At 43.5% G+C, this 1153433-nt stretch overlaps 4 protein-coding genes, 1 non-coding gene and 4 pseudogenes across 8 annotated transcripts; 2 read left to right on the top strand and 7 right to left on the bottom strand.

Annotated features, from left to right (window-relative positions):
• Nucleotides 1-230775: 230775 nt before the first annotated feature.
• Nucleotides 230776-362996, bottom strand: MAP2K4 (mitogen-activated protein kinase kinase 4). 2 transcript variants are annotated; one of them, XM_012777517.3, is made up of 12 exons: nucleotides 362805-362996; nucleotides 350954-350986; nucleotides 329895-329997; nucleotides 300554-300728; nucleotides 286045-286164; nucleotides 276578-276697; nucleotides 274156-274207; nucleotides 271487-271614; nucleotides 246050-246127; nucleotides 242777-242925; nucleotides 234612-234657; nucleotides 230776-233373 (listed from the first exon to the last, which is right to left on the bottom strand). In XM_012777517.3, the coding sequence occupies exons 1-12, from the start codon at nucleotides 362917-362919 to the stop codon at nucleotides 233260-233262; spliced, it is 1233 nt and encodes a 410-aa protein (XP_012632971.2). In that variant the 5' UTR covers nucleotides 362920-362996; the 3' UTR covers nucleotides 230776-233259. The 2 variants fall into 2 exon arrangements, with proteins under 2 accessions (XP_012632971.2, XP_012632978.2); XM_012777524.3 differs by lacking the exon at nucleotides 350954-350986.
• LOC105878225 (spermine synthase pseudogene) lies at nucleotides 317198-318292 on the top strand (annotated as a pseudogene).
• A 9526-nt stretch (nucleotides 362997-372522) lies between the features above and the next one.
• On the bottom strand, nucleotides 372523-386039 carry LOC105878276 (ferritin light chain pseudogene; annotated as a pseudogene).
• Nucleotides 386040-387083: 1044 nt separating this feature from the next.
• Nucleotides 387084-414955, top strand: ZNF18 (zinc finger protein 18). Of its 3 annotated transcripts, none has more exons than XM_012777496.2 (8): nucleotides 387084-387134; nucleotides 393424-393892; nucleotides 395149-395338; nucleotides 396100-396191; nucleotides 402986-403064; nucleotides 403722-403832; nucleotides 411435-412939; nucleotides 414856-414955. In XM_012777496.2, the coding sequence occupies exons 2-7, from the start codon at nucleotides 393503-393505 to the stop codon at nucleotides 412223-412225; spliced, it is 1653 nt and encodes a 550-aa protein (XP_012632950.2). In that variant the 5' UTR covers nucleotides 387084-387134; nucleotides 393424-393502; the 3' UTR covers nucleotides 412226-412939; nucleotides 414856-414955. The 3 variants fall into 3 exon arrangements, with proteins under 3 accessions (XP_012632950.2, XP_012632942.2, XP_012632924.2); XM_012777488.2 differs by having other exon boundaries at nucleotides 402980-403064; nucleotides 403725-403832; XM_012777470.2 differs by having other exon boundaries at nucleotides 402980-403064.
• Nucleotides 414871-727867, bottom strand: DNAH9 (dynein axonemal heavy chain 9). Its single transcript, XM_020280809.2, has 69 exons — nucleotides 727373-727867; nucleotides 721089-721285; nucleotides 718975-719133; nucleotides 717810-717940; nucleotides 713127-713338; nucleotides 711408-711641; nucleotides 703560-703727; nucleotides 701356-701472; nucleotides 697621-697771; nucleotides 694285-694399; nucleotides 690709-690777; nucleotides 688958-689084; nucleotides 683997-684252; nucleotides 682299-682540; nucleotides 674643-674778; nucleotides 670938-671134; nucleotides 670419-670843; nucleotides 657006-657228; nucleotides 656038-656204; nucleotides 649224-650094; nucleotides 646643-646773; nucleotides 646171-646297; nucleotides 642286-642438; nucleotides 640967-641092; nucleotides 638440-638679; nucleotides 637966-638126; nucleotides 628111-628267; nucleotides 621494-621598; nucleotides 609765-609922; nucleotides 606728-606866; nucleotides 604313-604600; nucleotides 591076-591286; nucleotides 587188-587315; nucleotides 586158-586266; nucleotides 584315-584462; nucleotides 580075-580249; nucleotides 575416-575589; nucleotides 574706-574913; nucleotides 563521-563686; nucleotides 561768-561870; nucleotides 560953-561192; nucleotides 555517-555678; nucleotides 551625-551821; nucleotides 543603-543765; nucleotides 541664-541787; nucleotides 530817-530959; nucleotides 530289-530450; nucleotides 529890-530123; nucleotides 522137-522397; nucleotides 508004-508429; nucleotides 501221-501340; nucleotides 499239-499427; nucleotides 496157-496392; nucleotides 492822-492944; nucleotides 491258-491462; nucleotides 489088-489252; nucleotides 484014-484154; nucleotides 479066-479236; nucleotides 477164-477286; nucleotides 470127-470320; nucleotides 467318-467466; nucleotides 452799-452926; nucleotides 448639-448866; nucleotides 444713-444904; nucleotides 443093-443284; nucleotides 441103-441273; nucleotides 437001-437183; nucleotides 421811-422200; nucleotides 414871-415098 (listed from the first exon to the last, which is right to left on the bottom strand). Exons 1-69 carry the CDS (start codon nucleotides 727787-727789, stop codon nucleotides 414871-414873), a joined length of 13461 nt encoding a protein of 4486 aa, XP_020136398.2. The 5' UTR covers nucleotides 727790-727867.
• On the bottom strand, nucleotides 423145-423206 carry LOC142862295 (U7 small nuclear RNA). The gene has a single exon (XR_012913362.1). It is a non-coding gene; the product is annotated as a U7 small nuclear RNA (small nuclear RNA).
• Nucleotides 465445-465577, bottom strand: LOC142862231 (uncharacterized; annotated as a pseudogene).
• A 31367-nt stretch (nucleotides 727868-759234) lies between the features above and the next one.
• On the bottom strand, nucleotides 759235-1040960 carry SHISA6 (shisa family member 6). The gene is made up of 5 exons (XM_075994102.1): nucleotides 1040323-1040960; nucleotides 1018270-1018430; nucleotides 915389-915484; nucleotides 761561-761713; nucleotides 759235-759785 (listed from the first exon to the last, which is right to left on the bottom strand). Exons 1-5 carry the CDS (start codon nucleotides 1040958-1040960, stop codon nucleotides 759235-759237), a joined length of 1599 nt encoding a protein of 532 aa, XP_075850217.1.
• Nucleotides 1040961-1113774: 72814 nt separating this feature from the next.
• On the bottom strand, nucleotides 1113775-1114379 carry LOC142861882 (proteasome subunit alpha type-1-like; annotated as a pseudogene).
• Nucleotides 1114380-1153433: the final 39054 nt, after the last annotated feature.

Below are 1153433 nucleotides of genomic sequence, written 5' to 3'. Positions count from 1 at the left end.
TATCACATTACACTGCTTCTTAGGTAACTTATCTTCTTGCGATTTCAAATGTTTGTTTTTGTTTTTTCCATTGATTGTAAGTTTGTTTAGAGTATTAAATGAGTTTATCGAAAGCAATTTAAAAGAGCTTTGACACTTAGGAAGAACTTCGTAAATGTTAATCATTAATGTTACTGTTATTAACGTTTTTATATCTTTTTAAAAGCTATCAAATCTATAAAGAAAAGCCTTGGATTTGGATATGTCCAAATTCTCTCCTTTTAAAAATAGGTTCCATATTAATTATCTTATATTTTTCAAATACTCAACTTTCAAGTAGCAGTTTTGTTTCCCTCCTTCTAAGTGTCTTCTCATCATTTTATTTTCTTACCTAATTCTATTGCCTGGAGGTCCTGGAGCGAGGTTAAGCAAGGGAGGTAAAAATTAGCATCTCATTACTCTCCTTGACCTCAGTCTCCATGAAAGTGGGCACACTTCTACAATTGCTTTGTTAAGCATTTGGCTAGATTTAAGAGGAGTTTATGTGTAAAATGGTGGCAAGAAAATATCCCTCCATTGTTATTTTACTAAAATTTTTTCATTAAAAATGTATGTTGATCTTACCAAATACGTTTTCGGTGTTAATTACTCTGATAATATGCCTTTCCCCCTTTGACCAGGTAAAATGCTAATTCAATGAAACAAATTCTTTGCTATAGAACCATCCTTATTTTCCTAGAATGAAATGCATTTTGGTTATGATGGAGCATTCTGTGAATATATTGGTGAATTATATTTGTTAATAATAATTTATTGGGATTTTTGTGTCAATATATCTGAAATTGTTCTCTAGTTTTTTGGGGTGTGTGTGTGTTTAGTATGCTATGTTGCCTTTGAAAAAGAAATCTGAAAACTATTTTTTCTTCTGTTCTCTGTGTTCTAACCCCTATGTTCTGAAACAATAACAGCATTAACTCTTTCTGTTCATTGACCATTACAAAGAATTCCCTTGTGAAATTATCTGGGTTTGATGCTTCTTATGAAAGTAGATCTTTAACAACTTTTTCCATTTTGCCAATGATTATTGGTTCTATTTAGGTTTTTTTTTTTTTTTTCCTCTTTAGGGGTCAATGTTGGCTGCTTATATTTTCCTAGGAAGAAACTATTATTTATACCAAGTTTTCAAATTCTGCCTGGAATTTTAAAATGCATTCTCTTATGTTTGGTTATTGTCTTTATCTGTATTTGTTCTCCTTGTCTCGTTTCTAAATTTGCCTGTTTATGCTTCCTCCTTTTTTCCATAATTAATATAGATTTATCTGTTATATTTTAACTGCCAGACATAGATTGGTTTTATTTATTGGATCCAGTTTTTTTCTTAACTCTATGATATGAATGCCTAATTTATTTCATTCTGTTTTGTATGATACATTTAAGACTGTGAATGTTTCCTTTTTCCACAATAGTATTTTCTTTCTATAGGTTTGTATGGTTATTTTGTTTAAGAAAATGTATGATTCTGGTTTGAATTTCCTCATAGATTTAAAAGTAGCTTAAGATTTTTTCTTTTGTTTTTAGCTACCAAGTACTTGGGGGTTTTGTTTACTAGATTTCTTTTTTTATTATTTTATGGCTTATGGCTATATAGTTAAGAGAATGAAGTCTGTATTATTTTGTCTTATTAGAATTTATTGAGATATTTTTTAATGTTCTAATATATCATCCTGGCACTTGGAGAAAATTGTCTATTTTCTGTTTCATCAGTAAATGGAGTTTGTTCTACATTTATTAGATTTTCGTTATGTTAATCAGATTCACTATAGGCTCACTTTATTCTGACCAAAACTATGTCATGTGTTGAAGGGGTGAGGGAAAGTGACATCTTATTTTTTCTGTCTACTGCTCTTGCCCTTTCTTCAATTTTTGCCTTACATTCATATATAAGAAAACCTTTTTTTTCTCCCTTTCTGATAATTTGTGAGGTTTACAGTCTTTCTTTTTTAGTTCCTATGGCAGTTATAACCTTAGACAGTACTCCATTAAATGTACTCTATTAGACATGCTCTCAGAGAGAGGAAGACCAATAATCATTTAAGTAGTAAGTGTAATTCTACCCACTCTTCCACTCAGTCATCTTCTGGAAGGATGAAGGACATGGGAGATGGCTGCTGCTCTCATCAAGCTGGAGCTGGGATTAGTATTTTTAGAAATGCATTTTTTATACAACATGACCCCTAAAATGCAGACCAACAACTTTATTGGGACTTAAGACCAAAAAAAAAAAAAAAGCCAGATGTTTAGGCTGGTGAGCAAGTTTGCTGACATGAACTTACCAAGAAACCAGAAGTCGATTTCCATCATGGTGCCTTCCTTATGGCTTTTCAAAACAATCTGGATTGTGGGAGATTGCAGTGGACATTGCAGCTGCTTCCTCAAAGTCCATTCCCCAGTCTCTTGGAAATAACCTTAATTTTCATCTGTGAGCCCCTTCTGCATCAGCATAGTCCAGGCATGGGGAACATTGTCTCCACTCCCAGTTCTACAAGTGAGACGTGTGACTCACCCCTAAACTGGTCAGCATCAATGGTGGTCTTCAGTGTAAGAAAAATGGCACACATAACCCAATCCATGTCAATAAGATAAAAGAGAACTTTCGGGTGAAGCAATAGTACCTCACTTTTTTTGAAAAAGCAGAATGGAATGACATTCTCTCCATATCCTTGGATTTGGATAAGGAAGCGTTTTATCCCATATACTGTTGGCAAGCATCTTGTACTCACACCTGGGAGCCCCCCACCCTTTAGCATGAAGCTGATTTCAAGGAAGGAAAGGCAATTCTTGATAATGTTGTTGTGCCCCTGAGTCAAACCAGTCATGATGCATTCACAATATGTGATTTTACAGTTATGTGAGTCAGTAAGTCTAATTTATTGTTGAAGTCAGATTGAATTGATCTTTATTTTTTTGCAGCCAAATGCATCTTGAAACGGTCTCTACATGTGCTGATCTGAGAATCATTTCATTCTAACTCTAACTCCAGCTCTTCATTTAACAATTTTAAAATAGAGCATTGTCTATTAGCTCTTTGCTATGCAAGATAAGGAAATTGGTTCACTTGCACTTATAGCTTCATTCTTCTTCCTCCCAAATTTTGTCAGCATTGCTGAGAATTTTAACCTATGTATATATACATTTTTATATGTATAAATGCATATTAATATTGCATGGTTTTCTTTCAAGTTTAGTGATATTCATGCTTTTTTTCTGAAAGCACAATTCTTACTTTTTTGTCCCTTAGATCTATATTAAAATAGATTCTCACACTAGTGCCTTCACAGTCCAGCTTCATCTTCTTGATTTCCTCTTTTCCCCTTGAATTCAGCTCTTAAATGGCTAAATTTTCTCATAAAGTAGGGCGTTCAAAAATGCCTTGTGTTGAGTTTGCCAGATTTAGCAAATAAAAATACAAATCTCCCAGTGAAGTTTGAAGTTTAGATAAACAACGAATGATTTCTAATATAAGCATGTTCCATGCAATATCTGGGGCATACTTATCCTAAAATATTATTTGTTGTTTATCTGAAATTCAAACTTCACTGAGTGTTCTATATTTTATCTGGAAATCCTACCTTGTGTGAATGGTGTTCTGAGTTCTTAATGTTGCAGAGATGCCAAACTGTTGCCTTTTATATTTGAATAACAAACAACTTAGCTGGTCTTAAAAATTCTTGGGCCACTTTATTTTATTTTATTTTAAAATCCTATAGATGTGGTTTTACTATCTCCTGATGGTGAGTATTTTTATGAGGAGTCTGAGGGTGTGCCAGTCCCCACTTCCACCCCCTCATTCCCGGCCATAAGTGACTTACTTTTTCTGGCTGGATGCCTACAGAATTCTTTCTCTATCCTTGAAGCTCAGAAAATTCTTAGGCTATGTTTCATTAGAAATTGTTTGTTCTAATTTTTTTTGCTGGAACACTGTATGCCCTTTCATTTGCAGATGTAATTCTTTTATTTCAATTTTTTTTTTCGGTATCTACTCATATTTTCCTATTGGGTTTTTCTATTCTCTGTTTGTTATGTCATTATCTGTCCAACATATTTATCATCTACTCTCTAATTACTTTTCATCTCTGCTTTCTTCTTCATATTTCATGTCATCTCAAGCTTTCTCTCCATATTACTGATTCAATTTTAGCTACATCTGCTTTTCTTTCTGTTTGTCATGTATCTTCTTCTAATGACTCCCCGACTTTGTCAAATACGCTGTAGCGTTTCCTTAGTTTGGCAGTTTCCCCTTTTTCATCTCACCTTGTTGTTTTATCATGTTGTTTATCCCATATTTCATAGGTTTCTTGGCTGCTTACATGCTTTTAGAGAAGGAAGAATTGGTTGCAGAATTTTGGTCATTTTTTCTTGGCCTGCACATTGGAATAGAGTGGTCACTGTCCCTGCACCCTGCTTTCCTTCTGTGGGCATGAGGAGAGGGGAGCCAGTGGGGCTTTGGAATGGCACCATCAACAGCCACAAAAGGTAAATTTAGTTTCTGCTATTTTTTTTGTTGTTGTTGTTGTTCTTGTAAATTTGTAAAACTTCCCATGCTAATTATTTTCTGTGTCTATCTAAGGAAATATCTCATGTCCATCAATGATACCCTTCTGTCTGGGAATTTTGCCCCAATTTAGAAAATGCCATCAAGTACTCATCTCTGATAGAATTCTAAGCATTTCCTCTCCCAATTCACTGCTCTGTCTCAGAACCAAAGCCACTTCCACTCCCTGATAAGCCAGATGGCAGAAAAGATGGCAGAAATGTCCTGGCGTGGATGAGATTTTGTCAATGTTTTCCCCCCATGCATACCCACTTCTTCCGTGGCTCGTGAATTTTATTTCGTGTTTTCTTTTATCTTACCACTGTGATAAATGCCAGTTTATTGTTGGGAATAAGTACCTCCTTGAAACTCGCCTGTCCTTTTCTCATGAAGGTAAAAACAGCACAGTTAATCCTGGCAGTTATATTTTTTTCAATCTCTCTCTGGTATGGGGCATAACAGTGATACTTTTCTGTAACTTTTTTCTGGTATCTTCTTCCCTTTGTATGATTTCTGATATGGGCAAGGTGTGGATGTCATATGTTGATCCCTGCCATGGTCCATTTCTCCGTTTCTAAATGAAGTTTTTCAAGATTATGGATGTAATACTGTGTTCACCTTTTAATATGAGGGCTACTGATGTGTATACATATATACACATATATATGTGCATATGTATTAAAAAAAAACTTATATTTTGTTCTTTTTGTTGGATCAGGAGAGGGAAGTTTCCAAACTCGGCTTCTAAGCATCCACCTTTTCCTAGTAGTTATCAGGATTTGCTTAAATTAAGACACTCAAACAAACTTTACTTACTTTGATCATTTTCAATTAAAAACTAATTCACTCAGAGTAAATACTTAAAGAATATATGTTAAATGAAGAAACAGCTAAATGGAGAAAACGTATGGTAAAAATCCATGACACGATGACAAAGCTACAATAGAAGCTGCCGACGAAATTTACGATCAGTGAAAGGCTGATGGGAAGAAGAACAGTGACAAAGCAAAATGGCGAGTGGGAACCGGCTAGCCTCCCAGATGACATTCCAACTAGCACGTCAGTCATTCCCGCTGACCTCTCGAAAGACCTTAACATCTCTAATCCTCGGTTTTCTCGTCTGTAAAGTGGGGATAATAAAAATTCCTACATCACATCCTGGGTTTTAGGGTCAAATGAGATAAAATACGCAGAGGTTTAATATAGTGCCTGGCACACTGGCAGGCCCAGTAGATGTCAGCTAATCATTGTTATTCCACTTACACCTTTGAGAAATCAAAAGGGAATGACAACATTGCAAATTGTGACATCCCTGTTCTCTCATCCTGAAGTGCTTGTGCAAGGCCCCCAGAAGTGTATAGTATTATTGTGTCAACCAAATTCTTAGCTTGCATCTTAACCATCTTTTCCCTCTAATCTGCCTCATACAGGTTCTTGTACATACATAAAATATGCTCCTTGATTTTACTTATTGGATCAATAAATGAATGGATTAGAATCACAAGACACAAAAGGGGATGTATTGACCATTTTCCTTTCAATTGTGAAACCAGAGCGAAATAACCGTTCCCCCTAGATTTTAAGTAGCAAGAGATTTCAGGGCACTTGAAATAGCTTAAGAATTTAAATGTAAACTGCAGCTACAATGTTAGACCTCCCTCGGGGCATTTAGACTGTAGACAACCAATACGCAGAAGTTTACAAACAATTCCCGTAAAATGAGAAGTCCTAACACAATATCCATGGGTGTGTGTGTGGGGGGGTGAGTGGGAGTACACAGAGCAGACATTAACAATTCTTGGAAAATGAAAGGAGAATTAAAAGGGTGGAGAATTAAAGAAATCAGCACAATCAGAGTAGAAACAAATGTTAATATTGTCAACAAATCGACGATATTATATTGCAGACAATTAATATTGCTCTGCAATAACAGCAGAAGGAATAGTAGCAAGCACTGACGTAGTGTGTACTATGTACCAGATCTTGTTATATGATAAAAAGCTTTATCTAAATCTATTTCTGTATCTTTATCTGTACCTATATCTATCTCCTCATTTAATCTTTTCAATATTATATGTAGATGAGGGAACTAAGGCCCAGAGAAGAATTAGGTGCCCAAGTCACACACCCAATGGCCAGGTAAACATGGGCTCATGCTAGTGCCTTGGGGAGCTGAGTTATTACTACAGCCTTCCACTGTCACTCTTAGAAACTTGGATTTACCTTAAAAATGAGGACAAACCACTGAGAACGTAGGCCAGGAAAGTCAGATGATGAGAAACCTGGCTGTAGAATTTGGGCTAGATGGAGAAATGAAGACCCTTGAGGAAGGAGGACTGTGGTGATACAAGATCACAGACGGGTGAGGTCACTGGCACATGTCCCTTCCTAATCAATCTCCTCTTCTATAAAATGACAGTATTAGACTACATGGTCCCTGAGGACTCACTAGCTCAATTTTTTTTTTGTAATTTGATGGTTTTAAAAGAAAACACTATGATAGTAAAATACTATTTCTTTTGTCCACAAAAAAGATGTATTTACAGGAAAATTATTTGTATATATGCACATACATATATATTTATGTATGTATTTGTGTATGTGTGTATATAAGTGTGTGTGTATTTAGGTGTGTTTATATACTTCATATATACAGTTTCTAGTTTCTCATTGAAGTAGTTTCTAGTAACTCGAGAGATCTTAGTTTTCAGGAAGATTAGTATACACGGGATGCTAGGTTACAGAGAAAACAAATAGGTCAGGCCAGGATTAAATTGATTTGCTACAAAAAAAAAAGGGAGAGGAAGGAGGAGGCATCCTTGGGGAGGATGGTGGTGCTCAGCGCCCCCTGGCGCTGGGAGTAGGATGACTACAGAGGGCAGGGGTCCCAGGAGAGGCTTCTGGCAGCTGGGGGGTTCAAGATGATTTGGTGAAAAGGAAAACTCTCGAATGGGGACTTTAATTATTCCATTTGTTGTGGGGTTTGCTATGTTTCTGCCATCTTTCCACAAGATATCTAGAAAAAGATGCAGCGTGTTGTACTAGTTAAAGAGCAGAGACCCTAAAACCAGAATGCCTAGGTTGAATTCCTTCTCTTTCTCTTATTCGCTGTGTGACCTGGGCCTCTTCAGTTATCCAACTTTAAAAAATGTTTCCACCATGCAATCCACCTACACATGCTCTTTGCTAATGCCTGGTCTTCCTACCCTATTTCCAATCCATCAAGTCCTGCAGAGCTCAGCTTCTGAATATCTCTAAGGTGTGTTCCCTTCTCACCTTCTCCACTAACACTCCCCCGGTCCAAGCTATTTAGTGTCTGTGTGACTTGGGGAAATGACTCTTGGGAAATGTCTTAGTGTTCTCAACTGTAAAATGGCATAGTAATAATACTTACCTCATAGAACTCAGTGAGGGTTTAATATATTTATACATGTATTAGTCAGGGTCCTCCAGAGAAACAGAACCAAAGGAGTATATAAAGCTTTAGGTGCAAGAAGAGATTTATTGTAGGAATTGGCTCACATGTTTATGGAGAAGTCCCGCAGTATACTGTCTGCAAGGTGGAGGACAGGGAAAGTTGGGAGTGTAATTCAGTCTGAGTTCAAAGGCCCAAGAACCAGGAGCACAAACGTCCAAGGGCAGGAGAAGACAGATGTCCCAGCTCGAAAGAGAGAGTGAAGTCGCCCCTGCTCAGTCTTTTTGATCCATAGGGCCCTTGCTGGAATGGATGGTGTCTGCTTACATGGGTGAGAGCAGAGCTTCCTTACTCAGTCTGTTGATTCAAATGTTAATCCCTTTCAAGACCACCTCACAGACACACCCAGAAATAATGCTTTACCAGATATCTGGGTACCCCTTAGCCCAGTCAAGCTGACACGCAAAATTAACCATCACAATGATGTAAAGAATTTAGAACAGCATCTGACACATAGTAAGAGTTCAAAAAAATATTAGACTAAAGAAACTTTCTAAAGTTTCCCTGTATCCACTTTTCTCCTGCTCTGATCTGTTTTCTGCACTGAAGCCAGCGTGATCTTTTCCAATATCAGTTTTGACTATGTGTCTGCCTTGTGTGAAGCTTTTCCTGGACTCGCCCTTGTGCATAAGGAATCAAAGCCCTTGCTCAGTGCATAAGGAATCAAAGCCCTTGCCCCACCTCCTCCCAAGCGGGTCTCCCATGATGCTCCACTGTTGTCTCCATTCATCACCTGCTCTGCTCTCATGTAAGGTCCTGGGATGCCCCACATTTCTTCCTGCCACACGCAGTGGTAGTCCCTCCGTCCGGAGTGCTCTCCCACCCCTTCTCCCCCATCCCGCCCTTTAGATCTCCCTTCACTTCTTGGGGAGGCCCTCCCTGCTGCCAGCCCTCTGTACCCCAAATCCAGGTCAATTTCTCTTGTGCATACACACACTCTCCTAAAACCTCCTTCTGCACTTACCTCATTCATCAGGAGGCTTTTCTTTTTTTAATCGATCTTCCCATTAGATAGAAACTATAACACAGCAGGGAAAACCTCACTATTGTATGTTCAAGACAAGTTTTCTCACAACCCAAATGAGAAGCTCCCTGAAGTTCCATTTCCTGCCCTTGCTTCCCAATCCTCACATTGACCTTTCTGTGAAAAGGAAAAAAACAAAACAAAACAAAACCCAAACTCCTTATTTGAATCTCTACTGTGAGCATTTACATTAAGCTTTTTTGAAACACCACCCTATATCTACCCAGGTTGGCCATATCTCAAAAGTCATGACCTATTTTCTAATGGCTCATTTCTCCAAGTCTGAGTTATTCAAGCTGGGAAGTGTGCTAGGTGGTGGGAGAAGAAATTCCAAAGCCTTGACAGTTCATGTCCTGCAAAATCGTCTGTTTTTGACGTGGGTGTACGTGGAGGAGGGGGCTTGGCAAGGTGAAGGCACTTCAGAAGGAGTGTTGGAGATGGAGGGGACATCTTCAGCCCCTTCATCCCCGAGGTGGCTCAGAGACTTTCTTTTAACCTTCTAATTGCCCAGGAGGTAAATGTTTAATCATACACACCACCGCCACCATCACCACCACCACCTCCCAAGAACAAACATTAACTCTCAGATATATTACAGCATAAACCAGAAGTCACGAACTAGAAGTCCCTTGGCCAAATGCGATGCATAATTTGACATGCAAAAATTATAAAATTGTGCATAAAAAATCTAGACGTCCAGCTTCTTTGGGAAAAAATGGAAATTTTCCATTGGCCTGGAGCTGAGCAATGGCAGCCCCTGGATAAGCCAGGCTCTCACTGGTGTGCTGTGGCTTCAGCCACTCCATGTCATCCCCTGAAAACAGCCTGCAATGCTCTTTCACTTTCTTGCCTGACCCCTGCAGTGGCCAAGTGTTGGAACCCTAATCTAACTCTGAAGGTGGGGGAGACATACTTTCCTGTCTACTCCTTAGTTTCCAAGGCCACACCAGTCACAACGGAGTGAGTAGCTTCCACTGTGACACGGAACGGGTGAAGTCCTTTGCTTATCCTTTTCCTCACTCCCTTTCATATTGCATCCCTGAGGATTTGCAGGGAATAGGAAACGGTCCATTGCAGAATCCCCTATCTCTTAATAGTAACCCCCTTAGCTTAAAAAAATGTGTTTGGAGTTTTCAAATTACTGCTTATAAGTTTCAAGCTAAATTCTAAAATTAGATCCATCCTCCTCCCCAGATGATTCTGGTTGCAGGACAGAACGTAGATTGGTGGGGAATGATAGGAGGCCGGTCGAGGGAGAAGTTAGGAGGCTGCTGTTGTCCAGACAGCAAGGGGTTGAGGATCTGACCTTCAGAAGTGACCAGAGGTAGAAGAGGAAGAGTCAGATGCTATTGGTTTTCCATAACAATAACAGCAGTGTCTCTGAAGATGACACACCAAATTACTGTCATCACATCCTGTATTTACAATGCTATTTTCTCCCAGAAGATTTTAATGATCATCTCTTCTCTCTTCTCTTGGACCTAAACACATGTTTTTAAAATCTGTGTGTCTAAAATATAATGAAAACATTTACAGGCTCCATTTAAAGTTGAATGAAAACTATGACTTTGGCTTCTAACCAACTAGCTAAACAACCATAGCAATCAAAATCCAATTTAGGGGCAAAGCAGTGACTATAAGTTGTGGTTAAATTAAACACAGGATCTGGCTCGTAGAGAGAGAGAAAGAAGAAGAGAGGGAGAGAGAGAGAAAGAGAAAGAGAGAATGAGACAGAGAATATCTTACCAAACAGCCTGACAGTATTTTTGATTCTCATCTTTTCTTAATAGAACACACCTAGTATATGTGTAAGCTCACTTTCAAAATTCTACAGTGGACTGACACTATTCCCTACTCCAAACAAAATAGGCATACAGTGGAAGCAGTGGGCATGCAATAAATATTTGTTGAAAGAAACAGAGAAAGAGAAATAACTGAAAAACATACAAGCCCTCCAGCTATAAGTTCTTGTTTCCTAGAGAAATGAGAGTCTCAAAAAACCAGTCTTCATTAAGAAATAAAAAAAGATCACAAACTGACAAAAGTCCCTCTGACATATGAAAAGCAGAGTTTGGAGATTTGAATATCACATTTTACTATAATTCATAAATGGATAACACCCAGTGGCCTGTGAGAAAAGTCCCCGCCCTGCCCACAGACGTGAAGAGTGAGCCGTGGCTGCAGGTGGCAGAGTTGGGAAGGGAAGGAGAAGGACAAGAAATCAGCCAGGTGAGTCGTGACCATCCCCTTGAGTTCAAAATTGTCATCAGAATATTGATTTTGTAAAAAAGGTGAATTTGGGGGGAAATTCCAGAGCAGGGCAGCTCGCTCCTCATTTCTCTAGCCATACACTAGAGCCACTTTAAGCCTCATTTGAAATGCTTCATGTTTACTTGGGAGCCACAAGGCGCCATGAGCCAGGTGGGCATCTCTGCGAGTAGTTGTAGGTAGACTTTGGCTTTTCCATACTCGCTACGTGCTGTGGAGGGAACGTAGAGGGTTCTAGAAGCTCTGGTGAGGGGGTGGGTCCAAAGGAGCTGAAGGATCCAGAGGATCAGCTGAATCCAGAAGGGAAGGCAGTACCTGAGTGAGCAAAGGTCAGGGCCAACACATCGCCAGTGAGTGTAGACATGTTGTTCCCAAAGGCCGGGTGGGATTGGACCCGTGTGAGTGGACACAGATGTGTGAGTGCCCAGGGACCAGACCAGATCAGCCAACCCGGGACAGAGACCACTGTGGGCCCAGAGATAATCTCACTGCCTCGCTACCATGAGGATCCATGAACTTCCCATTATCCCCATATGTTACCTTGAGTGAGGAGCGAAACGAGCATGGTTCTGAGGAGATGGGCAGCAAAATCCTGGAAGATACCATTTTGCCAAAAGAGCCAGCTGTCCACTGAAAGAGTTTAAGTCTCCCAAACACCATCAGTGGCAATAAAAACTCGAGAAACAGTTATAGATACACACACAGGGCATGATTTGGAAGATGCAAAATATAGATTATAAATTTTAGTTTGACCTTGCTAGGAAAAAAAAATAAGATGATGGTGATTAAAGGTAAATTATTCCAGAAACACACAAAAAAAATAATAAAGTATTGTTTTCTTTCATCAACAACAGATGATAGAAAGCTATATGCAAAAAAAAAGAATGCTTGCAAGACAGGAAGAAATGATCATTTGTTTTGTTCTTAATGACATGAGCTTGCTTCATTTATCCTCAGTACAATGATATAGGATTAGGATCCCAAACTGAGATAGGGAAACAGAGGCTCTTGACCAGGAACTAAGGCTGGGGAAAAGGTCTGCAGAGCATCCCGGGCCCCAGGAGAAAAAAGATACAACTGTGGGCAGGATTTGGGGAGCAGAAGAAAAGACTATGGCTCCAGGGGGCAGGTGGAGGACAGCAGCCCAGCTGCCCCCTGAAACACAGGGCATTTAGAGGGGCTGATGCCTTACGCAGAGTCTCTGTATTTCTCTGTGATTTTCTAAAACCAGAAACGAACAGCAGCCCAAGAGCTGCACTTGGGTGGCCAATCGAGTACCTGAAAAGAATTTGTTTTTGTTTGGCTTTTTTTTTTTTTTTTCAATTTTCCAATGAAATTAAGAAATTTCCATCATCTCTCCCAAGGCTGTGATGTCAGACTGTTTTAGTCTCAGCTAAGCTACTTCAAACATTGTCACGTATTTCTATAAACTTGAGCTATGGGAGTTCTGCTCTCACAGTTTCAATATACAACGTGGAGGCAGGGGCTGTGTCTATATGTCAGGGACGTTCTGGTCACAAGACAGCAGCACGCGGCTGAGAGACAGGCCAACGGGCCCTGCCAGACCACGCTGACCTCACTTTGCAACGCCGGCTTTGGGGGATTTTATTTTAAAACCTGAATATTTATACAGTTTGCATTCTTTAGAAGGTGATAGATTCTATTAACCTTCAGGGGCTCTCATTTGCTTTATCTTTGTGTTAAGAGAAGCCAGGCTGCCTGGCTGGGAGGGCCTAGCCGACTTGGCTTAGTTTAGCCATACCTGTTGTTATTAAACACAGAGCAGAATTATTTTAAGTTCGATTTTTACATTAAACATAATAATTTTGCTCTGTTTGGATTCCTGAGAGTTCTTGGACACTGTAATTTATTTCATTGTTCTGAGGCTGCTCCCCACTCCTGGAATTCCATGCTCTGCACTGAGGGACTTACTGGGAAGGGGTGAGTAGGGGGCAGCCGCAGCAGGGAGCAGGGTGGCAAGAAAATGTCCCCAAGACTCCTGGTCCCCCCAGAAGGGATGAGGGGAAGGGCCCTGATGCCTCTGGCTAGAACTGGGAGAGCAGAACTAAGGGAAGCGAGAGGTTATCCGTCTTTTCAGTCTCTTTCCACGGATCATTCATTTGCAGTCTAGTAACTCGGGCAGGATTATTTTCACAGCCTTTTTTACAGTTTCTAGACACACAGCATCGGTGCTGGCGTTACCCTGACCTGGAGGGGACTTTCAGGTCTTACCTGCCGCATGACCTTGGGCAGGTGGCCTGCCTTCTCTGATGGTCACACACACCTGGCTGCTCCAAGAGGCGAGCTGCACAGGCTGGGGCTGAGGGAAGCAGAAAAACTGACACCTTTTTAGCAGTTGCAGCAACACCCTAGCACGCCATCCTGGGACTCATCTCCTTGGACAGGAAGCTCATTCATTTGCATTGAATGACCTCTTTTAGGTGTCTTTAAAAAAAATTTTTTTTAAGTGGCAGGGAGGAAACAAGGGCTGAGGGTAGGAGGCACTGAGGGACGACTGCCTCATTTTTACCACAACTGTGGCTTTGGTATATTCCCAATTGTAACAGATTTTAGTTTTTAGAGCAATCTTGGGTTCACAGCAAAATTGAGAGGAAGATGCAGGGATTTCAGATTTCCCACATTGCCCCTGCCCCACACACGCATGGCCTCCCTGTCACCAAGACCCCACCCCCCACCACAGTGTGCATTCGTTACAACTGATAAATATGTGACGATGCATCTTTATCGCTCAAAGACCACAGTTCATGTTATGGTTCACTCTGTTGAGCTCTTCATCTTATGGGTTTGCACACGTACACAATGGCATGAATCTGCCTTTCCTGCACAGAGCTTTTGTGTATTCCCACTTTGGACCCTGATTTGCCTCAATTATGAGATATTAAAGCTACAGGCAAATCACCGATCCAATGTAGCATAAAGTGCCCCTCGGACCATGTCCAATCTTGCAGAAAAAAAGAAAATGTTTCAGCCCTCGGGCAGGTTTGCTGACGGAAGAGAAGCTTGTCTAGACGCTGCCCGGCTCCCTGGCCGGCGTGGTGTTGCCTCACACGTGTGCACAGCGACCGTAAAGAAGAGCGAAAGAACTTGGAAATTTCGGAAAGTTGTGATGTTCAGCAAAGCCCTGGCCAGTGTATTTGTTAAACCTGCTTTCCAATGACTGCTCGTGTACACCACTTCAGAGGGAAATAATGAGCATGAAATTCAATTATACCGGCACCCGCTTAACCATCTCAACCAGAACTGTGTCCCTAATCTTTTATGTTGAAGATAAAGTGAAAATCTAAAGCTACTCTCCTTATGATGGCATTTTATTCCCTTTGTAACTCAGCCAAGAGAATTCCCTTCAACCTAAGGCTCTAAACTTCAAAGCCGGCTCTCTTCTTAGCTGCTGTCCTGCTTTTGAACCTGAATTTATGTTGTCTGTATACTGAGAGAAGCAGACCAAACCTACCCCACCAGTAGGACCTCAGGAGTGTGGCCCCAGAGAAAGATGAACCGTCACCAGGGCTGGGAATGCCGGGCTGGGTCTCGCAGGGAGAGTGAAGAGTGGGCACCTCCTGCCCTGCTCCGTTTGAGCAGCCACTGGGCCTGGAAGGAGAGTGCTGGCTGTCCCTGTTGTCCTTTTGAGCTCCGGAAGGCCCTGGCCCAGGCCACGGCGTGCACTAGGCTCAAACTGGAGCTGATGGACCATCCTGAGAAGGGGCTTCTCTGAGGATTCTATCTGACCTTCTCTTGAAGCCACCTTCATGCTCCACCTTTGCCAGGTGCCATTCCAGACACTGAAGTACCCCCTACAGGACTCTCATTCCACTTCACCTGCCTGCTTCTGGGGCCATGTCTCCAGCACCATGAGTCAGCACCAAGCATAATGCCTGGGCCCTGGGCATCGCCATTAAATGTCGCTGGGCGGTGGCTGCACACTCCTAAGTGCCTGTGCCCTTAGGGTTCAGGCTATGGTGCTCACAAACACACTGCCTGGGGAAAGGCTGCTCCCCAGAGCTCTTTCGCTTTGCTTTTCCTGCTATCTCCCATCTTTGAGAAAACCCAGGGGATGTTCCTAACACAAACCCAAAGCCATCCATGCACCTAAAGCACCATTCTGCACCTCCTAGTGTCATTTAGCATCCTTGAAAGAAAAGGTGCCATTGCAAACACAAGCACCGCTGTTTCTCACTTGTGCATAGTCTGTTTTGCCAAATGTAAAGATCTGTAAAGGACGACGAGCGGAGTGTTCAGTGTCTCTACCTGAACGAGGGGTGAACCTGGGCCGAAAGGGGTAAAGGAAGAAGGAAGAAGCTTTTAGGTCAAACATCAAGAACTCCCTGATGGCCAGAGTTCTGATATATTAGGACAAAATCAGGAAAGATCGCTCTCTAAAGAAGCTTAAGAGTTAGTGCTAAGGGAAAATAAGTTTAATCCAGATGTGATCCTCCCAGAGCTAAAGGATGGACGGCCTTCCCTCCTCACCCGACAGGCCCCTCTGTCGAAATCCTTCCTGTCTGTTGAGGCCCACCTCTCTGTGGCAGCTGCAGTTTTCTCTATGTCTATGGTGCTCACAATTCATCAAAGCTTACTTATTGAGCTCGTGCTATGTCCAGACACTCTCCTAGTTTTGGGAAACACAGAAATGACCTTGAATAAGACTAGCCCCTTGCTGTCATACAGCCCACATCGCCAGAGACCGGGCATACCTGGATGATAAACAAGGAAACACACACACAAAATACCTTCAACTAGTTCGAAGTGTTATGGAAAAATAAAACAGGGTAAGGGCATTGGAAGGGATTGCGGCCTAAAGGGAACTCTCCATAGCATGGTGAGAGAGACCTTGCGTGGAGGGAGGAAAGCCAGCCCGGCCATCCTGAGAGGCGGGCAAGGTCATTCCAGGATGGGGAGAGAGCAGGTGAACTTGGCATGTTGGAGAGACACACACAAGACGGTGCCAGGGGTGCGCTCCGAGCTGAAGTGAGAGGAGAAGCAGGCGGCTGCCAGCTGTCCTCTCTGGAGTGGTTTTTGGTCCTTTTTCCTAACTGTTGTGTAACACGCCTCGAGGGTTTGTGGCCTCCCACACAGAATCGTGTCGTGGACTGAATGTTTGTGACTTCTCAAAATCCATATGTTGTCACCTCAACCCCCCAATGTGATGGTGTTTGGCAATGAGGCCTCAGGGAGGTGATTAGGGCTAAATGAGGTCATGACGGCGGGGCTCCCCGTGCTGGGGTTAGTGCCTTTATAAGAAGAGATGCCGGAGAGCTTGCTCTGCCTCAGTCTGTCTTTCCACTGTGCGAGGACACAGTCCGAAGGTGGTCGCCTACAGGCCAAGAGAAGAGCCCTCAGAATGAAACCTACCCTGATGACACCTTGATCTTGGACTTCCCGGTCTCCAGAATGCAGAGACATAAATTCTGTTGTTTAAGCCACCCAGCCTGTGGTACTGTGTCGTAGCAGCCGGGGCCGACTGCTGCAGCCACGAGGGTGCCTGCACTCAGCGGAGAATCTGTAAATTTCCCCACAATAACTGAGGAACCCGTGCGCCCTCAGTCCTCAGTGGCTCCTGCCCCACCCCATGTAAGAAGGACCGCTAACCCATCACACGAAGTTTAACCAGGTGTTCTCAGGAGTTCCCCAGGGAGTCTCACAGCAGCCCAAAGAAAGTCATTACACGTCCTGCCACTCCAGGCTGCTTCCCTTGCAAAGCTGTGCCACAAAGCTGCTGTCCCTGTAGCTAAGAAAGCTGCTGGGGACAGTCACCCTCAGTTCCCAAAGCTACAGGCCATTGAGGTGCCACCGTGAGGCTGTGCTCCCTGCAGCTTCCACTGAGTTGTGGGCACAGAACTGGGGAAAACCATCTCTTCCGCTCAGTGTCTTTCTCACCTGGCGTCCTAAGAAATTCTGTTCATGCCTTACTGCTCACTGAGGCTTCTAAGGGGTTGGACCCTTCAGCTTCCACCTGCAGCCCTGTCGCTACTGAGCTCCGATCCCAGAGCTCACCTACCAAATCCACTGGCTCGTTGGATCTGTCTCAGGTAAGTAAACACCTGTGGGGAGTCAGTCATCCCCACCCACTTAGTTGTCACTCACGTCCCATGTGACCAAATCCCAAGGTCAAGCCAAACCTTGAACCAAAGATCTAATCCCTGGATTTGTGGATTCTGATCATTCCTAGCTATGAACTGTAGTATGCTTTCTGGTTGATGGAAAAGAGTATTTTGAAGGTGGGAGGCAAACTGACTCTTCCCAGCAAAGAAAGGTGAGTGTGAGTGTGTGCACATGCTATGTGTGTGTGTGTGTGTGTGTGCACACGCTATGTGTGTGTGTTCAGGGCTAGAATCAAGATATATGTCCTCATCGTGGTGCTGCCAGGAGACATTTGACCAGCACCCCTGCATGTGACATCTGTTTGTTCAAATGTCACACAGTTCACGGTCCGTGTGGAAGTGTGGTGGTGCCACGACACTGAGCAGCTGAGGACTCCCATGCCCGGTGGCCGCCCAGGCGTGCTGCAGCATGGCGGGCGGCCAGGGCCTCGAGCCGCAGGGCGTGTGGATCTGTGCGTGCCTGCACACGCTCCGCACACGGGTGCACACGCACAAGAGCAGGTGAGACGCTGTCATTGGTGGATGCTTCATTTCCTTTATGTAATTTCTCCTCCCGCAAACTGTGCTATGCACAATCTCGTCCTGGGGTCTTGATTTCTTTCATGTGGTTCTTTGTGCTAACAAGATTAAATCAGTTCCAATAGGTACTGGTTTAATGGAGATGATAAACTTTTATTGAACTTGAGCACATTAAAATGAAATGTAAGCAATAGGTGATTTTGGCATTTGCCTGGGGTCTCTTCCAATTTGAATAAAGCCAGCATGCCTTCTCTGGAAAATAACAGCTCCAAGGCCGGCTCACTTTATGTGCTTAATTAAAATCTATTTTTGTGGTATAAAAAGGGAGCTAAACAATGTAACGTTCCTTCTCTTCAACTATGAAAACAAAGAGAGACCAGCACTTTCTTCCAAACAGATCTTTACATTTCATACAAAGAGCAGGTAATGCGCTGTTTTACAGCGGCCTGTCTGCTAATCTGTGATCTGTTTTGTCTGTGAATGGGATTATCATGGTGGTTTATTGAATAAAAGCCAAAAACGACGTTAAGTAAACTGTTTACACAAAGCCACCAGGCTGAAAAATCCCAACTCAGACTCATTTCAGGTTTTAACCAAAATAAACTTTATTATAGTTTCAACTGGACAGTTAAACCTTTCAGGGTCTGTTCAACTTGCTGAATGTGTAAAACACGAGACCACAGCTCTCCGTAGAAATTATGAAACTGTAAATATCGAGGTTGGCCTCTGAAGGTTGCCTTTCTCTGCAGCTTTCCCTGCGAGGCTTTTACTGGGGCCCGGATTCCAGCCAGGCCCCGCAGCCAGGCTCCTGTCACCGTCGTTGCCAGTCCTGTAAGTCAAGAGAGGGAGGTTTGGCTCTCCGGCGTGGCGGGGGGCAGCCGTGGAGCCTGTCACTAACCCCAGCCTGAGCCTCAGCGAAGACATCTTTATGTCTCGGGGGGACTGGCAGGGATACACCTGGCCTCTTTCGACCCTCGTAGTGGCCCCTCAGCTCGAAAGGGTCAAAATGATTTTTTTATTAATGTCCACTCTTGCCCTTTGTGCATCTTAAATTCTAATCCAGGGCCAAAACATTTCACAAGACGTGCTTTGATCTGCTTGCAAACAGACAAAAGAGCAAAAGAATAGAAACATCCACCAAGGAAGCCCAACTTAAACACATTGTTTTGTCTCCTTGTGGGTCCTGTAGCAGAAAGCCAAACGGAGGGCTCCAGTCTGTGTTCCGCATGTTCACGGGAGTAACTCTAACGATCGCTTCTCCAGGCCTTCTTGGTTACTGGTGCTCAGGATAAAGTTTCTGGACTGTTACTTTTTTTTATCCCCTCCCTGAGCCTAATGTTCCCAGAATTATTGTCTGGAGCTCCTTGGACTACAAGAAGGCTCTGTCCTTTTGACCTTGCACCAATCATCTCTTAACCTCCTTGGCCTTCATTCATTCACTCATTCATTCAAAGGTCCCGCAAGGTGCCAGGCACGGCATTGGACATGGGTAATACAAGATAGGACAAGGACCCTGAGCTCAGAGGCTTCCAGGCAAGTTGAATGACAGGTGGATAAACGGGTAATTATAATACAAAATCACACGTGGTTAAACGAAGGAACCGAGTCTTATAGGAAGACAGGCGCCTCTTCTCAGTTTCCTTCTCAGCTCTTCCTGCTCTCCTGACCCCTGTGCTGCGGACTCCTTGGACTCAGCCTGGGCTGACTTTTCTATCCACACTCTTCCCCTCAGTGGTCTCTTCCTGTCCCAGGGTGTGACCAGTTCTGTGCTGGTGACTCCACTTTCCTCCCAGCCCGGTTCCCTCCCTCACACCCACCACATTCTCAGAGCCTTCTGCCTGTTTGACCAGATCCATCCAAGAATGATTAAACAGCCATCTCACACTGATGTCCAGATGGAAACTCTTGACCTCCGCCTGTCCGCAGCACCCTCTTCCTTCCCTGCCTTCCCCCATGGGCCCAGTCCTTCTAGGAGAACACCCCAGAGGCAGCTTGACTCCTCCCTTTCCACATTTGATCTATCAGCGAGGCCTGTGGACCCCATCCCCAAGTGGACCTGGGCCCTTTCTGTCTCCACGGCCCCACAGAAACCTCTCTTCAGTTCCCAGCACTCCCTGGCTGCGTTCCTGCGACAGTCACCTGCTCGCCCGCCCACTCCTGTTAGCTTCCCACGCGGCAGTCTGTGGGAGCTTCTTACACCTCGCGTGGTCTAATGGCATTCCTTTACTTAAAATCCTCCAAGGGGACAAGACTTCTGTTTCTAATCACGACGGAATAACAGGAACTAGATTTATCCTTCAGTATGAAATAGCTAAGAAAAGATAGCAAATATATGACACAATGGTGGAGGAAACATTTGACATCAGGCAACATCTAGGAGTCGCGCCTGTGACTGCCCCAGCTTACTGCCAGAAGAGAATTTCCAGGAAGCCAGCAAAGCTGGTGGCCTTGCAGAGCTGAGGAGCTGACCCTGAGATTGGGGGACTGAGGAGGTCAGAGTTGAGGGGTTCGGGGGACAGTACGAGAGGAAGCTGCACAGAGAGCTCCAGAGACGTACAGAAGGTCCTCACTGTCTCATGCTGAGCACTGTTTGGTGCTTACCTGTGGGGAAACTAACCAGGGAAAGCACCCCTGGAAGGATGGGAAGGGACAATCTCTCAGAAGTCACACAAGGTTGAGAATAATGCTTCCTCCCACCAACCAGGGTGAAAAACCTGAAGATGGGTCTCAAACCAATGACCTTAGCTTCCTTCTTTTTTTTTTTTTTTTTTTTTTGAGTCAGAATCTCACTCTGTTGCCCAGGCCAGAGTGCCATGGAGTCAGCTTAGCTCACAGCAACCTCAAACTCCTGGGCTCAGGCGATCCTTCTGCTTCAGCCTCCTGAGTAGCTGGGACTACAGGCATGTGCCACCATGCCCGGCTAAGTTTTTTCTCTCTATATATTTTAGTTGGCCAATTAATTTCTTTCTATTTATAGTAGAGACGGGGTCTCGCTCTTGCTCAGGCTGGTTTCGAACTTCTGACCTTGAGCAAATCCTCCTGCCTCAGCCTACCAGAGTGCTAGGATTACAGGCGTGAGCCACCGCGCCCGGCCCTTAGCTTCCTTCTTAAAAGACAAAAAGAAACCAGAAGAGAACATGTTAAACTCAAAATAAAATAATGAAATAACAAAAATAGAGCCAAAGCCAGTTACATATAAAACCGAAAACATAATAGAGAAATTGAATGAGATCAAAAGCTGGTTATTTGAGAAGAATCTATCAAATAAATTTGATACGCTTCTAGCCAGACTCATCAGCTCATTGGGGGTGGGGGGAAGAGGACACAAATTAACAATATTAGGAATTAGAGATCAGTGAAATGAGACATCACTAAAAATTATACAGGTATTAAAAGGATGATTAAAGATTATTATGAACAACTTTATGACAATCAATTTGACAGCTTAAAAGAAATGGGCAAATTCCTTGAAAGACATATGACCAATGCTCACTCAGGAAGGAAAAGATAACCTGAAGAGATAATCCTACATCTATTTTTAAAAGTTAAGTTTGCACTTTAAAACCTTCTAACAAAGGAAACTTCAGGCCCAGCCACCTTCCCTAGTGAAGTCTCCCAAACATTAATGAGAAGTAACACCAATTTGAAAGAAAATTGAAGAGAGGAAATGCTTCCCAATTCATCCTATGAAGCCAGCATTATCCCAATGCCAAATCCAGACAAAGATATTACAAGAGAAGAAAACTATGTAGATGCAGATTTTCTAAACAAAAATCTCAGTAAATTTAATTCAACAATATCGAGAAAGGACAATAAATCATGATTAAGTAGAGATTATTCCAGGAATGCTAGTTTAGTTTAACATTCCAAAAAAATCAATTAAAAGTCTAAAAAAGAAAAAAAGACATGATGATCATCTCAAAAGATAGAGAACAAGCATTTGATAAAATGCAGTACCCATTCATGATAAAAGCTCTCAGTAAACTAAGACTAGAAGGGAACTTCCTCAACCTGATAAATAGGTCTATAAAAATCTACAAGCCACACTCACACAAGTACATACTTTACAATTTCATCTACATAAAATTCTAGAAAATGCACATTAACTTATAGTAACAAGAAGGAAATCAATGGTTGCCCAGAGTTGGGGTCAGGTAAAAATTTTAGGTAGGGGATTACCGAGGGCTACGGCAAACTCTTGGGGATGATAGATAAGCTCAGTATCTTGATCATGATAATTTCATGGGTATATACATGAGTCAGAACTTATCGAATTGTTGTTTATTGCATGTCAATTATACCTCAATAAAGTCATTTTTAAAATCTTCTAAGGTTTAACCTGGCCCTTAGAATAAAATTCAAAGTGGCCTCCTGGCTCCATATGTTCAGTGTCTATCTACCTTTTTGTCCTAAACTGTTACCACTCACAAAGTGTCCAACATGCTCTTCAAACATGCAATGCTATTTCCTGCCCCAGGACCTTTGCACTTGCCTCTCTCTCTGCATGGAGTACCCATTATCCAGCATTTGAATTATTTGGCTCTGTCACATTTTCCCAGGCATCATTCAAATACTAGCTCCTCACAGAGGCTTTTCTAATTCTCTACATGTTAGGTAGATCCCTCCTACATAGTGTCACCTGATAAGACCCCATTTATTGCTTGTACAGCACTTATACAGTCTTTATTTTTCAGTCATATGTTTACTTATTTATTTTCTATCTTCCCAGGAGAATGGAAGCACCTTGAGGGACATATTGTCTTGTTCACGCCTCTGTCGCTAGGACTTAGCATAGTGTCTGGCATGGAGTTACAGTCTCAACACATGATTGTTTATAAATAAGGGAGTGACCAATGAACCATGGGGGAATAGAAAGAGATTTCGTGGAAAAAGTGACGTGTAAGCTTAGCTGGGTAGAACTGATAGTAGACATGCATGGGGTGAAAAGAAGCCCCTGGCTCTGACAGACACAGGTCCATTCCAGGTTGATCCTTATAATTATGTAAGTCCAGACAAGATGATTTAAATTATCTATTTATTTATAAAGTGAGGCTGCAAGTAACTATTTTAGAGGATTGCTGTGCAACGTGAATGATACATATGTAAAGATAAGCATCACGGTGCCTGGAATGTGGTAGCCACTCAACAAATGAGTTCCTTTCGAAACCTTTCCTGATTCCAGCCAGAAAACAATTTCATGGGGAAAAGCATGTTCACAGGAAAGGGCATGGCATATGTTATGGCTAAATGCTGGTGTGCTCTCAAAATTCCCGGAGTGAAGCCCAAGCCCCAGTGTGACGGCATTAGGAGGTGGGGCCATTGGAGGCCATCAGGTCACGTGGGAGGAGCCCTCGTGAACGGGATCAGCCTCACTAAGGAGGACCGAGGGAGCTGTTCGCCCTTCCACCACGTGAGCATACGTGAGAAGACCGTCATTTGTGAACCAGGAACCAGGCTCTTACCCGACACCGAATCTTCCAGCACCTTGACCCTGGACTCCCCGGCATTTGGAACTGTAGGACGTAGATGTTTGCTGGGAAAGCCACCCAGTCTACCATTTTTTTTTTAAAAAAAAGCAGCCTGAATGGACGGAGACAACATATTTGGAGGATCATGAGAAAATTGAATAACTTAGGAGTATAGCAGAGAGAAATGGAAGTCGAAACTGGAAATGCACTTTGGCCCCTGGCCATTCTAGACTGCAATCTGCGGATAACAGGAAGCCAGGAAGGAACTGGGGACTGGGGACTGGGGACTGGGGTGAGGTGGGGAGAATTAGGTTGAGTGATCTCCAGTTAGCAGAGTAACTCTAGTAACGGTGGAAATAGAGAAGTAACAGGAGGGAAAGACTGGGGAAGGTTGGAAGCAGCGAGAAGAGCTGGAATGTTTTCAGTTGTCTGGATTCTAGGAGCGATGAAGAAGAGAGAGCTATAAATTCTGACTGGTGCCCAAGACCCTCACCTCCAGATGTGTCTCCTACCTTAGCCGGCACCGTCTACCTCTCCTAGCGTACCCCGAATAACTCAGCATCACAGCTGAGACTGAGTTGGAGCAGAGGGAGCTTTCTACCACTGGTAGAGGACAAAAATCAAGATAGCAGATCAGGAAAACATGTGAATGGTCATGAACTTTTGATGTAATTTTTCATACCCAGAGATTACTGGTGAGAACCATGGGGAACTTCAATTCTCTGATTAAGGAGAAAGAGAAAGGGGTGAGATGTTTAAAATCCCCAAGGCTACCAAGATACAAAACAAGAGAATTGGCAGCACAGACCCAAGTAGTCAAGCGTAGTAAAGGACAAGTGGATAAACTGGTTAGTAAGAGCCTCAGCATTGGAACATAGAAACCATGGGGTGAAAGTTATGAATCAGCCTTTCCTAGCAACTAGCTAAACAGGGACATTTGGTAACAGTGGATTCAACAGAGCACTAACCAAGTCAACCTGGAAGTGGGGTTTCACTGTCTAGGAGCAGAGAACACCAATGACAGAGAAAAGCCCTCACAACGAATAAATAAAAATAAGACATTGCTGGAATTTATTCCCAATGGAACTGCTGGGGAGACTGAAGTTTTGAAAGTTTCAATTTGCAAGACTTGCCCATCAGGAACTGTTTTCCTCTTTGGACGTGGTATTGGCATTTCTGATTAGCCACTGTCAGGGGAAGTCTGAACCTACTGGTGCAAGAGAATCGCAGGTGAAGCTTGCTGAAAATGCTGGCTGGCCTGGAGACTGATTTAGTAGGTCTGGAATAGAGCCTGACGTCTGAATTTTAAATAAGTTCCCCAGGTTATATTGACGCACCGCCAGGTTTGAGAACCGCTAATATAGATCACAGCCTTGTCCAAACAGAGAGAGTTTGCACAGGCATAGAAAACTGAGTGTCAGAAAGGATAGCCTGATATTTCTTTACATTCGTAAGAAGAGACACAATACTTAATGCTTATCTTATGTATATAAATTTTAAATATTTGTAGTGGCTGTTTAAATGAAGATCATTAAAAGTATAGGCATACTATAATCATTGAAGGATTCTTCACATTTTTCTTTAACTTTAAAAAACAAAATAGGCTATGTGATGGTCGTGTGGAAGTTGTGATTGTGAAACTGGAAGAAAAGTTCCAAGGAGAGCATTTCTAAAGCTCTGCTCCAAAGAGATGGGAAAGGAACGAAATGTCACAGGGTGAGTGGTGTTTCCTTCTAATCCCAAGCCTGGCGAGACGGGTTGAAAAGAGATCCCTCAGAGGGCCTGGAGTCAGACTCATGGAGGAAAGGGCAGGCAGCGTGTGCAGCAACGTCTACACCTGGGGAGTGACTGTGTCCCCTAGGGAAAGGGGTCAGATGGAGGCCCTAAATAGGAATGTTGTTCTAGAGCTATTTTAAATCCTGCCCAAGAGGACTGCTTGAAAGAGCAATGGAATCCCACAGAGAAAATTTGGGGCAGAGTGGACAACCAGAAATCTAGAGGCTGAGGGTGGAGTAGCAACCAAAAGACAAGAGAGGCCCGGGGTTTAAAGTCAGAAGGGCCCAGCAGCAGCGTCTCTGCAGAGCCACAAGCACATCCTTTGGGGGAAGAGCCAGCTGTAATCCCCGCCAGCCCCAGAGAGAACAAAGCCGTCTTTTGCAGCATCAGTTGAGCAAGAAATTTCAATGCTCCTTTTCTCTTCCTCTCTTCCTGTGTTCCAGCCCTGGAAGGAAGATAAGCTAAAGTTAGTCCGTAATGAGAGGAAGACGAACCAGAAAGAAAGAAAAAAAATGAACACACTTTTTTCCCAGGCAGCAGATGTTTGCCTGAAGCCAATCCTAGCAGGGAGAGCAAAACTGAACGTCTTGATGCCAAGTCAGGTCTGGAGTTTGGTTGCTACATGGAACTGGGCATTCTAATAACTGAATTCAGATGAGCATTAGAATTAATGTGCCCGGCCTTGGGTCTTGCCCTGTTCATACAATGGCAATGACAATGTTAAAGGGACTGTGGGAGTTTATAAGGATGCTCGCTGATGTTGTCTCACAGGTGTGCACGCTCAGTGCATGGATTACAAGAGTTTATCCTAACCCTGGTCTTCCCTCAACCCTTTCTCCCCACTCCCTTTAAGAAAAAACAAACGCAAAAACTTTTTTTAACTTACCATCCACCTCATCTCACAGTTAGAAATCTCGTAGCTTGTAGATATCACTCTGATTCTAGAGCATCTATAGGTAAATCAGAAACAAGAATAGAAAAATGCAAAACAAAACAAAACAAAACAAAAAACCAGAATGCAAAAAACACAAGGGAAAATACTTAAAAGACCAGCGAGAGCTGTTCCAAAGGCAAGGGGTTGTATACTTTCCAAAAATAGCATATATATTTTTAAGTGTACCCAGCCTTTGTTGTGATCAGGTATGGTAAGATATGCAGATATGGAAATGACTGTTATAAAGGAAAACGTGTTTTTATATTCACAGATTCCTAGAAGCAAGGGGGCCATGGCGTGCCACACGGGGCCACATGGGGAAGCACCAGGGCCTGTCAGGAGGCAGAGGAGGGGAAATGTGGGCGAGAGCCTTTATCATGGTTTCCTTGGGAAGGAATGTCTGAAGCAGGCTGAGTGGGTTCGGGATTGGCTAGTTTGAGTGATTTCAGCAGGCATAGGGCCTGTGCCTAGTTGCCTGGTCCCTGGCCCTGGGGCCATCAGGGCAGGGGAACATTGGCTCTGTGAGATCTGTATAGAGACTTTGAAAGGTGTTCTGGAGGGAGAGTTATTTACCGTCTCTAGGAAGTGGCGAGCCCTGGAAGGGGCAGTCACCCAGAGTCAGCAAGGACCCAGATATCAAAACATCCAAAACCAGAAAATAAAACGATGTGGTTAACACAATTTAAAGCAATATGTAATAGCACCAGATGCTGCAAGGAGGTCCAGGAAATTGAGGAATAAAAAAATAGGTATTGGATTTTCCAGCCTGAGCACCTCTAGGAAGTTGTTTGGGCAGGGTGGTCGGGGCAAAAGGGATTAAGAAGCAAATTGTTGGTTAATAAACAGTGTCCAAGATGAAACCACAATCTCCTAAAGACATCTGCACACCCATGTTCTTTGCAGCATTATTCAAAATAGCAAAGATATGGAAATAACCTAAGTGACCGTCGATAGATGAATGGATTAAAACATGTGGCGTATGTGTTTGTATGTAGATATATGTGTGTGTGTGTGTGTGTGTATACAATGGAACACTATTCAGCCTTTACAAAGGAGATCCTGCCATTTGCTACCACATGGATGAACTTGGAGGACACCATGTTAAGTGAAATAAGCCAGACACAGAAAAAAAAATATTGCATGATCCCACTTATATGTGGAATCTTTCAAAGAAAAAAAATGGTTAAATAGAGAATAAAACAGTGGTTACCAGGGGCAGGGGGCACAGGGAGAACATGAGGATCAAAAGATACAAAGTAGCAGATATGTAGGATGAATAAGTGTAGAGTCCTAATATACAACACGAAGACTATAGTTAGTAAAATTGTATCATATTAAGGATTTTTATTTAAAAAGTAGATCTTAGCTACTCTGGTTACAAAAATAAAAGTAACTATGTGAAATATTAGCTATGCTGATATACTTCACTCTAATAATCATTTTACTATCTGTGTATCTATCCTATAACATCGTGTTGTAAACCTCAAATAGATACAATATAATTTATTTTAAAAAAGAAACAGTGTCTGATAATGTAGAGTACTATGCAGACCTAAGACACTAAAATGGAAGAAAGACAAGCGGTGTGACTACAGTAAGACAGTAGGACAAGAGAAAAGTTACTTTGTTCTGTTAGACTTGTTTTTGTTTTAGTAGACAAGGGATATAAATATGCCCGAAGGCAGAAGAAAAGAAACTAGGCTAGAAAGAGTAAAGAGTCATAAGAAGTCAGACTAGAATTGTCAGGGGCGTCAGCCCAATTTGATTTCTAGCAATGTGCAAGTAGACGTCAGGTCCTGCTTGCAGTGAGACGGTACACCCATCCAACCTCGCTTTGCAGTCAGTTGTGTGAGTCGAGATTGGAATCAGCTGGCCAGTACGGTATGCAAAAACACTAGACAGCACAGCAAGCTTCCTTGAGGGCTTTTGTCAAGAGACTGTCTTGTAGTAAGTGTCTGGTTTCCTACAATCTTGGGTACAGAAGACAAGAGAACTGGATTTTCTTCTGAAGTGAGGACACATCAGTGTGTTTATCCATTTTTTGCATGTTGAGAATATGTTTCTGGAAGTCAAGCTCTCCGTAAACACATACAGTATTAAAGTCAATCAAAATTTGTTTAGTGGAATGGTGACGAGTTGGCCAAACTGTACTGGTTAAACTCTTCCAGAACACTTGCTCCAACAGATTGATTTCTTAAGGAGCAGGGGGCTCATTTCAGAGCCCAGCTACGATACAATAGATAAGTGTGCCCACACCAGAGCAGTTCTAGTCCACTATACCTCCTTTAAAAAATAGAAAATCTCCTTGAATAGATGCAGTAATAGGTAAGAAATAAATCTTATTTGTTCAATCAAGCATTTTATAAGGACTGATTATCTCCATTTCATCAAGAAATCATACCAAGTCTCAGGAGCAAGGCAATAAAAAAGTTCCTTTGGGATATGTTTTTAAAATGTACCAAGTATCTGCCAATGCGATTGCGTTTAAACCTCTGAGAGCATGGTCATGGTTGCCACTATGTCCGTGTGATGCAGGAGAAAACTGCAGCTCGGAGAAGGCGCAGCGCCGGAACAGAGCAGAGGGTGAGGAGAACTTGGGGTTCAGTGGCTAATCAATGGCACTGGACCAGGGGATCCAGCAGAGACACCCTTCCGTGGAGGTTTCCCAAGAGAAGAATAAACGCGTGAAGCAATGGCAAATGGGCTCGAGAGCTTCATTTCTGCTGCTGAGCCCTCTGCTGTACCAGACTGGAGCGTGGTACCGGAGCTGCTCACACGGAGTGGAAGAGGAGGCTAGAGCCAGAGAGAGCCCGGACAGCCAGGGAAGGGCGTACAATTGCCATAATTGCCATGAGTAATTCGTGCTAGCTTGGCCTAGTTTTCCCATGATCCCCTGGTTTGTTAGGCATGCAGGGGGTGAGAATGCAGAGAGAGGGGTATACCTGCTACACCTTCAGGCTCTCGGCTTACAGCCCCAGCTGCCTAGGAGGAGGAAGGAAAGGGGACACGCACACATACATGCGTGCACACTCATGTACACACATAAACACCCACATATACATGTACACATACACACACATATGCTTATACACACAACACACATACATACTCTCACCTGTAAACCTGGACCTTTTGACACATGGCTCACGTGTCAAAGTGGCCCCTAATATCTGTAATCTAACACAGATGAGGACTTTGTTCTCCTGGGAGGTGTTAGAATAGAGCAGAGAAGCAGTGTTTCCTTGGCGATGTGAACACCGGATGACAAGCCAGACCTTCCGACTCAGATCCTGGACTTTTTCTACGAGGAAGACAAAAAGAAGTATAAGGCAGGAACTCTGCTCTTAAGAAATTAACAATTAGGAGAGGAAACAACTCAATGAAAACCAGAACATAAAAGAAGGGGCCCAAGTCAGTAACACAGACGAGCCGTTTGGAAAACGAAGAGCTCGCTTTGGACTTGACCAGTCGGGGAGGCCAGCTGGAAGGGACGGGGTTTACACTAGTGTCTGTCTCAAACCAAGCAGCACAGCGGCCGTCTGCCTAATAAAGGGCCCGTCTTCAAAAAGAGGGAAGTGGCCACCATGACCTGTTTCCCACCCTGCTGCATCGTGCCTCCCTGGAACTCTAGGAGAGAATGCCCCCTTCTCAGGAAGCTGGAGTATTAACAGCAAGAGAACTGTAAGCTGGAAGGAGCTTTTCCCTCCTGGAGAAAAATCGCCATGACGGAGTTTGGCACAGAGTTGGGGCTAAGGCTGTAGCCATCCAAAGCCCTAATCATCTGCAGGCATTTTAGGAACCAGCCTGTGCACTGAAGGATTCTCAGAACATAAACAGGGAGAGGTGGTCTCCCCTCCCCAGGGCCCCCTTTGCCCTGTTTATTTGCCCTGACTAATCGTCCTAGTAGGTGTTGGGTCAGAGTCAACAAGGGATCTGACTAAGGTCACTTGCACGCTTTGTTTACACTGCTAATTTTATCACTGCTTGGAAGGCTAATGGGGTTATTTCTACTTTATGATAAATTTCCAGTTAAAGCAGGGCTGGGGCAAGTGAAAGACCAATAGAGCAAACCCAAGTCTTTTTGATGTAGGAAATACGCATATTTTCAAACTCCCACTCTTTCCAGGGTCCTTCACTTGGCGATGATAAGCAGTCCTTCTAGCCCAGTACTTCTCACGTCGTATTCTCAGGATGGTCAGTGTCAGAGTCCCCAGACAGCCAAAGTGTAGACCCCAAGAACCTGCATGTGAATGCCCACGTCTGCTTGTTCCTGTGCTTAATGACATTTCAGAACTTCTGAGATGCTATCTCCATGGGCGGTGCTGGGATTGCTGGAGAAATGAAGTTTCAAGAATGACCCCAAGACCAGTGGTTAGCAACATTTCAGAACCATCTCTTCCTGTGTAAGACTTCAGGGGAGGCTTGGGTTTTTAATAATTTGTATGAATGAACACTGCTCATCAGACTTTAATGCGCACACAAGTCACGTGGGAATCTTGTTAAAATACAGCTTCTATTTCCAAAGGTCTGGGGTGGGGCCCAGGATTCTGCATTTTTAACAAACTCCCAGGGGCTGCTGCTGCTACTGGTCTTTGAGGAGCAAGTCCAAAGAGGGTATTGGAAGAGCAGGCTACGGCTCAGTGCATTTATTGCATGTTGCCTTAACGAGCGTCCTCAGCTTGGCACTCAAGGTCTACCTTTGCACAGTCCTCCCGCTCACTGTCTACACTCTCTCACACTGGCTTTTTAGTGCTTTCTGAATAAGCCACATGATTTCCCTTCTCCGAGTAAGCGCTCACATTATTCTCCCTTTCCAGAATGGTTTCCTCTTGGCCAATGTTCACTGTAGAACTTCTGCCCAACCTTCAAGATCGATCTCAAGTTCTCCTTGCATGCGATGCCACCGCTCCCACACGGGGGAGGTTTAGAGCTAATCCCCACCACGGACGACAGGTGCACAAATGTGCAGAGGCAGAGCCAGACTCCCATCTGCAGCCTCTTTACTGGGTAGCTGTGATTTCCAAACAGTTTGAAGGTAAAGCAATACCGGCCAAAGACCAAGTGAATGGTGGGGACCACAATGCTGAAGGTATTTGGGGGAGGAAGGAAAGGTTTGAACTTGAGGTGGGGAGGGGGCGAATGGAGATGCCAGAGGTTCGATGTCAGGCACGGGCACCTGCACTCTCAGCCAAGTGGGCACTGCAGCGCTGCTCTATCAGTGGCTGGGCAAGTACACCCACACTCCACGAGCTGCACACACTCCACGAGCTGCACACACGCACATCAGAGCAGAGAGCTCTGCTGAGACTGTGGCTTCCTGCTCTGGAATCTGAGACAGTGGGCGCCCAGGGCAATCCCATGTCCTACACGCTGAAGCTCTTATGTTATATGGAATCCTACTTTTGGAGGGTGAAGGGCAACTCCCAGGCATGTTCCACTTCTGTCTATAACCCTTACTGTAGGAGGAACTGGTGGAGGAATCTAGTCAGTGCTCCAACGTTTGGGGGCCGTGGTGTTGCTGATGGTGACATTTGGTGGGATCTGCAGGTCTCAGCCTGCGGCTGCTCTCGACCATCTCTCCTGACCACAGTACCCAGCCCCTCTGACAAAGCTACCCCCCAGCCTGATGCTCTCACAGCCTCTTCCAGTTCACCTGTCCAGGCTCTTCTCTGGGTGTCTGACCAGAGCATCTTAAATTCGGGAGCAGGAAGCCACATTTCCCTGCAGGGAGTCCTGCTTTGCGGTGTGTTTGCAGCATGTGGGAGTGTGGAGCGAACTCCGGTTTAGGGCCACGTGGCCAGCTTTCATGAAGCAGCGCTCCTTTTCCCACCTCCCCCAGCACGCGGCGTGTCTGCCATGAGACCTCTGGCCCCTGCGCTCGCCCCTACCTTTGCGCGATCACTGGCCCTCAAGGCCCACCCCTGACCCCGGATCACTTTGGCACCGTGGTCTCCACCACTCACCCAACCCTCATCCTTCTTGCTTTGCTTTGATAATGTTTAAAATCAAGATGATGCAGCTAAGATCATAAGCCGCTCAATAGTAGAAACTACATCTTAGATTTTCCAGTCACTTGCGTTCCCAGCCCTGTTCCCTGCACGTGGAAGGCGCCCAATAATTTTCTTTTTGTGGCGAAGCAAGGATTTGGGGAGACCTGGACTGCCACTTCAGAACCTCTCTTTTGGGACCAAATTCCACTAGATGATAAAGCAGCAGTTATGTCAGACTTTTCTTAGGAAGCGGCTGCAATCTGTCAATCGCTTATGTCACTGGTTTTTTTAGAAACACGGATCCCTGGGAATGGAGATTCATCCTAGGCTTTCTCAGGACGTGTTGTGTCTAATCAGATGTCCTCCTCTCCCTGCCCAAGTGCCAGACTAGTTAGTGGTGGAGACGCTTGTTTGCTCTGGCCTCTTGGGAGGTCCCTCATGCCTCCTTGGTGATATAATCATTAGTCCTTGAATCCTCATGTATATAATTTATGTGAGTCACTAGTTGGGCAAGAGAAGAGATCTCTCCAAGAGTATAGAAGCAGACCCACGAATAATAAAAATTAAACATAGGAAATGTATTTGTTCATTAGTTTTCAGTAAAAAACTAAATACAAGCTAGAGAATTGTGGGAGAGTAGATACTCCCATTTGTTGAAAATCATGGAAACTATTTTGGCCAACACATTAACAGAAATGACTCAAAAGTAAATTTCACAGGAAAAGTATAAGTTAGACATCATGTTGCCCACATACTTAATATTTTCCATAATTGGAATTATTAATATGTCAACCCTCCTCTGTTCCTACTTCTAAATCTCTGTATTTATTCAAGTATTTTTATACCCCTCAGTGAATTGGTGCATCTTTTTACCATTTTTATTGTGGTTTTTTGGTTACTTGTGTGAATGGGATCTTTTCCCTGTTACATGCTCTAGCTACAATTATTTTACTATAATGGTGTTGAAACTTTTTAAACATTTATTTTATAATTGACCATATTACTAATGTTTCTTATTAATTCTAGTATTTTGAGTGCATCTCTTGATTCCTTACATTTTTATAGTCAAGCATATTTATTATTATTGCCTTAATTTTAGTAAGAAACTGAGTTTCAGAAAGACTGAGTGTTTTTCTGACATATAGTTATAAAAATTATAGAATGTAGAACAGTCCCCATGTCTGTCCCTTGAAAGTTTGAAAGAATTCTCCTACAAGAGTGCCTAGAATTAGAACCTCTATTGCTGGTAATATTTTGATTTTTTTCAATTTTTCCCTTGATTAAATATTTATTTCAGGTTTTCTACTTCAGTAAACTTTTCTAATTTATATTTTTCTAAAGTTTTCAAATTTATTGGCTTTGGGCTTTATTTATTTTCATAGTATTTTTATCTGCTTCCTGTCTGTGATTATATACATGTTATAGATGTCACCGGCTTTATTTAAGTAGAATTTGTGATTTTTGTTTCCTTTCTTGTTCTTATTTTTTTTTTTGGAAGACTTTTTTAAGAGGGAAAGAAAAGTAAAACGTGTTTAGGTTACTATCTTGCAACAGGAATTCCCAATCTCCTCTTTACAATAACCTTTATTTTTTAAATAATTATAAAATGCCACAATATTTATTTCATATAATTAAAATAAAATTAACAAAACAAATAAAATGCATGCTTCAGAATACTACATACTATATTATGTCATTCATGTGAATGTTTTCAAGCCCATGAAACCTATGTATACAGCAGGCCATCTGTGTGTGTGGGTTCCATATCTATGGATTCAACCAACCACACAGCAAAAACATTTTTTTTTAAAATCGCAACTGTACTAAATATGTACAGGTTTTTTTTTTCTTGTCATTATTTCCTAAATAATGTAGTATAACAACTAATTATATAGCATTTAAATTGTGTTAAGTGTTATAAGTAATCTAAGAATGATTTAAAGTATACAGGAGAACTGTGAACGTTATTTGTAAATATTATGCCATTTTATAGCAGGGACTTGAGCATCTGTGGATTTCAGTCTCCACAAGAAGTCCTGGAACCAATCCCTCAGAGATATCGAGAGAATGATTTTATATACATACACATGTGTGCATGTGTGTGTGTAATTAAATATACAAATATTTATACATACATATTTTATATGTATATGTGTGTATAAATATATAAAATAAAGGATAGAATTGTAGACTGAATATGTAGCAGATTTCTGATGATGTTTAGCTCTGAGAAAGAAAGGATGGAACAGCAATTTTAGTAATTCAGGCATGAAAAGGACCTGAAATTTGTATCAGAGGGATTGAAGAAGCTGTGACTATAAGGACTATTTGAAAGGACTGATCCATAGTACTTGATGATACTTCATACAAGAAATGGAGAAAGCAGCATTTGTAGCTTGCAGAATTAGAGATATAATTATGATGCCTTTTGTTGATACTAGAAATTTGAAAATGAAACCTGATTTTGGTAAAATGATGAAGAATTTAGAACATATTTAAATTCAAATTTCATCACTTAGTCAACCAATCTTTGCCAAGCACAAGTGTAAACTCAGAGCTTAGCACAGTGCCAGGCAATAGTAGCTTATTAAAAACTATTAACTAAATGCTCAAGAGTATGAGGTACTGTGCTTGTGGCTGGGAATACAAGAGTGAATCAGGCAGCACTGTGGCTGTTCGTAGGGTGATTGGGAGTCTAGAGGATGAAACAGACATTAGAAGGATGCATATGCCTACAGATATGCGAGGTGTTGAAAAAAATGGATCTTCAAAGTTGTCTTAGTCCGTTTAGGCTGCTATACAAAATGCAGTAGACTGGGAAGTTTACAAACAATAGAAACTTACTTCTCACAATTCTGGAGGCTGGAAAATCCAAGATCAAGGTGCCAGCAGACTCTGGGGTGGTGAGGGCTTGTTTGTTCCTCAGAGGCAGGGATCTTCTCAGTCTAACCTTACACCATGGAAGGCATGATAGCTCTCCATCAGGCCTCTTTTATAAGGGCACTAATCCTATTCATGAGGGCACCCCCTGACCTAATCACCTCCCAAAGGCCCCACCTCCTAACACTTATCACCTCGCAGGTGAGGATTTCAGCATCTGAAATTTGGAGGGACACAAACATTCAGACCATCACACTTGCTACTGACACCTGTAACAAGGAAAGGTGAGCAAGTTTGGGGAGACTCAAGGAAGGCTTCAGTACACAGCTAGCCTTTAAGTCGAGATTGAGGCACAATCTGCCTCACTTTTTATGGAGGCTCTACAGGAAAGGCTGAGGTCTTGAACTAGAAGAAGCAGGTGGGAGAAATGGCCACTGGACAGTGGGGACGCCTCCATGAATAACCTGAGGTATGACAGCAGGCAGGTTCTGGGACAGGAGAATTTCAGGCAAGGAGGACACAGAGAAGAGGCAGGGGCACACAAAGAAAGAGCTTTCTTCTCCACCTTGGGACTGAGGCTTTCCCGGTGCGTGCTCCACTTTGGCCTTGTTGCAGTGGGGTAGAGGGTTCTGGCCAAGTGTAACGGCAACTGGATGTCTGGGTGATGATTTATAGATGAAAACTCAGCCCTCCTGAGATCAGAGTCATTGTGAGTAACAAAACGTTTTGTCCCGCTGTGTGAACTTTACACTAGACGTGTTCTGAGCCTGTCAGTGCCTCATCAAAGAGATGAGAGAGAGAAAGAGCAAAGGAGGAGAAACAGCTGGATTCAGTTACACTTAAGATCCATATAGTTTAGAAATAAATTATCTGTCAAAGTATGTTTTGTTTCTTGCTTATTCCAGCATGTTTGAAAACGTTTGAATTGTTTGGTTGAGGCCAAAATTCCCTGAGGATCAGACTTTCTCTTTGCTGCATGTGTCTGTTAACACTTACAGCCCTATTCGGCTTGGCTTCCCGTGATCTGAACTGAGAAAAACAAGTGACTAACCTAACGTTTAATTGGATGAAGCCCTAGATCTCCAAAATAAATTGTGGCAAAACTGTCATATATCCAACAGCAAATGCTGATGGTTCCACCTTCAGAGGGAATACAGAATCCTACAATTTCTCATCACCTTCCTGCTACCAGCTGGGTCTAAGCCACCCTTAACTCTTACCTGGCTTATTGCAATGTCCTCCTAAGTGGTTTCCCATTTTAACCCTGGACCCTTTTCTTAGTCCATTTTGTGTTGCTATAAAGGAATACCTGAGGCTAAGTAATTTACAAAGAAAAGAAATGTACTTAGCTCATGGATCTTCAGGCTATGCAAGGAGCATGGTGCCAGCATCTGCTTAGCTTCTGGTGAGGGCTTTTGTGGTGCATGGAAACATAACTAGGAAGGTCAAAGGCCAAGTGGACACATGCAAACAAGGGCCAAACCTGAGAGGTGTCCAGGGCTTTCAAACAACCCATTCTCATGGAAGCTAATCCATTCCTATAGGAAGTAATCCATTCCCAAGAGAACTCAAGCCAGAGCCAGAACTCACTACCGCAGAACAGCACTGAGCCATTCACGAGGGATCTGTCCCCAATAACCCAAACACCTCCCAACGCTGGAGATCAAATTTTAACATGAGTGGGGACTAAAATCATACCCAAACCATGGCACCCCTCTACAGCTTAAGTTCAGCACAGCAACCAGAAATTTATTTAAGGGGTTAATCGAATCCTATTCCTTCTCTGTTTATAACCCTCCTGCATCAATAAGTTTCTCCAGAAACACAGAACCGGTAAGTTGTGTTCACATATAGAAAGAGATTTATTTTAAGGAATTGACTCATGCAATTACGGAGGCTGGCACGTCCCAACGTGCAGTGTGGGCAGGCAGGCTGGACGCCAAGAGGAGATCTGGTGTTAATGGCTCGAGTCTAAAGGCCATCTGCTGGCAGAATTCCTTCTTGCTCGGAAGAGGTCGGTCTTTAGTTCTATCCAGGCCTTCAGCTGATGGGTGAGGCTCGCTCGCGTGGTGGGGGACAGTCTGCTTTACTCAAGGTCCACTAGTCTCAATGTTAACCTCATCCAAAAATACCCTCATAGAAGCATCCAGAATAATGCTTGGCCACATACCTTGGCATCGTGGCCCAGCCACGTTGGGACATATAATTAACCATGATACCTCCTAACAATGGCCTGCGGGTCCCTTATGGCTGGTCCTGAGCTTTGGACCACTAGAATGGCTCAGGGGACCACTTTCAAAACCACTCATCTCTGGCTCCCAGCCCCAGAGTAGTAAAGTCTGTGCAGTAGTATTTTTATAAGCTTCACAAGTGGTTTTAATACATAGCAAAGTTTGAGAACAACTGCCCTATATAACCCACCTCCTCCCACCACTACAACCTCCCACTCACCTCCTCACTGGAAACCCTGCAGCCAATCTGGCCTATTCTCCAAACACTCCAAACACACACACACACACACACACACACACACACACACGCATGCATGTATATGCACACTCTTTGCTCACCTCCTTCAGCGCTTTTCTCAAATGCCATCTTATCTTTGAAACCTCCCTTGACCACCCTATACAAAAAAGCAACCCTGCTCCCACCCCAACTTATTTTTCCCCATTACACGAAGATCACCTGAAACACTAATATGTTTACTTACATATAATACTTATGTCTGTCTCTTCCCCTCTAGAATATAAATTCCACAAGGGTAGAGATTATATTTGTTCTACTCATTGCTGAATCCTCGTGGCTTAGAACAATGCCTGGCAGCGCATGGGGGCTCAGTTTACTGAGCAAATGAGTAGTAGATGAGGCATTGAATTTTTTCCCCTAAAAATTCAACTCTCATATACCCTAGAACATCTCACTGTTATGCATTGGAGCCCATGGTGCTCTTTCCCAGAAGAGGTTTTCTCACATAAGGCCAAGTCCAGACATGTGGGTGCTTTGGACAAGCCAACTATTTGTTGTCATAGCCAGGCAATAAGATGCCATGCCCTTAAACCAGAATCTTGAGCATTTCAGCAACACTTACTTCAAGAGGGGCAGGAACTGGATCTGGGAGACTTTTTATTTCTATGTTTGAGTGCTATCTTCTTCAGCCTGAAAGGGAGCACATTTGCATTATGTAAAAAGTCACACATGGACCTAAATTAATTAGCAGTCTTATCTCCATTTCCATCCAGGGTTCGTTGGTGCCCCTATTGGATGTATGTGGCAGCTGCCCTGACTCAAGAATCCAGTTTGGGACAGACTGGATGGCTCATACCATAATCCCAGCATTTGGGGAGGTGGAGGAGGGAGGATTGCTTGAGGCTAGGAGTTAGAGACCAGCCTGAGCAAAAGTGAGACCTTGTCTCTACACAAAATGGAAAAATTAGTCAGGCATGGCGTCTGTGTCTATAGTCCCAGCTTCTCAGGAGGCTGAGGCAGGAGGATTGCTTGAGCCCAGTACTTTGAGGTTGCTGTGAGCTATGGTGATGCCACTGCACTGTAGTCCAGGCAACAGAGCAAGACTCTGTCTCAAAAAAAAAAAAAAATGGAATCCAGTTTGGTTATCACAGCTGGGATTCTTCTAACAGCAGGAGTCTCCCCAGTTCTGCCATTTTCTTTTCCTGTTCTTAGCCTATAGAAGGCTTTCATTTGGGCATGTGGTACAAATACATGTTACATTATATAATTATTTCAAAAGCTTTTGGGAAAGCTTTTGAGGGAACTAACCTGAAACCACCACTAGTTAGAACCAGAGCTAGAACTTGGACTGAAGTTTCTTGGTGCTGTATGTTTGCCTCTTTAGAATACAAATAAAACCTCTGGGCTTGGGGAGTTCTATAAACCCCAGTGAGCTTCTCAGAGAGCTAAAAAATCCACACTGAGCTTTTCTATGAGTCCCAGAACCCCCATTGACCTTCTCAGGGAATTTCAGAAGCCAACTCTCTTTCCAGGTTATCCTGGGAGAAGTTTCTTAATAAAAGACTTGCACCAAGTTCTTGTCTCAGATATTCTCCTGTGGAACCAAACCTAAGACATCTAGCACCAAACACAAAACAGTTGGCACGAATGAAGGATTCTGTTCTCTTAAAACCCAATCTCAGTGTCACCTTGCAATAGAATTCCTCTACTTCAAAATTTGGTGCACCTGGTTATGCATAGATAATTGAGGAATGAGTAGTTTTCTCACAGGCTGTACATGAATAGACACAGCTTTCTTGAAAATTAAGATCCTTTCTCTGCCTTTATTTGTTCTTTTCACTGTATTGATCAGGTACTATAAAACCTATTGAACTGTTTGTTTTCATGAGAGAACCATCCATTCCGAAGTCATGAAACATAATTTCTTCTGGAAAGTTGGATCCCTGGAAACTATAGAACAATTACATTGAAGGTACCTGCCTTCAAACTCTTTTTCCATGCCCCCTTCTTCTCTGATATCCATTGGTCCTGAGACTTTAGGGAACCATAGTGAACCCCTTTCCACCCTCATCCCTTGATGAATATACCAAATCAGATGAATTCGTGGTGGATCTACAGTCTCTCTGCGTATGTATGTATGTTGGGGCTGATGTGATATAAGAATAATGCGTGGCGGCTCATGCCTGTAATCCTAGCACTCCAGGAGGCCGAGGCAGGAGGATCACTCAAGGTCAGGTGTTTGAAACCAGCCTGAGCAAGAGCAAGACCCTGTCTCTACTAAAAATAGAAAGAAATTAACTGGCTAACCAAAATTACATGAAAAAAATTAGCAATGAGTAGAACAAATATAACTTTATCCTCATGGAATTTATATTCTAGAGGGGAAGAGACAGAAATAAGTATAATATGTAAGTAAACAGACTAGAGTTGCAGGTGGTCTTCGTGTAATGGGGAAAAATAAGTTGGGGTGGGAGCAAGGTTGCTTTTTTGTATAGGGTGGTCAAGGGAGGTTTCAAAGATAAGATGGCATTTGAGAAAAGCGCTGAAGGAGGTGAGCAAAGAGTGTTCATATGCGTGTGTGTGTGTGTGTGTGTGTGTGTGTGTGTGTGTGTGTGTGTTTAGAGTGTTTGAAGAATAGGCCAGATTGGCTGCAGGGTTTCCAGTGAGGAGTGGTGGCGCATGCCTGTAGTCCCAACTACTTGGGAGGCTGAGGCAAAAGGATTACTTGAGCCCAGGAGTTTGAGGTTGCTGTGAGTGAGGCTGACGTCACTGCACTTTAGCCCAGGCAACAGAATGAGACTCTTGTCTCAAAAAAAAAAAAAAAAAATGAAAGTATAATGCATGGGAATGATGGCTGAAATTCCAGATATTGAAGGCAATTGAAGAGCGGGGAGAAAGAGAAGTGAGTTCTAGGCTGGGCTCTTGAAGGAGAAGATGAAGTAAATAAACACAATAGTGAAAGTGAAATTGTTTTCAGAACTATCAATGGCACAAACCAGGATTTAGACGCATAAGAGTGACAAGGAAGTTAGGTTGGAATAGAAGATGGATTAAGTAGAATCATCTCATAGGTTTATCACTGCTCCAGTATTTCACTCCTCTGCACCTTGCATCTTCATCAACTGCCCAGCTCCATCATCAATTCTTTTTTTTTCTTTAAATTTATTTTTTAATTTTTTTAAATTTCAGAATATTATGGGGGTACAAATATTTTGGTTACATATAATACCTTTGCATTGCCCAAGCCAGAACTATAAGCATGCCCATTAGTTATGAGATTTTGTCCACCCCATTCCATTTGTCCAGCACCTGAAGAATATTACTTCCATGTGAACACCTAAGTGTTGATCAGTTAATACCAATTTTATGGCGAGTACATGTGGTGCTTGTGTTTCCATTCTTGGGATACTTCACTTTGAAGAATGGGCTCTAGCTACAATCAGGATAATATAGGCAGTGCTAGTTCACCATTGTTTTGTATGGCTGAGTAAAACTCCATAGTATACATATACCACATTTTATTAATCCACTCATGTATTGATGGACACTTGGGTTGTTTCCACATCTTTGCAATTGTGGATTGGCTGCCATAAACATTGGAGTGCAGATGTCTTTATTATAAAATGTCTTTTTTTCCTTTGGGTAGATGTCTAGTAGTGGGATTGCTGAATCAAATGGTAGTTCTGTTTTTATCGACCTTCAATTCTTATCTTCCCACCTCCAATGAAGGTAATCTGGGTTGAGATTACCTTCTGGACATGGTCCTGGGCATGAATTTTTAAAAACCACACCCTTTGTCCTCTGTACTTATGCTGTGGCTCAGTTCACACTTGCCTGATCCACAGCACAAACCAATGGGAAGACAAGGAGTCCAATGTGTTAAAAAGGGGACTGCCCAGTGCCAAATCCTTATTGTCAGCGTACAGTAATGAAAGGAGGAAGGGACCAACCAGAAGTTTGTAGCTATGGTAGAGCCAGATATCCATCCAAGATCTAAAAAGTGAGGCAATCAGAGAAAACATTGGCACCTGAGAATGCAAAAAAAAAAAAAAGATGCTGAAGTTATATTGGAATAATCATATTGGGAAAGTGAGAAATGACATGACTCCCAATGCAATCTGCTTGGGACTGAAAAAATTAGGAGTGATTAAAAATGATAAAGAAATAGGATTGTGTATATCAACATTTCCCACAACAGAAATAGTCTGGGGGTCGAGGGCAGGAGGAAGTGGTAGAAAGAAAGATTTCCTGCAATTCAGGGAAGGAAATGGCAGTGCCACCGGAGTGGAGGGCATCAAAAGCCTGTAACTTGTTGTGCCCGGTATTTACTGCTACGTGGCAAAGTAACCCAAAACTCAGTGGCTAGAAACATCAGTCTATTTATTTGCTCACAATTCTTAAATTAGAGCAGGGCTCAATGTGGACAGTTTGTTATGGATTGAATTGCATCCTCCAAAAAGATATGGTGAAGTCCTAATCCTCAGGACCCATGAATGTGACCTTATTTGGAAATAGGGTCTTTGCAGATGTAATAAAGTTCAGATGAGGTCATTAGGGTGGGCCCTAATCCAACGGATGGTGTCCTGATGAGAAGAAACTTGGGACATAGCCACAGAGGGAAAACAGCCTTGTGAAGACAGAGGCAGAGATTGGGTGTATCGACACAAGCCAAGGAGTAGCCGGGGCTACCAGATGCCGGAAGAAGCAAGCAAGGAACAGCCCCTAAAGCCTTCAGAGGGAGCACGGCCCTGCTGACACCTTGGTTTTAGACTTCCAGCCTCCAGAACTGTGAAGGAATAAATTGCTGTTCTCTCCCACTTTGCGTTTCTTTGTTACAGTAGCCCCAGCGCACTAGTCTACAGTTCATCTGTGTTGCACGGGACCTCAGCTGAGGAGGCTTGAGTGGGGCAAGTGGATCCACTCCCAAGATGGTCCCACTCACATGGCCGAATAGTCGGTGCTGGAAACCTGTGAGGAAATAGCTGGACCTGTAGGCTGGGGGCCCCACCTGTCCTCCACCGAAACCCTCAGCACAGCCAGCTTGGGCTTCCCACAGCACGAGGGTCTCAGGGTAGCAGGACTTCTTACCGGGCGGATGGCTTCCCCAGGACACAAAAGAAAAAGCGTCCAGGACTTCCGAAGACTTAGGTGGAGAACTGGATCAGCATCACTTCTTCCACATGCTAGTGCCGAAAGCAGGTCATAGGACAGCTCAGATTCAACGGGAGGGGGTATGCTAGACGTGTATGCAGGAGCCACCAAAGTAACTGCCTACCACATTTGGAATTCAAAATCTTAGAGAGAGAAGTGATACAAACAGAGAATGTACTAAGAAATGGCAGAGAAGGAAGAGGAAGTGGCCAACTGACCAGAGCAATAATGATCATTATTCTCATATCTGCATAGAATTTTAATAGCTTAAAAAGTGATTATCTTGGTAAACCCACTACTCCCCAAGTTGCCTTTCCACACTCACACACAAATACCCAGTGAGTCGATAGTGTATTAATAACCATTTTCTCAACTGCCTTAACTAAGCTTTGAAGGCTCCTGCCTAGCAGGTATGAAAGTCTTTGAATGATACATTAACAGGAACTACAGTAAGTAGCACTTTCCTAGGATTATAAATAGGAAAGTGTGTTGGGCTTAGCATATTGGATCAGGATGAGAAGTCTGGGAAAATGGCAATAATTTAACCTCTTTTGTTATGTTCTTTAGATTCCAATGAGAAAGAAGGCCAACCAGAGATGGTTTAGAAAGTGAAAATGCAAAGAAGTCTCTTCCTACACTGGGTGTTTTGAAATCAATGCCAAGTGATAGGTTTCAAAACAGGGAATAAGAACACAAGGGAGGTTTTCTGGGTATTGGGTCCCACGACTGAAGTCAAGAGTTTGATTGCTGGGTATGGTTTGAGGGTCCATGTGAATTGCCATAACCTATCTTTGGGGGGTGAGACAGACAACAGTCCTCCAGCAGGCATCAAATCACCTCTCACAGACTCCTCCCCACACCCCTTGCTAAAGTGTTAGCAAATCATCCAGGTCATGTAGATCATTTAAATAGCTTCCTCCCTCACTTCCTGTCTTTTATCCCAATGTTGCTTCTGAATTCCTTTCAGTTTCCAAACGAGAATCTTTTTTTTTTTCCTGAAATTTTCAGGAAATGGAAGAAAAAAATTTAAACAGTCCTAATCAATTAAATTCAAGAAGCATCTACCAACAACAACTAGGTAAATTGTCCTTGGCCAAAATAAATACATAAATCATGTCCGTGGTGGCATCTGGCAGCCCCAGAGAAAACAGACCATAAAAGTTTGCACTTTTCTATGTGGCAACCACCTTCTCCCACCAGCCCATAAAAACCCATTTACCATATAATATGTTCTTGTTCCACATGACTGACTTTCAAATGAATGTTTGGCAGGAGTCGGAGTTTGGCTGTGTTGAGAGCAGGCCAGGGCCGAAGGCTTGAGAGTGCCCCCCTTCTCTCCTTCCAGCTAAGCAAGACTGCTGTAGGTCCCAAAAATGTTCTTTTGGATTCTGACAACCTAGTGCAATGTGTTCCCAAAGCATGGTACAAATGCAAGAGATGTTTCTTCAGAAGTCCATGGACAAACACTTTCTATTTTGATAGTTATGTAGTCATTTTAATGTGCATCTAAAAATTCTTGCAAATAAATTGAGTCAGTTTATCTCGAATATTATTGCTTAGAATCAGGGTAAGGAAGTTCTTACGTCTCTACAAATAGTCCATTTAAGGGAAAAGATTAAATAAGCAATATAATAGTTGGTGCCTATGTAAAATGTCATGAAGGTAGTGCGTCAATGACTGAAGTTTGGGGACGGATGATGGAAGGATTTTGCTCAAAGTTGCAGAATAATATTGGCATCTCTCAAGTGATCTCTGTGATAAGAGTGGAAATGCCCCTATTTACAGTGATTAAATAGGCTGGATTTTTTAAATGTCTTGATTTCAAACATTCTGTTTATTGTTTCCAGACATCACTGAAGTATACTGGAAATTTAGACACTTCAGCAACTAAGCTATAATTCTGAGACTGTCTCTGAGACAGACATCCCAAGCAAACACATGTATCCTTCAAAAGACCATGCGTCCTGAGTTTTCGAAATGCAGACACATCCAGATGAAGTCTTGCAATGTTCCCTGTGAGGTCTAGAATTCAAGGTCATTCAGGGTGTGCATGTGGCTGAGCTTCACCCACCCATTCTGAGAGTTTTCTACATCTGCTCCTCTTACACAGAAGATGAAACAGTTTTAATACTTTTTTCCCCCTCAAAATTAAAATAAAATTTTGCTTCATCTTATTACAAAAGCAACTACAGTCAGCATATGAAAATTAGACACACAGTATGAATGAAATGAAAAAAATTATTCCAACCGCATATAATTCCAACACCCAGTTAACCACATTAAAGACCTTGGTGGTTATTCTTCAAGATTTCTTACTACACATATATTTCATACACATGTATTTATATAGAGCATTTTAATGAGGTCCCTCTTGAACTTACTGCCTTGAAGCTGGCATTTTTCATACTGCAAAATATTGAGAAAACCTTTTCATGTCATTAAATACGTATCTATAGCAGATTGAAGACTCTACAGTGTGGACATACCATAAAATAATTCAGGCAATCTTTGTTATTATCAGTGGCATTCCAATGTTGCACTACTATGAACAATATAGCAGAAAACTCTTTGCATCCTTATTTATTTTCTCTTGATAAAAAATTCCTAACTGTAGAAATTTTGAATCAGAGAAACAGGCTGAGAGTGATTTGAGTGTAGGAAGACTGTTGGGATGGCCTCGAAATCATCACCGGTGGGGTGCTGAGGAGTGAAGGAAACAGAACTGGGCAGAAGGAGTTGCTGAGCTTCACTATAGTCACAAGGAAGGCCTCAGCAGATCTCACAGGGAGCTCCGGAATAGCAATGGCCTTTCGGAAGGATCCCAGCTTGAGGCAAACAGGTGGGCCTTTATACCTGCCCCATGCTGAACAATCAGAAGACGTGGGCTGCTCCCAACGACTGAGGCCCCTCTCTGTGGCCGAGGACAATTCCCAGAGGGCAACTCAGCTGACAGCCAGCGCTAGTGTTGCAATCCCAGCCGCCTGGGAAATGAGCGCCTGGGTCCTAGAGAGGTAGGGGTCCTGAGGGAGGGGTATTTGAGCAATATTATGAGATTCAGGGATGCAAATATTTTCGAAATTTGATGTTATCCAACTACTTACCAAGAAGGCTCTATCCATTCCCATTGCCATAAAAACATATAGGAGAATACCCTGTTTCCTTTTCCCTTACCCAATCTCAGGAGTAACAGGATAGAGACGCCCTGGGAGCAGGTAGAAGGGCATCCTAACCTGCCCACGACATTGACCTCACTCTTCTCTGTCATTCTTTAATGGTTGATTTATGGGTCTTACTTGCTAACAAATATTTATGACCATGAATGCCCTTAGTGCTGTTTCCTGGCAATCATAAAATAGTTCACTCGTTCATTCTCTCCCTCGCTCTCTCAGTAAATATTTTGTAACTTCTCTCTTCTGAACATCCAACGCCATGACCATGTGTCCTACCACACTGGGAAAACTGAAGCAACCAGAAAAGACTTGCCCCAACTCCCACCAACGCATGCCCACATCTCCCAGGATCTTCTGTTAAAATGATGAAATGTGCTTGTTCTTGTCGGAGGCTAAAATATCCACCCCTGGAGGTTTATACCCAGCACTTATCGACTGTAAGTAGGTAGGATGTTCATCCAGCAATTCTCTCTCTCTCTTTTCTGTATCTTCAGTTTTTCCCTCCTTAGGAAGGGAAATGAGGGATTATTCCCATCAGCAGACAAATTGCTATTATTTCTCATTATTAAAGGGAAAAGACCCTCTCTCATCTCCACTTCCCATCTAGCTATTACCCCATCTCCAGCTCTTCTTGACAGCAAAATATCTCAAAGAAGGTGTGTCTGGTGGGTTTGCTTGATCTAATGGTAGCTCTACTTTTAGTTCTTTGAGGTATGGTAGTAAAATTCAACAGAAATCAAGCAGGTGGGGGGTGGGGCAGGACGGGATAGGTAAATTCACACCTAACGGGTACCATGCACGCTATATGGGTGATGGACACACTTACGGCTTTGACTCAAACTGCACAGAGGCAATTCATGTAACAAAAACATTTGTACCCCCATAATATTCTGAAATAAAACAATGATAAAATTTTAAAAAGAAAGGGGAAAAAAAAAGAAGTCATATTTACTTCCTGTTTCCAATTACACTGGTCCAATTCCCTCTTAAATCTGATCCAATCTGGCTTTGCAGACACAACTTTCTCTTGGCTCTCTTCCTCGTCCCTGGCCATACTTTCTCCATCTCTCTATTGGGCTCCTGTTCTCCCTGACTCATAAATGTTGGAGGGCCCGGGGCTCAGTCCCTGGAGCGCTTCTCTTCTCCCTCGCTTTCCTCCTCTGCTGATCTCGCCCCACTTTGTGGCTTGGAAGCGTATCTGTGTGCTGAGGATCCCACGATTACTATCTCCACCGGCCCTCACCCCTAAACTTCAGACTCAGATCCAACTTCCTACTTGGCATCTCTTCCTTTATGCCTAATAGTCACCTCAAACTATAAATGTCCAAAACTGAACTCTTAATCTCCCTCACTGCATCTGTTTCTTCTACTGCCTTTCCCATCTCACTTAACAGCAATTCTATTTTTCTCCTTGCTGAGACAAAATACTTCTACCCCTCCTTCACTCATCTCTGACTCTCGGAATTCATACCCGATCCACCAGCAAATCCTGTCGGCTCTACCTTCAAAGCATGTCCTGAGTCCATCTACTTCTAATCCCTTCCCCTGCCACCACCCTGGCCTCAGACACCCTTAGCATCCTCCTTATGGTCAAGTCTCAACAGAGCAGTGGGAATGGCCCATTTTGGTGGAAGTCAAGTTATGTTTCTGCTCTGCTCAAACCCTCCAGCGGCTCACGGTGTCTCTCATGGCAAAAGCCAAAACCTCTCCGTTTTCCACCATGTCTGTGTGAAGCTGCTATGATGCTCTGACCTCATCTTTCATTGCTCTCACCCACGCTCGCTCCGTTCCAGCCACCCAGGTCTATTTGATGTCCCTTGACCATGCCAGATGTTTTTCGACATCCTCTCACATCAGGGCCTCTGAACTGGTGCTACCTCTGCCTAGGGTACTTCTTTTGTTTTTTGGAGACAGAGTCTCGCTTTGTTGCCCAGGCTAGAGTGAGTGCCGTGGCGTCAGCCTAGCGCACAGCAACCTCAAACTCCTGGGCTAAGCAATCCTGCTGCCTCTGCCTCCCAAGTAGCTGGGACTATAGGCATGTGCCACCATGCCCGGCTAATTTTTTTCTATATATATATATTAGTTGGCCGGTTAATTTCTTTCTATTTATAGTGGAGATGGGATCTCGCTCTTGCTCAGGCTGGTTTCGAACTCCTGACCTCGAGCAATCCACCCACCTCGGCCTCCCAGAGTGCTAGGATTACAGGCATGAGCCACTGCACCTGGCCTAGGATGCTTTATCTGGATAGCCACTCAGCTCACACCCTCAACCTCTTTCACGTCTTTATTTAGATATCACTTACACAGTGAGTCTCGCAATGACCTCCCCCCACTTTAAATTTTCACACTATAGTGGACATTTAGGGTGCGTCACACTAACGCCAGGAGACCACTTGAACTCAGCATGCTTTGGCAACATTTGCAGTGTTCCATGGTAAGCACCTATCTTGTCATCTCTCTTCCTTGGTCTTTGAAGCACTAAAGACCCTTCATTCTATGCAGACTCAACCTGAAGGTTGAGGGGTTGAAATTCCTCTGGAGCAATCCTTAACCAGCCAAGGGTAAAAGCTCCAAGCCCCCCGTTTTGCCACAGGATGATGGTGGGGCATGTTCTATGTGGTGTTTGGAGGATTCCCAGGAAAATTGATCCCAGTTGCCCACAGAGGGTAATCAACTCTTTCATGTGTACTTCATTGGCCTTTCTCCCCACCTTGGGTCACTTCCTCATTTTGTTTCCTGGGAAAATGTGCCAAATAAACTACTGGCTTCCAAGTCCTTGTTTCACACTCTGCTTAGGGTACCCCAAACTGGAATAAACCTTTCCACAACAGTCCTGAAACTCATACCTAGCTCTGTTTTTTTCCCAAGCAATCATCAACTTCCTGCAATGTAATATATATTTATTATTATCATTTCTATTGCATTAGGTAAGGTAGTTGCATGATTCTATTACAATATGCTATTGCACTAGTAAGATCCGCCCACGAGGACAGGAGATTCTGTGTTTTGTCCATTGATCTATCCTCAGCACTTAGAATGCTTACTAATACCTGGTAGGCACTAAACAAATATCTGTTGAATGTGAAACTATCTTGCCCACTCTTCAAGAGAGAGGATACCATTTTCTGATACAATAGTAGACAAACTTCAATTTAAACCTCAGATCTAACATTTATTAGCTGGTGTCCTTGTGTGAATGAACCTCCCTGAGACTCAGTTTCCACTCCATAAATGGGGGCAATGATGTTCATTTTGCCATTAATGTCTTAATCTGAAGAAAGCATCTAGGGAAGTTCTTCTATTTCTGAGATACTTCACTCAGGATAATGCACTCCAATTCTATCCAAGTTGCTGCAAATGGCATTCTTTCATTCCTTTTTATGGCTGAGTAGTACTCTATAGTACATATGAATATATATATATATATATTATATATATATATATGTCCTATATATAGCATTTTCTTTATCCACTCATGTATTGATGGGTACTTAGGTTGGATCCATGTCCAGGAATGGAAAAACAAATGACACATGTTCTCACTAATCCATGGGAGCTAAACAATGGGTGCACATGGTCACAAAAAGATGTAAAGGACATCAGAAACTAAGAAGAGGGGAGGATGGGAGGGGAATGAGGGATAAAAATGTCCCTATTGGGTACAATGAGCACTGTACTGGTGGAAAACACGCTGAAACCCCTGCCTTTAGCATTACAGAGTGTATCCATGTAAGAAAAACTTTTGTACTCCCTTAATAATTTGAATTTTTTAATAAAAGAAATCATCTAGGAAAGTTCTTGCTCAGTAATGCAAGTTCCCTTCTCTCCTCTCCACCTGCTCTGCTTGACCAGGGACTTAAGCCAGCTAAATTTATGACTCATCATCTTCTCCCTCCCTGAATCTTGAGTATGTGAGGATTCTTCTGGAGCATCTCCTTACGCCCAGGAGGAGGTCAGGGAGCCAGGCTTCTTTCAATCCCCCAGCAAAATGCCAATTAGAAGGACATAACCAGCAGGAAGAGCTACTGGAGAAAACCACACACTTGTTCCAAAACAAAGATCACTCTGCATGTCATAAAAGCTCAGAAATGTCTTCCAGATGTTGTATACTGGGCCTGCACAGATGTTTCCGATGTCAAACCATAAATGTTGGAAACATAAAACATTTGTGCCCCACAGATGTAGAGATTTAATTATACAATGAATGTGATAAATCTTGGGGTAATAAAAAAAGACCACAAACTGGCCACATTACTTTTTTTTTTAAATCTGATTTCCCTCCCCCACCCACAGTGGAGTTCTACTGGGATACTCTAAAATTTTGGTATTGATTTTGGTCTTTACATTTGACTGGGCAGTTCACAGGAAAAAAAAATCAAATCCACATGAAAATATGTATGAATATAGTTCTGAATCCTTCTGGTTTGATATCGACATGGTTTTTGACAGCTAGAAAGCAACATCATGATTGATGATAGCTTGCTTCAAGGTTTCCCGTTCAGTCCATGCCCCCGAGTGGGAGTGCTGAGTTGTGTTCAACAACTGTCTGAGTGAGCACTCTGGGTCCATCGGGAATGAAGTCCAACGTGAACTCAGTGCTGCAGCTCATGATTCTATGTGAAAGCAACTTTTTTTTCTGGCATCTGGAAAATCAGACCTTTCATCATCTCCAAGTATATAAACTTGATTGTGTGTCTCTGAGGAAAAAGAGGATAGATATGCATGTCGGGTTTGCAGATGCACACACATGTACATGTGCACACACGATAATGCTTTACGTGGAGCTAAAACAAGCTTTAGCTGCCATATACATAGGAGGAGCAAGACAGGGCGGTGAATATAAATATTCCCAAATGATCTAGCATGTTTCCTCTGTGTTCCCCGTCTGTTACAGTGTGTTCTCTTCATCTTTGACAAACTAATATGCCCCAAACTTTGCATTTATTCTTGCATATCATTGTCCAAAAATAGTACTTATTAAGTTAATATTATAGTAGTATCTGAAAGAGATACCAAAACTTGAAAGACACTAGTATCTGCCCTCAAAAAGGCTAGACTATAAAAGGAAGCTTGTACAAAAGAGGGATACAAAAATAATTGTGTATATGGTAATCATGTGTAAACATTATTTCCATAAGATTTTTTTATTTTAATTTTTGTTGTTTTTTATTAGATCAAAAATATGTGACAACTCATGCATATAATTTTAAAATCAAAAACAGGAAACATGCCTTTTCAATAAACGCTCTTAAAACACTGAAAATAACACTCTTGTTCTTTATGATAGTTGGTTATATGGAGGAAAAAGAGAAGTTAGGGAGAAATCGAAGGGACATGCACAAAGGATAGAAGGGAGAAAAGCACAAACAAAAACTGTGAGAGATGACAATGCTGTCTGGTGGGGTTGTGCTAGGCACAGTGGTGAGCACAATACAGTTGTCCCTCAGAGTCTGAGGGGGCAGATTCCAGAACCTTGCAGGGATACCAAAATCCCAGGATAGCTAAGCCCCTAGCATGAAATGGTGTGATATTTGCACGTTACCTACACACATTCTCCCATATGCTTTAGATCATCTCTAGATTATTCACAGTACCTAACACAATGTAAATGCCGTGTAAATAGTTGTTATGCTGTATTACAGGCCAATATCTTTCATGAACATAGACATAGTATCCTAGATAAAATATTAGGAAAAATCAGTAAAAAGTGATACAGAAAAAAATACATTACAACCAAGTTGAGTGCATTTCAGGAATGCAAGGTTGGTTTAACATTCAAAAATCAATCTATGTATAATAAATCACATAATTAGTATCATAAGAAAGAAAATTATGTGGTCATCTCAGTAGACAGAGAAAAAAAAAACTTGATAAAATGCAGTACTCCTTCATGAACCAACCCATGAGTGAATTAGCAGCAAGGTTTGACATTACTATTCCAACAACACTGAACCATTTGAAACAAATGGTTTGTTTGAGCAAGGTAAAGAAGCTGCACAGATGGGTTCTTAATTAATTAAATGAATGTCACAAGAGAAATCACCTTGAAACTTGTCTTTCTTTGCTGTCACAACATAAAGGAGAGGCATTTTACACTGTATTGTTATGTATGATGAAAACTGGATTCTTTTTGATAATTGCAAGTGTTCAGCACAATGGTTCAATAGAGATGAAGTGACAGAACCAAATATTGATTCAAAAAAGCTAATGGTGTCTGTTTGGTGGTCCAGAGCTGGCATTATCCACTACAGCTTCATGAAACCTGGTCAATTCGTTGCATACTGCAAACAACTGGATGAAATGATGAGGATGCTTGCAATTAAGCAGCCAGGATTGGTCACTAGAGACAGGCCAATCCTTTTGGAACACAACGCTTGACCACATGTTGCACAAACAACTCTGCTTAAACTACAGAGGCTGGACTTGAAAACTCTCTGTCAATCACTGTATTCACCAGAACTTGAACCAACTGACTACCACTTCTTCCGGGCTTTGGACCACTTCTTGCAAGGAAAAATATCCAATTCTCAATAAGCTATGGAAAACACCTTTCGAGATTTCATTGCCACTCCCTCTCCAGGCTTCTTCCGTGCTGGCAGAAACCAGCTACCGTTAAGACGGCAAAACTGTGTCAATGGTTAGGTGCACACTTTGATTAATTGCACTGCTTCCTGTTTGAGATATAATAAACTAAACTTTTGATTCGGAATCGGACATTTCATATTTACTGAGAAGCAATGCACCTTTGCTGAGATGGTTAATTTTATGTTCCAACTTGACTGGGCCATAGGATGCTCAGATATCTGATTAAACGTTATTTCTGGATGCGAATATGAGGGCGTTTCCAGAAGAGACTAGCATTTGAGTCAGGGGGCTGACCGTGTGAGCCTGGAGCCCTCTGTGCTTCTGCAAGTGAATTTTACTAGGAAAACTGAGCAAAAAAAATCCAGACAGGAAATACGGTATGACATTTACACAAAGTTCAAAAACAAATCTGTGTTGAAACTAATCTGTGTTGTTTTCAGTGAAGATAATGTTGTCGTTGAGAAGGTTCAGATAGTGATTGGGAGGGCTCTTGAGTGGAGGTTCACGAGCACTGGCAATGTCCCACCTCTTGACCTGGGTGGTATTCACATGGGGATTTTCTCCACTTTGTGATGGTTCATTAAGCTGTGCACACTGGGGAATTTGACACTTTTCTGAAGGTGTGGAACTTTCTAATTAAAAAGTTGATTAAAAAAACAATTCCGACATTTGTCATTTCCTTTCCATAGCATCCTCTCCCAAGCATCGGGGTGCTCTCTGACACTAGGATTCCTGTGTGTTTCCAACTCCTGGTGAAACAAAGACATCTGGTTGTCAACCAAACCCATATTTCCCTTCTAGGGCACACAGAGCAAGTTCAGATGTGACTGCCACCTACGAAGTACATTTTCTAGTCTCCTTTGCAGCCTTTCTGGCCATGACTGGTTTTCATCAATAGCCAACGGGACAAGTGTCACTCTGGGCCAAGACCTTTATGAAACAAGACAAGTATGCCTCCTCCACACTCTTCCTTTTCAGCTGCTGGGTGCAGACAATGATGAGGACACAAACCTAGAGGACACTGAGTCATAAGAGAGAAGAAGCCCAAATTACCACGTGGAGGGCAGATATCCACTGAGCAGGAAGAGCTGGCTTGAGTATTTATATGGAAAAAAAGAACTGTTGCCATGCTTAACTGCTGAATTTTGAGCTTCTATTTATTCACTGTAGTTTATCCTACCCAAACTAACTTTCCTGCTATTTTTCTGGGGGAAATTGGTCTTTTTTCTCTTTTCTTTCCTCCTCCCTCTTCCCCCTCCTCTATTTCTCCCTATCCCTTTCTCCTTGTTTTTCTCCTTCCTTCCCTCATTCTCTGTCTCTCTCTTTCTTTTTCTAAATGTTTTATCCAGACAGTTGATTCAGTGGCATTGTGTTGCACTTTTCTAAAATCTAATTGATAGTACAGCTCACAAACTCTTCAGTCATGTCTAATCTGCTATGAAACTCATTGATTTAATTTCTTATTTCAATTATTTTACCTTTCTTATTTCCAGAAGTTCTATTTCATTCATTTTTGAAACTGCTAGGTCAGTGTTTTAGAGTTTCTTATTCCCAGAAGGTATTTCTAATCTTATCTTTTTTTTTTTTTTTAAACACAGTAGAAGACAGTTGTTTCATTGCTTGAGTCTGATAATCTCAATATCTAAACACTTATGAGTCTATACTGGCAGTGGTTTCTGCTGCTTTTTGGTCATGATCCCTTATTTCCCAGTGTGCTCAGTAATCAGTATTACTATAAACATCAGTTTCCTTAGAAAATTATTTGTGAGACTTCTTTGAAGCAGGGATAAAGAGAGAATTTGCATTTTTGCCTCTGTCAGGTGTCTGGGGACCCAAAAAATTCCAGACAATTTTAAACTGAATTACCAGATCAAGTAATTTATTGATTACCAAATGTTTTAGATGTATGTGGGAAATCTATACAAGGGCAAGCTTCAGGTGGCAACTTCCTAGGGACATTTTCCCCTGTTCTGCTCAGCAAGCAATGAAACAAAATAGAAACCAAAACTTTTCCCTCCTGTCCCCAGGACTGGGGTAGAGTGGAAAGCTTATATCCAGTTCCCTTTCCCTTAAGGATTTGGTCCTTCTTGTCTCAGGATAGAAGCATCTTCTTTTAGATTCACACTTTGAGAAGCCTCTTGGTTTTTGTCTGTTGGTTGGTTTGTCGTTTCTATTTTGAACACTGTCATTATAATCAAAGCAGGTTTTGCCTATTTGTCAAATGCCCTCAAGGTCAACATTGTCTCAGATCCTCACGTCTCTCAGATCCTTCAGGTGGTGGCCTCCTGTGTCCTCACCACCTTGTCATTACTTTGACTCAGTGGAGCACAATTTTTAATGAATATGTTCTTCAGAATTTTTAGGTTCCAGAAAGAAGATTGGTCTTAATAACACATCCTGCCATAAGATCAGAGAATACTAAGCAAGGATTCTTGGGAAAAAAAGAGACAGACAATAAGAAAAAATCTAATATTGCTCTGAAATTTAAAGCTCTAAACTCTGTCTTAGAACATAGGAATTGGAGGGCAGAGTGGAGGGAGAAAACAAAAGTATTCTAATTAGCACTGGGGAAGTAGGTCAGTAATAAAGACATCTTAATGGGGAAAAGTAGGAATTTCTTTCTTTCATAGAACAGTGGAAAATACGTTTGATTATTAGACTCAAAAACGATAGGTAAACACTAGCAGAATGAAAAAATTATGGTAGAGCTTTCAAACTGATAAGAAAAAAATCAAGTGAATGGTAAATAAGCTAAAAATAAAGAAAGGTGAATGACTAAGTAAAATAAATAGTAAACATAAAGATGGGCTTAATAAAATTAAGTATCATGTATTACAGCAATTGTGAAGAGGATGAATTATCCCATTAAATAACTGAGACTGTCATATCAAGTTAAAAAACAAAACCCAGATATATGTTGTTTATAAGGAGCACTCTTAAAAATGGAAAAGAAACTTTGAAAATAAAGAGATGAGCAAGGAGATGTCAAGCAAATGCAAACAAAGAGAAAGCAGGAATGACAATATTAATATCATGCAGGGTGGAACTTAAGGTTAAAAGCACTAAACAAAATAAAAAAGAACATTGTGTAATAATAAAAGACAATTTATGAAGAAGAAACAATGATCATAAACCTGCATGTCCTATAAAAATATAGCACCTAAGTATATAATATCAATTATTAGAGACTCAAAGAATCGTTGACTTTAAAAGCAGCTATCATGAAAGATTTTAATGTATTTCCTTCTGAATTGGATGGTTCTGGTATACAGAAAAAGGAAAACAACTTTTTTTGGACACAAAATAATTAAATAGTATATAAGAACATGTATGTTTTTCTTCATATCCATGGATCCTTTACTGCAATTAGTTATATAATTGGTCACAAACAAAGCTTAACAAATTTAAATAAGCAGAGAATTTTTAGGGTATATTCTCTGATGATGATCCAATAAAATCAGAAATAAAACATAAAAAATATGACTGAAAAAAACTTTTAAACTCGGAAATTAGGAAACACACTCCTAAATAATGCTTGGATCAAAGAAATAGGAAATCAAAGTTGAAAATACAAACTAGCTGGGTAAAAAGAAAAGAACACATCATACCAAAATATGCATAGTAGTAGAAGCTATGCTAAAAGGTAAATTAATAGCCCTAAATGCTTTTATTATTACAGATAAAAAATAAACTCAATTTATTTGAAAATAGATAAAAGAAAAGTAATAAATAAATCAATAAATTTGACTTTGAAGTAAAAAGAAACAATAAAATCGGCAAACTTTTGGCAAATCTAATCAGGATAAAAAAGAACTAAACTAAAGAAAATGACATTAGAATCAAGACAGGGTACAAAGCAACAAGTACATAGGATAAGTAAATATCACATTCCAATCAATTCATTTCTAACTCTGGTGAAATTAACTGTGATATGAGAAAAATAAAATCACTAAAATGTTCCCCCCCCCAAAACTGGAAATCTGAATAGATTAGAAGAAATTGAAAAGACTTTTAAAAAATTTACCATCTAACATGGCTCAGGGTTTAAAATGTGTGAAGATGAGAGCAAATGTATTAAGGACCAAAAATTTTCAAGAATATATAAACTTTTCAGGATCCTGAACCATTGTTGCATTTTAAAAAATCTAATTACTATAGTAGAAAGGAAAAATTATAGGCCAATCTAATGTTAGAAAAAAGAAACCTCAAAGAATTAATCAGAGTGTTAAGAGGATATTTTTTCCTTAACTAAGTAGGATTTAGCTGAAGGCCAAATAATGATTCAATAAAAAAGAATCTAATAATTAATGCATGTACTTTGTTCTCAACAGTGGTAAAACAATCATAAAATTAACACCAATAACTAGTAAAATAGAAATAAAAACTATTAATTAAAAAAACACCTTTCTTTAATGGCAAATTGTAAATGCTACAAGGAGTCTTCAAAAGTTCATGGAAAGTGCACATTATGAAAAAACTATGCATGGATTTCAAAATATTTTGCACCAAAATAAACTCATAGGAACTTGTTACAGCGTGTCTGAATGAGATCTAGTTTAAGGCACTAAGAGCACATAAGACATCAGTTAAGGAGAACCTCTATCAGAACAACATGAATTCTGCTAAAATTGAAGCAAGAACAAGCATCATATTTATGGTGAAGCTCGTGTGGAAGAATGGTAAAATTACTGATGCTTTACAAAGTTTATGGTGACAATGGCCCAAAGAAATCAGCAGCTTACAAATGAATAACTCACTTTAAGAAGGGACAAGACTATGCTGAAGATGAAGCCCACAGGGGCAGACCAAACACATCAATCTGTGAGGACCAATAACTAACAGCAGAAGCGATAGCCAACCCCAACAGACATCCCAAGTGGTTGAGCTTACACAATTCTGAATGAAAACCTGGAGTTGAGCAAACTTTCCCCTCAATGGGTGTCAAAATTGTCATGCCTAGATCAGCTGTACACAAGAGCGGGGCTTTCGATGGAAATTTTAAACAAGTGGGATCAAGATCCTGAATCATTTCGTCCAAGAACTGTAATAGGTCATGAAATGTGGCTTTGCCGGTATGATCCTGAAGACAAAGCACAATCAAAGCAGTGGCTACCAAGAGGTGGGCGTGGTCCTATCGAAGCAAATGTGGACTGGTCAGAAGCAAAGGTCATGAGAATGGCTTTTGGAAGTCTCAAGGCATTTTATTTGTTGACTTTCTGGAAGACCAAAGAGTAGTAACATCTGCTTATTATGAGAGTGTTGTGAGAAAGCCAGTCAAAGCTTTAGCAGAAAAATGTCCAGGAAAGCTTCACCAGAGAGTCCTTGTCCACCTTGACCATGCTCCTGCTCATTCCTCTCATCAAACAAGGGCAACTTTTTTAGTGTTTTGATGGGAAATCATTAGGCATCCACCTTACAGTCCTGAATTGGCTCTTTCTGACTCCTTTTTGTTTCCTAATCTTTAAAAAATCTTCAAAGGGTACTCAGTTTTCTTCCATTAATAAATAAAAAAGACTGCATGGACATGGTTAAATTCTGAGGACCCTCAGTTCTCTAGGGACGGACTAAATGGCTGGTATCATTCCTTATGAAAATGTCTTGAACTTGATGGAGATTATGTTGAGAAACAAAGCTCATATTTTTTATTTTTATCTTTTAATTTTATTTTTCCATGAACTCTTTGAAGTTCCCTTATATATAAGGCAGACTACTTTCATGTTACTTAGTACAAGTCTCTGCATATGTTGTGAATGCCCAATAAATGTTCATTCAATGGAACTAAACACTTAATGCCAAATGACTGGTCTATGCAGTAAATAGTGCATGTGTTCAGGGGAGAGAGGCTCACTGAAGGCTGCATTAGTCAGGGATGGAAAGAGGTCAGACTGGGACTATTTTTATTTATAAAGGAGAGAGGTGGACGTTCCCCAAAGAAGAATGTCAGAAGCACAAAATTCAGAGTAGCGGAAGCAAGGAACAGTTATGAGACTATTACTTACCCAGCCAGCACAGGGAGCCATGAAAATTTTTGTCAGGGCTGTGAAATGTCCATAGTTTTATTTTAGGGACATTCATTTGAAAGGAATATGGATTCAAACATGAACTGGCAGTGTGCTGTATTGACAGTCTACATGGTAATAGTTCAGATGGAGGCCACAGAGCTAAAGGAGAGGGAGGTGAAAGAAAAGGAAAAGTGGGTGGAATATGAGGTGGTGTGGGGAGAAGTGGGCAGGTTCTGCTCTCTACTCCTGTGTCCAGGAGTCCCTCTTTATCTGCGACTTTGCTTTGAGCAGCTGTCACTGAGTCCTCTTGGTTATCAGATCTACCCTTGCAGAATCACAGCACTTGTGCTCAAGTAACCCATATTTGGCCTAATAATGGCCCCGAAGCTCAAAAGTAGTGATGATGCTGGCAGTTCAGACATGCCAAGGGGAAGTGGTGGAGTGCTTCCCGTAAGTGAAAGTGTCACCTTGGCCTGCTTGGCTAGGGTTCGGTACCAGCCGCGGCGGCTTCAGGCACCCAATGGGGTCTTGCAACGCATCTGCCAAGGAGAAGTGGGGACTCCTGCAGTGCTCATCACCATCCCCACTCCTCAACTCCATTTTCCATATCAATTCAAAGACAAGTGCCCTGATCACACCCCCCCTTGATCTCATAGCCCCCGTCCCCAAGTTTTGATTCTACATCCTGAATCTCTCTCATATCATCTTCCACTTAGCTTTGTTGCCACCACTTGCAACCTTTCCCATCTGGACTGTAATAAGTTCTCACCTGCTTTCACTCCAGGCTACTCCAGGCTCTTCAAAATCTGTTTTTCAAACCAAAGTTTGGATGATTTTAACAGAAACTGTAATATATTCTCTCTCTCTTCCTCTCTCTCTCTCTCTGTCTCTTTCACACACACATATACACACATACATAGAGGCTGAGTATCTTTACTAGAAATGCTTTGGACCAGAACGTTTTGGGTTTCAGATTTTTTCAGATTTTGGAATATTTGCATATGTATAATGAGATATCTTGGGGGTGGAACCCGAGTCTAAACATGAATTTCATTTATGTTTCATATACACCTTGTAATAGAACCTGAAGGTAATTTTATAAAATATTAGCTGGGCATGGTGGCGCATGCCTGTAGTCCCAGCTACTCGGGAGGCTGAGGCAGGAGGATCGCTTGAGCCCAGGAGTTGGAGGTTGCTGTGAACTAGGCTGATTCCACAGCACTCTAGCCCAGGCAACAGAGCAAGCCTCTGTCTCAAAAAGTAATAATAATAATAATAATTTTGTACATGAAATAAACTTTAAGTACCTTGAACCATCAGAAAGCAAAAGTATCACTATCTCAGCCACCAAGGCGGCATCATGTCAGTGCTCAGAAGATTAGGATTTTGGAGCATTTAGGGTTTCAGATTTTCGGATTAGGAATGTTCAACCTGTACCAGTATGCTGCAGCTAGTAGTTACTGATAAGTACTAGTTGAGCTACTAGAATGCTCCATGCACAATTCTAGACCTTGGAAGCAGCAATTTTCCTTGTCTCACAGAAGTTACATCTAGTACAGTGGACAAAAAAAATAAATAAATATGTGAATGCAAAATATTCAGTTATGAACAATCAGGCAGGGTAGAGGAATGGAGTAGGGTGAGAGTTGCTCTTTGGCCTGGGAAGGAAGGGGAGGTTTCCACGAGGTGGTGCATTTAAACAGATGTGAATGAAATGCTTTAGAATGATGGAGACACAGATAGAGAGAAGAAAGGCAGGGGCCGCAGAAGGACATGCACCCTTTCATTCTCACTGGGAACTCATGGTTTTACCAGAGGTTCACCTGATTTTTGGAAGAACGTTAAATCAGCAGCTTGGTTTCAATCACTGTAACTTCATTTGTGCTCTAAGCACTGAGAAGATAATAAACATTCTTCTAGGGATCAAGTGATCAGGTTTGTCTGGTTAATTTTAGAATGTTAAAAAAAAAAAAAGTTGGACCACAAGAATAGGAACTATATTGGAAACTACATTCTTAAGTAGACCCTTTTTTAGGTAAATAAAAGTCACTTGGCTCTTAGTGACTGTATTACACATAGTTTCCTCAGATTTTTCTAGTCCTAAACCCTGTGGAAATATATATAACTGGCTTAGAAAAATAAAATGTGGCTCTCATTCTGCCTATTCTTTTGTTGTTGTTGGTTTTTCCACTTCTAGAAGCTTTTATAAACAATTCTCAGGGCAATTTAAATGAGTTAGAAAGAGTCCCCAGCCTCTGGATTAGCCTTAGCTTTCAACTTAATTCTAGAAAACTTGTCACCATCTAAAAAAATTAACCCATTGTTCCCCTATTAAAACCAATTCTTGCCTACAAGTGTGTAAATGAATTATGAATTTGAACATTTTGTGTGCAAATGGGAGCTTTAAAAAAATGTCTATTATACAAAATAGAAAATAAGGCCTTTTCTCACAGAGTTGGCATTCTGATATGCAGAGAACCTCGCAACAAAATTCAATACCCAATTTTGACATGACGTCTCCCCCCAAAAAGATTCTTCACATGGTTATTCACATTCCAATAGAGGAACTATAATTGGGTTTGGTTAGGGGAAAAAAAAAGGAATGGTTGTGTTAAAACTCATTAACATAAAGAAACTTGGAGGCTGTTGTAAAATGTGTACTGCTTTGTAAAATGTGAGGTAAACATCAAAAATGCCAGGAGCTCGAAAAAATTATTCCAGACAATCAAAACAAAGGGATGTTTTACAAATGGAAATACAAATGTAGACAACAGAAAACGCTCCAGAGGTTATTTTTCACAGATACACGGTATTTCACAGGATAAATTTTACCTAAGAAACATAATCACAGTGTACAGAGGAGGGGTGATGATTTTTTTCCACTTTAGAAGCAGGTCATTTTTTAAATTTAAATTTAGATTTTTCTATTAATATATTATCAGTAGAAAGGTTATTCCAAAAATAATTTGAGGAACACATTGTAAAAGACTTCAGAGCCAATAAGAAAAGGCTATTTTTTAAAACACATCAAATAAGCCTGTTTTTTCAGATGATGAAAATGTTCTAAAATTGTAGTGATGGTTACATCATTCTGGGAACATAATAAAAATCATTGAATTATACACTTTGCTTTAAATTAGTGAATTGTTGCATATGATGTGTGTGTGTGTGTGTGTGTGTGTGTGTGTGTGTACATGTGTATCCCAACAGGAGGGTTTCATTTTATTTTAAAATGTTTAACTGACAAATAAAATGGTATATATTCAAGGTATACACTATGATGATTTGATATATGTATACATTGTGTACTGATTACCACAATCAAATTAGTTAACACATCCATCACCACACATAATCACCATTTTAGGGGAGGGGGAAGTGAAGACATTTAAAAACTGCTGCTATCAAACTTCAAGTAAACAATACAGTATTATTAATGATAGTCGCCGTGTGGACATTAGGTCCCCAAAACTTCCTCATCTTATAACTGGAATTTTGTACCCTTTGACCAACATCTCCCCAGTTTTTGTGTAGTCAGAAGCAATAATGGCTATGCGAGTTTCGAAGAGCCCAGAAGGTTACAGGGATGGGTTTTCAACAGGCCTTTGGGTAGAGTAGACCCTTGAGATCCATCAGGTGGGACCCCGGGCTGAGAGGGTCTTCCTGTCTCTCCTGTCTTCTCTGCATCTTGTCTGCTGCTGTCCCTGCCCCTGTACATAGATTTCCTCCTTGTCAATGTTGCCCTCTCATCTGTCTTGTCTCATTTAATCATTAATAATACTGAATTGTATTTTGTATGTACTATCTGTTACAATTTTTTTTAAGTTCTTGATTCTCTAGCTATAAACCTTTAGCTTGAAAACCTTTTATGATTTTAGTTTTTGGCTTTTGGAATAAAAATTATGTTGCCTTTTTGTTCTGAGCCACAACAGACTCTGTACTCTGTGTGTGTGTGTGTGTGTGTGTGTGTGTGTGTGTTTCAGGAAACCTCAAGAAAGGTACCATATGAAACATCTCAGAGTGTGATCTTTTTGTTCCTCCATAAACATGTTAGTTGGTGAGTTCAGGCAAGAAAACAGAAATTGGACATTTTTTGGATTTAATGACGTCAGAAGAATCATTTCCAGGTCTCAGATACTTGTGAGGAACCATGAATATTTGAGGAGTTTTGGCCTCATGAAACTCAGTTCATATTAGACTCAAACAACATGAACATCCTTCCTTTATAAATGGGGCCATTCTTTTAAAATCCAGAGTTCAGACTCAGAAAACAATTTCAACCAGAGGGAGAATACTTGTGAGGTCAAAGGGACTCAATGTCATAGACATCTATGGTAGTGAACTTGTTTCATAAATCTTTGCCACGTAAATGAAGTCACCAGGCTTACCGGAAAATGTAGCTGAAACCACCTACTTTACAAGACTGTGGTAGATTTGTTGGACTATGAGGCTCACTCCTCTCCTCCTTCCTTCCCTCCCTCCTCCATCCAGAACAAACTGGCTCCAAGAGAAGTACTCCCCACAGCTCCATCATATCATGAAGCCTTTTTTTTCAGGCATGAGCTCATCACTTTCAGTTAAATAGTAATAAATGATTTGTGAGGAGCAACTTACATCAGTCCTTATAAATAACCATCCACTTCTGCGTTTGACTTCCTTGCAATGTTGACTCAGACGTTGGATGTGCACAGGGCATCTGGCTCTGCGATCCCTCGGTCCCCCGGTGCCAGACAAATCAAGAGTGAGCCCGAGGGGCCTGCCAAAGGGACGGTGGCACCACTGTCACGGACACGGAACCTCCTGAGGCCACCAAGCCCTGGGCAGGAAAGACAAAAGCAGGGTGGACCGTGTTCCTGGATTCATTCAATCCCACAGGCTTTTTCCTGTTGGTTCTTCTGCACATAAGTGAACACGAATCTTTCTACTGTCGGAGCCCTTCATACACTACGTTTCTCACAGCCTGCTCTCAGGAGTCCCCAGACGTGAAGGGCAGACCTCGCCATCGCCAGCTCCTCTTCTCAGCTGCCCAGGTGTGCGGAGAGTGAGCGTCTTTACTTACAAACGGCTAGCATTTGAGGGCTTGAGAGAGCAGAATATGCCTTTTCTGCTGAATCCTGCCATCCAGCCACCCCAAACTTTTGTCAAAAAGAATTACTTTTTAGAAAGAATGTAAGAATGAAGGCTGAGTGTCAAAAGACCTGAACTTGAGGTCTGTCTTCGCTCTTCAGTACTCAAGGTTTTCGGCTGCCTGGCTCCGACCGGGCTAAGACAGGCAAGCCCTGGACACACGATGCCCTCGACTGTCACCCGAGATTGCCCAAAATGCCTCTCCCGCCCACCTCGCAGGTGTTGCAGAGATCATATGAGAATGCAAACATGGTTTGGATGCACAAAGCACTGTACAGATGTTAGGTAGATAGATCACATATCCAAGTAGGCGATAAAGCCATTTCTAGCAGATGGATATGGAATTCCTAGCCCTGGAATCATGGTTTCCATTCTGGAGTGGATTGAATTATTAATCCCAATCCCTTACCTCTTCTTGCATCCAAGGTCTTGACTATATAACTTTGCAATTCCTCCAACCAAAGTGAGAGTGTACGTACGCCCCCTAGGGTAACCAGCCATCACTGGTTTTCCCGGGGCTTAGAGATTTCCCAGGATGTGGCTTTCAGTGCTAAAACCAGGAAAGTCCCTAGAAGACTGGGATGGATGGGTTAGTCAGTAGAGAAGAGTTTCCCACCTCTTGCCTGTGGGCTTGGCTATGTAACTTGTCTTGGCCAATGAGATTCTAGCAAAAACGACACAAGCAAAGTTGGAAATGTGCTTGGGTGGTGACAGTTGAACTCTTGCACCTCTGCCATTGCCATGAGAAGAGTTTCCTTCCCTCGAGTGGCTGCTGCCCCTTCTTCCTGGGACCCAGAATGAGCATATGTGAAACATGCATACATGTAGCCTGCAGCAGGAAGCAGCACTCACATGGAGCCGCCTGGGCATAGCTTAGATTAGTCAACTTGCAGCAGATGCTCACATATGAAAAGGAATTAATGGTGGTTGTTTTCAGCTACTGGCTGTTGGGATGGTTTGTTACACAGCAATAGCTAACTGATATATATCACATGTTTCTTCTATCCCAGACCACCTTTTTCCTTCTCTTCTCTCAGCTATGGGTCTTATATTTTCCTCCTTTGGAGGAGGGTAGTTAAGTCCTGCTTTCGTGGCTCAAATTCTCAGCAACTCCCTGTCTCTTGTACAGAAAAAAAAATGGCAATTTTGTGATTATGCACTTTGTGAATTGGAAGAAAGGATATATTTATGGGTGAGTTTAAACCTCAAAGTTTAAACCTCAACTTGTTGGTGTTATATTCCCCTCAAAGTACTATCCTGGCTATCAGAAACCAGCCCATTGTAGGAAATTCTTATAATTTTCTGTTGCCTCAGCATCCATTAAGGATACCAATGTCATTTTCTCAAACCAGAAGCAGGGCTCAGTCACCCTGGATACATATTCCAGTTCTACACCACACTCCAATGGCTCTAGCCAGTGGCCAGAAAGAAACGAGAACTTGGTAGCATCTCTTCTGCCTAGCAGACTGGGCTCCCTGCTTTCCTGCAGCTTCCTTTAAATGGGCCATTCAAGCCTTTGCCCACAAACTCAAAGTGCCCCCCACACACTGCCACTTGCTACACGCTTTTCCCTCTCCCTGCCTGACACTTCGTCCCTGCCTCAAATGGCCCGGGGACAAAGAACTGTCCTCCCGACTCATTGCGCCCTTCCTGCCCTGCATCTGTAATTTAAAAAAAAAAAGTCTTTGAACTTGTTTCCTATTATGGTGGTCTGTCAGATTTGCACCTTCTATCTGAAGAACCAGGGGCTGCCCCAGGCCTGGTTTTCCCGGAACATCAGGGAGAACACAAGGTCAGGCTCATGGCCAGGAGTGATGGTCAGGCAGGCATGGACTGGACACAGGTCAGATGAGAGCTAAGGGCATCTGCCAGTATAAACAAGTTTCCCATGCGAAGGAATCCCTGGCCAGGGTCAGACAACTGGGCCTTAGGCCGTGCACCAGATACAAGAAGCTTCCATGCAAGGCACGCTATGAACTCATGTCCGGCTCCCCTTCCTTTCTCACGGGGGCAGGGCTGCTAGCTGATCTGGGACTTGGACCCCAGTTTAACTGGAGCCTCTCAAAACACACATTGAAGGAACAAGCTCGAGATTTCAGAAAAGTGTAGAGGCTTAGGGACACATGGCTGAGTCCTCACTGTTTATCCTTCCACGCAGGCCTCTGAAATATAAAACTGTGGAAAACTTTTTTTCATACCCCTAGAAGCTCCAAATTAAGGGTATTCATCTCTCCCTAAAATGCTCATGTTCTCTTAGATTTTGTAAAATATTTTTGTCCTTTTCTTTTGCAATGTACAAAAATTTCTAAAACTTATGCTATACCTCTCGTTTAATATTTTTGTGGGGTGTCAATTCCTCCTTTCTTAAAAAGCAAATTTGTATAAATCCTCCAATACCTAGCATGCACACAATGCAATTAACAATTATCATAATGTCATTATTAAAATCATACTGTGAATGTATATGTATATAACTTGTTGGGATAGTCATGATGTATTCAGAGGAGAAGTAGATTATAAAACCGAATGATCCCATTTGGGGGAGCTGTCTGGGTGTGTGCACATTATGTATAGATAAGTACTGGGGGGGTTTTGTTGTTGTTTTGTTGGGGTTTTTTTTCTTTCTTTCTTTTTTTTTTTTTTTTTTTTTTTTTGATACAGAGTCTTACTCTGTTACCCAGGCTAGAGTGCAGTGTTGTCAGCTAAGCTCACTGCAACCTCAAACTCCTGGGCGTAAGCGATCCTCCTGCCTCAGCCTCCCAAGTAGCTGGGACTACAGGCGTGCACCATCACACCTGGCTATTTTTTTTCTATTTTTAGTAGAGAAGGGGTCTTGCTCTTGCTCAGGCTAGTCTTGAACTCTTGACCTCAAGCTATCCTCCCACCTCTGCCTCCCAGAGTGCTAGGATTACAGGCATGAGCCACCACACCTGGCTGACAAGTACTGTTAAACGTGGTTTATCACTTAGCACTACAAATGCATGTCATATGTATTTTCTTCTTTTCACGTAATCTTATTTTGAAATTTTTCCAAAAATTATGAATGAAAACAAAGCATTGTTAAAGAGTTATGTTTAACCTCTTTCTCTTCTCTTACCCAAGACTCCCAGGAGCTGGGAAACTTCCTGCCCGCCTTCCTATTGTGTCTCAGGCCAAGACCAGGCCTCCACTTTTCTCAACCTTCCCAGAGGGATTCCTGGGCTTTTACTCCATAGCCAGGCTGCGCCTAGACATTAGGTTCCCTCCTGGGATTGGAAACCAGGGTGCAATTGCTGGAGGGCTTCTTTTAAGGGTGAAGAACGAGAGTTTGAGGCAGGTGGTAGGGGGCACAGAGAGGGTGGGCCCTGGTCCCTGACTGCAGTGGGGCCTTCAAGCCATGGAGAACCCATTGTTAAGTAATCTAACCAGAACCTTTGTCTTTTAAGGTGTGTGTGTGTGTGTGTGTGTGTGTGTGTGTGTGTGTGTGTGTGTACACACAAGGAGGATTATTTCGGCGTCAGAGAAAACTGTTAACATTGGCTTTGTTTCTGGGTTGTTGCAGCCCTAACAAAGAGGAGAAAAATCTGTAAAGGCTCAGCTCAACTGTGTAAAGAAACACAAATTACAGGCATTTATGTGATCTGGTCACCATTCATTCGAAAAAGCCTCCCAGCACAATAACAATTATCCATATTGTTAAATATGTGGATGTTGCCAGATTAACTCTGTTGTAAATTTTAATTAATTGCAACACAAAACTGTTGGCATGTGCTCAGTCATCATAGTTGGCTGTGCCTGAAGTATTATGATCTGCTCCCAACTTTGAGAGACTTCAGAGAACATTGGACCTGGTGGCAAGATGAGTCCAAACGCTTAAGAACATTTAATCGCTTCTTGTGTGACTATCAGTAAGGCACTGACCCAGTAAATTTCCCCAAATTTTAAATAACAAAGCTGCGCTGATTCTTAAAAAACTAAACTGTGTTTCTTACTATTTTCAACTTTTCTCTCAATTACTTATGGTTCATCATTTTGCACCAATATACCAACCAGATGGCTTATATTCATCTTATTTACACTATTTTTTCCAGCCAAACAGTATTAATCCAACAGTATAAACTGAGCCATGTAAACTTCTTGCTGCCCAAGACCTACAGCAGCCTCTGCTCTTCCTCCTTGCCCCTGGTTGGGTCACCTTGTGGTCCTGCCTCCATCTGTCCCGGCTCCTCACCCTCAGAGCCGTTTCATCGCTCTCCAGGGTCTCCTCTCCTCTCTGCTGAAGCCTGTGTGGGAGGTCTTCAGAGTCCAGGCTTGGCATCATCTCTAGTTCAGAACGTTTCCTTGCCTTGATGTGGGCTATTAAAAAGATCATTTGCTGAAACAAAATCACTCACATGTATAGATGACCCGACCTGGCAGATGGATGATTCCGGAATGTAGTTCTTCTCTTATGCATTCACTGTGATGTTTAATCCATCAATCAGTGCGTATTTACTGAGAGTAGAAGATGTGCCTAGGATTTTGCTTGGACTATAGAGAATAGCTAAAGAAACATAAGGCCTAAACTAGAGGACCCATGTATTTATTTTGGAAAGGAGTTGGAGGGGGGGGATTCAGGGGAGGACGGGATTAAATAGCAAGAAACAAATAGAGAAAGAGTAACACACACACACACACACACACCCTACGTCAGTCTGATTGCCCATGTACAACACAAGTTCCGTGCAGTGATAAGAGAGACAGGTAATCAGAGTTGGCCGTCCCACAGCCCGCACTGGTCAAAGGCATCCTGCCGTCTTGCACTGCTCCTTGCCCTGTCTATGCCCGGCTTTGCTGCTCCGCGTATAAGCTCTCCCAAGGCAGAAAGAGCAGCTAGCACATCTTCTAAATGCCCAATGTCATGGAGCCCAGTATTAGTCTTTTAATTCATTTCAGTGACAGTGCTATGCACAAATCCTTTCAAAACATCATCTAATAGGTACTCTCTAAACAGAAAGAAATGAAAGTTGAACAGTCTTTAATTTGCTGGTTTTTTCCAAATCTTGCACAGAGCTTATTGCAAAAACAAGTCATTGAACTAGATCCTTTGCTAAACCTGCTTCAAATCTACTGAATTACATTTGGCGCCTGGTTTCGGACTTACAGAGAAGTGGCCAAATTATAATGTCCTTTCTTCCTCCAGCAATAAAAGCAGCTGTCAAATGAAAGGGAGGGAAGACAGTGTGTGTAGAAGGCTTCAAGGAAACCCTTTTCCTACATGTGCACGTTGAATGGCATTGATTTCCTGTTTGAAAATTTTGTTTTCACATGTAAATGCAAGCCATAGAAAAAGTGATGTTATTGTTACTTATAGAATTCCTGATCGATTGTTTCAGCAGAGGGGAAGGAACAAGGAGAAGGAAGTAAAGGAAAACGTGACAAAATGTCGTAACAGGGGCCACTTGCTACACAGCAGCTGAGCACGTGGCAGGGCGCTGAGACGCCCAACACCACCAACCACTCCAAGGTCAGCTGCAAAACGCCTGAGAAACGGAGTAGACTCCGGGAGAATGTGCCCAGCTCCTTAGCAAGAGCTTGGAAAGAAAGGGACTTGATAGAGAAGGATTAGTCAAGAGGGGGAGAAGCATTATGTCAATATTTAGACTACCACAGAGGGACAGTTGAAACCTGGAAGAGAGGGATGGACTTGTGGTCCAGAAAGGGTGAAGTCACTCAAGGCCCAGCATGGAAGGAAGGGAGTAGGTTCGCCCGAGGCCGACTTGAGCACCCTAGATCCACACAACACCTTAAGCCACCCTAAACCGGTTTGAGTAATAATAATACAGGGTTAGCTTGTACCTGCACATCTTCCTACTGGTGTAATACAATATTTTTTGCCTCATAACTGGCAAATTTCACTATCTTCAGAGAAGAAAGTCCTGGGTCCTTTGGTGGTGGGACTTGAGATATTGTTGCTATTTGGGGTTTCCCTGAAGCCGTTTCCTCCTTGAAGTATCTGTGAGGAGCCTAAACAGCGGTGGCTGTCTCTGGACACTGGTGTTGGTGTTGTCAATATTTTTCTGGTGATTGTGGCGTTAGTACCGGAGGGGACCCGGGCGGCAGGCGCGGAGGAGTCCCAGACCGGCTGGCCGTGGGCCGGGGGGCCAGGCCTAGAACAAGCCACACAGGCTCTGGCAAGGCGGCTGGCCACCAGGGCAGAGTCCTGGGGGAAAGAGCCTGTGATGAAACCACTATAAATCTCTGTTTAAAAGTCCTTGTTAAGTTTTTTCTTTTGTTTTGTTTTGTTTAAATGTTGTTTAAACATCTTGGGTTCTGGAAGGGAGGCGAGCTCTTAGAAATCAGTTCTGAGGAACTCCATGACTGAGGCCGAGCGTGTCTGATGAAGTATTAGAATCTTGATAGAGAAAACATTAAACAGAAACTAAGTGTTTAATGTAAAAACCTGGCAGCTGTGTGCTCGTTTTACTTAGTATCTACCTGTCGGGAGATGGCGGTTTTCCCTTTGTTTTGGTTGGAAAATTCTTCTCTTTTCATTGGAAAAACATTGTCACCAAGATTCTTTCTTGTTTTCCTTCTTCAGTGTAGAGATCCATCTCTCTAACTGTCATGTGTCCTATTTGTGCTGCTCAGAAAAAAAATGCACCGGCAATCTCAAAAGCTCTGGAGCATAATTAAGGGCCAATGAATATCTGCTCTGACTTGGTTTTATACTCTAACGGGGAAATGCATCCACCCGTGGCTAATGAAGAGGAGAACAATATAGGCAGCTCTAAGAAGAAAATCAAGACAGTGTAAAGTCTCGTGATACCAGCGTGACACTGAAGACAGAAAGTCAGCAGTCAGCGTGTAGAACAGTGCCTGATATACAGTAGGCGCTTAATGCTTGGTTGTTGCATGAAAGAGAGGTTGAAGCCTGAGAATAAAATAAATGATGCTACGTTAAGCCAATTCTAATTAGAAAAGGGTGAGGTTTTCAGAAAACACTCTGCGTATCTTGACATATAGAAATGCTTCCCAAATATTTACATGTCAAGGCACACATGGATAATAATAACATATTATTAGATGAAATGTATCCAATACTGCTTGCATTACACAACATGGAATTCAAGCAGACAAAAGCACCCAGCCCAGGAAGTGCGGTCATGCTGGGCCCCGGCCATCACTCCAAGAGATCAATACCCTGGCTGGTCTCTGTCACTTCTGGGCCACACCACTTACACCCTCTAAGGCAGAGCTCTCTGGTATACAGCAGGTCTTGATGACTCTGCTTTTAACTTTTATGGCTTTTTTTTTTTTTTAAGAAATGAATAATAATCTTTTGGTGCTTGACACCCCATTACCACCTAATGAGAGCTTCCCCTAATCACAGGCAAAGTGTCTCAGAGGGAATGAATTATCCCCTGATCAATCTAAAAATGTGCTTGCTCTAATATTATTCTGACAAATTCCCCCCCACCCACCCACCCAATTTGCTGTATATAACACTTTTACCAAGAAGAAAATTAGGATATTTCCATTTGTACCCTTCTAAATCGTCCTTTCTATTTCAAGTCTTAGATTTGGGGATTTGGGGGTTGGGGACTTAGCCCGTCATCTGTTCACGCCTGGTAAGTGTCAACTCTAACAAAGACATCAGTGGAGCATGCCCCATCTTCGTTTCTCGGTAGCCCCTTTTGCAGTTGAAGTGACTCCACGACTGTGGGTCCTCAACAGTGCAAAGTGAGTTATTCTCAACCGCATCTTGGCCAAAAAATGTAAGAAATAGATGGGCCTCCTCTCTGCTCCCTTTCTCTTTGTGCGGGCTAGATTGAGGTGGCGAGATAGAAGGAACCTGGGACCCTGAATCACCACGTGGAGGAAAACTGTCCACCAAGTGGAAACAAACATCTTGAACTGGCGAGTGAGCGAAAATAAACTTCTATTGTCTTTGAGCCACTGAACAATGTGGGGTCTATTTGTTATAGCAGCTAGCATGACCCTGACTAATACAACTCTCCTCAGCCATGGGTCAGTGAAACCCCACTCTAATTCACTTTCTTTCATTGTTCCCTGGCCTCTCACACAATAGCATTTCTGCCATTCCACTGTATGTCTTGGAAGTCTTCTCCCAGATGTCCTGGCCCCCAGGGCCCCCTGCTCAGACGGACCACAAAGGCTGACCACCATGACTGACTGTTGGTTACCTGGGCCGGGGCAGGACTCCCAGTTTCCCGGCTCCGGGGACTGGCAGCTTCATCCCAGGCCTATTCAAATGAGTGGAATCTCCCATCTGCTTTATTGGCTGACACCATAAAATGTCCTGACCTCAAATGAATTTTATGTATTTCTACAAACATAACATTTCTTGCCATTGTTTAATTTGAGATGTCTTGGGGATTTATTAATAGTTTCATAAAGATATTTTCTGTTTTATCTGACTGAAGTATTTGCCTGGGATAAAAAATATTCTTTTTTCCATGCATTTTTTATTCTCTATTTGCTCTTGGCGTACACGAGGCATTATTAACCCCACGCTGGACTCCCACCCCAGGTGGAACACTCATTCCTAAGAATGCAAAGCAAACAGATCAGGCCCCAGAAGAAAGAAAAGGAACACAGAAAGATTGTTGTTTTCTGTAGGACCATAATAAAAATGAAAAACATTTAGAACCAAACTGAAGAGACACCAGAATTGGCTAAGACCTCACCACTCCACATGGGCCAGCGTCACTTGAGAGCTTTTTGGAAATGCAGAGTCTCAGGCCACACTCCAGACCGACTGCATCAGAGTCTGGGTTGGGGCGAGATCTCCAGGCGGTTTGTGTGCACATGCAGGGGTGGGACGCCGTGTCCAAGCATTGTCAGGAGATGCTGTTGCAGGATCACTCTGCCCTGCCAGCCTTTGCCCTGCTGGCATCTTCAATCTGGATAAGAAAAAAATCAAGGCCAGCTCTCCCATCACTTAACCGATCCTACTGAAGCTTGCTCTCTTCCCAGTGCTCACCGTGAATGAACCTCTCTGTAAGTGACTTAGCCTCTGCACTTGAAAATAATTTCCACTTAAAAATGGCTAAGTAAATGCCAGAGGAATCACTGATTTCCCACCTACCTGCTGTCCGCATGAACTTGCGGGACTGTGGAGGGATGGGGGACCAGTCTTGGGGGAAGGAGGAAAAGAGGGATGGTAACATATATAAATATGGTGGTAGGTGTCTTTCTAGTAATTTTAATATATATTCTTAAATGGCATAAGGTGTACACAGTGTTTAAATTGTTTTTTACTGAACAATATCAAACTAAAAATTCCCCATATGAATAAACATAACATTTTTAACAGCTGTATGATATTCCACCCTATGGATTTCCTATGACTTCTTAATTCATACCCTAATGCTGGATATTCCATTAGTTGCTAATTTTTCACTATTATAAACATGCTTTGGGGATCATCTTTGAAAATAAATTTTAGTCTACATCTCTGATTTCTCCTTTGAGATAAATCCTTAGAATTCCTTATGTTGAAATCTTAGGGCCCTCTGAAATTTACCTTATTTTGATACATGAAATAGTAATCAAGTTATTTTTTACATAGTTGCTTTATCACCATTATTAGATGATCCATGAAATTTAATGACACAATCGCATACTACTGTTATAAGTTCTTATCCTCTTCCAGGTAACCTCATATTATTTCCATTTTGGTTTACTTATTGCAAACTTGTAACCTGTAGCCTATTTTAATTTCTGATAGTGAAGATTCATCCATTATATTTTTTCCAATATATTCTTGGGTATTTTGCCACCCTATAAAAAATATTATTTAGAATTTTTCTTGGAATTACATCAAACATACCAATTAATTTAAGGTAGATTCTCACCCAGAAATGTGATACCTCTCGAGGTAGTGAAATCTGTTATGTGGCTTGATGTGTGTTCATATTGTTTGTGTTTCCTAGAGATTTCTTCCTTAAATTTAATCCTAGATGTTTTATATTTCTTAAGCTCTTGGAAATGAGATAATTACCTAAAGTTTACTGTTGACTTGTAGGAAAGCTATTGATTTTTTTATAGAGTTATTTTAGAACTGATTACTTTACTGAACTCTTTTCACAAATATATTAGTCATTGCTTTTCATTGATTTGCTTGAGTTTCCTATAAATTGTGTTCACCTGCAAAGCAATTATAATTTAATTCCTTCTTTTTAATACTTAGTACTCTTCTCACTTCCTTCATTTTCTTTTTCTTTTTCCTTATTTTTTTCACATTTTCATTATACTTATTTGATTTGGGGTTTAAAAATATGATTTATAAATGGGATAGAGTACTGGTTATTACAATGCTTATTTTTCAAGTTTTGGTATTGGGATTTTGGTATTATTGAAAATATATCCACTTTTATAAGCTTTGGGATCATTGTATTAATGAGAAATTTTTTGTTTATATGACACTTGGAAAAACTTGTCGAAAATGCCATTTTGGTTTAGGCAATTAGCTACAAGTAAAATTTCATTAATGGCTTTAGTCCCATTACATCCAACCTCAATTTGGGTTGATGTAAGTAGTTTCTAATTTTCTAATCTGGACAACCTAGATTTTTAAATATGTTTGTATTATAAGCACACTATATTTTAGTTTCCTCTTCTGTAGTTCATTTCCCTTTATCATAATACTGTGTGTTTGTCTTTTCTCTCTTTTTCTCATTTTGCCACTGCTGTGTCCCTTCCCATGCAAATTCTCCAGCCCTTTCATTTTTCCAAAACTGACCATACATTTTATTTGTTAATTTTATCAAATAGAGAATTTATATTTTCTGGTCAAGTTTTTAAAGGAAATAAATGGAATATTTAGTATTTTGTCATATATTTAATATATATACATGTGAACATTGATTTATATAATATCTTTTAAATATATGTTGTCTAATATTTTTGTAAATAAAGCTAAATTTTATTATATTATACTTATATATAAATCACCCTTAATTGAGTTTTTTTTCCCCAGGGATTACCACTCTTAATAGCAAAAGAGTTTCTGACTTTCTAGCATTTTCTAGCCTCCCTAGTGGAGTATCTGGACACATGAGCCCAGTTCCTTCACCTTTCTTGATGGCATTTCCATAATTGCCTTGGTCCGGCCATTCACCTCAACGCAGCCTGTCTATGTCTCAAAGTCAAAAGTTCCAGAATATCTTAGAAAACAGGGCCTTTTCAATCAAGGTCTAATCAGGAAGACAAAAACCACCTCAGATGTGTTGGCAGAGGGAATGTACCACAAAAAAACAATCGCTGACAAGGTGACAGAGGGGAATTAACCTGGGCATTAGCGTCAGCAGGTGGCTGCAGCCCATCCCGGCTGGAGAGACACAGGCGGAGGCAGGGCAGGGGGAGCCGGGCAGGGCTGGGGAGCAGGCGGGGCACTGTGAAGCTGGACCCTGCAGGGCCTGTCCACCGAGCGCTAGAGCTGGGAGGAGGGCCAGCCTGAGGTGCCGGCCACTCTGTGACATGCAGCAGAGCGGGCCACGGACCAGGAACGGATCCAAGGGCAGAAAGACCCAGGACTGGCGCGGGGCCTTAGCAACAAAAGACTAGCCTGTGTTTTTGGCTCTCAGTGCTTAAGAAAGGGATTTGCTAGATTCTAAATCAACTTAAAAATCCACTGTGTGCTTGGTGCAGTTGAGTCAACTTTGCTCTTTTCCATTAGTTCTAGGTTGCCTTGTACGAAACCAGAGGAGAGCCACCCGGAAGCGAATGAAGTGCAAGCTCAGGGCCACCATCTAGGTAGGCACCTCCCAGGGTCCTAGGAGGGGACCCAGCAATGTGTATGGCTGGTTGCCTGTTCTGTAAAAACGCAAACTCCAATCTGACTTCTCCACTATCACACCCTGGTGTCAGTGGCACTGGGGTGGCATTTTTAGGATCAGGGTAATAGAAGTCTAGTTGGTATATATTTAGTTTACATTTATGTGGTACACAGTCATTTCCACGGATAATTAAATTACTGCTGGCCATCCTGACGTAGGAATGGCTTTAGGAATACTCCTACTGCCTACTGTCCAACTGAGCATCGTGATATGAAGGTGTGGGACTACAGGCCGTATCATGACTTATCTCTGCAACACTTGACACCCGGAATATGTGAGTAGTGAAGAGAAATAAGGTTTGAAATGTCTGTGCAAAACTTCTGCCAGCCCTTATGTGTGCAAAGTTGTAAGAGGATTCATTTATCTTGAACACTTGGACCAATCCAAAGTCCTCTCCTGTCAGAAAAATATTAGTGCACAAATTATACATGTTTTCACTCATTTGATGGGAATGGTGTGAAGTATCATCCGTGTTTGTAAGGAACAGGCTTGTGGAAGGATGCAGTGGCAACAGTCAGACGAAAACACAGAGTGGTCAGTAGTGGTTTATTGGGTGGGGACAAGGAGGTCACCATAAGTGACAGCAACAGCAGCCAGGTTACCATGGGTTGAGGAGCAATGAGGAGATGAGGAGTATCATGTTAAAAGAAGCTCAGACATCAAGAGAAGGCAAGAAGTCACATAGCAATTAGAAATTAAAGGGGGTGTAGGATCAAGGGCTGAGATTATGTTTTTAATAAGTTAAAGACGCTTTGGGCAAATCTTTATGTTGAGGTCCAGGATCCAGTGGAGAGGGGATGTTGAAGGTCAGGTGAGCAATGGGGAGCCCAATGGCGACCATTTGCTGTGTGAACTGGGGCAACACACTCTTCTCTGAGCTCATCTATAAAACCGGGGCCACTAAAGTAGTCTTATTTTCCTCTTGGCATTGTTGTGAGGGTCACATGGTATATGTTAAGAGCAGAGTCTCCCCACTGATCTCTTTGCTTGTTCCTCATTTGTTACATGAGCAAAAACTAAATTTCTTTTGCTTTCAAGCCATTATACATTGTTTTGTCTTATTTCTTATAGAACTACCCCAGTGGAAATAGCATCTTGGGCAATGAAGCTGAGACCTAAACGGTGAGAAGGAGCCAGCTGTGCAGACTCAGGGCAGGAGGGGCAGCGAGAAATGGGTCAGGCAGAAGGGACTGCAAGTAGCAAAGTCACAATGACCTTAGTACATTATTTCTCATCGAAGCACACAGATATCACTCTAGTTTCACCAACTGATCTCAAAAGAACTTGATTACTATGAATCAGCCCCTAAGAAAGGTCATTAAGTGTCCTGATAAAATTAGGACTCTGAGGCCAAAATCCAGGCTATGGTATGTCACTCACTTAGAATCAGGGGTCCTCAAACTACAACCCGCAGGTCACATGCGGCCCACCGAGGACATTTATTCGCCCCGCGGGGTGTTTTTGCCCCGCTGCCTGTCCTGCTTAGTGGCCGACTCATCCGGGGCCCACAGTGCGCATGTGTGGAATGTACGTCACACTCTCCAATGGCCCTCCAACGGTCTGAGGGACAGTGAACTGGCCCCCTGTCTAAAAAGTTTGAGGACCCCTGAAGATGAATTCAATGCTGTGAAGCAATTTGCTAGACTGCCAACATCTCAGTGTGTCCTAAATTTATCTTCTAATTTAGTCTTACTGCACTAAAACTGTTAGGATCAGGACTACAGACATGCTCTGTGCTGCCCTGATGCCTACAAACTCCCCCCAGGCCTCTTGAGTACTTGCTGGATGGGAATTGCAGAGTCACTTATTTTTTTGTTTTCCTTATCCAGATTTTGCTGAGTCACTATGCCCTCATCTGGCCCATCACAAGCCCATGATGGGTCTTATATGTTACACGATCCATGATCTCAGAGCCATCGTTCTTAATGCAAAATGTGAGGCATGTGACACTAGTATCTTTACAAATTTCTCCATGTAGCCATCATCAGACTCTTTTACTATGCTAAAGAGTCCATGGCTGACCTATGGTCCCCTAGACAAAGCCATGACTTTTACATATAATCCCCCTGAAGATCTCCTCAAGCCCTCTTTTAAAGGAACTTAAGGAGAATTTTCCAGCTTTCTTTCCCATCCTCCTAACCCCTAACTCTTTGCAAAGGTAAATCTGATGGAAAATACACCCAGACCACAAGCAGAACTACCAGGAATAACAGCACAGAGTCAACCACACTTAGGACCTCAAGCAAGTTTTTTCGGCCAGTCCTCCCTGGAGAGAAGGGGTCTCCCAGGGTGGTGGGCAGACCACCAGGCCCAAAGGGTGACCTCAGCCAGGCTTAGGAGCTTCCCATCACATGTCCTCCTTTTTTGAGTTTTTACTGTGAAACATAAGCAAGTATGTACAAATCACCAGCCTTATGGTCTCTCAGGCTCCTGTCCATCCTACAAAGCTAAATTCAGTTGTCGTTTCCTCCATAAAGCCTTCCTAGATTTCACCTATTGGAATGAATCTCGTCCTCCCCTGTGACTTTCTACCTATTATTAAGGGTGATGGCACCTAACATTTTTATGTGCGGCATCAGTGGTTGTTTTCCTACATTGGATTGTCAGTTTCTTGATGTTAGGAATTTCATTTCATGGCTCTCGGGTCTGGTAGAGTTCATTTTTCATAATGGGCAGTCAAAATGTTGTCTGATTAAATTAAAATGATATTTTTAAAATTTGGTCCTAGGGAACTACTTCCATTAAAAAACAATATTTCTTCTTAACCATTATTATCAATGTAAAGTCATTACTTAATTGCTAGGCAAAATCTTTTAGAATAACCATGTGGTTTTTTTTGTTTTTTTTTTTTTTTTTTTTTTGAGACAGAGTCTCACTTTGTTGCCCAGGCTAGAGTGAGTGCCGTGGCGTCAGCCTGGCTCACAGCAACCTCAAACTCCGGGGCTCAGCAATCCTCCTGCCTCAGCCTCCCGAGTAGCTGGGACTACAGGCATGCGCCACCATGCCCGGCTAATTTTTTGTTTATATATTTTTAGTTGGTCAATTAATTTATTTCTATTTTTGGTAGAGACGGGGTCTCGCTCAGGCTGGTTTTGAACTCCTGACCTTGAGCAATCCGCCCACCTCGGCCTCCCAGAGTGCTGGGATTACAGGCGTGAGCCACCACGCCCAGCCTCTAACCATGTGGTTTTATCCTTGTGAATATCCTTAATTACTTCTGCAAGGGAAATATCTGGATCAAAGTGTATGCAAAATGGCCAGGCCTTAAATTTATATTGCCTCCAAGAAAGTTGTAGTAATCCTCAGTACCATCAGTTGGGCATGGTGGTGCACATCGCTACTTGGGAGGATCACTTGAGCTCAAGAGTTCAAGTCCAGCCTGGGCAACATAGCAAGACCCTATCTCTAAAAGAAATTATTCAGCACCACCAACAATTATTAAAAATATATGTTTTTTTGGCAACAACACTGAGAATTATTATCTTTGGTCATGACTTTGGCAATTTCATATGCAAGAAAATGGTATCTTTTGGTTTAATTTGTATTTCTTGGTTAATAATGAGGTTAAACTTTTCTTCTGTGTACTAGCTGTTTCAATCACTTCTTTTAAGAATTGCTTAACCATAACTTTTGCCTGTATCTCTACCAGTATATGAGGGAGATAGAGGTTATCTAAGAGCTTGAGATCACTACAAGAATCAAAAGATTTGTAATTCATCCAGATGTCCTGTTTTTTGTTGTATGCTAAAATGTCTAGCTATAAAGAAGGTATATCTATCAGTTGAAGTTCTTTTGGTGGCGAAGACAGAAATCCAACTCAAACTAGAACCAAAGCAGAAAAGAACAAAGTAGGAATTTATTGGTTTTATAGTAAAAATGTCCAGGAGTTCTAGTTTTGGGTGTGGCTTAATAAAGAGGCTCAGGTATTGCCATGAGACTCAGTATTTCTTTCCCCCTTTACTGTGCCTTCTGTAGATTCTACAAGAGGGGCCTTGACAGCATCTACTAACTAGAAAGAGGTTATGCCTCTTTCCCAACAGTCCTGGTAAAGTTCCCATTGCCTCTCATTGTTCCTGATTTGGCTGTACCCATCCCTGGACCAAATGCTGTGGCCAGGGAACTGTGATATCCTATTCCATTCTGTTTAAGTATAATGTCTACCTGTAGAGCTAAGGTGACGTCAACTCCACTGCAGCAGTACATTGGCCTGAGAGCTAGCCAAAGGAAAGAACAGTGAGTGAATGCTGGGCCATCAGAAACCAGCACACGGTCATCATGGAGGCTGTGGCAAGTGAGCAGTAGAGGCTAAAGTTAAGGGATTAGTAAAGAAGATTTGTTTTTAAATAAGGGGAAAGGAGTCAATGTACCAGCAGGAAGTGCATTGTACATTGGCTTTCCATGGAAGAACCATGTAAATCCAGACATGGTGTGTTGGACTAAGGCAATTAGGCAAGATTTGGGGGGTAAAAATTGCCATGAAAAGAAAAAAAACAGTTTCAGCAGGCTTCAACAAGGGGCAAGGAGAGGCAGCAGTGATCAGAAAAGGTGTCTTCAGAGCCTGAATTTTTTATCAGGGAAGCACTTTGGGTAAAATCGTTAGATGTCTAGTGTATCTGTCAGAGTGGATAGAAATAGTGAGTTGAAAATAAAGAAGTTGGAGAGGGGAAATGGGCATTTATTGAAACCTTAAAATCTGTACCCCCATAATATGTTGAAATAAAAAAAAACTGAAATAAAAAAAAAGAAAATAAAGAAGTTGAGTTGTTAGTTGAAGGAGTTAGGACAATGACCAGTGTGTTATCAGAAGTTACCTAGATAGATGGCATAACAGAAGGCTAAACCAGAGGATGGACTCATTGAGGAAAATTATTCTTACTTTAGAGAACCACCACCAAGGATAGTGAGACAGTCACTTGAATAGATGAGATATTTCCAACGAGGCCAGGACTTTGAGGGGCTGTGGTAGCACCTTGTTTTGAAAGTGTTCAGAGTAACACTTAAGAAGATAGTCTTATTCTCCCTAGATAGGGAAGAAATCAAATGGAATGTAATAGAATGAGTAACTCAAATTCACAGGAAAAAAATGAAGAGAACCAGAAATTATAAATAAGATTAATATAATAAACTCTATCAATACATTCTTGCTCTCCTTTCTTCTCACTACTTTGATTTAAAAAATTGATAAAGTAATAATTATAACAATATATGGTTGGGTTTGTAACATAGACATGTTATGTATAACAATATTACTACTAAGAAGTGGGGAAAAGGGAAAAGATAGAACCATATAGAAGTAAAGTTTATTTATCTCACTGAAATTTAGTTTAAATCTGAAGTAAATTCTGATAAGTTAAGATGTATATTGTAAGGCCTAGAGCAACCAGTAAGAAAATAACTCAAAAATATAGTTACAAATGACTAAATGAATTAAAATGTTATACTAGAAAATAGTGACTATGAGAGAGCCAGAGCACCTATACTAGTATCAGACAAAGTAGGCTTTAAAACAAAAACTGTTACTAGAGATAAAGAGGAATATTTTATAATGGTAAAAGGGTTAATCCATGAGGAAGATACAGTAACTATAAGTATATATGCACCTAACAACAGAACCCCCAAAACACATGAAGCAACAACTGACATAATTACAAGGAGATACAATTCAATAATAATAGTTGGAGATTTCAATATCCCATTTTCAATAATGTTAGAACAATTAGGTAAAAGATCCTCGAGAATATAGACTATTTTAATGCTATAACTGATGTCTATTATAGACATAATAGACATAACTAGATATAACTAGATCTAATAGACATAATAGATCTAGATATAACTAGATCTAACTAGTTATAATAGATATAACTAATAGATATAACTAGATCTAATAGACATCTAGCAAACATTCTACCCATCAGTAATAGAATACATGATATTCTCAAGAGCAAGAACACATGGAACACTCTCCAGAATAGACCATATGCTAAGCCATAAAACAAATCTCAATAAATGTAAGAGGATTGAAATCCTACACAATATGTTCTCATTTAATGGAATTAAATTAGAAGTGAAATGGAGGTGGGGAGGCTTGAGGATGGTGGACCACTGACACCACCAGCCAGAGCATCTCAGTAAGAAGGAGAAGTTTTAAATGAAAGAGAAAAAAATGAACAAACAGACAGACATAGATTGGAGAAGAGTCTGGAGGAAGGGTGTCAGAACCTGTAGCACACTCCATGGGAAGAAGTTGCAGAGAAGAACTGGAAGGAGAGAAGTATTGGCAGAGATCAACCCCCTGGAGGCTTGGAGACCAGCGAGAAGAGTAGGTGGATCTGTTAGCTTCTCCCTCCCTCACATCTATGACAGTTGGTGGGTTCCTGAGCTGCTGGAAAGACCTTCTAGCCACATAAACCCAGAGACTGCTGCCTCCAGTGAGCTGGGAGCTTTTTGCAGACAGGGTATCAGACCTTCAGCCCCTCTAGGGGTGCTTCCTGCCCCATAGACCTGGAGCCTGGATGGCAGGGACCATATTGCTTCTCTACCCACCATGCACCTTTGTCTTCCCAGGGGTCTTTAACTCCTCAGGTTTTGTCTTATACATCCCACACAGACATCTTCTAACTCCAGCCCAGACTGCAGGAGCCACAGGGGGCCAGTGGGTCCTAGGTGATTTGTGGAACTCCAGAGCCTGGTCATTCTGAGTGGACTGCCTCCCAGACAGAGGGATGGAAATGACCAGAGTGTGGCTTTTCTTCATCTGGACTATTTTTCTCCCCTTGCCCTCCCCCACCTGTAGCTGCCAATGGAGAAAATTGAGCTGCCACTCAGACTTGCCAAAATAGACATGAAAGAGGCACTTCTGTCAACAATAAAGTGAAAGAGTTAGGTAGCTTACAAAGGAAAACCCATCAGACTAATTGCAGACTTCTCAACTGAGACTTTACAAGCCAGATGGATTTGGGGTTGCATTCTCAATCTTCTGAAACAGAATAATGGCCAGCCTAGAATTCTGTGTCCTGAAAAAACTAATTTTCATATATTAAGGGGAAGTAAAGACTTTCTCAGACAAGTAAATATTGAGGGAATTTGTTAAGACAAGACCTACCCTGCAGAAAATACTCAGAACTGCATTATATACATATCAACAACAAGAGACTCCCACCAGTGTAAAATCACTGAAAAGCCAAAGGGCAAAGTCCAGATACCACAGTGGCTCAAGAGATAAAGTAAAGCAATAAAGTTCTACTCAAGAGGATAAACAGAAATCCACCCCATTTATCAATTCATTGAATAAATGTGAATGATTTGAACTCCCCACTGAAGAGACATGGGCTGGCTGAAATAGACAAAAAAAATACAAGCCAAATATCTCCTGTCTCCAGGATACACATCTAACTCAGAGGGACTCATTCAGACTCAAGGTGAAGGGACAGAAAATAATATTCCATGTAAATGAAGACCAAAAGCAAGCTGGTGTAGCTGTTCTCATATCAGATAACATAGATGTCAAAACAACTAAAGCAAGGATAAAGAGGGGCATTATGTAATGATGAAGGAAACAATTCAACAAGAACACAAAACAAGCCTAAATATTTATGAACCCAGATATTTATGCACAGATGCACCCAGATTCATAAGACAAAACCTACTTGATCTAAACAAACTGATAAACAGTAGCATTGTAATAGTCCAACTATTCTATCAACACCCCACTGACAGAATGGGACAGATGATCCAAGCAGGAAATAAGCAAAGAAGCAATGCACTTAAATGGGACTCTAGAATAAATGGGCCTAACAGAAACTCACAAAATATTTTACCTCAAAACTACCAAATTTGCATTCTTTTCATTGGCTCATGGAAGATTCTCTAAGGTTGGTCACATCCTAGGACACAAAAAATGTCTCAACAAACTTTTTTAAAAAACACAAATTATACCATATATCTTTTCAGACCACAGTAGAATAAAATTAGAAATCAATTATAACTCTACACAAGGACATGGAAATTAAAAATTCTGCTGAATGATTCATGGGTCACGGAGGAAATTAAGCTGAAAATCAAAAGATTCTTTGAACTAAATGATAAAGGGGACACAAGATATCAAAATCTATGGGACACAGCTAAAGCAGTCCAAGAGGAAAATTCTTAATGTCTATATCCAAAAGACAGAAAGATCACAAATAAACAATCTAATGAATCATCTTAAATAACTGGAAAAGGAAGAGCAAACCAATCCCAAACCCAGTAGAAGATGAGAAATAACCAAGATCAGACCAAAACAAAGTAAAATTGATGACAAAAGAATTATTCAGATGATTAATGAAACACAAAGTTGGTTCTTTGAAAAGGTAAACAAAATTGACAGGACTCTCACTAGATTGACCAGGAGCAGAAAAGAAAGGACTCTAATGAGCTCAATCAGAAATGAAAAAGGAGAAATCGCAACTGATACAACTGAAGTATAAAATATCATCTCTGAGTACTATAAAAATCTCTGTGCATATAAACCTCAAAACATGGAGGAAATGGACAAATTCCTAGAAACACACGGCCTCCCTAAGCTCAACGAGGAAGAAATAGAATTCCTGAAAAGACCAATATTAAGTCTCAAAATTGAATCAGCAATAAAAAATCTTCCAACAAAAAGAAGTCCCAGACCAAATGGTTTCACACCCAAATTTTACCAGACCTACAAATGTACCGATACTACAGAAATCATTCCAAAATGTCAAGATGGAAGGAAGCCTCCCCAAATCATTTTACAAAGCAAATATCACCTTGATACCAAAGCCAGGAAAGGACACAATAAAAAAAGAAAACTACAGACCAATATCTCTTATGAATATAGATGCAAAAATTCTCAATAAAATCCGAGCAAACTGAATTCAGCTTCACATCAAAAAAATAATCTACCACAACCAAGTGGACTTCATCCCAGAGATGCAAGGATTGTTCAACATACACAAATTTATAAATGTAATTCACCACATCAATAGAAGGAAAAACAAAGACCATATGATCCTCTCAATAGACACAGAAAAAGTATTTGACAAAATTCAGCACCCTTTTATGGTAAGAACACTTAACCATATTGGCATAGATCGAACTTACCTCAAAATTATAAAAGCCAAAATTATGAAACAAACCCATACTCAACATCATACTGAACAGGAAAAAACGTAAAGCATTCTCACTTAGAACCAGAACCAGACAAGATTGCCTATTGTCACCACTTCTATTCAACAAAGTGCTGAAAGTTCTAGCCAGAGCAATCAGACAAGAGAAGGAGATCAAGGATATCCAAATGGAGAAAGAAGGGTCAAATTATCACTTTTTGCTGATGATATGATCTTATATCTTGAAAACCCCAAAGATTATGCCAGGAGACTAATGGAACTAATAAATATATTCAGCAAAGTCTCAGGTTACAAAATCAATGCACACAAATCAGTAGTATTCATATATGCCGACAACAGTTAAGCTGACAATCAAATCAAAGACTCAATTCCTTTCACAATAGTAGCAAAGAAAATAAAATACCTAGGAATATATTTAACCAAGGAGGTGAAAGACCTCTACAGGGAGAATTACAAAACACTCAGGAAGGAAATCACAGAGAATGTAAACAAATAGAAAAACATCATGCTCATAGATTAGCAGAATGAACACTGTTAAAATGTCTATACTACCCAAAGTGATCTTCAGATTCAATGCAATCCTCATTAAAATGCTAACATTATTTTTTGCAGATCTAGAAAAAATAATTCTATGCTTCACATGGAATCAGAAAAGACCCTGCATAGCCTAAGCAATATTCAACAAAAAGAACGAATCAGGAGGCATCAATTTACCAGACTTCAAACTATACTATGAGACTATAGTAACCAAAACAGCATTGTACAGGCACAAGAACAGAGACATAGACCAATGGATTAGAACCGAGAACCCAGATATAAAACCATCCTCATATTACCATCTGATCTTTGACAAAGGAGAAAAAAAAATACACTTGGAAAATGAATTCCTATTGAATAAATGGTGTTGGGAAAATTGGATAGCCACATGTAGACAACTAAAACAGGATCCACACCTCTCATGACTCACAAAAATTACTTCATGATGGATAACAGACTTAAACCTAAGGCATGAAACTAGGAGAATTCTAGAAGAAAATGTTGGGAAAACTCTCATAGATATCAAACTAGGCAAAGAATTTATGAAGAAGAGCCCAAAGGCAATCACAGCAACAACAAAAATAAATAAATGGGATTTGATCAAATTAAAAAGCCTCTGCACAGTCAAGGAAACAATCAATAGAGTGAATAGACAACCTACAAAATGGGAGAAAACATTTGCATGCTATACATCCAATAAAGGGCTAATAACCAGAATCTATAAAGAATTCAAGCAAAACAATAAGAAAAAATCAAACAACCCCATTAAAATGTGAGCAAAAGACATGAACAGAAGCTTTCAAAAGAAGAAAGACTAATGGCCAATAAACACATCAAAAAATGCTCAACGTCCCTAATCATCAGGGAAATGCAGATCAAAACCACAATGAGATATCACTTAACTCCAGTGAGAATAGCCTTTATCAAAAAGTCCCAAAACAACAGATGTTGGCATGGATGCAGAGAGAAAAGAACACTTATACACTGTTGGTGGAACTGCAAAGTATTAGTACTATCTCTGTGGAAAGCAGTATGGAGATACCTTCAAGAACTAAAAGTATACCTACCATTTGATCCAGCAGTCCCACAATTAGGCATTTACCCAGAAGAAAAAAAAGTCATTTTAAGAAAAAGACACTTTAACTTGAATGTTTATAGCAGCACAATTCACAGTTGCAAAGATGTGAATCAACCCAAGTGCCCATTAACTCATAGTGGATCAATAAAATATGGTATATGTATAACATGGAATACTACTCAGCCATAAAAAATGAGGACCTAACACCTCTTGTAACAACCTGGATGGTACTAGACATTCTTCTAAGTGAAGTATTGTGAGAATTAAAAAACAAACACAACATGTATTCACTATTAATCTGGAACTAATTGATCAACACTTATATGCACATATGATAGTAAAATTCAATGGACATCAAGCAGGTGGGAGGGGGTAGGAGGGGATGGTAAATTTACACCTAATGGGTACAATGCACACAATCTGGATGATGGGCACACTTATAACATTGACTCAACCTGTATAAAACCAATGCATGTAACCAAAACATTTGTACCCCCATAATATTCTGAAATTAAAAAAAATAGAATGAAATTTTTAAAAAGCATGTTTACTGTGGCATTTTTCATAGTAGCCCAAAACTAGAAACAACTCAAATAACCATCAAAAGCAGAACATATAAACACCTTGCAGTATATTCCTACAGTGGATATAATATAATAATGAAAATGGATGAACTACAGCCTACACATCAACAGGAATGAATTTCAAAAACACAATGTTAAGCTAAAGAAGCAGCTTACAAACTAATACATATCATATAACTTAAAGTTAAACCACATTGTTTAGATATGTATGCACAGATGGTAAAAGTATAAGGAGCAAGAAAGGTTTTAAAACAGGTCAAAAGAGTGGTCACTTCAGGGAATTGGGAGCAGAGGAATGTGGTGAGACAGGCAATGGGGACCTTACACGGATACCAGCATGCAATAATCATGACCTGTGTTGGGGTTTATGCTCATCTTATATACGTATGTATGTTCTATGCACGCTCATTAAATATATTTCATTTTTAAAGGCGAAAAAAAAAAAAAGAAGTAAGTGGAACAGGATAGAATGAAATTCAATTCAGTTCAACTCAGCGTTTCTAGAAGGTTTCCTGTGGGAAGTGGTGTGTATCACCAAGAAGAAGCAATTCCATCAAGGCTGGGGATGGAAGGACTCCAGTGTCCAGAGTGTTGAATGTGTAGCAGGTTCTCTTACACTGTGACCCACGCCTGGTTTTCAGTGGTATCAACCTGGGGAAGTTGTACCTGATGTTTAGTGCAGGTGCCCCGACAGAGGGTCCTCAATGTTATAAGATTTTTCAAAGACACTCGTTACTCAAAAACAAAAACAAAAGGTTAAAATTCCCCGATGTGCTTTCACAGGACACGATAGAAGCAGAGAGTAGAAAGGCCCCTAGAGAGGAGGGAAGAGAGACAGACTCAGAGTGGGGTGGGAAGCAGAGGGAGATTGTGCCGAATGTTGGCTGTAAATCGCAGCATCGGAGAGGCAGGAGGGAAGGGAGGGTGCAGCTCAGGAAGATTTCCCAGTAGGAAAAAACCCTCACACCACTAAACTCTATGACCATGCAACAAGCATTCACATGAGTCTTCACCGTGTGCTTTGGAGAACACCGCTGTGTCCAGTGTCCAGGGACCATCGTTCGGCACTTCCGCGGGTCGCAGTCCTCAATCAAGAAAGGGGCACCACCCACAACCCTCGCTGTTATCTCAAATGTCCTCTTATCTTGACGTATAGAAGGTGAAGAAAGGTTTAAAATATTTATAAAATGTCAGTAGCAATATCTGAAGCACACAAATGAGGACATGGAAATTATTTCCAGCCCTTTCATCTTTGCGCCAAATTTATTTTTTAAACATTCAAATATATAAAACTTGGAAGTCAGTTGACGTCTTGGAGTCATGAAATCTGTAGGACTGCGCGGGCCCTGTGTATAAACATGTGTCCAACAAATCACAGAGCCCAATTTTCCAACCCCTCGATCCAAGAAGGGGAAAGGCTTGCTGTAGTTTGTTGCCTGCAGCTCTGTTGGGGGTGTTCTGTTGGCCTTTGGAGGAGACACTTGGCCAAGATGTCTCCCAAAGCTGTGCCCAAGAGTTTGGCTCTTTCTTATCTATGAGAAGGGTGTATCCATCCGGATCTAATCAGGAAACAAAACCACCTGAACACTTACAACGGAGGGGTTTTCATGCAGGAAATTGGTTTCCCAGGTGACAGGCAGATGGGCTGAGAAGCCACATGGGAGAAAGCAGCCCCAAGATTAGCAAAGCGAGAAGTTCCCACTGCCCCCAGCTGGAGGGACGTGGGGAGGGGGCAGAGTCACAGGAGCCCAGAGTCCAGCGTTGCCCACAGTAGGGAAAATCATGATGGGCCTGTTTGGTGGCAGCCGGAGCCACAGAGGAGACACAGGGGCTGTTGGAGAAGCCTCCAGACACAGAGGGAAACAGAGAACTACCCCGGCCTCTCCCTTCTACCTCTGCTCTCAAGCTCTCCCTGAAAGACCCTGGCCTGCAGCCTTCCGAGCCTGGAAAACACAGAGGACAGGATTGGCCCCTCTGGCAAAGAACAGAGAAACAGGCCTGAGAGTAGACACACACACACACACACACACACACAGCCCGGTAGGGGCCGTGTGTAAGGACTGTAAGTTCAAATAATTGTCCCTTCGCCAGGTCCTGGGCACCTTCCCATTTGGGTAGGACAATCAGAAAATATGCTTCCTCTAGCCATTCCCCTCCAGAACCACATCCCGGTCCCTAGTCGCAGAGATGCTCCTTGGTCCTCAGGAGGCTCACTTGAGAATACATGGCTGCCAGGAAGAAAAATCCATCCCCTTCCCGGGCCCTTCCTTTCCCATCAATGTTTTCCCTGATAAAAGAACCTGCTTCTTGCTTCTCTCTCTACTTCCCCGGTCAGCCCTGTCCCCGATGTCCCTGGAGGAGCCAATACATAGCAGACATTCAGGAAGTATTTAAGTGACGTTTTCTTTGGACGTTGGCCACCAAAAGAGCAAATATTAGAAAATCCAATGTCAGTACAAAGCAGGCTGGAAAACTCCCTTTAGGGCGCAGGCTTCCTGCAGGGGCCGAGCGGGGACCACAGGTGCCGCCAAGCTGCTCTGGGGCGGGGCCTTCGTTATCCCACAGAAGAAATGTCTTGTCTCTCGGCCAATCATGTTTAGTGCAGGTGCCCCGACAGAGGGTCCTCAAAGATTAGGAGAGTTTTCAAGACATTCGTTACTCAAAAAGACAAACACACACAAAAAAGGTTAAAAGTCCCCAATGCACTTCCACAGGACACAATAGAAGCAGAGAGTAGAAAGGCCCCTAGAGAGGGAGGAAGAAGACAGACTCTTCTCCCGGTCCCAGATTCTCCCTGAAGACCTACTTGTCAAAGATCTGCCTTATCTAATTATAAAAGAAGACCATGCAATGGAAGAATGGTGTAAACCTGCAGACACCCTGCAAATCGGAGCTGTTGTTTTTATAATCACTTATATTGTTATATGGGCTGAACGCAGGGGAAAGAGATTTGGGTTCTTTCCAGGGTGCTGAGAGTAAGGGAAGGGGACTGGGCAAACAGGAGGCCCAGCTGCACCAGGAGAAAAGCAGAGATGTGAAGGAGGGAGTTTGAGAAGAGCTGAAGCTCAGGGGAAGAATGGGACGGGGAGGAAACAACAGCTGAGAAATCTGATCTCTCCACATCCTGGCACCTCTCCCATCCCCTCTTCTTCGAAAGAATATTTAAGTCACATTAAAAGCAACCCCTCCCCAGCCCTACCCCGTGTTGTGAATCTCCCGGCCCCTCACCCCGCCCTGACCACAGCCAGGCTAACACCTGCAGGGTTGCTCCGTCCAGAGCTCACCTGTGGCCCCTCCCATCTCTCCTTCTGTATTTACCTATTTTCTACTTTATGTCCTAGTTCCAACACTGAGGAACGAGGAGCCCAAGGAAACAGCTGCAGGACATGAGATGTGCATACAATGTGAGGAGAGGGGTCCCCACGCCAGGCCCCAGCTTCCGTGGCTTCCTACTGCAGCTCTGGGCCCTCGTCTCTGGTCAGATGATTTGCAGGCATTCATTTGAAGTTCCCTGCGATGTGTTTAGAGATTCCGAGCTGGTCGAGCTAGAATCACTGGAGCCAACTCATGACCTCCTGTGGAAGCCAATCGGTCAGCTTTGAGAAGGTGAGGAAGATACCTTTGATGAGATTGTGAATGAGAGGGGTGTGTACAAGCAGTTTCCAAACCAGCTAGAAAATCCATCTATATAAAACGTAAAACCTTTTCCTTCTAACTCTGGACACGCGAGGAGGAATTCAGATTAAGCGAAAGATGACTTTCCAATTAAAAGGGGCTGTTTAAAAAAAACCAAAAAGGAACGATCACAATAAAATCAAATTGATTAAAAGAATCAAATTGATCATAAGTGAGGGAATCCGAATTGGGCCTTGCTGTGGGTTGAACTGTGTTCCCCGCCCAAAGACATATTTAGTCTTCACCCCCAGGACCTCAGAATATAACCTTGTTTGGAAATAGGGTCATTATAGAGGTAATTAAGTTAAAATAAAGTCCTTCGGGTCAGTCTTAATCCAGGATGGATGTGTCCTTATAAAAGGGAGAAATCTACGGAATGAGAATTTAGGAGATGTTTAGGTCCTTGTCTAAACAAGGACCTAAAGCTATGCAATTCCGCACACGTCATTTGAGCTTTTCCGCGAACTCTTTTCCCCACCGTCCATCAGGCTTGGGATGACAACACTGCCTGATCTACTTTCCTCCTAGACAGCATTTAATGGGGTGGAAATGATCGGCAGCGCTTCGGAGAGCGCAGGGGCGTGTGGGGACTGGCGAGTAAGGGCGCTGGGGCGGAGGGTGTTGGCAGCAGCAAGAGGACAGTGCTCCTCCCATTGCTCCATGTCCAAGAGGCCCCTGAGGCTGCATCTCTCAGCAGGCCAGCCCCACTCCTGCCCTCTAGGTGCGAGAAAGTTATCCCGAGTAGCATGCTTTTATGAGAACGGTGCAGAGCATGTGGACGCGCCGCACAGATTACGAACGTGAAGCACTGAGAAGGTACATAGTTGCCTTTGGGAAATGAATGCGGGGGTAGCATTAAGATAAAAATGCACCACCCTGCACTGCCCTGAACTAGACGCAGCAAGTCTAACAAGGTGAAGCCTGCGACCCTTGCAAAGTATAGGGTAAGAAAAACGGGGTGAGTGACACCATAAAGGAACAGACAGATTAAGCGTTGAAGGAAATAAGAAGAGGAAGACATGACCTAGAGGGAAGAAAGTAGCATTTCAGCTACATCGTGAAGGTTGGGTAGGATTTATACACGCAGGGATGGAGGGAGAAGTGTTTCTGCTGCAAAAGGGGAGCATGATCAATGGCATGATCAAGGGATTCCTGAGCATGCGCGGCAAACAAGGAGAGGTCGGTCTCCCAGCAGCGCAGGATGCTGAGGCGAGACAGGAAGGTTGGGTCTAGCCATACAGGACTTTGAGCACAGGGCTGCAAAGATGCTGACCATCCAGGGAAAGGTGTCTGAGGACAGTGATGTCAGGATCAAAGGCTTGTCTCAGGAAGAGTAATCTGATAATGATGTGTAGGGTGAATGATGGCGTGAGGGTGTAAGAGTTAAGACCAGTGTCAATAAGACTGTTTGGGAGATGATGGCTTGATGACAATGAGGATGATCGCAGGGACAATGGTAAACAGAAGAAGAAAGAGGAAAAAAGAAATTCCATATTTCAGGGTGTTTTACTTTTCAAAATTTATCTTCACAACATTTGGAATAGGTACTCTCAAGTCCGTGATTTGGATGGCAAAAAACAAGTAACTATATCACTATAAGAGGGTTAAAGTCTTCCAAAGATCACACGAACATTTGATGGGAGGGTAGAAAAAGAAACTAGAAATTAGGTTCCACTGACTATAACTTAACCCTGATGTCCAATTTGTCATCTCCCTTTCCAAAATCAAGGCAGAGCATGTTGAAGAAGCTATAGTTTTATGTTGTTTATCCAAAAGAAAGTATGTTTGTATACCCAGCTTTGTCACATGCATTATCAAAACCATAAGGCCAAACCTCTCCAGAACAATTCGTGTAGTTCAAATCCCCTTCTCCTGCACTGATGTGGGGGGGTTTGCACGATAGCAATTGGTTCCAGTCAAGTGCACAGCCACCACCATGCAACCTCCTGTAGGGAGCCTGGCTTTGATTATTTGGGGACAAAAATAATCTTAGCTTGAAGAGAGATCCCAATCACAACTTTCTGAATAATAGACACCAAAATACCCAGTACTCTAAATAGATGGACCCAACTCCTTCTCCTTCTGCAAGAGGCAATCGACGAATGTCACAGCGGGCTGTGGTGCCAAGGACGCATTATGCTTCCCAGATGCACAGACTGACACACTAAGCAAACTATTTGTGAAATTTCCCCAGAAGAGTCAAGCAAAATAACAGCCTCTGCCCCCTCCCCCACCACCGTCACCACCAAAGTTAATTGGTGTGGGTTGGTGCAAAGGGATCTGCCATCTGTTACTATCTGTGATTTCTCTCCCTAGCACTCCAAGTTTCTCTTTATTCTAAAATACCTTAAAGAGGTGGCTACATTATTGTTGCCAAATCGGATGCAAGATTTCCTCTGACTCCCCATAGCCACAAAGAGCTGTTATTCGGTGCAGGGCTTCAGAGGACTAAGTATGGGGTCACATCTCCCTCAGCCTCCCCCCACACACATATGCATAATATACCAGTGATAGAGATTCAATAACTCATAGGGGTTCTGGTCTTATGAGAAAGAGAATACTTAATCCAATAGTGTTTTAAAAGAGATTTACCGGTGACATAAATAATTAGGCATTATCTCCTCCGGGATTACTCTTTGTAATCTCTTTTTCTCCTCCATGGCTGTCCTTGAATAAGAGGATGGGCATGGAGGTATGGTTTGGTATGATTTGCCTGTGGAAATTTCTCTTTAATGTGTGGCCTGTCCAATTTCTCTTTCCAAGAGGACACAGGTTATCCCAGGTTCATCTAACCCCCATCTACCACAAGAACCAAGTCACCACTGGGAAACCGGGCTACTAAGTGAATTCAGGATAGGAGAAGTATCCAGTATCAAGCAAGCAGATTCCCCCCCCCCCAATGGGGCTACTGCTGCTGCTGCTACTACTACTACTACTACTACTACTACTACTACTGCCTTCTTTCCATCACCTACATTTACATTTAACTCTCAAGTAAGGGGAGGAGATTGAGCATTCTGTTTGTCTGGTTGCTTAGTTTCTATAGAAACTTTCCTGCCAAAACTTAAAGTCAGTACAAAAAACAAAAAAAGAAACTCCATATAAACAAGAAACATTTCTTAACATGACAACAATAAAAATGACCATAAGGAGTGGAAAGAAATGTATCATCTCATCTAGGGCTTTCTTGTCCAACACTTAATCACTCCCACTTTCCCAGTATCATTGCAAAACCGAGGGTTTATATGGAAAGTGTGAATTTTCTTTGATCTAGTGAAAAAATGAACTTTTGGACAAAGTTCAGATTGATTTGGAAAATGCTGTACTTCTATATTTGCTCTTCCTCACATTGGAGAATCACAATGCATAGGATAAACACAAACATTTCTCTGAGAAGTGACCCAGTAAATAAACTTCGTTGTTTTTTAATTCGGAATCCCTTCCTTTGCCCAGCACCTCACATTTCACACTTTTGCCGTTTAACATTTTGATCACGTCAGAAAGCAGAGTCTCTAGAACACTTTGGGTAACAATGCTCTAGTAATTTTAAGTTAGTTATCTAACTTAATCACTCTTTAGAGAACTGCAATGCTCATCCAAATTCTACATAAAACAATAGGCTCCTTTTAAGACTAGAATGATAAGGAACATGCACACTTTTCTCTGAATTTCCCCCAGAAAAGTTATCTTTAACTTCTAAACTAGTCAACTAATGATTGCAATCTCATACAAAGAGAACCCATTTTTTATGAATGGAGACATTTAAAAATGTAGAATCCAGCATAGTTCCACAAAGGAACCCAAACAGCAAATCAAACCAAACAGGACATGACAGAGTCCAAGGCCAAGTTTCAGAAACAGATTCTGTCTGTGCAAAGTTCTACATAAATCGGTGTGACACTTTTCCATCAACCTGTTATTTTCTACCTAATGGGGAGTTGAAAAAGCAGCAACTTTCCCTCATTAATAGAAGCTGTAAGAGCCACACTGATAATATAAATTTTTTAAGCTAGAGAGAAATTTGAGAAATATAAATAAGTCCTCTGCTGGCATGGAGGACTGAAAAGACTCAAAGACTTTACCCCTTAAAGACTCAAAGTTGAGAGAATTTTGTAGCAAGAGTATTTTTTAATTATTTCTGTGCCCCCCATGATAACTAATACACTGTATAAAGAAAAGGAATAAATGTCCCCTTATCTTTCATATGTAACCTCCACAGTCTTCTTTGAGCACAAGGAAAGGAGCTTAATGGCAGTGAGCTGCAGTTCCAGTAGCTTAAGATATCCACAGAATAAGGTTTTGTATCTCAAGGATGAAGACTTCTAGAAAAATGTTCTTTCTAGCTATGAAAAACTAGCTTACATCTCCCACTGAGAACAACTAGAACTAGTAGGTTTTATTGAAAAACGAAAAATTAGTCTTGTTTAAAGGAATCAGAAGGATAACAAGGCAGTCAGGAGACGAGTCCATATCACAGATGGAGAAGGGACTCACAGCATTTGCTACTTGATAAGCATCATTGGGCTGAAATGTTAAGAGGCTAATTGGCCAGAAAAAAAAAGGGGTTAATGTCCCATATAATTTTTCATACACAATGTCCAAGAAACGGTCAAAATATATAGGCAAAAAAGGATATAGGACTAAAAGAGTATAAACCAAGAGAGGTAAAAAGATAATAGAAATGGACTCACAAATGATACAAACATTAGAGTTATTCACTGTGGTTTATAAAATAACTAACATCAATGTGTTTAGTAAAATATACGAAAGGTGGAGAATTTTAGTAAGAAACTGAAATCTGTAAGAAAGAATCAAAGGTAAAATCTAGAACTGAAAAGTCAATACATGAAGTTAACAACTTAATAATTAGGTCTGACAGCAAGTTAATCACAGATGAAGAAAGGACACAGCTGTGCTTTCAGACAGATGCAGCAAGGAAAGATGCTGGAAAGTACAGAAAATAGTATGCGAGATTTATGGATCATAGTAAAGAGTGTAATACCTGTGTAATTGAAATCCCAGAAAAAGGAAAAAAAAAGTGGGGATGGAGTTTTATTTAGAAAGTTAATAAAGAAAAATTTTTCAAAATTAAAGATATTTAAGCCACAGATTTAAAAACACTATCATATTCAAATAGAATTAAAACAAAGAATATCATACTTTAGCTTTATTGTGGAAGAGTGGCTGAAAACCCACAACAGAGGGAGAAAATAGTCTTTCTTTCAAAGGATTGATAATAAGACTTTCAGATGACTTTTAAATAAAAAAGATAGAAGTCATAAGACAATGGAACATCCTTTAAAATGCTGAAAGAAAATAATTGTCAACCCAATTACCTAAAATATACCTAAAAGAATATTTTTAAATATTACTTAAGAAAACAAAAGTGAGATGAAGGATATTAAAATAATCACCTACCAACAAAATTGTTTTAATAGGAATGCTAAAGGAAGTTCTTCAGAGGAAAAAAAGAGGAGAGATTATCTCAGAGGAAAGCCCAGAAATGCAAGAGGAATTGAGGTCCAACAGAGTAAATCCAACACAGTAAATCTAAATGAATATTTGGTGTACAATATGATAATAATAATTCCTTGTGGAGTTTAAATATGTATACATTGAAATACATGGAAATAATACAAGAGGTGGGGAGAGCCTCATGAGGAAAGCATTAAAAGTACCAATTTATACACTTATACATCAAGGAAGCATGCTTTGTCACTAAGAGTAACCACTAAAGGAAGAGTAAAAGAATACAAAACTAACAATTAACAAAGGAGAAAATATGGAATAATAAAAAAAATGTTGATCCATCAAAAAACAAAAAAATTTTTAAATAGATGCATCTATAATCAACATAGGAGATTTAAATATATTTATTTCAGTAACTGATAAAATAAGCAGACAAAGAATTAGATAAAATATAGAAAATTTTAATAAACTTGACCTGATTGACATATATAAAAACATTGAACTCAACAATTCCAGAATACTCATTTTTTTCTCAAGTTCACACAGAGCATTATAAAATTAACCTATATACTATATGCTATCCCATAAGTTTCAATAAACTAAAAAATCCAAAGCCATGCAGAGTATATTCTCTGAGTTCAGTGGAATTACATTGGAAATGAATGTAAAACATAATAAAATATCCTCAAATGATTGGAAATTGAGTAATAGTCTTTTAAATAACCAATAGGTGAAAGAAGAAATAAAAAGAGAAATTAGAACTTTAAAAAAAATTTTAATTGAATGATTATGAAAATATGGCATATCAAAACTTTAGGCTACCACTAAAGTGGTACTTGGAGAAAAACTGTAGCCTTAAATACATGTATTAGAAAAAGGCTGAAAACTGGTGATTTAAGTATCCAACTCAAGATCACAGGTATGAAAAATTAATTGAACTCAAGAAAGTAGAGAGAAGAAAATTATGACTAGAAAAGCAAAATTGATGAAATAGAAAACAAACATCAAATAGAAACAACAAAGTCAAAAGCTGTTCCTTTGAAAAGACTAAAACAATTAATTTTAAAAAGTAATGCAATTGGTCAAGAGGGAAGTATGTATGAATTTCCAATATCGGATCTGAAAAGGGAAATATCCCCACAAATCCTACAGACAATCAAGAAACAGGAAGAAAATAGTTTTGACCAACTTTATGCAAATATATTTGAAATTTCAGATGACATGACACATTCCTAGAAAATACAATTTACAAAACTGGCATAAGAAGAAATAGAAAATCTAAATAATCTTATATCCAATAAATAAAATTAAATCCATAATTTAAAACCTTTCCCCAAAGAAAATTCCAATCTCAGAGAGCTTTGTTGCTAAGATCTACTGAACATTAAGGAAGAAATAGCACAATTTTAAACAAAACTTCTATGGACAGGGGAAAATGGAAACACTTCTCAACTGATTTTATGACACCACTATGAGAGTATTACCAAAGCTTGGCAAAGATATTAAAAGTAAGGAAATTATAGGCCAGAATGTCTCATGAGCAAACTTGCAAAAGTTATAAATCCAAAGGTAGCAAGTCAAATTTAGCAACACAAAAATCACACATCACACCAAAGTGGGATTTATCCCAGCAATACAGTTAGCTTAACATTGCAAAATCAATAAACAGAATTTACAGAAATCACATGATCATCTGAAGAGATGCAGAAAAAGCATTTGATAAGCCTCAGTATCCAATCATAATAAAATGTAGTAAACTAGAAACAGAAGGTAATGGCATTAGTCTGCTAAAAGGTATCTATAAAAGAATCTACATCAACCATAATACTTGATAATAAAATACTGAAAGCTTTTCCCCTTATATGAGGAAGAAAAGAATGATGTCAACTCTCACCATTTCTATTTAACATCATTGTAAAGATCCTAGCTAGTACAACAAAACAAATAAAATTTTTAAAGGTTGAAAACAAAGAAAAATTGTTGTTATTCACCAATGGCAGGATTATAAGTATAGGAAATCCAAAAGAATCTATAGATATTTTATTAGAATCAAAAGTGAATTTAGCAAAGTCACTAGATATAAATTCAACATATAAAAATGTATTTCTACTCATTAGCAATAAAAAGAAGAAAATGAAGTACTAATAGTGGTAATACAAAAGCACCAAAAATATATCAAATATCTGAAAATAAACCAAATAGAAGATATAAAAAAAGTACCCAGAAAACTATACATTATTAAGAGACATTTTAAAATATCTAAATATTAAAATAGTAATTTGAGTAATACACCATGTTCATGGATTAGAAATCTCAATATTATATATTGCATATCTATATTCTCCCAATCTGAGTTATAGCGTCAATATAATCCCACTCAATAACCCAAGAGGTTTTTGTGTGTATGTGGAAATTGACGAGACCATCCTAATGTTCAAGGTCAAAACAATCTTGAAAAACAAATTTACACTACCAGATGTCAACGTGTGTTATAAAGCTACAATAATTAAAACAATATAGTATTGATGAAAGGCTAGACAATAGACAATGGAATTAAAGAAGTACACACGTACATACACACACAGACACTTAATTTCCAACAAAAGTGTCACTTTTGAGCATTTTAGAAAGACTGATGCTTTCATTAAACAATGTTGGGAATTGTATATCAATATAGAAAAAATTAATCATTAACTCCTACCTCACATCATGCATAAAAATATATTCAAGATGGATAATAGATCTAAATATGAATAGTAAAACAATAAAGTTTTTTGATTTTTTAAACCAGATGCAAAAAAATAGACTCCAAAGAAAACAATGGCAAATCAGATCACATTAAAATTAAAAATCTGTGGTCATTATTAGTCATTATCAAGTGGTACAAAGGCACTCATAGTGAGAAAAGATATGTATATACCTATATCCCATACAATATTTGTATCCAGAATATATTTTTTAAAAACCTTTCATATCAATAAGAAAAATATTAACCACTCCCCACATGGGCAAGATATTTGAACCGGTCCCTTACAAAGCAGGGCATTTAAAGGGCCAATAAACATATGGAAAAGTCCTCAATTTCTCACAGATCATCAGGGAAAATCAAATTATTTCACAATGAGGAATTAAAATACACCTGTCAAAGTAGCAAAATTTAAAAAGACTGATATTGTAGAGTGATTGGAATTCCCCTGTACTGCTAGTGGGAGAACAAATTCATGCAATCACTTTGGAAACTATCATGCATCATCTTCTGAAGTTGAGTACATGCAAATCCTTCCACCCAGCAATTCTACTCCAAGGATACATGTACTTATGTGCAAAAAATATATATGAAAGGGCTTATAACGCCATCATTAGTAACAGTCAAAACTCTGGGAAAATGTCTATCCACAGTTAAACAGATAAATAAACGATGAACTGTGGTATATTCACACAGTACACCAATAGCATTGAAAATGAATGAAATGCAACCATGTATGCCAGAATGGATGACTCTCACAACAGCATGCATTGTGTAATGATCAAATCAGGTAAAAGCGGTAGATGCTAAAATAGACGCAGTATAATTTCATTTAGATAAAAATTCAAAAAGAAGCAAAACTAACCAATGGTGATAGAAGTCAGGATAAAAGGTCAGTTGCCTGTGGGGAGGAAATGGTAGCGGTGACCAAAAATGAAACCATGAGAGGTGAGCAAAGCAGAGGGACGGAGGGAAACTGGCTCCTGTTAATATTGCTGGTGCCCTGCAGTCAAGCACATCTGAATCCATTTAGCTCTACCCCTGAACTTCTTGGCTACCTGAATCTTTAGTTCCAGGTGGATTTCTGTCATTTGCACCAAACTCTTGACCAATACATCTGACCAGAAGCCACCTCCTACGAGAAATTGCGATCTTATTGCGGCAATGTGTACAGCTAGTGTCACAGCTCTTGACCAGGGAAAGAACCAAGCGGCACGTGAAGAGTTGGAGAACAGTCTTTATTCTTCCCCAGCAGGCGCAACACACCCAGCGTTACAGCTCTCTTCGCGTCTTCCGATCTTCTTCCCCCCATTCCTTGTTCTCCTCCTGCTTTTATACCCTTGGTAGGGCTCAAAAAGCATCCAATCAACTACAAGCTTTAACATCCAATCAACATCAAGCTTTAACATCCAATCAGCAACAAGCCTTCACATCCAATCAACAACAGTGGGATTCAAAAATTACCCAATCAGGATCATGCAAGCAGCACGGCAGGAAATAGGCAGCAGCACATGGGCCTGGGGGCATTGCGGGGGGAGGCCCAGTAGTGGCCCTTCAACTGGCCATGTACAGCGCTGGCTGGCCGGTGGAGATGTGGAGCAACAGGGAGGCAGCAAGTGGCAGCTTCCTGGAGCCTGACATTTTCCATGTCAACCTAAGAGATCATTTCCCTCCAATTATAAAGGAAAGGACAGAGTGACCTGCAGAGCACTAGAGCAGGGAAGTTTTTAACAATCCAGCTGTGTCGAGGCTCTCCACTTCTCCAGGCCTCAGTGCCCTTACCTGTGCAAGCAGGGGTCCGGCCGGGTGGGTGTCTAACTTGTTAGTGTGCCGGGCTCAGTGTGCTTGCAGTGAGTTCGGTTTCCCTCCCTCCGTGTCTTCCGACCTGCCCCACCACCTCTCCCTGCCTTTCCCTCGGGAAGGTGCCATTGTTTCCGCCAGTCATGTTCAGGTTTTACAGAACAGTTATTTTCTAGACATTGAGAAGTTCAGCTCACTCTAATGTCAGAACTTTTATCGTACAACTACATCAGAGCATCTCCTCCTCTGCAATGGGCTGACTTGTGCACCCCAAAAACAGATATGTTGGAGTTGTCACCCTCACTACCTCGGAATGTGGCATTGCTTGGAAACAAGGTTGTTGTCTACGGAATTTGTCAAAGTGAGGTCACGCTGGGGCACGGTGGGCTTTTGATCCCAGGTGCCTGGTGTCCTTATAGGAAGACCGTGTGGAGACACAGGGAGAGAACGTCATGTGAAGACGGAGGCAGAGACTGGAGGGACACGTCCACAAGCCAAGGAACACTCAGAATTGCTGGTGACACCAGAAATCAAGGGACAGTCACAGAGCAGATTCTTCCCTAGAGCCCCGAGAGGGTACGGCTCTGTGACATCTTCGCCTCCAGGACTGTAAGGGAATGTATTTCTTTTGTGTTAAGCCACCTGGTTTGCGGTACTTATTCCAGCAGCCCTGGGGAATGACTGCACCTCCCACTGCTTGAGTCTATTCTACAGTTACTCAGACCAAAGGTAGGCAAGAGGAGTGAGAGTTCAGAAAAGGAAGGGATAATCTTGGATTCCCAAGCTTTCACCAGTGATGAGTTTTTCTGCGGCACACTGCGTTGGTGTCTAATTTATCCCTGCTCTTCTGCTCAATCAATCAGGCCCACACGATATTGCAGATCAAAGAGCCCAGGCATTGCGGGTGCAGAGGACTGTGCACGTTTGCAGGTGCGGCGGGGCCTCCTTTATGCCTCAGGTGCCTCTGTGGCTACCAAATGAGAATCCCAGTTCCAAAGTGTGGGCGGGGCCAGGAGCGTCCTAAACAGAAACAAAAGAGGCCAATCCTACTGCCTGCAGGGCATGAGGTGAAGAAGCCAAAAGCCCCTGTCCACACTCTACTCTTTCGTCCATAAGGCACCCCTCTGGGTTAAAAAGTCAAAGGCCCTGAGTATAAGAGAAAAATATCTCATTAGTTGGCCAAAATGAGGCACTGGTCAGGGTTTTTCTTTTTAATTTTTCATTTAAATTTTATTTTGGTTTTAATTGACGCATAGCAATTGTGTGTATGCATGGGGTACCGTGGGATATTATACACGTACACGTTGCATAATGATCAAATCAGGGTAATGAGCACATCCATGACCCCAAACACCTGCCGTTGCTTTGCGGTGAGAACATTCGGAATCCCTCTTTTCTAGCTATTTTGAAATCTATAATACATTGTGGTGAATTGTAGCCACCCTAGACCTGGCCGGGGGTGGGGTGGGGCAGGAAGGATGACTGAAGGAGAAGGGGAGAGGGCCAGTGAGCAGGGGCAGCTTTGGCGGTGTCAAGAAAGATTTTGCAGAAGGAATTTAGAGAACCAAAATCCTGGCGGGGATCTTGCAGCAGATTAAGTCGGAGAACTTCGCTTTTAGGTGCAGGAGAGGAATCGTAGAGGACGGTTTTCCTGGAATTTGCCAAACATGCTCGGAGGGGGAGCAGGGGAGCTCCAGTTCAGCTCAAAGCTCATTTCTCGAGCTCCTAGTGAGCCCTGGATGCCATGCTGAGGTTGAGATGCTAAAGGATGAGCAGATACAGCCCCTGCCCTGGCGATGACCCTTCCCGTCTTGTAGGGGACATGAGTCATGTTTCTAACTCAGAATATGAGGCAGAGAGAGTTAAGCACCACTCGGGGGAGGTACAAACAATTGCTAATGCTTCTGCTGAGTGTTCGCCATGCGCCAGGCATGAGTCTAAGCAGTTTATGTCTATTCATTCCTTTCATGCTCATCACAACACTCTCATGCCATTATGATCCTCATTTTACAATCAAGACCAGAGAGGTTAAGTTACTTGCCCAAGTAGCACAGCCAGCAGGCAGCTTAGCAGGGATTAGAACATCTTTCATCTCCAGTGCCTACATGCCTAAACACTAAGTTAACTCTCGCAGGGTATTGCTTTTGGCTGGCCGGGTCGGGGAGAGTCAGGGTAGCTCTAAATGCAGAGAACATCCTTTGAGAAGCGCTTTGAGGCATGTCTAGGCAACGCAAGCCCAGGGAACCCATGGACGTGAGAAGGCCTCCCTCTCTGGGCTGGAATCCTAAGTAATAACACGGCATTTGGACACAGAGTCTGCCTCGGAGGAAACCAGCAGGTATTGATCAATTTCCAAAGTCCTTCCTACCTGCAAGACCATGAATCTGTGAGGCTCAGAGTACAAAAGCCAGTGAGCCCCAAGGAGCCCAAGGTCCTGCTTCCAAGACAAAGAAAGCGAGGGGTTAACAGGCACACTGTGGACTCTGAGCCGGTGAAAGCTACTGTACCAATAAATTTGGAGAACAAATCACCAAAGCTGGAGACCTGGTTTCAAATAATCCGATTCGTATTAGAAACCTGTGGGCTTTCTGGTACAACTGACCTATTTTTTCAACTATTAATCTTAGCAGGTGAGTGTTACGTTGGAAAACTCGAACCTTAGGGGAGTTTGTTGGCTGTGTGACATAAATACATTGTCACCTGATTTTTAAGAACGTGTTCAGTTTTGTGACAAAGTCCATCAACTCGGGCGTTCTGAAGATAAATGACTCGAAGGGAAGAAACAGGAGAGCAGAGGATGTGATTCCCCTTCGGTGCCATTTAGTCTAAGAGCAGCTCCGGTTTGAGGAAGGAGGAGAACTGCGAGTCCCTTGTCTTCCCTACTGCGTCGAGGGCCCCGTGCCACTGCAGGGTCCACGTTCGCTGCAGCTCTTTATTTAGTAAGATGAAAACTCCACGCACATTCTGGCACTCGGAGGCACGAGTTGGCTCCTCTGAACTGAGACCTCTGCTATTTAGGGACTCTACAAAACAGAAAAATGTGTATTACCAAATAACTATTTAGAGAAAATATTGAAAAAAGATCTAGAGAGAACTGTTTGTTTTAATATGGTCTGTTTACAATGCATTACTGCTGGCCTGCAGAGGGTGCGCTAAGTGAACAAAAATGCATTTGCATTTTTTCGGGGTCAAAATAGCCATGTTCAGACAGCACACACCAATCTCTCTCTTGCAGTTATTTTTCTTCTCTTTCTTTTTCTGGCAGTTGATAGATTCTAGAAGTTCATCGAATTTGACCTTTGGCTAAACTGCCATTATTGCTATGAAAATATATTCTCCCATCAAACAAGGCCTCTTTCTCATAAGGAGTCAGTTTCTCTAAGCCAACGGTTCTCAAACTTTAACACGCACCAGAAGCACCTGGATGGCTTCAGAAAGCACAAGTTGGGTCCCATCCTTGGGTTTTCTGGTTTTGAAGGTCTGGGGTGGGGCCCTTCCCAGGTGCCCCAAAGTTTTGTTTCTTACAAGTTCCCAGGTGATGCTGATAAAACTAATCCGGCGATCACACTTGGAGATGCATTGCTGTGTGCACAGTGCAGGAAGTGTGTAGTCATGGATATGATGACATGATTCGAGAGGAAGAGCGTGAGGGCTGCCTGAGAGTCCTGGGGCTTTGGTGGATGCTGATGGGTCAGACTAACCAGTGTGTCCCTCCATCCAGAAGACTGGGATTGGTGTTAAAATACGACGTGACCCTACTCAGAACAATCAGTCAGGGTCTGCAGAGACTTTGACTTCACTGTTGGGAGAAAGGTCTTTCTTTTCCTGCCAGACACAAAGCTCAAAGAATGTGATGCCACCCTCTGAGACAACCACCATCGAATAAACCAGTATGGCAAGGAAAACAATACCAAGTTAGAGACTAAGAGAATCTGATTCTACTGGCAACATTTGCGCCTCTGCTTCCAGTTGCATTTTTTTCGGGGTCGAAATAGCCATGTTCAGACAGCACACACCAATCTCTCTCTTGTAGTTATTTTTCTTCTCTTTCTTTTTCTGGCTGTTGATAGATTCTAGAAGTTCATCGAATTTGACCTTTGGCTAAACTGCCATTATTGCTATGAAAATATATCCTCCCATCAAACAAGGCCTCTTTCTCATAAGGAGTCAGTTTCACTAAGCCAATGGCCTTACCAATTATGTGAGCCAATTAATCAGCTTAAAGTCGTTTCGGTTAGGTTCTCTGCCATTTGCAAGAAAAGAGTCCTGGATTATTCACTTATTTTCTGGATTTTTATAACATAGGGTCCCACTATTCTATTCTATTTAATATCGCCACGGGAGGGCCCTTAGTACAACTGGCTAAAATCTATATTTAAAAAGTCATGCTCACAAGCTGACCATCTGTTTACCTTGGTCTTTTTTTTGTTTTTTTCAGTAATTAACCTAACTCAGGAACCTCTACCACACCACTCTCATGCTATCCAAACCCAAGCTTCACTTATCTGCTTGACTCCCGGGGTTACTCACACTCTGAAGCATAACACTATGAAAGTACACGCCAAAAGCAGCAATATTGAACATCTTCTTATTAAGACAAAGCTAAAGGGTTCCAGCTACTCTGCTTCTCATTCTTGATTCAATCTATTTAGTCAAAAGCACTAATAGAGTCAGCTTTTGTGTATTTCTGAAGTTCCTATCATTTCAGTGCTTTGTGATTGATCCAGAAACTGTTTTAGCTAAATTCTATCACTAGGAACATCCTGGCACATCCTGGCGTTGGGATAAGTATCTTGACACATGATGTGTAAGATAACAAGCACACACAGCATGTTGCATTTTGCAGAGACTCAATACATGTGGAATTCAATTGATTTCTGCTTAATCAGTAAATAGGCATGTCCTTAGTGCCCAGAAAATACACGGAGTTCTAAATATATGGTGCTATTAAAAATAAACATTATCTTAAGGAAAAATGCAATCTAATAAGAAAGACAAGACCAAAATAGTAATGAAACAAATATGGACAATATGAATGAAAGCACTACTATTATTTTTTTAATAAAGTGCCAGAGCACACATGACCAAATCAACGCATTCTTCAAATAATCTAAAGAGACTGCCATAGTTTGCTTTGTAGCTGTTTTTTTTTTTGGAACTGTTTTCATAGCCAACGCACCACCGTTCATATTTGTGACAAACACAACTGGTGGCATTCCCATTTCATCCTTGTCATCAGAACCGCTGTTTGTTTGGCAAAGCAACATGCCCCAATCCAAGATATGATCATGATTAGTCCGAGCCAATCATGACAAGCCTGCGACCTGCTTTCTCAGTACTCTTGCCGAGGCAGGGGCAGTGCACCCCATTATGACCAGTGATATTGGCGCAATCGCTGGTTGCCAATAACAGGGGGAACGTTGGCAATGCTCCCTGCCCCTTCTTCAGCACACACTGAAGCTATGCCTGGGGGTAGCCCAGTCACCTTCTGACCCTGGGCAGCAGTCATGAGTGAGGGACAAAAAGAACGGCAGCCATGCCATCCCTGATATCGCTGAGCAACTTGAACCCATGCCAGAAGCCTTGGACCTCTTAATTTGTTAGAAAAAACATTCATTTTTTAGCCACCGTAAGTGGGTTTTTATATTACTTGAAGCAGAACACAGTGTTGTAAATGATACAACATTACAGCATGTTTATTAATTGGACATGCCCAGCAAACATATTCCCCAAGCTTTAACACAAAATTCCTTAGATTGTTGCCAAAACAAGTCTTTGGCAGTTTTATAAGAGTGAGTGGCAGCTCTGAATGGAACAACACTCATTTGTTTTTTCAAAAAAAAAAAAAAAAAAAAAGAGTCATTTATTCTGAGTCCCATCTCATGTATGTTAGAACTAAATCTAAATGCTGATTAAAGCCATAATCTAGGAAGATCTATGAATGTATTCTAACTTCTATTTATTTGCTTATTAGCTTTAGCTCAGCTGTCAAGAAAGATATTTAATTGGTTTAGTCATAGATATTTTAGAAAATATAAAATGAAGGAAATCAAATAGAGTGTGAATATTCTACTTCGCACTCTTATCACAGTTCTCACCAAGGAATAATTTTTCAAATGGTAAAATATATTAGAAAATTTCGAGTTCTGATGAAAAAGCATATTCTTAAAATAAATTCCAGAAGAGTTGAAGAGCCAGGTGTAAACCTGAAAAGAGCTAGAAACAATATTGGTGAGTATTCATATGATTTCAAGGTGGTGGAAAATTGAACACAAAATTAAAAGAAGAAACTTTAGGCTGGACAAGGTGGCTCAGGCCTGTAATCCTAGCACTCTGGGAGGCCAAGGCGGGAGGATCGTTTGAGGTCAGGAGTTCAAGACCAGCCTGAGCAAAAGTGAGACCCCATCTCTACTAAAAAAATAGAAATTAGCTGGACAACTAAAAATATATAGATAAAATTAGCTGGGCATAGTGGCTCATGCCTGTAGTCCCAGCTACTTGGGAGGCCAAGGCAGGAGGATCGCTTGAACCCAGGAGTTTGAGGTTGCTATGAGCTAGGCTGATGCCATGGTACTATAATCCAGGCAACAGAGTGAGACTCTGTCTCTAAATAAATGAATAAAAGAAGAAACTTGGAAAGAAATGGATAAATATGACTGCCTGAAAAATATGTTTAAACTTCTATATGTCACAAATTATCAAAAAATAATAAGTAATAATAATAAACTAGGAAAAAGTTTGTAACAAGTATAATAAGTGGGAAAAAACAGGATATTGTATATAATCAATAAACAAAACTGAGCAAGACTATAACTGTGAATTTTAGGTAAGAAGAAATACAAGTTACCAAGAAGTATTTATTTAACAAATGCCAAATACTAGGATGTGGTGGAGAACATGGAACTCATGGAGCTTATAATGGTTATTAGGATAAGAAAAATGTTAACTCCTCCAATAAAAGAAGTTAAAAACTATAACAAAATGTTGTCACTCAGCCAACCACAAAGACTTTTGAAAATGTTACTACTCAGTGTTCAGGAGAAAGGAATAAAATAGGTACTCTAAAAATAAGATACTATAGTAATAGATTGTTTTTAAATTATTACAAATCTTTCAGAATGACAATTGATCAAAATATAGAAAAGTCTTAAAATGCTTCACATCCCTTGATCTGGAAAATCCACTTCTAGGAATTTATGCTAAAGGGAAAAAAATAAAATATGGTCAAAAGGATTTATGTAAGAGTAGGTCATCACAAATTGGTTTATAATAGCAAAAAAAAAAAAAAAAAAAAAAGGAAACAGCCCAAATGTCCAAAAATAGTGAATTGGTTTTTAAAAATGTCATATTTACAAACCAAAATTTTGGTTTGTAAACCATATTTAAAACCAAACCATATTTAAAACCACAATTTTAAAAATCATGTTTTTGAAAAATATATGAAGACATGAAAATGAATATGATATATTGATACATTAAGTCAAAAAGAAACAACAAGTTATATGATTCTAATTATATATATTTAAATATGTATCACTACATATATTTTTTAAGAAGACAGAGTGGGTCAATTTCCAGCTTTCAGATGGCAAAATAAAGCTCTCTCTTCCCTTTTTATCTCAAAATCACTATAAACAACAATGGTAATAACTTTAATAATGCATATTTCATCTCCGACAAGAGTAGGAGACACTATTGTTGGGAGACAATTGTCTGTTGGCCACACATTTCTGCATATACTGTAAGCAGAAGCACTGGCTGCTTTCATTCAGTCTAGACTAGCTTTTCAAGGATGTTTGTATAGCAGACAGCTTTGGAAGTTAGAGTAACATCTCCTCTGAAACCAAGGGCAGGCATGTATATTGCCCATAGTCAGAGATCTTGGTTCTATAAGGTCATGGTTGCTAGTTGTGATGCGTGCATATCACTCACCTGGGCCTCTCCATGTCACCTTCCTGGGACTCGAGGTGCTAAAGACTGTTGCAGACATGATGCACATGCTGCCTGCTATGCCTGGATCTTTGATCCAGCAATCGTGTGTCTTCTGCCGGCATCCATGAATCAGTGCCAGACTAACTTGTCAGCTTGTAAGGAGGATAAAATCTCAGACCTTTCACAGTTCTTGACAAATACGTTTACCTATGGACCACAAGATTTTAGCAAGGGCAGCCACATGCAGTGAAAATCACACAAGAATGTGGAAAAATATGGGGAAACAATGCCTATACTCAAGCAATGTTAAAAAATAAAAAAGCATAGCTCTTCAAGGGGCAGAACTAAAGGGCAAAACCAGCAATCACTTGATCAAGACAATTGGTATGAATTAAGGAAGCAGGCAGTAGAAGCTTTGCTGGACCCCATTTGGCACCAAGGAATAGCAAAAGAAGGGAAGCTAAATGAAACACACACACACACACACACACACACACAAACACACACACACACACACATCAACTTTGTAGGAGGTATTCAGTGGTTGAGGTAAGGTGAGTAAGGTGAAGGAAAGAGACTCAATGTTGTTAGCAACCCAACAGCTGCTCGTTTTTGTAGAAGGGAGGTAAGATAATCATAAAAAGCCTTGAATACATGAATACAAATACACACACACACACACACTCCTACCAAGCACACTTGAACAATCAAGGAGTTTCATCACAGAGAATTTCCGCTGATAGCCAATTTTCCAGGTTTTTACACTGCCAATAACCACCATACAAACATGAATACCTGCTGCAAATACAATCAAAAGAAAACAGCCAAAGATAAACTAGCTCAGGATCATAACAAGTACTGTCTGGGAAAGAACTAGACTGGAAAGAAAAAATGAGCAAAGAACACTCACTAGAAAAATGTTATCAATAAACAGATCAAAATCCCATTTGAAACATATATGCATGAACTCAATTACAGTATGAAACTACTAAAGAAGCCAAAACAGACTACACAAATTCAGGGAAATATGGTGAGACATCAGAAGAAGATAAAGAAAATACAATCAGAAAACAGAGGAAGTTGAAACCAGACTTAGAAAAAGAATGTGGACCATACTGGAAGCACTACGCTGGAGAAATTACAGTAAGAAACACGAAAGACCAGGTTGAGAAAATTAAGCAAAATTAACAGGAAATAGACAAATTAAAACAGATATCCTTGAAGATGAGTAGAGAATAATTAAAATAGAAAAAATATTAAAAGATATAATTCAAGAAAACATTCCAAAAAGAGAAGACAAGCTGACTTACATATTGAAAAAAACGCACTAAAATGGGGGGGGGGGCGTAAATTAGCACTGGAATAGCCAATAGAAAATGTTAAGAAACCTATAAGGAGGAAAAATATGATGCTAGCTACAGACTTCTCCACAAAAACATTCCATATTAGAAGATAGTAAACCAAGGTCATAAAGTCCTAATAGAAGAAATGTTTAATCAATGAATTTTATAACCAGATAAACCATCATATGGACATAAATACTACAGAAAACCATTTCTTTTTTTTTTGGCATATTATAGGGGTACAGATTTTAAGGTTTTAATAAATGCCCATTCCCCCCTCCCCCCACAAGTCTTAGTCTCCAGCATGACCATCCCCCAGATGGTGCACATCTCACTCATTATGTATGTATATACCCGCCCCCTCCCATCTGCCCAATACCCTATTACTGTAGTTCCTATGTGTCCACTTAGGTGCTGCTCAGTTAATACCAATTTGCTGGTGAGTATATGTGGTGCTTGTTTTTCCATTCTTGGGAAACTTCACTTAATAGTATGGGTTCCAGCTCTAACCAGGAAAATATAAGATGTGCTATATCACCGTTGTTTCTTAGAGCTGAATAGTACTCCATGGTATACATATACCACATTTTATTAATCCATTCTTGGATTGATGGGCACTTGGGCTATTTCCACAGCCTTGCAATTATGAATTGTGCTGTTATAAACCAGAAAACCATTTCTTAACCATTTCAGAAAATATAACTATCATTCAGTTTTTCTTGAAGAAACTACCAGAGGATAAATTTCAGCTAACCAAGAGATATAGAGGCTATGAAAAGAGAGAAGTAGTAAGCATTTAAGCCATTAAACTGAAGAATTAATACAAACAGATATGGAAATCGTGATTACAGAACAGGTTATAAATATCATAGTCTCTGACAATGTAGTAATTAAATAAGGAAGGAAATTGGAATGGGAATGAGGAGAGACAATTGGGGGTTTCGTAAACATGCTGATATTTCTCATCTTTTATATCTGGAGAGAAAGACACCACTTATAGCTGATAAAAACAATTAAGGTATAAGAAGTGTATTTCCCGGGCTGGGTGCGATGGCTCACGCCTGTAATCCTAGCACTCCGGGAGGCCGAGGCAGGCGGATTGCTCAAGGTCAGGAGTTCGAAACCAGCCTGAGCAAGAACGAATTTCTACTATAAATAGAAAGAAATTAATTGGCCAACTAATATATATAGAAAAAATTAGCCGGGCATGGTGGCGCATGCCTGTAGTCCCAGCTACTCGGGAGGCTGAGGCAGAAGGATTGCTTGAACCCAGGAGTTTGAGGTTGCTGTGAGCTAGGCTGATGCCATGGCACTCACTCTAGCCTGGGCAACAAAGTGAGACTCTGTCTCAAAAAAAGGAAAAAAAAAGAAAGAAAGAAGTGTATTTCACATTTTAAAGTAACTATCAGAATAACTAAGAAAAGTAATGTAACAACCATAATGGGGTGGAGAGGAAATGAAAGAGGTATAGGAAATACATGAATTGTCACTGTTACAAACAGAAGTCAAAAGCTCCTACCTAAAGAAACAATTGATTAAATGTAAAGTTACAGTTCTAAAAACAAGCACCAGGAAATTACAACCACAAATAAATAAATTCAAATTATCAGAAGAATCACATGCACTCGCACACAAACATATGCAAAACATTTTAAAAAGCAAGAAAATATTTTAAAAGAGAAGCAATTTCCTCCAGTGATTACTTTCTCTATTCTCTCCCTCTCTCCTTGCCTTCCTCCCTCCCTCTTCATTTTATCCCTCCTTAGCTATTAATCAATTGGAATATATGAATTGTAACATAATGGGTTCCTGTCCTTTTACTTCATAACCATCGTGACCACTGTGAGGCATAGATCAGCAATCAATCTGAGATCTTAGTGCATGCCTGAATCATACCTTTCAGTTATGCAAGAAATTGTTTTGGCTTTCTAATCCTTATGTTAGGTCTATGCAGAAAGCTGTGAAAGACCCCCTTTTTATATAACAAAATATTGTTTACTTGCAAAACGTTTCACTGTGCAAATTGTGACCCTCTTTCTATAAAACCAAAAAAGGAAATGTAGAAATTAAACTAAGGAAAATGAATCAGATAAACACAAATTTTTAAAATCAGCTCAACCACATTGGCTACATGTGTGTTTATGAATGTGCATATATGAATGTTTGCTGTTTCATAACTATCATGTACAATATAGCCTTAAATTATAGATCTTCTATAGTTAGACACAATAGAGATTTTTGGCAAGTTACCCAGGTTTGTATTAATAAATAGTTTTTGAAAGGAAAATATTTTGACTCCAATTATCCAATTAATCAAGAGAAAGAGAAGAAATACAGATAAACATATAACATGAAAAACTAAAACCAAACATGCCTACCATATAAATGTAAATAGGGTAAAGAGCCTATTTAAAGTAAAAGATTTCCAGATTTTATCAAAGAGAAAACCTCCATTATAAACTCTACTGTATACAAGGGTCATACCTAAACAAAGTAACTAGGAATGGTTGAAATGAAAAATGGGAAAATACATCAAGCAATACAAACAAAATAATTTTAGAATCAAGGAAGTTTGAATTCTGGACAAAAAGTATTAAACAAGACAAAGAAGTCCACTTTATATGTATAAGGAATGACTCCACAGTAAGCTCTTTCAGTAACTAATACCTAAACATCAAATAAGAATGTATAAAACTCATAAAGCAAAAACTACTAGGAATAAAAGGGAAAATGCACATTAGTGAAAGGGGAATTAAATTTACCTCCCTCAGTTCAGGATAAGTGTAAAAAAGATTACTAAGGACATAAATAATGTAGCAGTAATAATAAAAGCTTAAGATAGTCCTGTAATTGGTTCAATGAACAAACAGAAAATGACACCGCCTCATATGTGCTTTCCGTGTAGCTTTCCTATGCTTTGGATTCCCAGACCTGCCACGCTCAATGACCAGAACATTATCATCTTTCTGCTTAACTGACCCTTTTACCTTTTGAGTTGTCTCCCAGAAACAGCAGATTCTTCCCAGGATAAATGACACCAAGACTCACAATCCATCACTCACCTGCGACTTCTGAATTAGACTTGCACTTGTTGCTTCCAACACAACCTGACCCAATACATGTAGCCACCTTCCTAGTCTGTTCAGGAATTCTATATCTTCCTGATTGACCCTAAAGAGGCTGTGTATTTCTAAGAATGTGTCCATTTCTTCCCCATTTTCAATTTATGTACATAGGTATTTTTAGAGTATTCAGAGATGGTATTTTGTATTTCTGTGGTATCAGTTGTAATTTCTCCTTTTTCATTCCTAATTGAGCTTATTATAGTTCTTTCTCTTTTGCTTCTGATTATTCTGGCCAGAGGCATGTCAATTTTTTTTTAATCTTTTCAAAGAACCAACTTTTTGTTTTAATAATCTTCCATATAGTTCTTTTGTTATCAATTTCATTTAGTTCTGCTCTGATCTTGGTTATTTCTTTTCTTCTGCTGGATTTGGAATTAGTTTGCTCATCCTTTTCCAGATCTTTGAGATACTTCATAAGATTGTTGACTTGTGATCCTTCTATCTTTTGGATATAGGCATTTATGGCTACGAATTTTCCTCTCAAGACTGCTTTAGATGTATCCATAGATTTTTGATAACTTATGTCACCATTATCATTTAGTTCAAATAATCCTTTGATTTCTATCTTAATTTCCTCCTTGACCTGCCAATCATTGAGCAGCAGGTTATTCAGTTTCCATGACTTTGTGTGGAGATGAGTGTTTCTGTTGGAGTTGATTTCTAATCTTATACCACTATAGTCAGAGGTGCATGGTATAATTTCTAGTTTTAAAAATTTGTTGAGACATGTTTTGTGGCCTGGAATGTGATCAATCTGAGAGAATGTCCTGTAAGCTAATGAGAAGAATGTATATTGGTGGTTTTGGGTAGAATGTTCTATAAATATCTGTTAGGCCCATGTGTTCTACAGTTGTATTTAAGTCTCTTGTTTCTTTGTTTGTCTTCTGTTTGGAGGATTTGTCCAGCTCTGTCAGCAGGATATTGAAGTCCTCAGCCATTGCAGTTCTGCTGTCTGTCCTTTTGGTACTAACTGATCAACACTTAAGTGCACATATGCAAGTAACATTGTTTTTTATTTATTTATCAGGCATTGTTCTAATTCCTGAAGATACAGTAGGAAACACATACAAAACAATCTTTCCTCTTTTCAGGGAAGAAAACCATTCTTGGTGAAGATGGATGATAAATAAATAAAAGGGAACAATAAAATAAATTCTGGTTCATACATACAATGGAACACTATAAAGCTGTTTTAGAAAATGAAGCAGCTCTGTATATATTAATGTGAAATAAGTTCCAATATACAGCAAGTGAAACAAGCAAGGTGCAGAACCATGTGTATATAGTTCGACTAGTCATGTAAATTGCTATTTGTGTAAAAATGTTTTTATCACACAAACACACACACACACACACACACACACACACACACACACACAAAAGCACACACAAGTGCTGGAAATAGTAGCTGCCTTGGGTGGCCGGGCAATCAGGGTGGGAGGGACACATATGCCGCTGCCAAGTATCCTTTTCTACCTTTGGGATTATGTGTCATGTGCATGTATTAATTATAAAATAATAGTTAATTATGAAAATGAAATAGCTACCAAAATAAAATGAAAATAGCTACCCAAAAATGTAAATAAATTTAAAAAAATGACTGAGTGTATATATGCCCAAACAATAGTTCAATCTGAGTGTATTATTACACTAAATAAGAGCAAATAAAAAGGCATAAGGAAAAAAGAAAGCACATCTACAAATATAGTAAATGTTCTGGGTTTATTCTTAAATTCATGCTTATGAAACTCTAGTTCAACTTAGTTGATTCCCTGTTCTTCCTTCCTTGGGTCTGTTTTCAGCAGAGAAGCTGTCAGCATCTGTGCGCTAAAATACGAGGGTAGCCTGCAGGTACCAGCCTCTCTGCCCACAGAGCTCCCACTGACCTCTCAGTTCATGGGGCTCTTTATTCCATGTCTCTCAGAATGACCAGCAGGGACCAAGGGGCTGCCTGGGTCTCTTACTGTTTCCCAACACCTGCTGGTCTACCTTCTTCTCCCCTGGACTGGCTCCTTTCCCAGTTCTCTGATGTTTTTCTAGCAATGTCTTCAGGGCTCTGTCAGTCCCAGCTGTTTCTAATGAGTCTTTCATAACTATCAGATAAATCGCTGTTATGGACTGCATGTTTATGTCTTCCCAAAATGCATATATTGAAGCCCTAACCTCCAATCCCCCAAATCTGATGGTATTTGGAGATGGGGCTTTGGGGAGGTAATTAGGGCTAGATGAAGTCATGAGGGTGGGGCCCTGGTCTGATGGAATTGGTGCCCTTCTAGGAAGAGACACCAGAGAGCTTGCCATATTATTTCTTTACGAGCGCAGAAAAACAGAGGTGATATGGGCACAAGGAAGATGGCGCAACCTGCAAGAGAGGCCTCAGAATGGAGCCGTCTTGCCAACACGTTGATCTTGGACTTCCCAGCCTCCAGAACTGGGAAAAATAAATGTGGATTATGTGAGCCACCCATCTGTGATGTTTCGTTATGGCATTCCAAGCTGACTAACATGCAGTCACTTTGCCTAATTTAGCCACCTGACTGTCTCAGGGGGCCAGGCCCTCTTAAAACACAACGAACTCTGGAGATGGATGGTGCTGATGGTTGTGAAACAATGCGAACGAACATCATGCCACCGAACGTTATCCTTAAAAATGTTTAAAAATGATGGTCAATTTTATGTTATGTATATTTTACAATTCATCACAGCTGGCTCATTTTAAATTCAGTTACCCCAAGCCACTTCCTTCCCAGTTTGCCCAAAACACAGAAGACATGTCCACAGCCTCCCCATGGAATAGGATACTATAGGAAAGATGCTCACCACATAGTTATTTATTGTTTTAAAATAGAACTTTGAAAAAAAAATCTGTAGGCACGGGGTTTGCTGGGTGACTAAACCGTCACACTGTAAGTTAATAACCCCCAGGAATCCTGGAGGCTATTTTAAAACATTGTCTTAAGAGCCCTGGAAGAATTTGTGATGACAATCAAAAATACTAGACATTTGAAAAAACAAAATCCCTGGCTCGGCATCTAGCAAATGCTACGGAGCTAGAGCAGCAGGCTTCAGAAACGGAAGGAGGGGGCCAACCGGGGAAGCCACAGCATGGAGAGTTTTGGGTGGACACTGGACCGGTGGGCAGGACATTGAATAAAGAGCCTTGGAAAACTCATTGTCCCCAACGTGTGACAGCACCACCCAGCTTGCTGGAGTCCCCCTGAAATAAATTTCTCTCTTCGTCTGGATTCCTTGTTCCTTCAGGTGATTTATTGTATCAGTTGCTCACATTTTTAAGAGGTATGTTTTCCCAAACTCGATGGCGTTTTTACGGCTCCCCTGTCATGGGAAGTCTTGTAGGCCCCAGCTCCTGGTAAAAATTCCCATCCGGCAGTGCGTCCGTCTCTGTTTCCTTTCTGCCCCGGGGTGGAGCGCAGAAGTGGGGAATTCAGAGACAGACAACTGGGACTTGAGCGTGGCCTGGCTAGCTGGCCTGCGTGTGTGCAGTTTGTTCTGGGGAAAATCAGAGTGCAAGTAAGCACTGGCCCTGTTATATGGGCAGAGCATGTATCTTCTCCGAACCTCAGCATCCTCAGCTAGGAAATGCAGGTGACAATGCACACTACTCCACGCCTGCTGTGGTTTGGAGGCTTCCACGAGACCATGCGCTTTGCGAGAGAAAAATCTTGAAATCCTTATCTTTGGTGCAGCCCTTTCCTCGTGCTCTTTTTTCCCTACGAGGGAAGCAGCACGGTTATGAAAATAAGAAGACCCAGAAACAGTCAATGCTCTAAATTTTAACTTCCAGGAGAGGGATGAGAATGCAAAGTTCACAAACACATAGAGGAAAAGCCGCCCTGGTCCCAGCCCCTGCTCTCGGGGAGCCCCGCTCGGGTGGGAGAAGGAGATGAGGAGGAGGAGGAGGAATGTGGCAAATGGAAACAGCTTTGTAAAATGCACCTCGGGACTGAAAAATGGAGACTGCAAAATGATAGGATGTATATTCTTTAATTCAGCACCAATTAAAATTAAAATTGATGCCAAGGGCCACCAAGTTTGTAATACCAGAAGATGAAGAAGAGCTGAGATGTTTTGGCGCAGGCTTTGGAAACCCAATGCGCCGAGCCATTTTGTCTTGTTATAGAGATAACAGTAAAGGCTAGAAAATATTTACAAGACATTTACCTTGAACTTACAAAGAATTTAAACATTAAGCCAGTTCCTGCAGAGGTTCTTTCTTGCCATATTTATACTTTATTCTGTGTCTTGTCATCATAAAATTCAGTAGTTTGTTTACAAGAAGCGATTCTGTGAAATTCTACTTTACTGCTATATAATGGTTGCTTGTTATGTTTGTATTATCCCCGAGTCTATGATATTTGACTACCTGTTTGAGGTAGGAAATTACATTTAATCATTACATGGGTTACAATTAATTCAATTGGCATAAAAAATGTTCAGATCCTCTTGAGGTGGGGGGGAAAAAATCTCTTTTGTTCCTATTCCAACTATAATAGAAATGTTTTTAAACACAACACACACTCTTGGTATTTTCCTCAATAAATGTATGGTGTAAATGCTATTACAAAGGGATTTAGGGGTCCCTCATTTTACAGGAAACTGAAGGAGGAAGGGGAGGGAAGCATTAATGATGCAGAAGAAATTAGCGATGCTTCTTGACTAACCAGGTCAAGTTCATTTTCAACACGTTGTGGTTCAGGCTGCACCCGGCAACAGGAGAATGCCTGTTTGGGGACAAGGTTTTTCTCCCCTGTCCACTGAGGATACAGATTTGCCCCTAAGAAATCAAACAAACCAATAAATGATGAGCAAACGATTCCATTTATTCAACTAGCCTTTAAGCAACATCTATCACAGTAAGACGGTGGAAGAATTAACCCGTATACCGCAGTGTATTAAGGGTACTGACACATGCAAACAGCAAGCACCAAAGCAAGACATAGGAGAGGCACTAAACTGAGTCTGAGAGGGGGCGTGTGTCCTGGGAGAGGTGACCTTTCAGGGTCCTTCAAGAATATGCAAGAATTACACAGGTGAAGAGGGAGAGTGTCCAGGTATAGGGAACTCCGCCTATGAATGAAATAGACTAGAGGGTAAGTATTTTTTGAGAAGATGATGGTCAAAACATAGACTGGCCCAGATGCTGACATACCTTGGGTTTAAATCTAGGGAATCTGAACTTGGTGGTGTCAGCTACAGGCCAGGAGAGTGGAGGGGGCAGTGATCACTAGAAGATCTTGTGCTAACAAACTTACCACTTCTGTGACCCTAGAGTTTTTGGAAGCAGAAAGGACTGATTTAGGGCTTAAGGGAAATTAGGTGTTAAGCATTAACACCCAGTTGAGGGTCTCTCTCTGATGGACTCATTGAAAGAGCATCAGGAAAGGGAGTGTGTTAGAAATGACTGCTGCATTGATACCCGAGGCAAACGTTTGTGGTTCTACTTTGTACAGGGGTGTTTAGAACCTCTCCTATATGAAGCTAAGGGAGTCTTTTACGGTTTGATGTTCTACCAGGAGTGCCCACAGCACTTTTTAAAAAATCGATATGTAATCACTGTGCATGGCACTTTTTACTGCATCAAAGTGTTTCTATATACAGATTATAAACTACAGGAGTCAAAGGTCACTTCTCTCCAACTCACCCAGCCCTGTGCCTGGCTCCACGCAGCCTGCAATTAGACACAGACATGCTATTAGCAATAACTCCGAGCTGTCTGATAGAAGTTCCAAACCACCAGTCAGTAAATCTATTTGCATTAAAAGCTAAGGTTTCCTTCTTGTTTTTAATCCTCTACTAGCTGCCCTGCAGGAACAGATGTTGTTATTCGGAGCCTGGCATATTATTGGAATGACTTAACTGCATCTTCCCTTGCCAGCTCATTGTGTTTAGGGTTTGAAGGCATTGCGGTGTTTCCTTTTCTTCTTTTGATTAAAATGATGTGCCAAAAACCATATAGAAATCAGAGACCATAAGCCTTCCAAGGCAGTCTTTGCAGGAGAAAAGACGCTTCTCTAAATAGCAAGGCCTGCTGTCCTTCTGTCTTTTTTTTTTTTTTTTTTTTTTTTTTTGCCTCTGCAGAGCTGGCTCCAAACCCGCTCTCCTCTGGTGTGGCTTGACATGCTGTGTCTAACAGGCACTGACAAGGACTTGCAGGGTGGGGGAGGGGCAGGCCATCACTCAGCAACAGCCTGGAAGCCCTGACCCCAGCATTCAGACTTCCAGGTGCAGCTTTCAACAGAGAGCTTCTGTTTGCAAATGAAACATCAAGGAGGATTTCTCATTTTGTCTGTCTCATAGAATCAGTTACATTTTTCTTGAAATACACAGCCCTTTCAGTAGATCTTTTATATTCCTACTTTTGACATAGATGCAAGCCATGTATTTTTCTATCAAAAGAAAAATCAACCATGCTAGCATAACTAGCCACAGATAGCTCTCCTGGGAGGTGGACATTAGGGAATGGTGAAGACTGTGGTGAGCTGGAGACTGAGTTTCTTATCTAAAGTGGACAAACACTACCCAGCTTTAGCGAGTCTTTGCTTCTTGAGATTGGGATGTAGACACGGTGTTAACAAATCTTCCCATCGTTCTTTGAAAAATGTCAAAAATTCGTACTTTTATAAGAAATATACTTCTTTTTAAATGCTGGGTTTAACTATGAGGGCCAGACATGATGGGTGGCTATGGGGTGTTTCAATTGTGATCTAGGTCCACTCTGCCATTTTGCAGATGAGGAAACTGAGGTCTAGAAAGGTAAACGTACCTCCTCACAGCCCTAGAATGAGCAAGAAGCAAGCAAAGGCAGAACACGGACTCTGGTCAGTGTCCTGCACCTCGATCCAATCTCTTGACAGCCACTACTATTAAACAGCTATTCCTACACAGATGGCTTGCTTCCCGGCTATGACTCCCTTCACATATACATATTTTATATCTTCTATTGTTTTTAAAACACTATTGGGTATATAGTAGATTTTCAACTAATGCTTGGATGGATGGATGGATGGATCCATGAATGAGTGGATGAGTGGATGGATGAATAGATGAAAAATGAATGAACAAATGACTGAACATAGCTTCTTAATGATAGGTATCAGATTGTGAGAGTGGGTTGACATTAGAATGGGGAACACTTCTAGCATATTTAAGACTTAGCTTAATTTAACCAGGTTAAAGTGACATTATTTTTAGAGTTTCACCAGAGTCCATATCTGCCCCTACCCCTCAACCCCAAGCAGGAAACTATTTTGATTTACTAGTTTATAAGATGATATGCACATAAATGTTTATTGGAGCAATGTTTGGGGGAAAAAACCTGGAAACAAAAATGTATGCAGCTCAATAGAAAAATGCTTGTATCCACTGTAATCCATCTAGACCATTTAATATGACACAAATAAGGAGAATAATAAATTAGATTGATTCCCTTGACTTGGGAGTTTCATAAAGCATAATTGAGTGAAAAAAATCAAGATGCAGAAGACAGAAAGAACATACCTCAAAATAATAAAGGCCGTATAAGACAAACCTACAGTCAATATCATACTGCATGGGGAAAAGTTGAAAGCATTCTTCCTAAGAACTGGAACAAGATAAGGATGCCCACTGTCACCACTACTATTCAACGTAGTACTGGAAGTCCTAGCCAGAGCAATCAAGCAAAAGAAAGAAATAAAAGGCATCTAAATTGGGAAAGAGGAAGTCAAGCTATCTCTGTTCACTGACAATCTGATCTTCTGCCTAGAAAACCCCAAAGACTCCTCTATAAAACTCCTCTAAAAAACTCCTAAATTTAATAAATGAATTCAGTAAAGTTTCAGGATACAAAATCAGTGTATAATGTGTATAAAATCAATGTATACAAAATCAGTATGAAATTTCAATGTACAAAAATAACAATCAAGCTCAATCTCATTTACAATTGCTACAAAAAAACCCAAAAACCTAGGAATATATTTAAACAAAGAGGTAAAAGATCTCTACAAGGAGAACTACAAAACACTGATGAAAGAAAATGTAGATAACACAAACAAATAGAAAAACATCTCATGCTCATTTATCAGAAGAATTGATATTGTTAAAATGACCATAACTGCCCAAAGTAATCTATAGATTCAGTGCAATCCCTATCAAAAATTCAACATCATTTTCCACAGAATTAGAAAAACATTCCTGAAATTCACAGGGAACCCAAAAAAAGTCCAAATAGCCAAAGCAATCCTAAGCAAAAAGAACAAAACTGGAGACATTACACTACCTGACCTCAAATTATACCATAAGGCTATGTAACCAAAACAGCATGGTACTGGTACAAAAGTAAACACATAAACTAATGGAACAAAATGGAGAACCCAGGAATAAAGCCAAATATCTACAGCCCATTGATCTTTAATAAAATCAACAAAAACATACACTGGATAAAGGACAGCCTTATCAGTAAATGATTCTGGGGAAATTGGATTGCTGTATGCAGAAGAATGAAACTGGACCTCTATCTCTCACCATATACAAAAATACAAGATGAATTAAAGACTTAAATGTAAGAAGTAAAACTATAAAATACTAAAATAAAACCTAGGGAAAACTCTTCTGGACATCAATCTAGGCAAAGAATCCATAACTAATATCTCAAAAGCACAAGCACCAAAAACAAAAATAGACAAATGGGACTTAACTAAAAAGCTTCTGCACAGCAAAAGAAATAATCAATAGAGTGAACAGACAACCTGCAGAATGGGAGAATATATTTGCAAACTATGTATCTGTCAGGAGACTAGTATCCAGAATTTACAAGGAACTCAAATAACAAAAACAACCCTATTAATAAGTAGGCAAAGAACATGAATAGACATTTTTCAAAAGAAAGCATGCAAATGGCCAAAAGGCAGGTGAAAAAATACTCAACATCACTAATCATCAGAGAGATGCAAATTAAAACCACAATGAGATATGATCTTACACCAGTCAGAATGACTATTACTTAAAAAGTCAAAAAATAACAGATGTTGACAAGGATGCAGAGAAAAGGGAACACTTATATACTTTTGGTGGGAATGTAAATTAGTACAACCTCCATGGAAAACAATATGAAGATTTTTCAAAGAATTAAAAATAGAACTACCATTCAATCCAGCAATCCCACCACTGAATATATACCCAAGAGAAATAAATCATCACATCAAAAAGATACGTGCACTCGGATGTTTATCACAGCACAGTTCACCAATAGTGAAGTATGGAATCAGTCTAACAGTCCATCAGCAGATGACCACATAGAGAAAATGTGGCATATGTACCTAATGGAAACTATTCAGCCATAAAAAAAGAATGAAACCATGTCTTTTGCGGCAATATGGGTGGAACTGAAGAGCATTCTAGTAAATGAAATAACTAAGAAACAGAAAGTCAAATACCACATGTACTCACTTACAAGTGAGAACTAAATATGGCGTGCACAGGAGATAGGGTGTGGAATAATAGTCACTGGAGACTCAGAAGGGTGGGAGGAGGGTGGGGCATGAAAAATCACTTAATGGTGCAATGCATATTATCGGGTGATGGTTACACTAACAGCCCAGGCTCAGCACTGCACAACATATCCATATAACGGAACTGTACTTGTACCCCTTAAATTCATACAAATTAAAAAAAAAGATGCAGAAGAGTGTGCATAGTAGCATCCCAATTTTTAAAACTCAGCCCCCCCCCACCCAATATATGTGCGTATGTGTATGCTTATTTGTACATAATATAATCTGGTTTGGATTATATGTGTCCAGAGAAAAAATGTAAAACATACATTCGTTTGTTAATACACTCACCCAATTACCTGCTGTGGGAGACTAATGAGACGGAGAGAGCCCTGAGAGAGGGAGGGGTGACCATGCAAAACAAGGAAAGTAAAATGTGGCTCCTTTTGCAGCCACTGAGGAAGAAAGGGGGTGGATTTCATTTTATGTCCACATCACTTTTTCCAAACATTAATGCTCTACCATGCTCCAGAGTTGTAGAACAACTAGTTAACTTGAAACAGAACAAGGAATTTCTGGTATCACTTATGGACCGTGCCCAGAACCGGCAGGATCTTTGCACTGCGAAGGCTTCTACTCCATGTTCTAGATCCTGTCTTGCATTAGGGTTAGTTCCCTTTTGGAGTCTCTGGTGGTTTGGGTTTTTGTTGGTTTGTTTGTTTCGTTTTCTGCAATCTGGTCTCATTCTGAGCCCACATCAGTTTGCCAAATGTCTTTATACCCCTAAAATGCAGTGTGATCCCTCTCCAGGACTTGTGTCCCCAGGTGGAATCCTCACCCCTGTGCAAATGCAGGCAGCTCCAGCCTAGCTCAGTTGGGATCAAAAGGATGGAGAGTGGGATCAATTCCCAACCCTTCAGTGGTATTTGCGTCCCAGTTCCTACCCCTTGAAAATACCCTTTACCCATGTCTACTCAAATCAAATGCTCACGTTTAAGAAAAAAGTCGAATGGAAGTAAATATTCAAATTTGAGAAATTTGAGAAAGAAGACCCATGTTGGGGGAAGAATATTATATAAACCATAGAGTCCTAGGAGGGCAGGAATGAGGGAAGATGAGGCTTAGGATATGAGAATTCTCTGTACTGTCAGTAGGATCAACCAGCTTTTATATGACAATGGCTTTTGTATCTTGATGGGATAATAAATGCTGCCCCATGGGATTTCACGCTCAAATACTTGGCCTATAGAGTAATTCACACATTTGGTATATTCTACCCCCAATGTTATGGTACTATTATTTACCAAAGGCCCTGAAATCCCTGTGAGTTATGTTGGAACATAAAAACTTGAAGAGATTATAACTGGGCAATATAAGAGCTCCTAAAAAGTATTAATATATCCAAAGAAGAACAATATATAATGGAAATAAAATAAGAAGAAGATAAATAAGGCATATTCATAGAGTAACAGGCACAGCTGAGCAGGGAACGTGACACAAACATTGCACACCTAGGCTGGACAGTCAGTTTCTCCAGGAGTAACCAACTTTCTCTGCAAACTCTGCTGACCCTTGGTAGCATCTTCTGAACTGCACGTTATGGCCTAAAATCCTCCTGGTTTGCACAGTACCTAACGGACAACCATTGCCTGAGATGCTGCCTGAGAAAATTGCCTGAGATGCTGCCTGGGTGATAATTTAGTGATAAAACCACAAAAGGGGAAAATGTACAGTAAACACAAAAATTCAAATTTCAAAATGCCATATTCCTCAGCTACCACGAGAAGGGGAGAAGAGCAGACAGGCCAATGCGACTCTCTGTTATGCAACTTTGGCCAAAGCATCTGATTTTGTAAACTGTTAACCTTCAGAAGATAAGAGAGTTATGAGCAATAAAGAAGGCGGGGGAATCCCTGGGGAAATCCTTTGCTAGATCTTGCTCAGAAAATTATAAAATTAGCAAATGTGCAGGATGTGAGGGAGCTACTTAGACACTAGCAAAGCTCATAATGCTTCCTAAGAATCAAGGCCCTCCTTGAATGTGGCCATGAAAATTCTAGGCCAAGATGGGATGCCCTAGGGAAGTCTCTGGAACAGAGCAGAGACACTTGCACTCAGGAGCATTAGATTTGTTTACTGTACTGTTCCAGCCTTCCCAACTGTTGGAACCCAGCACCAACCTCATGAGAGCATTGGATTTCCTGTGCCATTGCCTACCACCTTTAGCACAGGCTGGTGAGCTTTATCTGCCCAGGGGGCAGGTAGAAAATATTTTAGGCTTTATGAGCCAAGGGCTACATGCCATCTCTGCTGTAGCCACTCAACTCTGCAACCAGAGGGCAAGAGCAGCCATGGACAACGGCTAAACCAATGTGTGGATCTGGCCCATGGGCTGTACTTTGTGAGCCCCTGGGCTGCAGACAGGATAACTTTTGAGGTGATTGGACTAGCATGGAAGACATCCCATTCTAAGACCATAATCAGCTTTCGTAGTCCTACAGACCATCATTCCTTTCAACAGAGAGTCATCAAGCCCCCGTTAAGTTGCAGATAATTTGCTAAGCAGTGGGGACACAGGGTGGAAAGGCCATAGTTGCTCTACTCAGGGCCTTACCATCTCTTGCTCGATCAAAAATTAAATATGCCAATTGTTAGTTCATTTCAGTGATAACAAATGCTGTGAAGAAGACGTACACTGGGCTACATCTTTTTATATCAGTCTACCTGCCTGAAATGCAATCCCCACTCCTATTTGTTTACTCAAGTGTTACCTTTTGTTTAATTTTAGCAAAAGCCCCATTTCCTACCCAAAACCTTCCTCATGTAATTTGGGCCTCATTCATTGGTCAAGAAATATTTTCCAGGCACCTGCGCTAAACGCTGGGGATAGCAACAAACAAAACATGTTTCCTGCCCTTGGGGAGCTTACTAGCTAGTCTCCAAGAATTTCTCCTCCTTTGATCTTCATACTTATTCTTACTGTGTATACTACTCATTGGGCATCTAGCATGAACTAACACATATTTGATGCCACACCCTTCCCCCATCCCTTTTCAAATACATTGTAAGTGTTAGTTTATTCCATGTTGTACCTGTTCATCAGTGCCCAGCAGGGGGGGACAGAAAAATATGAAGGAAGAGTAAGCAGGAGCATCGAATATTTCAAAGCAACAATCCTAAGTGCATGTTAAATAAATAAATAGACCACAAAAATCAGTGTAAAAAATACAAATGGAGAACACCTTAGTCTGTCCAGGCTGCTATAACAAAATACCTAAGACTGGGTCATTTGTAAACAATAGAAATTTATTTCTCACAGTTCTAGAGGCTGGGAAGTCCAAGATCAAGGGGCTGGCAGGTTTGGTGTCTGGTGAGGGCTGCTCTCTGCTTCCAAGACCTTGTTGCTGCCTCCTTACTTGGCAGAAGGGCAAAAGGACATACACTAGTTCCCAAAAGTCCCCCCTGCTCCCCTCCACACACACACCTTAGAGCACTCTTAATAGTTACCACACTGGGGACCAAGAGTTTCAACACACGCATTTTGGGGAACATTCAAACCACAGCAGAGAGCAAGTGAAATTTAAAAAGTGGGTCGAGGGAGGTATATTTTTCTAGACCAGGGGCTGGCAAACTTCTGTAAAGGGCCAGAGAGAGTACATAGTTAACGCTTTGAGGGCCAACTGTGTCTCTGTCGCAATATTCTTATTCTGTTTTTATATAACCCTTTAAAAATGCAAAAAACAAAACAAAACAAAAAAATTTGTAGACTAGCAAAAGCAAGCCAGGGAGCCAGTGGTTTGCCAGCCCCTGTTCGAGGCAGCCCAAGCAATATAATGGAAAGCTGTCAGTTACTATCATCTGCCTAATCTGGGAAGTCTCTGGGGAGGAGGTGGTGGTATTTTGGGATCTTGAGTGCGAGCCGAGACTTGGCCTGGCCATGAGGTAGCAGGAGAGCAGAATGACCTCATGGAAGGAGCCGGGCTGAGAGTCAGCAGACCTGAGCTGGAGTCCTGGCTCTCCCGCTATCTGCGTGGCTTCGGCCAAGTCGCCCTGTGCCTCCAGTAACTTCTGTGAGTTATCGCCATGAAAAATGAGCAGAAAAAGCCGCTTATTGGGAGAATAAGATGAGATCATATCAAAGCACTTTGGAAACTGACTAGCATCCCAGTAAGACCTTGATAAAATTAGTAAAAGCCAAAAATGTAAGCTCAACTTGAAGATTCCAAATTCGAAATGTCACATTATTTAGCTAGCAAGAGAGAGGAGGTGAAATGTGAGAGTCAAATATGATTCTTTATTGTACAGCTTTGGCCAAAAGAGCTATTTTATAAGCTTCAAGCCTTCAGAAGATAATAAAGTTGTGAGCAATGGAGACAGCTGGGGATCCCGGAAGAAGTTACACAGAGACCATCGGTATGATACTCTCAGTGTGCAAGATGCTCTGAGCCCACAAATGGTCTCCCCCAAAAGTCCTTGCCTTCGCAGTCCGCGTGGATGGTGGCCTTCCTAGACCTGTGCTCTGCCACCCCGGCAGCCCCAGCGTAAGGGTGCCACCAGAGCTGTGGTCTGGGGGTGGCAACTTGCTTCTCCTTGGACAGAGAATAAGAAAAAGGCAGAAAAACAGAGCCAGGAAAGAGGACAACTTTTGGGTCATACTGACTCCTAGCTGGCAGGGCCTGATACAGCCCCTCGCCTCTGTTAACACACTAACTGCCATGTGAGTTGTGTTTAACTCGTGCTAGTTTTGAGCCCGGGGCCTCATGAAGCATACGTAACTCACACATCTCTCTACCTTGGGACCCGCAGAAACTGTTTTTCAAGTTGCATATGACTCATGCACAGAAAATAATAAAAAATAACGAATTTTTCATTAAATTAGAAAGGATCATTTTGATTTCAAAGTCTTTGTTTAATTTTTGGAATAAAACACTGTGGCCCCGAGGAAAATATTTTTTTTTTCTAGTGTGGCAGTCTGTGTTTAAAGACAAAGAAAATACTAAAGCTCAAGATGTCCCAAAAACTTAATATTTAGAAGATTGGAGCAATCTGTTAACAGAATTTGAAGGAACTGTCTACTAACTAAGATGGCTAATAGAGTGGATTAAGAAAAACGATTGGCACAGTGGCTCATGCCTATAATCCCAGCAGATAGAGAAGCTGAGGTGGGAGGATCACTTTAGCCCAGGATTTTGAGACCATCCTGGGCAACAAAGTGAGAACCTGCCCCTAAAACAAAAAATGGAAAAAATTAGCCAGGAATGGTGGCATAGACCTGTAGTCCTAGCTATGTGGGAGGCTGAGGCAGGAGGATTGCTTGGGCCCAGGAGTTCGAGGCTGCAGTGAGCTGTGGTTATGCCACTGTGCTCTAGCCTGAGTGACAGAGTGAGACTCTGTCTCTAAAAGAAAAAAAAAAAGAAGTGGGTGGCCTACCCGCTCGTGGGAATGCCATCAGCCCAAGCAACACTGGGAAAGCTCTTCTGACTTCCCTTCTATCGGCAGCCCTACTCAGTGTTATGGCTTGAACTGCACCCCCTGGAAAGACACGTTGGAGTACTAATCCCCAGTACCTCGGCATGTGGTCTTATTAGGAAATAGGGCCTTTGCAGAGGTGATGAAGTTAAGATGAGGTCATCGGGGTGGCCCTAAGCCAATATGACTGCTGTCCTTATACAAAAGGAGAAATCTGGACACAGAGACAGATGTGCACAGAGGGAAGAAGATGTGGAGAGAGACAGGGAGAACACCGTGTGGAGGTGAAGTGATACATCTACAAGCCAAGGAACGCCAAAGATCACCAGCAAACCAGCAGAAAGCTGGGAGAGAGGCAGGCGACAGATTCCCCCTCACGGTGCTCAGAAGGCACCAACCCTGCCAACACGTTCACCTCTGACTTCCAAGCCTCCAGGACTGGGAGACGATATGTTTCTGATGTTTTAACCCAGTTTGTGGTACCCTGTTATGACAGCTCCAGGAAACTAAGACACTCCGGTACTTAAGGAGTGTCACACACGGCAGCTCTTTTTTCACTGCGTAGGGAATACTTTTTTGAGGGAGCCAGAACACCCCTTTCCCAACTCCATTTACATACAGGCGGAGGATTGCTGAGAACATACCAAACTAAGCCAATTTGGTCGCTCAGAATTCCCAGGTCCTTTTGTGAGCACCAGCAAGTTCCAGTGATTAGAGGTCTACGCCGGATCTAGGTCTGCCATGCCCCAACCAATTCCACTTCCTGATGTGTGTTGCACTGACAGCAAACCTCAAGTCAAATTCTAGTTCACATAAAAATAGGCACTAACGAGCAGAAACAAGGGCAAACAGCGTGATGAAGTCTCAGCTCTGTGTCCTTCGGGCAATTCAACAGGTACTGAACATGAAATTTTCACCCAAGGCAAATACTGTGACTCAAGGGGCAGAATTCGGGTGAAGATCTAGTCTGATCAGGTGACAGAATCTTGATCGAGTGATGGACTCACATTAGAACTGAGTCCTAAACCAAAGGAGCCACCACAGAGTCAACTCGAGAAGCCCGTATCTGAAAAACAAAACCATCAAAGAAACTGAGGAAGTTACTAAAGTGTTACCTCCTAAAGAGATGTACGCCCAGACAGCTTTATTACCAAGTCAATTCAAACTTTCAAGGAACAGATAATCCCCCTGCAATATAAACTGTTCCTGAATAGTTAAAGAAAAGAAAATAAAATTTAAACTGTCTACTACAAGTAAGAACAACCTTGATACCAAAACCTCACAAAGATAGCACCCACACGAAAAACCTTATAGGACAAACCAATTATGAGCACCAATCCTAAAATGCTAAATAAAATTGGAGCCAACTGAATGAAATTGTATACTACAAGATCATCCATCATCATCAACTAGAGTTATCCCAGGAATGCTGAAGTATTTTAATATTAGGAAATCTATTATATTAACAAAATACATCATACATAGGCATGCACTAATCTCAGCAGACACTAAAAAAGGCACTTATTAAAATGCTGCACATAATCAGAATAAAAACTCAGAGAAAACTGGAAACAGAAAATGATCTTCTCAACCTAGCAAAGACTATTTGTCTTGAACAAATAAGTCATATCTTAAGAGTCAAACACAAGCCACATTCCTTTTAATAATCAGGAGAAAGGCAAGCAGTTTATTATTGCCATGATTATTTAATGCTTTTATGAAAATCTGACCAATTAAATTATATATAAAACAGAAATTATTTATAATATAAGCAAAGAACCAAATTATTGTTAGGAATATGATTACATACCTAGAGAATCCAGTGAATATCTGCATGGCATTAAAATATGAGAACTTAATAAAGTTCCCAGCTAATATATGTGAAAATAAAAATCTGCACATTTCCCATATTCTAGCCATGAGGGTTTAGATAACATAATGAAAAAGATTATATTCACAATAAAAAAAAATATTTTGGAAAAGCCTAACAAGAATTGTGCAGATTCTATATGAAGAAAACCATTAAACATTATTAAGACCTATAAAAATTGTGGATAGCAGAATTTATACAAACTTCCTCAACTTGTCATAAGAGTCAGGAGAACAGGGGCCATGCTGATTTAGATCTTAATTAGACTCCCAGTGCCTGACACAGAGCCTAATACACGACACATATGCATATTCATCAGCTCTGCCTGAGTCTGGGGTGATATCCATATTGTCTCTGTTCAGGGACTTGGGATGAAGGAGTGGCCCCATCTAGACATGCTTCTCTTAAAGCAGAAAAAGAACAATGACAAATTATGCAACAATGCTTAAAGCACAGCACTTAGATGTGGCATGTGTCACTTCTGATCACATCCCACTGGCCAAAGCCAGTCACATCGGGTGGAACCAGATTTTTCAGAGGTGAAAAAGAATAATCCTCTTACAGAGAGAGGCGCACATAATTTAAAATGGTTTCCAACGAATAGACAGTTACTGTTCAGTAGAGACATATGGAAGAAGTCTTCTGTGGGTACATATTGGAGGAATAAAAAAGAGGAAGAAGTGGTGATACAGAAAAATATGAAAACTCACCTAAACAATGATACCTCATGTTGAATTGATGTTAGAATATGGTCTCAGTTTCCCCTACTACAGCACTAGTCGAACCAGAGTCAGTAAAATACACCATGCTTTGCTCTGTGACATGCCTGTTTTTTCAGAGTCTTAGAGAACACTAAAGAAAAGTGACTCCCTTCATCAATTTCGCCGATGAAATATAGAGAGAGAAAAGCTGTTGGAAACACATGAAGAAATTGACACAATGCAGTGGGCGTCATGACCATAGCATCTTCAGGCTTTGTCAGTTGGACCAGACCTAACACACATATGCAATTGCAGAAAGTGTAAAGGATATGGATAATCCATATAATACATTAATATGTTTGATTTAATAGATGTATATCCAACTTCAGATATACCCAGAAAATACATATTCTTTTCAAGTGCTGTGGAACATCAACAACAAAAAAAATGCTAATATATTAGGCCACAAAGAAAACCTTACTATTTCCCAAAAAGTAGAAACAATGCAGACTTCATTCTCACATTCTCTAACTGCAATGTAATATACCCAGAAATTCATAAAACAGAAAAAAAAAATTTAAAACACCAGAAATGTCAATGCTCTTAAATAACTCTTGAGACAAAGAAAAAATAAAAACTACAAGTACAGCCTATTTGAAAAATTATGATAAAATGAAAAGAACATATAAAATGTAAGGGCTGTGGCCAAAGAAATACTGAGGAAAACTAATGGCATTGAGATTATTTTATTTTTAAAGAAGAAAGATTGAGAATATGTGAACTAAGTGTCCAATTCAATAAGCTAAAATAGACCCCAAAAATGGAGGTAGAGAAAAACAAAAATAAAATTATTTTTAAAATGTATTTAGTAAACTAAAAAGCATTTAAATTGATAGATAAAAAACGTGGTTTCTTTTGTTAAAAAATAATATAAGAGGAAAAGTTCTGGACAAGGTATTTGTACAAAAAGAGAATCATTAAAGCCCCTTATTAAAAAGGTGTATATTACTTTCACATCAGGAAAAAAAGGAGAAGTTTAACATTTACAGAGCAAGAGCAAAATCACAAATATGAAGCATTAGGAATATAAAAAACAATGTATCCACACTTAAGAAGAGATTACTTTGAATTCATTTTTTAAAAGACTAATAACTAAACGCTACTAGATTTGAAAAGTATGATTTTCTAAAGCAATATATTAATTATTAAAAATTTCCCAATAAAAAGAAACTTAAATAGATCAGCAATGACAGGAGGTGTGTGTGTGTGTGTGTGTGTGTGTGTGTGTGTGTGTGTGTGTGTATGTGTGTGTACTTTAGCAACTATCCCTCAAATGGCACCAGATGCAAACAGTTTTGTGGATGAAGTTTTTCAAGCTTCCAAGGAACGAGTACTCTATTCATGTTAAAGTTCATCAAACTATTAAAAATCAAAGCATGGAAACCCTCAGAATGTACTTAGTGGAACTGGCATGACCATGATACAACACCTGAAGAGTGGAAGAAATTAAAGGTGTGAACACAACACAGAGTCTACATGGCAGTCAGGAGCGCAGCAGCGTGGATGGGTCTTAAACACACAGGTTTCAGTTTAAAAAGTGAAAACAGAATGAAATCTACAACAGAATAAATTAACAACACATCCTACAGGATGCCCAGGACGATACCACACATTTAAAAGACACAGTCTAATAAATGCCCGTTTAAAATGTTACAATAGTTGTTTGGGGAGGTGGGAGAGAAGAGCATGGGAATAGGATAGAGGAATAAATAGGCGTCAATAAAGGAATAAACAGATAATATAAACATGACAAACAGATAAATAACATGCTTCCAAGTAGGTCAGCCCAAGAGATTAGAAGGCCCAGAAATGGCTGAGTAAATATGACAATTTAGTGCCACCTTTCCTTGATTGCTCTATTTCTGACACCAAGACATGACTCAGAATCAGATCACTGTGCTTTATAATCTGGGGCAAACCTCACGGTCAGTAGTATCTGACGATCAGGGAAATAAATCCCATGATATTCCAAATCAGCTGAAAGAGAATGGATAAGTGAATGAATGGTTTGGGGAACATACGTTAACCTTTTAGGAAAAAAAAAAATTTAAGGTTATATTCCTTCCTTGCGTTAACCTTTTAGGAAAAAAAAAAATTTAAGGTTATATTCCTTCCTTGCACCACATAGCAAAATGGATTCCATATGGTCTAAGGAAATAAATTTGGGGGGAAAAAAGAGAAGACAGATAGAACACATGTCCCCGTTAGCATAAAACTGGACTCCACCTGGAGAGTCTGTAGTAGATGTTTGGCACTGTGGGGCTGTCTAGCAACTAAGCAACTTCTCCAAGGTTAGGAAACTTTGCCATTACGTGACACCTACAGAATGCAGACTCGTCCCACTGCAGAACACTAAAAAATGCCCAGTAGTACGGGAATGGTGAAATAAAATAGTGGCATGCCCTTAAAATAGACAGTTGTACATCACTACAAATCGGCTTTTGGAAAAATAGCTAAAGGTTTAAGAAAACATTTAAGCAATAATGTTCACCTAAAAAATGGGATATGATCAAATTTTTAAAACATATACTCACAGATGTACACACATGTATACACACATACATAGTTTCATTTGAAGATGAAGGGGGAAAAAATCACAAAAATATTAACAGCATTTACTACTATTATGTGGCAGGATTGGGGGTGATTTTTACTGTCTTCTACATTATTTTCTAAATGTTACCTGGATTTCCCCATCGCCTGCCCATGCCTGAATTGATTCGAGAAGTAACTGGCCCAACTGGCCAGCCATTTATGGCACAGCCTGAGCACAGAGATGTACTCAAATAGAAATAAGAGCTGTTAGCTGAAGAAATCAGATTCTTTTTCTGAATCGTTTGAACTAGAAAATGTGACTCAAATGATGGGTGGAAAGACAGGCCATGAGGTAGCACATGGTCATGTGTGAGCCACAGAAAACCAAAACATAAGCAATGAGAAACTACATATGAGAAGAAGCTAGCAGTAGAGAGAAGTGGAGGCGAGTGGACTAGCCCTGGGCAGAGACGTGGAGACACAGAAAGGAAAACAACTCAGGAAGAACCAAGTCACATCAACAAGGAAGCGTCAGAGAGAAGATCTGTGAACTCCAGCTGCTTCAAGCCCTACAATTGCTTTGGATCTCACATGAAATCTAGAGACCCAATAAAAACATGGTTATTGGTCTTAGATACTTAGGAAACCTCTCTCTCCCTTTGTTCTTTACAACTAAAACAAACAAACAAACAAACAAAAAAACACCCCAAACTGTTTATAACCTATGAGAAATGTGCTTTATAAAATATAAAAATTTAAAAAATCGATAAATCCACTAACAAAAAAGATAGGAAACCCTCAAATATTAAAGTTAACATTGGTTTTCTTTAAGCGGTAGAATTATAAGTCATTTTCTTCCTTTCTTCTTTATACTTTTGGCACTGTGGCAAGTTTTCCACAATGAACATATAGTACTTTTATAATCCATTATAAAACAAATAAATGCTATTTTAAATGGCATGTGTGTGAATATGTTCTATTGACCTCAATCTGATTTAAAAAAAAAAAAAAAAACCTTCATAAATTTCACCACTTGTTTTCTTGCTGAACAAAGATCAAGACCTTTGCTGATAGGCATCTATTTCCCACATTTTTTACAACTAAACTAAACAAACAAGTGTAGCTGTTCTGGGCCAAAGTTTGTATCCAAGGTCAATAGATTTCCCCTGCAGTGACTGAGTGGATCCAACATACTTAAAATGGTCACCCATTGACTCATCTAATAAGCATTAGTGTTTGGAACAGGAAACATGTATCTGTTTGAGCAGTGAAGGCATTTGTTTACAGAGTAATCAGCTAGATCCCAGTATATTTGTAGGTTTTAGAAACAGGACTTCAGAGTATTCCACTCTTCTCGTGTGACACATCTTTTGATGTCGGTCTTTAAGAACCCATTCCATCACCGTCCTTCTTCAGAAACTCCCTCTCCCAAAGGGGAGAAGCAATCGAAAATAGATGATCTGAAAGAGAGAGAAACTCAAAGAGCACACTCCAGGTGGAAGCAAGTACTCAGTCTCTCTCCGCCCACCAAAAGCTGCCGCCACCCCCTTGCCCACACCCAGCCCCTGATCCCAGAGGGGTGGCCTTGGCTCCTACCAAAGATTCTTCTCATTGGCATGAAGTGGACGTGGTAGAAACATAAAGAGATTCTGATACCAATGTGTGTGAGACCTTGGACAAGACACTGAACCGTTTTGAGTTTTAATTTCATCTATAAAATGAGGAGGGTGAACTAGGCATGAGGTGATCTGGAATGTTCTGGCAGCTCCAGCATCTACGTATAATAAGTTATAAAAAGCAGCAGGGCCTACCAGGAAGGACACAGATGCCATGATGCTTCCCAGGCCTGCTGTCTCCGGGAAGGTTTGAAGCAAGTGGGATGGCACGCTTGCAAACACACACACCCCTCCTTTGCCACTCAAGAGAGCTGCTCCCTGCACACTTGGCCACAGCCGTCCTTTGCCTACAGATCGGCTGCTGGAAATACACTGCCAAGAGCTGAGAGTTTGCTACATCCAGACAAACCTCCAAACTCCGAGTTTTGATCTCGGGAAAATTTTTGATATGTGTTTTCAAGACACATCTAGCAAAATAACTATCCAGTTCTAAAAGTCTTGAACTTTACAAGGCTTCTCAAGTACCAATTCATGCTCCAAAGATAAATTTGAAAGGAGTGGAGTCGAAATAAATCATAAACATGTGGATTAAATTTCCCACAAGTACCCAACCTTTTGAAAACGGAGAGAAATATGCTTGAGGGGGGGGGGGGAAAGTTTGACTTCTTCAAAACTCAAAATCAGCTCTAAAAGAATTGAGATGTTTGCCAAATGCTTGAGAAAAAGGGACAATACTTCAATTTAATCTCCTTTGATCAGATCTGCACAGTCGGGATAATCCAAATTGCTATCCGCTGCATTTGCACACCCTCGCAGATGCCTGCCTGCTCCAGGTACAGCCTCGGTGTCCCCAGGCAACAGTTATGTGTGGGCACAGAGCTGTGAGCCCACCCTGGTGGGTGGCTTGTCAACATGCTCATTGTTCAACAATCCCACACACCTCGGGGCAACTCTCAGCACCTAATTGTCAGATCCAGTCTAGATTAGTAAATTCAAGATTCTTAGTGATGACATAAGCAGATGAAATAGCACCTTCAGGTTTGGAGATCCTAGCACAGCCTTGCCATACCAACATCTTCAGGAGCTGGGCACGCAGCCCCACCAGGCAGGGTTCCGGCCATCAGACCTGCTTCCATTGCAACCAGCTCTTTCTTCTCTACCTATAGCCATTCCCGGCAGAACTTGTTCTCCCCCACGAGCCTCCTACTTCTCTCTATTAGCAAAAGACTCATAAGAATTTTCCATAGTCTTTCCCCGTGTTCTCATCCACCACTCACTGCCTAACCACCTGAAATCTGGCTCCCGCCCTACATTTCTTGGTCATTCTCTTTCACAGGTGAAACTCATGGAACCATTTGGCCCATTTAACCAGAGTCTACTTTTTGAATCCCCTTTCTTCCTTATTTCTGGGACAGGCCACTTTCCTGGTCATTCTCTTGTTTTGTCATGTTTCTGTTATTGCTATTCTAACTGCCCTTTCGGTCTCCTCCGTGTCACCTCCTGTCCAGAGCCTTTTAATGGCCAGCCCTGCCTACCAAATACAATCACACTGCATCCCCCAGCCGTAACGGCCTGGCCTCTGTAATCTTGTCCCAATCTGTCTCTCCAACCTCATTTACTAGTCCTTCCTTACTGAAGTCTATTCTACAACCAAGCTGGGCTTCCTGATGTTTCCTTCTCATGCCAGGGGATTGCCCAATACAATAAGTTTACTCTTAACTTCCCTCTGCCCATCCTGCCATTTACACAGATCATCCTTCAATGCTAAGCACCTCATGGTAATTTCCAGGTTGCTTTTCCCTCTAACCTGCCCCCTAAAATGTGCTAATGTCCTTTTAAATATTCAAACTCTGGCACAATGCATTTTGTATTTTCCCTCATTTATGGCCACATCACATATCACAGTTATTCCTACACTTGTTTTATCTCTCTTTGTCATAAGGAACACTCCATGAGGACAAGAACACTGACCCATGTATTTGTGCATCCTGCAAAGGGCCAAGCATCACGGTTTGCACATGGTGTTTGCTGAAGGGGTAGACCATCAGCCTCCTCCTCTATAAAACTGGTGGATTCAGTGGCATGTACTTTAGAGATACTTCCAGCACAAAGCTTCTGCGAGTAAGACCCATTCCAGCCACCTGTGCTTCAACTGGATGCTGGAACACCCACTACAAGGTAGAAAGATAAGCATTGAGATTTGAGGTCCATTAATAAATATTTAATAAAGGTTCTCCCTGCCCTTTAATAGTAGACTCAGAAAGGCAGGCATCCCAGCCTGTGAGAGTATAACAAATCTAAAATGAATAGGACTGTTTTGTTGAATGAACCACACACCCAACTGGACAGGGCAAGATAAGGTGAGAAGGATCTCATTCCCCAACAAGAGCAACTTCTCTAAATAGCCTTAACTAGATTTCCTAAGAACCTATAAAAGTTGTTTTTTAAGCCTTCCAGATAGACCCGGTCTATTTTATAAACACTTTCTCAGATTTATGTCTGGCCTATAAAACCAGCCTGGGTCTTTGGTTGAGGGCAGGGAGAATCATATTTGGCTCCAATGTCCTGGAGCTACACTATAAGGCTATTTGCTAAGCCAATGCTGGGGGCCTTCTTCTTAGGTGAAACTTCCTTATAAGGAGGTCTCTTTTGTTCATACTTCAATAACTATCCCCACTTTGGAGACCCTCCAAGATGGATTGTCCATATACCTAGCTCTATAGCCAAGAGAGATATAGTGAGGTCCCAGTTTATTTAGACAAAGCTTTGATAACCAGAATCAACTATTCTTTCTCAGCCCGAGACTTAATAGTGCAGCCAAAAGTCTGCGAGGAACAAATGCACTTGTAAAACACAAGGTTTGCGAGTACTTGGAAAAACTGTCACCTGTAAAACTGCACAGACATGTCCTGCCTGAGTCATCTGAATTATGGGAACGAACTTTCTGATCAAAGACGGTGACTGCAGTAGGTGTAAGAACTCCTAACGGGGCCACAGAGAGCACATTCGGGTCTCGAGGGAAAATAAACCTCCTCCTGCTAGTCTCTAGGGGGATGGAGGCCAGAAGACAGTTTAGGGGCAGGAGAACACGGGAAACATGCCTGATGCAATGACAAGTGTAACTTAATTCAACGCTCTTCATTTAAATAATGGTTCTGATATTCTGCCCTTCTCTGTTGCTCATCTTAGGCAGCTTTAATCAGTAACTGTTAACCCTGGAATGAATTGGGTTTTTTTGAAGTTGCTAAACAGCAGAGAAGTTGAACCCCACAGTCAAGAAAAAATAAGGACAAAACTGAAGTTTTGTCTTCAGATCTAGAAGGGACACTGAGCTCAAGCCACAACCTTTTCTTCCTGCCCCATCCCTAGAATTGGTGGAGGAAAATTTAGATACAGCAGTGTGGGGCGCGGTGTCAACGCCATTTACAAGTTGGCGCCTGTTTCCGGCTTTGCCTAGAGCAGCTAACAAGTTCAGCGCACGCACAATTGTCGGTTGCCCTGTGGCGCGAGAATGCAAACAAAGGGTCCTGATATGGACTAATGCTTTGGTGGCTCGACAGTTGAGCGGCCTATCGCAGCTTAGGGGTTGTACTTCTGGGGTATATAGCGGCCTGCACGCTGCCGGGCTGGGTCTTCCGCATCATGCAAGTCTAAAGGGAACCCCATTAAAGCACGGTCAGAAGAACTCCTGTTGCCGCGTCTTCCTTGCTGGCGAGGCGGGCGCGACAAGTGGTGCCGAAACCCGGGACCTCGTGCAACTTTGAAGCACCAGCGGAGACGACCTCAACAGAGGTGAGTTCAGAACTGACGTGTGGGACGGCCAAAACTCCCCTGCTTCCAAAAAATGGGTAATATTCTGCTGCGGCGCTTTTTGTGGCCTATTATCATAAAATGCCTGTATGATGAGACTTCAGGCCCGCGCGTAGCAGCTAGCCAAAATGCACTGAGTGACTTGCAAGAAGCAAGCTCAGAGAGAAGCAGTAAGGGAAGGACCGCGGTAAAAGGTGGAAAAAAGAAATATAGAGCTAAAAAAAGGAAGTGTAAAGCGCTTGAAAAGAAAATGCAGGGAGGGAAAGCGCAGCCCGATCTGCCTAATTGTGACCCCTTATCAGATTTTGACAATCTTCACTTATCTGACACTGTTGACTCTGAGGCAGACTGTGAAAATAGCCCAGAGTCAGATGAGGAACTAGAAAAGAAAGAGGAACCGGTTTTTCAGGAAGCGGCAGGTTGTGAGCGGTACCGCCCACCTCCGCATGCCCCGCCTTGGGAAGGGCTGAGTTTTTCTTGGGGACCGCTCGCCGCTGGGGATCCTCTGCCCATACCCTGGAATACAGAGGAGCCAGTGTGGGTGCCCCAGTGGCCCTTACCCTCTGAAAAGTTACTCGCGGCCCATAATCTAGTGCAAGAGCAGCTTACTCTTGGGCATCTTAAACCCTCTCAATCTCCTTGGAATACCCCTATTTTTGTGATTAAGAAAAGGTCTGGTAAATGGAGACTGTTGCATGACCTTAGAGCGATTAATGCCCAGATGCAGCTTATGGGGCCTGTTCAAAGAGGACTGCCCCTTCTCTCAGCTTTGCCTAAACATTGGAGTCTAATTATCTTGGACATCAAAGACTGTTTTTTCTCTATTCCCTTGCACCCTCAAGATAAAAGCAGATTTGCATTCACGCTTCCTTCCATAAACCATGAACAGCCTGATGCAAGATATCAATGGCAGGTTTTGCCTCAGGGCATGGCTAACAGTCCCACTATGTGCCAACTTTATGTGGCCTCAGCTATCCAGCCGGTTAGGCAGAAGTTTTCAAAGGTAAGAATTATACATTATATGGATGATATTCTCTTGTGTCATTGTGATAATGGCGTACTTCGCCAAGCTTATGCGTCCCTTCAGGCTCACTTAAAGGAAAAAGGCTTGCTGGTCGCTCCAGAAAAGGTGCAAGAGGGAGAAGTAGGTGCGTTTCTTGGTAGTAGCATTCTCCCTGACAAGATTGTGCCTCAAAGACTGTCCATCCGAAGAGATGCTTTGAGGACCTTAAATGATTTTCAAAAACTGCTAGGGGATATCAATTGGCTTCGACCTTTCCTATGTCTTACCACAGCAGAACTGAAGCCATTATTTCAGATTCTAGAGGGAGACTCACACATCACGTCTCCTAGAACTTTGACTCCTGAGGCCCTAAAGGCTCTTCATAAGGTAGAAGAAGCCATTCAAAAGGCGCAACTAGTGCGCATTCAACACCATGATCCTTTCTCCCTCTGTGTACTCCCTTCTCCTACACTCCCTACGGCAGTGCTTTGGCAGGATGGTCCCCTTTTATGGGTGCATCCTCAAGCCTCTCCAGGAAAGGTGATTGGCCATTATCCTACCTGTGTGGCCGAGATAGCTTTAAAGGGTATTAGTTTGGCTGTGTCCCATTTTGGGCGTCACCCTGATAGCCTGATTTGTCCATATACTGCCAATCAGGTGAACACCTTATGTGCCACTCTTGATGCATGGGCCATATTGAGATGCACCTTCCCAGGGAGCATTGACAACCATTATCCCAGACATGCCTTGTTGCAGTTTGCAATGCGGAACGAGCTTATTTTCCCAAGAGTAACTTCACTGCTACCTTTGGTTGATGCCTTGGACGTGTATACCGATGGCTCTAAGACGGGTATTGGGAGCTATGTCATTCAGGACAAGGTGTATACCAAACAGTTTAACTATTCTTCTCCTCAGCTAGTAGAGTGTGCCGTAGTCGGTCTGGTTCTCAGTACCATCACTGAACCTATCAACATCATCTCAGACTCCTTTTATGTGGTCAACGCAGTTAAACAGTTAGAGAACTCCTTTCACATTCTTGCCAAGAGTACTGTCTTTTCTGTATTTACAGAAATTAGGAATACTATTCAAAATAGGAAAAACCCATTTTCCATTCAGCATATCAGAGCTCATTCCTTGTTACCTGGACCTATGGCTGCAGGAAATGCTATGGCAGATCGCGCCACTCGCGCCCTCTGGGTGTCTGATGGCCACGCCACCGCCATAGACTTTCATAAACTTTATCATGTGCCAGCTGAAACCTTACGACTTAAGTTCAACATCACACGTGCAGATGCTCGTGAGATTGTACTGCAATGTCCAAATTGTGCTCCTTATCGCACTGTTGTTCATACGGGCGTGAATCCTAGGGGTTTGCGTCCTCTACATATGTGGCAAATAAATGTAACTCATGTCCCATCCTTTGAAAAGCTTCAGTATGTTCACGTGTCTGTTGACACGTGCTCAGGCGTCCTTCATGCCACGCCTCTGGCTGGAGAAAAGGCAAGTTACGTCATCATTCACTGCCTAAAAGCTTGGGCAGCCTGGGGCAAGCCCCGGGTTATTAAGACAAATAATGGCCCGGCTTATACCTCAAAATCTTTTCAGCAGTTTTGCACTCGCTTGGGTGTGGAGCACCGTACCGGTCTTCCCTACAACCCTCAAGCGCAAGGCATCGTGGAACGTGCTCACGGCACGCTCAAAATGTACGTACAAAAACAAAAAGGGGGAGATGCCCTACAGCTAGGGCTATCACCCAAAGGACGCCTTTCCTTTGCTCTCTTTACTTTAAATTTTTTAAATTTAGATGTCAAGGGACGTTCGGCAGCAGACAGGCATGTCACGCCTGCTCCGCCACAGAAAGAATTAGTGAAGTGGAAAGATGTGTTGTCTAACCTATGGAAAGGCCCGGATCCAGTGTTAATGAGATCCAGGGGAGCTATTTGTATTTTTCCACAGGACCAGGACAATCCCATCTGGGTGCCCACGCGGCTGACTAGAACGGTGCAGCAGCCTCTGGAGCAGCATGAAGACGTGCTGGCTACTCCTCCTGACGACAGTATGGATGATCGCGAGGATGGCAGCGGAGCCACGCTGGAGGATCCTGTCAGTGCTTCCCCTGCCGATGCCTGTGACACATAACTCACCAATTTTCCCTCGCTTCTCTTCTACTAATGTTTCCTTGGGCACTGCGTACATGCCGTTGGACACACAGAGTAGTAATCTGGAGGGAAATAGATCCTTCTCCTTGAAGGGGACTTTGTGTTTTGTGTGGGGTTAACGGAAGCTGCACGGACTTGGCCCCCCTGTCCATTAGTGGCTGGGGGTATGGCAGGGAATGCTAGTTTCGCATAGAATCTTAGCGACTCTTTTAAAGGTTCTGTGAGGGTGATTGCGGGAGGGCGAAACTCGACCTTTGCCCCTACACCTGTCTGGGTTTGGCCCCCGTTTATCTGGGTGGTATCCACGGAAAAACCCTCTGGTACACATGTGAACTGTTCCTCTAATACGTGCAATTATACATTGTGTTGGAATGCCACGTCTCACCCCTCTGCCATTGTTACTTGCTTGCCTAGATACATTCCTGTTCCTGTTGAAGCTCCTAGCTCTATGACTTTGTTTCGGTCTTGCAGCCACGGACCATGTGGTATTGGCACAGACATTTGCTGCGCTTGAACTGAGACAGTCTGCACAGGTGTGGTTGACCATGCTAAAAGGTTAGCCTAGTTTTGGGTTGCACCCGCTCCTACCCCCAGGTATTTTAGTAGACATGGCCTTTGCACTCTGAGGGGTCTCTCCCATTGCACCAAATAAGGCATGTCTCCTATCCCACAGCCAGCCTTTGCACACCTCCGAGTTGTGCTCATTGCACGAGGATAGGTGGTTGCTGGTGAAAGTGAGGCTCTGCAACCTTGATCGCACGGTCGAAGGACGGTGCTGAACGGTTGCTCAGCTCTCATTAAATTAATAAAACAGGGGGAGATGTGGGGCGCGGTGTCAACGCCATTTACAAGTTGGCGCCTGTTTCCGGCTTTGCCTAGAGCAGCTAACAAGTTCAGCGCACGCACAATTGTCGGTTGCCCTGTGGCGCGAGAATGCAAACAAAGGGTCCTGATATGGACTAATGCTTTGGTGGCTCGACAGTTGAGCGGCCTATCGCAGCTTAGGGGTTGTACTTCTGGGGTATATAGCGGCCTGCACGCTGCCGGGCTGGGTCTTCCGCATCATGCAAGTCTAAAGGGAACCCCATTAAAGCACGGTCAGAAGAACTCCTGTTGCCGCGTCTTCCTTGCTGGCGAGGCGGGCGCGACACAGCAGTGCATAGTTATACTGAAAAATAAGAAGAGGTGCCCTAGCAGACCAGAAATTAGGAGAAGATGCAGAAAGAGAAAAGTCAAGGATGACAGATGGTGGAAGAGAGGAGGGCAGCCTCTCTCTCCCCTCATTCCCTTCCCAGAAACCTTCTTGAGCTTCAGGAGAGAGCCCTCCCTCCATGACCTCCTCACCGCCACCTTCAAGTGTGAAGACCATAGATTAAAACTGATTACTTACCAGTTCCCTAAAAGACCACCAGGAAGAACCACGTCACGCCCTGCCTCCCCGTGAGTCATGGCCCCTTCCAGGTGTCCAAGTGCACTAAAGCCACCCGTCCTCACTGGGACTCACTTCCCCACCGTTTGTCTTCTCCCCAGTCTGATTCAATTCACCATATCCTTCCCTCTAACTCCTCAGGATGTCATCAGCCCTGGAATTTCTGACTTGAGTTCAGCTAGCTGCCTTCCATCCTCAACTCTCCTCTGAAAACCCTCACCTCTTTCCTACCCAGGTGAAACCTGGACGTTCCCTGATGCACTGGTGTCTCTGCAACTCTCTCACGTGGGTGTTTTCCACCCACATCCACACGTGCCAGGAGCAAGAAATAGAGTAGGGGGTCTTCCTCCCTCCCTGTTGCCACTTGCAAACCATTTTTTCCCACTTCAAAAATACAGGCTTTGCATGTTCTCACTCATACGTGGGAGCCAAATATTAAAAAAGCAATTGATCTCACGGAGACAGAGAGTAGAATGATGGTTACCATAGGAGAGGTAGCAGGGAGGCAGGAATAAAGTGAGGATGGTGAATGGGTGCAAAAATATAGTTAGACAGTTACATAGAATGAAAAATATTTGATAGCACAACAAAGTGACTATCATCAACAACTTAAGGTATACTTTAAAATAGCTAAAGGAGTGAAATTAGAATGTTCCTAACACAAAGATATGTTAAATGCCTGAGGTGATGGATACCCCTGATTTGATTAATTCGCATTATATGCCTGTATCAAAACATCACATGTACTATATAAAGATATACAACTGTTATGTACCCATAATAACTAAAAATTTAAAAAAAAAATTGTTAGATTCAAAAAACAATCCAGGCTTTATGTTTGGCAAGACACAATAATTCTCTTCTTCCATCTTTGTCATAGTTTAGCACTAGTTCCATCTCTCTATATAAAACAGGAAGGATTTGCGGCAAAATAGTAACAGAAAGCCTTTGTGCATAATGACATATATGGTGATTTTTTTTCTTTGTAAGCTGTTCCATCTTAATGAATATGTATTACTTTTGTTCACCTTATTATTTTTTTTTAATTTACTTTCTTCTTTTTACAATTTTTTCTTTGTTTTGGTGTTCTTTGCTTTCGGGAGTTAACTCATAACTAACTTTATGAGTTAAATGATTAATTCATTGATTTTCAAATTTTCATGTTTTTCTATTATATATATCTGCATCTCACATGTATTGCTGTGATTGTTGTGTGACTCTACATATTTCAGAATTTCTGGTATGATTTCTTCTTTAACCACTTTTTCATATGTGTATCTATTTACAAAAATGGGGATATTTATTCTCTACTTAAAAAAATGATTTCTAATTTTAATGCATTGTGATCAAAGGATATATTCAGTATGATATCAGTTATGGGATGTTTGTAGTCATTAAGCATAAAGGGACTGTGTGCTTGAAAAAAAATATTGGGGAGGATTGTCCACAAATATATATTTAAGAACAGACATTGAGTCATTCTCATTAATCATGTTCTTCACATCTTGTGTAGCCTTAATATTTTGTCTTCTTGATTTATTAGTTTCTGACAGAGATATGTTAACACTTTCTACTATAATTGTGAATGTGTTAATTAATTTTCTTTATAGTTCTATCAATTTTTTCTTATATTTTTAAGTCTGTGTCATTAGACTAGAATTGCCATAGCTCCCTTGTGAATACGTTTACTTATGACTAGGTAATAATCTTTTTTATCTACACCAATGCATTTTTGTCTTAAATCAATTTTGTCTGATAATAATGTCACTAACCAAATTTTCTTTGTTTAGTTTTTCCTGGAACATCTTTTTTCTCCACCTTCTCCATTTTGTGCCATTATGTCTTAAGTCAATATTTAAGTCAATCAAAAAATCAAATAATTTCTATTATAGACAACATATAGCTAGAATTGCTTAATCCAAGTTCAAGATTGTTCTTTTAATTAATGATTTAATCTATTTATATTTATTGTGATTAAATAACAATGCATTTGATATTATAGTTGACCCTTAAATAAGGCCAGGGTTAGAGGCACCAACCCCCTTCTCATAGTCATCGAAAATCTGAGTATAACTTTAGACTCCCCTAAAACTTAAGTACTAATAGCTTACCTTTGACCAGAAGTCTTATCAATAATATAAACAGTTGATTAACACATATTTTGTTATGTATTCTTAAAGCAAGCTGGAGAAGACAAAATGTGATTAGGAAAATCATAAGGAAGAAAAAAATATATTTACTATTCGTTTGTTGCGGCACTGTGTACAGCTAGCGTTACAGCTCTTGTTACAGCTCTTGACCTGGGAAAGAACTGAGCGTGGCACACAAAGAATCAGAGAACAGCCTTTTATTCTTCCACAGCAGGATCAGCACACCTAGTGTTACAGCTCTCTTCCCGTTTTCTGGTCTTCCCTTCTGCCCCCTCTGCCTTGTTCTCCTCCTGATTTTATACCCTTGGTAGGGCTCAAAAAGTGTCCAATCAACAACAAGCTTTCACATCCAATCAACAACAAGCTTTCACATCCAATCAACAACAAGCTTTAACATCCAATCAAAAACAGTGGGATTCAAAAATTACCCAATCAGGATCACGCAAGCAGTGTGCCCTCCAACTGGCCATGCACAGCGCTGGCCTACAGAGATGCAGAGCGGTGGGGTAGGCAGCAAGCGGCCACGTCCCTGGTGCTCGACATTTTCCGTATCACATTAAGTGGAAGTGGATCATCATAAAGGTCTTCATCCTTATCGTCTTCTTGCTGACTAGGCTGAGATAGAGGAGGAAGAGGAGGGCTTGGTCTTGCTGTCACAGAGGTGGCAGAGGCGGAAGAAAACCCACATATAAATAGACCTGCGCAGTTTAAACCCATGCTGTTCAGGGGTCACCTGTACTTCTATCATATTATTTTGCATTTCTACCTGTATGCTTTTCTTTCTTTCCTTTTTCTCCTCTCCTGCCTTTTATTAAATGAATTAAATTTTCTGCATTTCCCTTTTCTCTACTACTAGCTTGAAAATGTACATTCTAATTCATTATTTTCAATATTTAAAATATATACTTGACATTAAAAAAAAAACAAAAAAACCCAAGCTAATGAAAATCTCTATCCTCCAGACCAGGAACAGTTCAATTCTAATCTCCTTGTCCAATCTGATAATTTATGTTTAATATATGAATTTCTCCTTGCTTTGAACTCTCTCCTCCACATTAGTCCCTTGTTTGTACATCATTTTTCATACAGACTTATCAAAATGTTCACCAATTTGTTTCACAGCAATGTAACTCCAAATCCATGCCAGTCCTCTGTTCAATTTCCTTACTGAAGTTCATGCTTTAGTAGTTGTTTCAGCAAGAGTCAGTGAGGAGTCTTTTGAAATGTTCTTATTCAGCCCTCACTGTTGTATGATATTTTTAGCAAGACACAGAAATCTAAGGTGGTTGCTGTTTCTGTGAACACACTGAAGACATAATTACATTGTATGCTGACATAGTACTTTAGAGGAATCTGTTACCTGTCTCATAGCTGTACTTTTATAGATATTCTATCTTTTATTCTTATTGTTTTTGTATTTTTTCCTTGGCCTGCAATGCTGGACAGTTCTACCCTAAATGTCTAGGTAGAGATTATTTTTTAATCCTACTTGGGACTCTGCATACTATTTCAATCCCAAAATTTATGTCTTATTTTCAAATATAGAAAATTTTCTACTGTTGTGTCTTTACATACTGTTTCTCTTTCATTGTCATTATTTTCTTTCTTTCTTTCTTTCTTTCTTTCTTTCTTTCTTTCTTTCTTTTTTTTTTAGCTCTTATTATTAAACACATGCCAAGCTCCATCACTCCAAGTTTTTTCTTTTTTTTTTTTAATTTTTAAAATAAAATTTAAATTTATTTTTACTTTATTTTTTTGTTTTTTTCTTTTCTTACATAACCTAAACATTTGTAATCCAAGTCTTTTCTTTTTTATTATTTTAATCTCTTTATATCTCTGTGCTACATTCGGAGTAGTTTCCTCACCTCTGTCCTCTAAATCAAGCTGAATTTAACTGATCCCTTGTTTGGCTGTTTGTTTTCCTAATTTCAGTTACTATATTTTTCATTTTCTGAAGTTCTACTTTGTTGTTTCTCAAACCTGACTGATTTCAAGAGAGCCTTGATTTTTTTCACTTCTTCCACTTTTAATAAATTTAAACACACTTATAGTATCTTAGATTCTTTTTATCTTATCTAAATAGTGTGATATTACTTCTCCTGTTTATAGTATTTGCTCTTTCAAGAACCATTTGAGTGGCTGGCTCCTAGGTGTCAGGATTTGCTCTTGGGATTTGGACTGTATCAGCGACCAGCACAGAAAAAGTTCCATGTCTCCATGGGGTCTGCATTTTAGTGGATGCAGACAGACAGCAGATAAGATACATAGAAATGGGTAGTAGGTCAGATGATGACAAAGCTAGGGGGATCTAAGTAAATATTAATACATATTTAATAATAAATAAATATTAACTTAAATATAAATAAAGCAGGAAAGGTAGAGGGTAGGAAAGGAGGCTGCAATTTTAATAGGGCTGTCATGCAAGAGAGCTGTGTGAGGCAGGGAACAAACCCTACAGTTATCATAGTGAAGAACATTCCCATGAGTGCAAAAGCCCTTCAAACAGGATCTTTGTTGGCCTGTTGGAGCAACAACAGCGATGCCAGTGTGGCTGGAAAGGGAGTCGTGGGAGCAATAGATGAGCTCAGAGAGAGGGCCAATGACGAGGGCATCAGAGTCCTGACAGTAACTCTGGCTGCTTTGTTGAGAATAGACTGAAATTGGGCAAGAGCAGAATTAGGGACACCAGCAGGCACTATTACAATAGTGCAGTCAGGAGATGGCAGTGACTTGGACCAAGAGAGTAACTGCGGGGTCGTGGGATATAGTCAGATTCACGTTATGTCATGAAGGTACACCCAACAGGGATTTGCCGAAAACTTGGATGGGGGATGTGAGGAACATAGGGAAGAATATCTCATCATCAAAGATGACACCAAACTTTTTGGTCTGAGCCATTGGGCGGATGGAGCTAGCACTTGCAGAGACAGGAAGGAGTGCAGGAAGAGAGTTTGGGGGAGGATCTGGAGAATATTTTTGGACACATTGTTTTGGTTATCCATTGCTGCATAACAAATTACCCCCAAATTCAGCAGATTAAGCAACAACAAATGTTTATTATCTCATGGTGCCTAAAGGTTAAGAATCTGATCTCAGTGCACCTGGGTTGGTTCTGCCTAGGGTGGCTCATGAGATGATCATTAAGCTTCAACTAGGGCTGCAATGATCCCAAAGTCAGCTGGGGCTGGAGGATCAGCCTCCAAGGTCACATGCCTGCCAGGTTCGTGCTGACTGTTGGCTTAAGGCCTCAGTTCCTCCCCACATAGGACTGCCTCCGTGTCAAGACATAGTAGCTACCTTCCCCTGGATCAAGTGATCCAAGAGAGAACAAGATCCAGGGCAACTGAAATAGCACCTTTTATAGCCTAATATCAAAGGGACTTAATGTCACTTTGGCCAGGCTGCAGTATTCACACAGAGGGTGCCTTGCACACTGTGGGAGAGACTGCCTAAGAATGCCAACACCAGGTGCCAGGACCCAGAGGGCCATTTTGGAGGCTGCTAACTACAAATTATGTGAGATGCTCATTAGACTTCTCCATGGGGTATCTGCAAGACAATCTGGAGTTGAGAACTATGTGGGATTAAGAGCACAGGTCCAGAGAAATAAATGTAGAAATCAACAGTCTAAAAAGGGATATTTAATTAATATTAGATGATACCACCTAGGGAGTGAGTGTATATATTTTTTAACTTATATACAACAAATCTCCCTCATAGTAGGGCATCCTTTATAGTTTCCCCTTTCATGTTCTACGTTGGAAAACTAACCCCTATAGAGCAGTATTGAGTTTGTTTATGCTTTAGCATCAAAGCTTTTGTTCTTTCCAGAAGAGTTTTTTAATGTTCATTTCTTTAGTCTTCTCATGCCCAGGAGATGGCTTAAATGTGTGGTACCAGACTGGGGTTTTGCTTTCTCAAGGGTGACTCTGTTTCTCCCACCCAAGGGCCCAGCTACCCTGCTGCTTCCCCCAGACTGGTGGGTGGGGTGGTTTTCACAAAGGAGCAGCCGCTGGAGGCTCCAGGCTTTATGCCGAGGGTCTGCTCTAGCTCGTCCGTTCCGGGAGGCTGAGCCCCATCTCTCCTGCCCTCCACGGGCAATCCACCTGCAGCCCTCAGCCCTGGGCCCTGATGGGAACCTCACACCCCGAAGGCAAGGCTAGCACCGGCTCCCACTCACGGCTCAGGCCTGGATCTGCCTGTCAACGTTTGTTGCCTTGTGAATTCCTCTTCCCTCTAACTTAAGTAGGGATTACAAAACATCATTTGTGAGTAATTTACCCAGCATGTCTCTGTGTTGTGATGGGAAAGGAATGTCTTGTCCAAGTCAGGTAGATCTGACATTTTGTCGGGAAGTCTTCCACATATTGTTTTTCTAGTAAGAAAATAAAATTTTTTATGTATAAACTTGCTTTCAAGAGGCTTGATAAAATGTTTTCTAGCTCTCCGTTATTAATAAAATAAACGTTGTCCACCGTTCTCCGAATATGACTTCAGACACTTTCTTAAGTACTTCGCAACCTAAAAGGTATATTTCAAAAGTTACCTTCTCATAATCCCTTCCCTTTGTGATTATAGAATTAAATAGTGATTCTCTTCTCACAAGTCATTAAAAAGAAAACAAAACAAAAGCCTGCAGAGGCATTTCAGCCCTTCTATGGAACAGATTCTGTTGCTTTTGCTTTTTCTATTCAAGTCACATGTGTTGAAATTTATTTCATAAACTATACTTCCTTATCCAAAACTCTACCTTTTTTACGTAGCTATAAATGGTAAGAACCAAAGCACCTTCTATCAAAGGTCTGCAGACAAAACATCATGAATAGCAGTTTAACCTTTTGTTCAGCTGAGAAAACATTCTTTTTGCTTATCATTAGGGAGAAATGGTCTTTTATCTTTACATAGCGAAACAAAATTGTGAATATATGGATAATCAGAATCTCTTTAGACAACTGAACAGGATCTCCAAGCCCAGTTGCAACTGGCAGTAACCAAACATCAGGCCTGACACGTAGTGTCTGCGAGTTTACCCCTGGTTAACTCGCCACCCCTCTTGTTCAGCAAACCATCACATTTCAAACCATGTCTCCTCTTTTGGGCTGCTCCGTGTTGCATCCGCAGAAGTCTGGGGTGTATGGGTGACCTCCTCCTGTGGCCCTAACACAAGCAGCCTCACACAGGAAGGGGGGTCCCGGAGCTCCAGATGGAACTCTGCCCCTCCAGGTTGCGCCACACCAGAAACAGAGTGAAGACGGGGACCACAGCCCCGGCTGCCCCTGCAGAAGCCACCCCCAGGGCCCCACGCCACTCCCGTGGCCTCAGCACCACGGCCTACACTGGAGGCCACAGTGATCTATATCCCTGTTGAAGTCACTCTCTACAGGAGGCCCAAGATTGTGTAGTCATCCCTTGTCACCCTGCCACTCAGGACATCTCTCGATATTCCTCGCCTCTCTAAATTCATCCAGCATCAGAGAACTCCCTACCTGCTGAGCCCTCCTCTGAGCGGGTTCCCGTCACTCTGCTTTAACTAAAACCCGGCTCAACCCCTGTGGACACAGTTTTCCCTGCAGACCTCTCAAATGTCGACTGCTTCCCCCTCGCATTCCTCCTGCCACTGGACTTGAAAGGGAGCTTATGTCCTCCCTGCTCCTCACGGCCAGTCCCAAACCATCCCCCCCATCGCCTCCCAGCACCCTCAGCCGCAAAGCTCCTGCCTTCGAAGTGTGTCACCCGGTCACCCTCCACGCCGTAGTTATCCATGGACTTCGGTAGACACCCCTTCCCTCCTTGAAGGTTTGGTTCTTAATCCTCCCTAATAATGCTCCTGCCATGATTCCCGGCTGTCGTGATAGCCAAGTCGGTGATCCTTCCAGAGCCCCGGCCTCCCAGGGGCTTGTCCTCCTCACTGCTAGTTACGTTGTCCTCTGCCTTCTCTCGGCCACCCACCGATAACCGCACCCACCAGCCCACAACCCCGGTTGCTTAGTGTGATGACTCTCTCACGACTGCCACCCGCCCTCTCACTCATTCTATGGAGTTGTCCCTCATCCCAACACGCTTCCACCCACCAGGGCCGCCGTCCACTCGTGCAGTCAGTGCTCACTGTCCCCCTCCCTCCTCCTGTCCTCGCTGCCCCAACCCAGCTGACAGTCCATGCCCATCTCTGTGGTCACTTGCATGTGTCCCCTCAGCTCCCTCCCTCTCCCCATTTATCACTTTCTTTGTCTTCTCAGCCCCTGCCCCTGTGCAGCCCAAAGTGGCTGCAGAAAACCATCCGGTCACGCTGACTAATGATCACCAGTTCCCAGCAAGTGCTCGGAGCTACTCAGCCACCCTCCCAGGGGACTCTTTCACATCACCGCCCCTGTCTTCCAATCTTAAAGAACCCCCTCCACTCTACTGAACCCCCTTACTTCTAATCTCTCTGACAATACAGAAGTAACAACAGCAAAACCTTCCACACTCTCTTAAACCACCGCATTTACCAAGCTGCTTAGTTCCAGACCCTTTGAAACCGCCTTCCCTTGCTGGCCTTCCTGTTTTCATGGATTGACTGACTGTGCTCCTGGAGGAAGCTAATCCTCCCACTCGATACCAGTCCCATAACACCTCGTCTAGTAAAGGCAATCGCTTCAACAATTCTGCCTTCCCTCCCCATCGTAAATTGTCCACGTCTACTGCATCATCTCCAGCAGAATATAAAATACTGCATTACCATCCATTTTTTTAAAAAAAAAAAAAAAAAGAATCCCTCCCTTGACCCTACAGACACCTTTATTTACAGTAATTTCTCTGCTTTCCATTAAAGGTAAATTCTTAAAAGAGTTGGAGGAGCTGAGCATGGACAATCCCTTTCCCACCCCCTCTGAGACCCACTGTAATCTGGTTTTCATTCATTTTGCTCTCTAAAAGTTCTCATGGCAAAGTCACCAGTGATTTCCACATTGCCAAATCCCACAGTCAGTTCCCAGTTCCTGTCTTACTCCACGCAGATGCCCCCACCCCACCTCCAAACATGCTCTCTCCTTGGTCCTCCTCCTGCCCCCCTGGCTATATGTCTTTAGTCTGCTCTGCTCATTCCACTTCCCATCCCCAGCCTCTAAATGCCAGAGGACCCCAGGATCAGTCCCGGGACCTCTTCTCTTCTCCAGCTCCCCTCATTCCCTGGGTGACTGAATCTCAAGCCACAGTCTCGGATTCCATCTAAATCTGACGACTTCTGGAGCTCTGGATTCTCATCTCCAACCACCTACTCACTTGCTCGCTCTGCTTGGATGCCAAAAGTCACCTCAAACGTCACGTACCTTAAATCCAATTCTCGTTTCTGCCCCCAGCAAAACCTATTCTCTCCATTTCAATACATGGCAAATCCACCCTTTCAGTTGCAGAAGCCGGAAGCTAAGGTTGCTCAAGCATTATCTTTGAGTCTCCTCTTGCTCCCACATCCCTCCCCAGTCCATCCACCAATCCCACTGTCCCCGCCTTGAAGACGCATCCTGAGTCCAGTCACCCCTCACCACTTCTCTCACTCCAGCTCTGGACCAGGCAACCGTCCATGGTCACCCTGTTTCCACCTTTGCCATGTTCAGCCCACTCACAACAGAGCTGTCAGAGGGGTCCTTTCAAAATGTTCAGCAGATTCCAGCGTTTTCTATTCAAACCCGTCATGGCTCATCCATTTCACTTAAGGGAAAACCTCATAATCTCTGGGCCACACAGAGCACGTTCCCACTCTCTGCCTGGATGGCTCTTCCCCCAGATGTCTGCGTGGCTCCCTCCCTCAATTTGTTTAGGTTCATGGTCAAAGCCCACCTCATCAGGCCTCACCTGACCACGCCTACGAAACAGCAGCCCACCAACCACTTAACCCCTGTCGTGGGTTGAATTTTGTCTCCAAAAAAGATGCTGAAGTCTTAACTCCCAGGACCTGTGAATGTGACCTTGTTTGGAAACAGGATCTTTGTAGATGATCAGATTAAAATAACATCATTAGGGTGGGCCCTAGTTCAATATGACTGGTGTCCTTATAAAACGGGGAAATTGGGACTCAGAGACAGAGACGCAGGACAGGGCCAGGTGAAGACTGGAGTCAGGAGCCTCCAGGAGCCGGGAGAGAGGCCTGGAACTGATCCTTTCCTAGGGCCTTCAGAGGGAACGTGGTCCTGCTGACATCTTCATCTCAGATTTCTAGTCTTCAGAACGCGAGGCAATAAATTTCTGTTCTTTAAGCCACTTAGTCTGTGGTGCTCTGTTTCAGCAGCCCCCAAAGCAAACTAACATTGTCCCCCTTCCAAGACTTATTCCTTTTCTCTAGACCATACAACCACCTGATACTTTATTTCATTTTATTTTATTGTTTATTGGCTGCCTTCACCAAGAATTGTTTCCTCACAGAAGGCAGGAGGGACTATATTCTCTCTATAAAAGATGCTCTCTCTCCCTCTCTAATATGTATATTTGGGGGGAGGAAGAGAGAGAGACAGGGAGAGGGAGGGAGGGAGTTTGGGGCTGGCAAATTCTTTCCGGACCATATATAGCAGTATGCGTCTACACTGCTATATTCCCAGAACATAGAAGATTGCCTGCCTGCCTGCCTGCCACCATGGAATTGCTCAATAAATATTTCTTGAATGAATGAATAAGGTAATGAATTAATTAATTAATAAGGTAATAAATAATTTTCTTCAACAGAAATTGACCGCCTATTCTGTGTGAAGGACTAGGCTAAGCACTGTGACATTAGGAATAAGACAAGAAGAATGTCGCATTTCAAATGAGAAAGACAAATTTCCTCTCATACTTTATGTTCTATCCAGCCTCAGAATTTTCTAGACTCCTTAATAAGTAGCCTGATGATCATTCACCAGACAGTCATATCGCAAGTCTTCTGGGCTCCAGAGTGTTTCATGGAACGCTTTCCTTATTTCACGAAAGAGAAATGTGGTCTGAGAGTTTTCTTATTTTTAATTTAAATTGCTCTCTTTTCATTCCCGTTGAATCTTCAACTGGCCATTCTCCAGTGAAATTGGCATCCCTCCCACCCACACCTTAAGATTTTAAAGTGGTTTTCTGGCCCTTGCTCTCCTCTCAATAAAAGTTCAGTCTTTTCCTGCAAACTCTCCAGCCACATCTTTTCTGGACCACAAGCTACTTCATTTCTTAAATTCCCTTAAGATTAGCGGATTAAGATTCAAAGATGGGAATCTGGTGAAAAGAAAATACTTGCATGTAAATTTGATGAAGAAAAAGAGAAATGTTGCAAGCCTTTTTCCATAACTGTTTCTTCTCAACTGTACTGCAAGTATGCAACTGAGTCCCTACACTCCATGACAGTGCTGGGAAAATCAAACCTTAAATCTGTTAATAAAAGGTCTCAGGCAGTCTCAAATTTTAGAATCAATGACAGATATCAACTCCCATAGTTGTGGCAGCAACTAATCTGAGTTCAATGCTATAATTTTTTTTCTTTTCCTGGATGAGAAATCATCAAAGTATTTTTAACAAAAAAATACCCCAGTGTAGACTCTCAAAGAGGCATGCCTGAGACTTCAGCCCAAACATGTTCCCTCCACCATGCAGCTTTCCTGGATTGCGTCTGAGTTAAAGGTTTCTCCCTCCTTGGTTTGCCGAGGTCACTGAGTTTGAACACCTTGGACTCAGTCCCGTCTATTATACTTTGGCCACCATTTTCCACTACACGCAGTCTTTGCACTAATCGGTATTATTTCATGATTTCCAAATAATAAAAGTTGTGAAAGATAGAGTGACTGTGCATTTAAATATCCCTCACAATGCCTTGCACAGGACACAATAGACTCCCAATAAAGATTTGGTAAGTGGACAAAGAATAGAAAGGTACGATTAAAGGAAAGAGGTTCCCTAACCTTCACAAAAAAACCAAACCCTATTCTGAATGTGAGGTTCCCCGAGGGGAGACAGCCTTACTACTCTTCCACCACCTTCACTTCTCTTAGAATCCATGACATTTGTGCTCATTCCATCACAGAGGTTAAATTCCACCACCATGACATTCCAGAGGGCTCTTCCAATTGATCTCTTGTACTGTCATGTTGTTATTAATACAAATGCCCTGGTCACTTAGGTGCTGTAACACGCAGCCTCCAACCACAGAGAGGCTGGGCCAGGTCTACCTCCCCCGAAGCAAGAGCAACTACGGCAAAGGACTGAAGCTGCCCTGTGGCCTCCGGACTTGCAGTGTGAGAGGGAGCGAGCGGGTCCCACGCAGGAAAGAACCCATCCCCAGAGAGTAGACTGCCTTCCCTGTTCATGCCTGGTCTCAATCCTGTCTTCCCGGCTGAATAATGTTTCTTTTAGAAGAAAATATACCTACCAAACAAGGCGGCAAAAAGTTAGGTTCAACAGTAGTTAAACAATGGTCAAAAAGTGGAAGCAACCCAAGTGTCCACCAATGGAGAGATGAATAAGCAGAATGTGATACATAGGTAGAGTGGAATATCATTCAGCCTGAAAGGGTAAGGGAATTCTGACACGTGCATGAACCTTGAAGACATTATGCTAAGTGAAATAAATCAGTCATAAAACAAAAAAATGTCATATGATTCTATTTACACGATGTATCTAGAGTTGTCCAATTCACAGAGACAGAAAAGTGGTGGTTGCCAGGGGCTCAGGTCAAGGAGAAATGAGGGGTTTGTTTTTCAAGAGTGAAGAGTTTCAGCTGGGGAAGATAAAAAAGTTCCGGAGACGGGTGGTGGTGATGGTCACACAACGTCAGGAGTGTGCTTAATACCATGGCACTGTGCCCTTCAGAATGGCTACGATCATACATTCTAGGCTATGTGTATTTTGACACCATTTAAGGATTTTTTTAAAAGCTGTATTCAGAAAAAACTAATAATGATTTCAGATCGGGGAGATGAGAAAAGACACCCCAGATGCACTTACATTTCGGGAGCCCAGCTGGCCCTCCGAAGTCAAGTAGATATCAACAGGTGAGGATGCTAAGGAGAAGCACATTCCAGGGAAGAAGTCGGTCCCAGAGCCTTTAAAATAACCATTCTTCAAAGAATTATCTCCCCACCGGTCACCCTTACTTCAAGAACGGTGGCCCCTTTCACCATCCTTTCACGAATAATTTTTTGGAGCTGGCCTTCACACGAGGTGGAAGTGCGGGTCCCGGGTGTCAGTCCTTCCCTCTGGCTGCTTATCCCCAGGGATGACAAGCGCGCATGCGCGGGACGGGAGCAGGAGAGACTGAAGCTTGCTTGGGGCCCCTGGGAGAATGTGGAACTCGTGTGGACGGCCTGCACGGAGGCTGGTGGGAGAAGAAGAATGGAAAGACGCACCACAGCGAGAGGGAGCAAGACTTTTCGTGGCAGGAGTTTGCACTTTCCTCTCTGAACTGGATGTCCACCCAGATCTCCAAAAGCGCCCATCCACGGGCTCCCTGGGCGGGCTCTCACATCTGCTAGAGAAGTCCTCTTCAGTTTGGCCGAAGAGAGAACCTGAGTCAGCCTTAGGTGGTAAACGCTGCCGCCTGGTTTCCCTCCCACCCGGTCTAGGAAGCCTGTCCTGCTGCCCAGACTTTGCCAAATTACCCCGCGTGGTCCCTTCCAACAATTCTGAGATCCGGCAAAGGCTGCAGCTCAAGGTGGCCCCATTTAGACCCCTGGAAGGAAAAGACTGAGGGCAGATCTCTCGGCAGAGAGCTCGGCTGCTCTTGCCCCAACCTAGGGGAAGAAGGGCAGCCTGTCCTCTGGAGGGATGAGATTGGGGGTCGTTGCAGGGGTCAAGGTCAGAGCTACAGTGCAGCCCACAAGAGGCAAGGCCTTTGGAGCACACATTGTCGGGATCCACCCTCCCCAAAGCCCAGCAGGAAATCCGGCATTCTCCCTGCTTTGTACCACCATCTTCCTTGTCGTGCTTACTGATGTCACACTGCTTTGTAATTATTTAATAACATTAATAATTACAGTCTCAGTCTGTGACTTCTTTAAGGGCAGCAGCTGTTTCTTTCTTTCTTTCTGTTTATAGTGCCCAGGAAAAAAATGTCCAGTAAATTCAACGAGTGAATGAATGAGCTCCAATTTGAGGAGAGCTTTCTCCTGCTGATATTATCTCTCCGATAAAGATCTAACATTTACACAACAAACTTAAGTGGAAGTACATGCTGCCTCTCCAACAGCTGATGCCCGTTAAGCGAGGAATACCTGAGAGTCTCGCATCATCTTGTCCAGACTCAGTGATGGGGAAGAATTTCCAGAATGCTCAGAAAGTCCTGCAACTGAACTCAAAGGGCTCCTTCCCCAAGTTTGGTGCGGGAACACTTCGAAGCCCTTCAGGATGTCCATCCGTTGCTGTTTCCTGAAGAGCCTCATTGCTCACATGTCAAATCTCAAAAGATAGCGCTGTGGTAGCTTGGCTTTATTGACTCCTCGCAGTCATGTTTTACCAACTTGCTTCCTTTTGAGCACAGTAGCTGAGATGTAAGTAGCTCTTACCTGATAATAATGGTGGCAATGACAATGCTGCTGGTGCGGATAGCTGGCATTTATTTACTCAGCACTTGCTGTATGCCAAGCATTCTGCTAAGTGTTTTGCATATCCTGTCTCATTTGTTCCTGAAAATGATATCAAGTAGCTCCTATTATTATCCCTGCTTTACAGGTGAGAAAACAGGCACAGGACAAATAAATAATGTGCCCAGGATCATACAGCTAGTCGGGAATGGGTTTGTACACAGTGTGGCATGGTTCCAGAATTTCCCAGGCTAGACTTCCTAAGCCAGATGGACAGTTTCCCTTGAGCCACTAAGTCTTTTCTGACCATACTATGTTCATCCCCTGATATAAAACTGCATCCACGAACCTGTATGGCAGCGAGCACTGAAGCAGAGGTGGGTTGTGGAGTCAGACAGTCATGGGTTTAAGCTCTGGCTCTGTTGTCTGGTAGCCTGTTAGTCTCTCTGAGACTCCATTTCCTAACCCAGAAGATTTGAATAAACACTCATTATGATGATTGAATGAGACCATGTTTGGAAAGCGCTTGGCACATAGCAAGCAATTCTGCCGTGTTAACCGTTCACTTTATGCCCACTGGTGCCTGCACATACAAGGAATGTCGCTTCAGACCCTGGCCAAGAGGATCTCAAATAGTTAAGTTTCTAGAACCCAGGAAGGTAGACACAAATCAAGATGCAGACAAATGAAACCCCTCAGTACTCCAGAGAAGTAGACATCGTTATTAACTGCAATTCTGATGCTATAATTTATAACATCTGAAAATGGGAGCTTACTGGATTATGGCTGACAATGACATGAGAGGGCAGTCAAACAAACAGGCCGGCCATGCTGCCCAGCCCTGGGCACTGCTCTCGGAAGGGACTGTGCACTGCTGTAGCCTGTGTGCGTGGCAGCTCCTGGGCATGCACAGTGTGTGGGCTGCCAGCAAGCCTTTGCTCACCTGCTCTGTGAGCACCTGTCCTCCAAAGGCTGACCGCCTTGGGGAAACCAAGGCTGGACCGGAAACTATGGTTTGAGTCCCAGCTTCACAACTGGCTAGCTGTCTGACCGTAACCAGGTTACCTCATTTCTCCGGGCCTTGAGTTGTTATATCTTTACAACAGAGATTGTCACAATTGTCACATACAGATGCTGGGAAGAATAAGTGGAACGATGATGTACTAGGACCCACAAGAGTCTGGTAATGACACCAGTAAGTAGCTCTCTAAGAGTAATAGTTTGTGTTGTTTGATATTCCATTTTTCAATGCAAGATCCATCAGCCAGAAGGATTCTAACTCTAAATGATGCTGAGTTCAAAGCAGGTCTTGTAGGCAGTACATCATGGTCTTCGTAAATGTTATCTTTACAAGATCCCATCTTTCCCCACAAAAAGGTGCCCTCTTTGTTATAACTAAATTCCAAATTAAAAATAATTATAATAAAATTATAAAACATGTTATATATTACTTATTAAAATACATATAAAACTACAAATAAATAAATTTTAATTATCAATAACGTCTCCCAGAGTGTTTCTTGCAATCAAATCCCTTCAAGTATCAAACATATATTTGTATTATCTCCCTATTCTGTCTCTGGTCATCTGAGCAAAGAAGACAAGCCCTTGGTCACCCTGCAGCACCTAAGTGACTGCCCCTCCCAGTGTTCCCAAAGCTTTCAGGCTTCCCCCCAACTTTAGTTCATAGATTAGTTTGTAACTGGGTACAATGAACACTATTCTGGTGACGGGTATACCAAAGCCCTGACAAAAACACTTGTACCCCCTTAATTAATAGTTTGAAATTTAAAAGGCAAATATATCAAAATGAACAAATAAAATGACAATTATAGAACAAAAAAAAAAGAAATTCATTTACAAATAAAGGTGCCATTAAGCAGCTCTGCTTACCTCTGCAGTCACAAAGTTCTCGAACGAAAAGGGACACTCGGAATGTGCACGGTGCCCAAGGACAAGTCCCCTGTAACCTAGTTCCTCATCCAAGAGAAACTTCTTTATTCTCCAGGTCCCTGGGCTTGCTGCTGCTGCTTCTCTCTCCAACACTCCCCTCAAATGCCAAAAACGCAACTTCAGCTTTTCTGGTTATAACCTTAGTTGCACGAAGAAGAGAGAACGTACAAGGACAAATGCAAGTTTAGAACATGTGCCTCATATTTAGACACAGCATCCAAAATCTCCTTTTTTCTCCACACACAGTACTACCAAACTGCCCCTGCTGATGACACTCCACATTGGATGGTCCCAGGTTTGTGGGCTGAGATTTTTCCAGAATGCCCCTGTTGCTTTCTGAATTGTATTTGCATTACTTTCTGGGAGAGTAGAGATTTTACATAGAACTCTTCCTTCTGCACAGATTTTATAAGTCACATTGAGAGGTAAAACCTGTCTAGTTATATGTGAACATCTCATCTTAAACATTTACAACATTCTCAATAAAATGCTGCTAGTGGTGAATGTTCTGGCTATTCTTCATAACATCTTACATCTCTATTCTTCATCCATAAGCAAAAGATAATTAAGACATGTGCAACAGGAGAATAGTGGCATACCCAAAAGGACTGGTTTAAGGGAATATTTAAGTATATGATATTGTACTATAATCTCTGTCACTAAGATAGAGTCTAGATGTGTGTTGCGACTGTCACTTTATGACTTCTGGTTTGTAATTTTAGCACTTATCAGGGTCTAGTATTCACCTAGGCAAGGCCTTGTGATTGAGGTACACTGCCACCAAGTGGTGGTAAATGCCATGCTCACATTAAAATAAACAACCTGTACCTGGATTAACAAGCTATCTATTCAACAAATGTGTAAATCAGCAATTGTCCACTTTTGAACAGTAAAGGCATGACTCTTAAAATACTTGAAGATTATAAACATATTTTAAGATAATATAAAACAATGCCAAAAGGAAAGAAATGGTGTAACCACCATCGTTTAAGTCTATGCAATTATTGAGTCTCTACAACTGGTTTTAAGAGAAGATCCCAAAGACAAGGAAGACCATAGTCTCTAAACATCAGCAATTAATTATTCCTACACAGAGACAACTGTTTCACAGCTGAACAAACATTTCCAAGCATGCCAGTCTTTGTCTTAGAATGCAAGAAGGCCTATGAGAAAGGTACTTAGAAAATGCTAGGAGAACACAGAGAAAGATGAGATTTATTCAGGCTGTGAAATTCAAGGAAGGATTCCTTGAGAAGACAAAAATTTGTGCACGGTTTTGATAAGCTGGTAAGCTTTTGAAAACTAAATATGGCAGGGAAGGGCATTCTAGAAAGTGTTTTTGGAGAAGGTGAATGGTCTGGTCTGCCCTGACATGGGACAGGTGACCCTGGGAAGGTCAGGTGGAGGGGGCTGCGGGAGGCCTCGAATGCATGTTCACGAAATGCATCATCCGCCGTGGGCAAGGGGGAAGGCGTCCCAGCAGAGGAGTCGGCTGCTCGCGACTGTGCATCAGCAAGAACGATCAGAGAGAGGGGACCAAGTCTGGCTTCTGAGATAGCACATGAGTGCAGCTCATTCTATGAACGATTTTACTCTAGGACCCCAAACTCTTGCAGAGCCTTACTCTCCTGGGTGTTGTGACGTGTGTGAAAAGGCGAGGAGAAGGCAAGGGACAGAGGAAGACGGGAGGTCTGATGGCAGCCCCAGCCGTCAGCTGCCCAGCTACGAGCATGCCAGGCAAGAGGTGGAGCTCAGACCTGCCTTAGGTAGAAGTCCTCAACATCAGTTTCTGGAAGACACTGAACCCCGAACACACAATAGCACACTTTAAACTACTTCAAATGCTTTTGAACTGGCTTCAGTGATTATGATTGAAAACTATTAGTAGCAATAGACATGCCCTCTTGGGGATGACAGTTTAAAAAGGTGGAGATGGCCTTGAACAGTGAGGATGAAGTCTCTCGGGGGCAAAGACACCAGGCGGCAATCGGAGCAAACCCTTCCCTGTCCCGGTTCCCACGTGTGCAGCAGCGTCCACAGTCAGAAGCTCAATCCAAAGCCAGAAAGGTCATTATGTTTCCCTCAGACTCCACCAGCGGGAGAACCTAAATAAGGTTGTTTTAGGTAATAGAAAGATCTAGAAAGAAAAGGGCCTTCCTATAATCTCCTTTAGCGCAATCCCACAATGGATAAGACCTGCTGGAATCTGCAGGACCTCAGCAGACTGGGAAACACGACATACGCTAATCATTGTGCAGCAACCCCGCTGGGGTCCTGGCTAAAACACAGTGAAGGGATGCCGTGACCCGGCTTTGTGAACTTGGCTGAAGTTCGCTCAGCAGGGGAGGAAACGCGGGCACAGTCCTCTTAGAGGGGTTCGAGGTGCGGGTGCCTGGAAGAGCCCTGAGAGGTGGGGTCTGCGGGAGAGACAGGTGCTGCAGTCAGACCGTGGCACCCTCAGACCTGCCGGAGCCACGTGAGCCTGGCACATCCCTTCGCAGCTGTCTGCCTCAGTTTCCTCATCTGTCAGAATGAGAGTGAGCGGCACAGCGGGCTGCGAGGGGTGAGCAGGCAGGTGCAGTGCATGGCTCTCGGGAGCCCTCAGTAAGGGGGCTTGGTGCTCACGGAGGTCACAGCCCACCAGGTCTGTCGCCGTGGACATTGGGCTGGGGACTGGGGGCCCCACCTGCACAGCATTGCTGTCCTGGGGGGAGAGGCGTTGAAGAGACCAGCAGTCTGGGGTGAGTTTCTGACACACGTAATCAACTTTTCCATCTCTGTCCAAGGGTGCGCGTGTAAAGCCAAGGTGGGGGACATATTGGTGGTGCATGTCATTGATAGTAACATCCCGTTCTGCTGCCTTTAGCTACTTCATACATCAAGGTCCGGGGTAGGGGGGGTGTACAGAGCATTTGTACATCAATCTCCCCACCCCCCAGGTACTTCTGGGACTTTCCAAAGGGTGTCTCCGTGTGATGCACCCAAGTCCAGTCAGCTAATGTCCACCTGCATCTGCCACTTCTCCCCCACTCTCAGTGAGGGAGGGAACCCCGTGAGGGGACCCCCACGTCACACACAGGCAAGCTGCTTTATCGGGGCACTGCTTGCACCAGACGACAGGCTCTCTCCACCCTGGGGCCACTGCTGGAGGAACCCACCGTGGTCAGGAGCTGCTCGGCTTTACCTGGACAAGAAGGAATGGTGCCTCCAGGGCAGGTGAAAGGTGACCATAAATCCTCTGACCCTCCTGCTAACCAGCCGTGGGCCTACTTCCTCTGCCCTTGAGTCCGGACCGGCCTGTGACTGCTTTGACCAAGAGAGCACTCGAAAGGGACTCCATTCCAGCCTGAAATAGGACCGGCAGCTTCTGCCTCGGTCTCTCCGAGCCCTGAGCCGCCATGTTGGAGTCCCACTGCTCTGCAGGAGACACGGCACGGGGACCGCGGAGAAAGAGAGGGCTCATGTGAGCCACACCTTCCAACCGTCTCTGCCAACGTCCCAGGGGTGCAAATGATGCCAGCTTGGACCAGACGGGCCCTGGCAGGATACCACCGAGTGGCCCAGTAGACACGACTAGAGGCAGAATTGCTCAGCCACGCCCTGCCCAGTCCCCTCACCCGCAAACTCAGGAGAGCCAGTAGGACGGTGGCTGTGATAAGCCACTAAGTTTAGGAACAGACCGTGAGACGGCAACAGGCCATCGAAGCGACCTCTCTCCCTGCTTCCTCGTTCTGCCATCTCACCCCAGCACCAAAGCAACGCCACGGCGTGCTGACTTCTTCAAGACTTCCAGAAACTGGGGCTTATTTCACCACATCCATGTCAGAAATCCACACCTTCCCCTCACACACCCCAAGCACGGGGAGATTAGGCCAGGAAATAAATATAAATAGCATGCTCTGTTCTCAGAGTTACCTCATTCCTCCACCGACTATTAAAGGCAACAAAGAATGTGCCTGACCTCTGCACTCCCTCAGAGTCTGTTTTCTCACTGGAAAGTCCTTGGACTCCCAAGCAGAGGTCCCCCCCGGGAAAGGGCCTGCACCCCAGGAGGGGACCCAGCGCCCGGTTAAGCTGGAACCTTTCTCTCTTTAACGTTCTGTCCGTTAGCCAAGGACGACGTTCCTCACAGTGCCCAAGGTTTGAGAGGATGCAAACGGGGGCTCCGTTCCCACCCGCCTCTCTCCTCCCCGGATGGGCCTGGATCTCAAGGACTTGAAAGGGTGCCGTTAGCACAGTCCAGGCCCGGGGTTCTCAGTAGGCTCTGGCCCATCAGCCGGACACGTTGGAATAGTGTCAGCCCAGACCCTGGGGCCACTCAGGGCTGCGTGCGGGGGCAGCAGCAGGTCAGATAAGATCTGTTAGGCATTTTTCATGCTGAGAAGCATGAAGTCTTCTTGATTTAATTCCTTTGCATTCCAAGATAAACAGAAGATCTAGGTAAATAAAGAGTTTTGTTTTAAAAAAAAAAAAATAGTGATTTAGATGCAGATATTGACAGCTGCATGTCAGGTCGGTTCCATTTGGGGATTCAGAGCCTAAAAGTTGAGTAGATTAGCACATGCTGGCATTTCCGTGGGACTCTTAACATTTTTTGTGCTCTGCTGTCAGATGGGTGACAAAACACACACCTCCCACAAGATAACGGGGATTCAGGAACAGAAGGGATGGTGTAGTTGGTACTAATGCCATGTGAATAACACAGTGTCTGCCATTGTTGCAGCATTTTCAGTAACTTATCTCAACTATGTGGTAAGGTAGATATTATTTCCCCGTATACTACAGTTGACAACAGGAGTCCATAGAAATTGTGGCTGAAATGGTAAGTGGCAGAGATGGAACTCAAATATGGCTTTTGGGGAGCTAGAGCTGTGCTCATTATGTTCACCTGTCCACCTGTAGTGAACGTCTTTTGTTTTTTCCCACCTCGAATCTATGCCCTCTTATTTGGGTAATAGCCCTTTATTTTCCTCTGGGAAATCACCCAGAGGAAAATATTTTGTTTTTGATGTAGTCTTGGTGGAAATGTCAGTCAAAGTTCCCGCATGTCAAACATTTGGCTAAGGATTCCTCTCCCTAGAATCTGACCCCCGGCTACAGAAAACGCTGGGGCAGGTCAATGCCAGCACGAGCTCTCTGCCCTTGCAGAAGCCTCGGCCCCTTCTCCTTCCCCACAAGCTACTTTACATCCGTTCCACAGGTGCTGTGCTTTTTTAGATCAGCCAGTTGTGTTTCTACCGTGTTTCCCCAAAAATAAGACAGGGCTTTATATTTATTTTTCCTCAAGAAGACACCCTAGGGCTTATTTTCAGGAGATGTGTTATATTTTTTAAGTATGGTACAATCTACATTTATTCAAATATAGTTAAGTCGTCTTCTTCTGGAACATCATCATAACTCTCCAAACCCAGAATTCCATCCTGAATTTCTTATGACTCTGTTTCCTTTAGAACCATTGGCCCCAATCTCTCATGTCCAGCAATAGAGCTCTTATGGGGCAAATAAGAAGGGCTGCTCGTCTTCTTTGCCACTCCATGACGAAATGAATGGGTTATGCAGACACACTGCGTAGCCATGCCCATCACTAGATCTTATTTTGGAGGTAGGGCTGATATTGTGCAAATGCTTAGAAATCCTGCTAGGGCTTATTTTTATGGGTAGGTCTTATTTTCGGGGAAACACGGTACTGCTTGCAATCAAAGAATTTGAACACCAAGCCCTAATGAAAAGTATAGCCCATCTCAGCATTGGTACTTTAATTTCAAATATGAAAGTTAAGTAATATGATATTTGTGAATTGAGATAAAATCTTAAGTTTCCCCAGCAGACCGAAGGGACCCCCTCTTGGCCAAGGGCACCCCTCCAAAAAATCCTGAAAGCTCACTTGCCAACCACGAGGAGAAGTGAGGTCAGACACACCTGGTTACACCTTGCCCCTTTTGGAATTATTTCTTGTAACAATAAGACATAAAATCATTGACAAGCCTAAGGATATCTAAGACAAAGCTTAAACCACACCTGTAGGTAGTCAATTTATTTAACAGATCACTTGAGACTATATATATGACCAGACTGGTATATGTCTGGAGGCTTGTCTATGACTAATAGACATCCTTACCTTAAGTTAAAACATTCCAAACCTTTAGACAAAGCTTAATTTCTTTAACCAATTACAAATCAAAGAATCTTTAAACCCACCTATAACCTGTAATCCCTTGCTTCAAGGTGTCCCACCTTTTTGGACCAAACCAATGTACGTCTTCCATGTATTAATCTATGACTTTACATGTAATTTCTGTCTCCCTAAAATGTGTAAAACCAAATTGTAACCTAAATAAGGTGAGACCTCTTGTTCAAGGCTCTTCGGCGTGGCTTTCTGGGCATGGTAGCACATATTCAGCTCAGAATAAACCTCTTTAAATTGTTTTACAGAGTTTGGGTTCTTTCCTTTTGACAAATATAATGTGTTTTCTACTAATCACTATATGTTAATAGCAGGATGTTGGGATATTTCCTATTGTCTCGGATTACAGCCAGGACCCAAAGTTGGAGACAAAAAAGTATAAAGTATAAAACATTCTAAAAAGGACCAATGACAACCAGAAACCTCACTCAGATCTTAACCATGAGATAATCAAACTGGCTTTCATTTTCTGTATGCTGATGCTTTGATATCTTGTGGTTTTGCTGACCCTGGAGGGACTGCCCCCTCCCCGGGTTAGCTAATTCCCAGACAGAAGAAATGACTGGCCTTGAGTGAGTCTTTCAAATGCAAACCAACCAGTCCAGGGCCCAAACCCCTCCACCTCTTCTGTTAGGTTCTCACACTCAGGGTCACTACCCACCTGCCTTCATCACCCTGGGGCCAGGGACCAGACAACTAGGGACAGCCCCTTTGCCCCAAAGCCTGCTGAAATTATTCAAACCAGCCCATCGTGAGCCTGCTTACCCTGCCTCCCCTGTTCCTTCTGGAAGAAACCACGATGAAGGCTCCTGCCCATGTTTCTCCATCTGCTTCCTGACCAACCCCGGCGCCGCCCCGCCCGTGTGGCCAGCATGGCGTGGTGCTCCTGTTTCTAGGGACCTCTGAGTATATAAGCTTTGTCCTTCACGACAGTCGTTCCCCCGCCTGCGTGTCTTACTATACCTGATTAAACAAATGCCGGGCATCCTTAAAACACCTGCCCTGATCCCCAGGCACTCTGTGTCTTGCTCCCCTTTAAAAAGAGAACGAAAGGGAGAGGATTGCTGTTGGCCCAGGCTGTCATCAGCCTTGATAAGCAGTGGCTTCCCCTCTGCTCCCCCAAAGCCAAGAGAGAGGACAGTACCCAAGATCATGTGTTGCAGTGCTGACGGGAGCCCGCAGGCCGGGGCAATGGCATTGCGTTCCCCAGGGCTGGATCTCCATCCTTAACAGACTTGCTAACAGGAGGAGTGAGGACTGCAGGGCGATGGAAGCCTGAAGCCCGGGAGGGGACGGAGGAGCAGCCTTTAGCCCACTGTGTGGCGTGGTCGGGACACACACTTTCCCATGGGCCGAGCGGACACTGTGGAATGCAGCTGGGCTGGAGCCATCTTTCCGGTACCCCACCAAGAGGGCTGCCTGCCAGGCGCGCGGGCTTTAATAAAGGATGGACATCAGGCCAGAGCCAGAGCGCCGGTGTCAGGGCACTGGGCAAGGGGGAGACCCCACGGGGTCTTCCAAAGAATTCAAGAAGCACCCCCAAGGCAGCCAGCGTTTGGACACCTGCCACATGGCCCAGAGCTCGGAACTGGCCAGGCAGCGCCAGTCAGAGAAGCAGCAGCCGCGACAGAGAGGACTATAAATGTGCCCCGCTAAGGAAAAGGTTTGCCTTGGAGACGGTGACGGGGCAGAGGGTGATGGTGGCCTGGAAGGGCGCAGGGGCTGACGATTGGGAGGGGCACAAAAGGACCTCCTGGAGTGCTTTCTGCTTCTTGATCTGGTCTCCACAGGTGTCTTACTGAAAACTCAGCGAGCACACTATGGTTTGTGTACGTTTCTATATGTACGTTGCACTCCAGTTAAGATCTACTTTAAAAAAATGGGACACGCAGAAGATGGGCTCTGGGTGTCTGGCAGACAAGTCTTCGTGCATGTCCTGCTGATTCTCAGGGTCCTCGGTCTTTCTGCTTCTCTCCTTGTATGTATAGCACCCCCCAAAATGCAAAACATAGGACTTTGCTTCTGCTAATCCTCTTTGGTGGTTCTTCCCCCAGCTTTGAGGGCATTTCTTCACACCCGTGAGCTGCTCCGCCCTCCCCTAAGACTCAAGAGGGACTCTGCAGATTTCTGGAGCTTTCTCTCTGTGCAGCTCTCTCCACTCTCACAGGCAGGATCGTGATACCCGGCTGCCTCAGTGTTCACACACTTCCGTCTAGGTCTCTGCAACTCAGGGAGACCCTCAGGTCCCCTGACATCCGTGGGCTGCAGCCTGGAAACCCGCCCAGGCAGGTCAGGGCTCACTGCCTCTGTTTCCCCTTCTCGTCACCCCTGCCCTCTGCTACCTGATGTCCAATGTCCTAAAACCACGCTTCATATATTTTGTCATGTTTTTCAGTTGTTTCTGGTAGAAGGGTAAATCTGATACCTGCTACTCTATTATGGCCAGAGCAGAAGTCCCTGGACTTAACTTTAATAGTGAAAAGTGGCTAGAAAATTACAGTCTCTGCTCAAGAGTCATTAAAGAACAGAAACGTGCGGCTGGAAATAAGAAGGAAGGAAAAAAAGAAAAAATATTTCCACTCGAACTCCAGAGTTCCAGCCAATGAATAAACCAATAATATACACTTACATTTTACCAAGACGTGAATACTATTCCATAATTAACATTTTGTATATGTTGTCTATTTTCTTTTTATAAGGTTGTGCCCGTGTGGATGATTCTGTCTCAGATTGCAGCTAATGGGGGGAATGAAGGATATCTGTCTAAGCTGTGCCAAATTCCCTCCTCCTGCCACGTGCTTGGGAAACATGATGACAAATACGGCCAACAACTGATTTTTCACATGGACATTTAATGAAGGAGAACGTGTAAAACTATGAGCTGGAGAGACTTTGCCAATAAGCTCCTCTAAAACTGGGGCCTTCCTCAAAGATGCCCCCTTTCCTGTGTCTGCAGGCACTGAGAGAAGATTAGAGGATTATACGGACCCTTCACGGTGCAGGGCCCGGCCAGCGTGTGCCGCAAGCTCATTGGCATGCCAGCTTAGCAGCTCTCAAAGTCACCTACCCCTCAACAATTTAAGGCATCTAATCTGACCCTTCCTCTAGCCCTCCATACCTTCAGATGTAAATAATTTTAACTGAGCCCCTACTTTGGGCCAGGTACTGTGTCAGGCCCTTATATGAATATTGTCCAATTGAATTATCACAGCAGGACATGACTATAGCCTCCTATGACAAATGAGAAAACCAAGCTTTGTGGAGCTGGCACTGAGAGCTGGCTTCCTGCCAGGAAGTCGGGGGTAAAAGGTACAAACGAGACAAGCCTCTGAATTGATGGATCAGGACTAATGGTTGATCAGAGGTCAATGATAGGAGACTCATTCTAAAAAACAGAACCTACATGTCATAAACCTTTTTATTTTACCTTAAATCTTACAAACCATATCAATCAATCGCCAAGCTTTTGATGTGGGGCCAAGGCTTTTGAGCGAATCAGCTAGTTGGGAGTTCTACTTCCCCTCTCTCATTTGCACACAATAAATCAACTATGATTCTCGGTTTTGATTTCTATGGAGTGAGAACTTACAGATACTGGTAAAGCAATCTAAATTAAAAGTTCTCAGGGTTTTTTTGTAGAGGTTTGCCTGTTTGTTTCCTTCAGCTCTCCACTCTTACAGGTAACCAACACATGTCCAACTCGACAGCACTTTTTAAGCGAATTCTCTTTGTCAGATGTTTTACAAAGCTCCCAGTGTGGCATTCACAGCATCAAGCACCCTCCTTGTTCAAATTATATGACGTTGCATGGCAAGTTCCAGATACACGACCAAGTTTAAAAGTAACCACAATTCACAAGTGGGGGGCCCATAATGGCGAGGCGGAAGGGCGCAGGTGGTACCGGGGTTCCTGAGTATTCTGCCGGCATTGTCACTGTGACTCGCATTGTCACTGTGACTCGCAGGGAAAAGTGGGAGCACTTGCTCATCCCAGGAATTGAGTAACGAAGCTTGATTAAGGCTGCTTCTCCTGCAACAACGTAATTTGTAGGTATGTTCTGTTTGACCTACCTGAGGAACCTCCACGTGGAGATGGCCAGTTTTATATTGAAAAGGAATGTCTGGGCTAGAGACGTTACCTGTGGAGCACCCCGCACACAGGGGAAAGTGGAAGCCATGCCTGAGGGCGACAGAGACAGGGAAGGGCATCAAGAGTGAGGGGGAAAGAGGACTGTGGTGGCATCCACGGAGCCTTGACAATTAAGAGACTGACAAAAAGGGACTTTGAAAGTGGAAGAGTCACTACTCGTGGCACCTAAGCCTGAGTCCCTACAAGGATGGACACGCCAGGGGGGGGCAGTCCATGAAAGGCCAATATTAATCAGCCCCTTTGATAAAAGTAGCGAGAGTTGGAAACATGGTGACTCCACAACTCACAGTTAGCACAAAGGACACACTAATAAAAGTGGGACACAGTCAAGCCGGATCCCGCAGCAGAACTAAAGAGTTTGAACGAACACCCACCCTGTGTTTGATAAAGGCCGTCCTCACTCGTTACTTTGAACAAACATGAAGTCCCCACTATAAGAATAAACAAAGAAAAATCACTGAATACAACAAAAATATCTAGTAATTTAAAAGAAGAGAACTGATAAGTTAGAAGTGTGTGTTGGCCCATGAAATAAAGGAAAACTTCAAGAAAATCTCTACAGTCTGAGATTCGAGAGCACATTGCATCTATAAAACTGGAGGGCAAAAGAAAAATACCTGAAATCAGAGAGAGACACTTGGAGATGAAAAATATAAATGTCAAATTTTAAAACATAATGGAGGTGATGAGAAAAAATTACAAACTGAAGAAAACTAATCAGGGAATTAAACCCAGCTCAAGACATTCCCCTAAGGCTTAACAAAAAGGGCAAAGACGAGTTCTTGCTAACGTACTAAGAAAAAAAAGTATAAATATTGGAAAAGAGGAATAAAATTATCATAACTTAAAGATTACATAATTGTAATCTTCCCAGAAATTACAATTACTACAATTGTAATCTGGCCAGAAAATCTAAAGGCAACAACTAAAAATGTTTCAACTAATAAGATGATTCAATTAAGTCAGCTATTTACAAAGTGGTTTCAAAAACAAAAAACTGAAAAAACATGAAAAGTTAATTTAAAAGCCATAAAGGTTAAATTAACAGTAAACATACAAAATGTATCATCATTAGTTATCAAATAAGTGTTTATCAAAACACTAATGTAGTATTATTTATCAAATTAGAAAAAAAAAACCCTAATTCATCAGTTATTGTCAAGTATAGAGGAAAATGAGGCTTCCCATAGACAGGTGGTAGGAAGATAAATTTATGTAACTTTCAGGCAATCAGACAATATGTGTTTTGTGTTTTAGAATTTTTACCTACATTTTGATCTGGTAACTCAACTTCCAGGAATTATCATAAGGAAATAATCATGATTGTACACAAATCTATAGCCACAGTGATTGACATCATGGTATGGTAATAATGTTGAATTATTGGAAACAACCTGAATTTCCAACAATAGGGGATGTATTAAGTAGGTCATAGCATATGTATATGAGGGAATAATATATTCTCATTATGATATGGTATAAAAAATAATAAAATAAAAAATTAATAACAAACTATGTAAAATGACTTTTAAAGGTATATTCTGAAATTATTTCATTTTATTTTAATAGATACATACATATAAAAAATTAGAATTATGTACATCAAACTATTAAAGTCTAAATGATAAAGTCATGGGTGACTTTTAATTTCTTAATTTCTCTTTCCTGTGTTTTCTAACAGTTCTAAAATTAATATTAAGTAGCTTTTTTTAAAAAAAAAAAGCTATTTTAATATGCTGCCCCAAAGTCTCTCCCATAACCGCAGTTTTAAATTGAGATTGCACATGTGACAGAATTTTGAACACAGGCTAAGAATCTGGTTCATCTCGAATTTGAAAGATGTTATGCATGCTCAAATTTCACCATGCAGAGGCATGAAGAGATAAAGGAATTGCAAAGATGACAACACGAAAATATACATCTTCGTGCAGATTTGAATTTACATACCTATAAAAAGTATAAAAAAATGCAACTATAGATAACAGATTATGGAACTTTTAAAGTCTTGTTTACTTATCTTTTCTGTTTAAACATTGGTTGAATATGTGAGCTGCCAGTTGAGGCCTCTGACCAGGAGAAACACTGTACTTTCACAGCAGATGAAACAACCACAGAGCCCTGCCGGAGCTGGGCCCGGGAAAGGCTCATTTCTCTGCACTTTTCCTGTGTTCCCTGCCCGCCATGCCCCTCCTTCACCCCATGTCTTCTGGGGGTCACTGAAGTTAGGGTATTACCTTGTCGAGTACACGTCACTGCTGGGCACGGGAAGGAGGATGGGGTTTAGAGCCACACGGTTTGGTGCAGCTCATCTGAGTTACACGGGCTGTCTGTTGGGAGGAGCATTTGCTCCACCACCTGCCTGTTTTTCCCTTCACCAGCTCCACTGAGCACGCACTCTGCTAAAGGAGGTGGTTTTTCGCTATGCAATGTGGCCTCTGCCCATCTCTCGATAGGGTATGTGCTCAGCGGTATACCCCGTTGGCCAACTTGTCTTAGCCAGGGTGGGTGGAGGACATGGGGGCATGAGCTGAGAAAGTCTCTCAGGGGACAGCACCTTTTAACCTTAGTTTGTTTTCTCTGTTTCCATCTGTATTAACTGGTTACATCCACTCCAAGGCAGTTAGCTTATTTACCTTGCAATCAGAAGTTTAAGATGAGTCCAGATGGACCATCGAAAATCATTAAAGCAGGCCGGGCGCAGTGGCTCACACCCGTAATCCTAGCACTCTGGAGGCAGAGGCGGGCGGATAGCTCAAGGTCAGGAGTTCAAAACCAGCCTGAGCAAGAGCGAGACCCCGTCTCTACCATAAATAGAAAGAAATTAATTGGTCAACTAATATATATAGAAAAAAATAGCTGGGCATGGTGACGCATGCCTGTAGTCCCAGCTACACGGGAGGCTGAGGCAGTAGGATCGCTTGAGCCCAGGAGTTTGAGGTTGCTGTGAGTTAGGCTGACGCTACGGCACTCACTCTAGCCAGGGCAACAGAGTGAGACTCTGTCTCAAAAAAAAAAAAAATTATTAAAGCAGTTGGCGCTGGGGGGAAAACCCAGATCTAGTTTGGGCTCCATGCCAGCAGCCCAGAATTTGGGGTCTAAAGCCTTTCCCACTGTAACGTGATTCTACACACACATGGAAAGTGGTAGAAACAAATCAACGAGCCTGGGTCCTAGAGGTTGAGAAGAGAATAAATGGTGTTCCCTTCGTTAAATTATTGTCATCCCACAACATCGTAGCATAAGCTTAGTTTGCCTTTGCATTTCCCATGATAACTCTTCTTGTGAAGAGTGAATTCAAATGGGCATTGGAACATACCCATTTCATGTAGGTGGGTTTATACATGTTCTGCACCAAGTAGAGGAAAAGGATCTTTCTGAGCCCGGAGTCAGCCTACCCTGCTCAATGTGTCAGAGATAGAGCCAAACAGACTCTCAGAAAGTTGGCTTCCTCAAAAGGGCTCCTCAGGAGTGCAGACAGACAAGCAGCAAGACTCCTGGACCGGAGAGCTGCCCTTTTCCACCGACGTCAAACACGTTTCCCAGCTGACCTGCCAAGAATGTGGATCCTGCCTCAAGATACACAGTCTGAGACAGCACACAGCAGCCAAAAGAGGGAATCTCCATTTAGCCTGAGTTCTAGTCTACCCCGTACAGATGGACAGTGTGTATATGGACTGGCACGCAGCCCAGCGCTTGGCTGTGCTCGCAAAGTTCAGGATTACTTCAGAAGTAGATGGAAGAGATAAAGCAACTCCCCCAAATATGCCTTTGTTTTCCCTGGGGATTTGTGAAGTGCAGTTGATGGAGATTGCAGGGTCAATCCCTTTATGAGCGGTTTGACCGGGATAGGTCCATGGCAACAGAGTGCAGAAGCACCCATGGCACGAAAATCTCCCTGGATTGGGGGCGTTTAAACTCCACCTCATTGTTCATTGCCATTTCTCAATCTGCATGGCCTCATGGTCTGTGAGGTCAAAAGTAAAGGCAGGTGGCATGTAGAAAGAGCAGCGCATCAGGAGGAAGGGAATTTGGGTGCAAGTCCCAAGTGCACCATTGGTTTTTCCCTGTGGCCTTGGAAAATCCATTTGGCCTTGTTTAACCTTAGTTTTCATATCCTTACAACGAGGAGGGAGGGAGATAGCTTTGAACTAGAGACCCCACACAGACTTGATATTCTATGACATTTTCTTTCTTGTCCCAAATGTCCATAAATACCTGCTCCCATCCATATAGTGGTGCAAAGTGGCTGTAATTCTCAAGCTGGGGAGAAGACCTCTGTGGGAGGCATAACCTAATCTTGTGTGGCAGTGAGCAAAAAATCGCCTGGGAGTAGGGGACGAAGGGTGCAAATGACAGCCTGCTACCTGTCCCAGTGCTCTGTGCTCCACTCTCACGCTGGAGTAGGCTCCATGCCCACGCTTGGTAGAAGTTATCTTTAAAAAGACCCGCTTTAGGCCGGGCGCTGTGGCTCATGCCTGTAATCCTAGCTCTTGGGAGGCCGAGGCAGGCGGATTGCTCAAGGTCAGGAGTTCAAAACCAGCCTGAGCAAGAGCGAGACCCCGTCTCTACTATAAATAGAAAGAAATTAATTGGCCAACTGATATATATATATAAAAAATTAGCTGGGCATGGTGGCGCATGCCTGTAGTCCCAGCTACCCGGGAGGCTGAGGCAGAAGGATCACTCGAGCCCAGGAGTTTGAGGTTGCTGTGAGCTAGGCTGACGCCACAGCACTCACTCTAGCCTGGGCAACAAAGCGAGACTCTGTCTCAAAAAAAAAAAAAGACCCGCTTTATCCTCTAAGCTGGCCACCTGATCCCATTCATTATAGCCCACTCATTTTTCACTACACTCTGCAGTCATTAAGAATTACCTATTTGCTGGGTTGCTGCCTAAAACCACACATTTAAAAAAATTTTTTTTATTTCAGCATATTAATGTGATACAAATGTTAAAGTTATGTATATTACCCTTGCCCCTTCTCCCCCCTCGGGTCAGAGCTTCAAGCGTGGCCACCCCCCAGACTGTGCCCATAGCACTCATTATATATGTATATACCCATCCCCTCCTCCCCCCTCCCATCTGCCAATACCTGATAAATATTATTCCTATATGTCCACTTAGGTGTTGATCAGTGAAACCAATTTGCTGGTGAGTACATGTGGTGCTTATTTTTCCATTCTTGGGATACTTCACTTAGCAGAATGGGTTCCAGCTCTATCTAGGAAAATACAAGAGGTGCTAGATCACCGTAAAACCCACATTTTGATTCAGCACATGTAGGCAACTGTCAGAAAAAAAAATAGTGATTTTAAAATAAGAAAAAAGTTTGCTAGATGTTCTTTCAATCAAATACTTGGTACATCCTTCTGAGTTACTTGAATCCATAAGGATCTGTGCCTTTCATTGTCACCGAGCTATTTCACCACAATGTAAGTTGTGGGAAACTGATAGTAATGTAAATGGTTCTTGCCCATAAAAATGCAAATAAGTTTGTCTGCTGGAGATGCAGCTCATGATTGCCCAATGGATGTTAACCAGTTTTGCATGTGTTAGAAAATTTATTTTAGTATTTCTGATTGCTTCTATATGTGTATGTTCTTCAAATTCTCCTTTGAACTGGTTTTATCGTCTTATCGGTTCTTTCATTAATTAAAAATTAAAATCTTTAATACACACTAATTTTATGTTTCTATGACATTGTGGTTTTTGCCTTTCTAAAAAATGTTTTCTTTTAATACAGCCTGTCATCCTCAGATCAATGATCTAAAGGAGTTACATCATTTGGGTATTTGAAGAGAGCTCCCCTTGCCATAAATGGCTGATCGCACACTTTGGGGAACTGAACCCTACACACAAGAGTCCCAGTTTCCGAAAAGATTCTCATGTCTAAGAAACATGCAAAACTGTCAGACATCAAGAGACCACCCTACCTGGTTCTGTCCTTCTGACAACGTGGATATACTTGGGTCCTTCTTTCCATCCAGTATTTCTTTCTGACAGGTAATGACAGAATCCGTACACGATCTTGCAGGTGTGGGTTTCAGATGAAGCTGTTTGTTTTATTAACAAAATCCTTTGCAGCCCTCTGTTGACTGTTTGCCCATGTTAACAATGGCTTACAAACTCAGGGCACTGTGAACAATGACTTCAGGGTCCTTTAACTGAAGTGTAACTTGATGCACTATGTCCTTTAACCCCAGGCATGCACTTAAGTTGACACTTAGCCCTAAAGGAAGTCAGTGTGCTCACCTATGTTAGAACCGACTCTCTCTGCTACAGTTCATTCTCGTTAAGTTTGCACTTATCTACCTAAAAGAGATGGCTTCCATATCAAAATGTAATCACTGTCAATTTTCTCTTATGGATGGTATGTCATGGCACGTCACAAGACTCACGTTGGCAACATGCCCTAAATTTCCCTGCGATGAATAACGTCCGTCCCTTAACTTCGTGTCTACAAGCCATTCCCCTATCTCTCATAAAACAGCCCGTGTTGACTCCAAACATTTCAAAGGTTATTTGAGTGTCAAATCAGATATTTTTAACAGTACTTTCTGAAGTATAATTTATATCCACATGCAGAAAGCTCAAGCGTCAGTTTGATGTTAACATGCCTTTTTACTGTTTTAGGAAACTCTCGTGGGTGTTCTCGATGTCCCTTTTGTATTAGTGCCTTGTCCTCAGCCTTTGGTTTGTTTAAAGGAGGTGATGTGTTCTTCATTATGGGCTCTGTCGGCTTCCTAGGGTGGAAGTCACTCTCACTGGGCCATAATCACTCTGCAGGTCCCTACGTCACTTCTCATCAATAGGGGTCATGCTGTCCCTAAACCTTACGTTGAAATCCAGCACTATAGCAGAAATGACGGGATGAAGAGGATGGACAGTTTTTCCATTAGTGTTCCATTGAATCTCTGGACAACATCCAGACTTTGGGGTGGCTGTCATAAGCCCTAAAGACTTAATTATATTCTTGGGCCATTTGACTTAAAAAATGAGAGGCTGTATCGTGTAGTGGTTAAGATCACAGACTCTGTAGCCTGCATTAAATGCTGCCTCCACTAGCTGTCAGCTCTGTGATACCGAGCAATGTCCCTGTCCTCTCTAAGCCTCAGCTTCTTCATCTGTAAAATGGGGCTAATGATACATACCAACCCCAAGAGTTTCTCAGATGATTAGATGAGTTGCTATATGTAAAGCTCTTAAGCCAGTGTCTGACACATAGTTACCTCTTTAATAAAAAAGCTTAAAATTCTCGTCTGAGCTGCCACACTACCCAACATTGGAGATGACTCTCTTTGGACAGATAGGACGGTCCAGCAAGAAGTCATCTCACAGGCTGTGCCTCTAGAACACAGAAACCACTTCCCAATGGAGTGAGAAAAATAAATAAATAAACTCTGTAGCTAAAACGTTACCTGATTGAAGTTTTCACTTTCCAATCAGTTGTTTTCAGCACAACCGTGTTGGTGATCCCTGTCGGCAGGGCTCATGCCGTTCACGGCAACACAGGACCCCACCGGCCCAGGCCCTTCCTCTCACACCGTGTCTGCATCGAACTGTGAGTGGCCAACGAAGCCTCTGAAATGTTTTGGAAGATTCTCTTTTTTCCATGACTGCACATCTTTCGACTGATTTCCTTGATACGTTAGTCAATACTATTTCAAACCAGCCTCCCCACAGCTGCCGGAAGGGTCTTCCACAACCATTACGTGCACCTCCCAGAGTCTTCTCTCACTATTCCCCTGCTCATTTCATCCTCACCATCCCACTTCTCTGTGCGCTCCTGTCTCTGGGGTGCCGCTCGTGACATCCTTACCCCCTAGAATGCTCCTCTTCTCTCTATGAATGCTTTTGCTCTTCGTCTTGAACCCAGACTGTAGCAACAGGCCCTCCCACCAGGGCTGGAGACAGAAAGCAGATAGGCCGGCCCTCAGCGTAAGGAGTGCAAGAAGGAAGCGACAAGGTCCAGCCACATGGTGAGAGTCAGCGTCCCCAGAGCTGGGGCCAAGACGAGTGCAGAGGCAGCTGCTTCAGCAGCGACCTGGGCAGCACCAGGATGCTCTGACCATCGTCTGTCATTGAGGTGGGGGACTCTGCTTCTGCTTTCTGTGGGAGGGTGTCCCGGCTGAGAACCACGTGCTGGGTCACGGACTAGGGATCACACAGAGCTGTGTCTTTATAATCCAATAAAATACCCACATCCCATGCTAATTGTTCCTTTTCTGTGTACACAATGCATTTTGCTTACTTCCCTAGTTCATTTTATTGTGCTAGGATCCATTGCATTTTTTTCCTTCACTTGGCTATGATTTCTTTGGGGAAAGAGACTGACTGTCAATGAAAACTCCATTCATCTGCAAGTGCTAGAAAATGTGATTACAGAGGTTTAAAAAAAAATAGACATTGATTTTCATCACTTAATAAGAAGTCTGGAGCTAGGCCATCTGGTGAAGTTGCTTAAACATACCCTTAGAGACTCGAGTTCGTTCTTTCTCCCTTTTCGCCACCCTTAGCACATTGGCCTTTGTCCTTACTCTGCGTCCTCGGGGCTACAAAATGGCTGCTGCTCCTCCAAGCATCGTAATCATGTTCCAGGCCAAAAGTCTTTCTTTTTTTTTTAATCTTATCTTTTTATGTTTTACCATTTGTTCAGAAAAGCAGAAGATGTTTCAGAAGTCCCAGCCAGAAAGTGTCCATTTCTATCTCATTAGCCAGAGCTAGGGATGGAGGTCCTTCTTAGACCAGCTGCTGGCCAAGGGGAATGAGACAGCCAGTGATGGGACCCAGAGCCAGTGACTCAGAGCAAGCTCTGGCGGACAATGGCTCTGAATTTCACCCTGAGGGACGAGAGCCTACCCTTTCTGAGTTCAAAGACTCTCCACAGCTATGTGTCCAACACAATAGCTAACATTTATAACTACTTACTAAATGTCAGGCGCTGTTCTTAAGCAGTGGCATGAATTCCCTTTTAATCCTAACAACAACCCTATGAAGTAGGCTCTGTTATTAATCTTGTTTTACAGATGAACAAAGGGAGGTGCAGAGAAACGAAGTCACTGGCCAAGATTAAACAACCAGCGGATGACAGAACCAAGAGCACTGGCCACGGAGCCTGCGTTTCCAGCTACTGCATGCCCTGCTGCTCGGCTCGCTCCTAGGCCACACTGCGGTCGGAAAAGTCGGTGGAATGAATGAATGACTGAATCAATGAATGCACCTTCCTCCCAGAAGCAGCCCTGAGCTGCTAGGGCCTTCCAAGGCTGTTGGAAATTACTGTTCTCCATCCATCTTCTTAACGGGGTCAAACTGTTATTATATGTACAGGATTTATTGCAGTTCATTGTGCTCTTAAGGAGAAAAAAATCTGATTTTTTTCACTGGGTTTCCTGCATAACAGAAACTAAGGAAAAGAAGTCTGCAGAAGCCGGAGCTTTATCACCAGACTGAAGTAAAACAACTGCACATACATGTGAGTCTCGGGCCAAAGAATGAACAAAATGCAAAGCACGTCCAGACTTCAGCTGAATCCTTGAAAATTGTAGTAGCATGTCCTGGGCCCCGTTGGAAAAGGAGAGGAGGGAGACCAGGGTCACCATAGATCAGAGGACTGGGTTGTAGATACTGTCCCGGCACAGGGCGAACTCCAAGGCTGCAGCTGCAGCATGCCAGACTTCCAGAGGACAATTGAGCAATTCTGCCAAACATCTCAATATTTTGTCTACTCGGTGCAAACATCTAGACTGTGAATATGCGATTGAATTGTTCTGGTTTCATGTTGAGATTTGGCACCGGGGCAGATGTAGCTGCAGCCCTCCTAAGAACTTCCAGAAAGCTCTCAGACTTGGCCTCTAAGAGTGGAGACCCAGGACAAGCCTACGCAGCCATCCTCTGGTTTGCTGAAGAGTGTCAGTGTGAATTTCATCTCTTGCAGCGTTGCCAGGTTTAGCAAATAAAATGTGGGCTGCCCGGTTCAATCTGCATTTCAGACGGACAGCAAATAAATTTTTAGTGCACGTGTGCCCCAAAAAGACTTTATTGACCTAGGTGTCCTGTATTTTACCTGGCAGCCCTCATCTTTTGGGACACATAAACCCAGTTTATGTCACTGTGCTCTGCTCAGCAACAAAGATACAGCAGATTCTCATTTCCTTACGTTCTCAGCCACGTACAAAGGAGACAAGCACTTTGAGTGGCTATGAGGGGACCGGGGGCTTTGTCCCAGCTTTGCCACTAACTCGTTGGATGAGCTTAGACAAAGCATTTTCATTGCCTCATCTGTAAAACGGAGGCTGGAACTCTGAAAGCACGTGATTCCTCTTTCACATCCTTCTGAGCCGCCTTGCAGGCTAATTGACGTCAGGTGCGTGGCCACCTTGAACCCCCAGCACAGCCCTAGCACAGCGCACACCAACAGGTGAGGAGCGTGGAAAGTCATGAGGCTCCTGGGTCCAGCCGCTGGTAACAGGGGTGCTATAATTTGTCCTTACCTACTAGGGACATGGAAATGCAGGTACACACAGCTAAGATGGGCAAATCCCACTTCAGTGTGCATGATTTTCCTCATGATGACAAAAGGATGGGGATAATTAGGGGAAGAGGCCAGTTCCTCTTTCAGAGAGACTTCGGAGCCCAGCAGGCCACGTGGCCCTGGGCAGGGGGACGGGCAGGTGCCAAGCTGGTGACGGGGGTGGACCACACAGCAGGCGTGCAGTCCAGGAAACGCTGGAAGGGCTTTTCAGCTTCTCCTCCCTGTCCTCACAAGCCACTGCCTCTTCCCACTGCCTTAGCCAACTCAGGGGAAAACTCTGCACGGTTTCCATCCTGTCTGGCTCCTCGGGTCTACCGGAGCGAAGTCTCAGGGCCGCACTCTCACCGTGCTCACCGCGCGTGGCCCAAGAGCTCAGCCGCCCTGCCAAGCACACTGGGCTGCAGGAAGACTCTGGAACTGCTGGTATGCAGAGCGCTCTTAGGGTTTGCAAAACCCGAATTTCAATTCCCACAGTGGTCACATGAGGCTGGTTAAATTGTGAAGGCGGTGGGGTCCCCTCTTCATGGAAAGACGTGGAGGGCCACGTGGCTAAAAAGCAAAGCCACAACTCCCAGAATGCAGGTGCTCAGAATCTGCATACCTTATTGCTGCCAACTTGCCTGTATCCCAAGTTACAGCTGGAGCACGTGACAACATTACGCGGTGGCCATGGTTAACTTTATGTGTCAGCTGGACCGGGCGTAAAGGGTGGAACATTCTTTCTGGATGTGCCGGTAGAGCAAGTAAAGACCCGCCCTCACCAATGCCGGCAGGCCCCAGCCAACCCACTGAGGGCCTGGATAGATCAAAAAGGCAGAGAAGGGGCGAATTCTCCCTGTGTTTGAGTGAGGACAGCCAACTTCTGCCTCCCTGGTTTTCGAGACTTCGGACTCAGACTGGAACTTACGCCATCGCCACCCAACCCGGGTTCTCAAGACGTCAGATCCGGTCTGCACTGTACGCCACTGGCTGTCCTGGTCCTCCAGCTTCCAGGTGGCGGACGGTGGGACTTCTCAGCCTCCATAACTGGCTGAGCCAGTTCCTATAGCAAGCCTCCTCTTATCTATAGATAGATATAGACACAGCTGTTGTGTTTCTGCAGAGACTCCTAACACAGCAACTGACATCTACATAGGCAAATGACCACGCGCAATAGGAAATCATCAAAACAGAGAGGTGAATGCAAAACGCCATCACCCGGAGCGTATCTCAACAGCTGAGTTAGGGAAAAGGTATTGAATGGAGGTTTTTTTTTTTTTTTTTAACACGGATTCGGATGGAAGCTGAGCGGACTGCGGTTTGGCTTGCTTTCTCATTCAAACATAGCAAGAACCGGCTAAACCAAACAGTGAGTGGAGACAATCCCGTTAGAATTACACTCACTCTGGGCAACTGCTTTTCTAAAAATAATTTGAACGTCTTGCCGTCCAACTGGAGTCAGGAAAATACTCAGTGATCCAAGTCCCACAATTTTTTTGTCGGGAAAGGAAGAGTGCAGCGATAATTATGAACTTCAGGAAGCAAAGTGCGACACAGAACCCATTTGTTTGTTAAATTAAAACTGGACACAAGCATCCTCTGCCTCGGGTCTTGCAGCTACACTGCAGTCCCCCTTGGAGGGAAAGGGTCTCTGAGAAGTGCCCTGTCCCCTGATAAGGACCTGCGGAGAGCTCTGAGCAGGAGGCCACCTGGGGGGGGGGGTGTTGGAGATTAATTCTAAGAGTTAAGTGAGTAAGAGCCGGCTATTTGGGGAGTCAGATAACAACAGTGTTTCCAATCTTCTTTCAGTCTGGGCAGCAACCGTTCCTCAGGTTTGAAAGCAATGGTAGTTACACACACAAAAACAAGCAGATTCCATCAAGATTTATTGCAGCGTCACTCACAACAGCAAGGTACGGAAACAGCCCAAATGCCCTTTGACGTACAGAAGAATAAAGAAAAACGTGGTGTATACGTGCAATGGAATATTGCTCAGCCTTTAAAAAAGGAGGAAATCCTGCTGTTTGCAGCGACAGGGATGAACCTGGAGGACACGGCGCTAAGTGACGTGAGCCAGGCGCAGAACGACACGCGCTGCAGGATTCCACTTAGAGGTGGAATCTAAGACAGCCCAACTTCCAGCAGCAGAGACCGGCATGGCGGTTGCCAGGGGCTGGGGCGGGAGAACTGGGGAGGTGGCCAAAGCGGACGCGGTTCCAGTGACAGGGGAGACGCGACATACAGCGCAGGGCTTCAGTTCACAGCACTGTACTGTGTGCTTGAAATCTGCCAAGAGACTAGACTGCATGCTGGTGTGCTTGCAATAATAATCATCATAGCAGGGGCAGGAGGAAACTTCGGGAGGTGATGGACGTGCTTATCACCTCGGTGCCGATGACGCTTTCGCGGTGTGCATCTGTCCCCACACCCGCCGTGCCGTGTGTGTCAAGTATGTGCAGCTTTTTATATGTCAATCGTACGGTTTTAAAAATACATAGAATTCTGCCGCCTTCATTCAAAGCCCCTGGGAATGGCAAAGCATCTTTTCTCTGTCCTTGTCTTTCACCATTTGGGGGGAGGAATGGAAACTAATGTCCCCTGAGTGTGTCCTGTGTGTCGGTCCGATGCGGGGAGGCACGTATTATACTCCTTCGACATCCTAGGAAAGCAACTGAGGTCCAGAAAGGTTAAGGGGTAAGCGCTGGCGCAGGACACAGCCTGCCCCACGCTCCGTGCTCCTCCGGGTGGAAGGAGAAGACTCGGGCTTCTCCAGGCCCTGGGCAAAGCAGGACGGCCAGCTCAGCTACGGCGACATGTCTCACCTGCAGGGTGATCCCAGCAGAGCCTGGAAACAGGAGGGAAGGGTAGGGGCGTGAGAGGAACTGGCCTCGGGACAGCCAGGGGCTGGGCGGGGGGTGTTGGGAGATGGCGAGAAGGATGCCTGCTTTAACCTTTAGCAAATCATTTCCCAGCACCCCGAGGATCTTACTCTACGTCTATCCATCCTTTTCTTTCTCCCGCTTAGTGTTCTGCAGTTTCCTCCTTCCTCGAGCGACACTGGCCTTGTCTCCTGAAGAAAGCCGCGCTAAGTGTCGTCTGAGGACCAGTGGACCTCCAGCTCCCTCCATCCTGAACTCTCTGCCCCAGACACCTCAGGACGGGTTACCTCTAGCCCCACTGCCATCTCCTCAGTGGGCCTTCCAGAAGCATCCGTAGTAAGTTAGCAACACGCCCTCGGTCTGTGCCCATTACATCCCCTACTTTCATCTATCGCATATTTCACTATCTGAAATTATTCCGGTTATTTATCGTGTTGCTTATTTATTGCCCTAGCTCCCCAGCTAGAACGTAGCCTCCGCTGGAATGGGGAACCGGTTTGTCATTGTTGTCACTACATCCCCAGCTGCTAGGACACTGCACGGCACCGAGACGGTGCTCAATAATAACTCATTGATCACTGTTAACGAAGGACTAAATGAACGCCAATACCCAGCTCCAAAAACAAAAAGCAAGAAAAAACTGATCTCCTCCTGGTACTGAGACGAAGTCGTCCATTAACATTATTAAGGTCTCTCGGGTGCTTCTACTCTGCACCCCGTACCAAGAACCCCCGCTCTGGGGCAAATAAAGAACTGGCTTAAGTATCTGCCCCTCTGGGGGAAGGACTGTGGCGTATTTTTAGCCACTTTGGAAGGAAGCAACAGATCCCCATTGCATTCCTCCTCGTTCCCATGAAAATGAAATCGGCCACCCCCACAAGCACCGCCGTGAGGATCAGCGAGCTGTCGTGTTGGACAGCAAAGAGCAGCCGTTTCCCCGAGTCACACCACGACCATGAAACAGTGACTGGCAAGTGGGGTTACAGGAGAGAGAAGTGTTTGAAGCACGGGGGGTGGGCATCCTGGAAGGCAAGGCCCAGGAGCGCAATTGAATTAAAGCAAGGACAGCAACAGACATGGTGGCAAATAACACCAATCAAAGCCATCAGGGCAGACAAAAGGAAACGGTCCCTTAGGACCGGAGAGCAGATTCCCAAGCACGAGTTCAGGCGGAAGGTAAAAATGAGAAGTGTTTCCCGTTGGAAAATTGGGTTTTCCCTCTTGCAATCGCTTGAACGCACAGGCCAGAATCCTAATTGGTGCTATGTCCGTGTCTGCCAGTGCATTCTTCCCCGCCTCCTATCCCCAGTCCCGGCCAAATACGACCTGTTGCTCTGTGCTCACCCTTAAATAGGAGTAAGTGCTCCTTTCTGCTTTGTATAGAGTAGGAACATGGAAACTATGAAAGGGAACGTGGGCCGCCGTGACCAGGAATGCCATCGTTGTAGCACGAATGCATCCTGCCCCGGACGTCACTCCCTATAGCTCTCCCTGACCCAAATCTCTGTCAACCTCTATTTCCCCACCATCTGATTTATGTACCCCCAGGTATACAGGATAAAACTCCAGGGAAACACTGGCCCCTGTTGGGTTTTCTTTTTTCCTTTCAGGAATTATCTCTCTTCTCCTATTGCTATTCTTGGCATAGGATAAGCACTTAAATGTGCTAAAAAAGAAAAGAAAAGGAAATGTGGGAAATTGCATTGAAAAAAAAAAAATTTCAGAACCTCCAAACTACCCATGAGCTCGACTTGGTATTAGTCTGAATAAGCGAGGTGACGCTGCGGTAACAAGCCGATCTCAAAATCTCGGTGGTTTTGCCCAGTGCAGATTTAGTTCTCCCTCGCGCTGCCCCTCCAGAGCGGGTTGGTGGAGTCTTGGCTCTGCACACTCTTGCAGGGGACACAGGCCAGGGGAGGCTCTGCCCTCTCGGGATCTCAGGCCTCACCGCCTGGCGTCCAGCGTCACTATAGCAAAAGGGGGGAGCACACAGAGACCCGCTCCCACTCAGCCACGCTTCAGCCTGGAAGTGACACGTGCCCCTTTCACTCCACCCAGTGGCCTGAAGTAGGCAAATGATCCCAACCCAGCTGCGGGGGAGGCCGGGGGAACAGTCTTCCTCTGTGCCCAGCAAAGAAATAAAAATAAAAATAAATAAAAGACAAGCGGACATAAGACAGGGTCTTCACCTCAATGGGACACAAGATCAGGGAGCCCTGAAATGTCATTGGCTCGAGTCTAGCACGGCCCTCAGTAGAGCCTGTGTGAGGAGCTCCTTCCAAGACCCCTGACTGCCCTTTATGAAGCCCTAGGACAGGGACCAACACTCCCACGTGGCACTTGTTCCTTGATGTGTGACACGCCCTGGATTTCCTTGTCTATGAGTGCACGTGGAGATCTGCATGCTCTTCTGATGTCTCAGAGCATCAATCTCCCTTCCTCCCTTTTCTCTGATTGGTAAATTACAATAAAACACACATAATAGTGGCATTTTCCCTGTCTACTGATGCTGGATCCTAACCCCAGTAATCCAAGAAGGTCAAAGAGGGCTCCGAACAAAAATCCTCATTGCCACATAGTTGGAAGTGCCCGCACCATCTGGGGACTTTCCTGCATTCTGGGCGTACGTTAAAATATGCCAACAGATCTCTAAAATGAAATAAGACTAGAGAAAGACCCCGCCCAGAACGAATATCACTGAATTGGGAGCAAAAGTTACAATTGCAGCTCACTGTCTCCTTCGTCCAGGTGACACCTCTCACGGGTCGTGGGGAATGTGCCGTTAAGTGCAGAGCAGCGAGTGGATGAGTTGGGATGACATTATCAAAATGCCACGATGGTGACACAGGAGAAGGAGCACAAAGGGACTCCTGGCACCTGAGTTTGAAATATCATTAGGACTGTTCCCCTAATGCCAGTGAGCACTGTGAGGCCAATGGCATTCCCTAAAAGTCTGCAGGAAGTTGCTTCCTGTTCTTTGGAGTCACGTGAGCACCCCAGGACGGACACCCCTAGCACGAGGCGGGTGGGATGAGAGGGCCAGGCTTCTGACAGTAGTGACACTCAAGAATTACAATACCCGGATTTAGGCATCGGGTCGCTGGCTGACACCAAAGTCCCCAGGGAAAAGCAAACAGCAGAAAAGTTCACTGGGAGAGTGAACCTACCTAGGTCCACCTACCTCCTGGGTGAATCCGTTTTCCCTCTGGATTCTTCTCTCCACTTCCCAGTCTCCTTGTGCACCAGGATCCATCCAAGTCAGACCTTCCCCCAAAGGGCCTTTGTCCATCTGATTATTTGGTGGAAATGATTGTTACCAAATGTGAGTTGCGTATCGAAGAGGCAACTAATTGATGCAAGTGAATCCGATGCACAGAACTAGGGAGGCCGTGCATGGATCAAACAAACACAAGAGCCCCTCTCGCCCCGTCTGTCTGCACACCTGCCCTGCTCAGTAATGCATCTGGGTACCTGCTCTCCCCACTTCCCTCATCATCCCCTTCCTCTCAGGTCTCCCTCAGTCTCAGACTAACTACTCACACGTAAGCCTTTATCTCGGGCTTTGTGGGGAACTGCGGGCTGAGACAGCGAGGGGGGGGGGACGCTGCTCTGCTGTCCTAGGGCCGGTGACCTTGTCTCCCGGCCCCTCTCCCGCAGGTCCCCCGGCTTCCCAGAGATCACGAGGCACCTGCCCGCTCCCACATCCCTCCCCAGCAACGAGCCTCCTGCTCCCAGCTCAGCGCGACTCCCCTGCTCCAGGTAAGCGTTTGTTCCTGCTTCGGTTCACTTCGGCTTCTGTGAGTTTCCAATCACCACTGTAACACACTACCACAAATTTTAGTGGCTTAAAACCACAGACACTTATTATCTGACAGTGCTAGAGGCCAGATGTCCGAAATAGGTTCACGGGGCCAAAATCAAGGTGTCAGTAGGACCATGCTGCTTGCAGGGCTCTGAGAGACCGTCTGTTTTGTTGCCTTTCCTGAGTTCCAGGGGACTCCTGAGTTCCTTAGCGAATGCCCCTCGAGCAACCATATCACTCCTACTTCCGTTCCTATCAGCACATTCCTTCTCCGACCCTCCTGCCTCCCTCTGCCCTCTTTTTGGAGCTCTTGTGACTACACTGGGCCCATCTGGGCAGCCTGGGACAATGTCCTCATCTCAAAACCCTTAATCCCGTCCACCCATCTTATCCCTGTAAAGTGCCACAGCTTCCTGGGGTTGGCACTTGCACATCTTGGGGGGCAAAGGATCCATTATTCTGCGTCCCACATCTTTTAAACTTAGAGCATTGTTTTGATAATAATTTTTTTAAAACCCTCATGCTCCCAAATTTTGTTCTGTTGTTCAACTCAGGATTATAAACCCCATCTGCCCACCTTAGAAGGCATCACGAGATTCGAGTATCCAAAAATGCACAGTTGACATGCTGAAGGATGTCACCTCGCCCCTCCCTGCTGACATGCAAGCACTTCTTTTAAGACTTAGGACCTGGAATTTATATTTTAACATCTTAACATCTGTGCCATTCAAATTCACATTGTGAGGGAGTGGATTCTTTGGATTATTCCATCCCAGAAAAAAAAAATAGCAATGTATTATCACCTTATAAATGTCCAGGAAACTGAGATTTTATAACCTCTGTTGTTTTCTCCCAGGTTAAAACAACCCTCAGAGTTAAGAAACTCTGACTCAGATTTCCCAATTTCTCCTCTGGTTACGATGGAGTTGGAAAACAGACCCACCTTATGCATAAAAATCTCTTGCACATATACAAATTATTCCGGAAACTGCGGAACTGAGGGCTGAAAGCAACTCTGGGTCTCACGCAGGGCACCGGCTTCCCTCCCAGATGTGAATACTGGGGACCCAGGGAGGAAAGGGTCTTCCTCAAAACCAAGCTACTGGGGCGCTGTCTCCTTCTAGACTCTTCTCCTCAAGGAGACATGCTCCCAATTCTTTTCATATTTCCCCCAGCATTCTTGCTTTCATCCCTGTCATCATTTTTTCATTTTTTCAAGGTCTCCTTGACCTTCCCGCAAAGGCTGAGTCTTCCTCGTGGGCCGACAGCCCGGGCGGGGCCCGGCCACCAGAACGCCACCCGCCACACAGCTGTGCAAATTCTTCCAGCCCGGACCACGTGGGTCGGCCAGCCTGCCGGGAAGGAGCTTCAAGGCGAAAGGCTCCCTCGCTCTCTTGCAGCAGACACAGGGTAAGGGTGAGGCAGGGAGGCTCGTACTTCCTTTTGTCCGTGTGCCCCTTGGCAGTAAACTGCAAAAGCCAAAGCTTCGTCCAGTGAGGGGATCGAGACACTGCACAGGGGCCAGGAAGAACGCCAGGGGGTCAGGTCTGTGGGGTCCCCAGGAGTTGATGCATGCATATTTAAGCAGCTGGAAAGCTGCTGCAGACACCTGGGTGATGCCCTTATATGTGTGACATCCCTCTTCTCGGTCCCTGGGCGCCCACAGTGGGCAAAGCACAGCCTTCCCTGCCCAGCCCGTCAAAGGAGGGTTCCCATCCTCTCCTCACCGCCCCTCAGACCGCCCCACATAACCTCTCCATGGTCCGACCGCAGTTATTTGTTTGCTTATGTTCACTGTCTCCTCCCTGCCTCTACTCTTCCCACTTCCACCACATGATTTCTCTGCAATCAGCTCATTTCTTCATCTCTGCCCATCTCAGCCTCGCTTCCCTCGTGCTGGTAAAGCGGCTGCCGGCTTCCTCAATTGCATTCACTCCCGGAGAACCGCTGTCCACAAAGGGCTGGTTTTCATGCCCCCCGGGGACTTGCAGCCCACCTCTGTGGCCGGAAGAAAGCTATGGGCTGTGTCTTCATCCATCTGGGCTGCTATATGTATAACAAGACACTGCAGGCTGGGTGGCTTCTAAACAACAGAATTCATTGCTCTCCGTTTGGGAGGCTGGGGAGCTCAAGATCAAGGAGCCACAAATTCGGTGTCTGGTGTGGGCCCATCTGCATGGTAGAAGGGGCGCGCAGTCTCTCTCAGGCCTCTTTTGAAAGGGCTTTAATCCCATTCAGGGAGCTCTGGTCTTATGCCTTAACTGCCTCCAAAGGCCCCACCTTCTACTACCATCACCTTGGCCATTGGAATTTCAACATATGCATTTGGGGAAGACACATTCAGACCATAGCAGCCTGCTTGGCTGATGCAAATGACAAGGGATTTCCTAGATTTGCTTACTCCAAGCAGGACCGACACCCCGGAGCTCCAAACAAAATGCAAGGTAGCCACAAAATGCAAGCAGGAACTTCCCTGAAGGAGCATCTGACTGTCCTTTGGAAGGGAGAAGGAAGGCAACAGATGCCAAATGAGCCACCAAGGGGCATGCACGCTACCAGCCAACCCCAACCTGCTTCCAAACCACCCCTGCATTTCTGAGTCCTAAACTGGCTGCACATGTTTATGACCAAATGGCCTGTGTACACATATGTTGTATTTTAAATAGTATATAACTTTTTTAAAAGCAAAGAGCTGATTTTAGGAGAGGCCTTTTTGATATACTGAAAATACTGTTACAAAGCTCAGCTTTGAATCACTCTATCCATGTGTACCTATAATTGTGTAGAATCTCGAAAGAACATTTTCCCCAAACTTCAAACCACTGCTTTATTAGGGCAAATGAGAAGTGCAATCTCATATCTAAATGGCTTTTTGGAGCTTCCAAATGCTTCTTTGACTTTGGTCTTGATTTAGAGAATTGTTTTACAGGGAGGAAGAAACTTTTGGCTGCATTCCTTCATGAGAGAGATGGATTGAGATGTATCTGAACAACGTGTTCAGATGAAAAAAAAAAATCTTTTAGACTAGCTCGTGTGTTTGGGGGGAAAAGTGTGAATTTTACAAAGTTTAACTGGGAGTTGTAGGTTTTCCAGATTCAAACAGTTTTTAGATTTTCCGTAGCTAATCTGTAGATCTGTTTCTCTCCTGGATATGGCTACAGTGACTATTATTACAAAAATGAAAAGTCACTAGATACTTTTCTGGCAACAAAAGCGTATAAATATATTGAATGGAAATATAGACATTTAATAGGTTTAATGTGCTTAATTCACTTTAAAAGATTTTGATCTTTTTTTTAATGTTAAGGCTGAAAGGACTTTGTAGGCTTGGCCACCCCTTCATTTTGCAGGAGAAGAAACTGAATTGCGGAAGGTGGAACTTGCTTCACTTCTCTAATGCTCACTTCCAAGCTCTCACCACCCCAACATACAGTTTTCCTCTTCCAGGAGGAATCTTCCCAGGGAAATGCCATCTCAAGTAAGCTGATCAGTGCTCCTGGGATAACCTCAGTTAAAGGCGCAAGGTATTGTTTTTCCAACGTATTAAGCCTAATATGTTTCACTAGTGACATTTCACTAGTGATTTGTAGAAATACAAAGTATTGATCAGAGGAGGAAGTTGGAACTCAATTTCATATACTCCATATGTATTAATAGATTTTTTTTTAAGACTTAAATATTTCTCCAAAAGCTGTATCCTATATAAGCATTAGTCCCTGTACTTTGACAAGTGTATATAGTTGGAGTACTGGCCTGAAAGAATATACGGACGATCTCAAAGCCCAGCGTGATTGCTTTCTTGCTGCGGCAGCTTGCCCTGGCATTCCCAGCGCTGAGACGCAGGGACAGCCCTCGAGCAGGTGGCCAGAGCTCTGCGTCCAGCGGATGGTTGGCCCCGGGAGGCTGGGGAGGAAGGGGACTGTCAGGCCAGACTTTCGGACATGGGAGGCTCGCTGTGTGCTGGGCACGGAGCCAAAGAGGCAAGACGTTATGCTGTCTGTCGGGAAGTGGAGGAAGAGTGGGGCTGTGACCTACTCTTCTGTGAACACTCACTTGCTGACGTCACTGTCAGAACTCCGCCCCGCCGCCCCGCCTGCGGCCACGGAAAAATCGTCTTCCATCAAACCGGTCCTGGGTGCCAAAAAGGTTGGGGACCACCGTCTTAGGACATTAACCTGGTCACAGGCACAAGCAGCAAGCCCGTTTTTCCTTTCCAATCCTTTTTGAGCCATTACTTTTGTCAAATAAAAGAATATATATCCCACTGCAAACCAGTAACAGTTTACGGGCCTGCTGTGTTCTGCAGGCAACTGTTGGATAGCGCCACTGTGGCTCACGAGAAAGAGAAAAGGTGGAGACGAGATGCACCCACGCCGCTGCAGGGGCACGCCTCACTCCTCACTTCCACTCACGTTCTTCCAGAGCCTTGGGCACAGGGCCACATGCAGCTGCAGAGTAGTCTGGGAGACGCCGTGCAGCCGAGTAGCCGTGGGTTCGGATACAACCCTTCACACAGAAGAAGAAGAGCAGGGATTATGCTGTCTAGCAAATTGTCTGGATTGCTGAGAGATACCAATGCGCAGATTAAAGAAGCACACCGAATCCCAAGCTGGGCCCTGTTGTAAAGGCTTTATGTATTGGCACATTTCGTCCTCACAGCAGCCCTACATGAAAGTTATCGTCACCGTTTCATAGAGGAGGAAATCCAAGGCACAAAGAGGGCAAGTGATTTTCCCAATGTCCCGCAGCAGGGAGCAGAGGCAGGATCCCAGAGTCTTTTACTACAGGACTATGTAGCCTCTCAAAAAATGCTTTACTGCTAGGCCGGGCGCGGTGGCTCACACCTGTAATCCCAGCACTCTGGGAGGCCGAGGCGGGAGGAGCGCTCAAGGTCAGGAGTTCGAAACCAGCCTGAGCAAGAGCGAGACCCCCGTCTCTACTATAAATAGAAAGAAATTAATTGGCCAACTAATAGATACAGAATAAATTAGCCAGGCATGGTGGTGCATGCCTGTAGTCCCAGCTACTTGGGAGGCTGAGGCAGGAGGATCGCTTGAGCCCAGGAGTTTGAGGTTGCTGTGAGCGAGGCTGACGCCACGGCACTCACTCTAGCCTGGGCAACAGTGTGACTCTGTCTCAAAAAAAAAGAAAAGAAAATCTTTACTGCTTTAATAAAACAACAAAGACATTCCTTTTTAAAAAAAAATAATAAGTGTGCAGGATGCTTTTATTTATGTCTAATGATTTACTTTAAAACTTTCTCTAGCTCAATAGACCTAAGTATGATTCAATCCCAAATCTTAAACTCACACTACTGTGAAATATGATGTACTTGGTGCACATTTCCATAAATCCCTCCCAGAAAGCCATCAAAAATAATAACAACAATAAACCAAAACGTAGAGAAGACAATTTCATTTGCAGTGAAATTCAGACACGGCGACAGCTCCACCCCACAGGCTCTGGAGTCTCTGCCGCAGACATTTCCTGTTTTCGCAGAAGCAGGAGTGAGGCCAGAGGGCCGGGCGTCACATCTGCACTGTTGCTCTCAGGGGCCACCATGGAGATCCCACCTTCCATGGCCCAAGAGGTGCTTCAGGAAACCCGTGTTGCTGTGAGTCCCAGAGAGACGGAAGCACAGTCCTCCCTCCTACTGTCCACTTCATCTCTGCCTCTCGCAATCGCTCCTCTCCCTACCCAGCACCGTGCGACAGGCAGACGGCAGAGCTCCTTTACCGAGAAGCTCTGTGACCTTCGGCCCATCCCTCTACCTTTCTGGACTGGAGTTTCCTCGTCCGTAAATGGGAGGTTGGATCTGTACCAACAGTTTTCAGACCTTTCCAAAATTCACATCTTTTTTTTCTCCTTACAAAACCTAAGACGGAAATTGCGTATGTAGAACCAAAAAGAAAATCAAGCCACTGTCGCTGAGTCGGAGCAGGGCTGGAAGCCCTGCCCGCCAGGCCTTCTCGTCCCTCCCCAGAGATTGGGTGTTCAGCTCCTCGGATCCCAGAGCAAGTTGAAAACCACCAGTTTCTGTGATGTCTGGCATTCTTGCCAGCTATTAGAGCTGATGATTCTCTCGTGAACCAGAGAGGAGGAGAGACGGAGAGGAGGAGGAGGAGGAGGAGGAGAGAAGGGGAAAATAAAGGAGAAGGAGGAGAGGAGAGGGAGAGGAGGGAATGAGAAAGAAGCAGCAAACTAAGCATTCAAATAAGAGCTGCAAGCTATTTTCAGGCTAGAGCCCAAACAAAATCTGACAACTGCCTTTGCTTAGAGAATAATTAACATGAGGCAAGTAAACAGGACATTTATTAACAAGAATTATATAGCCATAGCCCTTTTATGTGCCATCCTATTAAAATGTCTTGCAAAGCAAGAGTCATCTGTGGGCCACGGAGATTGTCACCTGGGGACCAGGCAGAGGGAGAAGCAAGGCCCAACCCTCGCAGCCCGGCAGGTGGGTGAGGACGGCTCGGGCTTAAACCAAACAAACATATCGGCAGGCAGTTTCTTCCACCTGAAAATTTATATCATCCTCCTGTGTAAGCAAATCTGAAAAGCACCAGCAAACTGGAAACATGGAACGAGAACAGAAACCCTCTTTTGTCTCGAGGGCAACAAAATAAAAAAGGGCTTCTTTTTTCAGGCCGTAGGAAAAGAATTACTCACTTTAAGCTCTCAAGCTGACATTTTCACGAGAAAACAAATTTGGACAGTCTCATTTACTGCTCGCAAATACTGAACGACCCGGAGAGCTAAACAGTATTTCCACCGACATCTGACCTCCTCTCTGCGGCCCACAGATGCTAACTCAGCCCGGCCTTTTCTCTTCCCTATATATCCCTGGGGTGCCTATAACGCTTTCCTATGTATTTATTTGGAGTAATTTGGAGAGTGAATATTGTGTCTATCTGCCATGTGGTTTTTCTCAGTGTCAGTTGCAAAGCGATTCTTACGCTTACACCATACTGAGGGCAATTAAGGTGACAATGCATTGATATTGCAGAAAATAGCCCATTTGTTCAATTTCAGAGAAGCCAGCCCTTCCCAGGGTGCACCATGGCCTGGGTGCCCCTGACCACTTGCCTGGCCATACCACCTGGTCCTGTCCTTCTCTCAGATCCCCAAGCTAACCTGACTGTATCACCTCAAATCCCAAGCCTCCCTGATTCCAAGATGCACTGTTATTTTATATAACTTTAAGAGATAAAAATCCCCACCAATGGAATTTTGACACCAGGCTTTCTTAGCACCCAGAATTGTCATTTTATACTCACTGGAAAAGTTCTTTTAGGCTTCTATACACATAGGACTGGATCGTTTATTGCTCTTGTACCTGCGTAAAAATGAAAATGCACGCAAAATTCATTGATGATGGTATTTCCAAACTCCCTTCATGTTGAGGGTCTGGCACTTGCGAGTCGCTTTTCAGCTCTGGGGCAGCAGCGTCCGTGTTTCTCGCATGCTTTCGTCCTCCACGCCCTCAAGGTGGTGGCGACGCTGGGTGTCTTAACTCGCTCCTCGGCTGTCTCCTAGATGTTCTCCCGAGCCATGCACGTGCATTCGGAAACTTTTGATGTTGGTGCTTTCTTGGTCTTACCAGAGGATGTCAATGGGCGGTTTCCAGGTGGCAATGAAGACCCACATGCCTTACGAAGCTCAAATGGCTCTTCAATTGCCCAGTCATGCCATCGGCAACAACGGTGGAATTCTCACAGGCGCAGGCAATGACAGGGGATCGTGGCTGCCACCAAAAGTGACTGTGAGATGCTATCCATTCTAAGACTTGTTCCAAATTCAGAAATGTCAAAATTTGAAAGAAAAAAAAGTTTGCCCAGTGTAGCACTGAGCAACTGTGGTGCACATACTGTTTTCCCTGGGGGTTCTCCTGCTGCACTTCCCCAGTCCATGATGGCTGCTCTTCAGCTCCCAGCTCAAGGGTTGCCTCCTCTGGCAGGTTTTCTTCTCATAGGTCTGTCTGCCCCACCCCCTTTCAGAGCCTGGATCTCAGTCTGTCTTTACACATTTGCAAGTGTGGTCACAATACCACAGGAGGAACTGAAAGAACGAGTATGTGAATTCCTGATGGAACTTCCACGCACATGTACAGCCAAATCTGCAGTCAGGTTTTCCCCAGGTGTAAGGAATGAACATAATCAGCACCTATTCACTCATTTACTCATTCAGCAAATGTTTACTGAGCATCCTTCTGTGGTGTGCAGTTGAGTGGGGTAGACAGATAACAAATAAGAACACACTATTATGCCATATGATATGGCACACGTAGTAATAATGAGTGTAAGGTAAAGCAGGAAGAGAGGATAGGGCTGTAAAAGAGCTGCTGCGGGTGTGGCTTCCGGGAAGAAGTGACATCTGAACTGACCCCTGAATGAAGAGGGAAGCCCATGGAAGTATCAGACGAAGAGCTTTGCAGGAAGAGTGTGAAGACAAAAGCCTGGGATGTGCAGAGTTTGGCAAGTCTGAAGGACAGTAAGAGGCTAAGAGCACAGGGGCAAGGCGAAGAGTAATCACACATGGTGCAACAACTGGGTGGCCATAGGGCAGGTTTGTAGGGCCTTGGAAGTCCCTTGAAAAGGACATTTGTTAAGCTGGTTAAGCTCGTTGGTTGTCCTGATGTGGACTCCAGAGACTGTGACTCAACCATGCTGATTTCCTCGGCGATTTTAGGGCTGACATCCCTCATGTTAACACGAGTGAGCCTCACCACTTTTCTTCCACACCTGGCAGCATCCACCTGAATTCCTCCCTACCCAAAGTTCCTCTGGGTAAGTCTATTTGTGCTTTGAAGCACCTTCTTACAATAAGCATGGAACAAGAGGGATGTGTAGGGCACAGTTATATAGAAATAGTTTTCTTTATCCCCTGTCTCTTTCCGTCATGCCCTACAGGGCTCCTCATTCCCTGTCCCCGAGTGAAACTCTAAGGACACTCCATAAGCACTCATTCTTACATCCCCATGGGAAAAGTGGCAAAGATGAGACGTCAAAGAGCATGAGGAATAGGAGAATCATTGCAGTCATCTCTGAAACCAATCTTTCATAGAGGCCTTGCAGTAAACCTCTGGAAATGGTGCCATATCTAGAAAAGGAATCTATTTCCAGCCCAGACTAGTTCAAAATTAGTCCTAATATTTCTACTGAAAACCTGAAAGCCGGGTTGGGGGTACAGGACAGACCCAAGAGCAAGGTGATCCAGGGAGGCCACAGGACTGATGCCTTTGGAATATATTACCATGCTTGCATCCTGGCTTATGTGTTCTTTCGGTTTTCAAATCATTCTAAACAAACCCAAATTTATATTGCTATATTTAGCAGCCCCCAGTTTGATTCTGATCCTGTCTGGAGACTGCATGGCCTTCTGCCAATGATTAAATTTGCCTGTGGGATATCTATTGCTGTGAGCTAACCAATGGTCATGTGATATTTTTAGCAACTGTAATATAATGTTGGTAGAATTGTGCATTTTTATGGCTTTGTAAAGTAATCTCTAAAATAGTTTAGACGTTGTGTCCCGTATTAACCCCACAGAGGCCACAGACATCCGCAGTAAGAGTGAGAGAAACCGACTGAGTTCTTGATTACGAGACAAACAAGACCAGAGTACATATGTGTAGCAAGTCTCTGCAGCAAAACACTATCCTCAGGCAATGTTGGGCAGGGTCTCTTCTCTCTTCCAATAAACCATTTCCTTTGGTATGCTGGGAAAAGAGATGAGGGAGAAGTAGAGAAAGTGGGTGAGAGCTCTTTCTGAATCAACCACGCTTGCCTGCCCTGACTGGCCAACTTATTTCACTAAAAGCCTTCCTCATCGGCCCACACACTCCACCCTGCGGGACTCATCGCCATTCCCGGAGCACACCCAGCACATTCCCACCACTGTGGTTTTATTCACACAATCGTTTCTGCCTGGGAGCTTTCTACAACATCTCTGCCTGCAAAGCCAATTCTTTAAGGCCCAGCTCAAACACTGCATTTTCCAGGAAGCCTTCTCACATCATCCCAGGCAGAATTCATCTCTCTGATCTTCATGTAATTTTTTATGGAGTCAGAAAAGAAATCTTCTCTCTTCAAGGCTGTAGGAAGTCATTCAAAGCAAGGAAAATCTGAGACACTGTGACAGCCAAGAAGTGCCTAAGGAGATAGGACAGCCTGATGTAATATGGTATCCTGGATGGAGACCTGAAACAGAAAAAGGGCATTCAATAAAAACTAAAGTATGGACCTTAGTTAATCATCATCACATACCAATATCAGTTCATTAACGGTAACACATACCCCACACCACTGTAAGATGTTAATAGTGGGGAAAATTGCATGTGGGTTATGTGGGAACTCCCTGTGCTATCTTCACATTTCTGTAAATCTAAAACTACTCTAAAATAAAAGGTTTATTTAAGAAAAAAACAGCTCTGCCACCCTACTGTTTAGTTACTACTGAAGAATAAGAAAGACCTCCACATTAAACCTGCTGAAAATGACATCAACAGACTGTCATTGGCAGCCCATCTGCCTCAGGAGAGTGTATAGAAAGGCCTGAAGCACAGAAACAAGTGGACAAACCCCAGTGCCTATCCCAGCTCAAGGTACACTAGAGTCCCACATCTGTTCAAATATGTAAAAATGAAGATACCACGCAGACCCTGAGACTGAGATGTGTGAAACTACACGAATGGTGGGCATGTCTTCCTGAAAAGAGAATAAAATGTCATGTGATACCAAAAAAACACCATGCAAACCTTTTGTAAAAGTAATATGCTGATAGCTGTTAAATTGAAAAAAATATATACCCTTGACAAAGCAGTTTCACTTCAGGACCAACCTTTCAAAAGTAGTAGCAGCAGTACATGAGAACGTGCAAACAAGGAGCTTTGAAAGGGCCCAGGCAGGGAAACAACTGCATATCCATCCATGGGGAAATGCTGCCTAACTGTGGTTCAGGAATATCATGAAATCTTACTTCAGCTGTGCTTAAAAAATGAGTCCTTTAAACTGGAAGGGATGTTCCTGATGTCTTCTTAAGTGAGAAAATCAAGTCCTAGAGCTATATAGATTGAACAAATTTTGTCAATCCAAATAACTACCGGTGGCTGGCAACAGGGGGTAAGTGGGGAGTGACTGCTTACTCGGTACAGGTTTTCTTTTTGAGATGATGAAGCTATTCTGGAATTAGATAGTGACGATAGTTGAACAAAATTGTGAGTGTACTGAAAGCCACTGAATTGTACACTTTAAAATGGGTCAAATGGTGAATTTTATGTTATGTGTATTTTACCTCAATCAAAAAAAGTCTTATTCCATTACTTATTCCATACTTCATTAATAACTAATATCTTATTCCATTCAACCTACTATAGCAAATACCATAAATTGAGTGGTTTACAAACAACAGACATTCATTTCTCACAGTTCTGGAGGCTGGGAAGTCCAAGATCGAGTCGCTGGCAGATTCAATGTCTAATGAGGTTCCGTTTCCTGGTCCATAGATGGTGCTTCTCACTGAGTCTTCACGTGGCAGAAGGGGTGGAGGGAGTTCTCTGGGATCCCTTTCCTAAGGGCACTAACCTCATTCCAGAGGTCTTTGTTCCTGTTACCTAATCACCTCCCAAAGGCTTCATGTCTTAGTCTGCTTTACATTGCTATAAAGGAATACCTGGGGCTGAATAATTTATAAAGAAAAGAAGTTTGTCCAAGAGACACGGTGCCTCATGCCTATAATCCTAGCACTCTCTGAAGCCAAGGCAGGAAAACTGCTTGAGGCCAGGAGTTCAAGACCAGCCTAAGCAAGAATGACACTCTGTCTCTACTAAAAATAGAAAAATTAGCTAATCATGGTGATATGTGCCTGTAGTCCCAGCTACTCAGGAGGCTGAGGCAGGAAGATCACTTGAGTCCAAGAGGTTGAGGTTGCTGTGAGCTATGATGATGCCACGATATACTAGCTGGGCAACCAGACTCAAAAAGAAAAGAGGTTTATCTGGCTCATAGTCCTGCAGGCTGCACAAGCAGTGTGACACCAGAATCTGCTTCTGGTAAGAACCTCAGGGAGTTTCCAATCATGGCACAAGAAGTGGGGGCAGGTGTGTCACATATAGAGAGATAGAGCAAGAAAGAGGCAGGGGAGGTGTCATGCTCTTTTAAACAACCAGCTCTCACGTGACCTCACAGAGCAACAACTAAGTCATTACCATGAGGAGGGCACCAAGCCATTCATGCGTGATCCGTCCCCATGACCCAAATCCTTCCCATCCATCCTACAACACTGGAGATCAAATTCGACATAAGATTTGGACAGGACAAATACTCAAACTATATCTCCCCACCTCCCAATACCTTCACATTGGTGAGTAGGTTTCAACACATGAATTTGGGGCACACAAATATACAGACCATAGGAATTAATAAATCCTATGTATGTGTGTATTTTCAAAGTGCTACTCTTAGAACTCCTTTGCAGGGAAAGAGCTTCTTGGTAAAGAAGATACTCGGTGTGTGGCTGAGGGGTCCATGGAAGGAGAAATGAGCCTCTTAGTCCAGCTTGGAGCCCAGGGTTTCTGCAGAAGGAAATGAAGCTGCCAAGGGGGCCAGGGAAGGAGTGGGGCAGAGCACTGTGGGCGGCTGGAGGAGGCTCAGGCCTCCTGGAGGGACTGAGAGGAGAGATTCGGGAGAAACCTGTGGAACGGGAATGCCTTGAGGAAGATTCCAAGTGCCAAGAACATTATCCCTCCATCACGACATTGCAGACCTCCAGGAAAACATCAGATATGCTCACTGTCACTTAGCAAGGCATGCATGCCTAGTGTATTTGGTTTTCTTGGAGAACCAAGGAAACGGATAAGATTTAAGCCAAAATCAAGATGAAGTCTAACGCAGAAAGATAAATTTTTCCTGTTTTCACTCACACGTGGGAGCAAAATAGTTGATCTTGCTCACAGAGGTGGAGAATAGAATGACAGATACTGGAGGCTGGGTAGGGGTGCAGGAGTGAGGGGGTGCAAAGGGGTTGGTCAATGGGTTCTATACAAGGTGTAATGACAACCCAATACAAGGTCCCAGCCTTCAATAACAGAGTAGGGTGGCTATAATTAATGACAACGTTGTATATTTCAGAATAACCAGAAGACTTGAAATGTTCCCAACACATAGAAATGATAAATGCTCAAGGTGATGGTTACTCCAAATACCCTGACTTGATTGTTACACAATCTACACATGTAAAAAAATATCACATGTACCCTATATATGCAAAAATATTATGTATCAATTTTTAAAAAGATAAAGCCATCTGGTGAGTTTGATCACTTTAAAAAAAAAAAAGTAAAAATAAATAAATAAATAAAAATAAAAAAATAAAAAGATAAAGCCAGAGATGATGTATATGCTAATTACCCTGTTCTGATCACTATACATTACATGTATCAAAGCAGCACTATGCACCCCCATGAATATGTACAATTATGTGTCCATTCAAAAATTAAATTAAATTTTTTTAGGAAGGAAGAAAAGGCAAAAGCAAGTGAGCTCATGGAGCCTGGAGGGCAACCTTCAGTAGGTTTGGCTTCTTTAGAAGGGTTTTGTTTTCTCAGTTAGTTGTGGGCACACCTGCTCCCTGAGGACATGGTTGGGGTCCTTCATCTTTAGGGTCCTCACAGTGCTTAATGCAATGCCAGGCACATAATAGGTATTCAATAAACATTTGTAGAATTGAATTGAATGAAAATGTGGATTTTGTTTTACATTCTTTCTAATCCAGAGAGAAGTTGCCAGATTACTGGTATTGACAGGGTTAGCATTCATCCCCATCCTCCAAGGACTTTGGAGGCTCTGTCCAGTCTTCTCTCCATCACATTCTTCATCAGGGCTTTTCTTTGCCCAGCTCTGTCCACTGCAGTAACAGGGGCACGGGCACCTAGCACCTGTCTTCAGCTAGTACTACAACCTGTGGAAATTGTATTCAGGACCCAACCCAGGACATGAGGAATAACTGTCACCTCCCCCGTGGTCAGCACAGAATCAGTTGATTATTTTCCAGGCTAGAGTTGACCTCTACCCTCACGGGTCCTTGTGCAAAATTCACAGATTCACTCTCTGCCCACTCCTGCTCCAGACAAGGCTGCAACCCCCCCATACCAGCAGATCACACATTTGGCTTCATACCACCTGGAACAAGTTCAAAGTCAAGGTAATAGCCTCTGATATCTGCTTAGCTCTGTACAGTTTCCTAGATTCTTTCATGGGCGGTATTATTTTGACTTCACAATTACCCTAAGAGGTATGTAGTGCAGGTGTTATTAGCCCCATACCATGGATGATCAAACTGAAGATCAGAAAGTTGAAGGTGCAGCCAGCAATGGGATTCCCACTCTGAATCTAAATCACAGGGAGAGTTTCTGTAAGTTAAGTCAACCTTTTGGAGAACTAAATCTGCCAGTTGAAGTCAATGTATTTGTTCATTCATTTAATTATTTGTCCATGTGTTAATCTTTGTATTCCTCTCTCTGACACACGTCTAACATAATAGTAAGCTTCAATGTGTTAGAATTTAAAACACATTTCCTGGCCGGGCGCTGTGGCTCACGCCTGTAATCCTAGCACTCTGGGAGGCCGAGGCGGGCGGATTGCTCGAGGTTGGGAGTTCGAAACCATCCTGAGCGAGACCCCGTCTCTACTAAAAATAGAAAGAAATTAATTGACCAACTAAAAATCTATATACAAAAAATTAGCCGGGCATGGTGGCGCATGCCTGTAGTCCCAGCTACTTGGGAGGCTGAGGCAGGAGGATCGCTTGAGCCCAGGAGTTTGAGGTTGCTGTGAGCTAGGCTGACGCCACGGCACTCACTCTAGCCTGGGCAACAAAAAGTGAGACTCTGTCTCAAAAAAAAAAAAAATAAAACACATTTCCTTCCATAAAAAAGGAGCATGCTGCCAAGTTGTAATGATAAGCAGGTAAATAATCACAATACAATGTCATAACTATACTTATATTCATTGACTTGATAAATACAATTTGAGCACTCGCTATACACCAGGAGCTGGGGAGAGACAGAGAGGTGGCTGTGATGTGGAATTTAAGCAGTCCATGAGAGCTTGACCACTTGGATCAAATTCCAGCTCTGTTATTTTAGCTTTGGGACTTGGGAAAATTATTTAATGTTACAGAGCTTCAGTTCTCTTCTCTGTGAAACGAGATAGTAGCACACATTTCACAGGGTAGTTGTGAGGATTATGTTAGTTAATAATATAAAATTTCCAGAATGGCGGTAGAGAGACAATAAGTGCTAAGTAAATGTTAGTAAACGATGTCAATAAATGATTGCCAATTATGAGTATTAGGACGCAGTGATGTAAATGGCAGAGTCTCCAGCTAGAAGGAAACTCAGATTTTTTTATTACAAATTTAAAATAAAATCCATCATTTTAAAAATAATTACAACCCACAGACATATATGTGGCCAACTGAGTTTTGATGAAGGTGCAAAAGGAATTTGATGGGGAAATGAAAACCTTTTCAACAAGTGGTGCTGGAACAACCAGATATCCACATGCAAAAATAATAAGTAATAACCTACTTCAATCCTTACCTCACACCATATGCAAAATTTAACTCGTAATGAACTACAGACCTAAATGTAAAAGCTAAAACCACAAAACCTTTTCCCGAAACATTCCTTCATGCCCCTTTGTAGTCAGTTGTCTCCCCCCACTCTGAACCCCAGACAACCAATGATCTGCTTGCTTTCTATCACTGTAGTTTTGCTCATTTCTTTAGAATGTCACATAAGGCAGAATCATACAATATTTAGTCTTTTGTGTCTGCCTTCTTTCCTTAGCATAATGCCTTTGAGATTCATTCGTCTTGCACATTTCTGATGTTTGTTCATTTTTATTGATGAGTGTTATTCCATGGGATGGATATACCGCAATTGTTTATCCATTCGCGTGTTGATGAACACTTGGATTATGTGTAGGTTTGGGCTATTAGAAATCAAGATGCTGTGAACATTTGAGTACAGGTCCTTGAGTGGACATATGTTTTCTTTTCTTTTCTTTTGAGACAGAGTCTTACTCTGTTGCCTGGGCTATAGTGCTGTGGCCTCAAACTCCTGGGCTCAATCGATCCTCCTGCCTTAGCCTCCCGAGTAGCTGGGACTATAGGCATGTGCCACCATGCCCAGCTAATTTAGATAGATAGATAGATAGATAGATAGATAGATAGATAGATAGATAGATAGATAGATAGAGATAGATACATAGATAGATACATAGATAGATATTTTAGTTGTCCAGCTAATTTCTTTCTATTTTTTTTAGTAGAGACGGGGTCTCGCTCTTGCTCAGGCTGATCTTGAACTCCCGAGCTCAAACAATCCACCCTCCTTGGCCTCCTAGAGTGCTAGAATTACAGATGTGCGCCACCATGCCTGGCCATCTTTTCACTTGGTAAATACCTGTTCATAGGGTAGGTAAGTGTTTAAGAAACCACCAGACCACCAAAGCAGTCCTGCAATTTCGCATTCCTACAATCTCAAAGCCAAAGTGGAAGGAAAATGAGGACATGAGGCCCCTGCACTAGCACAGACCTTCTAAGAGATGCACACGTGGTGTCAGACCAAGAGAAAGAACAATCGCTACTCCTAAGGCAGAAGAACCGTAGGAAGACAGAGGAAAACTGAAGTAGGGCAAATCTAATACCCACCATCTGAATCCAAACCTAGGGCCGGGCCTCCTGTTGGATAGTCCCAAAACAACATAAAGGCAAGTAAAGACGATTTTCTTACCCTCCAAGCTCACGTCTTTCTCTCATGTGCTCACCCTTTGGCATACGGAATTGCAAATATTTAGGAAACAGGAGCTTTGCAACTGTTCTTTACCCAGGCCAAGGGCCCTTCTCTGAACTGTCTCCACTGTGTGTGAGTATTTGATTCATACTTGCCGCATTTGTTTAAATTCATTAGACAGGGGCTGAAGTCACAGTGAAATCCAATAGCTTGTTAAAATGCTGGAGGAAACAGAAAGAGCAGCGGAGCCTTCTGTGGAAGCGCCTCCCGCCAGTCTACATGGACCACCTCAGCCTCGGGGCCATTCAGACCCAGGTACACAGAGGAGAGAGGACAGCGTGTGCTGGACGGGGCTCGGGGGTGCAGGGCTGAGAGTGAATCTGGAGTTCTAGTTTGCTGCTATCTGTGGTGACAGATTGGTGGCCAGAATCAGCAAGTAGCTGCAGGGTCAGAGTTCAAATGAGGCCCCCGGGTCTGGGGCAAAGGTTTCCAACTCCATCCTGCAGAGCTCCAAGTCTCCCCACAGTGGCTTGAGGGGAGAAGAGGACCCAGGCTACTCTCTCTTCCTTCAACCAAAGTACCTCTGCTTTCAAGTTGACAGTTATCCCGATTTATGTAAGATTTTGGTCCTGTTTTTGTTTTTGTTTTTTTGTTTTTTTAAATCCTTGCAAAAAAAAAAAAAAAAAAAAGCAATTTGAAAATGACTAATTCAGAGCCAGATCCCCAAATCAAACCTCTACAAGGGTAGACAGGTAGCATGGATGAGTGAGTGAAGCACGCTGAGGGGTGTACAATAGGGAGAGGTGGGAGCAGTGGTGAACTGGAGAATTCCTGTCTGCTGAAAAGTCCCCTGCTTACTCAACTTCAGCAGGAGAATGAGAACCCAGGGTTGTAGATCTGCGGATTTTCAAGAGAAACCATAAAAACATATTTTTTTAAAAAAAAATGTGCTCACTGTTAAATTGGAACTAGCTGATGTGCACGGAGGTAAGGAAATGTCAAAGGAAATCAAGCAGGGGCAGGGGGAAGAGGGAATGGGCGAAAACCTACCTAATGGGGACAATGAACACTATCTTGGTGACGGGCACACTTTTAACCCTGACTCAAGCATTCCAAAAGTGATCCATGTAAACAGAAATGTTTGTACCTCCATAATACTTTGAAATTTAAAAAAAATTTTTTTTAAACTCTGAATTATTAAATGTTGTCAACTAATTCCATTTATTTTAGAATACTGTGTGGATCCACAAAAGCACATACATCGATCACCTGAATTTGGCCTCTAGGTCACCAACTAGCTCTGCTTTTCCGAAGTGGTCACACAATTTTGCACTGCCAAAGTCTCTAAGCCAAATTGGGAGGAAAGGGAAGCCATGAGGACGCCTGAGCCAGCCTCGGGCCTCACAGAGGCCGGACAGAAGCAGGACGAATATAACACCCGCCACGCCCAAATCTAAGGTAGGCCCTCATTTTGGCATAGTCTCGAAACATCTTAAAGGCAAGAGATGATTTTCTTACCCTCCATGCTTTCCATTATTGGGGGGCCCCACCTTCCCTGTAGGTAGGAGCTATTTCCATCTTTTTATTTTCCTCCAATCACTGAAAATCCATTACTTAGCCCAGGGCCTGGCACATTTGGTGCCCAAATATTTCTTGAACGACTGCTGGGTCACTTTCATCTGTCTCTCTCTGCACCAAGATAAGGCTTGAATCCCAAACACATCTCCCATCTTGCCCTGCTAGTCCAGGGTGGTGGCCGGGACCCTTCAGAGACAGCTGGTGCCTGGTAGATAGAGCGAGGCTGGGAGGAGCACAGATGTGGGAGCAGAAGAAGCATTCCCGGGTGGGCACACCTGCATTTTTCTGGGCATTGGAGAATACTTTTAAAAAGACAGGCAGCAGCTCCACTGGTCATAGCCATCCCTCTGCAGCGCCCGGGCCTTTGTAAGGAATAGGCAACTTCTAGTTCACACCTGCAAACCCCCAGCCACCATCACCTCCACCTGAGGATGATGGAAGCCTCGAGGTCCCCTAAGGAGGGGACACTTGAGCATACTCTTGCATGACAGTGTAGAGGGACATCAACACAGCTGTGGAGGTCTCAGCAGATGCCCCAAGATGATAGAAACCAGTTTTCACCTCAACCACCCCTGCAGGACTTGTGAAGGAGGTAACAGAGTGATTCTGTGGCCTGTAGCGCACCTTGACCTGCCCAGAAGCTAAAAAGAGTTCAAGCTGGGGATTAGGGAGGAATTGACTCTGCAAGGGTGCTCAGGTGAGGCCCTTGTCGGAGGAGTATTTTCTCTACCCAAGCCTAGTAAGCGGGACTTCACGGAGCCAACTGGGCTGCTTCCCTCGCGTCCCTGGAGTTTGGACGACACAGTGGACTGTGCTCAGGAACTTTCAGCCTCCCTGTCAGTCACGCTGTCTCTTTCTAATTAGGAGAAGCTGTCCCTTTGAGCTGGAACAGGTAGACATGTCCACCCACATCGGGGGCAAAGACGCACGAATGTCTCTACTGGATCAGATGTGGGCATCTGTAGAACCACCTACATACCGCCCCAGGGATCTGCCTGGGGCGGTGGCACGACCCCATCCCGCAGTGGGGTGTTAGACCTGGACTCCCAAGAGCAGCAGGAGGCGACTCAAGTGGCACAAGCTACAAGAGGAATTCTTGAATATTCCCAGCTCAGACTCAAAAGAACCCACAAATGCGCCCCCCAAAACAGGTCAGCCACGCATATCTAAGAACTTGCCATGGTCAGAAGCTCACAATTACGTGGACACCAGTCATGCCAGACCGTCCCTGGCCTCGTCTCTCCCCACTCTCCCCGTTCTGACCTGGAAGGTCACAGCCCCCAGCTAGTAAGCTGGCGGCAGGACAGGAGGAAGGAAGCACATGGTGGGAAACAGAAACGAAGTTTCGCGTTCACACCCAACCCCCAACACAATCCAGTGCAGACAAGAACATGCACCCTCACACGTGCACGCACACACACACCTTTGCACACACATGCACACATGTGCACACACATGCACACACACGTGCACACCCCATAACTTCAGTGGCAGGCACAGCCGGGGAGGAGAGGCAACAGAAAATTTAACCTGGAATAAAACTGGGTGCCCTTTCTTTCCTTAAACATTTCACTGGACTAGACATATTAATTACCAAAATGAGAATAGTCTTGTGTCTAAAAACGACCAGAGGACTTTTTGGTCCTTGAGAACAAGCCAGCAGACTCTGTTGCCCACTGAGATTTCATCCAAATGCAGAGGAGACACCATCCCCGGAGAGCTGAGGAGGAAAGAAGAAAATTGTTCAAGTAGTCGGGTTTCGATATGTAGCAAGAGGGGAAGGACATCCCGGGTGAGGGCGATAGGAGGACCAGAGGGCTGAAAGGTGTGACCGAATTGAGGAAGAGCAGGCAGGCTGACGTGGCCGAAGCTGAGTGGAGGGACACGCAGACAGGACACGGAGAAGGTGGCCGGGGCCAGCTCACAGGGAAGACATGGACGATGCTCTGAGGTGAGTTTGTGGTTCTGCCTGGGGGAGGTGGTCCCAAGGAGGCAAGACATGGGTTGTGGTGGGTGCTTCCAGAAGATTCACCTGGGAATGGTGTGCACAGAGACTAGAGGCCCTTTGGAGGCCCTTTGTCCTGGCCTGAGCCAGGACAGCTGCAGTGGGAATGGGAAGAAGGCAAATCTAAGGACCTGTCTGGAGGCAGAAGTGACAGGGACCAGCCACTCTTCGGTAGGGAGGAGGAGGGAAACGGGAGACGTCAGGGACGGCAACTTCCTAGAGCTTGAGCAACAGGGAACGAAGTGGTGCTGATAACATGGAATAGAGAAGGAGGAGGGATTTGGAAGGAGAATAATGAGTTCAGTTTGAGGCGTGTGGAGTTTGAGGTGCTATTGGCAGAACATTCTTTGGAAGACAACTCAGAAGCAGCTGTAGACCTAGATCTCAGATGTCCAGGGAGGTCAGGGCTGGTGACATGGAGAACTCTTCTGCCAGCTGGGTGTCCTCCTCAGGGGGTGGCTCCAGCATAAGGCATTCATCCCCACTTGGAAAATTCTCTCAATTATTTTTAGCATGTCTTAGAGGTGGAGGAGAAAAATGGATCTCCTTTAACATTTTCATTACGTTCATTCTAAAATTATCCTCTCCTGATTTCCAAGGACTTCCAGTGCCTGCTGTTGATATATAACCAAATAACTTCATCCTCTGTATATAATGCTGAATTACTTACACCTCTTCCAGGGCTCACTTCTGACATGGGATGTCAAACAGAAATAGAACATGCATGTCCTGCATCTGGGGGTAAAACCTTGCAGATAATTCTATGGGCTGCAATAAATAATCCCTGATGTTTCTGGAAAGGAGCTCTGTGCACAGACAGCATAGGGTCACTGCAGATTTACGACTGCATCTTTGAGGCAGCAGGCTGTCCACAGCCCAGGGCAGGGGCCTGCAGACAAGTGGGAGGTCCTGGGGAGCCATCTTGCAAAAGGACAGCTGGCCCTAGGGCTGTCACAGCTGGCCACCTCCAGAGCCATGAGCAGATGTTTCCATTTTTCAGCCTTTGTCACCGCTACTCTCGCTGCCAGAAAAAGAGCTTGGGGCTTATTGAAATCAGGGTGTGTTTTCCAACAGCCATTCAAGTTTGATAGCAAGGGCACTGAGGGAAACTTTTATTACTATGAATAAAACATCTTCTGGCTATTCGGCATGCCCAGAGGTTGGCCTCAGAGGAACTGAACCCTAGTGAAGACTGCTACACACCTGTCTGCCTTCTCCCCACTCATTTTTTCTCATTTACCACTGCATTCACCCATCCCTTGCCTGGCTCGCTCTCTCTCTCTCTCTCTCTCCCCTCTCTCCACACACACACACACACACCCATTTTTGCTGTGAAAATCTTCTTATGCATAGTCTTGGGTAAATTACTTCTCAGGCCCTTAGTTTTCTCACTTGCAAAATATAGGTGTTAGACCAAGTGCTTCTCAAACTTTAATGTGCAAATGATTCATCTGAAGATGTTAAAATGTAGATTCTAATTTAGTAGGCATGGGCTCGGGCCCAAGATTCTGCATTTCTAACGAGCCCCCAGGTGATTTAAATGTGATCCACACTTTAGGAAAGCAAATCGCGGATGGCAAACAATCCTCACCTGCAGGACCACCTCCAACTGTGTTGGGAGTACTGGAGATGCTTCTGACCTCAGAGGAGGGAAAGCCTGAATGTGGAAGATGTATTCAAAATAAGCACATCAAATATTTGCCTTCAATGGAATAGAGATCTCTGAGCTCTCTTGCAATTCAGTGTCCTAAAATCTCTGTAGGTTTCTTCAGCAGAAAGTGTATCTCAATAGCTGTACATGCATGAAAAAGCCCAGTGAACTCACTGCCGGGGTGTTAACGATGGATTATGAGTGAAAACCTTACAGAAACAAGGATAATCGAAGTAATAAAGACAAAATTCAACAAAGCATATGACCAAAAACATTATAGATTATTAACAAAACAACAAGTGGGTTCATAGAAAAGGCTAAAAGGATAGAACTTTGGAAATCATTGTCAAGAAACAGACAAGATGCAAATAAACACAATAGAGTATATAACACAGGAAATAACTACAGATATAGATGATGTTTCAATTATTTTAAAGGAATATTATGAACAAGTAAACATCAACAAATTTCAAACCCCAGAAGTAACGTGTGAATTATTTTAAAAGTATAAAATGCAAAAAAAAAAAGAATAGAAATTTTATTTATACCAGTAATGCTTAAGAAATTTAGAAAATAATAATAAGCCTTCTCCCTAAACCACAAGCCCATGTGAAAGCCAGAATCAGGTTATACAGGTGAGCTACCAAACTTTCAAGTACAAAATAATATTTATGTTATACAAGTTGTGCCCCAACCTCAAAAAAAAGGAAAAGAAGGAAAGAAGTCTCACGCATATGAAAAAAGTGTAACTTTGATAGCAAAACCATACATGAAAAAAACAAGGAAAGAAAATTATAGGCCAATTTGACTTATGAATGAAATGAAAATGAAAATCATAAATTAAAAATATTGACTACTAAAATCCAATATATAGTTTTTAAAGTAAGTCTTCATAATCAAATAGACTTTATCCCAGATATCATGGGATGATTCAACATTAGAACATCTATCAAGCTAATTCACAAAGATGAACTAACATAGAAAATGCAGATGATTATCTTAATAGGTAATGGAAAGCATTTTATATAAGTCAAAACATTCTTATTAAAAACTTTCATAAAACATGGATATAAAGGAGATTCCTAAATTGGTAACACTTACCTATAACAGAACACATCACCGAGACACTTTAGAAGGTAAAAAACAAAGCAATTATACCTGCTTTCATCACTATTTGACAAGGTTTTAAAGGCCTTATCTAATTCACTAAATAAAAAAGAAATAAAAAAAGTAAAAGTGGAAAAAGTTGTAATTATTTGAGTTCATTTACATAGAAAGCTCAAAGCAATCAAACTAATGAATGTTTATTGAATGAATGAGAAAATAAATGAATGCATGAATAAGATGGTACCCAGCAAGATTTCCAGACATGAAATCAACACATAAACACAATAGCATTCAAGAAGCACTCTAGGATAGCAATCTGAGAGGCTCCATATACCCCCTCCTCAGTGAAACAACCACAACTGGTGAAATTTATGAAATAACCAGCTACAGTCTCTGGAGATTGTTCTAAAGGTATACAGCAAATGAAGAAAAAAATCTACTAAATCTCAGTAAAACAGAATCTGTGGTGTTTGAGTCTCGACCCACTCATTATAGGTCACCTCTCTGCTCCCTGACCACCACCACCAGATCACTGTGACAAAAACTTGACCCTGGGCAGATACCACCAGGAATAGAGAGCTTTCTTCCCCAACTCTTAATCTAGGGGTACAGTTTCCACATGGGAGGAGCATATTGTCAGAAGTTCTCATCCTTCTCCCCCAGCTCTATGTTTTGGAAACTCTAAACTCTTTTGCAAAAGGATAAAACCCAGATATCTGGTGCTCCCTTCCTCCATCCAGTCCACATTCCTAAGGTAGATAGATGTACCTAAGGCACAGCAGGTCAAGAATCCTTGGTCCAGATCACCCTTATTCTAGCTTGCTTGTGGAGTGGAAACTGTAGTGAAAGATGCAAGCCAAAAAAACCAGAGATTCCCACCCATGTCCAGAGCTATGCTCACAGAGAAGAGATATTACTCCAAGAGAAGTGGACCAAATGGCCTGCTATTATTTGACTGTGTCCCCCCAAATTCAAATGTTAGAAACTTAATCTCCAATGCAATGTGTTGGAGCCTAATGGGAGGTGTTCAGGTCATGAGGGCTTTGCTCACATGAGTGGATTAATGCCACTGTAAAAAGGGCTTGTGGGAGTGGACTTTCTCTTTCTTCTTCTCTTCTGCCATGTAAGGAACAGTGTTCCTTCCCTCTAGGAGATGCAGTGTTCAAGGTGACATCTTGGAAACAAAAACAGGACCCTCTCTAGACACCTAATCTGCCAGGACGTTGATCTTGGACTTCCCAACCCTCAGAACTGTGATAAAGACATTTCTGTTCTTTATAAATTACCCAGTCTGTGGATATTCTGTTATAGCAGCACAAATTAACTAAGACATTTTACAACGCCAACTCCAGGGCAATGGTGCAGAAGTTCTGCCCAGAGGGAGAGACAGGCCAGAAGAACAGAGAGCTGACTCCATACCTTTGCCTGAGGAGACTTTTTATTTGCAGCAGAGGGCAGGGATGTTCAAACAAAAGGGCATTTGTAGTAATAATAAAGCTCTCGTTGGTGAGCAATCAGAGGAGGCTGGTAGCTCCAGGCTAGCAATACCTCTGCAAAATGGTAAATCAGCTAGAAGTTTAACATAGAGAATCAGGGAAGAAAACAGGATTATATGACCGAAATCAGCCTCAAAGACTGTCATCGAAAACTCATCCCTGCAAAAAGCCTGACCTTAATTGGCTCAGACTGTGGAACAATACATGCCCAAAGGCATTTTTTAAAACAATAGAGCCATCGGCTAGCTATTGGAGGAGACTAATAGAGGCAGACCAGCAATAAAGTTACGGGAACATCCAGGAAAGAGACAGTCAGAGGGAGCCTGGCTACAATAACTGTCATCCCTGGGTGTGAGAATGCCCAAGACTGTGCCATTTGAAGAAAAACATCAAAACTTTCAACTGCATAGGGAAATAAACTTCACTGAACTAGTCCAACAAGGTCATCAAACAAATCAACTCTCAAATAGTCAAAACCACCACGAAGCCCTCCCCCTGGGTGGGAGGGGAACAGATGATCAGTATTGAGAGTCTCTACAATATATTATCTGAAATGCCCAGTTTTCAAACAAAAGGTTTTCAAAGAAATAAGAAAGCATGATCCCACACAGGAATGAAAGCAGACAACAGAAACTGCCTTTAATGGGGTCCAGATATTGCCTCGATAACAAAGACTTCAAAGCAAATACTATAGTGATACAATGCATAATGGATTAAAGGAAAATATGATGACAATGTTACAAATACAGAATATCAGTAGAGATAGAAATTATAAAAAAAGAACCAAATGGAAACTTTTGGAATTGAAAAATACAATAACCAAAATGAAAAATTCACTAGAGGGGGATCAACTATAGACTTTAGCTGGCAGAAGAAAGAATCAATCAACAGAGAGAAAAAGAAGATGAGAAAAAATAGAGTCTCAGGTAAACATGATACACTATGCACACCAACATATGCCTAATGATAATACCAAGAGGAAAGAAGAGAGTGAACAGACCAGAAAAAATTTTTGAAGATATAATGGTTGAAAACTTCCCAAATATAATTTTTAAATTAATCTATTCATATAAGAAACTCACCAAACTCCAAATAGGATAAACACAAAAAGACTCATACCCAGATATATCATAGTCAACGTATTGAAGGATAAAAAGAAAATTTTGAAAGCATCAAGAGAAAAATAATTCCTTGCATACAAAGGAATTCCAATAAGATTAGCAGTTGAATAAAAAGAAAAAGATTAACAGTTGACTTCTAATCAGAAATAACAGAGACCAGAAAGTAGTGAACTTGCCCTTTTCAAAGTTCTGAAAGTAGAAACTATCAGATAAAAATATTATAGCCAACAAAATTATGTTTCAAAAACAAGAGATAAAGATATTCCACTGAGATAAACAAAAACCGAGAGAATTCATTGCTAGCAGACCTACCTTACAAGACAAAGTAAAGGAAATTTTTCACACTTTGAGCAAATGACACCAGACCATAATTTGAGTCCATAAGGGAAAACAAAAAGCTTTGCCAAATGTAATTACATATAGGTAAATATAAAATACAGTACAATTGTATATTTTTTTTCTTTTCTTAACTTAAAAACAATTGCATAACTTTGTGTATCTGTGTCTGTGTGTGTGTAGTTGTATTGTTGGGTTCTTAACATATTGAAATATGATATGTTTGACAATAACAATACAAAGGAGATGGGTGATAACAAAGCTGTATTGAAGTAAGGAAATGGCACAGATGGTAACCTGAATCCACAAGAAAAATGAAAAGAACAAGAAATATTAAATAAGAAGACTAACATAACAAACTTTATAAATATGTACTTGTTATTCTCTGTTCTCTTAGCTTTTCTAAAAGATATACATTATAGAAAGTAATAATTATAACAATGTATTGATGCCTGTAGCATATATAAACATAATATATGTAACAATAGCACAAAAAAATTGAGTAGGGGATAGAACTAAACAGGTGTAATATTTCTATATCTCACTGGAATTAAGACAGCATAAAGCTGAAGTAGGTTCTGATAAGTTAAGATGTATATTGTTGCCTTAGAGCAACCATTAAGAAAATATCTCAAAAAAATAGGTTAAAAATTGGCTAAGGAATTAAAATGTTACAATAGAAAATATTCCTTTAATGTAAAACAAAATAGTAAAGGAGAAACAGAGGAAGAAAGACATGAGACATATAGAACACAAAATATCAGGCACAAATCATATCATGTTAATAAGAGTACAATAAGAAAATGGATTAAGCAATTCAATCTAAAGACAGAGATTGTCAGATTAGATTTTTTTAAAAAAAGATAGGATCCAATTATATGATCCAACTACAGGAGACACACATTAAATTCAAAGATACAAATAGTTTGAAAGACCATGTAATAGCAATCACAGAAATCTGGAGTGGCTATACTAATAACAAGCACAATAGACTTTAAAACAAAAAAAAGTTACTACTAATAAAACAGGATATTTTATAATAATGAAAGCATAAGTGCAACAGGAAAATATAGCCATTATAAATATACACTGGCCCAAAATTCATGAAGCAAAACCTGACAAAACTGAAGGGAAAAATGGACAATTCAACAATAATTGTTGAAGACTTCAATATCTCACTTTCAATAAAGGAAAGAAAAATAGGTTGAAGGTCCACAAGTTTAGAAGACTTGAACGACACTACAAATCAACTGGACCCAATAGACATCTGTAGGATGCTCCACCCAGGAACAGCAGAATACAGAGTGCAGGTTCTTCTCAAATGCACAGAGAACATTCTGCAGGATAGACCCTATGGTGGGCCATAAACCAAGCTTCACTGAATTTTAAAAGATTGAAAAGCTATTCTCTGACCACAGCGGAATGAAATTAGACCTCAGTAATGCAAGGAAACAGAAAATTCACAAGTATATGGAAAATAGACACCACACTATTAAATGGCTTATGAGTCAAAGAAGAAATCATAATTAGAATCAGAAAATAGTTTGGGGTGAATAAAAACAAAAACACACATACCAAATTTTATGGGCTATAACTAAAGCAGGGCGTAGAGGGAAATCACAACTGTAAACACTTGCATTTATAAAGAAAAAAGATCTCAAATCAATAACCTAAGTTTCCACCTTAAGAAATAAAAAAAAAAAGACCAAACTAAACCCGAAGCAAGCAGAAGGGAGGACATAATAAGGATTAGAGCAAAAATAACTACAATAGAGACTAGAAAAATAGTAGAAAAAGAGCAATGAAACCCAGAAGTTAGGTTCTTTAAAGTTAACAAAATTGACAAACCTTTAAGCTAGACTGTCTAAAAAAAAAAAAGTAGAAAAGGCTTGAACTAGTAAAGTCAAAAATAAACAAAGCAGGCCGGGCGCTGTGGCTCACGCCTGTAATCCTAGCTCTTGGGAGGCCGAGGCGGGCGGATTGCTCAAGGTCAGGAGTTCAAAACCAGCCTGAGCAAGAGCGAGACCCCGTCTCTACTATAAATAGAAAGAAATCAATTGGCCAACTGATATATATATAAAAAATTAGCCGGGCATGGTGGCACATGCCTGTAGTCCCAGCTACCAGGGAGGCTGAGGCAGAAGGATCGCTCGAGCCCAGGAGTTTGAGGTTGCTGTGAGCTAGGCTAACGCCACGGCACTCACTCTAGCCTGGGCAACAAAGCGAGACTCTGTCTCAAAAAAAAAAAAATAAACAAAGCAACATCACTAATGACATTACCAAAATTACCAAATTAAAAGGATTGTAAGTGAATAGTATCAACAACCATATGCCCCAAAATTAGATAATTTAGATGGAATAGAAAAATCCCTAGAAAGATATGAAAACTGACACAAGAAGAAATGGTAAATATGAATAGACCTATAACAGGTAAAAAGATAAAATTAGTGATCAAAAAAGTTCCCACAAAAAAAAAAAAAAAAAGCCCAGGATAAGATTATCGTTCTGGTGAATTCTACCAAATAATTAGTGAATTAATACCAATTCTTTACGAACTCTTCCAAAAATTAAAAGAGCAGGGAACACTTTCCAATTCATTAAATCAACATCATACTGATACCAAAACAACACAAAGTCATGGCAGGAAAAGAAAATAATTTATCAATATCCCATTAATAATGCAAAATTCTTTCCCCAAAATACTATCAAACCAAATCTAGCAACATATAAAAATGATTATACTTCATGATCAAGTGAGATTTAACCCCACAATGCAGGCTGGTTTAACATCCAAAATTCAGTTAAGGTAGTACACTATATTAATAAAATAAAGGACAAAAACACATGATCATCTCAATAGACACATGATATTGTAACATAATAAGAAATGCATATTTGGTCTCATTCCTGGTTCTTGGCACAGAGCTCCTAAAAATCCTGGAATTTCTTGAGTGATAAGGGTGAAAGGATCTTCTTTTGTTATTTCTGAGCACCTTTCAACCATGCTTGAGTTTGTGCTATTGAGGTGACCTTCTGAGAATGGGGGCTGGTTGCCAGAGGAACCAATCATGTGAACAGAGGGTTGGAACTTTCAGCCCAATCCTGGGAGGGGAGTGGGGCTGGAGGCCAACTTAATCACCAAGCCAATAATTAATCAGTCATGTCTACACATTGAAACCTCTATAAAAACCTTACATGATGGGCGTGGTAGAGCTTCCGGGTCAGTGAACACTTGGAGGTGCGGGGAGGGGGGAGCGGCCCACCTAACCATGGTGGGGCAGAAGCCCCACGAACCTTCCCACGAACCTCCCCCTATGCATCTCTTCCACTGGCTGTTTCTGAGTTTTGTCCTTTACAGCAAACTGGTAAACTTAAGTAAAGCACCTTCCTTAGTTCTGTGAGCCATTCTAGCAAAGGATTAAACCAGAGGAGGGAGTTGTGGGAACACTCCATTTATAGTCAGTTGGTCAGAAGTTATCAGTGACAACCTGGACTTGTGACTGGCACATGCCTTGAGGGGGAGGGGGACGATGACCAGTCTTGTGGGACTGAGCCCTTAATCTGTGGGGTCCGTGCTAACTGTGAGTAGTTCGTGTCATGACTGAATTGCAGGACAGCTAGTTGGCATCCGGAGAGTTGGAGAATTGCTTAACATCAGGGGAAACCCCATTTATCTGGCGTCAAAAGTGTGAGCGTAGAAGAAACAGAGTTTCTTTCAACATAGAAAAAGCTTATGACAAATTTTAACACTCGTTCGTGACAAAAACTCTCACCAAACTAGGAATAGAAGGAAACTTCTTCAATCTGATAAAGGACACTGAAAAAACCCACGGGTGACATCATAGTTAATGGCCCAAGACTAAACGCTTTCTCCCTGAGTAAAAGAGAAGGATGCCTACTGTTGCCGTTTCTACTTAATGTTTTACTGGAAGTTCTAGCTAGGAAATCATGCAAGAAAAGAAGCATTGTCATGTGCCACGTAACATTTCAGTCAACAACAGTACACGACAGTGGCCCGCTTCCTGGTTCAACGACGGCCATTTTCGTGCCGTGTCCCCATATGGCAGAAAGGGCCAGAAATCTTTCCAAGGTCTCTTTTATAAGGGCACTAGTCCCCACCATGAGGGCCACACCCTTGTGACCCAATCACCTATGGAAGGCTCTTACCATCATCTTGGGGATTCAGCTTTCAACATATGAACTGTGTGGGGATACAAACATTCGGTGTCTAGCAGGATGCCATTGGAGGTTTTTGAGCACAGGCCTGCCTGATACTGCTGAGATTTTTAACCAGCATCACTTTGCCACTCAGAGAAGGCAAGAGTGGACGTAAGGACATCAGTTAGGAGGCTATGGCAATAACCAGGGTGAAATGCTGGTGGCTTGGGCCACGGTGGAAGGTACAGACACAGCAAGAAGTGATTGGAGCTCAGATTCATCTTGAAGGTAGGGCCAACGTGTTTGATGATGAATGTAATGTGGACTATGAGGAAAAGTGAAGGTTTAAGGGAAGCTCAAAGGTTTTGGCTGAGTAAACAAAGGGACAGAGTTGCCATTAGCTGAAATGGGAAAATCTGTTGGAGGGACAAGTCTGGGAGAAGACAAGGAGCTCAGCTTTAAATAACAAGAACTTGAGCTGCCTCGTTAAGCCTCCAAGTAGAAACGTTGTGCAAGAAGTTACATAAATAAGCCTGAAGTTCAGGGGAGAAATCCAGGTTGGAAATTTAAATTTAAGAATTATCCTCTTAATAGGTGGTACTTAAAGCTTTGAAATTAAATATGATCGCCAAGGGAGCGCGCGCACGTGTGTGCGCGCGCGTGTGTGTGTGTGTGTGTGTGTGTGTATCCTTCTTCCTGTGTATAAATAAGTTCCTTGAAAGCAATGCCTGCTGCCTGTGTTTTATAAGAACTGTATATATACCAAGGCGACAAATTTCATGATATGTGTTAAGCCATATCTGTTAAGCTACTGCTTATTAAGCACAGACATCAACAAAACAAAAGTACAACACAAATTCATCAGCAGAGAGTTCGAAAAGAGCAGAATTCATTTAAACTATACACAGACACACAGCAAGACAGTAAATGTAGTGGTTTTTTGCAACTTAGCAGGCTTTTTCTAAGAGATGGAGTCTCACTGTGTTGCCCAGGCTGGCCTTGCACTCCTGGGCTCAAGAGAGCCTCCTGTCTCTGTATCCCTGACCCCCCAGTAGCTAGGACTACAGGAACACACCGCCACACCCAGCTTCTCAGTAGACTTTTAACTACAATAGATTCTTATCGAGTAATTTGTTAATGAATTGGGAAATAAAAAGACTCTAGTCTTCACACTACCAGCTGCTTGTATGACTATGGGCATATCATTTCTTTTCTCTGAGATTCTGTTTCTTCATATGCAAAAGTGAGGGAGTGGAGACCCTTAATTCTCCCTCTCTTACCAGTCAGAGACTAAATCTTTACCAAAATAAAATAAACCTTCCTGGGAATTTGTTTGTTTCACAGCTATATGGCTCCCCCAAGTGGCCAAGAGAATAAACGTACCTGGAACGAATGCCTTGCGATGACCCATGTAATGGTTATTGATAATTGAGCTCAGTTACTGATCAGTGAACATGTGTGAGACACTGTGGTGAGCATCTTGGGTGCATTTTATCATTAAATCCCCACCAAAACACTATGAGGCAGTTATCGTTTTTGTCCACATCTTACAGATGAGGAAATTGAGACGTAATATTCAAGGTCATAATGGGAAGCAATGATCAAGGATTCAAACCCAGGCGGCCTGAATCCAGAGTCTGAACTCTTGATAACTGAGCTCCCAGGATAAGTCACTGCACGGAGGTAAGCCGGGACGAACAGCCAAGGCGTGGAGAAGGTTCTGGGATGTGGGCACTTGACTTGGAGAAGTTAGGAGTGGCTGCCTGCCTGTGCAAAGAGAGGCTCAGCTGGGGGTCGCAGAGCCTCCCTTCTCATTATCTCAGAAAGGATTTCGGAAGCTGACCAAGGTCCCCTCAGGAAGCCAGTCCCCACTCGCACTGCCCAGTCGCCTGAGGCTTCTTAAATCCTTCATGACTGGGAGGGGTGTCCTCGACCTTGGGCAGTTTCCTTGGAGCAGTGTCTTCAGCAGCACCATTAGAAAATGCATAGAAATTGATTTGCTTTCCTTGTTTGCCTCCAAGTACTTTGGAAGAGTATTTCTGGTTTCGTTTTTGAGGTTCAGTTAAGTGACTTAGGATCAAGCAACTGATACGTAGCTGAGTCTGGTAAAGTCCAGGTCTTCTGAACCAATATCCCATTCTTTTTTTCTTCTTCCATGTGCCATTTTTTAAAACATTGATTTTTAAGTGCAGTAGAGAAGTCACTCTTTTTTGCTGTACATTTCTATGAGATCTGACAAAGCATCGTCACGTCTTCAAGTTTTGACTTCTCTCCCAGTGCACCTGCTATGGTTAACTTTCCAGCGTCCTCAGAGAGTTCGTTGCTCCTTGTATTCTGTCTGGAGATTTTAGCTGTTGTTAGTGCGAGAGAGAGACGGGCATGGGCTTCCTGCACCTTGGCCAGCTCAGAAGCCCTCTAGGTAGCTTTGGTATTTTGCAAAGAACAATCCATGTGCACGTAGTTGGGTTTAGTGTGGAAGGAGAGAGAACTCGCCATGGAAGTTGGGAGCAGGGGGAGTATTGGTCCATGAAGGGATCCCAGAGAAAGACACTTGGAAACCAGAGCCGAGTAGCAGCAGGGCTCAGAGACCGAAGCTTCGGGAATGCTCGAGACCCAGGCAGCTCTAGGGCCTTCAGCAAGAGGAGCTGCAGGAGTTGCTCTCTGTGCTCCAGGCCTCGAGGCCGCCAATTTCTCTTCCTGCACTAATTGGTTTTCTCTATGGATATTCTCCGCCTTGCAACTTCTGCTCACAAATGGCTTCTGTTCCCTCAGACTTGCTCCTGACGCATACACCATAGTTCCCGTGACTGGGGGGGGGGCCCGTTGCTCCGTTTCCTTTCTGTGTGAACCCCCAGTGTTAACTGGTTCATTGTCTCAGTATTTCCCAGTTCGGATTCCTGCCAAGGGATAAATGATCGGGGCACTCATCTTGTCACATGAGCCCTGTCATAGCCCAGCCTGTGGCTCGACTGATGTTCCAGGGTCCAATAAGGTATAGCCCAGTGGGAGAGGGTAGAAGGTAGTGTCACCTGTCACTTTTGTGGCTGCCTGAGGTCATTGTGATCGCCCTATCTGCACAAGTAGGACTGTCAAGGTTCTTCCTCTGCCATTTGTGGTGTTGTTCTCTGTTCTCTGGCATCTTTTTTTTTTTTCCAATTTTTTCATTGTGGTAAAATACATATAAAATAAAATTCACAATCTTAAACATTTTTTAAGCATATACTTCAGTGGTATTAAACATACAGATATACCTCAGAGATAGTGGGGCTTTGTTTCCAGACCACTACAATAAAGTGAATATTGCAATAAAGCAAGCTACGCAAATAGTTTGGTTTCCTAGTGCCTACAAAAGTTGCATTACAGATTCTGCCAGGGCAGTTGTTGCTAGGTGGGGAGACAGATGCCTAGTTCTTCCTACACCTCCACATTCTCAGACTCCTTCTCTCTAAGGTCTTTAAAAAAATTATTGTGTGCGTGAAAAATTTCAGATACATAAGGATATATAAAAGATATAGGTGCAGTTTTAAAATAAAGCAAACGCCGGTGTACCACCACTAGCAGAATATTGATACTATCTTGGAGTAGATACTGATACTATCTTGGAGTAGATACTGATACTATCTTGGAGAATATTGATACTATCTTGGAGGAGATACTGATACTGTCTTGGAGAATATTGATACTATCTTGGAGTAGATACTGATACTATCTTGGAGAATATTGATACTATCTTGGAGGACATACTGATACTATCTTGGAGAATATTGATACTATCTTGGAGGAGATACTGATACTATCTTGGAGAATATTGATACTATCTTGAAGAATATTGATACTATCAAGCTCCTCTATCTCCCTGTCTGACTGTATCTCTGTTCCTCTCTCCCCAGAGAAAACCAGTATCCTGTAGTTTGAGTTAATCATCCTCTTGCTGTTTGTGAGTTTTACCACCTTTGAATGTATTCCTAAAATATATATACATTTTAGTTTTGCCTGCTTTTGAAATTTATAAAAATAAAAATGAACTCATAGGTTACATAGCCTTCTGTGACCTGCTTCACATTTGCAATGTTACACTTTTAAGGTTCATCCATGTCGATGTGTGCAGGGATATTTCTTTCCTCTTGATATTCCTCATAATATTCTGTTATGTAAGTATAATCATGCATTTGTTAATATTCTATTACATGTGTATAATTATACATTTGTAGATGCCTAATTATACATCTGTTCTCTTGTTAGTAGACATTTTGGTATTCTTGGGCTTTGATATTATTAACATGTAGACATTTATACGTATTTCTCCTTATGTGCATTGGCAAGAGCTTCTCTAGGATACATACTTAGGGCAGCTTGCCGGATCATAGAGTATAATCATCCTCAAAGTTATTAGATTATCGTATTTTCCCCCCAAAGTATTTATATCAATTTACATTCCCCAAAATAGAGGACGTGAATTCTCACAGTTCTACATCCTCGCCAACTTAGGTTTTGTCCATCTTTTTAAGTATTTTCAAATCTGTTGAGTATGGAAATGGACTCTGACTGTGCTTTTAATCTACAATTCCTGAATACCAATAAAAATCAAGCATCTTTTCATATGCTGATAGTATCCTGTTAAAATGCTAATTAATGTTTTTGACACATTTTTCTATTGATTTATTTGTATTTCATTTATTAAGTCATAGCAGTTTTATATATTTGGGATGCCCCAAGTCATCGAGATATTATTTTCTATTGTCTTCTAAAGTTTTAGAATTTTGCCACTTAAATTTGCATTCTAAATCTATGTGTAATTGATATTTGTGTATGCTGTAAAATTAGGCCTCTAACTTTTTCATTTATTTGAAAGTCCTATTGGCCCAGAACCATTAATTCACCTTTCTCCCCAGAGAATTACAGAATTCTCACTCTTTCAAACATCATGTTTTTGACATATGCATGAGTTTATTTCTGGGGTTCTATTAAATTACTAAAAAGATGAATTGCAGAATGTCACCCTCTTACTCTATTCTCTGGAAGATTTGAGAAAGTTTGGAATTACCTGTTCTATGAATATTTGGTTAGAACTACCACTAAAACCAGGCATCTGGGTATGGTGTATTTTCAAAGATTTTAAATTATGTTTCACTGACATTAATAGTTGTAGAATTAATCATGTTTTCTATTTCTTCTTGAATCTGTTTTGGTAAACTATATTTTTGTATTTGTATTTTTTTATTTCCACTAAGTTTGCAAGTTTATCAACATACATTTTTTCATAACATTCCACTATGTGTTTAACCTCTGCAGCAAGTTTAGTATAGCCCCCTATTCAATTCTAATATGGTTTGTGCCCCTTCTTCATTTATATAGAAATAGAAATCTTACCAGTGGCTTATCTTTTCATTGCCCTTTTCAGAAAAACAAATTTTGTCTGTATTGATCCTCTCTATTAATTTTTGTCTTTGAATTCTCTCACATTTATTTCTGCTATTATCTTTACAATTTTCTTCTACTTTTAAAAAATTTAGGCCGGGCGTGGTGGCTCACGCCTGTAATCCTAGCACTCTGGGAGGCCGAGGTGGGTGGATTGCTTGAGGTCAGGAGTTCAAAACCAGCCTGAGCAAGACCCCGTCTCTACTAAAAATAGGAAGAAATTAATTGACCAACTAAAAATATATATACAAAAAATTAGCCGGGTATGGTGGCGCATGCCTGTAGTCCCAGCTACTTGGGAGGCTGAGGCAGTAGGATCGCTTGAGCCCAGGAGTTTGAGGTTGCTGTGAGCTAGGCTGACGCCACGGCACTCACTGTAGCCTGGGCAACAAAGCGAGACTCTGTCTCAAAAAAAAAAAAATCAAAAAAAAAAAAATTTACACTGCTATTAAATAAATAAAACTCAGCAAAAATATACAAGATCTGAAATAAAAGTAACAAGCTTGATTTAATACACATAAAAAATTTTGCACTCAACACTTAGAGAATATATATTTTTCTCTAGCACACAGGAACATATTCTTTGAATGATTATTTACTTGTCTTCAAGAAAACAAATTCAAATTTCAAATAAGTGCTATTATGTATTCATATCTCTGACTGCAATATAATTAAATTATAACTTAATAACTAAAAGATATTTTAAAATGTTAAATTAAAATGTTAAAACATAATGCTAAATAACTCCTGGAGCCAAAAAAAAATCTCATAATTGACATTTGAAGAAAACCTAAAACACAAAATAAAATAAAGCCACTATATATCAAAATATATCAGATGTGTCAATAGCTGTTCTTAGAGGGAAATTTATAGCCTATGTGCTTATGTAAAAGAGAATAAAGCTTCCAAATGATTGAGTCTAACATCCATGTTAAGAATTTAGAAAAATAACAATAGCATAAAGCTAAAGAAAGTAGAAGATGATATAGCAAAATTAAGAACAGAAATGAATGAAATAGAAAATAAAATCAAAAGGTGATTTTCAAAAAAACTAACTTAATAGGCAAACATCTGAGAAGACTGGTCAATTTAAAAAAAGAGAAGATGAGAACAATATCATTAATGAAAAGGGGAAATAGATAAATCAGACATTAAAGAAAATAAAAGAGCATTAATAACAGTATACCAACAAATGTAACAACTTAAATGGTATAGGGAAATTAACATGAGCAATTTTTTAAGTATAAGAATCATCCTATAAAGAAATTAAAAGCTGTGACCGAATTATGTTAAGATTTTTTTCAAAGAAAACAATCCAAAATAGTGTTATAGCCAAAGTTCTAATAAGGTTTCAAGGAGCACATTCTCCCAGCTTTACACATGCTCTTCCGGACAAGAAGAAATAAATACTCCTTAATTCATTTTACAAGGCAAACGTAAAACATGATTTAATTTTTAAAAATGTTATAAGAAAGTAAAATTATAGGCCCATATTACTCAGGATTATAAGTGTGAAAATCGTAAACACAACCAAACTCTGTTTATCCCAGTAATAAAAATATGATTTAAAGCTGCAGTCCCCAACCCCCAGGCAGAGGACCAGGACCAGTAGCAGTCCGTGGCCTGTTAGGAACCAGGCTGCACAGCAGGAGGTGAGAGGCAGGTGAGCCAGTGAAGCTTCATCTGCATTTACAGCTGCTCCCCATCACTCGCATCATGGCCTGAGCTCTGCCTTGCCCTACCCACATCTGCGGAAAAATTGTCTTCTATGCAACTGGTCCCTGTTGCCAAAAAGGTTGGAGACCACTAATTTAAAGGATGATTGAATATTTTAAATCCATAAATGTGGCCGGGCGAGGTGGCTCATGCCTATAATCCTAGCACTCTGGGAGGCTGAGGCAGGAGGATCACTCAAGGTCAGGAGTTTGAGACCAGCCTGAGGAAGAGCAAGACCCCGTCTCTACTGAAAATAGAAACAAATTAATTGGCCAACTAAAAATACATAGAAAAAATTAGCCAGGCATGGTGGCGCATGCCTGTAGTCCCAGCTACTCAGAAGGCTGGGGCAGTAGGATCGCCTGAGCCCAGGAGTTTGAGGTTGCTGTGAGCTAGGCTGACGCCACAGCACTCACTCTAGCCCAGGCAACAGAGCAAGACTCTGTCTCAAAAAAAAAACAAAAACAAAAAAAACACCCAAGAGTGCCAATTAAGGTAATTATGTAATTTTAAAAGAATAAATACATATTTTCTCCTTTATTCCTTAACTTAAAAACCAATTGTAAAAAATAATATTACATATAATGCAATATTTCTATAACATGTAGAAATGTAATATTTGTATAGCATACTGACAAATAGCACAAAGGAGGTGTGTGAGAGAAGAGATGCATTGGGCTGAGAAAATCAGTACAAATGGTAAAGTGGTAATTATAACAATGTGTTGTTAGGTTTGTAATATTAACAATGTAATATATGTATGTATATATTGTATACGTATAAATATGTATATACACACATATGTAAAACATTCTCAAGGACTGATCATATATATATACCATAAACATATTTCAATTAATATAAAAAAGTAGAAATAATGCAAACTATACTCTCTAACAACAAAGGAATTAGAAATATATATATACATATATACACACACCCTTTCTTTGTCGTGGTGGTATTACTGGTAAATGCTACAAGTCAAAAACAAAAAGAAAGAAAAATCTTGAAAGCAGCAAGAGAAAAATAACTCATCACTTACAAAGAAAAGAGAGATATCAATATATATGTTGAGATATTGAGATATTAATATATATTGACTATGAACAGAATATTGATATATATATCAATAATCCCACAAAATGGAAAAATAGTTATATCAAAGTAACATTTCTATATATATCACTAAATTAATGTAAACCTGAAGTTGATTTAGAGAAATTAAAGTGTGTGTGGTAAACCTTAAACAACCATTTAAAAAAATCTGAAAAAAAATCACTAAAGAAATATAAATGCTACATTAGAAAATATTTGCATAATGCAAAAAAAGCAGTAAAGGAGAAAGAGAGGAACATAAAGGCATAAGACATATAGAAAATAAAATGTATAGTGACAAATGTAAATCCAACTATATTGATGATATAAAATGTGAATAGACTAAACAATACAATCAAAAGGAAGAAACTGTCAAACTAGATTTTAAGAACATGACCCAACTACATACTTTCTATAGGAGATACATTTTAGATTCAAAGATACAAATAGATTGAAAGTAAAAGGATGAGAAAAGGTATAGCATGCAAATGGCACCTACAAGAAAGCTGGAATGGCTTTATTCAGCTAATATTCAGCAAAATAGACTTTAAAACAAAAGTTACTAGAGCTAAAAAGGGATACTTTGTAATGATAGAGTTATAAACATATATGCTTATTATTGTAAAACACATGTTATAGCAACTGTAAACACATATGCATCTAACAACAGAGCAACAAAATCCACAGAGCAAAAACGAACAGAAATGAAGGGAGATATAGACAACTCAAAAATAATAGTTGAATATGTCAATATCCCATTTTCACGAATGGACAGAATGAGTAGACAGAAGAAAAACAAGGAAATAGAAGATTTGTACTAGGATAAACCAACTAGATCTAATAGTCTATGTGAGCTTATTTTAATTTTTATATTGCTCAATTCTAGAAATTTTATTTGGTTCCTTTCCTTTCTTCTTAATAGATTTGGCATTCCCTTTTTCCTAGTTTATGTTTTCAAGCTTTCCTTTTAACATATTAAACACTTACTTTATGCATCTGATCAAGTAACTGTTACTGCTCATTGTCTTTGCTAGTTCTCACCCATAGTATTTTGTTTGTGTGTTTGTGGGTTGTTGTTGTTTTTTTAATTGTGATCAATCCACTTTCCTCTGAACCTTACCTTCTCTGATATATCAACTCAAAGAATAATCTCAAAAAGTATTCTTTGAGGCCTAAAATGAAGGAGAGTTTCTCTGAAAACAATCTTGATTTGCTTCTGCCAGTCACCTAGGGAGACTACCAACCTAGGTCCATTTAAATTCTCTGCTTGAGGGTTTTGGCCTACAGAAGTGAGTAGAGGGCCGGGCGCGGTGGCTCACGCCTGTAATCCTAGCTCTCTGGGAGGCTGAGGCAGGTGGATTGCTCGAGGTCAGGAGTTCAAAACCAGCCTGAGCAAGAGTGAGACCCCATCTTTACTATAAATAGAAAGAAATTAATTGGCCAACTGGTAGCACATGCCTGTAGTCCCAGCTACTCGGGAGGCTGAGGCAGCAGGATCGCTTGAGCCCAGGACTTTGAGGTTGCTGTGAGCTAGGCTGAGGCCACGGCACTCACTCTAGCCTGGGCGACAAAGTGAGACTCTGTCTCAAAAAAAAAAAAAAAAAAAAAAAGAGCATAGCAGATTTGGTAAACCCATGAAAGGTTGTGAATGGTGCAACAGATGGTGTAAAACAACCCAAGCCACCCAAGCCAGAAAACATTATTCCAGGCTTTCCCACCCACTTCTTTACCTTATACTTTTGATCAGAAACCAGTCTAGCTTATTTCACTCTCTTAAGTATTTAATTCTCTCCTCTCATTTCCAATTCTACTACTTCACCTCCTCCAACTTTTTTTTTTTTTTTTTTGCCTAAGTTTCCTAATTGGACGTTAAATCTCCCCACTTCCATTTTAGCCTAGTCACTGAAATGATTTTACTGAAGTACAAACCAGATCAAGCCATTTCCTTGCTCAAAATTCCATAAAAGTTCTCTAGCACTTCAGAGAAAAATGTCAACGTCGTTGGCATCACTGTAATTCCTATGATTAGGTCCCTCTCTGCCTTTTCAGACTCAGACCCTGTTCTTCACCCTGCTGGATGCCTCACTGGTAACATAATAGTGGGCAAGTTACCAACCACAGTGGGCCCATTTCCAGCCACATCTTTAAGATGGAGATAATAGTTCCTCTCCAAGTGTTCAGGATTAAATAACACTATACATCTGAAACATAAGAGCCTGGTCTTTATCTTGCATATCCCAGGGACTCATTAAGGAATTTTAAGCAGAATAATGACATGTTAGGTTAACACTTCAGAAAGATGATTAAGGTCAGTACTGGGGATGGGTTGGAGAACAAAACCAGAGGTGAGCAAGATGAGTTAGGCAGAAATACAAAATGAGAAATCAACGTATAATGGCAATGGGAATAGAGAAGAACAAAAGGAAACTGAAGAACATTAAGGAATATAATCAAAATAACTTGGTTGCTAATTGGAAGTAGAAGGTGAAAGAGAAAGGACTTACCAGAAGCCAAGTTTTAAAGAAAAACTCTGACATCTTCAGGAACAAAAGCTGATCCTAACAAGTTTTTACACATTTTCTGCTCTTGAATGAAGCTATTCTTCAGGATTTGATAATGAATTTACTTTCCAGTAGTACACAAAAGTGGGCTGGGACCAAGTCTTATGAACAAACTAAGAAATAAAGCTGTGAAATAGCATTTGGGATCAAAAGTGAGCAAAGGTGATTATGTAATGTTGCATCTAATCATGTTCTAAAGGCATTTTTCCAAAGGAAAATGATTCCCCTGACTGGAATAAATATAGTCTTTCAAGCAGACAGAAATCATATGTAAGGAGCCTTTGCTTTAAAAAAACAATCTAGTTATGTTACAATCAAACCTTGTAAATAATTACACTGTCAAATAGGAAGCATAGTTTCATGAGAAAAATCCCAATAAAGCATCAAGAGACCTGGACTCTATATGCCCTCTTGATGTACTACCTTAGGCAAATTACCTAATTATTTAGTACTGTTACCCTGTGTAGAACTGGGGAAACAATACCCTATCTACCTCAGTGAGCGGTTATTCACATTAAACCTGTGTATAAGTACTAAGAAAAACTACAATTCTTTATTCATAGTTCTTCAGCATAATGCATATATAGATAGAAATTTCAAATGCTGATAGAAATTTGATTCATTATATAGTATGACCACTCAATTGTGACCGTAAGTTATATGGATTGACAATTTTAAACAGGACATTTTATATTTTACACTTTGGCATATTGTTAGAGAAGCAAAAAATGTTATTGGAAACAAATGCTCAACCACTGATCCTTATGATTTGAAAGCTTGAGGTGAGAATTTCTGGATATTCATTTATCCAAAAGATGGGATCAAGAAATTTATCACTTCTGTCTATAGTAAATTCTCGTAAGATAGACGGCTAAAGGTGTTCCTTGAATGACATAGTCAAATATCAAGTTTCCACGTAAGTGGTTCTTACAGTTCATCCTACAAATTATTGCTCATTAGATGTTCTCTTAATGAGGTCTTTAAGTGAGCCAACAAGTTCAAGACCAAGTCTTTAGATTCTCTGTCCCTTACATCCCAAGCACAGGTGCTATGGATGTGACCGTTGCATACAGCCTTGGCCAACAGCTGGAGACACAAAACCACTGCTGGACCTCCAAGACAGGGTAGCCAGTGTCCCAAGAGTTCTTTCAAGATGTTGTGTGTCCTTTCTCTATCTTCCCGCGGCTAAGACAGTTGTATAGAATCAGTAAACAAAAGGGCACTTTCCAGCTTAATTCCCATTCTCAGTGATTGCCACATAACATCATGTTAATGGAGATATCCAGTCCATATCCACTGAAATCTAAGGTGTTGCACTTAAAAATTAGGACCTAGAATTTCTCCGGTTAGTTCTAAGGTAGTTACTGTAGCTGCCTTTGTGTAGACCATTAAGCTCCACTGTGGCCCCTAGAATCTCTGCCCTCAACTCATTTCCAAGACAACAAAGCAGACCCCGAAAAGGTTTATGAACAGAGTATGCCCAACTACAGTCTATTCTTCTACTTTTCAACGCCACAACACTTGCTTCATAGCAGTATTTTTAAACTAATTTCTTATGGTATGTATTAGTCTTGGATTTGAATCTCAGCTCTACTCCCTATTGTTAATGTGGGCTACAACTACACTTCTTTAAACCCTGTTTTTCTCATATCTAAAAGGGGATACTATCACCTGATTTTGGTAAGATGCAGTCAGGATCAAATGAGATGAACAAATACAAAGTAGTGTCCTGTGAAACATGGAGTATGTAGTCCACCTATCTCTCATGCCACTCAGTCTTGTGCATAGCTGATGCTCAGCTTAGTTATGGAAACTCCACAGTTATCTTTTCACTTAGCAGTTGAGCCTTAGCTGGAGAGGCCCGGATTCCTGTAGTCACACCCTTCTCCAGAGAATGATACTTACCACATCTGGTTCTATAATGGTAGCTCAGATTCGGTTAGGAGCAGGCGTAAGGAAAGGGCAAGGTGCTGAAAGTCCATACCTGACTGATGACTGGGAGGTGGGAGTAGAACAGACAAACCCAGCGTTGGAGCCGCCAAGTTCTTCTCTCCATGGTTTCCTGGCTCCCACACCTTTTTGTTCACCTCTACTGTCCTCTCATCCATAAACTTCCCAGGACTGACCCCCACAGGTGTTTTACCCACAAATCTCCTCCTTACTTTTCTCTCTTAGGTAACAGTGGATGATCACAACCTCGTATCTAACCTGACAGCAGAGAGCATGGCTGGCAGCCACGCGCAGGGCTGAAGTAAACTGGGTTCTTACAAATTGTACTCTCCACCAACATCCAGGTCGCAAAGTTCTTCTTCCTACAGTTTCCAGGCTCCCACAGCTTTTTGTTCACCTCTATTTGTCCTCTCATCCATAAACCTCCCAGGTCTGACCCCTTCCTTTAGATTAAAAAAGGTGGGCCAGGTCAGGGTAACCAATAAACTCAAAGAGACTCTACATTACACCTGCTCAGATAGCAAAGCTGTGCTTCATGGATACATCTGTGGTTTCAAGAATGATAAGCCAAGAGACACAGCAGCCACAAGAAGGGAGGAGAAGAAAGAAGCCATAAACACTTCTGGAAGGAGATCATTTCCCCCTAATATGAAATGCACAGATAATTTAATATAATTTACTTGATTTTCCCCTCTGAGGGTCTGACTTCAGAAAATCAAATTACAAAGTCATCATCACATCCTAGATTTATTACAACTGACCTGCAGGCAAAAGGATAGAACTATTACATAAACACTTCGATTCCATGTATATATCTTAAATAGAGGAAGAATTCAAACAAGAATACAGAATAAAATATTCCAAAGCTCCAAGAAGCAGTAATGTTACTGAGCTCCATTTTTACAGACAAATAAGGCAATATCCCTGCACATTAGCTTTTTGATAATTTTTATACATTTTTCTATGGTACAAGAGAAAAATAACCAGAGCTCACAATGTACAGTTCTTACACTATTTTCACAGTTTGTGAACACTATACACCCTTTTGTTTTAATAAAGATACATTGTAATAAACTCCTTGCCCTTAAGTTTATAGTTTATAATAATCTATGATTAATACACTAAAATTGCCTTTTATGTGGTCATCCACACAATAGAATGGTCAGATTAGCTCCTGGACAGTCAGAATTGCTTTTATCTCCATTTGCATAATGGCAAGTGACCCTATGCTGAGCTAGACAGGAAGTTGACAGCAGAGAAACAGATTCCTCTTGAGTCCCTGGGAGCAATGGAGGATGATGGCTTGGTGTGATCGAAGGAAGACAAATAACAAAGCCTCCTTTCAGAACACTGGGAAGTCTAAGGGTTTAGGATGCCATAGGGGAGAAAATAGGGAAATTAGGCAAGTGGACCAAAATCATATCTGAATTCTGCAGTTTACAGGGATGTAACTTTAAACAGCACCATTCTCCCTTTATTGTTTTATATTTATGACTGTCACTCTGAGAAGAGATACAGCAATATCTGCCACAATTTGGTTCTATAATGGCATCATCTGTATCTCAGACCATGGCTGTTTTATACTCCAGTGTGCTTGAACCACTCACAGTGCTGCTTAACTGTCATACAAAGCCTAAAGTTCAATGTCAGGGAGGCTGGAGCAAAACCTAATGAGAGCCTGGCTCATGGGTAAGTGAAGAAGCACAGCCAAAGACAACAGACTTAAATGGCCTCTTATAACTCTTCCGGGGTTTTGTTTTGCTTTTTTAAAAAATTTCTTGGCAGAACTCCAATTTCAAGAAATGAAGGTGAACTACTACAGATTCTAGCAAGTGATGGCCTTATCTAAAAGACTGCCATTTCGGATCCTCATCTGATCAAATGTGTCTCTAGAAAGATGCCTCTTTATCACCTACCACATCGACTGGGCCCCACTTTTCTCAGCCTTTTAAGCATTAGAGCATATGAGAGATCTGTGGCTAAAAATCCTTGGTAAGGAACATCCCTGGTAATTAGAATGGTTTTCAATATAGAAAAAAAGGCAAAATATCGGATTAAGCAAAAGTCACATAGCGACAATAGACCATAGGGGGAGGGGAAAGGGAAGAGATTCAGAAACTGAAGTCCTAGGCCAGTGATGGCAAGAAGCAAACAACTGAGATTTGGTCTTCTGCTGCCTACAAGAAATCTTTATCTAATCAATCAAGGCACATTGCTACTAGCTACTTCTCCCTGTTAGTGAGTTTGATGGCTAAAATATCAGGCTTGGGGCCAAGGGGAAATATATAGCTGCTACAAGTTTTTCCAGATAAGATACTAGAATTGGAAACATCTGTAAACTTTGCCCTCTGTACTTTTCTTCTTCTTTCAGTCCTGGTGGTTTGTGGCAGGTGGAATATCAAGTTGGCAGCACACTGAATTCTGAGAATGAAAAATTCTTAGGATCAGCACCTTCTTTGACAAGTGGCAGACTCCTGAGTCTTCCCAATGAAGAGTAGAAGGACTGGTAAAGGAGAAAAGAACACATTCTGTCCTGTCTCAATATTTTAATGTTCACCTCTTTGAATGCAACATGGTTTTTGGTAAAGATAAACTCATTCTAATTTAACATGATATTTCAAACAGGAATTTGGCTGAGCACATCGATCCCCAAACATCGACTGTGACTGTAAAGCAACAGAATATCAAATCAGTAAATCTATTGCACTTGGTGAAGAAAGTAAATTCCTCCTTTGTCTCCCAGCTCCAGAAGGCAATGTGTCTCGTTGGCTGTGCAAGCTCTTCTCTCTCACTCAAGCCCGAGTCTCTATGTTCAAACATAGTACATCCATCACCGTGTCCTTCCAGGATTTGGAAGTCTAACAGAACACCATTCCAGTAGCTGTGTCTCCAGGTTTTGAGTCTAGAAATGAATTTAAGATGTGATCTAATCACAGTCAACAACTTGATCGTACTGACTTCCACGTTTCATGAATATGTTCATCACGAAAGAGCAAGATGAGGTCTCTCTGACCAGCACTAACACTGTGTGATCAATCAGGTATTACAGGGATGCACGTTCTAGGTGACAGGAGTATACAGACATGATGGAAACGAACACCAATCTTATTGCACATGGTGTCTGGGCGAGCAATAAAAACACTGTGATACAGGATGAAAATTCTTTACGTCTTGCTTCCTCTCAGCCCTTTTTTCTAGAGTCTGATGTAGCAGCGGTATCAATCGACATACATGGGAGAGCTGGGAGTAGCTGGCATTTGATCCAGGATTTTACAAACATAGCATGCGACCTCAACGGTACGTTCTTCATACATCAAAATAAAGGTATGTTTCTGCAAGAAAGTTGGAGAAAGAAAAAGAAAAACATCAAAAGTTTGTCTCAGAGCACAAACTGATCTTTTCCCCAAATCTATACAGCATAGAACAGGCTCTCAACCACATATGGCTGTGAAGTATTGTAGCACCACAAGTTCAGAGAGGCAAGTACAGCCTTTATTTCATGCAAATACATTAGTGGTGTGTCTAAATATGACACACGGTATTATGATTTGTAGGTGCCACCTTGGCAGTGAAGTCTGGAAACTTATCTGTGTATCAGGGAGTATTTGTTGAGGAAGAGAGCAGAGTTGTTCCTCAGCACAAAACATAGCTGGAGCCTCTACCACACCATCTGAGAGCCAAGAAGAACTACATGAATACCAATCATTATTCTTCTTGGGACACAAGCATAAATTCCAATCCTCCGTTTCCCCACAGGCAGCGGAAGGATCTAACAAAAAGGCTTTCAGTTTCAATCCTTCTGATCTCTACTCCAAAGAGGCCTAATAGAAACTTGCTTCTGCCCTGTCTTCTCCAGGGCCTGTGGCCCAGTACCTGCTTCACTAGCCCACCTTCTATATTTCATCTCTATCAATACTTTTCTTTCACAGTTTCTCTAAGTATGTTGGCTGGATATCTTTACAGTCATGGCTGGAGCTGACCATAAGTTTGACCTAATATCCTTGAAGACCTTGTAGCTAAATGTGACAAACAAATGGATCTTTCTTTAAATATTCCCATATTACTAGATAACAGCACTTTCTTCACTACCCAGACCTATGCCACATCCAATAGACTGTTTAACATATCCAACTTCCATGAGATGAATGACAACTTTCAAAGAAATGCTAATTGGCCATATGATGTAAATCTGCATGCAAGCTTTTAATAAAAGCAGAATAAGAGCAAACTTTTCATTCACTTTTTCTTGTGCATACATCACACAGACATAGACTACGCAATGGAAAATGGTTCCATAAAATGAAAGCTGGAATTCTTTGGGGGTAATTTTTATAACATGTTAAGACCAAAATTATTCCATGAGATTTTACCTAGTAAATTAGTAGGAAAATTGTAACTACAAATTTTCGCTTTCCAAATACCTTTGTTTAAAAACATTAAAAGCAAAACATTAAATAAGGTCGACCTATTTGTTCATCACAGAGAGGCCCACTGCTTGGTTAGTGACCAAGCATGCAAAGAGGAGTCAGGGGTGATGATATATCTAAAATTCCCAAAGGCCCAAACTCACCAGAAGTTCTTTATACTTTGGCCTTTTGGATTCATCCTTTGTAAGGCTAAAATAACAAAAAATATCATCAGTAAAATGGAAACATATTTACTCAAGCACTTTTCACAAATGAAATACTACAAAGAATCAAATAGCTTTTTCTTGATCTAAAGTAAACAAAGCAAACAATCTCCTAAAACGCAGAAAAGCACACACACAAAATTAAGACAATCTATAATATGAGGATTTATTCTTAGAATATTCAATGTATGATCATTAGTGAAAGACTAGAAAAAAGTTAATTGTTGAGAATGGACTAAATTATGACATAGCTGCCCAGTAGAATACTACATAGTCAAAAATGAATATGTAAAATTGTATTTGTACACATTATTCTAAATATATATGCATAAATAAATATACATTTATACAGAGACCACCCAAGAGAAACTAGTAATCCAGTAATCCGAGGAAGTAAACTACTAATATATATGAATTTTATCAATTTGTCCTGAAGTATCAAAAACTTTTGTACTCTGCATCCCAATGCTGTGGTCTTTAATCTAAAAGTTTAAAACAATACTTCACTAAAGACTGTAAAAACCTCTGCTCTGCTGATATTTTCCCCTTGAATTTTACCTTGCCTGATTAAAGATCCCCAAAATATTTTCATTGTTTGTATTTACCTCATCTATCTTGGCCCATGTTGTAATAACCATTCCACTCCCCTCAGTGAAATCCATTTTATTATCCAAAGTTAATTAACATTGGCAATATAGTTCACCTCTTTCTCAACACACTGCTGTTTTCCATATCCCACCACCTTCTATAGTGGATGCTGCAATATGCTATGTAGATTCCCTCTTCTAAGAAGGACTGGCCTGGCGCAGTGGCTCACGCCTGTAATCCTACCACTCTGGGAGGCCAACTCGGGAAGACAGCTTGAGCTCAGGAGTTTGAGACCAGCCTAAGCAACAGCAAGACCCCGTCTCTACTAAAAACAGAAAAACTAGCCAGGAGGGGTGGTGCGCATCTGTAGTACCAGCTACTCAGGAGGCTGAGGCAGGAGGATCACTTGAGCCCAGGAGTCTGAGGCTGTTGTGAACTATGATGACGCCAGGGCACTCTGCTCAGAGCAAAGGAGCAAGACTTTGTCTCCAAAAAAAAAAAAAAAGAACTATGGATTTATTCCTCTGCCGTGGGGCATGCTGCAAGCAGATAATTCTCCACTGTCAGCCGCTATGGAATTACTACAGCTGAAAAGAGCCACCTTAGCCTTCCTGGGAAGGCTTATCTCCAATGACTTGATCCACTGAAGGCTACAGAAATCCAAGTCCCTCATTTCAAGTCAGGTCAACCCTAATGTGCCATTCCAGTTTCACAGATTCCCATGGAATCACCTGAGGCCTTCACTGAGACTGCACTGCAGCTCAACTTCTCCTTCTGCCCAGTCCCCCTACCTTCCTTTACTACTTGTGATCCCAAAATCACTACCTCATCAACTCCCTGCACACTCATCTCTATATCAAAAGCTTGATTTCCAGGGACCCAACATATAACACCCTTCTTTTGGGTTAACTTTTCTTCTTGGCCAAGTGACCCTGGAACAACATGGGTTTGAACTGTGCAGGCCCACATACATGCAGATTCTCTTCTGCCTCTGGCACCCTTGAGACAGTAAAACCAACCCCTACTCTTCCTCTTCCTGCTCAATGTAAAGATGATGAGGATGACGACCTTTCTGATAATCCACTTCCACCTAATGAACAGATAGTATGTTTTTTCTTCCTTATGATTTTCGTAATCACATTTTCTCTAGTTTACTTTATTGTAAGAATACAATGTACCTACAAAATACGTGTTGACTGACTGTTCATGGAATCCAGTGATAGCCAACCTTTTTGGCACCAGGGACTGTCTTTCACAGAAGGCCATTTTACCATGAGAGGTGAAGGGAAGCAGAGCTCTGCAGCCTGGTCCGCAGCCCAGGGGGTTGGGGACCACAGATGTAATCACTAAGGTTTCTGGTCAACAGTAGGCTATTTGTAGTTAAGTTTTGGGGAGTCCAAAGTTATACAAGGATTTTTGACTGGACCGGAGGTCAGCATTGTTCAAGGGCCAACTGTATATCCTATCAATAATCTATGAATACTTAACTCTTAAAGTCTTTCCATTCCTGAAAGTGCCTATATGTTCTCCTTATTGTTGAATGATATTTGAGTACCTGAGTATAAAACTTTAAGACTAGGCTGACAATCATTTTTTCCTCATCACTCTGGAGCTTTGACTCCATTTTTTCCTGCAACTACTGTTGTTAATAACATGTTTGTTGTTAGTCTAATTATCAATCCTTAACAGTCTGTTTTCTCTTCCTGCTTTTACTTTATCACTGCTGTGCAATTTCACTTGAGTGCATTTAGGTATAGATTTACCTTTATTTATACTACATGATACACAGACTTTACTGTCAATCTGAAAACCTATTCTAGATCAATTTTCAAATGTGTTCCCCATTATCTCCTTAAATATTGCTTCTTCACTTTCAGAGTTGTCTTCTGTATTATCACGACATATATCTTAGAACCTCTCGCTCTGTATTCTGTTCTCCCTGATAAGTGCTTTCCATGTATTTTAATCTATGTCATGCTGGGAAAATTACTCAGCTCCAATTTACATTTACCTAATTCTATATTCAACTGTTTCCAGTCTAGAGTATATCAAATATGCTGTGTCTTTTAAATTAACAGCTATGTTTTTTCATTTCCAAGATGTATAAACTTTTTATTGCCAACTTGTTTCATCTATGTTATTTCTTCCTCAGTTTTAACAGAACTTATACTTTTATCTCTTTGAATATCCTAAATATATTTTATTTTATAGTGAATTTCACACTACTTCATAAACTTAAATTCATGTTCTACTTTATTGAATGCTTGTCTTAGCAGTAGACTTCATGTATTGGAATATATTTTGGAATTCTGATTTGCAGACTCTTTTTGAAAAAATGTGCTTCCCCTCCATAAAAATGAATATCCATTCATCTGTTTAACAAATATTTGAGTGCCTACTAAGTACTATGAACTGAACCAGGAGCCAGAGATATATCACACAGAGCAATTTCACAGTTGGCTCTTCTTTACAGAGCCACCAGTATAGAATAAGGTCCTATAATAGGCCTTTCAAGTTCCAGTCCTCTGTTGATATTATGACTATTACAGACCCAGTCCACTAGCTGTAAAAACAGTATCTATAGTTGCCATTCTGTAGTCTCACAGCTTGTTTAAAGCTGTGGTCCAGGGAGTAACTGACATCAGTATTTTTTCACTTCCCAGATCCTAAGACTTCTAAGCAATGAGACTGATTCCCATTCATCCCCTGTCCAAAAAGAGCAGTTATAAAACTATGATCCTACAGGAAGTTATGTCCCAGCTGCCACTGTCTGCTTCCAGATCTAGAATACGGTGAGCTCATGGCTTCAGACCTACACAGTATTTTTGTTGCATTTTTCACTCACACAGATGTTTACTTTCTTTGTAAAACTGCCATGCCTGTTGGTTTTGTGTTTTTCTATCTCATCTATTGGAGCAAAAAATTATGCTATTTGGGTAGAAATCATAAACTAGTTAGTAACATTGACTATCTTCCATTTCTGAATTACTACTGACATTAGTAATCTGTTATCAATAATTATATTAACAACTAGTGAGACTATCCAATAATGTAACCATTAGTCAAATTTATTCCAATTAAATATTTAGTTAGTCATACTACCTACATTTCAAATACTAGTAGTCTACTGCACTACACAGAGCAGTTATAGAACATTTCCATCATCTCAAAAAGTTCTATTGGGAGAGTATCAGATCTACCTTACAGTTCTTAATCTCTCTTCAGTTATACCTAATCTGTTTAATCGCGCTACTAAATATTTTAATTTATGCTTTTTATTTCTGGAAGTTCTGTTTCGTTCTTTGTAAATTTCTGTTCCCTGATTATAATATATCCAAGATGCTTAATTTTTCTTTTAATTTACAATAAATTATTTTTTTGTTTCCGATCATTCTATTAATATTTGAAGTCTTTGCAGATCTATTCCTACTATCAATTGCTTCTACTAATTCTCATTAGTTAACTATTTGAAGTTAACACTTCCCGAATTCAAATTATTCCTTCCTTACAATTTTTTCAGTAGCAATTTCACAAGAAAATATTTGTTCGATTTTTTTGGACTGGTATAATTCTCTGAACCACTAGGTGTTTTCATTTATTAGTGATTTTTCTTTATTTCTTCATCCCTAAAAGAGCATCAATATTTATCAAATTGGAAGTTGATCTCAGTTATAGATCTAGGTGACTGTGAGAAATAGGTTGAAAGCCATCACTATAGCATCAGCACTATGCCATGGGATTTATTTTATGGGTTTGCTACAACAGCTTGCACAGTGTTCTCACCCTCTAACCAACCCAAGTGCCCTCATTAGAAGTTATCTGAGCAAAGCTTAAGCTTTTCCTTACAGGCTTCTTGCCAAGTATAAGGTAGGAGTGAATAAATACTGCCATAGAATGCCAGCTGTGTGCAGGATCTTACATGTAAAAGCCTTTCCTTAAAACATTTTTAGGATCCAGATTTACTTCCTAATTGTCTGTCTACTAGTTGCCTTTTCTTCTGAGTTCTGCTATCCTAAACTAGGCAGTTGTTTGTTGGTCTTATACCCTCCTAGTGACTTTTCTCCCCCTCTGATGAATTCTAGATTAGTCCCTGAACTCAGTCTCATCTATAGTTTCACAAAGATTCCTCAAGGATAGCACTTTTTATTCTTCTGTAAGACAAATTTTTTTCCTTTTAAAAAAATTCCATTCATTATTTTAACAGGAAGTTAAAATGGGGAAAAATCTTAAATGTGGGCTGAGATCTTCATTTTGAACCACAAATCTTTACCCTTTTTCTTCCTTAAGCAAACTTTTACTTGTAGCAGACATACAGAAAAGAACATAATTTCTAAGTGCAGAACTAATATAAAAATAACAATATTCTGAGTTCTATTACTTTATAATAATTCTGTCTGCTTTTAATTTTCATATAAATAGAACCATGTATACTGTTTTATGTCTTCTTTCACACAATATCATTTGAGAGACTTATTCTCACTGTTAGTATAGCAATAGTTTGATTTTTTCTGATGCTATATATACCACTGCATAAATAATGCTACAATTTATTACCTGTTCTACTGTTAATAGATTTTCTAATTGTAGATTATGAAAGTACTTTTCTGAACATTCTTATATATATCTTTCAGTTGGGTATATAAATGGGGCTTGAATTGCTGGATCACAGTTTATTCATCAGCTATATTAGCTTAGTTGTATTGAGTACTGCCAGTTTTCCAAAGGGACCGTACCAATCTGTACTCCAAGTTACGTATGAGATTTTCAGTTGCTTTACATCCTCACCAACAATCACTACTGTAAGTCTTTTAGCAGTCATTCTAGTAATTATAATGGTATTTCACTGTAGTTTTGATTTGCATTTTTGTTGTGACTAATAATGCTGAATGAGCTCCGCTTAATACTACATTTATATTCACTGACCTTTTGAGTATCATCTTTTAAAGTGCTTTTCAAGTATTTTGTCATTTTTGGATGTCATTTTCATACTTACAAGTATTTTTAAAGTATTTTTTTACATATTCTGTATTAAAGTCCTTTGTCAAATATCTATACAGGAAATATCTTCTCCCATTGTGTGGCCTGGCATTTCACTCAGTGCTATTTTTTAACCAATGAAGTTCTTAATTTTAATGACATTCAATTTTATCAATCTTTTCTCTTCAGTTTCTTTTCCGTGTGCCATTTAAGAAATCTTTATCTATCCAAAGATAATGAAAATATTCTCCCATGTTATCCTCTATGTGCTTTTAATTTAAAAAACTGAAGAAATTCAGTTTGGCAGAAATGGTTCAAGAGAAAAGTGAGAAACGTGGTTAGAGCAATGAACTAAGTCAAGAATCACAATGGGTTTTGAAAGCCATGTTAATTTAGACTATTTTAACACATTAACTGCCATGTGAGTTGTATTTTAACTCATGCGAGTTTTGAGCCTGGGGCCTGATGAAGCATACGTAGCTCATGTCTCTTTACCTTGGGAGCTGTGTGAACTATTTTTCAAATTGTATATAACTCACACACAGAAAATAATAAAAATAACGAATTTTTCATTAAATTAGAAAGGATCACTTTATTTTCAAAGTTTTTATTCTATTTTCATAATAAAACACTGTGGCCCCATGGAAAACAAAATTTTTTCTAGTGTGGCAGTCAATGTGTTAAGGGCAAAAGGAAGCATCCGGAACAGTGTTTCTCAATCTTTTTATCATTATTTCCCCTCCCCACCATGAATTTAAATACAATATATGTAACTGCATATGTGTGTATATTCTGTAGCCCTTTGTAGGGCTATAAACCATTGCAGGATAGAAGAATTTTTGTTTCTCCAAAATCAATTTTCGCCTTCTTACGAATCACCCTGTTAAGAATGCATTCTCTACACAGTTTTAAACAAAGAAGTAACATGGTTAGATATGCATCATAAAAAATACAACTCTAATAAAAAAGAGAATGATTCAGAACAAGGAAATACTGGATTACAAGGAAACCAATTAGAAATCCAAATGATTCAGATGAGAGATGACAATGTCTAAGACAAGGGTAGTAGCAGGGAGAATGGACAAATGGGGAAAGCTAATAGGAGCATATCATAAAAATAAATATCCTTCAATTGTAGACCTCAATGATTTGGAATGAGATGGAACTATGAACCTACTCAGGCTAAACAATACGACATTGATGTCCATAACCATTATCTATCATGGCACCAAGGGAAACAAATAAAAAATATACAAGTACTATACACACATGAAACAAAACCAATAAAGAGATCAAGGAATTAAAAAGAAAGCAACCCTGCTGGAAGGTTCACAGGTGATCATTTTAGATATTATGCTCTATGATTACATAGATTCTTTTAAGCAAATATTTCACAAAAATGTAATATATAAAATGATCACATTTATGTAATTATAAAAGGTATATACATTGTATGAAAATTAATAAAAAGTAGATTGCTTTTAAGAAGAAGCAGCCAATTTGAGTCATCCTTATGGCCTTCTTCTACCTAGAAAATCTTGAGGTATTTCTCTCCCCTCTGAAAAACCAACACAAAAGTAGAATTTGGTTAGAGAAGATAAAAGAGACTTGAAAATTAGAATCAAACAAATGTTTTCTAATTGTTCAAAAAGAGGACAATGTTAGAACCTGAAATGTAAGTCTTGTAAGACCTAGAAAGAGTACAGAGAAACAGCATTCCCAGCGAGAAAAAAATATAAGAAAAAAAGGCATTTTTTCAAGAATGAATAAGAAGATATACTAAATGTTCTGGCTTGTTACTTATAAACATATATTTAAGTCATGTTGGATAAACAGAATAATTATTGAAAATATTCAAATGATAACCAAAAAATTTTTATTTTAAGTAAAGAGTGAAACAATACAAACCATGACTATATTATTGCCATATTTGGATATATTTATTTTTGGGTACTACACACACATACCAAAGGAAAAAAATCTGTTAAAAAGGTGGACAAATAACACGAACAAGTGTGGAGTTCTTACCTTCTTTGGATTAAGGTTTCAGAGAGTCAACACATACAGTTCTACCAACTGAATTTTGGGTGTGACCCTAATTGTGTTCTATGTTATGTCAGAGCAGAGATCCACTCCTGAAAGTCTGATCTGGCAAGGTCTTGACTTAGTAAAAGCTTCCAGGTGATTCTGGTGCAATTTCATTGTGAGAACCACATCAGAATAAGATGATCAGTCTCACCTAGAGGTTTAACCTGGTATTTCTTGTACCAGGTACTCGAAGTCTGGAGGCAGCAGCTTCTCCACCACCCATGGCTGTTTTTCACCAATACCTGAATAGTAGAATAAGAGGGTGATGCCTCTCCAGGCTAGCTGGAAACTTCCATACAGCCACAGTGATCTAGAGTCCCAGCTTGGAAGGCAGGGTGATATGACAAAGAGGCCCCATCCCGTGTGTAAAGTACCAAGGTTACTTGCTCAGATTAAGTAAACCTCACTATTCTCACCACATGTGTTTGAGCATTCATAACTCAAGTACTTACCACAAGTTGACAAAGTTGATGAAACTTGGGGAGAATTCCCTTTCCTCAGAATTACTCAGCTGTGGAGGATCTCCTTTCACGACTTGTGTTAGTTGATCAAATACACTATTCCACTTTGGATAAGGAAATCGGCCTGTGGCCAACTCATACTAAAGAGAACAAAGAGAAAAAAGCAAAATACACTAGGTATTATTTACCACTCCCCACTAGAATGGCCATGATAAAAATCTAAACTGTAAGTAAAACTCTTATAAAAGCCTTGAATAGAACCCAGATTAGGCTGAGGTGGAACCTTCAGAATCATGAAAGCTAAATCGAGGTTATATTTAGAAATCAAGACAATATAAAGAATTCTGTATGAACCAAATTCAAGGACTTAGACTAAGGGAAACACAAACTTAAGCCTAAACTGTGTCCCAATGCATGTTCCAGGGGATCCTGTGCTTCTGACTCTTCTGTATAAGAGACTCTGGAAGGCTGACTTTAGAACTTCTTTAGTAGAGTATGCAAGTTTGTCATCTGAATGGAAAGCCAGGGTCAAATTCCTTTGTAAGGTAAAAGAAGATTTAACAAGAAAAGCCCAACCTGAGCTTGAAGGAAACACTGTGCAAATCCTGTTCTACAGCTATTCTGTAGTTACTACAACTTCAATCATAATCAGATTTTACTATTACTGAAGAAATCAAGTCAGGGTCAAACCCTTCATCCTGAGCCCCTTGACAGTACTTCTAAACCATACTGAAATAGAGCTGAATGTATACATTAATATATATACCAATCTCTCAAGGGTCAAAAATGCTTGCTAATGACCAGCGAATTGTACTCTCACCTTTCTCCCACTCTGTTCTGAAAACAATGAAAACCTAGAAAGTGTGCTTTTTCCAAGAAACATATCTGTATCTAAACCATGGCATAAAGAATTCCATTTTATATGCACTGACAGGTGACTGATATATGAAGATGAGGCTCCAAACTTATTTCAGACGAAGATGGCATTCAGGAAGAGAAAGAGCACTATCTCAGAAGACTGATTCAGAATGTGCTCCCCAAAAGATGCCTCTGTCAGCTCACTGCTCTCTCTAATCATACATGTGGTATGCACAAAAGCAAGCAAGCATGCATGCGCACACATACACAGAAATTCATTCCTCTGGCTGGGGTTTCTTTTTGTTAAAATTATGAATGCTTTGAAAGAAATAAACCTTGTTGGTTATTCACAGCATGAGGAATAACTTCATTAGATTCATTCCTGAGAATAGGTTTTAAAAATAGTTAAGAGAAGGAAAAAGTTGGCCACACATGGTAAAGTGAAGGACTTAGGACCTTGGAAACTAATTTCATAATTTTTATAAGATTATCCCTATTAAAAATAAATTATGAAACAATTTTAAGTACTAAATACCTTCCTTTTGAACAACATTTAGCTAAATTTACTTAAAGAAACTTGCTAAAAAAATTTCTATGTTTAAAACCTTTCACAAAACAAAATTTTGTTTTCGTAAGGAAGTATACACTTGCTTTAGAAACTTATTAATAATTTCTTTGGTCACAGATGAGTATTTCTAAATCATAAATATCTCTTATATGCAAACAGTTGCCTCAGCTGGAAGCTTTAGGTCTTGCTGAAATCCTTGCAACCAATCACCAGACCTAAAAGATGCCTAAGATCCATTTTCTCTTCTGACTAAAGAAGAAAGAATCCTTTCTTTAGCTGGTTGGCTTCACAATGAGAAAACACTCCAGGAGGTATCTCTTATATTTGGTGACAAGGAAAATAGGTGGAGTCTTCTGCAGGTGAGCTATTACCTTCAACTCTCTATACAGAGAATCCATTAGGCCTGTTGATGTGACACATCAAGAAAAACTAATAAGGGCATGATATTCTGCTAACAGGAAAAGGATCCTCAAACCATATATATAATGCCAATGAACAAATGGAGATTGTTTAGTAAGCTACAAAAAAGCTCACTGCTCTGAATCTGTGTATCTCTGGGCTGCAGGGTCTTGGTTAGCATAAAAGGAAAATGGAAGGAAAAGGTTTGGGCCGCTTATATAACAGGACAGCCCCATCTAGGGGTAGAAAATTCACATTCATGTAGAAAAAGTTACCCAAATCAGAAAAATCTCAGGAAGCCCTGGCAGAACAGCAAGCACAAGAAAATAAACCTAAAATTTCAAAATAAAATAAGCAAATAAAGATACTACTATAGACTGAATGTTTGTTTCCCCCCCCCAAACCCAATATGTTAAAACCTAATCCCAAATGTGATGGCATTTGGAGGTGGGGCCTTTGGGAAGATTAGGTCATGAGGGGAGAGCCCTCAGGAATGGGATTAGTGTCCTTACAAAAAAGAACCCAGCCAGCTTCCTTGCCTCTTGTCCCACATGAGGCTATAACAAGAAGACAGCCATCTACGAACCAAGAAGTGAATCCTCACTAGACCCTGAATCCATTGGCACCTTGTTCTTACACTCCCCAACCTCCAGAACTGTGAGAAATAAATTCTTCTTGGTAAGCTACGAAGTTTGTAGTACTTCGTTCGAGCAATCTGAACTAAGATAGTTTATTTTTAAATGAAACCAAAATTTCAATACATTCCATAGGTAAGAAAGAAGAGTTCATTTAATTGTGCTTGCTTGTTGGAAACTAAGTAGCTTTCTTAGTTAGTATTCTTTCTCAGTGTTGTTCTATGGTAAACTTTCATTTAGAACCATCACGTAGTTCTTATCTCTCAACAACTAAAGTACTTTCAGCTCATTCACTTTCAACTTTTCTATTCAGTGAAGAGATTCCAAGTAGAAACTATTTTCCATATATATAAGTATGTATACTTAATATACACACTATAAGCAGTACTACTAGACATACTGCACCTTGCTTGAGACGGGAGGAGCTTATGTGCCTTCATCGTTGAATTGACTGCAGGTGAGCTACTCTCCCGTTTCCATTCTTAGTGCAGTTGCTAAGTCCTATTATCTGTGGCCAAGAGATCCAGCTACAACACTGAAGAGCCCTAGGTACTTCACAAAACCTTGAGGGAAATAATCAACTATGATTTGACTTTTAAGGTAAATATATACTTTTTCTTTCAATAATTAAAAACCATAGTCCCCATAATTAGCACCATGGCGGAAAAAAAAATTAAGTGAACAAAATCTCAAACTACAAAAGAAGCAGTCTTATGAGGGATGAAGGTATAATTAAATTTTCTTTCATTTCTAAATTCCTTATTATTATGCTATTATGACAAAGTTGAATCAACATAAACGTACCAATGTAATCCCCAAACTCCAGACATCAGAGCGGACATCATATCCTTGTCGAGATGCACTTGGGTCTATTCTTTCAGGCTAGAACACAAAAAGAAGTGACAGTTATTAACCATGCTTACCCTCAAGGAACAGGCACATGGAAGCAACGGCTGGGAGGCTGCCAAAAAGCCAGCATATTCCTAGAGGAATCCATGTCTAGGGTCAAATTGGGCGTAACAGGAAGCCATCACTATATTAAAAAACAAACAACAACAAAACTCAATGACAACTTCCACAAAGGAAACACAAAGCAATTCTTCTCATTTCCCCCCCTAAGGACTCACAAGCATTTACAAAGCTGAAACTGAGAACAGAGAGAGGAAGAGAAAGTGACAACATTGGAAAAATGGAAAAAAATAAAGAATTACAAGGTCAGATTAGCAGCAATTAGTGGTAAGCAGAAAAGACTAGGTCTTCTGACTTTACCAGTCTTTATTTCAGTGGATAAAGTTATACCACAAAAATGAGACGAAAAAAGCAAAATATGAACTAAATTTATCATAATTATCTACCCATTCTTCACAATAAAGATAAATTTATCACAATATATCTGTCTATTAGTCTTTTGTAGCCAAAATATGAGTAAATCAAATCCAGCAGTATGTTAATTAATTAAAGCACTGCCAATACAGTAATATATTATCCTATCAGCAAGTCATTTTCAGTAATTTCTGTGAAGGGAGTTTCTTTACATTTCCTTGAAATTAGGGGCCATCATTTACAGGGTGTGTCAGGGATGGAGAAGAAAAGAGACAGAGGGTATCGGTGGCACAGAGCTGACAGTGGATCCTTTGCTATAACTGCTGTTGAAGGAAATAGCCAGAGAAAAATAACAGCTGACTATATTACACTGTCTGTCAGCAACAACTAGTTTGGAGAACTATGTATTTTATTTTGAACATGCGTACTGTGCTGCATAAATATTCATTGGAAGCTATTTACATTGCTTTTAGTTGCAAATATATTTACTTGCCAGATAAGATACACATTATATAAAATGTCCCAGATATTTAACCAAGAGAGAAAATATTCCATCCAACATCACCAAACTCACATGGAACATTCACTAAAACTGACCACATTCTAGGCATAGAACATATCTTATTTTATTTTATTATTTATTTAATTTTTTAATTATTATTATTATTTTGGGGGAGGAGACAGAGTTTCACTCTGTTGCCCAGGCTAGAGTGCTGTGGCGTCAGCCTAACTCACAGCAACCTCAAACCTCCTGGGCTCAAGCAATTCTTTTGTCTCAGCCTCCCAAGTATCTGGGACTAATTTCCCTCTATTTTTGGTAGCAATGGGATCTCACTCTTGCTCAGGCTGGTCTTAGACTCCTGACCTCAAGTGATCCTCCCACCTTGGCCTCCCAGAGTACTAGGATTACAGGTGTGAGCCACCACGTCCAGCCAAAATACCTTATTTTAAAAGAATAGAGGCCAAGTGCTCATGCCTATAATCCTAGAACTCTGGGAGACTGAGGCAGGAGGATTGCTCAAGGTCAGGAGTTTGAAACCAGCCTTAGCAAGAGAGAGACCCTGTCTCTACTAAAAATAGAAACAAATTAACTGGCCAACTAAAAATGTATAGAAAAAAATTAGCCAAGCATGGTGGCGCATGCCTGTAGTCCCAGCTACCCAGGAGGCTGAGGCAGAAGGATCACTCGAGCCCAGGAGTTTGAGGTTGCTGTGAGCTAGGCTGACGCCACGGCACTCACTCTAGCCTGGGCAACAAAGCGAGACTCTGTCTCAAAAAAAAAAAAAAAAAAAGAAATCAGTAACAGAAAGATAACTAAAAAATCCTCAAATATTTGGAGATTAAACAACACACCACATAATAACACATGGATCATAGAAGTATGAAAAACCAGTAAAAAATAATTTGAACTAAATGAAAATGAAATTACAATTTAAAATTTGTGGGATGCAGGGAACAGTGCTTGGAGGGAAATTTAGAGCATCAAATGCACACTCCTTAAAAGAGAAGACATGTGAAATCAATAATCTAACTTTACAGCTTAAGGAATTAGAAAACAGAACAAACTAAACCCAAAGCAAGCAAAAAGAAGATAGTAGTAAAAAAGCAGAGTGGAAATAAAGTGAAACAGGAATAGAAAAACAAAAGTAAAAGTTAACAAAAGCAAAAAGATTCCTTGGAAAGATCAACATAATTGATATACCTTTAGCTAGACTGAGCAAGAGAAAAGAAAATTCAGATCACAAAAATTCTAATGATTACTAAATCAGAAAGAGGGATATTACTACTGATCTTACAGATACAGATGAAATGGACACATTCTTTGAAAATGAAAACTCACCAAAAATAATTATTGAAACCTGAATAACCTTAGAACTATGTTATTTAATGAATTTATGAAAAACCTTCCCGAGTACTCAAATTCCTGACCTCAAGTGATACTCTGGCCTCAGCCCCCCAGAGTGCTAGGATTCCAATAAAGGGCTGATAACTAGAATCTATACAGAACTCAGGAAAATCAGCATGAAAAAATCAAACAAGCCCATTAAAAAGTGGGCAAGAGACATAAACAGAAACTTTTCAAAAGAAGAAAGACCAATGGCCAAGACACATATGAAAAATGCTCAACATCTCTAATCATCAGGGAAATACAAATCAAAACCACAATACGATATCACTTAACTTCAGGGAGAATGGCCTTTATCCAAAAACGTCCCAAAACAACAAATGTTGGTATGGATACAGAGATAGGAACACTCATACACTGCTGGAGGGACTGCAAACTGGTACAACCTCTATGGAAAGTAGTATGAAGATACCTCAAAGAACTAAAAGTAGAACTACCATTTGATTTAGTAACACCACTACTGGGTATTTACCCAAAGGAAAAAAAGCCATTCTATAAAAAAGACATCTGTACTTGAATGTTTATAGCAGCACAATTCACAATTGCAAAGATGTGGAAACAACCCAAATGCCCATCAATACATGAGTGGATTAATAAAATGTGGTGTATATATAACATGGGGTACTATTCAGCCATAAAAATGGTGAACTAATACCTCCAGTATTAACCTGGAAGGAACTGGAGACCATTCTTATATGTTAAGTATCACAAGAATGGAAAAACAAACACCACATGTACTCACCATTAAATTGGTACTAATCAATCAAAACGTATGTGCACATATAGAAGTAACATTCATCGGATGTTGGGCAGGTGGAAGGGGAAGGACGGAATGAGTAAACTCACATCTAACTGTGTGTGGTGCGTGCTGTCTGGGGGATGTGCATACTTGTAGCTCTGACTCAAGCAATGCAAAGGCAATATATGTAACCAAAGCGTTTGTATCCCCCCAATATTCTGAAATAAAAAAAAAAAAAACCTTCCCACAAATAAAATTCTAGGCCCAGTTGGGTTCACTGGTTAACTCTCCCTAACATGCAAGGAAAAAAATAACACAAGTCTAACACAGTATTTTTCCAAAAGCCAAAGAAAGAGGCTAGGCTCCTCAATTCATTTTATGGGGCCAGCATAATCATTTATGAAAACTTGACAAAGATATTATAAGATAATTAATATCCCTCATACACAAAGACACAAAAATCACGAACAAAATGAGGAAATCTAATCCAGCAATACATGAAGAGGTAACATAGAATACCTGAATGGAGTTTATCTCAGTAATACAATGGTAGCTTAAACTTGAAAATCAATGTAATATGCCATGTTTACAGAATAAGAGTAAAATTATATGATCATCTCAATAGATATAGAACTGGTATTTGACAAAATTCAAAATCCATTAATAACAATAGCAATAATAATAAAAACTCTTAGCACATTAAGGAAACATCTCCATTTCATAAAGGACATCTAAAATAACCTCAAGCTAACATCATACTTATTGGTAAAATATAGAACACTTGCTTTCTAAATAATATTGAAAACAAGGCAAAGATGTCCACTCTCATGACTTCTATTCAGCATTGTATCTGATGTCCTAGTCAGCAGAAAAAGCCAAGGAAAAAAAAGTACCACCTTTATTCACAGACACTTGAATTTCTACAACTACCTACATAGAAAATTCTACTAAAATAAATAGTGAAACTGAGATAGTAAGGTCTCAGGAAACAATGTCAACATATGCAAATCAGTTGTATTTCTATATAGTAGAAAAATATTGAAAAATATTTTTGCCATTCACAATAGTATCAAAAACGTGAATTTCTTAGAAATGAATTTAAAAGGTGCTCAAAAGCTACACACTGAAAACTGTTAATATAAAACACTGTTGAGGAATAGCAAGAAGACCTAAATGTATGGAGAAACATACCAGATAGAGTGTACTGAAAAATTCAGTATTGTCACAATATCTACATGTGAATGGAAAAACTGTAGTCTACTAATACCATGCAAAAATTTTTACCAATATTAATATATACAATAGCATAAATGTATCTTCAAAACATTATGCTGAAAGAAAGAAGGCAGACATGAATACATTCATACTGTAAGATATTTATATTAAACTCTAGGAAAAGCAAAACTGATAATAACAGAAAACAGGATTAATTCTTGGAGGGAGAGTAGGGGACAGAATATCCAGGAATAAGCACAAGGCATTTTTTCAGGGTGACAGGAAATGTCTTGACTGATTCTGATTACATTTGTCAACACCCCAAGTGTACGCTTAAAATGGGTGCCTATCATTTGTGGTTATGGTGGTAATGTTGTTCTGAAACTGTTGTACGTTTATGTCACTAAGATTTGGAATTTCTGGCATGTGTGTGTTAGGAAAACTTGTCCAATTCCTGGAAATAAGGCAATAAATAACAATAAAGATTCCATTTCCTTTCAACATCATAGTGTAGCATTATCTAACAAGCCTACCCAAGGACTATTTAAGTGTACTTTTTTTTCACTTGATTATTTAGTATTCATTAAGGTCCATTAACATGTTAACTTGTAGACGTCTGTCTGGTAGAGATGCAAATGATTTACATCCAATAACCTAAAAACTTGTTTTATTGACCTGGTGATAATTAGCAGTTTTATCCAATGGCTAGATATTTAACCTAGCCATCTCATTCAAACATCCTGTCTTCAGTGACCACAAATACTAAATTATCCAAATGCTCTTTGAGCCAGTTTTGTCATCCTGACTATCCAGTTTTCTCATTAACGACTTAGATGTATTTTTGACAGTCATTATTTGTATATGCAATATTTTTAACATTTTGAAAATTTTCTTTGAGAAGCATAGATTTAAGAATGATGAAATTAAAGACCCTATATTTTAAACCCAAATCAGAAGTATATGCTTGAAAAACAAAAAGGTTTCTAAAAGTTTAACAGGGAAATACTAACTTAAATAGTAAGGTATGAAACATTAACAAAAACAAAAGGAAACTATTTCATATAAAAATATATACACTTTACAATAAATACACAACTCAAGTTAGTTTGTATTGAAATATATAAAATAAAAACTATAGAATAAGGAAAAATTGACAATCACAAAATTAACAAATTTTGAATAAATCCTCAATATTTTTAGATTAATAAGGCAAAAAAATGTTGAACATAACTAATAATACAGATGTTTTCTGGTATTTCATTTTTTAATTGATCATTCATCATGCCACAAAGAAAATCTCAGTATGTTCCAAAAGGCAAAACCGTACAGGCTAAAATGCTCTGAAAGGGAAATAAGCCAAAAGGATAACAAAAAATCAATTTGTATTAGTTATGTTGTATAACCAATTACCCAAAACTCTATAGGGTAAAACAACAAGCATTCATTACCTCATGGTTTCTGTGAGTCAGGATTCACACAGCATTTTAGCTGGATGGTTCTGACTCAGGGTCTCTCCTAAGACTGCAAATCAAAATGTGAGCCAAGGCTTTACTGGAGTTGGAGGATTTGTCACCACGTTCATTCACAAGGTAATTAGCAGGAAATCTCATTTCCTCACCTCATGAGTCTCTTCATAAAGCTGCTTGATTGAGTGTCTTCAAAATGTGGTAGCTAGCTCCCCCAAAGTAAGCAATCCAAGAAGCAAGAAGCCACAATGCCTTTTTATGACCTACTCTCAAAGAGACAGTCTTTTTTCCCATGTGCTATTGATTAGAAGCAAATCACTAAGTTCAGTCCACACTCATGTACTTAGTCTTTACCTTTCAAAGGGAAGTATATCAAAGAAATTGTGTACCAACTTTTAAAATACCAAACACTTGGATATTAAAAAACACTCCAGTAAACAGCTCTTACACTTGACATTTAAAACTAATAAAAAAGTGTGTATACACACACACACACATACACACAGGCACACAAACATATGCATGTGCACACATATCCACACCCACATGTTGATGCTAAGGAAAAAGTAAAACTTCATAAAAGAATCATTTTTCCATCTCCAAAGACTCCTGGCCAAAATGAATTCTAACCTCAAAGAACATAAAACTATGCTATCCCAACTGTCCTGAAGTTTGGAAAATTTTTTGAGCTCCCAAAGGCCAAACGTGTTTTTCTTCACTATGTGATCAGTAACTTTTTACTGGACAAAATAAAGATGGAAATTTTCCCAATTTTTAAAGCTAGTGTAATCCATATAAAACCTTTACAAAGTGGCCGGGCGCTGTGGCTCACGCCTGTAATCCTAGCTCTTGGGAGGCCGAGGCGGGCGGATTGCTCAAGGTCAGGAGTTCAAAACCAGCCTGAGCAAGAGCGAGACCCCGTCTCTACTATAAATAGAAAGAAATTAATTGGCCAACTGATATATATATATAAAAAAAATTAGCCGGGCATGGTGGCGCATGCCTGTAGTCCCAGCTACCCGGGAGGCTGAGGCAGAAGGATCACTTGAGCCCAGGAGTTTGAGGTTGCTGTGAGCTAGGCTAACGCCACGGCACTCACTCTAGCCTGGGCAACAAAGCCAGACTCTGTCTCAAAAAAAAAAAAAAAAAAAAAAAAAACCTTTACAAAGTGAACTATAACCAATGTCACTTAAACTTGTGTATATGTTAATAAATGAGAGATGCTGATATTACAAACATAAAAATATATTAAACATATAAATCATGAGCCACGTAGGTATTATTTCTGGAATGCCAGAATGCGTCAACTACAGGAAACATGTTATTATGATTCATAATAACTATACAGACAGAAATAACTCATCATGTACTCACTGATGCCAGAAAGGCATCTAATAAAATTCAATAGTGATTCCTGATATATTTTCATTCTCTATCTTATAGATAAACACACAAATTCACTTTCACACACAAATACACAGATGGTAAACCAGATATGGAAAGAAATTCTTCAAGAATAAGGAATATTCAGAAGGCACTTGCTTTCAAGTCTGAAATAAGAACCTACTATCAATATCACACAAGAATCCTACTATCATTCAACACTGACTGGGACGTTCTCAGCAAAGCAACAAAAGTCAATGTGAGAAAGGTAAAAAACATATGAGAAAGATCAATAAATATGAAAAAGGTCAAGGCAAAAGTGTTTACAGAATGGTACCTTGAGTAACACTTGAAACTTATTTTAAAAAGAGGTGGATCAGTAAGTTGATTGGTCATAAAATAAACATCAAATAAGTAGCTTTACTTTATATTAGCAATTATTAGTCAGGAAAACATCCCATTCAAAACAGCAACAAAAAACTGTCTTAGCCCCCAAGATACAGCAATGAACACAACAAAGATGTTGGTCTCCAAAGGCTCACAATCTACTTAGGAGGTACAGTAGTTCTCCCATATCTGTGGGGGATCTGTTCCAAGTTCCCCAGTAGATGCCTAAAACCACTGATAGTAACAAATCCTATATATACTATGTTTTTCCTATATATACATACCTGTGATAAAGTTTAATTTATAAATCAGACACAGTAAAATATTAATAACAATGATAAAATAGACCAATTATAACAATAACTCTGTAATTAAAGTTATATGACTGTTGTCACGCTCTCTTTCTCTCTATAAATATCTTAATATTTCTGGACTGCAGTTGACAGTCTGCATAAAGTTGAAACTGCATAAAGTGAAACCACAGATAAGGGGGGATTACTGTATCACAACACAGCAACAGACCACCAACCTTATAAAAGTGAAAGAGTAGCACATTAAAAACATTCACTGGGGCTAGGCTTGGCAGCTCACACCTGTAATCCCAGCACTCTGGGAGGCCAAGGTGGGAGGACTGCTGGAGGCTAGCAGTTTGAGAACACTCTGGGCAACACAGCAAGAACCCTGTCTCTACAAAAAATAAGGAAAATTAGGTAGGTGTGGTGATGCGTGCCTATAGTCCTAGCTATCCAGGAGGCGAGGAAGGAGAATCACTTGAGTCCAGGAGTTCAAGGCTGCAGGGAGCAATGATCACACTACCACACTCCAGCCCGGGGGACAGAGCAAGACTCTGTCTCCTAAAAAAAAAAAAAAAAAAAAAAAATCAGAGGGGAGAGAGTTCAAAGGAGAAAGGAAAAGACCCTGAGGTGGGAATATCCTCCATATGTTTGTGGAACAGCAAAGGTCAATGTGTTGGCTAGAACTGAGCCAACTGAGGGGGGAAGAAGAATGAGAGCACATAGAAAGATGGCAAAGAGCTGTGTTAGAGCCTTATAGGTTGATGGTAAGGACTTCCGGGATGAGTTTGAAGCACAAGAGTGACATGACGTGACCTAGTGCTTTGAAAGGTTTGGCTACTGCGCCCAGACCACACTATAGCAGAGCAAGGGAATAACACGAGTCTGGAGACTAAAACAATGGGCAGGTGAGAAAGACCAGTGGCTGGACCAATGAACACTGTGGTTTTAAAATGAGGATGTGTTCTAGATACACTTTCAAAGTAAAAAGGACAGTATTTGCTAATGGAGCAGGTGTAAAGTACAGAAAATAGAAAGGAATAAAGGGTGACTCCAGTTTGTGTCCTGAACAAGCAGACAGAGGGGGCTGCTAGTTACTGAAATATAGAAGAACTGAGAAGAAGGTGGCAGCTCACAGATTTTTGTGGAGAAGAAACAGGTGATGGGAGACCAAAAGTTCTATACCAGACATGCTATTTTTAAAATTTCTAACAGACTCTACAAGGAGGACATGAAATAGTATCTAGATAAATGATTTTGGACTTTACAGGTGACGTGTGGGGAAGAAAGAAAAAGCAGGGAATCATCAGCATTCCTCATTTTCCTGAGCATCTACCAAGTGGCTAGTACTGCACATCCCTGCACATAAGAAACAAAGAGTATTTAAATCCTTAAGACTAGATGAACTCATTAAAGGAATTTGGGTAGTTAAGAGAAGAAAAGAGCTTCAATATTCAGCCGTGGGGGTACACCAATATGAAGAGATCAGGAAGATGAGGATGATCCAGGGAACCAGAGGAGAAGGATCAGCCAGTGAAGCAGCCACCAGACGGTAACATGCTGGAAGCCAACTGATGAAAGCGTTTCAGGAATATAGTATTTCAAATATTACAGAAAGATTAAGGAAGATGAGTCAGAACTGACCACTGGTTTTGGCAACATGAAAGATAATGTTCACATTGTTATTAACAGCTAAAATGGAGGGATGGCAATAAAAGAACCCATTAGAATGGGTCCAAGAAAATGAAAGGAGAAAAGGCACAGACAGCAGATGGACACAGATATTTAGAGCTGACAATAAACTTGGCTACCACACTTAAGAAATGTGTATGGTCTATATGAAGGAAAAATTTGCAAGAAGTCTTAACGCAGCTTGAATGAATGAAGAGAAATACCATGTTTTTTCCTTTGGGAATACTATTATAAAACAGCAATAATCACATTGATTTACAAGTTTAATGGAATGCCAGTGAAATTTCAGCTAAATTTTATGATATTAATATTCATTTGAAAAATACAGAAAGATAACAGCAACAATGTCCAGAAATAGTCCCAAATTTTAGTATAAAGAGTATCAATTCTAAATAATGGAGTCTGAAAGAGCAGGTGTATGTGTGTGTATATATATATATATTTTTTTTTTTTAAACTGGTTAACCATTTGTAGGAGCATTGGTATATTCCTTTGGTGACACACCAATATTGACAGAAGCAGGATTAAAAATTGACATATAAAAAACAAAAGCCCAAACTTAGGTACTAAAATAAAATTTTGCAACTATCTCTAATCTTGATGAGAAAGATTTTTTAACACATGACAGCAGCCAGATACCTCCAAGTTAACAACTGAGAAGCTCACCATATTAAAACTATTTCTATAATTCAATACAATAAAACAATTTAAAGATAAATAACAACCTCTGATAAAACATACATAAATTGACATGGGTTAAATTCTCATTATATTTTATATCAATATAAAAGATGAACATTCCAATTTTAAAAATGGGACAAGGATAATACATATAAGAAATATAAGAAAAAGTACGAAAGTATCTAACCTTATCTATAATTAAAAAACATATAGCATACAGATACCCAGCACCTGGAAAAAAAAAAAAAAACATATAGCAAAAACCCCACTAAATTAAAAGGAGATTCTATTCTGGCCTACCAATTGGACAGAGATTCAATCTGTAATATTCTGTTAAAGACTGATAACTGTTTAGAAAACAAGCCCTTTTAATGATTCAACTTTTCCCAAAAGCACAAAATGTATGAACCTTTTATATCCAAGAAAAGGTATAATAAGGTTGTATGAAGACATAACTTTAAAAACATTTACAGAAGTATTTAGTACTAGAAAAACTTAAGCAGGCAAAAATATTAAGTTAAATAATTTTTAATGGCTAAAAGCATTGTATATAAAAATGTATCAACCTGGAAAAATACCTACAAAGCAGATGAAAAACAGGAATAATCAAACTAATTTGCAAGTTTAATGAAACACCAATGAAATTCGAGTCAAAGTTTTTCATAATGATACTGATATTCATTTGAAAAGTACAGAAAGATAAGACCAACAAAGTACAGGAACAGTCCCAAATCTCAGAATTTAGTATAAGAATATTAACTCTTAACAATAGGATGTTATTTATGTGCAATAAGATTACATTTATGTAAAAGAGAAAAGTTATATATCCACAAAAAAAAAAAAAATTTTTTTCTCTCTTTATGAATGTATTACAGGTAATTATATTCTCTATTTTACTATTTTTCATTCTTAGTATTTTTAATAGGGACGTTATCTTCCAACAAGAAACATATGTATAAAACTACCAATACTAGAGTTCTTCAAATATAGTTATTTAACATTTACAGAAATAAGAATAATAAAATGGAATTTCAAAGTCACCAGGAAGTCAAAATATCAAGCCAGCAAGGATTAATTATTCAAAGTTAATGGATATAAACAAGAAAGTGGAACATGGGTTTCATTTGGGAATATGCATATATGTATGGGAAGATAGATATATAGATATAGAAATGTGCGCGCGCGCGCGCGCGCGCACACACACACACACACACACACACACACACACACACACACACACATATATTCAATGGGGAAAAAATTAGAACTGGGATCCTTTCCTGAATATTCCAATATGCTTTCCTAGGCAATAAACATTAGGTATCTTTAAGAAATTCAAAATGAAAATAAAAGCCCTCCTTAGAAAACCATCACCCACTTATGAGGGGCAGTTGTTGTGTCAAATAATAAGCAATTCAACTTACTTCTCACAGAAATAAGCATTCAACTGCTAGAGAGAGAAACAGTATTGGTTAACTCACTTCAAATTCACATTTTCAAAGATGACAGCAGTGCTACCAAATGGACAGTTGTTTGTTTAACTTGATTTTTGTTAAGCCAAAGACTTTATATATCTCCAGCAGTCTCAGTAATGACTCACAGAGGTGGCCTTCAGGTTTTTTTTGTTGTTTTTTTTTAAAACAGCTTTATTAAGATGTTAATATAATTCACATACAATTCACCCATATAAAGTATACAATTCAGTGTCGTTTAGTATATTCACAGATATGTGCAACCATGACCAGAGTCCATTTCAGAATATTTTCACCATCTTAAACAGAAACCCTGTAACTGTTTGAGATCAACACCCCATACTACTCTATCTCACTTTCTAACTCTATGAATTTCCCTATCCTAGACTTCTATATGAATGGAATCATGTATTATAGGGTCTTTTATATACATCTTCTTCCATTTAGCACGTTTTCATTGTGTATTCATTTTGTAGCATGAATCAACACTTCATTCCTTTTTATGGCTGAATATTCCATTGCATGAACAGACAACATTTTGTTTACTCATTCATCCACTGATGGACATTTTGGGTTGTTTCTACCTTTTGGATATTATAAATGCTGCTATAAACATTTATGTACAAGTTTTTGTATAAACATATGTTTCCATGTCTCTTGGGTATATCCTGGGAGTACAACTGTTGGATCCTATTGTATCTCTATATTCAAATGTTTGAGGAGGAAGAAGAAAAATGGCGGAGTAGAGGTAACTCTGGGGACTTCTGCTCCCAGAGAAGGAGACATAAATCTTTTGCTCCTACACACAAGTGGATCTCCCCACTACAAGTACAGCGTTGGCAATCCGCAGAGGTACAGCGCGGGACTCCCATAAAAGGATAAACAAGGTGACCAGGAAATAAGATAGCGTTCTCTGGAGAGTGCAAAGCAAACAATAGGGCGCATGGGAGGGTGCCGGCCCGCTGTGCCAGGTGGTGAAGTGGGATCAGACCCACAGGAGAACTCCTTGCTTCCCCATTGACCTCCACACCCACCCAGCCAGAGACCTGTCTGAAACTGGTGCGAAATCGCAGCAGAAGAGGGTGCTGGAGGGTGCGTTGATGGTGAGAGGCTGCAGCGTGGTCTCCCATGAGCCCCGTGCTAGGACAGCTCCAACTGTTTGGCGCAGACCGGGGAGGCGGCTAGAGGTCTCACCTCCGGTAACCTGCGAGACTAAGAGGGGGCTCTAAGCTGGAACTGCCCCAGGCGAATAAAAACCGTACAGGGCGGGTCAGTAAAAGTGTGGGCTCCAACTGAACAGATGAGCAGGCAGGCGGTGGCGTGGAGGAACTTGCAGGGCGTCCTATGGATCCAGGCCCCCATCCTGGCACCGGCTGCATCCTAATCAGTTGCCCCCAGTACTGGTGCCCTATGAGTGGGCTAGTGATCGCCATTGAGGGGGTCCACAGCCCAGCCGGCAGCGGCCAAGCCCTGCAGCGGCCAAGCCCCGCGCCCCTGCCCAGACTAGAGTCTTTCCTGACAAATCCTGCCCCTACACAATCTGCGATCAGCTCGTCAAGCCTGTCTCCATCAAGGATCTACTGAGAAGCCTAGCAGCCGAGGGGAGTTACAGCCACTGGGGCGCTGCGGTGCAGGGCAACTGGGGAGATACCGCCTCCCCTTAGCCCCCATCTCTCTCGCCCAAAGTGGTAGGCTCCATCCCTGGAGGAGGGGTGAGACAAGAAAACCCACTTTACCCCAAAGCTACCCCAGTCAGGGGAACCTTCCAAGTGTGGTGGAAGAGCTCCCCGGAGTGCTTGATCAAGAAACTACAAAAATTAGTCGACTGAGCTCTAGCAATTAACCCAGGATAGGGAAGACCCAATGCAACTCAAAAAATCAAGGCGAAAATACACCCCCGAGGAGCCACACCAGCTCTCAAGAAATGGAGCCTGAACAAACTCAAAACACTAAAATGACAAAAGAAGAATTCCAAAATTGGATTGTTAAAAAGCTCAATCAAATGCAAGAAAAAATGGATAATCAACACAAAGAAACTACAAATAAGATACAAGAATTGGAAGAAAGATTCACTAAGGAGATCGACATCTTGAAGAAGAATCAATCAGATATCCTCGATATGAAGAATTTATTCAGGGAAATTCAAAACACAGTAGAAAGCCTCAAAAATAGGGTAGACCAAACAGAAGAAAGAATCTCAGAGCTGGAAGACAACTCATTCAAATCAAATAAGTTAATCACAGAGCTAGAGCAGAAAAGTAAGAGACATGAGCAAAGCTTACAAGAATTGTGGGATTATACAAAGAAAAATAACCTGCGGGTCCACTGGATTCCGGAGAAGGAGAAAGAAAAAACCCAAGGGTTAGATAAGCTTTTTGAAGAAATAATTGAGGAAAACTTCCCAGGTCTAACCAGTAACCTAGAATTAGAAATACAAGAGGCCAAAAGGACTCCTGGGAGATACAATGCAAACAGGAAAACACCACCCCACGTAGTCATCAGACTGACCAAAATATCAACAAAAGAGACCCTCCTACAAGCTGTGAGACGCAGGAAGGAAATTACATATAAAGGAAAACCAATCCGAATAACTCCAGTTTGCTCAACAGAAACAATACAAGAAGGGAGGGAATGGGGACCCACTTTCACTCTTTTAAAACAAAATAACACCCAGCCTAGAATCTTATACCCTGCAAAATTAAGCTTCATATATGAAGGAGAAGTTAAGACATTCTCAGATAAGCAAAGTCTCAGAGAATTCACCAAGACAAGACCAGCCCTACAAGAAGTACTCAAAACAGTGGTACGTACGGAACACCATAGTAAAAACTCACGAATATAAAAACAACCAAAACCCAAAGATTAAAGGCCAGATACTACAATGGCTCAAGACAGAAATCAAAGCAACAACATCCAACCCAACAGAATGAACAGTAATTTACCTTACCTATCAGTTCTCTAAATAAATGTGAATGGCTTAAACTCTCCACTCAAGAGACATAGGATGGCTGAATGGATAAGAAAATACAGGCCAAGTATATGCTGTCTTCAGGAAACACATCTAACCTGCAAGGATGCATATAGACTAAAAGTAAAAGGGTGGAGATCAGTGTTCCAAGCAAGTGGAAGCCAAAAGAAGGCTGGCGTGGCAGTTCTAATTTCAGACGATTTAGTTTTTAAAGCAACAAAAATAGTGAAAGACAAAGAGGGTCATTATATAATGGTGAAGAGCACAGTTCAACTAGAAGAGATAACAATTTTAAATATATATGCACCCAACTTAGGTACACCCAGATTCATAAAACAAACCTTACTGGATCTAAGCAAATGGATTAACAGCAACTCCATAATCACCGGAGATTTCAACACCCCACTGATGGCACAAGACAGATCCTCCAAACAGAAAATTAATAAAGAAATAATGGACTTAAACAAAACTCTGGAACAATTGGGTCTGACTGACATTTATAGGACATTCTACCCCAAATCCAATGAATATACGTTCTTCTCATCAGCTCATGGGACATTCTCTAAGACTGACCATATCCTAGGACACAAAGTAAATCTCAAGAAATTTAAAAAAATAGAAATCATACCATGTATCTTCTCAGATCATAGTGGAATAAAAGTAGAAATCAACCCTAACAGAAACTCACACTTCTACACAAAAATGTGGAAATTAAAGGACCTCCTACTAAATGATTGCTTCACAAGTGAAGAAATCAAGATGGAAATAAAAAAATTCTATGAAGAAAATGACAATGGAGAGATAAGTTATCAAATCCTCTGGGACACAGCTAAAGCAGTTCTGAGGGGAAAGTTTATTTCCATAAATGCCTATAACCAAAAGTCAAAAAGATCACAAACAGACAATCTAATGAAACGACTCAAAGAGCTAGAAAAAGAATAGACCAACCCCAAACCCAGCAGAAGTGAAATCAACAAGATCAAATCAGAACTAAACGAAATTGAAAACAGGGAAGCTATTAGAGATTAGTTTTTAAAGCAAAAGTTTAAAACAAAAAGTTGGTTCTTTGAAAAAATAAACAAAATTGACATGCCATTGGCTAGGTTAACAAAAAGCAGAAAAGAGAAATCTCTAATAAGCTCCATCAGGAACAAAAAAGGTGATATCACAACTGATCCCAGGGAAATACAAGATATATTTATGAATACTACAAAAATCTTTATGCACACAAACTGGAAAATGTGGAGGAAATGGACAAATTTCTAGAAACACACAGCCTCCCTAGACTCAACCAGGAAGAAATAGATTTCCTGAACAAACCAATCTCAAGAGCTGAAATAGAAACAGCAATTAAAAATCTCCCTAAAAAGAAAAGTCCCAGTCCAGATGGTTTCACACTTGAATTTTACCACACTTACAAAGAAGAACTAATACCTATCTTGCAGAAACTATTCCACAGTATCAAGAAGAATGGAAACCTCCCCGACACCTTTTATGAAGTGACTATTACTCTGATACCAAAACCAGGAAAGGATGCAACAAAAAAAGAAAACTACAGACCAATTTCCCTAATGAATATAGATGCAAAGATTTTCAACACAATCCTAGCTAACCGAATCCAGATGCTTATCAAAAAAATAATCTATCACGACCAAGTGGGCTTCACCCCAGGGATGCAGGGATGGTTCAACATACGTAAATCTATAAATGCAATTCACCACATAAACAGAAGCAAAAACAAAGACCACATGATTCTTTCAATAGATGCAGAAAAAGCTTTTGACAAAATTCAACACCCTTTCATGATACGAACACTTAAGAAAATAGGCATAGAAGGGACATACCTAAAAATGATACAAGCCATATATGATAGACCCATAACCAACATCATACTGAATGGGGAAAGATTGAAATCATTCCCACTTAGAACTGGAACCAGACAAGGCTGCCCACTATCTCCACTTCTATTCAACATAGTGCTGGAAGTCCTGGCTATAGCAATCAGACAGGAAAGTGGAATTAAAGGTATCCAAATAGGGGCAGAAGAGATCAAACTTTCACTGTTTGCTGATGATATGATATTATATTTAGAAAACCCCAAAGATTCAAGCAAGAAACTCCTGGAACTGATAAATGAATTTAGTAAAGTCTCAGGATACAAAATCAATACACAGAAATCAGAGGCATTCATATACGCCAACAACAATCAAATTGAGAACCAAATTAAAGACTCAATTCCCTTCACAATAGCAACAAAGAAAATAAAGTACCTAGGAATATACTTAACCAAAGAGGTAAAAGACCTCTACAGGGAGAACTATGAAACACTGAGGAAGGAAATAGCAGAGGATGTAAACAGATCGAAATCCATTCCATGCTTGTGGATCGGCAGACTCAACATCATTAAAATGTCTATACTACCCAAACTGATCTACAGATTCAATGCAATACCTATTAAAATACCATCAGCATTCTTCACAGATATAGAAAAAATAATTTTACGCTTTGTATGGAACCAAAGATGACCCCGAATATCAAAAGCAATTCTAGGCAACAAAAACAAAATGGGAGATATTAATATGCCAGATATCAAACTATACTACAAAGCTGTAGTAATTAAAACAATCTGGTATTGGCACAAAAATAGGAATATTGACCAGTAGAACAGATCTGAGAATCCTGATATAAAACCATCCTCATATAACCATCTAATTTTTGACAAAGCAGACAAAAACATACGCTGGGGAAAAGAATCCCTTTTCAATAAATGGTGCTGGGAAAACTGGATAGTCCCTTGTAGAAAGCTGAAGCAGGACCCACACCTTTCACCTCTCACAAAAATCAACTCACGCTGGATAACAGACTTAAACCTAAGGTATGAAACTATTAGAATTCTAGAGGAAAATGTTGGAAACACTCTCCTAGCTATCAGCCTAGGCAAAGAGTTTATGAAGAAGTTCCCAAAGGCAATCACAGCAGCAACAAAAATAAATAAATAGGACATGATCAAACTGAAAAGCTTCTGCACAGCCAAAGAAATAGTCATGAAAGTAAACAGACAACCTACAGAATGGGAGAAAATTTTTGCATCCTACGCATCCGATAAGGGGTTGATAACTAGAATATACTTAGAACTCACGAAAATCAGCAAGAAAAAATCAAATAACCCTATTGAAAAGTGGGCAAAGGACTTGAACAGAAACTTTTCTAAAGAAGATAGAAGAATGGCCAACAAACATATAAAAAATGCTCAACATCTCTAATCATCAGGGAAATGCAAATCAAAACCACAATTAGATATCACTTAACTCCAGTGAGAATGGCCTTTATCAAAAAGTCCCCGAACAATAAATGCTGGCGTGGCTGGGAGAGATAGGAACACTCCTACACTGTTGGTGGGACTGCAAACTAGTTCAACCTCTGTGGAAAGCAATATGGAGATACCTTAAAGCGATACAAGTGGATCTATGGTTTGATCCAGCAATCCCATTACTGGGCACCTACCCAAAAGACCCAATGACACTCTACAAAAAAGACACCTGCACTCGAACGTTTATAGCAGCACAATTCATAATCGCAAGGCTGTGGAAACAGCCCAAGTGCCCATCAATCCAAGAATGGAATAATAAAATGTGGTATATGTATACCATGGAGTACTATTCAGCTCTAAGAAACAATGGTGATATAGCACATCTTATAGTTTCGTGGTTAGAGCTGGAACCCATACTACTAAGTGAAGTATCCCAAGAATGGAAAAACAAACACCACATATACTCACCAGCAAACTGGTATTAACTGAGCAGCACCTAAGAGGACACATAGGAACTATAGTAATTGGGTATTGAGCAGGTGGGAGAAGGGAGGGGGGTGGGTATATACATACATAATGAATGAGATGTGCACCATCTGGGGGATGGTCATGCTGGAAACTCAGACTTGTGGGGGGAGGGCAGAAAGGGCATTTTTTGAAACCTTAAAATTTGTACCCCCATAATATGCTGAAAAAAAAAGAGAGAGAGAGAGAGAGACAGTGATATGATGGAAACTGTTCCTCAAAAGGGGGAAAAAAAATATTTGAGGAACTGCTATTCCCAGGCCATCACACATAGCTGGGCCAAAAAATAAAAATTAAAAAAAAGGAACTGCTAGACTCTTTTCCAAGTGGCTGCACTATTTTATATTCCTACCAAAAGTACATGAGGGTTCCAATTTCTCCACATCTCATAACAAGCGTTGCTAATAACAACAACATTGTTGTTATCTGACGTGTTAACTCTAGCGGCCCTGGTGAATATGAAGTGGCAACTCATTGTTGTTTTAAGCCTTCAATTTTTAAACCAATAAATAAATGGAACTCAAATGATGATCAAAAGTTATAAAAACAATTATGGTAGAGTCTTGCCTGACTACACTAAAGAATTCTTTTTCAGTTGAAAAGCCCAGTTTTATACAGTTACATGATGTTATAACAATGTTAAATGAACTGTTCTACACAGAATAGAAATTCTTCTAGTTACTAATAACAGGCATGCCACAAAGTAGCAGGGGTTCTACTAACAAATACTTGGGAAAATCTAGATTTAAGAAAGATGTTTCAGCCGGGTGGTAGCTCAGGCCTAGCACTCTGGCCGAGTTGGGAGGATCACTTGAAGACAGGAGTTCAAGACCAACCTGAGCAAGAGCAAGACCCCATCTCTACAAAAAAGAAAAATTAGCCAGGCATGATGGTACCTGCTTGTAGTTCCAGCTATTTGGGAGGCTGAGACAGGAGAACTGCTTGGGCCCAAAAGTTTGAGATTGCATTAGATTGCATTGAGCCTCATGCCACTGCACTCTAGCCAGGGGACAGAGCAAGATTCAGGAAGGCAGGGGAGAGAGGGAGGGAGGGAGGGAGTTAGTTTCTTTACTGTGGTATTCCTCAGTACTTTTAAGTTATATGCTAATATATACTGTGTATCTATAAAACATAAAATGGCATACAATTATTCCCAAACTTATTTGGCCATAGAAACATTTTTTCACAAAATACCCATAACATTTCATTCAGAAATAAAATTTTGAAAAGGCCACTTTTTACACCGCCTACCAATTCTTTGAACAGGATTAGAGTTAAGTCACCACATCTACATTAAAAATGTGGACTCAGAGAAAACGGCAGAGTAAGCTCCAAGGGACCATCCTTCCAGAGAAACATTGAATAATAAAAGTAAAAACTGTCAGAATTGGCCGGGCACGGTGGCTCATGCCTGTAATCCTAGCACTCTGGGAGGCCAAGGCAAGGCGGGCGGATCACTCAAGGTCAGTAGTTTGAAACCAGCCTGAGCAAGAGCAAGACTCCATCTCTACTAAAAATAGAAACGAATTAATTGGCCAACTAAAAATATACAGAAAAAATTAGCCGGGCAGGTTGGTGCATGCCTGTAGTCCCAGCTACTCGGGAGGCTGAGGCAGGAGGATTGCTTGAGTCCAGGAGTTTGAGGTTGCTATGAGGTAGGCTGATGCCACCGCACTCTATCCCTGGCAACAGAGCAAGACTCTGTCTCAAAAAAAAAAAAAAAGAAAAGAAAAGAAAAGAAAAAATTAAAATTAAAAAAATTAAAAAATAAAAATGAAAAAACTGTCAGAATCAAGTTTGTTGACATTTTAATAAAAATCAAAGATTTATAGCCACCAACCAAGTACTGAATCAAGAAAAAGGCAACTTCAAAATGTTAAGATTAGTCATTAATTCAAAAGACATTCATTGACCCCTTATTGTATGTCAACCACTGTATGTTAGGTGTTGGGAACATAAACAATCCACACTGAAACATGACCTAAATGTTCTTGCTTTTCTCAAACAGCAGTCATGGCCCTGGAGACAATGCAGCTTAGACACTGGACACACAAATAAATGGCCATTTAATCTCTCTACCCAGAAGTTTGTTCACTAAGAAGGCTCTTGATGTTCCCCCAGGGACACATTCATTGAGGGCTTAGGTGACAAGCAATAAGAGCTGATTCTGCTGCCATACAGTGAAAAAACAAGGTATTTATTGGAAAGATATGGGGAGCTCAGAGAATTGAAGAAAATGGGAAATACTAGGCTTTAAAGGCATGAAAACCCAGGAAAATTTGGGCAATCTAGGAAGAAGAAAGTGAATAGTCCCTTATGCTGCTTAGGAATGGATTAACTTGGCTTAAAAAAAAAAAAGTATTTTGTTTGTTTTTAACTCGAATAGATGCAGAGAATGAGGTTAAGTCTACTCCTTGGTGCACAGTACCCTGCACTTATGGGTTGGTGCAAGGCTCCTTCGTTGTTTTGTTCTATATGTTTTCCTTATTTGATATTTGGGTCCTAATTCCACTCCTCCCCATAGACAACCGCTTTAAATGTGCTTGACTCCTGATGCAGAAAAATTGTCCTTCAAAACTAAAGACATTAAGACTAAAGACATTAATCTCAGTTGAACAAATGTAAGAGTGTGGAAATGAATACTAGCCAGCACCTTGAAGCCATATGAAGAAATAAAGAATTCTAGTAAAGGTGTTATAACTACATGGGTAAATAAAAAAGCCATTATGACTGCATTTTTGGTTTATAACTCCTCTTTTTGTTTCTTATATGATTTATATGTTTCTTATATGATGTATTTTCTTAAATACATAAAATAATTACAAATCTATATTATTGGGTATATATGTACACACGTAGGATTAGTGAAGACAACAACAATATAAGAGGGGTGGAACTGACTATAAGCAGAGGTCTATACATTTTTGAAGCTAAAATGGTATTAGTTTAAACTGAATTGCTATAAATTTAGGATGCTAATTATAATGAACATGGCAGTCATTTAGAAAATATCTAAAAAAATATTCAGGAAAGGAATAAGAAGGGAATCAAAGAGTACACTACAAAAAAAATCAAACAAAAGGGGGGATAATGCAGTAATAGAGAAAACAAGGAATAAAAAAGATATGAAACACACAGAAATTGAAAAAACAAAAAGAATCAGCAATTACTGTGAATGTATGCTGATTAAACGTCCAATCAAAAGATAGAAATTGGTAAAATAGACAAAAAACATGATCTCACTGCATGCTATCCATAAGAGACTCACTTTAGATCCAAAGGCACAAATAGATTAAAAGTAAAAGGAAGAAAAAAGATATTCAATGCAATAGTAACCAAAAGTGAGCTGGAGTGGTTATACTAGTATTAGACAAAATAGTTTTTTAAGTCAAAATTGTTACAAGAGATAAAAGATCATTAGATATTGATAGAAGGGTCAACTCATACAGAAGATATAACAACTATAAACACATACACATGAAACAACAGAGCTGCAAAATACATGAAGCAAGCACTGACAGACTGAAGGGAGGAACACAGTTTTACAGTAACAGATGGAGGTTTAAATACCCCATTTCAAATAATGAATAGAACATCTAGACAGAAGGTCAATTAGGAAACAGAGGACTTGAACAACACTATAAACCAACTGGACCCAATAGATATATACATCACACTCTACCCAATGACAGCAGAATATACATTTTTCTCAAGTGCACACAGAATATTCTCCAGGACGGACCATATGTTACTCCAAAAAAGTAAAATAGTCTTATAGAATAAGGATATGAAGAAAGAAAATACTTTTGTACAGCTATACAATGTGTTTGTGTTTTAATCTAAGTGTTACTACAAGAGTCAAAAAGCTGAAAGAATTAAAAATTTTATAAAGTAAAAAAAGTTACAATACTCTAATTTATTATTAAAGAAAACTATTTGTTTTATAAATTTAATATACCTTAAGTATACAGTGTTTATAAAGTCTACTGTAATATACAGTAATGTTCTAGGCCTTCAAATTCACTCACTACTCACTGACTCACTCAGAGCAACTTCTAGTCTTGTAAACTCCATTCATGTTAAGTGCCCTATACAGGTGTGTCATTTTTAATATTTATACCATATTTTTGCTGTACCTTTCCTATGTTTAGATACACAAATAGTTACCATTGTTTTACAACTGCCTACAGTATTCAGTACAGAAACATGCTATACAGATTTGTGGCTTAGGAGCAATAGGCTATACCATATTGCCTAGGTGTACAGTAGGTGATGCTGTCTACATTTGTGTAAGTACACCCTATAATGTTCACACAATGACAAAGTCACCTCATAAAACATTTCTCAGAACATATCCCTGTGGTTAAAAGACACAGGACTGTATAGTTATTGGGGGGGGGGAGCAGAATGTTAATAGTTTATGGAAAAAATTTATGTATAAACTCTACATTTTAAATACTTTATATTAAACAATCTAATCCCAATTCACAAAGACTTAAATTATAAATCTTAAATAAAAGGATACTTTTCTCATACATTTTGTCAAGATGCAAAGGAGTCAAACCATTTGGAGCCTTTTAAAATGAATGCTAACTGCATTCTTATCTATCTACATAGGCCTCAGAAGACAAGAAAGAACAGGAGCATTTCACTTGGTTCAGTAAAGATTAGAGGCAGAGAGTTAATCAGCCTGTGCACACCAAAGTTTGGTTTTTTTTGAGACAGTCTCGCTTTGTTGCCCAGGCTAGAGTGAGTGCCGTGGCAGCAGCCTAGCTCACAGCAACCTCAAACTCCTGGGCTCAAGCAATCCTTCTGCCTCAGCCCCCCGAGTAGCTGGGACTACAGGCATGCGCCACCATGCCCGGCTAATTTTTTCTATATATATTAGTTGGCCAATTAATTTCTTTCTATTTATAGTAGAGACGGGATCTTGCTCTTGCTCAGGCTGGTTTCGAACTCCTGACCTCGAGCAATCCGCCCGCCTTGGCCTCCCCGAGTGCTAGGATTACAGGCGTGAGCCACCACGCCCAGCCTGCACCAAAGTTTTTAGCAGGAAAACAGAAACCTTGCACCTCCTGGGCCTACAAAGCACATCTCTACATAAGAACAGAAGTCTGTTTCTTTAATTCTTTACTTAAAAGTTAATTGAATTAAAAATATTCTACTCTATCTGGGCCACAGTTCCATTTTTAAAGCCTAAATAAATCAGATACAAATCTTAGTCAATGTTACACAGCAAAAGCATGTAGTAAACCTAAGTACTGAGACAAGCCCTAAAAGTGTAGATAACAATTTCAGTTAATTTTCAAGGCATCATTACTAAATGTATAAATTATACCACTTCCCAAAGGTTCCATGTCTATTTTTATTTCTTACCTTTGAACTTGTTCATTTATTGCTAATTATCATGATGAACATATGATCATCTGAATTGTCCCAAGAATCTGCCTGACCAGTCAACATCCACAAAACCAAAACTTTCAATGAAGGTGTCTTAATGTACACACATATGTACACACACAAATACACAACCCTCAAACATTTTCACTTGAAGGAAAAAGTTGACATGAAAAGATCTAAAAAAACAAAAAGTATTGAAAAATGCAACAATTCTAAAATATTGTCAATAATGAAAATTCTCAAATATGTTTTCCAAATGTAACCACCACAGTATAAACAGGTAACAGAACATGTGTAAAGAATATATGTAATGCTTTTTTACACTATTTACTGATTGAGAGGTATATAAGAGGAAAAAGAAGTCCTGATGAAAAATAATACTTTCAAATGGCATGGGAAATAAAATGTATTCAAGTGTTTAAAATAAGCATGAAATTTGGGATAGCACTAAGCCTCCTCATTCATAAACAAGATAGAATACCTATAATATCTAGACTTGATTTTTCTTACTTTTCTAGTGTTTATAGCACCGGGTTTAGTAACATTAATCAAGAAGGAAATTAACAAGTAAAGGGAGAGAAATTTTTATTCAATTCTAAGCTAATCTTTAAAGGAGTCTGCGAAGACTAAAACAGAAGTTGTTGGCAGGAATGCCTCAACAAACAACTAAAAAAAACCTTATGTATCACTATTTAGAATAGTGTACTGGTCCCCAAAGAACCAGGGTCACATTAAAGGAAGACATTAACATTTAGGGAAAATGTTTAAAATATAGACAACTAAATTCTCATTCAAATAGAGATCAAAATCTATCCTGTAGGAATAGTATATGCACATACACCAAGGTAAGATGAGCTTCCTATCTGTGGATAGATAGTGTACATCTGTCTCCCTGAGGAGAAAGACACTTCAGGTTGCTGAATACCTAAGGCCTCTACCCTTCAATTTGTCAATGTGCTTCATCCACTCCTAAGGAAGGAACTAAAAACATTCAAAACATGCTTCAGACTCTGGAAGACATACTGTGTTCTGCTACGAACTCAAGGTTTCCCAATCTTCTCTAAAAACTGTATCCTTTAGTAGCCTATGACACACTCTTAATATGCTCTAATTATCTATAACTACTACAGTCAAAACAGCATACCAGGTACTAGAAACACAAAGACACCTTCCAAGAACTTACCACCTGGTTGATTAGCTGAATTTAATATAATGGAAAAATAATACTCAGAGAAGATTACAAATACTAAATGCAAAATAGGATAAATAGATTAAGACAATGAATACTGAGTTCACTGTAATAATTTAGAAAAGTTTCTTGGAGAAGCTAGAAGCTGAGCTTCGACTTTAGGAGAGATGGAGACATTCTAGCATGTTGAAGCTGAATGACCAGTGGCAGATTTCTTAGAAGTCCAGCACCAAAGGGCACAGGCTCTCTATGCAATGACTATCAAGCAAGATGGTTTGGACTTCACACTTACAGCCATGTATGGCCTACACCCAGCATCTCTTGTCTTGGCAATGGAGTCCACAAGCTGTCCACTAATACCAAAGTCACAGAGTTTAATGTTTCCACTTCTGTCCAGAAGAATATTGGAAGGTTTGATATCTGCAAGAGACAAATGTCATTCAGTATATAATTAATCAATATTTTCCTAAGTTAGATAAGGGTCCACTTTAAGCAAAAATATTGAAAAACCTCAGACAACATTAAGTGTGTTCAAGTCTTAAACTCAGATACATAAAAAGCAAAAACATCTTCAGTTATCACATTCAATCATTCATATTTTAAACATGTAACTTTAATGACTAGAATTGTGTAAATGTAGCAGCAAAAGTCATTTCATCAACATCTTAATATAAATACAGATGGAAGTTGATTTTTCTCTTAACATCTTCATATTTATAAATCTTAGACAAAACTATGCTTTTTCTCTACTGGAAATGAGAAAAAACAATCTTATGAATGCCAATGCTTAAAAGCTAAATATCATTATTGAAAAATGTTTCACAATAAATTTAGGCATTAAATTATTTTCAAGGTCTTATATTCATTTACTTGGTTCAAATTCATAATGTTACAATCAAAATATGAGAAAAGTCAAATCTCCTCTTCACTGACAATCAACTTGCAAGTATGTGCCAATCAGCTGTCTGGTCAATTTTCCTCCTTTGCTCAAGTAATTCTCTACTCCTATTTCAGTCTTTCTATCCATTTTATTATCACTATCATGGCTCAGTGAATAAAAAGTAAGGATTACAATACAGGACACAGAAACATCTAAATATAACTCAGAAGGTGACCCACAAAAATATCCAGAAAAAGATGTCTTATCATTGTTAATAGCTGACTGCTGATTGAAGATCCATTCCTAACCACCCCATCCTTTCTAATAAAACCTGAATTTTGTTAAGGTATCTATTCCTCTCTGTATAGCTCCATCCATACTTTTAAGATCTGGCTCTTAGCTGTTCTAAACTTTATTAGGGTAGTCTCATGCTCCACTCCTTGACAGTAACTTGTGTAAGAGGATGAGGCAAATCTGGTGAATGAGACGGGAAAGCATTAGAGACATGTAGGGAAAATTTCTGTGCTTCTAAGAGCCACACAGGACAAGAGAGAGCCTGTTCTTTAGGGGGTTGTCCTTTCTAATGTGACTCTGGGATCTGCTCTAGTCATTATGACCCTGAAGAAGGAGCCATCATGCGAAGCAAGGCAGAGTCAAAAGGGAGCTTGACCCCTAACCATATTGTGCTTCAAGCAACTCTACCTTTGGACATATTATGACAGATAATGAATTTCCTTAAAGTTTAAAGCTTCAAAGATTTTCTATTACTTGAGATCAAAAGTACTCTAACTGCAGCAAAAAAGCTAACTGACCCTAATTGATAACAGTTATGAGCTCATTTTATTTAGTAAGAGGAAAATCAAAGTTACTTCTGAAGACTTTTTATTTGATTCAACTACTACCCAGGCAGTATCTTAGTGCTTTACTAAGAACAGTGAATATCTCTAAGGAAGTTGTCAAATATCCTAAAGTTGATACTCTAATAATAATAAAACACAACTAAAGAAGATAGGGAAAAAAGATAAGAGCATGATAAACTACAAAAGGAACAAATAATTTTGTTTAGGGACCTAACTCTACATGATTTTAGGCCGAAAAAGAAAATAATATTATTTTTAACAAGAATTAAGCCAAGTAGAATTAAATAAAATATTCTGATGTTCAAGGTTAACTAATTTCAGTAGTCCAGTGTCACCCCCAAAGTAAAACTACTTAAATAAATATCCCAATTATTAATTTCTATAACCATTAGAAATTGTATTTCCTAGAATTCAAGAGTTTTCAAGTCTCTGAATTTGATCTTTTACTTTCTTTCCTATTTATTATCAGGCTGAATCACACACTGCCATGTATTGCCTTAGGTTTGTCCAATACAAATCTACTGAGGGTATTGACTGCCTCATTACCTTGAGTCTAGCAAAGTAATAAACAAAGCAAGCATTTAATCTGTTTGCTTAATTAAATTCAGGATTTCCACAGGGTCACTGTTTTTCTAGGTTTGGCCTTCAACTACATAAATATTTAAATTTGAATCTGTGTCTAATAAGGCCCAGATTACTGTTTTCACAAATACAACATGCAGAGGAATTTCATTTTATAACACTAATTTACAAGACCTCTCTTAATTTACAGAAATACCCTCTAAAGTGAAGAAGAAACACTTGATAGGGATAGAAACATGCCTTTAAAACGCTTGAGGGTACTATCGTACAGATTCTCTTTTGAATGTCCACAGTACCACTTTGATGACTTATTTGTATACAGAGAAGTACTGATTATCTACCAGGCAAATGAATAACTATTTTTCAACTAAAAGTTATAATAATTGGCAGCAAAATCTAAGCCCAAGATACTAATTTCTAAGCCCAACATACTAATAAGTCAGGCTGAAATTTATTGAATCCTGAAGAAAATAAACTAAATTAATAATAAAGTTTTAGGGTACATATTTTTTAGCAAAATTAAAATATTTCAGGAATGCTTATACAGTGACACTGTAACTTTCAATAATTTTTATTTTGTTTTACTAATTAAGGGGGGAAGTTAATTTCTATATTCTACAAGAAACGAATGATACTCACCTCTGTGAATAATTTTCAAGTTTTCTTTTAAGTGATTTAGTGCTTTCACAGTCTAGGGAGAAAAAGAAGACATGGGATGAACAACTTATTTCTTTTGTTCACACAGCAGGATAGTTTATCATAGTAATATCCCTTATAGTCCTCTGTATACATTTTAAGCTTAATATTTCAACATTCTGTCCATCATTTTTTATGTTAACCAAAAATACTGAATGATGATTTTAGATCTGAACACTTAGTTGCCTTCACATGCTGTTCCCTGAAAGCTAAAAAAAAAAAAAAAGGTAACTCATAATTTTTTTAATAAGTCATTAAAAAGTTGTAGCAGGTTTCTTGTACCTCTAACCTGAAATTTTCAAGAATGAAAATAGTATAAGACCAATGGGCAGGTTCCACTATCAATAGTAATTAATAAGTTTTCCCAAATTCTCAGTTTGCCACAATCATTTACCCTCATTGAGTGCTGAACATTCAAAATAATTTTTGCAGAGCCAGGGTATCTTTGATCAACCAGTGTGGTCATTTATCCAGAATTTATACTGTTGCTTGATCGCTGATCATGATCAGAGAATCACAGATTTCTTCAGGAAGAAAGGGAGCAGACACTTGAATTAAAATTTCCACAACCTCAAGTTAAAAGAGAACTAAACAACAGGCCAACCATTTGCTGTAGAAAAGTCAAGTCCCTGCTGTCCTCCAACTGCTGGGTATGAGAAATGTAGAACACAAAAACTTGTAATATTTCAAATAGCTATGGTTGTGTGCTCATTGGTTTACTAATTAGCAAGAAGAGACAACACAAAGTAATTTTTAATGTGTGCTTAATACATAAGGTGGTCACCAAGTTTGGAAACAGGTAAATATGTAATAAATCATTTATTAGTGTATATATTATTTATATTTCAATACACAATAAAATAATTTTCTCTATGTTTTCTACTTTCATGGCCATTCTGTCATACAACGATTAAGAACAGGGTTCTGGGATCAGGCCACCAAGACTTAAATCATTTACCACTTATAACTGTAAAAACATGAAAGCAATTATTTAATCTCTCCATGCTTCAGATTTATCATCTATAAAAACGGGATTACACTGTTTACAATAGAGAGCTGCTATAAAGATTTATATGTGATAAGATCTTGGTTTAAAGCAAATATTCAACAACCATTGGCTAAAATTATTTTCTACTATTATTATAATTATTATGAATAGTTACAAGTTCTAAGATAATACTGGTTTGGTATATTAGAGAAAGAGGGCTAAACAATGTAAAATTTTGTATATTCATGTGAATAATGAGTAAGTTTCTAGTCAAACTCAGTTTCTTTTTATAAAAGTATTTGAAAGAATATATATCTTAAAATTTAGCTCATAAAACATTTAGACTTAATCATTAATTTGGCAAAGCGGCTTAAAATATTAATGAGACCTATGAATCTTAATGACTACTGTTTAATTCAATTTTTAAAAATTCAGTTATACATACACACATCTCCTACACGTAAAACACAGTTCAGAAAATGTCTATATTTTCAACCAGTCTTATTAATCTTTAATGATTAAATAAGATAAACTGGCAATTGACAGGTGGACTATATTGGAAGGGAATATGCTGGCAAGGAAGAGCTAGGAAATTACATGCAACCAGAATATCTATCTTACAATTTCCTACATGATTTAATTTATCCACCAACTAACCTAATACATGTCATTAGCTTAGATTCTCAAGGGTTTCAAAGAATATTAATTTTGCTCTATTAAAAATAAATTATCTTTTCCCTTTGGAAAAAAATTGTGAACATTTGTCCACTAAAAGATCCAGAGCAAGAAAAAAGTGATCATGAATTCACTTTCAAAATATGTGTATCAGCACATACACAAAAAAGTACATATTTTCTTTTTTTGTACTCTGGTAAAAGCAAATTGACCAAATTAGTAGTAACGCTGGTTCCTAAAATTGCTAGTCAACATTTTAAGTAGTTAAGGCTGAATAACCCAAATTTTTAAACACTTTGTCTAAGGGCTTCAATTAAGAGAACTCAAGGAGACTGCTGTGATTCTGACTAATTTAGGGATACGTGTGGTAATATAACCTATTTGAAAATAGTGAAAGCAACAGGAAAAAATGAACAGAAAATTGCTTTTTCTAGTCTTATTTATAGCACTATCTGTTATGATTCATTGAGATTCAGATGAAAAGAACATTGTCAGTATTTATCTGAACCATATTTTGAAAAATGTTCTTAGAATCTATTGTGTTAATACCCCACAAAAGTGACTTTGTCTCTTGTTTTAACTACAAATTATTTTCATGAAGGTCAACATTCTGTGAAGGACATTCAGATAATGTGCATTCAAAACCCCAGCAGCATCTTTATATAACTATATATACAATGAACAATTTGAAAGCGTACTTACTGCTAAAGTGATTTTGCCTAAAATTTCTTCTGGAATAACATCATCTAATACACTATATACATATTTGTAAAACTTATCAAACGAGGTAGACATGAGTTCCATACAGATCCAACAGTCACCCTATAAAATAATAAATATCTGTTATTCTCATGTATCTTACTATTAAGTTCCACCTTGCCTTTACTTAAAATAGAAATACAATTATAAAAGAAGCAATCTTCTTCTTCTTTTTTATTTTTAATCTTGAACTAGTAATACTTTTTGGTTCCTTATTAAATCCCTGGGCAAATTATTATACTCAGGTTTAAATACAAACTATATGGTAAAGGCTAATTTATCCCAGTCTTAATTGTATAGAGTGGGACACAGTCTTACACAGAAAGCTTTACACAGAAATGCCATATTGTGTGATAATGCAACATAAAAATAGGAAGTGGAAAACCATTTATTCTTACTAAGAAAACAAAACAACAGTAATATTGAGAGACTATATAAACTTCTCAAATTGGCCAGAAAGAAAAAAAGAAAGAAAAAGGAAGAGAACACAAAAATACATAAAGCAAACCCCATACCTGAACACCCTGCTCAAATGCTACCTTCTCAGTGAGGCCTACTCTAACTGATACAAAGTGCAAGTCATCCCACATGGCATTCCCTTACCCTTCTGTTCTATGGAGCCTTCATCATCTTCTAATATACTGTATAATTTACTAATTTACTATGTTTGTCACATATGTTCCCTACTAGAATGTAACCTCCACCAGGACAGGGGCTCAATGAATATTTGTTAAATGAAGGGATGCTCGGTATAATTAAACTGAATCCTTCAAATACTGCTGGCAGCATTAATCGGTTGCTTAAACCAATTTGAATGCAATCTGACAATAAAACAAGAGAAATAAATGTGTTGACAACATTTGATAGACTCATCCCATGTCTCAGAATGTAACTTAAATATTCTATAGATTATAAAAAGGAAAAACAAAACTAGAAACCAATGATCTATCTCACAAAAACGAATGGTACAAATATAAAGGGATACAAATATTAAGTTGCATTTCTTGAAAACCGTGCAATTCATGAAAGGTATGCATACGAGGCATGAAAAAAATGAATACAGGCAAATACCATGATTATAATTCTGTAACAGTACATATGCATATGAACAAGGACTACAAAGAACCTTATGAAAGTGAAAATACTATCAGGATAATGACAAAATTATCTTAAACAATTTTGTATGTTGTTACTAATTTAAAGATCCAGCTGTATACTCAGAGATTTTCTACCCACTAATCTCCTTTCCCTGAAGTCTCACCAGGATTGATTGATTAAATAAGAGATTAATGTGTTACAGTAAAATGGCTTCCCAAAACAACACTGCTAATTGCTAACAGACCCAGTGAACAGAATCCAGTTTCCTAACTCTTTTCTTCTATCAACGCTTACAATGCAAGTACATTTAACTCTCATGTATAGAGTATATGCTGTGATGAATACTGAGAGAGCAATAGCACTCTTATAACAGGATCAACTGCCAGAACATTCCTGTAGCTACATGGCTATACACAATACATTTTTGTAAAGCATATTTCCCATAATGATAAAACTTTTACTTATCTTTTCTTTGCTTAAGTCTTTCCTAAGTCTCTTTTTCCTTAGAGTGATCTTAGAGAATGGCTCTTACAAAAGATTGAGTAACACCCTCCACCTAAAACACACACTTGAATTTATTTTAATCTAAGACACCATCTCAGTAAGTTTATTCAAATTTTGTATTAGAGAAAAATATAACATATTTAACTCGTCCACTTGGAGGAACAGTAAGAAGAAACTTAACCTCAATAGTATAGAGAAAAGTGGAAAGACAACTGATGTTAAGTGTCTGAAAAGCATGACATTATCCAGGTTTCCCTACTTTCTACTTATATATAAGCCTGGGCCTCCTTATTGCCTCATCTATTAAATGAAGACTGCTCCACCACCCTTAACAGATTGTAATAAAGGCCAAATGAGTTAATATATGTTAAACATAAAATAAAGTGCCTGGAAGGTGCTAAAAACTATAGTAACAAAACTGAGGAGAGAAGGAATGGAAAAATAGGCAAAAGAGAAAAAAAAACATGGGAGTGGGAGAATAAAGGTAGGAAGTAAACTAAGAACTGAGGTGAAAAGGGGAGGCAGACAGGAGCAATTAGCTCCAGAGAGGGAAATCTTTGTCATTTCTAAGGTGCATAACCTAAGGTAAACTTCTTATCTCTCTGCCCATTTCTTTTGGCTATAACTGAGAATAGACAGCAGCAATCTTGAGCTGCACTTTTTAAAAAATGAAATGGCCAGAGCTGCCTGAAAAAGTAGCCATGGTAACATTACTTTCATGTTCAAACAAAAGATAGGAAGGACAACCTACAGAAAAAGAAATTAATCAATGTGGATTTACTGAAAAAGCTGGAGAATAAAAAAAAACCTGAATCACTAAGATATCATAAGGGTTCCTAAAGACAAGCTCCAAATAAAACCAATAACATACTTACATATACCAACAATAACCAAATTAAAATGTTTAAATAATCATTTAAAATGTTTAAAAAGCTACCCATACACAATAAAAATTAAAACTATAAGTCACCTAAAAACATACTTTACAAAATAGGCAACTGGACAGGCTGATCCTAAAGCTTATATAGAAAAGTACAGCCAAGAATAGTTGAGACAATTTTAAAGAAGAGGGTGTGAACTAAAATAAAATTTTAAGGCCCCCCCACACACACTGGCTGACTAAATGGACCCCCTCATGGCCAAAGGAATATCCTAAAACTAAATTGCCTGCCAGGACAAAGGAGGTCAGACATGCCTCATCATGCCTCCCTCCCTTCTTGGGGACATCCTTTGTAACCCATTAACAGGCCTAAGGGTATGCTAGACAGACCTGCAGGTCCTCAATTTACACAACAAATCTATGTCCAGTGGCTTATCTGTGATAACAGCTCCTTATGTTGAAACATTCCAAGCCTCTACACAAAGCTTCATGTTTTTAACCAATTACAAGTCAAAGAATTTTTAAACCCACCTATAACCTGTAAGTCCCCGCTTCAAGATGGCCCACCTTTTTGGGCTAAACCAATGTATGCCTCCCATGTATTGATTTATGACTTTACCTGTAACCCCAGTCTCCCCTGAAATGTATAAAACCAAACTGTAACCCAGTCACAGCGAGTCCACTTGCTCAAGGCTTCTTGGGAGTGGCTCTGGGTCATGGTCCTCAAATTTGGCTCAGAGTAAATCTCTTTAAAATTATTTTACAGAGTTTGGGGTTCTTTTTCTGTTGACAAGGGAAGGACCTACTCCACACACTTTTTATAAAGCTATCACAATTAAAAGATAAATATATATCAATGGGACAGATTCAAAAGTCCATGTAAAACAGTGGCAAAAGGATGGATTATTCAATGAATGCTGATGGGACCACTGGCCTTCCATATATAAAAAAGATAAATTAGATCCTCACCTCAAATCATTCACAAATATAAATACAAAAACTCTCAAATGGATTTTGTGAAAATCAACAGTTTAAAAGTTTTAAAATAAAAGCTATTCATGTCTTCAGTGCACACAAAAAAATTTTCTTCCCAAAAACAGACATGAAAAGAACAAATCAAATAGGGTAAGACTTATTAAATATAACTCCATTATAATGAATACTTTTGTATAATAAAAGACATAATACTAAAAGTTTAAAAATAAGACAAATACACCTTATGTAAAGAAACAAAAAGTGAGCACCCTGAATAGTAAAGAGCTATGCTAAAGTAATTAGAAAAAGACTTAATAAAATAATGTCAAAGGGATATGAATAAGTAATTTACAGAAAACTTCAACTCACATAAAAATTCTGTACCTCGCCAATCAGGGAAATGCAATTTTAAAAGTGAGATCCACTTCAAGTTCATCTGACACCCCAATATTAAATGTTTAATATTACCAAATGTTAGAACAGACCAGAAAAAAGGAGATGTGTGATCGTAAATGCTGATGGCCTCTACCCAATAAAGATCCCCTCACTGCCTATGTACAATGCACCTAGCTAAAATCTACATTGCCCTGTCCTTACGTAGGGAAGGGCAGACAATGAGATATCAACACAAAACAGTTGGTTCATAACTCCAGGAAAGCCCTTTCAGTTCTTCTCCTTTTTCTTCCTGTGTGAGGACATTACAGCTGAACCATGACAGCTTGGACCATGAAATAGTCTTAACAATGGAAACTACAACTATGTAAGCCATTGGCAGTCTCCATTACTGGCAGGTGATACAAGTTACAAAATTCTTTCTTTTTTTTTTTGAGACAAAGTCTCACTCTGTTGCCTGGGCTAGATTGCAGTGGCCTTGATCATAGCTCACTGCAGCCTTGAATTCCTAGGCTCAGGCAATCCTCCTGCCTCAGCATTCTGAGTAACTGAGACTACACGTATGCACCAGCCTGTCTAGCTTTTGTATTTTCTGGTAATTTGTGACTTGGGGTCACAAAATTACCAGAGATGGGGTCTCACTATGTTGCCCAGGCTGGTCTCGAACTCCTGGCTGCAAGTGATCCCCCTGCCTCGGCCCCCAAAGTGTTGGGATTACAGGCATGAGCCCTGAATACAATTGTTGATACAGAAATTCTTATCATTACTGGTGGAAATATGAGAGTACTAAAGTTGAAGGCATATCACTTAATACAGCAATTTTATTTCCAGGTAAATACTCAAAAGAATCTAAACCCTAAGATGTCAAAGAGACATGCAAAAGGATATTCATTTTTGCACTGTAAAAAATTAGAAACAATCTACATTAGGATTTTTTTCTTTTCTTAAAAACTGGAAACAACCCAAATGTCCATCAACAGGTGAATAAGTAAACAAACTGTGGTGTATCCACTTAATGGAATATTAGATTCCATTAGATTCCAGTACTCAGTGATAAAAAGGAACTATCAATATACAGTACAACATGAACTGCAAAATAATTATGCTGAGTGAAAGAAGACAAATCAAAAAAATTAAAGTACATATGGTATGATTTCATTTATATAAAATTCTAGAAAATGCAAATTAATCCATAATGGCAGAAAGTAGATCTGTGGTTGCCTGAGGATGGGGACATCAGAGGGGTGAAGTGTATTTTCTATAGGGCATAAGTAAACTTGTGAGTGATGAGTAAATTCATTATCTTCATTTGCCGATAATTCTGCACATTTACATTAACACATTTGGTCAAATACTATCAAACTGTACATTTTATTTTTTTATTTTAATGGAAAGTACACCCCAAAGAGGATGTACATTTTAAATATGTGCAGTTTATCAGTTGTCAATTTTACTTCTACAAGCTGTATTTAAAATTTGCAAGGATGGCCAGGCGTGGTGGCTCAAGCCTGTGATCCTAGCACTCTGGGAGGCTGAGGTGGGTGGATGGCTTGAGGTCACGAGTTCCAGACCAGCCTCAGCAAGAGCAAGACCCCATCTCTACTAAAAATAGAAAAAAAAAGCCAGACGTGGTGGCACACACATATTGCCTCAGGAGGCTGAGGCAGGAGGATTCATTGAGCCCAAGAGTTTGAGGTTGCTGTGAGCTAGGCTAACACCACTCTAGCCTAGGCTACAGAGAGAGACTCTGTCTCAAAAAAAAAAAAAAAACAACACTTGCAAGGAGAAAGGAAAGAGACAGGAGAAGGGGGGTAGAGTAGGAATAGAAAGAAGGGGTGACTAAATTCAGCTAGTATCACTCATTGTCTTCTATAATCTGATGAACTTGTATAATCATAATTTACTCATAATAGTACTTCCTGCACTAGAATTTATTTCTCAACCTCAAAAAGATCTCTGAAATGATGGTTTACTTGCTATTAAATTCTCAAATTCTATATATTATTTAAGTGACACTAGGCTTCAGCATTGATAAGATAAATGGTAGCCTTTTTGTAAGCTACAGGCTAAAAGTTACTTCCGTTATTCAGTATTATCAAGCTCTTTTTTAATTTCCCCATCTACAAAGTCTAGAAATGACTTTTAGAAACCTGTGGAATTGAGTGTCCTAACATTTTATTGAAACAAAATCTATGTTGCACTTTGGGCTTTTTGAGTATAGTTCCATCCTAGAAAGAGCATACATGATTGAAGACAATGGCAACATGTAAGTTACCAACTTCAGGATTAAGTATGCATTCACTGCTCCAAGTAACATTATGGAACTCCCAGAGGTTTAATACTACTCAACAGCAAGAAAAATTTCTACATAGTAGCTGTAAGAATAAGAAATCTCATAAGCTCCTGATTAATGGCTGACTAAATCAAAGCAAGAGCTGAAGTCTTGTGGTCATATTAATTATATGAAATGAAATCCATGGAAGGTCTCTTGCAGTGACAAATTAAAAGCACTGTCTGTCTCACAGTGGTGGTAGGGTAAGATAAAAAGTCCTGACTACGTACATTCATTTCTATTATTTCCTTTCACAAACCCAGAATTTTGTCTTTAGTATTGGAACTGAAGGTCACTAAAAAAGATGCTTTTAAGTCATCAACCTCAAAAGAAAATTGTTTCTTGAAATCCTTATTAAATCTGTTTAATATTTTTAGCCATTGTAACTTCAAGAAATATACTTTGACTATTTACTCTTTAAAGGTGAACTTTCTGATTTTCTAAAACCTCATCTTTTATTATTAAGAAAATCCCTATTACTTATTCCATTCTAAGATTTGGGGGGGAAGTTCATGTTTCATCTATTTAGGCATTTTGTGACTTTATACTGCTTAACTGTGTAATTCCTAAGCCTTCATTTTATCGTACTCAAAAATCACAATGTTTAAAAAGCAGATTTTTTTTAATGAAGCTAAAAACTCTTCATCACTGGACCACTTGTAATAAAATAGAAGGAACAGTGAGATTTCTTTCTCTGCAATCTCATCTCTGTCATTTATTGGCTGTGTAACTTCTGTCAAATTAGTACTCAAAATCTCATTTTCCTCTCTGGAAAAAGGGGATAATACCACCAAGACTGCTGGGAAGACAATATATGTAAAAACTATAAAGCATTTGACAAATGTTAGTGCTTACAGCTGCTAGTGCTTACAGCTATCTCAACTCCCTGTAAGGTTCCTGAGATAAAACCAGATTTTACTGTCTATTGATGATAAGAAACCATAAAGACACAGTTCAGATACTAATCTAAGCATTTTTGCTTTGTTTCCATTACCTTGTCTTATCATGGATATCACTTACTCTGCCTTCCTTTCATATAATCAGACTTCTACACTGCCTCAACTGAGGCTGTATGTTTAAATGGTGCTTAAATGCATGATTAAATAAATGAACAAGAGAAATGAACTGGTATATTCCAGCACTATGGAGGTAATTTTAGGTTAAGATAAGGCCAGTGAGCGTCAATAGTGATAGTGAACACAACACTTAAAAAGCTGACTGTGGAATCTAGTTAGGAGAGAAAATCTAGTTCGGCCCCTAAATAACTATCATTCTGCATAAGATATGAAGAGTAAAGTGACCACAGGATTTAATGATTGTGAAGAATAAGTTCACAGTTTGGGGATGAATGTAGGAAGAGATGACAAGATTCCTATGCAACATGGAGAAAGTTCTAGGTTTACGATCTTACAAACAGAATAACATTACATAATATTTAGGTCCAGGACACAGTCATGTATACAAATAAATGACTGTATACTGATATGACATAATAGTGATGTAAAATGATAAAGAAAGTTAACAAATTCAAAGTATTTGGTCACAAAAATTAATATTCAAGTCATTAAAAAGCACAAAAACAGAAGTAGAAACTATAGAAGTTTAGAATTAACAATTTTTAATCACTATTCAACAAAAAATGGGCTCTATCCAGAAGTAGAACACTTCCAGTTACTAGAGTTACCTCTTAAGAGTGCAGAAAAATAAATTAAAATTTCAGAATTGGGTTGAGGATTAACTGACTAACCTCTAACATCTTTTCTAATTATAGGATTTCATATATTTCTATTCAGTGCTACATTCATCCCTTTAAAAAAATATATTAATAGTATTTTTAAAGTCAACAACAAGAACCCAGAGGCTATATACTCTGTGATCTAGTCCTCAAAAGGAGAGAGGGTAAGAGGATTTTTCTTATCAGTTCATTAGCAATTCACCAGCTCACCCTAACGTTTCCAAAATGACAACAGTATTTAAGAATCTCTGAAATGCTTAGCAGTTCAAGTCCTACTCAAAGAAATTAAATATCACAATTTTTGATGACAATCTATGATACCATAAAGTAGTAATATTAAAGCTCTAGCTCTACTCCTAGTCCAAACTCACTGTCACACTTTAGGAAGCTAAGTGGCTGGAAATGAATAAGTGGATTGACAGCTGGAAGCAGAAGTGATAAGCCAAGTTAGGACACAGAATAGCCAGAGGCCAAAAGAAGGAAGAGGATCAATTAAGAGTGCTAGTTTCCACACAAAAATCTGGATGAAAGAATTAGAAAAAATAATTTCTATTGTAATTATTAAGTTCTATATCCAGATGGGTATATCTGAGGATTGTGGGTGGAGACAAATAAATGTTCACATTAAATGCAGGTACTTTTGATGACAGAAATGAGTAAAATTTTAAAAGGGGGGGGCAGGGAGAAGGCAGCTCAAGGCCAAAAGAGATAGATAAAATCTAAACCTACAGTAAAAGCATTGATATTGAGAAGTCAGATGATTTGTCAAGTTCTTTTTTTTTTTGAGACAGAGTCACGCTTTGTTGCCCAGGCTAGAGTGAGTGCCGTGGAGTCAGCCTAACTCACAGCAACCTCAAACTCCTGGGTTTAGGTAATCCTACTGCCTCAGCCTCCCAAGTAGCTGGGACTACAGGCATGCACCACCATGCCCGGCTAATTCTTTCTATATATATATTAGTTGGCTAATTAATTTCTTGTAGAGACGGGGTCTTGCTCTTGCTCAAACTGGTTTGGAACTCCTGACCTCCAGCAATCCGCCCGCCTCGGCCTCCCGAGTGCTAGGACGCCATGGCACTCACTCTAGCCTGGGCAACAAAGTGAGACTCTGTCTCAAAAAAAAAAAGCAAAGAAAGAGACCTAGGCCTCCCAGAGTGCTAGGATTACAGAAGTGAGCCACCGCGCCCAGCCTGATTTGTCAAGTTCTTGAAGAAAAGAAAATATCTGTAAATAAAGAAAGGAAATATGGAATTTACAAATACATACATACACATTAATATACATGTATGTATATATGAAATTCACTGTTTATCCAAAGGAAAAATGAATACTGGAAGTTAATGTGTTAATTGTCATGGCTATATAATAATATATTATGATACTAACTTATTACTAATGTATGGTATTTAACTGAAGATTAGAATCTAATCCTGCCATCTTATTTGTCCCAATTAGATATTCATTCGTCAGCTAAAACCCAAAAAGTTGACTCCTACCTCTCGGAAGAGTGCACCATAAAACTGAACAATGTATGGGCAATCACTACTCCGCATTACTACATCCAAATCCATAAGAAGTTGTTTTTGTTCTTTTTCATCCACTGTTGATCGAATTCTCTGGAAAAGAATGACAAAAGAGGTCACAAAAACATAAAATGATTTTAGAAACTTCTACCTCAAGACTAAAAATTACCAAACTTCACAAATACTATAAACCAGACATGAAAATTATCCTCCTTCCTCATACTTTGTAAGAATAATTTTTATGACACAAAATTTAAAACAGCACTTAAGAATTTTTTAAAAGGCCACAGAGCTTTTTAACCATAAGCATTTACTAATAATGTTTGAAGTTATACAATAAAGTTCTTGAGCAGTGAAAGTTAACCCCCACGTGCAAATATAAAGCAAATCATTATGAGTTATAACAGTTTTCATATGAATAACTATAAGTAGCTTCATTATACTTTTAATCACCATTTCAGAATTATATGGAATCTAAGCATCTAATACAAGAAAATACCTTTTTACTCCCTAATGTCCTCATACTATATAGCATCCTCATTCACAGAGATGGAAAACAGTCCAGAACAGGAAAAAGAGCACTAAGTAGGAACAATGAACAAACAAGAGTCCAGGTCTCACAAATCCTAGACTGGGACTCCCTGCCTTTCACCACAGTTCTTATACATTAGGAAGAAAAAGTTCTAGCTGACTCTCCAACCCATGAGTCAGCATGCAGGCAACAAAAACCTGTGGAAGAAAACCTAAAAATGAGGGAACAGGACTCCTTTTATCTATTCCTAAGCTGAAGAAGCCATCCTTCATACACTGAAGACCTGGGACATATCCCTAACCAAGCCCTACAACAATTTCTCTGCACAATTCTGAGACTGCCAGAAATCAGTAAGTACCCCCACCTCCCATCAAGAACAGTATAGAACATAATGGTGTTCAGAGGGACAGTCCCCACTGCACCAGAGATAACAAAGAATCAAGTTCAGAAATTATAAAACACTAATGGAATTATAGCGTAACATCAAAGCATGCACACAACTTCTGTTCTCATAAAAAAGCTCACAACGCCACACCGAACCACTGTGTACAATATATAGCACATACATACAAGGCATGTTAGTATCAAAAAACACACAAGGCAGCATTTTGTCTTCCAAAAACTTCAAGGTATCTGTCAATGTTCTTGAAAGGGCTGCAGGTAGTCAATTACATTCCTGAGCCCATTTTATAGAAGAGAAGTCAGAGGCACAGAAAGATACAAATATGTATTCCATGTGACATGAGAATAAGCAGTTATTTAAGGAATAGAAATAGGTTCTCTCCATTTCATTTTTTACTCTAAATGAGGAATTCCATATACTCCAAACACAAATTTAATTTTGTTAACTTGCTAGCTATAGTATTCCATACCAAGTAAAACATATTAATTGGCATCTATCTTAAATATACATATTTAAAACTTTTACATTAACTATCACTGCCCAGATAAACAACAAAAAAATAAGAATAAAAAATAGAAACAAAATAAGACTAATTCTTAACGTTAAGAATTTCCCTTCTCTCTCATTTCTGTATTTTCATAGTTTGGTGATTAATAATCTTGCTTTTAATAAATATCTGTATAACGTCTGCTCAAAAAGAATATATTTAAAAAGTATCGCTTCTCGGCCTTTTGGCTAAGATCAAGTGTAAAAAGTCAAAATAGGGCAGACATGATTTGTATTAGTTCAAAACATGACATTGATAATTTTGGTAAACATTTTAACTACATTTATACCTGCTTTGTAGAACTGACTAAAAGTGTGGCTGTGAAAATACTAATTCAAGAAGGTAATTCTTTTTAAAAGAATCTTAATAATCCCACATTGCTAAATATAAAACAGACAAAGTTGTTAATTAGAGAGAAGCAGGGAAAAATTAAATGACCTTTTGGTTGGAGATTTCCACCTACTAGTGAAAGCACTCTCACTATAAAAGGTTGAAAAACATATTTTTTTCCTATTTTTACTTTTATGAATATATTGGCAAATGTAAATATACCAGCACACACACTTATAAAACACTGTATAATGTCTTGTTTGCTAATTTCCTTATTACCTAAAACTGGTTATTTGGTTTTCTAAATTTACACTTGTACAAATATTTACATTCAACACTTAGAAAGCATATTACAACCAAAACCTCATTAGTTATCATCAATAATTGACTTTTAGAAGCCTATTTCCAAACTCCCTATTTTTTTCAATACATGTTACTGCATGACCTAGAGGCCTAATTGAAGGCCCAGCATCTGACTGATATCTGATACTGAGACAATCCATGACAGAATTGTTATTAACCAGGCTGGCTATTGTAGCTCATGCCTGTAATACCAGAATTTATGGGAGGCCAAGCCAGGAGGACTGTTTGAGGCCAGGAGTTTGACACCAGCCTGGACAACACAGTGAGATCCTACTGTCTCTACAAAAATAAGATAGTTAGATAGATATATAGATAATTTTATTAACCAGATTGTAGATAAAGGTTCTGGCACAGCTCTAACCTTTGACATCATCAATATGGCAGGAAAATCTATTCCTCTGTAACATATTCTTCACTGCCACTTCTAGTATAAAATAGAACATAGAGAGGCTGGAAGGCCTACTGATCTAATGTGAAATTGTGTTCCTGGATGCTTTTCAACAGATTAATACCTCCTCATACTCTCTGAACATTTTATCCAAGTATATGGCAGTGGGAAGAAAAGTAGCTGTGGGTATTATATTTGAATTGTTTGGGAATGAGCAAGTACAGCTAATTCTTACTAAACTAAATTAATTAAAAAGCCTAAAAGAACTCAAAAGGCTATAAACTACAAGTATATGTCTACAATAGCATTAACTTCCAGTTAATGATTTTAATTTAATAACTCAATAAATAATTCAAGTTAGAGAATACTTAATGATAATCAACGATTCAAACTAGAGAATGCTTAGTTACAAACAACACTATCAGGAAAGTTTTTCTAACGGAACATCAGAGCAATATCTAAGGGAAAGATTTCTACCATCTGAAACAAGCAAGGCCAAGATCTTCTAATACTAAAGGAGCAAGACTTCTCTTCATCTCCTGAATAGATGGCACAGAAAAATGGAAGTCCAAAGTGAAGTCAATTATATTACTTAAAATTCTCTTGTAATTATTATTTTCAGAAATCAAATCTATTGATAAAAACCTTGAATAACAGGAAATTTTCATTTATTTATATCATAAATGTAAAAGTCAGGTAAGGCTGATGGTTTTCTTTCTATAAAGAGTGGAATGAAAACCCCACATTCGACCACAAAATATTTAAGAAAATTATCTCAAGAATGTTAAATTTAAAGACTTGAACAGAAATTTTTCTAAAGAAGACAGAAGAATGGCCAACAAACATATGAAGAAATGCTCAACATCTCTAATCATCAGGGAAATGCAAATCAAAACCACAATGAGATATCACTTAACCCCAGTGAGAATGGCCTTTATCAAAAAATCTCCAAACAATAAATGCTGGCGTGGTTGCGGAGAGAGAGGAACACTCCTACACTGCTGGTGGGACTGCAAACTAGTTCAACCTCTGTGGAAAGCAATATGGAGATACCTTAAAGCGATACAACTGAATCTACCATTTGATCCAGCAATCCCATTGCTGGGCATCTACCCAAATGATCCAGTGACACTCTACAAAAAAGACACCTGCACTCGAATGTTTATAGCAGCACAATTCATAATTGCAAGGCTGTGGAAACAGCCCAAGTGCCCATCAATCCAAGAATGGATTAATAAAATGTGGTATATGTATACCATGGAGTACTATTCAGCTCTAAGAAACAATGGTGATATAGCACATCTTATATTTTCCTGGTTAGAGCTGGAACCCATACTACTAAGTGAAGTATCCCAAGAATGGAAAAACAAGCACCAGATATATTCTCCAGAAAACTGGTATTAACTGACTAGCACCTAAATGGACACATAGGTACTACAGTAATAGGGTATTGGGCAGGTGGGAGGGGGGAGGGGGAAGGGGGGAGGGGGGTGGATATATACATACATAATGAGTGAGATGTGCACCATCTGGGGGATGGTCATGATGGAGACTCAGACTTTTGGGGGGAGGGGGGAAATGGGCATTTATTGAAACCTTAAAATCTGTACCCCCATAATATGCCAAAATAAAAAAAAAAAAAAAAGAATGTTAAATTTTTTAAAGTTTCATTTTGATCCAAATATCAGAACTCATCAAAATAATTCTTTTTATTCATTATGGGGTTAGTGAACTCTTTTACTTGTCACTATTTTATTAACTTAGCTTAAGTTATTACATGTCCTTGGGACAAATTAAACTGTATTACTTAAAACACAATCCATATCTTTTCCCAATTACTGAAAAGTATTTTCAGATTATTTAAAGTTTTACTTTATTTGGAATATGGGGGCTGTCTGGAAAGTATTCAGCATTGTTAATGTAATAAGACTGGTTATATGGTGGGATACATTCCAGACAGCCCATGTTCAATGTAAAGAAAACATCTAAAAAATCAAAACAAGAACTACCCTACATATATAAGTAGTTTTCTAAAATGAGAAAATTTATAAACTTGAAGTTAAAATTCTAAAAAGTATTGTCCAGGCCGGGCGCTGTGGCTCACGCCTGTAATCCTAGCTCTTGGGAGGCCGAGGCGGGCGGATTGCTCAAGGTCAGGAGTTCAAAACCAGCCTGAGCAAGAGCGAGACCCCGTCTCTACTATAAATAGAAAGAAATTAATTGGCCAACTGATATATATATATAAAATTAGCCGGGCATGGTGGCGCATGCCTGTAGTCCCAGCTACTCGGGAGGCTGAGGCAGAAGGATCACTTGAGCCCAGGAGTTTGAGGTTGCTGTGAGCTAGGCTGACACCACGGCACTCACTCTAGCCTGGACAACAAAGCGAGACTCTGTCTCAAAAAAAAAAAAAAAAAAAAAAAAGTATTGTCCAAATCTGATTTCAAGGCTGAATATAAACCTAGTAAAAGTTTAAAAGCAGGTAAATACCAATAAAAACAGCATGTAGATACAGGTCAGAAATGCCAGAATGACCTTAATTAAGAGTCACTAACAGACACAGAAAAAAAAGGATTAAATTCCCAGTTCTCTGGTTTTAGAACTATTAATATTTATGCATGGCTCTTACCCAATTTAAAAAAATTCCAAAGAGCTTCATTTTTCTAAACTGCCAGTTCAACTCATGCCATTATTGGTTGGAACAGCCATAAATTCAGTTGTTGGGAGTTCTATATGGACTAGGCTGCAGTGATGGAAAGTTAACAAGTTCCATAGCATAAGCTAAAAATTTTCATTTAGAAATGATCCTCTTCTCTTGCCCTCTCCTACCCCATTAAAAATCACAGGAATGGCTGGGTGTGGTGGCTCATGTCTATAATCCTAGCACTCTGGGAGGCCAAGGTGGGAGGATCACTTGAGGTCAGGAGGTCAAGACCAGCCTGAGCAAGAGTGAGACCCACTGTTTCTACTAAAAATAGAAAAACATCAGCCAGCCAACTAAAAATAGAAACAAAAAATTAGCCTGGCGTGGTGGCGCAGGTCTATAGTCCCAGCTAATAGGGAGGCTGAGACAGGAGGACCGCTTGAGCCCAGCAGTTTGAGGTTGCTGTAAGCTAGGCTAACACCATAGCACTCTATCCCAGGCAACAGACCAAGACTCTGTCTCAAAAAAAAAAAAAAAAAAAAAAAAAAAAAATCACAGGAATATCCACTGTGAAAATAGTCCCAATTATATAGAATGGGCCCAGTACCAAGAAGTTGTTGAAAGGTTGCTTTCCCTCTTTTTGTGCAGAATGACATCTAGAAATTATTGATAAATTTAAATGGTGACAGTTTATTCTTAGCCTTATGTGGAATGCCTCCATTTTTAACAACATGAATTTATGGTGTAAATAACCCTTTTACTGATTGATACTGAACAACTATGTAAATGTGGTACAGTTCTAGATGTCCTCTAATTTTACACTGAGATTCCCCAGGGGAGCTGTCTCTTCACACTGACATGATCCTCAAACCCACCTCCCACATACCATGTGTTGGTTCTCATCAGGGATGAATGGCAAGTGATAAAACTAATAACATCAATAAATATGAAGAACTTTCAAGTAGATTACAATACATTGCTGTAAAGAAAAGGGATTAAAGGAATTGATAAAATTAAATTCACTGAAGGACTGGAGGTGGGAAGGGCAGAGGAAAAAGAAGCAAACAGGAGGATGGATGGAAATAGGAATATTCCCAAGGAAAACTAATTTGACCCCTTCTTACTGAGATATTATGCCATAATCCAGTCATAATGGTGACTTTTTTGTTTACTTTCCTTTTCTAAACTTATTTTCAGGGGTGAGAAGAGACAGGGAGAGGAAATAGAGTGAAAGAGAATGATAATGAAGCAATCGCTACTACGGGGTAAAGTCAGGAAGACTCCAATGTGACAAAGAGAAAAAGAAGGAAGGCTGACAGCATGATGGCTATGGGTGGAACTGTAGAAGAAGCAAAATAAGAAAGGCTCACAGTGTAAGTCCTAAGAAGCAGGCCACAAAACAGCATTTAGCCGAGGTGCTATGTAAACACCTACCTGATTCTGATAGTGGTTCTTGCCACTCACTCTGATTCAAAGTTAACCCTTGTATCTCCATGTTGGAGTTCTCAAAGATACCTGTTTCTAGAGAGATCAGGCACACACTTTATCTCAAAGCACCACAGACTGCCTTAGAATGACCCATCCCGCGACTGCCTGTGTTCTGATTTGACAACTACTGATTCTCACCAGACCAACCCAGAGTTTTTCTTCCTATCAACTCAACCTATAAGGTTAGGTGGATGACAAGCTCTCTCTCAAACAAAGCGTGTGTAAGGAGGCACTCTAGGTTACCTGATCCCATTCCTGCTTGGAGAAAGGGAAAATAGGTTCATTATACACAAGAAAGACTCAGAGCAAAGAAGAACTGATGACAAGTCATATATATTCTTCATTAAAAACAGTAGTTCCACAGTGTGTATGACAGGTGTCAGTTCCTAGGATGTTCAGATTCCAGGCCAAAAGAACATGAGTCATCAGCAAACATATAAGGAATCAAGAACTGAGGAGTCCAAAAACTGACTTTAGAAACCACGAGTGTCACAGACTGACTTGAAAAGAGCAATATAATCAAATAAACTTACAGAATGGCTATCAATTCTGATACTATTTTTGTTTTGTTTTGAAAGGGAAAAAATGTGTGGAGGAAATGAGATATGGGGAGCATAAGAAATCGAAAACTGATGTGGAAGGGCATAACCATCAGTCCTGGTAGATACGGTCTCTAAATTCTCACATGACAAATGTTTTTCAGGTTTTTGTATGGCTCAGCAAAGGGTCCAGAGGGCAGTATAACAAGGTAATAAGGGTAAAGTAGGAGACTCATAGCCCTGTTGCACAGGTTCACCCTTAGCTGTTTAGAGATGTTGGGAACAAGATAGGAATATTCCAAAGTGAAAGAGAGGCAAGTTCCCCAATCAGAAATTAGGGCACAGATACAAGAAAACTCAGCAAGGTGATGAATTCAATAACTATAGGGCGTTAGAGATTATTCCAAGCACTGGCAAAAATAAAACTGACATGAGTAAAATGATGCGAGCTACTAGTAATTTGGCCATTAGCAAGGCAAAGTGTCATTTTCAATTTACCACCAACCAAAATCAGAACACCAGAAGATAATTTACTCTTCAGCAAAGTTATGTGGGATCTGCTATCACTAACAGTTAGCTAAAGCTCATATTTCAGTGCATGTGACTCATTCCTCTATATAAGCACTTACGGTCATCTAAGGTTACCAAAAGAATCTGCATTCCATATTTCAAGTAATTATCAGATGTCTTGACAAATTAATATGATGTCTAAAACAACCACTCCCAGGACAAAAACCAAACCAAGTGCTCCCTATGATGACAACTGTACCTTTTGTAACAAGTAAACATTGGTAAACATCTTACTACCCATGCAGAAATCCTAGAACTTGTACATGAACAAACATATCACATGAGACCTTCGGTGGAACTCTTCTCCAAAGAAAATGAAGAGTAATAAAGATTCAACAGTATTACATTTAAAATCAAAAGATGAAAAGAACAAAAATTACCTTAATTGATACAGTTGTGATAACAATATTTTGAAAATGTGTCCAGTTTTTGTGATCTGCAAACACCAACACTGCTATACCATAAACACACTCTTGTTCATTAAATGTTCCTTGCTAAAGACCCCCTCCCTCTAAGGTTAGCATCTAAGAATAAAATACGAAAGGGAGTCCACTGCCAGTCAACAACTGACTTCAGATCAACCTAAGTCAGTGATACAGGGGATAGGAGAGCAGGATCACACTCAGATCCCAAGGCGTCACCACTATTCTGATCCTTACAAACAAATATGCTGCTTTCCTAGCAGAAATGTTCATAATTCAGCTCTAATGCAAAGCTGGAAAACCCTAAAAACCACTGCAGCCCATCAATATGCTATCACCTTCCACTGCACCACAGGATATCTTAGGCATTCTTAATTTCCTAACTTGCAAAACAAAGATTCTATCTATTCCACAGATATAGCAAGACTCATCCCTGGCGTGCAAGTTCATCCTTAGCTGCTAGAGTCTTCTAACTTGATCACACGTAAAAATGCCCATTACATCTCACAATGCCATCACTAATAAGGTCAAAGCAGATGGCAACATTAGCCAAAACAAATAGTAAAAAAAAAAAACAAGGTATCTAGAATTCTTATCACAGACAAAAAATTTCCTTTTATGTCAAAAAAAAGTAACAAATAGTATTTAAGTCAGTTGTTTTAAATTACAAACGCACATATATTTTTGCTATGGCAAGAAGGATCTTAATTGCAAAATCATCCAAGTCTTTTAAAATCAATTTAATGAACTCCCAGTTGTATCTTGGCCTAATTAATTGATTAATTAATAGCAATACCTCCCATTCTTCTCACTGGGAGATACTGAGGCCCAATTAATTAATTCCTTTTACATTACCTCTATTATGCACAGAGAACTTGGGAGATCAGTTCCAAAAGAATAGGTTATATTACATCATAGGAAAAGCTACCCTGAGGACACAGTTAATGAAGCAACCTTGATATGCTTTGATAAGAGTGGTATCATCTTCTTCCTCTTTATTAACTACATCATCCACATTTAAAGAGCACAATGTCAATCTTAACACTGAAATTTTGAAGGACCTAAAGATCATAAATAACAGATCATCACTCCAGTACTCACGACAAAAAAGTGAGACAACAGAAATCTAATATATAATCAATTTCAGAGGTATGGCCATAAGACAACAAAGAATGAAGGAAATATAATAAATATTAGTTCGGATGACCTCCATGCAGAGACAGGTTTTTCTCCCAATAACTATGTACGTAAGATGGGAAATAGTCCAATATCACAATTCATTTTGGTCAACCAAGTGTTGGTAGGTTTCAAAAACTAGATATCCAGAATGTTCAGAAACATATAATGGTTGATTAAAATTCACCTAGAACAATTGTCACTTTCAAACTGTCCTACTTAGACCCTATACTTTCCTCAGAACTGTACCCTGTGGGCCTCCAATATGGCTGTAGACAGGGTCTCTACTTCTTATCCCCTACATCAACCAGAATAATAATGATTTTGTCTATTTTTTATTGGGTTCCACATATAATTCTGTTAATATAAAGAACCCATAGTCTGAAAACCACTAACTTGGAGCAACAGCAAAAGCAGCATACAGAGTTCCAACCCCCACTACACAAGGGATTAGAAGGCAGCCCTGCCACATCCCTGGTATCTGCACATTCCCACAAATTCTGCACTTTACACTTTTCATATGCAACACTACAGCTTTTAAGCAGTATTGGGAAGCATAAAATAGTACGACTAAGTCAACTGCAGATGTCTTAAGTGAGTCACATGGTCTGGCCAATCAAACAGGAACATAAGATACTAGAATCCAGTCTCAATTTTAAACAACATAGTCATGACTTCTGCATCCCACAAGTTGATTTGGATAATCAAATAGGATCACTGTGGCCTTTCGAAACTGAATAAAACTGCCTAACAAAGCACTCTATAACATCAAAAAGGAGTTTTTCCAATTTAAGGCCATCTATATCAAGTATCATTCTAGCATTTTCAGAACAATATGCAAAACCAATGTTTAAACCATAAAATGAACCTCCTTCTCCCATCATCATCTTAGTCCCCACAGAAATCATTCAGTAACAGAACTTTGGACAGAAGTGGCATGGTCCCTACAGTAGTGGGAAAACAAACCAAGCCATATTCTTCCAATTCCTGACTTCCCATACTTGCTATACCATCTGCACCAAGGAGACCTACCCAGTCAGCAAAAGAAAGCTCCACACTGCTCAGGGAAGGGCTGAGATGCAAGCTGCTGATATTGTCAGGGGCTTAGTTGGAGGGCTCTAATCCTTCCAACATACAAGGCCACGTTACTAACTCAGTCTGGCCTATGCACCTAACCTCAAACAACTGAAAAGTCATAATGATCAACAGTGACAAATTTAACATGACATCTTATCCACACCTACCTGCTCGATATTATTTAATTCTCACAAGATGGCAGCTTTACTGCAGCATTAACCCTTCAGATAACAATCCAGATCACACTGCCTGCCATCTTTAATGAGAGCAATGTCATTGCCTTATGTGCCCTCTCATTTTCATTCTTTCTCTTCTACTCTGCTCTGTTTCTCACATAGCCTATAAACATGAAAAGGGCATGCAGAACTTCAAGAAGTCAATCTGGACATGAGTGTGTCATAAAACAACAGGGAAGCTAATACTCTAGGCATACAGGATTTACACTGCAAGCAGGGTCAGGAGGAGGACACACTGTCAAACACTTGGAGGGTCACAGTCATTCTCTAGCAATCTGTTAATCTAGATTAATTAAGTAGATTAATTAACTAATCTAATTAATTAGATTAATCAACTAGATTAATTAATCTAATTAATTGACTAGATTAATCTAGTTAATCTGTTAGCAATCTGTGTAATTCCACTCAATGTCACTCCACAGGTCAGAACTGTGATACTTCATCTACTAACTCTTTTCTCCTGTGCTCCTAAGAGTTGCTAGGACATCCTGATTCGAATCACCTGGTCCCCAACAATGCTGGGTGTTTCTCCCAGAACTGAATTTCTCTAACCCTAGCTCAGAAACTTAATCCTGATAGTTTCTTCAAACATTTGGTTTAAACCTTGGGCTTTACCTCAATTAATCCTGCCAGAGAGCTAAACAGAGACACACAGTTTACTTAGAGGACAATGATGGTTCATGTCTAATTTTTTCATTCAGTGGTTAACCCACCATCATTCAAAATAGGGCATTAAATAAATGTTATTTGCACAGGATGTTGATCAAAGTCAGAAGTTACTACCTAGCCAGAGCTGAAGGTTGTTGCAACAATGGCTTTGCCCCGGGCAGCCCTAAAACTCGGTAATCCAGGCACAGGCAGATAAAATTCTCACTCACAGAAGAGCAAGACTTCTTTCCCCAGGCATGTGCAATTAAAACTGAGGGGTTAAATAAAGTCCACACTTTAAGTCATAACACAGAACCTCACTGGCAGCTTGGGAGACTGTCCTCAGGCCAAAGGTCATGAAATTGTTTTAAGTACAATTCTTATATATACTAGTTACACCTCACTGAATCTGGTTATATCTTAACTGATCTTTAGATTAAGTCTTTGAGATCATTATTTTGGGTAACTGAGAAGTCCCTTTTCAAACATTTCTTATATGTGGCAAATTAAATTTGGGTAAGGGCTTCCTCAAAACTAGAAATGAAAAATAAAAAGAAAAGAAAATCAGGCTAATACCACAGTTCACTTTTATACAGATACAAGTACATCTTAAGGATAATTTCTAAGATAGTCTTAATATCTAATAAAGCAATCCTTCTATATTACCAAAGTGTATATTAAGATGCCAAAATAGAGCTACTACAAGTGTGTTTCTCATTTCACCAATAACAATAGAAAGCGCTCAGCTGTGTGAACCATTGTCTCATAGTTCCTTACATGTATAAAATCTCAGATCTAACTACTTAATCATATACTGCCCTTCTGTATATATGCGCTTGTCAATCTGGTCGGTATGCCTATGCGATGAGCAAACAAACTCTCTCAAGTGTGACGAAATACTATGCTTCTTTGAAGAAACCAAGAACAAATACATTTCAAACTGCACAGTAAATGGCATACATCAGTCATCAATTGGTATCAAGTTTTAATGTATGTTAATGCAAAAACACTTATTCTTCCAGTATTAATGAAGGCATGGAATCCAATGGTACATGCCATCTGTATGTTAATTGATATGTCATTCTGCTAACCTCCCTCATTCCAAACTGCTATGCTTGCTCAAGAGTTCAAGGCAGTAAAAAGGTAGGTAGTACTACCTGGTGGATATAGATGTGACCGTGTCTACAAGTCCCATGACTGCCCTGGAAGCACATCTTAAGAGCTGGGATTTTTAATAGCATTCCAACCCAGGCTCTCACAGTAGACATGAATGTGGTCAGATTACAATTAGTGGACAATAATTTCCTGTTTTCACTCTTAAATTCCTTCAAAACTTGAGTAAGCATTACATAACTTGAAATATCAAATTAATCACTGAGAAAACTTTTTAAATGTCAAAATGAAGTAATTTCTTTACCTTTAAAACCTTTTAACCATGACTAGAGTTGTCCCTTATTACTAAAACAGTTTATGATGTTGATCAACATAGTTGAAGCACACACAGCGCAAACTGAAAAAAGCAGGAAATAATTTTTTTTAAGTACTTTTCTCTAGTGCCTGGGAAAAAAGTTTAGAACTTCAGCTATATAGGAAAGCATTACCTTAAGACCCAGCCAACTTAAACCGGATGTCACACACAGACAGCACATAAAGGCAATGAAACACTCATCCAGGAGGGTCTAAATAAAATGACTCTTTCCACTTATACTGCAGTGGCACATAGTAAGAATAGAGAAATCATCTCACATTCCAAGAAATAGTGTTTTATCCTAACATATAATCCAGAGCACAGGTTTTTGCCTGTGCATTTTTTAGAGGTTTACAGATCATATGTAAAATTTTGTGTATGTACACATCTTCCTATGAAAAGTCTATAGTTCTAATCACATTGTAAAAATATGGTCAAAAACAAGGTTCAGAATCTATAGAAAGGAACAAAAATTTTCCCCACCACTAATTTAACATTACTTTCATACGATCCAGGAAAGAGAAATGCTCAACAATGGAGACTACAATCGTTACAGTGAGATATGGCTCACAACAGACTTCTACACAGAAAGCATTTTATAATAATGATACAAATCTGTTCCCAAATGTCAAATAAAAAACTGAGGCTCCTTCTCTCATAAAGCCACTTTGACGAACTCTCAAGATAGGAGATTAACAGGAAGATGGTTAGCTTATACTGTCTGCAAACCCACCCTCAATTCTTTAAACTAGAATGTTTTCCCATAGGAATTTTTTATGTTCAATGAGGGTATGGCCTTATCTAGCTTTTTTCTTTTTAAATTGTCTCCTCCTCCCTCATTACTGACTTTCCTGAAATATCTTACACAGAGCAAATATTTGTCAAACATCTGAACAAACAGATGAATAAATTCCAATTACACAAACCAACTAGGGGTCAAATGGAAACCACCAGTTCATCACAGGTACCAACCAACATAAGTTTGCATGTCTATTGGCCAAATCACTGTTTCTGGTCTTTTTTTTTTTTTTTTAATGAACACATTAAGTGGCATGACAGTCACAATAAGGACAGAATGTGACATTATCACAAAGTATGCATTTAAATACAACTTTAAAACCAGGGAACAGGGCAGTACTGAGTAGAGATGAAATAAACAAACAGAAGCCCAGCTGGTCAGGACCGAGTAAGGTTGAGGTTAGTGGCAACAGCATGTGTGTGGTTTCCGGGAAACCTTCAGTAAGACTGCTGTTAGCCCTAGCCCCGCACCTTGCCCAACCCAGTGTGCTGCCTCTTCTTCCAGCTCCCGCCTGGCTCAGTGCAGCACTGCCCTGCTCCCAGGGGTGCAGCCGCCCAGCCTGAACTCACCTTGGTAGTAGAAGGGCCTGAAGTTTAAAACATGTTAATGCATCATGCCAAAAATGCAATGAACATGCACACTTCATACACTCATCTTTCCAGGAAGATAGAAAATGTGCCACCAATAATGTGTAGACAATCTACACAAAACACCCTCAAAGAAGTCAAAGAAATAATTTTTCAAACATCCACATTTACCACAAAAGAAAGAACAGAACAATAGTGGTATTACTGCACCAAGAAATTTCACCTAATGGATTAAAGTACCAAAAATAATCATGGCATCACCTACTTTAACTGCCATTATTTGCCCACTTGGTTTGTGGACCATTTTGTTGACAGAACCATAAGCTCCTCGTCCAATTTCTCCAAGGTCTTTCAAGTCCTCTGCAGTGAAATCCCAGTGTTGTTCAGGGGAGATCTTCAGTTTTCCTGATGACTCAATGCTGTGTGTTCTCAGTCTCTCTCTGTTAAAATATTGGGAAGCAATTTTTCCACATTTTAAAGAGGTTTTAACTTTTTTCTTTTAGCTAGCACTGATTAATGTGTGGGAAGATTTTTCTCATGAGTTACTAAAATAGTTTGATCTCCAGGTTTTTGGAGTTTTTTGTATGTGCCATCTTGTTTTTTACATACCAAATTAAGAAAGACCTAAATTTAGGTAGTCAGTACACATAGCTTCAATGGGATTCATAAAACCAAATTACCATTTACTGACAAAACTACTTCTGCAGATCAGTTTTCATTCCCAAATACAACATCTTGTTCAAATTTGGCAAAACTGTATTATCAAGTGAGAATCCCAAGAGCTGCAAGCCTCATTTCCAAAAAGTTCTTATCCTAGCTTATCCAACATTAATTATTCCAGGGCCTCAATCTTTAGTTACTACAGCTATTCCCAAAGTTTGCTACACCTGAGAATCCCAATGCTCATGTATCATCCCATAGCAATTAAATCAGAATATCTGGAGATAGGAGTCAGAAAATAGTATTTTTAAAGATCCCCAGGTGATTCCAGTAATGCCTGGGAACTAATGCCTTAGAATACGGTCCTGTTCTTGTTAATATCATGCTGAGGTTGGGGAAGAGTTAAATGAATAGATAGCTGACTCTGAGGGGAATAGCCAGGTGCTATTCAAACTGAAACTTTCAGCCCTTGCTCAATAGATAGGGGTGGGGGTGTGAAAAATGAGTGACTAGTGAACAAAAGAGCTCACTCATTACATATTTCCATTAAATAAAAAATCACCTCCAAAATTCCAACCTGGAGATCAAAGTATGAACTTCTAACCATGTTTTGTAAAAAAGTAAATCCAATGAAAAATGTAAAATCAGTTTCTCTTTCACTCTCTTCCTCACTCACACACAAACCCCGATGTGTAGGAACGAAACTTTATCAACCTGGAGAGTGCAACATACATAAAGATTCCACTGAATATCAACTACATTTTCCAATTTCATACTAAATGATCAGAATCTCGTTTAAACTCTGATCTCATGATACCAACAATGAAAGTTTGCATGCTTGGTCATTTATTTTTCTTCTTCCAAAATCTAGGAATGTTTTCTCCATTTAGTAAAATTGCTCTCTGTAGCTACTTTTAAGGTTCTCAAAATACTTAGAATTTTAAAATCTTTCCCCCAGAATAATCATATATATTAATAACAAACAAGATTAAAGGTTACCGTTCAAAGATTAATACACTCTGTCTAGATAACTTAGTAAATCAGCATTCCAAATAACAGGTTCCCAAATCATAATAACTCATAATATCAGCTTTCATTCACACCAGTGCTTTCCAGTTCAAAATCCTTTCACTCATATTATTTGGTATTCTAGCATTCAGAGGCACAAGAACCCCAGAAATCAGTGGCATAAGTGACCATTTAGGTATAAGTAAAGCTAGAATTGACCTTGTAAGATGGAAATCAGGTCTAAGCAAAAATAGAGAAATTTTCTCAGTAATCTTTTTCATGAAGTAGATTAAGCCAGGAAACATTCTAACATAAAGAAGTTCCAAGTATAATTATTATTGCTCTCTGATCACTGGCAAGTAAATACTGTCTCAATGGCTCAGTTTAATCACTAGTAAAACAGACAGCACCAGCCTATGGCTGAGGGTAGCTGGGAAAACTTGATTAAAATTACTTGTAAACTGGAAGCAACATTTAAAAAGTATTCACTAGTTTAAGGGCTGTGGCAGACAGGAGGCTCCAAGAAGTCGCTAAGATCCCCACCTTCCTGGGACTAACCCTTTTGTGTAAGCTCCTCTCTTTGAGTGTGGGTAGGACCTACGACTTGTTTGTAACCAACAGAATATGGTAAGGGTGATGCAATATCACCCTCATGATTACATTATATAACACTTCTTATGAGTCTTCTTGAGAATACAAATGATGTTACTATATAAAATCACAAAATAAAAAGTTACAATATTATCTCTATTACTTTGAAGATCAAATTTTAGTATTATAGAATATCTCTGCTAATAGTTTAGCTGACTGTAGTCTCTTGTATGGTTTCGGGATAAAGTCCTTTTCTGCTTTTTGAAAGTGAACCGGTTGAAAACTAATAGATGTGGGATATCTTTTTAAGTTAATGAAAATGTCCAAATATTGAATATGGCTGTCAGATAACACAACTCTGTGAATATACTAAAAGTGACTGAACTGTACACTTTTAATGTGTGAAATGCAGAGTATGTGAATTATACCTCAGTAGAGCTGTTAAAAGAAAAAAGTGAACAGGACAATGTGATTACTACCTAGAGTTCTATGTTCTTCATTTAGACAGAAAAAGAGTTATAGAAACCATGGAAAAACTTGCCATGGTTATGACAACACAAGGGCATGTTCATACAATCATCATTAATACTGGGCTGGCAATTTTTCCAGTAAAACTGAGTCAATTTCACAGCTATTGTTTTAACAGGTAGTCCAACCGTGATGGCTTCAAAGGAGGATTGTATAAATACAGCACTGGACTGAATAAATCTGGAAGCCTGACTTGAACCTTACCATTGAACTTTAGGCAAACATTTCTGTCCTAAACTACAAGAGAGGTCTGGGAAAGAATGTGAACAACAGAAAACACATGCACTGAGAAGATAGGTGAAAAGTAAAAACCAGTAAAGATGTAAAGTTGCCCTTATTTGTTAAGTGTTTATTACCTATAGTTATACTCTTTAGAAAAAAGTTCCCTGACTGCTCCTTGGGATAGACTTTGAGAACATAATTCCTGAATAGCCCTCATCTTTCCCTTTATAATTGTCTAAGCATAATTTTCAACCAGCCACCCTTACATGCTTTATGAACACTCCATAGGATTCTGCCTCCAAGCTCCTAATTACCAACCTGGGAAACCTTGGCAAGAACCCCTGTGGCATTAACTACCAGCTGCCACCCAATATCCTTTCTCCTCTTCATACTTCCCAATGAGATACTCCTTTATTTGGAGGTGCAATGCACGCAGCTAAAAGGCTATACTTCCCAAGTGCTATGAACATCTCAAAATTCTATGTTAAAGTCCTACCCCCAGTGTGACTGTATTGAAGATAGCGCATATAAAGAGATAATTAAAGTTAAATGAATGTAATGAAGGGTGGGTCCTTAATTCAATGGGATTAGTGTCCTTGTAAGAGACACCAGAGAGCTCACTCTCTTCCCAGCACATGAAGAGGTCCTATGAGACAGTGAGATGGTGGCTGCCTGCAAGCCAAGGAAAGAGGCTTCAGACTGAAATCTGCCTGGACCACACCTTGATCGTGGATTTCCCAGCCTCCAGAACTACGAGAAATAAATTTCTGTTGTTTAAGATACACAGTATGTGGTAACTTTTTATGGCAACTTGAGCTAAGATGCCAACATTCCTTGCAGTTAGAGTTGGCAAATATGAACACAGCACTTAAAAGAAGCTGACTCAGCTGGAAAGAAGGTCCATTTTTTTTTCCCCCTCATTTTCCTTCTTGTCTGGAATGTAGGTAATGACTATAACTCCAGGTAATGACTATACATCCTCAATGCCCTTCAGAATGGAAACAATATCCTGAGAATGATGGAGCAGAAAATAAAAAGCACTGTAGACTCTGATGACAATGAAGCCACTACTAACATTAACCTGCCTATCTCAAGACTAATACACAGAAAAGGGAGATAAACTATCTGGTTGAAGCCATTATTTTTTCTTGTCCTAGTAGTTATTTATAAGCAAACAAACTTACTTTCAAATAATACAGGCCCCAGCACTATTTTATTTCACAGTGATTTGGAAAGGAGGTAGTGCCCCCATCCCAGCAGCTGAAGTTGGGGGATAAGACTGGGCAGCAGTTTTGTCATTACAATCACTGGGGAGTGCAATTAGCATTCAGTGGCTGGAGGCCAATGATGCTAAATGTCTTAAAATCCACAGGCCAGTTCCAGACAACAGGCCAAAAGTACTTTCTTGAATAGAATCCTTAACTCTGGTGCCCCTGTCTTCTTAGAACCCTACTATACCATATCTAATAATTCTTGGTTCCCAGAGACTCAGCATTTCCATATTCTACAGAAAACTCTCTAAGAAAAACTGATACAGATGCTTTGGGCATTCAACAGAAATGAAGTACATATGTTTGTAAACGTAACTTTTGCAGAACACAGAACATTATAGGTAGAATATTCAATACAGGGTTTGAATCCATATAATACAAGCCTCATTCAATGTACAGAAATTACATATTTTTTTTGTTCTTGTTTTTGACATAGGGTCTCACTCTGTTGTCCAGGCTATAGTGCAGTGGTGTCATCATAGCTCACTGCAACCTTAAACTCCTGGGCTAAAGTGATGCTCCTGCCTCAGCCTTCTAAGTAGCTGGGACTACAGGTGCATGCCACCATGCCCAGTTAATTTTTCTATTTTTTGCAGAGATAGGGGTCTCGCTCTTGCTCAGGCTGGTCTTGAACTCCTGGCCTCAAGCAATCCTCCCACCTTGGCCTCCCAAAATGCTAGGATTACAAGCGTGAGCAACCACGCCAGGGACATATCTTATCACATGAAAATCTGAAAACTGTCATTTATGAGCCTACATATTTACACTGAAGTCCCTTCTGGTTACTTTCTTTAATTAATTTATCCTCTTATAGAAATGACCAATGTGTCCATTTACTATTTAATACTGAATCAATGTTACTGGTATTTTAGTTGTCACCCTTTATTGACCTAATCTATAAGTTTCTGAAAACACACAGATTCCAAAAAACTAAAGAAACTACGACATAATGTTCCAAAACAGTAATCAGACTGGGCACTGAGAAAAGATGTGTTTCTATCCAATGTGTCTAATAAAGCTGCCAGGGGCTTTGCACATCGGCAGACAGCCTTGTTTTTTAGAGAGATGCAGTTGCACAGCCAAGGAAGTTACTTTGGACAGCTCTAGTCACACCCTCGACCTCCACTCACACCCTCTACTAAATACAGTGTGTAACTATGCAAATGAAGCAGAAGTGCCTGAATCTCTTTTTCCAACTAGATTACCCAATCTCAAATCCCTCCTAAAGCTACACAGGTAGAAGATAAATAAAAAGGAAACGAATCATAAGCCAGAAAAAAACCACTATTAACAATTTAGTATATATTCTTTGTATTTTCCTATACCATTTGAATAGGTTATAAAAATGGTGCACCTACTGCTTTATAGATTTCATTTAATATGTTTTAATGTAGTAATCACTAAATAATCCACATCATTACTATAATGGCTGCATAGCAAGTCTGCACTGATTTAGCAGCACCAGCAGAGTACCCACTATATCTAGTCAACAGCATCCTTTTTCCTCATGCCAATTTGAAAGGTGATAAAGGTTAGATCACTCTTTTCAATTGCGTTTTGTTTCATTACTCTTAGAGTAGAATATTCTTACGCTATTTGGTGAACAAGTATTTCTTTTATTATTACGAACTGCCTGAGATAGCACCCCTGAGCCCTCCTGGTCCAGGTGCTTGTTTTGTTGTACATGCTTTTTTTTTGAGACAGAGTCTCGCTTGATTGCCCAGGCTAGAGTGAGTGCCATGGCGTCAGCCTAGCTCACAGCAACCTCAAACTCCTGAGCTCAAGCGATCCTCCTGCCTCAGCCTCCCCAGTAGTTGGGACTACAGGCATGTGCCACCATGCCTGGCTAATTATATATATATATATATATATTAGTTGGCCAATTAATTTCTTTCTATTTATAGTAGAGACGGGGTCTCGCTCTTGCTCAGGCTGGTTTCAAACTCCTGACCTTGAGCAATCCTCCTGCCTCGGCCTCCCAGAGTGCTAGGATGACAGGCGTGAGCCACCGCGCCCAGCCTGTTGTAGATGCTTTGACTAACAAGTTCTTTATCTATTAACACCATCAACCATTGTCTAGCATTGCAAATATTTTCCCAGTTTGCTGTTTACCTCCCCACCCACTTTATGAATGTATATATGTAAAAAATTCAATAATTTGTATGCTTTCAAATCAGTAATTCCCTTCACATTCTTTTCTTTCAATGTCATGAAGTATTTATGTTCATGATTGCAGGCAATATGGATTTCATTCTACCACTGCCTTTTCAGGTTCCTAGTAATGTCTTTTCCTCATCTGTCACCCTTTTCAGTAATCCTGCTGTCTATACATATGAACATCTCAATTGATGAGACTTTCTAACCCCTTTTTATAAATGCCATGATTTCTTCCATTCTATTAAGAATATCAGTCATTAATGTAAAAAAAAAAAAAAACCTACTTTGGATCCTTCATAAGAGGTGCTCTTCCTCAAAGTCATCGAGATGCTGTTCCCTAGTTCTATGACTCCTGTTCCCATCTCACAGTGTGTATCAGTGCGGCACCTCCACTTGGCCCACTATGGAGTATCACCCTCACATTTGAAACAAATGAAGAGACAGACACAATATATGACACAATCTTGAAGACACTGGATGATCAGGCAACAAAGCAGAGCAGGCCCTGAGAAACAGGAAATACACAAGGTGAGTCCTATACTTGACCCCAGCTTACTCCATGAAGAGTTGGCAGATCCTGGCAGTATCCTTGTGTTGATGACATGGATCTAGTCTGGGGAGGTAAAGCTCACAAGGCAGAGTACTGGATGAGAGAAAGCTACATGAGAACCCCATATATATGCAGAGAGCCCTCCTTGATCAGTGCATGACTGTGAGAAATCTACACAAGCCTGAGGAAGGAACCACCCAAAAGGATAAGAGGGAACAATACCCAGGCTATCATACAAGGCAGATCCCGATCCTACCCACTAGAGTGGAAAATTTCCTAACTGGAATCCAATAGGGTATTCAGAAGGATTTTACTTCACTAGTGAGGTAAAATTAGTCTCATCTGTCAAAGCCAAAAAGAAAGACCTGAAAGGATCAAGCTATCTCCAAGTAATTTAACCAAAGAATAAAATGCAAAAAATAGGCCGGGCACGGTGGCTCAAGCCTGTAATTCTAGCACTCTGGGAGGCCGAGGCGGGCGGATTGCTTGAGGTCAGGAGTTCCAAACCAGCCTGAGCAAGAGCAAGACCCCGTCTCTACTATAAATAGAAAGAAATTAATTGGCCAACTAATATATATATATATAAAATTAGCCGGGCATGGTGGTGCATGCCTGTAGTCCCAGCTACTCAGGAGGCTGAGCAGAAGGATTGCTTGAGCCCAGGAGTTTGAGGTTGCTGTGAGCTAGGCTGACGCCACGGCACTCACTCTAGCCTGGGCAACAAGCGAGACTCTGTCTCAAAAAAAAAAAAAAAAAAAAAAAAAAGAAAAGCAAAAATATTTATAAAAATAAAAAAAATCCAGCAGTCAATAAATAACATCTGGCACATAATCCATAATCCAAAATCACCAAAGTATGCAAAGAAGCAGGAAAACATGACCCACAATTAAGATAAAAATCAATGAATTGAAACTGACCTGGAAATAACAGAGATGCTAGAAATAGTAAATAAGGACAACAACATAGTGTATTACTGCATTCCATATGTTCAAGAAACTCAAGGATGGATAAAATATGTTAAATAAAGACATGGAAGACATAAAAAAGGAACAAATCAAAATAGAAACCATAACAAAGCAGGAAGAAATTTTGGGAGTGATGGCATCACAGGCGTATACATACATCAAAACTTAGCACATTGTACACTTTAAATATGTGCATAGTTTACTATATGTCAATTACACCTCAATAAATGCTGAGAAAAAGACAGAAGATTGCCCTTGGGCCCCATTCTACTTGTGTGAAAAGGATTTGCCTATCACATGTCTACGGTCCAAAGACAGATTTGAAATATATAGGGCTCAGTGTTACCAATTAGAGCTCCAATGGGAAATTCTCCTATCTCCAATTTCCTTGGTCTCTAATACTATACTCTGAACTAACAAATTTTGTATTTTAGCAAATACAAAAATACTATTCTAAATCTACACTGAATAGTATTATACTGTTATTACACTCCTTCCTACACTTACTCATAATGGCCATGCTTCCCAGATTCAATGCATCGGGCATCCATTTCTTCTCCCTCATCCCTCCATCCTCAGTTATTTTCTAGTAGTTACCAGTGTGGACAGCAGGAGGAGAGAGCATGAAAGGGGATGAAAATGCCCTGTCTTTGACCCTAGTGGTTCAGGGTAGGCCACCTTTCCCAAAGAAGTCTCTGCTATGAGAGAAACCCTGGCTAAAAATTTTCTTTATTCTGGCTGCATTATTATTAGTAGAGATCTTTATTTTTCAGTGTTTCTTAACACATATTTTAGCAGAACGCTGCTACTCATACATCATTTTGTACTACAAACCTGAAATTGCTTTTACAAAGTCAGAACTTTGTTCCTGAAGCAAATTACAAATCAATAGTCTTAACTACTTTTCATTCATAATGTGTAGATGATTTTTAATACTACTGCGTGAGTTATCTTTTGAACACATAAAAATAAAACATTCTCAAGCTTACTTTTATTATTTTGGGGACATTTATCCAAACAAGTCAATGAGAAAAAGGACTTCACAAAAATTAATTTTACAGACATTTAGGAACACATGTATTTTATATCACACACATAGATTTGAAATCTAGAGTATTTCTGAACACCTTATACTACTTAAATTTTAGCTTATACATATTCACTATGATCAACCAGGTTAATTCAATCCCAGTCTATGCTATGAAACCTGATTTCACCCTATTTCCTTACAATATTGTTATATATTCATAAGAGCAACAGAAAAATCAAAAGATAAAGTCTAATTGTAGTTGGATTCAAGGGAATTTGAATCTTTCTGTGAAGCTATTTAGGCTTAAACATACAATTCAACATTATGTACTAAATATACTGCTAAAGGAATAAAAGAAGAAAACATTCATTCCCATAGTTTCCTAATGTCTCAATTTAATGTTCAAAATATACATAGGCATAGAATATAACAGAATCTGATTGGAAAGGAAACACAGACTTCATTCATTCTTGTCCTTCTAAGAAACTTTCTGAAAATCTTTGATTGGGCTTTGTGATCCTCCTCTGTCCCCATGTATGTTGAAAGCAAGACACACCTACCTAGCCCATGGCAAGCTCCTGACAATAGTCCCAGGAACACTTTCAAAAAAGTGTATTAGGCTAGTTTGGTACTGCTTATTCTTAGTGAACCCTAATTTGGATCAACTTCTAACCACTTTTGCTTAATTCTTCTGATGATCACCTCCATAAATTTTATATCAGAGATTTCATTTTAAAGTACATAGCAAGGATGTAGGCCTTAGGCTAGGTTCTCTCAAATTAAAGAATAAGTAGGGTTTTCTCTGCAGCTCTAGCATCCACATTGGAATCCCTTGCCTGCTATTAATATTTGATTCTTCACCATCCGCATGTATTACTTTTTACACATTTCAGAATATACTCAAATATGCTAAATGAGACTTATAGGAAATGCAAAGATAGATATCTACCATCATGATTATGGCTTACAAATGTACCAACATAAAAGCAAACATCACAAACCTTCCCTCCTGCCTAGGCCAACAGTTTGTATGCTCCCATGATACAAAGATTCTCCAACAAAAGTCAATTCTTAGGCTCACTGGTCTACACACTAGTATGTACATTCTACACTGCCACTCCTCTACTCATTTAGTAAGTCTACTTCTTTTGAATCATACATATATTTCCCAATGCCACCATAACCTAATCATGGGTCTCATGCCTCAAAACTGATTTTTATTTTAGTGTTAACTAATTTTCTTTAAAATACTAAATTCACTTTGTTGTGTTTTAGGGGGTGGAAATTGAGGAGAGAAAGACAGAAGAGTCAGGAAGAGAATAACATGAAGCAAAACACACTGGTCTTTATCAGTTTCCTGTGAATATTCTAGTACTATCTCAATCTCTATCACTTATGTTTGCATTATAGAAGCTGTCTTCTATGGCTTTAACTATGCTAATATCACCCTGTCCTGGAAAAGTGAGTTTAACATCTTCTCCAGTAGGTCAGCAAGTCTCCTGTAGAGTATATCCTTCATAGGTCTCCAAAGGAAACAACAGGAACTGGCTATCCTTAACACAGAATGTGGCTTTAAGAAGCCAAAACCCAGTTCTCAACACCATCTGTAGCGGGTGGAACTGTATAGCCCTCTCCCTCAAAAAAAGATATGCCCATCCAGAACCTCAAATGTGACCTTATTTTCTGACAGATGTAATTAAAGATTTTGAAAAGAGATCATCCTCGATTATGGTGGCCCTAAATACAATGATAACGAGACAGAAAAGGAGAAAATGGAGACACACAGAAAGACACAGGGAAGGCTAAGTGAAAATGGAGGCAGAGATCACAGTTATGCTACCATAACACAAGGAACACCAGCACTAGAACCTGGAAGAGGGAAGGAAGGATCCTCCTCTAGAATTTTCAGGGGAAGCATGGCCATGGCAACACCTTGATCTCAAATTTCCGGCCTCCAGAACTGTGAGAGAATAAATTTCTGTTGTTTTAAGCCACCAAGTTTGTGGTAATGCTACAGCAGCCCTAAGAATCCAGTAGCCTATCCAGACCACAAGTCACAAACTTTTTCTGTAAAGAACCAGACAGTAAACATTTTAGACTTTGTAGGCATTAGGTCTCTGTTATAATTATGCAACCAGATGGGTGTGGCTATGCTCCAATAAAACTTTACTTACAAAAATAAGCAAACAGGCCAGATTTACCTCATGAACTGTAGTTTGCTGAGTACATGATATAAATGATACCCAAATGATAGTCATCTAAATCATATCTATCATTTAAATGATCTAAATTATATTTATTTTCTATATCCTTTTTCTCTTTGAAATTTTTAATTATGCTATGTAAGAAACTCCAATTATCTACCTAAGCTCTACAGTTTTATTTCCAGAATTTAACCTCAAAATATATTTCAGACCTTTTCTTAAAAATCCCCCACAAATCAACAGGGAGTGGGATTAGGAGTCTTGATAACCCTTCCAGGGTTCTTTAATCACTTAGATAAGTATACTAAAGATGGCAACAAACTTCCTTATTTAACACCTTGGGCATCTCTCATATTTGCATATCTTTCAGCAAGTAATAGCTAATTACCTTAACAGATTTCTTCTTCCTGGACATGAGAACTTGATTTCTCAAACTTTTCAACACCTACTAATTTTCCTTTGATAAATAAATATGTTTTTGTGTCATCTTGATTTCCTCCTAATGCTATCAAACACATCTTCCTTCCTAAATAATTTCTTCCTTCTTTTTCCCTAAGCAACCTTGATTCTGTCAAGTCAGCATATACTAAAATGCCTCAAACTGTTTTACTCTTTCCCCAGCATATATAGACAGCTACTAATCTTCCTTAGACAGGAAAATAAATATTAACACATACCCTGTACACCACTGCAACTGCTCTTCTGTGTCCATACTGTTAGGACCTCTAGATGAATACTGTTTTATACATCCTTCTGCAATGCAGCTCTGTTAATTCCGGAAATTTCCACGGTAAACTCAGTCTGTCAGTTACCATGGAAACTGCCTGCTTCCTGGCACTACTAACAAAATGAGTATCTGTGCTTAGATCTAAGACGAGGCAAAAGGAAAACCAAAAAAAGAAATGTGTAGAAGAACTCAAACATTCCAAATAGAACTTTTCAAATTCTGATACTCATATTCCATGAACAGAAGGGAAAGTAGATAAATCTGCAGTATTTTGAAACAGTGCTTATTTGAGTAATATTAAAGAGGACAAGACAAACATTCATTTCATGTTTGCATCTTGCTGCTATAGATTGCATATTCTGTAAGAGCTGATCCTGTGTCATCTATACTCAAAGCTTACCATTAGAACATTTTTATGGGCTGTGCTTCTTAAAGAAAAGGTTAGGAAAGCTGCCCTAAACTAATAAGCTACATGTTTTCTTAAGATCCTTTCCTTGTTTGGGCCCCAATCTCACTGGTGGCTAAACTCTTCCCATTACGTATGTAAGAATCACAGTAGTTAAAAGTTAATCTCAGGTTACCAACAAAGAGGCCTTACCAGTACTCTCAAGAACATTAGACACAGCTGACCATAATCTCATCCCACCTGCACTTTGGAACAATGCTAGATTTCTATAACATCACACACTATTTCCTGGTCTGCCTCCTACCACTCAAGCATCTTTCTTACTCTTGCCTGTCCCTCCTCTTCTATCCAACTTTAAATGTTAGATTTCCTCAGGGCTCAGCCCTCAACCCAATTTTCTCATCAAAATACACTCTCACTCTCTTCCTAGGGAACCTTCTCATCTACATGCCAGCAACTCTCAACTTTTTACCCCCAATCTGCAACCTCTTCTCTGGCAGCAGACTCATACCGTGTTTCCCTGAAAATAAGACAGGGTCTTATGTATATTTTTCCTCAAGAAGATACCCTAGGGCTTATTTTCAGGGGATGTGTTATTTTCTCCTTAAAGCCTCAGCTTGCAGCATGCACAGGATGGCCAGGACCTGAAAGGGGGAGCCGACCTTGTTGGTGGGGCTGCCCACACCTTTCTGGTCACCTCTGGGATAGTAGCTGTCACGATGGGGCAGATGAGAAGAGCTGCTTGTCGTCTTTATCACTCCGCAATGAAATGCATGGGTTGTACAGATATGCTGCGTAGCCATGCCCATCACTAGGTCTTATTTTCGGGGTAGGGCTTGTATTGTGCAAATGCTTAGAAATCCTGCTAGGGCTTACTTTATGGGTAGGTCTTATTTTCAGGAAAACACGGTATTTTCAACACCAGAGTATGTGATATTTACCTACACATGTATATGTATGTTTTTGATATCTCTACTAGGATATTTCACAGGCATCCCAAACTTACCACATCTAAAACTGAACTCTTACTCTTTTATTCCCCCATCCACAGATGTTCCATAACCAGTGATCCCCATTTCAGTAATGGTAACTATTCATTCAAGCCAGAATTCTACAAGTTGCTATGAACATATTCCCTCTTTCACCATGCACACTTAAATTATTACCAATATTTGTTAATTCTACCTCCAAAATCTCTTTAATCTGTCCATTTCTCTCTACCTTCACTGTGATCAATCTAATATCATTATTACCCATTATGTTTCAGATAAACTATCATAGCCTTGCTAGATCTCTCTAATTCCATTTTTCCTCCTTCCAATACATACTCCACACAGCAGCCAGAATAATCATTGTAGAATATAAATCACATCCTATCACCCACATGCTTATAACCCTTCCACAGTGTCTGCATTCTGAATATCATCCAGCTCTTCACTTACAAGGCGTCTCTCTATATCTGACACTCTCCACCTTATTTTAAATCCACTTTTCCTTCCTCATTCAATCATTCTCCATTCAAACTGGTGCTCTTTTCATTCCATGACAAGCTGAATCTTTACCACCGTGACAATTTCAAATACATGTTATTCCTTCCCCTTGAGCACTCTTATCAATCCCTTCCCCGAATCTAGTAAAATCCACGCAGATTTTAGAAGCCTTCATGGACTACCTCTTTATCATCCACATTTCTAAATTAGGCCCCTCTTTCATTTTCTCATAGCATCCAGTTCTTTTCCTTCAATAGCATGTCCACTTTTTATAATATATATATATATAAATATATATATATGTATGTATATGTCTACCTTTAAACCTTAAGCTAGAAGAAGTAGCAATCACATCTATTTTTTTCAACATGAAATACTCATACCCAAACATTTGCTGAATGTATGATGGAATACATTCTAGGATGCTTTGGTTTCTGATAGCTATCAAGTTGCTCCCAAAGCTTTGATGTTCTCCCTGGACTCTATAGCTATTTCCCAAACTCCCCTTTTTTGGCTTCCATTCAAACCCCATGGTGAGGAGGAATACATCTTATATCTGACTTCTGCAGCTTCTCAATCAGGAAAGAGGTAATAGTAGCCATCTGTGAGAACCTGCAATACTCTGCATCAGTGGTCCTAACCAGGAACAATTCCGCACCCCAGGGGCCATTTGACAATAATCTGAAGACATTTTAGCTGTTACAAATGGGGGCAGTGCTACTGACATCTAATGAGTAGAGTCCAGGGATGCTGGTAAATATCCCATCACACACAGTGAAGAATGTTCCAACCTAAAATGTCTATAGTGCCAAGGTTGAGAAGACATAGCTACCTCCAACCTCTCCTAAAACAGAAGGGCTGAAAACTCCCAATCTACAGAGAAGTAAACATTATTTTAATTTAAAAAAATACACTTGACCAGCACAAAGTTCTTCCTTAGGACATTGTTTTTAATTAAAAAATGAAAATAATCCAAATAGCTATCAGTAAGGAACTAGGTTAAATATATAATTCACCTAAACAATATAATGAATACTATTTAACTAATTGAGAAAGAATACGGTATGTGTTAATTCAGAAATATCTTTGAGATGTACTAAGTGAAAAAAAAATCAAGCTATAAAAGCAGCATATAATAAAAGTGCTTTTTGTATAAATAGTCTTTAAGGATTTATATAAATTATTACATATTCTAATATATCTTAAGTTTTTCTGTAAAGACATATTATACTTAATAGAGTTGTCTTTGAAGAGAAATATTAAGGGCATGTAGCTTATTTTTTGTTTTATAACTTTCTGCACCAATTGAATTCTCTTATCAGAAGCATATACTACTCATTTTTTAAAGAGTAACATGAACTATCTGGATGGTAAGATTATGGGCCATTTTGGTTTTCTTTTTTATACTTTTCTGTACTAAAAAAGAAACAATAGTCAATGTTCGTTTTAAAGTACAATAAAGACAACATGTCCCCACACGTTTTCCAGGGAAATCCAACTACTTAAGGTTACAGTATTCTTGATGTGATACAACAGATGCTCTAGATCATCATCAATAGATACCTGATCAACTTCTTAAAAATTTCACTGTAGGTTTCTTTCAATATCATGACAAGGGAAACCAAATGGGCAGAAATAAAATTTGTCAAAATATTGTTCTACAGGCAGAAAAGCTAAATTCAATACATTCAATTCAATATCAAGCATCAAAATTATTGAAACACATAGGGGCTTTGAGAACAATGACAAAAAAGCAACAAATTCTGTTCAGTGAAAGTAAAAAAAGCTATCTATATAATTTTTATTGTTATGGTTCTGGCTGGTTTTTAAAACTAAGGGTATATCATTTATATACAGTGAAACACAAAAATCAAAATCATATATTTCAATGAGTTTTGACAAGAACACTCTTCTATTTCCACAACATATAAAACATCCCATTACCCTAGAAAGTTCCCTGGTACCATTCTTGTCAATCTTCCCCCCAGGCAAGCACTGTTCTGATTTCAAATACCATGTATCAGTTTTACCTAGTCTATTAATAGAACTTTATCTAGATACAATTGGTATGTTCTCATTTGTGTGTGGATTCTTCTGCTCAGCATCTTTAGAGATTCATCAATATGGCTGCAGATTATCAGTATTTTGTCCATTTTATTGTTGAAGAGTATTTTATGGAATAATATACCATATTTTATTTATCCATTCTCCCATTGCTGAACTCAGGTTCTTTCTAGTTTGGGGGCTATCATGGTAAAATTTCTATGAATGATGACATACAAGTCTTTCTGAAGATGTGTTCATCTTGGGTAAATAATAAAAAACTAGAATTGCTGGGTTACAGGGTAAGTGTACATTTAATTTTATAAGAAATAAGCAACCATCCACAGATTGTCATCTAATCTTTGACAAAGCAGACAAAAACATACAAGGCGGAAAAGAATCTCTTTCCAATAAATGGTGCTAGGAAAACTGGATAGCTACATGCAGAAGATTGAAACTGGATCCCCATCCTCTCACCTCTTATAAAAATCACTTCAGGATGGATAACAGACTTAAACATAAGGCATGAAACCCTAATAGTCCTGGAAGAAGATGTAGGGAAGACTCTTTCAGACATCGGCCGAGGCAAAGAATTTTTGAAGAAGGCCCCCAAAGCAATCACAGCAGCAACACAAACAAATAAATGGGACCTGATCACATTAAAAAACTTCTGCACAGCCAAGACAACTATCATTAGAGCAAATAGACAGCCTACAGAATGGGAGAAAATGTTTGTTCTCTACACATCCGATAAAGGGCTGATAACAAGAATCTATCTAGAACTTAAAAAAAAAAAAAATCAACAAGAAAAAATTAAACAACTCCATCAATAAATGGGCAAAGGACATGAACTAAAACTTTTCCAAAGACAGAATAATGCTCAACATCTCTGATCATTAGAGAAATGCAAATCAAAACCACAATGAGATATCACCTAACCCCAGTAAGATTGGTCTTTATCAAAAATCCCAAAATGGGCCACAGCCTGACACTCGGCGCAACCCCCCAGTCTCCCATGGTCGCCTCCCACAGGCATGGCACAGGGCCTCACCTCACTATGGCAGCAGCACGGCACAGCACGCTTAACTTCATGCTCGGCGCCAAAGTTGATGGTGAGACCTTCTAAAAGGCCTCCAGTCCAATTTCCAGGAGCAGGAGATGGCGGAGTTGGTGCATACCTGGCAGGACCATGAATATTTAGCAACTTACACAAACAAAACTGGCAGCTTTGCCAATTTGAGAATTTACCCACATGGATGGGTGTTACGGGACCTTCAGAGGTACGACAGAGATGCACAGAGCAAGGAAGAAATTAACAGTCTCTTGAACAAAGTTGAAGAAAGAATGAAAGAACTGAACCAGGACAGTACTGGGTGGATGGAGTGATTACCACCCATAGTTCGAGGAGGGGCCGACAGATACTGGCCCACCGCTGATGGACGCCTGGTTGAATACGACATAGATGAAGTGGTGTATGATGAAGATTCACCTTATCAGAACACTAAAATTCTACACTCGAAGCAATTTGGAAATATTCTCATCCCTCATAGTGGGGATGTTAATTTGGCAGAGAGTGACTTGGCGTATACTCAGGCCATCATGGACAGTGGCAAAGAAGATAACACTGACAAAGACGTACTGATTCTGGGAGATGGAGATGGGGGCATATTATGTGAAATAGTCAAACTGAAACCAAAGATGGTCGCTATGGTAGAAATTGACCAAATGGTGATTGATGGATGTAAGAAATATATGCGAAAAACGTGCGGTGATGTCTTAGACAATCTTAAAGGAGACATCTATCAGGTTCTAATAGAAGACTATATTCCAGTACTGAAGAGGTATGCCAAAGAAGGGAGAGAGTTTGATTATGTGATTAATGATTTGACAGCTGTTCCAATCTCCACGTCTCCGGAAGAAGATTCCACATGGGAGTTTCTCAGACTGATTCTTGACCTCTCAATGAAAGTATTGAAACAGGATGGGAAATATTTCATACAGGGGAACTGTGTCAATCTGACAGAAGCCCTGTCGTTCCTATGAAGAACAGCCCGGGTGCCTGTATTGTCCTGTGGAATTCTGGAAGGAGATCGTTTGTGTCCCTTCATACTTGGAATTGTGGGTATTATACATTGTGTGGAAGGAAAGGTAAGCCTTGAAGATGAACATCCCCAATCACGTGTGCCACAAATAATCTTCCTGACCTCCATATGTTGTTTATGACATCAAAATGAGTCAGGCAATTGATTGTAAATTCCTTAAAGTTTTCTTTAATTATTATTTTTAATTTAAAAAAGCAAATGGGAAATGTATATTCTGATGAGCAAGGGTGTTATTTTTGTTGAAAGTCAGCTGAAGGACAGTTGGACAGCACAGCGAAGACTGCTAAATGTACTGACCCCCTAGAATGTGATTTTTGTTTTTATTTCTGTGTGGGCTTCTTTTGTTTTGGTAGACCTTCAATTTGGATGTTTGGAGGAATGAACATTCATTGTTTTATTCTGGAGGGAAGTTCTTGATGGTGTTTCTTTCTCCCAAAATTGACTTAGATATTAAAATTTGGTGATTAGAGTTAAAAAAAATGAATAGTAATGCTTCAATTAAAATCACAAAAGAGGAAAAAAAATCCCAAAACAACAAATGCTGATGAGGATGTGGAAAGACAGGAATACTCTTACACTGCTGATGGGATTGCAAATTAGTGCAACCTCTGTGGAAAAGCATTTGGAGATACCTCAAAGGGCTAAAAATAGAAATACCATTTGATCCAGCAATAGCACTATTAGGCATCTACCCAAAAGAACAAAAGATATAATAAAGACACCTGCACCTGAATGTTTATGGCAGCACAATTCACTACTGCAAGGAGTGGAAACAACCCAATTCCCCATGAGTGGATTAATAAAATTCAGTATATGTATACAATGGAATATTACTCAATTATAAAAAACAACGGTGATCTAGCACCTCTTATATTTTCCTGGATGGAACTTGAACCCATCCTCCCAAGTGAGGTATCACAAGAATGGAAGAATAGGTTCCACATGTACTCACCATCAAATTGGCACTAACTGATCGACACTATGGTGCTCATACGGTAATAATATTCTTCAGGGATTGAGGGTTTGGGGATGGGTAAACTCACAACTAATGGATGCGGTGAGCATGGTGGAGGGAAAAGGTATGCTTCAAATCATGGTTTGGGTGTGGCAAAGTCATAACATGTAACCAAAATGTTTGTGCCCCCATAATATCCTGAACAAATTTAAAATAAAATAAAATAGAAATAAGCAAAGAGTTTTCTAAAGTGGTTGTAACATTTTCTACTTCCCCAACAATATATGAGTCTTATGGTTACACTCGGTACTTGGCAAAATACAGTGTGGTCTTTTAAATTTTAGCCATCCTGGTGGGTGCATAGTAGTATCATCTTATTGTTTTAGTTTGCATTTCTCTGACTATTGATGTTGTTACACATGTTTTCCATGTACTTCTTATCCATTCCTATACCTTCTTTGTGAAGTGTCTATTTCAGTCTTTAAACCAGTTTTTAAACTGGTTTCTTTGAGTTGTAGTTCATCGCATATAGTGCGAAAGTCCTTTGTCCAATATATATCCTGTGGATGTTTTCTCCCAGTACATGACTTGCCCATTTATTTTCTTAAAAAACTTTTGAGGAGCAGAAACTTTTAAATTTGATAAAACCCATTTTATCCTTTTTTAGTGAAAATTTCTTTGTCCTGTCAAAGAAATCTTTGCCTATACCACATAAGAAATATATTTGAATGTTTTCTGTTAGAAGCTTTACAGAGTTTTTGCCTTTATAGCGTAGGCGTGTTTTAGCTATGATCCATCTCAAGCTAATTTTTGCACATGGTGTGAAGGAGAATCAAGATTTATTTTCTTCCAAATCTTTCTCTAGTTTGTTCTATCACCAGAAAAGTCTATCCTTTCTCCTCCTGAATTTTACAGGCACCCTGGTCAAAAATCAATTGACTATATATTGATTAAATGTGTTCGTCTATTGGACTTTTTATTCTACTACATTGATCTATTTGTCTATCTTTAGTATACTTCCACAAAGCCCTAATTTCGGGAGCTTTATAGTAAACCTTCAAATCTGGTAGTTTAAGGCCTCAAACTTAGTTATTCTTTCACAAAATTGTTTTTGGCTATTCAAAGTACTTTGCATTTCCAGAAATATTTAGAATCAAAATATCAAATTATATATATTTTAAAAGTCTGATGGGGTTTCATTACATCCCAATGTGAGAAGAACAGATGTCATAGAAGAATAAAAGAATAATAAATTGTTTTTCCTAGGATGAAAGACAGTGGTTTCTAGATTGAAAGAGTCCACTGAGAGCAAGGTAGAAGAATGAAGAAAGGAAGGTGGAAAATAGAATAGAAAAGAAAAAAGGCAGATATGGTAAGATTTCAGACACTGGGAGGAAAAGACAAAATGCTGTAATAAACCACAAAAACAGGTCACATTCCAAGGTTCAGGAATCAAAATAACATCTGTTTAAAGTAACCTTAGAAGACTGAAACACTGGGGCAATGCCTCCACAATTCTGAAGAAACATTTCTACCCCACAATTCCACAGCCAATAAATCTATTAAGTATGAAATGTCCGATTTCCTTTAAGTACTGAGTTTGACAGTTGATATCTCTGACATTTCATTTTGACACTTCTTGTTTTATTTTTATTGTGAAGGTGCATCCTCAAGTCTTGCAAATCCATGTTTTGGCTTGTAATTATAAGAAAAAACTGGTTAAGACAAAAGTTCGTGTTATTTTCAAATATGAGTTCCATCATGGAACCAATGCAAGCACAGACAGCTCAAAATATCAACAAAATGTTTGGGAAGGGTGTGGCTAATAAACACACAGTACACTGATGGTTTGAGAAGTTCCATTCTGATGGTTTTAATCTTGAAAATGAGCCACATGGGCAACCTGAGACCAAGGTGGATAATAATGAGCTGAAAGCTATAGTGAAATTGAACCCATCTCAACCTGCACATGAATTAGCAGCAAAGTTTGGTGTTACTATTCCAACAATACCGGATCATTTGAAACAAATTGGCAAGGTAAAGAAGCTGGATAGATGGGTTCCACAAGAATGAAATGAACGTCAGAAGAGAAATCATCTCGAAGCTTGCCTTTCTTAGCTGTCACAACATAAAGGTAGAACCATTTCTATACCGTATCGTTACATGTGATGAAAAATTGATTCTTTTTGACAATCACAGCATTTGGCACAATGGCTGGATAAAGACAAAGTGCCAAAACACAGTCCATAACTGGTGTCTGGTGGACCAGCACTGATATTATCTACCTACATTTTCATGAAACCCAGTCAATCGCTTCCAGTGGATGTCTACTGCAACCAATTGGATGAAACAACAAGGATGCTAATGATTAAGCAGCCAAAATTGGTCACTAGAAACAAGCCAATTCTCTTACAAGATAACGCTCAACCACAAGTTATATAAACAACACTGCTTCAACTACAGAACCTGGACTTGGAAACTCTCTGTCATCCAATGTGTTCATCAGACCTTGCACCAACTGACTACCACTTCTTTCAGACTTTGGAATACTTCAAGCAGGGAAAAATACTCAATTCTCAACAAGTTGTGGCAAACGCCTTTCACGATTTCATCACTACTCACCCTCCAGGCTTCTTCGCTGCTGGCATAAACAAGCTACTACTGTTAAGATGGCAAAATTGGGTCGATAGCTTAGGCACATACTTTGTACTGCTTCTTGTTTGAGATATAATAAACTATTACACTTTTGATTTGAAATCAGACATCTCATATTTAATGATCATATTTAATTATGAAGATTAGTTATATAAAGACATTTTCAGGCATAGAAAGACCCCAAAAGCTTAATTACTCAGAAAGAACTCTAATGTCAGGAAGATTTGGAAGATATACTCTACCCACAATGAGGGAGAGAATTGAAAAAACAACAAATAAAAACAAAACAGAATCATAATCAGTCATTCACACAACAGTGGCAAAAGCTATGAAGCACCCCTGAAGTGTAACCACCGTAGACTATAACAGGAGTATGGATGGATAGGTGACTCTAATAAAAAATAAAAGGAGAACTGAGTAATCAACTGATGTATTTAATACTGAGAGAAAATTCACAGTGAATCATTAAATGAAGCAATTATTAACTCTGGGGAAAACAAAGTTGCTCAAGAAGAGTAATATCATACTCAGATATAACTAATTAAAAAAAAAAAAACACTGAAAAGATATGTTTCCTTTACGTAGCCAATTTCCTTAATAATAGATAAAAGTTTCCAGAAACATACCTACACTACAAAGGCGAAGGACCTCATAATATTCTGAACTAAATCAAAGTTCAAAAGCTTACAGCCTGATTAGAAATGGTTGGAAAACTCATTGATAGCAAATAAACCAGACATATTTTTAAAGGGCAAGAACTTCGCAGTACTGCAAGTTAAGGAACAAGGGCTATCTTTTAATGTTTGCGGAAGCCTCTGACTCAAGAACAAAGATGATTTCTAACACCAAATCCATGCAACTCAACAGGATTTATTGTTAATTTCTTCAAATCGATATTCCAGAATTAATATCCACTACCTACCTCAACTATAGATGCCCAGTTTGAAAAGAATTTGAAGCAAGGGGTATGGGGCCACACAGAGAATCACATCAACCACTCCTATTACTATTGTTGTTGAGAATCACTCCTCCAGCTAATTGCTGACTTAAGGAAGTGTACCACATCCATCAGGTGCCCTGAAGTAGAATGTGGACAAGACTGATGACAAGACTGAATAGCCCCAAACCATAACTTTAAGAAGCATAATAATGCACACTTTCAAAGACTATGCTAAATAAACAGCAGCATTATTCACTAGACCCAAAAGGTATAAATAACCCACAAGTCCAACAACAGATGAATGGCTAAACATAATGCCACCTACACATACAATAAAATACTATTCAACCCTTTAGAAAGGAAGGAAATTCTGACACATTCTACAACATGGATGAACCTTGAAGACAGTATCTTGAAGGAAGTAAGCTAGAAACATAACAACAAATATTGTTAGGATTCCACTTATATGAGGTACCTAGAGTAGTCAAATTCATAGAGACAGAAAGTAGAATGGTGAGTGCCAGGGGCTGTGGGGAAGGGGGTACTGGGAGAGAGTTAGTGTTTAGTGGGTACAGAGGTTTAGTTTGAGTAGATGAAAAAGTTCTAAAGATGGATAGTGGTAAAGTATGCACAACAATTAGAATATACTTAATGCCACTGAGCTGTACACTTAAATGATCAAGATGAAGATTTTTGTAATATGTATACTTTACCACAATAAGAAAAAAATAAAGGTTTGCAATAGTAAAGCTAAACAGGGCACACACACATGCAAAATTATCCCACAGTATTTAATACATTTGGGGTTTTAAAACACCAACTACTAATTTGTACCTACAAATATTTCTACCATTACTGCTATTTTGTCAACGTGCTCCACCACAGAAACATACAGATTTCACATTATAATTGCTTAAAAACATTTCAGAGACAGAAAAAAACTTCCAAGTTCACATAGGCTAGAAATTTTCACACTTAGAAATTCACCAGAGATGTCCTGGGGACTATTTTGGGGAACGAGGGCAGACAAGGCTACTGAGCCCTCTCCTACCTCACAAACACTTCAGTCACAGCAGATTCTCCTTAGCCTATCAGGCATGTGCCTGAGATTTTATTTGAAGAAAGAAGTACAAAGATGGTTTAATACACACACACAAACACACTCATACACTCTCTTTCTCTCCTAATCTATTATATAAAATAGTGAATATCACTATTCTAATTCAATGCCTGACTTCAGATTAGAGTTAGTTAATACAGTCAAGGACACAGAGATGGTGACAATGCTGGGGATAGAAACCAAGACTTCTAAATTCCTACCCACTGTTAATTCCAAACAATAAAATATATAAGATATAATTTCCACAACTTAACAGTAAGTTTCTAGATAATACATAATCACTGTTTTGTGTTTTAAGATAAAGCTCTGAATATGCTCATCATGAAATATGAATACGAAGAACATTAGTGACTAACTGGGGACTTCAAAACTTCTTTAAAACTACTCCTAGTTGCTCTATATCACAAGTGAGTCTTTGTTCAAATGCAACAAATAAGGACAAATAAGATCCTAGAACAACTGAGTCTTTGTCTGTCCAAATGTAATAAATAAGGACAAATAAGATCCTAGCAATCCTCTTGGTCTCAACAAAGAGAGCTCTTTAAACTTAAAACATGTGGTTTCAAAATGCTTAAGTCCCAAAACATATCTGTACTTATCATTATTTATTTCCAGTGTTAACTTTCAAGTTAGTGTTTCTTCTTGTTTAACAATTTTGATATGTTATGAAGATAAAGGGCTGTTCTTTCCAAATAACAATTGTATTGAGTACATTTTAAATGATTAGCACACTGACAGCACTCAACTATTACTGATAATGATGAAAACAGATTATAAGAATAGAGTATGTACTTCTGTTTGTCAAATTTATATAAAGAACATGGTTTTAGCACAAGTCTGCCACATTTATAAGAATACCCCTAGGGTATCAAAAAGACTTATAGTGCCTAATGTAATCCAAACCTGATGGAAATTTAAAAGGTAGCCACACATTTTTCCTTTGAACTTTCTTTGTACTCTTAGATTATACTGCTTAACTTTTCAGTTTAAGAGCCAAGAGGGAAAATGCTAACATCTGTTAAATTCAGGCAGTAGGTACAAGAGTATCTATTATAATACTCATTTTCTACATGTTAGGAATATTTATGATTTTAACCAATGATAATTAAAAGCCAGGGTTTCTTGTTCTGGTTGTCTCCTCACCCTCCAAGGACTCAAAAATAATTTTTTGAAGGAAATAAACAATGAAGAAATTGCAAGATTTTAACAAATTTCTGAATGTCTGAAAGTAGATAAAAAATGTATGGACAAAGAAAAACTAATCAATTCAAGAGAAGGGACTCAAGTTTAAAAGACTTATCAGTCAACTACATATACTACAGGACCTTGTTGAGCTCTTGCTTCAAACTATGAATAAAAATTGAGGTAATGTGCTTACTTAATGATATTAAAGAATTATATATTCACTAGATGTAATAATGGTACTGTATTACGGTTTTTAAAAGGAGCCCTAACCTTTTAGAAATATTTACTGAAATAGTTATAGATAAAATAATGCCTGGCATTTGGTTAAAACTAAGCGGGGTGGAAGAATACAAAACACAAAAGTAGCCACACTTAACTGTTAAAGCTGACTGATAATATAGATTCATCTACCACTCTCTACCTTTGGGTACATTTTTGTACTTTTTCATAATCAAAGATTTTTTTAAAGAAATAGTAATAGAGAAAAACCTACAACCCCTAACACATGGTACAAGGTGGGCATGCAGTGAATGTTAGAAATAAATCTTGGTCCAACAGAATCCTGGATTAGAGAGGATCCACAGTTGGAAGGAATGAAGGCCTAGAAACAGTGGAGTTAACTGAACAACTTTTTTTTTTTTTTTAAGACAGAGTCTTGCTTTACTGCCTAGGCTAGAGTGAGTGCTGTGGCATCAGCCTAGCTCACAGCAACCTCAATCTCCTGGGCTCAAGCAATCCTGCTGCCTCAGCCTCCCGAGTAGCTGGGACTACAGGCATGCGCCACCATGCCCGGCTAATTTTTTCTATATATGTTAGTTGGCCAATTAATTTCGTTCTATTTATAGTAGAGACGGGGTCTCGCTCTTGCTCAGGCTGGTTTCGAACTCCTGACCTCAAGCAATCCCTGCCCGCCTCGGCCTCCCAGAGTGCTAGGATTACAGGCATGAGCCACCACATCCGGCCTGAACTTCTCTCTATAAGAAAAGTCTAGTTAGTTCCATCTTTCCTCTCCACTCTCCCCCAAAATGAAAAAGGAGCATGTGTCTAAAGAAAACAAACATATTTGGAGAGAAGTAGGCCTCCTAGTGTGAATGTTGGCCCTACTAATTCTGGCCATTTGTAGTATTCCTGCAGTAACAGCCAGCTCTCAAACTACCCGCAAAAAGTAAAATCAAGGGGTGATGTAAAAATAAAAGTAAAATCACCAGGTGATGACCCATAATCAGATCTTCCATTCAAGGGACAATAAGAATTATAAGAATAAAAAAAATTATAAGATGTGGAAAAAAACCAACATAAAGGAGAAAGATGAAGATAAAAGAAAAACCAACCATTGAAGATACAGATGTGTCAAAGGACAGAAAAGAATTTTAAAACTCCCTATTTGGTATCCATAAGAATAGGATTCTAAGAAAAAGCTACAATTAACCCTTGGAAATAAGTATCAATTTCCAAAATAGATTCCATAGAAGGGTCAGAAAATAAAGGAAGTCATCAAGGACACAGAGTGAGAAAACAAAAAGATGGAAAATATATAGGAAAAGTCAGAGACACAGGGACTTCAGGCAGTCCAACAAACAAATAACTCAAGTTTTAGGAAGAGATGACAGGAAAATCATGAAGGACTATATCAAAAGGCAAACAGCAAAAATTTTCTCAGATACAAGAAATCTTTAAAAGTGTTCACCCAGTACAGAGAAAGATGACCAAACCTAGGCCTATCCTCATATAATTATAAAACTCTAGTAATAGAGAAAAAATGACAAAAGCTTCCAATGAGAGATAGAAACCAGTAGTCTATATAGTATCTCTGCTAGAATAAAATAGATCTACATACACATAGTTCCCAAAATTTATCTTGTACTTAACACTCACCAGTATGCCACTGTCCCTTCTCTCCCCTTCTCCTTCCCTGTCTTTCAAGATGTGTTCAAATCTTGCTCCTCTGTGAAACTTTTCACCATGTAATTTATCCAAAGTGATCTTACCCACTCCTGCACCTTTCAACTGACATTCAATCCATATTACCTTACACCTTACTCTTAAATTGCTGTAGGCAACTGTCATTTTTCGGAATGACTGCTGCTTTTAACTCTTGGTTCTCAGAAAATAAGGATAATGTCTTGTCTTACTCTTCTGGTTCTTGCATTCAGGAGATATCTGAAACTAGTTCCTGTTACATGTCTTAATGTCATTAGTTGCCTATCTCATCTTATCTTTTCCTAAATTCATGAACAAGTCGTAAATCCATAACTAAAGTTTAAGGAAATTTTAGAAGGAAAAACATATAAATGGCAAGAGATATCTTATTTCAAAAACTTCCACAAACTGCAAAGTAATCATTCATCCTAAACAGCAACCAATAATGGTTTTCAGGGCCTGATGGTACACAACTCGGAGAAAGAGTACAGAAGAATACTTTTTGGAAAGAATGGGGAGGGTAGAGGAAATATACTGGCCTTAGTAATAGAACAATTATTTCTGACCAGTATCAATGCTATTAATAGTAGTTGCCTACTCCAGATCCAAATCAATAGACCTGGGCAGTAACAGAATTCCAACAAAGGCTGGGTCTAAATTATTGGGCCAGAACCAAATTCTAAAGATTCTTTCTTAAGGAAAAAATTCTCATTACCATGTCTTTCCAAACACGTAACACTTCCCCAGAAGAGACACAAGGATAAAAAACCTAGCTAGTCATAGGTTTATGAAGTACTAGTTAAAAACAAAACAAAAAAATAAAATTTAATCAATTCAACTTTTAAAAGAAAGGTTTATTTCACCTGTTGTTTACTTGTTTAAAAATAATAAATAAAAAGAGATTTTCTTCATGAATTCCCCATACATGAAGAAACTGCAGAGGGAAGATAGTACAAATATGTGAATGCTTTCCCAGTTCCAAATTTAAGTCAGGTTGTGTTTATCCTTGCCCAAAAGGGCTTTAAAAAAAAATCTGGTAAGTTTGGTGATTACTGCTATATCCTTTCTTTCTTAGACTTCAAATATGTGGTTTAGCTAGTAATCAAGGTAATAGAAATGAACCATGTTCAAGAATTAGTTGTGTAGCCAAGTGCAATGGAGCAGACCTATAGTCCAAGCTACAAGGGAGGCTGAGTCAGGACCCCTTCAGTCTAGGAGTTCAAGGCCAGACTGGACAACATAGCAAGACTCCTTCTCAGAAACAACAACAAAGAATTAATTTTGTACTAGTTTTGACTAGAAATTCTAGGAAATGACAACTAAAAAGTACTAAGTTTTCTTCCTCAATATAGCCCCCACTTGAAGTTTCAGAGAAGGTAAAAAGGCTGGGACACTAGGCTGAGCCCTGACAACAAAACTAATTATGAACACCAGCCTATAAAACTGATAGCATTCTTAGTCAAATAAATAAGAATAACAGCTTTTATTTAAAATATCATTCATTCCCTCTAAGGTTACAAGTGACAGTTTAAGAGTATATACACACACATACACACCTCTCTCCCTTCTAGACACTGGTATTTTAAAAATAATAAAATATTTTATTCATCCCTATTGCAAAACACTATACCTTCTACCAATTTGTAACTGCAAATACAATACATACCAAACTCTGAAAGAAAATAGCAATAAAAGGACCACTTTGGGGAAAATAAATATATTTGAAGTCTAATAAAGATAGAATACAAATTGTTGAAAAATTATTTTAAAACATAAAATAATGTATTCTGCCAGCTTTTTTTTTTTTTTTTTTGAGACAGAGTCTCGCTTTGTTGCCCAGGCTAGAGTGAGTGCCGTGGCGTCAGCCTAGCTCACAGCAACCTCAAACTCCTGGCTCAAGCAATCCTCCTGCCTCAGCCTCCCAAGTAGCTGGGACTACAGGCATGCACCACCATGCCCGGCTAATTTTTTCTATATATATTAGTTGGCCAATTAATTTCTTTCTATTTATAGTAGAGACGGGGTCTCACTCTTGCTCAGGCTGGTTTCGAACTCCCACCTCGAGCAATTCGCCCGCCTCGGCCTCCCAGAGAGCTAGGATTACAGGCGTGAGCCACCGCGCCCGGCCTGCCAGCTTTTTAAACTGTATCTTTCACCACTTGCTTTATAGTTCTAAATAGCAGGACTAGTTGAAAATGATTTAGGGACATGGGTATAAATGTAAAGCCACTGGCCTTCACGTTCATGAAAAATTTTAGTGTTTGGGGGGGAACAATTATTTAATATATCATATCACTTAGATTCAATTGAAGGTTTATGTAAAATAATGTTCCGAAGGTATTATTTTAAAATAATAGGTTTCTAATAATATATTTAGTAAGATGCTACAATATCATTTCTATAGTTCAATAAAAAATATTCAGTGAATAAATAAAAACTAATCACTGATATCTGTGCACCCACATGTATATAATTCTTTCAAGTGATTATGACATGGAAATCTTACAGGAATTTAGCCTATTAAGATGAGATTCTATTTTACCACCAAGTGGTAAAGATTTGTACAGATCTACAGAGGACACTTAAATTTCCTTTCCTCGTCTCAGAGAGTTTAGTAAAAGACAAATCAAAAAGATAAAAATGCATCTGGATCTTTAGCTCTTTTTTTCCCAAGCAAACTTTAATAGTAAATTTAAAAAGGAAAATTAAGTTTACTTAAGACTACAGAATCAACAGCTTTTTATTTAAGTACAAATAACAATATTCCAAATGGCCTATAAAATACCAACATCTCAGTTTGGAAAAATTCATAAAATACAATAACTTTAAAATCTTTGCTTGAGTTGAGCCTTTTATTTGATTACCAAGAATACTCACATGTGTGGGTTTTGAACTCCTGTAGGATTGGGATTCAGAGTAAACCTTGCTGTAGATTTGAAAGGTGGATTTGCAAAATTCAACTTCAGTGCTTTGCGTTTACCTGAGAAATAACAAATAAAAAGTAAAAGTTTCAAGTACTATAACAGGTACTATTCTGAGGGCATAAGAAAGTCACACCAAAAGTTGGAAAACTTGCTTTAAAAAATAGATAATATAGGACAATATATTGAAAGGCAACAAAGAATTTCTTAGAATTAAGAAAAAGTAAATAAAAATCATCTAAAGTTGTTAATAACCATAAATCACTCACTAGGCTGTGATAAAACACATACAATGCTCATAGCCTCAAGTTTACATTATGCATACATTGTTCAGAGGTGTTAACACTTTTGCAAATGAAAACACCACTATAAAAATCATTTATCTCAGTAAATTGGAAAATTCTAAAATATTACCACCTCTCCAATGTTATATTTTAATGTCCTCAGTTTAATAAAGATCATTTTCTCTCAATTTAATACAAACAACTAAGTGAAGAATCTGAAGCATCCTGCAATTTAGCCCATAATGGGCTAAAAACGTCATAGAACGGTCAACTTCAAGTTAATAACAAAGGTATTCCAAAGCAGTTTCTTTGGGGTGGAAAGAGGAAATGTATCAATATTTTTTATTACACAAGTAAAACATGTCCATTACAGAAAAGCCAAGAAATTCAGAAAAAATAAACAAAAATATACAAAAATTTTATATAAGTATGTCTACATAATAGTGTTTAAAAACTTGTATATGCACTTATCAATCCAATTATCACAAAATAATCACTGTTTACGTTCTGTTGTAGACTTTTTTCTATACATAAATACAGACATGTACTTTTTCCTACAATTGAAATCAAACTATGATACTATTTGTAACATGCTTTACTCACTGAACCACACTGCTTTCTATTATCATTAAATCTTAGAGAATAATTCCTTTAGAATTTCTACAGATACTTTGTAACAGAGTTGGATTTTTAAGCATTTGCAGCAAATCTTGGTTTCACACTCATGTTAAAGATAACTCGTGCCTGCATTCACTCTCCAAAGTTTATTATACCTTTATCTATCAATTCAAAAAGTATCTTTGCAATCTAAACATTTTCTCACCTCAGTGGAGCCAGATTGACTAGAGGGCTCAAACTGTAGACCTGAGATTTGAGAGTTCAACCAAGCCACCACAATAGTTGGAGGGGAATGCAAGCACAAGAACACAGAGCTCCTGGCCATGGCTCCCAGATCAGCTTTCAGGGAATGGCTTTTCTACAGGACTATGTCAAATTTTCAAGAAGACCAGACATACTCATTTTCAAAAATAAGGATAGTACAACATGAATATTCCACATAATTTGCCCTTTCTGGTACCAAATTTTTTAATAATCACTTTTATCTGACAGCAAGTAGAGGAAGGACATTCAAACTACATGTGCAAAGGGTACTCTAAGAAAAACAGCAGATTTGACCCTACATAAAAAAATTTTAAAAATTAAAATTAAAACTTGGGAAAATCCTTGCAATTCTAAATCAGTAAGTCTATATAAAGACATCACATAAATCAAGGAAAATAGAAAACTTGGCAAGAATATCAACAGTAAAGACAAACTGAGGAAAATATATGAAAAAGCACTACCACCAAAAACATTTAACACTTCTATTTATATGACAATGGCAAAATCTGAAGGTTTTATATATATATATATGTGTATATATATACACACACACATATATATAGTGATCAGAATGACTAGGTAAAAGAATAATCAATACAATAAATTGTGGGTGGAAATGTAAAGTGACATAACTTTTCTGGTGAAAGGTTCAGCAATATATGAGAAAAAATTTTAAATGCATATGCTCTTTTACTTCTTAGATATTTGTCTTTAGAAAATACTTAAACAGGCTGAGTGCAGTGGCTCAAGCCTCTGTGAGGTTGAGGCAGGAGGACTGCTTAAGCTCTGAAGTTCCAGACTAGCCTGGGAAAGAGTGAGACCCCCTTCTCTACCAAAAAGAAAGTGGGGGAAGGGGAACCCAGCAGGGGGCATTGCAGGCGCACCTATAGTCCCAGCTACGTGGGAGGCTGAGGCAGAAGGATCATTTAGCCCAGGAGTTGGAGATTGCAGTGAGCTGCAATGATGCCACTGCACTCTACCCATGGAGGCAAAGTGAGACTCTGTCTCAACAAACAAGGCTACTGAGCAACCATCCTCACAACCCCCACCACTTCATAAAAAAAAAAGAAAGAAAAAGAAAGAAGAAAAAAAGAAAATACTTAAAGACAGAACATTACTCTAGACCTTGAAACCTGATGGAATTTGCCATGCTGGATTTTTAAACTACTTAGGACTACTGATTCCCTCTTTGCATTTTCTCCCTTTTTGAATCAGAATATCTAATAACTGTTATCAAATGCCTATCTCATTACTGTATTGTGGAAGCAGATAACATGTTTTCTAGTTTCTAAGCCCACAAATGGAAGGCGATTTTGTATCAGAATGGATAATACTGACAGCCTCACTCATATCTGGTTTTGATGATGAGATTTGAGACTTTTGAGCTGATGATATTTAGGTAAGATTTAGACTTGAGTTGATGCTAAATGAGTCAAAACTTTGGGGATGCTGGGGTAGGATGAATGAGTTCTGCATGTGGAATGGATGTAAATATTTGGGGGCCAGAAGACAGACTATAGTGGGATGAATCGTGGCCTGGGCCAAAGATACCAGGTCCCACTCTCCTGAACTATGAACGTTACCTTAATATGGTACAGTGTTTGCAGAAAAGATTAAGTTAAGGACCTTTGTGATCATGATTTGAATGAGCTCAATCCCCACAAACTCCCCACATCAAATGCTGAGCACCACCTGTCATGTGGTATGTGTTTGAAACCAGCTGGCACATCATCCATAATCTCCATATGGAGAAAAAAATAAAAGATTAAGATAAAATGCAAGACAATAACAGAACAAAGAATTATTGTAAGAACTATCCACAGAAAAACATCAAAATTGGCTTTCTTCAAAAGCCCAATTTGAGGGAACAGTGGCTAACCTTTGCAGACAAATAAATTACTACAATTAAAACGTACTCATAGTGTTTTCTTTAAAATAAACATTTGTATTTAATACACACAAAGAGAAAGAGAGAGAGATTCTTTTTCAGCATTACATTCACATTTAAGCAAAAAACAAACAGAGGGCTTTAAAGGCCATTTACTTCATAAACAACAGGTACAGTTTAACAGAATTTTACTTAACTTACATAAATTAGATATAAACGCACTATACTTCAGAATCATCTCCAATTATCTTAAAAAGTAGTCAAAGTGTATATTCTGACTATTCACTAACAAAATATACTTACTAAATAATTCTGTAAAAGTTCAAAGCCTCTTCAAGCAAAGATGACTCAGTGCCTAAAACTAGTGCCAAGGGGTTAGGATAAGTTACACTGAACTCCAAATGATGATCAGTTTAAGATGAACTCATAAAGCAGTCTTGAGGAGCAAAAGGAAGGTACCCCAAACATTAATCAAAGGTAACATTCACAGAAAGTAGAAAGAGGTAGCTTTTATAATATTTAGGAGAGGCTGTTTCTGGCTATCTGTAGAAATAAGCCTTTTTTAAAAATCACTTTCTCTAAGTTCCAGAGCCTCTGTCAGGGCCGGTCCTTCTCTCCTTAACTTCTCTCTTCCTCAAGAGTCACAAAACAAAACCAAACAAAACCTGAAATGCAACCCTGTCACCATGTATTCAGATATTTTTAATGACAAAACTACAAACAACTAGGACATTAATACAGATTTTATTTCAAAAGCCTGAAATAACTTTCATAGTGAGAAAAGGAGGAAAGTGATACTATAAATAGCCTGTGGAGATTTTTAGATGCTAACAGAGATTAAAATATGTGTACAGCAGGGTTTAAAATAAATAATCAAAAAGATTATAAATCAGTGATTATAACAACCCCTTTTGTGGAACATACAATCAATTCCCAACCAGTCAACAGAGATAAAGAGAGCTTCCCCTTAACTACAGCAAGAGAGAAACAAAGCATGATCAAACATCTTAAAATACTTACATGAAAGGAGTTTCCTGTGAGAGGTTCTTTGTATACCTAAAACCTTATATCAGTGCCTGATATAGAAAACACTTTCAAATGCTTATTGATCTGGGAATAAATTTGACGTGAACAGCCAGAGACAACTCAGTCTAGCCGGCTGAATTAGCTAGAGAAAGTTTCTGTTGTCTGCAACCAAAGACCCTGGCTGATAAGGAAAACAGTATCTGTCCTCATCACATTTCCAAAGCACTGCTCTACCTTCTCAGGGCAACAGTGCCTTTTTTCATATCATGGCTTATATAGAAAATGAGAATATTTGTTCAACATACTGGGAAAATTAGAATCACAGCCGGCCCAGAGGCTGGACTGGGCAGTTGAGCAGCCCCTGGTCCCACCTAAAGGGCAAAGGGAAGAAATCTCTCAGCCCTAACCTCGAAATTCTGGTTTCAAAGTTCTGCCTTAAAAGAGCAGCCAGTACTATTCAAAAAAGCTTTGCACATCATCCATATATAACATCTTCCTCAAAGTTCTCATGAAAAAGCACTCCCAAGCATGAGATTGTCAAGAATATTAAAAAGATGATTCTGAAGAACAGGAAATTGGCCAAGTATATCCATACTCATTGAAGCATAGGAATATCCTTTGCTCTAATTATGAGCAACTCACAGAATACTGAAATTGGAAGGAATACCTTGTCTAGCTTTCATCAGCTTTAAACACCATGATAAAGAACCCTGAAAATTCTTTCTCCATTAACTTCTCAAGAAATACAAACCTTTAACATCATTTTCCACAATCAGGTAAGCTGACCCTGTAGTTTGGTTCAACCATGGCCAAAGGTCCCAACAGGGGCAGTTGAGAGTCTAGTGCTCAAATACAAAACCTATAGCACCTCAGCAATCTAAGGTACCAAAAGCATCTCTCCTCCACCTTCTACAGATAAGCAAAAGATGTCATTTCCTCATTATTAACAACCAGCATTAGAGGTTCCAAAAATATCAAAGACTCTGTCCCCAAAGAGATATGTTTACACTAAGCCAACCTTGCGACCCTCTCTCATCCTCATCAATTCTGTTCCCATCTGCTTACATCAAACTGTAAACAATTTTCTGCTCTACATTTTTAACTATCTTGATTTACCTTTGAACTTTGAAAATCACCTGTAATAAGTACCTAGAACAAAATAGTTCAACTACATTTACTGAATTAAAATTATTAGCAGATTGTTTTTCTTATTAATATTTTACTGCCCTCTCACCCAATCTAACAGGCTTGTTTTCTCTCATTATATCAATAAGAAAACAAGATTCTGTTACCTGTATGGTCAGAATCAGAGGAACAGAATCCTCCTACCCAGCCTGTAATAATGGAGACTATCTCTAAAATATTTTAGCCAATCCACACATCTTCAACAACGATTTCACTAAATTAGATAGCCCATGTTTAACATCTATTATAGAATGGCAAAGTTCTTTATTGTTGATGGCAATAAAGATCACAGAAGGACCTACAATAGCAGCCTGTAGAGTGTGATTTTTTTGATATAATGCCAACAGCTGTAGACTGTTACAAAAATAGCCACCAGTGAATCACAGTTCCCTGTGTCCATACCCTTCTACAATGTGACTTTGCTGCTCCTCCCATCAATAGGGGGAGTCTATTTCCTTACCTTTGGAATCTGGGCTGGCCTTGGGACCTGCTCTAACCACAAGAATACAGCAGAAGGGATGTTGTATGACTTTCAAACCTAAGCCTCTATGAGGCCTTGCAGCTTCCACCCTTACCCTCCAGGAAAGCTAACTAGAGTTTAAAAGTAAAGCAGTTCAGTCTACCCTCCTAGATGATGAAAGACCACACAGGCAGTGAGAGGTCCAACAGTCCCGCCACCCTAATAGACCTACAAAATGCAGACACACAAGCCAACTCAGGTGACACCAGCAGAACTACCACCCAACTAACAGACAGAATCATGAAAATTAAATAGTTGCTCTTTCAAGTCACTACTGATACACCAAAGGAGCTAGATATCAATAATCGAAAAACAATCAGAATTAGTCCCTCTTAAGGAATTCCCACTGCCAGCATAGGTGATTCCCTAAAACCAAGCACAGGAAAAAATGAGAAAACTGGAACTAAAATGTGTAAGTCACTCATACAATACCTTTAAGAAAATTGGTGAGCGACCTACAGACCAATCCCATTGAATGGGATTCAGAACATCCCACTGGGGAGAAGGATAGATTGCCTGAAATTCTCATTTCTCCCTTGGCTCATTCTCATTTTAAAAACAGAAAGATTACCTAGAATAACTTTTTAAATTATCTGTAATCACCGGTTATGAAATGAGTAACAAAACAATTCTAACTACCCAACTTTATATTCAAACAATTTCAGAAATGATGAAAAAAAGTAGTAGAAAAGAACTTCTCTTTTCTTCCTAAATTACTACAGTGATGAGAAACCTAACTCCTTTCATAAACTGAAGAGAAAAAGAGAGGAAGGATGTCAGAGTTGGAACTAGAAGAAATGGGCTACTTTATCAGTTCTATCCTAGACTTGCAATATCAAGCATTCCATGGACCCATGTATTAAATGAGCTACTAGCTAATATTATATTGCCCCCATGCCCCCATCTTTGATACATAAGAGTAATTACCAAAAAATTTATAAAATCTCACTCAGAATTCTAAATTTTCATCAATAAAAGTCATTCATGTAGCTAAATATTTTAGAAACTGGATTGTTCTGAGTTTATTTAAGAAATCAAGTAAATATCCCAACAGCAACTTTTAGCACATTTACACTTTTGTTTGTAAAGTAGATTTTGAGAAAGCCCAACGTAATAATTCACACAGCCACAGGTACAGAAATATCACAATTACACACAAGTTATTGTGCCAGGCAGTAGAGACAAAAGATAGATAAGGTAACTAACCCATCCACAAAGACAGTTTTGTTTGGCATTCTGCAGAAATATTTAAAAAATGTAGGAGGAGGAGGCTAATGAGTAAGAATAGGGAAGAAAATTACTTTTGCTAGTTGAAAAATGATCACAATTGAAATACTAGAAAACATAAAAACAGGGACATTTCTGTGTTCTGTAGTCTAGTAAACTAACATCTATAAAATCAGGATAAAAACAGTCCCTTACTTGGCAGCACTGTTATGGTAAGGATTAATATACCTTAAATATGCAATGGTTGGCAAATAGTAGGTATGAAAAAGTGGTAACTACTATGGTATTAGTTATAAGTACATATTAAAAACCTAGTTGAAAAATTATTAAAATCTCCAGAAAAGAAAGATGAACGAAGTTTGTCTGATAGCTTTTAAACTGACGAAATATATTAGGCACAAGGAAAGAAAGGAATTCAGCTTGCTCTGTAGATTTGTTTAAAACTATTATCCCATAAAAAAATCCCTACTTCTATAAAACTATTATCCCATAAAGAAATCCCTATTTCTATCCAAATCCAGCATCCTAACAGCACTAAACTAGAAACTAGAAAAAGCAATACAGAGTAGCAGCAACAGTATGTCTAGTTTTAAAACTCAACTCTGCTACTTACTAGTTATATGCATTTGGGCAAATAACTTCACCTCTCTGCCACAGTCCCATGCTTGCCAAATGGGATTAAGATTATATAATACCTTCCTCATAGGGGCATTGTGAGGAGTAAAGGCATTACACTGCACAACACAGTCACTCATTTTTTCCCTGCTTTATTACCGACTATATTAATGATATTCATAATATCATTATCAATTATCTCTAGGTATATGATGGCAAACTCCTAAATCACGGTGACAGCAAATCACCAAGAGCCATGCTTCCTAAATGTTAAACATTCTCCCCATCTAACAAGCTTGAGCCTCAAAGGCTCAGTGCCAAAAAAAAAAAATTAAAAAACTGGAATAAGTCAACCACAACAATCCTAGCCTCTGGCAGATGATTCATACATAGTCCTTTACTTAGGTAGAAATATTTTCTTTAAACCTGGAATATCTCTATCAGTTCCTGAAAGGATATTGCTTTGAAACAAAAGAGTTAATAGCTCCTAGCATATTCTTAGGGACTCCAGAAAAAGGAAAAGAAGCATTATACTTACAGATTATTTTATTTTATTTATTTATTTATTTTTTGTCACCCAGGCTAGAGTACAGTGGCATCATCCTAGCTCACAGCAACCTCAAACTCCTGGGCTCAAGTAATCAATCCTCTTGCCTCAGCCTCCTGAGTAGCTGGGACTACAGGCTCACGCCAGGACATCTGGCAGACTACATTTTACTATGAGGCCCTTGTATTATGAGACCCTTGTTTAGTTAACAAAAGTCTTCAGGGAGTTTGAAGGTTTAAATGCCCCTAACTTGCTTCCAAGTTGTTTCCAGCAAGGAACATGAAATTAAAAAGTGACTTATTTACTCATAGTAAAATAGGGAGTTTATCAAGTTTCATGGAATGAAGCTCCCAATATGTCCTAAAATCCCTCTAAATCTATTAGTAGAAACTCATAATTGATACTTCATTCTCTGATTCAATCTCTGATCATCAGTAATTATACATAAATTATGCACAGTGCCATCATTATAGGGTTCTACCAGCGGCCACACCTTTGAGCTATCACTTAAAGCCAATAACGGCATCATTTTATATCAGACTCTGAGCCAGAAGTCTACTACCAACAAGCAAATATATAATTCCTCAGGCTAAACCAAAAATCCGCCTGGCCAAGTCTTGATTAGTCCAACCCCCTAAAAATTACCCAAGGAGCCAACTAATCCAAGAAGGACCTACTGTGGTTATCAAAACAGCACAAATGTCAAGGCTTTATTGAAAAAACAGAACTTGAGATGTTTGTCCACAATGATTATGTAACTGCTCAAATAGATTCCATTTTAGCAGAAACTTGCTTTCAATCTCTTTGGGCCCCAGTTCTCCTGTGAAATCACCACAGTTATTTCGGGGCAAAAAGAACATACTTTTGTCTTAACTGGAGTCCAAATGGGGGGAGGCACATTATAAAAGGCCCTTACTTATAAACAAGGACCATGAACAGGTAATTAACAAAAGGAAAAATACAAATAAGCCAGTATCATGAAAAATAATTCTTCTAATTATACCCCAAAAATACAATTACTGCCTTTAATACTGCACATAAATAAAAAGAATTCCTAATATCAATATTAACAAAGGTATGAAGAAGTAGGTAGCTTCTTCAGAACTTATAACAGCTGTACTTTTACATTCATGGTTGATTAAAGTCTACCTTCCCCACTGAAAGGGGTGGCCTTGCAAAAATAACAGGAAAATATGTAATCCTACAATTTCCCCAGTAACAGTTAAAGATCAATCCTATGAGTTTCCTCACTAACAGGCACCCTGCAGGAGTTCTGTTTGCACAACTTCTGAAAAGAGCTGAATGGGCAGAAAAGAGATGTAGATGTAAATCTCTCTCTTTCAAAATTGTTTTTTGAGAATCTGCTTTTACAGAGTTCCTGAGTAAACAGCAGAAGAAGGAGCTACAACCTCAACCATATCTTAAGGACAGAGTCACATCTCCTGTGATAAACCCTTCTCCAAGAAAAGGCAGGAAACCAAGTCTTGCACTTTGACATCTTTGTAGTTTTTGCTATCTACCTACTGCTGCTTTTGTTATCAACTGACAGCCATCACTATTTTTTTTTCTTTCTCTTTCTCCCCCTTAAAATCAGCAAGTCACTTGGCCTTGCTGCTGGTATTTCTCCTCTTTCTTTGGGATGTGACACTGTCTCCCTCTCTCTGCCCCCCTTCTCTCTGACTCTGTGTGTCTCTCTCACCTATTCTTTGCCCTTCTAAAGGATAAAGTTTGTTTGTTTGTTTTTTTTACTCTTATATATTAATCTATATGTGAGAAATCTTTCTCCACCCTCACCCTGAACACCTAGGAGACTTTTCACCCTACCACCATACCCTTGTTATCTGCCAGCAGGGCAGAAATTCTATTTCTTCTTAGGTGCTTCAGTGCCTAGAATTATGCCTGACACATAAGTTGGTAACATTTACTCAGTAAACAAATTAACACAGACAAATGAACAAATTACTATAGTGAATATAAACTGGTCCATTTTCCAGAAGGCAGTATCTAGCAAACTCAAAATATCCTTACAATTAACCCTGTAACTCCATCCCTAAGAATTTATCCAAAGAAAATTAAAGATTAAGCAAAGAAGTTATTAAAGCAGCAATATTTATGCCACATATTTAACTACAAAAATTATGGCACTTTCATAACTGCAATACTACACTACTACCAAGAAAAAACACCATGAAAGACTACTAATAGTAGAAAACTTTAATAGTAACTTTTTAAAAAATTAGACAATAAGCAATGTAACTAATAAATTATCATTTTAGTAAAACATATGTATGCATGATATTTTATACATACACACAGGTCATTCTCCAAAATGCCACTCACGATTAATTCAAAGTCCTAGAATTATAGGTGTTTTTTTTTTTTACTTTTTCTGTAGTTTTTTTTCACTAAGCATTCATTCTTTCTGTTTTAATTAGAATGTTCTTGCCACTTTTATCAGAGTTTTATAAAAGGAACCAATCTGTTCTCTAAACTCAATCTTATTAAAAGGTCTAGAAAACAAGTTTAAAAACAGCCTTAAGGCCGGGCGTGGTGGCTCATGCCTGTAATCCTAGCTCTCTGGGAGGCCGAGGCAGGTGGATTGCTCAAGATCAGGAGTTCAAAACCAGCCTGAGCAAGAGCGAGACCCCGTCTCTACTATAAATAGAAAGAAATTAATTGGCCAACTGATAAGTATATAAAAAAATTAGCCGGGCATGGTGGCGCATGCCTGTAGTCCCAGCTACTCGGGAGGCTGAGGCAGCAGGATTACTTGAGCCCAGGAGTTTGAGGTTGCTGTGAGCTAGCCTGACGCCATGGCACTCACTCTAGCCTGGACAACAAAGCGAGACTCTGTCTCAAAAAAAAAAAAAAAAGCCTTAAAAATAGTTATAGGCACTTTCAAACACCTGCAAAGAAAAAGTGGACATTTCTACCGTTTTTTTCATATTTTACAAATGATATCTTTAGAGAGTTTTGAAGGTGTATGTATTGGCTAAATTTAACAATATTTTAATAGTCAAGAAAAAAGAAAAGCTTATCCAACACAATCCCCAACCCCTAACTCCATGCTCCAATGATTTTGTAAGCAGATTTCATGGGAATCTAAGAGACAAAATTACACAATTACACAACCATCCTGAGAAGTTTCCAAAAGATACCCAAAAGATGGTAGCCATTAGTGCTAATGTGTCTCTACCTCTGGTTTATGGGAGAAGAGAAATAATGTGTTAAAAATTCTCTGACTCCTTAACTGGTCACCAGCCCCAGGCCCCACCCCCAACACATTTAACATATTATTTTAGTGCCACACAAGAAAAAAAAAAATGTTTCCTTGGGGCCACAGTGTTTTATTGGGGAAATAGAATAAAAACTTCGAAAACAAAATGATCCATATAGCAAAATCAATCTTAGGCAATAAAAACAAAATAGGAGGTATCAATTTACCAGACTTCAAACTATACTACAGGGCTATAGTAACTAAAATACTTCAAGGCTATAGTAACTAAAACAGCATGATACTGGGACAAGAACAGGGACATTGACCAGTGGAACAGAACAGAGAACCCAGATATAAAGCCATCCTCATATAGCCATCTAATCTTCGACAAAGCAGACAAAAACATACACTGGAAAAAAGAATCCTTATTCAATAAATGGTGCTGGGAAAACTAGATAGCCACATGTAGAAGACTGAAACAGGACCCACACCATTCACCTCTCACAAAAATCAACTCACACTGGATAACAGACTTGATCCTTAGGTGTGAAACTATTAGAATTCTGGAAGAAAATGTTGGAAATACTCTTCTAGACATTGGCCTAGGCAAAGAATGTATGAAGAAGACCCCAAAGGCAATCACAGCATCAACAAAAATAAATAAATGGGACCTGATCAAATTAAAAAGCTTCTGCACAGCCAAAGAAACCGTCAAGAGAACAAACAGACAACCCACAGAATGAGAGAAAATTTTCGTAAGCTACACATCCGATAAAGGGCTGATAACTAGTATTTATTTTGAAGTCAGGAAAATCAGCAAAGAAAAATCAAACAATCCTGTCAAAAAGTGGGCAAAGGACATGAACAGAAATTTTTCAAAAGAAGACAGAATAATGGCCAACAAACATATGAAAAAATGCTCAACATCTCTAATCATCAGGGAAATGCAAATCAAAACTGCAATGAGATATCACTTATCTCTAGTAAGAATGGCCTTTATCAAAATATCCCCAAATAATAATGTTGGCATGGATACAGAGAGATAATCCCACCACTCCTACAGAGCTGGTGGGACTGCAAACTAGTGCAACCTCTGTGGAAAGCAATATGGAGAAGATACCTTAAAGCATACAAGTAGATCTACCATTTGATCCAGCAATCCCACTACTGGGCATCTACCCAAAAGATCAAATGACACTACAAAAAAAGACACCTGCACTCGAATGTTTATAGCAGCACAATTCACAATTGCAAAGTTGTGGAATCAACCCAAGTGCCCATCAATACATGACTGGATTAATAAAACAAGCACCACATGTACTCACCAGCAAATTGGTATTAACAGATCAACACCTAAGTGGACACAGAGGAATAACATTTATCGGGTGTCGGGTAGGTGGGAGGGGTAAGGAGGGGATGGGTATATACAAACAAAAGAGTGAGATGTGCAACATTTGGGAGATGGTGATGCTTGAAGTTCTGACTCAAGGTGGGGACATGGGCAATATACGTAACCTTAACATTTGTACCCCCATTAATATGCTGAAATAAAATAAAGACAAAAAAAATTATCCTTTTTAATTTAGTGAAAAATTTGTTGTTTTTCATTGTTTTCTGTGTGTGAGTTATATGCAACGTGAAAAATAATTCTTGCGGCTCCCAAGGTGAAGAGATGTGTGAGATACTCCCAAGGTGAAGAGATGTGAAAAGATATGGTTCATGAGATGCCAGGCACAAAACTAGTGTGAGTTAAATACAACTCACATGGCAGTTAATGATAAAGAATTCTCTTGTACAGGCATGGGTGGCTCATGCCTATAATCCTTGAACTGTGGGAGGGTAAGGCGAGAGGATTGCTTGTGCTCTAGAGTTCAAGACCAGCCTGAGCAAGTGCGAGACCCGTCTCTACTAAAAATAGAAAGAAAGTAATTGGACAACTAAAAATATATAGAAAAAAATTAGCCAGGCATGGAGGTGCATGCCTATAGTCCCAGCTACTCGGAAGGATGAGACAGAAGGATTGCTTGAGCCCAGGAGTTTGAGGTTGCTGTGAGTTAGGCTGACACCACAGCACTCTAGCTCGGGCAACACAGTGAGACTCTGTCTCAAAAAAAAAAAAAAAAAAAAAAAAAAAAAAAAAATATATATATATATATATATATATATATATATTTGGCCTTTTAACTGCCATGCGTTGCACTCTTTTGTATATTCTACTTACTTTTTACTTCAGTACCACATTAGACTATATACTCTCCTTTAAGATATTTTTAAGTAACAATTTACAGTCCAATTTAAATTAAAATCCAACTGTGTTATTACAAAAGCAAACAACAAAGGTGAAAAATGAATAGGTGCCTCTACACAAAGCTATTACTCTATTAGTATAAGCAATTACTACAGCACTATTATACTCTTTTCTCCCTATCTGAATATTTTTTTTGATCCTCATTAAATATCTCCCAGTCTCAAAAATATTAAGATATGAACAACACTTTGTAAATGTATTCTACAAATTGAGGTTTATGGGTTAAACACTAACAGGATGTAATCAGCCAAATCCAAAATGTGTGAAATGCTACAAAATAAATGAACTAGTTTTTTTCAACAAATGGTAAAAAAGAAAGAGAAGAGGGAACTACTATAGATTTAAAGAAACTTAACAGACACATCCACCAAACACAATGTGCTCCTGGATTTTGTTTGCTGCAATCTCGACTTGAACAAATTAACATAAATAGGCATTTATAAAGTTTTTGGGGAAATGTGAGCACTGAGTAGCTATCTGGTAATATCGTTTCATTCATTTAATGGTGAAATAATTGTAATGATGTTACGTATTTAAGAGTCCTTATCACTTAGAAGTCATGTGACTGACATTTATGTGGATGAAATAATGATAATCATAATTTGCTTTAAAACATTTCAGTAGGGGCTGGGCGTGGTGGCTCACGCCTGTAATCCTAGCACTCTGGGAGGCCGAGGTGGGCGGATTGCTCAAGGTTGGGAGTTCGAAACCAGCCTGAGCGAGACCCCGTCTCTACTAAAATTAGAAAGAAATTAATTGACCATATATAAAATTGACCATATATAAAAAAAAAAAAATTAGCTGGGCATGGTGGCGCATGCCTGTAGTCCCTGCTACTCGGGAGGCTGAGGCAGCAGGATCACTTGAGCCCAGGAGTTTGAGGTTGCTGTGAGCTAGGCTGACGCCATGGCACTCACTCTAGCCTGAGCAACAAAGTGAGACTCTGTCTCAAAAAAAAAAAAAAGAAAAAGAAAAAAATTTCAGTAGGGATAAGTGTGGGGAAAGAAAACAAATGAAATAAGATTGGCCACAGACTGATAATCGTTGGAGCTATGTAATGAGTACACAGGGATTCATTATACTATTTCTGTGTGTATTTGAAATTTTCTATCATTAGCATTTTTAAAAAATTAAATGATATTCCTTCTTCCACCCCTGCCAAAAAGAAAACTGGGGGCAGAGGAACATAAGTCTTTTGCTAAAAGCATCAACTTGTTCTTAAGGCAGTCTGTACACAGTCTGCCCTCACACATCTGATGGCTTGATACCTTGTCCATGGACTGACCAGTCTCCTGACCTATTAGTCTTATTCCCAGGCACACAAGTCATTTGAAAATCCTAGAGGAATTAATTCCTTCTATCTGTCTAGGCCAGAAGAGTTTTAGTTTTTTATTAAACACTTTTTTCCCCTAGTGGTAGTTCCCCTATGTCCCTAGCTTCAGAGCCACAAGAAGGAATCTTTCTACTTTAATGTTCAGTAAGGCTTATTAGATAATATTGAAACTCTCTAAATATGAAACTCTCTGGGGCCAGAAAATCAGAAATGATATAAATAGTAGGTTAAGATCTCATGATCACTTGCAACTGAAGATCTCTCAAAAGCTATTAATAATCAGTTTGGTTTAGAAAATCATTCCTGTGAAGATCCACTTCTTTTTTTAAAAATCAGTAAAATCTAATGATTTACAACACGTAACCTGTAAGTAGACAAGGTTATACATTTCCACCACTCATTAGCTGTAGGACTTTGGAAATGTTACTTAACCTTTGTGCTTCAGTTTCCTCATCTATGATAACGATTACACCTACTTCATAAGGTGTTGTGACAATTAAAGGAATTAATAGTAAGCGCTCAGGATTACACCTACTTCATAAGGTGTTGTGACAATTAAAGGAATTAATAGTAAGCGCTCAGAATAGGGTTTTGCACACAGTAAGAATTATCTATTATTACTTCTACCACATAGCTTTCTATGCATGTTCAATTTAACAAAGACCATACACTTCCTCAGAGTAGGCTCTAGATTTAATTCACCTTTAAAGATCCCAGCACTTCCTACCTATCTATCTATCTATCAATCAATCATCTATCTGTCTATCTATCTGGTGTACATATAGATTTGTTAACTGTTACATTTGTGCTTTTGTTTACTTATCCTTTTAAGAGCTTCTTTAAAGGGGAGTGAAAAATGCTTGTATTCATTTGATTTTCATTTCTGATAAATGTTCTTTTGGCAGTTCTAACTAAAGAGAAGATGAATGTCACAAATTTCTTTCAGTGAATCTTCTTATCTAGATATTTTTGTCTAGATGTATAGAACATTCATAAAACCATGTAGTGAGAATTCAAATATTCACTGTACCTTATTTGAAAACCATCATCCTGAATTTATAAGCTAAATTGAAACCACTTTAACTGGGGACTCAGTTAAAAACTTTGCACATCATTTCTACTCTGTTTTGTTCAACCACAGTAGTTTTGACAAACATTACTTTGTTGCTGGCAGTAAAGTTCAACTAGCAAAACGACCACATTTGCTGCTATTGGAGGTTAATGTAGTCTATTTAAGTTTATACAATGATGAAGTTAGTTGAAAAATGAGACTTTTAGGCTGGGTGCGGTGGCTCACACCTGTAATCCTAGCACTCTGGGAGGCCGAGGCAGGAGGATTGCTCAAGGTCAGGAGTTTGACACCAGCCTGAGCAAGAGCGAGAGCCCCGTCTCTACTAAAAATGGAAAGAAGTTATCTGGACAGCTAAAAATATATAGAAAAAAAAATCAGCCGGCCATGGTGGTGCATGCCTATAGTCCCAGCTACTTGAGAAGCTGAGGCAGAAGGATTGCTTAAGTCCAGGAGTTTGAAGTTGCTGTAAGCCAGGGTGACACCATGGCACTCTAGCTCAGGCAACAGAGTGTAACTCTGTCTCTAAAAAAATGAGACTTTTGTAGGATTGGCCATAAGCTAGACTGACATCCAGTATATTCATCACTATCTGTGGGGAACATGATAAACTGTCAATGGAAAGTCCATCTGCTTGGAAAAACAGTTTTTATGCTAGTTAAAGCCCAAGAATTATAGTAGTGGTAAATTGGTAGAGTCAAGATTCACCTATTCCCCTTATACCATTCCAAAGGGAATGTTGCCAAATTGTCTTTGACCCTGGAAATGGAGAGAACATGAACTCTTCCTGAAAATGACTTTTGTTGCTATAAGAAGGAAAGTTTTTAACAGATATTGCACCTTAAAAATAATTTGGAGAAGCTTAATGTGTGATATTTTTGAAAAAGAAAAGTTTTTTTTTTAACAGTGTACAAAGTGCCATCAAAAACCACCACCACTTATAGTCTATTTCAATTAGTGGCATCAAGGATAACAGTCAGTTAAGGACCATATAATTTTCTAAATAAAGATCCTGTATCTCTGCAAACATTCCAGAGTTAAACAATTTTTATAAGTCACAAAAAGTTTTTAAAGCCACCAAAAGTATAACAAGCAAAGCTACAGAAACACAACACTACCCCAAATATTCTTTATAGCTCAAGAACTTTTCTGCCATGAACTGATAATACACTATAGTACAGACCAAAAGAAAAGGCTACAAGTGCCTCATGTGAAAACTAAATTATTAAGAGTATTTTCCAAAGTCCTAACTACTCTCACTATGATTAGTACAGGATTATTAGGCATTTGCTGAGGAAAATCCCTATGCCCACGAATCCTTAATGGGTCATAATTTTCATCCAAAAAAAAAAAATTAGAATGCTGAAAACATTAAGGTAAATTTGACTTTATAAAAACATTTCTCAAAAACTGTTTCTAAAAAAAGAAGGGCTTCTGTTGTAAGTGGTACACATAGGCCAACTCATTTGCTCTTCATGCAGAATAAACATTATGACATTTCAGGAGAGTCATTTTTTGGTAGTTGGGAAGCTGGTAAAAAAAAAAACACAAACCATGTTTTTAGGCAAATCTTCGCCCAACCCAAAAAATTAGTTTTAAAAGCAAGCAAATTATATTCTAAAGAGTTGTGTTTACAAGTTAGCTCATTAAAGCCAATGAGATAATTCAAACTTGGTCATAAATAATTTTACATATACAAAAGCATTATCTCTGAATAATAACTTAATCAACCTTCTAACGTAGGAGCTCTACACTTATAACTTTACATTTACAAATGGATAGTTTTTCCCTAAGGTATTCTTATACCTTAGAGACTCAGATTCCAAATACTCAGATTCCAAATAAATCCACTGATCCAACAATATTAAAAGAAATACGAACTGTCTTAAATATAACTTAAATTTATTTTCTTATCCTCTAAAATAATATATTTTCTAAATATATATTTAGAAAACCAAAGAGCAGATAAATGCATAAACTTTAATCTATAAAAAGGAAGACCATGAGGTGCAGAATGGATTTTTATTAAATTTCTATAGAAATCTGGTTCCTGAATATGTAATCTCTATTTGTTGCATGTAAATACATACGCACACATCTCCAATAAAACTCTACTAACTTATAACAGGCAATTGTAATAAACTGATTGGAATACAGTGATGTAGCAATATAAAGGACAAAAACTATGTGAAAGTCAAACAATGAAAAAAAATTAATCCTTCAGAGCTTCCATTAGTCATCAGAATCAACTTACAATACATCTTTATGATTTGTGTTGGCTCAATTGAGCACCTGAAGCAGTCAATACTCAAAACTTACCAGACTTCATCAATATCTAATTTTGTGCTCTTTACCCTATCCCCTCCTATAACTACTGTATGATAATTATTTTTGATGAATTAAATACAAGTTTATCTGATAACTCTGAAACACCCTTAGAATAAAATTGGAGATTCTGGAATTAAAGTGTGCCCCAATAGAAGAAAAATCACTCCTTTGATGATTCCAAGCCCTTCATTTTTACAGAAATGAGTGACCACTTTTAACATAAAATTAATGTTTGTATTCCAGAGCAAACCGGAAAGATTGCAGATTGTCTGCAAACATTACAAAATTGCACTTTTGATTTTTAAGTTATGCAAATCATAGAACCAGCCTTGGAAAAAAGTGTTAATATATGTATGCAACTGAAAATTTATACTAAAATATAGGCACTGATACTATAAAAATAAATGCTGTCAACTTGGGGCTGGTCATTCCTACCAACTCCTCCCCTCCCTGATGTATGTGTTCCCATTCCTTGAATCTTCCACTGAGGTCCAAACCAGCACAAACAGCTCTGCTTAACTCCAAAGTAGGGTAGGCCCACCACTAGATCCCCAAAACATGTTCTACAATAAAGAAAGCAGTGTCTATGAAACTTATAGCTCTCTCATGAGAGAACAGAAGGAGCACAGGTACCCAGTACACATCAGCTCCTATACCACCCTCAATTAGTGGCTTCAGCCACTAATCAATCTATATGTGGCATCAATAATTGAACACTTACAATCAATGAAGGATCAACTCTAGTCCACTATATTACAAGCTGTCTGCTAAGGGCAGGGGCCTACTCTATTCATTCCTGTACCAAGAATCTTGCTCACTGTGTGGTTCCTAGGTGTCTAATATGTGCTTCATGAATGAATGAATTTAACTGTGTTGAATGCCAATAGCTGGAAAATAAAGAGGAGGAGCCTCCCAAAGGAAAGAGGGAGAAACAGAAAAGGAGATGTGAAAAGCCAGGAGAAAGCAGCCACAGTGTGAAGGGACAGTGAAGGCAACCAAAAGCAAGTGTCAAAGTGGGAATACATATGTTCCTTGTACAACATAATTAAGTTCCAATGGGTTCTGTTGTCCCAAGCCTCTCTTGTGAGATTCTATATGTATCAGAGCAGGCCATACTACAAACCTATTATTTCTATAACCATAAGACAGAATCTTTTAGAAAATCCAAAGACATTTATTTATAATCTACCTACAGACATCAAACACAATTTTAAACTTAACAAAATCAATATGTTTCTCTTGTTTTAAGCCCACAATAGAACTAAGTTACAGAAAAGAACAATAATGTGAATACAATTTTAAATTTTTAAAAAGTCAGGATGTTTTCTTTAAATTTGATTTTATGTCAATATATAAATAAAAGTTAAAAACTGTCATATTAAACATTAAACAAAAGTAATTTATCTTAAAATGTAAATGAAAGTTAAAAATTATCACAGTGAATATATTATAATTAAAAGATAGCATAAAATAGCAGTTGTAGCTCCATTACATATATATATATATATACACACACACATATATATATATATGTAAGTTCACTATGGGCAGGATATCATATACTAATTTTAGTTTATTATTTAAGGCAAGGGAAGGGTAACAGTAATAGACCAATTAAAATTTTTTATCCTAAGGCCTAGCTACCTTATCTCTATTACTTATTATATATGTACATCATGGCTGCACCATTCAAGAAATACATTTTTGCTAACAGCATTTAAAAGGGAGTCACAATGGTCAGCCAATGGAAATTAAGCATTTTGATTCCATCAAAAAAATTTTTAAAGCGTAGCACAAATGTTTTCTCCAGGTTAATCTTTTTTCCTTTGGACCAATTTACTGAAGAATGATACATATCAAGAGTGGTCACCATTCTTCACTAGTTCATGAATAAATAAGCAACAGCTAAAACTACACACATTTTGAGACATTTTTACATTAACTAGAGAGTAGTCTCCGTAAGATGGGATTTTTTTTAACTGCACTTTATACAAATGACGTTTAAGTTTAAAATACATTTGTTTTAGCTTTATAAACTTTGCTTTTTTTTTAATAGAAAAATCTATTCTATATTCTATGAAGACTAATGTCCTAATACAGAATGGCGGCGAAAGGTAGGGAGGCAGGGAAAGAAACAATTTTGTTTTAAAAAAAAAAAATTAAAATGCACTCAATGTATGGTTTAAAATAAATCAATTTTAAAGCACAAGATCTCTGAATATAGATATATATTTTTTGCACTAGAGTCTTAAAATGAATTTCCTTCAACTTATGAATTAAATTATGGTTAAGTCTGATTACCTATATACATTTTTAACTACTTACATACATCTTTCTATACCTACATACATCCGAATACCTCTATACATCTTGCTCTTATTTCAATTTCAAGTGAAAACAAGAATAATTTATAACCAGGAATATAACAATACAATTTTTTTACATTTGAAAAAAGAATGAAAAATGGAAGCTCTTTTAATGTAAATTGCCATGGTTGGTTAGTTGAAACAATAGAGGATACATTCCCAATACCAAGATGGATATGAAAAAAATAAGTAGCATAGTATCATAAAATTTGTAGCTTACTTTGTGCCTTTTCACAGAAGTTTATCTGAAAGCCTAAAGTAAAAGAGATAAGTTCCAGTTCATTTACTGTAAATCAAACAAATTGAAATTAGAACATAACATTGCATTTTTATATTACATTTTTAATAAAGCTAACTCAAGACCAGTTCAAATCACATTACCCCCACCAGAGATAACGGTAACACATGAGCTTTCTTTAAAAACTCAAGCTCTTTCAATGTATTGCGTAGTATGGAATTGAAATCAAGTTTAAATTCTGTTGCACTATCTTAATCTTTACTTTTCATAATTATTCAATAAAAAGAATTGCTAATAGCCCTTAGAAGTTAACAGTAACTTTTAAGATAGTTGTCAATTTTTTCAATATTTTCAACCTACAAATTCATAACACATTACAAGTTATTTTGCTAATTCAAATTACTGATTTAGAACTACCCATGATTAACTATCACCCCGTGATTCAAAAGTTTTAGTAGTTCTTAAATTGTGAAACATACATAAAGCAACATTTTCTAGTCAATCAGCTAACTTCAAACAATGAGACAGTAAACTGCTGAACAAGGGCTAAAATTCTTCTACAATAGCCCTGCAAAAAAGACAGCATTTCTAGGAATGATAAGACAAAGTAGGACTTCAGAAGTTACAGGAAAAAAACCTGTGAATTCCCCTTAGAAACATGAATGTATTTTCCAAATCCAATTACAACTGGTTATACTATATATATAATATATATATTATATATATATAATTTTTTATAAAATGTACCCAGTAAAATAAAAGCACTTAAAATAAAAGCTCTCTTTCACTCTATAATTTATTAAGTGAATATCTGGTTTTCTTAGTGGTAGACTATGTTTGTGTTTATTGCTTTGGGGAACAAAATGGGGGAAGTAAATTTAGAATGAGTTTGTGTTTATATAAATTCAATGAAAACATGTAGGAAATAGAGTTAGTACTGAAGGATGTTTCTAAGTAGTCTTTCCCATCTAGTTATCAAAATTCCTATCATTCTAAGAAGATATCAATAATGTTCAAAAACTGAAAAATCCTAATGGAGCTCTCTGACAGGAAGGTAACCCTTGGTGCACCATAAAAGTAATCCACTGCTGACTATCTAAAGATACAAATGACAATGCAGAAAGATGTGGGAATGGAGGGACTTCATGGGAAAGAAGTCCTTGGGGCAAATCTGAAATGGCCCTGTTCTCTCTGCCACTGAAGGTCAGTATGCTGCTCCACCAACTGAAGGTCAATATGCTGCTCCACCAATATGCTGCTCCAATCCAATATGCAGCAGGAACAGGATTCAGAAAGAAAAATCAGAGAATCATGGGTTTTCTAAGCCTAAGCAACTAAAAGCCAGCCAGCCTCCTACCAGACAAAATGAAGCGAGCACAAGTAAAGAGAAAAGGGCTCACTGGAAGCAGCAGGCAAGTCTTCTCCCCGTCCCACTGGGAGAGAAGAGATAAAACTCACTTCCTACCACAGCTGAAGAGGAGACTGTGGAAACACTCAACTTTAAAGTAATTGTTACTCTTCTCTTTGTAGCTCTAAATACTGTGATGAATGTTTGTTACGAGGTTGCAAAAAAGAAAAGGAGAAAAGATGAAAGACGTGAAGAATTTGAATGGTGAAAGGAGCAAGAAAAATAAATTTCAAAGATATATGAAAAAGAAGTAAGTTGGACCTGTATGTAAGATTATGTAAATAGAAGATATAGAATAAAATGTATAATAAATAGAAAGTTAAAAGTATATGTCACTGAGAACAGCAGAATATCACCAACTACTGCTCTAACACATTATAAGCTAAGCCTCCAGTTTAAGTGCTAAAAAATTCTCAAAACTTGAAGTTCTGTCATCAGCACAGACTCAATGTAAGTAGCTAAAAAAAGGGGTGTGTGTGAAATTCTTAAAGCATAAATACAGACTTGCTCTTTTTATCTAAATATGGATGAAGTGACCAGGAGAATTGATTCTGGGGCTTCATACAAACATCTTTCTCTGCATTATTTCTAAGACAAGGCTTGGTAACTAACCCAGAGACCAGTGGCAACTAAGAGCTAAATTAACTGGAACATAATGGCTCACTTTTCTTTGGCAATTCTGTAACTTTTTTAATATTATCAATTAAATCAGGTAAAAAGCTTTTCCAGCTAAGTCTCTCTGTACCTCTAAAAGACCATATACAAATATATATGAAAAAGACCTGCAAAAGTCAGAGACTTAGTGCTTACAGTATACATGTAGGAAAGTACCAAATAGCTCCACTAGCTCATTACATCCAAAGAGCAGGGAAGGTTGAAGGGAACCACCAACAATTTCATACAAGAGAAAGACAGTGAGAAAGAAAAGCAAGCAAAATTTCTAATACCCTCAACTTTACAAAATGCAAATCTGTGGCTATGCTATAAAGTCTATTAATATTCATTCACATATGTTCCATTTTTGAGGTCTCCCTTGTCTCCTACATTGTTTCCCTGATCACTTACCAATTCCTACATGTCTAGGAGCAGTACATATCAGCTTAATCTGTTGATAATAACCGGCTAATTTGTTTTGTGTGCCTCACTTTTTTATATCCTGGTGAGCTATCTGTACCCTGGGACTTAATTTTACATGATCCTTCCCTTAAATTTCCTTATTGTATGTGGAGGCAAATATGAGTCTTCTTCATTGTTCCTGGCCCAGGCAAGTTTATTTTAATTAAATCTTAGATTCTTCCAAGAATAAATAGCAAAATGTATAGCACAGAATGCATGTCAGCCTACAAAACAAATAAAGCTATGTGGAGATTTTTTTCTCCCTCTTTCTTTCTAGGTCTCTCCCACCCTCGTTCCTGCATTTGTCCCTCATTTTCACCCTCCTACCTCAATTTTGAGATCTTTTATATGGCCATAAATCAAAATCTACAATTTACTGTTTTTACCAAATAAAGTGAGGTAGTATATATTAGTCTAAGAGGCTGTATAGGATGTATGTAAGTGTATATATTAATAAAAACAAAAGGCAAAGAATATTTGATAGAGTAGAAAACAAAATGAAGAGTGTCAGGACACCAGAATTCTATTTCCAACTGTGAAACTTAAGTCATTTCACTTGAACACTAGTTTTCTCATTTTCATATAAAATTAAGAATATCAGATAATCATCTCAGAGAGTTTGAAAACAGTGTTTTTAAACCTAATTTTGCTTGTGTAATAGCCCTTACAGAGATTTGCAGTAATCTCCATTCCCCTTCCTTTAGGCTGAAAGTACAAACCTGCGAAGAGGCAGGGCATAAGTGGTTTCCCACTTCCTCAGTAGTCCCTTCTGATTCCTTGGACATTCTGGAATTTTATACTTCTGAAAATACATTATGAACTACCATATGAACCCATACTTATAGAAAATCAGAGCTGCCTTACTGGGTCATGTCCATAGACCATGCTACAAAGTCTTCCTTCTGTCATGAGCATAAAGACTCTTGTTGTTTGATGCCTTCCTTCCAACTTCAATCTCAAAATTAAGGCATGTGCCTTAACTGCAGCTACGCAAAGAACATCATCATGGCTCTAAAACTAAGGAGTTGCCTAAACTTGCCCTATTTTGTATTTTCATTGTTCTTAGAGTGAATTCCACAAGATTTATTTTCTGCTGGGTTATTTCTTTAGATTTCCTTACTTGAACTTTCTCAAACTTTATCAAAAGGGAGCCATCCTAATTTAGTAATTCTAGGTTGTTTGTGTCAACCAGAACCAGTCATGACTTTATAAAATACTAATCAAATCTTTTCCATGTTTTTTAAATTCAGGATCTTCTCCTCCTCATATGCCAGTTCTTTTTCTCCCTTTGGCCAATGACCATCTTATTTATTTACTCTTTGTCTATGTAACCAAATGCCATATTGTCTTCTCAAGCCTGTTCAATGAAACATAGCATGTTTACTCAGGCATAGCAACTTACAAATTATGTGAGTTTGGGCAAGTATCTAACTTCTGTGGGCCTCAATTTTCTCATCTATAAAACAGAATAATACCCAAAGTGATTTGTGATGATTAAATGAGAAAATATATCTAAAATGTCCAACAAAGAGCCATTATCAGTCATTATTATTCTTGGTGTCTCCCTCAGGTGAGCAATAATTACCGGCATCCTCCCAACCTTTTCTAGGTGTTCACCAGACCAGCTTAACATACACAAAACCAGTCCTTCTCCTTTCATTCCCAGCCATTTTAAGAGAGTTAAAAGGAAAGGACTCCCTTAGCTGGGTGTGGTGGCAAGTGTAGTCCCAGCTACTTGGGAGGCTAAGGTGGAAGACTGCATGAGCCCAGGACTTCAAGGCTGCAGGGGTTATGATCACACCTGTGAATACCCACTGCACTCCAGCCTGGGATGGGTGACAGAGTGAGTCATCACTTTAAAAAAAAAAAAAAAAAAAAAAGATGGACTCCCATTTTTCCTAGGGATCCCCACCCCACTCTGTGCACCTCTACCACAAACATTCCTAGGCACAGCCTGGTGTCCTGAGGACTCTTACTCCCCCCAAAATGGGTACCTCCCCTTGACAGGCACCCAATCTAGACAGAACCCAGGTAAACTACAGAAAGTATGAGGGGAGTCACTTAATGTCACTTGTTTTTTAGCAAAGCCAGGCCATAAATAGACATAGGCATGTGACATATAGAGAGAGAGAGCTGTCTGGCAACATTTTTCCTAGTTTCTCTTTTTTTTAATTTTATTTGAGTGATTTGGGATAAAATGAAATACAACATAACTTGAAAAAGCTGCGGTGGTGTCCACAGCAATCCTCTTTCCCTGTGGTGAGGAATGATGTGTTGTTCTTAAAGAATCAAGCTGCATACAAAGTAACTATTTTCTTCTTCCAAAATGCCCATCTTGAATCGGGTTATCTACTGGCCAATGCTTCCTCTCACTAAACAGCCACAAGTTAGGCCAAACCTATATAGCTCCTTCTCCTTGATCCCTTTCTACAAGTATACATTAAATTCCTAACCTTACCAAGAGTGTGAAGACACACCTGAAGATTTTCTGAAGTTGGAGGAAAAAGGTTAGAAGCTAACCCATGCCCATTAGCAAAAACAGTAATTTGTCCAAACAACAAATTTAGCCAGAATGGCAACATATGTTATCTTTTATGCTAAATGAGTTCCTTTTATGTTATATATAGTGTTAAGAGGATTCTATTACTTTTCAAATCTATACTATAATTAAAGTATTCTATTAATACTTGCAGATTCCCAATTAAAATGTCTCCAGATTCAAAATGCCACTGTAAATCCTCTCTGCAAGTTAGAATTCTATAACATAACACCAAGGCTCCAAAATCAATCCAGAAGGTGTCTTACAGCTTCCACCCCCTGACTGAAACCTAAAATAATCTGGTGCTTCTATTCCTGAATCTGCATCACTTCTGGCAAAGATTCTTCTTTCAGACCTGAATGGCTAAAATGGCTTAAAGAGAACTTGGATACCCTGTGTAGTAAAGTAGTAAGAGGAGCAAAGGCTACCAGTCACACAGCTGGATAAAAACCCACCTATCTCTACTAAAACAAATTACTTAACTTGAAAGTCAATTCCCTAGTCTATGGAAGGAACTATGCCCACCTACCCGTAAAGAGTGGATGTGATCATCAAATTTGCTAAGGACAGTGCAAAACAGTTGTGTTAACTATTAGTTTCCCTTTCTTTAAATCTGAATTGAAGTTCCTCAGGTTGTATCATTGGGACCATCTATCTCCTAGAGATTGCAAAGGAGATTGACCTAGATTATGGAGGATGGTTGATTATAATATCCAGTTCCCTAAAAATAAGAAAAACTCTATGGGCCCTAATTAATCCAGCTTCTCAAATTAGGTAAAAGAAATGGTGTGTGTGGCCGGGCGCTGTGGCTCACGCCTGTAATCCTAGCTCTTGGAAGGCCGAGGCGGGCGGATTGCTCAAGGTCAGGAGTTCAAAACCAGCCTGAGCAAGAGCGAGACCCCGTCTCTACTATAAATAGAAAGAAATTATTTGGCCAACTGATATATATAGAAAAAATTAGCCAGGCATGGTGGCGTATGCCTGTAGTCCCAGCTACTCGGGAGGCTGAGGCAGGAGGAGGATCGCTTGAGCCCAGGAGTTTGAGGTTGCTGTGAGCTAGGCTGACGCCACGGCACTCACTCTAGCCTGGACAACAAAGTGAGACTCTGTCTCAAAAAAAAAAAAAAAAAAAAAAAGAAATGGTGTGAAAGAACAGAAATCTACAAAAAAAAGAAAAAAAGACTCAAAATACAGGATTAACCAACATTCCATCTTAAGTTTCTGCACACATTCACTCTGATAAGATACATTAGAGGAAAATGTGAGAAAATATGTATTCTAAAAGTGAGATGTTTTTCTATATTTTGAATATTAGCGTGCTCTCATTTTTAAGGGAACATGTAAGAAATACAATATGTGCTTTGAGAGGGGACTAATTTGCTGAGCTGGGCTTGTATCAGGTTATGTTTAATAAATAGTAAAAGAAGGGACATGTAACGCATTGGGAAAAACAATCAAAGGTTTGCAGCTCTTCACTGTCTGCAAAATTCAGTTCTTCAAAATTAAGATAAAGGCCTCCTATGGATCTTGAAAACCACATGCTAATTGGTAAAAAACTGAAAAAGTCAAATATAATCAAAAGCAGGGTATTTCATATATATTTTATATATTCAAATATTATTGGAAAAAACCACATTGATCTTAAATCTTACTTCACTGTTTCTTAACAGATACACTTCATTAAAGTTTTCTGTGTGTTTTTTTAAAACTGGAATCAATCTATCATATTTTTACTTAAATATATGAAAAATGCTCAGCTAAGGGTAAACAAGTAAAGACTAGACTAGTCCAGAAGTTCTCCATTATAAACCTACATTTAAGACCTAAGTAAAGAAAAAGAAAAAAGCTGCCTAGATCAGCACATTATGAGAATCAAAGGCACCCATGACATATACTTTATTTCCTATAATATATACTTTACAAATGGCTGTGTTTTACAGAATAAATTATAGGTTCTAACTATTCTAAACATTTTAAGAAACCATCTTTTTTAACAACTGACATTTCTTTGCTACCTAAGTTTAAGGAAAGATTTTATTTTTCCCTGCTCTAAGTCTTCTATAATAAATTTAATTTCTTATGTTTAAGAGATCTTTTAAAACTATTACATTTTTGGTAACTAGTAACTAAAGCAACAATCCTTACATGCTTTTGGATATATTATAATTTTCAAAGCACTTTCACATACACCAATTTAATAATGTGATTCTCACAACAGCCCTATAAGTTACATATTATTGTGATTTTTTTTTTTTTTTTTTTTGCCCAGGCTAGAGTGAGTGCCATGGCATCAGCCTAGCTCACAGCAACCTCAAACTCCTGGGCTCAAGCAATCCTTCTGCCTCAGCCTCCAGAGTGGCTGGGACTACAGGCACGCGCCATCATGCCCCATGCCCGGCTAATTTTTTCTATATATTTTTAGTTGGCCAATTAATTTCTTTCTATTTTTAGTAGAGACGGGGTCTCGCTCTTGCTCAGGCTGGTTTCAAACTCCTGACCTTGAGCAATCTACCGGCTTCAGCCTTTCAGAGTGCTAGGATTACAGGCATGAGCCACCCTGCCTGGCCGGTATTAGCGATTTTAACAAATGGGTAATTTCCCCAAGGTCACAGAGCTTGTACCCAGAAGAGAAGATACCTTAACCACAACTTTCTGGGTCCAAATCCAGGCTCTCTGCACTTCAACATCCTTTGTTTCTTACATGCTAGTACATTCGATAGGAAAGTTAGTTGTTACCAGCTACTAGTAGAGAAGAAATCATCTCACCTATGCAATTTCATTATAGAAGTTGTTGAACTCTCAACTGGCAAGCTCTATTGCCCAGAATATGCTATTCTCCACATGCCAACAGTGAGACTATCTACTACTACTTGCTATATATACATAAGACTTGCTCACCTGAGCTTAATTACCTGGTGTATGAGCTGCTTCTCTTCACATGCTTCATACTAACCTGGCTAAATTCACTGGGCTTTTGATTTAACACAATAAAAAATTCAAGCCATGGCTAAGAAGGTTCTTGAATGTTACAAGCCAATTCCATATTTTAAGTTTACTAAAATTTCTTGTACTAAGAATCATACTATTCCATAGTACTTGGCCCTAATATGCAAGAAATCTCCTTATTAAATTCACATACATTGACAAATGATTGATGAAGCATTAAGAATAAAATTATATCCCACAGTAGCTTATTTGAGTATTTTTTCCTTCCTCAAATGCAAACTCATCCTAATGTCAAATATATTTTTACAAAACCATTCACCTTGGCAAACAGATCTAAATTTTGCTACTTTTAGTCACCAAACAACCAAAGTATAAAAACTATTCAACTTGGGTGTGTTTGTAAATGCATGAGTGAAAACAATCAAATGTATGAGTAATAACAAAATTAACAGCTACTCTCCATTATCTGAGGGACAGTGAGAAAAATGTTACAAGAAAAAAATGGCCAGATTAGAAGGCGCAACTGTTAGTATAAAAATGTAACTAAAGCTAGGTCTTTTGATGACTGTTAACACAGTAGAACTCAGTATCAATCTCATTCCAGCCATCCACTGCCCCACGAAAAAAATGAGTAGAGCAAATTTATAGCTAGATTTCTATTTCATATCATTCACATTATAATTCAGTTGAGACTCCTAAGATCCAGAAAAGACAGAAGATTTGGAGTATGAAGTAGAAAAAAGTCTCACCTAGGATATCCTGAAGGATTTGCTCAATTAATGAAAAATGGTTAAATCAACAATAGTTAGAAAGAAGGGTAGAAACCAGTAATAATGAAGATTTAAAAAACTGTGTGGTAGGTCATGAGGGATTATGGACTTATTTACTAATAATGAATGAGAACATAACAATATTGTTGCTACTAACAATGATGGCTAACATGTACTGCATTCCTTACTATACCGGTCCCATGTTTACATGAATTCTTCAAGTACCTGTGAAGTAAGTATAATTCCTACTTTCCAACTGAGAAACTGAGGCTTAGAGAAGTACCTTGCCCAAGGTCACAAAAAGCATACATAAGTCCTAGAGAGAAGGGATTCAAACTCAGAACTGCAGAACTCTGCCTCTTATGATATGATAAAAATGGTTCTCAACTTGGACCACTCTTGGGCCATGAATGTCAAGCCATGAAAAAGTATACAAGGTTATCCAGTGCCCAACATAGTGCTTATCAAACAGGAGGATGTCCAATGACTGTTGGATGAAACATATTCCTTATGTCCCACAACTGAATTCTGGTGTTTGAAAGAACACGGTCATCAACAACTTCCAGAAAGGCAGTTTTCTGGGTGGCAAGTAGAACCGGATTGAGGGTAGGGAGTGGCAGTATACCAAACATGTAAGGATCACTCTGTGAAGTCTCATCTAAAGCCAAAAAAGGTACTTGGTAGGGGAAGTATGGTATGCAAGGTTTGACTCTAACTTAAACAAAAAGAGAGATCTTAAATCACTGCTTAAGCTCAAAATTATAACTTGGATAGTGCTAGACAACATCTTGAGAATTTCAAGTGCTTCTCTCCATTCTGAGTAATCAAAAGAGGTTCAAGAACAAGATCCAATGAACACATTCCTGAATCAATCAAGGCTAGACACAATACTGATAAAAAAAATTCAGCAATAATTCAAAGAAAGGTCTTAGATCCTTCTTCTCCCTTTTAAAATGGGTTCTGCTTATTAGAAAGTTTAGTTTACTGGGTATCAAAATAATAGGAGTCAGGGGAGAACGGAGAGCATCAGGATAGTTTCTAACCAAACAACTTACATTGCATTCTTAGAACACTCTAAGCTCTTCCCTGCTTTGGAAACTTCACACACATTGTTCCCTGCCTAGAACCCTTTTCCAGTAGAAGAGGGTCAGCTTTTCAGACAAGCCTTCTCTGAACATCTTATCAAACAGACTGCCCCTCCCCCTATTATCTTCTCTCACAAAACCCAGCCTGCCACCTTCATCACTTTTCTCAATTAGAAATTCTTCTTATTTACCTGCATAGTCTTTCCTCCCCCATCCTCACAGAAGGGTAAACTCCATCACAAATAAGACAGTTCAATTTACTCTTCTCTATAAATTCAGCACTAGAGTACTGTGCCTGGCATGTGGCAGATGCGCAATTATTTTTTGAACCAAAAAAGTAAATAAATTTATACAGCTTTCCAAACCGTCAGCCTTACCATTCCCATCCCCCCACAAAAAAAAAAACCTTGAGTTATTTTTATAAACTTTATAAGCCACCCACTCTGGACAAGTTATATAATCCTAAATTGTCATTTTGCTGTTCATTTCCCCCTACCACCAACTAGACTATAAAGCTGTACAATCAGGAAAACAATCCTTTACTTCATCTGTATGTGTTGTGCGGGCATCCAATAACTAATTCAATTTAAATTAATTATCTTAGGGCTGACACAGAGAGTGTCCTCTGAGCTCTGACATCCTCCAGTCTATGTATCTATTACTGTTTTTTATGTAGATTAAACTTATCTCATGTGGAGGGAAGGAAGGTTGTAATGATTAACAAAATCCAGTCTCTGCTTCCTGAATCACAGCATGCACTCCTAAACATGAACTATTCGATAATCTGTTCAACTTAATACAAGGTGCCTTTTAGGAAGAGTTTAATCAAAAAGTAACCATGGTCACAGTGACTACCAAATGTATCCCGACCAATTCTGCTAATAATTCAACATAAGCAGTTTGCTAACGTTGTCAAGAGATTTCTGAGATTCCCTGTTTCAAAAATAGCAGTACTACTCAAAATTCCCCCAGTAAATTTAAGGAAACGGTCCCTAACGGGCTTGGGCCTGGTATTTTCACGACACCCCCTGTCAAAAGCCATACAGAGCTAATAAGTAACTCCCAGTGGGGAAAGCCGTTAATTAAGAGAGCTGCCTCAGATGTCCAGACATCACAGTATCACTTTGACCCCTGCCTTCCTATTTCCTGTATCTCTCCATTTAGACAGAATTCAATCGTCGTCTTCTATCTTTTTTTTTTTTTTTTTCCTTTTTCTTCCCCCACCCCCACCGCTCCCCGCGCTCGCTACGCTCACACAGACAACTCCGGTCTGGAAGAGAAAGCCCAGGCCAATGGCTGTCTGCCTACCTTACAGGTGGCACGGGCCTGAGCAACCGCCCGCCCCTTCCAGAGCACAGAGCCCTGCACGAGTCTGAAAACGTAGGTTCCCAGAGCACTCTGGCGCCTGGGGCTCAGCTCGGGGGTCCGGCCCGCGCGGCGTCCCGGCGAGAACCAAGATGGCCCTGCGCGGGGCCCGCTGCGGCTGCAGGGAGCCGCGATGGGGCCGCGGGCCGGGGGCGCCGGGGCCGGGGCGGCCGGCTCCCCCTACCTGAGGCGGCGGGACCGGCGGCGAGGCCCGGCGCTGCCGCCTGCGCCGCCGCAGCCCCCGGCCGGCGCGTTCCCGGAAACGGAGGCCGGGCGGCGCCAGGTAAGCGGCGACCGCGGCGGGGGCGGCCGCGGGGGCGGTCCCGGACCAGGTGGGCCCGGCGGGCGCCCGGCAGGGCCGAGGGGCCGAGCGCAGGCAGAGGCCGCGGCCCGGGCCTGTGCAGGCCGGAGCCCGAATCCAGGCCGGGCCGGAGGCGGCGCGCGGCCGGGCGGGAAGCCGGGAAGGAAGGAGAGAGGGAGACGCCGGCGGCCCCAGCGGCTTCCTCAGCCGGGTCCGGGGGCGTCCGCGGCGGCCGGGGCAGGCCGCGACGACGCCGGCGGCCGAGCGAGAGGACCGGGGTCTTGGCGCGGCCGCGTTTCTTACCCTGCATGCTGCTGACGGCCGGGTGGCCCGGCGCCGGGGACCCCACGGGGCCCGGGGTGCCGCTGCCGCTGCCGCCCCCGGAGCCGCCGCCGCCGCTCGGGCTCGGAGCCGCCATTGTTGGGAGTGAGGAGCCGAGCGGCGCCGCGGCGGCTGCAATGCAGCAAGCTCAGCCTCTCGCACGGCCGAGGGGCGCGGCTTGTGCCCGCCCTGGCCCCGCCCCGACACGCCCCGGCCCCGCCCCGGGCCCGCCTCCGGCCACGCCCCCGAGCCTGACCCGGAGCCCGCCCCGGACGCTGAGCGCAGAACCGCCCGGGTGCGCGACCTGAAAGGCGGACGGGAACCCCGCACCAGGGCTGCAGGTCCGCGGAGCCTAAAGGGGCTTGCAGCATCAGCAGTGTGTGTGCATTTGGGGGAAAAGAGGGCACACAGCTTTCATCATTTCCACGGAGGTACGTGAGTGACCCCAAAAGTTTTAGAATCCCTTTTTGGAATCTCAGAACCCAAAATCAGAAAAGTAAGCTGAAAGAGATCCCAGAGATCATGCTTCCTGTCCCCGTCTCTGACACATCGCTTCCAGAGGGGAGTTAGCTATACCTTTGGATACAGTTTGGGGCTCCTATTAAACCTTGCCTAATACCCCCAGCCCTCTACACCTCCCTGCGGGGAGGGGGAGTCCTAAAGGGGTGCCACCCAAAGTGCTGTTCATGGACCCATCCCAAAACTACTAAAGTAGTGTCTACATTTTAATATCTCCAGGTAATTCATATGGACACTAAATTTGAGAAGCATATCTTAAGCACCCAACTCTCCCTGGCCTCCCAAAACTATCTACATCACCATTTTCCCTACACACACACTGGATTCCTTCCCCCAAATTCTCTATATCTTATATAAGACCAGCCATAGTCATTATTATAAGTTACATAAAATGATAACCCTAAAAAACAATGCCAGGTTTCTTTCAGTGCTTTGCACAGAGACTTTTATTTTAGGAAGAGATCGACTAAAAGCATAGTCCTCTATGAGGCTAGATGTTTGTGGGCCAACTGCAATGTACTTGGAATGCTAAAACATGAGTTTCTAGACAGTCTTGCTGCCTGTAATAGAATGATCAGCTATCCTACATCTCAAAGAATCTAAGCCATGGAGTTGGACGTTTTCTGCCCTTTAGAAGCATTGCACAAGCTATACTCTGACGGCCTTCTCAAAACTCCTTCTACCCAGATCTTATCTGATGCTGGACTTTCCTCATAGCATGTTGCAAATATGTCCTAGGTCAAATTAGCCCTGCCTTCTTGCTCCAAAACCAACCTCATCCATCACCTTGATGGCTTAGTTTCTAACAGTGACCAGTCGTAAAAGTCAAGTGGGAGGCAATACAGGCAAATTGAAGGTGAGTGTAGGAGGTATCCTGAAGTGGAGAGGCTTCCAGAACTCTCCTCTGAGGGCCTAGCTGAGTGATATCTCCAGGTCATTATAAATATTGCCAAATCCTCTCCCTGCTCTTGTTGGTCCTGGAGCATCCTAAATGTGATGTTGTTGAAGGTGAAATCTTATCAGACCCAGAAAGGTAAAGTTCCTATCCAAGTTGTTCAGCTGAATACAGAGTAAATATTCTATCTACATCTTCTGCATACCGCTGTTGGGATGGGAAGAGATACAACAAATGACAAAGAAAAGGAGAAGCCATAGTGGCTCCTTAATATTCTCTCCTTTTAAGGTGCAGGTTGGACGGTGGCTTTCCTTACATTAGGGTTTATATTTTAATGCCTGGAGGAATATCAAACATAAAATGAAATATTTCTTTCAAAACATCAACACAACTTGCCAACAATTAGAAAAGACGGATGCAGAAAAATAGGGGAACTTTCCCACCTCAATAAAATAGTTTTATATTTTCTTTGGCTTGGCCACTTTGGCATACAGGAAAAAGGCTTCCTGTATGTTGGCTGTAGTTGGCTGGCAAATGTCCCAAATGTAGTATCTGGTCATCACCACGCTCTCCATACAAGATGAACAGGTACCAAACAGTTCTATTGGAGCAATTTTCTGACACTTCATTCCAGTACCTGCCAGCAGGGTTCTCAAACATTTTCAGTTATCTAAGTGTCATTATTGTATGTGCCTCATTTCTGATTCCCACTTCCTTGGGAACTGGAATTGTACCAAGAAATGGCTTAAAAGACTTTTAGTCTCCCCACCCCCATTCTTTGATGTGACAATTGATATATTCATAGTCTTATGTAAAGGGCTACAAGCCCCCTTTTCTAATCAAACATATTCTTAATAGAAATGGAATATATATATATATGTATATATATATATATTCCTTTAATAGAAATTCTGGAAGCGATACTAGAATTAGGAAACTACTAGCAAATTAATACATATATATCCAACTTTAACTTTGTTTTCTACTTGTTGTTATTGTTGAGACTGGGTCTCACCCAGGCAGCTCACTGCCATTTCAAACTCCTGAGCTCAAGTGATCCTCCTGCCTTAGTCTTCTGAGTAGCTGGAAATACAGGCACGTGCCACTGCACCTGGCTAATTTCTTTTTCTTTCTTTCTTTCTTTCTTTCCTTCCTTCCTTCCTTCCTTCCTTCCTTTCTTTTATTTTCATTTTTTTTTTTTAGACAGAGTCTCACTATGTTGCCTGGACTAGAGTGCCATGGCATCAGCCTGGCTCACAGCAACCTCAAACTCCTGGGCTCAAGCAATCCTCTGCCTCAGCCTCCCCAGTAGCTGGGACTAAGGGTGTGCGCCACCACGCCCAGCTAATTTTTTCTATTTTTAGTAGAGACGGAGTCTCACTCTTGCTCAGACTGGTCATACTTTTCTTATATATTTGTGTTTTATGGTTTTTTTATGGACTGAATTTGCCCCCCCACCAAAACTCATATATTGTAGTCATAACTCCCAGTATCTCAGAATGTGACTGCATTTGCAGATAGAGTCTTTAAAGAAGTAATTAAAGTAAAACAACGTTGTATGGGTGGCCCTCTATCCAATATGGCTGGTGTCCTTATAAAGAGATTAGGATATTATACAAGCAAACACAGGGGAAGGGCCACATGAAGACACAAAGAGAAGATCATCATCTGCAAGCCAAGGAGAGAGGCCGCAAAAGAAGCTAACCCTGCCCACCCCTTAGACTTCCAGCCTCCATAACATAAGCTCACACATAGCTTAATCAGCTCTCGCAATTCAAGGTCCTTTCTTGTGTCTGCCCATATGCAGACCTAATTAGTGGCTCTCGTCCCTGGTTCTTACCCGCTAGCTTATAGTACCAACAGCAATGCAAGTATGTATCAGTTTTAACACAAACCCAGAATTAGGTATTATTAGACAAAAACTTGATTAAAACCTAATTAGTTATATATTGCTCTTTTAATTCAACTTCCCTTAAATAAATTACTGTTGTTTAAGCAACCCAGTCTGTGGTACTTTACTATGGAATCCCTAGCAATCTAATACAGAGTTCAAAAAAAAATGAATAGTTTAAAAGAAGTTTGTCCTTTTTATTATAGTAATAATAATGGTAGCTAGCATAATCATCAGGGAGAGGGAAAGGCAATTAAGCGATCCTTAAGGAAATCCCCAGATGGGCCTGAAACTCCTGGCTCAGCCGGGTAATGATTTTTCCTTCCCACTAGCATGGATAAGAATAACAGATTAAGATCATTGCTAAGAGCAAGGTATGGCAAGATCAAAGTGCCCTATCCTGAAGGAGACTACAGAGAAAGAGTAACATCTGTGTGTCACCTGCTTAGAGAGCCTTTGGTGAGAAATCCAGCTCCCTTGTTCCTTTTGATACATATTTCAATGGTTAGATTAGGAATACATTTTTCGTTTCATATTCCAAATAAAGAAAAAGTTATTTACAACTGGTTACTTCACCTTAAGACCCCAATTCCAGCCTCTGAGAAAGTAATAAGAAGGGTCAGACACCTCTATTTGGCTGGAACACTTACCAGATATTCCCTGGCCTTAGCAGTTGGCTTTGAGCAAAACTCATCTTCTGTCCACTCTCAAATTGCCAAGGGCTCAGGACCAGGCCATCTAATGACTGATGTTGCCTCTTCAGGGCAAAGGGCTGCAAGCTGTGTAGATTTCTGGATATTGTTTGAACATTGCATTTAATTGGAAATATAGGGCATGTGAAAAACTGTGACCCATTCATGCCACTAAAGAACCAAAGTTTCATCTGGTTCAGATAAAAGAAGGTATTACTAATTTTGACTATTAATAATCATGCAGTGTATAAAGATTTATAGGCAAATGCTCATCACAACATTATTTATAGAGTAAAAGAATGGAAATATCTTACTCTAAGTCACTAACACCAAGTAATATTGATAGTATTAACTATGGTCTGACCAGATATAAACATTCCACAAAAATATGATTCTATTCTGCCAGAACTACACCCACAACCTGTCCTCATATTTTGTATTCTGTTGCTCTAACCTCACTTTAAAAAAGTAACTAAAATATAAAAAGAACTGTGGGAGCTCCTGCAGGAACAGGGGGCTTGGAGATTAACTGGGAAGGGGAAAAGAGAATTTTCTGGAGTAATGATCATGTTTCATACCTTGACTGGGGTTTGGGTTGCACAAGTGTAAGCACTTACCAAAACACAGCAAATGTACACTTATGATTTGTATATTTCATTGTATGTAAATTTTACATCAAAAGAAAAAAATGTAAACAAATATCAAATTCTACCCAATGATGTGAATGCAGAAGTATTAAGGGGATGTGTACTGATATCTACAAGTTACTTTGAAAAATGGGTGAATGGAAGGATAGAGGGATGGAAATATGGATAAATATGTGCTAAAACAAGCATAATAAAATGTTAATAGTTAAATCTTGGTGGTAGATAGGCTGATGTTAACTATAATTTTTTCTACTGTATATCTGAATTTTTCATAATAAAATATTATGGAAAATAAAAAGCATGACAAATCTAAAAAAAATCACACAAAAATTAAACATATTGCAAATTATATTGTTCCCTAGAACAAAATAACAAACCAAGCAATATAACTTCTAACAACTAAGTATAAATTTGTCCAACTAATTTAATCTAATTGGGTAGGTTCTGATAAAAATCAGGACTTACTGAAACGTTTCACCCAAATGAAGGGAATCACTAGGGTATACCCACAAAAAGTCCTCACGTGCAAGGGCATGTGTCAACTGTGGTCTTAGGGGAGGGCATTGTGGATTTTGTTTTGTCTTGTTTTGTTTTTGAGATTAGGTAACAATATCTGGTGTGAATTTAATAACAGGTTTTGTTTTCTTTTGGTTTTTTTCTAACAGTTTTATTGAGCTATAATTCACCTACCATATAATTCACCTACCTATAGTGTACAAGTCAGTGGCTTTTTGGATATTCGTAGAGATAGGCAAGCATCACAACAATCAAATCTAGGACACTTTCAACATGCACAAAGAAACTGTACCCTTTGCAGTCCTCCGTTGGCCCCTAACTCTCCTTGCCCTCATTTCTAAGCAACCACTAAACTACTTTCTGTCTCCATAGATTTGCCTATTCTGAACATTTTGTGTAAATGAAATCATATAATATGTGGCCTTTTGTATCTGACTTCTTTTACTTACTACAATGTTTTTAAGGTTCATCTGTGTTGTATCATGTATCAGCACTTTGTTTCTTTTTATGGCTGGATAATATTACACTTTTGTGTGGATACACCACATCTAGTTTATCCATTTGCCCATTTATAGACATTCTGGGTTTTTTCCTTTTTTGGCTATTATGAATAATGCTGCAATGAACATTTGCGTACAGGTTTTTTCTGTGGACATATGTTTTCAATTCTCTCATGTACATACCTACGAGTGTCATTGATGAGTCTCATGGTAGCTCTATGTTTAACCATTCGAGGAATTACTATACTCTTTTTCAAAGTAGCTGCATCATTTTACATTTCCACCAGCAGAGTATGAGGATTCCAGTTTCTCCATATTCTCATTGAAACTTACTAGCTTTTTGATTATAGCCACCATAGTGAACATCGTTATGTTTTGAGGCATTTCATCTACAATATCCACAGAATTGGACATTGGTAAACATTGTATTTTTTATAAGCTAAAAATGACAGGTATGTTCATTTCACAAACTCTTGTGGCCATGTATCAATCAGTCACCTCTCATCCAGTCAGAACACATCACATTCCACCAATCAGAGCTCAAGAAAGCTTTTGCTCTTTTCCAAGTTGACATATACAATGTTGTTGGCTTACCCTAACTATTAATATCAGATATCAGAAACTAAACTCTGTTAGTACTTGATGAAGCACTTTATCAGCAATATAGATTAACTGAAAAATTATTGCTGGACACATAGGAAATTCTCTATTTGGAATGTGAAAAGAATTGAATTACCTGACATTTGGAATTATTAGCAAAATAAAGTTATACACAGCACAAAAATGTTAATGAGCAGGAGAGGATGTCACAAGAACAAAAAAATCTGAATGAGGATTTTATAAAGTGAAGATTCTTAGGAAAAATGTAACCTACATTAGTCAGATGTTGAGAGCCTTGTGAACTCTAATGAAAACTGTACCCCATTTATATCCCAGGAAAGCTTTATTTTTTTGTTTGTAATACATTAATGGCAAAAAAACCTTTTCATTATTTTAATATCTAAAGGGTACAAAAACCAATAATTAACATCTACAATACAACATAAAAATGAATAAAAGATAAATATAAATGTCTTATGAACCTATGATTCCACATCTCATGCATAATTACAGCATTACACATTAAAACAATAATGATATATATTTTACTTATAAAATTAACAAACATAAAAATGTTTAGTCACGTATTTTTTTTATGTTGACCTTTCTAGCATATGAAGATACCTCAGATACAAGCTCCCAGTAGTTCAAAGAAAGATTATCTTTAACTAAACTCAGCTCATTCATCCAAATTCATTCTCTCCCTGACACTGTTTTGCTTCTTAGTTAAAAACTGGCAGACTGCCCCCTATAGCTCAAAAACATAGGTGCATTCTAACACCAATTTAGAGTTGTAAGATTTTCACATGGTAACTACACCAAAATTTGTTATAAATAAAAATAAGATTTCATAAAATATGAATTTTCCACTTCCTATCTCCTTTGCTCACCCTTTCTTTCTCATAGATCATCTCCACCTTCTTATTCTTTGTAGTTACATATTAATTACATTCCTCTCTTTGTGCTTAAAAAAAAACTCTTATCTGCTTCACTCTCTGAATCATGACTTCTCAACCTCTGCACTATTAACATTTTTGAACTAAATAATCTGTCATGGGGGGCTGTGCAGTCTCGTGCACTGTAGGATGTTTAGCAGCAACCTTGGCTTCCACTCAGTAAATGCCAGGAGCGCCAACACCCCCATTCCCAGTCATGACAATCAAAAATGTCTTCAGACACCACCAGATGTCCCATGGGGGCGAGATGGCAAACTTGCCAACCACTGATCCCTAATATAGATTTGAGATATATTTTCTTAATTTGTTTTGTTGATTAACTGAAATTTTATCAATTTGCTTCTTTAATTCAAGAGTATCAAATTGAGCATGTTGTCATTATCTATAAAACCTAAATGAAGTTACTTTTTACTTTTTATATGACCCACAATTACTTCTTTCTATCACAATTTATAGGGGAAAAAGGATTTTCCATTGATTTTAGACTTTATTTAGTCTAAAATAAAACTGTACTTGCTGATTATAAATTTCTTATGGAAAAATAAGTCAAAATAATCAAAAAAATGTGAAAGAAGAAAAATAAGAGGATCTAGTTCTGCCAGGTATTAAAATATTTTTAATCTACAATGACTAAAACTGTGTAGAACTGGCACATGGATAGACAGAGTGACAAAACTAATTAGGGAGAACAGAAATAGGCTCACATACTTATGAGAATATGGTATAATTAAAGGTGAGATCTCAATTCAAAGGTAGACATCTGCTAAAAAAAAAACAAAACTTGAATCTATACCTCGAACTTTAAATCTGGATGAGTTCTAGAAGGATCAAAAATGTTAGTGTTAAAGAAAAAATAAGAAACCATTAAAATATAAGATGAGCCCACGATTTCTAAGGATGACACAATGTCAATAGAGAAAAAATTTTAAAAACCATGATAAGCAAAGTCAAAAGACAAGCAACTAACTGAAAAAAATAATGTTTCAATGTGTAACACAGATAAAGGGTTGATTTCACTGATAAAGATTTCCTACAAATCAACATGAAAAAGAGCAGCAACCTAATACAAAATTGGACCAAGGTTATCAACAAACATCACAGAAAAGGAATATAAATGTCTCTTAAAAATGCAAAGATGCTCAACTTCACTAGAAATAAAAGAAATGCAAATTAAAACCACCCTGAGACACAATTTTTCAATTATCCAACAGGCAAATTCCAATAACACAATATGTTCATGACAGGCTGGATAACTGACATTTTTGTGCAATGCACTGAGAATGCATATTGGTGCAGCTCAATGGAGTGCAGTTTAGCAATGGCTATCAAAATTACAAATGTGTGGCCGGGTGCGATGGCTCACGCCTGTAATCCTAGCACTCTGGGAGGCCGAGGAGGGTGGATTGCTCAAGGTCAGGAGTTTGAAACCAGCCTGAGCAAGAGTGAGACCCTGTCTCTACTATAAATAGAAAGAAATTAATTGGCCAAGAAATATATATAGAAAAAAATAGCCGGGCATGGTGGCGCATGCCTGTAGTCCCAGGTACTCAGGAGGTTGAGGGAGAAGGATTGATTGAGCCCAGGAGTTTGAGGTTGCTGTGAGCTAGGCTGACGCCATGGCACTCACTCTAGCCTGGGCAACAAAGTGAGACTCTGTCTCAAAAAAAGCAAAACAAAAAACCCCCAAAATTACAAATGTGTATATCCTTTAACCCACAAATTATACATCTAAAATTTTATTCCTGCATATATTCTTACAGGTTTACAAAATGACATGTGTACAAGGTTATTGAGTAGAACATTTTTGTGGCAAAATGTTAGAATCAACCTAAATGTCTTTTAGTAGGAGAACAACTAAATAAATATGGTGGGAATACCATGCAGCTTTAAAAAGAGGAAACTCTTTGTGTAGTGATATGTAATGATTGCCAACATATGTTGTTAGAATTTTTAAAAGCCAGATGAAGAACACTGGTTAGTATGCTAATGTTTGTATAGAGGGGAAACAGATATTTAATAATACCTATTTGTTTCAAATCTATTTGGAAGGCTACCCAAAACATTACAAATGTTGGTTGTCTCAAAGGAGAGGCACTGGGTGACTGGTGGACAGGGCTGAGAGGAAGACTACATTGTATACTCCTTGGTAGCTCCTGAGTTGTAAATATGATAAATGTAACACCTAATGAAAAATCAATGAATTACTATGTAATTAGTCAGGAATGATGGCTGTCCCTTCTTTTGTTGTTGCAATGAACATTCCTATAAAACAGTTACAAAATATTTGTTATCATATATTTATAGTCTTTTAAGCAGTTTCATTAAAAATATGATTCAGAAACACAATTTTTTTTTTTCTGCTGCAAAAAGCTTTATTTCCATTTGGTCGAAGGCTTGGGAGAGGACCCCAGGGTGGTTACAAAGCTGCCGAGTGGCTGGAGGGACAGGCTCAGGCAGAAGCCCTGATACTTTGAGAGGGGCTCCTCAGTGGTCACTGGGCTTGGCGGCCTTGAGAGTGAGCCTTTCGAAGACTTGGTCGCCCAGCCCAGCCTGGGGGCCGGCCAGCCTGCGGAGGTTGGTCAGGTGGTCGCCCATCTTCTTGATGAGTTTCACTTCCTCATCTAGGAAGTGATTCTCCAGGAAGTCACAGGGATGGGGGTCTGTGCGGGTACAACCCAGGGCATGAAGATCCAGAAGAGCCTGGTTCGGGCTCTTCTCCAGGGCCACGGGGGCTTCCATTGCGTCCTGGGTGGGACCCCACTCATCTTCTCTCGTCCTGGAAGAGAGTGCGCCCGCCTCGCTGGTTTTTGCATCTTCAAGAGATGCTCTGCGCCCTCGCGCTTGTCATCAGCCAATTCGCGGGAAAAGTGGCCCATGCCTTCCAGAGCCACATCGTCGCGATCGAAATAGTAGCCCAGAGAGAGGTAGGTGTGGGAGGCCTGCAGATGCAAATTGACCGGGCGGTTGACTGCTGCCTCCACCTCCGGGGAATAAATAATTCTGATGACGAATCTGGGAGCTCATGGTTGCATAAGTAACACGCTAACCACCAAAAAAAGGTTGTTAGCTGGCTCCAGCAGCAGGAGATGGCAAGAGATCTTCTTTTGGTCCGGAGATCGCAAGTGGAGAGGCAATCAGAGAGCCAGTCGGAGGCTGGAAGAAAGGGAGCCCTCGGGTCTGTTCCGTCCAAACACCGTTGAAGCAAGAGACAGAGCCACAAGACCACCCAGCCCACTGTGCCAGAAACACAAATGTTTTGAAGGCTTTGTTTTAGAAAAAGATATGTCTTTTCTTTATAAACCTATTTAACTTATACAAAATTTTTCCTTTTTTCTCTTAAGGCACCAGAAAATAAATATACTTACTGAGTTTCCATTCTCAGCTCAGATTCAACTAGAATAGCAAAGAATTACAAGATATACATGTAAAAAAAAATCCTGTAAGAATTCATTCGGTAAACATTTATTACTATATTAATATAGTAAAATTTATCGATAGTGCTTTTTTACTTAAAACTCTTCATTAGGTCTCTTTAAGCCTGAGAATAAAGCCCTGTGAAACTGTCCTCCTCATTTCTATTCTAATATAGTCTCAACAGACACCATGCCAGAGCTTTCATTTTGGTCTATTGTGCCCTATTTGTCCGCACATCTGAAACACATGTGCAGTCAAAAAAAAAAAAGTGATGTTCCTTTAGTGATTTCTAAACTACCTTGTCCTCATATTACATAGAAAAGCCATATTTTAGCTATTTTTTCATACGATCTCGCAAGTCTGTGTGTTGGAAATCTAGGAATATATATATAGATAGTTTGGTGTTGTTCTGTGGTTTTCGAGAAGCAAAGTTAAGGTTTATAAGGTTTGTTAAGGTTGGTTGTATCTTTTCCCTCTCAGCCAGGCAGGAGCAAGGAGCAAGGAGGCATGATATTAAAAGACCAGGAATGTACAACACAGAGATAGGTGGAATCTGATCACCGAGCGCCAGAGGACCCTGTTTTCTAGAGGTCTGAGTGATATGATTTGGAATAAAAGGAACATGGCTGCACTGAATGAATGCAAGACTGTCCTTCCGGAACCCCGAGTGGAGCAGGGTTCTGGGAGCAGCCCTGTAGGATACACAGGCTCACAGAGAAAGTTGTCTCCACTGATTCATCCATCTCTCTCCCTCTCTCTCTCTCTCTCTCTCTCTCTCTCTCTCTCTCTCTCCCTCTCTCTCTTTGAGACAGAGTCTCACTTTGTTGCCCAGGCTAGAGTGAGTGCCGTGGCATAAGCCTAGCTCACAGCAACCTCAAACTCCTGGGCTCAAGCAATCCTGCTGCCTCAGCCTCCCCAATAGCTGGGACTACAGGCATGCGCCACCATGCCCGGCTAATTTTTTCTATATATACTAGTTGGCCAATTAATTTCTTTCTGTTTATATTAGAGATGAGGTCTCGCTCTTGCTCAGGCTGGTTTCGAACTCCTGACCTCCAGCAATACCGCCTGCCCGCCTCCCAAGTGCTAGGATTACAGGCGTGAGCCACCGCGTCCGGCCTGATTCATGTCTCTTTGAATGTATCTGTTTCCAGCATGTGAACGAAATCCAAAATAATTCAGTGGAGTCTTCGACAAAAAAAGCCCAGATCCCTTTTTACTAGCGAGTATAACCTTGAAAACTTGTCACCTTCTCCCAGACAGGGCTTGATAGTGGAGCTCCTTCTTCCCTTCATTTCCGCCAGTGAACACAGGCTGAGACTTAGGTAGCTCCTCTGCTCCTGTGTGCTCACGTGTCAGGAATTTCCCAGGGCAGACACAGTGTTAAATACTGAGCTCCCGATTTTGGACCACTGGGATTTAAATTTTGGTTCTGGGAATATAGTTACAGTATATCTGGGCTAAATTCTTGTATGCTGACCTTGGCCTATTCCTTAGTATTTCTCTCCTGGGTTCCCTAAATAATGGGGATCTTGGGGAACAGCTGTTCCTAGATGCCTAGAATCTGTTGGAGGCAACAGACTGATAAGCAAGCAGGGAGTGAAGTGTGCGATAAAGGATTTGGCAAGGGCAGCCCCTGCCCAATCTGCAGTAACCAGCTTTGCCTCTTCCCCTGAGTACCTCTGACCCTGTGGCCAGCAAAGCCTTTAGGCATCCCCAGTAGGCTCTAAAACCCATAATCCAGAGGTGAGCATCATGAACCTCTCAACCCCTCTGCCTTCTATAGAATATTACTGAGCAATCCTGCTCAATAGCCTTCAGGGACCAGGTGGTTAAGGTACTGTAAATATGTAAAGAGACCTGATGTAATGGGATGGTCAAAGCTGGGCATGGTAGCACATGCCTGTAGTCCTAGCTACTCAGGAGGCTGGGGTTGTAGCATCTCATCCCTTGAGCCCAGGAGTCTGGAAGCCAGCCTGGGCAAGATAGTGAGACCTTCATCTCTCTTAAAAAAAAAAAAAAAGGACTGGTCAGACTACTTATAGCCAACTGCATACACCACAAAAGGCATTCCAATTCAAAGTAAGAAATTTTAAAATTGCTCTTGCCAAACACAATGCATACTACCAGTTTCCAACTCCTGGTCTGGAGGGTCTGCATGAGCATCAGAGAAGAGAACTGATCTTGGATAGAATTCTGTAAGCTTTAATGAATACATTCTTTGCTTAATTCTTGGTGACCAGTTTCTTCCAAGATGGAGTTTATGTTTTGTGCCTTTGGCTACATACTGCTTCTTCTATGTATGTCCTTGGGCAACCCGAAGCTCTCTGCTCAAGACTTTCTAAAACAGACCACTGCTGCTAATCAACTTTCTTTATTTCTGTTCTCCTGACAGCACCACATAATAAATAGGCTACATTTTAGAAAATAATTGAAAAAAACAGAAAAACAAAAAACAAAACAAAGAAAACCCCCTGGTGTCTGGTTAATCCCAATCATTTTCTCTCTGTGTATTCACCAATGTTCAGACCCTTTGTGCTAATTAGCAGTGACAGATGAGTCACCAGTCTTGCTGTTTCTCCAGGGGAAGAAAAAGCTTGCTTCTCTTATTGATCTGGGAGACCTTCAGGAGCCACCACATGCTCTTGGAAGCTTCTGTCAGAGGGAGGAAAATTCAATCTGAAAAAAACAGTGCAGACAGAATTTCAAGGTGGGCAGACGTCCAATCATCTCCAGAAGCAGGCAACAGGGACAGATGGGGCTTCCCACTGCTCAGTGCTGATGGGATTTTCAGGAGTCCTGGTCATCAAGGTGAGGTGGATGTCACAGACCCAGCAAAGACGAAGTCTGACTGTCCAAAGTTAGCAGGGCCATCAATCCTGCAAGGGATCAGACTCCTCAACTGAAGGAGGCCTGTTGGGGCACTATAGAGCGACCACACAAAGATAAGAAGTCAGTTAACAAGAAGTTAAGATGAGACATTTATGGGGACCAGTTGAAGAGAATTCTAGGTGATAAAAAGTTTAAGGGGACATAAGACCTCTTACCCAACCCCTCTAAGATTGTTACATGAATAGAATTCCCTAAGCTTTTCTCTTGAGACAGAGTTTCACTCTGTCACCTGGGCTAGAGTGCTGTGGGGTTATCATAGCTTGCTGCAACCTCAAATTCCTAGGCTAAAGCAATCCTCCTGCCTTAGCCACCTGAATAGCTGGGACTACAGATGGGCATCATAATACCGTGCTAATTTTTCTATTTTTAGTAGAGACAGGGTCTTGTTCTTGCTTAGGCTGGTCTGGAACTTCTGAGCTCAAGAGATCTGCCTGCCTCAGCCTCCCAGAGTTCTAGTATTGCAGGCATCAGCCACCATGCCCCACCTGGCCAAATTCCCTGAGCTTTAAAGGGTCCTTGGTCAGTTAATGAGATAAAGAATCACCCACAGAGTTCAGAAGCATTCTAAATATGCAGCTGAAGGCTAGGGCTGTTTTTCTGGCAGGAACTGGAGCCTAATAGGATGATTGAAATAGAGTCTTGGTAGAGAAGCATCTGGGGCTGAAGCCCTGACACCTTTCTTGGTGGGAAAGGCCAGGATCTTTTTTTTTTTTTTTTGTAACCTCCTACATACTCAGGATAGAATCTTTTTTTTTTTTTGAGACAGAGTCTCACTTTGTTGCCTGGGCTAGAGTGAGTGCCATGGCGTCAGCCTAGCTCACAGCAACCTCAAACTCCTGGGCTCAAGCGATCCTCCTGCCTCAGCCTCCCGAGTAGCTGGGACTACAGGCATGTGCCACCATGCGCGGCTAATTTTTTCTATATATTTTTACTTGGCCTATTAATTTCTTTCTATTTTTAGTAGAGATGGGGTCTGGCTCTTGCTCAGGCTGGTTTCGAACTCCTGACCTTGAACGATCTTCCTGCCTCAGCCTCCCAGAGTGCTAGAATTACAGATGTGAGCCACTGTGCGCAGCCTAGAATCTTGATATTTTACAGGAACAGAGATTGAGCTCAGAGGCACAGGCAGGACACTATAAAGAAAGAAAAATAAAAGACTGGCCTGTCACAGAAAACTGCATTAATGGTAGCTAGGTATCTCCTATGAGGTCACATTCACAGTTTTCCTTTGGGTTTTAATCTTGATGTAAAATATGATATTAATATTTGTTACACTATTACAGAATGTGTCACAATTTACATAACTAAATTCATTTAGTTGAGACTTTTATCATATTTCTGATCATTACAAATCTTTTTTTTTTCTTCTGGGATATCCAGATAGCCTGCTGAAACACTGTGGCAAAAGCAATATGGTAAAAACAATGTTCATGCTCAGTTACAATAATTTTTTATTACCATTCTCTCTAGGAATCTTTTATCGTAAAACAGATGGTATATAAAAATGATGATAGCAATACCAGCTACATTTTACTATGTGACAGGCACCATTGTAAGTATTTTACACATCTTATGTCATTTAATTCTCTTAACAATCCTAAGAAGTAGGTATTATTATCTCATATTGATGAGAGAAGTGAGAACATAAAGATGGTTTAGCTGTTACACTACTATAATACATTATTATAGTATGCTATTATACTAAAGAGATTTCTATACTTAGATTTTTCTGGATAAATGTCAGCCCAAAAAGCTTGTTTGGTTTCAGCTCCTCCCAAAGGAGTCTGGATTGCAAGTCAACTGCATTACCTCTGCGCTGTGTTATCATTACTGTCCGTGTAAGTTTTGGCAATTGACTACATCTGTTTGTCTCTTGAAGTGTGAGTTGACAGATGATTATTTATAACCATGGATTGTAATGGCTCCTTAGATCCATGACAAAAGCATCAGTTTGGAAGATTGTTTAATCATATTTCTAGGCCCCACCTCTCAGATAATCTGATTTAGGGCAAAAGGCAATATAATGTGGGTTTAACATGCCCCCCATATGAGTCTGATGTGCAGCCAAGTTCAAGAAGCACTGATCTAGAGCAGGGGGCTCTACACTTTTTTGATCAAGCGCTCTTTACCAATAAAAATATTTTTAGGCTAGGCAGCGACTATTTCTATAAGTATTTATTTACAAATGATACATGTGTATTATTTTGACCACATGTTGCATTTTATAAAACATATGCCAAACAGAAAGTTAAAAAAGACTGAGGTATGGAAAAATAATATTTTTAAATTTCTTTCTTTCTTTTTTTTTTTTTTTCTTTTGAGACAGAGTCTCGCTTTGTTGTCCAGGCTAGAGTGAGTGCCGTGGCATCAGCCTAGCTCACAGCAACCTCAAACTCCTGGGCTCAAGTGATCCTTCTGCCTCAGCCTCCCGAGTAGCTGGGACTACAGGCATGTGCCACCATGCCCGGCTAATTTTTTTTTATATATATATATATCAGTTGGCCAATTAATTTCTTTCTATTTATAGTAGAGACGGGGTCTTGCTCTTGCTCAGGCTGGTTTTGAACTCCTGACCTTGAGCAATCCGCCCGCCTCGGCCTCCCAAGAGCTAGGATTACAGGCGTGAGCCACCGCGCCCGGCCCTCTTTCTTTCTTTCTTTCTTTCTTTCTTTCTTTCTTTCTTTCTTTCTTTCTTTCTTTCTTTCTTTCTTTCTTTCTTTCTTTCTTTCTTTCTTTTTCTTTCTTTCTTTCTTTCTTTCTTTCTTTCTTTCTTTCTTTCTTTCTTTCTTTCTTTCTTTCTCTCTCTCTCTTTCTCTCTCTCTCTCTCTCTCTCTCTCTCTCTCTCTCTCTCTCCCTCCCTCCCTCCCTCCCTCCCTCCCTCCCTCCCTCCCTCCCTCCCTCCCTCCCTCTCTCTCTCTCTCTCTCTCTCTCTCTCTCTCTCTCTCTCTCTCTCTCTTTCTTTCTTTCTTTCTTTCTTTCTTTCTTTCTTTCTTTCTTTCTTTCTTTCTTTCTTTCTGTCTCACTCTGTTGCCCTGGCTAGAGTGCCATGACGTCAGCCTAGCTTACAGCAACCTAGACTCCGGGGTTCAAGCGATCCTTCTGCCTCAGCCTCCCTAGTAGCTGAGACTATAGGTATGCGCCAGTATGCTAGGCTAATTATTTCTGGTATTTTTAGTAGAGACAGGGTCTCACTCTTGCTCAGGCTGGTCTGGAACTCCTGAGCTTAAATGATCTGCCTGCCTTGGCCTCCCATACTTAGTTTTAGTGATTGTCAAAAGTGAAGAAAGAAACCTCCCAAAACCTCCAAAAGGATTAACTACATCATTGACAGCACATACTAAATAATGATATTCGTTTTTCAATACCATTTGCTAATTAAGCAAAACTTTTTGATGAAATGTGGCTACTAATTTCCATAATTCCTGATGTGAATCTGTAGCTCTTGCAAACTAATTGGAAAATACATTTCATTTTTTTTTATTTCCTGGGATTTATCTTTTCTTTTTTTTTTTATTTCGGCATATTATGGGAGTACAGATTTTAAGGTTTCAATAAATGCCCTCCCTCCCCCCACAAGTCTGAGTTTCCAGCATGACCATCCCCCAGATGGTGCACATCTCACTCATTATGTATGTATATACCCGCCCCCCTCCCCCCTTCCGCCTGCCCAATACCCTATTACTAAAGTACCTATGTGTCCACTTAGGTGCTACTCAGTTAATACCAGTTTGCTGGTGAATATATCTGGTGCTTGTTTTTCCATTCTTGGAATACTTCACTTAGTAGTATGGGTTCCAGCTCTAACCAGGAAAATATAAGATGTGCTATATCACCATTGTTTCTTAGAGCTGAATAGTACTCCATGGTATACATATACCACATTTTATTAATCCATTCTTGGATTGATGGGCACTTGGGCTGTTTCCACAGCCTTGTAATTATGAATTGTGCTGCTATAAACATTCGAGTGCAGGTGTCTTTTTTGTAGAGTGTCATTGGATCATTTGGGTAGATGCCCAGCAATGGGACTGCTGGATCAAATGGTAGATTCACTTGTATGGCTTTAAGGTATCTCCATATTGCTTTCCACAGAGGTTGAACTAGTTTGCAGTCCCACCAGCAGTGTAGGAGTGTTCTCTCTCTCTGCAACCACGCCAGCATTTATTGTTCGGAGATTTTTTGATAAAGGCCATTCTCACTGGGGTTAAGTGATACCTCATTGTGGTTTCGATTTGCATTTCCCTGATGATTAGAGATGATGAGCATTTTTTCATATGTTTGTTGGCCATTCTTCTGTCTTCTTTAGAAAAGTTTCTGTTCAAGTCCTTTGCCCACTTTTCAATAGGGTTATTTGATTTTTTCTTGCTGATTTTCGTGAGTTCTAAGTATATTCTAGTTATCAGCCCTTTATCGGATACGTAGGATGCAAAAATTTTCTCCCATTCTGTAGGCTGTCTGTTTACTTTCATGACTATTTCTTTGGCTGTGCAGAAGCTTTTTAGTTTCATCATGTCCCATTTATTTATTTTTGTTGCTGCTGTGATTGCCTTTGGGGACTTCTTCATAAACTCTTTGCCCAGGCCGATGTCTAGGAGAGTGTTTCCAACATTTTCCTCTAGAATTCTAATAGTTTCATACCTTAGGTTTAAGTCTGCTATCCAGCGTGTGTTGATTTTTGTGAGAGGTGAAAGGTGTGGATCCTGCTTTAGCCTTCTACAAGTGGCTATCCAGTTTTCCCAGCACCATTTATTGAAAAGGGATTCTTTTCCCCAGTGTATGTTTTTGTGAAAATACATTTCATTTTAATAATTTTTAACCAATGGGCTTACAACGAAAAGCACTAAAATTTTATGTATTAGTTTTCATTAATCAGGACCTTAAAAGAGATTACCAAACATTTCTCTTTAGATTTAATGAAGTTTCATAAAGCACAGGATAGAATATTATATAACTTTAAACTTGGTTGAAAGAATTTTCCTCACATTCTGAAAAGTATATATATATAATATCTGTGTATACATAATCTGTATATATATAAAATCTGTATATATATACATATCACATATAAATGCATATATAATTATAGTATATAACATATAGGGACAAATATATACACACATATATATGGATACATATATATTTACATTTAGTATATATATACTAGTGTAAATACACATACGTAAACATACATGTATAGTTGAGGTGACTATGCATTAATGACAGTAGATATAAATGGACATTTCTAGTAGACTTCTTAATATTTGAAATTATTTTTCTTGACTTTGGTCAGATCTGATTAGGTTGGCATTGTCACTACTTCCCAAAGTATCTGAAAAAGGGCTCAAGTTAGAAGCATAGTTCTGCCATTTTCTTGTTGATGACTTGTGTCTGCATTAATTGTTACTGTTATCTTTAAACTGAAATTACTTTGCAGGAAACTTAAAACTATATGTCCATTCTGAGAAGGTTAGTTTAGTCAAAACTAGTTAAAAAGGTATGAACTTTAGGACTCAAGCCAGGTTTATGGTGCCCTGTGTCACCTGTAGTCACTATAGGAAGTTATTTCTCAGCCCCACCTGCATCTTCTTGAACATCTTAAAGATCTCATTTGGGACATTTCACATAAGGTAAGTGACACATTGTTAGGACTTCTCCTAACTAGAAAAGAGGTTACCATCTTGTTTAATTCTCTGTTCTCTAAACAGCCCTTAAAAGACAATTCAGTTTCCTTCTGCCATGAGTTAAATCACTCCTTGCTCTGTTGAAGTCAACAAGATACAAACTACCTCTTGATGGCAGAGGGAGACTGCTGGGGCTGGTTTCTGTTCTATCTTCCTTCCCTGTGTGGTCCATGTGATCAGCCATTTACATACAGCTTACAGTCAAAGCCTCCACTATACCTAAGTTCCTTTCACCTTGAGTCAATCTGAATCTCTCCCTGATTCAACATGTTTTTTCAAATTTCTGTTCCTAGGTTTCAGAGGATTTTTGGTGAAATAACTGATCCGGCTCACAACAATCTCATGCAATTTAACTTCATTCTTTTTTTTTTTTTTTCGAGACAGAGTCTCGCTTTATTGCCCAGGCTAGGGTGAGTGCCGTGGCATCAGCCTAGCTCACAGCAACCTCAAACTTCTGGGCTCAAGCGATCCTGCTACCTCAGCCTCCCAAGTAGCTGGGACTACAGGCATGCACCACCATGCTTGGCTAATTTTTTCTATATATATTAGTTGGCCAATTAATTTCTTTCTATTTATATAGCAGAGATGGGGTCTCGCTCTTGTTCAGGCTGGTTTCGAACTCCTCACTTCGAGCTATCCGCCCGCCAAGGCCTCCCAGAGTGCTAGGATTACAGGCATGAGCCACTGCGCCTGGCCTAACTTCATTCTTATATTAATTTCAAATTCTCATGGTAGATCTCCCATAATAGTTCTCTCAAACCTTATACAATCTTTGAAAGCTTGTCCTGTCTGCCCTACTTTATCCTGGAGTAATTGCAGCAGAGAGAGGAGAGAACATGGGATATGGAGTCAGAAAAAGCAGAATTTAAATTCAGGGTCAGCAACTGAATATCTCAGCAGCTTTGAGTTAGGCACTTACCCACCCTGGACCTCAGTTTTCTTATCTCTGCAATGGGAACAAAGATACTTGCTGTGTCTGGCTATCATGAGTGTTGAACTATTTCTTTTTCCTAATTTAAAAGGTGAGTATCTTTTAGTTTGTGAAAAACAGACTTGGTCCTGCAGTTTTATTTAGTTTCCTCCCTCCCACCTGTCCTCATTTCTTTCTTCTTTTTTACCCCATAATGTTCTTTTGCTTTATGGTTTTTGCTTTTTTTACTCTTTGAGCAACTCAGAATCTTTATTTTAAAATCTCTTTTCATTTGCTCTATTATCTCTGATTTTTTTGTAACTAGTGACTATAACATGATGGATTTTTTTTTTTTTTTTTTTTTTTGAGACAGAGTCTCGCTTTGTTGCCCAGGCTAGAATGAGTGCCATGGCATCAGCCTAGCTCACAGCAACCTCAAACTCCTGGGCTCAAGCGATCCTTCTGTCTCAGCCTCCCAAGTGGCTGGGACTACAGGCATGCGCCACCATGCCCGGCTAATTTTTTCTATATATATTATTTGGCCAATTAATTTCTTTCTATTTATAGTAGAGACGGGGTCTCACTCTTGCTCAGGCTGGTTTCGAACTCCTGACCTCGAGCAATCCACCCGCCTCGGCCTCCCAGAGAGCTAGGATTACAGGCGTGAGCCACCGCGCCCGGCCACATGATGGATTTTTTAAAAAATGTATTATTTTTATTTTTAATTGACCAATAATAATTGTATATATTTATGGGGTACAATGTGATGTTTTGGTATATGTATACATTGTAAAAGATTAAATCAAACTAATTAGTATACTAATCACCTTACCTACTTATCTTTTTTTGTGATGAGAATATTTAAAATCTACTCTTTCAGCAATTTTGAAATATACAATACGTTATTAATTATGGTTACCATGCTGTACGGTAGAGCTCTAAAAATTATTCTTCCTGTCTAACTGAAACTTTGTATGCATTGATCAACATCTCCTATTTCCCATCTCCTGTATATGAAGGATTGTTTTGATTTTGGTGTGGCTTATAATTTTTTACTTTAAGCTCCTCTTCAGTGGAGATTGTTTTCTGTGGGTGTCCCACACGGACTAGGTTGCATGAGTACCCAAGAGCCTTGTTATTCCAATATCAACCTGTCTTCTACTCAAGGACATTTTTCAATAGTTGTCCTTTCCTCCTCCCCTGCAATACATACATTTCCTCCCTACTGGATCATTCCAATCAGCAAATAAACATGCTGTAATATATATCCTAATTTGCCCCATTTTGCTATTTCCCTTTATAGCAAAACTTCTTGAATGCCTTGTCTATATTTGCTGCCCTAATTCTTCTCTTCCTGTTCTCTATTGAACTTGTTCCATTCTAGCTTTCTCTTACTCCCAGCCACTCTTTGTCAAGGTCACCAGTGATCCCCTGCTGCTAAAACCAATAGTCAATTCTCAATGCTCATCTTACATTTGATCACTGGCATTTGATCTAGCGAATTACTCCCTCCTTTTGTGAATACTATGCACTTGGCTTCCAGGATACCACTCTCTCTTTGTTTTTCTTCTGCCTCAATGGCTCCTTAGTCTCTTTCTCCTTTGATAGATATTCCTTATTTCCCTTACCCTACATGGCATGGCCCATGTAGGGCTCTGTCCTCATAATCTCTTCTCTTTGTTGTCACTCATTGTTTCCAGGTGTAAACATTTTTTATTTTCTCTGCATGAAAGCTCCTACAGGGAGCTTAACTTCAGATCTGGGTACAAGGTTGTTTTATCTGATAATCCTTCCCTGTCCATCGTATATAAGTTACACGCCACCTCTAACACTACCTATCCTCCTTATCCTGATTTAATTTTCTTCACAACACTTATAATTACCGGTAACTAATTGTGCATTTAGTTATTATTGTCCAGTGCCCCTAACAAAATATAAGTCTTGTGAGGGCTGATGCCTTGTTCAGTTCACTGTTGTTTACCTAGCCGTTGGAATAGTGTTGGGCATATCATCTGATAAATATTTACCGAATGAGTGAGTGAATAAGTAAATAGAAATATTATGACACCTTTCCATTATTTCCTAAGCTGAGGTGGATGTTTCCCTATTTTTTTTTTTTTTTTTTTTTTTTGAGACAGAGTCTCACATTGTTGTCCAGGCTAGAGTGAGTGCCGTGGCGTCAGCCTAGCTCACAGCAACCTCAAACTCCTGGGCTCAAGCGATCCTCCTGCCTCAGCCTCCCGAGTAGCTGGGACTACAGGCATGCGCCACCATGCCCGGCTAATTTTTTATATATATATCAGTTGGCCAATTAATTTCTTTCTATTTATAGTAGAGACGGGGTCTCGCTCTTGCTCAGGCTGGTTTTGAACTCCTGACCTTGAGCAATCCGCCCGCCTCGGCCTCCCAAGAGCTAGGATTACAGGCGTGAGCCACAGCGCCCGGCTGTTTCCCTATTTTTAAAATGTATTTTGGTTGTTCAATCTGTTCTGAAAGAAGGAAATTTTATGTCTCTAAGTTGACTGTTTACAAAGAAATTGTTACACTGCCAAATGTCACTTTCATATTAGGAACCATCTCCCAGTATTGGAGTTCTCAATCTGAGGTTTGTGGGTTCCAAGAATGGCCTTCAATACTCTGTGAGCTCCTTGAATTTGAGTACAAAATGCCATGTATAGATGTGTATAGGCATCTTCCTTGGGAAAAGTTTATAGCTTCCACCAGATGCACAAAGGAGTCAAAACCCCTTCCATCAGATCCACAACGGGGTCAAAACCTAATTAGTTAAAAGTTTTGAATTACTTTTCTCTTCCTTGGATGTTGAGCATTTCAAAGCTAACACGTTGAAGATAAAACTCATCATCTTACTCTCCGGAACACCTTATATCGTGGCTTTCTTAGGGGCAAAGCACATTGGTGTTGGCAGTAACACCCAATGAAGGTGTCCCTCTAAACATTCCTGGTAGGTTGTTGGCTATACTCTCCTGGGGAACTCATAAGCAACATTGGCGTACAGGTCAACGTTGGAAACTTTCACTTAGTTTAGGCTGAAACAGTAGTTTCACTCACTGGGGCTTGTTCAGCCCCTGGGACCTACAGAACATGTCGAATTCCTTTTCCACTGGTCAGTTTTTCAGTTATATGAAGCCATCATGTCCCCCTTCTTCCAGCTTTGTTTTTCCAGAGGAGGTGGATGACTTCGATTGTTGTAAACACGGGACACGGAGGGACAGGACTCTTCACCACAGTGACAACTCCTTTTTTGAATACTCTGCTGTTTTCCAGCTGCCCAGGATTGAACTCCCAAACTTGGACACGATACTTTTATCAATTGCGACTTAGTATCTCAAGATGACTGCCGTGGCCGAGCACAGGATGGTCTGGAAGTGGGAACCACTGGAAGCTCGGGAACTTGTGGGCAGGATGTGGCTCTCATCTGGGTTAGAAGTGACGTGGGACCGCTCTGAGGTAGAGCGGGTGGGAATGGCGAGAGCGGGATGTGTCTGAGAGACGACGAGGTGCGATCGCAGGACCTGGCCATTGTCGGCGCGTGGCGAAGGGACGGAGAAGGGCAGGGAGGAAACAGGGATGACGTCTGTGCTGGAGGAGAGTGGGAGAAAGAGGCAGAGAAAGAAACGAAGGTGGAGAAGTTGGCAGCACACTGAACTACCCCAACACTGAATGGGGAGGAGAGGACCCGGAGAACGCAGAGACAGCAAGGCTGGCGCAAGTCGAGCGCCCCGGGGAGGCCGGGTGAGGCAAGAATGACAGCAGGAGAGAGGCGCCGGTCAAGACCCGGGAACAATGGCCGACTCCCAGCTTTGGGTGTGGGGCTGCGCAGAGGGGTTGGGGATACACAAGGGAGTGCTCTCTGGAGAACTCGCAGGGCTTGGCCGAGTGCCTGGCACGCTGTCGGCACGAAATCAATGGCCGGTGAGAAGCGATGGAAGGCAGGACCCACAAGACGACGCACACAGGGGTCGCCGGCGGCGCTGGCTAGGGCTGCCTCGCCGGGCGGCGGGGGTTGGTGGGCCGCGGTGCTGGGGCGGGGCGGAGCAGCCCCGGCGGCCAATCGGAGCCTCGGCTTCGGCCCCGCCTCCTCGTCCCGCCCAGCGCTGCGCGTCGCTCGCCGGCCGCCTAAGGCGCGCGCAGCCGCCCAGCTCCCGGAAGTGCGCCCGGAGCCGGCGCCGCGGGCTGAGGTGAGCTCGCGGGCTGGGCGGGCCCAGCCTCCGGCCGCCCCGGGTCAGGCCTGGCGCCACCCGCGTCCGCGCGGGGCTCGGCTGGGCCCCCGACAGCTGGGGCGAGGCCAGCGGGCGCGCGCGCCTGTGCGCCTGGGAGCGCGCGCGCGCGGGCGCGGGGACGTGGCGACGGCGGGGGAGGGGCGGCCGGGCTGCGAGTGGAGCCTGGGCCCGGTGGGCTCGCCCGAACCGCGGCCCGGCTCCGCGTTACCGCGCGGGTGGGCCCCGCGGACGCCCCGGCCGGGTCTCTGCGCTGGGGCCGAAAACGGGCTCCGCCCCTCTGCCTTCCTGCAGAGGCTGCGAGTGAGCCTCGGGAGGAGGGAGCCCGCCGGGATAGGTGCCTGGGGTCTCTCCGCCCTCGGGCGCGTGGGGGAGACCGCGTCGCACTGCCCGGGCCTCGCCGCGCTGAATGCCCGCAGCTCCCCCGGCCGAGACGGCCCACGCACCGCCAGACGTGGCAGCTCTCCGCCCCAGCGCGAGCGCTCCAGCCTTCGTGGTTTCAGTCTGGCTGCTGCCTTTGAGCCTCGGGCTCCCGATTTGTTGGTTGATTAATCAATCAGTGGCAGGGTCTCGCTGTGTTCCTGGGCTGGCTCGTCCGTAACACTAACCTTCCAGGGTGTTGGCGACAATCAGAGGTCGCAAGAACAGAGCCTAATAATGTGCTGATGCATCGTTGGTGCTCCGAGAATGGTTACTTGTATATGTAGCCATGCTCGCAACTTGTGTGTGTGTGTCAAGTATGCTCACCCAGAATGTGCATTACAAAATTCATTCTGTTTATTAAAGCTTTCATAAGTATAACAAATATACATTTGTGATAACTTTACTTTTTTTTCCCTTAACTAATGGAGGAGAAGATCCTTAAGAAGTCACTGAGATTAAAAACTCTCTATACAGTGATTTAATTTTCAATAGTTGGGGCATTTTTTCTTATCCCCTGTCTGGGAGCATAATAATCGTTAACATCAGATTTAAATAATTTATAAAATCTGTAGTTTTTTCCTAAATGTCATTTCTCTTAAACGCTACCTACACTCCTGTCATAATGTAGGAACTGAATAAATTTGAATAACTTTACACATCTTGAATAAGTTTACACGTATCTTGCTATCTGGAATCTTACTACGTGTTATTTGAAACTCATGAGCCAAATAGATTAGATTTACATAATGAAGGATTTTTGTAGATTCATTTTTTTAAACACATATTTATTTGAAACTTAAGTGTCTGCCTCTGAGCAATGCTTTAGCTGTTTCCCACAAAGTTTGATATGCTGTGTTTTCATTATCATTCATTACGAAAATATATTTTAATTTTCTTTGTGATTTCTTCTTTGACCATGTTATTTAGGAGAGTTATTTAATAATTTCTATAAGCTGGGATTTTCCAGATACTTATTATTATTGACTCTAATTTAATTGCACTGTTGTCAGGGAATATATACTTTAAGACATCAGTCTTTGGAAATTTATTTATTCCTATGGTCTGTTTTGGGGAGTGTTTCTTACATACTTTATATGAACATATATTCTACAGTTTTGGGTCCAATGTTCTGTAAATATCAACTAGAGCAAATTGGTTGATAATGTTCAGATTTTCCATATCTTTACTGATTTTTTTTTTGTTGTTACATATACTTGTCCTGTCAATTACTGAGGGAAGGTTGTTAAAATCTCCAACTATGGTTGAAGATTTTTCCTGTTAGAGTTGATATTAGGAACATACACATTTAGGGTTTTTATGTGTTCTAGATTATTTGACCCATTTATTGTAATGAAATGTCTTTATTTCTCTTTATTGTGAAATCTACTTTGTCAGTGCTAATAGCCACACCAATTATATATTTTTGATGCATTGACACATTTCTCATAGTGGGTCTATTTCTCTTTGTTTTCCAGTCTGCTTGGTCACATGCTAATATAGCCATATCAGCTTTCATATGTTTGTTGTTTGCATAGAATATTTTTTCCATCTGTTTGTTATCAGCCTGTCTTCATATTTAAAATGTCTCTTGCAGACAGCATATAGTTGGATCATTTTAAAAATCTGACAATCTCTGCCTTGTAATTGGAGTGTTTAGTCCATTTACGTTTAATGTAGTTATTGTTATGATTGAGTTTTAATCTACCATATTGTTTTGCTTTTCATTTGACTTTTCTGTTTTTTATTTCTCTTTTGATCCTTTTCTATCACATTTTCAATTTTTGAGTTTTTTTTTAGGTATTTTTTTAGGTATTCCTTTATTAGGTTTTCAGCAATATCTCTTCTATATTTTTAGACCTAGCAATATACATCTTTAACTTATGAAAGTTTAGTTTAATTTATCAGTCTATTTTAATATTGTACCACTTTATATTTAACAATTCATATTTCTCATTTCTTATCTCTCAACACCTTTATACTCCCATTGCCCACCTGACACTCCTTCACCAATTGCTTCCCAATTCCCACATCCTATTTCTTACTTGGGACTTCGCAAATACAATAATACAACAGAGAGATTAATTCCATTTATTCCCTCCTTCGTGCTATTTTAATCTTTTACTTGCGTTATATTGTTATATGTCATTATTTTTGCTTTTAACTGTCAGCTGCCTTTTAAGGAAGTTAGAGGCTGGGCATAGTGGCTCACGTCTGTAATCCTAGCACTTTGGGAGGCCAAGGCAGGAGGATTGCTTGAGGTCAAGAGTTCGAGACCAGCCTGAGCAAGAGTGAGACCCCGTCTCTACTAAAAATAGAAAGAAATTAGCCAGACAACTAAAAATAGAAAACATTAGCCGGACATGGTGGCATACACCCTTAGTCCCAGCTACTGGAGAGGCTGAGGCAGGAGGATCGCTTGAGCCCAGGAGTTTGAGGTTGCTATGAGCTAGGCTGACACCACAGCACTCTAGCCCAGGCAACAGAGCGAGACTCTGTCTCAAAAAAACAAACCCCAAAACAACACCAACAAAAAAAAACAAAGGAAGTTATAATATTTTATATTCATTCATCAGATTTTAACCATTTTTAGTGTTCTTCATTCCTTTCTATAGATCTGAGTTTCCCATTTACTGGAAGGATGTCCTTTAGCATTTGTTGTAATGCATATCTACTAGTGGCAGATTATCCTGGTTTATCTGAAAACTGTATACAGTATTTTAATTTTTGTTTCTGAAGAACGTTTTTCCTGGATTTAGAATTCTGAGTTGCAGGGTTTTTTTACCCCCCAGAATTTTCGTTTGTTTCTTTTTAGTTTTCATTTCTCCGTGGAAAGTCCCTGTCTTTTTTTCTCATTAAAATTATGCTTTTCTCTAAATCACTGGGCCATTTTGGAATTGGTTTCTCTTGACTACTTTTTCCTTTGACTTTGGGTTACATTTTCCTGTTTCTTTACGTGTCTAGTAATTTTGGCTTACATCCTGGGTATTATGGATGACACATTGTAGATGCTAAGGGTTCAGTTATCTTCTTCTGAAGAGTGTTGATGTTTTGTGTTAGCAGGTAGTTCTACTCACTGACTGATCACTTTCAAGTTGGGTAGGCTTAATTTTATGCTTTGCTAGAGCAGCTCTTTGCAAAGTCCAAGATGTTTCCCATGTCCTTCTAAGTCGATGGAACTAGACCTCAGGCTGGGTCTCACCTATAGATCTTATTAAGGCTTGGTTTTAGGTTTTATTTAGGCTTTGTTCTGGGGTGCGGTCTTTATTCGTAACATGTAGCTTTTTTCATATCTTGGGATGCCTTTGGTGTTAATGAGGTCTTTCTACCCTGGATGGTCAAAAACTCCAGTGTCTCTCATTACTGATTGGCCCTTTATGTTTCTGCTTTGCTCTTAACCCTGTAGCAACTTCTCTGTTAAACCTTGCAGTTTTACCCTGCTCACATGCAGTCCATCCCTTGGCTAAGGGCTTACAGAGGAAATCATATTCATACTTCTGTCTCTGTCACCACAGCTCCCTCTCTGCCTTGTTCTTCAGATTCCAGTCACTTCAGCAGCTCCAGATTCTAATCTCTGCCTCCTCAGCATAGTGAAACCATTGAGCTCTGCTTAAAGCTCAGTACCTGCACTGTGGTTGGGAATTTGTCTCCAGGCAGACATCTAGGATGATCATGGGGCTTGTGAATTTCTTTTCTCTCAGAGACTACATGCTTGCCTGCCTTGTTGTCCAGTGCCTGAAAACAGTACATTATATGTTTTCTCTGGTTTTGTAGTTGTTTCCAGTGGGTGAGCTAGTCTGTATTACCAGTTACTCTGCCATGGCCAGAAACAATTCCCTAAACACTTAATATATGTCACTCTAGCACACTGGATGCTGCATGAATATATGAATGAAATATGTGAGTTTCTTTTTTTTTTTTTTTGAGACAGAGTCTCACTCTGTTGCCTGGGCTAGAGTGCCGTGGTGTCAGGCTAGCTGACAGCAACCTCAAACTCCTGGGCTCAAGCCATCCTCCTGCCTTAGCCTCCCAAGTAGCTGGGACTACAGGCATGCACCGCCATGCCCGGCTATTTTTTTCTATATATTTTTAGTTGTCCAGCTAATTTCTTTCTATTTTTTAGTAGAGATGGGGTCTTGCTCTTGCTCAGGCTGGTTTCGAACTCCTGACCTCGAGCAGTCCTCCCGCCTTGGCCTCCCAGAGTGCTAGGATTACAGGTGTGAGCCACCGTGACTGACCAGCAAGGTTTCTTTTTAAACAAAATATAAATTTAGCGAGGTCCACATAAAAAAACATGATATTAAAGTTGACCCTTGAACATCACAGGTTTGAACTATGTGGGTACACTTATATGAGGATTTTCTTCCACTTCTGCTACCCTTGAGACAGTGTAAATGTAACCAACTACTCCTCCCCCTCTTCTCTTCCCCTCCCTCCTTCCCCTCTTCTCCCCCTCCCTCCCTACCTACTCAATGTGAATAGTAAATATATTTTCTCTTATAGTTTTCTTAATAATATTTTCTTTTCTCTAGCTTACTTTATTGTAAGAATACAGTATATAATACATAAAACATACTACATATATGTTAATCAACTGTTCATGTTATCAGTAAGGCTTCTGGTCAACAGGAGGCTATTAGTAGTTAAGTTTTAAGGGAGTCAAAAGTTTTGTACAGGTTTTTGACTTCATGGGGGTCAGCACTCCTAACCCCCAAGTTGTTCAAGGGTCAATTATAATTCTTTTGATCTCTTTCCTTTTTTAGATCCTTAGAAAAATTTGCTTTTTTACTTTTTTTTTTTGGTTCAGTTATGGTTTTCTGATGTAGTATGTGTTATTTGGGTGAAGTGGTAGGGATGAGGATACTGCTTCTTATACCTCAAGAAATAAGCAGCTATTGACAGCTAGAGTATCGTACTGATCTCTGATTAAGCCGGGCACCCAAGTGATTGGCTGTTCTTTTGATTGTTGTGATTAGTGTTAGGGAGAAATCATGACCTTCAGTCCCTTCATAACATTTAGAGAGTTACCCAATAATGCAATATTAGAATTACCTGCAAGAAAGTTAACTAGAAATAGTACATGATACTTTTAAAATATCTTAATATTAACTTTGGCATTTAATATTTCTCTTTTCACTGTCCTAGTTGTGGTGTTCTAAATTTTGATACTATTCAGATAAAATAGTGATTATGTATTTCAAGGCCATAGGAGTATTTTTGAGGTAGTCACTATTTGTTCTAAACCCTCTTGAAGCCCAAGGTTGAAAGTTTCAGGTATGACACATTTTTCATAAATTTTCAAATAGCCCTATTATCAACATGGCTCTCAAAAGAGGTCACTTAGAAATTTCATTATGCCTTTTTGAGAAGTCTTAATTTGTTTTCTTCAACCTACTATTTATTGTGGAAACATCTGATCATTTCAACATTAGCCTTTATTCCTAGGGCGTGAATGTCTTTGTCCAGCTTTATTTTTTAGTATGCAGATGTACATAGATGCAGATATAGAAGTGTTTTGCAGAAGAGCCATTTACCTAGAAACTTATAGTGAAAATGCCTCATTTGGTACATTTCATTCTTCTATTTGGTCTAGACATTTGAAGACCAAGTGAGACCATTATAAAATGAGCAGGGTGATGGTGGCTGTTTAGATATGATATCAGTGTTTTGCTTTGTGGCTTCAGGTTTACAGTCTGTAAAAATAGACTGGTATATTCACTGAGCAATTTCAGAAGATTCATAGTTGACTTCAAGGCTTCTCAGGTATTGTTCTTTCTGAAAGTATGTCTGTCCCCTCCTCTGTATAGCACTCGATCTCATTCTCTTTTAGTGTTTCTGTGAAGACCCAGTTCTCCCCAGAGACAATTCCACTCCAGAAGCACTTCACCTAAAAGGACTTGCGCAGCTAGATGATGCCCATTGACCTGGGGCAGGCCCTGGGCCTGCCACCATCATTGGCAAAGGCCGAGGACTCCCAATTCTCTGGACCAGATGCTGCCCTTCAAGAGGAACTCTCCAGCCCTGAGACTGCACGCCAGCTTTTCAGGCAGTTTCGTTACCAGGTGATGTCTGGGCCCCATGAGACCCTGAGACAACTTCGGAAGCTATGTTTCCAGTGGCTGCAGCCAGAGGTTCACACCAAGGAGCAGATCCTAGAGATCCTCATGTTGGAGCAGTTTCTGACCATCCTGCCTGGGGAGATCCAGATGTGGGTTCGCAAGCAGTGTCCAGGCAGTGGAGAAGAGGCAGTGACCCTTGTGGAGAGCTTGAAGGGAGACCCCCGGAGACTGTGGCAGTGGGTAAGCAGAGGCTACTATGATCTGTGAGTGAAGCACAGACGCCCTCTAGGGTCCTTATCAGGTGTGTTGTCTTTTTTCTGATATCACTTATGACACGAAATGTATCTACACCAATAGCCAATTCTCTGATACCAGCTGATTGTCCAGCAGTTCAATTCCATTCTGAAACTAACTATCTGGAGTTAGTGCAACCCCATAGGTTCAGGGCTTAGTCTCACCAGACCACCTTTCCCTGCTTCAGATGCCATTTTAAGTCCCGGGGGCCACCTGTACCTCTGAGAAACCACCTATAAATTCAGGAGTTCTTACAATCATCTCTTTATTTGGTAATTGGTGAGTTTGACTTACAGAACTCAGGGAAACACTTTACTCACTGTTACTGGTTTATTATAAAGGATATAACTCACTAACAGCCAAATGGAAGAGTCGCCTAGGACAAGGTATAGGGGAGGGGGCATGGAGCTTCATGCCTTCTGGCATGCCACCTTACCAGAACCTCAATGATTTCACCAACCTGGAAGCTTCCTGAACCTCATCAGTTAGGGATTTTTATGGAGGTTTCACTGTTTCAGCACAGTTGATTAAATCTTCCCTCCTCAGAAGTTTGGCAGTAGGGTTGGAAGTTCCAACCCTTCTATCACATGGTTGGTTCATCTGGCAACCAGCTCCCATCCTGAAGCTGTTTAGGGGGCCCAAGACACCTCATTTAGCGAACACTCAGGTATGGTTGAAAAGGACTCATTATGAGTAGCAATGATGTTTTTACTCCTGTCACTCAGGAAATTACAAGGGATTTAGGAGCTCTGTGCCAGGAACCGGAGGCAAAGACCAAATGTGTATTAATATTTCTTGTTATATCACATCTGGGTTTTCCCATACCTCACCTAATTCTAAGACTCTCTTTGACTCTCAACACTTTTTACCTATTGGGGATTAAAGTCTCCCATCCTATTCATCTTTAGACTAGAATGTTTGAGAGGTTGTTGAAGAGATGCCTGAGTTTTAATTTGTGGGGATTGTCCAATAGAAGCACATTAGTGGCATGTCTTGAAGGTCTCCCAGGCCTTGTTCAGGCCTCAGCTTTTGGTGCTTTCTGAGTCACTGATCCTGCTGGACTAGAAATCAAAGCTGATTTTCTCTTTCTCCACTCCATGCCCCTGAAGACTGTCTTATGATCTGTTGTACAGAATTTGCTTTGTATCTTTTAGAAATCCTGACTCTGGGTCCTTTGGTAATTAGTACTATATGGTCTCTAGATCAGCATCCAAGTTCTAGGACAAGAAATCTTATCAGAGAAGATGGAATCTCCAAGCTGCCAAGTGGGGGAAGCGGAGCCCCATATCGTAGTGGTGCCTCAGGAGTTGGGACTTCAGAACTCACCCTCAGGGCCTGGGGAGCTCCTGAGCCACATCGTGAAAGAGGAGTCTGATACGGAACCAGAATTAGGTAAAGGCAGTTATTCATGGTGGTGTGTGTTGCTCTCTTGGAGAACTTTGGGGATTGTGGTTAGTAGGCCTAAGTGTGAGTTGAAATGATAAGTTGCTCAGATTGCAGTATCTCCGGAAAGTTTGGAAACAGGGTAGACCTAAATAAATCACTCTGATTTGGAGATTCAAAGTCTGTATTTTGGCTGGGCGTGGTGGCTCACGCCTGTAATCCTAGCACTGGGAGGCCGAGGCAGGCGGATTGCTCGAGGTCAGGAGTTCGAAACCGGCCTGAGCAAAGAGCGAGACCCCTTCTCTACTATAAATAGAAATAAATTAATTGGCCAACTAATGTATATAGAAAAAATTAGCCGAGCATGGTGGCACAAGCCTGTAGTCCCAGCTACTCGGGAGGCTGAGGCAGAAGGATCGCTTGAGCCCAGGAATTTGAGGTTGCTGTGAGCTAGGCTGATGCCACAGCACTCACTCTAGTCTGGGCAACAAAGTGAGACTGTCTTAAAAAAAAACAAAGTCTGTATTTTAAGCCACCTTATGACTGGGCCAGACTATTTGGACTTTGGTTCTGAGGATTGAGGTAGGAGAAAATATGGGTGAGACTGGAAGGTTGGAGGGAGTTGGAGTTTGTTAGGGAGGTAAACATAACTGTCGAAATGTGGATGGCAGAGCAGGTGTCATTCTAATTTGTAAAGATTTTTATCTGTGCCCTCTGGGGAGCTTTAAGGAAGACTTCTAGATTCTGAAAACTTCCTTTTCTTACTTCAGTCCTGGCTGCTTCCCAGCTTCCTGCCCAGCCCGAGGACAGGCTCATCAGAGACCAGGACTTCGGGGCCTCACTTCTTGCAGCAGCACCCCAGGTGAGCTGGGTTCCCCTGCTTCTTACCCATAATCCAGGCTTTGAGGGTGTGGCAGTACCCAGGAGGATTGAAAGGGCAACACAGTGTCAGAAGTGGAATAGAGAGGAGGGTCTAGCTAGGATAACAATTATAGTAAATGTGTAATGAACTCTGAGTTTTATTTTATTTTTTTTTTTAGAGAGAGTCTCGTTTTGTTACCCAGGATAGAGTGAGTGCCATGGCGTCAGCCTAGCTCACAGCAACCTCAAACTCCTGGGCTCAAGCGAACCTCCTGCTGCCTCAGCCTCCCAAGTAGCTGGGACTACAGGCATGCGCCACCATGCCCCACTAATTTTTTTTCTATATATATTAGTTGGCCAATTAATTTCTTTCTATTTATAATAGAGATGGGGTCTCACTCTTGCTCAGGCTGGTTTTGAACTCCTGACCTCAAGCAATCCTCCCTCCTTAGCCTCCCAGAGTGCTAGGATTACAGGCGAGAGCCACTACGCCTGGACTACTCAGAGTTTTAATATTTCTTTCAAGCCAGAATATTTTCTAATTGTCATCTTGTATAACGGAATCTGGCCTCTGGAGAAAGGTACAAGTTGCTGTGAAGAGGCCAGTCTTGTCAGTGGTCATCTTTCCCCTTTTATTACCTTTGGGTTATGCTAAGAAAAGACTACTTCATTTTCTAGTCTAGGCCACCCATAAAAGAGTCAGTTTGAGAGTTTGAATGATTATATCTAAAGTGGGACAGGTGAATCTTTCTTACCCCCTAACTTTGTGGAAATATAATTGACAAACCAAAAACTGCACATATTTGAAATTTACAATTTGGTGAGTTTTAATATACATATACACTTGTGAAACCATGACTACAGTCAAGATAATAGACATATCCATTGCACTCTTAAGTTTCCTTTTTATTTTTTGTAATCTTGCCCCTTTTCAACCCCTCCTTCCTGAGGCAAGCACTGATCTGCTTCTGCTACCATATGTTTGCATTTTCTAGAATTTTATATAAAATGGAAGCATGCCATATGTACTCTTTGTTCTTCTGCATATAATGTATTTTTTTTTCTTCTTTTATTCTCACTGGTTTAAAACAATTTGATTATGATGTGCCATGGAGTCATTTTCATCTGTATTATGTATGCTTGGGGTTCATTGAACTTCTTGGATCTGTGGGTTTATAGTTTCCATCAAATTTGGAAAATTTTTGGCCATATTTCTTCAACTGTTTTTTTTGTTGTTGTTTTGTTTTTTATGTTTCCCTTATTTCTTTTCTCCTTTGGGGACTTGGAGAATAATACATGTAGAATGTATATAATGATAATATATATACACATATTAATAGTAGAGCTCTTCAAATTGGCCCGCAGCTTACTGATTTTTTTTCTTTGTAAACACCTTGATGTTTCATTTTGGACAGTTTCTATTTTTATGTCCTCATTAATATTTTATTCTACTGTATCTAATCTGCTATTATTCTCATTCAGTAAATTTTTCATCTCAGATATATTTTTCATCTCTAGAAGTTTCATGTCTGTGCTTAATGTATCCAGTCTTTCCTTCAGCTTCTTAAACATATAGAATATAATTATATTTGTATGAATATCCTTATCTACTGATTATCACCTGTATTGGTTCTGGGTCAGTTTTGATTGAATAATGTCCTCATTATGAGATGAATTTTCTTGCTTTTTTGTATGCCTGGTAATCTTTGATTAGATATCAGACATTGTAAATTTTACCTTGTTGGGTATGGGATATTTTTGTATTCCTATAAATGTTCTTGAGCTTTGCTTTGGGATGCTGTTAAGTTATCTGCACATAGTTTGTTATATGGGACCAAAGAAGCCTTTAGGATTAATTTTTCCCACTTCTGAGCTCATACCCTTCTGAATATTCCATCTGATACTCCTTAATCCGAATAGTCTGTCTGGTACCAGGTTTTCCACTCTCCCTGGTGGAAATCTGAACAATTTCCAGCACTGTATGAGCTCGGGGGATTATTTCCTCTGATTCTTTCGGGTGGTTGTTTCTCAGACTTCAGGGAGACCCTCTCTAGATCTCCAGAGCTCTCTCTTTGTGTGGCTTCCCCCTCTCTGATTTTCTGATTGTGCTGTCTCGAACCTTCTTGGCCTTCTCAGACTCAGAGCTCCTTCTGCTCAACTCAGGGAGGCTGCAGGCTTGGCCTGGCTTCCCCCTTCGCGTGTTGCTGCCGGGATCCTCTCTCTAGGCAGTAAGTTTGGAAACTATCTCGCTTCATTTGTTTCCCCACTTTCAGAGGTCTCATTCTGCTGTGCTCTGCCTAATGTGCAATGTCTGAAAACCATTGTTTCATATATTTTAACCTCTTTTTCAGTTTCAGGCAGGAAGGTAAATCTAGTTTCTGTTACTTCATTTTTACTGTAGACAAAAGTCTCTGTTATAGGTTTATCTTGATCATGTAGTTAACAACTCTGCAAAGTTCAATTTGGTAAAAATAAAAATTTTCAGGAACCTATACACCTTAATGGAAACATTGTTTAAAACCTCGAGGGAACTCCTCTTGGGAATTGACTTGCAAGATACCCAATCTTTTTGGCACCAGGGACTGGTTTCATGGAAGACAGTAAGATAATTTTTCCACAGACTGGGGGTCGGGGGAGACCGAGCACAGGTAGTGATGCGACAGATGGGGGATGGCTGTAAATAAAGACGAAGCTTTGCTTGCTCACCTTCTGCTGTGTGGCCCAGTTTCTAACAGGCTATGGACTGCTACCCATCTGTGGCCTGGGGCTTAGGGACCGGGACCACAGCTTTAGAGTGAAGGTGAAAGTGGAGAAGGCAGTAGGTGGTGCTTAATACAGTGCTTCAGAAGAGGGTCTGAGACATAAAGACTAGAATACCAATGTCACAGCTTATCCTGAGGGAGGGGAAATGGGAGGTGACAGGGAGGGATATACCTTTTTGGTCATTCGAGGGTACCTTTCTTGCTGCTTTCAAGGTACCCTGTTCTGGATAACTTAAAATCAAAAGATTCAAAATTCTCAGCAGTACCAATTTGTTATTTGCAACCATATATGTGCATACATATATGTGCATACATATATGTGCATGTGTGTGTGTGTGTGTGTGTCTGTAATTCCCTCTATTCAGCTGTAAACTGATTAGCAAGCACTGAAGACAAACAAATAAAAATATCCCTACCCAATGTGAATATCCCTCCCCCAAACTAACAGCAATTATCTGCATCAGAAAGACCTTGATATTTAGTGGAATCCTTTAAAAGTAAAGGGAGTTTTTAAATGTAAGTAATCACTCCTTCTAACCTCTTTCGTAAATTAGGAACTTAACGAATGATGCCAGAATGATGATAGGGTATCATTATCACTGCAAAATAGTACTTCATTATGAGAAACCATGACTGAGTTGGAACCTCACGTGGACTCTAGGGATGTATGTACTCAATTCTCGCATTTTCAAACTTAAAGGAGCTCAGCATAAGTATTACAACTTTGGGCAAGTCAGTCAGTTGTGGTAATATCTCCTAAACCCACAAGATGGTGCTAGTTCCTCATAAAAATAGAGATAATTTCTCCATCAAATCTCATACTTCTGTCCTTCCAGAATAGAAAGTTAGGTTTTTCCTCCTCTTATAAATATGAGAAAAAGGCAAGATGACTGTCGTTGGTGTCTTGCCTCTTAAGTGGGGGGTTTTTTATTCTAGTATCCCCAGTTTCTTGGCGGTTCTTTAAGTAAGTTTGTAATTTTAAGCTTGGAGTACCCTGGTCAGAGGCTCCTGAAGCAACTTTTCTGGTTTTTGAATGAGCCGATTGTGACCCTTGGTGCCTGATTTTGGTGGCTGTATCCTTTTTGTATAGCCTGGTACTGATCTTAGTAGCTACTGTTTTTGTGCCTGTGGAATAGGCCCTGTGTCCAGCAAGCCAGGCAGCCGGCCGGTCAGATATGACTGTGCTTGGCATTCAGATCCTTTCCACTGCTAGCACTGAAGCAAGGGTCTGTGTGTTCTGACCACAAAGACTGAGAAGGCCTATATTCAGTAGTGTTTGTTCAAACTGGTTATTTTCAGGAGGTTGTTAAAATAGCCTCATTCACAGAAGATTAGCAAAATAAGCTGCTAGCAGTTTAAAAAATTAAACATTTTAAATTAAAATTTGTATTAAAATGTGTTATAATTAATAGTTGAATATATAGTTAAAGGTATTGAAGTCACTTTTCAGGTTCCTATCCTATCCTTTCTAGCCTAAAAACATCCAACCCCTCTTGCTTTCCCTGAGTAGTAGTATATTGTGTATAATAGGAAGATGACTTCATAATTCCTCTCCTCATTTCTGTTCCCTGAAGCCTGGCTATTCATTATATAATGCATGGCTATCAATTTGGGAGTTCTTGAAAGTGATGCAGAATCCTTTAATTGTCTCTGCAAACCCTTGGGGTAAATCTGAGAGACTGCATGTGATAGTAATAATATATACTGTCTACTGGGGACTTATTGCTAAGGGCTTTATTTCACCCTGACAACATATATTGAATGCCTACTCTGCCCGGGCAGGGTCTTGGGGACTAGTTGAAAGTACAGTGGAGAGTACTGTAAAGGACAGATAAAGTCATTTTCTCATGGAGCTTACATTGCTAGTAGAGGTAATAATTAATTGAATACTTATGTGTGTGCACATACACATATATACACACGCACATATATATTTAATAAACTGTGATGAATGCTATGAATGACGAGTACAGTATACTATGAAAAGAGATGACATTGCATTATTTTTCCCAGTCTTCCAACAATATATATATATATTTTTTGAGACAGAGTCTCGCTTTGTTGTCCAGGCTAGAGCGAGTGCCGTGACGTCAGCCTAGCTCACAGCAACCTCAAACTCCTGGGCTCAAGCAATCCTGCTGCCTCAGCCTCCCGAGTAGCTGGGACTACAGGCATGTGCCACCATGCCCGGCTAAATTTTTATATATATATATCAGTTGGCCAATTAATTTCTTTGTATTTATAGTAAAGATGGGGTCTCGCTCTTGCTCAGGCTGGTTTTGAACTCCTGACCTCGAGCAATCCACCCGCCTCAGCCTCCCAGAGAGCTAGGATTACAGGCATGAGCCACTGCGCCCGGCCCTCAACAATATTTTGATTTCAGTACTATCGTTGGGTGAGGCCTGAGACTCTGAAAGGTTAAGTAACTTGCTCAAGGCCACACAACTAGAATATGGCAAGGCTAGGACTTGAAACCCAGTGTATCTGACTCCACAGAATGGGCTGCTAGTCGCTCTGCCATACAATCTTTGTTTCTTTTTTTTCTTTTCTTTCTTTTTTTTTTTTTTTTTTTTTTGAGACAGAGTCTCGCTTTGTTGCCCAGGCTAGAGTGAGTGCCGTGGCATCAGCCTTAGCTCACAGCAACCTCAAACTCCTGGGCTCAAGGGATCCTCCTGCCTCAACCTCCCGAGTAGCTGGGACTACAGGCACGTGCCACCATGCCCGGCTAATTTTTTTAATATATATTTTTAGTTGTTCCATTAGTTTCTTTCTATTTATAGTAGAGATGGGGTCTCACTCTTGCTCAGGCTGGTTTCGAACTCCTGACCTTGAGCAATCTGCCCGCCTCAGCCTCCCAAGAGTGCTAGGATTACAGGCATGAGCCACCACGCCCGGCCACAATCTTTGTTTCTAATGGTTGGCCTTTTGGTGGAGAGATTGAAATTTGAAGTCACGAAAGCAGACCCTAGCTATATGGCATTCCCAGTTTTAAGTCTCCAGTCTGTGGTTCCATAGGAAAAGACGAGCTCCTTTGGGGGATAATGGAGGGAAACCTTGCTCCAGAGAACCCATCAATTTCCTACTAACTGGGAGGAAAACTGACTTAATGTTAGACCCTAAATCCAGAACTTTCGGGAGATTCCAAGCGTGTATGGCTGCAACATCTTTCTCTTCCCTGAATTGTTTGAGGGCAAGGCTTCCAATGCGTTTGACTTCGTTGTTGATTCTTCCCACCTTTTCACTGATTTGCACTTGTTTTCTCAACAAATTCCTTTTATATTTTTTTCTTTTCCCTCTTGAATTTTCAGAATTTAATTAATAGTGAGAAATTCAGGCTCTTACTATTCAAAGACTGCTACTAAAAGCTCTTGAAAAAATTTTTAATAAGGCCGGGTGCGGTGGCTCACGCCTGTAATCCTAGCACTCTGGGGGGCCGAGGCGGGTGGATCGCTCAAGATCAGGAGTTTGAGACCAGCCTGAGCAAGAGCGAGACCCCGTCTTTACTAAAAATAGAAAGAAATTAATTGGCTAACTAAAAATATATAGAAAAAATTAGCCGGGCATGGTGGCGTATGCCTGTAGTCCCAGCTACTTGGGAGGCTGAGACAGAAGGATTGCTTGAGCCCAGGAGTTTGAGGTTGCTGTAAGCTAGGTTGATGCCACGGCACTCTAGCCCAGGCAACACAGTGAGAGTCTGTCTCAGAAAAATAAAAAAATAAAAAAAGAACAGTGTAGAAAAGGCTTCTGCCTTCTGTATGTTCTCCACTCTTAAATACATGGCAACTGAAAAAAAAATACACACACAGAATTTAAAGCCTAAATATCTTCTAACCAGGGCAAGAAATACTGATGCAGGAACTGTCATATTCCTGTTGGCCTTTTTGCCCCTTGAACTGCTCTCCCGTGATTTATTAGATTTTCTGATGGCCAGGATCCCGTGGCACATTTCTTTCTTCTCAGCTTTCTTTTAGCAGGGAAAGCAGGTTCAGAAACCTTCACTGGAGTCATGGTATTGTATGTTTTCCAGGAGCAGTGGAGACACCTGGATTCCACTCAAAAGGAGCAATACTGGGATCTCATGCTGGAGACCTATGGGAAAATGGTCTCAGGAGGTGAGGGGATGGGTTAGCCTGATGGAAGGACTGGCACACTGTTAGGCATATTCCATGTGCTCATAGAAACGTCTGCTCAACTTAAAGTCTCTAGGTGAAGGAAATTGTACAGACAAAGGTGGGAACTGGGGCAAGTTGGAGATAGCAGAGTTATATGTAGTAAGAGCTTTTCCCTATTGAAAGTATCCCGTGTGCTGGGAACTGTAGTGGGTGCATTCCATACAGTAGCTTCTTTCATCTATGGAATGGGTGATGGCATTCCCAGTTTAAAGATGATGAAATTGAGTATCAGATCAAGTACTTGCTCACTGTCACCTACCTCGTAAGTGCTGAGCAACGACAATTCAGTTGTTGCTGGCTGTGAGTCCATGCTCTTTTCTACTGAACCACTCTGCCCCAACCAAGCATAGGTGGGGTCCCAGTCATGCACCAGCCTGCCAGGTAGTCTGCAGGCCCTTTGGGTGACCTGCCCAGACTCTTGTTTTTGTGGCCTTTACCTTATATCCTTCCTGGTCATCTTGTGGGTAACTGATACCTTATAAGCTGCACACAGTTTTATGATGAGTTTTCCTAAGTGGTCTCAGAGCCTTCATATTTTCCTTCATGTTTAGGGTGCTCCTTTGAAAGACAGGCCTACATGCTTATCTTTCTCTGTAGCAGGCATTTCCACTTCCAGACCTGACCTGACTAATTCTGCAGAATACGGGGAAGAGCTGGCGGGACTGCACCTTCATGTCAATGAGAAGCTCCCAAGACCCAGCTGCATAGGTGAGTGATATTTCATTGGTCTGGAACCATTTATGACCTCTTGTCACTTGGAGGTGGTAGGGAAGGTAATTGGGGGAGGAGGGAGTCATGTATTCTATTACATTGGTTACATCTAGCCATGATCTGGCTGGTCCATTTCGAATATCAAGATTGGGTCTCCACATCTCTGGCTATAGGGCTGTTGACACCTATTTTTAACTGTGGAAAGAAGACCACACATGAATCTGCTATCTTCAATCTTATAGATGGAGATGAATACAGATACGTGTAGAATTTGGCTGGGTATGGCGGCTCATGCCTGTAATCCCAGCACTTTGGGAGGTTGAGGTGAGAGAATCGCTTGATGCAGGAGTTTGAGACCAGCCTGGGCAACATAGTGAGACCCTGTGTCTACAAAAAATAAAAAAAATTAGCCAGGTGTGGTTGTGTGCACCTGTGGTCCTAACTACTCTGTAGACTGGGGCAGGAGGATCGCTTGAGTCGAGTCTGAAGTTGCAATGAGCTATGATTACACCACTGCACTCTAGCCTGAGCAACAGAGTGAGACCCCCATCTCTTAAAACAAACAAACAAACAAATAACAGATAGGAGTAGAATTCCATTACAAAAAAGATTATGTAGAAGCCATTATTAACCTTCCTACTAAAAAGGTGCAGAGTAACTATACTTCTCTTATTCTTGTTATAGTGAAAAGTAACCAATCCATCCTCAGCAAAATAAAATAAAACAAACAGAAAACCATGTTTATCTCATCTCTATGTATCCTACAGCAATAGCAACAAACACGTCATGTGAATCATGTATTTTAAGAATAGGGAAGAAGAAATATGAACTTGTTATCTTGTATGATAGCAGTCATCCTATGCTTTCTATACTTTTTAAACATCGCAGTTATGTAAAACCTAACTGCCAACCGCCTTCCCTCTCCCCCCCTGCTTTTACATATACAATAAATCCCAGAACCTTAGAGGAAGAAAAGGACCAAGACTGAGAATTCTGGGAATTGTGTAACAAGTCATTCTTTCTCCCCAGTGGGATCTAGTTAATTATTTTCCTTTGCTAATATACCACAGAGAGAGCAATCATCAACTGAGACACATGATTTTAATTTTAAGCAATATATTTATCATTATATTATTACACAAGGATTCCTTTTGAAACAGTATTTTTCAAACTGCCCTTCATGACCAATTAGTGAGTTGTGAAATCATTTTGTAGGGTTGCAACCAGCATTTAAAAAAATAAAACAGTAAAATTGCATGGAAAGTATCAGTTGTAGGGGCGGGTAGTGTTTCAGGAAATATTTGTTTCAAATAGGTGTGTATGTAGTGTATTTCATATAAATGTATTTATTTCTGTCTTAGCATGGGCTGCTGTAATGAAATACCATAGACTGGGTGGCTTAAACTAGAGGTCCCCAGCCTTTTTGGCACCAGGGACTGGTTTCATGGAAGACAATTTTTCCATGGACTGGGGGCTGGGAGGAAATGATTTCGGGATGATTCAAGTGCATTACACTTATTTCTGTTATTATTACATTATAGTATATAATGAAATAATTATACTACTTACCTAATAAAGAATCAGTGGGAGCTTGTTTTCCTGCAACTAGACAACCATCTGGGGGTGATGGGAGACAGCAATTTATTTTGGTCTCTGTGCAGTCAAACCTCTCTGCTCATGACAGACTGTATGTGCAGCAGCTCCCCAGGGCTGGCATCACTGCCCCAGCTCCACCTCAGAGCGTCAGGCATTGGATTCTCATAAGGAGCACGCAACCTAGATCCCTCGCCTGCGCAGTTCACAGTAGGGCTCACGCTTCTATGAAAATCTAATGTTGCCGCCGATCAGACAGGAGCTGGAGCTCGGGCAGTGATGTGAGCGATGGACAGCAGCTGTAAATACAGGTGAAGTTTCCCTGGCTTGCCCACCGCTCACCTCCTGCTGTGTGGCCCAGTTCCTAACAGGCCGAAGACTGGTGTGGGGTTGGGGACCACAGGCTTAAACGATAGACATTTATTTCTCAAAGTTCTGGAGGCTGGGACATCCAAGATTAAGGTGCCCCGTGGCTTGCTGATGTTGCTCTTCTTGCCATGTGTCAGCAGAGAGAGCTCTCTCCTGTCTCTTCTTGTAAGGCCACTGACGTCATGCCATCATGACGACTCCACCCTCGTGACCTCGTCTAGACCTAATCCCCTCCTAAAGGCACCACCTCCGAATACCATCACATTGGGTGCTAGATCTTCAACATATGAATTTAGGGGGATCACAGTTTAGTTCATAGCACTTACTATGGGTCGTAGTCAGAAAAGGTTGAAAATACTGCTTTAGAGTTTGTTGCAGTAGGATTTTATTTTTGGATAGACTTTTTTTTTTGAGTTGTTTTGGGTTCATAGCAAAAATGAGTGGAAGGTACAGAGATTTCCCCTATACCCCCTTGCAGTCAGATCTTATTTGTGATGTATAGTGTACTATGTCTGCACTCATTCTGTTTTTTCCTTTTTCCTTCATCCCGCTTGCTGACATGACCACATTAGGTCCTGCCCCAACTAGACTGGGGAGTCTAGAAGACCAGCTTACCTGGACAGGCAAAAGAGAAAAAACAATGCAATTGTAGATTCTTGAGAGAAAGGGTATGTTTCTACATATTGATCGATCTGGTAGCAATGTGCAGGACAGATTGGAAGGGAATAGTCGGAGGAGAGGAGCCTGCAGGAAGTCGATGTAGGAGTCTAAGGGTGTAGGGAAGAGACCCCAGATGAGTGTGGAAGCCACAGTAATTGGATAGGAAAGGCCTGGTCTGAGAAATATGGTAATTCACCAGCCTGCCAGATCTAGACTCACACCAGGGGCACCAGTCACAGATGAGAGCGAATATGCCGTTTTGTTTGACCATATGGAACAGCAGCTCATAGTTAAAGCAGGTCAGCAGGGGTTCATTCTCAAAAAGCCATATTCTTATACTTCTAATCAGAATCCTGAGGGATTGAAATAATTATTTGGTAAAATGATTCCTGAGTTGTTAATCTAGAAGAATACAACATGCAAGAATAGGAAAAAAAAAAAAGTTTTGAAATAAGAAAGTTTTGTTAGATCTATAAATATTAATAATCTGTTATATGTTAAAGTTAAAAATAGATGTTAAAAATAGATGTATAGGCTGGTTGCAGTGGCTCACTCCTGTAATCCCTGTACTATGGGAGGCTGAGGTGGGAGGATCTCTTGAGCCCAGGAGTTCAAGGTTATGGTGAGGTATGGTTGTGCCACTGCACTCTATTCCTGTCAACAGTGAGATCCTGTCTCTAAAACAATAAAATAAAAAATAAAAAAAATAGATGTATAGGTCAATGGAACAGAAAAGGGAGCCTCAAAAGAAATTCTGGTCTGTGTAAGGATTTAATATTTGCTCAGGGAGAAAGCATCACAAGTCCATGGAGATGAGCTGTTCTTCAGTGAGCAAGATTAGGAAAAAAAAGACTCTTTGAGAAAAGGAATCGATTTAGATTTTGTTATATTATGTACTAAAATGAGTTGGAAATAGGTTAAAAAGAGATATTATATGAAAATAAAATAATAAATAAAGTGAGTAGATACTCAAATTTTGTCCTGGTGGGGAAGATTTCTAGAAACATAAAAGTAATGGAAAAAATCATTAAGGAAAAGATTCATAGACTTGAGTATATTTAAAAAGAAAAAAACCCATGACTTCTATATATGAAAATAACCACAAATAAAATTAGGGTAACTAAATTGGTGCAAAACATTTTTTGTGACCATGAGAGATAGATGATTTGTTTTGTTAATATAGAAAGAGTTAAAGCAAGTTGATATGAAAAAATGATTTTCCTACTAAAAAATAGGCAGTAGTCTTAGGATGAAAAATAGCTCATAAATGTGAAAAAGATTCATCCTTTCATAACTTATGAATTAAAATTTAAAACACAGAAAAACCATTTTTTCACCCACCTAAATGGCATAAACTTTAAAAATATTCAATATTTAAGTATTGAATATACTTCCGTACTTAATATTGAGTATTCACCTCCTTCTCTGCCCAGTTTCACATACCAGAGGATGGCAGAGTCATTCTGGAAATTGGGTTGCCAGTACGTGTCAAGAGCCCTTTTATGCCTGTTGACACAGTAATTCTACTGCTACGTAAGGTATCGATTAGAATGTGGGCAGAAACTTATGGGAAAAATATTTATCAAAGCATTATTTATAGTAGCAAAAACACAATAAATAACTTAGATTTCCATGGCAGGGGAATTCTTAACTAAATTATGTGTTTATTATGACATCTCTATGATGGGCCATTACTCAGTTCTGCAAAATGATATTTATAAAGACTTCTTTAGCAAGCGAAAGTTTTCTCCCATTCTGTAGGTTGTCTGTTTGCTCTCATGACTGTTTCTTTGGCTGTGCAGAAGCCTTATAGTTTGATCAGGCCCTATTTATTTATTTTTGTTGATGCTGTGATAGCCTTTGGGGTCTTCTTCACAAATTCTTTGCCTAGGCCAATGTCTAGAAGAGTATTTCCAATGTTTTCCTCTAGAATTCTAATAGTTTCATACCTTATGTTTAAGTCTGTTACCTAGTGTGAGTTGATTTTTGTGAGAGGTGAAAGGTGTGGATCCTGCCTCAGTCTTCTACCTGTGGCTATCCAGTTTTCCCAGCATCATTTAGTGAAGAAGGATTCTTTTCCTCAGTGTATGCTTTTGTCTGCTTTGTCGAAGATCAGATGGCTATATGAGGATGGTTTTATATCTTGGTTCTCAGTTCTGTTCCACTGGTCAATGTCCCTGTTCTTGTGCCAGTCCCAAGCTGTTTTAATTACTACAGCCTTGTATTATAGTTTGAAATCTGGCAAACTGATACCTCCCATTTTGTTTTTATTGCCTAGAATTGCTTTTGCTATACAGGGTCTTCTCTGGTTCCATACAAATTGTAAAATTATTTTTTCTATATCTGTGAAAAATGATGATGGTATTTTAATATGGATTGCATTGAATCTGTAGGTCACTTTGGATAGTATAGACATTTTAACAATGTTGATTCTGCCGACCCACAAGCATGGTATGGATTTCCATCTGTTTAAGTCCTCTGCTATTTCCTTCCTCAGTGTTTCATAGTTCTCCCTATAGAGGTCTTTTATCTCTTTAGTTATGTATATTCCTAGGTACTTTATTTTCTTTGTTGCTATTTTGAAGAGTATTGAGTCTTTGATTTGGTTCTCAATTTGACTGTTACTGGAATATAAGAATGGCTCTGATTTGTGTGTATTCATTTTGTATCTTGAGACTTTACTAAATTCATTTATCAATTCCAGGAGTCTCTTGGTTGAATCCTTGGGATTTTCTAAATATAATATCATATCATCAGTAAAGAGTGAGAGTTTGATCTCTTCTGCCCCCATTTGGATGCCTTTAATTCCACTTTCATGTCTGATTGCTGTAGCCAGGACTTCCAGTACTATGTTGAATACAATTTTCGCATGCTACACATCTGATAAGGGGCTGATAACTAGAATCTATTTAGAACTCAGGAAAATCAGCAAGAAAAAAATCAAACAACCCTGTCAAAAAGTGGGCAAAGGACATGAGTAGAAACTTTTCAAAAGAAGACACAATAATGGCCAACAAATATGAAAAAATGCTCAACATCTCTAATCATCAGGGAAATGCAAATCAAAACTGCAATGAGATATCACTTATCTCTAGTGAGAATGGCGTTTATCAAAAAGTCCCAAAACAATAAATGTTGGAGTGGATGCAGAGAGATAGGAACATTTCTACACTGCTGTTGGGACTGCAAACTAGTGCAACCTCTGTGGAAGGCAATATGGAGATACCTTAAAGCGATACAAGTAGATCTACCATTTGATCCAGCAATCCCACTACTGAGCATCTACCCAAAAGAACAAAAGACATTCTATAAAAAAGACACCTGCACTCAAATGTTTATAGCAGCACAATTCACAATTGCAAAGTTGTGGAAACAACCCAAGTGCCCATCAATACATAAGTGGATTAATAAAATGTGGTATATGTATACCATGGAGTACTATTAATCAGCTATAGGAAACAATGGTGACATAGCACCCCTTGTATTTTCCTGGATAGAGCTGGAACCTATTCTAAGTGAAGTATCCCAAGAATGGAAAAACAAGCACCACGTGTACTCACCAGAAAATTGGTTTCACTGATCAACACCTAAGTGGTCATATAGGAATAAAATCTATCAGGTGTGGGGCAGATGGGAGGGGGAGGAGGGGATGGCTATATACATACATAATGAGTGTGATGTGCACCATCTGGGAGATGGTCATGCTTGAAGCTCTGACTCGATGGGGGAGGTGGGACAATGGCAATATTTGTAACCTTAACATTTGTACCCCCATAATATGCTGAAATTTAAAAAAAAGACTTCTTTAAAGACAAGAGAAAGTAGGTTTGCCATTTGAGAGGAATATGTTCTAAGGCTTTGTGAACTAACAAGTTCATGTCTAGTTCTCTAGCAGATGCCTAGATCTCTGGCAGATAATTAGTGTCTTACACTAATATATAAAAGAGAAAGGTAAATAGCTTTTTTAGATCTACAGGGGTAAAGTAAGTTATAAAAGTCGAAAATCCTACCACAAAAATAGAAATCTTTACTATATGCATCATTAACTGGTAATAACTGAAAACCTAAGTTATGATGAGAAAAACAAATTTAACTGCTAATAAGTTAATAAAGCACATGTAAATGCTAGATTCAAATGTAGACTGAGAGATTCACTTTTATACTATAGCTTCACTGCATTGCATCTGTAGTAAAATTACACATTAATGCATTTCTTGGATTTTTAGGTTTCTTGTGAATGTGAGAATTCATGTTAAATTGATCAATACCATTTACAACTTAAATGCTACATAGCTGAATATAGAACTATATATACAATATGATATCAGTAATGTTAGAAAATAGCATGTACATGTAAACATGGTTAAATTAAAAAGACTAGAAATGTATGCTCATAGTTGTTTTCTCTGGGTAGTAAAGTTGAGGTTGATTTGGTTTTCTTCTTCTTCTTTTTTTTTCTTTTTAGAATAGAGACGGGGTCTCGCTCTTGCTCAGGCTGGTTTTGAACTCCTGAGCTCAAACGATCCTCCTGCCTCAGCCTCCCAGAGTGCTAGGATTACAGGCGTGAGCCACCGCACCCACCCTGGTTTTCTTCGGGATAATTTTCTTTCTTTTCAAATTTTTTTCCAGTGATCATATATATCTTTTATATAATCAGATAAAAATTAATCATTTTTAAAGTAGTACTTGCATATAAAATACTTGTTTTTCCTGGGCCTTAAGAAATATGTGCTATTTATTAATGGAGGGGTCAGAAAAGCATCCTGTGGGCCCTCATGTGTTATTTAAAAATTCTCAGCTGTCGGCAAGTGAGGTGAGTCCTGGGCATTGAAGGCTGAATGATTATTTTCTTCCTCACTCACTGATGCCCTCTTGCTAAAAAGAATGCATGTTTTATGGTGACCCTGTCACTGACATGAGTTAGAAAACAGGGCATAATGTTCATTGAGTCATTTCACATCTTCTTTCTTATTTTAGGAGATAGACAAGAGAATGACAAAGAGAACCTAAACTTGGAAAATCACAGGGACCAGGAACCTCTGGATGTGTCCTGTCAGGCCTCAGGAGGGGCACCTTCCCAGGCCTCCCTGAGGGGCTTCTTCAGCGAGGATGAGCCAGGGTGCTTTGGAGAAGGACAGAGTCTCCCTGAGGCTTCAGAAAACCTTCAGGACGAGGGGCCAGGGGGACAACTCTCTTCTCAAGAAAGGAATTCTGGGAAACAACTAAGTCAGCATTTGCCTAATCCTCACTCAGAACTGCCCACAGTGTGGCTTGAGGAGAAGAGAGATGCCCCCCAGAAAGGGCCACTGAGAGCCCCCATGGCCCAGAAGCTCCCCACCTGCAGGGAATGTGGGAAAACCTTTTACAGGAATTCTCAGCTTGTTTTTCATCAAAGAACTCACACCGGAGAGACATACTTCCAGTGTCCCATCTGCAAAAAAGCCTTTCTGCGGAGTTCAGACTTTGTGAAACATCAGAGAACTCACACGGGAGAGAAGCCTTGTAAATGCCATTACTGTGGGAAAGGCTTTAGTGACTTCTCGGGATTGCGCCACCATGAGAAAATCCACACGGGAGAGAAGCCCTATAAATGCCCCATCTGTGAGAAAAGTTTTATTCAAAGATCAAACTTTAATAGACATCAGAGGGTTCACACAGGAGAGAAACCTTATAAATGTTCCCACTGTGGGAAAAGTTTCAGCTGGAGCTCGAGCCTTGACAAACATCAGAAATCCCACTTAGGAAAGAAGCCCTTCAATAGTCAGTAGACAAACTCTGATAGCCCATTGCTATTTCACGGTCCCTTTAAAAAAAAATACTCAGCTCCATCAGGAGGAATTGCCACTCCGAGAGGTTATCCCTGTTCTCTCTTTTTTTCATGGATTGGAGAGGAGAGAACCTGGTCTTAAACTTGGAGGGTATACTGGATTTCACAATGGCTTAATTTCTTGCTTCTGCAACAGGAGAAAGAATATTCTTCATGTTCCAGCCCATCTTTCCTTTTGGACTCATTGGAAAAATGTCTTCAACTGGAGATCCAGTTTTAGAAGTGCTGTCTGGGAAGCATTTAACTGGATTAGCCACAATCATTGCTCATGGAAAAAAACCCTCGGATCAGCCCTTTAGAACTGGGTTCTAGAGCAGGTCTTCTGTTAGAGCAGGGGAGAAGCATAGAGGGCCAGTGAGCTTACGTGTGTCCTTTGTCATACGGGTGAAAAATGAACTTCAGGTGCCCCTTGTTTGAAATAAACTTAGCAGAGTCACTTCTTATCTTATTTGTGTCTGAAGTGTTCACTGTGTGTTTGCCTACAGCTCAAAGCCCTTTTTTTAAAAATAGAAGACCCTAAATGGCAGTTGAGCTCCAAGATCAGCCCATATAAACCTAATCAAGTTTATGATGTAGCAGAAGAGTAATGGGAAAGTACTAACCTAATGCCCAGGTTGTGAGTGGTTGGCCAGTGCTGGGCACTCCTTCATCTCAGGTAAGTTTGTCCTTGGTGTCCTCTTTCTGAGCCTACCTCCCACTTGATAGCTTGCCTCAAGCTGCCCTCCTTTCTCCCAGCATCCCACTTGGCTAGCAACTTTACCAAAGTATGCTTTAGAATTATCTTTATTATAATCTCATTTTGTCTGTGGGTACTAGGAAGAAATCAGTAGTATTGATCTAATTTATAATACTGTCCAGAGGTTTATTAACACATATATCTAACCTGTCCAGTTGTCCTTGTCTTCAAAATTTACATGCCTCAAAGCATTCTACCCTTGTATAGTGAGACTTCCACCTTCTACCTTCTTGGTCCTCTTCTTGCCTGGTCTTATGGTACTGTTCTGGGTGAGGGTCAGGAAGGATGATGCTAATGAGAAGGACAGAATTATTTCCCCCAAAACAGATTAACCTCTAGGCAGTAATCTAAGACATTGGCAAACAACGGAAAGTACATTACTGGTTGATGGGAGAGGAGGGACAAAACCCAAGTTGGAGTTCCTGGGTTCCCGGAGGAGTTAACTCCCTTAGCGCATGAAGATGAGGAATAGGGCCCTACTGAAGGGGGGACAGGAACCACAGGGGAAGAAAGCAGGAAAATCAAAGGAATTATTTAGATTCTATATTCTGCATACCAGAAATTCGTAGGATGGTGGGATTGAGGTTTTATATCTGGGATTCTCAAAGTGGCAGACTGGCAGCATTGGCAATTTGATAAACTTATGAATTAAATATACTGAAGGGTGGGACCCAGCAATCTTTGTTTCAACAAGCCTTCTAGGGGATTTTGTTGCCTGCTCATGTTTAAGAACCACTGTTCTAAATAGTAATTAATCTAAAAATTAAGTCTCTGCAAGGACATGAGGGAATAATGACATTGGAAGGAATACTGGGCCCTTCTAGACATTTCTTGCCAAACAGTCTGCCCCATTGGGCTATTTAAAACTTGTTAAAACCATGGAGCACTTGGGGCTTCCAGTGAAAATTTCTTCCCCAGAGGAAAAGCTAGAAAACTGTTAGATTAAAAAGCTTTAGGGGAAGGTTTTCTCCTTGGGTCCCTCTTAAATGATCTGAAGGATGACAGAGATACAGGAAAACAACATGTTTGCTTGTTCACAGTTGTATCACAGCAAATAGTAGGTGTTAGATAAAAATGCATTGAATAGATGTGTGAATTAATGAAAGATAAATACCACATATATGCTTCCTTTATTTATAGCAGGGATCAGCAAGATATGGCCCATTGCTTGTTTTTGTAAATAAAGTTCATTGGAATGCAGCCACACTCCTTAATTTACTTATGTCTATGGATGCTTTTGGGCTGCAGGGGTAAAGACGAGTAGTTGAAACGGAGACATTATGACCTGCAAATCCTAAAGTATTTACTATCTAGCTTTTTCCAGAAAAATTTTGGTGACCTCTCCTCCTGGGTAGTGTTTCTCAAACTAGAGTGTGTGTACAGATTGGCCAGAGAGCTTGTTAAATGGAGATTCCGATTCATAGGTTACCCCAGTGCTGCCAGCCCAAGTACTGCACGGGGTAGCTGGGAACAAGAGCACTTAGGACAGTGTTGTGTAACAAGGTCAGGGCTCACGTGTTTGCAGCTTTTTTCTCTTGGTTTCTCTATGTTCATTTATGACTCAGCAGCTCACAAAGCCTGGACCAGACACAGTTGAATGAATCACTTTATTAGGAAAGGTTCAGCATTACTCAATTCTCTTCCCCTAGTTCCTAGGCCTGCACTCCTCCAGCTCAGCCTCACGTCAGGCTTTCCTCCCCATGTTCTCTAGATGAATTCTATAGAAGTGTGGGTGCTCGTGATTTCTTATCTTTTTAAGTATCTTCTGCCATCACCCCTCACCCCCCTGTCCCTCTGGGCAGCCTCCAGCCCAACCTCTTTCCTTGTTTTTTCAGTGGCTCCGCAGGAAGCTAAATCTGCAGAAGCAAGGCTACTCCAGCGAGAACCCACTTGGATGGATTCTCCTTCGTCTTCAGGTTGAAAGTCCACACATAGGTGGGTCCCCGCTGACTGGTCTTGTACACAGGACAGGAGTAGACTCTGTGGCGATCCTGCTTATCTGCAGGAATGGCCTTGATGAACATCACAGGCATGGGGGGTGTCAGATCCTTCAGCTTTGCCTCCGTAATAATCCCAGCCTGAGGACAAAAGCATGAGAAGAGCCATTTTAGATCAGACCCAGAGCCCAGCCCATCAACCTTACCCCTGTCAGAAGATCCGAGGGACCAGAGACGAAGATGGCCCGGCTGCCTGTAATGCTTGTCCTCTTCCAGGCTCTCTCAGCGACACGTGAGGGAATGCATCCGATATGTGGAAAACACGTTTCTATTTTTTCAGCCTAAATCACTTCTTGAAGCAGAGTTCCAAAAGCTATTTATCATGTACAGATTAATCCCTTTGGAGCTTGATTCTCTCCTAGTTTGTTCATTCATTCATTTCATGAGCATATTGAGTGCAACTATTTGCCAGATGTCGTGCTAGGTGCTAGGGATTTAAAGATGATTAAGACACAGTTCCTGCCAGCAGATGCTTTAGATTTTAAGGCTTTGGTTATGTCCTGTTTCTTTTTCTTTTTAGTTTCATATGCAAATCCATCGACCCTCTAGAGCATTTTGACTTTTTTGAGCAGAGAGCTACATTTCTATCCTTACTCATGTAATAGGGACCTGACTGTTCTGTAGCTTTCCAGATGAGGCCTTCCTGTGACTTTCTGAGGTGTCTCGATAGAGCTGTCTAGAGCAATTTTTCCTACTAGTCCTGAGGAACAAAAAGGTCCCTTAGTAAAATAAATCTGGGAAATGGTGCTCACCATACTCTGGACTTGACACTTTACAACATACACAAGCCCATTGAGGATGAGATGTCCTAGCAGAAAAGAAAACAGTTGGACTTTATTTAATCTAGTGTTTCCCAAATTTATTTGACCACAGAACCCTTTTACCCTTTTCTTTGCAACTTATTCATTTCCCATGGTACTAGTGCTTTGTGGAACATACTATAGGAAATGTTGATTCAGAGTGATTCACAGATTCTTTGTGTCCATGTGACTCTAAGTCTCTTATGCTATGGACAGAGTTTGGTTTGTATTTATGAAATTTACTTGAAGGGAAGGATGTACCTCTTCAGTGTTTTTAGAGGCTAATATAAAGCATGGTGAGTAATAGAACTAAGGTTAACCATGAGGACTCCATTACCTGCCCCCTGCCAGAATTGAGTGTTTATGGCAAGGAGTAGAAGCATGGTTAGAATATTTTTCTTTCACTTACCATAAAACCAGCATTTTATAAGTATATAATTCAGTGGTTTTTAGTATATTAAAAAGTTATACAATCATCATCATTGTCTAATTCCAAAACAGTTTCATCACCCCAAAAAGAAACTATTCACAGTCACCCTTATCAGTGGGGGATTGATAGCTCCAATTATTACAGTTGAATTTCCCTGTTTCTTCAATTCTGTCAGTTTTTGTTTTGTGTATTTTAGGGGCTCTTTTGTTAGGTGCATATACATTTATAATTGTTATGTCTTCTTGATGGATTGACCTTTTTATTATCATAAAATGCCCTTTTTTTCCACTCTATAATTTCTATCTCTTCTATCTTTTCTCCAATAACATCTTTTGTCTTGTAAAGTCTACTTTGTCTGATATTAGTGTAGCCTCTTAACTTTCTTTTGGCTTCTGTTTACATGGCATATCTTTTTCCATCTGTTTACTTTCAACTTACTGGTGTCTTTGAATGTAAAGTGTGTCTCTTGTGAACATAACATAGTTGGATCATGGTGGGGTTTTTAGTTTGTTTTAAAAAATTCATTCTGCCAATCTTTGCTTTTTATTTGTAGTGTTTAATCCATTTACATTTAATATAATTACTGATAAAGTAGGATTTATGTCTGCCACTTTGCTGTTTGTTTTTTTTTTTTTGAGACAGAGTCTCACTTTCTTGCCCAGGCTAGAGTGAGTGCCGTGGCATCAGCCTGGCTCACAGCAACCTCAAACTCCTGGGCTCAAGCGATCCTACTGCCTCAGCCTCCCTAGTAGCTGGGACTACAGGCATGCGCCACCATGCCCGGCTAATTTTTTTTGTATATATATTTTTAGTTAGTCAATTAGTTTCTTTCTATATTTTGGTAGAGACGGGGTCTTGCTCAGGCTGGTTTTGAACTGCTGACCTCGAGCAATCCGCCCGCCTCGGCCTCCCAGAGTGCTAGGATTACAGGCGTGAGCCACCGCGCCCGGCCTGCTGTTTGTTTTTTATATGTTTATGTCTTTTGTTTTTCTATTCCTCCATTATTATCTTTTTTGTGTTAATAGATATAGTCTGGTGTAGCATTTAAATTCCCTTGTTCACTATATCTTTTTTGAATTATTTTCCTAATGATTGCCCTGGGGATTATAATTTAACATTTTAATGTATAAAAATCTACTTCAGATTAATTCTAACTTAATTTCAATAGTATACAAAAACTTTATTCTTTTATAGCTCCGTTCTCTCCTCCTTCCTCCTTGGTGCTGTTTGCATCATTCAGATTACATCTTTGCACATTTTATGCCCATCAACACACATTTATAACTATTGCCTTACACAATTGTCCTTTAAGTCATATAGGAGAGAAAAAAATTATAAGCAAACATGCATTTGTACTATCTTTCATATTTGCACATGTAACTACCTTTACCAATATTCTTTTTCTTTATATGGGCTTGAGTGTCCTTTCAGTCTGAAGGACTCCCTTTGGTATTTATTGAAGGGCTGGTCTGGTAGTGATACATTCTCTCTGTTCTTAAAATCTGAGAATATCTTACTTTCTTCTTCATTTTTGAAGATAATTTTGCTGGATATAGAATTCTTGTGTGACAGTCTTTTAGTTCAGCATTTTGACTCAGTCATCTCTCTGCCTTCTGGCCTTCATGGTTTCCGACAAGAAATCAGCTGTTATTCTCATTGAGGAACCCTTGTAAGTGATACATCACTTTTCTCTTGCTGCTTTCAAGATTCTCTCTTTGTCTTTATCTTTCACCAGTTTGATTATAATATGTCTAGGTATGGATCTCTGAGTTTATTCTACTTGGATTTCACTGAGCTTCTTGGATGTGTAGATTAATGTTTTTCTTCAAATTTTCTTTCTGGCCCTTTATTTCTCCTCTCTTTCTGAAACTCCCACTATGTATATGTTGGTATGCTTGATGGTGTTTCATAAGTCTCTGAGACTTTGAATTTTTCTTTATTATTTTTTTCTGTTTTTTAGACTAGATAATCTCAATTGACCTATTTCCAAGTTTGCCTATCCAAATCTATTGTTTAATTTTTCTAATGAATTTTTATTTCAGGTATTATATTTTTCAACTCTAGAGTTTCTACTTGGTTCTTTTTAAAATATGCATAATTTCTGTCTCTGTATTAATATTCTCTACTCAGTGATACATTGTTCACATAATTTTCTTTAGCTATTGGATGTGATTTCTTTTAGTTCTTGGAACATATTTGAAATAGGTGATTTAAAGTCTTTATTTAGCAAGTCCAGCATTTGGACTTCTTCAGGGATAGTTTTTGTTGATTGCTTTTTTTCCTTGTTTATAGGCCATTCCTTTTTCTTTGCATGTCTCATAATTTTTTGCTGAAGTCTGGACGTTTTAAATAACATGGCCACTCTGGAAATCTCTATCTCTGTAGGGTTTGTTGCTGTTTGTTTGTGTAGTGACTTTTCTGAATTGATTCTGTAAAGTCTATATTCTTTGTCATCTATGACCACTAAAATGGCCTGCTCAGCTTAGTGGTCAGCAGATAATTAGAGATTTTCCTAAGTAACTGGAACCAATAAGTCCCAAAGTCTTTGCTGTGGGGCTATGTGTGTTGGAGCATACCTCCAATGCTCAGCCAGACAGTTTGAAACTCTGCTAACTTAGACTTCACTTCCCTGCTTTCCCAGAACCTCAAAGTTAGCTAGAAGTGAGAGTGTATGGCCCTCTCAAGTCTTTCTTGAGCATGTGCCCAGGTTATGTGCAGGTTATGTGCACAGTTCTACTCATAGGCATGGCCTTTTAGATTTTGAGGCTTTCCAAGCCCCCTGTGGACGTCCCACTTTCTAGCTTGTCCTTTTAAACTTTTTGGTTAGCCTATTATTTGCTCCACTGTCATCTGCTGTCTCAGGCAAGCTAACAGTGTTAAGCAGTTGTCTTTGTTTTTCAACAAATGCCCATGGGGAAAAGGCTGTTGCCTTGGTTGAGTTCCAACTCATATCAAATAAGACAGACTTGTGAGTGAGGTCTTCCAGGAAACCACTAGAGAGGCAAAATAATGACAAGTTTTGGGTGGGAGAGGGTTGAGAGATCAAAAATTACGTATTAAGTACAACGTACACTATTCAGGTGATGGGTACGCTACAAGCCCTGACTTCACCATTATACAATTCATCCATAGAACAAAAAACATTTGTGTTTCCAAATACATTGAAATATTTAAAAAGATAATTAAGAAAAATAATGGCAATTTTCAGGGAAGGGGGCTTTGCAGGTGTTCCCACTCCATTGTGCCGTCTCCAGTGGCTGTCAGGCTGCTGGTTTTCGCTGTGATTGTGGCCTCTGAGTTCTAGAGGCTACCTCAGAGCTGGGGATAGGGTGGGGACAGGATAGGGCAAGTTAAAAGGCTGTAAAGTTTGTCCTTACCAAGATTCAGCTGTTTTGCTTACATAAAACTTGGCTTGGATTGCTGGAAGCCTTTGGTTTAATTTCCAGAGTTCTGAAAAAGTTGATTCTGACTTTTTTTTTTGGTTGCCAATATTCTCATTGTTTTATGTAGAAGAGGATTTTTGGAGGTCCTGCTTATTCTATTTTTTTTTTTTTTTTTTTTTTTTTTGAGACAGAGTCTCGCTTTGTTGCCCAGGCTAGAGTGAGTGCCGTGGTGTCAGCCTAGCTCACAGCAACCTCAGACTCCTGGGCTCAAGCAATCCTACTGCCTCAGCCTCCCGAGTAGCTGGGACTACAGGCATGTGCCACCATGCCCGGCTAATTTTTTCTATATATATTAGTTGGCAAATTAATTTCTTCCTATTTATAGTAGAGACGGAGTCTCGCTCAGGTTGGTTTCGAACTCCTGACCTTGAGCCTCCCAGAGTGCTAGGATTACAGGCGTGAGCCACTGCGCCCAGCCCGGCTTATTCCATTTTGCTAACATCTTTTTGGGATAGAATATTTAAGAACAAGAGCTCCTGGTGAACAGGTATTGATTTTTGGAAAGTTTTTATTACTTAAAATCAGGTATGAAAAATGAGGGCTGATGGATTGGGATAGATATCCTTTAATTTCCCCCACAGTTTCATTGCCCTTCCTCTGAGTTTTCTCCCTGCTTTCCTTTTGCACTTCTCTCATTTTTTTTTTTTTGATTCTGGCTGTGGCTTGCCCTAGGCCACCCTACTTCTTACACAATCCATGTGTGATCTCCACTGACAGAATCTTGTGCAAATGTTCAGGTGGAAAGAGGTAAGTCAACCTCCTCCTAAAGATTCAGGCTGTCTGAACACTGTCCCACTTTACTGTCCTTATTGGCTCTTGGATTGGTTTCCTAAGGCTGGTGTGACAAATTGCCACAAATGTGGTGGTAAAACCACAGAAATTTATTCCGTCACAGTTCTGGAGGCTGAAAGTCCTAAGTCAAGGTGTGGGCAGAGTTGGTTCTTCTGGAAGCTCTGAAGCAGAAACCAACCCAGGCCTCTCCTAGCTTCTGGTGGTTGCTGGCAATCCTTGGCATTCCTTGGCTTGTGTATATATCACTTCTATCTCTGCCTCCACCTTTACAGGGCATTCTCTTCTGTGCCTCCACGTGGCCTTCTTATAAGGGCACTAGTCATTGGGTTTAGGGTCCATGCTAATCCAGTATGGCCTTATCTTAACTAATTACATCTGTGAAGACCCTATTTCTAAATAAAGTCTCATTCTGAAGTTCTGGGTGGACATGAATTTTGGGGGGTACTGTTGAATGCAGTGCATTTCTATGTGCATATTCACACGGCCTCCTGGGATCTTCCAGATCTTCTCACAGTTTTACTCGATTAGCTTAGTGTTGACTGCCAGGAATAGGTTAGCATCACCTGCCAAGTGGGAGATTTGACTAGGCACTCTTTCCAGATCATGTGTATAACAAGCATAAACTTGCTCTAGAGTTATCCATCCTTGTTTATTTCACTTATCCCAGCCATCTGGGCTTGCTTGCCAGTTCCTTATGCATGACAAAACATCTTCTCAATCTTGTGTGACTCCAGTTTTCATTAGCCCTCAGTGAGGAATCCTTTCAAAATGTCACTTTAAATGACATCTACTGGCTCCTCTTTGCTGACATAGAACAACATGAAAGTCAAAAGGGACTCCTGCCTTTTGAGAGCTCACGAATGAGGAAAGCAGACCAGGGAGGTGCAATGATACCCCAAGACACACAGCAGCAAGGATAGCTAACTCCAACACCTTTCGATCGCTGTCTGTGTGCCAGGCACTGTTCAAGTGTCTTACCTATTAACTCATTTAATTTTCACAATGAATCTGTTCCCTCATATAGCAGTTGAGATCTGGAGAGGTGAAAGTATGTCCAAGGTCACAGATACAGTTTCTGGTTCAGATCCAGCCAGTCTGGTTCCGGAGCCTGCACTGCTAACCTCTCCAGTCTGCTCCCTCTGCAAAGCCTGTGTGCTTTGCACCACCCCTGGCTGGGTGAAAATGGCCTGATGGCCTCAAGGAAAGAAATGTTATCTAGGTAAAAAGATGCAGGGGCACCCCTGTAGTCATCACACTTTATGGGGGCAGTGTGTACGTGCACGTGCAATGTGTACTAGAGGAGCCCTTTGGCTCATCCTGGGCTTTACCTGTGTGTCCCAGCGGGCACCTTCCATGAAGAGGCCGTGGACGTAGGCCCCTTCCCGAGGAGGGCTCCTGAACTCTTCCCTGTTCTTCTTTGTCACGTCACATTGCAGGGCCATCTGGTCCAGCGGCCACTCGTTCTTGCGGGCCATGGACTGCATGATGGCAGTCAGGAAGGACTGGGGGTTGAAGAAGCCTGTGAGCCACACAGTGGAGGGCATTGCGAAGTCCCCCGTCCAAGCCTCCAGCTCCTTGATTCGGTTGAGCAGATCCAGAAACCAGGCTGCCAGGCCTGCTGTGGAAGGGTAGGCTCGCCTGGCCCAGGGCTCTGGCACCGTGTCTAAGAACAGGGCATTCTGTAAGTTCTCCATGTCGCTGGTCATGGTCAGCTCCCCCTGAAGACAAAGAGTGAGAGGGGAGAGGGTGAGGGGGTGGAGTGTCCCTGGAAACAACCAGCCTCAGAGACCTCTGGCTCATGGCACCAAGGCAGACGGGAGATGCCTCCAGGGCTGGGTGACACATGACTGTTTTTGTCTAGTGCTTGCTTTGCAAGGTTTATCTCACGGAGGCTGGTCCTTAAAAAACCCTCCCTGCTCTGGTGAGGTCAGTCTTACCTGTCTACTGACACAGTTTCAAAAAACACAATTGCTTCCCACGGCGGACCTTAAACCACCCGTGGGTTCCATGCTGCATGCACCACGCTACCCTAAAGTTTGAGTTCCACCATTCCCATGCGTGCAGCTTAGAAACCCAAGAAGCAAAGATCTACATTGCCCCAAATCAAGGATTTCCTCCAGAAATCAAGCTATTAGATACATAGTCGACTTTAAGGGATCCTCTTTCAACTGCTAGATGGAATTTGTAAAGAAAGGTTTACGCTGAAAACCACCTTTAAATTAAACTTTGTAACTTTGGCTCTGCCAAAAATCTGTGGCAATTTCTTGAAGACCCTATTTCTGTTGTGACGGTTTCTGTGACAGGTGTCAGTGTGCCGGGCAGGGTTTGGCGCTCTCACTAAGGACCGGCTGCTGACATGTGAGCGAGGGCTCCGCCCGCATTGGGCCTAGAGTCACCGTGCCTGTGGGCTGGGAGACTGGCATCGTGGAGTGCTAAGTCCAATCTTTCTCTCAACTTTTGGAACTGTTAGAGTTGAGTGTACCTATCTCGAGATGAGCATATTTCAGTGTCCAGAGTGGTAGTCACAAACTCCTGATTTATAAGAAATAGACTACACTAATAACTTCTTTATAAACTTCCCATATCAGATGCAATTATCACAGCTATACTTTCTGTCTTTTTTTTTTTTTTTTGACTCTTTTTTAATTTTTTTTTTTTTAATTTGGGTCTTCCGGTGAGGACCGGAAAACCTGCTAGACAAATTCTAAAAGGGCTGTAACACTCGGATACACTTTCTGTGCTGTAGTGTTTTGTGGCTGGACTACTTTAAGATATGAGTACCTTCATATTTTAAAAGACAGACATGCCTAATCAGACTTTTGCCAGATATGCCAGCCTGAATGAGTACAGCCTGAATTACAGATTTATTTCCCCCTCGAGTAAAAGCACTTTATTACAGGGCATTATTATTATTTTCTATAATTGCATCCAGTGTGTCTGCTCAGATGTATTGTGGTGACCGACCAGAGCAGTGTGTTGTGAAGGAATCTAAGGCCACATCCAGGCTCTGTGGTGGTCTAAGTGCCCTGTATCTGCCACCAAAGTTTATCACTTCCAACCGCACCCAAATTAGGGGAATGAATTTCTGCTGGTAAACTTCCTTAAAGGTCTGCTGAAATAAATACCATTATTAGGTTAAAACAGAAAAAAATTGTTCCTTTTGTTTAGAATCTCTGCATTAGTGTATGCAGGTTTTTAAAAGGAAGAAGTAATATACTACTTGTATAGCTCAGCCCAAATCAAGCTTATGTATGATTCTCATATCTGCATTTGTTGATAATTCATTATTATATGCAATTTGTAATTTAGATGATAATTTCCCATAAAATAGCTGATTATTTAATAAAGTATCATTGAGTATAAAGAACAAATTTTAGTGCAAAGGGCAAAATAAATGATCAAAGAAGGTCATACCCTTTGTTCTATGAGACCCATCTGTATAACTATTTCTTGCCTTCCTGCACTGTTTGGGACCTTCATTACAATGAGGAATAACAGAGATGAGGGTGGACATCCTTGCCTTGTTCCTAAACTTAGAGAGAAAGCATTTAGTCTTCAACATTCAGTTTTTCTAGATGTCCTTTAAGGAAATTTCCTTTTATTTCTGTTTTTCTGACATTTTAAGATAAAGATGTGATGTTAAATTTTATCAAATGCCTTTTCTGCATTTATGAAAATGATAATATGATTTTCTTATTATGATGAACTTATTGATTTTTTATTTTCTTTCTTTCTTTTCTTTTTTTTAGAGAGACAAGTCTTACTCTGTTGCCCAGGCTGGAGTGCGTGGCCCGATCATAGCTTACTGTAACCTTGAATTCCTAGACTCAAATGATTCTCTTGCCTTAGCCTCCCAAGTAGCTGGAACTACAGGCATGTGCCACCACATCTGCCTAATTAAAAAACCTTTTTTTTTTTTGAGTCTCAACTATGTTTCTCAGGCTGGTCTCGAACTCCTGACTTCAAGTGATCCTCCGGCCTTAGCCTCCCAAAGTGCTGGGATTACAGGCATGAGCTACTATTGATTTTTGAATGTTAAAACCAGTCTTGCCCATGGTGTACTATCTTTTTCTTATATTGTGTGATTTGATTTTGTCAACATTTTGGTAAGGATTTTTGCATTTGTGTTTAGGAAGAAAGCTCATCTGTCATTTTCTTTTCTCATAATGTCTTTGACTTGGGTATCAAGTTAATTCTGTCTTCATAAAATTTGTTGGGAAGTTTTTTCTCTGATTTTTTTTTTTTTTTTTTTTTTGTTAAATAGACTATTTTTTAGGGCAGTTTTATTTTCACAGCAAATTGAGCAGAAGGTACAGAGATTTCCCATTTACCTTCTGCCTCCACACATGCCTAGTCTTTGCCACTATAAATATCCCCCACCAGAGTGGCACATTGTTACGAGTGATGAACTTAAATTCATGTCATTATCACCCAGAGTTCATAGTTTCCATCAAGGTTTGCTCTTTGTGTTGGACGCTCTCTGGGGTTTGTGCAAATTTATAATGACATGTATTCACCATTATTGTGTCATATCCATCATTATTGTTTCAGTATTCTAAAAATTCTCTGGGCTTCACCTTACTCATGCGTTCTTCCCCCTTAATCTCTGGCAAACATTTATTTTTTTTTATTATCTCCAGTTTTGCCTTTTACAGAATGTCATATAGTTGGAATAATACAGTATGTGTAGCCTTTTCAGATTGACATCTTTCATTTGGTAATATACAGTTAAGTTTCCCCCATATCTTTGCTCATATTTTTTCAGCATGTAATAATATTTCATTGTAGGGATGTACTGAAGTTTATTAATTCGTTCACATACTGAAGGACATCTTGGTTGCTTCCAAATTTTGGTGGTTATGAATAAAGCTGCTCTAAATATCTGTGTGCAGGTTTTTGTATGGTGCTTTAAAAAATTAAACTTTTTTTGAGATGGGGTCTTACTGTGTTGCACAGGCTGGTCTCAAACTGACTCTCCTACCTCAGCTTCCTAAGTAGCTGGGATTTCAGGCATGTGCCACCACGCCCAGCTAAATTTTTAATTTTGAGATAATCATAGATGCACATGTAGTTTTAAGATATAATACAGACAGACCTTGCATACCCTTTACCCAGTTTCCCTTAATGGTAACATCTTGTAAAACCACAGTACAACATCACAACCAAGATATTCACATTGATATAGTCAAGTTATAAAAACATTTCCATCACCACAAGGATTCCACGTGTTGCCCTTGTATAGCCACGCACACTTCCATCCTGTCCCCACCTCTTCTTTAACCCTGAGCAACCACTACTCTATTCTCCATTTCTATTAAATTTGTCATTTCAGGGATGTTATATAAATAGAATCATAGAATATATAACCTTTTGGGGTTGGCTTTTTTATTCAGATCAATTCTTTGGAAATTTGTCAAGGTTTTTGTGTATATCAATAGTTTATTCTTTTTCACTACTGAGTAGTATTCCATGGTGTGTGTGGTAGGCAGAATGATAACCTCCCCCCCATAGATGTCTGCATCCTGATCCCTGGAACCTGGGACCATGTTACCTTACGTGGCAAAAGGGACTTTACAGGTGTAAGTTAAGGAGTTCAAGATGAAGAGACCGTCCTGGATGGTCTGTCAACTCTGATCTGTGTCTCCTCATTTCATCAAGACTGTGGGGCCCTTTGGGGTTCCTGCTCCATGAGTGGTAGCCTGGAAACTGCCTCTCTCTAGTGAGCTTGTGCAACGAAAGGCTCACATCTTTTGTTTCCTTTCTTTCAAGTATCATAGTCTTATGCTACCTCTTGTCTGCTATCTGAAAACCGATGTCTTTCATAGTTTGTCTGATTTTCTAATTATTTAAGGTGGAAAGGTAAATCCGGTTTGTTGGCCATAAGCAGAAAACCATGAGTCACTTTTAAGCACCACCTCAATAATACTTTTCAGAGTTTACTATCACAGTTGTAAAATTTGCTTTTTAAATCAGTACCTTTCTCTGTTTAGGGGGTGAAAAAACCCTCTAAATGTGTAAAAGGAATTATTCAAAAACTTAAACTCACCATGACTAATCCATGTCACTAACTTTTAATGGACTGATTATAGTGTATGTGTGTGTAATTTTCCAAATCCCTGGAATCCCTTTAGAAAGTCAAGCCCATTGACTTCACAGGCTGCACAGTATTTGCAGTGGTGAGCAAACAAATTAAACAGAAAGACACATACTGACGATGTAGTCGACCTCTCTCTCTCTCTACTTAGACCCACTCCCACAGCAAACAGAGAGAAAGCTATACTAGTTTTTATTTGTCTCTCCCAGAAATGTGCAGCATTTAGAAAAGAGTCCTCATCTGAGAGTCTGCAGTTTAGCTGAGGAAGCAGAGTGCGTATTTGTGGAAAAGACTTGAGTGATGCCTAAAGCCGTGCACACACGAGTGAGCATTAACCCAGGAGCAATGCTGGATCTATGAGTTGGGGAGGTGCAGGAGAGTAGGGTAACCACAGCCAAGTGGAGTTAGTCACAGGAAGGCTTATTTATAAGATGTGTTTACAGGTGGGTTTTTTAGGAAAGACGGAGCCTTCGCCGGGACAAGAGGCCGGGGATGGCTATTGCAGGCTTGACGGCAGTGGCTGAAGCACAGGCCCACTAGGGAGGCAGGAGGAGCCCCCATCAGAGGTTCTCAGCACTTCTTTTCTAACAAGCATGGTGGATTATGCCCTTAATTAACAGAACAGAATCATCCCCATGCCCGGGAGCTCTGATGCCCCTTCACTCCTTCCACCCATGAGGGAGACTCCCAATCAGGAGAGCGACAGGGGCCCAAAGCAAGGTGAAGTGCGGATGGGTTGCACCCGAAGGCCTGAGCAGCACAGAGGGGTGGGTTGGTGGCCCACGGAACCGCTGAGCCTGGGCACAGGCGGCCCCAGCAGCGCGTCAGGCTAATACAGCAACTTCTCCATGGGAGGCGGCCGCAGCCTCCTGGGTCGACAGGTAGGAAAGACCCCTGCAATGGACTGAGCTGTGGCCCTGCCTGATTCCTGTGTTGAAGCCCTACCCGGCCCCCTCCCATGTGACTGTGTTGGAGACGGGGCCTTTAAAGAGGTGATTAAGGTTAAATGAGCCCTAATCTGATAGGAGAGGAAGAAATCTCAGCCTGTCTCCCCTCCCCTCACCTTCCCTCTTTCCCTCTTCCTTTTGTGGACACAGAAAGAAGGCAGCTGTCCGCACGGCCCAGAAAACAGCCCTCGCCAGAAACCGAACCTGCCAGCACTCGCTCTTGGACCTCCAGAACTTCGAGAAATACGTCTGTTGTTTAAGCCACCCAGTCTGTGATATTTTGTTACAGCAGCCTGAGCCCACTGAGCCATCCCTGGAGAAGAGAATCTGGAGAGAGGTCAGCGGGAAAAGTAATTGCAATGAACTGAAAAAAATGGCTTTTAAGAGCTCCAAGCCATTCTAGGGGACTTGAGCTAGAATTCATCTTTGGGGCGAAGGATGAGGTACTGTTCTTTGTGGGGAAACTACCTGATAATCTCTTTAGCAAACACAGCTGCCAGGCAAGTCCTCACCCATTGTTCTTGGTCTTCCATTGCACACCCAAGTACAGACACTTAAGGAGCATAGTGTCTCCTATGATAGCCACTAGCCACACGTGGCCATTTAAATGCAAGTGAATTAAAATTATAAAATTAAAAATCTAGTTCCTTAGTCATATCAGCTACATTTCATGTGCTCAATAGCCACGTGTGAACTTATCAGTAGAGATATGGAAGGTCTGTGTCATCACAGAAAGCTCTAGAGCAGGCATCCTCAAACTATGGCCTGCGGGCCACATGCGGGCCACCTAGCACATTTATCTGGCCCTCCGGGCCGCTGCCTGTCCTGCTTAGCAGCCAACTCCTCCTGGGCCCACAGTGCGCACTCTCCAACGGTCTGAGGGACAGTGAACTGGCCCCCTGTTTAAAAAGTTTGAGGACCCCTGCTCTAGAAGACAACATTTACTTTAGGCAGAAATGCTAAGCTTTCCATTTCGCAATGAAAACTGTAGTATGTGCGTTTTTGCCAGGGCTATGTTAAAAAGCCTGTATGTGACAGTTTTAATAAAACAGTTTATGTGCATACGATAGTGCTACTTGCTTGCTAATCTGCAGTTTAAGAAGATATGCAGAGAAGTCACGACTCATTACAAACAACAAAGTCCAATAGACTTAAAAAAAAAAGATATAGGCCATACTGTATTTATTTTTCCCTTTAAATTTTTTTTTTTTTTTTTGAGACAGAGTCTCACTTTGTTGCCCAGGCTAGAGTGAGTGCCGTGGCGTCAGCCTAGCTCACAGCAACCTCAAACTCCTGGCTCAAGCAATCCTCCTGCCTCAGCCTCCCAAGTAGCTGGGACTACAGGCATTCGCCACCATGCCCGGCTAATTTTTTGTATATATATTAGTTGGCCAATTAATTTATTTCTACTTATAGTAGAGACGGGGTCTCGCTCTTGCTCAGGCTGGTTTTGAACTCCTGACCTCGAGCAATCCGCCCGCCTCGGCCTCCCAGAGAGCTAGGATTACAGGCGTAAGCCACCGCGCCCGGCTCCCTTTAAAATTTTTAAGAAGTTTTCATTGGCCAATTTGCATCCATGGTTATAAAATACCTTTACATACTATACAGCAAAATAAATACTTCCATTAAATTTGCTCCTCTACAAAATTGTTTGGATTTTATGAAATTTGGAGCATCTATGGAAGTATATTGTACTTGTGAACGTCATCTGTCACATGAGTTGATGGGGCACTAAGGGCCTCCATCCTAGAGTTGTCCCTTAACAAGAGCCATCGGAACTCATAACGCCAGATCGTAGGGTGCTGGCAGTGCTGGACTAAGTGTGGTGCAAGTGTCCTGGTCCTTTGGCGTGTACTCGGAGGACCATGCCAGAGTGAGACAGACACAGATGAGCTCGGATGGAACTCCGGACTCTGCCAGCTGCCGTCTGGTTGCTTGCACAAAGAATCCTTTGTTTCTGGTTATCTCCCTGGGCTAAGTCAACAGCTTACTGTGTGTTTCCACGCCTCACACGCAGATGTGCTGTTTCTGGAAACAGTGAAGCCATGTAAGCTCTGCTCTCCAAGTTCTGTTATAAGAAGAAATGATGTTCTTAAGAAAAGATTCAGATATATGCAATACGGAGGATTTTTAGGGCAGTGAAACTACTCCGTATGATACTATCATGGTGGATACATGTCATTATTCTTTTGTTCAAACGTTTGGAAAATATGACCCCTATGAAAACCATGGACTCTGGGGGATAATGATGTGTCAGTTGTAATAAATGGACCACTCTGATGGGGGATGATGATAATTGGGGGGAGGGAAGCTTGTGCGGGGGAGCAGGGGCTATATGGGAAATCTCTGTGTCTTCTGCCCAGTTTTGCTGTGAACCTCAAACTGTTAAAAAATATGCAATACTTAATTTTTAACACCCTTCAGAAATCTAAAATCATTTGGACAGCAGAGGAACATAAAATGTGTAACTTGGCTTTCTTAAAAATTCCTCACATCTGCTTATAATATTATAATTTATTCTGACAATGATTTTGCATTTAGTAATTGCATGTGCAAGTGGTGGAACCTTAAAGAATATATTATCTCTTAGATTTTTTCCAGTTTGACAGTGAAACAGGAACAATTTAGGGAAAGAAGAATTCATCCACCTTGTAGGTAGGTTTCTGAACTCAGGTATTCCACGACCTTGAGAAGTAGAAAGGACCCTTGCAGAGGATGAGCTGAGAAGAAACCAGTGAGAACTCCACTCCCTGTGTCCCCTTCATAGGTGGGGGTTATATCTACAAACTCCAGGCCAACACTTTCTGAGAGGTGTTCAGGACAAAATTAGTTTCCTAAGATGTTGCCAGACTGGTGGCAGGTAGGGGTGGGGGAGGACAGGAAGACTCTGTGGCCAACTGTAGGTATATGAGACCTTCTCAAAGATCCCAGATATGCTCAAGTAAAGAAACTGCTTGTGTGCATTCAAGGCTGAGTTTCTCAAACTCCTCTGGCCTGGATCCCATATAACACCAATCAATATCTGTACTTACTTGCTCACAGGTCAAGAGTCAACAAAAAGAAAAAAGAAAACACTGGACCCTTCTATTGTTGAAACTGCAAAGGGGTTTCAGTCTAGGTCTCGTTACTCATTGCACAAAGATCCAATCATTAAGACAATGAGGACTGCCAAGGACGAAAGGAATTTTTAATACAATAGACATCTTGTAGGGAGAATAAGAGAAATTGCCTCACACCTGTCTCCCTGACTAAGGCATGTCATGGGCTTTTAAAGGAAGGGGCCCCCTCCCTTGAGACAGGTCATAGTGTATATCACAAGGGGCATTGCTTTGGGGCAGGTTGAGGGCGATGGTGAATCTTGGCATCAGGAATCTGCCCTGGGGCCTTCAGCATCTCCTTTTGTTTTAGAGAAAATCCATCATTTCAGCCCTGGTGGGGTGTCTCATGCCTATAAACCCAAGCACTTTGGGAGGCGGAGGCCGGAGGATCTCCTGAGGCGAGGAGTTTGAGGCCATCATTTCTGGGAAACAACTCAAAGGGTCAAGTAGTTAAGGGAGAGGGTTATAGAAACATATGGGGTTCAAGGAGCCAGTAACACTCTTAAGAAAATGCTGCACTTCAGGGTCCTGTGATGTGCTTCCTTGGTGTCAGCACTGCAGGGGAAACTGGGAGGACAACAGGCCGGGTGGCCTGTTCATGGGTGTTCATGGGTGAGAGCGTTCTCTGGCTGCGACCTGAACCATATTACTCACCCCTATAAATCAATGTTTTCATGATCCTGCTTTGGTATAATACAGTGTAAAAAGCTCATTTTTCCTGTAGGCCTTCATTTCTTTAAATCAGGGAGCCACTTACAAGCTCAGATTGCATAGGCTCCAGTCCATACATAAAGACTCAAACTTACGGGGGTGAGGCCAGGAGCCTCCGTTTGGAAAGGGCACCTCTGGTGCATCGGAAGCAGCTGTTGCTCTGGGCTCACAGTTGTGTAGCTGGCCTTCAGTCCACAAGGACCAGGGGACAGGGCGGTGACACCCAGGTACTCCCTCCTTGGGGCAGGGGGTCCATGCTGCACCTGTCCTGAGGGTCAGCTCCTCTCTTTCTTCCTTCCCTATGAAGACGTTCTTTGCAACTAGCTTTCATTTGTACAAGACACAGGAGTTACAGAGACGGGAAGGAATTATGATAAGGGTTCCAATCCTTCCAGTCTGGCTTCCAGGCTGAGGTTGACAGCAGCCTGTCCACTGAGGTATTCTGATAGGGTCCTGGATGGCCAAAGGCATATGGGCCAAGGGGGGTGATTAAAGGGCCAAAGTGTGGTTTCCCTTCCAGACCTGAACTATTAAGTCAACATGCAGTGCATCTGAGTAAAGAGCCAGAATAGATCCCCAAGTGGGTGAGTCGAACTTTCAGTCTGAACATCTCTGATAGGACAGCCTTGCTAATAAACTAACAGAGAAAAATAAACTCGAAGTCCCTAAGATTAACCACAGGGACCTTAACTCACTGTCCTTTAGATTAATCACATGGGTCTTAACTCTTTGTCTTTGCAAATTAACAGCCCAAAGAGATTGTTTTTATAGTATTGGAAAAGAGCTGAGTAGACAGAAAGGAAGTGTAAATCTTCTTCCTCTACATTTGTCAGACCAGTCACCAGACTGCAGTGATAAGCCAGTCTCCAGGAGAAGAAAGAAGGATGTCTCACAGCTGTCTCCTGCTAATCAGTCTACGGCAATCAATTTGTCTCTACCCCTTTACAACTCCCCAGTAAACAGCCCAAGCCACTTGTCCTCCATCTAGCACCCTTCCTTAATTTCCCTTCCATGCTAGGTCCTTCTACTTTCTCTCGGGAAAAGTAAAACAAACTTCTTACTTCTTTCTATCCTGATTTTGGTGTTGAGAATTCTTTCTCCACCTGTGCCATGAGCTCCCACCCCAACAATCTTCACATATTTAAAAACAAGTTTTGTCAGTCACGAGGGGAAATCAGTCACTGAAGCACAGGAAAAAAAATCTTGATGCCATTAGACATTTCAGTAACAAAAAATAGTTCCCAGCCCCATCCAGATTCTGGGCTGGGCATGACTCCATTTACGATATGCACTGCCCAAATGAAATATAATGCAAACCACAAATGTGAGCCACACGAGTCCTTTAAAATTTTCTGGTATCCACATTTAAAAAAGTAAAAAAAAAAATGGTATACTTAATTTTTATATTTTACTTAACTAAATAAATATATCTAAAATACCAAATATTTCAATGTATATCCAATATAAAATTACTAATGGCATATTTCACATTTTTGGATTTATGTCTTTGAAATCTGGCGTGTAATTTATGCTTACAGCACATCTCAATTTGGGCTAACCACATTTCAAGGCTCAATAGTCACCTGTCATTAGAGCTACTGTATTGGATGGAACAAATCTAAGAATCTGGGTTTTTATATAGTTTTCCTACATAGGCAAATAATTTTCTGGGAAATACGCTATCAGTATATGGTCCTTTGAAAAGTTATACCTAGATGTTATCATAAAAGAATAAATTGGCCTTTGGGGGTTTTGTACGTCAGGCTTTTGTGCCTTTGGTTAGTGGTGGTCAGTAAGTACTCGGCCAGTCAGCTCTGGGATACTCACAGGACCTGGTTCTTCATCGTGTCAGGCTGAGAACTAGATGTCTGGCTGTGGTGAATTCCCGTAGGAATCCCTGTCTCTGGGGACAGGTTTGTGGCCGTCTGGCCTTCCCCAGGTGACTGCCCTCCCCTACCACTGCTGTGTGCTCCGAGCTCCCATAGTCCTCAGGGCCTTACGGTGCTGTGCCTCTCAGTTCCTCTAATACTTTTGGGGCAGACATTACGGCCTCCCATCCAGCCAATTATGAATCACTGTGAATGAAGATTTCTTTAGCATTAATGCTAAGAGTGTTGACTTACTGACTTAAAAGCTAGGCATTTTCTAACTTGGGTGCCCAGTCTGGGCAGAGCATTTGGGTTTGCCTGGTCAATGTGTTGGAGAAAAAAAGTTGCCCTATGTCTTCCTATGTTCGACCTGAAACAGTCCCTGAACTCTAAAGTGACTGTTAAAGAGAGAAATAAAGAAAGAAGAAAAAAATAAAGAAGAAAAACCTTGTGAACAAAAATAAATCTTAAGTCCCCAAGCCAAATGAATGGACCCCCTTTTGGCCACAAGGGGGCCCCAGAAATACCCTAACAGCTGAGTTGCCAGGAGAAGGGAAGTCAGACCCGGCTCCTCCCGCCCCCTTGTCTTGTTGGAGATGTCCTTCCTAACTTGTTAACAGGCCTAAGGCTGTGCAAGGCGGAGCTTAAATCACACCTGCAGGTCCTCAGTTTACGTAACAGCTCACTCTAGTCCTTAACTTAAAACATTCCAAGCCTTTAGGCAAAGCTTCATTTCTCTAACTAATTTCAAATAAAGAATCTTTAAACCCACCTGTAACATGTAATGCCCCCCTTCTAGATGTTCTGTGTTTTCAGGCCAAAGTATGCCTTCCATGCATTGATTTGTGACTTCACATGCAATTCCTGTCTCCCTGAAAACCATAACACCAAGCCAAGAATGGAAAAACAAACACCACACGTACTCACTGTTGGGAGTAACTGATGAGCACACACTTGCACAGAGGGAAGTATAACTCAGTAGAAATCCACAGGGGGTGGGGGAGTAGGAGGGGAGCAGGAAAACCTACCTAATGGGTACAATGAACACTATTTGGGTGACGGGCACACTTATAGCTGGGACTCAAGCAGTACAAAAGCGACCCATGTAACCCAAAACATTTGTACCCCCTTAATATTTTGAAATAAAAAGAAAAACAAACTGTAACCCAACCGCGGTGAGACCACTTGCTCAAGGCTTCTTGGGCGTGGCTCTCTGGGCTGTGGCCGCACATATTCGATTCAGAATAAATCTCTTGAAATTATTTTACAGAGTGTGGGTTCTTTTTTTTTTTTTTTTTTGGAGACAGAGTCTCACTTTGTTGCTCAGGCTAGAGTGAGTGCTGTGGCGTCATCCTGGCTCACAGCAACCTCAATCTCCAGGGCTCAGCGATCCTACTGCCTCAGCCTCCCGAGTAGCTGGGACTACAGGCATGCGCCACCATGCCCGGCTAATTTTTTGTATATATATATTTTTAGTTGGTCAATTAATTTATTTCTATTTTTGGTAGAGACGGGGTCTTGCTCAGGCTGGTTTCGAACTCCTGACCTTGAGCAATCCGCCCGCCTCGGCCTCCCAGAGTGCTAGGATTACAGGCGTGAGCCACCGTGCCCGGCCAGAGTGTGGGTTCTTTTGCCTTGACAACCTCGAGCAGAATTTCCTCTCTCCTCCCTGCCCCTGCCGGGTAAGCTGGTCGGCAGAGCCAAGCTTGCCTCCCACACGTGCTGGGGGAAGCTTGGAGCTGACGTTCTCGCTGCTTCTTTGAACAGATGCTGCCACACGCCGGCCTCTGCCCCTCGCTCAAGGGCCGGACCATCCTGTGAGCCCCTTCTGACCAAGGCCCCCCTTTGGCCGTCCCCTCTCCTAGTCCCATCTCCGGCCAGCTCAGCTTCATCCCTTCCCTCGCCTTCGAAATGCCCCCTTCTCTGCACTCTGCTGCCGCCTCCTTTGCACCTTGCTCTGGCCACGAATACCTTTGTCCAGTGTTTTTTCCCACCTACTTGCCTAAGTGCTGTGCTTCCCAAGCTTGACTCGTCCCAAGAAGGAGCCAGCTGCTGGTTACAGTTATGGATTTCCAGGCCCCATCTGCAGAGGCTGTAGGACAGGAGGGTGGACATGGGAACACAAACTGTGATCCAACCTCCAGAGAGTCCGATGACCAGGCCAGCATGGGGGACCGTCCTCATGAGACTGGATTTTGACAGGACAGCAGATTTGCATGGAGATTGCTCTGTCCTCCAGCTCACAGAGGGACCAGGAGAAAAAGGTCCCGGCTGCTTCTGGGTCTGTCACCTGTTGGAAGTTCGCCCTATTATTCTTGCTTGCCTGGAAGCTTGCCTGGGTGGACCTTTGGCTCCAGCCAAAGCCGGTCGACTCTTGGAATGGGCTTTGGGCTCCTCTGCTCTGCGTGTCTAGAAGCCTCCCCCCGTGGTCACCTGCTGCAATCCTACCCTTCCTCCAGGCCCCCCCCACACACACACACACAATGCGTTTTTGCTTGGGGCCTTTCCTTATTCCACATACAGTACTTATTTCTCCTTTCTCCTCTGGCATCTCTCCGTGTGGCACTTAATTAATCCCACTCTGCATGACGATCCCACACGAATGTCCTTGGGGAGGGTAAGGCTCCCCTTCCTGTCTCCTCCACACGCGCCGGCATGCAGCCCGCCCAGCAGCGCCCGAGGAGCTCATCAATCTGCACCGCTGGGACCCCACCGAGAGGAAAGAGAAACGCCCCGCCCCTCCCACGCCCCTCCCCCCATCTCTGCCCAGGCACGGGCTGCGATGCATGACACAGAAGGCTCTCGGGAGAAAAATGAGCGAATGCATCGGAAGTCGCAGGGGTAAACAGGCCGCACGTTGCGTGGGTTCCATGCCGGGAGCCGGCACACCTACGCGCGACAATCGCTAGCAGGTACCTGGGCGCCACAGTCCCCGGGCTGCACTGCACGACAGGCACGGTCCTCGGTGACGTCTGCGATTGCTCTGTGGTGTTTTGTGCTCCATTTGATTACGAGCTGGCACGGATTTTGGAAACATTTCTAAACACTGTCAGTCTTCAATGTCCCCTTCCTGCCTCTCCTTCCTTCTTACTCCCCCCTACCCACACTGGAGTGGGGCCGGGGGAGAAAGGAAATTAAGAGAGTAAACTACCCCCCCCCCCAACTGACCTAGGCTTTGCAGTCTGTTTCATGGTCTCTGTGTGATGACATGCGAAAACCCCCGCATTGTTCTCCCTGTGGGTACGTGACCCCTGTATGACCCCTCGAGCCAGACACAAAGGCGCCAGCACGTTCCACACCTGGACTTCCAGGCCTTGTCTGGGCGCTCACCGCCAGCTACAAAACCGGGCTTTCACTTTTCCTCCTGCTGGGATTATGATGCTTTTAACAAACACTCCGGTGCAGGCTGAGGCAGTCACGTTCGTCAGCTCCGAAAGGCAGCGAGGTCCCCGCTAACCTGACCTCCAGGAGAACGGCAATACCAGGCTCGTGCAAGGCGCTTGCAGCAGCTCGTGGGGAATAATGTGAACTCACTCAGGTCACGGGCAGTGGAAACGGTAGACCCTTCCCTTGCCGAAATGTCAGAGATTGGACACCAGCATCTTGGTGTTCTCAGACAACCTCATGGTCAGACGCCATGGACAGTAATTTCTGGACAGTAAGACTTCTTGGGCATTTAGGATGCTGGAGGACAGCTGCCCTCAGCTCCCAGGCCCCCTGGTGTTCCCCCTTCCCCATGGGGGTCCAGCAGTGTCCTATGGCAATGTCCTTCCCCGCCTGCCCGCCAAGACCTCGGTCACCTTTAAGCCGAGGTCCAGCTGCCTCAGTGAGCGCCGGATCTCTCTGGTGAGGACGTTCATCCGCTCGCACTCCTGGAAGGCCACCACCGCATAGGGCGTGCGCTCCTCCACTCTGGCCATCAGCTCTGGCAGGTTGAACTCGTCCGCCACCCGCTCCAGTATGTCCTCCAGAAGGGCCTTGACCTGCCCACAGCAGGAAACACAGGGTTAAGAAGGGGCTGTCTTCTCCAGAACATTCCGTCCTGCTGCAGGGTGGGGGAGGAGGTGCCCGTCACCCTCTCCCACTGCCCCCCCAGCCCCCACCGCTGGCTGCCCACACCGCCTGGCCGTCCTGTGGCCTGGGGCAGCGAGGTCAGGGTTAGGACGGCCCGCAGGACGTCCGCTCCCTGTCACTCGTGCGGCCTCTCTGAGAACTGGGGGTCGAAACACGCCAAGGCCGACCCAGGTAGCCACTGGGATAAACTGGGAAGACAGCCCTCGTGGGCCTTGTGCAGCTGGAGCGGTGATCGCCGGTGACTAGCGTGTCTGTTTCCATCTATGTCCCTTTCCGTGTCTGTCTCGCCACGCACACACTCGGTTCTGAGTCTCTGTGAGGCAATACCGCGGTTTTCATCTCTCAGTTCTGGAAGAAGCGCACCCATCTATCTTGCGAACCTCCTCTTCCACCCCACGATTCCTTTGCCCACACAACCCAGCAGCTAATTAGACCAGGGGAGCTAGAACAACCAGGGTCTCTGTCCCAGGAAATTGGAATTGAGGCTCAGAGATTCTGAGTCAATTCAGGGCAAGCACTTGGGGGCTGAGTCTGCCATTTTGGAGCAAATGAGTAAGCCCAGGAGGTCTGTCAGTAGAGAAAGAAAAATGAAACAAACGCAGGCATGATAGAGCACGTGGCCAGCAGACTGGGGTGAGGAGAGAGGGAGGGAGGCAGTGAGCACTAGCCCTGCCCAGCATCCGGAGGGCTGAGCTCTGCTGATTTTGTCTGTCACCACCTCGCCCCCCCCTTCTTCCAGGAACAGCAGGCCCCTGTCTCTTTATGAAATCACCCCTTCCCCATTGTTTTGGGGATAGTCCATAGGGGCCAGCCTACCCAGACCCAAGTCAGGCCGATCAGACTTTCTTTCCCAGGTGTACAAAAAATTGAATCTCCTGCCTGGAATCCAGGGAGCCCCGGGCAGGGTGGAGGTGCCGGAAAGGACTGTGCACACTTCTTCCTCCCTGGGACTGCAGAGCCACTGTGGCATTTGACCTTTCTTAGGTTGAGTTCTTTGATTTGGAGAGGTATTTCTTGCCTACTTCAGCTAAATGGGTGTCTGTCGCTTGCAACCAAAGCGCCTTGACCGAGTTAATACAATTCTGTGATGCGTTCCCCGTGTGGACATGAGAGAGTCACTTAGGCCTCAATTTTCTCGACTGTAACAATCTCCAAGAGAATGTCTTTCTCTTCCTGCTCCCTTTTCTCCAACTCCCAGGGTTGATGCAAAGATCAAATCAAATGAGCTGATGAGCGTGGTGGTGTCTGAAAGCTATAAAGAACTGTATACGGGTGAAGGATGATAAATATCCACCCTGCCTGGTATTGTTCACATACAATACATTCTCTAGGAAAAGAGCTGAGGTTAGAAAAGAGAAACTACAAACCCATCGCCCTGTCACAAATGGGTCTTTGGTGCTGTCATAGCAAAAACAGGAATGGAATTTTAATGGCACCTGTGCGCTGCTGCTGGGGTGAAAGACAAATGGCTAAAATTATATTTCTGTGTCTGGAGCAGAATTTGAAGAAACAGTCCCCTATCAGTGAGCTTCCATTTGGACATTATTGATGAGAAGATGAAAAGATAGTCTGGGGTTGTTGTTCCAAAATACATGGGATGTGGGGGTGCACCGTTCCATTCTGTCTCCGATCGGGTTGGGAAGGGTCTGGGGCCTGCAGGGAGAGGGCTGAAAGGAAGGGGCAGGTCCACACACACACACACACACACACACACACACACACACACACACACACACAGGACCTTCTTTCCCAGAGGCCCCTTTAGATGGGAGGAGAGGGTTCCCAGGGGATGTGATCCACTCTGCTTCCATAAGCAAGCACCTCTGCTTTTTTTTTTGTCTTTTTGGACAAGTAATACCTGCTAACCAGCAAAATCCAAACATTTCGGATACATAAGATATGAGAAGCAAAATCTTTCCACAATCTTGACTCTTCCCCCAAAAGGGGGGAAATACTCTGAAACCACTACATTTTTGGGTTCATATCCCCACAGATGTCCTTCAGTGCATATAACTCTATCCCTCTAACACCCACCCAGCCATCAGTTATCCACCCATCACCCACCCACCCGTGTGCCTCTCATGCCTGCCTGCCTTCTCTCTCTTTCTCTCAAGACTCTGTGTGTGTGGAGTGTGCAACCTCTCGGTCATTTGCTACTGACGAGATGCTCTCTCTGGGCTTTGGCTCTTTTCCCTTCCTCTTGAGCTTCAATGTGGGTGAGAAGCACACAGCTCATCGGAGCATGTGGACCATGTGAGAAACACCACCACGGGTGAGAACTGAGACACTACACGGGTGGACATGCACCCAGTGACCTGCACCCTTGTCCCACACGGCACCATGCATGGCAAGTAGCTGATCACGGTTCATATCATTTCTGAAACACACACACACACACACATGCACCTATTTCTTGAGTTACCTGGGGGAGAGAGTGAGGAAATGATCAGAGTTAGAAGCTTCTTTGAACCTTTTTGGTTCAAAACATTTTTAATTTTTTTGTACATATGGGGTCTTGCTGGGTTGCTAGCAGGCTGGTCTTGAACTCTTGGCCTCAAACGATTCTCATGCCTTGGCCTCCCAAAGTGCTGGGCTAACACCGCACCCGGCCTTCTTTGAACCTTGACTGAAGATTCCTAAGTCTATTACTTATATAGTCCCAGGCTTTTTCATTTTTAGAGCTCAGGACGTTTTTCACTGTGGGTGGTTCGTGTTCTCCCCTTCGTTCCCAAAGCACATCTTGTTCGTCAGATAGTGGAATAGGCTGAGGAGTGTGATTTGAAGCAGCTTTCTCAAAGTGTGCCCGCCTCATCACAGTCACTGGGTCGTCAATGCCAGGGCCAGACCCAAGGCCTCGGAATCAGAATTTCAAGCTCTCTAGCTCATTCTTAGGCACATTAAAGTGTGAGAACTACTGGTGACGCACTATTATTCCATACCTTTAAACAAAAGTCCGACTCCTTTAGTATCAGTCAGTCTGCTTTCCTAAAATCAGCCCCTAGAGCCTAAAAGTTTGGTCACCTCCCAGCCTTCCTGACCCTTATCCTCCCAAGAACGTCTGAGCTCAGTGGCATCTCCGTGACAGGAAGCCAGGCGGTAGGTACGGCAGGGCGGATGTGGCTGGCGGAAGTCCATCTCCCGCAGTTGCATTCGCTTGTCTTGGCTTCACGTTGGTGGCCCCTCCTTTCCTGCCCTCAGCTACCCCCCGCAGCAGGAACGGAGACCCAGATTGCCTTGAGCTGTCCTGAGACCCACGTGTCACCCCAGCCTGCCTTGCTACTCCTTTGTCCCCCTCCCCTCCCTAAAACCGTGGGAAGTGCTGTGCTTAGTGGCCCAGGACGCAGCTGTGTGCTCAGGGACTCCGACTGGAAGTCATCGGCATGGAGGGAAGGCACGCTCGTCTTAGAGGTGTGTCCTCCACACGGACGTGTAGTTGGTAGACTGGGGGTGCAGGTGCCTGGGGGCTGCCCCCCACCCGGCGTTACTAGTTAGCCAAGGAATTGTGAAGTCAGTGTCAAAGTTCCCAAGCCACCATCGTCACCCCTGCCCTTTTCACTGCGGCTGACAAGCTGAGTAGAAAGCGACTTGGGTGGACCGGCAAAGAAAACTGCCAAACCCAACGTCAGGGACGTCCTGTGATTTTACCAGATGGCCGATGTGGTGACGGATGGGGGAGGGGGAGGGGCTGTCGAGGCGAGGGGCAGGCGTCTCCCGGCTGTGCCTGCGGACCGTCAGTGCCGGGTGTTGCCCACGCGGGCAGGACGAGAAGCCTGTCTACCTGCACGCCCCGGCGCCCCGGAAGGACGTCAGGCAGTTCCCACCACGCACCTTTTCTTCTCTTGTGGCCCCGGCCCCGTCTCCGGCCTGGCTGTCCTGCGGCTGCAGCTCCAGCACCGTGCGGAAGAGCTTTTCCGACGTCTGGGTCAGGAAGCCAATCTCTGCATTCGGGTGGAGGCCGTACAGGTAGGGTGACTCTGGTGGCAGCTGGGCGTCGATGTACTGAGAATCCGGGGCAAGCTCAGTTAGAAAGAAACCGAGATGTGCCTCCCGTCTCCCACCCTGGCTGGTCCTCTGCGGGGCAGTCGGTGGCACTGGCCCCAGGCCAGGCCTTGGGCACTGTGGCCCTCAAGGGGACACTGGTCACCCACCCTGGTTGACCTCAGCCTGCTCTCCACCTACTTGTGCCCCTGTCGGTGCACACCATCTATTTCCGCAGGCCAGGTCAGTTTCCCAAAGCATCTACATTTATCATGCCATTCTTTTTTTTTTTTCTGGGAAGCTTAGACAACTTTATCCGTTTATCTAAATCAGGGACGACAAACCTAGACACATAATGGGGCTGTGCACACAAAATACACATGCGAGCGGGGCTGTAGGGCGAGTGAGGTGCACTTGGCTGTAGACTGCCCCAATCAAAGACATTTGCATTAAAACTTTTTAAGCAGTGTGTCACCCAAACAGTACTTCTCCATGGTCAGTGCTAGTGGCCACAGCCTGCCATGCCTCAAACAGCCTCCCCAGCACGTAAGGCTCACTTTCTTCCCCAAAGGTTTGGAGTATTCCTTCACAATTCTTTTTATGATCATGGGAAAATAGCCCCCCAAGTTTAGCTCCTATTATGATTGTTTTCCTAATATGATTTTGGTGATCTCTTGGTATTATTAACGTCTAGTCTAAGTAAAAGACTGCCCATTCCTCAAAGGCAAATTTGCGTGTTTAATTTTTGTATTTCCTCCAGTACTCAGCACACGCCTTGGTTCTTCGTAGATGCCCTATAACCATCTGTTAACTGCCATATAAAGAGAGGTATTAAGAAAGAACAGCCGACCTCAGTCATTTGGAAGTGTGCAAACCACGTTATTGTGGGCAAGAGAACAGCCTTGCTAGACGGTTCTCACTTCGCCTGTCACCTGTTCCAGCCTCTTGTCAAATTACCCTGTGGACACTAGGGGGTGCTCTTGCACAATTTTCCTGCCCTTGAAGCCTTTGGGGATGGCGTTAAAAAAAAATTCCTCTTATTTTCCTTAAACATTCTTACTGTTTTTAACTTCTTCTCATAGGTCCAGTTTTCCTGGATCAAATGCCTTTTGTGACTTAACTTCTTAAGTTTTATGAATTAAAAAATATTATTTTAAAGCTTATAGTTAATATGCCTATGACCAGTATTTCCCTTGAGCTTGGTATTCAAGAGTTCTTGGAATGTTCAAAGGCCCAGCAATAAAAGCTTTTTTTTTTATTTTATTTTAAATGATCTTTTAACATATTTTTCCATGGCAGGTGAAATAGGCAAAGATGAATACTTTAAAAATAGCTATGGTAATAGTAACATGAAAAACCGGAACACTTTTCTTGGCATACGTGTGTGGCATGTGCCTGTGTTCATAGCAGTTGACAGGGGCTGTGAGGGGTGAGTGATCTGGCCAAAAGATCATGCTTTTCTGAAGATGTTTGAGTACTGGTATAAACTCTACCAAAAGTTAGCTAACTTCTTACCTGAAATGTTGCTCCATTAATAATGGCTTTGTCCATGAAAACAACAAAATAACTGCCCCAGATGTTATTTGTAGAAAAAAAAAAAGCAAGCAATAGAATTATATAAATAGACATCAAGAATACAAAGCTCCCCAAAGGCTCAATTTTGTTATTAATCTGAGGCTAGGAATCCTGTGCTTTTCAAGTTGAACAGGGCAAGCTTGGGGCAGAGGAGCAAACCTGATACAAGCCCGGCTGTCTGAGCCACCGTCCCCGACCCGAGCATTGGGCTGTGCAAGGAAGGATGTGAGCACCGTCACCTGTCGCAGCAAAGAGCGAGCCTCACCTGGTGGTAACCCGCATAGTCCAAGCTGCCTGGGAGTGGGAACCCGGGGGCCAGGGACAGCTCTCCCTCTAACATCTCCGGTTTGACGAATTCCTCCAGATAGGTTCTGCAGAGTCTCCTGTCCCAGTCGTCTGTGATATGGCCTCCGTACATGATCTCGCCAAACAGGTAGCGCAAGTCATCGTAGGGGACCTGAGGGGCGGGGAAGGACAGGAAAGGCGACCTCCACACAGGCGTGGGGCGGCCCGACACTTGGGGGGCGCATGAGCTGCCAGATGGGACATTTCCCCAGATCAGGAGCGACGTCTTGCTGGTCTTCATTCTCCCTCGCATAGATGACGTGATGTCACATTAACTGTGACAATCTGCGGGGTCAGACTCTACCTAGAAGCCCTTTAAATGGGTGAAGGTCAAAGGGGAGAAAAGTGTGGACCAGGACACTTCTCTAATTTTCTGTCATTAATTCTAGGATTAATTAACTGTCTCCTAGGAAAGTCTGGAGTGAACAGCGCTCAAGTTCACTGGGGTGAAACTTTGGGAGGGAAGCCACTCGGGGAAGGCCAGCAAGTGAAGGGACGGTGTGTGTGGGGCGGGCTTCCCGGGCCCCACGGGCTGGAGGCAGAAGGATCTCTCGGGACATCTGGGCCCATTCATTTCCCCACCAGGAAGAGGTGGTGGCCCTGCCGAGGCCATGCTTGGCCCATGACCTAAAATGACCTTGATGGTGTGAAATTCCCTCAATTTGAAGAGCATCCGTTTTTTTTTTTTTGTTTTTTTTTTTTTTTTTGAGACAGAGTCTCACTCTGTTGCCCGGGCTAGAGTGCTACAGCATCAGCCTAGCTCACAGCAACCTCACACTCTTGGGTTGAAGCGATCCTCCTGCCTCAGCCTCCCAAGTAGCTGGGACTACAGGCATGCGCCACCATGCTTGGCTAATTTTTTCTATATATTTTTAGTCGGCCAATTAATTTTTTTCTAGTTTTAGTAGAGATGGGGTCTTGCTCTTGCTCAGGCTGGTTTCGAACTCCTGACCTCAAGCAATCCTCCCGCCTCGGCCTCCCAGAGTGCTAGGATTACAGGCGTGAGCCACTACACCCGGCAGAGCATCCGTTGCTGATGTAAGTTTTCTTTGCAATGGAGACGTCAGACAGAGAAGAAAGGAGATGGGGTTTCTTCTTCTTCAGCTTTGGCAAGACCCCACCCGTGTGAGGAGCTGCGTGCCCCGAGAGGAGGCCTGCACTGCTGACTAGTGAAATTGGGGACTGACATCAGGTGAGCGCGGGGTCTCTTCCCGCTGGTCGGCGGCCCACCTGACACACTGCGGGTGCGCAGGGGTGGTCTGGGGGCCCTGGGACAAACTGCGAGGGGAGGGGCCGACTCACACGTGACAGGGGTCACTGCTTGGTTTCCCGAGCCTCCTCGGCTCTGGCCTCATTGTTGTACCAATCTCAATCTCAGCCTCGGGCTGGTCCTGGGGTTGGCCCTTCCTCACCCCTCCCGTGCAGAGTGCGACTCTTCCCTGGTTCACGCTCCCTCCCTGTGGTCACACCAGGTCCTCCTTCTGAGAGGTGACCCTCCTGACCTCCTCCCGGCTGGTCCCTGCATGTCCGTTCCCTTTACCTTCGCGTTGGCCTCTAGGAAGTTGTAGAGAACGTTCACGGAGATGGTGAGGTCCCCGGTGTTGAAGGGGTAGGAGCGATTCCAGCCCTGGGGCCCAAACTTGCGTCTCTCGGCCACCACCGCGTGGAAGTAGCACAGAGCGAAGAGGATGCTCTTGAACTCCGTCTCCCGGGAGCAGGTCTCCAGGGTGTCCTGCAAGGAAAGCATGGCTTCCGTGTCCCCTACACGGGGCAGCCGAGCACAGGGTGACGGCTGGGGTTCACGCTGGAGAATGTCACTGTGTACCCTGGTCAGGGTTTGAGCTGCCTCGAGACCACAGCTCACCCCGGGGCCAGGCTTGGGCTCAGGGCTTGAGGGGAGCTTGCAGAGCTTTAGAATTTGGGTTCAGGTTATAATGGGGTTTGGTTTATGGCTCAAGTTTAGGCAGGCAGATGTGCTAATTAGGTTTCCTAGCGCAGCGAATAGAGAAGGAGGCCACGGGAATGTCATGTGTGTCATACTACTTTCACCGAGCACCGGGAGGTGGGGGGTGACTCCCGCAGCATCATCTCTAAGATCTTCCCTTCCTGCAAGGCTTTCCTCACCCCTCGTGGAAACTTCAGGGTGTGATTACTGCCTATCTGCAGGGGAGCTGCCGCAGTGAGGGGGATGGGAGCTGGAGTCACAGGGATCCCAGGTGTGCTGTGCGCTGCCCCATCCCGGCTGCACCTGCAAACCTGGGCAGGGGCGACCAGACCGAGCTGAGGCAACGAGGGTCCCCAGGGGTACTGGCTGCAGAGCACGATGCCAGGGAGAAGATGTGGTGCATGGGGAAGAGGAGAAGAGGGGACAGGGGGAAGAGGAGAAGAGGGGACAGAGGGAAGGAAAGAGGATCAGGGGACGGCTCAGAGGCAGGCGACGGGGCTGTACTTGGCGGGTGTTCGGGGGACGGTGACGATGGCGGGGAGATGGACAGCCTGCATTTTGAAGGGATGATGGGAAAGGAACCCCTGGACTCTTTGGAATGAAACATAATTTCCTTTGAGTGAGATTTTCTCTATTCGGGATCAGGCAAGATGTTGAGGCTGGAGCCCCAGAGAGGCGGTCTCGAAGCTCACGGATTGCACTGCGTCCAGTCCTGGCATTTCTTCTGGGACTTGCTCTCAGGCTTGCTCTCAGGAGTGCGAGCGCCAGAGGAAATAGGACAGACGGAGCTTCTGGGCATCTGACTTTTCCATGGAGAACCCACGACAGAGAGAGACTGTGGGGAACCTACAATGCTTTTGTCGCCACAGAGGCATGGCTGTGAAAGGTCAGAGGTGGTGCAGAGGCCAAGGCCATTGCCTTGTGCGAGCAAGAATCTCAGAACTGCGTTCTGCACGGAGCTGTGCTCTGCAGACATGCGGGATGCTTTGTCTCTTGCTTCTTACACATTTGGAAAAATCAGAGTCCTGCTGAAAAATGCCTTTACGCACAAAGACAAGAAATCATATGTTAAGATGCCAAAACCGGCTGACAGTGGCACACTCAAACACAAGCCGGAATAAAATGATCATCCCCGAACAGCACAGCGTTCAGGGAAGCAGGGATTAGAAAGAGCCCCGTTCTGCAATTTGTCCTTTAAGTGGCTGCGATGGGCTCTGAAGGAGCAGGGTGAGCGTGGGTGTTCTGCAGGCTGCCGTGCCAGGGCGCGTGTGCAGGAGAACGGGGCGGTTAAAACCCTCACGGACAGCGAATATACGCGTAAGTCCATCACTCTTTCTTAGAACAAGGTGCTGAGCGTGGCCGTGAATGGTGGAAGAACCAACCGTGGCAGGGACGGAATAACCAGGAAAGGCCGTCAGCTCTGGGATATGTTTGCCAGGTACCCCATGGCCAAGATCGGACATCAGACTTGCAAGGACATAAGCCCAGGAACAACGGCCCAGGAGGACGCTGAGAAGACGAAGCCAGGTGTGGCTATGCATGATCATCATCCTACTGGGGCTCCGTGCCAACTATCAGGAGACACAGCATGTGTGGCACCTGCTCCTTTCCTCTGACTCTACCCAAGACCACCCAGGCAAAAGCTGAGGATGGTGTAGCCCCTGAGCCTTTAACAGAGCCGACTCACTGCATCCTAATGCCTTTTTTTCCACTTTTAATTTTAAAAAATGGCGGTAAAATAACATAAAACTTATGATCTTCACCATTTTTAAGTGTACAGTTCAGTGGCATTATGTGCACTCACATTATTGTGCGACCCAGTGTCTTTTAAAGGCAGAAGTGTCTGCGTGAAGCCAGCTATAGCTTCCTGCAAAGAAGGCTGTAGATTTAAAATTTAAGAATGTATGTCTTCCCCACCTGGAATATGAAACGCAGAAAACATAAAAGTGTCGGCCTGTGGTAAGAGTACCTAAGAATTTAGTCAAGGCGGATTGGAGGAGGCCTAGAAAGAAGGAAGAAAAGGAGATGGCCTTGGACAAGAGCCTGCCCCACCTTCCACTCCACAATGGGTAAGTATTTTTTAGCAGAAACTTCAAGCTAAAATATCCTGAGTCTCCTGGTAACGTTCACCCATTCTCTGTTCCAGATGACACGGGGGTTTTGGAGTTGGGTTGGGAAGGGGCATGGAAAAGGTGATTGCATGTGTTTTGCTTCTCAAATCCTTGTAGAAGCTTCCCTCTCCAAGCTGGGCTGCATGCGTCCTACCCTTCATCTAAGTTTAAACCAGGCCCCAAAGGTTTTTGCTGGGCTAGCTGGCACAGCTTCCTGTTGGATGGCTGGTTTCAAGTTACGTAGGTGACCCACCTGGGACTTGTGAGTGTTCGCACCAGCTCTGTGATACCAGAGAGAGACCCATTGGTGCTATTAAAAGATGACTGTAGACAGGAAAATCTCCCCAACCACTTCTAGAACCTGCCCCTTGGATTCCACCAAGGCGCGATGTGGTGGATGGATTTTAAAGTGATCCCCTGGGCCCCCACCCTCCTGATATTCATGCCTTTGTGTACTCCCTTCCCCAGGAAGGTGGAACGCCCAAGGGAGAAGCCACAAGAAATGGGACCTTCCTGAGAAGATGGAAGAGGCCTGAGTTGCAGAGCTGGCTGGTGCAACCTCATAGATGTCGTCAGCCACCATGGGCACGGACTTGGCCGTAAATAAACACTCCACAATACGAGTCAGAACTCCCAGTAGTGGAAATTTCAAGGAACATAGTTGCCTGCATCTGAACCCTATGCTTTGATATTCTGGGTCTCCCTGGAGCGTAGGGTTCTCAAACTTGCCTGTGCATTAAACTCACCTGTGGGGCTTGTTAAAACACAGATTTCTAGGTGCCACCCCAGAGTTTCAGATTCAGCAGGTCTCAGGTGGTGCCTGAGAACTTGCATTTCTAACATGTTCCGAGGAGATGCAGGTCCTGCTGGTCTTCGGGTCACACTCGTACAGTCTAACCCGCAGTTATATCCCAAGTCCAATTCCCAACTGTCTCACACCTGGATTATTTGAACCCTTGGTACTCAAGATTCATGCAGATGTCAAGTGATGTCATCCCTCTGCACCTGAAGATAGCATGCTTAGCTGATCAGCACGGGACTCAGGTTTTCAGTAACGTGGCCTTCTCTATCTTGGAATATTAGTTAACAGTAGACTCGGGAGAAAGTTCTCCCATTCTTCTTGTCAAAGAAAGGCCCTAAGCGTGAGCCCCCCCCCCCCGACACACACAGGTGTACCTGGCAGTGGAGAGTGGGGTTGTCCTGAGTGGGCACCGGCTGGAGGTCATTCGCAGAGGGAATGTATTTCTCCCTGCTGGCATCACCCCGTAGCCCAGTGGAACCCCAGTGCCCGCTGAGTTGCACCCCTCCCACCCAGCCTCCCACCCAGCCTCCCACCCAGCCTCCCACCCCATTCGTGTCTGCTCTTTTGCAAGAGGGGCTCTCTTCTCCCCCTCCCCCTCAGGACAGTACCTGAGTGAAGTTGTCCAGGGCCTTGTGCAGGTTGGCGTGCATGCCCGTGGGGGGCTCGTTGGTGATCTTAATGGAGTTCTCCAGGATGCCCTGCGGGATGATGTGGCCCTCGGGGCAGGGTGCCGGCTCTGCACTGATGAAGACCCTGAACTCTGGGTGGCTGTTCTCACTGTGCTCCTCCAGCTTCTTCTCCAGGGTGCTGAGCCACTTGGCCACCAGGTGGATATTCTGGTGGGAAGGGAAGACCCCCACGTAGGCATCTGCTTAGCGCTATTAGCAGTAACCAGTTATCAGGAAGGCAGCTAGAGGGGGAGCGTGGTCCTCGCATCAAATAATTTTTAAAAAATTGTGATAAAGTAGGCATTCCATAAAATTTACTATCTCAACCCCTTTTGATCATACAGTTCAATAGCATCACATGCACTCAGGCTATTGTGCAACCCAATGCTTTTTAATGGCAGAAATGTCTTAAATCACATCACAGAGTCTTGCAATCAAACTCTATCCCTTGATATACGAAGATTTTCCAGCTAGTGCTCTTGATTGTGCATGAGAATTACTTGATGGGCTTTTTAAAAATGCAGATTCCTTTGTCCCGCAAGCCCAGAATTTCAGATTTGGCAGGTTCTAGGGTGAGGCCTGAGAATTTGCATTTCTAACAAATCCCCACAATTTAAGAATCTAACACGTGGTTAAACCCCAAGTCCAATTCCCTACTACCTGACACTTAGATTGTTTGTACTCTTGATAGTTAAAACCGGGGCCCACGGACCAGCATTGCTGGCATTACCTAGGAGCTAGTTAGAAATGCAGAATCTTAGATCCTACCCAGACTTACCGAATCAGCACATTTTAACGAGATCCTTGGGCAGTAATTCGTATGCACGTTAAAATTTGAAAGGCACTGATTTAAATTCCTTCTAGCTAGCTTTCCTGAGTTGTCTCTCCTCCTCCCCAAACCATTCTGCTAATTGTTGCCAAACTTATCTTCCTAAAACACACTGAGTCGATGCTGTTCAAAGACGACAAAACCTCTCTTCTCCAATCCCAAATTTCTCTGTCTGGTCTTCGAGCCTTTCTCCTTCCCCCAAATCTGATTCTTATCCGTCTGTCTGTCTACATATCGAACCCTACATTTATTTCTCAGCATTAATTTGCAGAATGCACCTTTCACTTTAGTGAGGATAGTCACTTGGATTCATTGCAATGTGTTTCATTATAGTGGATAGATAAAAGCTCCTTGGTAAATATTTGAGGAAGTAAGCATGCAGAGCCTTAAATACACAGATCAGCACTGAGCACAGTACTTGGACCACAGTAATTTGGTCTCTGAGTGCTGTTTTCTCTTCTGTAAAAAGAGAAGTAATAATAACGTCTGCCATACTCATTTCACAGAGTTGCTGCAAATAACCAAAGGTAGTGGATTTGAAAGGGCTTTGTATGTTGCAGAATGCAATGTATGATCAGTAGTTGTTGAGATGGAAATTTGCTAAATTAAGGAATTCACTTACAATCACTGTATTGGAGCAGAGAGTTTAGTAGGCTACCTAGAGATACAGGGTTCCTGTTAGCTGGCTTGGGCAGCAACCCACAAATGAATGATTTGGCTGCTTTGTCAAAAGCTCTAACTTCTGCCACCAGGCGGGGCAGGGCTGGGAGAAAGAACCCCTGTTGTTTGAGGATGGAACCTGGGGTGGATTCAGAGATCCCTGAGTCTGCCTCCCTGGGTTTATGGGCTGGGATATGGCAGGGCCTGGGAAACCCACCCAACAGCTACTGCAGACAGGAAGGGGAAAGAGTAGCTTTGCTCTCTCGCCCAGGTCCTGAGAAGGCAGCTTGGACAAGAGACAATCCCTAGCTAGTCTGGGCTAGGGTCCTCAAGCAGTATTTCCCAAAAGTATGCCATGGGATGTTAATAGATGTTAGGTGCATAAAGAAGGTCTGTGTTCATGGTGATCTAGCATCTCTTGTATTTTCCTGGATAGAGCTGGAACCCATTCTACTAAGTGAAGTATCTCAAGAATGGAAAAACCAGCACCACATGTACTCACCAGCAAATTGGTACTAACAGATCAACACCTAAGTGGACATATAGGAGTAACATTTATTGGGTGTCGGGAGGGTGGAAGGGGGAAGGAGGGGAGGGGTGTATACAACCACAACGAGTAAGATGTGCAACATTTGGGGAATGGACATGCTTGAAGATCTTACTTGAGGGGGGAGGGGGGCATGGGCAATATATGTAACCTTAACACATGTACCCCTATAATATGCTAAAATTAAAAAAAAGTAAAATAAAATCAGAAAAAAAAGAAGGTCTGTGTTCAACAAAATTTGGGAGGTACCAGATTGAGCAAGATTTCTATATGATTAACCTATGACTATATTGAAAATCTTCTTCTTTTTTTTTTTAAGATATGGGTCTATCACCCATATCACTTGCTCTAGCACCCAGGCTGGAGTGCAGTGGCTCGATCATAGATAATTGCAACCTCCAACTCCTGGGCTCAAGTGATCCTCCTGCCCCAGTTTGCTGAGTAGCTGGGACCACAGGTGTGAGCCGCTGTGCCCAGCTGAAAATCTTCCTGAAAGGGATTTGTGTGCAGGGTTTTCCAAAGTTTGAAAGAAGTACTTGTTAACGGCTTTTCCTTTTTTCCAGTGAATCTCTCGGGTTTAGAGGCTGGGAAATACTGTTCTGTGAGATTCCAGTCCAGTCTGGTTCAGTACACCAGGGAATTCTTAGAACCAGGGCAGCTAGGATTCCTAAGAGAGATATTACAAACCAGCAGGGGCCTTTTGTTTCTGTTAGCATTTTACAGTTTGGACAGATTATATCTATTCAACACTCAAATGCTTCCTTGGGTGTGGGGAGAGGCAGGCACCCAGGTTGCTTGGTACAATTTCCCTTGAAAATGCCCAAACATCAGGGATCAAAGAGGGATTTCTGAATTCAGTATTTGAGAGCTCTCAGCAGCCGCAACTGCACAAGATTTGGGTGCTCTGGGCAGCCGGCAGGTGCTGGGGGGATGGGCTCGTTGGAGGCAGTGCCACGGTCTCAGGTTGAGCAGCCAGACTCCCCAAGGCGCTAGTGCCCAGAAGGGGGTCTCTTGGCAAGTCAGCCTGTGCTGATCCGAGTTGGGAGGATGCAGGGACCCCAGCTGTCATCATCTTTTCTCCCAAGATTCCTGCTGCTTCTGGAAAAGGAGTCCCAGGGAGTGGCAGATCCCTCAGTCGCTAGACTCTGAATAAATAACAGAACAATTAAGGAGGAAGCCCCAAGATGTGGTGCCATGAGTGAATCGGGAGACTGGGGCATCTTGGTAATGGAAATCAGGATGGGATGGGAGTGACTGGCTTTTTCATTTATTGTTTCTTTCTTTAATTTCTTCATTGATTCTTTCACCCAATAGGCTTTTGTTCCGGTGTTTGCTATGCTCAAGGCGGTGGGCTGGGTGGTCAAAGGTAAACAGGGAGCATCTCTCTTCCTAAGGAAATTTAGTGAAGAATGCAGTCCCATAACAATCCTGTCAACACAGCCCTGGAGCTGTAATAGAGGTGACTGTAGAATATTCTGCCCCGGCATCCACACGTGTTGTACGAAAAAGGATTAAGAGGACAGGCCATGATAGAAGAGAGGTGGCCTTTTCCCTGGTGACCGTCTGATGAAATTACTAGTAGCAGGGGCTCCAGATTTCCAAACACCAGTGTGAACTCCCAACGAAGAGGCTAAGGCTGTTTGCCTGCACATTCTAGTCACATGTGTAACGAAGGGCATATGACACGTAGCACAATATAAAGGGACAACAGAGGAAGTGTCCACAAAATTCACAGGAAAGAATCTGGCTGCCATGGCCTTTGATTAAATGCCAACCTGCTGCACGTGCACAGGATGGGAATCTGCTCTCTTTTGTGGGTAGAGCTGTGTAGACTGGAGACAGTGGCAGAGCAGGTGAGCAGGGAGGAGAAGAGTGACTAGAGGTGGCGCAGGGAAGACAGCGTGTGCGTGGGGAGAACCGGAAGGAGAGGAGATTAGGGCGTGAAGGGGACAGGGGTGTGGAAGGACAGGTGAAGGCGGGAGTGGACTGAGAAGCCCAGAGACTGTGGGATGAAGCCCAGCAGGTACGGGGCGAGAAAGACCAGATCAGGGCAGGGGGCCATACCTGCAGAATAACCCAGTGACCCTTCTTGGCAGCCAGGTCCAGCGCAGCCTCCGCCACTACCTCCTGGCCTTGCCCCAGAGACACGTTGTGAAAGTTCCGATTGTTGAAGGTATAGCCAAGTTTCTTTCCTAAAAGGAGAGTGCAGTTGTTATTTTTTCTTGAGTCCGATGAGCAGTGTTCATAAGGAAATGCGTACCCTCCTATCACCCCGTCACACACAGGCATGCCTGCACCCATCTCCCAGTCCTCACAGATGTCGGTTCTTCCAGCTGTTAGCTCCCAGATGAAAAGGAAACACTTGTTCAGACCAAAATCGCTTCACTCCTCCCTCCTCACTTAATCTCCAAGAAGGGACGGGGGTGCTGATGTTCTGATCAGCTCTCCTCTGAGGACCGGGCATTGGCCCGCTATCCTAGAGAGCGCTGACGGGAAAGGGTCACAGAGTAGCAAGCTGGTGGCTGTGGTCCCTTCTGGCTTGCTTTGTCCTCTGAGTGGACACTGGGTCTTCCCTGGGGCTTTACTGGAAGGTGCAGTCGGTGCGGGCAGCGTCCAGGTAGTTCCTGCCTCATGTGCTTTCCTCCCCAGGAACCTCCTCCGCTCTCATCCGCACACAGAGGGAAGTGCGATCTCATCATTTTGCAAGAGTTGGAGAGAAGAGAGGAAAGATACAAGACAGGAAGCGGCTTGGTTGCTTGGGTGGAGTTTGAGGTTGCTGTGAGCTAAGCTGATGCCACCGCACACTAGCCCGGGGAACAGAATGAGACTCTGTCGAAAGAGAGAGAGAGAGAGAGAGAGAAAGAGAGAAAGAGAGAAAGAGAGAAAGAGAGAAAGAGAGAAAGAGAGAAAGAAAGAAAGGCAGTGGGGTGGAGGCACGGAAGCCATAGCACAAAACTGAAATGAAATCCCGAGAGATTAGCTGGCCAGACGGCCTTGCTCAGGACCCTGCAAGATGCATTGAGAGTCTCAAGGCTGCAGATGGCAGGACTCTGCCAGGTGACCTCAGCACCTCGAGGCTCTCATGGGATGCAGTCATCGTTGGCTGGGTGTTCAGGCAGTGAGAATCCCTGGCCATGCCTCCAGCCCAGTTAATGCAGACTGATCCCAGCGGGCTCTGCAGCACTGGGCTTTGCTCCCGACGATCCCACCTGTCCGCGGTTTTCAAACTGATCTTTATTAAGCGCCTCCTTCCCTGTATCCTTCCCTCTATCCTTCCCTGTATCTGTTGGACGGATCCTCATAACAGTTGCTGTTGTTGCAAATGGAGCAAGGGGACGAGCACACAACACAAACATCACAGCCCCACCGTCCAAGCAAGGGCGAAGCCCACAAACCACTCTCCAAGCCCAAGGAAAACAACACAAAGAAACGCCCTTCATGTACAGGACCAATTCTGCTTAGGCATTAGCTACCAACTCAATCCCATAAAGTTTGGAGAAATCATATAATATTCTTTAGATAAAAAGGATCATAAAAATGTATATATAACATCATGAAGATATTCTCAAGCAATTTTTCCAGGTAGGTGAAGTAGATAAGAAAAAAGAGGAGAAATTAAAACAGAAAAACAGAATAAAAGTCTGTACTTTAAATAAATTAGTTTCAGAGGAACAAAAACCGAAGAATGAACTTTGATTCATGCACAGAACAGTTTTGAAAAAAAAAAAAAAACTGTTAGTATTGGGTATGTCTTTTAAATATTAAAAAATACATATAGACTCTTGTTCAAATGTATAGGACAAAGCAAGATGATGACTTTTTATAGTGAGAAATAGTTATAATAGATTCAACTGAGATGAACCCAAGAAACACCTTTATTAAACTCCATAAATCCTAGCTGGCAATAAATTTGATGTCAGCTTTGGAACTGGGGAGATAACCAACTTATTCCAGAGAATATACCAGGATAAGAGGCGCTGGGATTATTAGAGGGCTTCTGTGACATTTCCCCTCACAAAGGAGCCTGTCATTTTCTTTATTAGCAAGAGAAGGATACAGGGAAGGAGGCGCTTAATAAAGATTAGTTTGAAAACCGCGGACTGGTGGGATCGTCGGGAGCAAAGCCCAGCGCTGCAGAGCCCGCTGGGATCAGTCTGCATTAACTGGGCTGGAGGCATGGCCAGGGGGCCAGGAAGAAACAAACGATTCTGGAAACGTGGAGAAGAAGAAAAATGGGTAGGATTCTTGCTGTCTGAACACCCAGCCAAAGATGACTGCATCCCATGAGAGCCTCAAGGTGCTGAGGTCACCTGGCAGAGTCCTGCCATCTGCAGCCTTGAGACTCTCAATGCATCTTGCCGGGCCTTAGCAAGGCCGTCTGGCCAGCTAATCTCTCGGGATTTCATTTCAGTTTTGTGCTGTGGCTTCCGTGCCTCCACCCCACTGCCTTTCTTTTCTTTTCTCTTTTCTTTTCTTTTCTTTTCTTTTCTTTTCTTTTCTTTTCTTTTCTTTTCTTTTCTTTTCTTTTCTTTTCTTTTCTTTTCTTTTCTTTTCTTTTCTTTTCTTTTCTTTTCTTTTCTTTTCTTTTCTTTTCTTTTCTTGAAACAGAGTCTCACTCTGTTGCCCAGGCTAGTGTGCGGTGGCATCGGCTTAGCTCACAGCAACCTCAAACTCCTGGGCTCAAGCAATCCTCCTGCCTCAGCCTCTTGAGTACCTGAGACTACAGGCATGCGCCACCATGCCCGGCTAATTTTTTCTATATGTATTTTTAGTTTGCTAATTAGTTTCTTTCTATTTATAGTAGAGACAATGTCTCGCTCTTGCTCAGGTTGGTTTTGAACTCCTGACCTTGAGCAATTCGCCCGCCTCTGCCTCCCAGAATGCTAGGATTACAGGCGTGAGCCACCACGCCCGGCCCCCACTGCTTTTCTGACCTTGCTTCCAACTCTCCACATGGGGGTGTCACCTGGAACTGTGCCCCACTATAAACCTCTCCTGACATTTTCATGGTGAGCTTCATCAGCCTCCAGTCTCCTGCAGGACTCTGCAACTCCTGTGGTCCTCTCTCTAGCTCCATACACCTGCGGTGCTTGGAGGAAGGGGGGCATTTCTCTAGTGTTCCCTTGCTACCTGCAGGTTCTTTCTTCCCCACCCTCATATAAATACCCTTCCTCACTGAGGCACTTGCCACCTGGCTATATTATCTACGAACTTTTATGCTCTCTGCCTTCTACCAACTTCTCAGTGAGACTCACTTTTATTAGGGACTTTGGAGCTTGGTTCCTGCTTCATCATTGTCCTGGTAAGCTTTAATGTCAGTATGGATGACTCAGATGACAGCCAGCCTCATGCTTCCTCATCCTCCTCATCTTCAAACAGCCTAACGCCCATCCATTTCCGCTGCCCACTCCCGATGGCTGCACCCAGGGCTTGTCATGTCTGAGATCTGTCCTGTGTCTGGAACATTATTCTCTCCTGTCCGCTCGCGACTGTCACTTCCCACTTCCCAAATTATTCCCTGTCTCACTCCCTCCCCACCTAAGATTCTGCTCCAGTGAAATGCCTAGTCCTTGGGCTCCTCCATTTTCCCCAATCTTCACCTTTAACCCCCCTTTTGTTTTAATGTGACCCAATAATCCTTAATTTGCAGCATGATCTTACAAAATCCTCAACTCCATTGCCCCCTGCCACTTCTGCACTAGCCAACTCTTGTAAAACCTCAGCTCCGAGTCCAAGCATTAATAAAAGAGAAAATGAATACATTTTGGTAAATTCTCAACTCGAGTGCTATTTGTTACTCTTCCAGTGCGTCCCAGAAGTCAGCTACAGTACCCTACACCTGTGGCCTTAAGACTCCTAATGGACTCCACCCTCTGACTCCCCGGTTTCCTGAGGAAACACGCTTCCCTCTGGTAGAAATTCCCGCAGTTTACTGCCATCCTCCCCCCCCCACCCCGTATCTGCACATCCCACTGCCCCCCTCACTGTCCTCCCTTCTGCTCTCCCTCTACCTGCTCTCTAAGTCCCATCTCTTTTTGAAACTTCAACATGTTTGTGTCTGTTCATTCTGCTGCCCCCTGGCACATGAACCAATGAATGTCTGTCATCACAAAAAGCAATATTGCATTAATCTTGAAGCCACTCACTGAACACTATACTTGCCCCAGCCAAACCAGCTTTTAATTGCCTCTTAAGGAAAAGAGAATGGGGCCAGGAGCGATGAAAAACAGACGTAAAGCAAAAGAATGCAGAGTCTGGCTGCAAAGACACTAAACTGAAAACTGCTTCTTGGTAGCTGGCCTCCCGGCATCTAAGGGACCTCGTGGTTCTGAACAGACCACTGGAAAGGGGAAGGGAGGCAGCAGAAGGCAAAGGTGGAACATACAGTTTCTTTCTGATCACCAGGTGGAAATAACAGAATTCATGTTGGCAAAGCCAGGTAATTGGACAAGAAGGGTGAAGAGCAAGCGAGATCATGCTGCAGATAAGTGGGAGGAAGACTAGAGAAGAAGCCTGAGTAAGGGCAGGAAGGCGAGGGCCAAAGAGGAAGCTACGCTCTGGAAGGATGTGACAAAAAGATGTGAAGGAAGGGACACACTGGGCTGCCTCCAAGCACAGAGGAACTGTCATTGTCACCGTGACGCCGTGCGGTGCTGCTGTGCTGTGCAAGGCGACTGCAATGCTGGCTTTTCAAAGCCCTTTCACGTCTGAAATGTCTCTGTCATCCCCACAGTAACCCAAGGAGGCAGGTATCATGGGCGATTGAAAACAAGGAAGAAGGAGATGAAGCAAAAGTCAAAACAAATGTGCACATAAGGAGGAGTGGCTCATTTGGGAAGAAGGTGATGAGCAAAGAGAGAAGGGGGTACAACTACAGCACTGTTACGGGGTCCATCAGAGGAGGCAGGAAGGAAAGCAGTGAGGGTGGATGGTGGTAGGTTTCACGTTATAACAGAGGCCAAGAAAAATGGAAAAAAATTCCCCTCCACTTCCAGTTCCTCCTCCTCCTCCTCCTCAATCGTAATTGCCAAAGAAGGAAAATCCTGGAGGAGACTGGGCTGCAAGAAAACGCCAGAAAAGTATAGATTCCTAATCAAGGGAATTATTAATTATTAATTGACCAATAGACGAGCTTCAGGGGCTTAGGGAACTCCCACGGTAATATACAGCATCTTGTTTGGTGTGGGTACATGCATTTTTTAGGGGGTGGAGTGAGGAAAAGGGAACAAATCCTCAGTCTGACTCTCAGGGTTCTAAAGCCCTACCCAATATTAAGAACTGCCACGTTGAAACAAAGGAACAGAGAACATGCATCAAATACCCAAAGATGGGAAAGGATTCCAAGCTTTTTAAGCGTCCAGATGGAGGAAAACAGTGAATTGTCTGAGAAACAGACTGCACAAGCAATGAGACAGTACGCTGAGGCCAGGGACATAGGGGCGAGTGTTTAGCTTAGCCTTGTGGATTCCAAACGTGAGACTAGGAGCCCATCAGCTAAGCTGATTGGATTCAAGATGTGGGAACTATGGATGTCACTGCAATATATGTTCTAAATGGGTGAATTAGAAAATAAATCAAAGCATCAGGGAGGCAGGGAGGGAGGGAGAGAGAGAGAGAGAAAGAGACACAGGTGCCTAAGTAATCTCTAGTTGATGAACAGCAATATTGCTTCTGGTAAGGAAATATCCGTTAAGATTCAGCCAAGGACAGGCTCGAGATAATGTATTCAGAGACAAATGACCAATATAGATCAAGGAGGGGTTAGTTTGCCTGAGATGACAGGAAGCTTCAAATGACATGATGGAATAGTTGGAGGTCAATTGGCTAAGAACAGTAGGAAATTGCTCATAAACAGAGTATATAAAAGCTTCCAAAAGGGAAAATACTGAATGAAAATGAAGAAACTAGATTTGTCAATATGAAAGGAGCAAGGCCTCCAGGGGACAAGGGAAGGAACACAGAACTCTATACAGTGTGAAAGTCAGGACTGACTTGGCCATGGCAACAGTTCTTATGGCATGCATTCATTCGTTTGTTAATGCACTCAACAAATATTTACTTGAGCACCTTCTCTGTGCAGGTTAGCTGGTAAAAAAATGATGAGCAAGATGACATGGTCCCTGACCTCAAGGATGTTAGTGACAGCAGGCAGGCAAACATAAGTTAAAAATATAAAAGGGTGATTAAATTAGAGTTGTATTAAATGCTCCAGAGCAAATATGCAGGTGCTGTAAGAACGCATCATGGGGCAGCAAATGGTCTTACAAGGAGGAGGCTGGGAGTGACTGAGACCTGCAGGATGAGTAGGCAATAGATGGTTGAAAAGATTTCAGACAAAAGGAAGCATGTGCAAAGATTCCCCAGGTCAGGAAGGCTCGGCGTGACTGGGGGTCTGAAAGGGCTGCGTGGGTGGAGTAGAGTGAGCACGAGGGGAGGTAAGATCCTGCAGGACAGCAAGGCCAGGCTGTGCAGGCCACATGGATCATGTTAACAACGGACTTTACTTTTAGAACAGTGGGAGGCTACTGGAAAGTTTGTTTATTTATTTATTTTGAGACAGGGTCCTGCTTCGTCACCTGGGCTTGGTGAACAGTGACGGCATTTACTAAAAATAATAGAGCAAAATTTCTGGAGCTAAAGAGAGGTGTGGCTTCCATTTGTAATGGCATGCCGAGTGCTGAGCCAATGAATGAAAAGGACTCGCACCTATACACAGCTCATGAAATTTCAGGACACAGGTGATCCTAAGGTTTCCAGGACACCAACAAAGAAACAAGGGAAGAATATCATTCTATTGTCATATGATCTCTCATGAGCAAAACTGGCTTCTAAAAGACAACGGAGCCACTTATCCAAAGTCCTGAGTAAAAGTCATTTTGGACCTTGCAAAAGTATCAGCGTATACGGGCAAAATGGAAGACACCCAACCCTTGGATTCAGAAATTGTACTTCTCATGATTTTCTGATGATTTATACCAGAATAATAAAGATGAAAATTGAAAGTGAAAGACATAGGATATAAAGTCAGTAGCACTAATCCAGAAGATCAAGAAAATAAGTCCCAGGATAATAGCTTCTGAGAAGGCTAAGATACAACTTATCTATGTTAGAATAGGATGCCAGTGGGCGCTAGGAAGAGTATCTTCAAGAAGAATAAAATGGATTCTTTCAATATAGAGAATGAATAAGTTAGTGATAATGGTAAGTGGGGCTTTTACTTCTTCTCCCAAGAAAAATAAAAGACAATTTGCAACTCTAGGAAAAACTGAAAGCTTTCAAAACATTATCATCTTGACCCATAATTAAGACATAAATGTTATGAATGATAGTAATTTGCTGTACTCTTTTCTTTTAAAGAACTTGGATGTACACAACCTCAACAGGGCCAAAAGCAGATATTTCTAGAATTATAACAGTAATTCAATGTGTCTTCTGTTGGTATTCTTGTTTTAGTGTATTGACATAACTTGGGCTTGGAGGGATTCAAAAATAAAAATATTAAATCATAAAAAACTATTATCCATGAAGCAAACTAAAATTTGACATGATTTTGAACCTCTGTGGTAAGAAAATTCTTTTTTCTGAGACACTTAGAGATTATGACATTGGATCAAAATGAAGGAAATGTAATCCTAGACATTACTTACCTTTGCAGTGGATAACATATATTCATTAGGATATAAGTGCTATTTGTTGATTTTCAAGTTTAAAAACTAATCCATGGACTGGGCATGCATAAAATTAATAATGGTAACAGAATAGAATGACTATGTATTCATTCTTGACTATGTAAAAATAAAGCATAGCTGCCACAAGTTGGGAAAGGGAAGCCTTGGCTTACATGAAGGAAAATCAAAAGGAATTATCTGAAATTCACAGAATAAAAAAATAAATTTTATTGATAGTATTTAGTTATGATATATCCAATAGAGGAAGTAAACATTTCAATATAGGTTTCAAAATTTGGAAAGTATTTGCTAACAAATTATATAACTTAGGTGAAATGGACAAAGTCCTAGAAAGAAACAAATTACTGTAACTGACTGAAAGAGAAACAGAAAATTTGAATAGACATAACCAGTAAAGAGATTGAACTAGTAATTTAAAAACTTCCTACTCAGAAAAACTCAGCCTATGAGCTGGGCATGGTGGTAATCCCAGCTACTCAGGAGGCCCAGCCTAAAAGAACACTTCAGCCCAGGAGTTTGAGACCAGCCTGAGCAACATAGTAAGATCTGTCTTTATTTAAAAAAAACAGAAAGAAATAAAATAAAAGAAAAGCCCAGATGGCTTTATCACTGAATTCTACCAAACATTCATGAGAATTAATACTAATCCTTCACAAAATCTTCCAAAAGAAAAAGAATTGGAAAGAATACTTTCCAACTCATTCTGATGCATAGAGATTAGTGGTATTATTCTAATACCAAAAACAGACAAAGACATCACAAAGAAAGAAAACAACAGGTCAATATCCCTTGTGAATATGCATATATGCAAATATTCTCAATGAAATACTAGCATATTTAATCCAGTAATATTTAAAAAGAATTATATAGTAGGACCAATTGGGACCCCAAGAATGCAAAATTGATTTAGCTTCTAAAACTCAACTAATGTCATACACTGTATAATAGACTTAAGAAAAAAACCGTATCATCACCACAATAGAAGCAGAAAAAGCATTCACAAAATCCAACATCTTTTTATAATTAAAAAGAAGAAAAACTCAACAAAGTAGAAATAGAAGGCAACTTTCTCAATCTGGTAAGGGACATCTACAAAAAATCCACAGCTAATATCATATTTAATGATGAAGACTGAACTTTTCCTGTAAGATCAGGAATAAGACAAGGATGTCCAAATTTGCCACTTCTATTTAACATTGTATTAGAAATTTTAGCCAGGGCAATTAGGCAAGACAAAAGAAATAAAAAGGTATCCATATTGGAAAGGAAGAAGTAAAACTACTTCTATTTGCAGATAACATAGTCTTGTATGTAGAAAATCCTCAGGAATTCACCAAAAGACTGTTTGAACTAAAAAACAAATTAGTAAACAAATTCAGCAAGCTTGCAACTTTGCAGGCTAAAAGATCAATACACAAAAATTCACTAGCAATGAAACCGAAACTAAGGAAATAATTCCATTTACAACAAAATCTAAAAGAAAAAACTTAGGAATCAATTCTACCAAACATTCATGAGAATTAATACTAATCCTTCACAAAATCTTCCAAAAGAAAAAGAATTGGAAATAACAAGATTTGTACACTAAAAACTATTAACCATTGTTAAAAATTAAAGAAAACTAATAAATGGAATGATAGTCCATGTTCATGGATCAGATTTAATATCACTCAGATGGAAATACTCCCTAAAGTGATCTATATATTCAGTGTAACACTTATTGAAATCCGAGCTGCATTTATTTCATTTGTTTGCAAAAAATGACAAGCTAATCCTAAAATTTAAGAGACCCAGAGTAACCAAAACAATCAAGAAAAGAACAAAGTTGTAGGACTCATATTTCCTGATTTTGAAATTTACTATAAAGCTACAGTAATCAAGACTGTTCCTGGCATACAGATACACACAGAGATTAATGGAATAGTATTAATAATCCAGAAATAAGCTCTTACACTGAAGGTCAATTTTTTTTTTTTTGACAAAGGTTTCAAGTCAGTCTAATCAGGAGAGAATAGTCTTTTCAACAAATGGTACAGGGGCAATTGTATATCCACGCCAGCCAAAGGACCCTACACCACACACAAACATTAACCAAAATGGAACACAGACCTAAATGTAATAGCTAAAAATTAAACTCTTAGAAGAAAACAAAGGAGAGTAAAACTTTGTGATCTTGAGTTAGGCATTAGTTTTTTAGATACAATACCAAAGCACAAGTGAGCAAAGGAAAATATAGATAAATTGATTTTTTTTTTTTTTTGAGAAGAAAGAAAGAGGAGTTTGTTAATTTGCTGGCAACTGGGGAGGATGGAGACTCCTATCTAAAAATGCCACTGTCTTAATAATAAGCAGGAATTCAGAGATTTTAAAAGGAGGGTTCTCAGCGTCAGGCTGTATTCTGATCCGTCCCATCTCCAGAAAAGACAATCTTGTGACCTCCACTCACCTAGGAGGGGCCCCAGACCTCCCTGAAAATGTTGAGGTATTTGCAAGATAGATTTTAACAAAAGTAAAAACTTTTGTGCTTCAAAGAATACCACTAAGAAAGTGAACAAGAAATTATGTGTAAATCATATATCTGATAAGGAACTTGTATCTAGAATATATAAAGAGCTCTTATAACTCACAAAGGCAAATAATCCAATTTTAAAAATGAGCAAAGAATTTGACTATAAACATTTCTCCAAAGAAGATACATAAGTGTCCTATAGGCACATAAAAAGATGCTAAACGCAAATCCAAACCACAATGAGCTACCCTGTCCTACTCTCTATGGTGGCTATAATTAAAAGATAGACAATAACAAATAAAGATGTGGAGAAATTGGAACTTGCGTATTGCTGGCAGGAATGCAGAATGGTGCAGCTGTTTTGGAAAACAGTTTGGCAGTTCCTCAGAGAGTTAAACATGAAGTTACCGTATGACCTAGCAATTCTAACCCTAGGTTTATATATACTCAAGAGAATTGAAAACGTATGTTCACACAAAAACTTGCACAGGGATGGGGGTGGCAGCGGCATTCACAGCAGCCAAAAAGATGAAACAGCCCAGGTGTCCATCAACTGAGGAATGGAGAAATGAAATGTGGTATAGCCAACCGATGGAGTATTATGCAGACATAAAAAGGAATACAGTTCTGATACATGCAATGACATAGTTAAACTTTGAAAGCATGATGCTAAATGAAAGAAGCTGTTACAAGAAAGCACATTCTACATGACCGCATTTATATGAGATGTCAAGAATAGTCGAATATTTAGAGAGAGAAATTAAATTGATGGCTGACTAGGGCTGGGCAGGTTTAGGATGCCATGGGGAGTGATTGCTAGTAGCTATACGGTTTCTTTTAGGGAAAACAACATTTCTCTAAAATTAGAATATGGTGATGGTTGCACAGCCTTGTGAATATCCTAAAATAGTTTGAATTGCACACTTTAAATGGGTGGATTGCATGGTTTGTGAATTACATCTCCCTGAAGCTGCTGAAAAATTTGGGAGAAAGAGGGGTGTCTTGGCGAGGAGGAGTGTGTCTCGTTTGTACGGGGTGGGATTTTGATTGATGGAGGTGGCTGAGCGATGACACAGAGGGGCAAATGCCACCGAAAGAAGATTGCTATTCCTTACGTTTCCAGAGAGTAAACAGCTTAGAATTGGCTAATCTGAATAATTCTGGTGGGTTTGGGGGACATAGGAACTATCCCTACTTGCCTGGTACTAGGCACTGGGTTGATATGGGGCAGGGGGACTGCTGGCTTGCTGTGTGAGAGTTAGATAAAGGAATAGTTGGGAGTGTGGCCTCCGGGTGGTCAGCTGGCATGTGGAAGGCATGCTTCCAGGTGAGCCTTTTGCTATCTCTCAGAATCGGCTGGCTTTGGGAGGGGCTGTCTAGCTCAGTCAGTGAAGCCACTAATGCCAAAGCCTCGAGGCTATAGTCGACAGTAATATATTACATAGTTTCAAATAGCTAGAAGGAGGGTATTAGACATTCCCAACACTACAAAGTGATAAGTGTTTGGGTGAGGAATATGCTAATCATCCTGCTCCGATCCGTACACAGCAAGCATAGGCATCACATCATGGCCGTGCACCTGGTGAGGAAGTACAGCTACTGTCTGCCAATTTAAAAAAAAAGAATACAGAAAGTAAGAAAGTACAGTTGACCCTTGAAAAACACTGGTTTTAACTGTGCAGGTCCACTTATACACAGATTTTTTTCTCAATCAAACTCAGATTAAAAAATACAGTAGGGCCGGGCGCTGTGGCTCACGCCTGTAATCCTAGCTCTTGGGAGGCCGAGGCGGGCGGATTGCTCAAGGTCAGGAGTTCGAAACCAGCCTGAGCAAGAGCGAGACCCCGTCTCTATTATAAAATAGAAAGAAATTAATTGGCCAACTGATATATATATAAAAAATTAGCCGGGCATGGTGGCGCATGCCTGTAGTCCCAGCTACTCGGGAGGCTGAGGCAGAAGGATCACTCGAGCCCAGGAGTTTGAGGTTGCTGTGAGCGAGGCTGACGCCACGGCACTCACTCTAGCCTGGGCAACAAAGCGAGACTCTGTCTCAAAAAAAAAAAAAAAAAAATACAGTAGTATTGGAGAGATGCAAAACCCATGTATACAGAGGGCCCACTGTGAGACTTGAATATGTGAAGATTTTGGTATATGCAGGGCTCCTGCAACCAATACTCCATGTATAAGGGGGCACAGCTGTATAATCAATCCGTTTGGCTCTGTGTGCGTGGATGCCAGGCAGAAACATACAGAATCCAAGACCACACAGATAGAACACAGTGGGAGCTAATTCCTTTCTTTTTCATATCAAGAATTGATACCATGTATAAAATCGCTAAGTTCAAACATAGAGATATAAGATTATTGGTATGAAAAAGAGAAGTAATTCTCAAGAGGACTAAATTCAGAAATGGACAAAAGCATAGTGCCTGGGGAGGGGGGCTGAGTGTAGGAAGGGCTGGAGCTGGGGACTGTTGCTTGTCATTTTAAATTCTTCTTTATTTTTTTGTTTACATAGACTGTTAAAAATTGCCAATGCTATCTATATTGCAAGCTGTCAGGGTGGGGTATTGGGAAAAATTTTCAATTAGCAATAATCAAGTCTTGGATAAACCTCATTGGCTATGTCATTGCTCAGAGCTTCTTCTTTATTATTGATTCTTTTAAAAAATTATGACCAGGTATTAATTGAATTTTTTTTGGAGACTATGAAAATGCACATTAATTAGTGAATAAGATAATCATACACATTTTATGCATTCTTTAGGGCCAAGTTAGCTTTAACTCACCTCCCCCAAAGCACAAAGCATATGCTATATTTTCCATTCATTCCATAATGAATAATAGAATGACTGCCCGCAGATTTGTATTACACGATCTGAATTATTTATTGTAAAGAAGTTGTTTTATAAAAACCTGTTGGGTATTTATTTAACTTTGCAAAATGTCAGAGTTTTGCCAGTTTTATAGTTCTGATGAGCCACTCATTTGCTTATTCCTTCATTAAATATATTTAATATGCATTATACACATACATTCACCGAGTGCCCATCACATGCAAGACACAGTGCTAGGGGAGGTTGGGGGGGAGCACTAAGGGAAAAAGACACCCGAATGCCAAGGACTTCTCACTCAGAGTGAAACACAGCAGTTGCTAGACAATGCCAATGTGGCACACACAAAGATAGGGAGCTCTAGGAGCACATGGGAGGGAAACCTAGCACCTTGGCATTCAAGAGGGGCTTCCTGGAGGTGGTGACATTGAAGTTGGCATCTGAAGGATGAGTAGAGGCTAACCTGGTGATGGGAATGCAGGAGTGGAAACAGCCTGTTTTAGAGAATGGAAGGTAATTAAATGTGATGGCTGCAGTGCAGGGTGGGAGAGAGAGAAATAGGGAAATGCAGTAGGCGGAATAGCCGGCCCGGAAAGGTGTCCACGTCCGAGTCCCTGGAGCCTGTGAGTATGCTGCTTTACATGACAAAAAGGGCTCTACAGATGTGATTAAATCAGCCATTCTGAGATTCTCGGGGATTATCCTGGATGATCTGGGGGCTCAATGTCACGATAAGGGCCCTTATAAGGAAGAGAGACCACTTGTGACTTCTGACCTCCAGAGCGGTAAGATCTCACATTTCTATTGTTTTAAGCCTCTGACTCTGCGGTGATTTGTTACGGCAGCTCTAGGAAACTAATCATGGAAAGTAGGCTGGAGGCATAGCTCAGGACAAGGGACATAAAACCATTTTAAGGAATTTAGACTTTTTTTTTTTTTTTTTGAGAAAGAGTCTCACTCTGTTGCCCAGGCTAGAGTGAGTGCTGTGGCATCAGCCTAGCTCACAGCAACCTCAAACTCCTGGGCTCAAGCAATCCTCCTGCCTCAGCCTCCCGAGTAGCTGGGACTACAGGCATGCACCACCACGCCCGGCTATTTTTTTCTATATATATTACTTGGCCAATTAATTTCTTTCTATTTATAGCTCTTGCTCAGGCTGGTTTCGAACTCCTGACCTCGAGCAATCCGCCCGCCTCGGCCTCCCAGGGTGCTAGGATTACAGGTGTGAGCCACCGCGCCTGGCCTAGACTTTACTTTGAAAGGACTGTACTTCCAGGAAGATTGCTCTGGCTGGGTGCGGGCACGGCTGAGGTGGCATGGAGGGGACCAGGCCTCCTGGTGACACTGTGGCTGTGGATTCTGCCTCACACAGCCCAGGGAGGCCCTTCCTGTCTCTGGCAGGTGATCTTCTGGTTTGCCCAGCAGTGCCCCTGACTTCTGTATGTTGCACATGTTGGGTATTGCATGGTGGACTTGGAATTCAGAAAAGAGAAACTGACAGGGCAGGGGGCTGATGTAGCCTCGGCTCCACGATGGGGCCTGTCTCACCTTGACTCTCCACGTCCTTCAGGGGGTCCACCCCTGGAGACAGGATAAAAAACATGGGCGTGGCTGGTCCTGATTCTTCAAATGAGGTAGCAAAATCTAGTGCTCTTCCCACCACGTATTTGCTCCCCAACTTCTCCTCAATGAAATCTCTGCCAGAAAAAAAGGTACATATATGTTTATATATGTATATCAATCGCAAAATTGATATACATGATATCATGATACACATTTGAGAAATGGAGGCCTATAGAAATGAAGGTCGTGCTCAAGGGCAGGGGCTAAGGCAGTTACAGAGCTGGGACTGGCTCCAAGTTCACTGCTTACTAAGTCAAAACTTAGCAACAGGTGCTGCTAGTTGCCGGGCTGCTAACCCGGATCCAGGCTCCTGAAGGCCCATCCTCCCGGGCCATCACTGACTCCCTCCTGGGAACCAGGGGTCTTTTCACATCACCCCGTCTGCCAGGAGACTGTCAGGGCCGATGCCTTCCGAAAGCTTGTATGCAGCTAACTCCTCCATGCCCAATAACCCTGCCATCTCCTAGCCCTGCCCACCTGTTCCCTTCCAAAGTAGCTCACTTTATGCCAAACAGACCCTCACAGCTGTAACCACTTACTGAATGTCTGCCCCAACCCTGGCCTTAACTGAGACGTCCACTGTCCCTCAAGGACACTATTTTCCCTGTAGCCTTCTCAGCTGGGCTCATTCTCCTGTGAATGACATACCTCAGGGCTGGCAGGAGGGACCAGGGTCATTCCCCTCACCGCCCACTGCTGTTTTCAAGGCATGCCCTCTCCACTCTCGAGGCACCTTGGAGGCTCCTGTCCCCAGGCTGTGTCACCACCACCCCTGCACATCCATGTCATCTATTGCCCCCTTGGTCACTCTGATCATTCGCCGACTTTCTCTCCTTCAGCAGGAGTGACACAACATCCGTGTGGACAGTCTTCTAGATTCTTAGTGACCTTGACGGAAGTGATCTGCCTTTCTCTCTCCCTTCAGCCACCTAATTCCATGGCCACACCCTCACCCTTGTCATTACTTGGGAACTTTTTCTGTGTCTGAAAACATGCATGGAAATGTCCCACTCTTTGACCCAAACCTCCTATGCTCACTGTTCTTTTAACAGTTTACCCAGGCTGCACCCATTCTATGCCTGTATTGGTGCCACAACAGATTTAGGGATTTTGGTACCTGGCCTCCCTGGAATTTTCTCTCATTCCTTATTCTCATCACTTCTTTCCTATCCAGCACAGACTCCATGGCCAATGGCTTCTTTTGCTTTTTAAAATAACTTTACTAAGGTATAACCAATATAGCATAAGATTTACCCATTTTAAATGTACTAGTCAATGATTTTTAATAAATGTACCCAATTGTACATACAGTCTTCACCATCACCCAGTTTACAACATTTCCATCACGCCAATCAGATTCCTCGTGCCTATTTAGTTAATTGCCATTCCCAGCCCCAGGCAACCACTAATCCGCTTGCTGCCTCTATAGATCGCATGGCCTATGACTTGTTATCATTCCCTTGCCAATACCGTCACCTCCCTTGCCTAACTCTTATTCCAACCCACCAACTGGAGATGACCCGAGCTCTGCATCAGCTCTGAACCCACACTTGGGCCTCTGGAGAAAATCACCCAGCGGTGAAGATCAGCACTCTCACAAATGCAGGGTCTTGGCTAGGTGGATCCTCAGTGCCATCTGGAATTCTTTGGGTTTCCCCAGTCAGTCTTCTCCCTAACTTTTTCACAGATCCTATTTCAAATTTCTCTGCTCTCTGCAAATACCCAACACCACCACCTTCTTTTCCACACAAATGCAACTGATGGCCTTGTTTCCTGCTTCTCAGAAGAAGTAGAATCTGGGGGACAAAGTCCTTCTCAACTTCCTGCCATCCATTTACCACCTTAACTACAGCCACGCCCACCTCTCTCTCCCTTGTTCGTGATGAAGAAATGTTTTTCCTAGAAGGACAGTCCCACCATCTGTCCTCTGAGACCCATCATCTCCAACCACGTTAGACGTGGTCAGAACCCTTTTCAATGCTAACACTGATTCGCACCTCTTTCCAATCTGTCCACTAAGACTGTGGTCCCCGACCCCCTGGTCCATGGCCTGTTAGCAACCAGGCTGCACAGCAGGAGGTGAGGGAAGCTTCCTCTGTACTTGCAGCTGCTCCTTATTGCTGGAGTCACCTCCCGTCAGATCACTGGGGGCATTAGATTCTCATAGACCACAAACCCTACTGTGAGTTGAGCATGCGAGGGATCCAGGCTGTGCGCTCCTTAAGAGAATCTAACGCCTGATGACCTGAGGTGGAGCTGGGGCGGTGATGCCAGCGCTGGGGAGCGGCTGCAAGTACAGATTATCATTAGCAGAGAGGTTTGACGCCACAGAGACCATAATAAATCAATGGCTTGCAGACTCATATCAAAACCCTATCAGTAAGTGGCAAGTGACAATGTAATATAATAATTAGAGAAATAAAGTGTGCAAAATAAATGTAATATGCTAGAATCCATCCCTAAACCATCCCTTATGCCCACCCCCCCATATCTGTGGAAAAACTGTCTTCCGTGAAACCGGTCCCTGGTGCCAAAAATGTTGGGGACCACTGCACTAAGGCGTTAAGACAATACGTGGGGTACGCAGCGCAGCAGGCCTCACAGGATGGTGTATGTAGGTGCAAAGGCTGCCATTTCTGTATACACACGGCCTTGGGGCCCAGCCCTGCTAGCCAGCCACCCTGAGAGTGCCCTTGGCCTGGCCTGTGCTGGCCTTCCGCCGCCCGGTCCCTACCGCATGGCGTAGGTCATCCTGTCGGGCCGCATGGCTCTCAACATGCAGAGGCGCTGCAGGGCTGTCTTGTTCTTCCACTCCTGTGGGAACTTCTCCTTCTCGGGGCATTCCGACTCCACAAATTTTTTCCAGCTCTTGGCAGATCCTTCTACGTCCCGGTCCAGGTTACAGAATTCCTCCATGGATGAAAGTGCCTGGGGAATGCCAGGGAATCTTGCTCTGGAGAAATGCAGTTTCTCCAGAAAGTTGTCATTTGCATTGTGGTGGGGTTGAGAGACAAGAGGGTGTTATATGCACGGCTCTGTCTCATTTATACTCCTGTCTGGAGCCTCGGATCTTCCCCCAGGGAAAATCAAGGAGGAGGAAGGATATATTGATCAGCTCATCCTCAGCAAGCTGCCCCAGTAACGGGCAAGGCTTAGCAAATAAAATTCTGGGGATATTATTAGCAGCAGAGGCTGGGCCACACCTGCCTGCAGGGTATTGCATAGAAAAGGGGGAGAGAAGAGGTGGTGTAATTATTCTGGTCACGGAGCCGGGACACTTAAAGTCATTGACTTCTCCCTTTCAGCCCCAAACTCATTCTGCCACCAAACCCTGTCAATTCCTTTCTTCAAATGACTCTAAAATCATTCATTGGCTTTATATTAATGCCAACTCTTAAAATTTCCATAGGTTGTCTATTTCTATAAAGATTAAGTCCAAATGCATCACTTGGTAACCAAACTTGGTAACTTTGTAACTTGGTAACCAAATCTCTTCATCTGGTGCCTTCCTTCAGCCGGAAAACCTTTCTATTCTGTTCCACTCTGTCCAAGCTTATCTGCCCCCAACCTTAGAAATGCACCCGACTCATTCCCAACTCAGTCCTTTGTTCACACTACTTTCACCGTAGCTAAGATCCTGTTCTCCACCAAATTTTACTTCTTTCTTTGCTTTCGTTGGCACCATTATTATTTGCTAAGGTTCTACAAGTTGTAGAGTCCAGTTCAAAAATCTGCAACCTCCCTTGCACACATCTTCCCTAACCTGGAGCACGTAAACCTCTTGCCCTTTTAACGAGCCCTTAGAGCTACTCATGGTGTCGACATCCTTAATGAAGAGTCTGCCTTAGTTCATAGATTTTAAGCCTTATCCTTCCTCTTCCCCTCGTGCCCCACATCTGGGAAAGCTGAAAAGTAAGCCTGGGTCTTCCTCCTTTGGCACTGGGTGGAAGTTGTACCAGGCAAGCCCCTGTCCACGCACAGAAACCTTCACCCCGGCCCCACCTGCTAACTAACCACCATGAAAACCCCAAAGCAGTCTCCTTCCCCGGCTCTCTCGAGCCATTCTCAGACTGCCTGTGAGCTCCCTGCTCTGCCTGGAAAACCTCAGTGTCTGAGTAATAAACTTTCTCATGCCCACTTGGTATGTGTGTGGCATCATCAGTCTTGATATTGGAACTGAACTTCGAGTGTGGGGGCTCCATCCTGTGTCTTCAGAGAGCCCACATCAACATCGCTCATTTAGACACTTAATTACCTGCAGTCCTGCCACCATGGCTCAGCTCTGCCTGTACGTGTGGTTTTGCCAATGAGATTCAACGCTAGGCTGTGGGTCCAAAGCCCCTGCCACAGTGCCATGAATTCTAAGGAAGCCAATACATTCTTGTTGCTTGAGTTCATTCACTCACCCGTCTGCTCTTGCAGCACTCATGGAAGGCCTGCGCGGAATGGGAGGTACTAGGGGATACAAGGTGGACAACGAGCACAAACAGGTGCCTTCGAGGAGCTTGCAGTCCTAAGCAGAAAGGAGGTGAGGGAGGCTTTGGTGTGTAAGATTCTGCTGGGCAGAGAGAGGCAGAGCGTAGGAAGAGCATTTTAAGGGAAGGATCAAAAAGAGCCAAAGCCTGGGGGAGGGAGAGTGTAGGGCTCAATGGGAAGCAGTGTGATCGCGGTAGGAGTCCAACCGCTGACAAGGACAGCTGCAGAAGGACGGACACTTGACCTGGGCTTGCCTACGCTCCTCTCCAGTGGGGACATAAACCCATGTTCTGGCTTAACATATCCTTTCCCATGGGCTCTGTGGCTTCCCACTTTGCCCTGACCGCTCAGAGCAGGGAAGGGACCCTGGCTCATGCAGATCCCGGGTGGGACGGAGTGAGAGGGGCGGGGAGTGCGCCGAGAGAGGGCAGTTCTAGCCCCAGCGTCACCACTAATGAGCCAATGCACTTGGCGCCTGTTCTGAGACCTTTGTGCTCCTTGGTTTTTTCCATTTGGAAAAGGAGGCCAAGTGATCCTGGTCTGCCATATCTCATTCTCTAACGTATGTAGATACGAGTGCTTTGAAGTCCATGAGGCACCCCCCCCACCCTTCCTTGGAGGCTCCTAGAGCTATTGAATTGCAATTGCTGGTTTACTTGTCTGTTACTCCCACAAGATTGTGAGTTCCCTGTGGGCAAGAACGTTCACAGGCATCTTTGCATGCCTTCGGCCTAGCGGGCTGCCTGGCACTTGGGAAGTCCTCCATTAATAAGGTTTGACATCTGCCTGGCCAGCAGGAGGGCTCTTGACAGGCTGAGAAAGCTGCAGCTGCTGTAATTATTCCTCTCTGCACTGTGGAACTAACTTTCATCTTCTTCCAGGCAGCCACTCACCCCTCTTCCCAGCTTGCATCACCATTAACCCTTCTGCAGCCCTGGTCTCCCCTCTGGCATCTTTACAAAGCCCAGCAAATTACACTGTGATCACTGCTCCCAGCTGCCGGGGCTGGGTCTGAAACACACTTTCTTGAAGCTCTGGATAGGACACAATTGCAACATTTAATCTTCCAAATGAGGGAAAGGGATTTCTAGCCTTCTAATAAGCTAAATGGAAATGACTAATTAACCTAATTACTTTGGGCTGTGTAGCAAAATACAACTGAGCTAAATTGGCAACCGGAGTGGTAGTGCAGGGCCTTTTCAAAGGCTAACAAAGGCGTTCATCACAGACGAGATTTTCTGATGAAGAACAGAACATGCCCATTACCTTAAAGTTCAGCATTCGATGGGACTTGAAACATTCTTACAAAGGATAAAAATAAAAGCAGTATTTTATCATAAAGATTCCATTCATTACCTGCTTATTAGTTCTTCTGGGGAAACAGGCAATCAATCTATCTCACTAGATAGACTGCTTTAAAACATTTTTAATCATGTCCTATTCAATTATACTTATTTTGTTTCTTTAGGCTAAAATCCAACTGAACACTTAAAAAGAGCATTCATCAAAGGTTTCGACAATGCATACTACATAATGCATTGTGTTTCACCTGCCCACATCCCGTGCTCTGCTTGAGTTTGACGGGTCTGGACTTTGCTGCTCTGTGTAACAAATTCATATAGGGAGATAAAGCTTTATTCGCTGGCAAAATCCCTTGAATAGCCAGATGAGCTTAGCCCACAAAACAAAACCAAAAGGCAAAGTGAAGCAAAGTGAACTAAACAATCCATTTTGGGATAAGAGGAATGAAACTAAATGGATTGCACATAGCTTTCGAGTTGAACTGTGTAAAGTGCAAGCATGGAAGAGTGCTTGTGAATCATTTATTCATTATGACTTTTGTTGCAGAGGGCTTTGTGGGCTAATATAGAGAAAGTCAACTGCACTTGGCCCAACTGGGCAACTCACAGTTTCTGAAAGTGTTTCCTTCTTTGGACAAATCAAGGTACAAGCTGTATCAACCACAGCATGTCATACCTTATAGCTGGGTAATTCATAATCATAACTGTCATGGGTGAATTGTGCCCCTCTAAAAGATATATTGAAGAACTAACCTCCTGGACTTGTGAATGTGACCTTATTTGGAAATAGGATCTTTGTAGATACAATAAAGTTAAGATGAAGTCACTAGGGGGCCCTAATCCAATATCACTGGTGCCCTTATAAGAGGAGGAGAGACATAGAGACACACAGAGGGAAGACAGCCATGTGAAGATGGGGACGGAGATTAGATGGTGCCACAAATCACAGAATGCCGGGGGCTAATGGAAACTGGAAGAGGCAAGGAAGCATCTGTCCCTAGAGGCTTTGGAGGGAAGATGGGCCTGCCAACAACACCTTAATTTCAGACTTCTAGCCTCCAAACTGTAAGAAGACAAACTTTTGATGTTTTAAGGCCACTTGGCTTGTGGTACTTTGTTTTACAGATAAAACAACTGTGACCATAATCAGCTTCCACTTATTGAGTCCGTGTCTTACATAATAACCCTGGGAGAAAGGCATTATGATGACCATTTTATAGCCAAGGAAACAAAGGCTCAGAGAATTAAGATAACATGCCAGAGGGCACATACACACACTTGAACTTGAATCCAGCAATGTCTGTCTCCAGAGGTGAGTTAACTCATCCATCTTCATCATTGCTCTAGTTTTACAAATGGGTCCATTCAGAACTGTTTTCCAGAATTTATTTTCCATAAGGGCAAAAGATTATGAGTCATTATTCTTAAGCTCTGGGGCCATACTGTCCTGCAAGGTAGGCTTGAGTAACTATTGAGTACTTGAAATGTGACCAGTGGGCCTGAGGGACTGAATTATTAATTGTATTTAATTTTAATTGTTTTAAAATTTAAGTATAGAAACTGGAACTTGTTTTAGTTATTGGAAAACTTCTAAGATGTTGGAATGACTTGGGTCTATGAATCAACTGTTTTACCTCTACATTTTATGAAAGCATCTAAAATTTTTTTTGATGAAAATTTAACATCTGAATTGAAATGAGTTATAAGTATAAAAAATACATATCAGATTTCAAAGACAGTATAAAAATATAAAATATCTTGTTAATTTTATAACTGCATATCAAAATGATAATATTTTGGCTATATTAGGTTAAAGAAAATATCTTATAAAAATTAATTGCATCCATTTATTTTTATATTTTTTAATGTGGCTACCAGAAAATTTACAATTACATTTGTGGCCTGCATTGTATTTATTTTGAACAGTACTCCTATAAGTGTGTCTATTCATTTGTATTTTATGTAGCCTATAAAAGTTGATGGCTTTCTGCATCTCTGCATTTATTATAATCATTGTTAGGTATTTTGTAACTTTTTTGATTTTAGTTACTGTTGTGAATGGAGCTCCCCCTTGCTTTTTTTCCAAATGTATTATTCCCTTTCCTGTTCACTAGATTGGGCCCAGAATGACAAATGAAGGTAAATAAAAATAAAATTACATCTTTATTATTTAGACCAGGGATTGGCAAGCTACAGCTTGCATGGCCAATCTGGCCCACAACCTGCTTTTGTAAATAAAGTTTTATTGGAACTCAGGCCTTTCCATTCATTTACATACTGTGTATGGCTTTGGCAGAGTAAAGAAGTTGCCACAGACTCAGGCCTGCAAAACCTAAATATTTTCTAAGTGGCCCTTTACAGTGAAAATTTGACAACTCTCAATTTAAGTACAGCCCTAAAGTTGATTGAAACAATATGGACTCTGAAAAAGAAGTTGGAAAACTATTTTGAGCAATGGTAGCATTAGTGGAATTAGCTTAGAGTTTTCTGAGATGACTCCTTTGGAGGGTACAGCATGCATATAATTGATTAAATTCTAGGCTTTTGTTATAAAGTAAATCTACTTGGATAGATCTCAAGGGAATGATGCTGAGTGAACAAGCCAATTCCAAAAGCTTATATACTGCATGATTCCATTTATATAACATCCTTGAGGTGAAAAAATATTATACAAATGGAGAACAGAGTAGTGGCTGGCAGGCATTAGGAATTAGGGGAGGGAAAGGTCGTCGTGGTTACAAAAGAGGCCAACGTGAGGGGTCTTGTAGTGATGGAAATTTTTATATCTTCACCATCATGGTGATTATATGAATCTACACATGTGATGAAATGAAACACACACACAAGTGAATGTTCAACTGGTGAAATCATAATAAGATGAGTGGATAGTATCAGTGTCAATTTCCCGGATGTGTCACTGCACTACAGTGATGTAAGGTGTTATCACTGTGGGAAACTGGGTACAAGGGCTATCTCTGTATTATGTATTAAAATTGTATATGAATCTACAATGACTTCCAAATAAAAAAATTTTAGTAAAAAATATAAGGACAAAGAAGGCCAATCATATTACTTTAGACTCATACGTCTTTGTGTTACTAAACATCCATACAATGCAACAAACACAGAAGATGGTAAACAGGATTCCTCTTATGCAGATGCTGCTTCTCACAGTGCTCGGGCACCTGCCTGCCCCGGGCACGCACTGGCTGCTCACAGGGAGCACCGGCCTGGGCTCTCTGGAGGTGTCAGACCTTGTGGATGCGGCATGGCCCCTGCTGAAAGGACCTTAGAGCCTGTGCTCTTTCCAATGTTCACAGAATGCCAGCTGCACTAAGCTGCACAAGATGGAATGAAAATAGGCTTTGCCATCAGATAGACCAAAATTTGTGCCCTGGATTTGCTTCTTGCAAGCTGTCAGACCTCAATTTTGTCACGTGTTAAATGGGAACAAATAATACCTATTGCCCAAGTGGATGTGAGAAGAAATAAGGCAATACGTTTTGGGGGCCTCCAGTTCTACTATATTATTAACTGCGGAGTATTCAAGGCTGAAATGCACCCGCGCTTTGAGTCTGAGCTAGGATTCACCGAGATGCCTGAGTCCCAGCATCTGTTCATTTCATGGAAGCACTGTGGCACCCTCAGCCACCCGCCACTGGGCCACAGCAGCCCCAGGGGCGCACTGAGGAGCCCACCTTCCAGCCTTGAACCAGGTGAAAGGCAGCTCGGCTGACTCCGAGGAGCCCTCGGGAACTTCCGGTTCCCTCACACCCTGGAGGCAGAACCCTCACACTGCAGCCCGGGCCTGTTCCTTCTCTGCAGGCCCGGAGGGTGGGTTTGCAGAAGGGGTGTAGGGAAGGGATGCACCGGTGTTTAACACAGCTCCGTGCTTGAACTCCAAAAGACAGCCCCATGCACGTCATGGGGACAAGTGTCAGGAATAAACTCTGAGAGATGAGAACTTGACTCTTTTCTAGGGGCTAGCACTGACCTTGATGCCTCCCCAGGCCTGATGGGAGAGGAAGTCCACTGGGCTGGTGGTGCCTGTCTGCACTGGGGACCGAAGCAGAAAATCCAACTCCGCGGCATGGACTTCCTGGTTCATGAGGAGAATCTGCGACATGGAGAAGTGACACTGTGATTCTTTAGCTTGCGGTAGCCACAGGGTCCTGGAGAGCCGAGGGGTTGTCACCTAGTGTAATTACTGCTGCCTCTAACGCTGGAACTGGCCCATCAGTTTTAGTTGTTTAATGAGGGTAGGGCGGAAGAAAGTCTATATTCATGCAGATTACATTCATGTCCCTCTCTTTTCACCCCAAATATCAGGCTGACTCACGTGCACACCGTGAATGACTCATATCTTGGTTAGCAAACATGTATTATGTGTCAATCATAAATGCCACCGAGTATGTTCCTGTAATCTAATTGAGCAGATGACCCATGCAAATGACACGATGTGAGGAAAGTGTCACAGTGACATATGAATACATGCAGCTGGAGATGCAGATGTGAGTCAGTAACGCTACAGGGGTTTCAGAACAGGGGAGTGGCTGGCAAGCGGGAGATGGGGAGGGATTAACTTGACTAAACTTTTTATACGTGGTTTTGAATTGGATCTTGGAGAAGCTATTGTACGAGATGGGAATATTTAGACAGGACGGGAAGACTTCCCAGGGAGGGGGGAGTGGAAAGTGCAGAGGGGTGGCAGGGAATTAGGGAGGCATGTGCATGGGAGGGAAAAGCATTGGGTTGGTGAGAGCTCATGAACCACACTGAGAGGCAGGGTCCAAGTTTCTTTGCGAAGGCCAAGCTGTCACTCAGATTGGACTAAGCCACAGTAACACCCGTGAACTCAGGCTTTGAAAGGTGCCAACCGAGTCAGCACACAAGTGACGATAGAATATCTGACTTCTAGAACTGGAAAAGGCCCTCAGGCTAATGCGGACTGTGCTCTTAACTTACAGATTGAAAAAAAAAATCCCAATTCCAAATGATGAGAGGGATACGCACGAGGTGGTAAATTCGCATGGCTTTTTGATGTTGAGGAAACTGCAAGGCAAGGGTTTCTTCTCAAAGAGGGTGCAACTGGAAGTCCCTGCTTCCCAGCCCTTGAGAAGGCCAGGGCTGCTACAGCTAGAGAGAGACCTGTGCAGTTTCCTATCCCAGGGGGAGGTTGGGTCAGCAAACTTGCAATCCCAAGGTAAACAAACAGTAAAGGATACTCTACCATAGTTCTTACGGCATCTCGAAAGGCATCTAGTTATTGGCACGGCCATCTAGTTTCATCTTCACTGTCAGTTTTGACTGACGGGTAGTGGCTGCTGGAGGGCTATGTTGAAGTGGATCTTAGATCATCCAGGATCAGCAGGGAAAGCACAATGATTGATCAAGCATGTCTGCCATGCGTGGGAAATGGGAGGGGCAGCATGCACAGTATAGAACCTTCTTGTCCGATGCCTCTACCTACAGACACGCTTTCCGGACACACAATTGGGCCTCCCTATCCATGGATCCTGCACCCGTGGATTCAACCAATCTTGGATCGAAAAAATTTCATGTGTACAGCTGAACATGCACCCTTGTCATTATTCCATAAACAATACAGCATAACCATCATTGACACGGCATTTATGTTGTATTAGGTAGTATAAGTGGTCTGGAGATGATTTAAAGCACATGGGAGGGTGTGGGTGGGTTACATGCAAACACTATGCCATTTTATATCGGGGACTTGAGCATCCGTGGATTTTGGTATCCATGGGGATTCCTGGAACCAACCCCCCATGGATACCAAGGGACGACTGTGCTGTGTTGAAAGAAAAATTTCTTAAGACCTGCTGGTTGGGCACCAAAAATGACCTACTGTCTGACAACTTGGTTAATCCACTTTTACCTGAAAGGTGAGCTGGGCAAGGTAGGTCAGCTTATCACACTCGAAGAGCCCCCGGGTGGTGTACTGGTACACAGAGAAGGTCACGCTGTCTATGAGGTTAGTGAGCCGCTCCCGCAGGCTCCCGCCAGGAGCCGCCCTCTCCGCAGCCTTCTGGAACACGATACTGAACGCCTGGGGACAGAAGGTAGGACACTGGTAATTTACACAGCTCCCTTTGTATAGCCTAGCGGTCTCACATGGGAAGAATATTATAACGTTCCGACCTACAGAATATTTTTGCCAGCATATCCTACCAAGAAAGGTCAACGGTAACAAGAAAACGTGCTATTAGCTGTTTCCTTGGTTCGCTCATATGAATGATTACACTGCTACGGGCATGCAGAGATGGGCCTCCAGCTTTGATCAGTGAAACGCAAGTGTCCGGCAGCCACAGTAATGAAACTAAATCCAGGAAGTCTTTGTTGGATAACTACCTGAATAAAAAGTAGAGACAGCCAACAGTAACCAGCTGGGATTAATGATGCTAGCCAGTAGATTATGAAATTCTTGGTGGTAAAAACAACATTTGGTACACCTTTCTTGTCTAAAACTACCCCTTGCATGTAATAGGCACTGAGAAAAAAATTGTTTTTTTTAAAGAAACCAAACTTTTACTTTGTGTCAACCTTATTTTCCATCTTGCCAATGTGTGGAAGGACAGCTCAAGACCATTCAGTGGTTGCTCCCACCCATTCAGTGGCCCGGGCTGTGGGCAGTGCAGACCGGTCTGCAACCTCAGGCTGAGTAGCAGTGACCTCAGGAGCTGGAGCCGTCCATCCACCCTCAAGTTCGTCCTTGGTCACAGCCTGCTCCTCCTTTCCAATCTTGTCAGCATCTCTGCAGAAGTAGAAATCAGGCATGACCTCCATGGGTGTTCATGGGACGTGGCGGCACACGTGTGCAGAGCTTCCCAGGCCAGCCTGCACCCACTCCAGACTCGCTGAGCGGGCGCCCTTGTTGCACGGGACAGTGATGTCCCTGTCACATGGAGGGGAACCTGCGTCACACAGGGCAGCGGTAGACGGGCGCAGGGTCACTAAGATGCCTCTGTGGGAGGCCGTAGCCAGTCCGAGGATTGCCAACCACCAGCAGACACAGCGCCCGGAAGGCCGCCTGCACCTGGTCCGTGTGGGTTGCAGTGCCGACGCAGCCGGCAACAGGAGCGGCTCCGGAGGCAGCAGCAAACTTCAGCACCGTGTTCCCAGAGGACATGCCGCTGACATCGGCAGAGTTTTCGATGGTGACAATGGTCCGAGTTGCCAGCAGAAGCTTCTCCCGGGTCCTCTCCAGATGTGTGGCGTGGATGCCGTCACCCTTCCTTCTGCAGACGTACTGTTCCGTCTGGAAGTCAAGGCTGGTTCTTCCGCAGTGGGTTTCTGCTGCAAGAAATATGAGGACACCCTCCTCCCTCATTTGCAGGACATCAAGGCGTCTGGACGCTGTGCACATTTCCCTTAAAGTTACCGTGGGAATGCAGAGCAACGCCGCACGGACCCCTCTCTGGGTAGCACAGAAAAAGGGAGAATATTTTTAACTAATGATTTTTCCTCTTGATAATGATCAGAGTCTCAGGGGTTCGTTCTTTCTCTTCCTATTAGCTCTGCAGTCATTTGAGTTCTTGGGCGTGTCCTTGCTCATACAAGCTGGGAGTGTGGCCTTTTTTGGTTGCGTCTTCTGAGATACACATTATGAGTATAGCAAGAAATAAAATCATATGAATCAATTGTCCACTGTTTTAAACGTAGACACTGACAATGTGTAAACATAAATATTTGAAATGCTGCATTTTAAATGTCATATGAATAGAACACATCGTTAAAGAAAAATAAAAACCAAGGTAACGTTGGACCCTTTCAATTTTTGGCTACGCAGATTTCCAGTCTTTTCTTTGTCTTTCTTTTGTGCCTTCAAGAAGAAAAGAAACCTTAAGTCTTTCTAACACCAAGTATTTGAACCTTAATGAAAACCCTGTAAGATTTGGGTCTCGGTATTTCCTCGTTTGCAAGATGGGGAAAAAAGTGTGAAGTCCTCTTTCCCTTCCAAAGTCCCAGGGTGTTTGTTGTTCACAGAGCCCTTGCAGGCTCCCTTCTTCAGTTAGCTTTCATGATCTTTGCAAAATCTTCTCCCCACTTCAACCCAATCCATTGCGATGTTTGCTCTCTTGGTAGACTTTAGATGGGTATAATAGCTGTTTGGAGCCTGATAATGTACCCCAAGACCACACAGAGCTACTGGGAAGATTCCACTTGCAGAGCAGGTCTGTACAGACGGAATGGCTGGCTTTCTCCTTTGCGGTTACTATGGCTTTTCCCTAAATCTCTATCTTTACCAAAATGAGAGTGATCAGTAAAGAATTTCTAGTTACTAAGTTTAAAAGTGATTCAAAATTCAGGAAGAGATCTAAAGAAAAAAAAAAAAAACCTAAGCACATTTCACATTTTCTTTACACTAAACTAATCTTAGCTCTCTTTTATCTTTTCCATCCTTAAAAAAAAGAAATTTCACTTCTGGCGTCTGAGCAGCTCCGGTGCTGGGCCTGATCCTCACTCCCAGAGCTTCCTCTAAAGGTTTCTTCTGCCCACATGGTCTTCTCGCTGACTCAAACCGCCCTCCTAGATACTCAGCAGCTTTTTGCAACTTCTTCGGGGCCCTTATCCATTGCCTTGAATCTGCATTATTTTTTTTATCTTTTCACTTTTACCACTTTATGAGCACACCTATGGTGGGGGACAGGCCTTACTCAATTTCTGATATTTCCCAGAATCTAGCCTATCTCTTCACATACAATATAGGCACTGAACAATATATGTTGAACGAAAGACCGTGTCCTGCTAATGCCTGAAAGAGCTTCAGCAAAGTAAGAGGGGTTCTGTAGACCAAGGGTCTCACACTCAGTGTCTTCAGGGGCCAGGCGTGTTAGCCCAATAGGGAGGGGTGGGGTCTGTGGCGAAGCAGAGGGCACAGGCCCCTGCAGGGGGCAGCATCGGGTGAATTCCTGCCGTGTGGCATGTGAGCTCACGGCTGCCAATCTTCCAGACTTCCATGAGATGCCAGAAATTGGGATTTGTGCGACTTCTTCTCTGTGTTTTTTTTTTTTTTTTTTTTTTTTTTGAGACAGAGTCTCACTTTGTTGCCCAGGCTAGAGTGAGTGCCATGGCGTCAGCCTAGCTCACAGCAACCTCAAACTCCTGGGCCTCAGCCTCCCGAGTAGCTGGGACTACAGGCATGCACGGCTAATTTTTTCTATATATATTAGTTGGCCAATTAATTTCTTTCTATTTATAGTAGAGACGGGATCTCGTTCTTGCTCAGGCTGGTTTCGAACTTCTGACCTTGAGCAATCCGCCCGCCTCGGCCTCCCAGAGTGCTAGGATTACAGGTGTGAGCCACCGCACCTGGCCTTCTCTTTGTTTTTAAATGTTTCAAATTAAAGTATTTGAAAAGCCCTTGGAGGTCAACAGGTTCTTAGGCGTCTGGATTGAGACCAGTGCTCTGTGTTCCACTTGCTTCTGCCTGTCTCAGGCTTCCCTTTCTAATCTCTTTGAAAAGTATTATCCCGCCAGCCATGCCGCTCTGCTTAATGCATACGACAGAGGAAGCCAGGCCTTCCATCAGTCTGCAGGAGACCCCAGGGAGGTATCTTCTCCCTCCTTGGCACCCTCCAAGTTTGGCCCATTAACCCTCGCCTAGCCTTTGGCTGAGTCCCGCAGAAAAGCTACTTTGCAGTCACTTAAGTTCCGTCTTACCCCTGTGATGAGCTTCCAAGTTCCTTCAACTAGGGAGATGATCCTGTAGTTATTAGGCTTATCATGTTAACTTTTATACTGTTTTAAAATATTTTATAATTCTCTCATATGCTGCCTTGGCCCAAATATAAGGCCCAAGTATTGGCTTTCTTTTTAAAAGTATAAAATGTTATAAACAGAGTTCATCCAATATGCAGAGACTCTGAGTTAGGGTAAAGGGATTGGTGAATAGTGAAATGCCATTTCCAATTAAACGAGCCCCAGGAGGGAGAGGCCCTCTGACTTCTCATCGGCTCATCACCATTCCCACAGCTGGGCCTGCACGGGGCAGTCTAGTTCAGAACACTTCACAGAACTGAAGTGTGTGCTCTGCGTGTGTGTGTGAGATCTCTGTGTGTCTATATGCACATGATCTCTCTCCCCCCTCTCTCTTTGTGTGTGTGTGTGTGTGTGTGTGTGTGTGTGTGTGTGTGTATGTGTCCTCTTTGTTGGGTCAAACCAAAGAAGTTGTTCAGAAATTCTCCACCACCTCCTAATGCCTCTTCAACTGTGGTCCTTTGATGAGTCCCCAAGGGAGAAAGATGCACTTTTAGAGATGCACTTAAAATTTATAGGTCTTTATTTTTTCATGAGTAAGGTGAGTTTAGTCAGCACTTATAATCTGCTAAGGTGTTTGGTTTCAGGAATATTTCAGCAACCATAAAGCAGGAGCTTTGGGGATATTAGGGTAATAAAAGAAATAATTTAAACTAGGTCTATTATTATTGTCTGCTTTGGACTTTAATCAATACAAATGACATTCACATTTGATTGTCTCTATTATACTTTAAGTTCTTTGGGGACAGGGATCACTTGCTATATTTCTTTGGTATTCTCTTCCATATGTTCAATAAACACAGCTGAGTGCTTACTGCATGAATGAGGCTGAGACTTGCTGTGGTGGCCCAAAGTTCCAGCCAAAGTCACCTGTGAGTCATGCAAGACCCAATTACAGAGATGAGGATGGCGATACAGGTCTAAAGGTAACGTAGCTGCTCTCCGGGCTTTGATCTTACAGATCTGCCATGGCTAATGAAGCCCATGGACGGGCTCTCAGGGACAGCTGCGTCAGCAATGCCATACTGCTTTACTACGATTATGCGGAAACTTCAGGCGTAAGTCACCTTGAGAGAAAACTGGTACATGGGATGGATCTTGCTGAGGTCGTTCGTGATGAAGTAGAGCAGAGATGCTCGGGCAGCAGCCGGCCGGTAGTGCTCCCGGGCCTCGTTGATCTTCTCTTCGGTGACCTTGGCCTCCTGCACCTGTGGGAAGAATAAATAGCCTGCTGTTCACAGCGACCAGGGCTTCCTGAGTCAGCTTGGCCTCTCTGTGCGAGTAGACACGTGTCTGCACACAGGGTGGAGTGAATTGGGATGGGGATTGTGGGCAGAGGGTTGAAAGGCTACGCTATTCCTTAACAGAGCCCCAGTGAGCAAGGAGACGGCTCACGTCTAGCTCTTCACAAGGGTGAGGGTGTCATTTCTTCCAGCTGGGAAGTGCGGGCCATGCGAGTCTCCAATCTCCATCTCTAATGAGAAAGATTTCATGGAAACGCAGAAAATATATGTGACTCGAAAATGAACTAGAATGTCAAGCAGTGGGAATCCAGAGAAAGCAGCATAGTATAATTTTCTTTTCTTCTTAATTTTTATGAGATGGCTGGTATGCAAATTCACAAAGAAGATCTCTTTCAATGGAATATTCTTTTTTGCAGAAAATTTCTTATCACAAGTAAAAATAAGACAAGAGACCTGAGCATCCGGGGAGAGATTTCTGTTAAAACGTGCCGCTAACTACAGACCTCAATATGCTCCGAAATAGAACAAAACTACTGATGACTTGTGGGAATGCCACAGGAAAAGGCAATCACCCCTATTGAAGATGGTCTCTTAGTAAACAATTACAAACTATGGGAGGAAGTGTTACCAAAGGGGACGATTACAAGATTCTTTCCAAAAACAAAAACAAAAGGCAAACACACAAAAAATACAAAAATAAAAAGCTCCAGAAGGATTAATATCCCAAGAACTGAAGGCAATTGAACAACCTAAAGCTCACCATTAAGTATGTCTAAGAGTGGTAGATATAAAAGAATTCCTAAAACAAGGACATTATAAAAAAAAAACAAACAACAGGCATACCTGAAAAAGAACCAACTAGAACTTCTAAGAATATAGTTATTTAAATGAAAAAAGTGTACAGGTCAGATAATAGACTAGAGTTGAAAAGAGAATAAGCAAACTAAGAGAGATCTGAGGAGATTGTTATGGAATCAGAAAGAGACAAAGATGGAACACATATAAAAGAGGTTTTGAGACTTGGTGGATAGAATGAGATTTAAAACACATGGAACAGAAATAAGCAGAGAATAGAGGGAATGAAGGGGAGGCAATATTTGAAGCTATCATAGTTAAGAATTTTTCAGAGTTGTTGAAAGGACAGAGCTCTTAACTTTGAAGAAGCTTATCACTCTTGAGAATAATATATAAAAGATAAATACTAAGTAGTAAAATTTTGCAGTATCAAAGATGAAGAGAAAATGGCTAAAAATGACTGGAAAGAAAAGACAAAGTACCTATAAAGGAATCGTAATTAGACTGAAAGCAGATTCTTAGCAACAACGTCATAAGGTATTTTATAAAACAATAACAGCAGATGAGAGGGAATGATCATGGTTAAAGTATTAAAGTATTCTAAAGTCCTCACATTGTTTTGGAAGAGCCTAGATGTATCGCTTAATTTTAGATTTTGTTTTATATATACATACACACTCATATATACATGCCTCATATATAAAATGAAATAGGTTTTTAATATATAATGCAAGGTTAATTAATAAAATAAAAGTGTGAATAGCTTTAAAATCCACAAAGCATAAAAAAAAGCGGGATATACGAAAATCAAGAAAAATCAAAAAAAGGAGAAAAAAAGCACAGTTAAAAGAAAATACAAATTAAGATAGTAGAAAAAATTCAACTTATCGATAATGTTAATAAATGTAAATTGGTTAAGTTCAGTAGTTAAAAGGCAAAAATTATCTGAAGTGGGTGGAACTGAATAAAATTCATGTAATTGCTGGGACTGGTGTTATGATAGATTCATGGTCATCCACCTCACCTGAATCTTTAATGCTGTTCATTAATCTCCATGACTCTAATCCAATTTTATTCCCGTTTTCCCCAACTGTTGTAAACCTTCACCCCCTTGCCCAAGACCTCTACCTCACCATTACTCCCTCATTTTCTGCAGGTGAACTTGACTCATGTGTTCACAGATTATATATCAACATAGACCACTGGAAAGGAATTGCCTTAATTTGTGCTTCTCCCTCCATCCTGTTAATTGTCTGCTCTACCCCAGTTGCACACATGGACCCATGAACCATTTCTAGACTCTTGTTTGCCCCCTATTCCCTATCACCTTGGGAACTGACTCCCCATCTATCTGAAGATAAGCTTATCTGTCACTTGAATTGTAGTCCCCTAACAAAGTGCATCAACCATTCACTCTCATTCCTGTAAATTCAAGTCCTCTCCTCAACTACTCTTTTTCCTTTTCCGTTATAACCCATGCCTCTTCCCAGCCCCATCTTAGCATGCTCAGGTCTCTCCATCTCAGGGGAAAAAGCCTCCCAAGATCTCCTGACCTCCTTAAAATCCAACCCTTTCTCTCTACCATTTCATAGGTTTGCTTTTTCTCAACTCTCATTCTAATGCAATCTGGTTCTGCTTCCATTACTTCCCCAAAACCGTTCTTTTCAAGATCATTAATAACTCCTTTTTGCAAAATTCCATGGCCACATCTCAGCCATATATTATTTGAGTTCTCAGTAGCATTCAGCACCACTCTCATCCTTTCTTCTTGAAATGCTCTCTTGTATCATACCTTATTTACTTGTGTTTCCTCTCATTTCTGCCCTATTCCACGCTGTACATCTGTACTTCTCTTAAAATGTATGAGTGGTCCCCAGTGCTCTACTCTCAGTCTTACCATTGCACACACCTCTCCTAGGTGACTTTATCCACTCCCCAAAATTCAATTATCAACTGCTTGCTGGTGACTGTCAGGATCCTACCGCCACCCAAGACCACATATCCAAAAACCTACAGGACATTTCCATGTGACTGGCTCAAAGGCATTCCAAACTCAACATAATACAAACTAAAACCATCATTTCTTCTCACCCCAAACCCACTTTTGCTCACCTTGTTTCAGGGATTGGTACCAATATCTGCCCAGATGTTTAACCCAGGAACCCGAGTATCTTCCTTGACTGCTCCTTTATCCAAATGCAGTCATACCAATTGATTAGCAAAATTTTCAATTCTACTTCCTTAATAGCTCTTGGATTTGCCCACTCCTTTCTGCCACCACGGCCACTCCCATAACTCAGGTACACCGTCACCTCTAGTTTGAATTCATGCACCTCCTGTTATTTTCTCTGACTCCTGAATTATCAATCTCTCTTACAGGTGGTAGCAGATCTTTCGAAAGCACAGACCTTGCCGTGTTACTGCCCTTTCTAAAAGGAAAAAATATCCCAAACTCTTTAATGACCTCCGACTGCCATCGGAGCAGCATGCTTTGCAACGCCCCTCACAGTGGAAACTCAGGCCACCTTTCCCGGCTCCTCTCCAGGGGCCACTTGCAGCGCCACCCGCTCTATGTTCCAGTGACACCAGCTCTAACGGGAGGCATCCCCCTCCTTCCAGCCCGGCGTGGGTTGAGTGCGCCTCCTTTGTGCGCTCGGGGCTCCCTGTGCGCCTGCCACCTCGGCCCTCATCACTGTTCTCTAACCGTCTGCTTTCTTGTCTTCCCCCCCGTGGAGGGTCTGGTCCTGGAAGACTGGGATTCTGGCAAGTTCCTTGTTATATCCCCAACTTCCATCACAGACCTTGGAATATAGTAGCCTGCAAATAAGTATTCGTTCTCATTCATGAGTGAGTGAGAAAGAGAAAGAAGGCCAAAAGAAAAGGAACAATGAAAGGAGAAAAAAAGAAGCTTCATGCATCTCTTGACACAGAGCAGGTGCTTGGTAAGTGTTCACCGATTTTGAAGAGAAGGATAATGAGAGAAGGGAGGAGGCGGGGAGACGAGATTGGCGTGGGTGAGCCCGTCCTCTGGCCTGCTCCCTCTATGTCAGTGGGGTTCTGTCCCCGTCACTCCTGCACAGCATGGTGGAACTTCTGCCGTACTTCCTTTCCACACCCTGCAGCCCCATCTAGAGATACGGACACCACGGGCAGCTGGCGGTAAAACCTGGTGGTGGCGCAGCAGCTGCTGAGCCAGGGCTAGGCTGGACCTTCCTCTCTTCAGTCCTGAGTTGTCTATTATCCCAGAGTGGGCATGACATGGTTTATTGCCTCTGTGCATCATCACTTTTCGCGTTTCCTACCTTGTCCTGACCTGGAACAAGGTCTTTCATATTTGGACAAATCCCAATAATCTAGCAGTGAAACATGTTCCCTCAAAGGTATGTTGCTCTTGGACGCTGTTACAGATACGCCGTCTCCTGCTCAGAACCAGCATCTCAACTATTCTTCTGATCTAAGAGCAGGACTGAGGCCTGGCAGTCTGCAGGGAGCGAGCCAGGGCTTGAGGCCCTTCCCCGTCAAGTCTCATCTTGTGCGTCCCCACAAGGGGAACATTGTGAAACATAAAGGAAGAAAGCTATATGTTGTACCATAATTGTTTCCCAGGATGATACAGCTTTTGAGAGCTGAGTTTCCCAGGAACTCATTGAAGTTTTCTCATTAAAATCAGACTTGTGAGTGATGTTTTTGCAGTCCAGCGGGCTTTCTCAGGATGCAGCCATGCTCAAACCAGTCAACCTTCACGGCAACGTGCTTCCTGAGCTCCAGGGCAGTCCTGCAACTATCTGAGGCATCGAATCTGAGCCGCCACGCCCTGCACAGAATACCGGGCTCTGCTCAGACTTAAGGGCTCATCGAATGTCTGCGGGGTTGAGATGTCAAAAGCATTTCCCAAGAGGTGGGAACTTCGTAATCCGGGGGGTGGGTATTTTAGGAATCTTGCCTAAGTGGACTTTCTAGAAGAAACTTGCTAAGATGGAAAAGCCATCTGTTACTCTAACTTCTTTTTTCTAAAAGTTGGACTCAGGGACAAAGAGGGGAGGAAACGGTAGGAGGACCCCCCAGCCTCCCTGCGTTCCTGGAGTAGCCGGGGCAGTCGTGCCTTTTTCTCGATCTCGGCGGCTGTCTGCTTGGTGACCTCGAGGCTCTCCACCAAGGCCGTTTCTCCCAGGAAGTTCCCAGATGCCGAGGAGAGGCGAGAAAGCAGGTTGTCTTCCAGCGTTTTGAGGGTGATTTTGAATCCATTCTGCTGTTTCGTGAGATCAGACTGCAAATATCAAGCAAGAAGGGGTCAGGTTTAGATGCCCAAAGCACCCAACTCTCGGGATCGGTCCGAATGAAGAAATGTGTATGGGGCCGGAGTCCCTTCCCTTAGAGCTAGCAACTGGAGGCAGAAAAGCCGAGCGCTTGAGACCATGCACGAGCAGAAGACGCAGCAGAGGAGTCAGAGCCCGACTGCGCCATGTGCCAGGCACGGGACCTTGGGCCAATTACCCTCTTTACACTTCCAGGTCCTACTCACAGGACTTTTGTGCTGTGCTTAGCACGGTGCTGGCACAGTCAGCCTTCAATAAATGCCATTTATTTCTGGGACTGGAGGGTTAGGGTCTAGTTCTAGCTCTCTGGAGGGTCCTCTCTATCGCCACTTGACTGCCCCCAGACGAACAGCTCTTGTATGAATTATCGTTTTTTTGGAAAAAAAAAATCAGCAGAAACAGGCTTTTTACAGTTTAGATAAGATCGCTGCAAGGATGCTTCCCCAAGGCCGGCTGGAGCTGGGAGCTGGTATCCAAGTGAATCCCAGCTCATCTTCCCTTTCTGAGTGTTGGCTCCTCACCCTAAAGCACCAGACACTTTGTGTTTTTATTTTGGGCACTGGGGAGTTAACTTCAGGCAGCTGTAGTGTCTTTGCCCTTGTACAACCTCTAGATCTGTGGGAAAAACAACTTTCCCATCGAAATCTCCAGCTACAGCCACCCCGGCCTATCTTCTGTGTTTTAAAGACACATATATATCTCAATCCTGTCTTAGCGCTAGGATTTGATGTTCTCTCTGCCGAAAATGCTCCCTGCCCACAGAGGTTTTAAAGTTATTTAGGAATTAGCTCAGGTGCCAACTCCTCATGCAATCTTTTTCTCACAGCCACAGTTTAAATTAGCCCTATAGCTTTCTGGTACCACCCTGTTTTATTTCCTTAAAAATTCTTATTGCTACCTGAGTGACATTATTTATCTGTTTACGTTCTTATTTTCCATGTTCCTCCACTAGACTGTAAGTTCCACAAGAGCAGGGACATGGCGGTCCTCGTTCACTGTTGAATCCTCTGTACCTGTAATCTTGCCTCTGAGAGGGCTGGTGCTCCACAGGTATCTGTGCAATGAAGGAATGATTGCAGGAAGCACAATCCCAGGGAACCCTGAACTCAATTTCATATGCATGGGAATTTTGAGCTCAAATAATCATGTTTAAAGAGAGGACAAACAGCATGTTGTCTTCTATGGACTGAACTGTGCTCTCCCAAAATTCATACATTGAAGCCCTGACTCCCTATGACCGTATTGCAAATGGGGCCTTTACAGAGGTGATTAAGGTTAAATGAGGTCATAAGGGAGGGGCCCTGGGCCAATGGGATCAGTGTCCTCATAAGAAAATCAGAGAGCTTTCTCCATCTCTTCACGCATGCTCAAAGAAGAGGTCAGGTGAGGACGCGGCGAGAAGGTGGCCACCTGCCAGCCAGGAAGAGAGGGCTCACCAGAAACCAAGCGTGCCGGCACCCTGATCTCAGACTCCCAGCCTCTAGAATTGTGAGAAATAAATGTCTGTTGTTTAAGTCACGCGGTCTAGGGTATTTTGTTGTGGCAGCCTGAGCTGACTAAGACACGGCCCGAGGATGGTTGAACCCATTTCTGTTATCCTTGCAGAATTCCATTCCACTGAGTTCTGGACGCAGGCACGCGCATGCGTGTGCACGCGTGTGATCTCAGAGGCCCTCATGGTTGTAGCTCCCCGCCAGGCCCTGCTCTCGGCCACAGGAGCGTCCGTTCTCCCAACTGTCTTTTGCTCCTGCTCTTTGACTCGCCCTATCCTTCTTTGCCCAGCGTGGTGTTCCCAGGTGGCTAGAGGGGGTCGGCATTCTTCCAAGGTCCGGCAGAGCCCACCCTGCTCGGCCCCAGGAAAAAAAGCCCCTCCCACCCCTCCCAGGGCGGGGTGCCCTGCAGGATCTAGAGGCAGAGCCTTTGCTCCCTCCCGCCCTCAGCGAATGCCCCATGCACCTTGAGCTGCTCCAGGTCCGGCCTCTCCATGCTGACCACGGCCGCCAGCAGCTGGTCCTCCAGGCCGTCCCTGGTCACGGTGAAGTTGATCAGAGTGGCCTGGGCCTGCAGCTCGGGCTGGTAGTGGGGATTGGCCAGCTTGGTGTGCAGGATGAGCCGGAACTTGGGATTGTAGTCACATTCTTTGTCTCCAATTTTAATGAATCTGGAACAGAGAGGCTCACGTGAAGGTGGAGGCCTTCCTGCAAGATTTGGTCAGGGACAGAGTCTGGAATTTGTATTTTGCGAGATCACAGCAAACAGTATTGCCATATTCGCGTCCAGCGTGAGCCCCAGCATCCTTCTTTGTCCCGATGTGGGAGACAGGTGTGCAGGGGGCTGGACTCTCCCTCGGCCACCACGTTCACTTTTTTTTTTTTTTTTTTTTTTTGAGACAGAGTCTCGCTTTGTTGCCTAGGCTAGAGTGAGTGCCGTGGCGTCAGCCTAGCTCACAGCAACCTCAAACTCCTGGGCTCAAGTGATCCTCCTGCCTCAGCCTCCCGAGTAGCTGGGACTACAGGCACAAGCCACCATGCCCGGCTGATATTTTTATATATATATATATTAGTTGGCCAATTAATTTCTTTCTATTTTTTTTATGGTAGAGACGGGGTCTCGCTCAGGTTGGTTTTGAACTCCTGACCTTGAGCAATCCGCCCGCCTCGGCCTCCCAGAGTGCTAGGATTACAGGCGTGAGCCACGGCGCCCGGCCCACCAAGTTCACCTTTGCACGGTGCAGCTCCAGGGAGAGCCACTGCCATCGTGTCGCTGTAGATTAGCATTATATGTTATGAAAAATTTCCAGCAGATGGCAGTGGAGTGTTTGGAGGAAGGAGAAACTTCCTGCAGTTTGCACAAAGGTGCTTCACACAGGCTAGCAATTAGGCTTACTTTTTTCTGATGGCTGACAGGGGAATGACTTCTATGGGAGAAAATGATTGAACAAGTAAATGAGCACAGCCTAAGGACACGTAAGGACAATTTATGGCCCGGGCAGCGGGTGAGGCTCCTGCGTCAAGCAGCCTCCATGACAATCACGGCTCCCTCTCTTGTGAGCCGAGTGCCCTTCTCCTCCCTCTCGTTTTCCCTCCACACCATGTTCCTCCTGCTGCCGCCCGCTTGCTAAGCCCCGATCACGCCCCAGCACCCAAAGTAGCAGAGGCTCATCAAGTTGACAAGGAGCCGAGTTCTCGGAACTCAGACAACTGGCTCGGATTAAATGCTCAGGCTTAACAGACAGTCAGCTTTTGGACCACTTTCCTTCTTAAGTTCCTCCCAAATTGTTCCCTGTGGCTATTTAAAAGGAAGTCAGCGAGGACCTGGACTGACGGAGGCAAAGTCACTCCAGGAAGCTTTGTCTAGGAGGCCAGGGCAGCTAGGTGGCCTTCCGCGTGGGAGAGGAGAGAAGGGCAGGGGCGCCGCAGGGAGCAACCCGACCCTAGCTGAGGAGGAGACTCAGGGCAGAGCTAAGGGTCTAACCAGGGACCAGCTCCCCGCAGGGGGTCAGCAACACGCCGGATCTTACCGTCCCTTTTTAATGACTTCCCTCCCGAGCAGGGGCCCCAGCACAGGATCGATGGACTCCTCCAGGTTTTCGATCAGCACGGCGTCTCCAGCTTCCAGGGCGCGCTCGATGGTCTGCAGGTAGCTGGGGAAGAAGCAAGCAGCGGTCAGGCCGGCCAGCCTGAGGGCAGGTGCGGATACAGAGGCAATTTAACAAGACAACTGTGGCCTCCAAGGTGCAGTGGTAGACACAGAAGCACAGCTATAAGGAATGTCTTCAGTGGCCACTGTTTTTTTTTTTTTTTTCCTATTTAAAGTCATATTCATGTGATTTTATACATTTCTAAAAATAGGGAGAAATTACAAAATACAAAAAAAACCCCATGGAAATTAACCATAAAGCTTCCATCTGTCATTAACATTTTGATGTTTAATGTGTCTATTTGGATAGATTATATTTTCAAGTTTAGTTTTTATATTATTGGATTCATATGGCACCTTGTACAACCTGGTTTTTGTACATGAAATATAAACATTACCCCATGTGATTAAATACTCTTCCATATAATTTGTAATGACTGGGTAGTAGACCATATTGATACACCTTAATTTAGCAATTCGTTAACAAAGATCTAGCTTACTTTTAACTTTTTAATGTGACATAGAGTTTAATAAACATGTAAACAGGTTAGTTTTCCCTAAATCACTTTATAAGTTTGCTGTAATACAGTTCTCACAAAAAATAACAATAAACATTTTCTGAACTTGACCAAAGATCTTAAAGTTAACCTAAAATAATATCCTAAGGATGATAAAGAGAAAAAATGATAGTGAGAAAGAGGAGGGACTCATACTATCAGTATGAAATATTTTATATGACTTTAACAGTACAGGTGTGTAGAAAGATGTCTTAAAGGACATTATATACTAAAAAGTTAGCAATGTTTTTGAATGATGAATTATAGAAGTTCTTATATGTTTTTCTTGTAACTCTTCCCCCTCTATTTTTCTTTACAAGATGATACATTAGTTTTGTAATGTGAAATACTACAATAAATGTTACTAAATACAAAGCTAAATAATTACAGGTTGGTACAGTATTAGATGAACGGAAAAGAATAAAACCTCTATTTAATAAAATAATTTAATATATAGCAAAGTAGCATCTCTAATTAATCAAGGAAAGGATAGAAAATTTAATAGATGGTATTGGAGCAATAGCTAGCCACTTGGAAAATTGGCCTGTACTTAATATATAGAGTAGCTTAAAATATATTTAAGTTGATTGGATTTCAATGTAAAAAGAAAACTCATAAAAAACTAAAAATGTAAGTGAATATTTAAATAATTCCTGGAGAAGAAAGACATCTCTAAGCATTATCTAGAGATGAAATAGGTGACAATTCAGATCAAATAACAGCTAAAATAAAATGAACTATAGCATGTCAAACCCCACAAATAAAATGAAAAGGCAAACGAGATACTTGAACACTCATTTTCATTCATGTGACGGAAGAAGACCAAACATAGTATTAATATGCATGACACAAAATTCGTATTCAAGTAACATATAACAAATTTAGAAAACCCCCCAATAGAAAAGTTAATTGAGCAAATATTTATTGAGGGCCTAGAATGTGTCAGTTTGGTACAATCCATATAGCAATGAGCAAAAAGACACACACATCTGTCTAAAATACATTCATTAGTGAATTATAAAGGAATATTCTAATCAAAGTTTGGGGAGAAGGCCAGGGTTAGGTCACTGTGTGACTGAAGATGAAGATAAAGGTATATCATGTCATAACTCAACATTCATTTCTCAACAAAACTCACTCTGTAAGAATGATAAATCTCAGGTTTCCAAGGAAGGATGACCTGGGTTCAAAAATATTGTCTCCACCATTTCTTTAAATGTATTAATTAATGTATTTTTAATTGTAGTAAAATACATATAAAATTTATAATCTTAACCACTGCTAAATGCATAGCTCAGTGGCATTCACACCACTGTGCACCCATCATCACCATTCCTTCGCAGAACTGTTCTTGCCAGATGGAAACTCTGTCCCCATTAAACACTAAGCCCCTATCTCCCTCCCCTCCCCAGGCCCTGGCAACCGCCATCCTACTTTCTGTCTCTAGGAATTTGACTGCCCTAGGTATCTCGGATGAGAGGAATCCTACAGTGTCTATCTTCGTGTCACTGGCTTATTTCTGTAAGCAAAATATCTTTAACATTCATCCATACTGTGGCAGGCCAGAATTTTCTCCCTTTCAAGACTGAACAATATTCCATTGCATGTGGACACCACGTTGTGTTTATCCACTCATCTGCCAGTGGAAACTTTGGTTGCTTTCCACCTTTTGGCTATTGTAATGCTGGGACAACCATGAGTGCAAAATTTTCATCGCTTTCAAAATGGTATATTCTTGGGGAAATTGATTAACTTCTGTAAACCTCGGTTTCCCCCGATGTGAAATGGAACCAGTAACACTGCCCTTATTAGCTTTGTGGACTCAGGAAATCACATGGCACAAAGCCCCTTAATGACAAGAGTGACACATACCAGCCCCCTAATAAATGTCAGCCTCTCTCTTCCTCTCCCCTATTGCTGCTTCCTTCCTCTTTCCCCCACGTGTCCCAATGGCACCGACCGGGAGACCAGTGCCGAGACGACAAAGCTAAGCTGTGAAGGGTGATGAAGAAGACATGGGTGAGAGACACTGAGGCCCAGGTCGGTGAAGCAGGGTGGGGCTGGCCAGACGCCCTGTCCACATTCATGTCACTGCATGAAGTGACTTCCCCATCTTGCATGTACAAAGCCACCTGGCAGGTACCAAGTGCTCTGAACATTTCATACCTAACTCAGCTGCTCCACGGCCAGCTGAAATGCCCACTGTGCCTCAGGAGAGGGGGGTTTAGGTCGTTCTATGTGGCTCTAGGGCGGAGGGCAGAGGCGGGAACAATGGATGGAGGATTGTTAAGGGAGGTAGCTTTTGGCTAAAGCGAGGAAGACCTTGTGAAACACAGAATTGCCTGACGACGGGACTTGAAGTTCTGGGATGCAGGCAGTGTGCAAGGAGAGATGGGAGAATGAACACTGGGGATGGCGGAGAAAGACCCGGAATGGGCTGAGAGGCTGCAGCGCACAATTCCTGCGAGAAAGAAGAGCAAAGACTTAGTGCCCAGGAACCCTCCATTGAGAAGCTTCCTGCAGTGTGGGAGGACAGACCAGCCTCATGGAGAGATCAGGAGTGTGGAGACACTCCACTGGGGCTTAAAACTCTGCTCACGATACTATTTTTCCCCTGCACCAGTGGCAAAGTTGGGAACTCTTGTGCTCAGCCACTTACCCTTTCTGACCAACCTGGGTGACCCGGAGGTCTTCGCCATATCTGTTCTTGACCCATTTGAGGCCTTGTAGCTGGGGGTCCACCATGAGCGGCCAGCGCTCGCAGTTGAGGAGGATGGTGGCATTCTCCATGGACATGCGGTCTGCAGGGAGGCCCTGGTTCTGCCAGGCAGCCATGTCGGCGTCGTCCGTCAGCATCCGCAGGGGGTCCAGGGCGGGGGTGACTGGGATGGGAGCCTGGAGAAGAAGAAAGCCCCCCCGCCCCCCACGCTCAGAACGGAAGAGCGCTTTCTCAGCGTGGCGGGGGAAATACACAGGATTGCACTAAATGACATAACTTATTTAAAAGCAAGATCAACACCCCCTGAAGAGTGCTTTTCTAGCTGTGTGATTCTTTCTGGAAGCAGGTTCTGTTAAAGTCCTGATGGTCTTTTTGCTCTTGACGGGTGAATGACAGCAGAAATTCAGCCCGCATGACCGGCTCTTTGTTCTTCAGTGTCTTCGCCTAAATCAAGTTGCTACTGGATCGTTGGTGTGTTACTCTACACCCTCCTGCATGCCCTCCCCTACGGCAACGGTGCTGCACCTCCGCTACATTTCCGCGTCTCCCTGCCCCATGCACCGGCACCAGGCCCCGTGCCCAGCGGGTTTGCCCCGCCTGCACAGGTCTGCAAACTGCTCTGTCCTCTCATCTACGTCACCAGCTTTTAAAGGGCTGAAAGGGACTTACCTTTCCCCGTCCCCAAACACTCCACTCCCCGGGCCACTTGCAGGACCCTTTCCTATAAACCTGCCTGCTGGTGCAGCCAGGCCCGAGAACTCCCCCCTCTCCCCGCCCCACCACCCCGCCACTGCTGTGCCCCTGCAGGGCTCCTGTGTGTGCGCCAGACCCTTCCTTTGCTTCTCCGATGGCCTCTCCGCTCGCTTCATTCTTGTACAAGCAATCTTTTGTACCGGTGACTCATTATTTATTTTTCAAATTGAGGTAAAATTCACACAACATAAAATTAACCATCTCGAAGTGCACCATTCAGTGGCAGTTAGTACATTCACAATGTCGTGCGACCGACCATCAGCTCTGTCTAGTTCCAGAACGTTCTCATGACCCCAAAAGGAAACTTCATACTCACTAAACAGTTCCACGCACCCCCCCCCCATGTCCTTCTGTCTCCAGGTCTTGTAAACTACTAACACGTGTTCTGTCTCTGTAGGTTTCCCTATTGCGGATATTTAACATAAACAGAATCATATGATACGTGACCTTTTGTGTCTGGCTACTTCCACTTAGCATATGCTTTCAAATACGCTTTCAACCACTTCATCTCTTTCCTGTCTGAGGTTTGTTTTTTCCAGGTTAAGAAAACATCTCCAATGCACCCCTGTCCCTCTAATTGTATTTGCTAAGGGGACAGATGGTCAGTACCAACCTCCAAAGGGAAATCAGCCCCTTGGGGATTCTTGTCCTGGGATCAGAAATGAGTTTAAATATAATTTTTCCCTATGTAATCATATGCATTCTATTTTACATGATCAAAAACATTATGCTGAGAAGAAATCACAGGCTTTACCAGACTGCCGAAGAAGTTCGTGGTGTAAAAATGCTTAAGAACCCCAAACAAAGGCAGAAAAATCCTCACTAAGCTGCTACTGAGCTCTCTTCATCTCTGTTCGCCCAGTTAATGATGGTTCTTTCAACAGTTTCCTTTTTCCACAAGTGGTTAAGATAAGTAAAATAGCAGCTTTGTTTTTTGTTTATTTACTAGTACTGTGACAGTTTTTAAACCACCATTCAACAAATCATCGGGTAAGTAGGATTTTAGGAGCTCATCTGAGCATCAACCATCACTACACAAAGTGTGTTTTGCATGCTAAGGATTCGTCTACTCAAGGATTTTGGAATCCAGCCTGTACTTTACGTTGTGAACTTTTGGGCTGACTCTTACCATAGCTGACTTTTACGAACAGAATCTCCTTAACTGGAAACTGGACTGAGGACTTGCTGCGGGCATCCTGGGCCCGACTGTCTCCTGTGCCTCCCATACACTGGGGTGCTGGGACACGCTGAGCACACAGAGAGTGTGTGTGGACCGCTGACTGTGAGTGGTGTGAACGTGCCGAGGGGGTTCACTCTGATGACAGGGTCCAGGCGTAACTTTGAATGTCCTCTCATCGGGAACTAGTATTTCCCCACTTCATTAGCTTGTGGGGAGAGGTGCTGAGGGAGGAGCTGGGAGTAAAACCAAAGAGGATAAGCTGCACAGCCCAGGTGAGAAGCACGTGCATAGCTATTCGTGAAAGCGTGCACGATGGGAGCAGATGGAGCTGCTTTCACAGGGGTATCTGTGGGTCGTGGGCACAGACTCTGGGGCCCAGGGACAGGTGCCAGGAAGAATCTGGAAAAGGGAACTTCCCCCGACTGCACCTGTGACGCCTGGCTCTGGAGCAGGGAGAGCAGAGGGAAGCACAGGGTTCTTTTGGTGTCTCCTGGGGTTTTCTAGCTTTGAGGAGCTCAGGAGTCAGCCTGCTGGGCAGAGGACAAGTGTCCCCATGGGGAGCCTCATTAAGAGGTGAGATGCTGTGTTCGGGTGGCCCAAGGCAGCAGTACCCAAGCTTCTTGGCACCAGGGACTGGTTTCCATGGTTGGTGGGGGGACGGGAGATTGGGGAGAGGTGGAGCTCGGGCGGTGATGCCAGCTACGGGGAGCGGCTGCAGATGCAGAGGAAGCTCCTCTTGCTGGGCCACTGCCCACCTGCTTCTCTGTATCTCCCCACGCAAGTTTCATGGAAGACAACTTTTCCATGGATGGAGGTGGGCCGTGGCAGAGGTCTGCTGCCCAGTCCCTAACATGCCATGGACTGGTACCAGTCCTCAGCCCAGGGATGAGGGACCTCAGGCCTAGGGGCAGTGGGTGGCAATGCAGGGTGGAGCGGAAGGGTGTGGGTGTGCAGGTCTCGCGCCTGGTGCTCAGGGGGTGGCGGGTGCGAGTGTGCAAGAGGGCGCAAGAAGCTTTGAGCTAGAATTGTCACGAGATCTCAGTGGTGCCCCAGGCTGCTGCAGCCAGGAGACAGCCAGGCCTTACGTACTTCCAGCCGGCTCAGGTAGGGTCTCCACGTGCCGTCCATGAGGCTCTGCCGGTATTTCTTTGTGAAGAAGCCGAGGTAGGAAATGAAAGCCGTCGTAAGTAAAATGTCTCCACATAACGTCCTTTCCTGCTGTTTGAAGTTCTGCACGGCTTCTGCCCACCTCACGTTTTCAGAAGCGAGTCCTCCAACCTACCATTGCAAAGGCCAGAGAAGAGAGGACTCGTCATACCAGTGGCTGGAGAGCCAGGGGTGCAATCTCGGGTAATGTGCATTGCATGTTTCGTGGCAGGAAGATCTAGAACACCATTCATGGGGCCCTTTCGATCAGCGGGGGTTTGTACTGGCTGCAGCCAGCGTTGCAGAAACAAGCCCTCACTCTGTGCTATGCGTCACGTGGGCTGTGGAAAGATGACAGGTTTGGAACACACGCTTCCAGGCTCTACCTTTTCCATGCGTGGAGATGGGTACCACCCATCTTAAAGGGCTGTTGGTCATGCATGCTAATCATTTAGCACGACGCCTGGTCCATAAAACATGTTAGAAAATTAAGCACCTATCCCTTCTCCTCCCCTAATGCTGGGGAAATGAAAATAAATAAAATCAAGCCCACTGTGAACAAATATTCACGGCAGGCGGAGAGATAGACACCGTAATTGAGACACAGTGTTAGAAGTACTGCAAGGACGTGAGTGTGTACAAAGCACCACGAGTCCTGATTGCCCAGCCCACTCTGGGCTGGCACGGCTGTCTCCAGGCACTCTTATCCTGGGAGGAGAGCCATCCTTTCTACACAGGACTGTGAGGAGTATGGTGAAGCTTAGCTTCTGTGCTAGGACTTTTATTCTTTCCTTGAATGATGGCATCATAGACTATCGTCAGATCTGGGAGAGATCCTAAGGATTTTCCAACTCAGCCATTCCCACACCAGTTTTTAGATGACATAAAGACCAAGCATCTCACCAGCATCTCTAGGTTTGGTAGCCCGAGCATCCTGATACTTCCAGCCCACACTATCTCTCGTGAGGACCGACTCCAAAATTTCTCCAGCCAGGCAGACCAGGCTGTGCTGAGTCTGGAAACCAAGCAGGCGGCGGAATGGAATGCAGGCCAGCTAGGGGCTCTGGAGGGCTTCTTGCACACTGGCAGTGGCACTGTCTCCAAACCAAGCTGTTTGGCTAAACTGATCATCTCAAAACTATGCAGCAGCTGGTCCAACAACAGCTGCACAGACACACACTTGAGGCATGGCCTCTCTCCACGAAAGCATGGCTGTAGTTCAGTGACAGCTATGACTCACTGCTTTCTAGATTTAAAAATCTGGCTTTGCCATATAAACAAACAGTGGCTGGAATCAATGTAAATATCGATTGCATTTCCCTTCAGTGGTGAGGAAGATGCCGCAAAGACTCCAGATTGAAGAGAAATCACGTCCAGTGGACTCTGCTTTGCAGGATCTTAGCTGGCATTTGTGATGAGAAACACAAGCCATGGAGAAATTAAAAAAGCCACAAATTCTTTGACACTCCTGTCATTAAAAGTTGGTGTCTATGCTCCCTCCCCTTGAATCTGTGACTGCTTTGACTTATAGAATACAGCAGAAGTGACATTGACCAGTTCCTAGTCTTTGTCACACCCCTTACCATCAAGCATTGCATGAAGAGGAACTTCCCAGTTTGCCTACAAAACGATAGCTTTGTCTTTTAATGCTTTCTCTGGCCAACACCCATGCATGTAGCGTGGTCTTGTTTTGCACGGGCTGCCTGATAGACCCACGCTCCCAGCCATCTCTAGGAGAAAACTCCTTTGACTGGATCAGGTAGCCACACTTTTCTCAGGACTCAATCCCTGCACCCCAGCACATTTTAATATTTCCCCCCAAGTCAAAGAGGTGCTGAGCTGTGCTCATCCATTTTGCACCTCTGTGGCCCTTGACAAGCGCAGCTAGTATAATCACAGCCCGGGCTGCCCAGGCTCACACTCACAAGGCGGTTGGCGAGGGAGATGGTGCCTGCAGTCACTTCGGCCTCTTGCTGACATTTGAGTTTGTCCGCCGTAGCTTTCTCAAACTTGGCTGTGAGCTTCGCCAGGTTTTCGTTAAGGTGCTGTTTGGGAAAGAACACAAAGACCGTTAGTAATTTCAGCTCAAGTCACACCCAGTGCTTCCGAGACGAGGGTTCACGTGGAGGTGATTTTGAAGGAAGTGCTCAGTGGGGACACCCTCAGGGACTGGGGGAAAAGCTGGGCTGGGAAGGAAAGGAAGCCAAAGAAGGGGTGATTGCAGGCAGAGTTCTAGGGAGGCGTTCAGCTTGGTCCCGCAGGGGGAGTGTGGAGTGGAAGTACAGAGATGTCTTGACCCAAGGCGGGAGGGCTGAGCGTCTGTGCTCCAGGACCTCAGAGGTTGAGGTGTGATGGATGGGGAGGTGGGAAGGGGGGCATACCCTTTTCTCTCCTTATGTTAGGGGAAAAGAGGTTCCAGCAGCCTGAAAAAGTAGTGTAGGGGCTGCTATTAGAAACAAAAACATATCAAAGCCTGGGGTTAACACAGAAAAGGTCAGCAGCAATGGGCCTGGGGGATGACTGAATGCACCTGCCATAGCTCGTCTGGGGTTGGGCTGCTGGAACCCAAGTCTCTCCCTGGCTCTAAGGGCCTGGAAGTGTAAGATAAGTTTTACTGAATCTCATCTATTCTCTCCCATTATCACAAAGTATAGGAACATTTTGTAAAAGGATGTAGTTTCAATGTTTTCTAAATTCATTAAGAATTTAGAGTTGAAGCACATAGCTTTTGTTGCCCTCAGAATATATATTTGCACACACAAAGACACATGGACATACCACATACACCTCCAAATATACCTCCTGTCTGTGCAATACCTGGTGTCAGGCTGCCTTGTTGGCCATCACTAAGACACAAGAGAAACCAATTTAGGGCCAGGTTCTTACAGCCAAGTAGTTTGCAAAAGCAGGCGGCGAGCTATCAGTTAATGGCCAGCAGCCTGGCCATGCCCACTCACCTCTTCTACTTCCCAAGACTTCTGTAAAATTACATGAAGTAATTAAAAAAATCACAAGCCCATAACACCAAGCAAATTAGCGAGGGCCATTTGGAGGGTGAGGGAGTACAGTAGACTTACAGAGGACCACACTGATGGAGACTGGGAGCAGGGCGGGGGAGCTGAAACTCGGAGTTGGCCACAGTTTGCCAAAGGGGAAGCTGATTGGCCTGGGGAGCCCCATATAACCTGGAGATTGTGGAGGTGTAGGGTGTGACTGAGGGGCAAGCTGAAAATAGGAGGGTTAACTGGACGCCTGTTGTCCCTGCCCCCATATCTCCATCCACATGCCCAGTATGCAGTGCCACCGGGCCCCTATGTCACCAGGCAAGAGAATTGACAGAGGCAGAGAAATGGTGCCACATTCGGCCTTCAGGATTCATCCAACATAACTCACTGGGTCTTGACAACAAATTCCACCAGTCAGCTGCTCTGCCCTTGCCTGCAGAGCTAGGATTAGCTTTTGATTGCTACTCTTGTAAACATGAAAGGATAAGAAGACATTAAATGAAAGCCTAGATTAAGAGACACAAGAAGAAAAAAATGACTTGAGAAAAAGAGAGAGAATTTCAATAGCAACAAAAACAGCAACAGCAACGTCAAAGTTACAACACTTCACAATTAGTTTCTCAGAGGATTCAAGATATCTCATCCATGAAACAAGAACAGGGTGCTATCAAAAGGAAGAGGGAACAAAAACTCTTGTGGAAATGACCATTATTGTTAATGTAAAATATGATATATTCAATAGAAGGGTTAAAAGATGAAAGGATAAGAAAACGGACAGTGACAAAAAGATGTGAGAAAACAGAGGACCAACCTAGGAGGTCCAACATTCAACCAATATGCATTCCAGAAATAGATTAAAAAGAAAACAGAAGGGATATTCAAAGAATATGATAATAATTTTCCAGAGCTGAAGACAATACGTCTTTGCACGCCAAGCATAATGAATAGAAAAAGAATGACAGCTACACTCATCTATGTAGTTTCAGACACCAAGAATCAAGAATAGGTTGAAAGACTTCCAGAAAGGGGCAGAAATAATGCATGTACAAAGGAATGGGACCCAGTCTGTTCAATTCTCACCAGACCCAGAGCATAAAGCATTCAATGTTCAATGGGAATAAGGTTAGCAGCTCAGAATTCGATACTTAGCAAAACCATTAGTTCAGTGTAAGAATAAAATAAAGACATTTCTAGACTATAATCATTGAGAAAATTTGCATCTTACTTTACTTCTGAGAACGTTATTTGAGAATGAGCCATAGCAACCTAAAAGAAGAAACCAATGAAGAAGTAAGCATAGATGGGGTCCAGGAGTCACCGGAACTGACTCAAGAAGGCAGTGACATGTGTTGATGCTCCAGTACTGATGGGACCTCTAAACCAGGCACAAGGGAGAAAGACTTAGGGGGACAAAAAAGGACTTCATAGAATACTGAATTGAATGGAGAGTTTAAAAATAATGGAGGCTAAGAAACTAATAGAGAGAGAGAGAGAGAGAGAGAGAGAAAGTGGAAACTCCAGGGGGAAAAGAGGTCGTATAGAAAAAGGAATGCAATTACAGTGTACCACTTAAATCTGATAAGAACAATATAGACATGTTCACAGAATAGAAATGAAATGTATTGATTTTTCAGCTTTGTGAATCATTCTATGGACAGAGCCTGGGACACTCAATTTTAGCTACAGAAGGGAATGTGGATGTTCCCAGTCTTGGCAAGTGTTAATACAAAGCAAAAGTATGATAAGTAATGATAACAGAAGTTGGGAGTTAGAAGGAAGAGGGAAGGGGTGAAGGCAAGGGTAATAAATAGCTTTATCTTGAAAGCTGAGGGCTTCAACGAAGCTGCCTCTATGTGATGGAACGAGAACTAAAGGTTATATCAGCTAAAACTAGTTACCATAACCATATTGGGAAGACGTGGGGATAGACAACTCAGAGCCTCAGCTAGCTAGCAGGAAGTCAGCTGCCTCCATAAGATATTAATACATCAAGAAATGGAGATATCAGCATAGCACAAAAGCAGAAGTCAGAAATGCAAATAAGCAGAGAATGAAAACTGGTCAGATGAGTCTAGTGTTGAAAGAAAATCAAAGTTAGTGAGGACTATGGCAAAATGCACAAAGCCACATGCTTGAATAGGAAGCTACTACTTAACTCCAGGGTCAATTAATGTTACACAGGAATCTTTTGATTATTTTTAGACTGCCTAGGAATCAGATTTTTACATAAGAGCACCTGCTGTTTTAAATATTGGCAATTAATTAAATCATTTGCAAATAGTATCTGTGGGCCAAATAAAACATAGTTAAGCCTCTAGGTAGCAGGCTCTGATGTGGCCTCAACCATCAGTTGAAATAGATATCAGAATTAAAGGGATTGCTTTTTCTCATTAGGGGTCTTTCTCTACTATGTGATATTTCACTCTGTGTGTGGTTATACACTCAGTGAAAATGCCTTACTTGTTCTTATTACTACTATTTTTATAAATTGTGACATTAATGTACGTTCATTACAGAACAAAAGAAACTACAGAGCATCAAATAAGTCAACAAAAAACATCCAAAATCCACCACCCAAAGAAAACCACTACTGTTAACATTTTTATATCTTTCTATTCTATGTATAGTAATTAAGTTGAAATTATATTGTACAACCTGGTTTGAAATATGCTTTACCCCCTCCACTTTACGTATCTTGAAAATGAAATTGTTTACTTGGGATTACTCTAAGACCCTAAAAGGAAGGCTTGAGCGTGAGCGTGTGGGGCTGCATGAGGCTGGCAAAGGCCTCAGCAGCGTGGAGGAGGAACTTTCTTGCCCGGGAGGGCCTGCGTGCTAGGGATGGGTGTTAGCCCAACTCCTCCTGTTGTTAGTAGGAAGTGTCCACATTCTTGGGACGTTGACAGGCATGTGTATAAGCAAAGGATGGAGAGGAGGCTGTTAAAAGCATGAATACATTTTTTTAAGAAAATATTTTGGCAGAAAAGAAGCGCCTTCCCAAGGTAGCCAAGTATTTTTAAGATATTCGTATTGCTTTCACAGGTTGAGTGGGCCCGTCATGTGAATGTTGGCTACTGAAAAGGTATAAACATTTTGAAAACATTCCCTTTGCACCAACTGTTCCTTTAGCTAAAATAACTTGAGTCAAGAGTCTTTGAAGTGTAGTTCTTATTACACTTTTCTGGGAGAGACTGAAGAATATGAAAATTAGTGGGAGATATTTTCCCTCCTCAAAAGCAGGAATGGGGACGTGATGGTGTTCTTTGTACTTGGTGTTCTTTGAAGGAGGCCATTGTTATGGTGATTATCACCTGTTTTAACTAAACTGGTCCATGAACATCTGGATTTATAAAGCAAGCCGTTTAGAGGAGATGAGTTGCTTTACCAAGCTGTCTTTTTTAAATAGAGAGATCGGTTGCAAAGATCTTTTCAACTAGAGCCTTAAGCCATAGATTTTAATCTAACAATCAATAAATCCATGTTGCATGAGGCATGTGGCATGTCTATAATCCTACCTTTCACAATTTGTAAAACTCTCTGTATCATCATGATAAATTTGCAGCAAGAATCTTTTTTTTTTTTTTTGAGACAGAGTCTCGCTGTGTTGCCCCAGGCTAGAGTGAGTGCCGTGGCGTCAGCCCAGCTCACAGCAACCTCAAACTCCTGGGCTCAAGCAATCCTCCTGCCTCAGCCTCCCGAGTAGCTGGGACTACAGGCATGTGCCACCATGCCCGGCTAATTTTTTGTATATATTTTTAGTTGGTCAATTAATTTCTTTCCATTTATAGTAGAGACGGGGTCTCGCTCTTGCTCAGGCTGGTTTCGAACTCCTGAACTCGAGCAATCCGCCCGCCTCGGCCTCCCAGAGAGCTAGGACTACAGGCGTGAGCCACCGCGCCCGGCCAAGAATCTTATTTGCCTGGAATGCACATGCAGATTTTAAAGATCCAGAAATTTTTGGGGGTTGAACTTGATCACAGCAGTGATGGAGTCCAGGCACGAGGTTGCACACACAGTTAAGGGGGGCAGGAGTGGCAGAGTGGTTACAGTTGAGCCCAGAGAAGTGGGGGCAGTTAGTTGGCTCCTGCTGCCCCTGCATCGTGGGCTGGGCTCTGGGCCCCAGTTTTACACGCGGCACATCTTTTAATCTCTACAACAGTCCCACGAAGCAGGCACTATTATTGTGTCCATTCTCCTTCAGTAAGCTGAAGTTTGGGCATTTTAAAGACCTTTGTAAGTATGACAGCTTGGATTAGAACTGAGGTCTGTGGACTGACAAATGTTTAGCTGCCACATTCTCCTCCAGGTTTCTGATTTCTACCTGTCACTTTGGTGGTATCCATTTTAATAAGAAAGGTGGAGCTTAAGGGTGTCAAAGTAAGGAATTCAAAATCTATGTGGTTGGAATTTAAAAATATTTCAAGCATTAAGGGAATGTGATTATGATACCTGAGTCATGTGACTGTCAGAAACTTTTGTTTCTCTGATTAGATTAGCATTTTTCCTTACCTAAGTTGTTTTGTAAAAAGTTGTAAATGACTAAGGGGTGTGGAGGAAGACCTATTTCCTCTTCACTGTTGATTGATCTCACTTATCAGTTAACTTCTCTCTTACCTTTCTCACACAAAAAAATACTTCATGACTATTATATTGTCTAAGATGGAATGTTAAATATACTCTTTTAAATTTGGAAGGAAATGGAAACAAGCTGTATGGAAAAGAAAACAAACTAATTGAATTTTTGTAACTCTATAAGCCAGCCTTGTACAGAAAATGTTATAATCCTACTAAATTTCTTTGTTTTCTGCCTAGATAAGCATGATCCTAACTTTTAACGTTGGAGCACTGAACCCTATTTCTCTGGAGCCTGTGTTTTCCGGATGGCTGTTCTCAGCTTTTCACCTGAATAGACTCTTTAAATCTGTATTCTGATCCTTTCAATTATTTCGGGTTGACAAAGGAAATATTCTCTCCAAATATGTGTCAGCCCAAGATCACCATTCCCATCCCCCAATCCCAAGTGAAGTTGATATAATGATAACATCTGCATGGGGCTTATAAAAGCTAATGACTCTTATAGTTTTATATTTACAGACAAGGGACCACCACCTAAACCACAATATGTAATTTGTGGTTTGTAATTTATTAATAAAAGCTTTCATGAAACAATGCAGATAGCATAAAACGTGCCCACATGCCCAGGATACTGAGAGTGAGACAGACAGACAGTTGCTAGAACGGACTGTATAGTAGGCAAAAGAGGTGAAGTAAGGCAGTTAAAACCTACATTTCAAAGGGGGAAAAAAAATCTCAAAATTTTAACCTTTTGTTCTTCGCTATCAAATGTGCAAAAATGTTAAATTCATTTGTGGCTAATAAGACAGTTGGCTCCATGGGTAATATTATTCATCTATTATATGTATCTGCCTGTTATATTTTCTTCCGTCAGGGGAAAAGGAGAAAAATATGACCAGAGCTATAAACCAATGGTCCACTGGAACCGTCTTGCTTGGCCTATATGGTGCTTGAGAAAGAAATGTGAAAAGCTGCCTCTATTGAAAAATGAGGAGATTTTGCATAAAAACTTGGTTTTCCCACATCTCTTTAAAAACCATAACGCTGGGCATTGAGTAATGGCTGGGGAGTGCTGTTTGCCTTGGAGGCTAACTAGCAGGATGGGGGCAGGGCTCTGGCTTCACTCACAGTGATCTTGGCTTTGATCTTGGCCAGCTTCTCCTGGGCAGCTGTGAGGTCCAAGGTGGCTTTGCTCAGTGCTTGGCGCTTGGGTTCCACATCGCAGAACACCTCGTAGAACCTCACAATGTTGATGACCCAAGAGCAGAGCCCGGCAGCCGCGTAGGACTTGGTGGCCACGAGCTCCGGATTGAACTCGGGGTCTTGCAGGTACGGTCTGATGGCCTTGAGGCAGTTCTCGTGAATGTTCTCTTTGTCGAAGTTGATGAGCGAGTCCAGGAAGCCATCCACTTTGGCCATGGCGACCTTGGCAGCCTTCCAGCTCCGGTCCTTGGGCACCTTGCCCCGGGGGGCCGTGAGCACCATCACAGCAGCGCTGACGTTGCTGACGGCCAGGGGCGGAGAACCAAACGACTTCAGCTCCGTCAGGTTTGTCTGCGAAAAGAGAAGGAGGTCATTAGGGGAAAACGAGTGGGCTTCCTTTGTCCTGGACCACTGATGGAGTTAGGACGTGGAGTGATCAATCTGAAAGGGCTGTTCGAAGCTGGCGGCAGCCCTCTGAATTTTAAACACCATGACTCATGAATAGGAAACCAACGCTACTCCCCAGTGGCTTCAGATTTCCCTGAATGGTTAGCCAAGACTCAGCTCTGTTCTTTTTTTTTTTTTTTTTTTTTTTTAGACAGAGTCTCGCTTTGTTGCCCAGGCTAGAGTGAGTGCCGTGGCGTCCTAGCTCACAGCAACCTCAAACTCCTGGGCTCAAGTGATCCTTCTGCCTCAGCCTCCCGGGTAGCTGGGACTACAGGCATGCGCCACCATGCCCGGCTAATTTTTTATATATATATCAGTTGGCCAATTAATTTCTTTCTATTTATAGTAGAGACGGGGTCTCGCTCTTGCTCAGGCTGGTCTTGAACTCCTGACCTCGAGCAATCCGCCCGCCTCGGCCTCCCAAGAGCTAGGATTACAGGCGTGAGCCACAGCGCCCGGCCTCAGCTCTGTTCTTTCAGCACTTCCACTGACTCGCAGCCCATTAGAAACACACAATTATTTCACATTCAGCTGAAAAATATAAGGATGCCGACATACTCTGAAATCTGCAGCATGCCATGAATAAAAGATAAGGTTATTATAAATTAATTTCCATCTTGGATTGAAGAGAATAGCACTGTAACCCAACTCATTTTTTTTTTCTTTAATTAAACTGCTTTGTTCCATGAGCTTGTTCTAACTACACTTGACTGTCCTGATAGCAAAGCAGCATTTTCTGCCATGAGATAAGCCAGACGGGGAGCGAGGTACAGCCCGTGAGTCAGCTGCTCTGCCTGGCCTCAGGCTTGTCCTTCGCTCCAAGCGGCGCTGGCTCCAGAAAGAGACGGCTGAAAGAGTTGATCTTGGAAAGTCACTTTGACGTTCCAGAACTTGCCTCCTTCATCTGTAAACTGGGGTCCGGGGGACCCATTAGTCTGTAAATTAAACTGTGTCATAGATGCGTATGAAGTTGACTTAAGGCTCGCTATGGCATTCAATGGGAAGCCTATGCCCACGTGTAGGGAATGCGTGTGTAACTTTCTGTTGCCTCAGTATCCATTTTGAATAGAGGTTTAACTTTTTCATACCAGAAGCAGGGCTCAGCCACCATGGACAGTTCCCAGTTCTTCACCACCCCCAAATGGCTCAAGCCGGTGGCCAGAGATGATAACCCAGGGGCATCTCTCCTAGCAGACTGGGCTGCCTGCTTTCCCGCCACTTCCTCCAAATGGACCATTCAGCAATTTCCCCGGGGACTTACAGTGACCCACACTTTACACCCATATGCTGGTTGCCACGTGATTTTTCTCTCTCCCTGCCTGACTCTTTTCCCTGTGACCCATGGATGGAAGACTGTCTTCCTGACTCACGGAGCCCTCCCTGCCCAGCCTCTGTGAGTACAAATCTTTGAACTTTGTTTCCCATGATGGAGGCGTGTTGGATTTGTGCCTTCCGTCTGAAGAACCCGGGGCTGCCCCACACCCGGTTTTCCCAGGGGTGCTGGGGAGAACACAAGGTTGACCTTCCAGTGTCAGAGTCATGGTCAGGCAGGCAAAATGCACACAGGCGAGACGAGAGCCACGGGACGTCTGCAGGTATAAACGCGTTTCCCGTGTGAGGGGCTCCTGGTCATGGTTCGAACAACTGTCATGAGGGTGTCTCCCAGGTAGAAGAGGTATCTGTGAAAAGCACACTGGAAATGCCCATGCCCAGGTCCCCTTCATTTTCTGTTGGCAAAAGGTTGCTGCTACCTGCTCTGGTAGTGGAATCCCAATTTAGCTATGGGCTCTGAAAATACTATGAAATCTTACTTGCTCTCAGGGCTGATTTTGTAAGTGAGCAGAAATCTTGACTTTAAAGAGTAGATCCTTGTGCCAGATTAATCTGAGGTGCTCTTGAGCCTGGAAACCCATAAACAGGAAGGATTATTTCCAACCCCTAATGGAAGTACCAAGGAAGATGCTCAATTTTCTTCTGCAATGGTTTTCACGTTTGGTCATGACGAACCCAGCAGGGCAGGAGAGAAGGGCGGTGCAGGTGTGAGGAACACCAGCACACCTGTCGGTCATTGTGACCCCTCGGAGGTGAGAGAGGGCCACGTGAGAAAACACAAACAAACAGAAACAAAGAAAGCCACAACTGTGAAATAGCATAAGTTAAGCAACGTACAGAGATGAGTTTTATAACCCAGATGTAGCACTGCTAATGTTTCAGTGTACAGTAACCACTTCTAGTCTTTTTCATATTCATATCTATCTATAAATTAATCATGACTCTCTTGGTTTTAGGGACAGAAGATCTTGCTGAAGTACAGAGGGGAGTTTTCTCGCTCAGGTGTCTGGGAAGGGTTGTGTGGAGCTGACCGTAGGCGTGAGTGGAATCGTGTTTTGAATGTCTGCAGGGCCATGTGGACTTTCTTCTGCTTTTGTGTCTCCTTGTGTGTGGGTTTCCTTTCTACACTCTGGTTTCTTTGTGTTGGAGGGCACACGGCCTAACCCTTGGGCTACCTTCTCCCTCTCTCACTGTGCCTTAGCCACAACCACCTCCTTCTCTGAGCGTATTGACTTGCCAAGCTCATTGCCACCTCCTGACCCTGCCCGGCACACATGCTCCTAAGCCATCTGCCTGGCTGCATCCGTCAGGATCTCAGTTCAAATGACCCCCATTCCAGAAGAATCAACCCACCAACCTTCCCTTCTTAGTCATTTCCCAACTAGCACCATGAGGATTTCCTTCAGAGAACTTGAAATGACTGCAACTCTTCCTTTGTTGACGTGCTACAACCCTCCTTCCCCTGACAGCAGGCCCCCCCCATCTACCTTGTTAACCGTGGGAGCCCCAGTGCCTAGAAGAGAAACTGCTACACAGTAAGTGCCCATCGACGTGTGTGCTGGGTGATTGGATGGGAAGAGAAGGGGAAGAGACTTTTTTCTCCAACATGAGTCAAAATTTAAAAAGCCCTAGGAAATGATCGCACTTAGTTCAGCAGGGATCCTCAAGCCTTGGGGCAGGCAGATGGGGTACTCTAGCGCTAACAGGAGCATGAAGCTGGAAGAAACACATTTCAGGAGAAGGCAGAGGTTCTGAGTGAGCCAACATGGGCACGATTGGCTCCACCCACTCCTGCCCCAGGGCTACTGTTCCAGCTGTGGCCTTGGCCTGCACTGCTCTCCCCAGGTGTCTGTCTGATGAATTCCTCCTTCTCTAAGCTTTACTACTGCAGCCTCCACCTCCTCCCCACTTTCTCCCGCACGCCCCCGCCTCGGTGCTCTTCCCCACTTGGCCCCACAGAGTTCTACCACATTGTGCCAATTGCCTTTTTATTATGCTTTTTTTCTCTTGTGCCTTCCTTCTGCTAGAGCATAAGCTTTAGAGAGGCAGGATCTTTGTTCATAAATGTGTCACATGCACCCAGAGCAGTGCCTGGCACGACGAGGGTAGTCAGTAAGTCTTTGCTGAGCGAATAAATGAATGAATAAATGTGTGTGCAAAGTCACCATTGGACAATCACTTATTTAGTATGTGTCAGGTGTTTGTTTTAAGTGATGAGGATACAGCAGTAAACAAGAATCCCTTTGCTCATTTGGGTCAGGGAGACAGGAAAAAAGAGATAAATCTTTGATATTTTGGATAGCAGAAAAAAAACAAAAACAAGAACTCGCCAGGGCTACTGAGACAGAGAATTCTTGGGATGTGACTACACCACGTCAGCTTAGTAGGGGAGTCTCTGGGAAGGCCTCTGTGACAAGCTGACATTGCAGCTGGGACCTAAGTGAAGGGACAGAGCTGCACAGATCTGCAGGAGGCTGTTCCAGGCTGCTGAGTCGCGGGTGGGAAGGACAGCGGCAGGAACAAGCCCGGCCGTGACTCATGGTGGCAGGGAGTGGAGTTGTGGCTTATGCTCTGAGACACGCTTGCTGCAGTGTGGACGCTCTATGGCCGGGCTGGGTGGATTTGGAGCGAGAAGTTAGGGAGGTTGCGTACTGGTGTAGGCGGAGGCTAAGGGTGGCCTGGGCCAAAGTTTTTGCAGCACAGATAGTGACAAGTGATTGAATTCGGGACATATTTTGGAGATGGTGTAGGCAGAACTTATCGACAGTTTTAAAAAGAGGTGTGAGGGAAAGTTACCAGCCATTCTTCTTGAATAGAATTTTTAAAAAGTCTGTATATGGACAACCCACAATTTGTCTAAAACTTATTTAATTTCTGGAAACCTAAGTCATTTCCAAAAAATTTACCTTATGGAGAATGCTTTGCTGAACATTTTTCTATAGGAATCTTTCTGAAACTCTTAAATTAGTTCTTTAGGACAATTTTCGTAGAAGTGGATTTGCTGGGTCAAAGGGTAGAGACATTTTTAGTATTCTTGGTACATACTGTCGGATGATTTCCCAGAAATTTCAATTCCAATCATCAGTGTTTGAGAGAGCCTATATGTGCTCCCATCCTTTCAACATTGGGTAGTATTTAATTATTTTACAATTTGATAGGGTGACAATGGGATCACAACGTTGGTTTAATTCATACATGTCTATGTGCACATGTATTTCTAGTGATGCTAAATAATTTTTTCATGTTTGTAAGTGATTTGAATTTCTTGTTTTCCGAAGGGTTTGTCCTTGACCTTTCTACTGGGCTCTTTGTCTTTTTCCTTTTGATTACCGAATTAGTTACAGCTCCTGCAGGCAAAAGGATGACACGACACACCTGCTCTTTTGAGGAAAGCAAACTAAAGGAACTGTTTATAAAAGTGCAGACTGAAGAGGCCTAAGAGAGAGTGTGTTATCCTGGGCTAGTAACGTCGGGGTGCAGCTGGGGGGCTCTGTGCCCATCCCTGGGCCAGAGGAGACACGCGGGGGGACTGACTGGCAGCACCTGGAGAAGGACCGAGCCCTGGGGGAAGGAATCCCACAGTACCTGGAACCCTCGGCTGAGGGCAGGAGCCAAGGAATGAAGAGCTGGATCTCACCCTCTTCCCCCACCTGTTAGCTCCTGGCGCACAGCTTGGCCAATGGTCCAGGAAGCTAGAGCGCAAGGGCCGGCCATTGATGCGGTCCACGCCCCTGAGCCTCCCAGGTCGGGGATAAAATAGTAGGAAAGGGCAGAGGGTGGGTGGGCCAAGGAGAGGAGGGGAGAGGAACAAATGGGAGATTTTCAGGATAATATGTGAGAACTTTTTATATGAAAAACATATTTACCCTTTTTCCCTATATGTTGCAATTTTGTTGATGGTATTTTAGTGATCTATAGAAGAAGTTTAAAGTTTTTATTTAGTCACACTTAGTAATCCCTTTCTAAATGATATTGTCCTTTGTTTCTATGCTTAGAAAGACCGTTCGCATATATAAAAATTGGTCTGGAAACTTATAAGAAGTTTTCTAGCTCTTTTACAGTTTTGTTTCTTTCTTATTCTTCATTGTTTTATAAGGCAATTCTATTTTGTCCATTTATTAAAAGGGTGCATACTTATTGCGGAATATTCAGCAAAGATAAAGATGAAACAAGAATCATGGTTTTACTATCCAGAGATAAAACATTACCTGTACCCTGGTGTGTTTCACTGAGTAACTTTCTTTATCCTGTCTCTGTTGGTCTGTTGTATGTATATAATATATATATACAGTCATACATTTATATATATGTGTATGCATACATTTATATGTATGCACAAACATGTATAATGTATATGTATATATGTATGCACACATATACGTATACATACATATACATATCAATCACTGTTTATGCTATTTTTGAACCTACTTTTTCACTGAAAATGATATCTTAAACCTTTCTCATGTCAATTATTTTTGCAGAATATGATTTTCAATAAACAATGCACAGTTTTTTTCTCATTCAGATTGCATAATTTATTTAGTCAACTCCATATTGTTGAACGTTTAGGTTATTAAATCTTTAATAGTTGGTTAAATGATAGGAACTTTTAATAACACTAGGGACAAATACACCAAAAATCAAATTAGAGTTCAATTAGACTTTGCTTACAAGCAAATTGGAACAACAGTGACGTCCTTATAAAATTGAATCTTCCAGTACACAAACTTGGTGTATATATATTTGTTTATTCACTTCTTTTTTTATACTTTTCAATAAGGATATGTAGTTTTCTTCACAGTTTCAACAAAATTTTTTACACTTATTTGTACCTTATATTTTGGTTGTTATTTTGAAAATATATTTCCTAACTGGCTGTTGTGGATATTCGGAAAGCTATTGCATTTTGTAATTTATTTTATAATGGGCCCTTATAACCTTCCCTTTTATTTGTTTTATTATATTTTTATAACATCTATGAATAATGATACATTTGTCTGATATTTTGCAATATTTATGTGATTAATATTTTTTACTTATTATTGCATTGGCTAGGACTCTAAGACAAATATTTTAATTCTATAGTGAAGGGGGTTGTCACTGCACTTTTCCTATTTTAATGGCAATGCCTCTAGCGTTCCATCATTAGATGGGATGTTTTGCTCTTGGATTGCTAGCATCTGCTAGCAAAATACCCAAATATCCTTTTATTCTGATTTTACTAGGAGTTTTAGTAAAAAATGGATGTTGGATTATGTTAAATACCATTTTGACATTTCTCAAGGTGACTATAGAGCTTTTCTCCTTTGATGTATGTTTGGGTATGGGTATATAAATAGCCTTATATACTGAGTTAACCTTACCAGTTGGTGGCATATTATTATTTGAATAAATTGCTGGAGTCAATTACTAGTATTTTATATAGATGTCTTACACCACTACTCATTAGTTAGATTAATCTGAAGTTTTATATTCTGTGCTTTATCTGTCACTTTTAGTGTTGAGCTTATCACATAATGAAGACACTGAGAAGTCCCATAGGAAAGAAGTCTGTCCAACTCCGTTATCCTAGAATTCCCAATGTTATTTGATTATCAAGTCTGTTTTTTCTATTACTTGTTAATGTTAAGCTAAAAGATAAATGACAGACTGAGAAAAAGAATTACAATTTATACACCAAGGGATTAATGGAAAAAATTTAATTTATAAAGAATAGCTATAAATTAATAAGAAGAAAACCACCTCACAAGAAAATGTGCAAAAAATCTGAACAAATAGTGGACAGAAGAGGAAATCTAAATATTTGAAAAGATTCACAGTCTCATTAGAATGAAACCATTTCAAATTAAAATAAAAATGAGAATTTTTTTACCCATTTCATTGAGAAAAATTTAAACGACTGGAAATATCTAAGGTTGGCAAGGATGTGAGAAGAATAGTACTCGTGACTATGAATAAAAACAGCCAATTTGGTTAGAAATTTGGCAGGATCTATTTAAAAAGTGCATATTGTTTGTAGAGTTTCCTATTGTTTCTGTAACAAATTATCATAAACTTAGTGACTCAAACCAACATGGACTTACTGTCTTACACTTCTAGAAGTCAGAAGTCCTAAAATCAAAGGGTTGGCAGAGCTGGTTTCTTCTGGAGGCTTTGGTGGAGAATCTGTCTGTTCCATGCTCTTTTCAGCAGCTGCTAGGGGTTGTCCTCATTCCCTGGCTCATGGCCCCATCTCACATCACCTTTTCTCCCTCTGCTATTTAGGGCCTACCTGTACACACACACACACACACACACACACACACACACACACACACACACACACACACACATCACAATTTCTTTATCTAGCCCTCCTTTGATGGACACTTGGGTTGTTCCCCTACCCTGGCTATAGTGAATGATTGCAAATGATGCCGCAATAAACATGGGAGTGCAGACATGTCTACAAGGTATTCATTTCATTTCCTATGGGTATATACCCAGAAAAGGGGTTGCTGGGTCATATGCTAGTTCTATTTTTAATGTTTTTAAGGAGTTTCTATACTCTTTTCCACAATGGCTGTACCAATTTACATCCCTCCAAACAGTGCATAAGGGTTCCCTTTTCTCTACACCCTCACCAACACTTATTATGTTCTACAGGAAATTTGTGAAGAAAGTAGATTTTAGGTACTCTTACCAAACACACATACACACAAACACACACACACAGGCACACACACACATATATAACTATGTGAGGTGATGGATATATTAGTAGTAATATGACTACAGTAATCATGTCATTATGTATATGTATATCAAAATATCATGTTATATACCTTAAATATATACAATAAAAAAGGAGGGAAAGTAAGTTGGTATTGTACCCATATAAATACAAATACAAATCCATTTGTACTGAAGACATATTTTATATGTGTATTATTACAAATGTAAGTGCATAGAAAAATTGCTGGAATAGATATACTTCAAATTATTATAGGAGTTATTTTTTTGGAGAGAACCACATAGGAGTTATCTTTAGGGAGAGAACCAGGGCTGGAGTGAAAAATAAGGGTGGGTTTATCTTGACCCTGTATAATCTATACTATTTGAATTATTTTTAATAATAAAAATGCTATTACCTACTATTTGTATAAGAAAAAAAATAGTTCACTATAAAAATGCATGTGGAATAAATAGAAAATTCCAGGTAACTTTGTGTGCATGGTGGGGGAGGGGGGCATAAAATTGCAAGACAAACCATTCCTAAATTACGGCAGAACAACTTACATTGGATTTATTTCAGTTCATCCATAAAAACAAAATAAAACTGACAAAACGGAGACTTAAAATGTGCAGAGACTTACTACCAAGCTGTGATTTATAGGTATTCTTTATGTATTAACTAAAGATTTATTGTTAACTGTGAAAATGATGAGAACACAGGGAAATGATCTTTAAATAACAGAGTTCTGTGACTGCAGAAGGGTTTGAGGATGGCCCAGGAGTCCTCGGGTTCCTGGAGCAATACTTGTTGTCCTCACTGCACGTGGTGTGCTCTGGTCCATTCTAGCCCGTCTACAAAACCCAAAATGCAGTTTGAGGCCCATTAATTGGTCACAAGCTGTGCAGTGTAAACGCCGGGCTACAGTTCAACTTCTTAGTGATGCCACGGGACTGCTAGCGGTCTTGCTCAACTCACCTCCAGAGCCTGTCCTCCACATCACCTTCGGAGGCCCCCGGGCTCAGACACACCACACCTGTTCATGCATCCAGGTCTTTGCAATGACCATTCAACCCTGGGATATTCTTTTCCACCAACTTCTCCGTCTAGGGAAGTCCTCATCCTTGTACCGTGTTTCCCCGAAAATAAGACCTAGCCATAAAATAAGCCCTAGCAGGGTTTCTAAGCATTTGTGCTATATAAGCCCTATCCCGAAAATAAGACCTAGTGATGGGTGTTGGCTACGCAGCGTATCTGCACAACCCATGCATTTCCTCGCGAAGCGGTAAAGAAGACGAGCAGCCCTTCTCATCTGCCCCACGAGAGCTCTATTGCTCCACATGAGAGGTGGCGGCCAATGGTTCTAAAGGAAACAGAGTCGCAAGAAATTCAGGATGGAATTCGGGCTTTGGAGAGTTATGATGATGTTCCAGAAGAAGATGACTTAACTATATTTGAATAAATGTAGATTGTTGGACCGTACTTAAAAAAAAAAAGTAACACATCCCCTGAAAATAAGCCCTAGGGTGTCTTCTTGAGGAAAAATAAATATAAGACCCTGTCTTATTTTTGGGGAAACATGGTAGTACTTGCTTACTGGGCTTTCTCTTCTCTATTTCCTCCCTGGCCAGGCAGTTAGCTACACCTTCTGTGCTCTCAAGTCATTGAAAAATTTTAAGTTTTGTTTCTATTAATGTGACACATGCACATAGTTTGCAAACTCTAATAGAGCTGTAAGGCTTGGAACAAATCTCATGTTCACTTCACCCCAACTCCAGCTCTCCAGAAACCACCACTTACACAGTTTCTTCCTTCATTGCTTCCAGATTTCACTCCTGATCAATAAGAGCATGCTTATGCTGCTACTTTTTCATTTTGGACATTATCTGCTATTGACCTCCTTTCCCTCTCAGTGGCCCCCCTGCAATGGTTATACCAAATTTTTAGTTAAATTAACATCCAGCAGGTGCACGATTATCATTATAGATATTGTTCACTTTGCATTATATTATCATTCTTATATACCTTAATTTTTCCCCCTGAAATTAATAGAAACCTTTATTGTTTGTTCCCTGGTAAGGTGACTTTTGGGCAAAGACATGAGAGAAGAAGAGCAGAGAACTATGGGGGTAGCTGTTGGGTGATTGTTCCATGCAGAAGCAATCGCTGGGTGGGACTGTGCTTGGAGTATTGGAGACACAGCAAGAAGGTCGGTGCGGGTGGAACAGAATGAGCAGAGAAGAGTAGTAACCAGATCAGTAGAAGGCAGTGCACAGGAAAGATTGTGGAGGGCCTTGTAGGCCATGGAGATGTCTTTGGATCTTATTCTGTCTTTGATGGGATATCCCTCTAAACAGAGGGATAACATGGTCAAACTTCTGTTTTAACAAAGATCACTCAGACGCTGTCCTGGGTAAAGGCAGTGCTGGAGCAAGGGTGGAAGGAGAGAGACCAGCTGAGAGGCTACTGCAACAGGCCGAGGAAGAGATGAGGGTAACTTAGATCCCAGTGACAGTAGAGAGGAGATAAATTGTTTGAATTCTGGTTATATTTTGAAAGTAATTTGCTAGTAGATTGGATGGGAGTGTCAGATAAAGATCCCATTAATTCCTGTTAGTCCCTTTCCTGGTAATAGGGAAAATAAACGGAGGGACCAAGAACTTCAGTGACTTGTGCCAAGACACACAGCTAGAGGAAAGCACCTATCATATTGCCTGGCACATAGTAGGCACTCATTAAAGATGGGTTTCACTTTCTTTGTGGCAGTGCTATCTAGACTTCAAATCCAGTGCCATTTTCAAAATCCCAACGCACCACTGTAAGGCTGGTGGCAGGGCCCCCTGCACTCCCTAGATCGAAAAGAAAAGGCTCACAAGACCAGACCCAGCAGGGACAACTGCCAGGCCATGCAAATACCGCCAGTTCCTCCTATTTCTCAATGACCACCAAAGGTCATCCCAGCTCTTCCCCTCAAAAGTCCTCAACCCACTTAAAAGGGTATGAAAGCCTTCCCCCCTTTCAAACAGATGCGACTTCTAGCCCCCCCCCCCCAACCTGCGAACCTCATCCGGGACTGCACAATAAAGCCACATTGTTTGGCCCCACTCTCTCTCTGTGTCTGTTTCTTTAGCCACCAGAAAACCTTACAATCACTTCTTGAGTTATGTGTCTGTGTTTATTTCAGTCAATCAATCAATCAATCAATTAACCAACTGACAACTAAACCAAAAGTATCTATGAGAGTTCACTTTGTTTCCAGTTTTGTGGAAACTGAAGTGATTACTGATTATAACAATATAAACAACAACATCAACAACAACAAATATTTACCGAGTAGCTACCATCTACTAGCCACCTTTCATATACTGTCTCATTTATGGGGCCTATATTACTATTACTTCCAATTTACAGATAAGGGAACATAGGCTCAGAGAAGACAAAATCATTCCCAGAGCCACACGGTTAGTGAATAGTACAGCCAGTATTTGGACTCGGCTCATCTTTGGAAATATAAAGGCTGTGTCAAAAGCTCTTATGAAAAACATTAGTCTTCTTGGCAAGAAATAATCAGTGAACAAGATGCGAGGAGGGCATAAATAAAATGGTTCCATAGTTTGTGTTCTGGAAATCAGAAAGAGAAGAGATTGATCTGGAATGTAAGTTTGGTTTTGAAATATGGGTAGGATTTAGGTGGAATAAAATGAAAGGAGAAGGAGTCCTGGATGGTGAGGAGGTGGGGACAGTTTGGTCAAAGGCCTGCAGGTTGCAATGAGCATGCTGCGAGGGCCAGGGAGGAGCCTGGCCTGGCTGTACGGAAAGGTGCAGAGGTGGTGGCGTGGGTGGACTGTGCGTCCAATTCCCGGCCTACTGAGCAATATAGCAAGTTCCTAAAGGAGAAATCCTGTGTTTTGTGTTGAGGTAGAGGCCCATTTAAGGACTTTTAGGGGTTCTCCCACCCTACATCATAAAAATACTAAAATGCACGCACATCTTGCATTGAACATCATTTTTATGTAAAGTCATAAGAGGATTTGACAATGTACCTAGTTTAATCTCAGTTTTGCTGAGATCCTAAGCCAATAGATGCTGCCTTCCAGAGTGTGAGCTGCATGGTGACTATGCAGAACTAATTTAAAGAAGTTTTCAGAAGACATTACTTTTGACTTTTAAACCCTTCGCCCTCATTGGGGATATAAAGGAGTGAGGAGGTTGGAGATGATGAGGGAACTTTTAGTGAGCTGTTGGGGTGTCCCACCCACTCTGCCTTTAAGGGAGGATGGGGGGCAGCTACTCCTTTCACAGAAAATCTAGAAGGAGAGGCTTCAAGAAGACTAATCAGTGAGCTTCACATGTCTCCCTCCCCCCCCCCAGTTTGAGTGACACAGTGGAGGGGGGTCTAACTCACACCCCAGAAATGCAGAACGTGTGAGAGCAGCTGGCTGCCCCAGACAGTGGGGCTAGGGAGAGCATGCTGCCTTGGGTGGCCAACGCTCTCAGAGCTCGTTTGGGGAAAGGAGAGACAGATATCCCCAGTGGACTAGAGGCAAGCCATCTGCATGGCTGAGCGGCCATAGGTTGTCTTAGGTCCTGCCCAAGTGCTTCATTTGAAGTGGGTAAGGGAATTGCCAGCCTCTCCAGAGAAGGAGGAAGCTATCCGTAAGGGCGAGGTCCCCAGTGACTGGTGGGGAGTCTCCAAGAACCCTACATGGGTGTCCCAGTAGAAAAAAGGTCAGCGTTTGGTCCAACTCTGTTGCCAACATGACATGATTCTGACTGCCCTTCTTTTTTTCCCTTCCACTGTTGCCTCACAACCACAGCTATCCAAATGGGAAAGATGGTTAATTGTGAAGAATGAGAAAAGAAAGAAGCAGCTATCCACCTGCCCTTCCTCTCTTCTCCTCGGAGTAAATTTAAAGAAAACGAAAATAAAATTGCTCCATGCATGCATATCAAGTCATGCTTGTTCTACCACATGTTACATATGTGAGTTGAATCTAGTTGACAACACAGTTATATTGTTGCCACTTAATTGAATACTTACTACTTTTGATTTTGTAGATTTAAAAAAGTATATAATTTGGAGCCAACAACTCGTTTTAGTCTCATATCTCACACATTTAATGCAAGGGCTTTAAACAGCTCGTGTGTCCTGTAGAAGCTAGTGGCCCTGGGCTCCCATAGCAGAAATGTCTCTGGGATTGGATTATGCAGATGTGAGTTCAAATTCTGGCTCTTAATGTTTAAGTCTGTGACTCAGGGCAAGTCAGTCTTCCTCTCCTGATCTTGGTTTTCTCCTCTGTGAAGCGAGGAGGTTAGACTCATTGACCTCTCATGTACTGGTTGGTTCTAAGAGTTACGTGTCTGGGATTTCATTGGCTGCTCATGGAACCTACCAGATAGTTTAAACAAACGTTTGTTCGCTTAATGAATAAACCAGTGACAGCTGGGCCCTCCCAATCTTGCCCTGGCATCTCTGAGGAACAGCAGGGCTGGGCGATCTCTGGGCAGGTCTGTCTGGGGGGCGGGACGGGGTGGGTAAGCAGTGGCCGCCACTGTCCTCCTACCTTGTTGAGGGTGTTGAGGGCGGCCTGAGCTGCGGTGAGCGCCGGCTCGGCCTTGGCCAGGTCTTCCTCACAGTCCTTCTGCTTCTGCGTCACCTCCAGCATCATGAGGGCCACCCTCTGCTCCTCCTCGTCCGCGAGGGCTTTCTCTCTGCTCACCTTCTCCGTTTCCACGCCCACCACCTGGATCAGTTTGTCTGCGTCTTCATTCTTCTGCTTCAGCTCCACTTCCTGGGCCGCCAGCTTGGCCTTCAGAGCATCCACCTGCATCAGGGAAGCCGGGGCTTATCAGGAGCGGGGACCAGAGACACGGCAGGCAGAGCCCTGGGGCCCAACTCTGCGGAGCAGAACACATGACAACTCCCCATGCCACGGGATGAGGCTCTGTTCTCAGGTGGGACCACGCTCCCTGACCCGAGAAAGGAAAGGAAGCCTGGACATCCCCTCCTCTCCACAGTGAATGTGCTGAACTATTCCAAACCACACCTGCCTCGGCCTTTCTTTTTGATGCCCAAATGACGTGGGCTGCTTCTCCCTGACGCTGCTGCCTGTGTCTTAGAGAACTTCTTGTGCCTAACGTAACACTTTTTACACGGCAGGCCCTTCATAAAGATCCGTCATTGTTTAATTAAAACTGGCCAATGTGCAGTGTGCCGAGGATTTAGCAACATGCAAAGAGGGAATGTCTACTTTGCATCCTGAGAGTGTGAATATACAGATGGACATATATAAAAGTAGAACTCTGACCCACGCCTGCAGCACCCTGCCCAGGCGACTGGCCTGCTATCTACAATAACCAGCCCCGGAAGCAAGCCTGCTGTAAGCCAGGCTCGTAGGAAATCAGACTATCCCTAGTAACTACCCAGCTAGACAGACAATAACTCCTGCAGCAATTGGCCAGGACTTGATTCATAATGAACAACTTCCTTAATTTTTTATCCCTGCTTCCAACTTTTGATCAATCAGAGAAATCCAAGCATGCTCCCTTAAGCAATCCAATGGGATGCCCGACTTCTAGTGAGCCTGTCGCTGCCACCACTTCCCCACGCGGACAGCCTCCCGCAGGGCACACCTGAGGGCTCCCCCTTCGTCACTACAAAGCTTTTCTGGTTTCCTGCCTGCTTTTGAGTCTCTGCTAAATACAAGTGACAGTCGCTGACTCCCTTGTAAGCTCTGAATAAATAGCCTTTGATTGTTCTCATTTTGTTGTCTTCATTTATTTATACAATTTTTACTAGCAATAGATGACCAGATTAAGTGGGACAACAAAAATCCCCGTGGCCCAGGCCAGCTGAATCCCACATCCAGCCTCTGAAGTCACATGTTGTCTGGAGGCGGTAATGAAGTGATGGGATGTCAGCACCTGGGCAACCATCTATTTGTCTCATGCACTGGAAAGAGAAGAATGATTTTCCTCTCTACCTTCAGGTCAGCAGAGCATGGTGATTGTCAGAGGGTGTTCTCTGGACCACAGCATAAGCAGCACCTTGGAACTGGTCACAAATGCAAATTCCTTGGCCCTAATCCAGAGATACTGAATCGGAAACTCTGGGGCGGGGAGGGCCCAGCAATCTGTGTTTCAGCTGTGATTCTGGTGCCTGTCTAGGTTTGAGAACCGAACTGCTGGCCTAGGGGAATGGCCTTTTCAGATGCAAAGAGAAGACACAGACCTGTTTATTTCTGGAAAGTAAAAAGGCCATTTGTATTTGCAGTACGGCCCATAAACTTTACATTCCAGAATGACCTCTCGCCTCTCATTTTCCTGCAGTCTATTTCATGTGACAACCAAAGATTACTTCAGAGCTCCTGGAACACGTCAAACAGATTCGAATGCTTTATGATGCAAAATGCACAAGGGGAAAATAAAACTGAGGCTTAGACGCTGCTGATAATTCCCTTTTCATGGCAGATCAAAAGAAAAGAAAAGGAAAGGGAAAAAAAGAGAATGCTCTTTAATTTTGTGTATTCATAGAAACAGGACCTTGTGTTAACCTCAAACGAAGGCCCGCTCCCTAGAACTTGTCTTATATTCACATGTTGGAAGGTTAATCCGTTTCCATCTCCCGTTGTTCAGCTGCAGAGTTATTTCTACAAGGACAAAGATGCAATTGTAAATCAAAATGATTGAGCCGCATAATCACGCCAGTCAGCAAACACACCAGTAACTTTTTGTTCCTTTTTAAATCTTGGGAGATTTGAGAAAATTGAAGCGTTTTTTAAAATTTTTGGTTGTTGTTGTGTTGATTGTAGATATGGCTTATGACCTCAGGCCCAAGGTAAATAATTACCAGCACTGTGAATAGGAGCTTTATAGTTCTTAAGCTGTGACATGGAGTGACAGGAGGGTCCCACCAGTAGGAATTAGGCCGTTCCCAACCCAGCTACAGAGAAAGCACAACTCAAGTTCATTTCATGGTTCAAGTTCCCATTCCTTCTGCAATGGAATGGGAACTTGAAATAGGTCAGTTTAAATCTTTCTCTTCTCCTTCTTCCTATTTAAAACATTTGAGCCACACTTTGGATCTCTCCTTATTATAGACACCCCCAAACCCGGGTGAGAAGGGTGAGAGGGAGAGTGCCCCAGACACAGCAGACCCTTTTCCTGCACCCTGCTGGCTTCCTGAATTGTTGTCATGCATGGTAAGTGGCTGGTGCCAACCGAGTTGGCTGACAACACAGTGGTGGCAGGCAGCCCTCCCTTCTGCAAGGACCAAGGACATGATGCTAAAGAGAGTGGTCAGGCTACCCAGGACTTTCCTCCAGAGCTCCAGAGACCTTGGGAGTGGAGTTGAAAACAAATGAGAAGAACTGAGAATGTGTATTTTCTGGGATGAAAGTACATGTGTTTTCTCTGCATTGCCTAGAGGGGAGAACTCTCTCTTTTTTTTTTTTTTTTTAATTTCAGGAAATTATAGGGGTGCAAACATTTTGGTTACATGTTATGACTTTGCCACATTCCAACCATGATTTGAGATGTGCCCTTCCCCCCCCCACAATGCTCACCGTGTCCATTAGTTGTGAGTTTACCCACCCCCAAACCCCTACCCCCAAAGAATATTACTACTGCATGAGCATCTTAGTGTTGCTCAATCAGTGCTGGTTTGATGGTGAGTATATGTGCAGAAGCAGCTCTAGGTTTTTGGGGAAAGACGTGATCACATCATTAGTTGCCAGAGAAACAGAGGAAGCCCAGGGCAATCAGAAGCAATAAATGCTCCACTGAGGGTCAGAGGCTGCCACAGCTTGGATTTTTGACCCTCCAAACCTCATGTTGAAATTTGATCCCCAGTGTTGGAGGCGGGAACTGGTGGGACCCATTTGGGTCATGAGGGTGGATCTCCCATGAATAGATTAACGCCCTCCCTGGTAGGGTGGTGAGTGCATTCTCCCTCGATTCCCATGAGAGCTGATTATTAAAAAGAGCCTGGCACCTCCGTCTCCTCTCTCTCTTGCCTTCTCTCTTGCTCCCATGCCCCTCCCCCATGAGTGGAAGCAGCCTGAAGCCCTCACCAGAAGCAGGTGCTGGTGCCATGCTTCTTGTACAGCCTGCAGAAACAGGGGCTTAATGGATCTCTTTTCTTTATAAATTACCCAGCCTCAGTCATCTCTTTATAGCAACACAAATGGACTAAGACAGGGGCCTAGAAATATCACCCTGCTTCCTCTGTGTCCATGCAGTCACCCAGCACTCTCTGATATAAATCTGGATTTCAAAGAAGCTTTCCTCTTAGGTGCAGTTGTTTCCTGTCTATATATATTATGTTCGCCTGCCTAATAAACACTATTCACTCCTATTCTAGCAACATAGTTAGAGTTTCCTTTGGAGAACTCCCCCTGCCCAAGTCCTTATAATTTGGGTGGGGTTTGTTCTAGTTGTCATGTGACCCTGGCTTGGCCAACGAGAGTATCTGAGTCACAGAGATTGTTCAGCTGTGACCATGGGCTAACTGAGATGTACAGGATACTCCAGAGTATCTAGCTTCAGCTTTGTCTAAATTAAGCTCTACTTCTGACTTTGCAGTTACAGGAACCCATTCATTTCTTTTTATTTGTTTTGTTGTTTTACCAAAGTTCATTTGGATTTCAGTCAGCTGTCACCAAGTGTCTTGATAATCGTATCATGTAATCTCAAGATTGTCTCTTTCTCCTCTTTCCCTCCCCCTCCCTTCCTGTCTTTCCTTCCTTCCTTTCTTTTGTGCTTTTTTTCTTCTTGCTCAATGAATTTGAGTTATATATTTTTTTCACTTGCAACCAAAAGAATCCTGACTAATAAATACATCATCATAAATTATTAAACTGTCAACTTCTGGTATGTTTAATGGCTTGAGACTATCTGAAAACCTTAAACTGAATTTAAAAGTTTCCAGATTAAGACTTGTGGATTGGATCCTACATGCAGGGAATTGGCAAAGGCCATTAGTCCATTTATGAATATTTCTTCAATCCCACATCCTCCCCTTCATCATGAATACACCTGAGTCAGCCACTGCAGTGAGTAGGACAGTGGCCTCTGAATAGCACCAGTGAGGCTCAAGTGACAGAAGGGGAAGGGTGCAAGGTAACCTCCCAGTTTCCAGCCCAGGGAACTGGGGAAATAGAAGTAGAGACTACAGAGAGAGAAGATTTTTTTCGTGTGTGGTTTCAGATACTAAACCTGATGCCAGGACTTGAAAGAATTCTCCACTAACTATGGTGCAGACAGAGCTGGATTCACCTAAGGATATGACCAGGCCTCTCCTTGTTAATTAGAGATCACCTAAATCAGGAACACAGACATTATGCTTTCTACAGGGTCTGCTCAAAGACTCAGGATCTGTACTGCAAAATAAAGATAAAATCCTAAGCCCACCTACTGATTGAAGAGACCTCCTCTTGGTCAAGGGGACCCCAGAAAAACACTAAAACTGAGTTTCTGTCCATGACAGAAAGGGAGGTCAGACATGCCTCATTAACCCCTCTCTTTCGGAGTTTAGACACAACAACTGACCTACATTAATGTTAAAACAGAGATCGTAAGACTGACAAAACAGGCTCTTTGTGGCAATAAGATATTAAATTATAAACAAGACCTAAGGCCGTGCAAGCCACAGGTTAAGTCATGCCTCATAATCCATAAAATCTAGTCAAAAAGATCTTTTTTTTGCTGGCATAGTATCACATGAGAGTAGCAGGCTCCATCATCTTAATTTAGGCATCCTTCTAACTGACTCCAAAGTCTTAGACAACACTTAACTCTCTCAAGCAATTGCCAATTAAAGAATCTCTAAACCCACCTATGACTTGCAAGCCCCCCCATTCAAGATACCCCACTTTTTCAGGCTGAACCAATGTATACCATCCATACATTGATTTATGTCTGTGCTTGTGACTTCTGCCTCCCTGAACTGTATACAACCAAACCACAATCCAACTACCTCGGGCCAAAAGCTTCTTTGGCTTGTGTATTCCTGGGCTAAGGTCACTCATATTTTCTCAGAATAAACCTCTTTACATTTTTTTGCAGAGTTTTGTTTATTTCTATGAACAGTACAAAATAGAATACTGGGGTCTGCTCCATGAGAGATGAGCCTATCTTTGCCATCTCTTACTCCCTGGCAGCCATCCCTGACATACACGGATCAGTAATTCCCAGAGGACGAGTGGGTAGGGGTAGGGGTAGAATAGAAAAGGGGCTGGTGGGGATGTAGAATGTTCAAGAGCACTGCAGCTGGTGAGGAGAGAGAGGAAGAGGAAGAAATAGATGTTTTGAAACAAATCTGTGGTACTGCATTCTGATATTGTATTTCATGTTGTTTTCTATAAGTTCAGAGACTGGGAGAAACTGAAAGTGACCAGGAGAGAAGATGCTACCTTTCTGTAGCAAAGGTGTACACCAGGTAAACTGCTAGGACCCAGACTTGGATCTGCATGCGTCACCCTGCCCTGAACTAGAGCTTTAAGAAGGGGTTTTAGTCATCACACAAATAAAAAAACAGTAGTGTCACAGACAATTTGCACATGCCATTTGTTGGTGAACATTGAATTTGAACTGATCTCACCTTGCCTGAAGGTAATTAAAGAAAAAGAAAAGGTCCATCTAAAAGCACAGAACAAGGAAAGGAATAACGTCTAGAAGATGAAGAAGAAGAACATAGCTCTGAGAATGATCTGTGACTGGACCTAAAAAAAAACATGAAGGAACCTGTCTGGCATCATCAGAGTGGTTGCTATGAAATAATTGCAGAAAAACAGGCTGAAATAAGAAAGCAATTGGATGTATTGAAAAAGAAAAAGGATACAAGGAGGAAGGGTTGTTAGGAAACTAAAAATGCAATAGCATAATTAAAGTCTTCATTGCAAGCCTACATGGCAGAAGCAATACCACACACTATTATATTAGTGCTGGTGAGAAAAAATTTGAAAAGCTTTCCTAGAATGCAGAGAAAAAGGCCGGAGGGATGAAAGCAACACATGAGGATATAATAGCTCCGGGCATGGGGGCCCTGTCTGGCTAACCATTGCTCCTAGAGGAGAGCCCAGGCCAGATGGACAAAACCATATAATAGAAGGAAGATTTGCAGAGCAGAAGAAAGACTATGTGTACAGATTGCAAGGGCTCACTGCACCCCACTAATCAGGAAACTGAAGTGGGGAAAAAAAGACAAGTCAGAAGGAGAAAGTTCAATAGAGCAATTCCAAGGCCAAAATTCTGAGCGAATGAAAGGCTTCTATATGGACAGGAACATGTGACGTCCGAGAATGAGGCAGATCACAATGTTAGTTTGATTGTGCAGTTCCATGAAATTTCCCCACCTTATGAGAGGCTGGCCCTGCTGCTGGGAGACAGGGAGCAGAAATGGACCTTCGAGGGAGCAAGAACACTTGGGGACGGGAGCAGGGGTAAGGCAGGTGCTGGAGTTGCCCCAACTCTCCAGGGCAGCTCGGCAGATGGGCTGAAAGAAGCTGTTTCATTTGAAAGAGTAAATGGAAAAACATAACAGGGAGCCTTCTTATGATGGTTAACTGCTTAGAAATAGGTAAGAAAATGTAGGAAACAAGATGGGATTTGTTGAAGAAGTGAGGTTCCAATCACAGGAAGACAAAAGAAACAAAAGGAAATTGAAATAATCCTGCAAACATTGCCCATTTCCCTCCATCATTCATTTCTTTCTGTTTTGAAGATGGAAGGGAAGAGAACTGGAGAGGAAAGGAAAACAGAGGGAAAGGAGGAGATTGGCCAGGTGTGGAGGCTCATGCCTGTAATCCCAGCACTGTGGGAGGCTAAGGTGGGAGGATCACTTCAGACCAGGAGTTTGAGGCTTTTGGCACCACTGCACTCCAGCCTGGGCAACAGAGGGAGTCCCTGTCTTAAAAAGAAGAAAAGAAAAGAAATAAAAGGAGGAGAGATTGCAATTACAAAGAGGAATAAAGAAAGACACGAGGTGCTTCAGGGGATTAGGGATCCCAGCATCAACGAGAGGAGCAGATCAGCCCTGAGGGTGAGGACATGCTCTTCTGCCCAGGGAGCTCAGCCTTAACTTTTGGCAGTTTTGGGTGACAGAGAAAACCAGAGATGATTTTCAGATCTTGATGGTGATCCTCCAGTGCCCTGAGTGCGGCAGAGAGGCCCATGGCTCACCTGGATAGAGGCAGGTGGCCACCTGGACGGGGGGTGGGTGGCTCACCTGGGCGGAGGCAGGTGGCTTACATGGGCGGAGGCAGGCGGCTCACCTGGGCAGGGGTGGGTGGCTCACCTGGGCGGGGGTGGGTGGCTCACCTGGGCGGAGGTGCTGTGCAGCTTCAGCAGCCCATTCTCCAGCCGCTCCGTCTTGGACTTGAGCTCTTCTCCATTCCTGCGCAGCAAGTTCTGGTAGAGTCTGATGAACTCCAGGAAGGATTTGGGGGTTGTGTAGTTGTGGCGCTGCTCATTGCTCAGATAAGACTGGGATGTTTGGTTGACACTCGTGTGGACAAAGGCCATGAACTTGCTAATGGAGTGCTTTACTGTGGGCTGAAATCAAAGAGCAGGAAGTAAAGAGGCCTTATTCCTTCACCACATGCAAAGTCGTGCCCCAGCAACTCTGAGCTTGATCTTTAACCCTGGCATTCTGGAGGTGGAATTCCTTGTACCCTTAGGTGGGAAGGTCCTTTAGGAGCACCTCCTTCTCCCTCGCACCTCAATGCTCTCCGTGTCCTGCAGGAAGCGGAGGCTGACGGACTCCAGCGCCTGCTGAGGCCACTCGTGGAACCAGTCGATGGCCGTGCAGTTCACGATGGCTGGGAACTTCCTGCTGCGGACCCTGAGCTTGTTCCCCACGGGGGAGAAACAGAGAGTCACCTGAGAAGTCAAAAAGGTAAGGAGGACAAAGAAAGTATCAGGGAAATACTCACGGAGAGGCAGACATGGCGTGGGGTTCTTGTCTCCAGAAAATTGCGAAGAACCTCCAATGGAGGCAAACTCTGTAAGCGCTGGCCAGCCTTCCCACCAGCTCGGCGAGCATGCTGGGACTGCACAGTGCAAGACAGAGGCCTCTGCCCATAGAGCAGATGACAGGGGCGTCCTTGCAGTGGTGCTGAGAAGGCTGCTGCACCCTTACCGCCCACTTCCAAGACAATCAGAGGACAGCTGTGTCCAAAATATCAGTAGGACCTTCCACGAACCATCTCTGGTCCCTGCCTACCCCTGTCAGTAAGCCCTCTTTACCTTCAGCTGTCGCCGGACTCGGTCTATAAAGAACTTCCAGCAGTTCTCTCTGGTGTCAACCAGACCTTGGCTCTTGACTTCATTCCTCACATTGCTTATGATGTTTTCAACCTCATCATCAGAGTAGAGATCTGGGATCTCCCCTGGGAAAAAAATGAAGCACAGATGGACCACTTTGGCACCTCGCTAAATGATGCAATCAGACATGGGAGGTTATCTGACCTTGGGACACAGGTCCTTTGGTTTTGGGGCCACGTTCTACCTCTCCTGCTGGTGAAACTGGGTAGACACCAGATCTACTCCAAACCCAGGGCAGGAGAATGAGCACAGTAGTGGATGGAACAGGGTGTAGGTGCTTATCCTGGGGCAGGCAGTTGGTAACACGAGAGCCTTCAATTGTCTTTTCTTCTTTTTCTTAAAACGTTTATTTACTAACTATTGTACTTTTGGCCTTTGTGTAAATTGTGTCCCTAAGGAGTTTAGTATTTAGTAGAAAATATAAAAAAGATCTAAAGTATCTATAAGACCAGGGCTGAAAATGACCACAAGAAACATATAGATAAATCCATATATTTAAGAAGAGTGAGCTATCACTCTTTATAAGGGTAGAAAGCAGGGATGGCTTCATGGAATTTAATGTATGACATATTAAATCAATGGGGAAAAGATGAACTATTCAATATATGGCACTGTATTAGGAAAACTGGGATCTGGAAAAAAAAAAAACATGGCTGGATCCTTACCTCACACTGTACATTACAGTAAATTCCAAACGGAACAAGACTTAACTATGAAAAATAAAACCAGAAAAATAATAGAAAAAATGAGGGAAATACTTTTATAACCTCTGAGTGGGGAAAGACTTTCTAACTATAACTCATTCAGCCTATTTAAAAAAATTGTTTGATGCATAAAATTTGATAAATTTGACTATATAAAAATTATTTTTAAAGGCTCAATGCAGTGGCTCATACCTGTAAATCCCAGCACTTTGGGAAGCCAAGGTGTGAGGATCGCTTGAGGCTGGGAGTTCACAACCAACCTGGGCAACATAGTGATACCCTGTCTCTACAAAAACTAAAAAAATCAGCTGGCCACATTGGTGTGCACCTGTAGTCCCAGCTACTCAGGAGACTGAGGCAGAAGGATTGCTTGAGCCTAGGAGCTCAAGGCTGCAGTGAGCTATGACCACACCACTGCATTCCAGCCTGGGTGACAAAGCAAGACCCTGTCTCTTAAAAAATAAAACAAAATAAAATAAAACAGAAAAACATTTTACAATAAAAATACCATAGGCAAAGTATAGCAACAATAGAAAAACACAAAGAACAAATTAAGAAAATGTTAACTTAGATCATAGTTAAATGGCTAACCTCCTTAATATGTAAAGAAATCCTCTACAAATAAAGAAAAAAAATTAATAATTCAATAGAAAGATAGGGTGACGGATATGAAAAGAGAGTTCATAGTACAAGAGATAAAAACGTCCCTTGAATGTATTAATAGTTGTTTAATCTCACTTGTAATAACAAAGTCATACACAACTACGCTTAGTTGCTTTTTTGTTTGTACAACTCAGGTCGACAAATATATGAATAGACAAGACACTTAACCTCAATCATAACAGATATGTATGTGAAAATTATGCCTAATTATTATTTTTTTTGCCAGATTGGCAAAAAGATGAAAGTTAGACAAAACATTGCATTGATGAGGCAGTATATGAAAGTGAAATTATATGCTCAATCTCACTGATGGATAAAAATTTTAAAAATTCTAACTAAATTGATAACAATCAATATATGATGAAGGAGCATAAATCCTATCCTGGATAAACTCTATCCTGGAAATGTAAAGATAGTTAAATACTAGGAAAAAAATCTATGAAAATAATTCAGTACATTAATATAGATTAAAGAAGTAAAACAGTATGACCATTGAAATAGATGCATAAAGTTTCTAAAAACTTGGTAAATTAGGAGAAAATGAGATTTCTCCTAACCTGATAATAGATATCAATCTCAAGCCCAGAGCAAACATCACAGCTAATTGTAAAATACTAAAATATTCCCTTTCAAATAAAGAACAAGACAAATAGGACTGCCATCAATGTTTCTATTCAAACATGACATTCATTATATAGCAGATCCCAGCCTATGCAAAAAGTTAAGAAAAAATTGTATAAGGAGAGTTAAGGAAGTAATAAAATTATTCTGGTTCTATGTAGAAAATCTAAGAGAATATTCACATAAACAATCAGAACTCATAAGAGTGTATAACAATAAACTTGCTGGATACAAAAATCAATACTGGAAATTAAATTGGATCTCTGTACTCCAGCAAAAAATGTTACTTTAGATAAAAGTTATCATTTAGAATACCAACAAAAACTATAAGGCAAGTAACTAATAAATATGTAAAAGGATGAGCAAGATCTTAATGCAAAACCTATAGCATACTATTGAAGGGAACAAACGAAACCCTAAATAAATGGAGAGAAATACCGCATTCATTGAGGGATGGTGCAGTATCACCACTACCACAAAGATGCACTGTAATAAAAAAATCAAATGAGTATTTTTCTAATCCGGAAAGGCATATTCTAAAACTTATATGGAAGAGCAAAGGGTTCTAGCATCATTGAGGAAGAACCAGAAGGAGGAATTTGTCCTACCAGAAATCAGTTCTCCTTATAAAGCTATGCCAGTTAAAACAATATGAAATTGATAGTGGGGTAAACAAATAAAACAAAGAGTGAATCACCTAGAAACAGGTTCAGATATAAACAGTAAATTGATAATAAAAATCAAAAGGCAGGATAGGCACCAGTTCTTCTTTGTAGGTGTGGTAAAATTGGGGTGTGAAACCATCTGGTCCAGGACTTTTCTTTTTAGGAAGGTTTTTTATTGCTGTTTCAATTTCAGTACTTGATATCGGTCTGTTCAGGAATTCTATTTCTTCCTGGTTGAGCCTAGGGAGGCTGTGTGTTTCTAAGAAATTGTCCATTTCCTCCACATTTTCCAGTTTGTATGCATAGAGGTTTTTGTGTATTCATAAATTATATCTTGTATCTCCGTGGCGTCAGTTGTGATTTCTCCTTTATTGTTCCTGATGGAGCTTATTAGAGATTTTTCTTTTCTGGTTTTTGTTAGGCTAGCCAATGGTGTGTCAATTTTGTTTATTTTTTCAAAGAGCCAACTTTTTGTTTTATTAATCTTCCGTATAGTTTCCCTGTTGTCAATTTCGTTTAGTTCTGATTTGATCTTAATGATTTCACTTCTTCTGCTGGGTTTTGGGTTGGTCTGTTCTTCTTTTTCCAGCTCTGAGATGGTTCATTAGGTTGTCTACTTGTGATCTTTTTGAATTTTGGATATAGGCATTTATGGAAATAAACTTTCCTCTCAGGTGAAGTATCCCAAGAATGGAAAAACAAGCACCAGATATATTCTCCAGCAAACTGGTATTAACTGAGTAGCACCTAAGTGGACACATAGGTGCTACAGTAATAGGGTATTGGGGAGGGGGGAGGGGGGCGGGTATATACATACATAGTGGGTGAGATGTGCACCATCTGGGGGATGGTCATGATGGAGACTCAGACTTTTGGGGGGAGGGGGGGAAATGGGCATTTATTGAAACCTTAAAATCTGTACCCCCATAATATGCCAAAATAAAAAAAAATAATTAAAAAAAAAATAAATAAAAAAAAAATAAATAAAAAAAAATAAAAAAAAAACAAAAAAAAAAAACTTTCCTCTCAGGACTACTTTAGCTGTGTCCCACAGGTTTTGGTAACTTGTGTCACCTTTGTCATTTGGTTCAAAGAATCTTTTGATTTCCATCTTGATTTCCTCGCTTATGAAGTGATCATTCAGCAGAAGGTTGTTTAGTCTCCATGACTTTGTGTAGAAAGGAGGACTCCTGTTAGGATCGATTTCTACATTTATTCCATTGTGGTCTGAAAAGATACATGGTATAATTACTGTTTTTTTTTTAAAGTTGTTTGAGACGTGCTTTGTGTCCTAGGATATGGTCAATCTTAGAGAATGACCCATGAGCTGCTGAGAAGAACGTATATTCAGTGGTTTGGGGGTAGAATGTCCTGTAAATGTCAGTCAGGCCCATTTTTTCTAGGGTTCTGTTTAAGTCCATTATTTCTTTGTTGATTTTCTGTTTGGAGGATCTGTCTTGTGCTGTCAGTGGGGTGTTAAAGTCTCCAACTATTATGGTGTTGTTGTTTATCCATTTGTTTAGATCCAGTAGAGTTTGATTTATGAATCTGGGTGCACCAAGGTTGAGTGCATATATATTTAGAATTGTTTTGTCTTCTTGTTGAACTGTACCCTAAGAATGGCCTTTATCAAAAAGTCCCCAAACAACAAATGCTGGCGTGGATGCGGAGAGAGAGGAACACTCCTACACTGCTGGTGGGACTGTAAACTAGTTCAACCTCTGTGGAAAGCAATTGGAGACACCTCAAAGCGATACAAGTAGATCTACCATTTGATTCAGCAATCCACTACTGGGCATCTACCCAAAAGATCAAAAGTCACTTTATGAAAAAGACACATACACTCGAATGTTTATAGCAGCACAATTCACAATTGCAAAGCTGTGGAAACAACCCAAGTGCCCATCAATTCATGAGTGGATTAATAAAATGTGGTATATGTATACCATGGAGTATTACTCAGCTTTAAGAAACAATGGTGATATAGCAACTCTTGTATATTCCTGGATACAGCTGGAATGCATTCTACTAAGTGAAGTATCTCAAGAATGGAAAAACAAGCACCACATGTACTCACCAGCAAATTGGTATTAACATATCAACACCTAAGTGGACATATAGGAGTAACATTTATTGGGTGTCGGGAGGTGGGGGGGGGGAAGGGACGGGTATATACAACCACAACGAGTAAGATGTGCAACGTTTGGGGGATGGACACGCTTGAAGCTCTTTCTCGAGGGGAAAGGGGAGGCATGGGCAATATATGTAACCTTAATGTTTGTACCCCCATAATATGCTAAAATAAAATAAAAAAAATCAAAAGGCAGACAAGAGATAAACTAATTAATAAGTAATGTTAAGATAATCCAATATTAATATATCAAATATAATTAGATCACTCTATGAAAATAAATTCCAGGTGAATTAAGACATAAATATGAAAAATAAAACAGTGACAACTAAAAATATAAAATACAGGCCATTATTTTTATGGCATTAGGATGGAACAAAATGTCCGAAACAGAGCACAAAAAGTACACAGCAGAGAAAAAAAGACTTAACTTTTACAATATTAAAAATAAATTGGCATGGTAAAATTCAGATATAGACTTCAAAAAGATATTTATAACCCCATATAATGAAGAAAGTATATCCAAAATATATAAAGAATGTTTACAAATCCATAAGAAAAAAGACAACTCAGGAGCCAAAGGGCAAAGTGCATAAATGGGGAACTCGCAGAAAAGAAACAGGCATAAATAATAAACACTTAGAGAGATATTCAATGTCACCAGTAAAAAGGGAAAGGAAAATAATGAGATTTCATTTCGTTCCCATTGGCAAAAATTAATATATCAGATAAGCCAAGTGCTGGTGAGGTTAGGAAGAAACAGGTTTTCATGCATTATTGGCTAGAGACTAAATTTGTATAACCACTCTGGAGAGCAATTTGCCACTTTTCGGTAAAATTGCAATGCTCCTACCAGACAACCTAGTAATCTGGTACCTGTAGTAGAAAAACTCTTGCACACACACACCAAAAGTTTCAATTTCACATCATCGTTCATAATTACATGGGTGTTTATTTTATTGCTTTCTGTAATGCCCAAAATATTTTGTAAAGAAATACAAAAAACAAAGGAAAAAAGGTAAATGTGGGTGGTCAAAGTGCAAAAATTGTGAATTTTATTCTTTTGAGACTTTTCTCTGGAAAAAGTTTCTGGGATTAGTGTTTGTCATTTCAAGTCAAAGAAAGATAATTAAAATATTTTTTTTTCAGATGGAGACAATGTGTTACATTTGAAAGCAGTATTTTGAGGAAAGTACAAAATATGTCATAGTTAGGAGAGGAAGGGACATCCCACCTGGTGCTCACTAGGTCTTCTTATCTGGTTAGTGCTAATTGGCAGGCAACCACAGTAAAATGGGCTTTCAGAAGGCAGGGAAGCTAGTAGAAGAGGTGTCATCCTGGAAAGCCAAAGGATAATTCTGATTTCTCCCTCTAAATTAGAATGGGGCCTTGCTGATGCTGAGTTTGGGTCAAGGACCAACACAGAACAACTTTTGTAAGAATTCCTTAAGTACCTGGATTTGATGGTCAGTGTACATTCTTCAGGGATTATTATAACAGGTCAATAAGGACATAGCAGGTGTGGAACCTTTCTGATGCAGCAAGGACTTACATTTCATCCACTGTGTCACCAATAGCTGCATAACCCCGATTGAAGACTCTGGCAGCCAAGGGAAGTGGCTCAAAGATATGCTTCATTTGCTCCTGCTCTGGGTGGTCACTTCACTTCTTGCACAATTATTTATCTTTTTCTAATTAAGCCAGGAACTTAATTTAACATTTTTTACGTTGTGTGTAAGATTTCTTCTTGTCAATCTATAACCCCCTTGAGATACAACGGGCATCAAGATGGGTTTTAAAATGCTATGGCTGGTGTCAGAAGTGGGATTCATGAGCCAAATTACCACCACAGTTTGATTGTTAGAAATGGTACCAGGGAAACAAGGGATGAAACAGTGAACTAAAGAAGTGTGAGAGGAAACCTATGTCATGAGAACACTGGTTTTCAGAAGGAGATGTTTTTGGGAAAAAATTGCATCAGTGGAATTCACTCACCATAGCTTTATATCTAGCCTAATAGGACTTGCACATAACTATGAAGGAATGAGTTAAAGGAAAGGTAGCCTAAGTTATAGTTTTCTAGTCTCTACTGTGTTATTCAAGAGTAAAATAATTACATACCCAACAACATTTAAAAATTTTGGAGATAGTGAAGTTATGAGGAATCCCTGAAGCCTTGACCAGACTGGTAGTCAGTTACTTTTCAGTCAGAAATTACTTATTTGTCAGGGAAAATTAGAATTAAGATATGCTCTAATTTTCCATGCTGAAGTTGTTAAGAAAGAAAGGGATGAGGATTAGAAGAAAAAAGTGTTAATCTTAACTTTATCTCCACTTGAACATGTGCTTACAAATCTTACTATTTTATTTTATTTCTGAGTATCATAGGGGTACAAACATTTTGGTTACACAATTTGCTTTTGTACAGTTTGAATGAAAGTTACAAGTGTGCCCAGCTCCTAGATAGAGTGCATTATACCTGTTAGGTGTAACTTTACTCATTCTCTCCTCCCCCCTCCCACCTGCTGGATTTCCAATGAGTTTTATTTTCATATGTGCACATAAGTGTTGTTTTACTAGTTCCAATTTAGTGGTGAGTATATATGGTGTTTGTGTTTTCACTCTTGTGATACTTAGAATAATGATCTCCAGTTCCATTAAGATTAATACAAGGGGTATTGGTTCACCACTTTTTTAATAGCTAAGTAGTACTCCATGGTATACACATATCACATTTTATTAATCCACTTATCTATTGATGGGCACTTGGATTGTTTCCACATCTATGCCAATGTGAATTGTGCTGTTATACCCATTTGAGTGCAGGTGTCTTTTTTATACAATGTCTTTTTTTTCCTTTGAGTAAATACCCTGTAGTGGGATTGCTAAATCAAATGGTAGGTCTACTTTTAGTTTTTTGAGGTATCTCCATACTATTTTCCATAGATGTTGTCCCACCAACAGTGAACGAGTGTTCCTATCTCTCTACATCCACATCAGCATTTGTTGTTTTGGGATTTTTCTTATAAAAGCCATTCTCATTGGAGTTATGTGATATCTCATGGTGGTTTTGATTTGCATTTCCCTGATGATTAGAGATGTTGAGCATTTTTTCATATGTTTGTTGGCCATTAGTCTATCTTCTTTTGAAAAGTTTCTGTTCATGTCTCTTGCCAACTTTTTAATGGGTTTGTTTGATTTTTCTTGCTGATTTGCTTGAGTTCTTTGTAGATTCTGGTTATCAGCCTATTATCAGATGTACAGCATGCAAACATTTTTCTTCCATTCTGCAGGTTGTCTATTCATTTTATTGATTGTTTCCTTGGCTATGCAGAAGCTTTTTCCTTTGATCAGGTCCCATTTATTTATTTTGTTATTACTGTGATTGCTTTGGGGGCCTTCTTCATAAATTCTTTGCCTAGGCTGATGTTTTAAAGAGTTTCTTCAACATTTTCTTCTAGAATTCTTATAGTTTCATGTCTTAGGTTTGAGTCTGTTATCCATGATGAATTAATTTTCATGAATAGTAAGAGGTGTGGATCCTGTTTCGGTCTTCTACATGGGGCTATCCAATTTTCCCAACACCATTTATTGAATAAGGATTCTTTTTTCCAGTGTATGTTTTTTTCTGCTTTGTCAAAGATCAGATGGCTGTATGAGGATGGTTTTATACCTAGGTTCTCTGTTCTGATCCATTGGAAGAACACAACAGAAAAAGAAAACTATAGACCAATACCCCTTATAAATAAAGATGCAAAAATTCTCAATAAAATCCTATGAACCCGAATTTAGCTGCACATCAAAAATAATCCACCATGACCAGGTGGGCTTTATCCCAGAGATGCAAGTATGGTTCAACATACACAAATCCGTAAGTTTGATTCATCATGTAAATAGAAGCAAAAACAAAGACCATATAATCTCTCAATAGACACAGAAAAAGCATTTGACAAAAATCAGCACCCTTTTATGATAAGAACTCTTAACAAAATAAGCACAGAGGAAGCATGCCTCAGAAATTTAAAAGCCATATATGACAAACCCATAGCTAACATCATACTGAATGGGGAAAATTGAGAACATTCCCTCTTAGAACTGGAACCAGACAAGGTTGCCCACTCTTACCACTTCTATTCAACATGGTACTGGAAGTCCTAGCCAGAGAAATTAGGCAAGAGAAGGAAATCATGTGTATCCAAGTAGGGGAAGAAGAGGCCAAACTATTGCTCTTTGCTGATGATATGATCTTATATCTAAAAATACCCAAAGATTCTGCCAATAGAGTCCTGTAATTGATAAACAAATTAAGCAAATCTCAGGTTATAAAATCAGTGTGTGTAAATCAGTAGCATTACTATAGGCCAATAGCAGTCAAGCTGAGAACCAAATGAAAGACTCAATACCCTTCACAATAGCAACAAAGAAAATAAAATACCTAGCAATACATTTAACCGAGGAGGTGAAAGACCTTTATAAGGAGAACTATGAAACACTGAGGAAGGAAATCACAGAAGATGTACACACATGGAAAAACATAGCATGCTTATGGATGGCAGAATCAACATTGTTAAAATGTCTATACTACCTAAAGTGATTTACAGATTCAATGCCATTTCCATTAAAATACCAATGTAATTTTTCACAGGTTTAGAAAAAATAATTTTATGCTTTGATGGAACCAGAAAAGAGCCTGAGTAGCCAAAGCAGCCTTAAGCAAAAAGAATAAAGGAGGAGGCATCACTTTATCAGATTTCAAACTATAACACAAAGCTATAGTAACCAAAAAAGCATGGTACTGGCACTTATTATTATTATTTATTTTAACACAGAAGCCTTAAAAGGGAGCTGTGAACCTAAAACTCCATGACTTTGGAACTGGCTGATTACATTAAGTTCTCACTTGGCAGTGCTTCAGAAATGTATTTGCACTTTAAAAATTTGTCTTCTAAATTAAAAATTAAAAATACTTAATTGAGGAATAAAATTTCAATTGGCAAAAATATAACAACTTCTTTGTTTCAGAAATTATTTTAGGAGGAGGTCACCTGGCTGTATTTGAGCCAATTGAAATACATTGTGAGACTGGCAACATGCCTAGCATTTCTAAAGTTATATGTCTTTGGAAGCATAGTTTTACTCTTTTCAGTTGTTTTAGAAATTAGGCTTTAGGGTAGTTTCAGGGTGGGGAGGGAAAATTTATGCATTGTATTGTCTTCTTAGAGATACATACATACATATATATATATATATATATATATACACACATACACACACACACACACATATATATATATATATATATATATATACACTTTTTAATTTTTGGTTGGAGGATGGTTGCCATATGTCCTGAATTCCTAAGTAAATAAGAACAATAAAGTAGCAAGGGTTGAGCTTTCCCCTGAAGTCCCACCTTGCATAGATAGTGTCACAGGGCACTTGACAACCCAAGTTCTTTGGGGACCAAGAAAAACTATGTGGAGATATTATACATCTATTCCTGCTTCCACGAGGTTCTAAGTCATTAGTTAATTAAACTAGTAGGGTAATCTCACTCTATTATATAAGTTTTAGGTGTGCATGTTCTCTTTGTGTGTATCTTCCTGCCAAAGCCTAATCTATCTGAAGTACATGCATTCTGGTTTCTCTTTGTCTTGGATATGGAGAGGGGAGCAGCACCTTCTCTCTGGGCTCAGCAGATCACCAGCCCCTTAACCTGCTCTTCTTCCCATAATCAGATCTAGTCCCACTAAGAGAACCCTAAGATCACTGTGTGTTTTTTGATGAAAGGAGAATTAAAGATCCAGGACAGCGGGCCCAACATCAACCTTGAGAAGGTCTATGAACCACTCTTTTGCTATTATCAGTTTTATTCCTCATTTCTCTGACCTAGCTCTTCTGATCTTAGACCAAGTTTGCTCCTTTGAATAGTTTTGATTCCAGAGGGAATTTATTAGAGACACCAAAGTGCAAGGAGTTTCCTACCAGATGCCAAGAGATCGTTGATGAGCACGAGGAACCTCTCATCAGCCACCTGGGCGTCCGTCATGAGAAACACTGTGCTGAGGTTCTTCACCCCGGCTTTCAGACACAGGCTGGCCAGGTCCACCTGCAGGAACAACCAGTACCAGAGATCACTGAGAAGAAGGCCTCCATGAAAGAGATCCCCAACCCACCCTCTAGGAATGGAACTATTTTCTTATCTACATCAATAGGAAATAAAGCAAAATGACAACGCAAGGCAGGGAGGAGTGCTCTGTAGCACTGGCAGGCAGGGGACTACACCTTGTTCCCAGGCCTCATTGGCAATAGAGGTGGGGAAGTTAAACTACACAGTGATAGCCATTAATCCATCCAACCGCAGTGGCTCCTGCACTGGCTTCTGGAGCGCCTGCTTTGTGCAAAGAGGTTACAGATTTTCAAAGGCCAGAAGTGGTTGGTCTCCTATTCACCTGTTTTACTTATATCCTCATACAAGTGAATGACCTGCTCCAGAAGGCAAGTGCTTGCTCTTGGTCTTGAAGGCAAGTGATTGTTCTTGGTCTTGACTGAAAGATGAATGTATCTTATGCTAGCAGTGTCTTATGTTCTTATGACTAGCTCCAACTAAAGTCTTTTGTTGAAAAAATATATTGGGGAACACACACACAATATCACCTACAAGAAATCACATCCATTCAAAACTGCAGGTGGATGAAGTTAGGGGCTAGGATGCCAAGCGTGGTCAATCTTGGTTTTTGTGCAGTACGACCCTCGCCAGACTCAGCTATCAGTCTGTTAGGTTGCTCCTCTTTCTTTAGCACCACTCAGGCTATTCCCTAAGAGCATCATGCATTCCTTTACCACAGAGCTAGCTCAGGGTCCAAGTAACTCCACTTTAAAGACACTAATCTTCCTGCTAGATCAATGGTTCCCACCTTATGCTGTTACAGAATGATCTAAGATAGCGTTTCTCAATTCTCATTGGAATCATCTGGAGGATGCTTTGAAAGATCGTGGTCCCCAGACCAGTTAAATCAGAATTTCTGGGGGTGGAACGCATGCATCACCATTATTCAAAGATCCCCAGTGATTCCAGTATGTAGCCAAGGTAGAGACCCACCGTCTCAGATCATTCTGTAAATGCATAATTTCTACCACACTGTCTTGTCTTTTTTTGGAAATGCTAACGAAGGACCTAATGTGAACTTGACGTATGACTTTAGATGTAGCCAGTCGTCGAGAGGCTGAGCTGTGGTTTCAGAGCTGCAGTGAGCACCTTCCTCTCCTATCAGGCCGGGGCTCATGAGGGCAGGTGGGTGGGCCTGGCCCAGTGCCGGCCGGAGTTCTCCCAGCAAGAGCAGCAGCAGCAGCAGCGTCCTGGCTTCCTACCCTGACTGTCGTGGCCATGGAGAAAAGGGAGGGGACCGGGCAAAATGACCTTTCTAGGCTGTATCCTGGGTCTTTCTTCACTTCCCAGAGCATGCATCGGTACTCCTAAGGGCCTGCTGTCTGAAGCCAGGAAATGTCACTGAAGGTCCCAGGGGCCTGAGGTTACTGAACCTGTCTTGTAAAATATGAGTTTCTTAGGAAACTTGGGCAGACCTTCGGAATTCCCCCTAAGTCTGCTAGAGCTGCTGGCAAGCTGTGTGCTGAATGTGACATAGATGTGCTTCTGACTAGGGGACAGCTGAGGCCCCACAGACGCAATCAGGGCAGCTGAGGTCTCACCAAGGCAGACCTCAGAAAGGCCGACTGTCCTCAGGCCGAGTCTGACGAGAAAAGAGCCGCTCATGCCACAGCCCAGGATCTAAGAAGAAAATGGGCAGATGACGCAGGGGAGGCTCTGGGCTGGGGACCTGGAGAACCGGCCAAGGATGTCAGGGCGTTGTGTGTGGTTGGAGGGAGGCTGTGTCCCGTCCCCACAGCCGCCCGGCCTCCTCACCTTGAAGTCGGGGGTCTGGTAGCCTTTGCGCAGCGTGATCTGGAACACGTCCATGGAGCTGATGAACGCGGCAAGCCTGGTCAGACTCTGCTTGCCGCTCCCACCCACGCCGACCAGCAGAGCGTTTCCCCGCGGGGACTCCAAGATGCGATTGATGTGGCAGCTGGAGGGGAGGAAGCACAGGCACGTTGCACGCCAGACTCACGCCAGGGAGAAGCGGGGACGGAGGGCTGAGTGGGGACAGGAGCCTTCCCTGCAGGTGCAGCCCGGGTGCAGCTGTGGGAGACTTAACTTGGTCGTCCTCGGACTTGGCCTCACCGTCTTGCCCGAGTGGAGTGGAGTCGCTGCTGCTCTGCCTTAAGCCATGGCCTCCAGTGACCCAGCGGCAGGGTGGGGAGGGCCCGGGGCAGGTGGCAGGCACCTTAGAGGGGTGACTGTGATGGGGAGGGGACCCAGGATGCCCTCGGTCTTCTCCCTGGCCACGCCTGACTCTGCCACCCCTCCCACTGCACTTCCGGGCGAGGAGATGGGATGGGAAAAGAGAAAAGTGGGACACATGCAGTAAGAAAAAGTCTTCAATCATCTTAAACAGAACAACTGCCAGCCTGGAATTTTGAATCCTGCAAAATTAAGCTTCACAATTGATGGAGAAATTAAGTCTTTTCCAGACAAGCACTGGGGAAAAGAAGCCCTATTCAATAAATGGTGCTGGGAAAACTAAATAGCCACATGCAGGAGAATAAAACAGGACTCATATCTCTCACCACTCACAAAAATTAATTCAAGATGGATATAAGACTTAAAGGTAAGGCATGAAACCATAAGAATTCTAGAGGAAAGCGTAGGAAAAACTCTTCTAGTTACTGGCCTAGCCAAAGAATTTATAAACATATCCCCAATGGCAGTCATAGCAACAACAAATATAAATTGATGGGATTTGATTAAACTAAAAAGCTTCTGCACAGCTAAGGAAACAATCAATACAGCAAATAGACAACTTACAGAATGAGAGAAAATACTTGCAAACTATACATCTGATTAAGGGCCAATAACCAGAATCAACAAAGAACGCAAGCAAATCGTAAAAAAAAAAAAAGCTCAATGTCACTAATCATCAGGGAAATGCAAATTAAAACCACAAAGAGATATTACCTTACCTCCATTAGAATGGCTTTCATTAAAAAGTCCAAAAACAATAATTGCTAGCGTGGATGCAGAGAGAAAGGAACGCTAATGTACTGTTAGTGGGACTGCAAATTAGTACAAATTCTATGGAAAACAGTGTGGAGATTCCTCAAAGAACTAAAAGTAGACCTACGATTTGATCCAGCAATCCCACTACTGGGTATCTACCCAAAGGAAAAGATGTCATTTTATCAAAAATACAGCTGCACTCAAATGTTTACTGCAGCACATTTCACAATTGCAAAGATGTGGAATCAACCCAATGCCCAATTCACAAGTGGATTTTTAAAAAGGTGGTATATATATACCATGGAGTACTACTGAGCCATAAAAAAGGATGAAATTAATGCCTTTTGCAGCAATTTGGATGGAACTGGAGACCATTATCCTAAATTAAATATCTCAAGAATAGAAAAACAAACACCACATGTACTTCCTATTAAATTGGAACTAACCAATGAGAACACATATACACAGAGGGAAGTAAAACTCAGTGGAAATCAAGCAGGGATTGTTGGGGGAGGAGGGGAGCATCAAACACCTATTTAATGGATACAAGGAACACTATCTGGGTGATGGGCACACTTATAGCAGTTACTCAAGCATTACCACAGTGATCCAAAAACCAAAGTGATCCAATGTGACCAAAAACATTTGCATACCCTTAATATTTTGAAATTTTAAAAAAGTGTATATGATTTAACAACTACCACTAACAGTGGGTAAGAAAGTCTAGCCCCAACCCTTAGTGACACTGGGTATTTTATATATATATATATATATATATATATATATATATATTTTTTTTTTTTTTCTTTTTTGAGACAGAGTCTTACTTTGTTGCCTGGCTTAGAGTGCCATAGCATCAGCCTAGCTCACAGCAACCTCTCTGGGCTCAAGCTATTCTCTTGCCTCAGCCTCCCAAGTATCTGGGACTACAGGTACACACCACCACACCTTTCTAATTTTTTCTATTTTTAGTGGAAACAGGGTCTCACTGTTGCTGAAGCTGGTCTGAAACTCCTGAGCTCAAGCTGTCCTCCCACCTTGGCCTCCCAGAGAGCTAGGATTACAGGCGTGAGCCACCATGCCCAGCATACATATATATTTTAATCTACCAATTTAATGGTTAAAAATATTACGGTTTTAAACTTTATTTGATTTCTAGGGAGTTGAACATTTTTCATGTTTATTGATCATTACATATTTTTTCTTTTGTGAATTTTCTGTTCATGTCCATTGCCTATTTTCTTTTTCTTTTCTTTTCTTTTTTTTTTTTTTGAGACAGAATCTCACTCTGTTGTCCAGGCTAGAGTGCCACCATGGCATCAACCTAGCTCACAGCAACCTCAAACTCTTGGGCTCAAGTGATCCTCCTGCCTCAGCTTCCCGAGTAGCTGGGACTACAGGCATGCGCCACCATACCCAGTTAATTTTTTATATATATTTTTACTTGTCCAGCTAATTTCTTTCTATTTTTAGTAGAGACAGGGTCTTGCTCTTGCTCACCATTGCCTACGTTTCAACTGAAGTGTTCTTCTCTATTCGTAAGGTCCCTTTATGTATGTTCTGAATTATCATCCAATTTGGCACTTTTACCTTCTAGTTTTCTTCAAGGTGCTTTAATGCAGACAAATTTTTAGGACTTAAAATTGTATGTAGTTGACTATTAAATTTTATGTAGGTAAAATGTATTCACCTAAATATTCAGGAGTTATTTATTGACCTACATTTAGTTCTTTTATGATTTTACTTTTTCACTTTAATTATTTAATTGTGATACTTACACTCTCTCCTGTATCAGATAGATTTACACTTCTTTTGCTCCCTTATTAAACCATAATTTCTAGATGCCTGAAGAGTGCATATACTAATTTTCTATTCTCTACAGTGCTAGGACATTAAAGACATCCAATGTATTTTTGTTACGTTTAAACAGAACAATCCATTTGGGGGGGTTGGTACGTGATCATTCCTTATGCCAGGTGCAAGAGGTCATCTGCTTTTTGTGTTCATTAGGTGGTGCCTGATGAAAGGAGAAAACTATGACTCTTAAGTTATCCAGGCCCTGTCTCTTGATTCAGAAACGGTGGGCTGGAATGAATAAGTGGGGGAAAGAGAGAGACAAGCATGGAGGAGGGGGAGGAGGAGTCCAACTGGGTTCTGGAAGCTCTGTTCTGGAAGCTGAACTCAGCTTAGCATGGCCCATGTTATTCAATATCTAAATGGGAAGTGCATCGTCAGTGATGAAGTTTCCGAAGAAGAATGGTTAAGTCTGCAACCGTCAGCTCTAGACTCCAGCTGGGGACTCATTAGCAACCTCTGATGGGGGCAAAGGACTCTGCATTTAAATTACAAAATTTAAAAAGAAGATCAATATTCTAAAGGACTCCTGGGCCAGAAAACCAAGGCTGTCTAAGTTAAGCCCATTACTGAATTTCTGGGAGATTCACAACAATAGCTGAAGATGCACCACAGCACAGCTGGAGGAAGTTGGCTTATTGACGACTAAACACATGCGTGCGCACGCACACGCACCCCCCTAGAGGACTGGCGACTCTTGGGGCACAAAAGAGGTACATCTGTAGTTTCTTGCTTTGTTAACGACTGCTAAGTGATTCTAAGAGGAGAAAAAAGGAGGCAGAAAGTATCTGTAGGAGTAAAAATACAAAGGCACAAAAAACAGACGGATGGAGATTATGCCCAGAGTAGGGCAAAAGATGTAGTTTAAGGATTTAAGAAAAAGCAGATCAAGAATCTGCAGAAATGGTGAAGGATGTCAGGAGAAAAGAAAAATGGTACTATTAAGAAAAAAAAAACCAACAGCTCAAAGAAAAAAAAAAACACCTAATATTTATTGATTGCTTATGAAGTGCAAAGCGCTTTGCATAGATCGCAACAACCCTGTGATGCAGGCATTTTTATTATCCCCGTTTTCCAGGTGAGAACATTCGAGGATCTGGGAAGTGAAGTATCCTCCCAAAGCATCCCAGCCAATCTGTGGCAGAACCATTTGAACCTGGGTCCCGGCTCTATCTCCAGAACCCGTGTGCATAACCAGTACACAGTGCTCCATTATTGGGTTTTGCGTCAAAGCGGCAGAAAGGAAGTGAAGCAAAGATGGGGAAAGGTGTAGGGAAATCAAGCGAGTGAAAATGATAAGAACTCGAGTAATGAGAATAAACAGCTGGATGGAGTCAGATGAGCATGTGCTTTATTGCACTGTAAAAATAGGCTCTCACCTTGGCCCCTGGACCTGCGGGTTCCAGGGAAGGCAGGTACATACTCCTTCCTCTACTTCCCTGTTCTACTCCCTCCGTGGGTCTCAGAGGTGGGGACCTTCCTTGAGTGAGTTCAAAACCCTCTGAGCTGTGTGCAGCCATGTGAGGCTGTGGAATCTTCCCACACTCTTGGGGTATCTGTATTTCTCCCTGAATTGTTATTGTTATTGTTCCCTTTTTCGCCCTAAGAAGGGAGTGCTCTGCTCTGTCTGGCAAAGGCAGCAGAGAGGGTCAACAAACCCCAGGGAGGGGAGTACAAGGATAAAGTACAGTACAAGGATAGAGTGCAGTACAAGGATAAAGTAATGGGACATTGACATCTTTAAACAAATGTACAGGAAATTATTAATGCATCCAAATACATTTTATCCTTCAGAGTTGGCCCCTTCCAGGCAGTTCATTTTTGCGGTTATTTTGCCGTTGCTCAAAGTGGAAACTGTCTTCAGAGCCTGTTTATGAGCCTCAGAAGGAAAGCCAGTTTTCATAGCCAGTCCTTATTTTTCCCTAAAAACGATTTTAGTCAGTTTGATCGCCCATGTTGGAAACCGCATTGACCGAATCACTTGCTATTCCGTCAAATTAAATTCCCCCTTAGAGGACAAAGACTTGCCTCAATTTCAAAAGGATGACAGAGGTGCTGGTAAGCTCTTAAAGAGGAGGGAAAATACTCCAGCTTCACCAGGTTAGTGAGTGAAGAGACTTCCTAATTCCTCATTTGCTGAACCTGTACTACGCAGTGGGCATTGCCTGAGGGACTGGGGTTCGTCAGCAAGCATGACAATGTGCTCAAGGAGCTTACGCTGGGTTAGGGGCCGAGAAAAAGGTACATGAAGAAGTGTCATGGTGGGATTGTCTTGGGCACAGACTCTGGGGCCAGACATGAGCGTATGTTTGGGCTCACCTATTTATGAGTTGTGTGACCTTAGGCACCTTCTCTGCTCTCTCTGGGTCTCAGCATCCTCATTTATAACACAGGGATAATTATAGGCCTCACCTTCTTTAGGTTTTTTGTGAAAACTAAATGCACTGTCATATGCAAAGCACTATACGCCAGGCCTAATAGCAAGTTCTGTGTCGAGTGTAGCTCTTACATGTCCTACCAGAGCCACCTTCTCAGGGAGGACTTTCTGATGGCCCCACTTAAAGTGAGGCTCACCCCCTGTGTTTTCTACCTTCTTCCCTCTCTGCTTCCCTCTGCATTCTTTACTCCCATAGGACACACTAGGAGGTTTTATCGAGTACCTGCCAGGTTCCAGACACTGCCCCAGGTATTGGGGACCTAGCAGCGAATAAAACAAAGATCCCCGCACTCACACTAAACATGTGTTGGGTGACTGGATGGATGCAAACCAGTAGACAGAGCGGTCAATCACGACAAATGCAGTGGTGTGTGTGGGGGGTGTCACGTAGCCAGGTGAGCACCTAGCAGTGACGACTGAAGTTAGCAAGAGGCGGGGCTGTGGTGACTGTGGCGAGAGCTGCTTCGTTCAGGGGCTGAGGAGCGGGCAGAGGAGGGGATTAGAGGCGAGGAGGTAGGACAGGGACGGGCAACCCTTTCGATGAGTTTTGTCATGAGCAGGAGCAGAGAAATGGGGGCAGTAGATGGAGAAAGATATAAGGGTCAAGGAACAGTTGGTTATTTTTTGATAAATGGTAACGTGTCAGATTTGTGTCCTGGTGCATGTGCTGCAGAAGTTAATGATGGGGTAAGATGAAAGAATGGGGAGGGAAAAGAGAGGGGAGAGCGAGGGGGAGGGGGAGGGAGGATAATTACACGAAGAACGAAGTTTCCAAGTCTCGGAGAAGGTGTGAGGAGATGAGGTCCAGCGCACACGCGGAGGGACTGGCCTTGTAGGAATGGGGCTGTTCGCTAACTGCAGTGGCAGGAGGGCAGGGTGGTGGGTGAGAGGCAAGATGGGATATACACAGGCTGTTAGATTTGATGACAGGGAGGTGTGATATTCTCTTCTGGTCGCTTTCATTATCTCAGTGAAAGAAGAGATGTGCTCATTACCTGGGAACGAAGAGGGGGAAGGTGGTTGGAAGTTTGAGAAGAAAGGACATATGTGCTATCAGAGGACGGCAAGAGGAGCAAAGTGCCAGGGTAGTGGAGGATGATTTCGTGCAAGGTTGAGAGCCCATTTGATACTCGTGGCTGCAAATCTGAAGCAAAACTAGCCAACATGGTTGGGGACTTTTCTTTAACAATGTCCAGCTGCTTAGGGGCAGGTGCAGAATAAGAAGATAGTGGGATTTAACCCCAGTGGGGTTTTGTCACATGGATACAAAGACAGGAGAGTTCGGGGAGCATGCAACTGGGGTGATGGAGTCTATGGTGGCTAAAAAGGAAAGGCAAGACACGGTGGGGGAGGGATAAAGAGGTTTGAGAAAGTGGTTGGTGCAGTGAAGGAAGTCTTGATGAAGTTTAAGAACAGCTGGAGCAAAAACCAGAGCAGGTGAGTGGGGAGGTGGAAGGCACACGCCAGAGAGCGCGGTGTCCGAAGCTGAGATTTCGGAGGCGGGCTCATGATCGGAGACCGCCGTTCTAGGGCAGGGACGCGTGAGCAAGAGCTGGGGTGGGGTGGAGGAGTGATCATGGGAGCCAGAGGGCCAAGGACCAGAAGGACCTGCCGCACAGATGCCGGGAGTGAGTCAGGCGTGGGTGAGGGGAGAGAGAGCCCAGGCACCAAGGCCATGGTGGACGGTGGGGAAGTGGCTGGGGCTCAGCAGGGACAGTAACGAGGCGAGAGAAGGATGGCAAACGTTGTATTTCTTGTGTTTCAAGAGAAATGGGGTCTGTGAAGGATGAGAGGAGAAAGGACTTGAGTGTGCCATTGTGGCGGGGCTGGGGGACCGGGAAGACGCTCCGTCTAGGGCCTGGGGTACGGAGGATGGGGAAGAAAACCCCACTTTCCCCGACTCAGAGGCCAGCCAGGTTTCGGGTAGATTTCTGCAGCGAAGGGAAAGTCGCAGTGAGGCAGATTTTGCAGCTGAAAACTAGGAGCTACCCGGGCAGGGTGGAAGAGTTCTGGAGGGTGGGCCGGGCGGGAAGTGGGACCCAGACAGGGGAATGTACGAACCAGCACAGGGGACGGCACTGGTGGGAGCACAAATTATCTGAGAGGCTGGTGATTGCCCTCAGTGACCCACTGCACAGCACCAACACTCAAAAGAAAACTTAATTTTTGAAATAGCATGCACTTGAGCAAAAACACTGTGCCTTACTTTTTTTTTTTTTTTTTTAAAGTGGTCCTTAGACCAGTAGGGGCGGTAGTGATGGGGGTCCTGAGCTGTTCTGGACCTTAAATCCTCCCATGGTGTCACACCCAGAGATACGCAGGGACACACCTGGAAGTGAAGCCAGCGCTGTGCTGCCCCCTGGGGCCAGCGGCAGGAGCTGCAGCTGCCCTGCAAGCAGCCTTCTAGCCCTCATGGCAGAAGCGGAAGCTGCCTTCCTGGCTTTTATGAAAGTGTCCTCAAATGACCAAAATGAAACGCCTGCCATCTGGAAGGGGAAGTAGCTGAGCAGAGGCAAGAAGAAGAGAGGCACACTTACACATGGCGCATGGCGTCCTCAAAGAGCACCAGGTCCATCACCGTGTTGACTTCATTGTGGCTCTCCAGGGCCTCCACCAGCGTCTGGGTCAAGCGTTCCCAGGACTGCACAGGCATGTACTTGGGCTCCCCGGTGCCATTTGCAAAGTGGCAGTACATGTTCAGGGTCTGGGCCTGCTGCACGGTCTCCTCCATGTCCTGGTGAGGAAGCAGAGAAACAGGGACCCTCCTAACTGACTGCCGAGGCTGGAGACTCCCGACAGGAGACACGTGCTCTGCTTTTCTCTCTGCACACTCCATAAACGCTGCTTCCAATACGTCCTCCTTCTTGAAATGCCCCCATAAAGTGGTCGTGCAGCATTCATTTACCAGCTCCAGGAAGTCACAGGTGATGTGTGTTATTCCTTGTGAGCCGAGGATGGAACATGGAAGGTGGGAAGTGGCCTCCTCACAAGCACGGGAAGAGTGGCTCTGTGGTCACACGGTGGGTGGGACACATGGGTGGATGTCCCTAAGCTCTTGCACCAGTGTGGGGGGAAGGGAACCACGGCCCAGTGGTCTCACTTCCCCCCACTCCAACAGATTTAGGGCCCCAATCCACAGGAGTGTCCGAAAGCATCCTTTCCTGTCTGCTGTGAGACTGCCCACTGTAGGAGGCTGTCAGCTCCAGCTTCGTAGGTTCGGTCCAGAGGACTTGGTTTCTGAAGAACATGCCACTAACCATTCTTAGGTGACTGGTTTATTTACTTGAACCTTAAATGAAGTATCTCAAGAATGGAAAAACCAGCACCACATGTACTCACCAGCAAATTGGTGTTAACGGATCAACACCTCAGTGGACACATAGGAATAACATTTATTGGGTGTCGGGCGAGTGGGAGGGGGAGGAGGAGATGGGTGTATACAAACATAATGAGTGAGATGTGCAACGTTTGGGGGATGGTCACGCTTGAAGCTCTGACTCGAGGTGGGGGGAGGGGGTCAAGGGCAATATACGTAACCTAACATTTGTACCCCCATAATATGCTGAAATTTTAAAAAAATGGAAAAAAATTTTACAGTAGAAGTCCCCACCTCCATTTATAAAACTTTCACAGGGATTTGGGCTCACTGTGTGTCAACCCTCACACACAGGACAAACGCTACCATGTTGAAAAAATACTTAGTATAATGACTCAATTAATTTAAAAGACATGGGGTCTGTCTCTTCACTACCAATGTATCCTCATAGTATTGAAGAGGCAACTTTTTAAAATTTCATATTAGAGGAGACACAGAGGAATTAGTTACTTGTCAAAACCTAATACCTGAGACTTGAAGGGGGGAGAAAAGGTTATTGAGGAGGATAGACCAAGAAAGATGAGGTTCTCTAAGACACAAAGAGGCAGTTATACCAGCACCAGCAGCTGCCCCCCCCCCCCCCCCCCCGTGCCATTCTTTTCTCCCAGAGTTCAGACTGGAGTATCTACCTGGGGAGGAGGTGACCAGTGTACAATTCCTGAGCAGGGGCATTGCCCAGGGCATACGCCCGCCACTGCTGTGGCCTTGTGAGCAGCAAGTAAGAGTCACCAACCCTCATACAGGGAAAGGGAAGATGACAACGATATCTGTAGAGAACCACGACTGCTGCCAGGCTGCAAGAAGAAAGGGCTGCAAAGAGTTAACTATCAAAAAGTTACTATATTTTGAAGGTGTTTTCAGGGCCACGGAAAACTCTTAGACTATTACGGCTTTGCCAGAATAAATGCTCAGACATTTGGACAAGATATAAATGCAATGCAGGAGGGCTCTTCTTGCTCCTTTAGGAAAACTTACATGGGAAAGTAATGCGGGAATACATTTTCCCCGGGTAGAGAATGGGCTGACATCTGGGGAATTGGTTCTGATGGCAGTCATTTGACACTAACGATCTAGCAGAGAAAGAATTAAAGTGCGATTTTGAAACTCCTGGTCTACAAAGACTCTTTGATGAACAAAACAAGGAGTCTCCGATTTTGTGATCAGAGCCACGCTGTGTTGAAGGGAGAGAGAAAATCAACCAACACAGGGAATCAAAGATTCCTTAATAGCGACATGGAATCACACAGGGCCATGGATCAGAGAACCTTAGCTTTGAATGGCGGAAACAGGGTTATATTTCTTCTTTGGTGGAAATTTGGTGATTGTTCCTTGCTATCCATTCCAAGGTTTGGTGCGGCCAACAGTGCTTCAGGCTGGCATTTCAAATGTTGCTGGGGAATGATATTGGCTGTGTTGATTACATCTGGGTCTGTGATGAAAAGGAGGTGCTTTTACGATATGGACCCACGTAGGATCCTCTATTTCAAAGGCTGAGATATGGAGTCTGTGTCTGTCCACACCAGCCTATGTCTAGTCACATTATTACTCTGAAGTCGTAGCTCAGACCAGCTTCTGAGGACAATTAAAACTCATGTGTGCAGCCAACAATGACTACATAAATTGGCCAACTCTGCAAGGCTCAGAGAAGGGCGTCTAAGATGTGACGACAGTTCCAAACATCAGGCTCCATAAACGTGATGAGAGATGTGGAAGGATTCAGGATGTTTGGCGTAGCAAAAACCGGACTGAAACGTGTTACTCAAAATGCTATCCCGCCATCCCCAGGGCTGTCATATGGGTTGGGATGGGCTGCGGGCATCTTCAGAGGTAGATCCAGCATCTTATCAGGAAAAAATACAGAGCTAAACCAAACAAGGTGAGCATAGGGACAACAAAGTGTTCTTGAACATGGGATTGGATTATTTCTAAGTTCAAGAGAGGACGGACAAGCAGGATGTATGGAAAATATGGGGCTTTGGTTAATAGAAGGCTCAGTGTGGGCTGTGGCATAATTTTGACACTAAGTGATCTCAGGCTGTGTTAATGTACCAGTGCTTCCTGAGGCCTATTCCATGGGCCATTCCTTCTCTGAATTATTAATAGGTTTTATGAAGGGGAAAGAATTTTAGGGTCCAATACATTTGCAAAATGATATTTCAGTTAGAGTTATTCAAGATTTCAGGGCTTTAATGTCCTAAGTGAATTCCAACAGAGGGATGGAATAGGAAGCACTTCCTCAACTTATTTCCTCACAGACGCCTGTTTTCCAAGGATTATCGAACTGTCTAGTGGGACACATCTTGGGAAACATGGGGAGAAAACTACAGTCTGTAAGAAGAGAGGAATGATGACCTCGCTTTGGGTCAGACCGCAGCTGGGCTGTGATGGAGCCGGGCACCACAGTTTCAGCGGGGATTGCTGACGTGAAGAGCCGCCGAGATGAGGTCAGGTTTCTGGTTCGAAACCAACCCATGTCAGAATCAGCTAAAAGGATAGAGGTTATTTGGCTCAGAGAAGAGAAGACTTGGGAAGAATAAGACAAATGGTATGAAAATACTTGAAAGTTTGTCATGTAGACCTAACATTAGTGGACAAGAAAATAACTTTTAAATCGTTACTAGAATACATTTTTCAGTCTTTAAAATTACTCCAAATGTTCCAAATTTCAAAATTGTCCCAAATTTCCAGTCGTTAGCAGTTCCAAAATGACCACCTTGGGAAAGACGAGACTGTGAATTCCCAAGGCTGTAGGGATAGGGATGTCATCTGGGATAACCATCTGGGAATTGCTACTGAGGGGACTCGGTGGCATCTGGGGACTTGGGTCACATGACCTCCATGGACCCTTTCAGTGCTGAGACTCTATGATTAATTTGTGTCTATTCTTGCTCCAGCCTTTCTTTTTACCTGGGTAAAATAATGACAGAATTTCTTTCCTTACCTAATCTCTGATTTTTCCCCATTAGGGAGCTAGATTTTATCATTTAGGTGATCATCTGCATAATTATCATTACTTTTCAAATACAAAAAAAAAAAAACATGGCAATACTCACACTAAAAACTTTCTTCAGTACTTCTGTCTGGATTTTATCAAACAGCACGAGATCCTTTTCTTCTACCATCTTATCCCGATAAACTCGATTTGATTCATGCAGATAGAGTTTTACTAGGTCCTGTGTGGATTTCACACATTCCACTGAGGAGAAGAGAATGCCCTTCAAGGAGAACAGACAAAAAAAATATTGAAAACAATTCAGAGGTACAATAGCTAGGAGAACTTTCTGGAGCCTGTTGCCCATCCTGGACGGTGCCGGGGAATTGTCTCACTACAGAGCACATCACTCTAGTGAAGGGGGCGCCCAGAAAGCTGAGAGGCAGCTTGTGGAGAAAGACCCAGGTACTGGAGGCAGACAGACCTGATCTCAAATACTGCCACAGCCACACAGCAACTATGTGACTTTGGGCAAGGAGTGTGACATCTCTGAACCACAGTATTCCTTTTCAAACGGGAATAACAAAATTGACTTTCTTAAATTGTCCAAATAATTCAAATTAATATGCCCATCAAACTAGTATTGCTCATCTCACTCACTCAATACATTGAAATTATCCTTTTATGTTTGTCATAAAAAAACAACTGCAACAGCTGTAATTTATTGAAGCCAATTATGTGAATAGATGCTTTGCCAGATAAAGCTCATTTAATCCTCATAGTGATCTTATGAAATCATTTTCACTAGGTCCTCTTTGTACAATGTGGGGATTGGGATTCAGGAAGGCAGAAAACATGCCAACGTCAAACAGTGCGTTGCCTTACTTTGAAACCAGGTCTCGAAACCAGGCCTTCCCGGCCTTAGGGCCTGGCATTTTAACAACTACGTTTCAAATCACCACAATGACGAGAGGGGTGGCTTCTCTGCTATATTGCAATTTCACAAGTGCCACTTGGAAACTGATTTGGGTCTATGTAAACTCAGGACTACGACAAAGGGCTGGGATGGGCATAGCTGACTTGGCAGGTCAGCAACCCGTTTATGCATCTCCAGTTGGCTCCTCCTTCCTGTGCACCACGGGGGTGGTTCCAAATATTTGCCAATTGTTTCAAATTTCTCTGTTACTGTTAGCCAGTGTCCTGGCCTTCTTTTTTACTGAGAAATGAAAACCACCAATATTAGAGCTCAAAAACCTGGGCAAGTCCGATAACTTCAAAGTCATCTACATCTGTGTTTGCTCGCCTGGTTTTCCTTCTTGTCCTAGAGGAAAAGAGGTCATTTACCCGGTTCTTCATTCGTCACTGCATGATGCTCACATTCGTCAGCATGGCATAAAGGCTTGGTCACAACGTGACTACACTCTTCTTCCTCACGATTGCTGTTACCACTAACTCCCGTAAAACCTAGACTCTAGTTTCACAAAATTCAGACTATTTTCTGATCCTGCACACTTTCTGTGCCTTCATGCCTTTTGCTTTGCTTGCTATGCCCACAGTTCAAGATCTAGTTCAATTGATAGCTCTTGTTAAAGTCCTTCTAAGACAGCTGCCCCCTCCAGCAAGGCCTCCTGTAGCCCTTCGTATATAAATCTCCATTATAGAAGAATTATTAGTTTCTCAAATTATTATGTTTTTGTGCAGGTTTGTTTCTTCTAGGTCATGGCAAGTGTCTCAAAGGCAGGGAAGGCCACAGACTTTATTTTGGTTGTGGTTCATTTTTGTCATTGTATTACTTGTACCTCGTAAGTCGTAAGAGTTGCAGATAGATTCTCAATGGGAACAGCAGAAGACACCGTCAAAGTGCTGAAAGAAAATAGCTGCCGACCTGGAATTCCAAACCTCCCCTCAAAATCCTTAAGAAATAAATATATTTTTAGTCAAATAAAACTGAGACATACTTGTCTAGCAGATACGAACTAAAGTAAATACTCAACGGAGTTCTTCAGGCTGAATGAAAATGATTCTAGGCAGGGGAAAGAACAGAAATGTAGCAGGAATAAAGAGCAACGGAAAGCAGAATATATATGGGTAAATCTAAATAAATGCTGACTTACTAATACAAAAATATTAATGCATGTGGATTTTCAATATACATAGAATTAAAAGGAATAATAGTACAAAAGTCGAAGAGAGGCAAATTGTTCCAAGATCTTTGCATTGTATGGCAATTAATAAATGTACTAATTTATAAAAGGCAAAAAGATAAAATGACACATTTGGTAACCATTAGATGAATAGTGAAAAGATGTATAATATCCAAAAATAAAATAAAATAAAGTAATAAAAACATACAATTAGCTCGATGGAATACAAGAAGAGGGAAGGAAGCAGAATAGGTAAGATACACTGAAAACTAATAATAAAAGTAGATTTAATCCCAAATATATTATTATATAAGATAACATAAATGAACTAAACATTGTAATTAAAACACAATGATTGTCAGGCTAGATTTAAAAAAAAAAACCCCAACTTTGTGTTGCTTATAAGAGATATAGTATACTTTAAATATAAGAATATGGAAAAGCTGAGCCTAAGAAAATGAAAATGATACATCAGGAAGATATTGACTAAGAGAATATGGATTAGTCATACAACTGTCATACAAGGTTGACTTTAAAGCAAGGGAGAATTTTAGAGATGAAGGAGTATGTTTGACAAATAAGGAAAAGGTTGGTCCACTAGGAAAATACAATAAATCTAAATTTTTATGCACTTAATAACAGCTTCAAAATATATGAAGTGAATGTGACAGAAATTAAAGGAGAAATGGATGTGTCACAGTAGGAGATTTTACCATATCTTTTTCAGAAACTTTATCAGAATAAGCAGACAAAAAACCCACTATGGAAAGAAATTTTAAACAAAATGATTTATAAGTTTGTTCTCATTGAAATATTGATAAAACTACACTCGACATCATATTTTGGCCCATAAAGCAAATTGCAACAAATTTCAAAGGAACACAATCATATAGAGTATGTTTTCTGACAACAGTGAAATTATGCTAGGCATTAATAAAAGAAAGATAGTTTCACCAGTAAATTCTTCCGACATTTAAGGAAGGCACAATACAATGTTTTACAAAATCTTCTAGGAAATAGAAAAAGAGGAAATAATTCCCAAACTTTTTTATTTTTTTGGAGGCAGAGTCTCACTCTGTCTCCTGGGATGGGTGTAGCGTGTCGTTATAGCTCACTGTAGTGTCAAACTCTTGGGCTCAAGCGATCATCTAGCCTCAGCCTCTCGAGTAGCTGCAGGCTAATTGTTAAATTTTTTTGTAGAGATGGGGTCTTGCTATGTTATATTGCCCAGGCTGGTCCTGAACTCCTGGCCTCAAGGGATCCTCCCACCTTGGCCTCCCAAAGCACGAGGATTACAGGCATGAGCCACCATGCCCGCCCAACTTCCCAAAGTATTAATAGTTTATGAGGACTTCATAATCTTAGAATACTAGAGAAAGGGAAATTATAAGACACTCTCATGAATGTAAAAATGATATAGAAAAAATTATCAAATGGAACCTAGGAAAATATAAAAAGCACGACACGTAACCACCAAGCCGAGTTGACTCCAGGAATGCAAGGTTGATCTAACATTTAAAAATAATCAATGTAATGTATCACATTACCAGAATAAAGGAGAAAAATCGATATAATTATTTCAGCAGTGGTTGAAAGATCATTTGTCAAGTTTCAACACATATTCATGATTAAAACTCTTAGTAAATCATAGACAGAAAGAAATGTCCTTAATCAGGTAAAAGGCACCCACAAAAACCTGTAGTAAGCATCTTATTTAATGGCAAACTATTAAAAGCCTTTTGCTCTACATTTAGGAATGTGACAAGATGTCCATCCCGAAGGGTTTTCACGAGTATTAAATTCCAGGTTGTATATATAGGTGATAAGGACACTGTCCGAGGCAGGGGCTACGGCTGGGTTGCTTCTGGCAAAAGGAACTTCAGCAACTCTTCTCCCTTTACTTCTGCCACTTATGAGCAGTGCAAATTTGATCAAACCACTTTAACTCCTTTTGATCATTTGGAAAATGCAGATAGTAGCAGCCCGAGTCCATAAAGTTGTAGTGAGATTTAAGACCAGTCTAGAAGTATTCTTAGGTTTTGTCACACTGTGGGGCTCAGTGGCTCCACCTTCAGGGGAAGCCTTCCTGGTACATAGCTCTTGGGTCTCTGAACCAGGGTATAATAGGTTTCTGCTCCTTAAAACCAAGAGTCCCGGCTGGAACTAGCTGGGCCAATGTCCTCGGGATCTAGATATTTGCTCCCCAGCGTCCTATCTACACAGGCAGTGCCCTGGGCAATTAATTCCAACAGTACGTGCTGCACCTGGAAGGTGATGTCACTTCCTGGTCACTTCACTTTTACCTATGGGTGTGGCCTCTGCTTGGTTAACAGACATCCTTCTCTAAATAATGACTCAGTGCTATCCTGGGGAGGGGGTCTCTGTGAAAAGGAGTTTCTGCAGGTTCTTGTCCGGGATGGGACAGTTGTGGACTCTGCTATGTTAGGGTGCTGTGCCTGACCACGAGGAAGAAAGCACCTGGGTTTGCTTGATTGCCCTTTGGGGTTTCTTTTTTGAGGCAGGGTCTCACTTTGTTCCCTGGGCATGAGGGCAGTGGCATGATCATGATCATAGCTCACTGCAACCTCCAACTTCTGGACTCAAGTGATCCCAGGTATAATAATACCTCAGCCTCTCAAGTACAATAGCTGGGACTACAGGTGTGTGCTGCCATGCCCAGCTAATTTTTCTATTTTTTATAGAGATCTTGCTATATTTGCTCAGGCTGGTCTTGAACTCCTGAGTTCAAGCAATCCTCCCACCTAGGCCTCCCAAAGTGCTAGGATTACAAGTGTGAGCCACTGCACCTGGTACCCTCTGGAGGTTTTGATAGTGATGGATCAAGCAACGGGCAGAGAGAGGCCATTACTACTCCAATTAGCCGTCGGAAGGACCTGAAATGGATTTGGCCTAGAAATGAACCTGGAATTTTTAGGACTGAGGCCATCCCAGGGGCTGGCAGACAAAGTGGCTTCTCGAGGAAGCAGAGCTATCTTGCATGGTTTGGGGGACATCCTTTTTCATCCCAAGAACAACAGGTGTACCTCCTGGGGATCCAAAAGAGTTTTCTCTTTCTTTCTTTTGGGACATTTTTCCTTCCCAGGCATACTGTAATCATTATGGAACATTATGTCCAAGATGCAGAGCCTTCCTCAGCCCAAAGGAACCAACTCAGAAAGGCATCCTGCTTCCTGAGAAATAATTTAATTTTCAAATGAAACTCTATTTTGTTGAGGTCCTGCCTCACGGAGCCCACGGCACTCTGTGGCCAATCTGTGCATGTTCATGACTCCATATGCCCTGTGTCCCTGCCTTTGCCTGAGGGTTTTGCATTCACTATTTATGTTACTAGGAATGGGAGCATCCGGATCATGACGCAGCCTTCTAGGCGGTCTCAGAGCAGGGGACCTCACCTGGAAAATGTTGGCGAAATCTCTGAGGTTGAAGATGTAGTGGAATTTGATTGCTGTGGGTAGGAAGGTGGTGGCGACTTTCTGGTGGAAGGCAAGGGCCAGACTGATGAGCGAGGGGACAGACTTCTGCAGGGACGCCGGGAAGTTTCCAAGCTTCAGATGGTGAGTCAGGATGGTGCTGTAGATGGAGGACAAGGCATCTGCTCCCGGGAAGGAGAGGACAAACACGCAGAAGTGACGCTGCACGGGGAGACAGAGGCACGTGGAGGAGGCATGAGCTACACACCCTTGATCACAGAGCAGAAATTCCCTCTTCTGGATTTGGATAAAATAATGAAGAGTCCTTATATGGCCTCCAGAGCTGTATTTTGGTCACATTTCTCATGCTACACCCAGATTTTGGTTGAACCTAAAATGACTGGGGGAATAATGGGCTCTGGACCTTTGGTCAAAGACAGGAGCATTGGGGAGCAGGGAGAGAGCTGGACTTGGGCTTGGAGAATCTGAGTCCAAATCTGAATTGGATACTGATTGTCCATATGATTTTGGAAGGTCATTTTTTTTCTCTGTGAATTCTCCTTATCTGAAAAATGAGGGAATTGATTCAGATGAACTCTTTGACCCTTTCCACCTATAAAAGCCTTGTGACTCTGGGTCTAGGAGTTTCTATTTCCCCTAGACATGCAGGTTGGCATTATATCCAGTCTACCATTCTCAGAGGCTGTAGGGGGGAAAGGCCAATTATTACTTACAATCAGAGCCATCGGCTCTGGTTAGGTCATATTAGGACCCAAGGACCATGGTTCCTCCCGTACCTGGAGCCGCGGGTTGATGGTGAAGCTGCCTGCAGTGGGGTTCATGCAGGAAACATACTGTACATTCATGATCTCCTTCAGGGACAGCTTGTTCCGATCATACCTGGAACAGCCGGAAACCATGGGTGAAAGGTGAGTGAGTGCTTTGTCAAAGTGAGGTAGGATGAGCCCTTAATGTTCAAGTGTTTGGGTAATAAAAAAATAAAGTCTAGATCCACTGGTAGAGATTGACAGGAGCCAAGAGCCTAGGACAAATTCCCGTGGGGCCCACTATCTATGGAAATAGCACAGGAAGAGACCACTAGGATGGACTAAAAGGCAGGGGAAACATCAGGGCACCCCAGAAGGCAAAGGATGCCAGAATTTCCAAGCGGGAGGATGGTCCCCCACATCAAGAGCGGCAGAGAGAATAATAAAGGTAGTGACCCAGAAGAGTCCCTTGGATTTTGCAATAATGATGCAGTTAGTAGTTTAGGAGGAATAAAGGAACAGAAATCAAATCACAGTGGATTGAGGAATGAGTAGGATAGGAGGGAATGTGGATGGAATAGAGATATTTGGTTCTCTAGGGGGAGTGAGACAGAACAAGAATTGCAAAATGATTGTCTTTAACACAGTAGAAGAAATTTATGCAGGTTTAAATGATACGAAGGAGCCCAAGAGGAGATAGGGGGACGAGCTAATGAAGACAGGAGAGGGACAGGAGAGAGACGACAGGAGAGGGAGAGAGCAGAGCCAGGGTGCTGGTGGGGACTGAGCCGTAGGTGAGACGTAACAGGAGGAAAGAGAAAGGGACCTGTGTGTGTGGTGGGGGATGGGGACAAGCAAGTTACATAGATGTGGAAGCAGGAATGGAGGTGGCATCTGTGCTCTTTGACGCAAAGCCGTCGGCGGAGGTGGGGTGGGAGGTTTGAGGAGAGAGGAGATGGTATGAAATAGACATTTCTGAGATGGACTAGGGCACTAGGGCAAGAGTTTCCGGGAAGTTTCTACTTCCCAGTTAAGGTTTGTGACAATGCATCTAAAGTTAAACTAGTTAGCTTGACTCTCACTTTGCGGGTGAAGTTCCCCTGCTCAAATGCAGGGTGGAGGTTATGGATGGTTGCATGTGTCAGGCATCCAATACAGACTTCAGGAAGGAAATGAAAGGCAAGGCAAGTTAACCAATAATCCCTCTCTCTGAATTCTATCCTCCCACTCTTTCTCCACGGCCGATTCTGCGTGAGGTGGGAAGGTGAGCTGACATCTCCCATCAATGACTTACTTTTTGTTGTTGTTGTTCTGGCAAGTTCAGACCATCTGCCATCAAAAGCCATGCTGTTGCAAGAGATACTACCAGCCCCTGTCAGTTGCTCTAAAGACACCAGGGCTGCAAAGGAGTGCAGATGCCTGTGCACTGTCTAGGGAGGCAGGTGTTAGTATTGAAGCACCTCTCAGTGCAGTGGGGCCCAGTGGTTAATCCTGCTTTGGGGCTTGGAGAAGGCTTCTGGACAGGTGACTTTTGAGATGAGTCTTAAAGAAAAAAGTGGGCTTTTTTTCCCTAAGATGGGAGCTCAGTACCTTCTCTGGCCAAACTTTTCATGTGTATGTCAATGTCCCCATCTGAAAGCACTGCAGGAGACAGAGAATAGCATGGGGCGTGGCTCACCACGGGCTTCTCATCTGGCAGCAGAGCTAAGCTGGGCTTTGCAATTCCGGCAGGCTGGGCTCGCTGTCAGCCCTGCCGCAGGCTTTGCCCGGCCCAGGCCCTCACCAGTGGCCGTAGTCCAGGTGCTGCCTGATGATGGTGTGGGGCTGCACTGTCCCGTAGGCGTCCACCTCCGGCATGTTCATGTCATCGATGAAATAGACGAGCTTCTTGTTGCCTGGAGGGCCGTAATTTCTGCCCGCCTTCTTTTCTAGAGGCTTCTCCAGGACGGCTGAGGAGAGATCCGGGTAGTGAGGGAAGGAGGTCCAGACCTCGGAGGGCAGCACTAAGACAGCACAGGTGTCAAGGTGCTGCCTGCGTGCGTGCGTGTGTGTGTGTGTGTGCGCGCGCGCGTGTGCAAACAACAGCAACAACAACAACAGCTATTACCAGATTCAGGTTACAGGACTAGAAAGTGACATTGAAATTAGGCAGTAATGGTGACAGTACACGCTAGGCACTGAGCATCTCACCGTGTGCACCATGCTGGGTTTTTACAAACACTGATTATTTCATTTAACCCTTGTATCATTGCTGTGAGGTTAGTATTACCCATTTTACAGATGAGGGAACTGAGGCTCAGAAGAACCATGAACTTGACTAAGGCAGGTTACAAACCAGAGCAGTTAAACCTCAAAGCCTAAGCTCCTTCTGTCATATGATGGCCCCAGCTTTTGTTGTTTATAAACTGGAAACTGAAGAGTCCCCTACCCCACGGAAATCTGCAAGTAACTGGATCCCGGGTGGACCGGCCTTCTCTACCTAAGACAGCACAGGTCCATAAAGGCTGAGGTTCCCATCCCCGGGCTGGGCAGAGGTGCCTTCCACTCGAAGGCTGTACAAGAGGCATCATTGGATATGTTGCCAGCTGTGTTCCCAAAGAGTCCACCTTGTAGGGTCTTCCTTGATGGGGAGTAGGAAAAATAGCCTCAGAGACTTTCCCAGATGTTTCCAGTGTCCTGAATGGCTCCCTCTCCTGCCTTTTCAGGTTCTCTGCCCCCTCCCAGAGCACCCAAGTGCCTTCCTGGAGACTAAGCACAGAGACTCCCTTCTGGAGTTGATTCCCTTCTTCAATTATCAAGCCAAAGGGAAGGAATCAAACAGCACAGTTCCCCAGCATGACAGGGCTTGTTTAGAACAAACTTAAGTAATAAGGTGGAGACATATGTATTTTTTTTTCCCAGTAAAGCAATTAAATATTTATGGATTGCAAGAACCAACACTTCCTATTACAGCTGGAAGCTCTAAGAACCATCTGATTTCTTCTCTTGAAAAACAAGTTTGTAAACAAGCAGAAAGTGTCAATAGATATATGAAGGTGACAGATCGAAAGACAAGTTCCTTCAAGAAGCTTGAATATTCTAATTTTCTGGTTCTGAGTTAAATTAAGTGTTTCAAATATGAATTACATTTAAATTTAATTAGCATCCAATTAACATACACTATCAACCAATTAATCACCCAACACCTTCTTCCCCCCTAAAGATATAACAACTATATGCGAGATCTGTCAAAATGAAATATAATTAATGGGCTGCAAGGACGTGCTTTTGAGAACAGTCCTGCTAATAGGAAATGCTCTTCTTCGGAAGACTTGCTTCTCCTCCTCCCAAGGCAATGATATTCAAGTCATAATTCAACCCCTGGAATTAAGCAGACCCTGTAATTTGGGTTGATTAAGCTCTTTATGCTTTTAAAGGATCGCTGAGGAGAAAACCATGTCACTTACCAAGAAGTGGCCTTGGAGTGCACTAGATTATCTCAAACGGGTAAGTTCTCCAGAGAAAGAGAGGCTCGCCAGGAAAGACAGACACGTTTTTTAAATCCCCTCTTGGCCAAGCTCTGCTGTACGTCACATCTAGGAAGGGGTGGCAGTGGGTTCCTCTGTTTCCAGGCAGAAGTGGGGGAGGGGAAGTGGGGCCGAGTTTCGGGAAAAGCGCTGATGCTGAAGAGGCTGAGCAATTGGACGTGGAAAGAAGCATCGTGGTCCTCTCCCCGGGTTTCTGAGCTGTCTGACTGTCATCAACAAGTCTAGACTCAAGCCTGCGCCCGCCCCAAGTTCATTTCACATTCATACTGAATTTCTCCTTGAGACTTGTATGGAACAGCTTGGGGCTCAGTCACGGGGACCTGCCACCCACTGGGGTCTGTGTTTTCATTGGTGTCATTCCCCGGGCCTCACTTCACGGCCACTTTACACTTGAAGAGCCACTTAATCTTTCAAGTGGTTTCCCATTTGTCATCTCATCCTGCCACCTCCACTGCTACTCTCCTGTCCGTGGGCTCCCACCTGGTAACTGCACATCCTCCCAGATGGCTGCCCGGCTCTCGCCCAGACTCCCCTCACTGCGCTCTCAAAACAGCGGACGAGGCCCCTCTGTGCAGTGAAAATCAGATCATGCCAGTCCCCGGCTCTCAGCCCTCCAGTGGCACTGGGAGCAACAGCCGGTCGCCGGACTTCTGCTAACCTTGCACCTCTGCTCACCTCCCTCCTGGTCCCCCGTTCATGCTCTGCTCCAGCCCCCCTGTTTCTGTCTCCTCTGCCTGGAATCCTCTTCTTCCAGATGTCAGCATGTTCTGATCCCTCACCTCCATCAGGCATTGAATATTCCCCAAGATGCTGTTTTTCCAGTAAGGCCTTCCCTGCTACACTCCTAAAATTAAAATCCCCACCCTCCATCCTCGGTCCTGGCTTCCCTTCTCTTTGTAGCACTTATCAACACCTGATATTCTCTATCTTTCACTTATTTCTCTCATTTGTTATCCCACCCACCCCGCCACCATGGAATCTAAACTCTTAAGAGGACAGGGTTTTCTCTGTTTTCTTCCTGGTCACAACCCCAGGACCTAGGACATTATTTAGCACATAGTAGGGTGCTCAAAAATCATTTATTAAATTAAGGAATGAATGAATGAGCTTTGTTCCTATAACAAGTCCCATGAGACAGGCGAAGAAAGTCTTATCATCCTCATTTTGCAGTCGAGGACATAGAGGCCAAGGCAGGTGGAACACCTTGCGGGAATTAGAACCCAGGTCTTTAGGTAGGAATTCCAAGGCTGCTCCATCTCAGCCGGCGAGAGAGCCCCTCACATCCTGCCCTTTCTAGGCTGTCCCTGACTGCTTGAGTCAGAGCTTAGAGCGGTCCCTGAACTTCAGAGCAGTTCATTCATTTACCCGGGGGCATTACCTGGCTCTGTAGGGAGCATTTGACGTGCCTTATGTCATCGACCTCCCACATAGCTCCATGATATGTCATCACTACCTCGTAAAAACCTCTTAACACATGAGGACACTGAGGCTTAGAGCAATTAAGGAATTTTACCCAAGGTTATACAGTTACTAAGTGCCGAAGGCAGGATTTTAACCCAGGTCTCCCTGGCTATGGAATGTCACATGACCACTAAAGCAAACTAGTTCATAAACACTGTAATGAAATGGCTTCTGCCCTTGAGAAATTCTCAGTTTGGTCAACCCATTGCTTGCATCGTATTTTTGAGAGGGGTCATTAATAATTAATCATGTCTTACCTTGCGTGACAGATTTGTGTGCCTGTCTGAGCTATTTTCCTTTCATATTATCTAATTGTCATGTGTTAAAACTCTTCAGTTATCTTGTAAGGGCTTTGCATTTATTCTTTGAAAAAAACAACATACTTTGCATAATACATATTCATTTTAGAAAGATCCAAAAGCATAGAAAATCATAATAATGAAGGTGAAAATCGCTCATAATTCTATCATCCGGCAGTAAGCCCTACTTTCAATATTTTGGTATATTTTGTTCTAGTCTATTTGTTTTGTTAGCTTTTTTTCCCTGTACAAAATCAGAATTATAATGAATATACTGCTTGCATATATTTTTATTCAATATATTGTAACCTCTTTATATGACAATAAATATCCTCCTAAGACATTTTTTTAATTGCTGCATTGTGTTGCATAATTTGGATGTTCCAAAACTTACGCGGAATTGTCTCCATCATCCTAAGTACATGTTTTCAGTTTCATTATACTGTATTTTAACCTTCCATAATTCCAATCAGAATGATGATAAATCTTCGATGACTCAACTTTGACTTGTGTCATCCCTTTTTGGGAGATGTTAAGTGGAAGAGAGCTGTCTGTCTGTGACCACGTAAGCACAATGCTCCTCTGAGACTGAGCATTTGATTAGATCTGCTAGGGCCCTGTCCAACCTTAAGCTTTATAATAAACAGGTTACAGAATTCATTCGACACAAGGTTTCAGACATCTGAGCTCCTATATAATTAGTGTAATTAGACACTCAAATATTTGTTGAGCTAGTAATTCAAATCCCAGTTGGACGGGAAGAGAATTCAGGCTTGTAATGAGTGTGTTTTTGTCTCTCTCCCTTTGCACTGAAACTGTAAGCCCAGCAAAGCCTTGGCCAAGCTCTTTGCTCCTCCTTGTCTGTTTCTAGAATGTTCTATCTGTGGGTTTTTGTGAATTCTTTTATTTTTTTAAAAAAAGTATTTATATTTTCACAAAAATAAGAGGAGACTTAAGGTATTTGAAGAGACCTAAAATAGCCCAATTAAAATAAAGGCTAAGCAAGGCTTGCAAAACAGTATAGAATAGGAAGAAACTTAATTGCACCAGTAATCTGGAATTACATAGTTACTGTAACCAAATAAAAATTTATCTCACATTTTCCTTGAATTCCTTGAATTTCCTTGAATTTATGAATTCCTTGCTTGAAAGCTCAGATTTGTGTTTAATTATAACAGCCACACGATCCCAGATTACTGGTACAAATCCACCTTGTCTTTTATATGAAAATATTTTTGAATTCTAAGAGGCGTTTATCATGGATGCTTACAAAAGATATATCAGGCTATGAAATGGTCTGAGATTTTCGAGAAGATATAAAAATAACTTAAAATTATCTTTTAACCCTTAACAGAACCCAAGGGTGAACTATTTAATTGTAACCCAGTAAAAGGAGTGAAAGCAACGTGGCTAGGTTTATGGAGTTCAGAGAGACTGGTGGATTGCAGAATGAACACAAATCTGTCTCTCCCAACTTCAGAGGTCCACGTTATTAACCTGTGGTTTGTGCAAATATTGGACCGTAGCCAACTGAAGGCTGAGTTTTTCAATGACTGATTGAAGGGCCTGTTATATTTACTATTAAAGGGAAAGATATCCATGTGCTCTAGACAATAGATTAATGGAAGCAAAGTTGGCATTCTGTTATGAAAATTAAGATGCATGACTTGGTTTTATCAAAGAAATGGAAGGCCATTATAGCTTGATGAAATAAACGAGCTTTGCTATTACCTCATAGGGTGACTTTGAGGGGAGTCCTCAGCATCTCTAAGCTTCCTTTGATCATTTTGTAAAAAATGGGGCTATCATCAGATCTGTGATGAACACCATTTCCAGCCTCCTTCTCTTCAGTCATTTTTCAGCTGGAGTGGCCATGAGACACAGTTCTCAACAGTAAAACATAGGCACAGATCTTTGGAGTTTCTGGAGAGCTATCATTTCCTGACATGGGCACTAACTCACCCCTTTATTTGGAATGCAGATGTGATGGCTACAGTAGCAGCCATTCTGTCACCTTGAGGGAACAATAGCAAATATTTTAGCATTGACATCATTGAGCCACTCATCTAGCATTAGCAACTGCCTATCTTCAGATTTCATGTTGTGTGTGGGGGGGAAAAAAAAGAAAATCTCTGTTTATGCCACTAATGTCAGATTTTCTACGACTTACAGCCAAAAGCATTACTGAAAATGTGTCCTATGGGCTGGGGAAGATTAAATGAACTCAAGGGGTAAAGCCCTCAGCACAAGGGCTGGCACCTTGTAAACACTAAAGAAAGTGTGTGCTGTCTGCACGTCGTGGGCTATGTGAGGGCCTGCAGCACCGTCCTCATTTGTATTTCTAGGAGCTCCGGACCTGTGTTTAGAGAAGTACTCAGTGGAGACTCCAGAATGAATGTAATTAAAGAGAGGAGAGGCGCAGGTATTATCAGACAGCTGCCTCCTCTATAAAGGAACATCTGATTTTGAGAAAAATAGCATCAGATGCGCTACCAGATAAGTGAGCTGCAAAATATCCCTCTGGAGGCCTCCAAGAATTGACCCGCTGGGGGGCAGTTATTGCCTATTTGAAAGCTGGAATATTTCTTCCAAAATCATTGTTTTTGTTTCAGCATAGTTTATATTAACCTCTTTTCTTCAAACCAAAGGAGTTTGTGGGGGTTTTTTTTTGTTTGTTTGTATTGGCATTCGGGACTAGACATTACTGTACAATGTAGATTCTTAAATTTGAGAAGGATTTTGCTGATATTATTTTAATAACAGCTTCCATTTACCAAGCATTTATTGCATACTGGGAATCGTTTTGAGTGTTTTACATGTTTTAGCTCATTATTCAAGAATGAAAAGAATGCACTATTGATACACTCAACAACGTGGATAAATCTCAAAACTGTGCTGAGCGAAAGAAGCCAGACAACAAAAAAAGTGCATATCATGTGATTCCATTCTAGAAAATTCTAGAAAATACAAACTGATTTGTAGGGACAGAAAATAGATCGATAGATTCCTGGAACAGGGTGGGGAGGGAGGAAGGGATTACAAAAGGACATGAAGAAACTTTTGGAGGTGATGGGTATGTTCATTATTTCAATGTTGTGATGGTTTCATGGATGTGTACAATTTTTCCAAACTTACCAAATTGTACACTTTAAATATGTGAAGTTTATTGCATGTTAATTATAACTAAATAGAGCATTTTTTTAAAAGAAAGGAAAAATGTAAAAATAACTTATGTTGTCTTTCAGTAGGAAAATGGACAAATGAGCTGTGATTTATTCACACAATGGAGTTCTATACAGTAGAGAAAATGAATGCAATAGATCTGCATGTATTAAAACAACAATTAACAAAGTAAGTTGCCAAAGGAAGGTAGCATGGCATACTTGTAAAAATTAAATACACATAACCACATTGTATATTTTATGGGTACATAAATGCATAAACTTGGAATAGTACACGTGCACTTTATCACTGCAGTTACTAAGGGGCAGGGGAAGGAGGAAGGGACGAGGGGGTGGGGGTGCATTAGCTGTACTTACAATGCTCAGACCCAGTAGCAAAATGACAACACTGCACCATCTGTCGAATCTGGGTAGTGGTACACAGGCATCTGTTACATTATTTTCTGTACTTTTCTGCACGCTCAAAATTTTTCATAGTTTTAAAAAAAGTTTAAGTGATTCCCAGTTCCACTCTCAGTACCCAGTACTCCTTGCCAGGGACAACTGCTGTTACCAGTTTCTCGTGTGTCCTTCTGGAGAGATTCTAAGTATATGCATAAAGTACAGGAATGTGTGTGTGTGTGTGTGTGTGTGTGTTATATTTACATAAATTTTTACATATTTTTAAAAAATCATATAAGTGAGTCAATTTTTATATATTTCTTTTAAAACAATACAATTTGAAGCACACTATATACACTGCTCTATATCTTGCTTTTCGTACTCAACAAAACTTTGGAAATAGTTCCAACTGGGCACATACAGAATTTCCTCTTTCTTTCTGATGCTGCAGAGTAGTATTCCCTCCTATGCACAATTAGGCTGTTTGCCATCTCATGCTGTGACAGACCCCTTGTAAACACACATTTTGTACATCTGTCTGGGCATGCTACCTGTCCTTTAAAGCAGACTGTGCCACACTGGGCTGAAAAAGGAGTAACCAGTTACTGAAGGGGGTGCAACAGTTGGCCTCGTCATTCAATGACACCAGAGCAGCTGTCTTCTCATGCAGCTCCTTTTTAGTATTCTAGTTCCCTCTTTGATATGGCATTTTCTGGCTGGTACTTTTCTAGTGGTTGGTGGCACCCTTTCTTCTTTCGTTGTGTTGCTTTTAAAATGGTTTAAGCTGCCGGGCGTGGTGGCTCACGCCTGTAATCCTAGCACGCTGGTAGGCTGAGGCGGGTGGATCGCTCAAGGTCAGGAGTTCGAGACCAGCCTGAGCAAGAGCGAGACCCCGTCTCTACTATAAATAGAAAGAAATTAATTGGCCAACTAATAATATATATAGAAAAAATTAGCCGGGTATGGTGGAGCATGCCTGTAGTCCCAGCTACTTGGGAGGCTGAGGCAGCAGGATTGCTTGAGCCCAGGAGTTTGAGGTTGCTGTGAGCTAGACTGCTGCCACGGCACTCACTCTAGCCTGGGCAACAAAGCAAGACTCTGTCTCAAAAAAAAAAAAAAATAGTTTAAGCTAAGAAGCCAAATAATCAAGATTGTTTGGAGTGTGACTAAAGTGAGACAAAGGAGGTTCCAAGTAAGAGAACACAGCACTTTTTGGAGTCAAGGGTCTGAACTTTACTGCATGGACTTTTTACATGTGTGCTGGCTGCTCTGGGGTTTGGAGGACTCCCGGTTCCTAGGTAGCTCTAGCTAGAGGGGGTTCCAGGACTGCTGCTCCATGCATTCCCCAGTGTGAGAGAGGGGCACGGCTTCAAGGACTAATGTTATGGAGAAGCCACTAGGGAATTAACAAGAGACAAAAAGTGTTGTGTTCTGGTGAAATGCCCAGCCGCAGTAAGAGCCGGGGTTCATCCTGGCTCTATTTGACAGCGTTTTGAGATTTTAAAAAATAATTCTCCGTGTTCTAGCAGGAGGGAAGGAGAAAGTCCTGGAGAAAGGACAGGCCAGTGCAGTGTGGGAAACTCATCTCCTCTTCCTTGGCTGTACATTTTTACCTTCCATTAAAATTTAGTTTTTACATTAGAAAACCATTTAATAGAGTTCTGGAAAAAATCGCTCCCCTGGAAAACTTGAATTATGCTAATGATAATAGTAATGATTTTGAGGATTTATTGTAGTTTCCAAAGTATTTTCTTACCACGGGGGCACCATAGGCTGGTGGGTAAGAACACAGGGCTCTTTTGAGTCAGACTTTCTGGGGTCAAAGTCTGGCCCCACTGCTTACTGTGTGTGTGGCTTAGGGCAGCTTATCTAACTTCTCTGTGCCTTGGTTCTCATCTATAAAATGGAGGTCATAAAAGCACTCATTCACAGGGCTAGAGAAGATTAAATAAGTAAAAAAAATATATATATAGAAGTCTGAAATAAGAATAATGACTGACATCCACCTGCTGAGTGCTTGATAAATGTCAGTTATTATGATTATTATTAGCGCAGCTGTAGTAGTAGTAAGAATTGGGGTAAATGGGCAGAGCTGCTAATCTGACCAGTTGTTGGACTCAAGGACAGCAAATGAGCATAGAGGTGTATCTTCCTTGGACAAGAAAGAGTAACTCTATTGGGCAGACTGCAGGGAGTTGAGATTAAACCAGCCGGGCACGTGACGCCTGCTTATGGCTACTGCCAGGTGTGCATGTGACAACGCTGGCCTTGATGGGAGGTCACGCCATTGCAGGGCACGGTGGTTTTGAGGTTTCATGAAATAATGACGAAGCCAGTGGTTTCCTGGAGCTGACTGTTGAAAACCAAGAAAATTTTGCAAGAGAATTAAATATGACAATTAGATAAAATTATGATTAATTAAATTATATTTAAAAAAACAGTAGTAATAAATATTCAAAACTCATCACATCCTAATTATTTTGCTACATTTACCTATTATCTATGCTTTTGAGGTTATTTTCATCTACTGTATCTGTAAATTGGGGATGCTTTACAATGGCAATGAGCTATAGTGCATCTCTTCCCGACTCCACGCTCACTCACTGACATTGTCTTTGGAGCTTACAACTGGCTGTGGTGGGAGTATTTACACCACAACAATTGGCAAATGCTACAAACCAGGTCTTGATTTATTTTGTAGTCCTAAGAAAGTAATAGAGAAAAATGTTAATAATGTAGATTAAGCTTAAAAGTGTAGCATGCCTGTTGCTGAGCACAGAAAAAATTAGAAAAACTATTTTTTCAGCATTCAAAAAGATGCCTACGTCTTCAACAAACTAACAAAGCTCTGAGGTGTCTTCACTGTTTCACTTTGTCTCGCTTGTTAACATTCATGTCAGAGCCACAGGCAATTGCTGGAATGCACAAAAGGGTGAAGAAGTCTCTCTGCCAGGAAGGAGGGGGAAGGGGGACAGCCTTAACCTTGACCTCTGCCAACACCTTCAGGCCCTGAACTGCTCTGGGAGGTGGAGGACTGAGCTCCCTACCCACACTCGGAGCGGGCTGGGCCCTAATCCCGGAAGAGCTGTTGACACTGCAGAAAGAAGGTGGGAAAGTGAGCTGGTCTCTCCCAGGGGAACTGGGGAAACTAGAGTTCTAGACTCAGGGGTTCACACCAGGCAGAGACGCAGAAGGGCTGAGTGAAATGGCCGAGGCTGAGCCGGGGGTGGTGCAAACGAAGCCTGTTTTGCAAGTCTGCGGCCCTAAGGCCTGGGTGATGTGGGCAGAGAAGAAAAGTACCAGGTTCAACTTACAACTTATCCATTTGCAGAATTTTTTACCTTTAGTGGATTTTGCATTCCAGGTGAGGGGATGCCCTATAGCGTCGCCTGGGAAGGCCCCGGGCAGGGTAACAGAGAGTGGGGCGAGGCCGCTGCTGTTTGGGAAGTAAGAACAGGGGTTCTCCCCAGCCCTGCCTCTCCCCTCCTTTTCTTGGGAGATGGGCTTGCAGCCTTCTTCAAAAGAAAGCTCTTTATAGTTCATGTTCTGAGAGTTTCTAAAAAAGGAGACCATGCTCTAAGTGAGCTAAGGAGAGAACTGCTCCGGCAGGGGAAACACCCGCGGGAGCCCGGTGTGCACACGCCGGGGAAAAGCAGGCTCCATGCGGAGACCAGGTGTGTCGTGCCAGCCTCGCCACTTGGTGGTGACCTTGGACAATCGCATCCTGCTACCTGAGCCTCAGTTTCCCCATCTATAAGATACTAGGGGTGAATTAAACGATCTCTAGTGACACTTCCGGTGCCAGCGGTCTGCAAGTCCCTGCAAATCTCCTCATGGCTCATACCTCACTTTGTCACCAAGGAGCCGAGCTGCCATGCTGAGCACCTTGTCCTTGAGGAAGTTAACAGGCCAGGGAAGAATATGGGGAGAAAGGGTGGCAACAGAGCTAGCGGTGGGAGGGAGAGGTGGGACGCGGGCGCACTGAGAGGGGCGTGTGGGAGGACTTCTGCAGGCTGGGGCAGGGGCAAGTCCGGCAGGCAGACCCTGGCCAGCTGAGCTCCAGCTCTGTGCTAGGCGACAGGGCCACCCAGACCCCAGCCCGCCCCAGGCCGCCTTACCCTGCAGCATCGCGGACGTGGTGTAGTAGTTGAACGGCACGTTTTTCACCAGGTATTCTTCGGGGTCCAGGCTGGCCAGCTTAGCTGCCACCAGGACGGACTTGCCGGTGCCCGCGGTGCCCACCAGCATGACGGGCCGCCGCCGCCGCAGCAGCCGCTGCAGGAAGTAGCACACTCGGATGGTCTCGCTCGTGTGCACCAAGCAGGCCTGGAGCAGGGACACACGGGTGTGCCAGGGTTGGGCCCGAGGGAGAAGCAGACGCACCACGAGGTACTCCGGAGCATTTGAGAAGAGGGGAGCTCCCCAAACAAGTGTAGGGGCAGGGGCATCTTCCTAACCTCCATGGCAGGACCAGCCAACCAACCCATTCTTGGGGCTCCCCACAGCTGGGCGGGGAGCCTTCCCACCCACCTCCCCCACTCTGGTCTCTTTCCCTCCTATGTCTCTAATGTATCTTAAAATCTTCTGCCGCAGCCATCTCCTCCTCTCTGCCCCTAGGATGCCAGCTGGGCCTGGTATTTAAGTGTCCTAGCCTGTAGGGCAGCCTGTGTCTCCATCGCACCTGCGGTTTCCTCTGTAAAGGTGTGTGCAGCTGGGGGTGACTAGTTCCTAGCAAGACCAAACACGTGGACATGGACACAGGATCACTGCTAAGGTCACTGCAGATCCTTCAGGACAACTGCACCTCCTTGGCCGCTCAGCCACTCACCTGCAAGGGCATCTCGGGGTCAAATTCAAACCGGGGGGTGAGCCTGGACCAAGGCTCGAACTTCTTGGTCTCTGGGTCTATGTAATAGTCAAAGACGGTCCCCTGAGAAGGAAACTTGACTGTCTTGAACTCGGTCAGCCACCACTTGCTGAACTCTGCCCGGTAGTCCACAAGCTGCAGAAACAAAGCCGGTCAGGGGACCAGGTCCTCCAGAACTCAGACAGAAGGGCAGGGCAGGGACACAAAATGCTCCTGCCTCTGCAGGCCCGCCGGGGGGACCAGCTCCCCCAAGGATCAGCCCTGACAAGGCCCACGGTGCAGGGCCGCTCCGGAGCAGGTGCAGGTGAGCCATCCTGGCAATGGCACATTTCACGGCCACCAAAGGACAGAGAGGGCTGAGGGGTGAGTGCGTGAGAACATGGAGGAGGGTAGGACCCAGGGCCACAAGATGGGCAAGTGTGGCCCAGGAACTCCTGAGGAGACAGACCCACCACCCCATCTTCCCAGACGCTGGGACTCTGAGCCCCTTCCAGGAAGGCAGTCTGGATGGATGGAGTAGAATGGAGACTGTTGGCACAGGGTGGGGGCACAGTGTGGCTGAGTGAGCACGGTCTTAGCAGGGGACTCAGGTATGTGGCCACAGGCAAATCCCTTCTCTCTGTGCCTCAGTTTCCTCATCTAGAAAACAAGCATCCTAGAAAAGATTTCCAAGGTTCTTCCAAGAGCTAAGATTCTAAGCTCTAGGAGCAGCAGGAGAGAAAAGGCTATGCTGCTCTTTCTGAAGAAGGAAGAGGTGGAGGCATGTATTTACATGCAAACATACTGCACGATGAGCCCTTTAAGGACAGGGCTGTGCACACAGTGTACTGACGCTATTAATATCTTACTGTGTCCAAGTCAACACACACACACACACACACACACACACACACACACACACACACACACACACACACACAATACACCTATTGCTAACAGCAACCCTCTGGAAGAGCAAACACATAGAACTAAGAAAAACCCTAAAAATATAAGAGGCCCAGATTGGGCGTTTTAGGAAATGCTCGTGGAAGGCAGGGCAAAGCTGGAGCTCAAAGGCTGGGAGGACGAGGAGCTGGGTGCTTGGCGACAAATCTGAACTCTGAAGAAAGGCCGCTTCTCATTTTGCTGTCGATTAAATAAGTAGGATTGAAATCTTTTGCTTTAAAATGAGAACAGAAATAGGCTGTAAGATAAGGACAGGTTTAGTTCGCTGTTCTCGTTCTGATTTGAATTTAGATTAAAGGAACATTGTACTTTCCCAATATTATTGTTCTCCCCAATCAGAAGCCTCAGGGAAGCCCCCATTTTTTTTTTTAACTCATGGGTAAAATTCTTGAAGACTTCTTACTTTCTATGAAAACACGATCTTATTATAGGTTTCTATGGAAACTCTAAGATGACGGCCACATCTGGAAAGAACACAGTGTGGACCTTCTTTGTTCCTCACCTGCGATTCCACCTTTGAGCTACCTGGTCAATTTCTCCACCCAGCCGTTGGCGGGGCCGATGTCCTCATGCTCCTCTGTAATCTGGGGCCTGGCCTCACTTCCCACTATACATGGACACTGTAGAGACAAGGTGACCTCCCCTGGGCCAATCCAACAGTCCTCTCCTGATCGGGCTCTGTGTGCATCTCTTCAGCATGGACCGTTATGCACAGGCTCCTCCTGCAATTCACATCTCCTTGTGGATTCTGACAGTTCCCTGTTCCTCCTCTGCTTCTGACCCGATGACACTAAGACTTTACCGTCATCCTGTAGTGGAGTTGGGGACCCAATTTCACTGCTTTTGATCTCCATGATGCTCCAAATTACCCTGGCTTATTAAACTGATCCCTATTTTATATATGAAAAGACAGAACTGGGAGTTGAACCCGGGTTTTAGGTCTCGAGATCTGGTGTTCTCGGTACCTCGTGCTTCTGAGAGATCGTTTTCTGTGAGGGCTGCAAGATATACACAGCCAGGACCATTTAGGAAAAAAAAGTCAGAACTTCTACTTGGGTATAGCCTCTGTTTTGCATTTCTGTTTTGCTTTCATGACAGCTTTTTAAATGTAAGCACCCTTGGTGTTCCTGCTGCGAATATTTTGGCCAAATTCCTACTTTCCAATTTACGGCGCTATTTTTCGTGTTTAGTTTTAATGCGGGCTGTGTAGGGGTCTTGGACGGTCCCTGCTGCTAAAAGCTTTCTCCCTTGTCCTCTCCCCACGTGCCCACACGGCCGCCTGTAGCTCCAAGTGCTCCAGAGCCCGGGGTACCTGGAGAGATGCTTTCTCCGGGGCTTTTAAAAAGAGTTGAGTGGATTTAAATTTTTCTATACGGAAATAGAAATTGACCAAGTAACTCCATCCTGAAACCCCACGGCCTGCTCCGCACCAATATGGGAGAGGAGCCCAGCGGTGGCCGTCTGACATTTCGCCAGCCCAAAGGTCAGAGACTGCATTTGATGGAAAGCAATAACCTCTGCATTCGGGGTCTCTGTGCACTCCAGCCAGGTCTCACCCATCCTGCTGAACTCTTTGCACCTTTGCATCAAGGGGGAAATGGAAAGCTGTCAAAGAAGCAGTCTGCAGAGACGCTGCCAGGAGTGCAGAACAGACAGCACAGAATCCTCAGCTGTCAAACTGCTGGTCCAAGCACCCTCCTGCCCTTTGACATTTCCCTTATGCCCCCAGGGCACCTGGCTCTGGGGAGGGGATGGAGAAAGGCACCCTGGGAGCCTGTGAGAGCTGCTTTCTGAATTTGGACCACCAAAGAACAAGTTAGGTAGTGATAGAAGGCAGAATGGATGTTACAGTGAAAATAAAAAAAGAAATTGCTAATTCTTTTTGTCCCGGCTCACTTCCATTTTGGATTCCTAGAACGTTGCTTTGCCTTGGGAGGCTGAAAGCTTTTTACTTTTCTTTGAAAGAGGCTCACAATCAACCCAGGCCAGAAAGAGTAAATTGTAATGCTCCAACAGTTGCAGTTTAATCTGATTCCCCCCGTCATGAGAGAGGCACCAGATTCTAGCTATAAAACTGAATATTTATGCTAGGAGAATATTAATAATAAGCACATATGGGCTGTTCTAGGTGCTTTGCACATATTCATGCAGAGTAATTAGAACAGTACATGTTCACTTAATCCTAGGAACTGGGACCACAATCATCATCCTCTGCACACATGGAGAAAATAAGGTAGAAGTTAAGTTACTAGCCCAGGGTCCCCAGATAATAGTGGCAGTTGCAATTCAAATCCATAGTCCACGTTCTTTTTAATGTTTATTTTGCTTTTCTTCAGTTTTTTAAAAAAACCACTTTATTGTGGCATGACTAATACACAAAAGCTATGTCTATTGAATTATACAACTTGACGAATTTGAAGATAAGTATACACCTGTGAAACCATCATGCAATCTATGCATAAAACTATCACCTTCCAAGTTCAAACCCATCACTGCCGTTTTATTTATTATTGCTATTATTGTTGCTGCTTTGTGATAAGAACACTTAACATAAAATATCCCTTCTTAGCACATTTCTTTAGAGGAGAAGGAAATCTTGCCATTTGCAACAATATGATGACCCTGGAGGACATTATGCTAAGCGAAATAAGCCAGGCACAAGGACAAATGCCACATGATAGATACCACTTACATGATGAATCTAAAATAGTCAAATTCATAAAAGAGAGAGGAGTCGTAGCTGCCAGGGCTTGAGGGGAGGGGAAATGGGAGGTATCAAAGGGTACAAAGGTGTGGTTGTACAAGATGAATAAGTCCAAGGTGAATAAATCTCTCCAGCATAGTACCTATAGTTAACAATACTTGATTGGGTACTTAAAAATTTGCTAACAGAATCCATATTTTTAACCTCTATATGATAGTGCCTGATAGCTAGAGTGACTTGTGAGAGACTGCTTTGCATAATATTGAATATGTTGTTTCTAGATAAAAATATCTTTTATTTGGAGGAAAATAAGTAAAGAAAAAAGGCTGGGAATACAGGAAAGGTAAAGGGATAAAGTACCTCGGCATTACAAGCTAACATCCCTACCCCCAAACAACATGAAGCCACAGCAGTCAACACCATGAGATCAATTCTACTTTGGTTTCCTGCTCCCTAGATGCCACTTAGCCTTTGGTCCAACCTTCTCTCAGCATCTCTGTGTTTCCAGTGTATGGAGAAATTATGGCTAACTCTGGCCTGTTATGTAGTGGAATATCCTTGTTCTGGAAGATTTTTAGAAGGCTAAAGAGATTCTTTCCCCTCAAGCTTCTACAGCACAGCATCCTTCCACCTCTCTCTATAAAACACACCTCATCTTGCAAAGTAGTGTGCATATACCAGTGTTGTTCAAACTCAAACACTACAGAGCTCTCCAAGAAATCAGAGGTATGGTCGCTAACTCAAAAAGCAACAGCTCCAAACACACCACAGCCTCATCTGTCTCACCCCATGCAGCCCTTCGAGGGGGTCTAATGTCTGTAGCAGAGTAATAGGTAGATAACTAAATAGTTTGCTGCTTTCAAGTTTGCTCTGACAGCTGTCTGTCCTGTCTTCCAAATCTTTGCTGGAGGGTCAGTTTTCCTGTTGCAGAATTCCACATGGGTGCGGAACTCAGCAGCACATCTCCTTACCTGATCTTGGACCATTGCTCCGCCGAGAGCCCAGATGGCAGCAAACACGAAATAAAGCTCATAGATTTCCCTGGGGCAGTCCACAGGGATGTCCTCCTTGGTCAGGAGACACTCCAAAAGGTGACACACCATCTGAACCATGCTCTGCTCTGGGATTGGAATGATCTTCTTAAATCTGCAGAGAGAGACCGGGATGTGCCCTGAAGCACCATTCCAGAGGCAATGTCGGACTCCCCTTGGTTTCAGGGACCTTGTGACTTGTTGAGTTCTTTGGGGAGACCACAGTGCCACTTAAGCCTTTGCTCTCATCAGCTATTCTTGGGCTGGCTTCCTTTGCAGGGGAGTCAGGGCCTGAGCCCTCCTGAGACGTCCCTTTCCTCACCCCCTTTCCTCTGACACCTTCCCCTGCCCTCCCTTCTCTTTATATCCTTGTGCAATGTAGGCAGCTGCAACAAAACAAGTAGATACCTCACGTTTTCACTCTTTTCACAATTTCTTCAATTGTCAAAAGGCGCCTAAAGAGGCAATTTGGGTGCAACCCTTGCACTTCCTCACCCCAGATGTTTTCCTCCAACTTAAACACTGAAAACATGCTTTCTGGGGCCAGAGTCTTATCTGGGGAGTCGCGCGGACCAGCACAGATGGCTATTTTATGCAGTCATGGTTAACTGAACAGAGCTCTCATCTGAAAACACACCTCCCTGACTTCGCCCTGGCCTGGCATTTGTACTTTCCATTTCGGCTTTAGAGGTCTCAACGGAAAGGCAGATATCAAGAGATGCACGAAAGACATCCTGTGCCCAGGGGAGCAGGAGTGGGCACATGTGCATGCACACACTCACACACACACACACACACACGTCTGTCCTTGGGTACCCTCGTCATACCACATGTATACACACCATGCGCCACCGACCCACGTGCTCAAGCCATATCATCTCCCCCCAGAGCTGATGTGCTCACATGCTGCAAGAAGGCAGAGTCACTGTCACAAGGTGTGCAGCCCTGTCAACGCTCACCTTCATGGCCCTTTACCAGCACTGGGCCTTGGAGTCGCATGGCATGCCATTCTCGTCAGTGTCTTGCATTTTCTGGGGCCAGAAAACACATTTCTGCTTGTTTTTAACCTAGTTGCAATCTCTACAACAACACTGGCACCGTCTAGTAGCCCAGGTATTACTTCCATGAGTAATAAGAAGACGGACTCCTCGATGGGCTGTCTTTATTTGTTTGGCGCATTTTTGTAACAGAGTGATACTGATAAAATGGCTCTATCTCAGGCCCAGGGCTGGATGAGGCACCAAGACAACAGGTACCAATGGCCCTTATGTTCCAAAAAGAGATTCCAGATCATCTAGGTGGGACTTGCAAAGGGTTTTGTTACTCGGCCCCTCATCCTCTCAAGGGTATAGAGGATCCAAGTGGGAGACGCTGAAGGGGCTGGAAATGTGCTTTCAGGAGACTGGAGGGAGCTGGGTGTGCCTGCCCCCTCGCGTGGGGAAGGCAGCTGCTCTCCCCTAACAGCTGGGGGAAGGGGCTCCCATAGGACCACTCCGAGCCACGCCTGGGCAACGCTAAGGAGACTCTCTGATCACACGGTGGAGCAGAGGCAGGCGCCTCGCTGGGGCCTCTTGTGCTCTAGTTTGTCAGAGCAAAGCAGGGGCAGGTCCTCCTGGGATGCAGGTGTGGGCTGTGGGCCTGAGGGCCTGTCCCAGTGCTGGCTTAGGGGCCGCCTGGCGGGGGGAGGCGGACTTGTGTGAGGAGCAATACACCACCAGCTAAAGAGAGTCAGTTGCTTTCTTCAAGAAATGGCAGATGGGAGATCTCCAGTGACAGGGAGGGTCCCAGGAGCCCCAGAGCTCCCACAGAGCCGGAGTCAGATTTCAAGACCTGTCAGTCAGGGTAGCGAGGCCACGCCAGTTCCGGTGAGGAAAAGGCCTCTCCTGCCCCTTCCTGTCTCTCTCTGCACCCCTCCAGCCCTGAGGGGTCAGACGCCACAGGCAGGGAGTAGGCTGCTGGCAGAGTAAGGAGAGAAGTCGAGTCGCGCCCCTTCCCCACTGCGGGCCTGGGCTTCCGGGAGGGGCAGAAGCTTCCAGGGCACCTGGAGTTTGCTTCTTTAAATTTTCCCTGGACCACACGTGCCAGTGTGTGTATGACTGTGTGACTAGCGGTGATCAGATGCCTTTTGTCGCCAAAGAGTGACCAGAAAGCCGCGGACAACGACCAAGGTCTCATTCAGACGCACACACGATTTTGAAGGGGCAGCGGGGAAAGGAAGTTGCTTTCTCATCGCCCCTTATGGGGCCTGCGTGCTCAACAAAAAAATCCACGCGTGTTGACATCGCAGGGCCTTACAGTAACAAGGCCCATAAAGCTGGCATCAGACACCGTGACCGTGACCGTATGAAACAGAAGTCAGGCTTGAAGGTGAGAGCATCTGTCACTGACAGCTGCGATGCCCGAGCAGCACCTGGGCCTCGCGCCTCACCTGCGCGCCTCAGCTGTGCGCCGCACCTGCGGAGGTCAGCCCTCTCCAGGAGGGCTGCGGGCGCGACACGAGACAGCGCCCAGAGTGGCATCCACGAATGACTGCTGTTGTCACTGTTTCCCTCGATAGCCGTGGTGTCCAGAGCTGGGTGGAGAGCTGCTTCTGCCAGACTCTCCGTGGTCCGAACCCTCACACCTGGTCTCGGCGGCGGCGCCTGCACCTGCGCCCGCGCATGCGCACAGAGACGCCGGCCCAAATTTGGTTCCAAACGCCCAGAGTGGGAGACAGCCCGCCTCTCAGTCAAAGGATGTGTCGGACAAGTGTCTCAGGAAAAACTAAAGCACACGGAGAGACTATTTTCCTGGAACCTTAGCCTGCCCTGGCACTCCAGTCTTTGCCGCCTGGCGCCTGTGTGTCACTGGCCCAGGCTTTGCCGGCTAGCCCGGCGCTTTATCCCATTAGACCCCAAGGCCGCGCAGCCCGGGGGCCAGCAGGGCCTGAAAGCTTTTCAAAGGCTCTTGACAATGTTGATGTTTTTGGAAAAATAATTATTGACCCCTGAAATATAAAAGCTATGAAATCAAAATTAATAAACGTTTCATTAAGTATCTAAAATATGTCACTATGTCAACTATTTAACTGCAGGTTGGTTTTTAGTCATACAAAATTCACTTTTAATGAGGGCGGATTTCCTAGGGTGGGGTGGGCCACGTGGAGTCGGCAGGCGTGGGGCGTCCCTGCAACATGGCTGCCCACGGTCTGCAGTGTGCCCGTCCCCTCGGCCCCCACCATTCATTGCAAGCCACTGGAGGCTCAGTCATATCCCATGCTTGACAGGCCAGCAAAGAGCGAGCCAAGCATCAACGTGGGCTTTAATTTCTGGGAAACATAATCCTGACCCTAACTGTGGAATCTTCCAGAACTATGGAGCTCAGAGTCACGTAGCCCTCACAGCATCAGCTCTGATGCCCTTTCTTGGCTGCACGATGCGGGTGGGTGCCAGATTCGTGGAATGATGCATCAAACGGCAAAAAAAAAAAAACAACAAAACAAAAAAACAACAACAAAAAACAGAGTGTAAAATGAAAGCAGGCTCCAAGCACAGCAAGCTGCCTGTACCAACACATACAGTACTCTAGTGTAATAAGTATTCTCTCGGTTAAGAGTGATTGATCTCTCCTTTAAGTGACATGTGGTCAAGGCTTGTTGCTTTTACTTTTACAAATCCATAAGAGGAAAAGTGAACTCACAATGGCCAGTGTGGCAGGACTGGTCAAACAGGGCACCGTGCCCAGTCCCACGTTATCTGGGCCATGGGCACCCTCAGCCAGGAACAGGGTGTGGGGTCCGTGTGTCACTGACAAGTGTCATCTTCCCCCCAGGCCTGTGGATCTGGCCTGTGGATCATTTGCAGAAGGGCCAGCTCTTGCCCCACACACTGCAGGACTGGGTCTCCAGACTCATCTGATTTTGCATCTGACAGCCTCCTTCTGATACACCCACGTGGCACTCACGAGAGGCGCTTTAAATCTTCCTCCTCCTCACTCAACTCCCTTCTTGCCTGAACTGACAATAAGCATCCCATGGCCACCCCAAGGTGTGTCCCACTCTGCCATCTGCCGTGCCTGGAGGGGGTGCTCTGGGAACATCTGACTTTGGGGACAGGACAGAACATCAGCAGGACACCAGGTGTGAGCCAATGGGCTGTCCGTTGCTGCTTTAACTCACTGCCTTCCTTATTTCTTGGCCTACCTGGTTCTGAGTGTGTCTAGGCAGGTCGGAAGGTACTTGTCAAACAGAATGGTCAGGTTGGCTCTCTCCGTCTGGAGCTCTCTCTTGTCAATCCAGCTGCTCACCAGAGGGTTCCACCCAAGATCTGCCGGGTTGATGTATAGGATCCCTGTGGGCGCGGAGAAGACTGTTCAGTGAATAGCCCATACATATAGCACATGCATCACCCCAGGGAGTTATTTTCTCTGTTAGAAAATGTAGGGAAGATTGGACTTAAAAGAAACAGAGATCTGGTCCAGGTGTGAGGGGCCAATGAATGTGTCATGGAGGACCAACTCCAATTGACCGAGGATGGGTGGATGGAGAGCAGTGTTGAGAGGACACTAAGGCCAGGTCGAGGCTGTGATTGGTCAGCAACACTTGTAGTGGGAGTGTGGGAGTGTACAATGGGGACCCTCCGAAAGATACATCTACATCCTATGTATGGCCCCTGCGAATGGGATCATATTTGGAAAAGGGGCCTTGGCAGTGTAGTTAAGGATCTTGAGGTGAGGTTATCCTGGATGATCCGGGTGGGAAATTTACAAATGTCCTCCCAAGAGACAGAAAGGGAGAGACACCCGCAGAAGTGAAGGCCATGGGAAGAAGGCAGGGGCTGGAGCTATGGGGCCACAAGCCCCATAGGAGCAGCTAAGCTGGAACACGCATAGAAGGATCCCTCCCAGAGCTTGTGAACAGAGCACGGCCTTGCTGAACTTGATTTCATGTGTCTGACTTCCAGAAACGTGGCAGAATAAATTTCTATTATTTTAAGAGCCGCCAAGGTTATGGTAATCTGTTAGCCTTGTAAGAACAGCCCTAGGACATTAATCCAGAGTGGGAGAGACAATTCTCTAGGCCTGCACTCACCAGCACAAGCATGGGGCCTCGAAAGGGAAGGGGCATTAGGGCGGGGACCAAACAAGTTCACTTCTTAAATTATTTGCTTTTACTATTTACTTAATTTTATTTTATGATTATTTTTTAAAAAACATTTTTAATAGCTTTGTTGAAGTATAATTGATATATGAAAAAATGCACATATTTAGTGTATACTATTTGATGAGTTTGGGCATATGCATACATACACCTGTGAAACCATCACCATGATCAAGGCAATAAAGTATCCGTCACCTCCGTGTGTGTGTGTGTGTGTGTGTGTGTGTGATAAGAACACAAAGCATGAGATCTATCCTGCTAACAATTTTTTTTAAGTACACACTACAGTATTGTTAACTTTAGGTACTATGTTGTACAGCAGATCTCTAGAATGTATTCATCCTGCATAAATGAAACTTTGTACTCCCCTTGAACCTCATTCCCCCATGCACTCACTCAGTTCCTGGCAGCTACCATTCTACTCTCTGCTTCTTAAATTTGATTTTTTTTTTTTTTTGCCAGACAAGTTCTTTTTATCCCCTAGTCTCTGCACACACATTTGGTAGATGGAGACAGAGAAAAGTTAAGGTCTGAAGTTGCTATTTTGCACCAGGAGTTAGTAAGAAATGGTGATGCTTGGTCATCTCCATGGGCATGGCTTTGAACTGGCCTACAAGTCGCCTAATTTGAGACACTTCTGCAAAGAGGACAGTTGTCCCACTCAGGAACTATTTCCCTTCCCATCACCATAGCATTTCCGAATTAACAAAACCACGTGGCCCTGACCTTATACCGCTTGCCTTGCCTGCCCTTGTGGGTGTGGATTGGGGCTGAGAACTAGGCCGGGGTTTTGGACGATCAGGTTTCCGGCTCCAGTTTGGAGCTTCCTTCTGAACCAGCAAAACCACGTGTGAGGCTGGAGGCCCCTGTTTAACCTGGGCTGTACCTGCCCTGGAGACGGTGGCTGGAGTGGCCGTGCGCAGGTGGCTGATCTCAAAGAGGAGCCGCATGGTGGGGTTGAGAGGAATCCTCTCGTTGCTCGCCAGCGTCAGCACCTGGAAGCAGCAGGGAGGGACACACCAATGAGGAAGGACTCAGGTGCCTTCCCGGGGTGTGGGGGGTGGGGGTGAGACTTGGCCAACCACTGTCGGCCAGGATTGCGGATGATTATTTTCTTCTTTGTGATTATAAGTATTTTCTAAATTTTCTGCAATAATGCTCACTCTCTCTTACCGGTACCTCTTCCACCCACCCCTCTTTGTGTGTGTGTGTGTGTGTGTGTGTGTGTGTGTGTGTGTGTGTTGAATCAGGAAAAAAGTTATTTAAACAGTTTAAATTAATGTCAATAATTTGAATGAACTAGACCATATTGGAATAATGAAGCTATTAAAAGAAAAGAGCTTTGGTTTCCTATTACTACTGTTTCTTTTAAAGTGGTCCCTCTGGGAGAACATGCTTTTATTCCAACGACTCCACACACGTTGAAGCCATTTTAAAACTTCTAATCCGGACGTGATTTCTGAGGAAGTTTAGGGGCAGCCACTTAATTGGCATCCAGTTGTTTTTCACTGTTTACAAAAAATAAAGTGTGCTCTCAATGGATAAACATTTTCCATCACAGAAGAAGTTTGGTCGGCTCAGCCTATTTCTGACCCTCAGTTTCCTTATTTATAAAAAAAGGAAAAGTAAAAAAAAAAAGATTAGTTTATAGACTATTTAAGACTCCTTCCAACTCTAAATAATAAATGAGTCTATGTGCAGAAGATTCTGAAGGAAATGACAACAATGCCAAGAAAATGATGTGAGCCACGGCGGTGACACCAAAATAAGCAAAAGTTGCTTGTGGGGGAGGTATCGGTCAGTGATCGTGCCTGGCACTGGGCCAGCCGTCGGGTGGGGTCCCAGTGTTTCTGCCACCCTGGGAACCAGCTGCATCGGTGATGAGGGTGACGTAGGGATTCCCCAACCACGGATACCTTGTTATCGTCCATGACGGTGTTCAGAGACTCAATCCACATTGGATCTATGTCTCCGTCCAGTAGAATCCACTTGGGCCCGTCATGGGTGATGTTGGCAAGCTCCCGCATGATGGAAGAGAAGAGTCCTAAAAGGAACCACCGGTACCTTATTTCTCATTTCAGCATGAATCCTCTTTCTCTCACCGTAGCTTTCCCCCTTCGGCTATACCACTCAGAAAAAAACTGTAAAGATCGGACCTCGTTCTACAAAAAGAACTTGACAGCTCCCAAGGTATGTTCTCTCTGTGCTCCGGCTGGACTTTCTTTAGCACCCCATAGTACTAGCTTTTTAAGTGCTGAGGAATCCAGTGAATCATTTCAGCAAATGACTAAGACATGATGGAATTACTTTTTTAGGTAAAGTTTTCATCCTTTGTAATTGCAGCCCTGGCAAATCTTGTCAAATGCAGGCTTTGGGGGAAGGTTCAATGTGATTCTAATTATCTTTACATGAAATTTACATATTAATCTGGGCAGAATTGATTCTTATGATACTAAACCTCCCCAGTGAACAACATCACATCTTTTCATTGATTCAAATATTGTTTTATGTTCCCAACAAATTTTAAATATATATTTCTAAATGTATTGCTAAATGTTTCATAGTTTTTATTGCTACTGTGAATGAGATTTTTCTCCCTCTGTATTTCCATATTTATTTGGCTATTGCTAGTCTAGAGAAAAGCCATCAAATCTTGTGTATTTATTTTATGTTCAGTTACCTTTAATAAATTTTCTTATTAATTCTAGTGATTTTTCAATGTCTCCTGAGTTTTCTAGGTAGAAAGTTGCATAATCAGCAAAACAATAACTCCTTTCCTCCAAGTTATACCATGTGTTCCATTTTCTTGTCTTACTGCATTTCCTGGAACCCCAATAAGCAATGCAGAATAATAATGTTGATAATAGGCCTCCCTGACTTGTTTCCAATTTTAATGAAAACAGCTTTAGTGTGCCATTATTCAGAATGATTTTGTTTTCATTTCAGTTTTAGGTACAGAGTATTTATCATATGTTAGGAATTTCCTTCTATTCCTATTTTACTTAGAATTTTCTATTAGGAAGGGCTATTGAGTTTTAAGTATCTGTTTATTGACCAGGTGATTTTGCCCTTTAATTTGTCAGTGCTTTATGTTAATACTTTAAAAATATAATTGATCTATCCTTACATTCCTGGAATAGATTTTACTTGGTTAAAGTAGATTATTCTTTTGAGATACTAAATATTTTATTTAGAATTTCTGCATTATATTATTAAGATATAATTTTATAATTATTAATTATAAAATTGGGCTTTTTTGGTTCTAACATAAAAGGTGATATTAAGATTATTTCAGTTTCATAAAATGATTTGAGAGCTATCTTTTTTATAATTTTGGAATTATCTGTTTTTTGTTCTGCTAAGATCTTTAAATTTTCCTTTTCATTACTTTGCTCAAGTTTTCTATTTCTTATTGAGTAAATTTTGTTAATTTATATTTTGCTAGGGGGTCACCTGTTTCTTGTAGTTTTTCAAATATGTGTCATCTAATTAAATATTCTCTTCTAATTTAATCTTGTACACATCCACTGTTATATCTCCTTCCTAATTCCTAATCATACATAATTTTACTCTATTTTCCACAATAATCATGCTCACAATGAACTTACTTTATTGGTCTTTACAAAGAACCAATGTTTACATTTATTTATCTTTTCTGTAATTTTTTAGTGTTTCTTCTGACTAACTTTAGCTTTTACCTTTATTATTTTCTTCTTCCTCATTTTCTTCAGGTTTAGTAACTTCCTGTATTTCCAGCCTACCTCTAAAATAAAACAAGTTTAAAGTTTGTCCTTGTAATTTTTAAATGGATATTATCCTTTTTGTATGAAGTATTCTTTTCATTGCTCCCCAGAGGGGTTGCAATTTAATTTCTTTTTGATACAAGGGTTAAGAGAGCATTTCTTGATTTGCAAGTAGTACAATTATTTTTGGCTATTTTCTTATTATTTGTTTCTAATTCTGTTGCATTTATTATCAAAGTATATGACCTTTAAATTGATACTTTTGAATTCATTATAGCTTCCTCTGTAGCCAATTAAATTTCTTGGAAATGTTCCATGAACCAAACAAGGAAGGAATATTTTCTTTTTATAGGATGCAAAGTTCTATAACTTGTGTTACATTTTGTATGATGATATTAATATATTTGGCAATTCCTCTATATCTACATGTACTTATTTTTCTGTGTACTGGAACTATCCAATTTTGAAAAAAGACAATTGAAATAACTCACTATATTTGCATGTTTTCAAGTTCTCCTAAAAAATTTTAAAAGGCTATATTCCATTTACTTTGGACTTATTCAGTGAAAACAGATTTATGATTATTATATGTTCTTTATCAAATTCCCCCAATGTAATGCATAAATTTAATAAAATTTTAATTAGAATTCCAACAGAGTTAAAATTATATTGTTGAGCTTAAATTGAATATGAAAAAAGAAGTGCTTGGGACAAGTCAAGAAAATTGTAGAAGATTACTGGAGAGGGACTTACCTTATCAGATATTAAAATATGTGATAAAATGATTGTAATTGAAGTAAAATGATATTAGTATAGGATTAGATAAATAAGTGAGTGGAACAGCATAGAAAGCCCAGAATCAGACCTCAGTACACATATGGAATTTAATAAATGACAAGCTGGTGTTTACATTCAGAGGGAAAGGATGGTTTACTTAATAAATGGTGCTGTTACAATCAATTATCCATCTGGAAGGAAATAAAGTAGATTCTACCCTACCTCATACAGAGCCCCAACATAAATTCCAGATGGACAAAAAAAAAATGTTAATGTAAAAATAATCTTATTGACCAAATTTATGATACTGTATCTGCAGTTGAAAGTTAGAAACTGAGTTATAAACTAAATAGGGATCCCAGATGCTAAAAAGATTAGACAGACATAATTTCCATTTTTAAAAAGTGCATGGCAGAAGATGCCCTGAAATGTCTGCACACAAAGGATAGTTGGGGAGGGGGTATTAGCAACACATATGACAGATAAAGGGTTAATGTCTTTGATGTGTGAAGAACTCTTACAAAGGGAGAGAGAAGCCAGGGGAAATTAAATCACAAAAGGACACAATGCTAAGACCAATCAGAGGGAAAGATGTCAAGCCTCACGAGTAGCGAAATACAAATTAGAGACGCTGAGTGTTCAGCCCCCTGGTTCTAGGCCTCTGATTGCAGGTCCCAAATTAGAGAAATCCAGACAGTTTGCCCACGATGTAGTCAGACATTGAAATGTTAGGAGGGAGCTGAGATTCCCTCCTTCTAGAAGCCACGCAGGTTTCAGAAAGAGGTCTCTATCAGCTCATAGAGTTTTCTCCGCTTCCTTTCTGCACTTTTCTGTACTGTTCCCCTCAACAACGTCTGTCTGTCGTGGTACTTAGCTCTTTGAAGGTGATGCTGAGATCACACCGAGTGAACGTGGGTTTGGGGTCCTCTGAATCAGTGGAGAAGGGATGTGGCTCTAGGATCGTCTCTGGGATTGAATAGACATGTACCTTCAGCGTCACCAGGGGCCTGGCATGGGCACAGGGTGCCGTGGCACGCAGCTTTCCCATGACTGCTGGGGCGACGCTGATGGAGGGAGAGGTGCCTCTGCAGGATGCTAGACTGCATGACTTTTTTGGTCACAAGCCGCGGGCTTCCTACACGAGGGCGCCTTAGACCCACTGCCAGGCAACGTAGCGGCTCCACGCCATGCCTTATGCTCCAGAATCGGTGACCCACTGAACGCCTGCCCTGCGCTAGCCTCTTTACGTGCGCCTCTAAAAGGCAGCTGGGAGATGTCTCTTACCGTCCTTCCATTCTCGTGTGGCCGGATTAATGATGCCAAAGAGCTCGTCGTTTGTGACTGCTTTGGGATTGAGGTCAGTGCAGACGGGGCGGCGTTGCATGATCTGGTAGGTCTTGTGCAGGGACCTCAGCACCTGCGACTTGCCCGTGCCGGCGCCGCCCACCACGAACACGGAATGCCGCACTGCCAGGAGCTCCTCCAGCTGCACCACCTGGGGAGACAGGAAATTCAGCTGGTGGGGCCGGCCTGTCACTCACCCGCAGCCCAGCTGCTCTCCTGTGGGCCAGGCTGGGGTCCGAAGTGAGACGTGAAGTCAACAGAGGGAGGGTTATTCACCCCGAGATGTGGTGGGGTCTGAAATGCAGGGCTAATAGGATCCATTTATTCACTTACCCATCCTTTGGTCATATAATTATTAGTCATCAGGTAAATGCTAGAGAGTGGACCAGGTGGGGGAGATGGAAAAGTGACTCTCCTGCCCTCCGTGATCTTACAGTCTGTCGGAAAAGAAAGTCATATCGACAAATCGCTGTAACGTAAGATGACAAGTGCTAAAACAGAGATATTTACAAAGTGCTATGGAGGCAGAGAGGAAGGAACAATTGACTTTGTACAGATAAAGGGAAAAAGGCTTTGTGGAGGAGGGAGCATTTGAACAGGGCCTCCGGGGATGCGTAGGAGTTTGCCTAGAAGACGTGCAGGAAGACACTCCAGGCAGAGGTAACAGCAGCACAAGCAATGGCTTGCAGGGTGACAGAGCGTGATGTGGTTGGCCCGATGGTTTGGTGAGTCAGGAAGTCCTGTGGGGACAGGGGTAGCATGGAAGGTCTCATCGCTCTTGGTGTGGCTTGCCTCCGGGCTCGGCCGTCCAGGCTGTTGTGGGAGTACGCCTGCTGGAACGGAAATCTGATCACGCTGTCCCTTCAGTGGTTTTCCATCGCTTTGGCCAGGAAGTCCCAAATGCTTAGACTGGCTTACAAAGCCCCTTTGCTGTCTGGCCCAAACCAGCCTGCAGTCTTCTCGGTCATTCCCCGGCAGTCCAGCCAGACGGCTACTGTTCAGCAGTGCTCTTCCCTGTGTCCGTGCCTTGAACATGCTGTGCCTTCTGTTCCGAAGTTACCCTTCCTCCTGCCTTCCACTGTCCAGCCCCTGCACACTCCCCGGGAAGCCTTCACCTGGTCTAGGTGTCCCGTACATGCAGCCTACATCCCAGCACCTCGCAATGCCTCAGCGGTTACTCTTCTATCTCCCTATCCGATGATCAGCTCCTTGAAGGCAGGTGGGGCTGGGCTTCTCTACCTTCTTCTAGCATCTAGCAGAGAATCTGGCACGTCCTGAGTGCTGGACAGGTATTTTTTGAAACTGTGAAGGACGGCTAGAGGTGTGGGATGGGCCCAATCATGAAAGGTCTTGTGTACCACGAGCAAATACATTTGCTGCTTCCTGGCGTTCCCTCCCCAACCCTTTCCTGAGCATGCTCTGGCCCCAAAGCCCCTCCACTCTGCTGATCTGTCAACTCTCGTTCACCCTCTTTCCAACTTGCCACAAATTTCTTATAATATCCTCTTCCCAGTTTCCATGCCTCTATGAGTTTATTCCTTTTGCTTTAAATAAATAAATTTATACCATCACTTTTAAGGGATCTCAGGATCTATCTCAAACCAGAGCATCACAGGGCAGGTTTTTTTTTAACTTTGATTTTATTGCGATCAGGTTTCTATGTATTTTGCACAATAAGATCCTTAGCAGAGGAAAAGTAAACCAAAAAGACAATGCACCAAAATGTTGACAGGACAGTGGGAGAATGGAAAGTTTTTTCCATATGTTTTATTTATTTTACACCTAAAAATGATAAATAACAACTCCTATGTTTTTAAAATTTAAGTGATGCAGGAGTTAAAAGGAATCCTAGAATTGTACAACCGGGGAATTGGAAGGAGAGCAGCAGTGCCACGCTCAACGTGAAGGTAACAGATAAATGGCTGTTTGGGGGCAAGATGATCAGTTTTGGTTGTGACATGATAATTACTGAGATACTAATTTGCACTTTGTTATCCATGGCATCACTATTTTTTTCTTCTCTATCCCAAGGCATTGCTATTCCTAAGATTCAGGGCCCAAAACACCCAGAAATATTCTCAATCCTGGCACTTATTTTCTTCCTTCAAGGACTTAGAGCAGGATCTTCCCGGGAAGGATGAAGGAGGAGAGGGTTGTGAAGGGCTTCCAAGGAGGTGATGTTTAAATCCAGATGTGAATGGAAAAGAGTCAGCCCTGCGGAGGCCTTTGGGGAAGGCAGCCCTGGTAGAGCAACAGTAGGTGCAAGAGCCTAAAGGTCAGCATCCAGCTTGGAGGGCTAAATGAATAGGAAGCAAATTGGGAGTGCAGCACGAGATGAAATAAAGGTGCAAGCAGGGGCCAGAGACACAGGAAATGGGAGCTGGAATTTCACCCTGTTATAATAGGAAACCATTTGGAAGATTTTAAAGGTAAAATTGACCTGATGTCATTGCATTAGAGAGAGAGGGGGAAGAGGAGAAGGAGGAAGAGAAAATGAAAGGAAGGAAGGAGGGAGGAGGAGGAGAAGGTGGTGGTGCTTTGGCTCCTGAAAGGAGACTGGATTATATTCCTAGATTTTTGTTTGTTTGCGTGAACAACTGACTGAAGACAGGCACCATGCCCTGATATCCCTTTCTAGATCCATCAACTTTTTTTTTTTTAATTTCTTTTGGCAGTTTTATTGAGATAGAATTCATGTATCATAAAATTTACCCTTTTGAAGTATACAATGCAATGATTTTTAGCACATTCACAGAATTTTACAGCTATCATTACTATCCCATTTTAGAACATTTCATCATCCCAAAAGGAAACCCTAGACCCATTAGTAGTCATTCCCCATCCCCCATTCAGATCCTAGCCTATGCGACCGACCCCTGGTCTACTTCCTGCCTCTGTAGATTTATGTATTCTGTACATGTCATAGAAATAGAATCATACTGTATGTGGTCTTTTGGGATGGTTTCTTTGGCTGAGTGTGATGTTTTCAAGGCTCAGCTGTGCTGTAGCATGTATCGGCCCTTCCCTTTCTCTCTCCAGCTTTATTAAGTATAATTGACAAAGACAAATTGCGTATATTTACAGTGTACAATGTGATGTTTGGATATACGTATACACTGTTGAAATGATTAAATCAAAGTGATTAACATAGTCATCGTCTCACATACTTATCACTTTTTTGTGGTGAGAACACTTAAGAGCTATTCTCTTAGCAATTTTCAAGTATGTAATATATTATTATTCATTATAGTCACATGCTGTACAGTGGATCTTCAGAACTTATTTGTCTTGTCTAACTGAAACTTTGTACCACACTCATGATCACACCACAGTGATATTTGACCAAATATCTGGGCACCCGTGATTCTGTCAAATTGACACAAAAAATAGCTATCAAAGTCCTCATAACTTAGAAGTTAAATAAAACACACGAGCACTCTCAGCTTTCTAGTCTAGCCTTGCTTTGAATACGTTCACTCTTCCTGAGAACCTCTTTTCCTGGAGACCAAGGATTTCCTGCTCTGATTTGAATTGATCGCTGTCCGGGCCTGCGAATTGCTGTCATTCATAACTTCCTTTTCTGATTCTGACTTCTTTGACTGCCACGACATTTTTCTTGTTTTTCATTGTAGTTTTGCTCTAGAATGTCCTCAAGTAACGTACTCAAAAATGGCACGTAACAAGTAGAATTTATGAGTCTCTGAAAGTAACTTGAATGATAATTTCATTGTACAGAATTCTGGTCTTGAAATCATTTTCTTTCCGAACTTTGAAGGAATGGATGGCTTCTTTGTGCTCTAGCACCCAGTGTTGCTGGCGGGAGATTCTGAGGGCATCCTGAATTTCACTCCTTTCCTGGAACACTTGTGCTACCTCCCTCCATTGCTTAAATCGGAAAGTTTTATTCTTTTCTCTTGACTTTTGACTTCTGAAATTCCACTATGATGTGTCATCGTATAAGCCCATTTAAAATCACTCTGCTATGTATTGTCTTCCCAATGTGCACACATGTTTTTCCAGCTCCAGTGAGTTTTCTCTGTTCTTTTTCTGCAATTCTTATTGGTAACATGTTGGATAACCTAGATTGATCCTCCGGATGTCATCTTGCTTCTCACACTCTCTGTCTCTGTGTGCACGTGCACGTATTTTACTCTACACGTGCACAGCACGTATATACTGTCTATAGTTTCATCCCGGGAAATTTTCTTGACTTAATCTTCCAATCCTTTCTCTGGATTTGAGTGTCATCAAGGATACAATTTCACCTTTTGAAGAGTTCTTTACAATTCGCCAATAGTTCTTTCTTCACAATGGCATCTAATTCTTGTTTTATGGATATTTTATTTTCTTCAAGGACACTAATTAGAACTTCTAACTTGTTCTCCTTCTTATTTTCACTGTGCCGGTTGTGGTGGTAGCGTGTGTATGCGTGTGTGCGTGTGTACCTGTCTTTATCTCTCACGTCGTTGGTGTTCTCCGGTATCTGGTGAGCCTCAAATTCAAATAAAGAGCTGGACCATGTTTCCCAGGAGGCTGGGATGGGCGCTCTCCTCTTCTGGTCCCGTGGGTCTCTTTCCAGGGTAGGAGGACTGAGTGGAGGCCCTGCGGACATGGCCGGATCTTGGCCTCTGTCTTTGTCCTTTCATTTGTGGGTGGGTGAGCAGGTAGCTGGCATTCAGACTGAGGGACTCCAAACAGAACGGAAGGGCTATTAACTGAGGTACCAATACCCCAAGAGCAGCCTTAGTTTTCCCCAAACAGTTTAACACATTTTCTTGAAGACTTTTCTTTTTTCTTTTTGGCCTTGGGTTGAATGCCTGGCTGTGCAAGTTCTGTCTATGTATGTTACTTGGGATTTGGGGACTGGAAGAAAGTATTGGGAGAAGACTGTGGGGAGCCACCTTGTGAAATTTTAGGGTGAACAGACCTAATGATGCACTCTCCGGCTAACTTAAGTTCTCTTTCTCATTCCCACCCTCCTAACCACCAACTCCGAGCCCAGAGTTTCTCCAGGGCTCTGCCTGGCAGGACGCTGCTTCCTGGCATTCCGTCCCTGATCCTTTCCTGAGCATGCTTTGGCCCCAAAGCCCCTCCACTCTGCTGATCTGTCAACTCTCGTTAACCCTCTTTCCAACTTGCCACAAATTTATTATAATATCCTCTTCCCAGTTTCCATGCCTCTATGAGTTTATTCCTTTTTCTTTAAATAAATAAATTTATACCATCACTTTTAAGGGATCTCAGGATCTACCTCAAACCAGAGCATCACAGGGCAGTTTGTTTTTTTTTTTTTTTTTTTTTTTTTTTTATTTGAGACAGAGTCTCACTCTGTCGCCCGGGCTAAAGTGCCGTGGCATCAGCCTAGCTCACAGCAACCTCAAACTCCTGGGCTCAAGCAATCCTCCTGCCTCAGCCTCCCAAGTAGCTGGGACTATAGGCATGTGCCACCATGCCCGGATAATTTTTTCTATATATTTTTAGTTGGCCAATTAATTTCTTTCTATTTTTAGTAGAGACGGGGTCTCGCTCTTGCTCAGGCTGGTCTTGAACTCCTGAGCTCAAACGATCTGCCCGCCTTGGCCTCCCAGAGTGCTAGGATTACAGGCGTGAGCCACCGCGCCTGGCCCACAAGGCAGTTTTTGAGAAGTTATTTTTCAGAAGTTTAAGTGACAGTCCAAATGAAAAGTGGGTGGAAATATCAGCTTTTCATAGAGAGCATCTGTCTTATCAGAATAGCAGAGAGCAGTGATGAAGAGGAATAGAAGGAAAAGAAAGAAATGGACTGTGGCCCAACTGACAAGTAACTGGAAAGAAGGAGGAAGCTCCTGAGTTGGAAAGAGACACAGAACTGGGGCCGGAGGGGCCGATGGCCTCATCAGGCTCCCAGAGAGTCTGGGCAGATGTGGACAGTCCTGATTCTAAGACAGGATCCTCAGCGCACAGCATCTTATGAACCTCACTGGATTCGACTCATGTCAGGGGTGGCGCCACCTCTTAGGATCAGAGTCTTCAAGGGGAAAGCTCTCAGTCTGGCGTCCAAGGCCTCTGTGTCTTGGTCCCAGGTTATCTTTTCTTTTTTTTTTTTTTTTTTTTTTAATTATTTTTTTTTATTTTGGCATATTATGGGGGTACAGATTTTAAGGTTTCAATAAATGCCCATTTCCCCCCCTCCCCCCAAAAGTCTGAGTCTCCATCATGACCATCCCCCAGATGGTGCACATCTCACTCACTATGTATGTATATACCCGCCCCCCTCCCCCCTCCCACCTGCCCAATACCCTATTACTGTAGCACCTATGTGTCCACTTAGGTGCTACTCAGTTAATACCAGTTTGCTGGAGAATATATCTGGTGCTTGTTTTTCCATTCTTGGGATACTTCACTTAGTAGTATGGGTTCCAGCTCTAACCAGGAAAATATAAGGTGTGCTATATCACCATTGTTTCTTAGAGCTGAATAGTACTCCATGGTGTACATATACCACATTTTATTAATCCATTCTTTGATTGATGGGCACTTGGGCTGTTTCCACAGCCTTGCAATTATGAATTGTGCTGCTATAAACATTCGAGTGCAGGTGTCTTTTTTGTAGAGTGTCACTGGATCATTTGGGTAGATGCCCAGCAATGGGATTGCTGGATCAAATGGTAGATTCACTTGTATCGCTTTAAGGTATCTCCATATTGCTTTCCACAGAGGTTGAACTAGTTTGCAGTCCCACCAGCAGTGTAGGAGTGTTCCTCTCTCTCCGCAACCACGCCAGCATTTATTGTTTGGAGATTTTTTGATAAAGGCCATTCTCACTGGGGTTAAGTGATATCTCATTGTGGTTTTGATTTGCATTTCCCTGATGATTAGAGATGTTGAGCATTTCTTCATATGTTTGTTGGCCATTCTTCTGTCTTCTTTAGAAAAATTTCTGTTCAAGTCCTTTGCCCACTTTTTAATGGGGTTATTTGATTTTTTCTTCCTAATTTTCGTGAGTTCTAAGTATATTCTAGTTATCAGTCCCTTATCGGATGCATAGGATGCAAAAATTTTCTCCCATTCTGTAGGTTGTCTGTTTACTTTCGTGACTATTTCTTTGACTGTGCAGAAGCTTTGTAGTTTGATCATGTCCCATTTATTTATTTTTGTTGCTGCTGTGATTGCCTTTGGGGACTTCTTCATAAACTCTTTGCCCAGGCCGATGTCTAGGAGAGTGTTTCCAACTTTTTCCTCTAGAGTTCTAATAGTTTCATATCTTAGGTTTAAGTCTGTTATCCAGCGTGAGTTGGTTTTTGTGAGAGGTGAAAGGTGTGGGTCCTGTTTTAGCCTTCTACAGGTGGCTATCCAGTTTTCCCAGCACCATTTATTGAAGAGGGATTCTTTTCCCCAGCATATGTTTTTGTCTGCTTTGTCAAAGATGAGACGGCTAAATGAGGATGGTTTTATATCAGGATTCTCACATCTGTTCCACTGGTCAATATTCCTGTTTTTGTGCCAATACCATATTGTTTTAATTACTACAGCTTTGTAGTATAGTTTAATATCTGGCATATTAATGCCTCCCATTTTGTTTTTGTTGCCTAGAATTGCTCTTGATATTCGGGGTCTTCTTTGGTTCCATACGAAGCGTAAAATTATTTTTTCTATATCTGTGAAGAATGCTGATGGGATTTTAATAGGTATTGCATTGAATCTGTAGATCAGTTTGGGTAGTATAGACATTTTGACGATATTGAGTCTGCCGATCCACGAGCATGGTATGGATTTCCATCTGTTTACATCCTCTGCTATTTCCTTCCTCAGTGTTTCATAGTTCTCCCTGTAGAGGTCTTTTACCTCTTTGGTTAAATATATTCCTAGGTACTTTAATTTCTTTGTTGCTATTGTGAAGGGAATTGAGTCTTTGATTTGGTTCTCAATTAGATTGTTGTTGGCGTATATGAATGCCTCTGATTTCTGTGTATTAATTTTGTATCCTGAGACTTTACTAAATTCATTGATCAGTTCCAGGAGTTTCTTGGTTGAATCCTTGGGGTTTTCTAGATACAATATCATATCATCAGCAAACAGTGAAAGTTTGATCTCTTCTGCCCCTATTTGGATACCTTTGATTCCATTTTCCTGTCTGATTGCTGTAGCCAAGACTTCCAGCACTATGTTGAATAGAAGTGGAGATAGTGGGCAGCCTTGTCTGGTTCCAGTTCTAAGTGGGAATGATTTCAGTCTTTCCCCATTCAGTATGATGTTGGCTACGGGTCTGTCATATATGGCTTGTATCATTTTTAGGTATGTCCCTTCTATGCCTATTTTCTTAAGTGTTCGTATCATGAAAGGGTGTTGAATTTTGTCAAAAGCTTTTTCTGCATCTATTGAAAGAATCATGTGGTCTTTGTTTTTGCTTCTGTTGATGTGGTGAATTGCATTTATAGATTTACGTATGTTGAACCATCCCTGCATCCCTGGGATGAAGCCCACTTGGTCGTGGTGGATTATTTTTTTGATAAGTGTCTGGATTCGGTTAGCTAAGATTTTGTTGAAAATTTTTGCATCTATATTCATTAGGGATATTGGTCTGTAGTTTTCTTTTTTTGTTGCATCCTTTCCTGGTTTTGGTATCAGAGTAATATTCGCTTCATAAAAGGTGTCGGGGAGGTTTCCGTTCTTCTCGATGTTGTGGAATAGTTTCTGCAAGATAGGTACTAGTTCTTCTTTGTAAGTATGGTAAAATTCAGGTGTGAAGCCATCTGGACCGGGACTTTTCTTTTTAGGGAGATTTTTAATTGCTGTTTCTATTTCAGCTGTTGAGATTGGTCTGTTCAGGGAATCTATTTCTTCCTGGTTCCAGCCTCCCTTCCAGCCTCCCTTCCTAGGGAGGCTGTGTGTTTCTAGAAATTTGTCCATTTCCTCCACATTTTCCAGTTTGTGTGCATAAAGATTTTTGTAGTATTCATAAATTGTATCTTGTATCTCTTTGGGATCAGTTGTGATATCTCCTTTTTCATTCCTGATGGAGCTTATTAGAGATTTCTCTTTTCTGCTTTTCGTTAGCTTAGCCAATGGCGTGTCAATTTTGTTTATTTTTTCAAAGAACCAACTTTTTGTTTTATTAATCTCCTGAATAGCTTTCCTGTTTTCAATTTCGTTTAGTTCTGATTTGATCTTGTTGATTTCACTTCTTCTGCTGGGTTTGGGGTTGGTCTGTTCTTCTTTTTCCAGCTCTTTGAGTCGTTTCATTAGATTGTCTATTTGTGATCTTCTTGCCTTTTGGTTATAGGCATTTATGGAGATAAACTTTCCTCTCAGAACTGCTTTAGCTGTGTCCCAGAGGAGTTGATAACTTGTCTCTCCATTGTCGTTTTCTTCATAGAAGTTTTTTATTTCCGTCTTGATTTCTTCATTTACGAAGTAATCATTTAGTAGGAGGTTGTTTAATTTCCACGTTTTTGTGTAGAAATGTGAGTTTCTGTTAGGGTTGATTTCTAGTTTTATTCCACTGTGATCTGAGAAAGTACATGGTATGATTTCTATTTTTTTAAATTTCTTGAGATTTTCTTTGTGTCCTAGGATATGGTCAATCTTAGAGAATGTCCCGTGAGCTGATGAGAAGAACGTATATTCAGTGGATTTTGGGTAGAATGTTCTGTAGATGTCTGTCAGACCCAATTGTTCTAGAGTTTTGTTTAAGTCCATTATTTCTTTATTAATTTTCTGTTTGGAGGATCTGTCTCGTGCCGTCAGTGGGGTGTTGAAATCTCCGGCGATTATGGAGTTGCTATTAATCCATTTGCTTAGCTCCAGTAAGGTTTGCTTTATGAATCTGGGTGCACCTAAGTTGGGTGCATATATATTTAAAATTGTTATCTCCTCTTGTTGGACTGTGCCCTTCACCATTATATAATGACCCTCTTTGTCTTTTACTACTTTTGTTGGTTTAAAAACTAAATCGTCTGAAAGTAGAACTGCCACACCAGCCTTCTTTTGGTTTCTATTTGCTTGGAATATTGATCTCCACCCTTTTATTTTTAGTCTATGTGCATCCTTGCAGGTTAAATGTGTTTCCTGAAGACAGCATATACTTGGCCTGTATTTTCTTATCCATTCAGCCAGCCTATGTCTCTTGAGTGGAGAGTTTAAGCCATTCACATTTATTGAGAGAACTGATAGGTAAGGTAGATTACTGATCATTCTGTTGGGTTGGATGTTGTTGCTATGATTTCTGTCTTGAGCCATTGTAATATCTGGCCTTTAATATCTTTGGGTTTTGGTTGTTTTTATATCCGTGGATTATTATTATGATGTTCCGTGCGTAACGCTGTTTTAAGTACTTCTTGTAGGGCTGGTCTTGTCTTGGTGAATTCTCTGAGCCTTTGCTTGTCTGAGAATGTTTTTATTTCTCCTTCATATATGAAGCTTAGTTTTGCAGGGAATAATATTCTAGGCTGGGCATTGTTTTGTTTCAAAAGAGTGAGAATGGGGCCCCAGTCTCTCCTTGCTTGTAAAGTCTCATTAGAGAAGTCTGATGTTATTCGAATTGGCTTTCCCTTGTATGTCACTTGCTTCTTTTGTCTTACAGCTCTTAGAAGGGCCTCTTTAGTTGATACTTTGGTCAGTCTGATGACTGCATGACGTGACGTCTTCCTGTTTGCATTGAATCTCCCAGGGGTCCTCTGGGCTTCTTGAACTTGTATATCGAGATTTTGAGCAAGGCCTGGGAAATTTTCCTCTATTATATCTTCAAAAAGCTTGTCCAGCCCTTGAGTGTTGTCTTCCTCCCCTTCGGCTAAACCTATGACCCTCACGTTAGGTTTTTTCACATAATCCCACAGCTCTTGTAGGCTTTGGTCTTTTCTCTTGTTTCTCTGCTGTATTTCTGTGACTGATTTATTTAATTGGAAGGTGTTATCTTCAAGCTCTGAGATTCTTTCTTCTGCTTGATCTACCCTGTTCTTGAGACTTTCCACAGTATTTTGTAGTTTTCTGAGTTGATTCTTCATCTCCAGGACTTCGGTTAAAGTTTTCTTCACTGTGTCAATCTCTTTGTTGAACCTTTGTTCCATTTCTTGGAGGTTTTTTGTGTTTTCTTGGTGTTGGTTATTGAGTTGTTGTTGCAGCTGGGTGAGTGTTCTTATGATCCACATACGAAATTCCTTTTCTGTCATATTGGTTGCCTGATTTTGGTCGGTGTCCGTTTCTAGGGGGCTGGTGCTCCTCCTTGGGGGTGTGTTTTCCGTTTGGTTCTTCATATTTCCTGAGTTCTTTCGCTGACTTCTTCCCATGTCGATCAGTTGTTGTTTCTTTCCTTAGGTTATTGTTTGGGTATTCACACACCTTGTTTAGTTTCTGAGGCGTTAGGTGGTGCCTGTGAGTGAAATTGGACCACTCCCTGTATATTGAGTCAGTGGATGCCGTGGAAAGGCTGTGCAAGATGCCGCCCCTGTCAGTAGGTGGCGTTTGCTTGGAGGAACAGGCTATGGTGTTGATTTTGAGTCCTGTTATCAGCTCTCGTTCTGGGCGGAGCTGGGTTGGGTAAGCCTGCCCTCAGGCTGTTAGCAGGGGTCAAAGTTCTGTTCTCAGCTTACAGGGAAAGCTGTCAGGGCAGGGCTGGAATGGTCCCGCTCAGCCAGAAAGTCTGGAGGTGGGGGTGGGGCTGTCTGAGACCCGCAGTCTGCAGCAGGCCTCGCTTCTTTCCACCCTCCCCAACTCTGCAGCTACTCCTGGGCCTCTGCCAGCAGGCCAGACCACAAGCCACCAGGCCTCCCCGGACTGTGGTGCCGGCGGGGAGGTTCCCTGCACAGGAACGCCACCTGGGTTGGGCGCACGGCCTCCTCCTGGGAGGAGGGTTGCCCTCTAGGACGCCGATCCGCCCCTGGAGGCACACAGCCCTCAGTAGGCTGTTCGCGTATAATCCTTCTGTGCCCGGGGCAATGCTAGCCCTCGGTGTAGGGGATCTGGTCTGCAGGTCCGACCTCTGGGTCCCAGAGTTCAAACTGTATTCCCACCAGGGAGAGGATTTCCGGTCCTAATTCACCCACAGGGAGCCCAAGCTGGATCTATGTCTCTCAGCCTCTGAGTCGGCAACGTTTTCCTGGGAACACGGTGCCAGCAGCACCTGGGAGGGCGGGCGGGGTCCCAAACGGGAAGGTCCCGTTCCCTGGAGGTGCCTCCAGCTGGTGGCTGTATTGTCTCTCTGGGCAGCCGCGGGTAGGGTCCGCGGAGGGGAGGAGGAGGCAATATGGCGCCTGCCGCGCGGCTCGGGTCTGTGCACACGGAGGTGCCCGGAGGAAGTTGGGAACCTGGTGCCACGTCTGCTACAGGCTCACCGTTGGCAAGCGGCGGCAGTCTCTGGGCTGATGTCCGCAGGTCTCTCCACCCACTGGGGAGCCCGCCAGCAGTCCCGAATGCAGGGGAGGGGAAACAGCAATTCCACCTACCCTTGCCGCTGGTCTCCGGGCTGCTCCGGTGGTCTCAGCCTCCAGTTCTCCTCCGCAGCCTCCTCCCGTGGAGTCTCCCGGGGTCTCAGGTACCCCTCCTTCCGGCCCTTGTCCGCTGTATGCTCGTCTTCTTGCTTCTTTCCTCTAGTTTCTGCTAGAATTGGTCTTTTCTGTAGAGACCCTCTGTCTGGCGGTGTTATTCGTCCGCCATCTTGCTCCGCCCCCCAGGTTATCTTTTCTTAATCTCCCCTTGTGCCATGTGTCACAATACAGTCACAGATTCTGGGGATTAGGGCACGGGCATCTTTGGGAAGCAGTGCTTTATTTTGCCTGCCACTCTAAGATTTTTTTCTTTAATTTGTAGGAAAGCTTAACCCAACCACTTCAAAATCTTTATGGGCTCAGAAAACTTGCACATGAGCCTACATGGCTTCCATATTATGCCACTATCATTCCTCTAGAACTGTGTATGGAGCGGTACATTTGAAAGAAGCAGGTGCTGTAGCAGAGAGACTGTGTTTGTCTCACTTTTTCCCATTTGATTCATGAACTCCATCTCTCTTGTGTTTCCTACCATGCATTCCACACTGGGGTTCCCCAGGAAAGAGCTGTTAAAAAGAACTGAGTTATTGCTAACTAAATACATATTTCAACATCGAATGCAACCCCCTTTTGGATTAAGGATGAAGGACAACTCTTTGTCCAAGAAAAGAATTAAGAGACAGAGAAATCTTGGAGGGAGGGGAAACTTCGTGTACCTTGAGCACAAAGTTCTCCTCGGGCTGAAGCTTCAGATCCACCACCGCCTTCCTCACCAAAGCTTCGAAGTTGAGGTCTCTCCTCCGGGGGACATCCAGGGAAGGAAAGAGGTCCCCAATCAGGCCCAGGAACACGGGCATGTCATCGGTCACAATCTTGGGGATGTTGAAGTCTCGCAAGGAGCGCATCAGGACTTGGTCTTCAGGCCGGCCAGGGTCCCCTCGCTTCAGGGCTCCTGCCACCACAAGCACGGACTTGATGGCCCTCAGGCCCCAGTCGTAGTGATCCTGTGGGCAGGCAACTGGGGTTAGACCAAGGCAACTGGGGTGCAGAACCCCATGTGCCAGGGCTAGTGTCTGCAAAATTATAGACACTAGATCAGTATTAGGTCACTGCTGAAGCCCGGGCAGAGACATGGGAAAGGATTCGTGTCTTAGAAAATCATGATCGCGGAATTCTAGTTGATGGCTTGGCATGAGCTATCTTTCCAGCTGTGATGATGACAAAGCAGACACAGAACATACAAGGGGTGTGGGGTCAGGGAGATTAAACAGAACCATTCGCAAATCTATCCGGCTACTCTTTGTGCATTTTGCAGGTGGAAGGGTTGTCAAGGAGGGAACCGTGCTAGCTCTTAGAGATGGTACAGGCTGAGCTTACACATGCCACCTTGGAGGCTTTCAAACTCAATGAGAAAAGGGGTTTAAAAAAATAGTTCCTTAGAGTGGGTTCCTGGTCACAATCACTGCTAGTAGAGTCCGTGGGAGAGTGGACTGTACTGCTGACACCAGGCCCCAGGGCAGCACGGTGCGGGGAGGAGGTGGAGTGTGCGGACCAGAGTGTAGAGTCTGAACTCGGACAGACCTAGGTTCAAGTCCCAGCTCTTCCACTGCCTTTGTAGTAGATGGTTATTTAGTTAGAGTTGTGATAAGTGCTACAAAGGGAAAAATCCAACGTGCAATGAAGACAACACAGTGGCCATACCCAGGTTGTGGACAGACTTCCCTGAAGGAAAGGCATTAAAGAAGATCCAAGGGGGTGTGATTCAACCCGGCACAGATGAGAAAAGAGTGCAGTCAAAGCCAGAGGTAACAGGACGTCCACAGGCTTGGGTGAGAAGACAAGCAGTTTCAAGGAACTCAAGGAAGACCAATGTAGATGGAGCCATACAACGAGGAAAGAGCCCTGAGCTGAAGCTGTCCAGGTAGGCAGGAAACAGAACAGCCTACAGTCTTTAGAAGAGAGTAATCAGGACATTGGTCTTTATCCTAAGACCAGTGAGGAGCATTTTAAAAGAATAACTCTAGCTAGTGACTAAAGAATGGACTCAAGGATCTAGAGCAGAGCTGGGAGAACTAGAGAATCAGTTGTAATAGTTTACCCAAGAGGCATGCATGGGTGTTTGGAATTAAAGTAGTGGCAATGACTATGGAAAGAAAACTGGGCGTATTGGCAAAGTATCCAGAGGGTAGAATCAACAGTTTGTTGATGATTAGATGTAGGGCTGAGGAAGAAGAGGGTGTCAAGGAAAACTCCCAGGGTTTTAGAATTAGCAAATGAGTGAATGGTGGGTCCACGTGCTGAGACAGGGAAGGCAGAAGAGATAGGCTTGGGTGAGGGCTGGCAGAGATTGCTTCCGATGTGCTGAGCTGGGGCACTTTTTAAACACTCAGGGGAGTTGTAGTCTAAACCATTGAATGTTCAGGTTTAGAGCTCAGAGAAGAGGTTTAGGATAGAGCTGTATAAGTGGCCTGGAAGTCAATGGTGGAAAAGACTCTAGAGAGGATACAACGAGAAAGGAAGTATGAAGAAAACAGGATTTTCTCCATCTTGGACAGACTCCACAGGGTTGAGGGGGCCGACTCGCAGCAGCACAGGCAATCAAAACAAGGTCACCCCAAAGGGAGGGCAGAATGCATTGGGAACAGCCCAGAGAAGCTTGGTCAGCTATCTTTGATACCAAGAAGTTCTCCGTCCACGGCATAAACCTTGCAGGAGCTTGGTCATGATTTGCTAAGGCTCTGTATCTTGTAAGCGCCTGCCTTGGACAGAAGCTACACTTAAGGCCAAGCAACAATGAGGAGCGTGGGGTAGTTAATACCTAACCCTGTCACCAACTCCTCCTATCTCATGCCCTTCATCTAGAGACCATTCTCTCCAGGGGTCCTTCTTGGCCACTGTAATGTTTCTCATGCAACATGGGATTATGCGAGGTATTGCCAAATAGTCTATTAAAAAATGAAGTTCTGTGATTAAGTAATTTTAAAAAATGCTGAGGTATAAAATGAACATGAATCTTTACTGTAGAAATGGTAAGAGCTTTTACTATGCGTGTGGGCACAGCGACTCTATGAGAGTGCTCTACTGGGGCTGTTGCGTGGTACTTGGGCATCCCACTTCCCTTGAGATCGTACCTGTTTGGAGAGAAGCTCTTTGCACAACTGGTAAAGAGTGATGAACTTTCTGGCTAATAACCGGGCTTCAATGAATCCTTCTGCCACCAGCATGATTTCACAGATCAACTCAAAGTCAGGAACAACCATTGCACAAGGCCTGTGTACAGGGAGACAGAATTGGTTTCCCAAGCATAGAATCGAAGGAGAGATTGTAAGAGATGAGACACTGGCTGAGATCACACCTGGAGGCATCTGTAAGTGCAAAAACTCCTGGAAGGACCTTAGGAATTATTTCATCTAGGACTTTCAATTTATAGTTAAGTTAACTAAGAATAAAGGAAGTGAAGTCTATTGCCCAAGGTCATGGATAATTGTTAGCAAGTAGAGGCAGAATTGGTGCTGCCACTCAAATCCTGCAACTTGAGTTCAGTGTGCCGTACACAAGGCATGAATTCGTAAAGCAAGTTGTCTACAGTAGATTAAGTGCTAAGACTGAGGACTCGAGTTTTTCCAAGTACCTGCAAGAAACTGAGAGTCTACCTATTCCTCAACCTCAAAATGTGTGTCTCCTCCAAACCTAGATACCCAGCTGTGTTTATTTGCATACAAATGCAAATTTTTAATGCTGAGATCTAAGGCAGGTACCTATTAACCTCTACCTTGACACAAAATGGCATATATGAGAATACAGAAGGGGATTTATAGAAGGATTTGTAGTGACTGCTTTTTTTTCCTTTGGCACTAGAAACATTTAATTTTAAAGTTATTTTTTATTAATTTATTAGGCATCTAATAGGAGCCTAAGATTACATTTCTTTAGTTGCATTTTTCCTATACTGATATAAAATTGTCAAAAACATTTCATTTGAGCACACATTTTTTTCTTGAAATATTTTACATTGTACTCAAATTCAAAGAAGCAATCATATATTTAAATTCTCAAAATTATTTTGTACCCTGAACATAAAGTTAAACATACATTCATACAACAGAATGCAATGCAGCCATAAAAATATGATGCTGTAGATAGAAGGAAAACTATTTAATGACATGGGAAACATAATTGATGAAAGCAGGATATTCAACTATATATATAGAGTCTGATACTAATTTTGAAAAAAGAAATGCTCTGCTGATACAGTATTAGAAGGAAAAAAAATGCCAATGGTTACACTGATTATCTCTGCATGATAGGGCTGGAGTGGCTCTGGGCTCAAACTCCAGCTCTGCCATTTATTAGTTGGGTTACTCGCTAACCCTAGTCACTAGGGGTAGTTCACTGAGCAATTTGCTGAATCCATCTGTTTTTCACTGTAGAATGGGGGAAATTAATAGCATGCATTCCACAGGGTCTTTACGAGAATTCAGTGTAAAAGTCGATGTTTATATTTATTGTTTTAAAAAATATATTTCTAGTTTTTTTTTTCCAGATTTTCTTCCCTGGATGTATGTTATGGACTGTTATGGAGTGAATGTTTGTGTGTCTTCCAAAATGCACACATTGAAATCCTCACGGCTAAGGTGAGGCTAGTAGGAGGTAGAGCCTTTGGGAGGTGATTCGGTCATGAGGGTGGCACCCTCATACACAGGAACAGTGTCCTTATAGGACCTGCCTAGTGGGCCGTCTTTCTGCCATGCGAGGACACGGCAAGAACTCGGCTGTCTGCAATCTGGGAGACAGGCCTCACCAGAGTCCGACCATGCTGGCTTCCTGATCTTGAACTTCTGGCCTCCAAGAACTATGAGAAACAAATGTCTGTGGTTTAGGCCACTAGTCTGTGGTACTTTTGTCATAGCAGCCTGAACGGGCCAAGACAGTTCTTATTAAATTCAGAGAAAAAAAAAAGTAAGGAATAATTCCTATCTGAGTTATGACCTACCTTCATTGTCATTTGCAACCTAAGGCTTATGTAATGAATACAGTGTATAAACAAATAGCAGAGAATGCAGTATTGGGTGGCGCCAGTTTAGGCGGCTTGTTGAGATTCCAACAGCTCTTGGGGACCTGCCTGAAGGAGGAGAGACCCACACCACTCCTGTGACACAGGAATTTGCCACAACTGGAGCAATTTAAAAGTGAGAGACTAAAGTACTCAGGGAGCTGCCCAGTGACCTCCCAGGCCTCTGAAAATCCATGAACGTGTTGACAACCTCCCCAGACAGAGAGCACTGGGTTTTTCAGTCCCAAAGCGAGACAACATGCTTTGTCATAATTCCCTATGGTATTTCTCTCTTAGGTAAAAGTTCAGTAAGCAGAAAATCAGAAGCCATGAAGCATCCTTCAGTTGTCTCTTTGTTGGGCCAACCTCTCTTTTCTGAAAAAGGAAGGCAACCTCTAGCTCTTGCTAGGAAATGTATTTGTGTTTTCTTATCACAATAATGAAGATTTAAAAACATAGCAATATCCCAAGCAGCAAGGGCGAAATAAAAGAGGTGCTCTCATGCGTCACTACTGGGAGTGTAATTTGGTACTACTCTTTTTAGAAGGCAATTTGGCAATGTGTATCAAAAGCCTTAAAAATGTTTCTACCCATTTACACAGTAATTCCACTTCTGGGAAGCTAGCCAACGAAAATAATCATGCATACAGAAAAAAAAAGATTTATATACAAAGATGTACATTACAGAATTATGCATAAATTTATTTTAAATGTTAGAAAGTCTTAATATTTAACTGTGGGGGACTGGTTAATTACATTGTGGACCATGTGCTTGATAGAAAAATGTGTAGCATGAAATGGGATTTATTATGAATATCTAATGGAAGAAAATATTTACGATATGCTTATGGTGACTACGAGATGAAAAACAAAACAATATGGAAGCCACAAATGTAGACTACGAATCTATGAGTTTAAAATATGCATATGAAGCAGAACAGAACACAAGCAAAAAATAATTTTTCCGCATTAAAGGCATTAAAGGTGGTTTCTACAAATCTACTTTTTAAAATGTTCCAAATTTTCTCTAACATATATGTCATACATATTCATAGCAAAATGAATGAAGCTTTATTTCTTTGGGGGCTCCTGTTGGGGGCAGAGTGGACACTCACCTGAAGAGAGCTTTGAGGTTCTCGGGCAGCTCCGTGCGGCCGGCGTAGCCCGGGTTCATGGTGATGAAGATGCCCACAGAGGGATTCAGGCTAATCTCCTCCCCAAGGAAGTTGAAGCGCTGCTTCTTATCTCTAATTGCATCCTGAATGCTTTTTACCTGGTGAACCAATCAGTGGAAAAATCCTCCATTGCATTTCAGCGGTGAGGTCATAGCTAAAACTGGGAACTCATAGTCACACACGACACAAACAACTGATCTGTGGCCCCTTTCGTAGAAGGGCAGGCACCAGGACCACACCCTGGACCATTCACTCAGGGGCTCTGGGTGCGAATCTAAAAGACAGCGGGCTGCCCACGTCCATATTTATAACCCTCCAGCTAAGAGCAAACAGGTATTTAACTGCCTCTGAACGCCAGTTCTCTCTGCAGTAGTAGCTGAAGCGTATTAGCACTGACAGTGTGCCGGCCACTGTTCTGAGCACTTTTTGGGTACTAACTCACGTGAGCCTCACCACGATCCTTTGAGGGGGGCACTTTACCCTTGTCATCCCCGTCTCTCTATGACGGAAGGGAACATGGAGAGGTAGAGTGGTTTGCCCAAAGCCGCACTGCTGCTAACTGGGGCGTCTGCATTTGAATCCAGGCAGAGGGATTCTGGAGCCTGTGCCCTTAGCCACTGCGTGATGGCAAGGTCGCCAGCACCCACCTCTTGGGCTTGTTCTAAGGATTAAATGAAATAAAGTCTGGAAAGAGCTTAGAGCAGTGGTCCTTTTTGGCACCAGGGGCAGGTTTCATAGAAGACAATTTTTCCATGGAATGAGGGTGGGGGGTGGTGGGAGGTGGAGCTCAGGCGGTGATGGGAGTGATGGGGGGCGGCTGTCAATACCCACAGATGAAGCTTTGCCTGCTGGCCTGCTGCTCCCCTCCTGCTGTGCAGCTGGTTCCTCAGTTTCATGGAAGACACTTTGGGGAGGGGAGTCAGAGCTCAGGTGGTGATGCACGGCCTGGTTCCTAACAAGCCATGGACCAGTACCGGGCCTCAGCCCAGGGGTTGGGGACCTCAGGCTTAGGGTGTAGTAAACACTTAAAAATAGCAGCTAACGTGGAAACTGTTAATGTGACTATCATCATCACACTGTGGTCCCCATCTTGGTTCAACTTTTCATAGCCACACCCCAGACGGCACCTCTAGAACAGATGACCCCTTTAGGGATGGATCAAAAGTAGGCTGGGGCCAGCCCCCCTAGGGGATGTTAGTGTCTTTCTAAAGAGATTAGGCTTTTTCTTAAATGTGGTCTGGACCCAGAGCTTGACAAGTCAGATGTACATTCTAGATCACTCTATAGCAGTGGGAGGAGAGGCAAAAGTGAAATGCAACCATTTATTTTCATACTTGGTGCTTTGAGAACACAGGTGCAAAAATGACTAGCAACAGGAGCAAGACAAAAGGCGCACACTTGCAGGCCAGCCCGCAGCCTTGTTTAGCCGGGTCCCCGAATGTCTGTGGGAATTTCCAGCCTCTCAAGCTCCTCGGAAGCAAAACCCGAAAGCTGGGGCTGGTGCAAGGTTTTGAATGAGCCAGCACGTGCGCTAAGTCCAGGGTGCTAGCACAGCCAAGGGTAGCCCAGCTCTGCGGAGATGGGGCTGCGGGGTTTCGGGTATGAGAGACGGTGGTTACAGCGGGGGAAGGAGCAGCTGAACCATCCACCGCTGGCCACAGCTGTCTCCAGTGCATGCAGTTTGCCAGCACGCATGACAGTTCTACGAGATTAGGATTCAGCTCCCTTCCCGAAGTGAAGTGCTAATGACTGAATGCATTTGAGCTCGCAGCAATTAGTTTGAAGCTGAAACTTCTTTTCTATGTGCAGAATATCAATGCCATCCTGGCAGCAGCGGCATCAGCCCCCAGGACGCCGGCCAAACAGATCAAGCGCTGCCCGTTGCGTGGGGCTCACAGCCCAGCCCAGCTCTGCCCTGCGGCCTCTCGCTGCCTTCACCACCCTGCAGGTTATGTGAATGGTGAAGGCGGGTTCTCTCCCTCATCCTCAGTGCTCCCATTTATCAAATACACGGAGCACTCGCCTTGTTAGAGAGTGGGAGAGCAAGTTTAATTAGCATTTACAAGTTACTCTGCTACCTTTGGATGAAGGCTACGGCAAGCGCCCAGGACCCTTCCTGCTGCTCATTCTGACTCAGCATTCTCTCTCGAAGCACCGACGCCCAGAAACCTCATGCTCAGCAAGAATTTATGATGCACTTTCGGATTGGAGGCATCTGTGCTTTTGTGCAAAATTCTGTAAAGGGGCCCTTGAGGGAGAGTGTTGAACAGACTTGAAGATGCAGTTAATGTCGGAGCAGCGGTGCCCATAGAAATTTCCGTTAGCTTGGCTTGTATAGGACAAGAGAATTTCCCCATTGCTTTAGCAGCCACTGCTAAAGGGAGGTCCAGGGAACAAACCACTGGAATGGAGCAGTGACCAGAGCCCAGGAGGCCTTGGACAAGTCCAGGCCCTTTATGCTGGGAGGTGGGAGGGGAGAGAAGCAGGTGGACTGGGAAAGTAAGGATTAAGTGCAAGCCCAGCCAGGTGCAGGTACACATAGCTGGGCCGGACTGACAGCTAAGGCTGCCAGGTACACCTCACCGTTGGGATCTGTTTCTCCATTAAACACTCATTGTTTTAGAGGTTTTAAAGCCACAGGGAATGACAAAAAATAGTAACTGACATTTTGGAGCATTTGATATGTGCCAGGTGCTATTCTGAGTATTTTTTGTGGATTATTCCATTCCTTGCTTTCAACAGTTTTTATGAGATGGGTGGTCTTAAATCTTCATTTTGCAAATGAGGAAACTGAGGCAGAAGGCAGTAAACAAACTGTCCTATGTTTATGTAAGATGTTACCATTAGGGGAAGGTAAGGGAGGGAAATATCGAAAGTCTATACTATTACTATTTTTACAACTTTTCTATAAATCTGAAATTGATTCAGAATAAAGAGAGAGAGAGAGAGAGAGAGAGAGAGAGAGAGAGAAACTTGCCTGATACCCAGTGGTTGGTTAGTGGGGCAACCCAAGTTAAAGCCAGGCAATTTGGTACCAAAGCACATGCTTTTAGCCTCTTCTCCCAAACCTGCTTGTACCAGAAGGAGCACTGTGCCGGCCATATACCAGATTCTTATCAAATATATACATTTTCAGAGTAATCTGTCTTGCTCTGAAAATGATCATGTTTGTGATAATTTAGAGACATAGTTTCCATAAAATAATAAAAGATGCTTTTGCCACCAATTTTTAAAGAAAACAGACAAATGAAAATGGAAAGCTGGTCAGGCACGGTGGCTCACACCTGTAATCCTAGCACTCTGGGAGGCCGAGGTGGGTGGAACGCTCAAGGTCAGGAGTTTGAAACCAGCCTGAGCAAGAGCGAGACCTCATCTCTACTAAAATAGAAAGAAATTAATTGGCCAACTAAAAATATATAGAAAAAATTAGCTGGGCATGGTGGTGCATACCTGTAGTCCCAGCTACTCGGGAGGCTGAGGCAGGAGGATCACTTGAGCCCAGGAGCTTGAGGTTGCTGTGAGCTAAGCTGACCCCATGGCACTCACTCTAGACTGGGCAACGAAGTGATACTCTGTCTCAAAAAAAAAAAAAAAAAAAAAAAAAAAGGAAAGCTATGTAGGAACCAGTGTTCTCAACTGGGGACGAGTTTACACCCCTCACTCCCAGGGGACATATGGCCATGTCTGGAGACATTTTTGTTGTCACAAAGAAGGGGGAGGTTGCTGCTGGCAGCTAGTGGGTAGAGGCCAGGGACACTCAGCACCCTACAATGCACAGGCAGATCTTCACAGCGAACAATTATCAGCCCAAAGCATCAATAGTTTTGAGGTTGATGAGCCCTGGTGTAGACCAAACATTTTTTCAATGAGGACTCTGAGGCCAAGAAGATATAAATGACCTGTCCACCACCCCACAGCATGTGTCCTTGGGTCTAAACAAGTTCCCATGCAAATTCTTAACCCCACCCAAGATGGATCAATCAGAAATTTGGGGGGTGGAGTTCACCAAGGTGTATCTTAACAAGCCTTGCAGGTGATTTTGGTGCATGCTCCAATTTGAGAGCCACTGGAGTCCAGTCAATTCTTTTTTTTTTTTTTTAGTCCAGTCAATTCTTAGATTTTTGACTCATCCCTGCTACTGCCCAGGTGGCCCCACTCATAGCTGTATACTGACCATCTCCCTTTTGCAGAGGAGCCTGTGTCCCTCACCTCCTTCAGCTCTGCCTGGCCTGGACAGGCCTTGTCCCTGCAGAGCACTCACTGGGCCCAGCGGGGCTCAGTCTTGGGGGTAATGATGTGAATCCAAACTCTGCAGTCCCTAAGGATGTTTTTCCTTATTTCTCTGAACACGTGAACCATGTGGAAAGTTTTATAAAAATATCAATGTCCAGGTCCTACCCCACACCAATCAAATCAACATCTTTTAGGGGTGGAGACAGCACATTACCATTTTTCAGAATTAACCAGGCCATTCTGGTTCTGACAAGCTCCCAGTGAATGCTGATGCTGCTGGCCCATGGTTTGAGTAGCATGACGCTAGATGATGCCATCCACGCTGGGCACCCTCTGCTGTCCCCTCTCTGGGCACCTGACAGCCAATTAAGTGTTCTTGCCACCGGACCACACCACCCCATACTGATTTCATGACCCACAATCGTCCCTCAGCCAGATGGGTTCTCTGTCTCTTCCCAGGCTTTATGACCCTTATGGAATTTACTTTTTGACTTACAATTTAGATAATTTGCACAGGTTTTACTTCTGTATGTTGCAGGCCAGCCCTGATTTAAAATGATCAACCCTGTTACCTGCGCAGGGCTGTGTGCTTGTCACAGATCACAGGTGACCACACAGGGTTCTGTCCCCGTCTCCTCCCACTCAGGCTAGGGCCTTGCGTCTGACTCACTGGGTGATGCGTTAAGGTCCTGCTATCTCTGTGCAGGTGGTACACTTTAAGGAGGTCCTAGGCTAGCCCCAAGCTCTCGGCATCTTCTCCACACCCCTCTAGCTTGGCCCTTCCATCCCAGGGGAGTGCCCATCCTGGAGTCCACTGTGGTCATTTTCTTTTCAAGCCTTTGCCCCAAATGCCATGTGTCGTTAACGCCCTGCCTGGCTCGCTCCAGCTTCTCTCTGCAACAGCAGATTGGAGTCTGCTGCCTTCAGGAAGTGCAACCCACTTACCACTTTTTAAAATTTTTTATTTTTTACATTAGACCTCAAGCTTCTCTATAAAGCAGGAGTCCTCAAACTACGGCCCGTGGGCCACATGCTGCCCGCCAAGGACATTTACCCAGCCTGTCGGGTGTTTTTGCCACCGCTGTCTGTCCTACTTAGCAGCCGACTTGTCCCGGGCCCACAATGTGCACTCTCCAATGGTCTGAGGGACAGTGAACTGGCCCCCTGTTTAAAAAGTTTGAGGACCCTTGCTATAAAGGGGTGCTACCTGGGAGGCTCCCTTGGCTCTGAGACTGGAGCATGCGTTTGGTGCTCGAAGTGCTTGAAGCCCTCCCACGGTGGGCTCCCAAGTCCTTGCTCAGTGATCTTCCACTTCGACCCGTTTCCTGCCTCAGCCCAGCCTGCTGTGGGGCTTGTGCCACAGGGAAGAGAAGAAAGGGGGAGGAGACACCTGGCCAGAGAGTGTGGATGGGGACAGGGGCCTGGAGGTACAGGGTGATGGGGTGTGCCTTGGTGGCTTTTGTACCCAGGCCCAGATAATTCAAAGCCTAAGAGCTGATTGCAATAGTAATGGAAAGATTCTGGACACAGGTAAGTATTAATAGTACCTTATACATTTAAAAAATATTGAAACCTTAAAATCTGTACCCTCATAATATGTCGAAATAAAAAAAATAGCAGAGTAATTTCTCTTGGAATTGCCGCACCGAGGTTTTTCCCGAGTGGATGCGCCGTTCTGCTTGACCAGTCTGACAGAGACACGAGACTATCCAGAGGCAAAGGCACCAGGCCAGCAGCATAATCACTTCTGTAGAAGTTACTGGAAGAGGAGCACAGACGGGCGAGGAGCAGAGAGGAGGAGGGGGAGGGCGATGGAGAAATGTCGGCAGCTGGTGTGGCTTCTGAACCAATATGCCAGCCTGGATTACCATGTGAATAATTAAGTGCAATTTTCTCCTTGGATGGGTACATGATTTTAAATGTTACCAGCTCAGATTTGGCCCAGGCTGTTGTCAGATCGCTTTCTTGAGAAACATCTCCTATGGGTGGGTTCCTGCATCAGGGAATTCCAGACTGAACTTATTTCACTTAATTCCAGAAATAAAAGGGAATGAACTGATCTTAGAGAACCCATTACTGACCTCGATTTGGGCAGTTTCGCAAAAAGGTGAATTCAGTGTTTATCTACTATGCAGGGGGGCAATGACTGCTGGGCATTGCCTCATCGGTAGTACACTGTGAAGTCTGGGAAGGCAGCTCGAGCCCGGTCCAGCTGAGATGGAATGAAGGACACAGAGATCTGTGAGACCAGGGAGCAAACCCTCCTTCCCTGCCCTGTGTGTACCAGTCCTATACCTCTCTCCAACCCATTTTCTGCAGTGGTCAGACAGTAACGACAGTAGTCATCCTCATCACCACGGCCAGCACCATTATCACTACTATCATCATCACCATCACCATCATCATTAACACCATCATAATCATCACCATCACCACTATCACCACCACCACCACCACCACCATCATCACCATCACCATCACCATCACCACCATCATCATCAGCGCCACCATCATCATTAACACCATCATAACCATTACCATCACCACCATCATCACCACCACCATCATCATTAACACCATCATAACCATCACCATCACCATCACCACCACCATCACCATCACCACCACCATCACCACCACCATTACCACCGTCATCATCAGTGCCACCATCATCATTAACACCATCATAACCTTCACCGTCACCATCTCCACCACCACCACCACCATCATCACCATCACCATCACCACCATCATCATCAGCGCCACCATCATCATTAACACCATCATAACTGTCACCGTCACCATCTCCACCATCACCACCACCACCACCATCACTACCACCATTACCACCATCATCATCAGTGCCACCATCATCATTAACACCATCATAACCATTACCATCACCACCATCACCACCACCACTACCATCATCACCATCACTATCACCACCATCATCATCAGTGCCACCATCATCATTAACACCATCATAACCATTACCATCACCATCATCATCACCACCACTACCATCATCACCACCATCATCATCAACACCACCATCATCATTTACACCATCATAACCGTCACCATCACCACCATCACCACCACCATCACCACCATCATCACCACCACCATCATCACCACCATCATCACCACCATCACCACCACCATCACCATCACCACCACCATCATCATCATTAACACCATCATAACTGTCACCACCACCACCATCATCACCACCACTACCATCGTCACCATCGCCACTATCATCATTTATACCATCATAATCATGACCATCACCACCACCATCATCACCATCACCGCCAACATCATCATCACCACCATCATCATTAACAACAACATAATCATCAACATCACTGGCATCATCGTCATTACCACCATCATCACCATCTCCACCATCATCATAATCACCACCACCTTTATCATCATCATCACTATTATCCCCACTAACATCACCACTACCTTTATCGTCATCATACTACTTATTGAATGCCTACTGTCTGTAGTACTTTGGTTTGAGTGCTTTAGGCAATTAACTCATTTGGAAGTTATTACAATGGCCTCAAGTAGGTATTATTATTAGCTCCCTTTACAGATGTGGAACTTGAGATATGGACTTGCCCAAGGTCACCCATCTAGTGTCAGAGCCAGAGTGAAACACTGGCGGTCTGATTTCAGAGCCCACACACTTAACCACATCCCACCCCACTGCCAGGCTAACCCCACCGTGCAAGAACTCATATTTAAAATCCCAACTGCACGTGGAGCTTGCTCAATCTCTGGAGCCAAAGATGGGCTTTATGTGGACCCCCATGCAGCTCTCACTGATCCCCGTCTGATCTTCCTCAGGGCTCCTTGGGGGACACACCATGAGACAGATTTTTGGCCACCCCCTAGCCCTGATCACTACTACACCAGGACACCCGTGTGTGCAATTATTCATGATGAATGGTCCTGGACTGCAGTGAGCACAGCTCAGCAGTACAGCCTGACCAGTGAGAACAGGAAATGGCCTCCAAAATCTTTGTGGCCAGCAGCCAGAGAGTGCAGAAAATCACAGAAGGAAAGATGGAAGAGGTAGACACGAAGGTGAGTGGGAACTACAGAGGATAATAGGCAAGGGAATAAAACCATGGAAGAAGATAGCCACCAAATATCTGCAGTGGAAGAGGTATGGAGAAAAACTCCAAGTACACAGTGTAATTATGAGTTAAAATGGAAGGAAACAAAATTGTTTCCAGTGGCTACAGTGGTGAAAAGCCTTGGCTTCTCTCCTGATTTTCTGAACAATTCCGGGCCTAGAGTCGGTACTCTGAGAAAGGTTTATTTATGTCTTCCACTCTACATCTCATGCCCCAGAATGGATTAGTACTCAGAGTTTACACAGAACTCACAGGGCCTCATGCCTACTTCCAGGTTTTGAAGGGACCACCTAAAGGTGGAAGCAGCCAGAAAACGTGCTTGAGTTCTTATAAAAACCTGGATGTTCAGTTTCTCTTTAAAATTTAAAAGATCCGGCAACACCAAGCTCACATCCTCGCAAGGCAGAGGTGTGTGCTGGTAAATGTTTAATAACTGGCTCTCCAGGAAAACAAAAATGCCCCTGATTTGTAGAATTTCACTAGTTTTCATGGTGGAAATGTTCCCATCACAGGCCATTTCAAGCTACACCAACGTGCCGCCGCTGAGGTGTGCACAATCCACTTTTCCAAGCCAAGCTAGTCAAGAGTTTCAGTCTGACAGAGTGTTTGGGCCGACCATATGTTTTTCCTTCCTCCACTAACTCATGCTGAACAGAGCAAGCCTAAAGAAAGGGCAAACCGTATCTGAGCACTGGAAACTAGAGAAGAACCTCGCATTTGGGCAACTTGCGAGAGCTTTGCCAAGGAGCAGTTTGGACAAGAGTCAGTGGGTGGGAGAACCAAGCGGCCGTCGGGTGTGAGAGGTGGAAAGACTGACCGCCCTGGAGGAGGAGTGAGTGAAGGGACCCCCAGGGCCCCTGGCTGCCTGCGCCTCCCAGGGCAGCGGGAGATCAGGGTGGGCAGTGAACTAGCTGAGGATGCGAGTCCACCACCGTTCAGCCTTGCCCAGGGCTGCACAATCAGCCTACCCATGAGAGGGGCAGCACGCTGGACCGGAGGGTGACCACAGGTGGGAGCTCTGGGCGAAGGCTGGCTCCTGCCAGGGCAGACTGGCCAGCAGGAGGGCACGGTGCTGCCTCAGCCAGTTTCCCCCACCAGGGACGACCTTCTGCCCGAAGCTCCCTCCCGCCCACCTTCTGTGGCCCCTCTCTCCACCCCGCACTCTTGCCTAAATGCCAGTCAGGCTGAGTGTTTTCCTTATTCCTTTGTCTGGATCTGAAAGAATTGCACAGAGGACTAAAGGGACCAAAGAATCTCTCACAGCTACGTTTTTCTTTTTCTGAACCGCATGCATATTGCTTTGGAAATAAAAGCAAACAAGGGCAGAATCAAACCATTTTTGATGGTACGGTGTGTGGGCGCATGCTGGGAACACGGGGCACGCCACTGTCCCTGTGTCATTCTTTGGTAGCCTTGTGATTGCTCTGCCTTGTCAGGGCGAGGGTGGGAGGGCGGCTCCGAAACCAGCCGCCCCTAGAGGGAAGCGGGGGGCTCTCGGCTGGCAGAGAGGGGCGCAGACACAGGTGCTGGCAAAGAGCGTGCTGCGTCTTGGTGAAGGGGAACCGGAGGGGGAGGGGAGGCTCCGCAGGACCCCGCAATAGACCCCTGACTTGGCTTCAGCCACCGGCCTTCCCACCGCTCACCGCTCCTTAAAACTGCTGCCGCTAGAGGGACACTCTCCCTCTGAGACGGCTCCCTGGTTCCCTGTCGCCTGCTGAGGAGGGCGTGCCTGCCTGCCTGCCTGCTGTGGGGTTCAGACCTGCTTCTCCAGCCTGTTTCCTCCTCCAGCGTTTCACCCCCCAGAACGCAGACCCGGGCCCACATCCGCACCCAGACAGCATGGTGGGGCACTGGGTGCTCGCCCTAACCTTGCCACCTTCCACCAGTCCTCCGGCATGTCACGTTTCCTCTCTGATTTTCAGCTTCTCCGTAAATGACATGGGGATAACAGTGGCTTGTAGGATCATGGTGTGGATAGAAGGGGTGAAATATGGAAAGTGCCTGGTACAGAATGGACTCTCAACAATGGTTTATTCCCTTCCCCCCACCTCCTTATATTGCTCCCATCTTCTACGGCTGTGGTCCCCAACCCCTGGGCCGTGGACCCGTGCTGGTCCGTGGCCTTTAGGAACCAGCCGCACTGCAGCAGCGGGCAAAGCTTCATCTGTATTCAAAGCCGCTCCCCATCGCTCAGATCACCGCCTGGGCTCTGCCTCCTGTCAGATCATTAGATTCTCATAGGAGCGCAAACCCTACTGTAAACTGCACATGCGAGGGATCCAGGCTGCACGCTCCTTATGAGGATCCAATGCCTGATCTGAGGTGGAGCTGAGGCGGTGATGCTAGGGCTGGGGAGCGGCTGCAAATACGATTCTCATTAGCAGGGAGGTTTGGCTGCACAATAAATGTAACGCGCTTGAATCACCCTGAAACCATCCCTCCCTCCCCCGTCAATGGAAAAATTGTCTTCCGTGAAACCAGTCCCCGGTGCCAAAAAAGTTGGGGACTGCTGGTCTACGGGGTCTTTACCCTGATTCAAGTCCTCTCCAGCCTTTCCAGGACTGGCTTCAAAGTCATGCGTTTGGAAATCTTGTCCTACACTGTGAGTCAGAATTCAAGGTCGCTTCTAGAACATTAAAAGTGCTCATGTCTATCCCAAGAATGCAAGTTTTTTTCAAGTTAGGGACCACGTCCTATTCAACTGGGGGACTTCATGCCAATCTTTAGCACAGGGCTTACTATATCCTTGGTGTTTAATAAATGCTTTCTGAGTAACTTGAAAGACTTAAATCAAATCTGACCCCAAAAGATGACTTCATTCAATAGCATTCACACCACACTCCTCGCTTAATATATAATTGAGTGAATTGCACTGAAAGAGGCGGAGCAACTTGTCCAAAGATGCCAATAGGAATCAGAAGAGCTGAAATTTAAGCCCTGGTGGATATTCACAGTGCATGACCTTTCCAAGGAGCTGGGCGCTGCCATCTTGGTTAACCCTTTCTGCACCCCAGTGGAGCAGATAGGACAGGTATTCTGTGTCCCCATCTCACAGAGAAGAAAGCAGAGTCCCACAGCCAGTAAGTAAATGGATCTACTTTGGTGGGTCACTGCAGGGCAACTGTTTTGGCCTGATCTTAGAGTGTGGAGGAGGGGCAAGATGGTGAGGGGGAAAGGGAAGTGGGTGGGGATGAGAGGCTGAAAACAAGAGGATGTAGATGGTCCACAGTGCTCCACACAAAGACCACGAGGCTCCCACCAACCTCCGGCCCCTACCTGCACGGCCACCACCGACAAGACCTCCACAGAGATGCGATTAAACTCATCAAAGCAGCCCCAGGCACCAGTCTGAGCGAGGCCTTTGTAGATGTTGCCGCAAGACTGCAACAAAATACACAAAGATTAAATTACCAACAGTGCTGGGCTTATCGATACATGTCTAAGTCATTTTCCACCTTCTTTGTTATAGATCTTTCCAGTTCCCTGCAGACCACCGGTCAGAAACTTGTATTAAAATTTCAAGAACAATTAAATTTTTGATGGTTATGGGGTTCCAACTGAAGTCACAGGATCAAACAGAACCTTTTCAAGACACTTGGATGAAAATCCTTTTAAAATGTCATCAGGGTTGCATTACTGTTGATTCTGTAGCTTTCAAAATCCCAGGAAATGAATAAAAGATGATTTTTCTTATACCATACAGACAAAAAGCCTTCCCCCTCAGCCTTTGGCATGCAGTGTACTGATGGAAAAGTTTATGTCTGTATCTTTAAATCCATGCCCAATCATTCAGTTTCCCCAGGGTGATGGGGAGTTGGAGATGGGAATAGGAGGTGATAACATCTATAGAAAATAAACTACAAGCAAATCTTTTCAAATGAATGCAAGGAAATAATTTCCAAGGGAAGAAGTTATTTCTGTCCTAAAAATAAAAACCATTCTGGGCATTCAATGTGAGCTAGTAAACCGAGGAGCAATATAAAGGGGTAGCTTACTGGGAGACACTCTGAAGGTCATTGGCAAGAAGAGATCATTAAAATGCTGGGGAAATTCAAATAATGGAAAAGTTCCGCTCATTTATTCAATGGGCATTTTGTGACTCTCAGCTCTGTGCATGGGTCACGTGCTAGACCCAGGGCAGCTAAGTCTCTCTGAGAATTTTTAGTTAGGTTGTGCAGATAAGGTATACAAATAAATCAGGAAAATTACTACTCGAGTAGTGCTTCCAATGGATAGTATAGGCCACAAATGTTACGGAGTTCGGAAAGGAGTGGGTCACAGTGTTCCAGAGTGATCAGTTTTGCCAAAGAGGTAAATAGAAGATGGTAGTACAACAAAATTTTTCCAAAGTTTGTTTCATGGAACCCCCAGACCTGAGAGATGCTCCTTGAAGAAAGGACTTTGTGGACAAGCAAGTTTGGACAATGCTTACATTCTCTAACCCACTTTGGCCAAGTTACAATATATATCAGCATTGTAAGGGCCCTGAGAAGTCCTGCAACAAAAAAGTAACTTTGTTATATGGCTAGGTTTTTTTTTTCCCCTTGTGCAATCCCCAATTTTTTCAGAATATACTCAGGCAAATGTTGGTATAGTTGAAAGTTCATAAGAATATAGTCATAAGATCTGGGGTAGTGCTACTCACAAGGGCTTTGTGCTTCCAAGCACACATGGGAAGTGATGGCTTCACAGGCTAGGAGTGTCTGGGTAGCTAGCAGGGGCAGGGAAAGGCTTTTCAAGAAGAGGAAAGATCATGGAAGAATGATCAGCAAAGTAGTGGCGTGTCCAGAGAAAAATAAACGCACCATTTTGATTGGAAAGTTGAATTACAGAAGCAAATCCTGTTTACAAACTTCTTGTGTTATTCTGAGGGATCTTTGGAGGTTTGCAGCAGAGAACGTGCTTTAAGGCAACATTTTTGGAGAATCAGTTAAATATTCAAATGGGCTGGATGTGGGGCAGACTTTAAGGAAGGAGGGAGAAATGCATCCCACCTTTTATTAAGCTACTGGAATTAGTGGATTTCTTTATTCATTTGACAAACAATGGTAGAGTATGCTCCATGTATTGAAATTGTTCTAGTTCATGAAGAATCTGCTGTGAACAAAATAGATAACATCTCTTTTCATGGGCCATACATTCTAGTGAGGAAAACAATGAACAACAAAACATCAGACAGTGATAAAGTCCCACTGGAGTCTTGGAATGAGGGTAGCCATTGAGCAGTCATGGATGCTGTCTCTGAAGAAGGGACGTAAATTCCAGACATTGTGTTTCTGTGCTTTAGATTATTCTATTTCATTCTCGAAACAATCCTACAGGTAGATATGTATATCTCACCACCTGTGTGTGTATATACACATATATGCATATTTATGTGTGTATGTACATAGGTATATATCAACCTGTCAAGGGTACAAATACTAAATTCAGAAATGAAAATCTATGCTTCCCTATCCACAATGGCCAAGATAATGGAATCAACCTAAGTGTCCATCAATGAATGGCTTAATGGGTAAAGAAAATGTGGTATATATACACAATGGAATGTTTTTCAGCCGTAATAAAGAAATCCTGCCATTTGCAGCAACATGGATAGAACTGGAAGATATTATGCTAACTGAAACAAGCCAGGCACAGAAAGACAAATATTGCATGTTCTTACTCAAATCTGGCAGCTAAAAAAGTTGATCACATGGAGGCAGAGCGTGGAATGATAGTTACCAGAGTCTGAGGAGGGTAGGGGAGGGGGGATGAAGAGAGATTGGTTAATGGGTACAAATATACAGTTAGAAGGAATAAGTTCTTGTGCTCGATAGCACGGTAAGGTGACTATGGCTGACAATAATTTATTGCATATGTCAAAATAGCTGGAAGAAAAGATTTGGAATGGTCCCAACACAAAAGAAATGATAAATGATGCATCCCCCAAATACCCTGATTTGATCATTACCCATAGCATGTGTGTATCGAAATATCACATGCACCTCCTAAACATGTACAATTATGGTATATCAATTAAAAAGAGTTAAAAAAAAATCCCATGCCTAACAGTGGTTTTGGAAGCTTTTAAAACTGTGGATCCTTTTCATAAAATGGAAACCCAATATATAAAATAAAAGAAAATAGAGTTTCATTAGGCAAATGCCTGTCACTCCCACACTTTATCCCATGTGAGCCTGTGGCTGAACCCCAGGACCCTACATCACCCCATGTGTCTACCCCACCACACATCCCGTGCTGCTGCTAGGCTGTGGCGTGGCCTCGCCATGGGACGGGGAGCTTCTGGATTAGGGTGATGGAGAGAGGAATAGGGTCAAAGGTCTGGAAGTGAGAGGAGAATCGACCTTGGTGACTGATCAGAGCTCGGGAAGGAAGGACAGGAGACAACAAGGATGTCTTAAGATTCCACCAGGACCTTGGGGAAAATGAGATGCTCGTTCCTGATGGGATGAGGAACGTGGCGGGGAGGAAGGTGGGGCGTTCACCCGTGGTGACGCCCGCTTGTCAGAGAGAGAGAGAGACTGGAACTCGGGGGAACCTGGAGAAGAGAGGTGGGAGCCATCAGCACACACGTCAGACTGGACACTGTGACAGAGGACCAGCCAAGGAGATGGAGAAGCCAGGGCATGTGAGTGGGGAGGAGAACCGCGGAAGTGTCACGTTTCAGAAGCGAAGCGCGTGGACGTCTCAGAGTGCGTGCAGCCTCCGTGGGACGGCTGGCTGCTGCAGAGAGGCCCGGCGACGATTCCAAACGCCCTCAGGTTCAAAGCCATGTGGTGCTCCTGCAATAGCCTCTCCAAACTGAGGTCAAGGGGGAAAGTATGGCCTCTATAACATAAAGGACATTTCAGCACTAAAGCTGCAAGCATTTCCAGAGAAATCGGCTAGTTTTATGGGTTTTCTGACCAGCACTGATAGTAAAGCAATAACCTTCCCTTTTCCCCCAAGTCCTCACGCTGACCTTGTATCCACCCCAGCCATGAGCACCCCCACCCCTCCCGGAGCTAAATGGGCGGGTGCCCCTTCCAGGATGGCTGAGGGGGAGGGGACAGCGTGGGTCCTTGACACAGCCCAGTCTCTCCCGTTTAACTCCTCGCTTTGTGTCACCAGGTTCCCAGGTATCATTTGCCTTTTTATTTATTTATTTTTTTAAGCCTCTTAATCTTTCTTTTCCTTCTCCACTACCCCATCTGGTTTGAATGACTGCAGTGTTCTTACCAAAGGCTTTTCCTCTGCCCAGTCTCCCCCTGACCTGGTCCGTCTGCCGTCCCACCCCTGGGCTGTCGCTCCTGTGCAGAAGCTGCAGGGTCTTTCCGCAGCCCCTTCAAGGTAAGATGCACCCGTGGCCTTCAGTCCTCCCTGTCCTTACTCAACCCGGCAGCCCTGCTCCTCCTGTTCCTCAGTCCTCCCTAAGATAACCGGGTCCTGGTTCCCTGTCCATTTCTAGCTTTTGCTCTGGAGAGACGAGAACGGAATGCATTGCCGTGTCACGAAAGACACATAGAGATGGCCCTGGAAAATACACGACGGCCCTTCCTGGGCCTCACTCCCTCGCTCTCCTTGTCCCAGCCGGGCCCTGTTAGGAGGGCTCAGGGGCAAAGTCAGAAGGAAAGGTGGGGGATGGTCATTGGATAGAACTTGCTCATGGCTTTAGAGCTGACATGTGAATGGCTTAGGCTGCATTAAAATGCTGCATGCCCTGTTTGGCACTAGCCCCCAAATGAGACAGCCTTGGTTGGGTTTCATGTCCTCTATAATGTCTTCCTGGACCACACACTCTGTGGCTGCCGCCTACTCTGGGGTATTCCAGGGCTTACAGTTGTAGAGCACACATGAGTACTCAAGATTATGCTCTCTGGGTGCTGACTATGGCTCCCTTAATTATTTCATATATCTTTTGCCCCTCCAAATAGATGGGGTTATACTACATCCATCTGTGCCTGTCTGTCTATTTATCATCCGTCTACCATTTATTTATCATCTATCTATTATTGATTTACCTATCAATCATCCCTTCATCATTTATCATCTATGTATTTATCTATATTTATCTATTATCTATTTTTCGTGTCCTCCCACGATGTTTGACACATGGCAATACTCAATAAATTAGCATGGTTACTTGTTTTATGATAAAAAAATAATTATGAACAGCTGGTCTACAGAGGGGAGTGGAGGTCTGCAAAGAGCTTAGCGGGGCTGTTTGGTCACGCGGGGTGCGTGGTGTCTGGGAATGGACCACCTTCCGTCTGGTGCGTTTCGTTATGACTGTAGGCACTGACGCTGCTCTGATCTGTGACCAGCCTAGCCCACGTGACCAAAGCTTTGCTCACAGTTCAAACAAACAAAGGACAGGCTCCCCCTCTCACTCTGCGCTCTTGGAGGAATTGGTGGGGTTAGGGTTCGGTGATTCGTTTTGAAAGGATTGAGTAAAATGGCATTAGTGACATCTGGCTGTGGGGTCAGCCCATCTTTTCCTGTTTGCTATGCGAGGCATGGCTTGGAAGAAATCTGGCTGCGTTTCTTCAATCAATACACCATGTCTCCATCCAAAGGAGTGTGTCTTTTAGGATGTTTCCCTTGGGAGACCATACTTATTTCAGCAGTGCTGCCATTGCTGAACTATAGACGAATCTAGAAACTTAAAGTAATCCTGAAGACTTAGTTTATTTCTTTAAAGGGAAAAAAAATCTTTCTTCTTCCAGCCTGACTTAAAGAGAAACATTGTCTTGATGTGTTTATCAATAAATGCAACTGTGCTAAAATTTAGGGGATGAAGACCGTGGGGAAGACAGGTATTTGGGGTCTGGATCCTCATTTTCTTTGCTTTATGTGAGAAAACCTGGCACCACAGAATGCTGCAGCCCTTTGCACAGAAGAATTATACACTGCAGAAATTATTAAACTTATAGAGAATAAATCTCATTTAAAGAGTCCCATACATGGTAACTGCAAGTGCTATCTTGCAATTTCTAAACTTCTACATTCAATTTATTTACAATCGATACAATCACATGGCTTATATATGTACATATTTAATATATTTAATGCCATTGTTTTATTTTTTTTTTCCATGCTAAATTTATTTACACGTCATCCTGTTAACAAAAGGGATTTTAAGGCAGTTTATGGAAACATATAACAAAATAAAAATAATGACACAGTGAGGCAATCTGTTATCACATGATTTTTAAAAAGAATCTGAATCAGGTTTGGCTATAAGCAGAATGTTTCTAGCTAAGAAGTGACCTCATTGGCGTTTTGTTTCTCTGGTTTTGCTCTGTGACACAGACCCTGGAATACATTAGTTCTTAAAAAATGATGGGCGCCTGAATGAACAACATTAGCTTTGCACTCGTCTTCTGTGGGCATCTCTTGCTCTGGGTGGGGGTTAATCTAGTCTGTTTTCAGATCACACTTGCACTTGTAGAACATTCTGCTCCTGTAGGCAATCTGGGCAATGTCCATGTGTACAGAAGAGCACAAATACATCTAGCTTTTATGTGAAGACAGTATCTTTGTATTAGCTATTCACAAGGCTCTCTGTGCTTCTAGGACAAATAGTGAACTTAGGACTTTGGATATATATTCAGTTTCTTCATTTTACAGATGATGAAAGACAGACCCAGGAGGTCTGTGGCCACAGAGCTCATCAGGGGAATCGCAATCCATGGGGTTGTGCCTCCTTGTCACATCAAAGGTTTATGGGAGGCCAATGAGCTCCAGGGCTCAGAGATCCTCAGATCTACCACTAAGGAGCACACAGAGGCCTCCTCCTCTGGGCTTCGGGACCTGGGGGAGCTGACAGCACAGGGTAGCACAGATGAACCTGTCCCTGGTTGGGCAGCTGCCTGATTTCTAGTCCCTCCCAAAGCAGAGTCGGCCTGTACCTTGTAGTCCATCTGCTCTGAGCAGTTGAACACGTAGACCATGACGCCCAGTGCGCGGCCCAGGTCCTTGGTGGTCTCGGTCTTGCCCGTGCCAGCAGGTCCTGCTGGAGCCCCACTCATGGTCAGGTGCAGAGACTGGGTGAGGGTGATGTAGCACCTGCCAAACACAGGAGGGCACAGGTCATCCTCGGGGACCCTGGTGGCCCTGCTGGGGCCCAGGGAGACAGGGCTGGGGTCCAAGGCCATGTGAGGCCGGACACGGCTTCTGTAAAGGAAAGCCCAGAGACCTCCCCACTCTCATCTGCTCCCCACAGTGCTGCAGGAAGAACGTTGTAGAGAGCAATCTGACCAGGACACTCCCTCCCTAAAGGGTATCAGTGGTTCTCTGCTGGGCTCTTCTTGATCTTGCCCTGCTGACGTCTCTAGCTTCCTTTCTCACTTTCCCCTCCCCCAAACCCCCACACCCTGAGGTCCAGCCATGCAGAGCCGTGTCCACTTGCCACATACACCTGCACCGTGCTTCTCCCCTCTTCTCCCCCTCCCATCCCCAACCCTTTGCGTCTACCTGGATGATGACCCTCTTCAAGCTTCACCTGGCTAATGGTCACTAACCCCTTGGGACTCACACTGGACATTACTTCACCCACAAGTGCTACCGGGTCCCCCAACAGTGGGGTGAATGAGTAGCTGATCTCACAGCCGAGCTCCTACTCCACTTTAACTGCCCATGCTATCTATCAATACATCTTCTAGAAATGTCTGCATAAGGTACATGAAGGAGAGGCTATGTTTCATTTGCTTTTTCTTTCATCGCCAGAACAGCATAGCTCTAGGCACATACACTCCCTCAACAGGTATTTATGAAATACGTGAGTGAATCTGTGAATAAATGGGTCAATCACTCAATCTATTTACTCCTCCTGTGACTTTATTTACTCATGACAATAAGATAAGCTCAGTTTTAAGCTTATTTCTGGTACTTTTAAAAAGACCTTGTATTTCCATTTGGTGTTGGTTTGAGATGTTCCTTTGGGGTAATAAACACATAAGAAGATGCTCAAGACCATTGGTCATTAAGGAAATGCAAATTAAATCCACCATGAGATACAGCTACAAACCCACTAGGATGGCTAGAATCAAAAAGACAGACAATAACAAGTGTTGGTGAGGGTGTGGAGAAATTGGAGACCTCATACATTGCTGGTGGGAAGGTCCAATGGTATAGCCACTTTGGAAGACAGCTTGGAAGCTTCTTAAAAGTAAAGCATACCATGTGATTCTGCAATTCCCCCCTTTGGAATTTGCCTGAGCTAAATAAGAACATATGTTCACACAAAGACTTGTGCATAGTACAGTACTCACCTGCTCGTGGCCTTTGTTCATAGTAGCAATATTCATAACAGCAAAGAACTAGAAACAAGCCAACATCCATCAACAGTGAAAGATGAACAAAATGTGGTCTAGCCATGCAGTGGAATACTTTTCAGCAGTATAAAGGAATGAAGTACTGAGCGTGCTACAAAGAGGATGAACCTTAAAAACATTATGCTAAGTGAAGAAAGCCAGATACAAAAGATTACATATTGTCATTGCATTTGTACAAAATGTCTAGAAAAGACAAATAAAGACAGCCAGCAGATCTGTCTGGGGTTTGGGATGGGAGCAGGAATTTACCACAAATGGAGCCAAGAAAATGTTCTAAAACTATATTTTAGTGATAGTTGTACAACTCTATATTTACTAAAAATCATTGAATTGTACACTCGTAACAGGTGAACCCTAAGGCATGTAAATTATACCTCAATATCGCAATAAAGCTGTTAAAATTGTGTCATTGGTCTAACTTTTTAATATCTAGCAAATCAATACATAGACTCTTGGCATACAGTCTGGATAGTCTCAGGGGCCTTCCAAAATTAATTCTGTTTCTGAATCTGATGTCTTGAGATGACCTGGTACTCTGAGTTAATGCCTTTCATGCCAGATGGTGATTGGGGTTTCTACTTACTTCACTAAGTCTAGAATCAAAATGGTTTTGAGAAGACTTGAAATAAGTTCCTTTTCCTCCCCTTTAATTAAGTGCAAAATTCCCTTATCTATTTCAGCCTTTCAAAGTAAAACCCAGGCAGGCAGTCTCCCCAGGCAGAGAGGAGAGGTGTGTGGAATGATTGCACCATGGCCAGCTTGCCTGTGTGATGGAGTAAGTGACTCAGCTGATCATGGGGACTTGGGCTGCATTTAACCCCTGGCCACCTGGGCTCATGCAGCTGACTCACTTTCCGTATTGACATTAGAATGTTGACCTTCACATCCACAAGACAAGGAGAGGTGAGGCAGGGTCACAGTGAAAACCTGGGTATCATTTTATCCTTCCTCGGCTGCTGTTACCATTTGGTGACACTTCCTCCCTCTCCCAAACGTTCATAGATAAGATCTTCACAGAGTCAGTCCTATGTGCAGCCTTAACTGTACCTGCCCTCCTGGGTTCTGAGTTTTGGGCTCCAGATTGGTTTGCTACCTTCTACCTCTGCCAGCCTTGGGCTTCCTCCAGAACTGCTCAGGGCCTGCTGCAGCCCTGTGCCTCCCAGGAGGAAAGGTGGCAACTTTAACTAGCAGAGTCTTCACCCCCCGACACAACTCACCTCTCCACCTTCCCTCCCGCCCCCTTTCTGTCCCATGTTCCTTCTGCCGGCCAGAGGGCCCATCACCAGCCTCTGCTCTCTGGAGCTGCAGGGCTCTCAAGGAATTGGGGAATCCGGAAGTGCAAGGTTTCACAAAAATAGAATTCTCATAGAAAAACTCAAGAATTCCTTGAAAGAAATCCCTGGAACTGGGCGTCAATCTCTTTTTGAGCATCTACCGAGCTTCTATTATCTTCAGAAAGCACTTGGGGGAAAACATCAAAATATTATTATTTTTCCTCCCCATTATATTGGAACTTGAGAGCTGGAAGGGATTTCTAAAGTCAACTCATCCAATCCCCCTATGCTATAGATGGGTAGACAGAGGTTCAGGGAGGGAAAGTAGGCTGTCTGATGAGTTATAATAAGTAAGGCAGGGCCGGTGGGGCTTTAACTCAGGCCATGAGAAAAAACGCAAAAAAAAAGAAATAAGCAGTATTTCCCTGTGCAGTGGGAGAGTTGCCATGATGCTTGGGCTAGTCCTTGTCTTTCAGGATACAGCCCTGCTCCACAGTTCCATCTGTGGTCTTCTTAGAGTATTCACCTCTCTGTATACCCAAGCCAGCTCCTTCAATCTGCTCCTACTTGCTCGTGTGGGCCAATAGATTGTGCTATAGGAGTTTACAGCAAAGACTCTGGACTCAGACAGGATGAGTTCAAACCTCGCCTCCACTATGAAGTGTCTGTGAGACTTGGCCAAGTTATTCACATTTCTTTGTGCCTTAAAAAGAAGGCATCATTGAGATCTATCATGTCATATTTTCTTTGTACAAAGGAATTTTGATGGATTTGCTGCTTCAAAAACAATGGCAATTGTGAAAACGGCAAGGAATCCTTTAAGAAGAGATCCAGAATCACCAACCAACCCGAACGCAGACGTGGATCAGTTTAGTTTGGTTCCAGTGGGAATGCAGAAACTTTCGTGTTGGAAGAGACCTCAAAGTTGAGGCAGTTTGACTCTTTCACCATGCCGGGCTCTCCCCCACAAACTCCTTCAGATATTATCATGAAGCCATTTCTTCCAGCAAGGCACAGTTTATTATTCTAGAACGTGGCCCCTTACACAGTGGGCCGGTTCTAATTGTTTGATAGGCCTTCCTAACGTTGAGCTAAAATTAGTTTTATTTGGGCAAATGACTTGTAGGGGTTTTATTCTTATCTTCCCCACCAAGATCTCATAAGGATAGCATGAGACAAGAGATTTGAATGTACACTGAAACTCAGAAAGCCGGTCCACTTTCAAGGTATTATTTTCGAGGTAATAAATATACGAAATCTGGCTTTTCTTTTTTTGATAGTTATTCAACTGGAGGATAAAGAAAATGTCAAAGATGCTGCATCTTGGTTTCAGCTATGACTAGCCTGTGGCTATCACAGAAATGTGGTCTGGATAATCTTAGAGTTGGTGAAAGCATAGTTGGTTTATACTAACTTTCTAATGCTGAGTAATAAATCACCACACACTTAGTGGTTTAAAGTAACACTCATTTAATATCTCACTGTTCTGTAGGTCAGAAATCAAGGTGGGTTTTCTGCTTAGGGTCTCATAAGGCTAAAATCAAGGTTCACCAGCTGGCCCAGACTCTCATCTGGGGACTGGGGAGGAATCTCCTTTCAAACTCATCCAGGTTCTTGGCAGAATTCAACTCCTGAGGTTCCTGTTGGTGACTGTTGGCCAGAGGGTCTCTCAGCCTCTATAGGCCATTCCACCTACCTTGGACACGGCCTCCTCTATCTTCAAAACCAGCAACGGCAGATCACATTCTTCTCGTACTTCAGATCTCTCTGACATCCCTTTCTGCCCTCAGCCAGGAGAAAGCTCTGCTTTTAAGGGCTCATATGATCCCATTAAGTCCACTTGAATAATTTCCCTCTTCCATACAGCACAACGCAGCCATGGGAACGATATCATCACAGTCGCAGTTTTTACCCACACTTGAAAGGGAGGGGATGACACAAGGGTGAGAGTCATGGCGGGGGCGGGGGGTATGGGAAGGTCATTCATAGAATTCTGCCTACCACACAGTTCAGTGGCCATGACCAAGAAATGAACATGAATGTGACAATATCCACTTCCAGGGAGCCTGCAGTGGCATGCCCAAGACTGAGCTTAACTTGAACTAAGAAATAATTGATTAATAGAAGATGGACCAAAATTCTAAATAATGCTAACAATTAAAAATGATGGGATAGAGCCGACAAAGTCAAATTTAAGTGAAACAAATACAGGTGATTATTGAACTGATCTTGAAATGAACAGAGACTTTATAAGCATAAAAGAAATAACAGAACACCCCAGAGAAAAATGGGAAATGACAGTAATAAATAATTCACAGGAAAAGAAAACGCACTAGCCAATAAACGCATAAAAATGCTCAACCTGTGAATAATTAAGGGCATCCAAATCCAGGTGAGATACCCTTTTGACTGATAAAATTAATAAAAAAATATAACAGTAATACTTAATGCTGGTCAGAGTGTTGTGTGAGGAACACTTTCATGAACTACTCATGAGGGTGGAAACAACATTGTTTTTCAGGAACAATTTAAAGTATGTATCATCTAATTATTCTGCTTCTTGGAATCTATCCTAAGGAAATAAATAGAAATTTGGTCAAAATTTACATGTAAGTGAGTTGATACAGCTTCAATTTTAGTAGTAAAAGCTTAGATATAACTTAAATACCAACAATATGGTTATGTTACATAAATTATAGGACACTTGTAAATAGACTACAATTCAACTATTAAAGTGTTTTAGAAAAATATTTAGAGACTATTTATATCAGTTTGCATGTAAAAAAAACAAAAAAGAACATGCACAATACAATGTTAAATAAAACAAGCAATCCATGATCTTTTATATATAGCATGTGATCTCAATTTCATTTTTCAAAATTTGCATGTAGAAGGAAACAGACTAAATATTAAGAGTGGCTATCTCTAGGTGACTTTTATTTTCTTTTTTACAGATTGCTAAATTTTCCAGATTTTCTCCAATAAAAACATCAGAGAAAAACTTAAAAAGAAAATTGCACGACATTTGCTACTTGTGTCCTTGTCCAGCAAATCACCTTCAAAGACTCTTGCATCGATTATATTTCACCTACTTGCAGGAATTCTTGAGAAATTAAGGGGTACTCAAAACTGATAAGTAGCTGATTAAAACAGTGCTTCACACAGCCCAGGGCAGAAAGGGGTACCTGTGTGTGAAGGAGAGGGAAGAGAAGTAAAGTGGAGATCATCCAAAGGTCAAGAAACAACTTATGAGAATTGCTTTTGTTCAGCCTGAAAAAGCATTTCTATTTCGTTCTTCAGCTTAGTGTTGTGCCAAAGTCCTGTGACAAGGGCTGAGCCATCGCACCTACTTATACATTCAAGTCCCATCCAGGCAGTGGGAAATTCCAGAGAAACAGGCATAATCAGTCGGATGTACTGTAATACGGGTGTGCTTTTAATGAATGTGCAGAGGTTGTACGGATCAATTGTCCATTTGATTAATTCTTCTGGCAGGAGAGAATTAAATGTACTTAGGCTACACACCAGTAAAGGCTGAATGCTTTTTAAAATGTGATTTTTCTGTGTTGAGGACAATTTTTTTTTTCTGGGCAAAACATTTCTTGAGATAATAATGGAAGTCAATGAGAGAGTGGAATTTGCCGTATAAAGATTCAACTATATACTACTTTGTCAGAAAAGCATCTCATGTGCAAACGAGGTTAAGGTCTATATAGTATTCACCATTATTTGCAGCAAATCTTCCTTTCAAGTTCTTATTTGCATCGTTTCACAGAAGAGCGATAAATTCCTGTTTCAGAAATAATTCATTGTCAAAACTTTACCCTTTCCCTCTAAGGCATTCAGCATTTCTGTACTAGAGAACTCTCAGTCTAAAAGAGGTAATTATCTTCTTTAACTCCCAGGCAGGTGCTAAGGCCCAGGGAAAAGAAAAGTCTTGTACTTTTTATCATTTGGAATGACAATGTCTGAGATGTCAGTGGAAGGAAGGAAATATTCGAATGGTATAGGGAAGCTAGGTACATATTTGGAGGCTCAGAAATCATTTTACTTCATTCACTCAAGGAGCATTTCTTGAATGCCTATTATGTGCCGAACAGGGTGCTAGGTTCTGGGAGTAGAGCAGAGAGCAAATGAAAGTCAATGTTATCATGGAACATGCAGTCTAGAGTGGAAGGCAGACATTCATCAAATTGTTCCAATATATAATGGCTTCACTATTCTGTTCCAAGCAGTAAAAAATCCCAACTATTAGCTCACATTCCAAGGCAGGCAGAAAAACTCACTGCAGTCAGAAATACTCTACCAGACTCCCCCATGCTAATGATGGATGTCTTGCTGAGAATCTTCATAAAGACAAAGACACTTGAGAGGGTCCAGGCTGAATGAAAAGGTAAGAAAAGTTTTCCCTTAACCCACCCTGGACGGGCCCCTCCAACTAGTGGGACCCACTTGAAGGCCAAGTAAAACCCTAAGACTCCACCCCCCAAGAGCTGCCGATGCTTTTGTCATTCCCACTGCAGAGAGAGCTCCCTCTCCCTCTAAGCAGGTGTTGTTTGCGTTTGTCTTAAGCTGAGATGGGGAGGAGGGTGGGTTTCCAACCCAGCGCAAAAGACAGAGTAGCTGCTCCTTCCTCTATGGGAGCCAGGGTGCAGACCGAGTCCTGGGTAGATCCTGCCCCTAAGTCAACTTCCCCTTGTTGATTCTGTCTATGCTGATGATCTGGGCGTTTGACATTCAAACATCATTCATCCATTCTACAAATAGTCATTGGACACCTACTAGGTAGGTGCTGGTGATGTCACAGCAAATAAGACAGACAAAGGTTTCCGGCTGCAAGGAGCTTACACTCCAAAGGGCAATGCGGACAGCAAGCAAGCGAGGTCATTTCAGATTGGGGGAGATGTCAGCAAGAAGGTCAGCGGGGGATCTCTCAGGGTTATCTTCTGGGCGTGTGTAAGAGGGGAGAGGCTGCCTTGTAGAAAGAGTGGTCAGGGAAGGCCTCATGGAACTGAGAGGAGAACAGAGGATCAGAAGGTGCCGGTGGAGAAGGGTGTCCCAGGCAGAAGGAGCCATGTGTGTGAAGACTCCAAGATGACGACCTCCTAGTGATCACGGATTGGCAAGGAGACCGTGTGGTTGAAATGCAGGCGGTGAGGCCTCAGGGCAGTCAGTGGAGAGGAACTGCCAGGTCCTATGAGGAGTCCAGGTTTTAGTCTAAGAGTAGCATGGGGGCTCCCAGAGACGGTGATGTGACTTCTACAGGGTCCCGCAAGAAAGAGAGACCCGAAAGTAAGAGGGGAGCAGTGGGACTCTGGGTGGAAGAACTTTCCAGAATAGGTAAGAAAATGAGTTAAACCAACAGAAGACATGAGGGGAAATGAACCATCGTGACCATGACTGTTCAGCCAGGAGGTCTTGACCCACGGATGATGCTGGGATTTTAAAGTACTCCGGACTTCCTGTGCCCTATTCGTTCCATGAGCACAGTGACTGGAATTTAACTAATTTGGAAATATTTATCAGATGTTTGGAAATATATCAGAAGATCTGACTAAAAATACAGGCGACATCACTGAAAATAGGCAGAAAGAAAATTAAGTAAAAGATGGCACAGATTCTATCTGGCCATTTTAACCTTCACAATTGATGACAATAATCTCCTTATTACCTACAAGTCATTTCTTTCGGGGAGCCGGTCATTCAGATATACAACTCTTTCTGGAGAAGAGGAGATTTAGTGGTCAACGGGATTATAAGGAAAGGGCATGAAGTCTGAGCAGAACTCACAGAAATCTCAGCAGAATTAAAATATCATTTCTCATATAGACCGTGGCCTTGTTTCCCTGCGCTCTTCTTCCTTTGCCCATGTTCTGACATCAGATAAATCTCCAGAAAGTACAGATTTCATCATTTTACTCCTCTGATGAAAATTTTCCAATAGTTTACCGTGACTTATGGATAAGGAATATATTCTTCACAATCTGTAGTCTGACTCCTTTATGGCTGACGACCTCCCCCCCCCCAAAGTCAAAAGAGTGTACACTGGCTCTCCCAGGAACATATCTGAGTTTTCCCATTTACATGACTTTGTCCACAATATACCATTTTCCAGGAATGTTTATCAGTAGCCCTTTAACTTTTGGGAATCTAGATCACTTTGACAATTGACGAATGCTATATGTCCTCTTAATGGAAAAAGCAACACATGAACAGATTTCTGTATGATTTCATGGACTCGTTGATGATAATCTTAAAACCTACTGAAATCCTACTGGAATCCAATATGTCCTTCAAGGTCCAGATCAGATACAGTCTCTTCCCTGAAGCTTTTCGAGTTCTCTTCATCTCACCGTGAACCCTCTGTGTCCAGAGGGCTTATTACCAAGTCACTTGCTTAGAAATTTGTAGCCAATGGTTATGAACTTTATTTTATTCTATGGCCTTGTACTTTTCCCCTTTGTGCTGGTTAAATTGTTATCTACATATGTCTCATTTTCCTCACTAGAATTGGAATTCAAGGGCAGGAAATATTTTCATCACCTCAGTATTCCCAGTGACCAGTTCAGTGTCTGGTGTGAATTCATTCGTGTGTGAATTAATATGAATGCCAGAGAATATGTCTTCCTAAAAAATTGTGAGCTCCTTCACGGTTGGGACTACCTTGCTTTTATCTTGTATTCCCAGAGTGAGAGGGACTGAATAAATGTGCCAGTTGTTTGATCTACTGATGATAAGAAAATAATAATAGGGAACAATTACTAAACACTTATTATATACTAAACTCTTTATAAGTGTCACTGTCTTTTATCCTTACAAAAATCATCATTTCACAGATGAGAAAACCAAAAATTAGGTCAATTTTTTTTCACGGTCAAACAGCTGGCGTGCACTAGAGCTGGTGTTAGGTGTGTGTGACTGCCAAGCACTTCCTCAAAAAGTCATGGCCCATTGATTTGCTCTCTGGGGTTTGTTCCAAAGAAAGGCTCTGCCCTACATCCTTTCAGTTTCATTTTAAATCTGCTGGTTGAGTCGGGTCGTTACCTTGCAGCTCTGTGGACAAATGGCAAGTGACAGTCACCTTGACCCTGGACAGTCACTGGATAGTCTGAATCAGACAGCACTAGGGTTGTCAGTAGCTGACACCAATGCTCACCTGTCAGTCAAAGGTGTGATCACCAGGCGAGGCGTATTTCCCAGGTACTCATAGGAATACAGAAACTGGGCATCGCAGATGTTGGCAAAGCAGTGTTTGACCTCGTCATCCCAACGATGGCGCAACTGGGACAGCCAGAGGAAAGCCTGGGCATTGTCTACCTACAGAGAGGTTGGCAAAGTAGGTGGGTGAGCCATTGTGTTCAACAGGGAGCAGGTGGCCCCTTGGCCACAGGACACATAGGAGCCTGGAAGACTTGGGGGTTTTCTGCTGCTCAATTCTGTGACCACCACTATACCGAAAGCACAGGCTGCCCTGATGACACTTTTGCTGAGTTTTTAAAAAGTAGGAGCAGCCACCATGATCCTCCCAGTGCTGGGAAGACGCTGGGGTACCCATGTTTTGGCCATGCATAGCAACTCCTATGGGGTAGTTGTGCACAGAGAGGGACAGCTCTGCATGTTTGGGACTTACCTTCTGAGTAATCATCTTGGCCACCACATCCCGGGCATGCACATCAATGGTGCATATGGTCATGATCTTCTGCCGGTCCCCCTTGGAGAGCTGGCCAATCAGCATGGAGATGAGGGTTCTGAGCTGGGCCACTTGCTTCTTGTAATAGTCCTTCAGGGCACTCTCATAGCCTTCCTCCAACCTGGCGAATGCAATGCCCACTTCTGTCGTCCACCAGATCTGAGTGCAGGTCAGGGCCACCTGTGGCACCAAGTTTGTCACTTAGCAAAGCTGTTACCACGACTGTTCCCAACCAGCCCACTCACCACACAGCCAGGGCTCAGGATGTAACTGTGTGGGCGACATAAGCCCCTTCGCTCCCTCTGCCACCCGCATCGACGAAGTGAACCATATGCTCTAGCCCTTGAAGATGTGAAGTAGTGACAGAGAAAGTGGGAAAAACACTTTCTGCTCTTGAAAAATGTATCACTGGGTTGAGAACAACCAGAGACTAACTGTGGTCAGTGTCAGTGGCTCCTGAAAATTGCTACACTGATGATAAAGTCTTGTACTTTGCAGAGGCAGCATCTTTCTCCCGTGCTTGGGAGGACAATGATATGCTGATGAGCATCTCAGTGACACACAGTCTTTGCTTTGTTCTTCTTCTTGTGGTCCAATATTCTAATTTACCGAGGCCCTGCTTACCCTCTGGGATACACATTTGCTTGTCCACAAGACTTTCATGACTTTTATTTTTAATTTTTCAAAACCTACAACTCTAAAATGCCTCCTTTTGAAAGCCAAGGTGGATGACACCAACATTCAGTGTGGTCAGTGTTTTTCAGAGATTAAAAGTAAATACATGGAAAAAGCAATTCAAATACATGCTTCTGTTTGCTGGGAAACTTTACATAGAACATGGATAATTTTGATTATCCGTGGTGGAGCATTTAGAAACATCGCTCAACTGTAGTATCATTTGGTTCGGGAGACACTGCTGTAGATGATATCTATTGTAATAGCAGGAAGCAACACTTAGTCTTGTCTCAAAATTCTGATACAGGTATATGAGGAATTCTGATGGAAATTATTCCTTTTGTTGGAATAGAGAATCTCATTGTAGTAAATAGTACCATCCCTTAGTTTATCCATTTCTACTTTCGAGTTTATGTCCTACCAGATTTTGTTACAGAAGTTCCCCTTACACTGATGGCCATGTTGGGGTGCACCAACTCTGCTGTCAATAAATGCATCTTCTCCTCGGTGCTGATGCCTTTCTCTTCTTTTCGTCCAAGTTCCTCCCTGCCATCCACATTCACTGTCCGTACTTCCCACCTTCTTCCCACTCCTCGCCCCCTGGCAATGTGGCCTCTTCCCTACCACCCCCCTGAAATGACCTCGCCAGGTTCATCCACGGGCCTTCTTCACCCTCTTTATTTCACTTGATCGTGTAAAAGCCTTTGGCATTTCTGACCCTCGTCTGCTATCAAAAGCTTCTGTTTTTGTTTCCATAATTACGATTTCCCCGTTTTCCTTCTGCCTAAAAAGACCATTTCTCATTCCGCTTCTTCTTGCCCTCCCAGGCTCTGAAGGGTGTTCAAGGACTTGTTCTGCACGCTCATCCCATTCTACACACTTTCCAGGAGCAATTGCATCTACTCCTATGGCTTCGATGGCTACCAAACGTCTGCAGTCCCCAGCTAGACCAACATCACTACTGTGCTGTTAACCGGGGAAAGGAGAAGTGGTGTATTAAAGCCAGATTTTACATCTTAAAAAATGCTCCTTAGGTCTTCCCTCTCTCTTATTACCCTCCTGAGGAACCTACAAAGAATTCAGATATATCACAGAATCAAGTCAGACTCCCCAACATGGTCTGTAAGAACTGGTTTTTAGAATCCATCTGCCATCTCTTGCTCCTCACCCCTCACTCTGGCTTCAGCCAAACTCAGTCCCGTGAACACATCATGCCTGCCCTGGCTTCCCAGCCTTTGCCCGGCCCCTCCCTCTGCTTGGTTGCTCTTTCCCTCCACGTTTAGCCTGCTAACTGCCACTGCAAATCTCGGCTTGCATATCAGATGCACAGGGGGTGGTCCCAGACCCTGCTCACTAGCTATGTGCCTCCAGAACATGTGAGCTTCCCCTTTTATCTCACCGGTCACATTTGTGAGTGGCTGAGTCCCTGTGAGCCTGTAAACTCCAGCAGCTCAGGTTACTTTGCCTTGTTCCCTGCTGGTGTCTCCTGCCCGGGGCACAGAGCTTGGTGCACACAAAGGAGCTGGTTCAAAGAGTTGGGATTAGGTTGAATTTTCTCCCCACTCTAGCCAGTGAGGGATAAAATAGGCCACCCCTGCTTTACCAAGGCTGCGCTTGAACCAGGTCAGGGCTGTCCACCTCTGACCCCTCCTGCTGACCCTGCAAAGCCACCTGGGTTTCAATCCCCTCCCGACTGGGACACACACAGCAAGTCTGGGGTCCCGCAGCCCCTGAAGGCTGAGGAAGGGAGCTGGGGAGGATGAGGCCCTCAAAGGTCCCGCGGGGAGAATACCTGAGCTGGGTAGTCAAAGAGCCACTGCTCCCTGGGCTTTTCTTCGTAAGCAGCCACGCCTTCAGTCATCTCATGCCTCACGGTAGCCTTCATGTGAGCAAGCACGTGGTTCAGCCATGTTTCCACCTGGAAGAGCAACTCTGGGTTAGACACGGGCACCTGAGAAGCTTTGATCAGCGCTACGTGCTTTCTCTCCCTCTGCCCAAGGGAGTGAAGAAAATAGAAAATACCCGCCGTGGTAACACAGCCCCACAAGGCTGCCAGGAGGCACAGGGAGACAACTCGTCTGTGCCATCCAGGGCACGATGAGTGAGGATGGGGTGTGATTAACTACAGGCTGACGTGCCCGTGGGGCAGAGCAGGTGGGAGATTTCATCGTGTGAACCCAGAAATCTAAACCTGGGTCAAGCTAAAGGTGAATAAGCCAGTGGATTCGTATGGCCTTGCCCACAAAGAGGATAGAGATGCAAGCCAGGATCGAATTTCCCAGCTTAATGCTTTCTGGGACTACAAAAAGAACACATTCCGAATTAACCCCCAGGGCCACCCTCGTCATATGACCGAGAACCTCTGATTATTTTCTGGTACTAGAATTGCTTTCCAAGATACCTTTATGTGGATAAAGGTGGAGCCCTGTAAAAGATCTCTTCTCCAGGTGTTATTCTGCACTAGATAGAATCAATGCTTTGCTGGATCATTTCGGATAATGAACAAGGAAGGGCTTTTAATGCCTTGGTGGTGGTGCTGAAGGATGGGAAGGGGGTTTAGGGAGTAAATGGCCCCATGATTCGTGTTCCTTGAATTGGACATGGATATTTGGAGGTAGTAGCTCCTGGGGCAGGAGAGTAGTTGGCTCTCCAGGGGAAGGATGGTGGGAGGAAGTGACTGACTCTGAGGGTTACTTATGCAGGGAGGGGACAGCTCCGGAAAGTCGTTGATTTCAAAGGACATTTTCTCCCAGGGAAGGAGTGAGTGTTCCAGATTCCCCTGCGGGGTGCTCCAGGGGTTGCCATGTCAACATCCCCTGGCGCCACTAATCATTCTAAAATCCTTTTCTCGTTGACTTGGGTAGTTGTTTATGTGCATTTTATTCCTCTCCGCACAAGTCTTTGGTGAAGGGAAAGATATGAATGTTGACATGTGTCCTTCCCGGGGAGAGGAAAGCAGGGCACCAGCGCTGCTCCAATGTCAGTTCGAGTCAAAGGAAGCCGCTGTCCCAGGGCAGGGACAGCAGCTCTGGACCAAGGCCACAAAAGCCCTCCCCAGAGTTGATGCTGATCGCATTTGAATGCAGGCGCTTGAGAGAGAAGAAAGGCTACCTGGCCGCTGCAGTCGCAGGGCTCGCTGAAGGCCACGTACTCTTCCTCTTTGCTGTACATGCCGAGACTTGTCTTGGTCGGCTTCTCCCCGGCATCCAGCTGGAACTGCATCTTGGCCATGTTGTCGAAGAGTTTGGGAAGGTGACGCTGCACCTGTGAGTGGAAACAACGCCAAAGGACTGGAGAACATGCCCAGGGAGTTGCTTACTAGAACTGTTCAGGGGCCTACCATGTGGCAGCCACTGTGACCGATGCCAAGCATTTAGAGGGAAGTTTGTGGGAACGACACCGATGTGAGTATGGGAACGAGCCAAATCAGGTAGAAGTGGCCACGGGCATGCCGTATAAAACTAGCGACAATCACACGCTAGTGACAAACCAACTAAGCCACAGTGGTTTGACTAATTTCTGCTTGGTTTGCTATAGATAAGACCGGATGGGAGAAAAACAGGACGGTCCAGTTATAAACCTTCTTCTGGAGAAAACACAGCTCTGGGTCAGGGGACAAGCAAAGAATAGATGGCAGGAGAGTGCTGACACAGCCAAATGTTGAGGGTCAAGAGCGGTGGCAACGGTGCGCTGTGGAGGGAGTCACCCGGGTACTGGAAGCATTTCAGTGCAGCAGACAAGCATCGGGCAGGCCCAGAGCAGGGGCAGGCATGCTCACGCCAGGCGGAGAGCCTGGCAGCACAAGTGCTCCCCGGCTTGGTGTGTCATGATGCAGATGTCTTGATACATGCCCAGGGCCCTAGTAACCAGGGGATGCTGGACACAGCCACATTGTGGTCTGAGGTGAAGAAATGCCAGGTTGAAGCAAGAGCAACGCGCAGAAAGCTGTACTCTGGTAGAATTTCTTGAATAAATACAGAGAGCCCTCAGGCTGCAGGTACCCTGAGTTATGATGCTAAATTTAGAACATGTAGCTTTTACTGAGAGGAAAAATCCAAGAGCATTTAGGCAAACTGTGAGGGTGCTCGAGAAGACACCACCCACACTGGCTTGGAACAAATAGCTTGGCGGGATGGACCTTTCTCTATTCAAGCACAAATGGCAAACTGAAAAAAAAAACAACAGCATACAACCTATGCAGATATTCTGAAACTTAAAAGAAAGAGAAAACAGAGCTACAGAGAGATAGAATAAGAGAATATATATATATATATATGTATGTATATATATAAGTTTTAATAGGGGAAACAAACAATTTTGAAAAACATTGTCTTGTTTTACTTTCAATTAACTGAAAGAAACACAAACTCTATAAAATATGAGGTGAAAGATGAGTTGGCAGAGGCAGAGAAATAAAATAAGGAGACTAATAGTGACGTGGTACATTTGTCACAGATTTAGCAATACTAAAGGGCTGAATGGACACAGAGAAAAACTAAATATTGTGGATAAACTTGAGAAACTGTCAAAGAATGATGAGGAAGAAGACTAAAAGTAATAAAAATATGATTAAAGAGAAGGTGATAAAGAAGCACTAGCGAGGAAAATGGAATCTCAGCTTATGTCAGTATGATGACCGGAAGAAAAAAAAATCCAGATAAATGGGATAGAAATATTATTTACAAACATACTGGAAGAAAACTTTTTCAAGATAATGAAAGTTCTGGTTTTTGGATAGAAAAAATCCTCATCATGTATCAGAGACATATTAACAAAATAAAGCAATTATCTAAACATATATGCATTTTAAAAATTTAATTTAAAACTCGATCTCTTTAGGGATCCAGATAGAAAGAAATTAGGCTGTCTAGAAAGATTTTTTGAAAAGCAATCATTCCTCAGGTGACTTCTCTGCAACAACAAACAGCAGAGCCATGTCTTCAGGGATTGAAGGGACATTGCTGCGACACGTGAACTCTAAACCTAACCATTCAATCACTCACATGTGAAACGGCAGAGAGTCACAGATCTAAAAGGATTTAGGAATTATTCTACCACATCCCTTAGGGTGTGTATATTTGAGGGGAAGACTAATCAAAGATTTACTCAAACCAAATGAGAAATGAATCAAAGTAAATATTTAAGAATAAGTACATTGTGCATAAAAGTTATAAAAAGCCCTGGAAGTGATCTGACTCCTTCTATACATAGAATTAATGAAATCATCATTACAAAGTAGAATGCTAATGTAATAAATAATTCAACGCCACCATGCCTGGGCTACTTTGGAAGTATTTCAATCTATGGAAAATAAATAAGGGGCTGTACCTATAAGGGATAATCTTTCTTTTGTACTTGCTTCTAATCAACAAATGAAAAACATAATTTCAATACATTATAAAGGATGTGTCAAAAAGAGAAACCTAGTGCGTGGGTGCCATCTTTTTGGCTCTGTCGGAGAAACTCTCACCTGTTTCAGGTGGGGATGCAAAATGACACACCTGATATGGAGGGAAACTTGGCAATACCTAACAGGACCACATATGCATTTACCTTTGAGTCAGCAATCCCTCTTCTAGGAGTTTACCTGGAAGACAGACCTCCAACAATACAAAGTCCAAGGTTATTCAGTGCTACATTATTTGCAATTGCAAAATATTATAAATAACCTATAGCCAAACTATGGTATATCAGTCCATGGAGTAAGGTGCAAATGTAAAAAAAAAAAAAATGAAGGAGATATCTTTGAATTGATATACAGTGATTTCCAGGGTATGTAACTAAGTTTTTTTTTTTTTAAAAAAAACAACAAAGTGCAAACAAATATATATACCATGCTTTCTTTTGTGTAAGAAAGAAGAGGAAATAAGAAAATGTACATGCACAAATGTAAACATGCATTTGCTTCTTCTTTGCAATAATAGACGTGGAAATGATAAACCAGACAGTAATGAAACTGTTTACCTGGAGGTAAACAGTTGAGGCTGGAGCAGAGGAGGCAATGGCATGGAAGGGAGAGGAAAAGGAGTGTGACACTTTTGGATTGCACATATCTTTTTGCATAGTTTGACTTCTGGAATCGTATTGGTGTTATTCGAAAAAATAAAATCAACAAGGGTGGGAAAGAACCTATCACTGAAAGCAAAGAGAAGTAAATGAACCCAACTCTACCTCAAATGAATAACAAAAATCACATAAGAGAAGGAAATGAACCCATCCAAGTATTTTGAGACTCAGACTCCATGGTAGACAACAGTGGTTCTCAGACTGTGGTCTCCAGACCAGCAGCATCACTTGGAAAATTCTTGGAAATGCAAATTCTCCCGCCCTCCCAGATCTACCACATCAGAATCTTTGGGAGTGGGATCTAGGAATCTGTACTTTAACAAACCTTCCCGGTGACTCTGATAGACTCTCAAGTCTGAGAACCAGCGTCTATAGCTCCAAATACCAACAGTGCTTCAGTTAGCTACTTTAATTCTCAATAACCCTCACAACACAGTGGGCTTCTCCTACTTTTTACAGATGAGGAAAGTTTGCTGCCAAGAAGTGATATGCCAGAGACTATATAGCTAATAAATGGCTAGAACCAGAGTGAGAACCCCAAATTTTGGACTTCTCATATTTGCTTGTGCCACTAAACCACCTCAATATGCAGTTACTGCAGCCTCCAATCTCATCTCCCTATGCAATTTTAGCTATGGCTTTGACCACTATTCACTGGGTCTCTCTTCAGACCTGGACCAAAGGCATTCTCTGCCAAGGCTTAACCCCTCCCACCCTCGCCATCCTCAAAACTTATCCAGTTCCCTGTTAGGGAGTAGCCTCTGCTGGGCTGGAGGGGACCCTCGGCCGCAGTAACGGCGGGAACACAGAAAGCTCTGACGTGACAGATGACGCTGGTGGCAACACAGGCCTGAAATACACACCCTGCCAGAGAGAGGAGGCTTAATGGAGAGCCTGAAACTCGCCCTGTTGGGAGCACCCCCAGCTCACCTGCTGCGGGGCTGTGCTGTTGGAAAGGATGTCTAACAAATCGGAAGAGGAGAGAAAGTAAAACCGAGGGAAGGCAAGCCTCTTGGTATCCAGGTACTCTGCCAGGGCCTTCTCACACAGGCACAACCTGGGGGCACAGAACACAGGATTCCTAATTAAGAATGCCTGGACCCCATAGTACACGTATATTACCTAAACACAAATATATGCAAGGTGTGGGATTTATGCAGAAATTAGCACAAGAGACGCTCATGGATATTTGCAAACACACACACTGATGCATCAGCATACACATCAGCATACACACTTCTAATAAGTGTTGCCCAAACACACAGGTGAAACAAGGGATGTGCATGGCTACACATATTCACTCACTCACTCGGGCATTAAATACAGCAGAGATTTCAGAGACAGGAGTGGGGAGGAAATACTGCCTTTTTGGATAAAAGAGCCGTAACGAGCTGACCATCACCTGCTTTGAATATCCTCCAGTTTTTCATAAAGACCTGATTTGTTGGTGGCTTCCACGACATTTGGAGTTTTCTGAGCATCATATGCTAGCTCTTTAAAGTCAGTGTCAATGACTTCGAACCTTTTCGAATCCTACGAATAAAAATGAGGGGAAACATGAATTATCACTGTCCTCAGTTCCTAGAAGCTGCCCTCAGGTAGCCAGGCAGAAGCAGAAACCTGTTCCTGGGTTGTCCAATTCAGATGAGACTCAAAGAAGGAAATATTCTTAGCTTGAAATAGCAGTTCTCAAACATTTATGTCTCAGAGCCTATTTACACTTTAAAAAATTATCAAGGAGTCTGAAGAGCTTTTGTTTATATAGGTAATACTGTATCTATCAATATTTTCTGTATTAGAGACTAAAGAGGGTTTTTTTTGGTGGAAATTTAAAAAAATTTTGTTAATTCATTTAAAAAGCCCAATAATAATGTAACAATAAGCCCATTATGTTAATATAAATAACATGTTATCAAAAATAATTATATATTCCAAAATAAAAAATAACAGACGAAAAGGTGGCATCATTTCACTTTTCTTTTCGTCAGATCTCTTTAATGGTTGACTTAAGAGGAGACAGCAATATTTTCATATCTACTTCTGCATCCAACTTATTGTTATATCTCATACCACACAGCCAGCCTCTGGAGAACTTCACCATATGCTCATGGAAGACTGAGAGCAAAAACATAGGCAAATAACATGTTAATATGATTAGTAAGATATTTCTGATTTTGAGGACCCCCTGATATTTCTGATTTTGAGGACCCCTCATGGACCACCCCCACCCCAGGAATAAACCACATGATTGCTAAGTCAAGCAGATAGTGGATCTAATGTTTTTTCTGGGCCCATGCAAAAGTCTATATAACCAAAGTAAGTTTCCCCTCAGCAAATGCACTACTATGATGTCAAAATTAATTAGATACCATCATTTCCCCCAAACACCACCCCGCCACATTGTCACTGAAATAGTAACGTGTGCAAAGATCTTTAGCCCAATACCTGGCACCTGCTAAGAGTTTGTTGTATTATTACTACATGATAATAATCATAATGCTACATGCTTTATGCATTGTTTTAACGAACTGTCTGGAGTAGATGCTAGTATTAGTCCCAATTTACCTATGAGGAAACCAAGCATGTGCACAAATGAGATTAAGTAACACGCCCAAGGTCCCGCAGCTCTGTGGGAGGACTCGAGCCCAGGACTGCTGTCCCCACCCTCTCTGATGCACACCCCTCTCCCAGGAAGATTTAAAAACGAGAGGGCTGGGTAAAGGAATTCACGATTCCTCCATGACATGTTTTGCTTCAGTTAAAAACAAAAGAGTATCAAGGTTGTGGAAGTATCAGAAATATCTGGCACAAATGTTCAAATGAAGCAAGCTGGATAGAAAAATTGTAATTATGCTGACAGCAATTATGTAAAAATATGTATACACACGAACACGAGTGGGAAAAAGTTCATAATGAATGAACATAGTTACTAGTTAGGATGTAAGATTATGACTGATTGTATTATGTTTTGAAATTGTTTCTGTTATATTGTTAATACAAAGAAAATAAATGCATTTACATATTTTGTACATACACCTGTGGCACTGTTTAGAAGTCAATGCTACTGATTCTTTGATGTTTCTAATTAAAAGCTCTCAAACGTCTCCTTTGAAGTCGCTACAAAAGTCTCCACCTATGTCCTTGCCCCAAGTAAGCCTGACCCTCTTCAGCCACTGGCATTGGAGATGAAATCTGGCCCATTCAATCTGACTTAATTACAACTGCTACAACAGAATTTTTTTTCTGTTATTTTTTTATTGCAAATATACAATCTACATTATTACGCTAAAATACTTTTGTGGGATTAGCTGGAAAACTATGTTTTGGTGGAATGTGCTTTAATTTCTAAATGTGGCCTGGACAGCTCGTGACATTTTGGGATCAAACTAATTTCCAGAGGAAAGTCTGGAAAAAAAAATTTTTAAATCAATTAAAGTCCACTGAAAGAGTGGTAAGTTAATAGCATATTACTTAGGATGAATTAGAGGGGACGGTCAAACACAGGGAAGGTAATAATGAGAAGAGCACATATTTTAGGGAAAGCACTGCTCGGTATTTAGCTAACAACTGGCATTTAGCACGCTGGCACAGGCAGGAGGTTTACAGAATGGCTTGCTGCCGAGAAGGACTGGAATTTGCCTGGGAACAAGGCTCACTTTCGGTCGATACTGCATTGTAATGATCCGGGGAGCAACCCAAGAGGAGCTCATCGGAAACTGCAGTGGCTAATATTTTTGGTCTCCTTTCTTGTGCACACTTTTCTTTTCTAAAAATGAAGTTTTGCACCCATGTAAGCACAAACTGGTTGGTGTGCGTTTCACTGCCTCCTCTCTCCCTCTGCCTGACTCTTGAGGGTGGGTAAGGTCAGCACCTGTGCAAGGTGCCCTTAAGGAAAGCCAAAGTAGGAAGACAGAAAGGATAGAGTTCAGACAACGCAGGGCCCGGGTGATCTTCCCTGGACCTGGGTCAGAGAATACGGGTACCTGGGGTAGCTGAGCCCGGATATCTTCAGATCCAATGAATATGCTCTCCAGGTGGGTCCACGTGCGCTGCACCTCAAACCAGATGGAGATGACGGCGTCGGCTGTGGACAGCTTCTTCTGCCAGCCTGACACTTCCTCCAGGAAGAAAGCAACATACTTGGACATCATCAGGTTCTGGAGTTGAACTTGATTATCCTCCAGAACTTCTATGAGGTCCTCGTCAGACCTCAGCAGGGGAACACTGGTCCGCTGGTGGGGCTCGTACTGGAATTCCATGCCAGCCCAGGTGGTCTGTAGCTCCTTTAAGGTTTTTTCCATACCCATCTCTTTCACAGCTTTGTCCACGATGCCCCGGACCTCGTCCTCAAAGCGGTGCAGCTGGAGCTGCAAGAGGTGCGCCAGGGTGGTGTCCTTGTCCATGGTGAAGCTCACGCCAGTGGCCTGCATCAGCTGCCTCCAGTGCCGCTCCCGGATGGCCGGATTCTGCAGCTCGGCGACTGCCCGCAGGGAGACCAGGGTGTTCAGCACGGTGCTTTCCAGGCCTGTGAATGCGTCCCAGGCCATGACCTCCTTGTCCAGGTTCCGGATGAGCCGGGCAAACCGCTTGCACTCCAATTCCATGGCTTCCACATTGATGTCCCTCCAGGTGGTGGTCTCCCAGGCGCGGATGCTGGCGGTCACCATTCCAATGGTGTCCCAGAGCTCCTTCAGCTGGCACACCTCCTTCCTGCACTGTCTCAGCTGCTTGTAGTCAGGAACGATGACTTCAAACAAGCTGGCAGACTCGGAGATGGAGGCCATGGTGGATTCCATCTGCTGGAGCTCGATGTGCCTGGCATCCAGCATTTGATGAGGGCTGACGCTATCAAATCTGCAAAACACAATGTGTTCCCTTTGTAACTACAGCACGCAGGGGCTCCTCTCCTAGTCATTAAGGTAACAATCAGCCAAAATCTTTAAATTCTTAGTAATCCAGGAAAGAGCAGTGGCTTGCACCAAAGCCTCTAACCCTGGGAAGAAAAGACATTCGGGATAGGTTGGGGTGGGGCAGGCATGGAGGAAGGGCAGTCCAGGAGGATCAGCATGTTTGGATCTCCTGCACCCAGGTGTTGAGGGGAACACCCCCTTATCCAAGCACCTTTCAGACTCTGCCCTTTATTTAGCTGTTGGCTTCTGGAAGACCACTTGACATAAAGGAGCACTGTCATATTACAGCAGAGGCTGGAAAGCCAAAGCCGCTGCCAGGACACCAGTGGCAGGCAGTCTTAAAGTGGCAGAGCCGCCACTTAGAAGTCTAACCCTGGCTCTCTCTGGCATCGCTCCCTCTGGGGCTCTCAGCTTCAGCTGCATATTAGGGTCTTCTGAAAGCTTCGAGAGATCCCTAAGCCTGACTACTTCCAGATCGATTAAATCAGAATCACTGGGGTGGGACCCAGGCGAACTCCGCGGGTGATTCCCCCGTGCCAGGGAGGCATCCTTGTCTATGGTGAAGCTCCTGCCGGTGCCTGCATCAGCTTCAGGCAACAGTGCTCCAGGTCAGAGAACCGCCATTGGTAACCCTGGAGGCTGGATGCAAAGCCCACACCGGGCCCTAGAGAGCCACGGTAGCTCTCCACTGCGTTCCTCGGGTCTGGACCCTCACCTTCGTGAGTCCCTCCTCCAAGTTGTCACCCAACCTCCCTTTTCTGCTAATGTCCATCCTTCTCTGGACTGCTCCCTCCTGCACCCTGGGGCAGCCTCTAGCTCTGCACTTGACTCCTGTATCTAGCACCGTATCTAGCTCTTTCGTTCATGTTTCTTCAACCCTCTTCTCTCCAGTGCTTGTGGCTCACATGCATGTGGAGAATGCTCCTGAACCTCGTTCCTGTTGACAGGCTTTACTCTGCCACCCTTCGAGGCATGCATTCCGGGCATAGCCTGGGCTCCAAAATAAGAACCCTACGTGCAAGGAAACCCACATGGTCAGTTGGGATTTCTTTGGTCAGGGGCATCCGTAACCCTGGTGATCACGGACACTCTCATTTTCTTCCTCCCACCCCACTTTATCTACCCCCTCCCATCCCTGAGCCCAGGTTTCCTTGTCTCTGTGTGCTTGGAGGACTAAATACTGGGGATGCCGTGGCTTAAGGGAGAATAGTGTGTTCTTCTAAAATCACAACAGGGCACCATGGGGCTCCTCCTCAAGGGGAAGTTGAGAGGAAAGGAGTAACTGGAGAATTGGCTGCTTCCTCCTAGCTGGTGTATGTGCATGTACTTCTATCTGTGTGCACACGTGTGTGTGTGTGTGTGTGCGTGTGTATGTGTGTTGGCTGGTAGGGTACGGAAAGGAGGGGAAAAGAAAGAAAATAACATGCAAACTCCTTTTTCTTGAACTGCCCCTTCTCTCCGCTGACCTTAGAAGTATTTGATTTGACAGCTGGAAAGTAATCCTAATTAAAGGCATTTACCTGAACTGCTTACCACTTAAGCCTAATTACCATGCAACACAATAACAGTTATGGATACCATTAAATTAGTGTCAGATTAACTTTGATGCTCATTATGTTTGATTCCCAGTTGTTCCGTCCACATGGTGCTTGGCTCGGGTCCTGTGGTTGGAGAGTGAGACTGAGTATCACCTGCACCTCTTCCCTGTTCCTCCACTCCCAGGCATTTCAGAAAAGAGCATGAGGTTGGGGAATCTCAGACTTGAAGAGGGATCCTCTGTCTCTACAGACAAGGAGATCTGTCCCCTGTGAGGAGCTGTGGGATGAGGACAGAAATGGAACATGCTCGTGGCGAGTGGCAGACACACATGCAGTTAGTTACCCAGCTGTTTCTTACATTTGTGTCATTCTGTGTCTTTGTATGTGCTGTTTCCTTGTCCAGAGTATCCTTGCTTTCCCCTCCCTTCCCCTCTGAACAGCTCCTACTTGCCAATGGCTCTTGCTTGCTGTTACGAGCACCATGTTCTACAGGGGTGTGAGCCACCCCCCAGTGAGGGTTAAAGATAGCACCCAGTGTCCATGTCTTAGTACTCATTTTTGAAATAGTCCCTGAGGCCGTAAGTCCTTGAGGTCAGGAAAGGGAGGTCACCTTGAAACCCTAGCATGAAATTCTGCAGGCTTTCCACAAAGCCCATGCAGCAGACATGGGGAAAGAAGGCCTTTTGTTCTGCCTGCACAGTGTCTGTTGTCTCTTCAATAGCTGGAGAAAAGAGGAGCATTAGTCATTCAGCCTCCCAAGAATGTATCCACATCCTAAGACATGCCATTTGTTTAGGTTGACCCTGTTCTTAGAGTTAATTCAACTCATTCCCATGATTTAAGCTTCTATAGAGCAGATGAGGTTGTGATCTCAACAGTGGAGTTAGCAAAATGTAGAGATTCTCTCATAGAATCTGGTTGCCCACTGAAAACCTAATGGTCTCCACTGAGCTGGAGCTCACATGGGTAGGTTATTTTGGCTAAGCAACCCCAGGTTACCTTGGTCTTGATGTAGTATGAAGATTATACATCGTGGCACCATTTCTGAAGGTCAGGAAGACTTTGCTCAGGGTCAGGAAGACCAAACAACAGAATGCTGCCCGAGTGTGGAACATTCCTTTCATTCAAGGGAGAGAATTAGGCACCGATTTTAAGAGTTGCACAAAGTCCTTGAATCTGAGTATGATGATTTAGCCAATTACTGTGAAGCATGAGAGCTCAGCTAGAAATATGCTGAGATAGCTTAGAGTTAAGAACTAAAGGAGGAAGAAAAATTTGACTTGGACATGAAGAAAAACCTCAACTCAAGCATCCTGGCACTGTCCAACTGCAAGGCCCTAACGAGACACTTGTTTTCTTTCTCAAAGACAAGAACATTATAAACTGAGCTTAATCTGTATAATCTAACCAGGAACAGAAGCTTGCGTTCACAGAGGAATATACCAAGGTCTGCAACTTAGAAAGTTACAAATGATCTAAAAATGAAGAAACCAGAATTAAACTCATTTGCCACACATGGTACCTAAAAAATTTTTAACACTCCTACAAATCACACTAAGAAACAAAGCAAAACACATGAGTTGACGCCCACTAAGTAAGACTCCCTTTAGCGATAAATCCACAGTTCTGTTCTAGTCCTGATGTTTTTCTTGACAAGAAGAGAAGAAATACATCAAAATTGCAGTAGCGTTTGGTTCCCCACACTGCTGTGAGCAGTTCTTTTCAAAGCATTCTCTTCCAAAGATTCATCTGCATGTCAAATCAACACATGTGAATTTGAAAAACCCAGCTAAGAGTGGCAATATCCTCACAGCTAGCAGACTCAAGTGCTGAGAAAGAAAAATGAGCCCAGATATAAAATAAAAAGAAATTTTAAAAAAACCAACAACAGCTTATCAACATACACATGATACAACTATGAAGGAGGGATACCAGATTTCTAACAGACATACAAAAGCACACCATGTGTTTCCTTTTCAAGCAGTCTCAGAAGTCTCCTTTGGAAGATATTCCTCCAAAAACCTTTGAATTCTTTTTTTTAAATTGTCTTAAGAGACAGTTGATGCAAAGATATTAATGTCATTATTTTCATGGCCTTTGGTGTGGTTAACATTAAGTAGTATTACCTCATTGGAGAACTTCTCTCCGCAACCAACTTTGGCTGTGCTTGATTGGTGTTCAATTTCGAAAATTCAATTGCATGCCCAAAGGAAAGTCAAAAGAATAATGAGCCTCAGACTCTGAAAGAATAGTCCCCAAAGGAGTTCCGCAAATGTTTTGAGCAACAAATGATGCTTTGGAACAAGAGCATGGCTCCTAAGGTAATTATTCTAAAGGGATACAGACCCATTTGGAGTTACAAGCCCTGGCATAATTGCTTAAACACTTCGGTACGGTGCTCACTGGCCGCGAAACTTTGCCCACAGCCGGCACTCATAGTCCGCACGATAGTTTGTGCTGTGCATTGACGACAAATCCATTTTGCTCTTGTGTGATGAGGAAAGCTTTAAAGCACTGAAAGCTTGTTTTACTGTACAGGCAGTTTTACTTGTAATATAAATCAGAATAGGTAACAAATACATATATGTTTTCATTACGTGATTTTTAAATGTTCACGATTTTATTTTGATAAATGAAAAGTTAGAAAAGTCATATCACGGCTGTCGGCTAACGTCGCTGTGCACATTCACCTGTGGCTATCGACTATAGTCGACTATAGAGGTTAAAAAGGAAACCCACTGCTTCCCTTTAGGGTAGCAGTTCTTAAACTTGGCTGCACATTGGAATCACTTGGGGAGCTTTACAAATTATTGACACATGGGTCTCACCCTCAGAGGGCCTAATTTAGTTGGTCTGCAGGACACTCTGGACATTGGGCATTTAAAAGCACCCACCTAACATGCAGCCCAAATGGTGGCACACCATTTCAGAGTCATTTGTTTTATGTATTTACATCTTATTTCTAGCTTATATACCTGTCTTTCACTGCGTCTTAACATACTCATCTGGTTCTCTCTAGCCCCAAGAATAATGGTTGGGAGATAGTAGCTGCTTAATATAGGTTTGATGAATGAACGATAAAAATAGTCCCCTACCGCATGCCAGGTCGGATGAGCAACCATCCTAGTTTGCCCAGAACAGAGACTTTCAATACTAAAACCAGAACAGTCTGGGTCAGCCAAGATTATTGGTCACTGTAGTGCCAGGGACAATGCTAAACACTTTCAACATTCTCTCTCTAATCCTAACAACGACCCTATGCATAGGTGCTATTATTACTATCTGCATTTTACAGATGAGGAAACTGAATCACAAAGGTATTAAGTAACTTGCAGTGACACAGGCAGGAAGTAGCAGACCTGACATTAGACCCCAGGCAGCCTCCACGCAGGTCCATGTGCTTATTCACTGTATTATATTTCCTTCCAATAAAGTAGTGATTTTTTTTTTTGGTTTGGTTTGTTGCTTTAATATTTCTGCAGGTAAATAGCCTTTGAAAATGAAAAGATTTCTCAGTTCCTACCTAGGGAATTTTCCAGGTTGGGGATTTCTAAGTCTATTTACCTAACACTGCAGAGGACACCCAGCAGGAAACCTGGCCCAGGGAAACAGAAAGCAAATCCCAGGGCTGCAGTGAGTGTAGGGGTTGCCCAATCCGGCTGGCACATTGGCAGACACAGGGCCAGCTGGTCCTCCTGGCGGGAGCACACCCCCCCCCACGCTGAGTGGTGGGCCAGAAGCAGACCGGGGCAGACCTCTCCACCACAGAAGGAAACTCTGAGAATGGAACCCCGGGGGTGCACACAGTGGGCACCTGTGAACGGTGCTGCCTGCCTTAGAGTTGCTTTGTTTATGTGAAGACCTGCAGGGGGTGTCTGAGCCTAGCCACGTGGAGAGGAAACCCCCCCTCGGAAGTAAACCCTCACCTAACTCCTTCCTTTAGCCTACCCAAATGCCTTCCCAAATTATTTTAAAACTCTAGCAGTTGCTTTTTAAAACCAAAAGAAATCTGTAAGAACTTAGAACGCTAAAGGCTTAGTATAATCCTAGTGATTTTACCGCATAAAATCCCTTTGTAAACTTGGAGGGAGACACAAGAAGCATCTAGAGTTTTTTAAAGGCAAAGGGTTTCTCTACAGTCTTTGGTTATCTCACAAGGGTCATGAAGGGACGTTGCCCACGTCAGCATCATGCTCCAGCCAGAGAACCTCAGTGGGAGGGGAGGTCACGAACGCCTCTTCCTCTTCGTCTGCAGGAGGAATACACATGTGCAACAGAAAGACCACCCATGACTCAAAGATTGCACAGTTGAAATGAAAAGAGGCGGCAGTGGCAACGTCGGCCCATACCTGAAGGGGGCTTCTTTGCGGAACCGCTCCCAGAATTGCTGCTGTTCAGCTTCGAAGGCCGTGCACCTCTGGCGGAGGAGGGTCACCTCGTTTGCCTGCAGCGGGGCCACCTGCTGCCTCACAGCGATGGCCGTCTTTTTCATGTTGTTCCATTTCTCGGGCAGTTCCTGCAAAGGAGAGCTCGTTGTGGTCAGACCTCCAAGGTGCTCCCTCCTTCAACATGGCCCTGAAGCTGGACAGAACCCAGAGGCAGTCATCGATGCTGCACGGTGGCACTTAGATGTGCTGGTGTCACCTGCCCGTGCTCTACAATCCTCCCCACCCCCACCCTCCTCCTTGACCTACAACCTCGGGAGCCCGCACTCTCAGCCGCCACCTACTGCCGACGCCACGCGAACCGCTGTCCCTCTGACTGCCCTGACTCTGTGACAACTTGGAATGCTAAAGGTTCAGCAAAATCCTAGTGATTTCGCCGCATACAATCCCTTTATAAACCTGGAGACACAAGACGCTTCCAGGCTACTCTGGAAGGCAAGGCGTCTCTGCCATCTTCAGTTTCTACTGTTTCTACTATGTCGACAGTAACCCTTGACCTTTTCTTTGTTCTTTGGGAGTGCTTGGTTATTTCCTTTTATGCCCCACGTTTCCTCTTAGACCAACTTATCCTTCAGATCTGCTTTTCTTCTCTGAATCCAAAAACTGGCTCATCTCGAATTCTGGAAAAAGAATTCTTCATCCATATTACTTCTCCCATATATCTCCAGCATTACATACTCCCATAGTTTCTAGAAGGTGCTAGAAGGTTCTAGAAGACATTATGCATATGCCACACGTTATAGTTACAAGAGATGGACCTTGAGTCTACACTAAACCCTGTTTTTCATTCACTGAACCCCTTCTCATCCCATTCTGAGATCCTTAAACGTTTCCTCTGTTTCTTTTTATAAGGAATGCGTCCACACACTGACCTCCAGCTGCTTAAACACTGTATCTGGCCATTCTTGTTCATAGGTCTTCAGCAATTCAATCGTTTGCTTTAAAGGCTCGAACATCTCATCAGTGCCGCTCTGCCGTTCTTTAACAGCCATAAGGTGTCCCATAATCTCAACCAGTCCTTTGAAATCTCCCTTTTCGACTTTCTTGAGCAAGCCGTTCTCGCTGTTCTTTATAAACTCTTCGAGGTCGGCCAAGCTGATGAACACAAAGGGAACATGAGGAGTCATTCTCCTCCCACTCCCCAGAAGGAAAATTCATTTATGTCCCTCACGATAATAGCTATTATTGTGGAAAGCTCACCATGTACCCAGCACTTTGCTAAGCACTCTGCATACACTATGGTAAAAATGTTGCCTTTCTGCACAAGCATCAAGGTTACCATGAAAGACAAAGACTGAGCTCTGTTCCACAGAGACATGGCATCTAGCTGTAACCTGCAGAGGAGGCTGGACCAGAAAAGGGATAGCAGTGGGCAAACTGGTGAATTTGAATTAGGCCTGTAGATTAGTTACTGGTTCTCCATCAATATTAACTTCCTAGTTTTTGATAGCTGTACTACGGCTATACAAGATGCTACCACCGGGAAAAGCTGGGGGAAGGGTAAAAAGGAACTCTTTGTACTATTTTTGCAACCCTTTCTGTCAAGTCTGAAATTACTTCAAGGTGAAAAGTTACAAAATAAAACAAAAATTTACAAATTTAAAAAATGCTATGGCCTGTAAAGTCACACACACACTTGAATTTGATTTTGCACACTTATTAGATTATGTGACCACAGCCAAATCCTTTAATGTCTCTGAGCCTCAAGTTTCCTCACCTATAAGATTGGAAATGTCATTTCTGTTTCACTGGTTATAGGGAAAGTTAAATGAGATTCATTCTTGAATTCAACAAATCTTTAGTGAGCGTCTAGTATGAGCCCTAGCATGCTTCAAAGTTCTGAGGACAGAATGATAAATAAGATAAACAAAGACTTTGCACTTACAAAGCTTATATTCTAGCAGAAAAAATAGAAAACAAATCAAAGAAATAAGTTGTGTAATTGCATGTAGTAATGAGTGCTGATGAAAAACTAAATCAGGATAAGGGGATAGAGATTAAAATTAGGACTATTCTCTATGGAGGGGTCAGCAAAGTCCTTCCTATGCAGGTGATAGTGCAGAAGAGAAATAACATAAAGGGATGAGCCACAGAAAGAAATGGGAGAAGAGCATCCTGGTAGAGGGACAGCACAAGCAAAGGCCCTGGGGTTGGATAAAGTTTGATTTGTTTGAAGAAAAGGGAAAAACTCAGGGTGGCCAAGCATAAGGAGAACAGGGGGATGTGTGGCAGGAAAAGAGGTCGGAGGACTAACGAGGAGCCTTTTTGGCCATCGTAAGAAGTCCAGGTTTCATTCTAAGCATGAGAATTCTGAGTAGCAGAATGCATGATCTGACTCAGATTGCCATAAAGCTCTGGGGCTGGCGGAGAGCAGATTTTAGCTGGGAGTAGTGTTGCTGGCGATAGTGGCGTTGGTGGTGGGGAAAATAGGAATACAGGCTGGGAGGGCAGCTCAGCACTATTATTTGTTGTCCAGGTGACCAAGGATGTTGGCTTTAACTTGGCTGGTGGACGTGAAGAGTGGTCAGAGTCAAGATGCTTTTGCACGTAGAGCCAATAGGACCCACTGATGAACTTGGGTGAGCAGTGTAAGGGGATGAGAGACAACAATAATGACTCCTGGTGACAGAGTGAGTGGTGATGTCATTGAACGACGTAAGGAAGAATGGGGAGGGTTCGTTTTCCTGGTAGGGAAAGGGAGAACAGGTCTTAAACATTTTAGGTTTGTGATGCCTCACAGACAGTAGATGCCTAAGGGACATATTCATTAGGCAGTTGAACCTCTAAACCTAGAGTTTTTGAGAGATGGGACTTAAAATAGAAACTTGGTAGTCATCAGTACACAGATGTTTTTAAAGCATGAGGCTGAATGTCACCTGGAAAGTGCATGCAGATAGAGAGGAAGTCTAGGATTGAGGCTTTAGGAATTCTAGTATTTTCAGGACTAGAAGAGGAGATGAGCCCAGCAAAGGGAACTAAGAAGGCACAGCCAGTGAGATAGAAGGAACACAAGAAAAGTGAAGAATCCTGAAGGTCACAAGAAGAAACTCTTTGGGAAGGAGGGGGGATTAGCTGTGCTCAGCACTGCTGAGGAGTAGAATTAAAACGAAAACTGGTAACTATGGATTCAACCATAGGGAAATCACTGGTGTGCTTGACAAGAATGGTTTCAGTGGAGTGGTATAGTAAAATCCCAGTGGAAAGAAAGTTAGCAAATGGTGGACTTCTATTTCAGCTCTATGGTATACATGGCAATATGAAAAACCCCTCTGATAAAACAACTGAAATACTTCAGCAAATATTTCGAAATTATTTAAAAGCATATCACTAAGGTGGCATGAAATGAAGAAATCTCTGGAGCCTAAAAATGTAGATAGACTAATGGCCAACAAACATATGAAAAAATGCTCAACATCTCTAATCATCAGTGAAATGAAAATCAAAACCACAATGAGATACCACTTATCCCCAGTGAGAATGGCCTTTAGCAAAAAGGCCCCAAACAATAAATGTCGGTGTGGATGCGGAGCGATAGGAACACTCCTACTCTGCTGGTGGGACTGCAAACTAGTGCAACCTCTGTGGAAAGCAATACGAAGATACCTTAAAGAGATACAAGTAGATCTACCATTTGATCCAGCAATCCCACTACTGGGCATCTACCCAAAAGAACAAAAGACACTCTATAAAAAAGACACCTGCACTCGAATGTTTATAGCAGCACAATTCACAACTGCAAAGATGGGGAAACAACCCAAGTGCCCATCAATGCATGAGTGGATTAATAAAATATAATATATGTATACCATAGACTCAGCCACAAAAAACAATGGTGATCTAGCCCCTTTTGTATTATCCCGGGTAGAGCTGGAACCCATTCTACTAAGTGAAGTAGAATGAAAAAAATAAGCACCACGTGTACTCACCATCAAATTGGTATTAACAGATCAACACCTAAGTGCGCATACAGGAATAACCTTCATTGGGTGTCGGGCAGATGGGAGGGAGGGGGAGGAGATGGGTATATACACTCATAATGAGTGCGATGAGCACTGTCTGGGGGATGGACATGCTTGAAGCTCTGACTCGGGTGGGGCCAGGGCAATATACATAACCTAAACATTTGTACCCCCATAATATGCTGAAATAAAAAAGAAAAAGAAAGAAGAAGAAAAGATTGGTAGCTGCAAAAAAAAAAAAAAAAAAATGTAGTGAAAGCAAGAGCCCTGGGAGGTAAGCAAGATCCAATGCTGACTTCCACATGATACTTTCTACTGAACCTTGGAGACTCCGAGCTTCTATTTTGATTGTTTTATGGGATATGAAGGACAGGTGATTAAGTGTAGGGTCCACAAAAAGTGAGGAGGCTTCACCTAAGGTTGGGACCATGAGAATAAGCAAAAAGTAAATATGCTGTGTGGAAAGGGATAGTATGAAAACTGGCCTGTCTTGACCTTGGCACTGGGGGACTCCTGTAGGGTGTAGTCCAACTGGACCAGGGTTGGTAGAATCCCTAGAAGACTGGCAGAAACAGACACAAATCCTTTCTGTGGGAATGCAATTAGAATCCAGTCTGCAAAGGATTCCTTTACCATGGGTAAAATTCTAAGTAATATGATTTTATAATTTAAAAAAAATCACAAAATACACAATGAAAAAAGTCACCATGAGTGGGAGTCAGCAGAAACAGTGAAATTAAATTTGTAAAGGTGTCAGATAGTGGAATTCAGTTGAAGAATGTAAAATTGTAATATTTAATATATTTACAAGACAAAAAGAGTTCTTGCTTAGGTGCCTTGCTTCATTGTTTCTGTCCCACATAGCAGTAGGGAGTGGCTTCTCTGTAGCTTCTTAGACATTAGTTCAAGATTGACTAAGAAAAACTTCTTCGTTTTGAACAGGATGTATCAGTTTATAAAGAGAAATGCTTTCTTTAGGAATCAGCCTTTGGAAGCCCAGATAAGTTCTTACAGTCCCAGGAGATCACTGTCCCTGTCCACAGCTCTGCTTGCCCTTTATGTTTAGGCATAAATCTAGCATTGTCACAGAGAGGCAAGAATGGCAATTTCAGAGGTTCTCCAAGTCTGTGATAATGTACAGACCTTTGTATTGAATGATGGATTCAGAGAAGTGACAAAATTTATTGAAGTGGATATCTGTAGAATTATGGCCTGTGATAGCATTACTTTTTGAAGAGAAGCATAGAAAAAGCGTCTAATATATGTTCTAGCAATGCAAAAATGACCATACTGTGTTATGTTGATGGGAACACCAGGAGAAAGGAGCTAATAATTTTCTGTGGGCTTTTATGTCACCTTTAACATATGGCATGAAGAAACAAATCATTTTTAACTTGACAGATCAAAAGTTCGTGTTGAGATCACCCTCTAATAGATGTATTCTGAAACTTGAAAAAGCAAAGTCTTAAAATTTGGGAAAAGAAAAAGAGTGTAAAAACGAGCAAGCAAAATTGTAAAATAACCAAGTAGAAGGTCTAAAAATAGAAAATATAATTAAAATTTAAATATCAATGAGTTTATTAAACTGGAGATTTAGACAAAGCGGAAAGGGAATTGGACTGCTGTATCATGAATGTGGAGAAGTTATCTAAACCGCAGGGCAAAAAGACAAAAAGATGAAAAATATGCAAGTTATTAAATGACATGAGATAGTGAAAGATCTTGAATAAGTGTAATAAGAGCTCCAGAAGGAGATAATAGCAAGAATAGGCAAATATATATATATGTATATATATATATATACATATATATATATTTGAGGAAAGTCTGGCTGAGAATTTTCTTGAATTGCTGAAAGACACTAAATGTAAGATCAAGAAAGCCCAGCAAATCTCAGGCAGAGTGCATACAAATAAACCTTCAGATCAATACTTCAATATAAAACTGCAGATTACCAGAAGAAAAAAATATTAAATTATTATAGTTTCAGAGCAAAGACAGATTTCTACAATAATAAAAAAAATAGAACAACTAAACTGATGACTGCCGACTCAGCAGCAAAGATGGAAACCAGAACACAGTAGAAGAATATTTTCAATCATCTAAGAGCATTTATGTTATCCCAGAATTATTTCTTCCATAAAACTATGTTTTTCAAAAACAGAGCAAAATAAATATATTTCATGAAAAGAATGAATAAGGGAGTTTCATCAATGGACCCTTACTAAAGGAACTTCTAATGGATATACCTCTGTAGCAGGTCTATAATATAGAAAGATATTGGTAAATATGTTAGTAAATTTAGATAAACATTGGGTGTATAAATATTAAAAATGAAGTATAATTTGTGGGGTTTAAATAACTATTAATAATAGAAAATAATCTAAATTACTAGGAATGATAGAATATAATTAGATGGTTGAGCAACGGAGATTGAACTATTCTAAAGCTTTTGTATTGGTCATGAAGAGAGTAAAAATACTGATGAATCTATTCATTTTAAGGATGCTTATTAAAATAGTAGTGGTAACCATCAGAACAGTAGAACTACTAGTACAACATTCAAACTAGCAGAGGGAAAAAATGGAATAAGGAAAAAGAAAAGCAAAAGAAAGTAGGAAAAAAATTCTATGTAAAAGTAGTTAAGAAAGGAGGAAAAAGGAAAAGAATAACAAATAAAAAATATATAATAAAATCATAGGATTAAATTCAAATATAGCACAATAAATGTCAATAAACAAAGCCCTCCAGTTAAAAGATACATATTGTTAAAGTGGATAAAATAATTCAGGTCTATGCTGATTTTAAAAGTGTCTCCTAATATAAGGGTACATTAATGTTGAAAGATAAAAGATAAAAAGATATACAAGAGGCAAATACTACACAAAGAAAAATTGGTTTAGTTATATTAATAAAAGGTAAAACAGACTTTACTACAAGAAACATAGTGAGTGATAAAGATCTTTAATGTTTGGTTAAAAGGTTCAATTTCCCAGGAAGATATGAAAAGTCAAACTCTGTATGCCCATATAACATAATCTTAAAATATAGGAAAGAAAAATTTACAGAATTACAAGAAGAAATTGATAATATACCATCAAAGTGGAAGATTTTTTTAACACAATTATCTCAGTAATAGATAAATTAAGCAGATTTTAAAAAGGCAGTGAGGATACAGTAGATTCGCATAGAATTAACACATTTGTTTAAATAGGCATGCATAGAAAATTACACCCAGTAGTTATAGAATACACATTCTTTTCAAATGTGCCCAGAATATTTATAAAAACTGACTATATATACTGAATAAAACAAACTTCAACAAGTTTCAGAAGCTTGTTATTACATATATCACATTTCTGACCACAGTGCAATTAAATTGGAAATTAATAACAATAATATAACTAGAAAAACCCCATATTTGGAAATTTTAAAAAAATCTAAACCCATTAGAGTGGATATGAAAAATATTCAGAACTAAACTGCAACAAAAATATTATAAGCTAAAACTTGTGAGATGGAAGTAAAGTTGTACTTAGGGAATTTATAACTTAAAATGTTAATGTTCAAAGATACAGAAGAGTCAAAATTAATAAGCAAAGCATCTATCTTTTAAGTTATCCAAAGAATGGAAAAATAAATCCAAAGGCAGTAGTAAAAGGAAATAATAAACATAAAATATTGAAATAAAAACTATAATAAATAAGATCAATGAATTTATAAATGAGTTTTTGTTAACTATCTGGAAAAACTATTCAAGAAAGGAAGCCAGAAAGCATTAATACAAATGAATAAACATGAAAAGAGGGACATGACTATAGCCTTTGCAGAGATTAAACAGTGAGAGGATATTATAAATTTTATGGCAATAATTTAAAGATTTACATAAGATGGATACAATCTTAGAAAATATGACTTACTAAAAGTGACATTGAGAAATAGTAAATTTTAATATCCCTATAATCATTAAAGAAATTATAGGTTAAAATCTTCTTACAAAGAAAATCCCAAGCCCAGTTGGCTCAATAGGAAATTTAAATCAAACTTTCAAGGATCAGAGAATTCCAATATTACACCAACTCTTCCAGAGAATAAACAAGAAGGATTACTGTTTGTTTTATGAAGCTAACAAAGTCATAAGACCAAAATCTGATACAGACAGTATAAAAAAGGAAAATTGAAGGCCAATCTCATCATAAACATAGGTGCAGTGATGCTAAAAAAAAAACAACCAACAAAATAAACAAAACAATTGCAAGCAAAATCGATCAGGAGATACATTGGAAAAGATAATATTTTGTGTTGGATATATCTCAGTCATGCTAGGCTGGGTCAACATTACAAATCAAATAAATAATATATTTACCACTTAAACATTTTGAAGGAAAAAAACAGAACTATCTTAAAGGACTCAGAAAAAGCACCTGATCAAATTTTACATCAATTCGTGCTAAACTCTCTTAACACATTTAGAAGGGAATTTTTAAAATCAGATAAATATAATTCATAAAAAACTTATGGCAAATATTACCCTTAGCAGTGAATTGTTGAAAGCATCCCCTTTACCCCTTTAAGATCAGAGACAAGGCAAGAATGTCTGTTATCAACACTGTTATTCAACATTCTACTGGAAGTCCCAGTTAGTATAGTAAGGTAAGAGAGATAAAATGCATAAAGACTTAGAAGCAAGAAATTAAACGATCATAAATTGGTAGATGATGACTACGTACATAGAAAATGCAAGAGTATAAAGATGAATTATTAGAAATAATAAATTAATTTAGCACAATTGCTTGATGCAAAATCAATATACAAAAATCAATTCCATTTCTACAGAAAATATGATTTTAAAATATCACTCATACTAGAAACCAAAAAATAAAATCCTGAGGAATAAATCTTAACAAAAACATGCAAATTATTTTAAAGGCAACGATTGCAAAATTTCACTGACAGACACTGAAAAGGATGCAAATAAGTGAAGAGAGAACATGTTCTTGGACAGGAATACTTGATACTATAAAGATGACAATTCTACTCAAATTGATCACAATTTGATTCTACAATTCTACTCTGAAATTGATCTATAGTCACTGAAAGATAATCAAAATCTCAACAGACATTTTCTTATGAGGATTAAAATTATAAACTGAGGATTAAAATTTATATAAAATGGCAAAGGCCAAGAATTGTCAGGACATTCTTGATGAAAATGAAGCAGGTGGAGACTTGCCCTGCCAGACATCAAGATTTATTACAAAGCTATACTAATTAGGACTCCTTCATATTCATGCAGTTATAAACAAGGAAATACTTCATGCAAAAGATAAAATTTTAAAACTCTTAGAAGAGAATATAGGAAGAGTATCATTAGGATCTCAGGGCAAAAAAAAAAAAAAAAAAGGATTTATTTAACAAGTTAAAGGACAATGTAAGGGAAAAGTTGGACACATTTGGCCACACTGAAATTAAGGCCTATTCATCAAAATACACCACAAATGGCGTGAAAAGACAGGCCGCAAAATGGTAGACTATATTCGCGATACATACAACAGCAAAGGACAAGATATTGAATATTTAAGTAACTCCTAAATACCAAAAAGTAAAAGATAAAGTCCAATAGAAAAATGGGCAACAGACATGAATAGGCACAGAAAAGGAAACATGACTCACCAAAGACAAAAAGATGAGCCACCTTATTAAAGCTCGGAGTATTGCAAAATATTTACCACAATGCAATGCCACTGCACTTCACCAGACTAGCCGGGATTGAACAGTTTGTCGGCACCAAGAGATGCTGAGGTTGTTGGGCTACAGGCATGTTTACACGTGACTGTCTCTAGCTGGGACAGAGTTTGGCATTATATGCGTGCTCTTTAATTCAGCAATTCCGCTTTTGGGTATATACCCTAGAGGAAGGCTTGCCCATGTACCCCAAGAGGCATGTATAAGAGTACTGATAGCAACATTGTTAATATCAGGAAGGAAACAACTCAAATGTTCATCAACCGTAGAATGGACTGGAAAGTTGTATATTCTTCTAATGAAATATTCTATAGCAGTAAAAATGAACTACTGCTATACCTTTAACACGAGTAAATCTCAAACATGATGCTGAGTAAAAGAAAAAAACAGGACACAGAAAAATATACAGTATGGAAAAGTTTCATTTTTGTAAAGTTTTAATACAAATTTATATATATATATGTTTATATGTGTGTATGTACACACATGTATACATATATACATGTATATGTATATATATGTTCTGTTTCTTAGCTACATAATGCAAATGCAAGTATTTTTTTAAATATTTTTCTCTAAATTTCATGTATATTATATTTCATAATAAAACCTTTTGTAGAGAGAGAATGGGGGATGAAGAAGTAAAGAAACCAAGTATAGACAACTTTTGGGGAATTTCACCGTAAAGGAGTGTGCACGAAAATTGTGGTGTAGCTGGAAGGCCCTTGTGGGACCATGTTCCTTTTTCTTTTCTAATATGGCAGATATGACAATATGCTCACACGCTGTTAAGAATGTATAAGGGAAAACTTGACAATGCTGGAGGTTGGGAATATTTAAAGAGGAAAGTCCTAAGGGCAGAGGAAAGGAGCTGGATTCAGAGCAGCAGGGACAGCTTATCCACTGCCACAGGTCGTTGAATGCAAGGCTGCAAATGCAGGTGGGCTGGTGGATCTGTTGGTGAGGAGGCGAGTTCATTCTCTCATGATTGCTTCTGATTTCTCAGTGAAATGAGAACCAATGTCACAGGGGCAGAGAGGATATTTGAAATTTGAGGAGAGAGAGGAAACAGGAGTCTGGGAGATGGGGAAGTGTCTAGGAAAATGTGGAGGGCCTGCTTGCATTCTACATTCATAAATTTAATGTAGGATTGGTCGGAGAATGGTTTGATTTTGCTTCATCTAAGACGAAATGCTCAGGTGCAGGTGTGGAGTACTGCGTTTATAAGCAGAGTCAGGGTTTTGCAAGGTGGTAATGGGAGGGAATCGGGATTAAGGATGACAGACACTGAGAAAGAAAGCAGCAGGGTGCGTGGTTGGAAATCCTGGTGGATCTGAAGAATTCTACATGGCCGTGTTGCCAGGTGGGCTGGAAAGGTCCCATGTGGTGGTCAGAGAATGGCATGCTTCAGCTTGAGCTTTCGAGGGCAGAGCAATTACTTCTGCAGCTTTCCTTCTGCCCCATCAAGAATACAATATAGAAGTAAGTAGCAGCAGAATGGCAGAGGAAAAGGGCATTGGAGTCGGAGGCCAATGAAATAAAAGGCAGGTGCAATGGAGACTGTGTGTGGATGCTGGGTCATGGGGGGCGGGGGTGACTCTCGGCAGAAGGGTGGGAGAGCAAGACTGTGATCCAGATAATGAAAACTGCAATGATGAGGAAGGATGACTGAGGACTTGGCAGGGGACTGTGGCAAGGATGAGTGGTACTCATGGTCACATCAGAGGGGCTGGCAATTTTGAGGGAGGAAGGTGGTGAAATGATCTGCATGCAGCACTGAGAAAGCATCCATACCTTACAGACCTCCAGGCCTCTCGTGGTAGGAGGGATATGGCAGGAAAGTCAGTGTCTGCATGGGAGGGCTGGGGGGAAGCAGTGTCCTTACAGAAGCCGAGTTTCAGTTGGAGCAAAAAGGTGATGAGAGAGGACAAAGGGAACAAGGGTATTTGCTGCTGAGAGACCCTGAGGTCCAGTGAAGGAGCACAGAAGAGGCTTCGTGAGGGTGGGGCTGGGGGCTAAGCTGGACTAGGGCAGTAAACTGAGTAGGGCTGAGAGTGTAGATGACAAAGGGGGTTGGACTTCTGACAGTGAATGAAGTATGTGTGACCTAAGGCAAGGAGGGATGCATCCTGGCCCATGAAGGGAGGGTGGAAATCTCCTAATTGCATGGCACACAGTAGACGCTCAATAATACTGTGGTCCCCAAGCCCCAGGCCATGGACCAGTACTAGTCCCCGCCCTGTTAGGAACCAGGACACACTGCAGGAGATGAGTGGCAAGCGAGTGAAGCTTCATCTGTATTTGCAGCTGCTCCCCATCACTGGCATCACCGCCTGAGCTCCACATCCTGTCAGATCAGGGGCGGCATTAGATTCTCATAGGAGCGCGAACCCTACTGTAAGCTGTGCATGCGAGGGGTCTAGGCTGCACGCTCCTTATGAGAATCTAACACCTGATGACCTGAGGTGGAGCTGAGGCGGTGATGCTAGCACTGGGGAGCAGCTGCAAATATAGACCATCATTAGCAGAGAGGTTTGGCTGCACAATAAATGTCATGCACTTGAATCATCCCCAAACCAACCTGCTTCCCCCAGTCCTTGGAAAAACTATCTTCCGTGAAACTGGTCCCTGGTGACAAAAAAGGTTGGGAATTGCTGCAATTAATAAATGGTTTTTATTTTTCTTATTATTTATATTTTATCTAATCCTTGAGAACACAACAAAACATCTTCCTGATATGTAGCAAAGTAGCCAGTTTATGGAATCACCAACTGTTAAAGCTAGAAGGCACCTTAGAGGGATCCAGTCATACTGTCTTCTTTCAGAACTGAGGAAATAGGGGTTCAAGGACATGAACTCAAGCCTCCTAATTGCTCCACCACGAGTTCATCCTGTTAAACCCCCTGTCAGATCCTCTGAAGCCTTGCCTGGTAGATGTCCACGGCAGCTGCAGTCAACCATTCAGGGCCAATGCTCTGTACTGACCACGTGTTTGTGGTTCTTTCACATCTGGGGCCTTACAGACCGTGGAGGGACTGCCCCTGTGGGGCCAGCCAGTCCCCACAGAGAGCAGTGGCTGGTCTGCAGCACATCTTCCATATGCAACTGGCCGATCCAGGGCCCACCACCTCTTCTATGGGGCTTTTGCACTCTGGGCCACTATCTCCCTGCCCTAATCATCCCAGGGCTATTAGAACAGCTTTAGATCCTGCTGAAATCAGTCCAACTCTCCATCCTAAATCTGCTCCCTTCCCACAGAAACCACAGCAAAGCCCTTGCCCGCATTTCCTCCCCAACCCCCCTGCCTCCTGATGGCCCCAGTGTGTCCCGCGTGGCCCTGTGTGGCGTAGTATGCCCCTTCTCTCGGGGCCTGTGAGTAACAATCTGTCTTTTCCATGGCAGTCACCTCCAGATCTATGGCCTTGCCGTACCCAAATAATAACAAAACCTAGATTTTAAAACATGCCACCACGTCCTTGGATTATCAGACTTACCAACTGAGAGGGACCCCAGAGGAGCTGTCCCCCCAGCAGTGCTCCATTCTGGGGAATCTGTCACCGCCCCACCTCCCACCAGCAGTTTCTCTTGTTGCCCCTGAGCTCCTCAGTGAGCAAAAGCTTTCACGAATGCGAACACTGGCTGCTGCTTCTTAAAGACCTATGTAAAACATCCCCACAATGCCTTCCTGGAGTTTTCTACAGTGGTCCAACATTACCCTTGCAACGTCTCTTGGAGTTTATTTGTAGCTAGATAAAATCCTTGATTTTGCCATTTCATTTCTGCACATGGCTCCAGATCTCGGAGCGAGGCCGGCTCAGCATGAAGCAAGAGCAGCACCGGCCTTAGGAGAGGGTCGGGTGGGTCAGGTTCCCAGCGTCATCCCACGCACCAAAGGGTGATCCCGTACAGAGGGACCGTGGCTTGCCCACAGGATTCTGGTGGAGTTGGGGGTCGACATTCTGACTGTGGCGGATCTCTGGGCACAAGGCCAAGGTGGAGTGAGCGGGAGAGTGTTGATCAACTGCATCGCTCATTTAGAGGATGATGCTCTGGGTTAGAGAGACGGGTGCTGGGCTGGGGAGAGTCTAGGCCCACGGAGGAACAGACAGGATTTTAGACCCAGTCTGTGGCTTGGCTAGAATGGCACAGACAAGCACTCGGGAGTATGCGGTTTTAGCGACTTCCACATTGTCCAGCTGGATAATCTGAGACAAGGAGTAAGAATAAACCATAAAAGGCCCATCAGACCCCCTCCGCTCCCCAGGCTTAAAGAGCCTGCGCGGTCAGAGCTGCGAAGGGAGGCAGGACCTGCTGTCACTGCCTCTCACATCGTTCACTACTTACTGGGCGCCTTCCACACACGGGGCACCAAACGCAAATACGACAAAGAGGCCTTATCTGGGGAACAAGGAAAAGGGCAGGACTCAAGTTATCTTGGTGTTCAAAATCTCAGAGCCTCTAACTCACTGTTCTAATTTTTTATTTAACCAGCATACGCATGGGGGGAAATATGAAGAAGATTCAAAACGCGGTGCTCTGGCAGCCCAGGATGCCGGGAGAAAGTGAAAACAACTGTGCTACCTGTTAGTGACGTGGTCCACGAGATGCTGTTTGAACGTGAGGCTCCACCGCTTAATTATATTCAGCAGAGATGCTTTGAAGGGTCGAATATCGATTTTCATCCAGCTATCGAACACCGTGAAGGGCTCCAGCCTGCACACCTCTTCATAGAGCTTTTCGTAGGAGTCGATTTGAACTTTAAACTGAGGGAGGAGGGGCGGATTCTCTGGGATGCCATCCTCCGCGTGGGCTTCGATCTCCTCAGGGGTAGGGACGTGCCCGTACAGCAGAAACTGGCCCAGGATCTCCTTGCGGTCCTCCACATACAGGTAGGAATACTGGCTGAAGGTGTTCCGATAGCCACAGCCCAGGGCCATCACGGCCCGGACCCTGTCCATGAGCACGCTCCGCATGTTTGCCAGGTGGGCCATGCCCTCCACGTCCACCTGGGGAAGCGAGACGACAGCAGGTAGGTTACACCAGCCCTTGGCAGGAAGCCCCAGGCTAGGCTGGACGGCAGGGTGGCTGCAGATCCAGTACCTGGTAGTGAGGGGAGCCGTGTTGCGGGGAAAGCCGGGGCACCAGAGATGCTATCCCGAAAATGCTAGTTACGAGACCCTCGACGATGTCATAGAAGCCCCCTTTCACTCCGGAATCCAGAGACGGATAGAAAACTAACTCTGGGATAGCAAGGCTCAGTTGTGCTTCAAATATTGGGGTGGTTCCTGCCTTGCACTCTGAAAAAAAAGGGAAAACAAACAAACGAAAGAAGAATTGATAAAATGGGCAGAGTATGCTCCGAAAGCACCCAGAGCATCTCTTTCCTTTAGACAAGCTGTTAGAGCGTAGGAAAGATGGAAATGCAGGGTTTGCGAACACCCCAGAAAAGGCGAGGGGAACAGTCCTGCAGTGTTTCTCGACAGGGGGACCACTGACGCTTTGGATTGCAGGGCTCTCTGGGGCATCACAGGACATTTACTCTCCTTGTCCTCACAAAGCACATCCCAATAACTGATCCACCCAAGCCAGTCCCTTTCTGAGGCCAGAGCCTTCTAAGGGGTGACACAGCCTCTGGTTGAGGAGGGGTTGATTCTCCAAAGCCATTTTCTTGGAAACAGCTGATTTCTTCTGAGGCACAAACCATGCAATTCTACCGGCATCTGCTAGAACAGGGCCATGCCTGCCAACAACTGCATAGGCACCACCAACAAAGAGAAACTACAACCCTGCCTGTTCTGTTCCTTAAACGACAACTTATTTTAATCCTGTAGTCTCGTAGTGATAAAAATTTTAAAAACAGGTAAATAATTAACAAAGTCCTGATTACTTGCTAGACCAACTTGCCTTGCTAAATTTACATCAAAATACAACATGAAGCAAGATGTTCTAAGTACAGGATATATGCTTAAACTTTTATCAATAACCATTTATTTTCACAGATCTTTCTGATTGTAGAAATATTTAGGAGCCTCGTATGAGCTGGAGAATGTAGGTGGAGAGGAGACTACTCACTGAAGTCTACTGTCTTCTTATTCCCTATAAATAGAATTATAACTGGTGTGATTGAATTTCCCAGTCCTACTTATGGTTAGGTATGGCAATGAGATTTCCTCCCCAGTGGGCGTGGGAAGACGTGATGGTGCCCTTAAGACAGCAGGTGAGCTTTCTCTACCCTGTCTCTTCCTCTCCCACGGACAAGAGCCTGGAGGTAGCAGTGAGCCCCGTCAACCACAGAAATGAGGAGGGGCCCAAGAGAGTAGAGTGGTGGAGCCACAGCATGGAAGGAACTTGCCCCCCAAACTGGAACACTCACCTTAGACTATGAGGTGGAGGGTAGACTTCTTTGTCCTTTAAGCCACATTATTGATGGAGTGTTTGTTACCCCAGTGTAGCCATTCACCCTAACTAAAATACTTCAGGGTCCTCAAAGATATGCAAGACTAGGGCCTTGCCTTAAAAACTGGAGGGATGATAAGTTTGCATTATTGGACTCAGGAGAGCCCCATCAAATGCAGATTTAACTTAAAGGAATACAAATTTACCAGTAGCATAGGCATAGTGATTATACTATCATAAAATAGTTTTTAAAAAACACCTGTAATATTATGCTTTATATAGGTGCTCATGATATATTCTATATTACCATACATATTATATACTTATAAATTAATAGATAAGGTCTCAAATAATTTATAGAATTTAAAAGACTTTAAAGAATGTTTTGACTATATGAGATTTTTGCCCCATATTTTGACATGAGACCCTAATCCCTACATTGGATGTAACAGCAACAAAACTATCACCCAAAGCAGACTGTCCTCGTTCCACAATCTTGGTGCAAGTAAATCATTTTAGGAGGTAAGAGGAGGAAGAACATTTCTCTATGGAGTGGATAGCATTTAACCTACAGAGGGTCTGGGTGACAAGAGAAGACAGGGAGGCCAGCCCCAGCCATGGGAATGGTACAAGCGTGACCAAACACAAGAAGGCAAAAATGTTAAGATGGACCTAGGAGGAAAAAGCCATCCAACCGGGCTTCCGTGAAGGGGCCCCATAATTTTCTTCTCCAGATGCTGCCTTCCATAGACTCCTTCACTTATGCTCAGACAACCATTGCCTTTTAAATTTCATCTATAGTGCCTCAGCTCAGGTAGCTTCTAAGTCCAGCTCCTGCCCACTCAAAGGAGAATTTGAAGGGCTTCTGTATTATGAGAAGATGTGTTCCTCCACCCTCCTATTTCCATAGAGTCAATCCTGGAGAAAGACTGCCCTCTCTTCTCTCCATCTCCTTGTTCTCACTCTGTCCTTCCCATAAGAGAACACATGGCACACCGGGCAGCCCAGATCAGGACAGCCAGCTAGCCACTGGTCAAAGGCAGAGCAGAGTGACCATATTTGGGCACCATCTCTAGTGCATTGCCTGTACCCAAGAGTGGTTGAAGTGTCCTCCTAGATCCTCTAGGGAGGGGTGAGTGGTGAGGCCCCCTGAACTTCCAGAATCAGAGGGGGTTTGGTCCATTCACCAAGGTGAACACCACCAGTGCTGGACCCTGAGAGCTGGTTCTCCAGTCTCAGTGCCCATGTTCCGTGTCCCTTGGCTACTTACTCCCAGGCTCTAGAAGATGATCTCCCACCTTGCTAACTGTGCTGGATCCTGAGTCCTGCTGCCATATTTCCTTGATTTGGAGTACCCCCATACCCTGCCAGCAGAGACCACACCTCACACTTCAGACACTCCACCTACCAAGGCCAACGGCTGCCCATTTGGGCTCCACTCAGCTGGGCCTTGTTCTCCTCCATATTCTCAGCTGAGGTGTCTGCCTGTGCCTTCTTTCATGGGCTGGATATCTGGACACTGGCCTTGGCCTACTTATTTTCAACTCTGCATTTGATTTCTATCCTTAGGTTGGACTTGACACCTTAAGCTCTCATTTCACTTTCATCCTCTGGCTTTAAAATCTTTACCTCTGCCTTTCCATTTTGACTAATTCTTCCAGGGGACCTGTGCTAAGCAACTCAGAATCTGCCAGAATGTGAAGCTTCCATTCAACTTTTGGTCCTGAACTCTTCTGTCCTTTGCATATCATCACTACTAGCCAAGGTCAACCCTTACTGTGTGCACCCTGCCCCCACATATCCACCACAAATTCAAAGCCCTTAACTATTTTTTAACAGCTTCAAAGAATGCCCATTACCTTCATAACATTCCTTTTGCCTTCTGAAAGTTACCTCCTTCCCTGTGTCTTGTCTGACTCTTTTTCACATGAAAAAACTTCTGTTTTTTCCCTTTAACTCAGCTGCCACAACCTCCCTGCACTCTCCAAAGGCTAAAGAGATAAAGTGCAGGAAGCCTGAAGGTGCAGAAGGCCCCCTTCCACTGCCTTGAGCCCAGTTGAGGAGGCTTCTGTCCTTATTACTAACAGGGATCACTGCAGTGCCGACTTGCACTCCTCCTTACTGAAGCTGGATTGAGATTGAATTTGCTTTGATGCTTTCACTTGCGCTATGTGCTTCACTCTCTTAGAGCCTGGTTTAGGATCTGAGTTTTAAAGAATTAGAAATTTTTTTCTCCTTGAACAATTTAGAAGCTCAATACATTTGCTATTTTACTGTATATCATTCACAAAAAGTCTACAACATTTCGGGAAAAGTCACAGAGCACTCAGTTGCGCTTCAATTTAATTCAGTGAATGCTGCCACTGTTATATTTCCAGTAATAGCCCACATCCATAAGCCAGTAAGTACCAGTGTTTTCCAAGAGGTACTTGAGGGAGAACTCAATGGCAAGAAAGAATCCATCCAGCAACATGGCGTCAATATAGTTTACATAAGTCTTCCAGATATTGGAGGTTGAGTCTGCAGAAAATAGACCCAGATTTTCCTACAAAAGAAAGAAGAAAGTATATAAACCTCATTTAATACGTGAAAGAACTGGCATAATCATCAATAGGAATAAAAACAGCACATGGAGGAAAAAGCCTTCTTGTAGAAGGCAGAATTTACTGTTACATGTGTATTGAATCCATTCTGTCTGGGTAGAACCGTTGACTGAAGGGAACACAGAGCTAGACCATGAGGGGCTTATGGGGCACCATCCTGCCCCTTTGGAGGGAGGATGGGGTCAGGCCCCCATTCTCAGAAGGAATGCAGATGGGTGCAGTGCCCGTGCTGCAGTGCAAATGCTGCCTGCTAGACCCAGGAGAAGCTGCATAAACACAGAAGTGAGAGTAGGCAGAGGAAGGAATGCTAAGGGTAAAGGGCATTATGACTCATGCTTATAAAAATTTGAGGCTCAGGTCAGGTGCAGTGTCTCACACCTGTAATCCCAGCGCTGCAGGAGACTGATGGGGGAGAACCACTTGAGGCCAGGAGTTTGAGACCAGCCTGTGCAACATAGCAAGACCCCATCACTGCAAAAAATAAAAATTAGCCGGGCATAGTGGTGAGCGTCTATAGACCCAGCTACTTGGCTGAGGCAGGAGGATCACTTGAGCCCAGGAGTTTGAGGTTGCTTTGAGCTATGATGATACCACTGCACTCTAGCCTGGGCAACAGAGTGGGACCCTTGTCTCAGAAAATAAATACGTTAATTTAAAAAGAGGTTAAAAGAAGCAAAGCATTTCCTGGATAATCCTTAGAAATGAGCTGGAGTGTTTCGTGGCTTGTCGGGAGTTAGCTACTCTCCCAGCAAAACAGGTCTCAGGCAGGATTGTCACAAGAGATTTGGAAATAATAGAGGCAGAGACAAAGTGTAGTTTAAAGTGATGGGAGAGTCAGGGGTCCTCCAGCATTCCCTTGAGTCAGGAGGCACTGAGCGAAGTCCCACATCAGTATTTAATGTTACAGCAAGCAGATGTCCTTGGTCATAGAATTATGTGTACAGATCATTTGTTTAGGTTTTAAGGTTTCCCAAAGGTTTTAAGGGACCCTTGCCTAATTTTGTCTATAAGAGTAAACAGTTATAAAATCTTTATAACTTTATAATCTTTAAAATCTTTATAATCTTTATAAACAGTTATAAAATCTACAAACATTTTAAGTCCTAAGTTAAGAATAGACCTAGCTGAGCATATAAGTTAAAGACAAAAATGTATAAAGAAGGAACACTGAGTCTGTATATTAATCTAATCTACTTTTCTATATACTGAGACGTGGTCAGGAGTGAAGCAGGAATAGTCTTGAAGTTTAAGATAGTTCCAGCTGTAAGTTGTCTGCTGGGCTGGCATGTTTGATCAGTTTCTTAGCCTTGGGCCCCATGTCGAGCTCTGCCTTGCACAAGCTCCAGGCGGTGGCTTGCAGGCTTCGAATTCGCATCATCTTGCAGATGCCTCTCTCTGATCGGTGGAATGCCCCCCTTGTTGTTAAGCAGTTTCTGGTCTGTGAACTAACACGCTCACAGATTCCTTCAAGGCAAAGCCCCGAAAAACTCCTGAAACTTTCCACGTCTCTTAATTCTATATCCCAACACTGGTTGACATTTAATATTAACTAAAAACCTTCATCATACTGAGTGATTTAGAAAACACATACAGATAAGCAAATGCCTCCCTCTCTCTCTTTTCCCCTCTCTCTCTTTCTCTTTTACATGATACAGTTCGCGACCTGTTGGAGCCCACGCATCACCATGGTAACAAGTTTGGACTTCAAGGAGAGGAAACCTAAATGCAATGACAAGCACAGACATCCAATTTACTCTTCATCATTTTCATTATTAAGACTCTTTACAGTGACTTTCCAATTACCTGATATCTTCAGGGGAAGCAGTAACTAACTTGCAGAAGTAATTCTTCTAGATGACTCACATCGACCCCTTTAGGAAGGATTGCCATGTTATAAATCCCCCTGGATTTAAACAATCTCATGATCCTGCCTTTAAGTGACACAACTCTAAAACTTTCACAGCACAGTACCTATACCTTTCCTTCCTAAGTAGACTTAAGATGTTCTTAATAACTTAAAACCCATTATTGTGCAAATCACAACACAGTGACAATATAGAGTTGCTCTCAGGTATTGTTAAGATGTGTATACCTGTTTGCTTGTACATTAAACAACTTTCAGCTTTTGTGACTGCTTTGTATAATTGTTTTATCTCCCTATTGTCAAGCTATCACTATGACTGTCTCTGCCTTTCACCTTTGTTTTCTACCTCAAATCTTCTGCTGTCTAAGAAACAAATGTGCTGGAATTTTTTTCTGTGAAACAAGAAGAAATAGTTTAGGCTTCTGATGTAATGAAGCAGAAGAATACAACTGTACTTGTTCTCCTTCTGCAAACTGTAGAACTGGGTGTAGCACAAACAACCGTGTTGGGCAATTGGATAACTGTGTTGGATAACTGGATAATGCCATCCTTGAGGTAAGAGAGATACTCGAGACGAACTTCACAACTACCTGATTTTCTACCCAAAGTAACTTCCAAACCACGGCACAGGGTGGTGGAGCTCAGTTACAGCACCCCTCTGGTGGGCACAGAAGACAGAATTTGGAGCTGGGGCTGCAGAGATGGCCGGGTCCTCTTGAGTCTTTGACTGAGTATTAAGCTGCACATGATTAGGGTGAGACTCTGTGAGACCCGACAGAGGATAGTTACAGGGGGCTCTAAGCTGAACAGAACATACAGTGCTGGGAGATGTTAGGGTTTTGTCAGAATAATGAAAATATCTTTCAGGTAACCCAGGAATTCAGTTAAGACCCCAGAAATGCCATGCTTTAGGATGAGAGCTGCTCAATTTAGAGTAAGTCCTCTTTAGATCCTCCCTAAAAAAGCTCGAAAGTGCATCTCAACAAAGTCAATGTTGGGATCCATTGGGAAGTTAACTTCCCGCCAAAACAAAAACCCAAACTCTTTAAAGGAAATAATACTCATATATTCAAGTGGCATCCAACATGTCTAGCATATAATAAAAATTACGAGACATGTAAAGAAGCAAAAAAATGTGACATTTAGCCAGAAGGGAAAATAGTCACTAAGAACAGACTCAGGAAGTAGTCTCGTGGGTAGGTCCCTGATGTCAAAGCTGTCATACCAATCCTGAAATGTCTGCTTGTTAGATTATTTTATGTCAAAGAAAAATAGACTTCTGCCTCATTTTAAAAAAGAGACAGAAAAAAGCAGACTAAGAAAGTAACATAAATGTTAAAATTAGCAGACAAATACATCATAAGTATCCCATAAGTGCATGAAATATCCCAAGAATGGAAAAATAAGCACCACAGAGTATCTTCTCAGACCATAATAGAATTAAATTAGGTATCAATTTTATTAAGATGTCTAGAGAAGCCTGAATATGTGAAAATTAAACAACATACTTCTAAATGATCATTAAGTTAAGTTAAAAAAGTAATACTAAGAGAAAACAGTTAAAACTGAATGATAATAAGAATGAGGCAGATCAAATTTGAGGAATGAAACTCAATCACTGCTGAAAGGGAAACTAGTATCATCAAATGCCTTTATTAGAAAGAAAGAAAGGCATCAATCAATACCCTAAGTTTGTACTCTAAGAGGCTAAAAGATTGGAAATGAGGCAAGCAAGTCCACTCTCACCACTTCAACATTGTGCTGGAGGGTCTAGCCAGAGAAATAAGGCAAGAAAAAGAAATACAAGACTGGAAATAAAGAAGTAAAATTGTCTTATTTGCATATGACATGATTATTTATATAGATAATCATAAGAAACCTACAAAACAACTAACTACATCTAAGAAATTTAGAAAGGCCACAGAATGCAATATCAATATGCAAAACCCAATTACACTTTTATACACTAACTGATAGCAATTAGAAAATAAAATTAATAAATCAATTTATAGTAGTACTCCAAAATATAAAACACTTAGTGATACACTTAATGGAAAATGTGCAAGGCTTCTACACAAAACCTACTACAAAGCACTTCAGAGAGAAATTAGAGACCTAACTGAATGAAGAGATACGCCATGTTCATGGATTGCTATATTTAATATTAAGATCTTTATCCTCCCTAAATTAATCTACAGATTTAAAGCAATCTCAATCAAAATCACACCTAACTTTTTCTATAAATTGACAAGATGAATCTAAAATTTATGTGGTTATGCAAAGATCCTAGAATAGCCAAAATGATCTTGAAAAAGAGAATCTAAGTTAAAGGACGTGTAGGACCTAATTTCAAGAGTTATTACTAATCAATTCTTTATTAATCAATAATTCAGAAAGAGTGGTATTGACATTTTATATTGGCATTTTATATAGTTAGTTGATTTTTGACAAAGGTGCCAAAAAATTCAATAGGGGAAATCATTTTCAAAAAAGGTACAGGAAAAATTGGAGGTTAATATGGAAAACAATGAACTCAACTCCTATATCACTTCATAAACAGTGAATTCAAGACAGATTATAGTCCTAAATATGAAAGTTAAAACTATAAAGCTTCTATTAAAATATAGAAGAAAATCTTTGCAAACTTGAGTAAGTATAATAGTTTCCTTAGATAGGACTCAAAAGCACTAACCGTAAGAGGAAAAAGGGTAAATCACACTACATCAAAATTTAAAACTATTTATCATTTAAACACTCACTAGTAAGAAAATAGGCAAGCCACAGATTTGGAGACAATATTCACAACACATATTTGACAAAAGATATGTATCCAGAAGCCATAAAGGACTTCTAGAACTTACAAACAACCCAACTTAAAATGAGCCTAAAAGACTTAAATAGATACTTTATAAAAGAATATATATAATTGGCCAATCAGCATATGAAAAAGTGTTCAACAGTATAAATCTTCTGAGAAATACAAATTAAAATTTTAACAAGATGCCACCAGACACTAAAATGGCAAAAATTAAAAAGGCCCACAACCCCAAAATTTGGTGAAGAGATAGAGCAAGTGAATTTTATGACATTGCCTGTGGCAGTGTTAAATTATACCATCACTTTGGGAAACTGTTGGGCAAATCACTTAGAATGTTAAACATATATGTACCTATGACTTTGAAATTTTTAAGAGACATGAAAACACGTGTCCATGGAATAACTTATATAGGACTATACATAACAGCTTTATTTACAGTAGCCCCAATCTAGAATAACTCAAGGACCATCATTAGGGGAATGGATGAACAAGTTCTGTTATATTTATACAATGGAATTCCAGCAATAAAAAGAAATAGACTCCTAATAAATGCAATAATATGGATCAATTGCAATCATATTACGGTAAATATAAAAAGGCAGAACATGCTACATAATTCCATTCATGTGAAAAGACACCTACTTTACAATGACAAAAAGCTGATCAGTGATTAACTAGGGCTGGTGGGAGGATGGAAGTGGATTGAATGGGAAGAGGGAAAAGTGAGACTTTCTAGGGTGGTGGCAAGGTTCTGTCCTATGGGAGTTACCTGAGTGTGTACACTTGTAAAAGCTTACTGAATTCTATGTATACTCCATGGCCGTGCATTGCACTATATAGATATTATACTATGACTTTAATAAATGAATAATCTGCTATACTTAAGTACTCAATAAGGGGATGAGTTAATCAAACCATGGTCTATCCATACAATTAAACATCATGCATGATCATATAGAAGGATAATTAGTGACATAGACAATTATTGGGTATACACTGTTTGAAAAAATCAGGTTATAGAACTATAGTGTACAATGATTACATTTTTGGTAAAATTACATCTGTGTACATAGAAAATGCTCAAAAGAAAAATTTAATTATTTTATCCAACCCATTTATTGAACACCTATTATGTACCAATGAGGAGAAAAAGACAAAAATTCCCTTCTGTTCATGGTGCTTCTGTTTACTGGTTTTTATTTTAAAACATTTAAGTCATCAAAATGTAAACATTATTTAAGGCCTAATTACTAAGTTTTGTGTTTGGCCTAAGGAGATCTCCTGACTAACCCGGAGGTTACATGGTATATTGGATAAATGCAGAGCTAGAGTTAGACAGCTCTGCCTCATCTTAGCTGGGCAGCATTAGTCAATTAATCTAACCTCTCAGTGCCTTGTAAAGTGTCTGAACTTTTAGAAAAACGTTTGCAACAAATATTTTGGCTTTAGGCCATTTTTGGTTATTTCCTGGTTTACCTCTGAACAACTGAAATATTACAATATGTAGTTTTTTTCTAGGTCACTGTGCTTGTCTCAATGCTTAGGCAATTTAATTCTTTAAAGTTTCTCTCATTCTGACTTTCAAGAGCAAGGACTTGAGCATTTGTCATCACATAGATAGAGTCTCAACACACATATAGTTTGTTAACTTTTAAAATCTTAAGTAGTTTCTTGTGTTTGCCTGATTGCTTTCATCCTTTTCAAACATGTCTATTACATTTTCTTGGTATTCAGTATAGGGCCTTGGACAGTTTTGAACACACAGCTGATGTATATATGGATGGATGGATGGGTGGATGGGTGGATGATGGGTGGATGCATGGATGGGTGGATGGATGGATGGGTGGATGGATGAATGGATGGATGGATGGGTGGATGGATGGATGGGTGGATGGTTGGACAAAAGAAAAATAGATGAAAAGTGGATGTCTGGGTTCTACACTAGTTACTGAATTACTAGCTATGGGACCAGAAGGGGTTAAAAATAAATCAAATTGAGGGACTCTAACTCTTAAAGCCAAAATTTCAGCAATCATCTTCTTTTCTTAAATCTGGTCATCACCAGTGCCTAAGGCTCAACGTTTTCATCGTGCTTCAGACCACGGACAATCCACAGATAACAGCCATGATTCATGTCTGACTTCTCACCTGAGTCAACCTGTCAGACACTGCCCTATGGCTACCTCAGTGGGCTTGGAGCTGGTGGCCATTGATAACCCTTTTCCACTGTTCACAAGGAAGCTTTAGCTTTGACGAAAAGACATGAAGTTGCCCTGACCTCAATGAAGGGTAGAGCCTTACTGCATGAGGCTGCAGCACGCTGCATTTTTCTTCTTATTGAATGCAGTTAGGGGCTCCATGGCAATCTTTCATCTCTTTAGGCTCATAGGGCTAGTTATAAGGATGATGCTGGAAGACCACACTAGGTTGTGTGGGCAAGTTGGGCACGGAGGTGGTTAATGCCACGGATAGCTTAGGATTTTGCCTTTGGCATCTTTTATCCCCATGGAGTTAGGTGTGAGACTTAAGTCATGTGACAATTAAGTGGTGTCACCATTAAGACAGTATTAATTTTGACACATTGGTGCCAGAACGTGACTCTTCACTCCTCCTATCTATTAGCTTTATTCTTTTGCTATCCGTATAAACTTCTATCCTTGACTAAAGAAAGCACTAAGACACAGCATCTATTGATTGTTCTAATTTCCAAATCACTTTTTGCAGCCAAACACACTTCTTAATGCTTTCATGGAATGTGTGTCTAAGAAGATAGTTATTACCTGAACCAGGGCATGAATCTTAAGGCCAGATTCTTTGATGAGATTGTAATATTTTTCCATACGATCATTCTGATCGTCCAGAGATAGAAGGCATTCCTTTTTTCCATCTTTTCTCTTAAATATCGGAGCCACCCATGTTTTCATGATGTTTTGAATCTCTTCCACATTGTCTTTCGTTTTCTGAATTCTTTGTTCAAGATCATGAATACTGCTGGTGATTTGAATGACATAATCCCAAATGCCTGCCCCCCAAAAGAAATATAATTAATCAAAATAGCCTACAGTGGCATAGCTAAAAGTCTAGTTGCTTTGAAAGATAAGGATTTAATACTTTCAGGTTTTACAAGACTTTTCTGCACAGTTTCAGAACATATTATTCCTTCCTAGTCGTATTAAAAAGCCAACCTTTACCCTGATCTGAGTACAGAGGAAGAGAAGCAAGAAGGCAGGGCTTACTTACCAAGCACACCAAAGTTGGTACAGTTGCTAAGAAATACAATTTTACGTTCAGATACCAGCGAAACTTAATGACTTTATTTGGGTTAATCCATTTTTTTTAGCACTTTGTTAAATGCTTGTTTTAGCACTGTGTTAAATGTTGAAAATGTCATTCCCTCTTATATATGAAATAAAGTTCTAACTCGTTTAATATGTCACTCCAAGGCTTTCATGAGTTGACTGTGACCCTTCTTTCCAAACTGTAAGTCTTCTGAGGACCCTAATTCAGATTAATTTCCTTCCCTTGTGATTTATCATGTTTTATTTTTAACTCCATGATGGCTTTTTATCATAGCCAGTCTTGCATGGTTGTGTAATACATACGTCTGTTGTTGCAACTGAAGATGAGCTTTCTGAGCGTAGGTACCATTTCCCATACACTCCACATCTCACATTCTCCCTACAGTCTCACACTTAGTGCCCTGCATATGTTAATCCATGAAAATTTTTCGAATTGAATTGAAGGATACCAGAGAAATAAATGCATAGTTCCCTTCTTTAAGATGTTTACAATCTGGTTAAAAAAATTAAATAACAATAATAATATAGTAAGAGCTCTAAATTGTGGAGTGCCTTATATGCTGGAGACTGTGGGAGCTCTCAGGCAACCTCCAAGCCTCCTTAAGTGCATGGCAGCAAATTCTAAATCTACCAGTCATATTCAAAGAGAAGAAAGAAGATAAATACCAACGCTCCTTACTTTCTCTGCTTGGATATGTGTCAAATGAAAGGATAGACTTGTATTTCAAATCCACATTAGATTACCAGGGAATAATCTGAGGTTGTCTTAACTGTATTCGACCCTTAACCTCTTCGATACCAGCACTGAGTATAGTCGACAGCCACAGAGGAATGCGCAAAGCGACTTTAGCCGACGGCCGTGATATGAGTTTTCTAATTTTTCATTTATCAAAATAAATTTGTGAATATTTAAAAATAATGTAATGAAAACATATATGTATACGTTACCTATTCTGATTTACATTACAAGTAAAGCTGCCTGTAAAGTAAAACAAGCTTTCAGTGCTTTAAAGCTTTCATCATCACATAAGAGCAAAATGGATTCGTCGTCACTGCACAGCACAAACTATCGTGCGGACTAGGAGTGCCGGCTGTGGGCAAGGTTTCGCAGCTGGTGAGCGCCGTACCAAAGTGGTTAAATCCCAACATTTTTTCAGACTCCAGGTGGTGCCCTGTTACCTTCTGTTTTCCAGTTCAGAGTCTCCTCTGCTGCTTTCAGGTGGAGATCGATATTTTGCAGCTCTTCCTCCACTAATGGAAATTCCACCTCTAGTAGAGTTTTCATCACCTTGTTGTACCAATTTGCCATCAACTCCAAATTAGCCACAAGCTGCCGGTAGAATTCCTGGGAGGAGAACATGGTTGCTGCTGTCTCTGGGACGTGCTTCATCGCTCTGGGTTCAAGATAGCTCATTTCTTTCAGCACTGAAACCAGCTGGAGAAAGAGAAACACAAGTGGCTGCAGTTCAGGGATGCTGAATAAGCTGCAGTATTGGTCCAGGACTGCAGAATCCCAGGGGGTCCAAAGACCTTTGGGGTCTGCCTCTTAACTTTGGCTCCTACCAGATCCTTAATTCTAGTCTCAGAGAAGGACAATCGAGTGTTAGGCAAAAGGAAGATGACTCAGAAAGCAGCAAGGTTTGCCAGATCTGTAAATCACAAGCGAAGGGCAAGAAGAGGAAAACCTGAGGAAGGAGACATCAGAGACAGCAGGGAAGGATTCTGCCTTCTCTGTATGCTTTGGGGTGTGTGGCTGCTGAACTGAGAGGAGCAAGCTGGCCACACCAGGTGCCCTTGAGGTGTGGAGTCTCAGGAGGAGGATCATCCGGCCTGGACGACCTGTATTCATGAGGAGCCTCAAGTTCGGACTTCTGGTATTCTCTCCAACACGACCATTCACACAGTCAGAGAGACACTGACTGGATGAAGAGGAGACGCCCATGATAAGCCTTTAATTGTTCTATATAATCATTTGGAAAATCTTGTAATTTCTATAACCCTGTGCTGGCATTTCATTGTGTCTGAATTTACTGGAAGGTCAAGAAATGCAAGTTATCCAGGCCTCTCCGAACTTCTGTGGGGCCCCAAGCTTAGCGGCAACTGAAGAAGTGAGAAGCCCAGCAGAGGCCACCATTGGATTTTCTAGGCACCCTCTTCCTTATCCTTTCTTATTTATCAATGTCTCTACCTGAACCTATGAGGACTTATGGGTATAGGCATAGGTGACAAAACAGGTGCAAAGCCATAGCTTCTCCCCATCTCCTCCTCATCTAAAGATGCGTGGACCCGCAGCTCTCCTTCCAGTGCTCTGGGCTCGGGCTAGTTCTTTGTTGCTGCTAAAGAACTCAAAGTTAAGACAAATGCTAACCATTTGGTGGGAAGTGGACCCATTCTCCTAGTTTACTTTTAAATAAGTTCAAGATGGATATTAAAATTTTAACTGTAAAAAGTAAAAAGCAAATAAAAAAATTAAAAGACTTAACTGTAAGACCTAAAACCATAAAAATGCTAGTAGAACATTTAGAAAAAAACTCTTCTGAACATTGGTCTAGACCAGGGTTCCTCAAACTTTCTAAACAGGGGGCCAGTTCACTGTCCCTCAGACCACTGGAGGGCTGGACTATAGTTTTTAAAAAAATATGAACAAATTCCTATGCACACTGCACATATCTTATTTTGAAGTAAAAAAACAAACGGGCAAAAACACCCGCATGTGGCCCACGGGCCATAGTTTAAGGAACCTGGTCTAGAAAAAGAATTTATGACTAAGGCCAAAAGCAAATACAACAAAACCAAATATAAACAAATGGGACTTAAGTAAACTAAAAAGCTTCTGCACAGCAAAAGAAATAATCAACAGTAAACAGAAAACATACAGACTTGGGGAAAATATTCACAAACTATACATCTGACAAAGGACTAATATCCAGAATCTACAAGGAACTCAAACAAATCAGCAAGAAAAAACTAAATAACCGCATTAAAAAGTGAGACAAACACATGAACAGACATTTTTCAAAAGGAGATATACAAATGGCCAACAAACATACGGAAAAATTCTCAACATCACTAATCATCAGGGAAATGCAAATTAAAACCACAATGAGATAACACCTTATCGCTGTCAGAGCAGCCATTATTAAAAAGTCAAAACACAATAGATGTTGGTGTAGATGCAGTGAAAACAGCATGTTTACATACAGTTGGCAGAAATATAAATTAGTGCAATCTCTGCAGAAAACAGTATGGAGATTCCTCAAAGAACTAAAAGTAGACCTACCATTCGATCCAGCAATTCCAATACCGGGTATCTACCCAAAGGAAAATAAGTCATTTTATAAAAAAGACACATGTACTCATATGTTTATCGCAGCACAATTCACAATTGCAAAAATATGGAATCAACCTAAGTGTTGATCAATTCATAAATGGATAAGGAAAATGTGGTATATATACACCATGGAGTACTTACCCAGCTATGAAAAAGAATGAAATAATGTTTTTCACAGCAACTTGGGTGGAACTGGGGAATGGAAAAACAAATACCACATGTATTCACTTGTAAGTGGGAGCTAAACAATGGGTATATGAGTCACACAGAGTGGGACAATGGACTTTGGAACTCAGAAGGGGGGAGTTGTGAGGAGGTTAAGGGAACAAAAATCACCTATCAGGTAAAATGTATACTATTTGTGTACACTAAAAGCCCTGACTTCACCACTATTCAATGTATCCATGTAACAAAAAACTACTTGTATCTCCTAAATCTACTTAAATAAATGAAAAATACATATAAATAAATAAAATATGCTTGGCTATTGATATAATAATGGAGGTAGAGAAGGCCATTCCAAATACAAAACCACAAAGTAAAGCATAAAAGTTTTTGTGTGTAAAATATCATACACATAATAAAATGGTCAACTTAAACTGGCAAAAATATTTGAAGCCAATTTCTTAATATCTGACAAATATTTTCTGAATATACTAACAAATTTAAGGGAAAAGAGGGTACTTTTGCTAGAAAATAGACAAAGGACATGAACAAGCAACGCATAGAAGAAGAAATATCAGCAACCAATGAACGTGTGACAAAGTTCAACTTTACTTGTAATCAAATAAATGCAAATTAAAAAAACATTGAGATATACATTTTTTAGTTCAATAGGCTAGAAACTCTTTGAAGAAATGTAATGTCTTGTTTGCAGGAAAATTACTGAGTTCTATCTTTCTGAAGAACAAGTTGATAATATACATGAAAAGTTTCAGGATGTGAATACCCTTTATCCCAGAAATTCCATTTCTAGGCACTATCTTAAAGAGATAATCAAGAATGGATGCAGTGGTAAGTAAGGATGTTTATTGTAGCATTATTTATACCATATTTTACCCAATCTAAGACGTCATTAATTGTATGATTCACTATTATTTTGTGTTTAACTAAAGAAGAAAGAATGTGATCTATTACAAACATGCCAATTTCAAAGACTTAAATATGTAAAAAAAAAAAAGTACATCCTAGAATCAATGAAATGCAGACTGATAAAACTATAAAATAATTTAGAGGTCCAACTATAGGGCTTTTAAAATAATTTACATAAATTAAAAAATTAACCTATCTAATTCTTATCCTGTCCCCAGAGGGGCCCATCTCTGCTCTTGTCCCACTAGGTGGATAAGTGGGTTACTGTTCATTCTTAATAGCTCAGCTATGGCCACATCGCTTGAAGTTGTATGTCAAGGGGTGACTGTGGCTCTTGTTTGACTTGTTATGCTTGTAATTGTCCCCCCTCAACTCACATTATTGTTTAGGTATTTACCCTCTCTCACCCTTTCCTTCTTTTCTCTCTCTTTCCCTTCTATCATCTACAAACAGCTATAAAGTACCTACATGTGCTACATACTGGAGCAGGTGGAGTCCTTGTCCTTGGAGTCTGTAGAGGATGGCCCATCTTCAGTACTGGACCAAGGATGGTCTCATTCCAAGAACTTGCTACTATATTATAACATGTAGGCCATGGCCTAGTTGATAATCCAGACATTCATCTTTTTTGGGCATTCGATATTCCATATTGCTCACAGCAAATGCTCATAAAATTGCCTCAAGGAGTTAAGTGAGTTAAACAACAGACTCATGTCTTGCAATTCCTTGTAAAGGAATAAATTTTCTAACTTCTTTTGTTGACTTACATTCCAGGGGGAGGGAACTCTTGCTCTAGTTAAACTGCAATTTTACGCCATTGGCTTGGTTTTCAGTTCTATCTACAATGCATCCCTGGAGAACATGCCATCAAGGCAGAAGTAGGTGACTGTCCTTACCTCAATGTGGCCAATATATTTTTTAAAAAACTGAGTGATATTTTTTTCTGATATGGACTAACCTTTGCTTATCATTTTCTTCAGTACTAAGCTTTCCTTGGCTGCCACAGTCTACGCTGATCTTCCGCCTTTCTGACCATCTAGAGCAGAGCTTCTCAATCTCGGCACTATTGACCGTTTTGGATAAGTAACTGTTGTGGGGCACTGTCCTGTGCATTGCAAGAAGTTTAGCAACACCTGTGATGTCTGCCCACTAGATGCCTTTGGCAGTCCTTCCCAGTTTATGAACAAGCGTGTTTTCAGGGGGATAAAATCACTCCCAGTTGAGAACCACTAATCTAGAGTCTTATTTCCAAAGCTACTCCTGTTGGGTTTATCAAACGCTATCTAATAAAGATAGAATTTTGCACATTGAGGTTCTGGCTCCCACCTGGCTGTGGGTTTCTTGAGAGCAGGAGCCAAGTCTTACATGTACTTGGTTGGCCCTCTGGTGTTGAGTAAATGGCCTTCACAGGTAGTGAGTATTCAAGGAAGGGCCACTGGGCTATGTTTGGCACTAAATGGTCAGTGATATTTTGCAATACTTCCTGTTCTGCAAAATCAAAGCAAGTAAGTTGCACAACCCTAGAGAAAAATGTAGCTATGGACAACTTAAGCAAACACTATATCCCAGGATTCACCAGCCAAGATAAATCCAGGGTGCAAATTTCTTTGGAACAGCTTTTGCATATTCTTATAAACAGCTTTTGTGCTTTTAAAGTCAGAAGAGTTAAAATAAACTCTTCAGGAACCCAAAAGGCAGTTACTACCACCTGACTGACCTGTGGGTTAAAGTTGACAGTGATCTGCCTTGTCTCTGGGTCTCGTTTCAGCAGGGGTTGGGAAAGATTGTACTGCGACTTTTCTGATACCGTCTGACACCATTCCTCATAAAGTCTTGTCTCATACCTGCGAGGATCAAAGACAACAGCCGCCTTATAAGCACCCTCCCAAACCCCCAGTGCCTAGTCATGCTCTATAACATGAACCGAAGAAGCTATTTGTCAGTGACCTGGCCAGGCCGTGGCAGCTCTGGCAGGTAACTACAAATTTCTAAAGGTGGCCTAGCTTAAACCAGAGGACAGTAGAAGGAGAGACTCCATGGGGTCCTTTGGGGGCATAAAGGAAGTCCTGATTATTCTCAGTAGATGTTGGAAGAAGTGACCGGGGAAGACTCACTCTCACACTAATATAATCTTCACGCAGCTCGTGCATGGTCACTGACCATTTGGTCATTATACACTGACTGAGCACCTACCATGTGCTGGGCTCGGGGGACAAAAAGATGAATAAGTATCTCATGGCAAAGGTGGCTGATGGTGGGGATCTCAGACAGGCAGATCGTCGTGAAACAATGCAGCAAGTGCAATCTTAAAGAAATGTACAGGGCACTAGCCATGTAATGGCGAGGTGAGGGGGGTGGAAGACGACAAGGAGACTGTCAGGGGAGGTGTCATAAGCGAGGTGATGGTGTGGTGCCTGACTGAGTCTCAAGGATGGGCAGAGCGTGGGTGGTGAAGGGGGAGGGAGCACTCCTGGCAGAAGCGAGGGCATGACAAAGGGTAGAGGAGAGAAACAGCATGACGCGCTGGGGGCAGTGACCACAGATAGTGTCTGTGGCTGGAGTGGCAAGAGGGAGGCAAAGGCCACCTCAAGGTGGGCTTTCCATGTCACACTAAGGAGATGAGAGGGATGGCAGAAAGGACTCCCAGATGGCAACAGGGGAGCAGTGGCGTTATTGGCTTGGTGACGGTGTGAGCACTAAGGGGCCCAGACCTGGGGGCAGGGAGGCCTATTAGGAAGCTGCCATGGCAGCTCGGACCAGAGGGGTTCCGGGTTCTTGTGAAGATGGTGGTGGTGGAGAAAATAAGGAGTTGATAGACTTGAAGCTATATGGAAGGAAAAAGGGGTGGAACATGGGGTGTACCTGGCAAGTGGAGGTGCCACCAACTGATTTGCGTAAAGCAATGCTAGGCATAGTCATAAGCACAACCATAATGTTCACTATCCTCTCCTGAATCAGGACAGAAAGCAAACGGCAGATGGAGAAGGCAAGCCCACGGCTATTTCTAGACCCTGAGCCCCCAAAAGTCTCAGCTTGGAAGCAAGAGAAACTATAAGCGCATATAAAATTTTCATTCTTATAATTTCTCCATAAAAGAATACAGGAAGTATTTTTAAAACTTATGTTCTCATTGTGCAGCATGAACTGCTGCTTTCTGCTTAGTGAACAGCCAATACAATTTCCCATGACTCCGATATTGGAGTGCCATGACTAGCACCCCATTTCTCCTAGCTCATACACCCAGCAAAACTATTATTGGGATAGTATGTGTTTCTAGAATAGAGCTGCATTCCCCAGAGACCTTGTGTTTGCAACCCAGAAATACCGTACTGACAAATACCATGGTTACAGTATGAAGCACATATTGACATTTCAGAGCCACTGAGGAAGCTGCACAAACTCAGAACTGCAAAAGGCATCGTGGAGGCTATGCAATTTGCAGAACAGTACAACCCAGAAGCTGCTTACTTTTCCAGCAATGAGAGCATATCTTCATATTTTTGTATCATTCGCCTTCCTTCAGCAGACTCCATGCAACTGTCCACACAAAAGAAAAGAATGACATGGAATTAGAAGAAATCAAAATAATTATCTGAGGAACAAAGCGCAACCTATAACAAAGGGAGTGAATAGCTTCTTGGGCTGGTTTCTTAATGCACCTGCAAGAGCCTGCATTCCTCTTCCCGAACATCCTCGTCTGGCCACTAGAGGTCATCTGCACTTCCTAAAAATGCAGGCGGCCCCACAGGTGACAGATCTCGTTACCTTTGTATGGCTCCACCAACCCCCTCACTAGCTGCACACCAAAGGTAAATGAGGTCCTTCAAAGATCAGGATAAAAGGGAATTTGAAATATTAAAGAAAAATTCTGGATAATATAATTTTCTGTATTTAATTAAGAAAAAAACTATTATTTTATGTAGAGTCATGTTCCATATAATGATGGCGCAATCAAAGGACCATGTATATGATGGTGGTCCCATCAGATTGCAATGCAGCTGAACAACTCTATCGCCTAGTGACGTCATAGCCATCATAGCACCATGACCATCACCTCCAGTATTCAGCACAATCACAAGCTGCACAGCCTAGGAGCAATAGGCTGTACCATGTAGCCTAGGTGTGCAGTAGGCTACATCATCTAGGTTTGAATAAGTGTACTCTATGATAGCAACACAATGAAACTGCCTTCGATGCATTTCTCAGAACATATCTCTGTCTTAAGAGATGCATGACTGTATATAACATTATATACATACATATGTATACAAATATATATCAATGTGTATATATATATATATATATATATATATACATACACACACACATATAAAGATACTTTTCCTTCTCTGAACTCCATCTAGGATACATGATCAGAAACACCTCCACTCCTCCAGTCCTTGACGCATTTATATGAGAGTCCCTTCCACCACCTCTCACCCCCCAAATGTGTGCACATGCAATGCACATACACATACATGCAAACACACATATGCTCACACACACACTCAGAGACTTCCTCAGGAATGCTGAGGACCGCAGAGGACCGTGAGCAGAGTCTGGCCCGAGGCACTGCTACCCACAGCTGTTTCTCCTGGCTTTGACACTTGCTCCAACACTAAATGAGAGTCCAGCTCCTGGGAAAATAGGCGAAGTATCTTTCATTTTCAGAAACCCTCACACTAACTGTGTGGAGGTCTGTTTTTGTTTGTCCTGCTAGCAAAATGAGGCAGCTTATTGCAAAGATTCTTTAAAATCCATTTGCTCTTTAAACCAACACAGGCTTTCTTCACCAGCTCCCTGGAGCTTTGCGCGAAAGCCCTCACGCCTGCAGAGAAAGCGCTGGATTTGCTGGCATTTTCTTCCCCAGTCGCTTAGCTCAGTTCCCTTTGTGATGAATGAGCAGATGCGTCTGCGAGGCAGCAAGATGTGGAAAGTGCTTCAGACCGATGGGTGCTCTCTCCTCACAAGCTGTGGGATTGCCACAAGCCCCACAGTCCCCCAGATCTCAGTATCTGGGAAAGAATGGGGCCAGAGCAGAGCACGGCTTCTCGCATGGGGCATGTCACCCTGTGGGTCAAGGAAGTCACAGGGATGGGTGCAGCGAAACGCCCTGTAGCTTCCCTTTCGCTTCATAGTAGAAAATCGAAAACATTTGTAATAACCAATAAATACATATTATAGAGTAAAAACAAACTTGAATTCGTTTTAAAAACAAATGGGAATTTTCATGGGAACTGTAGAGGTGGCTGTGGTGTGGCAACGGGACCCCCTCTTGGGACCAATCACTCGTAACCAATGCCCGAGCTCCTCCTGCACCTGCCCCCTCACACCAGGAGTGCTGGCTGCTGCTAAAGCCAGCTGCCTCCCTGTCTGGGAACAGCCTCGGCCACAGACGGCCACCTTGCCCAAGGTCACGCCCCTCCCTGGAAAAGCCCACATCCAGCTAGCTGATGTGGGGTCCAAGGCCCGGCAGGTCTGAAGGGCCAGAGCTCCTGGAAGATCGGCTGAGGCCGCTGTTGCAAGTATCTGCAGCCCCGCAGCTCAACTTCTCCCCCTGCCCAGTCTCCATCCTCTCGCTCCTCATCAGTGCCCTTCCTGAGAGCATCTCCATGAAGTCCTGCTCCTGCTCAGTCTGTTTCCTGGGAGCCAGACCTAAGACAGCTACTGCGGCCCACATTCCTAGAAGCTGGCCCGTCTCCTCGCCCCACTCCGCTCACTTATCTTCTCTCTTCTGCCTTGGGGGCATGACTGAGATGCAGGAGGGGCTTGGCTCTACTCCTGGCCACACTTCCCATGGCTGGGGGCCCCTCGGAAGAGCTCTGGGCCAGGAGCCCTGAGCCCCAGACACACCTTCCAGTTCTTTCCTTGGCTGTGTCTAGCACCTTAGACAAGGCACCTCACTTCTCTCTGCCTCGGATTCTTCATCTGCAAAGTAAAGAGCTTGCCCAGACCAGAGCAGATGCTGCAAATGGATCACTCAGCGGGGAGACCTGATCCATAGGCATGCTTTGTCAGGTATGTGCAGAGTTTGAGAAAAAATGGAATCCTTGGTCATTTTAAAGTTGGATGCAAAATTTAAAATCCAGATTTCCAGCTTCTCTCTAAGAGTCAAGAGATTCCTAATGTTGAGTCTGCTTTTCTGCTTGGCCACACTGGCGTGGGGGGGGGGGCAGGAGCAGCCACCCCAGACCCCATCCTGCTGTCTGGCAGCACTGCCCACTGCCCCATGCACCTGCCTGGCCTCTGGCGCTGTTTAGACTTCCCACCTGGGCCAGAGGGTCTCTAAGGTCTTTCCTAGCTCCAAAAAGCCTGTGATTCCAATGGCCAGACTCCAATTCTTTTGTTTCTGTTGTGTTTTCCAAATCTGGGTGTTTTCAACGAGCTAAGTCTTTTAGAAAGAGGAGTCAGAGAATGATTGCCCTTTCTTAGGCGGCATCCTAAACAGACACTGCGAGCAGCTCTTCTCACTCACTCTGAGCAGCTGAGAATTCTCTAACTCTCTCTCGGTTTCTGGACTCAGTTGTGCAGAATGCCAGTGGTTTTCAAAGCTGGTCACCATCGGAACCACAGGGAGATCTTGTGGAAGAAGCAGATTCACAGCCCAGGTTCAGATTCAGCAGGTGACAGTGAGGCCCCAGAACCTGTGCCTTTAACAAGGGCCCAGAGTGGTCCTAACACACACACACACACACACACACACACACACACACACACACACACACAGGGTCCTCACATCGTACTCCGGGAAACACTGGGCTTTGTTATTTTCCAGTGGCCTCGGCAGCAAAGAGACTTTATGTGAGGGGGAGCCGTGTGAAGAACCCCACAGAGCTTGACATCCCTGACTCATCTTCCTCCAGAAACGCATTCCATGGAGCCACAGGAGCCGGCCTGTGTCCTGCCAGGCCCGGAGGTGTCTGGCCCCCTCCTGGAAGTGGACGGAAATGAAGACGATTTTCACGCCCGGGGCAAGTGAGCTGCAGGATCCAGGGCAGGGACAGCAGCCTAAACCAGACCTGCCTGTCGGGGAGAGATACTCACGGGTGTGTGACGCGGCTGAAGCTGCCGAAGGGACCCTGGATGCGCTGCCGCAGCTCCTGTGTCCAGCGGAGGCCCCCGGCCACGGCCGGCATGTTCTTGTGCACCGGGGGGAAGCCTGCGGACACGGCACAGCCAGGCTGAGGCCAGGCGAGAGTCCCTGCCCTCTGCACCCTGGGGACGCCCCCTGCCACGCTCTCCCCTTGTGTCTCGTCTACCTCCCAACTAAAGGCACCCCAGGTTCACAGTGAGGAATTCCTGGGCAGTTCTGTCAAAGAGAACAGAAGAGTGGCCCCGAGAAAAACACAAACAGAGACAGGGGACCTGGGCCCCCTGGCTGAGCTATTCTGATGTGATGAGCGTGGCAGGGCCCAGTCAGGGGTATTTTTAAAAGCTTGCCAGATGATTCTAATTGTACAGTCAGAATTGAGAAACGCTGCCTTATTATACAGGCAACTTACTCTCTCTGGGCCTCAGTTTTCTCTTCTATAAAATGGAACAATATATCTTTCTTGCTGATTTAACTTCCAGGGTTCCTATGAGAATTCCATGAGGCTATGAATAAGAAAGCCATGTGGCCAGGCGCGGAGGCTCACGCCTGTAATCCTAGCACTCTGGGAGGCCGAGGCAGGTGGATCGCTCAAGGTCAGGAGTTCGAAACCAGCCTGAGTGAGACCCTGTCTCTACTAAAAATAGAAAGAAACTAATTGACCAACTAAAAATATATACAAAAAAAATTTAGCTGGGCATGGTGGTGCATGCCTGTAGTACTAGCTACTTGAGAGGCTGAGGCAGGAGAATCACTTGAGCCCAGGAGTTTGAGGTTGTTGTGAGCTAGGCTGACGATATGGCATTCACTCTAGCCTGAGCAACAAAATGAGACTCTGTCTCAAAAACAAACAAACAAACAAACAAACAAACAAAAAGCCATGTAGATTATGGAGCACTTGGCTGCAGTGAGTGCAGCCCAGGTATTCTTACTGTGGTTCATACATTGGGTTCATTTACTTATAATCAGTTGTCAAGATTTAACAAATGTGAGATTTCATTTAAAAAAAAAATCTCAGTTTTGAGCTTCTCTAGTAAAATGAGAAGATTGGCAACAATCAGCTGGCATTTGCAACTAGCAGCTGGAGCTCAAGGGTGGCCACTTCCTGTTACCCACCATGGGCTCTACCGTTCCCCCATGTCACGTGCTCAGCCCAGGTCCATTATTTTCATTTTCTGCTTGTCCCCTGTGATAGGCAAATTCTAAGATGACCCCCAAGGACCCCCCTCCCATGCGTAATCCTCCCTCGCTGTCATGTGGGTGTGGCTGTGGACACGATGGGATCTCACTCCTGTGGTCGCGTTATGCCTTGTGGCAGAAGGGAGAGGGTCCTGGGTGGGCCTGACCTAATCAGGTGAGCCCTTTAAAAGCAGAAAGTCTTCTCCAGCTGGTGGAAGAAGAGGAAGGCGGAGATCTGAGGCATGAGAGGATGTGATGTGCTGCCGGTTGCTTGAAGATGGAGGTGGCTCTGTGGCAAGCAATGCAGGTGGCTTCTAGTTGCTGACTGTGGCCCTGGCTGACAGCCAGCAGGAGATGGAGACCACACTGCTCCCATCACAAGGAACTGGACAGGACAGCGCTTTGCCCCAGAACCCCCAGATGCAAAGTCAGCCTGGCCGACACCTTGATTTTAGCCTTGGGATACTCTGAGTGGAGAACCCAATGCACCACGTAGGACTAAGGGCCTACAGAACTGTGAGCTGAAAGATGGATGTCATTATAAGGTACTAAGGTTGTGGCCATTTGTTAAGAAGCAGTAGAAAACCAATTTAGCTTCTGAAGGCATCAAAATTTTCAAACTCCTTATTTGATTGTAAGAAGTCATGAGGATGGAGGGTCAGCACTGTGGCTCACACCTAATAATCCCAGCACTTTGGGAGGCTGAGGTAGGAGGATTCCTTGAAGCCAGGAATTTGAGACCATCCTGGGCAACATAGCAAGACCCTCTATCTACAAAAAATTAAAAAAATATAGCTGGACATGGTGGCACATGCCTGAAGTCCTAACTGCTTGAGATGCTGAGGCGGGAGGATCGCTTGAACCTAGGAGTTCAAGGTTGCTGTGAGCTATGATTGCACCACTGCCCTCCAGCCTGGGTGACAGAGTAAGACCCTGTCTCAAAGGAAAAAACAAAAGGAAAAAAAGAAAAAGGAAAAAAAAATCAGAAAAAAAGAAGAAGTCATGAGGATAGTCCCACAAAAAGCTGAGCTGATGACAGATCTTCTGGGAATGACTTCCTAGGTGTTAGCAATTCCTAATGACGTCACCCTGAAATCCATTTATAAGCATAGTGGTCCTGTGACTCAGCTACTTAAAAACATTTGATAATTTCCCCTTGCCTAAATAATGAAGTCCAAATTCCTGAACATGGCCTGAGAGCACTTCACAAGCTGACCCCGAACTCCATGGCTGACTTGATGTCCCTCAGCGCTCCTTGTTTCCCTGCGGGCAGTCCCGACCCACATCTCCACATCCTCTCATGTCTTTGCTTTGGGGGCCTTTGCATCCCCTCCTTTCCTGTCAGTCTCCCAACTTTTGGGGCTCGGATCAAGACCATCTTCTCCATAAACACAGGCTCGACTCTCCCAGCCACATGCATCTTGTTTTGTTACCTTTCCTTGTAACTCAAGTCCGGTACTACTCGCATTCTACGAACAACCACCTTTTAGGATTAATTATTTTATTCTTTACCCCTACCTGACACTGTATACAGTGCACACAAGCATGCCTTGCATACAGCAAGGACTCAAAAAAATGTTTCTAAAACTTAAATGAACTTGTGTTTTGACTTTCAAACAAATAAGTCAGGGCATCTGAGCATTGTAATAAAAACGGAGACATCACACCGTGGCTCGGTACTGCTCTTGGCAGGCTCCTGGGGCTCCTCCCACCAGAAGCCCGGTTGCTATGGCATTGAAGGGATAAGGAACTTTCTCTTCAATGTGAAAATCTGCTGTGGAATTGAGGTATGTTGACGATTAGTCAGTGTGGCAACAGTGATCAAGGGTCAACTCATACATTATGCCGAGGTCTCAACTGACCAGGGGTGGTCAAGACTGCACCACTCTCGGTCAGCCTGCCACTCTCAGCCCCAGACACAGGGAAATGCACGGTTCAGTGAACTCTGCAGTCACCCAAGATGGTCTGGAATGTCAAGCAAGAAGGTTGTGCTTGCTCTTCTTGGAGGATGTCACAGATCCGTAGATGGACATTTAACAAACATAGTATGGGTGAATTGCTTCCTCCCAGTAACAGAGCTTCCCCATCAAAATCCCCGGCAAGCAGCCTACCAAGTTCTGCCTCCTCCTGGACATGCTGACTGTAGATCATTCTCACCGCATCCAGGTCTTTGCTGAACATTCGGAGGAGGACCAGGTACTTATCAGATGCATCCCTTGCGACCAGTGGTCTTTCGAGGAGGTTTCCTGCTATGTCCAGCAGCTATAGAGAGAGTGGAGATAAGAGAGAAAAAAGCCACAGATTACATCTTTCCATGGTTACATAAATCCTGTTTCCTGGTTTTTATTTTGTATGCCAGCCAATGTAACAGAGAGGGCTGGACAGGTGATCATTAATATGTGGATACTCATAATCTTTCCCCTCTCTTCTGCTTCCAAAGAAGGACTCCTGACTACTGGGCTACCTACCAGCTCTCTTTTGTTGCAAACAGCTGGACAAAGAGTAAAACAAAGAGAAAACTAAGATGGTAGAAAGGTTAAGTTGAGCTACATAATAAAAACCTAAAACAGAAGGAAGGTGATGATGGAAAATGAAAGAAGAAGCCAAGTCGGCTGGCTGTCGGGGAGAATTTGGAGGGCTGAAATTTGAGAGTGGGAGTAAGAGAACGTTTCAGGGAGCAGCTGCCCTGAGGATGGCAGTGGTGCTGGGGATAGGCTGAAGATGTTCTCCTGTGCATTAAACTGCTCCACACCCTTGGTGCTGTTTCCTGGAGCAGCAGACTTGAGCCGTGAAATTCTTTTAATTACATTTTGGTTCCTGGGTTGTGTTTCTTTGATTGTGATGCTGCCGTGAGACTAGGCCATCCAGGACTCCAGTCATATTAGAATGTACCAGTACACTGCATCTGAACTTGCCTTCCATTGTAACTTCTCATCTCCACCTTGTGTTTCAAGTCAGGGGTTGACAGAGTACAGCAGTGGATGTCTAAACCTGGCCACACCTGGCCCCATGGCCTCAGTGCACAGCTTTTACATTTTCAAAAAGAGGTCTTTTTTTAAAAAAAAAAAAAAAAGAAGAAGAATCTATGATAGAGAACATATGTGCCCATAGTCTAAAATATTTATTATCTGGCCTTTTGAAGAAAAAAGTTTGCAACCCTTGCTTTAAGTACAAGAGACACAATGTAAAGTGATAGTCACATATCCTAAAACTGGAAGACAAATGGACCCCATTTGTCTAAGACCTTATGCTTTTTCTTCTACCACCTTATTTCACATTGGGCCATTTTGCTTCATGACATTAAAAGCCTGGAGAAGTAGCAAGCTCCAGGGGCTATTGGCATGGACCGAGGTAGACTTAAATGGCTTAGATGGCTCTGAGAAGTCCTGGGTCTTCGGGGAAGTCATGGTGAATTGCCCAGGGCAGAGAAGAGCCACATATAGGTCCTATTAAGATGTTTTCTAGGTCCAACAGTTTGACTAAGTTTCTTTAATGACTCCAGGGCACTCCAAAGACTCTCTAAACGTGCTAACAGCCTTCCATTGAAGGCTCTAGAACCTCCCTTTTCCCCACAAAATGATCATCCAGATCTCTGGGGTGGAATGTAGCTGTGGCTTAAAGGAGGCACAGACAGCAGGTCTCCACTGAGTGCTGTGGAGGTCTCCACAGCAGGTTTCTACCCCCTGTTGGGAGGGTACAGGCGTATGCACCAAGTGACACTGCAGCCAGCCTGCATCCTCTGACTCCAGGTCTTTGACCTGGATGTGTCTGTCTGTTCATGTCCACCGAGGGCACACCTAGTGGTTGGACCATCTGACAGCAGTGACAGGAGATCCAGAGTCAGGTGATCTCTCTGGCTCCAACCTGAAAGAGAACTTCTTGGCATGAACTTATATGGATTGGAGCTTTTGCTTTGGCTGAAGGAAGAAGGAAGGGCTTTGGTTTCTTGTTGGTGAGATGACAAAAAAGAGAGAAACAAAGCAGGCAGAGAAGACTGGATGGCTCCCGTGGGCTGGTTGGAAGCCCTGTGGAGAAGAGGAGTTGGGGTCAGAATATAAAGAATATGATTTTGTGAGAGTCATTTGAGACTCTGGGAACAAACAGTGCTGCTTCGGAGACCAGGCAACAAGTTGGAAAGGTTTCCCTCTACTTCTGCCCAGAACCCTACTCCACCATAAAATGTCAAGGATTAGAATTTTTGGAACCCGGAGAGAAATCCCCTTGGGCACAAACACAGACGTTTTCATGGTGGGAACTGTCAGAAGAGCAATGGTAAGACTCCTTCAAGCACCTTCTTGGGCAGAAGAAATTTCCAAGGGAGGCTGTAGACATGTAGTGAAGACACACAATGATTCCAAAGACAGGGCTACTTGAGAATACATGTGAGGCTTCCCTTGAAGACTCCTTGAAATCCCTGGTGCAGAGGGATATAGAAGAGGTAAGGCTCGGCTTCCTCAACACATGAATGGAGTTCCAGCTTCACAAGTTATCGGGGTGGTAGAGTCTCCACTAGCCATGACAGTTAGTGGCATATAGGATCATTTTGTAGATATAATGTAAGCCCCTTTCTTCTCATTCAAATGACTGGAGAGGTGAATCCCAAAAGTCTTCCTATATACATCAGCAGGTATTTATCAAAGGTAACATATGTATACTTGATGACTGCTAATGAAGCCTGGCACATTGGGGTTACCCAAGATTCTAGAATAGCATGGATCCACCCATCCAGAGTTGGAGCCCCTTCTACAATTGTCCCGCCAGTCACAGAGCCTACATTTGGACATTTTTAGTAACTGGAAATTTAACTTCTTTTTTTTTTTTTGAGACAGAGTCTCCCTTTCTTGCTCAGGCTAGAGTGAGTGCCGTGGTATCAGCCTAGCTCACAGCAACCTCAAACTCCTGGGCTCAAGTGATCCTACCGCCTCAGCCTACCAAGTAGCTGGGACTACAAGCATGCACCACCATGCCTGGCTAATTTTTTCTATTTATATTAGTTGGCCAATTAATTTCTTTCTATTTATAGTAGAGATGGGGTCTCGCTCTTGCTCAGGCTGGTTTTGAACTCCTAACCTTGAGCAATCCGCCCGCCTCGGCCTCCCAGAGTGCTACGATTACAGGCGTGAGCCACCGCGCCTGGCCTGGAAATTTAACTTCTTGTCCAGGAAGTCCATTTTATCTCAAACAGCTTTGACAGAAATGTTTTTCCTCTGTTGAACCAAAATTTACTTCCTTATAACTTTCACTGATTAGAGAATGAGCCTCTTCGTAGCTTATGGAAGACCTATGGTGCCCCACCAGGTCTTCACGACTCAGCGTTCTCAGTTGTGCCGCCGTTTATCTACTCATCGTCCTGAGCGGTCCACCCCACACTCTTTGTACTACAGGATCTGGGCAAGACAGGGTAAGAGCACGCGTCTGCTTATTCTGGTCACTGACGCCTGAAATCTATCATCCCTTCCCTTGCAGGTTGAACCAACCTCGCGGCAGTGGTTCACTGGCCATGGATTGCAGAGCCGTGGTTTTAGGGTGGTGACTACAGTGGACTTTCTCACATCTACTGGTCACCCCACAGATAAAGGTGTGACGCCTAAGGAGAGCATTACAGAAGAAACTCTCTTTAAAGGTAGTTTTACATTGTTATGTTTTCAGAAAAGCATGAGTAAAGAGCCCGAGAATCCCAATTCTGCACTTCCTCGCCCTAGGCCACTCGTGCCCCTCTCTGCCAGATTAATGAGAATAATTAATATTTTCAGGAGCAACGCAGTGGGAAGGGTTTCCCTGTGGTCCTCTGATGCGGGCTGGGGGAGTATCCAGGACAGGGTGGCCCCTCCTCTATGTGTGCAAACCTTAAAGGCGTGCTCCAAACCGGGCGCGTCGTCAAAAGCTTGGATAAAAATCGTCCCCAGTCTTCGGTCAAGATCTTCCACTCTCTGGTTAAATTTGGAAACGTCATTTTCAAAGTCCTGAGGAGACAACACATGTATGTAAGAAAACCATGATTTTCTGAAAGCTAATCCCACAATGCTCCTCGCTGCTAAACTCTGCACTTCAGTTGGCTATTTATTTTAATTTTCTAAAATTCAACATGGTATGACTTAGTTTTTAATGCACGTGGAGGGTGACCCCATTATTGCAGCATTTTTTACATGGGGGCTCTGGGCAGAATGGTGAAGAGAATCAAATGTGAGGTTGGTGTCCCTTCAGCCCCTTCTGTGTCTCTTTCTTCCTCTTCCTGAAGCCCCTTCTCTCTCACCCACAATACCAGCTCACAGTACCCCTAAAACCACCTCAGCAGCAACAGCCCCAACAATGGGGCTATTCCAACATTACCACCTACTTTCCTAGGAAAGTAGTCAAAATCCTATATTTTCAGTGTAATCAGACTAATCTAGCTATTAGCAGGAAAGTGAGCTGATTAAACTAATAGAAACTATTTCTTTTTAATACACCTTAATTGGTTAAGACAGGAACTAACCATTGGCCTAAGGTTGCCAAATTTAGCAAATAAAAATACAGGGTACCCAGTTATACTTAAATTTCAGATAAACAGTGAAATTTTTTTTTTTAGTATGTCCAAACTATTGTAGTTTATCTGGCAACCCAAAGTGTATTTTCCTTCTTAGAATGTAGCAATTTTCAGAGAAACTTTGTTAACTCAGATCTCTAATTTGTGGAATTATTTGTTATTATTGTTTTAAAATAGTAATGCATATGCATATGAAAAAAGAAAACAAAGAAAAGTAGGAAAACAGAATATATTTCTACTATCCAACCCAGTCACATCGACATTGTAGTATGCTTCTTTGTAGGTTTTTCCCTGTGCACAGGATTTTTGTTTTGTTTTGTTTTGTTTTGTTTTGTTATATGGTAGCAAACATATTGTTATATGGTAGCAAACACATTGTATGCAGCTTGCCTTTTAGCTCTGAAGCCCACTTCTTAGTCCTACTTTTGACTAATGGAATGTTTAGAAAGCAGTTATCATCCTAGGTCTGGCCAATAAGATCTCCCTGATTTTAGTTCTGTCCAAAGTTGCTCAAAGCAGACTCCTGCCCTGATTTCTCTCTCCTTTTCCATAGCATACTCCTAAAATTCCTTCTCCAGTAACTCTCCAGTCCCTTCTCAGGAAATGTCATTCTGTGTCTCCACACTGGCCCCTTTTCCTTTCCTCATCCTGAGCACTCTGTCGGGAACCAGGTTCTGATCAGAAAAACTAGGCTGTGACTTCACATCACCCTCCCTTCTCCAGGCTGCTAATAAAAACCTGTCCAGGTATGCTTGACTCTGCTGGACGCTTACAACTTTCTTCTTCCAGTTTTGCAAAGGTATAATTGACAAATAAAAGCTGTGTATATTTAAGGCGTACAATGTAATGTTATAATATATGTGAACATTGATCAACATAATCAAGCTAAGTAAACATATCCGTCATCTCACGTAGTTACCATTTTCTTTTTTATTTTTATGGTGAGAACACTTAAGATCTTCCGTGTTAGCAAATTTCAAGTATACAATACAATGTACTTGTAATCATTAACTGTGGTCACCATGACTTACATGAGGTCTCTAGAATGTATCCATCATGCACAACTGTAACTTTGTACCCTTCACCAAAAGCCCATTGCCCTCTCCCCTCAGCCCCTGGCAGTTGCCACTCTACTCTTGCTTCTATAAATTTGATTATTTGAGATGCTTGTGTAAATGAATCATGTAGCATTTGTCTTTCTGGGCCTGGCTTATTTCACTTAGCTCAAAACTTTAGAAGCTACAGGGTGGCCCAGACCCTACTGTCATCTCATACCCACCTCAAAATCTCTGAAACCCTGGGTATCACTGAAACCCCGGGTGTCATTAGCCCAGAGCAGTTAGCAGTCGGAAAAGGCCCTCTCTCCCTAATATGTCTCCTGACACAAAGAATGATTGATAAAACCACTGGGATCAGAAAGCCAAAGAAAATGCACAGGAAAAATGCAAGTAATTACCTAAACCCTCTGGGCAAGAGGCACCTGGGAAAGGGACAAAGCTTGCAGTTCAGCCCTTCCAAGCCTACCATGCTTCGGAGGTCCAGGCAGTCATTGGAGGACTCTGAGAAGACCCTGTACATCTCTTGAAATTCCTTGTACATTCTCTGGACCTGCTGGCTCAGGGCATTCCCTCGGAGGCCACTGAACTCCAGCTTTTCCAGTTTGTGGAAGTCCAAGGCTGTCTTCAGAAGATCCTATGGGGACAGTTCACAAAAGGGTTAAAATAGTAATAATAATCATAACAACAGTGGATGGGAGAAGCTGGAAACCATATGGGGGTGGTGGTTGCTTAGGAAAATGTGAAGCCTGATTAGCTTTGTAACCTTATTATTAGATTGGGTTGGTAAAAATAACTCTTGGTTAAACCCAGTAACAAAGCGAAGAGAAAGTACAAAGAAAATTCACACAAACCAAAATAACTAAATAAATAAGTAAAGTTTATGCTTTCAGCTTCTCTCTGACTTTGTGATCTTTAATAAATAATAAAACATAATAAAACAAAACTATTTACACAATTGGTGGCTTTACCACTGATTTCACAGGGATCATACCATGTTATCTGGTTCTAGAATGACAGCTATCGTAGGGGATGTTGGCAGGAAAGTGGATCCTCCAAATAGTCCCGAGGACAAGCCGGGGGTGACACCAGCCTTCCTAGTGACTTCTGCAGCGGGAAGAAACCCCCTGCCGAGCGCCCTTGCCAGGCACGCACAGCACGCCACACCCTGTTGCCAGCCGGGGGCGGTGGACAGGTGTTTACCAGCTCTGCACTGGGTTCTTCATCTGTGACGGGACAATGACAACACCCACGGCATGGGGGTGAGAGCTAAGCAAGTCAGCTCAGGCCCCAGGGTCAGGCCAGTGCCAGGTACGCAGTGAATACGCAGCACCAGAGCATCCCTGTCACTGGGGTTAGAGTGGCAGCATTTCAGCAGTGCTTGGGATTAAGTGACAGGTGCACAACACAACCCGCAAGGAGGAGCCCCTCCTGCATCGAGAATATCTCCCTAAAGTCACAAAACCTGCAAACCAAGACGTGCTTCCCCTCACGACTTCCGGTCTATGTGCACGCCCCTTGGACAAGACACAGGAAGGTAAATGTTACGTTGGTGTCGTTTTGGCGAACATTTTGTGAAGGCCCCTCGGGAAGGGGTCCTCTGCCCTGGAGGGCTGAAGGACGTGCACTGACACCGATGCTATAGAAGCCCACAAGCCCGGCCACCACTGCGGGAAACTCCCCCTGCCCACGGCCACGGCCACGGCTGACCCACTGGGCTAGCGCAGGCTGCCTGGCTCCTTTCTCTGACTGGGACACCAAGTCCAGCAGCAGTGACCGAGACCCTGGTAAGTGCGGAGAAGCACTGACTGTCCCTGCTTTGCCAGGAGGGGACCTGTGCAGCCTTGGACAGTCATCTAACAATCCTGTTTTCGCTTAGCTGTGTTCGGTGGCTGGCAGTAAGTAGCTAAAGTGGAGAAGGGAGAAGAGAAAAGCCACTCGCCAAGGAAGGGAAGACAAATCAGGGAGGGGCTTTTGTCATCAATGGTGGGAAACAGGGCAATCTTTATTTAAAATTAAGTTCAAAGTGAGACTCTGTCTCAAAAAAAAAAAATAAATAAAATAAAATAAAGTTCAATTTTATATACTGGAAAGAAAACGGAAATGAGTTTTATTAAAATGAAATTGACTTCAGTAGTAATTCAAATCTCTCATAAGGCGCTTAGCTGGAATCAGTTTTATAGGAAGAGACATACTTGTGCTGTGAAATGTTACTTTGGTACTCATTCTTCATAATTCTATGGATATTAATTTCAATTTTTTAGAAATGCTACCTAGCCATTTTAAGAGACAGAGGCATTTTGATATGTTTGATTATATCAGAAAACTGGGTGATAATTTTGTTACACTATTTTATTTCTCAAAAATACTGGAAGCATGGTCTTGGGGATTCACTGGGAGGTATTTCATCCTGGGTATCAGAGAAATATTTATTTAACTATTCTATTTTTGGAAAGTCTGATCACTGAAAACAATGGATATTTACATTGTTTCATCTAACTTAACATACACATTTATTTGGGGCTCAATTCAAAGTCTTAGGCCTTTCTTCACCCTTCCATGAAAAGAACTCTCCTTACCCACCTTTCCCCCAAACTCCCTCTCTCTCTCTCTTTTTATTTTCAGAGATGGGGTCTTGCTCTATCGCCCAGGTTGCAGTGCAGGGGAATAATCATAACTCACTGCAACCTCAAACTCCTGAGCTCAAGCAATCCTCCTGCCTCAGCCTCCTAAGTAGCTGGGACTACAGGTGCATGCCACCATGCTGGGTTAAATACTGTGTATTTTTTTTTTTTTTTTTTTTAGGAGATGAGGTCTTACTCTGTTGCCCGGGCTGGTCTTGAACTTCTGGCCTCAAGGGATCCTCCTGCCTTGGCCTCCCAAAGTGCCGGGGTTACAGGCATGAGCCACTGCACCCATCCTCCCCTGGACTCTCTATTTCCCCGCTTTGCTTTAGTTTCTTCAGAGCTCTTATCACATGCAGGTGTTGTGATATATTATTCTGCATTATATTATATTCTTTGCTTATTTTCTGCCCAGTAGGTTGCAAATGCCCCAAAGGTATCCGGTATCTCCACTGAGTGGGACAGTCCCTGACACTGAACAAACATTTGTTGAATGAAGGAATACCTGCTCTTTGCTTTTTGACTTGGCTACAGCATGTTCAGAGGAAGGTCACGGGTGATAGAGGACCTAGGGACCAGGACCTCTGAAGTGCAGTTCGTGAAAACAAGAGAATCAGACAAGACAAGAGGATTATGAAGCAAGGCATTTCAGTGTTAAAAGACCTTCATCAAGTGCAAGGCACAACCCTTTATGGTCCAACTTTGAGGGCAAATGAGTGAACAGGGCAGAGAAGTAAATTTGGCCTCACCATGTAGGTTGAACTTAGGAAATTGCTGATATGTGATTATTTTGACCTAAAAAGTTGCAATTTCCTACGGTCCCACTTAATAAAACAGAACCATGTAATGCCTAGACATGTCCAGCTGTTGAATGGGCTGTGAATAGAGGGAGGGAGCTCTCCTCCCCTGGAAGGATTTCAGTATAAGTCTGATGTCAGAGACAGTGTAGAAAAGATTCCAAAGCAGGCGGGAAATTGTCTCACAACTGTAGACACAGAATCATTGTATTGACCAAGGCTGTGTCTTCAACTCTTAAATTATTTAAATGTAAGCTGTTTTCATTTTATTTAAAAGTCCCCACAAAACAGATAAAAGGCCATTTAAACCAGTACGAGATTTAAATGATAGTTTTAAAATATCTATTTTTATTCATCCCTGTAGTAAACGCATGAAATTCATTATGCTATATACAGGCTGACAATATCAGCTTCAGGGAGAGACATACCGAGTCATGGAAAGAGACTAGGATCTGGGGCCGAAGAGCCCCGAGCTCACACAATCGTGGCTCTGCCCTTTACTAGCTGTGTGGCTTAAAGCAAGCCACCCAACTTTCTAAGCCTCACTTTCCTAACCTGTAGATGGGGACAGTAACACTTAACTTGCCATGGGATTACAGTCACATGGAAAGTGCCCTTGTAGGACTTCAATGAATGGCAGCCACTATAATTAATTATGATCGCCCTGATCTCATCCACTCAGGTTGATGGCTATTAGATGCATAATGGCTTATAAAGGGGACACTGAGGTGCCCCTTTGGGGACAGATATTACAAACAGCCCTGGGGGCCCGGGCAGCTTACTGGACTGATTGGGTCCTATTCATATGAAAAACTGCTGCATTTAATGGTGGTGGCAGGTGGGGGATTGCAGGGAGGGTTCAATCCGTGCTCTGGTTTCTGAGATGAGGAATCAGAACAGGGGTAATGGCAACACCCACCAACAGCATTCTCAAGGGAGATGTCATGCTGCCCGTCTTAAAAGAAATGTCTTCGGAATTCATTAAGGGAGAGCACAAAGCAGACATTCACAGATGAAAATCTCAAAAGGTCATTTGGAAAAAAGACTGTTTTCTTTACCTTTCGACTGCCACCGACCCGATGCAGCTAATGGTCTCCTCCGTGACCACATTCTCAAGCCGGGCTAAAAGGGAAGCCGCCCAATTAGGCTCGGAATGAAAGGAGGCTGGAGAGTGGCTGGAGACCGTAGGAAGAGCAAAAGGAAATGCGGTGTGGATTAGGTCAGCTTATTACCTATCTACCTGCTAATCACTTTGCATACAGCCTCAGCAGGAAATCATTTTGTCTCCAAGTGAATCACAGCTTTACGGCAATTTTATAATGAAAGAAATGAGGGCTCTCTCCAAGGTGCTTACTGCACTGCTTGGAGGAAGGAGGCTGCAGGCAGAAACGCAAACAGGGGATCTGCAGCATCTACAATATTATGACACAAAAATGAACTCTGTGTGTGTGTGTGTGTGTGTGTGTGTGTGTGTGTGTGCGCGCGCGCGTGCGTGTCCCCACGCTGGAGCATCGAGCAGGAAGGCAAGATGACAGAAAGAATCAAGGGGCGACCAAATGACTCCTTTTTTCCTTCGATGTTTGACTACTTGCTCAAATTGCAAAGATTTTGTATACTTTTGGGATTTCCTTAGTAAGTCATAAAGTTAAATAAGGCCCTTTCATGGAATAGGAATTACAGTTTTACCCAAATGATTTATTTAGATAAAAAAGCCCTGTAAATCATGTGGTAAAAATAGAGGTAGACTAGAGTGTGTAAGGGTGGAATATAAACCACAAAACCAGTTTGGGATCATCAAAATGGGACAGAGGGAGGAGAGTAGGAAGGCAGAAAGGGAAAGAAGGATGGAAGGAAGGAGAGAGGGAAGGAGGGAAACAGACCTTTACAACTCCCTGGAAGATATCGGAGTTTGCTGAAATGACAATACTTGGAACCATATGCCCTTGGGTGTGAGTCCCAGGTAAGCCTCTCCCAGCTGTGTGATGACTATGGACAAGTTAATTTATGTGCCACATTTCACTGTGCTCATATATTTAACTAAGGGTATTGATACATAGCTCTTAAGATAATTGCAGGGATACGGGCTCTGCTATGAGATAGGTTCTTGAAAGATGCTAGTTCTTATATTTCTATTTCTATTCCTCTTCCTTTCCCTCCACAGGGCTTAGAGCTCTAAGAGATAAGCTGTGTCACTCCTGTGATCATGAGGAGGAAGATGGTGGTAACTTGAGAATGCAATTATTCCACGTACTGCAGACCTGCTGAAAATTGCTCAGCAATATACCCCTCCTTCCCAGCTGTCCTCCCACCCCCAGGTAGCCGACAACCAGAGGGAAAGAGTGAATCTATACCACAAAAGTCTCCTGTGCAAATGAGCAAAAGAGTGAAAAAGCAACACACATTAGAGGAATGAAATCTGGGAGAACCGTGGAGATTAAAAACCAGCCCTTCACACTATGACCCTTGACGTGAGCATGCAGAGCACTAAATGCAATTGGTGTCATTTCATTAATTTGGTTTCATGTATTTATTAATTGCAGCTACCATCATTGCAGGGACCATAGATTGCATTAGAACAGGAGATGAATAAGGCTAAGTTCACGTTAATTCTTACTGGAGAGAAGCAGATTAATCCCATTTCAAACAGGCATCGATCACAGAGATACACAGAATGTTAACTAAAGAGCTACATGAAATATGCCAGAGGACAAGCTATGACCCGCATCCCACTGCACGGGCTGAGTGGGGGAGGGACGGGGGAGGAGCAAGATGGCAAGGGCAGGGGGGAATGCTCTGTGCAAATGTTTGAGAGATGCAAAATAAACGAGGGCAGGAAATAGAAGGAAAGGGGGCAAGGAGCAGCTGCAGGAAGAAGAAAAATCATGAACATTCAGGGCAGATAAAGAGGCAATGGAAGCTACAAAAAAAGAGAGAGAGAGGAAAAAAGAGAAGGGTGGAAAAGTAGGAAAAGAAGGAAGAATTCAGGAAAGGGAAGGAGCTGGGCACAGGGGCAAAGAAACAAACCAGTGCAAAGGGGAGAACACTCAGGAAGGGAAGCAGCAGAAAGACAGGCAGCATGTTGATGTTCAAGTCAGGCTCTAATTAAACGGGGGCAACTGCTTTTCATGCATCTGTGCCCTTGATTCAGAAAGAAGCAGCGGCCTGAGAGGACTTATTGTGAAGGTAATGACTCCAGGGAAGCTGGGGGCCATCGCTGCTTATATTTACTGAATATAACCCGCAGATTAGGCGCCCTGATGCTAGAATAGCTGTCTATATGCAAAGTCCCATCATTAGCATGTGTGCACAGGAACTGAGGACCCCGCCTAAGCAGTCCTGCTCTGCTGTCATTCCCAGGGCCGTCCTCAGGGCTGAGTGCCTGCAGACCTGGCAGGTGCAAAGCAGGGTTGGCGATTCTTTCTCCTGGTCAGCCCAGGCCAGGGGCAGCTTGGAGCCAGAGTGCCCCTCACTTCCTGCTAAACAAAACAGCGGAGGGGGTGATGCTGGGAGAGAGGAGAGGAAGAAAGAGTGCAGGGGAGGGTGGACAGTCCCGCATCAAGAGCTGTGGTGGGAGAAGAAGGACTTTAGCCTAAAGCTGGATGGTCAATCATTTATACTCTCCATGACCCCAGTGAAGGAGCTACGTTGTGCCTTTTTAAGAACTAGCTTCTGGCTTTCTCTCTCATGCATTTTCTCTGTCTTTATGTCCTTCCCCACTTTTTCCCCCTGATGATTCCTATTCCAGTTTCAAAACAGCTTTCATCTTTTTGTCAAAGCCCTGCTGGGTTAGGGAACCCTCTTTCTTGCTCCCAACAGCACATCAATTTTGCTTTTATTACGGCATTCAATATACCTCACTAAAGTTTCTCGATTCTGAGTCTGCCCTGCCATCTCCTCCACCAGTCTGTCTGCCTGTCCCCATGTCACGGCTACAGGTCTGTAAATTTCTTACAGGCAAAACCATATCTCAGTCATCTTTGAAGCTCAGAATCTTGCTCAGTGCGTGGTGCTTGGTTATGGATCAATACTTTTTGAAGGGAAACAAACAGATTCATATTCTCTTATCCTTGTCATCCTATGGTTTGCTCCGTTCATCACAGATCCTACCCAGCACATCTCTCTTCATTCCAAGTCTCTGCTAATAACAGCTGGGAACATGATTCTCATTCCTTCTCTGACCCTTTGGTTCTTGTCCTAACTTGAACTTGACTCTGAATTTCTCAAAGCAGTTTGAAAAGTATGCATTTCATTTTATTATGCCCATTACCCTCTCTTCTAAGTTCAATCAGCAAATGCATAGCTGTAAAATGTTAAAAGACTTGTCATCCATGTTAAATTCTGAGGATTGAAACGATCAAAAGAAAAAGCCTCCTGTCTTCTCACTCTAGTACTTAAACCAAAATCCACATTAATTTTTAAATAGTTAAGGGAAAGACATACCGCTGAGCAAAAGTCATGTTTCTTATGCACGGGGACTATTAGTTTTGGAGTCTGGGTTGGGGAATGGAGGAGACATTCAAAGCAGCCAGCTTTGGAGGGACGGCCAGCCGCACCCAGATTTGCTCACTTTCATTTTGCACACTGGATTTTCCAGTCAGGGTTTATTTGAAACAAAGTTCAAAGTCTACGGGCAATTTGCAAACCAATTGAATTCAGTTGACTGATCACCTGGGTCTTCTTCCTAAATGGATCTATGATAAGAATTTCCTAAACTTCACCATAACCCCCATTATGTGATGATCAACCCAAACGACAACTAATCATTGAGCCCTTACTATGGATTCTTCCAACCGACGGAGGGTTGGTGGTCAGGTTTTGTTGTTCATTTTCCTATTCCACCTTTGAATACCAGGACTGCTTACTCCTATGTGGGGCTGATGTAATGAGCACACTCACCCCCACCACGTGCAGTCGTCCCAGGAAGCTGTCCAGTCGCACAAAGACCAGAGAAGACTGGAAATCCCACTCCTTGACCTCCTGGTTCTCTTTGAAGTAAGTGTGGAGGTTCTCCCTTCTGTCCTGAAACGTCTGCTTGAAGAAGCTCAAGGTGTCCAAGACCACTTGCAGTTTGTTCTGACTTTCTTCCACCTCACTTCTCAGGAGGTCTTCTGGGCTGAGATAATTAGTGGCCTGGTACGCAAACAGATTAGTATCACTCAACCTGGCTGCAGGTGCAGGATATCCCAAACTTGCCAACACCAACTCTGAACTAAATCGTCGGTCGCCCAGGTAATATTTCTCATAAGTGTAATATAGGAAACATCTGACCCAACACTCAGTTCCACAGGTAGACTGGGACCTGGATTTAAGCCAAATAGTCTTTGGGACAGAAACCACAGTGATTGGCTCAGGAATGCACAAGTGACCAGTCAGAGACAAAGAAACACAATGAGACTTTTGTTGGGCTTGAGGCTGGAGCAGGTAGGTATTCTTTCCCAGGTGTTCTTTTGTGACTTATTAGCTTTCTATAGTAAAGTAATTCCAGTGCAAGAATTCTTTGGACCATTAATTGTTTTCCTGTCTCCAAGAGACTTGAACTTGGAAAGCTGGGAAGTTGGAGCTGTAGGACAGCCACCTTCACCGCCACAGAGAGGGACAGAGATAACTGGGTCCTGGGCCATGGTGACATCACCCAAGGCCATATTGCAAATCAGGGCTAAAACCAGTTTTACCTTGGACTTTCAAGGTACACAAGCCAATATGTTTTATGTTGTTCATGATACTTTTGGTTGGGTTTTCTTACACTTTCAACCAAAAGAGTTTTGGCTGATAAACATGGAGTGATGGGAAAGAACTGGCCTAGGAGTCAAACAACCTGGATTTGAGTCCTGGTTTGCGTGTCTTTGGGTGAGTCAGCTAACCTCCCTGAAACTTAGCCCACATATTTAAATAATACCCACAAATAATAAGACCTCTCCTGCCCATCTCTCAGGGTTTATCTGATGATTGACTGAGGTCATGAATATAATGGCACTATAGTGCGCTCCATAGATGTTAGATATTATTAGTGACTGTTTAAGCTTGGCCATTGTTTCCTCAGGCTCATAGTTCCTTAGAGGCAAAAGAAGCCAATTTGGGGGGAACCCAAACCTCCTTAAACTTTATAGGGCACATGCATCATCACAGTGAAGCCTCACAATCACCCCACAAGAGCAACCCCAAAAGAGACAGGTCCTCTTCTTTTCACCATTGCACAGGGGAGAGTGAGGCGCAGAGCGGGTAGGTGACTTGTCCTGGCTCACACAGCTGACAAGCAGGGGAGCCAGGGTTGCGTACAGGATCACCTGGCTTCAGAGGCTGCATTCTTGATTGCTAGGCTTTGCTGCCAATTTATTACCAATTCCTCCGTGCAGGTTGAAATTCACCACCCTACAATTTGCCCTTTCCTCAGTCTTAGGCAGAGGGGAAAAGAAGACTGGGTCTCCCAGGCGTTCTAGGGTTACTGCTAATGTCTTTGTGAATTATTGGCTTGTGAGAGTAAAATACTGTAATTCAAGTGTGAGCGCTCTTTGGACCATAATTATTTCCCTGCCTGGGAAAAATGCACACTTGACTGTTCCCCATGACATGGTGCCAACCAGCCCCGAGGTTGCTGGGAATCCCGGGGCGGCTCACCTGCTGGATGAGCAGGTTGCAAATCTCCTGGAGCAGCACGGTAAGCCTCCCTGGGGAGCGGTAGAACTTGCACGTGGCCCAGATGAGACAGATCACGTGGAGCAGAGGCTGCAGCCGGGGCTTCACCTCCGGAAACTCTGTATTCTCGAGGGTTTCCAGGTGGCGGTGGAGTGGTACCAGGTGCACATGGATATCCTGCGCCTCTGCCAGGGCTGGAGGGAACTGGAGATGGTCACCCTTCCCTGCTTGAGGCTCATACCCACCTGGTGGAGCCCTAGTCCCTGGGAAGTGAAAGATCTGCAAGGCAATGACTGCAATTTCTTCCCAGACTGAGAAAGCAGGAAGAAGGCTGGTTCCAGAAACTTTTTAGCTCTTAGCCAAACATCTGGAAATCTGGAGAGCCCTGAACAGCTAGAGTAATGGTCTGAGGGGTTCTTTCTCACAATGTTCCTCTATCGGGATTTCTCCCTGGCCCTCCCAGGCCCCGTCTGGTGCTCAGTGTGTAGTAGAAACAACACTCAGCAAATATTTGCTAATTACTTTGCTGCTGATATTTCCAAGATAATACAAAATAGAAGGAAAATAGAGGAAATACAAAATAGATACAAAATACAAATAGATAATACAAAATAGAGGAAAAGTTTTAAAATCAGAAAGACCTTCCTTGAAATCCTGGCCTAGACATTTAGCAATTGTATGACCTTGGGCATGTTTAACCTCTCTGAGCCTCAAAAACAGGTGGAAGTCATTTAAAGAGTCCTCGTGAAGGCTGAAGGGAGCACAGACGAGATCCTCATAAACAACCGGCACAATGCCTGGACCAGAGACGGTGTCTGGTAAATGATGGTGTCTCTGAGAAGTATTCACTGATGCAGAGTCCTCACTGAGGTCTCGTATGGAAGAAGTGGCAGGTCACAGAGAAATAGTACAGGCTGATTGCGACGAGGTTCTTCTGGTTTTCAAGGCCAGGGGAATCTCCTACCATCTCTTTTGAATACAGCCAAGGAAAAAGGGGCCTTTAACCAGTTGTCTTGTGGTAACTTGGAGGGGAAAATAGAAAACCTAGCAGCACTGGACACTAATATCCGCATAGCAGCTTTGAGGGAAATGCAAACACCCACCGGACAGACTGAACTGGATGGTCGTGCTTATGAAGTCTGGTTCTTTCCTGGGCAGACAGTCAGGTGGTCATATGAAAGCAGCTAGTCTTAGGTTATATAGTATGTGGATGAGGCTCTGCTTTTGTCCTAAAGAAAACTCAAAATCTATACTATGTAGCAAACAGTTTCAATATGCCAGGAATCGTTCTGCTTACTAGATATATACCATCTCACAGAAAGCCGTGCAAGGTAGCTTCAGAACTCCCACTTTCCAAATGAAGAAATTAAAACTCAAATAACTTGCCTAGGGCCATTCCATGAATTGACTAGTCCTACCCAGAGGAGCAAAAGGAAGATGCCCCAAGCTTATCCCATTGAACGGCTGGCTGGATGGTTGTGAGGCTCATCCTACAAAAGAGGATGCTGATATGTATGTTTGTACTTTAGATCCCAAATGAGGTTGTGGGAAGCAGGATGTAAATCGAATTTTTGAAACTCAAATGCCACAGTAAATTGATTGCAGTAGTGGTTCTTAGGTGGAGGAGCTGATGGTGTGGTGAGTATTGGAACCACTGCGTTGGGGTGAGGGATTCCAGAATCCAACAGACCCTCTCCCAGGCATACGCTCTAGCCTTCATATATGCTGTGATGGAAAGCATGCTGAGAGCATCACGTGAGGGAACTTTCTATTTAAGAAGCTCTGTTTCATGAAGCCTTTTTAAAAAAGTGAAATCTTTAATCATAGAAATAGGCACTGCCTTGATTGTTAAGAGCCTAATATTTGAGAAGACAGGGTTTGCCATCTGGTCTAGGGTGCAGTCGTCTTGTCTGACAAAGCAAATGAAGAAAAAGCGATGGACGCACCTTTTTAAAACATGTAAATGTCAACAGCCAGTTTGCACTGTGATGTCCAGTGGTTTGCTGGAAAATCTTTAACAACAGACTCTTTGGGGACAAATGCCTTTATTTTGTAGCATTTGCCAATTTCTGTTGTATAAACATTCCCAATTTTCGTACCATGTTCCATTTTAAGCTACCAGTGTGACTTCATTGAGAGTTGCCTGGGAAGTTGGAGATGAGAGGGTTAAAAAGAAATGCATACGGTGTCCTCTTAGGAGCCACTGGAAACGAGCACAAGTTGGCCTCACCACACCATTGGACTTTCACCTCTTGCCCACACAGAGCCACCCACGCACACCCTTGGTCAGGCTATGGTTTGAATGTGTCCCCTCCAAAGCTCAGGTGTTGAAACTTAATGCAATGCAATGGTATTAGGAGGTGGGGCCTTTAAGAGGAAATTGACTAGGTGACCAGGCTAACATTGGAGGATGCGCATCTTAGAGGCAGAGAGCAGCTCTCGCCAGATAATCAAACCTTCCAGCGCTTTGATCTTGGATTCTCAGCCTCCAGAACAGTCAGAAATAAATTTCTGTTCTTTGTAAATTATCCTGTTTGGGGCAACCAGGTTGTACTACAGCAATCTTTTCCGAGAGAAGAGAACTCTCTAATTAGTTTTTATTCCCCTTGTTCTTTCTCCTCAAAGGGATGTTGCTTCCAGTTTTCCAAGGCTGTTTTATTGTCCCATTAATTCCACTTCGTACAATCCTGTTCCCACATGTTTTCCTCCACCCTTTTAACCTCCTCGCCCACTGATCCAGATACATTTCTTTTCCTTTCCTTCTCTTCAGTCCATCAGTGAACCAGTGAACTGCCCTGATCATGACTAATAAGACTAATGCACAGAGTGTGTCTATTTAGGGTAAGGAAGCCACATGCTCTGAAATTAAATTAGAATGAGAAAATCAGCCCCTGGCTTAGAAGATCCTGCCAAATTTTCTGACCAAGTCTTTACCTAACACCTCTAATCAAATTTTCTTTTCTTCTATCATTGGAATTGAGTTTCATATTCAAAGGATTTCTACTTTCAGAGTAGTGTTTATCTGCTACTATTATAATGGTGTTGTTTTTTTCTTATTTCATTGCCAGCATATAGTCTACTGCAAAGAATTTTTGATGCTGGCCTGGAGAAATGAATCTTTTATACCGATTAATCCATGTGAATAATTTTAGTCTATTAATCTGTTAATGTGAAAAATATATTTGGGGCACTAAATAACTAACTCTTACTACATGTTTTATCTCAGAGCCCCAAATTTCAGGCATTTTCATGCCTCCTTTACATGTCAGATATATGTACAATCTTGCAGTGCCGTATGGCTTACTTAATATGTTCCTCTCAATTGACACTCACTTTACCCTAATGAAAATTATATAAAATGAAAACTTTAAATCACTACCATAAATGGAAAACTACTACGATTTGCTCAAAACAGGGTTTTCACCCTTTAACACATTTTAAAAAATACTTGTCCATATATTTCCCATAGTTGTTTTGTCACACCCGCAGGGGTACACGCACCACTTTTTGGGGACACCTGTCCATGTGAATTGAAATGTAAATTGGGAACAACAGTCCTTTCCTCTGGGACACGGAGTCTCTCAGTGAAGCAGTAAACTCAGGCCCCAAGAGAAATCTTGTTCCAAACCAGCTTTTGTGCTGGCAGAGCAGCCTCTGCGGAGAGGTGTTGGGGCCCAGAAGGAGCCCAAAGACTAACAACTTATGTCGGTTCTTTCCTGATACACAGCTCTTGGCAGAGACGCCCATACCGGAGCTTTTATTCCCTTAGCTAAGTGGTTTGCAAACTCCAAGCCATGGGGCGGGGAAGGTGGGACGAGGAATCAGGCAGTGGGTGTGACACAGGGTGCCGCCCTCTCTAACGAGCAAATACACCTGAGCTGGTTTCATCTAGTGGACTTATATGGGAGACTGCATTTAAAGAAAGAGTTCCGGGACAGGAGAAATGTTTGAAAAATCACTGCTTAAGATCAAGCTTCAACCATATGGAATTGTAAGTACTTTTAAAAGCACGTTTTGACCTACAGCACTGAAGGGCAAGGAGGAGGTTTGATAGGAGAAAGAGGAAGAAACAAAGTGCACCAATGATGGGAGAGGGAGCTCTGACAAAATTTACCTACTTCTAATCATAGGCTTTGCTGGCTTTGCAATTTTGATAAGAGCTGATCTTGTCTGGTGCTCAGATGGCCAGGAAATTGCAGTCCCATCTGACAGTAGGAAGAGAAAAAACAGAATGGAGCTCGAAATGGAATAGAGATTTCTCAAGAAGCCAAGGGTACAGGGACCTAAATTCCAGAGGTGAGAGATAACAACATGCATTTGTGCAGTGCACTTCCGTCAGTAAAAGTCTTCCACCTGTATTATCTCACAAGGACCCAGAAATATAGGTGGAAGTGTGGGCACCCTAACTATGGTATACACTGAATCTCAGAAAGGTTAAGTGAATTTGCCCAAGGTCGCACAGCAGTGGAACTGCAAATAGAGTGCAGTTCTCTTTAGCTGTTCTCCTGCTTCTAGACTTGGTATTCTTGCCACCGTACTACATTGTGTCAGGCTGGAAGGTTAGAAGGACTTGAAGCTGCAGAAATCAGACAGAGAGAAGTGAATGCATCACTCCATAAGAAATTTGAGTCAAATGTATTTGTAAAAATACTTGCTGGTCCTCACCTGCTACGACATTTCGGAACATGGCTTTGAAAGCTGGGAAGTAGCTGCTCTGAAGCTTGTCCAGGAGCCCAGCCATGCCCCTCGCTTTTATCATCCTCAGTTGATTATAAATGTATTCCAGATCCTCAGACCTGCAGTGCCACAGAGAAGGGCGAATCCAGGTGAGCACGAGGAAATGCAAGTCACGCTGTGATGACCCATCCTCGCAGAGAGAAAGAGAGGAGCCCTGCCTCGGGGTGTTCCACAGAGGCTGTGCTCCTGCCCAGAGAGCCGAGACATCTGTTCCCAGAACAGCGAGGGCATGAGCCTGAGTCTGGAACACAGGTTCAAAGGGGAAGCTCCAGGAAACACTGCTGTGTCCATCTGGTGGCTCGAAAGCTTGGCAGCTGGAGGTCATTAGCTCTTGCAGTAAGGTTGGGGCAGGGTGAGGGAGGCGCTGTCGGAGTAAGGGTGCTAAGAGAAAGGCCTTGCAGGAGGTCAGCGAATGGTCAGAAACCAGGCAGGAGGACAGGGCATCTCAGCGTGGCTGGAGCCCTGCAGGCACGCCTGGTCCTGTGACGATGATGCTCGCCACCTAAAGCCAGGACAGGGACATCTGCCTCCAACATCTGTCCGTCTCCTTCTGAATAAAGGATTTATCAGCCCAGTGATAAATAGGAGCAAAGAAATGAGGAGGAAGTTGGGAAGAAGCAGGATCAGGAGCAATAATGAGGCCTTTGGGACAAACAGTGCCTGATGGACCGTCCAGCCCTGCTAAGGATGAGCTGGGACCTAGGACAGGCTGTTCTGCATCCAACTTCCAGAAACTCCTCTCTCTTCAGATGGTGTGCACCTTCTCCAAGGAGAAGGGAGTAGACAATTAGAGGATAGATGTTTTTAAAGTTGGTTAATTTTACACGTAGTTAAAAGAGCCTTTGAAGAACTCTCAGAAGACATACTGACTAAGAAAGGATGGACGACTATTGAATCTTGGGGGAAAGCGTGCATCTCTCAGGCCATTGAAAAGCTGTACCAACCCAATGTCACCGAGGTGACTGCCCTTGGGATGATGAGAAACACCTGGAGGGAAGAACCAGACTCGGTGGTTGGGTTCCCTAAGGCCAGCTCTAGCTGCATCCTCTGCAAAGCATCTCCCCAGGGTCCGAGCATGTGCCTTTCTGCCTACCTGCTCTTCCAGAAATCCAGCTCCACCTTAGGGGTGGGATTCTCCCCCTGCAAGAGTGGTTCGGCAGACTCTCTCTTGAGCACCATCTGGACTTGGTGGCTCCATTTGACCACTGCAGACTCAATGGCATAGATGACTGACTTATCGATGGCATCTGAGCTGTGAAGGACAAGAGAAATCTCCTGGAATGTGGAAATAATTCCACCCTGGGTACCCCACAAAGCAGATTCCAAATCTTTTAAAAATAGGTGGGAAATTCCATCTGGCTCATCTAACATTTTTTTTTTGGGGGGGGGATAATAAACTTTGTTGAATAGTCAATGAAATGTACGATCCTCTCTCCAGAAAAACATGCTTATGTGTGTGTATGTACAATATCATTGATACAGACTGAGGGGTTCACCAGTACTCTGAAGACTAGCTTAAGAACTCTGAAGGCCAGTAAGTTGTCCTGTCAACACGGGAATACCCTGGGCAGAAAAACATTCCGGTGACTGCTCAGCTCTCGCTTGAGTGACAGCAAGCTCCCTACTCAGCAATGCAGCGCATTGCTCTCCTCAGTGAGTTGGCTCTCCCAAGAAGAAAGTTTGTGCACCGAACCACATCTGTCTCCCCACAATTTCCTCATTTTGGTCTTAGCTATGGCCGCTGCAGCAAGAGGAAATAAGTTATTTCTTCCTCCACAAGCCAATCAACCACGTGAATATCACCATCACGGTCTCACTTTGTCCTCACTTTTCCAGGGAAGAGTAATGGAATTCCCACACTTCTCCCCACCCATACACCTTTTAACAAACAATAGCTTTGTTTGGAAGGGGTTACGGATTTTTCAAAAATGCATTTTGGCTGTTTTTTCACAAAGTCTTAACTGAAAATTGTACATGCCAAGAACCAAGGGCCCGGAAAAGATGTCCTATCGTTCACATTTTCACGTTGGAAACCCACCTTTATTGAATCTAATTAAATTCACTTTTGCTGAGAAATGATCACACAAGTGATTGTGGAAGACATTAAAGGGGGAAGCTACCTCCCCTAAAATGATGCAGCCTTTTGGGAAATTATCAAATTTGAACAAAGGGAAACAAACTCAGCAGTGACTATATACACTCACTGAATATTATTAAGTTGAAATATAAAGGGACTAGAAAAAGGGTAGTTTGAGTTTATTTATTTTGAAAGTTGAATATTTTTGTTAAACCACAATAAGTTTTCCAGTTAACTGGGAAAATTACTTCAAATTATATATGTAGCAAATTACTTCCAATAGAAAAAAAAACCCGTTACATAGCACATTGCCATGGCATGCATTACTGATCCTTCACATCAAATCACAGATCCTGAACATACAGCGATGGCAGTCACACTTTGGGGAACTCCTGAAACCGTGGCAGACCGAGCTCATACGGGAAGGCCACCCGTTGCTGCATAAAATATAACAAAATGTAGTCTTTCTATATGTAGCCTGGCTTGAAAGAAAAACAAATCCCCAAGGGATAGAAACAAAGACTGTGCCAAGCCAGAATGGTGAGTGGAAGCTGATGGTGAATGTAATTTCTAAAAGAAGAAAAGGCTGCAGTTGTCATGCCCACTTCAACAAAGCCAGATTTGTTTCTATTTGAAAAAGGGAAAAAAAAAAAAAAAAAAAGAAAGAAAAACCCAGGACATGGAAAAAGTCTTCAGCTGCCTGGGGAGGAGAGCCTAGAACTCTAACGAGAGCCGCCGGAGTGAGTCCTGTGACATTTTGTGCTGGGTAGACGCTGGGAAGAGGTCGCCTCCCAGACCGGACCTGGGGCTTTGCCGACGCTGAGACACAGCTCTGATCAGCAAAACACTGAGATCCAGTGTGGCTGCCCTCAGCCCTGGGATGACGCGGGATGGGAAAAAAAGGCCATGTTGCTGTAGCAGCCTTGAAAGGCAGAGGAATCGAGGGGTGGGAAGAAATCACCGCAAAAATACAGTCCTAGGATGTTGGCCAACTGGCCAGACAGCAGGCTTGTGTGCGGGGACGAGGAGGGGTACAGAGTCAGCAACAGAAAACGGCATGAGGAGAACGTTCCGACAAACCAGCATCTCCTATCTCGAGGCCCATGTGGCTGGGCTGTGGCCGTACTCACGCTGTCTCAGTTTTGGAATCCACAAACACCATTTTTTCCAAGCCTACTGGGAGAGGCAGCAAAGTTTTCCCCTTCGCTTGCTCCAGCATAACCAGGAGGTCGCACTGCAGGCTGTGGGCCTGCCGCCTGACATCCTGACACAGCGTGTGGGGCCAGTCTAGGCGATTCTTCTCATTGGCCAGCACGGGTATAACAACCTGTAACAGAGGTGCACAGGGAAGAAACACAGGCATTCCTCTCCTGCAACCTTTAAAGAAAGATGTTTCTGGAAAACGTCCAGAAAGCTATACACAGGTCATAGCACTGTAAGGCCTTGTAGCAAAACCGGGAGGCCCTCAAGTAGCCTACCCACAAATTTTCCTCCCCACTCTGCTCCTGTGGATAAGGTCCCCTGGCCAAACAACTTGCTTTATCTAGAGGACCAGATACAGTTCCTGCTTATCCCTGAGCAGCGGGCGTCAGTTTCCCGCTAGCTCGTGGAATCATTCAAACAAGACAGCCACGTCCTCCATGGGAACCAGGACCACCACACCCTCTTGATACCACCAAGTGTGCCTCCCACGGCCCCTGGCTGTTCACTCTATTCCCCACCGCACCCCCCGTCTGGCCCTGCATGGCACCGTGTCCTCCTCCTCCGGGCTGTGAGGATATGTGACTAATAAACTTCTATCAGCGTTATCTATCCTGTGTTGGGTGTTCAGTGTTCAGCTACCCCATTACCTTAGGGCAAGAATCCCTCCCTCCTGAAGGACAAATGCAGTAGGGGTGACCGTCTGTCTACAGGCGGTGTGAGGGGGCACCGTAAACAAGCAAGCAAAGTTGAGGATCTCAAATCCACCTTCAGGGTGAACATTAGCTGACTTTGGCCACCCAGCGTAGTTCCTCTTCTTTTGGTGTCCTTCCCCAAATCCGGAGATGGACATGTAACCACACCTGAGCCAATGAGAGTCAGACTGAAGTTTCTTATCTGAATTTTAGAGGAAAAGATGCCTCTTTTCTACTAGTCTGGAGCTTTTCGTGGTCATCTTGTGACCATATGGAAGCTTAGAATAAAGTAAATACGGTGAAGGCAGTGTTCATAGATAGATAAAGGCCAAATCTTGGTGACTTTGTCTGAGTTCCTAAGTGAAGCTGCTCTTGAACTTCCTGAGCTGGTTTAAATTGAGTTGCTATTACTAGCAACATAGGAAGTTATCAATACAACTCACTAGGAACCTTTGCCCGTCAACATTTCACAACTCATGGGAAAGTAATGCCAGAAAGACAGATGATTAAGCGATTTGATAAGGAAGCTACCAAGTAAATAAGGAAAAGGAAATATGGACTCCTGTGAGTGCTTCTGTATACGACCAAGAAGTCCTGGTGGTTGTGACACAGAATGCCTGGGCCCAGCATATTAAATTCTAGAGGAATTCTAGGTCCTCGCCTGGTTTCTCTGGAGACAGTAACTGAGCTGAGAACTTACAACAAATAGTCAACAAACAGCTCAAAAGGAAGAAAATGTCACAAATTAGGTTCTGACACATTCATGTTAAGAAAGGACTCTTTGGGCCCAGGGCAGAAGGACTAACAGGGAAAGAGGATAAACTGGAATTTTGCTAGGAGGGGTGAACTGGCCCAGGTCGGAAAAAAGCAAGAGCATCTCGGAGTGAGGTTGAGGGAGGTTTTGGACATTTGAAGGAAGAAAAAAGCTATGAAAATCATCTAAAAGCGTAAGAAAATAGTTGGAATAGAAAAAAAAAAAACAGGATATCTATTGGGAAACATAAAAAGCCTACTAGAGGTTCAAGGTCATGAGTTTAGAGTGGAGTCAGTTGGTTGTTCCCTAGCCCCACTCAGCTCCATGGGTTCGGGTATGAAGTATGCAGAGTGCTGGGTTTCACCAGGATTGTGGTTTTGCCACACAAGCATGACACACAGTGAGGAATGATAGTAACGATGGATTATGGCCCTCAAGCTGAGTGAGAGGAAGAGACTATGGGCGCGGGCCAGGACAGAGGAAAGTGGTAGGGTCAAGGGATTGGTGGTTCCCAGCAGGATCAAGGGACTGTTGTGGTCAGGGTCTGAGAGGGAATGAGCTGGAGAGATGGGAGCAGTGGTCTGAGAAGGAGGTACATGAAAATGGATCACGAAGGTGGTGGTTACCGGGAATGCATGGTCTGGAAGTGACCACGGGACGGGGTGTTTACTACAGGGAGGAGAACAAGGTCACTGGAAGACAAAGGAGGAGGGAAGCCAGAGGCTAAGCTTTTGGAAATATCATTCATGTGTCTATGGAAATAACCACATATTAAGACAAGAGTAATGTTGGGGGAAGTCACAGTGAGCTGGGAGACAAAGTCATGCAGAAATGAGAGCAGTGCCACCAGCATGGGATGCAGAAGAGAGGATGATGTTGTCTGATGACAGGAGATTCAAACTGGAAGGTTTTCAGCATGCATCTAAGAGGAGCAAGGAGAAGCAAGGAGGATACCTGTTCCACTTCCGGGCTTACAAGAAGAAGGGCTGTGGGGGAAATGCAGCTGAGTCCTCCAGAAAGGGCCAGGGCTGAGTTGGAGCAAGGTGACAAAGAATTGCTCAGAGAAGTGAGGAAGATTTTAAATGGGATGTTGTGTGACTATAATTCTCCTCCTCTGTGTAGCACCTAAAATGTGACACTCTGTTCCAGGTATTCTAACGTATTAGGTCTAAATTTCATGACAACTCTGCAAGACAATTTGGACATGACCCAGTGAGCTCACCTGCTCATATCACACTGCTAAAATTGACAGAAACAGGATTGGAATCTAGGTCTGTCAGACTCCAGATCCTGTACTCACTCTCCAAAACAAAACAAAACTTAAAAAAAAAAAAAAAAAAACTAGGAAAAATAGTCCGGTAGCAGTGAATGAAGTGGTTGGAGAAGGAAGACAGGAAGTAGGGGAATATGTTACTAAATTCTGTTAATTCTTCCTTTGAAATGCTTCTTAGTTGCATCTTTTTTTTTTTTACCTTATACTAGTGTAATGGGACAAAAATAATGTCCAAATTACAGCATTCTCTCCTTGTCAACACCTCCCCCTGCCAGACACACACAAGGCAGGAAGACACTGCTCAGCCAGCGGGTGGGGAGGAGGATTCTCTAGGCTTTAGTGAGGCGGCAGGAAAAGGGGCACAGGTAGTCAAAGGCCAAGCTGATCTACCAGGTACTGACAGAGAGGTGAGAGGGGAGGACGGGAGGGCTGGGAGGCAAGGACAGGGCTTCGCAGGTGGGAGGTGAGCAAGGTTCGGAAGTGACACTACGTCAGCTTCAGGGTATGTAACACAAGTAGATGGGAGAACAGGTTTGACTAGACTAGGTTACTGTTACAGGTTTTGAGAAATGCAAGTAAAGGACTTGAGGTATTTTTAAAATAAATTATTTTATTTAGATTTTGAAAAAGGTAATACATTAACATTTACATGGTACGAAATTTAAAAAGTACAAGGGCTTTTCCAGTGGAAAGTAAGTCTTCTACCTAGCTCTGGAACTCAGCCACCACTCAGTTTCCCCTGCTTGTGGATTAATTCCTCTGTTAAAGAATGTTCTCCTTCCTGCCCTCTTTTTTCTCCATCCTTCCTCCCTTCTTCCTTCCTCTCTCTTTCTAACAGAAATAGTTGCATGCTATTCATACAATTCTGTACCTCTTTAAAAAATTATCTTAAATTGCAGCATTACTTCCATAGCCAAGAGATGGAAACAACCTAAATGTCCATGATTGATGAATAGATTTTAAAATGTGGTGTATACACACAATAGAAAATTGTTCAGCCTTAAATAAAGAAGGGAATCCTGTCATGTGCAACAATATGGATGAACCTTGAGGACATTATGCTAAGTGACAAAAGCCAGTCACAAAGGCACAAATACTGCATGATTCCACTTATATTCACAGGAACAGAAAGTAGAATGGTGTTTTCCAGGGGCTGGGGTGGGGGCATGTGGAGTTGTTGGGTGAGTGTAGAGTTTCAGCTATACTGGATAGGGAAGTTCTGAGAACAAGTTGCACAACAAGTGTATTTTGCTGACAATATTTTACTGTACATTAGGAAGCTGTTGGGTGGGTGAATTTTATGTTATGTGGAGCTTTAATTTTGCTGTGATAAAAAATTACCCTAAGGAGTACTCCCTATCAATCACTCTTTTAAATGGCTGCATAGTATTTCACTGTATAGATGAACCATAGTTCATTCACTGTGTCCTCTATCGATGAACATTGTCTCTTGTAAGACCCCAAACTAGCCTAACCAGCTCTCCGCTTCTGTAACCACGCTTGCTTTTAGAAAACCAAGACCCCACACCCCTTCCGCCCTTCCAGTAAGTAGCTGTTGCAAGTTCCCGGAACTGAGTGCAACCAGTTGTGCAAGACAAGACCAGTGGAATTTCCCCACCCTAAACTCCCTAACCACCGGTGTGCGGTTTTAGCCTATAAAAAACCCCTAAGCTTGAGAGTCGGGGCGGCAGCTCCCCTAGCTCGGTGATGCTGCTAGCCCCTGCGCTGCGCTGGAAATAAATTCTCTTGCTCTCTTGCATCAAGCCTCTGGACTCTGAGTCTTTGTGGGCGGTTGTCTCTCTCCCAAACGGGCTGTACATTTCTACGGCCCAACACTCTAATCTCTTTCAATGCATCAATGAAAATGCTTGAAAATTTGAGAATTTGAACTATTTTAAAATTACTAGACTGCATTTCCTTAACCATGACACAATTCTGAGATGGGCCACTGTCCTCACTTACACTAGGTTGAGTACTATCTCTGAACCTTTGTTCAATCTGCTCCCCATACCTTGAAAGTTACCTTGCTGTCTACTTATCCTAATCCTTCTCATTGTTCGGGAGCCAGTTGGATACTTAAGTCTAAGCATGCCTCTCAGCCCAGAGGCATATCTCTCTCCTCTGAACTCAAAGGTACTTTCCATCATCATCATTCATTACAGAATTTGATCCAGGCTTCTGCTGGGATGGTGTTCAGATGATGCACTGGAATGCAAGGCCATCCCGGTTGTTAAAATATTGAAATACTTCCACATCTACTGAAAGACCCAGCTTCCTGGGCTTTTGGTGAATTCCTCTATCCATCCAATCCCTTTCCTAGAATTCTCCCTCCCCACAGTCTCCTCATAAAGCACCTAAGGGCTAATACCTGACACAGCAGGGAGCCTCCAGGACCTGGCTCCAGCATTGGGGCCAGCTTTTACGTAAGTGCTACCCCCACCCCAGTCATAATAGCTTTGCATATTTTGAATATATGATTTATTGCATATGCTTTGGCTTCTTGAAGTAAGCTTTACATGGATGGGAACTTGTCTTCTATTTCTTTGGCAGTCCTCATAGCACCTATCACATGAAATGCCATATAGCGGGTACTCTGTACATATTTATTTCACAACCTTCAGGATCCAGGACGTCAAGCCTTCAGTAGCACACAAGCCTAAGTTGCAGGGAAGTTTACTCTTATTCCAGAAAGGTCTAAGTTGCCCAAGAATCTTTCCTGAGCAACCCTCTGAAAACTCCTGCACTCTAGAGTGCCACCAAAGCAGTCCATAATCCACATCTCCACCTTCCTTCCTGAGCTCCAGGCAGACTCCTCCAAATGCCTGTTGGGCATTTCCAAATGGATGCCCAACTTTTTATGTTGGCACAGGGCTGACCTTTGGTAAATGGCTGTGTGATGAATGGATGAGATGAAAATCCAAACCAAACAACCTCCCCTCTTTAACTTTTCTCCAGAAGTAAACACCGTTTGTAGCCATTCACTTCCTTCCACCCCCCTGATCCATTTCTTGCCCCCTTGTTCACTTCCTGTCTTCCTCAGTCCTCCCCAATTTACAGGAGGGATTACAAGATACTGACTTAATAAGTGGAGTAGTCAGGACCCAGGCATTCTTCAGACTGCAGCCTCCACTTGACTCTGCCTTGAACCCAGACCTGTACTGACCCAAGTCTTGGCCCCTTCCCACTCTTACTCCGGCCCGGCCTCCACCCAGAGTTCACCCAGCTCCCGTCTTCCAGCTCACTCAACTCACTCTCCCCTCATTGTCTTCTCCTAGTTTGAGTTTCCAGCGCCGCCCCCACCCCATCCCATATTCTTCCTGGCTCCTGGTCAGCGCTCCCGCCACAGCCCCGCCCCTCTGCCCGTGACCCCGCCCCTGGACCGCCCCTGCGGCCTCGCCACGCCCCCTCCGGCAGCAGCTCCGCCCCCGCCGCTCTCCGTCCCCTCCCCCACCCCAGTTCCGGCCTGCGCGGGGCCCACCAGCCCACCCTCACCTCGGAGAACAGCGCTGCCAGGTGCTCCAGAGGCGCCGCGGGCAGGTCCCCGCAGAGCACGGCGCCGCGAGGGCCGTCGGGCCCCGGAGGCTCGGGCCTAGCGCGCAGGAAGAACAGCCCTTTAGCGCGAGGTGAGCCCGCCCCGGGGCCCGCGTCCAGGCCGGGACGCAACGTCAGGCCCCCAGGCCCCGGCCGCACCACCAGCAGCGGCCGCGGCCCCTCCGCGGCGTCGCGGCCCAGGAAGGCCTGGAGCAGCTGCTCCCCCTCGGCCGTCCCCGCGCAGCGCGCCCAGGCGCCCGCAGCCGGCCGCAGGCTCTGGGCCACGCAGGCCCCCAGGAGTCGCAGTCGCGGGTCGGCGCCGGGTTCCTCGTCCGCGTTCTCCGCGGCGAGCGCGGCCGGCTCCTCCGCGCTCGGCATCGCGAGCTGCCTCAGGCTGCATCGGTTTCCCTAGCGACGGGGACGCGGCACGGGCTCCCTCCTCCGCTCCCCTCCGATTGGGCGCAGGGCTCCTGGGCCCGCCCCTTCCAGGCTAATAAGGTAGGAGGGGGAAGCGGGAAGGGGCGGGGTCGCGTCTTCGTTGCTAGGAAACCAGCTGAGGCGCCTGCTTAGTGTCTGGTTTTGTGGCTTGAAAGTGCTCAAGGGTGACTGTCCAGAGTGATGGTTTCTTGATGGGGTGCGTCGGGTGGAGAGCAAGCCTATATTATCAATGCTGCTAAGGACCCTTTGGGCCAAGGTCAGATTAAATTCTTTAGAGGTCTCCAGACACTGAAAATAGTACCCTAAATGAGCAATTCAAACTTAAACACGATGCTAGATCATAAAACAGATGTAAGGAAACTTAATGAGTTTTTAACATTTCTTTTTCATAATGACAAACACTTTACAACAGTACTGGACAATAGAACTTTCTGCGATGATGAATATGTTCTATATCTGTGCCCACCACATGTGGACTATAAATGTGCTGGTGTCTCTGAGGGACTGAATTTTAATTAATTTTAATTTAAAATGAAATAGTCGCGTTTGACAAGTAATTATCATATTGGACGGCTCAGCTTCAAAATTTTAATCTCAATTATTTAAAAAAATTGGTTTTCAGTGCCTTGTTTTGCCCATGTCTTAGGCATGTACTTAATCTGCCAAAAGGGTAATTGATGTCCCTTTGAGTTCCATGGATATGGCCGCCAATCAGTTCTTGTTAAATGTAGCCAAGCATTTGTAAATATGCACGATGTTCACAGCCTCCTATACTGCCCTGTATGTGGATCTTGTCTTCAAAATAGGATAATGCAAAGTGCTTTGCCTGACCTTGGAAATTAGCATCTGTCACTTTCGAAGTCCTTCTCCATGATCAGGATAAATAGCTTGGCCATTTGCATGCATGTAAGGTGATAATGCATGGGTGCCAAGGAAATAGACGGCAGTGTGAGGTCTGCAGGTATGAAACGAACTTCCCTGTGCCCCACCACCTTGATTTTAATCACCTCCCAGGGACTGAAAGGTTTATGTGTAAAAAGAATGTTTACAATGGGCTTCAAAATAACATTAACAGAATAAGCACTTATCAAAAGCAGCTTGGCTAAAAAGAGCCCCTCAGGAAAACACCAGTGGCCGGCATACCGCTAGGGCACAGGAGTTGCTGTGATGAAAAATGTTCACATTAGAAATGAATCTTTATGCTTGTAAAGAGTGTTTTATCATTGCTGGATTCAACAATAAGCCAAGCAACTATGAGCAAAGGGACAAAGTCAGTCACTAAAATGATTTTTAGGATGAATTTGAGAATTGACATTTCAAAAAAAAAAGCATCAGGGAAAAATAGAAATGCCAGGACTTCTTACACATATCAGAGTTTTGTATAGTTTTTATTTGTTTGTATTTTTTGTTGCAGTAGGAAGGCATCATTATTGTTTCAATGCTCAGTGCATTAACACTACTCATGTTTTGTATACAGAGTGAGTTCAGGATCATTAACTTCCCGTAAACTCTTCAAATAAAATTTCTGCCACCCCCACCATGGCCTCTTTTGACTGTCATCACTTTTGTCCCCTTGCCCCAACTTGCATAAAAATAGTAACAAAAGAGCCTGTAAAGATGACTTGAAGAGGTCTGTCTGAGGGTGGAGCCTTTTGAACACTGGAGATCCCAGCTTTTGGTTTTATTTCTTCAACAAGACACCTTATCCCTATTTTAGAAGATGATTGCGGGAGTATATCTATATAGGATTTATTGAAAACAATCGACATTTTCTTTATATTATTTAATTGTGGTGAGAAAAATGAAACCAGTGTATCTATCACTGTGTAACAAATTGCCCCCAGAGCATAGCAGCTTAAAATAGCAATAAGCATGTATTATCTCAGACAGTTTATTGTGGGGCAGGAATTTCGGTGCAGTTTTGCTGGGTGGTTATGGCTCAGGGTCTCTCATGATGTTGCAGGCAACATGTCATCAGGGGCTACATCATCTGAAGGCTTGACTTCCGAGATGGCTCACTTGCATGGCTAATGGGGTCAACGCTGGCTGTTGGCAGAGGCATTCGTTTCTCAGCATGTGGAGCTGAGTGCTTGAGTGTCCTTGAGGGGGCGCTGTGGCTGGCTCCCCCAGACCAAGTGAACTAAGAAAGAACAAGACAGAAGCTCTTTTATGACCTGGCCTTGGAAGTCATACACCATCATTTCCGCACTACACTGCCTTACGCAGTGTAGTAGGGGACCACAAGTATGCTCACCAGCGGACAAGAATCATTGTGTGCATCTTAGTGCTACAAAAGGCATTAAAGAAGGTATTGACTTTGCATATGATGTTCAGGTGAAATAATTTCCATTTTTTAAACTGGAAACTTGAACTTGCTTCTGTGAACATAACATTTTTAATAATCATATTTTTTTTTGCTATGCACAATTCCTATTCAAGCCTTTCAGTCATAATCTCTTTTAAATTGTGGATATTCACGAATGACAAAAAAATTATTCCTGCGAGCAAGTAATACACAATGTAAAACCTTTTACCATCATTCAAAAATTAGCAGTTGACATTACAGTTACAGAATCTAACAGTTCTTTTCCTTTTGTGACAAATGTTATGTGGAAATTTCTTGTGATGCTGCTAATGGATATTGAATCTAAACCAACTTGTCCCTATCAAATATTTCAAAATAATGTGAAATTCAAATTCAAAGAATATGCATGCGTTATGGGAGTAATTTCCTTTCAGCCATCTTGGATGCTACTAAACGAGAACATCAGACACAAACGGGGACATTTATGGTATATGTGAGTAGAAGGATAGTCTAGGCTACTGGTGACTCCATCCAGGAGACATGTATAGCAATGTTAGTGGCTGCATTGTTTGTAATAGCAAAATAACGAGAAGCAAACCAAATGTCCATCCATAGTAGGACGGACAAATAGATTATATTATAAACTAGTCATTGAATAAAGTATTATACGGCAGTGAAAATGAATGGACTATAGCCATATGAATCAACATGGATGGATCTTAAAAGCATAATGTTGAATAAAATAGGCAAGTTACAGAAGAATGGATTGTGTTATATTTATTAGAAGTTTTAAACCAAGTGAAGCAAAAAATATTTAAAAGAGGAACACACATATTTCATATTTAAAGAAAAGTAAGGGTAGCCGGGGCGGTGGCTCACGCCTGTAATCCTAGCTCTTGGGAGGCCGAGGCGGGCGGATTGCTCAAGGTCAGGAGTTCAAAACCAGCCTGAGCAAGAGCGAGACCCCGTCTCTACTATAAATAGAAAGAAATTAATTGGCCAACTGATATATATATAAAAAATTAGCCGGGCATGGTGGCACATGCCTGTAGTCCCAGCTACTTGGGAGGCTGAGGCAGAAGGATCGCTCGAGCCCAGGAGTTTGAGGTTGCTGTGAGCTAGGCTGACGCCACGGCACTCACTCTAGCCTGGACAACAAAGCGAGACTCCATCAAAAAAAAAAAAAAAAAAAAAAAAAAAAGAAAAGTAAGGGAATGATTAACACAAAATTCAGAGTTTGATCACTTCTCAGGGGACCAAAGAGGCTTAGGTTTGGTGAGGCGAACACAGAGACCTTTAAGTTCCTGGTAATGTTTTATTTCTTAACCTGGCTTACATTTTCATTTTATCACTTTTCTCAAACTGTACACATACATTCTGTACTTTTTTGTGTATGTATGATATACTTCGCAATAAAAAAATAAATAAAAACAAATATGCCATTTCGGATACCCTCAATGTTTTGAGGGTATTCATTCCAGTTACTGGGAATAAATGTCTAGTTACTCATTTAAATACTAATAACTCATTAGATTTATAAAATTAACCATCAGATATCTTAAAAATCAAATTGCATAATTAGGTCTTTTGCTGGTGACTTCTTTGGCATCAAATGTAATAGGCACTGCCCAGCCTTTATCCTACTTCTTGGCTCTGTTAAACCCAGTTGATGTGTGATTCGCTGTGTGGAAACATTCTGTTCTCTTGACTTTGTGACAAATACTCTTAGTTTTATCCCCTCATCTGTGGCCACTTCCCCTCATTCTCTTTAAATGCTTTCTCTTTGCTTTTCTCTTCAGCATTGGTATTGCTTAGGCATCTACCCCAGATCTTCCAGTCTTCTTACTTTAAAATCTCTCCTTGTATGAACTTATTCACCCAAGGCAGCCACTCTTCCTCTTATGCTAATGGCTCCCAAATCCTTCTCTCCAGAACAGAACTGGGCAGGTCTAATATTTTAGGGTAACACCTATTTCCCCCTCAAACCTTTATAGAAGTTGTTCCATTGCTTTCTGGAAGTTAGTGTTTAAGAGAAGTCTGAAGCCAGCTTGATTTTTTTTTTTTTTTTATTCTTTTGTAGGTAATATGTTGAAACTGCTTGAACATTTAAGGGATTTTTTTTCTCTCTCTAATTTTTGTGATTCAAAAACATGTTTTAGGATATGACTAAAGTCCCAGTGAATTTAATTTTGCCTGAAATTATAAGAGCCTATTTGGTTTTCATAATTAAGTGTTTCTTCACAACACAAAAGATTGTTCTGTGGAATCTTGGATTGTTATTTATTTTTCCATTTGCACTTTCTTATCTGGTTTTCTGGTGATGTAAACTGATAGAGTGTGCTAACAATTACAAGTAGGGGATACATTTTGAGATATTAATTGAGGTTTTTTCATTCCTGTGTGTTCTGATGTCATTGTTGCTCTCCACCCAGAGAGTTAACAACATTTATGCCTCAGGGGAGGATGGATATAGCCTAAAACACTCCACTGATTCTAAAAACCACAGAATGGTGTTTAAACACACAGCAGAGCCATAGCTGTGAAAGCCATGCTATTTTGTCTTTTGTATTGTAATAGCCAAGCACTTAAAGGAAGAAAAGGTTTATATTGTATTGTTTTTGGTTTTAATTCTAAGAATTTGTCTTTGAATGTAGAGGCCACAGCCTGGAAGACTGAGAAGTGAGCATATATTTGCTAAACCCTAGATGGATAAGAATGCATGGCCATATGATAAGCAGATTTCCTTACAGAGAAGAGATAAGGACTCTTTCTGGGATGGGAAGAGGGGCTGGGGAAGAAAGGAGTAAAGGACACTTTGCATGTGACTGCAGAATTCTTGACCCTTTCTGGTAGGTCCTGGGAAGGGGATGAGATGACAGCTACTATAGAAATACTTGAGTGTCTAGAAGAAGGAAACGTTTGACCTTTTCTTCCCAGGAGAAATTCCAAGCCAGTAGAGAAGCCCTTATCCAACCTGGCCCGTTGATGTTAGGGTAGCAGTGGGAGAGGGTAGGACTTGAGGACAGGGACCAGGAGGCGGCCTTTCAATGCTTCCCTGCCCTAGCATCATTCAGGTATAGGAGCTGATAGTTTCTAAGATCTCTGTAGGATGGTTGGGAGGAAGAGAACCAAAATGCTTAGAGGTCCAGTTTGGGCTCAGGCTGAGAAGAACACAGTATAGGTAGCTGTATTACCTAGAGGCCTTAAAGGGTGACAATGCACAGTTATGAAGACTATACAAGATGGTTTATATCTCAGCAATGACAAAGGACAGATGTAGACCAGCTGTCCATGTCCTGATGGCAGGAAGCCCTCTAGTAGTAACTTACAACACTCCAGAGGAGAGAGTAAAAGGAAAGAATCTTGAATAGCCTGCAGAGACATCAGAAGCAATTGAAGACTATGTTTTCTATTGCTCAGTGGATATAAGGGTGGATCAGTCTGAATTTGGCCAGAGCCACTCCAAGTATTATAGAAATAAATGTTTAATGTAGAAATTAATTAGAGCTTACATGACCATGTCAAGAGCTGGGAAGTGAAGGTCAGGAAGGCTGCAGCTGAATAGCGGCTTGTAGCACTGGAGTGAGCGGAGTAGTCTGAGTTCATGAGAAAGTGTGAGAAGCCAAAGCATCCACATGTCAGAGCCACAGAGCATGAGCTCTTGGGCAGATCTTCAAAGGTGTAAGTCTGCCAGAACCACAACAGGGCGTTCTTAGAGGCTGTCTGTGAAGGCACCACACCTGGCCATCATGTCCTCCAGGGTAAAATACCAGACAAGGTATAGGATGTCCCTTGTCAACGGAAAAGAAGACAAACTCTGTAAAATAATTTTAAAGAGATTTATTCTGAGCCCAATTTGAGGACCATGACCCACAGCCACGCCCAAGAAGCCTTGAGCAAGAGGACTTTTGGTGGCTGGGTTACAGTTCAGTTTTATACATTTCGGGGAGACAGGAGTTACACGTAAAGTCATAAATCAATACATGGGAGGCATACATTGGTTTGGTCTGAAAAGGTAGGCCATCTCGAAGCGGGGGCTTATAGGTGATAGGTGGCTTTAAAGATTCTTTGACTTGTAATTGGTTAAAGACCTAAAACTTTGTCTAAAGGCTTGGAATGTTTTAAGATAAGGAGGTCTGTTAATCAGAGCAGAGCCACGGGACATGGACATATATTTGTTGTGTACATTGAGGACCTGCAGGTTTGTCTTGCATACCCTTAGGCCTGTTAATGGGTTACAAAGGATGTCCCCAAGAAGGGAGGGGGACATGATGAGGAATGTCTGACTTCCTTCCTCCTGGCAGGCAATTTAGTTTTAGGATATCCGCTTGGCCAAGAAGGGGATTCATTCAGTCAGCCGGTGGTGGGGAGCCTTAAGATTTTATTTTAGTTCACACCCTTAAATTTGAATTTCAGGTAAATAGTGAATACATTTTTAGTATAAGTATGTCCCAAATATTGCACATAAAAATGCATGGCGAAATGGGGAATACTTATACAAAAAAAAGTAGATCAAGGTGTCATCAGGTTTAGTTTCTTCTGAGGCCTCTCTCTTTGGTTTTCAGGTAGCTGCCTTCTCTCTGTGTCCTTATATGGTCTTCTGTATGTGCCCACGTACCACTGGTGTCTCTCCATGTGCCCAGATTTCCTCCTCTTATAAGGACATACCAGTCAGATTGGAGTAGGCCCTACCCCAAAGCCTCATTTTACCTTAATTACCTACTTAGAGGCCCAGTCTCCGTAACACAGTCACATTTTGAGGTACTAAAGGTTAATGTATATATCTTGTAGGGACACAGTTCATCCCTTAAGAGAGATCATCATGAAGCATCTTCAGTTTAGATGTAGGAAAATGGAAAATAATATATTGTAGAAATAAACAAAGGCCACCCTAATAAAACAGGCAAAGGCTATTTATTATTCAAAGCTTGCTATAGCAAGGGAGCCAGCTGCTTGCATTTTGGTATAGCCCAAAAGCAAGCAGAGGGTGGGAAATAATTTGTAGCAGAAAAAAGGGCAGGCTCCAGGTGTGCCCCGATTGGAGGCTGTTGGCCTGGGAAAGCTGGAGGTAGCTCACCAGGGGCAGGAGGTCCTGTGTGATTAGTTAGGGGCACTTGTTTGGCTTTCTCCATTGGTCTTAAGCTGGAAGAGACAAAAATTGGAGAAGCTGTCAGCTATTATATTAATCAAGTTCTGGCCATTTGGGGTCTATTAATACATGGATTATTGCTTGACTTCCTGTACTGGCTACTGCAGATTGTGAGTCTGAGTTCTATTTTTAGGTATGGTTTCGCTATTGTTCATTTCTCTATTCAGTCTCTCAATCTGTAACTTTTTTTCTTTTTAATCTGAGTATTGTGACCATGGAAAATGTACCTTCACAATATCCTCTGATAATATTCTCTATTGTCTTCTAGTTTACACTTCCCAGAATTCAATCTGTGTTCAGTTTCAATCTGTGTCCTATTGTTTTATAGGAGTTTCTGATTGTAGAAAAATGATGAGTATGGAAGATGTGGTTGAGGTTAAGCTGGAGGAGAGGAGGGGTAAAATATTATTTTGACTCAAACACACAGTTAGCACCCATGGCTAACATCAGGGTCAGCAAATGACAGCTCATGGGTTGAATTTGACCCTCACCTGCCACATATTAGTGCAAATATAGTTTTATTGGAACACCGCCATGCCCATTTATTTATGGTTTTTATCACACCAAAGGTGCAGAGTAGAATAGTTGTAACTATGCAGAGAATATATGGCCCACAAAGCCTAAAACATTTATTATCTGTGTCTTTACAGAAAACGTTTGCCAACTCCCAGTTTAGATGAGCAACTACAAAATCTCTTTCATTGGGAAAGACTGAAGGTGGGGAAGGTATAAAGCAGCCTGAGTTTCATTAAACAAAACTCAGAATGTGTTTTGCTATAAAACACAAATCCATGCACTTTTCTTCTAGTAATTATTCACCACTTTTTGTTTAGGGAATGACCTCCACCTTCTGTCGGTAATTCCACCCTACCCCAGGCCAGGCACTTCTGGTTGGGTTCAGTCCCCAACTTGACAGCTGAAGCATGTGGCTTGGTCTAAGCCAGGGTCATTCTATCCTCAAATCACAGTCCTCAATGTGGTGTTGGGCACACAATCCTATCAGGACAGGACAGTCAGACCTAAGCTTGGGTTTGACTTTGGCTAAATGAGTTGAACCTCTTATTGGACTTGACCCTAGGAGGATGTAGGGCAAAGTAATATGGCCACCTTGGCTCTATGAGGAGAGGCACCATCTGAAAACAGAGCTGAGACAATGGAATTAAAGCCAAGAGACAGAAAAGAGAAAGCAGTTCATGATGGCATTGCTCTAGATCCAGCCCACACACCGGACTTCTCATTTATATGAGCCAAGACGTTCCCTTACCGGGAAGCCAGGTGAGTTATTTCTGTCCGTCTTAAGCAAGAGTCACAACTGATGCAGGTGGCAAGTAAAGAAAAGTTTCTTCAAGAAAGAAGAGAGACGAAGCTGTTTATTGGTAGGGGGCAGCAGGGCCATCAAGGAGATGTTCCAGAGAGAAAGCATGGTATTTCCTGAAACGATTTCTGTAGGAGATTTTTAAGAGTGAACCTTCAGTTGCTTTGCTTAACACTTAACAACTCCAGATCACAGACTTAGCTCTTGGTTTTCACCCTGAATTTGAATTAAGGCAGTAAACCAGAAATTAACATGGGCAGATTTCCCTGTGTTTATTCACCGTTCAGTGTTTACCTCCCAGAAGGATGAAAGAAATACTTACTTAATTAAATGTGCTGAACAATTACAGTCCTCGCTTGCCTTTCACATGTACTTGTCTTGCAGAAATATGCCATGAAGAGTCGATGAAGCTATTTTTAAAAATGAATTCCACGCACTACTTAATTGTAATAATCTATAGAGTGTAACTGTGCATTTTCCACCCCAGGATATGGGTGGGCAGAACAAGGAACGTGGCAGAAAACACACCTTCCTGAGCCTTTCATTTTTGCAGTTTTGGGAATTCTTGGGGTTTGGTGTGAATTTTAGTTCTTTAATGTGCTCTCCTTTATTTTGGAGGAAATTACACATTTTAGAGGCCAAGGGAGTCAACTCTTCCGGTGGTACTGGGATTATAAATTTGTGAAATACATGTTTATTTGTGAATGCATGAGTGAATGAATTAGCATGTGCAGTATCAAAAGTTATATTCACTTCTGAGCTGGTCAGGTGGTTGGGTGGGGCAAAATATTACCAGGACACGATGGACTGTAGTTTGCTGAAAGGGGCTTTCCAAGAGGTGAGAGGTGAATGCAGCTTGGGTGTGCTACCCCCTGTCCCTCGGTACTCAGCTGCAGCTGCACACTCAATCTTCCCGGGATATTTAAAAAGTTCCAACAGGCCAGGCTCTATCCCAGCGCAACTGAAGCAGGATCTGGGGATGGGACCTGAGCCTTGGCATGCATTAAAAGATCTCCAGGGGGTTCCAGTGTGTTGCCAGGTGGAGAACTACTGGTTTACAGGCCAACTCCTTTTTCTGCAGCACCAAGCTAATGATAGAGCGGACTCTTTCCCCTTTAACTCTACTTCTTTCTATGTCTCTGTTTCTCTCTCTCTCTCTCTCTTTCTCTCTCTCTCTCTCTCTCTCTCTCTCTCTGTCTCTCTCTTTCTGTCTCTGACTTGATGTATCTTCATCTGTTCTTTGCCCCTACTTCACGCTCTCCTTCAGTTCCTTCAGGCATTCTTACTTACATGTGTCTGGAGAGGTGACAGGGAACCTGCCTCCTCTCTTCTGCTGTGTGGCCTATGATGACAATGCAAGCAGTGGCGGGAATCTGTAGAGATTCAAGAAGGAAGCACAGGACTATCAGTGGAGGAAACTGCAGGCAGTATTTGCTGAGTTGCAGCATGCACACAGCTGTGAGGGGAAAGGTTGAAGCCCGTGGTTTGAGAGAACATGCTTGAGAGATGAATGGTGTCACCTTTTCGGGGAAAAGTTGGTGGCAGGTGAGATGTACCAAGGGCAGCCAGTGCTGGGTTGTGTGGGTGGAGGGGGCAGGTGGGCTCAGACTTCCCCTGGGTGGAATTATCCTACTTGGAGAAGTAGGTGGGATCAATGGGCTTTTTTGGACAATTGATGCCTCTGTAGACAACTCTTAAAACAATATTTGGATGATTTTTCCAGTAAAATAAGTAGAAAAATATAAGAATATTCCCATGAGACCTGTATTTTGAAAAATGAGAAGACATATCATTTCTATAGAGTTTCTCTATCGACAGAATTTATTGAGTGCCTACCGTGTGCTTGGCATAGTTCTCAGCACTATTAAAACTATTTCATCTTCAATTGACTTTATGAGAGCGGTATTGTTACTGTCCCCAATTTACAGATGAAGAAAGGCCCAGAGGTTAAGTTACCATCCAGTATAATTCAGCTGGTGAGTGGCGCTACAGACAGGCTGATTCCCAAGTCTACCTTTTTGAACATGTAACAATTATAATGTCTGTGTTTGGGAAAAATATGGGCATAAAGGAGATTCCTCACTCAAAAGGCAGGATTCATAGGCCTCAGGAGGAGGTGTCTGCCTTGCACCATAACATAAATACAGCACAGGCCTAAGAAAGCCTGAGGTGGGGGGTGGAACTGTGGGAGATGGGGAGTCCTGATGGGCGGGCAGGATTGCAGATGTGGTTGGAAGAGTGCCTGTTATTGTTATAATACATGTATGGGGATTCTTGCTCTGTAGGATACAATGTGTTTGTGTCCTTAGACCTCACCTGAAGGGCAAATGTATTTTTAACAGCTTCATTAAGGTGTAATTAACATACAACAAACTGCCCGTGTTTAAAATATACAATTTGATAGATTTCAATATGTCATACACCCATGAAACTATGAACACAATCAAGATTGTAAAAATATTCATCACCCCAACATTTCTTTGTGTGAATCTCTCACTTGTTCCCCTCCCCTCTTCCCACTCCTACAAACACTGATTTATTTTCTTTCTCTGTAGATTGTTCACATGCTTTATGATTTTGTATAAGTGGGATCATGCAGTATGGGCTGAGTGCCGGCTTCTTGCAATTTGCATAATTATTTTGAGATTTGTCCATGTCATTGCATCTATAAAAAGTCTATTTCTTTTATTGCTGAATAGTACACCATCGTATGGATTTGCCACAACTTATTTATGGATTCTTCTGTTGATGAACATTTGTGTTGTTTCCTGTTCTTGGCTATTACAAGTTTTTGTATGGACATATGCTTTCATTTCTCTTGGGTAAACACTAAGGAATAAAATAGCTGGATCATATGGTAGATGCATGTTTAACTTACAGAAAAAACCCTGCCAAGCCACATTCCAAAGTGATTGTACCATTTTGCATCCCAGCCAGCAATGAATGAGAGCTTTATTTCCTCCATGTCCTTCTCAGTGCTGGGTATGGTTGGTCTTCTTAATTTTAGCCATTTTAATAGTGTGTAATAGTATCTGTCCTGCTTGTAATTTGCATTTTCTGAACAAGTAAATGATGTTGAGCACATTGTCATGTGCTTATTTGACATCCTTACATCTTTTTAAATAAAATATCTGTTCATGTATTTTGCCTCATTTTTTTTCTGAGCAGCTTGATTTATTATTTACTTTTGAGAATTGTTTCTATATTCTGGATGCAAATCCTCTATCATGTATATGATTTGTAAGTATTTTTTTTCCCAGCTTATAGCTTGTCTTTTCATTCTGCAAACTTTCTGGGCAATGAGCTGGAACACCACTGGGCTCACCTCCTCTGTTTCCTATCTTGCAAGGATCACTGTCCTTTGTTGCCTTATATCCAGTTTCTTCAAGGCTGTTGTTTCATATATGTGTGTGAGTATGTGTGTGTGCATGTATGTATACTTGGTTGCTTCAGGTGGGAAGATACATCCAATCCCAGTTCATCTATCTTGGATGGAAATGGAAGTCCCTGAAAGTGATACTTTTGAAATTTTAAATATATGAGAGAGCCTCTAGAAAGATCTTCTGATTAACAGGAAGTATAACCACTGCAAATGTCCAGGTTTTGCAAGAATGCAGGATTGTTTAGAATATTTACTCTGAGACAGAGGAAATTTATATAGCTATGCAGTTAACCCCCCCCCCAATACACAACCACTATATAGGAAGTAAGTCACAACCTCTTCTAATATTTATTGCAGTTACACTGTTTTAAGTGCTTACATGATTTCAACTGCACAAAAGCCCTATAACTAAGTACATTTGTAATCTCTGTTTTACAGATGAGTTGACTGAAGCATGAAGGGTTTAAATATAAGGTCTCTAGATAGTAAGTGGCCTGTTTGTAGCGCCAAAGCCATTGCCACCATTCTATGCTACCTCTTTTCCTTTATGGGAGGATTTCTCCCGGATGAGTTGTATGTTCACAAGTGATAGATGACCTAGATAATCTGCATATGTTGACTGGCAGCCTGCAAATATGAAAACAGGAAACTTTTGTCTTTTTCAGTGGGAGCGACAAGGCCCATCAGTGAAACCTTGGAGGATGGCATCAAATTTGTATATTTCAAATCAAAGGCTCTGGTTTATTCAGGCGAGTTTGTTTTCTGGTGCAAACTGTGCATCCCTATCTGGTGAGCTTATGTGGAGTGGGGGCTGAGCTTATTTTCTGCGGAGAAATGTGGAGAAAAGGAAGAGAGGGTGATGCTTGGCTTGTCTTGGATTCACCTGTTTAACCAGATTCTGAGAGCAAAATCCGAAAGACAATAACAGTAGTAGTGACGGGTGAGTTGCTCTCTTTATCAGTCCTTCTGTGAGTCAGAGAAGATCTGCATGGCTGAGGAGGCGGCCCATGGAAGTGTTGGCAGGACTGTGGGATTTCTCCGGACTTCACTGAGTGCCCAGCAAAAGCACAGCAATACCCAATGACTGACCGTAGACTCAAGTCAAGCCCAACAGTTAACAGGAAAATAGGGGAATGTTTGGCCTGGGGGTGGGGGTAGAAGCACACAGCTCCTCTCTAGACCATCTCTCTTCCTCTTTGCCCAGTCTAAGTTCAAACAGGAAGACCTCTGACCTGAATTGGCCAAATTCTCGGACATGATCCCAGTCCCAAGGAGCTGGAACTTTCAGAGAGGTTAAACTCTGAGTAAATTGCAGGGACACCCTTCCTTCACTCATCCGGAAAAGAAGGATGAGCAGCAATTGCTGTCAGTGCAGAGAGGGGCCAACTGGCTCCATTGCATCTTGTGCTGCCCACACTGCACCGTCTTGTCGTTACTCCTCCCCTTACAGACCCAGCACGCATCCTGGTTGGGCATGTTTATTTGCAGGCTTGGACAAACGAGACTGGGCTGGAGCTACTATTTTCTAATAAAAGGGCAGGCAATGTCTTTCCTCTGTTTGGCCTTTCTTCCTTTGAGATCTTACTTCTCCCATGCTAAGCATAAGCTGACCTTATGCCGTGAAATGGAGCCGCATAGGTCTGCCAAGGCCTGGATGCTCAGATGAAGCCAACTGTGTCGTAGATTTAAGGAGGGTCTCTCGTTTTCATTCTTCCTCCAACTCTTAACCAAAGGAGTCTTCCATGAGTTCCAGCTGGATTCGCTACAATTCTACATGGCCCCAAGCAATCATAAATGCTTCTTAACTTTGCTCTCTTCTGGTGGTATATATTTTCCTCTAAGATTTTGCAGTTAGAGGTGGCAGTTTGAGGGAGAGATTTACATGTTTGGGATTTGGTATTTCATCTTTCTCTGTCTGCTGTATGTTGACATGATTTCAATTTACTGCTACAATGACTTTTTCTTGGTGACACAGCTTCCCAGGGGTCTCAGAGCTACGCAGTGAAAACAAAGACGGGTCCAGCTCAGAGTCTTGGTAAGCTGTACTGGTTTGTCAGGACGGCATTATGGAAGTAAGCAGTGAGTCTCAAGGCCAGCTCGGCAAAGCAGGCTTTGTCAGAGGTTCGTGTAATCTGTGCTCTGCTCACCATTGTGCAGTGATCCCTCACGTAGCCAACACTTTTTAGTATAAAAGCCTACATCCCCTGATCTACCAGGAGGTGGAATTGAATCCACAGTTTTCATTATCCAAGGGAGATGTTCATATCCAAGAGTTCTTGTCCATGGTCTTGTGCGTTCTTGAAATGCCTTGGACATTCCCCTCGGGTCAAGGTATTACTCATTTATTGGTGCAGGACTACTCTTCAGAATGATAGGTGCTGTGCCTAATACCCAGTATCAGACGTTAAGAACTGCTACAGAGATGTGAAAGTAAGGAATCCTAGCACTGAATATTTGATTAGGGAGTCATGTGTTTTTAGTTGACCAGCCAAACCATGGCTCACAGAGGTATTGTGTTTATCTAGAACCCACTGGCCCAGAGAGTTTTCCTTTCAAATGCCATAATTGACATCATTTAAAACTCAGTGTATTTTTATCCTTTAAAAATATAAAATATACTGGCCAGGCACGGTGGCACATGCCTGTAATTCTAGCTCTCTGGGAGGCCGAGGTGGGTGGATTGCTCAAGGTCAGGAGTTCGAAACCAGCCTGAGCAAGAGTGAGACCCCGTTTCTACTAAAAATAGAAAGAAATTAATTGGCCAACTAAATATATATATATATGTATATATATATATATATACATATATATATATATACAAATTAGCTGGGCATGGTGGCACATGCCTGTAATCCCAGCTACTCTGGAGCCTGAGGCAGGAGGATTGCTTGAGCCCAGGAGTTTCAGGTTGCTGTGAGCTAGGCTGACGCCATGGCACTCTAGCCCAGGCAACAGAGTGAGACTCTGTCTCAAAATAATAATAATAATATATATATATGTGTATATATATATATAATATAGGCTATTCTGGGGTGGCATGTGCACACTATAATGATTGGCTGGAGCTGGAATTACAGTTCCATTTATGTGGGGTTTATATTCTCTGATTTGACATAGCACTTACCACTTCCTAAAAGATCTAACAAATATAATACTAGGCTACAATGAAAGATAGCCTAGGAATTGTGTCCTCTTATAGGCATTAGCAATTGACTTATAAGGGCTCCAGTAGGGAGTGATGGGGACTGACTGAGCAGACTAGAGAGGACTTGCACTATCCAAGGGGGGCAGCTGAAACCCACCTGGCCCACCCCACCCAGCCCCTTGTGGCAATCCCTGATCTACCAATTTCTAAGTCACAAAGAAAACTACTACATGAAAAGGGAAGAGCCTATTAGAGAGTGATAAAAGCGCTGTCCTGGAAAACAAAGAAACAGGAGGCAAAGGTCAGAGCAGGGTGGTGGCAGACTGAGCCCCCTGAAGCGAATGCCCAATAGAATTCCTCTTAGTTATACTGAGTCTGCCTAAGTTAAGGCAACCTTTACTGAGTGAGGTGGCTCCTCTATGGAGTAGGCTTTGCTGGAGAATGGACAAAACATTTGCTGCTTCATTTTCAGGACCACGTGGTCATCTTTACTCAAAGTCAGTCCTTCAGCCCCACTTCTTTTAAAAATTAGAAGAATAAATTTTATATTTTCTATTACAAAAGTACTGCAAACTCATTATAGAAAGTTGAGAATTGTCTAAAAGTAAAAAGAAATTTAAAAATTACCTAGACTCACTATCACTGTCCATAATTTGGGGCAATTCTCTTCCAGTCATCTTGTTATATGCACATGTACACACACACACACACACACACACACACACACACACACACACACACATAGACGCACACATGCATGTACAGGTGCTTTTCGACTTGTGATGGGCTATGTCCCAGTAAACTTATTGTAAGTTGAAAACATCTGAAGTTGAAAGTGCATTTCATACACCTAACCTACTGAACATCATAGCTTAGCCAAAACTACCTTCAACATGCGCAGAACATTTGCATTAGCCTATAGCTGGGCAAAATCATCTAATGCAAAGCCTGTATAATAAAGTATTGAACATCTCATGTAATTTATTGGATACTGTACACTGTAGAGTATCAATTGTTTACTGTCATGATCTGGCTGACTAGGAGCTGACTGGCATCATGACAGAGTATTGTGCTGCATATGGCTAGCCAGGGAAAAGATCAAAATGCAATATTCAAAGTGCAGTTTCTACTAAATAATGCATATTGCTTTTGCACCATTGTAAAGTTGAAAAATAGTAAGTTGAACTATCATCAGTTAGGGACTATATGTAACATTTATATATGTATATGCATTAATTTGTAACATTACATATACCAATTATTTTCTGAATGTAAGAGTTACATATATATTCATCTTAGGAAATTAGAAATTATAGAAAATATAAAGAAATCATTAAAAATTAGATTAGAGTCCCACCACCCAGTGATAACATAATTCACTTATTAATACATTTACTTACTCTTTTATCTCCACATTTTACACACACACACATACACACACACTACAGATTTTTAAGCATAATGTGCACCAGAATAATCGCAGTCCTAGATGGAAGATAAATGGGATGGGGAACTTGTGACAAATACAGTCTACTGCTAAGTAGTTTATTAGTCTACATTTTTTTTTTAAAAAAAAACAGTCATTCAGATAATTCAGTATGATTTTTAAATAAGCAGAAAATGACTCAGCATCCTTAAATGACCACTATGCTGTTCTCTGCAGCCGAAACTTTAAGAATAGGACGAGCTCTGATTTGCTGCATCTCTGGCACAATGCCACCATGCCCCTCCCTGGTCTCCCTGCCTTCAACTTGGGTTTCACTAAATCTGTGCTCCACAGGAGAGCTCCAGAGATCCTCTCAAGTGTAACCTTCCCCTTGTCCTTAGGATGAAGCTAAACTCCTTATCAATGGGATTTAAGGTAGTTCCAACCTCATAACAGACAGTGTGAGAATTCAACTCAGTGAGTTACTGCTTGCAGAGTGCTTTGGAGTAGTGCACAGTAAGCATTGAATGAACGTTCCCTGTCATGATCACTCCCTTCTACCACCTACATTCTTCCCCCATGTTGTGTAGGACAAGGGCATGGGTAGCCCCAGATTTGTATCATTAAGGTCTCGTCCCTAGGAAGAAAGACATTTTCTCTTCTAATCTTCAGTGGGGAATTAAAGGAAAGGACTGCAGGTGGTCTTGTCCGAGCCATGTGCCTGCACTGGTGGTTGGGGAGGGTTGGAGTCTGTCATCAAGTAGCGTGGGGCACACAGGGTGGTGGCCAGGATGATGTAGGACAGAGAGCCGGATGTCCAGGTATCACCTCTTCCCCTTTCCATGCTGTCTTGTTCTCTCCTGCAGATGATCTGCTCCTGATTTATAAAAACCTTGTCTTCTCTCCTTGAAATCTATTAAGGATGTCATATAGTTTCTCATCCTTAAAGTTTTATACTCCTTCCTCCTGTCTTTAGCGCCATGTTCCCTTTCCCTTAATCTGGGGCATTTTGCATAGGTCCCGTGCCTGGTCTGTTTGTCTCTATAACCTTTATGCCAGGCAAGTAAACCCAGTGTGTCATCAGCAAACAACTTTGTTCCTTCCTCCTGTCCTTTATTTTTCAGGTTATTCTTAGAAAATAAGAAGTCATTTGGTAACTTCTCAGCTTAATAAATAATAGTCCCACAATAGTTCGCTGTTATATTAACAACTTCCGTATTACTATAAAATTAAACCTCTTCCTGACCCCAGCTGAGGCTTACTTTGGGGAAACGGGGACTTCTTCTCTATTTCTTCTATTTCCTCTGATGGAATGTTTCCGCCTCCTCTGGTGTCCACCAGGCTGCCTCGAGGGGCTACGCAAGGTGTGATATTGCAGCAGAGTAACTGCAGAAGCAGACATCAGAATCCGATTTTCTTCTAGCAAGCCAGGCATAAAGAACTTTGCGAAATGTAAAACAATTCCACTTATCTCACTAATTTGTTTTTTTGTTGTTGTTTTTTTAGAAAATGTAGTTATTTCTCATTAACATATGCTATTTATGTTAACACATCAGGCACTTACTGTTGTTAGTATAAAATGAATTAGTAAATGTTAATTTTTCTCTATTTTTATTTCAAATATTATATAATCACAGGTAGATGTGTCCCAAACAAGCCAGAGTTCTTTGGGGTCCTCAAAACAATTTTTAAGATTGTAAAGAGGTCCTGAGAGAAAAAAGTTTGAGAACCACTCTTGAAAGACTTTAGGGCCAGGCGCGGTGGCTCACGCCTGTAATCCCGGCACTCTGGGAGGCCGAGGCGGGAGGACTGCTTGAGCACAGGAGTTTGAGACCAGCCTGAGCAAGAGTGAGACCCCGTCTCTACTAAAAATGGAAAAATCAGCCAGGCGTGGTGGCGCGTGCCTGTAGTCCCAGCTACTCGGGAGGGAGGCTGAGGCAGCAGGATCGCTTGAGCCCAGGAGTGTGAGGTTGCTGTGAGCTAAGCCGATGCCACGGCACTCTAACCCGGGCAAAAGAGTGAGACTCTGTCTCAAAAAAAAAAAAAAAAAAGGCTTTGGGCCTCAGGATGTGGATGTACCAGCTTTAAACTTTACGGCTGTAGCTCTACGTGGAGGTCTGTGTCTGTCTTCATTTCTCTGTAATGGCGGTCCCCTGACGTTGTAAGCTCTGAGATGCAAAATCATAGGAGGTGCTTTTAAATTCCCAGCAGGTCATCAGTTGTCTTCTGGGTATCACTTAGGAGCTGGGGCCTGGGCATGAGTGAGGGGCCTTCTGGCTGTGTGGTCCTGTCTTGCTGCTATCTCTGTGCTGCCACCACTGCCATATGTCAGTGTGGAGCAGTCATCGGGAATTTACCTCCCAGAGGTCCAGCCAGGAAGCTGGGCAGAAATCTGTTCTTCCCTCACACTCTCCAGTCTATCTGGAGGATTCTGTTGTCCGTTTCCCTGATGCCCCTGTCCCTGCCAGCCCACCCCATAGTGGGTGATTGGAGTTGAGATCTCTCAGAGATCCGTATATCCTACCCTCTTTCTCTCTTTGATTATCCCTGAGTTTCTTTCCCAGTGCCTGTCTTGTATAGCAAGACATATTCTTCCACCACGCGCTGTACGCTATCTGCTCTGTGGCTTATTGTAAAAACTCAAGCTTTCCAGGCTTGGCTCGTTGATGCTCAAAGGTCAGCTTTTGATGTCAAAGAAAAACACTTTTTCTTTCCACTATATGGCTCTTGTGACTGCATGACAATTTTTGCACTACGGGCTTGAAAAACATCTGTTTTGAAAGTGAAAATTTAACAAAGACTTTTCCTCCAGTTTCTGCGACCAGAGTAGGTAGACGGTCACTGTTGTTTGGAGTGGTGGGGAAAAGAGTAGGGTAAAAGGGAAGAGGGAGAAACACCACAGTTTTAAATCATTACCCTGTTGTTGAGAACAGCTTAATGTGAGTCCAGAGAACCTGCTACTAGCATGTCATATCCACTGTCTTCTCTGGAGTCCAGAGATCAGAACAGAAGGGCAGACGATCTGCACATGGGATACTTTCTCAGCACTTCAGGGATGTCCTTGCAAAGAGTCTGCTCCGTTTATGCACTCGCCCCTGACCACAGCTATGGGGCCAGGGATAGACACCCTTGATCCAAAATGTGGCAGATCATATTTTCCGAAGATAGCTATAGCCATAACTTCCATCAACATGTTTTTCTGACAATGTGAACTTGCTACATTTCGTTCAACCAATAGTAGAGTCTGTGTCGTCCCATTCCCCTGCCTCCTTGAACTTGGGCAGAACTTCATGAATGTACTACCCAGAGAGGACAACACTATGTGACTTCTGAGACTGTATCATGTAAGGTGAGATATTGATAGCTTCTTCCTGGCTTTCTTTCTTAGTATCTCCCTTCTGCGTGTCCCAACTCTCTTTCTTTCTCTGGATACTTGCTCTTGGAACCCAGCTGTCATGCTATGAGGAAGCTCAGGCCACATGGAGAGGACGCAGGTAGCTTCCCAGATGATAGCTCTGTTGAGGTCCCAAGTTGGCATTGATAGCCAGGCATGTGAGTGAGGAAGCCTTTGAGATGACTCCAGCTCAGCTACCATCTGCCTGCACCCACATACGGGACTTTGGGTGAGAACTGTCTGACTGGGGCAATGATTGTCGTTTTCTGCTATTATGTCTGGGGTATTTTTGTTATGCAGCAATGGATAGCTGGTACACAAAGTGAGTCATTATAGAGATTTTTGGATTTTCTCCTAGTAACTTTGGAATTGAGGTCCAGAGAGATTATGTCGACTAACCATAGGGGCTCGACAGGAGAGGTTATACAGACTTAATTGCTGAAAGTGTTATTTCAGCCCAATTTAAACATGTGTGAAAGGAGCCATACACAAGAGAAACAGAGATTTGCAGAGAGCAGGGGATGATAGCGCATGACAGTGAGAGAGAGAGAGTGTTGGCATGGTTCTGGATGACTTTCTATTTCTTAGCTTTGATGAGGCCTGGTTATATGTTGGGCCTTATGCACTGTGAGATGCTTTTATATCCCATAATAAAAAAAAATGATAATTGTGAGGCCTGGTTATATATTCAGGACTTTTATGTCCTATGAGATGCTTTTATATCCCGTAATAGTGATAATAATAATGAAGAATAATTGTATTCTTATTTTTTCCTTCAACTAATCTGAGATTTTGGTTTTTTTGCAACCAAATGCCTCCTGAATAAGATGTCCACTAGCCAGTGTGAAATAGAAGTGGCAACACCACTGGCTTCACGTACCGTAAGTCAGCTGCAGAAAGGTTCTCCTGCCTTAGAAAAGGACAGCACTTTGATAGCTTGACCATGGTGCTAGAGAAAGGAGTCTTTGTGAATTCCCAGTGTTTAGCTCTCAACACAATGTGGTGACTGTGGTGGTCGTCAGTGCTGCTCTCTGGGTATTTCCTGTTACCCGCCTCCCTGGGACGTGGGGGAATCGCACTCCTGGCTGCCCTGTGGTGGAGTGGGGCCGTGCAGCCGGTCCGGACAAGAAGATGTGTGTAGCAGTGATATATGCCGCTCACAGCTGCCATTCGATTGTCCTTGCCAGACCCTCTAGAGCTCTCTCTCTCCCTGCCACGGTGACGGGTGACATTGCTGGGAGTGGCTGCTCCACCTGGTTCTGGGCTCTTCAGTAGGGCTGAGGAAGTACAGCCAATGTCCTGGCTGATCTGCAACGGAGTGTGTAGGGGGGAGCACATGATCCTTTGCTGTTTCAGGGAGACTAGGGAGTTGTTTATCATCATAGTACAATCCAGCCTTTCCTGCCGGTCAGCGACTCTGCCTCAAACACAGCCGAGGAGGGCGGGGCCTCCAGGACAGCCTCCCCAGCAGCTCTTTCTGCTTGTCTCCCGATAGCCGATAGCCGCCACCTCGCCTTCCCAAGAAGTTTCAGAGGAGCAGCTCTCTGGCTCTCCTTCTACGCCTGAGGGTGCAGATCTTGTTCTGCGTCTGCTTCTTGTCCCTGTTCTCCTTTCTCTTCAAATGTTGACGCAGTTAGGTCTGTGCAGTCTAACGATTTCCATTCAAGTTTATGATGCTGTCCAGCAGCCATGTAATTTCTCTTCTATTTAAACTTTTCTCTTTTTTTCCATTATATTTTCGATCATTTATTGTTTGATATTAGAAAAGATTATAATTTTATATCTAGTTTTATTTTATTTTATTTTTTTAAATTTTCCCCCTTTAATTTCATCATATTATGGGGTTACAAATATTGTTAGGGTTACATATATTGCCCCTGCCACCCCTCCCTCCCCCCGACGCGCCAGAGATTCATAGGTAGTTTATACATACTGCCTCAGTTTGCTCTTCATTTCCTAAATACTTAATCCTCTGTAAACTCATCTTTGTTCCAATCTCTTCACTGAAGCTGCTTGCCTACAATTGTCAGATTACACAGGCCAAGGCTACTCTGATGCCCAGAATTCTAAGCCTTTATTCTTGCTATAGGGTTATAAATATCAAACCTGGGAAGAAAAATGCACAATGATGTGCTTCTCAAACTATAGTGTGCAGAGAATCACCTAAGGATCTTGTTAAAATGCAAGTTCCAGGGCCCTACCCCCAGAGATTCTGGTCCGAAAAGTCTGGGGCAGGCACTGGGAACGTGCTTTGCAGTGAGCTCCCAGGGAACGGATGGTGCCGTGGCTGCTTTGTGGACCACACTTTGAGTAGCACTGGGTTCGATGACAATTTTTAGTTTTCTCTAAGTCTAAAATGAAGACCAGTATATGGGCCAGCATTCCTTATGTAGCAGGAAAGGTCTTCTCTGTGATTGCTCTGATGAACCAGCAGGAAAAGCTCTTATAAATGGTCCAAGAAAGAATCCTTAAGGTACACGCAGTTGGAAATGGGGCGAGTCTCCGTATACTGCACTCGCCACACATCTCCAGAACTTGGACTTGAGGCTGTGATTGAGACTGGAGGTGAAACAATTGTTCTCCTCTTTGTGGAAAGAGCTCTGGCACTGAAACACACATTAGAGCTTGGTTTCTAAGGACAAAACACAGTAAAATAACCAACTGTTTAGAATTTTCTGTGAAAATGCATTTTTTGGGATTTCTTTGACAGCCAAGTTGCTGATTTGGGGAAATCACAAAAAAAGTCAAACAGACGAGACAGTTTTCTGAGGACCTTGTTCTTCCTCTTGTTCAATATTTTTGCTTCCTCTACAGCCATCCTGTTGACACAATGGTAAATATGCTGGCAACTGGGAAGACACCATCTCACAAGTGGTGGCTCCAGCCAAGAGTTTTATCCATCCCCACGCCCACTCTACCCTTCTGCCATGGACCATACTGGCTAAGCTCAGCAGTGCCCAGCAAAGTCTGGGCAAAGTCACAGAAAACAGACTAAAGAGGCTGAGACACATTTTAGAGGTTGCCTGTGTCTGGACCACTTATTTTGTTTTACTTGAGAAAATTGAGATTTGAGGAGGATAAATACACAGCAAAACGCTAGATCACACAGCAAAATGCTGGCAGAGCCAGTCCAATGAACAAGGTCTCCTGACTCCCAGTCCAGTGCTCTTCAAGTACATCCTGTTCTCATGTGATGAGAAAGGATGGGCAGGACAAGGATTAGGACTCCGGAGCTCTTTCAGCTACCTAGAAGCCTGCATATAATTAGAGTATCATTTTGTGATAATTAAATGATATATAATGATGGATGCAGGAAGGATCTTGAGTCTGTCTAATTTCCCAGTGGTTACAAATGAGAAAACCAAATCCCTGAGATGTCACTGGCCAACACATCCACAAAATAAAAATTACTAGAATAAGATGAGGAAACCAAGGCCCAGAGATGACACTGGTCATCTCTTAACATTCTGGCACTTCCAAGGCATTCCTTTTCCAAGCTTTGCTCCCAAACCCTTTCTGGTTTTTCCATTCCTGACATTTTTCAACCCAAACAGTGAATGTCCTAGGTCTTCTTAGTTCCTTACAGGGAAATCTTTCTTGCACCCTCTAGAGGTTTGGGGCTTCATTCTCATGCTTAAAGAAGAAAATTAGTTCTACAGTGACACTGCCAGTGAAAAGCTGTCCAAGACTCTTAGATTCTCAGCTTCCAACACGAGTTTTCTTTGGCCGGGGCTTGTTAATGATGGTATATTAAAACCTCATTTATTCAGATTTTACCAATTTGGAATTAGCAACAATTGTGACAGGATATATGTTAAGGTTTACCTTTGAGAATCAAACATAAAAGGTTGAACAAATTGTTAGAGTTAGGCTATTTAAAGGGGCATTTAGCCTATTTAAGAAAAGTCTTTTAAAGTATTTTAGAAGCATGATTTAAAACGTGTTCAGAACTCTCTGACCCATATCTCTTGACCCATACCTCATTTTAATTTTAATTACATATTATTCTTATGTGTTCAATAAAGGAGGTCTCCTGAGAGTTTCTAATTTAGTCTACACACACACACACACACACACTTGTGAGCATTATAATTAAATGACAGAGAAAAAAATTCTCCAATTCATAATTTGTTTTCCTTTGGGTTTCCTTCTAACACTGGATATAGATTAATGAAGCTTTCCTATACTTGTAATATGTGTATATGTGTGTTTATATTTGCCATGAGTCATCATGAGTTACGGACAGTATAACTTAGAAGTAATTGCACTACAATAGTGATTGCTGTAATGAATAAATACATTTCAGAATATGTGTGGTTATGTGCTACAATGCACAGGAATAATAAACAGGTTTGTAACTTTGTCCTAGGTAATGAATTCCACTGATAGAAGAGAATAAAAGAATTTTTGAATATAAGCCCAATGCATTCAATGAGAAGAATTTTATTTACAAGGGAGCTGGGGAGTTGGTAACAGTACGATTGTCTGTGGAGTCCAGGAACTATGGAGATGCTGAAATTGGGTGTTTGGCCAACTGTCCTGTTTGGCAACACTTTGTTTGCTGAACCTGAGCCCACTGGTATCTAGGCTCTGGTGAAAATTCAGAAACACAGAACAACAGATGACTTTAGCAGCAAAAGTGAGTATGTGCCAAAGATAATAAAATCAATATTTAAAACCTGTCCAGATAAAGAGAATCCTGAACAAAACTCCAAATCTAAATGATTTTTCATGGTATAACCTGATTCTCTGGGTTAAATGGCCTGGATATTTGACTACCAGTACTCTCTAATCACCCGTGGTAGCTATAAGAACTAACTCTAAAATCAAACTAAGCCCTAATGTCCAAGAATAATAAATAGTGCTGGAGTAGATGAGTATGGAAACAAAGTCAGAACATCCAATTCTGCCTTGAATTGGGATACCTTGTCCACGGGTCCTTGTCCAGCGACTACCTTCCTACATTCCTTTTGTTCCCCATTTTAAAAAGCCTAATTGTAGTTTAATTTGTATATCATAAAATTCACCTATTGTTAAGTATATACTTTGGTGATTTTTAGCAAATTTATTGAGGTGTGTGGCTATCACCACAATCCAGTTTTAAAATACTCTCATCACCCTAAAAGTTCCCTAGCCCCTGTTTGCAAATAATCCAAGCTTCCACCCTCAACTCCAAGGGTCTTCTACGTTCTTACTCACTATTTAATTACCTTTGGTTTTTTTTTTTTTTTTTTTTTGAGACAGAGTCTCACTTTTTGTTGTCCAGGCTAGAGTGAGTGCCGTGGCGTCAGCCTAGCTCACAGCAACCTCAAACTCCTGGGCTCAAGCAATCCTCCTGCCTCAGCCTCCCAAGTAGCTGGGACTACAGGCATGCGCCACCATGCCCGGCTAATTTTTTGTATATATACTTTTAGTTGGTCAATTAATTTCTTTCTATTTTTTTTAGTAGAGACGGGGTCTCGCTCAGGCTGGTTTCGAACTCCTGACCTTGAGCAATCCGCCCGCCTCGGCCTCCCAGAGTGCTAGGATTACAGGCGTGAGCCACCGCGCCCGGCCTACCTTTGGTTTTGACTCGGCTGTAAAAGTAAGCACATGGCTACTTAAAGGGACACAGGTTATGTTGAAACGGCTTTATTTTTTTAATCCATAAATATCAGTTACTGACAAAAGTGGAAAAATCCTTAAGACTAAATCTTACTAAAGTGATATCTGTTTACAGTACATATAGAATGTGCTTTGACAGGTAAGTAGAATGACGAGATTTGTACAGAGAAGCAGTTGCAAGAGCACTGCCCATCATGAAGCTTACATATGAGTAATGAAGAAACTGTGCAAAGATACAGATAGAAAGGTACTTTTTTCATCAATACTACCATATAATAAACATGGAATCGATAAACTGGGCTAATGCATAAAAATGTTCATTAATCCCCCCTTAGGAAATCGTGTCCCCAAACTAAAAATATTATAGTAAGAATTGCTTTTTATTAGAGAATTTTAAGAATTCTTTACTACAAAATGTCTAGTTGAGTTATAGAACTAGAGGGGTATTTGCCACTATGAAGCCAATGACTGAGTCCTCCCATGGAGTGGCACTCAGGGGTCACCGCAGGGTGGGCAGCAAAGTTGAGCAGGGTCTTCTCCTCCCACGGGAGGGAGGACACGGAAGAAACACACGATCACAGCGTCATTTCTCTGAATGATAGAAGGCTAATGTGTTTCCTGATTTACAAGATGGGTTTGATGACACGGACTTGGACTTTCCATTCCTGCTTCACAAGCCTTCACTGGGAGTACGGTCGTGCCACGAGGGGAGGCTGCAAAGATACCGGGATGGGTGGGCGCCCACCTCCTCGCAGCCCAGGTGGTGATGCCTCCTCCTCATCCTCCGGCTGGGGCGGAGCCTCGTGTCCGCATGGGGTCTTCAAGACGAATGTTCCCGAGTGGAATATAATGACACCCACTGCCACACGGAGCCTGTGCCAGGCAGGCTCCTCTGTGGCTTGGAACACGTTTTCCGGCTGCCCTCAGATACAAGCCCTATGCCCTCGTGGAGGTTTGCCCTTCCAAACCTTTCTTCTCCAGTCAGTCCCCTCTCTGAAATTAGAACCGTCTCCCTCCAGCTATAAGGACCGTATCCAAAATGGAAACTCCAAACTCAGAGTCCCCTAGAATTCCCCAGCCGCCCAGGATGGTTTAGGTGTGTCTCTATGAGAGGGCTTCTGTGACACACGGTAGGTGACCTGTTGAATGGCTGGAAACCTTCAGGGTCGGGAGCACCCCCAGGTGGCCGAGCCCGTCCGGCCCACCCAGGCTCCAGTGAGGAGTCCTTTGGCTGCCTGGGGATGTCTGGGGCTGTCTGGGGCATCTGAGGACCGTTGCCGCCGGGGACAGCACTGGGGATGGCTGTAGTTAGGTGGAGGTGGGCAGGGACATGAGGAAGGGAGCGGGTGCTGGCCGGGAATGAAAGCCCTAGAATGTAAAAGCTGGACGAAACTTCAGAGCTCATCTCATCAAAGCCCCTCGTTTTAAAGATGGGGAAACTGAGGCACTGAGTGGGGGACATGAGTGGCCCTCAGTCACACAACAAGATGGAGACAAAGCCAGGGCTGGAAGCTGTGTCTCCAGAGCCTGAGCCCTGTGCTTTTTTTTTTTTTTTCTCTGCCTTCCCAAATCAAATACGGAGCCCAGGAAGACATATCTTTCATATTGAACCTGCCATTAAAATGCTGCTTTTATAAAAAATAACATTTGAACCCTGAAAAATTCTTCATTAAAACACAATGCTCTTTCTTGAAAATACTCCAGAGCAAAGTTTCCCAGATTCAGAGAGGATGACAGGAATGTATGTGGGAGGTGACATGTCAGCTCCTCTCAGAGCAGGTGCCTTCTAGGGCCCAAGTGATTGGCAGCCCTTTCATACTGCCTTGGGTCAAGTCCACAGTTGGGTGGAAGGAATCTGAGGGTGGAGGCTGGTGGCTGGTGGCAGACAAGGTATCTTTGAAGAAAATGGATTGAGTTTGGTGGCAGTGATGTTGGTATGGATACTCCTCCATGCTTAGAGACTCATGAGGCCTGCAGAGCTTTTGGGGACACATCGAGATATGAGACTCACACAAGCAGGGAGGGGACAAGTGAGTGGGGGCAGTGGCTGAGAGCCCCCACGGATATGAGTCTTTGGCCAGAGTAGGAGCCTCTGGGCTAAGAGCGCGCTGGGTCAGGAGCTGCAGGGCACTTGCCAGCCACAGGAAACATAGCTGACCATCGGAGGTCTTCCTCTTCCTCCCAAAGATCAGAGGGGAGAGCCCTTGGCTGTACACACTGGGGTACTATTTCACCCGGGCAGGGGGTGAAGGATACACCAATGGGACAAGCAGAAGACCTGAAGAATGTCTGATTCTTCTACTGTTTCCATCGAGAGCTCTGATGTGTAGAACTAGAGACCGTAGCAGGACCAGGGACAGAGAAGAGTGGATGGAGAGGGAGATGCAAGGAAACAAAGTGTGAACTGGCATGAAGATTGAGGTTCAGACAGCATTTTTGGGGAGTGAGAGTGGAAAGAGAGGGAAACATTTGAATTTGGGAAAGGGTTAGAACGTTCTAAGGGACAGACCCATGGCCCAAGACACTCCCCGAGACACTGGGGAGCCCTGAGGGCAAAAGCCTCATTAGGGGGTTCAGGGAGTCTGGGCAAAGCCTTTTTGACTCATGAGCCAGGAGCTAACTGCAGGAAGCAAGACGGGAGGGAGGGAGGGGCATGGGGCATCAGGACAGCTGCTGCCATTCCAGGCTGAGGATAGCAGGGATAACTTTCAGGGCAGGAGAGAACCTGGGAAGACCCACGTCCATACCTATCAGAGCAATGGAGATGTGCACAACAGAACAACGAGCACAGGGACATCTCAGGACTTAGGTGTCCCTTTCCAGGAGGGGAGCTTCTGTTATAGGGGAAGATGACCCTTCTCTGTGTACTAGAGGCCACTGGCCTGGAAGTCACAGCATCTGGGTTCCAGAATGGATGCTCTTTTATCTGCCGTGTGAACTTGACTCGTGACGTGGCTTTGCCTGTTCTATAAAGATGGATGGGACAACTGAATAAATGGGCCACCTCTGTGTTCCAGTTACGACACTGTTTTCAAATGGGGGACTGAATGGGAGCAAGTCTGTAGACCTATCGTGCTCTCTCTCTTTCTCTCTCTCTCTCTCTTTTTATTCCCTCTCTGCTTCCCTCCTTCCCTCCATTTCTCTCTTCTGGGCCGAGGGTGAAGAAGTAAGCATTCAGGTGGAATTTTCCAGTCCAACCGACATCAGAGGCTTTAAACCTCACAGTGCCAAGGCTGGGATGAGAAATGTTTTGGAATCAACCTATCAAACAACAGACAGAGACCTTGTCGGAGACAGGGCTGGGGACAGCCCCGGGGAAAGGCGTCACCCCGAGGGAGGGCTGGAGAACCTGGAAGCCGGAGGTGAGACCAGCTTTCTGGGCTGGTGTGTAGACAACAGGGAAGGGGCCTCTCACCCACGCCAGCCCTTTGTCCTCTCCACCGCTGGGCTGCCAAGAACTTCCAGCAGATTCAAGGGTGCTGGGCTTAGGGCCCGGCGGTGAGACACCCCTTTTGTTTCTGGGGGTGATCAACTGCTCTACTTAGACGAATTTCCTCCTTTCCAGCCCTCTTTGCCTTGCCTTCTGGAACAAACTCTCATAAACCCGTGGGGACCAGCCCTTAAGGAGGTTTATGTGTTTGCGGGGAGGGCGGTGGGGCCATCCCTGGCTCAAGGCTGCACAGTCCCAGGGACAACTGCCCAAGTGGGGGAGGCCGAAGGCTGCTCTTGCAACCCCACCTCCACCCCTCAAGATTCACGCCATGGTTTCCTGTTCACCTTGGCTGGGAGCAAGCGTTGGGCAAGGGAGGAAACAAGTGCTTTGGAAGCCTTGAAATCAGTAAGAGGAAGCCGTCCATTGATTTCTCTGTGGTTTGTGGACTTGGTTAGATTAAACATTCCCAGGGTTGACACTGAGGAGTTCTTCCCCCGACACCTGCCTTTTGAAAGGGCCACACATGCAAAACTGAGGGAATGTCAAACCCCATTTAAGGGGATTGTTGATGGAGTCTGACTGTGGGGACAGTCCTATTTTTAGTGTCACACCTTCACCCAACAGTCTGGAGCTGATTCCCCAGCCCCAGCCCAGGGAGGTGCCCTGGCCCTGAGAATGGGGGAGCCCCTTCTCTCCCTCCCCAACCCCAGCTCCTGTCTCAGGGTAGTGGATGATGCTTAATCCACTGCCCGCTCCCCAGGTGGCTGTCACACCAAGCCCACCCCCAGGCCAAGACAGGAAAGGGGCTGAGGTGGGCTGACAGTGGTGGCCCCACAGAGCCCAGAGCCTGGGTCTGCCTGACCCTCGGTGCCCTGCAGGGAGGGATTGAGGTGGTGGGGAGCTGCCCAGGTGCCCCCAGGCTGTAGCCTGGAGAACCTGTTATTTGCTTTTGCTAATAGTCTTTGTCCCTTTGATCCAGAGGAGGCACAGGTCTGAAGAAGGAGCAGCCAGGAGAGAGGGATGGAGCTTCAGGAGGATGGGAGGCAGGGCAGGGAGAGGGGTGGGGAGAGTGAGCTCAGAACAGAGCAGGGGGCAGCCGGGACAGGGGAGCAGGCAGGGTGCAGGACAACCACCTCAGGTCCTTCTTGTTTAGGGGCTGAGCAGCTGCTGTCTAGAAGCTTCTGCCTCCGTCCTGCCTGAGGTGCACAGCGGGAGATGGCAGAGCCCTCCTGAGACCCTGGGCATCACAGTGGCCCTCCCCGCCCTGGCTGTCTGGCCACTGCAGGCGCCTCCCAGGAGCAGAGCAAGGTGGAGAAGGCAGGCCTGAGTGGCAGTCATAGTTCAGATCCAGAGGCCTGGAGGGGATGTGGAGATAACTGGCTAGCTAGGGAAGGTACCCCCAAAGTCCCTGCACCCCATCGCTACTCCCCTCTGGGAAGGCTGGAGCCAAAGCCCCAGAGAACTCAGGGCAGAACACCCAGGGCCGGGGAGGAGCAAAGCCCCCCCCCCCCGCCCCGCAAAGGACCGGCTGGGGGCCTGTGGGTGGGCTGCAAGGGGGAGGCAGCTGAAGGGAGGGACCCCCCCCCACCGCGCCGGGGCAGAGGAGAGGGCGCAGGGCCAGGGCGGGCCCTCGGGGGTCAGCGCAGGAAGGGCCACTCGGTGGGGACCAGAGGGTCCCAGCAGGCAAGAAGAGGGTCGTTATTGTGCTTATGGACACAGCAGCTCCCTGGCTCTGAGAGAGCGAGCAGGCAGTTTTTAGGCACTAGAAGATTTCTGTGACGCGGTTCTAGGGACATGAATGAGGCCGAGTAGCCTATTCGGTCAGCCCACTGACTGCACCTGCTGGCCAAGTCAAACCCAGGCAGCTTCGGACCAGGGCCAGGCGAGGGTCTCTTGGCTGACAGAAGCTGCAGCTGAGTCCCCAGGAGGGGAAAGGGGGTGGGGGGGGAGGGAGTTGGTGGAGGTGGTGGGGGTGAGAGTGGGGCCTAGACCCTCCTCATCCCCCGTTGACTCTTCTGGAAGAGAGAACGATCACGATCACGCCAGATCCCAGGTCTGGGTGTGTGCAACCAGGCCATCGGAGCTCTGTCCCGGGGTATGGCTTTCTGGGCGAGGGTGGCCCCCCACCTCCGACAGAGGGGCCGAGGGGAGGGAGAGCTGCAAGGCTAGAAGCTCTGCTCCTGGCCCCGGCCCCGCCCCGCCCCGCCCAGCAGCCCCGGCCCTGCCCGCAGGTCACACGGTCACTTCGGTCTTGCTGGCTGTGTAGCAGGTGTGGTGGCCGGGGATGTAGTGCAGCTGCTCCACCGTGTTGTGTCTGCGCGAGGCGAAGGCGTGGCGCTTGGCTGCCGTCTGGCTCTGGCCCAGGGTGGCGTAGGAGTTATTGGAGGCACTGGGATGGGAGTGCATCTTGGTCATGCGGTAGCGGTCCAGCACGGGCGTGGACACAAAGACGTCCGTGTGCGAGATGGCCCTGGACAGCGACTGCTCGGGGAAGGCCGTCCGCTCTGGGGACAGCAGCGGGTCCTGGGAGTGCAGGCGCTCCGTGGACAGCAGCTGCTCATCCGACAGGATGCGGTCGTAGGGCATGCCAAACTCATCGGGCAGGCCCCGCTCCGGGGACAGGACCCTGTCCTGGGACATGGCCCTGATGGGCCGGCGGGGTCGCTCCCGTGGCAAGGGCTTCTGCTGTGACATCTGGATGACATTGAGGGGCAGGGTGCCACGGGCGGCCAGGTCAGGCAGGTGCCGCCGCCTCATGTAATACTCGTCAGCCTCCTTGTCGGCTGCAGGGGTGAGACACGGAGAGAGAAGGCAAGTGGGGTGACACTGAAGCCAGGATTCGGGGAGAGCCCTGCACCCCTCCTGCTCCACCACAGACCTGGAAATCTCCTAGGATAACATGGTCAACCCCTTTCGTTATGGATGAGGACAGGTGAAGGCAGTGCTTCCCCGCGGGCCGTGCAAACCACCCCCAGCTGTTACGTGCAGATTCTGATTCAGTGCATCTGGGGCAGGCCCAGGAGCTTGCGGCTCTAACAAGCTGATGGGTGATGCTCATCACCTGGTCCTTGAGGAGCAAGGGGCAAAGGGGCGCCCTGAAGGTCCCTGGAGAGCTCGTGGCAGAGTTGGCGGCCAGTCTGACTCCCCGAGCTCCAGGGTTCTGAGACAGAATGCTCCCTGACTTGCCTAAGCGCCCGTGCAGCAGCTCACCTTCTTAATAGGGCCAGAGCCTCGCTGGAGGAAAGCTGGGTCACAGAGCCAGCCGCCTGCGAGAGCACAGTAAGATGCTCCAACTAGGAGGCGCTTGTGAAAATGCCTAGCTGGTAACTTAGGAACATAGTAACACCTTCTCTGGAGTAACAGCGGATGTGCCGGAAGCCAATACGCGGCATCCAGCCCCCACGCGGCCACATGACCAGCCTACATACTCCGCCTGCGCCCACGGCACGAGCGGGCTGGAGCAGTCCTATGTGTGCACCTCCTTCAGAGGCTCCACCCTCCACTCTGCCCAGCAAGCCCTCCCAGGCTCACACTGCCTTCTGTGCCCTTGAACGTACTTACGCAGGACTTGCATGTTACACACAAACCTGCATTGCCCCAAATTCAGGGATGAGGCCTCCTATGGATGGCCTTCTAGCGCCCAGCAAAGTGTGGGAATGCTGTCTGCTCCTTGTTTGGCCCAGAGGGTCACCGATGGGTATCCTGTCTCCTGAGCCATGTTCCCTCACCCAGAGCATCCATCAGATTCCTCAGGTCATCAGAGATGCCAACTTCTAGCCATAGAGACTCAACATTCCACCATGAAGGTGGCTGGTGTGGACTCGGGTTGAACTTCTGCCAGGGTAGGTTACCCCCCAGCTTCAGGCAAATGCTCAGCCCTAGGGTTCCAACAGCAGTTGGGTGGTCATCAAAAGAGACTCACAGGGAAATGGGAAGAGAAGGTCCAAGGGTCAGAAAGCCAGGAAAGATGAGAAAGTCCCTCAACGTACTTTCTTGAAATATGAGTGTCTTAAACCCATCAATTCCCAGACTCAAATGGTAGAGCTGCAATCACTGGATACACGGATTGGAATGATGAAATGGGGTGTGTGTGGGAGGGGGAGAGGCCCAGGGCCTTGAGACAGTGTTGACCTCGTTAGAGGGGGACCTAGTGTGTGGATCTCTCGGAGGGTCTCAGAGAAAGCTCTGGCCATTGCTACCTCAGTTCCAAGATAGGATTAGAGCAAGGAAGGCCCATGGTTTGAAGAAGGCAGGTGGGGCATGGGGCTGGAGGAAGGGTTCTTTTGCAGTTAAGCTGGTGCATGAGTTGAAATGTTGTCCCATAGGGGAATGTGGATCTGAGGATGCTACGGCCTCTGACTGTGAAAATAAAGGACTCAGGCCATAAAGAATAAAAGCAAGGGGATTGTCTATTCTCGTCTTCCACCCTACAACTCCTTCTTTGTTTTGGGGATTTCACACTTGACCCCTTGGGTATGGGGCCAGAAAGTGAGACATAAGAGGAGGTGCTGGAGACCCCAAAGACAGACCCCAAACCTCCCAGGGGAATCTGGCTTACTCAGCCTCTTCAGAGAGGAGTACTTGCTGGGGTTGGTCTTCACTGCGGACTCGTAGGATGGGGGCAGGTGGGCCAAGTTCTGGAAAGAGCGGGAGAAGGAGAGGTCATAGGGCTCGGTGGCCGATGTCAGGATGTTGTTCATCCGTGGCTTCTCTGCAAGAAAATGGGGGGACGCATTCTGTTAGTGGGGACCAAGGCTGAGGCAGGCACGAGGGAAGGGTCCAGGTTCTATTCCTTCCCTTTCTGCCTCATCACCGACTACAGCCTCCATCCTGCTTTCCTGGCCCTCTGTGCTAGGACGCAGGGGGTGCTTGACTCAGTTTCCCTCATGCTCAGTTCCACTTGTCAACAAGCCTGGGGGCAGGTGCTTGCTTTGGCTGCTGCCAGCCACCATGACAGTTGATATGGTTTGGATGTTTGGCCCCTCTGAATCTCGTGTTGGAATTTGATCCCCAGTGCAGAACGTGGGGCCTGACGGGAAGTGTCTGGGTCCTGGGTGGATCCCTCATGACAGGCTGGTGCCCTCCCCTCGATACTGAGTTCTCTCTGTATTGGTTCACACGGGAGCTGGCTGTTTAGGAGAGCCTGGCACCCCCTGTTGCTCCTACTCCCACCATGCGACACGCCTGCTCCCCTTGCCCTTCTGCCTTGACTGGAAGCTCCCCGAAGCCCTCGGCAGAGGCAGATGCTGGCGCCACACCTCGTGCACAGCCCCCCTGCAGAACCGTGAGCCACACAGACCGCTTCCCTCGGTGGTAAGCTGCCCAGCCCCGGGGATCTTCTTTACAGCAGCACAGAACAGGCTGGTGCAACAGTTCGCCACTCTGACAACGGCAGATGTGACTCTGAGTCTAAGGGAGGGGTTCTTTCTCCTGCTACAGCACTGGGTTGGCTGGTGAAAATATGAGCCTGACGACTCCGGGCATCCTGAAGTCATCTCCTGCGTCCAGGCGCTGTCCCTGTCCTAATAGCTTCAGGCACACCCAGCTCTCAGGTGTAGAAAAGTCTGAGCTGGAGGAGATGGGGTGGCTTATCTTGTCTACATACCCACAGAGGAACCGGGTCTGGGACCCAGCTCTCTGAGACTCCAATCCCCGCTCCATCCCTACTAGGTCCTCCTCATCCCACCCCTCGTGGGGGCCTCTCCCACCTTGGGAAGCCCCACACCCGACAGGCCGCAGTGAGCCACACAGCCACGTTATTGTACTTTAATTCCTGCCCTTAAGCCTCCCCCCTCCCCCTTTAGCCACCGCTAAGCCGCTGGAGGGCAGAATGCAGGCAAAATGCACAGCACATCATTCCCTCCTCCCTGCTCCCTGAGACAGGGCCTTGGATGCGGGCTCTGAAGAGACAGGAGGGAGGGGTGGGAGGAGAGGGGAGAGGGGAGCCAAGGGACTGACTGGTGGGGGTACAGGTGGGGTGAGCTGGGCTCCTCCAGAGCAGGAGGAAGGCAGGAGAGGGGCGGGGGAGTGCAGGGCAGGTGAGGGAGTGGCAGTGAGCATGCAGGACAGAAAGGGATGGAGGCCCCAGCAGGAAGCCCAGCAGGGCTCAGTGCTTCAGGACTGGAGGAGGAGCAGTCACAGTGGGGGGGAGGGGGCAATAGTTGGTTGCTGGGGAAACGGTGGTACCATTCCCAGAATCAGGTGGCTGGGAGGCTGCAGCCTAGCGGCGTCATCCCTCCATCCTCTTTGGTTTGAGACACTTCAAGGCCAAAGAAGTTCTGAGAAGGGGCAAGTGTGGGGCAGGACTGTGGCTTGCCCTGCCTCTTGGCAGAGAGTGCCAACCCATGGCAAGCAGGAATTCTGTGGGTCTTGGGAGAGACAGAAGCCGTCCCAGGCCTCGTTCAAGGGCAGCCCCACGCACAGGGGACTCCTGGCTCCTTTGTCCCCTCCTGCCTGCATTGTCACCCTGACACTGGGGATGCAGCCAGGGGAGCTCAGCCAATGCGCTGGTGCTCACACCAGCTCAGTACACGTGTGAGGGGGTGGGGGTGGTCGCCATCCCCGAGAGAGCAGAACATGCTGTGCAGAAGGAGCCTCCTGTCATGGATCGGGACGGGTGCCAGGAAGTGGAGTGGGCAGGAAGCTAGGAGTGCCCCTCCCCAGAGGGGGTACTAGCCACTCTGCCCTTGTGTCTTCACCTTGGCCATGCTGGAGAGGAGTGAGCTTCCCTCTGCCTGTTGGCATCATAATCCCTCTGAGGGCATCACTCAGCTTATTACCCACTTCCAAACGCAATATCTCTGGGCACTGATGCTCCACCACTGTGCTCCATAGCGTGTCATGGAGCCAGGCCCGCTCTCCCTTGCCTCCTGCCTCCACTTGGTAGCCCCTGCATGTCCTCCCCACCACTGGAATGCCTCCCTTCCTCTTCCTCTGTCAAGGTCCCCCCTTACTCAAGGCTTTCCACTATGACGATGCCATATCTTGGTATCTGCTCTTCTAGTCTGTACTGCTCTTCTAGTCGGTTCCACCCAGTTTAGTATCTAACTGACCTCAAATAATTTGACTTGAGCTGAGCTTGTCGATTTCCAAAGATTGCAATCTCCTGGACAGCAGAGCCTCGCTTGCCAGTTTTTCTGATTCCTTCCTAAATGCTTGGCCCACAATATAAGGGTCCAATTAATGCTCCTCGTAGAGCATTAAGCAGACACGGTCCCCCTCCTCTCTTAAGAGTCACTCTGCCAGCTCTGGGGAACAGTCTAACATGCGAGGAAGGAATGCAGAGGCCGCTCTGCTCCCACTGCCCTGTGCGCTGCTCCACGGCAGGGACCGGGTCCCCTCCACTCCCTTCTCCTTGCACCAGTTGGAAGAGAGAAGGCAGGGAGACAAGGAGGGAAGAATGGCTCCTCCTTTTGTATTCAGGAGTCTGTGCCTGTGTTGGCTCCTGAGGAAGATCAGCCCGGTAGCTGTTCTCTGAGAATGCTGCTGAGCAAGTGGGAGCTCTCTGTGCTTGCCTTTTCGGCTCCTCTTCCTGCTGCTGCTTGCTCACCAAGGGCATCCCCTGGCTCCCTGCCTCCGCCTTCTGCTTCTCCCTCCCATCGTCCCTGCACAGATTGCCCCTGCGCCCGAGGCTTCCGCCACTGCCTTCAAAGCTGCACTCACATCCTCAGCTCCACCCTCCCTCCAGGCTTCATTTCTATACTCCAAACAATTGTTCTTGCATATCCTATGGTCATAGCAAATTCCAGGAGCCCAGATCCAAACTCACCATCCCGTTCCACACTGGCCTTGCTCCTGATTCCTTAGATTGTGTTAATAGACCCCCACCCCCTCATCCTCCTAATCAATCTCATAATGGCTCTCATCAGCCGTATTCAGTGAGTGAGGAAGCTTTCCCAACGCTTTCTTCAACACGTTCCACGGCTCAGCCCTCCTTCTGTCCCCACTGTCAACATCACCACTGGTAGCAGCTTCTTTTAACTGATCTCTCCGGTTTCTCCCGGATCTAATTTTTCTTAGACCCCGCAACCTGACACATCTGATTATACTGTTGCTTTCATCACATTTCTACCAGGAGCATAGAACATCAAAATATTCCCCTCTCCTCTTCCTAATTATGGTATCTCTCAACCTGGGTGCTGAGGCACAGCGTAATCTGACACGGCAGTGGTAGGTCCCCCTACCAGGTCGGCTGCAGAATTTATCTTTGTTCTGAGTTTCTTTCTCACTAAAACTTTAATGATGTTTTCACTTTTTCAGAACAAAGAGACAAAAATGACTGACGGTTCACCATTTACATGGCTGTCTCACGTTCTATTGAGTTTGAAGCAGGTGCCCAAAATAGTTTTTCTCAGTTAAGTTGTGATGTGGTGGGAGGATGTTATAACTTAAGAGGGAAGCATGGTTTTGTCACCCTTTGACACTATGCCAACACTCCTCTGCTCGACAGCTTCCAGCCTCGTCCCCTGCCAAGAGGCTAAAGCCCAAATCAGTTTTGAGTTGTATCAAATCTTAATGAGTTTGGAGAGAATTGATATAGTTTGACGAAGTCTCCTGTCCTTTGTAAATGATACCACAGTAGCTTTGGGTAAAGGAGAGTGTCACACTCCTTGTCGTGGACATGTGGAATTTATGACTGCAAACAGTGATGTGGACTGTAAGTAGAAATTGATCAAGAAATGGTCTACCTCCTTTCCTTCCCGGGCAGAAGATCACTCACTCTGGTATCAGAGACAGAAACACCAAGGGGAAAATAGTCTCAAAGTGAGAGAGAAGCATTGTGGTCCTGGGGGGAGGGGGGAGGTTTGCACATGGCTCCTCACACCTCCTTAGTTTCCGTGAGTCAATGGCCATGTGCTTGATGCCCTGGGCGGCATCAGTAGATAGAATGGCCCCACTGGGAATGAGGGTGGAATGCAGAGTGCTCTCAATCATCTCTCACCATGTGGAGGGAGCTGGGTAGCACTGGTGAAAATCGGATGGTTAGACTGGTGATCACCTGAAAATCATAGAAAAGACAATCGTAAAGAAGAGTTCAGGCATTCCACTGTCTCTCCAACATCAAAACATCTCTTTACTTCTCATGTGCTTCTCTGGATTAAAAGAAGCACTTCTAAGAAAGGCAGAGGTCACTGTGTTAGGCTTAAAGAAACTTCCCCTGCTGTTTCTGTCTCTCTCATTCTGCGGCAGGGCTTCCTCTGTCACCATGGTGACCCACCCACATCCCTGATCTGGCTGACTAACACAGAAGCTTTGTTGGGGTTGGGGTGACTGGAGGAGAAAAGGGCGGAGACAAGTCTGCATACAGGGGGTGGAGGACTGGGCAGGGAAAGTGGATTCTTTTAGTGGTGGTGGTGGGGTATTAGGATGTAGTTAACCAGAAAAAGGATGCCTTGACTTAGGAGCTTATGCTTTATAGAGCTTTGATTTGTCCTGGGTCTACTGCCTGATCAGGAGTCCTGAATTCTAGGCTCTGTCCTACCTTTAAATGACACAGCCTAATAGTTCAAAAGCATTTCCTTTATTAATAATGCAAAAACTCACTTTGATTGAATGATCCCCAAAATTAATAACAGTCACAGTTGCCAAGGCCTAGAGTTCAAGACATTCCAAGGACTTTTAACATTGTTTGAATGAAGATTTGGCTTACCACTACAGTACACTCCAGTATTGCACTATTGCTTCAACTCAACATTGTATTCTTGTTTTTCATTTGTGCATATATCTGATTTCAACTAAAGCAAGGGCAAGAGGTAAGGCATGAGGTCTTTGCTTTAGTTTACCTAAACCATGGATTACAGCTCTGTCCTCCTTGCAGGGCTGCGATATCTGTGTCCATCTCCTTACATCTTAATGAAACCATCTTTCCTGCCTTTGGCATTATACTCTCTGGCTACTCATTCCCTGGCTCCTTCACTCTACCTCATCTTCTCTAAATACCAGGGCTCCATAAGGCTCAGGTGACTTTGTGAAGATTTCAGCTCTACTCCAGGGCTTCCACCCTCTTGCCCAAATAGATGGTTCCCAAATCTACACCTGTAACCTGAGGTGCATCTGATCCATAGGGTTAGATTTTATAATAAATTGTTTGTGGACATCCCCTTGAAATTCTTGCCCTTAAACCATTAAATACCAAAATGCGCTAGTCATGTTGATCTCATACATCAGACCTCTGTCCATGGTACTAATGTTCCATGGGCTTGGAACGTGAAATTCAGTCATCACCATTTCCCTCGTTTCACCTTCCATAACCAGTGAGTCCCAAAGTCCTCTTCCTGTGGCCATCTTCTAATCCAGCTGCACAATGCATCTTTTTCTCAGGATTTATTTAGCTTTGGTCTCTGGCCACTTCCAAGACAAATCATCCCATGTGCTTTTACCAGACAGTGTCTCCATATCCCACAGTGTAGCCCCTTGACCGAATCCCAACTTCACTTCAAGGATCCAGAGGGCCTCACATGGCCCCCAGGCTGCAGGTTCTCCACCCCAGTGAGGATGCTGTCCCTTCCCAGGACAGGCTGAGTCATAGCCAGGGAAGAACCATTTGCCAAAGGCGGAATGGATTCTAAGCCAGAAGAGAGAATCCAGAAAGGGATGTAAAGGACAGATTTTTTTTTTTCTTGTTTGTCCTCCAGAGGCAAGGAGAAAATCAATTTCAGGGTTTTTCTTTCTTTCTTTCTTTTGTTTGTTTGTTTGGTTTTAAGAAATATGGCAGCATCACAGAGGCAAATGCAAGAAATAGGAGAAACCCCGGTTGAACAGTAAAGAGAGGCAGTGAGTGAGAAACACTTCTAGTTAGAAAACTAGAGCCTATGTGTTACCAGGAAAGGGTTGTGTAGAATTCAGATTCCATTATAACTGCTGATAACAAATTATGCCCCATGCCCTGTGCTAAATACCTTCATGTGCTTTTTTAAAAAATGAATCCTCACAATGATCTTGATTTAAACGGGGACTGGAGTGCAGGGGAGTGAATATATATTACTGGCCTGTCATTTTCCAGGCACTATATAAAACCCTTTAAATACCTTAATTGAAATCTTTATTGTAGTTTTTTTTTTTTACAAATGAGGTCACTAACAGAATAAATGTTTTGAATTTGTAAGTGCAGTGCTTTTCCTTTTGTTTAATCTCACTTAAAATGTTTCAATCAACATTTGACTTTTTCCTATCTTGTAATTAAGGAGAAAATTTTAAAATTAGATATACAGATGAAAACTAAAACTGCCCTAAAATAACCACTGTGTCATTTTGTTGTCTTTCCTTTTATTCCCTCCCCCCATAAATGACTGTGTGTTCTTACATACACCCACGCCCCCCACAAACATATGCACTTAATATTACAATGAATAATTGTGTGTGTCATTTTGCACACAGATTGTAGTTCTTCCAATGAATTAAAACATGGCGATTTGATCCTCACACTTGTGCAAATGACAATAGTATGTTACTCTGTGCAGCATTTTTACAGTAGCAAAAACTAGGAAGCTACTTAAATCACGTACATATATGTACACATGCATACAGACAAAAATATCTAGTTTCCCCATATGTAAGCATGCTGCACATACTACTTTAATATTTTTTATACTTAACGAAGACCATGTCATGAATGTATTTTCATGTTTTGAAATATTCTTTGAAACATTGTTTACGGTTTCACATATAGTCTATATATCATTTAAGCATAACATATTTAAGCATATTTTATGCACTCCCCTATTTTTTGGTATTTAGGTTGTTAAAAAGTTTAATAATGTTATATCAAACAACTTTGAACACAAATCTTTGGCCATATCTTATTTCCTTAGGCTAATAACTAAAAGTATCATTTCTAAGTCAACACACTGTCAATTGTCTAGCAATGTAGCAAAGTAGATTGATAAATTTCCTCATATTGAACCATTCATTTATTACTGGGAAATACCTTATTTGATTCTTGTGTCTTATTATTTCATTACAACACTGCATTCTATTTGCTTATATTTTATATATATTCATAAAGAAAATTTGCTTTTTTTTGTGCTAACACTGTCAACATTTTGTATCAAGATAATGATTTTGTAAAGCCAAGTGAATAACATTCCATCCTTTTGTGTGCCTTGAACCCATTAGTATGGCATATTAAATATCTGTTCTTTGGAAATCTGAAGGAATGCAACAACAGAATGTGTGGTGTCTTTTTTGGGGGTCCCTCTATTAGGAAAGTGTTGGAGGCTTGGCTTGTGGTATTTCATTGACTATGCAATGAATTCACTAGGTAGGTATCATTGCCTATTTACAGATAAGGAGACCGAAGTTTGGAGAGGTTGAATATTTTGCCCATGTTACATAGCTAGCAGGTGAAGCTGGAATACAAACCCAGGTAGACTAGAGCTATAGCCCACATTCTTAACAATTATATATACTTCATTCTCATACTTGGTAACACAATCTTTGCATATAAAGCTTTCTAATTTTAAATTCAGTTTTTAATTTCTATTTTTCATTGAAAAACATCCGTTGGACATTTTAAACTTTATTGGCTTAAAACTGTAGCATCCCTTGCAAAAATCTCCATTTGTGAAGTCATATAACTTTTCTTGTTCTTTATTTTTCTGTGTCAGTGTTTTCTGGATTAGCAATCTATTCATACTATTATTCTCTTTCAAAGAACTACCTCTTATACATATCAGTTCTGCTATTTCTTTTATCTTCAAATCATTATTTTATGCTTTTGTATTTGTTAATTCCTGCCTCCTAATTTCCTTTGGTTTGGTTTGTCATTGTTTTCTAATTTCTTGGCTTGAATCTTTAGTCCATTTATTTTCATTCTTTTCTGTTAGTAATATAATGTCTTTAGCTATGAATTTATCTCTGGCACTATTCCATGAGCATGAATACACAGTGTTCTTATTGTTGTTATGTCCTAAATGATCTGTAATTGCAGCCTTGATTTCCTCTTTGACCCAATGGTTATTTAGTGGAGTGTTGTTAAATTTCAAAGTGTTTGGGTTTGTTGGTTTGAACTTTTGCCATTAATTTTCCGTTTTATTGTACTATGGTCAGAGCACAGAGCCTGTCCAAGTTCTGCTTTTGGAAACTTACTGAGATTTCCTTTGTGGGCTAATATACAATCAATTTTTGTAAATATTTTATGACCACTTAGCAAAAAGGTATACTTTATTTTTGTAAAGTACAAAATTGACATATATCTTTTAAATCAGATGCATGAAATCCATTATGCAAGTTCCTGTTGGTCTTAATTCATTCTTTGCCTATTTAATCTGTCAAAGACTAAGGGATATGTCTTAAGGTCTTCCACTACACTTGTGTTCCTGTCATTTTCTCTTTGTATTTGTAACAGAATTGGTTTTATGTATTTCACAGCTACATTATTCAGCACAAAAAAAGCTAATGATGCTTATGTATTCTTTGTAGATTGTACCGTTTATTGCTAGTAAACAACCCTTTCTGTCTTAGGTAATACCTTTTTTGCCCTTAAGTCCACTTGATCTAATAGCCATCCCAGATTCCTTTCTGTTCACATTTGCCTGATAAACTTTTTCTGTTTTATGCTTGTCTCTTGATGAGAGTGAGTGTGTGTGTGTGTATTTTTAATCTACCTTATGTGCTTTGGTATTTTCTTGGTTGTCCAATTAGCTAAAAGTGATTCCGCCCACTCATAAAATGGTCCTGCCTTCTATTGGAGTATCTTCCCTTCCCTGCTATAGTTGTGTGATATGATTTTGCCCCCTTCCATGCAGCCCAAGCTCCAGGGGTTACAGCTGGCTTGATCCGAGCCAATTAGAGCTTCTACTACAGAAATTAGGGATCATGATAAGAGAGAACTTTGGTCTCTCTGTATGGCTGGAACCATGAAACATAAATTAGGTAACTATGGGCAGTCATGTGAGCTTGGAAGAGAGAATGTCAGTCTCTACAGACTGCAGCACATTGTATTTTCCCAAAATGGCCATAGTTATATTCCTAGTCTCACATGCTCTTCCTGAACCTGGCCACCCCCCAATTAGGTAGAGTGTGTTTCCCCACTCCTTGAAACTGGAGGGCCTTTGTGACTGTCTCAGTGAATGGGATGATGCATTGGGTGCCTTCCAAGGCTAGGTTGCAAAATGTGACATGCCTTTCACCTGGCTCTCTCTCTTCTGGCACACTCAACCGTGGGTCCTAGCCACCATGTCATAAGGAAGCGCAGGCCACATGAAGCGACTACACATAAGGGCTGATAGCCCCAGCTAAGTTCTCAGTCCGCAGCCAGCACCCACTGCCGGTGAGCAAGACTTCAGAGGACTCTGGCCCACAGCCTTCTAGCTGCCGTAGCTGTAACCAGTGGAACACATATGAACCATCCCCGTTGAACCTTGCCCAAATTGCAGATTTCTTTTAAGCAAAATAAATGCTGTCTTTATTGTATCATTTTTTAAAGTTAAGTTTTTATTTTGAGATAGTTGTAGATTGACATGCAACTATAATAAATAATATATAAAGATCCCATGTACTCTTTTTTTTTTTTTTTTTTTGAGACAGAGTCTTGCTTTGTTGTCCAGGCTAGAGTGAGAACCATGGTGTCAGCCTAGCTCACAGCAACCTCAAACTCCTGGGCTCAAGCAATCCTGCTGCCTCAGCCTCCCAAGTGGCTGGGACTACAGGCATGTGCCATCATGCCCAGCTAATTTTTTCTATATATATTACTTGGCCAATTAATTTCTTTCTATTTATAGTAGAGACAGGGTCTCGCTCTTGCTCAGGCTGGTTTCGAACTCCTGACCTCGAGCAATCTGCCCGCCTCGGCCTCCCAGAGTGCTAGAATTACGGGCATGAGCCACTGCGCCCGGCCAAGATCTCATGTACTCTTTACCCAATTTCCTCAGTGGTAATATTTTGCAAAACTATAGTACTATATATCAAAACCAGAGTATTGACGCTGCCAGTCGAGGTACAGAACATTTCCATCACCACATGGATTATTCCCATTGCCCTTTTATAGCTACACACTCTCCCTCCCTGCACTCACCCCCTCCTTAACCCCTAGCAACTATTAAACTGCTCATCATATCTATGATTTTACCATTTCAATACTGTTATATAAATGGAATCATATAGTATGTAAACTTTGAGATTGGATTTTTCCTTCACCAAGAATAAGTCTCTGAACATTCATCCAAGTTGTTGCACATATTAATAGTTCATTCTTTTGTACTGCTGAGCAGTAAATATTCCATGGTATGGATGCATCACAGTTTGTTTAACCATCCACCTGTTGCAGGACATATGGCTTGTTTTAAGTTTGGGAATATTATGACTAGAGAGACTGTACACATTCATGTGCAGGTTTGCGTGTCAACATATATCTGCATATATCTATGAATAACTAGGAATGCAATTACTAGGAATGCAATTGTATGGTAATTGCATGTTTAGTTTTTTTTTTAATAATCTGCCAAACTGTTCTCCAGAGTGACTGTACATTCCCACTAGAAATGAATGAGCAGTATAATTTCTCTATATCCTTGCCAGCATTTGGTGTTGTCACTATTTTTTATTTTAGCTATTTGTTTCCATGATAGGTGTGTAGTGATAGCTCACTGTAGCTTTAATGTGCATTGCCCTAACAGCTAATGATGCTGAATGTCTTTTCATGTACTGATTTTTCATCCTGTATACCTTCTTCAGTAAAATGATTTTTTATTACTTTTGCCCGTTTTAAATCAGATTGTATGTTTCCTGTTAAGTTTGAGAGTTATTTTTACATCCTAAGTACAAGTCCATTGTTGGATACATGCTATGCAAATATTTTTGCCCAGTCTGTAGCCTATCTTGTCATTCTTTTAATAGGGTCTTTTGCAGAGCAAATGTTTTAATGTTAAGTCCAATTTACTGTTTTGTTAAAATTGTATACATTGTGCTTCTGGAGTCAAGTTTAAGAATTTTCTTCCTAGCTCTGGGTCCCATAGAGTTTCTCCTGTTTTTTTCTTAATATTTTATAGTTTTATATTTTACATTTAAAGATATTATACATTTTGATGTTTTTTTAAATATAAGGTAGGAGACTTAAGTTGAGGTTCTTTTTTTTCTTATGAATATCCAATTACTCCAGGATCATTCCTTAAAATGGATCTCTTTCTTCCATAAAATTGCTTTTGTATCTTTGTCAAAAAAAAAAATAAGCTGGACATATTTGCATGGATGTATGTCTGGGTTTTCTATTCTGTTCTGTTTCTCTACAAGTCTACCCCTCTGCCAATACCACACAGTTTTGATCATTGTAGCTACATGATATTTCCTGAATAGAGTACACTGATCCCTTCCACTTTATTTTTCTTTTTCAAAATTATTTTTAGCTGTTCTACTTCATTTGCGCTTTCATATAAATTTGAGAATAATATTATCTATAGGTACAAAACATCTTGCAGGGATGTAAATAGGAATTGCATTAAATCTGTATAGTATATTATTTTAGGGAGAAATAACATCTTTACTCTGTCTAGTCTCCCAATCTATAGGCATGGTATGCCTTTCTACTTATATTGTGCCGTTTTAGTTCCTTTGACATTTACATTATATTTTGAAATTTATTTTCTTTGGGGCTGCTCTAGGGATCACAATATATAGCTTATCACAATCTTCAGAATTAGCTTAATTCCAGTAGAATGTAGAAACGTTGCTCCAATGTTGCTTCAATGAATCCCTCCTCCTTTGCATCAGCACTGTCATATATATCACACCTTTGAGTGTATATGTATGTGTACATATATTATACCCAACAGTACAGTGTGAAAGTTATTACTTTAAATACTTTTATGTCTTTTTAAAAATTTCCAAGAAGACATAAGAAAAATATTTTTATAGACTCTCTTATATTAAATTACATATTTAAATTACATATTTATCATTTCTTCCTGTGGATATGTCATGGTGCCCCTTTCCCTTCGGCTTGTGAAGTTTCCTTAGTATTTCTTGCAAATCAGATCTGCTTGCAAAGAATTTTCTCAGTCTATGTCTGAGAATGTATTTATTTCACCTTAATTACTGAAGGGTAACTTTGCTAGATATATGATTCTTGGTTGGTAGTTTTTTGTTTGTTTGTTTCTTTGAGTACTGTGACTAGGTCTTCCTAACTTCTCTGGCTGCCATTGTTTTGGATGAGACGTCAGCTGCTAATCACAGCACTGCTCCTCTACGCGTGGTGAGAAGGCAATGCTCCAAATCCAGCGAGTCCCTTTCGACTGCAGTGGCACAGCTGCCACTACTCAGAGCCTGCCTCGTGCTGGCAGAGCCTGTGCTGACTGATCTGGGAGGAGGATAGAGCAGCTTTAGGAAAGAATGCCTGGAGTTAATAAACCCTCACTGTTCTTAATGGAAGTTCAGCAGTCCAGTTTGTCAAGCATAACTGCTTCTCAGATTTTTGTATTCCTTTGGTCAATTTCCAGAGCACTGAAATGGCTGTTTTTATTAATTTTCTCCAGCTTCATAGTTGCTTTATGGGGAGAGAATTTGTTAACTTTCTCACTGGGGCATGGCCAGCTTCACTTAGGCTCTTGGGATATCTTCCCCAATCACTCTCCAGCTAGCTCCCTACCATTCCGGAACCTCAGTGCTCAGTCTAAGAGATGTTGGGGGAGGGTGGGGAAGAAAGGGGAGCTCTGGCTGGGTCCTTAGTCCCTGGGTAGCTTAAAAGTGTTTTTAAATCTTTTGGTATCAGTAAACTTTCAAATACATTTTAGGCTGAACATTTTGTATCCAGGGAGAATGAGATCTGTGTCCAGATTTCAGACTCATTCACATATTTTAATAGTTAGAATATTGGCTGGGAAGAGTCATTCAGTATTGAAGGTACCTGCTAGGAGGGTGTAATAAGCTCAAAAGTTCTTTTGCCCTGACATAACGGGAATTATTTGTTGTCCCAAAGTGGCACATTTTCAGAAATAAAAAAAGTAAGATTCCACATAAGGCTCTTTTCAGGCCTTGCCCTAAGTGCAAGCTCAGCGGCTCCTTCTACCTCTTCCAGGTGTGGGCCAACGATGATTTCACGTGAAGACTACCTTGTGGTCACATCAAAGCAGGCACTGAAGGGCACTTCTGGGACAGTATTCCCCAAACTGTCTCCAGGGGGCCCTGTGGGTTCCTTGGGGGGTGCCTCAAGGGGCAGCATTTAAGGGATTGTGTCTAAGGTATGGAGAGTCAGCACTCCCTCCACCATCCCCCCAACCCTGTCCCACGCAGAGCAGCTTGGTTTCCCTCTGTCTTCTGAACTGTGCTTCTACCTAAGATTTCATTTAAAGAAACAGAGGCAGGACTTTGTCTTAGGTCTCATTTCCTAGGGTTGGATTTTTCTTTATGCATCATTGTCTGAAAGCTTGCATACTATTTTGAAAGTCTCTTTTGGGCTCCCCAGGGGATACTCCAAGAAGCCGTGTGTTTTCTGGTGGCTGTGCACCTCATTGCTTGCCAGTGTATACCTGGGTTCCATGAAATACTTTCTCTGAACTCTGATAACGGGTGTGGTTCTGGTCAAGAAAGCTTTGGAATCTGCATACTATATACTTCCTCTTGGACATTTACCATGGATGTTTAAGGCTATGAAAAATCTAGCCATAAAAATAATCCATTTTATTAGTTATTTGACCACGGGGACATTTTTTTCATGGCAGCCAGAGTATGGACAGGAAACACACACATTCATTTGGGTATCTTGGGGGGACTTTAACAAAGGGATCACATTCAAGGGTGTGAGCAGGATATAGTGAACCCGCATAGATGAAGCAGTGCCCAGGGACTAGTAGAAGTGAGATGGTTTATCCAATCTGGACCTGAGTGGCGAAGGAAAGGAGTGGCCTCTGGAACCCAGAGGGAGGGTTCCTGTGTGTACAGGGCCCTCTGTTTTTTGGTTGAGGGACACAGAAAGATAGAAGGCAGCCTAGGAATGAAAGGTCCCAACTTCACTGTCCTTCCTCCTTTGGCTTTCTTTCAGGGATTCCCCACTTATCAAACCAAACCAACAGCCCTGGAACGAGATAGTGCAGCAGAGCAAAGCATAAAAGTCAGTGTATGGGAGCACAGTGTATGAGAGTGGGGTGGACACTCCACTTGGAGGATCAAATGGAAAACATCCAGGTCAGCTTTACTAACCCACTCTGATCAATGCTGCTCTCATGTGCTCCAGAGATGCCCTACAGGGGTTGGGGCACGTGGAGATGAGGGGCATGTGGGAAGCTGGGTGCTGATGTGGAAGACCAAAAGGCAGAATTCCTGATGTACAAAATATCAGGATGGCTGACAATTCCCCGATTTTGCCCAGGGCTCCTCCCTGTCAGGATGTGTACGGGTCTGTTGTATTTGGCATCCCGTCTCTCTCTGGACTTATCAACGGACCACATCTCCACTCCCTCAATTACCAGTCTCCCCCGCCTTTCCCTCTGAGTGAGTGCTGGATCTTGGCGTGGTGCCCAGTCAGGGGTATCAGCCTTCCTGATGGATCGAGTTGGATGACACAACAATTAATTAGTGCTCAGGACTCATTGATCGATATGCTGACAAGACCACAAAGTGACAAAACAATCTCCATTTGAGCTTCAAGGCTGTTCGAAGGAAGCAGAGAAGCAAGGTGGGGTCCCTCTGCCCACCGAGAGCATGTGTACCACCAGCAGCAGGGAGCAGGTCTCTTAAAACCGGAACGTCCCCTGTCACCTCTGCGGCCGAACTGATGGAGCTGACGGTGAGTTGCATTGCTGTTGGTACCGGGTTTAGCTGCTAAGGTAAGTGGTCGGTTTTCTCTGTGGAACAGATAAACTACGTGCATATATGTGTGCGCGTGTATTTACATGTTCATGTGTTGGGTTATGCGTGTGTTTGGAGCGGGGAGGGGATGAAAGAGAAGAAGGGTGATTTGGTGCCTGGCATTCTTCATGGTAATTCAGTGACAGGTGTAGCAAAAGCAATTTCTGTTTAATGAATCCAAGGAAAGTTGAGGATACACATAATGCCCAAAGGCATAAACAGTGACTAGATCCATGGGAGGACAAAACAAGGGTGTAATATATATACACGTCAATTATACACCCTCAAGTCCCGCCCGGGCACCACACTCTGGAATTGCCATGACGACCTTGGGATTTTCTCCTTGCCTCCAGTCTCTGTTACTTTGAGCCCATCCTGCACACCCTTGCTAGGTTAGTCCTTCTCAAATGCTGCTGTCATCCTGGCCTTGAGCCAGCAGGTGTCACAAACTACCAATAGGCTAAAATTTAGATGCCTAAAGCCAAAGAATTTTAAACTCTAGTGTTCTTAAGAATTAGGTGAGGAACTCAGCAAAAAGATTCTGGGCCTTCCTCCCACCCCGTGATTTATGATTTGGGAGATCTGAGACAGGCCCCAGGAACCAGCATTTTAAAAAAGCACTGTAGGAGATTGTTCTGCTGGAAACTGGCACACACTTTGAGCAATGCTGCAGGTGGAACTGCACTTTCAAACCTGCCCACGGTTCAGGTTGGGTTCACCTCCCCCAACACAGCTGAGACTCACATGGGCTGGTTTCCTTCCCCTCTCCCCGGCACCCTCGCCATACCTCAGTGCTTGCCTCTGGAGCACCTTCCACCTGGACCATCTCTCTCCTTCTCCTCACTTCACCCAACCTTCCAGTCCTTGAAGATAAAACTCCTGTTTGTTTCATCTCTATGAAGCCATGTTCAGGTCTGCCAATGCACAGTGATGTTCCTGGCCCTTCTGATAATTGGAGAATTTATTACCACTGCCATTTGGTTTGGGTGCTTAATCATATATTGTTTTGCTTTATTACTTCTCTGTCTCATTTGCTCACTCTTTCAAAGGTGATTAAATACTTCTGCATGTAAGGCTCCTCTCTCCCCAACTATTCATACACTGAATATTTCTGGAGGTTGAGATCAGTTATAATGCTTTTGTCTTTGCTTTCACACAATACTTCCTAGGCTCTTTGAAGGTGCAGGTTCTTTGAATGATGAATGAATGAACAGATGAATCAAAATGAGCAAGAGGCCATGGTGATAATACTCAATTGCTTATCTTACTTTCCCTTTTCTTGTTCTCTATGTTCTTCCTAAGGGCCAAGGTGGGATTTTCTGGGCCTGTAGCTGGGCTTGTGGGTTGTAATATTGTGCACCTATCTGAGTATGAGTGCATGTGTGGGAGGAAGGCATCTCTCCTTACCCACCTCAAATCCAGCTCACTCTTGGCACTTCTTCTTGAACATTAGTTGCCATTCTAATTCATCCCAACATAACCCTTTAGATCTCGATGGCATAAAAAATTCCACGTAGAAAGGCAGGCCTGTGAGTCTTGGTGTCAGAAGTGTGACCCCTCCCAGTATGACGGGCTGGTTGCCATTGTCATTATGAGGTCATCAATTCGTGTGCTCCTGTCCACTTTCTCTCCTTCCCTATTTCTCAATCTTGTCCCTTTACCCAGAAGCTCTGACTTGGGGGGACCCCTTGGAGTTGGGCAGTGAGTGTTCTTTGTCTTGAGAGTCTGCCCGCCCCTTGAGGGCCCAGCTTTGTGTGAGTTCCTCCCCAGTGGGTCTGCTATGCTTCCCCACTTCTGGCAAGGATTTTCATTTTCAATTCTGCCTGAAAAAAAAAAATGGCATCGCATGGGTTGTCATGCCCACGCAGGAAAACAATGTGTCGTCTGCCAGATTCACTTAAAAAGACAAACTTTAGGTCTCCTTGGGAGAGCTGCCTGCCACCTGCTGTGATCCGCTTCTTCAGGACCGCTTTGGCTCATCTGAGATTGGAGACGCTGGGGCTGCATTTGTTCTGCTTGCAGTTACTGTAATCACTACAAAAGGAGCATTTACCATCCCCTACTCGGCTCCAGGGAACTAATCGTCCTGCCGGCAACAGGAAAGCTTGAGCAAATCCTGAGGGCTGTTTAACTGACACCTACAGAAAGGCAACCTTGGGATGGCGGGACTGACCGGGGCGTTGGAGCAAGTGTGAGCACCAGATGTGTGATGAGGTGGACCTGAGGGAGGTGGGCTGGGCTTGGCTCTGGTGCTGTGCCAGGCTGGCACTTTAGGTGGGCTCCAGGAGGAGGTTTAAGGCCTCTGATATTCTGCCATAAGTGGGATTGCTGTGAGATTCTTTTGCAAATTTCAGAAACCCCAACCTATGGGTACCCCACCCTACAAGCTCCCAAACTCTGATCTAGGCACCCAACACATCGACTGGGTGACACAGAGTGGCTCAGAATCACAAAATGTGACTCAAGTTGAAAAAACTGGAACAAAAGGATGGTTGATATTTTGAGGACGTGCAGCCTTTTGGGAAATCCCAAAATATCCCAAATACAAAGTAGATCACCACATGACCTGCGTCTACCCAGTAATACAATGAGTGTAGCTGACATACTATCATATTTCCCTTTAAGAAGTACAATTTTTTGTGATCTAGGTCTGTGTTTAACCTTCACATTTGTACTTCACATTACAGTACCCACGGAAGAAGTTCTAAGTCTGGTGCCTGGCTCAAGAAACCACACACATTGCTATCCCAGTAAGAATGGAATTTTATCATGTTTGGACAAAGACTGTATATACACACACGTACACATTTTTCCCCTATCAGCTACCATTTCTTGTGCCAGACATTGGGGCGAAGTAATTTGTAAATATCATGTCATTGAACCTTCCAACAATCCTATGAGGTCATTCACATTTTATAGATGACATCAAGTTGACCGTAAAGGTCACACAGAAAATAAATAGCTGAACCTGGATCCAAATTCACAGCCAAGACTCCAAATGTGGTACTCTTGACTGCTACACTATAATGATGTTTTGCTAGAATGTGCAAATACAGACTCATCTGCTGAGCTGGATTGGGTTTCCAGAGGGATGTAGATTTGCAAAATGGTAATAAATGGCTGATGCTTGGAGAAAACCTCATACCATTACTAAACTACAGGACCTGCTCTTACGCTCACCCCAAACACCTCTGTAAAGTCTATTTCTGACTCAGCTCAGAACGATGTAGCTATCCTTTGTCCTTGCATTTCCCCTCTGATAGCAATAGCTTCTCATTGCAGCTCTTTTGTTCCTTCACCTAAAGGCCATCCTCCTATTGGAGCACACTGCCTGGCACAACTCCTGGCCCTGCTAGTGAAAGGCATTTAGACACACAAAACCAGGAGTTGGGCAGTGAGTGCTCTTTTTCAGGGGACTACCATGCATAGCATTACTTGCATGCCATGCATCCTGGCCATCTGGAGACTTGTGCACATGCTGGGGGTCCTCTGCCCTCTTACACTTGCTTTCCTAACCAATGTCCCAGCACACGACCCCTTACTGGTCTTCCCACCGAGGTCCTTCTATATGCAGTCATCGCTTTCCTGCACTGTTTCTTTCTCCATGGGATGTCACTTCCCTCCTTACCACCTGCTCAATTCTCATCCATCCTTCAAGGGCCTGTAAACACCACCCCCTTCCACTGCGGCCTTTTCCCTCTCCCAGCAGCAGATGCTCTCTCCCCTCATCTCCTGTGCTTTGTAACTTCTGGTAGGTGCTCACTGCTTTCTACATTGTGCTATGAGTGCCTATGCACGTGCTTTGTCTCTTTCAACACACACTAAATGTCTTGATGATGGCAGGTGATGAAGAATTCATCTTTGCGTTTCCCAAGGGGTCCAACATTTGTGCTTTCACTCAATAAGCATCAATCCTATGATTAAATGAGACCATTACGCTGGGCACTTGCGGGGATGTGGAGGTGGGTCTGACACAATCCAACATGCACCTAGTAGGTGTCCAGTAAATATTTTTAAATGGCAGAATAAATATTTGTATATGTAATTGTGGAGGGTACATGAAATATTTTGAAGATTTTGGTAGAGTAAGAATAATGAGGGGAAGCTTCATGAAGAAAGCAAACCTTGAATAAGGCTATAAAGGAGACTTGATTTTGGACTAGGGGAAAAAGGATCAGAGGAGGGGACTTCTTTCCTGGAAAGGAAGGCCAAGAGGAGAGAGAGAGAGTGAGGATGGAGCTTGAGGGGCAGACGAGTGCTGGGGAAGGTACAATAAAGGTGGGAACCACGACATTAGATTATGGCAGCTCTTAATGGAGGGCTGGAGACGCTGACTTTATCCTGAAAGCTGTCCGTGCCGTGGCAAAGGCATTGCTTGCTAAGGGCCTAATCAGCGGAGAGCACTAGAATGAAGAAGGGAGCTCCATTACTGTAGAAATGCAAGTGGGAGGTCATTGGCTGAATCAGACTGCGGTCTCTATAGTTGATGGTCTTTGTGGTTAGGGATAAAGGACCAGGAAGAAGATGTAAAGAGGGCTGATAACAAACATTTAATTACATTTCTTCCTTGGGGGATTCATAGCTACTGGTTGTTGGACGCAGCGTTTGTCACGGGTAGTTGGACAGGCTTCGTGGCTAACAGGCAGAGCTCAGCAGCAAAGACAAGCACGGCCCACGGTGGCTGTCCACGCTCACACAGTCTGTCTGGTCCCCGGGGAGTTCTCCGGTTGAGGCTCTCAGTGAAATGTGAGGGGGAGGAACTGAGGAGAGAGGCTGCGTCCTGCCCCCACCTCTTCCAGAAAGACATGTGCACCTGCACCAACAAACCTTTTCCCAGGGAACCGTATGCCTAGAGGAGAGGGATGCGGAGCTCCCTGTGGGAATACTCAAGGGACACGCCGTGATCACTCTGCGCTGAGAGGTGGGATATGTGTGATGAGGAAGGCTGCAGAGGCCGAAATGAAATGGAGGGAAACGTGCCCTGGTAGAATGGGGATGGGCGCAGGCTCCTGGCCTGGGGGGGGGCCTTGGGCCTTAGATTTGCACTCAATTCCAAGACTGTAGCAAAATCCCCATCTGTAGCTAACCTGCTCTGAGACTTGTGTGTCCTTAAACTGAAATGCTTACTGGAGTGGGGGACATGTCATCATAAGAAAATGTCCCAAAAAAGGAATTTGGGGGAAAGGTATTTACACACACACACACACACACACACACACATTCAGAACGTATTTTGTCTTTCTCTCCTTTTGATTGGACATTCTGGGAGAGGGAGGAGATGCAAGAAAGAGGTATCTAAGTCCCTTGGGCACCAGGCATGTTGGTCTTGGTCTTGGAGCTCACAAGTGCTCTCTCTCATGGCCACTGTCACACCTCCACTGCTCTGTCGGATACCCAGCCTGCAAGTCTCAGCTGGGAGTGGGGAAATGCACCTCTCTGTGATCTGCCCGCTGCTTCTAGGGAAGAGTCCTTTCTCCCTATTTCTTCCCCAACTCTGTACCACTTACAACCCAGTGCAACTCTGCCAGTGGGCGCTGGCAAAGTTACACGTCACTCCATACTCAACTCTAGTTTCAATTTTCTCTCTGCCCTGTCAAAATTCTTCTACATCATTACCTTTTATCATCTGATTTCTTATTGGATTTCTTCCTACCTCCCCCTGATTTCTCACATTTCCTTTGCTTGGCTTTCATCAGGCATTGTTCTTGGTACAAGTTTTATTTTTATTGGACACATAATAATTATATTGTACCGAATACATTAATTAATAAATAATTAATGTATTCGGTACAAAGTGATGTTTTGATATATGTGTACATTGTGGAATGAGTAAATCAAGCTAATCAACCTATTCATCATCTCATTAAAAAATCAATCTTTAAGCAATTTTGAAATATACAATGCATTATTATTAATTATAGGGACCATTTTGTGCAATAGATCACTAAAGCTCATCCCTCCTAAGGCATTGTTTTTCAATCCATGCATGGAGCCACTGATTCGTGTCAATGTTATAAAAGTAAGGACTCAATAAACCTTAGGATATGTCTAGGTTCTTTATATGCATCATTTAATCTTTACAGCAACGCTAAGAGGTAAAAACTAGCGTTTTATGCCCATTTTATAGATGAAGACACTGAGGCACAGAGTGGTAACTTGCTCAGGTCACAAGGCTGTGGATAATGGCACAGGCTGATGAACCCAGGCAGCCCAGCTCTAGAGCTACCATCTTAACCCTCACTAACCATACGTGAGTTGGTTTTTTTGTTGGCCAAGGCAGCACAGTTGACCTTGTCATGGGCAAGTTCTATTCGAGTCAGTTGAGAAGGAAACTGAAAGATTTTTATTAGTCTTTCTGGAATCCTGTCCACATGACTATTGCAGTAGTAATACCAAACATCAGCTGATATTGCCAATGTGGAGGAAAGAACAATTAATTAGTTCACCTTTTGCTGTGCGATTACATTGTGAAAGAAGTTAGCTCGTTAGGTGGGAAAATGCCTACCATCATTATAGAGTTCAGCTTCCTCCTCGCTTTGTAGGTGAAAATTCACGCACTGCTTCTTCTTTCCCTCATGAGAATGGGAAGCCTTCCACAAAGGAGAACATCTTAAATAAATGACTAACCTTGACGAGAGGCATGTCAGTGATGCTATAACACGGTGATCTGAGACATGCCTTGAGCTGTGATAAAGCGAGGGGAAGTCTGAAGGCAGCGTAGCATTTCTGTGCTCATTTGTTGGGCTTCTGGGAACAGGTGAGTCTCTTTGTCTCCACTTTGAAAATGACTGCGGTTGTCGCTGGTTTTAATGCTTAAAAACTCTATAATTAATGCATGGAACTGTTGAAAAACTAGAAAATAAAACTAAACAACAAAAAGATGTGTATGTGTATTTTATCAACAGAAAACGAGATCATGCTAAACAAACTGTTTGGGGATGTGCTTTTTCAATAAAAAAAAAATACTATGAATTTTTTCCAAGTCAAAAATGTACACTTTTATTCATGATTGTCAATGGTAAGCTTAGCATTCGGCTATATAGATGCAGCATAATCTTTGTGGTGGCTGTTTGTTTGTTTTTTAACTAATCCCTGTTGTTAGATATTTAGGTTGTTTCCATTTCGATGGTGTTATAAACAAGGCTTCATACCTCTTTATGAAGTCCTTAGTTGTTATGTCCTTGTGTATGTACTTAATTGTTTTCCCTAGGGAAAATGTCTATAATCAGAATTTCGAGGTTAGAGGAAATATAATCTTAAAAGTGTCAGAAATGTTGTGCTGAATGACAATTCTTTTGATTCTGATGACAGTGCAATGCCCATTTCACCTCACCTTGAAAAGGCACCAGGTGTTTTTTCTTTTCGAAGGGATGGTCTTTACCAACTTGGAAGGTATACATGAGTATCCGCTTCCCTTTGTATTTCATTAATTACCAGTGAGATTAATCATTTTTTCATTTCTCCTATGTTTGATAGGGGAAATATGTTTGATACATGTTTGAATATATGTTGAATAGGTTTGATAGTTTCTTTGATCTATTCCCTTCCTATTTGGGGTAATTATCTTATCTTTATCTTTTAAAAAATAATTTTAGGAGTTCTCTATATAAATTATATCGATTTCCCATCTGTTACACATCACATTTTCCCCAAATCAAACTAATTTGTTTTATCATTTAATTTTTTGACTCACAAATCTCTAACATCCACATGTAGTCAGCCTTATTAGCCTTTTCCTCTATGTTTTTTCTCTTTGGTAATTTTTGTGTGTGTGTGTGTGTTTAATTAATTTATTTATTTTATGGTGTGCTTTATTTCCTCCACAGATATTCTGTTAAATAAAGCACCATTTATATACTGCCAGGCTGGTAATCTGTTAATTTTTAATTCACGAAGCAATTTTTGAGCGGACATGGGGCCTAGTGGAGGGATATGCTCAAAGACATTATTCCCTTTCCCACATAGCCCATGTATTGTTTTTATTATACTTTTATGATCTCACTTTTGACATTTTAATTTCCAATATACATGGAATTTATGTCATTATATGTCATGAGGCAAGAGTTTATTATGAAATGGTTACATACTGATTCTAGCATAGACTTTCTTCATTTTTATGCCAACTCATCTTAACCCTACACCAAATACTTAGCCACTGAGGAAGACAGCGTAGTCGGGCAGTTAAGCACCCAGGCTATTTAGAACATAGGTAGTAAGGGAGGGATGTCCAACGAGAGGTCTGTAGAGTGAACTGTCTAGGAACTAATATCCAGAAACCATTCAATAGTTTTGAGACTATATTGATAAGCAGAAGAGCAACCAGGAGGAATCCTGATTTTGACTGGGAGCCTATCTCAGAAAATAAGCAGCAAGTGACTATAAAAGAAGAAGGAGAACCAAGCTAGCGCTCATGCAGCCTGCTGCCGTCTGGGTCTGTTGCCCCCCAGCATCTTCTTGGAACTTGGACACCAGCAGGGGTGTTCTGGATGCCTTTGCTGCTGTTCCCTGAGTCTCTGCAATGTGCACATGGATGCAAGGCGGTTCTTTATTATTAAGTGAATATTTATTTCCACCCAAGATTTGTGTCCCAGTGCTTCCTCCGTGGACCATAATTCATCACACACACAGCTCCACGCTGCCTATTCTATTTTGGTACCACTCTCACACTGTTTTAATTATCAGAATTTTATATTACCTTTAGATACCTAAATATTTGGCAGTGCAACTGCCCATCTGTATTTTTATATGTGTGTGCATGTACACATTAGTATCATGCATTTATTCTCCCAGATGTGTTTTACTATTGTTTTGTCAAATGAACAAGTTTGGATTTTTGTTTTGGAATTACTTTTGTTGATTAATTTGGGGATGGTGTTAATTAAAAATTTTCCCATTCAGGGACATGGTATATATCCCCCATTTATTTAAGTCCTTTATTATGCACCTTAGTAAATATTGGTTGTCTTCTTAATATTGATCCTGCTGTTTAATAATAACATTTATTTGTAATTAGTTCATATTTTTTCTTGTTACGATTGATACCAGTGCTTAGCTTGGTAAATACAAAAATAACTCAGAGAGGTTATAAATTACCAAAAAGAAAAAAAGCCCAGATTTGGAAGTAACTCCTTGGACATTATAATTTTTCGAGTTTAGTGTAAAGTTCTTTGTCCTAGGGAAGCCCCAACAACTATTAAATCAACAATAATTACATAATTACAAATAAGCCTTGTGGGAGATACTGGTTGGTATATTTCACAAATGGATCAGACAAGCTGGTCTGATTCAGGGATATGAGATTTGGTGTAAACTGGATAAAAATTAGGGACTATCTTCCAAAAATAATAACTTCAGATCTTTAGAGGGTGATCTGTATCAGGGGTTGACAAACATTTTTTTTTTTGTAACGGGCCAGCAAGTAAATATTTTTGGCTTTGCAGACCATGCAGTCTTGCTCACAACTACTCAATTCTGCCACTCCAGCATCATGGACAATACCCAAATGAGTGAAGCGTAACTGTGTTCCAATAAAACTTTAATTACAAAAACAAGTAGCAGGCCAGATTTGGCCCATGACCAGAGTGCCAACCCTGGATCTATGTCATTCTTTCTGGCAGTAAATAACCAGGAAGACCAGGTTTCTCATCAGGTTATTCCTAATTTAATAATCTAATAAAATAAAAAATTTAACTCGGTATAAAAAGAATGATTATCATTCTCATTCCTATTTGGGCAAAAAGGCATGTGGTTTACAAGTCATCCAACAGTAGACTGATATTAGTAACCAATAAAGCAAAATTCAGACTGATTTCCTCAGCTAGAGATTTTTACCAACTCCTATAGTAATATTTCCATGCAATTTCTAAATTCTGTCCAAATTAACAATTCATATGGAACTACTATAGCTTAACCCGTATATGATTCTTGTCCATGAGCCAAAGATTTAGGAAACTCCCATCATTTATAAATAAACTATTATTTTATTTAATGCATTTCCTTACAGGACAGGAAGACATATTCTAGGGGTCTATATGGAATAGGTAAAACTAAAACCCAGTGTTCTTCAAATGAATGGTGAAAAATGTTCACCTGGGTAACCCTAAACCTATGGGTGATGAAGCCAGAGGCTCTCTTATTCTTTGGGCAAAACGTCCAGGGAAGGAATACATTTGTAATTTTGGGTGGTAAATAATTGCCCTTCTGGAACGTGAGATTTAATTTCCACTTGGTCCAGCCAGGAAGGATCTCACCTGGAGTGCTCATTAAAGTCAAGAAGCTATAGAGGTGTTGGATATCCTAAATACCCTAATTTGATCATTATACATTATATTCATGTATCAAAGTATCATATGTACATGTATGAATATTACGCATTAATAGATTTTTTAAAGAAGAAGCTAGTGAATTGCAAAGCCACCATGCAGAATGGTCAAACCATCAGGGCAGTCATTTAAGTTTCAAGAGTTGGATCATACCTTCTGGTATTATTCCGAGTGTCTGAATGTGGCTGAATGTACTCTCCAAATTTGCAGGCTGAAATGATTTTGTTCCTGCTACATAAAGTATTACACAGGCGTGGTGCTCAGGTGCCCATCTGTACATGAGTAGAGCAGGTAGAAAACAGTTGGTGTCTGTGGGGACAGTCTGGGCATATTTTTGACTCAGATCTGCCATCAAATTAGGCAAGGACTCCAGCCAGGCTTCTTGGTCTCCACAAGTAGATGTGACTTTCTTTCAGATTCATTGTCTATTATGCAACACAGTATTTGCCCTGCCCACGTGTACAGACTCTAGCTCCCTCCCATGCAATGTTTTTCAATAGTTTGGTTGAAAGAAATAATACCCGGTGAGAACCGTAGGGAGGGGATATGGCCATTTACTCACCCTGATGCCTGAAACCATGTTTGGGCCACACCAAATCAGCAGACAGCAGGGCTCTTCCACAATAGGGTCATGCTGCCACCATCTGCTTTTACTGACATTTACTTTGGAGCGAGACCCTTGGTCTATTGAAGATGGTTGTAAGAAACAACTCTGTAAAACTCATCCCTTACTGTAACGTTGTTCTTGCAACACCACTTCCTCGTTAAGAGGAAGACTGGGAGAGAGCCTGACCTTTCTACCAATAGGAGCAGCTCTCTCCTACACGACTGGCTGCTTTCTTCTTCTGGGCGTCCTGAACTGTGTGACTGAGAGATTCCATCTCTCCGTTGGCCGTTGGAACGGCCAGATCAATACGCAACGAGCGGGTCACTGGACCATAGAGTTCAGCTTAATTCTGTCCCCTCCACCTGTGTTTCACCTGGTTCCCCCCCTTCAAGTCCTCTTTCACCTTTGTAAGGTTCCTTTAATTCCTTTCTGAAACAAGGCGAAAGCTATATGAACAACAAAAATCAAACTTAATTTGCACTTGCTTGCTTTTTTCTCAATTCCTTTATTCTACTCGGGATTTGATTTTTTAAATACCCCAGATTTTACAAAAACTGGAGTTTCTTTGCATGCAGACTTATTTGTTTTTTTTTATATTTCAAATTATTGATACATTCAAAGAGTAATTTTAATCTCTATTATTTTTCATGGTGTGAGCTGCTACTGATGCTAACCGTGTCAAGTCATACTCGACATCCGAGTGCAAAAGGTTAAAACAATAACAACAAAACCCTATGATCTTCCATCGGTTAGACATGAGAGAACCCTCTACTTGTCCCAGGGTTTTGGAATGTGTAGGAGATACTTTCCAAAAACAATAGGGCCAGACGTTCTCTAACCGCCTTTCTTTAAAATGGAGATTGTTTTATTATTTTTTTTTTATTTTTATGTTTCGGATTATGGAAGTACTTGATAATGCAAAACATTCAGATATTATAGAAAAATAAATAAAATAAAATATAATGACAGCCATCTATCAGCCCACTGCCCAGTGAAATATCTTGTTTTTTTTTTTAAAAAAACACATTACTCATTTGTAATTTACGTGTTCAATCTGCCTTCTCTGGGACACTGTCTTTCATAGTTCTGGGCCATATTCATCTGTAGAAGAAAAAAAGTCAACTTGCTTTCCTAGAATACCTATTTTCTGCCCCACTTTACCACAAGTTGCTATCTTATGGTTTTCAGAGTTACCGTCTCCTAACCAAAGAGTTGGGTCCAATCCCTTTCTCAGCAGTTTTAGGCCCTGTTACCAGAGGCAGAAGGGTGACCTTGCCCTACAATTCAAGCTGGAAGGTGTGCATATTATTTTCAAAGATTTCAAGATTGTAACTCTTTACTCCCCAGTAAATAACCATATGGAGAATAAAGAAGATAAACATAAACTCATTTTAAGTAAATATCAAAGCATACCATTTTCAAAGCAGGCACATACACACACACACACATACACACACACACACACACACACACACACACACACCTAGAGTATCATAATTAGTCAGAATGTCCCTGACTCTTTGGTGGCCAAAGTCCCCTGACATCCCCAGCGACGCCTTTGACTTCACGCTCCAGCTTTGTGCAAACGCTCGGCTCTCCTCTCTCAGGCATATCTATCGCCCTGGCTCACAAGAGGGACATCTGCCTGCGTCTGCAGTGATATTTCAGCATTTTTATTCAGCTACACTTTTCGGTGTTTTGTCAGATTCCTTTGCAGACTCTAACCCTCCCACAGACAACGGGAGGAATAAATTGCTAGAAATGAAAACAGTGAAGCTGCAGCGGCAAATCCGGTCAGAGCCAACGGGATGGTTTTCTGCCTTTTATTTCTTTTGAGAGGGAGATCTCTCCAACTCCTCTGCTCAGCTCTGCAACGCGCCCACACGCACAGCCCTCGCTTGTTAACCCACAGGCTTAGTTGGTGGTTCCTAGAAAACTCACCATCAGATTTTTTTCAGAGGTTCGGAGAGTGTTCAGCACCAGGATGAAAAGAGTGTGAACACCTGCTAAGAAACTGGGCATAAATGTTAGCTAAAAAAAAAAAAAAAATCTTTAAAAAAAAATTCTGCTCAAGTAAATTGTAAGAGTTGTTTTGAAAAAAAAATGGCCCTGAAGACAGATTCTGGAGGCAATGTTAAAACATGTCTAGAAACTGGGGAAGGCAGAGAAACTTCCAGAAGTCTACATATAAAGTGTTATTGCATGCAAATCAGTATTAAAAAAAAAATCTTTGTTGCAAATACTTCATGGAACGAGGAAAAAAGCACAGTCCAAATAATATGAACTAAACCATCTACTAATAAGACAGATCCTGACAACGAGTTAGTTTCTTTTTTTAAGAAATACTCTCACTGTAAAAAACCGGTATATTCTAAGTAGGGTTTCTCCCTTCACTCCTCTTCTGTCCCTTCACAGAGAGAAAAGAAGAAGCTGGAAGAACCAGTCCAGTTGGGTTTCTTCATCGGTATGGTTTGAAAGGCGGCCATTGTAAGAAAGAGGCTCTAAACATTTGTAACCAGCAACTCTTACATGAGCTGCAAGTATTTTTGAAGTCAGGTTGATCTGAAGCCTCAAGTCCTAAGAGGATTGTGACCATGTTAGGATGAGGATACATGGATATAAGAGATTTGTGAAAAACATACCAAATAAATATTAATTGTTATGAAAATCTAGGTTTAGGCACAAAATATGTATTTCATTATTATCCTCAAACATTTGCTTTAAAGAAACATGTCATCCGCTGGCTAATATTGTTTGAGGTCAGCTGTCTTATGAAGGAATTACATTTTAATTAGTAATTAAAAATGGGGGGAAATTCAGAATTATAAATTTCTGGAACGTGAATGGAAAGGTCTGCCTTCATCTGAACCAAAGCATTAAATCCAAGGCATCATGTCCTGTGATGACACTCATAAGTACCCCCAAGTATTTATTGACTGTGCATTGTCCCAGGTGAAAACTCTCTGAGGGTTTCTAGAAATACAGTGGTGAGCCAGACAGACACAGCTCCAGCTCCTATTCTCATGGACTTCAGAATTTATGGAAAGATATAGGCAATAATAAATTAAACACAAAGAACTGCTCATAGTGATAAAGGCTAAGAAGATGACAATCAGACATCAGGAGCAGATGAAGAGAGAAGGTGGTGCCTATTTAGTTGGGGTGATCAAGGAAGGCTTCTCTGAGGAAGTGACATTTATGCAGAGATCTTCAGGATGAGGAGAGACCCGCCATGCAGGTGCACAATGGGGCGAGGGAAGGAAGAGTGTGTGTGTGTGTGTGCATCTGTGTGTGTGTGTGTGTGTGTGTGTACTGTATGTGCAAAGACCCTGAAATAGGGAAGAGCTAAGCTAGGTTGAGCACATGCACAGCTGCAACGCAGATATAGCCAGTGTGGCTGCACCCTGCTGAGGGCGAGGAGCAGAGAGAGAGGCTTGAGATACAACTGAAGAAGAAGAACCATCCAGGCACCGGGGCCAGGAAGGAGGCGGCAGTAATAGCCGAGCTAAGGAAAGATGGTGAGTTGACTACAGAGTGGGTGTGTGGAGAGTGGACAGATTCAAGACATATTCTGAAGGTAGCACTGTCAGGAGCTGCAGATGCATTCCATATGGGGGACGAGGCAATGAGAGCAGCTAGAGATGTTACTCAGACTTGAACAGTTCAACCTTTGCTGAGTGGGGAAGGAGGCAGGGTGGGGGAGTGTAAAGTCAAGAGTTCCGTTTTGAACACATTAAGTGCGAGATGCTTGTGAAACCCATCTAAATGTCACGTGATGTCAGGTCTGCAGTGGAGTTTATGAGCCTGGAGTTCAGAGAAAGAGTTGGGGCTGAAGATATAATGTTGAGAGTCATCAATGTGTAAATTGCATTTGGAACCATGAGACTAGATGAGTTCCTCTGGGCAGTGTGCACACAGAGAAGAGAGAGAAAAGGTCCAGGAGAGAACGGAGGAACCCCTTCACCTAAAACCATAAACTTAGGGCCAGAGAATGAGACATGGAAGCAGTTAAGGGTTAAAAACAAGAGAGCACGATGTCATGGAAACCGAGAGAGCACCAGACGCTTCAGCTAGTGAGGGAGGGAGGGGAGGAAGGTATTCACTGGATTTGTAAACACGCATGTCAAGGTGACCTTGGCCGGAGTGGGTTTGGTGGAGTAGGGAAAACCGACCCCACGTTGGCTGTGGGCTCAGGAACAAATGGGAGGTTGGGGGAGGGGTGCAGAGAAGGTGTTTACAGCTGTTATTATTTTATTTTTAGTTGTGGTAAAATACACATAACATAAAGTTTACCATTGTAGCCATTTTTGATGTGCAGCTCAGTGGGATTATGTACATTCCAATCGCACTACCATCACCACCGTACACCTCCAGAATTTTTCATCTTCTCCAACTGAAACTGTCCCCAACAAACAACTCCCCATACTCCCTCCTCATCGTGGTCCCTGGTGACTTCTGCTTTCTCTCTCTATGAATTTGCTTACTCTAGATGCATGATATAAATGGAATCATGTGATATTTGTCCTTCTGTGACTAGCTTATTTCACTCAGCATAATGTCTTCAAGGTTCGTCCATGTTGTACCATGTGTCCCAAAGTCCTTGCTTGTTAAAGCTGAGTAATGGTCCTTTGTGTGGATGGGCCACATCTTGTTTATCTATTCATCTGTCCATGGACACTCGGGCTGCCTCCACCCCCTGGCTACTCTGCATGGTGGTCGTATTATGGTCAAGGGAGAGGGTTTACTTTTGTTTTTATTGTTGTTGTTCCCCAAGCTACGAGAAACTACTAGACCATGTTTGTCTGGTATTGGCCGCGATTCTGTGGAGGAAAGGGACAACTGAGGGAGGGAGGGGGGAATAGGACAAGGTCTCCAGTAACATGTAGGGAAGCAGGACTCGGGCAGGGGGACACCCTTCCTCTGTAGGACACCAGGGAGGAGACTGGCTCCAACGCAGGTATGACACTGGCTTTGACAGTGAGTAGATGAGGGAGTTTCCTTAAATGGCTTCAACTTTTTCCATGAAGCGTGAGACCAGCTCATCTGCTGGGGGTTGAAAGGAGGAGGGAGGGTAGGAGATTTAGAGGAGAAAGAAGGTATGAAATGATCCCCTTAAGGGAATGTTTCCCAGTCTTGGCTGCACTCTAGAATCTTCTAAATGCAGAATTTCTAAGATATTCTGATAGCTGCCCCTACCCTCAGCATTCCGATTGTGACGTAGCTGGTCATGGGTGGGCCCTAGGCATCTGTAGTTTTTAAAGCTCCCTAGGTGATTATAATGTACCACCTGGGTTGAGGATGGCTGTCTTAAGAGTGGAAAAGCAAACATGTTCAAGAATAGTAATAGGATTTCTGGGAGTGTCAAACCCCAATTTGAGATTTTTTTTTTTTGAGACAGAGTCTTGCTCTGTTGCCTGGGCTAGAGTGCTGTGGTGTCAGCCTAGCTCACAACAACCTGAAACTCCTCCTGGGCTCAAGCAATCCTTCTGTCTCAGTTTCCCGAGTAGCTGGGACTATAGGCATGTGCCACCATGCCCGGCTAATATTTTCTATTTTTGGTTGCCCAGGTAATTTTTTCTATATATTTTTAGTTGGCCAATTAATTTCTTTCTATTTTTAGTAGAGACAGGGTCTCGCTCTTGCTCAGGCTGGTTTTGAACTCCTGACCTTGAGTGATCTGCCTGCCTTGGCCTCCCAGAGTGCTAGAATTACAGGTGTGAGCCACCGCGCCCGGTCCCAATTTGACATTTTTGTAATCATAAATTTCAAGTGAAACGAGCCAGTACAGATCACAGTGTATGTGTGTGTGTGTGTCCTGGTCCAACATGCTAAAGTCCAGCAAACCTCTGTCACTAGCCCTTTTCCTTTTAAACGTATTCATTTACGATGCCATCTATTTCCCATCATCGACTTCTATCGACAACAAAAACCCCTAATGTCACCACTTGCCCAGCACGGTTCTAAGCATCTTACTTATTAATTCCTTTGGTCTTAACCGTAGCCAACATGTCCACTTTACAAAGAAGAAACTGAGGCACAAAAGCAGCTGCCGACACTCAGATAGTGCATGGCAGTGGTGCAACCTGAGACCGGGAAATCTAGACCTATGCTCTTGGCCATGGCCCCACACCACCTGTGTACGGGGTCTAAAACGTGATGTACCTTCCTAAGACACAAAGCAGAGAAAACAGAAACAACTCAAATTCATTCTTCACACGGTTGGGAGAAATCTTTGATCAACCCTCTGACAAGGAGAAGCGGCCATAGAGCCCACGTCAGTGGCCATGGGAGGGCTGCAGAGGGCAGCCGGGACTGGCAGTCCAAGTCAGGGGAACTTGAGCAAACAGGTGTGTCTGAGGAAGACTCCGAGCCCCAGCCTGCATTTCCGGAATCATCTGTGAGTCTGACACTGCCCACTACTAATGTTACTGGTGTTACTGGATTCTTTGCGGGAAGGTGACCAGTGCCGAGGTCCGTGGCCTGGCTGCATGGCGGAAAGCAGACTAAAGATAGGACAGTGGTGTTTTGCTGTCTCACCAGGGCACCGGCTGCAGTTTGGACAGTCTCCTGTCCAAACTTATAGACCACGGTGATCTCCATGCTCATGAAACTCAGAATTACCTCTCTAATCCCCCAAATCAATTGCTCTTTCTGACCTCCAGACTCCTACCAGAGGAACCAGGTTCCCCCAATCTCAACGTGATCTTTGTGCACAATGCTTGTACGGAAGGTGTTGGATTGGGGTTGGCCTTGGCTGTAGCAAGTAGAACACTGGGATTTTTTATCCACATGTCTGAAGGTTTAGAATGAGCATCAGACCAAGACTCTTTTTGCCATCACTGCAGAGACTACCCTTGGCTGAGAATAGTCCTAGTTGGCCAAGCCGCTAAACTATTTATCTACTTAGGAAGGTCCAGCAGCCACCAATGGTAGATGTAGCAGTACTACGCTGCCTCTGCCTTCTACCAGTTCTGCTCAGCAGATTTTCAAACACTCAAGAATTTGACAAGTCCGTGGCTAAACCCTAGATAGTTTGAAACTATCTAGGAATACTGACACCATGGAAACCAGCAAGTGCTATAAATCAGGGTCCCCCGGCTGGGTCCCCCCAGAAGCCTGTTCATCAGCATGTTCATCAGCATGTTCAGTGCCTTGTTGTAATAATAAGGTGCTGTTGTGTTCACCGGGAATCTAATCTTTGTTCTGTCCCCGTGAATGAGCTCACTGAGGCTGAGGGAAGTGAGGTGTGTTGTCAGTGGTCCCCTGGCTGGGGAGCAGCAGAGCCAGAATTGGAATCTACCGTTTTCCACGGAAGATCTGAAGACTGTGGAGTTAGACTCTGAGGTATTGTTGCAAGGAGTTGTTTTGGCACCTGCCGCCAACGCCCAGGCAGGGGAGACACCCCGAGCTCTCTCTCAGGGATCCTTACGGTGGAGGTAGGCAGAGGTTTTGCTTTTGAGGCGACATGGTGATTGAGGAAGTGCTCTGGTGCTCAGCTTATAAAAAGATTCCTAATTATCAGGGCGCAGCCTGGAGGGAGCGATGGAGATTTATGAGCATTTTCATGCTAATGACTGGGATGATGTCATAACATTTAAAAATCTGCCACAAATCTGTATTTGCAGAGAATCCCTGGCACTCCACTGAGCTCTCGGTTGGAATTTTGTTTTGGATGAAGATGAGAGAACAGAGAGCAAAAGTGAGAGCGAGAGAGTGAGAGTGAGAGAGTAAGAGAGAGTGAGAGAGAGAGAGAGGATGAGAGAGGGAGAGAGAGAGACTCCTAAAAATTAAACAGAGAGCTCTGGGGGAGGCAAGTTTCAAAGCACATAGCCAGAGCAGAAGTCTCTGCCTCGTGAGGAATTTGAGGGAGAAATGGTCCTCCTTGTTCCTCATGAGCTCCTCGCTTGGGGAAATGTCCGGGGTGCAGCCGCTACCCTGCCCAGGTCCACTCTGTGCAGTTATGCATCCACCTCCCGGCTCTGGGGACAATTTCCCGGGTCAGGACCTGAGCCACCTTACTGGGGACGAGTTGGGGGAGGAAGGCAGCCTTCAGCCAATGACCGGCCTACATCGGGGCACAGATGGTGTCTCTCAAGGTCTGACCAACACTCTGGTCCCCTTTGTGCTCCAGGGTTCTCTGTGGACTCACCAGCGGAGGCCACCCCTTACCTGGTCGTCTTCCCCTGCCCCATCCTTCTCCCGCCATTCCCTTTCTCCTGAGAAAATTCCCTCAGTAACACGCTCGCCCAAGAATCCCACCCCGGGCTTGGCTCCTGAGAAACGTGACTGAAGACAGGAAGCTCTTCTATTCTGCACGTCCAAGAAGTAAACAAAGCCGCTGTGGTTATCTGGAGCATCTCCTGAGAGTTCTGGTAATCTCACCTTCCTTACCTATGGCACACTGATAGAAGGATTTTGGGAAATCCTGGGTCCTCTTGGAGAGACCTCATGTTCCCTGGCTCTGACATCACCCACATGGTCTCTAAAGTTGGTGCACAGGACCCCATGTGTGGCCTTTGCTGCTTCCCGTTCCCCCGGTAAGACCACCCTTCCTGGCCTCTACCCCTTCAAAAGTGCAGTTAGAGACATGAACATGGGCACCTGCTGTTTATTTGGGGAATGACCTCTGGAATTGGGGCAAGCATGGAAAACAAGCCACTACAAGGCTGTGTGGCTGAGGCCACTGCTATACAGTAGGACAGGCGCTACGTGCAGGGAGCTCCCGAGAAATGGGCAGGTGCGTCCTGGCACTGCGCACTGAAGGGCGGGAGGCGGGCACTTCTCTTGCTGGGCTCCTCCCACACGGGCTGCCGGTTACCTTGGGTGCGGTCACCTCCTCCCCTTTATGAGCTGCTGCTGCATGGGGCACTGCCCTTGAGTCCAAAGCACAAAGGCGTGCTTAAGAGTGGACGCTGCCCGTGGGAGGGGGTCCGAGGTCACAGGGACTGTCCACCGCAGCTGAGGCCGAAACAGCACGGATGCAAGGCCAGGCAGCACAGATCTGCTGCGAGTTACCTCCTCATCATTTCAGAGTGACTAAAAACCAGTTCCATGAAGGAGGACAGGATTAGAGCACACTGCCTGGCTTCCCCGAAACAACATTAAGACCAACACCCTCGCGCTTCACAGCTACGTCACCTCAGGCCCAAGTCCTGCGCCCAAAACTATCACAGCACCTGAAACGAAGGACATTCTCAGTGCACAGGCGTTGAACACAGGGGAGGACAAAACAAAACAAAGCGTGAAACTTTAAATCAGGACATGAGGCATGGGTCAAGTCACCTTTAAAAGAGAAGGACTGGCCGGAGAGTCAGGCTCCACGGTGCTCAGCCTGGAGCTGTAATCTCAGCTGCGGGAAGACAGACAGAGCTGCCCGAGAGGAGGTGTGGGTGCTGGTCAGCTGCCAGGCACAGACCCCCCAAAACTGGCTGAGCCCACCCGGGTACCGTCCGGGAGAGACAGTGGGAAATGGGTGTTATCAGGAGTCCAGAACGTGCCCCTGGCAAAGTGCCAAACTTGTAACCTGCTCCCCTCGTTCTGCTCCCCCCTTCCACACGAAGCACCCTTGGGAGATGTCCGGCTGCTTCGGTAGCTTGCCCGAGGGATAAACAGTCCTGGAAAGTCCAGCACTTGTCTGTTCTGCCTGACAGATATATTTCTCATCCCGAATAAACAAATTGGCTGTCTGGTTTATATACTCAGGTCTCCTGTGAGTTGAGTCACTGTGAGTCAGCCTGCTCAGGATCAGCTCCGGGGCACTTCGAGACTGAGTTTTGTGGGGCTTGGGAGACTCGTGGACCGAGTGAGTCCCGCGTGTAGACTCCACAGCTAGCTGGCATCCTTGCAGGGACCTCGCCTTCAGATTTCTATGCTTATTCAGTGAAAAGGTGGGGGAAGAACAGGCTAGGAGAAATCAATAATGAGTTCTCAGACACATCCTCTCCATGGAGGATGGGAAAAGATTTATGTGAGTCAGCTCCCAGAATCTGTTGCCCAGAGATGTGGTTTGGGTTGAAAACAAAGAGGTAGATCTTTCTATATTAACAGGGGATTCATAGAAGAAATAGAAGAGTTGGATGATTAATAAGTATGTGTTGAAGGAAGGAAGGAAATGGTATCTCATTGTTTTAATAGAGATTTCTTTGATCACTGAGGCTGTATATTTTTTCATATGTTCGTTGACCAAGCATATTTCATCCATTCTTTTTAATTATATTATTTGTATGTCAAATAATCTAGAAGGATATATAATAAATGGTTATCGTTAAGTGGTAGGGTCATTGGCATTTTTATTTGCTTTGTTTGGCCAATTCACATTTTCTAATTTGTCTACCATCTATTTGTGTTATTGCAATAATAAAAAATTACTTATAATTTTGAAAACTAAAGTGACAAATATTGTACATTTCAGAAAAAAATTCAATTAAAAAAAGTCAAGACTTTTGATGTAAAGTAGAAACACGTAGTTATAAAGTTACACATGTAAAGTTAACAAAGAACAGGATTCACTCCAGGAAGTGGAAGAATGAGTTGCTTCTAGGCATAGAAGTTGAACTGGTTATTGTAACAGGGCCTGCCCTTATCTGTGAGTGTCCTCTCCTGGTAGCTAAGGCAAAAACGAACCACAGGAGGTGAGGCTGCTTCCATTTGGCTGGAAGGGAAGGCAAGCGTGGTCATTGCAGGGGCAGGTTCCTCCGGTCATGAAGATGAAACAGGATACATTATGTATTAAGGCCAGTAGATAATGTGGTTATTCTTCATTATATAGATAATCGCCTCATTCAAGGAGGTGATTTTTGAATAGAACTTTCTTTAAAAACAAATGCTGTAACATTAAATTGTACTTAGAAATCACTTGAGTGTTCAAATTGTAAGAGAGGGACCTTGGGAATCAAACTCATTTACCGAAGAAGAAACTGAGGGTCAGAGTGGTGCAGTAAGTTGCTCAGTGAGCTAGAAAAGTGGGGCTAGAATCTGAGTCTCCTGATTTCTGGCCCAATGCCCTTTGTCTAACACCCCTAAAGTCTCCATTCTCCACGACTCTCTTGTCTTCACACGCAGGGCTGGACTGGCTGTTAGCAGCCATATGTCACTTGTGTCTGGCCCGCCCTGCAGACTATTGTCTGTTCCAACGCAGGAATCTCATTTATCTCCTGCACCAGCTGCATAGTGCTTTGCACACAGAAGGCACAAGGAGCGGGGCGTATTGATTTGCAATCAATGAGATTATGCAGAAGATGAAAGTTGTGATAATTTGGTTTTTTATAACCTAGTTTCATACAGCTTTGAAATTTTAGGTAACATTGAGGGTTGATGATAACAAGCACAGCAGTACTAACTGAACACGTATTGAGTGTTTATCGAGCACCAGGTGTGCTTCTAAGCCCTGTTCACATGTCATCTCATTGTACAGTCATGACTCTATGAGATGGGTGCTCTCTCTAGCTCCATTTAACAGACGAGAACATTGAGGCACAGTGCAGAAAAATAACTTGTTTGAAGTGACACATCTAGAAGATGGCAGAACTGGGGCTAGAACCCAGGCAGTCTGTTTTAGAGTTCGAATCCTTAGCTACCAACTATACTGACTCTCCTGCAGGAACAAGAACGATAATGCCTACCACTTGGCGAGATATTTTTATGGCCCAGGCACTGAGCTCCGTTAATTCTAACATACTGCTTGTTAGAAAGAACTATCTTCATTTGATTCAGAGACTGATGTTATTTACCCAAATTCAAGACAGCTGGTAAGTGGTGAGACTTGGATTGAAATCCACGTCTCGTAAATGTCTGTGCCATTTCTGCCACGTCATAAACAGGAAGACCACCGTGGGGCACATTCTGAACCTGCGCACAGCAGCCAGGTAGAATGAGGATTTTACTCACCTACCAAGTAAATCCCAGGATTTGTGGCTTAAACACTACTTAGAAAGTGTTGGAGTGTGGGAAAGATTTTCTTATGGCAGGACAACCCCATCACTTGAAAAAATCCACTGGGCGGCTCTTTCTGCATTTTGCAACTGTGGAAATCCTTGTCCAACCCAGGAAGGCCTTGAATTGATGCAAGGACAGAGGCTGATGCTCTTCTCCCTCCACTGGGACTCACCTGCCACCCAGGCACTCGATTTAGTTTGTAGACAGGTGAGGACACGGTTGCTCTGAGGTGTCCTCGTGGGGGACGTGGAGCACTGTGGGAACACAGACCCTTCGGAGGGGTCAGGTGTCAGGGAAGGCTCCCTGGAGAGAGTGATCTCAAGAAAACCAGAGGAGTGAGCTTTGGGGAGAGGGGCAGGGAATGATGTGGCCGAGGGACAGGACTCCCCAGGCTGGGGCCATCAAGAGGAAGAAACAAAGCCAAGTCACTGGTGTCCCTTGAGGGGCCAGCTCTGCGCAAAGCTTCAGGCAGGTAAATGTGCACTTCCTTCCTCAGTTTCCCCTTTCCGTGCCTTGTCCTCCTTATGTGTTTCCTTTCTCTCCTCTCCTGTCCTCCACCTCCAGTCTGCTGCCCCCCACAAAGACCTGTGCTTCCCAAACTTCTCTTCCCCAAGCTGTAAGTGATCAACAAGATCACAGCTGTTCCTCCCCGCAGGGCAAGGTGCAGGGAGCACTGCGGGACCATAGAGCACCAGGAGTCCGAGCATCTCTCCTCGTCGCCCCCCTGCGACCTTAACCTGTTCCCTCTGTTCTACCCCAGGGTGGGGCACCACCACCGACTCCCTCCATGTCCCCTAGGGAAAGTCTAGCCTGTGTTTCTTGCTGTTGCAGGTATTAATTCATTTGCTGTCTCTGGCCGCTCTTAGAGGCAGACCAGGTGACCCAAGTTTAGGGAGGGAGTTTTGTGGGGGCAGGGCTGGGAGGCTGAGGGTCCCCTGAGTAGTCAGTTAACAGCTCTCCACAGTTACTGGAAAGTGCTTGTTCCGGTCCCGCCACCCAGAAGGGAGGTGACCTCAAGCATTTCCTCCAGCTCTCTGAGCTCAGCTGTCTTCCTACCCCACACAGGTGTGCGGAGCCTCAGATGAAATAACACAGGGGTTGAAAGTGCGTGGGTGGGAAGGGCCGTGTGTGATGTCGTAGTTGACTATGGACACGTACTTTTTGATTGAATTCCCTCCGAATGTGTTCCTTCACCCCAAGGTTGGTAATGGGCGTGGGGACATCGTCTGGGAAGGGCTCTCCCGACCGTGGCTGGGCCCAGCTTGTCTGCCCCACTACCCTGGAGAACCGGGCCTGCAGCACTTCTTTCAGTTGGAGCATCAGAAACTCTACCGTGGTGTAGACACGGAGTCAGGATTTCCCTCTGCCTGGTGGTCTTGTGAGACTCTGTTCGTGCTCATGCAGCCAGACCTTCCCGGGAGGATTTTAGGAGGGTGTTTTTATCAGGTATAGTATCTTGTCACTTGTTTTAATACATGTTTTGCTTCCTCAAGAGTGTTTCTCTGACCCCCTATCCCAAGTGAGTGCCATGTCACTCTTTCGTATGCTATTCCTTTGTGGCCCTTATCACAGCTTGCATTTGCCTTGTCGTGCACTTGACCATAGGCTGTCTCCCCACCAGAAGATGCCCTCTTGGGCAGAGGGACTGTGTGCCTCTTGTTAACTGCTTGTAGCCCCAGTACCTAAAAGAGCGTCGGTAACTCCATACATATTTGCTGGATGAATAAAATGGAAGCTACAGGTGTGTACAGCCAAGGAGGAGGGAGGCAGAGAAGGAAAGGGCCCTCTGGGTGCTGTGTCTGCTGTCATGTGAGTTCCACCTGCGGACACCACCTACAGAGACACGACCAGGAGCAGTGGCAGGGGAGAAGTAGGGAAGCCCATAGGTGCTGGTTCAACCATAGGTGGGCCTGAGGACTTGGCCACATGCTCCTGGGCCTTACAGGTCTTCAGGTCTAAATCTCTTTCTTAAAATACATGGGGAATGAGCCTCAGAGAGCTTCGGACATGTGTCCACAGCCACTGCTATGCTTTGAATGTGTCCCCTCCAAAATTCAGGTGTTGCCAGTGTGATAGTTTCAAGAGGTGGGGCCTTAAAGGTGACTTGGCCATGAGGGTTTCTTCCTTGTGAATGGGACTAGGTGCCCTTAAAAGGGGCTCAGTGGAAGGAGTTTGTCCTTTTTGCCTTCTGCCTTCCACCGTGTGAGGATGCAGCCCTTACTGGACACCAGGTGTGGTGCCTTGATCATGGACTTCCAGTATCCAGAACTGAGAGAAATAAACTTCTGTTCTTTACAGATTACCCAGACCGTGGTATTCTGTTACAGCAGCATGAACGGACTAGGCCAGTCACGCAGCAAGTATGTTTTGGAGCAAGAATCGGACCTCAATTTCCAGCCTGGTGTTTTCTCGCTGCACCCTGCTGCCTCTACAGCCTTGGGGTGGGAAAGAATCAAGCTGCTTTAGGAGAAGGCTTGGAGAAGGTTCCTGGTTGATCCACGGGTAGTTGCCTGAATGGTAGAAACATAGGCAGCTGGCCAGTGGTTAGCACCGGAATCCTTGGCCAGCCATTCCCCTTGTCCTCATGTCTCCCTTGTGTGGGAGGGAACATGTGTCTGAAGCTTGCAAGCACAGACTAAATGGAATTTGAACAGATGTTTCAAAAGGAGATACACAAAGGATGAGGATATTATGAGATTGGAGGGAGTGCTGAAGATCAGAAATGAAAGAATCTTATTGTTTTAAAGGAGAGAAACACTTTTAAGTGAGTGGCAAGAGACACATTAAGACTGTCATGCTGAAGTTAGGGGTGTTGGGGAGGGCAGGCAAATTTGCACTGCACTTGCCCGCTCCAAATGCTCTTCTCAAGTAATAATGTTGGAGAGGTGGGAGGGCCTCTTTGGGACTGTGGGAGAGCATCATTTCTCAGAGATGCAAGGAAACAGGAAATGGAAGGCTACTTCTGCTTAAGGGCAAGTGGGAAAGTATGAGAATGGGTTACTCTCCTCAGCAGATGGGAAACTTCATGCAAGAGGCGGTGCAGACTGAGATATATCCAGGTGCTTCAAGAAAGGTGGAGAAAGATGCCCGGAGTCTGGGTGGAGAAGAAGCCCCTGCAGAGATGGCAGGGGACTGCTCAGTGCCACATATCACCAAGACCAGGAAACCTACTACCTGACATGGGTGGCAACTTGATGTGCTACTTGTAAGGAATAGACAGACATTCTGTCCTCCAGCTTACCTGTCCAATTTGCCTTACTTCAGTAATAATAAGAATAGAACTCTTTATGGACATACTGGTGGGATTGATATAATTGTTTTTCTCATTTCACAGATTAGGAAACTGAGGCTAAGCAATTCCCTGAAGATGCACAGTTGGTGGGTGGCAGGGTGAAGACGCGACCCTTCGCTCTGAACCATTACACAGCATGGCCTCGACATGCTGAGGCCGGGGATCGCCTCTTCCCCAGCAGGCAGCCTTGACCGTGGTCCTGGTATGCCGCCTCTCTTCTCCCCTCCTGCCCCTCCAGAGTCAGCATGGTGTCACCTCCTATCAACTTTCCTACCTTATACACTTGGAGTCCGGTGAGAGTATCCTAGTTGCTGTCCCAGGTACTGAACTTTGTTTCGTAAAACTTAAGGTGTGAATGGGCATTAGAGACAAGGGTTTGATTCTAGTTTTAAGCTCATTTATAAAAAGCTCATAGCAGTTTACAGTGGCACATTTTGTGTGGCATGGACTCACTGCTTTTTCAGGTACTGGGTACTGCAGAAGCTCCCAGAATAATGTCCCACCCCCACTTAGTGCTCCTTTGGGGTGAAAATGATCCCAGGGGACCAGGTGAGTGCACCTGCCAGACAGCATCATAATAGCATGGGTCAGTATATGGCTTAACTCTGTGGAGCTCACTCCTCTCTCAGTTCTCATATGATTGATTGTAACTGGTGGGTTTTGAGGGATTAGGGCAAATAAGGAAGCTGTTTCTGTTTTCCAAAGGAGAAAAAAGATGACAACGAAAGAATTTATCCAAAGCTAAACTACTTGTGTGTGGTACTCAGCATCTCTCAACTAGAATTAAAGACGTTCTGCTATTCTATGCCATCTTTCCAAAGTGATTACAGACAAGAATCAAGGAAGGGAAAGAAATAGAAAGAGGAAGCAAAGAAAGACAGAAGGAGGCAAAAGAAGAAGAGAGGCGGTGGTGGGGGGGCAGGAAGTAAAAGGACAGGAGGAGTAGACATGTTGGGGTAAGGGAACAAGACTCTCTGACCACCTTCTTGGGCATCACCTAGAGACTGAGTTTTCATCAGCTTCGTGACATCAACATAATCCCCTGAATATGCTTTGTTCCCCATCTCCCATCTCAGTGGAAATCTACATTAGGAGTGATCAATTGCCAAATCTTAACTGCAGATTAAAAATCAAACTCTCTTCCCAGTTCCACCATCCCCTAAGCCCCACGAAGCACTCAAGGGGGCCATCATCCTTCCTGAGTCCCTCTCTAGTCCAACCTCTTCCAGGAAGCTTTCCCAGGCCACCATGCCTGGGACAGGATCTCTTTGTACCCAAGTTCTCCTTTATCCTTAGAGTGCACTGTTATGCTCACACCAGTCACGGACCGTCTTGTGCTGCGACAGGGTGTGCCTGTGCCTTATTCCCTGTTCAATCTTGCATCACCTTTGGATGACAGAGCCTTTGTCCTATTGTTTGTGGTCTCTAGCTTCCCACAGTGCTAAGCACACTGGTTCACAAAATGTACTCAGTATTGTTTACATGAATAGCATTTTTTAGTTGAAAGTATTCTTAGGATGTATTTAGGACTTAATTTTATAAAAGTGACATAACCATAAAAGAACCCGGCTACCAAGTGTAACCCAGGGTCCAGTCTTTGTCCATTCCACTGCACTCCCATCCACTCCATGAGGCTCTGGGAAGCCCCTTGAGTTTGGAAGTCACCGACCTGGGTCTTCATGAAGGACAGGGCTGGTCCCCGAGGCAGTGTCACCAATATCCTAGACTGTGTCTAAGGTGGCCAGGGCAGGGAGACTTAGAGCAGGTGGGCTGTTAGCAGAGAACTGGGAGGAGCCCTGGTGTGCCTACCCTAAGGTATGGGTCTTGAGTCCATGGAGCTACATCCTGCCCCATGTCTACCTCTACGAGGTCAGCAGACAGGAAGATTTCCATTTCTGGAACCCATTCATGAACTCAAAAATGGCCAAGAAGGATGTTCCTGGCAAGATCCGTTCCATATAACTAGTGTGTGAGCCCAGAATCCTGGGAGATCCCACTTCTTAAAAGAAATAACAATTGTACAGTCCTTTCTGGAAGAGAAAGGAGATAGATAGAGTTTCTTGGACTTTCTGAACTTACTAGAACTTTTCTTCTAACAACATCAAAAGACAAATGTCTGGACAATATCCCATTTTGGCCAGATATTTCAAGCCTCTGGATAATGAGGCTCTTTTCTAAAACATTCCAGGTTCAGGTAAGTAAGGGGTTTGGAGGTCCAGTCTCAGGAATCCCAGATGCGCACTGGCCGGTGAGGTCCAGGACAGCTTAGGCATGTTAGACACCTGTGAACTGAGCAGCATCATAAAACCCCATGTGCTCTTTGGAACACGGGTGCTGTGTTCCCTTCCCTGGGTGGATCTTTTGGGCCCTGGTAAGGGCCAGTGGTATTTCATGTCTGGGACCAGCAGCTCCTTTTCAATCCTGGTATCTCCAGGTCCTTAGAATTTATCTCCTTCCCATGAGAAATGTGAAGGCGTGAGTGTCCCTCCCGTCTCCTATCTGTGGCAGCCCTGATGTTCCAGCTTGGTAGAAGCCAAAAGGCCCCTTGATTAAAGTGTAGCTGTAAATTTTCCATTTTCTCTTCTTGCAGTACACCCCTCCTTTTCTACCTGGGCTGACGCATGTGATTTGGGAGACAGTTTCCTTCCCTATGCCATCAAATCTCTGGCCAAGGCCAGGAATGCTGGTTTTGTCCCTTAATAATAGGACCATGTCAAAACCTGGAGACAAGGCGTTCCTAAATGGGTAAGTTCCCTGGGCTTCTATGATCAAGGCAGAGAGGGCAGGGCGGGAGGGGTGGTCCACCTCCTCCTCATGATGAAAGGCATTTCTCAAGGTGAAATTTTGCAGAGTGGTTGAAAAATTTTACCAAGGACTGGGGGCCATGGTGCTTCCACTGATACCAAGAAACTCAGTTTGCTTATAGCTGCTTCATTTCTGTTCTGCACTTTGATATTTCATGCAGAACACTCTGGATTGCAATGATTCACCTGCAATACCTATGACGTCAGCCTGCCCCCTTCCTCCTAATACACGAGTACTTTCTTACCTGCCTACCTTTTCCGGAGGGCCACAGGGCTCACAGACCCGTCTGAGGTCGTTGAGAAGTTATTTTATCCAAGCCACTGCCTTTTGGTAAAAACTCATGCATCCATCCCAGATAAGTGAGCATCTCCCCTAGGTTTAAAAACCGCCAGAAGGTGATATGTTCTTTTAGTTCCGCTTTTATTACATTGTGCACATCGATACAAGGTTAAGTACACACAGACACAGACATTAGAAGGCTACAGAGAGCATGCACATTAACATACTTGTACATAGAGAGGGAGTACAGAGAGACTGACAGAGCATACAGATACACATACAGTACAGACAACGGCCACAGGAGTGAGGGCAGATCTGGGACACATTCCTGCAGGAAACAGGGCATGGGTACAGACAGCAGATGAAAGTGGGTAAACATCGTCCATCAGAATCCAGCCATCTGTGTTACATTAGACAACAGCAACGGCATGCAAAGCCTTGTCACATCTCCACGGGGAGAACAGTCTAGGGAACCTCAGCGAGATTTTCGGAATGCTCTGAGGCCAGGCTCTGAGGGTAGGAAGGAAGTCAGTAGCGACCACAGGGAGGACGAGGGGAGGAAAACCACCTGTCAGGCTGAGAAGTGGGAAGAGTAAGTGGGAGTCCGTATGGACGATGGGGCCACTTCTGTCAAGAACCTCGGTGACAGCAAGAAGAAGAGACCCTCGGCCTTGCCCCGCCTCCGCTCTCCAGCCCTGCTGGAAACATCCAGGGATTGGAAGTGACCCAAGGGGAGCCTGTTTTTGATTTTCTTAAGTTATATTTGGTGGCTGAGTTCCCAGAGCTCGATGACAGGCAAGGACGTCACCCCTGTGCGGTGAGAACTGCCATCAAAGCCTCCGTGCTGTGGCCTTGGGTTCTAGCCCTGGCTCTGCAATCAGCTAGCTGAGTGATCTCAGGCAAGTCACTTAACCTCTCCGGGCCTCAGTTTCTTCATCTGTAAAATGAGGGCTAGATGACCTCTAGATGACCTCTAGAACCCTTCCAGCTCTTATAGAGGGAAATTCAGGTGAGTTTTAATAGCACCTCTTTCTGAAGGAGAAATAAAACAGAAAGGAAATGGTTGATCACAGGTAATCCGGCTTCCCACCACCCCCCCCATCCCATGGTCACCCCCAGAGACCCTGCAACCCAGTAGTTAGACACGTTGAGACCTGGCTCTGTGCCCAAGCCCATCCAGAGCCGCGGCTGCCTTCTGTTTTCTTCAGGGAAGCCTTCTGAGGCCGAGGGGTGAATGAGTGCGTGCGAAGGCGGACATGGCATTGTGTTCGCTTCGTGAACCCCAAGACCCGACCTGGCACCTGGCAGAGGGGAGTGGCTGTTGGTATTAACCTTCCACAACTTTATACGGCCGAGTGGTCGGACTGAGTTCCTTCTGGGTCTGAGCCCCAAACGTTCCAGCCTCTCTCCTTGTCCCTGAGGCCCAAGTAGAGGGACCTCAAAACACCAAAGTGGAAAAGGGAAAAAACAAAGGGATTTGGTATTAAGAAATTGTCCACTTCCCAGCAGATCACTGGCCAGAGGACATAGTGATTCCTGCACTATCTCTGTCTTTCCCACCCTTTTTTTCTCCTTGTCCACATTAGCAGAGGGAGCAAGAGCCCTTTTGTCCTTGTCCCTGTCTGCAGGCAAGGCACCATTGGAACCAATGAAGGTGGGTATGGGGAGGCTCTTTTTCTCTGAGTATCTCTGGGTAGCAGTGTCATTTCTCTCTGTCTCTCTCTGTCTTCCCCATTGCTCAGAGCCCAAGAAGCACCACTTTGTGTCCATCTGAATTCTCTTCACTCCACGTCTTTTCTCACATCTGGCCTCCAGTACCTGCAGAGTCCACAGCCTGCACGGTGCCTCCCACCCCTAGAGACAGGGTTACGCCTTGCTCTTCTCCTCTACTAAAAAGGCCTCATTAATTCTCCTAGCTGGTTCTGAGCCCTTTACCTGTCTTTGCCTTCTTGAAAACAGTGTCTGCTTGCTCGGCTCCGTGGTAGCACTTTGGTCTATGTGCTTTTCAAAATCCGTAGATTAGTCAGTAAGTACCTGGCCTCTGAAGTCAAACAGACTTGAGCCCAAGTCCACTTACAAGCTGTGTGGTCATGGAAAGTTGCTTAACTTTGCTGAGCTTCAGTTTCTTCTGTAAAATGGGATTAATGACAGGACTGCAACGCAGCGCTTGTGAGGACTAGATGAGGGCCCACACGCAAAGTGCTCACCACAACGCTTGCACATTGCACGCCTCGAAAGAACGCAACTCCTTCTGCCTTGGCCCCTGGTTTCTTTGTAGACCCAAGTAGAATCTAGAACCCAGCTAGCGGCAACAGAACCTTATGGGATGATGAAGATTCCAACATAGCTGCCACTAGCCACATGTAGCCACTGACTACTTAAAATGTGGCTGGTGCAACTCAAGAAATGATTTAAATTTAGATGGCCGCAAGTGCTTAGTGGCTACCATATTGGGTAGTGCAGATGGCTTTCTCTATGGATATATCTTTGCTGTGCATGAGGGTAGGGTGAACAAAAAGCCAACCCTACCCTCATGCACAGCAAAGGGAACATATGGCTTAAAATGTGGCCTGAGCACTCTGGAATCCCAAGGTGGGAGGATCGCTCAAGGTCAGGAGTTCGAAACCAGCCTGAGCAAGAGAGAGACCCCTTCTCTACCAAAAATAGAAAGAAATTAATTGGCCAACTAAAAAATATATAGAAAATTAGCCAGGCATGGTGGCATATTCCTGTAGCTCCAGCTACTCGGGAGGCTGAGGCAGGAGGATCACTTGAGCCCAGGAGTTTGAGGTTCCTTTGAGCTAGGCTGACGCCACGGCACTCTAGCCCAGGCAACAGAGTGAGACTCTGTCTCAAAATAAATAAATAAATAAATAAAATAAAATGTGGCCTGGACTCAGGGTCTCCACTTGGCAGTACCACAGAACTTTGGGCAGGTCAGCTCACTTCTGTGCCTCAGTTTCCTCTGCTACAAAATTGGGAAGTTGACCAATGTTGCAAGACCCCTTCCCTCCCGGGCTGCTGCACGTGAGCACACGGCTGTGCGCAGCCCTGCCGCGGGCGGTGGCGCAGCCGCAGAGGCACGGTGTGCCGGGTGCCCTCTAAGCTGTGACCACACAGTCTTGCTTCCACCTCTAGCTCGACAAGCTCGCTTTTCCCAACTGCCTTTTCTGATACCTCTTGTAAGTCAGGAGGTCTTCCAGGGACATAGAATGCCACCTGTGAGGAGACAGGGGAGGGAGAGCAGGAGGGGAGGGGTGCACGCCTGCGGCCTTAGGGCACAGTCCCTTTGCCAGTCCCACCGGCACCAACCTGCCCAACTGTCCGCCTTGGTCTCTCAGGCTCCACGGGCTGATGTTTGCAGCCGTTATTTAAGAGGGACTATAGTAAGGCATTGTCCCCTGTTAAAGCATGGCATGAGTGCACATGAAGTCTTGGTAGCCATTAACACCTTAGCATAAATTAACATCTTCTAGAATGCTAACTAGCTGAGAGCTGTTCTTCTAAGACAGACTACATTGGGAGTCTGTCACTGCCTGGAGAAGGGACGCACTAGAGTGAAGTTGGGAGAGTGAAGCAGAGGTTTGTGCTTGTGTGTGTGCGTCTCTTTGTGGGGTTATGTGCAGATGTGCAGAGGTGTCAAAAGGTCCTGAAAGAGGGGACCACGGAGCTCCATAGCCCACTCCCTAGGTGGCCCCATTCTGCCCAGTGCCAGCCCCGCACGAGGAGGGGCGAGGCTATTCTGAGCATCAGTGCTGTCCTCTCAATGCCTGGCCCTGCCTCCCTGGCGATGCAACAGTCTAGCCCTGTGCGCTGCCTGCTTCGGGGTGGCGCTGGGGCTTGCATCCTCGCCCCCTTCCTTTCAGAAGAGAAGCTGCAGCGGGTGGGTGTTAACTACAAGCCAGTTCATACGCAGCGGCCGCTGAGCGGTGCAGGCCAGCTGCTGCCAGCCCAGCCCCTGGCGGCTCCCGGGACAGCAGGATAGTGTGGCCGCGGCTTCCACCGCCTTCCTCCCTCCCTCTCTCTTTTAATAATAAGAACGACAATAAAGTAGCAATAACATTTACTGAGGGAGGACTCCATGCCAGCCACCGTGCTAAGCATCTTATATCCATCACCTCACCAAATTGTCAAGCAAGTCCTTTATAAATGTAGGGATTCAGGCTCAGAGAGAGAAGGTAGCTCCTACAAGGTCGCACATTGCACGACGTGGTTGAGCTGGAAATCTAACCCAGCCCCGTCTGCCTCCTTCTTTATATTATTGTTATTATTATTTTGTTGATATATAACCTTTGCCCATATTTTTGAGGTACATGTAGTATTTTGATGCATGCCTACAGTGCGTAATGATCGAACCACTGCAGCTGGGACATCCATCACCACAAACATTCACTCCTTCTTTACCATGGGAATATTCCAATTGCTCTTGCCCGCGATTCTGAAGTTTACAACAAATTATTGTCAACTACAGTCGCCCTGGTGTACTGTCGAACACTAGATCCTGTTCCTTCTGTCTAACTCCCGAAGGACACTGTTAGAAGACAGGCTCAAGCCCTGCCCTCAGGGAGACAGACACTCACACAATGATCCTAACTGGGCGTGGGACAGGAGGAGACGCAGGTGTGTCCAGGGTGTTTGAGGACGGTGGGAGAGGGAGCCCCAGCTCAGGGAAGGTGGAGGACACATGGCCAGGACACCTGCTCTGGGCCTTCCCCTGGACCTGAGCCTTAATCAGGGAGGATGACACTTTCCTGTTTATCCTGAGAGTTCTGGCTTCCCCATCATGTCCCACCTGTGGACTCCATTTGCATAGGAGGAAAACAGAAAGAGCAGGTGCAAGGAGCTTCTAGGCAAGAACTACTTAAGATCCCCCCACTTGTGGCCACACTCCCTTCTCCTCTTCCTTCCACAAGTGCTGTATTTATTAAGCCCTTCCAGGGAACTGGAGGATGAAAATATATGGAAATAAAACCCAATACCTGCTCCCAAAGTCTCAGTCTCCAAGCTGGCAGCAGGTATAGCCAAGGACTTGTAATTCCGATAAGCAAGAGAGAAACAGGCTTTAGTGGCTCTCCAGTGGAGGGCCCCGGGGGGCTGGGGAGGAGGAGGTGGCTGAGCCAGCACTGAGGGATGGGTGGGGAGGATGCAGGAAGTGAGAGAAGGAGGGAGGAAGGCCAATGAGGCAGAAGGGAATAGAAATAAAGATGGCTTCTGGGAGGGTCTTGCGAGGGGTGAGAAGTTGCATGGGCTGGACAGCCCAAGGTTCTGGAAGATAAGACTGGTGACAATTTGTGGCCAGCTTTAGGGTAAAGGGAAAGACTCTGGACAAATGTTTGATAAAGTATGATTGGTGCCTGAAGTGGCTGTTTCCCTGATGGTATGACAACTCCTGTTGCTGTATTCAAGGCCACTGACTAGCCCGGAGTGTGTGGGAAGCCCTTCCTCATCCTCGTCAGGGTCCCAGCCCCCTTGACCTTCATCACAGCCACCATCTCTTGCTTGGACGGGTGCAGTAGCCTGGTCAGTGGTCATCCTATTTTCACCTGGATCCTGCCACAGCCACCTTTTCTCCTCACAGTGGCCAGAGTGATGGCTTTAACCCACGAGGCAGATCACTTCCCTCACCTCCCCCAGGTGTGATGAAAGTCAAGCTACTTGAAAATGACAGCAGGGACACCAGACTTTCTAGAAGCAATCTCAGAACATGAGGCAGGCTGGTCTTCCGAGACTGCAAGTTCCCCCTTCTTCATCCATTTCCTGCACCCTCGACACCCTTCTCTTCTCGCCCCAGGTCAAGTCCCCTGTCAGAGCTGGTCCTGAGGAGAGAGTCTGAAGGCGCCCGGCCAAGGACAGGGGTCTGGCCGTGCTGGTTTGCGGCTCAGCGTCCATAGTTCCAGGAAGTGGCATGCAAGCTGCGTCTGCCCCGCATAGGTATTTCTTTGGCCTTCATTATTTTAAAAGTTAGGAAATTATATATGAAATCTGGGTTTCTGACGTCTCTTGAAAAATGAGAAAATATAGTCACCCAGGATCCCCACGTATAAGTGCGAAGGTGGAAGCTCGGTGGTTGGTTGGCTCCTTCACCTGGGGGCTGTGCCTGCCGGTTTGCACGGTCCACGCCTTTCCTCGCCGTCCCCACCTATCCCTCTCCACCCCATTCTGTGCCTGGCTCTGTAGGCATCTGGTGTGTAACCCCTGGGCTAGGCAATTTCTAAAATCTCTTTCAGCCCATCTTGTTATTTTTTGCCCTACAGTGAATCTAAATCAAGATGGTAACCTTGGAGATCCTGCTTTGAAGTCTCCCCGTTGGTGGGCTGAAGGGTATTAAAGGAGACTGGTTGGGGGAAAACAGAGATGGGAGAAGGGACACCCTCCTCTGGACTCCTCTGGACTCAGAAATCCCACCAGGTCCAACACCCTCGGGAGGCCCAGTTGGTTCCCAGGAGATTACACCTGGAGAATGTCACCTGCGGTTGTAGGTAGACCGTGGGCCCCAGGGCAGCAGACATTGGATCATTTCTGGTACACAGTAGGCCACCAATATACAGCTGTGTGTTGAAAGGTTGGGTGATGGGTGGATGGGTGAGTCGGAGAGCGTGAGTCAGACAAGGAAAGGTGCTTTGCAAAAGGTCCCTGCGGGATTCTCCAGATGCAGATGGACTTAATCACTGACACTCTTTCCCTCAGCTTCTAACTGTGTGATTTAAAAGTCTGGCCTGCAGCCAAAACGGCACAACTGTTACACATTCCATAGATCAATCAACCCCCTGATGGTCTGAAACTAAGGGGACTGAGAGAATGTGAGCCCAAAACATATGAGCCAACACGCCCACTTAGTTCTCAGAGGGATGGCGCGGTGGCCAGCCTGTGTCAGGAACAGCGGGAAGACGCCTAGCATCCTTGCAGTCTGGCGGTCTTCACGTTACGTGGCCAGGCCGGGACATTCCTAGGGATGGCCAGGGAGACAGTTCCCTGAGAGGAGCCCCGAGAGAAGATCCTGGACACAGGGCTCCTCTTGGCAAACTTCTGCCAACCGGCATTGGAAGGAGGCAGAAGGAGGGTTCGTGTGCTCAGAGCACACCGGGGCCAGCTGTGACCCTTGACCTGGGCCTGCTCCCTCTCTTTTCCTTCTCCCCGGCCTCTGCCCTTCTCTGTAACCTGTCCAGAGTCCCCAAATCTCTTGGTCTCTGTGGAGCTTATTTCTATCTTGCCCCTGTGCTGGAGAACACAGCTCAACCTACGAACTCTCAGAAAGGAGAGAAGGAAGGAGAGAAAAGACAGAGAAGTGCTAGGTGAGAAGGCAGCTCGCCCAAAGTCACGAAGTTCCTAAGTGATGGAGCCTGGGTCTCCCTAACCACCGTGGTTAGTCCACACCAAAGAGCTGACGGTGGGCAAGGAGCTTTCACCCTGAGGTTTGGGTTTCTCCCAGATAGAGCTCTGAGAATCTGCTGGAGCAAGGTGACCACCTTAATCCGCCTTGCTCAGGCCTTTCCTGGTTTTAGCCCTGAAAGCCCCATGCTCAGAGAACCCCAGGGGACTGGGCAGGCACAGAATAGTTTGTCATCCCCACCAGAAAGTAGCTCGTCCTCAGGCTCTGCAGCCTCAGTTCGGCTGTACAGTCATGGGCTGGGTACAATGTCACTGACTGGCTACGGCTGTGGCCGTTCAGGTCTAACTGGCCTTGGACCAGCTGGGCCTGGGAATCCCAGGTGATTCTAATGCACAGCCAAGAAAACCACTAGCTTCACGGGAGGGACGAGCCCGACACTGTCACCGCGTTAACCCATCACCTAGGAAGCTCTGTCCACGTTCTCCAGTGACTCCCTAATCCCTACCAAAGGAAGTAGAAACTCCTCAGCCCGGCATCCAAAACCTTCCCCCTACAATGGCTCCCACCTAATTTTCAAACCCCATCTTTCCACAGTTCTCTTATGTTTTCACTCTATTCCAGATAAACTCCCCGTTATTTTAGGCATCTACCCCTGGAAATACTGATGCGAGAGGCCCATCGACGTGGAGAAACTCCGTTTGCACAGTCCCTTTCTGAAGCTCTGTGGGTGTGCAGAGGTGGTGCCTTGGGGAAGAGACTCACCTTTAGTGTCACAGTAGTGTCATAGCACCGTATATAGCACCTGCGCCACAGGTAAGCAGCAACCCAGGAGGGGAACAGAGGGTGAGGTCAGGGCGCAAGCCGTATGGGGAAGGTTCTGGGTGATGGTGGGGGTGGGGGGGTGAGGTGGGGCGCTTGGGCCCAGGAGGGACCGGAGGGCAGGGATTCTATTAATAATGAGGGCGGGGAGGGCGGCAGGGATGAGGGGCTGTGCGGAAGGTGGGGGTGGAGAGAACAGCCCTGGGCTCCCATCTCCGTCTGGCCTGGGATAAAACCCTCCGTCCTGCTCGGCACATGGACCCTGAGCGTCCACATGGGAAGAGACAGAAGCCCCCGGCTGAGCCACGGTCTCAAATAGCAGTATGAACGAGGCCTGTCTTATGCGTGTACAGCCTGACTTAATTGGTATTTCTCCTAATTATCAGATATAATCACCACCTCTCCAGCGAAATAATTTTTGACTCAAATGAGAAATGAGTGTAAAAAAAGAACAAGTAGGAAAAAAAAATACAAGGGAGAACAGAATTCAGTACAGGATTTGTTTTAAAATGATTTTTGTGTGTGTGCGTAGCGAAACATTTCCTTTTCCATTCTATCCATCTGGCGGGAGTCAAAAGGCCACGGCCTCGGACCTTGTTGGCTCTCCCGGGTTGCGGGAGAAGCCCCAGGCTCTGAGCTTGGGGACTCTGGGGATCGCCATGCCTCAAATGGCTCTTTCTTTGATGCCTTTGCACAAGGGACCACTTGGGCCTGGCAGCCCTGCCATGGGTCTGGAGAAGAACCACAGGAGTTCTGGAGGTGGAGAGTGTATGTGTGTGTGTGAGAGACAGTGTGTGTGTATGCGTGTGCACACACACGCGTGCACAAGCCCATGCGTGTGGTCCCAAAACAGTAGATGTAGGAGTTGCTTCATTTCCTTCCAGGACTCAGATCTGGCTGACTGGCTCAGTGGCCACTGTCAGCAGGAGATGGCCCTGCTATATGGATGAGGGAGGTCCTCTGGACTCACCACCATCATTAGCCAAAGCTTCTGGAACCTTCTTTCCATCCATGGAAGAGTTAAATGCATGCTTGTGTGGGGGGGATCAAGGGGTGGGTCCCCAGAAGGGGTCCCCAGAAGGTGGGTCCTCTCTCAGAAGATGGCTGATGGGAGATGGACTGACCCCCATGTCCCCTTCCTACTGATGCTGGGGTTCTGTGGTTGAGTTTGGCGTGACGGAGAGACTGTGGGTAGAGGGGACAGAGAGGGGGGAACCCCATGAGGAAAGGGCACTGTGAGAAATGGCGAAGAAAGACCGAGAAGAGAGGGAGGGCAAGGGGGCGTGGGCACCCCAAGACGGCACTGGGGGCTGATTCAGAATGGGGTGCACACAGGGCACGGGGCTTCAGGGAGGGGCTGCTCGTGCCGTGACCTGCTATCAGGTGAGGGGACCCTGACATCCAGTGCACAAGGCGGGGTGGAGAGAAGACAGTGTTTCGCGAGCCCACCATGGCCTGTGCTGGACACCTCACGAGTTCACTCCCTATGACATCCTTATGATGTACCTGTTGTCATTCTGATTTTATGATGGACAAAAGTAATAAAATCCGGGGACTCAGAGGGGTTGAATGACTCACAATAAATACCCACTGCCAATGAAGGGGTAGCTGAGGCGTAAGCCCCTAAACCAGGCTGTCTTCTATCAGATCGCCCAGGCTTGGGTAGCTTGCTGGTCAGCACAGTAGGGGTTTTTATGCGTTGGTGTTAGGGCCTGCTCAACTGAATGTCGTAACCATCACTGCAATTGAACCTAGACTGAACAGTAAGAGCCTGACCCCGCAACCTTCTGTGGCCTTTTAAAAACTCACACTCCTCATCCTTCTGGGATCGGGCATTCTTGGAAAGCTTCAAGAAGGACATGAACATCCAGGCAGGAGACCCTCTCCCCAGCCACGTCCCATCCAAGACTCGGATCACATTCATTTCTCAAAAACTATCAACAGTTTCCCTTTAAGTGCACAACACTGGATATTAATTTTCAAGTTGATATTTAAGTCCCCGCCCACACGGCCTCCATGGGATCTTCCAGCCCTCCCTCCCATTATTACTCCATACTCTAATCAAACAGGACACCTCCTGGGCCATTTTCCTTATAGCTCCATGCACTCAAAATTCCTTCCTCTCCAGACCCAACTCCCCCTGGCAAAATCCCTGCCTAAGGTTGAACGCGTCCCTGGCCCATTCTGTTGAAGCAGCCTCTTTCTCCAGCTCACTCTGAGTGTCACAGAGCTGGGCCTGCCTCCAAGGGCCCCCCTGCCCTGGCCCCAGTCTAGACCTCTCCCAGAGATTCTTGAAGCTGGGGACACTTGCGTCCCTAAGCAGACATCGACGCTGGGCTGAAGGGACTCCAAAGGAGCCCAGGTTCCTGGAAAAGCTCATTTCTACCTCCCGTGTCTGGGAGGCTGGGACCGGGCATGGGACCTGAGTCTGCCTCCTAGATCTGCACTTGGCCTGCTCGCCCTGGGCTGCCCAGACAAGGTCAGCTGTCCTCGTCACAAAGCCACTGGACATTTGCACGGGCGAGGTCACTCAACTTGAAGTTCTCCAGCAGGTGCACCCTTCCCTCCGGGCTTCTCAGCCCCACACAGATTCACCCACCAATGCCCCTCCACTCCCGTGCAGTCTGAAGGGGACTGGGTGGGGAGTGTCGTGCAGGGCCTCTGGCGGAGTCTGGCCACCAGCGGCTGGGGGCTAGGCTGCCCGCTCCTCCCCCCACTGCCTGCGGATCCGGAGGTGCCACTGGCCGGACCTCTCCAGAGTGTCGCGGCTCGTGTGGGCTTGGAGACTGCTGGGGCAGAGTGTGAGTGACGGGAACTGCTTCTGACTTAATTAGACTCACATTAAAATCGCTCTCCCTGAAGCCTGCAGAGGCGGAGGGGGGGCCTCGCTCCTGCCGGCGTGCGGTGACCTGGGATGCCCTCCTCATTCCTCTCCATGCCAGACACCTCCTCTTTCATGCCCAGGCAGGGGGATCCCGTCCCCGTCCTCCGTTTGCATGACCCCAGCTGCATCCCTCGTCCCTTCATCCTCCTCTTCTCTCTCCCCCTCCGCCCCTGTCCTGGGCCTTGTGTTGGCCCCGTCCTGAGTACCCACCACCCTCCTCCTCGCCCCTCCTCTGCCTCCACCCCGCTGGCACCCACAGCCCTGCGACTCTGTGGTCTGCGCAGGCACTGCCTGGGCTTCCTCGGGTCATGTGAGACCTAGAAAGGCTGGCAGAAGAGGTGTCCGCCCCCCCGGACTCTGTGTGCCCAGGCCTGAGTATTATTAATATGTCTGACGCCCTCCGACAAAGAAGAAACCATGGCGACGGCTGATTTGGTCTGCCTGTGTCCGAAGACAGAAAAATAAAAAGCCATTAGGAGCTGTGAGTGAAAACCCTTATTCTCTGGCTCCTGCTAGGCCAGGGTTTCTCAGTCCGGGCACTGCTGACGTGCGGGCTGCATAGGAGTTTGCTGTGTGTGCGTGTTTGGCGGGGCAAGGGCACTATTGTGTGCATCGTAGGATATTCAGCAGCATCCTTGGCGTTTGCCTACTGTATACCACCATGCTGGCATCTTCCCCCAGGTTGGGGGGATCAAGATGTCTTCAGACCTTGCCAAACGTCCCCTGGGGGGGGGGGTCAAACTGTCCCAAGTTGTGAGCCACTGTTTTTAAGTTTCCCATTTAGGCACCTGTGTGGTTGAAATAGAAACATGCTGGCCTTGGGCTTCCTGTCCCGGATCTGCTTCCCAGAGCCCACCCTCACCTCTGCACACTTCGGCACTCCGAGCTGGTTTTTTTCTTGGCACAAATGGGGCCATTGCCTGCTTCATAGGATTAATGTGGAGAACAAATGAAATCCAAAGTAGCACATAATATCACACAAAATATACTTCGGCTCTATAATATGTTATTAGATGCAAATGAGACTATAACGCCAGATACTCGAGGGAGAGTGACGTTCGGTGATGATGGATAAGGCAGGCCAGAAACTCCGCGATTAGATCGGGAGGTTTGCGGAAAACCAGTCTGAAGGGAGGAAGGTTCTCAGCAGTCAGGATGGGAAAAGGAGAACACGAAGGCAGAAGAGGAAGATTTCCAGAAAAACCCTAGAGAGATGCTGTGGCTACGAGGCTGACAGCATTGGTCTGGGTGGTCTTCCTCCTAAACAGACGGAATGATCTGAGGAGTGGAGGAAGGCGTCCATACTCCAGGGTTAAAGAGAAAGAGTGGCCCACTGCAGTAAGGGGAAGACCGGAAAGATCTGGGAGACGTCTTGGCCAGCCCAGGAGAGAGAACACCTGGACAAGGAGGCTCCAGACCGGAAGTTGGTTTTGGAGACAGGCTTGCCAAGGAGTAGCGTGAACATCTGAGTTTTGCTCCCTGGTATTCCCTGCCCTATTCTCTGGGAACAGTGCCCTGGTGTTTCTTTGGGGGAACCACTCATTTCCCGTTCTCTTTCCACACGGCATCGAGAGTGGCCATGAGCACCACATCCTTCAGACCGCAGTGACAGTTGCAGGGATGAGCACATAATTCAAATGAGGCCAACAGAGCCAATGAGCTTTAGCCCTGGGACTTCTGCTAAAATTATTGGAAAGGACACTCGCTCTTTCTGCTGAGGTTGCTATTTGGAAGGATATAAAAGGAGCCTGAGAAGGAAGCCAACACAGAACAAAGCAGAATGAGACATGGACAGGGACAGATTAGTGATGACATCATCCGTACACCTGGATGCAGCCATACCTGAAGCCCAGTACCCCAAGCATTTATATTAAATAGTAAAATGGAGCCATACATCCTAATTCAAAAAGTTTTTGCTTAGTCCAGTTTGAGCTGGTCTTCTGAAGTTGAAGGAGTCCTTAGTAATATCAGGAGGCCGTAAGTATGCTAAAGCAGCAGAAAGCCTGGCCAAGGAATCAGTAATTCGAATCTTGACTGTGCGTGGCCTTCTTACCTCTGTACCTCTCGGAGCTTCAGCTTTTACTCACTCATAATACAAATATGTTGAACAGGATGGTGTTGAAGGGCTTTTCATACTAATAAATGTGATGGTTCTGATCACTCTTTTACAGATAATTCCTGCTTGCAAATCCTGAGCACCAAGACGTCCTCAGGGCACCAGGACATCCTCAGGGCCAGTTCCTGGACACCCTTCAGCTACTCTATGCGGCTTCTAGTTAGTTACCTGTCTGTGCAGACAGCCGAGGGCTGGCCTTGGGCAAAACTGCAAAGTTGGGGAAGTTTTTCTCCATTGGAAATACGACCTTCCTCCTCCAATGTTACAACACTCTAGGTTCCTCATCCCAACCCCCACCCTCCCCACCCCCCAAAAAACTAATTCAACGACATCAGACTTTTGCCTGTTAGTCTGAGTGAGGTATAAATGGATCTTTGTCTTTTCAAGCAACTTCCAAACATTTGGTCAGGCTCCTAATAACCTTCACTGAGAGATACTTTATGGCCTGCAGGGAGCCTGGCCTGAAGGTGACTTGTCACCAATGGCTTGCCATGGAGAAGGGTCGCATCCCTAAACTAGACTCCCGGTTCTCAGAAGGGGGCCGTGCAAGCTCATTTCATTCCAGGCTGGAACTTGAAAGAGACTGGCAGACCGGAGTAGGATGTTTACAAAAGGGTCCTGGCATTAGCAAATTGCTAAATTGAAATGTTTCCAGTCTTAGAAAGAGTCAGGGGCATTAGCACACTCTGGCTGAGGCTAATCCTATTATTGGGAACTCTATCAGCGTGTCCTTCTGGCTCGAGCCTGATCTCGGGGGTGGATTACTGCAGGGGGCTGCCTTTCATTCCTGCTGTCTACACTGTAATCATATTTCCCGGGTATGTGGCAGGATTAGGGCAGGACCACAGCCGGCCCTTCCCTGGCCCCCGCCCTCCTCCCAACCAAATTCCACAACATTCCTGGGGAACAGTTTGTAGCTAAGTTTATTTTGCAAACAATGCAAAAAAAAAAAAAAAAAAAAAAGGAATAGAAATCTACTTTCCACCCTAACTTTCAGGCTTCAATTGGCACAGTGGCTGTCACATCTTGCAACACTCCTTCGGTCTCTTTGGTGCCATCAGCGCCATGGCTGTCAGTGTCTGCTGATAGTGGACGTGGTGGCGGTGCGCCAGGCTCGCACACGCCCCGCACACGCACACGCACACGCACGGGCAGGAGCGCCTGTGTTTCCTGTACATCGGGGTCAGCAAACCTTTTCTGTCAAGGGCCAGGGAGTCAATATTTTCGGCTGGGTAGGCTGTGGGTTCTCTGTCGCAACTATTTTTAACTTTTGTCATTTTGGCTCAAAAGCAGCCACACACAATATGTAAATAAGTGTCGTGCTTGTGTTCCAGCGGAATACGGCTTACAGAATCAGATGGCACCGGGTGTGGCCCGCAGGCCTCGCTGGCTGACCCCTGGGCTGGATCCCACCTGTGCTGAGTGACTGGTTTGCCAGTGTAAACTCAGCAAGGCAGCCTGCCTGTGTCTCTGCACACCTTCTGTGCTGGGTGTCGGATGGCTGTCCTGGCGAGGCCCGAGGACAGCTGGTGACAAGGGACTAGGTGGGATGGCTCCTTGCGATTCCTCCTTGTGCCCAGATGCCAGGGTGCAGGGTGGCACAAGAATGGAAAACTCTTCCCCAATGTGTCTTTTTATGATGCCACCTTGGCTGGTGTCTCTCCTGGCGAGCAAGGATCCTTTAAGATAACATGCAAGACCCCACCGTAGGCTGGAGTCTCCGGTAATCCATCTTACCAATGCTGCTGGTTGTGCCATTTTGTGGCATATAATTATTTATTCGATTCCTTGTTCTTCTCTTTAGCAGTGCTCTGCATATTTGCAGGGGAGGTGTTTCATAATTATTTGTTGACTATCCGCCAGCTACACACCAGGCCCCGTGCTAGCCATTGTGGTTCAGAGCAAAGAGCCCCAGACCCTGGCCCCGGGGAGCCCACAGTGTAGTTGACAAAAAGAAAAATAAACAATCACAGCACAACGTGTTAAGTGTTTAGGCAGTGGCAGGCGAATAGTAGTGTGGAGTGACATGCAGGTCCAGGCTCCGTGGACAGAGTAGAGACCCCCAAGGCCCCATCTCTTTCTGGGACAGGATTCCAGAGCGCAGAGTGGCCCCTGGACAAACCCCCCTGCCCCTTGGCAGCCACTCGAGCAGGACTGAGGGCCGCTCACCTGCGAATCACAGTGCGCTGTGTTGGAGGCCCCCAAAGCACATTTGCAGAAATGAGGCGCGGCCCATTCAAGGGAAAAAGTCCCCTATTTGCTTCCTACAGCAGTTTTTGTTTATCTCATTATCTCCCAACCTGAAGAACAGGACCATCTGGCACGCGGGCATGTTAACAAGATCATAAATTAGGAGGAGAAACGCAGCCAGATTTCCATAATGGTCGCAAGACAGAAATCAACAACAGCACAGGGATGGAATTCGCTTGGAAGGTGGGGTGGGAGGGAAACGGAGCAAAATGAAAATGCCTCAGCACATCCAGCCTGAATGAGAAACACAAATCCAGAGTCGTTTAGGAGGAGTGTTTTTGTTTTATTTTTTAAAGTGCTGGCAAAGCATCTCTCCTCCCTGTCTTTGTCACCTTCTCCCCCTCCTCCTGTCTTCTGGGTCTTGCCCTAGGAATGGGGCCAACGTGAACTCCCTTGTTCTCCTAGGTTGTTACTGTATTAATAATAATCATGCAAAAAAACTCATTTTGCAGAGGAAGAGGCTCACCCAGTGCACAAGCCGCTTACTTGGACAACCTTGCTCCAGGGCAACCTTTAGCAACTGCTCCAGGGTGTTTCTTGGGGTTTCTAGTGTTTCCTGGGACCCCCCGTACAGCAAAGACAGCAACGGCGTGATTGTGTGAGAGGGCATTGCCCACCCACCTCCTGCACGCCAGGAGTCCCAGTACCTGTGCACGCATGTCCATTAAACTGCTCTTGGCTTCTTGGCAGAGAGAAACACCCAGTTTGCCAGAGCATATTCGATGCCCCCATCTATGGTGCCTGTGGACTCTTCCTTTCCTTGGCCACCCACTACATCTCTCTGTCCTACCTACACTTCCTGTGAACGCCGCCTCCTTCTCTGCAGGACCTTCCCCTTCCTCCCATGCATCCCAGTAATAAAGTCCTACATCTGCTTTAAAAACAAGGGAGGGGTGGGACATAATTTTGTTCCATTAATTGTACTTCTAGAAGGACATTAGTGAAAAGGGTCTGTCCTGTTTAAAGACTTGGGGGGACATATTTGATAGAGCGAACTTGCAGAAACCAAATGCATGCCAATTCTGAGCTGAGATGGTGAGGGTAAAATAGCAAACTCTTCTTTCCATTGGAAAAGTGCCACTGTGGGTCTGCTTTGGTGACCTTACACAGCGTGAGGCTCCGTGCTGCCTGCAAACTTATCTCTCTCTGCCCAGATTCTTTTCAGGGGGCAATTCATAGACAAACTTTTCCATTTCTTCCACGGTTTTTCACCTATTTAGGCTTTTAAACTTCCTGAAAAGTTGATGTTGATAATGTACAATTTTGATACTTTCCTAGAAAATCGCTCTTTTTTTTTGTGGACATTAAAGAAGCCTATTTTCTATGTCTTCGGTTTCTCACCCTATTTTGGCCCAATTTTGTGTATTCGAGATCTTTCTCTTTAGTTCTTTCTCATTAATGTGGATGCATTCTTTGTGTATTTTATTTGTAGTTTGTTTAAGCCACAATTCTTGAATTGACTAATCAATTCTGCTTTTATTTTATTAATTTTTGCTTTATCTTTATCAATTATGCCCTCCTAATTTTTCAGGATTTATTTAATTATATCCTTCTACACTCGGAAATAAATGAGTAATTCATTTGTTTTCATTCATTTTTGTTCTGTCGATTCATGGTGTTTTCCTTACAGCCCAATATATGGTTGAATTTTGTTAATATTCCATGGTCACTAGAAAACGTTTTTACTTCTTTGTAGGTTAGTGATGTAAATATTTAATTATTGCATAGTCAGACAGTGACAGCCTTATTTACTCTTTGAATTCTGGATTGTTCAAGAAATGTTCCCTTTTAAAACTTTTGTTAAATTTTTGAACTTCAACTATTTTTGCTTTAAATATTTTGATGTAATGCTATTATATGTGTGAAAAAATAAGACTGCCATAAGATCCTCACTATGGATTATAAACCTCATCAGTAAAATATGACTGTATCTGATAAGTGACTTATCACCTGGATTCTGTGCAACCCCTGCTTTCTTTTTATTTGCTTCACCTTGGGTTTTGTTGTTGTTGTTCAGCAATTAATTTTTATATTTTTGGAGCAATTATGTTGCAGATGCATTTTATATAGATAACGTAAAGCTAAACTTTATTTCTTGAATTGTTCTGAAAGGTCTCTATTTTAGCATAGGAGTTAGACCCACTTTGTCTCATATCTGATTTTTGTTATGTATTATGTTATGTATTAACAAAATCTGTATTATTATTATTAATATTATTATTTTGGTTTTTTTCTTTTTATGTTTCCTTGCTGTTTGCTTCTTTACTTGATATCATTAGTTTTATGGGACCATGTTTTATTTTGTTTTGTTTCCTTTATATTGTTATATTTAACTGTACAAGTAGTTACTTTTGATTTTATAAGTATTGTTTTAATGATTATCAAAGTCACTAATAAATCAGAACTAATGACTAATATACATACAGGATAAAAAGGTTACCACTCATTTCCACCTTCTTCCTTCTTCTCCCAGATTTACCTGTACACTAACCAAAATTTGGCCCTGTCTAGTATTTACAAATTGTAATTATCTCTGCATTGTTTACACTGTGCTTTATTTTTTTTGCCCCCAAGAATCATGGTATTTGCATTCCATTTTGTAATTGCATTGACAATAATTACTTAGACCTGCAGTTTAAGTAGTTTCCATGTTCACTACCAGTGCCACAGTCTTCCCTTGTGAGCTTTTTGACTCATTGTGTGATTGTCAGATAAACATCTTAGCGTAGATTTTATTTTGCAGCCAAAAAACCATGTAGTATATTTTTGGAATTTTTACGTATCTGAGAAAGCTTCTGCATCGCCTTGCAAAGTAAATGGCATCCTGGTTGGCGGGTGTGTTCTTGGATCAACACCCTTCCCTCCGCTGTGTAGCTGCCATGTTCTGGAGTTTCATAGCCTTATGTTATGGAAAACAAGGCAAATCTAACTTGTGTTCCTTTGTAGATAGTTTTTTTTTTTTTTTTTTTTTAGTTCCTTGCCTTGACATTTGTCAGATTATTTCTTTATCCTTGAAATTTAAAATATCACCAATATTTGTCTACATGTTTGTTACTTTAAATAAATTGTGCCTGGGAAGCCCATTCTCCCTGCCTATTAATTATTTCTAAATTCAGAATTCAGGTGATATTCCTTCTACTGCATCCTATTTTATCCTTTACATTGATCCAAGTCTGTTTTTTTTTTTTTTTCTAAGAATGCTCTTCTTTTTACATACTTTGGTTTCTACTCTCTGAGCATCACACTTCAAGGCCTTTCCTCTGGCCACTTCCATCTCTCAGTCCTTTTGCCTCAGCAGCTGGAGAGCAGCCCTGGCCGCCCTGCACATCACGGCTGGTGTTTCTAATGGACCATAGTTCGCTCCTCGCCATTCCCAATAGCGCTATCTGCTCCCTTTCATTCTTTCTTTAATCTACCACACCCTTGGAGCATCTTCAGTTTGTCATCTTATTAGTTCATGTTTCATCTCTTATTTTAAGTATATGGCCTCTTCAATTTCAATTAAAATGAATGCCATCTAATATTTCTATGTTTCTAAATATTTTAAAAATCATTTTTTACTCTACTACTTTTTTGTTTGTTTTTGTTTTTTGAGACAGTCTCACTTTGTCACCCTGGATAGAGCGCAGTGGCATCATCCTAGCTCACTGCAACCTCAAACTCCTGGGCTCAAGTGATCCTCTTGTCTCAGCCTCCCGAGTAGCTGGGACTACAGGCACACACCACCATGCCCGGCTAATTTTTCTATTTTTAGTAGAAATGAGGGTCTTGCTCTTGCTCAGGCTGGTCTTGAACTCCTGAGTTCAAGCAATCCTCCTGCCTCAGCCTTCCAGAGTGCTAGGATTACAGGCATGAGGTACCGCATAGCCTATTTTTTACTATAATTCTTGAATGCTGTGTTAATCTTTTTATGTACTCCATATTTTTAATAAACTTCACCTCCCCCAATTGCTTTGTTTTTAAATAAGAGGACAGCTATCTCAACTTGAAGCCCCAGAAGCAGTACCATTAGAGTCTCCTTGGGGACTATCTTCGTTCTGTCCTGGATGGTGTCCCCAACTCAGATCCTAAGTTGATGTGAATTACACACAACTAACTCGGTGATCGCAGAGCCCAAGGAGCATATATGGACAATTCCAACTTGGGACTGTCATTGCTGTGTTATTTCTTTCCTGCCAAGGCTTAGCTTTTCCTACCTTTTCCCATCGGAAACAATGTGGGGAGTCTAGTCCCTTCTTGGAACCCAAGGGAAAACACCACCATGAGGACAGTGCTCCACAGAGTCAGAAGAGAATCTGATGGGCAGGAGGGGGGTCCTGTGCTTTTGGGGTAAACCTAGCCATGTCCTACTTCTTTTGGCAGCTGTCTGGTGTGGTGGCACGCCACCTGGCTAACTCCTACTCATTCTTCAGAATTCCATTTATTCACTCATTCATTCAATACATGCTAATTTATTGGTTCATTCAAGAAGTGTTTGAAAATATGTGCCAACTTTCCCAAAATAACGTAGGACACCAAATCACAGATACAGGAAGCTCAGAGAACACCAAAGAGTATAAATGCAACAAAGAAACAAACAACTCCCCTGCCATACACACACTTATAAAAAACAAAATACCTAGGCACCATTTGCAAACTATAGAAAGTTAAAGGTAAAGAAAAAATACTGAAAGAAGCCAGGGTGGATGGGGGGGGGGGGCTTACCTATATGGAAACAAAGATAAGAATTATATAAGACTTCTCTTTGGATATCGTACAATCAAGAAGAGGGTAGAGTAAAATATTTAAAGTATTGAGAAAATAAAACCACCAACCTGAAAAATAATCCTTCAAAAGTAAAGGAGAAATAAATACTTTCTCAGAAGAACAAAAATCAAGGCAATTTGTTGCCAGTAGACTTGCCTAGTATGAAATGTTAAAAGAAGTGCTTTGGAAAGAAGGAAAATGATATATATCAGATACTCAGATCTACATGAAGAAAGGAAGAACACTTAAGAAAGGATAAGTGGATATAATATAAAAACTATTATTTTTCTTATTTTTACTTGATCTAACAGATAACAGTTTTTCAAAATAATAGAACAATGTATGCAGTTATGTAGCTTATATATATATCTTATGTGTGTATATATATGTTTATGTATACTTATATATAAGTAATATGAATAAAGGCAATGTTACAAGGGATGAGAAGCAGGAATTAGTATTATTTTGTTATTATAAGGTGCTCACACTACTTGTGAAGTCATATAATAACCGTGCTTATTTAAAAGTGGACATGGATCACTTCTAAGTATATATTGCAAACTCTAGGTTAATCACTAAAAGAAGTAAAAAAAGTATAAATGCTGTGCAAAGAAAGTAGAGAAATGGAATCATATAAAATGTTCAATTGAAAACACATAGAGCAGAAAAGAGGTTGAAGAATAAAATAGGAACAAAGAATGAGGACAACACATAGACAACAGTAACAAATATGGTAGATATTAATACAGCTATATTAATAATTGCACATCAATAGTCTAAATATACCAATTAAAAGTCAGAGATAGAGTGGATCTAAAAATAAGATCTAACTATATGTTGTCTATAAGAAACTCACTTTAAATATAAACACATATATAGTTAGAGAAAGATAAGCCATGTTAATACTAATGAAAAGAACATGAGAGTAGCTATATTAATTTCAGACAAAGAAGACTTCAAAGCAAGGAAAGTTATCAGAAATAAAGAGAGGCATTACATAAAAACCAATTTTTTGGGTCAATTCTTAAAGAAGACATAATAATTCTTAATGTGTATTGCCTAACAACAAAGGACCAAACTATGTGATGCAAAAAATAACAGAACTGCAAGTAGAAATATTAAGAAATGAATCAACTATTAGAGTCAGAGACCTTAACATCCTCTATCAGAAATGGACAGATCCAACAGGCAGACAATCATTAAGGACATAGTTGAACTCAACAACTCTATCAATTAAGTATATGTAATTGACATCTATAGATGACTTCATCCAATAACAGCAGAATACACATTTTCCTCAAGTTCACATGGAACAGTTACTAAGATAGATTACATTCTGGGCCATAGAACACACCTTAACACATTTAAAAGTATAGAAATCATAAAATGTCTGCTCTCAGATCATAATGGACGTAAACTCAAAATGAATAACAGAAAGATACTTGAAAAATCCTGAAATACATGGACATTAAACAATACATTTCTAAGTAACACATAGGTCAAAGAACAAATCACAAAAGAAATTTTAAAGTACATTTGAACGAAATTAAAATACACCTTATCAAAATTTGTGGGATGCAGTAAAAGCAGTGATTAGAGAAAAATTTATAGCATTGAATGCATGTATTAGAAAAGAATAAAGATTTAGAATGTATAATCTAGGTTTCTACCTTAGGAAACTAGTAAAATAAAAGGACATTAAATCCAAAATTAACAAAAGAAAAGAAATAATAAAAATTAAAGCAGAAATAATTAAAATTGAAAGCAAATCAACAGAGAATATCAACTAAACTAAAAGCTTGTTCTATAAAATGATTAATAAAAGAAAGAGGACAAAAATTACTAATGTCAGAAAAGAAAGAGGGACATCACTACAGATCCCATGGACATTAAAAGGATAATAAACTATACTATGAACAACTTTTCACCCCAAAATCTGATAATATAGATGAAATGAACCAATTCCTTGAAAGACACAATATGCCAAAATTCATACAAGAAGAAATGGACAATATGAAAATTGAATCAATAATTAATACCTTTCCATAGCAGAAATTGCCAGGCCCAGATGTAGCTATTCATGAATTATACCAAATGTTTAAGGAAGAAATTATAGCAATTCTCTACAATCTCTTTCAGAGAATAAAAGTAGAAGGAATATTCTTAACTTATTCTGTGAATCCATTATTACCTTAATACTCTAAAACCCTTAAACCAGACAAAGACATTATAAGAAAGCTATAGATCAATATCTCTAATGAAGACAGATGCAAAAATTTTGAACAAAGTATTAGCAAATCAAATCCAATAATGTATAAAATGAATTATATACCATGACCAAGTGGGATTTATCTGAGGTATAAAAGGCTATCTCAATATTCAAAAATCAATTACTGTAATTAATCACATCAACAGGCTAAATAAGAAAAATCACATGGTCATATCAATAGATAAGTTGAAAATTTGACAAAATCCCATGGTCATTCATGATAAAAACTCTCAATAAACAGAGGGAACTTCCTCAACTTGATAAAGAGTGTCTACAAAAAACCTATAGCTAATATTATACTTAATGGTAAAAAGCTCAAAGTCTTCCCATAAGATCAAGAATAAGGCAAGGCTTTTCCCCTCTCATCAGTCCTTTTCAACATCATTCTGAAAAGACAGTTAATGCCATATGACAAAAAAATAAAATAGAAGGTATTCAGATTGGGAATGAAGAAACACAACTGTCTTTGTAGATGACATATTGTCTACATTGAAAATATGAAAGAATTGACCAAAAAAACTCCTGGAACTAATAAGAAATTATAACAAGGTTATAAGATAACAAGGTTAATATACAAAAGTATATTACTTTCCTAAATACTAGCAATGGACAAGTGAAATTTGGAATTAAAAACATGAAAAACTTATGCATAAATCTAACAAAGTATGTATAATATCTATATAAATAAAAGAAATTAAAGAACTAAATAAGTGGATAAATATCCCATGCCCAAGAATAGGAAAACCCAATATTGCCAAAATGCCAGTTCTTCCAAACTTGATTTATAGATTCAATGGAGCCCCAATCAAAATCCCCCTAGTTATTTTGTGGATATTGACAAACTGATTCTTAAGTTTATATGGAGAAGCAAAAATCCAGAATAGGCAACATAATACTGAAGTAAAAGAAAGTTGAAGGACTGACACCACCCAACTTCGAGACTTACTATAAAGCTGCAATAATCAGGACAGTGGGGTGTAAGAAAAGAATAGACAACTAAATTGAACATAATAGAGATCCCAGAAAAATATCCACATAAATATAATTATTTGATCTTTGACAAAGTAGCAAAGGCAATACAATGGAACAAAGATAGTCTTTTGAACAAGTGGTGCTGGGACAACTGAACATTCAGTTAAAAACAAAAAAAAAGAATCTTGACTCAGACCTTACACTCTTTATACACATCAATTCAAAATGGATTCATAGTCCTATATGTAAAATCTAATACTATAATATAAAACTTCTAGAAGATAGCAGGAGAAAACCTAGATGACCTTGGGCATACTGTTGACTTTTTAGATGCAACACCAAAGGCAAAATCCATAAAATAACTGATAAGCCAGACCTCATTAAAATTAAAAACTCTGTTCTATGAAAAACACTTTTAAGAGAATGTGAAGAACAAGCTAGAGACTAGGAGAAAATATTTACAAAAGACACACCTGAAAAAGGACTGTTAACCAAAACACACAAAGAACTCTTAAAACTCAACAATAAGAATGCAACCTGATTAAAAAATAAGCCAAACATCTTAGGAGACACCTAACCAGAAAAGATATGTAGATGGAAAACAAGCATATAAAAAGATGCTCCACATCATATTTCATCAGGGAAATGAAAATTAAAACAACAATGAAATACCATTCTACATCTAAGGAAATGGTCAAAATCTAGCACACTGCCAATACCAACTGCTGGAAAAGATGTGGAACAACAGAAACTCTCATTCTTTGCTGGTGGGAATGCAAAATGTTACCTCCACTTTGGAGGACAATTTGGTGGTTTCTTACAGAAATAAACATACTCTTACCAATGGCACTCCTTGGTATTTCCCCAAAGGCGTTAAAAACTTATGTCCGGACACACATAAAAACCCACACATGATGCTTATTGCAGTATTATTCATAATTGCTGACACTTGGAATCACCCAATAAGTCCTTTAGTAGATGAATGGATAAATAAACTGTGGCGCATCTAGAGAATAGAATATTATTTGGTGCTAAAAAACAATGAACAATTAAACCACGAAAAGACATGGTGGAAACTTGCATGCATATTATCAAGTGAAAGAAATCCATTTTAAAAGCCTGCATACTATGTTATGCCAACTCTATGACATCCTGGAAGAGGCAAAACTATGGAGACAGTAACATTATCAATTGGAGACAGATGGATGAATATTTGGAAAATTGAATGTATATGGGCTGAAAATGTATGTGGGTTGAAAATACTCTGTTTTATACTATACTGATGGGTAGACATCATTACACATTTGTTCAAACTCTTAGAACATAGACACCAAGAATGAACTCTAACATAAACTATGGACTCTGGGTGATAGTGACGTATTAATGTAGGTGTATTAATTGTAACAATGTACCATTCTGATGGGGGATATTGATAACGAAGGAAGCCATGCATGTGTGGGAGTAGGAGTGTATGGGAAATCTCTGCACCTTACTCTTAGTTTTGCTGTGAACCTAAAATTGTTCTAAGTTTTTTTGAAGAGTATGTGCCAATCACGGTGCTAGTTACAAGGTCCCCTCACTCCACTTTCATTCCAGTGCTTCAGAAGGACTCAAAAGTCCCAGTGTAGAGACATATAGCAAAGGAGCACACAACCAGCCAACAAGTTGATTACAGACTATGGTAGATGCTATGGAAGATAGGCTCAGGGTCAAGGGGCATTACTTTAGATTGAGAGGTAGCAAGAAGCCTTTCCTCTGAGCAGATGCCATTTGAGTGGAATGAGAGATGAGAGGGAGCTGAGTGTATCAGAGAACAAGCATGTTGGAGCAGAGTGAATGCACTGATGTCTTCTGTCACTTCTCCAAATCCACTCTCACCTTCTCTACTCTGCACAGCCCACGCTCCCTGGTGCTCTGGTTTCCAGTCTAGCTCAGTCCACTGGGGCATGGGCAGCAGACTGGAACAAGACCCACAAGGAAGTCAGTCGGAGGAGGCACTCCTCCAGCCCCTGTCTACCTGGGTCACTCCTATAGTGGCCTTTCCCTGCTTCTCTGGGTCCTGGGACCGAGCCCTCTCTTTCCCTTTAGGCCTGAAGATTGCAACAACCTCCCACCACCGCCAGCCCCCAGGGACCGCCTTAACCCTTGTTAGTCCCTCTAACTTGCGCTCACCCTTCCCTCAAGTGCCATCACTTCCAGCCAGGACAGAGTGCTATGGGACGTCGCTGCACGTCCGTCAGGGCTAAATGAAATGACCGCTCACTGCCCAAGCCCCACCCTCGGATGCTCAGTTGTGACTTCAGAGCTCACTGCATTGGACTACCGTCCCCCTCATGTCCGCCTTGTTGTCCATTTTAACCACCTTTCACCTGCGGCTGGCGGAGCCTGAGGAGGGGACTCCAGCCCACCTGGAAGGCTGGGACCTGGCTGGTCCTAAGGAGGGTGTGTCATCATCCTTGTGAAAGAGAATCAAAACTGACGGGGTTTGGGGTGACTTCAGGGGCCCCTTGAATGGGACATTCTTCCTAAGCAATGGAAGGCTGGAGAGCACGAGCAGTTCTCTGCGTGTCCAGGAGGCTGGTGTCTGGAAGCAATGCACCCCTGGGAAGCCGGCCTCCTGCTCGCTGTGTGCCCAAGTGGCCATTTGGGATGCGGAAGCTCGGAGGAGAGACCAGCAGAGGCGCTCTGAGTCGGCCCCGCCGCGTGGGCAGCGCCGAGAGACCCTCGGAACCTTGATGGTCCCATGAGGAGTGTGTCAGTCTGCTCAGCTCCCCTATCAAACTGCCACGGGCAGGGTGGCTTGGGGAAAGGAGATTTAGTCTGTCACAGCTCCGGAGGCTAGAAGTCCAAGGCCAAGGTGCCATCAGCACTGGTTCCTGGTGAGGTCTCTCTCCTTGGGTTGCAGATGGCACGTTTGACTGTGTCCTCACATGGCCTTTCTTCTGGGTGTGCACAGAGAGCGCTCTGGCGTCTGTCCCCTTCTTATATGGACAGCAGTTCTATCGGATCAGGGCTCCACCTTTATGACCTCCTTTAACCCTTATCATCTCTTTAACGGCCATATTTCCAAATATAGTCACATTGGGGGCAAGGGCCTCAACATAAGAGTCTAGGGGACAATTCAGGAAATTCAGAGTTGGAAGGTGCACTGCTCAGGCCAGGCGGGAGACCAGAGAAGAGCAAACTGCATCCCATGAGGCATTTTAGCCTGGAGCTGGAGCTCTGCTGGGCAGTGCCGAGAGGCAGGGAGGAAGAGGAGAGGCCAGCGCTTGGGAGTCGGGGCCAAGATGGAGGAGATTCCCAGGAGGCCTCGTAGGAGGCCCATTTAGGTCAAGCGGACCTTGCTCAGGGGGTAGCAGGAAACCCTCAACTCCTGCTGTTTCCCTGCTCGGGTGGCTGTACCAGTTTCCTATTGCTGCTGTAACAAATCACCCCAAACTCAGTGGCTTAAAACAACATAAACATACATACTGCTTTACAGTTCTGGAGGTTAGAAGTCTGAAATGGATCTCATCATTTCAGTAAAATCACGGTGTCACCAGGACTGCGTTCCTGCTGGAGGCCCCAGAGGAGAAACCACCCCCTTCCCTAGAGGCTGCCCGTGTTCCTGCCCCTTGGCCATTTCCCCCGTCTTCCAAGCCAGCAGCGTAGCACCTTTTAGTTCCTCTCTCTGACTCACACCCTCCTCCCTCCCTGTTGTAAAGACACTTGTGAGTACATGGAGCCCCCAGCTATTCCAGGGTCCTCTTCCAGTCTTGTGTCCCCTCTGCCATGTGATGCACCGTAGTCACAGGTTCTGGGGATGGGGACTGTTCTGTCTACCAGAGGGGCTTCATTCTGCTTGTGCCAGATGCTGTCTTCTGTCCTTGGAAAGACACTGGGGCCCGAAGGGTTATCTTTGGAGGAGGTGGTGGAAGCTGTAGAATCCAGGACCATCCAGAAGAGGATGGAGCTTCCCCTTCTCCTTAGCCCCTGTGCCTACACATCCAGACGCTGCCCTGCGATTCCTTCAGGAGCAACCCTGGTGGACCAGGACTCACCTTCTCCTAAGATTAGTGTTTGGATGAAAACCAGCCTCCAGCCTTCCCGAGTCCTCACTGCCCTGACAGAATCAGGCACAGTAGCCCGCTTCTGCACAAGCCCTGGCATGCAGGCTGTGCCCGCCCGGGAGGATGCCCCTGGTTGATCCTGTCCTTACTTATTTACAAAATCTGGGCCTTGTCTGTGCACAAACTGTCTCTTTGTAACCCACTAAGATACTCAGAATGGACGGAAGCCACAGCTGTACCCCAAGTTAAGGACAGGAGAGAGAATCTGTGCACCCCGCGTGGGCTTGCTGCAGGAAAGCAAGGAGCATCAGAGAATGGTTTTCAAGAGGAAAGTTGGCCCAGAAGGCGGGTAGGGGCAGGAGGAAAGGGCAGAGAGTGGCAATGAATGGAAACAGACCGGGGAGCAGAGGAAAATGGAATGAATACACTCATCTCCCTGAAGTTGTTGGATTAGGAAAATTAAAAATATAAATTAAATAATGCACCTGTTCTCTGAGGTCCCTTCCAGCTTTGAAATTTTTATACTTCCGTAAGCTTTTGGGGAAAAGAATAAACTAACCACTAATATCAAGGAGATTTTGAAAGCTTTAAGGGTTTTAGAAGCTGTATCTAACAAGAGCAAGGATGTGTGCTGCACACGCTGGCAGGCCCGGAGGGAAAGCGAGCCCTTGGTTCAGCATTGTCTGAACGGAGCCTCACCCACCGCAAGGCCGGCTTTCAGGGACTTACCGTGGATCCATCCCTCCACGCTAAGCTTTGGACCCAGGATATCGTTTTCCTCTTACATCAAGAGGTACAAGGAGAAGCCCTTTAATCCATTCTGTATTCTCACTCCCCAAAGAGGTAAGAGCCCATTAAGAGGAAGGGCAAGTTCTCTCCTTCCTGAGAGAGCCCTGATGAGGGCTGGTTCTGGGGCTCTGAAGGATTTGGGTGTCACAGCCAGGTGACGGGTCCCTCTCTCGCCCCACTTTCCTCTAGCTTTCCTTCTTTTATGCAGGAACAAAGTCATCCTGACATGCTCCTTTGCTACCTAAGAAATAACAGAAGAGACTGAGAAGAACATGACATGCATTATGTCATACTGACTTGGTAGGACCATTGTCGTCCTATGGTCAAGGTGATAGAAATTACAGGTGGGCTTTAAAACCTATGCACTGAAGGTGGTGCTGGTGGTCTATCCTCGAAGTTAAACATGAACTCTCTCCCGTATGGGGACCCGTGTGAGCTTGTTCACTGTCCCAGCCCTGTGGCCAAGAGCAGTCCCTGGACATGGCAGATGCTCACTAGTTACTGAGTTAATGATGTATATGAATACTTAGGACAGAAATAAATCCTCGAACCCATAGTAACTAACTCTGGACAGTTTGTGAATGAATAAATACATCTTGGTGATGTTCCTCATAAGGTCATCGACAGGAGTGGGAGGGACATTCCATGTTAAAGAAGAATCTATAATTTCACAGCTTCTGGCGTGTCCTCGTAGCTATGACAGGGAAGACCTAGAGCCAGGGCCCTTGGTTTAGCAGGCATTTAATGATATTTGGGACATGAAAATGGCTGTCCTAGGTGGGAGAGAGGGGCGTGGGGAGACAGTGACCCTAATCTGCATAAAAGAGTCCTAAGTGAGCAGAAAGAAGGAGCGTCAAGCTGGGCTGCAGGAGGCAGGCTCCGAAGGAAACAAGGGCTATGGGAAAAGTCCCCATGGGAGGCAATGACCAATGCGTTTCTGGGATCAATGTTGTCTGACATCAATTTAGAAATTGTTTCCTGCTCTCTGTTTTACTAGACTAAAAAGCCCACGTTTTCAGAAAATGTGCTTATAAAATCTTATGTAGGTGGATCTTCGGGGGGTGGATGGTGTCCGGGATGGGTGGTCAAGAGAAGGAGGACATCTGACTGAGCATCCAAGACAGATGACAGACGGTCACGTGGAGGCGTCAGCTGTAGGGTGACTTGGGGATGCCATGGGGCGGGCTGAAGAATGGCCCCCAAGGATGTCCCCGAAGCGTGTTAATATCTTACCTTACATGGCAAAAGAGACCTTGCAGAGTAAGTCAGGAGTAAGTCAGGAGCGCAAGATGACCCTGGATTACAGTGGCCACTGTAATCACAGGGTCCTTATACGAGGGAGGGAGGAAGATCAGAGTCAGAGAGGACGTGACCATGGTATAGGCAGAGGTTGGAGCAATTCAGCCACAAGCCAAGGAATGCATGTGGCCTCCAGAAATTGGGAAAAGGCCAGGAAACCGATACTCCCCTAGAGCCTCCAAAAAGAACACAGCCCTGCTGACACCTTGATTTTAGCCCAAATGGGTTTGAGAGCCATTTTGGATTTCTGATCTCTGGAACTGTAAGACAATACATTTGTGGTGATTTGTTACGGCTCCAGCAGGAAATGAATGCAATGCCTGTCCCCAGACAGCCAGGAAAAACCCAGCCCTTTAGATCAGGGAGGCGGACAGCAAAGTCCAGCTGAGTGTGTGGGTGGGAGGTGCTGACTGTTGACCCCTGAACATTCTGCTTCAGCAGCAGGTAGGGACAGGTGGTTCCGTGCAGCTTCCTTTTCCCCATCTTAATTCTGTGCATTGGAGACCCATGAAAGAGCCGGGCGTAGGGGCTGGAGGAGAGGGGAACTGCCCCTCACAAACATATAGTGCCTGTCCTCTCCCTCAGCCACCCTCCACCAAATCCCAGGTACATGCGACAGGGCACATGGGCAGGACCAGTGATCAGGCTGCTGAGCAGAGAGGCAGGTCTTCAAATGGCAGAGCCAGTGGGACCCTCAGGCAGGCTTGCCACTCCAGAGGTGAAGAACTGGGGTTCTAGTAAATAACTAGTCCAGGGGTAAGGAGTTAGTATGAGGCAGAAGTGGAATGAGAACCTCAGACTGCCCATTGCCATTCGAGAGAAGCCTTGCCCTTTACCTGCACCCCCCCCCCCCCCCCCGCTGGAGGCTGAGCAGGCCGAGGGGCCCGTTCCAGGAGGCCTCTGCGATCATATCTCCTCCACACGGTGGAGAAAGCCCAGCGACCAGCTACTGATTTGGGGAAACCAGAAAAATTAAGAGTGGCTGTAAGTCATGCTCTTAACTTAGTGCAATGTTTTAAAATATATATTAAGTGCTTATTGTGTGCCGGGTACAGATGATAGTAAAAAAAATGCTTTATGTGGCCTCGTTCTCATCCTCCAGAACTTGCTAATGTGACACAGGACTTAAGCCATATATATGCGAACAGTAGCAATGCAAGGCTGAATCCGAGAGGCAGAATGAATATTAAAATATTTTGAAAGAGACACAATTGTGAGAGCCATGGCTTCCCAGAGGGGGGGCTTTGGTGGCGAGTTCGGAACGCCTTGTCGGATTCAGTGGGCCAGAGATGGGAACACAGAGGGGGCAGAGAGCAAAGGCGGGAGCGGGAAAGGACCCGGCTGCTAGGATGACGGGGAGTGGATTGTTGGGCCAGATCCTTCGGGATGTGAACCTGGGATAGTCAGTTGAAGCCAAGTGGTTGGAGACTTTGGGGTGCTGGTCTGAGGAGTTTACTCTTTGGGTAAGTAATGGAGAGCAACTGAAAATATATGAGAAAGGTGGAACTGTAATCAGGGTGGCAGTTTATTGAACAGCATGAAGCTGGTGCTTATAAAATGGGGTTTTTCTTAGGCCTGGTTATTTTCGTTGCCTGGGAGCACACTGCCTTCCTTCTCTGTGGGGCTCGGAGCTTTCTGGGCTCCCTTCTCCAGGAAACAGGACCCATTCATCTCAGGGCAGTCAGAATGACACAGACAGGGGCCAGTGTGTACAGGAGATCTGTCACCAGGCAGGGGTGGCAGTTTTACCTCGTGCCATACCTTCCCTAAGGTGACACGACTTGAGGATCACTCGGGCAAGATGGAAAATGGAGCCTTGATATAGTTTGGGTATTTGTCTCCTCCAAACCTCACGCTGAAATTCGACCCCAGTGTTGGAGGTGGGGCCCTGTGGGAGGCGTCTGGGTCATGCGGGTGGGGCCCTCCTGCGTGGCTTGGTGCCCTCCAGACCGGTAATGAGTGAGTTCTCCCTCTGTTGGTCCATGAGTTCACAGGACAGCTGGTTGTTTAAAAGAACGTGGCAGCTCTCCCCTCTCTCTCCTGCTCCCTTCCTTGCCATGGGACCCGCCTGCTCCCCGTTTCCCTTCTGCCATGATTGGAAGCTCCCTGAGTTCCTCGCCAGGAGATGCTGGCACCATGTTTCTTGTACAGACTGCAGAACTGTGAGCCAGATAAACTTCTTCTCTTTACAGATTGCCCAGCCTCAAGTATTCCTTTACAGCAACGCAAATGGACTAGGACAAGCCTCTTGCCCCCAGCCCCCACAGTCTACAAGAAACATGTTCTTCCACTGCGCCATGGGGCCAGGGCCCAGGTGGGCAGGAGGATGGAGCCAATTTTATGATGCTAACAATTATAGCTAGTCCAAAGAGGAGGGGAAAAAAAAATCTATCGATCATACGGCTTACGGTATATTGTAAATTTAGGCAGAGTCTTCTGCACAATCTAGAATTCAACACGTCCTTTCAAATACCTGTAGGTGCTTGGCATTTATTTACAAAATGTATAAGCAGAAGATTTTTCATATCACCTCACACTCGGGATACATGAGGAATGTCCTTAAATAGAGGACTGGCTAAATATAAGTGACAGCACATTTATACCGTGAAGTACCACGTAGCTGTTCAAACAAGAGCACAATAGCTCTGAATAAACTGACTGGGATCATTCTCCTTGACACATTGCCAAGTAAAATAAACAGACCAATATGGATAGCATGGGCTCGCTTTTATGTAGAAAGATATGTGTATACAGGCACACAGGTATGTAATAAAGCATGACAGCATGTTGGAAAGATTCTGTTAAAAGCGTTTAAATAATGAGGGTGGGATTGGAGGAGAAGAGGCTGTAATTTCCACTTTTTTCTTTAATCATTCTAAATGGTAGGATTTGAGCCAACTTATTTTCTTTTTGTTCTTCAGTATTTTCTAAAAAAAAAATTAAATAAAAACCTTTTAAAAGATTCATAAAGGGTTTTCACTATTTAAAGGAGTGGTGAATCATTTAGTAAAGTGAAGAATAATAACAGCTATTATTTGTGGAGTGCTTGCTACATGCCAAACCTGTGTCAAGGGCTTTACAAACATTATCTCGTGGATCCAATCCCCTTTTGAAGTAGGCACCATCATCATCTCCACTTTAAGGATGAGGAAACAAGCTCACCGAGGCTAAACAGCTCACTGAAGATTCCAAGTTTCCATCTGCAATGTGGTGGATCCGGAGGCTACTCTTGCCTGGTAAACTGTCCTCAGACAATCCCTTGAAGAAGCGAATAATTCTGCATTCTACATCCAGGGTTTTCTTAAAGCAGATTTTTAAATCATGGGTCTATGGTGCCGAGATTCATGGTAATGATCAGCCTCATAAGGGAAAATCTGAATTTGTGCTCTTCTTTGTTCATCAGCCCACCTCAGTGGATAACATATTGATTAATAATTTTTTTTAAATTCCTATATATACTCTCCTGCTGATGTTTCACCAAAAGCTAAAATCTGGGTCGCATGAATTACAATGATATTTTACAAATGGGAAAAGTGAATGACCTAAAGTCAAAGACACGTTAATCCTTCCTTCCTCTCTTCTTTCTTTCCATTCATTTTTCTTTCCATCCATCCAGTCTTCTATCTATGCATCCTTCCATCTTTTCTTTTTTTTTTTTTTTTTTTTTTTACACAGGGTCTTGCTCTGTCACCTGGGCTAAAGTGTAGTGGCATCATCATAGTTCATTGCAACCTCAAACTCCTGGGCTCAAGTGATCCTCCTATCTCAGCCTCCCGAGTAGCTGGGACTACAAGGTGTATGCCACCACACCTGGCTAATTTTTCTATTTTTTGTAGAGATGGCGACTCACTCTTGCTCAGGGTGGTCTCAAACTCCCGGCCTCAAGCAATTCTCCCGCCTTGGCCTCCCAAAATGTTGGGATTATAGGCATGAGCCACTGTACCCACCTGCCCTTCCATCTTTCTATTGATTTTTCCACCTATCCACCAGTTTAGGGAATATCTACTGAGTGCCTGCAAGGGAATTTATTAGGAACTTTGAGGAATAATAAATGGCATCAGAAAATTCTCAAGGAACTGACAGATGAACCTCTGTCGTTATGATGTGGTTCCTGGACTGGATCACTTGAAAATTCACAGCTATGAAGGGGAGGAAGCCAACGCCCATCCCATTCCTTGGGAAGACTGTGCCCAGGAGCCTCTTAACAGATCCTCTGAGATGTGGGGCTGAAATATCTGGTGAACTGACGGCCCGTGTGCCTGGTGGGGGGAGGGAAGGCTTGCTTGAGAAGCATGTGCCAAGGAGAGAGCATCTCAGGGACGGGGCCATGTAGGCTTCTGCCTCAGTTAGGGAGAGACCCAGGCTTTAATAAGCCTTGGGAGAGAAGTTGGACAGCTGCTGTCTTCAATCATGGCGCGACTGCGCTTTTGTGGAAGACCTTAGCCAAGAGGACTGAGTAGGGTGCAGATGGGGATTGGAGTGGCGCTGGGGTGGGGGCTGGGTGCTGAGGTACAGTGGCTGAGAGGCTTTCTCCAATAAGGTCTTGACCTTCATCAACAAGTTCCCACAGGCCTGTGCCTGAAGATCAAGTTGGAAGAACAAGAACGTTAACTGGTGGCTCGGGAAGGGGTCACATCTCCTGCCTCTTCCACCCTCAGAAGCTGCGGCATGGGTGGACATGGGTGCTATTTCAAGCTTCGCCAATCTCTAGTAAAGGACAACGGTGACAACAAGGAAAAAGTATAGAGTCTAGTATCAAAGATCTGAGTTCGAGCCCTGCCTCCACCACTTCACGACCTCATCATCATGGACACGCATGCAACTTAACCTACGCCTCTGCTTTCCTATGTGCAAAGTGGGGAGTCTTAGGGATCTAGGGATAAAATCATGGGGCCGCACCTGCATGGGGGCTTTGTACTATTTTGGTGCACTTTTAACATTTTTGTTTGCTGTTGAGTGAGGCCTTCTTCTAGCCCCTATCTGTTCCTCCTAGACTTCTCCTTGCTCAGAAGCTGCAGGATATGCCTCAATTCAAAAGATGGCAAATCAGAGAATGCCTCATGCCACTAGTATTGAACTCCTTCCTAGATGGATTTTTACACGCTCTTCTCAGATTCTGTGCTCAGACCTCTTCTTCTAGAGCAGAGGCTCTCAGGCAGAAGCAATGTCATTCTTTGGGGACATTTGCAGTGTCTGGAGACATCATGCTTGTCATAACTTGGGGAGGTGATACTATCGGCCTCTAGTGGGTGGGAACCACAAATGCCACTAACCATCCTACGGTGCACAGGATAGCCCCCCACAACAAAGAATTATTCCCCCAAAATGTGAATAGCTGAGAAACTCTACGCTGAGTTAAGAGTGAGAATACTGATGCCCCAGTAGAAAGAATGTAACACGTTAAAGCCAAACCAGGTGCAGATATTGTCAGCACCCCTTCTGAGATCTGGGTTGGCAGGAAGCATCACTAACCACGATGATGATGACAGTGATAATACAGTACAATGGCAATTTACTCCCAAGCTTGTCTTCCCCCAGTCTTCTAAATCTGAAAAATGGTACTGCCAACCAAGCAGTATCCAAAGCCAGAAGCCTGAAATCAGCCTTGATTCTTCCTTCCCTCCATCCCCTCCTCCCAGATCCTACTCCAAGATCCGACTGAGTAGGATCCGATCCGTTAGGAGGGGAGCGGCTTTGTCACCCCAGAGCATGCCCTGAGTGCACTGCTGCCCAGGGCACCACTGTGCCTCTCTAGTTCACCACTGCAACAGCCTCCTAGCGAACTGTTCTGTTCTCCTTGCCTCCCTTACATTCAGTCTCCATGGAGCTGCCAAATGGATCTTTTAAAAACATTAATTTAATCACATTAAGCCCCTGCTTCAAACCCTCCCACTGCCCTTGGAATAAAACCCAAATTCCCTGATGTTCCTTGGAGTTCAGTTCCTAGAAAAAAGTCATGTTCACCCCTCCTTGTGGCTTTTGTGCGTCTCGTTCCATCTGTGCAGAGAGCACTCTCTGCTTCGTCACAGGCTGGCTTCCTCCTAGCTTCCAGATCTCCCTCTCCCTCCCCTTGGGGAGGCCAAGCCTGATCTCTCTAAATAGGTCCACCTTGTTATTCTCCTCCACGCATGCACGCATGCAGCGTGCGTCACTGCAAACGCACGCTGTGTAATCCACTAAACCAAGTGTTTTGTTTACTTATCCTCTGTCTCCCTCTACTAAATGAGGGCGTGGCCCGTGTTCCTGGGCTCGTCCCGGCATCCCAGGACCTAGCACAATGCTTAGCTCCAGCAGGTGTTTGGCAAGTGCTCCTCAGATGAGTGAGCTGGCTCTTAAAATTACATGGGATGCGTCGTAGTTGACAAAACACTGTCAGCCCTGTTTATTATCTCTGGAAGGAAGGAAGCAAAGGGAAGCTCTCCTCAAGGGTTGCCTAACCATCCACGGTGACTGTTGGTGGTTGCCACAGGGTAGATCCTGGTACTAAAACAGCACTCCCACTGCATTCTGGGCTCCGCATGGGGGACATGCAGCCACTGCCTGGGCTGTCCCCAGTGGCTGTGCACACTTGGTAGATGGCTGGGGAACATGAGAATCTGTGGGCTCTGAACGCAGACAAGCCTCTACGCCCACCTTGGGGAGACAGGCGCACTGGTGGCATCCTTCCAACACATGCTAAACCGTGTGGCCTCCAGGGCACACTTCACAGATCAGTCACAAGGCTTGGCCCTCCCCCCACAAGGAGGGAGGGAAGGCGGAGGTGATTTTTAACCCTTTGCACTCGGATGTCGAGTGTGGATAATGTCCAGTGGATAATGAGAAAAAAAAGCAACCGAGTGCAAAGGGTTAATCTCTGCTATCTGTCACTTTGCCCCACTTCTTTAACTTGCTTTCTCTCATCCTTACTCGACTGACTTTTTTTGGTCCCCCTTTGTATGGCTTTGCCTGAAATTTTTTGCATCTCTCTAAGGTTCACGAATATCCCATTGCTCACTCATATCGATACCATGCAAACTATGCCCATATTGGCACCTGAATATAGAATTATATTAACTATGTATTTTTTATTTTCTGTATTCTTTTTTTATCAAGCATGTCAATATTCATTATATATATATTTTTTTTCAGAATATTACGGGGGTACAAATGTCTCAGTTGCATAAATTGCTTTTGTGCCGTTTGAGTCAAAGTTGTAAGTTCTGTGTTCTTGATGCTCTGGCATCTGGGGTCTTGCCGAGGGGAAGGAAGGACCCTGGCAGGGTTAACTAATTCCTGTAGAGCGTGAGTGACTTGCAGGGAGCATGCCTTTCCCATGCAGACCAGCCGGTCCAGACACACACCCCTGCCTCCTCCACTGGGCTCTCACACTCTGGACCACTACCCAATCTGCCCTAATAACCCCGGGGCCAGGGACCAGACAACCAGGGACAATCCCTACGCACAGAGCCTGCTGAAAGTGTCCAGCTAGCCCATGTGAACCTGCTTACCTGCCCTGCCTTGCCTGTGGAAGCCACCGTAAAGGCTCTTGTCCATGCCCTCCCCTCCTCCCTCTGCTCCTGGCCCTCCCTGGCGCCTTCCCGGGTGGCCCGGGTGCTGCGCCTCCTTGTTTCTATGGGCCTGTAAATATGAAAACATCTTCCTGCATGACAGTCCATTTCCGGGTCTTTGCGTCTTACCATACCTGATTACAAAGAATCCTGGGTACATTTTATTTTATTTTATTTTATTTATTTTATTTTATTTTATTTTATTTTATTTTATTTTATTTTATTTTATTTTATTTTATTTTATTTTATTTTATTTTATTTTATTTTATTTATTTTATTTTATTTTATTTATATTTTTTGAGACAGAGTCTCGCTTTGTTGCCCAGGCTAGAGTGAGTGCCGTGGCATCAGCCTAGCTCACAGCAACCTCAAACTCCTGGGCTCAAGCAATCCTTCTGCCTCAGCCTCCCGAGTAGCTGGGACTACAGGGATGCCCCACCATGCCCGGCTAATTTTTTCTATATATATATCAGTTGGCCAATTAATTTCTTTCTATTTATAGTAGAGACGGGGTCTCACTCTTGCTCAGGCTGGTTTCGAACTCCTGACCTCGAGCAATCCGCCCGCCTCGGCCTCCCAGAGAGCTAGGATTACAGGCGTGAGCCACCGCGCCCAGCCTGGGTACATTTTAAAACAAGACTGTTTGCTATTTAACTGTGTATCGAAGGATGGTTTTTATATGTATCATACATATTTTTATTTGTAACAAACTTAATTATTTTTAACTGATTCTACACACTCTCTTTGTATATACCAATAATTCCTGATGAAGACCGAAGCCAATAGGTATCTATTAACGAACTCATCAACAAAATTCTATGCTTAAAAAAATTCTGGGGACTCATCAGCCAGGCCTGGGGGTCAGCAGTGGGACACGTGTTGAGGGACATGGGCTCTGCCTAGTCAAAGACTCAGTGTCTGAGGGTCCCTCTGGTCCTGCCTCCCCAGGTACCCGTCTGGCAGATGAGCCGGGAGTTCTGGATACACTCAGAAGGGAGAAGTATAAAAGTTCATCCCTCTCTCTGGTCTTCGGCTTCCAGATACAAAAACTGTCGGCTTTCTGTCCTGGACTCAGGTCTATCACTTTTGCAAAGCTGCTTCTGGGAGACCATCCCGGTGCCCAGCTGAGCGGGCGCCAGGCAGCAGGAACGTTCTTCCTGCCCACGTCTGGACAAAATCCCTCTCGGGGCGGGTCATGCCCTTCTCTTCCAGTTCTGGCCTCATTGAGCCGGGCATTGCTATTCTTCTTGTAGAAAATTTCCCCAGACTTGCACATTGTTATTTGTTCTCCTTCACCATAAATCAAACAGATGGCTTCGTCCTTTCCTCACAGGTCCTATTTTCTGGCCTTTAATCACGTTTGTTGCTTAGTGTTGGCCAATGCACTCGGCAGCCATTTGTCTGAGACCTCCGCGGCCTGGGCTGCGGACAGTCCCTCTTGGACGTGCCGGGTTCTGGGCTTCCATGAGCAATCGCCCCATCAGTGGGCTGGATATTAAACAGCTGGGGCTCTCCGCAGCCGTTTCGGGGACTTGCCCAGAAGACAGGGAAGCAATTTCAGAGACAAGAAGCAATTGCTTCGAAGACTCCATCCAGTTCCCCTGATGGGCTCTGTCGCCGAGCGCAGCACGATGATGGAGGGAAGGAACTGGGCTCTGGGTTTTGTGCACAGACTCTCTACTGGTCCCATTTCTTCCCATTTACGTCACCTCCTCGCTCCACTGGGGACGGTGCCCCCGGGCTAGGGAGTGTGGACCTTAACACAACCTCCTTCCTCCACTTGCAGCTGTGGAACAGCACATAAAAGACAGCACGCGGGCTGGGTCTAGGCAGAGGGAAGTCTTCAATATTTCATTCGTTAAACACTTACTGGGCATCTACCATGTGCCCGGCACTGTGCTGCGCTCAGCGGCTCATGCTGAGACGAATGAGGGCCATTCCCTGCACACCTGCCCCCCTGCGGAGGTCATGCTCTAGCAGGCAACAGGACCATGGGAAGATCTCCTCATTATCCAGGGCAGCCTATGAGAACTGTTCTCACAGGGGTGCGCTATTAATGTTCAGGAGGCGGCAGTCCAGAGGAATACAAGACGAATTCAGTGTGGCAGGGCAGGGGAAGGCTTCACGGAAGGATGAACTGCTCGAAATTAGCCTTGTATTCATCATGTCTTTTATGCCAGGACTCCTTTAATTCCCACAGCTACCCAACGGTGGGGACAGAGCAGGCTGGTGCCCGTTTCTCAAGTGGGATGTCAGGGCTGAGAGAGGGTGAGTGACCTTCTGAAGGCCACACAGGGGGTGAGTGGCAGATGCTCGTGGAGCCGGTCTAAACTGGGAGCAGCGTTGCGCCATCTTGCTTCTCGGGAGAGCAGAGGGGGCCAGGGAAAGGCACCACATCTGGGGCTGGTTCTCCAAGTGGATGCCCAATCAGTACAAGGACACAGAGGCGGTTTTGTGCACCGAACGAGGGGCCCTCGTCATGACCGTCTGTGTCCACGGTCTGGTCTCCCCCAGCAGAGCGGGCCCTTCCAGCCGCACAGCCCCATCAGCTCGTTAGCACGTGGCCTGCTACGTAAGGAGGGTGGCCACCGAAGTCACTGCTCCTGCTTCAGTGTCTGATGCCAGGCTGCCCAGAGCTCACTCCTTGGGACATTTTGCTTTCTGGATTCCCTGGCAATGAACCCAGAGCAGGGGAGCATGAAGAACAGGGAGAGAGGAGGGAGACCACTATCAGTGCCCGCTGACTAGCTCTGCAAAGCTGATTACCTCGCATCGTTTCACCCAGGTGACAACCACACGCAGACACGCTCGCCATCGTACAGGTGAGAGGACTGAAGCCCGGGAAAGTTCTATTGCTACCAGGAGATACTCGCTGGTTTTACTTGAGAAGGAGAAGGGGTTATAAAGCATTCATGTCAATTCTGAACACACGGTTTAAGTGCTCAATAAATGCTAGTTAAGTTTGTTGAAGACATTGCTTTTTCAGGCATCCTCTATTTGTATGGAAGGCATTGCGTCTATCTTTATGGCATTTTACAGTTTATGGAAGGCTTCTATTCTGAAAGGGAGGTTTGAACCTGTGTCGTAAGTGTCGTCTGTACAGGTAGGAGTGTCACTCAGGAAAGGCTTACCAGGAAGAGAAGGACTGATGGGCTGGGAGCAACAGCAAAGGAGGGGAGTGCAGGGGACAGAGAGGAACGGCAGGGACAGTGCCAGGGGGCCGAGGGAAAGGCCTCCAGCTGCAGCCGGCCCAGGGAGGGAAGGCCGCATGCATCGGAAAGACTGCACGCAGGTAGGGGAGAAGACAGGGCCCTGTGGAGCTTTTTCGGTGTCATAAATATTCAGTTGGTGACCATGAATATTCAATGAGGCAGAGATTTGTCGATAGGCTCTTGAGGGAGCTGGAATTGACAAGGGGGTCGACTTCTTTTAAGAACCTCCCAACCTCAACAGAATGTGTGCCACAGCACAGAACCGGACAGGACCGCAGGTGGAGGCGAAGAGCTAAGAGCAAGAAGCTTCCACGAAGAGAAATGGGTGAGTGACAACCCGCTGGAGCCGAGGGCCCTGCAGGAAAGACTTGAGAAGCCTCCCCAGTTGAGCAGCCAGGTCGTGCGTGGAACTCTGGGCCTTATAAATTATTTCCATTTGTGTGCAACTCTTTACAATCTCTGGGGAGTTTTCCCTGCTTGGCGGGTTATTATAAAATCACAGAAGTATGGAGGTTTCGAGACAGCCAACAACCCCTGCAGCTCTTGCCCGTGTGTGGAGGGGCGGGGTGGCCCTGCTGGGGGCCGGGGGCTGGGGCCTCCTCCAGCCTCCAACAGCAAGGCCTCAAGGCCATTCCCTTTCACTCCACTTACTGGCTCCCGAGAACAAGTCCATTAGAGCATGTGGCTCTGCAGCCACAAAATAAAATGTGCGAGGAACAACTGTCTTGCCCAAGCTCATCACCTCACAGATGTGGACACCATGGGCAGGGATGAGCCCCGTCAAAGCCAGTGGTGGAAGCCGGGCTAGAACTCAGCTCTGCTCTCCCCAGAGTCCAGTTTCTGCTTACTTCCGTCTGTGAGGGAGACTGTTCGTGGAACCGGCCATCGCCAGGGCATTCAGTGCCTCTGGGTGAATCAGGAAAAGGGGGGCTCTACCTGGGGGTACATCCCATGAACAGAGAGGCTGGCTCCACCCGGGGGCTTGGTGCAGAGCACAGCCCCGAGATCGTGCTGTGCGAAATCAGAAGTGGATCTGTGCTTCCTTCTCCCTCCCTCCCTCCAGACTTCTGTCTCCCACTCACTCACTTTTTGAAAACGTGCATTTAGTAAATGCCTCCTGAATGCACTGTGACACCTTCCCAGCTTGTCTGGTAAAGGATATCATGGGAAAGCTAAAGCGACAGGTTTAAATTCACAAAGGGCATTTCTGGCCATGACAATGTGAACTGCTGGTCTGACAGTCGCAGGCTGGATGAGGTGCTGGGTGAGGGCGAAGGTGCTTTCAAGACAACCTGGACTTCATGTGTTTGGATCTCTACTGTCAAAGCTGCATCATTCCTGGTCCTGGAAGAAAATGGGCTTAGTACCAACATGATTTGGAGAATCCTAAAATGATGTTTATTGCTTTGAGCGCAAAGGGACTCCTGAGAACTTTTTGATGACGTCAAGGGTTTGTAAATGGCGCGCCCATTGCAGACACAAACAGCACCCAGCATGGTGCCCTGCCCTGAGTGTGAACCCCTGTAAAATGGAATGGGCACCCCTCACATGGTTTCCGTGCAGGTTGGGGGGCCAGGGAAAGAGAGTCCTCAGTGGGGTGAGAACCCTCACTCCTGAGCTCTCCTGGGAGCGGATTATGCAGGGGCTGTGCTCTGCTCTCCTGAGAAAGGCCATTCGGGTGTGATGCTTACGCTTGTGCATACACTTCCATCTGTACAGACTCAGCAAATATTTGTTAAAAGGATAAAGAGCTTTGTTTTCCCAAGAAGGCTGCAGCTCCTCCTCTCCCACGAATTTGCTTCCATCATTATATTTTAGGCTCACAGTTATACCGTGTTTACTGTGTGGCAGGCATTGCTGGAGGTGTTTTGCATATATTGATGGACCCGTTCAATCTTAACCTTACAAGGTAGATACTGGTATCCTATATAAAATCTCCACATACTCCCTCTCCTTTTTTTTTTTTTTTAAATAACTAAGTAGTCTACGCTGTCATTCTTGTGCTTATTCATTCATTCATTGAATATTTTATAACACACCTACCATGTGTCAGGAACTGTCCCAGGCACTAGTGACAGCCAGGAAGAGTTCTCTGCTCTAAAGGTGCTCCCATTTCAGTTGGAAAGAAACAGATCACAAGTGAGCAAGCAGATGCCCATGAAAATAATCTGTTTGGATAAATGCCACGATGGATAGGAAGGCCCTTTGAGAAGGTGGCATTTAAACTGGGGTGTGAAGGAGCCACACGCCTGGAGCCCAGAGAAGAGCATGTCACAGAGGGGTGGGGTGCACACTGGCCCCGGGGTCTGGGAGAGAGCGCACGGCTCGTTCTGGGGACTCGCAGATGGCCGGGTGACTGCAGCAGAGACAGCACAGGGGTGCGTGCAGAGACGACTGAGATGCAGCCACGGGCCAGGCCCTGGAGCACGGCAAAGGCCAAGTGCAGGGGGATGTGGATGGGAGGCTTCAAGCAGGGAGTTATCTGGTCAGATTAACGTCTAAAAAGGATCCCTTTGGCTGCTCTGTGGGGGACGGGCTGGAGAGGAGAGGGCACCAGGATGCAGGAGATGAGTAGGTGGCTCTGACAGAAGCCCCAGCAAGAGATAACGGTGACTCATGCCAAGGTGGTGGCAGTGAAGGAGGGGGAGGGACGGGTGGAAGCTGAAATCCGGAGGGAGAACCATGAAGACCTGCAGATACATGGAACATGGGAGCTACGGAGAGAGAGGGGTAAAGAATGATTTTGAGGTTTTGGCTTTAAACATTGAACAGATGACTGTCATTCTGGAGAACTGCTTGACTCACCAGGCTATATAAGCCAATATAAATTATTGGCCTCACGTATAAAATTAAACATATACATACCACATACCTGGCAGGCCCACTCCTAGGTATCTACCCAGGAGAAAAGAAAATTTATGTCCAAACAAAAGCTTGTACCCTAAATGTCCTTCAGTGGGTAAATCGATGAACACATCGTAGTGCATCCTAACTCTTAATCCCTGGCAACCACCGATCTGTTCTGGTCCCTGTAGTCTGACCTTTTCCAGAACGTCATAGTAGTGGAATCATAGCATGCGCACGTCTTTACCCCGCACAATGCTTCGAGACGTACCCATGCTGTTGCATGCTTCGATAGTCAATTTATTTTTATTGTTGAGTAATTTTCCAGCAACATTCCTACCAAAAGCTAATTTTAATGTATGTAAATTTTAAAATAAATTTAAACGAATTTTAAATAGAAAAGGGAAAAAGCAAAGGGCAGAGATGAAAAAAAGTGGAGTGGGTGGTTTTACTATTTTCTGAGATGGGGGAAGGCACAGATTGATAAAACGGGGTGTGGGGTAAAGAAGCTATATTTAGATCCCATTAATTCTGGGTTGGTAGGCTTGAGTTATGCTTAGCGGCAGGGTTGGTGGGCAGTGAGTAAGCAAGGAGGATGAGCTGCAGGCAAGGGGTCTTGGGCGGGGAGACGTGTGGGAGACATGTGAGCCCAGCTTCCCTGAAGCTGCAGCGGCTGCCGCCTGGACCTCAGGCTCTCCTGCGCCAAGTGTCTGCTTGGTGGGCAGCACTGTCCTCGGAGTGGCCTGGAAAATGACCTTTTAGCATCCACATCTCACCTCTGATGTCTCTATGCGAGTCTCTCACCTGTGTGGGGACTTGCTCTCGGTATCCCCGAGCCTTTTTCAAAATCATGGGCATTGATTAGTGAGTCACTGTGAGAGAGGAGGAACGGCTGGAGGGAGGTGCTGCTGCCGCCTGTCTGTGATCTTGCCCTGAGGAAGGCACAGGAGTGTTTCCAAAGACCTGCTTTAGATGGAGGGGGAGGAGGAAGAGGAGAGGAGGAAGAGGAGAGGAGGAAGTGGAGGAGAGAAAAAGGAAGAGGAGGAGAACAGGAGAAGGAGGAGAAGGAGAAGAGGAAGTGAGGAGGAGGAGGAGGAGAAAGAGGAGGAGAGGAGGAGGAGAAGGAGAAGAGGAGGTGAGGAGGAGGACGAGAAGGAAGAGGAGAGGAGGAGGGAAGAAGGCGAGGAGGAAGAGGAGGGGAGGAGGAGGAGGGGAGAGGAGGAGAAGGAGTTGAGAAGGAGAGGAGGAGGAGAAAAGGAGGAGAAGGAGGAGAAGGAGAGGAGGAGAAGGAGAGGAGGAGGTGAGGAGGAGGAGAGGAGGAGGTGAAAAAGAAGAAGAAAGAGAGGAGGAGAAGGAGGAGAAGGAGGAGGAGAGGAGGAGGAGAAGGAAGAGGAGAGGAAGAGGAGGAGAGGAGGAGGTGAGGAGGAGAAGAAGGAGAGGGGAGGAGGAGAAGGAGGAGAAGGAGAGGAGGAGGTGAGGAGGAGGAGGTGAGGAGGAGGAGGAGAGGAGGGGGAGAGGAGGAGGTGAGGAGGAGAAGGAGAGGAGAGGAGGAGAAGGAGGTGAGGAGGAGGAGAGGAGGAGGAGAAGGAGGAGAAGGAGAGGAGGAGGTGAGGAGGAGGTGGAGGAAGAGAGGAAGAGGAAAAGGAGAGGAGGAGGAGAGGAGGAGAAGAGGAGGAGAAGGAGAGGAGGAGGAGGAGGAGCAAGAGGAAGTGAGGAGGGCACCTCACTTCATCTCACCTCAACTTGGACAACGCTGGTCTAGCCCAAGGCTTGGCATGTGGTAGCTTCTCCGTGTTTTCTGAATGCCTGAGTAGCGGCCAGAAGCACAGCTGGCCCTTGGAGGGCTTTGGGAAACTCACTGCTGTGAGTTCAGGGCCAGACCTTCAGGTCCTAGAGCAGGGATCTGATTTGCTAATAGGGTTTTGCCCCTACCTGTGTCTGGGGCATGAAACACAAAGGTGTGGACCCACTGAGTCACTCTGATTCCTTTTTCCTGGTGATGAGGAAGCTGGCCTTGAGTCACCGGCTAGACTGTATGTGCAAGCCACCACTGCCAACAAGGTAAGCAACAGGACTGGGCTTACAAGCATGGCGTGGTCCAGACGGGGGACAAAGCTCTCCTTAGGATACCAGGAACACAACTGTGAGAATGTGCATGTAGAGATGCACACAGAATACACTCGTGTCCCACCAAGTAGTGCTGTGGGGAGATGCCAGTGCCGTGCACCCATATCCCTGCAAGTGCCCTTCTAGCCAGGAGACCTGGATTAGTCGTTTCCTCTTTTGCAGTCTGGCCCGACCTCCACCCGCCATGCCTGGTTCTGCCTGAGGAGCCTCTGCCCATGGCCGGAGGTGGAGTTTGCTCTCCGTGTGTCTGGTCCTGTCTCCTGCACAGAGACAAACGTCCCTGCTCCCTGTGGCCAGCGTCAGGCAGTTGCACAGCAGGTGGGCAGGACCTTGATGGTAAATCATAGACTTTTAGGGCCAAAGGGCCGTTCTAGGGTGGGCAGCCTGCCACAGGATGTAGGAGTTTCTTCTGCAGTCTCCCTCCCTGATGGCCGATCTTCCTAAAGCTTGAATACCCCTGCAGCTGGGGAGCTCAGGCCAGGCACTCAGGGCTGGCAGCTGTGATGGTGTGCAGAGTCCTTCTCATATTGTGCCTGATTCTGCCTGTGTGTGATTTCTACACACTGGGCCTGGCGCCAGCTCCAGAGTCGACACAGCGCAAACCCACCTGGGACGTGGGAAACGTGCTTGTGTCCACGCGGCGACTCCAGTGTCCCCCCTGCTGGGAGGTCCTGTCTAACTGCCCTCCCTCCCCCACCCAGTCACCCAGTGTCACATCACCCTGTTTGGTTTGTTCGCGTCACCTCTCACATTGCACATGGTCGTCGTTAATCGCATGGTTATTTTATATCTCCCCCAAATAAATGTGACCCCCGTGAGGGCGCCTGCAGAGCATAAACACATGTCGGACACATAGTAGATGCTCAGTAAACTGCTGCTGAATGAATGAACGAATATGCATTTCTCATCTATAACCTCTTCCTCCTTTGGAGAACAAAGTGAGTGGGAATCAAAAAAGATGGTTGGATGTGGTGCAATTTTAAGGCAGCAGTTTGTGTACAGTGGGGGAAAAATGGATGCAATTTTGAAGGGGGCAAAGGATGGGTGGGACAGACGGGACCAGGAGCTCTGTGAAAACCCAGCTCTGCCCGAGGAGTCTGGAGAGCAGGAGTGGGACTGCCCGCACATGCACGGGGAGGGTCGGTTTCCCTGTTGCCTGGTGTCTTTGCGACAATAGTAGTCTGACTTTTTTCCCCTTGTCATACCGTTGGACCTGGTCGTGGATAATCCTGCCAAACCCAGGTTTTCTGATTTTCTCTTCTTGCATTTGCTCTGTTCTATCTTACTCCTTATCGGCCCACGAATGAGTGGTGTTTTCGACATCACGTACTGAATGCCCACAGTAAACCTGGACCCGGTGCTCGGGGGGAAAAGGGCTCACGGTCGGTCTGTCCGGAAGAGCGGCGGCGTGCGCTGCAGCAGGCTTCTAGAACAAAACGATCAACTGTTCTTTCCTAAAATTCCTCCTCTCCTGGTGCGGTTCCCTTGATTCCCCATGTTTTGGGTCTTGTCCGACTTTCTCGGATCACTCCTTGTTATGGACTGAATTCTGTACGCTGAGGGCCTGACCCCCACAACCTCGGATGTGACCCTGATCAGAGATAAGGTCGCTGCAGATGCAGTTGCTTAAGACGAGGGCACAGTGGAGTTGGGGGGGGGGATCCAATGCATAAGACGAGAGGCTCAGGGAGAACACCCCGGGGAGACCGAGGCACAGACTGGAGCGAAGCATCTATGAGCCAACAAAGGACAAGCATTGCTGTCGTCCCAGAGGCTAAGACGGACAGACACAGGACAGATTCTCCCTCGGAAGGAGCCATACGCGTGGAGACGTCTGGCCTCGGGAACTGCGAGGAGACACATTTCTGTTGTTTTAAGCCGCAGGTTTGCGGTGCTTTGTGACAGCAGCCTTAGCAAACTGCCACCCACTTTCAACCTCAATGCTCAATGTGCCTTTTGGACCCAACTTGCGTCATATGAAAATAATCTTCTCTGCTCAGCCCAACTCTGCTCCCAAACACCCCACTTTCTACCACCAGCCGCTATCATTCTTTCCCTCCCTCCCTCAGATCTGAAATGTTTGAAGTCTATGTTCTACTCAATTAAGTACAACTTTTATATTGATATTTTATACTCGGCACTTAACTCATAGAAGCGTCTATTCCCTACTTTTTACCACCTTAGTTTAAGACGACCTGACCGGGTCATTGCGGTAAGTCCACTAACTCCTCCTTGGCTCCAGCCCGGCTCCCCCGGGGCAGTCAGCTCCAGGGGGCTCAGCCCTCACCGTGCTCTGTCCTCCTCACCAACGTGGTCATCCCGGCCACAGGCGGCACACGCGGGGCCAGCCCTGCATTGCCCAGCCCGGCCCCACGCCTGGCCCATGTCCTCACCGCCCCCTCCACTGCTCATAGCATCTCCACGCCACCCAGCAGGGGCTCGTCTCACTGCTATGCGTTGACACACGTATCTCCAGATCTACTCACCCACAGTCTACACTACGGGACGTATTAACTAACCATAAACGACGTTCTCTCACCAGGGCCTAGGCGTTGTTGTGGAGCAGAACATAGCAGTCGGTTGGTATTGTTTAGTAGTAATAATTGGATTGGATTTATGATTAGCACCTGGTTTCAGAGGCGCCTATTGGGTACACAGGTGATTTCACTGGTTAAGGCTGGTCACGCAGCTAGAATGTGCCCACGTGACAGGCTCACTATAAGAGACTCCTCACCATGAGCAGACCTGGGGCACCAAGATGCTTTGCAGAGAGGCTGGTGTTGGCTCAAGACCTGGGGCTGATGCACCATTCCACGTGTCAGCCTGGCCCCGAGATCTCCAGACCCCTTGCGATGCACCTCGTTCTCCTGCTCCTGCTGTGTCCTCACCCTGCAATGAAGCTGTCCTCTGCATGGGAACTGTTTGGGTCTTTTTTTTCCCTCTAAGAGATGGAATACTTAAGGTGGTTAGTGTATAATTAACACAGCCCTTACTCACTCTGTTCTGACAGTGACATGCCCGGCCTGTTTTCCCTCCCATCCACCCATCACCTAATCTCTAAGGAGGTGTCAGACTCCACCATTCCAAGAGGGTTCAGCCACTGGTTGGACAGACCAGTTCAACAGAACTCGGTCTGCAAGAGCTTTAACATTTGGTCAAGTTTATTCTCGTATTTTCAGGTATCATAGCCTAATGGGAAGCCACTTATGAGCGATATAAGGTTTGGGAGGTTACTTAACCCTTCTGAGTCTCAATTTCCCCATCAATAAAACAGGGATGCTAATGCCTGCTGCAAAGGATTATTGTGCAGTCTGAGAAAAATATAAATGCCTGACATCTAAGAAGCAAACAATAAATCTGAGCTCTCTTCTTCCTTTCCTATATTTTCTTTCTCTTTCCAAAGAGACTGTACACTCCTAAAAAGAGGAAATCATTTTTCATACTAGCACAGTGTCCCCCAAAGCAAGAATCCCCCTGGGACACAAAGAGAGACACTCAAGTCACAGAATTCGAGAATGTCATAAGAAAGGTAAAGGCACCATTTGTGTTGCTATAAACCTCCCTGGAGGTGTGTGCATCCTGGTGGGGCTTGGGACAAAGCTTTTAGGAAGCTATCTTTCCTTATCTTCTTGATAAAATAATTAAGCCAAACTCAAAGAGCACTCGTGAAAACTAAATAAAATAATGCAGGCCAAGTGGCCAGTGCTTAGGAGGTACTCCATGAATGGTAGTTCTCCCCTTTGCGTCCCATACTTCGCTTCCACTCCCAGGGAGATTGTGACGAGGCGGTTATTTGATTTCCACTGTGTGCGCTAACATAGCAAGTCCTGGCTGAGTCACAACAGGCTCACATCAGAGAGTCCAAAGCACTGTTATAAAGTCGAAAGCTCAGCTAGGGGTGAGGAGCTCCACCATGGAGCAGCCCCTGCCCAATGCCCCTGGGGCCCTGCCCACCACTGTCTGTAGGTTTGATAAGCCTTCTACTGGCTTGTAAGTTGTTCATCTTTGCAAAACGCCCTCTCGCGTGCTTATGGGGGTATTTCCTTCGGTAGCCTAATATGTCAGCCACCAAACACTCGGGTTTGCAATGGAGAGAAATGGGGGGAAAAAATCATTGCGGAGATGATGGCAAGCCTTACGATAAGGCTTTCACGAGACTGCTCTCCTATGAAGCCATCATAAAGGAGAGAGAAGGAATCTGTCGAATTGGCAAGGGTATTACCTATGGAGAAATATGAAATGCCTCCCTCCTTTCTGAAAAGATTTAGCTGGGGGTGGGGTGGGGGGGGTTAGAAAACCCAACAATAAAACGAAACCTGCGGAGGCTGAAGCAGGGTGAGCTGTTAACGAATCTGGTATTAAAAGATTTGTGTTAACTCAAGGAAGGTGGCTCCATTCCCAGGTTTGATTCAGCCAGTTCCGGGAAGCTGCGGGGGGTCTTCTCTGAGGTCAGCAGCAGTTAAACTAAAATATTCAACTGCTCACATTATCCCCACAGATTACTCCATGTTCCCCAGAGTATTTTGGGAACTAGACAATAGCCTCACATTGGGCGAATTAGTCCAGCCCTAAATTTCAGAGGATATCGTTCCTTAATTCCGAGGGAATCTACCTTCTTCTTATTTCCTTCTTACCTCCCCTCCTCAGAAAGCCGTGAATTCTGCGGGTCACCCCGGTTCTGACCGTCATCCCAACGCCACTTCCTGTGCTCAGATGCGTGTCATTTGTTTGACAGGCCTGTGGCTTTATTCCCATCGGCAGAGAGTTCACTGTCACGGCTCTCTGCTTCCTCTGGGGGAATCAGGAGGGCACCGGGGGAAGACAGGGTGGGAAGGGACTCTGGGAGCCCAGGCAGGAGCAAGACCACAGGGAGAAGACTTAGCTAGGCAAAGGTTGAGGAACGAGGCTGTACTGGTTTCCTTGGGAGGTCGGACTGAGAGAAAGAGAAGACCCCATAAGCCACAGCTCTCGGTCCTCCTCCCACACCTGTGGGGGGAGAGCAGGTACATATTACTCCTGTTTTCAGACAAGAACCTGCAGCTGCTCAGAGTTTAAGTGACTTGTGCAAGATCGAGAAGGCAACACACAAGATGAAAAATTTCCTGGATCAGGTGAAAAGAGCTAGATCGGGTGAGACGTCCGGATAGACACAAGACCAACGGCGACTTGTTTCCTGGGCTAGTCGTGCAGGAAACGGCGCTGACACCCACACCTCCGCCCCCATGCGGATTTCATCTTTACCTGTCCACACCGATTTATTTTCACTCCCTATTTGTCTCAGAGTGTTTTGCTGACAGCTGCCCTTCTGGGGAGGAGTGTCGGGGAATTGGATTAGGAATGTTACATTCTAAAGGTCAAAGCCACACTAATCAGCACGAGCACGCTTGAACAGGGGAGCCGGGGCAGCAAGGACAGAGAGCTGCTGTGTCTCCACAGTTCCTAAGGTGCCCAGTCTGTCTCTGAAGACGGTTCTGCCACTGACGAAGGTCCAGGGTGTGTGCGCACACGTGTGTGTGTGTGTGTTTAGTTCTCTGCATTTTGACCACATGCAGATTCACACGATCACCACCATAGTCGAGAGATGAACAGTTCCACCCAAGTGCACTGTCTCCGTGTCTTTCTTATGCATGCAACGTCCTCCCGCACTCCCCCTGCCTTAGCTTGGACAACTCCTGCATCTCATTTGAGACTTGGCCCCACGTACCATTTCCTTTAAAAGGCATGGCCCTATCTGTTTTGCTCACTCAAGGAGGCCTTCCTCTGGGCCCCCAGGGCTTCCAGCGCTGACCCCATGTAGCCCTCCTTGTCTGTGTGCTGTCACCTCCTCCTCCAGCCTGTCGGTTTCTTGTGCTCAAGGACAGGGTCTCTCAGACCTCTGCAGCACCAATACTTAGCAAAGTGCCTGACGCATAGCAGGCGATCAGTCACTGTTGAATGTGATTGAATTTTATAAAGAATAACTGTCCCCTGGCCCAGGGCAAAGCCATACACAAGAACAGCTATTGTATAATTAGGATTTAATATACTTGACTAATGCCAGTTTACTTGCATTACTAACCCACATTAATATTTAATCAATCTGAGTTATTTTGCAAGGATATATGCGTGAGTGTGTATAGTGATCGTTGACATGCAATTGCACCTCTTCTTTCAGCAGTATTAAGCACTCTGCTGCAATGGACTGAATGTTTGTGTCCCATCCCAGATTCATATGTTGAAATTCTAATCTCCAAGGGGACGGTGTCAGGAGGTGGGACCTTTGGCAGGTAATTAGGTCATGAGGGTGGAACCCCCATGAATGGATCAGAGTCCTTATAAAAGGGAACCCAGAGAGCTTCCTTGCCTCTTTCTGCCAGGGGAGAAATCAGAAGTCACAAGTTTAGGACTTGGAGGAAGAGGGTCCCCACCAGGACCTAGCCATGCTGGCTCTGTGATCTCAGACAGCCAGCCTCCAGAACCTTAGGAAATAAATCTCTGTTGTTTGCAGTCCACCCAGCCAGCGGTACTGTGTTACAGCAGCCTGGGAAGACTGAGACTCTGTGCATACCTGCTTCTAAATATTCCCACCGGGTTCTGCTTCAGTGTCACATGCAGCTTCATCAAAGGCCATTTTTTTTTTTTTTTTTTTTTTTTTTTTTGAGACAGAGTCTCACTTTGTTGTCCAGGCTAGAGTGAGTGCCGTGGCGTCAGCCTAGCTCACAGCAACCTCAAACTCCTGGGCTCGAGCGATCCCTCTGCCTCAGCCTCCCGAGTAGCTGGGACTACAGGCATGCGCCACCATGCCCGGCTAATTTTTTATATATATATCAGTTGGCCAATTAATTTCTTTCTATTTATAGTAGAGATGGGGTCTCGCTCTTATTCAGGCTGGTTCTGAACTCCTGACCTTGAGCAATCCGCCCGCCTCGGCCTCCCAGAGAGCTAGGATTATAGGCGTGAGCCACCGCGCCCGGCCATCATCAAAGGCCATTTTTAAAAAGTCATATTAAAACCACCTCTCTACACCTGCATTGTCTATAAAACAGTCATTCACTGCCTTCTATAGAACTTATCTGCATTGCCCATACAACGAAGTTATTTTAGAATCCGACACTGAGAAAATCAGTCTCCTCCATGGAACTCGTAAGTTTCTCTCTGATAACTGGATGTACACAAATGACCATCTTTTCCTTTTTGACGTGGTTACCAGGACGCTCAGAGTCCCATCTGAATCTCATTCACTGATTCTCAATCATTCTATTAACTGCATTCTCACCTCCTGGTATTTTCTGGGAGAATTACAAATCATGGTTAAGTAAATAAATCTCGGTTTCTTCTCTCCTTGGGTGAGCCACGCGGGGCTGCCTGTTCGAGAAGCAGCTCTGTCCGGATCTATGCTTGCAGTTAGGAGCCTCTCCTTGGCTGACTTTTGATTTGGGGCTCAAATTTTTAGTGTTCTTATTTTTGTCTTATTTTGGCCCAGAGCATCTGAATTTACCTAGCCCATCCTTCCTGACCTCCAGTGAGTGGCCTGTCGTGGCCCTCACTTGGGACTGCTCCGGAGGACCTTGGGCTGTCTCATCGGGGGCCCTCCAGATTTCCTCAAAGGAAAGTTCACACGTGCTGTATCATCTGCGTGAAAATTCCTTACGACTGCTTTCATGAAGTCTGGCAAAAGCGAAACAGACAAAACCCTAATTGACTTCTTCCTTTCTTGATCTTACTTTTTCTATTTCTTTTTTATTTCTCTGATTTTATTTTATGCCTGTCATTTGTGGTAAGATGTCTCAAATCCTTTCAAGAAAGAAAAAGTATCTCTATGTGTAGCTCCCACTGGAGATATTGAATAGAATTTCAAAAAAATATTTTTTAAAATTTCTTTTTGAGACAGGGTCCCCCAAGCTAGAGTGCAGTGGTGTCATGATAGCTCACTGTAACCTCAAACTTCTGGGCCACAGCGATCCTCCTGCCTCAGCCTTCTGAGTAGCTTGCATTACAATTACACACCACCATGCTTAGCTAATTTTTCTGGTTTTTTTTTTGTTTGTTTTGTTTTTTTGTAGAGATGGGATCTCAGTCTTGTTCGAGCTAGTCTTGAACTCCTGGCCTCAAGCAATCCTCCTGCCTCGGCTTCCCAAAGTGCTAGGATTACAGGCGTGAGCCACCGTACCCGGACAGCATATTTGTATACATTCATTCCATCAGTATTAATTCTGTAAATATGTATTGAGCCTTAAGCTATGTACTAGGCACTGCTAAGCACTAGGAATATCAGAAATAGTAGTACTACTTCTATTACTATTTTTATTATTCCTAGTACTGCTACTACTATTACCATTCCTCCTCCTGCTAAAAGTGAATAAATATAAGCAAGCATCCATCGGGTGGGTAGTCGGCAGGCCAGGCCTTACGGGACTCACTCCTCCTAATTCTCACAACTATAGGACCTATCAGGTAGGTGCTATTATTGTCTATTTTTCAGATAAAGAAACTGAAGCACAAAAAGTGTATGTGCCTTACCTGCGTCCACACCTGCACTAAGTTCCAGTGCCTCTGACCCTGTGAATCGTTCCTGATCTTCCCCTCCCCCTGCCCACTTCGATAGGTGAAATATATAACTTCCTTCTCTTTGTTCTCAGAACCATTTCATCTTATTGTTTCGAATGCAGCAGAAATCATGGTGCATTGCAATTATTTGTTCAGATGCTGAGAATCCCCCTAGACTCTGAGCTTCTTGAAGACAGCGATGTGCTTCATTATCTTCATGTTCCCCGGGCCTGCCCTCAGCAGGGGCACACGTGTGCAAATTCCTAGTCCTGTGCTTTATGCCAAAATGTGCAGCCTTCGTCTGAGGGCTCAGGCAGCTGCAAGAGAAAGCAAACTCTTCAAATCCCAGGGGTGTCCTTCAAGACTCCTGAAAACAAGGCCTCTCAGGCGGGGTCAAGCACGTGTGTCAAAACTGTCAAATGCAACCTCCATGCAAATAGCCAAGACTGTGCAGGAGACAGAGAGGAAGTGGCAGATCTCAGCGTAATCGTCGGCCCTTCAATGTCAACACGACTTTTATCTAGTTCTTGGCTTTCTTTTACTGCTGAGAACTCCCGGGATGGACGGGACTTAGCCTCATTTCATTCCCTTTTGCCCGAGCTCCGGAGAGGATGTGCTAATGAGCGGTGGCTTGGCCAAAAGGAAGGCAGCAGAAGTCAGGGGAGACATCATTAGACTGGATGCTCAAGGCCAGCCCGGCTGGGCACAAGCCCCTCTGCCTGCCCAGGGCCCTGCAGCCGCATGGCCTCGGGGCCGCCTCCCATCATCCCCACAGACAGTGAGAGCTTTGTGTGTAGGAGGATCCCGTCCAAAGGCAAACTCTGATCCCCGATATCCATTAGCACAGATTATATCAGTGAACAGTCCTGAGTCTTTGCTGTGAGCCGGGCACTGAGCTACATGTTTCATATGTGTTGCTTTATTTAATCCTCACAACAGCCCTCTGAGGCCAGTGCCATCATTAACTTCATATTCAGGTGAGTAAATCAAGGCTTAGAGAGGTCAACTACTTTGTTCAAGGTCACCCAGCCAGTAAAGGCTGAGCTGGTATTGGAACCAGAGACCTCTCTTCATAGCATGGTGTTTTCCCTGCCAGCCTCTCAAACGCAGGCTCCGATGGAGTGACAGGAAGGACCAGTAGCTTTTTTGGAGGACGTGAGGGATGCATGGAAGAGGAAGAGGCAGAAACTTGGGAGGCCCTAGAGGTGGGCGGGTCCCAGTGCAGCAGGCTCATGCTGCCTCCAGGCAGGCTGATCTGTTGCTGGCATCCCACTGTTCACTGCCATCTATATGGCCTGGAGTCTGAGGCTCCATTTCTTTAGCTATAAAACAGGGATAACAATACTAAGATGCAATAGTATTCCAAGTTGTCAATGCCAAAATGTCGGTGAGCAACCCCAAAGCACGGTACTGGGTCCTTGAGGGTCACAGCGGTAATGGGTGGTGAAGAAGGCTCCATACACCCAGAAAGGGGGTGTTGGAAGAAAGAAGGGATCCACAAAAGGAGACAGGCAATGCTACAGTTTTCCTGCTGCCCACGGTCTGCCTCCCAGGAGTTGCTCTGGGCACTGTACTTGCTAGAAACAAAGGGCCTCCAGCATCCTCCCATTTGGCAAAGGTGAGATGTCTGCAGAACCGCTCGCTGCTCACCCAAGGCCCCTTGCAAGTCTCCAATAAGTGGTTTCCCACTGTTGGGTCAGTGGCCTTCATCGTGGTGCCAGACACGCAGCTCATGGCCCATCCAAAGCTGGTGTGCAAAAGTGGCGGGTGGTGGCTGAACATCAGGGTAACGCAGGTGGTGAAAATGTCTAACACTGTGAGACTCATGCTGGCTACCAACACATGTTGAGCTTCAATCTCAGATCTGTGACTGTCCTTTCCTCCCCACTCCCCACTCACTACTGCGAACATGTTGGAGTTCTCAGTAGAACTGCAACATGGGGAGTAATTTTAATTTTTCTTTCTTTTCCTGATTACGGATGTTCAAACCAGAAGTGACTCTTCAAACGTTTAATGTCATCTCTCGCTGGATTCTCAAGAAGCTCCCACTGAGGAGCCTTTCACTCCTGATGGAGGTGGCCTGCTCCACCTGAACACAGCTTGGAAGGTTTCACACCTTCCTTCTGCTAAAGAGTCCAAGTATGTTCATGCTTCTGATGGCTCTAGATGGGTCCGTTTTTCAGAATGTCCGGTCTCTCTTCAAAATGAAACACCCTCATATTTCAATTCCTGGAGTTTTCTCTTTTCAAACCTTTTCCATTGGGATAGTCTGGAGCCTTTTCTGTTTGCTCTCCTGAATTGGTTTATCTTACCTTGGCTGCTTCAGAGAAGGCAGCTTTGGGACACCCCAGTCAGTGTCCGAGGGCCTGAGATGGGTTTGGAGCTGGACTCTCGGAGGGAGGAAGCTGCTATGTTTGTCAGAAGAGGCTGGAGCTGTGTGGGAAGACGGCAGTGAGGAACTCAACCTCTTCTTCTTCCTTCCTCTCTCTTCTCACTTCCCACTGCTGTTCTCTCCACTCCACCGAATCTTCCCCTACCTTCCCCTCTTCCTCTAGATGGGCTGTTATCCCAGCCCCGGGCTACCTTGGTCCCACCTCCTCTCTCCGTCTCTCCATGGAGCTGTAAGACGAGCATGGCTGGGGGGCATCTGGGGCAGGAAGGGACCAAGCTGTCACCTCCGATTATTGACTACATTGGATGCTGGAGACAGGTCAGAGACAGCAGAGGTGGCAGCAGTTGTGGTCGTGGCAGTAGGAATAAGAAAAGGGCCTGTGTTGTTAGGTGGTTATTACTTGCCTTGTATTATCCCAATGCAGATGAGCAAACGGAGGCTTAGAGAAGCAGTGGCTCTTCCAAGCCCAGAGAGAAGTAAGCAACATAGTAAGATTTAACCACATTTAGGTCCAAACAGGGAATCCCATTCTCTCTCTCTCCCCTGCTACTCTGTTCTTCATTCGTTCCTGGAGCAGCCCGGACCCAGCAGGAACGCGAGGAGGAGCGAGGAGCACGGTGTGTAGGCCTGGTGTGCTCTCTTGTTACAAATCAGATTTTCCTCCATTCGCCCTCCATATCCCCTCTACTTTCTAAGAAACCCACAGAAGCCACTGGATGGCTTTAGTTGTTGGCTCAAGTTTAGTGCAAGTTATAAAGTAGCAACCACTTGCGATCGGTTCCCACCAGCCCTCTATGCCTGCACCTCGTTACCTTTCTCTACAGCCCTTAGAGGAGAGGAGATACTCGCAGGGCAGGTTCTCTGTCTCCATCTTTCTTCTTTCCCGGGGGACCTAGTACGGTGCCCCGCACTGAGCAGGTGTTGGATAAATGTGGAAGGAATGAAATGAATTCCCCAAGTCAGCACACAGAGCTCTCAGGCTGCCTCCTGCTTACCTCGGTACACTCTGCTCTACCCGCCTGGGTTGTCTTTCTTTCTCCTCCACCAAAGTGCAATGAGCTCTACCAGCCCCTACTGTGTTGCAATCATACGAGAGGGTGAATCTCCTCTCTTTTCGGTAAAGGGACAGAAAATACAGAAGGAAATCTGTCATCTGGACCATAAAACTCTCTCTCTCCAAAGTGCTGAAAGCACCACACCAAGACAGGAGGAGACAGGGTTGAGTTCAGATGTTTTCAGGAGTAGGCATGTGATTACTCAGAAGAAAAAAGATGACCAGGGTGGAAGGGGAAACTAATGTTTCTTAAGTGCTACTAAGCGCAGGGTAATTTTTCACCTGCTTTATGTATGTGATGTCCCCATCTTATAGGTGGCATTTAGGATTAGTTGGACTTAGTTACTTAACTTGAGTGATGGTGTCACTTGCTTAAGGTCACAGGATTAGTAAGTTGTAGATCCGCAGTGCAACTTGGATATGCTGGACCCCAGGCTACCCAATTTTTTCCAGAAGTCTAAGAGGCCACTAGTTTTTGAAGTTTCCACTCCTGAAGTATGTGACTGTCCACTGCTAAACGCCAGGGCTTTCCAAGGTTGCTCTGTGAAGGAGTGGCCAGCAAACGGCATCATGCTGCAACCCGAGTGGCCTGGCTTGGCGGCCGGCCGGGTGCTGCTCAGGGTGCTGCTGGCTCCTGCCCAACAGCCCCTCCAACCAGAGACACACGCTGTTCTTCCAGAGCTCTGCAGTGGACACTGTGATGGCCCACCTGGATTCCTCAGAGCTGCCTGAGCACTTCTGTGCACTCCTCTCCTAGGTTAAGTGTGTTTTTGCTTCCAGTGGACATATGCGCCTCTCTTCTTTGAAGGATTTTCTTGGGTACAGAAAACCAGAAAAGCTTGGAAATGTGTGTCCCCCCAGGCAGGCCCTTAGCCAATGACTGAGATGCTCGGAAGTGTGAAAGCCCAGCCCCCAGGTCAGCACAGCCGTGAGGTGCAATCAAGATCAGAGCCTCTCTGAGCCTTTGCCTGAATTCGCATATTTACATTCCTTCTCCTTCTGGCCCTTCTTCCTGGCTCTGCCTCCCCCATTCCCTTCCCAGTCTCCCCCGAGTCCTGCTGTAAATCAGGGGCACAGGAGTCCTCAGCTCTGGGGAAGACACCCTTCCCATGACTCCTGCTCCTCATCTATGACGCAGGTCCCCAAACGTGAGTCACACTCTACCCTTTGCATTCCAATGGGATTAATTTACAGTGCCTTTAAAATACAGTGAGTTTGCGACATACTGGCTGCTGTCATGGACTGAATTACGTCCCTTCAAAACTCAGGCGTTGAAACCCTAACTTCCAATATAACTATATTTAGAGGTAGGGCCTTTAATGAGGTAATTAAGGTTAAATGAAGCTATAAGGATAGGAAAGTCTGATAGGACTGGTGTCCTTTTAAGCCACAGATGGCACTAGCGCTCTCTCTCTCTCTCCCGTCTGTGTCTCTCTCCCGTCTCTCTCTCCCATCTCTGTCTCTCTCCCGTCTCTGTGCAGGCACAGAAGAAAGGCCAGGTGAGCACAGCAAGAAGACACTGTCTACAGGTCAGGGAGAGTGGCCTCACCAGACACCAACTCTGCTGGCATCTTGATTTTGAATTTTCAGCATCCATAACTCTGAGAAAAAATAAATTTCTATTGTTTAAACCGCCCAGTCCGTGTTATTTTGTCTGTGTTATTTTGTTCTAGCAAGCCGGTACATTTACTAACGGGCACACCCCAGGCTTGTAAACATAATTTAATGTTCGGAGAATGGTGAGGACGAAAACATGGACGAAACGGCGTAGTTTGTGAAAATAATGCTTAGGTCAAAACAAATCTAACAAGTCTCTGAATAATTAACGAGTTAATAATTAAGCAAAACCCACGTACCAAGCATCTGCCCTGTAGCAAAGAGGGAATGGGTGACATAGGAGTGGAGAATGCACAGCATTGGCCCACGGGGAGCAGAGTATTATGCGGGAATCTAGTAAAAAGAGCAGAAAATAAGTCTGGAGTGAATCCTCATCCGCCCCAACTCAACCTGCCATGGTTCAAAACATCACCATGGTGAGTGACGTCATGGCCAGAGTGGTCACCATCTCTAGCATTCCCACCCCCAGCCCCACCTTCCGCACCAGCAACCGTGGCTGCAGCCCCAGTGTCAAAGAGCCACTGTTAACTTTCTCCAGGTGTACCTGGCGTACCTGGCGTACCTGGGCTGCACTGGTTGCCCTTCAAACCTAACCCACCACTACACCCGCTCACAGGGACCTGTTGTGGGTAGGGACACACACACACAGAATCAGGAAACGAGTAAGAGAAACAGATGACATCAAACAAGCCTGCAGGCACATGGAGTGGAACGTGTCTGGGGAGCGCTGCTTTGAGGCCCCGGAGAGATGACCAACTGTTCTGCTACTCATTTTGGGAATCTTCCTAGCTGGCTGCTAAAGCACCCCACACACTGTTCCGCCCCTCCACGCCGGGCGTGCTCACAGAATAGAGAACGAGCGCATCATCAACTCGAGCCTAAGAGGAAAAGCAAAGGAAATGTGGGGCTGCAAAAATTTCAAAAATGCTGAGCTGATGTTGGCCATGGTGCGGGCACTTGTGATATCCTACCTCTGATTGCAGGCACAGCTACCGGGGACAGTTGCCCACTGGCATAGACTCTCGCTGACCTGTGCCCCACTTCGAGAAGGTACTGCGTTTCCTTCCCCTTTATGCCTTGGAGCCTTCTCCAAACTCCTGGGAGTCCTTTCAGTCCTCACCCAAAGGCAGCCTGAAAGTGTGGGGGGTGAAGGGTCCTGGAGCAATCCGTGGCCAACAGAGAAGTGACCGGCCCCCTATCCTTCAAGCAGAGAATTCTGTATACTTTCCAGAGGTCACCATTTAATTAAGCCCCTGTTGTAGCAATGACCTTGAGTAATGAAGCAATGACCTTGACAGTGCAACTTTATAGTCATATTGTCTCTCTCTCTCTCCCTCCCTCTCTTTAGTCCCCCTGTCCCTCATTATTGCTTCCTTGGAATAATTTCTCTGCACTGATGTCTCTCTTTCAGGCTTTGCTCTCAGGAGAAAGGACTAAGACAGCCACTGTTCAGCAACGCATGTGTTATACACAGAAGGTTAACGATTTTCCTCCCAGGCCTTTTATCTTCAGCTGGGTGGTGGCTATAATTTGGACAGCCATTCATGAGTTTGGCCTTATGGGTGGAAATGCCAGATTTTCAATAAGAGTATCACTTAATTAAAGATGGAATTTTATAACTCCATTAGGCTCTTCAAAAGTCTAACACAGAATCCTTTACTAAAACAACTAAGCAAAAAAGAAGGTAATAATAGCGGTAATATTCACTAGCATTGGAATTCATTAATTCATCTACACATTCAACAATTATCTCTGCAATATCTACTGCAATAAGCCCTGAAGATACAGTGAAGTTCAAGATGGACAAGAGTTCTTGCCCTCATGGGGCTTGTAGTCTAGCAGGAAAAAAAACAGATATTAAACATGTACTTAAACAGACCCATGTAAATACCACCAAGAAGAAATGAAGAGATGCTATGAAAGTGAATAATAGGGACCTGATGAAGAATGGGGTTGTAGTGCAGTCAGAAATCCACAGACGGCTGTCAATTAGCATTTACAAGAGAATGACACAACTAACTGTACAGCTTACAGAAAACTGCAAGGATGTATAAATACGCAGGTACAATTCATCTGCATTAGTCTGCTTGGGCTGTCAAAACAAAATACCATGTGCAGATAAAGGGGAAAGAGAAAAGCTCTCAGGTGTCTCTTTTTATTAGGACATTATCCCATTACTAGGGCCCCACCCTCATGACCTCTTCTGACCTCCATTACCTCCCACAGGCCCCAAGTCCAAATACCATCGCTTTGGGGCATCCAACAAATGAGCTTCAACAAACGAGTTTTGCAGGGACACATTCAGCCCATAACAGTGCCTCTTGCAACACCTTTCGTTGTTTTTCGACCTTTAAAATCTGTGAAACAGGCTAGGATAGGAAGATTTAGAAATATGGCATTAAGCTTTTCCTTCCCTCTCCACCGTCTTGAATATGTCCTTGCATTTCAGGTTAAAAACCATTTAAATATCCAAGATAACAGAGACTATAACATAATAGACTAGAAAAAATTTTAAAAACATGAAGAGAAAATGGTACTAGGTACCAGTTAAATAATACATAAGACTTATGTGTTTTATCTAAGTTTCTTTTGTACATAGAGACAAACTCTGGATGTGGCACAGGGGACGTCTAAGAAACCGAAGCTGAATTAGTCTTAACTAGTTCGTTACACCTCTTGTTTCATGCTCAGAAACATGGGCACGCAATCCTGATAGACGTGTACAAGGAAACGGTTTCAGGCAAGGTCAGATGGTGGGAGTTGAGGTCAAGGTCAGCTTGCATTGCTATTAGACAGCACTACAAACACGAAAGGAATACAGGTTTGTGAGAAAACTAGGGAGAGAAAATATTTGGGTTGTGAGTGTCTGGATTCAGGTGATTGTGACGTGGAAAATGTTGGGCGCTGGGATGTGGCCACTCGCTGCCTCCCCGCAGCTCAGCATCCCCACCGGCCGCACTGCGCGGGCAGGTGGGCTGGAGACCCCCAGGTGCGTGATGCTGGGGCCGGGCCTTGCATGTCAGTTGGGGCCCATGCTAGGTGCTCGGCTGCCTGCTCCCGTCCTCCATCTGCAATGCTTGCATGATCCTGATTGGGTACTTTTTGAATCCCACTGTTGCTGATTGGATGTTAAAGTTTGGTGCTGATTGGATGTTAAAGTTTGTTGCTGATTGGACGCTTTTTGGAGCCCAAGGGTATAAAAACTGGAGGAGACCTAGGAAGGGGGGGGTCAGAAGTCAGAACCTGGATGAGCCTGCTGGAGGAATAAAGACAGTTCTTGGCTCTTGATGTGCCGCTTGGTTCTTTCCCCGATCAAGCGCTGTAACAATTGGACAAATAATTTTCAAAATAAGGAACGCCCTGTGGTGCCTGGAAGAGAGCTCTGGCCAAACTGGGGTGGTGTTTGCTGATTTTGAACTCTCACCATTTTCCCTTCTCTGGTAACAGCCTCTTGATTTCCTTTTGGGTAATTACCTCTTTTCCCTTTGGTGTCGTCTTGTCTGGATTGCAAATCCCCGAGTAAGTTCCCTGACATGCTCCCCTGGGGGTCTCCATCTTGAGTGGAGTAAGCAAGCCAGTCCCCAAGAACGGCTGCAGGCCATGCTCCACGGGGGGCTCTCGCAGGAGGATTCTCTGAAGTGTCCAGGGTCTTGAATGTTTCTAAGCCAGGGTTTTATTTATTTATTTGTTTAAGATTTTCTGCATGTAATCTTTTCATATGTAACAGCTTTATTGAGATACGATTCACATGCCATATAATTCACCCATTTAAAGTACACAATTCAACGATTTTTAGTATATTCATGGAATTGTGCAACCGTTACCACAATCAATTTTAGAACATTTTCATCACTCCACAAAGAGACTCTGTACCCATCGCAGTCACTCTCCGCTTCCCCCGGGCAACCACTAATCTACTTTCTGTTTCTACAGCTTCGGCTATTCCGGACATTTCATATGAATGGAATAATACAATGTGTGTGTGTTTTTTTATAACTGGCTTCTTTTACTTTGCATAATGTGTTCAAGCTTTGTCCACATTGCCGCATGTGTCAGTACTTCATTCTTTTTATGGCTGGGCAATGTTCTATTGTACGGCTACAGTGCATTTTCTTTATCTATTCGTCAGTAGATGTACATTCGAGTTCTTTCTCCCTGTGTTTTTATGAGTTACCCAGTGTCCTCCCAATAAATTCCTTCTCTACTGAAGTTAGGCAGGGTCAGTTTTTATTGCTTGGAGCTAAACAATGGTAACAGATCAAATTTTCTCTGTAACTGTCCAGATATAAGATATATCACAGATATAGGGTGGCCCTAGGGTTCAGGCAAAACCCAGCCCTGTGCCTCATTCGACTTCAGCCTCTACAGGACTTTCAGTGAAGAAGGCTGAGCTTAAAAATCAGGGCAACAAACCAGAAATTACAGATAGCTAAATGTTTTCAGTATCTCTCCAACTGGCCCATTCTCACTAACTCCGAGGGGTGCACGCTACCCGGTGTTCCAAGAGAAAGGCCGACAGCAGAACCCCACCCTACGCAGACATGCCAAGTCACAGAAACCCATTCTTATTTCTCATTCTTTTAGCTTCCTCTTGATAAAGCATTCTTCTACCACCACCTCAATGCTATTCTCCTCTCTTTTCCCCGATCTTTCAACTTCTGCTCTCATGGAAGAACCTAATGTTCATTGCACGGACCTTCAGTGTGAGTTTGAATCTTTTATTCTCTCTTACCAGCAAATGTGCTTTGCTTTTAGGATTCTAGTGTACCTACCTGAAGGGCCCTCTGCTAGTGGACATGCATTTGACCTTGGTTTGTTACATCTGTAAAATGGAGTGGTTCGATAGGTCAATGATGTTTCAATTTTGCTTACCAAAAGAACCAGTTCTTCAAATGCTATGACAGGTGGCAGCTAAAACACAAGCGAAGCCAGGGGAGAGCTACTCTGCATTTTTTTAAAAATCCGGAATACCCAAGTCTGCGTGCAAGGGCACCCCATTGCCCGGGTGTGTTTGTAAAGTGAATAACTTAGGTTCAAGGATACCTGCTGCCACATGACGAGGGACAGGGAACAGATGGCTCCTGGGTGAGATCAACGCCTACAGTGGGGTTTTCTGAAAGAAGGGTGAAAATTCACATGGTGGAAGTTTGAAGAAGGAATGAATCCGAAAAAAGTCTTGGACTCGAGAACAAAGAAGCAAAATTAGGAGCTGGGGGTGTCCATAATATCACTTTCTCCGGAAGGGTGTTTTTGCCTTGGACCATGGGAAAGGCTAGATTTAGTCTGCAGTCGAAAATGTTACATCTTTCCTGCAGTTGCTACAGCCCGATCTTTGAGCAAAGTCTGATGCAGCCACAAAACCCTGTGTGGTGGCAGGTGTGGACGAGAGGGACAGGGCCATAAAAGGGCACACGTCCTGCTCCGCACCCGCGCTCTGCTGTGGCCCGTGTGGAGGGCGCAGGTGTCTACCCAGGGGGCCGTGCCCATCCAGTGGGCAGCAGTGAGAGAGTGGACGTCCTCCGGGGCACGGAGGAGAGTGGAGGACGCACAGGCAGAAGCACACGCTGCCGGGCAGACTCGGGCAGAACACGAGCAGAGAATCCGTCTTCCCAACACGAGAAGGTGTGGAAAGCTGAGGCTGGGTGACATCATAATCGCTGCTTCAGTCTCTCCCCAAAATGGCCCAAACCTTGCCCTCCCTTCCCCCCGCAACCCCCATTGTGCCCGGCCCCGCGGGGGGAGGGTAGCTTAGCAATGCCCAGGAGAGAGCCGGGCCGGAGCTGCCCTGCCGGGTGCAGCCACTCTCAGAAGCCCCGTGCTGCGCCGTGTGTCAGAACAGGCCTAGCACTTCCGCTCCGTGCCCCTCCTGTTCCAAAGCAAGAAGCATTCGGCATGAATAAGGCAACGGGCTTCACGCCCTACCTCTGAGTAATGCCGGCAGGCCCTCTGGTTCTTATTCTGCCCGGCTGCGTCCAGAAATAGAAGGCTGTCGGTGCGCCGGCACCACGGAGCCCAGGTCGGCCGAGGTGAAGGTGAGCCCTGCCCTGCCCCGAGTGCCCAGCAGTGCGCCCCTGAGCCCGCCTCGCGCCCCCTACTCCCTGCTCCTCCAACTTCTGTTTAGCGGGACACCAGTCAGGACAGGTTGGGTCACGCTGGGGTAACAAACAGCCCCCAGCCCCCAAACCTGAGTGACTCCCAGCAGCAGAATCGTACTTCTTGTTCACGCTACATGCCCATTGTGCACTGGTGGACGGCGGGATGAGATGAGAGGGTCTGCTCGCCACAGCCACTCGGGGACCCCAACTTTGCAGGTGCCATGCCAGGAAACTCTAAAGGGTCTTGCAGAAACTCGAGGGCCTGGGAGTCAGACTCTCCACTTGTCACAACGCGTGGGCCACGGCCAGTCTCAGGACTCACCCCGTCTCAAGAGGGCCAGCAAGTGCAGTCCCCCTGTGACCCAGAGTGGGGAGACCTGGAAACAGTCAACACATGGCCCTAATGACTGAGGTAAATGGAAAGATGTGGTTTTGGGGTCAGGAAAGCCTGAGATGCAATCTTAACTCCACCCTTCCTAGCACGGTGTGACATTTAGCAAATTATTTGTTTGCAATCCTCAGTTTCCTCTTCTGGAAAGTCAGGAAATGACGCTTTCCTAGGGACATCTACTAGTGTGTAGCACATAAAATAGGGCAGTTAGTCGGGTGCAGTGGCTCGCACCTGTAATCCCAGTGCTTTGGGAGGCTGAGGTGGGAGGATCACTTGAGGCCAGGAGATCGAGACCAGCCTGACCCCGTCTCTATAAAAAATTTTAAAAATTAGCCAGGCGTGGTGGTCCATGCCTGTAGCCCCAACTACTTGGGATGCCGAGACAGGAGAATGGCTCGAGCCCAGGAGTTCAAGGCTGCAGTGAGCTGTGGTGGCACCACTCACTGCACTCCAGCCTGGGAGACAGAGAGAGATCCTGTCCGTAAAAAACAAATAAATAAAATAATAAAAAAATAGGGCATTAACAGATTGTATTTCCCTTCTTTCCTTTTCCTGTTCAAATACTGGATTGCAGGACACCTCGTGCGAAGGTTTTATTTTCCTCCGTTTACGTGGTGGACTTGGGTTTTCTGGCCTCCGCCCCTCCCACTGGACCTTACACCTCTCCCCAGTGGTGGGAGGGAAGCCCTTCAGTGCAATGGTTCGTGCAGGCTATGTCACAAACACAGCCCACGAGGAGGAAAGTCGTGCAGAGGGTATTTTTGAGTCAATTGATTAATTTCTTATTTAACTTGACACCAATGTGTCGCCCTGAACAGTGAGGGCCTAGGGCACAGCAGGACTCGCAGTGCAGCGCTGGGGGTGTCCGTGCAATGGGTTGGGATGGGAACTGGCAGGGCAAAGAATAAACTGGTGGCAGAGGAGTAGAAAGAGGAAGAGGAGGGAATGTGGGGGAGGGGGATTCTTTTGGGCGTGTTGACTGAAAGGCCACCAAAGAGGAACTTTAGAAAACCTTTGCATTATCTTAGGGCTCTGGGGGTATATTCCTAATTTGCAAACGTCATCCCAGGTTGTTTCCGGTCAAGTCCTTCCGGCCCTTGCAGGGGCTGATACAGAAGGCAATGTGATTCTTGATGTTGTCGTTTTCTGGACAGAAGGGGTGTGGAAAAGGAAAATGGAGAAGGAGAGAAAATGAAGGTGGAATATCTGGGCCAAAAGATAAAGACGGAAGGGTAGAGAAAAGCTTCCCTAATCCTCTTCTACACCCTATACTTTGCTTCCAGAATTATTTAACTCTATGGGAATCACATCCAACAAAAATTTCCTACTCACCTATAATGAACACATATCTATTTTTACTTTAAATTGATTAAGACTCCTTTATTTAGATTTTATGAAGTTTCAAGAGCAGCTCAAAAATAAATATAACTTTTTTTCCTGCAGTGCTGTGAAGATAAACGATTTACAGAATCTCGTGTTCCATTTCTAACAGAGGTGCTCTGGGCAAAGTCATTCCTTGCCTGGCACCATGGTCCGTAGCGTGCGCTGTGCCCATCATCGTAAGACGTAAGGCACAAGACAAGACGTCATGTTCTACCTTCCACAAATCTGCATAATCTCCTCCTTAAATGAGAACAACTCATGGCCTATACGTGTTGCATGATTAGTGTCTGTCATTCTAATGAGAACTGCATTTGATTGATTTCAGAACCACATCTCTCAAGCTGCATAAGCTTCTGCCTCGTTCATGAATGCTAGAACTGAGGCTCATAGGCGTTTGTCCTTGCATGACTCCTTTCTACACTTATCGCGCTCTGCACTTGTGAGATTCCCCTCTCACCTTCTGTCCTCCCCTATAACAAGTGACTAAAATTCTTAGGCCGTCCTTCTTGGAAAGTGGCTCCTACAGTTTTGTGGGTGTGGTGTGCGTTTGTTTTCACCATCCAGCATCCATTCATCCTCTTTCTGGTAACCACATCCTCGTTTCCCCCTGGGAAGTGACACCCTCCCCCACTCTTGTCTATATGGCTGCGGTGACACTGTGCCTGTTCCCCGGCAGGTGCATGCTCAAAGCTCAAGGTGATGCGTCCCCTGTCTACACGGCGTGGTTCTGCGTTGGGCGCAGGGCTCTAGCAAGGCGAATGAGACACAGTGAGTGCGCCCTGGCACTGCAGGGAAAGGGATTTTGCTTCTCCTGCAGTGCAGAAAACTTAGAGGGTTTAAGGGCTAGAGCTGCCATTACCATCTGGCTACAACCACCATCTGGCTCATCACACGATGGCTGCGAAGAAAGCCGCTGCAACTGAAGACACAGTGGGAAAGACTGAAAAGAAAAAAAAAAACAAAAACCTGGGGCTCATGATAGTATTTTTGAGCTCCAAAATCTAGTTTTTCTTGAAACTGGCCCTGGCCCTGAGATTGTCATGTTATATAAACTGATTATTTTTCACTTTAATTAAGCCAATTTGGGCTGAATTCCCTGTCACTGGAAGCCAAAGGAAATCTTACTGATGCATTGGTGAAAAGGCCTTTTTTTTAGTGCCTGAAAATGGGGCCATCTGAAAAAAATCAAAGGCAGAAGAACAAAAGTATGCTGGAAAAGGAAAGGATCTTGTAGGATAACCGGCTCCAACCCCGCTAACCGTGAGATGAGGAAACCGAGGGTCGAGGCGGGGCTGTTGGTGCACGTGCTCACACAGTTGCTAGCGGCGGAGGTGGAGCACGGCCTGGCCTGGCCACCTCGCTCTCTTTGTCACCTCGCCCCAGGCAGATTGGAGTGGGGCTTGTTTCCTGCAAGGGTGTCCTGTCTGGCTTGTTTCCAGCCACCCTCAAGAGCTCACCATGCAGAGCCACCCCTTTCTTCCCTCTGTCTCTGTTTCTCTTCTCCTTTCTTCTCTCTCCTATTTGATATAGATGTATTTCTTTAAACATTTTTATTTTGGCCAGGCACAGTGGCTCACGCCTGTAATTCTAGCACTCTGGGAGGCCGAGGAGGATGGATCATTTGAGCTCAGGAGTTCGAGACCCTGTCTCTACTAAAAAATAGAAAGAAAATAGCTAGACAACTAAAAATATGTAGAAAAAATTAGCCGGGCATGGTGGCACATGCCTGTAGTCCCAGGTACTCAGGAGGCTGAGGCAGCAGCATCGCTTGAGCCCAGGAGTTTGAGGTTGCTGTGAGCTAGGCTGACGCCACGGCACTCTAGCCTGGGCAATAGAGTGAGACTCTGCCTTCAAAAAAGAAATTTATTTTGAAATATTTCCAATACACAGAAAGAACAGAAGTCAAATCACAGACACCATGTACCTCCATAGATTCACAAATGCTAATAGTTTGCCATCTTCCCGAGATTTTTCTTTCATTAGACAAGGATAAGATACCATAGTTATAGCCCAAGTCCCATTGACTTGCCCATCTCTTTGCTTCCCTTCTGTCATCTCCAGCAGTAAACACTCTCTTAAGTGCAGTTGCATTTTTCTTAATAGTGTCTTGTGCTTGAAATACACCAACAGGAGATACCTTAGTGTTGGGCTTTATACTTTTAGGTCAGTAGTATTTTACATATTCATTTGCAGCTTGCTTTTCTCACTCAGTGTTATGTTTTGAGATTTATTTATGTTGGTTGAAGTAGATTTCTTCGTCTTTATTTTTGTTAAAATGCATTTATTTTCTCCTATCACCCAAATGATAGTTTAGCTGGTTATAAACACTTAGGTTGATAGTGATTTTTCTCCATCACAGCATCATGTATGTTATGTTGAAAAGTCGCCTATCAGTTTCAATTTTTATTTTGGGGGGTAGGGAAGGAGTCTATCATTAATTTTTGTTTGCTTTAAGACATTACCTGTCATTTTGGATTTTGATTATTTCATCTCCTTGAGGGCCATTCGTAAATGTAGAAAAATACTTTACCATTATCTATTCAAATACTGCTTCTCCCATATTCTCTACTAGATACATGTGGGATCTACACGTCTTGAACTATTTCGCTTAATCGTTTCTTTTGTACTTTCTTGCTGCTGCGCAGTCTAATTTCCTCTAATTTATTTTCCAACCTACTAATTCTCTCTTCAGGGGTGTTTAATCCGTTACTTAATCTATTCATTGGTTTTTAAATTTTATTCGCTACTTTTCCCATATCTAGATGTTGTATTAATATGTGGTTCTTTTCCAAAGTTGCCTGTTCTTTGTTCATAGGACCTTACATTTTTATTAATGGCTTGAATCCTTTTATTTACATTTTAAATCATTTAAAATAGCTTTTTGTATATTTTTTCAGATGCTTCTGTTCAAGTTCTAGAAGTCTAATTATCATGTAGTTTGTGTGGCCATATGGTGAGCTGATTTTTCGTGGGATGTTCTCTCTTCCTTCGGAAATTCTGCGGCTTTACTTCCTAACGTATTTCTGCTCGGGTTTCTACTGAGCACCCTAGGAGTATCACTGTCAGAGAATCAATTTTTATGATGTATTTTATGATACAGTTTCACCTTGATAGTTTCCTGTCAGTAAAAAATAAGACTTTGAACATCTAAGAAATGCAGTCTTGGGTTTGATTTCTCAGAAAAAAAAAAAAGGGTTTCCCCAAATAGATACGGACAGTGAGAGACAGAGACAGCTTACTTGTCACTGCCTTGCGCTGATGGGTGTGCACGTGTGTGTGTGTGCGTGTATTTGCACTAGGGTTGCAGCCCTTTGAACGTTCTGATCTTATGCTTCTCGTATTGCTCAGGCCCAAAGTTTCATGCCCTTTCTCTACAAGGAAGAAAACAAAACCCACCTCCACAGGTTATTGGCATCAAAAGCCACTCCTTTTATAGCTATAAAACCTGCTGATATTCACTGATCTGATTTTCTTAATTCCCTTTTTTCCCTGGAATCTGGGAATTTCCCCTTCTTTCTTGTGACTCCAGCATTTTAATTTATCTGTATTCTATCCAACAGTTTTTGGTGTGCGTAGTGAAAGGGTTTTCAAGCCTATCTTGGTGCGCCTAGCCCAGTTTCTGCTCCTGGCTGGATGTCCTTGGCCACGTTTTTCTGTTGATGATACTGACAAGTCTCCATGAAGATTTCTGGGCCCTATTGCATTCTCATAGGTGCAAGGTTTTGCCCTTGGCTGAGCTCTGGGCCCTCCTTCCTGGTGTTCCACTGGCTTAGCTGACTGGGCTCTCTGCAGCGGCTGCTCTGAGTCCCTCATGTCACCTGCAGGTATGGTTCTGTGCCTCAAGGTGCATCCCTCTTACCTGTCATTCCTGTTGCTACATGGGACACTGTAGGGCTCTCTTGACACATGCAATCCCTTACCCGCCAGGCCAGGCTGCGGGGGTTGGGGGGAGGTGGGGAGGAGATGGGCAGTACCAGTGGCTTGCTTCCATCACACTCACAGCCAGAGAGCTGTGGCTCACGGATGCTGCCTCTCTATTCTGGGATCTGAATCCCCGGGTAGCTGCGGGAGAGACTGGGAGGTCAACCCAGAGGTGCAACAGAGTTGATGTCACATGGGACAACTTTCACCAAAGGGAGACAAGAGCCAGCATAAAAATTCTTCTCCATTCCTCCCCTGAGATGGACTAGCAAACATGCAGTGCTTTCAGGTGGCCTCTTTGAAGACATCCTGAGAGATGGAGCAATCCACTGTGCTTGTTATAAACGCTGTGAAATAGCCCCTTCAATGCACTCTCCTACCTTTCCCGACTCTCCCCTATTTTCCCCACACTCCGGCTTCCCTGGAGTTGTACCCTGCTATATACTCTTAATACTCAAGAATTAGCCCCAGCTCCATGTCTAAGGAACTCTCGCCAGGATGTGCTATCTTTCTGGAACTTGTAACACCCCACTTTGTTTCTAATCAGGCAACAATCGGGAGAAGATGAAAGCCACTGTGCAAAAAAGTACATCCCTCCCATTGTGTGTTTTTTTTTTATTTCGGCATATTATGGGGGTACAGATTTTAAGGTTTGAATAAATGCCCATTTCCCCCCCTCCCCCCAAAAGTCTGAGTCTCCATCATGACCATCCCCCAGATGGTGCACATCTCACTCATTATGTATGTATATATCCACCCCCCTCCCCCCTGATATCGGCCTTGAACAGGTGCTCAAAGCTTCCAAGCTTTCTACCACACAACCATATCGTATCCTGGTGCTGAATTCAGGCAAAACGGGGACAATATATGGAAAGGGCTTGCAGTGCAAAACCTCAGCGGTGCTAAAGGGAGCCAACTTCTAGATTCGTGTCGTGAGCGGTAAGCACTTGAACTGCTCACCCCTCTCTTTGGTTTACCTAATAAACTGAAAAACTGGACGATGATGGGGCCCAGGAAACCCCCCTGGTGCTGTTATCATCTTCTCTTTCTTTTTGTTGAACAAATTATCTTTTTCGGCTGTGCTCCTGCTGAATCTGCAGGGTACTTCTGACAGTCATCTTCGTTTCAAATTTAAGGCTCTCGAAAACTTCATTGTGAAAACGATGTTCTCCACGCAGCGCCTTATCACCAGGAAAATGTTACATGGAAGCGTTCACTCATAAAATCTCAGAGTCTGAGAGGCAGAGGAGCCCCACCCGAGTGCAAGCGCACGGTATATGGGAGAGGTCCACTATCCACTACAAGACTGAGCACATTTAAATGAGAGCACATAAAGTGGTGAAAGATGTAGAGGAGTGGGAGTAAGGAGAAGTGAGATTTAGACCCATCAGGAACAGTCTGTGGCCCACGAATAGGTCATTTAACCCATATGTCCTGAAATGGACCTCTGCGCATCCTTCCTAAATGGGGAGAAATCCCTGGAAATGTAGGAGGCAGAATCTTACTTCCTACTACGGAAGCTGAGGAGGGTCAGATGTTCCCTCTCTTAGCATCCTGGCAGCCAGAGTGCAGGCAGATAATCTCATCCCGGCCAATTCACTGGTCCCACTCAGGACTTTGAATCCAGAGCCAATGATGCTAGAAGGCGAGCGACTTTTTGGGGCCAGTGTTGGCAGTGGCCAGCTGTTGGACCAGCAGTGCCCGTCGTCGGCACCCTCCCTGTGGCAGGTCACAGCTGCAGTCCTGGCCTTTCCCTTCTGTGGATTCCTGCATAGCTTCTCAGCGGGGATCTTCGGCCCTGCTGTGGGGTGCGGGAACTACGGGACGTCATTGCAATGCCCTCCTTTGCTGCTTAATTTAACACAGTCAGTTTCTCTTGCTTAGAACCAAACACCCTACTAGAGGAAGGTCTAAAATTTCTCTTGTGTTCATAAAATCCCACAGACTGCTTTGGATTTGGTAGAACACTTTTTTACACACATGGTCTTGTTTCATCCTCCAAATAACCACGTGGGAATGCTTTATTTAATGTTTTATATAAGATGGGGATCAATGAAGGTCAACAGGATTGGTGGCTTGCTTAATGTGACAGTGGGGGCAGGGTGTAAGCCCAGGTAAATTGCTTGTACTTTTTCTTTTTTTGAGACAGAGTCTCGCTGTGTTGCCCAGGCTAGAGTGAGTGCCGTGGCGTCAGCCTCGCTCACAGCAACCTCAAACTCCTGGGCTCAAGGGATCCTCCTGCCTCAGCCTCCCGAGTAGCTGGGACCACAGGCATGCGCCACCATGCCCGGCTAATTTTTTTTCTCTATATATTAGTTGGCCAATTAATTTCTTTCTATTTAGAGTAGAGACGGGGTCTTGCTCTTGCTCAGGCTGGTTTCGAACTCCTGACCTCGAGCGATCTGTCCGCCTCAGCCTCCCAGAGTGCTAGGATTACAGGCGTGAGCCTCTGCGCCCGGCCTGCTTGTACTTTTTCTACGTCACTGCTGGAGCCAGGGCTGGGGTCAGAGGAGAGTATGAACACGAAGGTGCCTTCTAATCTGAAGAGCGCTGTATGGTCGTTACTGCTGGTGGTGACGGTCACGCAGGGAGAAGGCGGCAGACATGCAATGGGAAGGCAGAACTTCCCAGTTCTAGCCCGGCATCCCTTCATTCCCCATCCTCCCTCCCTCCCAAAGAACGCTTTCATCTAGCTACATTTACAGATTACTTGTTTGAGGGCTACTTATTTTTACAGGTGGTTTTGGCATAGAAATAAGACATTTCTTGGCTATGTTTAAAGAATTCAAGAGATCTTTTCGTGATATTTTTAAGAGCCACACCAAAACGTGTCCACTGACACCCTGAACCCCTCATGGTTCACTCAAGGTCACCTGACTATAACAGAGATGTAGCCACGCCTCTTAAGTGCATGTTTAATAACAATGGAGAATTTGCTCCAATTAGCCCAACACCTTCCAAACTGTCCTAACAGTACTGCTTTCTCAGTGCTGTCTCTCCTGCCCTTTCTTCTTGTTCAGCCTTGTGACTTAATCACATCCCTTGACATTCCTGGCAGCCTCTTATCTCCTCCCGGTAGAGAGAAAGAAAGCCAGGTAAGCAGAGGAAGGGAGAGACAGGCAACACCCCAATTAGTGGTAACTGCTGAGCAAATGGAAAGAGAGCAGAAATGAAATGATCTCCACTGACCACACAAGACTCAAGTAGCTAAGAGGAAAAGAACAGGTCCACCATGAATCCAAGAAGAACACGATGGCGGCCGTAGGCAGGTGGGGTGGCGGGGAGAGGTGATTTCTTCCCCACCAGCCTTTCCAAGGAGCAGAATGGCTGACAGTCTCAACCGCGGACATGCTTATGCCAAGGTGGAGAAGGTGGGGACAGGGCAATGATAATTGTGACAACAAACGTATTTAGACAGCGTTTCACAGTTTGCAAAGTCAGGTGAGCGGAGCAGCGTCCTCCCTTTTGTGCATGGGGGAACAGACTCCAACGCATCAGAGGTTTGTGCCAGGCATCACGCAGCCGTTAAGCCGAGGAGCCAGGAATGGAGCCAAGTGCTGTTACAGGGAGTAAAAAAAGGAAGAAAAGGAAGAAAAAGGAAAAAAAAAGGAAGAAACAACAACAAAAAAATAAAGAGAGATGATTGAGACGGCGAGTGGGAGGAAAGGCAACAGAAAAATCTCTCGAGACAACAAAATGGAACTAAAAAGAATGATAGTGATAAAATATCCACCATGATAAAACGCCTTGCCCTGTATGGAGCTGAGGAACAAAACCCCGGCCAAGCACAGGTGGTATAAATGATGTGGCATCATTACTTGGACACCGAGATAGACACAGATTTTTTATTCTATTTTATTTTTTTTTGAGACAGAGTCTCACTTTGTTGCCCAGGCTAGAGTGAGTGCCGTGGCGTCAGCCTAGCTCACAGCAACCTCAAACTCCTGGGCTCAAGCTGGGACTAGTCCCAGCATGACATGTAGTCATGCTGGGACTACAGGCATGCGCCACCATGCCCGGGTAAGTTTATATATATATATATATATATATATATATTAGTTGGTCAATTAATTTCTTTCTATTTATAGTAGAGACAGGGGTCTCACTCTTGCTCAGGCTGGTTTTGAACTCCTGACCTCAAGCAATCCACCCGCCTCAGCCTCCCAGAGTGCTACGATTACAGGCGTGAGCCACCGCGCCCGGCCGACACAGATTTTTTAAAACTCCTCATCATAATGATTTAAGAAACAAAACAAAACACACTGACCATACAGAACCATGACTTACTTCTCACATTTTTATTATTTTTTTGGTGATACTTTTGACATATTCTGTCCTGTTTCTAGCATTTGGAAGGCATTTGTTTGTTGTGAAGCTCCAGGGTTAGGGAGGGGTGCAGGGGCGCTGAGTTCTACATGTACCCTGCTCGCAAGATACACTAACGTGTGTTTCTTACTTCTCCTTGTTACCTTTCCCTTAAAATGGACCAAGCATATTCCTAGATCTCTTCCCCCGGTAATGATGGGGCTGGATTTACTCAGTTGGAAATATACACCCCGACCTCCGATCTGTTACCCACTCTGCTTCACAAAGGCCCAGACTCTAGCTCAAATGATGGAAGCTCCATTCCTACTATGGCCAAAATGCCAGAAGTGACTTTGCTCAGAGGATGATCTGAAGCAGCTGTCTATGTTTGTTTTGTATGTGATAAGGCAGAGCTGTGTTTACAGGAAAGAAAACGGAAACTAGAGAATCTTTCCTCATCTACTCATCTCACTAAATCCTAGTGCCAGTGAAGGTTGTATCTCTAAGCTGTTCCCCAGTCTACAAAAGGCCAAATCTGCCCCAGGGACTCTCAGCTGTGGCTGTCAGCACCCCAATGTGAGTCTGCAGGCCCATTACACTCAACAGACCGTCTAGCTGGTTATTGGTGGCACCCCAGGGCGTCTTGGGAGCGAACACAGTTGTTGGACACATAAATGAAAAGTTCAAAACACCAATTACCCAGTAACACATCCATTTACTTCTTCAATCTACTTATGCTTTTAGAATAAACCATCTGTTGGTGGTAATTTGGTGAAAAATTTTATTATCTATTTTGTTTATTAATAGTTTGATCTTTCTGAAAATAACCTGAGTCAACCTTAAATGATTATTATTCCCTGATTTTCAAATCTGGGAAATAGTCTAGATTCGCTTTTCAGTCATCATCCATGGTTTCACAAAAATATCTTCTTTTAGCCTTTTCTGTCTCTTGGAAGTAACATGATTGTTGTTGTTGTTAGTTTGCCAATCATATCTGTTTGCAAATGGCTGATTTTCTATCATTTTATTTTAATTCTTCTTTTGTTATTTTTTTTTCTCCATAATAAATAGAGTTTTAGAGTTGGATAGCTTTGGACTCAAATCCTGGCTCTTTTGCTTTATTATCTACATAAACTCATATGGAGGTTTTATATTTATAATGTCAAGTCATAAATACTTACTTTAAACAGTCGTGAAAGGATTAAGTCAGGCATAAAAATGACTTACACAAGGTAAACACTCCAAAGATGATATTTAATATAATAGTTTTCTCTCCTAATTTAGTTTTATTATGTCTTCCTTGAATTTGGCACCAGAAATCTAACGTAATATTCAAGCAAGGATATGTTGTGTTTTGGGACATAATCAATATACATAAATAATATAATAAATGTTATTTGATGCTTAAAAGCCAACATATAAATTATGCTTTTATTCATTTTTAGCTAAATAGACAAAGGAAGTCCTCAATCTTTAAAATCCAAGTCATTTTCATTCAACATGAAAATTATTTTTAGAAGAATGAGAAGAAAATAATTGAAAAATGCATCAAACATTATTATATGCATAAGTGGATTTAGTAATCCATACAGTTCTACAGACATTTATGAATTTTGACCAAAAACAATGAGATCAGACTGACCAGCAATCAAATAGTTCAGTACTTTTCATCATCGAATAAGTATGGCCCACAATGCAACCGTACTGCTGTCCTGGAGATCTACAATGCAGATTGCAATGTGCAAAAGGCTCTGGTATGTCTGTCAGTAAGCAAACACATCTTAAATGTTAATGAATCCTAAATCTTACAAATTTATTTGACTATGGGACCTTTTTTGTTCATGGGAAATCTAGGGATAGTAGTATGGACTGAACGCTATGTCTTCATTTCTCAAATTCATATGTTGAACCCTAAATGCCCAGTGTGATGGGACCAAGGTGGGGTGCCCTTGGGAGGTAATTAAAGTCTTGAGCACAGAGTCCTCGTAAATGAGATGATGCTCTTAAAAGAAGAAACGTGAGACAGATAATCTCTCTCTTTCTCTCCCTCTCTCTCTTTTTAGCATGAGAACACGAAAGGAGAAGGCCATCTGCAAACTGACGGCCATCTGCAGGCCCTCAGCAGACACTGGATCTACCAGCCCTTCATCTTAGACTTCCCAGCTTCCAGAACTCTGATACATAAATTTCTGTTGTTTAAGCCACCCAGTCTGTGGCATTTTGTCATGGCGGTTCAAAGCGACTAAGACAAACATGTAACAGAGCTAATCTCCTGAGGAACCCAGTTTGGGAAACATGAATCTCTTGGGCAGTACCAAAATCCGATAGCATAAAAACCAAAACCAAACCATAAGCGACAACAGCAACACCAATAACAAGCCCTAGACCTGTAAATGTAGTTTAATACACATAAATGACATAGTTAATGAACAACTTCATTAATAAAGATCTTATTTACACCTTTTAAGATTATCAATAATCATCTGGTTTAAGTAATATATTCCACTTCATTAAACAGCCCCACTGTCATGAGAGCCTGAGTCCCTGCAAATTCTTTTGCATTTTTATTGCTTTGGCTCACACACAGGGGCACGCACACAGTCAGTCAGGACTGTCGGCTGATCCTTAGGAAGCATACCTTTTTTTAGGTTTATTCATGATTACTTTTGCACCATGGGTTATACATAAATAGACTGTAGCATGTTCTAATGGTCAAAGAGCTAAGGCTTGAAGCCAGAGAGTGGTGAATTTAAGTCCTGACCCTCCAAGTGAAGACACCTCACCTATCTGTGCCTCAGTTGCCTCATATGTAAAATGGGGATACTTCATACTTCCTGAAGTTGTTTGAGGATTAAACGAAGCCATATAAAAATGCTTAGCATACTACCAGACCTACAATAAGTGCTAAAAAATGTTCGCTGTTATTTTATGAACTTCAGATCATGAGTATTCATTCTTTCTTCTTTTGTGAATAATAACCTTCTTTATCCTCAGAATATATATAGCCCCTGAAATGCCAGGGTAGCCGGCGAGTTTCTACATCCAGACTGATATTTACCTACATGCTATTTAAAAATCATTTGGCTTTCAAGTCAAAATCCTAAGGGAGAGTTATTATTATATGAGGGTTTTTGAAGGTCTCCTTTCATACCTCCTCACAGAGCGTGTTCTGAGGACAGAGGCAGAAACTACAGGGAATCAGGGCAGCTATTCTGCGCTCACAGGTACTTTGGGAGAGTTCTCCATGATTGTCATCTCAGCGGCAGGGCGGGCAGGGAAAGGAAGGAGGCGCCATTTCGTTTCTGTATCCCTCAGGAGCCTGTAATGTCCCCATGGAAACCCAGTGCTGTTCTGAGGGCTGCCAGGTCACATGAATGCTCCCAGGGAGGTGCCTATAGGAGTGAGTGGGGCTGAGGTTTCTGGCGGTCCAGTAGGGACATTGGGCTGAGAACTTTCTTAGCAAAGTCAAGAATGAGAATCAAGTCTCGTGGTCGATACTGCAAAGTGGTAAGTCCCAATACTCTTTCCCGGCCTCCTTTTCTGGGGCCTGTGTTATTTTAGGGTCTGGTGAAGCTTACAGGGAAAACAAAGGAACAGGAGCAACGGGAAGGGGAATGGGAAGGGGAATGGAGGGGGAGGGGAGGAGGAAGAGAGAAAGAAAGAGGAGGGAAAAGAAGAGGAGGAGGAAGGGGGAGGGGCAGGGAAGAGGGAGGGAGGGAGGAAGGAAAGGAAAGGAAAAGCCCCCACTTTTCCAGTTTCAGTTTTGGCTACTGGGTGGCCCACTGGTGGGCAGATGGCCTCCATTCTCCAGCCCGCACATGTCCCTGCACGGTGGCTGCCACCTCCCGCCAGGAACCGGGTCTATTTTTCCATCTCTTGAAGCTGAACGGGTCTTGTGACTTTCTTTGGACCATAAAAGGAGGCAAAGTGATCCTGTACGCTTCTGAGGCTGAGATTCAAGAGGCCTGGCATGCCCAGCCCTCCCCTGGAAAGGCCGTGGGCTGCCGGCGGGAACGAGCCTGCGTGAGACCTCAGGGCCAGGAGAAACAGAGGTGCCATCTGCAGGGGCTGATCCTTCCTGCTGACCCTGGACAACCAAGTCGGGCTGTGCAGGTGAACCAGCCTCCACATGTGGATGGCGATTGAATAAAGGGTTGCATGCCCCAGCTTGGGGTGTCTTGTTGAGCAGCAGTAGAGAAATGATACAGAGACAGGTGGGTGTCTGGGGGTACTGCCTCCCCCTGCTCTGGCTCCCCTGCCTTGAATGTCTGTGCTGTGTGTGGGCATTCAAGGCTGAAACGATGTCCCAGCTGGAGTTTCCCACCCACCAACAACTTCAAAAGAAGGCACAGGCTTCTTGTTTTGTGAGGCAGATACTAGTTTACGCCAGGTGTTTCTCTTACTTGCAGCTCAACGCAACCCCGACTGAAAGAAGGTGTCGCTGAGAGTCTGACTGGAGTTCGGCGACCAGGGATGGCAGGTGCAGCATGGCACACACGGGAGGCCACAGTGGCCTGGGGGTTGCAGAATCCAGCTGCATCCACTCATTCATTCTGTTAGTCATTACTGAGCGCCGATCTGCGAGTGGAGGGGACATCACACCAAGTCCGACCCTGCCCCCAGGAGCCCCCTTTCTGACATCTCTGGCCGGATCCCTCATTACACTGCAGCCCCTTCCCTCGTGTTAGAAAGTCCCTTCTACGTAAGCCATAACGTGCCCACCCACTGCGCTCACTCGACGGCCACAGTCCCACTTTCTGGTGCCTCCCCGACTGCTGCTCGGAAATGTGCCACGAGGCGGGGTGGGGCGGGGCGGAGGGAATGCACAGGCCGGGGGTGGCGGGGATGGTTGAGTGTATGGAGCAGAGCTACAAAGCCAGTTCACAGAAGTCTAAGTGTTCTTCGAAATCCTGCTTCGTCTTAAGCATTCAGAAACGTGGGGGAGATTAAACAGAATCTTGGTTTGTTTTAATATAGAAGTCTTATTTATATTACTTAGCGAGGAATAAATTTGGTCCTTGAGGGACATATGCCACATTTATTTTGTGGCTTCCATACCTCTGCTTCCGAGGAAATGAGCCCATGCCATTCTTTGCAATAATCATAGTTATTTGTTATTTTTTAACACCTACAATATGCCAACCACTGTGCTAGGCTCTTCACTCTCATAGGCCATATAATTCTCACCACGGCCCCAGGTGGTATTATTTTCTCCATATCAAAGATGAAAAAATTAAAGTTCAGAGATTTAAAATGATTTTTTTTTCCCCAGGCCTCCAAGACAGTAAAGTGGAAATGATATTTAAACCCAGTTCTCAAGATCTTCAAAGCTCATCTTTTATACTACAACTTGCCCTTAATAAGCAACAGCCTTACATTTTCAGAGACAACCTTTCTCTTATCTTCTCCAAATATCCTTGGGGGAAAAGGAAACTAAAAGAGAATTACATTCCATTTTCAAAAAGGAACCACAAATTGGTAGGCATTCATTAATTAGAGAACATAGACGGAAGAGGCAGAGGTTTTTCTTCCTTTCTTTGGTTTTTTTTTTTTAAGTCACTCTATCTCAGAAATCCTGGAGCCCATCTGAACACACCTATTGGAATCCTAGATACATATGTGTGGTGAATAAAACTCCAGGCACCTAGAAGGAAATGTGAATCACCTGGCAAGGTCAAAGAGGCAAGGTGAGGAAACAGGTGTTGTTCTCTACAATGGAGACCTTCTCCATGCCAGGTATTGGGGAGGCCATGATATCATCAGTGAACTAGAAGTGATTTTGGAAAACAAATAAAAAATCAATATGAGGAGCTTCGAAGCCAATCCAAGAAATTTCTAGAATACAGGAAAAGCAGAAAGTTAGTGAGAGAGATTCAGCCTGTTTCACTGCCTCAGTCTATAGCAAGAAATATGCTAAACCAGTGGTTCTTGGATCTTGTTCATGCCCCAGAGCCACCTTGTCAAAACACAGATCTCGGGCCTTACCCCCAGGTTTCCTGACTCAGTAGGTGTAGGCCTGGTGCCCGAAAATTTGCATTTCTACTGTGTTCATAGTGACACTGACGCTGCAGGTGCAGGGGCCACACTTTGACCACCACTAACTGCTGAACTATTCTTGGGGCCAGTGGGAGGGAGATGTGGACACATGGGGTGTCCTGAACCTGGGGAATGGAGTGGGGCAGACTGGTCGGCATCCACCGGGCCACATTTCCACGCTATCAGTCAGCCAGGTGACCAGAGGACGGTTTATTGGTGTGACCCACCTACATAACAAGGGCTAAGGGAAGAAGTTACACTTTGGAGGTAGACTTTACCCTAACCCTCACTCTCACTGGAGCTGGATGCAAATACTAGCTCTGAGGTTTAACAGCCGTGCACATTAGGGCAAGGTACTTCCCCTCTTCAAGTTTCCTTTTGCTTATCTGCCCCCAGGAGATCATAGTACCTGACCTGTAGAACTGTTATGAAAACTAAAGAAGATATAGGCGAAGAACCTGCTGCCAAAAAGTAGATGTTCAAGAATTGATATTGTTTTAGCAAACTGGATAAACTCACCCAACTTCCCCTGAGGCTACTAACACTGGAAAAATGAGGTCAGAGCCAACTTGAGTTATTCCTCCTGGCTTGAGCCTGACCTTATGTCAGGGCTGCAGCTTCAGGGAGTCAAGGCTGGTTTGAAGAGCAATTTACAAGCCAGGGGTAGTTATTAGACCTGGAAGAATGAGAGCTCTGTGGCCCTCAACTCACAACTTGGGCAACTGCCAAGTGAGAAGATGGGAAGACCTGAATTCTTCCACCAACACAAAGAATTCTCTAAGCCTTTTGGCCTTTTACCACTTTTCTTCCAGCCCTGTATAAACCTCTCATCTTGGCACCCCTGGATTCAGGGAAAGGGAAATGGCTAAAGACATCTGTATCAGAAACAACATGTTAGCTCATACCAATAGTCTACACCTAGGTAAATTTTGGTGGTGGCATCCAATCCAGGTAGGTGGTGGGTCTGGAACTCTGATCCTTTGCGATCTTACCTGTCTGTGGTTGGGATGATAGCCCAAGAATGATATTGTCATTTTCTAATATAGACAACACTGGAAAATAGTGTCATGAACCTGGAACTGTGAATCCTCTCGAACTTGATGACCTTCTATTATTTTATCCTTGATCTCGGAGGGGAATCCGTGTCCAATTATTATTTTTTTTTAAAGAAGGTAATTATACCTAGTATTCTCTGTAGAACAACACCGCAAAGGCAAGTTAGTTACTATCTGACCTAATTAGGTATGTAACTTTTAAAATTTGTACTAGCTTCTTCAAAAAGAAAAGCTGAAGTTATTTTAGACAGTGCAGTTATAATGACACAATGATACATGGGTCTAATGAGTAATTTTATCCAATTAATTATTTCAGAGAGGATAAATTTTTATGCTTGAAAAAAAAAAACCATGCCAGCTTTTTTAATGTTTTGATCTTTGTAACTAATTTTAAAGATCACACTGTGCCAGCTCCATTTGCTCTGTGAGTCTCACAACGGTCCCAGTCAAAAGCAATAACATTGGAATTTGACCGAAGTTCCAGTCTTTATAGTCTCTCAGTGTGTCCTGTCGCCCTGGGTGATTAAAGTCAGTTGGTGGAATTAGCTTTCAGAATTTTCACGGTTTTAATATCATCACTTCAATGAGGCAGCTGTGAGCAAGCGGGCCAGCTGAGCTCTTGAAATAAGGAACACCTGAATTAATCATCAGTTTCCAACCACATCCCACCTGCCCTGATCAACGGGCAAATGATGGTTTGTACACTGTGGAGGTATTTTTCTGGGGTCAGTAATGAAGGGATGGCTTCCATTTCCCAGCAGTTTGTGTCCGGCTCCTCACAATTTGGCTGATGCTTTGTGCCTACTACAGAACTCCGTTTCTAGGTAATATCCATTATGATGTCTCTTGAGGACAAGATATCCAAATGGCGGATCCTCTGCATCTATCCACTTGAGTGAGGTCATATATTAAGAAGCACGTTTTGATTAAATATCTTAATTCTTCATGACAGTGGTTCTTAAACGTCAGCAAGCAGCAGAATCACCTGGGGGTGTATTCAAACACACATTGCTGACCTCGGAGTTTCTGATTCAGTAAGTCTGGGGTAGAGCCCAATAATCTGCATTTCTGATAAGTTTCCAGCTGATGTCACTGCTGCGGTATGGGGGCCACACTTTGAGAACCACTGCTTTAGAGATGCTGACACTACTCTTATTTTTAAAATTAATTTCCAGTGGTTTCCCATGTGGGATAAGGATGAGCCAGAATATAGAAACTATTGTGAGGTCCTTATCTTGCTAATTTTCTTTTTCAGAGAAGTCTGCTATAATGAACTTTGTTAAAAACACAAGCTCTCAGCTTCTCTCTCTGGCCTCAGAGATGGGAAGAGGCAGTGCGTCTACCTGGCCCAGGCTTCAGACCACATCTGTCTGTAGATGTCAGGGAGACCACCTCTTAGAAGAAATGGTCATGCAAAAATGTTGATTCCAACTTTTGGTTTTCAAACATGAGGTCACCAATGAAGGTACTTTATACAATAGGTGAAAACACCAGTGATGAGGACAGATTGGTTATATAGGCAGGTCCTCCAGTGTGAGACAGGGAGCCCCTCTCTCTAATTTTCTACATGAACCAACAGGACTGGACCTCACTCCAGAGAGCACAGGAGGAGGCCTTAGGTTCCTGGTAGAACCAAAGGACAGCCATCAAGAAATGACAAAGAGTGGTATCATTAACAGGAATCTTTTAGACTCAAAAACCATCAACCAAACTCCTTATCCCAATGCCCCAGTCTTATCTCCAAAAGCAAATAAAACTCTAGGAGAACAATAGCATTGTTCTCATTCTGAATAACTAACTGTGTTGCTTTTATAGGTAAGTTGTCCATTGAAAGTCCCTGAGTCTCTATTTCCTGAGCGATGGATGTGTCTGTATGTGTGTGCATATCTAAGAAAGAAAGAAAGAAAGGGAAAAAAACCCAAAACTGGATATACCTAAGCTTTGAGAACTACTACTCTGAGAATATGGAGAACGGGATGGTCCATTCTGCTTCCGGGGGTCAAGTTAGCTCCTTATTTACCAACATCTGAACTAAAGGAATGTCAGCAGGGTCAGATCGAGAAATTAGGTCAACATTGTATCTTGGAGAAAGCTAGTGCAGGACAGCAGTGGGATGAAGAACACAGACCTGGAGCTGCTATTCCACCTGGTCCCAATAACGACTCAACACTTACTCACTGTGTAATCTTGGCCAAGTTATCTAACCTCTCTGTGTCTTAGTTTCCTCACCTATAAAATCCGGATACTAATAGCACTTATCTCATCGGGCCGTTATGTTGTGTGAGTTAATATATGTAAAGTACTGAGAAGAGTGCCTGGCATGTAGAAAATGCTATATAAGTGCTTGATATTATTATTTATGTCCAAATACTGTGCCATCCTTCTCCTTTTGTTCTATTTAAATTCCTCATGCTAATGCTATTTAGATTGGCTAGCATCCAAAATTTAGACTTCTGCCATAATTATCTACATATGGCAGCAGGATCGTTCCAGAACCACCCTAATGACTTTGATTAGAACCAATCACCTGTGCCTATTTACACAGCAGAATGATTGGCAGGGTTTTGGAAGGACTGGGTATTCCAATTATACTCTCGTCGGGTATGGACTGGTTTGAGCAAATACGCCAGTCAGAATCATGCTGAAACAGATCAGTTTCTGTACGTTTTATACAACCAAACAAAGAAACCAGAAAAAAAATTTTTAAAAAAGGCAGAAAGAGGAGAGGAACCATTGATTCATTCAATAAAACGTTGTTCTCTCCTGAGTATTGTGCTCAGAACGAAACATTATGATATAGGTTGAGAGGGGGGCAAGACATTCCCGCCCTGAAGGAGCTCAGTCTAGTGGGGAAAACAGATTAGAAAATCAATAAATCCTGCACAATTGCACTAAGGATTATAGTAGACATTCCCACGAAGCACAGAGGAAGTTGCCCAGGATTGAGGTGCCTCTCTTAGCCTGGAAAGATGGTGCTCAAAGGCAAGAAAGAAAGAGCTGAGGGACACCAAGCAGGCCATTACTAAAAGGCAGGTGAGGGCATTCTGAGCAAGGTACACAAGCCCGGGGACACAGACGATGCTGAAGAAGGTAGGAGAGGTAGGGAAGCAAGAAATCATTCCTTAGCATTCTTAAGGAAGAACCAGGGAGCATGATATGACAGGACCTGGAAGATGGAAGGGCTACGTGAGTTAGAGGTCAGTCTCATGATGTCACGCGTCTGTGTGCCACCGTGTGGTGCAAATGGACCACACAGGAGAGGGAGAGAAGCCGAGAAGCCATTAGCCAACAATTGAGAATTAATTTTCTGTGCAAAGGGAATAGACTTGAGTATACTGACTTTGCCCATATTGCTATTGGTTGTCTATAGAAAGGGATACGTTTCAATGAGCTCTTCTCTGATGATAATATGTATTGTCTAGCTGTCTGGAAAAGCATATGCAGTGCCCATCTGCCTGGAAAATAGATTTTGGAGAGTAGGTAGCAGGCCTGTGGACAGGCTGGAAGCTGAGCCTCTGAATCACAGGCTCACCCTGGTGGGAAACAGCTCCCGGACCGATGGTTTGCATCCAGGGCTGCACGATGTTGCGGCCTGCGGAGCTTTAGGAATTACTGAGGTCCGGGTCTCAGGGTCACAGACTGTGATTCAGTTAGTCAGGGGTGCAGCCTGGACCAAGGGATTTTTCAAAGCTCCCTAGAAGCCTCTGACATGCAGCCGGGATGCAGAACTACACCTCTACACCTTGGCTACCTAAAGTTTGCTCCTAGACCCGCAGCAGCCCTGGGGGCTGGTTAGAAATGCCACGTGTCTCAGCTCCACTGCAGGCCTCCTGGAGCACAATCCCCATGCAGACAACCTCCCCAGGTGCCTCCCATGCACCTGCAGTCTGAGAAGCACTGACCACAGCTGCATATCAGAATCACCGCGGAAACTTACCAAAGTCACAGATTCCTGCTTCTACAGATTATGGCCCAGGAGGCCTCACATGGGGCTTTCCCCTTACATTGATTTTTTTTTTTTTTTTTAACTTTTGGCGAGTCTAATATGCAATTGGAGTTGGAAAACCTCTGCAGATAAAGTTGACAGAGGGCCCAGACTGAAGGGATTTGGATGAGGTTTTTCTCGTGCAGCAAGTGGGCTGGGGGAGGCGGATGGTCCCCTTCTCACATAAAGGGAGTTCCATGGTGAGAAAGGAGGACATTAGGCAACTCAGACTAGAGAGCTGCACAGCCCCTTGTAGTAGCAGAGGGAACAGATGGAGACAATGAATGAGCCCAGAGGTGAGGTCATCTTGTGCTGTAAAATGACTCACCACTTCGCTGTGGTCCTCCAAAAAAGGAAAGTCAAGGGGCAAAGTGCTTAAATCTCCTCGTGTTTCTCTCTCTCTCTCTCTCTCTCTGTGTGTGTGTGTGTGTGTGTGTAGTGCAACAGGGCATAGTGCATGTGCTTGGGCATGTTTCCATTCCTTTTTTGTTGTTGTTGTTATATATGGGGTCTCACTCTGTTGTCCAGGCTAGTGTGCAGTGGCATCATCATAGCTCACTGCAGCCTGGGCTCAGGCCACCCTCCCGTCTCAGCCTCTCAAAGTGCTGTGACTACAGGTATGAGCCACTGTGCCCAGCTCCCTTCCATTCCTTCAAGAAAGGCTCACCAGTTCAGGAGTCCCCACGACTCACATTAACCTCCTGCACCACCTGGCCTACTGTCTGTAGCTGGTAGAGAGTTTCAGGCCCTACAAACAGTTAGAAGGCAAAGGGGAGGCCAGCCAAGCACAAAGAATAGCCATGTGAGTCAGCCACGGGCAGCAGGCATTTTCTTTCGTTTTCCTCTGTTCAGAGTGAGCTGGGGCCACTGGGTGTCAGGCCCAGCAGGTGTTAGGGTACAAGCCTTTTGCCACCCTCGCTCCAGTCTGGCTGGACAGGGACTCCGGTTCTAGGTGCCGATGCCATTCCATGGCCAGTTTGAATGTTGCAAATACATTCTCCAGGGCCTAGCATGGGGTCAAATGCATAGAAGAATGAATGAATGAATAAATAAACATATTTTCTTTTTCTTGCAATTATTCTTTTCATTCAAAAGAGCAAAGTCTCAGCATCACCTGCCCCAGGAGTCTGGCTTTGATCTCCCTAAAAGCCACTTGATATTTTTGTTTTTCTTTAAACCAAAACCTATTTCCTTCCTAGCCCGTGAGAGGTACCTCAGCCCTCACATGATGGGGTAAGAAAGCACAGGTGAGAATGTCATGTGCCTGGGGTGTGGCCTCAGGGCACTGGCATGTCCCCAGCCCTCCATGCCACGGGGCTTCCCGGCAACTGTGCTCCTGAGTGGCCCCAGGGGGACCTGCCAGATCTGCAGGAGGACTCTGCGGATGCCACCCAGCCCGCCCTTCTCTCTGCCTCCAATTCCCAAGGGAGGGAGCAGATTGAGAACATATTTAGAAAATGTGTTCATTGTTGCTTTTAAAAATCTCCTCTGTAATTAGGTACCACGGGGGCAGTCAACCACGAAAAGCTACAACCAGTGCTGTCAAGTTCCACAAAACAAAAGGGAAACCGATTAATCAAAACGAAGAAGAAGAAGAGGCTGGCAGAACCTCAGCTCCGGTCTCAGCCACACCGTGGCTACACCCACCCAGATGCCACCCCTGGCTATCAGGCAAGCCCCCCCCCGCCTGGCCGCTGCCAGAGCCTGTGTTAATGTGGGGTCACTAAGTCTTTGGCCTCTCTCCCAAGAATCCATCTCCTCAATAAAAGGGCCAGCAATTTTGTTGTGCTCCCCTAGTAAAAATTCCAGAATGGTCCCCTGAAACTGACAACTGGGAAATAAAATAAGTCAATAAAGTAAGCAATCGGATTTCCAGCACTTTTTGCAGTGTAGTGGCTACTACGTAATATCTATATCCATGAGAGGAGATGAGGGTGCTACGTCCTGCTAAGACTCCATCCTGTTCCCTGAGGGCTCGTAAACTTCCTCCTATCGAATCCCAGTCTTGGGAACAATCACTCCCTAGCAAATTGAGTGGACATAGTGATCCGCATGCATTGGAGAGGGTTTAAAGTGAATGTGAAGTTCAAGTGGGGTGCTTTATGAAGCCTTAGAGGCATCTCTTGTTCCATTAGCATAACCACCAAGAAGTGGGGTCTTTCAGGGGTTTTTACTTTCTGGGATCCCAAGCCACATGGAGATGAATTTTCTTTTGACCTTCCTTCTCCATAAGGGAGGTGCTTCAGGGTACCAAGGTCAATGGGTAGGAGGAGGCCATGAGGTGGCCGTTCTGGAAGCTTTCAGGAAGAGCACCAAGATTCTTTCCAGTGTGCAATTTCCAGCACTCCCGCCATTTGTCCGACCTTGGCCCAAAGGGAGAACCTGCACCTTCTGGTGTGTTCTGGTCAACGCACTGCTTGTCCCTTGCAGAAGCTTGCTTGGGCACCTCACAGTGGTAGCCTTCAGTGTCCACCCAGAAGTGATATATCCCATAATATTCACTAATCGACCTGGCTCTCCTTCCATCGCAGTGCACAGAAGAATGTGTTTCCTTGCTCTCCTGAAGTCTGACGGGTCTGTGTGGCTTGCTCTGGCCAATGACTGAGGAGTGGAAGTCACAGGTGTCACACCAAAGCGGAAACATTTCAGAGCCATTTTCCATGCTCCCTGTCTCCTGCCACATGAGCTGCGAAGGTCAGTATTTTAATTGGATAAGGGGGCTCACAGCAAAGAGCCTAGGGGGTATTCCTGCAAACCGCTCACTAAGTAGAAAAGAGGTATGGGGCTAGAAAACAAAAGAAACCAGAGTTCTGGGAACTACATCTCAAGAAGAACTGTGTATGTTTACTAGCGTGGGGAATTGGCCAGAACCAAATAGATAAGAAACCCCACAGTTTAACAGGGTTGAACTGACAAAGGAACAGGAAACCTGACACTGTTCAGGACTTTAAACACTCCCTGGGCCTCTGACTTTGGACAGTCTGTGGGCTGAGGAAGCTGTGTAGTTCCTAAGGAGGACACATCCCCCAACACCCATTTCAGAAATGCCCAAGGAGGATGATGAGAAATGAGGGACCTCCCAGAGGGTTAAGTCGGGAGCCATGGTAAACAGCTGCCAAGGAAGTCAGAGAGCAGAACTGCAGCCTAATCAAGGAACGCTCCTTAGCCCAGGTTAGGAGCCCCTCCCAATGTCCGCTCAAAGAGATTTCAAAATTGCTAAGAACCAGTGCCTGCTGGGTCCCTCCCCTTCCTTCCACTTATGAACCGGGGTGCTGGTTGTGGTTTCCTGGTCCCTATTCTACCACAATGAGTAAGTGTGTAAGCATGTATGTCATTTTAGTTTGTAGATTTATAGTTTATAGACCTGCAGAGGGATGAAGAAGAGCCTGCTGTAGACTTGATATAGAGACTACTGTATCACTCAGTGATCCTGGACCCTGAATTCGATGCCAACAATGTTTGGGCATTTGAGACTGCCTCCCTTGGAGGAGGAGTGAGTGTATTCTGGGTACAGGAAAGAAAGTAAACTGAATGTTTGATTCCCAAGTTGTGGTAAATATTACTAGAGTTCACGGTCATATCCTGTTTTCCTTTCCTTCTGGAGGAGTGGAAAGATCATACTTCTTGGGAAGATTACATTTTGTCCCCTCCTTCATGTGAGGCATGGCCAAGTGACTTGGCTCAGCCACTGACATACAAGCGGACGTGCTGTGTTGTTTCGGGGGGGCAGCATTTGGGGGCCTCGACCAGCTCTCTTCTCCCTCTATTGTGTCAACCAAGGAGGTTGCATGTTCTGGTGCAGCTACAGGACGGTGGAATCTCTGTTAGTCTAAATTTCTGAGGCACCTGGAGGACATTTGTTGTAAAGGATTGTCCAAACCTACTGTCAAATTGGGATGAGAAAAAAAAATAATAATAATAATAAACCTTTATTGGCATCCAGGCACCAAAATTTTTTATTGCCATCATCCCAGCATACCCTACTATTTTGATGACTACAGAACCCCATTATATAGAATTAAGTCTGAGATGATTTATTCGGAATTCTCCCCCGAGAGTTCCAAAAATTCCTTATGAAGTTAGAGTTAAACATTTAAGTGTCTGGGACAAGACCAAATATCAATGTATAGGAACGCCCACTGGAAACACATGACATAAATGCACAAATAATTCAACAACATGATAAGAAAACAACTAGTTTATACCCCAGGCAATAACTGCTCCAGGACTCAGGTACGGGGAAATCTCTTGGAGAGTGAAGAACATGGAAAAAAGCAAGACTTGAAGAGAGCCGGAAAGCATGAGTAAGATTTACAGTAAGTGAAAATGTGAGAAACCAAACATTTCAGGCTTCATGGCTGCAGAAAAAATATTGTGCATTCAGTGAAAGGTTAAGAAACCAGGCAGGCTAACCATAGAAGGTTTGGACTAAGGAGAAGGACAGTCAAAATGACTGGGAATGGGGTGGGACTTGAAGTTAATGGTAGAAATACAGGAAATGAGAGCCACTCCAGGACTTTGAACAGGAGTACGATTTGCTGGAAGTAATATTGAAGTAAGATTAATTTGGCAGTGGACGTGAGAAGGGGCAGAGAAGAGGGAGTGGAAGCAGGGATTCCAGCTAGGAAACTGTTAAATGGAATTGGAAATGTGTTGACCGAAGCTTGTATTGGGGAGTGGACAGATGTGAAGAGCCAAAGGATGTATCGAAGGGTTATCAACAGAACAAAGATGAAAGGCAAGGAGTGTGTAGCAGAAGAATCAAGCAAAAGTGATGCTCATGCTTCTAGTTTGGGAAACTACAGAGAAACAATGTCAATGCATTTTCATAAAAAAAAAAAAAGAAGTCGGTTTTGGAAGGAAGATGCAGATTCACCTTAGGAGATGCTGAGTTTGAGGGCTGGCAGAAAATGCAGGTAGATCTCTTCCTTCCCCACTCCCAGTGCCACCTCTCTGCTACAGGATTTTATTAGCGGAGTTCAGCGAAAAGGTCAGGGCTGAGGGAGACGAACAAAAGTCACGCATGTAAGTGCATTCTCTAAGGAAACGTTTTAAGAGAGAGAATAATAGAGGTTTAACACGTTGCTTGGGAAATGTGCATATATATGGAGCGTAGAAGGAAACTCTACACAGAAAAAACGATGAAGAAAGCACAGTAAAAAGGAAACTGTAATCTAACATCATGAGGGATGGCTTTCAAGTACGTGGGAAGAACAAAGTATCAAATTCTGGAGAAAAAAAAAAAAAACAAACCCAACGAGAATGAAGACTAAGAAAAAGTCCTTAGATATGGAGATTTAATTTTTTATCAGGGACCTTTGACAGTGGGATGTAATTGACCTAGTCCTTTGCCTGAACAGTTGCAATATCTTCTGCTAAAATGTTTCACCTTCTGCATGGCCCAGCCTTTCCATAAAAGTTGTTCTGATCTCTGTCCTCCTGCATCTGCCACTCTAGGAAAATGGTGACTGGGATGGTCATATAACTTCACACTTGAAGTGTGTCCACTGAGTCCTACATCCAATTAGAGGGATTAATTGCTGGTTAGGGTTTTCCATGCTCAGTGGCAAATTCAGGAAATAATTCCTGCATTACACAGAAGACCAGGCACTGTAGCACATGGAGGAAGATTTTGCTACACATGTGTAGTTAGATACAAAGTTAAATAACTGCACATAAAGTCAGATAACTCCATCACAGGCCTGCATCCATTTCCCCCACTCCATCCTATATATGATACAACCAAAACATTATATCCATACAGCCCTGGCCTTAATTCTCTCTGCTATTTCTAGCTGTCTGATCAACATAGTTGGAAAATAGAAACTTCCCAGAGTTTAAGTTGCTTTTAATAAAAAAATGAAGAAGAAGAAGAAGAAAAAAATCCTAGCAAATTCCAGCAAGTTATTTTTCCATTCCTGCTACAAATCTTGTGGTGAACAGAACAGCCTGGAAAAAAAAATACATGCAAGAGAGAGGAAGGGAAATCACAGCAGGTCTAAGAATGAGAAAGCGTCTGGGTAGGTCAGAGTACTGACTACACGCAGTTCAAAGTAACAGTCTTTAGAGGAGAAGGAAGGGAAAGGGAAAGGAGAGGGCACTTTGGGGTCTGTTCAGTAAAGGGGGGGAAAGAAGCACAGGGGTGGTGAGAAGTGGGGTCCTGCAAGGCAAAGAGAACAAAAAAATCAGAGGGCACATTGCTACAACTTCTCCATCATCATCTTCATCATCAATCATTACCATCATCATCATCACATCTATTAATGAAATTATACTTTCCGTATAGATAGAGAAGACTACCATTAAAATATGAATATTAGACACTGCTGTAAATTTAAAAATGGACAAAAGAATAATATATACAAATCTACTATTAAATTATAAAATGAGAATCCAAACGTGCCTACTGATGATGATTTTCTCCCAACCCTATGCAAAAATAACCATGAAGCAAAGAAAACCTAACAAAACACTTAGAAAGGAATTAAGTAGCCTTAAGGACATATTTGTAGTTATTTAAAAAAAAAACCTTGAAACAGAAATTAAAAAATTTTTAAAAATGGCAGAAAAAAAGGACATAGAAATCTAAAGAGAATCCATTGAACTTCAGAGAGATAGGAAAAGAAAAAGACAAAATGAAGACTAAAGGATAAGATGCCTAAGAGAACTTTAATTTCCCTTACGTGTGACACTAAGGTACATATCAAAAGAGCCCAACAGGTACCTGGAAAATGTGCTCAGAATCATCAACTCTGATGTCCTAGTAAAACTAACAGACTTCAAAGATAAAGAAAAAATTCTCAAGGCTTTTAAATGGCAAAGATCAGAAGAATTGAACTGTCATCAGACTTCTCAAAAAAAACACAAAACATACAAAGCAACAATGGCACAGCATTTTAAAAAAACTCTAGGAAAGAAAGTGCCAACCTAGGATTTTATAACTAGGCAAACTTTCCTTCCAGTGTCAAGTCTACAAAACAACTGCTTCAGTATACAAAAACTTAGGGAGTTATGCATCCATGAGTCCTTCTTGAGCAATCTATTAGAAGATGAACTTCATGCAACCAAGAGATGACTGGGCAAACTTCAAAGGAAAAACAAAGACAGTGAACACACAACACCCACCCCCCCTACACACACAAACACCCATCTCAAAGATAAAATATGGGTGGATAAGACAGTACACAACTGGTGTACAGATGCTATACGTGACAAAGTAGAAACAAATGCAACTAAAAAAAGGAAGGAGAAAGGAGGCAGAAATAATAATAGTAGAATAACCATATTGATTGTTATGTAGACAAAAAGTATAAGTTAAGGAATATCAAGAAGTCATAAATCAGATGAAAAAGGTTAAATATAAGCACTTATAAATAAGTAGTATTTAAAAAGTAAGTAGTTACTTAGTTTTTAAAGTAGTAAGTAGTAAGAAGTACTACTAGAAAAAACATTAAAATCTACCCAAATACTAAAATTTAAAAAGATATCTAGCAAAAAATACTCATCCTATAAGAAAAAGTTATTCATAAGCTACCCCCAAAAGCACTAGGCCCTGATGGTTTCATAGAATTATTTCCAACCTTCAAAGACCAGATAGTTCCAATGTTGTACATTATTGTTCCAGAGTGCTGAAAATGAAGGAAAATTCCTAATTCCTTTAATAAAGCAAGTATAACAGTGATACTAAACATGATTAAGATAGTATAAGGAACAAAAAAATTATAGACCAGTATGATTCATGAACATTGATACAAAAATGATAAATGAAATATTAGCAAACAGTATCCAATATCATATTCAAAAAGTAATAAAACATGACCAAGTGGGATTTATTCTAGGAATGCATGATTGAGTCAATATTAGGAAAATCATTAATAGTATACACTCTTATTAATATATGTAAGGGAAAAATCCTCTGATGCCAAAAAATCTCTATGGATGCCAAAAAAGCTTTTGACAAAATTCAATACCCATTACTGATTAATTTAAAAAAATCAAGAAAATAGGAATTGAGTGATACTTTCTCAATGTGAATTAATCTCTCTCTCTCTCTCTCTCTCTCTCTCTTCTCTATCTATCTACCTTGGTCCTAAAGACAGTATCTTAATGGGTATGCTCTATAGGCATTTCCTCTAACATAAGAAACAGAAGGGAAAGATGCTTTGTACCTCCACTACTATTCAATATTGTATCAGTACTAGTGATATTCAGCCAATGCAATCAGACAAGAGAAATCAATTAGAAGCATATGGGTAAAGAAGTAAAACTGCCTCTATTTGCATGAGACAGGACAGTGTACCTAGAATGTCAATGATGAAAATAACTCAAACAATAAAAGAAAACATGAAGGTAGTAGGATATAAAATTAACACCCAGAAATAGATATGCTTCATTTACACAAGCGCGAACAGTTAGAGGGCATAATGGTAGAGAAACCCCATTTACAAATAGCAACAGCAGAGATTGACTACTTAGAAATAAACCTAACAACATGTGATCCTGGACCAAGAAAAACATTTTTCTTTTTATATTAGTGGTACATTTGAATAAAAGCTGTTGATTAGATATTGGTATTATATATTAGATATTGGTATTGTTAATATTTTTCTGATTTTGATAACCATATTGTGGCTATATAAGAGAAATGCCTTGAGTTTAGGAAATGCACACTTAAGTATTTAGAAGTAAAGGACCATCATATTTGCAACTTACTTTCAAATATTTCAGGAAAATAATTATAAATAAATATACATGTTTAGGAAAAATACACATTTAACATGTATATATTTCTGTATATGTATATTTATATACAGAAACACACACACACACACACATATATATGACAAAGACAGAGAAAGAGAGGCAAAGAGAGACAATGATAAAATATATGTGATAAAATGTTGAAATTTGGAAAATTTGAAGGGTGTACAAGAATCATTTGCACCTTTTCTAACTTTTATATAAGTCTGAAGTTCTTTCTAAATAAAACAATGTAAACATTAAAAAATCAGTAAAAAGAAAGTAAGTTGTGGGCCAAACACTGGCTGTATAAATGATGGTATGATAGGATGAACCATAAAGCAGCCATTTCCTGGAGGTGGGGTGGGGATTGAGCTAGAGCTGTCTGTGCGGCCATCAAATGATCTCTAAGCAATATTAAGTTTTAAAAAGCAATATGAAGAACTTTGTGTTCAAAAGTGAATGTAATTGGAGTTGTAAAGGGTACATACATAAAGGGTTCAGAGATGACTCAAATAAAAAGGTATCAATTCTCACAGAGCTGTAAGGGGGTAGAAACAGATCTGGAGATGACTACAGACAGGACAATGGAACCTGCCTGTGCCACCCCTGCCCCTGTGTTTCGACACAGATGCACAAGTCCCAGAGCATTAGGAATGGAAGGCATCTTTTAGGAAACTTACAGATAAGGAGGTACACACACTAAGAGATTAAGCAATTTTTCTAAGACCACATTCCCCTGCAATGAGTTTTCAGGTCTCTTGACTTCCAGTTTAGAGTTGTTTTGATTCTTTCATCCATCAACCTGTCCATCCATCCATCCATCCATCCATCTGCTCATTCATTCATAAATATCCACTGAGCATCAACTATGTGCCAGGCACTGTGCTAGCCACAGGGAATAAAGTGGTGAACATCCCCAGATATGGTCCCTGCTCACATAGTTAGTGGCAAAGACAGACATTAAGGAACACATCATACAAGCTAAAAATATTTTTGAAGAGTATGATAAAGGAAATACTAAGGGTGCAATATGAAAATATAATGGAAGATCTGATTTCCATTTGAAGGCCAAGGAAGACATATTTGAGAAAGGAAAATTCAAGCAGAGACCTGAACAATGAGTACATTGGACTGATACGGACCAAAGGAGAATAACATGCCAGATGAAAGGAACAGCCTGTGCAAAGCCCCTAAGGAGGAAGAGCCCAAAGGAAGCCAGTTGGGCTGGAGTGCAGGGAGCAAGAAGGACAGCAAGAGGCCGTAGCGGTAAGCAAGGGCTACATGGTGCAGAGCCTTGTCTGCTCTGTTTGCTTTGATCTCGAGTCATGTCCCAAAGAATGGAAGGAAGGAAGGAGGGTTTGTGCACAATGCCATTTCAAAGTGTTGAACTCAGTATTTTTATGATGGTAAGCACTGTTCCAAAGAGTTAGGGTTAGTGTCAAGACACTGACTCCAATGGGGAGCCTTTGAGGTTTTATAAAATGGGTAATCACAATAGATCTGAGCTTTAGGTTAGGAAGGTAAATCAGAATAAGTCAGGTTAAATCAGGTTAGAATGAGTTAGATCATTCTGGCTGCTCACTAGAGGACAGGATGCGGGGGTGGGCAAAAGTGGAACTCCACGTAGGAGGCCTTTGCAAGTTGCCTGGATGGGATACAAGGGAGGCACAGACTGGAATGCTGGTTAGGAAGGGAGCAAACAGTGTGTGATTTCAAGAGCATGGGATGGAACAGTAATGGACTTGGATGTGGGGGGGACAGAGATGGGGACAGTGAGGGGGACAGAGATGTCAAGGATAGTATGCAGTGTGTAGGGTTCTGCTCGAGCAACTGAGTGGCTAGTTATTCTAGTTACCAAGCTGGGGAACCCTAGGAGGAGAGCAGATTGAGGGAAAAGGGCCAGTAAAGTACCTGATGCCTGTGCAATCATACAGAACTATCTATTAGTACAGTGGTATCTTCTTAAGTGAAGTACCCTTAAGACTAGAAATGTCTCCTGTCTAAAGAAAAGGCTAACATGACAGAATTTGGGCAGAACAACAGGCACTGGCACCACTACCCTTGCCTGATGCTGCCAAAGGCCCTGGCTCCTTTATCTCCAGCCATGTGGGCCCTTCTCTGTAGATTCTGGCTTGAGGTTCCATCCCCTCCTTGCCCAGCTGTCCACACGTTTACATAAGCTTCTATCTAATCTGCCACACTCCAATCTGGTGTCTTAGTCCATTTTGTGTTGCTATAACAGAATACCTGAGGCTAGGTAATTTACATAGAAAATAGGCTTATTTGGCTCATGATTCTGGTGACTGGAAAGTCCAAGATTGGGCAGCTGCACCTGGTGAGGGCTTCCTGCCATTGCCACTCATGGCAGAAAACAAAGTGTGCAGAGACCACATGGTGAAAGAGGAGGCAAGAGAGTATCAAGGAAGCTGAACTGACTTTTATAATAACCTGCTTTCAGGTGACTAATCCAGTGCTGTGAGAGCAGGAACTCACCCCCATGGAAGAGCATTAATTATTCACGAGGGATCCTCCCCTTGACCTAAACACTTCCCAGTAGGCTGCACCTCCCAACACTGCCACACTGGATGAACCACCTCCAAACCACACCATAGCTGGTGTCTGTGCCATGGCCCTATCTATTTCAGTTTATGGATTCAGGGTCCAGGTATCTGCATTCAATTTCTCTCAGTAAAAACCAGAAAATCATTACACTCCCCCACAGTTAGTCCCCCAGGGCAAAAGCAAAATGATTTACTGGGAAGTGGATGAAGAGGACAAGAATCTGACGCCCACTCAAGGAATAAATACTTTAGAAGCCCTGGCCCCTCTGAACCCAAGCTACATATTTATGAATTGCTCATGGAATGCCCTTCAGGTTTGAACTATGAACAACATGCGGTTGATCTCAGGAAGAAGTCGCCACTCTCTAGCACTGTGCTTATTTCAGGAGGGTCTTCTCACTAGTAGCTCAGAGTGTGGGTGGCAGAAGAAGAAGCCACTCTGAGGACTCGTGGGATGTATTCAAACTCAAAGGCCTCCCCTAAGGGAAAAGCCTTATTCTATGCAGTAGTCCTACTTTCAGGAAGTGACTTACCCAGAATATCAGACAACAAAGAGTCTTATCAATCCTCAAAGCTGTGATTGTCATGAGGAATCTGAGCCCTGACACAGTGAAGCTACCCATGACTGAGGCCATGGTTAAGTCTCCAGGAGCACTGAACCCATGAGCCCACTCAACTCCTATCAGTCCTGCAGTCAGCCACGCCATGATTCATGCAAGTGAGGACACTCATGGTGGGAAAAGTAGTGGCCAGGGGCATTGAATATCAGTTTGCATGTCCATCTCTGTGCATAAAGTCAGCCACACACAGAGGCCTGCTTTTTGTGTGTTTGCTTCGCTCCTTAGTTCTCTTCTTAAAGGCAGAAGAGCAGAAAGGAGGAGGAGGGTGTGGATAGTGATAATTAATTAGGATTTTTAACTCAGCCCATATTTTGTGCCTGGGAGGATTCAGGACACTGCCTCCAACCCATCCTTCTAGCTCCATTTCCTGTTACCCCCCTACAGGTGACTTATGGTCCCATTACTTTCTAGCTACCACCCTCCAGGTGTCCTATAGACCCATCACTTCCCTGCTGCCTGCTTATAGATGCCCCAGGCTCCCTTCACAAGACAGGTGTTTCAGGCTGGGCACAGTGGCTGACGCCTGTAATCCTAGCACTCTGGGAGGCCGAGGTGGGAGGATAGCTTGAGCTCAGGAGTTCGAGGCCAGCCTGAGCAAGAATGAGACCTCGCCTCTACTAAAAATAGAAAAAATTAGCCAGTCAACTAAAAATGAAACAAAAAATTAGCTGGGCGTGGTGGCTCATGCCTGTATTTCCAGCTACTCGGGAGGCTGAGGCAGGAGGATGGCTTAAACTCAGTAGTTTGAGGTTGCTGTGAGCTAGGCTGATGCCATGGCACTCACTCTAGCTTGGGCAACAAAGTGAGACTCCGTATCAAAAAAAAAAAAAAAAAAGACAGGTGTTTCCATGTCCACCCCTTTGTCCAGGAGGCTCCCCCTTCAGAAATGCCTGCCTTTGCCCAACTCTTGACTTGTCACATTCTTCTTGCAATGCAAAGACCATCTCCACCCGTTTTCCATGGGAGGCCATTTAGGACCCAAACACCCCCATTCAGAGGCACCATTTTCCTCCTTTAACCCCTTCACTGTTCTTGGGATCTTCATGGCACTTCCCATTTATGGGACAGGAATTATACTGCCTGGCTTCTCACACACACACTACCTAACTCATCTTTGCCCAAATGAGACTCAAGTTTCACTGACATGAGCACATGTACATAGCTCTGTTCCCACTTTTTGGTTCCCCATCTAGGGCAGGGCACTGGAGTCCTAAGAGGTCTCTCGGCTAAGCATTCCTCTTCAAATTATCTTCCTCCTCCACTATGGACAACCTGGCTTCTAACATGTAGGGTGTGGAAAGAGGCTTCATGGCAAATGCATCTCAGAAGCCGAAGTGATCTTGAAGACCAGCGAGCAGACTTCAACTGGAATTTTTTTAAAAATTCTTTTATATCTGTGAGTCTCAAATTTTAATGTGTCTATAAATTACCTGGAGAACTTGTCAAAATGCTGATTTCTGACTGAGTAGGTTTGGGGCGGGGCCTGAGTCTGCATTTCTAACTAGCTGCCAGGAGCTGCCCAAGCTGCTGGCCCTGGTGCCAGCCCTTTAAGAAGTAAAGTTCTGCAGCTGCCTCCAGCTCAAACATTGCACTTGAGTGCTCAGTGCTCCAATGCATGTGTTTCTCCTGCAACCTCCGTGATGGCCCTAAGAGGTAGGTGGAACTATTATTATTAACTTACTTTGTAGATGACTGTCATAGAGGTCAAGGTCACACAGCTTGCAAGGGCTGGAGCCAGGGGTGGAGCGTGTCTGACTCCACTGACTCTTTCCTCTAGTTTTCTTCTTCCTCGGTCATCTACCGAGGCAAGTTTACATCTCTAATTGGGGAGGAGTAAGACTGAGGCCAAGGCCATGGTTCCAGGCAGGAGGGGCTGGGATTTCTTTATTCCACCCTGTTAATAGTCTGCATAGAAGCAGAGTCAAGGAGTAACACAGGTATGTCCCAGATAGTGAGGCCCTGAGAACACCAGGCTTTTGCTCCACTTCTAGGCCAGCATGAAATCCTGGCATTTGTTGACTGTGAGGCTGTCCTGCCCTGGCCACAGACACCAACTGGCAGAGACAAGCCACAACTACCACCTTCCCTAGCTGTCAGGTCTGTGAGACTCTTGGCAAGGAACAGCAGAGAATGAGGCAAGCCAATGCCAGGGACTGGCTCCTGGGAAGGGGAGGTTCCCAACATGGGTGACCAGTCAGTGCCAAGACCGGTGCCAGGAAAAGAGATGGTACTGGCCCCAAATCTGCCCCTGGGGCCAACTTGAGCCAAGGGTCATGGCAAGAGAAAGCTCACATCTGGCACCAGCAAGACACTGGAAAACACAAGAGCTGCAGCCCAGAGCTGCTGGACCTCTGGCCAGGCAAGCCAGTCTCCACGAGAACGGGCTTGATCCTGCTCCTGCTCCTGAAGAAATGTTAAAGAAAGTTCTGAGATCCAGGGTGTGACATCTCCATGAGCCTCCCCTCCTGCCCGACAGAAAGAGTCAGGTTGGCAGAAGCTGAAGAATGAAGGATGCATTTATGATCCTGAGGGTCCAAAAAGTCTTCGTGCTCCCGTTTAGGGGGCCAGGGAGAACACACAGGTACCCTGCAGGTAGGAGCTGGAACCTCCCAAAGCAGGCACCTTGCAGTGCCTCTTCACGCCGCTGTCCTCCTTACATCCCCCGCAGACTGCTTGGCCTGGCGTCTATGGGGCCAGTGTGGCAGCCCCACACACAAGCCCTAAACCGGGACACGGGTGGTGGCCCGGGACTCAGCCTGGCAGATAGGAATCTTTCTCTCTGACACCATTTGCCAGGGTAGTGTGAGTTGGGTGACAGCTTAGGTGCCACATGAAGACACCTGTCCACGTGCTATTTCAACCTGAGCACTCTCTTGGAATGGGGTGAGCCAAAGTGGGACAGTGCCTGTTCCCTGGGTTGGCTTGTAGGCTGACTGTCTCAGCGAGAGGCAGTTCTCTCAAGTGGGTCTCCGGACGAGCTGGGCATGCTACCTCAGCCTTGGGCTCTGTGGGTGCCTTGGGAGGTGGCCCAGGACCTACACTCCTCACATCGACCTTCCTGGCTTCACTGCTGCTCAACCCAATCTAGGGGGAGACAGTGTCCCCTGCCAGACAGGGGACAGCCATGGTGTCCCTTCGGCTTTCCGAACGGTCCTGGGTATTCTTGGTACCCACTTGGGAAAGGGAGCTTTGTAGAATAGCTGCCTTCAAGAAACGCTCAAGGGTCTTGCACTGGGTTTGTTTTGCCTTTTTCAAATTTTGTTTGAACAGCAGAAATGCACGCACTGGGTGAGAGTGGAGGTCGCCATTCACGCAGACCCATCCTTGCTCTTGGTGCAGTACGTGTTACCAATCAGTCACCGTGCGAGGCTGACCCAATTCTAACAAAATGTGGAATCACACGGATGCTCCGTGCTCTCCTAAGGGTACGGCTTAGGGACAGCCTGTGTGTGCCGGCCAGGGTGACATGAAACACCACTGAATGGAGCTGAGCACGCCCGGCCAATGGCAGGTTCTCGGTGCTCAGCCATGAATCAGGGCTGAACAGGCGTGGGGTAAGCAGGAGCTGTCCCAGGTGCAGACCGGAGTGACCAACAGTCGGCTTAGATCCCTGGTGCCCTCAGCCCCACCCTGGGGGCTCCCCCTGCTCTGCTCTCACTCCTTCTGCCCACCCCCGACCAAAGGGGAGGTACCGGAAAGAATGTTCCCGGCTCCTGCCCTGCCCGGCTTCGCAGAGGCCATTCTCAGGCAAGCCTGTGCCTCCTGGCTCACTGTTGCCATGGAGACTGGACGCCTTCTGAGCTCTGCGCTTTATCTAGAGTCCAGCCTTCCAACACCTTGCTACAGTCCAACCCACTCACTCCCCTGGGTCCCCAGACTGTGCGAATCGCTAACTGGATTCCTCTAGTCAAGTGGCTCAGACGTCTCCTTGCTACAATCCACTGCTGGTCTGAGGGTTCCTGCCCGAACCCTGCTGTGGGGGCGGCAGCCTGCGGGTCTGCGGGGCCTACGCAGCCACATCCAGCCTTTCTTTTCTAGAAGAGAAGATCTAATTGCAAATCAGTACCAGACAAACGGGCTGGTGGGAGAGCTGAGGACAGCCCCCGGGGTTGTCACAGGAGGATCCTCGGGGCTACGGGAAGAGCAGTGGGAAGACCACAGAGAACCCAGTGGAGGGCAGTGCTGGGTGAGACGTCCACGGTCCACGAGGAGGGTGATGAAGCCGAAGGAAGTCCCTGGCCTCTGCTTCGATCAGCATCTCTGCTCAATGCAGCCAGCCTCTCCCACAGTCTCTGAAATCCTGTGCTTGCGTCTCCTCCATCCCATAGACCCCTCCTGCCCTTGCTCTGCCTTCCTCTCCCGTCAGACCAGCCACCCAGACCCATCGCTGCCCTCCACCTGCACGGCTCTGAGCATTAGGACAGAAGCTAGGCCTGGCTTCGCTCCCTTCTCAGAGGGTCAGAGATATAGCAGGTGCTATCTGCCCAGCCTCCAGAAACCCTCCTGCTCAGATCTGTGGGTTTGTGCTGCCAGGGAGTCCTCTACAGCTCCCCTGTGGCTGAGACTCCTAAACTGCCATTAGGGTGGTCACTTTTCCGGAGTGGATCTCATCACCTGCTCAGATGCACTCACCCCTTCCTTCGCATTTCCTTCCCTCCCTTTCTGCCTCAGACCCCACGGAGGGCCTGGCTGGGCAGCAGGACTGGCCATCTCCAGCCCAGGGTCCAGGAGCATCACTGGGGCAGGAGGAAAGATCTGTTCAGGATCTTTCTACATCATCTGGAAAGGTGTTCTCAGGGCAGCAGCTTCTTGCACTCTGACCTTATCTCCACCCCCCAGGAGCAGCCCCAACACCTCTTAGGGCCGGGGCCAGCTCCAGGCAGCAGCACCTAATTCTGCTTCTCTGGGCTCTGCAGATTATCATGGAAGATGCTGTGAAGCTAGACAGGCAGGGCGTTCTCCTGCACCCTCACCTGGGTGACCACCTGTCCCCGCTTGCCCTGGACTGAGGGCTTTCCCAGGACACAGGACTTTCAATGCTAAAAGTGGGACAGTCCCAGGTAACCAGGGATGGTGGGTCACCCTCATTGTCACTCACACTGATGATCCTGCTTGTCACCTCACTGAGCAAGGATCACATACACCCACTGGCCTGCACCTGCAGCCCCATGGCCTACCTGGCCCCCGGCCCACTCCACTCCCCGGGCGGTAGACTCCATCCGCTCTCACCCACCTTCTGAAATATCCCCCTCCCTCACATAATCAATTTTCCCTTCTTTTCAGTGTTATTCCTATCAACATACAAACAGACTGTGATTTCTCCCATCTTAAAAAACAGAACAAAGCAAAACAAAAATACTCTTTTTTGTATCATACTCCCTTCCAGTTGCGGTCCTTATTCTCTATTATCCTTCACATTAAAACTCTAAAAGAGTTGTCTGCACCTGTAGTCTTCATTCCTCGTCTCCCATGCTCTTATTTTAAAATCTTTTACTACTTTTTATTATGGAGCATTTCCAACTTGCACCAGAGGAGAGGAGACAGCAGAATGTACCTGTCCTGCCCCTCACCACTCCCAACTGCTCTTGCCAACTCTCCGGTGACCTCCACGGTACCAGGTCACACTCAGTGGTCATTTCTCAAGCTTCGTCTCACTGGTTTACAGGTTATAACAGCTGATTGCTCCCTCCCTTGGAGACATTTATTTTTTTCCACCCAATTTCCAAGACACCAGGACACCCTGGTTTTCCTTCTGCCTGGCTGCACCTGCAGCTCCCTCCTCACCCCCACGACCTCCCCTTGCTGGGTGCCCAGTGGCTCCATGCTGGGGCCTCTGCTCACCTGGAGAGTGACCCTTGCTCCCTGGCTAATGCCATCCATCTCCCAGCCTCGAGGGCCATCCACACATTGGAAACTCCCAGGCTTGTAGCCCTGGCCAAAAACGTTCCCTGGAACTCGGCATTTGCACCTAGATGATTAACATGCATCTGGAACTTCACATGAAGCCAGACTGGATCCATGCACACCCCCAATCTCTGCATAAAAACTGCTCCTCTACCATCAGGACTTCCACCTTCCTGATGCCTCAGCCCCAAAGCGTTTTTTTCCATTTCCCCTAGAGCAGGAGCCGGATCCCTAAATGCCCCCCAAGGCCCTGTGGGGTCGAGTGTCCGCCCCTCTCCGCCCTCACCTCCAGCTGCTCACGCTCCTGCTCCCTGTGCTCCAGCCTCCTTGCTGTGGCCACACAAGCTTTTCTGAGGCCTTCTGGACGCCCTTCTAAAACGGAGCTCTGTCTGCCCGCCTCGCTTTGCTCCACGGCTCTGAACTCCATCAGATCCGCTTTGTATGTTTGCTCCCTTCTGTCTTTATTGCTATCTTCTGCTGCTGTGTAAGTCTGCTGTATCCTCAGTGCCTAGAAGAGTGTCTGGTATACAGCTGGTGCTCAGTAAATGTGATCTAATGGAGGACTGAATGAATGAACGGGCAATAGAGTCTGCTTCCTACAATGGAGCAACCATTGTGCAGCTCCTACCTTTTCCCAAAGGCTTCGGGGATTTCTCTCTTTCCCCCTCTCTTCCTTAACCCCCCCCACACTCACACACACACACACACACACACACACACACACACACACACACACGCCCCTCTGTCTGGCTCCTGGCAGGGCAGGAGTGACCTGGTGGGAGGTGAGGGACACCGGGGAAGGGCAGGCCGTAACCGGCATGACTGCCTCCATGGGGACGCACACAGCACGGTCACCCTGCAGCTGCAGTGACACACACACATCAGCCGCCACCATCAACACGGGAAGGACTCCTTACCCAGGCCAGGCGTGGCCGGGGATGCCCAGCTGGAGATGACTGGGCTGGACAGTATTGAAACGAGGGGGCTGCTGGAAAGAATCCTCTGGCTTTTCAACCAGATGCAAGAAAACCACCACCCTGATCAAGTTTTTAACCCAACCGCCTCCGTAGAATAGGGTTTCTGCACGTGTGTTCATGTAGACAGGCTCCAAAAACATATCTGATCAGACTGATCTTCCCTTCTGGGCAGCCCTGCTCATGTGGCGTTAATGCTCTAACTCCTGGCTCATCCTTCCTTGTGACTTCCTGTCTTGCAAAAGCTACGTCTCTGATGAGAAGAGCCGTCTCCTGTCGAACGTCGGCCGTGGGTGGCTCTCACGGAACCGCGACCGTACGTGACCCTCCGCTGCTCCCACGTTCCGGGGGCAGGTGAGGCAGTGGGCAGGAGCGTGAGTTTCAGAGTCAGGCCCGGACTCACAAGGAAACAGGACTGCCTGCTGGAGGTGGACTTAGGCCAGTTACTCAACCACTCTGAGCTTCTGTGTTTTTGCCTGTAAAATGGAGATAACAAGAGCTCTCCCACGGAGTTGTTCTAAAGGTTAAAATGAGACTATATATGCAAAGTGCTGGCACATAGTAAATGCTCAGCAAATGGAGGACTTCGTCATGGGGCATTCCCTGAGGCAGCAGGTGTGGACTGTGCCTTCCTAAAGACTGCTCTGGTCCCGCATGGGGCCGGGGTGATCTCAGCTAATTAACAGAGCAAGACGTCAGGGGCAACTGGGTCTAAACCCATGGCCACTCAGATCAGCAACTTTCTTAGCCTTGGCTTCTATTCACTGTAAGTGATGGACAAGCAGGGGCTCAGAGGAAGAAATCAGAGAGGGGAAGACATGCAGCAGTAGGCCTCCAGAAGAAAGGACAGTAGGAAGAAAAGTAACAATTAAGAGAAAAGGAAAGAGTGTGTCATTCAGTCAGAAAGTCCTGAAAAAGGGGTGTCGGAACCCATTCTGGCGCCCACGGAGCCCAGGGCAGCGCTGTGCAACCTGGGGGAGGGGCGGCCAACAGCTGTGGGGCCTCTCTTCCTGCAGAGCCAATTCAGCTGGACTCGTAGTGGTACCTAGAAGCAAACTGGCCCCATGAAATGCCCCATGGAAGGGACCCACACAGAGACCTCGAACACAGGGCCATTCTCCACTGCATGTGTTTAAATCTCTTTCTTTTCTTTCTCCACGCTTTGCTCCAACTCCAGTTACCGCCTTTCTGGTGTCTCTTCCTTTATTCCTTTTCCCTCTTCTTCCTTAGGCTGTAGGCCTTCTGGGGGCACCTGGCCATGGTGCAGGCCCACCATGACCCTCAGGACTAAATAGGTGGCTAACACCTGCTTCACAAGGTGATACCACTGCCCTGTTAACCTGCTCCGCTGAATTTAGCTATAATATTTCTAATCAGAATTTGATCACCCACGAGCCAGGCATTGGCCACCCTGTCCTAAATGGCGTTTGGAGTCTGTGCTGGAAGCTTGGTTGACATCAGTCTTCCTGGTCATTTTTATAGGCTCCAGAGGCACTGCAGAGACAGACTTAAACTTGAGTGCCCGTGAGGTCCCGAGATTGCAGGTGAGGATTCGTGCCGAGCTGTCTGCTTTGTCACAAGATCCGTAGGTGCAGGGGTACTTAACTGCTCTCAGATGGGGCCTCAAATAAGGGGACATTCTTTTGTTAGTGGGATTGAGAAGGTGAGACATTAGAAGAAATAGAAATCTGACGATGGGGGTGTCCTATCCACCAAAGCCCTCTACTCTTACCTCTATCCTGTTGGAAGACCCCATATTTTAGCCTAGGCGACCCCACCGTTATTGGCCAATCCCCCAAGCTGCACAGCACTGGGCACCAGAATTAGTTCCAACACCCCTTTGGAGGACTTTCTGACTGAATGGCACACTCTTTCTTTTCCTCGTAATTCCTACTTTTCTTCCTACTGTCCTTTCTTCTAAGGACCTACTGCTGCGTGTCTTCCCCTCTCTGGTTTCGTCCTCTGAGCTCCTGCTGATTCATCATTTGGAGTAAACAGAAGCCCAGCCCTTCTCTGGAAATCCAAGCTGCCCAGGGGACTGGAGCTTCCCTGATATTAGAAGAGCACCTCCATTTCCCAAACATCCCCTACTGTCAGATCAAGTCTCTTTGCTCTTGGAACTGCAGTTGGTACCTAAATAGGAAGGCACACACAAGGTATATTCATGGAAAGAGGGGGTGTCGGAGGCCTGATAGGGATAGAAGGGAGTGGAAGAACTGGCAAAGGGGCCCGGGGGGGTGGGGGATGCCAGAGAGACAGTTAAGACAGGGGGATAATAAGCACCAGACACGGCCAAGCCCCGTGGGCACGAGCAGGGGAGGGGGCTGGATGTGCAGGCAACAGAGACTGAAATGGAGTCCAGATCAAGTGAGGGCAGCTTTCAGTGCACCGGTGGATAAACGCGTGGTCTGGCTCCTCTGCGGTTCTGATCCTCCCTTTCCACTCTCGCCCCCGTCCACCCTGCCACCTCACCGTTTCCTGACACAGCAAGAAAGCTGCCACCTTAGGCCTTCCCGTCGCCTCTTCCTGGGAGCAGTTCTCTGCTCAGTTCCCACCTTCTCGGAGAGGACTGCCCTGGCCAGAGCAGCTCCCTGCTATGGCACTCCCTGCCCCCTGCCCTGCTTTAATTTTCTGCCCGCACTTATTGTCAAGAATTTATTTTGTCTGCTTCCCCAGGTGGAATGTAAAGACAGATTCTATCTTTTACTTCTGAATACTGCTTGTTCACAAATATTTGTTGAAGGGATGCATCAACTCAAAGCCACAGTATTTATAATATATATAAAGAGCTCTACTGGCTGAAGGGTTTGGTGTTTCAGGTGGGGCCACCTATGAGGGGTTGGGGGAGGGGAAACCACAGCATGGAGAAGCCTTGGTAAGAGTCACCATGTTCTGCTGGAAAAATCCAGGTGGCTACCTCTGCTCCATGAGATGCAGGTGTGTGGTGGGAGGCTTCCAAATTGGCCCCCCGGGGATCCTGGTGTTCATACCCCTGTGTAGTTCCCTCCCACGCAGAAGAGGACCGACTCGTGTGATCTATAGCACATTGTAGAAATGACGATATGTAACCCATAGACTTGGTCATAAAAGACACCGTGGCTCCTGTCTCTCTCAGATCACCAGGCACCACACAGTGAGGACACGCAGGTATCCATGGACAGAAGGTCACAGGGAGGAGCAGAGGCCTCCTGCCAGCAGCCGGCACCGTGTGAGCGAACCGTGTTGGAAGCAGGCCCTCCAGCCCCAGTCAAGCCTTCAGACGATGCAGCTTGCCTGACATTGTGATTACAACCCCAAGCCCACGGCACCCAAATTCCCAACCCTCGGAAACTACGTGAGATAATAAATGTTTATTATTGTTTTAAAATGCTACGTTGTAGAGTAATCTGTTTCACAGCAGCAGGTAATTATCACACAGCAGATGTTTATAGGAGGACCAGCGACCCCAGGTTTGAGTTGATATGAGTATGAGCAGGATCGTATTTTTCAGTGGTTACCTGTTCAGCCCATTTCCCCTTCTGGAGCCAGCTGGTCCCAGTTTGATTCTGCAACTCTTAGTAGCCACAAATGCCACCTGTATCCTCAATAAACTTTATTTAGACACAAACAGACACAACAGAAAATACATACACAGATACAGATATATATATTTTTTCTCTATAGGATGAACAAACATCACACAGGGAATTTAAAAAGTGGGTGCATGGAACGTAAGAAAATATTGCGAAGTTCCTTGTTTACTCACACTTGAAACACACATATCTCGGAGGAAGACAGGGATACACTGTCCCTACAACAGAATTCACGTGTGGTCTATAACAGCACACAAGTGTTAGGAAAGGGAATCGGAGGAGTTAGAGATCCAGTTACTCTTGGCATGACAGACTGCACACAACACTAGCAGGACTCTGTTGAAACAAAAGACAGAATCGAGGAGGAGTCCACGGCCCTGCACAGATGCTCTGCAAGCTGTCAGCTAGGTCGGAAAGCAGCTCGGCAGAAACGCTAGGTTAGCTTTCATCTTGTGGCTTGAAGGTCTGCGTGACCTCTACCTTTGTGTCCACGTCACAGAGTGTTTACAGAGACACACTTAGGACGCTGAAACTCCCACATGCACGCTGGCTTGGAAACCCACACGCACAGAACACTGACGTCAGTTTATGGAGTGTGGCTTTCGAAAGGAAAAGGAACGGTAGCCAAGAGGCGAGCAAACACTTTGCAAATGCTGCCACATCCACTGGCGGGGGTTCCCGCCACGCTCCCTGTCGTCCCCTCCCGCAGGGAGCCACCGGCATCTGGGTCCTGCTCCCCGCCACGGGGGGGGGGGGGGACGGGATGGGCGTCTCTCGGAAGTCTATTGCCCTCTAAAGTCACACCTGTGACCTCCTGGCAGAAGGACAGGACACCAGGTGTCCTGTCACCAGGACAAGCTGCCTCGGAACCACCCCACTCCTTCCTGTCCCGGACAAGCCTCTGGCCTCCACGCCATCTTCGCATTTCAGACCGGGCTTCCCTAGGCAACCTCTGCATTTTAGTAAAAAATGGTTTCCACTGTACCCTTCGTGTGTCCTCTTCCTAACGTGACAAATCCAGATGAGATGAAGTTATGGAGATCTGGTCCTCCACTTCGGTAAGCATCCTTCCCATAATGCCCTGCAAGAAGATGGGGCAGAATTACCTGGCGCGTCCACAACACCAACACAGAGGACAAAAGCGGCTCCGTCGCGCCCGGCTACGTGGAGAGCAAACCGGCAGCACGTTGGAAGGTGGAAGCGGTCAAGAATATATATACGTACATATATTATTTGTATATAATATAAATGTAATATATATATTATTGAAAAATATTCATATATATGCATGGATATATAGAACTGTGCAACAAAGAATAAAGTCTTGGCAACGTTACATTCAAAGCAGAGAAGCACAAAGGAGACGCACGGCTTGATTTTGGCATTTCTGACTGAGCACAGGGCAACCAGCACCTGAGTCTGTTCACCCCACTATCCTTTCCTCTGTTCCACCTTCCTCTTTGCTCTTTCTCGCTGTGTTCATTTGTTTATTTTTCTTTCCAAAGCATAAGGAAGTGGGGGACTGCTCTACGCATGTGCATGTCTATGAATCATACCACCATGTATGGGGACCACAGCCTGTGACTTTGGAGACACCCAACATTAGCTGAGACTGACAAGCAGAAGGATGGTTATAAAATATCTGGAAAATACGCATGCGTTTTTCCTTTCGTGACTTTCTGCAGTTTAAGACCGTGCCCCTCGCCAGCCTAATGCCGACATACACCTGTGGGGCTGAGGGAGGAAGAGATGGAGGGCAGGCTAGGACTGTGGGTAGACATTCAAAGAGAAAGAAGTTAATGCCCTACTTCTGACATTCAAAGTAGGATTTCACAGTTCGCTTGAAATACCGGCATTGTCAGGAATGAAAGGCCTCCCTAAATGCTACCCTAAAGTATGTACACGTGAAGATGGAAAAAAGCCACTTTTTTCACGTTGTCACAAGAGCATATTAAAATTTGTACTTATGACTACTGTAATGTGTGGGACTTACATAAGAAACAATGTTAAGTTAAAAGGTAGATGGAAAATGGTATATTAAATAGGATCACAGTGCTACGAAAATTCAAACCAGTGCACACAAAAAAAGATGGAAAGAAAACCCACTGAGATATTGACAAGTGCCCTTGGACAGTTGGAACAGGAGTGTAATTTCTTCTCTCCTTTCAACTTTTCTAGACTCCCCAAGTTCTTTTTTTCTATACAAATATGCAATTTGTCCAATATAAACTGACGAAATAAATGGAAATAATTATGGTAAATGCAAAGGCAACCCAAATCGCAATTTTTCTTAGCAGTGCACTCTCTGGATCAGTGGATCACAATCCTGGTAACATGCCAGAATCATCTGGGAGCTTTTAAAAATACAGAATCAGGCCGGGTGCGGTGGCACATGTCTGGACTCCCAGCTACTCAGGAGGCTAAGGCCAGCGGATCGTTTGAGTTCAGAAGTTTGAGGCTGCAGTGAGCTATGACGACACCACTGCACTCTATCCTGGGTGAGAGACAGAGTGAGACCCTGTCTCAAAAAAATACAGACCCCACCCCCAGGCTCAACTCCAGAGATTCTGACTTCAGTCGGGCAGAGTTCAGACATAGGCAGGGATGTTTTAAAAGCGCTCTCCTAATTCTAATGCCACCAGGAATGAGAAGCAGTGCCCTAGAGTAAGTGGAGAAACAACCTAAGTGCAGTTTATGCAGCTAGGTTCAGTGGGCACCTCATAGGTCCGGGGACCACCCCCTGTTTATGTTTGGGGGCCCAGGACTCTTCCTCTGGACAGCCGAGTCCAGCCCTAGTTCCTTCTTATTTATCCCAGACCTCAAACCCGAGCGTGCATCAGAGTAACCCAGGAAGGCTTAAAACAGATTCCTGGGCCCCACTCCCATAGTCTCTGACTCAGTAGCTCTGGGATAGGGCTCGAGAGTTTGCATTTCTATCAGGTCCCCTGGTGATGCCATTGCTGCTGGTCCGGGGACCACACTCTGAGACGGGTTGTCCCAGCACATCTGGAACCTGAGAATTTTGCCCCTCCCCTCCCCTCTGGAACCAATTCCTTCATTCCTCGGGGCACACAGCTTCCCAGGAGGAACATTCTTGCTGGAAAATGCTGTGGTCACAACTTACAGTTTTACAGAATAGAATTATTAGAGCCGAACTCAGGGGCTTCTGCCCATATCCCAGGCCATGTTCCAGTTCCCAAAACCGGGCTCCAGTACCTGCGGGAAAGGCACCTTTTGCCAGGGGGAGCAGGACGGGCAGGCAGGGTGTGTGGGAAAGGATGTGCCACCAGCTCCAGCAAGAGCCCCACCCCTGTCCCTCTCTCCCCACCCCACCCGCCCGCTAACAGAAGAGTAAGCAAAGGAAGGACCAATTCATAACCCTCATAAATTTGGACCTCATTAATTCAGAACCTGTGATACATCCTGCGGAATGTGGACTGGTTTATTTTTGTGCTCCTTATAAATAACATTTTTGATAAACAAATCAATACTGAGAAAGATGGAACATAAAACGGTGCCTGTGCTACGAACAAGTCATTCTTATCTGTCAGCTGGAATAAGGTCCCTCAGGACTCAGCCTCGCTCTAGTGCTTGGGGTGATGCTTGCTTGTTTGAAAGCAACTGAAGTTTCCAGATCACCTACCATGCACCAGGCAGAGGGACAGAGCCTCTGCAAACACGGCTTTTTTCCTTTTGACATGATCATAGCTAACATTTCGTAGCATCGTGCAGTTTACAAAGATCTTTCACACAGACTATCTGCTTAAAATCATAGTCAATACTGTGTGGGTAAGGTGTTTATTTTTATTACCCTCCCATTTTACTGATGGAAAAACTGAAGCAAAAAGGCTGAAGGTGGTAGACTAGAGCAGCACTAGCATCCAGGTCTCTGACTCTAAGTCCCATATTTATCCCAGTGTGCACAACTGGCTTCACTCACGCCTCACAGGAACCCTGCCCCAAACTGTCGCTCTCCCAAGTTCGTGCAGCTGGTGGGTGGGAGATCCTGAATTCCAACCAGGCCTCGCTGCCTTCAAAGTCCACAGTCTTTCCACAACTCTCACCCCAGCCACCTCACCCTCGAGGCCTGATCTGTAGCCCGGACACGCGGGGAACGTGAGGTCGGAGGATTACACTCAGTGACACCCAAGTTCGTACGAGTTGAAGCTCAGAAGTGCCGAGCTTTTGAGTGGGGGAAAAGAGAAGAGTCTGAGGTGTACTGGGACAGGACCAAGAGCATTTGACAGAAATAAAGAATTCTTTGGCCAAATCAGTTTGGAAAACATTCAGCTAAATGAAGCGGAAAGCTACGCAAAATTCAAGTTTAGGGACTTCTCAGAGGCAGAGAGCGCTGGACTCTCCAGGGAGCTTTTTTACGTTTATTAAAGGCATCTCTTGGGATGGTGTTTGGGAAAGCTGCCCATGGGGTCGAGGTGGGGGAAGCACGGTGCCAGTCTCGGCTTTGGTTTGAGCTGTGGTTCTCTAACCCGAGCCTGCACAGACCTCTAGAGACGGTGCCCGGATGGCTGGGCCCCAGCCCCAGAATTCCCAGTTAGTGGGTCAGAGGTGAGGCCTGAAAATCTCCATTTGTGACCAGTTCTGGGGTGAAGCTACTGATGCCCTTGGGTCCCAGGACAGCAGTTCATGAACCCCCATGTTTGGACCAGGGACAGCTCAGTCTTCTGCTGGACCCAGGGTCGAGGTCTAGAATGATTTACATCCTCTGCACCCTCCAAAGTTTAGCAAGAACAAGGGCAGCTGGTAAAAGGGAAGCCCCATGCAGGAGGACAGAAGAGAGGAGAGTTTGCACCTCTTCTTTTCCTTGGTGATACACAGAGTTAGTGGGTTGATGCTGTGATGGATGTGAATGGGCATCAGAGAATTCAGTAGCTGTAACACAAGGAACCACCTCCCTCTCTGTCCTGCAGGAACCGCCCAGAGTCTCTGCCCACCTGCCTGCTCTCAGGGCAGGAGGGCAAAGAAGCGCAGACTTTGACCAAATTGCAATTCCAGAGAAGCCACCAGGTATCTGGCAGAGCTTTGAGGGGAAGTAAGCAAGAGGACACCTACATCACAGGGCAGACAACACACAGTCCAGGAACAAGGCGGGTTTCAGGCTGCAGGGCATGCCTGCCCCCTCACCTCCACCACTGACAACCCTCTCCAAAGCAACAAAGACTTTGTTCCAGCTTAGTCACTGCCCAGACTGCCTCAACCGCCTGCCAGAACTCCACGCCCTTTTCACGTCTCAGTAGAAGCTACAAGTCATAGGGACAGTGTTGGGGGACAACTACCTCCAGGCAAAGAGAGGCCCAAAGCTGGGATCCTGGAGGGCGTGATGCTGTTGGCTCTGATAAGGAAGGGGCCAAAGGGGACGTTTCTCTCTGAAAGAGATTTGCTGTAAGACACAGGAGGAAGAAGATGAGAGGATACCCCAATCGCGATCTCTATAAGACTTAAGAGAATTTTGCATCTGTGAAACTAGACCAATAGCCGTGGGAGGGAAACAAATGGATCGGGACAGTTTGCCAGGGGTTGCAGTTCTGGACAACAGGATGGATATAGAAGGAAATTGGTCGTGTAGAGTCCAGTGAGAGGAATGCACTGGGTGCCGAGTGGGGAAGGACAGAGATGAAAACTGTGGCAGAAAAGACAAGACACAGGACAACCCCAGGAGTCACATCTATTTAAAATAAGACTCCCAGAGGAGAGACAGAAGGAATAATTCAGAAGCAATAATTAAACATTAATAGTTGTTTTTTTTTTTCTCCTGAGCAGATGGAACACTAGTCTTTAGATCAAAAGAAATAATCAAGTACCAGGCTATATATTAGAAGAGCCCAATATCTAGATATACTCTGGTGAAATGCCATTTAAAGGAAAAAAAAAGAAAAAAACTCAAGTCAACTTCATAAAATATGAAACCTATAGAAAGTGAAGGAATATGTTTAAGCATTTTGAGGCTTTTGTTTCCATAGAGGTGTTTCCATACTGGTCGAGGAACACTCTATCTGGATCCCAATGGACAAGATTCAAACCTCTTTATGTATCCTCAAATGCAAAAGAGAAACAATAAAGTTACCCATTTCACAGGGCTGTTGAGATGGTTAAATGAGTTAATATGCATAGTTAATATGCATAATTCATAGTACCACTAGTATTAAGTGTTTGCTAATATTTTTGAGTAGAGATATTTTGATTCTATTCCTCTACCTCAAAAGTCATTGAAAATAATGAAAAGAAGGGCAAATAGAAAAACTTCCTTCAGAAAAAAAGCCCAGGGTTTTCACTAAATAGAGGTAGAACAATTGGGGAAAATATACACATATGCTCACTCACATGCAAATATACACAAAAACATATACACAGAAACCAATTCAATGGGCACTAAGCATCTAAATCCCAGAACAAAAAACCTTAAAAATTATTAGGAAAGAAATGAGGAAGAATATGTTAGTGATCTCAGCATAGGAAAGAATTTTTAAACAAGACTCAAAAGTCACCAACTAGAGAAGAAACAATTGAAAAATTTTAAACTGTGATACATCAAAAGCAATTATGAAACTGCAAGTCAAAGCCTGGAAAATATGTTTACATTAATTTTCAGAACACATAAACAACTTCAAATTAATAAGAAAGAAAACAACCCAATAGGAAAAAAGATAGAAAAGAAATGAATAGGCAACTCACAGAAGAGAAAACTTGAAGGGCAAGTGCACATACAGCAGTGCTCAATCTTACAAGTAATCAGGAAAATTCAAATTAAAACCATAATGAGATATCATTTCACACCCAATAGACTAGCAAAAAATTAAAATGCCGGAGACTACTGACATAAATAAGCAGAAACAAGAACTCATGTACCCTTCTAGTGGGAGTGTAAATCAGTACCACTGCTTTGGAAAGAACTTTGGCCATGGCTGATAAAGTTGACTGTGGATATACCATAGAACTGGCGATTCTACTTCTAGGTATGAACCCTAGAAAGATCCTCACACATGTGCATAAGGAGACTTGCCCAAGATTGCTCATGTGCAGTGCTCTTTGTAAAATAGAGACAAACTGGGAGAAAAATCTGTATTCCAACCAAGTCATAAATAGTGGTGTACTCAAACAATGTAATCCCATGCAACAGTGCAAATCAAATGTAATGGAATGAAATGAATCAGAGCTCTAAATATCAATATAGATAATTCTCAGTTGTAATGCTGAATACACAAACCAAGTTGAAGAAAAACGGGACGGCGTCATAGAGAGAGAGAGTTTTAAAATATGCAGTATAATACTTCATATTATTTAAAGATATGCGCATATGTAGTATTATATAAATATAAATAAATTCTGTGAAATAGAGATTTTAATATATAACAGATAATTCTATAGGTTAGGAGGGAAATGTGATTGTGGAAAGGCATGAGAGGTACTTCTGTGTTCTATTTCCTATGCTTGACTATTAAATAATTCTTTATTTCATTTAGTTTATAAAATGGATAGGTATAGATAGATGATGGATAGATAGACGGATAGATTTTTTTTTTTTTTGGTTAAGTAACTGTTACTCTAAGATTTTATCATTGCCAAATTTTCCTTCAACAGTAAGGCAACAAGGAATCTCCAGTTTTAAGAATCCATGAGTCCCCAATGGGAGGTAGGGGGGAGAGAATAAAAAACTACCTGCTAAGGAAATCTGTCACACAAGGAGTAAAACTATAGAATATCTAAAACCATAAATGCATTTTTTTTAAATAATCTTCAAGCAGCACACAAAAAAATCCAAAAACTCATTAGGAAAAACACTGGCGAACCAGATTACACATTTTTTAACATTTAATGAATTATCGTTATTAACAGAAGCAAAGTTAAGTGATACCGGAGCTGCCCTAGAAAATCTGGCGTGCAAACAGGGCCCTAAAAATACACCGCGGTCATGAAATAAAACCAAAGTAGCTTCGGGGATGGCAGAGCCAGTCTCCAGCCCTAGGGCCTGCGAGAAACGGGTAACATGCCCTCGGAGTGGGCCCAGAGCTGGTCTGCGCTGAGCTGAGAGGTAGCCTGAGGGTGCGTAGACCCCGCTGTGCAACCATGTATTTTGCTGACGCTTCTCTGCGGGAAAATACACCGCAGACAAAAAAATAAAACACATACTAAACCCCCGGGACATATTTTCAACACATGGGATAAAGGGCTTTTCCCTTTGTTTACAAAAAAGCTCAATCGTATCAATAATAAAAAGATATAGGCCGGGCGCTGTGGCTCACGCCTGTAATCCTAGCTCTTGGGAGGCCGAGGCGGGCGGATTGCTCAAGGTCAGGAGTTCAAAACCAGCCTGAGCAAGAGCGAGACCCCGTCTCTACTATAAATAGAAAGAAATTAATTGGCCAACTGATATATATATAAAAAAATTAGCCGGGCATGGTGGCGCATGCCTGTAGTCCCAGCTACCCGGGAGGCTGAGGCAGAAGGATCACTTGAGCCCAGGAGTGTGAGGTTGCTGTGAGCTAGGCTGACGCCATGGCACTCACTCTAGCCTGGGCAACAAAGCGAGACTCTGTCTCAAAAAAAAAAAAAAATAAAAAAAATAAAAAAAAAATAAAAAAAAAAAAGATATACACCCAAAAACAAATAAGGCAAAAAAAAAAAAAAAAACTAGAAAAAATACACAAATAATAGGAATAGGTAGTGTTCCCTCCCCCCACCAAAGGAATTTAAAAATCCAGTGAATATACGAAAATACGATAAACCTTAACTCCTAGTTAAGGCAATGCAGATCAGAATATGCGATACTTTTTCTGAAAACCAATCAAAATTTGGCAAAACCTAGGAATCCGACGGTACCTCACTGCCGGTGGTGGGACTAGAAACGGTTGGTGCTGAGGTGAAGGGTGTGCCTTTGACGTACCCACTGCTAGGGAATCACCTGGCATACGTGCTCGCAAATTGTCCATAACATACGGACGAGGCTAGCCAGTGCAGGACTGACTGCAAGTCGTCTCTGCCGACAAAGGACTTACTAAATAAACTGGAGCCCATCCGTGTGATGAAATAGCACGCAGCTATGAAAAAGAATGAGGCAGAGCTATACATGCTGACTGACGTAGGAATATTTTTAAGGAAGTTTAAAAAACAAAAAGCAAGTCACAGAGCAATGCTTCAGTATGAGCCTTTTAAAATATATAACAATAAAAAAGAATACATACAAAGAGAATATCAATAGGTCCATTCTGAGTAGGGTGGTTTATACAAACAATCTTATTTTTTGTGGAAATAATCATGAATAGGAGTTATCAACACTTTCCTTTGGGGAGAGGTTCTGGAGAGAAATGAGGGAGGGAGATTTTTGATTTTTATTACTTTATTGTTTGAATCGTGTAAACATGTATATGTGTTACTTTTATTTCTGTAATATTTACAATTTATCATTATGAAGTTGGGTCGGGGTCCATTTTTTTTTCTCTTTGTACTTTTTGATATGAAAAAAAAAAAAAACCCTAACGTCCATTTATAAAATGTACAAGGTCCAGGGAATGAGAGGGCCACATTTCCTTGTGTAAATGGCGAGGCATTTATCAAACATAGATGCTAATACCTAACCTCGCAGGAGGGCGATGAGGGTTAAACGAGATCCTTGTACAAAGCGTTCAGGGTAATGCTCTGCACCAACAAACCCTTAGTAAAGGAGAGCTGCTCTTCGCATTAGGACCACAGTGTTTCCTCTTCTCTGGCAGGCAGGGAACTCCCCAGGGTCCTCCTATTCTGCACGTTCCCCTAGCTGACCTCAGGCCAGAGAGAGTCAAGGGCAGAGGGAGCTGGAAGAGCAGGGCTTTGCTATCTGGCCTGAGGCTCTTCCCCCTGGGACGCCCCAGGGCTTCCTCCAGCTCCTGAGAACCTACAGCTGCTGACTCTACAATGCAGAGAGGGGGCTGGGAGCCAGGAGACCTGTGTTCCTCTCTGTGCAGTCACTTTTCACTGAGCGAGTGAGGCAGCTTCTGAGCCCACTCTACCAAGGTAAACTGGCACAGGCCAGATCTAACTGCAGATTGCCCTGCCAAGGACTATTAGCTAGTTAAAAAATCTCCAGGGAGCAGCTACTAGAAATGCATTACTTCATGTGACAATTCTAGCGCTTGCTCACACGAGCCCATGCGGACTGTCTCCTCCAGGGTTGGCAGAGCTGTTGGCAAATTCTCTGGGCAGCCCAGGGGATCTCCCCTCTGGCGTCTTCGCTCTGCCTACGCTGTAGCCAAGGGGGAGAGAAGGGGATCATTGCCCTGTGTACAGCCCACCTGGTGAAGGCCAGGTGTCCCCAGCTGTGAGGGCTCAGGATAAACCATCCCAGTTTGCCAGGGCCGCCAGGGCCCTCCTCGCCCAGCACTCACTGGACAAAGCAGGGTGTGTAAGCCCAAAGGGGGTGAACAGTGGGGTTCTCAAGGTCCCAAAGGCAAACAGCTCTGGAAACAGAACCCCAGACACTTGACTTTCTGGATGGTGCTTTGCATCCTCTCTCACCTGCCCTGGGAACGCAGATCACATCAGGTACAGAAGAGCCGAGAAGGCAGGCGGGGTGGGGTGGGGGTGAGGAACCTAGGATACAGCTTGGTAACATTCAATGCGTGGGCCAATCTCCTGAAAGCAGTTCGTGAGCAAACCCCTTTCATTCAAATGAATGTCCCCCAGATCCTCCTTTCGTTAGTTTGGACTTTTGCAAAATGGCACTTTGTATTTGAAACCGAAAGCAAACAAACAAAAAAACCCATCAATGTGTGGTCCACAGACTCTCCCGCTGTGGCCAAGGGCAAAGTGGAGGGGGGCTCAAGGACAAACTCAAGGTCACTCTCATCCACTCCACCATGGGCTCCTGTATATCATTTAATATAAAGGCTGCAGGTAAGATTTTTTTCTTAAAGAAAGCATTATATGGTTTAAAAATAAAAGTTTGAAAGCCATACCTCCTGTGTACCCTAATCACTTACCAAAGGGATGAGGAAGAGGGCTGCCCGGTGGCGGGGATGGTTTTTATCTTCAGAGATTTTAGGAGGACTGGACCTTCCGCCTAACCCTTGCCGTGGAGATAAAATCAGAGACTGCTGCCACTGAAGGAGTCACCTTTTCTAGCCTCTGTATTTACCAGTGAGGACCCTGGGGCTGGGGAGGAGGGAGAGACAGCAGTCCAAGGTCACGGAGGTGTTGGCCAGCACGGGGCTACGACTGAAATCTGAACCTCCGACGTCCCAGACCAAAGCTGGCCCCAGCACCCCTCGAGGAACACAGCCTGCTCCGTGCTGGAGGAGGACTCAGAGGCTGACTTCTATTTCAGGGGACCCCAGCGCGCCATTTATTTTTCCCTCAGATACGCTGGCTGCGGTCCCCTTGGAGCGATGCCCAGAGTCTAACCACATTCCCGCCTCTGACTCCAGTGAGCATCTCAGTGCGGTTTCGCTGTCACCAGCAGGACCCTGGCCAGGAGGAGCCCTGGAGAAGACCAGGTAGGACAGGCAAGGGACACCAGCCCTCTCTGCAGGGAGCACGACTCTCTCTTTGCTTCAACCCTCTTGCGAGAACATAGGTTAGACCTCACGGCTCTATTGAGAAACAAGTGAATCAGTCACGTCCCTCTTGTTGTCACCTTGCAGGCGCATGGCGTGGCAGCCCTGGGGGGCGGGGGGGGGCGCGATGGAGTCCTCTTTCCTCTCTGTTTCTCCACCTCTTCTCACATTCTGCAGAAACGCTTCCAACCAGTGCATCCACATTAGTGACGTTTAACTAAATGATCCCGAGAAACTGCCACCACCTTACGTAATGTCATCATGTGTCTCTGGACTGAGACATTGGTGATGAATGCCTTTTATTATCGAGAGGAAAATGGGTGAGGAAAATATTGACATTATCTTTATTTTGCAGTTGAGGAAAGTCTCGGAGAGGTTAAATAATTATACAAAGTCACAGAGTGACTCGGCTGTGATTTAGGACAGACTCCAGAGCCCCTGTCTCTCTATACTGGGGGCTCCTTTCATGCTACCGTACTCCCAGGAAAGCTAAGCCCGAGCTCACACAGGGACCCAGACGTACCTCAGTAATACGCATAGGATAAGAGATCACAGGCTTCCAACAAATCAGCCTGGCTCTGACACCCGCTGTATGGCTTTGGACAAACCATTCACGCTTTCTAAACCTCAGTTATCCTCATCTGTAAAATGGGAATGATGTTTGCCTCACAAGGATATCATGAAGATTAAATTATATGCAATGATGTGTGTGAAGCCAAGAGCACCTTACACTTACTCACCGAATGTTTACTACTACTGGTAGTATTACTGCTACTACCAGAGGAGCAAACCTACTCAAGGACGCTGAAGACTTCAAAATACTCCAGAAAGAAAGACAAGGAGGATTCTTATGTTCAAAATTATTCAAAGCTCCAGGAAGCTCTCTCCCCTGCCCCTATTTCTGTGAGAGTGCCAAGGCTTGCGCTGGTAATGTCACTGTCCCTTGATTTAAGGCACTCGCTGCAGTTCTCATAGATGTGAACTGGAAAAGACAGATTCTCCCTAACGTGGACGTAGTAGGAGAGGACACTCAAACCCAGCTCATCTCATGTCAGAAAGAAAACACTCCGTCTCACCTCTGCCTGCACTGGCTCCTCTGTGACCCCCAGCTTAGTCCCAAGATGCTGGGACGTTTCACGTTTGTGTGGGGTGGACCATGTGTTTGTCTTTGGTTCTGGGGATAGAATTTTGCTTAGAGGTACCCAGAGTCTTGTACTGTCCAAACGCAGTTACTTGCGTAGGGCTGTGGGATTTTGTCATCTATTCCCTTTGATTCTTTGGAAAAGAGGGTCACGTGAAAGACTTGGGGTGAGATTAATTAAGCTTTGAGGAGGTGACGGGACTATTAGCACTCCAGTGGCTGGGAGCTTCTTATTAGTTGTGTGATTTGGGACAAATTACTTAACCTCCCAGCTCACTCATCTATGAAATGGAGAAAACAGTAGAACCCTTCTCACGGGGTGAGTGAACGGACTCAGCGAATAAATACATGTAACGGGTTTAGAACAGAGCCTGGAAGGCCTTAAGCACTGTGTGTTTCAGTATCTTTGTGACTGTCAAGCGTCTCTTAGAATTAAGGACCACAAGTTTCAAAGGGCCCTTCAACCCTTTTGGGAATTCTGCTCTCCTTCCCTGCGATGTTGGCTCTTCCAGTTCCCAAATGTCTTTGACTTTCTCCTGGTTCCTGTTCCCCTGTTCCCCTCTTCTATTGACCTTGCCTCACAATCTATGGAGAAATGGGAAAGGGACGCTCTCTTTCATGGGGAATTTCGTCCTGTTTCTGTGCCCTCCCTGCTATTAAAGTGAGTGAAACGTCCTTGTTCCTGCCATAGCCTACCCACTTTCACCTTCTCCAGAACTTAGCTCCTGAAGTCCCCCCTCTCCTCCTCGATCATGAAGTTCTCTCCCTCAGCAGGCTCGTTCACACTCAAACATCTCCAGACTCTCAGGACTGTACACGCAGCCCCCACCCTTCCCCCCGTGCCCCCACCCTGGCCACGGCCCCATTTCTCCACTGCCCTTCACGGTGAAATTTGTCAAGAGAGTTGCTGATGGTAACTTTTTTCCCTTCACAGTTTGTGCTCAGTTCTTTCCTGTCTGCTATCCACACTCTGTTACTCTTGTCAACACCAGTTGTGGTCATGTGGATTAAAACCCACTCCAAGTTGGTGGGACCTCATCCTTACCAGATTGTACCTGCGAAAATCCTGCTCCCAAATAAAGTCACAGTTACTGGTATGGGGAGTAAGACTTCATTTTATCTTCTTTTTGGGGTGGGGCAGGGAGGACACGATTTAACCCGTCACAGTGGTCAAAGGAAAATTTTATTTCTTCAACCTTCCAAACTCTTTCTCCTTCAGTCTTCCTCCTCACCACCCACCCAATGAGATGACCTTGACTCATCTCTTGACCTCATCCTCACTATGCCGGGCAAGGCCGTCAGGACTACCTGCAGGCTTCCCCTCACATCCACTGGCTCTTCTTCATCTCTCCTGCTACCACCTGGCCAGAGCTGTCCCTATCCCTCCTGTGACCTGACTCCAACGCCTTACCATGTCCATCTTCTCTACGGAGCATCATAAAAGCAATTGCTTCAGAAGAGACATCCGATCATGCTATGACTCATTTTGAAATCTTTCAAGGACTGTACCGAAAATGCAAATGTAAGATATTCTACAAGAGGCCACATCCCATGGCTCTGTCATCTTCCCTTCCTCATACCCCATAAATTCTTTCTGTGCTTCCATGCGCCCAGCTCATGCCTGTCTTACAGCCTTCGCACTTGTGGTTCCCTCTTCCTGGAGCTCTCTGTCCTCAGCTCTTTGCAAGCCTAGATCCTTCCTAATCCTCTAGGTTTTATTGCGACTGTCACCTCTTGAAAGAGACCTTCTCTAATCACCCCATCTCCGGCGGGCTCCCTGACCCTCTCCATCACATCTTTGCATTTTCATCATAGGCGTGTATCATTATACAACACTACCTCGTTCACCTGCCTGATTATTATTTATTGTCTATCTCCCCCCTTGCACCCTAGAGTTTACGTCCCGCAAGAGGGGCCCGCTATCCAGAACAGTGCTGGGCACACAGGCTGTACCACTGAGAGATGTCGACGGACTGAATTAATTTCTACTCTCATGTTCTTAAATTCCCACAAACTTCCTAAGAGATCTTTATACCATGGAAACATTTTTTTAAATATATATAATTTCAACTAACAATGCCCTTAAATGTAGGACAACCTTAATGGAATAAAGGATTTCCTTATACGAGTTATATCAATTACAGTAATAATAACAATAACAACAACTATAACAGTTACTACTTAATATTAAGGGTATCTATGAGCCATGTCCTCTGCTTTGTAATCACTATGCCATTTAATCTTCAGACTACCTCTTGAGGTGGGCAAGAACATCCTTTATTTAACAGGTGAAGAAACTGAGTCTCAGAGTGTTTAGGTTTCTTAGTCCTATTCGCTCACCCCATTAACAAAAGACTTGGGGCTCATATACAAGTTTTTTGTATGGGTTTTAAAAAGTCCATGCTTTTAACCGCAATGAAAATTATTACATACCCACCAAAATGGCCACAATTAAAAAGACTGGCAACAACAAATGTTGGTGAGGATGTGAAGTCCCTGGAACTCTCATACACTGATGTTGGGAATGTAAAATGATAAGACACTCTGAAAAACTTGCTGGGAGTTTTTCCTGAAGATGAAATATTCCTTCTGTATATTCCAACAACTCATACCTAGGTATTTACCCAAGAGAAAAAAGTGGAGTTCCATAACCAGACATGTGCAAGAGTATTTACTGCAGCTTTATTTAAAATGGGGGAAAAAATGGAAATTACCAGAATGCCCATCAAATGGAGATTGAATAAATATACTATAGTATATTTATAAAATAAAATACAACATAAAGTGTGAACTGCTGGCAGATGTAACAACATGGATGACTCCCACAAGTGCTGTATCGAGTGAAAAGTCAGACGCAAGACAATACACTCCATTTGATTTCATTTACATGAAGATCAAGACCAAGTCCTTTTGAAAGAGACTCAAAACAAACAAACAAACCCCAAAAAACCAGACCAAGCTATTTGACAATGACAAAGGTCAGAATAGTGGTTACATTTGGGGGTAAATTTAGACTAGGAACGAACATGAAGGAAGCTTATGGGGGGAGATGGAAACCTCCTACATATTTTTTTCTAGGTGCTGGGTAAGGGGAGAGGATAGATGGATGAATGGATAGATAGAAAAAAAATCCTTAAGTTCTACACTGAAGATTAGTACACTTTCTATATTTTAGTATTATAATATTTATGTCATACCTTAAATTTAAAAAAAAAATTTTTAAAAATCTATGTTGTAATTCATGTGTTAAACTCTCATTTGTACCACAATTATAGCAACAACAAGAAGCCAACTATTCTTAGTATTCTAGTTCCTTAAATGCTCATATTTCATTACGCTTATAATCCAGAGACCATCAGAGCTGCAAGGGAATTTAGAGACCACCAATCTTTACCCCCTCATTAGAAAAGTGAGAAAGTACATCTAGAAAAAGAAAATGAGTTGTAAAACTCAGTGTTTATAAGGGGCGGGACTAGCCTTAACACCATCTATTTCCTACCTCCAAACCTAGTCACTGTTCTTTCCTTTATACAGCTCTTCTCAGAAAGATAATCTCTGCAAGCAAGAAACTCTTCTGCAAGCAAGACTATCCCTGGCGATTTAGAATGTGGCTCTGGGCGAGTTGGCACCGTGATAATAAACAGCCCAGCATGCCTCCCTGGGTGCGGGGGGGGGGGGGGGGGGGGTGGAGGGGAGAATGCACCCTGGAGCTGGCCAGGAAGGGAAAGAGAAGGGATTCCTTGTGAAGAATGTCAAGTGCAAAGAGTTCTGAGTGGAGGCACTAGCTCTGCCTTTAATAAAGCTGTAGTATCTGTTCGCAAGGGTGAGAAATGAGGGAAAGAGGCTCCAAAAGAAAGTGAACTGTACATGCTAGGGAGGCAGACAATTCATCTCAGCAACTGGCCTGCAGACATTTATTCCACTAATAAACTTAGTGCAACAGTTGACAAGGAGTTTAAGGCTCAGAACTCCTTCTAACAGAGCGACTTAAGTAAAAAGAATTGTTTTCACCGAAAGGTAAAGGTAAAAGCAGGCTAAATCCAGAAGACATGTGATAAATCTCCAGGTTTAGGAGGCCTCTGGTCCAAAGGGAAGGCAAATATTAATAAAATGGTAACCACTTCTGATGTGGCACTTGACTACACGCTTTATATAAAATCTCGTTTAATTGAATGTTGGAAACAACCTCACATGAGATGTATTGATTACCCTCCTATGGCAAATAAGAAAAATAAAACCTTCCTCATTTAAGATCATTTGCCCAAAACCACACAGCTAGTAATGTCAGTAGCAAGGCTTCCTGCAAAGCGTAGTTTTACTCCAAAGCCTGTTGTCGTTCAGCAGCACCAGGCTGCCATTAGAAACGGAGACGTATTATCCTGCAAGAAAGTGAAATTAGTGAAAGCATCAGAGAGCAGGTCAAGAGAGGTCCTGTCCAAGAGAACTGGGCCCAGGAACACTCGGCCCTGCCGAGTGCCGGTGCCTGGCACGTGGTGCTGGGCGCTCATTAATTGTCTGTTCAATTAATTAACACCTACTGGTGTCCACTTTCTAATCATTTGAAGTTCAGGGTCCTGGCACGTTTGTGTTTTATCTACACGCAGGGCAGTGCTGAGTGGTTATTAAGCAGTCACAAGGCCCCATCAACTGAGTAAGCAAAACCTCCAAAACTGCTTTTGCCTCCTAGAAGATGCCCCTCTAAGTTGTTGTCCACATAATTGCTTCAGCTTTTAAACTCCTTTGGAGTTAAAGTCCGTGGACATGGATCAGACACAACGTTCATTTATCAATTCACTCAGTAGGGTGCTGGGTGAGGTTAACTTTGCACTTCCTTTGTCTGGTGACAAACTGGATCCAAGTTTCTAGGTTCTAAGAACCCCTAAAGACCCTCCAAATTGAATTAAAGCCCTTAAAAACTCTCCAAATTGAATTAAATTAAAGCAAATTTATTTTTGTTTAAAAATAAGTGGAAATAGAGCACACATTAGATATCGTGGAAATGTAAATTCTCACCATGCTGATTTACCAGCAGCCTTAAAATAATCCCAGTGACAACAATGTGTATGTGAACTGAAAAGCAGGAAAGCTGAATCTAAAGTCTATCTGGAAAAAAAAAACAAAAAACACTAATGCAAGGAGGAGACAAGACATGTTGAAAAAAGATAGAATAAAGGAGAACTGTGCCAGATATTCCATATTACAAGGCTGCCATAATTAAACCAGCATGGCACCAACGTGAGAATAGATAGAACAAAACAGAAATCTGGGAAAAAGATAATAGCAAGCTAGATGAATAGCATATGATAAAAGATGGCATCTAATCAGTGGGGAAGAGAGAGAGATAATGGAGTATGGTGGGCTGTCTGAGAAAGACAAGCATGATCTCCCCATTGTCTTTGAAGACAGATGCATTTGGGCTCTTGCCTAACCCAGACGCCCGGGTAAAAGCATAGGCCTGGGAATTCTTGCTTTCTTTGGCATCACTTGACACTCTCCCATTTCCTGGTGAGGGCTGATTGGACCAAAAAGGGAACAGCAGACACAAAGGAAAGCAATACATGAACTAATGTTGAACCAGTTTTTTTTTTCCCCCCTTTTGTCCTCAAGATTATAAACTAAGAGTGTGAAGTGCTCTTGTCAGAGTGTCTGCACCTGTAGGATCATGTAGAATCGGAGCTGACGTCCCCCTCAAGAAATCTCAAAGCTGTATGTGGCCCCAGTTCTGTGACCTCCCGAACCGCGTGTGAGCTGGGTCAACCGGGTCCGGAGCGAGGGGAGCAGGTGCAGAGGGGCCGCGATGAGATGATCCCTGGCGGAGGCTGCCCAGTTCCCAGGCGGCCCAGTTGAGACGTGCTGTTGAATAAGGTTCCTTTTATCTGAGGTATTTTAAGTGTATTTTAAGTGGTATTTTAAGTTTGCATTCCTTGCAGAGAAACGTACTCTGAACATACACCATTTGTCAAAACAAGTTCTAGTTATAGCCTAGAATTCAATACAAAAAAAAAAAAAAGACATGGTAAAAGAAGAAAATCTTTAAAAAATTTTTTTCTAATCCTAGGTGAGCAAGAAATGCCTAAACATGAGCATGAAGAAGAAGCAACAAAAGAAAGGCCTAATAGGTCAGATTTTATTAACAATTTTATACCTTTGCATGTCAAAAATCGCCATGAATGCACATTACACTCACAGCAGCCAATACGTGGAAGCAACCTAAGGATCCATGGATAAATGAAATGGGGGTTTGCACACACAGTGGAATATTATGCTGCCTTGAAAAGGAAGGGGATGCCATCACATGCTACAACATGCAGGAACCTTGAGAATATTTTGCTAAGTGAAAAAAGCCAGACACAAAAAGACAAATTGTGTATGATTCCATTTTTCTGAGGCACCTAGCGTAGTCAAATTCAGAGAGACAAAGTGGAACGGTGGCGACCAGCGGCTGTGGGGAGAGGAAAATGGGGAGTTACTTTTTCATGGGTGCAGAGGGTCGGTTTTGCAAAATGAGTAAGTTCTGGATATTGTTTGCACAACAATGTGAATAGACTTAACACTACTGAACTAACTGTGCAATGAAAACGGTTAAGATGGTAAATTTTATGTTATGTAACTTTTACCACAATTAAAAATAAAAGTCAATATTTTTAGCATACGTTTTTTAAAAATCTTACAAGTAAGAAGGGACGGACTTCCTTGGGCAGGGGTGGGGGTGGGGTGGGGGAGGGCACAGGCCATGGACATGAACAGGCAATTCGGAAAAGAAGACGACACAAAGTGAGACGGTGTCTCTTTAGGACAATATTGTGAGATATAATAAGAGTCTTAAAACATGCACACCCTTTGACTTAATAATTCCACTTGTAGCACTCTATCCAAGGGAAATAATTACAGACACAGCAGAGATTTATGTGCAATGATTATCATCACAGTATTAATTATAATAGTGTAAGACTAGAATCAAGCTAAATGCGATCAACAGAGGATCGGCTGAATAAATTACATTACCTGATTATGCCAGGCAGTCATTCGATGCTATCTTTTGAAGAGTATTTCCATGCCATGGGAAATTCTCATGAAATAACATTAAGTGAACAAAAGGGTTGTAATTGCTACGTAATGCGATTACATCTTTGTGGGAATAAAAAAGAAGAGGACACACATGGGGGTAGGGGAAGGGTGTGTTGGTATGGAATATGAGTCATTTTTATACTCTTCTGTGTTTCCTGAGTTTTCTTTAGTGGGCAGGTATTCTTTTTATAATTAGAAATATTCTATATTGAAAACAGGGTGCACTTTTTTTTTTTTTGAGACAGAGTCTCACTGTGTTGCCCAGGCTAGAGTGAGTGCCGTGGCGTCAGCCTAGCTCACAGCAACCTCAAACTCCTGGGCTCAAGCAATCCTGCTGCCTCAGCCTCCCGAGTAGCTGGGACTACAGGCATGCGCCACCATGCCCGGCTAACTTTTTCTATATATATATTAGTTGGCCAATTAATTTCTTTTTATTTATAGTAGAGACGGGGTCTTGCTCTTGCTCAGGCTGGTTTTGAACTCCTGACCTTGAGCGATCCGCCCGCCTCGGCCTCCCAGAGTGCTAGGATCACAGGTGTGAGCCACTGAGAGCCCAGCCAGGGTGCACTTTGATGCGAGGGGGGAATACTAAAAAATTGAGCAACGAAAGGTCATAATTCAAAAAGAAAATGAGGAGTCAACACAGAGCACAGCCTCCTCTTACCACCACAGGCCTGCAAATCCGCGCAGCCTGCCCGCTCTCCGACATCCTTGCTCCTCCTAGGACGGCGGGGGGATGTGGGGTGGGGGGACCCTGCCTTGCTGAGTACTCCCCCCGACCTCCCTCAGCCTGGAAAGCCCGGGAGGCCCTTCTCGCTACCATGCAGGTCCTCACCTGGCATTTAGAGGAAAGGAAAACTAGGGACACCAGGTCCCAAGTCACCCAGCAGGGAGTGTGCTGTGCAACTTAAGGGACGCCGCAGGGCCACGGTTGGAGGAGGGGAGGGCTGGGGCTCTGCACCCCGCTGCACAGCAGGGATGCTGCGCTGTTGGCGGCTCCCTCGTGGAAGTCCTCCTCCCAGACGCAGCGTGGGGGCCGGCAGAGGCCAGGCAGATGGACACAGACCCCACAGCTGTCAGCCGCGGGGACCAGGCCTCCCAGTTCTCTAGCTCATTTAGGAGAAATCAGCCACTGACGCCCTTCTCTCCTTGGGCGTGAACTTTAAATAAGACGTTCCAGTGGGAGCGGGGAGGGGAAGCTATTTTGCTGCGCCTGGGAAGAGAGTAATTGTGCAGGATGCTTGCATCTGCTCAACGGCAGCTCTGGGGCCGCTTTCCCGCAGGTGAGACCGACCGATGGGGAGAGCCGGAGGAGACCGGCTGCAGGCAGCTGCCTTCGCACGGGCCAAGGGAGCCAGCTTCGGGCAGCTTCTAACTCACGCTAAGTGGACTGTCTGGACCGGAGCTCGAGTCCCCAAGCGGCCCAGCGGATGGCGGAATTTGCATCAACAGGGAGGATGGGGAATTGTCCGTGGTCTGTTCGTTAAGCCAGCCCGGCAGTGCGTGACTCGTTTGCTGGGAATATCTTCCTGCAGAAACTTCTCTACATCTGACAAACTTTGCTCCAGTGCCTCTCACGCTTCAGTGTGTGCACACGCCACCTGGGAATCCTGGTAAAATGCAGATTTGGACCATTCCCTCTGCCTCCTACCAACCGTCAGTGTAGCCATTTCGGGTGTGGCCACCACGTTGCTCCTCCGATGACATGGTATATCGTACACCTGTGCTCTGCTCGAAGGTGATTTTTGCTGCTAAGTACAGACGCCAAGGAGTATTAGTCAATTGCCAAGCAGGGATCATGGAAACGAAAGGGAATATATGCTGATTATTCTCTGCTTGCCCCCTCCTGTCCCACCCGTCAGAGCCACACCTGCCTTTCTGTCCCTGCTCCGGGGCCCGGGAGGCTGAACCCTGCAATCGGGGCTCCCGCACCCACTTTCCAGCCAGCCTGGCGTTGCGTTCTGCCAACGGGGGGAACTCGCAGGTGACCGGAGGATGGAGAAAGGCGAGAGGAATGTATTCTGTCTTTATTTCATTTACTTTTTGGCAGTTGTCATGTCCCCCCCCCCCCCCCGTGTCCCAGCTCTACCTGGGCTCCGGCAACGCTGTGACCTCCTCTCCACCTGTTAGCAGGCCTGGGGGTGGGGACAGCTTCCCACCCGGCTAGCCTTTAGGAACAATTTGTTCCCGTAATCTCTTGAACCAACTAAATTGGATTTCTTTTTTTTTTTTTTTTGAGTCTCATTCTGAGGTGATTCTTCTAAACAAACAAGCAGAAGTGGTAAAACAATGGAGAACTAGGCTCATGCTAGTGGGAGGATTCTCACGGAAGAGACCCACGATGGCACCAGGGGACGGCTGTGCCTACATGGTCTTGTCATTTTCAGTGCTGAATAAAAGGGTCAGTTTGGGAATAAAAATAGTGCAAAGAGAAGCACGAGCCTGGTCCCACAGCTTGGAAGGACGTCAGCGTGGTGGAAGAATCCTCAGCATAACAGATAACACGCCTCAGCCCTGAGTGACATCCAGGCTGAGGGCAGGTGGACCTGCAGGTGGCCCTGTGGCCCTGCCCTGCCACGCAGGTTTGGGAATAAACTGCTCTCAGGGCAGTTTTAATAAAGGGTTTCGCGCAAATATGTTAGCAGTAAAGTGCTAACGCATGACACCTCCAGCAATTATTCGCATTTAATGAGCGATAACGCCCTGCTTACAATCCCATTTTAAGAGGTGGGAGTAGAGGTACCTATTTTTTCATTTTGCTCTAAATCACGACCTTGCTTGGCTTCTGAATAAGGCAGGCTGCCGGGGCTTTCAAAGAAAGTTCCGCGATTGAGCGCATTCACATCTGAAAGCTCAGTGGCACACAGACTGGGAAGAAAGAGAGCCTTCAGTCACATGCCATTTAAAAACGGCTATTGTGTTTCCGGAGGGAAGGAACAAACGAGGAAATCGCTGCTGCGTGGGTGCGGGGGCCCGTGCCCCAGACACGGGCAGACCATCTGGCCCCGTTAGCCCCGCGCCCCGAGAACTGCGCCCAGCGGGCGGAGGCGCAGCTGCCCGGGCTGAAGGGTGAGCCCCGCCCGGCTGCTCCGGGCTCGAGAGATGCCCACGGCCGTCTGCGTGACCTCAGAGGCGTTAGCCATGAGGCTGAGATGCCTCTCGTTATCTGCCCCCATCTGCTCTACTTCCCTCCAACGGAGCGTGCGGAGAACGGGGCGCGAGGTGAGGGTCCCTGCCTGGTGGACGGCCTCGTAGATACCCGGAGGGGCCCTGGGGACCTCTCTGCTGCCACCCAGGCCCCATCCCATGCAGCGGGAGGGTGCTCAGAGCGAGAAAAGGCAGGCGGGGTGAAGACTGAGCTGTGCGGACTGTGTGCTCCTTGCAGCAGCAGCTAAGCGCCTGGGAGTCCGTTGGAAATGCAGGGTCTCAGGCCCTGCCCGGCACTTACAAAATCAGGATATGCATTTGAACAGGGTCCCCAGGAGATTCCCGTGCTTAAAATTTGAAAAACCTTAACGCAGAGCAGTAGTTCTGCACTGCAGGTGATTTTGCCCCCACGGAGGAGACATTTTTGGTTGTCACACCTTGGGGGTGGGGGTGGATGAGGCCCACCCCGGGCAGAAGTCAGAGATACTGATAAACATCTGAATGGGCAACGACAGCCCCACCTCCAAGCAAAGATTTGTCCAGTCCAAAATGTTCATATCGCTGGCATGGAGAAACCCCTGGGGCAGGATTCTGTAAGGAAAGGAAGAATGTGTTGGGACCCGTTGTTCCCCTTCCCTGTCCTCCTCACAGTTCACCTGAAATTATGACTTAAACATGAATTTATACAACATGCCCAGGACAACTCTGTAAGCAGATGTCTTCTCCCAGCATTTAGTCCCAGAAGGCAGGAACGATGTTTTCCATTTCACAGCTACATTGAAATCTAAATTATGAACAGATAAATTATCTTTCCCATTCCTCAAAGCGTCTCTCTTTTCTTTGGGTTTAGCACAGGGCCCTCTGTGTACGCCTGGGCTGATGCGAGGTCCCTGTGGCTGCGGGCAGACCTGGCACAGGGGCTTTCCCGGGGCTGGAGGTGGCCCGCATTGGGCTCCATTTATTCGTCACCCTAATCCAGCCACTTGCCCTCCTTGTTGATGGGAGGGACCCACAATGGCTTCAGCCATGAAGCCAGCTTCTTTGTCACAGGTGCTGAGGACCCTTTTTAGGGTCAGCTCAGGAAGGAACCAAACCAAGATCCTCAGCAGATAGCTAATCTGTCCTCACATCTTGTTGATTCTTCCTCCTTGCATCTCCCCAAGTCCACTGTCAATCATCTTGCACTGGACCATTAAATATTCTACCTGATAATTTTCTCCATTTGGTCTTACTCTTCTCCTTATTCAATGGCTATAGAGCAACCAGAACAATCTCATTCTCTTGCTCAAGATTCCTTACTAGTTTACCACTGGCCAGAGGATCAATTCCAAACTCCTTAGCATAACAAAAATATTATCTTGCCTTGATCTCCTGGCACGTCTACCTTTGACTCTCCAGATACCAACTCACACACAGTTCTCTGGAAATGATTATCTTGGGTCACTCTACATATTGCCACATGCTTTTTCTTTTTCCTTGGAGGCCCAATCATCCAAGTGCCTATCCAGTAAAATTCTACTCATCCTTCAAGCTTCAACTCAAGCGTTACCTCCTCTGGGTTGCCTACCCGGATTCTTCCAACAAACACGATTCTACTGCTTCTGTCCTTTCTTAGCTGTGTCTTCATTTGAGCAGTGATCACATTTCATTACACTTGTTTTGCCTGTACATCTCTATTTCGGTTAGACTCTGAGATCTGTGAGAATAAGAACCACGGTAGCTTTTCTTTCTATCTCCACCCTCTGGCATGGGCCCTAACAAGTATTTGTAGCCCAAGGGACACTTGTGGAATGAAGAAAGCATTTTATAAAGATGGAAATGGCAGTGTCTGATGAAAGACAGGGACCAAAGAGACATGTTGTTCTATGGTTACAGAAGAGAGTCGTGCTGAAGAAGTGTATGTCACAAGGAATCAACGATGACCCACAGGTGTTTGAACCCGGAATGATGGTGCTATTGGGGATTGAACAGGGGGGAGAAAATAGGTAAATCAGGAAGAGCTTAGGTTTAAGGTGAAAGATAATTTTGAGTTTTTGGTGGGATATTTACATAGGATATTCACTGGGAATTTGAAAATGTAGGGACAGGGCGGCCACACAAAATCAGAGATCTGGACGTGGATCTGAGAAAGTTCTACCTAGAGGTGAAAGTGAGAGCAGCAAGAATAGAATACATTAGTGAGGGAGAGGAGAAAAGGAGCAAGCAAATGTTAAAGAACCTTTGCAGAATATGTAATTTCAGATAGCAGGGGGGAAAAGAAAAGGAATCCATGAAAGAGAGAGACTCATTGGAAAGACAGACATAAGATGAAGACAGCGTTCATACCGGGAAATCAAAGGAAGAAAAGACTCAACGAGATGATGATGATTAAAAGCTTCAAATTCAGAAGAACAAGTAGATTAGGGACTGAAGAGAAATCATTGAGTTTGGTAACGAGATGGCCACTGGTGCTCAAAAGCTGGCTATTTCAGAAGCAGAAAGGTTATATTAGTGCCTTCAACAGGACTGCAGGACAGAAAAAACAGGGGCGTGGATCCTCTGTGGACTTGTACACTTTGAGCGTGGGGCAGGTTGAGAATACCCACGGGGTGGCTGCTGGATGGGGTCACTGAAGTTGGGGAGATTGAGTGACCAAGAGACCAGAGTACTGATGTTCCAGGGACGAGGGTGAAAGAAGGCCATCTGCCTGGAGGCTGAGCTTGCTGACAGCCGGTCGTCTGGGCTTCAGGCTCAGAGCTGCAGGGTGGGCTGGGCTGGGCAGGCCATAACCGTGGCTCCTCCAGCCACTGTCTCTGTCACAAACAGTGGCCCTTTTATTTATTTTTATTTATTTATTTTGTGAGTGATTTTTCTACAGAGCAATTCTAATTCTGATCATTTCCCCCTCTCCCAACTAACTAGTACCAATTATTTGGGGGGAAAGCAAATCCCATATACTTCCATTTTTCCATAAACAGTGGCATTTGGAGAAGTGGACAGTTCTTACCCGCTTGATCTACACTGCTCACATGGTTTTCAAAGTCTGACCGAGTTCCACCCCCACCTTCGTCTTTGCCAATGACCTCATGTGTCTGTTTCCACACAGCGGTCCCCAACTTCCATCCCACCAATTATTTTCAAGCTCTTTAAGGATTTATACCACTTCCCTCTTGACACGTGGTAACCAGAACCAGTGGCCAATGAGCAATAGTTATAAAAAAAAAAAAGAAAGACGTTGCTGCCCATGGTTTTCAGGAAGCCATCCATCCCCATACTGGGGAGCGAAGAAAATGTCTAAGGAAACATCTGGCTACACAAGCAAAGCATGTTCCCACACTCTCCTTTTGGTCCTTCTTGGGTCTTGCAATTCTCCACTCACATCTAGGAACAGAAGGCCCGGTGCAAGGGTCTTTGCCGCTGGTCCACACCACACCTTCCACTCTTGTTCACATGAACTCTCCACCTGCTTCTCTTTTGCCTGTTTCACATCAATTGATTTGAAACTTTTAACCTGAATAATCACTTTTCTTAAAACCTTATTTCATTCCTTCCTTCCTGTCGGTGATCAGACTTAGCAGATAGTGGAAGCTGACCGACAGGCAGGACGCTGCAGAGATCTGGAAAGCGCTGGAGCTCTGTAAACAAAGCAGTTGCCTTTGGCACTAAGACGTACGCGTCCCCCTAGGCTGCTCGGCTGCAGGACTCACAGCTCAGCCAGGCACAGCCGCTGGCATTTACAGTTTCCTTCCAAAGTGTTGACCCACAAAATCCATACCAGAAATAACTTCTATTGTTACCATGTAGGTGGGTGACAGAAGCCCTACTCAAAGGACTTCATGCAAACCAGGCACAGGAAACAATGTCAAATAATTCTATAAACCGACTCTGAAATCATAGAACCTGAGAGGTGTTACCCTGAGAGGCTATCGACCTGAGCCACAAGCTGATAAGCAGTTCCTCTCAGACCTGGTGTGGAAGTCGCACTATGAACAGAACAACCCCTATGAGTGATCAAGGCCAGGCCCTGCTCCGCTGAGGAACCGTTATGGCAAGAGACGCTGAGGAAAAGGAACAGTAAATGTATGGGGTGGAACCTCTAGCCGAATTGTCGTGGCCAGCTAAGGCTTTGTGCTTCTTTTTGAAGCACAGATAAATGCATCTAGCTGATAGTGTGTCTCCCCAGTGGCATAAAATTAAACCAAAGGATCCCAGGCCAAACTCGGCCTTCGGCTTATCCCGTACCCTGGTGTGGAGCACGTTCCTTACACATTCCCGAGGTCTGAAGGAGCTACGGGGACGGTCCCCACCCGTGACAGCACAACCAGATGATGAGGAGGAGCACAAGACGGCCAAGTTGCATTCTTTCAGTTCCGATAGTTGTTTCTATGTTTGTTCAACTCTTCTCATCAGCGTGAAGAATAAATTCCTCACAAGATAATTATGTGGTTTGCAAATGAGCAATTTTGATACAAACATGAAATATATATTCCATTTTACTACTTAGGATCTTGAGTGTTAAAATATGCAGACTGGGTAGACTGCTAACTATAGGCCCCAAAGGAACCTGTTTCTTTTAAAGGAAAAGAAAGGCAAATAAAGGGGGAATAAAAACGGGAAGAAAAAAAAAAGAAAAGAAAAGAGAATAAAAAAGCTTGGTCAGACATTGCTGAGTATCCACAAAATAAAAGGAATAAAACTTAACTCACCAAGAGTGAGGAGGCCCATGGCACCATAGAATATTTTAAAGGAAATTATGTAGTTATATAATTATTTAATACAATCACTGTACTGAATAAATTATTTAATTAATTTAAGTACAGAGGATGACAAGTGCCGTTAACTAATAAAGAATTTGTCAAGAAGGTCTCTGAGGCCTGCTTTAATAAGAGACAAAAAATAATTTACAGTTGGAGCATTCAGGACCTGCAGGTGCATGGCTACTGTTCCGTTCTTGAGAATCATTTATGTTCTTAAGATAAAAACACACCTATCCTTGCTTAAATAAACAAATACCTTAAAAATTCTTTTGCAGTCCCACGGATAGAGCAAAGCTAAGCTCCGGCCTAGCTTCTGACCTGAGCTTCACCAATTTCAAAGCAATGGGGCCCGATTAAATGCGATTAAATGCGGTTTCACCACGTGCAATCACAACAGGTGGAGGAGGCGGCGGGTGGGTTTGGGAGGACACATTTCTGACGGTGCTGTTGTGCTTCATGGAGCCACTGGCTCCTGCAAAGGAGACGGAATCCCGCATCCTGTTACGGATCACCGATTAGCGCCACCAACCTGAAAAAAATCCTGTTCACTCTCAGAACGCAGCTCTGGGCTGTGGTGTTGTACGTCCCTACAGAGCTGTCCTTCTGGGGCAAGCTGGTTCATGAAAGAGGAGCGGAGCCAGGGAGGGGGGTGACCCCGTGAGCACCAGGCCGGGCGCGGCACTGCGTGTCCTCGGTGAGCCACCCCCTCGGGGCTCCCGGGAAAGGGCGCCCACTCTCACCCGTGGACACAGCCCTCCCTCCCTGACACACCTGCCCCCGCCAGTGGGTTCTGTGTCTCTCACACGCATGCGCTGCTGCTCTGGTCTCCTTCATCCCTGCTACCATACCTCCTTCCTGCTCCTGCAGAGTCAGATTTGCTTTGAAATCTAGCTTGCACTTGGCTTTTGCTCGAAGTCAAGCTTGCACTTGGCTTTCTGTCTGATCCTGGGCAAGTTACTTAACATTTCTGAGCCACTGTTTCCTCACCTATGAGATGGAAATGATAAAATCTATCTCATAAAGTTGTCGTGAGTATGAGTAAGATAACAGATGTGAAATACGTAGTCTAGTTTCCGATCATATTAGGTTCCCTGGTATAACTCAAAACGGTCTTCTCTAAAGTTACAAAATGACTTACACGTTGCAATCTGAAGGGCCATTCTCAGCCGCTCAGCTTTTTCCACGGTTTCACTTTGTCGACCATCCTGGGATTCCTCTACTTGTCTGGTTCTTCTCTTACTTCTCGGACTGCTCCCGTTTCTCACTTGAGCTGTTTCTTCTTCCTCTCCTCTTGCCCATGCAAATATTCCTCAAAGCCCAGTCCTCTGCTGGCGTCTCGTATTTTTTTCCCTCAAAAGATGACACCGAGTCTCTAGACCCTGCCCCTAACTTTATCTTCAGTTAAGTTTCCACTTTCTAACCTTCCCTCTGAGCATTTGTGCATGAAGGAGGCACCATCGCCATCTCAAACTCAGCATGATCACAAACATGAACTTTGCAGCTTTAGAATGATGTAACTTACAGATTCAATTCTGCAAACACCTCATACAGTGGCCTATAAATGTCACTCAAATGAAAGATGCCATCGTCTCTCAAAGAACGACTCAGTATATCAAATGATATACATCATATTAAGTATTCATGAGAACATCATCCGTATATTGACTATACCATGAGTAATATTATTGAGTGACAAATGACACATATCATGCAAACATAGCATCACCGGTATGTTGAGTATATCATTGAGTCTCAAATAAAATTTCTACTTATATCAAATGAAATGCATTGGTGGATAAATGGCAACTATTTCATCATAACAAAATAACATTCCAGACAACAAAAGACAAACAGAATGATATATTATTGGGGGAAAAATATTTTGAGTCTTCTCTAACTATCTTCAGAAATACTGATTTACTGGTTTATCTCAGAGGATTCCCTCAGGACAGACTGACAGATTTCCTCTATAAGTTTAGAATTTAGGATTATCTCAAACAGATTCAGATTTTCAAAGTAAAACTAATTCTGCAGACAATGATCTAGCTTTGAAATCTCTTAAGGTTCACATAAAATGGTTCTTTGGATCTAAAAAAAAAAATTCAGAGAGGCAAAACTTCTTGGATACTTAAGAATATAGATGCAAAAATCCTTAGTAAAATAATAACAAACAAAATCCAGCAACACATAAAAAGGATTATACAGGATGACCAAGTGAGATTTACCCCAGGAATGCAAGATTGGTTTAACACCTGAAAATCATTTAATGCTATGTACAATAGTAATGGATCTGCCCTTTTTAAAGTTTTGTCTTTTTTGGTTGTGTATGATCATCTCAATAGATGCAGAAAAAGCATTTGACAAAAATCCAACACTCGTTCAGGGTAAAAATCACTCCACAAACTAGAACTAGAAAGGAAGAGTCTCACCTTATAAAGAGCATATATGAAAAATCCAAAGCTAACCACATATTCAATGGTGAAAGACTGAATGTTTTTTCCCTATGATTAGACACAAAACAACTATGTCCACTCACAACTTCCATTGAACTGGAGATTCTAGCCATGGCAGTTAGAGAAGAAAATGAAGTAAAAGACATCCAAATTGGAAAGGAAGAAACAAAACTATCTCTATTCACAGATAACATAATCTTGTATATAGAAAATCCTAAGGAACCTACTAAAGAGAACCTACTAGAACTAACAAATTATTTTAGCAAGGTTCAAGATACAAGATCAACATACAAAAATAATTTGCATTTCTCTATACTAGCAATGAACAACTTGAAAATGAAATTAAGAAGTCAATTCTACTTATAATAGCATCAACATTAATAAAACATTTAGGAATAAATTTGACAAAAAAGGGCAAGATTGTACGCTGAAAGCTATATTGTACCCTGAAAGCTATAATGTAGAAAGAAGTTAAAGAAGAGCTAAATAAATGAAAAGACATCCCATGTTCATGGATTAGAAGACAATAATGTTAAGATGACACTTTTTCTCAAATTAATTTTCAGCTTCAACAAAATCCCTATGAAAAGCTGGTTGTTGTATTTTTTAAAGAAATTGACAAGCTGAACTCTTGAAATACATATGAAAATGCAAGGGATACAAAATAACCAATATAATCTCAAATGAAGGAACAAAGTTGCAGGACTCATACTTATTGAAACTTATTATAGAACTGAAGTAAATAAGACAGTGTAGAATGAAGGTGGAACGAAGGGTGGAACGAAGACATAAAAATAGAACCACCCCAACTACTATACAATCCAGCAATCTCACTACTGTGTATTCATGCAAAGGAAAGTGAATCGGTATGTCAAAGAGATACCTGAATTTCTATGTTTACTGCAGCACTATTCACAATGGCCAAGATATAAATAGACCTAACTGTCCAATAATAGATGAATGGATAAAGATATGTACACAGTGGAATAATACACAGCCATAAAAAAGAATAAAATTCTGTCATTCATGCAACATGGATGAGCCTGGAAGACATTATTTTAAGTGAAATAAATCAGGCACAGAAAGATAAATACTGCATGTTCTCACTCATATGTGGAAGCTGAACAAGTTAATCTCACAGAAGTAAGATAGTGACTTCTAGAGGCTGGGAAGGGTGGGAGAGAGGAAAGGATAGGGACAGCTTGGTTAAAGAACGTAAAATTACAACTAAATAGGAGGAATAAGTTCTAGTGTTCTATAGCACTGTAGGGTGACTATAGTTAATAATAATTTATTGCATATTGTCAAATAGCTAGAAGGGAGAGTTTTGCTGTCCCCAACACAAGCAAATGATTAATATCTGAGGTGATAAATTATCAGTCACTGTATACATGTACTGAAATATAACTGTATCTCATAAATACTTACATGTCAATTAAAAATTTAAGAAAGATAGTCTATATAGATCAACGGAATAGAAAAGTTAGTCCAGAAATAAACCAGTATATTTACGGCCAATTGATTTTTGACAATAAGAGAGACAAAATAGTCCTTTTCACAAATGGTGCTGCTACAACTAGGTATCCACATGCAAAAGAATGATGTTGGCTCACAAATCATAATATAAAAGCTAAAACTGCAAAACTCTTTGAATAATATATAGGGGTAGATCTTTTTTTTAAGTTTTTATTTATTCTATTTATTTCCTTTTTCTTTTTTTTTATTTCAGCATATTATGGGGGTACAAATGTTAAGGTTACGTATATTGCCCTTACCCTCCCCCCCATTGAGTCAGTGCTTTAAGCGTGACGATCCCCCAGATTGTGCACCTAGCACTCATTATGTGTGTGTATACCCATCCCCTCCTCCCCCCTCCCACCTGCTCCACATCTGATAAATGTTATTCCTATATGTCCACGTAGGTGTTGATCAGTCAATACCAATTTGCTAGTGAGTACATGTGGTGCTTGTTTTTCCATTCTTGGGATACTTCACTTAATAGAATGGGTTCCAGCTCTATCCAGGAAAATACAAGAGGTGCTAGATCACCACTGTTTCTTAAAGCTGAATAGTACTCCATGGTATACATATACCACATTTTATTAATTCACTCATCATGGGACCTGATCAAACTAAAAAGATCTGCACAGCCAAAGAAACTGTCAAGAGAGCCAAACAGACAACCTACAGAATGGGAGAAAATTTTAGCATGCTACACATCCAATAAGGGGCTGATAACCAGAATCTATTTAGAACTCAGGAAAATCAGCAAGAAAAAAATCAACTCTATCAAAAAGTGGGCAAACGACAGGAACAGAAATTTTTCAAAAGGAGACAGAATAATGGCCAATGAATATATGAAAAAATGCTCAACATCTCTAATCATCAGGGAAATGCAAATCAAAACCACAATGAGATATCACTTACCTCAAGTGAGAATGGCCTTTATCAAAAAGTCCCAAAACAATAAATGCTGGCGTGGATGCGGAGAGATAGGAACACTCCTACACTGCTAGTGGGACTACAAACTAGTTCAACCTCCGTGGGAAGCAGTATGGAGATACCTTAAAGCGATACAAGCAGATCTACCATTTGATCCAGCAATCCCACTACTGGGCACCTACCCAAAAGAACAAAAGCCACTCTATAAAAAAGACACCTGCAATTGAATGTTTACAGCAGCACAACTCACAATTGTAAAGTGTGGAAACAACCCAAGTGCTCATCAATACATGAGGGGTAAATCTTAATAAGCTTGGATTAGGAAAAAGCTTCTTAGATAAAACACCAAAAGCACAAGTGACAAAAAACCAAATAAATAAAAAATGTATTTTATCACATTTTAAAACTTTTGTGGTTCAAAGGACCCCCTCAGAAAAGTTAAAAGATAGGTCACAGAATGGGAGAAAATATTTGCAAATTCTATATCTGATAAAGGACTTATTATATCTACATTACATAAAAACTCTTTCAACTCAAAAATCAAATAACAACTCAATCAAAAACTCGGCAAATAATTTAAATAGACATCTCTCCAAAAAGATACACAAATGCCCAATAAGCACATGATGAGATTCTCAATGTCATCAGACATTAGAGAAATGCAAGTCAAAACCACAATGAGATAGGACTTCACACCCGCTAGGATGACTATAATCGAAAGACAGATGATAACAAGTATCGGCGAGGATGTGGAGAAATCGGAACCCTCATTCACTGCTGCTGATGCAATCACGTTGGAGAGCAGTCTAGCTGTTCCTGAAAGTGTTTATGACCCAGAAACTCCACTCCTGGTTTTACACACAAGAGAATTTAAAACACATGTCCATACAAAAACCTGTACATGAACGCTCACAGAGGCATTATTCATACTAGCCCCAACGTAAAAACAACCCAAATGTCCACCAATTGATGAATGAATACATGTGATATATCCACGCAATGGGCTACTATTTGGCCATATAAAGGTGTGGTGCATGCTATTGCATAGATGAACCTTGAAAACTTCGTGCTAAGTGAAAGAAGCCAGTTACACAAGAACACGTAATTCATGAATCCATTCCTATGAAATGTCCACAATCTATTCACATGAAACATCCAGAATAGGCAAAACTATAGACAGAAATGGATTAATGTCGGCCTTGGGCTGGGAAGGAGGAGGTGCAGGTGGGGGATGGGGAATGGCTGCCCATGGGACTGGGGTCTTTTTTGGAGTGATGAAAATGTTCTATTCTTGACTGTGGAGACTGTTGCATAACTCTGTGAATATACTAAAAAGCACTGAATATACGCTTTAAATAGGTGAACTGTATGGTATGTAAACTATACCTTGGTAAAGCTGTTTTTTTTAAAAAAAAATGTTGGATGCCCTATTTAACTGTCACATCACATCTGCAATCAAATCCAGTTTCCACTGCAAAATGGATGCGATAAAGGATGATGTTTTTGACGTGAGGAAGAGCTAACAATGGGGCTCTGAACACTCTTCGGTGGGACCATGGGGAGGGCTGCTAGCACCAAAAGGTGCTGCTGTTTTAACTGAGCTTAGGCCAGAACCCTCATTTCAGAACTCTCTACTGATCTGGGCTGACTCACATGGCTTAGCCCAGCAGTTTTCCAGCTGTGGCTCCCAGACCAGCAGCGTCAGTACTACCTGGGAACTTGTTAGGAATGCAAACTCTCAGGCCCACCAAGACTTAGGAATCAGAGGCTCTTGGACGGGGCTCAATAATACATGTTCCAACATGCCAACCTCCAAGGGATTCTGATGCAAGTTCACAGTTTGACACCACTGATTTAGCCTAAAGCCTGTGCGGGGCCTTGGGCCAAACCCAGGTCTTGGGATCTCACAATCACCTGGCCGTGTCCCTGGCTCAGGAAGGCACATAACATGAGTGCAATGGCCTTTTAATGCCTGGGCGTATCGATCACTTTTCATGCTCCACCTCACATTCTCTTGTCCTTCATTTTTGTTTTGGCCATTACTCTAGCAGCCGGCTGGGTGCATATAAATGTATCTAGAGAGCAACTCATCTCAGCTGCACCTGCTAGCTTTTGCTCTCTGCCCTGGGGCTTTCTGCTGTGCCGTGGAGCCCGCGCCATCATTCTATCACACGCGCAAATCTGGAGGGAGGGCATTAAACAACCAAAGGGGTATGTGACCCAGGGGATCAGTGCTTAGGCAGACAATTTCAGGGTCCGTTCACATGTTCTCAGCAGGGTTGAGTTCCTGTCCTCCACGGCTATAACCAGCTCAGTAACCCTTGGATTGCCATTCTCCCCTTCTTTGTGTACTTTCTCAATCCTCCAGTCCTTGGCATCCTATCCCCAAATAAACTATCCTATGCAAGCCCTTGTTTCAGGCTCTGCTGCCTGGGAGAACCCAAGGTGAGTCACTGATCGTTGTGAACATGGGCTAACAAATATCCTGGAATTGGACCAATCACACATAGCCTCTACGAGAGGATCGAGGAAATGGACCGGGGCGCTTACCCCAGGTTGAAAAGAGAAGCTGACAGCCCCTCTGTCCCTCTTCCAGGTGCCTACGTTGGGATGATGTGCAGTTTTCAGTTACTATCCTACATAAATTATTAATTCGTCTCAAAGTTAAAATCACAGACAAGATACAGGGGGAGAAAAGGGACTGGATGAGAGTCGGGGATCCCAGCTGTGTGACTTGGGGCTCTTTCACAAGCCGCCACGCAAAGCCAGCCCTGTGTGCTCACCTTCTGCAGCAGGCAGTGGTGGGTGTGAGCACTTCCACCTCCTGGACTGTGAAATGAGAGGCTTGGACAAGAGGCCCCAGTGTCTCCCCCAGCCCAAAGGGTCCCTGATTCTGTGTCCGGAGAGAAGTGCCATTCACACGGCTTGAAAACCCGTAGGAAGTGGGGAAGGTATTCTCGGGATCCATACAGGCTGGGACTTTCTCCTCTCCCACCCCGGGCAAGGTGAACTTCCTGGCAGGGGGCCCCACCTGTGTTATTTGTGGCCATCAACACCCGCCCCACACGAGATCCCCTTATAGAAATATCTGTGCAATGACTATGTCTCTTCCCTTGAGAACAAAAAATATTAAGATTCCTATCAGAGCACAGCTCAGCGCTGCTGTCTTAAGTGGTTAGTTGTTTCTTTGCAGGCAACCCCATAACTGTACCCACTACTACAAAGGTTGTTAATTGCTCTGCTGATAGGAGAAGGTTTGAAAAATTATCAGTGCCATCAAAAATATCTTTATACCCTCTTTCTTTATCCCTTTATCATAAAAGGCCTTTTTTCCCTGTATGAGGAAGGGTCATGAAGACCCTTCCCAGGGCCTGGCTCCAGCACCCCAGCCCAGGCCCAGCCCAGCTGCAGCCCAGATCTCCGGGGCTGGGGCATGTCCTCCCTCCGCCCTCTCCCGCTGCCCACCTCCCCTGGGGCTGTCTTCCTCTTCCTGATGGATGGCTCCTCCTCCCTGCTCACAGACAGCCCCTCCCAGAAGATTCTGGCTCTTGGGAGATTTAATATTTATGTGGCTTTAGGCTGCAGCTCCATTTGTTGGACACCTCCGCCTCTCTGGGCCCTGTCCTGGCTGCAGGACTTCTGGGGTCTCTGGCGTCTGCAAGGAAAGAGCAGGGCAGGAGGGGCTTCTCCCCCAGTGCCCCAAGCCACTTCAGTGGTGATGCTGGGTGGGGGGTGCTCCAGGGGGGTGGGAGTCATTCAAAGGCCGGGTGAAGCTGCAGCCAGAGAGCCTGGGTAGACTGGCCACGCAGACCGGCCTCGGGGTGAGCAGCATATTCCTAAATCACATTGCTTAAACATCCAGGGTGCTGCTAATTTCCAGTCGTCTTGCAAAAACTTTTTTTTTTTAATTATTCTACCCACCAATGAAACAGACTTCTTGTAGAAAAATTATAAATAACAGACCAGGAAAAGGGTGGTGGTGGTGGTGAATCACTCATAATTTTACCACTCTGAAATAACCACTGTAAATAGCTGGAGATTATTATTCCAGATCTTTTCACTCATGTTTAAATAATTATAGTGAAAACAATTTGATCATGGTGTGCATTCTGATTTTTAATTTGTTTACTTCGTTTAGTATATTATGAACAGAGCTTCATGTCAACAAATGCACATTGACAATATCATATTTAATGGATCAGGGGTGATTCAGTGGCCTCATTGTTTTCTACCGTGTGGACGTAGCACACACATTAGGTTTTTTTTCTTCTCAGGGAATTTCCTGTTCTTGGGCATGTAGATCACTTTTAGTTTTCCAGTATTTTAAACAACACTTCAGGTAAGTACAAATGGATGCTTATATACAAATACATCATTCAGCTCATTCATAAATCCCCTATTGTTGTACATTTAGGTTATTCCCAGCCTTTCAATAATTTAAGCAACGTAACGTCTTTTTCGTGTGTCTTTGCAGCATCAGTAGTGATTCGTGAGGAAGCAAGATTAACATAACCTGCTAAAGTTCAAAGTCACCTTGAGCTATGAGATCACAGGATGGTCAATATGAAGACTGATAAACCTTTTCTTAGAAGCCTTCAGATATTAAGGGGATTTCGTTAGCAGGATGTGGCTCTAGGAGACAAATTTTAGGTTGCTTTGCCACTAGTAGTTAATCCCTGTCCCATCACTTGGGACAAACAGTTGAGACTCAAACTGTTATGTAAGTGGGTGGAGTAGGGGAGATGACAGTGGTCCCAGCGTCCTCAAGGCAGGCGGTTGCCAAGCCCCTACCTAGTCTGCATGCAGCCACTGACTATGACATTGCAGTGCACGTCACCCATGCTTGGCCTCTCCCAGGTCAGAGGCTGAGACCAGGAGTTTCTCCCTCAGCAGTGTGTCTTATCTTTCTATATTGTTCCTCCTACATCCTGGTGCCAGGCCTTGATCACTTCTTGGATCACTTTTCTTCCTAGACTTCCTAAGGCTCAGAGTTTGCTAGCCCCTGCTCAGTCAACAGCAATGGTAGCAAGTCAAGGCACCTCCCCAGGGAGGCCCTGTCCAATGCATGAATGAAAAAGTGATTATCTAACCAACAATTATTGTATGTGGCGAGGTTTGCTAAGCACTCAGGAAACAAAGAGCAAGCAGCCACGGTCCCTTGGCCTCCAGAGCCTCAGGTCTGATAAGGAAGACAGGCAAACACGCACTCTGAGGGCAACGCGATACGGGCTCTCCTCCAGCCAGGTATGAAGGTCATGAGAAGGATTCCAGGTATCTGGTCAAGCAAAGCCATCCCAGAGCAGGTAACCCACGAGCTGATTCTCAAAGGAAAAGGACAAGTGTCAAAAGGACAAAGGGAGTCCCTGTACCTGCCTCCTTGTGCCTAGATGGAGAAGTCCCCGGTCCCAAGAAGAACTCTGACTCTTTGTAGCCAATGCTGATGGGCCTGGGCCCTAACCCCAGAACAGCTGTGACGGACAGTTCTCTGCCAGCTGCCAGCCTCCCACACCAAGTGTGCGAGGTGTCTCTGCCTCACTGCATCACGGTTTCGCCCAGACTCATGTGGGTGGCAAGCCAGACATGCCCGGCAACCAATGCACCGGGGGTATGGGAGCAGGTGGCCAAACGGCCCAGCCTCCAGTGGGACAATCCTGGGGCACATGCGACATGGGGCTTCTTTCTGTGGGGCTGAATTCCAGCTCCCTGCAGCGACAACCAGCTCATCCATGCATCCCGTGACTGGCTTTCCCTCTCAGTCCCCGAGGTCCTCTCCCAAATAAACCACCTGCAGCCAAGCTCTTGTCTCAGACCCTGCTTTTGGAAGAACCTAAACTAAGACGTATTCCACACTGTGATTCTGCAGTCCCAGGGAAGATCTGGGGCTCAATCTTAACACTGAAGGAGCCAAAGAGGAAAGACAAAAATGAGTCCATTTGGGGTCTAAGTCCAGCTCATCCTTGTCTGACTTTACACTGCTCCCTACTGCCTTGAACTTGAGGAATCCTGGCGTGTTCTCGCCACCTCTGTGCTGCCTGCCCTGGGGGGAGTTTCCAGACACTGCAGCGGCTCCCACACAGGTCTGCTTAATGACTTTCTGGAAGAAATCAGGGGTGACACGAGCACTGTAGAGCTTCACAATGTGCCGGCTCTGAATCCCTGCGCCCTGGGCGACTGGAGAAGGACAGGACAGATGGCAACTGTCAGGCCTTTAATTGCACGGTGTTCCTCAGAGATGGCCGGCGGAAGGCTGTGCTCACGGCTCACTTTCTGTCCAATCGCCGGCAGAGTGCAGGGGAGACGGGGACATTGTGACTTCTCCCCACCAGCCCCTACCCATCAGCCTTCATGGGCCCCAGGAGCGTGACGTCGAGGAGATTCAGCAGGGGGGGTCACAGTGAGTGTGGACAGCACAGGTTGGCAGGTGAGGAGCTGCCGGACGAGGGGCCCCAAGAGCCCGATATTGGGGGTCTCTAGAGAGGGGTCTTCCATGGGCCACACTGGTGCCATTAGTGTCTACACCTCAGTGCGTCCAGCCTCTCCCCTCTCCCTGCCTCCCAGTGGCTTACCAAGTTCCCTCTTAAGCTCCCAGCATCCCTTCCCTACCCCATACCCACATTAAGGTATTTTAGGCAGAAGCGTGTCTGTAAGGACCAGAGCCGTAATATAAAGAAACGATGGAGTCAGCTAACATTCACGGCACTTCACGATTTTATGAGGTGCCATTCGCATATCTCGTTTGAACTTCCAAGTGTGCTACGTAGTGAACACTATTGTAACCACCACTTCACAAACGAGGAAAGTGAAGCTCAGAAAGGTCCCATGATGTACCCCAGGTCGCCCAGCCAACGAGTGGTGGCATCAGAGAAGGAACCCAAGTCCGCCTCTCTTTCCTTTATGTTCCTTGGAACTTCAGGCACGTGGTAGTTTGTAGGGAAGATTCTGCTTTCCTTAGGAGGCATAGTTGTTGAAACCCTAGGGCTCTGCCATAAGAATCCTTCCCAGGGAGCTGGGCTGGGGAGCATATGGAAGAAGGATCTGTGAATTCTGTGCCAGGGTGGACCCCGGGATCACCAGTGGCACCGTGGCTCCCCTGCTCTGGGTGCCTCGTGTCCTCGTGTGCAAGCGTGCAGAAGAATTTTCATTTACTCGATCACCCAACACCCAGCTGTCAGTGACCTGATGTGACTGGCACTTTGCCAGGTCTGGAGCAGAGCGCCAGGGAGCAGGGGGCTGGAGACCTGCAATACAGGGCGAGTCCTCTAGCAGGGGCGTGGGCAGGGCTACGGGAGCCCCCAGCAAGGGCCGACCTCCAAAGCCGTGGGTGAGTGGGCCTTCGCAACAGAGGAGAAAGCTCTGGATTTACACTCGCGGCCCTGAGTTACAAACCGTCCTTGTTTCTGAGGAGCACAAGGTATGTTCTTCCATGCATCCTCAGTGCCTCCTGTCCATACCTACTGAATGTTTGTCTTTCTTCCAATTTAAATTTTTTTTACATTGAAATATTTTATTGAAATATAAATATTGAGAAATGTTATTTTTCTAAAATTTAACAATTTTGGATAGAAGTCTTTTTTTTTATTTCGGCATATTATGGGGGTACAAATTTTAAGGTTTCAAAAAATGCCCTTTCTCCCCCTCCCCCACCAGTTTGCTGGTGAGTATATGTGGTGCTTGTTTTTCCATTCTTGGGAAACTTCACTTAGTAGTATGGGTTCCAGCTCTCACCAGGAAAATATAAGATGTGCTATATCACTGTTGTTTCTTAGAGCTGAGTAGTACTCCATGGTATACATATACCACATTTTATTAATCCACTCTTGGATTGATGGGCACTTGGGCTGTTTCCATAGCCTTGCAATTATGAATTGTGCTGCTATAAACATTCGAGTGTAAGTGCTTTTTATAAATTTTTTATTTTTAATTATTATGGGTACATGATCATTGTATATATTTATAGGGTATGTGTGATGCTTTGATACAGGCATACAATGTGTATTAATCAAATCAGGGTAACTGGGGTATCCATCACCTCAGGCATTTATCATTTCTTTGTGTTAGGAACATTCCAGTTCCACTCTTTAGTTGTTTTAAAGTACACTCTAACTTACTGTTAACTGTAGTCACTCTGTTGTGCCTGAAGGTTTATCTTGAAGTGCCACCTGTCAATACCCACTGAATGTCTGAAGATCCTACAGCCAGAGCTGCCAAGGCCAGTATTCCACTGGTACCTGCTCAGAGCACCAGGAACGAAACGATGCTTTTTGACAAGAGGGTCTAGAGGGGCATCCTGGTGCTGCTGTAGCAGGTGGCAGTGGCACCATGCAGCTGTCTCCCTCCCCCAGACACGCACCCAAGTCCCCCAGGGAGAGCCAGTCCTGGCTGGCACCCCAGCTGGGCCCCAGCATCAACCCTAAAACCCAGCCTCGCACACATCCACTGCTCTCCCAGGACACCGCCAGACAAGCCGTATTGCAGCCACCAGTCCCCCGTTAGGGGCCTGCTCGCCACGAGGCCAAGTGCAGGGCGATGTCCACCTGCGAGTCTGCTGTAGACAATGATTTTCAGGGCCTGGGGGCTGACTCTAAAGCACCCCCAATGAGCTGTTTTTACTCAGAACACATCTGACACCAAATGTTGGGGGGAAGGGGGTTGCCTCAGACCAACCAATTAATTCTCCAACTCTCCAGACACCAACCGGGTAGTCCACAATTCGATTCAGTTCTGATTCTTAACACCCAGAGTTAGGGGAAGCCCCAGGGCTCCCAGAGCCCGAGAGACTGCCCCTCTTAAGACTCCAGCTGCAAGCCTCGGGCCTCCTGTACTTGAGGAGAGGAGAGGAGAGGAGAGGAGAGGAGAGGGGAGGGGAGGGGAGGGGAGGGGAGGAGAGGAGAGGGGAGGGGAGGGGAGGGGAGGGGAGGGGAGGGGAGGGGAGGGGAGGGGAGGGGAGGGGAGGGGAGGAGAGGAGAGGAGAGGAGAGGAGAGGAGAGGAGAGGAGAGGAGAGGAGAGGAGAGGAGAGGGGAGAGGAGAGGAGAGGAGAATCTGGACTGCCTATGAATCTGGACTGCCACGGCCCCCTCTTTGTGCACAACGATTTTCTAGAATAGCTCACAGAATTCAGGAGCAGGCTTTACTTAACTGTTCCCAGTTTCTTATAAAGGTCACAGCTCAGGAAGAGATGGAAGAGACGCACAGGGCAAGGTGTGGGGCTGGGGAGTGAGGGGCCTCCAAGCCCGCTCCGGGTGCAGAACCCTCCCACCACCTCCACATGTTCTCCAGCCCAGAAGCTCTCTGAACCCCATGGTGGAGGGGTTGTTATAGAACTTTCATCACGTGAGCATGACTATTAGCTCAGTCTCCAGCCCCTGTCCTGACCTGGAGGCTGGAGGGTGGGTGAAAGTTCCAGGCCTCCAATCAAGACTTGGTCTTTCTAGCGACCAGCCCCCATATCCTGACGTTATCTCGGGGACCACTAAGAAGAGCCCCCTTCGGACAAAAGATGCTTCTATCACCCAGGAAATTCCAAGCGATTTAGGAGCTCTATGCCAGGAACCAGGGACAACGACCAAACACGTACTTCTTACTGTGCCACACTCTCCACTCTCCAACCCTCCAGTTATTGCAGCAGGTCCCCTCTCCTCATGGACCAGAGAGAGGGACCCACCTATCCTGCCACCCTAAACATCACAGAGTGGGGCAGAAAGATTCCCTACAATGCAGGCCCAGTCCCAGGACCTCAAGCCTCACCAGGAGGGAGCCATTGCTGTTCCGGTCGTCACACTGGATGCGGCACTCCAAGAAGCACGCTACTCACAGGCAGCGCTGCACATGCAGGTCCCTACTGCTCCGAAGGTCCCTGGATCACCATCCTAGACTACTCTGGGCACCGCACCGGCCACCAGGCTTCTACCGCCACCCAAGACACGATGACACCGAACACTTCTGCAAGCTTTAGAGCGGGGCGCTGGGCAGGCTTCCAGTGGATACCAGGTAATAGCCGCTCCATCAAAATGCTTTAACAATTCGTTCCCGACTTTTCTAAAGCAACGAGGGTGGGTTAACAACAGGCCTGACACTGTAGAGGCGTCACCAAGCCCTGTATGGGTCTAACACATCAGTTTTAGCTTAACGCCCTCTAAACCTGCAGGAGGTGGCTCCCAGCCGAATTGCCACAGATGCTGGTCTGCACAAAACGAGACAAAAAGCAAACCTGAGTTGGCGAAAGGGAGACAGGCTCGAGATACCCGGGTGTGTTTATTTTGCAATCGACAAAGAACAAAGGAGCCTTTTCAGAAGTTTTGGGAGTCCACGGACTCGAGCCAAGCTCTGATTATAGTGCGTGTTAAATTCCTAAGCGTTCAGATAAAGAATTCGTCATTTTACCCAGAAGGATGGACAAAAAGTAAGCCATCCTCAGTCTATGGTACCCAGAGTGGCAGAGAGCTGGTGTAAAACCAGAAAAACCCCACAGATGACTCACCCAGCTGGGGGAAGGGAAACGCATTACTGTCTACCCATCTCTTTCAACCCTAGTGTTTCTGTCTCTTTGTGCCAATGAGACGGGTAACGTTTTAATTAGAATGCTCACTTGTCTTCACTTTTCAGGAGAGGTGGGGGAGGACTGCGGTGTTGGGATAATTGAATCCATAACTCCTGTGGTTGTGAGTGTGCACAACTCGTCGAGGAGAGTGTGTGTGCGGCAGGGGGAGCCAGAGTGGGGGCGGCGAGGGGGGAGGAAGGAGGGGGAGGGAGGCAGAGTCAGACGGATGAGCACTGAAGGGTAGGGAGGAGAGAGGAAGTGGCTGAGCCCGGCCTGGCAGAGTGCTCGCCTGTGAATGAAAGGCACACACAGCCGCAGCGCCTCGGGGCAGCCACTGAAGGCCCGAGTCTGTGCAGAGCTGGGAGGGCCACCGGGAGAGGCTGAGAGGTGACCGCAAGACTGGAGGTCTGTGGGTGTGAGAAACAGCCGGGTGGAGAGGAAGATGGAAATAAGGACGTGAGCAAAGGACTGTGTGTGTTTGGGAGAGTGAGACCGCATGCATGTGAGCTCCTTGCAACACAAGGAGAAAACGGCAGGAGGAAAAGAAAGAAGGAAGCTTGCATGCCAGGGAGAAAGCGGGAGGGTGTGCGGAGTTTAGACGTGAGCGGATGCCCACGCGAGCCTCGATCCTCGCCCTCGGCTCAGCGCACGCCATCTCTTCTGTTGTACCTGCCTGTTGTTTCTTTTCACTTAAAAAGTGATGCATAGTCATTAAAACCAGGAATAGACAGAAAACTGAAGGGGGTAAGAAATCACCCAAAGACCGGCCTCTCCAAAACAAAAGAAGCAGTCTTTGCAATTTTTTTTTCCCTCTAAATGTGGCTGTAAATTCTATCTAATTGGGCCTCTGAATCCAGTGGCGGAATTGACCCGAGATAACTCACACTGAGCGTTTAGCAAAGGCCCCAACGGAGAACAAGCAAGCAAGAAGAAATGCTGCCGTTGTTCGCTTTTGATGTCTCTTTCGGCCTGTAATTTTCGGAGGAAGAAGCTTTTCCAAAGGAGTATCTTACGTTCAGTTACAGACCCCATCAAGAAGGGTGATAATGAGTTTTTAAATCTGTCCCTTTTAAGCTTCCTCTGAATGCCACCAGGACAGAGGAAAGCCCACGTCGTCACATCCTCGTGGAGTGGCCAGTCCAGCCCCTGGAGGGACGTTTCTCCAGACTCCTGCGTGGGGGAGTCTTGCTCGCACCCCAAGACCCGCCAGCCAGTTCTCGTAGCAAAACATCCACTTGCAATCCTAACTGCAGTTAACTTCGGTTGGCTCAAACTTCAAATCTGCTATTTTCCAAGCCCGTACGCATCCAAGGATGACTTCATGTTGCCTCCGTACGTGAGGAGCTTTGCCTTGGCATGACGTGCCTGGCTCACAGGCACTGGGAACAGCCAGGCTTCCTTGTTTTCCCTGGTCCTTAATGCCAGACAGAAGACCAAAGCCAGCCTCTACTTTATTACTTTCAATATGTAATAATTGTTCAATTATCTTAAACAACTGGGTGCTTACTGAATTTCTTCTTTGTTCATATATGCTGGTCATCTGGCAAGGTGCCGCGGGCAGGGATGTTTTTACTTTTTGTTTTTGCCTGTAATGAACAGCATCCTTTTAACACGGACCCTTGGGGAGCTCAGGGAAGGTGATTCATTTGTATCTTTGATTACGACGTCTCAAAAACTGTCGTGGATTTTCTTTAGGAATAGCTCTAATTTTAGCCTTTTTTTTCTTGTCTTTCCTATCATAATCTTCTCTCTCTTTCCCTTTTCCCCATCTCTCTCTCTCTCTTTCTCTCTTTCTGTTCCTATCTCTATCTCTAGCATGACCCTCAGAATTTTAGGAAAAATTCTCGATTCACATCCTCGGCTTTGCTGGGTGTCAGTTCTACCCTTTGCCCGCCTGGCATTACCTGGAACAGACGGATGCCCGTGAGTTGTTGTTGGCCTACAAGGCCTGACTTTAGGGAAACACGTCTCTTCTCACAGCAGCACTGCTTAGTCCAGGGGGTCCAGATGGGGCTCTCCCCCACCCCAGGGCCCCACCCCAGGGTCCCTCAGTGGCGGCCACACTGCTGTGGTCTGGCTGACCCAGGTACCCCATCCTCCTGAAGCTTGTTAGACACAGGCTAACTCAAGACAGGTCAACCAGAATCTTGGAACGTTTGCTGAAAATATAAGGAAAGGCTTCACTTTCCTGTGGGCTATTAAGCTGTAAGAATAACTTCTCAAAAGGAGACAGAATAATGGCCCACAAATATATGAAAAAATGCTCAACATCTCAATCATCAGGGAAATGCAAATCAAAACCACAATGAGATATCACTTATCTCCAGTGAGAATAGCCTTTATTAACAAGTCCCAAAACAATAAATGCTGGTGTGGATGTGGAGAGATACACTCCTACACTGCTGGTGGGACTGCAAACTAGTTCAACCTCTGTGGAAAGCAATATGGAGATACCTTAAAGCAATACAAGTGGATCTACCATTTGATCCAGCAATCCCACTACTGGGCATCTACCCAAAAGAACAAAAATCACTCCATGAAAAAGACACCTGCATTCGAATGTTTATAGCAGCACAATTCACAATTGCAAAGATGTGGAAACAACCGAAGTGCCCACCAATACATGAGTGGATTAATAAAATGTGGTATATGTATACCATGGAGTACTACTCAGCTTTAAGAAACAACGGTGATATAGCACCTCTTGTATTTTCCTGGATAGAGCTGGAACCCATTCTATTAAGTGAAGTATCCCAAAAATGGAAAAAATAAGCATCATATGTACTCACCAGCAAATTAGTATTAACTAATCAACACCTAAGCAGACATATAGGAATAACATTTATCAGGTGTTGGGCAGGTAGGGGGTGGGAGGAGATGGGTATGTACATACATAATGAGTGTGATGCGCACCAACTGGGGGATGGACACACTTGAAGCTCTGACTCAAGGGAGGAGGGGGGAAAGAGCAATACACGTAACCTTAACATTTGTACCCCTATAATATGCTGGAAAAAAATAAAGAAAGAGGCCGGGCGCGGTGGCTCACGCCTGTAATCCTAGCTCTCTGGGAGGCCGAGGTGGGCGGATTGCTCAAAGGTCAGGAGTTCAAAACCAGCCTGAGCAAGAGCGAGACCCCGTCTCTACTATAAATAGAAAGAAATTAATTGGCCAACTGATATATATATAAAAAAAATTAGCCGGGCATGGTGGCGCATGCCTGTAGTCCCAGCTACTCGGGAGGCTGAGGCAGAAGGATCGCTCGAGCCCAGGAGTTTGAGGTTGCTGTGAGCTAGGCTGATGCCACGGCACTCACTCTAGCCTGGGCAACAAAGCAAGACTCTGTCTCAAAAAAAAATAAAGAAAGAAAGAAAGAAAGAAAGAAAGAAAGAAAGAAAGAAAGAAAGAAAGAAAGAAAGAAAGAAAGAAAGAAAGAAAGAATAAATTAAAAAGAAAAGAATGAGGTAATTGGATGTTTCTGGGGTCCATAGTCCCCTCTGTGGCAATAGCTTGCCCAAGAGTGAAGTAAAATGAAGGCAAACAGAGAGATGGGAGGAAGGAGAGAGAGAGAGAGAGAGAGAGAGAGAGAGAGAGAGAGAGAGAGAGAGAGAGAGATGTTACTCAAGCACTTTGATCCAATTATGCCTGAACACATTATGCACAATGAGCCGGTACGTTCCTCTTTCACATAACCTATTTTAAGTTGATTCTCTTGGCTCTACGGTGGCTAAGAATCCAGACCAGGACAGCTGATTCCACTGGACCTCAACAGGGTCTTCTCCTGTCCCCCTTGACTTGCAGACTTCCTTGATAAACAGTATAAGAAAAGCCTTAATGCCCAACATATTTGTTCCTAAGGCTTTTCCTAATTCTACCCTTACCTAAAACTCTTTATTCGTGTGGACATTATACCTGCCAAGATACACTGTACCATCACCCGTCACTGCCATGCCCCCTTCCTGTTTTCTGCAGTTTGCAGGGAAGGGTCGGGAAGAGAAGAAGGGCAAAAAGACTATCACTTGGAGAAAGGATGGATGCCCACTTTGTTTGGAAACTATGGTTTCTCAGTCCATGGCCAGTCGCAGCAATAACAGGGAAAGGTAGGTAACCTCACACACATTAATTCCGCAAATCTGAAGCTGATTTAAACTTTTTAATCAAGCTGCAGCAGTGACGGAATCAGTGAGAACTCCCCCAAGATTCGGACGGCAGAAGAACCCCCAGCGGCTGCACCGGGGCGGCTAGCTGGGCAGACAGCATGGAAGCGGGGAGCCCTGCCGTCCTTTCTGTGTCCCCTCTCTGAACACAGCCAGCTGCAGTCTGAAACACCCACACGGTCATAACTCAGAGGCCAAGACGAGCCAATGTGCCTGAGTTATGTCCCAAATACCCACGGAGCAGTTCTTACTGACCATTGTGGCCACTGTCGTCACTCCTGCAGTTACAGGAGAAGCGCATTTGAGCCCAGGCCTGCCCGTTCTCTGCCTGCGTGGCCAGGAGGCACCCTCACCGCACGCAGCTCCTCATTACAGCCCGCACCTCCTGAGAGGGGGCTCCATCCAGAGAGCACCTTCCCCACTCCCCACGGTCTCCGTCCCCCGCTTCATTTCATTTTCCCTACCCTACTTTCCGCCACCTGACCTACAACACAGCTATTTTTTAATTTGTATATTATCTGTCTCTCCCCTCTAGAATATAAGCTCCATGAGAAAAAGACTGTCTGTTCGATTTCTTGTAATTTTTGTTGAAATGTTTGTTAAACGACTTCTTGTCGACTATTTCATACTTAACAAAACACACACACACATACACAGAGTTTATTGAGTGTTCACCACATCCTCTCCCAGCACATTGCATGTATTAACTCACTCAATTCTCAAGAAAACCCTGGAAGTTGAGCATCATCATCATTCCTATCTTCCAGATGGAGAAACCAAGGCAGGAGAAAGTCAACCAAGTTGCCTGTGGTTATGCAACTAGTAACTGTCGGAACTGGGCTTTGAACCTTCCCGAGTGTAGCTCCAGAGCTGTGCTCCTCACCCCCTCCCCACACGCAGAGTTCACAACTGGAGAAAGTCCTATTACTAACCGGGGTGGGACCGTAGCCCACAGACCTGAGGGACTGAACTGCACTGAGGTCAGGCAGCAGGGAACCTGCACTCATGTGGCCAGAGTCCAGGACCGAATTTTCTACCCACTACACTCATACTCCTATGTAGTTCATTTGATGCCTTGACATAGTTGTCATTGTCTCTACTTGATAGATGAAGAAATAGAAGCTTATGAGGGTCAAAAGACCACGCCAAGGCTGTGTAACTAGTAATTGAGAAAGGAATAAACTGTAAGTCTCACCAAAAAGTGAATACATTTTTCATTTGTTAAAAAAAAAAGGTTTTAAATTTATTAAAATTGTGTGCATGTGTTTGCGTGCAAAAGGCTTCTGGGGTAAGTCTGAATGGAAGAACTTCAAGTTTGCATTGTCTTTTGCCATGAGTTTATACCTCATTCCTTCAGTGTTACTGGATTTATGTTGGATTTTCCACCACTACCGACAAAGCTTTCGCCAATAAAACCACTGCTGCTCTCCTCTCTTCCTGAAAGAGTCCTGTGGCCTCTAAGCTAGAGCCCTTGGGGGTATTTTGGCCCCATCCTCTCATCTCTCTGGTGGGAAAACTGATCCTCAGGGAAGTGAGGTGACTTGCTCGAGGTCACTGAGCTCGTGAACGGCACGAACATTAACTGCAGAAACCCCACGATGGGAATTTCTCCAAATCGCACTAACTCAGAACGCAGCCAGGCTGTCCCAGATTAGTGAGCGTGTTCACGGCACACAGCACCCTAGGAATCACCCCTTTTGTCCTGGAGGAATCTGAAAGTGAGAGAATAGTTTCTCTGGTCTCTGCCCCTGCACCCTGGGTTTCAAACACTTGGTTTAGACTCATCTATCCTCAAGACCATTTATTTGGGCACAAGTCCCTGCCCCATCACTCCCTTATACTTTGTAGGAGAGTTCTACCCCTAGGGCGCCTCTTGCTCCCACCCGGAGGGTTAAAACGCCCACAGAGTTCGAGAGCAAGAACACAGCTGGGCACTGAAGATGTCCTTTGTCTTACCCAGGGTGCTATTTCAGAATCCCACTGTCTTAGACTGCTTCCCTGAAGTCCTACCTTGCTGGGGAAGTGGCACGTTCTCTGGGTGCTGCTTGCTCCCATTCTGGGGTGCTGGGAGGGAAAAGCCCTGCCTCTATTCTGAGCACACGCCATTCAGTGAGCTCACGGGTGGTTCGGTCTACACCTCCAAGGCCAAGGGATTTCACACAGAGGTTTGGACCAGAGACTCCTCCTCGTGCTCAATGTGCATTTGCTGAAACGTCCTCTGAGCGCAACTCCCTCTGGAGCCAATTAACAGCAACAGACAGATGGTCTAGGATTCGGAAGGTTGAGGCGCTGGCCAAATCCAGCGCCATGTCGTTATGAATGGTTGAGTAAATCAGCTTGGCCCGGCCTCGGGACTGCTCTGCTGGAGACCAAGAGCAGGACGCGCTGGCTGGCTGTGTCCCCTCGTCCAGGAGTTTAGAACCTACAATACGCTGCACCACACACAATGATGACTGCATGCAGGATTCTGGGTGCCCCGGAAGTGGGAGTGAACTGGGGGACAGGGGAGAAGGCAGGTGACCTAAGCCACCTTCCTTGTCCCTGCCCTACATCTCCATATCCAGGGCTCCCAATTCTGCTTTGTGGGGTCACCCAATCACTAGATCCACAAGTCTTTCTGGCCGAGGGAGGGGCACCTCAGTGGCCACCCCCCCCCCACCGTGTTTGGCATTGTTAACTAGAGATCATATATGATCATACGCATTCCAAGCAAGGAAGGCTCTCAGAGGGCATCCAAGCCAACGTCGTTGTCACTGAGAAAGTTAGGCCCAGAGAGGAAGTAATTTCTCCCAGTTTAGCGACCCAAATCAATGTCTCTTGACATCACGATTTTTTTTTTCCACATGGCACACTTTCCTACAATTATTTTGCTTCTCCAGACTACAAAACATAAAAGTAGATGGGGAAGATTTATTGCCATTTCACTCACTAATTCTGTCTTTTTTTTTTTTTTAAAAAAGACAAATGCTACTTTCTTCTTATTGTTTGGGACACGCTTCCTGCAGCAAGAATGGGCTTGATTCTGTTTGGTGCTGCACAGCTCGCTTCCACCTAGAGACTGCCAGTGCCCGGAATTAGGGGCTGGAATTCCAGATGGAGCTGGACAAGGAGATGGCCATTTCTGGGTCACCCAGCTGCCCAATGCCCTCGGGTAGCTGCAGCAGCGGGGAGGGTAACCTAGTTTGCTTAGGAAATATTGCAGATGTCCCAGTTTATCTGATGCAGTCCTAGAAAAGTATTGGCACTGTCCTGCTTCTACAGCTCGTGCCGTTCAACCTGCCAAAGCCCCGCTGCCCTGTCGGCCTGACGACCTGAAACACGGAGTGCAGCCCCCCTGCCCCACGTGACCCTGGCCTGCCTCCTCGCGCCCCTCACGTCCCTCACTTCCACTCGGGGTGATCCCCACTTGGGTCAAGGTTGTCATCTGAGAGCAATGGCACGTTTCTCAGAACGATTTTCAGGGACCTTCGACCCTTACTGGGAAAGGAACTGGAGCCAGCTAGGGTGTCGGGCAGGGTCTGCGGCTGAGCTGGTCAGGCTGCCTGGCCGTGTGGAGCGAAACTGGCAAAAGGAAGATCTGGGGCAGAACAAGTGAGGCAGGGAGAGCACCAGGGGCCCAGGAAGGCAGGTGACTGGAGACCCTGCCCTGGCTCTGCTACTAATGAGTCATGTCACTTTGGGTAACTTCTGTCACCTCTCTGAGTTTCAGCTTCCTCATGTGTGAACTCAGAAGACTTAAGTATAATAAGGGAGTGATTGTGGGCTAGTAGTTTGGGATTTCAAAGCCAATCTGGAAGCCAGACGCTCAGATCTCCAGAAAATAGTCCCAGGTTCTATTTTGGACTCTGAGAGGCTTGCAGAAAATACCAGGGGGTGGGGGGCTTGAGGAGCTGGGGAGGAGAGGGAGGATGAGAGCTGGCATGGCCTCTGCTCCCCACTCCCCGATCCAGCTGCACAACTGTGTCCTCCGGCGCCCCCCTCCCCTCCACCCAGGGGCTTTCACTCACCAGGAAGCAGGACACACTTCCGGTGAGCCTCGGACGTCCTGCCTGTTTTGGCTGGCTAAGTGACAGGCCACAGCCCTCGGAGGTGCTCAGGAGTGACTTGCTGGGTGAACAAGTAAATGCAAGTTTCTTCTTTTTCCTTTCATGCCAAAGACGGCTCACAGATAATTTTCCTTCTAAGTGCTGTGTTACGGGGGAAAGGAAGGGTGTCAGAGACGGGAAACAGATTGTAAAGTGTTCCCTTGTACATGGGCATCAGATTCGACAGCCAGTCTGACACACTTACAGGAATCTTACATGAGATGAAAACCCGGCACCAAAGCTGAGAAGAGGTGCAGATGGATGGGAAATATTCCCAAGAGATGTAGAAGTGTGGGTCTCCGTGGGTTGTCATGTCCATGAAATAGGGGTGCCTACACACCCTGCAGTGTTGAGGGCCCCCTCCATCGTCTTATTTGGAATAGGTCTATTTGACATTTTTGGGGTCTGGCATCCAGATTTCAGGCGGCAGTAAAAAAAAAAATAAATGAAAAATGGGTGCACTGTATGGAATGTAATCTCAGTAAAGGTATTTTAAAAAGGAAATGAGGCTCAGGTAAAGCGGAAACTGTGGATTAAGGAACTAAATCGATGCTGGGCCACCTACCGCATAAGACAAGGAAAGGATCAGGATCCACAAAAAAGGAATAATTGGTGTGCTGCAGCCCAGGATGCCCTGGACTGGGAAAACAGAGCTTGCAGGTTGAAATCCCAGCTTGGCCACTAAATATTAAGTATCATTATGCACTGTTATGAGTACCATGACCTTGAGCTCACTGTTATGAGTACCATGACCTTGATCCTTCCTCTCTGTCTCAGGTTCCTCATTAGCGACATAAAGGTAGTTGGATGCAATGAGAGCCAGCTTTTTATTATTCTTTGGTTTGGGAATTATTTTAAGACAAGCTAATGAAGTTTAGATAAAATTAGAAAGGTGTGCGTTTTAAAGAACTCACCTATTCTCAGTGACAGGCTAAGGAACAGAATGGAATTCCAAGTTCCTTTGTGAACTTTCTTGATGAAGGACTTGGGAACATTTAGTCCTGTGGGCATAGGGTGGGGAAGACTGGTTAACCTGACCTGAAAATATTTTTTTCAAGAACAGTAATGCCAGTGAATCACTCCTCTCTTCTCCTAGACTCTTTCTCCCTCAAATCTTCAAACTTTTTGGAACCCCCCAAAATCTTTAAAAAAAAAATAACTCAAAATTATTTTCTAAAATAAGCATCCTACTCCTACCTCCCTCTCCCTAACCAATTTATCCTTTGAAGAATGGATGTAAATCCGTATTTTTTTCCAGGAGCCTAAAAACCTGAAGTAAGATATTTGATAAATATATTCAAATAGAAACCTGGCATTTCAAGCTTGGATCAATCCGTTTACAAATACAGTCAATTCCCCTACATGGATAATACACCAGCCAGTATCCCTAAGAAAAGAATGATTTATTGCAAATTAATTAATAAAGTTAGATTTTTCAATTCTAGTATAACTAAAAAGGAATTGTATGCATGTGTCTTCAGTCCTGAGCATGCCAAATGCGTGACTGCACTATGTAACTTTCCTGTAAATCTAAAACTGTTCTAAATTAAGTTTCTTTCAAGAGAAAGACAATAAAAACTCAAAGACAGTAAAGACATAGATAGCATTTACAAATTAAGGCAAAAGAGGCATTTTCAGATAAATACAAGGTAAGCGAATTCATCACTGGCAAATCCACTCTATAAGAAATGGTAAATAAATTTCTTTCTACTAAATGGTAGAAATAGTGCCAAGGAGGAATTTGGGTCTCTAGGTAGGAAAAACAAGTCCTGGGAATGGTAAATATGTAGATAAATACAAAATACTATTTTTCTTTATTTTTTAAAAAAATTCTTCAATTGGCCGGGCATGGTGGCTCATGCCTGTAATCCTAGTACTGTCGGAGGCCAAGGCAGGTGGATCACTCAAGGACAGGAGTTCGAAACCAACCTGAGCAAGAGCCAGATCCTGTCTCTATTAAAAATAGAAAGAAATTAATTGGTCAACTAAAAATACATAGAAAAAATTTGCGAGGCGTGGTGGCACATGCCTGTAGTCCCAGCTACCTGGGAGGCTGAGGCAGAAGGATTGCTTGAGCCCAGGAGTTTGAGGTTGCTGTGAACTAGGCTGACGCAACAGCACTCTAGCTGGGACAACAGAGTGAGACTCTGCCTCAAAAAAAAAAAAAGAAATTCTTCAACTGACTGCAGCAAAAGTAAAACAATGCAGTGTGGGGCTTGGAATACACATAAGAGTAAAATCCTGTCACCAACAGACAAAGGATAGAAGGGATATAAATGAGATAATACTGTTGTGAAGACCTTGCATTGTGTTAGTGCATGAAGGATATAACATTAATTCATGGCCAGGTATAATCCCTAGAGCCACGGCAAAAAGAGTTGTTGAAGGAGGTGCACACAAAGAGCCTGTAGAAGAAATGGAACCCACAGAAAGAACGAAACAGCAGCAACAGCAACAGCAAAAACTTGATTAGCCTAAAAAGGATGAACATAGCAACAAAAAACAAAGTGGCCAGATCCATAACAAATAACAAGACGGTAGATTTAAACTCAACTGCATAAACAGTTACATTAAATATAAATTGAGTAAACACTGCAATTGAAAGGCAGGGATTGTTAGACCAGCCACAAAAACACCTGTTTATATGCTCTTTGTAATGGATGCTTTTTAAATAAAAAGTCAAAGACAGGTTGCAAATTAAAGGATACAAAAAGATCTCCCATGCAAAAAACCTCAAATCCCTAACTAATAGAATTGGTTGCCAATCCAGAACTCATTTTCATTCCCTTTCTTTCTTTTTTTGTTTTGAGACAGAGTCTCGCTTTGTTGCCCAGGCTAGAGTGAGTGCCATGGCGTCAGCCTAGCTCACAGCAACCTCAAACTCCTGGGCTCAAGCGATCCTTCTGCCTCAGCCTCCCCAAGTAGCTGGGACTACAGGCATGCGCCACCATGCCCGGCTAATTTTTTTTTTCTATATATATTAGTTGGCCAATTAATTTCTTTGTATTTATAATAGAGACGGGGTCTCGCTCTTGCTCAGGCTGGTTTCGAACTCCTGACCTTGAGCAATCCGCCCGCCTCAGCCTCCCAGAGAGCTAGGATTACAGGCGTGAGCCACCGCGCCCGGCTCATTCCCTTTCTTGTCTGCCTGCCTTTCCTAAAGAAGCTAATTATTCACTCAACTAGCCTCCCTTGAAACTACGTGTGGCTGTATCACCTAGTTCTGGGATATAGATGTGAAGGGAAATTTCCTGGGATTGCATTAGCTTTCCTGATAAATAGGGGATATTTGTATATATAGCTGAAATCACCCTTGATCTCCATTATCCCTACCTTGAATGTAAATGTGATACATGCACTACAGCAGACATCCTCGGACATGAGGAGAAAGGCCAGAAAAATGACAGAGGTGTTGGCTAGTATACTGTTGAGCTGCTTAATAAATACACTATGCCTCTTATTTTGCGAGAAACAATATATCTCATTTTGTTTATGCAATATTAGGTAGGCATTTTGCCTTTTGCTTTTAAAAAAAAACCAATCCAAACTGATAAAGCTTCATATAGATATGAAAGATAACTTTCTTGAATCTGCGTCTATGTATGATCAGTCTGGCCTCACACTTCTCACCCTGCGTTACTCTCAGATGATACACTTTCACAAAACGTTGGTGCTCTAGAGAAAAAGGTTTCTCACAGTAATACATGATTTCTCTCCTGAAAGGCATTATCATGTCGCACTAGAGAACAGGACGGGGCTCTGAAGACGAGCACTGGTTCACGGATGCCCCTTGCCTTGCCTTGGTTTTGCTCCCATTGCTGCCTCCTCCTCTTCTTCCCTCTGTCTCACACCTCCCGCCCTCACACACAAACACTGGGGAATTACAGACTGGGGAATTAAGACCTATTACTTCTCAATTTCCCTGAAACAGCTTATTTGCCACTTAATTGTTAAGCATCAAGTATTCCACAATGCACCCTAAAGAGAGTCAAGATGAAACTAATGTTTGGAATAGTTTTCTCCACTACATCCAGATAAATAATTGAAAATATGTATTTAAGATTAAACAGAAGACTTCTGCTCCAGTCTTACAATAATTCTCTCGTTCCCTGAATGTCATTTCATGTATTAAAAATGAAGTGAGTATTTACTATATTCCAGAGCACTAGGGACACAAAGAGGAAAAGCAACCGCTCATTTTCCTTTTCGAGTAATCTGGACCTTCCCAAATTCTTGTCTTCTCATTTTTTCTTTAGGCAATCTATTACTAAGATTGTTTCAACATTGCAGTATCCTAAACTGTTTACATGTACTTCCTGGCTTACTTAACTGAATTGATACGGGAAAGAACAGAAACTTACTCATATGCCTGTCTCCAATGATTAGCAATGTAGTACATGCTCAATTAATGTTAGTTAAACACTTTGATGGATTGATGATACATTTTGCACAATGCTTATATCCTCAAACATGGACAATAGATTAGAGTAATCATAATGCTATAGTATCATCATTTTCCTTCAATTTGTAAAAGAGAGAACGTCAAACATGACTTATTTAGACAGAGCATTAATTTTAAAAGCAAGAAGGCGATCTATGATATCCAATTCTCCAAGGTAAACAGAAGCATGTAAAAGAAGTACCAAACTGGACCAATCAAAGAACCCCTAAAGATAGAGTGAGCTCAAGAAACATAAAACAACTTAAAAAAAAAAGTAAAATTAGTTCCCTCAGAGATATCTGGGAGAATATTATATCCACACAGGAACATACTCTCATTAAAAAAGAAATAAAGTTATTCAAAAATGAAACAATAAAAACAAAAACTAATGGAGAGCTGAACACCAGAATAGACAAGGCCGGTACACGAATTATGAAACTCTAGGCAAAAATTTAACAGATTAGAATTATGAGAGAAAAGTTAAAATCCATTGCAGATAGTTTGCACAAAATCTAATACCCATCTAGTGAGATTTCCAGGAGCAGGGAAAGAAAAGGATGGAATGAAAAAAAAAAATCCAAAAATAAAGTACTTAGATAATAAAAACGCTGAGTGCCTTATGAAGATATTCTTCATTCATGCATTCAAACGTTCAAGCATCCAATAGATACTGACTGAGTGTGTCTTCTCTGCAAAGCATGATGGTAGGCAGCAATGGGGAACACATACACAGTCCCTGCCCACATGGAGCTTACTGTGTAGATGTTATAGCAAACCACACAACACACACACACACACACACAAAATGCACGATTACAGCTCTGACAAGAGTGACGAGGGAGAAGCAGATGGTGTTCTAACAGCGGAAGCCAGGGAGTGAGCTGGCTGCCCGTCAGGGAAGTGATGGTTAGGGTCACCGCTACAGGACGAGGTCGGGTGTGGCGGGATGGTGCATGTGAGAACAGCATTCTGGGAAGACGACACAGCTTGTGAAGAGGCCCTGTGGCATGGCATGTTATGAAACCCAAAGACGGCCAGAGCTCAGAAAGGAAGGAGAGGAGGGCAATATGTGAAAGTCCAAATAGAAACACCAAACACGGCCAGGTTCCAAAAAGCAAAAGTAATTTTACAAAGAGAGATCAGTATCATACTTCTCACCTGCAAAATGAGGTGTCAGGAAACAATGAAACAAGGGCTGCAAAGTGTTAAAATTATTTGAAATGATTTTAATGTGTTGAGGAAGTAATGTTCTATTTTTTTAGTGAGATGATGGCATTGTGGTTATATTTCCATTCAGAAATACACTGTTTATGGATGAAATCATATAATATCTGGAATTTGCTTCAAAACAATCTAGTGTAGACAGAACTCTGAGGTGGAAGGAGTGGAGGGTAGGTTAGATAATTCAAGAGTATCTAAAGGGTAAGTACAAAGGGCTCCATCTCACCATTCTTTATGCATTTATATAGAACTGAAATTTTTCTATAATGAAAAAGTAACAAAAAATTAGAATTAAAACAATGAAACCTAGAACACTAAAATAAAGACATTTTCAGAAATATAAACACTCAAAGAATTTGTCAAACAAATAATCTATTTTTTTTTTAAAAAAAGAGGAGATTGTACCAAAACAAAAACAAAAATAAAAACAAAAGAAGGAAGGAAAGATGAGAGGAAAGGAAGGAAGGAAGGAAGAAAGGAAGAAAGGAAGGAAGGAAAGGGCAAGCAAAGAAACCAGTCAAAATAAATGAAAATCTAAATGATTACTTTACTGTGGCTATAAAATGCAATTCAATTATATTTTTCAAGGTCCCCAAGAAGTAAAAACAAACAAAAACAACAAGTATATATGTGTGTGTATATATGTATATATATATTCTTTAAACAAAATGATAGAAAAAAGAAGAAAATAAAGGACTGAACAAAGATAAACTACATATGTATTATCAATAAGAAATTAGAACTAGCCGGGCGAGGTGTCTCACGCCTGTAATCCTAGCACTCTGGGAGGCTGAGGCGGGTGGATTGCTCGAGGTCAGGAGTTCGAAACCAGCCTGAGCAAGAGCAAGACCCCATCTCTACTATAAATAGAAAGAAATTAATTGGCCAACTAATATATATATAAAAAAAATTAGCCGGGCATGGTGGCACATGCCTGTAGTCCCAGCTACTCGGGAGGCTGAGGCAGAAGGATTGCTTGAGCCCAGGAGTTTGAGGTTGCTGTGAGCTAGGCTGACACCACGGCACTCACTCTAGCCTGGGCAACAAGCGAGACTCTGTCTCAAAAAAAAAAAAAAAAAAAGAAATTAGAACTAAAAATAATAGATAATAAAAAGCAAAAAAAAAAAAAAATAATAATTAAAAGGGTTAAAAAGAAATTTTGGTAAAAACTATAAACCAAGGTAGTAATAAGCATTTTTTAAATAAAAATAAAATACAACAGACAAACATTTAAAGCAAAATTCAAAGAAATAAAAAAGAGTTTGACAAAACCACAATTATGGTGGAAGGCAAGACTAATTCACTAGGATTTTTAAAATATGAAGCAGAACAATACATGAGATATATAAATTATGTATGGCAAAGCAAAGCCAAACAAACACAAAATACATTATTTTCAAACATCTATAAAGCATTTAAAAAAATTAGTCCCTAAGCCACAAAGAAAATTTCAATAGACATCCCAAAATAAAAATCACAAAAGGAGCTCATTCTTGAATCAAAAGTATATATTAATAAGTGAGCAATGACCAAAATAATTACTATTTTAGTAGCTAATATTTAATTAATATTCAATAATTCAATATCGATAGCTCATATTTAATTATTTAATAAATATTTTAAAATGTAAACATAAAAATCCTTCTGAATAAGCTTTCTGTAAAAAAACAAATTCAAGCTGAAATTACTACACATCATTTAGAAAACAATAAAACAAAATCCTGCTACATTTCAAAATCTAGGCAATGTAGCCAAAGTCTTACTCAGAGGAAAGATTATAACCTTAAATGTATTTGTAAGGAAAAAAGAATGAACAAAATAAATATGCTTATGTAAAAGACAAGGATGGAATCAATACAAATGCAAGGAGAAACCAGTTGAATAATTTAAAAAAAAAAAACGGATCTGATAATCAAACCCAAACCCAGTTTATTGGAAACCCCCATAAATAAAATGTTAGAAAAATCGAGCAACTGTGAAAACTTAACAATTAATTTTAAAAAACACTCTGTTTGATTTTTACCAATATGTTTGAAAAATTATATAAGATAGACGAATTAGCTCAGGATATAATAAAAATAGACATGTCGTTAATAACAGAAGATAATAAACTAAAAGCCAAAGAGCTACTTCCCTCAAAATTTACCATGCCCAGATCATCTGAGACTAAGCTTGATCAAACTTACAAATAATATGTAAATTTTTTGTTATTTAAACCACTTCAGGGCATATAAAAGAGTTAGAAAAATATTCAGTAATTCTCTGAGTCCAAATGACAAAATGTCTTGTAATAACAAAAGAGAAATCTCAGAACTTTATATTCGGTTTCTGATACCAAAACCAAACAAGGATGTCAGAGCAAAGGAACATTCCAAATCAATCTAGTTTATAAATTTTGATGCAAAAAATTTAAATAAAATGCTAGCACACTAATTCTCTTTCAGTGTAATGATACAATAAAACATCAAGGCCAAGGAGAATTCATTCCAGGAATATAGGGAAAGTTCAACAGCGGAAAATCAAAATATGTTACATAACTTATGACATTATAAAAAAATAAATATCATATGATCATCACCCTAAGTACAGAAAAAGTCATTTTTTGAAAAATGTATTTTTTAAAATGTCATTTTTAGTAACCTGAAAAGTCATTTTTTAGTAAAAACATTTTTTTAGTAACATGTAAAGGTTAACTTAATGATGAATCCCAAAAGACATTTCTATAAGGAGTGACTGTTACCACTATAATTATATATCTTTTTAAAAAGAGGTCACAATCAATGAAATAAAAAAGTAAGAGAAATAAATATTGAAATATAAGAGGTATAACTGTCATTATTTGTAGATGATATGATAGTTTACTTATAAAATGCAAGGCAATCAACTGAACCACTGTCTAAACCAGTAAGAAAATTCAATAAAATTACCAGATAGAAGAAAAACACACAAAAATCAATAGCTTTCCTACACACACGCAAAATCCAGTGAAAAATAACTCCATTTATTTAATAAAAAAATGATAAAATGCCTTGCAATAAACACAAGAGAAGCATCAGAACTCTATGGTAAAAACTATGAAAAATTTGCCAAAAGAATAAAGGAAGAAAGGTCTGAATAACTGAAAAGATATTATTTTATAGGAAAACTTAAGATGTTTAAAATGTCAATTTGTCCAAAATTAAGCCACGAGTTCTATTCAACCCCTTTAAAATCTCATTGAGTTTTTTTTTTTGTTGTTTTTTTTTTAACAGAATTTGAACAAGGTGATTCTAGAAGTCATACAGAAAAGTGATGCACAGGAACAACCAGTAGTATTTTGTTAAAGAATACGATGAGGAGAGATTTGCACTTCCTGACTTCAAAATGCACTATAGAGCTCTAATTAAAGAAACAGCATGGAATGATGTAACACAGTGGAAAAAAAATATATATATGTATATGTTAGTACCCTACATTATATATAGATGAGAGTAATTTCTAGATTGATTTTAAAAATCTAACCTTTTCCCTCAATCTAAATACTGAAAGAAAAAATATGAAAGCCTATTTTATAAATTTGCAAAGCTCTTAGTAAGAGGAAAGGTCTTCCTATCACCACAAAGAAACTCAGCACCAACAAAGGAAAAGATGAACAAATCCAACTTCATGCCAATTTAAAACTCTTGATATTTTGAATCATGAAATAGGTTGTAATCAACAGTGGAAAAATATTTGCAACATATATAGCAACCAAAGTGTATCTATTTTCCCAAATACAGCTAAAAACCAATAAAGAAAAAACTGAACAATCTGTCATTTTGGTCCAGGGCTGTCAGTTACAAACAGAGCATAAAGTTCAGTTTGAACTGCGCCCCCTGGAGTTGTTCATTGGGATTAGTATAACACACAGCCTCTTCACCGGCTCCCAGATTCCTCTCTTGTCTCTCTATAATCTATTCTATGCACAGCTGTAAAGGAGATTTTTACTTTTAATAGCATTACATCAACTCTCTACTTAAACTCTTCAGTAGCCAGCCAATGCAATGCTGAACCGTCTCTAACTTTCCCACTTTGTCTTACTCACTTCTCCTTCATCATCACCAGGCACTGCACTTGCTGGCCTTCCCAAATCTCCCTAAATTCTCAGGAATTTTGCAGAGGACCTTGTTCCTGTTTGGAAAACTTAGCAACACCACCTAAAACCCCCAGATCTCAGTTTACACTGTCGGCCTGGATGCCTCTCCCAGACCCTTTAGGTCCTTATTTAAATGCCACCTCCCCAGAGAGGCCTTCCCCAAAAATATAACACCTAAAGAAAGTGCCCCTTTTAGCTTCTGGTTTCGCTACTGTGCTGCTACCTTCATATTTTGTTTACAACTTGCAATAATTTTGATTATTTGTTATCTGTCTGATTACTTGTTTCTGGTTACCTTGCTCCCTAGAATTTACCTTTAATAAGGTTTATAATATCTAGGAAATAGAAGGAACTCAATTAAAATGTTGTTGAATGAAAAAAAAAGGTGTATTGTGGGGGGGAGCAAATAATTTATAAGTTATTCATAGAAGAAATATGATATTAAGCACATGAAAAGAAAGGCAAAGTAAGTAACAGTAAAATACAATTTTTTAAACTCTCGGAGTGAAAAAAATTGAAAGATTCTTAATATTCAGGGTTATCGGAGTTATAGCGAGAAGTGTACTATCAGACACTGCATGAGTATGTATTAATCCAATAATTTTGGAGGCAATTTGGCTTTTTGGAGCAATGTGCTAGAATCAGTTTGAATTGATTTGTACCAGCCCACAAAAGTCTGTAGTTAAATATTTAAAAGTTTTTTGAGAACAATTGTTAGCTTGAAATCGCCCATAGTGGCAATATTTATACCATGGAAATTGGCAGGTGCTACAAATCAAATGGTTGTTTTGTTTGTTTGTTTGTTTGACAGAGAATTTATAGGCATACCAATGCCTTCACCTAAAAAAAGAAAAAAATGGGGATAATTTTGATCTAGTGTTCTGTCCAAATTATTGCACAAATGCACAAGGAAAATATATATTAAAAAAGACAATCTAGATACCTAGATGCCCATTAGTAGAATGATTTAATGAATGTATTCCATATTATAAAATATAAATCTAATAAGAATGAGACAGAACTATAGGTACTACCATAGCACACTGTTGAATAAATGAAGGAATTGGGAAGATATCTATGATATTACCTTATTTTAATAAAACTATGTTCATATTGTATCATATGTATTTGGACAAGGTTCTCTAGGGTGCTTGCCAACCTGCTGAACATAGTAATCCCTGAGGACTGATATAGAAGGGAAAAGAAAGGTGGTGGGGTGGGTATTTCTTTCTATTTTTAGTAGAGATGGGGTCTCACTCTTGCTCAGGCTGGTTTCGAACTCCTATGCTCAAACGATCCGCCCACCTCAGCCTCCAAGAGTATTAGGATTACAGGCGTGAGCCACCATGCCCGGCCAACGGTATGCTTTTTGAATGATCCATTTATAAATGATGGGCATTTTTCAAAACAACTACAGACATTATCTTCAGGAAAATATAATCTTAAATAACTTCAGAATTAAAGAGTTAATAAAATTGTAATTACAGACTAAAAATCATGACAATGAGAAGAATACATACATGAAATGTGACAAAAGTTGAATAAGAAGAAAATTCACAGCTTTATATAATTTCATCATTAAGCAAAAAGCATGATAAGAAATTAACTGAACTCTCAATTCAATATATTAGGTCACAACACTCAGGGAAATCAAGTAAAAAGGATTAATGGATAAAAGCAGCAGTTAATGAATTTAGAAAATGTTGAAATAGTATAAGGAATAACTTCTAAACCTAGGTCTATGGAAAAAGATCAATAAAACTGTGTAACTTGTGGCACACTTCATCAACAAAAGAAAAAATAAATGTAAAGGTTTCAAAGAAAATACTTATTGGTTTCCCATCCACACAGCGGCCAGAGATGATCTTTAAAGCATAGATATGAATATGTCTCCCCCTTGCTCCTGATCCTACAAGAGCTTCCTATCTCACTTTGAATAAATTCCAGAGCTTTCCTAGAGCCCACAAGGTCCTTTATGATGGGCTCTAGCAACCTCATTTCTTCCCTCTTCCCAAGACTGGAAGGATCTGTTCCAGCCTTCAGGACTCTGTGATAATTCCTCAAGGAGGAACCCAAGTGCAGACTGATCTCAGGGCTTTGCGGTCTCCACCTTTCTGCTCTGGACCTCCCCATCTAAGTAGCGATTTTGAGCCTCCTATATCCTCACACCTGCATTATTTACCTTCACACAGTTTGGCATCATGTGATGTTACAGGATGCACTTAGTTATCTAGAGATTGTCCATCTCCCCGAGTTGATAGCAGTATCATGACTAACGTGGCATGTGCACAGACTTCATTTTGCTCACTCTTATAGCCTCAGCCCTAAAACTGTGCCTGGTACACTGTGTCACTGTGTGAAGTTCTACTATAAATTTGAATATTGGTTTATCTCGTTGAGTCAAGGTGAACTTCGCGTGGGCACAGACATGATGCCAACAGCATGTGTGATGGGCGCTGCTCACTGTCCATCCTAATCCATTCCCCTGTCTTCCATGGTGGAAGAATTGCAGCCTGATACATGAGTGGCCAGACACCCCATTGCTCAGCCTTCCTTGCTGTCACGTGCCCGCGATCTCACCTAAGGAAGGTGAATAAGAGTATCGTGATCCTCTTCTGGAACAAAGCCTGAATGATGGTGGCCCTACTGACTCTGGAGCCCAGCATTAGCCATGCAGAGGAGGACAATGCCTCAATATGCCTGAGCAAAGAAACAAATAAATCTCTTTTCCTGACACCTCCATTCCATATTTGGAAATGGGGAAAGAAACCCCAAAATCAAGATAAACCACAAGAATCTCTCTGCACAGGAAGAACCTTAGAAGAAAAATAAGCACGGTTTCTAAAGTGAATTAAAGAAGTCGTCACACAAAGCCAAGGCAGAGCAAATGCTTGATTCAATAAAGAGCTAAAGTTATTGACAAACCGCTCTGTAAATTATCGATGATGCCTGGGAGTGTGGTCACTGAACAGAATTCAGTTATCACTCACAAGAGGCTAAAATCTAACATCAGAAGTTAAAACATCAAGGCATCAGAGAGTGAGAGTCAAAAGAAAAAAAAAAGAGGGAAACCAGGGAATGACCCCACCCCAATATTCAGGTGTCTTCCTGCCTCCAAAAGAAGAAAGAATGGATCAGCCATTGATAGCCTGGGTCTCCCACAGAATAAATACAGGGTCAGCATGAGAAACAGAAACCAAGTTGCAATTAGACCCAACTAGCATCTTCTTCTCTCTGAAGGATGAAGGCCAGTTCTCTATAATCTCTGCCATCAAACACTTGCCTCATGACTGTACGTCCATACGGATAATTCGAGCTCCACCAGCCGTGACTGATCTTTGGAAGTTTAGTATCAGGTGCAAGTATGAAGCTGATATTCTACATGTGTGCTGAACTCATTTGTCACTGTGCCTTCCGGTCCTACTCTGAAAGGTTGCATGTTCTCCCCTTGACACAACAAAGCATTTTCTTCGCAGCCGTTGCCTGCAACGCTGCCACCAGGCACGGGGAGATTCCCCTGTGGACGCTTACCAAACAGAACTCGAGCATTGGCTGCAGCCTGAGCCCTGGGCAAAGATCAGCTGCGCGATCACAGAGTTTCTTTATTAAAGAACAAATCATGCTGGACTTGATTGCTTTTTGGATCGGCTTGTGAAGTGAGGGGGCTTAGTGAACGTAGCTGAGTGCGGTATCTGGGGTGTTGAGTGAGTTATTTAATGAAGCACTCTGGAAATTAGACTGAGGAGCCTGAGATATCTGCCCTTAGGTAGAGGGGGAAAGAGAAAGCTCCCACCGTCCCCTCGCTTGCAGAAAGGAGAGAACCGTGCCCCTGCCATTTCCAGGGACAGGCAATCTGCTGCATTCCTATGCACAGCTGAGGCTGAGAAGAAGGGCTGCGCAGAGCAGGGGACTGTGTGTGCAGGGGCTGGGGTCACTCTCAGGGAATTCCAGCATACCCGTGTCTTTGCTGTGCATACTCCACCCAGTATCTCTGAACAGGACTTGTGAAAAAGCCAAACACTGGGTAAAAAAATTCAGGGCAAACGGTTCCTCCCTCTGGACTTCAGGTTTCCCATACGTAAAATCAGACGTTGGACTAGGATTTCGAAGCCCCCCCCCCAAGCCCTTCCCTTCCGTGATCAACTTTAAGTGACCCGGGCATCTAGCTCCCGGGTGCCCAGTGCCTTACGCCAGCCACGGCTCAGACACCAAACCCCACTGTATTATTTCAAGGCACCAGAAGAAATTGCCCTTTTCCAAAGACACTCCTTTCATTTGTTTGTTGATACTAAACATTTTCTACTTATTTTTTTTACCTTAAACATTCTCATCTGTAAAATAAGGAGTTGGCCTGGCATTTCTAAGGGCCCTTTAACGCTAAGTAACAATTTGGGTTATTCAAATTCCTCATACTCACATTATTTTTCTCTATAGCATGTGCCACTATGTGAAGTTATACTGTGAGTATGAATATTCGTTCACCTCCTTAAGTCAAGGTAAACTTCACGAGGACACAGACTTGACGTGGATAGCATGCATGCCGGGGCCTGCTCCCCGTCCATCCCCACCCAACCTCCCCATCTTCCACGGTAGCAAAACTGCAGCCTGACATGCAGGGCCCCAGACGCACTCGTCCCCAAGCCTCCATCGCTGCCAGGGGTGACCTCGAGCCGATGATCTCACCTAAGGAAGGTGACTAAGAGTACCATGAGCCACGTCTGGGCTGAAGCCTGAAAACTGATGGGCCTGCCTCCTCCCTCTTATTTTCCTCTTCCCATAAACTGGAGATCTGATGCTGTAGCCCAGGTTTGGCCTCGCAGATGGGGACAATGACTTCATGAAGGCAGAGGAACAATATGGAAGGAACCTGGGTCCCCAAACTACCGCAGGGAGTAGAGTTCCTTGCCAACCTGAAGCTTAGACAGCTGTGTTAAGCAACAGCTATCTCGTTGGAGACACTGCATCTGGAGATCGCTTGATTAGAGCAGCTTAGACTCTAACTGGTGCAGAAAGCAGAGTATTAAATATATGGCTCTGTCTTAAAGGCTATTTTGCAAACAGATATAGAAGGAATGACATTTTTCCAATGGGGCTGGGGGGGTTAAAGGGTTGGAAACACCATCTGCTTCTATATCCTGTACATCAGGACACAGATTGTTTTCTTCAAAGTCTTCTTTCAAAGGCCTGCTAAGATTTCTCAGTCAAACCAAAGCATCTGCCCTTTGCCAAAGATCAACTTAAGGATGTTGCCTTCCCCTCCCACCAGCCCCAAGGTTGGGTTTGGGTGGCCTTGGGACAGCCGCCGCTGGAATGAGAGAGACAGGTGTCGGTCCAACGATGCAAAGGATAAAGCAGACTCAAGAACTACGTCCGGAGGCCGGGCGCTGTGGCTCACGCCTGTAATCCTAGCTCTTGGGAGGCCGAGGCGGGCGGATTGCTCAAGGTCAGGAGTTCAAAACCAGCCTGAGCAAGAGCGAGACCCTGTCTCTACTATAAATAGAAAGAAATCAATTGGCCAACTGATATATATATAAAAAATTAGCCGGGCATGGTGGCACATGCCTGTAGTCCCAGCTACCAGGGAGGCTGAGGCAGAAGGATCGCTCGAGCCCAGGAGTTTGAGGTTGCTGTGAGCTAGGCTGACGCCATGGCACTCACTCTAGCCTGGGCAACAAAGCGAGACTCTGTCTCAAAAAAAAAAAAAAAAAAAAAAAAGAACTACGTCCGGGAAAGCGTACCAAGTGTGCTCACTGGAACACCGAAGGGTCGGGAGGCGAACAGACCAGAAGCCTTCTAAGTTGCGGGAATTTATTGCCAAAGAAAGATGGGACCAGGCTTGGAGAAGCCTGTGACTGTTCTGTGCTTAAGGCAACCACAGTCACGATCCTGTCCGAGAAGGAAGCAAGCAGTGACGTTCTCAGCCTCCGAGAGGGCACACTCACCGCGCCACTCAGGTGCAGGCACAGGGGACAACGAGCAGGACCCGGGGGGAGGGGGGGTATTCAGAGGTCAGAGTATGATGGTCGTGGATAAGGGAGTTCTTGCCAGAGAGCAGAACCTGGGTCCCAGTCGGAAATCTCCTCTATGCTCAAGGCAACGGGTCTCCCTAACTCTCGCCCAGCAGAGCCCCATCCTGGCTGCCTGCCACCCGGGATGAATCTGCCTGGCCTCAGGCTCTTCCGCCCCCATTGGCACGGCTCTCCAGCGTAAGTTGCCCATTTTGTTTCCTTTCGCTTTGCTCACCCTCTTCCTGTGTGCTGCTTACTGATCTTGGAAATTTATTTAAATCCACTGAATTCCAGTTCCCTTACCTGTTGACTACGACTATGAATGCGAATATAGTCAATAGGGTTGCACAAAGATCCACAGAATGGCTCGTTTTACTGAATGCTGACACTGCACTAATGCTTGCTTATTCACAGGGCCGCTTCTGTGGCACCTGCCCCCTGCGTCCTGCGCCCACCTCATCCTCCAGGAAACAAGACTGGACGGAGCAACTCGACTTGTCATCCCCCTACTTTTATCCCTGAGCCTCACTGGAGGGCCAGCTCAGCACCAGCACACTCTGCCGAGGACATGCCCAGCTTCGATTCCACCCTCCGTGCTGCAGTATTGCAGGGAATGCGCGGCCCCCTGGGACTGGGGGCCTGCAAGCACCAGACCCGACCTCCGCCCTGGTCCCTGTGGGCTGGAGATGACACGCCCAGGATCAGCCTCTGGGCGGGGCCCTTTCCCTGGGTGGTTCTCCCACAGAGGGAGTTTTCTGACTGCCTTGTGGTGGGGCAAGATGAGACCACACTCACACACACACAACCACGTGCAACCAACAACCACACACACAACCATACAACTGCACGTAAAATCACACACACACACTCACACACACTCAGAGACATACAACCATACCATCACATTGAATCTCACACACAACCTCACAGACTCACACACAATCCCACACTAATCCATACACACCCACCGGCAATCACACCCATGCACGACTGCACAAGCAGGTAGGCAGGTCGCCGCACTGTCCTGGGATGGGGAGGTCGTCACCCTCCTTGGTCGGACGGCTTCCCTTCCCAGGAGGCCCCCGCACCCGTGAAGATGCTACAACACCCGCCGCCAACCCAACCCCAGCAGAGCCTGCAGAAGTTCGTTTCATCAAGACACCGCTAATTTCAAACGTCTCCCTCCACCCCACCTGGATTACTCTCTGCTTCCTCCCCCACCTCCTACCACCGTTTCCATGGCAACCTGCAGCACAGCTGCAGCTCAGAGCTGTGACCCTTGGGGCTGCCTCCTTGGCTCCATGTACCAGACGGCTGGATCCCACCCCGTCATCTTGCTAGGACCCGAGCACCACTGGTAACGCTCGAAGCAAAAGTGGGCGTGGGCCAGTCCAGATGTGCCAGAGGCCACCAAAGCCCTCAGGCTATTTCCTCAACATCTGCTTCGCTCCATCTCTCTCTTGCCCTTCAGACGCGTAGGCCTGGCAAGGAAATGCTTGCCTGTTTCAGGAACCCTCAGGCATAGAGGCAGGTGCCTCGGTGACCATGTGGGAAAGTTTGCTGAGGACATATCTGGACACCCATATCTGGGACCTGGATTCCGGCCACGTCCTGGTCGCCGGACCTTGGGAAAATTCCTCATCTATAAAATAAGAAATTTATACTTTGGAAGTTCTGTGGTCTATTTCACTCTCTTCAACCCCTTGAAATTTGCTGTCAGGAAACTGGGCCCAAAAAATATTTTGAATACTTTCAGAAAACTCCAAGCACAGGCCTAAAATTAAACTCTAGGTTCCTCAAGCCAAAATCACGCAAGAGACCCCTGGAGCTCACAGCTTGCCCTCCTGGGAAACCCCTCCTGGAGGGTCTGCCCCTGCACTGGCACCCTTCCCCCTGCGTGGCGCTGGCGTGGAGATCCACATGAACACGTCTAGATCGCAGGAACCTTCGTGGAAAATGCAGCAGGCGTGGGGAGTTTTCAGGAAGCTGCCTCCAGCTGGAGGAAGCAGGAAGGAGGGGAACAGTAATGAGGTCGACTGAAGGACGCCTGTAAGAGCAGAAAGGGTCATTCACGCCCGGTGCGACCAGAGAGTGAAAAGCCCTCACCACGGCTCTCCGGCCAGCACGTCTACAAAGGAGTGAATTAAGGAAGATGTTGACCCCAGGTGCTGCAATCATCCGACTAGCTCATCAGGCCCTGGCAAAGCCTGGGGGCCCAGAAGAAGTGGGAAATTGGAAAGACAAATAAAGTCAATGTACCATCCCCTTGTTTCAGTGGGATTTTTACCCACCTGGGGAATTTGATGCCCTGCGGAATGTGTGTTTCACGGTCCTAGAGGTTGCACTGTACTCAGGGGGTAAACATTTCAGCTTCTATTTGAGGGTCCAGTGCTCCCCACCGCACACCCAAAACTACTCTGCAGGCTGCTGGGTAGGAAGGACACTAATGAGGGTTCTAGCTGCAGCACAGGGCTCTGAGGTTGGGTTCTGAGAGAGAAGCCAGCACCTCTGGGTGGGGGCCGGCCACCCAGAAATGAGAAGGCCCAAGGTGAAGCTGAGAATGGGACCGCAGGCAGCTCTGACGGGGACTTCCTTTGGCTTCAGGCCTTGCAAAAACCCTTTAACAGTGTTTCCCTTGACTGGCACTGAAGGCTGTCTGTTTCCTCTTCTGGATGAACGTGTGATTTTCTCTTCCCGTGCCCCACACAAGGCTCTGCAATTACAGTACGTTCTTGAAGCCCAGGCAGACGGGGCAGGAGGGGGCCTGCACCCCTTGTGTGCTCTACCCCCTTTCCCCCATGCCCGAACTCTGAAATGACCAACTAGCACTCCAGGGAGAGCCATGATACCTGGCCAGTAGGAATCGGAAGGAGCAGCCTGCTTTTCCTCTTAAGCATCTCTTCTTAAGAGCTAATGCTTAGACACACAGTCACTGAATTATTGTAACAACAACAAAAAAATTCCTGAACTGCCAAAAAGGGAATTCTCTCCCAGGAAGGGTACACAGGCTTGCCACAACTCACTCTCTAAAAGGTCACCAGAACCACAGAAGTCTTGCATGCCCCACCCAGATGAGAACTTAGAGATCAAAGCCGAACTGGCCCGCGGGCTTGGGCTTGGCTGTGCACGGCAATCAGAACAAACCATGGGCCGCCTGGAAAACAGTGTTGAGAAGGATTCTGAGGGCAAGAGGGCTACAGCCCACTGCTGATGCTCCAGAGGCAAGAGAAGAAGAGGGGCGGCTCGCGGGCCTTGTGTTTGCTCCCCTGAATCAGCACAGCAAGGTGGAGCCCGGGCCCTGGTCCATGCTGGGCGGAAGCTCAGGCATGTGTGGTAGATAGAATAGTGCTCCCCAAAGACACCCACATCCTCATCCCTAAGCCCACCAGTGTGTTGCCTTTCACGGCAAAAGGAATTTTGCAGGAGGCATCAGGTGAAGGATGCTGAGACGGGGAGAGCTTGGAGCACGAGGGCGGGCCCAGCGTAATCACAGGGTCCTTGTAAGTGGAGGCAGAGGGCTCAAAGAGAGAAGGTGACAGCACGGTGGAAACCGAGATTGGGCGTTATGCCTTGACGACGGAGGAAGGGGCCACAGCCCAGGAGTATAGGCAGCCCCTGGAAGCTGGGAAAGACGAGGGAATGGACTCTCCTCTAGAGCTTCCAGAAGGAATCAGCCCTTGCAAGATCTTGACTTCAGTCCAGTGAAACTTATTTTGGACTCCTGGACTCCGGAACTGTAAGAGAATAAATCTGTGTTGTTTTAATGACAGGGAATCAATTTGTGCTGCGTACGCCTGTAGAGATTTGTCACAGCAGTGATAGGGAATGGATACAGGGTGTTGCTTATTCTCCGTGCGTCTCGGTTACCTCATTGGGGAAAAAAAAAAATGGGAATAATAATATCTACCTCAGATGGAGCTTTCAGGACAATTAAATGTAATATAATATATGTGAATCGCTTAGAACAGCATCCGGCACCCAGTAATTCTCAATAAATATTAGCTATAATTATTCTGATCCAACTGCTTTATTTTATAGGGGAGAACATTAAAGTCCAGACAGGGAATATAATGTACCAGGGGTCACGATGACACAAGGAGCAAATGTGGCCATGCCTACCGCGCTACTCTTGAAGACCAGCTCTCTTGTTTACGAAGGGGACATGGGAGCCACTGAAGATCCAAGTGTTCTAGGTGAGGGAGGAAAGGGGAGGCAGAGCTGAAGCACACTCAGCTGCTGAATGTGTTGTTCTACCGATCCGTAACAAATCTACCTCCAGTGTCGCCCCACCCTCAGAGAGCCGCCGTAAGTAGGTGCAGAAGCCGGGCTCCTTGCTACCCCTCCGACCCAGCAACCAGCTCCGTCTCCCTGAGTTAGCAGCTGGCCTTGAACATGGCACACGGTTTGCCCACCTGCATGCAGCCGTTTGTTAGCATTCCAGGTTCTCACTGCGCCTTCCACCAGTGGTCCACGCCCCAGACCCATCTTGGGTCTCTTATTACCAGAATCTGTACCACTGTCGGAATCACGATGTCCAACACCCCACTGCCCCACCGCCTGGCGAGTTCACTGCCACGTTCCCCAGCCTGGGCCTGACCCCGCCGCTGCCTCTCCAGCATCTCCCTTCTCTGCACCTGCGCACAGCAGCTCAACGTTCCCAGCGGCGACTGCACGATGGAGCTTATCAGGTTTCCCTTGACACTCACACTCACAAAACTCCACCAGGCACTCCATCGGGTCAGGCAGCCCCTGTTCCTGTACTTCCCACTCTTGGGGTGGACAGCCCCACACCTCTGGTTCCAGGCTAGAGACAGCGGCCGCAGACGGTATAAACACAGGTGCTGGGATTCAGCCACTCAAGTTCAAGTCCCGGCTCTACCACTCGCCAGCTGTGGGGTCTTCATCAAAGCACTCAAACTCTCTGGGCTTCAGCTTCCTCCTCTGTTCTTCAAAAGGTTGCATAAATTAATAAACTTAAAGACTTTAGAGCAGAGATTGGCATGACGGAAGCATTCCATAAGGACAAGCAATTGTTATTATTTTCCAAGCTCTCTGCATTCCATCCCACCCTCTGATGGTCTCACCTCAAACACCAGTGAGAAAGAACATAGAAGCCAGCAGATGGGAGCTTTCTTGTCCTCCGATCGCTGGATTCACGCATGCCCGGCATCACCACCCATTTTCTCTTTCTTCCTGCCAGCACGGAGGAATTAATTGTTCCTTCCTCTGCTGAAGGCCAGTCTCTCCCCACTCCACTGGGGATTCCATTGTCATTCGACTGTGACAGAAGCAGAGACCACCAGACTTCCATGGGGCAAACTTCCAACAGTGCCCCTCCCTCCTTCTGTGGTAAGAGAAGCCCCAGGTTTCAGCTGAGCTCATACATACCAAGAAATAAAAAATGTGGTATTTCCTGGTGGCCTTGGCAGCTCAGCATGGCCATGTGGCCGAGTTCTGGCTCATACAACCGGAAGGGAAGTGACAGGGGCCATCTCTGGGACGTAGCCAGAGATGGACAGGCTTGCTCCATTCTTATGCCTGGAGTGTGGACACAGTGGCAGGTTGTCCCAGATGCCAAGGAAAGGGACCCTAGAGATAGTGAGAACAAGTGGTATGAAGGAACTGGGTCCATGAACAACCTTGTGTAGGAAACCTACCATTCCAGCTCTAGAAGGATTCTCTTGGGATGTTATTTGGACAGGAAACACTTTCTTTCTTAATTAAGACACTGCTATTCAAGGTCGCCCTTACTGTAATTACTACACTCAACTCCTCTTGGATCCCACTCCTCTGTGCATCCTTTCTCCATCTCCAGTCTCCTACTTTCACCTGGACAGAGCTCGTGGCATACCCCAGACACAGCCTGGTGTCTTCCATCTGCAAAAGACACACCCTTGGTTCCATATCCCCACTGGCACCTCTGCTTCACCCCCTTCCCACGCAGCACTTCCTGAAAACATCATCCACACCCTTCTGCTTCCTCTCACTCACCTTTTACCCACCCTCCCAAAGTGGCTCCAGTCCCTGAGCCCCACTGACACTGCTCCTCCTGAGGCTGCTAGTGACTCCTGTGTTAAAAACTCAATGCGTGTTGTCTTGTTCTCACATTGTGTAACCTCTCCATGGCTTTGGACAGAGCGAGTTACTTACCCGCCTTGATACACTCTCCCCTGTAGCTTCTGGAACACCAGCTGTCCTGGACTTGCCCCCGCCTCCTTCCTGCTCAGCTTCCTCCTGGGATTCTTCCCATGTTCCTCCTTTCTAACCAACCTCAAATTCTGGAGTGCCTCTGTGCTTACCCCTGGAGCCTCTTCTCTGCTAGGTCAATATCTCTTCCTGGGAGGCTTTCCCCCCATCATTTCCACTACTCCCTGGATGCAAACAACTCTCACATCTATATTTCAGCCCAGGCTGCTCCAGAGCTCCTCAGGCCTGTATCTTCAATGCACATGGGGCAGCTCCTTTGGATGCTCCCAGTATGACAGGTCCAAACGGAAGTCTTAATTTCCAGCATGCAGGACTGACCACTGACCACTCTCTTCTACTCCACTGAGTGGCACCACTATATTCAAATACCTGGGATCCAGCTCCGTTACTCCCTTTCTTCTCCCCCACATCCGATCCATAAACAAATCAAACCCCACTGGTTCCACCTCAAAATCTCTTTGGTAGCCCTCCCATTTCCTGCATACCTCTTTCTACCACCTTTCTACCAGCCCCTAACCTCTCTCCTACCTGGACTACTCTCATAATCCTGAGTAGTCTCCCCTAGAATCTTGACTACTCGCACTCTTCTTTCCCCTACACCTGTTCTTCCAGCAGCAGCCAGAAAGATCACTTGAAAGTGTGGAGATGACCAGGTCATCCCCAAGGGTCCACTCTTCTGGGGGCTTCCGCTGCCCCTCCCCACAGCCTGTGCACCCTGCACGCCTTGGCCCTCCTTGCCAGACTCTCCCCTCGCGCCCCTTCCTCTACTCCAAGGGAGTCACACTGGTCCGACAGTCCCCAGAGCACATCAAGCCCCCTGCTTTCTCCAGGCCTTTGTACTTGCTGTTCCTACTGCCTGGAAGTGCTCTCCTGGCTTCCTTTTAATCCTTTAGGTCTAAGTTCAAATGTCACCTCCTCCAAGTGGCTTGCCAGGGTTGTCCCTGCAATCTTCTATCATTTATAAAACCACTTATGACATCATTTATTGCATCACCTGCTTTACTTACCATGCTGCCTCCCCATCCTCTATTATATCTCCTCTATTTCCTTTGTAGAATTCATAATAATTTGTAATTTGGATTATGTACTGGAATGTTTGTTGTTCATAGTCTGTCTCCCTGATGGAGCATAAGTTGCAGGAGAGCAGGGATTTCAGCACATGCCTGAGACCCAGTAGGTACCCAAGAAACACTAGGAGAATGAATGAATGCTCAATAGTTAGGACCATATAGTTGTGATTCTAGTGCATCAGGAGAAGAATGATATAGTAGCCTCCTGCTCCCTAATCTGAGGTTTTGCTTTCCATGGTTTCAGTTACCCACAGTCCAAAAATATTAAACACAAATGTCCAGAAATAAAAACAATTCATAAGTTTCACATTGCACACCTATTCTCAGTAGCATGATGAAACCTCCTGTCCACCCGGGACGTGAATGCCCCCTTTTCCCAGCATCTCCACACTGTCTTCTACCCACCCGTTAGTCACTTGGCCATCTCCTTATCAGATGGACTGTCCTGCTGCCACAGAGCTTGGGTTAAGATCAACCTTATTTTGCTTAGCAATGGCTCCATACTCCATAGTGATGTTGGTAATTTGGATATGCCAAAGAGAAAGCCGAAAAGAGCTTCCATTAAGTGAAAAGGTGAAAGTTCTTGACTTAGTAAGGCAAGAAAAAAGAAAAAGTCATAGGCTGAGGTTCCTAAGATCTACAATAAGAATGAATCTTCTATCCCTAAAATTGCAAAGAAGCAAAAAGAAATGCATGTGTAGTATCTATAGCGTTGGGTACTATCCTCGATTTCAGGCATCCACTGGGGGGCTTGGAACACAGCCCCCATGGATAAGGGGCTCTACTGTATTTGAATTTCTTAGTTTCATCTGATGTCAACAGTAGAAAAATACAGCTATGAGCAAAACACATTGTCCTCCCTTGGGGATGAACTTTGAGAGACTGAGAGTGAGTTTCTGTTTATCAAACTGGCAAAAAGGAGTAGGCTTGCACGTAGGAGCAACTCGCCGTGGCCCCCGTCTCCTGCCTCTACAGCTTCCACCGGCTCCCCGCCCCCCACCTGGCTAACGGCCTGGGGTGGACAGGACATAGCGCTCACACCGCACAGAGCTTTGGGGACATGCCTCGAGACAACCGATTTAAACTAAAAACAAAAACAAGGCTGAGATGAGAGTCAGGTGGGTGCTGGGCCAGAACGCAGGGAGGACTGCAGACTGTCCCGGGGGCTCTGGGGATCTCTGAGGGCAACAGTGGAGCCTGCCAAGCTGGCCTCCCATTGATGTCACATCCACAACATTAACAATAACAAGGACAGTGCATGTCGACTGCCCAGCGTGTGCCAGCGCTTGCATTCATTTGACAAGCGTGACCCCACTGAACCCTCAAGACCTTTCTAGCAGGTAGGTGTCCTTAACCCTACCAGAGCCCCAGAGACCTTGCTGGGGACGGATGTAGGTGGTCCCCAAAGGCCACACAGACGGTGAGCTACAAAGCCCAGCCAGCACCATCACCAAGCTCCATGTCTTTCTACAGCATTGTGCCACCTGCCACTTGGGAACTGTTGTGTCCTGGGTCTGAGTCTCAGTGCTAAAGACCCCACGAGAGGAGTGTGACAGTACTTCTGAGTAAGCCCCTGCTCCACCAAATATCCTCAGCCATGCTCCCAGGGAAATAGATCGCTATGATTTTTCTCCCCAAACCTGCCCTCCCATTCTTTCCTATCTCAGGAAAGGGTACCACCAAAACTCTAGAAATTATCCTAACTTCACCAGAACATGTAGAAGTGGTCCCTGACGGTACACTTCCCTCACATGCGACCCATCGACTGGTCCTGTAACCTTATGCTCAAATGTTTCCTGAACCCACTGTCACCGTAATTCCACGGCGCCAGGGCTAAGTCACCATCGCTTTCATCTGACCTGCTACAAAAGGCTCCTTGTCTCCATATTTCTTGCCCCCTTTAGAATGCATTCTCCAGAGAGGAACTGGAGAAGCCTTTTAAAAATATCGGGGCATCCTGCTTAAAACCCTCCAGTGACCTCACCACATGTGGAATTAAGTCACAGCCAGGCTTACAAATCCCACCAGAACTCTGCAAGTCCATCTCCTCCTGTCACTTCCCCCACCCCGACACTGGTCTCTGGTTCCTCAAACTCACCTGGTTCCTTCCCCTTTTAGGAGCGTTGCTCTGTCTAGTCCCACCACCTGGAGCTTTCTCCCCCAGGTTCAGAGCATGCTGTCCCTCTGCCACTACCTTACTCGATCTCAGTGCAAACGTTACCTGCTGGCAGAGGTGGCTCTGGCATGACTTGTGTGCCCCCAAAACTCATGTGCTGACATCCTGACCCCCAGTACCTCAGAATGGGACAAGGTCCCATTTGGAGACAAGGTCTTTAAATAGGAAATTAAGTTAAAGTAAGGTCTTTGGGTGGGGTGGGGCGTTGGGGAGATGTTAGGCAAAGGATACAAAACTTCAGTTGGACGGGAGGAGTAAGTTCAAGGGCTCTGTTGTATGATATGGTGACTATAGTCAGTAACAACGTATTGTATACTTGAATATTGCAAAGAATGGATTTTAAGTGTCCTCACTACAAAAATATGATAAGTCTACGAGGTAAGGCACATGCTGATGAGCTTGGTTTAGCCGTTCCATAACGCATGCGTATTTTAAAAGACCATGTTGTCGTACATCATAAATAGAGGCAATTTTTATTTGTTGAAATACATATTTTTTTAAGTGAGGTCCTGAGGGTGGGTCTAATCCAATCTAACTGATGTCCCTGGGCACGGAGATTAGGACGCAGACGTGCACCCGCTGAGCAGGTGGCCATGGAGGACACAGGCCCCGGGAGACACCAACTCTGTGGACACCTTGGTCTGGGGCTTCCACCCTGCAGAACTGGGTGGGGATGAATCTCTGTTGCTTAAGTCCCCCGCCCCCCACCCCGCCCTCTGCCCCTGTCTGTGGCACTTTGCTAGGCAGCCCCCACAAACTAATGCAGAGGCCTTCCCTGGGCACCCGGCCTAGAGTCGTAACCCGCTAGCACCCGCCCGTCACTGCACATGGGAAGGGCCACTGCGATTCTTTCCCTGTTTGTTTATTTATTAGCTCTGCCCTCCCTGAATTATATATCACCCCACAGCGCAGGGACCTGTTCCGGACGCCGTCGAGTCTCTCCCTACAGTGGGGGGCACATGAAGTCCCCAACGAACCCCTCCCGGAAGAAGGGACAGTGGCCGTGCACCCCGGGCTGTTCTAAACAGGACTCAGGAGCGACAGGAAGGGAGGAAGTACGGGGAGGCACCAGTAGAATAAAAATAAGCTGGATATCGTCCAAATCACTGGAGAATAAAAGAGGCAAAAATAGGAGAAGAATTGAAGGGAAACAGTAAGGGAAGGATTTAAAAAAAAATGGGAAGCAAAAAAAATGAAATAGAGAAATGAAAGAACCAAGTACAACAGGTACCGAATAAATATTCACTGGCTTAACCCCTTAGTGGCCTCTCGCATGGGACACAAAACAAAATCTTTCTGTGAACTGCGTAAAAGACACATACCCCAAATATAATTATGTGAAAAGATTAACTACGAGGGAGGAGCAAAGATATGAGAGAAAAATACAGATAAGCAAAACGTCAGGGCTGGCAGTATTAACGATATACAGCAGGGAATTCAAAGCAGAAGGCATCAGAGAGAAATAACAGGTACCACCCATAGAAGACGTCCAAGCCCAGTGAGCCCTCACATACCAATACCAGAAAAAGAAAATACACTTCTAAAATATTATAAATAGTCCCAATATTTAATCGTTTCAACCTATAAAACCAGCAATTTCTTACGTGTACAAGAAAAAACGCAATCACGATGGGAAATAAATGAATGCATTTCTGTCAACTTTAATCAAGAAAACAAAAATAAATAACTTTAGAAAAGATTTGAAGAACGTGATTAACACACTTTCTTTTAATGATTAATATACTAATTACAATTAATAATATATAATTGCCATATATTAAGTATATTCTTTTAAATGCCTATATAACAGTTAAAATTTTTTAACATATATGCCATATATATAAAAAAGTGAAAATTCCAAAAACTGGGCATGCTAGAGGTCACATACCATATCCAAAATGCAATCAAATTAGATATGAATAACAAAACGTGAACAAACAAAAAGATGAACCAATGGAAATTTAAGAAGCAAGGTCTTTACTGAGTGATCTTTGGGTAAAAGTGTAATTCAAAACAAAAACCACAGATATTAGAGCATACAAGTAACAAAAATATTACATACATCTACTTTGCAGATTCAGTGATAGCTGCCCTTAGAGAAGAACTTACAGCTTTAAGTTCTCTTAAATTTAAGAAGAAACAATAAAAATAAAATAATTAGGAATCCAACTCTAATTTGTGTACTAACTAGTTCTGCAAAACAATTAATTAAATCTTTGGCAACTCCAGTCAGAAGTGTGAGAGAGCACACATGCAGTGAAACAAAAGAAAAAAAGGTATATAATCCTTGATCCAGAAGAGCTATTTTTAAATAATAGAAGGCTCTTCGCAGCTCTATGCCAATAAACTGCACAGAATCAGAGTGGTTTTCTTTGAAAATATAAACTGCCAAAACTAATTGGAGAATGAAAAGAAAACCTAAAAGTTACAATAATGATAAAATAAAATGAAAATATTGTTTATATATATATATATGTATATTTATGTTTTAAAAGATTCTTGCCTAGGCAACTTCACAAGTGAGCTCCTTCAAATTTTCCCAAAACAACAAATTGGGGAGGGGGTGGTAAGGGAGTGGGAGAATGAAAAGCAAAACAACCTTTCACTCACTTTGCAAAAAGCCAGCATAATCTGATCTCAGACCTTAACACACACACCTCCAAAAAATAATGACAGAGGACAGGTGAACTCATGAAAATAGAATCATACTCTAAATGAAATACTAGAAAATTACACCCAGAATTATTTCAAAAAGATGACAAGCTTTTGATAAATTTGGCTTTATATCCCAAGAATGAAGAATATATCAGTGCTAATACTGCATCATAGTAAGCAGGTCAGAGAAAAATACAAGCAATTATTTAAATAAATATACCCCCCAAGAAAGGCCATAGATAAAATTCAACATCCATTTGAAATTTAAAAATGAATCTTAATGAAAAGAAATTAAAATATACCTCTTTGTCATGATAAAAATACAAAAACAAAAACATCTGTTGCGTGTTTACTGTTTGAAAGATTCTGTGTTAAATGTTTTATGATATTTGCTTATCCTCAGTTTAAATCAATTACAAATCAACAGTCACATCAGGCATAAAAGGGCCATCAACAGATGTTTCTGCCCAAGTTAGAAGCAAAACGCTGAAGCCAGCTACCCTCACCATCAGCTGGCCTTATTTTGGAGGGCTAGCCAGTGCAATCAGACAAGAAAAAGAAGTAAAAGATAAGATTACTTAAAAGAAAGGGATAAAACTATCATTATTATTAAGTGATGAAAATATCAATCTAGGAAACCCAGGAAAATCAATGGAGGAAAACACTGAAAATAATAATAATTTTTAATGAGGTTGACAATGACAGAATTCCTGTCCAAAAAAAAAAAAAATTAATCAGCAATAATTACTTGAAGAGGAAAGAGAGAAAGAGAGAATACAGTGATCCTAGTCATGATTATGGAAAACTGTATAAAATGCCTAGTGTTTTTCAAAGAGTGTGAGAAACCCATTTGAACCAAACATAATGCATTCACTCAAGGACATAAAATGCTTGTTCCTGAACATGAATTCTTGGTATTATAATACAAACTGACCTAAAAATAACCTATTGTATAAAAAATTCATTCAAAAATAAAAACTAACTCCACTGCATTTTTATTTTGACAAAATAATTCTAAAGTTTATACAGAAGGAATAAAAATAACACTGCAAGAATAATTAGGCATTCTCCTGGACTGCTCATGAATTGCATAAATGAGGGTAAGCAATGTAAAAAATAACTTGGCATTTTAGATTAAAAGTCTTTAAAAACGTACACAGCCTTTGACTCACCAATGACACTTTTAGCAATTTGTCCTAAGAAAATAAGCAGACAGGTATGCAAAAATTTTTTTAAGTTATTTACTGCAGCAAGGTTTCTAATAGTGAAAAAAAAAGAGTATTACCTTGTTTGCCCAATAGCAGGATACCCACCGAATAAATTATACTATAGCCCCATGGAAAGCTCCTATGCGACAGCAATAAGAGACTTTGTAACTGGCTGGGTATTTGGTGAGATTAAGAAAATACTGATAATTTCTTTAAGTGAGATAATGGTGTGTGGATGTGTTTTTTTAAAGAGTTATTTTATTGTAGAGACTCAACCTTCAATAGTCACAGATGAAATGATGTGATATCTGGAATTTACTTCAAAATAATCCGGGTACCAGTGGCGTGTGTATGACTGAGGGTTGTGGCGGGCTATAGATGAACAGCATTAGCTCTGATCTGACAATTTTTGGAGTTGGGTGATAGTACATACACGGGAATTCATTACACATACTGTTAACATTATCTCTATTTTTACATATGCTCGAAATTTTCCATGGCGCAAAAAAAGCTGTTAATAATAATGATCTATATGTGTATTCATTGCTATGTAAAGATATGTGTTATATATACATATAATTAAGTGGAAAAGCAAGTTTTGAAAAATTGTGTAAAGTAGAATCCCATTCTAAAAATTTAGATATAGGTGCAAATAAAGACCAAAGTGTAAACCGGCAATTCTGAGTACGACTATAAGCAGACTGTTGTTTCTTTTTTCTTTTTAAATTTTTTTAGAGATGGGCTCTCACTGTCTTGCACAGGCTGGATCACAGGTACGAGCCTAGCTCACTGCAGCCTCAAACTCCTGGGCTCAAGCAATCCTTCCGCCTCAGCCTCCCAAGAAGCTGGGACCACAGGCACGCCACAACACCCAGCTGTTTTTCTTCTTTTATTCATTGCATTTTCACATTTTTCTAAAGTAAAAATGTGTTACTTGAGTAATAAAAATTATTAAATTTTTAAAAAGTGGCAAGAAAACAGGAATGGGAACAATACCCAACAAGGGAACAGGACAGTCACGTCTGCTAGTCGAGGTGTTCTTTCCTTCTACTAACAAACTTATGCCAAAATATTTGACTCAGGCATTCAGAACACCATCTTTTCTTTTTCACCATTCTGATAACAACACTAACATTCTTTCTCTGGAATTCTGCTTCCAAGGCTAGAAGCAGTAGTGCTCTGCCTCTGAGAGGTTTCCAATTCATGTCATTTAAATAAGTAAACTAAGTTTGAAATTCTAGACAAAATACCCTGGGGTCCTATGGGGTCTGAACAGACATTTCATCCAAAAAAAAGAGCCTGCCCCTGTACTGGGACCTGGATCCTTGCAAGAAAACTGAAGCCAGTCTTGACTCCCATAGGAGAAAATCTTTCTCTGATGCCCCGGCAACATTTCTTCCCCAGTGACAGATACGGTTTTCCCTGGATAAGTTCCAGCAACATTCAAATGCATGACTTTGGTCAAGGGCAGAATGCCTGGGAGTGCGACCTAGAGGTGCAAGCCAAAAGCCACAGGGGAGAAAAGAGGGGGTAATTTTGATATGAAGGAAGGAAGGAGATATATCCTAGAGGGCTTCCCAGAGGAAGTGGCATTCCAACTAAGGCTTAGGGGATGACAGGCTTGCATAGGTGGTAAAACGGGTAAGGCAATGCCTAGTGCAGAGAACAGAAAAAACAAAGGCTCTGCCCTGTGTGAGCTCAGCGTGCAGGGATGTGTGTCCTTTAAACCCGCTCCTGAATCTTCAGTCGAGAATGACGCACGGCATGCCCTGATCCTTGACGAGGTCTCATCTGTGGGGTGTGGGGTGGGCAGGAAGTGGGGCGGCCACCAGAACATGGGCCGTCCCCTTGCCCAAGTCACACGTGTTCCTGCAGAGGCGGTGAGTGGCACAGCTCGGGCCCCACGATGCACCTCCTAGATGGGGCCTCACCTCTATCTGCGCATGAGACATGCACATGCACAGCCGCTACTGCCAGCACCACCCTCCCTCTCATTCTGGCCGTTGTCACTGCAGCCACCAGCTTCTCCAAAGAGCCACTTCCCAGCTATGCTAATGTGCATGTCATAGTAAACAGCGCTTGCAGGCCGCACAAGACCGGCCGAGGAAAGGGAGACAGATTCCTGTCCCATCCATGCCTTGCTCAAAGTAAGCCCTCATTCAACCTACGTCGTATCAAACTGAGCTAATTCCCCAGCCAAAGGCCCCTGGGCTGTCAGTCGCATTCATTTCTTAAAAGGCATCTGCATCATCATTTCAAACAAAACACACGATTCCCCTTCTCTCCTTTTTAAGACACAAGCTTCCCCCACGGCAAGGGACGATTTGTTCCTCTCAGGGGATGGAGGGGTGGTGGGATATGTCCCCCAGAGCTGCAGGGAAGAAGGAAAACAGCAACAAGCAACTCCCACGAAAATCACGCGACACCTCCAAGCCTCAGGATGAGGAATGCGTGCCCGTCTGTCTGACACACCGACTGGGGTGTGCAAAACGAATCCCTGCTCAGACTTGTAGCGACACATCTGCAGTAGCTCAGATCAAACCGGAACAAGCCCTCGCTGCGGAGCCTCACCTGGGAAGACGGACGTCTAAGGTGCACGTGTGCCTACGAGACTATGTGTCCACTAAACCTGAAACTCTGGCGAACATTTTCTGGGATTTTGCTCCTTGTTGGTTTCCTACCAGCAAAACGCTACCTGTTTTAGCAAAGTGCCACCACGCTCAGCATTGTGGCCTGAGCAGCAGGCCACAGGGCCAGCTGGGGAGGGCTCAGTTAAGAAGCCAGAGAATTGGGCCGTCCCCGGGTAGCAGCAAAAGTGGAGACGGGGACAGAGCCCTGGGTGAGGAGGACCTGGGATGAACACTTCTCTGGACTTCTTTGGTCTCAGTCCCTTCCCCTGGAGGATGGAGGAGACAATAGCCGTGTCTCACGACTGCTGTCGAGCTTCAGTGGGATCATGACAGGGAAATGGAAAGTGCCACAGAAATATAATGCAGCACTGACGGGGTCACTGAGAAATAGAATGAAGTCCAAGGGAGACCCAGATTATTTTATTAGAGAGAGCTTTATTAAAGTGAGCACATAACCAGAAGCCACTCCTCCATGAGGAAGTCCTGATTCGAACTCATAAAGAGACAAAAAAAAAAGTACACGCAAAAGAGCTCCCCACCCAGTAGTCAATTTGTTCCTCTCTTTCCTTGCTAACAAAACTCACATTATTTAGGGCAACAATATGTCCAGGTAAATAAAGGTCAGTGGCACTGCCTTTCCCCGTCCCCCACCCCCATTCCTGCTGCCTGGAATGTAGATATAAAGCCTGGAGCTAGGGCAGCCGTTTTGTAATCATGAGGTAATAAGCATAAGGATGGAAGGCAACCCTCTAAGAATGATAGAAGAGGAAATGGGAGAAGTCTAGTTCTCCAAAGGCATTGCTGAGCAGCTGAACCAACTCCAGAAACAGCCTGCCTTTGGATTTCTGACTAGGTAAGAAAATCAACTTTTATTTGCTTAAGCCACAGTTGGTCAGTTTCTGATTATTTGAAGTTGAACATAACCCCAAATGATACAAATCACTTCCCCCACATTTCTAGGTGAGGGGGCAGAGGTTGTGCATATGTATGTTGTGTGAATGTGTGTGTGTGTGGGTGTGTGTATGTTCAAGTGTGTGTTGATTTTGAGGTGGAAATACAGGAGTCAGTTTTCCCATGGAGGTTTTTCTGTGAAGTACAAGAATTTCTGAGTAAAGAAAGCTTAGGAGAATTAAAATGGGGCTGGGGAACAACAACAACCCACCAAAAAAACCCATCAAGCGTAAAGTGGAAACCACACAAAAAGCTCAGGCTAAAGAATTCTATAGATTATTTACCATATGCCTCCTTAATATCAACAGAAATATAAGAGGTGAGCTACTCCACAGCACAGAACATAATTGGAACTTCCTGATTAGTCACTAAAGTTTTGTGTTATTAAATCCCAAACTGCACCTTATTTTCATTACATGCTCCTTCACTGGTTCAACAATATGGGTGTTTAGCACCCACAAAATTACACAGCATCTATGTATTCAAAAAATATTTACTGAGCTCACAAGCACGGTGCTAGGGCTGTATGCCTTTTGCAGTGTCTGCTGACTCCATTTTAATGCGACTAGCTTATGTTCCTTAATTCAGATTCAAAAGAACAGAAAAATTAGCACGTGTGTGCGTTTATTCAGCATGAGGCTTTAGACCTGCTTGATTTTAATTCTGTGGCGGAGGGGTGGCCGTGCTGTGATCTTAGAGGCAGTGGAGAAAGTACAAAGAAAATCAGACCTTCAATCAGAAGATTCAAGAGTCCAGGTCTTGGTTTTCAAACCTGGTGACTGCGTAATGCTGGACAAATTACTTAAACCTTCTGAATCTCCAAACAGAATCAACTATTAAATGGAAATAATTACTTCTTCCTCAATAGACCGATTCGAAGATTAACTGATACACATGCACACTGTGTACATATATACTTGTTTTTCACAGAGTGCTGCATAAATGCAATGAATTCTATATTGTCTAAAAAGGCAGTAAAGTAGCAGTTAATAATTATTTGGGGGCACCTGAAGAGTTCAACCCTGAAAAAGTAGATTTTGTCTTATCAAATGATAAATCTGAAGATTCAGTTGGAACAACACCAGGTCTTGTGCCCCAAGTTCAATGACCTTTGCACTCTCCTGGACCAATGAAACCATCCTGGAGAGACTCATATGCAAATAGCAGGACTGTAAGCCTAATTTGAGCTCCCCATTCTGTACATCTGAATGTGGAATGTGGCTTTGGCGGAAATAGCAGTGAATGCCTCCATGCAAATCACAGTCTGCAGGCTCGGTCTGAGCAAGGAGGCGCCTCCTCCCACCTGCTGCCTGCCAGGTGCCCCTCTGGGTTGAGGGTAAGGAGATGCCCATTCATTTGTCTCTCTGGGTTACAATTGCGAGCACACAATGTGACATCAAATAAAAGAGAATGTGTCTAGTCCAAATCCTTGGCCCTCCTGCCCCTTCCTCACCTTCTAAGGAGGAATAACTTTCTATCTTGTGGAATCATCTGTAGAACTGTGAGTGATGGGTGAACAAGAGGGTTACAAAAAGCAAGAGTGTCCGCTGGTTTGCACAGTGAAGAGAGGGGATGCCTGGAGAGGCACTTGGGCTCAGTTTGGGAAGTTTTGAGAAAAGAGAGAGTTTGGGGAAGCAGTTTCTGTAGCTATGAAAGGCACTGAGGGTGAGAAAGCTGAGGAATGATTTTTTTGAAAAATGATTTTCCATGTACCACAAATGTCTCCAGATTCCTTTGGTTTTTCCTCCAAGAGACCAAGTAAAAATTTGAATTGCTCATATATATATATATATATATTTTTTTTTTTTTGAGTATTTGACTGTTGCTTCTTCAAATGCAATATCATGTCAAGACAGCTGGCTGAAGTTGCTTTGGCTTTGTGTGAGTTACGTTTTGAGGACATTCTGGGATCAGTGACATTTGCAAGTACTTTTTAGTTGTGCTTGTTTATTTCAAAAAAAAAAAAAACCAGATAACCTGAACAGCTTCATACTTATTTTAAAAATTGAACTTGCAGTTTAAAATCTTCCTATAACAAATAAACAAAAACTCCAGGCTTTGGTGGCCTTACTGGCAAATTCTACAAAAATTCTTCCACAGAATTGAAGAAGAGGAAACATTTTTCAACAGATTTTATGACTCTTGAAATATACCAAACCAAACCAAACTGAAATGACGAGAAAATAGAACTGCAAACCAATATGCCTTATGGACACAGGCATGAAAAGTCCTTAACAAAATGCTAACAAATCAAATCTAACAATACATAAAAATGATAAAATATTATGACCAAGTAAGATTTATCCCAGGAATGCAAGGTTAGTTTGACATTTGAAAACTGATCAATGTCATTTGCCATAACAAACTGCAAGGAAAAGCTATTTAATCATCTCAACAGATACAGAAAAAGCATTTGACCTAATCCAACATCCCTATTCCTCATAAAAACTCTCCACAAACTAGCAATGAAAGGGAATTTTCTCAACTTGAAAGACGGTTTCTCCAAAAAACACACAGCTAACATCACAACACAAAAGACCGACTGCTTTTCCCCTGAGATTAGAAATAAGGTTTTCTCCACTTGGATTCAATATTATACGGGAGGTCCTAGCCAGTGCAGTAAGGCAAGGAGAGGAAATAAAAGGCATCCGTGATAGATAAGAAAGGGAGAAATAAAACTAGGTTTATTTGTAGATGACGTAATTGTCTGTAGAAAATCCTAGAGCCTGTGGAAAGCTAATAAACCAGTAATGGGAATTTGCAAGTTTGCAGGATATGAGGCTATTCTACAAAAATCAATCGTATTTTTATACACTAGCAACAAACAATCAGAAATAGAAATGGTCAGCTGTCTTAGAAGGAGAGTGGGAATGTGACTGTAAGCACCACTGCCATCGTGGGGTTCCTTCAGGTACCCCCTCTGAGCACACCCTGACGTTCAAGGCCTCCGCATTCCGTTTCCGAACCTCTCCTCTAACTTGCTCTCCCACTCTTCCCCCACGAGCACGCTGCTTTTAAAAGGGCGGGTCCATTCCCTCTCCTACCATGCCCGGGTTTCTGCCTGATGGAATTCACCCCATTCTTAACTCGGCCAACCCCTCCCCAGCTTTCTGACCATCCCACTCTTAACTTCCCTTTAAGGTCACAAACTGCCTCTTCGGACATCCCTGCCTCTGCCACTGTGCCTGGCATGCAGCAGGCGCTCAGCAAAGCCTCAGAGAACGCATGAACTTCCAGCATGCGTACGGCTGCCCACACACACAGCTGTTATCTGCACCCTCCAATTCACGCCAGTCCGCATGTCGTACGGCAACCCCTCTCCAATCGCCCAAGCACGGCGCCTTTTCCTAAGGATAATAAACGGATGCATCTACAATCATGGTCTTGTACTGCTATGCTATTTAGCTCTCCATGTGTATACATCTTATTTACCCCGACAGTAAGGTCTCCACAGGCAGAGAATCCCATCCTCTGCTGCTCTGTTCATTTACACGGCGTTTTGCACCATGCCTAGAATAGAGTGGGCTCTCAAGACATACGATAGTTGATTGACAGATGAATGAATCTCAAACTACCCGGAGTAAATTTCGATCCTAGCCATCATATATCCCAGAGGTAGTTTCAAAACAGAGCCTGCAAGGTGCATAAGCAAACCTCTATGTGGCAACGACATAAACAGAAACGCGGCCGCAGCTTGTTGATTCAGCGGCTCCTGTTTAAGGCTGTGTATGTAGGAAAACATCTTGCTCCTTCTTGGAAAACGACAGGCTCGGAACACCCAGGCAGCCCTTCTGACTCATCTGACTCACTCCAGCCCACGGACCTGAGGTTGCTGGCCAGCGTCTGCTAGACGTTCGTCACTCTCAAAGTCACCATGAACTGCCTTTACAGCAAAATCTAAGGAACCAGGTGTTTGCCCAGAGCAGCCCTGAGAGCGTGAGCCTGCTAATGAAAACTGAAAATACAGGTCATTGCTGTGGCCTCGTGGTGCGCTCTCTCTCTCTCTCTCTCCCTCTCTCTTTCTCTAGCTGTTCTTTGCTGTTCTTGGTTACAGTGACCTTAGGGCTATGAATAAAAAATAATAGGGGTGTTGGAGACAATGCCTGGCCGGGGATGTTGGGGGAACTGGAATTACAGGCCCCTGTAGTCCCTGCAGGCACTGTCCCCACAGGCTGACCTTGAGCAAGCCTCTCCCTTAAGCTTCACTTGCAGTGACTCTGTGGGATTCCCGGCCAACGGCCTCTCGGGAAATGGCCCACATGGACCAAAGGGAACTGAAAACCGTGTCCTGAAAACCGCAGAAGGATTAGCCTCGGATCACTCCGGTGCCTCACAGCACTGACCCAGGCTCCATCCCGGCAACACCGAGGGCTACCACTCAGTGCACACCGGCCACCAGCCAGGACAGTGCCCGTGACTTGGTGTTTACGGTCTGGTGTCTCTGCTAGGCTCCACCAAGCTGGCACTGATATTCTCACCCAGAGAGAAGCAAGCAGAGGCCCACGGGGTCAGGCAGTGTCGCTGCTCAAGCCTGCAGGGCTCACCCTGCCTTTCCGCGGCAGCAGTGCTTCTCCGGTTGTCCCGGAGCTGAAACTGTGGCCTGGCGAAGACTCGCAGCCCCCAGACTCCCAGCCAGGACCTTTGCAAAGGATGGCGGGAAAGGTGCTTGTAGCTGAGTCACAGGGACTCAGGCCAGGACCCCAAACCCCTCTCGCGGGAGGGCGCAAGAGCAACCATCTCGGGGCTTTGCTGCTTTCACTTCCTTCCACAGAAAACACGAGGCTGTTTCTCTGCCGCAAGGAAGTCCTGCCACGTCACTCTCGGATGGCCCCAGACTGTGCCCCAGAGCCCCCGTCCCCGGGCATTTGGCTGTGGAGTCCTCTGCCTCCCGTGGCCACCCAGCTCCACCTCCCTGCCCTGCCTGGCCTCCTCCGAGGCCCCATTGCCTTTAATCTAATTCTTACGGGGAGAGAAATGCCACATTTATTAAAGTGCAGGCTTATCTATTTCATCACAGATCTAAGCCGCGGTGATAAATCCCTAAGCTAAACGCACACAAAGGCGAGACGAAGCTTGAATGCAGATCAGGGCAAAGACGCAGGCAGGGCCGAAGGTGGAGCTCTGCCCGGCAGCTGGCCGCTGCCTCCCGCCGCGGGGCCTCCAGCCAGAAGTGGCCGCTTCTGCCTCCCGGCCGGGGGGTGGACGCGGCCGAGGCCAGGTCCACATCGACGCGCTTTCTAGGTAGTCTGGCAAAGCCCCCCAGACGTTCTATGCAGGAAACACTGGCTTTGCAGAAACACCCGCAAAACTTCTGCACAATCCAAGTGTGCGCATTGTCCTCGATCAGCACACGTGGGCCAGGACGCGGGCACGGGACGGCCAGAGCTCCCGGCACTCGCCGCAGGTGCGGGGGCCCAAAGGCGAACGAGACACGGCCCGCTCTCATTTCAAGGCGCTCATCTGGGGAAACACAGAGGTGGCGGCCTCTGCAGAGGTTTCCCCAACTGCGTTGGCTTCGCCACTGGGGTAACATCCTGTGGCCTCCGTGTCGGAATCAGAAGTAGGGAAACGCCACACCGTTAGAGCTTGCGCACGTTTTTCCAGGAGTTCCCCGTGGGCCTCCCCACCCTGGGCACCCGCAGTCCACGGACAGACACAAGCACTCATGTTTACGCCGAGGAACACAGATGGTAGCCACAGCGGCTCTCTTCGCCTTATGGCTTTTGCACCACTGGTTTCCGGTGGAAGCATCACACAGTCCCCTTCTGGGGGGACTGATCCCCCCAATTAACTGATTGTTAATTCTCCCCTATGAGCCATGCTTCTCTGGTCAAAGAACTCTCATATATTCACTGGTCACGTGGCCACCTAAAATAAAACTGGCATTGGCTAATGTGACATAAGCTAGAGTGGTATATGGCAAATTCAAGCAAGTGTCCCTAAAGAAATGAGGCACGGACTGCTTGGTCCTTTCTCCCTCTTGAGGCCGAGAATGCTAATATGCCCGGAATGCAACTATGATGGCAGGAGCTCACGAAGCCATCTTGGGCCATGACATGGAAGCCACATGCTGAGGAAGCCAGAGCAACCAGACAGGATGAGCCTGGGTCCCTCACACTACAGAGCCTTACCATCCGTGGACTTCTTTTACAAAAGAGACAGAGAAATTTCCCTTTTGCACAGGCAACTGCTATTTTAGGCATTCAGTCATTTGCAACTATACGTAATTATAATTGTTGCATCCTGTCTAATGTATTAAATAAGAGCATTCATTCTGTCACTTATTTATGCAAGAAATAGTTACTGAATCCCTACCAAGTGCCAAGATCTGTGCAAAATGCTCTGGGCACTATGGATAAATACAGTGAGCAAAGTAGACGTGTCCCTGCACTTAAGACACATTCTAATGTGTTATTATTGATCTATTTTGTTTTGGTGAAAGATATCCATAGCTACATTCATGTCTAGATACCTGGAAGAAGAAAATCTGCACATGTACATGTAGGGGGGAGGATGGGAGGGGAGAGAGGAAGAGAGGGGGAGAGGGGGAGAGACCAGATTCTTTGAGTTCCCTTGTAATGGCTCTTGCAACATCTGCTGGAGAACTGGACACTCCAGCTGAGCTCATCTGCCAACACTCAGACCTTTCCTAATTTTCTTTTCGATGAGACCTCTCAGCTATTCATTCCAAGTCCTTGTACTGACCTGGCCATTCTCTTCAACCATTTGCTCTGGCCCGAAATCCTTGGAGTCATCCGACTCCAGTCTTCCCCTCACGCCCTCCATGTGACCCATCAGCAAATGCTGTCATTTCTACCTTCAAATAAATCCTGAGCTCTTTATTAGATATGAGTTTTAGAACAATGAAAAGTTTCATAAATCTGGGTATTGTATCAGGGCTATGCAACAGAACATCCTTGAACTGAGAAGATGCGGCTGAAGTCGCTGGGGTATGGAGAGCACGGTACCTGCAACTTACTCTCACATGGTTCAGCGATGACGTCGGTGATGATGATGGTGGTGAGGACAGTAACGGTGGTGGTAGTGGTGATGATGGCGATGATGATGATGGTGATGACTATGATGATGATGATGGTGCTACTGCTGAAGGTGCTGCTGGCTGCTGATGGTGGTGATGACAATATTGGTGGTAGTTGTGGTGATGATGGCAACCATGGTGATGGTGATGATGGGGATGAGGATGAGGATGATGATGGTAATGGTGGTGGTGATGATGATGATGGTGGTGGTGATGACAATAATGGTGGTAGCAGTGGTGATGATGTTGACGATGGTGATGGTGGTGATGATGGTAATGGTGGTGGTAGTGACGATGATGATGATGGCTTTGATGACGATGATGGTGATGATGATGATGATGGTGGTGATGACAACAGTGGTGGTAGTAGTGGTGATGATGGCGACAGTGGCGATGGTGATGATGATGATGATGGTGGTGGTGATGACAACAGTGGTGGTAGTAGTGGTGATGATGGTGACAAAGGCGATGGTGATGATGATGATGATGATGATGATGATGGTGGTGATGACAACAGTGGTGGTAGTAGTGGTGATGATGGCAACAATGGCGATGGTGATGATGATGATGATGATGATGATGATGATGGTGGTGATGGGAATGAGGATGAGGATGATGATGGTAATGGTGGTGGTGGTGATGATGATGATGTTGATGGTGGTAGAGACCATGATGATGACGGCATTGATGATGATGATGGTGACGAGGAGAAGGAGGAGGAGAAGGTAGGGGAAAAGGAGGAGGAGGAAGAGAAGCAGAGGCAAACATGGTAGAATGTTAACAACTCGCAAGCGCACATAAGTGTTCACTGTATCATTCTTGCACATTTTCCATCGGTTTGAAATTGTTCAAAATCTGACCTTAAGAATAAATAAACCCTGCAGAGAGTCCTTCTCATGTCCTCCATCAGGAACATCCCAGTCCAAGTCTCCATCTCCCTCCCACCACCCGTAGGAGACACAATGGCTTCCCCCTCCAGCCCCCTGCTTCGTCCCTGCAGGGTCCATTCTCAAGATGGCAGCGGGAGTGACTATTTAAAAACACATGTCGAATCCCATCACCCCTCTGCTGTGAACCCTGCAATGGCTCCCATCGCACTCAGAATGAAACCCAAAACCTAGTGTGGCCACAAGACCTCCCCCCCCCTCTGACTTTGATCTGCTACCGTGTTTCTGCCCCAGCTTGCTCTCTCTCTGGCCACTTTGGTGTCTTGTTCCCAAACACACCAGGCACGATCTCACCCCCTCCCTGAACATTCCTCTTCCAGAAAGGCACCCGTGGCTCGGTCCCTTGGGTCTCTGCCCCAGGGTCCCTTCCACAGACAGGCTCCTTCCTACTACTATTTTCTTTGCCTGCTCTATTCGTCTGCAAAGCTCTTGCCATTGCCTGGTTTTAGGTATACGTCTATGGGTTTATTTTCTGTCTCCTCGAGCTGAAAGTAAACACCCCGAGACTAGAGACAGTCTTGCTCGCTGCGTCCTCAGTGCCTGATAACCCAGGAAAGAACCAAAAATCACTTGAATAAACGCAGGGATCGAGGTGTCTTGAGTCCCACCCAACTCCCTTTTCTAGCTCCCAGGTGCTGCTAGCGGGCTGTGGTCCCTACATCTCGTCCTCTGCGAGCCTCTTCACTTCGGTTCTCCAAACCTTCCTCTCCAAGCCCCCCTGCAGGGTCCAACCTCGCCCCACTCCCATGCCATCAGCCCCACTGAGCCATATGTGGAGCCATATGCAGGAGCCCCCACCCCTTCCCGAACTACTCCCAGCCCACCCCGCCCCCGGGGACACAGCCCATATGTTTAATGAAAGAGAAAAATTCCCCCTGCTCAGAGCAGCCTTCTCCACTAGTACACAGAGTTCCAGTTCCTTCCTGGCCTTTGTCCCAAATCTTTAATCACTGCTGTCTGTTTACAGAAGAGCCACAACCAACCTTTCCAAAGGAATTGATCACTGCGCCCTTTTGCAAACCTCTGATCCCTTAAGCATCTCTTGTGGGCCCCAGTTTACCATCCTCCAAGAACACCCTTCACCCTGCTCCTCACCCGGGAACTCCTACCTGCCCCCAAATGCTCTGTGATGCCCCGAGAGCATGCACGGCAGCCTCTCTCTGGACTGGACGTTCTAAGCTGGTGGCCTACAGTGTTTGTGGGGTACCTGCATGACCAATTATCTTCTTGTATCATCTCATCTTTCTGCTCTTGGATTTAAGCTCCTGGGCCAGGACTACGTCTTATCTACCCTCTAGCTCCCATAGCACCTAACAAAGAGCTCAGTGCAGCAGATACATGGCATTTAGTTGCGGTGGCTCCATGCCGTAGCCACCTCCATCTTTGGCTCCCAAGCATCCTTTACTCTGTAGGTGATGGACGTTAAGGCCCCTGGGGAAGAGACCCCTAAAGGCCACTGAGAAGCGGCTGGGCTCCCCTCCCCTGAGAGCTCCCCAAGTCCGCAGCCGGAGGGCTGGGCACGTGGTGGCCCCTCTCCCTCGCGTCCTGCCACGCCGCGGGCTCGCCCTGCCCAGCACCCTCCTGCTCTTGTCACTGCACCTCGCTCTGTCGGTTCCTCGGTTTTGCCAATTCACGGAGGTAATTGCAAATTCTAACCCTGTCCTCGGTGCTTGGCTTTCCCTCTCACCCGCACCTCATTTTGGGAACAGCCGGAACGTGTTCTAAATCCTCCTGCTCCCGGGCGTGGTGGTGAGTAATTAGCAGGCCAGCTCGGTGACTCTGTCTCCCCGGGCCATATGGCGAGAACAGGCGCTGCCGCCCCCACTCGGGCTGCCTCCTCCGGGAGAGGGGCAGCGGCTGGGCCCCGCCGGCCAGGCTGGCCAAGCCGGGCAGCAACCAGGCGGGCCGAGGCCCTGGGGGACCGCCAGCCCAGCCAGGGCAAGGGCAGCTCCTCTGGCTTCTGGAAGGCTCTGCTTCTGGGCACACCTCTTCTTAAAGCAATGCCGTGCTGGGAGAAGCCACTTAGCTTCCAGGATTGGAACACAGGGGCTTAGGACTCTCTGAGAGGCATAAAATGAAGAAGTGGGGATTAACCCTTCCCACAGGACCCGTCTGGCACTGAGAACGGAATGGTGACGTGGCCACGGGCTCTGCCTGGGCTCTGACCCTGGGGTCACAGAAGCCCAAGACAAGAGCGGCCAGTAAGACAGTAAGTTCCGGATCAGGCTGCCTAGGGCAGACCTGCACCCACCAGCTGTGCACCTGTGGACAGGCTGCCCTGTCACTTCATGCCGCGGTGGCCTCCTGTCCACTAGGATGGTGACAGCGCCCACACAAAGATATCACAAGGAAGGCTCGTAGCACAGAGCCTGCACTTCCAACCTTCAACAACAGCCAGCCACTGTCCTATACGACCTAAGACAAACAGGACCTTAGCAGCTGCCAGGTCAGCCTCCCTCTCAAGCTGCAGGTGCCCGAGTTGTCCGCAACCCTGCCTGAAATCCTCACGGAGTGAGTGGCTCACTGCATGGCCAGGTGACCTGTCTTGGAGCCGAGGGGCTCAGATCATGAGAACACCTGCCCTCATGTAGAGCGAGCAGTGGCCTCCTGGGGCGTCCTCCCTGCAGTCCCAGGTCCATGCACCTGGGCAACCAGGAGCGAGTGCAGACCCACAGCCTCAGGACAGGCTTCCCGTCGCTGGAGGGGTGCCCAGTCTGCACCTCTGGTCAATTTGGCGTCAGGGCTTGAGCTCCAGGGCCAGTCTGCCTGTGTTCAGAGCCCGGCCTAGCCGGCCCCCTACCGGCTATGTGATTTTGGACAAGCTTCTGAGGCCCACTGGGCCTCAGTTTCCTCATCTATAAAGTGGGCATGATGACAGTGGCTGCCGCATAGGGTTGTTATAAGACTTCAGTATCAACGTGTAGAAAGCACTTTAAAAACACTGTCCATTGTTAGTATTACTTAAAGGACGGGGTTCTCAAGCTCGCCAGCAGCTTTGTCACTGTCCCTGGCAGCAAGGGGCATGGGTGTCTACAACAGGACGTGGCACCTCAGGGTACCAGGCTCAGCGTACCACCAGAAGAGTAGGCGTGTCACTCCCCGGATCTAGATTCGAGGTTCTTTCGATGCAGTCTAATGACGTAGCTGTTCCCAGAGCTGGCGACTAGCTCTGTTGTCCACAGTAAGCCCCCGTGACCCTCTCACGCAGCCTGCTATCCTCCCTGCAGGATTCGCGGGGTCCTCCCACCCAAACACGGGATTTTTATCGTGCTGCCCACTTTGCGAATATTTGCCCGGCAGCTCGAGTGCTCCGGGCTCCGAGCCAGGCACTGGGGGTTGCAGGTGGGCAGGGCGGACGCCGGACGTGCCTTAGAGGGGACAGACAGCCCAGAGGTGGCTAGCTCAGTCAATCCTCACAACAACACAAGTGGGAGATGTTATCATCCCTGTACAGACCAGGAAACTGAGGCAGGGAGAGTTAGTTAAGTGGTCAAGGTCGCAGGGCAGGTAAAGGCAGGGCTGGGTCTGAACCGGATCAACTCTCGGGATCAGCCCATCCCACTGCCCCCCTGCAGCGACAGGGAGCCCAGGGTGCCAGCAGGGCACAGAGGAGGGACGTCCCCAGGCAGGAATCAGGAGCAGAGCGCCCGGAGCTGTGGGTGGGAGAGTGCCCAGCAGGGAAGCGGAGGGGCGGGCTGAGGAGCAGGTGGGAGGAGGGGATGGTGGAGACGCAGCAGGTGTGGACAACCGTTTTTGCAAAGGTGGCTGTCAGGGAGAGACGGGGTGGTGGGGGAGGGTTTGAAATGGAGGGTGGGCTCGTCCTTCCGGCTGAGGGTGGGGGAGCTGGGCGTACCACCACGCTGGAGGAGCAGAGCTAGCGGAGAAGGGTGCTGAGGACAGGGTGGATGTCGAGGTGGCAAGGTCCCTGTGGGCCAGCAGTGACCAGGATCCAACGGTGAGCCTTGGGCAGCAGAGGGGCCTTGCTCAGTGAGATCGTGGGGCATTGGCACGCTCCAAGACACTTTGAATCCTGAGCCTGCCATGCCCCTGGGGGTGCCACCATCCTTCTTAGTGATGTGTCACCTGGACCTTTGATAAGCACGCGTGTGACATCATCACCCAAGTGATAGAAAGACAACACCCAGAAGGTCAGGGCTGAGAAGAACCAAGGCCCAGGCACACCCTGGAGACCCCGCCCCCGCTGTGACATGGTTCAGTCTTCGACCCTTGTACATCCCGGTTCAACCAGCTGTAAAATGGGAGTGAACGCAGCACCCCAGCCCGAGTCTCGGGGAAGGGCAGAGGGGAAGTGGTGCCCGGCGATGACGAGCACCTCCTGGGCACGTGCTCTGTGCTCGCCATCGACTTTCCTACAGGGTCCCCGGGAGAGGTATATCTCTGGTCACATTCCACTTGGTGGAAATGTCACATGGCAGGTGGCTGTGGCTTTCAGAGAGAGGTTAAGAGCAGGGGCTGACAAACCAGAGCCCACGGGCCAAACCCTGCCCGCTGCCTGTTTTATGGAAACACGGCCACATCTGCTCGGTCACTTACCTGTGGCTGCTCTCATGCTACAGGGGCAGAAATAGGTAGTTGCCACACCTGCAGAGTTGCTTCCGGCCTGCAGAGCCTAAGACACTCACAATCTGGCCCTTTTCAGAAAAAGTTTGCCAACCCCTGTTCAAGGGCCCAGGACTCACGTCCAGGCTGTCCAAGCTCGGTCTGTCTGATTCTGAAGCTCACAGGCTGTCAGGGCCTCACCTCGCCCCCTTTGTGTCTTCCTGCGGAGGAAGCAGGCAGAGAAAGTTCTCGCATTCGCCCACCTTGCAATCAGAAAGCTGACTGACCGGCCGCCCTGCTTCCCTTACAGAGCCTGTTTCCACTACTCGACAATCAGAAAACGGAAATCAGATCCTCACACTTAAATACAACCCACACTCTTCCCTGTGGCCTCCGAGGCCCTGCCTGACTGGCCCGTGCTCTCGTCACACGCCACTGGCTCCTTCCTTCCCCACACACCCACCCCGGCTTTCTGTTCCTTGAACACGCCGGGTGTGCTTCTGCCGCAGGGCCTTTGCACTTGCTGTTCCCTCTGCCTCCAATGTCCCTCCTCCCTCTGTGGCTGGGTCCTCCTCATCCGGCAGGCACCAGCTCAAATGCCACCTGCTAGGACCGCACCACCAAGGGCAGCTCCCTCCTCTCAGAGTTTTTCTGACACTTCCCCTGCCTGGTGGTGTTCCATGCATTTATCCCTGTCTGAGCCTACGACGGGCTTCCCTTCTGTCTCCCCCCATCCCCGGTGAGCTCCATGGAGGCAGAGGCTTTGTTCCGCTCACAGCTGAAGCTTGACCTCAAGTGGACACTCAATACATCTAACACTGAAGTCAGTGCTGTCCAGTGTGATAAAACGTGGATCACAGATGGGAGCCACACAGGTACTTTTACATTTTTTTTTAGCAGTCACATTAAAAATAAAAAGAAATAAGTACAATTAATTTCAATAATTAGTGGGGGATTAACTGTGGCTGGGGAACCACACGTGGACAGTGTAGAATTAAGGCATTATTTCCCTTGTGTCAGATGCTGCCCTGGTGGCTTTGCATTTGCACCTAGGCAACACCTGAGTGCCTCAGTTTCCTCACAGGCCAAGCACAGGTTGGACAGGCTGATCTCACCATCCCTGTAGAGCTCCAAAATCTTACGAGGCTACCATCCCAGCCTGCTCTAGAACAAACAGTTCCGTTTCCTTGGGGATGGTTAAGAAAAGTCCCATATCCTGTGAGAGGCTGAGGTTGACCAGAAGTTTCCCAGAGCTCAGATGCACGGCCCAGGCTTCGGGCTTCATGGGCAGCACTGCACCTGTCCCTGGAGGCAAGGACTCTGGGTTGCCTGGGCTCCCAAGGCCCCTACCCTTGGCGAGGTGAACAGAGTGGGCAGGGTGCCTGGGTTACAGCCTCTATGAGCCCAGCCGCAGCAGGGAAGCCCCCAGCCCCCAGCTGCAGCGAGCCTCGGAGTTCTGGGTTGGCCCCGGACGGGAGGAGAGGGCCAGGGCTTGGTGAGAAGCGTGGACTCTGGGAATCAGGGCCTTCCAGCTCGGACAGCCACCCAGAGACCAGCCTACGGGGCTGTCCGAGTGACCGACTTGACACTCACCTTGCAGAGAGGGACACCGGGTAGGTATGCAGCCTCGATGGGAGCCCTTCAGCGCACAGACACGTAACCCATATCCTCGGCTACTCAGCTTGGGCTCCTACACCCACGCGAGGAAAGGGCTGTGTCGCCCTTCGTCCATTCCCTGGGCAAACAGTCACGGAGCAACTAGGATCTCCAGCAACGCTCTCGGTTCCGAGGTACGACAACGGCACAAAGATACAAGCCTTGCCTGCGTGGAGTTACGTTCTGATGGGGCAGAGACAATGACTGAACGAACCAGCAAACATATGACGGTAGAGGGTGTGGTCGCTCTGAAGAAGGCAGAGCAGGAGACGGGAACAGATGAGGGAGGAGGTTAGGGAAGGCCCCTCTGAAATAATTCCACTTGAGCGTTAAACTTTATAGCACAGACACCCTGTGCTGCAAAATCGGGGGCCACAGGAACAGAGAGAGGAAAGTATCTCAAGGCAAGAATACGCGTGGCACGGCGGAGGGACAGTAAAGACCGGTGGGTCTGGAGCCCATGGAAGGATGCAGACCGTTGGGGCAGCTGAGGTCAGAGGGCGGGGGTGGGGGCCGGGCCTCCGGGGCTGCGGCAATGTGCTCCTCTGTCACCTGCGCAGCTTTCATTCCCCATGGAGCTTAGAGAGTCGTGGCCCCTGTAGCCTGCCATTAAGGAGTGCGGCTTTGACAACTGGCAGGATGACTGATCGCTCACTTACACAACTCGCAGTGGTGTGTAGATGGGGCGTGAATATCTGCTGCCGCCACTCTGGATAATGTGAAGTTAGATACCCAAAATGCTACCACCCTCACACATGACCTCATTGCTACTGCTAGGGATGGGCACCCCACTCTCCCCTAGGTGCCCCGAGACAGGCTCTTTAGGTGTGGATGAGGCCGGGCAAATAAGCTGGGTCTCCCCTCCTCCGCCTGCATGAAGACCAAGCCCACAGCTGGCCGCTGGGATGCTGAGCTGGGGTGGGGGCGGGGCCCTGCAATGCTACAGTGGGTGGTGCCTCTCCTGAAGGTTCCATTTCGTCCCCTAAACAATTCTGGTGTTTCTACTGGTGCCTGCTTCTGCCCGGGAGTCTCCATTCGTAGTTGCACACTGACGCCGTCCTCCCTCTCTCGGACGAGCCTGAGGCCTTCACTCCCTCCGGCCCCACCTGCAACGGAGGGGACGTAGCACTGCAGCCTGGGACCTGGGACCTGCCAGGCTGGATCTCCCGGGTCTTGATGTGAACCCACACTCTATGGCCTTCAAAGGATGTTTCCCTCATTTTCCCTCCAGAGCCCAGTCCTCAATGTTTGTCAGACATGCGAACTATGTGGGGAGTTTTTCATTTTGTTTGTGTGTTTTTAAAATATCAACGCGCAGGTGCTGCTACAGAGCAATGAAATCCGCATCTCTGGGGTGGGGGGGCCCAGCATTAGTGTTTTCAGAATTCTCCACACGATTCCAACGTGTGGCCGGGGCTGGGAACTGCTTTGCTAGTGGGGTCTTCTTCAACTTTAATGTGTGTGGAAATCCTCTAAAGATCCTATCAAAGTGCAGCTTCTGACTTAGCAGGTCTGGGGAAGGGCCCAGGATCCTGCATGTCTAACAAGCTCCCGTAGGATGCAGTCGCTGCCGATCCGTGGACCACGCCTGGAACAGCAAAGGGTCTACAGCAGCCAGATTTGAGGGGTGGGGGATGAAAGCAGGTGCCACTGGTTTTCAATCTTCAAACTAAGTGTCCATTTTAAAGCTCCCTCTTTAAGTTAGAAAGGAGCTTGCAGGAAGGGTTAGGGTAAAAGGCTCTTACAGGAGGGAAGAGGACTTTTCTGTTATGTGTGATTAGAAGCTTCCACATCTAAGAAATATTGCAGGATCCATTCTCTGTTATACATAAAAGTGCCTAGCAGAGTGCTCAGCATACAGTAAATGCTCAGCTTATGGTACTGTGTTATCACTGTTTTTATTATTATTACCGCTGCACCTTATCCACTTCCTAAACCAAACAAGCATGTGTTTTCAATGCCCAAAAACCTAATTGAGCCCCACGACCCACATTCCCCCCCAACCCCGCCCCAGGATGTGGCTGGAGCAGGAGCCACGCACAGGCAGGGGCGGGCGGGACCAGGACCCTGCATTTCAGATACAACCACGCATGCTGCCTGGCTGAGGACACCAGTGCATTGCCTTCGGTTCTCTCACTCATTTAATTCATTTCCCAGGAGTTGTGGATATACTTCCACAGCCTGGTCACGGGTAATAGTATTTGCTACGGATCGGGACCTGTTTTACGTGCTTTACTTGGTTTAACTCAATATACCTTTAAAACACCTCTAGGCCACAGGTACTATTAGCTTCAAGGGCAGACGAAGCAACTCAGAAATGCAAAGAAACTTGCCCCAGATCACACGCATAGAAAGAGACAGGGTATATACAAGGCAAGTTTCTTTGCATTTCTGAGTTCCTTCGTCTGCCCTTGAAGCTAATAGTACCTGTGGCCTAGAGGTGTTTTAAAGGGGGGCATGGGCAATATAAGTAACCTTAACACTTGTACCGCCATAATATGCTAAAATAAAAAAATTTAAAAAAAAAAAAAAGAAAGAAAGAGACAGGGCCAAAGAACAAACTGAAGAGGATATTGTTCAGGGACCACACTCTCCCAGCTGTTTCCCAAACTTTAACTGCTGATTGATGTCACTAGAATGCAGTTCTCTTGCAGTGGGGGAGGTGGAGCCCGAGGGTCTGCATTGCTCTCGAGCTGTCAGGGGGCGCTGATGCAGCCGGCCACCAACGGCATTTCCAGTAGCAAAGCTACCCACACACTCTGACTCCTCCCGGTTGGTATGTCTAGATCTCTTCCTTAATATCCCCCTAACAACTCTTGCCACCTTACTCCCGCAATCCGTGCTTTGTTGATTTGATGAGAGGCACAATCACAGTAAATTCCCACTGTGAACACTCACCCAAAGTTCTGTTTAAGTTTAAACAGAACTGCTCAAATTGCAATATTCTGTGGCAAAGGATATCAGCTATTTAGAAAAGGCATCGTGTCCATTATAAACTGCAGAAGTTGCGGCTTGTGATGAAATTGCTTTTAAATTTACATGTCACCACTGAAAATGCTTTCTGGGGCCAGGAGACAATTCCCATCTCTAAACACAAAGTGGAGAGTTCCAATTTGAGAATAGACGGAGGGTGGGGGTGGGGAGGATTTCCTGAAACGCAGAAGTGAATCATATAACCGTCAGCTCGCTTTCCTAGCTGGCTAGAAGAAACGATGCATACAGAAACCAGAAGAAATGACAAATCTTCCTGCTCAGTGGAGCGTGTTTAAGGGCGAATCAAGGCTTTCCACCTAATCAGTGCACTGGGTCTGGACTCAGTGGCGGGGAATTAGCTCGCATGTGATGAGACAGAGAAAACTCGGAGGGGTGAGGACAAACGACCAGAGGTGCTTTTCCTGGCAGAGGGACCTGAAGTTTCAGAGTCACAACAAGGCTCTGGAGGACACTGACTTCATATAACGCATCTTGGGGAAAACCGGAACGCCCTACTCACAGCTGGCCGTGACACCAAGGTTAGATTGAAAGTGACCAGCGAGAATAGTGGTCAGTTACAACAACGGCGGCTTTATGCCATTTCCACAGCCCCGTGACTCTCCAACATCACCGCACATTGCAATCACCCAAGAGGCTCACCCCATTCTCAGGCCACACCCCACACCAATGAAATCTCGGAGGGGGGTGCCCAGGGAGCTTTAATGTTTAAAACTCCCCAGTATGATTCCCACGTGCAGCCAAGTTGGAGAACCACCCACACAGGCTTCCAGGGTCTTCACTCCCAAAATGAAGGAATCCTTCTAGCCCGTGATTCTTCACTCTGGCTGCGTGTTGGAATCATCTTGGGGAGGTTGTTAAAAACACTCAGTGACGCGGGCACGATCCCTAGGAATTCCAGTTACTCTGTGGAGCCCAGGTGTCAGCATTTTTAAGAGCTCCCCAGGTGTTCTACAGTGCAGTCAGACAGGTGACCACTGTGCCAGTTCCCGCCAAGACTCCTCCTAGTGCTTACGCTGTAAGGCTCCGTGGTATGAAGGCTGGAGATGCATCTTAGACTTTTTGCAAAGGCAGAGAGCCCTCATCTTTACCTTTGCATGGGGGATTTCTAACCTTGGAGGAGTCTATGAATGCCCTAAACCCTACACAAACTGTCGGAGGCATGTGTGTATTTAAATGCATATGTATGTATATTTCCGGGGAGAATGCCCTCAGCTTCCGTTAGATTCTCAAAAGATTTATGACTACTATCTTAAAAGCAAATATGTGTTTTCTGACTCAATAGGTTTAAGAAAATTAAAGAGTGAATGGAGACTACATTGGATCTCAGCAGTACCTTTGCTACCGTTCGGGATGTGAGGTACACCTACTGCCAGCGAGAGGTTGTATATCGTTATTGCAGGTTTAGTTCAGATCATATAGCTCAGCGGTCCCCAACCTTTTTGGCACCAGGGACTAGTTTCACGGAAGACAATGTTTCTACAGATGGGGGAGGGGCGGAGGGCCAGGGAGCTCTGTGGCCCAGTCCCTAACAAGGCTGAGGCCCAATACCAGTCTTTGCCCCAGGGATTGGGGACCACAGATATAGCCCATCCCCCCAAAAAAACTGCAGAGGTGACAGATGTGAAGATTTCAGATCCAAGCATCAGAGCGGAAGCTGTGTCTGGGGCTGGGACCGGTGCTAGGCTGCGTGCACTGCTCACCGTGAGACATGACTTCCCGAGCTGTGCTTGTGAGGACTGTGTGCTCAGATATTTGGGATTCACGTCCTCAGGTGGGTTTTCCAGCCCTGACTGCTGTTAACTATTTGCCCTGGTTTGAGTCCTGGTTTTCTCTCTTCCTCTGTGACCTTGGGGAAGCCATTGAACTTTCCAATTCCTCATATAAAATGGGGATAATATAGGCACTTCTAAGACTGCAGTGAAGAATAAATAAGAAAATTCATGTAAAATGCTCGGCGTTAACTCTTGGCACGGAACAGGATCCCAATAAATATTTAGGTTATATTGCTGTTATTACTGATGTTTTTATTATTATTAACAGCTCGGTGACCTTGTTCAAGTTACTAAATTTCCTCGAGCTTCATTCATTAATCCGCAAGACAAGGACAACGAGCCCTGCTGTTTCTTTCACAGCGTTACCGCGATGATCAAGTGAAGAAGCGGATGGCACATCATTATTAAATGGCAACTCATCACACATCCAGGGAACTCTACAGAGCACAGAAAAGGGTCACCTGAAAATCCGAGCTTCATTCCCACCCCCAGGAAGTGCTCTTTGAAATCCCAATGGTCGAGCAGGCTCTACCTCTGAGTGCAGTACTTTCTGGTAACATATCTAGCATTGCAGGCAGCTTAAACCTTCCCACTACATGGGAGAAGGGGTGAGCGTACCCCGCCATGCTGCTGCAAGCTCCCCTTCTGGGAAGAAAATTATACCAGTCACTCACTAAATCACAGATGCTTGAAACTGTCAGCCCTGGTCCAACCCAGACACTGACTGGCAGCAGTCTCTCTAGTTCCACACTCTCCCCAGGGACACAGTCCCCAAACTCTTCCACAAGCCTGCCTGTCCATCAAGGAGTCCCTCACCACCGTGCCACGGTCCATGACCTGCCCCACTCGAGCAGAAAAACATCCCACCAGCCTCAGCGAAGCTTCAAGGTACTGAGCTCTGACTTACCTGGAGTCTGCTTGGCCGTACGCACGGGGGTGTAGTGGTTTTTGGAGGACGATCTGACCGGCGTGTTCTCTTTGGGAGAGGTATCGATAGCCGAGATAGTTTCTCTTTCACAGTGTGCTATGGGGATTGGTCCCTGTTGTCTTAAGATGTCAGCCAGAGCCCTAAACAAGGAGGAGATCACACAGTGAGATTTACCGAGCAGGTGAACACAACCACAAAGGGAGCTCGATTACTTTCATGGGCCCTTTGATTTATGGACATACGGGAAGAGACAGAGACAGACAGCGTTCAGTTCCAAATAGTTGCAGCTTCATCTGGGGCTGGTCTCGGTGGGGGGACACAGGGCAGAAGTTATCATGCCTGGGGGTGGGGGGACAGACACTAAAAGGCTGCAACTATAGTTTCTTTTTGTAATTCATTTCACATCAGCGAACCCTGAGCCCTCTCAAAACCCTGGCTCCCCAAATGCCTACCGACACCAAGCACATATCCATAGCAGCCGGCCGGTGGAATGTCATTCCAGTGAGGCCTGACACTGCTGGCCTCAAATTCAGTAGCAGGTTACTAATATCAGGGGGCCACATTCCCATCCCAAAACACACACGGGGTAGCCTGCACTAGATACTGGAGATGCAGATAAGAACAACACGCAGCCCCTGCCATCAGGGAAAGGTGTGATTTAACTGCAAAGACAGGACGTACAGATAAAAAGATAAACATCAACACATGGATGGTGCAGACAGTGAAGGCAACTGGAGTTTAGAGGAAGGAACAGTTGCAAATGCAGGGAGAAAGAGAGGCAGGCAGAGACCTTGCCATAGTTGGAGAAAGTCAGCACCCCCCGCCGGAGGCCCAGTTACCCAGAGAGAGTGGATTTTATTACACAATACCTAGCTTCGACAACCAAACAGGCATTTGCTGAGGACTCAGCAAGCATCAGTCACTGTAGAGGCAGAGACAAATAGGACCCAATTCCTACCATCTAGGGGCTCACGATTTGAGGGGAATCACTCCCCCATCTGGTTTCAAATGGGACCCCCTCTGTGGGTGTGACATGTGACACCCATTGGCAATGCAAAGTGAAACCCGTAGGCATCTTCTAAGGATGCACAGGTGAGTGTGGACAAGCCACAAGAAACCACATCTGGACATCGTCCTTTCAGGGCCAAGTCCCCAGTTCTCAGTGCACCCCTGTTTTGCACAAGCCCGTTAAGGACTCTTCCATCTCCCCTGGATATCTCTGAGGAGTGAGGTCCTGCCCACCTGAAATCCGGCCATGCCCAGCTCATCCCAAAGCTTGCTTTGCACCGGAGTCCAGCTGTGAGACTCTGCTCCTTGGAAAGTGACAACCACGGCAGTTTAAAAACATGTCTGAGAGCAAACTGTCTCCTTCCATTATGCCGCCTCTGACACGCTGAACCTTGCTAGGAAAAGAGCATCAAGCTGGCAATCTTATCATTTAGTGGCATTTATACTGCAATTTCAGATTTTCCAAATGCTTCCCCTTCACTGCCTTTCCTTTCTCTCAGCCTGTAAAGGAAGGAGCAGACACACGCGCCGCTACCCCTGCTCATGTCCGTGGAACAAGTAGTCAGGGAGAAGGCAGAAATGCACAGGTTTGGTAAAGGAAATCCAGGCAGACCTGGGATCCGGGTCCGGAGAGCTGACACTCAGGAACTGGGAGCAAAAAAAAAAAAAAACTGCTGCCCCAGAAAGTCAAGAGATTTGAGTTTCGATCCCAGCTCTTCCACTGATTAGCCGGGAACCTCTGGACAGATTTGTTAACCACTAAGACTGAAATTTAATTTTTTCCCCATCAACCCTCTCATCAGATAAGAAGTTCTCACATGTGTGAAGACTTCCCAATTGACTGGCAAAGAAAACGGAAAAGTATGGACAGCAAACAAATGTTAATAAAATGATAAAGAAAAAAAAATTTTCCCCAACAACAAAACAAAAGGTTTAAACTCACATGACCTCTGAGATCCCTTTTAATGCTAAAATTTGATAACTTTATGTATGTTGAATGAGGCATCCGTGAAAGTTACCCCGATTGCTTCTCTTGTGATCATCAAAGACACTTTCCTACCGTCTTTCTATGCCAAGAAAACAGTGAGTTGTAAGTTATAAACTCAGAGACCTACGTTGAATTAATTTTCAATAAGGGTGCCAAGATCACTCAAGGGAGAAGGAATAGTTTCTTCCACAAATGGTCCTGGGACAACTGGATATCTACACGCAAGAGAACGAAGTTGGATCCTTACCTCACACCATACAACAGATTAACTCGAAACGGATTGTATACCTAAATATTAGTCCTAAAACTATAAAACATAGAAGAAAATATAAGAGTAAATCTTTGTGACCTCAGATTTGACAATGGTTTCTAGGATATGATACGACACTGAGAGCACAAACAACAACAACACAAACAGATAAACTAAAAATGTGCATCAGAGAACAACACTGAGAAAACTAAAGATAACCCATGGAATGGGACAAAATATTGCAACATACATATCTGATAAGAGACTCGTATCCACAAAATGTAAATAAATCTTATAACTCAACAGTAAGAATGACAAAACTAACAGCTCAATTTTAAAATGGGCAAAGGATTTAAAATAGGCATTTCTGCAAAGAAGGTACACATGACAAGTAGGTCAGCAGCATCAGTCATTAGGAAAATGCAAACCAAAATCACACTGAGACATTCCTCCGTACACACTAGGATAGCTATAACCGAAAAGCCCCATACTACCAAGTGTTGGCAAGGATGGAGGAACATGGAGCCTTTGCACACTGCTGACAGTAATGTAAGATAGTACAGCCCCTTTGATAAGCAGTTCAGCAGCTTCTTAAAATGTTAACCACAGAGTTAATATATGATCCAGCAATTCTACTCCTAGGTACTCCCAAGAGAAATGAAAACATGTGTCTATTACTCAGCCATAAAAAGGAAAGACATACTGACACACGCTATGACACAGATGGACCTTGAAAACATCATGCTAAGTGAAAGAAACTAGACACAAAAGACCACATTTGTATACAATGCCGGTTAGGTAAAGGGGAGGGGCAGATGGGGAGAGTGACTGCTAAGGATGTGGGGTTTCTTTTGGGGAGGATGAAAATGTTCTAAAATTAGATATCAGTGATAGTTGCACATCTCTGTGGATATACAAAAATCATTGAATCATGCACTTTAAAGTATGAATCTTATGGTAGATAAATTACATCTCAATAAAGCTATTACCAAAAAAAATTTTCTATTATTTTTCTTTCTTTTTCTTGCCTCCCAAGTTCTTACAAAGACTCTTGCTTCTCTGGTGCCTATGAAAGAGCATGGAGCCATGTGCTTAAACCATTTGCCTTTGGTAAGCCAAGACTAAATAAATTTATGTCGCCAGTTCTCAACCAGAGTGATTCTGTCCCCCTTGGAAGACGTTTTTGATAGGTTGTCACAACCGAGAAGGGCGGTGCTACTGGCACCTAGTGGGTAGAGGCCAGGGGTGCTGCTCCACATCCTGTAACTCCCAGAACAGTCCCCACACCAAAAAATCTTCAAACCCAAGACGTCAACAGAGGCGAGGGTGAGAAAGCCTGATGCACGTCCACACAGCGCTCGATGAAGTAGGTGTTCAACCCTCCATGCAGTGTGGTTCCACAGAGACCTGCTGAGCCCTGGGCTGGGCTGCAGGGACCGGTGGGTCTGGAGACACTGAGTGTCCCAAGGAGCGGGACCTTGTCTGTTTGGGTCATCACTGCGTCCTCAGGTCTTGGCACAGTACCTGGACATTGCATAAGCAGAGAAAGGGATGACGGTGGTCCCTGCCGCAGCCTTGAGAGGCATTCTGCCCAGCAAATCTTGGTCCACTTAACAGTTTAAATGGCAGTTCCAGAGTAGACTGGCCAAGGAAGATCCAGCAGAAAAGAATTTTTCAAACCGAGCTTCCCTACCCCAGGCTGAGGAGACTCTCGGTGCCCATCTCCCGAGAAGCCCTGCAGGACACCGGCACTGTCCGAGGCCCGGCTGGACGGCCACCTTCCTGAAGACCCTCGGGCTCAGGGCATCCCGCATGTGCACAGGTCTGCCTTGCTGCTGGAGAGTGGGTTCGAATGGAAGGTTCCAGCAAGGCTATCTCCCCCTGTCTCTAGGGCACCTGAGGAAAGAAGAAAGGCCTGCACCCTACGATGCATCCTCTTCTGGGGGAGGGCTTCAATGCCCGTGGGCTGGGCTGGGTGGACAGCACAGTCACCAAGCAGGGGGATTGATGTGCAAGAAAAGGTGTTTCTCCAGAGAGAGGGCTGCCCCATGGGCTACCTGGCGGTGAGGGGTGGGGGCCCACCATGCGCTGTCCCAGGGAGGAGCATGGTGGCCAGGGGAACGGCCCTGGTCCCCCACCCCCTCCTGAACATGCTCTACGACCTCTCCTTTCCCTGCGCCCTCTGGCACCTGGGAAGGCGACCCTTGACCCCCGACCCGGTGCCTGGCTAAGGCGCCAGCCCCTCTGCCAGCCCCCGCCGCTCTCCTCAGCTTCCTAACCGACCTCCTTGCTCCGGTTCCTCTCCGTGTCTTCCAGCCCCTTCTCTCCAGGGTGCGCGATAAATATTATTCTAATTCTGAAATGTGCGAGCCTGGTCTCACCTAATTAATTTGGATACGCCAGAGGAAATGGGTTAAGGCCTGAGCTACTTTCTAACCGTAGGAAAGAAAATTGGTCACCGAGGAACAGTGAAGCGGATTTTGCAAAAGAGTGGGCAGCAGCTCTTGGTGCCTGAGAGCGCGGCAGGGACGGGCAGACGGTGACAAACACAGAGAGAGGGAGGAAGGGAGAGGCCGGGGAACAGAGGTGGAGAAAGAAAGAGAGGGAAGAAAACAGGTGGAGAGAGCAGGAGAGAAACGGGAGATGGAGCCAAACAGATGGACGGAGAGCGAGAGAGGGGTCGAAACTCCCAGCAAGAGAAAGACGGAGAGGTTCAGAGAAGAGAGAGACAGGGACAGACAAGCAGGCAGGAAGTGACAATTCGATTCAGAAGACAAGAGACAGGGAGAAGGGATCAAAGAGAGACGCTGGGAGGGAAAGAGCATCGGAGGGAGAAGGACAGACGGACAAGCAAGGGCGTCCAGACAGAACAGGCGCTGGCCCGGTGCCCGGGCAGAGCGGGAGCTGGCCGGCCCCACCCAGGGGCCCTGTCACCCTCCCAGGTCCACTGCAGATGTGCACGACGTAGGAGCTTGGAGAATCGCCCTCGCTGTCATTCCTGCTCTCCCCCACCCCGCTGGCGGCCTTTGTTGCAATATCTGATATATCAAACAAAAGAACTCTTTTGCCTGAATCATCTGGAATATCGCCTGGATTCTCTGTCCCTTCTGCTCACGTGTTCTCGGGCTTTCTCAGATGCACAGCGAGCAGGGACAGTAAATTAATTGGGCAGCAAATCTGATCAGGGAAAACAGTCATTCTGATCATTCCAGCCGGGAAACTTTTGTTTTCTTCTGTACTCGGTGTTGTATGTCAGTCATCTGGGTAATGGAAATACTCTCCTACATGTGGACAGCACTTGATTTCTAGATGCGCTCACCTGCCTAATCCCAGGCAATTCTCATCATAACCCCATTACCTTTGCAGCTATGATGACCACAGTTTTTAACAAGGAACTGAGGTTCAGACTAATCCAAGTACTAAAACATGATGGAACGGAGATTTAAATCCAGGCCTTCAGACTTGAGCCGGTCATCCTGCTCACTGGGACTGCCTCTTCCATACATTTCACTTCCCTACAAATCGTCAGCTTTAATGAGTCCTCCTGGTCCCTCCAGCTGGGGCTGCTAATTTAGCAAGTGCCAGTTAATATTTGGGCATGGAGAAACAATTAGTAAATGAGTGATTCAGGTCAACTCCCATTGTTTATTTGCTTAAAACCTTGGTTAATGTTGCCAGTGGTCCCAAGGAAATGAAAGTGTGTTTGAATTTCCCTAAGTGCTTAGTTATCTCACCATCTGCAGGGACCAAGTCCAATCAACACTTTGATGTGCTCCCACCCGCATTCAAGACATGAAATCTTTCTTAAAATGGCAAATGATTTCCCTTAACAATAGAAAAAATAAACAAAACCTTGTTGATAACTTTGCTTCACAGTCTTGCCTGCTTGGGAAATTAAAAGCTATCATTTGTTGAGTGATCATTATGTACCAGACACTGCGTTAAACTCTTATTACATGCATTAGATCATATAATCTTCAGAATGACCTTATAGGGTATGTGCTATCAGTAGCTCCATTTTACTGATGAGAAAAGGACTTTTAGAGGTTAGGCATCTTACCCGAGGTCACACAGCTAGCAAGTGGTGAATTCAGATTTCAAACACAGGTAGGTTAAACTATATTGGCTGACTTATACTCCACTATATTATCCATCCATCCACCCAACCCTCCATCCAACACTCGATCCACACATTCAACACTTCATCCATTCATTCATCCATCCCTCCAACACTCCCCATCCATACATACATCCATGCATCCATCTATCCAACACTCCATTCATCCCTCCCTCCCTCCATCTGACACTCTATCCATCCCTCCCTCCATCCATCCATCTGTCCGTCCATCCATCCATCTATCCTTCCAAACACTCCATTTGTCGTCCTTCCATACAACACTTCATCCACACATCCAACAGTCCATCCATCCCTCCATCCATCCTTTAAATCACATTTGCTTCTTCACCTTCTCTATCCCTGCAATAGTGTCCAAACACAAGATTTTAAAGAGCGCCCAATCTTTGGTGCAAAAACATACCCAGATCTAAGAATTCGGCTGTGGCTCAACTGCTCAGTTCTATTCACCTTAGTGACTCATTAACATCAACAGCTTGGAGATTTTTTACATTATTTCAGCAGCCAACCTTTCTGTCAGAGGAAATGCCCACTAGAACACCAATAAACACCACTAGACACTGGCTCTGCAGGAGGCCAGAGAGGAGCTAGAGGCCTGTTCTCCCAAGCTCTTCCCAGTAGTCTGGCTACCATGGTCCCTGGACTTCACAGAGTTTGCAAATTTGAACACAAGTGTGGCAAAAGAGCACCAAATTAAAAAGTTGGAATTTTTTTTGTCCCTCTCTTCACTCATTGAACAGGTGGTAAAACTTAGGTCCCAGCAAAGTAAGAGGAGAACCTAGGGCCCCTTAGTACACCTGGCAAGTCTTTTTAATCCGAATGAACAGGCCCTCCATGAGGACCCCAGGAACACTGCTGGTCGGAGAAGTGAAGCAGATGAAAACCACCCTGCCTCTGCCACGTCTCTGGATGTCTGGGCCACAAAAATACTTCGGAAGGGAGAAAGTAAGCTCAGCTATTACTCAATAAGCACTTGTGTACCAAGAGCGAGGCAGATGGGATGTTCAGAGCCCTGATCATGTCCTTTCTCTGTTCAGGGGGAGTAGGAAGAAATTGATGCTTGTTGGGCAAGTATGATAAAAGGCCAAAAGGATGAACTATTCCACGAATAAGCTGTTCTGGTTAATGTGCCTATTCCCAAGGACTAATGGGAACACTCTTGTTTTTGAAGAACTGTCTAAAAGCATTCTTGCCTAATTAAGTAGAGTATCCTGAATATAATTAATTTTTTTTTTAAAGAATTCAAGGTTCTTTGTGAGAGGGCCATCAGTCTAATCCTCAGTGCACAGAGAAAGCTCTAAGTAAAATGTAGACAGTCTAGGAAAGAGACGGAGCTGTTGCCTAGAACAACTGCAGGACAGATTATGGAAGCTGTTTCTGATTTTGTTTTCTTTAGGTAAATCTCTGATAGCTACTTCCTCTGTATTTCTCCTAAAAGTAGGGTATAGACACTTTATTCCAGGTAAATAGAAGATTCTGGTTATTTGAGTCCCAGACGACTGAACTTTGTCTTGACATTGACACCCAAGGGCCGGCTGGTGTCCTCTCTAACCTCATCCCACGCTCACCCACTGGACAATCGAGTGCTTTTGTCCTCTAAAACATGCACTCAGGACAATTGAATGTATTTTTAATAAACACGGACCAAGGAGAATGGCTTGATTTAGTTCCCACTCTCCCCGGTTCTCCCGCAGCACACTTGAAAACCACAGCTGCTGGCTTTGTGTGTGACAAGACTGCTCTCCTCGTGCAGAGGGGCTGGGGGCGGATGCGGAGATCTCGTTTGCCGTGTTAACAATCTCTGTGCATCTGCGTTGAGCTGCTCTGCAGGTCCGAGTGGTCCCCAGCACAGCCGGCCAACAAACGTCGCGGACTCGGCGAGGGGGGGCACGGCCACCTGCTTCGTTCCCCAGGCGAGCAGGGCCGGTCGCGCCGGCCCCACGGGTGCCTGCCCAGGCCCCGCCGATGGATGGCCAGCCGAGAGCTGGGTAGGCAGGATCAGGTGTTCACTCCACAGGGCCCCAGTTTACTCCCAACGGCATTGCCTCCAGTGCTCCATTCTTGCCTCCTGCATCCCGTGGAAACTCCCCCAGGCCTGGGAAACCGGGGAGCATCCATGCCAAGCCTGCAACTTTTCAGAAACACCTGGGTTGCTTGTTTGGGAATTAAACCAAAGACCCGGATGTGTCAACCGTAGCTACCATTTGTAACCGGGCAAACAAGAACGCTACCCAGATTTGTCAGCAAGGCCACATGGCCAACCAGGTGACAGATGAGTTAAGTGTACCTGCAGATAAGAGACGGGTGGGCTGCTGGTGTCGCTGCTGTTGTGGCTGTGATGGTTGGTGTCACTTTCTTTACTTGCTGTGGACGCAGACCTAAACCCACAGGTGAGGCAGGAATGTAGGAAGCAGCGCCTAATGGCTACACGCCGGAATTCTGGAACGGAGAGCTTCAGCTGGCGTGCTGGACACTTAGCCACTTAGGACACTGGTGATCATCAACTAGCTACTTAAGCGTCCTGGAGCTCTGTGTCTTCATTGCAAAAAATAGGCCAAAATAACAAGGCAAAAAGTAATGTGTGCCTCTTAGAGTTATTACAAAGATTAAATGATTTAATATTAGTAAAGTACTTAGAACAGAGCCTGGCACCTAGTAAGCACTATATAAATATTTGACTAATAAATAAATCCAAATACAACCTCCTAATGTCTACACAGGCTCAGCCTATAGGACCACAATGAAAGCACAGACAGAAGAGGGAAGCCTTGAAAGACTGACTCAATTATGCCAAACTGGCAAAGCTCTTGGTGTGGCGTGGGAGCCACAGGGCATGGCTGTGGCCATGGGGTCCTCCTAGAAGGGACCCCCCCCCCATATCTTCCACCACCCAGGCCTAAGGACAGAAATCCATATGGTCACACACCAGTTTCTGCTGACTCCTGAACTTGGACTTTGAGAGCCAAGTGAAAGGACAGTGTCTGTCCGCCCAGGCCATCGTGGGCTGTACTTCTACTAGCCTGCAAGGAAACATTAAGATGAAGGTCCAGCGAAAACCAAAAGCATTCATAGTGTGAGCAAAGCAAATCAGGATTCTAACCAGGCACAGAAGAACAGAGATCAAAGGAGCTGGTGAACATCTTCTGTAAGGGACTCGGTTAATTTTTTCTTCTTTCTTTCTTTTTTTTTTTAGACAGAGTCTCGCTTTGTTGCCCAGGCTAGAGTGAGTGCCATGGCATTAGCCTAGCTCATAGCAACCTCAAACTCCTGGGCTCAAGCAATCCTGCTGCCTCAGCCTCCCGAGTAGCTGGGACTACAGGCATGCACCACCGTGCCCGGCTAATTTTTTCTATATATATCAGTTGGCCAATTAATTTCTTTCTATTTATAGTAGAGACGGGGTCTCGCTCTTGCTCAGGCTGGTTTCGAACTCCTAACCTCGAGCAACCCACCCGCCTCGGCCTCCCAGAGAGCTAGGATTACAGGCGTGAGCCACCACACCTGGCCTAATTTTTTCTTTCTTTCTTCCTCCCTTTTTTTTCTTTCTTTCCTTTCCTCCCTTCTCCTTCCCTTTCCCCCTTCCTTTATCTGTCCTTTAAAATAATTTATAAACATTATCATGATTTTGCTACTCAAGTACCATCTTAAGGGTGGAGTACACAAAAAAAGACCCCTCCCCAAATCCTATCAACTTTAGCTCATTTATTCGTTCATCTGGTAATTTCTCATGCACCTACTTTGTGCCATGCGCTACTCTAGGCACTAGATTAGAGGTCAGAACAAAACAGGCAAACACTCCTGTCCCCTTGACACAGTGCTGGGGGGAGATGGACCCCTGCCACAGAGCAAAGCTGCTGCCTGGGGCTGCAGACCAAAGAGGCCCCCAGAAGAAATCTTCAGATCTTTAAATTGTATTTAAATCACTGAGATCCACATGTTGCTGTTGGCAACCTCACTCAGGGTTTCTACTAGAGAATTATAACTCTGCTTCCAGGTGGACAGCCTCTGCAGCGGCGTGAAGACTGGAAACCACGCCCCATGGGGACAGACAGACAGACGCGTAAATAGAAATGTTTATTCAGGAGAAGGGAAGTTGACTGTGGGCCTTGACTGCTGTCTTCAAAGAGGTGCTTTGCTGTCTTGCAGAAGAAAGGAGGCCTCGAGTGGATCCCAGGCCCAAGAAGGCAGGCCCCCCAGGACCAACCAGAGTTGCATCCTAATGGCAGCCCCTAATGGCAGCGTAAGTCGCTTTCCACCAAGAGGTCCTAGGAGTTGAAGATGCTAAAGCAAGCATTCTCGTGAGGCCACTTGCAGATGGCATCCTTACCTGAGTGGGACATGCAAGGAAGATGCAGCATCCCCAGGTTCCAGGGCTGCTGCACCTGTCCCGTAAGTACAGATGCACTCTGCTGCCCTGAGTCTCTCCGGTGTGCTGAGGACAAAATGGTCCAGAAGAGACCTCCAAACGTCACTGCCCACCTCCCACAGCCGGGGCAACAGACTGGGGGGCTGAGGGACTCGGCCAAGGTCATGGGGACACAAAGGGACAGAAGTTGGAATCACTCTCTGCCTTCTAGCTCAGCTCCCAGGAAATGCTCTCAGCCAGGGAAAGATGGAGAACAACCGACCCACATGTGAGAGAAAAAGGGCTTTGTCGGATGCTCCTGGAGAGCCGCCTAAGACAAGAGAGGGAGGGCGAGGTCCCTGTCGGTGAGGGGCAGGGGTGCTGGCTGAGGTCTCCCATCCCACCCCACAGCAGGTGTGATGCTGCCCCGTCAGCCCAAACAGTGGCTCCTTCGGGCCCTGAGAGAGAACCACAAGGGTGGCCAAGGCCGAGCTCAAAGTCCTCTTAGCTCCCAGAGACGGGACAAGTTGTCCAAAGTCTGCCTCCGGATCTCTGACCCCCTGGGCCCCGAGGTTGTGGCATGACTCATGCCACCATTCTCAAAGCCCAGAGAGAGAGAGAGAGAGAGTTGTTGGATTCTAAAAACTCAGAGAAATTGTTAAAAAGAGACAGAGAGAGAAAAGAAACAAGAAAAGGGAAAATTAGCTGCAGCCCCCAGAGGAAATTAAAAAGGGGATTTGAAGCCACCTATAGTCAAGCATCACCAATTCAGCAGAAACGGGGACAGGCTAATCCCAATCAATGAGACACTTGAAAACTCCGAAACACTTTAAGGGAAATGCATTTTTACTGCTTCCCCGGCTATCGCGGGATTTCAAACTGGACTGAAAAAATAAAATAAAATAAAATAGATCTTTGAAGAGCTACTTTATCGAACAGGTAAAGAACGATTTGCAATTAGCACGCCGATTTTCTACGAGGAGCCTGCATGAAGACAGTCTGTCCTTCTCCGTGGTCTACGTGCCCTGCACCATCTCATCTGTTCATCGCAGCTTTTCATCAGACAGAGAGAAGAAAAACAACTTCGCCTGGGTCCAATCTGGATAAATTTCGAATTAGCGGCGTCTGAATCGATGCGGCTTAATGAAGTTCCAACAGGCCGAGTTCAAGAGGGAGACTCGCAGGGAGAGGGGAGAAGAAGCAAATGAACACGAATCAAATGACAGATGGAGAGGAAGCCGCAGTGGACAAAACAGTGAAAGTAACAAGGAGAAACATTTTAATGATGCGACTTAAAAGATAGAGATGCAACAGATCCTTTGCTCAAAGCCTGCTATTTGTCTTCCCAAAGGCTTAACGGTGGGTAAGAAGCCGGCTGTCGATTGTCTGAGCACAGGAAAGCTCTGTTTCCCACTGCACCCATGGTCGTCCAAGCCTGCGGGGTACCTTTCCTGGAAAACTTCAGGAAGATTTCTTGGGAGGCAGTACAAATCAGAGAGGCTGGAATCTAGATTCTTCCCCAAGCTCTGCAGCGGGCTCAGCTGTGCGTGGGCCGCGTGGGCTGTCATTTCAGGGAGGTGGGTTAACGAGAGCGCCACCCTCAGACAAATAGGAGTGACCAAGGCCAGAATTCCCTACTGATTGCATCTGAGCCTGAACTCCAGACTGGGGCAGAAAAGGCCTCCTGGTAGCTCCCTTCTTTGGTACTATGGGGTTTTGTTCCCAGCTTGCCTGGGAACTAGCGAAGGTCCCTGCTCACAGAACCTCAGGGTGTGGATGGCTCTGGAAGGGACTCTCAGATGCCACCACCCTGCCCCATCCAGGCTTCCCAGGCTTCAGATTTCCCCCCACTGGAAAAGCAAGGGCAAAAGAAAAGGGACAAAGTTTGGGTGGAAAACACGCTTCCCAGAAGAGGACATTTGGCTAAGGGAACAACGAATATGTCCAGAGGACAGAAGTCCTAAGTAATGAGACTTTAATGCCGAAGCTAATGGGAACAGTACACGAGACCAAATGCCAAAAAAGCAAGGAATAATGAGAGTGTTTGTGAAGCCTGCAGCAACCCTTCTCCCAAACACTGGGGAAGAGGGCCAAGGTTCTAGCCACCCAGAGTCTGGCCGGGACTCCTGCTTCCCCAGGTCTTGAGAATAGGACAGTGGTTTGGGGGCGAGAAGGACCCAGGGATTCTTGTGCCCCTCTGACCAGGAGCAGGCATGAGCCAGGAAGGGGACCAGGAGGTTGAAGACGGTGGTGGCAACTCGGGGTTCCTGGGGAAGGCTACTGAAATGACCCCCACGCCCACCTCAATCAGAGGTGAGTCGCCTGCTCAGGTGCCCCTGGCAAGGAGCTGCAGACCAGGGGCTGTGAGCTCAGCGGCTGTCCACTGCCCCGTGAAAACCCGCAGCAGACCGGGTGCCCGAGAGTGAAACGCAGGCTATCGGGGTGTTCCGGGGCTCCTTCCTGTTTCTGTGCCCTTCGGGACAGCGGACTTCAGAGCATAGGAAACAGAGAGGCACAGGGCAGGAGGGGGCAAACAGGAAGCACAGCTAGGAGAACAGACACGGGGAAAAGAATAAGATTGTAACAGGGAAGCAGAAGTGAGTTGGCTAAAATTCTGTGTCCTGTGCGTACCTCGCTAGATGTTATAAATGGGGCGGGGCGGGGAGTTGTGATAAATGAAGCTGTTTGTGAGCTGTGCACCTCAGTAATTAAAACTGGAAATAGCCCAGGGTTCCTCCTCTCTCCCAGATCACTCCTTTCCTCCAGGACCCCTCACTCCACGCCCCTCGCTGCTTAGGACGCATGTAGAATTGCCTAGGGCTTCTTTCACTACTTGTTAATTTTTTTCTCAATTATTAATAAAATCAGGGTGTTTTTTGTTTTTTCACATTTTCTTTGTATCGCTTATCCTTGTATTTCACTATCCTTAGCCGATATAATCTATTCTTGAAAAAGAGGCCTTCAGTGTTCTGGGCACCTTCCTGCCCCACATACGATCTAAGTGGGGGCCGTTGGTCTGGTCCCGCAGTACCCTGATAGGCAGGTAGGTCATTTATCCTCTCAGCCCCCTGTTGTGGGAAGCTGTCCCAGGGCAAAGGTGGCTCTTTGCTTTCTTAAGTCGCCTGAGTATCATGGGCCCCTTCATATCCAGGAAGGTGAGAGCCAGCTGCCCCGCTGGACCCCAAGAAAGATGGAGACCAGCAATGCTGTGTGACCTTGGGCAAGTCACTAAGCCTCTCTGAGTCACTTTTCTCATGTATAAAATGGGGCCCTGTTCTCAGAGCAGTCAGGGAGAGATGCAGTGAGACACTGCAGGCCAAGTGCTGAGCAGGGAGCTGAATACAGGGCGAGTTCTTAAGAACAGGAACTCTTAGCACGTTTCTCGACAACCCTCCCCACTTTCTTGAGTCTTCATCTAACTGAGACCACAAGCCCTCCCCAACTCCAGCTGTCCGGGATTGCACGGGAGGTGAAGTTGTGTACGTTCCCGGGACACAGAGCTCCCGCCTTCCTGACACTTGGGCAGAGCTGAGGGGGACTTCCCAGGCTCGCAGTGGAACCGACTCCTCCCGCAATGTCTAAGAGTGGCCTGTAGAGATTGTGCCCTGCACTATGCGGTGGGAGCAATAATGCAAGTGCCCAGCCCCCGTCACCCTTTAACTCCTGACTGAGATGAAGGAAGGCCATCCCACCCACAATAGCAGCACAGCCGGCTGCTTCCACACGTGCAAATGCTGTTTCTTGTCACCTGCCCTTACACCCAGCCTGCTCCACCCTCGCTCCATTTCTGTAATCAATCCCGTCCAATGAATGCACATTTGGCGGTGGGGGCGGGGCAGTGATGTACATTAGGAACGGACGGGCCCTGCTCCAGGCTTGCAAATGTTTCTACTTCATCTTTGGCTTATTGCAGAGGCAGCGGCCCCGGGATAGAAAGAAGGGTTGGGGGTGCACAGTGAACACCCTGGCTTTGACCCCATGCATCCCAAAGAAACTAGGTCCCTTCATCCCTTTACCTTCAAATTAGGAAGCTAAACTGAGCTGTCTCCTATCTCATGCGGAAAGGTGGGGCGTGCACTTTATTCGCACTTTCTGGGCAGTTATACGAAATGTTTGCTGCACATCCACTTCTTCCCCACCCCCAACACCCTGGCCACCTGCCCAACACATGGACATCACATGAAACTGATTTTCTTAAGGCCAGTAGTTACCCTTCTGTGTTAGGAGCGGCTCCTTCAAAGTGGCCGCGGTGGATTGCTGGGCACTCCTGTGCACGGCTGCCATTCACTGCTCTCTGACACGCCTCTTCTGGGCGCCTGCCTGCAGAGACAGCTGACACGGCTCCTGGGAGCACAGGCCTCATTACTGGAGGCCCTCTTGATTTCAGATCACCTATTTCATTCATCGGACTCAGCCCCATGACCTATCACTACTTACAAGAATCAAATCTACCCTAGGAGGATAAAAATATGCTACCGTTACAGAAAGTCAAAATGACATGCCATGGGCTTTCAAAGTACTTCCAAGAGAGGAACCGTGGAAACACTTTCCGGAGGAGACTCAGCATGCGGCCTGCCAAGATGATTGCCTGGGAGGACGACGCATCAGGGTATGCATGCCCTGGTTCCTTCAAAGGAAGAAGCAGGGACATTACAGGCAAAGCCCCCAAACTGCGTGCCACAGAGGGTAATTGCACATCATGATTAAACCCAAATTTCCAGCTTCATTAGCCTGCAATATCTTGGCTCAGAGCTGAGAAAGGGCACAACTGGCACCAGTGAATGGGTTTCTGGGGTTCACGGAGCTATCTTCTGTGTGGGAGCCACCCTGGAGGATCACCCTGAAATCACACACACACACACACACACACACACACACACACAGAGCCACAGGCTGCCTGGAGGTCCCTGGCCTCTGGCAAGGCTGAGCCTCATTGATCTGGTAGGTCTCAGCATTTCCGCCCATCTCTGGGAGAGAGAGAAAGCATTCACGGCTCGTATTTTTAATTACAGATCTCTGCCCTCTGTTTCGTGCAGCGACTCCTTGCTCTGGTCCACAACCCTTTGGCTTGTGCTGTATTTTCCTTCTTCAATGGTCTGCATTACTCAGCTCTTATTAAAGGGTGATGCTTAGATCAGGTTATTGCCCGTTAAAAAGGAACGTGAAGAAATTGCAAAAGGGCCAGGGAAGAACAACAGAAATCATTTTAGTAGCTGGAAACACCGAACTAGGGAGGGGCTGAAGAAATGCAGGAAAGGAAGAGGAAGGGAGAAGGCTGTCACTCACATCTGCGAGGATCCGAAAGTTATTTGGTGATGACTAACTAAGAAATGTGCATAAAGTAAAGTAGAATAGATTTTCATTGGACAGGACAAGGCCGAACACAGGACACAGGAACTGGGCTATTTGTTCAAGCTCGCTCGCCCACTAGCCTGGGGTCCTTGGCGTTGTGATCTAGCCTCTTCTGGATTTCAGCTGCCTTACTCATAAAAGTAGAGAGTTAGAGTAAATGAATTGCCTGCGATAAAAATGCGAGGATTCTGTAAAGATTACAAAATAATAAAATGTACTACCCTGACTTTTCAGAAGATTTTGGTTTTACTTCTAGAGATTAACAAAAAGTAATAATAGCGTGAGTTAGCAATGTGTTCCGGCTGGTTTTAGAATGAAGCCTGCTTAAGGCTCAAGGCCAAGGGGCTGAGACCCTCTGAGGGTTCACTGGTGAATCCCCCATCAAGCCCTTGTCTCTACCTATAGTATCTGCAAAGAAAGATGCTAAAGAGGTGAGGTCATAAACGTGACTCAGGAGAAAATAATGGACTGGAGTTTCCCAAGGTAGAGAAAGAGGGGAGAAAATATCACAATAGAAGGTAAGAAATGAATTTAGTTTAGGTCATCATATATTCCATCAAAAATTAAATGGTTTTAATTCTAAAACCATTCGGAACACATTGCTAACTCACGCTATTATTACTTTTTGTTAATCTCTAGAAGTAAAACCAAAATCTTCTGAAAAGTCAGGGCAGTACATTCTATTATTGTGTCATCTTTATTTTGTCCCCACCACCAATCTGACACATCTTATACACCTCCAAATCCAAACTATCATTTTGTGATTCTATAGCAGGTATACTGTCAAACATGACCAAAACTGTAAGACAAAATGTACTGGAATTTACCATGATTTCAGAAATGTATTATGCATGACTTTGAATGAGGGGAGGGTAGCAAGGAAGGGGGAGGGTGGGGACCTCCCAGAGCCTGTGGCAGTGTGCTAGTTGCAGCACTTGGGGCGGATTCTCGAAGACTATAGAAATGGAACCCAGAAAGTTAAGACCTAAATACAATCCTGCCAGGCCCTAGAGGAATCAGGCAGTAGGACCAGAAGCATAAAGATCCTTTCAGTGTCAGTCCCTTTCATTCCATATCCATACGCATGTCTGTCTGGGGCTAGTGAATTAACCTCTTTCAGTCAGCTCACTTTTTCAGCTGTCTTCACCACTGGTTCCTGCACAACTGATTGGAATCGGCTGCACAATCTGATCTCTCATTAAAATCAATTTAAAACAATGACTTTTTTTTTTCCTCTTGCTATGTCTTGGCAGCCCAGAACTGTGGGTAAACTCTTGGTATGTTAGCAGTCAGTTTCCCAAAATGAATGTGCTCCATGCCTTGGGCAAGGCTGCAGGAGGGGGAAAAGGAAAAGACGTGCAGCCCTTCCGAGCTTGGGGCAAGGTAGGGAAGGAACATGAAGACACTGAGCAACGTGACCTAGGAGAATCGCCAAGTCCAGGGATTTTGGGAAAGTATTTGCATGGCTGCCCTGCTGAAAGCAAGAATGAACGCTGCTAGCCTCATGTGTGAAAGGTAACGTGTGCTTTATAAGCTTACGTTGCATAGTTTGAAACATATCTCGCCCAGGGAAGGTGAGCAGGGCTCGTTTCTTAAGTGAATGCCTGCCTGCAGTCTGCTAGAGTCAGGACAAAACCAAGCCCATGGAACAGGAAGGTTGGGTGGGCAATGCCACTTTGCCCTTCAGTGGGACAGTCAACTTCTCACCTGACTGCTTTCCTCCTTTTGCTACCATTGCTTCTTTCTGTCTTCCTGGTGTCCTCCCTCTGGCCCCTCCTCCATAAGCCTTCTTAAATTCTTCCACAGGTTCCCTGCTTTCCTTACATGCATTTTTTTTAACTCAAAGAAAAAGGAAGACAGGCAAGGCTAAGATCTTCAGTCCAAGGCAAGATACTTTCTGTTTCTTTCCTTCCAACTGCTACATTTGAAGTAAAAAAAAACAAGTTGATTTTCTGTTTAGATCAATTCATTATAGTGAGCTCACAGTGCTTCAAAAAATGGAGTGTTTGGGGTGATTTGACAATTCCTTGCCCAGGAACCTAGAAAGAGAACTCACTTAATCAGCCAGCAAAGTGGCCCTGCTATTGCAGTTCTGTGGCCTGGGAAGGAAAACACAGAGCACTTTGGGCTTGTCATTAATTTCTGGAGGGAGAAAAGGTGGAACAAAGTGTTCCCTTGGCCTCCTCTGGAAATACACAAGAGAACCCAAAGATGAAGGACCCTCTTGACAAGTGGAGGGGTCACTTGCTAATTCTTTTCCTTTTTCCTGATGACATCCACCCAGGTTTTTCTTCCCTTAAGCATCCCCCCCACCCCGCCCACGTTCCTTCATCCTTCCATCCTGTGCAGGCAGTGGGAGGACACAGGGCAGCTCTGATTTCCCCAACTGCGTCGACAGCATCCTAATAGCTTCCTGACCCATCTGTTAATTAGCCATTTAAAAAAGCCACACAGTTCCTCCCTCAGAACGATTCTCCTCTCCAAGACACTAATGAATCAACTCAGGGTGAAGAGGAAAGAACAGGGCTGAATGTGAGACACACAGAACCGAGTGTCAGGAAGGGGCAGCCTCGCAGGCCACCCCTGAGCACAGCCCATGCCCTGGGGTGTTGGGAGCCCAGCTGAACAGACAGCCCCAGGGAAGCCTTGCAGAAATCCCCGGGGAAATACTGAAACCGATGGGATGTCTGCTGAGCCTTAGCCCAGGCAGTTCAAATGAAGGCGCAGGGCAGGTGGTGATCCTGGTGGGAAATGGGGTTCCAGTCCGGAAGGGTGGGCACGGCTGTGCAGTGGCTCTGCCTCTGGTCCCTCCCAGGGTCCAGCCGGCTGGGTCTGACTTGGTGCTCACCGCTCATCCCTTAGACCCCCCAGAGGGTTGATCGCCTCCCCTACAGGCAGTGACTTCTCACTCGGAAACATGACAGCAAGGTCTAAACGCTTCTGGAAAAGACCAAATCTGCTCTTCCCTGCAGGGGTGGGGGGATCGAGGCAAGTCCTGCCCTGGGGAACAGGTGTGCCCGGGCAGACAGAGGCAGACCGCCCATCCCTGTCTTTCACCCCTTCTGACACCCCACAAAGATCCCTTTCCGACGAGGCCCTTCCCACTGAAACCCCCTCAGACTCAGCCCCTGCTTGCCCAACTGCCACCTACAGGGAGGATCACACACTGGAATAAGCGCTTTTTTTTCCTTTTTAGAAAGGGAACGTCTTTGCAGCACTATTTCAGGAATATGTACCTGAACGCACATCCCACTGGCTCCCTTGACCTCTGAAGAGTGTACGTTCTCTCTTCTCCCCCTTTGCCCCAGGGAAAACCCACGGTGGCGTGGATGTCTATCTTTGCCATCACTCCTTCCTTTTCCCCACCCACATCGATTCCCCCAACAACACTGTCTGCACAAAAATGCTCCCCAGAATGGCAAGCAGTGGCCTCTGAGGGGTGAGCAAAGTGAGAGGACCAGTGGTCACACTCACACTCACGCCCGGGAGTCCAAGAGCAATGCGCACACTCACCCCAACACGCCTCGGAAGCCAGAGGTTGGGAGGGGACCGCTGTGCCTCAGTTACCCAGAGCTGACAAAGAAGATTCCCAGACCTGCCCAAGGTCACTCATGAGTCTCTCATGCTCTGTCCCCCTGTGACTCCCCCACCACAAACACACATCAGACAGGCATTGTCCCCTACCCGGCGACACAGATATATGATGGATTCCAAAGCACTGGCCAGGCAAGACTGCAGCTGCTGGAAGAGAGGCTGTGAACTGAATAAAATCAGGAGGTGAACTTGAGAGAGAAACATCCCATATCTGCATAATGTTCCGAAGCCTGAAATCCATCTCCCATCCCGGGTGAGGCCTCTTCCCCCACCCCAGAGAGAAAATGCACCAGTGGTGTCGCCCTCCTTTGGGGCAGGCAGAGTCGGTGCGGCGAGGAAGGGAGAGAACACTGAGAGGGACAGTGACCTCTCCAGGGTCACACGCCAACGCCAGCATCCAAAGATGCCTGCTGCCAGCATCCGAGGACATCACCCTCTGTATCATGCAGGGCGATGACGAATAAACTCTGTATAAGGTGGCGGGGTCAGGGTGGAGGGCAGCTTTCTCTAAGTGCAGAGAACAATGGCTCAGGGAAGAGAGAAACTCAAAGAAAGGTTTGTGGGACTCAACGAGCAAGAGGCCATGGCCAGAGCAGAAGGTCTGATGAGAGGCGGGGACCACAGGAGAAGAGGAGGGAGAAAAGCCTCCAAGTCTTGAGGCAGAGGTGGACAGATGACAAGGACCAGCACATCTGCTTTAGGAGGCCCCTGCTTATCCCTGGCCAACTCCTTCTCTGCTTCCCAAGCTGAGCCAAGAGACTTCTCAGCCAGATAAGACTCAAAGGGAGAGTAGCTTGCCCTTATTTTCCTCACCACCCCACCTGTCCTCCGCATTTCAGAGCCAACTCAACCACAGTCTAGTCTCAAATTTCCCCCATCAGTGCCTGGGGCCAGTCCAGGCACAAGAGAGGATGCTGAGCAAAACTACACTCCCCAAGAGATGACCGGGGTAGCAAAGGGGGTGGTGGCACCTTGGGGTGATGAGATTGTCTTATGAACGGGTCTCCTTTGGAATCACTCCAGTTCCAGCACCTCAGTTTGAAGTCCTCACACTTTGTGGATTTGACTCAATAAAACCTTCCCGGGAGTAATGTCTTTTCTCAACACCCACAGTATCAAGCAGAAAAAAAAAATCAGCTCTTTCAGCATGCCTAGAAATTTCTATCTGCCTTTCTCTCTCTTCGGCAAGGCAGGGGTGATTAATGTCCACAGCAGTGAGGGAAGGAGGTTTTCAGGTTATAAGGATAGCAAGCAGGATGCAGAGATGAGCTCAAGGTGGACAGGTCAGCGGAGAGCCTGGGGGGGCCCACTCACAAGCAGTGGTCTGGCAGGTGGGGGGGTGTGGTTAGTAGGGCAGTGCCCACAACATGCACCAGAAATGGAGGCATTTCTTGGGGCAGGGTTCGTGCCCTGAAAGGACTCTGTTGAACCACATCCAGCCACTCATCATCACGAGAGGACTGGAAGCAGAGCTAACCCTGGGCGTGTCATTCTTAGAGTTCAGAAGAGGCCAGGTCCTGTTGTCCCCAGGGCTTTGACTTCCCAAAGCGCTCAGGGGCAGCCAGAGCAGTGCAGTGAGCAGAGCCCTGAACTACCATATTCTGAGCTCTTGGCATAAGTTTTAGTAGGAGGCAGCCCCCACTGCCTCCCCAATGTCAGTAGTGAAAGATGCCCCACCAGGTTGAACACAGGCAAGAACTGTTAACTCAGAGAGTTCTGCCTACGGGGTTTAAAAGAACAAGTCCTCCAGTCTCAGCAGGAAAGATAAACATCCCACTCGCAGGATGCAATGAAGAGACACCATCTGTGCTTGGTCAACATGGAACGGAGAAACCTTTATTCTTTCTTCCCGCAGGAGGCATCCTTTCCTTATCACCCCCATCCCTAACAATGGGGAACACCCCGGCTTGGTACTCTTTCCAGTAACGTTCCAACATCGGTCAGTTTCCTATACTGAAGACAATACTCTGATATGACTCAAGAAACTAAATGCCGCGACAACCTACACCCAGGTGCCCACACGCCATGAGAACGGAGCCCTGGATCCGCATCCAGGATCACAGAATTTGTAAAATTCTTGCACTTGGAACTTCATGCTCTCGACCAATTCTTACTTCGTCTTGTAAAGCCCCCTGCCACCAAAGCATGCCTTCCCGGTGCTGAGGAAATGGGGAAGAGGGTACCAGCAAGCTCTGATGCGGTGCGTGGGAAAGAAGCGATGGTGGAAGTGACTTAAGAGGCTCAGAGAGATGTGCTGGTGCCCGAGAGCGAAGGGGCCAAGGGAGGCATGCTAAGAGGGTGAGGCCGCGGGGACACGGGGACACGAGGACACGGGGGCGGGCCCCAGGCGGCGCTCTCACCTGTGGATGTTCATCTCCCGCGGAGGGCGGTGGGCCTTGTCATAGGAGACCTTGGCGAAGACGCCGGCCACGATGACGAAGGCGATCACCCCGCAGGTGATGTAGACGGTGAAGTTGGTCTTGTCCTTCTCCGGGTCGTACTTGTTCTCAGGCCCCGGCGACACCACCTGGGTGCTGGGCGTCTGCACCCACACCGGGCTCTGGTAGTTGGTGCACTGGCGCTGGTCCAGCTTCTCGTGGCGCTTCTTGCAGCAGAAGCGGTAGTAGCAGGTGCCGCAGCAGTACAGGTAGCCGCTCTCGCTGTTGTTGCACTCGAACTCCTTGTCGTACTGGCCGCTCACGTCGTAGTAGCCCCAGCACGTCTCGTAGGTGACGGCCGCGCTGGCCGCCGCCGCCACGGCCGCCGCGGGCTGTCCGCGCCGGCTCCCCGCCTCCGGGACGCCAGGCGCCCGGGCAGTGCCGTTCAGCTCGCGGCCGCCCCGGGCCAGGGCGCCCCCGGGCCGTCGGCCCCCGACGGCAGCGGCGCCGGCGCTCAGGGTCCGGTTGGCGGCGCGGCCGCGGGCTCCGTGGGCGCCGGGCAGCAGGTCCAGGGACCCCAGCGCGAGCAGCAGCAGCGGCAGGAGGCGCCGCAGCGCCATGGCGGGGCCGGGCGGGAGGGCGCGGGCAGGCTTCCGCGGCAGGCCGCTCCCCGGCCGACCGCGCTCGGAGGACGGCCGCGCGGCCGGGCTGCAGGCGCGGGGCGGTCAGCGGCGCCGGGGCGATGGCGCCATCGAGGCGCGGGCGGCGGCGGCGGCGGCGCGCGGTGCGCACGGACCGGCCCGGCGCGGGCTGCTCCGGCTCTCAGGCTGCGCGCCGGCTCCGCGCTCCCCCTGCGGGCTCGGCGCGCCTCCCGGGCAGCCCCATCCCCCGCCGGCGGCGGCAGCCCCGCGCGCGGCTCGGCTCGGCTCAGGCAGGACCCGAAGCGCGGCTCCGGGCGGCGGCGGCGGCGTGGTCCCGTCCGGGCGGGTCCTGCGGGACAAGACGGGAAGCGGTCACGGGGTGGGGCGACGGGCGCTCCCGGAGGCAGGAGGGGTACGGCGGCAGGCGGGCAGGCGGGGAGGGAGCGCGCAGCCCTCGAGGAGCACGGCTCGGGGCCGGGAAGGGCGCGGAGCCCGCTCCCAGGACGGGCCCGGCAGCCCTGCGCGCCGGGAACCGAGGGCGCACGGGCCGCCCCCCTCGGCGCCTCCCGGCCCGCAGCGCGCTCCCGCCGGAGGCTGGCTCCCTGGGACCGAGCCGGCCGAGGCCGGGGTCCGGCGGCGAGCGGGGGAGCGCGCGGCGACCGGACCTCACTCACTCACCATGCCCGGCTGCGACTGCAGAGGCGGCGGCGGCGAGGCGGGAGCGCAGCGGCCGGAGCAGCGAGCCGAGAGCTGCGGGCTCGCCGCCTGCACTAGTGCCGGAGCGTGTGTGAGAGGGAGCGAGGGAGACACACGCACTCGCACACCGCACAAACCGGAGCGCCGCGAGGGGAGGGGAGGGGAGGGGAGGGAGGACAGCCGCTCGCCGCCGCCCACGTTCACACGCCTGGGCGCCCGGGGTGGGGGGACTCCTTTTTGCTTCTCCCCCCTCGCGGCACTTGAAGCGCCGCGTCACCAAAGCCCGGACACCAGTCAGTTAACAAGGCGATACAGGCTGGGGAAGAGGGCGCCAGGAGCAGGGTGGGAACGTCCCCCCGTGAACCGGCCCGCGGCGGGGCCAGAGCGCCCCTGCCACTGCCCGCCTGCGGCCCCCGCGGCGGGTCCCAGGCTCCCCTAGCCCCGCGCTGCCAGAACGGGAGTTGGGGTTTTTGCAACCCTCTGCCTCTCCCTAGTGGTGATGCTCGCAGCCAAGAGAAAAGGTCAAACCCATTGCTACAGGTTCCCAAACTGAGGCCAGGGGTCAAGTGGCTTGTCTGAAGCTGTTGGGTCACCAGTGAGGTGAAACTACACTCTTTTCCCCTTGGTCACCCTCCTCCCCACTTCGCCCCTAACGTGCACAACGGGTGCAAGGCTGCCCCAGGCTGGGAGGGGACTCCCCTTTCCTCTTTCCTGGACTTTTTTTTTCAGAGCGCTGAAGCCATGTCAGAAAAGCTGCCTGAGCCTCTGAGTCTCAGCTTTGTGGCCCCTTTATCCCTGTGTCGAAATCCCTGTGCTGTTGCTGACGGCGGGGGAGGGGCGGCGGCGGGGCGGGGGACATTCCTGTGTAGTTGCTTTGTGGGTCTGCGGAAGGGAGACGGGAGTCTAACTTTCAAAGCTGTGAGGCCACCCCCAGAGGAAGTCTTTGGTATGTGGCCTTCCAGGAGGTGGGGGAACCCAGAACAAAAAGCGGTGGCCCAGGCCAAAATTCTGCCTGCTTGCCCAGCGAGCTTTGGTGGCAGGCAGGGGACAGGCTGTCAGAGTGAGGGTGGCAGAGAACTTTCCCTGAGACTATCTGTGCAGTCCCACTCATGTGTGACCCAAACCAGGAATGCCCTTCCTGGAAAGGCAGAGTGCCTCTTCTGGGAACAGTGGAATGGATAAATTGGAGCCGGAACCCAAATTGCAAGACACAGAAGGAGATCCTGAATCTGTGGGGTTCGGGGTGCACAAACTCTCCTGGCAGCTCCCCACTTGCTGTTCTCTCCATTTCGCCCCTTCCTCTGCTCCCCCTCCCAAGCCCTGGAACTTGTCTCAGCTGCCACCCTCTCCTTAATGTTTCTGCTCAGCAAGCATTTGAGGTGCCGACTCTGCAGCAGGCAGAATGAATTAGGCAGGCCCTTTCCTCAGGAAGGGGACCTTCCACACCGCTGGGGAAACAGATGAACAAATGGCATGGTTATGTCCCTTGTCCCTTGATGAAGGTAGGCACAGAGTGCTCTGAGAGCCAAGACAGGCACCAGCCTGGCCCTAGAGGGGAGGGGTGGGGGTCAAAGGCAGCTTTCTCCGTGAGGTGAAAAGCAGAATCTTGAAGAATGGTTAAGAGTTAATGGAGCAAACTGACGGGCAAGGATGCTCCCAGCAGAGGGAACATTTGTAGCAAAACCAGGAAGACAGGAAGTGGTGAGGGTGTGCGAGCAGGGAGCAGTTTAGCATAAGCCCTGAGAGAGTCTTCCAAACAAGGCCAGCAGGAGGGCATTGTGTCCCACTCCCCCCCCACCCCCCTCAGAGAACTTGCATTTATTCTGCAATCGATGGGGAACAATTGGTGGGTTTTAATCAGAGGAAGATCCTCTCAGATTGACATGTTTGCTGGATCTCTGAGCTAAAAGGAATAGGGAATACAGAACTGGATGCAGGGAAAGCAATTGGAAGCTGTCCTGATAATCCAAGTAAAACAAAAATTGATGAAGGGATAAAGGAGATTACTGGAAGTCAGTGCCCATCGTGGAGATTATCAAGGTCAAAAGAGCAGGCTCAGGATTGAGTTAGCAGTAGCAATGTTGTTTGCCTCTGAGAGAGCTAAGGGGAGCTGTCCAGCCTAAGAATTGCAAGCTCAGGAGAGCTGATAAAATGGGCATGTACATTTGGGGAGTCTTAAGAACATGTTTGAAGACAAGAGCCCTATAGCTTTACCTTCATACTATGTGCAGTTTCTAAACCATTCCCTTTCTTTTTTCTTCCCTGAGCTTTCACCTGTCCTTCATTATTCCAGAATTTGCTTTTCTATATCTGGGAGCGAAATATTTCCTCCTCACATAGGACTCTAATAATATGTGATCAGTGGAACTGAATAAGGGAAACTGATTTGGCTTCTCAGACCACCACCCACAAATGTGTCCTGAACCCTGTGCTCATAAATGGTGGCATCAGCAGACTCACAGCAAATAACAGTACTCGGGGTTAGGTAAGATCTTAGGGGTTGCGTATTGCAACCCTCGCTGTAGTATACTATATTTCTCATTGACACTGCAACCCTCCCGGTTTGCCTTTTTTAGTAGACCAGTTTGCTTGGCTACCAGCATGCATTTCTCCATTTTCTCCTCCGAGTTTCAATCCCAAATTGTTGACAGTATTGAAGTGCCCTTTCTATGTGGATTTGACTCAATATAAAGTACCAGAGAAGAATAATCCTTTCTAGCACCTGCACCAACCTCAGATAGCACTGTGGTTCAAAGGAAAGTGACCCAGTCCCCAGATCTAAAAGGCCAATCTCAAAGAGGCTGAGCCAAACATAATATTCCCATTCCCCCTAACAGGGACTGCATAAGAATGGACATGTGGCCAGGAGCAATGGGTCACACCTGTAATCCCAGCCACGTGGGAAGGAGGCTGAGGCAGAAGGATAAGCTTGAGCCCAGGAATTCAAGACCAGCCTGGGCAACATAGTAAGACTCTATTTCAAGTAAAAAAAAAAAAAAGAATGGGCACATGATCCTCCAGTGCTGGCCAATGCTCATTGGAGAATTCTAGGGAAAATTTCCTTGCTCTTAAAAACAGTGATAATCCCTCTCATTTTTTTAAGTGTTGTTTCTCTGGATGTTATGACATCAGGGGAGGGGGCCACCAGCTGTGAGTTGAATTCGATCTTCAATTTGATAGTTATTAGCAGTGCTTACTAAATATCTCTGCCTTCCAGGCATATAGTAGAATTGCAATTTCTGGCCCACTCGTGAGTAGGAGGAGAAAGTGACTAGTATCAGTCTATGAATTGTGAGCAGAAATGATGTGTGTTATTTCTGAACCAGAGCATCTAATTGCTGCTGCAAGACACTCTAGAGCTCTCATTTTCTTCTGGCATGGTGATAAACAATGCTCTATATGGGAGTAGTTTTGGCAGTGTGACTACAGTGAGGAATGCCTGATAGCTAATGAAAACAGTGCCCTGCTATGGACATGTTGCATGAGTAAAAAATATATATGTATACTTTTGCTTTTTAAAGCCACTGGAATTATTGTAGCATATCCTAGTCCATCCTGACTGCTACACTGAGGATGGCAGATGAAAAGGGGGAAGGGACATTACTGAGCCACTCATGGAACTACGCTGAGGACCCTCCCAAGCCCGGTCTTCCAGTAATGTGAGATGATTGCATTTCCTCTTAATGAAGCCTATCTGAATGCAAAGTTTCTCTTACATGCAGCCAGTTTCTCTGGGGTTTCTACCTAGCTATGCAACCTTGTACTAATCATATAAATCACTTCCACGGGATTCAGTTTTCTCCTTTCTGAACAGGGAGCTGTCTCGGGGGGCAGTGTCTTTAAGAAGCCATCTCCATTGTCTATTCCCACTGTGAATCTTTACCATGGCTCCCAAGTGTAAACTTGGCCCATGGCCTGGCAGGATCTGGTCTAGTACTACCCTTCCAAGCTCATCTGCTGCTACTCTCTCCTTACCCCTCCCCCCCTTTCTGGCCACGTGTGACCCTTTGTTTCCCAAAGCCTTAGTATTTGCTCTGCTCTCTGCCTGGAACTCCTTCCCCTAAATGTATGCAGAGTTCTTTCTCCCACTTCTCTAGGTTTCTGCTTAAGCGTTACTAATGAAAATAGCACAACCATCATACCACTCCCCAACATTTCTTCTTCCGTCCTGTTCTACCTTCACCTCCTCATGATGCATTTTCCAGCACAGTATTTATCACTAACTGATACATATTCATTTAGGTATTTTTAAAGATTCTATTCTCACCTTCCACTGGAATGCCTGCTGTTGCCTGAACTTTGTTGTCCGTTGTGTTGACTGCTGTCTCTTCAACGCCTAGAACAGTGGTTAGTAGGTGGCGTGGACCCAGAAGTATTAATACTCCTCTCCAGCTGCCAGTTCCTCTAGGGTCTGCCTCAGCTGCAGAAAGTCACCTCCCTGGGAACACAGCCTTCCTTCACTGGGGGCCCACATCCAATTCAAGTCTAGGGCGCCATGGCCCAGCTATTTCAGCTGAATGCAAGAATACAGTGGGCAGTATTTTCTCTAAGGTTCCAGAGCTCCCCGGGGTCAAGGCTTTGTGGGGCCTGTATCACGTCTCCCCAGTCTCGTTTCTTCTCCCGTTTCCAATGGTGTTGATCCCTAAAATATAGTCTGCATGCCCAATTTTGTCTCAGCATCTGCCTCAAGAGATCTGGACCTGCACAAGAGGCATTCAGGAAATATGTATTGAGGGAAAAGGTGAATGAATGAATGAGTCTATGAGCCCCCAATTCTCTCAGTGGCATCTCTATAAGTGATTATACAGCTTTTGCTTTATCATAGCTAGTGGCAAGTTAGAAACTATCTCCCACGGCTACCGATTCTGATGTTAAATACTTCTAATATTCAGGAAATTAGAGTACATTAGCTTTTGTTAATGTTGCTGATAGGCAAATCAATTTTGTGGCTCATACTGAGCTTATAGTTGACTAGAGTGTTTTTCACATTAGGATGACTTTTTTGCATCCATGTGAAATACTATGTACATATTTTAGCTTATTCTACAAATTTGAGCCCATTATTTCAGGCTTTTAAGCATTTTAGGAAATTGTCATCCAATATGCTATTTCTCTCAAAGTAGACATTTATTTGTTCTTTGCCTCTCAACGTTTTTCTCCTTTATTTCTAGCCACAGTCCATGATATTTATTCAGGTTTATCTTCCACTGCTCTCATTCCATGGGTTCCACATGAGGTTTCATACAACCTAGATTTAAGCCAAACAACTCATCTTAACTCCTTCTCCTGGAAATGCAGACAGAGTAAGCCAGTGGCAGAAACCCATCCAATCTGATGCACCTAGGACTAGCGTGTGCAGGACTGAGAAGGATGGGCACCTCTGGGAAGAGGTAGGAATGGCCTTGTGCCAGCTGTCTTGCCCTATTAAGGGGGGTGTAGGGTTATTGAGATCCCCATAGGAAGCCCAGGAAGGAGCCAGCAGGATACTAGGCTGAGCCAAGAGGAGGAGGGGAACACAGTCCTGTAAACACCACTGGAACCTTGAACCTGGCTTCATCTGACCTCTGCCCACACCTGCACTTCTCTGTTACCTGAGCCAATGTATCTGTACTTTACATAAGCTTCTAGTCACCAGGGTTTCTACCTGCTGCCAAAAGGGTCCTAACAGATGCAGTCAACCTCACGATTGATCAGCATGGCAAGTGTTTAAGCTGGGAGAAGTGGCTTTGCCCTTCTCTGAATGACCCTGCATGTCCCCTGCTCTGTTAATAGCAGGTGAGGGCTGGGTGCTGGGGGTGAAAGGAGCAGGACAGGTCAACATGTGAGAGATATGACAAGTGGCCGATCATAGCTGATGTCATCAAGGTGCCTCTAAACATAGAATTTAGGCTAAGGACCTCCAGCCCACTGAAACCAGCTGGGAGAAGGTGCAGTTGTAGGTGAGCCCATTGTTAGCATGAAAACCCACACCAGGATGTGACAAGGTTGGGGGGAAATGACCAGGTGTTGAGGAGTGCTCCAGAGGTACAGACACAGGGTCCAAAGAGCACATCAGTTTCAGCCACAGTTTTAGAAACTCCCAGAAACACAGTATCCTTTCCAATAGACAGAATTCCACAGGCAGATGAGATTTGGGGAGCTAGGTAATTATAAATAGAACCAGAGAAGTGCATTGGTTAGGGACAGGCAGTTGTACTCTGCCACCAAGCATGGCCAGCTGTGGTGGTAACATGGGACGTTGGCGGTGTGGTGATGAGGAGCTGAGATCTGGGACCTAGACAGCACCTTGTGCAAAAGATTTAGCCAACTGAGTCTGGGAGGGGGACGGGCTTGGAACACTTCGACTTGGTTGTTTGTTGCTTTGGGTGACTGACCACAAAGGAGACATGAGGAGCAACATGAGGGGCCAGGAGCTACCCTAGTTCTTAATGTTGTATTGCAGATTGAGAGCAGGATAGCCACGCAGCCACTGCTAGGCTTTCTGTCCCAGACAGATCCTGTGGATGGAGCCAGTTATAAGGCCTGGGAAAATAGCTGTAAGAAGGGCAGAGACATAGGCAAGCTCAGGGGAACAAGCAGCATCCCGGTGGCAGATGACTGATGGGCTCCTTCCAACAAGTGGTGAGGCCTGTGTGTCCTCCCTGTGAATCTAGGCTGCCCTTGTGACTCGCTTTGACTGACAGCATGTGGAAGAGGTGATGCTGTGTCAGCTCCAGGTCTGCCCTTCGGAGGCCTGGTGACTTCTGCTTTTGCATTCCTGGGGTCTGGCCACCTCATAAGAAGCTTGGGTCACCTAGAATACTGGATGATGAAAGGCGACATGAATCGAGAGCCTGGGAGGTGAGACACCATCTTGAGCACTTTCTTCCCAACCAACCTCCCAAGTGAAAGCAACATGGGATTGGGCCCCAGTGAGCAGAAGAGCCATTCAGCCAAGCCCCGGCCAACCCACAGAATCATGAGAACTAAGAGACCATTGTCGTTTTAGGTATTTTAAGCCACTAAGTGGCATGCTGGTTTGTTATAATGCAATAGAAAACTAAAACAAACTGCATATCACAGCACAGACTGTAGACAGAAACTCTAGACAGAAACTTCTTCCCGCAAAGATGTCTGAAGGGACTTCTGGTTAACTGCTGTATTAGCTTCCTAAGGCTGCCATGACAAAGTGCCACAGACTGGGAGCCAGAAGCAACAGAACTTAACATCTCACAATTCTGGAAACCAATAATCCAAAAATCAAGTTCCTTCTGCGGGCTGTAAGGGAGAATCTGTTCCAGGGCTCTTTTCTCAGCTTATAGCTGGCTGGCTTCATGTTCATGTGGTGTTCTTTGCGTGTATATGTCTGTCTCCAAATTCCCCTCCCCCCTTTTTTTTATAAGAGCACAGTCATATTGCATTACAGCCCACCATAATGATTTTATTTTAACCTGTGAATACCCTATCTTTAAATAAAGTCACATTCTTGGGTGTTAAGGACTAGGCCTTCCAAATATTAATTTTTTTGTGGATGGAAGGACATGATTCAACCCAGAACACACACTAAATGGAGTGGTAATGTGATTTTGCACAAAATATTATGCAAACTTGCGTGTCAATAAAGAAGAAAAGAGGAGAGCTCATATGTGTCACCGTCTCATACTGGAGACATGTTAGAGAGATGACCAACTTAGGTCATCCTGGAAACGATTGTTCTTTTCCATGCCCTTTCCAAGATTCAATGTGATTGCTCTAGTGAGCCAGGAAAAATTCCAATAGGAAGCGCAAGAAAGGGAATGTCTTTCCCTGGCATTCCCCACTTAGCGATGGAGTTACAAGAAGTTTGCATCATGAATAATTAGAAGTCTGGAACTGTGGCATTTCAGAATTGGATGGGCACACAAGAATTCACAAAAGTGTCCTCTGGATACTTTTTCTCCTAAGCCAGTATCCAGTCAGCCAGACTAGATGTGAAGGCAAGGATGACCTCAAATTATCTCTATGACTAGCCTGGCCTAGGATTAATTCATTTCTGCATCGTCACTTATTCATTCTTCATTATTTATTCTGCCCATCAGTCATTCAATAAATATTTAACAAGCCCCCACTACGTGCCAGTTATTGCGTGGACCCTGAAATACAAACATAAATAAATTATGCTTTCTCATTGGCAATCTGGAATCCTATTTAGGGCCTCATGGCACTAGCTTCCCTCTGCCACACACCAGAGACTGGGAGGATTTCCGAAATGATTTTTCCTCCATGGTGAGTGTTCAGCAGTTCCGTAAGGAACATGGATGCTCTCTGTTAGGGCATGGACTGTACTACCGGGAGGATGCCTCTGCAGATTCAAACCACTTCAGAGGACATTCTGGAAACACAGTTGAAGGTTCTAGTGTGGGGACCACACTCGATGTCTTAGCAGCTTTTTGAGAAATATCCATCCTTAAGGGGATGTTTTCTATTGTGATCATGTAGAACTATCAAATGTGGTTTTCTTCACATTTGATGTGAGATTAATAGCAACAATAGTTGAATGTGTGTGCATTTTTATACTCTTGACTTCAGCATTTATAACCCTACTGGTGAGAATTGATCTGGTTATCAATTGACTATCGTGAAAGTAAGATTGTAGTACAGCACCAGTTGATTAAAAGTTTTGTGGGTTTTTTTTTTGTTGTTGTTGCCCTCCTAAAATATACAAAGCAGTTCTGCATCCCCAAACATGTACTAGGTCACAAAACAACTAATTTTAGTTGTGTATTTCCTGGGTGAGCTTGTACTGAATCATTTTCGACTGACACATTTAGCTGGGCCCATGGAGTGCGATTTCTCTGGATAATATTGCAGCCATTCCTTGTGACTAGAACGATGTTACACACTACAACTTCCTCATTCCGTGCCCGTGGCAGACATCACTAATCAATTATGGAAGCCTTTCCTGCTGAGACCAGTCATAGCCTCAGAAAGCCCTCAACACCCAAAGCTCCAGATAGCCTGCAGGCATTAACTATAGTTGGAATTAGCGCAAGGAATAAATCTTATTTGCCTAACAGCTCTGTGAGAGGTGACAGTCACAACAGCTCAGACATAGTCCCATTACTTTTTGTAGACAAGAGTTTTAGAGTTCTGTTCCAACTGTGCGGCTTTATTGCCCCAAAGTGAAACATTTATGAAATGAAGGGGGTGAGATTGCAAGCGCCACCAACAGCTTTGGTTATTATGTGCTTTGTACCGAAAGACGTCACCGATTTCCAGATAGTGGAAATGTACACTGGGGGTAGCAGCTCTTCCTGAGAAAGAGGGTTATGAGGAGTGTGCCAAATGAATGCCAGAGATAATCACCATTCAGCCACGCCCAGATATTCCTGTGCAGCTTCTGGGCATCACTCTTACATTTTCTCTTTGGTTGGAATTTATTGAAATTTTATTCAAAACTACCATGAATTAACCTGCAAAAATACATTTCCCTATAAAAATAGGAGGCCTGCTGTGAGTGCATTACACATAGATGTGATATTTTCTTGGCATATGGTTTACATCAGCCAGTGTTCTGTATCTGTATAAACTGTTTTTTATCCTTCTGTGTCCTACCTTTAGATTATGCCTTTGCATCTATTGTCATTCAGGTCACCTTGAATTCTGTCTCTGGCTTTTATGAAGTTAAACACACCATAGACAGTGGTAGCTTCAGTGGGATTGCTACATGTGTTATAAAAAAAAATGTGACTTTTATTTTCTCCATCTTTTTTTTTTTTTTTTTTTGCCCTTTAAGGGAAAAAAAATTGAGTTGACTAATTGGATCTAACCCACTGATCCCATCCAATTGACTGGGAACACATTTGTCATTAATACGGTGAAACGAATCAAAAGCAATTCTTGATTCTGTGTCGGGAGGTAGATGCCATCTAGATGGACCATCTGTCGGTCGAGTGCCAAGCTAAGGGAGAAGTGCTGAAACAGACACATGCCATCATTAGAATAACTGAGGAAACTCAGCTGAAACAGACCCTGAACTGAAATGACAGTTTTGTCATTGTTCACCACCATCAGATTTCAAAGTTACTAATTTGATGCCGGAATTACTTCAGTGGACAGATGTCCATTCTGACATCCCGAGCCTTGACCAAGTGTTGAATAACCATATAAGCAGACATAACCGGCACCGAGGAAGGGCCTGGGAGAGCCAGGTACCAATTAAAGGAGGAGCTCTTGACCCAAAGTTGCTTGGCAAGGCAATTTCTGGAGAACCTGTGAACTATTTTTGACCTTTGCTTGGGGGTCTTTACAGTCCTGTTCACTCCCCAGGCCCCTGGCCAACCCATCTCCTAGGAGTCCAATCTTGGAGAGAGTAGAGGAGCTTCCTCCAAGTCCTCTACCAGGGAGAACCACCTACTGGGGACTGTGAACACCAGGGGCTGGAGGAAAAGGTCATGGGGTTATTGGTGTGATAGAGGCAGTGTCAGGCTTGGGGACAGTCACAGATCAAAGAGAGAAACTGATGCTGGAATAATCCTGAGACTTATGACATTGGAGTTGTGCTGGGGCAATATAGAGTGGTCACAAACTCAGTGAACTCACACGTGGAGAATGAGGCAGAGCATTCCAGTTGGAGCCCAGAAACCAGCCCAGACAGGTTACATGGGAGAGTGAAATCAAGGCAGGGCCATGAATTAAGCCAAGTAGATGGGAAGACCTCAGAGCTATGTCCATCCAGCAGTTGAGAATAAGGATGTCCCCTGGGTCTACTGACAGTGGCAGAGACCCTGGCCAAGAAATGGCTTACAAGTTTTCAGCATGAGCTGGTATTTAGTTGAAAGCATGGGTTCTCCAGGGCTTACAGGGAGCAATAGCTAGAGATGCAATTGATGTGTGAGACAGATCCCACCAGGCCAAATATGAAGACAGTCTGCACCCACCTGGCATCTGTTTGCCTGTTTGGTTGGCCAAACTCAATTCCTTCACATTCTTTTCATCCCAAGCCCCTCTTTGGCTCCCCACTCACCCCTCAATGAATTTCTTAAATATGTACAATATGCTGGGTGCACAGGTGCTATGATTAAAATGTCTAATTGACCATTATTTCTATTTCCTTCACTATATCCTTCCTCTCATTCTTTCAGTTCAGTATCTTCTCGGGATCGTTTTTAATTAATCTACCTCTTCCCCATTTTTGCATATAAACCGCCCCCACGGTATTTCCCAAACACACTTAATTTCAGGATATGCCATTGCTTCCCTCTGAGAGAAAATATTTTCCAGAAGAAGAGGCAAAATTTGACAAAGGAACAAAGGAATTTGGTCTTAATTCTCGTCTTCTAAGTGCTCTATGTCCCATTTCAGAATGTCTTTCCTATTTTATTGTATTGTATTTTACTTCAATTATTTCAGCATATTACAGGGGTACAAATGTTTAGGTTACATATATTGCCTTTGCCCCACCCAAGTCAGAGCTTCAAGGGTGTCCATCCCCCAGATGGTGCGCACCGCACCCATTAGGTGTGAATATACCCATCCCCCTTCCCCCTCCCACCTGCCTGACACCCGATGAAAGAATGTCTTTATTTCGTGCTGTATCACTTTATAGAAGTTACACAGTGTAGGACCAAGGTTCTTAACCTGGGGCTGATGGTGAACCTCTTTAAATTACAAGCAAGAGTGTGTATGTACACGTGTGTGTGTGTGTGTGTGAGCTATTTTTAGGAGATGTTTCATCAGACAGTCAAATGAATTGAGATCCCAAAAGAAAAAATGTATAAGCATTTGTACAGGATGAAAGCCCTAACTAACAATTAACTTCAGAAGATCTGAACTTCAGTCTTAAGGCTACTGCTTACTAGTTTAGTGACTAGTCCGTGACACCCTGTGGCTCCCCTTCCTTGGTTGTAAGACAGAGACGGTAGCACCAGCCCAAATGAGATCATGGAGGTTAAAGCATTTTAGAAACTCAACAGTTCAATAAAAGTGTTAGGTTTTCTTATTTTGCCAAATCTCTCAATTATATAAAAACAGAAGGGCTGGATCAAAAGTCAAACCGCGAAAGAGTTTGGCTGCAAGGGATGGGCTGTTTTAGAGGCACACACAGTACACGTGCTCTATGACATTAAAATCACACCAAATTCCTCATTAGCTTTGTGTGCAAAGAAGGAGACAGAAGCATTGGGCAGCTATTCAGTTTATTAAATAATCAATTATCTGGATATTTGGACAGATGCAATTATAATTTCTTGCTTTGCTATTTCTGTCTGGACGCTACTCCCTCTTTTAGTGCATAAACATCACCAAGGGTACAGCCCTTGTGTGAACAGCTGCCCTGCACAGAACAACTCTTCTAAGAGGTTTCTGCAGTTAGTTCCATGCGGCATTGACTTTGCTACCAGCTCCAGTGACAGCCAGCTCCAAGCAAAGGAAGGAATGGTTCGATATTTTCCCTCCAACAAGAGAAGAGCTTTGACCTAAGGGGAGCCCTGGATGCTTTCAGAATCTGAGTCCGGTGTGATCCCAGCTAGCAAATTAAACAATGAACCAGATCGAAAAGAGGCCAGAGTGAGAGTCCAGAGGAGCAAGGTCCCACTTTATTACCAAGAGAGTAACACCTTTTAATTGGTTAACACAACAAATAAAGAGGTGGCAGCCTTTCTAGCCGGCTTCTGATTTGCTCACACATTAAATGGATTTGAGAAAACAAAATCCTTTCCTCACTTAATTTAGAAGCTGTGATTTTGATTAGGAAACAAAGGGCCGCACAGGAAACAGTCAGAGATGAAGTGAGAAACCGAAGGAAGCTTCTAAATGGTAAGAACTAAATTTATTAGAAAGTCCCCTTTAAAGCAGGTATAATTAAATGAAAATAGCTTTATGAATTCAAGATTTAGAGGAAAACTTCAATCTTGTGGAATGTCAAGAAAAGAAAAGCCACATTTTGCAGGATGCACACAGGAGGCAGGGGTGTATGAAGGCCATTTAATTTTGAATAATACTAATGTCAACTTCATGGATCCCTCCCGAAAGTGGCTTCTTTTTTGCCTTTGGCTTAGTCATCCTACTCTGTCAACAAGGCTAGAACAAATTAATTTGGTACCTGAAAATATTATTTTCACTCCTACAGGAGACTAACTGAAATCATAGGCATTTACAATGGCATTAAATTTTAGAAGTACGGCTGTGATAGTAACAGTTTTTTCACAATGTAGGTGCGGCTATCCAGGTGCTTGTGCGGCCCCCGGGCTCCACGAGGGCACCTGTAAGGTCTTCCTGTCCCATCCGGACCTAGTTTCATATTGCAGTTGGCATTTACAGTGGCAGCAACAACGCTGTTGCGTCCTGATTAACTAAAGTCCATACTTTATTCTGACTTCTTTAGTTTTTCCCTAATGTCCTTTTTCTGTTCCGGACCCCGTCTGGGACACCAGGCTACATTCCGTCATTGCGACTCCATAGGTCCCTCTAGACTGTGGCATGTCTCAGCCTTTTCCTGGTTTTCCGTGACCTTGATGGGTTTGAGGAGTGCTGCTCAGGTATTCTGTAGAATGTCTTCCCGTTTGGGTTTGTCCGATTCTTTCTCTCGTGGTTCGTCTGGGGCTCCAGGCTTTGCAGAGGAACTACCGAAGTGAAATGCTGTTTCTATCAAGGAACCTGCTAGAACATAATTCGTGCATAACAATGTTAGCCTGGGTCACCCGGCCAGGTAGTGTTTGTCAGATTCTTCTGTACAGGATACATATTTAATCATTTATTGATACCCATGTGGACTTATGGATATTTACACTTTTTTTTTTTTTTTGCTCAATTTGTTCCAGCTTTGTCCTTTGGGAGTTCTGTTAGTTGGCTCATGTGTCCATTTGACATATCCCATGGGGACTTTTTGATGTTTTAATTTGTTTTTGAGCACTTCCTTACCTTCTAGCACAGCAAGACCGTCTAGATTCTTCTTGTACATTTCCTGTTCCAGCCCTGGACTCAGCCATTTCTCCAAGGAGCTCTGGTTTCATTTATTGGAGAGTGGTAGGACTGTTCTTTTTCTTTTTTTTTTTTTTTTAAAGTGTTCCTACCACATTCTTCCAATCTCTCCATTGCCGCCCTAACCGTAGGAACCAAATTATTTCCCCCTGATGCTTTAGTATTCTGTTTAGGGCCATCAAAACCTGCCTCTAAGATTGAAGCTCTTCATCATATTTGGAGGCCCTTCCTAAATATCTCTCACTTTTCTCTCACATTTCTACTGAACAGCACAGTTTTTTTTCCCTTCCCTGGCACCTATAGAGTGTCAGCAGTAAGTTGAAAGGAAAGGAACACAGAGGAGACCGAGAGAAGAAGTGAGCTCAGCTCTCTCTGGAGCAGCATATTATTTTTAATTAATGCTGCTGCCATTTCTCACGCTCCCAGCCAAATGGATGCAACAGGAGTTGTGTTGGCATCTGAGACAGCAAGTGGAGAGGAACAGCAGTTACAGGGAGGGGGCGACCGCCCCCCACCCCGAGTCTGGGCGCACTTTGGAGCAAGTCTCAATTCACACGCAGATCGCCGGAGCGTGGCAAGTCTGTGGGCTGGAAGTCGACTGCTATAGAAAGGTTCCCCCGGGACGGGAGGCGATTCCCACTTGCCATCCTGCTGAAGGCCTGTAAAGAAGACCTTTCCTGGTGACTGTCACACGCAGGGCCAGCTTATGGGGAGCTCTGGAGTCAAAAATGGGCACAACTCCCACCCCCAGTACCTTGCTGCTCATTCCCAGAAAGGACAGACATCCCTGGGCGGAGTCCACCCCTCTCTCTTTGTTTCGGCTCAGTTGTTCCTTCTTCATGCCCCACTCTTTGGATTATCGCTCCTGGGCTCCCTTAAAAATGTCAGATGGTTTCCTTTGTGTTTGGCTCCACAGACAGTTCTGGAGGGCCGAAGGCCTGCCAGTGACCACGGCTGACACTAGAGGAGCAAAGAGGGACGAGATGTGGCTCACGGTCAAGTGCAGAGATAGCATCAGACTGTGCGATATTTGTAGCATCTAGACCAACATTTTCATGGTATGTTATAAACGTAGATTCTGTCGCTTGTATCTATTTGTTGTTTTTCATTGGTTTCTAGACAAGTATACTTATTTATTTATATCTTTTAATTCACAGATAATGTGCAAACGCATTCCTTTTTTAAAAAATTGAAATATCACATATGAAGCCAAAGTCCTCTCTGATGGACACACTGCGCCCCCACCCACCCCAAACCCAGCTGTACCTCCTCCTCCCAAATCCTGATGCAAGCACTGTTTTGAGCTTTTTTTTTTTTTTGTCTATCTTCCCAGATAAAAAGTATATTAAAAAGTACTCCCTCAAAGTCAGGGCTGTCTAATTCACAATAGTCCGGCTGACAATCACTGCCTGGTCTCTTCCCTCTCCTTCCACTCCCTTTCCCCTGTCACTGAGCCCTGGTTGGTGACAAAATTCCAGGCAATGCTTGGAGTGCGGATGAGCCAAGATGGCTCTTGTCAGCACTGAACAGTCAGAATAGGAGACAGAGGCTGGACGCGGGATGGCATGCAGATGTCCTCGTCAATTAATCCAGGCTGGGCTAGATAAAGGGGGCTGGCCTTGGGGAATGAGCCGGGAAGCGAAAATCACCAAGAGAAGCGATCGGGACGGGAGTTCAGAACTGGAGAAAAGGATCCGAGCTGGGGTGGAGACATGAGCAGGACCGTGGTGCTCTGGCCCGGAGGGGACAGGGAAAGCAGGGCCAGGCAGGCAAAGCCAGGGGCCTGCAGACCATGGTCACAGGCAGAAGACGGCAGCATTGTTCCCTAAAAGGCGGTTTGCTTTGACCAAGATTTCCCGCCTTGGATGTGCCCAGATCAAGGAGCGTACATTGCCAGCAGCACAGAAGCCCCTCCTCATGCCTCTGAAACACGTGAGGTTTTCCTTGGCGACCCTACTCAGGCCTTGCTCTCCTAGTCTGGAAGGGCCCAGAAGTCCCGCAGATGGACAGGGGTGTGTTTGTGTGTGTGTCAGCTCTACTGATCCTGGGAAATAGGGACACGATTTCAAAAACATTCATGTGAGGCCAGGCGCAGTGGCTCACGCCTGTAATCCTAGCACTCTGGGAGGCCGGGGCAGGCGGATCGCTCGAGGTCAGGAGTTCAAAACCAGCCTGAGCAAGAGCAAGACCCCCATCTCTACTAAAAATAGAAAGAAATTAATTGAACAACTAAAATATTATATATAAAACATTAGCCAGGCATGGTGGTGCATGCCTGTAGTCCCAGCTACTCGGGAGGCTGAGGCAGAAGGATTGCTGGAGCCCAGGAGTTTGAGGTTGCTGTGAGCTAGGCTGACGCCATGGCACTCACTCTAGCCTGGGCAACACAGTGAGACTCTGTCTCAAACAAACAAACAAGCAAACAAACAAACAACAAAAAGAAACATTGGTGTGCATTTTTCTTTTGTCCTTCTATGTACATGACCTTCTCCCTAATAGACTCAAGGCATTCATCCTCCTGGGAACAGAGGGGACCGGTTTGGTAGGGAGGAAATGCATAAGGACTGTTTTGGAAAGAAAGCAAAGAGAAATCTCCTGACCTTCAAAATCGTGTGCTGTGTAAAGTCAACAGCGGGTGGAGAGCCAGGCGTTGCTGGGAAAGGAGTGACGTTCCCAATCCTCTGGCTGCCACTTAGCATGGCCGGGGGCAGGCGAGCGAGAAGGTCTGAGTAGATAGGAAAGAAGTGAAGGGGTGTTTCTGGCCTCAGTGATTGTGGGGTAGTGGATGGCAGAGAGAAAAGGGAAAACGGAAGATGGGAAGAGGGACTAGAGACTGTCGGTCTTGCAACCCTATTTCCTCTTCTAGAATATTAATATCTGGCTACCTATCTTCGTATCCTTCTATCCAGCCGCACACACAATGTACATATGTGTGTGATTATAACATGCGTGTTACATTATGATAACAGGCAGCACGGGGCATCCCTGCACAGTTAGGAAGGGGAGGCGTTCGGCTGGGCTGCGTGCAGGTCTGCCTTGCTCTGCTGAGCTGCCGCTGCACCCCCTGTCGTGTGGGCACCACGGCAAGTGTCAGGAGACCCACCGGGAGGAGGCGGAGGTGACCGCACAGCAGAGGCCGAGAGGGGGACAGCCTGGGCCGGGGGACAGACGGAGGATGTAGCAATGGCAGGGAGCACGGCGCCAGCAAGAACAGAGAGGAGGCTGGGCCAGCGGTGGTGGGTCCTGGATCCCATCCCAGCCGGAAAAGAAAAGCCACAGAGGTTCAGCCGCAGGCGTCGGCATCAAGCGCCGGCAGGACATCCGGTGACAGGGTGCACCTGGACAGGCAGCCTGAGTGCGGCTCAGCCCCCTTCCCCAGTCCAGAAGATTCGTAAGCCCCCATCCACCAGGACACCTTTGGAGAGGGAAAAGGGGACAGGGGACAAGGGGAGGCACTTGAAAACCAAGTGACGATCTCTAAGAGGCTGCGGAAAGTCTAAGGAAACTACGGATGGGCTGGACCACGCTGTCAATGTGTTCGGCTGGAGACGCGGCTCTGGCTGTCCCTCAGCCCCCTGCAGGCAGCACAGGAGGACAGAGTGGATCCAGACAATAAAGACACCACGTTTTCTCTGCAAAGCCTGAGTTGTAGTGTGGGGAGATTTGTCATCTCACCACCCCGGCAGCGAGAATGTCTTATTTAGCTTCGGAATACTCTGAGCCTGCTGTGGGAGGGTGTCTGGTTTCCTTGAAATGAAGAAACATGAAAAAGAGAGAGGAAAAGAGGGAGAAAGGAAGGAAAGGAGCAAGAAAGGCGGGCAGGACGGGCAGGAGGAAGGGAACTTTATCAGGGCTGAGGGGAACTGAGCCCCCAGCCCCAGGAGCTGCTGTCTAATTTGACCGCCTGGGCTCACGCCCAGAGTGCAGCGTTTTCAGGGGCCCAGGATCCACTCCATCTTGGCTCGCTGTGACCCTGTCCTCACGTTCTGCAGGTGAGGTGCCAGGCCCGGAGAAATCAGCCTCACAGCACGTGAGTTCAGGAGTAAGCCGTGAAAAGGGCAGCGCAGGTCCTCAGGCCCTGGGCACAGTGGGACCTCCCAGCGCTCAGGGCCAAGGAACAGGTTTTGGGCTGCTTGGGACACACAAGAGTGCCTCCCGGTGCTTGGAGCCTTCCCTTCTCCACACAAGGGGGAAGGGGTGACCACTAACCGTTTCTGTGTTTTGGGGTGTGCGTTACTGCAGCCTTGTGGGTTGCGCTGGGCACCACCCATTTCTCTGCTCATGTCCCCTCCCTGGAACAAGGAGCTGCAGGTATCTCTGGCTCTATTTCCAAGGGCCTTCTCCTTGCACCTTCCCCAGGACAGGCCTTTTGGACAGCTCAGTTTCACGGCCTCCCCTTGGCATCGTAGGGCCTGGGGAGAGGGAGAGCATGCCACTCCTTTTAGCAAGGCCCCCTGCAGAGCTGCTCCTGATAACGGAGGGGAAACATGCCCAGGACGGCTCCCCAGGGGATGGGGCCACCCTCCCAGCCCCCTTGCAGGATGTACCGAATAGCAGCACGCTTCTGCCTGAGCCCACTTGGTAATCACGGGGCTCGATGACGGGGAGCACTCCACTCTGAGGGACTGCCCCTTCGAGAGCCTTTCTAGACCCCAGGCAGGGAGAAGAATCGACACCAAAGGCTCAGCTTCTTCCCAAGGTAAGAGCCATGTCAGGCCAGTCTGGAGAAAAACAGACACCCCTGGGCCGGGACTGCAGGCTGCCACCTCTTCTGGAGGACAGAGGACAGGCTTGGACAGAGCACAGGCTGAGGGCTCTGGACAGCAGGAATGGCCCCATGTAATTCTCTCTCTTCCATAAAGGCCCTTCTTTCAGTGTATTACCAAATGCCATTCAATCTCCGTATTTCCGTAAGGCCCTTCACCTCAGTTGAAAGTTCTTTGTGTCCGATTTGTGGATCTCAAAATCTGTCCCTTTTGGTATCCATAGCTGCTGAAGCTGGGTGGGTTACCTGGGAGCCTATGAAGCCCATGCTTTCCATATTGCATCATAAATAACTTTCATGAAAAAGTCTGAGTGCCATCAAAAAGGAGGTTGAAAGTGATACATGAATTCAAAGGAAGGAAAGATGCCATTGACTTGGGGAACTGGGGGATTCACATGTCTTCTAAGTGGGAAAATCACCAGGAGAGTTACACTGTGCTGGACTATGTCGTGCTACCTGCATGCACTCAGAGAAATTCATTTACTCTGGGGTAGTAGAATGGTCCTTGAACTAGAAGTTCAGGGATTTTCATCTGGACTCTTCACCCTATTTGAGTAAATCATTTAACTTTCCTGGTACAATTTTCAGTTTCCATAATCTATAAAATGGGTAGAAGATTCTAGTTCTGGCATTCTCTGTTTCTATAGCTACTGTTTCCAGCAGCATATGGTAAGAGTGTACATTTCAACTGCCACGCTTGAAGTAGTATATATGCCACATTCTTGATTTTTTTTTAAATATTAGAAAATCTGATAAATTGGACCTCACAAAATTTAATCTCTGCTCTGTGCAAGTCATTGTGAACAGAATGAAATAAAAAGCTACAGATTGGAAGAAAATATTTGTAAACTACATGTCTGACAAAAGACTGGTATCTGGAATATATAAAGAGCACTCAAAACTCAACAATAAAATTTTCCAGTTTAAAAATGGGCAAAAGACAGGAGCAAGCATCTCACTGAAAGAGAACACACGGAAGGCAATTTACTCAGCAATTCTCTTTCTGGGAATTCATTCTACTTATAAACTTGTCCACATGCAAAATAAAACATGGACAAGATTACTTAAGGCAGAGCTTGTTTGAACAGCAAAATAATGGAAACAACCCACATGCCCATCTGTTGGGGAGTAGTTAAAGATACAATGGTACATACACACAGTGGAATACTATTAAACCTTTAAAAAGTATAAGGAAACACTTTAGGTACTGGTATTAAATTATCTCCATGACTAGGAAGTGAAAAAAGCAAATTTAGTGCAAGATATATACTACTATTTGTACAACAACGAAAATGTGTACATCGTCTTCACTTTAAGTTTGTAAAGGCTTACAATGTCACAGTAAGAATAGAGAAAAAATGGAATAAAATTGGTTTGCCTCTGAAAGGAGGACTTTTTTTTTTTCTGCTTAGGGACAAGGGTGTCGGGGAGACCTTTATTTCTCTATGTGTAGCACAGACTTTTGGATGTGAAACCATGCACATTAATTGTATATTCAAAAATACATGACTTAAAATGTTTTTTAAGGAAGAGAGGCACTAAAAAACATCCTTTCCTAAATATGAATCATCTCCAGAATTTTCCAAGGCCCCTTGCTCTTCGCATCCTGTGGGAGGCTTTTAGAAGTGGCTGGCACTGCAGCCACCCGGTCTCCACAGGAACCAGAGGAATGTGAGCGTTCGTGGGCAGCGGGGATGGGCTGTGATGGCTGCGGCAGCAGGGAGAGCCGCGCTGGAGAGAATGGAAAGTTCTGTTCACCTAAAGCGAGGCAATTAGAACACCTGGTGCCCAGTGACGCCAGCTTTGCTCACCAGACCTGTCCCCGGGACCATGTTGGCAAGGAAACAAAAAGGAGATGTTTAAGTGCCCCTGTATTGTTCGTTCCCCTCCTGGTCCATGTTTAATGCTGAGATCACTCCTACCTGACGATCTCGTTAAGTATGTTTATGAGCCACCTCCTGTTATTTTCTACTTTACAAATGGAGTGTTTAAATGACCAGGGGCAGCTGCCAAACTTCAGGGCTGCTTTGTCCTTCCTGCAAGGCTAGACCCCCCCCCCCCAGTGGTGGCTCAGCAGTTCCTCTGTGGCTGGGCACTACAAGCCCAGAGGCCAACGCCAGCCCGACGTCTGGGGCTTGCCCATGACATTCAGATATGGATAACTGTGTTGCTAAAGTGAGCACAGGCAATGCCAAGCCAATAGCTCACTGTTACATACTCCATCCATTCCTCTCTTGGATGTCTTCCTTTTGTACAAGACTCTGAAGTGACTTGCCCAGGAGAAGTTTGTATCTAGTTACTCTTTCCTGAACTGTCTTCAGAGAGCCTGTCATGTTTTCTGCCCTGATCTGCAAATGAAATAAATCCCTAAGGATACATTGGATCAAAAGTCATTGCACGCACTTATAGTGTTCCTGGAAAAACTAGCTGGGCCTGGGTAGAGTCCTCGCTACATCCCCAACACAGGTGTAAATCTGCGATTCCATTTCATTATCCCATTTTGTTCTTAGGGCAGCTATGCAGTTACCGTGGCAGAGACAGGAAGCTGCAGTATTCACAGATGTATTCACAGAATATGTAATAACATCTGGCCTTGGAAGTCAGAGGGTTCATATCCCATGGAAAGTAATGTGTGCATAGGCAATAGGATTAAATACACATTTCATACTAGAGTTTCAGCTCATTTGCCTAATATGTTTGAAAATCACTCAATTTATTGCAAACTAAGATTTAGGAAGCTCAGTTTTCAGGTTGGCAAATTAGCATTTGTCTGCACATATTTCACTATTTTGCATAATTAATTCCTCCCCATAGTACGCGAGCATTTTCGTCTACAACAAAACCAGTGTATCTCTCTTTCGCTTCCTGTTAGCAGCATGTAAATGGTATTGATTCAGAAGATGCATATTCTTTTCTAAAGTATCTCCTGGAACATGACTGAGATTTTCATCCCAATCATTATCAGCGGTTTATTACCCCTGCTTCCAAAAATCTCATTCATAAAAGAAAATTAGAAAAAGAAAAGTTGAGTCATAGGAAACAAATACAGTGCTGATGAAATGGATTCTCCTGATTCAGATTAACTAAATGTATCAGCTACTGTTGCAAAAAGGCAGAGAAGAAAGAAACTAATTAAAGCTGGATTTAACAATAGAAAAAAAAATATACTGACTCATTTGCCTGAAAGATCCACAGGTAGTCTTGGTTTTAGGTTTATTTATCTTAATGAGCAGTTCTATCATGGCACCAAATACCAAGGTTTTGGCTTCCTTTTTTGTTTTTGTTTTTTCTCTCAACAATGATTTCTTCAGTGTTATCTTCTACTAAGACAACACTCAAGAAAGTTATCTTAGACTTCTTCAAAATGGGCTCTCCTCTTCATTCCAAGATGGGTTCCAGAAGTTCAAGGACTACATAGTACTATCAAGAAAGAGACACCATCTTTGTTCCCAGCAAAAATCCCAAGTCTTACTCCAATTGGATTGGCTAAGGTCACATGCCTGACATTGAGCCAATCACTGTGGCCAGGCAGACCAGATTGTGCTCTATCTCTAGGACTGGCATGGAATCCCTTTTCCTGGAGCAGTAAGCTGGGGAGCTGTTAGAAAGAGAGAAATACCTGAGGGACACTTGTTGGGATACTTGTATCTGAGGGATACTTGTCGGATGGACAAGAAAGCTACCCAAACTGTTCACTGCAGTGAAGGAAGGTGAATCTGAACTGGAGAAAGATCTGAATTATAGAAGACTTTCAACCTACATGTTGTTAAAAATATCCTCTACTGCAGTTTTATTTCTTTCACATACACACAGTTACTCAAATTAGGCCAACAAAGTGCTGACAGGCACTCCCTTGAATGAGCAGTTATGATTGATTGGCAATTAGCCTCTCAATTATATGTACACGTGCTGCTGATTTTGTTTTTTAAGTAGGTACTTTGAAAGAGTTTGCTCTTTGAAGGCAGGCATACCCAACCGCCGTGTGAGGTCACTGGGGTAGAAGTGGGGAGTGCTTGGCAATTAGAGCCTCCAGTGAAGTAGGAAAGAGGTGCAGTGCTTACGGCCCTTCCTGCTCTCTTGGAAAATTGAGCAAAGCGAGGAGTATGGAAGGCCTGGCTAAGAGAGTCTGTGGCGGAGAATAAGCGAGAACAACAGGCCTGGATATCCATCAGGTAAGGGTCTGAGACTTTCTTAGCATGCTCCCATCTTTAGCAGTGGAAACATGATCTCAGGGTGTGTTTATATTGTCGTTCACATGGCAAACCTTTTCCTGACTGGAAAGAGCAGGAAAGAGAGGGTGCTTGTCAGGAATGACTGAGTCGCCCTGCTCGTGCGGACCTGGGATAAGCATGCAGTCACTGGCTGAGCAGAAATTGCAAGAGTGCATCAGACTCTGTCTGCCCCAGCCTGTGGCAGACATAGCTAATCTATCACCGCTCACTTTTCTGCTAAACCTAGCAATGACTTCACAATCTCTCTTTGACAAAATGCTCCCGGGATCCACTAACAATTGATCAGACTCGGAAATGGAGATAAAATCTTCTTGACATAATACATTTTAGCCTCATCCTTTCCCCATTTTCCTTTCCTGTGATGTTTCTCCTAAGGATGCAATGTGTTTGGTGGCCCATTCATTCTCTGGTCTGGACAAAGACTCTTCTATGTATTTCCTGCTTCCCGGAGCCATCCTCTCTCTTCGTGCCTCTCAGGTGCCTCCTTTGGGAGCATTTTCTCCAAAGATTATTTCATTATCTGTGACTGCCAGTGGTTGGTTAATTTGCGCTCCTTGTTGGCATCTACCACTCGTTCCTCTCTTTGGGGTTCTTGCCTATGATCCCCACTAAGGAACAGGATGCAGACACACAATCTCTCTCCTTTTAGTCCTTCCTCATCTTAAATAAAGACACCCAGATTTACAGGTCGCATAAGGTTTACTCTGCTTAATGTGTGCCTACTGTTTCTTAGCAGGAAGTCAGGGTTTCACCTGCGTTACAATTTAGTAGGGTGGGATTTTTACTTAGCTACTTTGGGGCCCTGTCTGAAGCCAATGAATGAGAATTTCTGATCTGATTTTCAGCCAGTTCTCAAGGTAATTCATAAACCCGTTAAAATGTGAAAATAACTGCTACAGGAAACAGAGGGTTGGGGGAAAGTCGTGGTGAGCCTACCCAGACAGAAGGAGTCTTACAAGATTTTAATAATGGTATCTCCTGAACTGTATTGATTTTTAGGTGGGGCGATGTCTGATCCTCCTTAAGCCCTTGCTGACTCAAGTCTTGTGATCCTTCTTTTCTGAAACTCAGACCAGAACATGGCCAGATGAAGGAGCAGGCCCGGGGAGTGTTTGTAGGGGACACCAGCCCAAAAGGGCTGCTAAAACCTCTCTGAAAACAAAACCAGGTGGAGAATAATGTATTTACCATAATATTCTTAGGAAGAGACATGCATGTGAGTGGGAAGGCATAATCAGACAGGTTGCGTGGGGGCAAACATCCAAGAAACTTGTCCAAACAACAACAACAAAAGCAGCGATAATGATGATAACAATAATAGTAGTAATCATGGCCTTCTAAAGAGATTGAGGGCGGTAAACTACATGGCTGTGGTTCTGCTGTGCAGAATGTTCAAGGCTCAGGCCAAAGCTGAATGTTCTGGATGACAGAATGGGCTAGACCCCATGCCCGTGGCCCTCCCTCCCTCACTACCACCTGTACAATCAGTTGTGCTTATAAATAAATAGATCAACAAATACTCAAAGGCTATCAGCTGCAAGAGGCACCCACTTTTTAATCTTCCCAGGAGGCCTGGGTGCGTCACTCTGGCCTCTCTAAACTCCCCAATTCTTTCATTTTACATTTTCATTCTTGGGAACTTTTCTGCTGGGACCCCACCCCCTTCTCTGGAAAGGCAGCCCCATAGACTTTAGAGACCACAGGATTCATGCATTAAAAATAGAAACAGAAGCCAATTAAGCCCCTAAGATCTCAAAATATGAGTTATTTGCATCTCTGAAGAAACTTCTGACAAGCATGACAAGCAACCAGAGCTAATAAAAGTCTTTCTTGTCTCACACAGAAAAGACATCCCAGGCCACTCCCTAGAACTCCCTCTCTCTCCTCACCGGTGCCTTTGAACCCTGGCACAGTGGTCCCCAACCTTTTTGGCACCAGGGAGTATGTATGTGAGAGGTGAAGCCAGCCTTGGACAACACCGGGGAACTTACCAATGTCCCTTGGCAATATTCATTTAAGTGCATTTTTTGCATGAATTTCTCCAAGATAATTATTTTTTTATGGAATATTAGCAGGTGGCACATTCTTCACTTGCCTAAAATTATCTAAAATACCAGATGATTCCTCTGACCACCATGTTCTGTTTATGGATTTAATAGGGTTCTGGTTCAAGATAATAGCCTGAACATACGATGCTACTTCCACTTTCTCCTCAAGGTTACTTGCTGAAATCACAAACACACCTCGTAACAGAACAGGAGAAAAGAAATAAATACAGTTAGTAACTCTTGAATTTGGAGGGCTCTATGGAGGATACAGTGTAGATTTTATCTGATTGACAGAGAAAAAGTGGAAGAAACCACAGCTCAAGGTACCAGAGTTAAGTATCAGTCCTTTCAAAAGAGACCAGAGATCATGCAAGCTGAAGTCCTTGAATCCAAGAATGGACCTAAGCATCGCCTTTGAGGTTTTTATTGAAAAACTGCATTTTAAAAACCATATCAGTGAGTCCTTGTCTCTTAAAGAGAGCTGCAAACAACTATCACTTTTATCCTCAGGCCAAAGCTTTCCGGAGAAAGTGGTTGATCTGTTGCTGAAAATGACCAAAAGAAAAAAAAGTGATCAACTATTAATATTATTGCCTTGTAATGAACCACTCTAAAAGGAAATGGTTAAAAAGAAAGATTTATTGTCCTCTCTCACCTTTCTGTGAGTTGACTGGCTCACCCTGATGCTTCCCTCTCTCGTGTAGTTGCAGGCAGGTGAGTGGGTGCAGGCAGGTGAGTGGGTGCAGGCAGGTGTGTAGGTGCAGGCAGGTGAGAGGGTGCAGGCAGGTGAGTGGGTGCAGGCAGGTGAGTGGGTGAAGGCAGGTGAGAGGGTGCAGGCAGGTGAGTGGGTGCAGGCAGGGGAGTGGGTGCAGGCAGGTGAGTGGGTGCAGGCAGGTGAGTAGGTGCAGGCAGGTGTGTAGGTGCAGGCAGGTGAGTAAGGAGCTGATGGAGTCATCTGAAGGTTCCTCGCTCACCTGCCTGGTGGCTGGGTGCAAGCCGTCCAAGAGGCTCGGATTCTGGGTCTGGGCAGGCATCCATCTCTCCAGACAGCTTCTCCATGTGGCTGCTTGGGCTTCCTCACAGCATGACCGTTGCAGGGCGGGTGGAATTTTTACATGCTGCTGACGTTCCACTGAACAAGTGTTTGAAGGCACAGGAAGTGAGGGCTGTCCCAGGCCCAGAGGTGATATTTTCACTTTAGCTGTATTTCAAAGCAGTCATAAAGCCCCCACAGACTCAAGAAAAGGGGAATCAAACATCACCTTTCAATGGAGAAGTTTAATGGGAGAAGTGAAGAGATGGTTTGTATAGTCTTTAATCCACCCTGGGGGAGGCCCTGGTGAGGGTGTTGGAGAGTATAAGAGAAATGGACCAAAATTGAAGTCCAGAAGAGCTTCATTCCCAGAGGGCTTTGCACTGGCAATTATGGGGTACCCTCACCTGCTCCTTGTTTGCAGACCCCAAGCATTACAAGGGAGCCTACTTGTCATTATGTTTGCTGACTGCGACCTCATATTTGGTGCTTATATTTAAGGAAGAGGCCTATTGTAAAAGAGACAAACACACTGCTGAGCAAATGCACAATTGTCTGCACATATCAGAGTAGCTCTTCCTTAAAAAAAAGAAATGAACAGAAGCATGAAAGAGAAAGAGAAGGCTCAGGGTAAACAAAACAAATAAACCCAGAAAAGAATAAAAGACAGAATCTCAGGGAGAGATGAGAACTGCTTAAAATTATTCTGCTTTCTGCTTACAGGCTTGAGAAGATACTGTAACCACACATTAAGAGCAGTCAGTCTATTTTGAAAAAAGTATTCATCAGAGAAAATGAAAGAATTTTTTGAAATTAAGCTATTACTACAAAAATAAAGATTTCACTGCATAGATTAAATAATAAATTGGACAGAGATGAAAATCAATTTGTTGATCTGGAAAATAAGGTCAAGAAAATTTCTCAGAACTTGGAACAAAAAGATAAGTGGAACATAAAAGAGAAAAGTTAAGAGACACATGTGACAAATCTAGAAGGCCTAACAGCAATCCAATAGACTTTTTAGGAGAGAAGAGAGGCAAACAAAGCTAAAACTGTTATAGAAATTAAAGATAAAAGTAAAATTCTTTGAGCTGATGCTAGACATGACTTTTAAAATTGAGCATTAATGAATATAGAGAAGGGTGAATGAGAAAATTATCCGCATATAGACCCATCATGGTGGAGTTTCCTAACTTAAAGGATGAAGTAAGTGTCTTTAAAGCTTTTGGAGAGAAAAAGGGGAGGTCACTCACAGGGAAAGATAGGCATACTGATATCTACCTTTGGTCAGGAACAGCAGTGGGTGTTAGGAATAGGAGCAATGAATACAAACTTCCAAGGGTAAACTGTTTCGAATCTAGAATTTTATACCCAGCCAAGCTATCACTAAAATGTAAGGGCCCAAAAAAAAAAAAATCTTTATGGACAAAGAAAGATCCTCCATCAAGTGAATCCCCTGTATTTACTACATATGAAGGGGCTGCTTAACAAAATCTTCCCCCAAAATGAAGAAAAACTACAGCAGGAAGGCTGGCATGAAACACAAAGAGTTGAAGAAATTGAATGTAATTCAGAAGTAGAGGAAGCAAGAAAGACATTAAAAGAGAATACCTTGGGCTGGAGTGCTTGAAAATTATAAAGAAAAGACTGATACCAGTGATTTCCCAAACTTTTAAAAGTTTACAACAACAAAAATAAGGTTGAAGTATGAGCAGCAAATCTGAAAAAAAAACACACACACATATTTGCGTCATGTACAAAAAAGAACTAATATTCTTAGCATATAAAATGCTTTTATAAGAGTATAAAAATAGAAAAATGGGCAAAGATCATGAATGGGTAAGTCACAAAGGAAAGAAATATGTGAAACTAGATAAAGGGTGACATTCCCTGGATTTCCCGTAAGGCTGGACCTCCTGAGAAATTCTGCCTGAGTGGAAGGAGTCCACTCTGCAGGGCACGTGTATGTGTGTGACCAGGCACAGGGTCCTGCCTTTGCAGAGGAGGCCCTGAGGCAGTGACGAGGCTATGTGCAGAGGGCAGGGGACATTTTTCAACAGCTGCCACACGTGTGAAACTTTGGGGAAGGGAAAGATAGACTAGGAAGAAGTTTTAGAAAGTCTGACTCTGCTCAGAATGTGTGTGTGTGTGTGTATGTGTGTGTGTGTGTGTGTGTATGTGTGTGTGTTTAATCATTGTCACACTTACTCCTCACATCCCGGTGACATAACTGTCATGACCTCCTGAAATACAGTTCACTTGGCAGTTAGAGCTCAGTGGCTTCTGAACATCCCTCAGCTCTGTATTTTCCCATCAGTGCTTTCAGTCTCACTCTGCTGAATCTTCCCATCCCCTTGGCCACAAGTCGGGCAAATTGCAAAACTTTCCAGTTGCTTTTGGTTTTAAAAGTGTGCTCTGGTTTAAGACTTTAATCAAATATCCTATTTTAAACTCTTTATCTCCTCCATGATCAGCTTTGAGGCCTCACAGCCGTCTAGGGGGAGGGGAGCCCACTTTTTCGTTCACAACTCCCTTGCAGAGTGGGAGGGGCCATGGTTGCCTGTTGGGTCCTCTTCTTCTCACCATGCTTCTAGGCTTCATTCCTCTCTGAGGGCAGACAGGAGGGAACGGGGACATGGAAGATGACCTTAATTTTAACTGTCAGCGTCCTGAAGAATCCTACTCTTGTGGAGTCCATTAATTCTATCTGCTTCTGTTGGTCTCCAGAAATGCAGTGGCTCCTGTGCAGACGTGTGCAAGGTTTTCCCGGGACAACGTGCAGCTTTGCTGTAGCCTCTTTGATCACTAGCATCCTTCTTGTCTTTCTTTGGACCTGCCGGTGGCCCACCCCTCAACCCTGCTGCTGAAGGGTATCTCCTTGTGTGCCTCACTGAGCCCCAACACATCCTTAGTGCCTTCCTACTCAACTAACTTAGAGCACTGTGTGATGCTCTGGGGATGACCAAGTTCCTCTTCTCACTCTTGGAGGACCTTGGGGACCTGGGACACAGGTCCTTCCCTCTCTGTCAGGCATCTTCTCCCCAACTGCTGAGGGCTTCTCCTCAAGTTTTCTGCCTTCAGAAATCTCCAGAGGAGGAGGTGTCTGGCATCACGCTCATATCACTCCCAAGGCCATGTCACTCCCAAGGCCATGGTCAGATCCTCCCAAGAAGCATCATGGCGCCCTGCTCCGAAAGCATCTCTGGGTGGCCCGCAGGTCCTCACCCTTTAGTAGGGCTTTGATATCTCACCTAGTGGTGCTCTTGAGACCCTCTTCCCTGCCTCTCACTTGGGTTTTTGGTTTTGTTTTGTTTTTTCGTGGGACAGGGGCATAAGCTCCCTGCCTCCATGAGAAGGAGGAGTAAGGACGCCCCGCAGACACTGTGCTTCAAGCCTCTGGGGATTCTCCTGACCTGCCCCTCTCTGCTCCAAACCACACTCATGCCCTTCTGTACAGCAGAGAGCTCCCAGCTTCCACATTCGCCTGACAAACCTCCAAACCAAAGGACCTAACTCAGCTCCCAGAATGTGTCCCACTAGCCAGTCCCACTTTGCAGCCACCTCCTGGCTTTGCAAAAGTGTCAGCAGGGGCTTCTAAGGCAGACTGTGGTGCTGCCAAAGAGAGAAACCACATCCGCATCTGAAATGTCAGAATACTTCCTTGACTATGGCCATTCATATATAAAAACTGGTTTCATTCAGATTTTTTTTTGCCTCTCTTTACATTTGAAAAGACAAGAGCATTAATTAACATATGACTGGGTGTAAAAACATAAATAGACATCATGACAGAAGTCTAACCTTTACAGGGTTCAAATTTAAAATCTCTGAGAAAGCAAGTGATTATTTTATTGGTGTGGTTTCTCTACCAACTCTCAAAACCTGCAGGTGTTAAATTAGCTGCACAAGAATTTCTCTCTGCCTCCGAATCTGCAGTAGAAACATGCTAATGAGAATTAGAGGAAATTAATGAGACAGGGTCTAGGAAGCCAGGAGAGAAGTTCAGCGCAGCTTCCTGTGTGGCAAATTTTCAGAAAAGCTGCTTTAATTTACCATGACCCAGAAGCTTATAAGTTAAAAAAAAACATTAAAAATAAATAATTTAAAAACTGCAAAATCTATATCCTTAACCATTTCCTTCTTCTAACATACAGGTCTAAAAAACACTAAAGGTAGCATCATTGTCAAATAAACTATTGCCCGGGCCAGGTGCGGTGGCTCACACCTGTAATCCTAGCACTCTGGGAGGCCGAGGCGGGCGGATCGCTCCAGGTCAGGAGTTCGAAACCAGCCTGAGCAAGAGCGAGACCCCGTCTCTACTAAAATTAGAAAGAAATTAATTGGCCAACTAATATATATAGAAAAAATAAGCCGGGCATGGTGGTGCATGCCTGTAGTCCCAGCTACTCGGGAGGCTGAGGCAGGAGGATTGCTTGAGCCCAGGAGTTTGAGGTTGCTGTGAGCTAGGCTGACGCCACGGCACTCACTCTAGCCTGGGCAACAAAGCGACACTCTGTCTCAAAAAAAAAAAAAAAAAAAAGCTATTGCCCAATAAAAGCCCTAAAAAACAAAAACCGAGAGAAACAGTGAAGCACCCCCACTCTTGTGTCCCCAAGACTGAGTGACAAAAGGAGTGATATTGGTGCTGATGGTGGTACAGTTATTATATAAACTCCGACTTCAGCCTGAAAGGCGGGTCTAGCGCTAGGTCTATTTAAACATTGTATTTATGTAGGGTTACGGGGTACATGTGCAGATTTGTTGCATGGATATATTGCACAGTGGCGAAGTCTGGGCTTTTGTGTGTGACCCTCACTCCATTCGTGTGCACAGTGAGGCTGAGACAGGAGAATAACGTGAGGCCGCTAGTTCAAGACCAGCCTGGGTGACATAGCGAGACTCTATCTCTACAAAAAAATAACGCTAGGTTTTTCGCAAGCAAAAGGATCCTAGTTTATCTGGTTCAAATGTCTCATTCTACAGATACACACGCTGAGGCACAGAGAGATTAAGATGGTGCTAAGACAGCTCCTAAGGGTTGTCACAGTGTGGGGACTCGAATTCATGCCTAGCTGCCAGATCTGCTAAGCCCTCCTGATGGTGACACAGACAGTGACATGGATGTTAATGTCAACACTGATCCCGGGTCCAGGGATGTCAGTGACCAAGAGGGCTGTGACTGGGTTAAGGCTGACCTGAAGTCCAACTCGCGTGCCCTTCGCTAGGAGTCCACTAAATTTGGTTTGGGGCATATTTATGGAACACCCACTCTGCTGGGCACCGTTACTGACCTCACAGCACCCGTGGTTTAGCATGGAGGCAAATGCCTAGCATGCAAACCAATAAACACAAGCCGAGCTGGTAAATGCTGCACCAAGTGCTATGGGAATAAAGACAGGGGCAGGGAGGCACTCCGGAAAGAGTAGAGAGTGGCTATTTTTTAGATAGAGATGAGTGCCCATGTGAACTGGCTCTTGGAAGATACGGTGTCCATCACGAAAAAAACTGGGAAGAGTGAGAAAGCGCGAACACAGTGAGGCTCTGGAAGTGCACAGCAAGTCTGGGGGATGGCCCAACTTACAAAAAGACTGGAAACATCAGCTGGGTTTATATAACCTTCTGCACCATGGTCAAGATCTTATTCTTTCTCTTGCGCGTGAGGGACAGATGCTAGAGGATTGTTAGAATGGGTGACAGTGGATCAGATTTCTGTTTTAGAAAATGATTCTGTTGGTATTCCGAGGATGGATGGGGAGAGAAAGAGTCTAAAGGCAGGAAGAGCGACACAACAGCAGCTGAAATAATACAAGGGAGAAATGGTTGCTGCCGAAGGCCAGGCTGGTGGGGAAGAGAGGAGAGCCAGTTATGAGTGACACGTCCCAGGCGCGTTGACGTCCCATGCTGGTTGCATACGACAGCTGGGCAGGTAGGGGTTTGGTCAGAGCGCTGAGGGTGATGAAGCTGATGATGATGAAGCTAACGCCGAGTGCCGCTTCCGCTCCACTTTGCAGTCACGGATGCCGGTCTGCTTCTTGGACGCCAAACTTGCTTCTGCTTCTGCCTTCAGGTCAGGCCTGGACCAGCATGTGGTGGATCCTCATCCTTCAGGTCTTGCTAAGGGTTGAGTTGTGTCTCCCTTTCCAAAAATAGTTGGAGTCCGAATCTCCAAACCTGAGAATGTGACCTTATTTGGAGACAGACTCTTCGCAGAGGTAGGAAGTTAAAGTGGGGTCATTCCTGTATAAAAAGGGGAGGTTGGGAAATAGACGCCCATACAGGCAGGACCCCATGGGGAGATGAGGGCAGGGATCAGGGTGATGCCTCCTCAGGCCAAAGGAAGCCAAAGAGCGCTAGTAGACCACGGCAGCTGGGGAGAGTCACAGTGTCCCCCTCACAGCTTCAGAAGGAACCACCCTGGTGACACCTTGATCATGGATTTCCAGAATTGTGGGAAACACACTCGTGTTGTTTAAGCAGGCGGGGTACGGCACTTCAGGACTGCAGCCCGGGCAAAGTAACGCAGGTCTCACCTCCAACAACCCCTGCGAGAGGCCTGGCTGGCCACTTGGTCTAAAGTGGTGCCTCCCTGTCCCACCACCTTGCCTCAGTGTCTTCATATCTTTAATCCTACCTTGAGTTATCTTGCTGATGTATTTATTTAGTTGTTTTGTTTGTGCTCCCACCTCCTGCCCCATTCACATCCTGCCCTGACCCACTGAGAATGAATACTCCAGGACATTGGGAGACCTTCCCTGGGTTTTGCTATATCCCCAGATTTGAGAACCATCTGGCAATAATGGGGCAATCTGTACATATTTGAAGGAATGAATGAGAAAATAAGCGGTTATCAGTCTGGACATGAAGACTAACTCTGACGTCAATTCCAACTCAAGTGTTGTCGTTTGTCCTAGTTGGCTAAGATTGAGCTGAGAGGCTTGTCCTCTAGGGAAGAATTGTCTGGATGCTCCTTCACTCAAATGTCTGGTCTGGGATGGCTTGAAGAGCATACCTGTCCAGCAGAACACCTGGGTGAGCCCCTCCATGTGGCTTTCCTTCCACACCGCATGGCAGCCTCTGCACAGTTGGACTTACATGGTCGCCTGGTACTTCCAGTGGGAGAGTTCCAGAGAACAAGGTCAAAACAGCATTGCCTTTTATGACCCAGCTTCAGAAGTCACATAATGTCACTTCCACCACACTCTTTTGTAGCCATAAACCCATCTAGGTTGAAGCACTGGGGGACACAGAGTCTACCTCTCGATGGCATGGTGGCAAGATCATATTGCAGAAGAGGATCTGGGACGGGAGGTATTTTGTTGCAGCTATCTTTAGAAAGTAGAGCTGCCACAGATTCTTATTTAAAACCTGATCTTGAGTCTCGCTCAAGACTGGTCTGCCTGGCCACAGTGATTGGCTCAATGTCGGGCTTGTGACCTTGCTCAAGACATTCTGATTCCAGGGTCTTGGGCCAAGATTACAAAACCTTTTGGGGGTCCTGGAAACACAATATTTTAAACAAGCATCTCAGGTGTTTCTGATGCTGAGATGCACAACCCTACTGCCCCAGAACTCTGCTCAAGGGCTTGTTTAATGTCTCTTGGCAGCTGCATTCTGCAATTTAAAATGCACAAACCCATTTGCTATAGCATCACCCCAAGAAGGGAAAACATTGAGATATAATAAGCCAAAATGCCAGGGCTCCTAAATCTGTAAAAATGAACTATTACTGTATAACAATATATACAGATAAGAAGTGACTATATTTACATATAAAATTTTAAAATAGTATTGAAGAAATATTATAGAATAGAAAATTCTAGACCAAATTTTATGCTCCTACTAATGCAACAGTTCTCAATTTCTGCCTAATGAAATTGCTAGCATTCTCCTAAGTCTAAATTATGAATTTATTATAAATCCCTTCCCAATTTCAGATTTTCTTTGGGGTATACTTGAGCTATCTGTGATCACCGAGTAAGCTTTAAAAATCCCTCCAGTTGACATTTTTTAAGAGCTAGCAATCTCATCTCTCATTTTAGCTTTTGGGCTAACATTGGCTTTTCTCGCTCATTGTTTTCGGGTCTATATCCACCCTCTTTCATCCAGATAACGTCAAGACATCAAACACCGATATGATCTTATCCATTACAGGCACTAGGATTTTCTTATTCTGGATTTGGGTTTTCTTTCAACATTTTTACAAAGCCATCCCAAATCACTCGCAGGCCTTTGTGAGAAATTACAATGGTTTGCATCACTTTAAAAAAAAAAAATTTAAAAACCCCGTCACCTCCCTGAAAAGGTTTCTTTGAAGAAATTGTCCTTGAATTGATTGCATGCCCCCTCCTCCATCAACCACCATTCTCAGTCTTGTAAACATAATCTAAATATAGCAGAGGAGTCCTTAAGTGAAGACCTGGAGTGGTTTTCTTGCAGTTTGCTAGGGGTAGGGTGTTCCAGGCTGTGCTCAGACAAGCAAAGAACCAGATTGTTAAGGGACTCAGAGCTAGGCCCAAAGAGCTCCGAGACAAGATCTAAGACCAGCACAGCCGGGAGGGCGCAGGCAAGAGGCAGGAGCTGAGCTAATGGTTGTTGGGAGAGCCCAGGCAGAGACAGAGGGGAATGACAACAAAATAGGGTAGCTGGGAAAGGCACAAGTGAGTCTTCCATGAATATGGCTTTAAGTTCAGGGCCTGCCACTCTTAGGGAAGTAGGTGGGAGTCTCCTGGGACAGTACAGAGTGACAAGCTTGCTGATGCTGGTGGTGCTTAGGGGTGGTGTGGGTGGTGATGCTTGGGACCGGTCTCTAGAGGACAACCTTGACCCAGGGCTCCCTGGGCCACCCTGGGCTCCTCCACACCTGCTGGCCAGACTCACGGCACAGGTGCTTCCTCTTCCTTCCCTTTGGCTGTCCAGAGGGCAGGAAAGGGAAGAAACCACGAGCTCACAAGGGAGGGATCCTCCTGTGTTCCGCAGAGTGGAGCGGGGAGAGCATTCCCGAATCATCTGCAAGATCTGCCCTTTATGAAGTTAATTAGGACGGCAGTTGTTTACGATAATGATGGTAATCATGACTACTTTAGAGATTACTTAGAGCTCTGCGAGGAATACTTTCTGCAAACCTGTGTTGTTTTCCTTTTTATTGTTGCCTAGCCCTTCTCCTCATTCCTCCCCCTCCTTGTCTAACAAAGCCTCACCCACCTGCTAGCCACCTTCTCCTCTTCTTCCATTTCCTCCTTTCCTTCCCCTTTCTTGTTTAGAATCATCGAGTCATACAAAGCTAGAGTCGGAAGCTGACTCAAGACCACCTCGTCTAACCTCGCCATTTTACACCAGTATAAACTGCATCCAGAGAGAGGATGTGACAAGCTACGGTCACACAGTTGGCTTGTGACAGATCCGAGACAAATACCCAGGACTCCTGGGGCCGCCTGATGTTCTATTTGTTGCTTCAGACAGCTGTGTCTTCTGTTTTTTGTTTTTCTTTTTTCATTGCCTGCCTTCCTCCCTCCTCTTTCCGACTCCAGGAAAGATGAGTAGGCTCCTGAGAGCTCCCCAAACAAGAAAGGCTATGTGTTTGTGGTGTGAAGAGCTTGCAAGTGGTGAGAATTGCGGGCCAGACGCAGCCATCTGAAGCCCCCACAGACTCCCTGCCCAAACTTGTCCCAACAGGGACGCACACCTCCCTTCCCCTCTAGCACAGAGCACTGGGGGGGTCATTCTGACTTGAAAAGTGAAAATTGGTTGCTTGCTGGTGGCTCAGGCCAGGAGCTACTGAATCCCAACTGTCAGTTACCGACATTATTGCAAATAGCAACTTTGTAGCTGCAAATGAAGCTGCAAATGAAATGCGGGTTTCCAGTGGAGCGCCTCCAGCTGTGTGTGAATGGTCTGTAGGCATGCACACTGCAATGTTGGCCCTTTCCTAATCATTTATTTTTCTTGGCTTTGCATAGGTCATGGTTAATGCTGAGAAGCTTCGGGGAACTCACCCCTACAGATGAAAATCACAGACAACCCAGCTTCTGCTGTTTCTTCTCTGTGTGGGGCATCATGTTATGATGATAGAATCCTATAATGCTGGAATTGCAAGGAACCCCAGGGATCACCTCGTGCCCTATTTCTTTATATCACAGATGATGAAACCGAGACCCAGATAAATTAAGAGTCCACCCATAGTTAATGACAAAGTTAGGAAGCAACCTAACTCGGGAAGCAGGGGGAGGGGGAGAAGGAGGAGGTGGTATTTGTTGAGGTCCTACTGTGTGCCAGGGTGAAAACTTGCAATCCCTTTTAATTTTCAAGTGAGGGCTTTTAAAAGCAAGGACACTAGGGCTGCACATGGTTGAAGCATTTGACCAGCATCCCGCAGTGCCACGTGGAGAAGCCAGGGGGGAAGAGGCTCCAGCCCGCTCTTTCTGTTCCACAGCCTGGGGAAATCTTGAAAGTGCGCTCTGGGAGGTCTAAAAACACTCAGAAATGGAAGAGAAAGTAAGACCTTCCGCGTGTGGCATGAGCTTCGCTCCCCTTGCCCTGTCCAGCAGCTACTTCTGTTTTCTTGCTCTGAATTGTCCCGCGCAACCTGCTAAGGCGTGTTTCCTGCACGCATGGCGTAGAACGCTGGACGAAGCCTCTTGCCATCCCCCCTGCCTGTCCCACTATCTCAGCGGTGCAATTCATCTCAGGGTTGGCATTACAGATGCCTGTTTGCTTCTTCACCAGAAAGCTGTGCTGCTAAAGGAGGTGAGGAATCCACTGGGGCTCACCAAATGCGAAATAGGCCGGGAACTGTCTTTGTGGGCTGGGTCCACTCCAGAGCCCTTTCCAAAGACATGAGAACTGTTACAACAGACGTATTTTCATTTCTGCCACCACTTCCTTGGCAAATAGGCTTCTCAGGTTATAAAAGTGATCCTAGTTTTTAGGCCCCCCTTGACCCTTTATATTTATGGTTCATTATTAATTTTTGTTTATTCTAGTCTTTATTACTCTTCAACTTTCTATGTCTCTCCATGTGTATTATATAGTTCATCAGAATCAACTAGTAATATTTGCTTATATGATTATTTTGATAATTCTATCTTCCCCATCAAAACAGAAACTGGGATAATGCCCAATTTTTTCACACTATACTCCAAGCCCCTAATACAAGGCCTGATTACATAATAGATGCTCAGAAAATACAGAATGAATGAATGAAATTATGATTTATTTTTTATCTGTCAAAGTGGGAAGACCAGAGAACTTTAAATTTTCCAATTGCTTTAGAATGATGAATACAATGTTTAGAACAAAGTGCTCTTATTTGGTGTTTAATTCCACACTCTTCTTTTTATTTATTTATTTTTTTTTTGAGACAGAGTCTCGCTTTGTTGCCCAGGCTAGAGTGAGTGCCGTGGCGTCAGCCTAGCTCACAGCAACTTCAAACTCCTGGGCTCGAGTGATCCTTCTGCCTCAGCCTCCCGGGTAGCTGGGACTACAGGCATTCGCCACCATGCCCAGCTAATTTTTTATATATATATCAGTTGGCCAATTAGTTTCCTTCTATTTATAGTAGAGACAGGGTCTCGCTCTTGCTCAGGCTGGTTTTTTGAACTCCTGACCTTGAGCAATCCGCCCGCCTCGGCCTCCCAAGAGCTAGGATTACAGGCGTGAGCCACAGCGCCCGGCCGAACACACTCTTCTTTTTAAAAGGTGTATACCAGGCATCAGGGTTTAGCGGTGGGAGCCCAGGGTTTCAGATTTAGCACTGCTACTCCGGGTGCCCTACGACCAGCTGCTTCACCTCTCATGCTCTCAGTTTCCCCACTTGTCAAAGGAGGATGTTGGAGTCCATGAGCTCCTGATTCCCTTCTAGTCACATACTCTTTGAATTTTACGGAAAACTATAAGCCATATCAGATCAAGGGAGAATATCTGTATGATACAAGTTCCTTAGATATAATGCACTTTTGTTTCTAGGTTGTATTGCCACATGTGTGCGAAATGTGAAGCAGGACTGGGGGCCTTGCTTATGCCTGAACTTCTTCATAGTGACTTCTTGTCATTGAGTGTGTTCCTCCCTTTAACCCTCATCCTTTGCCATGCGTGGCAGGAAGCACGGACTCCCCCATCAGGTGTGCCACTCACAGCTGGTCCTGGCTCACCCATCTCTGAGATGCTCCGGGTCTTTCTGGGGAGCCCCATGGAGTCAGGGTGTCGTAGCCAACATGTCCTCTGACTCCCTTTCTCTGCACAGAAGGCCTGAGGCAGTGAGAACGGGGACTGTGCACAAGTTAGGACATCGCTTCTCGAGGTGTCTTCCGGCCAGTGTTTGACCAGTGGGGTGCTCCATCAAAACCTCTGTCTTCAATGAAGTCTGGGAACCGCTGACTAATAAAGCCAGCCACTTCCTAGACACTCAGAACCCACTCGCCATATTTGAGTATCTGAGTATTGACACAATAAACAAACCTCTTCGACTTTGTTTCCTAAGTATATTTGACCACAGATGCCTGTTTTCCCCTCATCATTCTTATTCACAGCTCACAAAGTTTTTCCCTGTCACACATTTGTAGGAAACACTGGAATCCTGTAGGAAGGGAAATGGCCAATGCTAGCCCAGGGCAGATTTGCAAAGAAAATAGTGTGCTTAAAATGCACTGCTATCGTACTTTCTGTACTCCTCTCTTCTCTCCTTTTGGCTCCCTTTGAGCATCAGACCCTTGGATTCTGCTCCTTACTGGCTCATTTCATTGGAATGAGAGTTGGATTAGGAGCTGTACATGTTAATTTATGCGGATAAATCTACATAAATTAGCATAATGTTCTGAGTTAACATAATGCTGATAAGTGAACAACGCAGATCTGAGCGAGAGATTTTTGTTATCACCCAGGTGAACAGAATACCACATCAAGGGAAATTTAAGTCCCTCTTTGTGAAAAATACTGCCAAAGAAGAGAAAGAGAATACTAAACTGAAGACAAATAAGAACTTACATCTGAAAATGGTTTATTTTAGAATCAGGGATTAATTATTAGGAAACAATTTGGCATCTTCAATAGAGTACAAGAAGTCTTTATTTCCCTGACACATAATAAAAATTATTTTAAAGGGAAGACTAGTAAATAGTGAAATGAAAAGACAACAGGGTAGGATGAAAAAGGAGAGGGAAGAATATGGCAATGAAGCTAAAATCTTAACAGCAGATGAAGAAAAAAAATAGGAATGAACCTGCAGAAAAAATCATATAAGTGTCATAGACAACAAATTGGAGTTTTCAAAAAAAATATAGAGGCAAAGGGAGTAAAATTACAATTAGAGAAATAATAAATAGTGAGAACAGAGAACATGAAAGCAGCAAACAGGTAATTATTATTATTCTTGAAGTAGAAAATAGGACAATTTAACTAGAAGCAATAATCAATGATATGTTAGAAGAAAATCTTCCTGAGATGAAGATGTGTGTATACATAGTGAAAGATTCAATGTACCATAAAAAATGTATATGACTTACTTTTAAGAACCTAGAAAAAATAATTAGTAAAATAACAACATACAGTCCTGCTTCTTAGCTATAACCACTGTTAACATTTTGGTGTGTTGTTTTAGCCTGTGTTCTTTTCATATTTTATAATATATGGCTATTCTGTTATTTATAAAAGAATTTTTGAAAATTCTATTGTGTGAAAAAGGATAAAAATAAAGGATTTTTATTTATGCTTGGGCCATTAAAAGGGGATTGATGTTTTTTCAGGGGCCAGCATGGTTGTGATGGTGCTAGTGGGTATTAGGGCAGGAGATGCTTGAAAGACAAGGGTCTCAGGGCTGGCAACCTTGGCCAACTACCCCTCCTCACTTCAGATATTTCCTTCCTTCCTTCAAACTTCCTTTGAAGTTTGGGGCTTTGTTTTAGAAGGTTACTGATCTACAACCATTGCTCAGTTTTGATTATTAAAAAAAAAAACATTAGAAAACACAAGGTAGCGGGATACTTGCCCAGTTGTGGGATTAAATTATTTACAGGCAGCTGTTGAAATGTCGGTATCCAGATTGCATGTTTCCTTGGTCGTCTTCAGGAAAATCACTGATAACTCCATGTGTGGAGTGGTTCAGAAACCTACTTGTCTTAGGGTAGGAGGCAGGACAGAATAAACCCCAGACCATTTTCTATTCTGCTAGCTTGTGTCTCCATGGCGCCATTGGATGCACTTCTAGCCATTCCCTCCTGCGTTTTATCACCATAATTAACATTGCCGTGTGGAAATAGCAAGGCTGTAGGAAACCAAGGGAGACAGGACTCAGGTACTAATGAGCATATCAATTACAATAATGATAAATTGGCTGTCATTCCAACCATTGATCTTTACATCACTCAACTGTAAATTGCAAAGGAGAAGAAGGAAGGAAAAATCTCCTATAATCCCACCACCTGTTTAATTACCATTAACTTTCAGGTGTATGCCTTTTGAGGCTTGATGCTGTGCATATTTTATGCATAATTTTGATCCTATGCTACAGTTTAAATTGTATGTACTTATTATTTAACATTCCACCTATTTTTTTGATTTGAAAAAAAAAATAGGATACTCATTGTAGACAAATTTGACAAGTAAAACAGCACAAAAAGAAGAAAATTTTAAAACTATCCAAATTCTCCACATTTGGACATAGTATTAAAAATCTTTATTGCCTCTCCTAATTGTAGCAGTTTTTGAAACATAGTGTAAAAATTCAAACAATACAAAAATACATAAAGTAGAAAGTGAAATCCCTTGCTCCCCAAAATAAAGGTTTTCTGTATATTCTGTATATTCATCCAGAATTTTTTAAAGCATAGATGTACGTATGTATGTATATATGTGTTTGTGTTTTTGTTTTTTACAAAATTGGATTATGGTATAGACAGTATTCTCTTCTCCCATCTTCTTTTTGCATTGAACAACTTGATTTGTCAATACTATTATTTATTTCAAAATTTTCCAATTGATTCATGTGTAGGTTCTCTTCCATTTTTCTCTTACAAACAAACCTGCGAGGAATATCTTTTACCTGTGTCTCTTCACACTTGCATAAAAGTGTCTCTATAGGAACCACAGGGTCAACAGGCTCACCATTTTTAAATGTTGGCAAAATTTATATTTTAAATCTTAAACTTTATTGCCTTCTAAAGGGGATGGTCCAATCCCACTCTCACCAACAGTGTATGAAATTGTCTGTTTGCAATATTGGATATATTCAGTATGTTTTCTGAGATTTAAAAATCTTCATTTGAACTAATTGCCACATTCATCATTATTGGTCACTATTGTACAATGAAACCCTTTCTTCTTGACTTCTGTGATATCATTCTCTTCCAATTTTTTCCTTCACCTTCAATCATTTATTTTCTTTTTCTTTTTTAAATAGCTTTATTGAGGTATAATTGATATGCAAAGAACTGCATATATTTCATATAGTATAAAATTGAATGGATTTTGACATATGCATAGACCCATGATACTGTCACTAAAATTGAGATAATGAACACATCCATCACCTCCCAAAGTTTCCTTGCAGCCCTTTGCTTTTGTATGTGTATGTGTGGTAAGAACACTTAACATGAGATCTACCCTCTTAACAAATTTTTAAGTGTACATTATTAGGACCACATTATCTGCTGGCACTATGTTGTACAGCAAATCTCTAGAACTTACTCATCTTGCATAACTGTAGCTTTATACTCATTGAACTACAACACCCCGTTTTTCTCTCCTCCTGTCTTCTGGCAACCCACCATCCTATTTTCTGCTTCTATAAGTTTGCCTATTTTAGATACCCCATAAAAAAAGGAATCTCATATTTGTCCTTGTGTAACTGACATTTTACTTAGTGTAATGTCTTCCAGGTCCATCTATGTTGTCACAAATAGTAGGATTCCCTTCCTTTTTTAAAGGCTAAATAATATTCTATTGTACATATTTATCACATTTTCTTTATCTGTTTGCCTGTCCATGGCCACTTTAGTTGTTTCCAAATCTTGGCTATTGTGAATGATGCTACAATGAACATGGGGGTGTAGATATTTCTTTGAGATCTGGATTTTAATTTGGGGGGATCAATACCCAGAAGTGGGATTTTTGTATCAAAAATCTAAAAACTGAAGAATCTGGTTATTATTTTAATGTTCATTTATTTCATGAACAGAAAGTCTATGTATCTTTTATGTTTATTGTCATTTTCACTTATTCTCTAAATCACTGTTGAGACCCTCCTCTCATTTTCTTTTGGACTGTTTCTTATTAATTTTTACTTACTCGTAAGAGCATTTTATACATTGTACATATCAACCTCGATATAAGTTTCAAATAAACAGAAAATTTCCACTCAAGTTCCTTGACAATGAAAACACCAGCCTATTGCTTTAGGAAGCATTTTTTTTTTTTTGGGTAGCAAAAAGACAGACATTTTTTATTTAGTAGGTCTCCTAGTGCAGTGTGCCAAATGTGTAAATAATTTAACCGTTGCTAACAAATAGCATAACAAAACAATACCACATACCTTTTGAGATGGTAAACAAACTTGACAAGAATTATGAGGTCGACAAATATGGCACAAGAAAACATATTTCCTGGAAAAAAATACATTTTCCTGGAGAAAGCTCTGCAGAGCCAATTTCCCCGGAGCCCCGGAACCCCCTGAATGCAGATGAACAACTAGACCCATCATTTTGGAATCGTACCAAGTAAGGAGACGCTTTCACACTCCTTTTAAAATATAACACGATTAGTGATGGGCAGGGAAGACAAGGCCCCCACGCTGCCTTCCCCCAGTTTGGAAGCAAGAACGTGAGCTCGATTTTTCTGTTAGGTGCAGATTTTGAGTTTCTAATTTAGAGCTGAAGTATTGGCAAAAGAACTGAATGTATCGTCTACCTATTTTCAAATGGACAAACCCACACGTGGCATCTCACGGGTAGTTCGTAAAGATTGTTTTCAGCTCTATGTCAGCAGCCCTGAGGCATCGGAGTCTCCCCTGCAGTGTTGACAACAGGTGTGTCTGCCGAACTTGGAAAGCCGCAAGTTCCTGTCTTTTATTTTATTATCCATAAGTATTTCAGTGAGAGAGTCAGATTCATCCTGGGCTCCTGTGCAGAAGGCATTAGAAGGGACAAGGAGAATGGAGCTTGCATGTGTATCTGTGCGTGGACTTTTCATTACAATCCGATACACATTCATAAAAAGCACACAAATATACAAACCAATTAATTTTCACAAACTGCATATAGCCATTTAACCAGCACTCAGCTCAAGTAACATTGCCTGTGCCCCGGATATCTACCTTGTAGCTCGCTCTCCTGACTTCTAACACCATAGATGAGTTTCGTCTGTTTTTGATCTTTATGTAAGTAAAATTGTGTATTTTATATTATTTTCTATGGCCTAACTTCTTTCACTCAAAGTGTAGTTTGTGAGATTTGTCTATACTGTTGTAGGCAGTTGGAGTTTGTTCATTCTCGTTGCTTATAGTGTCCCATTATCTGAATGTAAAACAATTTATTTACCCATTCTACTATTGTCAGGCATTTTGTAAGTTTAAAGTTGTGAAGTATTGTGAATAGTGCTGCTATGAACATTCTAATACCTGCCTTTTGATGAAGTATTTATATCTAGGAGTGGAATCACTGGGCCATAGGATATGCACATATTTCCCTTTAATAGAGAAAGCCAAAGAATGTTCCAAAGTGATTGTACCATTTTACACACCCACCAGCAGTGTATGAGAATTCTAGTTGCTCCATATCCTGTATTGTTTGTCTTTTTTATGTTAGTAATTCTGGTGGGCGTATAGCAATATGGCTTCAATTTTCATATCCCTCATAATTAATGAAATTGAGAAACTGATTTTTTTTTTTTTGGCTATTGGATGTCCCTTTTAATGAACTGTTGGTTCAAATATTTTGCCCTAGAAGCGATGTTTTTAGCAGAAGTTTTTCTACATAGTTCTTTGCTCTTTACAAAGAGCTTGTGTCAGTTTCCTAAACCAATCTCATAATAATCAAGCCATATGGGAGGAGGTTAAGATAACCCGCTTTACAGATGAGGACAGTGAAGAACAACAAATGTAGATGAGTTTTCCAGGTCTTTATTTCTGGTAAGCGAAGCCAGGTCTTCTGACCCTCATTCAGTTGACTCTCTTATTCTACCATATTGCTTGTCATGGTCGCTAACTATAATTATGGCTGGTTCTGTGCTGGATCCAGAGGACTCAATGATAAATAGGGCAGTTTGTGCCTCAAGGAAACTTTGTAAATACCTACTATTAGTAAATGTTGACTAAATCGTGATTATAGCCTGTGATAAAATGGGTACAGTATCTCATGCACTAATTTGTCATACCTGGAGAGGCCACCTTGAAAAAATTAGGAGGTGGTTACACACCAAAGTTATTAGGGCTGTATCATCTCTGGCCCTGCTTTTAGGTTCCAATTCCAGCTACCCCACAAAGCAGTATGTGACCTTGGGCTAGTTGCCTGAATGTTCTGGGCTAGCTTGCTTGCTTTCTCTCTTTCTTTCTCTCTCTCTTTCTCTCTTTCTCTCTTCTCTCTCTCTCTCTCTCTCTCTCTCTCTCTCTCTCTCTCTCTTTCTCTCTTTCTCTCTTTCTCTCTTTCTCTCTTTCTCTCTTTCTCTCTTTCTCTTCTTTCTCTCTTTCTTTCTTTCTTTCTTTCTTTCTTTCTTTCTTTCTTTCTTTCTTTCTTTCTTTCTTTCCTTTCTCTTTTTTTTTTTTTTTAAATGGGTAAAATTTTAGTTCTTAATTGGTAGGGTATCAGAATGATTCATGAATTAATACATGAAAACGCTCAATAGAGTGTCCGGCATATGGTGAGCACTTTATGGTATATATGTCAATAAATGTTAACTATAAAAATTTTATTGTCACACCTCAAGCTCTACCAGAAAAGTGACCACAAAATTCTGGAATGAAACTCTCAAAGTGTTAGGATCATCCATTAATCTTTCCCCTATTTCCTTATCCTCTTCTTTATTCTATTTCTTCCTGTCACTTCTGCATCTCTTCCCTTCACATCAACTTTTAATTTTGTCCCTCATTCCCCGACAGATGAGGGGATAGGCACATTCCTGGGGATGTGACACTGCCCCTCAGCTTTTCCGAAGCCTGCATTACCGCTGGCCTAATGGTAAAGGGTCATGAGTTAAAGTGGTCAAGGAACAAGGCCTTGATGTATTGAACCACCTTGTGAAAACACTTATGACCCTCTTATTTTTGCTCCAAACCTCCTGAGGATAGCAAGGACAACAATTCAGTGTAGTGTTAGCCTTTTTTAAATGCATCTCTAACATGTGCTAATTCCACTTTTTTTTTTTCTTAACAACAAGATGACAGGTCCAACTGCAGAACAAATCTCCCAATGATGTCTAACAACATTGTCTTGTATCTGTGTAATTATCATCTTTTATATGTAACACTGGTTTTTATTTGAAGTAATAAAAGATTAATTTCTTTATTTAAGCCAAATATGTGGGCTGATTTAAGTAAAACATGAAACATATTAAAAATATGACCAAACATTATATGGGTGTGAAAAACACTGCCTTACCCAGAAGAAGTGTGTCTTTACTGGTGACCAGCCAGTAGAGAACTTCTTCCCCGGCAGAAGTTTCATGCCTTAGGAGAAACAAGGACTTGGGTTTAAGAATTAAATAGACTTGGATTCGAATGGTTCTCCACTGGCTTGCTTTTTAAGCTTGAACAAATTTTTAACCTCTTCAACTTCTGCTTTATCATTTGCCAATTGAGGACAATTCCACCTCTCTGAATAAATTAGATAACACATGTAAAACACATGATTTACTGTCTGACCCATAGTAGGTGTCAGTAAATGCAGTCATTTTATTACAATACCATTCCACATGAGCGACCAGCTCTCCTGCCTACTGTTTCCTGTCCTTCAAATCCTAATTCTGGGTTTCAAAGGTGTCATCTCTGGGTTCTAGCACAGCCAAAGGCACCTGAACACAACACTCAACTGAGGTTGGAGAACGCTACCGTTGGACTTGTTGATTAATTGTTCAGGACATCACAACAGAGTTGTGGTTGGAATTCGCAGTGGGAGCACTTTAGCACATGCTTATTAGTTTATTCCAGAGAAGTCTTTAAAGTTGTGGGAAGGGACACACAGCATGAAACTCTGTCCAGTTAGGCTTCTGTTTTGTTTTTCATTTTATTTATTTATTTTAAACTTCAGAATATCATGGGAGTTAAAACATTTTGGTTACATATAACACCTTTGCCTCTCTCAAGCCAGAGCTACAAGCATGCCCTTCCCCCTTGCAGTGTGCTCCATACCCATTAGTTGTGAATTTACCCACCCCCACCACCCCCCTCCCACCTGACCAGCACCAAATGAATATTACTTCCATGTAAGCACCTTAGTGTTGATCAGTTAGTGCCAATTTGATGGCGAGTGCATGCAGTGCTTGTTTTTCCCATTCTTGTGATACTTCACTTCAAAGGATGGGCTCCAGCTCTATCCAGGATAATATAAGAGGTGCTAGTTCACCATTGTTTTTCGTAGTTGAGTGAGTAACCTTCTGTTTGGTATTATATTTCTTCTTCTTCTTCTCTTGGAACAAGGAGGTTTTGAGGTGGTAGTGTAACTGAAGTCTATGGGATGAAAATAGGAGATCTGGTCTATTTGGGGATGGTTCCTTTATTCTGCCCTTTCTGAACTTTCTGGTTGAACTTAATCTCTAGTCTGTATGGAGCCATAGCCTCCCACTGTTCCTCTTTTATAGCAATCCTCACTGTGCTGTTGAGCATGGAGGGAGGTGGTCCCTATTCCCCACCATTCATGTTTCCATAGAAGAGGGAATTCTCACCCCACTACACAGCAAAAAGCATAGGAGGGACATATGTAGTTTTTCTCCACCTATGGTTTTTCTCCACTCAGTCTTCAGCACAGGAGAAGGAGTAATGGTAGACTGACTGATGTGTGTGGAAGAAGAAAACGGACATGCTTAGCTCAGCCCTTTCCTTTTTATTTTGAGAGCTTGTCTGCCAGAAGCACACATTCTCTGCCTCTCCATGCCTTAAACTTTGGAGACAGTCCTCTATACAGGCAGGCTCTGCTTGAAAATCTGTGGCTGTACTTGTGTCTAATTAGGAAGAGAAATGTTAGGAAGGTCATTGAAGACACAAATAGATGCATTTCCCTCCAGCACAGGCAACTAGACTTGGGGTTACCCTTTATCTTAAGGGAGGGCTGTCAAAGCAGAAATGGAACAACAGAGCTCAATGTTTTTACCTTTGGATTTCTAAAGCCAACATCCAGGATAGAAGACCAATATATTTGAAAGAATATGCAAAACAGTTTCACATTCCCAGTCTAGATAAAGGTGCCATGGGCTGGGTGAGCGACCAAACAGATAACAGCTGAGCCACTAATAAGGGACCATGCACCCTATGCCCAAGTGAGCTCCACCTATCCCCAGCAACAGAGTGGCATGCAAGAGTTGGGTAACAAGATCTTCCCTTCCCATTCAGGTGAGAACTGCATATCCTGTATGCCAAAGAACAGAAGGAATTTCCCTCTCTTTGCCATCCAGTGAGTAACTTTCACAGATAGCTGCCAGAACATTATCTATTATTCAGGAGTGATGCGCACATACACCCTGGCACTCTGTACAGCCCTCGTCCACCTTGGCATGTGGACAATCCTCCTAGAATGATCCAGAACTCTTAGAAGCTCTTTGGGATGGAGATGATGGTGGTTTATACAAATAAAGGGATGATGGTGGTTTAGAGGCAAAACTCTATATTCATAGTTAAAGTGGGGCTGAATCGGGCCAACCTAAGCTTCACCCCTACTCATCCAAGGAATAAAATGTTCACCACACCTTGTTATGCATCTCTTGATCATCTAAGACAAGGGAATTATGCACTTAGAAAGCTCTTGTTAAAAGACACCTTTTTTGGACTTAATAGAGTTTGTTTGAAACTTAGTGATGCTCTGCCTATATGGTCAACCGGCCACAACTCAGTGCTGATCATGTTTCTGACACTTAGCTCCTAAGTCAACTCTCGCCAAGGCTAGAGGCAACAGACATTTCTGTATCTTTGATTTTGGATACTGAGTTTTCAACATTATGAATAACATAATTACTTTTTTAAAAGAAGAAACAAAACTAGGAAATCCTCCCCAAACACAGCCAATATATTGATAGTCAGTAACATGCACTTTCACCCCCCAAATTGGGGCATATTTTGAGAGGTTGAAAGTCACAAACAGGTCAACATAGCCCAATAGGCAAGTTATTAAGAACTCAGACTTTGACAGATATAAGCTGTGCTACTTAACTGTCTATAAGACCGTGAATAAGTTATTAACTTCTCTATCCCTCGATGTGGATGATAAAGTTTCTATAACCTCAAGTTGTTCTGAAATTCAATGAGATAATGTCTGTAAAGGGCTTAGAAAAGACTCTGGCACAGGAAAAGTAATCAATATATATTAGTTACCATTTTGGATAGGTAAGCCCCGATATCACAAATTCAATTGAAGCTGTGATGGGCTTTTTGCTAGAAAGCTGGGAAAATTATCAACCGTTAAATCATGTGGCTTCCTTTCAGAGGCTAGGGAAAAAGAGGGTGTGGTGAGCCCTTGGAGGACTTCCCTGTGAATCAGAACCCCAGACTGCAAGTCCAGGCTCCTCCCTCGAGGAGCACAGCTGGTCTGCGCTGTGCCGAGAGGCTCTGGCCAGGAGCAGATGCCATTGCCCCAGAACCACCGCCATCTTGGGAAGCCCACCGGGATAGGCGGCATAGTCCGTTGAGCACCCTGGCTGGTGACTGGAAAGAGATTGGTGACCTGTGGCTGAGACAGAGCTTCTGGCAGGCAGCAGACTGCAGAAATAGCTTGAGTCATTTCAGGCTCATTAACACCATCTGCTGTGGCCATCTATGTTTGATCAGCTGGAGAGGACTCCTAGGTTACTGACACCACGGGGACCTTTTAGGAAGTTATTTTCCTGCTGTTCCGTGATCACTGCTCTGTTGGAAGGGCCTCCATGAAGTGATGCCCATTATCTTCCTCGGTTAGGAGCAGGTAGTCATTTATGGGTTATAATTTGGGGCATTCCACGAGGATTCCCCACTCCCGGAGCCCCCAATTTCCCCCCATTTCTTACTTAACAGCCACTGTATCTGCTCCTACCTACCCTGTGTTTCCAACATTTCTGTCATCACTCTAAGTGAAAGGATGAAAACTGGGACATAGTTCTCAGAGGTCACAGTTAAATACATTTCCATACTATTTCTAAGGAAATACCTCTCATCTTCTTTCTTTATGCATACTTTCTCTCTCCTAAGCTTTTGCTCATTTATTTATTCAAAAAATATCTCCTAAGTGCTCACTATGGTTGGAATGTTTGTCCCCTCTGAAACTCATGTTAAAACTGAGTCCCCAATGTAACAATATTAAGTGGGACCTTTAGAATGGCATTGAGTCATGAGGACTCTGCATGAATGAATGAATTAATCTACTCATGGATTAAAGTTTCTATAACCTCGAGTTGTTCTGAAATTCAATGAGATAATGTCTGTAAAGGGCTTAGAAAAGACTCTGGCACAGAAAAAGTAATCAATATATGTTAGTTACCATTTTGGATAGGTAAGCCCCGATATCGCTAATTCAATTGAAGCTGGATTAATGAGTTAAGGGGTTGTGATGGATTAATGGGTTAATGGGTTGTCATGAAGTAGGTTAGTTGTCATGAGAGTGGGTCTGTTATAAAAGCTAGTTTGGCTCTCGAGGTGTCTCTCTTGCCCTGTGACGCCTCCCTGCATGTCATCATGTGGCAGGATGGCCCTCACCAGAAGCCGTGCAGATGTAGTCCATTGACTTTGGACTTCCCAGCCTCCAGAGTTATAAGAAATAAATTTCTTTTATTAAAAAATAAATTACTCAGTCTTGAGTATTCTGTCATAGCAACAGAAAGCAGATTAAGACAGTGACTGCTACATGCTAGGCTCTGAGCTAGGTGCTGCAGATGTAGGAATGAACAAGACAGACAAGGGCCCTGCCATCAGACTTTGAGAGAGGCAGCAGGAGACAGTGAACACAAGCTGGGTCTGTAGGGCAAAACTGCCTGGATTCAACTCTTGGAAGCTTCATTTGCTAGTTGATTGGCCTTGGATAAGTTATGTAGCCATTGCAGAATGATCCTGATTCGTGAAATGGGGATAATAATAGCACCCCTCTTATGAAGCATTTGAGTGAATGCTTAAAAACTGGTATTGAGGCAGCCCCGTGAAGAACTTGAAGAAGAACATTTTAATCAGAGGGAATAGCAAGGACAATTGTCACGTGATGCAAACAAGCTTTAAGGCCTCTAGTTACTGAAAGAATGCCTTTGTGTCTGCATACACTGAAGAAGGGCAGAAGTGGTAAGGGGTGGGATTGGACGAGTAGCCAGATCATGGTGACCTACAGGCCACATTGAGAACTTTCGATTTTATTCCATTTGATTAGGTTTGAACCTCTGCCTGCAGTGGTTTACTCTCACCGGGCCCCTCACCTTTCACTTACTGAAATCCTAGTTATATTTCAAACTCACTTGTAATATCTTTGCCTTTATAAAGTTTTTATTCCCCCACCAATCAGCAAAGTTGGTTTCTGCCTCTCTGATGCTCCGATGATCACATTAGTTGTATCCTTGTTCATTTCCTTTATTCCTTGTGAGTGTGAGCCAGGGATTGCGCCCAATTCATTTTGGAATCACCTAGCGAAGTGTGTGGCCCAAAGGCACAATAAATATTCTTTGAGTGATTGTCAGATAAATAAATGCAGGAAGGTGTGAGTGAATGAATGAATGACATGGCTCAGCTTGGGTCCTTTAGTTAGATTTGCTGATTGAAAATCTGGACCCGGAAGGAATAGTATACAGCCCAGGTAGATTTCACTTAGAGGAAAAGAGGCACTGAAAGCATCGGGGAAAATGGGAGGACGTAAGAGGGAGGAGGATTGGGTGGAACTGCACATTCTTTGATGGAGGCCACACTTCTCCTCAGTTCAAACCCTACCTATTATTATGTGAGCTTGGGAAAATTACTCAACAAGAATTACTCAGTAAAAATCACAGTGCTCCACTTATCCAGAAGTTAGACTTCCGACAACCTCGATCTCTTTAACTTGGACAAAAGAAAAAAAAAAAAAAAACAAGCAAAAACCAAAGAAAAAGATGTCAGAGGAAAACAGCCTAAACCGAAAGAAATGATTACAAAACCTACAGACCTCACAGCAAGATCACCTTCAAGTAATAGCCAATTTATTTCCTTTTCTTTACCACTTCCTTCTCTTTCTGTTGTCCTTCTTCCCCAAATATTTATTGAGCACCTGCTGTGTGCCAAACATAGAGCCATGCTGGGCAGAAAGGAATAAAGAGGAGGGACATGCCCCATTTCTCAAGGAACTTTCTCCTTGGCTCCTGCCTTCCTGCCATCCTGACCTATCTCCCTACCTCACATGCTTCTCTTCCTTTTTGTAGTAGAAAAAGTTCATGGATTCTGCAATCAAAGTTTCAGCATTCAAATCCTGTTGCTCCCAGTTATTAATTTCTCTCTTCCTTAAACTGTGAAAACTCTTAAGTTAAAATCTGCGGTAGGTATAAGAAGTAATTATGAAAGCATGAAAGAGGACAACACAGGAATACTGGAGACTGGGATGGAGCTTTGGCTCTTGCATCTTGACCCAAGGGTATACCTTGGACAGACTTGGTAACTTCCCTGGACCTTGCCCATCTGTACAGGGTAAGGATGGTCTTTTCCAACATTCTACGGCTCTGGACGGACGGCACCTTTCAAAGTGACAATTCAGCTAATATCCCAGGCTCGAGTGCTGTGGCATTTGATACACCTAGCAGACGCCACACCTGCCAGCCTGTTACAACACCTCCAGGGAAAGAACTTTAAAGATTTTAAGGAAAAACAGATCTTTTTTCATTTCTCTGACGAAGGGATTGACTTTAAAGCCAGGAAAAGAGAACTATGTGCAGTTTGATGGGATTCAGAACATCAAAGACAGTTGAGTTGGTGTTTGGAACAATTTCTCAGGTCAAATCTAATTTTATCTGAGCTGATGTTTCTAAGCTCCGGTAATTGCTCTCGTTATAACCACCTCGTTATAAGGCAGTCAGAGCAACTGCTGCAGTGGCCTCCAGCAGAGGGGCCAGCAGGTGGCTTTGGTCTTTGCTGCTGTTGGGGCTGGGACACTAGGCTCGATTTCCATCTTGGGAGCTGTAGGCCGACGCAGCAGAGCGGACCATGAATCTGGAGCCAGGATGTCTGCCTTCACGTCTCGGTTCTGCTGCAGATGCTCAGAGACCCTCCTTCCCAAGGGCTTTCCCAGTTGGACTTGACAGTTTTGGATACTGGCTTCAAGAAGACTTGGTGACAGAAGAGGACTGGAAAGGAAATTGGGTTGGGAACAGCAAGGGGCCTACGTGGGTTCTACAGAAGACAGAGTTAACAGATGGAAGCGCAATATGGCACAGTGACTCTGTGCACAGCCATTTCCCTGACTTGGAGAAAAGTATGAGCTTGAACGCTAGGAGTCACTGAGAGCTGCAGGAGGCGCCCAGTGTTGGGGCAGTATAGTTGGAGAGTAAAGGCCCTATGTCTGCAGCAGGCTGTCTTGCATGCAACAAGGGAAGTCAGGCAGGCAGAGAAGCACAAATAAGAACACAGCCAGACTCTGAACATAGCAACCCCTCCCTTGATATTCTGTTTTGAGTCCGGCAGATGTTAACCCCCAACCTCTTACCAGACACACGAAGGAGCAGGTCAACTATTACCCGAGCACTGCAAAGTGGCCTCGGAATTATGGAAGGTGTCCTAATCCTTTATGCATATCTTCCTTCCCTTCCTAGGTAATTTTGACACCTGTTGTAAGTCTTCCCAGCCTGCCCTCCTACCTTGGAAACCAACCTGGGAGACACCCTTCCCCACATCTCCTCCTCTGGTGCACATTCAGACTCTACTTGAGAAACTCTGAGACTCTCATCTGGTCCCTCATTTGTTGAAGTGGAACTTCTACAAATATATATATCCCTTGGCAGGAATGCCAAGGGATATATATATCCCTTGGCATATATATATGTGTGTGTGTGTGTGTGTGTGTGTGTGTGTGTGTATTCTGGGATATACACTGAACTAGCTCTGGCCTATAGGCAGAAAGTGTGTGCAGAAGTAATTAATTTGCACTAAGAAATATTTTGATATTAATTCCTTTTATCGTTGAAGAAAAGACTTTTCATGTATACTACCCTTATGGTACAGATGGTATACAGTGAACGAAAGAGTCAAACTCAGGGCTTTGGACTTTAAATTAATCATTTATTTTTCTTGTAAATCTATAGCAGATATCACAATCTTGAATGCCATAGACTTTTATTCAAAGAATCAGGTGCTTGAAAAGAAAAAAAAGTAAGTGTTTTGAATCCCAGAAAGTTTGATTAGAAGACCAGGAATGGGTAGCCTGGAGAAAGAGGACAAACAGGGATTACCAAGGGGAAGTGGAAGAAGAGCTAAATTCTGCCCCAAAGGGAGTAAGAGCAGCTGAGTTACAGGAGAGAAGGTAGAGATTCCAAAACATTCAAGTGGAAGAGAGGTCTAAGTGCCAGAAGAAGACTTGGGGTGGAGTGATGACAACCCAGTGGCTACAGCAGTGTCCTGGAGGGTAGGGGCAGACGTCCAAGGCATGGGAATCTCAGCTACAGCTCAGCCACAGCCACCCCTGCTCCTGCCAGACAGATACGTGCCCCAACCTCCAACTCATCTCACAGACCAGAATCACTCTCATGTCTGGAGAGAGGAAGAGGGATGACGGGAAACCCTAAAATTAATGGAGCGTTTACCTAAATGAGATGAAGTTCTAAACAGTAGTGAATAAATTGTCTTGAATCAGTAAGGTCACATGTCCTACCATCAGCGAGGATGGGGTTTTGAGACCTAACCAAAGTCCTCGTACAGATAAAGTTTTGCCTTTGCATCCTTGATTTTTTAAATTGTGATATTTATTCCTGCCTTGATGGCATTGGTGGGGACATTCGGATTCTGCTAGGCTCTATGGATTTGCATGTCACTGCTCTGGGGTGCTACGACCGTCCTCACGAGGGAAGTTGGTTGAATTCCTGGCTGATTTGAGGCTGTGCTTCGGAAGCCAAAGTTGTACATTCACTATTTCCCTTTTTATCACCACCTTTGTTTCTGTAACCATTATTATTACTACTACTAATAGTGACTGTTTTTTATTGAAAATCTACTATTTTCCAGTCATTGTGCTAACTGCTATCCTCGGGTGATTTTATGTAGGCTGCATTACACCTGGTGGAAGTTGATGTCATCATCTCAGGTTTATAAATGAATAAACTGAGGGTCACAGAGGATAAGTAAATTGCTTTAGGACTATACAACTAGTGGGTGACAAATGTGGGATTGAAACTCAATCTTTCTGATTCTAAATCCTTTTCAAAAATGACCCAGTTATACTGAATGGAATAACATCCATGTACGATGGCCAGAATTGTCTGAGGGACTCCCCAAATCCTTTCAATTATTAGAAATGTAATGAATATTGCCATTGACTTTGGCTGCCAATCGTCTGTATTTCTTTCTCTGTTTGAGGGATTTCTCACTTTTGGGTTTTGCCAGAAACCATTTGCCATGGCTTTAGGCGAACAGCAGCAAACATCCCTTGGTACACGCTGATATGCGAAGGTGAAAGGGTCAGCAGCTTCATGAGTCGCCGTCCCCCCATCAACTCACAGAATGGTACTGAGACCTGTATGAGCCCTGCTGGTGCACTGTGGGGCTATGTACCAGGAAAGGGCCTCCCCTCACTTTACACTCTCATTTTATAGTGCAAGGGTGAGAGTGATTTTGCAGGCAGCAAATAACAGGCATTATAGACTTGGGAGCCAAATCCAGTGTTAGTTGGGCCAGCTGTTTGTGGAAGAGGTGGGGAATGCCAGCTGGCTGGCACCTGGGGACCTGGGGGAGGCTGGGATCACATGCAAAGTCTCCCCGTAGGGAGAAGGAGAGACCCCAGTCTGGGCTCATTTATTACAAGACAACCTGAGTTTCATAGGTCCTTCATTAGATAATGCTGCTTACTCCTCCAAAGTCCATGGGCTCATCGGTCTAAGTCCTCGTGCCCAAGGAAATGATGAGTCCATATACAAAACGTGAAGAGAGAAAGGATTCTTCACTCATTCACTTCCTGGTACCAAAAGTTTTTATCTGGCCTTACATAAAATCTCTAACCTGGTTCTTATTCCTTCAGGTGATTTCAATTCAAGCAATGAGACCCATTCATTTCTAGCTCATGGACAGCCCAGATTCAGATGACGCCTGTTGTGCACATGCTTCTAGCTGCCGGGCTCAACCGAGGCCAGCAGAGGCATTCCCTGAGGCAGGTGCAGAATGAGGATTAAGCTGGCCAAGAGGGAAGCCTTGGGCCCTCCTTCCTCCATCCTCAAAACCTAGGGTTCCCCTTAGCCCTTCAGCCCAAACTCCACTCTCTGCCATATCCCAGCAAGAGTACAAAAGACAGAATCCAGCAGGAATTATAGGGACCCAAGGGCACTGCCAGCCGCCAGCCAAGCATGATCCGCCATCTCAAGTTCTGGTTTGTGCTATTGCACTCCCCACTCCAGCCTGAGTGCCCAGGAGCTCTGCCAGGACAGAGAGACACAGAATCATGGTTATTCTTTCAGTGAGATCTTCTCAGTGGGACGTCCCTGTGCAGTCGGCAGGGACGTGTCTATAGGGTCAAAGAAAGAGCAACAATGACACAGTTGCAGCTCTTTGTGCTCTGGAACCTGGCAACCTGGGCGATGCTTGGGGTGTTCCCCTGCATGTCAGTGTACACGCCAACAACATGTCTATCGTCATGGGTTGGTTTTGCCTATTCTTGGATTCTTCTGTGTCTGCCTGTCTTCACTTAGCATTATGGTTTTGAAATTTGACCAAGCTGTTTTGTGTATTACTGGGTAGCATCCCATTGTATGATCACACAATAAATCGTTTATTCTTTCTCCAATTAATGGATGTATGGTTTGTTTTCCAATTTGGGGTAATTCTGAATAGGACTGATGAGAATAGTCCAGTATAAGTGTTTTTGTGGGCCCATGCTTTTATTTCTCAGGGGTAAATAACTAAAAATTGAATTGCTGAGTCATCAGTTAGATGTATGTTTAATTTAAATAAGCTGCTTTTTTGCTAAATTTATCTGGATCGGCACTGTTGCTATGGCTTGTGATGGAGAGCTGTCATGCCATCGGCATCATTGTCACTATTGCTAATCGTCCACTTTTACTGAGCATCATAAAATGTCAGGGATTCTGCAAAGGATAGGGGATTCAGAAGCGAAAAGGACCTAGTTTTGTTCAGGAGGCTATTAGTATTGAGACAGAGGAACAACACATCTGCATGCAGAGAAGTTGAAAAATACAAGGGGCCATATGCTGGGGATTGGCAAACGGAGAAAGGATGCTCTGAAGTTCAGGGGAAGGAACATTCTGTGAGGCCTGGCGCATCTGTGCAAGGTCTTCCAAGACCTGGGACTGGAGACATGCCTTGGAGAATGACTCGATTTTATTAAGAGGATGTTAAGTGGGTTATTGATCATCAACTGCATGGAATAGTATATGTTAATTAAAACTGTAGTTAGAGAAACTGCAGTAACTTGGAAGAAATTATAGTATACTGTTAAGTGAAAATGACAAAATAAAAAACTCCTTGCTATAATTATGACTACTCCAACCATGCTTATGAATGTGGGATGGAAGGAAAGCTGGAAAGTAAAAACAAACGATGTATTTTTGTGGTGCAGTTCTGGGTGAATTTTTTCATTTTCATTTTCATTTTCTTTTTTTTTTTTTGGTACAATAACATTTTTAAAGCAATAAGAGTTGGGTAGGAGATGAGTATTCTTGGACGGAAAAAGCAACGTTGTCAGAGAATTAAGGATTTGAAAGTTGTTTGTTTGTGTGCTAGAATCCCTACACTCGAGGATGTTGAATTGCTGTGCTCAGACAGTACCAAACCGGAAGCCAGGACTGTTTTGACTGAATGTGCCAGGCAGGCCCAACTTAGGCAAGCAGCCCAGCCCTTGCTTTAGAGAAGAGCATGCCAGTGGCTTCCTCCGTCCTTCCTGCCTGAGCAGGAGGAGAGGGACTGTGGGACTCGTGGGAGAGGTGTTGGTGGGTGGGTCTTGGTGGGAGGGTGTTTGGGGGGCGGGAGGACATGCAGCCGGAAGTGACCACGCTTGCTCTGGCGGGTTTAGCAGCAGCAGTCACGCATTCTGTCCAACAACACTTGCCCGGTGCACTTTCTCCAGAAACACTGAGGTGTGGGAAGCTGCTTATCAGAGCCCAGGGGAAAACTTCCCCTTCACCCTCTGAAGGTTTGCTGAAAATCATCTGACGAAAGGCTGATTGGTAGGAGAAACAGCATACAAATTCTTTGACATGCACAGGGGGAAAATCGCAGAGCGATTACCCTACCATGCGGTGGGGTACCCTGCTTCCCAGGGGAAAGGGAGATGGGGAAGTGCGGATGATTTTAGGGGAATTTCTAGGGGAATTCAGTGGGCTTGGAAAACATGCAATGGCTTGGGACAAAGAGTAGACAATGGTTTGTGACAAAAGTCTGTCTGGGTGTGTTGACAGACTTTATTTATTTTTTTGAGACAGAGTCTCACTTTGTTGCTCAGGCTAGAATGAGTGCCGTGGCGTCAGCCTAGCTCACAGCAACCTCAAACTCCTGGGCTCAAGCAATCCTACTGCCTCAGCCTCCCGAGTAGCTGGGACTACAGGCATGCACCACCATGCCCAGCTAATTTTTTCTATATATATTAGTTGGCCAATTAATTTCTTTCTATTTATGGTAGACACGGGGTCTCGCTCTTGCTCAGGCTGGTTTCGAACTCCTGACCTCGAGCAATCTGCCCGCCTCGGCCTCCCAGAGTGCTAGGATTACAGGCGTGAGCCACCGCGCCTGGCCAACAGACTTTAGTCTTTCTTCCTGTGTTATGAGTTCAGTCCGTGCAAACTCAGGGAGGGAACCAGAGGTCATTGTTTTCTTCTTTGCCGGTCCGGACTTCAGGCAGATGCGGGCTCTTGAGACAACAGCTTTGTCCTGTGCTTTGAGAGAGATGGCGAGTGTGTATTGGGGGGTCAGAGGGACCTTCAGGAGGCTTCTCTTGCTCAGCATCTCAAAGTGCTATATTTTGGGGCATCCATTTCTGAGCCCCAACATTGCCTATGCAGCAGCCGACGAAGCCGTTTTCATCTTTACTTTAATTTGCCCAAACCTGGCTGACACAGACGTGGCGAGTGTTCCTCTCCCTGGGTCCCTTGGCACAGTCCCGGCGACGGTGCAGTGGGTGCCACCCAGGGAGAGTGCCCAGCGTGAGAGCAGCCCCCATGAGGCTCCGGCTGCAACCCAGATCAAAGAGATAAGCGACTTCTTTCCAAATGAATTATTGGCCCGAGCAGGCTGGGAGGCGCTCTCGTTTTTCTTACAGAGAGCAACCTTGGAAAGGTCTCCTGGGGGCTGGGAGGGAATGGAAACTCAAGGGTGTCAAGCACTTGAGCTGCCTTAGTTTTCGTTGTCCTTGCTCACACATTTGATAATGCCTTGACAGGAGCAATCATCAGGGCTTCCTGGGTTCCCTGCTTTTGACTCCAGGCACCCCACCCTGCGGTTCAAATGAGGCCATATTAGTGTGAATTGGATGCGCCATGCTGCCAGCTCCTGCTCCCACCTGCTCCTGTAACCTTCCCCAAAGACCCACTGCTAGTGCTCAGGTCCCCAGAGTGTTCAGAGACAGCCTTGCTAAGTTCTTCTGCCCCGAGCTTCTCATTGATGTCTATGAGAACGTGGCTGCTTGAATGGAGCCCTCTTCCACTGAGCTGAGGCCGCCTGGGATTTCCACACACATGCTTCTGCTCTGCCTGGTGCTCAGGCTGTCCCCTGGCTCAGCCAGGGCTGCAGGGCCCTCAGGGTGGCACAGCCTTGCTGCGCTGTTCCCCACTGCAGTTCCCCAAGGCACTGATCTCAGCATGCGAGCTGGGCTGGCTTCTGCCCAGGAGTGGGGACCATGCCCCCCTCACCTGCTCTCTGCTTTCCTTTGTCACGTGAGCCTCCAAGCAGCCTTGTGCCCTGAATGACGCAAAAGGAGTTACTCCCATTGTCACATTCAGCCTTTCTGTTTGCAGGCAGGGCTGGGGAGCAGACACCTGGGCTGGTCCACAGCGTGCCTCTGTCACGTCCTCCCTTCCCAGGCTGTTCCCAAGCAATTTGTACTAAGAGACACATAGATGTGACACCCAGGATGCTTGGCTCTCGAGAGGTTCAGCATAATTCCCTTCTATACGCCCTCAGGTTTCCTTAACTCAGGACTGCCCCCAAATGCAAGTGCTGAGCAAGAGGATGTGAGACCCTGTGTGACTGTCACCATCAAACCCATCACTTAACTTCCTCTCTCCATGGGGCTCCACTGCACACCGTACAGCACAGCAACCCTGTTGTGTGTTCCTGTCTCATTTCAGCACCCATCCTCAGCTCTTCTTTGTCTGCGCCCAGTGACACTCCGAGCTTCCTTCCTGAGCCCCAGTGGAGTATGACCGACACAAGTTTGTATTAGACAGTACCTTTGTGTAGATGTGTTTTTAAATGTGCCAGGATTTGTTTTAATCCAGCGTGGTAAGACACATAGACACTGAAATGACTGTCATGAAGAAAGACATTTTTTATTTTTTAAAAATACTTTACAGGTGTAGGGGGTACAAGTGCAGTTCCGTTATGTGGATATATTGCATAGTGGTGAAGTCTGAGCTTTTTGTGTAAACATTGCCCAAGTAGTATACATAGTATTCATTAGGTCATTTCTCATCCCACAGCCTCCGCCAGCCCCCTCTCTGTCCCACTCTTCCAAGTCTCAATGTCCATCATTCCACTCCCTATGTCCATGTGTACACATTATTTAGCTCCCACTTATAAGAGACAACATGCAATATCTGAATTTCTGTTTCTGAGTTATTTCACTTAAGATAATGGCCTCCAGTTCCATTCCCATTGCTGCAAAAGACATGATTTTATTCTTTTTTATGGCTGAGTAGTATTCCATGGTGTGTGTGTATAACATTTTCTTTGTACAATCCTTTATGGATGGACACTTAGGTTGATTCCGTATCTTTGCTATTGCGAATAGTGCTGCAATAAATACACAAGTGTAGGTTATCTTTTTGATATAATGATTTCTTTTTTGGGGGGGGGTAGATACCCAGCCGTGGGATTGCTGGAGGGAATGGTTGTTCTATTTTTAGTTCTTTGGGAAATCTCCATACTGTTTTCTGTAGAGTTTGTATTATTAATAATTTACATTCCCACCAACAGTATATAAATGTTCCTTTTTCTCTGTATCCTCACCAACACCTATTGTTTTTTAACTTTTTAATAATGGTTAGTCTGACTGGTATAAGATGGTATTTCATGGTGGCTTTAATTTGCTTCTCTGATGATTAGTGATGTTGGGCATTTTTTAGTACGTGTGTTGGTTATTTGTATGTCTTCTTTTGAGAAATGTCTGTTCATGTATTTTGTCCACTTTTTAATGAAATTATTTGATTTTTTTTCTTGTTGAACTGTTTGAGTGCCTTGTACATTCTGGATATGAGTCCTTTTGTGGATGCATAGTTTGTGAATATTTTCTCCAATTCTATAGGTTGTATATTTACTCTGTTGATTATTTCTTTTGCTGTGCAGGAGCTTTATATTTTAATTAAGTCCCATTTGTCTATTTTTTGTTGTTGTTGTTGCAATTGCTTTTGAGGTTTTAGTCATAAATACTTTGCCTAAGTCAATGTCCAGAGAGTTTTTCCTAGGTTTTTTTCTAAAATTATTATAGTTTCAGCTCTTACATTTAAGTCTTTAATCCATCTTGAGTTAACTTTTGTATATGGTGAGTGTTACGGATCTGGGTCCATTCTTCTGTATCTGTGTATCCAACTTTCCCAGCATTGAATAAGGTGTCTTTTCCCAAGTGTATGTTTTTGTATACTTGATCAAAAATCAGTTGGTTGTAGATTTGGGGCTTTATTTCTGGATTCTCTATTCTGTTTCATTGGTTTATATGTCCAGTTTTATACCAGTACTGTGCTGTTTTGGTTACTACAGACTTGCGGTATAATTTGAAGTCAGGTAATATGATGCCTCCGTCAGGCTCTTTTTCTTTTTTGGCTCCATATGAATTTCAGGATTATTTTTTCTGAATTCTGTGGGAAATGGTAATGGTATTTTGATAGGAATTGAATTGATACTGTAGATTGCTTTGGGCAATATGGTCATTTTAATATTAATTCTTCCAATTCATGAACATGGGATATTTTTCCATTTGTTTGTGTCATCTACAATTTCTTTCATTTGTGTTTTGCACTTCTCCTGTACAGATCTCTTACTTCCTGGTTAAATGTATTCCTTGGTGTTTTATTTTTTGTAGCTATTTGAAATGGGACTGAGTTCTTGATTTGGTTCTAAGCTAATTCATTATTGGTGTGTAGAAATGCTACTGATTTCTATTTGTTGATTTTGTATCCCAAAACTTTACTGAATTCATTTATCAAATCTAAGAACTTTTTGGTGGAGTCTTTAGGGTTTTCTAGATATAAGATCATATCATCAGTGAACACAGATAATTTGACTTCCTTTTTTCCAATACGAATGTCTTTTTTTCCCTCTTGCCTGTATGTTCTGGTGAGAACTTCCACTACTATGTTAATAAGAAGGATGAAAGTGGGCATCCTTGTCTTGTTCCAGTTCTTAGGGGTAATGCTTTCAACTTTTCCCTGTTCAATATGATGTTGACTGTGGGTTTGTCATATATATCTTTTATTATTTTGAGGTATGTTTCCTTCTAGGCCTAGTTTGTTGAGGGATTTTATCTTGAAAGGATTTGAATCATATCAAATGCTTTTTATGCATCTATTGAGATGATCATATGGTTTTTGTTTTTAATTCTGTTTATGTGGCAGATCATGTTTATTGATTTACAAATGTTATACCTTTCTTGCCTCCCTGGAATAAAACCCACTTGACTGTGGTGTCATCTTTTTGATTTGCTGTTGGATTTGGTTTTCTAATATTTTATTGAGGATTTTTGCATCTATGTTCATTTGCAATGTTGGTCTGCAGTTTTCTTTTTGTTGCATCCTTGCCTGGCTTTGGTATCATAGTGATATTGGCTTTGTAGAATGAGTTAGGGAAGATTTCCTCTTCCTTGATTTTTATGGGAACAGTTTCAGTAGGATTAGTACTAGTTCTTTGTATTTCTGGTAGAATTTGGCCATTTGGTCCTGGGCTCTTTTTTGTTGGGAGATTTTTCATCACTGATAACCATTACTTGTTATTGCTCTGTTCAGGATTTCTGTTTTTTCCTGGTTCATTCTTGGGAGGCCATATGATTTCAGGAATTTACTCATTTCTTCTAGGCTTTCTAGTTTGTGAGCTTAAAGAAGTTCAGAGGAGCTTTAGATAATCTTTTGTATTTCTGTAGTATAAGTTGTGATGCCTCCTTTTTCTTTTCTGATTGTTTTTATTTGAATCATCTCTCTTCTTTCTATAGTTTTTATAGCTAGCAGTCTATCAGTTTTGTTTATCTTTTCATTTCACTGATTCTTTGTATTTTTTTGTCTCAATTTCAGTTCTACTCTAATCTTTGTTATTCCTTTTCTTTTGCTTGGTTTGGGTTTGGTTTGTTCTTATTTTTCTAGTTCCTTGAGGTTTCACATTATGTTGTTAATTTGTTATCTTTCTATCTTTTTGATGCAGGCATTTAGTACTGCTTTTGCTGTATCCCAGAGATTTTTGATATGTTGTCAAATCATTTCAAAAAATTTCTTAATTTTTGTCTTGATTTTTGTCATTGACCCAAAGATGATTCAGGAGCAGGTTGTTTAATTTCCATGTATTTGTACAGTTTTAAGAGTTCCTCTTAGAATTGATTTCTAGTTTTATTTCATTGTGGTCTGAGAAGATATTTGATATACTTTTGATTTTTAAAAATGTATTGAAGGCCGGGCGCTGTGGCTCACGCCTGTAATCCTAGCTCTTGGGAGGCCGAGGCGGGCGGATTGCTCAAGGTCAGGAGTTCAAAACCAGCCTGAGCAAGAGCGAGACCCCGTCTCTACTATAAATAGAAAGAAATTAATTGGCCAACTGATATATATATAAAAAATTAGCCGGGCATGGTGGCGCATGCCTGTAGTCCCAGCTACCTGGGAGGCTGAGGCAGAAGGATCACTCGAGCCCAGGAGTTTGAGGTTGCTGTGAGCTAGGCTGATGCCACGGCACTCACTCTAGCCTGGGCAACAAAGTGAGACTCTGTCTCAAAAAAAAAAAAAAAAAAAAAATGTATTGAGATTCATTTTGTGGCCTAATATATGGCCTATCTTGGAAAATTTTCCATGAGCTGATGAGAAGAGTGTGTATCCTGTGGCTGTTGGATAGAATGTTCTGTAAATGTCTGTTAGGTCCACTTGGTCTAGATTCCAATTTACATCCAGTGGCTTTTCATTGTTATTGTTGATTTTTTTCCCCTGATGATCTGTCTAGTTCTGTTAGTGGAGTGTTGAAGTCCCCTGACATTATTATATTGTTATCAATCTCTTTCCTTAGGTCTAATAGTATTTGTTTTATAAATATGGTTGTTCCACTGTTGGGTACATATATATGTAGGATTGTTATATCTTCTTGTTAAATTGATGCCTTTATCCTTATATAATGACTTTATTTGCTGTTTTGTACTGCTGTTGATTTGTAGTCTATTTTATATGATATTGGTATGGCTACTCTTACTTGCTTTTGTTTTTCATTTATGTGGAATATATTTTACCTTGAGTCTGTAAGTGTCTTTACTAGTTTGGTGAATTTCTTAAAAGCCACATATGGTTGGATTCTGTTTATTTATGCATTCTGAGTTCTTAAAAGATCTACATCTTTTAAATGGGGTATTTAGGCCATTTATATATAAAGTTAATATGTGAGGTTATGTTTCTGTCATAATGTTTATTGTTTCTTAGTTGCTTTATAATCTCAGTGTCATTGTTTTGTAAGACCTGTGAGTTTGGGGCTTTCATGTATTTTTATGATAGCAAGTATCATCCTTTCTTTTCTACATTTAGAACTTCCTTGAACAATTCTTTTAGGGTCAGTCTCATGGTGATGAATTCTCTTAGCTTTTTCTTATCTGGAAAGAATTTATTTCACCTTCATTTGTGAAGCTTAGTTTAGCAAGATACAAAATTTGTTGTCGACAGTTTTCTCCTTTATGAAGAGTGAAAGTAGGCCTACAATTGCTCCTGGCTTTTAAGGTTTCTACTGAGAAGTCTGCTGTTAGTCTGATACAATTTTTTTATGAGTGATTATATATTTTTTCTCTTACTGATTTTCACATTTTTCCTTTATATTGATTTTAGATAGTCTGATGACTATATGTCTTGTGAAGTCCATTTTATAATGTATCTCCCTGGTGTTATCTGAGCCTCTTGTATCTGAATGTCTAAATCTTTAGCTAGAATAGGAAACTTTACCTCAATTACATCCTTAAATAGATTTTCCAAATAGTTTACTTATTTTTTCTCTCTCATGAAGAGCTATGACTCATAAGTTGGGTTGTTTTACATAATCCCATACTTCTCAAAGGCTTTGTTCATCTTTCAAAAATTATTTTTTAAAAAATTTTTGTCTGACTGGGTTAATTTGAAAGAACTGTCTTTAGGCTCTGAAATTCTTTCTTCTGCTTGTTGGGGTTTATTATTGACACTTTCAACTGTATTTTATAATTCTTTCAATGAATCTTTCATTCCCAGATGTTCTGTTTGTTTTTTAGTAAAATTTTCATTCATATCCTGAATTGTTTTTCTGATTTCTTTGTGTACTGGCTCAGAGACTAAACTGGGTGTGTCATTATCTAAAGATAAAAAGCAACAGCTGTTCCAGATGGGAAGCAATCAGTGAACAAACTCTGGAAGTATGAAGAATCAAACGGAAAGCACATCCCCAAAAGGAAACACTAGCTCTCTAGCAATGGATACCAACCAAATTCAGAACACTAAAATGACAGAAGAAGAATTTCAAACACGGAATGTAGGAAAACTCAATGATATATAAAAGAAAATGGATACCCAACACAAAGAAACCACACACACAAAAAATCCAGGACTTGGAAGAAAAATTCACTAATGAAATTGAAATAGTAAAGAAAAATAAAACAGAACGGCTGAAAATGAAGAATTTATTCAAGGAATTGCAAAACACAATGGGAAGCCTAAAGAATATGGTAGATCAAACAGAAGAAAGAATCTTAAGGATTGAAGATAACATCTTTCAATTAAATAAGCTAGTCACATAGATAGAGATAGAGCAGAGAAATAAGAGAAAAGAGCAAAGCCTACAAGAAATATGGGATTATGTGAAGAGGTTTAACAGGAGAATTATAGGCATCCATAAAGGTGAAGAAGAAAATACCCTAGGGTTGGATAAACTATTTGAGGATATGATGGAGGAAAAATTCCATGGCCTTGTTAAAAATCTAGATATCCAGGTACAAGAATCTCAAAGGAGTCTTGAGAGATTCAAAGAGGAAGACACCATGACACATAGTCATTAAACTGGTCAAAATAAACACAAAAGAGGCCCTCTTACAAGCTGTAAGGCAAAAGAGCAGGTAACCTACAAAGGAAAAGCCTAAGACTAACTGCAGACTTCTCAACTGAGACCTTGCAAGCCAGAAGAGACTGGGACCCCATTACCCCTCTTCTCAAACAGAATAATGCCCAGCCTAGAATCTTGTACCCTGCAAAACTAAGTTTCTTATAAGAAGCAGAAATAAAGACCTTCTCAAGCAAAGACTGAGGGAATTCATCAAGACAAGACCTGCCCTCCAGGAAGTACTCAGAACAGTATTACACACAAATCAGCAAGATAAACACTCACAAATGTAAAGCATCTTCAATTTTTTCCTGAATTTTATTGTGTTTTTTTTTAAAAGCAATATATCGAATTATTTATCTGGTTCTTCAGAATTTTTCTTTTGGTTGGGATCCATTGCTAGAGGGCTAGTATGATTCTTTGGATGTGTTAAAACAGTCTGTTCATACTGCTAAAGTTCTTACAATGTTTCCTTCTCATGTGGAGAAGCCGTCACTTCTGGTTTTTGAACTTACTTTTGTTTGGATGGGCTTTTAAAATTTTATTTACCACCCCAATCCCGAGAGTCTGCCTGTAGTGTATGTTGTGTCTGTTCATTTAGCTTCGATTTTGGGTACTTTCCGGGAGCCAAGGTTCTGTATGTGTTCCTTGGTTACAGACAGCCTTTGTGTGGTGGCTTTCTCAAATGCTGGTTTTAGTAGTGATGTAATGGATGCGAGAGCAGATTCACTACTTCCTGTGGGGCATGATGACCGAGGTTACAGGAAGCTTATTAATTCCCCAGTACTGTGTACTCACATCAACAGACTTTATACTGGGTTGTTGAGTTTAACCTCCAGTCCAGTAGGTGGTGCTATGGGTAAGAGCTGGCTGCAGCAGAAGCAGATGGCTATACCTTGATCTTTGTTTACTGGGAGAAGCTCTCTGTTGCTTCAAGCAGTGGACTGGTTTGTGGGGTGCACAGTGCCCTGAACTGCCAGCTCAACCTCCCTGAGGGCCAAAGTTGGGCAGAGCTGAGCCTCTAAGCCCACTGTTGGGTACCCAGTGTGGTGGGCACGGCACTGGCCCTGGCAGGGGTGTTTGGGAGGGCTCCTGGTACTGAGGTGTCTGCAGGGGGTGGCAGGAGCTCCCAGGCCTGGGCAGGCAGGAATGTGACTCACTGCCTCTCACGCCCTTGTCCTGACACTTGGGACCCTCAGTTCAAATAGACACCACCATCTATCTCCAGGATGCAAGGTAGCTGAATGCCTTGAAAGATGCCTGCCCTGTGGCTCAATGTAGAAATGTCCTCACCCCCAAACACAAAGATGTGCAGCTCTCCTGCTCTCCCCTGCAGGAAAGCTGATGCCCCACGTGGAAGGGGGAGGGGCTCCACCTTTCATGTAATCCCAAGCCCTGTGGCAGTGAATGCAGCTGACATTACTAGCTCTAGAACAGCCATCCTCTGACTTGTTTGTGTCGACCTCTTGCAGTAGTAGCCATGGCTGTGTCCTCAGCAGTGTGTGTGGGGAGGAGAAGTCCCCCTCTTCGCTCTCTATGTCTGTGCCCCAGCACTGAGACCACCTAGTTGCTGAGATGGAACCACACTCCTCCCTCGCAGAGCCAAGCACAGCACCCGCCTCTCTGCTGGGAGTGGCACTGTTACTCTCCACCCACAGCAGGGAGCCCTCAGGTACAGGAAGCATGTGCTCTGATTTCATATACCCCAAGACATGCCCGCTAGGTGCATGGTGCTCTCCCTTCTGTAAGGAGTAGCACTCCCTGAGGGCTAGACTACTGGGAATCGTTCAGCTCCCCTGGGTTCAACCATCTTTATGTGGCTGCTGCAATCTGAGCAGGTGCTGGAGAATGTCTGCAGGGGCTTCAGTGAGGTGCGGACACAGGGTTTGAGGTTCTTTGAGCAGGACATAGTCCCCCAGTTGGTGCATCCCAAGTACGGCACTCACCGTGGCAGTTTGAGTCCAGAAGAGACTCAACATGAGCTGGGAGTCTGGTGCAATGTCCCCCGAGAAGTCCCCCCAAATCACTGCCCACACCAGTGTTTGTGTTTACGAGGGCAGAAGAGCCGCCCCACAGTTTGGATACCGGCTGCCTGGCACAGGGTCCAGGCGAGCCAGAACGCCCCCACCTACCCTTTTGACAAAATGCCAAGTCCCTCACGTTCTTCATCAATATCCGCCAGCCTCCTGCTTCCTCCTTTTTCTGTGCCCTTGCTTCTTTCCACGTGTCCCGCCCTAGACTCCCGCAGTCTCCCCTTGGTGCTTTACTCAAGTTATGAGTATTCGCTCTCACTTTGGTTCTTCTTTCTGACAAGAACTGGCATTCGATGTTTCTAGTCAGCCAACTTGAGAAGAATACTGAAAGACGACGGTTTTATGCTCCCAGACCCCTGGACACAGGAGGCACAGCCCAGGGGGCCACACGAGGAGTGCCAGTGTCAGACAGGAGGCAGAGGGAGAGAAGGAAAAGTATGAGCAAGAACCTCCACTGTGATCTCTATGGGAAAGGACAACTGAGGCAGTATAAACAGGTGCAGGGTTGGCTGGTGTAAATAGTTTTGGCAAACTCTGAGGCATGGGGGCTGTCCCTTTCTGGCATCAAGCCCCTCAATGGGGTGATTAGGACAAGGGGATGGTGGCTTGGAATGTAAACACTCGGTGAAGGAGGTAGCTGAGGGGCACAGGGCTCTGGGTTTGTTACTTTGCATATGAAAGTGGTACTTGCAGGGGAGTTGCTCACTATTTTAGGAACTGCCTAGCCCTGGGAGGGGAAGTCCCTCTGGGATCAGTAAGTCCCAGATGTCAAACCAGCAGACTACAAAGACATGCTTACTATGGGCTGTCAGACACATTTTTTATTTTATTTACTAACTATTGAACAACCTCACATCCTAGTTCTGAAGCCTACGACTGTAAGTTACCAAGGGGATCAAAACTAACAAAAAGGCAAAGGTCCAAAGAGTAAAGACAATTTCAAGCTGTCACAGAACATCAGTGGTAACCTGGACAGAGGAAGGGGCCATCAGAGGGCAGCCCCGCAGTGTGCGGAGAGAGAGGGAGGCTGCAGGCTGTGAACCAAAGGGCTGAGAAACAGCAGCCTCTCCCCACTCTCTGAGCTGCTGAATCACTAGCCAGAGTGAGTCGTCTCCCAGACCGTGGGGCCTGGGTCCCATCACACTAATCTCAGAGTCAATCCCTTCAAGCCAAGGGCTCCTTGATGTGATATGATTGGGCAAGATGGGCTTGGTGGGTTGCTTTCCAGCCCTACAACTCACTACCTGAGTGCCTTTGATGTTCAGTAACCTCTATGCTCCTGTCTCTTAAGCTGTAAAATGGGAATGTTAATATCCCTGTTGCAAGGTCGTAATGAGAATTCAGTAAGACGAAGCATGTCAAATGTCTGGCAAGAGCCTAACACACAAGGTCGGAGCTCAACAAATTCGGTTTCTTTCCCCTAACTTTGGTATGGTAGTGACAGTGTCTGGAAGCTGGACTTTTTCCTCCAGGAAGTCCTCCAATGCACCAACCTGCAGAAGGCAGAGGTTGGTTCTTAAAACAAGACTCAAGGTCCTTGGGGCTACTGTTGACCCAAGCCAAGGTTTGGGGAATCACTTTATAAAATCATTTCATTCACTGAGGCTCCCATGGTGAGACTCATAATGACTTGGAAATAGAAATCCAAGGTGTTTGTTGGTGCTCCACTTCCACAGAGGGAAAATAAGCTTTTTGAAAACCGTCTCGTGCCATGGACACCCAGTGGAGAACAGACTGGCGCATGGCCATCTTTCTCTTGCCTCAAGAAGGATTCTGCTCCTTGGCTACAGAACAATGCCAGTGGGAAAGAAATCAAAGAAGCACGAATGTTTTGAACTCTTTTTGCAAGAGCCAACGTTGGATAGCTAAGGGGAATAAATGTTTTCTGTTGTTGTTATTTAAATAGACTTTATCTTTTTAGAGCAGTTCTAGATTCAGGCAAAATTGACCAGAGAGAGTTTTCATAGATCCCTTCCTCCCCCCCCACAGCCCCCGTCATCATCGGCACCCTACATCACAGTGGTACCTTTGCTGGAGGGAACCTACGTTGACATCATCATCATCACCCAAAGTCCATAGTTGACATTACGGCTTGCTATCAGTGTTGCACATTCTATGAGTTTTGATAAATGTATAATAATGTATATCTAATATTGTAGTATTAAAGGAAATCAGAATAATTCGCCCCCAAATATACTTCTTTGACATATCTTACAATGGCTATCAGAACACCAGCAAACAGAAGTGGCCCTGCAAAACTGTTATTTTTTGGGGGAAATCTGCATATGTAGAATATCTGCATTGTTGCGCCCAGGCCTTCCCTTGCCCTGACCTAAGAAAGATGACCTGAGAGTCTGACACTTTTAAACCTGTTCTCTCCGGGGGCTACCCCCTGTGAGGTTTCCTCTACACAACAAGACCACCTTTGCTGGCCAACCCTCCTCTTCTGTCTCTTGCCATAACCTGACTTTCCACCATAACCTGGTTTTGGCCATGCTCTGGGCCCACGTTCTTTATGTCACCTCAAGATGATATATAAGCTTCTGCACCCTCTCGGGGAACGTGATGCTTCCTGTGCACATGTTAGTAAACTTTGTGCGCCTTTTCTCCAGTTAATCTGCTTTTTGTGAGTTGGTTTTTCAGCAAACCTGCAGAGGACGCAGGGGACCCTTGGCCTGACGGTTTCATACGGAATGGTCTCACTATCCTAAAAATCCTCTGTGCTCTGCCTATTCATCCCTCCCTCCCCTCAACCCATGGCAACCGCTGATATTTTGACTGCATTCATGGTTTTGCCTTTTCCTGAACGTCACATAGCTGGAATCATACAGTGTGTCGCCTTTCGGATTGGCTTCTTTCACTTAGTAATGTGCATTTGAGTAATATGCATCTTGCCAAGCAATAAGCATGTCTTTTTAATGGCTTGATAGCTCATTTCTTCTTGGTGTGGAATAACGGTCCATTGTGCGGATGCACTACCCTTTATTTATCCATTCCCCTACCGAAAGGCATTTTGGTTGCTTCCAAGTTTTGGCAACTGTGAATCCACTATAAACATCTGCGGGTTGTTGGTTTTCGATAGAGCACACTGGCACAGATAGAGTTTGGGCTAGGAATCAGATCCCGGAGCTGCCTGTGCGAACTTGGGCAAGTCCTCAGCCCTGCTGCCCTTGGTTTCCTCAACCCCTGTTTCCAAGGGCCTTTGTTCCCTGCCACCTGCTGTGGCTGTGTTCTAGAATGCAGAGGCTTCCCAGAGGAGCCCAGTGGGACCTGGGGTTGTGTGAAAACTGGCATGCAGACGGGAAGCAGAGAGTCGCGGGAAGAAGGAGGGAGTGGGGGTGGGGGGAGGCCAGAAGAGGATGTTGTCACCAGCAGCACCGAGCCCACCGCCATGACAGCAAAAATCATATTATGATTGTATACATGTATGTAAGATTTAAATCACACAGATCTTTTTCCTACATCATGGATTTCTTTATGGGAATTGTGTGTAAAACAGTATCCACCAAGGACTTTTTTCTCCCACCTTCCCTCTCTCCTCCTTTTCTTCCTATATTTCTTTCTTCCTTTCTTGACTTCCTCCCTCCTTCCTTTTCTTCCATAAGTATACACTGAATTCCTACTCTCTCCCCATACTGGTCTGGCCTGTGAAGTGAGCAGAGTAGATAAATTCCCTGCCCTGTTGGGTAGCCTGTTAGGACTTCCTTTCCTTATAGCGGTTTTTTTTTCCAGGAGGTGAAAAAATTTTATTTCAAAGTTGTCTTTAAAATGGCAAAGACACTATTTGCTTCATATAAAAACATTACAATGTTAATTACATTGTCTTTGTTAATTACATACAAAGATACTTACAATGTCCATATAATGATTGTCCCTCTCAAAGAAAAATGCACCCCATTATATGGTGTCAGTTAAGTTGCTTTGAAAAGTACTCATATGTGGACTAATCCCTAAAACATGCCATTCAACCGTTCTGCATATTTTTGTTCAGAGTATAGATTATTGCCATTCATATTTGTTCCTGTATTCTTACATATTTGATAATACACATATAGACTGGTTTAGCACTTAACGTTCTATTGGTTCATCATCCTTTTCTGCAGGCTGAGCGGGCTGTGCCTTTCTCTGTGATCTTTCTCAAGACCTTCCAGGAATGAAGACATACTGTCATCATCACAGACTGTAAACTCCAACTCTTTACCAACAGCTCCAATGGAAACATTCTTTGTACTAATAGTTAGGTCCTGCTCTACAGGAAGTGTCCCTCTTAAAGCCCGCAGAATGTGTTTAACCAGTTCATTTAAACTACACTGTGTAAACCCAAACACCTGTCCCTCCAAGTCAGTACAAGCTGATTGAAAATGGGCTCCAGTGGGCATAGCTCTGCAGTCAAAGGAGCAGATGGACAGGTTTGCCAAATGTAGGGGCCCATCTCATCGCAACCAGCAATAAGCAGCCCGGTACCATGCGGTCCACGGCCATATCATTGTGTTGGTGTCTTGCCCTTGCTTCCAGTAAGAGACACAAGAGAAGACACAGGGAGGGGTCTGTCAATATGAATCTGGAATCCAAACACTCCCAGTGCATAAAATTACATTGACAGTCTAGCATCAGCAGGAAGCCTTAGTAGACATACCAGTATGGTTGTCAACATGGAGAATTGTTTTTTGATGAGCTGTAAGCTCTGACCGTGCCTTCTTCAATTCAACCAACACTGAATGGGTTTTCAATTTCAGAGTGACTGCGACTGAACCTTGTTTAACAGCTTCCTTTGCATATTTAACCTGATGAATCCTCAGGATGCCAAGTAGTGACATCATTGTCATACCGGTTGAGAAATATGGCTCCTGAAAAGCTACAAATCAAGGAGCCCTCTCCTTGACACCATTTAATACTACCTGACATGCTACACACTATGCTGTTTGACTATTTGTTTGCTGTGCTTCCCTTCTAGAATGCAAGCTCTGTGAGAGCAACTCCTGGGATTAGAATGAACACAAGTGTGTCCTCACTCAACAAGCTGCTCCTCACCTTCCTTAGAGGGTAGGAGGAATGGCTTCAGCCTGAAATTGCAGAGCACCCACTTTCTAGAGCAGTCCCTTGGAAGGGTAGGATGAACCATATTGCCAGTGAAATTGCAAAGCCAAAAACAGTAGCCAGCGCTCAGGAGAGAACCCTGAAGGTGTGGGGGCTGCAGAGCAAGCACAGGCACACTTAGTACGTTTCGGTCAGTTTTTATTCACAAATTTATCTTTTCATCTTGCAATAAAAGTAGATTTATAACCATGGAAATACATTTATTATTACAACTGTCACAAGGAAAATTAATATTTTGTTGTCAGTTTAATCCTCTCCAGTCCCTAGCCACTTTATTTTTTTTTTATGGAAATTATTGTTTTTATAAATCTTTGGGGTTTTTTTGATGTGAAATATTGTGCATGGGAAGAAAGGTGCAAAAGAAAAGTTGGATAGTTCAAGAATTTATTGCAAAGCGAGTACCCAAACACCCACGTACCCATCATTTAGGGCAGGAAATAGAACATCCATGGCATTCCAGAAGCCCTACTCTCACTACTCACCCCTCTCTCTAAAGGTATCCTGATTTCAGGATCATCACTTTTGTGTGTGCGTGTGACATGTAATCAAAGCATGCATACCTACATGCTGTATTTTAGTTTTAGTCTTTTCTTAAACTTTATGTAAATGAACTATACCGTATGTATTTTGTTGTTGTTTCTGATCTCTTTCATTCAACAATGTGTTTGCACATAGCTTTGATGTGTTTTCATTGTGAGATGCATGTAGGTATGCTTTGTTTATTTTCAGTGCTGTGTAATATTTCAATGTGTGGATATACTACAATCTATTTATCCATTTGTGCTGCTGATGCACATTTGGGTTGTTTCCAGTTTGGGGTTATTACAAATAGTACTGTTATGAGCATTCTTACACATGATTCCGGATGCATAGGTAAACACATCTCTGGTAGGCATATAATTAGAAATGGAATTGCTATATTATAGGAAATGCAACTCTTCAACTTTAATAAGCAAATGTCAGTTTTCCAAAGTGCCTGCACCACTTTATATGCCCTCTGGGAGTATATGGGAATTCCAGTTGCTGCAGATTCTTACTTACCTGGTAAAATCAGCCTTTTACACTTTAGCCATAGTTCTCATGGGTATGCAGTTGATTTGCATTGTGTTTTAATTTACGTTTCTATGATTTCTAATGAGGTTGAATAGTTTTTTATGTTTATTGGCCATTTGGAGATCTTTTTTTTGTACCTATTTAAGTGCCTGTTCAAAACTCTTGCTTATTTTTCTATAGACAGCCTGTGTTTTCTTATTGACTTATAACAATTATTTATATTTTAGATGAAAGTCCTTTAATGGCTCTGTATATAGCAAGTATATTCTTCTAGTCTTTGAGTTACCTTTTTATTTTCTTTTTTTTTTTTTTTTTTTTGAGACAGAGTCTCGCTTTGTTGCCCAGGCTAGAGTGAGTGCCGTGGCGTCAGCCTAGCTCACAGCAACCTCAAACTCCTGGGCTCGAGTGATCCTTCTGCCTCAGCCTCCCGGGTAGCTGGGACTACAGGCATGTGCCACCATGCCCGGCTAATTTTTTTATATATATATCAGTTGGCCAATTAATTTCTTTCTATTTATAGTAGAGACGGGGTCTCGCTCTTGCTCAGGCTGGTTTTGAACTCCTGACCTTGAGCAATCCGCCCGCCTCGGCCTCCCAAGAGCTAGGATTACAGGCGTGAGCCACAGCGCCTGGCCTCCTTTTTATTTTCTTAATGGTACATTTTAATGATCAGAAGTCTTTAATTTTTAAAGATAGTCCAAGTTAACAATTTCCTTTACAGTTAGAAGTTGTGTGTCCGTCACCATGTGTATAAGATATTTAAAAGTCACTTACCCCAAGACTATGAAGATATTACTCCTTAGACATTTGATTGTGTTACCTTTGGCAGTTAACATACTCTGAATCTAACTAACTGAAATTGATTTGCGGTCTCGGGGTATGGTGTGTGAAGTAAATGTCAAAAGTTGTTTTTTTTTTCCTTTTCAACATTTCTTTATATAAATGTTTAATTGTTCCAACACGATTTGCTGAAAAGACCACCCCTACTTCTTCTTTTTGGAGCTACATCTTGCATATGCCATCTGTGCATACGTGCATGATAGTATTTCAGGTCTCTATTTCATTGCTCTATTTGTCTATCTTTATTTTCGTTGATATAGTCTAGTAATAATTCTTGATCCCAAGTAAAATCAGCCTCTTACCTGTTCATCTCTGAGAGTGCCTTACCTCTCTTTGTCATTTGTTTTTCCATATAAAGTTTAGGATCAGTTTCCAGTTTTCCCCAAAAATATTAAATACATCAAATCTATTAATCTAATAATGATTGACATCTTAAAAATATTGAGTTTCAAATTTGCATGGGATAGCCCTTCATTTATTCGGTCTTTAATTTCTCTTTTTATGTTTTCTATGAAGAAGTCCTATACAACTTTTGTACAACATCCTTAGCTTGATTTCTTAGTATTTGATATGTGATATTTTTGTTGCTAATGTAAGGTGTATATATTTTTTAGTTTTTCATTTTATAGCTGGTATACTGTCTAATGTCAAAGGTCAAACTCTCAATAATCCATTATTTTAAAGATCAAGCTTGCTGAAGGCACATATATGATGTATATATAAATATATATAGGTGCATATATATGATATATACCTTTTATCATAACCAGCAATAAGCAGATTAAAGAAGTACCTTTCCATTCCTAACTTGCTAAGGCTTTCTTTTTTTTAATTTACTGAATGGATGTTAAATTTTACCAAACGACTTTCCTATATCAGTCATTTTTCTTTTATTCTATTAATGTGATGTATTACACTGGTTTTTCAATGTTTAATTAAACCATGCATTTCTGAAATAAATTCAACTTAATCATAATACACTGTCCTCTTTATATGTTTCTGGATTTAGCTTCTTGACATTTTCTTTAGAATTTTTGCCTACTTGCTCACAAGTGATTATATTCTTTTCTCATAATGACCTCGTCAGGCGTTTGTGTTAAGATATTCTGACTTCATAAAACAAACTGGGGAGTAGTCTATCTTTTAGTCTGAGGAGGAGTTTGTGTAAAGTTGACATTTTCCAGTGAAGCTATTGGTGACTGGAACTGTATTTCTGGAAATGTTTTAAATTGTGGTTTCAATTTTTTTTTTAAGAGTTATTAGATTATTCAAATTTTCTATTTTTTCTTGTGTCACTTTTGATAAATTATATGATTCTGGATCCATTTCACCTAAAAGTTTAAATTTTTTGACAGAAAGCTATTCATAATTTTCTCTTATTTCCTTCCTAATGTCTGCATGATCTTTGGTGATGTGCCTACTTCATTTCTGACACTGGGTATTTATGCCTTCTTTCTTTTTTTCTTGATCACTCCCACTAGGCATGTATCAATTTTACTACTCTATCCCCTCCCACTGAAAAAACATGGTTTTATTGATCTTTTCTTTTGTAAGCTGTTTTCTATGTAATCACTTTAAGCTGGATATTTTTCTCTTCTACTTTGTTTATATTTGATTAACTGTGTTTTTACCTATTCTTTTCTCAAATATCTTTAACTGTGTACGTCCATTAGTTTTTCTGTGTGTGTTTATGTGCATATGGTGAAATACACATAATACAAAGTTGGCTGTTAATGACATTTAGTACCTTCATAATGTCGTGCAACCATTACCACTATCTAGTTCCAGAATATATTCATAAGGCCCCCAAAGTCTGTACCCATTGAGCAATCATTCTGCATTCCCCCTTCCTCCCAGTCCCTGGCAATCATTAATCTGCTATTTGTAGATATAGATTTGCTTATTTTGGACATTTCATATAAACGAAATCATACAATTTGTGGCCCTTTTGTGTCCGATTTCTTTCACTAACATGATGTTTCAAGGGCCATCCATGCTGTAGCATGTATCCATATGTACTTTCTTTTTATGGCTGAATAATATTCCATTGTATAGATAGACCACAATTTATCTACTCATTCATCACTTGATGGGCAAGTGGGCTGTTAGCTATTGTGAAAAGTATTGTCATGAATATCATATACAAGTTTTTGTTTGTACACCTGTTTTCAGTCATTTTGAGTATATAACTGGGAGTAGACTTGCTAGATCCTATAGTACTCCTGTGTCAAACCAAATATATTGAGTAACTGCCTAATTGTTTTTCAAAATGGCCACATCATTCATCCCATGAGTTATTTTAAAAATTAAAAGTCATATATTTTTAGAGTCATTTTAGGTTTACAAAAATATACACCTCACCTCTGTGCAGTTTCCCTTTTATTAACATCCTTCATTAATGTGATACATTTGTTATAATTGATGAGCCAACATGGATACACTATTAACTAAAGTTCAGAGTTCCCATTAGGGTTCACTTTTTGTGTTGTATTACACATCCTGTGGGTTTTGACAAATGTATGATGACAGATATGCACCATGAGAATATCAAACAGAATAGTTCCACTGCTCTCAAAATTCCCTGTGCTCTACCTCATTGACTAGTTTTTGTAGGTCATATCCTTATTATCATGTGGTACAACTTATTTTTTTCAATTTTTAGTGTAATTTCTTCTTTTCTATGTAGGTTACATAGAAATTCAGCTCTTAATTTCCTGCCATTTGGGAAATTTTTAAATATCACCACTGATTTCTAGCATTTTTGAATTTGATTAGAGAATGTATTTTGTCTCATTTGAATCCTGTGAATTTTATGAAATTTGATTTTGGGCCAATGTATGATAATTTTTTCATAAATGTTTTTTGTGTAGTTAAATAAAATTATAACCTTCAAGTATTGAGGGGAATATTATTTATATCTCTGTTATGTCAGGTTTTCTAATTGTGTTACTGTCATATTTTCTATAACTTCATTGAGTTTTGGTCTGCTTTTCTAATAATTATTGAGGAAGATATATTAAAATCTTCTACCATTTTCATGAATTTGTCTATTTATCTTTTGGCTCTATCAATTTATCTATATGTATTTTGAGACTATGTAATTAACTACATGCAAATTTTTAATTGTTATATTTATTTTTTAAATTGAATCCTTTTGTCATTATAAAGTATTTCTTTTTATCTTCAGTAATACATTTGCCTTAAGTCTATCTTGTCTCTTATAAGTACAATTACACTACCCTTTATAAAAATCAGGTTTTGTATAATATCTTTTCCCACCCTTTTATATTCAATCTTTTTGTATCCTTATATTTTAAATACGTCTCTTATAAGGAGAATATCTTGAATTTTTTAACCCAGTTTGAAAACTATTGTATTTTAACTGGTGTAAATACTCTATGAGATTTGTTGTAATTGCTAATATATTTTTGTTTAAATATTTAAACAAGCTGGGCATGGTGGCTCATGAGAGGACTGCTTGGAGCAATGAGTTCAAGAACAGCCTGAGCAACATAGCAAGACCCTACCATTCAAAAAAAAAAATTAAAAATTAGCCAGATGTGATGGTACACACCTATAGTCCCAGCTACTTGAGAGACTGAAGCAGGAGGATCACTTGAGCTCAGGAGGTTGAGGTTACAATGGGCTATGATAACACCACTGTGCTCTAGCCTGAGCAACAAAGTGAGACCCTGTCTCAAAAAAATATTTAAACCATGTTTCTATTTGTTTTCAATTTTTCCCACCTATACTGTATTCCCTTTCTCTTCTTTCCTTGCTTTTTAGGGACTTTATTATTCTATTTTTACATATACAAGTTTTGACTATTGTTTTATCATCTACCCAATTTTCACTTTTGAATTTTAAAGTCTAATTAGCACTTAATACCTGTTCCAAGCAAATGTAAGCAACTTAGAACAATTTAACTCAATTTTCGCCCTTTTCACCTTATAAACAATTTTTGTTGTACTTTTACATTTTATATATATTTGAAATATAGATCACTTATTGTTATTATGCTATACAGTTGATCCTTAAATAACGTGAGTTTCAATTGCACAGGTCCACTTATACATGCACTTTTCCTATGTCTTCCACCCCTGAGACAGCAAGACTAGCCCCTCCTCTTCTTCCTCCTCCTCCTTTTAGCCTCCTCAATGTAAAGATGGTGAGGGCGAAGACTTTATGGTTATCCACTTCCGCTTAATGACTGGTAAATATATTTTCTCTTTTTTATGATTTTCTTAATAATATTTTCTTGTCTCTAGCTTACTTTACTGTAAGAATACAGTGTATAATAATATAATATACAAAATATGTGTTAATTAACTATTTATGTTATTGGTAAAGCTTCCAGTCAATAGAGGGCTATTAGTATTATGTTTTGAAGGAGTCAAAAGTTATACACAGATTTTTGACTGTGTGTGCGGTTAGTGTCTCTAAGCGCCTCATTATTCAAAGGCAACTATACATCTAATATTCACTGCCCATGGAATTTTTTTTGTATTTTTGATTTCTTCATGGATTTCTGAAATGTTATCTATACTCATTATTCTAAAGACTATCACTTAGTATTTCCTTCAGTGTAGTTCCTCTATTAATAAAATTATTTGTCATTGTCTGAAAATATTTTTACTCTTTTCATTCTCGAAAGCTACTTTTCTTGAAATATAGGCCTTTCTTGAAATTTGGCTTTTCTTTGAAAGCCAAAATATTGGCTATTATTTTTCTTGCACTTTAAATTCATCATCCAGTGTTTTCTAGTTTCCATAATTCCTCTAGAGAAGTCAGCTGTCAGCAAATTATTGCTCCATTAGATCGAGTTGTGGTACTTCCTAACACTGATTACCAAATCTTCTGGTTCCATGGTTTAATTGCACTTTTTAGACACCTGAGGTTGGGAGGGGGCATGTGATTAATTCCGGCCAATGAGTTGTGAATAGGAGTGAGGTGTGTCACTTTCCAGCTGCAGCATTTAATTGCTGACGTGAGAACCCTCAAAAATTCTCCTGTGCTTCTGGCTTGGGGACTGGCAACATGACTTGTGCAGGTGGGTTGGTAACAATTGTGCAAGGTACAGGAGGAAAAAGCAGAACTGGGTGAAGGGGAGGAAAAGCAGGCAAGGAAGTCTCTCAGATCCCATGCACATGTGGGAGAATCTCAGCCAACCCACTGGGGAGCTCTAAGACAGCACTGTTCTTTAGAGGAGCACCATGTTGGGCAGAAATGGCCAGGCCCTTTACTCCCACTCTGCTCAGTCATTAGCCGAAAGATGCTTGGAAAAAGTGTAACTTGGGCTCAAAAGCTGTTGTAGATCTTGAAAGTGCTTCAGCTGAAGGCTGAATTAGTTGCACTCCTCCCAGCTGAATGGCAAGTTCCTTCTTGAAGAGAAATCCAAGTGGTGCACTATAAAAATGGATTGTGGCCATACTCATCAACCTGGATATTCCTGAGTCACTACGATGAACATTGTATCTTTGTACTCCTGAGGCTATGCAATAGGTATGTAATGTGAACAAGAAGCTTACCTTTATTATTTAAAGTTACTGTGACTTTGAGTTGTTAATCTAGCTTATTTTGCTTGATAAGCAATATATTTCTCTCTCTCTAACTTATTTAAAAATCTTCTGTCTTTGGTTTTCAGCAGTTTTTATTATTATGTATTTAGATCTAAACTTCTTTTCATTTATCCTTCATAACTTCATAGTGCTATTTGAATCTTTCCCACTTTTTCTTATTAAGCATTTCTTCCTCAGGTTCCCCTTTCTCATCTTTGGGGCCTCTCCTTATCACTGTCTTTATATATATCTTCTGTTTTATATTTTCTATCCTTTTGTCCTCCAAGGTTTATTCTGCATATTGTCTTCTTACCTATATTTTAGCTCACTCATTCTCTTTAATTGTGCCTAATCTACTGTTAAATCTATCCACTGATCTTAATGGCACTGTTTATTTTCATTCTAGAATTTTTATTTAATTGGTTTATTTCATAGTTTTTAATTATTTGCCAAAATTCTCAATCTTGTCTTTTATTGTTATAATAAGCATGTTCATTTTAATGTCTGTGCCTAATAATTTTTGCTACTTTTTTTCTTTTTTATTTCAGCATATTATGGGGGTACAAATATTTTATGCTATTTTTTTCTCTTGTGCTGTTTTATTGTGTGGTAGATCCTGCATTTGAAAAATTCTTTGTAAAAATAATTTACACTTGCATCTGCCAAGTATTTGGTAACATCAATTATATGGGATTACCAGATATTTAGATGACTTGAAGACGTACTTCATTCCCTGAAAGGATCTGTCTCCTTCTAGTTCATTCTGATACCTAGGATTCTGTGCTTTGAAGTCTCAAGCAAAAGTGAGAAAGGTCAAAAGAGCTCAGCTTAGTGGACCGTGAGCTCCAATTTTTGCCCCATAAGCCTTCTCAGCCATCCCCTAAGGAATCAGAAATTACACACAACTAAAAAGTAACCACAAATTCTAGGCTCAGTTTCCTGGGATCTGTCTTCACCTGCATCACAGCCAGAAACTTTTTACTTTCTTGGTGGCCTTCCTTTGTAAGTCAGTTTCCTGGGAGATTGAATTTCAAGATGGAACCTTTGTAATACAGTTTTTGTTGTCAGGAAATGTCATAAGAACACAACTATACTATAATGTGTATGTGTGTGTGTGTGTGTGTGTGTATATATATATATATGTTATATGCATATATATATAATATGTCATATATATAACTTCTGACCATAAGCCATAAGTGGAAACCAAAAATTGAATTGCATCAAATGTAAGTTAATGTAAAACAATATTTTAAAATCAATCCATATGTTCACAATACTGTATTGTTATATACTGTACAGTACTGACTGTACTGAAATGAGAAAGTCCCAAATGATTTCAAGGGTTTCACTCCCTACTGTATCCTTTCTCCAATAAAAAATAGTAACTTTTGGGAGGCCAAGGCAGGAGGATTGCTTGAGACCAGCAGTTTGAGACTAGCTTGTGCAACATAGCGAGATTCTAACTTTATAAAAATATTAAAAATTAGCTGGGTGTGGTGGTATGTGCCTATAGTCTCAGCTACTCTGGAGGCTTAGGTGGGAGGATCGCTTGAGCCCAGGAGTTTGAGGCCTCAGTGAGCTATGATCATACCATTGTACCTGCACTGCGGCCTGGGTAACAAAGCAAGACTTGTCTCAAAAAAAAAAAAAAAAAAAAAAAAAGGATAACTTTAGCCTATTTCCAAATGAGGGCTGGCCAGAACACGAGAGCCTAAACACAATGGCATGTTCCAAATTCATGTTAGTGTAGAGTGTGTCATTTCAGTGTGTTTGCGTGTATGTCTTGAATTAAAATTCAAGGATTACTATATTTGTAGTTGTAGAACATATAATCTTCTCTAGCTACTTTAAGCAGAAGGGAATGTATTAAAAATATTTAGTGACTTTGAAAATCTTTGGAAAGACTGGTGGAACAGGTTTTAGATTAAGTTTTTAGAAACAATTATGAGTGAGAAGCAAGGAACCACCCCAAGTTACCTCTGTTATGTTTGGAAAGATGTTGCTGTTACCTTTTTCTATTAATATTAAGTGGATGATCCACACCCACTTTTTAACTCAATTTCACTTCGGTGCATCTTATTCGGAGCAAATTCAATTTAAGTTTCTTGCTATTATTGTGGTTGATTTTATATTATTGTCCCTCTGAATTCAACACACGTTTGTCAACTGCTTTGGGAAAAATGTAACAAGCCACCGCATATTCTGATACTTGGTCTTAGAATTAACCTGGGCTCAAGAAGTATCCTAGGCCTCCTGATGATGTCAAACTTCCTTTTGTTAGCTGCCATCCCTGCCGATATCAGTGGTGTTACACCTCGACTCTCCCCGCTAAGCCTGGCCCTGTTCGATTTGCCCATCTCATTTTAAACTGCCTATTTGAATCTTCAGATAGAGTTTCCAGCGATGGTACCCAAGTTCCACGCACAAAACCCCGGAAAAGTCTCCTCCGTCACATATGACCCACCCAGGACTTTGAAGGACTCCGCAAAACAGTCCCACGAGCTGCTCTAATAGAGGGAGGGGGACAGAAAGCTCCCCAATTAAGTGAACAGCTTCCTGCGGATTTGTGCAACAGGGTGGTACTGACATCGTACCCACTGCAGGAAGAGAGGACAGGAGCTGGAGAGAGGCACATGGATACAAAAGAGGAAAGAAGACGACAAAACCTCGGGTAGTGTACCAAGACCAACATAGTGGCTTTTAGACTTCCGAGGCCCCTAACACGCTCTTCTTCCAGGCAGCAAAATAAAGGGCATCGTGATGTTTCTCGGTGCCTGCAAGCCATTGGTCATCTCAATGAATGTGGGTGCACGTGGGCGGAGGCATTGTTAGACATCCTGTGCCTTCACCATTGTACCTTGAAGCAACTTGTTTATTCTGATCATTTGCTGTTTCAGGTGCTATGTTTAGCACTTCTACGTTTCCACTTGTGCCTATGATCTTTTGAAGATCTAAGCACAAGAAGCTCTGTAAAGGTCACAGAAATTTCATTAAATATTATCTTCAATTTGTGGATGATTTTTTTTTTCGTTTGATAATGAAGATTTTTTTTTTAAAGGAAGAAAAGCTGTCTTTGATTTCCTAACTTTGAAAGCCTCTTTCAAATGTATTTTTCACATGTGCACATATATTTACATAAATGTCAGACTATGCGACTTTGAGTGTTTCATGTTTATGGATCCCAATGTTTACATCCATGCATGTGTGCCTGTGTATATGCATATATGTAGATTATGAACTGTTATTGCAAAGTTGACATTGTTTTCGGCAGCATGGACGCTAAAATGACAAGAGTAGTAAATATCTAGGACAGTGAATCTCAACTGGGTGCGATTTTGCTCCCTAGGGGACATTTGGTGATGCCTGCAGACATTTTTGGATGTCGCAACCGGGTTTGGGTGCTATTGGCATGTAGGTAACAGAAATCAGGGATGGGGGTGCCGACATACATGTTACAATGTATAGGACAGCTCCCCACGGCAAAGTCACCCAGCCCAAAGTGTCCGTAGTCCTGAGGTTGAGAAGCTGTTCTGGAGGTAGAGAAATAGGCATGTTATTAATGAAACAAATGTTTCTTGGACACCTACAGTATGCAAGACTCTATTTTAGCCATGGTTCAGACATAAGCATTATTCTAACATTTACTAATCTGCTCGCAATTTATTTACAGTATAGTAAGGGAGGGCATCAGGCAAAGTCCCAGTAACGATCATGCGGTAGACACGGAATAAGATGAGCTGACGAACGGTTTCAGGAGTGAATACAGGAGGCATAAGCCGCAGGTGGTCACCTGGGCGGGTCGCAGCTGCGGCATTCCCATCCCTGGGCCCTACACAACCAGGTGTGTGGCGGACACTGGAAGTGGGAAGGGGAGAGGGTCTCGTAGTGCCAGCCACCTTGGAAGGAGCGGCCTTAAGTGACCTCTCAGGGGCCGCATATTCCAACCTCCCTCCCTCCGGCCCGGAGACTCCTCAGGCGCCAAGTCCCCGGGGAGCACGGGGTTCACTGGGGTCCTGCTGCAGAGTGGGGGGCGGGAAGCATGGAGAGCGGAAGGGGCTGGGGGAGGGGAGGCGCACCAAGGGCATCTGGACGCGGAGTTGCTGCACTTCGCGAAACAGCTCCCCTCCAGGGCGGAAGCTGGGGAGCCCCGCGGGCGGCCGGATGCACAGCGCGGGGCGCGGGATTCCTTCCTGCGAGGGGAGCTCGGAGCGCTGGCACAGGGTGCGGCCCTTGAGAAGCCAGCCCCGAGGATGAGCGGGGTAACCTGCTGGTCAGCGACTTCCGGTTCTGAAAGGTCGCCTGCTCCGTGCATGCGGGCAGTAGGGGGGGTCGCGCGCTGGCCGCCCAAGGCGCCACCCGCGGCGCTCACGGTCCCAGCGGTTCCTGTCCAGGACGCTCTCCGTCCGCGTGGCCGCCCAGAAGGGCACACTGGGCAGGTCCCGCCTCCCTTCCGTGGTCTGTTCCTTTGCTCTTCATGACAACACTGTGTGCATGTGTGTGAGTGTGTGTGCATGCGTGTGTATGTGTAGTGTGTGTACCTGCATGTATGTGTGGGGTGTGTGCATGTGCGTGTGTATGTGTGGTGTGTGCATGTGTAGTGTGTACATGTGTATGTGTGGTGTGTGTATACGCGTGTGCACATGTGGTGTGTGCATGTGCGTGTATATGTGTAGTGTGTGTACATGCATGTATGTGTGGTGTGTGCATGTGCGTGTGTATGTGTGGTGTGTGCATGCGTGTGCATGTTTAGTGTGTGTACATGCGTGTATCTGTGGTGTGTGTATGTGTGGTGTGTGTGCATGTGTGTGAATGTGTGGTGTGTGTATGCGTGTGTGTATGTGTGGTGAGTGTGCATGCATGTGTGATGTGTGTGCATGCACGTGTGTATGTGTTGTGTGTGTGCATGCGCGTGTGCATGTGTGTTGTGTGTGCATGCACGTGTGCATGTGTGGTGTGTGTGCATGTGCATGTGTATGTGTTGTGTGTGTGCATGGGCGTGGGCATGTGTGGTGTGTGTGCATGCGCGTGTGCATGTGTGGTGTGTGTGCATGCGCGTGGGCATGTGTGGTGTGTGTGCATGCATGTGTGTATGTGTGGTGCCTGTGTGGTGTGTCTGTGTGCGTGTATGAACTGTTCTGTAGGAGCAAAGGGAAACCACAGTGCAGGAGCACAGATAGTTAAGACTCTACACCGGATGTGACTGTCACCTACTCACGATGTGAAACCCATATAGGGAACGCCCTTAAGGGCTCCCCAGTTCCTAGCCACGCTGTCCTGTTTTGGGGTCTGCTCCTCATCGGGGAGTCTCTCTCTCCGCCCTCCTCCCTTTGACCCATTGCTCATTCAGCAAGCCTCTCTGCCTTCTCAGGGAGACTGAGCTCAACCCGGCAGCCCCTCCCTCCCCGCCTGCAGGCAGAACACTCACCCAGCTCTGAGTTATTCCCTTTAAGACAATGTATTTCCCAGGGACAGCCACCGGTGGGTTTGGCACCCCAATCCCTCAGAGCTCTCCAGGGCTGGCCTGGACACTCCTCACCCTGTCCCCTTGGGGTCCCTGTGCCCTATTTGTTGCTAATCAGAGAGCGGTGAAATCTCCTGCCAACCCCTCACCCAACACGTGTGAACTCCCCCCCCCCCACCCAGCCACGCACACCTCCCCAAAACAAATATTAGTTACCAGAGATATTAGAGTCTAAACCCATAAAATGGAAGAGAAATATTTTTCTCACATCCCCATAGTTTTCAAAGCCTCCTCCTACATGTAATTAACGCCTCATGTAATTTGCCCCTGAACAATGGAAGCCCAACCTCCCTTTCAAACTGCGCCCCTCGGGCCTGCTGAAAATAAGGAATGGGCCCATTTTCCAGCTTTATGCCTCTTAAGAACTGTTCTCATAACTACCCAAAGACCTGGTGGAGGCTTTGTAATTACTTCTTGAAAGAGTTAGATTAAATTCTTAGCCAAGGGCCATGCTCTTCCCCAGAGTTGCTGAAGAAAGGGAAAAAGGATGGTTTTGTTTTTCTAGTAATATAAGATTCTAAATTGAGAGATACGAATTGAACTGGAAGGACAGATATTCAAGGTGGAGAGAACAATGTGAACACAACACAGAGGTTGGAAATATTGGACTTGACCTATATTTTAAATTGACTTGTCTATAAAAGGGAAAGCCGTTGCGTGTATATAGTGTATATATATATATCGGGGGCATAAAATTAAACGGCATATTTAATCATGTTTTTGTATTTTTAAAAATTATATGTAGCCGATTTAAAGAAGGATTCCAGCTCACTGGAAGAGAAACACACAATCATTTTTCTCATTTCTACCATTATTTTCATTATATTCCCCTTCCCCCGACTGGACAGTGGGTTCCCTTCAAGACTCCAAAGTCTAATTCCATCACTCTTTGATCACGTTAGCTATCAGATGAGCCTTTCGTCCTTTCTCTTAGATTCATTCTTGCTCATTTTGAATTATTAATTTCATAACCACTTTAAAGCCCTCATCACCAATCCCTGACACCAGGGGCTACACTTGCGGCTCCTAGCCTGATATACAGAGGTGGCACATTCCATGCTGCGGGTGGGTCCCAAAGGAGGGAGAGGGTGACACGTGTCCCTTGCTGACTCAGCACAGTCACTTCTTTCTGCTGGCATTTGTTTCTTTTCTGACACTGAGTAGCCAGTAGCCATGGTTCTTCCTGTGTGTCACCATTCTGAGAAACACAGCTGTCAGCATTCCAAGAATGCCAGTCATTTCAGGAAGGGTACCTGTTGGTGTTTGGGGGAGCCCCAGGGGGCATCTCCCTGCCCATTACTCTGGGTTTGTTTGTCAATTTCAATGCCCTCTTCCTCCTCCTCCCAGTACTTGCTGCAGGCTGTCTCTCCCCCTCCCCCATCTTGCTCCCCGGCCCCCCACACCAGGCGGGCAGCCTTGTCGGCTGAAGTAGCTTCGAGATATCTGGAGCTGTGCACCCCTGTGCCTCCTCAGGAAACACACATCTTTGCCACGTGAAATAGGGGTGAGTTCCAGCTCCCCCTCTGAGATACGCCCCATCCCAGCCATACCCTCTCTTCTACCCCATCGACATGTCCTAGCAGGAATTAGATCTGCCAGTGCATGAGCTGGTCCCCTTTCAGACAAATTGATCTAGTTTCCAACTCAGTGGAGGGAGAAGAGGGGCAGGAACTTCCCACTTTATGGTCGATTCCCTCGGTGGCTCCTCTCTTCTTCAGCTTTGGGGAGAAAAGGGATCCACTTTTCATAAACATGACATTCTTTCAAATGCCACCTCCTCTCTCTCTCTCAGCCTTCCTTTTACACCACGGCGGTGTGTGGGGAGGAGGTGGGCGGTGCTGGATTTTGTGAGTGGCATCGTTTTGCACACCCTGAAGGAAGAAGACTATCCGCACAGCCAGAGACCCTCTTGGGCGAGCATGGAGGGTGTGTGGCAACTGGGTAGCTAGCTGTTAAGGACGGACTGCTGTGTCCTCCCAAATTCATATTAAAACCTTAAGCCTCAGGCTGGGCGCGGTGGCTCATGCCTGTAATCCTAGCTCTCTGGGAGGCCGAGGCGGGCTGATTGCTCAAGGTCAGGAGTTTGAAACCAGCCTGAGCAAGAGCGAGACCCCGTCTCTACTATAAACAGAAAGAAATTAATTGGCCAAATAATATATATAGAAAAAATTAGCCGGGCATGGTGGTGCATGCCTGTAGTCCCAGCTACTTGGAGGCTGAGGCAGCAGAATCGCTTGAACCCAGGAGTTTGAGGTTGCTGTGAGCTAGGCTGACGCCACGGCACTCACTCTAGCCTGGGCAACAAAGTGAGACTCTGTCTCAAAAAAAAAAACCAAAAACCAAAAAACAAAAACAAAACTTTAAGCCTCGTGTGGTGCTACGAGGAGGTAGGGCCTTTGAGAGGTAAATAGTGTTAGAAGAGGTCATGAGAGTGGGGCTCCCATAATGGAATTAGTACTCTTGTGTGACAAGGAAGGGACACCGGAGCTCTCTTTCTCCATGTGCGTGCACAAAGAAGAGGTCGTGTGAGCACACCAAGAGGGAAGCCGTCTGCAAGCCAGGAGGGGGAATTTCACCAAGGTCCGAATCTGCCACTGGCACCATGATCTGGGACTTCCAGCCTCCAGAACTGTGAGAAGTAAATGTCTGTTGTTGAAGCCGCCCATTCCATGGTATTTTGGTATAGCAGCCTGAGCGGACTAAGACAGTAACCAATTCCAATATTTGGCAACTAACAACATTTTATTACTCTCGTGGCCACCTTCCAAAGATGGATGCACCCCTTGCCCCGAACTCTGGTTTAGATGTTGAAACTGATGTCACCACAGCACTCACCAAGAGACTATGGAAAGGTTTATTGCTTACATAATTGAGGTCTCTGGGGAGCAGGGCGGGAGTCTCAAGCAGGTCCAAAATGACGTGCGAGATTGGGGAAAGGAGACTGGCCGGGGTTTCCGTGGTGGGGGGGTGTAGGGCCAGCGTGAGCCCTCCCATGGAGAGCAGGAGCTCACGGGGCTGAATCTCCTGCTGGTGCCAAGGAGGAAGCACCGATGCTTTCTTACCTGTTTACCTGGGCATGGAGCATAAGTCGTGGAGGGAGGGATGCAACTTCAGAGCTGTCAGCACTCAAACATTAAAAAAGGAGACCGACTCTTCATTCTAGTTACATAGATATCAGAGAAGACAAAGATGATGCCATTCTTCAAAGTGGTCGCCGTGGAAAGCTGGACCAGGTTCTGCAAGAAGCAAAAACCAAGATGGGATTAAAAGTGCAAGGTCTTTTGGGAAAATGCCTATAGAAGAAAAAAGTAAGGAGGGGGCCAGGCAAGCTGGGAGAGCCATCAGACCACAGTGCAAGTTTGACCTTGAGTAAGGACAGAGGAAGCAGAAGGCTTGGCAGAAACATCCTAGACTACTGTGCAGCCTAAACACGGTTCAGCAATGTCTAGGGTACCTTTGAGCCAAAGCAAGTCATCAGAGGACTCCCCACTTTGACAGCATCTTCTTAATGTCCCTGCTGCACCCACTTCCGAGCTGGGGGCAATGCGTGGGAGGCCTGGCTTCTGTGTGAGCAGGTGAGTGGATTTCACAGCTCAGCAGCTGGGGCCCTGGTCAGTGATCCTCGCTAGCTGGAAAACTGTGAAGCACACACATTCTTCTGGCCACCGCATACACCTGATCCAAAGGATTGCTCTCATTGCTAAAAATGTTTTGGACTTCCTTTCCAGGAAAAACTTCTTTGCAGGAGAGTATAGAAGCAAACAAAGGGCAAAAGAGTTTGATGGCTTTTAAAATGATTTTTTTACCCTTGACCAAAAACAACAGATCCATCCTGACGACCTATCTCAGTACTTATTGGGATTGGCTCTGTGTGGCTTTGGCTATTTCCAAGGGAAGAGAAAACGAATCTGAGCTCAAATGATAAAAGTTGCCGTGATTAATGGCACTTCAAGGAATACGCTGCAGTATCTGGAGGCAATTCTAAGAAGCAGTTCTAGATACATTTTATACAATGGTAACACCATAGGGATAAATGTACAACTTTCCAAAGTGACTCCATCCTCATTAGCTGTAGGATTTTTGGAATAATATTAAAAAGTGGCCCTGCTTTATGAATCCATCCCTCTCTGCACGTGCATAAGCACATGGGCATGTGTGGAGATTATTCCCTAGGAAGCTGATAAACAGGCCCCTTTCAAGACTCGGTATCTAATTTTGTACTTGTGGTTTTATATTCTTTTTATCAAAGGTAGTTTCCCAAATCTATAGCCGTTAGGGCTCACAAAACCTTCCTCCACCCCAAGCATGTGTAGTTGTGTGTGTGTGCGTTCGTGTGTGTCTGTGGTTTCCCCTCTCCCTCCCTTAAACTTAGGTACATATGGTTCTCCATATGGGGCAACGCTTCCTTCACTCATGTTTTTAAATGCCTTTGGATTGTTGGATGCAAATATGTTAAAGGGAATATCTGGAGAAAATGCCTGGTTAGACAAGCCTGTGAAGCAGAGAGAAGGATGAAGGAAGGATAGTTTCTTTCCCTCCCAGGGATTCAAGCTTGAAGTTTCTACTGTAGCCAAGTTTTGGGGAAAGGACCTCTTTCTTCCAACCACTAGAGGGCATCAGCGCGCAGACAATTGCTGGACAATTTGGCAGGTGCTGCACTCCAGGGAGTAAGGATGGCGACTCTCACGTTCCTGCAGCCTCCAAGTCCCTTTTCCTTTTCAAAATGCACCTTTCTCTAATCAGGATGTTTCTTCCTGGCTCCAAGTCATCCTAGTAACTCCTCCTCCCCACGTTTCACTCTCTGATAAGGCCGCCCACACTTCTCCTCCAGGTGTTTTGCCGACGTGCCTATCATGCCTCAGGAAGGTTAAAGGACTGCCACTGTCCTCAGAGCATCGACCAGGGAGACATGTGAGCCGTGACGCGACTGCTGGACCCTCTCGGGAGACCTGGAGTCAGGCCCAGGATCTTTCACTGGCTGTGTGTTCTTGAGAAAATCACTTTACCTCTCTGAACCAGATAGTGCTTATCTGCCTAATGGAAGGCAGGGTCCTCTGAAGTTTTCTGTGTTTATAAGAATGGATCACACTGGACATCCTCGTTTGCAGAAAAAAAAAGCCTAGTTCTTTCCTATCATTCACTAAGTAAGCAATAAAAATGAGTGGTTGAAAGCTTTCATTCTCAAATTTTCAAACCTGCTTCTTTCATGCTGTTTATAAACTTCTGGTGAATAAAATGCCAATTTCCAAACTAAAGACCTCTTTGGGTTTCCAGTCCAGCACATAGGAGCTTGGAAGTTGTCTCTTCCATTCACACAACAAGAAAAAAGCCGAACATACAGAAGCAACAATTCTTCTTAGATCAATCAGACAAGTGAGGTCAAAGGGGAAGCTGCTGACCCAAAAGTGGATGAGACCGGCGGGTACAGAGAATCACAATTAACTGGCGCAGGGCCCCCCAGCGGGAAACCCTGTGGAACCAGGACTAGGTTCCTTTTACCCAGGACATCATATCCAGCTTGCAACAAAAAATGACGAGGCATACTAAAAAGACAAAAAACTCTGTTTGGAGAGAAAGAGCAAACCTCAGAGCCAGACTCAAGTATGACAGAGATGTTGGAATTAGACTGGGAGTGTAAAATAACTAGGATTAACATGCTAAGGGTGCTAATGGGAAAAGTGGATGGCACGCAGGAACAGATGGGTAGTATAAACAGAGAGATGGAAATGCTGAGAAAGAATCAAAAGGAAATGCTAGAAATAAAAATCACCGTAATAGAAATGAAAACTGCCTTTGACAGACTCATTGGTAGACTATATTCAACTGAGGAAGGAAAGAATGAGCTTGAAGAAATGTCAATAGAAATGTCCAAACCTGAAATGCAAAGAGAAAAATGAATGAGAAAGGACAGAATATCCAAAGGCTGTGGGACAATTATAAACAGTATAGCGCATGTGTAATGGGAGTGTCATCACATAAGGACTTCCACCCTCATCTGCTCATGTGCCCCTCAGCTACCCTCACCCATGTCAACCACCCCACCTCACCACACTGAACCCCGAGAATGAACTGAGACACCATGTTTTTGCTTGTAACTACTAATGTTGCCAAACGTTGTTAAATTACCTCTGTTTAAAACAATGAAAGACTTCACAAGGGACAGGTGAGCATTTGAGGCAGGGGCACAGGGGTTTACTTGGTCTCTCTGCAACCTCATAGGCATATTAAATTGTGTCTGAAGCCACTCCTACCCTCTCAAGTTTTCTGCCTGAATCCCTACTCCTCAAAAGGCAGCTCACTCAAGCCACTGGGCCGTGGCTGGTGAGATCTCAGAGCTGATGTTTCTTCGTGGTGTTAATTTGGAGGTCTAATTCCATTTCTAATGGAGCTTCCTTTGTATTGACCTAGAGAGAGATTGGACCAGGTTGGAGAAGCACATGAGGACATAGCCTCTATCTGTCCCTCCAAGAAGACAGTCTTGAGATTTCCTGACTATACTCATTTCTCCCGTTTCGTCCTTTTCTCTTCATTCTGATTCCCTTTATTACAAACATCCTAAATGTCATAGAAAGCTTGCCACTCTCATTCACATTCCTACCCTCCCCCTTGTTTTACCTGAACCTGGATTAAGACTCTTCAGTACTATCCTTGAAAGTGAACTTTAAAGCCATCTGTGACCTAGAATAATCTGCCACACCCCCTGACCCTTTCTATTCATACCATCTGCCAATTTCCTGCAACATGAGCTATTTGTAGTTACTTGAAAACCTAGACATTGTCTTGCTTTCCTGTCTGTACATATTCTGTTCCCTAAGCCTGGGAGATCTCTCTCTGCTCTTTGAACTGAGTAATCAACATCATGCTTTAAGATTCAGCTCCACAGTCACCTGCACCAGGAAGTCTCCCCTGAGGAACCAGTCCAGGTTGCAAGTCTCTCCCAGATACTCCTTCGTACCAGGGCACACCTAGGCTATATCTCTTAATCCTTGGTGATGTCACTTAGTCTTGCCCTGGACTATAATGGCTTCCCTGGTAGCCTTTAAATGCTTGGAGCACAGGGATTATATTCCTTTTTCAGAACCTCTTTTCTAGTATGGTGTATGGAGCAAGTTTTATTATATGAATGAAAGTATAAAAGAGTCGATAACATCAAAATAAGTTGTGGGGAGAAAAATAAACGTGGATCATAAGGGAGAAGGAAAACAAACATAGAAGAAAAAAAAACTGGGAAAGATAAAAAGATGAGAAAATTCTAGGCATTGCTTTAAACATAAAAAACGGATGACTCTGGGAGGCTGAGGTGGGCGGATTGCTCAAGGTCAGGAGTTCGAAACCAGCCTGAGCAAAAGCAAGACCCCGTCTCTACTAAAACTAGAAAGAAATTAATTGGCCAACTAAAAATATATAGAAAAAATTAGCTGGGCATGGTGGCGCATGCCTGTAGTCCCAGCTACTCGGGAGGCTGAGGCAGGAGGATCGCTTGAGTTTGAGGTTGCTGTGAGCTAGGCTGATGCCACGGCACTCACTCTAGCCCAGGCAACAGAGTGAGTCTCTGTCTCAAAAAATACAAAAACAAAAAAACTGGATGAATGTTTCGGTCTTGCTTCTGACAATTAAGAAAATGCAGTTTAAGAAATGCTTTCTGCACCTACGTTAAGCTGCTCTCGCTTTTCTGATGTGGTCGTATCACAGTTTGGGGTCGTGTCCACGCCCAGTGTTGCACTGAGGAATGTGCTTGGTTGCGAATAACAGAAAACACCCTGTGTGGCGGCTTTCAGGCAGTCGGGCTGATGCCTTTGCTTTATGTCATCCTCATAGGCACCAGCAATGTTTGTTTTTCTGTTTCCCATTTTTGGCTGGTATTCTTTTCTCTTATGATCTCAAGACAGCAGCTACCCCTCTGGTGGTGTATCCACGCTTCAAGCAGGAAAAAGGAAGGAAGAAGGGATGCAAGAGAGAGAAAGGAAAATAAAAACTTTTCCAGAAACCCTCAAGGTGCCTCATTGGTAGTCACCGTGTCACCTCCTCTAACTGCAAGGCAATCTGGCCGTGCACAGGCTCTTAGACAGGCGGACACATTGTTACCTGGGCAAAATTGAGGTGTTCATAGTAACGAAGAAAGGGGCGTAGAAACTGGCAAAGTAACCTCCAGGGTCTGCCACAGGTGTTTGTATTGTCATTGCTATGCGAATAGTGATGATTGCTTTACCGGTAACAGATTATGAATATTTGCTATCTTGTAAATCTTGGCCTGGAGTCAATGCTTGCCTCATTATTTTTCATTTGTTTAGTGTTTTTTGTTGTCGTTGTTTGTTTCTTGAACTTGTGGCTAACTTTTTTGTAAACACTAAAAGCTCTGTACCTGTCAATACAAGTTCCATGTGTTTAAATCTGTCATATATTCTATCACTTCAAACCTTTTTCAGGGATGTCACTATAAGAGCCTCTTCCCTTCTGCCCCAGCGTAAACTAGCTGTTCCCTAGGCTGCTGCCAGACAGCCAGCTGGGCCTGGTTCTTGCCACTATCCTGGGAGTGCCCTTTAGCCTTTCTTCTACTTTCCTGAGTCTTCTGCCTTTCTTTTTCTTGAACTCCTACTAAAATCAAGTTGGAGAACATCCTTCCATTGTTTTCTGGGAGGAAAAACACCTTTTTTTATTTTTTAGACTTTTGCATTTCTACCCTAACACTTCATTGGAAACTTGGCTTTCTGGGTTAAAAAATATTTCTCTCAGGTCTCTGCACCATTTCTTTCTAGCTCCTGCTCTTCTAAAGTCTAACGCTACTCTGATTGCTGATCCTTTGTGACCCATTTCTCACTTGGTCTTGTATGTTTCCAGGATCTGCATTAAGCAGGGTTCTCCAGAGGAACAGGACCCAGAAGATATTTCAAAAGGTAAGTATAGAAGGAGATTTATTATGGGAAGTGACTCACTCTCTTATGAGTGCTGAGCAGTCCTTCACAAAGGCAGGCTGGAGAGCCAGCGGCATAATTTAGAAACAGCTTGGAGGCCGGAACACCAGGAGCTCCAGTGTCCCAGGGCAGGAGAAGGTGGATATCCTGGTTCAAGGTAAGAGAGAAGAGGGTTCGCTCTTTCTCTGCCTTTTGGCTCTATCAGGCCCTCCAGGGATTGGATCTTCCTTGCTCAGTCTACCGATTCAAATGCTTCTCTCTTCCAGAAACACCCTCACAGACGCACCCAGGAAATAACATTTTACCAGCTATCTGGGCATCCCTTAGCCCAGGCAAGTTGACACATAAAACTAACCAGCACAGGGTCCTCTCCTTCTCCCAGGGTTCTGAAGTTTTGCGATTGTGTGCATTGACATGAGCATTTTATCATGCACTGCGCTGGGAATCTGGTGAATACTTTTAACAGGGATGTCCTATCGTATCGTATCGTATCTTATCTTGTCTTATCTTATCTTATCACATTTGTAATTCCCCAAAGCTATTTCTTGTTGTCTGGTTGATTGATCCCATCCATCCCATACCTATTCCACAGATGCACTGTATTGTATTACTAAAATCATCAAGGCACTAAATAATTAATTGAAAGCTATGTAGATAGAAGTGATTGACTCCAATATATGGCAAACCAGTAGCCATCTGGTTGGCTACCTTTGGGGACCCCAGTGTCAGCGTAGGGAGGTCTTTTCTTGGATGTGTGTAGAAGAGTCTATCTCCTCCAGCCAAGAACCCAGACTTCTGAAGCTGGTGCAAGAAATTCTCATCATTCAATATACAGACTTTGACTTAATTCCTCTGTTTTCAGTCCTTCCTCTCATCGTGGTCCTACTCTATGCTTAATGTACCTTAGTTTAAATGCTCTCTGGCTCAATGTTTTAAGGCATTTGTCTCTTGCTTTATATTGGCAGAAGATCTCTGACTATGTGATAGTGATGGGCAAAGCAGAGAGTATTGGATGTGACTGCTTTCTATATGGGCTTTCTGGTTATCTGCTATAGCTGACCTCTGGCTTTGGTATTGGCTATATTCAACTCCTAAAGCTTTTCCAGGGCTCAGCCAGGCACAGTTGTTTGCTTCCTATCGGTTTTCCCCTCTCCTCTAAGTGAGTTTTACCTTTCTTCCACTGCTGAGTCATTTAACATTCATTCATTCATTCACCTTCCTTCTCTCTACCTACTATGGTTTGAGTCGTAGAATCCACTGGTTTCACCAAAGGTAGAATTTAGGTTTCAGTTTCTCTTGGTTGCTTTGGAATCACTTTGAGAAGAGACAGAAACCAAAACACCTTTTCTCTATGATTTTTGAAACTAGAATATTCATCTTGTTTTGATAAAAGTTACAATTCATAGCTAATATCTAACCTACACAAACTAATATCTAACCGACACAAATTTAGAATAATGTTGCATCAAAATATATAAAAGCAAAATAGTTTATATTCATGAAGAAATTGACAGAATTAGAATGGTGGCAGGAAACTTACTATACCTCTCCAAGTCTTTTACAGATCGATAGCAAAAAATAAAGAGGCTGGAGGTCTGAAGTTTTTAATGAATTAGTTTGATTTAAAAGATATGTTTCAAACTCTATAATAAAAGAGAACAAAGTAAAAAGCCCAGTAATATATCCAAAAACATGAGAATGTGTTCCATGATGCAGTTGGCATTTCAGATCAGTAGGCAAAGGGTAGATTATTTAACAAATGGTGTTGGGAAAACTGGCAAGTGATTTGGAAATAAAGAGAAAGAAACTAATAATTTCCACCTTTTCCTCATTGCTGCCAATTCTTGGCAGACAGCTTGGCGACTGGGGCTTTTCCCAAAGAGTCCTTGTTCCCTGCCCTTATACGTGCTATCAGAGGCTACTCTCTAGGAATTCCAGAGAACAATCAGCATTAAGCTGTTTGGCTTCTTTTAGTGATTTAAATGGCTGCGCTGCTTTGAAATGCAAGAAGTCTGCATACTTCACACCTCTTAGTGCACTGCATGCACTGATAGCATGAAACTCAATACTGGCTTCTTTCACCATGGGGTTAGGAGAGGGTGAGCACGTGGGCTGACAAGGTCGGGAATACCACCATCACTGACACAGCCAGTGTCACAAAGGTCTAGAGTCACACCTTCACGGAGCTCTCTAATGCTATCTGAGCACTCTCATGAGGCTCCCCTTCCAGCTTCTCCATTGCCTCTGAATGCACCCATCTCTGAAAATATTTTCTTGGCACTGTGAATTCTTTCTGCACATACTCTCCCGCCATCCAGGAGGGATATTCAGAGTATTTAAAAAGTATTCTGTCATTGTCTCATTGGCACCAACCAATCAGAATGCTGAAGTATTAGTCTGCCAAGGAACTAGGTGTAATTAACCAGTATACACCTGTGCCTAGCAGGCGAACACCAGCCCTTCCCCTACTAAAGATAGTCTCCCTACAATTATCTTAAGAATCTTCCCCAGAAATTTCACTTTGCTTGAGATGTTATATTCCCTCTTAACTTTTTGCCTCCTTTATCTCTTTTAACTTCTTTCATTTTTTGGAAGGTCCTGGAGTTCTTTGGCCAAACCTGTGTAAGGATTTCAAAGGTCACTGTCAGTTTTTACTCAGAACATGAAGACTACCCTTCCCTTCCCTGGCATGCTGTCTGCCTGATAAATAATTTTCCTGGTTTGATTTGCCATGAAAGTCTCTTGAGCAAGTACATTTCCTGAGTGGAACATAAGTGGGGACAGATGCATCCATTGGCAGACTAGAGAGTGATATGATTAAGTGTCATGGTCTGAATGTTTCTGTCCTTCCAAAATTATTCATTGAATCTAATCCCCATGTGTTGATAGTAAAAGGTAGGACCTTTGAGAAGTGACTATTTCGTGAGGGTGGAGCTCTCATGAATGGGAGCAGTGCCCTTATAAAAGAGGCCTGTTGGCCCCTTCCGCCATGTAGGGACACACAGAAGTTACCAACTATGAGGAACAGGCCCTTGTCAGACACAAAATCTGCTGGCACCTTGATCTTGGACTTCCCAGCTTCCCAAACTGTAAGAAATAAATGTCTGTGTTTATAAATGACCCAGTCTAAGGTATTTTGTTATAGCAACCCAAATGGACTAAGACACTAAACATGCCTCAAATGGCTCCTACTCATTGTAGGAGTATTTTTCCTTTGATTTTCCTGTGGTGGAGCTCTCTCCTGGTGAACACGACTTTCTCTCTTCCCAGCTACTCAAAATTTGATCTTCCTTTATATGCCAAACTAAGAAGCAGCTAGATCTTCTATTTTCCGAGTGTTGAAGAGTAAAGAGGATAAAAGTGTGCAGGATCCCAAAGGAGATTTAGGATCCAACACTGGAAGTGGCCAATATTCTTTGTACCCACATTTCCCTGTTCATAACTCAGTAGCATATCCTAACACCACTGCCAGGAAGGCTGGACATGGAACTCGGCTTATGGTCAGAAGGAAGAAATGGGTTTTGTGGGCATCTAGCTACTCTCTGCCTCACTTTATCATCCTCATTCTGTAGAGTGTGATACATACTCTAAATTGGTGGCCAATATGTAATATTTTTTCTTTATATGTAAAAGGGCATTTTTATTGCCATATTTTTCTCTTTGGATAGTTCCTAAACCTTGGTATGCATTAAAATTACCTGGAGGGGCTTATTAAATTGCAGATTTCTGGTACCACATCTAGGAATTCTAATTCCATTGGTCCAAGTGGGGTCAGGGCATCTGTGTATTTAAGAAGCAATCAAATTGATTCTGACACAGGGGATTCTGCAACTCACAGAAATGCTGCTTTAGATGTTCAAAGTTATTAAAACAAGCCAGATGAAATTGAGCTCTTCAGAGAGAAATTTTTTTGAGGATAAGAAAAGTGGAAACAGGAGGCTGGATTTTGCTTGAAGAGCTAGAAGCCAAATAGAAAAAAGACCTTGTCTACATCCTTGAGGGAAACAACGTGTAAACATGTTTGGGTACTGCCTGACACAGGGACCACTGTGGCTTACTGTTATGATATTTATAATTTAGTTTTAATTATATCCTCAATTCTAACATACTGAGTGTCTTAGAATTTGTTTCAGATTTTAGCATATCTGATACCTCAATGTATGGTGCAGTAAAATTATATTTAAAAATATTTTCCCCCAGAGATACACAGAATAATAGTGTATCTTAAAACCTTTGCATCCTAGATTCATGAAGGACTACTACTTCAGCATAAGTAGTATTAGTTATATGTGTGCTTGATTTTACCATAGTTGTGCTCAATTGCTTTAATCAAGAATTCACACCACGGGAGTGGTGAGCTAGCATTCTAATTAGAAAGCCCACCTGCCAGAGAGGGATATTAGAAGGCTTCAGTTATCTTTATCTCTGATCAACATCTTTGATCCATACTAATTAGCATCACAAATGCTAGAAATAGATATTCATTGGTGAAATAATGGTGTTCAAGAACTGTGAATTGGCTAAAAATGTTTCAGAGAGCCTTCCCAACTTTGCATAAATGATATATAAATGCCTAGGAAACATTTTAGTTTTGCCCTTTCAATGACCCATGCATCTGGAATGGTCCATAAATGGCCATAATTTCAGAGGATTCTGGTAGCCTGCTGCCAACTATAAAGTTAACTAAATTCTGCTTCTAGATTGTTATGTCTGACTCAATGTGAGCCTGTGGTGCAGGGCTGCGAGAGAGCAGGCCTTGCTGGGCTTGCCAGAGAGACTATATGAACTGCCTTTGCACCTTCCTGCTAATTAATGTTTTTGTCTAATAAACATCTCCTATGAGATTCTTGTTGAAGACTTTCTTTCAATAGACCCTGGAGGGCAAGTCTGTGGAAGATTAGCCACCTCTCACCTACCTCCCCCTGTTGGAGGCCACCAAGAGCTCCTAGGATAACTCATTGTTTGAATGTGGCCACCTCGTTTTAGAACAGTTCACAGCATCTCAGGAGGGATCTGCTTAAGCAGGAGTGACAGTTATGGGAGGCTCTGCCCTTCCTTTAGACTTCAAAGGTCAGTGGACAGGCATCTTGGACTCTGGCTTTATCCACGAGAGCAATGGGGGGCAGAGCCCTTGAAGACAACTCTGTGTGTGTGTGTGTGTGTGTGTGTGTGTGTGTGTGTGTGTGTGTGTGTGTTGAGAAAAAGAAAGTGAGATACCTGGTTTGCAGTTCTAGCAGGGGGAGATACCATGGTTTTGTAGTAACATAAAGCTCTGGTGTTGAGGGCACCAGCAGCAACAGGACCTTAGTCAATCGGCACCCAGGTCATGGTTGTGGACTTGCCCAAGATCAGGAAGACACCATCTCCAGCACAAAGGCAAAAAATATTCAGAATCAGCTCTTTAGACATAAATTAGCTCACCTTGGGCGTTCTTCATCCCAATAGGATGGGAAAACATCAGATGGAGCGTTGGTTGGATAGGTGAGGAAAGGTGAGGCTGGACTTCCTGATAATTTGGGTTAGGGTTAGATTGAGTTGTAGTTTGGGACACTAAGGTAGAATGATGTTATCCGAGACCCATGCTGGCGGAGCGGGGCTGTGTAAGGACCGTAGTAAACCAACTCAAGCCGATTTAGTTGTTTGATGAGGGAGAGAGAATTTAGTAGCCTCTAACAGTGAAAAGCAGGGTGGGAGGAGGATTATGCTGTCTGATCCAGTCTTTGCAAAGTGGTGGTGTAGTAATAAAACCAAGTCTCAGGTCAAATTCCACCAAATGTACAGGGATTGTTATTAAGAAGATGCAAACAGTCACAAGCTTTCTGTGATTGTTTGTGTTTTTTTTTTTTTTCACACCCTAAAGTACCACTACTGGCACTTTGTCTGATTAAGGCTGTTCTTGGGGTAGGATTCAAGGCAGGAGGGGCTTCCATAATGGAAGTGTAAACTGCCAGGCTTGACTGTTTTATATCATATCCATACAGGGCAAATGTCCTGTTAACCACTCCTAATAAGCCTTCAATGGTGCTAATCAAATCTACTTCAATCACAACTTCTTATTCTAACATTCCTTACCCTGATGAACCAACCTGAAGGTGCTTATTGCTATCAGAACATTTCATATGCTAATCAACCAAGTCCAAGTCCAAGATGTGGGTTTAGATTAGTTTCTTCTCACACATGACACACTGGTCATATTGAAGGATTTGAAAGTAAATTGCCACAAACATCACACCTCAATGATATATTTACTATACATACAAATGATGAGCTACTGAGAACAACATTATAGAAAAATATATTTGTTGATTCTGAATGATGCTCACAATATGTAGATAAAAATCAAGGAAGGTTATAAACATATATATTATATTAGCATCCATTCCTTTTTTATAATTTTTATATAAAAAGTTGGAAATGTATTTGTCAAAATGTTGAAAAGTTTGAAAGTGCATTGTCCAAAATGTTAACATTGGTTGTCTTTGTATTATGTGTGATTTTATATCTTTCCTTTTGAATTACCTGTACTTTCTACGTTGTCTGATATGAACATGTGTTAGTCAGGAAGAAAAGTTAATTTATTAAAGTTAAAAAAACCACTAATGACCTTCATGTCCTCATCTCAGTCCCTTTCCTATTTTGTCTCTCTGTAGCATTTAACGCACAGTGCTCTCTCATTTAAAAAAAAATATTTTAAAAAAAGTTTTAACAACCTTATTGAGGTATAATTTACCTACCATAAAATATATCCATTTTAAGTGTGCAAGTCAATGAATTTTAGTAAAGTCATAGAGTGTTTAACCATCACCATAACTCAGATGTAGGACATTTTCATCACCTAAAAATGTTTCCCATGACCACCTGCAGTGAATTCCCACTCCACCTCATCCCAGGTAACCACTAATTTTAAGTCTACATAGATTTGCCTTTTCTGGATATTTCTTACAACTGGAATCATACAACATACAGCCTTTTGTATTTGACTTCTTTCACTTGCCATAATGCTTTTGAGGCTCAACCACATTAAACTGTAACAGCAGTTAGTACCTTTTTATTACCAAATAGCATTTCAGTATGTGAATATATCACATTTTTGTTTCTCCATTCATCAGTTGGTAAATATCTGTGTTATTTCCACTTTTTGGCTATTATAAATAATGCCGCTGTGAACACATTCCTACAAGTTTTTGTGGGAGTATATCTTTTTCTTTTGAGTGGACAATTAGAAGTGGAATTGATGGGTCTCCTTGGTAAGTTTATATTTAACTTTTAAAAACTGCCACACTATTTTCCAAGTGATCTGTCGTTATACAGTCCCACCAGGACTGCATTAGGGTTTCAGCTTCTCCACAGCCTCCCAACACTGATCATGATCAATACACTGGATTTTAGCTGTTCTGGTCAGTGTATAATAGTTGTACCTCATTGTAGGTTTAATTGTATTGTCCTAATGCCCAATTGTGTAGAGCATCTTTCCATGTCTTCATTAACTATTCATTTACCTTCTTTAATAAAATGTCTACTTAATTCTCTTGGCCATTTTTAATTGGGTTGTCTGCTTTATTATTGACTTATAGGAGTTCTTTATATTTTGAACACAAATTCTTTTCAGATATGTAATTTGTAAATATTTTCCCTATTTGGTGATTCTTTTTTTAAAAAAAAATTCTTAACAGTGTCTTTTCAAACAGAAGTTTTCCATTTTTATGATATTCAATGTATTAATTTTTTTCTGTTATGGATTGTTCTACTGATGCCATATTTAGGAAAACTTTGCTTCACCCAAAGTCATAAGCTTTTGTCTTATATTTTGTTTCTAGGGCTTTTATAGTTTTAGCTCTTACATTTAGGACTATAATCTATTTTGAGTTGATTTTTGCATATGATATGAGTTAAGGATCTAAGTTTATCTTTTAAAAAAATTATTGATATCCAATTGTCCCAGCACATTGGTTGAAAGAACCATACTGTTTTTAAAAAATGTGATAAAATACACATAATGTAAAATCTATAATTTTAGCCATTTAAATGAATAGTACAGTGATAATAAGTGCATTCACATTGCTGTGCAACCATAAGCACCATCTATCTCTAGAGCTTTTTTCATTTTCCAAAACTGAACCTCTGTAGGTGCCAATCAATAACTCCCCATTGCGACTTCTCTCAGACCCTGGAAACCACCATTTGACTTTCTGTCTTTGTTATGGGTCTGAATTGCTTCCCCTCCTCAAGTTCGCATGCTGATGTCTCAACTTCCAGTGCTTCAGAATGAAACCATATTTGAAAATAAAGTCTTTAAAGAGATGATTAAGTTAAAATGAGGCTTTTTAGGGTGGGGTCCTAATCCAATATGACTGAGCATCCTTACAAGAAGAGGAAGAGACACCAAGGATGCTCATGTAGAGAGGAAAATTCCAGGTGAGGACACAGGAACAAGGTGGCCATCTGCAAGCCAAGAAGGGAGACCTCAGCAGAAACCAAACCTTCCAGCACCTTGATCTTGGACTTCTAGCATCCAGACCTGTGAGAAAACCACCCAGTCTGTGCTATTTTGTTATAGCAGCCCTAGCAAACTAATACTGTCTCTAAGAATCTGACTACTCTAGGTGTGTATCTCTCGTAACTGGAATCATACAGTATTTGTCCCTTTTTGACTGGCTTGTTTCATCTAGCATAATATCTTCAAGGTCCATTTGTGTTGTAGCATGTGTCAGAATTTCCTTCCTTTTTAACATGGAATAATATTCCATTTTATTTGTGATATTGGGAATATACATTTGGTTTTCTTCTGTTTCCTGGCATACAGCTCCTAAAACCCTTTTAATCTCTGGAGAGAGTGATGAGTGTGTCTTTTGTGCACTAAAGAGATGACTGGTGGCTGGGGGAATCTGGATAACTTTAGGACGCTGGACTCTTCACTGGAAAAATCAAGGCACATACCCCAGGGAGGAGAGAGGAGAAGAAGGTTAAGTTGATTATCAATAGCCAAAAGTTTAATCAATCATGACATGTCATGAAACTTCCATAAAAACCCAAGGGGACAGAGTTCAGAGAGCTTCCGGATAGCTGAACACACGGAGGTTCCTGGAGGGTGGGGCATCCAGACAGGGCATGGACACTCTGCACACCTTCCCCATACCTTGCCCTATATATCTCTTCCATCTGGTTGTTCGTCTATATTCTTTGTAATATCCCTGATAATAAATGGGTAATCATAAGTAAATTGTTTCTCTAAGGGGTTGTGTAAAGCCCTGATTTATAGCCAGTTGATTAGAAGTATAGGTGCCACCTACTACTTGAGACTGGCATCTGAAATGGGGCAGAGACTTGTGGGACTGAGCCTGCAACCTGTGAAATCTGACACTGTCTCCAGGTAGATAGTGTCTGAACTGAATTGAATTAGAGAAAGCCAGCTGATGTCTGCTGCAGAATTGCTTGATGGGTGGGGAAGCACACCCCCACACATCTGGTGTCCAAAGTGTTGTGTTGAGAGACTGGGTAAGAGAGTAGGAAAAGCACTTTGGTGTTTTGTTTTTTTTTTCTATCTGATACGATGTGTATGCTTCACATCATGTCTATTCATTCATCTGTCAATGGACACTTGCATTGCTTCCAACTTTTGGCTATTATGAATAATGCTACTATGAATATGGTTGCAAAAATATCTACTCAAGTCTCTCCTTTTAAGTTTTTTTGGGGAATATATCCAGAAACGGAATTGCTGGATCATATGGTAATGCTATTTTTAATTTTTTGAGGAGGCTCTATGCCATCTTCCATAGTGACTATACCATTTTATGTTCCCACCAGCAGTGAACAGGGGGTCCAGTTGCCAATACTTGCTATTTTTTAAAATAATACTTATCCCGATGGGTGTGATGATAAACCATCCTTTTTGAATCCCTCCTGCTTAAATATTTTTTTTACATAGCTTCCGGGATTCCACATGGCATGTGCTTCCTCCCACCAGTCTAACCAACCATTCATGCTCCATCTCTTCTGCCGTGGTCTCCTCTTCTTCCGGATCTGACAGTTCGGACCTCTCCTACTCTCTTATGGAGAATACCAACACACTTATTCAAAATACATTCTGAATCCAACCACTTCCCATATTCCGCATCATTGCTGTCCTGGTCCAGGCTGCATTAATGTCTCGCATGGACAATTGTAATACCTGGCTTATTGGAGTCCCTGCTGCTAATCTCCTCCCTCCTCCCAACAGCCGGCTCTCCCCGCACGGAAGCCAGAGCTGTCTTTGAGAACATTCTCCCTGCTCTCGACACACCAGGGGGTTCCCTTGACCTAACAGCATCCAAAGTCCTTACCAGGGTCCCTCAGGGATGCTCGCTCTGGCTCCTCCTCTGGTCTTGTTTCCTACCATCCTGCACTGTGGCCACACTGGCCTCCTTGTTGTTCCCTGAACAATCAGGACCTGGGCGCTTGCAGTTCCTCTGCCTCGTGTGCTCTCTGCTAATGTTTCATGGCCTTACCCCTCCCTGCAGTCAGGTCTCTGCACAACCTGCATTTCCTCAAAGCGGCTTTTCCTGGCCATTCCTTCTGAATAGGCGCACTGCCCTTTCATACAAGGCCACGCTGCTCCTGCTTCATGTCCCTCCCAGCCCTTGTCATTAACCGAGCGGACACTGTCTAATTCTTTGCCTATTCATTTTCTCCCAATCCCGTCCCATGACAGCACAGGCATTGTCTCTTTTTGTTTATATCTCTATCCCCAGCACCTAGAACAGGGTTTGGCCCCAGAAGGTTTTATATTTATCTTTTAAAATATAATCAAAAAGTTTCCAAGACTCCCAAATAATTTCTTCTATGAACCAGTGGCTGCCTTTCACTGTTTACTAGGAAAAACCTACACCCCCTATTTGATGGAGAACTTTTGCTTTCTGATTACACATTCAGTAGTAGTCGAACACAATGGCATGTACATGCAGTGCCCTGACACCCGGACCTCCTTTTTCTGTCAAGGCTTAAGAAATCAGGGTGAACACATCACTTTACCCTGGCTTTCCCCATCCTACTCGAACTCTTCGCAAGACAGCCCTGGTTTCCAGGCCTCTTGCTCTGGTATCCAATCTCGGGCACAGCATCTGTGCCTTGCAGTGAGACACGGAGAAATCCCAGGAGTGTTGCTAAATTGGGGACTGGCTTCATTATCATGCACCCCCAGTAACTCCTAAGCATGACTTGGGAAACTCCTTTCGGGATGATTAAAAGAAAGAATGAAACTAATGAGAAGATCACACACTTCACTTGTAGCAAACATTTCAGGTAGTTTTTTTCCAAGATGTTTTAAAAAAAAAAACTGAGGAGAGGCGGATGAAATGGGTCTCTACATTGTGGTACCCCCAAGTCAGAAAATGCAAGAGGACATACATCTTAAAAAAGAGTGTAGGATGTCCTGCAGAGCTGAAACCTAGAGATAGCATGAGACAGCCGAGTGTGTGTGTGTGTGTGTGTGTGTGTATGTGTGTGTGTGTGTATGTGTGTGTGTGTGTGTGTGTGTGTGTGTGTGTATGTGTGTGTGTGTGTGTGTGTGTGTGTGTATGTGTGTGTGTGTGTGTGTGTGTGTGTGTGTGTTGAGTGGAGAGCTGATGTTGTAGAATCACGAGAATAAGGGGAGGTAGTGGTCAGGCGGCAACGTGTATATAAGAATTTTGGACATTTCCTGGGGGCAGTGGAGAATCACTGCGGGGTTTCAAATAAGGACCTGATTTAATGAAACTTGCATTTCGGAATGGTCTGCCCAGCCGCAGGATGGACAAGGGGGTGGAGGGTCCCCCAGAGATGTCCAGGCCAGTGATGGAGCTAGGGCAGCAGTTCCAGGGGGACGTGCAGCGGCAATGTGGTCAGCAAGAGAGATATTACACTAGGAGAAATGGCTTTTTTCCCCTGTAATTTGAAGGTGGAGAAGGCCATCTCTAAAGGATTCTAACCTCCTGAGACTAGCACGCCGTTCTCCGTTGGGGAGATGGGCAAAGGATGGAGAATTGTGGCCTGAGCGACCTCTACACATGCTGACAACGTTCCCAGGGAGACCGAGATCCATGTCTGCAGACAAAAGGGGCTTTGCCTTCTCCTTAGGTTCCGAAGACACAGGCGGGCTCGTGTGGGCCCAGTGGGGACACGGCCTACTGAAAGAGCTTTCCAACATGAGAAGGAGTCAAGTTTTACCAACTGGCTAAAAGTAACCCCTGCTCTCCTCAGCCTCCCTCAACAGCAGTAGCATGGGCAGTGGACTAGGGACAGGTGCACGCCAGGAGAGTCCTTTACGACTCTGCCGAGCAGGGCAGTGGACCCACCTGGAAGTCAGGAAGTGTTAGCTGCAGACAGGTCGCCTGTGATGCGCGGAGCTTGGCCACGAACCCTCGGTACGCCAGCCCGTGCTTCTCTGCGGTCAGACCAGGGCCCTTGCCTGGACCTGCTCTGAGCTGTGATTTCCTGCTGACCAATCTTTCCTTGCATATACCTGCTGGAAAAATCTTTCCCAAACCCACACATTGCAGATTGCAAAGTTGTTTTTTTTTTTTTTTTTTTAGGCAGAACTTCATACCAGATTGCCAGCTCTACGTCAGGATTCTCCATCCTCTCCCCAAACCTCCGACAGACTCATTCTCCACCCTTCTCTGCTCTACCCTGTGTCCTCTGTCACCCCAGCCTCTCTTTCCAGATGGTTTCTGCTTGGGTTCAGCTAGTGGGAATATTGGCAGATGGGAAAGTGAAGCAGAGAGGCCAGGCTCTGTCTTCCTTCCTACCAGCTTGGCACATGCTCTTTGTCCTCCCTGCATGACTGTCTCTCCCACTGGTGGCCCCTCATCCACTGTTCCGACTCCCAAGCATCCACAAACACTCTTCCCCCCCATGCTTCAGCCCTAGTGAAGTTAACGGCTTCCCATGCTGCTGGTCTCTGGGTAACTCCTCATCCATCATTTGTCGCCTGAACTCAGCCTCCCTCTCTCTGCGAGTGGTCCTTTCATGTATTTCTCCCCATTTAAACCATCTGCTGTGCATTCTGTTTCCTGCTGGGACTCTGATGGGCAGAAATAAAATATGAGTAAATCTTGTGCATCGTCTGTGTAGGTTGCGGTGCTAGCCGTCACGCTGACACCAGTGACATGGAAATTATAGGGCAGTACTCTAACTCATGTAAAGATTTACATGCTTTCTGATAGGCACTCACCTATAAAGGTCTGTTCTAGTCCCTTAAAAATACACACATGCATGCTTTGTAATTCCACAGCAATTTTGCAAAGCTAAAAGGGCTGGCCTCGGAGTAGTTTTCATAAGTTCTCCTTTGAGTCTGAAGTATTGTCCTCAATACTGTCTCCAGTTTAACAACCATGGTCAGGATGTAGTTTGGGTCTGTTCTAGCGAGGGTGGGGATTTAATCTGAGATGACATAGAGGCTGTACCTCTAACTGAACTGTTCAGAACAGTTCCCTTAAATGTAACTCAAATCCTACCTGGGGATCTTCCATCTGAGCATGCTGTCGGTTTCACTCCTGCTTCAATAGGATACAAAACACGGACCCTTGACCAGTTTCCACATGAAATCTAGTCAGCCTTAACATTTCATGAGTTCTACAGACTTCACTAAAGAAGTACTATCCCACTAGGTGCAGTCTCCTACTTCTTGGAAAATAAGCAAATATGCTTTACATGCTAACCACCTGTGTCCTCATGTATCATTCATTCCTAGTTACAGGACACAAGCTGTAAGTACACAACGGGAACACAGATCTCCTACTCTCCACAAGCCACTCTTCCCAGGAGACTGTACTCTCTCGGGCAGAAGCCAGTAACGCCTTGCCTGGGATGCCCATAGACAAGCATGACGGTGCTGGAGTAAGAACAGGAGCTGCTGTTCTCCTCCGTAGACATTGTCCTTATCTGGCATCCAGACTAGATCATTAACAACCACACCTTCCTCACGAGTCTTTCTTCAGGGAAAATCCAGATCCTCACTTGGAAGACCTCTCCCAAAACTATCTCAAAGAGCTTGTTCAACACTTGGTTTTTACACAGAGATATTAACTAGCTAGTTCTACTTTGCAGTGATGTTGCTTTGTTGTGAATCCCTTAGCAGTAGGTAATTCCACCATCAAACTTAAACCTTGTGTCTCTGTCTCACAGTTGAATCAAGCTGCTCAACATCAATGTATTTCCTCTTTCTTTTGCCCGTTTTTATTTCCAATCATGAAGCATATATGGTATAAATTATGAATCTGTGCAGTTATGTGATAATGCCTATGTCCCTAAAGAGGTGTGTATGTACATTATATATACACACATATATACATTATATATATATTTTTTAAATTGTCTATTTGTTTATTATTAATAGCTAGTCCGGGGGTAAAATCAATTCTTAGAAAGAAAATATAAATGTTTTCAATTATCTGAAGCAATATTGGCTTGGATGACAAAGTTGTATTTAACATTCAGGAGTTAGTTGACATCACTTTAAAATGCTACTTTGATGTATGCATGATGTATGAAACGACATATATATTTTTAAAATTAAAAATTTATTTTAATTTATTGTTGAGATTTGTGTCTTCTCTACTGAATTTTAATTTAGTCTGTGATATAACTTGATGCCTTATTTTTTTGTATTTATTACAGAATCTAGTACAATTCTTTGCACATAATAGATGCTCATGAAACTTGTTTTGAGTGAATGCATAACAAATGAATAAATTTGAGATCCAATGTCCTGCGTTATCCCTGCTATTCTCCTACCAAGTATGTTAATGTACTATTTTCTCTCCCTCCATCCACCTTCCCTCATAGTGTAGGGAATTCTTATAATTTTCTATTTCCTTGGCATCCATTTGGAATACAGGTTTAATTATCTCATACCAGAAGCAGGGCTCAGTCACTCTTGGCACAGTTTCCAGTTCCACACCACACCCAAATCGCCCAAGCTGGTGGCCAGAGATAAGAACTTAACAGCACCTCTCCCACTGAGCAGACTGGCCCCCTGCTTTCCTGCCACTTGAGGAGTTTGCCCAAGAACCTAAAGTGACTCACACTAAAGTGATTCCCACATATAACTAGTGGCCATGGACTTTTCTCTCTGTCTGCCTGACTCTTCATTTTTTTTTTCATATGACTTGGGGACAGAGGACTGTCCTCCTGACTCGTGGAGCCCTCCCTGCCCAGCATCTGTAAGTAAAAACCTTTGAACTTGCTCCCTGCTGTGGTGGTGTACTGAATTTGCACCTTCCATCTGAAGAACTTGGGGCTGCCCTAGGCTGAGATTTCCCCTGGGTGCCAGGGAAAACGTGATGCTGGACTCCCAGTGTCAGAGGGATGGGCAGGCAGGCATAAGCTGGACACAGGTCAGACAAGGGCTGCAAGGTGTCCTCCAGCATAAACAAAGTTCTTGGGTGAGGGATTGCCTAGTCATCAGTTGCACAACTAAGCATTAGGCCACCCACCAGGTAAGAGAAGTATGTGTGAAAGGCACATCATAAACACTCACGTCAATCTTCCCAAAAAGGTAGGCTTGCCAGCTGCTCTGGTAGCAGAACCCAAATTTGTCAGGGGGCTCTCAAAACACATGCCCATGGACATTTATCTGAACTAGGTCTTGTTCTCATGGTCCTAGAAACTGTTAGCTGTGATGACAAATGTACCCAGCTTGTATAGTCAATAAGTGATGGTGATGTTAGGTCCTATATCAGATGAACCATAAAAGCTCTGTGGAATAACACAAAGGAGGTTTATTCCACACTCACAGGAAGTCCAGTATGAGTGATCCTAATTAACAGGTGATCCTTTCTGATGTAATGACACCCAGGTTCCTTCCATGTTGTGACTCACCCATTTTCAGCATGTGACTTCCGAGGTTACATGCTTGTCTGTCGCAGGCTGATCAAGGGCAAAGAACACTGAGAACTGGGCTTAAGATATTTTTAGAAATGAGGCTTAGAAATGGTGCTTATAATATTAGCTCAAACACCATTGGCAGACTCAGCCAAGTGGCCACGTATGACTGCAATTATAGTTTACTTCTGTGTCCAGGAAGAAGATGGGACAAATGGTGAAAAATATATTGCATCTCTACCCTATGGGATTTTAAATGTGGGGGAGGAGTGGAGGATATTATGTAAGAATGGTATATCAGGGTTCCAATGACCATCTTTATATTAATGGTATACATCACTAATCTAAGTCACTTTGCCAGTTTAGATCTCTTTCCTGGGTTTTAGGTCTCACACCCAAGTCCACAGTGATGTCTCCACTTGGGTTTCCCATAGGCCCTTCATGCTCACCATCATCCTCACCACATCCTTTGTTCCTCTTGGCATTCTTGTGTAACTTTGGGGAAAATAGTTATTTATCACTGCACATGTCTTTTAAGGAGGATGGCTCCTTTTCATTAAAATTCCCTCCCTGTTTTCTTGAGCACCACCGTGATGGGGTTGGTTTTGCAAATGTTGGGGAAGAAGTTGACACAGGTAAAATTTCTCTTAATAAAGGGAAGAGTGAGATTTTGTCCTTCCTGGGGGGAGCTGTGTGGGATCTAGAAGGATGAGCACTGTGGAAGGAGGAGAGGAAGGAGAGGTAAGGACTAAAGACCCCTTTAACGTTGCTGTCATCTAACTGAGGTTTTGTAGAACTGAACCATCTAACCAGGGATTTTAACGTTGTTGGTTGTGGTATGAATGATGTAAAACCCTCATCTACATAATATTCAATCATGTCTTCCTTGCTCAGTAAAGCCTTTGTAAGAATGAATTTTTTTTTTTATAAATATCGCAAAGAGTGTACTAGTCCCCCTCTTGTTCAATATGCTGAAGAGAAGAGATGACATTCAAAGTTAAAAATATCTTGGGAATCGTAAAGCGTATGGCCCTAAGAATTAGCATAAATGGTGCAGAACATTATTCTAGAGTTCCCCAGGCTATAGCATTGATAGAGGTAGGAATAAATTATAAAAGAGGACCTGGTCGAAGAT

Source organism: Microcebus murinus, chromosome 18 (assembly GCF_040939455.1).
Source record: "Microcebus murinus isolate Inina chromosome 18, M.murinus_Inina_mat1.0, whole genome shotgun sequence".
Taxonomy (NCBI): domain Eukaryota; kingdom Metazoa; phylum Chordata; class Mammalia; order Primates; family Cheirogaleidae; genus Microcebus; species Microcebus murinus.
Note: the sequence above shows the minus strand (reverse complement) of the source record. Positions and strands in the feature narration are given on the sequence as shown.

Excerpts from the sequence above, each read along its gene's own strand:
- SHISA6 (XM_075994102.1), bottom strand. The coding sequence starts at position 1,040,960 with ATGGCGCTGCGGCGCCTCCTGCCGCTGCTGCTGCTCGCGCTGGGGTCC. Across the intron at positions 1,018,431-1,040,322 it reads CGGGAGATGAACATCCACAG|GGCTCTGGCTGACATCTTAA; the intron begins GTGAGAGCGCCG and ends CTCCTTGTTTAG. Across the intron at positions 915,485-1,018,269 it reads TACGGCCAAGCAGACTCCAG|GGCATTATGGGAAGGATGCT; the intron begins GTAAGTCAGAGC and ends ATCTTCTTGCAG.
- DNAH9 (XM_020280809.2), bottom strand. The coding sequence starts at position 727,789 with ATGCCGAGCGCGGAGGAGCCGGCCGCGCTCGCCGCGGAGAACGCGGAC. Across the intron at positions 690,778-694,284 it reads TTCAGCCGCGTCACACACCC|TTGCATGGAGTCTGCTGAAG; the intron begins GTGAGTATCTCT and ends TTGTGTGGACAG. Across the intron at positions 492,945-496,156 it reads ACCCAGGTTGGTCAGAAAGG|CTACCTGCAGACCATCGAGC; the intron begins GTAAGTGGCTGA and ends CTTCTTCCCCAG.
- MAP2K4 (XM_012777517.3), bottom strand. The coding sequence starts at position 362,919 with ATGGCGGCTCCGAGCCCGAGCGGCGGCGGCGGCTCCGGGGGCGGCAGC. Across the intron at positions 300,729-329,894 it reads GGAGTTCAAAACCCACACAT|AGAGAGACTGAGAACACACA; the intron begins GTGAGTATTCTT and ends ATATTTTAACAG. Across the intron at positions 242,926-246,049 it reads GGAGTTTGGGGATTACATTG|TATGAGTTGGCCACAGGCCG; the intron begins GTACGTTTATGT and ends TGTTCTCTTTAG.
- ZNF18 (XM_012777470.2), top strand. The coding sequence starts at position 393,503 with ATGATGCCCATTGACCTGGGGCAGGCCCTGGGCCTGCCACCATCATTG. Across the intron at positions 395,339-396,099 it reads TGATACGGAACCAGAATTAG|TCCTGGCTGCTTCCCAGCTT; the intron begins GTAAAGGCAGTT and ends TTCTTACTTCAG. Across the intron at positions 396,192-402,979 it reads TTCTTGCAGCAGCACCCCAG|GAGCAGTGGAGACACCTGGA; the intron begins GTGAGCTGGGTT and ends TATGTTTTCCAG.